Source organism: Lynx canadensis, chromosome B4 (genome assembly GCF_007474595.2).
Source record: "Lynx canadensis isolate LIC74 chromosome B4, mLynCan4.pri.v2, whole genome shotgun sequence".
NCBI classification, from domain to species: Eukaryota; Metazoa; Chordata; class Mammalia; order Carnivora; family Felidae; genus Lynx; species Lynx canadensis.
In genome coordinates, this window is record NC_044309.1 from 58785303 (window position 1) to 59938735 (window position 1153433).

At 39.2% G+C, this 1153433-nt stretch overlaps 8 protein-coding genes, 2 long non-coding RNA genes, 1 other non-coding gene and 3 pseudogenes across 26 annotated transcripts; 8 read left to right on the top strand and 6 right to left on the bottom strand.

Annotated features, from left to right (window-relative positions):
* Positions 1-22208: 22208 nt before the first annotated feature.
* Positions 22209-28289, bottom strand: BHLHE41 (basic helix-loop-helix family member e41). Its single transcript, XM_030321996.1, has 5 exons — positions 26472-28289; positions 26265-26328; positions 25836-25943; positions 25396-25507; positions 22209-24957 (listed from the first exon to the last, which is right to left on the bottom strand). Exons 1-5 carry the CDS (start codon positions 26531-26533, stop codon positions 23849-23851), a joined length of 1455 nt encoding a protein of 484 aa, XP_030177856.1. The 5' UTR covers positions 26534-28289; the 3' UTR covers positions 22209-23848.
* Positions 28290-100700: 72411 nt separating this feature from the next.
* Positions 100701-133981, top strand: SSPN (sarcospan). The gene is given in 6 exon segments (XM_030321997.1): positions 100701-100793; positions 100795-100882; positions 100885-100958; positions 100960-100977; positions 126827-126913; positions 133556-133981. Coding segments are annotated over 6 exon segments (726 nt in total). The 3' UTR covers positions 133922-133981.
* Positions 133982-213168: 79187 nt separating this feature from the next.
* On the bottom strand, positions 213169-718582 carry ITPR2 (inositol 1,4,5-trisphosphate receptor type 2). 6 transcript variants are annotated; one of them, XM_030322007.1, is made up of 57 exons: positions 718468-718582; positions 680131-680201; positions 616066-616181; positions 615188-615274; positions 612527-612685; positions 606046-606144; positions 605680-605763; positions 605234-605380; positions 602124-602219; positions 586796-586840; positions 576530-576681; positions 573391-573490; positions 572261-572421; positions 557647-557788; positions 554972-555133; positions 550112-550284; positions 549009-549128; positions 548468-548653; positions 547093-547344; positions 545693-545837; positions 544084-544234; positions 522627-522820; positions 518692-518821; positions 516388-516445; positions 514724-514889; positions 513550-513723; positions 492583-492672; positions 492340-492465; positions 489205-489327; positions 488374-488574; positions 486237-486488; positions 482489-482614; positions 469358-469486; positions 467790-467910; positions 450689-450879; positions 444972-445114; positions 439338-439446; positions 384916-385024; positions 383978-384165; positions 377945-378128; positions 377003-377259; positions 374107-374307; positions 371065-371175; positions 366331-366426; positions 363919-364041; positions 329384-329491; positions 321785-321977; positions 318022-318147; positions 304393-304568; positions 296246-296410; positions 292633-292828; positions 287882-287974; positions 277215-277342; positions 275726-275891; positions 262982-263142; positions 217889-218050; positions 213169-217152 (listed from the first exon to the last, which is right to left on the bottom strand). In XM_030322007.1, exons 1-57 carry the CDS (start codon positions 718557-718559, stop codon positions 217066-217068), a joined length of 8103 nt encoding a protein of 2700 aa, XP_030177867.1. In that variant the 5' UTR covers positions 718560-718582; the 3' UTR covers positions 213169-217065. The 6 variants fall into 6 exon arrangements, with proteins under 6 accessions (XP_030177867.1, XP_030177865.1, XP_030177870.1 ...); XM_030322005.1 differs by having other exon boundaries at positions 277215-277345; XM_030322010.1 differs by lacking the exon at positions 366331-366426 and having other exon boundaries at positions 277215-277345.
* Positions 673686-674073, top strand: LOC115518499 (annotated as a pseudogene).
* Positions 718583-721634: 3052 nt separating the features above from the next.
* Positions 721635-779572, top strand: LOC116738199. Of its 2 annotated transcripts, none has more exons than XR_004343871.1 (5): positions 721635-721760; positions 762695-762766; positions 769235-769835; positions 777446-777583; positions 779139-779572. It is a non-coding gene; the product is annotated as an uncharacterized LOC116738199 (long non-coding RNA). The 2 variants fall into 2 exon arrangements; XR_004343872.1 differs by having other exon boundaries at positions 769532-769835.
* Positions 746475-746950, bottom strand: LOC115518498 (annotated as a pseudogene).
* A 13961-nt stretch (positions 779573-793533) lies between the features above and the next one.
* On the bottom strand, positions 793534-820106 carry INTS13 (integrator complex subunit 13). Of its 5 annotated transcripts, none has more exons than XM_030322014.1 (18): positions 819864-820106; positions 819474-819648; positions 818280-818515; positions 816281-816355; positions 812462-812664; positions 812015-812095; positions 811190-811280; positions 809600-809728; positions 808122-808206; positions 805569-805658; positions 805050-805157; positions 803794-803972; positions 802520-802690; positions 802114-802268; positions 801544-801774; positions 799372-799511; positions 794588-794723; positions 793534-793819 (listed from the first exon to the last, which is right to left on the bottom strand). In XM_030322014.1, exons 3-18 carry the CDS (start codon positions 818502-818504, stop codon positions 793780-793782), a joined length of 2139 nt encoding a protein of 712 aa, XP_030177874.1. In that variant the 5' UTR covers positions 818505-818515; positions 819474-819648; positions 819864-820106; the 3' UTR covers positions 793534-793779. The 5 variants fall into 5 exon arrangements, with proteins under 5 accessions (XP_030177874.1, XP_032449827.1, XP_030177873.1 ...); XM_032593936.1 differs by having other exon boundaries at positions 805050-805139; positions 819864-820104; XM_030322013.1 differs by having other exon boundaries at positions 819474-820106.
* A 38-nt stretch (positions 820107-820144) lies between these two features.
* On the top strand, positions 820145-854528 carry FGFR1OP2 (FGFR1 oncogene partner 2). 4 transcript variants are annotated; one of them, XM_030322020.1, is made up of 7 exons: positions 820145-820435; positions 842517-842665; positions 845662-845779; positions 847113-847255; positions 849629-849742; positions 852238-852351; positions 853714-854528. In XM_030322020.1, the coding sequence occupies exons 2-7, from the start codon at positions 842531-842533 to the stop codon at positions 853846-853848; spliced, it is 759 nt and encodes a 252-aa protein (XP_030177880.1). In that variant the 5' UTR covers positions 820145-820435; positions 842517-842530; the 3' UTR covers positions 853849-854528. The 4 variants fall into 4 exon arrangements, with proteins under 4 accessions (XP_030177880.1, XP_030177881.1, XP_030177879.1 ...); XM_030322019.1 differs by having other exon boundaries at positions 820156-820361; positions 853710-854528; XM_030322018.1 differs by having other exon boundaries at positions 820157-820435; positions 853710-854528.
* Positions 854529-863514: 8986 nt separating this feature from the next.
* Positions 863515-900135, bottom strand: TM7SF3 (transmembrane 7 superfamily member 3). The gene is made up of 12 exons (XM_030322023.2): positions 899895-900135; positions 890461-890615; positions 886805-886955; positions 884226-884346; positions 883294-883465; positions 878687-878864; positions 872609-872695; positions 870738-870818; positions 869963-870115; positions 866907-867004; positions 866161-866323; positions 863515-864886 (listed from the first exon to the last, which is right to left on the bottom strand). Exons 1-12 carry the CDS (start codon positions 899983-899985, stop codon positions 864624-864626), a joined length of 1713 nt encoding a protein of 570 aa, XP_030177883.1. The 5' UTR covers positions 899986-900135; the 3' UTR covers positions 863515-864623.
* A 7363-nt stretch (positions 900136-907498) lies between these two features.
* Positions 907499-916935, top strand: MED21 (mediator complex subunit 21). The gene is made up of 4 exons (XM_030322024.1): positions 907499-907564; positions 911815-911929; positions 912483-912583; positions 913985-916935. Exons 1-4 carry the CDS (start codon positions 907523-907525, stop codon positions 914159-914161), a joined length of 435 nt encoding a protein of 144 aa, XP_030177884.1. The 5' UTR covers positions 907499-907522; the 3' UTR covers positions 914162-916935.
* A 414-nt stretch (positions 916936-917349) lies between these two features.
* Positions 917350-917461, top strand: LOC115519547. Its single transcript, XR_003970553.1, has one exon. It is a non-coding gene; the product is annotated as a U6 spliceosomal RNA (small nuclear RNA).
* Positions 917462-1013704: 96243 nt separating this feature from the next.
* LOC115519229 lies at positions 1013705-1032208 on the top strand. Its single transcript, XR_004343873.1, has 5 exons — positions 1013705-1014058; positions 1021724-1021790; positions 1026846-1027036; positions 1029104-1029171; positions 1032043-1032208. It is a non-coding gene; the product is annotated as an uncharacterized LOC115519229 (long non-coding RNA).
* A 1565-nt stretch (positions 1032209-1033773) lies between these two features.
* Positions 1033774-1117334, top strand: STK38L (serine/threonine kinase 38 like). 3 transcript variants are annotated; one of them, XM_030322033.1, is made up of 14 exons: positions 1033774-1033849; positions 1086441-1086585; positions 1090098-1090149; positions 1097327-1097449; positions 1097896-1097979; positions 1105273-1105396; positions 1107423-1107577; positions 1107941-1108043; positions 1108222-1108283; positions 1110620-1110737; positions 1111163-1111286; positions 1112465-1112560; positions 1116085-1116176; positions 1116278-1117334. In XM_030322033.1, exons 2-14 carry the CDS (start codon positions 1086452-1086454, stop codon positions 1116403-1116405), a joined length of 1395 nt encoding a protein of 464 aa, XP_030177893.1. In that variant the 5' UTR covers positions 1033774-1033849; positions 1086441-1086451; the 3' UTR covers positions 1116406-1117334. The 3 variants fall into 3 exon arrangements, with proteins under 3 accessions (XP_030177893.1, XP_030177892.1, XP_030177895.1); XM_030322032.1 differs by lacking the exon at positions 1033774-1033849 and adding an exon at positions 1039344-1039455; XM_030322035.1 differs by lacking the exon at positions 1033774-1033849 and adding an exon at positions 1066614-1066632.
* Positions 1099206-1099544, bottom strand: LOC115518515 (annotated as a pseudogene).
* Positions 1117335-1153433: the final 36099 nt, after the last annotated feature.

The following is a 1153433-nucleotide window of genomic DNA, read 5'->3' on the forward strand; positions in this document are numbered from 1 at the left end:
GCCCAGCAATAACACTGCTAGGAATTTACCCAAGGGATACAGGAGTACTGATGCATAGGGGCACTTGTACCCCAATGTTTATAGCAGCACTCTCAACAACAGGCAAATTGTGGAAAAAGCCTAAATGTCCATCAACTGATGAATGGATAAAGAAATTGTGGTTTATATACACAATGGAGTACTACGTGGCAATGATAAAGAATGAAATATGGCCTTTTGTAGCAACGTGGATGGAACTGGAGAGTGTGATGCTAAGTGAAATAAGCCATACAGAGAAAGACAGATACCATATGGTTTCACTCTTATGTGGATCCTGATAAACTTAACAGAAACCCATGGGGGAGGGGAAGGAAAAAAAAAAAAAGAGGTTAGAGTGGGAGAGAGCCAAAGCATAAGAGACTCTTAAAAACTGAGAACAAACTGAGGGTTGATGGGGGTGGGAGGGAGGGGAGAGTAGGTGACGGGCATTGAAGAGGGCATCTTTTGGGATGAGCACTGGGTGTTGTATGGAAACCAATTTGACAATAAATTTCATATATTAAAAAATAAATAAATAAATAAAATCCAAATAGAAATTTAAAAATAAATAAATAAATAAATAAAAATAAAAATGTCATATCTAAAAAGAAGAATCAAGTTGAAGATTTTCCTGCATCACTTAAATTCCAGCGTACTCATAATCAGTGTAGGCATATGACCACCTCATTATGTTTTTCAGTATAGCTGTATCTGTGCATGTCCATATTTAAATATAGATTTCTTTCCTTTCATTTTTCCTTTGTATTGCAGTTAAGGCATTGTGTGTGTGTGTGTGTGTGTGTGTGTGTGTGTGTGTGTATAATTTTAATTATGTGTCTTATAGACTATATTTTCTATGGATTTCATTTCAGAGTAGTAAAGGAACAAAACAAAATATTTGTCATAAAAGGGGCTTTTGGTCTCATACGTTCAAAAGCCAAGGCTCTAGGGGTTTTCCTCCCACATGCAGCTACCTCACCATTCCTTTTCCCCACCCTATTCCTGCCACTTGCACAGAAGGAAATGGGCAATAACAAGAAATGGTTAGTAGCTAGCCTGTGATGAAAATTTTATTCTATTAAAATTAACTAAATAGGCAGTTGAAAGTTGAGCATTGTTATATGATATGGATATAAATATAGCATTGTCAAAAGTACATATTGTTTCATTCAGGAAGTATTACTAAATACTGTACTAGGTGTAAAGCATTTTGCTAATAAACGGACTGTGTCCAAATAGCCCCCAAATCATTGCTACCCTAAGGAAAATCTCTTTCTGGAAACAAATCAATTGGGCTTTAAAAAAAATTTTTTTAATGTGTATTTATTTTTGAGAGAGAGACAGAGTGGGAGCAGGGAGGGGCAGAGAGAGAAGGGGACACAATCCAAAGCAGGTTCCAGGCTGTCTAGCTGTCAGCACAGAGCCCAACAGGGCTCAAACTCACAGACGGTGAGATCATAAAAACCTGAGCCGAAGTCAGATGCTTAACTGACTGAGCCACCTAGATGTCCCCCAACAGGGATTTAAAAAGGATATTACAATAGGTTGCAAAGCAATTGATTGGGTAAAATTTTTAACTGGATATTTTGGAAACATTTTAATATGTATCCATCCATTATAGGCAGGTTAGGTCCCAATAAACCAAATCAGAATAGAATTGCAAGAAAAAAAATCAAGCTAAATCTTAAAAAATACCACATGATAAGAGATAGAGCAAATTTTTTAAGAAGTTAAAATATGATAAAAGGGTGAGACTCTTATTATATTTGACCCAAATATACATTTTTTTTAAGAATTAGAATTGCATGACTGTGAGATTAGTGTATTTTTTAAAGCTCTTTTGTATGGCTGCAACAAAACTCTTTATAGTAAATTTAGTAATAGAAAGAAATAGTCCTTTGTAATTATTAGAAGCAAATGTTATTAAGGAGCTTTCTTCTTTCCTCTGGCCGATTGCTAAAATCAAGTGTGGAATAGACAAAGGCAACAGGCTATCTGACTAGGAGCAAGTCACCTGACTTCTCAGTGCCTAGGGTTCCTTATATTGTAGCACCGTATTAAATGAATTAGTACATATTATGTGCTTAGAACAGTGCCCAACATTTATAGTAAGAGGCACCTAGCAGACAGCATAATCATTATCTCTTTTCCAAAACCAGAAACAAAGGCTGTTAGTGGAAACATCTGCTTAATTTAGGAAGGGCCATCTTGACCTGGCTAGACAGTCACGTGACATGACTTGCTTAGAACTTCAGGGCTCCAGATGTGAGAGATGCCAAAGAATCCAAATGTAATTGAGTGTTTGACAGCCGAGGAATCCTAGGGTGTTCCTGACTAAGCTGTATTCAGTTGTTCTAGTTAGAAAAATAGAAAATCTGTGCAGATTTCAATTTCGAGTTTGTTATCCAGCAACAGATTGAAGTTCCTGAAGAAATTCTGAATTATCTCATAAGCAAAGCAACTTCCTGATAGGTGGCTGTAGACTCTGAGCCCAGTGAACCCGAGAACTCGTGATCCTCTGACCCAGAAAAAAGAAAAAGAAAAAAAAAAAACCTCACGTGAGAACTGATTAGGCGGCAAGACACCAGGAAAACTAGTTTTACAACCTATCAGGTGGCTAAAGGTTGGTGGAATTGTGGGGTGGGGGGAGCAGGAAAGGCAGAGCCACTGCACTTCACAGGGGGCATCTTCTCAGAATACACTGCATGGGGATGGGTTCCGGGTCTCTGGGCAGCTCTGCAGCCCCAGAAAGGGCCAAATGCAGCTGGGGCATGCCTATTACACCAGCTGGAAGCTGCATCCGTCTTCCCACAGCATTGCATAACTACCAAACCACCCAGGAAGAAATGCAAAGATTTTAGATTATGTCATTTAGTCCTCAGAACTATCCTATCTCCCTAAATCTGTCCCCTTTAGGGATAGGGAAGGGAAACATAGATTTAGACAAGTAACACTTAAGGTCACAATGCTGATAACTAACACTCACACCAGGCTGCCTCACTCTAAATCCCACGCTCCCGACCTCTATGCTAGACTACCTCCATGGAACCAATTATGATAAATGTTTAGTGTTTTAACACTCAGGAGGCTCCAAACCCTCGTGGGCCTCTCCATGACAGCACCATACTCTCCATCATGTAGATAAGGAAACAGACAACACGATGTGTAACTGATTTTCCCAAATTTACACAATTAGCTAGTGGAGGCATCCCTGGTCTTTAAATCTAAGTAGAATTTACAGGTAGAGTGTTCAGAAAGAATGGGATAAGCTATGTTGAGCACCCCACGGAAGAGGAAAGATTCTGAGGTCAGGACCTCAGTCTATTCTTGTCTTTGCTATCTCCCCAGACAATACTTTTACATGAATAGAATTAGAATTATCATCTAATTCTGCATCCTGATGACTGTATCTGTACATTTGAGGGCTCTACTCCCTTTCTCTAGATGGTATGTAGGACTTGTAAAATCTGGTAATGTCTTTTCTGTTGAAGATGAGTTTTCAAGAGAGCACTTTTAGATTTAAGCAATATCCTTAAAGTAACATGTCAATACCCTATGTAAATCCCCCCTAGATTAATAAGCAAATACTAATCGTCCCGAATGCCAAGAGCTAGAGGACCACCACAAGATGAGTACCTTCCTTCCCTCTGGAGGACAAACATCTCTGAATTTTGGAGAAAATGGCATTTCCAGGCTTACTCCATTACTTTTATCTAATAACCTGTTACTTATTACAGATTTCAGAAGGCCTGGTGAAGGGAAGGTAGCTGAATCAATAGGACATTGTTCTGTGTGAGAAAGGAAATAACCTGTTATAGATCTCTGTCAAAGATTACTCCCATGAGCTGGTCTTGAGACGCTGTGCTGCTGGGTCTCAAAACGCTGGCAGGCATCCTGAACAAGTTTTGTGAGCTTGGTGATACCTGCAATCATTTGGAGGAGGCCTCAAGACTAAAGGTAGAAGCGAGTTACTGGAATCAGTTACCTCACACCCATTGTACCACATTTTCCCCACTACAGAGGTACTGAATCTGTTCATCTAGAGAACTGGCTTTTGTTTTTGTTTTTTTCAGTTATAAAATAAAATGTTTAATCAATTAATCCCTTTAGGTTCAATTATAAAATTTATTTAACTTTCTCTACTTAATTTGTTGTCAATTTATAATACAAATAGAGTATATTGTTGTCATGAGATAAAACTTCCTCAAGAATATTTTTGGGGCACCTGGGTGGCTCGGTCAGTTGAGTGTCTGACTCTTGATTTGGGCTCAGGTCATGATCTCAAGGTTCAGGGGATAGAGCCCCATGTCAGGCTCCATGCTGACAGTTCAGAGCATGCTTGAGATTCTTTCTCTACCTCTCTCTCTCTGCTCCTCCCCGGCACACACACACACACACACGGGCATTCACTCTTTCTCACTCAAAGTAAATAAATAAACTTAAAAAAATTTTTTTTCACTCCATGAAATAAAAGGTAACACTACTTTTTCCTCAACTACAGAATAAGCTGTCAGTACCACCAAATTTTACCTATTTCTGATAGTAGAAACAAAAAGTTTAGAAGGGCCATTAATTTTATGAGTGAATGAGTGATGGGTGAATGAATGAATTTTTAAAATACTTACTGAATGTGAGGCATGGTACTAGGTACTGGGAATACCCAGATTAATAACTAAATAAAGCCCAATAAGCCACACTGGACATCAATACAATCAATATAATTTCATGAGCAGGATTAAGAAAAGTAAGTATGGGGTGCCTGGCTGGCTCAGTCGATAGAGCATGAGACTCTTGATCTCAGGGTCATGAGTTTGAGCCCCATGGTGGGGGAGGGGTTACTTAAAAAAGAAGAAGGAGGAGGAGGAGGAAGGAGGAGGAGGAGCAAGAGGAGGAGGAGGAGAAATGCACGTATATCAGAAGTATCCTAAATGGAGACTTTGGGGAAAAATTCAAAAATACTAATTAGCAGGCTTTTTTTTCCCCCCTATTCTGGCTTAATCACTTTGTCTTCTGTGTGAGCTAGAGTGCACATATTCTCCCACTGGGAGAGGAGAGGGGTATCATACACTCCAAACCACCCAAACGTGCCTTGGGCAGAAACTGTTATTGTTAAGACAAATCACATACAATTTATTGTAGATCTAGACCAAAATTGAATGAAAAAGATTCCTGAAACATGGCCTTGGATGCCTGATAATAGTGCTTTGGAGCTTGACAGATGTAAAGTTGAGCAATTCACATTTACCTCTGCCAAAATACATATTTCCTAACAGCCAGAAAGATAAAATGACTGAAGCCATGAATGTGAGGAGGGGAATTTTGAGTATTAAAATTTTGAGATGTCTTGCAGACTGATGCCAAATCCTGTGAGGAAAACCAGCACATCAGGGTTCTGACCACAGCCAACTCTCCAGCAAAGGAAACCTAGCCTCCATAGGCAGGTGTCAGAGTTTACTGGTGATAAAGGGATAAAAAGACACTGACTTTCAAAGTGGCCACGACCATGACAAACCAACTCATCAAGCCTGATAACCAGTTCCCTGAAATTGGGCAACCTGGGGATTTCTAGCCAGCTCAACTGTACAAGAATGAGCCCTCACTGACATGAAAATGAGGCGCACCAAACAACGAGGGTGCTCCAAACTACCACTCAGACAAATGGAATTGGGTAGTTTGGAGTGGCCCGGGCCTAATTTCTCAATCAGGAAAAGGTCAAGATGGTTATCTTTCTCTAAATTCAGGTAGGAAGTGCAGTCAGCCTGATTTCACAACAGAGAAGGCAAGCCCTCTGATCTCAGGTTATCTCCTATCATCCTCCTCCTTGCTCACTCTCTATGAGGCACGCTGGCCTCCTTGCTGTCCCTCAGACATGCTGCACGGGTTCCTAACTCAAGTCCCTTGTACTTGCTGCTCCCTGCCCCTGAATGCTCTCCCTCCAAGTTTCTTTGTGGCTCCCTCTCTCGCTTCCTTCAAGCCTTTGCTGGAATTTTACCTTCTCAATGAGGTCTATTGTATTCATTTAATTTGGCTTCTATAACAAATTACCAAAAACATAGTGACTTAAAACAACACAAATTTATTATCTATCATTTTGTTGGTTGGAAGCTCAGTATGAGTAGCACTCAACTCAAATCATGGTGTTGGTGGTCTGTGCTCCTTCTGAAGGTTCTAGGGGAGGATCCATTTCCTGCTCATTTGGGTTGTTGACAGAATTTAGGTCCTTGTGATTGTAGAAGTCCCTGTTTCCTTGCTGGCTTTCAGTTAAGGGCCTTTTCCCCACTTCTAGAGGCTTCTCACATCCTTTAGCATGGCCCCCTGCCTCCATCTTCAAAGCCAGCAATGACAGGTTAAGTCCCTCTCCTACTTCAAGGCTTTCCTTTTTCTTCTTTTTTCTCTTTTCTTTCACTGAACCAGAAAAGACTCTCCACTTTTAATATTTTATGTGATTAGATTGGGCATACCTGGGTAATCCAGGATAATCTCATCATATTACATCTGCAAAGCTTCTTTTGCAATGAAAGGTAACATACTCACAGGATTCAGGGATTAGGGCATGAATATCTTTGGGGGGGGGGGATATTAACCATGTTTAAAATCATGACAATTTAGTAGAGTTATCCAGGAAGAGAACAAATAACTTTGTTTAAAAACCTAATTCAGGATTATCCACCTTTTCCTGTGATCAGTTTACCTAAAACAAAATGCAACATGTACCTCAAGTATTATATGTGTCAGTGACCATCCTTCCTAAGCCCAAGGCCTCTAATGAAAACTCCTCTGATCCCAGCAGTTGATGCTGGGGGGGCAGCTATGCTAGATATGTGTGACCTTTTCTCATAGTCAGAGCCGACTGGAGTAGGGAGGACACTTTACCCAAAGGGCCACCAGTCTAATGATTCTTTGACTTGAGTAAACAAGATCTAAAAATAATGGACAAACATGAGATAACTAATATTTTCCAAAATTCGTTGTTGTGTGCCAGGCTTGTATAGCTCCCTATTGACCTCGACTCTGTGAGCAAAATTTGCCCATATGTAATGCATACATGTGTGTCAATACTCACAATACCCTATGATGAAGGCACTCCTACTAAACCCAACAGATGAACCCAGATAGTCAATCTCCAAAGCCCACACTCCTCTTATTGCCTTCTAACTGGGATGGAATGATCCCAGAGAAGTCAAATATATTTTTTTTAATGAAAACTTCCTTCTTCCTTCCTTTCTTAATGACAGGAAGTGTATATGTGTATATTTTAAAATGTATGTAAATGTAATATTTTAAATATTATTTCAAATAAAGATATCCTAAATGTCATTCAAATGTTATGAATGACATTAATTCAGTAATACTGGCATTTGGATTAAAGCAGAACTACACTTAAAAAGTCACTGTTTTATACAAATGTCATAGATTTCTCTGGACTATAAAATTATAATAAAATTGATAAATGAATACACATGATCATTTCTCTAGAGATGGATTCTACTTAAGCTAGGTAGACACAAAATGAAATGGCCAATATTTACCCAATTTGGAAAGGTATTTAAGAAAGGTGTATTTAAAGATACTCATTAATTCTTAATTTGGGTTATAAATGTTGAGAGAGAAAACCTTATCACAAATCAGCAGGTACATGATATCTACATGACTTACCACTGGTGATATTAGCCTTAATCATTTGGGTAAAGTGGTGTTTGCCAGGTTTCTTCATTGTAAAGTTACGTATTTTTTTCTTTCCAAACTCTAACTTTGGATGTGAATCACTAAGTCCAGTCCACATCCAAGGAATGTTTTGTTTACTATTTATTTTGAAAACATTTCAAACTTCTGAGAAGGATACAAAGCAGTGTGATAAACCCACACATACATTTCATCTAGATTCATCACTGATAGCATTTTCCATACATACCTTATTAATTTCTTTCTCTTGCTCCATCTACAAAATACATATTACTACTATTCAAATTATTATTCTTTTCACTGAACCATTCGCGGGTAAATCGTAGACAACATAATCCTCTATCCCAAGAATTTCAGCATGTAGTCTAAGAACAAGGAGTGCTTCCATAACCCATAGTCAAGGAATTCTTTCATGATCAATGTAATGATCAATTTCAGGAACTTTAACATTAATGAAATACTGTTGTCGAATATGTAGCCCAGCATTTCTGCTTTTGTCTGTGACGGAGTATCTGGTACTAGCTCTCTTGTCTTAGCTATAAGATTAGACACAATGTCTGAGGCAAGTATTTTCAGACATTGGAGAATAAGCAACACAAGGCAGAGCAGGCAATGCAAGACTGCAATCCATCCCTGAAGGCAGGGAAATATAAGAGGTGAACCTCATGAAGAACATGATTCCCTGCCTGGGGAAAATTTCCTGATTGCAGTGTAGTGATCTGGAATCCAAGCAGAGAAGGGCAGTCCCTCTGAGCTGCAGAGGAAAAGATCAGAGTTTGGGACAAATGAAGCACTGGAATCTGAAAGGCAAGGCCCCTGAGACGCAGGAGCTTTGCAATTTATATAAATATAATCATGAGTTTACACTGATACTTCAAATTCCGATCCAGTATCATTAGGCTTTCCCTGGTCTTCTCCTATTTCATATCTCTGGCTCTCTTCTAGAAACTCAGCGTGAGAGCAGACTGGCAAGGTGAGTCACCATTGTCACTGTCAAGCCTCCTAGCTGAGGAAAAGCTTGCCAGCAGTAAAGTGAGCAGAAGGAGGGACGTGGAGGAACAACACTGTGTGAAACTCTGAGAACTAATAACATAAAACTAAAAAAATAATGGATTTGGTGAGAGACTGCGCCCAGCATCAACAGAAATTTAGGGGGTAGACAATAGCATACTTGCCTCCTGAGAGCTCCAACCATTATATTCTGTAACCAAAATGCCAAGTTATTTAACTGTAGTTTTATTTTTAAATCAATTAAATAATGACCTCTCACTGCAGCCTCTTCATTCCTAAGCTCTTTATGTTGATTCATTTCTTGGTTGTCTGGTGTCCATCTTTCAGTAGTTCTTTCGAGGAGGGCTCATGGGTTTGTTTTCCCTTGAGTCAATGATTCTCAACCTTGGCTGCCTATTGCAATGACCTTGAGAGGATGTGAGAAACTACTGACTTGGGCTATTATCCCAGACCAATTCAATCAGGTTCTCTAAGAGTATGATCCATGCAACAGTATTTTTTAAAAATCTCAGATGGTTCTAATGTGCAGAAAAGTGAATATTTCCAATCTCAGAGAAATTACATTAACATGCTCTCCTGGGAGAGGTGGGGGAGAAAAAAGACCAAAGAAAGCTGTAAACAAGGGTCAAGGGAATCACCTGGGTTGAGTGAGAATCACTACTTTATTCTTTCAGATTTGAGAATTTGTTGTCTCTATACTATAGACTCCTTGGGTGGGCCTTTAACAATTGTATCACACTTTTGTTTCCTCAGAATCTAAGATGTATGGGAATCACCTAAAAATCTGGCCACATACAGATTCTGATTCAGTAGATATGAAATGGCACTGAGATTCTGCATTGCTCATAAGCTCCTAAGTGATACCAATGCTGCTGGTTCATGAATCACATTTCTGAATAGCAAAGGTATAAGCCTTACTCCTGTGTCTTCTGTACAGAATATTGCTATGGAAGAATCTAGAGTTATCTCAACTTTTCCCCCCCTTTTGGGTGGCTGGATTCTTCTTCCTGGATGTCCATGTGATTCTCTTTTCAATCTTTGAAATCCAGATTTAGTTCTGTCACACGTATTAACAAAGTAGAGAATAAAGATTCCCACACTGACATTGCATTTGTTTCTGAGCTTTTGTTTGTTTTAGTGCCTGTGAGGCCCAAAACCACATCAGTTCCAACTCTTCCTGAGGACTTCCCATAGGATTGGCACAATACCTGGCCTGCATAGTAACTGAGATTTCTGTTTCCCCTTTCACACATTCATTCCTACAATAAAATAATCATCAGTTGAGGTAACTGGAATTAGTTTGTTCCTTGCAACCAAATGAAATTTCTTAAAACAATTAGACCATAGATTTTAAATTTTTTTTTTCAACGTTTATTTATTTTTGGGACAGAGAGAGACAGAGCATGAACGGGGGAGGGGCAGAGAGAGAGGGAGACACAGAATCGGAAACAGGCTCCAGGCTCTGAGCCATCAGCCCAGAGCCTGACGCGGGGCTCGAACTCATGGACCGCGAGATCGTGACCTGGCTGAAGTCGGACGCTTAACCGACTGCGCCACCCAGGCGTCCCTAGACCATAGATTTTAAAATATACAATGTAAAAATAAAGATTGCATGAAATCCTATGTCAAAAAACAACATAAATGCAAAAAAAAAAAAAAAAAAAAAACCAAAAACAAAACGTACTTACAATAATGGCTGGTAAGAAGGGGGTCAAGGGCAGAGAAGTTTTCCTAATTTCAATGTGTTTCTTAAAGGTCATGATTAATTGACATAATAAGAAAAAAGATAATAAAGTTATAGTGTCAAAAAAGAAAGGGAAGAGAGACTAAAGATTAAAATGTGATGCTAAAGGATTCTGAAAGGCTTATAACCAATTAAAAGCTGAAAACTGAGAAATAAGAAAATCTTAAAGAAACAATAAGGCAAGATTTTAAACTAGGAGGATTATAAAAACTTGTAAGACAAAAGTACAACATCGGCTATAAAATAAGCTGAAGGAAGATTAGAGAAAGAAAATAAAATTCAAAAGGAAATGAGAAGGTTAAAGTAGTTTCTAAAATTAAAATAAAAATGAAGTCAGTTCTAAAATAATTGTAAATGGATAAAACTCAAAATAAGAAAAGACTGAAAGCCAACAGCTTAATAAGGAAGATATAAAATAGGATATGAGATACTTGTTTACAACATGAAAGTGGGATTAAAGAGAAATATAATTAGATGATTTACATAAATATACCACCAGAATATTTAAAAAATTAAAAGGTGGCAAGTTAGAGGAAAAGAGAAGAGAAAAACTGTTTTCAAATGTAACAAGAAGTAAGAAGTCTTGGTGCTTATTGTCTTTCCCCAAGAAACACTCTGCTGGTGAAGCAGTGGTGTCTTCAGGTGGAACGTTAGGGGATAGAGAGCAATGTGAGACCTTGGTCAAGAAGGCTTCCCCTTTGCTCCCCTCAGCAAGTGCCAAAGGCAAGCCTCACCAGCAGTAATCAGAGAAGACAGATAGGAGGTATTAATACAGCAAACTCACAGCTGGATGGCACCAACCTGACCCAGGAGAAACTCCCTCGCCTGCCAGCTACGTTCCCTCCTGGATTATCTCCTCCAAATTTAGCCCACGTTCACAGTCAGGGGAAACTACTTTCTCTAGATGAACCACCTACAAAGCATCAGGTGTCGGCAGCACAATTGTTTAGGAACTGTGGTACAGCCCCCTGATAAAAAAAAGGTGTTTATTTAATATATGTTTAGTGGGCATCTGCCCTGTCCCTAGTAGTTTGCTAGGTTCCAGGAATACAACGATGAGTTAGTAACAGAACTCCCTTAACAGAGATCCAGACTCACTGCACGGAAAGGATGGCAGAGCTTTAAAAAATAGTTTTGATGTGCTACCGCTGATGCAAATAGAAGGGCTGGCTCTGAATAGGAGGGCCACCTTACCCTCTGCAGTGGTAGGAAGGGAAGTGAGGGTGTGGGAGGGTGTGGGTAGGTAGGTAGGAAGAGTAGAGAGTTTGGGGATATTATGCTGGATCGGCTGAATTCTCTTGATGAAGTGGGGGTTTTCCTGAGAGTCTGGAGGCAAGCAGAGGCCTTGAGGTAAATGGGAGACAGAGGTCTGGGAGGGTCATTAAAGAAACTCAAGAAGGAGCTAAGAACAAGTAAACAATCTGACACACAGCAGCCAGGGCCAAGCGCCAAGTGGAGGCTGGAGGTGGTGCCAGCATGAGTGACGGGGGTGTGGGTGACCAGCTGTGGGAGACACACACAATTACTTACAAGAAAATGTGAAGAGTCCCAGTGTGACAGGGTAATTTATTGAGACATTAATCTGTGTCTACTGTCATTGCATTTTCCCCTCTACCTATGTTCAAGAATGACTTCGGGGCTATTTGTGTCAGGGACGTTTGGGGTTAAATGCTTGAAGGAAAGCCTCCTGCCAGGCTTCTTCTAAAACAGAGGTCTTGAAGTGACCTTCTCCAGACTAATACTTTTACAGGTATGCCTCATTTGTAATGAACAGTGTTTCTGAAGTTTTTAAAAAATAGTTGGAAACATTTGAAAGTAGATTTTACCTTAAAATGTAGATTCCAGCCTCTCCTGGAAAAACCGGATGACCTGGCGATGCTAGGCAGCATTTTCATCTGATAACAATTAGTTGGAACTGAGTAATGTCTGCCTCTTTTAAGAAGTTACAACCCCCAGTTCCCTGGGGTCCCTTCGGTTCCCTGTGGTCTTACACTTAGCCAACACGACTAATGTAGGTTAACTGCCTGTCTCTAGAACCTCTCTCAAGTTGGAGGTATGTTAGGAGGAAGAAGTAGAGGAAGAAGCATTAAGGCCTGTGGGGTCGCAGTTCTGCAGTTTCCTTAGTGTGTCAAAGACACAGAGGAGAATGGGGACCCAATGCTCCTAAGGTGTAGCTCACCCATCCTTGGCAAAGATTCCTACCTAGAAAGACCCAGAGAAGCTAGGGATACCAGGCAGCATGCAGGGACATGACAGTTATCTAAGACAGTCTGACAACAAAGGGGTTATTCCTCTGTAATCATGGTATCCCAGGTCCTTGTGAAATCCTGAAGTGGGTAGGAGTAGGAGAGCTCACAGTGACAGGATTGTTTTCCACCAGCCTTTGGGGAGGTAGCTTGAAGTTTCAACTAATGACAGAAAACAAGAACACACATCACTTCTTGCACACACATACACGTTTGTAAAATAAGATTTTAAACACCCAAGTGGAGATTTAAAGAAAGGGCTAAGAGAACAGAAAGCAAAGGAGTGGGTGAGGTTAAGTTTTGACTACCATAGTTTTGGAAGTTTTCACAGAGGAGATTTAATTTGAGCTGTGTGTTGAAGCATGAGTAGGAGGCCTCCAAATAAAGGCTATTCTACTCAAAGACAAACATTTGAGAGTAGAAAGCATATTCGGGGACCCGTGGTAGTTGAGTGCAGCTAGGGCACTACATGCCCATTTCTGGTTGGGGAAAACAGGAGAGGAGCTAGAATAAAGGGGGGTGAAACGAGAAGGGAAGGTTTAAGCCTTCATGCCTGCTTCCTGTAGTGGGGAGTCCCTGGTATAGGATTTCCTGGCAGTGTGGCCTGTGCATGGGGAAAGGAAGACTGGACAAAGGCCACTGAGCAGATTCTTGCAATAATGCAGGTGAGAGATGATAAAGCTTGGAACTAGAACAGTGATTGTGGGAATGGAGAGGAGGATTTGGATTTCAACAGCCATTTATTGAGTGCTTACTGTGTGCCAGGTATTGTGCTTGGTGCTGAGCACACACTGATAAATAGATGATACTAGCTCTTGCCTTGAAGACACTCATTCACCAAGGAACAAAGGTTACCACACCTGGAAGAGCCAGTGAAGAGCTAAAGCATCCGGGATCATCAAGCCCTAGTCATATGTGTTGTGTATTCCATCATGGGTGGAATTCAGAGGCTCTCACTCAGTTCTACACAGGTTCAAGAGCGATCTGAGAGCTGAGATACACCCTGTTTTGAAATTTACTCCTTCTACTACAGGGCTATTGTAGCTTGTTCTCTTTGACTCAGGAGATGGAGAAGTTATCAGAATATATTTTAATTTCAAAGAAGGTATTTCAGTTAAGCAAATAATTTTTTAACACAATAAATTGCAATCATTTAGAATAAGATTAAATTGACATTAATTATCTTTTTAGGGGAACTCAATTAATGCTTTAATGCTGTATCTTAATGCTTTAATAACATATGTTATCATTTTGTTGTGACAACAAAATTCAATCAGCTTCCAGACCACACTCTTTTCCCATTTACAATTATAGGACATTAACTGCCTTTGACTCCTTGCTGACATCTCCATGGCACACAGTACCTGGAACATAGCAGGTGCTTAGTAAGTGTTGAGAAAATGGATTCGTAATATGAAAAGACACTTTGAGAGGGCCTGTGCTATGGTCTTTGGTGAGACAATCAAGCTAAAGCACTTGCCAGAGATGTTCACTCATTCATCCAGCAAATATTTATTGAGAATTGATACATGTTTATTTATAAAAGGCAAATAGTTACCTATTTACTGCCAGGTACCATTCTTGGCAATGGACAAACAGGAATGAACAAAACAAAGTCCCTGTTCATTCTAATGAGACAGACAAGCAATAAACAAATTACGTGTGTGTGTGTGTTGTGTGTAGACATATATACCAGTATGCACACACACTATGTCAGGGGTGATACACACTGTGAAAAAAAAAGTAGAATAAAAGTAAAGAATGATAGGGGGAACTGGTATTTTATATATTGCCTTTGGGCTGCTCAGATAGGGCTTCTCTCAAGAAGTGGCATTTGAACAGAGATCTATAAAAAGGTGGGGGTTGGGGGGCTGGAATTAGCTATCCAGACATCTGGGGCTGAATGTTGCAGGCAGATGGATGAGCAAGTACAAATATTCTGGGTAAGGATCAAACTTACCCTCTTAGAAGACTAGACAAGTATGGATCCAAAGGGGGTGGGAGAAGGGGAAAAGAAATAGGAGAAAGGATACGGGCACTGATGAGACAGGAGATGTAGTCCTTTCACCTGGCAAGTGCCAAGTGAAAAAGAATCCGGTGCAGAGGGGTATTGATCACTGGTTGTAGCAATAATAATCGATTGGCAAGTGCCTGACAACTTGTGATGCTTTATTACAGGTTTTGAGCACCATGATGGGTGATGAATTTGTCAGTATGGATCACTGCTATATCCCCAATGCTTGGCACATAGTGAGAGCTCAATATAAATTTGTTGAGTGCATATTTGAAGTCTATCTTTGCTTTTTAAACTTCCTGGATATTATTAATAACTAAGCTGTCCAGGACATTATTCATACATATTATTAAAAAGCGGACAACAATGAAGTCGTCTTGTGCTTTGTGAATGTCTGTTAGCTTATAGCAGTCTGTCTCCAGGGTGGCACTCACTGTACCCTTTCCACCTGACGGTACACAACCGCTCTATGATGTCTTTGCAAATACTGGCACCTGACCTGTCCAAATATTACTGGCAACGTTGGAGATCGCTTTCCATCACAAGACCAAAAACATAGTTGCAGGAGGTAATGGTGCTTCCCTACTTTTGTTACACTGCTGGGTATTCTCGGTTATCTAAAGGGCATCATGAATTCCAAATTCCTCCACGCTAATTACTGATATTAGATCATTTACAAGCATGCATGTTTCTAGGAGTTTTACAAAAATCAAATATGGTGATCACTTCGAAAAGTGAGTGTGAGATTTGATCATTTTTTCTGAATCGACTTGTAAATATTTTTTAATTAAAAAAAAAAACATCTTTCAGCCACTGACTACATTAATTTCCTTCACTTTACTGCACCATGCAGAATCCGTTATTGCCACAAAATCACTTACTTTAAACCTTTCATAGAAAGTCCCAATAAATTTTATCATAATTAACTAAATCCCCTAGTTAATCAGTGGGAATTCAATTTGTAAAACAGACTACCGAAAGCTACAACGACTCCACCAGCCGGTAACATCGACGCCGGGTTTGCTCAGGTCTCCCACCGACCGCCCGGGGTTTCTCCAGGAGGACGTGGCCCTGGGACCAGGGCAGGACGGGGTCTGGCCCCAGACCCGGCGCCGCCGGGTGTGTCAGCCACCTCCCTCCCCCATCCCCGTCCCCCTCTCCCGACCTGTCACTTCCCCCAGCCAGCCCAGGCTTGAAGTCTCCGCCCCAAGGCCCTCCCTAGGCGGCTGTCGACCTTCCTCTAACCCGCGCCCAGAACGGCTGCACGGAAACTGCTGTGTCAGAACGGTTCGAGGAGCCCGGAGTCAGAGCCAGCTTTAATTCGGGAGGAATGACTACCTAGGGCCGGCCCGCTCAGTCTCAGCAGGGAAGACTGTGTCGCAGCTGTTGGGAGGGTGCGTCCTCAACCCCACCCGGCCGCCCCGCCCGCGGCCCCGCGAGCCCTCCACCCCGCCAGCCAGCTGGCCGCCCGCTCCCGGAGGCCGTGTCTAGGCGGTGGTGGGCGCGGGGTCCAGAGCGCACGCGCGGAAAGTCGCGAGCAGGCGCCTCCCCGCCCCCGCCCCGCCCCCTCTCACGTGCCGCGCAGCGTGCGCCCGGGCATGTGCGGACACACGTGACAGCGCCGCGTCCGGCTCCTGCTCCTTTACCCCGCACGGCTGTACTTTGAACCCCGGCGTGGGAGGGGGAAGGGGGGGTGGGGAAGGAAAGCCGGCCGGGAGGGGACCGGAGGGGGAGGCCGGCCTCCGGGAGAATGATATCATCGTCAGATTTATCGCTAGGCAACCTAAGAATGCTTCTCTCTTTCCAATCCTAGGGCTCCTTGAAGATCTCAAGGCTGATGATATTATTCCCCCCCCTCCCCTCCCCGCTTTAATTCTCCACCAAGAAGCGCTCGTAGGGAGATTTAAGGAGCTAGAGTTGGCTTACCAGTGTTTCAATGAGTGCGTTTCAAACACAGACCTCAGAAATGGCTCCTTCATCGCGCCCACATTGCTCTCCAGGGATGCAGGCGTATAGTCCGGTTTCTTCACCTGTTGGGTCACGTGCGGATCACCCAGCTGCGTTATAGCTCCGCAGATGAGTCTCGTTCAACATGATACATACTCGAAAACCGAGCCCTGCTTAAGGTAGTATGGAAAGAGAAGCCAGTGTCTTTAAAATGTCGTATTATAAAGGAATTTTCTGATTACCCTAAGTAACTGAAAGTCTGCAGGAACAGGATCCAGGGTGGAGTTCCCCTGTGAAAACTACTTTTCTTTTTCTTTTTAATTGTTTTTTTTTCTTTTTAGGGTTTATTCAGTTTTCAGAGACAGAGCGTGAGCGGGGGAGGGGCAGAGAGAGAGGGAGACACAGAATCTGAAACAGGCTTCAGCCTGGGAGCTGTCAGCACAGAGCCGGTCGTGGGCCGAACTCAGGACTGCGAGATCATGACCTGAGCTGAAGTCGCAGGCTTAACCGACTGAGCCACCCAGGCGCCCCATGGAAACTAATTTTCTAAACGCAATACTGAACCTGTAAAGCTGCATATGGAATCAAAGTTTATTACAGGGCTGTGTGGTGGATACTGAATACCTTGTTGTGAAACATTTGATATTCTAGGTATACACATGTGCATAGCAATATGTAAAAGGCTTCAAATTGAAACTGTAGCTAAAGTTTACAACATCCTAAAAATACCCCATGTTAAAACTGTAGCAAATCGCCCTCTTTCCTACTTCCTCAAATCTAAATGTTCCTTTTGTCCAGATTCGTAGTTTGCTTTGATCCCTTCTTCCATGCAGAATCTTTAGAGTTCAACCAGACCACGTAGGTAGGAGGCGTAGAGGCAAAGGCGGAGCGCTCACCAGATCATGTGGGGACTTCCAAACAAAGGAGGGCACATTTCTGGATGTCTCCAAATTTAGTAGACAGCAAAACTGTATGGTTCTTTGTAGAGGACCTTGACTATTGTGTCTCCAGAATTTCTCTATCTTCAATTATTGCATGCTCTATTCCATGTTTTGGGAAGGGATTGTCTGGCCATCTTTCCTTCTCCACCACCAACTATATATTCTTGCCTGTTAGGACCTCACGTGGACTAGCTCCACTCATGTCATGAGCAAAAGTCAGGCTTTCCCCTCCTCATTACTATTGCTATGGGGTAATAGCTTAAAGAGCAGTGGACTCAGAACCAAAAAATCTGGTTCCAGTCCTCATTCTGCTACTTACTGAGCTACATGACCTTGGACTAGTTGTTTGCCTCAGCTTCCTCCTGGATGTTTTGAAAAATAGACCTAAGGAATCCTTGTTTCCCTTTAGGACTGCTCTCTATCTCTCTCATTTCCCCCTCTCCGGTGCTGAGTGGAGAACATGGACCATCACACCCTTACATGAAGGGAAAGAAGTCACCCTTAGTTTCTTCTGTAAGAAAGATCAACGGTTGAGGTGAGACAGAGCTGCTTGTGAGGTACTAGGTTTTTACCCCTCTGCTGCATTAGAGATTATCATGCAATGAATGTTCTCTTTTGCAGTAGGAAATGTTATGACCACTCAGTCCCAGCTCATGGTTCAGGTCCTCAAGAGGAGATGATGGTGAGAGAGTACAGGAGTCAGGTTCTAAAGAGACTAAGAAATTAGGAAATCCTTGCTCAGACCTTAGTCAAATATAGCCAATTAAACTCCTGGTACTCAGCACAGGACCAGAGTATATCAGAACCTTCTTGGAGAGAGCCCCATGGACTCATTCACCTGCTCATTCTGTGAAAACCAGCTACTACTACTCTAGGCTGTCTCAGACTTACTCAGATGAAGGTAGCAACCATCACTCCCTAGTATTCACCTCTTTATAGCACCTACTATGTTGCATTAAGTTCTTTTAGTGTTGGTTTGTCACTCCCACTAGACTTTGAGATCTTCAGAGATTATTAATCTTTGATTCTCCTGCACTGTCACAGCACCTTACATATAGTCGGGTCAAACCAGATGCCTGTATCCCCAGGCCCACCGTTTGTTCAATCTATAGGCTCACTGAGATAAGGAGTGTGTTGCAATCAGTAGGAAGTCTGAAACCTCTTACCAGAAGCTCTCCAATGGGTGTGTCTAAGTTCAGAGGCAGCATCTGGGCCCACACACCTCCCTGCCAGTTCCCCAGAATGTTTTTGCTGGATGTGCCACTCAAGATTCTAAAACCCAGAGGTGGGGGTGATTACACAGCAGAAGCAGGGCCAGGGTCATCCATGAATCAAAATGCTGAATCAGTTTTTACTAATGACCCTTGGTGCTCTACTCCTATCAGTCTGAGAGAAAGAAATGTTCATCAGATAAAATAATTTGTTTCTGGCATGAAAATGTCATTATTTTGTGGTTAGCTGTGGAATAAAGCTATTAGCAAGCTGCTTTTTTACTTAATAAGATGATCAAAAAATATATAAAATATCTGAGGGCTTTTGCATAAGTGTTCTGATAGGAACATTGCCAAGAATGTGAAAAGTAAAAGAAATGAAGAAAAAAGCGTTAGGGGAGAAACATGTTACTGATTCTATAAGCTCACACAGTTTAGAAAAGTGGTCCTAGGTACTTCTGTTAGAGCCTATTTATTCTAATTTTAGGCACATTTCAAATGGGTGTGGTTTTTGTCGAATGGTTTCCCAGGTCTCAGTAAGTCAGAGATAGCAAATTAGATAAGAGTTAGAGGCAAGGACTCTGACACATCAAGAAGTGACAGCTGGCAGCCTGATCGTGAGTAAAGAGATTGACAAACCTATAAAAAGCAGATATAAGAACTCAGAAAGTATTTAGTGCAGATGCTAATACTCCCAGATGACATGCATAGTGCAAAAGTGGTATTTATAAGGGTGACCCTGAATTATGGAGAATGGATAACTATGGATAGGGTATTTATTTCTAAGACGTGTATAAGACAGTATAGAGGACCTGTGTAATATCTTTTAGGAAGCTTTTCACTAAAATGTTAAGGAAAAAAAGAAAAGATAAACGAATAAACTTAAACATAGAACCTTCAGTTTTCTGAATCATTGTTTCATGGGGCACGTGTCATTCCTTGAAGCCAGATAAATTGGGTATCACTAAGTTCATAATTTTAAAATATCAACTTTGAAAAAGGTATAGTTTTACATTTGTTTGGAGTTTTCAATATGGTAATCACTGAAGTAGGGAAAGAAACCCAATTTTAAGACAAATGTCCAACTCCTTTCTAGGAGCCTATTTTTAAGCACATGCTGCACATGCTTTTTAGTATAAATCTCATCCTAATCACAAGAAATATGTGATAATTTTCCTTGTCAATCTCCTATTAAATTATGTGAAAAACTAGAACTTACATTGGACTTTAACATGCACTGTATATCCATTTTGAACTTACATAAAGCAACACAGAACAGTAAGTATTGATCTGAGGGTCCAATAGATTTTGTTTAACGAGAAAAACATCAGATTGAAGTAAAATACTATTATCACAATAGTACAGCCAGGTTTTGGCATTATAACAGCCTTAATTGGTTCACGAGGCCTCTGTTCATTTCTCTTTAAAGGAAAAGGCCTTAGTCTGTTTGCCCAGCCTTGTCTTCCAAGGATCTCAACCGGCAATCACCTTCCATGGAGAGGTTCAAAATTGACCTGTGACATATTCAGAAATTGGCTGAGGCCTTCTTTTACATACTTTTGAACCAATCTCATTTGATGAGCAATAACCAAACTTATGGCCTGCATGGCCAATAACAGTGAACTAAATGAAAAATAATTTTCACAATGATAGGAACTAAAACTCCAGTCATACTTTAAATAGCTATTAAAATGTAGTAACTAGTGCCTTAGCTCTTTGTCGGGGGAAAGGCCACTTATCAATTCAATATGAAGTTTGCTGAGAAATACATATGTACATAAAATTAAGTGGCATAATACTATATGTATAAAAGCATTACTAACTCAAGATTCATGTCTGTCTTAGACTGAAAAATCACATATACTACAAAACATTTTGGGTTAAATTTCACCACTGCAGGTACAGGACCATCCTTGGTAAATTATTACTGGAGTCATTACTCTAGTGTTTTAATTCATAAAATAAATCAATTACGAAAATAATAATTTTCAGATGCCATATAGACAATATTATTGTGCAGCTGTCCTCACTAACTTTATATTACCATATAAGTATATAGACATTTGGACTGACCTATAAAATCTGGCCCAACACTAAGGTTTTTTACTCTATTATACCAAAATTATACAAATGCAAAAACATTTTACTGTTCTCTGATTTACTCTGCATCATTTTTGGTTCTGAAAGTAGTATGATTACAATAGGACATTAAAATATAGCTCAAAATATTTAAAATGCTACTTTATCCCATTATTCTGGTATAGACAATATCTTGCTCAAGTTCGATAAATTATGGTGCTCAAAAATCCTACCTGGTTTCCTAATGGTCATTTTTATTTCCTTTGTTCTTGTGGTTTATTTATGATGGTTCACGAATGCTACCCAGTCAATTTCAGTTTATGTGGTTGAAGATACTTCCAGTGGGAGGTAGTTTAGTGACTGGGGGGATACAATAGTTCAGGCCTCTTGTGATACCTCCAGCTAGCAGTTTGATCTTAGGAGGATATATGATATCTTTGGGCTTATTTCCCTTATATTATAAAATGCAGGGGGCTGGACAAACTGATCTCTGAGATTCCTTTGACTCCACATTCAATGACTTGGAGTTTCTTTGCCGTAAGTCAGCAGAGGGAGCACTTTTTCTACATCTCATAAATTTTGACTATTCTTTCAACACCTTTCAAAAATCAAAGGGTTTGTGAAGAACATTACTGAAACTAAAAATTGACAATCCTTCACACAGTTTATAGTAAATCACAAATTTGATTATGAATTTGAGACAAGTCTAAAAATAATTATTTCTTTTCCTTGAATTCTATGATGAAGTTCCACAGTAAAATTATTTTATAAAGATTAAAGAGCTAAAAATATGTGGAGAAATTAAGCTCTCCTATATGACAGTGTGTTTATACTGGAGAAACACCAGGCCTATCTGGTGTCAAGATGAGAAATGAAAAATTCATCAATCGTAAAAACATTAGCAAATTGGGTCTGACATCAACAGACCACGCAAGTGATTGGTAGGTTTTTCTTTTGCACTTTTCATTGAGATACACTGGAAATAAGTAGGTAGACACAGCGAGAGCCTGGAGGCTTGCAAGAAATTGGAAACGTGTGATATCAAGCCAATGACAAAGTTCTTTATCTTAGAACATTAATAGCTTTCATCCCTAAATTCATAGATATCTTAAAACTAATTGAGCAGTATGTCTTTTTAATTATTAGACAATCTCATGTCGTATATTAAAGTTTTTATTCCTTAGTAAGAATTTTAAAATCACAAAATAGTGTGGCAATATTTAGGTAATAGAATTTATGGAGTGCTGAAAATACTAGAATATAAAGATAATTTCTAGTTTATCTTCACATACTAAAACTGTCTAAACCAGCTGGTTTCTTGCAGACAGTATTTATTTTTTTTAATAATTTAAGACAGCATAAGCTTGTACCAAGCATAAGCATTGTAACAAAAGTGCAACTTTTCAGCAAATCCTCCCCAAAAGATATTTAACTCAAAATATCATTAGCACATAGTTTCTCCCTACAAAAATAGCATGTCAGACATCATTAATTGGATGTATTAACAACTATGTACATAAGAGCCACCTTGTAGGCTAAGAGTTTAACGTTGTTTAAACACAGCGTTTGAGGCAAACAGTAGCAACAGCAGCAGCAAATGCACCAAACTGACTAAAAGACCCAGATATTTTCTTCACTTATAGTCAGACTGTTGTGTCTCACCCCTTACATAACATTCAAGTGAGATTTCTCACAGTGCTACCTTGGCAACAAACTAAAAATATCTAGACAAGGTCTTGGTTTAAGCCTTATTAAAAAAAGCTTTTCTTTGTGATTATCTGGTATCTGGTTTGGTCTCCAGAAAATACATAGACTTGGAGATAGGAAGGCCACACAGGGCTTCATTCCACATCTTTACAGCATTTCCACTCAAAACTGACCAGTTTAATGCTTTTCTCCACTTTTGTTATTTAACAGAAAGAATATAGGATAAATCATCTTGGACTTGTTTTCTTTTTTGTTTTTAAGTTCAGTGCACATTCCTTTTTTTTTTTTACAGCAATATTATAAAAACTTAGGAACCTGGTGGATTAAATAATGACAAGTTGGGAATAGATGCAATATATATATCTATATATATCTATATATATACACATATGTGTTTGTATATATCTATAGATAGATAGATACAGATATATAGATAGATATATATATATGAAATTAAGACAAGTCAATTGATTCACGGTCAATTTCTCAATAAAGTGCTAGTAAATGTACCAAGAATGATTCCGGCCTTCCTCATCCATCTCCTTCCCTGACTTAGTTCTGACAATGGCCCAACTCCGTGTCTCTTTAAACAAGAGCAAGTTACTAAGGGATACCATTCAAACCACTTCAGAATAGGTTGCAACGCAAGTGACTGCATCCTCACTTCTTCCTCTTTGAAAAATATATACCTTTTAAAAAGCTGAACATTATAAAATACTGAAGAGTAAATTCAGTTCTAAAAGGTCCTCACTGTTTGTGGAAAGCCTCCTGAAGCAGGCAGGACACAAATGAGGCAGGCAGATAACAACTGCCTACCTGCCTTTCAGGTCAACTCCTGGGCCACCTTGCTCCTCCCCTGGTTCAATTAGCTCACCCACACAGCAGACCCTTCTCACTTCCTCCAGAATTAGGTTCTGTATTTTAAAAAAACAATGGAACATGGCCTAAAGGAAGGCAAAACTTATTTGGGGGGAAATTCTTTAAAGAATAAAGTATCAATACCGCAGAGGATCTTTTAGAGCCGGTGGGGGAAGAAAAGGATGTTAGTGTGCGGAGGGTGGGGTGGTGAGGGATGAGCAAAACAGGAACTCCAAATGTACACAAAACACCTGTGTTGTTGTTGTTGTTTTAAAAGCCTGTCGTGCATCTATTACACTTCCTCCCTTAAAAACGTTAAGGGTGTTTTAACTTATTAATATTATTATTCCGCGTGAACCCTCGTCCTGTCTAAGAAAGAGGGCGAGGATTCAGGGGGTCTCCTTTCCTGGCTGCGAGGGATCTTCCTGAGCAGAGCTCTCCGGGTTCCCGGGCTCACGGGCGCCAGCGAAGGACAGGTGGGTGCGGCCGTGCGGGTGCGGGGGGTGCAGCGCCCCAGGGGGCGCCACCTCGTGCGGCAGGAGGGTCGCGGCGGCGGCGCCGGCCTTCTCGGGAGGGGGCGACAACACCGAGGACAGGCAGGGGAAGGCGGCGGCGGCGGCGGCTGCAGCGGCGGCGGCGGCGGCGGCTGCCGGCGCGGGGATGCCGGGGTACAGTAGTGGGAACGGGGCGGCGGCCGCCGCCGGATACAGGTACTTCTCCAGGCCGCTCTTGTCCAGGAAGGGCTGCACGTAGGCGGCGGCCGCCGAAGGCGAAAGGAAGTAGAAGGGCAGGCAGAAGGGGGCCGCGGCGGCCGCGGCGGCCGCGGGCTGCGCGAAGGGCGCGCCCCCGCCTCCGCCGAAAGCCACCAGCGAGCTGAGCAGGGCGGCGTCGGGTCTCAGCAGCGCTGCCGCGGCGGCCGGGTCGGGCCCCAGGAGCGCGGCCGCCGCCGCCGCCGCGCCGCCCCCCAGGCCGCCGCCGCCGCGGGAATCCAGCTTCATCCTCTTGGGCGCCGGCGAGTCCTCCCCGGGGGGCTCCTGCTTGATAGTGACGCGGCTCGCCCCGGCGCCTTTGCCCTTCTCGCGGTCCGGCCGAGCCTCGGCCTCGCCGCCGTAGCCGCTGTCGGTGTCCGTGTCGTTCTCGGCGGCGAGCTCGGCGCTGGGCTGAGTCCGCTGGATGACCGGGACGCAGTGGGCGAGGGGCTCAAGCTTCTGCCCGGCGCGCTCCAGGCAGGGGGCGGCCGCAGACCCTGCGGGGGCGGCGGCCGAGGGCGCGCCAGTGCCTTTGCTCAGAGGAACCTGTTGAGTCAACAGCTGAGGGGTGGGCAAGAACTGGGTGGCCACGGCGTGCAAGTGGTTGATCAGCTGGACACACCGCTGCTCCCTGGGCGTCCAGCTCTCAAACCGGGAGAGGTATTGCAAGACTTCTTTGGCGCATGTTTGAAATCCGGAGTGGAACGCATCCAAGTCGGACTGAATGGGCGATTTCAGAGATCGCTCCCCTAGGATGAGGAAGGGGTGGGGGTGGGGGCAGAGGAATGGAGGCAAGAAGAAAAATACCGACGTTAAAACATCTGCTTATCACGTGGGCCCTACATTGACTAAAGTGATCTCGGTTTTTCCTCTGTATTCGGGTGATATAATCCACTGGTTGCCGGGGAGGGGGGGGGGAACAGGGGGGCGCTCTACTCCCAGCTGAAAAACCAAAGTGGAGAGCGCAACCGCCACTTTAAATAAAAATCTGAGTTCTGCTGAAAGCCTCTAGGATGCTTCGGGAAATGGGCACTTTCCAATGAAGGGAAAGTATAAGCAATTTAACAAATGAGACTGCGCCCATGGGCCCAAGGAAGGAGGAGGGGGTGGGGGAAGAGTCCTAACACTGCCCCTCTGTGGGCTACCCGGCTTCATCAGGGTGGGTTGGCCTCCCTGAACTGACTTACCATTCTGTAAAGCAATTATCTTCTGATGCTGCTGCTCGGTTAAGGCTGTTAAAGCTTTTAAGTGTTTCAAAGTTAATTCCAATACTACCGCTTTCTCCAGATGCCCCAGAGTCTGCAGTGGTGCAAAAAAGAAAGGGGGCACTTTGGTTACTTAAAAACACACATTTGGCTCAATCGGCTCTCCACTCAGCACAGCAACTTAAGCAAACACTTTGAAAGAAGTACTATTCCTATACTTCTTGAGCTTTCCAGAAGACGAGTTATAAATGATTTCTTGCCTTCAGTTGTGAGCACCTACTCTTGAGTTTGTGGGAAACTCTACACTACAGCCCAAGTCGTAAGGCATATGATATTTACATTTATTCTTGTATCTCTGGGAGTAGTACCAAGCTATTAACACGCCCTTGGAGAGCAGCAAAGAATGAAAATGTACATCTTACTGTCAACTTCAGATGTTCAGGCAGTAAATCTTTCAGCTGAGCAATGCATTCATTAATTCGATCTCTTCTTTTCTTTTCTATTAATCTGTGCGGTAATTTGTAGGTATCCTTAATATACGACAATCATGGAAAAGAGAAAACAATAAGCTAAACATTTATTGGATAAAACAATACCCCTCCCCAAAACCCCCATATTATGTGATAAACTATGCCAAGAAACCTTTTCCTTTGGACTGTTCTGAAATGCAATTTGAATTCAGGTATGATGTTTAATCTCCCCCTGAGAGTATCCAGCAAACCACTTAAAATTCACAGTTGGGGAAGCTCAAGGGCTGGAATATATTTGCGGGCAGAGCTTCGCTGTGAAATCAATGGCCCTAATTAACTATCCAGGCAGGTTATGGGGAAACATCGGAAACTTACACTTACCTTGCTATCGTCTCGCTTCATGCTCCTTTTGGGCTTACACATATACAAAGAGGAATAGTCCAGTCTGCAAAACAGAAATCAGCATCAGGCACCCATTCGGGGAGGGGCACTGCCCTTGCCCGCTCCATACCACTTTCTGGAGAAGGAAAAAAAAAAAAAATCAAACTGAAGCCTAGACAGATATTCGCAAGGGTGCGTGCACCTTACCCTATAAAATCTCTATGTTCCAGTAACTGTCTCTCTTGCAAATGAGGAATTCCTTCGTCCATGTTCAACCGCTGTCCGTCTCCTCTGTTTCGATTTTTGGGGTTCTGTTTTATAATCTGTGGGACGATAGCTTTGGGAGATCTTGGGGGGATCTGTGCGTCTCCAGTCTCTCTCTCTCTCCCTTCTTCAGTGCAGTGTTGAAAGTGTGAAGCAGTTGGTTCCCCCCCCCTCCCACCGCGCTCGCTCTCTCGCACACACGCACACACACGCACGCACACTCGCGCCGGCCCCACTGCGCTGGTAGTTTGCTCTCACTCCGGGCAGTGTTTGGCCACAGGGCACGCGCGTCGCCGGCCAGACCAGCACCCAGCTCACGTGCGGAACGTACCATCCGCGGTCCAGCCCGGAGGGGGGCGGGGGAGGAGGGGCCGGGCCGGGGGGGGGGGGGGGGTGTCGGGAGCAGGCTGCGAGGGAGGGCGAACGGCAGGAGGGGGCGGGGACACCTGATCAGGGCCACCGGAAAGGAAAAACAACTTCAGCCAAGCTATTCATCTTCCCAAAGGCGTTGCAGTCAGCTGGGGGAGGGGGAGGGGACGCCGGGGGTGCGGGGCAGCCAGGGCTTCCTGGGCTTGGAAATGCTACTCCTTCAATTCGCCCGTCATTACGGTGCAGGAACGTGAACGTGGCTTTTTGCTTCGCCACCGACTGCGCTGTTGGTTTGGACCAGAGAAAGGAAAGAGAAAGAGAATTCGCGGTGGGTAAACTTCAGTCCCGAAGGAAAATTTGGAGACTTGTTTGCTCACCGCTCAGTGGCCGGGGCGCCGGGGGGGGGGGGGGGCTGGCCCAGGTTGGAGGTTGCCCCCTTATGGGGCAACTTGAAATCCGCTCCCTGAAGGATTTAAGATAAATGGAAATGTAGTCACTGGGTCAGAATGTCGCAATCCAAGTGTCTTTCGGCGACACGGTGTCCCTGGGCCACCCAAACTTCCCGCAGCAGCCGGAATTGCGGTGCCACTAATCACAGAAGCAGATGACGACGTTTGGGGCCTCTGGTGCTCCCAGAGGAACGCGGCGGGAGAGAGGGGGGAGGAGAGGACGAGAGGGGCTACCGCGGAAAAGCAATGCAGCTTTATCACTCGCCAGCTAAACTCCGTCGCCCCTCATCGCCTCGGGTGGTGCTGCGTGCTTCTCCTCCCCACGCCCCCCCCCCCGGGATAAGCGACGCTGGGAGTGTGCAGAACCCACGTTTACTACCGCTGGCACCTCCAAAGCCTCCCTCCTTAATCCTGTCTCAAACGGGTACCAGCACAGGGCCAGCAACGTGATCCGACCTGCCGCTGCTGCCACATCACTGCGCGGGGAACCCGTGCGCGCGCGCGCGCTCGCCCTGGAGCGGCGGCGCCCGGTGCTGGGAAGCACAAGCCAGCACGAGCCGGGTTACCTATCCCCAGAGCCATCCCGGGAGCATGACTCACTGCTATCGAGAGTTACCGAGAGGTGCCGGGAGATGCGCACTGCCCACGCCGCCCGACGCAGCGGGCGGCCAGGGGCCTTGGAGGCCAGCGGCAAGCTCGTCCTACGGGACTCCCAGGGCTCCCGCCCCGCTGCTGCCGCTACTCGGCTCTGCTGGGGGTGGATAGAGAGAATATATGTTGATCTCTCTTATATAAGTAGAAAGACATAAAACCAAAGGTCTTTCCTTCCTGCAGCAAGCGTAAGATTCACATTCTGGGTTATCCCCAAAACCTTCATCACTGCCAACGGCACGTGAACCAAGGGGAGAAGTACGGCGAAAGCGCACGCACCCGGGCGCAGCAGGGACCCGGGCCGTCGCTACGTGTCGTTCCCCCCCCCACCCCCGGCCCCGGCCCCGGCCCACCCCGCAGAGCGCGGGTTCCGGGGACGGATCTGGGTCGCGGGAAGCGGCGGCTGGGAGGAGGTCACGTGTCTGCGGGAGTCGCGTCTCCTCCCAGCCTCCAGGAGCCGCCCGGGCCGCGGCCGCCGCGCGCGCTGCTGCAGTCTCCAGAGTCCTGGGCGGAGACGCGCCGCGTCTGGCTTCGTGACTCCCGCGGCGGCGGCGGCGGCGGCCCAGGCTCACCCCGGCAAGAGGAGACGCTCGCGGTCTGTCCACTTCATCTGTGTAGAGAGCCCTTTAAGGTCTCTCGACTTCCTCAAATAGGCGGACGTAGTTTGCATCAAACAGACAATTTTTATAATGATAACACTTAAATAATGTTTAAATACTGCCTTTATCTTAAACCTCCATCCAATCTCTCTCTTGTTTCCAAGTCATTGGGTAGTTAATTCTCTTTAGTGGGGAGGGCAATTTGATGCACTAAGAGCGGCGTATCCTTGCAGTGCTATCCTCTTGTTCTAAAATGGCCAAAAAACGGGGGTTGGGGAGTGGTTGGGGAGGATGCCTTTAAGATGAAACCTCCCCTTATAGGTTTGTAAATGTTTGAAGTAGGAAGAGGGTATAAATATTTGCTCCACAGCTAAATTTTCACTTGAAAAGCATAGCTGGAGTATTTAGTGAAAATAAAATAAAGACTGGATCACTTCATCTTGGCCTTGTTGGTAGAGCAGACAAGACACAAGGCAGACGTCTGACTAGGGCAAACCTTAGGGACTAATTCTGGGGAGGACTCTAAAGCAACTTAGAACAGGAGGAAAAGGGCGGGGGTGGGGGGGGTAGGAGAACAGGAGGGAAAGGGAAAGACTAGTGGATCATGGGTGTGTTAATTTTGGACGTACACTTCTCATAATTTGAAGACATAGAAGCCTGTTGCTGCAAATGAAGCCTTTTGTGTTATTACTTTGATCTCCTCTCCCCATCATCCTGCCCCAAGCTTCCCTACTTCTGTACACATTTTTGTTTTCTCTTCCATTCCTTTCTCTTTCTGATACCCAGCCCAAACTGTGAATGCAGTCATTTCTAATTTTTGGTTTCCTTTGTTATTCTCAGTTTTCCGTTTCTTCTGTCTTTCCTTTCCATGCCCACCATTTTACTCATTTCCCTTTTTCTTTTCTTTTCCCTTATGTCTTCCTCTTCCTACCTTTTCCCCATGAAATATCTGTTTTTTCTCCTTCTTTACAGTTTTTCTTTTATCTCTTATTGGCCTTTTTTTTCTTTAACCATTCACCTTGATAACTCTTCTTGCTTATCCACTTCCTTTAAAACCTGAGTCCTACTCCTCTTCTCAGATTCTCACCTTCTGGAATATGAGACATAGTTTAATATTTGCTGCAAGGAGGGTATAACAATAGCTAACAACTATGTGGCATTTACAATTAGAGAACCAGAAACTACACTAAGGGGCTTTTAATGTATGAACTCATTAATTTTTCCCACAACCTTGTCAGGTAGATACTATTATTGTCTCCGTTCTACAGATGAGAAAATAGATATGTAGAGAGATTTCAAAAATGTGCCTATGCTCCCAGACCCAGGATATAAGCACAAGTGGGCTCCAAAGTCTGTGCTCTTAACTATTATTACCCCTTGTGGGGGTAATAGGACCAATAGGGAATGTTGATTGGCTGTTTAAAGGATGTTTTTAAAAATTTACCAGCGTCAGGGTGCCTGGGTAGCTCAGTGGGTTAAGCTAAGCCTCCGACTCTTGTTTTCGGCTCGGGTCATGATCTCACGGTTTGGGAGTTCGAGACTGGCATCGGGCTCTGCATTCACAGTGCGGAGCCTGCTTGGGATTTGCTGTCTCTCCCTCTCTCTGTGCCCCTCTCCTGCTCTCTCTCAAAAATAAATAAATAAAAACTTTAAGAAAGTTAACAAAAAAATTTACCAGTGTCAGTATGCACATTTGTTGGAGTGGGGGTGGGGACAGTGTTGGAAGAGAGATAGGGAAGGGAGAGATGTTAGCTTTGGGATTGAGAAAGCAAGGTATGAGGAAAAGAAGGATGGCAGTCTGTGTTCAGTGAGTGATTCATTTGGCACGTAACTCCAAATTTATTGATTTAAACCCAAATAGCCTAATTAATTGTTATAATTTCAGACTGATGGACACAAAGAAGTACAGTATCGACAAGGCTAATGGTGACCAGCTGTTCACCATTTCCACTGAGCAAACCAAGCCAAACTCTAATGTGAAGACTTCAGGTTAGTAATAGCAAAAGTTCACCTGTGGTGAGGTTAGAAAGGACAAAAAAAAAAAGTTCCCTAACAAAGGAACAAAAGACTAGAATGCTCTCTTTGGGTATGTTTAAAAATAGGTTGAGTCTTATCTTTTTAGGAAGATTTAATGCTGTCCTGCTGAAAACCAAGGAGATACAAGATGAGCTCGAAACCCCTTTGAGCCTATAATTAAAGAATTTTGTGATGGCTTGCTTTCAGTTAAAGATACCCATCCTTGTCCTTTTAATAGGTGGAGGGGAGGCTGCTTGCATTGCTTTCCTTTGGTTAAGTAGGGAATCACTACCTATGGAGACGCTAATGAAAGGGAACACTTACCCCAGTTCCCACCCTTCCCCCTACCCCCATGTAAGTATTCAAAGGGCTACACTCATTATATTCACCTTGTGACTTTGGAAGGTCTTATCATGCTTACTTGCAAAGTCTTGGATTTCCAACAGAAACTAAACTCTCCTGAGAGAATTAAAGTTTCCATAGAGAAGAGAGGTTTTCTGCCTTTAGGATTCTTTAAGACCTACCACTCTCCTGGAAGAGGACTATGGTGTTATGGGACTCCCAGTTTGATTCAAACTAAGCATCCATCTCCAATAGCTGTAAAGACCCCAGATCTGCCCAAGGGTATGAGCCTTCTTGCCTGATGGGCTGTGAAAATGCCCCATTAGGTGGGCAGATGCCTTTCTTAATCACCTCTGTTTTGGGTGGTGGACAAAAATGTATAGTCACTCTGTATCATTTTACATCAAAAAGGGAAATACGTCCCACCAAGCAGAGTTCATAAACATTGGAAAGTTTAAGGTTGATGCTAAAATGAAGGAGGCGGGGGAGCAGACAGAGTGGGATGATAGATTAGGCATAAGTGAAAGCTTCCCCTGGAGTCCTTTCTCTGGGCTTGCCCATTGCTCTTAGCTACAAAAAGTTAGTGTTGTCAGGCACAGCACGGAAAGAAGGCCACCTCATAGAAGGATCTTAAAAGGGAGGGAAACCCCAGTGCTACTCACCAGAAGCTAAATATAACTTTTAAATATTGATAATGCTCTTTTGTGAAGGTACCGGAGTTCATATCCCAGAATAGAAGGTAGGGTTTTGCAGTTCGGAACTCAGCGAATTAGCAAGAACAGCACAAGAGTCTGTTTAATTTGTAAAAGAACTTACTGTAGACTACCAATTAATGTGTCTGTGGTTGTAAATATACACATGAATCACGTTTTATATGTGTGTTAACACTGCTTGAGGAGTTTGTAAACTATTAGTCTTTGCATAGCACCAAGGAGCAGATAATATGAAGTGGAGGAAATGAATTTTATTGCTGCTGAAATGATTTGTGTTTCTGTATTCATGTGATTATCACAAACACTCGTGTAGGTGTTACTGAATTTAATATATGCTTCAGATTCCTGAAGTTCTTACATACAAAAAACAGCTAGGAGAGAGACAACTAAAGCCTACAAGTACAGGGGGGAGCTCCCCGGCTCTCCTCTCTCTAAGTATCTGGCTCGTCTCTCCAGGTGCCCCTGTGCTTGCAATACCTATTAGGCCTGGAAAACTGGAGTGAGGAGCACATGACAAGTCCTTAAGAATTTCCACAAAGTGATTCCTACCTTCCTCTGGATTCTCCTGGTCTAGCTGGATAGTGGAATGCAGAGAGGCTACATGAACATGGGGTCTGTTGACTCATTTCCCCCCCTTGTTACTGTTGATGAAAACTGTACAAAGTTCTCAAAGAGATTCGTATTTATGCATTGTGGGACACAAATAGGAATAGGATATACTAAACAACCATTTATCTCATCTGTCCATTATAGCTGTGATCCTTGAATACTGATTTCATATGGTGTCTGCCCAGTGCAGAGAGCTATATGCTAAGAGACTCTGGTACTTTATAAAGGCAACAGAAAGACTAGCTAAGGACGATTTAATCTGCACTTAGAACTACTGGTAAATGTTACTCAATAGTTAACTTAAAGCAATAATGTGTATCTAATTACCCAAAAAGTAATAAGGTTCTGATATTAACTTATAATCCTCATTGACAAGGAAACTGATGGAAATCTAGTTTAGATGTGAGTATCAGTTAAGAGCTGCATTTGATTCAAAGAAACAGCTTAAACATATTAGGGGTTTCTTTTTCTGTCACATAAATGAAGCATGGAGGAAAAGAGTCCAGAGGTAACATGAAGTTGTAACAATGCTGTGAGCAGCCCAGACTTCTGCTTTTCTGCTCCACTCTCCACCAGCTTCCATCCATCCTCAGGATTTCCTCATGGTCATAATATGGCTGCTGGTGCTCCTGCAGGGGAGGACAAAATGGTGCCTTGTAACTGAGAAAACCTCCTATAAAGAGCTTTTCTTATAATTTCCACCCAATAACTTCTGCTTATATCTATGTCAAATCCTATTACAGGAGTGCTAGAAATAGAGTTTTCTAGTTGAGGATCCCCCACCAATGTAGGGGTTCTTCTAGTACAGAGGGAGCAGAGAATGGATATTCAGTTGGCATGAGTCATCTCTGAGGTGGTCTGATTAAAATAAATGGCTGGTTCAGGTCCTCTTTTTTTTTTTTTCATCAGTGGATCTTTTTTCTCTTCTATGCCATATGTGTTGGCAATGTCCCTTTATTGTATGAGAGTACTTAATACCAATTTCAGAAAATTTTCAGCCTTTCCATCTGCAATTGTATAAGCTTAACTAACTCCTTAAGCACATGCTTTTTAACATCTGTATTCTTAAGTCCTAATAATTACAGAAATCTGCTTAGGGAGGGAATTTAACGGGGTTTGCTCTTCTTCCCGTAGAATGCAAATTGTGCATGCATGTTTTCTGGGAAATGATTGTCTTCCCTTTTATGTAGTGGCATCTGTCCTCTGGTTGTTCTGTCTCCATAGCTCTGCCTTCTGCCCCTGGCATTTGGGTGGAAGAAGACAACCCCCAGCAGAAATGCACTCTCTGATAGTTTCCACCTGCATGGAGCCAGATTTTTACTCTTCATCTACTTCGAACCATACTGTTGTAGGCCACAATAGCTTCAGCGTAGATGAGGGAGGAGAGAAGAGGGAGGTGAGTGCAATAGAATGGGAACAGAGGGACCAATCTCAAAGGCTGGAATTGAAAAGTGAACCCTGTAAGAGAATGCATCTCTGGAGCACTTTCGTATGCCCAGGTATTCAGACACTTGTCCTACGAACCTTATTTAGTTCTCTGGACTCTTTGATCTAGGCACCATGAACTCCACTTTGCAGATGGACAAACTCAAGTTTAGAGACTTTAGGTAACTTGTCATTGCCACGTAGTAAATAGGGAATCTAAGGCCTGAGGTTCCTGTTGTCACTATCTGGTCTAGGGTTCTAACAACCACCTTCTCCTCTCAGCCCTCAGGGGGATACCCCATCCAAACCTTCTACCTTTCTTGGTAAAGCCCCCCCAGGTCACAGGAGCCATCAGCAGAGGCTGGTTATAATTGCTGAGACAAGGGGAAGAGGGTGGGGTGAGGCATTCTTGATCTTGTGCAGTGGTGTCCTGACATTTGAGTTGGAATTCTGGGTGTATCTCCCCGCAGACAGATATGTGGATGAGAGTTGTGGTTAGTCCACTGGAATATTTACTGTGCTTATAGATGTTGTGCATTGTGATGGGCACTGAGGATTCAATATTGAACCTTGTCTTCAACGATCTTCCAATCCAATAGATCAAAATTTCTCTAAGAGGAGAGATCACTAAGGAAGCTAAGTGGTTATCCTAAAGCCATTTCTTGTTCCCAAGGTAGTACTCAGATGCCTCCTCTTTGGTGCATTTGAGATACATTTACAGTTATGCTTCTCTAGTAACACACTTTAGAAATCACTACAGAAAGTGTAGTCAGTGGCCTCAGTCTATGGGTAAGCCCCTGTTCTCCAGTCTATGGGTAAGCCCCTGTTCTCCTGTAATCAAAACATTCCTGTATGCAAAGAAAATGCTGTCTGCCCTGCTCCTGTAAACTGTCTAGACCATCATTACCCTCCCCTGGTTTGGCCAAACTCCCTGATGTTGGTGGGAATGCTCCTTCAACAGCATCCTCTGCAAGTACATACAACTTCACTTTATGTGCTCTTGATCTGCAGTCTGTGATTCTGTCATCTTCTATCACCTGTATTGTGACCTTCTCTCCTTTTGGCTTAATGTTTGAACTTTCTCTCTTTGAACTTTGCCCTGTGGATCAACATTTGGTTTTCATCCTTGGTGCTCCACACCTCTGAAGTCCCTGATAAGTAGCTCCTGTTCCATCCCAGTCCTCAGCCCTCACCCTGACCCCAGCTGCTGGGTCATTGCCCCCAAAATTCCCTTTTAGGTTGAAATTTGGACACAGCCTGGCTTAATTAATTTCATCTGCTCCAGAGCTGGCTAGAACAGTTTTGAAAAAGATGATAACTCATTACAGTGGCTCATAACCTCCAGGGTACAGATTTTTACATCCCGCAAAAGGGCACATCTTTTTCACCATCATGCTGTCAATTTCTTTTGTTCATTTTTGGTCTCGGCCTTTCAATCTGGAAAGGGGCCAGGCTGGGCTAGCAACTTGGGGAGGTCTGATGTCCACATCCCTTCCCAGCTACACGGACCAGATGGCAAAGTTAGCAAGATTGCCTGACCTTAAAACCAAAATCTCAGTGGTCATTTTTGGCCCCTTCATCTCTCTCACTCCCTCCATTTAGTTAATAACAATGTCCTATAGATTCCGCTTCTTAAATATACATTGAATCCATCCTTTTCCCCATCCTCACTGCCTGCACTGTGGACCAAGCCCCCCTAATCTCTCACCCCAACTACTGCAAGAACTTACCTTCCTAACAGTTGGAGCTTAGTAAGGAAAACAGAAACCACTTCAAATATTTCAGGTAGGAGGGACTTAACAGGTGGGATTAGAAGCGTACATAACCTTTGGATACATAAGCTGGGGTAATCAAGCCTGGGAGAAACTGCTGCTGACCTCCAGCAAATGTTGACAGTCAGAAGTTTAATGAAAACCTGGATGCCACTGAGCTCAGCTGCCTGCCATGCTGAGGAGGCTGACCTGCAGGAGCTTGCCTGGCAGACTCTGTGAGCCTCACGCACACACAGCCGCCACTGAAGGAATCCACTGTGTCTTTTCCACTTTCCACATCTTGCACAAGGGCCTCTTATTGGCACAGTCTAAGCTGGAACCCTGCAGGCAAGGGATAGTGGAAAATGTCATTCCCAAGCTTCTTGCCTGGGATGAGAGCCAGGTGTAGAAGGCAGTGGTACTGGTGCTGAGTTGACAACTGACATCTCATACTCCATACACACTAGGTACGCCCACTTTCCCCCTCCACCACACCTAATTCACTTTTAAGTTATGACCAGAGTGATCTTTCTGTCCATGCCATTCCCTTGATCAAAACCCTTTGGGGGCACCTGAGTGGCTCAGTCAGTTAAGTGTCCCAACTCTTGATTTTGGCTCAGGTCATGATCTCACAGTTCAAGAGATTGAGTCTCTCATTGGGCTCTGTGCTGAGCAGGAGCCTACTTGGGATTCTCTCTCTCTCTCTCTCTCTCTCTCTCTCTCTCTCTTTCTTTCTCTCTGTCACTCTCTCTGTCAAAATAAATAACATTAAAAAATCAAAATTTCAGTTTCTCCAGCAAGCTCTCTCTGAGCTCCTGGATTAGACTTGTCTCCTTCTGTAAGTTCCTTTGTACCTTGTAATTGTCTTTGATAACATTTATACTGTTGGAAAGACTCATAAGACTTTTCAGTGTTTGTATTCCACATTCCACACTAGTTTGTAAGCCCCTCCAGGGACAGACACCTGAATTGTTTACTGCTGTGTCTCCAATGCCCAGGACAGAACTGAACACAGAATAGAAACTCAACTGTTTTTTGAATGACCTCCTGCAAGTGCTCCACCAAATCATCTATGAACTGAAGCCTTGTTCCAGCAGAGGGCTTGAGTGACAAGTCACAACCCAGCCACATAGCATTTGAAGAGTCCTCAGACCTGCTGGAAGTGAGGATATAGTGTTGGCTCCTACCTTCCCTTCCCCCCACTAGGACTTTCATATAGTGATGTGGCTCTCATGGGCAGGAGCACCTTCACTCCACTTGGGGCACTGTGAATTTCTTTCTTGGCCTCAGTAGGATGTGAAGACTAGGAAGCAGACAACATGAAGGACCATAAAGCGCTCCTGATGTAGCAGGAAACCCAGGAGCCTGGCAGGGCTTTGAGTGGCATGGCAGGCAGTTCTGTTGGGGGTAGAACTCTGGAACTGCTGCCGGTCACTGTGCCAGGGTGGACACGTTCTGTGACCAGAAGGCAATCAGCTCTGCCAGTGTGCTCCCTAATGGCTGTGGTGAGTTGGCGTTTCCCAGTCTCAGAATCGTACTTCCTTTCACAGCATGCATGACCAAGGCAGAGAGACTTTAGGGGTTGAAGCTGGTCCAGCTGAATTCCACAGGTGCTCCAGCGACCATGGATCGGCGAGGTGACATTCAGGGGATGGTTCTCAGAGGCCAGAGGTGGGGAGGGGGTGCAGAGTTCGGCGTGACAAGCCATATTTACAGGTCTGCTGGGCTGAGTGGATCCAAGGAGGGGGTCCCGGGGCAGTGCCAAAGAGCTTGGTTACCAGGAGTGCAGAAAGAAACAAGCACTGTGCCAGGATGTAGGAGTCAAGCCTCAGACTGTGGAACAAAGTAGGAGTGTTGAGATCCAGGAAGCCACTCCATCAGAATGCCAAGCTGGTAGGCACAGAGGAGACAAGAAGTGAGAGGTCAGTGCAGACAAAGGAGAGCTGGAACAAGACAGGAGAGGTAGAGACCAACTTGGGATGAGACCCTACTGATGTGGGGGAATTCTCTTTGGGGTGGTCAGTCTTGCCCCTGATAGGCTGGAAATATGGGGAGGACAACTTCGACCCTCATCCACAAATCAACTTTGCATTATTCTTGGCACTTAAGACTTGTGAAAACAGAGGTCCCATTTTTCTAATAATGTATTTGGACAGAAAGCGTTGATTTTCTTAAGCATGCAGTTGCAAGATAAGCCTGCACTTATGGAACATAGCCCTGGTGGTAGCAAGCCATCAGTAGGCCTGGGTCTGAGTTCACACCTGCTCAGCACTCCTGCATTGTCGGTGGTCATCCAACAGATACAATTCTGAGTCTGTTGTGATTCTGGATAGCTATGCTGATGATTTTTCTGGAACCTGTGTTTTTATTATATTTTTGAAATTCTGCTCTCGATGTGCTGAAGGTAATGAAATAGACACATCCCATATTTCTGTCCCGTTTCATATTATTTCATGGTTCCTGCTTACAGTGGCAGAGTGATGTGGGTTCTGGCTCTAAGAAGACCTGGGTTCAAATGCTGTTTCCCTCTGACTAGCTGTGTGACCTTAGGCAAGTTATTAATGAGTCAGTTTCTGCAAGTGCAAAGCAGGGATAGTGTCTACCTCTGACTGGTTGTTGTATGGGCTCGTGACAGTGCAGAACACCTGAGGCACAGCAGGCGAGCGGTAAGTGGTAGCTATTGTTTCTCCGATGATTGATCAGCTGCCTGATCCAAGTGGTGGATATCATGGACTGTGGTTTGAAACTAATTGACAGTTTAAGTAACATATTTTAAGTTCAAGAGGTAAATGTATTGCTTTCAATTATCCTTTACTAATAGGCGAAGAATAATAAAACAGAGGGCAGACCTGTGAATGTGATTTTCCATGAATGAGATATGGTTATATTTCATGTGCCAGCTGGAAATGGGTAATACCAGCCACAACCCTATGATTTTAAAACATATCCTTCAGCCAGCTCTCCTGAGAGGCTAGTCAGTTCCACATTTGTGCACGAATAGGAGGAGATGCTGTCAGCCCTTGCTCTGTGATAAGTTAAAGCCTACTCAGGTTTTAAATGAATGACAGGGATGAATTAAGTTTCAAATGTTGTTATCAGGCCATGGGAGACATGTTGACTTATTTCCTCTCTGTGCCATCTATCCTAACAGAAAGTGCTTTTATTGTAGTTACTTGATGCCATGCTCTGCTCTGTTTTAGTGTTTTACAAATATTTTTTACATATTTATTTTGAGAAAGTGAGAGAGCAAGCATGGGGGAGGGGCAGAGAGGGGGGACAGAGAATCCCAGGCAGGCTCCACCCCATCAGCGCAGAGTTGGTCTCAGGGCTCAGTCTCACAAACCGTGAGATTATGACCTGAGCTGAAATCAAGAGTCGGACACTTAACCAACCAGGCGCCCCATGTTTTGCAAATATTAACTCATTTAATTGCCCCAAACTCTTTATGTTAGGTACTGTGATAATGCCATTCATAAAAGGAGGAAACTGAGGTACAAGAGGAAGTAATTTGTCCTAAGTCAGGCCGAGCCAGGATTCCAAGCAGGCACTGTGACTGCAGGGCCGATGCCCATGATCTCTTACTTTACTGCCTTTACCCGGTGGCTTCCCCAATATCCAAAGAAAAGTTGAACATTCCCATTTACCATCCATGATTCTGTTTAGAGAAGAGAGGGTTCGCCATACAGAAGGAACATCTGAAACTCTGACCAGAAGGTTAAGCTTTGTGACTGCCTGTTTGCCTGAGTGCAAAAGGCAAGGTATTGAACTTCTACGAGCCTCAGTGTCCTCACTTATTCAGTGAGGAAATTATGTATCCGTTGTGAGGGTGATTAATATTATGCCTGCCACCAAGGAGATACCCAAGTAATGTTAGTGCCCACCTTGAATACTAAGTACCTAAATATATCCACGTGTGCAATTATTGGTGGTTTCTTTTCTCCTGAAAAATAAATTCTTGATTCCTTTGACTTTTCATTTTTTAAAAATTAGGATAAATTCTGATCACTCAGTTAATCATTGTGGATCATCTTTTATATGGAAGGCATTTTCTGGATTGATGCTAATAGAACTTTTTGTGATGATGGAAAAGTCCTATAATCTGTGCTGCTTAATATGGTAACCACTAGTTGTGTGTGGTTATTGAACACTTGAAATGTGGTTAGTTTAATTAAGGCCCTAATTTTCTCATTTTATTTACTTTTAACCAATTTAAGTTTAAATTGATACATGTGGTCAGTGGCGGTCATATTGCACAGTGAAAGTCTAGATGTTTTAATCTTGTCCAAATACTAGCTAATCAGCAGATAATTCTTTTAAGAAAGCCAAGACAGGTTTTTAGTTTGTTCTTTTCCTAAGGTGTCTATGATGCTCAGTATCTATGTAGGAAGGAAAAAAAGTATCAATTATCAAGCATAAATTCAGGCAAATAAAGAGAAACTGTAGCCATCAACCTCACTGGGTTTTATGATACTTGACAGATCCATTTTAATTTTACTGGAACCCAAATGACATAACTTATCAACATTTTAAAATACTGATCATGAATTTGCTATGAATATTTAATGACTTCCCATAAATGGATAGTAATATAATACTTTTAATACTGCATATCATATCATATGTATGTTAGGTTTGGATATAAGCAGTGGTGTACTGGCAAATGTTTAACTGGTCCTCTGGGAGAAATGTGTGTGTGTGTGTGTGTGTGTGTGTGTGTGTAGTTTATTATACATTTTATTATTGTAAAGGATGTGTAGCACAGCAAACATTTAAACATAATAATAAAATATACATTGCTCCTAAAAATTCCATATAGCCAATTGATTCTCGCTGAACACTTTTATTGATTTTTGCCGTATCTTTTATCCCTTGCCAGCCTATGGTTGTGATTAATTCATAAGTATAATTCTGACATGAATGTTAGGTATTTTTATTTATGTTGAGGAAAGTGAAATTGAAACAATAAAGACATTTGTTTGAACCTCACTCATTCATCAGTGATGGGAGCAACTTCCTCCCTAAATCAGATAATAATTTTCACATACTAGAAAAAGATTTCCTCATTTTTTTGTGCTATTCACAATATCATGACTATAGACATGACACACTGTTAAGTCCAATCTATATGATTAAAATTTCTCTATTACTTTCTTGAGTCTAACAATTGACAAAATAATAAATCAGGCTCTAATTTGTAGCATTTGCCAATTTCCACAGCATCGGTACTCCCACTGCGATCAACTGTACATTAGTCATAAAGCAGCACTGAAAATGGAGTTGGTAAGCTACAGGAGACATAACTATCTCAAGAGCATAGGTAATAGAAAAATGTATTAAAGTTAACAGGAAGTGACAAGTTTTTGAATATTAACCACCTTTGTTGTTAATATAATCTATTTAGTCATAAGTTTACATAACTTAATTTTTAATAATGGCTAGTCCCAGAATTCATCCTGTCATCAACAATTTATTGAGGGGCCACTCTGTGCCAGGACTAAGTGCTAGGACTATAAATATCAATAAGGCCTGTCAATATTTGTGCCTTCCAGGATGTGCTGTTGCTCTCTTCTGTATCAGCCTTTCCTCCCCGAATGATCTCATCTAGGCTTATGGCTCTAATATCATCGTTATGCTGATGACTCCTGAATTTATTTTCAGCTGCAAGCTCCAGACCTGTAAATCCAACAGCCTACTTGATGGCTCCCCTGGGATATCTAATGGTTATCCTAAAGTTGACATGGCCATTCCAGCTTGACACATCTTAAGGTTCACCTTCTGCCCCAGGGCCATCTACTCTTCCTCTGTTCTTCACCGTATGCTCTGTCAATGGCACCACCATACACCAGTGGTTTGAGCCCCAAATTTAAGACCCAACCTTGGTCCTTCTCTTTCATATTTCCAACACCCAGTCCATCAACAATTTCTGTCTTTTCTATACCAGTATCTTTCCTGAATCTGGACAGTTTGCAGCATCTTCACTGCTATCTTCCTCATCAAACCCACTGTCTCTCATGGGGACTATGGAGAGATGCCTACTGGGTCTTCTTGCCTCTACTTTTTCATACACAGAGTATGAAGAATCAACTCTGAAAAATATAACCCAGCTCATGTCACTTTTTTTGTTTCAAATCTCTCTAGCAGTTATTTATTTTAATTAGAATAAGGTCCAATGTCTTGCCATGTTTGTGGTAGGCAGAATAATGGGCCCCCAAAGATGTTCATGTCCCAATCCCTGGGATCTGTGACTAAATGTTTCCTTACATGGCAAAAGGATGTGAGTCAGTTAAGGACTTTGAGATAGGTAGGTTGTTCACATGGGCCCAGTGTAATCACAAGAGTTCTTGAAAATGGAATAAGGAGGTGGAAGAGAGTCAGAGGGAGATGTAACTACAGAATGATCAGGGAGATGCAACATTGCTGGATTTGAAGACAAAGGGAGGGGGACAAAAGCCAAGGAATAAGAGCAGCCTGTAAAAACCAGACAAGGCAAGGGGAGGGATCCTTCTCTAGGGCCCCCAGAAAGGAATGCAGGTCTGCCAACCCCTAGGCTGTAGCCCAGTGAGACCCATGCCAGACTTCTGACTTAGAGAGCTGTAAGATAATAAAATCATGTCGTCTGAACCACGAAATTTGTGACAATTTGTTACAGCTGCAACAGGAAACCGATGCAATAGCAAGACCCTCCCAGATCTGCTTCTGTCAGTCTCTATGATCTCATCACCTGTCAGTCTCCCCACTGGTCACTGCGCTCTGGTCATCTGCACTTTTGTCTGCACAACAAGGTGGACCCTTCCTTAGGGCTTCTGTACCAGCTCTTCCTTCGCCTATAACTTTCTTCCTGAGATCTTCACAGAGCTGGCTATTCATCATTTGGATTTCTGAAACCTCCTCAAAAAAGCACCATCCCCTAGTCGCTTCCAATCTGTGTTTTATTTTCTGAATAGCTTTTTATCACGATCTGAAATTGTCTTTATCTTTCGTTTATTGTCTCTGTACCTCCCTTCCCACCAGACACATACTGTCAAAATATAAACGTCATAAAATCAGGGACCTAGTCTATCATGTTCACTCAGTAAGCACTCAATGAATACTTCTTGAAAAAAATGAATGAAAACACGGTGCCTTGCCTCAGGGTACACACATTCTGTGAGAGAGAAGATGAAAAAAGCAGTGATGATGGAACAGTGTAGTGGCTGCTTTGAAAGCAGTTCCTGTGAGATGCTATGGGCACCCATGGGAAAAGGACCTTGGTAGGCTTTCCAGAGGAATGACTACTGGGAAGATTCCTGGGGAGAAACTAGGAAAGCAAAAGCCGGGTAAAAAGGAGCAGGTGGATTGTCGGGAAGAGGATGTGGCAGGGGGAGCAAGGGCAGGCACAAAGGTGTAAAAGGAAAGGTAACATGGGAACTGCAGGTGGTTTGGTTACCTTGGGAGCCTAAAGTGAAAGGTAAGAAAACGCCTTACTGCAGAAGACTTGACACGAGCTACCAAGAGATTTTTAATTCATCCAGGTGGCAATTAGGGGGCCTTGAAAGTTTGTAAGCAGTGTCAGTTTTGCATCATAGAAAATTCATTCTGATGATACTATCTATTGAGAATCAATTGAAGCAGAGGACACCGATTGGGAGGATGTGGTCATTGTCAAGAAAAGACCCTAGGGCAATGGCAGTGAAGATGGAGAGTGGTGGGGTGATGTGAGGAATATTTTAGAGGTAGGTTCCATGGGAATCTACTGCTTCTCTAGAGCTCCAGCCTTTCATTTGACAATATATAGAAAATTGTGTCAAGGCAAGTCAGGTGCAGGAAGGGCACCTCAGAGACCTGCAGAGAGGCTTTGGTAATTTAAGTGCCCACAATCTGCTGTGCATTTTGATGGTTAGAAATAAATAGGTGACAGAGTTGCATGTGAAACAAATAGTTGCATTTTTGTTACTTATCTTAACACAAAGACTTGCTGGTTTAAACAAATACTAAAATAAGATCAATTTCATTCAGTAAGATATTTAGAATGCAGAATTTTGCTATGGGATACTATAGCACAAAAAACAAATACTGGCCACCATGATCTAAGGCAGGCACAAATGAATTTAATGGAGTAAAAGACCCCAAAGAGGTTTTAAGTGCCTGAAGTAGGCAAACTTTTAAGAGATATTGTTACTGCAGTTCTAGTAGCAATATCCAGTTCTGCCTGGTTCTTCACTGTGTAATAAGGAGGTGGAGAATGGTCTTGGCTCTCACTAACCTGTTAAAATTGTAACATATAACATATAAATTATGTCTGTGTTGGACTGTGAGCCTATAAAGAACAGAGCTCACTTTTCCCATTTATTCTGTAGCAAATACACAACAAGAGGAGGCAGTGAATAGGATACAACTTGTATCAATTATTGCAATGGGGGCAGATACAAGTTCCAGAAGGTAGAGGCTTTGCTGTTTTTGTTTACTGCTGGCCTTCACCATAGATCCCGAGCTCAGTAAATATTTGTTAAAAGGAATGGCTTTATAGAATGGGGCAAGTGTCTGACAGGTGAAATGGATCTAAATCTCTCCATTTCTACCGTCTGTGATTATATTATTCAGGGTCCAAATTCCTATTAAAAATAATGTTGGTCACTCTTCCTCTGTGCTAATGTAGTATAACAAACTACTCATTTTTAAGTTCACTTTTTCAGGTTATGAAACATAATGATAAACTTGCTGTGTATAATCACTTCTCTAGTGCCATATTTATATGTTTTTAACTAATATTCCAATTAATTGAATAATACAACAAATTTAAATGATTATCTTACTATATTATTAGAGAAAAAAAATAATTCTAATAATGTGAGACTCCAACTACCCAAATCCCCATTTGATGAATTGCATATAGTCTTTTTTTTTTCCTGTTTATTGAGAAAAACTAGAATTTACACATCTGTCAAATTCTTATCGTATCTACCTTTTGGTAATAGGAATATCTCAGACTTCATCAACCAGATAACACCACTGTATTATTCAGGAGTCACCCCACTGCAAGTGACAGAAACCAAATTAGCTGATGCAGCTAAGGAGATTATTGGTTTGCATAAGCAACTGAAGGGAGGGCATGGTGAGTGTGGATGTGAACATCATTGGACCTCATTCCCTCCATCTCTAAAGTCTCTCTGCAAATTAGCTTTATTCTCTCAAGCCAGTTTCTTCCCTGAGGCTAAAACTCAGGTGTGTAGGGGGGCAGGTGGGTGGGGAGGGCTGCTATAGCATAGGCACATCTTTAGATTTGTACCAGAAAGAAGGTTAATCCTTCGGTTTCAGTTCAAGAAAGACTGGGAAAGGACTCTGACTGGCTCCTTTGAGGACATTTGATTAGTTTCTATGTCCTGGAAGGACCGGTGAGGGGCTCTGACCCATTAGCCTCAGTAACAGCTCTGCCCTTATGGTTGGAGAGGAGGTGGGATCTATATCAAAGAACAGGTGAAAAACAGTGGTGCCCACTACACTCATGACATTAGCATTCATACCCTGATGGCTATGAGCTCTCACATAGCAGATAGCAGGAAGTTCCATCTTGTACAGAGCCTCTGTGCACTGAGGATTCTGGGAATGCTCAGGATGCCTCTAAGTACCCAAGACGTGGTCTTGGCTTTCACTCCCTGCTGTGGGATCCCACGGTCCTGGACTTGTTCATGAAACTCCTCATATTAGCGGGAACAGCGCCACCACCATAGTCCTGGATTGGGTACTGGTGGAGATGAGTACTCACTCCCTGAAGATAAAACTGAAACACTGTCTCAGGCCCCTCTGCCCTGAGTTAGCTCCTTCTAACTACTGCTACTCCAGAGTACACAGACTACCTTGGTGGACACACTGGGATGGGATGGATTCGGGTATCACTTTCCATTGCATATGCAGATGTATGATTGTACTAGTTACCTGTGCTCTAACTTAGCTCTAGCTCTAACTAGAGTTCATTAGCTCTAACTTCGCGACTTCCTGGGGCCCCCTCAGTCTCATTCCGACCTCTGTTGGGACCGTTTCCATTTAAGAGGTGTAAGGGAACTTGATGCTGGTAGATTGCACCACCCAGGAGGGATTCTTTGATATCAGTTGACTTAGTTGTCTGCATAATTCCTCAAAGTACAGATTCGCCTTAATTTTGGTACTAATAGGAAACTCACCCTCTCTACACACAACTACTAACTTTTAAAACCATGTGGAGAGTTAGGACAAACGTACTGTTTCTAAGTTTTTAAAATAACAGTTTTATTTAGATATAATTTACACACTGTAAAATCAGTGTATAATTAATTTACGGTGTGTAGTCTTTAGTATATTCACAGAGTTGTGCAACTATCACCACAATCAAATTTAGACCATTTTCATCATCCGAAAAAGAAACCCCTTGGCCCATTATCAGTGCCCCCTACTCCCCACTGCCCCTACTTCCCTCCCCTCTAGCCCCAGGCAACCACCCATCTTCTTCCTGTCCCTATGGATTTGCCTATTCTGGACATCTCATATAAATGGGATCATACAATATGTTGCCCTTTGTGTCTGGCTTCTTTTACCTAGCATAATGTTTTCAAGACTGCTTCTTGTGGTACCATGTGTCAACACTTCACTCCCTTTTATGGCTGCATAATATTCCACTATGTGGTTATTTATCTCTTCATCGGTTGATGGACATTTGAGCTATTATGAATAATGCTGCTGTGAACATTCGTGTAGGTATATTTATGTTAACACATACCTCCAGTTCTTTTGGTTGTATACCCAAGACTTGAATTGCTGGTGCTTATGGTAATTGAACTGCCAGACTGCTTTCCAAAGTGGCTGCACTATTTTGCATTCCCACCAGAAGTATATGAGGGTCACAATTTGTCCACACTATAAGGGATATTTTAGCAGAAGACATAAATGTCAGAGTGAGGCGTGTGAATTCATGATCTCTATTTACTGGCAATAAGCTCAATAAACTTTAAATGTTTAAGATCGATTGATTTGACCTCAAGAGTAGTATTTAAAATACATACGTCTCATAAACTAGAAGTCGAAATAATATTACAAGAGTAAAACTTCAATGTGCAGTGCAAGTTTATCCTACAAGTTCTAAAACGTGACCGATAGTGAGGATTAATGTCCTGCAAGAAGATTTTGGGTGGGTAGGATTCAACACTCTTTCCAAGGATGCTCTTCGACACGTAGACAAATTAGTCAATACAACTGGATAGGTGGAGATAGGGGTTTTGCAGAATTCCATTTTCTGGAAATATATATGTCTGAGCCTTAGTTCAGCCAAGAAATCCTGTAATGTGTGTAATAAAGCAATAAACAATGTAGCTAGATATGAAAAAGATAAAGCAATAATATTTACACATGACAAAAAAAGTGTGGAGGTGCTATTCAAATACTACTTAATGCAACCTCATAAACTCTTCATGACCAAAGACAAGCTATAAGTGATGGAACACTTCTTTTTTCTCCCCATTCTTCCTCAGCAAGCCTGACAGTGGAAGGCTTTTAAGGCAGCAAGTGCTTGCCTCTCAATGATCTGTCCCCTTCCATCGTGAGGTAAAGTTCTGCACAGCCATGGACCCTATGGGTAGATGGTTAGGTTGCTGTAATTTGTGGGCTTACTGGAAGGCTCTCAAAATGTATCTAAGGGTGTGGGGTGCATTCATACCTGTCTTTCACTGATAGAATCTTCTTTTTAGAAACATTGTATCTAAGAGAACTTTCTGGAGCTTTAGAATACATCTTACTGTTTATATAATGAAGCAAATTCTTCATTTCATAATTGGTACATTTATTTTATGGTTTGGAATTCTGTTATGTGAATTTCTGTCAAGGGAGGGACTCGAAAATCTTATCTGAGGGTAATAGCCCATAACTTAACACTGTGCACTTCTTAAGGACCTCTGTGATCTGGCCCTGGTTATTTTTCCATTCTCCGACCACTCTCTTTGTTACTCATGGAGTGTCAGGGTCTGTCGGTGGTTTTATGTATCTCAGCCTTACCTTGAGGCTATTCTGGACTCACCTGACTTCTTCCCCAGATTCTAATTAGGTGCAATGGCCTAGGTTTATGCTGCTGGGAAGTGAATACGGTTGAGATGCTACCTAGCTTGTGTTTTTGTTCTGAGCACTGATGGAGAGGAGACCTTAAGTCGATCTGAATGAAATGTAGGCAGTGAATAATTATGTTGAATGTGTTGGAACTGATATTGTGAGATAAATATGAATATTGTGGGCTTGTGTGTTTATTAAAAATTTCCCAACATGATATGCTGATCTACAGACTGGATGTAAGTGGAAAATGCAGGGGTCTGAGAAAGCTATAGTTTCTCTACTTAAGGTTTTGCACTTTTGACATCTTGCATTCTATAACACTTAACTCAATTCCACCTTGTTTCAAGCATGGTTTGCTAAAACTATGCCTGCATCAAGGGAAAACATGAACTCAAGAGATTGTAACATGAATTTTTCTTTTTGAGAAAAACTTACTTTATCATTATGAGATTCTCTCAGTTGTGCCATGTGATATTTCCATTCAGAAATGTCTTGAAAATAAGTGAGGATTTTACAGAAATCACAGTGGACAAAATGCTATGTCTACCTGATCATTACTGGCTAATCTTAGTGCAATTACAGTTCTTATCTCATTTCATTGTTACACACTCAGACCTGCTGGGTGCCCCATGCAAGTGCCTGCCTGCACATCTTTTTTTTTTTTTTAAATCAGAACTCTCTTTGTTCTTCCTCAAGGTTTGCAATTAGCAAAAACTTCAAGCCATCTTGGACTAAAGAAATTTTTTTTGACATTTATTTATTTTTGAGAGACAGCACACGCGGGGAAGGGACACAGAGAGAGACACACACAGAATCTCAAGCAGGCTCCAGGCTTCTAGCTGTTAGCACAGAGCCTGATGCGGAGCTTGAACTCACAGACCAAGAGATCATGACCTGAGCTGAAGTCAGACACTTAACCAACTGAGCCACCCAGGCACACTAAGCCATCTTGGATTTTAAAGCAATGGGAGATATTTCTTCCCCAACGTTTGTCTTATGTGGAGAAGCACTTACTATAAATTGATGAATACAGGGCTTACTCCCCTGATGTGTAAAAACTATTTTCAAATCAGCTATAGATGTGACACAGTTTATAAATCCCACCTCCAAAGTCCTGTGTCTATTTATTTGTGTATCTGCATTTATGAACCTCCAGTAAAAATTTACTCATTCATAATTCTCATGGTTGGAAATCTTACTGCTTTGAATTTTTTAGCCATCTTCTGTGTGGTAATTAGTGACCAGCCTGGTGATTCAGAGGTACTATGACAATAGAGATTATTTTCTAAATCATCAAAGAAAGATCAAACTTCACCCTTAGTGATTTCAATATTGACCTCATTTTATTTTAGCATGAAAAATAGGCTTCACAGAGACCCAACACCAGACTTGAAGCCCAGCTTCACCTTTTTCTTGCTCTAACCTTGGACAAGTTTCTTAACATTTCTTAGCCTCATTTTCCTCATCTCTCTTTTGTTGATAATCACATACAGCTCGTAAGTTTCACATGAAAATTGAACAAGCCAGTAAATGTACTTGTCTGGCACATAAAATTGTCCCCTCAATACATGTTGCAACAGCAATGGTAACAACGATAATACTTTGGAAATATAGTACTCCATGTGGGACTTATGTTGTAATCTTTTTAACAAATAATGTGATAACTCATTAGTCAATTACCGTACCATTACAAAGGTAATATATATAGCTATGCCTATATGCAATCCATATGTACTGCAACGGAAGTTTTTAAAAAGAGGTTTTTGAATTTAAATCCCTCTGTATTTGGATACATATACTCTCAAGGTCAGTACTTCTCCCATCTTCTCCAGTGTAGGAAGAAACATGGGCACATAACTATGCTATATGGTATACTGTCTCAGACTGGAAGACAATTCCGGCCGACTGAGCACTGTCTTAACCTGGGGCATCCATGGTTTATAGCTGCTTCTTGATTGTGTCAGGAAGGGCTCAAGGACAAACTTGTATTAGCCATAAGAAAAAAAGCACTTTGGAGAGAGTAAAAAGTGGATTTAACTCTGGGGTGCTTTGTTTTGCCTACCCAGCTCACACACATTATACTTGATACAAACTGTTACAGCAACATCACACAGTCACACAGTTAAATACCCTAATGCTGAACAACACATTTCAGTGAATGCTTTTGATAATGTCTATGTGACGCCCTCCCCAAAATGGCAACCTCATACTTGATAAAGTTAGTCTATTTATCAGTTATAGTTTTCCGTACTGATGCTATAAAACTGGTTTATTAGTTTTTTCACTTAAGCTAATTCATTTTCCCAGGAATGACTAAGTTATTTCTTTGCCCTATACATATACTTTAAATATACTTCAAAAAGCCTTGTTTACAAGTGTCCTTTAAAAAATAAAAACCAAATGAAAAGTCCTATTTTTTTCTTTTTGTGCAAATCTCTGTACGATTTTAATTTGGAGAGTCCTCTGCATCATTATAATGCACTTACCTACTAAAAAATGCATTATGGGAGACCTTTGAGACCTCAGAGCTGAGAATACTTTGTAATAAATGAGCATAAAGTCCAATACTATGAGTGCTAGTGGATTTGGGAAGACACATAAGGCTGTTGTTGTTGTTGTTGTTGTTGTTGTTGTTGTTGTTGTTGTTGTTGTTTAGATCCCTCTTAAAACCTAGGAACAGGCAGTCATCATTGGGATTTGTGATGTATTCTGCATGAGGATAATTTTGCCTCTGGGAAAGTCAAAGCCAGGCCAAAATCACTCCTGGGATTTTGAAGCCTGAAGTCACTTGTTTGGCTCTGGTCATTAGAGAACCCAAGAATGCTATTCATTGGCCAGTGTGAACAGTGGTTGAGAAATTATTTGTTGTAACAATCATTTCCAGAAGTTTCTGAGATACAGAAAAACTACATTGCTTTTCAGGCACTGGAAAGGCAAATCTTAGTGGGGTTTTCAGGTGGAACTTAGAAATAAAGGATCTAGTGATTATTTTAAGAATCCCATGACTGTTCTTTCTCTCAGAGAACTCTTAAGTGCCCTGTTAGTCTTTTGAACAGGTTTTTTTTTTGGAAAAATAATCATGTTATAATGCCAGTATGAGATCAGCTTTTGTTAAAATACCCAAGCAAAACCATCAAACATTACTGAATCTTTTGGGAGATGCTAGAAAAGAGCAAGGAGGAAAAATGAAGAGAATAAAGTTCATTCTGGGATATTTAGATCAGTATTGGCATTATTTCCTTCTTAGATCTCTTCTCAGTCATGAAAAAATAGTCACACACACATTGTGTTACTTTTTCTCTTGCTGTTAACCCACATGACTGTTTTTTAAAATCCTCAATTGGGTCTCAAAGCTTCTGTCTGGAGATACTTTTTCACATAAATGTTTCACTATCACAATTAAAAAAAATTTTTTTTTAATATTTATTTTTTTAAGAGACAGAGAGAAACATAGCATGAGGGGAGAGGGGCAGAGAGAGAGGGAGACACAGAATCTGAAGCAGGCTCCAGTCTCTGAGCTGTCAGCATAGAGCCTGATGTGGGTCTCGAACCCACAAACCATGAGATCATGACCTGAGCCGAAGTCGGACACTTAACCAACTAAGCCACGCAGGGGCCCATCAGCACATACTTTTTTAATGCTTGGTGCGTGTCAGGCAGTATTGAAAGTTCTCAGGACCCCTCTGTGAACAAACAGACGAAGCTCCTTTGTCCCCTTACAGCTTGCAGTTTAGCTCACACCAAGCATCGAACTTGTCTGGGCATGACAACATCCAGCCTTCAGCATGCTTACAGTGCCCCTCTGGCCCCAGGGGAACTATTATAAATTCCTTATAGTATGACTGCCAATTCAAATAACATATTGCACTCATAGCTACGAAAATAAACATTTTTTAAAAATTGTGTCTGTACCTGATCTAATCTTCCTTGTATGCGCCTGTCTGGTAGAAAATGAAAAAAAAAAAAAAAGCTAGATTTTGTTTTTGTTTTTGTTTTTTTCCCCACCCAGTGCAGCAATTTAACCATTGTTTCTGGGAGATGTTTGTTTCCAAGACTGAAGGAAAGAGGGAAGAGGAAGAGGTGCTGCATCAGATAATACTTTCTTTTAAATTTTTTGTTTTAACGTTTATTTTTGAGAGAGGAGAGAGAGACAGAGCACAAGCAGGGAAGGAGCAGAGAGAGAGGAAGACACAGAATCTGAAGCAGGTTCAACGCTCCCAGCTGTCAGCAGAGAGCCCAACACAGGCCTTGAATCCATGGACCACGAAATCATGACCTGAGCTGAAGTTGGACGCTTAACCAACTGAGCCACCCAGGTGCCCCATATAATACTTTTGAATCCTGGCAGACTATCTTCTCAATATTTTCTGCTACTCGAAATTTAACGTCTGCAGACACAATATACTTTTAAATCTGATCTGCGTTATTAACATTTCCCCCATTGTTTTTTTAAGTCTAGACAGCCGACCACACAATAAGTCAAGCCCTGATTGAAGCATTTGCAATCTCCATGGTGTAAATGCTGCCACCACAGCTGATCTCAAGCTACCAATGTGATGTCACTGAATGTAGAAAAGATATGCAGTAGCTCCCCATTATGTAATATTTCCAGCAAATGGAGACGTAGCCATAAATAACTTCCAGATTGCAAATAATAAACATGTAGTAAAATAATTGGGAAGTGATGAGTTTTGAGTATTTGTTACCTTTTTTAAAAATATAATTTACTTAATAATAAATTTAAATAATTTAATTATTAATAATGGCTACGTTGGACAACTGGCTTGCAAGCTTCCTAAGAATTTAACAATTGACTCTCACAAGACACTATGGTAGACCCAAACCATAGTAATCATAAATGATCTCTCTCTTTTTTTTTTTTAAATTTTTTTTTCAACGGTTTTTTTTATTTATTTTTGGGACAGAGAGAGACAGAGCATGAACGGGGGAGGGGCAGAGAGAGAGGGAGACACAGAATCAGAAACAGGCTCCAGGCTCCGAGCCATCAGCCCAGAGCCTGACGCGGGGCTGGAACTCACGGACCGCGAGATCGTGACCTGGCTGAAGTCGGACGCTTAACCGACTGCGCCACCCAGGCGCCCCTCTCTCTCTTTTTTTTAATAAATGGTCTCTTTAATTCCTTTATCACTCCCCTTCAGTCCAACAGCAAACTATGTTGACTCTACAATGTATCTTGAATCACTCACCTCCCTACTATCATCAGATTATTCATCACATTGCCTCTCAGTTGTGTTCCTGCAAATAGCCCCCTAAATGCTCCCTCTGCCTCCACTACTAATGTGTCTATAGTCTGTTCCCCACACAGAAGCCAGATCATATTTTTAAAATGTGCATCACATCACATCACTCCCCATCTTAAACTTTTCAACGTTTCCCCGTTGTCCTTCGAAGAAAACTCAGACTTTTACCAGGCCCAATAAAACCCTGTATCATCTACCTGTAGTTTCCCTTATAGCTTCATCTTGCCCATTGTCCTGCTCAAGCACTATGTGCCGCCACACTGGCTTTCTGCTTTTCCTAAAACATATCTACTTCATAGGAATCTCAGGACATTGGCTTTTGTTCCCTTTTCTAGGAATGCTCTTTCCTCACAACATTCCAGGGCTGACTCCTTCTCATTAGGTTTCAGTGAAATATCCTTGTGGTGGTTAATTTTATTTGTCAACTTGACTGGACTATAGGATACCCATACATCTGGTTAAATATTATTTCTGGGTGTGTATGTGGGTGTTTCCAAAGAGATCAGCTTTTGAAATGGTTGACTGGGCAAAGTATATTGCCTTTCCCAAGGTGAGTAAGCATTATCCAATCCATGAAGGGCCTGAATGGAGCAAAAAAGCAAAGTAAGTTGAATTGGCTTTCTAATCTGTTTAGATTTAATGATATTAATGACTTTATTTCTAGTAGTAAAGAGAGCACTGGTAGTTCATGGAGTGAACTTATAATAGAGATCTGCAGAATATCTGCACTGGATACTACTAATCAACCACTTGTAAGAAGCAAGCAGTTGAATGATTGTGTATGTGGTACTTTTTAACATTTTTGGAAAACTATTGAATATAGTGACATTGGTGGTGGGCATCTCCTAATGTCTCTGAACAAAGTAGCAAAAGAAGAGGATGAGCTCAGAGATTTGGAATTCCCAGCTCAAGCACTGTATAAATGACCTGAAGGCTTCTGTTTGAGCCCTGAAAGAGATCCTTATCTCCAGTAGATGCAGGGCTGAGATTGCTGAAAATCCAATGCAGAATCTCATCCTGTGACTGGCGCAATTACAACGTATGTTGAACTGCCACCTTTGGAAGGTGTGTACTGTAAAAGTGAGGGCATTGACTGGGAAATAAGCAGATCATATAAGTTGGGATGGGGACACAGAGGAAGACCCTGATGAAATTGGGGACAGTGAGCCCCTAAATTCTGATGGGTCCTCTTTGCTAGTGTAAGAGATCTCCCTACCCTACATGGAAGTGGTCTCCCTACCCCACTGGAAGTAACTTCCTTGCTCCCAGCAGAAATGGCCTCTTCACCCCAAGAGACAACAGCATCCTCCAGGGGTACTGGCTTTTCCACTTCCAGCTGAGGGGATTAACTGTGTGATGTCTGAGAAACTATAATGGCATTTCCTGAAGCAATTGCTATGCAAGACATTGCTGCTTCTCCTCAGGACCCACCTCAACCACTCCTTTTTGCTTCTAGACCTATAACTAGACTCAAGTCTCAGTAGGGCCCTAAAGGTGAGGTACAAAATGAGACCCATAAGGAAGTACTCTACAATCCCAAAGAACTATTTGAATTTTCTAATTTAGGGGCACCTGGTGGCTCAGTTGGTTAAGTGTCTGACTTCAGCTCATGTCATGATCTCACTGTCCATGAGTTTGAGCCCCGCGCCAGGCTCTGTGCTGACAGCTCAGAGCCTGGAGCCTACTTCAGATTCTGTGCCTCCCTCTCTCTCTTTGCCCCTCCCCATCTAGCTCTCTCTCTCTCTCTCTCAAAAATAAATAAACGTTTAAAAACTTTTGAATTTTCGGGGCGCCTAGGTGGCTCAGTCAGTTAAGCATCCAACTTCGGCTCGGGTCATGATCTCACGGTCTGTGAGTTTGACCCCCGCATCGGGCTCTGTGCTGACAGAGCCTGGAGCCTGTTTCAGATTCTTTGTCTCCCTCTCTCTCTGACCCTCCCCCGTTCATGCTCTGTCTCTCCCTGTATCAAAAATAAATAAACGTTAAAAAAAATTTTTTTTTTAAATTTTGAATTTTCTAATTTATATAGACAGAAATCCAGGGAACATATGTGTGAATGGGTACTAAGAGTGTAGAATAATGGAGAAAGGCAAATAAGGTTGGATCAAGCCAAGTTTATTGAGGTGGGCTCACTAACAGAGACTCTGCATTTAATGTTATAGTCGGGGAGTTAGAAAGGGCTCTAACAATTTGTTTGGTTAGTTGGCTCACACACAGATCAAAAAGTGGCCCACAGTGAACTGAAATTGCCCAACCTGCCTTGGTTTAATGTAGAGGAAAGGACTGAAAGGCTTAGGGAGGTTGGAATGTTAGGGAATTTGGATTTGTCATTTAAGACCTCCTTCCCCACATTGGGAGGGTCCAGAAGACCTACTTTACCCCCAGTACTGTGAGAAATACATTTGTGAGGGGAGTCCTGACGTCCCTCAAGAGCTCTGTAATTACTCCCTGTAGGTGAGACCTCACAGTGGGAACTGCAACCACCAAATTGGGAAACCTGAATAGGATGGGGGTAATTGGATCCCAGGGTGGCTGGGCCAAGTGGCGGCACCCAATAGCAAGGGCAAGGTGAGCATGGCTACTGTAATGGACAGTGAAATCAAACACATTCAGAATAGTGACTCATGCAGACCTATGGAGTCCGCTAGTTGATCACGATATTCCAAGAAATCAAATAAATAGGAAGCCTACTAAATTCTCATTTGGTCAGTATAAACAGAAAAGTCCTAGGTCAAGTGAACCAGAGTCTAACCTGAACCATAAAAACAGAGTCATGGTCCCTTAATCAATTCCCAGACTGGAGACAAAGCCCCTTGCATGAAGGAGAGGCTGGTTTCCCTTGAGGAATGAATGTTAGCAGCTACGACCGTGTGACCATTTGCAGAAATGAGGAACGTTACTACAATAAGCATTTCCTCCTTAATTTTTTATGAATACATTTGTATGTGTGTATGTGTCAAATATTTTTGCTTTCTTTCCTCTTATTCCCTTATTGTGTAATATAAGATGTATTGACTTTATATCATAGTATTTAAGTATTATGAATTTTACATCACAGTATTAAAGGTACAAGATATCAAGGAGAAGAATAACATCATTCAAAAACTGTACCTCCTCTCAGAAGAGGTTAGAGTGTTCTCAGTGGTAGGCAGGATAGTTACATGTTAGGTGGGATTATAATCTTGTTATTTTCTTTATTGGGAAATTAAGTATGGTTTAAGAAGAGGTGAGTGCTGCCAGGTTGACAAGAAATGGACTTGCATTAGTTAAGTTTGTGTCAACTTGACTGGGCCTTGGGATGCCCCGATATCTAGTTAGCCATTGTTTCTGGCTGTGTCTGTGAGGGTGTTTCCAAAAGAGATTTGCATTTGAACTGGTTGACTGAGTGAAACAGATGGCCCTCCCCAATGTGAGTGGGCATCATCCAATCCTTTCAGGACCTGAATGGAATGAAAAGCTAGAGGAATTCCATCTTTGCCTGACTGCTGGAGCCGGGACATCAATTATTCTCCTGCTTTTGGCTCCTGGTTCTCAGGCCTTCAGACTTGGACTGGCTTTCTGGCTCTCAGGCCTTTGAACTATACCATTGGCTTTTCTGGGTCTCTGGCTTGCAGATGGCAGATCATGAGATTTCTCAGCCTTCATAATTGCATGAGCCAATACCTAATCATAAATATCTATCTATCTATCTATCTATCTATCATCTACCATCTCTCATTTCCCCTGCTGGTTCTGTTTCTTTGGAGAACTCTGACTAATACAATGTTGTAGGAGAGTCTTACCTAGCTTTTTTAATCTAAAGTACCCCAACTCCCCACATCACCTCTCTGTCACATTACATTATTCTCACAAATTCAGGCAAATTCCTTAGCTTTTTATGCCTCAGTTTTATTATTTGTTAAATAGAAGTATCTGTAATACTGCCTTCATGGGGTTGTAAAAATAAAATGAATCAATATGTGTAAACTATTTTGAATGTTACCTGGATCATATTAAATAGTATATAAGTTTACTGCTGATACTATTATCATTGTTATTATTATTGTTATTAAGATGTTTGTTGTACTAAGTACTTTGTGCATTTATTTGTCTGTGCATTTTTTTCCTGTTTCCTCCACTGGAGAGCAGTGACCTTGAATGATTTGTGCAGTACTGTGTTCCATCACCTAGAATGGTGCCTGGTATTTTTTGAATGAATGTGTGTATAAATGAGTAAACACAAGAACTGGTAGTGACACCATTCTGAGCTTTGATTTATTTTTAGAAAAAATTATCAAAGAGGCTTGTCATCAGCATGATTGTAAAAACATGGCCTTTCATGTAGATGGGGGGATTCCTTGACTCCTGTAACATACCACAGGACTTCTATGAATTCTGAGTCCTGGTCCTTCCTGAGCGCCAAGTAGCTGATGTCTCTGTGGTCTCAATTGTGAGTAATGCTATGGCTGAGCTCTGCTTCAGTAGTGAAGTCTAAGTTGTGAGAGTTAGTAGTTTCTACCCATAGCGATGAATGAGCCCAGACACAAAATGATGATCTTGGGATTTTGGAAGCAGCCTGATGCTTGGGAGTCCGGCGCCTTGGACACCTTTGTTCTCCTTAATGAGGAAGCTCAGTGATGATTACCTTTAGTGGAAGAACTTAGAATTGTCTCAGGAAGACTTACAACCTTTGCTTTTTTAGTGGTCGTATTTAGAACAGATACGTCATCTATGGCAAAACCTTATCTTGAGCTCACCTATCTTAAACATGAGCAGTTGCTCAAGAAGGTGATTTAGAAAGGCCCATTCCCATATGTTTCATTTTTCATTTAGATCCCTGATACGTCAAAAGATGGAAGGGTTCCTGAAGATTTTCTGCACCTCACCCTCTGTTGATGTGGAAAACCAAGCTTCTTCATTCTGCTATGGGCTTTTGGAGGACAGATTGCTTGTCTTTCTTACCAATGCATATTTTATATCCGAAATCCTAGAAAACAAGGCCTTGGTGAAGTTCTGTGCAGTTCCAGAGGCCAGACATTCTGAATAATCTCCCTTCCTTCCTTCACCAATTCCTCCCAAGGAAGCACTGAGCAAAAAGATGGCAGGCTTTTTCAAAGCCAGGTCTGGCTTCAGGTCCAGACACAAGTTAAATGACTGGTTAAAGGTAGCTACTTACCCTCTCTGCGTTTTCCAATCTGTAAAATAGAAATAAAATGGGTTCCTATGAGGATTAACTGAGATAGGATATGTAATTTTAGCTCAGAACCTGGTACCTACCATGAGTTAAATTACTGGAAGCTGTAGATATGACTCTTGTAGAGTGCTTTTTGTTTGCATATTATCAGCAAGCAGATTAAGGGACAGAAGTATGTCTACAGCAGAGTAGGATTGGATCTAGTAGCAGATTCATTGCTGGTCTTGGGCCAGAAGTAGGGTTGGGCCTAGAGGCTGGGGCACTGTGATGCGAGGTGTGCAGTGAGGAAGTTGGGCATGATGGTATAACAGAGAAAACAATATATGGAACCGAGGTTAGATGGGAAATTTTACTGGGTATTATATCTGGATCTCTATCAAATTACTCTTCACTAAATATCTACTCTTTAGAGGAAAAAAAAGTGCTAAACCATGTTCTAAGAACATGAATTGGAAGAACTTGGCAGTTGACTGATTTTAAACTAATGACCAGTGTATTCATCATATAAAGCAAAGCCACTGGGTAACATCTGTTTCTTATATTGGGTAGATCATATATTAGCGAGTGAACCATGAGTTAGAGTTACTGGTCTGGATTGGGGAAGGTGAAACAGTAGATAAAGGGGTGAAAATTAAAGAAGAAGTAATCATGAATATGAAAGAGAGGACCACAGAAGAAAAGGACGGAAGCAGGTACCTGAAATAGAGGGGATAGTATTGTGTTGTGGCAAGAGAAACAAAATGAGAGATAAGCCTTTGACAATATAAAATGGCCCAGGCTTTATCCTTAAATGGCTGGAGCTTACAATTTTAAGACCTCAAAAGGAATAAAAATCCACTTAAGAAAGTGTGCTCTGGCACAATAATAGACTGATGCCCCTTGAATGGTTTTGTAATATGTGTGTAGGCGAGAGAGTAATTTGGCAGAAGGGGGAAGAGTTCATCTGAAAGAGGAAATTTGAGGTTAGAAGAACATGAAGGCAAATCATTCATGATGAATGCAAAGGAAAGAGCAAGATTTAATAATGAATCAGGGGGACAAAGAATAAAGCTAACATTAGTGACTATGTACCACACATGAAACCCACTATGGCAAGCTTTTTACATCTCCCATCACATGGAATCAGAGCAACCTCTGAGATGATGGTTGGCTCCACTGAACAGGGTAAGTGGGTGACTACGGTCATGGGGCAAGGAGGAAGGGGATCTGAGGTTTGCATCTAGGGGTCTCTGAGACAAAAGCTCATGTGTTTGACCATTGAGCAATTGTGCCCAAAGGGCTGAGGAAGTGAGGAAGATTGGGAAGGAAAGGTACAAAGAACTTTGATGTTAAAGAATCTTCTAATGAAAGTAAGACACAGCAAAGAATAAAAAGAGGAAAGCATTTATAAAGGAATAAGGAGATTAGTATTTATTGAGCATGTTGAAGACCCAGCCACATATATATAATCTCTTATCACCCGAGAACTCTTTGAAATAGGCATGATTTCCATTTACACAGATGAGGAGCTAGAAATGCAGAGAAGCCGTTGTTCATCACTTAGTTGGTAAATACCAGAGCCAGGATTAGAACCTCTGTCAGCAGCACTAGAAAGCCCACAGCATTTCCACTCAAGCAGCTGCCTTGGGAAAGGAAGTGCTCACAGTGGGTGTGAGAGAGCAGAAATGGCATCTCCTTCGAATGGTGGGCTAGAAATGCAAATAAAACATGACTAGAAAGCCAAAAAAAGGAAATGAGAAAGGGAGGACCATAGGGTGATGATTAGGCTCACACCACCTGTTTTTCCTTTGGCCAAAGAGGTCCCTCTGAAAGGCTTTGAGTGAAAAACAAAGCAACCCAGTGGCTCAGAAAGGCCAACAGAAACTCTTCCATCGGTGGTCACATGAAATGTTCAATGGTGCTGAAACATGTGATTTGGAGAAACCCCAAGCTGTGACAAGAAAGAGATTCTGGACAATTGGCATACTGCTGGCTGCAACAGGTGCTTCACAGAAAACAATAATTTAAAAAAGGCATAGATACAGGGTAGCTCAGGAAGACGCCCTAACGGTGGTTGGCAGGAAGTATGGTTATGATATAGGATAGAGAGACACTTAGGTGGGTATGAAAAACAACCCTCTGAAGCTGGTAGAGGTTTTATTATCACCACTTTGCATATAAGGAAACTGCAGCCCGTAGAGTGTGAGGACTGGCCTGTGGTAGCTGACTTTTAGAGTCTTGATGCCTGACTTTGACTCTAGTGTGCTTACTGCTGCGCCATTATCGCTGAATGAAATACATTTCCAATGGCGAACTTGGGGTATCAGATAATGGGGGAAATATTTTTGAGCAGGGCTCTTTGTGCTATTCAGGTAGATCATTTGAGAAATTCTCTAGTTTTTAATAAAACAACCCCTACTTTCCAGATGAGGATGACATTCAGCTCAGTCTTGCTAGTGCAGGTTTTGGTTGTGCTAGTGTTTTCCAGGTGCAGCTTTATATAGAACCTTAACCTTGTATTGGCTAATAATTAACAAAGGTGAATGCTGACTTCACAAAGTGATTGCGGGATTTTACTGCGAGCCCTTTTGTTTGCTGCTGTCCAGGATACAATGATCCTCTGGAAAGCAGTTCTTTGATGACCAGCTCAATGTCATTCATGGAGGTAAGCTGACTGCTGGGAAATACACCCTCACTCCCAGACCCTGGAGTCCTTGTTTCACACCTAAGTGTGTCTGAGCAAAATCGAGTGGATTAACTTTGGCCCACTTAGAATGGAATCAACTTATTTTGGCCCACAAAAATTCATATTGAATATACTCACAATTATCAATGCCATGCTGATACTCTTGAGCTGTTCAGATTACTAATTTTGCTTTTCCTTTAAGGAAATCTGGAGAATGCCACTTCTCACCCCCGATTTCTGGACTAGGGTGAATAGAAGACACTAGAAATCAGGGTCACGGTGACTTTGAAGTTCACTGCTGAATGTCTCTAGACACTTCATGGCTATCTATTCCCCTGCTCCATTCCACTTGGAAAAAATAAATATTCCCCAATTATTGATAAGACTAAGTGGCTCAGTAACAGCATGGCAACCCTACATCACAAGACAAAAATCAATGCCTTTGACTACTATGGAAGGCTCTTCATGAAGAAAACAGCTATTTCCTGAGTGCAGATGGGCAATGAGCTTATTTCGCCTTTTAACACATTTTATTCGGGATCCAAGGCATTTTTACAAGAAAGAGCACACAAATCTCATTATCTACCTTCTGATCTGTGATAAGGTCATCTTAAAGGGGTAGATCATCTTTTTTCTTTGCTCAAAATGTCACATCCAGGACAACTAGAAATAGAGAATAGGTTTTGTTTTAGAAGGTGGAAAACATGTTTGTTTTAATACAACAGAAGAAACAAGAAGGATATTAATTAGTAGCTCGATGTGGGACATCTCTAGAATCTTCCCCACCTTGCTGTCCTTTCTTCCTTTCTTCCCTCCCTTACTTCTTTTTTTTTTTTTCCTTCTTTCTTTTCTTTCCTTCTCTCTCTTTCCTCCCTTTTTCTGACTTCCTTATTTCTTTTTTAATTCTCCCCTATTTGTACATCCTTCTCCCTTCTGCTCTGGGTCTCCTCCTCCCTAGGATGTGGCCATGTGTGAGCCCACCCTGCCCAGGTTCTGGAAACAGACATAACCTTCCTGGCCACATCTGACAGCCTCAGACAAGAGGGTCATGATAAAGAAGGTTTGGCAGCTTGGTCATAGCTCCTTCAGGTTCGGAGCGACAGAGGCATCACAAGGTCTGCAGGAAGCCCTTCTAACTGTGCTCCCTGACTCTGAAAGGCACTTTTTTATGACCAGAACAGATAAGGCCCTGGCTAAAGGAGGCTGAATTGGTGGTTTCCAAAAAAACAGAGCGGAGGAATCCCGGCAGGGAGGACTGCCCTAAAAGCTGACGATTGGAACAAGGTTTTTGTATCTTCAACTCTGATTTGCCCACAGCCACACAGTAGCCTCTTTAAAGCCAAGGGTTGTGAGATATTCTCATGCCGTGGGCATGATATTGACCCCCCCCCCCAGCCTGGCCCCTACTGCTGCCAGTGTGATCCAGTGTGATCAAGCTCAGAGGCATAGAGGAAGGTATCTGGGGCCATTTCAACAGATAGGAGCAAGGATAGATTGTCAGGAACTAGTTTGGGCCACACTCTCCTTTGCCCTATTGCCTTTAAAAAAAAAAGTTTATTTATTTGGAGAGAGAGAGAGAGAGAGAGAGAGAGAGAGAGAGAGAGAGAATCCCAAGCAGGCTCTGCACTGTGAGTGCAGAGCCTGACGGGGCTCCTTCTCACAAACCGTGAGATCATGACCTGAGCCGAAATCAAGAGTCAGACGCTTGATCAACTAAGCCACCCAGGTGCCCTGCTCTACTGCCTTTAATAAAGACTTCTCATGGACACAGCTGCCAGGTGACTATCTAGGGGTCAGGAAAAACGATTCTGCCCCACTGCTCTACCTAATCCCAGGCCAGATCATAATGGATGGGAAAGGGAAGTGGTGCTAGCTGGAGTGCAGAACCAATCCATGGGGTGTGATAGACAGACTGACAGAGGACAATAGGCCTGAAAGGTATGACCCTGCTGGGACATGCCCTGGCTTGGGGCACGGGTCTTGTAGGACAGCAGAGAAGTCCCAAAGCTAACTCTGCGTCCAAAGACCCTACTGCCTTAGAGTCTCTGCTTTCAGGTAGGAGTTTTGCTAATACTGTAAACAATGTGTGTTTAAAATGAGGAAACTGGCCTAGGCAGCACAGAAACCTAGGCAACATGACCAGGCTAGAGATTGGCCACCAGAGGAAGACTGGGGGGATTATGGTGTCCCAGGTGTCAAGATGGTTGTATGCCCTCTGGCAGGGATCCCTTGGGGCAGGTGGAACAGTGCAGGGGCTCATGCCCAGCTGAGCCACCTTTGGCTCTGTCTATCTGGATGGTTTCAGTTGCTGTTCCAGGGTGGTTCATGTTTGAAGAAGCAGGGTCCATTCTGTACCCATTCATGAGGATGGTCATGTCTACAAACACAGAAAGGGCTATTATGTGGAAACAGGAATAGACACAGTCTGTAAGTATTCCCGTCCAGACAACAGAATCCCAGATGGAGGCAGAATTTACAAAGAGACGGATGGTTCAATGAGAAAAACACATTTTCTAAACCTGCCCGCAGCACAGATGCTTCCCTGAGTGGTATTCTCAGTACCCAGCACAGTGCCTGGAACACAGTAACTGTTCACTGAATGGACTGCCCCTGCTCACGATTGCTTGCTAGAAAACAGATCCCTCTGTCAGGGTCTAAGTGTTGAAGGGAGGTGGCTATGAGATATGTCCCCTGATGAATATTTGTAGAGGATTCTCCAGCTCTGAGTGAAGCCCTTCCCTGCAGCACTGCCAGGAAATCTCGCTACAGAGGTTTGAGACGTGTGGAAGGGTTGGGAAGCTGAAACTAGGTCTGACCTGGGATGGAACAGGAGGTGATGGAGGATCCAGGCAGCAGGGGGGAGGGGGAATTCTATTTTGAAAGAGAGAATGCAACAACTTAGCACATGTCTTGGTCTGAGACAGTCCATACTCAATATTTGATCAAGGTAAAGAAAACAGAAAAATTATTTTGTGTACCAACGGACACTTGTTCTATATTCCTCGTTTACCTTTGCCCCTCCAATGATCTTTCACTTTCAGGTGTGCTTTCACTTTATTTTTTAAGTCAGTTTACTTTGTCCGCAGACTCAAGTAATCACTGTAATCTAAACACATAAATAACATCAGTGCATCAGGTTGTAAGAGAAATTACTCTATTTTACAATAGCTGCTGGAGCAAACGCATCTTTACATTAGGTGTTGTCAGTCATTTTTTTTTCAATATACGAAATTTATTGTCAAATTGGTTTCCATACAACACCCAGTGCTCATCCCATGTTGTCAGTCATTTTGAGAAATTACGCAAGCAGCAATATTCAGCGTAAACAATATAAACACACAGTGGTTTATTTTGTTTCCTTGATGAAAAAAGGAATGTGTGAATTCTTCCTTTATAGGTACAACTGCTCTGTGGCAGCTCTTGAACTGTCTTTCTTCCTTATTTATAACCTGCCATCACCCTGCTTCCTGCTCACTTACTACCTCCACTGCTGCCACCCCGGTCAGAGCCATCCTCGACTCTTGTCTTACTGCAAGACCCTCGTGAAGGTGTCTCTGTTCCTGCCCTTCCCTTCTTCAACCTATTCCCAACACGGCAGCCTGAGTGAGCATTCTAAACTTAAAAGTCATCTCCTGTCACTCCTCTGCCTAAAACCTTGCCATGGCTCCCATTTACTCACAGTAAATATTCAAAGTCTTGAACAAGCCCTTCATGATCCATTCACACCCCCTTCCCTCTAATCCCCTCTCCTGTTTCTCTTTCCTCACCCCCTTCCAGCCACATGGCCTCCATGCAGCTCCTTGAACCCATAAAGTTCCTTGTGCCTTAAGGCCTCTGCTTTCACTTGACCTAGAACAGACCCCTCCACCCCCTGCTCAATGACCCTGATCTCTCTTAATCTGCAATCTTTCCTTCTCAGCACTTATCACTTCTTAACATACTTTATGATTTACTTATTTACTGTATTTTTCATTTATTATTAGTGTCCCACTAATAGCATGTAAACTACACAAGGAGCACATTTGTTTTATTCTTTTGTAAGTACTAGAACAGTATTTGGCATGTGGTAGGTACCCAGTACATACTGTTGAATGAATGAGTGAATAAATGCATGTTTTTGGTGCGTATTAGTTTGCCCACACCTTTTTCATCCTTCTGTGTAACAGACACTGGCTCTTTCTTTCTTTCTTTCTTTCTTTCCTTCCTTCCTTCCTTCCTTCCTTCCTTCCTTCCTTCCTTCTTTCTTTTTAAGTTTATTTATTTAGTTTGAGAGAGAGAGAGAGAGAGAGAGGGAGGGAATCCCAAGCAGCCTCCACACTGTCAGCATGGAGCCAGATGCTCACCAGTCCTTTCATTCATTCCTTCATTCGTTCTTTGAGCACCCGTTGGTATCCCATTTGTTTATCTTGGATGCAAACAACATCAAAAGATCCTTTTCCTTTTAACTTGAGAAAAATCACATCCACATTCATCCATATAGCTGTTCTTTCTTTCTATGATTATTCCAGTTCAGTAGGGCTTCATGAGAACCTGTCAGCCAGGTCCTGCTTTTAGGCAAGTAGAAAATCCAAGGTTTCTAGCCCCCTTGCTATTCTCATCCTCAGTCAATGGTCGCAGCTGAATTCCTCCTGCTGTGAAACTTGTGGTTCTCCTGCTTTAGCTTAAGCCCCAAGTTTCTTATTTATTCTCTGTAGACAGGGCTAACTGGTAACCAGGCACCTCTTTCCCAAAAGCCCTTCATGGAGCTGAAAAAAGTAAAGCGAATCCCTCAGCATTCTGGTCTATGGATGAAACAGCTCCAATATCATTAATTTTTCATAGGGAATATGTTTTTTTCTGAAAACATGTTACTTTAATGAATAGGTTTCAAAAGGTGGTACATATTTTGCTCTATGCAACAGTTCACTAAAGCTTAGCTTAAAGTGGTGAACAAGGGTATTACTCAGAAATCAAAATGAATGAAATCTTGCCATTTGCAACTACATGGATGGAACTAGAGGGTATTATGCTGAGTGAAATTAGTCAGAAAAAGACAAATATCATATGACTTCACTCATATGAGGACTTTAAGATACAAAACAGATGAACATAAGGGAAGGGAAGCAAAAATAGTATAAAAACAGGGAGGGGGGGGCAAAACATAAGAGACTCTTAAATACAGAGAACAAACAGAGGGTTGCTGGAGTGGTTATGGGAGAGGAGGACGGGCTAAATGGGTAAGGAGCATTAAGGAATCTACTCCTGAAATCACTGTTGCGCTAATGCTAACTAACTTGGATATAAATTAAAACATAAAAAATAAATAAATTATTAATAAAATCAGGTAAAAATAAATAAATAAATAAAATGATAAAACATTTAAATTAAAAAAAAGTGAACAAGGATTGCCTTATGAGGCAACCACTGTATAACCAGAGTTTTGCTTGGTTTAAATAGTAAAATATTCATGACAGAAGAAGAAATCCTATGAAGATACTACAAAAATGATCTGAGAGCTTGGGAAGATGAGTTAATGTTATTTGAAAAAAATTATACACAGTAACATCCAAATGAAGTTAAGTGAGTAGGAGGATGTTTAACTAGAGTGAACAAAGGAGGTTAGAAGAAGAGGATTAGGCAGAAGCAAATACTGTGTGCTTCAGTGTGTGTGTGTGTGTGAGAGAGAGAGACAGACAGACAGACAGATAGACAGAGGGAGAGAGGGAAAGAGAGAGAGAGAGACTGCTAACCAACAGAACGAGAAATCCTGAGGCCTGGGCCCTTTGGAACTTAGAATGTAAATACGGTCATGGCATCACAGCATGGAGACACTGAGAGCAGTCTTTTCTTAATAGAGGGCAAGTTTAGACCTGAATGGACTAAAGGTTAAGTGTGGGGAGGAGAGTGACACATAGTATTGTTCTTAAGAAGGGGATTAGTACCTTCTCTATGGCAAATTGTAACCAACTGTTAAGGTAATCTGAAATGGCTCTGAAGCCCTTGGCCAGAGCAGGTAGAATTGGGTGAATATTAAGCACAAAAATAAGTGAGAGAAAGTTTTTCCATTCATAGTGACAAAGCTTGACTTTAAGTGGGAATCTCTGTTACTCACAGATTTATATTTCTTTAAATGCAGATATGCTATATATCATCTCTTATAACATTGATAAATCGTAGTGCCTAACATCCAACAAACAAATATAATTGAACTCCCTTGTGCTCAGCACTAAGACCATCAGGGTGAACAAAACCAGTCTCTGCTTTCAAGAAACTCAGAGGACAGAGAAATATTCAAATCATAGTGGATATCATTTTTAAGCAGTTGTTTTAACGAAGAGTTATATTTTTAAAGAAATAAAAAACAGAAGCAGGTGGCCTAAGCATGAATGGGGCTACTCTCATTCCTCCGGTCTGTACAAAGCCCAGTGAGTAGGTCACTCAGTTGAAAGTCATGGCAATGCCACCTACCAAGAATAGGTACTTGAACTGCAGACAGTGACTGAAAAGAATTAATCACTTTCTAGAGTAGTGTTCCTCAAAGTGTGGTCCAGAGACCAACCTGCATGTGAATCATGGCACAAGCTTGCAGACACAGATTCTTGAGATCCTTCTCAAGAAATTACTATCATATTTACAGTAATGGGTTCTAGCGTCTTACTTTTAAAGCATCTCCAAGTGGTTCTTAGGCATTGTTTCAGAATCATGCTTTTTGGGTTTAACACAGAATGATTTTTTTATATACCTAAACCTATGACAGGATGGCAGATGTCAAGATATCCTAAATTTATATTGGCTCATCTTCCAGTGACATTCCATTATTGATTTAATTCAGCTCATTGTCAAATATCAGCCCAAACTGCCTTTCTAGGATATGGAGGCCTAACCAGTCCTTTCCTATATTGCATTTGTGTTCTTTGTTGACTTTTCTTTTCACTTTAGGTATATCCTTTTACATTTGTCACTTTAAATTTCATCTTATTAGGTGTGTTCCTATTAAATCTATAGAGTTTTTAAGAGTCAAAACTATTTTGAATGGATCTCTCTTTTTTTTTTAAAGATTATGTCCACATTTAATTTTTTTTTAATGTTTACTCATTTTTGAAAGACAGAAAGAGACAGAGCACAAGCAGGGGTGGAGCAGAGAGAAAGGGGTTGACAGCATCTGAAGCAGGCTCCAGGCTCAGAGCTGTCAGCACCAGAGCCCGATGCGGGGCTCGAACTCACGAACCACGAGATCATGACCTGAGCTGAAGTCTGACGCTCAACCGACTGAGCCACCCAGGCGCCCCGATCTCTTTTTTTACTAAAGTTTATTTCTTTATTTTGAGGAGGGGAGGAGCAGAGAGAGAGAAGGAGGCAGAATCTCAAGCAAGCTCAGTCCCTGATGCGGGCTCCATCTCACGAACCATGAGATCATGACCTGAGCCAAAATCAAGAGTCAGACGCTTAACTTCCTGAGCCATCCAGGCACCCCAAATTGACCTCTTTTCTCTGCAGTATTTATTAACAGCCCCACGTGATTTAGACCAAGTCACATATTTACTAGACCCACATATGATTTTTCTTTCATTTGTGAGGATAAAGACGAGCAAATCCCCTTGTAACTCTCCTCCCTGGATGGATTTCGGTGGAATACCACTCTATCCATTAGTCACCCTTAGCCATGAGTAACCTTGGCCTTAACTCCTTTGACATTCTCACAAAGAGAAATGACTCTTTTCTTTGTATTTAGTTTATTGCCTGGTTTATACAAAAATCCCCTTAAAAATATTTAGAGCAAGGGAGAGAATGTAAAGAAGAGTTGAGTATTTTTATTTGAAAGATCCTTAACTTCCAGTTGGAATAAAAATGGTAGGTGTACTTTCTTTGTATCTTAAAAGAAAGAAGTGATTTAGAAAAGCTCTGGGAGATGAGATAAGCTCCCAGAAATCTTGGGCCCTGATCTGCATCTACAGAGAGCTGGAGAGTTCACTGCCCTTCTTGGTCTGACCAAGTCCTCTGGCCTTCAAAATGCCTTGTAAACCTGCCCCTTCTAGATTTTGAGAATAAGAGCTGTAAAGCTGACATTTTAATGCACTGTGTTTTAACTGCCTCTTTGTTATATGTATCCTAATTTAATATTTTCAATTTTGTACTTATGGCCTGAAGCAATCTAATCATCCAGGATACAATTTAATAAATTGAAAAAAATTTAAAAATGTACAGTAATGAATGGGACTAATTGCTGTTGTGCCTCACACAGTGGAATGCAACCAGAAGATGTTTAATAAATATTAATTTATGATCATGACAGTTAGCCCTAGAGGCAGGGAACATGGTTTTCCTTTTTTTCTGAGTTACCATCCAATCAAAGAAAAGGAATTTTTATTCTTCAGTTTCACAATCCACAAAAGGAAATAGTTCTTGTTCCTCGTTATCAACCCAGGAGAGAGAAAGAAATGCAGAGGGATTACCTTAATAATTGTCTTTGTGTTTGAAGGTGGCAGCTGGCCAGGTGTTCTCAGGCTCAACTGAAGAATTAGAATGAAATGTGTTTGAATAGGGAAGATAAAGGTTAGATGATGAAATCCTGGAGTGCCCCTTCTGGACACCTTTTAAACTAGAGCTTTGCTTGCTTCAGGTGGTCAAGGCAGATGACCCCTCGTACAGCCTTGTCACTCTAAATTGATTTAAGAAAATGGTTACTGTCCAGAGGTAATAAACTGCAGAAGGTAGGTCTTAATAATTATGTAATCCAGGAGAAAAACACTGCCTATTTAAGTGGCCCAATGAGAAGTTCAACAACCAAGGAATACAGTTGAGGGTAACTGTTAAAATTACCAGCAAAAACCTGGCTGATCGTGCATCCTTTGACCCAGTAATCCCTAGACTCTAGAGCAAACTATAGGCCAGCTGGCCATGTCTAGGCTACTTTTTACATTTGTACCTCTTATGGGCTAAGGATGGTTTTTATATTTTTTACATGATTGGAACAAAGTCAGAAAAGATGACATTTCATGACCCATTAAAAGTGGAAAAAATTTAAGTTTGATTGCACATATATAAAGTTTGATTTGAACATAGACGTGCTCATTCATTTGTGCATTGATTATAACTGCTTCTGCACTACCTCAGCAGAGGTGAGTGGCTGAAACAAAGACCATAGGAGCTGCTCTTTTACTAACAACCAAAAATAAGGTTGAAGGTATAGCAAATATTTGCTATCTGGCCCTTTGCAGGAAACGTTTGCTCACCCCTGATCTAGAGAATCTATCCAAACGAAGTGGCCCACAAAACGTGTAATAAGCTCATCATCGCAGTGTTATCTATAATAGAAAAACTGTAAAAATATAAATGTTCCCCAAATATATAGGTATGAATAGTAAATTGTGGCATATCCACTCAACAGAAATTTTCAAAACCACTAAAAATAAAGGCAATGATTATCTACCAATATCAAAAAAATAAAAGGCTTCCATCAGTTAATGTGGGTAAAAACCAGAACACCAACTTGTGTATACCTGTATGATTCTAGCCTTTAATTTGTCCATTAATTAAGTTATCCAATAAATGTATATTGGGGGCTAGAATATTATTGAGACATATGCCTTATACATGAGAGGGAAAAAACAAGCTAGAAAGTGTTTATAGTGATTGAGTAAAAGTGATCAATTTTGTTATTTTTCTTGTCTCTCTCTTTTTTTTTTCTGTATGATGTTTATGTTACTTACATATTAAAAATCTCAGAAAAGATTGAGGGAAACATCAGAGTGCTCGACAGGGTGAAAACCAGCTCTCTGCAAGACTGAAACTGCCTGGTGGGGCTCGCAGAGGACCCCTGACACTAGGGACTGTGGCTTGTTCTGCTCCAGCAATTTCTGCCTATATCTCCTCTTTTACCACTTTTCTCTTTATAAAAGAAAAGAGCAGGACCCCCTTTAAAAACTTCTCTGTTTTCTACCTCCACCAACTCAGGGAGCCAGGAAGTATGAAAGCCTGTCCTTCCATTCAATAAAGATAAAACAAGCATATTTACGAACCGTTGTGCCATCTGAGCAAACCCAACTCTTTCTCTGAGGAGATTTAATTGGTATTCTGTGTCCTTCACAATGACCTATGCACTCACACCAGAGCAAGGCTGAAGTGAGAGTTTTTGTGAAGTGGAATTGGTTTTGGAGCCTGGATACTGAATACCCGGTTTCTTTCTCCCTCCCCCTAGTCAGGAAAATGACCATTAATTATATTACATTTCAGTGTTTCAAGTAATATATAGCATCACCATTTATTAATATTTCTTTTTCAATATTTCAAGACATATAGGGATGAAATTAATAGCAAAGGCAACATATTAGGATTAAATGTGTGACTAGCACTGAACAATGAAAGGCATTAAGAAATTGTTATGTGCATAAGGCATCCATAAAAAAGATTAAGAAAAAGAGTTTAAAAAATACCAGAATGATCCAAAGAGTGAGCCACTCAGCCCAGTGTCCTGAGGCTGTCAAGGGCAGTGATGACCCAGTGGGAGGAGTAGGCAATCATTGATAGTTGTTTCACATGAATGAAGTGACATTGACATCAGGGAAGGTCCTCTCTCATTGCATTTGGATACAGTTCTTAGGCTGATCAGAGATATCTATGTAGGGAATGGAAGACTGAATTAAATCTAATAAGTATTTATTGGGCACCAACGATATTGGGGTGAAGAAATAACTGAAGATAGTGTTGTGTTCTGGGAAGCAGGGAGTTGGTGGCCTGGAGGGAGAGGGACATCAAATTACCATGGCTGTGATTCAGATACGAGGATACAGTGACAGTAGAAAAAAGGAACAAGAGGCAAGAGGAAAACACAAGATACATTTTCAAAGGACAAATCTATATGACTCAGTGATTGATTAGATAGGGGGCATTATATAGACATTTGCCTGAGAGCAGAATTTGTGCCCTAGACATGTTACAATGGCTAACACAGCCCCTGCCATTCATGTAGCAAATGTGATTTGAATGAAATTTGTTGAAGATGATTGTCATGTTGGGAGAAATATAGTATCATTAACAAGATTAAAAGATAAAGAAAGCAGGCCAGATTTTTTTTAAGAGAAAGATTATGAGCCTTGTTTTGAAAAAAATAATTTAAGGTAATGGTGGTTCATCCAACATCAACTATCTAGTTAGCTGATTGGAATTATGGCATTCCAGGGGAACTCTTGAAAAGCATTGCTATGTTCAGCAAGCATTTCTTTAGTTCTGAAACTCCTGAAGAATTGATGCTACTCTCTACTAACCAATTTTGCTCTTTGTTTCAACCTTTTAAAAGCATTTGGAAGGCTCTCAGCTAATATGCAAATTAAGGCTCTCTATTAAAATTGCCTGAATTTGGAGTAAAAACAATCAGTTGTAATGGGGGTTATTTTTGAAATATATTGAGATTTTTCTCATGGATTTTCCTTTTTCTTCCAGAAGCACCATTTGCCTTGAGAAAGGATTTAGGAAGGTTATGGAAGGAATATGAAAGGCTAGGAAGGGTTAGTATTTAGGGGACATCTGAATGGCTCAGTCCATAGCACGTGCAACTCTTGATCTAGAGTTCAGTCCCCACAGTGGATGGAGAGCTTACTTAAATACACACACACACACAATTTAAAAAATATTAATTAAATAAAAAGAAAAAAACAACAAGGAAAAATAAATACCAAAGGTTAAGAAATATAGGGAGGGTTAGTATGTAGCCTCTGACATCAAAATAGGATTTTCAAAAAGATAACAATTGTTAACTTTGCCTGAAAAGAAAGTTTTCTAAATTTCTTTAACTGATAAGAATAAGCCATGAGAATTCAAATCATAGATTTTCTAACATAGTGAGTAATGTATAACCCTTCCCTTCAAGGCAGCTAAGCTATGAGGTTGGCTGATAAAGGAGACAAGAGGATATGATGTAGACGAAATAGAAAGGATGAATCCTGCCCCTTCTGGCCCAAGAGAAGTATGACAGGAGTTTGAAGAGATCAAATATCCAATTCTCAACTCTATCTCCCATGTGAGGTTGAAAGCTCAGCAAGTAAGGTTTTAGAAATGTTCAGATGGGTATGTGGAAGGTTGAAAAGCATTTGGACTAATGCCTTACTTTTCTGGTGGTGTGCAAGAGGCTATGGTTCCCCCCTGCCCCCAAAAGTTCCAGCCTTTGGCTTGATGCATATCCAAGATGGCAGCAGGGAGATAGCAGCTGCATGAGGGCAGCAGCATAATGTGGGTCAAGAGTGAACAACTGGTTCCTCCTACCCACATATGTGACCTAAAAGGCGACGCGCACTCTGTGAGGAGTGCCAGGGGTGCAGAAAGATTTTGTAGACTTAGAGACAGAAAGGAGAGGCTAAAGGCTGTGAAGAATTAGAGGCAAATGACCTACACCACCAACTTCAGTGCTGGGAACTAAGTTTTCATCTTCAAAGGTCAGATAGAACTTGTCACCAGTCCAAGGAGCAGCCCCCCTGCATCTCCCCTAAGCTTCAATAAGGATGCAGAAGTCTCAGTCCCCTTCCCTATACCCGGAAGCTTTCCTAGAGAGAAACAGAGGAGGGAGCCAACCTTTGAATGCCTGAGCACTTACCTGAAGTCATCCAAGCAGAAACTGGGTTTTCTGAAGAGAGGGTCCAAACAATTGGACAGGATTAACATCTGCAGATGAAACAAAATATGTACCCACCGGCCACCCCCTATATTCTCCAACTCCCCCAAAACATGGGGGCTTATGAGGAAATCTGAGAATCTGAAGAGTAAAATAAAGAAGCTTCTAGTAAAAATAAAGAAGCTACAACTGAGTGTCTACGATGTGAGTGACTATTCAGCACTTCTACACAATGTTAAAATTAGGAGTCAAATGAGGATTGACTGCAATAAATTATTCTTAGTGTAACTCAATAGGTATAGGATAAAGCTGAACTAAGAAACTTGTCTTCAAAATGCATGGCATTATTTCCATTTGCTGAAAGTAAGAACTGTCCTAAGCTATTATTAGACCATCTTCCTCCAATGATATTAAAGCCAACTTCAGAAGATAGTGCTATTTTAAGAGTCTTCGTGTATGTACTAAGATACAAACAATTGGATTGATTACCACTATTGAAATACTTGCAAAGTAACGAAGCACTGTAAAAAAATGTATACAAACATCCCTGAGTTGTATGCTTCACCTCTTATTCTTTAATCATCTATTGTCATTACTCTAATTTTTCTGTGCGGTCTATGATTTGCTAATTCCAAGTCAGCTAGAGGAAATTTGCTTCAATTCAGTATCTGATATTTTATGTTTTGGAATTCATTGAATGGATGCTTATTGAGCGGTTCCTCTTTTGAGGTAGGTGTTTTCTCCCTATTTTAGCCCCACTTCTTAGTCAAATGGCAGAGACTGAGGGAGTGCTAGCTTTGCCCATCCAATGACAGAAGTAATAGTAAACGTTTAAGTGCTCATCATTTGTCAAGCATTGTATGCAATTTAATTACTTTGTATAACTTATCACATTTCATCATCACAATGACTCTACAAGTAGCTATTATTTTTAACCTTTTACACATAAGGAAACTCAGATGTAGATAACGTATCTTGTAAAAGTCCTACAGCTAGTAAGGGACAGAGATGAGATTCAAACCCATTGGCTTAATTTACAAGCTCCTGTTTTAACAATGTCACTGTATTCTAGTTTGGTTTTTCTATTTCTCTATCAGAACACTGTAGATTATACTATTGTTCCTTAGTTGCTGTGGTACATTACTGGACTTCATTTATTGATTTATTCCACATTTATTGAGTATTTCCTAGGTATATACTATTGTAGTAGGTGCTAGGTGGGGACTGGAACACAGGTAAGTTTTGGGGTTAGTAGAGGACATGGATTTGTTAACAACTATTATACAAACAGTAAAATTAAGACTAACCTGAGGTTTCAGGAATGAATCATGGGAACAACAATGAAAGTGATTTGACTTCTTTCTGGGGAGATCAAGGAAAGCTTCCTGAAGGAGTGGAATCCAAAGTGTAGTCTGGAGACCACTGGAAGTCCCTGGAACCCTTTTAGGGAGCTTACAAAGTCAAAACTGTTTTTCTTAATTTTGCTAAGATATTATTTGCCCTTGTTATGTGTGCAATGGAATCTCGCCAGGGGCAACTTGATGTGTGCTTTCCCAACACAGTGAACGCATCAGCAGTCATGAGAATCCCACTGTCTTCTGCCAATCCAGAGCTTTACAAAAATATTTGAGGTAATGCTCCTGCTTTCACTACTTTTTTTTTGTTTTGGGAACCATAGTTATTTTTTTTCAAATATTTATGTTAACATATGGGTTTTTGGTCTTGTTTTTAAATGGATTAATAACTAAATATTTTAAAGATCTCAATTTTAACTTTTAATACAGTAAATATCAGTAGATATGATCTATACAAACACAATATCTTTGGGCTTCTTAATTGGGGGGGTATAAAGAAATGCTAAAATCAAACTTCTGGGGATCGTGGACACAGAGGAAAGAACACTGGAGTTTGACATCAGAAGGTTCTCGCTCTGGCCTCACCTCTGCCTCTCACCCACCTGTTTGCTCGGAGCCATCTAAATACACCTGGTCTGGTTTCTCACTGAAACAAGAAGATAACCACCCCTACCCACCCTCTGGGTGTAGATCAAATGAGATAACATATATAAAATTGTCCAAGTCAGGAGAGTCACTCATTACATTTGGTGGGTGATAGATCCTGCTTGTTTTGGTGTGAAGTATATACATTCACCTTAGAAATTTTTAAATGTGTGTGAAAATAACTCAAGTGTATGGTAAAAAATCTAAACATTCCAGAGGTTTGGTTTTTTTTCGTTTTGTTTTTGTTTTTGTTTTTGTTTTTGGTGGGGAAAAGGTCTCCTGGCCTTTAGCTCATCACTTCCATTCCCTAGAGGTAAATATATGTCCTATTCCCTTGCTGCTTTCACCTTTCTGGGTAGTGACCATCACTACTCTAAGTAGGAGTAGCTTACTCCTCCATTTCTTGATTAGCAATATTAGATGGTGTCTAAAAGGTCCATGTTATAGAGAAAGACAGATACCATATGTTTTCACTCTTATGTGGATCCTGAGAAACTTAACAGAAACCCATGGGGAAGGGGAAGGAAAAAAAAAAGAGGTTAGAGTGGGAGACAGCCAAAGCATAAGAGACTCTTAAAAACTGAGAACAAACTGAGGGTTGTTGGGGGGTGGGAGGGAGGGGAGGGTGGGTGATGGGTATTGAGGAGGGCACCTTTTGGGATGAGCACTGGGTGTTGTATGGAAACCAATTTGACAATAAATTTCATATATTTAAATAAATAAATAAATAAATAAATAAATAAATAAATAAATGGTCCATGTTGTGAAAGATGAAGATACAGTTTATTTGTATTATCCCTGATATATCATCTTACAGATTTAAAATTTTTTTAAATTTATTTTTGAGAGAGAGAGAGTGAAAGGGGGGTGGGGCAGAGAGAGAGAGGGAGACACAGAATCTGAAGCAGCTCCAGGCTTTGAGCTGCCAGCACAGAGCCGTATGTGGGCTGGAACATGAACCGTGAGATCATGTCCTGAGCTGAAGTCAGACACTTCACCGAGCCACCCAGGTGCTCCACTCATATATCATTTTAAATATGAATAAGATAATTAGGCCTCTACTTGCTGCCCCACTACATTTTCTTCCTTTATTACTCTAATATCTCTTTAGACAGTCTCTTGACCCTACCCTATAAAACAACAGGATATAGCTTTATTAACTTGCCCTCCATCTTCACTTCTCTTCTGCTTCCCTATTTCTGACAGTGTACCCTTCTCACTGTTATTACATCTTATGCGGTATCAAATTATTTTCCTGTATCTTGTGTATGTGTTCATTGAACTATCAGTATGTTTGCATCGTTATGACTTTGTAAATACTGTTCACTGCGTGTTCTTCTCTACAGGCTCAAAGCCAGGTGAGATCTTTGTGCCACTTGAAGGAGAAGGCTTCCAGCCTCAAAGGCAAATAAATGCATTTTTCATTTTACTTATACATTCTGTAATCCTTGATTGCTTGTTCATACTTAGACAATGGGACAGGATATAATGACTGCAAGGCTTCTGGGTGATGTTCAGCTTCCGGGATTGGGGAGACTTTAGCCCCTAGTGAGCTGCCATCATAGGAATCTCTATTTGTTTCATCTCTGTAGAGGATGGGGCCAAATGTCAGGTTGGCATGTAAATGTTATTCTACATTGAAAAGCGCAGATGGAGACAGAGAAGATGCGTGCAACTGCTCTATGAAGAGAGGTTTAATTAAGTCCCCAGTTTTCAAGTCACCTCTGAACTTTGCCCTTTGTCCTTCCTAGGGCTATACTTGGAACGCTGACTCTGGAACCCTCTTTTTTGGGAATAATCAAGACTGCTTCTCCTGTCAACATGCTTCCTTCCTCTTCCCCATGTTCAGATATTGTTGATCTCTTTAACATGCTTATAATTCCCTTCCCTTTCTCTTTACTTTTACAAGCTTTTTTTTTTCTACCCTTTTTACTCCTTTATGGCCATTTTGGTAGGGTTTTGGGAAGGAGGATCGATAAATCACATGCTCAATCATTATATCAGAAGCCTGTGGTAATTTCTCTTAAAAAAATGTTTTAAGGATTGATGCACTAGCTATTGTATCCTCAAATTTTTTGTTTCAGGAGATTTGGAAGTGAAATCTCAGTACATTAAAATATATTGTCCTGATTATTTTTCTTATTTCCTTTCATTATTATGTTGACTGTGGTTCATGTAGGGGTATGATTAAACTTAAGTGATGTCTTCAAGGATGAATGAAGAAATGAAGATTTATGTGATACCATAAAACTGGTAGACAAGGAAAAATTCATTTGCAACTATCTCAAAAACTCAAATGAAATACTCAATTCATGTGATTTCCATATTAAGTTTACAAACTTCTTTTAGTGGAACATTCTAGAACATGGACAGGCTCTCATGGTTAAAAGCATCCTAGGGAGGAAATGGCCAGGCTTTCACTGGTCAGCAAGAAAATAAATTCACCTTGTTTACAACCTAGTAAAGATGAAGTAGAAATAAATCAGGGTACTTCCTTGCGGTACCCATGAAAAATGTTAAACGTTATTTGAAGGTCAAATTCATGCTTTTAGGGCATCATCACTACCTTATTATACACATCTGATCTTTAAATACCATCTTGGTTAAATATTGATTGTTCTTCAGGTTCCACTTAACCTACAAATACTGACCACATCTACTTATTTTTTCCCCATTTTTAACAGCTTTATTGAAGTATGATTGACATACAATAACCTGCCCATACTTAAAGTATACAATTTAATAAGCTTGACATATGTATATACCTATGAAATCATCACCACAATCAAGATAACAAATTCATCACCCTCCAAAATTTTCTTCTGTCCCTTTGTAATCCATTCCTTCTATCTCTCTCCATCTCTGCCACCATCTCCAGGAAACCAGTGGTCTGTCTTCTACTGCTCCAGATTAGTTTTCATTTTCTAGGATTTCATGGCACCATCTGTGCTTTTTCTGTCTGGCTTTTTTCTCACGGAGTAACTATTCTGCAGTTCTGTCGTGTGGTGCTTTCCACTTTAAGGCTATTACAAATAAAGTTGCTAAGAACATTTGCATACATGCTTTTGTGTGGATACAGGCTTTCATTTCTTTTGGGCTGGGTCGTATGGCAGGTTTATATTTAACTTTTCAAGAAGCTTGTACTATCTTGTGCTGCTGCTATTTTGGATGCCTACAAGCAGTGGGTGAGAGTTCCAGTTCCTCCACATTCTCACCATTACTTGGAATGCTCAGGTTCTTGAATTTTAGCCATTCTAATTGGCATGTAATGGTAGCTCATTGGCTCAGGTCATGATCTCCTGTTTCATGGGATCCAGCCCCACATCAAGCTCTATGCTCACAGCGTGGAGCCTGCTTGGAATTCTCTCTCTCTTACATTGTGGTTGTAATTTACTAGTTTAAATTGATAAGATTAATTTTAGTTACTTAATCGATTATAATTATTTAATTAATTATTTGATTAATTTGTTTCCCAAATGACAAATGGTATACTTACTTAAAAAAAAATTATTTATTTATTTATTTATTTATTTATTTATTTATTTTGAGAGAGAGAGAGAGAGAGAGAGAGCAAGCAGGGAAGGGGCAGAGAGAGAAGGAAAGAGAGAGAATTCCAAGCAGGCTCCACACTGTAAGCATAGAGCTTGATATGGGGCTGGATCCCATGAAACAGGAGATCATGACCTGAGCCAAAATCAAGAGCTGGATACTTAACCTACTGAGCCACCCAGGTGCCCCTACTTATTTACTTCTTATACTTATGGTACTTATAGGTGCTTATTTGCCATCCATATACCTTCTTTTTTGACATGTCTATCCAAATCTTTTACCTATTTATTTTTATTATTTTTATTATTAAAAAATTTTTTTAATGTTTATCATTTTTGAGAGACAGAGAGAGATAGAGTGTGAGTGGGGGAGGGGCAGAGAGGAAGACAGAATCTGAAGTAGGCTCTGAGCTGTCATCACAGAGTGCTGCACGGGGCTCGAACTTACTAACTGGGAGATCATGACCTGAACTGAAGTCGGACGCTTAACTGACTGAGCCATCCAGGCTCCCCTTACCCATTTTCATTGGGTTATGTTTTTATTCTTATTTTTGAATTTGAGAATTCTTTATATATTCTGGGCACAAGTCTTTTATTAGTATGTGATTTGTAAACATTCTCTCCTAATCTATGGCTTGTCTTTTCATTCTCTTACCATTTTATTTTTTGTGATCTTTATGGGAATGTTTTTAAAAGCAGTAATGACAATCATACTGATAAGTAGCATAGCCTGTCCAGCTGCCTTAGACAACTATACAGAAAGGCTGAGGTAATGCCTCAGACTTTGAAACATAATTTCAAAGATGCAGTTTACTTGAACCGTTAGTTATTATGTGAAATACAATTTGATATAAATCTCAGAGCTTATTTCTCAAAATTAAAAAATTACCAAAGCTGTAATTTCATGGCTGTTTTAAGTGAATCATATTCTGAGCATAAAAATGTATTTTTAATTTCTTAAATTGTAAAATATACTTCAGATGTAGAAATTCTTTTAGTTTTTGGTTTCTTTCTCTTCAGTTAGGTATTTTAACTTGCATTACTCTAATGAAATAATTTATTCAGTCTCTCTGTCTTTCAATTTATAGATAGAAGATTCATAATCATTAGATTGTTCATAGAATATTGGGTTATATGAATCACATTTGGTAATAAATGGAAGGGAGTCTATGAATGATGGGCCTATCCCTTTTATGAGGCTCTCTAAATTCTTATATTTGTATCAAAGTTCTGCTAAATTTAATCCTGAAATGAAGACAAACTCTAGACAAGGATGTTCAAGTAGTATATTTAAAGCCAGCATCCTGGATTTGGTTATGTCCCTTTCCTCATGCAGTTGGAAGGAAGCTGAACATCGCTGGACAACTCAACTCAGTATCTTCATTATCAAAATTCTTCTTTATTGCTTCTATTCTTGTATTCTTGGGTGCTTGTGCAACATAAAAGTAGATATTCGTCCAAAAATACTTGAGGTTGAATGATCTAAATATTCTTTGGAAGTAGCTACTTTATCCTCTATCATGGAAACACTTAACCCCTGAGTTGGTTAAGTCAGATACTTGGGCGTTAATTTTCTTTCCGTCCTCATCCCCCATTCTACTGCTTTGTTCAAATCACCATCGTCTCTCTGATGGATTCGTACAGCAGCCTCCTTCCTGATATCCCTGCCTCCATTCTTTCCCTCTGTCAGTCCATTATCCACACTATAACCGGGTGGTGTCTTCAAAATATGACTCTAAACACGTTTCTTGCCTGCTAAAATCTTGGCCATAGCTTTTCATTACCTTAAGAATAAAGCCAAAATTTCTTAGTGTGACTTTACAAAGCTATTCATGTTGGATTTTATCCTTAAAAGAATGAGAATATAAGAACAGGGGGAGATAGAATTTTTTTTAAGTTCAAAATATAAAATTAGCAAAGCCGAGAGACTGAATGGATATGGGGTTGTGGCAAGGATCCAATGAGATAAGTTAAGTAAAAGGGCTTTGTGAAGCATAAAACATTATGTTAATGGCATCATCATGTTAGTATTGTTCTTGTCTCTCAGCGAATCTCTGAGAATTACGGAACCCAGATTTTATTTTTAAGTGGCTTGCTATTCGAGCCTATGCTCTTGAAACCCTGGCATATTTGATTGATTGCTACATGTCTCTAGAAACTCAGATAAATGCCATACTGTTGGATACCTTTGTCTCAATTCTCAACCCTTACAGGTGCTCAGCCTTGAGCAGTCATGGTACCCAGTAGACAGCTGGGATCGTCCTGGAGGAGGGGCTGTGAAAGTGATAGAAGCTTCCCAGGGATCACACATGACTTAAACCCACACCACACCACCTGTAGTTTCTCTTCTTATCAAGGAGCCCCTTGTTTTCTTCTCTTCTCACCTGGAAGAGCTGACTAGGCTCCTTAGGGACCATAAGTCTTGGGGCAGTGGGTTCTAGTCATAAATCTTTTGGTCATAAGAAACAGAAATCCCCAAAACTGGGAACAAGAAAGATTAAGAACTGGAAGTAGTCTCTCCAAATCTGAAGGGCCACATGGTTTCTCTGGCTATCTGCTGTGCTCTTCTGATTCGGCCAGCTTTCTACTTCCTCATCTTGCACAAGACCCAATGTGGTGCCATCCAGTTCTATATATATCCTGAATATCAGGGCAGGTCATCTGTGACATGCACTGTTGCCGGATCTTTTTGCTCATTTCTCAATTCCAGGCTTTCCAGAGAAGAATCTGATTGGTCTAAATTATAATTATAAAAAGACCCCAAATCTTAGTTCACTGGCTGACTTATGGATCAAATATCTTAGGCCAGCTATTTAGCAGGTGTTTAATTATTTGAGGCCATGCAATGCAAGGTCGCAGGCTTTGATGTTCACTCGGTAGGCTCTATGAGACCTCCTGCAGAAAATGATGTGGTGAGGGCAAGAATAGACATCTCTAATACATGAGAAACACTGAAGTGTGGTAGTTAAGAGCATGGACCGTGGAGTTTAAACCCTGTCTCTAGCTGGTAACTTTGGGCAAGTAGCTTTTCTTTTCTTTGCCTCAGTTTCCTCATCCAAAGAATAGAAATAATAGAAATATTGTTGTGGTAAAGATGAAATACGTGTACATTTGTGCAAGTACATGTGTGCATAGTATATGTTAAGTGTTATCTAAGTGTGAACAATCATGATAAGGACAAAAACCTCAAGTACAGAATGGGGCAAATTAGGAAGGGCTGTCTTTGCTTGGCTGATGGAATAATGACTGCCCAGATATAGGGTGAAATCCAGCTTAAGTGGGAGGAGTGGGGAAGGAAAGCAAATTAATGAGCACGGTAAAAATGGAATCTGAATTCCTCAGATGAGGGGCGCCTGGGTGGCTCAGTTGGTTAAGTGTCTGACTCTTGGTTTCGGCTCAGGTCACGATCTCACAGTTTTATGGGTTAGGGCCTCGCGTCGCTGCCAGCGCAGAGCTTGCTTGGGATTCCCCCTCTCTCCCTCTCTCTCTGCCTCTTCCCCACTCGTGCTGTCTCTGTCTCTCTCAAACAAATACATAAACTTAAAAAAATTATAAATTCCTCAGTTGAAATATTTGGGACAGAAATATGTAGGGGCTAGGGAGAGAGGAGAGGAAAAAGGAACAGAGTCATCTGGCTCAGATGTAGGCAAAAGTCTCAGCTGCTGAAACACAAGAAGCTCAGATGCGCCCTGAGTTCACAGCCTCTGCCGCGGTCTCTTCTCCTGCAAGTGTAGCCTCTGGTCTGTTCCCTCAGTGGGAGCAGCTGGTCTGGGGTAAAAACCTGAAAGCCTTCTTACAAGTTTAAAGATATTAGGTTCTCCAAAGATATGATATTAGTGTAGATATCTGGGCTAGATTAATTCATTGAATCATTCAGTCATCAAATATTTATTTGGCATTTGCTGTGGGCCAGACTCTGTTCTGGGGATGCGGCAATAAACAAGTTTATGTCAAGAGCTCACAGACACAATGGCTTATAGTGGAGGAGGGAACACGACATCACGTGAAGAACTGGTGATGGCATAGGGACTTCTAAAGCAGCAACACAGGTGCTCTAGGAAAGGGCTTGAGGGGCAGAGCTGACTGACTAAGGCCAGAGGATCAAGGCAGGCCTCCTGGGAGATAGCTGGGGGAGTGGGGGAAAGAATGGTCTGGGTACAGAGAATGGAATGTTTGTTCAAAAGCCCTGCAGCAAGAAGGAAACGGTGCTTGGGGTCCCTGAGTGGCTCAGTCGGTTGAGCGTCCAACTTTGACTCAGGTCGTTGAGCTCTGTGCTGACAGCTCAGAGCCTGGAGCCTGCTTCCAATTCTGTGTGTCTCTCTCTCTTTGCCCCTTCCCCACTCATGCTCTGTCTCTCTGTCTTAAAAATAAGTAAACATTAAAAAAAATAAACAAATGTACCAAATTGCTCTTAAAAATTAAACAAGAAGAAGAAGAAGAAGGAAGCAGTGCTTGAGGAAGGACATAACCCTAGTATGGCTGGAGACAGGACAGAGGGGAGAGGGTAAGAGCGAACGGGCCAGCTGGAAGTCATGCTGAGGGTTTTGTACATTTATACTGGGGAACATGGGAAGGGGTGGAAGAGATTAAGCTTGTAACATGTGGACTGGATTTCACTCATGCCGCTGGGTTACCCTTCCTATTTTTCTGGGGGACAGGAGTCAGGCACTGTGGCATGGGGAGTGGCAGCAGGTGACACAGGGCCACCAAGACAGAGGAGTATTCAAAAGCGAGGGGGACCCCACATCAAGAGCAACCTCCTCTACTCCATGATGTTCCTTAAACCGTCACCAGTAAACAAAAAATGCCCTCCGCATGGGCGTTTTTTTGTTTCTCGTGACTGCACCCATATGGCATCAGAAATACTGGCTTTAGCATATGGCCCCAGTTCTCAATGGCTCTAAGACACCCTACAAAATGGTGCCAGAAAACTATATGAAAGTCATCAATAACAAGCAGACTAAGTTTCCTCCTTCTTGGTTTAGGGCTACCTGTTGAAGAAGGCAACAGCTCCAATCTAGGTGTACCCTCCCTCTGTGAGATCTTGACACCCCCCCCCCCAACACACACATGGTGTTGCAGTCTCTGCTTACACCTAGCTCTTGGGTGACTGAAACCTTCAGATAGGTTGGGTCCTGACTTTAGCCAGGCTTTTATTATTTGCGAGTTTGTTTTTTGCAGTGCCACGGTAAAACATTCACTGAGGCCCTTGCCGAGGACACCATCTGTCCTGGGGTGAGGACGTGTTTCTGATGGCACAGCAGAAGCCTTCTGCCCTCCAAGCTCCTGGCTCTCCCACAGCCCTCTTGCAACCAGAGAACTTGGTAAGATTAAGGATGTAGTTGAAAAAAGTTGGTGAATTTCTATTTCATCTTCTTTCTCCACTTCTTCTCCTGGAGGTGTGAACAAATAATGAAACTGCTAAAAAAGAAAGGCAGCAGGCAAGAAGGAGGCCGCACAATTGGCCCTTGAAGATACAGAATGTAGATCATTAGCCGTGAATCTGAGTTGGAGGTGCTGAATATTCATTCACACGATTGTGCACGTAGCGGCGAAATGTCTTTTCTTGACACGATGAACAGAGTGTCCCGACACCTTTAGACACTAGGGTGCTTGCAGAACCTAGTCAGAGGTGACAACGAAGGAAGGGACTTTTTGCTTCACCTCCCACACTAGCCCCAAAAGCCCCACCATTTGTACCTCACGTACATAATCTCATCCTACAGAATGTAAACCCAACCACTAAATGTAAGAAACTTGATTGTTTTCTCACCTAACTGTCCCCTGGGCTTTCTGGGCACACAGCGTATATCCCCCCTACCACCCAATCTAAAATTTAGCTTGACGTTCACAGTTTAATAAGTAAGCATTTTTAGTCCAGAGATACAGTCTGGAGTGAAACAAACATTATTTTAAGATGCGCACAAACTTGAAAGGTGCCTTGAGATCTTTTGAGAGGAATGGAGAGGACACCAGATTTTTGTCTTTTCATCTTCTCAAGAATCACACCACATCCTGCACATAGTTAGTGACTCAACAACAGTTGGGTTCAGCTCCAGGCTAAGACGTGGAGTAAATCTTGTTTGCAGGAATTGAACATACGGAGGGTAAGAGTAAAAGTGAGAGCTATGTGGCAGGGTTTATAGCTCTGGAAGGGAAGAACTAAACATCTCCGAGGGGGAAACAACCCCTACTGGCTACCAGTCCATTGAGATGTACCCACAATCATGCTTGCCAGCGTGGCTGTAATCCAGGGAAGATACTGTATTGTTCGAGGACCAGGAACAAGCTTCACAGAAAGCAGAATGATTTTCTGACACTGCACAGAATCTCACACGAGTGTTACTTTTGTTTAAAAGGGATCTATTTTCTTTATCACTTTGGTCATATCAGTAAGAAAGACTGTGATCTCTGTGGAAATCTTTTTCCTTTCTTAGAGTTTGGTACTCTTTTTTTTGTTGTTGTTGTTGTTCCTTTTCCAAAGAAACTGTTCTCCATATAGTTCAGAAAACTCATTTTATCCACTTCTTTACCTGAATTCTGCACTATCTTCTCTCTGAAGACAAGATAGCAGCAAAACTTATGTTGTAAAACAGAATTATTATTTAGGACCAAAGTCCTACTCCAACATTTCTGACTGTGGAAAGGAGATCAATAACGATGGTAACCCCCTTACTCTGTCTTATTGTTATAATTTTTTCCTTGATGGTGGCTTAAAAAGAAGGTGTGGTAAGAATGTGTTTTAAAACCACAGTTTCTCTTAGTTCTACAGGTTTCCAAAAGGCAATTAGGGAGGTAATCTGGCAGTCTTATCTCAACATGTATGATTGTGACAACAGAGACTTCAATACGGATCAAAGTTTACTTTTTTTTTCTTTTGCTCTGTAGGATGATCAGAGCCAGACTTGTCCAGTGAGATAATGGCCCAAAGGAAAATACAAAGTAAACTAAACCTGTCTCATTAATGCCTCTCATTGGAACACCTATAAGTGGAGGGTAACACTGTGCAATTTTTAGAAATACAAAATCAAAGACTGAGTTTTAAGAAACCAGAACTTACATGTAAAAATAAATATGTCCCTTTTAAAATAGTCACTTTGGAAGGCATTCCACTCACATAGTGTTGCTGTTGCAACAAGTATTTTTATTAATTATTTTTTGAGAATTGTTTTTAAACCCTGTGTGGTACATTAGTTTTAATATTCTATATGGCAGCTGATAGCAGTCTCCAAACAACAGCTGTTTGAGTTGAGTAAAGCACGTGGCAGGATGGGAGGAGTTGAGTACAAAGAGTGAGCTAACCTGATTTTGAATCCCAACACGGCCATCAGGTCATCAGCAAGGAGTGACACCACAGGCAGGTGACACAATCTGAGCCTCATCTGTAAAAATGAGGAAGTGGAATCATTCATTCATTCATTCATTCATTCATTCTTCATCCAAGAGAGGCTTATTGAGCATTCACTGTAGGAAACTCCATACAGGAGTGAAGGGATGAGGTAATTACCTCTGACTCTAAATTTCTGTCCTAAGTTGGTGATACATCTTTGGCAAAATAAAATTAACAGGTTAGGTTTATACAATGATTAAGTAATAAGGATAATTATCTTGATTGGTTTTTAAAACATCTTTGATTGAACGTCCCAAATAAAAGTTCCAAATGTTTGAGCAACTATAGCTTTACTAAGTAAAAGTTTAACTCTTTTAATTCACAAGGGTGAAGGATCAGAGTTATTTCAGATGAATTAGTTGGTGCCTGGACTTTATTCTTCTTTTTTAATTTGAGACAACAGCTTACATTCCTAGTCATGTATCAAGATCATCTATAGAGCCTTTGAAAACTACAAATGCTGTATGCCAAATTCACTTCCTGAATTAGAATCTCTAGAGAAAGGTCTAGGTCATAGGTATTTAAAAAGAACAACAGTGTGGGTTATTCTGATACACAGATGGGATTCAGAACCACTAACTGATTATAACCCCTTTACTTTCAGAAATTGTTACCTTTACCTTAGTATATTATACCTATCTTTTTCCCCCATAAAACTTTCTTTAAAAATATTATCTTAGAAGTATCTTATTTAAAAAAATATTTTATTTGTTTATTTTTAGAGAGAGAGGGAGAGACAGCATGGGAGCAGGGGGAGATGGGAAGAGGGAAAGAGAGAGAATCTCTCGTTATGGGGCTCAATCCCGTGACCCTGGGATCATGACCTGAGCTGAAGTCAAGAGTTGGGTGCTCAACCGACTGAGCCACCCAAATGCCCCATTTAAGCAGCATCTTATAATTGAAACTAAATTCAATTAGTATATGAACATCTGGTCCAGAGAGAATTTCTCCATCTACTAAGTTGTGATTTTTTTAAATTGAGCATCCACTACGTATCTGGTTGTATGTTTGTTGTTTAGGAGACTATAAAATAAATTTAAGACCCAATCTCTATCCTAAATGGCTAAGGTTAGAAATTGGGGAGGATGTTGATGGTATTATGAAAGGGGTGTTCAGAATACTTAGATCTATTCCAAATCAAAGCCACCCTCCCTCATGAGTTTCCTAAGGGGTATGAATGCATAAAGAAGGTGCTAAGTTGCTAGCTGGACTTTGGACCCAGACACCATCATAGGCTGCAATATGATTCTGAGCTGGATCACAAAGCCTAGGCTAGCCACCCATCCAGGGCCTCGTCACAACTCCTGGTCAGCATCCCAAATTATACTGTACTCTAGATGACCATGTGGAAGGAAGAAACTGAAATAAAGGAACCTGTCTTCAAATAGGAGCATCAGGGGACTACGAGCTTCCCAAAGAAATAGCCCCCACCTCAGCCTGCTACCTTCACTTGTGAATGAAAACTTGAGGAAAGGAGCAACAAACAAGCTTGTCCTTCTAATCAGCCCATAACAATTTCCTGGGGGTGTTGGCCGAGGACTAGGGGGGCACAAGGAAGATTGCTGCTCCATAGCCTGCAAAAAGCAATCTGCATGAGCAAAGACGAAGGTATCCCCTTTCTGGATTTGCAAAGCACTGTGCATATTTATAAATTGCTGTTATTTATTACACTCTCTTCTGTAACCCATCTTGTTCGTTATTTAGTGCTAACATAGTTCTTAGCACAAAGTAGGTAACCAATAATGCTTTATGAGTGAAGACTGTCATGTAAAGCAAATGCAGACTGTAGGATCTTGTAAATAACTTACAAATTACATAATACATATAATGTTGTAGGAGTTCAAAAAAAGAAATAGTTGAATGGCATGGAGAGGGAGGAAAATCTTCACAGGGAGCGTGGGCTTAAGACAGACCTTTACATAGAGTAAACCTTGTGTTTACAGAGCAAACATCTGACCTGTGACCAGGGATGTGAACTGTTCCTTTGGATGCTGGAGAATAGTGACAAGTCAGCTGGGACTTTGAGAGGGAATACAAGCTGCACACCTGGCCAAAGACCATCAACGGTCAAAACGTAGAACATTTAGTGGCTTTGTTCGTTTTTCTTCTAGATGGGCATCCACAGAAGAAAGAGCATTATAAACATTAGTAATAAAATGGAAATATTTTATCTCATAAAGAGGAAGAGAGCAAAATGAAATGCAGCCTGTAGAATGATGGAAGTGAGTTTCTCTTAAAACTAAGTGTTTCTTTTTTTAAATTTGTTTTTGTTGTTTGGTTGGTGATATCACATGTAATGTGCCCATTAGAGGACAACACAAAAATAGGAAGACAGGACAATATCATGTATGTCTCACTGCCCCCAAAGGAATTGCTTTGAACATTTCGATGAGTTTTTTCTAGGTGCCAGTTTCATTCTTATTAAACCCCAAGCAACTTGCTTCAATAATGTTTCATATTTTTCCCTTTTGTCTATGTTGTTTCCCCTACTCTCTCTAAACAGGATGTACAAAAGATAAAATTACTTTGATTTGAAATATGGAATGTTAGGCTTTTAGTAACAAGATTTAAATAATGCATGAATTTTGAAATACATGATATTGAGAAAAAATGCTCTTTCTCACCACTTACGTGATGTATGAAATGTATATTGCAGATGGCTTATGGACAAAAAGTATGACTAAGTGAAAAATAGATGTTGCAAATGATTGACAGGCATGGGAGTCATGAATTCCAGCAAGACCTTGGTTCTTGGTATTCAGCAGAGCTGAGGGAGGGCCGTCCTCCAGGACCAGCAATATAGTTGGGTATTTAGTCAGTCACCGCCCCCCCCCACCCCCAATACCTTGTCCTGGTCTGATTATACCCTTATTACCTTGGGGCGGAGGGACAAAAAAAGGGAAACTAGGAGGGTTAGTCTCCAAGACCTAGGTGTAGGGAAGGAGCTGCTGGATGAGTGACAGGATTTCATGAACCAACAGGTCCAACCTGATACATTTCAGAGTTACCTCATGGATAAATAACCACAAGGCATGAATGATCACTCTGCTATGCCACACATTTCCCAACTACACATTCTGTGTGCCCTAGATTGTGACACACTGTAGTAGTCACTTGACCCTTTGTGCCTTGCTACACCTGACACACAATCCCCTTCTCACACATGTACACTTTGTTATACTTTTCTGGTATGTGTCTCTCTCCAGTTGAATGGGTTCCTACCTTTTTACCATCATGCCTACTGGGTTACTTGACAATTTTAGACACTCAATAAATGTTGGTGGAATGAACGCAAGAATGAATGTTGTACAGGCAGCTCACTACTGAGAAAGAGGCACCAAGAAGAAATAAATTGATATAGTTACAGTTAGCCTTTGGGAAGGGAATTGCCTTAAGGTATGACAAGGGTGTTGAGCTTAGTCTGGGTGTGTCCTCGACAGATTTATAGAGTGAGACTTAAGCATGAGGGTACATCCCACACATACTAAATGCCTAGAGTCCAGCCCAAATATAACTAAATCTGGAATTTGGGGAAAAAAACCCCAACATGTCTTAAATACTCTTCAGGTGATTCTGACCTTCATTCTTGACTAAACACCAGCATGCAAGTATCTGTTAACATGTTACTTAATTTTAAGATTTAGGCTAATTAAAGAGCAACAAAAGCTTTAGGTATAATTAACTAATGAGCACGATGCTTATTTGTACAAATAAGCTAAAGGTGGTATAGATTGTAAAATAGCACTTGGCATTTCCCCACATGCCAAATTGTGAAAGTGTCGTAAATGGGGCACTTTATAAAATGTCTATCCTACCCTACAATGGCTTCATACTTTTCTACACATTTTGACAGGGGAAAAATGTGTTATTTTAACATTCCTGTCTTTTTGGAAATGAACACACTTCTCACTTGCCATTTCTATATGTTTTTCTTACACTACTGTAGGTCTGTTATTTCAGAGATGGGGTATTCATGGGCAATGCTGAAGTTCACCTAGGTGGGTGCATAGTTAGGATACCTTCAGTTTCAAGGGAAATAACTCACTTTTAAACAAAAGGGATATCTTTTGACTTGTTTATTTATTTAGCTATTCAACAGATACTGATTGAGCACCTAGTATGTGCTGAGAATTGATGGTGCAGTGGCCAATAAGACAATCTCTGCCTTAGGACACTCAGGGAACTTGCTTCAGGCACAGTTGTTTTCTGAGGCTCAGAGAATGTTGTCAAATTCTCTGTCTCTCTCTTCTCTCATCTCTGTTTCTCCTTGTTCATTGGTCTTGTTCTTACCTGTTACAGAAGATTCCCCTCCGACTTGTGCGAAAGATACCCTACAACTGACAACCTCCATTCCAAAAAAAAAAAAAAAAAAGAGAGCGGGAGGATTGCAACCCCACCCCAGCATTCTTGTCTCATGCTTCATGGAAGGATTCTCACTTACTCTGTTTTGCCTTCGTCTTTCATGTTCCTGACCCTTAATGCCAGCGTAGGAGCAGAGGTACTACAATTGGCTAGACTAGGGCCAGAGGCCAATTCCTGTGGTCAGGGGATGGGCAGAAGTCCCACAAGACCATATGGGGATGGGTGAGAGGCCATTCTCCAACATCAAAAGGGATTTTAGGCCACAAAACCAGTGTCATCCACCATACCATGATCTTACAGGGAGTAGAACATTTGAGAAGTGTAAACTTTTTTCTATCATGATTTATCTCATCTCACTTAATGTTAGATTATCAAAACATTGTTTCTGAGGTGCCAGCAATTCAGTAGCTTCTGTGAAATAATTTGAAGTCAATTGGGGAAGTCAAGTGTGAGTTTCCTTCCTAATCTGATGTTACCTTCACAAGGTGCATAGCACAAGAATATAAATAAAACGGTAGCCCTTTTATGATTGACTGGGGTGAGTGTCAGATATTTGAGTACAGTCACTTCCTTGAGGCAGTGGGTGGGGTCAAAGTTCAGAGGAGAGAGCTTTAAGGCAGTAGAAGAGAAGGGGCTGAATCATCTTTTTCTGGAGATCATTCTGGAAAAGTCCCAATTACTGATTTGGGTGAGAGTACAGTGGGTGGTGGTGAGGAAAAATAAAATTTTATTGTGAAGCCAAGCACTAATTTGGTAGCAAAACTTGAGAGATATCAGGCAGTGAGTGTAAGAGAAGGACAGTGAGGGTTACTCTTCTGTGGAGAACGTGAGAGGGGAAACCATGAGGACATGCCAAAGAGAAATTGCAAAGAAAAGATAGTGCATAGGAAAGGAAAAGTGAATAAGAAAATATGGCAGAGCTAGGATAAGAGCTAACAATTATTGCTTAGTTATCCATGCCAGGGAACGGTTCTCATGTTTTCATCACATAGTTACTAAGACTTAGAGCTGAGATCGAAACTCAGGCAGTCTGAGTCCAGTGTTTGCATTCAGAGCTATATAAAGGTGAGAGAATTCGTAGAAGAACTGTAGGAGAAAGAGAACATGGCTGGCATGGATTTGTCTTATGGCCAAAGATGTCTTTAAAGGTGGTGATGACTGGATATGGAACCAAACGCAGGGAGTCATAAGTCTACAGAAACCTGCATATTCTGAAAAGGATAAAAGATGTTGGTCTGTCATAGAGTCAGACAATGACTCAGTTATTCTAACTAAGGAGGAAGATTTGTGGTCAGAGTGAAAATTATAGTTTGCTTGTAACAACATAGGATATTTAAAATGACTTTGTGGTGGTTTTTTTAAATACTTTTTAATATTTATTTATTTTTGAGAGACAGAACGAGACAGAGCATGAGTAGGGTAGGGACAGAGAGAGAGGGAAATACAGAATCCAAAGCGGGCTCCAGGCTCCAAGCTGTCAGCACAGAGCCCGATTCAGGGCTCTAACCCACAAAACTGTGAGCTCATGACCTGAGCTGAAGTCGGACGGTTAACTGACCAAGCCACCCAGGCACCCCGACTTTGTGGTGTTTTAAATGTTATTATTTAGAAATCCTGATTATAATTCATCCAGTGTCCATTTGAGTTATTCCTAAAGACAACTCTTAAAAATGGACAAACAAAATATGCAATTCAAGAATTTTAAAGAAATACTGTTACACCAGAAACACCTGAATCTAGATGGATTGCATAAAAACAGCATAACCATTTAGGATCTATAAATATTTACTAAAACCATACAAAGTTCTATGTGCTGTGCTGAGTACTATAGGACTGATGGTGATTAGGAACGCATGGAACACCTGGCTGGCTCAGTCGTGGAGTGTGCGACTCTTGATCTCAGGGTTGTGATTCTGAGCCCCATGTTGGGTGTAAACATTACTTAAAAATAAAAAAAAAAATTAAATTAAAAAAAAGGAAAGCATGGTTTCTGCCCTCATAGTGCTTATGGCCTAGACTCTAGACAGCATCTGTCCATGCTACTCTGGGAATTGGCAGGGATTGTTGTGTACGAAGCACTGTATGCCCTGGTGACACTATGATTTAGAAGAAATATATATTTGATTTTTGTCTCATTTCTGGCACAAAGCTCCTAAAATCCTCAGAGTTTCCTAAGGGATGAGAGTGAGAAAGATGTCTTTTTTCATATTAATGAGATGATATTGGGCCTAAACCTAAGGCTGTGGACTAGCTACCAGAAGCAGCAGCCATGTGATTAGAGGTTTGGAAGTTTCAGTCCCACCCCCTGACCTCCAGGGATGAGAGGGACTGGAGGTTGAATCAGTCACCGGTAATCAATGAATTAATCAGCCATGGCTATGTAATGAAGCCTCCACAAAACCCCAAAGGGATAGGATTCGTTGGTGAACTGGAATCTTTCTCATGCCACCGAGCCAGGCCCCAGACTCTGTGAGGACAGAAGTTCCTTTGCTATGGACCTTGCCCTGTGGATCACTTCACCCGGCTGTTGACTAGTATCCTTTCATATCATTTGTAGTAAACCAGTAATCTAGTGAATAAAGTAGTTTCCTGAGTTCTGTAGCCACTCTGGCCAATTAATCAAATCCAAGGAGAGGATCACGGAATCCTCTGTTCATAGCCAATAAGTCAGAAGCACAGGTAACAGCATCTGAAGTTGGGCCAGTCTTAGTCTTAGTGGGGCTGAGCCCTTAACCTGTGGAATCAATCAATGCTGTCTCTGGGTAAATACAGTCAGAATTGGATTGAAATGTAGCATACCCAGCTGGTGTTGGAGAATTGCTCGGTGGTATGGGGAAAAACCTACACATTGGAATTGGGAGCATAGCCCTTAACACATATGTTTAACATGTATGTTAACATCAATGTACTAATTCAATTTCTTTACGCAATAAAACACATCAAGGTATACATTAAATGTGTATCAATAAATCTAACACAATCCAATTTATATAGCTAAAATATAGCGAAAGAACGCCGGTCTTAGAGTAAGAAGGAAAAAAATATAGCCTTGAGCAAATCATTTAACCACTCTGAAGAAATTCTGACTTCACCGGATTTTGATGAGGTTTAGAGATAATATGTGACAGAACTTTGTAACCCATAAAGATACAGATACACATTTCAGACATTATTATTATTTTTTGTAATTTTACAGAAAATTATGTTTTTATTCTTTTAGAGAAAATTTTCAGAAAATGATGTAGTTTTATGAAATGTATTTATAATTAGATATAGTGATAAAATATGCTGTGAGATAGGATATGGAAGTAGAATGGCTATCTAAAATCTGCATCATTTAGAAGAAGAATATTTGATATTACATTCATTGTATATGTATCCTGGAAGAGGCCAGAAGACATGAATTCTCTGAAATGCCTTCTTTCCATCCCTGCAAATTTAACTGCATTCCCTTCAGTTCTACATTCTTTCCTCGTATCTCAGCCTATGAAGGGAATTTCCATCTGACTAATCCTCTTGCCTCAAGGAAGTTATCTGATCAATTAACCAAAAAAAAAAAAAAAAAAAAAAAAAAATGAGGCAAACTTTTCTTCAACTTTATATTTTCCCTTTAGCTACAGCTTTTTCTTTTTCCTTCCCTTCACAGCTAAGCTTTTCTGTAGATTTATTTCTACATGCTTTTCCCCTTTGTCCCTTCCCATTCACTAAAATCTTGAAACTACTATATGGGGCTGCTCTTGGCAAAGGCAATCAATGGCCATCTTGCCACTAGAGTCTATGTACATTTTATGTTTACCTTGCTTGATTCTTTATAGAGTTCAAGGAGCGAATGAGTTTGGGGTACCTTTGGGACACTCAATGGAGATGTGAGTAGTATTTACATTTGCAGACCTAGAACTAAGCACAGAAGTCTGGGCTCCTTACATTTGGGAATCTTCAGTGAACCCATAGAACGTATAGTGTAAGGAGACAGAATACCAACATTTAGGAGTTCAGCAAAAGAAATACAGTCCATGAAGAAACTTGAGAAGGTAAGTGTGGTGGTTTTAAAATATGTCTTTGATACTATTTGATACTTTGATACTCTTCCTTTTTATAGAAGGCTCTTAATTCCTCTCCCCTTGAGTGTGGGCTGGACTTAGTGAATCTCTCCTAAAGAATGTAACTCAAGAGTTACTACGTGACTTTTGTTGCTGGGTCATGAAAAGGGTAGCTTTTACCTTGTTCCTTCAGTTTCTGAATCTCTTGTTCTGGTTGAAGCCAGTCACCATGTTGTCAGGATATTCAAACAGCCCTGTGGAGAGGCCAGTGAGTGGAGAGGCCACAGGGGGAGGAACAAACTTGGCAGCTGGAGGAGTGAGCCACATTGAAACCAGAACCTTCTGCTTCCGTCAAAACTTCAGATGATCCCAGACCCCAGTCTTCAAGGCTTCCAACTGAGACCCCAGATAACATGAGGAAACAAACCATCCCTGCTGTTCCTTATTTTATATTAGACCAACAGAAAACTATGAAATAATAAATAATTATTGTTGTTTCAAACCACTAAGTTTTGGGGTGATTTATTATGCAGCAATAAATAATTAATACAGAGGAGCCAGAAAGGCAGGAGAGAAATTAAGAGAGTTTGATAAGATAATTTGAATTTTAAAAACTCCAACTGTCTAATATCCAAAATATATAGGGAAGTTATACTACTCTAAATACTAAAAAAAATCTGATTTAAAAATGGGCAGAAGATCTGAATAGACATTTTCCCAAAGAAGACACACAGAGATGGCAAATAGAACCATGAAAAGATGCTCAACATCACTAATCATCAGGGGAATGCAAATCAAAACCACTGGGAGATATCACTTTAACACCTGTTAGGATGGCTATTATCAAAAAGACAATAAATAACAAGTGTTGGCAAGGATGTGGAGAAAAAGGCATCCTTGTGCACTGTTGGTGGGAATGTAAATTGGTGCAGCCACTGTGGAAAACAGTATGGTTTCTCAAAAAATTAAAGATAGAAATACCATATAATCCAGTAATTTCACTACTGGGTATTTACCCAAAGAAAACAAAAACACTAATTCAAAAAGATACATGCACTTCTCTTTATTGCAGCATTGTTTACAATAACTAAGATATGAGAGCAACCTAAGTATCCATGGTTAGATGAATGGATAAAGAAGATGTGGTATATATATTACATTATAAGGGTATATTACTCAGCCAAAAAAAGAGAATGAAATCTTGCCATTTGTGACAACATGGATAGGCCTAGAGGATATTCTGTTGCCAACTCCATAAGCATTTTTTAAATTCAATAATCAAAGATTAGTTTTGCCTTTACAATTTTTTTATACAAATAGAATTATGCAGGGCATATTATTTTGTATCTGGTTTCTTTCTTTCAGTACACTCCTAATGAAATTCATTCAGGTCATTGCTTACATAATAGTTCATTCCCTCTTTTTTAAAAAGAGTTTAATTGAAGTATAATTAACATACAGTGAATAGTTCATTCCTTCTTATTGTCAAGTGGTATTCCATTGTATGAATGCACCACAACCATTCTCCCTGTACTCTTATGTAAAATACACTTAGTTATTTCTTCTTGATCATAGGCAGTGACAACATCAGAATTACATGGACAAAATTATATGTAGAAAAATTTGATATCATTATAAACAACATCAAAGAGGTGGAATGCATTAGAAAATGATAGTTATCATCTCTCCAGACTCTCTATAGAATGAGAAAGTTAGAAGTCTTCTGTTGACCATAAAGAGTATACTGTCCATATAACACTTAACCTGAAAATATAAACTGCAATGAAAAAATCACAGATGGGTCAATGTTTTGAAAAAAAAAAAAAATGAACCAAAAGATATACTGAAAATTAATGGCATAGAAAAAAAGAGAATAGGAAAAAATGGGAGTTTTTAAAATTTCTTGTACACACAACAAATACACATGCATACACATATCAGCAATACCTGTAGTCATTTTATGTAGGGGCCAATGGTACTGCATATCATACATGAGTTTTCAGTTGCTCTCTGGGGAGTATTTGATACTTCTTTAAATCAAATCTAATAGAAACTTAAAAAAAAAAAGAAAGAAAGGGGTGCCTGTGTGGCTCAGTCAGTAAAGCGTCTGACTCTTGATCTTGGCTCAGGTCATGATCTCAGGGTTTGTGGGTTCAAGCCTGGAATTGGGCTCTGCAACAATAGTACAGAGCCTGTTTGGGATTCTGTCTCTCCCTCTCTCTGCCCCTCCCCCACTCATATGTGCTGGTGTATGTGCTTTCTCTCTCTCTCTCAAAATAAATAAATAAACTTTAAAAATCTAAGTGAATTCTTTGATATATTTAACTACACATTAAAGACACTCAATGCAGACCTTGTAACTGTAATAATTTTTCTATGAAATCTCTTTTGTTCTTGGTAAATCTCATCTCATGTGTTCAAAAATACTTTGGTTTAAAGATTTTTTCTAGGGGCACCTGGGTGATGCAGTCGGTTAAGTGTCCTCCTCTTGATCTCAGCTCAGGTCATGATCTCACGGTTTGCAACTTTGAACCCCGCATCAGGCTCTGCGGGATGGTGCAGTACCTGCTTGGGATTCTGTCTCTCCTTCTCTCTGCCTCTCCCCTGCTTGTGTGTGCATGTGCTCTCTCTCTCCCTCAAAATAAATAAACTTAAAAAAAAAAAGATATTTCTATTTGGATTTCCTAAGGACATTTGTTAATGATACTAGTTACAAAAAGAGTTATTATCTTCCCAGTTCTGAACTTCTGAGGCATAAATACTTCACAATAATGTGGAATTGGGGACACAGCAAAGATACTAAGCTTAATTTGTTACTTTCCCCAGAGGATCAAAATAAAGTCAAATGGTGTATCAACTTCTGTCCTGCAATTTCTACTTTACACTCTGTTAGTTTTGAGTTCTAAGAGCAGCCAGGAGAGTATCTGAAGACACTTTGTTACTACTTTGCCTTTCTTCCCAGTATATAAATATCTGAAAAGGTTATTGTTTAACCTATAAAACAGAGACATTCAAATTATGAATACTAAAAACACCCTGTTCATTTCTGTTAAACGATGTGATGAGCTGGAAATGGTGATTTTTCTCAGTGGAAAGGACATGTCAAATAAAGGAAGAACTTTCCTTGTCGCATTCTTAACGACCCTCTGATTCCATTGTAGCCTTGATTATTCTTTATCACTAACCTTTTGACCACTTTTCTCACTCTCTTCTTTGTTTCTACTTCCCCATATCAGTAAGTCAAAATGCCATTCTCACCACCATCATCTCATGGTTATAGACCAGGCCTCCTCAAACACAGATTCAACCAAACAGTTGGGGATTTGAGCAGGCGTATGGTTCCCTGTATCGCTGTTTCCTTCACTGGAAGCTGGAAATTGAAGTCAGTGGTTGTAATCAGACTAGAAGGATTACAATTCATCTAGGCTATTATTCACTGCTGCTGGTTTCATTTGTAACTTGTCTCTGCGAAGCGATTAAAAGGAAGCCATTATTATAAGAATTTATGTACAACTGGCTTATGAATGTAAGCCACACTGGTTCTGAAACTTGTAAGACAAACCTGCAGGAATATCCTATTATTTTAACTATTCTAACTTACATCTAATTTAAAGTTTTGAAGAAGATTTTATTTCTAAGACAGCATAGCCGTATGGTCAGCAAATAGAGCCTGTGTCTAGTCACAAGTTAATAATAGAAATAACAGTTTCCATTGACTATTGTATATATCATGGTGGTGAATCAAGATATTTTTGTAAAGTACTCAAATAGCCTTAGGTTCAACGCTAACAGCTAATTCCATGATGGATAAAATACTACCTATGACCATTAAACTGTTTAAAATCACAAATGAGGGACACCTGGGTGGTTGTCAGTTAAGCATCTGACTTTGGTCAGGTCATGATGTCACAGTTTGTGAGTTTGAGCCCCGCATCAGGCTCTGTGCTGACAGCTCAGAGCCTGGAACTTGCTTCGTATTCTGTGTCTCCCTCTCTGTGCCCTTCCCCGACTTGTGCTCTGTCTCTCTCTCTCTCAAAAATAAACATTAAAATTTTTAAAAAAAAATATCACAAATGATTTACACAGTCCACTTATTTGCCTATAGGAAATAATAAAATAAGTAATCCACAAGAGTTACCATTTGGCTTCCCTCACCTCCATCCCTAACTAACTAGGTGAATGGCTTAATAATCTGGTTACTTTATAATTTTGATATTCATTTTTTCATATTTAAAAGTGGAAACTATAATTATAAGGTGGTTGTGAGGAGTAACTGGCAAGTATGTAAAGCACCTGCCATGTACTTGACATAGAGCAGGTACTGAGTAATTGGTATCTATATTATTCATAACAAAAAATAATTAATTCTGTGTAATCAATTAGCTTATTAAAAAACATTTACCATGTTTATGTAGAAAAGCCATGTACAGTTTTGTCATTTGGGTTGTTCTCAGGTACCTTGGTGTAACACCACCTTTTTTTTTAGTCTGTTCTCACTAGAGATGCTAGCCGTGTAGACGTGTAGCCGTGTAGACGTCCCAAAGTTGACAATGACCTTGCCTCAGCCCCTGAGTTCCTCTTGTGAGAGAGCACTGTTTCTACTGCTTCTGGGCTGTGTGGTGTGGATTCTGCTTTTGGGGCTACTGCCTTTATTCCTTGGATCATATTTTCTCACTGATCCAGAAGGAAGGTATAAGAAAGCACTGAAGTTTATAAAATAAGTATGAATATGTTTTATACTTCAAAGGTGCCTTTTTTGGGACTTGACAGTTTACAAGGAGAGTTGATGATGATTAGTTTATAATTCTGAGAAAACAAAGCGGGGAGTTAGACTTTCTTTAGATTAGCTGATAGGGAGCAATCTAGGAGTAGGCTTATGTATCCTAGCAGCATACCAACATCATTTACTTTTTTTTGAATATAGCTTTCCGAATGTTACGATGACCATCCCAAAGTAGATATAAATACTCCAAAGTGGTGGGAGCATTTCTTAGCGGTTTCACTGAAATTTTCTCTAGGTGCTACTGAGTAGAGATATGCAGGAATAAGAATCATCTGTTTATTGATTTGTTCTGTGACTTTGGGCTGGGACTGAATCTATCTTGAACATTCTTATGTTGTAGCACAGGGCAGATGCTTTAAAAAATACCCCAAATGGAGGGCGCCTGGGTGGCTCAGTTGGTTAAGCTACTGACTTCCACTCAGGTCATGATCTCATGGTCGGAGAGTTCAAGCCCCGCATTGGGCTCTGTGCTGACAGCTCGGAGCCTGGAGCCTGCTTCTGATTCTGTGTCTCCCCCTCTCTCTACCCCTCCCCTGCTCACGCTCTGTGTCTCAATAATAAATAAAACATTTTTTAAAAATACCCCAAATGGAGACGGAGTTGAACTGTCCGTGACCAAGCTCCCTAGGCACTGATGTGGAAATTAGTGAAGACTGATTGGGAAGTCCATATAGATGACTGAAAGAAGTTTTAAAACCAAATGCTTTCGGGAGAGTGTATTAGTCCAGCATCTCCATAAACAGTGCTTTAAAAGCACCTACTTCAAAGGGGAAAAGTGCCTTATTTGTCAGCCAGATTGCAGAACTTACAAAGAAAGAGAAGAGCCTGTTTCTTTGTTGGAAAATAAGAACAATTTAACTTCTGGAAATGACTTCACAGCTTGGAGCCTAGCAATGCCTAGTTTGGATTAAACTGCCTATTAATTAAACTCAAATGATTAAACATTCATCACCTTGCATTGCACCTCTCAGAAAATAAAAACAAAACCAAAAAAAAAAAAAAAAATCCTGGGGTTTTGAGTGAGGAAAACAGTCACACCACCACACACACACACACACACACACACACACACACCACACACACGCAGCCTGTCTAAAGTGCACAGGGTTTACAAGGCCAAGGGGACCCGCGCTGACTGCGAGGGCGATTGACAAACCCTGCTCGAGGGCCCAGCAGGCGCTGCGTCCCAGGCGCGTTGGCAGTTGGCGACCCCCCTTGACTCCCCCTCGGCGGCGGGGCTCTCGGTGGCCTTTGGAGGCTCGGCGAGTCGCTCCAAATGTTTTTCCATATTGTTCAGCCTCCGTAATTCGAATACCAGGGCAGGCTCAGCCCGCCCAGCGCCGCGCTCCGGGGCCCAGCGCGCTGCACACGCACCCACCCACCCACGCAGCGGCCATGGGCAAGGACAAGCAGCCCCGCGGCCAGCGCAGGCAGGGGGGGCCGGCCGCGGACGCCGCCGGACCCGACGACATGGGGCCGAAGACTGGCAAAAAGGGCCCCCAAGGAGTGCGGGGAGGAGGAGGCCCGGACGTGCTGCGGCTGCCGGTTCCCGCTGCTGCTCGCGCTGCTGCAGCTGGCCCTGGCATCGCCGTGACCGTGCTGGGCTTTCTCATGGCGAGCATCAGCTCCTCCCTGCTAGTCAGAGACACTCCATTTTTGGGCTGGGATCATTGTAAGCATCAAGTCTGTTTTGCCTAAGCGCGTTTGCCAAACAGGAATGCACAGCAGCATGGTCGAGTCCAGACTAACCCAACTGCATGCGCCCTTCCCCAGCTCCACTCCTCTAACTCGCGCTCTGCTTGGTGACTGGTGCCTGCCACACTCGGTGTGCCTGGGGGCAAGGCTGGGCGCGGTGAGACTCGTGCCCCTCTTCAGCTTCTTGCTCCGTCGGCCTGCCTTTGACGTTCTGGAGCTGGCGAGGCGAGTCAGAGGCTGCTTATTTTGGTTAAGGTGGACATTCTCGATAACACAGCAGATTCACTTCGGCTTTGTCCTCATCCTGGTCCCCCGGACCCCACCCTTGTCTCTAGATAAGTAACAGAAAGCGAAGTAAGTTCATCTCGTAAAAGCAGGTTTGGAGAAAGCCTGCGTTTGGGGTTGCCACGTTGGGTCGTATTGATTTATTACTTTTATATTTTTACATTTGAGATTTCATGAGTAAGTTTATAAAGAAATGTCTTAAGGCAGGATCTGTGAATACAGCAAGCACAGCCTCACTCTACTGGAGTCTAAATAGGATAAACCCAGGGGCTGGCTGCCGCAGAAGTATATTTGGGACTCTAATGGATGTACTGTTCTAAGCAGAACACTGGTCAGCTGTTGTGACTGAGTGTTGGAACGCACAGCATACTTGGCTTAATTAAATGGATTCTTTGATGTGAAATGGGTGCCATTTACTGAGCACCTAGTGTTGCCTGTCCTGCAAGGGGCCTTCCGTACTTTATTTCTAATCCCCACGTCATCCTTCTGAGACACTTACTATCATTTCATTTCTCAGATGAGAAAACCGAGGGCAGACTCACCCAGAGTCATGAGTTGGCAAATCAGCCAAGTTGACTCCTTCTTGCACCAGACCACACCTGCATTTTCCTCAGTGAGCCACGCTGCCACATTTAGTTTGTGATTTTAGTGTGTTAGAGTGCCTTGAGGCTTACTCAGATCTCTTATCACGTGCAGTCTTTTCTTTCATCCGTGAACAACACTTTGAGGTGGGAACTGTTACCCTTCTTTGGACAGGAGGAAGCAGGCTAAGAGAAGCGAAGTGACAATCTCTAGGCCCCAGAGATTAAAAGTGGCACAGCCATGCGACACTAGAATGATACTTCTGGCTCCTAGTTTCATACTGCGTCATGACTGCTATTACTGACCACAGGAACTAGAACTCATAAAACCACCCTCAAATAATTTGTATCAGGGACAGGGACAGATGTTAAAAACACCTAATAAATATGCATCGATGCAGGTATTTCCTAATTAAGATTATTTGAACTCACAAATTCTTGCAGAGTAATTTAAACTTCTAATTTGTGTACTACAAATTCCCATGAAATTATCATGATTGGAGTTTTCTAAATCAAGTAATTTTAAAAATAGCTTTTCCACTAAGATATACTGGGTATTTTAGTCACCTAAGTGACTGTCAACCACTCAGGGGAAAAGTCTGTCCTTTAAGGCTAGGAGAATTAAAAGAAAGAAGGAATGAGGCCTCCTTCATTCAGTGGTTTTGATGTCCTTTGTAAGTGTGTTTCTATCCTTTCTCAATTCAACTTTAAAAAGCTCAGCACTAAAAACCAAATTAGACGCGAAAAAAGCGTCCCGATGTTTAAGGCATGGCCATGCGAATCGTGCAATTCTGAAGTTTCATGGGCTCCTATTAGAAGCATCACATGCTCCTAATTGCCTTGGAAGCTCCCTGGGTGTGATACAAAGAACATTGTATACGGCCAGGTCTCTGTTCTTTCTAGTTTTCCTGTTTATAATCTAGGATCCATTTGAAGTTTGCTCGTAGTGTGTAGGCCTGATGATACCTGTAATCTTAGGCATTCTTTCAACAGAGAATCTATAGAGAAAAAAGCAGTTAGTGGAGATGCCCTGAGACAAGTTGAGGAGGGTGTCCTGGAGTTAGGTGAGGAGAAACTCTCATCCGCGCTGGGCCAGAGTCCCGGGCTCCCACAGACACCGTGCTTATGAGCCTCATCTCCCTGTGTGTGGCTGGTCATGGGCACTCGTCCAGACTTTCAGGGAAGGGAAAAGACAGGGAGGCAAAAGTGTAAACACTGCTCCTGGTACTGAGCCCCAACTTGGCCATTATTTGCTAAATAACTTGGGGCAAGTTATTTGATCTCTCTAGGCTTCCATTTCTTCATTGAAATCAGAATGGTAACATAATTCCTACCTCTTAGGGTTGTCGTGAGAATTAATAAATGAATACAAGTCCTAATACTTAGAGCAGTGCTGGCTAGTGGTAAGCATTCAGGAGTGAATTAGCTCTTTTTATTAGCAATCAGAGAAGCAATCACTGGTAGTGGGAATCACTTTTCAAATTAGAAGCGGCTCTATTTTATCTCCAGTCTTGTGGAACAGTTATTTTAGACTTGCTACATTTCCTAGACCAGTTGAACCCTGAAGGAGATGTCAATTTGATTCTCAAAATTTCTCTGTTCATAGCCAAGTTACTGTGAGCAATCTTATGGTATTAGATTAGTCAGTACTTTCTAGATCTCTCTGGAGGTTTATAACAATTAACTTGGAGGAAAAAGACCTCCTCAGGGTCATTTTCCCTAGGGATATGGAGTGATTGTGGTCTGGGATATCCTCCAGGAAATACTGAAACATTTGCACACTTTAGGATATCTGCTAGACCAAAGCAATACAGGTCAATCCCTGGGGCTGAGGCAAAGTCAAACCCACTTCTATAATTTAGGCTGCATTCAAGCAGGGCACCCAGACTGTACACCCACCCCATCAACAGCTTTAATGCTTCACTCTTCTGTTTCTCTTTATACTGGTTGCGTCTCCTCTTACCATATAGTACTTACTTCATTTTACAAAGGTTACTATCGTATTACTTTAGGATTTGGCGACTGCCATTCTCATCGTAGAATCTGGGTAGGTAAGTGAATCCACTCAGGTGACTTCTCATTGACCAATGTCTGGGTAACTTGATGAATATTCAGTGAACTTCTGGTATAAACTGAAGTCTGTCGATCTATGATCAGAGATTTATGTCCAGTGGAATTTTAGGAAACAAATAGGTCATTTCTTACCTACCCATAAATGTGACTTTCCTCATCCTCCATCAGAGAGATGACTGAAGTCTTTTACTTCAGTTACAAAAGATTCCTGTAAAGGAAAAAAATGGAATGAGCCACTATTGAGACTATGTAACCTGTAAAAGTGCCATTCTTCTGTCAAAATTCTTTATAAATGGTTGGAGGGTTGTAAGTCACACCACAATGACAATACAAAGTGAAACAGGGTCTTTGAGGATGAACTTGGCTAGAGGCAGGGAATCCTAGGAAATAAAAGTTTGCTCTGCATTTTATTCTACTAATGGCTTGAGTAGTTGGGTCAAATAGGCATTCAGGTGTGTTCATCATTCCAGAATCCTTATTTATTAAAAAAAAAAAAAAACACATATGCATTGAAGGGATCTAAGAACTTTGAGGCCTTTACTTAACTTCTTACTCAAATGAACATAATTTGGCTTCAGTGAAGTGTAACATGTTTGAACTTTGGCTTATTTTTCTTCATTCAGTAACATTTGTTGGAGGTGTCTGCTGTGCTAGGCATTGGGCTAAAAATAATAAATCATATACCAGGAGGAGATCTCTAGAGATCCTGATGGACATGTGCCCTTATCACATCTGACAGTAATGAATACTTCCGATTAGAAAATTTAACCTACACAAATATTTTTAAAGCCCATTTACCTTTCAAAGTATTTCACTTATGGTGATTTATTTGCTTTGGCATCTCTACCCCGAAGTCAATTTAAGAGCAAACTCTTGCCTCTCATCCCCAATGGGGATGCATAGTATTTGTTAGTCTCTTGGCCCTGGTAGGGAATATTCCCAAGGAAAGTGGGAATTTGCATTATTGTGGTTTTTAGCTTTCCTCACACTTTCTCCATTGTACCCATACCACACTCAGCTAGCATAAAAACCCTGAGATATATACCACATTAATCACATTGGAAAGTTTAAGGAAAGGGCTTAAAATGGAGGGAAGAATATTTCTTTTCTTTAATGTCATTCATAAAACTCAGCGTATGAATCTGGAATGATTAAAAGTCCTGTCAAGAATTTCAATAGCAGTTTTCATATGTTAACTTACTCTAAGGAATTCAAAATGCAGGTGTATTCGGATTTTTAAAATCTATTTTTAACCCTTGCTTAATGGAATGAAAAATTAGGTGGTTATTTATTTTAAAACAGGATAGATCCTGAAATGTACAAGTAGGTATATGACATACAGCAAGTAAAGAACAGATAATATTATCCGTAATTTATAAGTAGGAAAACTGAGACATGGTGATTTGGCTAAATGATTTCATCATGGTTATAGGAGAAACTGAAGGTGAGGAAGGTTTGGCATTTGGATTTTGGACAGACCCTGAAAAAAATCAAGAAACTAAAAATGGTGTCAGTTTTCCATTTAAGTATATTGACATTTGAGAAATTTAATCTGAAATTATGTTTTAAGAAAACATTACATAATACATTGTTTTTCACATTGGAACTTGATATGCTTCCAAGATCTAATGTTGTACCTCTGGCACCACTGGGAAATAATTTTTATTATAGCAACTGTCATAGGATTGTTAGAAACTGAGGAATGATAATTACATGGCCTAACTCTGTTTCCACTGAGTTGTATATAATAAATAATGGTAGGAAAATTATCTTATAGGTATGTGAAGTTCTCCTAGTAAGTATGAAAAAATGGAATACCACTGAAATTAATTTGGCAAAAGAAATTAATTTAAATAAGTATATGAAAATAATGGATATTTGAGAATTTGGTGACCTGTTTTCCTGAAAGGATCTTAGAATAAAGAATAAGGAAGGTTAAGATTGGACAGAATTATTAGGAGAAATATATTTTCAAGTCTGCAAGTAGCCTCCATACTAAGCCACACATGCGAAGGCCAAGGAGGTGCGTATTTAATGAGGAAGTTATCCCTGGATCTTCTTTCTGTTTTTAAAATAAGGAGGAGAAGTGATCGGTCCTGATATTTTTAAATCCTGTAGTGTGGATATATCCAACTTAGAAATTTAACCTCTGGAAACTTTTGAGGTATCAGTCATCATTTGGTTTTATTTTTTATGGCAGAAATACTAGTGCATAGGATTTGGGGGGTAATCAAATAAAAATAAAGTAGTTTATTCTCTTTAAGTATGGCGCATGTCCATGGGACTCGTACGTAGCATATCCCTAGACACAAGACGGGTACCCAATCAGTGTTGAATTGAACTCTGTCCTATCCCACACTTCCCGTTATCATAGCTTCTGCTTAAACTTGTGAAAACACATTTTTTAAACCATGGTTGAGGCATGACATATAGTGTTTTACAGTACCAATTTAAGTTTATTGATAACACTTTGAAGAACAATGAGGTATAATAAGGAATGTGTTATTCCTGCATTTTGGGCTCCTAGGTTCCAGAAATATCCAGGATACACTAACTTAGCATTACTGAGATGTTTAATTCTGTGTTATAAAATAACTACAGGATTAAAAAAAGAGGAAAAGAGGTCGTTTGACTTATTTCACATTTCTTTAAGTAGAATAAATGAGGACAAATTAGGATTGACGTGGCTGAATGCTGATGTCTTCCTTATACACAGAAAGCAATGGCATAGGTTTCCCCAATTTAGTCCAAGAGTTTGTAGTTTGCCAGTATGATAATCCACTTTGAATTTGTTCTGAGTAAGTGGATGTTTTCTAGTGTTTTCTCTTGCCTTTAGCCTTGTCTTTGCATTTCTACAAAGGGTATTCTATAACTGGGTCCACCTACCAGTGTTTCACCCTAAAGGGTTAGCATCAACATTAAAGGCTCTGTGAAGAGCTCACTATACATATACCTGTGTTGCTGGAGGAAAGGAATGGAATCTAGTCATTAAACTTTAATTATATATCTTTGTTGCAAACTACAGTTCATTTTTAGGGGCCTAGATCCTGGCAAACTAAGAAATGCTGATCAAAAGGGCCCTCAGCATCTAGAGCTGGATGGGACCCTCATGATGTTCAGATTTAACTCTAGTTATTTCTCGCTGTGAATATTTAAGTCCATGGTTTATTACTATGAGTTAATAAAGCTCAAGGTGAAGTTTTTTTTTTGTTAAAGTGGATGTTGGTAACAGGTGTTTATAACACAAACTATATAAAAGCTTATTTCAGAGGCACAGTCCTCTTTCAGATGTTTTGGGATGCCACCTCACATCTCAGTGTATTGAGATAAAAACTTGGCAGAGTAGCAGATGCCTGAGCAATGCAGCTCACTGGATCACCCTGGTTAATTTTAACATTCATATGTGTATACCTACATGTATGGCAATAACCAAAACACATTGTTCTTTCTGTCTTAGTCTGCTCCAGCAGCCTCTGGTCAGGTCTCTCTTCCTGGCTTGCAGACGGCAGCTTTCTCACTGTCTTCTTCCATAAGCTTCCCTCTGTGCCTGTGCCTGTGCCTGTGCCTGGAGAGAGAAAAAGATCTTTCTCTCTCTCTCTCTCTCTTCCTCTTATAAGATCACCAGTCCTATTGGATTAGGACCTCACCCTTATGACTTCACGTAACCTTAATTACTTCCTAAAAGCCCTATCTCCAAATTCAGTCCCCTTGGGGCTTAAACATAGGAATTTGGGGAGGACATAATTCAGCGGATAGCACTTTCAGTGAAGGATCAAAGTTCATACAAGCACCTCCGTGTTTTTTAATCTCATTTGCCAGCTTATTCATAATGGCCCTATGACTGCCACTGGAACAGACAGAAGTCTGAATGTTTCTGATGAGAATTCTGAGCCAGTAAACTGCTATGTGGTGGTGCAACAGGGTGGTGTGGCTCTGTGCGCATGCCAGGAGTGAGACATATGGAGGAGGTTGTTTTTACTGCGTTACAGATTGCTGCTTTTTTGTCAAATCTGTAGAAGTCAAGTGCAGTAGATTCAGCCAGTGCCTACAATTCTCAGGGTAGCTTAAGCATTTCATTTGCCACCAGCTCTTTAACGCTTAGGAATCACTGTTTAGTAAATCTCTGCCTTTCTTTTCTGTCCCGGAGTGACTTGGTAGCAGGATCTAGCGAAATGACACCTTGGCTTCAGAGGCAAGGAAATGAGGGTGGTTGGCTGAGCATTGGTCATTGTCCTCTGATGGGCAGTGAACTCATGCTCGGTGTTTCTAGAACCCAAGGGAAGTCACCTCTCAGGTCTTTATACTATGCAGCTGTTGTTTTCATTTTTTTTTTCTTTTTAAAAAATTTTTTAAAATGTTTATTTATTTTTGAAAGAGACAGAGACAGAGCAGAGTGTGAGCTGGGGAGAGGCAGAGAGAGAGGGAGACACAGGAATCCAAATGCAGGCTCCAGGCTCTGAGCTGTCAGCACAGAGCCTGACATGGGGCTGGAACCCTCAACCCATGAGATCGGCATGACCTGAGACAAGTTGGACGCTCAACCAACTGAGCCACCCCAGGTTGCCCCTGTTGTTTCATTTTGACGATGGTTCTGAAAATTACCAGATTATCAGTGTTTGTTCTATGGAACAGGTCAGAATAAAACCCAGGGAGATGTTTCCACCTTGGGTCTCCTGATGTAACAGTCTAGGAGCCTGTGTCTCCTTAGTAGATCCACCCCACCCAGGGGGGATACCTTGACATACCTTCTCATAGGATCCTATGTGTCTAGCTTAGAAAATCCTAAACTAGGCTCTGCTTTTCTTTATCCAAGTGCTGCCAACCCAAACCATCCCAGAGGGAAAGGGCGAGAGAGAGTAGAGACTACCTCGAACTGTCCGGTATGCCTCCCTTCATAGTTGGTCCAATCCCAGGCCCAGATTAGAAGCACACACAAGGCACGGTCCTTGTTCCAGGCCCCCCTGCAATATCTCAGCTTTGATCTTGGAGCCTATTTGAAGTTGACACCATTCTAACCTTGCTAGAGCACGTCCCCTGCCTCACTGCCATGGGCGTGTTACAGCGCTGTGTTCCCTGGGTGCCGGCAAAAAGCCAGTAAGTGACTGGACACTGGAAAGCAAAGTGTTTGCTCACAAACAGCATTCTCAGATGCTGCTGAAGTTCTGGTGGGGCCTGCTTCTATTGTTGCAGAAATGAGCAGCTCTCCGCCCTGGCTGGGAGAGGCTGAGAGAAACATCAAGGAAGCTGTTTTAGTGGCATCCCACTCAACTGTTGTTTTGAAAGTGTTTGATTCAGCATTCATTGTAACGAGCCAGTAAAAAACCCTTTAAGATAGGTTATTATCAGGCCTCTCTCTTGTGCGGAAGATAATGACAGGTGACAAGAAAAGAGGGGGATTGCTAATGTGCTAACTAGACCCTGACTAGGGAGAGAATTTTGGCTGTATTACTAGGGGCAAAAAAAAAAAAAAAAAAAAAAAAAAAAAAAAAAATAACACCAGCTTCCTTCTAAAGTATCAGGTGTGGCACACCTATCAGGCCATTAGGCTCAGGCTGAATCTTATCTCACATTTAGCTGTGCCAGGAACGCTATGAAGGAAGGAGGCCTTTTCCAAGATAAGGGAAATAGCAGTTCAGATCTTCATCATTTCTGTTGGAGAGCAGAACGTGCTGCTCACTTAGGGAGAATCCGGAGGTTTCCATCCCTCTCTCAGGAAAGGGTGGAGCGTCTAAGGCAATGAAAAAGCAGATCGGGTCTCCATAAGGTGAAGACATTGTAATCGATGGAAAATACTTTCTCCAGGACTGCATATAGATGAATGGCAGGATGCAACCATTTTACTTTACAGGTTACACGTTCACTAAGTTTATGCTGTTTCTCTCCTGCAGTCAGCTAGTCAGATTCTGGAACAGAAGGATCAAACCACGCAGGCTGGCTTTGCTTCATAGTCTTTTCGTGAACAAGTAGTTTGGGACGCCTATTAAAGCGGTTTGATCTGAGTTAGGGCTCTGAGACCAAATAGATTTTTTTTTAGATGAACATAGGGTGACCGTAACTATTGTGTTAGAGAACCCTCATAAATAATTCTCATTCAGTCGCCGAATCTAGTGCGTCACAAATTTTTTCCACCTCGAGACCTCCCTGAGCCTCGCTCCCCTTCTGCGTGTCCTCACACACATCACAAAAAGCTCAGTGTCTAGCTAACCCATGTTGCCATGGAAGGGAACAGGAGAAATGCTAGTGAGGCTGCAGGCTGCTTGGGGACACTGACCTCTTCATTTTGAAAAGGACAAAACACTTTACAAAGGAGAAAATAATTACTATATATCACTTAATGTTGCATTATAGCCTGTTTTTTTTTTTAACGTGCTCTCAATTAGAAAACCCACTTGATAATATTTTTTGGAGGTTGAACAGAATGGTCTCATTTACACTCTTGTTACAATGTTATATAGTTGAATTTATATTGATTTACTGTATAATTTCTATATACTGTATCATTTCATAACTTTTTATTTATTGTACTATTTCAGATATATGAACCCAGAGGTGTCAATATAGAATTATTTCTGCAATCATTTCTAAAGTGGAACCTAATTTGAGAACCTACTTAATTACGGCTGAGTAATAAAATCCAGCCTATAACTATACCACAGGGAGTAGGCAAATCCACATTTATAAGATTCCTTTCCCTTCTGAGGACTTGAAAAATCCCAGAGTGAAACAAATGAAGTATAGGTTGTTAACTTTTCCCACAAATATGTAGCAATTCTGTCCCTCCTGTTGATTAATGGGAGATGCTAGAACACAAACTTTGTTTCTCTTACATTCTTTGAAAATGGTTAGTTTTGCAAACACAGGTGTATATTGAATATATTGGCAATTCGTTTCTGATAAACCACCAAGAGAGTGAGTTAGGTGGTGGGTAAGAACAGAAACAAAAGCCTATATAAGAAAGATACTTCCTAATAAAGGCTTCACCTCTTAGGCTGCCTTGGTCTTTCCATATGCCAGGGACAGTGCCAGCAGGAGCTCAGTGTCCAGGAGAGGACACACGTACAACCAGCTACAATACAATTTAAAAACCCTAGTGCAAGAGTGGTACCCTGATGAAGATAGCACAAGTGGAGCTGTGATGAACCCTGCCCAGAGAGGATCAGAAAAGTCAAGGAGAGGGGGTCTGAAATTGCAGAATGGGCATCAGCTTTGGAATGAAACAAATGTGGGTAGAATCCTAGCTCTATCAATTTGTAACCATTTCCAAAAATTTTTTATTTTGCTCCTTATTTTCATTTTTGTGTGGGTTTAAATAAGTACAAGAGGCTCTATGCAATTCTATGATTATTTTTTAATTACGAAAACTTTCACGCATATAATGGCATATAGAGTATAATAAGACAATCACCTGCTTATACCTAGGTTTATCATTTGAATATTTTCTCATTAATTGTCTTAGTTTTTTTTAAGAAAGAAAACATTACAATACATTGACATCACCTGTTTCTTTCTTTGTCATATTCTCCGACCCCACCCTCCTTCTCCTGAGTTATCTACTCTCCTGAATTTGATATTTATCACGCCTATGTGTGTTTTCATACTTTCATATATGTGTATAACCACAATCAATAATTGTGTTTTATGTTTTAAATTGTATATAAATGGTGACATAACATCATTTTTGCTCAAAATTATTTTTGAGATTAATTTATATAGTACATAGATACCATTCATTCACTTTTGCTATGCTATATTTCATTATATGATATACAACAATTTATTTATTCTCCTGTTGATGAGATATTAGGTTATTTTCAAAACTGATTTTTTTTTTTTTTTTTGCAATTACAAAGTGTTGCAATGGACATTCTTTTCCATGGCTCCCTATGCACGTATTTCAAAGATTCTTTAGGGCACATTCCTAGGAATTGAATTATTGGATTATAAGATATAGACATCTTCAACTTACTAGCATATCGCCAATCAGGGCCACAAAGCCACAGGTGTATGAATTTATACTCCCACCAGCAGTAAATTAGAATTCCCACCAATCTACAACTTGTCAACATTAGTTACTGTCAGACCATTAAAATTTTTACCTATCTTATTTGTGTGCAATATCTTGGGTTTTGTTTTGTTTTGTTTTAAGTGGCTTCACATCAGCATGGAGCTCACTGTGGGGCTTGAACTCATGACCACGAGATCAGGACCTGAGCTGAGATCAAGAGGTGGTTGTTCAACTGACTAAGCCACCTAGGCACCCCCATGCAATATCTTGTTTTAATTTATGTTTTTCTGATTACTACGGTAGTTGAATGTATTTTAGTGTTTACTGGCCATTTATATTTGTTTTCTAGTGTTTATTTACTCAACAGATATTTCTGTGAGTTGTCTCTTACTCATTGATTTATATAATTTCTTTTCTTTGTTATTTAACCTTTGTGTTTTAGCTACTGGAATATCTTCTCTTTTTGGTACCATGTCTTTTATTCTTGTTTATGGTGCCTTTGTTGTGAATAAGGTTTAATTTTAACATACCTATATTTATCAATTTTTTTTTTCAACGTTTATTTATTTTTTTGGGGACAGAGAGAGACAGAGCATGAACGGGGGAGGGGCAGAGAGAGAGGGAGACACAGAATCGGAAACAGGCTCCAGGCTCCAAGCCATCAGCCCAGAGCCTGATGCGGGGCTCGAACTCACGGACCGCGAGATCGTGACCTGGCTGAAGTCGGACGCTTAACCGACTGTGCCACCCAGGCGCCCCTCAATATTTTTTTATGGTATGTGCTTTGATATATGTTAAGTCTCTCTCTACTCCAGGTCACAAAGACATTTTTCCAGACTGTGTTCCAAAAATATTGAAGGTTTGCTTTCGTATTTATATCTTAACCTATGTGTTCTAACTTTTTTGCATGAGATGTGAGGTAGTGTCCAATTTTTCTCATACAAATGATTAATTGTTTCAGTACTATTTAGTGAATAATTGATCCTTTCTGAACTGAAATGCTATGGCCATTTATCATCTATCAAGTTCCCGTATTAGATTGAGAATTGTGTCCGTAAGTCTCTTTAATTTCATCATTTTATTTGTCATTCACTAGGCCGGTACCACAATGTTTCAATTAACAGCACTACAGTGCACCTTGTGATGAAGATGATAGCATAAGCAGCTCACCTCTACCCATCCCCAGTCCCGTCTTATTTTTCAAAATTGTCTTGGTGAGACTTAGCCACATTCTCTTCCATATATATGTTAGAACTGGCTTCTTTTGAAGTTTCAAGAAAAATCCTTTTGGTATTTTCATTTGATTGATTCATGTACTTTCTCTACGTGAGCAAAGAATCACTCTCCATTTATCTGATGGTCTACAGTTTAGCTAGAGTGTGTCCAAATGTGGATTTTCTTTCTGTTTGTCCTGTTGGAGACTTGTTATGTTTCCTGGATCTAAGATTTTTGCGTTTTCATTGATTCTGAAAAACATTTCTGAATATTTTAAATATTTGAAAAATTTTATTTAATTAATTAATTAATTTATTTATTTATTTCAAATAATCTCTCTCTCTCTCTCTCTCTCTCTCTCTTTAGTCTCTCCATTTGAAACTACTATTAGAGATATGTTTGGACCTCCTATTTCGTCTTCATGTTTCTTACCCTCTCTGTTGCATTTCCTGTCTATCTCCTGTTCTGTATTTTGGGTTATTCCTTTCAGATCTATCTTCTAGTTCACTATTCCCCTTTTCAGTTGAGTTTAATCTACTACATAGAGTTTTTAATTCCAATGATTTTTTTTTCATTCTAGAACTTGTCTTTTGTTTTCATTGATGTTTTATTTTTTAATAGATCCCTGGTGTTTTTTAAAGTGCCCTGTTCTTTATTCATGTTTTCAGTTTCTTCTTTCATGGTTTCAGTTATCTTGAGTGTGCTTTTTTGTTTTTTTTTTTTTTAATTTAATTTTGAGAGAGAGAGAGAGAGAGCACGAGTGGGGGAGAGGCAGAGAGAAGGGGGCACAGAGGATACAAAGTGGCTCTGCACTGACAGCGGTGAGCCTGATGTGGGGCTCGAACTCACGAACCTTGAGATCATGACCTCAGCTGAAGTCAGTCAGTCGCTCAACCAATTGCACCACCCAGGTGCCCCAAATGTACTTTTTCTATAGGCTCTGTCTTTAGTTCCATTATTTGAAATTCACAAAGTTTAATTCTTAGAGAGAGAGTGTGTATCTTTGTGTGCACACATAAACTTAATGCATACAGTGCCGGCCTTCACTAATGAATTGATTGTTTATGGGATTGCTATAGTTGGTTTGTGAGTTCATTTTCCAAGAGGCTTTCTTTATATGTAATAATTTGCGGTGGCCTATTTGAGGGTGTAACCCTTCAAGATGGTTTCTCTTGCCAGGTGTCCCAGTGCTATTATGAGCCACTTTTTTTTCTTAACCGATTTATTATGGAAAGTTTCAAGCATACAAAAAAAAGTAGATCAAATATTATAATGGACACCTGTGTTCCCATCACCCAGCTTCAATAATTATTAACTCATGATCAATCTTGCTTCATTTATATGCTCTGAAACTCCACACCCACACACCACATATTGGTTTATTTTGAAGTAAATCCCAGATATTATATCATTTCATCCATAAATACTTCATATGTAAGTCAAAAGATGAAGACTAAAAATAATCAAAATACTAATCATCCCTAACAAGTTAACAATTTCTTAATAGAATCAAATCAGTGCTCAAATATCCACAATTAACTCATGAATATTTCTTCAGTGTCAGAATCAGTATCCCAATAAGATCTATACATTGCAATTAGTTTATATATTTCTTATGTTTCCTTTATTCAAAGACTTACCCTTTCTCTTTTATATCATGTCTCTCTCTCTCACCCCTCCCCTTCCTCTTTCTCTCCTCCTCACAATTTTTTGTTGAAAAAACTTAAGTTTCTTTTTTTTCAGGACTGCTTTCATGTTACTTTCTCAAAACCTCCACCTCCACTTCCACCATCAGCCAAGACAACAGTTTTCTTGATGACTTCCAGTGCTAGTGGGTTCGTTATTTTTGAGTCATGTAAGGGCGTAGCCATTTGAGGGGCCTACCTTTACGCCACGGTCTTAGCTCCATCTCTTAGCCTGTAGAAGCTCAGAGCATTTTAATGTATTTCACAGCTAGAAGAGTTTCATATAAGTTAGGCTTTAATATTATGCAGAAATAAAACCTCCTGATGTTTAAAAAAGTCTTTGGATCAACTTGCAGATTTCTTAACCTCTCTCAGTCACAATTTTCTATAAGACGGAGTAGTATTTTTTACTTATTGCATTGTTTTACGGAATAAATGAGCAAATATATAAAGTAAGTAATGCACGAAACATACTCTGTCTGGGTAGAGGAGATTTTTGAGCAGGGTTTGAAGAATGAATATTACTGGATTCAAAATAATTAAAGGAGAAGTACTATACCAAGGGGGATGGAAAAGTAAAAGGGCATTTTAGGTGAAAGGCACAACTCATGTCCTAAACCTAGTTTTCATCCACAACCAACTTTATTGCTTCACGATTCTGTTGTTTGTGCTTGTTTAGTTTTTTGAGGATGTAATTGCAAAAATTCCCAGTAGTTACTATCAAATATGAATGTTAACATAGATACACGAATCTGTTAGAATACTAAAATAAGACCCAAACCAAAGGGATTCTACTTGAATGTTTCCATGATAAGTCATACATTAGGATAGTTGTTGGATTTGTCTTCTGTTTTCTCTGTGTTGATACAACACTCAGTTGTGAGATTCACTGGTCTAAAATGAGCTATTTGCAATAATCTTTAGGCAAGGTTTTTGGAACTTGTGAATTGTAGCAATTTCATGCTGGCACATCTCTCAAAGATTTCCCTAGCTTTCCAGCCTTAAATTGGCAGGGACATCAAGGAAAGCACACTATACATAGGATTTGGGGGATTCATGCTCCCTTCATCCAGCTGCTGATCACAAATTTCAACTCCTTTTTATCAGTTCCGTCAGGATAGTTTTCTGTTATCTTATAAAGCAACAAATGAGCTACAAGTGAACATCTGCAAAGCACAATGTGTGCTGAGAAATAAGGCAGTCACTTGACAGGCACATTTTCCTTTCTGCTCTTTCTGTGCTGGAACAACAGATGTGGCTAAACTACACAAAAATGCAATTACAAGGCAGCACTGGCTAGGAAAATTAAAGATATATATATGTATGTATATTATATACAAATATATACAATATATGTAAATATACATAATTATATATATGTACATATATATATATTTCTTGCAATCGGATAGTTTGAAATCATTATAAAGGAAGCCACCACTTTGAATTATAAAGGATATATCCTACCATGGGAAAGATTTCAGCTGGTATGTAACTGCTCTTTACTATTCCCTACTTCTTCACCAACCAATGAGAGCTTTTATCGCAACAGAGAAGGTGAATCTGTCTCATCACTGATGATTACATGAGCAATGATTGCCTTTAGAATGGCCTCATTACTTCTTAGAAATCTTGTTTCTACAAGTTATTTTCCAAAGAAATCTAGATTGAGCCAAGTTCTCGGTGATGAAAGGCCTGCTTTGTTTTTCAACTCAATCCATTACCACATAAATTATTTCTTTTGATTCAATTTCAGTATCGTTGCACACCATATATGAAAAGTCTATACATATATTTACAGTAATTCAGACATGGACTTGTCAAGTATCAATTCCTCAGTCAAATATAATAATAAAGGAGAGAAAAAGACTGAGTGCATATTACAGATGGGCTAAACTCAGGTGTGATGGAGCAAGTGTCATTTGTCTTTAGACTCTGAAAAGAAATAATTTTCTGTGATAGAACTGGTTATCTAGAATTGCCTTTTCACAGAGAGATTTTGACCTGGATCATGACCTGAGCCGAAATCGAGTCAGACACTTAACTGACTGAGCCACCCAGGCACCCCATCTACCGAGCTTCTCTTAAAACTAATCTCTTAGGTTGTCTTTGCAAAGCAAATATTGCAAATTGTTCCCCCCAACCCCCACAGGAGGATGGGGAAATGCATACATGACAGTGTGTGTTGTAACCCAAACTCTACCCAGGGTAAGCAGAATTTAGTCCTTGAGTTACGAGAGTATTTCTTGACTAATGCTGTCCATTGACTATTTTTACTCTAAGGAAAAAAACAAAAATGAAAAGAGTAAAACAGTGAAACTCTGGGTTTGGAGATTCCTAAGGCGAATGAAAAGGCATTGAATCCCTTCCTGATGTATGATGAGCCAAAGAAAATTTCCTTAGCAAAAGTTGCTAGACATAAAAAGTTGTTGCTAGCTATAGTTTTGTTTTAAGTGGAAAAGAAGCTACTACTTCACACTTGGTTTAATAAAAACCAAGAAAATTTTTTTTCAAATTTATAATAATGTTCTGGGTTTTAATGCCTGTACATTAATATTTGTAGTGTTTAGAGACAGATGGTTACAGCTTTCTCTCGCATCTTGATGTTTAATACTGCCATAAACTCTTTGGTTGATTTTGAATCTTTATATTTATATCACTTTTGGAATTTCCCATTAGTATCTGTGCACTAAGTTTGGCTAAAACAATTATACTTTATTTTTTATGTTTATTTATTTTTGAGACAGAGACAGAGACAGAGTGCGAGCAGGGGAGGGGCAGAGAGAGAGAGGGAGGCACAGAATCCGAAGCAGGCTCCAGTCTCTGAGCTGTCAGCCCAGAGCCCTATGTGGGGCTTGACCACACAAACCGTGAGATCATGACCTGAGCTGATGTTGGACGCTTGACCGACTGAGCCACCCAGGTGCCCCCAATTATGCTTTTTCTTTCTTTCTTTTTTTTTTTTTAAAGGTGATACTAATCTTGGATCTGCTTTGGACAGAAAATATTTTTAGCTGGACAGTAGTTTTTCAGAAATTAAATGCTTGTCTTTGTAAAACCATAATAGTGTAATCAGAGAAACATATGCAGCTCAGCATGGTTACCAAGATTGGAATTTCCTGGGTAGTAGAGGATAAATAGTTTTGATGCAGAAGGGAAAAGAAGCAGAAAATGAACTTTATAACTCTTAGGTATTTGCAAACTATTTATGTCAGCACTATTGGAAAGATTTTTGAAAAGTGGGCCCTTGCTATGAGAGCTAAAGTAGCCCAAGTCACTAAATGCATAGATTTGTTTATTTATTTGACACGTGTATATTGACTGCTACATACATGCTGGGTATTGTGTTACGTCTTTCACCTCTCCTGTCGCACATAATCCTTACAACAGTTTCTGAAGTGGGCATTGTTGATCATCCCACAAATGATGATGGTACGGAAGCTTGAGGAAGCTAACTTGTCCAGGACAAAAAGCTAGAATGTGGTGGAGGTGGGTTTTGAACCCAGGTCTGTCAGATCCAGAGCTAAGATATATTGCCTCTGTCTCTGTCTTTACGCACGTGGACCATTTTGCTGTAAAACTTTATTTTTTTTTTTTAATTTTTTTTTCAACTTTTTTAAAATTTATTTTTGGGACAGAGAGAGACAGAGCATGAACAGGGGAGGGGCAGAGAGAGAGGGAGACACAGAATCGGAAACAGGCTCCAGGCTCTGAGCCATCAGCCCAGAGCCTGACGCAGGGCTCGAACTCACGGACCACGAGATCATGACCTGGCTGAAGTCAGACGCTTAACCGACTGCGCCACCCAGGCACCCCTGTAAAACTTTATATAGTTACCTCTGTTGCCTCTTTCCTGCAGGCATGTATAGGTTATCTTTTTTGGAGCCTGTTAGGTCTTAGATAACTTAGAGCAGATGCATGTTGTTGGAATAACAGACCCAGCAACGTTCTCATGAGAAAAAGCCGTGAGTCAATCGTCTTTTTTTTAAGGGGTCAGTGGGCATTACCAGTTCAGTTTTTGAGAGGGAACATACTGCTTTGAGGACTTATCTGCATTTTGCTAATTACTAAATGTCCTGTTTATGGGAAAAAGAAGCAATGATGTTAAGTCCTATGTTCTCCATGGCTCCTCTATGACTGACATATGATGTATCTACTAAGGCATTTGTTTATGGTCACTGTGATTTTGGTCTCTTCTATTTACTGAAGTATCTCCAGATCCTCAAAGAGTACCTGGCACGTGGTAGGTACAGAACGAATATTTGTTAAATGAACAGAATGAGATTATTTCTAAGATGTGATAGAGGGCTACATTTATATGTGTTATTCATTTCAGCTCAAGTTTCAGAGTAAGTTATACTGGCACAGTTTGAGGTCCTAGGAGATGGAGAAAAAACAATACCTACTGCAATTGCAGGCACATCATTCATGATCCTTAAAACAAATTATAAAGTGTTCTTTTCTCTATGTTATCCATGAAGAGGCTGAGTCTTAAAGACTGTGTCACCTTCTCCTGGCTTGGACAGTCATTTGCAATCTCAAAGACTTCTCCCCACTATGCCTCCGGAGTGGTACTTCACACCATTCAGCATGGAAGAGGAGCAGATAATGGAATGTTCTCTAAATATCTGCAGCTCTCACTTTGTTTACAGTGCTGTCCAGATTCCTCCATAGAGGTGGCCAGGCTGGGCGATGGTTAAGAGCCAGGCTCTGTACTCTGGTGCAGCCAACAGCTCTATCTTTGCTCTGTGACCTTGAGCATAAAACCTTTTTGAGCGTTAGTTCCCTCATCTAGGAAATGGGGCTGATGATAGTGACTACTTCATAGGATTTTCATGAAGACCAAATGGGATCATTTACGTAGAGTGCTTAATTTAATGCCTGGCACGTAAAAGTGCTCAACATTAGCATTAAAATGTCTAACCATTTAGGCTTGGTAATTAGCTTTTCTTATGTAAATATAAAGATTATGGAATATATTCACCGGTATCCACTAATACAGAGTAGACTGTGTGGCAGTTGTAACCAACACAGTGTATGTGTTATCAGTTTTAAACGTGGTTAATTGGTAATTCATTTGTGAGCCCTTAAATACGCTCTAAATTTGATCTGCTCTAATAAACATATGAGTGACTTGCAATAATAATTATTATAATAATTACTGCCAGTGTTTCTCCCGTTATTTCTTAAGCATTATTGTAGGCGCCTTATTTACATTATCATTAATCTTTGAATTAACCATCAAAAGAAAGCATTGTTGTCTCTATTTCATAGATAAGGAAACTGAGGCTATGAAGAATGAGCTTTGTTCAAGATCATATAGCTACAAAAATAATAGAGTCAAGCATCAACTCTAGCCCACATTTTCCCACTGTGCAGCATTTAATTACACGTACAGTTTCCTAGTTGATTGTAACAGAACTAAAAAGCAGTTACCACTTGTTGAATGAACTGTTAATTAATGTTTCATGCTTTCAAGAGTTTTTTTCACCTTTCTTACCTCATCTGTTTAGGAGGAGTATTTTTGAGTCCGTTTACCCCAAAATGTAATTTAAAATAATAACTAATTATAATAATAAATGTGGGGAGGGAATAACATCACAGTTCCACCATATTTAAGTCCTATTTAGCACCAAAAACTTTATTGTCTTTAAAAACTAATACACAGGAGGAAAAAAACCCACACAGTTGATTCAATGTCCCTTACATTTAGAAAGGATGGGGGGTTTCGATGAGTGAACAGTAAGGAGGGATTTGTATGAGCTACTATTGACTGTTCATTTTCCCGCCTGGCCAAAACTGATCAAATGACATTACCCATGGCAATTAATTTTCCTATGCCTCACTTCTTCAACAAAGTAGGGATTAAACTGTAAATTTCTAAAGGGCAAAGACCGTATCTTATTCTTCTTTATACTCCCAGTATCTACCTCAATAAAGGTTGTTGAGCTAACCTCAGTGGGGATTAATACCTAGATTAGGACAACCATTAATAGAAAGATCTGAAAGATTACATTGTACCAGTTCTTACTCCATTTCCACTCAGGAAATGAGTATTAGGATTGCTCTCTGGATCTCTCCCTCCCTTGCATCTTTTTATGTGATTCTGCAGGCTGGTTTCAGGGATTCCAAATAACTAGGAAAGAATAATGTGCCAAACTTTGCCCTTTAGTTACAGATGAATCCCACTTGGGAAGCAGATGCTTCTGTAAGAGAAAGGGCTGAGAAAAGGCAGAAAATGTGGTAGAGATGCAGGAGTGTGCTACAGCATTCCTGGTGGGCTTGTGACAGCTGACTGCGCACATCTCTTCCCAACTCTGTGTTCAGTGACTTCATGTTGATAGCAATGAAGGGTTTTCCCTTCAATTTTAAGGATTCCTACGATAGAAAAGACTAAACTTCCTTATGAGAAAATTATTGTTATTATATCTCATTATTACTTATAATAAACAGCTCTTCTATAGGAAACCCCACTTGTCAGTGTATCACTCTAGACCTCAAACTTTCAGATAAACCCCAGACCAGGTGTTAGCATTTAGAAGACTGTGTTTTTAGCTTAAACTACCTGTTCTGAAAGTGTGGCTTCAGGACTAGCAGCAAAAGCAACACCAGCATTACCCAGGAATTTGTTAAAAATGCAAATTTTTGGTCTCCACTGCAGACCAATTGGATAAGAAATTCTGGGGACTGGGCCAGTTTTTACCAAGTCCTCTAAGTAATTCTGAACCACCGGCTTCGACTTTGTCTTACCATAAGGCCGTGGCAATGACAATCCAGTAAAAATGCTTAAGTTATGCTAAAATATTCTCTCCCATCCTTCTGAAATCTTGATCCAATAAACATCTCTTAATAGATGCTCATGAAATGTTCTTTTATATATTATTTAAATCTCGGACACACCATGTGTTAATCAACAATTCTCCTGGGTGAGACTGCATTCAGTTGACAGATTGCAATATGTTTATCATTTGTTGAAAGTGATTTCTAATATTTGACCTTAAATCCTATTAAATAGATGAAAATCCACAGAAATTCTCTTAAGAAATATCCAGAGAAATATTTACAGTTCTGCTACATCTCTTGTTGATCAATTGTCTGTGCAAACATGAGAAGAGAGTTCATCTTGTTACTATATTGACAGAATATAAAGGTGAAAGTTGATTAACTTACAGGAATAGAGTCACATTTCAGGTCCACAAATGAGAGGGTGAGGGTGGAAGGAGGAGAGAAACCTTGAAAGGCATTTGACAGGGGAAGGTTATATTCCCCAGATAGCCCTGTCAAGCAGCTCTGTCGACAACAAAAAGAAGAAAACAAATAAATTGGAGGCTGTGTGAATGTCACAAGACCAGAATATAAACACGTATGACATGGGGAGAAGTAAATACCAATAATTCACGTTCTCACAAAATGTTTTCTAGTGGGATCTTCTAGCTATGCCGGAATGAAAAGAAAAAAAAAAATGATGTCTAGGTAAATCTCCAAGACACTGGTCCGGCACTCACCTTTTATTCATAATGCCAACCCTTAAAAAGCACCACTGCAGGTACAATAGGGCCAAATAACAAAAACAGAAACAGTGTGTGACAGGACTCAGGACTCATCCATCTAGAAATGGATCTAACATTCAGAGAACATTTCATCTCTGTTTAACTTTCTAACCCACAAGAGAGAATGCAGCCTTCACTCTAAGCAGACAAAGAATATCTTTAGACAGAAGGTGGAATTTAGCACTTCGGTTTTCTCTTTACACTAAAGAGAAAACAAATTGTAGACACGTGCATCCAAAAATTGATTTAAGATGATAGTAGTTGTCTTTTGTTCCCATTGAAAAAAAACTCATTTCAAGCTTTTCTTATTAGCATAATTCTCCATCTGTACATGAACTGACTGGACAAGTTCTTAAAGCCTCGCTGCCCTCTCTACACTACTTTCCCCGATGCTACCCCACTCTTCTTTGGCTTTGTGCTCAGTGACACCACCTGTCCACCCCAGGCCTGGGTGTCTGGTCCAATGAGTGCCTTATTGAAAACCTTACATAACTGCTTTTTTCCTGTTCCATGAGGCTCACCTCACCAAATCTAATGGAAGCTCTGGCCCAGAATCCAGGAATGTTGTTCCAGATAGACCTGGCGGGTCTCTCATTAACATGAGCTCCTCCTCCCTGCCTGGGAAGTCAGAACACCCTGTCTTCCTGGAGCGTCCATGTCCTGCCAGCTCAGGAAACAAGACCCTTAGTCTGGTGTGAGAAATCTGATTACCTCCCCATGGCCACAAAGCTTTCAGTTTTAAGTTTCGATAAATGCTACTCTTCTAAAAGGTGCTGAACACCAATAAACCCTCTGATACAGAAGTATTGTTCTAACGTGCAGATCTGTAAGAAAAAGAAGTCCCCCCTCCTGGAACCCACGGAGCCCTAGCACAAGGCTAAGAAATTAAAATGTGTTGAGTTTATCCAGGTTCCATAGCAAATGTGCTATACAAAGATCTCAAAGTGAAATCCAAAAATCCAAGAGGGTAATCAGTTTCATAATATTTAGACATGTTATGAAATAAAACCAAGATTATAAGAAGTATATTTAAGATGCTTTCTGTTCAAAAGAGTCAAAAATTCTGCATAATTGGGTAACTTGGCTCTTTTCTGTTTTCACTAGACTCTTTCTGGATGGTCTAGCATTTCTAATGGCTTCAATTACTTCACATATGCTGATGACTAACAAGTGTTTATCTGCAGCTCAGACCTCCTTCCTGAGCTCTAGGCCCCTGCAGTGAGCTTTGAACCCATGTGGGCATCTTCGTTTTCCACTCCCATTCTGCTCTTCCTCTTGTATCTTGTGTCTCCTTAAATATCAACACCATCCACCTGGCAGCTCAAGTCAGGTGGCTGAGCACCTTCCTGACCCCTCCGACCCCAGCAGCCTTCACATCTGGTCTTTATTTAGGGCCCAAGGATTCTGCCTCCCTCGTGTCACTCAAACACACCCACTCTCTCTCCCCACTGCTAGCTGAGCTCAGGCACTCATCATTTCTCCATAGATGCACAATGGCCTCCTAGCTGGTCTTCCCTTCCCATTCTTCACAGCCTGAAGGACCATTCTCAAGGGCAAAGTAGATCATACCATCCCTCCGCTTCAAACGCCCTAGATGGAAACAAAAGTCCTTTGTGACCTACCTCCTGGCCATCTCTGTAAGCACTTCTTGTGCCTTCTCTTATCCTCTGCCCTGGAGCTATGGGAGTCCTCGATGTTTACTCTGCACTTCTGCATGCCTTTGCACCTACTGGTACTTTCTTGACCCTTCCTCACATCCATCTCCTAACTAGTTTCTGCTTATCCTTCCAAATCCATCTCCCTTCAGGAAGTTTCCCCCGGTTGCCTTTGAGTTAATCACCCCTCCTGTGTATTATGGAAGATGAGGTCCTAGTACTTAGATGGTATTCTAACTTCACTGTGCTCTCTTTCCCCACTGGACTGAGAGAGAGAGAGCTCCTTGAAGGCTGAGACTCTATCTTTTCACCTCTCAGTTCCCAGAACTGTGCAAAGGGTCTGGCTAGTGTATGTCCTCAAAAGAGTTCTGTCAGTTGACCATGAGAAATGCCCTAGAATGAGGTCATATGTTCCTGGGCACCTTCTTGCTGGAAACTGGCCTAATGAAAGCTACAAAGGAGTAGATACTACTAACGTGGGAAAATTTGTTCAAGCAAGGCACAGAAGCAGATTTTTAAGATGCGGGTCCAGTTAGGCCTGATTGTTGGAATGTGTCTCTCATAAAGACAAAGAGAGGAGTCTTGGCAAGTGCCAGCTTCACAAGAGCCTCTAGGGACAAAGATAGCCACGTGGGAGAGAGCCCAACCCTGTGCATGCACCTGCAAACAAACACTAACAAGGGCGTATAGGCACGTGCTTCAGGATTTAACAATCCTCACAGAAGCGAGTTGAGGAGCCTCCATCTGGTTTGTTGCCAATGAACAAAAAAGGAGGTCTTTCTTCCATTGTTTCAGTTGTGTAAATTCTTAATGTGACAATACATAGTAAGTCCCTACAGGTCTTATCAAACTCCTACCTAACTTTTAAAAATGAACTTTGAGAAAGAAGTTCATCCCTGACTTGGAAATGTCAGTCATGTTGTAGTCTACACAAATAACTTCAGTATCATTACTCTGCATCTGCCGGTCCTCTGCTGAAAAGTTGCCTCCCTGGGTCCTACCTGCTTTGTTTTCTACCCAGATCTCTCCAGCCTGTGCCATGCTCCTGTATTTTAATGCTATATCCCTGTGCTGGGAATGTTACTATTAATTTATCAGCCAGTCCAAATGATGGAAGAGCCGGCACTAAAGGAAGGTCTGGCTTTTGGCATCACGGTCCAGTAGAAACCTGAACAGCACTCAATTTGAGAACCCACGGGGGCACAAGCAAGTTACTGATTATGTAAACAAGGAGAGACTATGATAGAAGCATTACCCTAAAATGCTATGTTGATGTTGTAAGTAAACAGTCTGCTACCCTGTGGTGTAAAGCTAGCCCTAGGGGTAGAAATTATTACCAAACCAGTCATTTAATGGCTTACTAGGTGACACTCAGCTACCCTTCAAACATCCGTCTCTAGGAAAACCGTGCTTAGCAGAAGATGCGATTCTGTTGCTTAGGGTTTCTATCCTAAAGTACAACTTAGCAACATTTTAATGTTTCCAAAATTAAGTGTGAACAGATACACTTTGATTAGAAACTCTAAATCACATTTGCAAAACTTCAGGGCACTAAAAAAGAAAATCTGGTTTGACAAAGCAGTCGAGTATCTTTTGTCTCAAAGTTGTCATTCCTCTTCCCAGCGTCCTTTCAGCCAGACACGTCCCTTTCTTTCCTTCATGGACACTCAGACACGTGGGGATCACTTACTGTTTCTCCCTTGCCAGTGTCCTCCTATCAGCATGCAATAGCCAAGACATACAGATTCTGCTAGGACCACACCTTTCCTCTCTGCCTTTTTCCCTGACTTTGTGTCATCTCAGCTCCGGCCCACCTGATATATTAATTCTGCTTAGATTAGTAAAATAATAATCCTGATGTGGGTTGGATGCCAACCCACCCAACACCACTGCTCATTTTCCTGAAACGTGATGCCTTGAATCATGTCATTTGTCTGATTAAAAATTTTCACGGGAGTCCCACTGCTTATGAAATCAATCCTGTATCCCTAGATTTTTAACTTACCTTTCTGCTCTATGTCTTGTTATTTCGACTGCGGGTGTATGTTTACTACTCTCCCCCCACAATTGTGCCATCCTACCTCTGTGCTATTGCTTGTGCTATTTCACCCAAACCACCTGGTTTGAGTGCTGGTTTCATTATTTACTAGCTTTGTGCTTCTGTTTCCTCATTTATAACATGAGGATCATAACAGCACCTGCTTCATGGGGTTTTGTGATGATTGCAGAGGAAATCCATACAAAGCCCTTAGAAGATGGCCAGCACAAAGTAAGTAGTCAGTAAATGTTAGCGATCATCATTATTATTATCATCATCCTTTTCAAGGACCATTTCAAATCCACCTCTTTAGTGAAGTCTTTTTAAATTGCCCAACTCAATGTTGTTTTTTTCCCTCTTTTTGTACTTCTCTGAATAGCATTTGACATGTAATGCCCTGCCTGAGAATAGCATGTCCACTTATCTTGGCCTAGACTGGACCGTACACTTATTGAGGCTGAGGAGGTTTTATTCATCATTGTACACGCGAAAGGACCTTGCATAGCACCTTGGCACATCAAAAGGACTTAATAAATACTGGCTAAATTGAAACAAATTGATTTTACTATTTTAAAAAACTCTGTTCCTCGAGCCGAGAGAAAAATAACACATAAAGATAAGTAAATGAAATGAGCACCTGGATAACAAGGATGTTATTGGTGAAAGACACTGAGATTGATGTCATTAGAATGCACGACTTGCCCTGATAACATCCTTCCGTCCATGTTCTCCATTGCAGGTCTGCCTAGTGGCGTATCTTGGTTTGTTTATGCTTTGTGTCTCATATCAAGTTGACGAACGGACATGTATCCAGTTTGTTATGAAAGTAAGTTGTTATTTTTTTCTCTTTTATCGTCACATGGGGAAAAAACACAAGTACAAAATAAAAGAATGATTTTTAAAGGGTTGCATATCAGATTATACTAGAAGTTGCATTTTTAGGCAGGCCAAAAAAATGTTTTAGGAGGGCATTCATCCAGACCCCAAAGATAATGCTGGTCTTTTTTTTAAAGTCTTAATTTCCATGCACTAAGTTGGCATAGATCACATAAAGTCTGTCCTTCAATGCCCTTACAAAAAATTTTGAAAATTCATCAGTTCAGCAAAACACTTGGCCAGGGAAAAGGTGTCTCTATTACTGTCCACTTCCATATCTTGGGGTTTTTTAGAATATTTTAATAGGGAAGCAGTCTAAGTGTATTTCCTCTTGTAGGTGGGATCACTGAGACAAAAAAAGTACATTGGGTGCATCCAAATGATCTGTGCCAAGAGCCTGAGGGTATTGGGTGGGGGGGGAGGTAGGTGGATAGGATATGCATGGTTTAACGTGTGTGTGTGTGTGTGTGTGTCTTTCACCTGCATGTGATTTTTTTCTCCATTAAAGAGTGCATTCGGTCGGAGCCCATTCAAGTACACAGCATTTTCACTGCACAGTAGAATCTAGTCCAAAGGGAAACATAGACACACCCTTTTAGAGTTCAGGGAGATAAAAACCCAACCCAGCAATCAGAGCTAGGAGAAATCAAATTCCTACATTTTCTTTCAACCACTTGTAGCAGACAACAAAATGTTTTCTGTAATATTCGTTTGTTGGGTTTTTTTTTTTTTTTTTGGTCCACTCACACTGTTTACTTTTTCTTCAGAACCAAGCACATAACAATTAGATACTTCTTTGTTCACAAGAAAGCATAATGCATAAGAGTAAGTCAATTCTATTATTTAGAAATTACAAACAGGCAGAAAAGATGTTTTTTATTCTAGTATGGTTGAAGTGGTTGACATAAAAAAGCAAAGTGCTTATATTATATGTATATATATTTAAATCATGTGTAAAAGGGTAATAATGGAATAAAAGTGCTCACATTATATTAACTAGTCAAAAAAAAGCTGGCTACACAAAATCTATGGTGTGATCCTACAGAAATTTAAAAAAAAATAGCTCTCAGTGCATAGGAAAAATGGTTATCTGTGAGTAGTGGGAGGATAGCTGCATTTTGTAGTTTCTTCTTTAATTCTGAAATGTTCTCCAATAGTTAGACATAACTTTTCTAATTAAAAACATAATGGGGGTATCTGGGTGGCTCAGTCAGTTAAGTGCCCAACTTCCGCTCAGGTCATGACCTCACAGTTGGTGAGTTCAAGCCCCACATCAGGCTCTGTGCTGATAGTGCAGAGCCTGCTTGGAATTCTCTCTCTCTCTTTTTCTGCCCCTCCCCTGCTCTCTCTCTCTCTCAAAAAATAAATAAGTAAACTAAAAAAAAATAGTGGATTCTTTAAAAAAAAAACCAGACAGAATTTGGTGGATATACCTACATTTGGAAATTTTAATTTTTCTGTCTGAGGGTGTTCCTTAAAGAAGGCCAGAGAGAGCAGACATCAGTCCATGTTTACTGTTTTTGTAGAGGTCTCACTAAACACAATAAGGCTTAGTGATGAATTAAAAAACAAAAAACAAAAAACCCTGGAAGCCTAATAAGAAATGGCCTGTTAAATTACAGGGACCTCTTTCACTAGGTAAAAAGTGCTCTATACTAGGTTCATCAGCTTATGTGAAATGCCCTCGTTTCCCCTCCAGATGACCCAGCAGAGGCCCCCAAAGCCACCTCAACATCTGCACTTGAAATAAGGAGCAAGGGCAAAAATAAAAAAGTCACTGCCAATGTCAGCCAGGTTGAGAATTCCCCACTAGGAAGATCTCATTAGCCACTTTTTTTTTTTCCACCTGTGACAGACATTGACAAATACGGAGGCACTTTTCTCTTCTCCTGAATGTGACCTTTAGTGATGCTTGCTGCCAGCTCTCTAAGGTGCCCGCTACATTATCTTCAGGTCTAAAATGAGCTTCAGTCAATCTCCAGGTTTTCCAAAGGCACAACAGGTTACAGCAGACTTTCCTTGTGTTTCCACACCATTGGATGGGGGGTGGGGGGGGGAGGAACGAAATGGATCTTCATGATGTGTTTCTCACTTAGCCTTACCGCATTTTAGTGCCTGCGTATGGATACCCTGGCCTAAGCTTTGTTGAAGATTTTTTCTCTCCTGTTGGAAGACCCAGATGGCCAGGGCAACCAGTCAGGGGGTGCTAACTGCGTCTCTCTGCAGCCAGAGCACGCGCGCGCGTAAGCGCGCGCGCGCGCACACACACACACACCCTCCCTTTTTCTTGGAGACAATAGCCACGGGACGTGTCTTTTCATCTGAAGCTAGCGCAGTCCGCTCTCTGGCAGGCCCGCGACACCACCGGCGCATTCTTTCTTTCTCCCGGGGCTCTGCCCGCGGCCTTGGCGGGCCATTCGGCCTCCGATTGGGCCGCCTGCCTTTCCCCGTGGCCCTGTTTTCTCGGGGCTCACCTTGGTTATTTGCAGAAACGTGTCCGGTTCATGTGCTTACAAACACTCCCGGGCACATTCCCCAGGAGGGCATTTAAGGCGCACTCGCCTCGTGCCCACAGCCAGGAGGCCCCTGGGCTACTGCTGCCGCCCCCTCCTGCGCGGCGAGCGGCAGCCGGGCCTCACCACCCCTGCCACCCGGGAAGGTAATTAAATCGAAGCCGAACCGCCCTCCTTCCAAAGTCACCGAGCGTTGAAGCCGCAGCCGGGTACCAATTAGAGGCAGCGAGCGAGCGGAGCCGCGCCTGGGCGCCGCTGTTACATAAGCTCCGGGGGCCTCGGCGCCCCCGCCCGCTGCCGAGCGCCAGACACACGGGCTGACACCGGCAAGACAAATGCGTCCCGAGCCAGGCTTTTATCAAGATATATTTGCTCGCATTCCCAAGGTCATCGTAAACACTTTCATTGATAGTTTATTCGTGCCGCGTAGGTAAAACAAGCCACTTGATTTTAAATTACAGATTCTAACCCAGAAGCTTGTTGCTGTCAGATGGATTAAAAGCCCGTGAAGGGGGGGAGGGGGAGCGGTTGGGGAAATGCTACAGCGTTGCAGATGTAGCCCACAGGCCTGGGGGATCAAGTATACATTTATGTCTTAGCATGGATAAGAAATTTGATTCTGTGGTTCACTCCTGTTTACTTGGCCTGATGCTTTCACAGAATGGGAGATGCAGGATCACAATGTGTGAGCTATGCACCAGTGAAAGTATTCATATTCAGGGAGCTAAGGGGCAAGGCTTTTGTTTGGGCTCCCAGCATATTTAAGTTGCTCACTTAAAATTGAGCAATCCCTGTGTCTGTGTAAATGTTTACATCTTTTCTACAAGCCAAGCCTGCATTGTTACTCCCACATGACAGAGAGTAAGACAAAGCCCGTAAAGTTGATATCCTAAGAGTCTTGAGAACTGGCAGCTCTTTCCATCTCTAGTAATTTGTTTATTGATTTCACAAATACTTAAACAGTGCTGCTATGAACTAGAGTCAGCTCTAAGCCCTTTACAGATATCAACTCTTTTGATCCTTATAATAAGCCTATGACCATAGGGCTATTATGATCATCATTCCAAGTTTAAAGGTGAAGTAACATAGGTGTGCAGGGGAATGATTAATTTGCTCCAGGCCCACAGCTAAGAAGGGGAGAATCAGTCTTGAAAGCGGGCAGTCTGGCTCCCCTATTTATGCTCATAACCATCACTCGGCGTGTACAAATCTTCCAATATCTAAGCCAAATCTTCCAATATCTAAGCCAAAAGGAGACCTTTTAAAAATAGGCAAAATTTTGGGGTACCTGGGTGGCTCAGTTGATTGGCTTTGATTAAGCCCTTTGACTTTGGCTCAGGTCATGGTCTCGTAGTTCGTGGGTTCAAGCCTCACTTCCAGCTCTGTGCTGACAGCTCAGAGCCTGGAGCCTGCTTAGGATTGTGTCTCCCTCTCTCTCTGCGTCTTCTCTGCTTGTGCTCTTTCTTTCTCTCTCAAAAACAGAATAAACATTTAAAAAAAAACAGGCAAAATTCTCATCTCAGCAAATGGGTTTTCATGATTGTGTGAGAGAATAATATTTTTGCAGCCATTCGAATTATTTACAGACTGAAGGAGGGATTATTGTCATTGCCTCAAGATAGTGTCCCAATGAATGTTATAGAAATCTGCTAAGGATGTGTGTGTGTGTTGGAGGTGGGAGGGTTATTACAAGACTTCCTCAGTTCCAGCCATTGATGGCAATAAAATGTGCACAGAAAACTCCAGTTGGGGCCATTCTGCTAAGCAGATGACTCTCAGGTGGGAAATTACCCCTTTAATTTGGGCCTTCCCTCCTGGTAAAGTCACCAATGTACCCATGTTCCCAAAGCAAATAGCTCCCAGGTCCATGCTGCCTGCACTGGAAACACAGTTACAGTGGGTACACATGTACACCACCACCAGCACGATTTAATTTGGCTCTTGGTATCAGGAGTTTGAGGTCAATCATCAGGCCTGAATATTTCATAACAACCCAGAATATTTCAAATACTCGGCTCCGATGTTCCCACAAAAATAAAAACTCCTACATTTTAGCCTAAGCACTATAGTTTTTGCAAGAAATATGGCCACAAAAATTTAGGTGATGTGTTCAATTTCACAAATTAAATATTTCCTTTTTAAATGTTTTAATGGTGCCCCTTGTATTTATCTGCTTCCCTTCCTCCAAGGGAGGACTAAACACATTGAATACAAGTTATCCTTGTTGGAGCGCTTGGGTGGGTGGCTCAGTCGGTTAAACGTCTGACTTTGACTCAGGTCATGATCCCTCAGTTCATGGGTTCGAGCCCCACTACATCAGGCTCTGTGCTGAGAGCTCAGAGCCTGGAGCCTGCTTTGGATTCTGTGTCTCCTTCTCTCTGCCCCTCACCCCCCTCATGCGCTCTCTCTCTCTCTCTTTCTCTCTCAAGAATAAATAAACATTAAAAAAAAAAACCTGAAAATTACAATAAAAAAAAGTTATCCTTGTTATGTCCCTGAGATATAAGATGTTTCAATAAACTGTTTCATGGATGAAAAAACTTGAGTTCCATCTGGCAATTCTTCAAGAGATTTGAAAAAGATTAGTGTGTGTGTTTATGATATCTTTGATGAGGACATGCAAAGAATCCATGCACTCCTTGGCTTTGCAGCCATGTTAAGACAAAGTGGCTTTAACCAGTTCCACTCTCTTCCTGTGCCCTTAGTCAAGCTTTCAAGCAAACTAGACACATGGATAGGGCACCAGCACACACACACACACACACACACACACACACACCACATTCAAGAAGAAAAAAATACATTTTTAAGTATTCTATATTTAAGACTTGAAAACACTTGAAATTGTCACCATGTGGAGAATAACTCATTTGGAGGACTTTTGTACACATATTTTATAATCTTGGCTATATGTTTTTATTTTAAACTACATATCATTGGAAGTAGAGAGAGTGCATAATCTTTTCAGAGCTGCTTTAATCTAGCCCTGGACATGAGTAGAACTAATCTTACTTTGGGGAGTTCACATTCATGAGAACTGCCCTACAAACAACATTGGACTATGGTAATGTACATCTCACATTAGGAACTTAGTTCAGTACACTAGTCCCTACAGTTGGGGACTCTGTTCCTCATCTAGAGCCTCAGTAGGTGGGACCAGAAACATTTCCAGTAGGTGAGTACAATCCCAAGAACATTTCTTGTCATATAACATGGTTTATATTGTGACTGTGTCAACAAGCACTCACAATTTTTGATCAACATATTTCAGGTGTAGGCTAAATGTCTTGTTCGGGGATTCCATGGTTCATTAGCAGCAGAGTTGGAACTTGAACCAGACTTTTCCATCACAAGGCTATCACACAGGCCAACGTGTTCAGAGCCTCGGCAGCTGAGGAGCCATTTAGAGTTAATTTTTGTACTCAGGAACTAGATGGTTAGAGGTGGACTTGGGTTGACACTTGTAGGTGAGGAAGCTGACATCAAGTCGTCTACCTTCTGGAACCATAATTTTTTTTTCTAGCAACCTCTTACTGGGGCTCCTGGCATTTCTGGACACAGGTTGGCAACCACTATATTGACCACGGTCATTTTTATTAACCTGTGTTGCTAGTTGATCGATCACTGCCAATTTTGGCCAATACAGCGTTTTCATTGCCTTCTAGCCTTTCATTTACCTTCTGGCCTTTCTGCAATCTTCATATGAGCAGCTTTTGAGGTCAAAACAATCATGGCATGTCTTTCAGGGATGGCTCTCATGTTTGGGATTCATCTAAAGTTTGCTACATCCATATACAAGTATCCACCATCAAGCTAATATTGTTGGCTTGGTGTATGCAAAGCACTCCGCATCCACATGGCAAATAAAAATACGATCAGGGCTTACGGATTGCTTCACTATCAAATCGACATGGAACCATTCCTATGTCACGAGTACTCCGTTACTGAAAAGACAACAGCCCCATCCTTCAGGGAGCTTCCTGCCAGAGAAGAAAAAGACCAGCTTTTATTAATGAGTTTTGTCAATAGTCACCCACTGTGCTTTGTAACTGGCAAGGTTTTCTTCTGCTTTCTTGCAGCTCTTGTACTTTCTGCTGAGTGCCCTGGGCTTGATGGTCTGCGTGCTGGCCGTGGCCTTCGCTGCCCACCACTATTCGCAGCTCACACAGTTTACCTGTGGAACAGCACTCGACGCCTGTCAGTGCAAACTGCCCTCCTTGGAGCCGCTCAGCAGGACCTTTGTGTACAGGGATGTGACTGACTGTACCAGCATCACCGGCACGTTCAAACTGTTCTTACTCATCCAAATGATTCTTAACTTGGTCTGCGGCCTTGTGTGCTTGGTGGCCTGTTTTGTCATGTGGAAACACAGGTACCAGGTCTTTTACGTGGGTGTCCGAATGTGCTCCCTGACAGCTTCCGAAGGCCAGCAGCAAAAGGTCTAACATACTCGCTCAAAGGTGGGAGAGAAAACAGCACACTGACTAGCTGGGGTCAAAAAAGGAAAAGGAAAAAGAGAAAGAAGAGGAAGAAAGGAAGAAAAAAAAACTTTTGACAATAACTAATATTCACTGTTGTAAATGAATATTTTTCTATTTTTCAGGAAATAAGAGCATTTCTTCAGGTTTCTAGAGTATTTTTAAAAATTCTTACAGGGAAAATAAGATCCAAATTGACTTTAAGACATTAAAAGAACACTGAACGGGGGAGGAATGGCATACATTTATTTTTGCAGGTTGGAGTTTATTTCTTAGTACAGACTACCCCCACCCCCGCTTTCTGAACATAGAGCATTCCCATGAAAACTTCCGTGAACCGAGATGGCGTAAAGCGAAGGCACTGTTTTGTAGAAGCAGAAATCTTCAGATTTCTTTTGGTTGGCGAAAATGGGTGCTAATGTAGATATTTCCTAAAGCAAAACGGCGTAGAGCAAACTTTCGGATAGCGGGGAAAACCTGTACTCATTTTATTCATTATTTATATAATCCTCTTTCCTGTTCAGTTTATAGTGTGCATTGGCATTTCAGGACCACTTGCTAAATTTTGCAGTCGTTTCCAGAACTTCCCACCTCCCCCCATTCCTTTCACTATGCCTTGGAGAAAGGGGGGAGAGCTGAGCAATTAGGTTGACTCTCTGGATTTTCCCTGGTAGAGATGTCTTCAAGACATGAAACAGCTTCAAGGGTCAGAGTAGAAAAGGAAGAGACTTTGCAAAGGCTAAATAATTATCAGCACCTGGGCTGGGGTGGAGGCCTTTTCTCTTCAGCTCCCTTAGTTTGGCTCTGTAAGTAGATCACTTACTAAATACTTTGGATGATTGTCTGCTTCTCAATAATTGAAAGTTGGTGGTAGTTGTATTCTTAATGATGTAGAAGGCTTAAAAATAATTACATTATGCTTCTATTCTACCATCTAAAACAAATCATTAAAACTAATTTCTACCTAATTGTTAATTATAATTATGCTCAGAAGCCTACTTAATGAGCCCTGTCTGTACTTATGTAGCACCATCGGCATTAGGAGAAATTACTCTCACAAGAGAGGAGGCTTAAAGATTCTTTCTTCTGAAAGCCAAGCTTTACAAAGGAGAAGAAAAAAATTTTTATATTAATAGCTCAGGTTAAAAATACTCATTTAAACAAAAACAAGAGCATTTGTAATGGGAAATGTTTATACAAATAGCACATTTGTGATACGTTATAAAGTATCTCTCTTGGCAGCTAAGTACTTTTGAGGAAGACTGGGTAATGCCAAAGTGTTCCATTCACAAAAGTGCATCTGATATGCAATCCTATTATTGATATTTATATCCAGTCAACCTAGAGACTTAAACTAATGTCTTGATGTCCTTATTTGAGCATATGCCCATTGACTTGGAAGGTAATTTTTATTTTGTTTTGTTTTTAAGTTACTGTGACTTAAAAAAGCACAGGCACGCTGGGGTGGGAGTCTTTCCTCTCTTACTTGGTTCTGAACAATACCAATATTTTAAGGAAGGAGCTCAGAATGCAAATGCATGCAGCATTAATGTTATCAAGATCTTTCTCTCTTAGCATGCTCTATTGAAATCAGAAATTCAAGATAATAATTGAGATGAATTTGCCTCTCCACATTGCCTATTGATATACTCTGCTAGTCATGAAATTCTACCCTAAAAGAAAATCATTTTCTTGTTTGCCTTAGAAAATAGTTGAACAATTCCATTGGTTGTGACGACAGTGTCAATTTCTACACAATATAAATATCCAAATAAAAGGGAAAACATTAAGTCAGTTAGTTGGAGAATTGTAAAAAGCTTTTATGTCCTCCAGATAAAACACCTGATTAACAGATGTTAAAACCTTTTTTTTTAATGTATTGACTTGCTTAAAAAATGGCCTTCCTACATACCAGCTCAGGCCAAGAACTCACACTTAGTGGATAAGACTCTGGAGCAGAGGTTGGATTACATGCAAAAACTATATCGAGAGAACACCAAGCATCCGGATGATGACCTAAAAAAAAAACAAACAATAACTGAATCCATTCTGATTTGGACAGTTTTTGACATAAAGAAGAAAATGACAGAGAATCTGAAATATTGTAGGCTGTTCTGTAAAGAGAGAGAAACTGATGATTTAATGCTAATTGCTATGAATCAGGCACCACTAGAAGCACACCCTGAATTCCTTTTTATAGCAAACACTACCGGTTTTATATTAGAAAATTAAAAGTCTACACATCACTAAGGTGCTCAATGTTTTACAAACAATTCACAGGGTATTTCACATGGTAGAATAACTTTAGCTTATGTGTTTCTTTTTCTAAATAATGCAACCAGAAAAGGATGAGACAGTAAGTTTGATAATAATCAGGATATATATATATATATATATATATATATATATATATATAATTATGTATGTAATTAAATCATTCTTAAATCTCCAAAGGAAAAAAATAATCATAAGTGAAGGAAGGAACAAATAAATAAAGAAGGAAAGAAACCAAGAAAAGATTCCTGTGCTGTGAACTCACTGAGTATTGATACATGTAAGAATTGTGTTGCATGAATAACAAACTGCTTTACGCTGGATTTAAAGTATTTTGAGGTTGTGTTTTGCAAATATTGAAGTTACAATAACCGGCAACAGAAAAGGAACAGAGACACAGCTTTACACTTAGCAAAATGTTACATTTAAAATCTGACAAGGAGCCAAGATGGTGACTGTCTCTTCTAAACCATAAAACAGTAAGATTTGCGCAATCCTCCTCCTCTTCCACCTCCTTCAGGAGAATTAAATGAATCAAGACTTTGGAAAGAGTGGAAACTGCCGGGACTTGGCAGTACTTGAAATAGGAGGAATACAGCAGCCTAAATGTACAGACTTTGTAACCAAGCCCACCCGATCGGTCTGTGCCTTCACGTGACCACCATCTGTGCCTCCCTCGCTCTGTCCAAATTTGTGGAGGCAGCTCCTTGGAGCCAAGCCTAAAAATATAGCTACACCAGGCCCTAGAAACTGTAGTCAAGTAACAGGCCTGACTTTTTTCCCCCTCTTTGAATTAAACGTCTGTCTATATGATCTCTTTGGAGGGGTTTCCAGCTGCAATAGCCATGTGTTCTGACAGCGAGAGCCCATTATGTGTGTGTTTTCTGTTCATGGGCAGAACATCAGAATCTCTTAATATTCTTGTACTTCTCCTCTTGCATGCATTGTATCTGGAATATGTTTATAGATTTTTAGTAAAAGGTGGGGTAGAGGTTATCCAAGGAAGATTCTGAAGGACAACAGTGGAGCAGTTATTTAACCAGAAACAAACTGAGAAGTTGCCCTGAAAACCAATCCTATCCTGTCACAAAACATACCTTCACATTTTCTAGTAATTACCTCTCAACTATTGCCATGGAGCCGTTAATTTCTGTAAATCATGCTGGCTATCAGTTTTTACTATACTCAGAGAACTCTGTCATGTTTTTAGATGTACACTGAATATTCAGGACAGTGTTAAAAAGAGCTGATGGCCAAATATACTGACTTGTGGTGGAAACATTTGTTTCGATGAAGGCTCAGTGTTTCAGCCTGGGCAATGAATACCTTAATTCTTTTCTTCTGATTTTCTCGATTATCTTCTTGATTATCTCAAATGATTATCCCCTTAAGAAATATCGGTCTGCATTTTGGTGTTGTGATTTCATTTTCCTGCCATTGATGAAATAGTGAATAGAAAACAAAGTGCTTTCTACAGGTATGAAGTGGTGATTTTTAAAGGAGATGCGTATGTGCAGATTTTCTTTGTTAATAAAATTTTCATAATCTCTGAAAACACCATGTTTGGATGTGCTTTGCAGTATGTTACAAGTGAACTTGTGTACAGAAAAACCTCTCAGGTTAGTGTTTACTTCCAAAATTAGGTTTTGGAATAGATGAGAACTAATACTCATTTTGACTCCTTTATTCAGGGACTGTCTCTATTTTGGTACCTGCACCCACTGTGGAAGTCAAGGTTATAAACGCTCCCCAGGCCTGAGCTGAAAAAAGATCTTGCAAAAAGTACTTGGAATGCTGATTCTTAATTTATATCTGTTAATGTCAAGTAAAGCTTGGCCTAGAGAAAGGAACACACGTTTGAGTGCTGCACATTCAATCATATCCTACATTTAATTATATGGAAAAACACATGGCCTAATTCCATTTCAAATCTGAATGCAGGGACTCCTTATGAACTCTGAGGCAATTTAAATAGTTGATTATACTGTAAAATGTGGTGGTTCCTTCTGTTTAATTTAGTTAGAAAGGCTTGTAGAATGTGAAAAGAAAGGAATAATGACTTAGCATACACTCTCTGAGGTGGATTTCCTATCCTTAGTGTTAGGGCTGCAGGTCTCAGGGGGTGGAAATCTGACTGCCACTTTCCGGCTGTGTGACTTTAGACACACCATTTCATGTTTAGCTTCCTCGTTCGTACAGTAGAGAAAAACATAACTGCCTCACAGTATCATGGGGAAGGTTACACGAAATAGCACTTAGCAAAGTAACTGGCTCCAAGAGGCTCAGTAGACATTTGGATTCTTCCATCCTTAGCTGGGTTCTGCAAGCCTGTGATGCTTCTCATCGATGCAGGCTCCAGTCCCCATATCCAATTGGAAAAATGGCTCTGCTTTGCTAACCCCTTTGGTGACTCCCTCTTTTATAAACCAGGAACATTATCAAAGGAGCCTCCAGCAGAAATTCTGCTTTTTTTTTTTTATTATTAGGCTCCACACTCAGTGTGGACTCATGACCCTGAAATCAAGACCTGAGATGAGATCAAGAGTTGGATGCTGAACTGACTGAGCCACCAAGGCACCTCAGAAATTCCACTTTTAAAATAAGATAGCACCAACTCTTATTGATGATAGTGCACAGAATTATGGGCTGGCGGGATCCCTATTTGTTGGTTTATGCATCTGGATGTTTCCCAGTTGTGGCCATCTTTTCTCGGTTCCTTCCTTCAGGAAGACCTAGAAGCCGAGGCATTTCTTCTGATTTTCATGTCACTTTGAATTATTTTGATAGAAGTGTGTTTAACCCCAACATTTTCAAATGAAGCTTCATTGAGCTCTGGTACATTATCAGTCCCCTGTATTTTAGGTTGTGATGTACAACCCCTCATTTATTTAAAAACCAACCACCAACCACCTTTGATATGCTTCACTCTGTGGGTCGCTGATTCTCATTCAAGAATCATAAAAACGTCTAGTTTTGAGCGTAGTCAGCAAATACCAACCAGAGCTTCATTCTCCATATTGGATATGAAAACACTCATATAAATCTTTAAATTTGTGGCAAGGTATTGAAATTGTACGGCCAGAAATCTACTTTTTCCCTTGATAGAGTCTATTTATCTTTATAGCTCATAAGTTATTAATTTATATTAAATTATTTTTTTGTTTGACAGACTCATCTTTATGAAGTACAGGATTAATATCGGCTATTTTACTTTTAAAATTCAGACTGTAAGCAAATAAAAATGAAACTAATGTATGGGGGTGCCATCTTGAAGACAGCAATTCATTCTTTCATTTCTTTCCAACAAATATTTATCTATGTTTCTTGATCCCTTCCAAAGCATAGGATCTGAGAGGAAATCTCTTTTGTTGTTGTTTGGGAAGGTCACGAGAAAGATCCTTTAATCAGAGGCACACGGGACATATGCTCATCTGTTATTCTTGGGAAAAAGCAGATACGGGACCATGATCCAGATTTCCACAGAGACATGAAGCCTTGTGTTCAACAAGGCTCTCTGACTGGGGCAGGAGGGATGTGGAGGCCTGGAGAGTCTCCTGTGGCACACCCTGCCCCTTCGAACAGGAAGTCGGCTAGAGAAGAAGGTGAGCCTCCCTGCTGCTGGCAGGAATTGTGGAGGAGGCTTGGCTAATGCCTGATGAGGGAGCTGGACGAGAAGATATCTGTGGGCAGTTTGGGGATCTCTGAACCTGGAGATTTAGGACTATGTCTCTCTCTGGATGAGGTGCCCTGCTTCTTCTTTCTACCCAGCCGCCTTTTCTCAGAAGCCCACACTGTGTTGTCTCTGCCCGGCCAGGTACGATTGTAGAGGGCAAGACGGTGACTCGCAAGGACCACAGGGGGCTGTGGCCAGAGAAGATGACTGCCATCTCGTGCAATCCACTCCCAACTGGTCTCCCTACATCTTCCTACGCATGTTTTAATGGACTGTTGGTGACCCAGTCACCAACAGGCTTGAAAGTGGTGTGCTGGCCACAGTGAATTAGCAGAGATACAGGCAATAGAGTCTGAAAATTATGTGACTAAAGTTGTCAATCGCCTCAATGGATCATTTTTAATTCTCTTTCACTCAGGATAGAATTCATGTACTCTTACAAAATAACCAATGATCCATCAGGTATCTTTATGGGCACGAGTAGACTTTTAAGTTTTTATTAATTTTTTTTTTCTCAATTGCAACAAAAGTGACTATACAATTGAAAAGAGAGAGAGATTGTTTCAATATACAGAAGCTTAGGGCCATGGACACTGAACATGGCTATTAAACTAACGGCTGGGAACATGCACTCAGGCAAATGCAGGGAGGAATGATACCATAAGTATGTTTGGGGTCTGGATGAAGTGACCACAAGTGAAACCCTGGATTCCAGTTGGCCTCGCCTGGGTTAGAGTAGGAGCAGCCATCTTGGTGCGACCCTCACACCCACCCACCATCAGATATTAAAATTGCTTTGGACAGGGGTGCCTGGGTTGCTCAGTCAGTTAAGCGTGTGACTTTGGCTCAGGTCATCATCTCGCGGTTTGTGAGTTCGAGCCCTGCGACGGGCTCTGTGCTGACAGCTCAGAGCCTGGAGCCTGCTTCGCATTCTGTGTCTCCCTCTCTCTCTCTCCGCCCTTCTCCTACTGGCACTTTGTCTCTCTCTCTCTCTCTTTCAAAAATAAGTAAACATTTAAAAAAATTTTTTTAAATAAAATTGCTTTGGACAGTTGGGGATAAAATGACCAACAAGGTCATTCTCTACTCTTCCAGAGAAGAGACTGCTGCCCCTCCCCCACCTCATCCTACAGCTTTCCCCCTCCCATCCCCTGTCCCATTTCTATGACACTCAATCGACTCAGGTATCCTAACTCAAATGCCCGGGGGTTAAAACCTTAAAATACAGAGGTCCCTATAAATATTGTTTTCATTTGAATAGGATATTCCTAAAGATCAGGAAGCTTCAGTTCCAGATAAATGAGGCATGATGCCAGGGCAGGGAGACATGCCCAGTAGTCTTTCAAACTCAGCCATGTAGGTAGCCACCTACTCTGTCTGACCAGCAGCATCATAGTTGCAGAGCTGGTGGGACTTGGAGAACATTTCCCATTAGCCTCAGCTCTGGCTGTGGCTGGGGAACCTGTGTGGGTCTGCAGCTGAACAGGCCGCTAGTTACAGCTGAGCAAATCTCTGCTCAAACTAGTTGCAGGGAAGCTTCCAGAAGTCTAAGGGAAGAGGTTTTTCCTCCCACAATTTCAGAGGGCATTTTACTGTGGAAGGCACAATGAGTGGGGAAAAAAAAAAGGGTAAGAATTCATGCAGAACCTCTTTGCCCCCAGTGCCCAGCTCCCTGAGCATTACTTGTGACAACTCACCAGGGTTGACTGACTTTTTGCAGACCCCCAGGCTTCTCTATTCATCCCACACAGAACACCCTCAGAGACTTGGCTTGGCTTCACATTGCTGCCCAGAAGAGGACGTGTCAGGCAATAAGCAATAAAAATGTTCATTTCTCGTTGAAAAAGTCCCAAATTATAACTAAACAGGGTGATTTTTTTTTTTTTTTTAATTTCCAAAATGTGCTTTTCCCCTAGAGTCCTTGAGCACAGACTCGTGGTTTTGTCTCTCCTGGGTTTTACAGTCTATCTGCCTCAAGCCAAGAGACTTGGCTCTGCTCCCCCTGAGTCAGAGTCTCGGCTGGTAGCTGAACCCAGGAAGCTCTGGCCCCACATCTCTCCCTGGAACCACCAGACCACACAGCCTCCTGTGCTCAGTCCTTTGGCTGGGTATCCTGCCTCCTCTTTGTTTGGAAAGAGATGTCTTACGTAACCGTACAACCTACTAAATGCTCCATTGTCTTCCACTTGGGAGAGCTCAAAATAACCCATTAGTGACTTACAACTTATCGCAAAGATAGAATCTATTACCCACATCCTCACAGCCCCCATGGAGCAAGCCTCACCTATCTTACTTAGATCAATCATCAACAACGAGACTTAATGACTCTTGTCTTTGGGGGAATGCTAAGTTCAGCGCAAGGTACAGGAAATACAAAGCCTTGTTTATCTATAGGTCACAGCGCTTTGCTTGAGCACCACGTGAAAGTCATTTGTAATTCAAGATTGAGACAGGCATAAACAATTCTGATCTGATGATCCTTTTACTAATCTGATTTTGATAAACAGCTGATGAAAGTGGAAGGTGTCTGGTCACCAGAGGAGAGATACTCAGGCAGGGAAATCAGTTTCTCTTACCTCACTGGGCAGGGATTTATTTCAAGGCTCCTGTTAACAGACCACAATGCCAAGAACTGTGATCACCACCCTGGACTGCAAGAGCCTTCTAAGCAGAATACAGAAACCCACTGGGTAAGGTCTTCTCCTCTGTCTTTATTTTCTATGAATCTCTGATTAGCCCAGTTGGGAATTCTAGTAATTACTTAAGCTGGCACCTCTAGAAAAAAATATACCTCTTAGGATTCAATTAAAAATGAAAAGAACCTCTGTCTGCATGGTGTTGCCAAGGAGTTTTCACTGTATAAGGCAGGGGTGTAGACAAGGATGAATAAAACACTCTGCATTAGGTGACATTTCCATCTGGTTTTGCTGCCAGAGCAGCTCTGGGGAGAGAAGCTGGAGAGAGTTGGGGGCCAGCCTTCTCCAGCCTACTCTCTTCCCCATGGATCTCTCCGTCTTTGAAGGATCCCTAAAGACTCTTACTTCTTTCTTTCTGCAGCAGACATTTTTTTTTCATCTGGGACCAGCTACGTGATTAGTTTCAGGTGGAGGCACATTTCTTTCCCTGCTCAGTGACATGTGAGTCTTCAGCAAAGCTTTCAGAAAGGGACCCTGAACTTGCTGAAGTGCAGCCATCTCCATCCACCACGTGGAGCGTACCTGAGTAGCATGGAGAGAAAAGGTGAGAGCCCATCTCCCCTTGCTATGGCTGCCCCTGCCACGTCCCTTAAGGCCTCGGTATCGTGTACCAATCTGCCAAGTTCCATGCACGGATCTCAGAACAGCAGCAGCCAAACTGGCACGTAAGAAATTTTGCTGCGCTGAGTTTTGTGGCATATGTGGCTCATGTCTCATCCTGTCCAGCTCACTGATTTAGAAAAAGCTGAAAGTACAAGGGAGCTTCCATTCTGTTCAAGAGTGATTTCTACAAGGAGCTCTAAAGCCCAAGCTGCTTGCAGAAGCTGCTTGCTTACATTACAGGACAAGGTATGGGAGCTTTGAAATAATAAGAATAAGAATAAATCTTTGGTATCCCATTTCCAGGAAACAAGGTGGAGTTCAAGTCCCTCTCAAATGAAAAAATTGGAAAGTTTCCATTTTATCTGAATACAATATGCATTCAAAAATGGGCAGGGACTCTTTATACTGTAAGAACAACATAGCTCATGGAAGTGTTATTACAAATCCATTTTTCTTTTAAATGCTAACTTGCTATGTAGGAAAGATTTAGAATAGACATTAAGGAGAAATTCCTAATGACGAATGTGTAAAGTATGGAGAAATTACCAACTTGTAGAATACCTATCTCAATAGAATATTAAACAATTTTATCTAAAGGTTATTAATAAAATAGTACACAACTCTTTTCCTAGAATGGCTTCATTCAAACCCAACCTAAAAGCTATAAGAAAAAAGAATTCTTCCAACTGGAATTCATGGGGACTTACCAAACCAACAGACTTCTAATTGTGTTGCTGTCTTTTCTAACATGTCCCTTTGCCTCTTCTATGTCTAGAAATACTTCTGGCTTAAGAATTTTGGAGACAGAGTCAAAAATAGGGAAGTTAAGGGAATGTAGAAAATCAAGTTGAAATATCAATTATCACTTCAAGTTAGCAATAAAAATAAAATTGAAATTGAAATTATTTAATAATGGACTACATATCTTAAGCACACACATGAAAATATTATGCAAAAACACAGTCCTCTTTAACTGGACTTGGGAAATCCCTGAATGATATTTTAAGGACCCTTTGAATTCAGTGTCGATATATATATTTGAGAGTCCATATATTATGGCCTATAAGAGTCTGGTTTTGGAACCATACTTGAATCTTGAATTCTAATATGGCCTTGGGCAAACAACCTACTCTTTCTGTGCCTTCCTGTCTTAGTTTCTTTGTCTGAAGGATAATCATAGGGTATTTGTGAACAGTGAATGAATAAATGGATGGTTATCTGTAATGGATTTAGAACAGTTCCTATGATCAATGCTATGTAAGTGGTTGGTTTTGAGTATAAACTGTCAGCAAATTGAAATTCAGTGGCATATCAGGAAACCAGGAAAACTGGTAGCCTCTAAAATTTCTAGAGTGAAGCACTTTAAAGAAACACACAAATTAATAGTCTTTGTATTCTAAAGCCTAAGTACAAAACAGCAATCCCTCTGCCTCATGTAAACATGGGAAGTACGATACAGATAATTTTCTTATATTTTTTCCTCTAGCATGATTTCTTTTTTAAAAAAATTTTTTTTTCAACGTTTATTTTTGGGACAGAGAGAGACAGAGCATGAACGGGGGAGGGGCAGAGAGAGAGGGAGACACAGAATCGGAAACAGGCTCCAGGCTCTGAGCCATCAGCCCAGAGCCTGATGCGGGGCTTGAACTCACGGACCGCGAGATCGTGACCTGGCTGAAGTCGGACGCTTAACCGACTGCGCCACCCAGGCGCCCCAACTCTACCATGATTTCTACTCAGTTGACAAACTGGAGCAGGGCGTCAAAGTCCTGGCATCTGGGAGCCCTGAGGCTCACTGAACTGGGCCAGAGTAAGTCTTTTAAGGGCCCAGAACCATCCTGTGGGCCTCTTCCCTACTCTCATTGATATGGGTGACTCCAGGTTGTAGCAATTACTTCACGTAGCCTTTAAGGGAGTGAGAAAGTAACAAAGAGGTTTGAGTAGTGGACAAGGCACACTGGGAAAGGCAAACCCACCATTTCTGCTTTGGAGACCCTGGCAGTTTATGAATTAAGTGTTTTTGCAGGTACATTATGACTTCAAATCTAGCTGGTAGAGTCATTTTCTTCCTACCATCCACGAGCTGAACCCTTGCCCAGTGCAAGTGACTCAGGCTCCATGTAGGGGTTGGATTTTGGCAAAGTCCTGGTAGGGACCTCTGTGTGAAAATAAAGTGGTTGATAGCAAATTGGGATCCTTGAATTTTATGGATCCATGTCCAAATAGCCAAGGTCAGTACTGGACTCCAAGGGAAAAAGTTTGCAGAAGACTTTTCAAAGCTGCTCTCACCAGGCCCACACTGCCTGGGCCAGAGGCCCCTTGGGCTGGCCCCAGAAGTGGGCTCAAAATGCAAGCCTTCTCTGTCCAAACCTAAATGCAGAGTTCTATAAATTGACATCTTGGGTACTCTGAAGAGCTAAGATAGATGAGATTTAGATTCACAGCATGCCTGTGAATTAAAAATAGAAATTAAATACAGGCATGAGCAAACTATCCTGTTGGAGGAGAGGTGACTTTCTTGCCTTAAGGCGAAATGTAATGGGATCTCATCTGACCAGGAGCAGACACTCCAAGCCACATCCATTGCTTTGACAGTCGTAGAACTCTGACGTCAAAAGAGAGACGTGGCCCACACCACACTTAACTCCAAACCACCTCCCCTTCTGCCCCAAGTTTATTCTCTTCCTCTGCTTTTTTTTTTTTTTTTCATGCTGAGAAAGAACCGCTGCAAGGACATGGGGGGGAGGGGGCACTGGGGGAGGAGGAGGGACCAAGGAGACATTAGCATAAAAGCCTTTGGATATCTGCCTGCAGAGCTTTGTATTCTTTCCTCCTATAACACAAAAGCAGTTCTGGATGAAAAAGAGTCAGAAGGTCAGAGTGACTAAACACATTATGTACTTCAAGGCAAGCATCAGGGTTGCGTGGAAACCTGGGATTTACTGAAGCTTCCTTACTCTTTTGTAAGAGGAATTAAGCGTCAGGTGGGTTTTTGAGTGAAATTATTAGATTTTTAAATGTTTTTTAGAGATCATATTTCTCTTCCACCCTCAGATTATACTCCCATCCACGCTCAATGTCTGTGCATTTGTCTCCAAATGCAGTCATGGGCCTTGACATACAGCAAAAGGGAGAAATGTTTTTCTGCTCTTAAGTTTTAAATTCTGAGTCTTGCTATTTACAGTGAAAAGTTATTTATTACATTTGCTTTAGTTATAAGGAAAATATAAAAAGGGGAAAAATGTTTTACAATCTTTTAGTTTACTCCTAAACTTTTCCCTTAATATTTATTTCTCATCTTAAAGTCATTGTATTAGAGCTGGAAGGAATCCTTATCCAATTCCCTTATTTTATAAAAGAACAAACAGGCCAGATGAGGGTCAACTGAGTCCAGATGAGGGTCAGTGACTTGTTTAAGCTCGACTCTGTTTCTCTCTCTCTCTCTCTCTCTTTTTCCTTTTTAATGTAAATATTTGGCTTTAAACTGGCACAAGCTTTTATTCCTAATTTCTTTCTTTACTCTGCCATATAAATTGAGATATTTTACTGTTTGATTGGGATCTGCAGTTACACACGCTCTTATTTCAACAAGTTGAAAATCCCTGCTCACTCTTCTTATGGAGGCTAGGAAAGGTGTGGGGCAGGGCACAAACCCCACATTCATATTGCTAGTGTGTTCCAGGACATTTCTTCTATGCTTCTTTAGAATAAAATAAAATAAAATAAAATAAAAAGAAATTAAACAAAGTTTACTCATCCTCTCTCAACCTCAGTGACCCTGAAGGAATGGAAATAGTAGAATGAAAAAGGTGATTCACAGTGACCCAAGAGTTTGAAGAAGAGTAAGTATAAGTGTAAGAAACACTGAGGGGATGGCCAAAGTAGCTTCTTTTTTTGAGAGCCTGCCTATGGTGGTGGTTGTATGACATTGGTGACTGGAATCCCCGAGGGAGCTTCCCCTCTAGCTTGGTTAAAAACAGGCTCTGGAAACAATCAGATTACCTGGGGTACAAGTCTAGGTTTTGCTACCACTTACTAGCTATAGACTCTTGGACACATTCCTTAACTTCATTCACAAAATGAGAGTAATATGACTTCATATCTGTAATGTGCTGGAAAAAGGGCCTGGAACATTCTAAGGCCATAATCTATGCTTATTGTTATCATTATGTATTACCAAACCTGCTTCCAAGCCCATCTGAAAATCTGGGCCAAAGATACAAGAGGAGGGGAATTGTTTTATTATGTTTGACCAGGTACTAGGGAGAACAACACAGTTATGGCTTGAGTTGACAGTGGAAAATCCTTTTTCCTATACCTAAACCCAGCTTAGGTGTATGGTTATTAATGCATACATTCAAATGGTTATTAATGCATACTATCAAAATAGCAGTTCCCAGAATGTGCTTTTTAGAGAGCTTTCTGGTAGCCTTCACGAGATTAAAGTCTGGTCTCTGGCTGCTCTAATCAGCCTCTCTCTAAGTGGTAGGAACCAGGTTTTCCTGTTGTAGCACCCGATCTGCAGCAGGAACCACAGTCCCACCCAACCCATGTCTTCAAATGCAGGATGACTTACAGACTCTGTTCCAAATGCTCCTATCGCCAATAAGCATTGGAGGATCCTTTCTGGTCACTTTCCTGTGCCTTGGGTGATGTCCATTTCAAAGCTGGATTTGTCTTTGGGGGAGATACATCCTAGTGCTTTTAAAGAGCAGCAGGACTTGAGAGCCAGCCCTTCTGGATGCATGAAAATTTCAGGGTAGAAGTAATGAGACAGACATTTCTTCATCAGATCATTAATCTTTCCAATGTTGTGTCAATCCTTTTGTCTTTTTTAAAAAAGTTTATTTATTTTGAGAGAGAGTGCACGTGAACACGCACGCATGTGTGCATGGGGAAGGAACAGAGAGAGAGGGAGACAGAGGATCCCAAACGGGCTCTGTGCTGTCAGCGCAGAGCCTGACAGGGGGCTCCATCTCACGAACGGTGAGATCATGACCGGAGCTGAAATCAGGAGTCGTATGCTTAACCTACTGAGCCACACAGGCACCCCAATCCTTTTGCCTTTAGTAGGGTTGCAGTGGACCACTCAGGAGGTATCACATAATTACCAGCACTCAAGGGAAAAGTAGAGAGGGATTTTGAAGAGAAAATTTCTAACGGCAATTAATTAACCTGATACCGATAAATTCTGAAGGCCATAGTAATCTGGAAAGAAAAACAGTGATCTGGGAGTCTCTGACAATGCTAACGGAATCATGCTGCACAAAAACTTTCCCCTGCTTCCGGATTTTTTTTATCTGCGTCTTTTGTACAACCACCAACACTACAGGCAACACAGACACAATGACTGGGGAATCTGGCGAATTTCCTAAGTCCTTCCAAAGCGCTCAGGAATCATTCCTTCTCATTGCATTTCAGGGAGGAATCAAATATGCAAGCTTAAAGCTAAAAACATGGGACTTGGCATCTGTAGGTAAAACAGGAATAAGCACCATGACCTTGGTCATGTCACCAGAACAATTAGAAATAGTCTTCACCTGCCCAATTTGAGAAAAGGACTCGACTCCCACTTATCTTCTGCGCAGTGAGAGGCTAATGGGAAACGAGCTGTGGGGAAGGCTTCCATGGCCTCGGAGTAGGCTCCTCTGCTCGGTGCGGTGCCCTTGGCAACACAACAGAAGGCTGCGGGGGCTGGGGGAGGCCAGACTGAGAAGAAAAGAATGGCATGAAATACGATGCAGCTGCTGAACTTTCTTTTCATTAACTTTAAATTATATCAGTTTTTAGACTTTTGGAAACTTACTGAAAGGGGGAAAAAAAGAAGACAATCTGTCTGCTTTTAACCTAACTTGAATTGAGCAATAATAAAAGTAATTTAACCAAGGGCAGAAAGACAGGACCACTGCTGTCCCTGCTCCCCCTCTTCCAATCCCCTTTAGCTAGAAGTTTCCATTTCAGCTCTCCCCGTCTAAGACAAGGAATACACAGCTCCAGAAAGGAGGCTGTCCCTGCAGCTGTCTCCTCTGCCTGGCCTTACAAGAGTGACTCAGCAAAGCAGCCCCTTCCAGGGCGGGAACAGGCAGGGCATTTGTTAAAAGGCTGTAGAAGTGCGTACCATCTTTCCAGCTTGCTTATTCATGCTGTCCCGAAGCTATTAGAAATGGCCATAGCACCTGGATCATTAAATTATCTATGTACTCCATATTGCAAGAGTCTTTTGGGGAAGAAGTGACCAAGAAGAGAGACCAGCTGAGATTGGTGTGAGTGGGTGGGCATATATTGGGTGGAGGGGCAGGTATTAACATTCACCTCCAAATCCCCCAGTGTTCAAGATCCTAGCACTCTAAGCCCTTCCCTGATGTTCGCCATGAGATACCTTTTGTTATAACTGGAGCCATGAATGTTCTGAGCTTCTCCAGAACACCTGTACCTCTTGGCCACAGGATAAAAAACAAGGAAGTGAAGAAGGGAAGGGAATGGAAAAAATTCAATACTCCAATGCACATTTATCGAATACCTACTTTGTGATAGTCCTCGTTTTAGGAGCTGGATGTATAGGGATAGGTAAATCTTACATTCATGTGGGAAAAACAGACAATGAAAATATAAGTACGTGAACAGAACATTTTAGGTAGTGGTGAGTATTCTGAAGAATAGTCTTATTGGAGAGAGTAAAGGGGCAGGGTGATACTGGGATGATAAGGGAAGTCATCTTTTGGGACATGCCATTTGATCTGGGACCTCAGTAATGGAAGCAGCGAGGCATGCAATGACCTGGGTAAAAAGCCAGTCAGCAGTGACAGCAAGGATTAATGCCCAGGGATAAAGTTAGGTGATCAGGAGAACAGAGAGAAGACAAAGGCAACTTAATAATGGTATTGGAGGGACAGGCTGTGACCAGATAGGGAAGCTGGGATCAGATCACAGAGTGGCTTGTAGGCCACAGGAAGAGTTCGGGAGCCACTGGAGTGTTTGTAAGCAGTGGAGTGACATGATGTTTACCCCGTTTCCCATTTCCATATACATAGGTACTTACATACAAACACAGGGAAGGTATGTGGCTAGGGTGGAAATTGAGTTTGGGTTGTGAAAATATTTTACATTTTTATAATTGCATGCCACTTCAGATTTGATATTTAGAAGGGCAAACAATTTCAGGGGGGTCTGCATGGTTCAGTTGAGTAGGCATCTGACCATTGATCTCAGCTCAGGTCATGATCTCATGGTTTGTGGGATCAAGCCCCACATCAGGCTCTGCACTGACAGCTCAGAGCCTGCTTGGGATTCTCTTTCCCTCTCTTTCTGTGCCCCTCTCCCACTCATGCATGCACCCTCTCTCTTCCTCGAAATAAATAAATTAATTAAAAAAAAAAAAGAAGGATGAACAATGTCAGCAATGCAAAAGGAAGGGCTAGGTTGGAAAATAAGGCAAGTGTTTTCTTAAAGCCCTTTTATGAAATTAATACCCAAAATGAAACAACATCATCCACGCAGGTCATGCTGGACATTGACCTTTCAAAGCCAACTAACTCTTAAGACATTTTGAATTAACTAGAACAGAGACAGAGCAGGGAAGAGAAAGCTGGTTATCTTTCTCACTAAGTCTGCAGGACTTACCCATTAGAGAAGGCATGACTTGGTTTAAGAAACCAATAACCAGGGGCACCTGGGTGGCTCAGTCGGTTAAGCGTCCAACTTCGGCTCAGGTCATGGTCTCACAGTTTGTGGGTTTGAGCCCCATGTCGGGCTCTGTGCTGACAGCTCAGAGCCTGGAGCCTGCTTCAGATTCTATGTGTCTCTCTCTGCCCCTCCCCTGCTCATGCTCTCTGTCTCAAAAATTAAAAAAAAATTTAAAAAAAACATTAAAAATGTTAAAGAAACCAATAACCGGTAGTTTACAAGTGCGTGGTTTATCCATATTTGCACAGAATACCAGGTCTCCCTCTGAGATCCAGACGAGAACCTTCAGTTTTAGCCACTTGTTTAACCACGATGGTCTCTCTTTGTTCCAGGACATTGGAACCGCCCTGGAAGATCCAGTTAATGAAAGAGCTTGGACAAATAAATGTTTTGGGGTGTTGACCTATGAAGCTCCTTCAAATATTCCTTTTCTATTTGGCTTACATTTTCTTCCTTCCTTCCTTTCTTTCTTTCCTTCTTTCCTTTCAAGAATTTTAAGAACAGGAAAGGAAAATATGAGGGAAAGGGGACATAATTTTTATTATTAACTCTGTGATTATGTCTAACATGGCTAAAATTACATAATATTATTTTTGTAAAAGGATGGAGTTTTAAACACCTAGTGATTAGAGGCATTCTTCAGACTACAAGTAAACAGAGACTGCATACCCACAAAATATGTACAAAAGGGAAACAAATACCTTTTTTTTAAACAAAGTTAACGTCTGTAGAAAATTGATGGACTTGAGCAGAGTAGCTACTAACAAAGAATAAATGAAAACATAAGTTACATGTAGATATGTTTTTATTCAGCTCATCATATTTATCCCCTGGTGACTTAAAGACATAATGGAAGACAAAATGTTTTAAAAGAGTAAAAAAACCAGAGGTCAAATACTAAATAAGATGGAGTATATATAAAATAGTAAGAGAAGCTACTATAATTAAGCAAACTACATAACTCTGAAAAATGTGGATACTTTCTGCCATCCTGTTTTACTTTGATAGTGATTCCAGAGCCCTAAATCAATTAGATTTAAACATTTTATTTTTACCTCAGAGACAGTTCCTTCATTTGAATAGACATTGGGAAGTTAGCTCAGTGATTAAGAATCTAAAGAATGAAAGTATGAGAGACCGAATATTGACTCCCAAGGATATCCACATTCTAATTCCTGGATCCTGTGAATGTCACTTTATACAGCAAAAAAGGACTTTGCAGATATGATTAAATTAAGAATTTTGAGATGGGGAGGTTATCCTGGTTATCTGGGCAGACCCTAATTTAATCACATTTTTCTCATAAGAGTGACAGAGGGATATTGACACAGAAGAGGAGAAAGGAGCATGACCACTGAGGCAGAGAACGGTGTGAAGGGGGGCCACAAGCCAAGGAATGCCAACGGCCAGTAGAGCTGGAAGAGGCAAAGAATAGGTTTCTTCCTTGAGCGTCAGGAGGAATGCGGCCTTAGTGACACCTTGGTCTTGATGTGGTGAAACAGATTTCAGACCAAGGCTTCTGACCTTCAAAAATGTAAATGGGTATTGTTAAGACAGCCGTGGAAAACAAATATACTAACCAAGCAAGATAAGGATATAGTCACCCTTACTATTTCCTTAATACCACCTCTGTTTTCCTGAATTGCGGTTTTTATCAACCGTGCATTTACTTTCACATTTTCAAGGTTAATGATGTTTATATTCTGTTCTATCCCAGTACTAGAGGCGTCCTATGAGAATGGGGTCTGTAGCAGGTTGGGCACATTTGAACCTGGTCCTACTTAACATCAGCATATTAAGTTTGGGTAAGTAATCTCTCTATACCTGAATCCTCATCCATACTATAGAGACAGAAAAATAGCGCCCACCTCAGTGTTATTGTGGGGAATAAACAAGTCAGTGCATGTTAAGTGCTTACAAGTGTGATCAGCACATCATCATCCTCTTCATCAGCATTCAAGAAGTATTGCTATTTTTATTACTATGTTTACATTTTTGTGATTTGAATATATTTATTCTAAAAATTGAAAACCAACAAATTGCATTTACATAAGTAGGACTAAGTATTGTTCACAGCAGTGCCAAATTGTGTGTTAGTGTGAAATATCCTTATCTGCAGGCCCCATGTGATAACTTCTGGACTATCTGAAGGAAAATGTTCCTAGCATCAAGGTCAAGTGGATACTATTTTTTTTTCTTATATATACATCATCAGTTTCTCAAAATTTGTCGTATTTTACTTTACTTTGTATTGGACAATGGCTTTCTTATTATTCATTTTCTCATCTTTGATAAAAAATTATTTTTCACAATACCTCAAAATGACCCAGTATTTTAATAAGTCAAAAAAATTGATAAAAATCTACTTTCTCTTCAGGGGTATTTCTCAGCTCTAATCTGGACTACTTCCTAAAGCTGTGAAATAATGGTCCAACTGGGGTTTTATGGTAAATACTTGAACACTTTTTTTTTTCTGTTTGTCAGTAAAAATAAACCAAAAATAGCACATAAAGTACATTTTCCTGGAAAATTCTGTTGGTATGACAATCACATATTGGTAGTGGTTGCCTGAGGCAGAGGGTCATCTTTGAAATCAGACACTCCTGAAGCCTAATCCTACCTATACCACGTCCTTTTTGTGGGAGTTGAGGCAAATGATGAACTTTTCAGAGCCCTGGTGTCCTCATCTTCGGAATGATGACAATAGTACATTGCTGATAATTCTGTACATGACAGATTAAATGATGTAATCAGTGTCGAGCTCCACCTGTTACATGGTAAACTTTTACTAAATGGGAGCTATAAGCACTCTTAACAGTAACCGAATTATGGAAAGAGCCTAAATGTCCATCAACTGATGAATGGATAAAGAAATTGTGGTTTATATACACAATGGAGTACTACGTGGCAATGAGAAAGAATGAAATACGGCCCTTTGTAGCAACGTGGATGGAACTGGAGAGTGTGATGCTAAGTGAAATAAGCCGTACAGAGAAAGACAGATACCATATGGTTTCACTCTTATGTGGATCCTGAGAAACTTAACAGAAACCCATGGGGGAGGGGAAGAAAAAAAAAGGGGGCGTTAGAGTGGAAGACAGCCAAAGCATAAGAGACTGTTAAAAACTGAGAACAAACTGAGGGTTGATGGGGGGTGGGAGTGAGGGAAGGGTGGGTGATGGGTATTGAGGAGGGCACCTTTTGGGATGAGCACTGGGTGTTGTATGGAAACCAATTTGACAATAAACTTCAAATATTGAAAAAAAAATAAAATAAGTGGGAGCTATAATCATTATTAGTCAAGAACTATAGCTAATCACCCTCTTAGCACTTAACTCATTTGAATAAAATTATTTATTTTTAACTTATAAATTCCGGAATATAAAACAGTAATAAAAAGCATGTAAAATGTAAATGTCCAGTTTAATCATTAACCAAAAACTGTTTCACAGATAACAAACACAGATTTTTAAAAAATGCATCTCCAGAATCCAAAAGCCCTCACTCTCCTCTCCCCTTCTACTTCTCCTCCTTCAAAAACGTTCCCTTCCCCTATATGGGTAACTGCTATTTAATTTTAATTTTCAAATCTTAATTTATATGGCAAACACTTCCCCCTTTGTTCTTTTAGATTTACCACCTAAAGAGAGCTACCTCTAGCAAGGCTTAGATACCTTATAAGTTACCCAAGAAAGTTTGCTACATTGATTGCATATTTATTGAGAGATATAGTGTGCAGAAACTATACAGAAACTAATAAAGTATTATACTATTTACTCTCTAGCAGCTTGCAGTGATGAAAAATAAAGCCATGCTCCCAGCTCCCAGCTTTCTTAATGCCCTTTGTTCCACTTTTCTATTGAGTCTAACAATATTTACTAGAAACAAAAGTAATGCTAGCAGTTGCCCTTGTCAGAATAGTTTTCAGGGGCGCCTGGGTGGCTCAGTTGGATGAGCGTCCGACTTCAGCTTAGGTCACAATCTCACAGTTTGTGGGTTCAAGCCCTGTGTCGGGGTCTGTGCTGATGGCTCAGAGCCTGGATCCTGCTTCCGATTCTATGTCTCCCCCCACCCCCCCCACTTGTTTTCTCTCTCTCAAAAATAAACATTAAAAAAAATTTTTTTAAATTGTTTTCAAAGACAGCTCTGTACCCACTCCCATAACATGAAAAAAGGGAAAATGGGAAGGGGCTTAATATTTATTGAGTACCTGCTACATGCCTAGTGATGTGCTAAAGATTTTCCACTGTACTTATTAATTGTTACACAATCTAATATGATAGATATTATTAATTCTATTTGAGTTGTAAGGAAGTTGAGGCAACAGCTAAGAGTCAGGACAATATAATGTTAAAAATGGAAAATGAAGAGACTTCCATGTCACTTCATCAGGAAAATATAATATGTAAATGCACCTAATAATAGAGTCTCAAACTGCATGAAATAAAATCTGATAAAATTGAAAAAAAGATTAGACAACTCAATAACCAAGGTTGGAGATTTCAAAACCTTATTCTCAATAATTGATAGAAGTACTACACAAGAGGCACCTGGGTGGCTCAGTTGGTTAAACATCCAACTCTGGCTCAGGTAAAGATCTCGTTGGGGCGCCTGGGTGGCCCAGTTGGTTAGGCAACCGACCTCAGCTCAGGTCATGATCTCACGGTTCGTGGGTTCGAGCCCCGCGTCGGGCTCTGTGCTGACAGCTCAGAGCCTGGAGCCTGTTTCAGATTCTGTGTCTCACCCTGTCTCTGCCCCTCCCCTGCTCATGCTCTGTGTCTCTCTGTCTCTCAATAATAAATAAACATTTTAAAAAAAATTAAAAAAAAAAGATCTCGTTGTTTTGTGAGTTCGAGCCCTGCATTGGGCTTTCTGCAGTCAGCGCAGAGGCTGCTTTGGGCTGTCCCCCTCTCTGCCCTTCCTCCACTCATGCTCTCTCTCTCTCTATATATATATATGTATGTATATACATACATATATATCAAAAATGAATAAACATTAAAAAAAAGAAATACTAGACAAAAAATTATCAAGAATATGGAAGACTTGACAACACTATCAACCAACTCAACCTAACTTACATACGAAGACATTCTGCCCAACAACTGCACAATGTACATTCTTTCAAGCACACATGGTTAGATCAGGATCATCCATATGCTGGCACCTAAAACAAGTCTCAATACTTTTGAAAGGGTTAAGGTCATACAAAGTATGCTCTCCAACAGAACTAGAAATCAATAACAGAGAAATCTGGAAAATTCCCAAATATTGGGAAATTTAAAAATGCAATTCGAAAATTAGAAAATAGTTTAATTGAATGAAAGTAAAATATAACACATCAAAATTTAAGAAGCTACTAATTTAGCTAATGTAGTGTTTTGAGGGGAATTTAAATACATATATTAGAACAGAAGAAAGGCTTCAAATCAATAACCTAAGCTTTCACTTTAAGAAATTAGGAAAAGAAAAGTGAGCAAAACCCCAAATAAATAGAAAAATGTAAGTAATAAATATTAGAGTAGAAGTCCATGAATAAAAAAAATACAAGGACAATAGAGAGAAGCAATGGAAACAATTTATTTTTATTTTTTTAATGTTTATCTTTATTTTTGAGACAGAGAGAGACAGAGCATGAGCGGGGGAGAGGCAGAGAGAGAGAGACGCACAGAATCCGAAGCAGGCTCCAGGCTCCGGGCTGTCAGCACAGCCTGACGCGGGGCTCGAATTCGTCAACTGGGAGATCATGACCTGAGCTGAAGTCGGACGCTCAACAAACTGAGCCACTTAGATGCCCCTGGAAATAATTTTTTTTAATGATCAGGAAAGTTGACAAACATTTATGGAGACTGATGAGGGCAAAAAGAAGACGCAAATTACCAAAATCGGGATGAAATGGAGGATGTCACTCCTAACCCTCCGGAAACTGAGAAGGGTCATAAGGGAATATTGTGAATAACTGTATGCCAATAACTTAGACAGCTTAGATGAGATAAACAAATTCCTAGAAAGTCACAAATTTCCAAAATTGACTCAGGAAGAAATAGAAAATTGGAACAGATCTATAACAAATAAAAAAATGAAATTAGTAATTAATAATCTTCCCGCACAGGCAAGCCCAGGCCAGAGAGTTTCACTGGTGAATTCTATCTAGTATGTACAGAAATAATAGCAGTTTTTCACAAAATCTTTCAGAAAGTAGAGGAAGGAATACTCCCGGTTCATTTTACGAGTATTACCAGTATTACCCTGATACCAAAGTCAAAGACATCAAAAGAAAACTGCAGACCAATAATAACCTCCATGAGCACAAATGTAATCATCATTATTAACACTATTTTAGCATATTGAATCCAGTAATATATACAATTAAGATAAAGTAGGATTTAGCCTAAGAATGCAAAGTTGGGGTTAAGATCTGAAAATAAACCTAAAATACAAACAGCCCCTGATCATCTCAACGGATACAGAAAAAGCATCTGGCAAAACATGACATCCATTCATGATTAAAAGCTCTTAACAAACTAAGAACCTAATTTTTTCAGTCTGTGGATGTGGTGATGCTTGCTATATCTCTTAATTTACTATAATCATTTAATTGTGTATTTACAGTAGGTAAAATTTTTTTAAGTTTCTTTCTTTATTTAAGTAATCTCTACACCCAATGTGGGGCTCAAACTCACAACCCCGAGATCAATAGTAGCACACTCCTCCGACTGAGCCAGCCAGGCGCCCCAACAGTAGGTAAATTTTATTACATGTAAATCATACCTCAGTATAGCTATTGTAAAAAATGAAAAAGTTCTAACATGTTTAATTCTTATCAGTAGAAACCACTATAGGCAAGAAGAGTATCTTTATTATGTTGTCTTTGGAATATAACTCATCAAGATTCTCAATCAATTTTTAGTAATTTATTCAATGAACTTTAAAAAGTTAACCATGTTCCATGGACTATACAATCTATAGCCTGGCACTCAAGTTGCTACATGTTCTTGCCACAATTTATTCTGTTTTATCCACTCTGTTTCCACCAAAGCAGCTTTTGGTATCCACTTTTTCATGTCTGTGCCTTTGCTCATGCTGTGCCCTTCATCCATGAGGTGGTACTTTTGACACTTATAGCTTTGTTCCTACACCAGGGTAGTTTGAAAGAGGGAAACTCATCATGTAAACAGGCCATTTTTTACTTGAGTAGTCACAAGCCAAAGAGTCCCTTTACTAGATGTAATTGGACAAGGTTAACTCACATTCATAGAATAAATCTTTTCCTTTTCCTCAGCAAAAGTTGAATATGAAGGATCTCATGTTACAGAATTTTTTCCAAAATGTGAGTTCCTTGGGCTAAATTTAGGGCTTCATTCATTAACTCTTCAACCAGCATGTATTGAGAGTCTGCTCTGTGCCAAACACTCTTCTTGGAGTTATTGGAGATACAGCAGTATACAAAACAAAGTTCCCGCCCTCATGGGGTTTACACTGTAGTTGAGGAAGAAAAGAAATGAACAAATAACTGCTGATTTTTAGTAGGTAAGGGCTTTGCAGAACCCTGAAAAGCGGGAAAGGGGGGAATTGGGAACGGTGGAGATGGCAGTTACCATTGTGTGTGGAGTGGATGGCCAAAGCTTTTCTAACAAGATGACATTAAGTACATCAGAAAGAAATGAGGGAGGGAATCATGCAGCTAACTTGAGAAAGCAACCAAGGAAGAGAGAAAGCAGAATATACAGATGATTTTAGGCAGGAGCATTCTTGGTATATTAATATATGAGCAAGAAGGGCAAGCATGTGGGAGTAGCACAGTGTGGAAGGGGTATGTGGCAGAGATAAGTTTGGAGAAGTAGACGTGATCTGGCTTGTAGAGCATGAAGGGACTTGCAGGGCATTTTAAGGTCTTTTGGTTTTACTCTGAGTGAAATGGAAGCTACTGAAGGATCTTGAGCAAAGAAATGACAGCTGACTTCGGTTGTAAAGGGATTACTCTAGTTGCTGTGTTGAGATTGACTATAGTAAGGCAGAGGCAGAAGCTGGGAGACCAGTTAAGACACATACTAATAATCCAGGCAAGAGGTGAGAATGGCTTAAATCAGGGTTAGCAATGGAGGAGATGAGAAGTGACCATATTTTGTATATATTTCTAAGGAAGAGCTAACAAGATTAGCTGATGATTAGATACAAGGTGTGAGAGAATGAGAAGAGCCAAAGATGATTATTAATTTTAATCACTTAACTGAACTTTATGTAGTACTAATTGTATGTCAGGGGCTGTTCCAAGATCTTGACAAATATTGACTCATTTAATCTTTGCAAGAGCCCTAGGAGATAGCTACTATTTTTGTTCTCACTTCCTGCCTTCAAGGTTTGGCTCTGAGAAGCTGGAAGGATGAAGCTGTCGTTTACTGAGAGAGGGAAGACCATGTGAAGAGCAGGTTCAAACTGATATGTTAAGGTTGATGAGACCAAAACAACTGTGTGAAGGCGTCAAGCAGGTGGTTGGTCACACAAGTCTGGAGTTAAGGAGAGTGGTCCTCTGTGTAAAGATACTTTAAATGGTGCAATTAGAGGAAATCTCTAAAGGAGTATAGATTTGGAAGAGAAGAGGACCAAGGATCATGCTAGGGGCCATCCAGTATTTAAGAATGGGAACACAAAGACGAACTACCAAAGAAGACAGAAAAATGGCCAAGGGGCTTGGCATGCTGGAAGCCAAGTGAAGGAAGTGTTGGAAGGAGGAGGGAGCAAGCAACTGTGTTGAATACCAGATTGGTCAAGGAAGAGAGAACTGATAATTTATTTTTTGGTTACTTGGAAAAGAACTGTTTTAAGAAGTGGAAGTTTGAATGCAACGGGTTCAAGATAAAGCTAGAGGAGGAGAATAAGAAATGATAAATAAAGAGAACTTTTCCTAGGTGTTTTCTGTAAAGAGTAATAGAGAAATACAGCAGAAGTCATGGAAGAGTATGGGGTCAAGAGTGGGACTTGTGTTTCATTTGTTTTGCTTTGTTTTAAATATGGGAGAAATAGCAGCATATTTGTATGCTGGGGGGAAATGGACCAGTAGAAAAGGAAAAAAAATATTGCTACAGGAAAGAAGAGATGAAGGGATGTTAATGAGCTGATAAAAGAAGATGGTAACATACAGGGCTTGGACTTAGACGCACAGACAGTTCACCCTCAGCAAATGGAGAACAGACAAGGATATCTCTACCCCCATATATATGTGAGAGATGTGGTTGGCTGTCTGTGGAAGTTCTGATTGCTTCTGTTTTTGCAGTGACTGGAAAAAGGTCATGGGCTGAAAGAGAAGCTCGGAAGAAGTATTGGACTTTTAAGGAGAGCAAAGGTGTGAAATGAACTTCTAAGGAAATGAGGACTATGATCCAAAACAGCCAACAGTCCTTCCATCATTACAATTTCATTATTTGCGTTTAGAAAAGTTTGGTCTTCAAGAGGCCCCTATTAAAATGCAAATACTTAGAAGCCCCGGTGCTTTTCAGTTGGTTTTCTCGGATAATGCATTTGTTTTTATTTTTTAATTTTTTTAATGTTTATTTATTTTTGAGGGAGAGAGAGACAGAGTGCAAGCAGGGGAGGGGCAGAGAGAGAGGGAGACACAGAATCAGAAGCAGGCTCCAGGCTCTGAGCCATCGTCAGCACAGAGCCTGACACGGGGCTTGAACTCACAAATGGTGGGATCATGACCTGAGCTGAAGTCAGAGGCTTAACTGGCTGAGCCTCCCAGGCACCTCTTGGATAATGCATTTGTGTCAGAAGATACCTGAGTTTTCAGATGGCTGAGAGTAAGATTCCTCAGGTCATGATGTGTGTACTCTATTTTTCTGGAAAGTCTAAATTTCACTTCAGTTTCCTTTTTTTTTACCCCCAAAGAAGCAAATTGTGACATGTAGAACTGAGTGTAATTCATTTGAAAAACTTTTCAAGATTAAATATAATTAAATCCACATATTAGAAAAATAATTCATCAAACCACTTGTCCACTTTTTTTTTTCCCTATAGAAGTAAGACATAAGTCCAGGCCCTTGGCAAGAGTTAAGGAGGTGGGGTGAGGAAAGACACTCGTTCTTAGAAAGGGTCTTCCTATAGGAGATAAGGAGTTGTTCTAGACTAATAATTAGTTACAATCATGGGGTTCTTCTTGGTGTCTAGCATCTCTAAGTAATTAATTAATACCCCCTTTCAAATTAATAACTAATGAGCAGGAACATACTTGTTCTCTCCTCTACTATTATGACCAATGAATTTCTATAGAATTTTCTTTTTTAAAAATGCATTGCAGGGGTGCCTGGTTGGCTCAGTTAGTTAAGCGTCTGACTCCAGCTCAGGTTATGATCTCATGTTTGTGAGTTCAAGCCCCACATCAGGCTCTCTGCTGTCAGCACAGAGCCTAGTTGGATCCTCTGTCCCCCTCTCTCTCTGCCCCACCCCCGTTTGTCCTCTCTCTCTCTCTCAAATAAATAAACATTAAAAAAAATCTCAGAAAAAAAAAATAAAAATGCATTGCATCATCCTAAGGGTGGCAAGGGAATGGTACACATAAGGTACATGGGCCTCTAAGCTTGAGTTAGAGTCCCAGTTCTATCACATCCCACTTTGTAATACTGGGCAAGTGTCTGATCCTCACTAAAACAATTCATTCTTTATAAATCACGGGGGACTGACGAAGGTTGTTGTCAAATTAAATAAAGCAATGCCCCATAGTACATGTGCAGCACAGTGTCTTGCTCATTCAAAGACTGATTATTATTTGCATGCTGCTAGACACTTAGGTGGTATCTTCCCTTGTACCCGGAGAAACATCCAGAGCTTTCTTTCTGAGGATTCCTGTTTATGCTCAGCCCAAAGATCCATATACCCCTAATGAGAGGGAACTGAATGGCCAAGAGTTGGAAGAGTGTTGGAGATTGGAGGAGAGTGGAGAATGTACACTCTTTCTATCTTTTCTTCTTAGAAACAGTTTATTTAAAAAAACTCTTTTTAATGTTTATTTTTGACACAGAGAGAGAGACAAAATGCGAGTGGGGGAGGAGAAGAGAGAGAGAGAGAGAGAGAGAGAGAGAGAGAGAGAGAATCTGAAGCAGGCTCCAGGCTCTGAGCTGTTAGCACAGAGCTTGATGCGGGGCTCAAATTCACGAACCGGGAGATCATAACCTGAGCCAAAGTTGGATGCCTAACCGCCTGAGCCACCCAGGTGCCCCTGGAAACATCTTTAAGTTTTTTTTGTTCATTCGTTTTCAGGGATGGATTTGGGACTAGCCCTCACCTTTTATGAAAATTGAGATATAACTGACATATAACATTATGGTAATAAAGATTTGATATATGCATATATTGTAAAATGATCATCACAATAAGTCTCCTTAACATCCATTACCACACATAGTTACAAAAATGTTTTTCTTATGATGAGGACTTGTAGTATCTACTCTTTTAGCAACCTTCAAATATATAGTACAGTAATATTAATGCTGTACATTACATTCCCAGAACTTATTTATTTTAAAATTGGAAATTCATACCTTTTGACCACATTCACTTATTTCACCCACCTCCAACCCCCATCTCAGGCAACCACCAAGCTGTTTTCTGTATGTGTGAGCTCGGAGTTTTTGCTTTCATTTTGTTTTGTTTTGTTTATGGTTCTGCACATAATTAAGATCATATGGTATTTATCTTTCTCTGTCTGATGTATTTCACTTAGCTTGATGCCATAACATCTATCCTGGTCACAAATGGCAGGATTTCTTTCCTTTTTATGACTGAATAGTATTCCACTGTATATATTTATGCCACAGGTTTTAAATCCATTCATCTTTGATGGATACTTGTTTCCATGTCTTGGCTATTGTAAATAATGCTGAAATCAACATGGGGCTGCGGGTATCTTTTCCAGTTAGTATTTTCATTTCCTTTAGATAAATACCCAGAAGTAGAATTACAGGATCATATGGTAGTTCTATTTTTAATTTTTTGTAGAAATATCCTTTCCAGGCTATGTTTTTAATTATCTCCTTGGTAATGTAAAAATGTCAGGGACTGCTATACATTTTGCTCTTTTCTAGCTTCCTAACACTCTGGGAATCCTTAGAAAACAGATGAGGAGAACATCTTCATTTTATCATAATATTTAAGAAGTTCCAGAAGGGTGAGGACCGTATGTCTAACTGAACTCAGTGGGGCTACTTCATAACTCATTAAATGAAGGATAGTAATCTAACCAAAATGTATGAATTTCTTGAGCACTTGGGTTTTAGAGCACTGCAACCGTGAGCTTCATCTCATACTGGCTTGGGCCTGGGAAGTGAGTGGGTGTACTGGCTGCTGGGCTTGAAGCTAGATTTAATGATATCCTCCAACACTGCATCCTTTGCTGATATAGCTGTTTGAATATTACAGCTGTTTTGCTGTTGTGTGTATTTTCTTCTATGTTTAAATGACAAGAGCAAGAAGAATTCTTGGAGCCACCTATGGAGCCCCCGTGGGCAGAGTATCCACAAGGTAGGATGCTTCAGGAGCAAGAGAGACAAAGTTCTGTTGTCCGTTGTCTTCTGAGACTTCTGTGTATCACTCAGCCCAGATTCCAGACACTCTGGCCTAGGGAAAAGGTTAGGGCTCCAGAACAGCCCCACCAGACAAAGGCCCAGCCGATAACAGGAATTGTTATCCATTAACTTGACCAGGTGGAAAGGAGTCAGCCTATGCCTGACCCACTGGTTTACAGGCCACAACTATGGGGCCATATGTCTTTTGCAACCAGCTGCAGGGCGGGCTGACTCCCATGCTTGTCATCTGGCCTTTTTTCTGTCTTGGCAGGTGACTGTTTACTCTTCTTTCCATAACTCCAGAAGCTGGGCTAGGGCTCTTGGTACAACTTGCAGGTTATGGTGTGCAAGGGTTTTTAGTGTCTTTATTTAGCCATGGACACTCTTCTCCCAACAAAATCTCACACCAATGTCCAAGATTTAAATACTTCCAGTTAATTCTGGAAGTATTTGGCACGAAGTGGGAAGTAGATGATCCAAAGCTGGCCATCTCCACCCTTCCCAAATCTATCATACACACACACACACACACACACACATACACACACACAGTCCTTGAGGCACCTTTTAAGAATTCCTAGGAATCTAAGCAAAGACAGTTTGATAGTCTTATCCTTTCTTTTTACAGATGATAAAACAGATCTAAATCTGCCCTGTCCAATATGGTAATCACTAGTCATGTGGCCAGGGAGCATTTGGAATAGCTAGTCTGAACTGAAATGTGCTTCAAGTACAAAATAAACAGCATTCCAAACACATCATACTAAAAAAAAAAAGAATTTAAAATATCTCACTAATACATTTTTATTGATGACAGGTTGAAATGATAATATTTTAGATAGTCTAGTTTCAATAAAATGTATCATTAAAATGAATCCCACCTGTTTCATTTTACCTTTTTAAACACAACATTAAAAAATTCGAAATTACACAGGTGGCTCACATTCCGGGCTCATGTTATAATTCTATTGGACAGCACTGGTCTAGATTATTCTGCTAAATGCATTGTTCAAGGCCACCCGATCAGTGGAGGCAGGTCAGCACTCAGGGCTCAGTGTTGCCTTTGTTCCACCCTCCTCCCATTACTCATGTACATGGACACATAACTGACAGATAACACCTTAAAATGCCATCCCTGGGCAGTTTCATTTAATGTGATGGGAGAAGAAGAAAGAACTTGCAGGTGAAGGTGATGGTAAGTGTGGGGTAGTATTAGGCCCATGGATGGCCTCCCCAATCATATATGTTTGTTTGGCATCTAGGGGGGACATTTACCTAGAGAAGGAGAATTGACTTAGAAGTAGAAAAACCAAAGTCTTAGACCCTTTGCTGATTACTCTCTTTCCTTGAACACATCTCCAAGTTTCCTGGGTCTCCTGTTCCTTATCTGTAAGGTAAACCACTCCTTTGGCAGTTTCTTGACTGAGTAGGGGCTTCTGAAGTCCTGGCCAGGCTCCAGGTGGGTGAGGGTGTAAACTGGGGCTCAGGGAAGGTGCCCCTTGGAGTGCCCAGGGCCCTCTTTCATATGTAAATTATGTGATTTACCACTTGTGCATTCATGATATTCTTCCCTGCTAGTGAATACTTTTTGATGAGGTGTTCCTGCATCCACTTGTTTTCTTTGTTCATATTCCACTCCTAAAAACTTCAACAAAGAGAAGTTGGATTGGATAGGGGAGATTACTTCAAAGACATCTCCAAGTCACTTCCTTCTGTCCTTGACCTTAAGAGCAATAGAAGATAAGCTATGTGTTCTCACCTCTATTCCAGTAAAGGAAGAGGAAGAGGGAAAGGGATAGATGAAGGGGTGGGACAATGAAAGGAGAGAAGAAGGTGAAGAATCAGAAGGACATGAGTTTTAGAAATCAGTATCTAATGGGATGATTGCTCTTCTATCTGGACTCCTTGGCCTGTAAACTCCCGGAAACCAGGGACTATGTCTTATTTTCTTTGGAGTGGGCTTATCCTATGCAGTACCCAAGCACATTGCTCTGCAATGGACAATGAACCTGAAGCGATCTCTTCATTTGTTTCCTTGGGTTATTTATAGCCCCTCCTTTTCTGGCTGGCACATTCCTAACAGACATGATAATGAAGGTGAATGAAACACATAGGCACAGAAAGTAAGAGAAGTCAAATTAAACAACAAATATTAAAATTTTACCCTCCTTCAGAGGTCCTATGAAGCAGAAAACACCCAGACATTGTTTTAAGTCAGGGAGTTTCCAGCTTTGCAACTGAACTCCCTGGCAGAGGGCCAGGCCTGCTGTCAGTGCGTGGGAGAGAGTGGCATTCTCAGGGCTGTGTTGGAAGTTCCAAGTTTATGAGGCATTTATGTCAGGATTTAGTGGTTACCTATGGGTTCAGGGTTTAATTTTTTTCTCTAAAATACACTTCAGCTCTGAATTGCAGCAGGTGCTAAGATGCTCTTTGTGCTCTGTTTTCTTCTAAATGCAGCTCTAATTTTTGTCTTGGATTAAATGATGAGGTTACCAGCTTCCGTCAGATCCCACCCATACCTGAGAGCCCCCGCGGCGGGAAGAGTGGTGTTAGGGGGGAGTGGCTCTGAGAAACTGTCCTGAGACACTGGCTCACAGCGCCCTATTGTCCTCTTCTTGGTGTGGGTGTTGTAGAAGGGACAAGGCACTGATGCAACTTTGGAAGGGCAGCTTGAACTCCAACTTGCCTGCCCACACTGGAACGTTAACAGTTGAGGTTAGCTTTGCCAGGAACCAAAGAACATTTAATTAAAATAGACGAAAGAAGAAAGAAAGAAAGAAAGAAAGAAAGAAAGAAAGAAAGAAAGGGAAGGAAGGGAAAGGAAGGGAAAGGAAAGGAAAGGAAAGGAAAGGAAAGGAAAGGAAGAGAGAGAGGGGGAGGGAGAAGGCAAAGCTAGGATATTTAGTTAAAATATCAGCTTTCTGGAAGGTTAGAAAAGATAAAACTGAAGCAACTGATACAGTGGGGGTGGGGAGAGGGATCCAGTCGTTAATCCTTCAGGCTGTTATCCTGCTGATGCTGGTGTCCAATACGTGCCTCACAGGAAACAGAACACAAAACTGAGCTCTACCAAAGCTAATAGCCGACTATCTAGTATTGTGCATCAGGCAGGATTCGTTCCTCAAGGGTCGACTGAGACCCTCTCAGCCAATGTCTAAAATTAGTCTCCCTTGATAGGCTCGAGGTACATGGATAAAGCACTCCTTTGGCAGTTTCTTGACTCAGTAGGGGCTTCTGAAGTCCTGGCCAGGCTCCAGGTGAATGTGGTTGTAAACTGGGGCTCAGGGAAAATGCCTTGTAGGTTGAGCACACTCTATTCAGATGGTGCTGGTCAAAATGTCATGTCCTAAAAAGCCCACATAATTGTATTTCCTTATCGGGGCCTTTGGAAGACTTTTATGCTTCTCCTCACCAGGCCTATGGGCCTTTGCGTTTTGCTCAAAGAGCCTTGAAACTTGGTCTTCACAGTTCCATTCATGCTCAGGGATTGTAATAGCGAAAGGAAGCCCTCTCTCTCTGCATGCCCTAGCTTGTCTTCTGAGAACAGTACATAAGAGGTCAGTCTTTGAGCTACAAAGAAAAGCCAAGGTCTCCAAGTCTAGGGGAACTGCAGGGTCACCATGTGGCAGTCTGCTAGGGTTACCACAACAAACTACCATAGGCCAGGGAACTTAAACAACAGAAAGTTAGTGTCTCACAGCTCTGAAGGCTGGAAGTCTAAGATCAAGGTGGCAACACAGTTGGTTTCTTCTGAGGCCTTTTTCCTTGGCCTACAGATGCCTGTCTTCTCCCTGTGTCTCACGTGGTCTTCCTTCTGCAGGTGTGTGTGTCCTAATCATCTCTTCTTATAAGAAGACCAGTCATATTGGATTAGGGCCCAACTTCTGACCTCATTTTAACTTAATTTTCTCTTTAAAGGTCCTATCACCAAGTACAGTCACATTCTGTGATCCTAAGGGTTAGGACTTCCACACACAAATGGAGGGGGACACAATTCAGCTTATAATACCATTTCTCTGACGTTTGGGAAGGCTGAGAACCTCAAGACAATTCCCTTTTCATGGCGACATACCACATTTGGATAACTCAACATCATTCCATCTCCATTTCTTACCAAAATGCCCCAAAGTTGCTGGTCTTCCTGAGTGCTTTAGGCCAGCCTTCTCAGGATCTAATTTCTCTGTGATGTTGGGGATGTTTCCTGGATCATTCCCCTTGAGGACAGCAACATTGCCAAGCTCATGCTGATATGCTCCCTCTCCCACAAGTCCTTCCCTAGGAGCCCTTCCCAACTCAGCCCAGGCAGACAGTGAGGCCCAGCTCAGGAGGGTTGTGGTCTTGCGTAAGGAGCCGGGTATACACACACCCCAACCTCCTAGGGGTGGCATTAAAAAAAGATAGCCTCCTTCTCATCAGTTTGTACTTCCTGTGGCATTTATAAGCAGGCCTTCTCTGTGTGAAGCAAATTCCAGAAATGGATTTTCAGAATTTGTTTTGCCATTACTCAAAAGTAATTCCCTGGCATTGCAGTCTAGGAAAGAAGACAGGATTACTGAGCCCAGAGATGATCTCGTCTAACCCCTCTGTTTCTTTCGAAGAGCAATTTAAAATCACTTCTCTCCCTGAACCAGAAACAACTGTCTCCTTTGCAATTCAACTCTATTTTCTCTGATCACAGTGCTGAGCTTATTACACAAAAACAGCCTTTGCGAATCCTCCCTCCCCCAAAGATGATCATTCTTGGGTGGTCCTTCTTGGGTGGGTCCCTGGGCACTGAAACCCCACGCCATGCTTCCTTCTCGGCTGAGCGTGCCCGGGGAGAGTCTGCCTCACGAAGCTCTGCTCCAGCTCATCAAGAGATAAGATCAGAAACACCGTGGAGGGGCCGCGTTTTAACAAGGCAGAAAATACAAGCTATTTCAAACATCAGGCCTACTGTGCAAAAAACAAACCCCTGCAGCACACTCAGGTTCGGGGGCCTTCTCCTGGAGCGGTTTCTCCCCTCATAAAGATTAGTATCATGGGGTGAAGAAAGAGTCATGTCACTCCCAGCAGGGTTTCCAGTCAGAAAGGCTTCACTTTCAATTACCCAAGAGCAGCTGTCGACCGCTGCTTATGTAACGGGCTCTGTGCCTCCTTCTTGGGAGGAGGATGTGGAACCATTTGGTGTTTGCTGAATAATGAGTCATGGTCAGATTTAGGGAGTAGAAACAGTGAATTTCTCCCCTGCATTGCTTCATCCGGAACTTCTAGTAAAGAATGATAAGCACTGAGTCAGTGCCCGGGGGTGCCTGCCCTGGGAAGGGAAAGCACCACAGAAAGTTCTGAAATGCAGGCCCCCAGAGGGCTCACGTGTCGAGCTGCTGAAGGGAACTTTAGGGACATTTGAAGCTTAGCTGGGCAGTCTGTGAGGAGAGTCACTGTTTATTTAGGCCTGTGGCTGGCCTGACAGGGGTTTTCCTATCTTGGGCAGTTGCAGCCTTTTTCCAGGCCCCAGTCGGGATCCAGGAGTGTCGAGGTGAAGACAGGAGCTGCAGAACGAATAGAGCTTTCTCCAAACCTTATTTTAATTCTCAGAAATGAAACGAGTCTGATATGTTGGGGGGGGGGGTGCCTATTTATATCAACTGAGAAGTTAAAAGGTTCGGTTTCAGCCAGACATAAAAAATTAAGCTATTCTACATTTCATCATGTTCTGAGTTAAGCAAACAAACAGAATCTCCAGAAAACGAAATTAAGCCCTGTGCGAAAATGAACCAGAAATTATTTGTCCCTCTTCTAAGAAATGCAGTCAAACTTTACAGACTTTTCACATCAGCAAACAATTTCTTATAACCTTCTTCCCCATCCCCTGTGATGCTTTTCAAAATGCATGGCAAGAAATACAGCCACCTCTGGGTGCCTCAGTGGTTCAGTTGTGTAAGTGTCCGACTTCAGCTCAGGTCGTGATCTTGGGGTTTGTGAGTTTGAGCCCCACGTTGGGCTCTGTGCTGACAGTTCGGAGCCTGGAGTCTGCTTTGGATTCTGTGTGTTCCTCTCTCTGCCCCTACTCCACTTGCATTCTGTCTGTCTCTCTTTCTCTCAAAAATAAACATAAAAAAAAACTTAAAAAAAAAAGAAGTCATAGCCGCCCATTGTCCCTCTTTAGCAAATCACAACCCAAATCTTTGTGCACATGTGGATGTCTCTCACGCAGCTGGTGGTTCTACCTGATGTTGTAAAGGATGCTGCAAGAATTTCAGGGTGTCTTGCTTAAAGAACAATGTAGGGAACATTTTCCTCACTGCACAAAGCTCGGGAGGCTGAGAGCTCTGCTTCGGAGAAGCAGCATCTAAAGGTCAAGGTCAAACTGCCTGGGTTTGAATCCCAGCTCTGCTACCAACTGCCAGCCATGTGACTTTGACATACAATTAGCTTCTCTTCTTGGTTCCTTCATCTGTAAAATGGAGGCACTGAGAGTGTCTACCTCATAGGGTGGTTGTGAGGTCTGAGGTAAAACATATAAAGCATCCTGAACGTTTTTTTTAAACCTTCATTAGTGATAACGATAGTGATTTTAACAGTATCATTACCATGACTCTCATTATTTAATGTTAGCATACTCTTCGTCTCCAGGGATTTCTACCCCAAAATATGTTAGTGAGTTAGACTAGCAGGAGCAGTTCTGATGGTCAAGCAGATAATGGCCTTTTTACAACTAGTGGAGATTTCCTTTAGCATTTTCATCCATAAAATGGGGGGAAATATAGGTTTATAGTGAAGATTCAATAGAATGAAGTATATAAAGTTGTTTGGCTTGGAAAGTACAATAAATGGTAGCTATTTGGGTTGTTAATATATTATCTACCCCATAAACCCGAATCTCTGCTCAAATAAGTTCCAGGTTTCTTTATCCCATATAGCAAAATGAAGTTCCAACCCCCAGATCACAGACACCTCTTTTAGAGTATTCCTACATTTATTTATGACATAAAATTTCCAAAGGGAGGTGAGTTCATAGAATTCTAACTTAACGCAAAGGTCAGAAGGGGCCTACTCTGGAGTTTGGTTGAGAAAAGAAAGGATAAAAGAGAAAGCAGATCTTTAGATTCTTTAAGAAGGGCTCTTTTGGCCTCAGTTATATTGATTGATTTCCTGGCTTGATTTACTCCATAGTATCTTGTTCAGCTCAGCTGACCACAGGAAGCAGATGACGCACCACCTCTGGGACTGGCTCCGAGTGCTGTAGGATGAGGAGGCAGCCACACAGTTGACATCATCCTCCTCCTCATCGCCCCACATAGCAGCCACATTTAGGGAGCACTCACTATGTGTGTCAGGTACAAAGGCCATTCACCTCAATTTTACAATTAAGATGGCCATGTTGGCTAAATATTATTTTCTCCATCCTAAGGACGAGAAAACAGTATGGTTCAGAGGCATGCAACCTGCCCATGATCCCACACCTGGGGTTCAGATCTGGGGTTCTGATCTTGGAAGTATCATGTCTACCAGGCTATTACTACTCAGCCATTACTGCTGAGGGTTAGCCCCTCTCCATGTGGTGTATAAGTCATCTGCCTTCCTATCCCTGCTGAGTAGCCATCAGGTGACCTGCTGTCCAGGAAAGCTCACAGGCAGTCTGTATTTGAAGGGAAACTGCAGCCATTTCCAACGGACTGGAAGAGGCCTTTGTCATCCTTGGGCTCTTGGTGTAACCGAGACAAACTTGAGAGAGACAATTCAGTTCCACGGAAGAATGAAATTCCCCACGGCACTTCCAAGTTATTCTGTGGAGTCAGCAGTAAGGGATGGGGGGTGCTCCCTCCCCACCCATCCTTTGGTGTGGTGGCCTCACACGAGAATGACCCCAGCCCCCGTGTCTTAATGCAGCTATCAGAGCCCTTTGAGAAGGGCAGAGCTGATGGCTTGGACAAGTTTCTTTTCTTGAAACAACTCTAATTTGTCCAGTTTTGTGGCTTTTTTATGTGGAACAACATTAGCTCATCCAAGCTTGTGGTTTATTTGAAAATGAAATTCCGGTAAATCTTTCGCACCATCTGGCAGTGCGGTGATTGGCCGCCAGTTAGGAACAAGCCACTGAGCACACAAGAAAACAAAGCAAAGAAAACCCACCCCAAACAGAGAGGCTCTCTGTAATCTCTGTGCCCAAGCAACCCCACAGGGCTCTCTGAGGACGGGGCTGCCCCCATGAGCGGAGCTGTAACCTGTCACTCTCAGGGTAGGACCTGATTTCTCTCAATAGCTGAGGCCCAGTGGAAGTTCTTAGCTTAAGCTTTAGCCAGGGTCTTAAATGCTTTCTATAGAAACAGATTAGAAGGGGCCCTCTGAGGGCAAATACAGAGGATCTAGAAACCAACATCAGTGATCAGGAGAAAAGGGAACTTGAAACATTGGCGGTTGACTCTTTGGAGTGTGGAAAAATGATGAGGTCTGGGTCCCTGAGGGACCTTAATGTTATTCTTACTTATGTGTCTACCACACCCACCAATCCTGCCCCAGTCTTCATTATACATACATCAGATGCTTCCCCAGTGCTGACTATGTGCCTCGCACTGCCCTAGGCACAGTGGACAGAACGAAGAAACAGGCAGAGATAGCCCTGTCTTTTAAATCTTATATTCTGGTAGGATAGATTAGAAAATATATCATTTAAAATAATCATTTCAAGTACAGTAAGTGCTATGAATGGGGAAACAACGGGCTGAGAAGGAGAATCAATGTGGAGGTTGGGCAGATCAGTTTTTAGTGGGACTGCTCAAGAGAGGCCCTCTGGGCAGGAGACATTTAAGCTGAGACCTCACAATGAGGTGTTGTTGGCCATACAAGATGTAGAAAAGCCTAGGGCTTGAAGGAAGTGAAGGGCCAGCCCGACTAGACTAGACTTCTCAAAAGAGAAGGAGGGAGGCATGAGATAAGGATGGAGAGGCAGGTGAGGGCCACATCCATAAGGCTGAGAGAAGCCATTTCCCCCTTTTACCCAGCAAACAGGCATGATCTAATTTATATGGACAGAAGAGCACTTTTGTCACTCTGGGGAAAATAGACTGTAGGAGGTCAAGAGTGGAAGTAGAAAAACCAGTTAGGAAGTTACTTCGCTTGTCCAACAGGAGATGATGGTGGCCTGAGCCAAAGGGATGGCAGTGGAAAGGGAGAGAAGAAAGAGATTTGAGGTAGAACCAATAGCATTTGCCAATAGATTTGATGTGGGGTAAGAGGGAGAGATCCTCCTAGGATCTTCTAGTTTGTGCTTCTAGGTCCTTCAGATTCACCAGCTGGGTGGATAGTGACACCGTTTACTGAGGTGAGGAAGCTTGGAGATGGGAGCAAAATATCTTGCAGGGGAAAAATCAAGAAATCTGTTTTCACCATGTTAAATTTGAGATATCTGATTTATTTAAGCAGGCATATCAGGTAGATACTCTAGAGCTCAGTGGATACAAATATAAATTAAGATGTCATTAGCATGAAGCTGGTATTTGAACCCATGAGAATTCATGAGCTGACCTAGTAGATGGAAGTAGAAAAGTGTTCCAGAAAGGAAGGTTTGGGGATTTCTCATGCCCTGGGCTGCATGGGCCCTTGGCCTGGAGTATTCAAGGAAGCTCTAAGTCACATCAGGAGGGGCCTCATGCATGTGTGTGTGGAGACCCCAACCCACTTGAGCACAACCCCCAATCTCCACCACCTGCCTCCGCACATAACACTCATTGCCCACTAGTCAGGGATGAGTCTGGAGAAGAGACCCCCATGCAGGTCTTAAAAATGGACCTTGAGGGGCGCCTGGGTGGCGCAGTCGGTTAAGCATCCGACTTCAGCCAGGTCACGATCTCGCGGTCCGTGAGTTCGAGCCCCGCGTCAGGCTCTGGGCTGATGGCTCGGAGCCTGGAGCCTGTTTCCGATTCTGTGTCTCCCTCTCTCTCTGCCCCTCCCCCGTTCATGCTCTGTCTCTCTCTGTCCCCAAAATAAATAAACGTTGAAAAAAAAAATTAAAAAAAAAAAATGGACCTTGAACTGTTTGGACAGGAATTCCAGGGCCCTGGGTAGGCATGTCTTCTCAGACTTGTTGACTCTCACTCACCTGGGTCAGCATAAGAGCAGGGACTTCTAAAGCATGGGATATAGGGCAGGTTCTCCAGCAAAGGGTGGTAATGTGCATGTTATATTTATCAGGGTAATTACGACCATTTCTCCAGGCAGCCGATAGGTAGATCTGGGAACAGAGCCTATGTAACTCACTCTGCCAACCCCCGGACTACTCCTACAGTTTCTCTTACACAGACCTGCACCTTGCCCCTTATTGACCTTATCACACTGGGTATGGGCACCTTTCTAAAGTTGCCAAAACTTACACTGGTGGGGAGAATGAGAAAGCTAAGGTGAAGGTTTAGGTGAAAGAGAAGCAATCTACCTACAGAGGCTAACCCCAGCTAGCTTAGTCATGGGCCAGATGCATAAGGTCCAGTGGGCTTTTAATGGGTTAGAATGTTAAGTGTGGTTCACATAAGTGCCAGTGGGAAGCCATCCCTCATGCTAAGCTAACAAAGGGAGTTTCAGACCCTGAGTGATGTGCAAGGAGGTAAAAAGTACCATGGCTTCTGTTGGACTGTCGATTGTAGGCCCAGATTCAGCCAGGTGCTGACTGGCTGAAAAATAAGTGCCCTTTGACTACATGCAAGTGCCCTTTGACTCCAAGTTCTGGGATTTAGCAAGAGTCAGCTAAGGAATTTGAGGCTTAGAACTATCTTCCCATCTTAGTGCGTTATGAGGGGGCTAGGGAAAACAACTCATTTCCATTCTGTAAAGTGGATCATCATTTTGGAAGAGAAAGGGATACTAGGGGTGAGATAAACTTGGTCATTCACATACTCATACCTTCAACACTGGGACTACTGATGTCATGAGTTAATTTCCTATTCCATGTAGAGGGCTAAGTCTCCTGACATGATTGGCTCAGGCCAAGGCAAGGCTGCAAGCAAGGCCTATCAGCATTCCCTTTCCAAAGACTCAAGGACTGGCAGGCCTCCCATCAATTCCAGGACTGGTGACCAGGCTTTATTCGCTGTCTGAGTAATAAAATCCTTGGCTTTCCTTGTCTACTGAGCAAATTCACAAGAGGCAGATGTCATCTACAATAGGGCTATAAAAATAACAGCAAAATGATACCTTGTTTTTTTTTAATGTTTATTTATTTTGGGGAGAGAGACATAGAACACAAGAGGGGGAGAGGCAGAACATGAGAGGGAGACACAGAATCTGAAGCAGGCTCCAGGCTCTGGGCTGTCAGCACAGAGCCCGACGCGGGGCTCAAACTCACAAACCACAAGATCATGACCTGAGCCGAAGTTGGATGCTTAACTGACTAAGCCACCCAGGTGCCCTTAAATGACACTTTCTAATTCATTTCTTTTTGTCTTCAGACTAACCCCTGTAGCCAAATAGAGGTAGGGCTGTGAAGGCAAGGTCCTGAAAGCCAGGAACTATATGTCTCATTACAAACCCTGGTGGTAGTACATTCTGTGGCCTTGGGCAAGTCACCCAGTCTGTCTGCTCCTTCTTTCCAAAGTGAAAAGGGACTGGGAGAATTCATTAGTCTGGTGGAAAGGCTTGGGCAACTTGGTTCCATCAGTGTAATAATGACCTCTTTCTATTTACAAGACTTTGGCTCCTATCCGCATTTCGCTTTTGATAGTCAAGTGGATTTGCAAGTTAATGGGAGCTCTCAGTGGCAATCTGTAGAGCATTCTAAAAGCCATGGTTTGCAGTATCCCGAGAAAATGTCAGGGACTCTTTAGAGTGTTACTTAAAAGGGCTTTCAACAAAACTTAAGTCAAGACCACTCTGAAAAAGGATTTTTTGTGCGAACAAAATTATGCTACATTCCTTTTGCAAATTAAGGCAACAAAATTTGTGTTTCTGAATTGTGACCCTGAACTTTATATATGTTTGGTTACCTCAAATGTTTGACTCATACCTAGTGTACTATTTTGCATGTGACACATTTAAATGCTTAACAAATGTTTCTGGCGAGATAGATGGGCGAAAAGATGACTAAATCGTACTTAGGAGAGTCACTTGTCAAGTTTGACCCTTGTTCAGGAATTCTCAAGACTTGGGGTTTAGGATTCTTAGGCTTACTTGATGTCATCTCCCATACTCTTACTTCATCAGATTTCAGGTTTTACTTAGATGGAAGTAAAACCAAAAGCAGATTCACTATGCTTCTTGTAGTTATGGAGGGCACTAAAAGTATGGGTTGTGCAGGGCAAAACCCCTCTGGTATGGACATGATTTATAGCAAAAGAAACTAAGGCTTGGAGACATTGTACATTTCAGTGTGGTCTTATCCCTAGGTAGCCACCGGTGATTTCAGAGCCATTGAACCCTCTGGTCCCAAACTTTAGTCTTCCATCTTGCTTACAATTCTCTAGATGCTCACCGATTCTCTGACACAGGAGATTCACTGACACAGGAAATCAATGTCATGTATAATATCTTTGCAAGATCAGTTTATCAGATCAGTTTCTGAAAATGTCAGCACCATCAGGTCCAGAGAAAAGACCAGTTAAACCTTAGTGGCCACCAGCTCATAAAGCAGCCCAGACCAGCCACTAGGTCTAGGTATGGTCCAGAGGGTTCCAAGTAGGCTCATAAGTACCATCTCCCCATTCTACCATGAGGTCACTTAATACATACTTCTTCCCCAAATACCCAGACACTATTCCTGTGGGGGAGGAGACAGAACTCTGAAGGAATTAAGTATTTTATGTAAGAGAGACTACAAAATTACATAAGGAGACTATTTAAATTATAATACTAATACTAAAATATAATACATGACTAAGTTTATTGTCATGTCTAAAAGCCTTACTACTCAAAGTATGGGCCCCAAATCAACAGCTTTAGCTAGGAGTTCCTTAGAAATGCAAAACTCAGGACCCACTTCAGATATGATGGATCAGAATCTTCATTTTAACCAGATCCCTAGGTGATTCATTCATACACACATAAAAGTTTGAGGCAAGCTGGTCTGAAGTGCAGAACTCTTCCTTGTCTCTTCCCCATTGTCTGATAAGGGTGATAAGAGCAGCTATAGCAGAATATAAAACTATATTATATCTATAGATCTGGGTGCAAGAAGATATGTGACCTTGCCATAGTTGAATGAAAACAAGGAGCAAACTGAACAGAACAGTGGGAGCTACCAGCATCCTTCTGAGTCAAGAGAAGCAAGGAAAACCATGTTGGCAACTGGATGTCCATTCACATGTTGGTTCCTTCTGTTGACAACTTATGTCTTAGGTGCTGGGTTAAGAATTCTGAGTCACACGAAAGGTCAGTGGGAAAGAATGCCACGCCAAATTAGCCATGACTGCCATGGGTGGAGGATGGGTGAGTACCAGCTTACCTTCCCCTAATTTGCCAGCTCTGGGGTAGGAGGTGTGCTGAGAAAGAACTGGCAAAGAGCCCTTGACTGCATCTCTCAAAAGTTACAACAGCAGAAATTCTAAATGCTTTCTACTTTTTGAAGGAAGTTTGTCATTGGATCAAGTGGCCATATAGCAAGCAAGCCTACCTCATCATAGGAGAGGCCATGAACCTTATTCTCCAGGATGTGTCCTTACTTGGGATTCCACTCATTTGGTTTCATACTCATTAAGATGGGAGTGGTCAAGAGAAAGGGTTTTGCTAAGCGAAATAAGACCACATTATCAAGACCATGCTCACCTTGTTTGTGAAACATTGCTTTCTTAAGTTTTAGATTATATTATAGATTACATTTAGGTTACATTTTAGGTCTCCTATGAATTTTACCGGCAAAGATACTTTTTGTGAAGTCAGAAATACATTTACTTCAAACTATATTGTTTAAAAGAAATTCCGTAATTAAAATTTTAAAACTCAAACTTCTCATTTCCTTCCTTTCCTTATGGTATTATGGTAAGAGCACTGGACTGGGACCGAGGAGGTGTGGATTCAAACTCTAATCCTCCGACTTACTAGCTATGTCTACAGGGAAGTTAATAAGTCTCCCTAGACCTCAGTTTCATTGGTGACTGGTATATACTAAGCAATAAATAAGGTTTTTTTTTTTTTTTTTTAAGAATTCAATCCTAGCCTCCACTATAAATTGTATTTAGTTTGAGTACATATTTTTAATAGAGCAACTTTCATCTGTGAAATTTTCAGGGCATCTGGCAGATGCTGGAGGTGGCAGGGAGGAAAAACCTTTGCTGCTAAAATTATGTCTTTTATGTCTTGAATGGTTTCATATTACAGAGCTTCCTGGAAGCAAGAGACCAGGCCAGAAGACCCCTTGAGGTCCCTGGTACCTTTCAGGTTATACCATTCTCTAAATAAATGTGGTCAGGTTGAAGAATATGAATAGAAGCAAAAGTACAACAGGAGTTTGCTTCTTAATCTCCCCCTCCCAAGCAGCTAAAAACAAAAGAAAACAAACAAAAAACCAAAACTAGGCTCCTTTAGATGGCCTGGCCTGTGCCATGTTCCCAGCCAATCAGAAGGGCGGAGGAGGCTCCCCGATGCATGAAGTGCTGGTCCAGTGTTCCCAGACAGACTCTACACTTCTTGATTCCAAAGGACACATTCCAACGTCACTCACAAACAGTTGCATTTGCTGGGCATCTTTAGCAGCTACGATGGTCCCACTCTCGACAGTCAGAGAGCACAAAGGTTAGCTGACTGGGCCCTCTCACTTCCAGTGGGCAGGGTGGGAAAGGGGGAGAGGGCTGAGGTCCTCTGGCCGATTCCCAGCTGCCAGCTCTATTTGGAGGCTGAGAACAGGGACAGCAGATGGGAGAGAGATGATCTCCTCCTGCTGCAGGTGATTCATAGGGCATCCGGGCGCATGGCCCACCTCCAACACCAGTGGGAGCAGATTTCACATGGATCCAAGAGCCTCTGCTGGCACATGAGAACCGCATGAGGCTGGGAGGTGGCAGGGAAGTGGGGTCGGGGTGCCAAATCCGCGCACATCTCCTTGCTTCATTTGCCCTCAGAGGCTTTGGTTCGTTTCTCCATGAGCCTGCTGAGGGCAGCTGCATTTGCAGCCATATTTGCCTTCAAACTGCTCCAGCTGCATTTCCACCTCACTTTCATAGACATCCCACATCTCTGCCTCTTGGGGGTGAGTTCTATATCTCTTCTGCTGATATCCTCACTGACAGGAGTCCCATACTTCCTGGCAGGATGCAATCACTTTCTCTGCACAGCAAAACAGCATTCTGGCCAGGTTCTCTGGCACCTTATTGCCTATGCAGTTGTGTGAGGCTTGGGCTCCCTGCCTTGTAGTGTGAGGCTTCTCAGACTACAGGGAAACAGAGTAACTCAGTTCTTTGGCTTTTTCCCAGGAGACAGTCTCCAGTGGGGTTTGACCCATTTATTCATCTCCTTTCTCCTCGCCACAAAATGCCTTGGTCAGGATATTTGGCACTGGAAATCCATCATGTGCCAAACAGGAATTGAGGTGCCCCCTTGATTCCGGGATCAAGGAATCCTGATGCTTCCAGCGTGACGGAGGCTGACAGTGGCTTCCTTCTCTTCATTGTCTAAGGGGTTTTCCCCCTTCTGGACATCTTGAAGGCATTGTAATCATTCTACCCTTCCCTCTCTTGTACCATCCTTCTCCCACGGAGGGAAACTGAGAGTTCTCTCCTCATGTAATTTCTAGTCACAGACATAACCCTGAGGTCAACACTGGTTTGCCAAAGCTTATGTCTGTGCTGCCTACTACCCTTCCCTAGCTGCCTGGTTGGGCGTTACCACAGCGGGAGTCTGGAGTCACTTCCTGGCTCCCAGCATGTGACCCACATATGCCCAGAAGCATGAGGAGCAATGCTACCTTTTAGGAGATTTTCCAGAGCAAATGAGACAGTCCATGGAGTGTTATTTATGTCTCTTCTTCTTCTTTCCTCTTTTTGGAAGCAGCTATCTGGAATGGACAGACAGAATAAAACAGAAGTCAAAGAAATTTCTATGCATCCTTTCCCCAGCTATAATTAAGATGGAAGCTCATTTGCCATCCTGAGGATTGGTGTAACCAAGCATATGACAGAGCAAGATTTTGGACCATTTTTATCAGTTTTGGAACTACAGCTCTCCCATGGCCAAATTTCTCTTCATGTTTCAGATTTCAGAGCAAGGACTAACATTTCCTGCACAGACAGGCCATCCCTTAGCAATCCTGATTCGGCTGACCACTGTTCACTGGAGCCGCATGCAAGGGATAGGGTGGACGCATTCCAGCACACTGGGGTTTGGAACAGCACCTCTCATCCCCAGAGAAGGGATTCTCTGTGGGGGCTGAATTGGCAGTGCTTAAGCTTGCCTTGCGGTCGGCACGTAGGCCATCAGAAATCATCTGGGCGTCAACCTGCCAAGCTGAGGCTGTCCTGGGGTGAGGGGATTTATTGCTAACAGAAGAAAGAAAAGTCATTTTCTTAATTCCGCTTTGCAGGCCACTTTTATGTAAAGAGACTCCACTGTTGCTTCAATCAGTTCAATATCTAATTCATCATGCCTGTGTTCTTCCAGCAGTTCAGGCCTGCCTGCTACCAGGAGCAGGTGCCAAATCAGAGTGTGGAATTTTCCCAGCAGGCCTTAGGGTGTGTTGCTGCCAAGGCAGCTGTGGTAGGGTTGAGGAATAATGAGTGAACCACAAATCCAGAAAAGGAAGAGGAGGCTGCCTTTTTGGCTTGGGCTGACTCAGGTACAGGCTGTCCCTTGAGGAAAGATGTGGGCTGTGAAGACCCCTCCAGTGCCAAGGCTGGACAAGGCCAGGGCAGGCAAGAATGGACCCCACAGAGCAGCTTCCCAGAACTAGGTTAATCAGACCAGGTGAGGACAGCTCAGAGTGGCTGCCTGCTAAGGCCACAGCAGGCTCTGCCCAGTAGGAGTAGCAAAAAGCAGTTGGTTGCTGGGAAAGTCCTAGAGACCTATGTTCAGTGAGCAACAGAGCACCGACTGAGCATCTGAAGTGTGGTCTGGAGCTAAGTGTGTGCCAGGGAGGAAGCAGAGCTGTGTGCCACATAGGGCATTCAAAATAGCAGGAACAAAGCCAGTGATAGCCAAAGAGTTAAGGTCAAAAGTCCAAGCCAAATGAGTAGCAAAAGAGAAGCAAGTTCTTTGGAGTCAATCAATGGCAAATACATATTGACATCACTTGATAGAGTATGTTTTTTCTCATGTCTCATGGCCAACATGGCACATAGTACACCTAGACAGACACAAGACTTGTCATCACAGCTGTTAGTCTGCCTTTACCTGTCCTGGACTCCACTCTCTTGGCTGCAATTCTGAGACCACATTCAAGGTCTTTGGGAATGAGTGCCATGGTGTGATGTCTGCCACGGGAACAGGAAAGGAAACAAGGTACACTGGCCTTGGCCATGGTTTTGTTCTTCCTTCGTTTGAGGGTTTCTTTAACTTCACAAAGACAACAAAATATTTTGTTGAGAATGACTGAGCCCGTAATAGGACATGAGAACCATAGTTTTGCATTTTACTCTACATTAATGTAGACAAATCACCTAAATCAAGCTAAGGGCATGGGGTGAGATTTGATATGAAAGTCCAGGACTTCATCATTAAACAAATGAACACTGTCCCTCAGTGTAGCTGTGTTTTCTACCCTTATCGAATTTTGATTCATCCACTTCTATTGCTTCTGTTCCATGTACATACTCTTTTGATAGGATTAAGATTTTTCTGGTTTGAATTCTGAACTGAAAGCTTCACTGGGCTGAGACATAGATACCATGAGACTCCCTGTATTCCAATATTAAACATCCCCCTGGTAGAAAAATCTTGAGATTTTCCTTTCTAAAAACAACTGAGTAGGTATTGAAGGGTTGTTTTAACCAATGTCCTTTAAGGAGGTGGAAAAAAGCTATTTCCTTCTACTTTTTAAAGGGACATAGCTCTGAATGTCTAATATTTGTATGGGGTTTAAAACCTCAGAGTTTGGAATGGTCATCTGGTAAGAAGATGAGTAAACAAACATTGAGTGGTCAGGTGTCAGGTATTGCACTAGTGCTTTCCTGCGGGTGTGTCATTAAATCCTCAGAACAATCCAGAAAGGAGTCTCCACTTATGTCTTTATGTATGAGTATGAGAAAGTTCAGGGAGTTTGAATGTTACAGACTCAACTGATTGAATGGCATTTGAACCGCGTTCTGATTCTAAACCCCATGATGCTGTTGGATTCTATTCTCCTGGTGGTGGCTGTTTTGAACCACTTGTTTCTTTAAGCACTTTATGCTATAGCCTTGTGGCCTAAAACATTAACTGCATTAATAATTACATAAACAAACTAATACAAAATGAGCTGATTAATCAATTTGGAAAAGACCTTGATGTTCTTATTTCCTAGTAGTTATTGTTTAATATTGTGTCTATAACTTAAATGTGGGTGATATTCCAACACAATTTTTAATTCATAGGCAGGTTATTCTGAAAAGTTTATGGTATGCAATAAAAGGCAAAAAAGTACAACATGAGGTGACCTCATTAGTTCCTCCACTTCCATTTGGAGATTTTTAAAGTTTCCCAGATAGTCCATGGGCATCATAATTCCTGCTTAAGAACTAGATTCATTTTCCTCTATCATCTTTTTTTCCCTCACCTGCTCATTCTCCTTCATGTGGGGTATGCAGATCTCCTGACTCTGGAATTTCAACTCAATAGAGAACTATATTTTAAAGCACGAATAGTGCTGGTATATCTTTTGGAAAGATCTCTGAGGTATATAGGAGTATGGCGGCAAAGAAATTATTGGCCTATGTCAGAACTGATTATAAACAGATGCTCAAAGTCCAGACCTGTTCACAGGAAATCTGGCTATTGCAGAGAAAATAGGCAGCATTTGAGTCTCAAAACAGAGAAAACCAGAGGCTCTTAGGAAAGAGTCTATAGAGAATACAAACCCTTGAACAACAACAAAAAATTAGTTGGGTGCACAGGTGCTGTTTTTATCATTCAATTCTGCTGAGAGTATAGATTTCAGATAGAAGAGAAAGAGCTAAGAGATCAATGACTGCCTATCCAGACCGTGATGATGAACTGGATTTGGATTTGGGGCCCATTCGCTTAAGATGTTAGAATACTAGGTTCTTGGCCATGAGTGGTTCACCTTTCACATGCACAAAAGGAGTGTCTGCCTAGAGGCTAGATTGGCAGAACCAGAGGCTTTTAAGTCAGTATAGTGGAGGAGGAAGAAAAATAGTCCCAAACATGTGAAAACAGTTACCGTGGAAGGTAGCAGGTAGAAACATGTAAAGAAACAATAGAGTGGGAAAGAGCATAGTGAGTCACAAGTGTGATGGGGAGAAGCCTTCAATATCAGTGCACACAGACCATGGGGAATTCACAGTGGAGCTGGAGATGATGATGTAGATATCAGTCCTCTGTCACTAGGGCTTGAGGAAACTTTAGAGCAAATGCACACCATAGCTGTGGAATAAAGCAAGAGGCCAGGAGGAAGAGAGAAAGGAATAGGTTGTGAATTTGATCCCAGAGTGGTTTGTAGTGACGGTTCAAGAAGTAGGCTGTGGTCTTCTCTAGGTTGCTAAGCATTATTGAAACTGGTGAATGTATTTGCTTAGGAGGTGATGAGTGAAGGATAGTTTCTTAGAAGGCCTAAACCTGGGCCATAAATACATCATTGGGCTTAATTTTATACATGTAAATAAAATTGGGTAGAATGGGACTCAAGAATCAGGTAATGTTTCTTACTGAGTCATTGCTTATTCATCAAATATGAATTGAGTGCCTACTTTATTAGGGTGCTGAAGATAGAGCACTGAATGAGAGAGACAAGAGCCTTTAAATGATGCAGCTCACTAACAAATGGGAGGGTGAGAGGCAAAACATAAACAGGATAGCAATTAAATAAATAAGAACATTTCATATAGTGATTTTTACTATGATGAAAAGGTAATAAAGATTGAGAACTGGCAGTGGAGATGTAGTGAGATGAACAGTTAACTCTGGATTGGAGGTAGTGAGAATCGGCACTCTGAGGGTACATCATTTGAATAAAGTGCCGAGAGATGGACCCACAATGTAAAGGAATGGGGACAGAGTGATCCAAGTAGAGGGAACCACATCGGCAATGGCCGCGAGGGGGGAGTCCACCTGAAAAGTTTCAAACCAAAAATAAGCTAGAAAAGCTGGAGGATAATAAAGAGGGTGGGGAGTGGGAAGAAGTGAGGTTGGAAAGGTAGATAGGGCCTGATCATGTAGATATTTGAGAGCAATGATAAGGAATTTTGATTTCTTTTTAAGTGCAAAAGGAAGCCTTCAGACCCCAACAAGACTATCAGTGGATTTCTCAGCAGAAAATTTTCATGCCAGAAGAGAATAGGATGATATATTCACAATACTGAAAAAAATCCTGTCCACCAAAAATACTATATGTAGCAAAGCTGTCCTTAAAAAATGAAGGGAAGATAAAGGCTTTCCGAAACACACAAACGCTGAGGGAGTTCATCACCACTAGACCTTTAGAAAAAAATGTTTAAGGGTGTTTTTCAAGCTGAAAGAATGCTAATTAACAGCACAAAAACATATGAATGTGTAAAGCTCACCAGTAAAAGTAAGTATAAAGTCAAAGCCAGATTCTCTAATGTTGTAATGGTGATGTGTAAATCACTTACAATTCTAGCTTAAAAGTTAAAAACAAACATAGCTTGTTTGTTTTTAAAACAAACAAACAAACAAACAAACAAACAAAAAATAGCCATAGCTATAATAATTTGTTAGTGGATACACAATATAAAAAAGATGTAAACTGTAACATCAGTAACCTAAAATGTGAGGAAGAGGGAGAAGTAAAAGTATAGTTTTTCTGTATGCTGTCAAAGTTAAGTTGTTAGCTTAAAATAAGATGCTATAACTATAAGGTTTTTATCTAAGCCTCATGGTAACCCAAAGGAACAATCTGTAGTAGACACGAAAAAAGATTATATCGAAACATACAACCACAAAAAAATTATCAAATCACAAAAGAAGACAGCAAGAGGGGAAGAAATTAATAATAGAAATACAAAATAGTCATAAAACAATTAATAAAATGGTAATAGTAAGTCTTTACCTATCAATAATTACTTTAAATGTAATTGGAATAAATTCCTTAATCAAAAGACATACAGTGGCTGAAAGGATTAAAAAAAACAAGATCCAATAATATACTGCTTACACTTTAGCTTTAAGGGCACACATAGGCTGAAAGTGAAGAGATGGAAAAAGATATTCCAAGCAAATGGTAACCAGAAGAAAACAGAGGTAGCTATACTTATTCATGTCAAGTTAGATTTTCAAAGACAACTGAGACTTGTTTTGTGACCTAATATAAGATCTATTCTAGAAAATGTTCTGTGTGCTTGGGAAGAACATGTATTCTGTTGTTATTGGATAGAATTTTCTGTATATATGTTTAGTATATTTGGTTTTTAGTGTTGTCCAAACCCAATAATTCCTATTGATTCTCTGTCTGAATAATCTATCCATTATTGACAATGGGGTATTAAAGTCCCCAACTATCACTGTATGCTTATTTATTCTTTCAATTCTATTAATATTTGTTTTACATATTTAGGCTCTTCAATGCTGGATGCATATGTTTTTTAAATTATATCTTCTTGATGAATTGCCTCCTTAATCATGAGATAAACAAAGATCATTATATAACAGAGGATAAAGTCTCAGCATATCCAAGAAGATAACATGGATAGACTTATGGGAGTTGAACATGAAATGTAAAAATCTTTGTTTCACATTTTATCTACATATCAAATAGCATCAACCACAAAATACTAAAATATTAATCAGAATGACTTAGCCAGTTGACATCAGCAAACCTCTGTCATCAACCACTTGAGTGCTGACACAATGAGATTATGAATGCGATACAATGGTAGCATGATTGGAGGATATTCATGGGCTCAACAGCATGGGCTTGTACTCACCAAGCCTGCTGTAGATACTCCCTCTGCCTAATGTCCAATCTGCCATCAATAGAACCAGTGCTGGTAAGATACAATCCCTTGAGATCAACCAGCCACTTGATGGCAAGTTGATTACATTGGACCCTTCCACCTAGAAAGGACAGTGGCACATATTATGGGTATGAAATTTGTCTGTCCTAAGGCTTCAACCTGTACTGCTATCCAAAGGCTCATAGAACATTTGAGCCATTGACTTGGGATCTTGCATAACAATACATTGGACCAAAGAAGTCACTTTACAGCAGTGGTTCTCAAAGTGTGGTCCCTGGATCAGTACCTTCATCATTACTTGGGAACTTATTAGAGATGCAACTGAGCTAAGGCCCAGAAATCTATGTTTTAATATGCCTTCCAATAAATCTAATGTACATGAGTTTGAGAACCACTTCTTTATAACAAAAAAAAAAAGACGTGGCATTGGACATATGGCCATAATATCTACTGGTCTTATCACATACTGTGTTACCAAGAAGATACTACCCTGACAGAGTGACAAAAGGGTCTTTTGAAAGTACAGTGCCTGTTTGGAGATAGTACCTTGTATAGATATCATCCTCTAGGGTATATTATATATCTCAGGCTTTCTTAATCAGAATTCCATGAGAGATTTAGACCATACCAAAAATTGTCTATTTTTTCAATTTTCCCAAAGATAGTCCATAGCTAATACTATTTTAGACTCTTAGGAAGAAAGTTAATTCATTTAATATAATGGATATACTGGGGCATTAGAGCTTAATTATCATGGAAAATGCTTGCTAAGAAGAGCTTCCATAAATCAATGACCATTATAATGTGTTGTGCCTCCTATAGGAAGAATAAATGGGTCTAGGAAACAAGGGGAGAAAGGGAAATAAGAGTGGTAATTCTTATCATCCCTCCCAGTGACCCTTCTAGGAAATTTAGTCTTCTTGTTCTCATAACTCTGGGCTCTGTGAGTCTAGAAATCCTAGTTCCCAGAAGATGTGTCCCAGCGCAAAGAAGTAAACCGAGAAAGAATAAAACATATTATCTAGAAAAGAGTGGATTCAACTTAGGAGAAGAGTAGAGAGAAGACTTAGGATACTCACTACACGACCTAAATTGAGAGCAACATTTACACTTTGGAACAGCAGTATAGGGGGCTTGGGAGACAGGTATCCAAATTCAATAAGGCAGATATTATGGATGGTTATGTGATGGAGCATCCAGAAAAAAATTAAGAATATGCATATGGAAATTATGCAAGTGAAAATTTTTAAGAAAGAAAAAATTATGGTAAGAGTAGTATATATATATGCATATATATATATATATATGCACAGTTGACCCTTGAACAATCCAGGGGGTGGGACCCCTAACACTCCATGCAGTCGAAAATCCACATACAACTTTTGACTACCCCAGAACTTAACTACTAATAACTTACTGTTGACTAGAAGCCTTAATGATAATGTAAACAATTGGTTAACATATATTATCTCTGTTGTATGTATTATAACTGTATTCTTATAATAAAGTAAGCTAGAGAAAAAATGTTACTTAATAAAATCATAAGGAGGAGAAAATATATTTACAGTAGTGTGCTGTATTTATTGAAAAAAGTCCATGTGTGAGTGGACTCATGCAATTCAAAGCCATATTGTTTAAGGGTCAACTGTATGTGTGTGTGTGTGTGTGTGTGTGTGTGTACATATGAATATATAGCTATACATATATGTATGCTTCCTGTCCCTATACCTCTGGTCCCCAAATATTGGTACAGTAAGTTACATTTACCAATGGCATGTATCTACCATATGTGTGGAGATACATATATTTATGAATAATAACTCAGGTAGAAAGAAGTAATATGAAGAGAAAAAGAGAGTTGGTGATGGAGGGTGCCCTCCTAGCTCAGGTGTTTAGGGAAGGCTTGAACAAAAACATAAATAAAATGAAGAAGTAAATCATGAAGTTAAGAAGTTAAGAAGGTGGAGTGCAAGAGAGTCCCCAAGGCAGAGCAACAACAAACACAAAGGAACAGAAGGAGCATTAGTATCTAGAAGGTCACCAGGAAAGGGAAGGAGTTGTTGAGTATTGAAGGAGTGAGGACTTATATGAAAACATCAGCTAGGAGAGTGGCAAATCAACTACTAGAGAAATAAATAGGTAGTACCAAGCAGTGCTATGAGCTCATTTGAGGTCTTTGGTCTTAAATTTAAAGGAAAGTATTTAAATTTAAAGTGAGACTACTCAATATGGTTCTGTGATTTTTTTTCCCAGCAATATTATAAGATGGAAGGAGGTAGGCACAGTATAGGATGTAATCAGGACCAGAGTTTAACCAAGTAAATACAATGGGGAAAAAAAGAGCAAGATATTTAAGATGCTTGTGAGTTTTTCTAATGATGAAATTTAAGCTGACTCTGCAGGGAAGTGGGCACATGAGGGAGGATAATGGAGAATGAAAATTTTCTAGGTTCAAAAGATTTAAAAAGATCTAGCCCTGGGGCACCTGGGTGGCTCAGTCAGTTAAGCATTGGACTTTGGCACAGGTCATGATCTCACAGTCCATGAGTTCAAGCCCTACATCAGGCTCTGTGCTGACAGCTAAGAGCTTGCTTTAGATTCTGTGTGTGTGTGTGTGTGTGTGTGTGTGTGTGTGTATGTGAATATCTAGCCCTGTAGGAGGGGATAGTTTACCTGTATGCCTGTGTAGAAATGTATACATTTGAGGATGAGAACACCAGATAGGCATATGGGTAGTTTTAAAGAGACCACAGTTGGGGCCAGCTGGCAGAGAGGATACTTTCCTGACCCAGATCGCAACACAGCTCAGAAACCTTCTCCAGCCAGGAGGGCATCTGCAAGGGGTCTCATTTGGCTCAAAGCGGAGCATCTGACAAATTCTTGCCTTACTTTGCTGACAGAATTATCAATCACTAAGTGGAGGAAGAGACAGAGGGAGCTTATACTTTAATAAGGAAGAATGTCTTGGTGAAAGTGAAGTTGATAGGAATTTTGAGAGAAAATGGTCTAATTCCCTTAACTACTCTAGATGAGCCTAATTCTCCTGGTTCATGAGATCAGTGAATCCACTAGTGGTAAATTTTGTGGAATTGTAAAAAAATAAAATACTATTGGAAATAGGTAAATGTTCTGACTTCAAGAAAGAAGCTACTGGGGCACCTGGGTGGCTCAGTTGGTTGAGTGTCTGACTTGATTTTGGCTCAGGTCATGATCCCAGGGTTGTAGGATCGAACCCCATGTCAAACCCCATGGCAGGCTCTGCACTGTGCATGGAGCCTGCTTGAGATTCTCTCTTTCTGTCCCTCTGCTCCTCTCCCCTGCTCATGCTCTCTCTCTCAAATTAAAAAAAAAAAAAGAGCATAAAAAAAGAAAGAAGTTACCTTCTTTCTCTTCCAAAATAGCCTAAGGACTACTAAAGAAAAAGATAATCAGATAGAAAAATAAAAAATTGCTTACCTTACTTGAAGGATGAAGATTAGTCAATCAGAAGATGTTATTGGTGGCAGTTGACAGAAAGCAGGGGTGAAGGGTTAACAAAAGAAGCTATCTCAATCCCAAATGGATGCCAAAGGTTAGTATGGTGAGCTAAATCTACCAATGGCAATTACTAGAAAAAAGTAACTTTTTTTTATTGTGTACTTACATGGATTAACATTTATATACCTTATTTCTAATCCTTAAAACAACTCTGTAAGTTGAATTTTTATACTTACCTTACGGTTGAAGAAACTGAGGTTAGACAAAATAATTGACTCTCTTGAAGGATATGATGGAGCCCAGATTCAAACTAGGTCAGTCTCTCTAAATATCACTCTACAATGTCACTTGTATCTGAAAAACAATTGTTGATGTAAAGTGTATGTAACAGAACTTTGTAGTGAAAAAGACAGTGGTTTTAGTTGGCAGTAAACTCATTTAGAACCAAAAGCATGGTTGGGTCATTACTAAAACTAACATTACCTTAGTTTGCATCAACATGGGGTCAGAATCTTGAACGGTCACCATGTGTCCCAGCCACATCCAACTGTGAGCACCATGCTTAAAAAGAGATACAGGGGTGCCTGGGCAGCTCAGTCAAACACCCTACTTCTGCTTAGCTTATGATCTCACTGTTCGGTTCATGAGTTTGAGGCCCACATCCGGTGAGCTTGAGCCCCACTTTCGCTCCACACTGACAGTGCAGAGCCTGTGTGGGATTCTCTTTCTCTCTCTCTCTCTCTGTCTCTCCCTCACTTGGGCTCTCTCTCTTTCTCTCAATAAAAGAAAGAAAGAGAGAGAGAGAGAAAGAATGAATGAAAGAAAGAAAGAAGGAAAGAAAGAAGAGAGATATAAACAAACCAGATGATATTTGTAAGAAATAATGGAAATTCAAAATCATGTTGAAGGAACTAGGCATTTGGAGAAAGGAATGTCTACGTAGAATATATCTTTTCTAAAATATTTGACAGGCTTTTTGTGGAAGAAAAAAATGATTATTCTGTATGAAAACCAAATGATAGACAAAAACTGATGAAAACCAAAGATCCAAAAAAAATAGGGACTACCTGACTAATTAATTAATTAATTAATTAAAAGCATTAAATTTGTCATCCTGGTATATCTTCCAACTACTGGTATATTATGGAGGCATCTCAGGCCTCAGATAGGTGATTGTGTTACATGATTCTTCTATTTTCTCCCAACTCTAACATTCTGATTCTATGCCTTCTCATTTTTAAAAGACCAAGTTTCTTTACATACACAACTGTATAGTTTTGTAATGCATAAATTCTACTGTGTCATACCTGATTTATTTAGTAAGTAAAGTCCGATACTTTTCTTTTTTTTAAATTGGATTTCCTCTCTTAGTCTCCTCAATCCACTGATTTCAGCAGCTCCACACCTCTATGGGTTCAAATCCTAGCTTCGCCACTTACTAATTGCCTTCTTGAACAATTACTTAACTTTTCTATAATAATACCTAGTTCACAGGATTATTATGAGGATCAGTAAGTTAACACATGTGAAGCACTTAGAACTGTACCTTGCGTTTAGTAAGCAGGAGCTAAATCTGAGGCATTGTATTCCCCATGTAAATCCCTCCATGTCCACGGGCAGAGTACTAATCGACTATAATGGCTACATAATATTCTGTAATTTATTCACTCCTTCTTTCTTTGATGAGTATTCTCTTTTTTTTTCCAGCTTCCTCCCTCATACAAGTAGAATTGCAATATATAAGTGTACTTATATCTTTTGTATTGCTGTTTCTATGTCTATCCACAGGAGTGGAGTGAAGTGGATTGTTGGATTGAAGGCTAGATGTATTTTTAATTTTAAGAGATGTTGCCATTTTGCCCTCACCAATAAGGCTATAAATCTTCATATTTCCTCGAGTAAGGTATAAAAGTCCACTTCTCTCTACATTCCCACCAGCAATAAGTAGTACAGCTCTTTCTAACTTTTGCCAGAGTAACAGGTATCAGTAAAGTGATATTTTATTGTTTCTTTAATTTGAGATCCCATAATTTTAAGGAATTTGAACACTTTTTTCATGTTGGTTAGCCATTAACTCATTTTTCAATTGGGTTGTTCATATTGTTCTGGTCAACTTCTAAGCACTCTTTGCATACCATATATATTAACTACTTGTGTGACTTCCCTTAAAACAATCTTGGTTCAGACCATGAGCACAGCCATATTTGGCCTGCTTCTGTCATTTCCTATCCTAACCTTTCCTCCATTCTTGTCTCCCGAGTACCTTGGATGGAGATTAGCCTATGAGGAAGTAAAGTATCCAATAAGAACATAGTGGGGTTCCACTGCAGAAAGGCCTGCTACCCTAGAGTTTATGAGAGAAGAAACAAAGACTAGGCAATGGGGTGAGCAGGATGAGAGACTAATCTGCAGAAGCCAAAGACACAGGATCCAAGTCAGGATCCCAGAGACATGAGTGTGGAGCCAGAGAGATGAGATCAAAGTGGAGGTAGGTCAGGGGGAAAGGGCAGTGGTGTGGGCCATTTGCTTAAAATACCCACTAATGTTTGAAACTTGTTGTTATAGCCCAGCAGGAGTATAATGCGTGCTGGATGGACCTGACTTCAAATGCTCAGGCAGGAACAGATAATTTGCTTGTTCAAAACTCTTTATTGAAGCCTTAGTGCCTAAATAGCAGAGTCCCAGGTACTTGAACTTGCTCTTCAAGGTCTTCTAAAATATGATCTGACCTTTCCTTCCTCACTTTGCACTCTCTATTCCTTTATTGTTCCTCAAATTCCTTTCATCTTCTGGTTTTTGTCTGGAATGCCTTTCTCCTGCCTCTCCTTCTGTACAAATTCTATTCATTTTTAAAGCCTCTGTTTCTCTGAATGCTGTCCTGACCACTCTAGCCTGATGTGAACTCTCCCCATTCTGGACTCTCACAGTCATTATTATCTGCCCACGCATTTGGCAATTGGTCATTGTCTCCTTGAGATTCTTTTGGAAACAAATCCCCCACCAAGCCAACTTAAGCAGTAAGAAATTTATCATCTCATGTAGCAGGAAACTCTGAGTTAGGACAGACTCCAAGGTTGATTTAGGGACTTAAATGCATCATTGGTGACCCAAGTTTTCTCCACTCTGCCATCCCATATCTGGTTTCTTCATGGCCATAAGATGGCTGCCAAAAGTATCTAGGGCCACCTTCTTCTAGCAGCATACAGTGGGAACCCTCTCCCTGAGCAGTGGCTATTGTTTCTCTCAGTTGGCTTGAGCCAGCATTGGTCACGTGCCTACTGCTGAACCAGTAGCAGTTGCACAGGGAATGTCATGCGTTACTAGTCCTTACTCATTAGGACTATCACTTGGTCTGGGGAGAGATCCATCTTCTCTATCCCCTGGGAGGAGTGGATACTTGAGTAAATTTGGACTCCTGGTAGGAATCAAGAAGAGGAAAGATAAATGCTGCATAGTCATTTATGGTGTTTATTATCTTGAACTGCTATTTGTACCTTGTATTGTCACCTTTTCACATTTTTTACACCTTTTGCCCCCGATGTAGATCGCAAACACTTTAGGATAAAACCTGTATCTTAAATTTTGTAACCCCCAAATGTGTCAGTAAATATTTATTGTAGATGTAGATGTGTCTGTAAATATTTATTGATTGGATTTGACTTCTCTGAGATTCACCTACATTCTCTTTCTAGTGCTATAGAGGATGCTACTGAGGTTTCCAAGCTTCTGACCGTAAACACAAAAATATAAGACTTTGGAGACCTTAAGCCCAGAAAGCTAGAGGTCAGTTTGGCATCATGTTGTGCTCCTTCCCTACCTCTGCCCCAGGAACTACCTGGATATTAGCATCAAACCCTGATCAAGAAAGTGAGACAAAAGAGACTGCAAATTATATAGGGCGATAGATCTTTTCAGCCTTGATACTTGCATTTGAATACATCTCACTGCTGACAACTACATTTGCCTTAGCTACAAAGCATGCATTTTATTATATTCTCAGGAAAGACAGTGATCACAAAAATTGATATTTAAGATATTTCATTCATTCATTCATTCATTTAACAAACATGTTTTTGAATACTTATTACTGATCTCTGTATTAGGTACAGAAAATATAAATTTGGATAAGAAATTCTTCCTGCGCTCAAGTTGTTCATTAGCAGATATGCTATCACTTCTTCAAATTTGGTAGAAGTTATTTCTGTATAGTCACTGGATTTAGACCTCAAATCATCACCTGGAGTGGCTGATCTAGGGCTAAGTGTTTTGCTATGGACACTGCTGAGGAAGAACTGTAGTTTCATACCCTATTCAATGTCTAGCCTAAGGTGATTCACTTAGATCGGCTTCTACATCACTAAAATGAAATTATTACTACTAGCCTACTTCTAGTACAACTATAAAACCCATTACCCATGTGTGAGGCATAATTCTGACAGCCTAAGCTGGAGAATATCATTAGCTAAAGTATAGTAAGATTGGGTGAGGTGGTTGTTAGGAGGTTTCTGAATGAGTCAGACCTCTAGTGCTAAATTTATTAATGAGTCATTTTCCTTGCCTAGCAGACACTGTGGCAGAAAGTGAAAGAAGAAGCCATTCAATGTCTGTTTTTAAAAAAATTTATTCTGACCTTCAGTCTACCAAAGTAGACTTCAACATATTTTAGCATTTTAGACAATAACTTGTCACTGAAGCATCCTCCTGGTTCCTCTCAATTTGGAAAAAGCAAGTGAGGTGTATCCTCCAGAAATGGAGAAATTAGTTTTCATTTCTTCCCAGGGGTTTCAGATGATAAATTTCTAGTGGCCAGATATGGCATCTATCACCTTGTTCAGTACAAAACCTAAAATTCAAACTTGATTATTCCAGCCTTTACTAAAAGCTTCTTAATGACAATGATTATGGCAACTTACTGACCTTACATCCTCTTGCCTTTTATGGCTTTACTGGCCTTCATCTCCAGGCCATACCAGGTTCCACCCACATAGCTATATCCTGGTTCTCTTTGTACATTTCCCAACTGAGTTCTCAAATTAGTCCTTTCATTGTTTATATTGCAACCTCGGCATCTATTATTTCTTACATTCACTCATAAGAACTAAAAGTCCTCTTCTACTATTATTTTAGCTTCAATTATTTATCATTCTTTCTACCACAACAGCACATGGGAGACCTTCTAACTTCTCTTGATGCTTCATTCAGTTTGGGCTACATGGTCAGCTATTATAATATTGCCCCCCTCATCTTAGGCTCCTCTATCCATTTGGCATTTTGCTATGTCCATCATGCTAACCCCAAGTCCTTGTTTTCACCCACTATGTTCTTTGGACCTACCCTTAACAATCTGAAACTTTGGAATCAAGACTCAAAATCTTATAGGGTTTGTCTTCTTCAAATTTGCACTTTCAACTGATCTACAAAAATCAATTAAATTGAAAAGAGGAAATCAATAGAGAAAAAACAATGAAACCAAAAGATGGTTCTTAGAAAAGACTGATAAAATCAATACCTCCCTAGACAGGCTAACTGAGAAAAAAGAGAGGACATAAATTAATAATATCAGAAATGAACAAGCATCCATCATAAAGGAATGATATAAACAATTCTATAGACACAAATTTGATAACCTAAATGAAATGGACCAATTCCTTGAAAGGCACAACCTGTCAAAATGCACACAAGCAGAAATAGAAAATCTGAATAGGACTATATCAAATAAATGGAATTAATAGTTAAAAACTTTTCAAAACAGAAAGTGCCAGGTCCAGATGAATTCACTGGTAAATTCTACCAAAAATTTAAAGAGATAAAAACAAAAGGAGGATTTCCTAACTCATTCTATGAGGTCAGCATTACTCTAATACCAAATCAGAGAAACATTATAAGAAAAGAAAACTACAAACCATTATCTCTCAAAAACACAGATGCAAAAATCTTCAAGAAAATATCTGCATATTAAATCCAACAATGTGTAAAAAGAAAATAATTAAACAAACTATGAGAAAATAGGATTTATCCCAGATATACGAAGCTTGTTCAATATTTGAAAATCAATTAATGTTATTCTTCATATCAACAAGCTGAAAAAGACAAGTCACATGATCATATAGACATAGAAAAAGCGTTTGACAAAATCCAACACCTATTCATGATAAAAACTCTCAGTAAACTAGGAATAGAGGGGGAACTTCCTCAACCTGATAAAAATAACTACAAAAAACCTACAGCTAATATCATCTTTAATGGTAAGAAACTTGAAGCTTCTCCTTAAGTTCAGAAATAAGACAAAAATGTCCACTCTCACTACTTGCCAACATTGTCCTGGAAATCCTAGCTAATGCAATAAGAGAAGAAAAGGAAATAAAAGTATGCAGGTTGGGAAAGAAGAAATAAAACTGTCTTTGTTCAGAGATTACATGATTGTCTACATAGAAAATCTAAAAGAATTGACAAAAAAGAAAAGAAAGGAAAGGAAAGGAAAGGAAAGGAAAGGAAAAGAAAAGAAAAGAAAAGAAAAGAAAAGAAAAGAAAAGAAAAAAGAAAGCTCCTAGAACTAAGAAACAATTACAGCAAGGTTGCAGGATACAAGGTTGATATACAAAGAGATTCTTTGCTTTCCTATGTACTTGCAATAAACAAATGGATTTTGAAATTAGAAACACAATATCATTGTATGTATATACCACGTCTTCTTTATTTATACATTAGTCAATGGACATTTGTGCACTTTCCATAATTTGGCTATTGTCGATAATGCTGCTATAAACATTGGGGTGCATATATCACTTTGAATCAGTACTTTTGTATCCTTTTGGTAAATACCTAGTAGTGCAATTTGTGGGCCATAGGGTAGTTCTATTTTTAACTTTGTGAGGAACCTCCATACTGTTTTTCAGAGTGGCTGCACCAGTTTGCATTCCCACCAATAGTATAAGAGGGTTCCCTTTTCTCTGCATCCTCATCAACATCTGTTATTTCCTGTGTTGTTAATTTTAGCCATTCTGAGAGGTGTGAGGTGATATCTCATTGTAAGTTTGATTTGTATTTCCTTGATGGTAACTAATGTTGAGCATCTTTTCATGTGTCTGTTAGCCATCTCAATGTCTTTGGAAAAACGTCTATTCAAATACATAATGGAATACTATCCATAAAAAAGAATGAAATCTTGCTATTTGCAATGATGTGGATGGAGCTAGAGTATTAATGTGAAACAAAATAAGTCAGTCAGAGAAAGACAAATGCCATATGATTTTACTCATATGTGGAATTCAAGAAACAAAACAGGTGAATATGGGGCAGGGGTGGATAAGAGAGAGGTAAACCAGAAAACAGACTCTTAACTACAGAGAAAAAACTGAAGGTCACTAGAGGGGAGGTGGGTGGGAGCATGGGTTAAATGGAGGATGGGTATTGAGGAGGGCACTTGTTGCAATGAGCCCTGGGTGTTGTATGTAAATGATGAATCACTAAATTTACACCTGAAACTAATATTACACTGTAGGTTAACTAACTGGAATTTAAATAAAGACCTGAAGTAAAAAAAAACAAACAATATAATTTATATTAGCACTCCCCCAAATTAAATACTTACGTATCTCTAACAAAATATGTATAAACCTATATGAGGAAAACTATAAAACTCTGATAAAAGATATCAAAGAAGAACTAAAAAATAAAGAGAGATTTCATGTTCATGGATAGGAAAACTTAAAACAGGTAAAATATCAGTTCATCTCAACTGGATTTATGGATTGAATGCACTACCAATTAAAATCCAGCAAATTATTCTGTGCTATTGACAAACTTATTCTACAGTATATATGGAGAGGCAAAAGACCCAGGATAGCCAACACAATATTGAAGTACAAAGTTTGAAGAATGACACTACTTAACTTTAGGACGTGCTGTAAAGCTATAGTAATCAAGACAGTGTGGTGATTGCAAATGAATAGACAAATGGATCAATGGAATAGAATAAATAACCGTTTTGAAAAAGGCATGTGATGATTGATTTTATGTTTCAACTTGACTGGCTACAGTATTCCAAGATTAGACATTTCTGGGTGAGTCTGTGAAGGTGCTTCTTCATGGGCTCAACGTTTGAATTGGTCGACTTGTAAAGTAGGTTGTCTGTGTGTAAGCATTATCCAATCCACTGAAGGCCTGAATAGAATGAAAGTTGCAGGAAGGAGGAATTCTCCCCTTTTTGCTTCTGCTTGTTGAGCTGGGATATCTCATCTCGTATTCTCTGACCCTTTGACTGGGATGTACACTATCAATTCCACTGGTTCTCAGGTCTCTGGACTCAGACTGAATTACATCACCAGCTTTCTTGGATCATCAGCTTGCAGATGGCAAACTGTGGGACTTCTTAGCCTCCATAATCATGTGAGACAATTCCTCATGATCAATCATCTATATCTGTATCTATATCTATCTATATATAATCTATACTCTCCTGGCTCTGTTTCTCTGGAGAAACCTGACTACTACAAGCAAACCTATGGAAATAGTAAAAAGATTAGTGGTTGCCAGGGGTAGGGATAGAGAGGGGATGAATACACAGAACACAGAGATTGTTTTAAGGAAGTGAAACTACTCTGTATGTTGTTATAATGGTTGATTGATGTAATTAAAAATTTGTCCAAACCCATAGAATGTACATCACCAAGAGTGAACCCTAAGGCAAACTATGGAATTTGGGTGATCATGATGTGTCACCGTAGGTTCATTGTAACAAATGTAACACCGTGGTTGGGGATGTTGATAACAGAGGTGGCTACGTATCTGTGGGAATAGGGGGTATCTGGAAATTCTCTGTACCTTCTCTCAATTTTTCCATGAATCTGAAACTGCTCTCATGAATAAAAATTAGACAAATGTTCATATTTAAGGATGTTCATCAGTGTTATTTTTAATAATGAAAAACTGGAAACTATCTTAATACCAAGCAATAAAGATTTGGTGCATTAAAATGGAGGGCTTTGGTATGATGAATACATTAGCATTTATTACTAGGCTTCCTGTTTCTGGCCCTAACCTACCCTCCAGGCCTTTTTAAAATCTCTCTGACCCTAAGATTTCTGTGAGTCCCCAAAGTTCTTTCACAGGAACTGGGGTCAGTCTATTGGATACAACCGCATGTGGGTTTTGCCCAGTTATTTTTCTTGCCCCTCCCCCATTTAGTGTTCTCTATTCTCAACACCCTTTGAAGGAACCTCACTCATACCACTGCGGGCAGGATCTGTCATGAGTGTCACCATGGTCCAAGCTCAGAGTCCCAAATCCACTGACCTCCATAATGTCAGAGCAGTGCTGAGTAGAAGTGACTGGAATCCCTCTTGTCTTCAGGGCTCAAAAGCACTCTCAAAGCTCCTGAAGGAACCAAATACCATGCCATCCCTCCACTGTCCTCATCCCTCCCAGCTTGCTCTCTGTCTCAGGAATTCCTCACCAAATGCCATCATCATCCTTTGGGTAAAAGCCAAAGCCTTCCTGAAACCCAAACTCATGAAAGGAGTTCCTGGTTCCTGGTTCTATAAACAACCCCCTGGATCCCAGTTTGGGGTCAGCAGGGGTACATGTTTGTGTATTTATACATGTAGCTAAATAAATGTGGCAGTTATAGTACAGCTTCAGTGTGTTTATTTTATTTTAATACATTACACACATAATAATACATTAAGCATATCTGTTAATGCAAAGGATGTAAGTGATCTACCCTCCTAGGGAAAGAGCCAGGAGTCATCCCCCCATTGTGTGGATGGCTCAGTGCTCTACCCCTTTCTCTTTCCACTTGTGCAAGTGCAAGTGGTAGTGGTACCTAAGAGGGCATCTGAGCTTTAACTGCTACTATGTGTGGCTAAGTGTCAGAACAAAACACAATGTCCAAGGAGGGCACTGAATTCATAGGCACCATTCCAGGGAGTAATCCAGGGATAGTGAACCACTGGAAGCACAGACCCATCATGGAACAGCTATAGTCATTCACCATATTGGCCCAAACACCTGCAGAGACTCAGTCTTATTAGGTTGGCTGATTCTGGGTCCTTTGACTTTAATTCAGTTTGTTGAATAATGGATGATGTAGACAAGAAGCCTTCATCTGGGTCACCAGCGTTTTGTTCATTTGTTTGTTTTTATAGCTTGGACTTTATGTATAAGTCATAATGAATTAGGATTTTTGTTTTGATCCGGTTCAGCAGTTATCTGAGTCTGAAAATCTCAGATAGACACCTGGATACATCCATTACATAGTTTCATTGCAAATTATGTTGTGAAGGGAAACTCTATAAATCATTATCTGATTCGTTCCAAAAAGGAAAAAGATGGCAGGATTATATAGCATTTAGTGTCACCAATTAGCAAAGTCATGGGGCTGAACCAGTCATTCCAGAACTTAACACCCACAAACTCAAGTGTAAGTGGCCTCTTTTAATGATTTGGGAATAACGGGCCTCAGGGAAGTGAGTGCTTTCAGCCTTGTGATCTGAGCAAGGTTCAGGAGCTGGAGCCGATTTGGCTGAGTCACCACTGGCTGCATGACCCCACACACATCACCTGACCTCCACATGCTTCAGCTGGCCCAGCTGTAGAGATGAGTAAACGTGGCCCGGAAGGCCCTGAGGCGCAGAGACAGCTTTCTGCACACGGCTGCCCTGGGGCAGCTTCCGGGGGTGCAGGTTAGCTGTCTCAGGGGCAGGAGACCCTAAGAGAGACTCCCAGAATAGCCAATCTAAAAGCCACCTCTGGAAAAGAGACCCTTTCACGGTCTGCGAGTAGCAATATAAATTGGCAAAAACTTTTTGAAGGCTTAGAAATATTCATGCTTTTTGGTCGTATGATTTCACTTGAGTGAATTTATTCTTCAAAAATAATCAGAGATACACATCACTATGTATAGTCAACAAAGTTCATCACACAGGTATTTTTAATATTGAAATATGGAAATTATCTAAATTTTAAACTGTAAAGTGTTTTTAAATAAAATACAGCACATTCATATGTTGGAAGGCTAGACAACCATTCAAAAAAAATCACTGTGACAGAATAATGATCTGGAAAATGTCCTCAATAGCCTAGTAAGTAGAAAAGAATTATTAAACAACGTTGTTAGAATAATCTGACTTTTTTAAAACTACATATACTTCCACACGTACAGACAAGTGACTAGAAGGATATACACTAAATTGTTAAGAGTGTTTAGTGTCTGACTCTTAGAATTGTGAGTCCCTCTTTAATTCATGATTCTTCCTGTATGCTCTGAAATTTTTGCAACGACCATGTGTTCATTTTGCAATAAATATCAATTTCCCAGGTCTCTATTAACTTGGACTGTTGTGTATTGAGCCAACCTATGTGCATACCTATGAAGCAAATATAGTGACAAGCCTGAGAACCACGGCTTGAGCAATTCCAGCCCTAGAGGCTCATTGGCCTGGGAACAGAGTGGGATTTTTGTTTAAGGAGACTGAGCCTGGAAGAATGATGGCTCTGTGGGTGGTTTCTTAGATCTCCAATGCACGTGGCTTCCAGCCCTGACTCTGCCCTGAAATTCTGGCTTGCTGATTAAGACTGAAGAGTGAGTTTGCCTAAGCAGCTAATTCCCCTACAGGAGCCCATGGTTTACTCTGTATCTAATATATATTAAGCAACAGGTGACCCTGTTCACCAGGAAGTATGTTCCCAGGGAAACATTTCTTTCAAAATTAAGCAAACAACCTTGGTAAGGGCCCTACACCTGGGAATCATGCAGTTAATGTTTTCAAGCATTCAATCTGCATGAATTTCCTGAGTCACATTACCACGGTTGGCTGGATGGTGATCTCACTGTGGTGCATCCTGCATGGGAAAAAATTTTTTCAAATGGCACATCTTCCTTTGAGAAGAAAGTTGTTTCCTTCATAATTTATATGGGAAAGAAAACAGGCAATTTATGAGACAAAGCTCATCCCCTATACAGCTTTCAAGATGATATTTTCTAAAGCAACTCAGTCATTCTTAATCCCCCTTACCAAAGCCAAGAGGCAGGGGCAGTAGGTAATCTCAACATTCTTGATATCAGACTTTGGGATATAGTGCATCATTTGCCTTGCTTAGGTCAACAGTGAGCATGTGCCTTCTCTGAGCAGACTTGTTGAAGATGGCCCAGAGGCATGGGAGTAAGCAGAAAAGGCAGTCTAAAATAAATTTTAACATTGTTACAGATACATCACAGTGTGAAATAGGGGTAATATTATCTCCATTTCACGTAAAAGAAATAGAAGAATCAATCAGATTACTGATAAACTTTATTTAGCATGTACTTTGTGTCAGGTACTGTTTCAGGCACTGGGGAAATGACAGTGAACATAACAGATAATGTCCTCACCTTGCCCTCAAAAAGTTTACATTCTATTGAGAGGAAACAAGCAGATATAGAATATATTGGATACTAACTCACGATGAAAAATAAGGCAAGATAAGGGGATAGGGAATAAGGGATGTGCAATTTTATAAGGAGTCCCTGGTGGAGCTTTCTCTTGTAAACTGAGGACAGACACAAAGACAGTGGGGAAATGAGCCATGTGAATTCTTGCAGGATAAATGCTTGGAATAGAGAAGAGAGCAAGTGCAAGACTTTGAGCTGAGACACATCGTGATGTGTTAGAGGGTCAGCAAACAAAACAGTGTAGCCGAAGGCCATGGTGAGGATTTTGGCTATTGCTCTGAATAAGGTGAGAAGCCATGGGAGGAGTGTCAGCAGAGTGACATGGTATAACGTATCTGTGGGTTTGGGGGTGGGCGTGGCCGTAGATGGGATCAAGATAGCCAATAAGGTCGCTACTGTTATTGTTAGCGTGACCATGGTTTGCACCTGGCTTCAAGCAGTAAGGGTGTAAGAGGTGGAGCAATTTCAAAGGAAGATACAAAAGGACCGGCTGATGTAATGCACGTGGGAGGTAAGAGGAACCTGTAACGAAGGAAACTGTCCCGAGCAACCGGAAGAATGAAGTTTTCTGACATAAGAATGGGGTTAGGGGTGTCTGGGCCGCTCAGTCGGTTAAACTTACGACTTCTGCTCAGGTCATGATCTCACAGTTGGCGAGTTCGAGCCCCATATCAGGCTCTGCATTGGAAGCTCAGAGCCTAGAGCCTGCTTTGGATTCTGTGTCTCCCTCTCTGTCTGTCCCTCCCCTGCTCACGTGTGCTCTCTCTCTGCCTCTCAAAAATAAATAAACATTAAAAAAGAATTAAAAAAAAAAGGAATGGGATGAGAGGGATTCACTGTTAAGTTTTGGATATATAGTCAACTCTCATTATTCACAAGAGTTATGTCCTATAATGTCACCATGAACACTGCATCAGTGAATACTGAACCATTACTCCTAGGGGAAATACAGGGTGAGCTTCCCATGAGCCCCTGGTGGCAAATTTTTTTTTTTTTGTCAACTGATCAATACATGATCTGCTTTACATATGCTTTAATGACACCTTACTTAATATATATTGTTCACTCATTGCCATTGAACTCATGGCCAACAGCATTAGAATTCATGTCTGAATGAAACTTACCTAACACACATATTTTCTCCATAAGGCACATTGCAGCCTTCTTGCACTGAGGAACACTAGACAGCACTTTGAGGCAATGCTTCAGAACCATTTTAAACAGTGAAGTCACCATCAAAAAGCACAAAAATGCGAAGAAGGTAGCATTAAATATCACAAAAGGATGCTTACTTATAAGAGCTGAAACAAGAAGGCAGTGTGTTGTCACGTTCAACCTCAGCTAGAATGTGTTTTTTGCAGCTCTTCGCACATCTGCAAATGACTGTGAAAGTACCAGGGGGTGTTGATTTGGGTGTCACAAATCAATTTTAGCAAATAGGCAAATTCACAAATATGGAATTCAGCAACAATAAGGGTTGACTATATTAAGAGAGGCCTATTATTCATCCAAGTGGAAACATGAAATATGAGTTGGAGTTCAGGGGATTCCAGGGGAAATGGGACTGGAGGTATCGATTTGGGAGTGTATCTAAATCTACAGCTGTAGGGGCGCCTGGGTGGCGCAGTCGGTTAAGCGTCCGACTTCAGCCAGGTCACGATCTCGCGGTCCGTGAGTTCGAGCCCCGCGTCAGGCTCTGGGCTGATGGCTCAGAGCCTGGAGCCTGTTTCTGATTCTGTGTCTCCCTCTCTCTCTGCCCCTCCCCCGTTCATGCTCTGTCTCTCTCTGTCCCAAAAATAAATAAACGTTGAAAAAAAAAATTAAATCTACAGCTGTAGCTAGCGTGAGACTAGTTGAAATCATCTGAGGAGTGTAGAAAAAGGAGAGAAGAGCTCAGTGGCTGAATCTCAGGGTTCTCCAGTGAAGAAGCGCCTGCAAAAGGAGTCTAAGAAAGTCGGGCGTATGCAGGAGGGACAGAACCAAGAAAGAGCCGTGTTTCAGAATGAAGGAGTGGAGAATGGGTCTAATGTTGCTGAAAAGTTGTGTCCCATGAAAGGGACCTTTAGAATTGACCTTCAGATTAGACAAGATGGAGGTCACTGATGATTTTGATGAACAGTTTCACTGGAATCACAGAGATAAATGTCTGCCTGGGGTGGATCAAAGAGCAAATGCACATTTTCCCCCCCACAGGAGTTTGATGTACGTGGGAGAAAATGAATAAGGTCAAAACCGGAGGAGGATGACGCATCAAGGATTCTTGTTCAAGGAAGCTATGACAGTCTGTGTGTACACTGAGGGGAATGAACCAATTGAAAGGAAATGATCAAGAGAAGAGAAGAAACAATTACGGCTCGCCTTCTCTCAGTTGTGGTAACTCATAACATCACATCAATTTTATGTGATGGGTACTGTTCCTTGTCTGCATCTGTGAATGAGAAACACGAGGAACAGAAAGACCAGAACCCTGTTCCCGGTCTCCCCGAGAGTAAGTGGCAGAACCGGGATGCAAATCTGGACCCTTGTGGTGCTTTTAGAGGCCGCTGTAGTTTTGCAACTTTAGATTCTAATCAATGCACGTAGATGGGTTACCTTGTGTCTAGCAAGGCTGAAGGTGAGAGCAAGAAAGAGTGAAATCCCAGACTTGTGCCTTTTCGCTCGCCATGCGCTTGGTTAGAAACCCCACGCTTTGCCCTCCCAGGCAAGTGAGGGAAAAACACTGCGGCTGCGGTTTGAGGGAAGCCCGTGAAGTCTGGGTCAGTGCTAACACCTGATGCTTCTAGAACGTGTCTCACCTTCAGAAATGCTAAGAGGTCGATCTTGTAGCACATGGGAAATAAAATCCATTCCTTAGGGTCATTCCCAAATCAAGAATTTAATTAATTTTCTCATAAACTTCTCCTGCTTTTATTTTGGTCCCACATGAGAGATTTCTGAGAAAATAGCTCAGCTTTTCCCAAAATGTATGCAGCTTGGCATCCCTCGGACCCTGTCTAGAGTAGTTAAATAAATCACTTGTTGCTAAACAGAGCAATTTATTCCCCTGACATCTACATGGCCCTCTTGGTTTATTTTAAAATATATCAACTCACTTACCACAACTGCCATTGATTTTAATATGTCTGACACATCCAATTTCAATAGCTCAATGAAAATGTCACATAATAAAATAGAGAGAAGCAGGCAGAGGAGGCAAGGAGAGCTGATGTGTAGACACGCACCCTTGGAAAGTAAGCAATGAAGACACTTGTTTAGGTGGGTTTCAGGAAAGGGACTTCATGCCAGCAGTTGGAGAAATTAATTAGTTTGCATGGAAATACTTCTTTTAATATATGCTCTTTAAAGCATTAATTCTCCCATATGCATTATTTTAGCTAATGGAATCTGCCCACTCCCCCAAGCTACTTCACATGAGGTAACGCCTGCTTAACTAATACCTTTAATTTTTCATTTCCATGAAAATATTTACTCCGGAATGTAGTCATGTTATTTATCAAAGTAAAGAATTCTGGCAGGGTAGATGTGTGGCACCCCTCCACAAATGAATAAATCCAGTGATTCAATGCCAGCGTACGCTGGGCATGGTGATAAGCATCAAGATCACAAGAATTAATAAGAGCAGTTTTGACTTTAGTGAGATTTGCAGGCTCATGAAGATGATCTTTTCCATAGGAAAAGGTAGAAGAAGGTGGTTCAGTCTTCGCTCTGCTTCTTGCTGGGTGATCATTAAGGCAACTGACTTCGATTCGTCATCGGTCAAATTGGAAGGATATTCAACATTGCCTTGGACAAACATTAAATACAGACCTTTAGGATTATTGGGGCAGGGGCAGGTTTAAAAATAAGATATGTCAGGGTGCCTGGGTGGCTCAGTCGGTTGAGCGTCCGACTTCGGCTCAGGTCATGATCTCACGAGTTCGTGAGTTGGGGCCCCGGGTCAGGCTCTGTGCTGACAGCTCAGAGCCTGGAGCCTGCTTCCAATTCTGTGTCTCTCTCTCTGCCCTTCCCTCACACGCGCTCTGTCTCTCTCTGCCTCTCAAAAAAAAAATAAATAAAACTAATTTTAAAAATTTTAAAAATAAAAAAAAATAAGATGTCAAAGCACTGTAAAACTTGATACAAGTTTTGAGTGTTTCTAACTGAATTCATAGTACATGGGGATGATTGCCTCTTCATTTATAATGTTCAGGAAACTGATTCGGTTGCTGAATATTTACTATCCATTACTAGTGTCTTTACAGTAAAGCTATCTGGTACTGAAAATAAAGTGTTAGGGAATCACGATGATATCGTTTTGCCTCAGCAATTATAGAGTCTATGGTAATATGCCTCTAGGTGCCGTGCAGATTCCTCAAACTCAACAACAGATCACAAACACATCCACTGTTATGAATTCTCGGCTAATGGACATCTACCCTTTTTCTCAAATTAGAACCTTAAGATAATCCTCAATAATTCTCCCCTTGTTGGTCTAAAATCCCGGACCCTTACCTCACGGGCATCTCTCGGGTCTGGCCACACTTCTTTGTCAGACTGATAACCGCCCTGGTACAAGCCTTCTGTTCTCCTAACTGAACTGACCTTCGTGTCTATAGCTTCTTCTTCTCCAATCCATCCTCACTCTGCCTCTAGTTATATTCCCCAAACTAAACATGATCATGTTCTGCTTCCTAAATAGAAGCTTTTGCTACCTGTCCCTGTCCCCCCCCCCCCATTTTTTCCCTAGTTTAGCAACATGGAACAGTTTCATAACCTGACTCTTACTACTCCCCCATGACATACCAGCCATTGTGACTTTGGCCATTCCATGAACACGGTTCATTTTTTTCTTCTTTTCTCTCTGTTTGCCTGTACACTGCCTGTAACTTTGAATGCCCATTCTCCCTGATTCCTTTCTTGACCATTTCTAACTTCCCATTCAGTTGTTCAAATGTCATTTTTTTCTGTGCCATCTCAACACTTTGGACCTTCTTCTTTTAAGCTCCCATGGCACCCTCTGTACTTTGACCATAGTATGTGCTACATTGGACTCAAATACATTCTGCACTGTCTTACTCCTGAAACGTGAGCTTTGTAAGAACAGCGTCGGTGTTTGATTTATTGTTGTATCTCCAGCGCCTCGCTCAGTGCCTGCAACAGTATCTGACCCTGGCAGATGCCTGATGGATCAATAAATGTATGAAGAAGCACTACCTCCTATCCTTCAAGCATTTTTCCTGGATCTTCATCTTCTGAGAGCTGCCTAGCTTTCTTCCCACGTCTACCTCTCTTGTTTCTATCTTTCTTTAACTATTAAACCACAACGCTACATCCCCATCTCTCCTGGAACATTATTTGTCCTAGATCTTCTATTTGTTTATCAGTGCACATGGTTGCGTGTGGGTTAAGAGTATGAATTTCAGAAGCAGACTGTCTAGGTTGAGATCTTATAGGCTGTGTTACTTTTGGCAAGTTGCTTGACTTCCCTGTGCTTCGTCTTCATCCTCTTTAAAGTAGAGATTATTATAATACTTACTTCATAGGGTTGTACGAGGATTAAATGATTTAATACATGTGCAGCTTTTAGTGACCTTTAGTGCACGCTCGGGAATGTTAGCCACTAGTAGTATTAGTTGAAATGTGAATCTCCCTCTGCAAACTCTCCTTTCTCCTCCATGATCCTTATTCTGGGCTCCACAGTCTACTTCTCTTATCACACTTACCACCTGGCTTTGCAGTTGTCTATGTATCATTATCCCTTAATGACTGTCAAGTTCTTTTAAGACAGATCATGTCTTTTTACTTTTTCTTCATTCCTGCCTGCCACTCTCTACCTAGAGTACGGTATTAGGCACAAAGTTGGCAATCAATGTATTAATTCACTTAGGGATGTGTCACTGACCTTTAGCCAATATGATGACCTAACGGGAAAATGTTAGAATGCCACGGTCCTTTTTCTCTTCCAATCAGTGCTTTTTTACAGGGCGTGTTCTGAAGTCATGCGTCCACTACTTTATCCCTCCATTCTCCACACACAGCAAAAGTATTATTAATTTAAAGAAGTGACTAATGAAAGCAGGCATTTCTAATCAGAAGACAGTGGAGTCCAGCCACTCAGCAATAAGTACAGCCTTCACAGACTCAGCCATCACACCGTTGGATTGGCTGCCCCCATAGCTCATTCACTGAGCCAGCCCAGGGTCTTTAAAGGAGACACGAGAGAAATAAAATTGAGCATGGTGCCAAGTTAGTCTCAACAGTTTGTAGTATAGTACACTTGTTACGTGTGTTTATCTATCTGTGTGTCTACACACAATATTGCTGTATTGCTTTAAGCCAACATAAGGGACATACCACAGTGTATGTGTCAAACCATTAGAACAATATTGAAACTGTTAAGGAAAAAAAAAAAAACCACAGGTAAATTATCATAAATCTTGAAGCCAGAACATTGAAGCCTACAATTAGGAAGCAAATCTGAACTGATGATGGCAAAATGCTTCTCATTTCAAATATCCTGACCTTATACTTATTTGTAGTTCTTCACGTAGCTAAATTTAAAAGTTCAGATGCAGGGGAGGCTCCCTGGCATCTTTCTAGTTCAGCATTCAGCTATATCTCTACAATGTGAAGGTTGACTTGAGAGCGTGACTGAGACATGGTTGCTTGGGGCCTTCCGTGCTACACTGAGCCGATGCTATTTGTTATCTTCCTAGATGCCCTCCAGTCAGTAATGCTGGAAGAATGAGAGGATGAGTTCCTTTTGATAGAAGGTCATTTTCTTTACTCCCACTCTACTTCTCTGGCTTGAGCAGGTTGATGTGCATAGCTGGCAGCCCAAATTGCACTGTCCAGAAAACAATCCTTGAAGAAGCAGAAATGCTTTCCCTCTGCACCAATTCTAGAGTCAGATGCAGTGCATTCTTTCTTATTTAGTATATGTGGAGAATCACAACGTCCAGTAAGCATTACTGCCGGCAACCTTCCTGTCCAGGCTCATACCACTTTTCCTCCACTGACTAGATGTGCCAAGATGAACCTCGCTTCTCAGCCACCTCATTCTATTTCTTGCAGTGTCATAAACAAGAAGTTTACCTCTAGAGGTAGAATAAGAAGATTTGGTGAGTATGGAAGGGAATAGAAGGTTGACATAAGAACTGACTGACTCAGAACACAGTTCTCCTGTAAAAGGGGATGGTCACCTCTTCCTCAGATGAAGATGGAATTAGAGACAAGCTGTGAGAGCATGTCAAATTTTTCTCCTAGTTTCTTACGCTAGGCTGTCAACAGACTGATTCTGAGATTGGAATGCCTAACCCGTGGCCCAGATGCAGGTAGAAAAATTCCTTACTAGACTTTTCTTAGCTTTAGTAATGGTATTAAGTTACCTAGTTTTTGTATGATTATGGTATTTTGTTTTTATATTATATTATTGGGTGTGGTGTTACCCTCTACTTTTTATATGTTTATGAGTAGAAAGTTAGGAAGGGATAGATGAGGCTCTGAGAGGATATGAGCACATTTGTTAGGAAGTTCCTCTCTCAAGGAGTTTTGAAACTCCTCCCTTGACTTCTGAAACCTCATTTCTCTTTGTTCTTACACTTGCTGATTTTTTTCTATTTTTTTTTTTTTTTTTTAGCTTCACTTGCTTGATTTTCTTTGGGAATGTATCTTTGATCTTCTCTTCTTAATGTCTACAGTCTTTTAGCATTCATTTATTCCTTTTCTCTCACCTCCATGTATGGCTGTCTTGATGACTTTTGGATCTTTTCTCTCTAGCCTTGATTTCTTTCATGGACCCTAAACCTCTATATCCAACTATCTAACAAATCTTTTTTCCTGATGTCTCAAAGAACTAAAACTTAGTATGTCCAATAATGAACTCATCTTATACTCTCCTACAGCCTACTCCTCCAGTATTTCCTATCTCAATGGACAACATCACTGTTTTCCCATTCATCAAGCCTAAAGCCAAGGAATCATTCTGGATTCCTCCTTTTTTCCTCATTCTTCACCCAACTAAGTACCAAAATTCTGTAGATTTTCCCTTTTGAATATTATAACCAACCCCTCTTTCGACTTCCAGTGCTTACTCTTTGAGATAAAACCCTCATCATATCTTGTCTGGACTCTGGCAATTGTCCTTAAATATAGTAAGCACTAAATAAACATACATTGAAGTAAATTAATATATGAATGTGAAGCTAGATGTTATTCAGAATTTCATGGATGGTTTTGTTTTTACATGAATGATTGTCTACTCTATCATATATTTATTCACCTGAGCTTTTTGGAGTTAAACTTTACATGTATCCGAGTTAAAGTTCATCAGAATAGCTTTGTTCATTGTAACAGTTTTCTGACATTATTGTTACTGTCATCCATCACGTTCACTCTACTCCCCAACTTTATGTCGTCTCCACATTTTATAATTTTGCCATCTATTTCTTTATTCCAGACATTGAATAAATGTTGGTAAAGAAAAGGCCAAGGGCTGACATCCTAAATAAACCAAGGATATTTTACTCTAACCTCACATTAAGTAAAATCATTCACTTGCATAGGGGATTTGTAGAACCCTACTCTCTTCTAGGACATATTTTTCTACCTCATCTACAGGAATATCATGCAACTTTTCAAATTTTTATTTAAATTCCAGTTAGTTAACATACAGTGTAATATTGGTTTCGGGAGTAGAATTCAGTGAGTCATTACTTACATACAACACCCAGTGCTCATCATAACAAGTTCATGCAACTTTTCTTAAATGTCTTTATGAAATCAATATAAGTGGTGGTGATGGTATTCACTTCATCTACAATTCCAGTTATAAAAATTTTTAAATGAGTTTGGGAAAACTTGCTGGATATCATACAACTTTTATTTCCTTTTAAAAAATTATTAAACTATAAAAGCAGTTTTAAAAATTTAGAAAATAAAGGCAAAAGAAAATAATGTATAATCATATAATTATTTTAAAACAAATATCATTATAGTATATTTTGTTCATGCCTTTTTGAGAAACATGTTTTTATATAGTTGATGGTGTACATATAATTTGTAGCTATTTTTAAAGTTTATCCTGTTTTGGGGTGCCTGGGTGGCTCAGTCGGTTAAGCGTCCGGCTTCGGCTCAGGTCGTGATCTCATGGTTCATGGGTTTGAGCCCCATGTCGGGCTCTGTGCTGACAGCTCAGAGCCTGGAGCCTCCTTTGGATTCTGTCTCCCTCTCTCTGTGCTCCTCTCCCACTCATGCTCTGTCTCTCTCTCAAAAATAAATAAACATTAAAAAATATTTTAAAGTTTATCCTGTTTTACAACATTGCCTCAGTTTACATACTTCTCATAGATTTCATAACATTCCATTCTATGAAGTATAAATTTTTACACACCCAAATTACTGGACTTTGGACTGCATATAATTTTTGAATTATAAATAATGATATGATGACTATTTTGTATATATAGATGTTCCTTTATATTTTTCCTGGGTACATCCCAAAGTGTATTTTCTGGTGCCAAAAATGCATATATAATACATATATCTGTATTAGGTAGTCTGGGTTATGCTGCAGTAACAATCACACATACCCACATTAGTTATTTAACAACCAAAACTCCTTTAATTTCAATGGCTTAACACACGAAAGTTGATTTCTCATTCACACCAGTTCTGCTCTGCCCGTCAAGGCTCTTCAGGGTAGTTCCCTTCAAAGAGGTGACGCAGGGAGTCAGGCTGCTTCCATTTTGGTTTCCATAATTGATGTGGTGAGGAGGGAACTGGAAGTTGTGCTGGGATTTTTTTACTGCCTCAGCTTGTCAATCACTCACAATCCATTGGTCAGGACTACTCATGTATTTCCCGCTCAACTGCAATTGGTGCTGGGAATGTGTCTAATATGTGTTCAGTAGAAAAGGAACATCACTCTTGGTCTATTCCAGTGGGGTGGCTATATACTGTGTCAATCTAGCTTGGCTGGAACTATGTTTCCCAGGATTCCCTTTCTCATAGGATTACAGGTTGATTTTGAACTCAGGAAATTCTTTCACAAGATGTGGTAGATGAAGTGAAGCAACAGCCCTCAAGTTCAGAAGGAAGAGGAACAGCCTGATCTCCTGGCACACCTTGCTGGTGTGTGGCAACAGCCAGTCCACACGTCTCCAGCCCCCATCAGACTCCTTCAGCTTCTCTGAGTCCTGGGTCACATGCACACACAGCTCCAATGTGAAGAATGCCAACTTCTTTTTCGGTCACATGGGCTATGGAGTTTGGTGGCAAGAGCCAGATGCAAATTTTAGTTTGTTCCCATGGCTTCCAGTTTGTCCTTGTTCTTTTTCTGCTTCATACCCAGCTTTTCTTTTTGACTGCCAGCCCTACTGACTTAGTGACTTCAGACTCACGACTGGATGCAAAAGAACCAGCCTTCTGTAGAGTTCTTCACTACAACTGCATGAGGTCAAATCCCTAAAATAAATCTCAGTCATGATGGTTTTGCTTCTCTGATAAAAACTGTAATTGATATGAAGTATATTAATTTTTTTTTACAAAGTAGGGTCTAACTCTAAGCTATTATGTTTACAGAATTTTTATTTCAATATACTGCCAAGAAGAGCAGGATCACGAAGAAACATTTTATCCACGTTGAAAAAGAAGTACCAGGTTATGGCATATAGAAAGGCAGATACAATTGTCCAAAGTGAAGACAATTATAAACTCAAACTAAAAGCAGTTATTAGAACAGGGAGCAGCTCAGGCACTTTTTCCTAAGCAAATAGATGTGATGGGGTGGCGGTAGGGGTGGGACTTTGGACGGATGTGTTGCAGTGGATTGCAAAAGAAATCCACACCTGTATCCACGTTTCCACAGCTGTGAGGAGATAATTCTCTCAGGAGGTGACTTTATCCCCAGGACCAGCATTAAAGGGGAACAGGCTATTCTAGGGGAAATCCACATTGAAGTGTAAGGAAAAAAAGAAAAAGGAGAAATTTCTGTTGAATTGAGTCCAACTGTGCTCAACGACTAATCTCTGTTCCTATAAATTTTCTACCTGCATAAAGTTGGGTTTCTGTGTTTCTTTGTCATGTGGCCAATTCCATATAATGTCCCAGCAGCTCTGCTATTGAGAAAAGACAGAAGGAAGGCTAAAATACACAGACTTCTGGCCTACAGTTGTGTCAAGAAGATGAGGCTTTCCCAGGACTTCCTCAAAGCACCGTGGCTGACCAAAGGCAGGGTGACTTGTAGACGTCCATCACGCTCCCTCCACAGGCAAACTCCTGCCCTTCGTGCCAATTATTCTTACTGGAAGAGGAACTCATTGTCCAAGTCCCTTCCCCCAACCTTTCCTCTGATTCCAAGCAAAACAAAACAATTCTTGCCACACTGCTTCAAGGAACTGTGGCATACTGGAAAATGCCCACATGAGCAAAGAATTCCATTCACGGTTTGCATGTGATTCATGCAACTCATTTTGATTTCAGCTGTTGCATGCTTCGTTCTCTTCTGAGGGGAACTATCATTGCGAAGCACCAGGAAATGCTCGATGACTGAACAGCCTGTGTCCACTTAGCCCATCTCAGAGGCACCAGACTCAGTATACGTATGCTGGTAGGTGTTGGCCAGTTGGGGATTTAGCCAACTCCCAACAAATGTTGGGCAAAATGTTCCATTTGGATTAGTGCAGTGTGGTTCAACTCACCCAATTTTTTGCCCTTCATGTCTCGCTATGTAAAGCAGCAATAATAATGACTTTCATACTGATACATTATTTAGGAAAATGGTAAGAAATGAAAAAAAAAAGCACTTAAAGTGTCACACACAAAAAAGTTGTATAAATCCCATTTATTAATAATAATTTATAAATTATACTTATCTGGTCTTGACATATTCTATTAGAATCATACTATTTGAGGCAGAAATAGTAATACTCTACAGCAGGAAAAAAGTCTATTGGTGATGATATGAGAAGTACTGGTACGATAATTTTATAAACTATTCAAGTCCATGAAAACACTCCAGTTCAGAGATGACAGTTGGTTTTGTTTTCCGGTTTCTCCAGTTTCCCACGCACATTAGCTCCCCTGCTTGGTTTTGGCATTGTGTTTTCTTCTACTAAATGCTATGGTTTTACCAACAATTATTTTAGAGATAGCCAATGAGTGACCAGAGGGCTTCAAATGGCCTCGGGCATTTTCTAAATACTGGAAATGGTTGTCAAATTTTGCAAAGAGAGAGTTCACTGTAGCCTCCCCACTCGCTACAAATGGTGTACACCCCATAATGTCACGCGTTTTAGTGACTTGCCTGGCTCCTATAGGCACGTGTGTTTGCTCCACTCTGTTTCGAAGCGTATCATGTGTCGTATGTATTAGAGCTGGTCTGTGGGTCAGAATATGTCGATTCGCTATTCCGTAACAGTTTAAGAACAGCTGAGGGACTATGCCTCTTAACAGCTGCTTTTCCACCAAGCATTGTTCCATGCATGTTTAAGTGTGATCTCTTGAGCCTGTAATCTGTTATATCATTATGCCTGTACAATATTTACTTACTTTCCCCTCACCCGCCCCCCCGGGCTCCAGGGCCAACCCTTTTCTTCCTATTATCTATCATTTACTCCTTTTCCCTGATTATAGTGAAGATCCATCTCCACCTTCCCTGACCAAATCTTAAGACCACAAACCTCTCCACTCAGCTCAACCCTAGTATGTAATAAACAACTATAAAACAACTATAGGATAATAAAACAACTATAAAAAGAGACATCAAAACAATGCATTGTGAGCTGAGAATATGGAAATACACACGATTAGTTGTGACTTGAACAAAATATCTTCCTGATATAATCAATAAACTACTAGAAACTGTATCTTTGTCATCAACAGAGGAATTTCAATAAAGAAAATAAGCCCTTTTTAAATGAACTTTCTCAAGGGGTAGAAAAAATAATTTTTACATGTATATAATTTATTTACTAATATTACAGTCTTATATGATACAAACATTTTGTTACCTAAAATGATATTATAACTTAGGAAACATACTTTCATTAAACTCTTGGGCCTCACAATGTAGCATGCAAGGGAATAAAATCCTTTTGAAATTAAAAATTATATTCAGAAGAAATTGATCTTTTTAAACTAATATGCATTTTAATAACTAAAGAGTAAAACATTTCCCTTAACATCAAAATCAACGATTATTGTGTTCATTTTAATGTCACTATATAAGTATTAAAATGTTAACTGATACTTGCCTAGGTCAAATATTCCAGTTGCATTAACAAACATATACATAACAAATATAAATTTCTACCAAATGTCAAGTTTCCCGTCATCTTCTCACAACATCATGACTTTAAGAGCCTGGAAAGTGCCTTCTTTGTTTGCTTGTTTTTATTTCTTTTGCTCTACAATCTCCAAGATTTTAGGCAGGAGAGAAAACACAACTGAGAAATATTTCAATTTTGAACAAGAGTCTTGTTAGTTGCAATCTCTTTTAGATACTCCCCATGGGAAAAGATCTGTGAAATGGTGAGCTGCCACTAACACTGTTTGGAGACCTTAGGCCATTTGTTGATGGCAGTTATCTACCCAATGATTTATTCACTATAAAAAAGACCTATCACGGTCCCAGAAAAGAAGAGATAGTTCATCACATGAAAAACAGGTTGCTCTCATCTGTACAAATTAATCTATTCTCCTGATGTTCGGACATCAAAAATATTTTATTTTGTGTTCAAAAAGAGATGGGTTTCCACACCAGAGTATGGTCAATCCTTACCAATTTTCTCCACTTCTCCCCACCTGCACACTCTCTCATTAAAATATTTTAAAGTCTACTTTCATTTAATACTGTTATAACAATGATGGTCTTGGATTAAAACAATGGCTGCTTTGGTCTACTTTGGCTTTGGTGACGCCATTTAAAAAAATCAAGTATGTGATATAGTTTAAAGTTTTAATAAAGAATTAAGGGTAATTGAGCGTCAGTGGAATTTCTCATACACCTGTTGAATGCCTACTAGGCTCAAAGTTCTGTGCTGCATGCAGATAGATATCCCAATTTCTTGGTATTTTTGGATCATGGTCCTTCAGTGACTGGTAAGGGAAAATACTATGGTGTCACAGTAAAGAATTCTTAACATGAGGAAGTACTGGGGTGAGGGATGGGAGGTACCAGTAGATTCAGCTAAAAAATTGCTGCTCTGGGTTTCAACAGCTTCTCTCCAAATCTACATTTTAACATTGTGGAAGAAGGATTGGTTCAGGAATCCTTTATGATTTACCCAGACCATGATTTGAGAATTTTAAGAGCCAATAGTTTAAATGACAACAATTCAAAGGCTTCAAAATGGTCATAGCAAACCCCATCCAGACCTTAAACCTTGGCGGTAAAAACTTGAGAGTTTAAAGACTCTGGAGAGAATTGTTTGTTCCTATGGGGGCAGGGACCAGAGATCAACTTGCAAAGCATCTCCCAGAGTCTGGTGTCCTGTGCTTTCATTACCGTCAGTTTGCTTTAACATTCTAAATATATAGTCTCAAAAAATATTACGAGCATGGCAGGTTATTTTCTCTCTCCACAAATCCTGGTTGCATAATTTAACATAGAAACAATTTGGGGAAGAGATTATTATCTTTCTACATGTTGAAAAGCTCTTACTGATACAGTTTAAAATGTGCAATTGAAATGCTGCATTTTCTTGGGCATTCAATAAATTTCTTAGTTTTTTTTTTCCTAACTGCAGAAATAGGATAAATAAAACCACTCAGTTCCTTAAGCACAGCAAACATGAATCAAAAGCTTTTACTCCTTATTTGTAAAAGGAAATGTGACCATCATAAGTTTCTCAATATTCCCTGTCACCTTTAAGCACTTTCATTTATTATTCTCAATATATTTTAATAGCATACATAGGTTCACAAAAATTCCTCCCTGGGGCTTCCTGTCAGCTTTTACTTCCCCCAGTCTTTAAAAAGCTTACACTATACATGACATAAAACACATTTTGAGCAGGTTATATGAAAATCCCCTTTTGTGCTCCACATCGACAGAGCCCCTCCGAATCTCGGAGAAAGCAACCACATCTCAGTTGTGCTGTCAGCATGAGGGGCGGAAGCTCCAAAGCACGATGTTCGTGGAGCTGTAAATACATTGTGTCGCATGTGATAGATAAGAGAATTGCCCCGTGACAGCTACGGTTTGGAAGCATTAACATTTTTCTTTGCAACCCTCATTTTTAATCTTTTCCATTATTTTCCTTGGTAAAATGCAGCCCCCAGAGTCTGAATACCTGTATCACTAGCTTCTATGCCATGATTAAAAGAAAGAAGTCCCAACCAACCATGATGAAGGTTGCAGTCAGTATTTAAGACAAAACAGCCTCCCTCGTTGATTTAGCAAAAGGTAGTTCTTCTCTCTGCGCCACACCCCCCCCCCCTTTCCACCCTGCCTCCCATCCCCTCTGCTTCCATGTGAGCAAGCTACTTGGAGTTACATTAAGAATGCGTGATGTGTGCTTTCTAGCTTTTAAGTTTGGTCTCCTCAACCATGAAAACAGTTATAAATTGTTCTCAGAGCTAAACCACTCCACATCTTGGCACTTGGTTGTTTTTAACTTTCAACAATAGGCACTGTTCACTCCCCTCCATCTCAGTTCTTTATTCAGTGATCAGGCAGGACACTGATGAAAGGCTAGTCACGGCTTCCCCCCCATGGTATCAGTGTGGTGGCATGTGATGATTCACATGGGGTGTGTTTGATCCGAGAAAGCCCAGTCTCTGCTTATTCTTCCTTTGTTCTGTCATCTGGGGGAAAAGAGAGAGTGTGTTCAGCTCATTTTCTCACTTTTCCCCAGTGCTGGTGGGCTGCACAACTTGGGGGTAAATTTCCCAAGCACCTACAGTCTGTGTCTGGCATCATATAGAATCTATTTACCTTTAAAAAAGGGAAAATGTTTTTTTTTTAAGTGAATTTCCACAAGCAGAAAATAAGCAAACCCCTCTCTGTGGTTAAAAACAGGAACCATGGTTCTTTTAGAGCGGCTCTTTGCTTGTCAGACAATCGTCACCGTCAGCCTAGTCTTTTTAATAGCTACCACAGTAACTTTTGATAGTATTTTTACTACCACTAATAATTTTACATGATGAAAAGGTTGATTATAGCATTGAAATGACAGATTCTGAAGATGATCTGCCGTTCCGATGTATTTAGTAATGGCTAGGATGGCACAAAATACCAGTTTCTATCAAAAAGTGCAAAGAGGCCCTTGTACTTTGGCGTTTACTCCTCTCCCCCACTTCCGTGGGTGCAGAAGGGGCACACAGGTGGTAATGGGACAAATGGAAGCCTCTACTTGTGGGGATGTGGTTCATACAGCACAGTGTGAGGGTTCCTCGTTGGAATTTACAGTTCCCTGTGAATAACAATCTGGCCCCCAGGAGTGTCCAGGTCTCCCCACACTCCCCTCACTGCCCTTCACTCAATGGTGGTGAATGATTCAAGCCCACCCAGCTCTAGCCCCGGCTCCCTGAGCACACTGACCTGCTCCTTGAGCTCTGCTAGCTGACCAGACAGCTGTTTGACCAGACTCATGGTGGATTCCAACTTCTCCTGCAGGTTCCGAATCTCATTTTGCTCGCTGTCACCTTCATTGCTGACGAGGGACATGGCTCGCATCCGAGGAAACCAGTCTAAATTCTTCTCCTAAAAGCAAATACGTGTTCAAGAACAAGGGAGTGATGGAAGGGAGCCTACAGTTCTGTAAAGAAGGTTTATAGGTGTTCATTAGTGTTAACATTTATTTTTTTAAGTTTATTTATTTATTTTGAGAGACATGGAGACAGCACCAGTAGGGGAGGGGCAGAGAGAGAGGGAGACAGAGAATCCTGAGCAGGGTCTGCACTGTCAGTGTGGAGCCGGGCATGGGGCTCAAACTCCTGAAACCATGAGATCATGACAGTAGGTGAAACCAAGAGTCAGATGCTTAACCAACCAAGCCACCCAGGCGCCCCAGTATTAACATTTAGATCAAAGTTTCTTAGTATTCAAAGCAAAAGTTACTTTTTCTGGCCAGGCCTGCTGGTGGGAATGAAGTGAGGGTTAAATGTTGGTTTTCATGAGCTGGGGGAAGATTTTAAATATTGGCTCCAACTTCCTACAGGCTCCCACAAAGGTCCCAGATAAAGCATTTAGAACAGCACCCCGATCCCAGAGGGCATTCAGTGAATCCTGACGAATGATGAGGTAGGGTCAGGAGACTGAGGACAACAGATCCAAGTACGTGTGGGTACTGTAGGCATAAGCTGTTTCTCCTCCCCCGGCACAGGAGAGAGAGGGGCGGCAGGATAGGAGGGTGGTAAAAGAAATGTTTCGGTTCCAGCCACCCATGCTGAACTGGTTTACCCCCCACTTCCCCAAGACGGGCTCTGAGCTCCACTCAGGCAAGAGGGAAGTGGAAGGGCATGGCCCTGGGTTGTTCTGTCTGCTCCCTCTGGAAACATTTTATTACAGTGAGGATGAGGTTTCAGAGGTACACTTCCCCAGAGGGCAATAGCTGGTACCACTTCTGTTTTTCTAGGCAGACCGGGTGTAGGGGTGTGAGTATGTGTGCAGCCCTCTACTGCTGCAGAAACGAGTAGTTAACCAGATGCCCAGCTCTCTTGACAACTCGCTTGCTTAACGTCATAGAATCACTGTGCATTACTTAGATTACACTTTTCAATGCTCAAAAGAGCTTGCAAGGTAAATCATATTTGTCGCCACTTTACAGATGAGCTGCCCCAACAATTTAACACCCATGGGACGAGCTAGGCAATGGCCGAGCTAGGATCTGAAGCCAGGTGAGCCTTTCTTTCCACCACCAACTGGGTATGCCAACCTGCATTGCGATTCACCTACCTGTTTCTCCAGGTAACCTTCTCCCAACATCCCTGGCAGTGATCTTCCTGCTTAAGATCACTTCCACTTTAGAAAAGCCCACCTCAGTGGCTGCCAGGACTTCTGCCTGGCCAATCACTAGAATGAGGGTCAAAAAAGTACTTTCCCCGCCTGAGGAAAGGTTCAACTTATCTCTGCCCTTCTGTTTGAGTCTCGTCTATCACTTTGTATCTATTGTCACTACTGGGAAAACAGCAAGTTCTTTATAGTTCCCTACCCCCAATATAATGAAAGGACAGATAGAAAATTAAAGATAAACATATCAAAAAGTTTTAAACTGAATTTACACAGCTGTAGCTAATTAGCATTTCAAAGGAGAATGGTAACATACTGGAGCACACAGTGACAGCCAAATTCATTCATTCAAGCGATCCTTCCAACATCTATCTATCGCCCAGGATTTAGAGGTGAAAATCAGATAAGACAATATGTCTGCTCCAAGGGGCTTCTGGCTTAGGACAGGCTTCCATGAAAAGGAGACTGTGCATTATGCACATCAAAATCCTCTGGGGTTGCTTGTTAACATCGCAGATTTCAATCCCACTACCTCTTTCCAAATCAGAACCTCTTTGGGGATGTGCAGGATTCCTGTGTGGACCATAGTTTAAGAACCCTGGTCACTGGAGACAAATAAGATGAACGATAACACCTGGAGTAGTGGCGGGGTAGGAAGATGGCCCGAAGGGGAAAGGTTTGGAGTAGCTATTGTGGGAAACAGGAAGAAGAGCCAAATGCAGGCCCATTCCGTGCTTGTAGGGCAGGATGGATGGCCTAGCAGACTGTGACCCCCACAAAAACCATTGTTTACCAACAGCCCGGTGGATGTGCATCTGAGGCAGAGAGCCAGACTGATACAGGATGGTGTGTCCAGTATCAGAAAGACAAAGTTATAGGGAAGCTATAAATGTCAGCGAGGGGCTGGCTGGAGTGAGGGACATCAGTGTGTGGCCTGGTAGGCAGGATGGAGAAGAACGGACCTGGGCCCAACTGCTCTATAAGCACTCAGTCCTTTCAACAATCCCCTTAACTTCAGTTCTCTTATTATTTAATATCTATATTCTCTGCAGTATCATCTACTGTTGGAGCTTTATAGATGAGGAAACTGAGGTTAGCAAATGGCTTAGCTGGGACCCCAACCCAGACCTGTCTGCCACGAGGCAGCTCTCTTGGCAAGACAGAAGGTGGAACGATAACATTTAAGATTCTGAATGTAGGGGCACCTGGGTGGCTCAGTCGGTTAAGCGTCTGACTTCGGCTCAGGTCATGATCTCACGGTCCATGAGTTCGAGCCCCGCATTGGGCTCTGTGCTGACAGCTCAGAGCCTGGAGCCTGCTTTGGATTCCATGTCTCCTTCTCTCTCTGACCCTCCCCCGTTCATGCTCTGTCTCTCTCTGTCTCAAAAATAAATAAACATGAAAAAAAATTTTAAAAAAAGATTCTGAATGTAGAACGACTTCAGGAAATGAAGATTTTAGGATGAGAGTGCTTTAAACCTGCTAGAGTATCAGCAAACTGGGAGAGTTAGGATTTAATGGATATAGAGTTTTAGTTGGGGAAGATGCAAATTCTCTGCAGAGGGACATAGTGACAGTTGCATAGCAATGGGAATGTACTTAACGCTGTGAAACTGTATGCTTAAAAGGGTTAAACTGGTAAATTTTATATTATGTGTATTTTACTACATTTTTTTGAAATTGCTGGATTTGCAGGGGCTGATCCTTAGGATGAATTGTGTGCAAAGTCCCTGAGGTCATCCTGAAGGAGGTCACTAGTTGGGTGGATGAAGAGGCTGTGGGTGGCCAAGGGCCAAACTCTGGTCCCAGATGTGACCAGGAGCTACTAGAAGGCAGTGACGGGAAAGGCTTGAAAAAGGACATTTTCACGTGAAGGTGAAGATGTGATGGCTTCTCAGTGAAGGGAAACCCAGTCTGCTGACCCTCTTGCAGGGCCCTCAGTACGGAGGGGTTGGGGAAAGAGGCAGCTGCCACCAAGTGGGCTAAAAGACAAGGGACGGTCTTGGGAGAGCCAAGAAGGCGGCATTCTGGGATGCGAGAGGTGGTCTGTACCATGACAGGGTTTCAGGGCAGGGGACGGGGCAGCTGATGGGCCAGAGGGCTGGAGAGCCTCAGACAGCTGGGCCTGGAGGGAGAAGGTCCCAGCTGACATGGCGATACCCAGGGTCGGGATGGTGGAAGCATCAACTTCCAGAAAGTTTCCGAAACAGAAGCACACCATGGCTCCGAGGCTTAGCAGACTGCAGAACATCTTTAGAGAACATAGGTGAGACTCTGTGAAGCCACCTTCGAACAAATCCTATCACAGGTGTCCCGGGGCCGGGACTTCCTCTCCCTACACTCTCTTTCTTCACCTGTTGTTTTGTCCATCCATTCATTCACTAATCCTTCCTATGTTGGCCATGTCCGTGTTGGGCACTGGCGAAACCATGGTAAGCGAGAGCCTCATGGTCCCCGTGTTCGTGGAGCTGGTACTCCAGGTGGAGAGTAAGGCTTCAGCCAAATGCTGATGAAAGCCACGGACAGCTCGTGCTTACAGGCCCTGTGCTCCTTTCTCAGAGTCCCATGAAGCTGTTCGTTTCAAATCCCCTTCTGGTCCTCCTCCTCTTTCTTTCTCTTGCTGCTTGTATCTTTCTCCATTTTTGTCTGGGTGCTTGTGTCTCCATCTATTCTCTCCCACTTCTGTGATTGTTGTTTCATTCTAGCCTTCCTCTCTACATCAACTGACCATAAACTGAAACTAAAAGATCATGTGTGATTAAGACTTTTTTCAATATTGAATGCTTTGTGGACCTTTTCTTAATTTTTAAGGAGCCCGACTTAAGTAGTTTACATCTCTCACTAAAACCGAAAAAATAACCAAGTTAAATTGTTTTCTGTCCTCTTTTTACAACTAAAGCCAGTCTTTTAAAAATAATTTTCACAACTGATGTTTCTTCAAATTAATGAGGGAAGTACTTTTTTTTCACCAAAATAACTGAAGTACAATAGTGTTCTCAGAGTAAATCCTGCATAAGCTTTTTCGTCAAAAGTGGACCCTAAGGTCCCTCTCTCTGCTCTAATGGCAGATAGAGTAGCTTCCATGGAAGGCTTGGACCAAGGAGGGTGAGACTCTGGATTTTTACCTGAGCCAGAGCCGCAGGACAGACACACGGAACAGGACACCACTTCCTTACTGCGCTAACTTGTAATGTGTCCGCCATCTAACAAAGCAGCTTGACTTGATTCATTACTTCTCAGTTACTCATATGTGCTATGTACATCTTGTGATCATGCACATGATTAGTACATTCCCATGTTGACTTTTGTTAGTCAATATGAAATCATTTCCTTCTTTCACCAGGAATGAAAATATTTGACCACAAGGTAGCATAAAGTCAGAGAAGTCGCAGATCAACTGTTAGATTCTGTGGTTACAATGTATGAACTTGGTAACTGGGTGAGTGGAAACTCAGAGCTTCTTGAGGGTTCTAAAATGCAAAGCTCAGAAATGAACTAGTCACGTCTCTGAGAAAGGACTCACGGAGCATGCCAGCCCCCACCCTCTAGCTATCCCTACATTCTAAAAATAATGAATCTTTCTAGGTGACTAGAAATGTAAGAATCTTGCAAAATAGTACTTCCAACAGTCAGAGCCATTGGACTTATTTAATTGTGTAGTTATTCAATAACATGATTAGGGTGTCAGTGTCCCTCAAGGCTTGCTGTGCTATTCTTACATTTAGTTCTTCAGAGGGATAGCCCCATTTGTGTGGAAGAGGCAATGTGGTATAATGGAAAGAGCACTGACCTAAGACTCAGAACACCTGGTTTTGGTTTTAGCTCAGCCCCAAGCCAGCTCTGTGATACAAAGGGAGGGGGGCCTTACTCTCTGAGTCCCAGTTTCCTCATCTGTAAGACTAGAATGATACCCCAGGTCATCTCTATGTCCCCTCCGGCTCAGCATTCTGTGAGCTAGGAATTCAAGGAAAGCTTTACAACTCAAAGTGCTGAGACAAGCCCTGAGCTCGCCAAGTGAGCAAACAGAAACATTTCAGCTAGACGCAACCTTGAAACCACATAACCCAAGCTCAGCATATTATAGTTGCCCAGGCTGAAACCTAGAAAGTTTAGGTTTCCTTGAGGTCTTATATACAGTGGCAGATGTCCCTGCACTTGATTGCCCCTTCTGGACAAGCTTCTCCACATTACGTACTGGGATAGATTTTATATAATCTATCCCCGTTGACGCTTAATCGGCCACAGACTCAAGGACATGTAAGATTGTGATGATTTCTCTCCACATCCTAGTGAGATTAAGAAGTAATGTGAGGGGCGCCTGGGTGGCTCAGTCAGTTAAGTGTCCTACTCTTGATTTCGACTTAGGTCATGATCTCACGGTTCATGAGCTGATCTCACGGGCTCTGTGCTGACGGTGTGGAGCCTGCTTGGGATTCTCTCTGCCTCTCTCTCTCTCTCTCTCTGTCAAAAAATAAATAAACTAAAGAAGAAGAAGAAGAAGAAGAAGAAGAAGAAGAAGAAGAAGAAGAAGAAGAAGTAGTAGTAGTAGTAGTAATGTGACTGATTTCAGTGAGCCAAGTTTTGGTGAAGTTGCCTTATGTGTTTTTAGCTCTACTAGGTACACATTAAAAGTTGCTAGCTGGTAAACTGAATAGAAAGCAAGGGTATATTCTATCCACAACATAGTTATAGATCCCACTTGTTGGCTGCCTAGCAAGTGTCAGGCACTTTAGCCATGCTATGGTCAATAACCACAACAATTCCATAAGTTAGAGATTGTTACCATGCCCGTTTTACAGACGACAACACTGAGGCAGGAAAAGGATCAGTTACTTGCTTGAGGTCACACAGATGGAAAGTGGCTGGGCCAGGCCTTGGCCTCCACCCTGTGCTCCTGGAAATCTCATGTTCCTTTCAATACACGGGACTATTTCTCTACATCTAACAGAGCGGTCAGTGCTTAGCTTCTGACATTGCCAAGGAAAACGGACTACAGTGAGAATATAATAACTTGCACCCCTTGGTTGCCTCTGAAGCCTGCTAAAGCCTTACTTATTGAACGTGAGAAACACAAATTCTTTAGGGAGGGCATCAGATCCATATGCAGATACTTGATGACAATGCATCAATGCTTGACATTCACAGCGATTTGCCGAGTGCTCTAAAATACTGCTAACGAGGGGTAACACACTGAACATACCACGTACTGTATTGTATTATGATGGGGTACCAATAAATCATCTCATACAGCCCTGTTTCCACTTTCTCTGCTGAATGTGCTGTCCCAAGACCATGTTTGCTAAGGTCTTGCTTCTTCCCATCTCTCTCTCTTCTAAGCCTCATATTTATACTGCATTTTCCGATCTGCAATCATTTACGATGGCTCCTAAGCTGACAAGTGTAACCATTTCCCCAAAGCCTCAGTATGACCCCCTGCATTCCTCTCTTTGCCTTCTGGTTTGAAGATGTCAGCAGAAATGGCTCTCCAAAGGAACACTAGCAATGCAAATACTACTGACTTACTGGAAGTAAGTCGGAAGGTCCCCGAGGGAACGGCACCATTGCTGCTTTCCTGGAACTGCAGACCTACAAAAACAACCTGGAACAAGGATTCTTTCTGAAGTGGAAGTAATCATTTTGGTTACGGGGGAGTGCTTCAAGTACTCCATGCCAGTCTCCGCATGCCCACGTAGCAGCGTGGGGCGCTTCTCACCCTCTCAGCAACATGGTGACCTTGATGGCAGGGTAGGCATTACCTCAAAAACTTAAGGGACACCCAGGACACTGGCATCTGGGTTTCTAGTCTCATTCCCAGTCTTGAATACCCCACCTGCATATGACAAACATTGCTCAATGTAGGCAACAAAAAGGCTGGTTCTCATGGGGGTTCAGAAGAAGGAAGGGTGAGCTGGAAAATATACACTTGTCTGACAAGGTTTAGGAACTGGAGGTGACAGAAAAGATCTAGCTGTATCCTTTGAAGTTACAACACTATTCCCGGATTGGACAAATTTAGAAAAATAACATGTTACGGGACTGGAAGATTCGTTTGCCTGTCCTTATTAACTGTATCTTCCTTCTGTGGCTCTCTGTTTATTCTGTATCTGTATCTCCCTAAATTCTTCCTCTGCAACTGACGGGTTCTGACAAATGTAATGTAGAGTACCAAATTTGTGTGGTTTGAAAAGTTTTAAATGTGTTAGTTACCCAAAGCAAACCTGTATCAAATGATTTTGCAAAACAACAAAATCTCGAGTGTCATTGTCAGATGTTCAAATATGTTTAAAATCTAAATGCTCAGATATCAGGTTTGCATTATGTACGTGACAGTGGTTGGAACATTACAAAGCCCTATACAAACATAAAGTATCCTTGGACCGCTGGGGCCATACGTGTACAGGTGTGGGGCCCTTACCTTGTGCCTGTGTAAGGCACCTAACAGATGCTCAGTGAGCAACAGCCACTGCTTTTGCTGCTCTGCTCCTGCCTGACCCCCTTCCATGGCATCATCTCCAGGGTGTAGATGCGAAGGGGGCTGCTGGCCTGGGAGCCTGCCAGGAAGTAGTCACTGCTCCGGAAGGCAGGGAGAGTAAAAGGTCCAGTGAAGGAGAGGTGTGTGCTTGTGAAAATGACTTAACAGGGCTGTTTGTCCCAGCAGGGCTGCAGGTTTGGAATCAAAAAGTGACAGCTGGGAGGGACTGGAAGCCGGTCCAATTCTACAGCCCCCCCCCCCCCCGTTTCCTATGCAGCATAGCTGAGGTGGGAGTGGGCATGACCTGTGGCCAGTGCAGGGTGAGCGGGGGGTGGAGGGAGCGGGGGTAGCAGGGATGCTCAGCACTGCATCACGGCCTCAAAGGCTCCAGCCTCTGCAGGGGTGGAAGCATGAAGTCCCCTCTCTCTGTGGCTTCCTCACCTCAGGGAGCCAGGGTGAAGCAGGGGAGCATGGACCTCCTTGATGGAAAAGAGGGTCAAAACAGTTCCACAAACTTTTACAAAAGCATGTTAGGAAGAGTGTTAGGCTCTGGAGTTTCAAAGACTCATGGGTCAAGATTTCTGTCATCAGATATTTCCAGACTGGTGGAGGCACTAGGTAGTGGTAAAGGTAGCCGGTAACCGGGACTGTTCTCCTGCAACGGGCGGGAGGCACTGCAATGCACCAGGCTGACCAGAAAGTCATTCCCTAGGGGGGGGGGGTCTGCATGCCAGATGGTGGGCCTTGGCTATTTAGGAGGTTGAGAGAACTGTGATCTTCAAAGTCCACCTAACCAGGTAACCTGAAAATGCACCAGTGTTTGAAGAGCAGGGCTCTGGGTAGTGACCTGAACAACAGGTGAGGATACAGGTGTGATGAGATCCCATCAGTTTAGCTTTGTGCCCGTGGTGGCTAGTGGCTGGTCTCATCACGGACAACAGGCTGGACTGTGAGCAGAGACCTCGGCCCCTGAGAACGTACCTTGCTTCCCATTCCTGTTCCCTATCCTTCCCTCCTTCCCGGCCTCCCTCACAGATTCCTTTTCTCCCTGAGGTTTCCTGAGTCAGTTGCTATTGTTTGCAATGAGGAACCCTGGCTGGTACAAGCTTCAAGAAATTAACGGCCAAGTGCTATTTAACACTGGCCAATTTTGTCCAGAATAAAGGCTGAGGGCCTTCTCCAAGTCATACAGCAAATTAATTATGACATAATAATTATATTCAGTAGCATATAATTAGATAATAATTATGATATTAACTTTTATGGAATTAAGTACAAATAGTAATCATGGATGGACCCAAAGAATCACGTAGAAGAGTTTTATCAGTGTTAGTGGTAATAGCAACAAATGGGGAATAGTTTAAGTGTCAACAAAGTGGTCAATGATCAAATGTATTACAACACGTCACAGTACAGTGAGCTATAGAGCCATTATATTATTTAATGATCCTGGAAAAGATTCATAATAAATATTCTTATGCCTTTCTTTATCATGGAAAATTCCAAATATTAAGTTTGGTGACTAGACTATACCCATCATCTAGTTTCAATGATGGTTAATTTACAACTAATCTTGTTTTATCTATACCACTTCCAGGTTACTCTCTCTCCAATTTTTTTCTGGGCCACCCCCTAGGCCCTCACTTAGTCCTGGATGAACCTCTTGCAAGTAGCAAGGGGACACAAAACAAATGTCAGGTCTCAGTCCCTCTGAAATTCCTCACATTACCTGTCTTCACCTTCCTCAAAGTTGTGTTTCTTTGACTTTGTCATGGACAATCCTCTGACGCGTGGCTTTCTCATCCCCTTCACCCATGTTTATTTGTTCTCCATACCAGGAGTCACCTTCTAACACACCATATAATATACTGATTTATTGCATGCCATGTCTATTGGCTCTGCTAAAATATGAACTCCATGGAGGCAGGAATTTGTGTCTGCCTTACTCATTCCTCTAGCTCAAGCACTGAGTATGCTAATGGGAATATTTGGTAATTGTCTAGTAAAGTGGTCAATGGTTAGTAAATGAACAAGTCCTGAAAGCCTGGTGGGAGCCACCTTGCTCACGCCAGAGGTTAAACCTCTGTGGCACCTCTATAGTTCTCATCAGTGGAGGGGTCAGGGATAAGCTGCATTTGGCATATGATTTTAGGCTGAAATCTCTACCAAGGAGAAGACAGCTAGCAATTTTCATTACCTAGCTGGTATCTGATCTTCATTTTTCTTTTCTTTCTTTTTTAATCTTTATTTATTTTTGATAAAGAAAGAGACACAGAGTATGATTGGGGGAGGGGCAGAGAGAGAGAGAGGGGGAGACAGAATCTGAAGCAGTCTCTAGGCTCTGTGCTGACAGCACAGATGCGGGGCTCGAACCCACAAGCTGTGAGATCATGACCTGAGCCAAAGTCAGACGCTTAACTGACTTAGCCACCCAGGCGCCCTGATCTTCATTTTTCATTAATTATTTTCACATCCTGCATCCAACCATGCCTGATGCTTCAGTTATTTTATATTTTTATTTATCTCGTCTCCCCTCTCCCTGCCCCTGGCAATCACCAACCTCTTTTCTGTATCTATAAGCTCGTGTTTTTTTTTTTCTTTTGGTTCCACACAAAAGAAGGATCATTCTGTATTTCTCTCTCTCTCTGACTTACTTCATTTAACATAATGCCATTGAGGTCCATCCATGTTGTCACTATGGTTTCACTCTTTTTTATGGCTGAATAAACACATGCATATGTGTATGTGTGGCCTCTCTCTCTCCGCCCCCCCCCACCGTGTGTGTGTGTGTGTGTGTGTGTGTGTGTGTGTGTGGTGTAAAGTAGTGATCCAGTTTCATTCTCTTGCATGTAGCTGTCCAATTTTTCCAAAACCGTTTACTGAAGAGACTGTCCTTTACCCATTATATATTCTTGGCTCCTTTGTTGCAAATTAATTGACCATATACGCATGGGCTTATTTCTGGACTCTTTCTTCCATTCCATTGATTCATGTGTTTGTTTTTATGCCAGTGCTATACTGTTTTAATTACTATAGCTTTGTAATATAGTTTGAAATCAGGGAGTGTGATGCCTCCAGCCTTGTTATTTTTTCTCAAGATTGCTTGGGCTATTTGGGAATTTTTTTTGTGTAATTCCATTCAAATTTTAAGATTATTTGTTCTATATCTGTGAAAACTGCCATTGGAATGTTAATAGGGATTGCACTGAACCTCTAGATTGCTTTGGGCAATATGGATGTTTTAAAAAAAATTTTTTTTAACGTTTATTTATTTTTGAGACAGAGAGAGACAGAGCATGAACAGGGGAGGAGCAGAGAGAGAGGGAGACACAGAATCTGAAACAGGCTCCAGGCTCTGAGCTGTCAGCACAGAGCCCGACGAGGGGCTCGAACTCACGGACCGTGAGATCATGACCTGAGCCGAAGTCGGACGCTTAACCGACCAAGCCACCCAGGCACCCCTGGATGTTTTAATAGTATTCATTCTTCTAATCTGTGAGCACGGAGTATCTTTCCATTTATTTGTGATTGCTTCCATTTCTTTCATTAATGTCTTGTAGTGTTCATTATCTCCTTCGTTAAATTTATTCTTTTTGATGCAATTGCAAATGGGATTTTTAAAAATTTCTCTCTGATAGTTCATTATCAGTTTACAGAAACACAACAGAATTTTATGTACTGATTTTGTATCCTGAAACTTTTCTGAATTTGATTTGTTCTAACAGTTTTTTGATGGTGTCTTTAAGATTTTCTATATATAACATCATCTCATAGGTAAATAGTGATAGTTTTACTTCTTCCTTTCTAATTTGGATACCGTTTATGGTATTATTGCTTATGGGGCCATCAATTACACAGAGGAAAAATTTATGAACTGCTTAGTTTATGAACTTTTGGTTATCCACTTCTGATTTATTCTTATACCTTCCATTTGACAGAACCTGTATGACATGGGCACGTGTCACATAATGTTTGTAAAATGAATAGCTGATTAGGAGTTGTTGCATATGGTACTAATGAATATAGGTAAGCAAGGTAACCTGATTTTTTCAATAAGATATATTATTAGTACAAATTATTTCTCTTTCTTTTTGTTCTTTACTAATCCAAATCAAACTCAATCCTTTTTTTTCTCTTTTTCTTCAACATATATTTAATGAGCACCTACAAGGTAGTAAATACTGTTCCAGGTACTGGCTAAAACAGTAAACAGCTCAGAAAGAGTCCTTGACCTTTTCGAGCTTATATTCTAATAGGAGATGAATGATGGAAGGGTGGGGAGATGACAATGAATAAAGATAAATGAAACAAATTCAGATAGGGATAAATACTATGAAGAAAATGATTGCTTGAAGATTATCTTGGTGAAAGCTTGACTTCTTCTTTGCCAATTTTTATGCCTTTTATTTCCTTTTGTTGTCTAATTGCTAAGGCTAAGACTTCCAGTACTATGTTGAACAACAGTGATGAGAGTGGACATCCCCGTCAATCTTGGGGAAGAGGCCCTTACTGTCAGCTGGGCAGACCATGAAGGCTGCTCTGGGGAGATGATGTTTGATGGACAAGAAGGGAATAGCTTTACACAGAAATGAGGGGACAGAGTTTCAAGCAAAGGAAATCATAATGCAAAGGTCCCAGGGATGAAAATAATGCTGGTGTATTTGAAGAAAAGAAAGATTTGTGTAACAAGAGTGAGGCACCACGTGAGACACAGAGAGTGGTAGGAGGTAAGAAGCCAGATGTGAACAGGCATGAGTTATGGACAGCCCTGTATACAGAGGGAGATACAGGAGGATTTTGGCTCCCAACAGATGAATGGCAATTCCTGGTTTACAGCAAAAATACATACACACATACATTCGTGTACACACACACACAAATACAATAAAACTTTGGCTGCTACATGGAGAATGGACATGGTAGAGACTCTCATTGGGAGACACTGTCTCCAGGTGGGCATTAATGGTGGCTTTGGCAAGAGTGGTAGGAACGGGGCTACCAGAATAATGACAGCCAAGAGGGCTTCGAAGTCAGTAAATGGGTGTTTGAAAATGTATACTTGACAGCACCATTTCTTGCAGCATAAGATTGCATTCACAGAGCTCAAAATCTCTCATTAGCATGACTAACGTGAGCAAACAGACTGGATAGTCCAGACTTTAAATGAATTACTGGGCCAGAACCTCAGGGCTCTTCCCTTGGAGAAGAGAACGGGGTCATGCCATTGTGTTCCAACAACTACATTCAGTGATACCGTGTTGGTAGCTTGAGATCAGCCACAGTGGGAGTATTGACACCATGGAAAGGGGCAAATGCTACCATCAGGGTTTTCCCGTTACAACCAGAAGTGGTTGTTGCACATTAAAAATCACACTACTGGATTATATCCTTTACTAAAAGAGATGAGGGAATCCTTAAGGATAGTTTAACTTAAACCACTGACCCAAAGTGACATACTGGATGATCATGGCAGAACCAGCATGACAGTGGAAGTGTCCTAATATACCAAAGACACTCCTTTTCTTAAAGAGTACACTTAATCATGATGAGCAGTGACTAATGCATAGAATTATTGAATCACTATATCATACACCTGAGACTAATGGAACACTGTATGTTAACTATACTAGAATTAAAAATAAAAAACTTAAAAAAAGACTCTTGGCCTTAAAATATGCCATGATTTGAATTTACTTTTGTTGACTGGATTCAGGGTTTAATAATCTTTCTGTATCTTTGTTATTCTGTATTTACATAAATACTTTGGATATTACTCTCCTCGATTATGATAATGAAAAGCATATTTACATCAAGATCATCCTGTTTTTAAAATTAAAAAATCTCAACAATAAAAACAAAAAGTGCAGTTTATATATCCAATATGGTTGGGAAAATGCTGAGTAGCTTGTGCTGGCAGCAGACTCAGAGTGACCTAGAGAAAGAGAAATCTGAGCATTTGGGGGCTAGACTCTTAGGGAGGGGTCTGCCCAAACTTTATGATTAGAGTCTGTCTGGATATCGTTATGTGTTCATCTTCTAGAAGCAATCTTAAGAGACAGTTTGGGGTTTCAAGCCATGCTGAGGTTCAAATAACAATTGTTTTGTGTTTTAATCATAAAAATGATAATTTGATTTAGTGCCTGTTTCAGTTAATCTACAAGTTGATAAATTTCCTTCTAAAAGGAAGAAACGTTTTCCAAGTCTTGGGGCGCCTGGGTGGCGCAGTCGGTTAAGCGTCCGACTTCAGCCAGGTCACGATCTCGCGGTCCGTGAGTTCGAGCCCCACGTCGGGCTCTGGGCTGATGGCTCAGAGCCTGGAGCCTGCTTCCGATTCTGTGTCTCCCTCTCTCTCTGCGCCTCCCCCGTTCATGCTCTGTCTCTCTCTGTCCCAAAAATAAATAAACGTTGAAAAAAAAATTTAAAAAAAAAATAAAAAAAGAAACGTTTTCCAAGTCTTATCTGATATCTGATATTTTGATAGGACTCCTCCGATATTTCTCTCAAATACAATCATCATATTCATCTCTGTTTTATGTGACTAACTAGTAGAATTAATAATAATAGATTTATATGTAGAGTTCAGAGAATATGTGTCTGTAATTTCTATACAGTGTCTCTAAGAATGTCTATATAGTCAATGCAAAATATCTATACGGAAAATACTGTATCTAGAGAAAAACAATTTCCCCAAATCTTTTAACACCAGAGTCAAATGCAACAACAAATGAAATTAAAATCTGTCATAACTGCACCGACTACTGTGTGAACTGCATTGCCTTTTTTCTCCTATGTGTGTGTATGGAGCACATATGTTTGTGTCACACAAAGAAATGGGTAAATCTTCTAAAATACTACTTAAATTCCTCCTTTGGGACAATAATAGTAATAACAATAACAGCAACAACAACAACAGCAACAGCAACAACAAAGAATATTCTTTTTGTTCCTTGAGAACATGCTAATGAATGGTCACCAAATCGCAAAACCAACCAGCACAGCTCAGTGCAGAGTGCACCCTGTGGTTATCATAACTACAGAGCTTTAACCAGTGTAATTGGATTATACTAAGTTTGTAGCTGGCCTGCTCACCAGCTGATGTTCTTTTACTAGTCCCTCACATTAAGACATTTTCTCAAATTGTTCTTTTAACTTTGGGGCTATATTTAAGTCTTTCCCTTTGTCTTCCAAATGCTCCCCAAGCAGAGGAAAAGAGCTGGTGGTCTAAAAAGTGTTGTCTCCTCTGGGCTAGCAGCATCGGCACTAATTGGGCAATGGTTAGAAATGCAAGTTCCCAGGCCTTACCCCCAGTCCTGCAGAATCAGAAACTCTAAGGTTGGGGTCCCCTGATGTGTGTTTTAACAACCCTCTGGGTGATTCTGAGGTGTACTAAAGTTTGGTAACAACCACTCCAGATAACTCAAGACCTAACCAGTGATACTTTAACATCACTAGTCATTGGATGAAACTTAATGAAAATCCTTAATTGTACTCATGTTACACACTGATGGGATAATCACACAATTTGTTGTCTAAATAGGGATACATCTGAGCATGAAAGGAATGCTATTAAAAATAATGCAGAGACAGGGGCATAACCTGGACCACTACAGTCAAAACTATGGTCCCTCTAGGTTCCATTAAAACCTGAACTATCACTTATGGTATCTGGACCAATTAGTTAGGAGAATGAAAGAATTCTGTAACAGTATCTGAGTGGCCTCTTATAGATTGAAAATTTCTTTTATGTATGTAAATTGCTGAGGACCATTTTGAGGTACAATCAGCTAGGAAGTCGTTAAGTATTCTGGTCACTGTAAGTTGCCTATAGAAATGCGTTTTGACACATTTCTTATGGAAGTGGTCCATATTTGCCACTCTCATTTCATTATGTCCCATCTCTCTTTTTTTCTCCTTATAAAATGGATGTATATTAGGGCTCCTGGGTGGCTCAGTTGGTTGAGCGCCTGACTCTTCATTTTGGCTCAGGTCAAGATCTCATGGTTCATGAGATCAAGCCCTGAGTTGAGTTCCATACTGATAGCACGGAGACTGCTTGGGATTTTTTCTGTCCCTTCCCAACTCATGCTCTCTCTCTCTCAAAATAAATAAGCTTACAAAAATAAAAAAAATAAAATGGATGTATGCTAACACTCCCTGAAATTTCTCCTTGATTTTTCTTTTTAGAAAATCCAATTTTTTCCCTTAGACTTTATCATTGCTGGTCTCTTTACCAGCCTCTGAATTGTTTCAAAAGTCCATCACCAAAGAGCTAGGGCATGGTCAGGATAAAGATCTGGAGTGGTTCTTTTGCGTTAACATAACACAGACCTAACAGTAAATTCAAAGTTGGACCAAGATGGTGTACCAGGTTGCACAAATCTTATTCCGAGGCCAAACTTTTTCATTAGCATCAAAGAGCTAAAATTTCTTCACTAGATTCTTCAAATAGGACATCATGTGGATTGAATGATGCTGAATTTAAAACATATGAATTAGGTCTAAATCAATATGCTCTTCTGGGATAGGAGCAAGCAGGTATGATGTCAAAATGGGAATGAACTCCCAGTTAGAGGATAGCTTTCAAGAGTATAGCTGTGACCACTGTCTAGCTGGCTCTGGGACTTGGACCAACTACAGAATGGCACACAGCTTAAAAAGAATTTCACCATGGCCCTCAATGCATCAACTGCTGACTAGCTGAGTCAATGGACCATGTCATCCTGAACACGGTGAGGAACAGCAGCCATAGGTGATGACACACAACCGTGCCAAGCAGCTGTTACATGGTGAAAAGAAGTGAGGTAATTTCAGGAAGGATGAACAAGAGGGATTACAACAGATGAAGCAGAGCTATGGGCTGCCTGGAACGCAAGCGAGGCTGAAAGAAGAATATAATATACTGTAACTTCAGAGGATGGTGGTTCCTTTTGGATAATGGCTCCTGGATAATTATAATTACACAATGCCAAGTCACAAAAGGCACAGAGTTTTGGTGAACAGGAATTGCAGCCATGAGCCAGAAAGCAGTTTTACACAAATGCAATGCGGAAACAATAGCTGATCCCACAGTAGGTGCTGTATACCTAATGTTTGTGCAGTTTCATAAACAAAGTCCTCAATTTTTAAAAGTAGGTTATTCAGGTTTGATGCATTTTATCCATGTTTCCCTTTTTGAAACATTTCCCTGATTATTTGTTTTTACAGAGTCAATCTGAGAGAAGACTAAAAAATTCAAACAGATACTAAAGCAATTCTTACATGTAAAACTTGTTTCAGACACATGATGGAGCCAGTCAGATGAAATCATATAATGCTTGGTTATGATTGGCTATTGTATACAGGTACTCGGTGCTGTTGAGGACTCAGATGCTGCACTGAGACATTTTACGATCAGTATTGGCTGACTTTGAAATTGCTTCCTGATTTAAGTATATATCTTGACCCCTCAATTAGATGGTGCACATCTTGAGAGTTGAAACCACACGCACACACATACACACACACACACACACACACACACACACACATGTTTATGGCACCCATAGCAGCACAAGCTACTCCTAACCTTACATTTCTCCTCCAGTTTCTTTCTACCTCTGCTGCCCTCCTTCCACTGTTGACTCGCCCATTCCCAGATCCATCAGTCTCCTGGCTGGGACAGTGTTGTATACTAAGGGATCAGACCAGTCTTTGTCCCTGGTCTCTATCGGGATACTCCAAGCCCTTGGAATTTTCCCAAATGATAGAAATGTCTTTGTTCTTCACAAGCCCCTTGGATCACACCCTACCAGCTTTAGGATAGGGGATAGTCACCAAAAGACCAAATGCACATGATTAAAAGGTTGGGACCTGGGGCTCACCTGACCTTGGGGGAGGGGAAGGAGGCTGAAGATTGAATTCAATCATGTTGCCCATGACTCAACAAATCAGGCTTATGTAAAAAACACCTAATAAAAACCCTAAACACTGGAACTTCTTAGTTGGTAAACACACTGATGTGCAGGGAGAATGACACATCTGGATTCTATGAGGAGAGAGCATGGAAGCTCCCCCCAAACTTTGTCCCATCCATCTCTTCATTTGGCTGGTCCTCCTGGTTTATATCCTTTGTAATAGAACTGTAATTGTGAATATAATGTTTTCCTGAGTTCTGGGTCTTGGTCTTGTGAATCATTGAACCTGTAGGGATGGTGAGAATCTCTGAATTCATATCTAGTCCATTAGGAATGCAGATGACCTGGGGACACCCAAAGTGTGGTTGGTGTCTGAAGTAAGGGCATTCTTGTTGGGGATCACATCCTCTAACTTACGAGGTTGACACTGGCTCTCAGTGGTTAGTGCCAGAGTTAAGCTGCAGTATTCCTAGTTGGGGCTAAAATGGAATACGTATGTGTTAGAATGGGCACCAACCCTGTTCACTGTCTCTGGTTGTGGGCCCTGTGGCTATCGGCTGCTGGTGGCAAGGGGCAGGGTGCCATGGTAGTGATGGTGAAGGGGCTGCAGGGCAGCCAGTCTAGATAAGTGGGCTAGGTGGGCGTCTGCTGTTGCTGGCCTGAAATTAAGACATAGTCGACATTCGATTGTAGTGTTGTAAAGAGAAGAGCTACAGAAGACAGAACATACCCAGAGACCTGTAACTATATACACACTCAGATACAACCACATAAGGCAGAAGGAAATACGCAGGGTGTGTTTAGGGCAAAAGAATGAAGTCAAAAGGATGCTGTTGGATTGCAATCTTAAATAAGTTCTCTCTTTACCCCCTACCCATCCTGCCTTTGGGGTCAGGAGCAATTGAAAATCGACCAGTTTGTGAATGTTCTGTGGATTAAACTATTTACTCTAGTATGTTCTACCCATTTCCTTGTCAGGAGTGAATTTTATGTACTACACATAATTAACGTTGAACCCAAAAGTGAAAGCACTGATATACTTTTTAGAATAAATTTTCCTAGTATAAAGTCTAAACTCCTTTCCTAGACTGGGGGGCCTGGCATGATCCTGTCTATCCCTCTCCCTTCTCACATCCTTGGTCGCCCTTTGTTGTCCTGCTGGTCCTCCTCTTGTCCAGCCCATTCCTGTCAGAGACTGGCTCTTTCAGGTTCTAAATCTTTCCATGGCTTGCTCACTTACTCCCTTGACAGAGCACCAGCATGGGGAGAGGCAGAGAGAGAGTGAGGGAGAGAGAATCCCAAGCAGGCTTTGTGCCAACAGCACAGAGCCTGACGAGGGGCTTGATCTCACGAACTGTGAGATCATGACCTTAGCCAAAATCAAGAGCTGGACTTTTAGCCAAGTGAGCCACCCAGGCTCCCCAAGTAAATTGTGATTTAAAAGGGAAAGGTTCGGAGGCAACTTGGTGGCTCAGTTGGTTGAGTGTCTGACTTTGGCTTAGGTCATGATTGCATGGTTCATGAGTTTGAGCCACACATGGGCTCACTGCTGTCAGCGTGAAGCCTGGAGCCTGCTTCAGATCCTATGTCTCCCTCTTTCTCTGTCCCTCCCCTGCACTTGTGCACACTTTCTCTCCCTCTCTGTCTTTCTCTGTCTCTCTCAAAAATAAATAAACATTAAAAAAATAAAAAGGGAAGGATTTTGGAGGCAGCCCAATCTCTGTCTGAATCCCAGGTTTGCCTCTCGTTAGGTGTGTGATCAGAGAAGATTATTATTTAAGTTTCTTTCCCTGAAGATGCAGATAATAATGCTTATCTTTTAGGATTTCTATCAGGATTTGATAAAATGATGGAGAGGAACTAGGGCAATGCCTTTCTCTCATGGGGAAACAGAGAACAACATGCATAACATGCTTTCGGTGGGGGGAGAACAGGATGAGAGTTGGGGCAGGGCAGTGTGGGTGTAGCACGTGGGGACATAAGGTTAGGGGCAAAGAGGACAGAGAGTGGAAGGAGTCATCTGTAACTGGCCTCAGGGGACTACGACTTCCTGAAGTCAACAGGTTTTCAGGGATAAGAGCAAGGAGTCACCCTGATGCGAGGTTTTAAATTTTCCCACGTCAGTTGCTATTCGGGAGTTTCAGAGGGTTTTCCCCCCACTGTGCCCCACCTCAAGGCTTAGTAACCTTGTGCGAATGAGGAGCCCATTCATTTCTTCCATATCCCCAAGTACAAAGCGTCCACTTTCGAAAACGTAAATTCCTCAAGTCAACTTGGCTTTCAAAGTCGACTGCTTGAAAATCACGGGCACACCACCCCGGAATGGGAAAATTCTGTTTTTTTTTTTCTCAGTTTCGTTGCAAGAGCAGCCTGTGGTCAGGTTTCGTAGGGGGTGGTGCCCACACAGTCAGAGCTGACCCATTTGTGTATCTGGACTGTTACTCTGAGAGAAAGCTGTGAAGCTTTTTTTCCAGGGTGTTTTAGCCCTTCTGCATTTTACTAAACACACTATTAATCCTCTTTTACTTCCTCCCTTTTCTTTATCTTACCCAACAGGATGCAGAGAACCTCTTCCACACATCAGGTTTATCTCTACCCTCTCCTGTTCTGGCCTCTCTGTCACCTCTTTCCAAGGCCCGACGTTTTGGAGAAATGATACTGACCTTTAGCTTTGCCTGGTCCCAAAGCCCATGGGCATGCGATGAATTGTGTTAAAGAAACCTTGCCCTTGAAGCCATTTTTGGCTTCGCCATAACTTTGCACTTAAAAATTAGATTATAGGGGATGTCTGCACTTTCGCCCAGTTTGCGGCTTCAGTCTACTGCCAGCGAATGCTTGCCTACTTAACTTTGGAGCTGACAAGACTTTTTAATGCCCTGACAAACAAGATTTATTTGGACTTAAAATTTATCACCAGGAATGGAAAATTGATGATTTTGCCAGTTTTAGTAGCCAAGACTTCCAAGGTCCTGTTGAACTCAAATTTATCCTTAGCTCACCAATAGATGTTCTGCTACACCCTATAAATGTCACTGGGAAGATATGAAATATACTTTTCTTTCTATTCAGATTTTAATGTAATTTGATCACATCTTTGTGTGACAGTCATAAGTATTTTTAAAAGATATTATAGTTGTTCACCCCAAAGCTTAATAATTTTTTGGAATCTGGGTCCTTATTTAGAATTTAAAAGAAGGCTACCAATAGTCTCACAATTGTGTTGGGTTGGAAATGGCACTTTCTATTGGAATTATAGCAACATCTATTCAATATTACTTAAGGTATTTGGCTATGATTTACATCTCTGGTCATGGTTTATGTATCCTGTGAGATTTAACAATTTTCACACATTTTTGTTCTTCAGAGTAATCTTTGTTACCTTCCCCCATCCCACTGCTTCATAACTCTTTTTTAATTTGTTGAAAATGTGGGGAATGATTTGGTAATACCACTATATAATGCTGATTGTATTAGTTTAGATTGTGCACAACTACCAACTACTTCTGGAAAAAAGGTAATCTAATTATTTTAACTTAAAATAACAGGTGTCTTTAAGCTAATGTGACATTTATAAAAGAACCCCAAATACATTATTTGCTATTCATTTCAAAAGGCTTCTTTCCTAAAGGAATAACCACAGGATTTTTTAAAGTAACATTTTCCCTAGATGCATTAAAAGCATGAATCAATTTTCAATACAAAATACATTTATATGCAACATTCCAAAGACATGCCTAGTGTAAAAAGTGAGAGAGAGATTATTTCGATGTGTTCTATCAGGTCAGGCAGCTAACTTAGAAAAATCTTATTTATACTGACAACCATTTTATTGCAAAGTCAAATTTTATAGGACGAAAGCAGCTGATTCAATGTGCAGTGTAAACTTCCTACCAGCTAGATCCCACTTTTAATACAGAGTCTCCTGAGCTCATTCCCTGAGTCACAGTATCACTGCCTCACTGCATAGAATTCCACTGTAATAAGTACACTGTAATAAGTACAATAAGTACACCGCTGGAGCGAGGCAATGAGATGTTTCTGATATGCCCAGCTTCCAAGTGGCTTGGAATCCAGGGGCTGGAGGGCACGGCATTCCCAGGCTTCCAGCTGGGGTCAAAGTGCTAGAGCTCCATTAAAGAGGCTGGAATTACCTGTAGCCACATGTCACCAGAGGGTGTAGAGCAGCCTACCTGGCCTAGCTCATCGACAGCACTGGACGCGTTCTGCCCCAGAGCTGGCCACTGGCAATTTATCTCCAGTCTGGGCTGAAGATCAGCCCTGAGCTCACAAGGATGTGTTATTCATCAAAAAATAAAACGATTTACATAGTGCTTCTGAAACGTAAAGGCCATCATAACATTTTAGAAAACGTCCTTCCAGGTTGCCCTGCTATCACGTACGCGTAAAGACCACTTAGATTTTTTTTCTGCTTATTGGCTGGCATGCGTAGCCCAGCAAGCGCTCAGACATCTGGAGATGGATGTGCACATGCAACAATGTGGATAGACTTTTACCGTCATCACTCCCCACCTGCTGCTTAGTCACTGATGACTTATAATTGGTTTTTATTACATCTCTCATATCACACCCTTTTGCTTTACCATAGTGCTGCCAGGGGCCTTAAAACCATCATCATGGGCTGCTCTTTCGCTCAAACACCATCACTTTCTAACTTATCTAAATCTATCTCATCTAAACTCTTTGGTCTCGTGGTATAACATTAAAGCCCTACCATTATGGAGACACCCAACTTCACTGACAGCTACCTTTGCTTGTATCCTGCTTAGCATCTCACCCTCTGTAATCACTTACACTCTGTGTAATCACTCTCTGCAATGTACTTGAAGAATGCATAATTGGGAGGGCAAAAGCTAGGGAGCCTCCTGGAAGATGATCTGGGGTGAGTCACTTTTGTTCTCTGATCTTCCCTTAGGAGAGGGATTCCTGAGCTGGACTGGGAGATAGGACTAGTTCTTTGCAGCCCTTAGAATCTCTAAAGCTCAGGCTTTGTCATCTCAACTCCTACTTAGGTTTGTGGGCAAAAAATCAGAATAGATATGAAAGGAAATGTAGAGGAGAAACGATTAATAACATGAAAATTGGTACTATTTCAATCACATAATACTTTAGATAGTTCATTGTTCTTCCATATTTATTCTTTCATTCTGTTCTCTCATAAACCCTGTGAAGGGCAGCCCCACGTGTCCCCAAGACACAGGAGAGAAAATTAAGATGCAGCTGTCATTGCCTAACCAGTGTCACAGAGATAATGAGAAAGTCAGAACTGGAATAGAGGCTTCTGATTTCCAGGTCCCAAGACCCTTTCTTGAGATTGTGAAGTATTAGAATCTTTTTCATGATCATACTTTAAAAGACAGTCCTACATACTGCTCTTAAGTATAGACACCTCTAAAATGCTTGAAGTTAGCCCTAAAAACTCAAGATAAATGCAATGTATATAATGACACCTTCCAGATAAAATGTCTTTCAGCAAAGAAAAACCCAACAATGAATTAATCAATGGGATTAACACATCTAAAAGCAACTACATCAGTCAGGAGGAAGGCAGTTCGCTAGGAAAAAATAAGGCAGAAGGCAGCAGAACTGGTTTGTGTGCCCAGCACTCTCCCGGGGATATCGGGCTAGGCTCCACCTGCTCCTCATGGAAGATGAAATGAAAGTAGTAGTAATAACAGTAAGTTAGGATAAAAAATATGATGGCCCGGTGCCATCATATTTACATTAAAATTTTTTCTGTATTTAAAGGAACTCCACTGTCCTGGTTTTTTCCCTTCCCCGCTTTGTTTTTCTCTGTAGCATCCATCATTAGCTAGCAGCCTTTTTGATTACCTGCTATTGGAACATAAACTTCATGAGGGTAGGGATTCTTGTCTGTTCTGCTTACTGCCACTCCTCAGTGCCTAAAATAATACCCAGCACATGGTAAGTGTTTAATAAGAGGGTGAAAATGAATAACAGAAGAATGTACTTTCACAATAACCCTAAGATAGGTGCTAGTCCTGACTCACTTCAAGAGAAGCAAACCGGCACATGGAGTGATTGTTTCACAAGGTCACAGAGCTGGTAAGTGGTATAGGCAGAGCTCATACACAGGATTAAACTCTAGTCTATAGCTGTGTGCAGCAGCTTATCTTAGTCTGATCCACTAAGCATTCAAATCATGCAACCAGCTAACTCCCTTTGCTCCAAACCTCTGCTCATTAAGCAACCTTCTGATTATAATCTGGCTCCTTGGGGGAAAAAAACACTGACCAGCCATCATTCATGTCTGTTCCGCTTGGAAATTATAATTTATCTTGTTAAATCAGTGCACAGGCATTCTGATTTATCCACATTTCTGCCTCTTGACTCTGATTAGTGTGTTCCCACCTCAATTCATTCTGTGTCCTCTGACGGCATCAAGTATCTGAGATTGCAAAATTTAGTTTAGCACAGGATCTAGAACTTTATCACATAAGAAAGTGTGTCTGAAACGCTGTCTCTGGAAAAACCACCTGGTGATCTGTGGTTGGCCAGCCTCCCCAGGTGACAGAATACTGGGATAATACTGCTATCACTGTATTCCCATCTGACCCAAGATAAAGCATTTCTAGCAGAGCACTGTTCTGACCACAGTTAGCTCGTATAATTTGGGAATGACAGCGATGAACATGAATTGTGAAATGAAGCTCATTGGTATCATGCTGGCTCAGCCAGAGTACAAAAGCAAGCCACGGTTTTATTTCAGGGTTTAGTGGCAAGGTTAAACTGGAAACTCTAAGCAAGTCAGACAGTTTTCATGCCTGAACACAGAGGACCTGAAGAAAGGCAAACGAACAATGCAGCTCGAAAGAGTGAAAATTAAATCTAAGGCTTAGTAATTCCCATAGCCTGAGTGCCTAACGATATTCTTAATATAAGAGTAGGGCATTGCACATTCCCCAAACATGCGAGGATTCAAGAAATGACTCCTGCAATCTTAATTATGAGAACCTTTTTTTCCTTTTGGAAGCTGTTATTTTTTTCCTTGACATATTTGTATTCCCAAGACACAGGAGTTCAAAGTCATAGATCAGAATTTTCATTAAGTACACACGACAGACACACTTGAAACTTGAAATTGTTCATGCTTGTGTACCATGATATATATGAGTTTACAGTTTTAAATCTTAAAATAAGTTTGTTCATCTGTGCATTACTCTAGAAGGTAAGGAGCATAAAAGAAAATGTTCTCTGTAGGAAATAAACTGTGGAAAATATTTGCATACTACTTAAAACATACCATGTTTTAATTTAAAAAAATCTATCATTTAAAGGGTTTAAATAGGATGCTTCTTAAAAACAACTTTATCTGCTTAAGACAGTGTTAAATGATGAGAGCAGCTGAGGTGTTCAGGCATTAAGAGTCAGTGAGTGTGCAAGGGGAAACCCTTTCACCAACACTGGTCCCACAGCTGGTGCCCAAGCAGAAACCATTTCTGATGTGAGTATTTTGGGGTGATAGAGTATTATTCTTGCACATTGTCCAATTTACCACGAATACTATAAATTATTTTAAACTAGAAAGTAAAAATATACATAGGATGTCTTTAAAAGGACACAAGAGAAATCTATTTTAAATTAATTACCAGTTAAATATCCTCTTGTGCTTGCTGACAGGTTTTCAGTGATTATGCAACAATCCTACATTAGTTGGTCTCTTTTTCCTAGTTGGTCTTATTTTCCTACATTAGTTGGTCTCTTCATGAAACAGGTTAGCTTGCTTTCCTTGTTCTTTTTGCAAACTCTAAAGACATTTCTGTGTGATGTAGAAAATGTAGTTTCTGTTAGCTTAATGGCTAATTACAGCAACAGGCAGGGGAAATAAGAAAATCTAACTAAAACTGCAAGTAAGGAATGAAGGGCTATGTGAGCTTTAACTATAATTTCACACCCTGTTGCAACTGTTTTTTAATAAAGCCTTTGTCGACAATTCCTTTTGCTAATTTTAGTTTGGTATTTTGATGTTTACTAGAGATATATTTTACAAAAAGTAGCTTTGGGTTATGTTTATGGCTTTCATTAGCAGAGATGTCTTTATCGAGAGTCTCCCAACTACAGTCCAATTTTTGCTCTATCTTCAAAATAAACACATTCTTTAGTTGTTGCGATAACTCAAACACAATCTACCATATTCTTCTTCACCATTGTTTTAGGGTTTCTTTTAGGATAAAAAGATGAAAGAGAATGCAAATTTTTTCAAGAACACCCCTCTTCCTGTTGTATACCCCCATTCATGGTCATCATCAGAGGGTTGCATTCACTTGATCTGGGAGGGTGTACTTTGCTTGAATGTTTGCTTTTGAGAAATAGCAATAAAGACAATCTATTGAGCGGTCACTTCTAGAAAGGATGCCTGTATTGGTAGCTCCAATAGCCATAAGGAAAGAAAAGTGATTTTATCACCTTTGCTAATTCGGGAAGAATAAATTTTCTGGCTCTATAAAACCAACATTATGACTTCTTTTCCATGGTGAACAAAAGAAGAACATAACAAGACAACTTTGTCCTTCAGAAGAACACTTATATGCCATCTGAACTGGGATTGATTAAAAGCAATGACAGTTAACCATGGTCTTTAAGGATTACTCAAAACCTCAACTTCCCCCAAATTTCCAAGCTATAATGCAATAATTGATCTACTGAATTTTGTGGAGTGACTAGAGGCTTCTATTATAAACAGATTGGATGAACCCAATTTACAATGTTATACACATATGTTTATTTCTGAAAGCCCTTTGAAGCAACTGTGTAAAATACTACATCAAGGATTGTTGGAAATATTGAAAGATTTCATAATGTAAAAATAATATCAATGTCATTTAAATTGAACAAAATGACTCCTTACTATTCCATTATATGTTTTAACCATCTTCTCCACAAACTTGGTCAATAAATACTGCATGAAACAAGCATTTTGCACTTTATCCCATAGATGCAATTTGCCAACCTGATTGATTTCTTTCTCTATAAGCTCACCTGATTTCTACATACTCAATATATTTTCTCCTTTATTAAAGGTGATGTAATCTTAGCTCCTATCACATTCACATTCTCCAAACTACTGAGAACAAGAGAGAGATGAAAAGATGCAGATAGGAAAGGATAAGGTTTCACAAAGCAGGCTTGCAAAGGAACATAAAAATCTGACAAAAATTCATAAGGCCAGTTTGGAAGATTAATGAAACAATGAATTGATATGAAGAAAAGAAATCTGGCAATAGAAACAAACTAAGACCCATACTTGGAAAAACCAAGAGAGAGCAATCGAGCAGTAGAAATAAATTATTTATTCTGGGAATACTCACTATGTTACTCTGATTTGAATAGATCAAAAAAGTTGCATGTTGCCAGATGGAGAAATTACATTTACATGTGTTCACTCATGTTTCTACCCAATTTGCCTTAGTGCCCTGTCTTTCACTAATGATAGAAGCTAATTACTATTACTTCTTAGGTAGTGCTTGATTAGACAAAGAGTAAGAAAGAAAAGAGATGGCTGACATGGGTTGTTGATCTAAATCTGACTCCAGCTTCACCTCCATTTTCTTTGCCATTTCCCTGTACAGACCAGAGCTGGCAACCTAATTATAGCCAACCAAATGGTGATTTTCAGTGATGAGTTACGTCCTGTGAATTAAATTTAGTTGACACTGTAGGACTGCTTGGTGCCCACTTGAATGAGCAGATTATAAGGTTGGTATATGATCCTCCTAGAAACCTTTGGCTTCCAAGTCCATCCAGACTCGTGGTTTTGATTTTTAAAGCCAGAGAGTATCAGAGCTCGAAGGGTGTTTTAATAGATTTGGTAGACTGAATTCAACCCCTTTGTTTTTCACAAAAGAAAGCAAGAGGAGGTTAAATAACCTGGATAAGCTCTCTTGTATGGCTTAATTCCTAACTCAGTCTTCTATGTACAAGAGGTCGATTTTAGATCTATCAGGTCCTCTGATCAGAGGTTCCACTTGAATGTGTGTAGACTAAAGGGTTATGATGAATGGGAGGAAGCTCTTCATTACTGGAGGTCTTCAAATAGTTTTAAGAGTCAAGGTAGACAGTACTATCTTTTCTTTTTTAACAGATGAGGACATTGAGGCAGAGAGGTTAAGCAAATTACCCAAAGTCACATAGCTAGGGAGTAGCCACACTGGGATGTAAATTCAGTCAAATACCTGTGCTTTTCTTACTACAAATTTTTGTCTTCTAGTCATCATCTGCATTATCAGGAAGCTAAACTAAGTCACTAAGGGGATGTCATTACTTATTTCTTGTTCATTTCTTTGTTCATTCAGCCATCCATTCAATCAGCAAATATTTGCTAAGCATCTAGTAAGTGCCAACCACTGTTCTAAGTCCTGATGATAGAACAATGAATGAAACAAAGTTGTTGTTATAATGCAGATTACATTCAAATAAGAGAGACACACAATAAAAAATATACAACATAATGTCAGACTGCAGTAAGTGTTTTGGGAAAATAAGAAAGCAGCATAAGAGGATTAAGAATAATAAAGTGGGGAGAAGGGGCCCCTTTAGAAAAGGTGACCAGAGAAAGCCTCTCTGAGGTAGTAGCATTTAAGCAGAGTGATGCAGGATCTGAAAGATAAGTATAATGTTGCAGAGTGAGAGAAGAACAAATATAAAGGTCCTCAGGTGGAAACAAGCCTGACTTATTATAGAAACAGCAAGGCCAATATGGCTGGAGCCAGTGAGTGAGGGAGGGGCAGAGGACAGCAGGTGTCAAAGCATACAAGCCTGGACAAGAAGTCTGCATTTTACTCTATGTACTAAGAAGCCAGTGGAGGGTTCTGAGCAGAGGAGTGCCATATTCTGATTTACATTTTCAAAGTTATCACTTTGTTCTCTGAGAGATATTCAGTAGAGGGACAAGTATAGACGCAGAAAGGCCAGCTTCATGGCACTTGTAGCAGTTCAGGTCAGAGTTGAAGGTTATTTGGACGAGAGTGGTACAAGTCTCAAGAAGCAGTAGATTCACATCTGTTTCACTGGATACTGTAGGTAGAGGAGATATTTTGATGAAGTGTATGTTGCATATAAGAGAGAGAAGAATGAGGAAGTCTAACCTTCAGTTAAGATTTAAAACTTCTTTCAGATTAAGTGCTTAAAAAAAAGCAACATGTGCATGTGCAGAAAATGGGGACTACATCTACTGCCTAATAAAGCATATGACTGGTATTTGCCCCTGATTCTAGGGAGGGAGGTTCTAAAACCCTTGGGAATTTTCTACTGCTAGAAGTGTCTTTGTTATTCATGAGCCCCCTGGATCACACCTGAGCTTCTGTTAAGGGAGGAGACACCTCAGGATGGGGGCTAGTCACTGGTCAGAGCACCCGTGATTAGAGCGTTGGGGCTTTGAGTTAGCCCAGGCTCCAGGAAGGGGAATGGGGCTGGAGACCAAGTTCAGTATTGTGGCAAATGATTAAGTCAATTGTGCCTATGTCATGAAAGTCCAGTGAAAACTCTGGGCATGGGAACTCAGTAGAGCTTCCTGATGGTGAACACATTGCTGTGCCTGGAGGATGATGGGCCCTGTTCCACTTAGAAGGGGCACAGAAGCTCTGTTTGAAACCCGCCTACGTCGCACCCCATATGTCTCTTCATTTGGCTATTCCTGATCTATGTCCTTTCTTATAAAACTGTAATTGGAGTATAGCACTTCTCTGCAGATTGTATGTCATTCTAGTGAATTCTCAAACCTGAAGGAGTCATGGAAACCCTGCATGTGAAGCCAGTTGTTCAGAAGTGCTGGGGGCCTGAGGACACCCAAAGTGCCATTGGCATCTGAAGTAAGGGCAGTCTTGCTAGAGACTATTCCATCTAACTTGTGTGATCTGAGCTAACTCTGGGTGATGAGCATCAGAATGGTATTGCAAATCTTATTCTTGGGTTGAGATTCTGTCCAATGAGAGCAGAGTGAGGGCAGTACTGCTAATGCCAGGATGGCACTGCACAACAATAGTTGGTGTCAGTATAGCATCTCCAATTACCGCCGCTGTGCAGGACAGAATGGACCTGGGGAGAATGATTCATCCAGAGTCCAGTTATAATGGGAAGGGAGCATTTTAGTCCCACTACCCCTCTGTCATGAACAGTGAGCAAATCCATGTAAATATTACATGTTAAAATTGATTTACCGTGCTAAAATCTCTCGCCATTTTCCTTTAGTGTGTTTCCCTGCATGTGGAACTTTCATTCAAATATCAATAGCTCTACTGATAGTTTTACATAAACAGACATTTGTTATTTCAGTTAGCGAACATGTGTCTTATATACCATTTCAAAAACTCTATCTTCAGTTTTGATCAGTCTTTGCTCCTAAATCCAGTTTTGTTATTTCCAAGGACCAATGGAATCATTTCCCAGGGTCCCAATACATGGAATGGACTGGCGACCAAAGTCACTATTTCTCTGAATGTTTTGGGGGGAAGAATAACTACTGATATTTCAGTCAATAAATCGCCCAAACTCAAAGACTTAGCCTTCCTTTCCTTTCTCCTAAAGGCACTGTCAGTAAACATTTTTCTTATTTTATCTTGCGCATGGAATTAGGGAGTTAAAAATTAGTGTGGACAAACATCAGAGATTAGTTATATCATGCATTCAATTCAACAAACATTTGCTGAGAGCCTTTTTATTCCAGAAGCTATTCTAGACTAGCTAATGGGAACAGTGACAAGGACAGTCAAGAGTCCAGAACCCAAGGAAACAAAGACATTTTATAAAAGTAGATACATGAATTCACAGGGAAATAATTTCAGGTAGTGGTGCAGATTTTGGGTAAGATATGACAAGATACTCATAGAGGGCCCGGGGTCTTCTTTAGTTGGGTTGGGCAGGAAAGGAGGATTTTAATTTCTGAAGATAAGCATTCCAGGTGAAGAGAAGAGTGGAAGACAAGTTGGCAGAATTGGAAACCTCAGAACGAAAGCCACGAAGGCTGGGGACAGGGAGGGGGTGGTCCCACCTGGTTCATGGTGGCGGAAAGAGGACAACAGCCCATCCTTGCTCTCGGTCAAATCCAGACATCCCTTGCTTTCTGTTACAGGTTTCTTCCATCACATCTTCCAGTAGTGTGTTGGCCACTGGTTTTCCTTCCTCCAGCCTCTTGTCCTTTTACTACATTTTACTACGAACTATTTGATACTTCATAAAAAAATCCCACTTAAAAAAATCATATGATCCCTCTATTTGAAAGTCATCAATGTCTCTCTTTTGTTGGTGGGCTCAAGCAGAAACTTCTTACCTTGAGCAATTAACTACTGCTACCATTTAGCCCCATCTTAATCCTGGGGGTGGGTCTACCTGTGCTTTGATATCAGTTACTCAAATCTGCTGCTTTCTTTCATACACAGTGTCTTCTCCTCAATCTGCAGGCTAGCCCCTCATCTTTAGTTCATGAAATGTCGCTGCCTGGTGTTATCATCCAACTTTCAGGATGATCTATCATGCTCTACCAGTTAGGCCCTAGATTTGTGAAGCAGAGAATTTATTTGTCTCATTTGTGCTCCCTACCATATCTAACCCATTGCTACAGATATTATAGGCACTAAATAAAATTTGTTGAATAAATAACCATTTTTGAGCTCTGAAATGCTATTCTGATCCTCAAACACTTATACGTGCTTTAAAATTGAATATAACATTTACCACATGTCAGATACTGTATAAATATTAACTTGTTTAATCTTCATAAAAACCCTATATGTAGAGATATTCACCCATTTTATGGATGAAGAAGCTGAGACATAGGAAGGTTAAGTCACCTGCCCAAGGCTCTGGAAGTCCCCAGTCTGTGTCTAAAGCACTCAGCCATGCTGTCTCTCTCATGCACAAAACACCCCTCCACCAATTCCCTTTCAACACACCTGCCTCTGACTTTATTCTTGGTTACTCAGGCACAAGAAAACAAAGTGAGGAAAACATGATACTCTCAAGTAAGAAGCAATTTTACAGTCCCCCATAAAATGAATTTCCTTATTATTTATCTGTCAGCACTAAGCCTTTGTCCTTTAAAATGATATTTTCAAACTGGCTTTAGGAGTCCTGCATAGTATGAGGCCCTCAGCTCAGGAAACAAATTCTCTGAGGCCCTGGAGCACAGGTGTAGCCCGAGACGAAATTTCTCAACGTCTGCCAGAATCACAGTTTAATTTTCTCTCCGAGCATTTAGGCTTCAGGTCTTAGAGGAAAATTCATGATCTGGTGCCTTAATCGGTGTTGTCTTACAGAGATGGCTGTCGCAAGGAGGTGTAATCATGTGAACAGTAGACCCTGGGGATTTAACAAACTCCAGCCAGGGCTAGGGAAGGGGTCAATTCATATATATCCTCCCAGTGAATACAATGGAAATAGTCAAATTCTGACCACTCCAAAACTCCTGCTACAATTACTTCTCATTTGTAATATAAAACAAAGAGTAACATACTCAAAATTTGATATAGAAATTCTTTAAGATATTCGAGTTGTCAGAACTTTCGAACTAAGACAGAAGAGACTTTGGAAACCATTCAGACTCTCATTATCAATGAAAAACTGATGTGCATGGGAGTCAAACCTCTTCTAAGTCACAGGTAGAACCAGGGCCAAGGACCTTTATATCACAACTCGGCACCAGATAGCTAGAAGAAAACCCTGGGCAATTATCTCTTTGTAAAGTTACAGGTACCTCTGCAAATAAACCACCCTTAAATTCAGCTATTTTTGTATTTCAGATTCTGGTGACCTGGTGTTTTTATGTCAGTTGCATTTGAAATGCTAATCAATAATCTCTGAGCAACATAAACACCTTGAAACCTTTCTTAAGAGTTCAAAATGACAGTAGAACACCAATGCAGAAGGAAACTTAGAGAGCTAGAACATTCGTTCTAAAGTAAAATGTGTGTGCTTTATACTGGAACTTTTTCAAATGCTGAAAGAAATGAAAAAGGTGATTACATGGCTGCAAGTTCTTTACCTGAAGAAGCTTAAAAGGTACTCTTTGGAAAATGAAATAGACTTCCTTTGTTGCTCCCATCACAGAGCCAAGAAAAAGGCAAAGCTTGCCCTTCTCATTCCCCGAGGTGAACATGTCAGTAAGTGAGGTAAAATCTGTTCTTATACAATCTTTGTTCTGACTCAATGACAACTCCTACTACTCCCTTTCACAATGTCCTCGTGTGCTCTCGGGCACACTCCTGACAGTATCTCACCATACTCTCTGTCCTAAAATAGCTTGTAAAACTTAAATGGATTCATCAATGGTTCCAGCAATTAAAATAGTTAAGTGAGCTCTTGACGTTTGGGTTAACAAAGAAACAGGTGCCAAATGGACTTCAGTTTGAGTCAGGCCATGAGACAGGAAGGTTCCCCTGCCCACTCTGTCCTGGTGGTAACGCTCATTTAACCATGTAAAAACTGTGGTGACTTTTTAGGATCTGTCTTCTGCTCTGAACAGGAAACTCTGTGACAGGCCACATCTGTTCTGATGTCCTCTGTCCCCCTTTCCAGGAGCTAGCACAGTGCCTGGGACATGGTAGGTAGTAAGTGTTCATCGAACAAATAAAAGTTGACCGTTGTTTAACCTGTAAGAGGACCACTATGCAGAATCAGTAATGCATTTGAACACTAAAAGGCTTAAGAATACTCTGAATCTGCAAATTAGTATTTACATTTAGCCATAGTGAGTAGCTAAATATTTTAAGTAAAGTGGAAGGACCATTTAAATATTATAGAGCAATAACCCTGAACCAGACATCATGTAAGGCACTAGGATATATGGAACTTTGTTTAAACCATCAAGAATCTTACTTACCTTCATTTACAGATGAGGAAATAGACTCAGAGAGCTGGGGTAATCTACCTCAGATGCCATTATTTCAAAACTCTTTGCTCTCTAAATCCCCCAAACGAGCAACAGACTCCACGAACATGACATTAAATAACTAATCTTTGACATACAAGTATTGAATCACTTTTGTAAAGTTCAGCAATTTTTCAGGAATTCCCTTAGCTAAAACTAGTCCAAAATCTGATGGCAATTAACTTGCCTGATAACCTTACCTAACCCAAGAGCAGTCTTTCAGCTTAATTACCATCTCAGCTAATTACTCATGATATGGCATGGGCTATGCAAGTCTATTAAAACCACTAGACAGAATTCATGGTGGCTTTACGGTACACAGCTCTCATTCCCACAACTTACATTTTGCTGGTATCTTTACTCTCTGGAAGAAAGCCAGAATTTCTGAATAAAATGTATCAGTCCTAACAATGTGGACATGATTATTCCAGAAAGCCAATGGAGAATTGAACAAGATCTTACAGTAATGACTAGGACTGGGAAACAAGAATTTTCTTCAGCACCGTGGGAAGAAATCCTTTTATTAAGGTTATGAGAATCAGAGATGTGAACATCCCTTTAAGTTCAAAATAAATGACTTAGGATGGGCCTCTATTTCAAAGAGGCACTGAACAAAATACAAATCGTTTTGCTGTAAACATTTGGGTGTGCAGCATAATTCCATATTAAAACTTATTAATCAATGTTGGGTCACAAAATATCCAAAAAACTGACTTCTATGTTCACTGGCTGATGGATGAGAAGTTAAAATCCTCTTTCAGAGTCCTAGGAAAATCATTTTCTCCTTTCTGGGTCTATTTTTTGTTAAGTAAAATCTATGGGGAAGACTCTTGATATTATTATCAGCATCATCATTAGTTATTAGTGTTGATTAATGGTTATGCTGCTGTATCTTTTAGTCTAAGGGCATGTTTTTTTTTTTTCTAATTTACTCACTATATATAATTTCCCTTGGATAGCTTTGTCCCAGTCCGAAATGTCATGTATCATGTATTCTCTAGTGACTTAATAAATATTTATACTCATTTAATAAATCTTAATTGAGTATCTACTATATACCAGGCACTGTTCTATGCTCCTGGGACACCTTAGTGAATAAAAAAGACTGAAATCTTATCTTTGCGACACTTTATCTTTTCTAGTGGATTGTCCATTTTAGACTTCTCTCCAGAATTCCAGACTCTTTTATTCAGCTTCTTGTTGGTCATAATGCACTTGGAGACCCAAATTGGACCTAGGCACTTGGATACTATCAGGTACACTGAGATTATCACATTTCTTCAACTTACTCCTGTGGACCCCTGATGATTTAGGTTGAGCCCCACTGCTCCACCCACCACCCCTAACTATTCAGGGCCAGAGACCTAAACCACCTTCCCCTCACCTTCAGTAAATGCTCCACCCGCATCCTTTCACATCTATCATTTCTTCTCAATCTCCAGTGGCCTTTTATAGCAGCTTTCATGATTGTTACTGGGGAATGAACTCTTTCTGCTGATTCTTCTTCTTGCTCCAGGATAGCCCCTTGTCTCTATTTCTTGTTGTTCCATGGAACATGCTTTCTAAAATACACATCTGACCATGTCTCTTTGGTTTAATATCCCTGAAAGGCTTCCTTTAGCTTTCAGGATCAAGTAAAGATTTCCAAGCACACCATGCCCTTGTGATCTGGCTCCTGGTGCCCCATGGTTAGCCCCACTCTTTCTCTAGACAGACTCAACTGTTCCATTCTCATTTACCTGACTTATTTGAGCATCTGGCATGACCTTATGAAGCCTCCCTTCCCTCCATACCCATGGCAGGCTCTACCACTGCACAGAGCCATCACCTCTCCTTTAGTAAGTAGATTTCTTTGTCTCCTAGATTTCATCAAAGCCTCCTGAGGGAAGCTAAACCTTGAACCCTAAGCAGCCCAGCACCTGGAGCACAGTAAGCACTCAGCCTGTGCTTGTTAAATGAACAAACCATTCACCAATGGGAAGTACTTTACTGGCCTGCTTTTTTTAAAGGCATTTTATATCTTACTTCAACTATTGCAGCTGAAGGACTAAGAATTCTAATTCCTTAAAATATTGGAGAAGACTTTTCTCCTTCCAAAGGATGTCTTTTGGTTTTGGGCTTTTTCCTACTTTTTCCTCCAATACTTGACTTACATATATTTGGTCTTCGTTAAGTTTTGCCTCATTCTTCAGTAGGTGAAGCACAGAGAAAGGTAAAATCATAGACATTGGCCCGAGAAAAATTTGTATTTGGGTCCTTGTTCAAACATTTATTTGCCAAGCACCTTGGATAAGTAACGAGCTTCGCTGAGCCTTGGTGTACATAAAATGGGTATAATTAAATAACATGCAAGGCTGCCAGGACATATACACTTAGATTCCTTTCTTCTTGACAGTTCACACTTTCCCTTTAAGATACACACCTTGCCTGGAATATATTCCCCTTCTGTCAAAATCCTTTGTAAGGCCCAACTCCCCTCATAATCTTCTCTGTGCAACTGCCCCTAGTTCTTTTGGCCAGAAAGACCTGTCCTGTCCTCAGGGCTCCTGTGGCTCCACGTCTTATTCATTCTGTCCAATTAATCTATGCTGAGTACCTACGGTGTGCTGGGCCTTAATTTAGGTGCTGGGAATTTAGGTGCAGTGATCAAATCAGATGTATAAATGCTGAAGTCGTAGTGGAGAGGAATAAACACATCAATAAGTGTAAAAACAATTCTAGGGTCAGATTAATATAGGTGCTCTAAAGGGTGACAGGACAGAAGTAATTGGAACAGGGGTGTCAGGAAAGGTGCCAGGCATGGAAAGCGTTAGCAACAGCAACTGCAAAGAGAAGGCACCCCCGTGCCAAGGCTCTGACCAAGGAAGAAGTGTGAATTTCCAAGAAAAAGAAAAGGACCAATGTGGTTGAATTATAGTTGGCTAAGGAAAGTGGAATGAAGCAGACTGGGGCCAGATGGTATAAGGGGCCACGGGAAAGAGTTTGGATTTTATACTAAGTACCACTGAAGGGTTTTAAGCAGGGGGGTAACCGTATAATTTAAGATTTCTCCAGATGCTGTGTTTGTATGTCCATTATACCTCTTACTAGAGTTCGGATTTGCACTATAGTTTCTAGTGGACGTAGCTCTCTTTTCCATGACGGTGTGGTTCTGTGAGGGCAGTGACGATGTTTTATTCTTGTTTCGATCAGCACCTGTGTACAGCGCTCCTGGAAAATTCTTGCCAAATTAAATTGAAATATCCTGCAGCCTCTGTCTTTCTTGCCTGCAATTGTAATAATTGTAATTGCAGTACTTCTAATCGCTGTAGGAAGCTTGCAGTTGCCAACCCACTCTGAACGGGTACATTTTTCCCATTTGAATTCCTCTCAGGCCTTCCTGCAATTGTAGGGATGTCAGCTGACTTCCTGTCTCCCTGGCCAGGTCTACTCCCTGCCCTGAACTGAATGTTTATAGTCCCCCCTCTGCAGAGCACGAGGCCCACTCCTTGGGGGTGCTGGGTGCAGCCGGCCTGGCCCGCTCTCAAAGGAACAACGGCTCCTAGCTTTATGCACCACACAGCATCAGATAATAACACAGTATTTATTGACCACTTGTATGTGTCGGGCACATTACAGACGCAGTGTGCTTTTCCACTGGCAGTGCAACTTTGGGCAAGTAATCAGTCCTCTCTAAGCCTGCTTCCTCATGTGCAGAATGGGGACAGTATTAGCAGAGTGCTACCTACGATTGTTACAGGGCCTCAGAAGAGATCCCGTGTCAAACACGTAGCACAGAACCTGGCTCACAGTCAGCCCCTCATCAAATGTCAGTTATATTGTAGGAGTACTGTCAGTACGCATGATTTTATTTGGTTCTTACAGCAACTCTGCAAAGAAAGTCTTATTATGTCCAGGGCCCACATTTATCTAGTACGCATAGATATGGCTGTACTGGTTGCTAAAACCATTGTAATATTTCCTAGTTGCCAAATTAGCCACTGTCCCAGCCTCCAAATCCCCCTCTCCCCCTATGACCCTGCAGCCTTCTCTGCCCAGGTGCTTCCCTTGGGATCCCTGCCTCTCCCTTCTCTCCAGGATCCAGAAACCACAGGGATAGGGACAGGGACAAGGTCCCGCTCAGCAGGAGGCATCCCGGATCCAGCCACATTCAGCAGGTTTTATTCTGAGCGCTGACTGGCTGCCTGCACTTATTTCATTGATGGGTAAAGTGAAGTTTGGGGTGGGGGGGAGGTCAAGTCACCAATCTTGTAAATGGAAATCCTAAGAAGTCAAACTTCAGAATCTATTACCTAGGCTGATTCCCTCACACTGAGCTTCTCCTCCACGCTGATTAGGAAAACTAACAAAACAATTTTTTGGCTTTTTGAACTTGCAGAACTATCTCCTGGACACCAGCAGTTTCAATTTCTGATCCATTCAGGAAGGAGTCAATGTTATCTCGAGTCAGCGTCTTGCTCTCGTCTTGATTCCCCATCCCACTCCCATCCATGAATCTCATTTAAACACGATTTGGCCCAAATTCTTCACCCTCACTTCTAGCACTGAGGAGAATCTTTGAGATGATGACCCTATGGATAGCCACACTGTTAAGTACTTACCATTTCTATCTCTATTTTACAAACTAAAAAGAAGACAAGAAAGATGTTAACATGCACAAAAATGTGGTAACTCATGGATATTACATATGACTACTAAATCAAAAATTAGAATAATGTAGAGGGTAGACCCCACAATGACAAATGAAATCCAGAGTTGGGAACTGAAAAGGACCCCTCTTAAATTGAAGACACGTGTCTGGACTTAAAATATGGAAAGTGAAGGTGGTGTCTCCCTCAATATGCATATTTACTTCTTAATTGTGCATTCTGAGCTGCAGAGACCCCCTTGGTTTGTTCTGAAATGTAAACATTTTTAGCAGTGTCTTATGAAGTTCTAAAGTCTTTAAAATAGGTTTTAAAGATTGAGCAGTTACATAATTGGCTTAATTAGATCCAATTACACAATTAGCATAAATTGGAAACAATAGAATCAGAACATATAATTTCATAGTTATGACACATAATAATAATGCAGAAATTAGGTTGGCAAATGGTGCTAACGCAGGAGGTTTGCATACAAATCCTAGAAGATTCGATGTCTTTCATGAGCCCAAACATCGCCCCCTCCAACAGTTACTGCTCAAAATGTGGCTTAACAATAAACAAGACTGATTTTGAGATCTAGACACAGAAGACAACATCTGGAAAATTGTTACTAATGGGTGACTAGAGAGATTTCTTTCCTATCTCACTGAAAGGACCATCCCTCTTTCCAAAGTCTCAATAGATTATTGTAAGGAAGAACTCATTCTTTTTTTTTTTTTTTTTTTACTGTTTATTTATGTTTGAGAGAGAGTAGGGGAGGGGCAGAGAGAGAGGGAGACACAGAACAAGAAGCAGGCTCCAGCCTCCGAGCCGTCAGCACAGAGCCTTACCCATGAGATTATGACCTGAGCCGAAGTTGGAATCTTAAGGAATATGCCACCCAGGCGCCCCAAGAAGAATTTATTCTTTTTTTTTATGTTTATTTATTTTTGAGAGAGAGAGAGACAGTGTGAGAGGGGCGGGGCAGAGAGAGACAGAGACACAGAATCTGAAGCAGGCTTCAGGCTCCGAGCTGTCAGCACAGAGCCTGACGCTGGTCTAGCTCACAAGCGGTGAGATCATGACCTGAACTGAAGTCAGACGCTTAACTGACTGAGCCACCCAGGTGCCCCTGGAAGAATTTATTCTTAAGTATGAGTTACATTGCAAAACCTTCCACTGTGCATGCCTCCCCCTCTGCCAGGAGAGCAGCCTCAGGCACACTTCTGAGCACATGCCCGTGTGGGAGGAACCGGGTTTGAGAAACACTGCAAGAGGCGACTAAATCGTCTTTTCTCTCTCATCAGCCACGTGATTTCTAATCATACTTGGATCATTCATCATACTTGGTTCCAGTGGCCTAAGCCTTCCTGCTGCATCTTTGTCTTCTGATTTAAAAGAGGGGAAAGATGACATTTGACTAATGAGAAATTCACGTTCCAAACTCCTTGCAGCTCTTTTGGTGTATCTTTCTGTAAATTATGTACCACAACCAGAGGGCTAAGAAGAAACCATTCATTTGTTGATTGACTTGTTACTTTATTATTCACTCGCTAAACATTTTGAGCTTCCTGGGGGAAAGAGACTATTTCTTACTTATCCTTATGTATCAAACCCATACACTGCTGCTAGGATATAGGAAGCACTCACTGTTCATGAAATTGACTTTAAGGCATATTACAGATATTATTACCTGCCCTGCTATTACAAAGAACCAAGGGCTACTCTATTCCCGCTTGTGGCCTTCAAGAAACTTAACTGTTTTTAGTGTCAAAGCAATGATTATGTTAACAAAAGCATGAGTTCAATTGTCCTAGCTGACATCTCCATGCTAGCCGGAAACAGTTTTTAGTTAAGAGTCAAGTCAGTGGAAGAGTGTAAGAGTGCCGTGTACTAAAATGAGAAAGTGATCTCAGAAACCCATGCTCATGGGGGTGGCCAGCCAGGGTCTTGGTTGCAGCCCAGTACAGCAGAGCACACGGGCAAGGCAGTAGTTCTCTGAACATGCACAATACCCCTCTCACAGACACCTGCGGTTTTGATCCCACTATTTGCCAAATTAAGTACTAAACATCCCCAAAGGCCCCTTGTCATATCTCAGCAAATGAACACTGAAAATCTGAAAATGTCCTCAAAATGTTAGAGAAACATCTAAAAGCCTTGGGCATTTTTTCTAATGATCTCTATTTTGTTTGTTCCTCCTCAGTCATCATCCTCTGGGTAATGGGAGAAGCAAAAGGGCTTAGTGATGCTCAAAGGCCATTACTAGTACAGGCTGGAGGATTTATCCTTTTATACCCTTCCCTCCAGTTTATTGGGTTCCCTTTCATTACTTTTACTTTCCGCATGGTCCTTCCTTTTCCCTTCTCATTTTCTGTTCCCCATAAATACTAGCTCAAAATATCAATTCTCTTATCAAAAATGAGGGCTCGCTTGCTGAAAGAAAATATATTCCTCCGATACCTTGATCAACTCACATCTCCCCTAACTATATCCCAGAAGATGCTTTGTGTTCACTCAGATACTCAGACAGTGGTGAGACTCGAACAAATTATTGTCGCATCTGAAGGCAAGGGCAAGGAAGGTTTAAATTTCTTTTCATATTTCAGAGTCTTGAGCCTATCACTGGGTGGATGTAGAGGAACAGGTATATTTAGATTCTAACCTCTAGAAATAAATGTATTTACAATGTATGTTTTAATGCATATTGATATAAATATTCCTTATTGACATAGTAATAAAGTTGAAGCACTAAAGGTGACTTACATACAACACCCAGTGCTCATCCCAACAAGTGCCCTCCTCAATGCCCATCACCCATTTTCCCTCTTCCCCCGCCCCCGTCCACCTTCAGTTTGTTCCCTGTATTTAAGCCTCTTGTGGTTTGCCGCCCTCTGTTATATTCTTGCTTTCCTCATGTCACCAAAAGGAAGGAGGAACTTCCTGAGGGTCCCAGAGTACAAATCAGATGTACTTAAGCAGTGTGGTAGAATTCATATGAGTTGTCTGGTGAATATGAGGAACTTCCTCATTTTCTTTTGCATAAACACTTGAGGGTAAGAGCTACATCAATTATGAAGAATTTAAAGCTTTAAAGTTCTGCTGATAAACAAGCACTTAAATCAGCTCGGTAAATGAAGCTATTTTTAAGGACAAAAATAAAGGTGGTAGGAAAATGTCTGGAAGGTTTCCTACCAAACTATTAAAAGTAGTTACCTCTGGCTTGGAGACAGAAAAGATATAGAGTTTGAATTGAGTTATAGATGTGATTCAACTTGCTGTGTGCTCTAAAATCTCTCTCTCTTCTCTCTCTTTCTCTCTCTCTCGGTAGATCAGGATTTCAAGGCCATAATCTCCACAGAGCTTAGAGTCACAGATTTTCTATATTGGGTTCATTGGCTACAGATTTTTTGAACTTTTCCAGAAAGGCTATTCCAGTAAGTGAACACTCTTTGGTGCAAATGACTTTTTGTTTCCATCAGTACTGAGCTTAATAATTTCACTCTTCCTTCTCCTGGCCATTGAAATTCAGAAACAGTGCCTGTTGTCTTGGATGTGCCCTGCTTGGATGAGAATGAGACAGTTCAGATTGGAATGAGTTTATGAGCTCTCCTCCCTCCCATCACGGTTCTGGAGAGAGCTGATGGAATAGGATGGGCAGAAACATGGATAAGTGTGTGGGCACTTAAAAATTCAGGTACAAGTGCCTGGCAAAATGCTGATTTTAATGTTAAGGCTTAACAGAGGTCAACACTGTTTTATGGTAAAAGCCACCTGTGATTTCCTTATTACAAAACGCCAAAGCTCTGTCTGACCTGTCTCTTCTTTATGGCCTCTCTACAGCAACTGATGCTGTTGAAATTGACATTGCAAGGCTTGTCTCTTGCCTTTTGACATACTCCGCTTCCTGGTTCTCCTTTTGCCCTTTTTATTGTCTTCCTACTTATTTTATGTGTCTTTCTTCTTTCTTCCTGAATGGGGGATCTCGCATGTCCTGTCTCTGGCTTTCTCTGCCTTTCTCTCTACACAGTCTCCCTTCTCTCATTTCTCTCTAATTTGATGGCTTCAACTGTTACTCCATGTGGACGGTCACAGTGAAGACTGTCAATTACCGAGTACCTCCAGTATGCTAGCCATGTTTAACATATCATCTCACTGATGTCACAGCAATTTTCTCCCTTTTGGATGAGAAGACAGAAGCCTTGTATGGTAGATTCAAAGATTTACCCAAGATATCGCAGACCACACAGCAAATAAGTGACAGAACTAAGGCTCAAGCCCAGATCTTTCGGGCTCTAAGGCTCATGTTGTTACTATCCTGTCCCTCCTAATTTATGACTTAGCTTCTAGTATCATTTTAAAATCAAAAGTGTTCTTTTCTGACCAGCATCTGATCTTGCGCAAGACCTTCTGAAACTGATACACCACCTTTCTCCCAGTGACCAGGCTCACAATGTCAGGTGTCTTGGGCTCATATTGGCCCCCACCCTAATCTCATCAATTGCCAGATAGCACCTCTGATTTCATCTTTCCCCTCTCCCAACCAGCTTATGCACCACTGCCTGACGACTGTTCTAGGCCACACCATTCCTGTAGTGAAACCCTCCAGTGCCTTCCCATTCCTAATGAAATGATGGCCCAAACGGACACTTACTACTCAAAAGTCCAATCTACTTTCCCTATGATATCTCTCAGAGCTTCATTACAAGTTGACTCTGTGCCACTGAAACTGGGCCGGTGTCCCCCAAATTCCACCTGTATGCCTTTGTGCCAGATATTCCCTCTTACAGGAACTCAATCCATCAGACACTCCCAATCTGCACAAATCCTACTCTGTCTGATGGACTGCCCCCCAACACACCCACACCCACACCCCCCCCCCCACACACACACAGACTCTCCCTTCTACCACCTCCCAGTTGGATATCACTCTATATCTTTAAGCCTTTACAGATTTTCATTTGTTCCACCCTTGAGGAACTTGGCCTGTTCTACTTGTGGTTTGTTATTCTCTTCCCCCTCTTATTAAGCTCTAAATTCCTTGGCAGAGAAGGAATGTGTCAGACTCTTCAGTGTATTCCCCAAAATCTTTTAGTCCAAGGGACAGAGTGGATGCCCAGTAAATATATACTAATTATATTTACTCAAATTTTGATAACATACAGCAATGTGAGGTTGCATTTTAAACTTAATGCTCTATATGTGGGGCAGCTGGGTGGCTCAGTCAGTTGAGCATCTGACTTCAGCTCAAGTCATGATCTCACAGTTCGTGGGTTCGAGCCCCGCATCGGGCTCTGTGCTGACAGCTCAGAGCCTGGAGCCTTCTTCAGATTCTGTGTCTCCCTCTCTCTCTGCCCCTTCCCTGCTCATGCTCTGTCTCTCTCTGTCTCTCAAAAATGAATGAACATTAAAAAAATATATATAAACTTAATGCTCTACATGTCTTTTCTCCAGTAAACAGACACAAAATATTTCACATTGATGGTCTCGAGCATCTCAAGATCAAGAATGTATAAATAATGATTATGAATGCCTATCTTCAAACTGATTAGCTTTTTCCCCCTAATGAAGGGAGAGAGTGCAGAAAAGGAAACATGGAGAAAAAGAAACAATATTAGGTTCTGCCCACTGTCACATAAAGAATGACATCATAGTAGGATGCAAACTACTATGCACATGAAACAACTTATAGGAGGATGTAAGTCAAAAAGGAGAAAACATGAAAAATGCTGAACAATAAAAATTCAATTTACATGTAGCTCTGCTATGACACATAAATATTGTCAGGTAAGACAAATTACTGCAATATTTACTTGTAGTTATTAGGATGTTACCCTCCAAACATGCTCTTTGGTTGCTCCCTCTACTGCAGTATATGTCTTCCTATGTGCATGACCAGCTCCCAGAAGGATGGACACAGAGTCACTGTCACTTGGTTCTCTGAAGCTTTGGAACTGGTGTTTCCTAAATGCTATCCTTGGGACTGGGCAGCAAGGAGGGTCATGACTCTTCTAAAGCCTCATTCTCAAATAGTGAACACTATCTTGTAAGAAGATTTTTGAGAAAAAAAATCCAACATATGGCCATGTTTATTATAAGAATACATGAATTTATATTGGATGCAATAATACTGAACATGTGTCATGATACCCTTAAGTTGTAACTTGGGCTTCTTTTTAAACCACTTAGTTTTAATCTTCTGTGAAACAGAAGGAACTCCAAACCATGGACAACAACAGCCTCTGCTACTGATCTTAATGAGGAGTTATAAGCAACTTAGTGTGGCAGAATCAGTACCAATCATTACTGACAATCCAAATTGTATAGACAGGAAGACAGTGTTCTCCCATTGAGATCAAATGTCATACTCTTCTCAAACACGGTTAAATTTCTTAAACTCTTGATTTCTGAAATTCAAAGAATTTCTTAAAGCGTGAATCTTCTGTTCATATTTGCCAATGGGAAAGTTCCAGATTTGGGGAATTGAGACATTAGCAAAGACATGAGGTCAGGAGATGACGGACATGACTGAGATGGTACAATTCACTGCAGAGAGAATTCTTCAGTAAATATCATCTGTACCCTGGAGACTTAGATTTGGTTTATATAACCAAGAAGTCCATTGGAAACCAGTGAGTTAGCTAGCCTGAGGATTCTTCAGTGATTGACAGTCCTATTTGGTAGTTAACCAAATGATTGGGAGAACTTTTCCATTTTGGGAGAAGGGTAGGGTAGAGAAGGGGAAAGTATACAAAATGCAACATAGTCATGGGTTAAAATGCTCTAATCACTCACCACAATCATTTGAGCCACATAACTTTCAGGCCCAGTGTATTCAGTGGGGTCTTTAACCTTCACCAGGACTAGGAAGTACAAATAATGCCACATGTTGTGTTCTGACTTGATGTGTTCCTCAAATGAAACAGTTTTGTTATCAAACTTGTCCCTCTCAAGTCCTGCAAGACACAGAAAACACAATGTATGTGATTTGTCATTTAATCAGCATGCGCTTCCCAGCATAAAAACAAAACATAATAATTATGTGGAAAAAATGCTTTCTGTGAGTGTGCCAATTTAGAATGTTATGATTAAAAACAACACAGTACACAAGACCTCCAGAAAAAAAGGCCATAGTTTATAGATTTCTTCTCAACTCACATTCTCCAGCCTCCTCTACCCCCTGCCCAATGGGTCCTTAGAAATGTGTGGTCCTGTTATAGATGTAACATTGGAAGATAATTTAAAATATAGTCATATCAAAACTGTCCAATGAAACTGGACCACAAGTCTAAGCAGAAGAAGTAAAAATGATTGTGCAATAAAAGGCATGCTTGCTAATCAGGACAGGAAAAAAAGGTATTTTATCCAGGAACTTGGGTAAAAAGGGGAAAGTCAGCTGAGAGAGTCATCTTGAAAACCACTTGTAATCAGTGAAGGGCAAGCCAACGTCCACGGCGATCTTTGCTCCGAGTGCAATAAGGACTCTGACTTATCCAGCCTTTAGACTACTGTGTTCCTGGCATTTTGAGGAGGGGATGGTCTGTTCAATATCCAGGGCAGATTTTCAACTGCTGGAAGGACACTGAGGAGGCTTCTGCATAGCAAGAATCTTTTCTTTCAAGGGCTGAAGAGTAGATGAAAGAAAGTGAATGGAGATGAAGAAAAACATCTATGGAAAAATGAGTCAGATCGCCAAATAAAATGGGATGTTGGGATTCAGTCTGGTTTTGCAGTTCAGATACTGGAGAAGAAACTATTGGATTCCAATCCTGGCTCTTCTTTTGTAAGCATTTTTTTTTAAGCCATTCAGGCATGAAGAAGACTCTTTAAATAATAAGATATAACATACAATAAGTAAAAAAAAAAAATCTATCCCTAGTGAAAGGGTGACCTTTTATATTACCTTATTGGACACTTTAATGGAAAATACCATAAAATTAGATGAGGCCAATGGTGACGCCTCATCTTATTTGACCCATCATCAGCTCAGCATGACCCAAATAAAATCCATACTCTTCCCCAAAACTACTCCACCCACAGTCTGCCTCTTCATTCCATGGCAACTCCAGGCTTCCAGTTGTTCAAGCCAACTGAGGAGTCATCCTTGAATCCTCTCTTTCTCTCATCCATATCCAATTCATGTTGAAATTCTTTTGGGTCTACCCTCAACATAGATCTGGAATCTGGCCACTCCTCCCCACCTCCACAGCCTCCTCTTTTATCTGAGCCTTCATCCTCTCTCACTGGGACAGCTGCATTAGCCTCCCAGGCCTCCCCGTTTTCACTTTAACTCTCTGTGTTGGCCTATTCCCAACACAGCAGCCACAGCGATACTTCAAAAACCTAAGTAGAATGTGTCTCTCTTCTGTTCAAAGCCCTGCAGTGGTTCTTTTCCAACTCAAAGTAAAGGTCAAAGGCCTTACAATGGCCTATGAGTAGGGTTGCCAGATAAAATACAGAATGCTGGGTTGATGCCAAGTTTTAATTTCATATAAATAATGAACAATTGTTGAGTATTAGTATATCCCATGTAATATCTACTTGCTAAACTGGAAATGATTATGCCCTATAGCCTCTCTAACCTTGTCTCTTACTCTCCTCTCCCTTGCTAACTCTTATGCAGCCACACTGGCCTCCTTGTTCCTTGCATGCAGACTCCTGCTTCAGGGCTCCTGGACTGGTGGCTTCTTTTACCCACAGAGCTCTTTCCTCTGATGTCTCTTTGATGAACTTGCTCACCTTTTGCTCAAATCTCACCTTCTCCGTGTTGCTTAACTTGATCGCCCTATTTAATCCTACAACCTGTCCCTTCCCTTTTGCCAACACCCTCAATCACTCTTTCTCTTTTATCCTCTTTTTCCTAGAGTGCTTATCACCTCCTAGCAGACTGAACACAGCCATATCAAAGTTGTGAAATTAAACCGGACCACAAGTCTAAGATAAAGAGGTAAAAATGATTGTGCCAGAAAAAGCCTGCTTGTTAATCAGCACAAAAGAAAGGAATGCAAATTTATCCAGGAACTCAGATAAGAACTTATTATGTTTATTATTTATTGTGTGTCTATGAGCAGATATATTTGTCTTTTTTTCTTCACCAACAGTCGTAATAGCTTCGATTGGTGTCTGGTGATATTATCGTCAGCACTGAACACAATATTTATTGAATGAATTAAGAATATTTCACTAATAAAATGTTATTCCACTTGGGTGACTATAATCAAAAACAGATTAATAACAAATCTTGGTGATGATGTGGATGAACTGGAGCCCTCATACCCTGCTGGTGGGAATTTAAAATAATGCAACTTAATTTTAATTTTAATTTTTATTTTTATTTCCTAAAGCACTTTATTTTTTATATATATTTTTAAATATAATTTATTGTCAAGTTAGCTAATATAAGTGCATACAGTGTGCTCTTGGCTTCGGGAGTAGATTCTCATGATTCATCACTTACATACAATACTCAGTGCTCATTCCAGTGCCCATCACCCATTTTCCCCTTCCTGCCCCCCATCAACCCTCAGTTTGTTCTCTGTATTTAAGAGTCTCTTATGGTTTGCCTCCCTCTCTGTTTGAAACTATTTTTTCCCTTTCGCTTCCCCCCGTGGTCTTCTGTTAAGTTTATCAAATTCCACACATGAGTGCAAACATATGATATCTGTCTTTCTCTGACTTATTTCACTTAGCATAATACCCTCCAGTTCCATCCACATTGTTGCAAATGGCAAGATTTCATTCTTTTTCATTGTCAAGTAGTATACAACCTCCTCAAAAGGTTAAACATAGAGTTACCATATGACCCAGAAATTCCACTTGAAGCACCTAACCAGAAGAAATAAAAACATATGTCCACACAATAACTAGTACATGAATGTTCACAGCAGCATTATTCATAATAAATAGCTAAAAAGTAGAAGTAGGGGCGCCTGGGTGGCGCAGTCGGTTAAGCGTCCGACTTCAGCCAGGTCACGATCTCGCGGTCCGTGAGTTCAAGCCCCGCGTCGGGCTCTGGGCTGATGGCTCGGAGCCTGGAGCCTGTTTCCGATTCTGTGTCTCCCTCTCTCTCTGCCCCTCCCCCATTCATGCTCTGTCTGTCTCTGTCCCAAAAATAAATAAACGTTGAAAAAAAAATTAAAAAAAAAAAATAAAAAGTAGAAGTAATCCAAACATTCATCAACTAATGAAAAGATAAATAAAATGTGGCATATCGTACAATCAAATTTTCTGCAATAAAAAGGAATGAAGTAGTGATACATGTTACAACATGAATCTTGCAAACATCATATTAAATAAAAGAAGCAGGTCACAGAAGGCCACATATTATATGATTCCATTTATGTAAAATGTCCAGGATAGGCAAATCTTCAGAGACAGAAAGTAGATCAGTGGTTGCCGAGGACTGAGGAGGAGGAAAGGTTGGGGGTGGGGGATGGTGGTGAGGGCTAAGGGGTGTGAAGTTTCTTTTGAGAGCAATGAAAATGTTCTAAAATTAATTGTGATGATAGATGCCTGACTCTGAATATATATACTAAAACCCACAGACTTGTATACTTTAAATGGGTGAGTTGTAAGGCATATATCTCAAAAGAGGTACAGAGAGAGAGAGAGAGAATGTTAAAGTAGATGTTCCCAGAATTCAGTTCAAACAATTACCTTCCTGTTGCAAGGTACATAAGGCTATAAAAATAATGTGACTACTATCAATTAATCTGTAATATGGTAGAGGAAACAGAAAACTTGTGTTATATCCTGAAGTGGTGATAAATTGCCAAGGAAGCACAGAAGAGGACAAAATGAATTGTGACTAGGTACATTTTAAAAGGTTTAAAAGAGGTGTAAAGCTTTAAATGTCTAGCCTTGAAACAGGATTATGGCAAGTGGAAAAGAGATGAATGGTAATAAAAGCCACCTAATTTTTATTGAGCACCTATTTGTGCTGACAACAACGTAAAGATGTGTAAATATGCTCTGGTAATTACAGTAATCCAATCTGACCTTTTAGCACATGAGGAAACAGATTCAGAGGAATTTGGTGAATTGCTCAAGTTGATGCCTCTCGGTAGTGGAAAAGTCGGTCAGTGTTTAAATAAAAACTTTCTGGCTCTAAAGCCATGTTCTTTTGCCTCCTGGGCGGAGGAAATGGCAGGGCAAAGCTAGAAGTAAAAGTGGATCCCCTGTTTGGGGGAGCATCAACTCCTCTGAAGGGAACATTTGGAAAGGAAGATGAAATGGTGCATTTGGCACAAAGCGTGAAGAGCTTTAAGCACAAAGCAATGGAGACTGCACTTTATTCTGAAGGCCTCTGAGTGGAGACCAGCATGTTCAGAGCTGTGCATCAGGTAACTTTGTGTGGTAGGATTTAGGGGAAGACTGAGAGAAGAGGCTGAGGGTGGGGAGACCAGGGGACTAGGGCAGCGAGGGGTGTAAAAGAGGGGAACTGCTTCTCTTTCATCTTCAGTGGTTCTTGCTCGCTAAACTTTATCGGCCATTCCCATGGTTTCAACCGGCATCATACTGGTGAGGTATCCCCAGCGCTGACCTTTCTTCCCAATTTGAGGTTCTATTTCCAGCTGCCTACTGGGTAAATCGTGCTGGGTAGCTTATGGGCATGTCACACTCTTCTTCTTCACCTCTGTTAATGAAGTCTTTGTCAACCAGGGAACTTGAAGTCATCCTCGGACTCATGCTGTGACAATCCACCCTGTGCACATTTCTTAGAGTGACTCTGACTTTCTCGCCATTCTCCAAACAAACCAGGTCCTTTGAAAATTCTATGCCTCCATCTCCTCCCTTTCCTACCTCCTACCCTTCTTCAAGACCCAGCTTAACTACTGCCACCACTGACTCTCACAAGGCACAACCAGCTAGTGGATCCTCCCTGTGCCCATGACATTGTTATGAAAATTTGTCTATTTCTATCTTAGCCTCTAGCACTGTACCGTCTGACTTATTTTTATCAGCACCAGGCAGGCATAGTATCTGGAAAACAGTAGGCATTCAACTAACATTAACAGAGTAACTGAAAAATGAATAAGACAGAGAGAGTAAAGAGAAGTTTTGGAATGAAAATTTAAGAGGGCTTGATGTCCAATCAGAGGTATAGATTTAGAAGCATCAAGCATGACCCTAAAGTCTGACCTGAATGACTGAATTTATGGTAATATCACCACAGCAAGAGGAAAAAAAAGAGAAAGAAAAGACTGGGGGAAGATATGTTTGCTTTGGGGTGTGTTGAGTTTACGATGCCTGTCGAACAACCGGTGTTGGGCTGCTAGGTCTAAAGCTAGAAACTCTGAACAGAGATGTCAAGGTGTAAATATACTAATTCAAGGATAAATGACATAAAATTAACAATGAAAGCCACGGTATTGGAAGAGATGAGCAAGGCAAAAAGAAAGGAAGGATAAGAGGTACTTTGTGTGCTCAACACAAACGTTTCAGAATACCTATGTCGTATTTCCCACACAATATGACTAAGGTGAGGGCACATACCCACCCACCACCCATGTGTGCCTGTCTATTCCTCTTCTCAGCTTTATTTTTCTGCATAGCCCTTGGCATCATGCATTCTATGTATGCTGGAAAATAAGCTCCATGATGGCAGTACATTTTGTCCAGTTGTGCTCACTGCAATATCGTGGCACATAGTAGACACTCAATAAGTAATCACTGAACAAATAAATGCATAAATGACCTTAGTGTGTAAGTACAAATAAAGAACCAATATACTGAGAGAAGAACACATTGCCCCTCTCTGACAGTGCAGCCTTTATCTCCTATGAAATCACCTAGAAAGATCTTTAATTCTAGGCACCAGATTCCCATCAATCCTTTCTCCATTCTGTTATTTTGTCACATCTGCTCTGTCAACATCTCCCTCTCACTGGATTTTCAGCCACTGGTAATTCAAAATTAATAACTAATATGGATATCAGTGCCAATTTGTTCCTGTGCTTACTGCCCCAGCTCTGGCATCTGCTCATCATCACCCTATCATGACCGCCTTCTGGATCACTAGCAATTGTTTTCTGAGTCATAATGCTCACACATCTGGTCATTGCCTTCAAGGCTAGGAATGTCCCATCTGCTTTCTTCGCCTGTCGCAGAATCTACTTCCTCCTCTGTTGCTACTTGGGTGTCACTTGGTACGTGTTGTCCTGGAGCCGATTCTCTCCTACTGTGGAGATTTTCTCCTCTGTTGTTCGATACTATATCCCTCTTTGGATCACAGTTTAACACCCAACTCTTCTAAGAATCATTTACCAAGTAATAACTATATCATAGCCTACTGGTACAACCCCAAATATCCCAACTGTTTAAATCATTCTTGTAACTAAGTTCTTATAATGTATACGGTACGTGTTAGATCTTACATACGGTAAGCAATTCCAGGAACAGGTGTATATCTAGATATACATTATCATAATGCTTTTCACACATTTCTGCTAAAGTTTCTTTGAGGGCAGAGAGCAGAGAGCCTTTATGCTACTGAGGTCACAGGGATTAATAGCTGAAAGTGCCTGAGATTACTTTGCAAATTTTTCTTTAATTCTACGTGATTTTAAATGTTCACATTAAATTTGTTTTACTTTGTAGCATTCTATTTGTTCTAATATAGAAAATACTCTTGGGGTGCCTGGGTGGCTCAGTTGGTTGAGTGTCCAACTTCAGCTCACGTCATGATGTCACAGCTTGTGAGTTCAAGTCCTGCGTCAGGTTCCGTGCTGCCAACACAGAGCGTGGAGCCGGCTTTGGATTCTGTGTCTCCATCTCTCTCTGTCCCTTCTCTGCTCATGCTGTCCCTTTCTCTCTCTGCCTCTCTCTCTCAAAAATAAATAAACATTAAAAAAATACTCTTTACATTTATTCTTAGGTTAAAGTACTTAAATGGCTTCTCAAATTTTAGAATAAATGTGAAGCTTCTGGAAAATAGACCATGTTGATCTAATATCTCCTTATGCCTCCTGATAGATGACCCAATATCTCCGTGGGAATGCAGATGCCACAGAAACAATACCCTGAATGTGACAAAATTTAATAACTTGGAATTGTTGCACCCAGGTTTTTTGTCTGCAGTATATGTCAGTTTAGTATTTACCCACTTTATCTTCCTTTTGTAGGTTATAAGTCACATAAATATAGAGATAATGTGGGGTGCCTGGCTGGCTCAGTTGGTTAAGCATCCGACTTTGGCTCAGGTCATGGTCTCATAGTTCGTGAGTTTGAGTCCTACATCAGGCTCTGTGCTGACAGCTCAGAGCCTCAAGCCTGCTTCAGATTCTGTCTCTCTCTCTCTCTCTCTCTCTCTCTCTCTCTCTCTCTCTGCCCTTTCCTTGCTTGCTCTCTGTCTCTTCCTCTCTCTCAAAAATAAACATAAAGAAAAATTTTTAAAAAATAGAGATAGTATTAATTTGGGCTGATTTATTGAATAGTCATTCAGCAAATATTTGTGAATGGTCCCCAATACATACTACGGAAGCATAAAAATAAATAAGGCATGAATCTGGATCTCTTAAAGAAGGGAAATTAATGTGCATTGAAGGCTTACTCAGTTAAGCATTGAGCTAGGAATTTTGATATATGTGGTCTCAATTATACTCTCCAAACCCCACAAGATGGCATTATATTCTCCACTTTCCAGATGAGGGAACAATAGTTCAAGGTGAAAGGAAGCTTGGCCAAGATCACATATCCAAGATGTGGAACCAGTGTGCCTACTTAACTATAAAGTCCATGCCCTTTCTATGATATGACAGTGCATAACATCCAAGAGATATGACAAGAGACAAAATACATAGAGTACCATGGATCAAAGTGTGATGCGAGGACTTGCTGCTCGTTAGTGAAACCAGAGAAGGATTCATGGAATAATGGCATTAGAGCTGGTCTTAGACAGAGGGTTGGAGTTCAATAGCTAAGGAGTTTGGGCATTCCAAATGGAAATACTATAACTGAGAGTCTCTACATTAAAGATGAATAATGCAGTTAGGCTGGAAGTTGAGCTACAAACAGGAGAACATTGGGTGAAAAGGTGGGCAAAAAAAGAAGGAGGCTGATTGTGGAGCACCTCACAGGCCAGAAAATTTGGAATATTAGAGTTACAGACTGTGCCATGCTATTGATAGCCTTTTGAGTAAGAAAATGATGAATTCATACTGGAAAAATTAATCTGGCAGCATTGAGCAGGATATTTTGGGATGTGAGCCAAGGTGAGCCTGCAAAATCAAGGTGTGGCTGTGGAATGTGTAGAAGAAAGAGACTGAGACTGGAAGAGCAGATTCTTTAGCACATGGTAACTAGTGCACCTAGAATGGGAAAAAGGAGATGTTAAAAACGATGGAGAAGCTCCCAGCCCAGATAACTGAAGGCACCATGGGATATCATCAGCTGCAATGTGGAGGTCAGGATAAACTGGTAGGTCAGAGGAAGACGATGGGAAGTCGGGATGCACTGGTTTTTAGACATGGTAAATTTGGCTGTCAGGAAGTCATACCTGCATAGATGTCAGTCAATAATTGAAAACAAAGGACAAAAGACTGGAGAGAGGTTGGAGCTGTGGTTGCACATTTGGCAGTAATCTGCATAAAGGTGGTATTAAAGAGGAGGGCAGAGAGAAGAGACAAGAAGTCAATGATAAAGTCCGAACTGCTTATCCAGTGGTTGGAAAAAAAACATTGGGCCTTGTGATGGAACCAAACAATGAACAATCCAAGGCAGAAGAAAAGGTCAGCAGGAAATTAATGGGGAGAGTTGAGAAAAACATTCAATTTTGTGATGAGGGTTATTGTGGTGTTTTAAGGAGTGTATAGGTTATAGGTTTCTTTAATAACTGTGAAAAACCAAAGAGAATTTTGACAGCAAAGGGAAAGTTTAGAGGAGCAGAAATAGCGGTTAAGTGATGGACTTGTTTTGCTATTCATGTTTCTTGTTAGAATACAGGAGATAGGATCACGTCCTCAAAGGAGGCTCGATTCTTACTGATACATTCTTCCAAAGAACCCTTTCTTCCAAAGTTGAATACTGACATAATAGATATTATGATCATGAAGAAAAGGGTTTACATGAATCACTGTTGAAGCAAGAACCTGTGACACAAAGAGAGATTTTCAAGGGCAGCATCTTCTTTTCCCCCATGGGACTCATGCTTCCATACAACATTTCTCTTCCCTAAATCCCCCAAATTATTGTACAATATCTTCCTTGGCTCCATCCCAATCTTGCTTCTCTCCATCTAATTTAAATCTAGAAAGACAAGACTCTTTTTGCTGCCTCATTTCCTTCCAGTAAGTCTCCCTTCAGCATTGTGCAACTTATCCTTGTGGAAAGTTCTCCATCTTTATCTTGAGTCACCAAAGGCTCTACTTCAGTTAATATGTCTCTGGCCTTCTCTGCTTTGAAATAGTTGATAATCAGTCTCTGTCTTCCCAAGGATGCACCCTCCCCTCATGTCCACATGCCACACATTCCTGGTTCTCCTCACACCATTCTGACTGGACAGATTTGTGTGTGTGCATGTGAGCGTGCATGTGTGTGTGTGTGTGTGTGTGTGTGTGTGTGTGTGTGTGTTCCTCTTTCTCTCTTAACTCTTCAGTGCTAATGTTTCCCACGCTAACCCATCTTCTTCTCTTCCCCCCTCAGAAGCCTTTCTCCACACTTCTGCTCCACACACAGACTGAAGATTCCCCAACTGCTGTCTCTACTGCAGACTCATTCTCTGAGGCTCAGACCTATGTTGACCTCTGTGCTGGGTGTGTCGCACTGGGGTGTTCAATGTATGCTGCAATTTCAGTATTTCTAAAGCCAAACTCAGCATATCTCTCTCTAAATTCTTCTTCTTCTTTTCTTATTAAATTCAACTGTTGGTACTACCATCCACCCAGACACCCAACTATCTTTCATATCCATTTCTAACCACTGAGATTTAAAAATTCTGTCCCTAAATATTTCATGACCCAGTCCTCTACCTTTAATACTGCCACCCTAACTCTCCTACATCACGGTTTCATTACTTTTCACGTGGACTACGTCCTAACAAACAACCTGTCATAGCTGCCCTATTGCTCTAAAACAAAAATTAGACCCTGTATTCCTCTACTTAAATTCTTTAATGATTCAGCATCCTCTATAAGTCTACAGGATAAAGTCTAAGTTTTTTTTAACATAAAAGGCCACATGTGATCTGGCGAATCTCTTCCTCGGACATGCCCTGCTCCAAAATTCATGCTCCAGAAACACTGAGCTCCTTAGAGTAACTGAAGACTTTCATTGTGCTGTTCTTATCCTCCATGCCTGTTCTTATGCTGGTCACTCTACTTCTACCCATCTTAATACGACTAATTACCCTCCATTTTTTACCATCAGCTCAGTGACCATTTCTCCTTGAAGCCTTTCCTGACTCTTTCTTGACTGTCCCTTACCACAACCTGAAGGGGTATAACAACTTGTGAGCTTCTCTATTATGTCTCTGAAAGTGTTTTTTTTTATTTTTTTTTATTATGAAATTTATTGTCAAATTGGCTTCCATACAACACCCAGTGCTCATCCCAACAGGTGCCCTCAATACTCATTACCCACCCACCCTTCCCTCCCACCCCCCATCAACCCTCAGTTTGTTCTCAGTTTTTAGGAGTCTCTTATGTTTTGGCTCCCTCCCTCTCTAACCATTTTTTTTTCTTCCCCTCCCCCATGGTCTTCTGTTAAGTTTCTCAGGATCCACATAGGAGTGAAAACATATGGAGTCTGTCCTTCTCTGTATGACTTATTTCACTTAGCACAACACTGTCCAGTTCCATCCATGTTGCTACAAAAGGCTATATTTCATTCTTTCTCATTGCCACGTAGTACTCCATTGTGTATATAAACCACAATTTCTTTATCCGTTCATCAGTTGATGGGCATTTAGGCTCTTTCCATAATTTGGCTATTGTTGAGAGTGCTGCTATAAACATTGGGGTACAAGTGCCCCTATGCATCAATACTCCTGCATCCCTTGGGTAAATTCCTAGCAGTGCTACTGCTGGGTGATAGGGTAGGTCTATTTTTAATTTTTTGAGGAACCTCCACACTGTTTTCCAGAGCAGCTGCACCAGTTTGCATTCCCACCAACAGTGCAGGAGGGTTCCCGCTTCTCCACATCCTCTCCAGCATCTATAGTCTCCTGTTTTGTTCATTTTAGCCACTCTGACTGGCGTGAGGTGATATCTGAGTGTGGTTTTGATTTGTATTCCCCTAATGAGGAGCGACGTTGAGCATCTTTTCATGTGCCTGTTGGCCATCCGGATGTCTTCTTTAGAGAAGTGTCTATTCATGTTTTCTGCCCATTTCTTCACTGGGTTATTTGTTTTTCAGGTGTGGAGTTTGGTGAGCTCTTTATAGATTTTGGATACTAGCCCTTTGTCCGATATGTCATTTGCAAATATCTTTTCCCATTCCGTTAGTTGCCTTTTAGTGTTGTTGATTGTTTCCTTTGCTGTGCAGAAGCTTTTTATCTTCATGAGGTCCCAATAGTTCATTTTTGCTTAAATGTTAAATAGCCATGATACTTATTGTGTTTATACTCCACAATAGACTGTGAATACCCTGAAGACGGGCATGTCCAATTCATGTTTGTTTCCTTGGAAGACAGTTCATTGTTACAGTTCATTATTTGGTACACCTCCAAGTGTTAGAGGAATGTTGGAAAGGTTTGGAAGATACACTGAGGAGAATGAGATAGTTGACAAAAGGTGAACCAAGGAGGAAATGGGATTTATTGAAGGCTCAATTGGAGTTATAGAGGATAATGTTGTAGTGAAGCCTTCACTCTTGTTTTGTGACTTTAAGCAAAAGATTCTTCAGCTCAGCATGGTAAAAAAGATGGTGAAGGTAACCTGGACTTGGTGATTATTCAAGGAGGGGGAAGGATTCCAGGGTGCTAGGCCAGCTACAGAGACAACCAAAGCCAGAAAGTGCTGTGGTATATTGAGAATAGGGTAGAGCCAAAAGGAATGATGAGGCAAGGAGAAAGTTGGATGAGCCTGAGAAAGCTAACAGTGGGAGAAGGAGAGGAGAGTATGAGGTGTGAAGTGGTGTGTGTGTGTGTGTGTGTGTGTGTGAGAGAGAGAGAGAGAGAGAGAGAGAGAGACAGATGAAAAACTGAGAGAAGTTACAGTCAGTGAATAGAAGTTCAAGCTGCTAGAAAAATCATCTGTGGATTCACAATCTAACAAAATAAAATAAAAATCATTCTGTCATTTAATCAATATGTTATTGTGATTAAAAATCTGTTTGCCAGTTGGTGTAACCTTTTGCAACACATTCTACAGTCAGAGGATCATACAAATTGCAGAAATAATGACAAGATAGCTTTGAGATATAATTCATCTATCTATTTCTGGAAGCAGAGAACCCTAGTCCAATCCTCGGTTACATAGTTTTTGTCTAGCTTTCATTTTGAAATTATTTTTCCCAAAGCATGACAAATAAAAATCACTCTAGCCCCTCCTTCCTCCTGGACAGTTTCTTCATCTATTATTTTAGTATTCCGAGAACACTTACCACAGATGAAACATGTTGTCTTTAGAATTTCTTCCTTTTTCTGTTTTTCACTTCTGAGATCAGCAAAAGTATCAATGATAACACCAAAAATCAAGTTAAGAACGATGATGATAACAATGAAATAAAAAAGAAGGTCATATACCACTCGGGCAGCAAACAAGGGCTCCTGAAATAGGATATTTTAAAAGTATATCAATATATATACACATTTTCAAGGCAAGTTGATTTGGCATATTGTCTAACATGGAGAATATATTCAATTAATGTTTCCTGAATAAATACAAATGGTACTCCAAGTTGGAAAAAAAATGACACACACTTTCTATCTTCATATTCTTTTCCTTAAGTGTCGTGAAATAAACGTCACATCTGTTTCCCAGAAGCCCTTGTATTCTCTAGGACTTCTACCCCTCCCAACAATCAGACACGTACCTTTTCTTAAAAACCACTTCCCTGTATGATTCTGCTAACTGCATTTTGGCACATTGGGACCCTATCCCAGAAGCTACACGAAAAGCAGACAAGTAGCCATTCCAAAAGTCAGTGATTAGGGAGCTGAGAAGGACTTATCAGTTTCTAGAGTAGATTTTGTTCTTGGCCTTATAGGGTCAAGGACACACAGCTCCAGGTTACTTCTCTTTGATGGACAGTATGAAAACACACATTAGAGATTCTAATCCAGCTGTTTCATAGATGAGGCACCATTAGATGAACTGACAATATGCTACAGCTGGCCTGTTGGAGAACTGAGATTTTTTTTTTATGTCTCCAGCCTGGCGCTTGAGAGTTTTGTAGCTAATGAGAAAATTTTCAGCCTTGCCATTTTAATATACGAAATCATGTTAGAATTTGTTCAAATTTTATATTCATCATGGATAAATAATGGTGGCCATTACTATTCAGAGACAAAGAGTAAAATCTTCATGCCTGAGAAGACTGATAGACAAGGAGCAGCATAGTTTCTGTTATTTATGTAACAATTAACTCCTGTATGAAGTTTGTAGGCATGATCTCATTGCTGTAATATAATACACAGTTCAAATTTGGAAACTTTTCATGACATACATAGATTTTTTTAGTACATTAGCTATTTCTGTGTAATTCTAGCATACAATGAATTGGTTTTAATGGCCACCATTATACTTTGAAAACAAACAACATGATATGGTATCCTGAAAACAAAAACAATACTGTAAATGCTATTAAGAAGGTTTTAAAAAAATGATTATGTTCAGGGGCGCCTGGGTGGCTCAATTGGTTAAGTGTCCAACTCCCGGTTTCAGCTCAGGTCATGATCTCACAGTTCCTGAGCTGGAGCCCCCCGTGGGGCTCAGCGCTGACAGTGTGGAGTCTGCTTGGGATTCTTTCTCCCTCTCTCTGCTCCTCCCCTGCTCATGCTCGTGTGCTGTCTCTCTCTCTCAAAATAAATAAATAAATTATAAAAAATGATTATATTCTCCTTGAAAAAATGTTTTTTTCTCCAGCTTACATCTTTCGATGGCCTTCTCAGAACATCTCCCACGCCGCCGCCATTCCTGAGGCCCTGGTTCAGGACAGTGACAATGCACATAAGGAGCGTGTCACACGTCCTTTCAATTCCATCTTCATACTCTTCATCTGCTATGAAAACACACAAATTAAACACCGCAGCAAGCTCATGTTTTTAAATATGCTATCGTCTACTTCTGAATCTCAATTTCATTATAATTGTGCCACGACACAATTTTTTGAGATCACACAACATGCATTAAATGTTGCAGCACGTGACTGACACAGACTGAGAAGGTCGCGCAATGGGATTCTGAAATATCTGTCTTCTTCCATCGGTGAAAAATCACAGGATGAAAAGTACAAAATATGAGAAAGCTAGTATGCCTTGTGTACTGTGTCGTGTGGGGAGGCTGTGGTAAGAGCTCAGGAAAACAGCTCACCCAGGAGGCAAAGATATTGCAGGTGAAGGGACATGTGAAGGCAGTTACATGGGCGTGGCTTCAAATTCTACTCTGTCCCAGTACTGAGACTTGAGCAGTCACTTGACCTTAATATCCTCATCTATAAAATGGGGAGGTCTGATTAAGCGTGAAACCCTTCAGAACCTTATATTTAGGATATGTAAAACACTGCACAGAGATTAGCATACACCTAGTAGGTGCTTAAAAATTAGGGCAGATATTATTTCATTACTTTAGCTAAGCATCTAAGCTATTTTATTTATATATGTTTTTATTTTAGAGAGAGAGAGATAGTGTACACACACACGTACACACACACACGAGTGGAGGAGGGGGAGGGAGAGAAGGGGAGACAGAATCTTAAGCAGGCTCCATGCTCAGTGTGGAGGCTGACACAGGGCTCCATCTCACAACCTGAGCCAAAACCAAGAGTTGGATGCTTAACTGACTGAGCTACCCAGGTGCCCCTAAGCTCTTTTAATGTTGAGCATTGAGCTATGGACAAGAATCACAATGTATTTATGCGAACAATTTATTACATGGGAATGTACTTATGTGAAAATATTTAGGAAGAGATGGGGAGACAGAAAAGATACAATGTGACAGAAAAATTCCTGGTCTTATTTTGTTTAAAGGTAAAGTTACCAGACTTGGTAATTATTTCCCAGGCATTTAAAATAGTGAAAAGTTCATACTAAATTGGATATTAGAATCAGGATTTTCTAAAATTGGTAAGTTAGCAGGAACGTATTTTTCTTGTTACAAGGTTAAAGAACCATAAAGGCATTGACTTTTGGAATTGTGTGGCCACAGTGTGTATGTCAAAGCAGGAGTATGGAAACAACCAGAGGAAGAAAAAAGAAAGAAAGTCTAATTTTGTCTACATGATCCAACCAACAGCCTGTTTGGTACTTTGTTACAAAAAGCCTGATCTTCCTCTTGTGAACTGACTTTAACTTCACATGGATAGGGGATCCCAATATTTTCACCTTATTCAGAGCTGTTTCTTTTTAAAACATAAACATATACCTCGAGAGGAAAGCTGAAGTCAGAGATGGGCAAGTATCAAGCTCAGCTTCAAAGCTAGCAGCAGATTCTGAGCCAGACCACTTGCCTTAGAGGTGAGCCTTGAGGTACATTCTGATTGAGAAAGTAGAAGAAATAAAACTGCTTTTGGAGGAAGGAGAAATGGGGAAGAGGTGAGGCTCGCAGGGGCAGCAGCGCAGAGGAAGAGACAAATCAGACAGAGAAATCTCAGTGTGCAACATGCTAGTTAGGTCTCTGACACTTGAAGGTGGGTTCTAATGTGATGGCTAGGAAGACCATAAAGAAAACTGGTTAGAAACGCATGAGAGGGGGCACGTGGGTGGCCCCTTCACCTAAGTGTCCAAATCTGGATTCCAGCTTGGATCAGGATCTCATGGTTTGTGAGAATGAGTATCAGGCTCCGTGCTCACAGCATGGAACCTGCTTGGGATTCTCTCTCTCCCTCTCTCTCTGCCAATCCCCTGCTCTCTCTCTCCACTCTTTCTCAAAATAAATAACTAAACATGAGAAAAAAAAAAGAAATGTATAAGGGAATTAAAGGAATTTTAAAAAGAGAAACACGGTTTTCCAGTAATGAGGTCATATGGAATAGGTCTATATGCTACTTTGCTATGGTTAGACTTTCAATCAAAGCAACCTTATATTTAGTGGAGGGATCTGGGTTCATATATTTAATCAGAAACTACCTGGTCATGTCACATAAGTGCTTACTAATGACTTAATATGTGCCAGATTGGTCAGTACATAGAAGCCACATGAAAGTCCTCCCATCTCTCCCCAAGAATTTAAGAATGAGGTTGTTCATTCTGTCACAGGTGAGCTAGTAAAATACACACACAATTCACATGATTAGCCATTGTGAAATAAAATTCATTGGCTGCAAATATATATAATGAGAGTACTGACCTTCTGTGTGGCATATAAACAGGGGGAGAATGCCCAGGTCAGGTCAATGACAACAATTGATATTCACTCCATAATATCCGGTGCAGAGGCATGCTAGTTTTATATAGCAGCCTCCAAGAGCTTGGTTTTAATAAGGCTCTATCTTTGTGAGATGGATTTATTCACAATATGTTAAGCCAAGTTCCCAGGCCTTCAGGTTGAAAGCCAGGCCCTGAGTCATAGTAAATTCACCTAAGTAAATGCCACCTTGTGGAGACCTACCTACATAACCACCTTGCCTTCTCTATGCCAAACCTGCCTCATCTCACTACCTCAACAGACCCTGTGCTAGGTGCCGGGTATACAGGTGGGGAGAGCAGAGTGTGGGGGTCCCTAGGAGATTTGTGGCTTCCTAGGAAAGGTGGGTCAGCAGGTGAACAAAGACAATGCAATGTGCAGGCAGGGTGGTATGCATCTCACAGGATGGGGGGCATTGGGGACAGCATCTTGCAGGAGGTAGCGCCTGAGTTGAATATTGAAAGAGATATTGCCTGGCTAGTAATATCAGCAAAGTAAGACATTCCAGGCAGAGAAAGTGGGATGAGCAAAGGTCAACAGGCATGAACGCATATGAGGTGCTTTTGGAACCGCAGGTGTATTGTAATGACCGGGCCTTTGGTGCATGTAGACAAGTGTGAGAAGAAAAACAGGAAGGGGCCTGTTTATTATGGAGAGACTCGCACACCCAGATAAAGGGTTTCAACTTTGTCTGAAAGCCAAGAGGAGCCACTGGAGAACTTTAAATCGGGGCAAGGTGGTTTATCAACTAGCTGATGAAACAGTATGAGATAGAATATTTACTTAAATAATAAGGCAAATTCACATGTGTTTAAAGCCACAGAAGTGATACAAAGAAATCAGAATAGAGGAAGAACACTTAATACTAGGGTAATGAGAGGGGAGTCCCTCTAATGACTGTAGCCTCTGAGTTTGCCTTGAATATTCGATGGATTAAAACAGTAGCAGAGAGGCATTCACATGGGATGGCCACAGAGCCCAAGAGGTAGAAAAACATTCACCTATATGACGAAGATAGAAGATCAAATAAACCAGTATGTAGAGCAGTGGAAGATAATTCTGGGGAGAGAAACTGGGGGCTCTCTGTGAGTTTGGGTTTTATTTTGCAGGCAATGGAGTATCAAGAAAATCATGCATTGGGGTAGGGGAAAAAATACCCAAAGCAGTGATTTCTGGTAAGCAGTCTAGTGGTGATACAGTAGGTGAATTGAAGAGAAGAGAATGCCTGGAGGTAGAAAGACCAGATAGGAGGCATAATGTGTGATGAGCCTCAACAGGGTGATGGCCATGAGAATGAAAAGTATGGATGAACAGGAGGCGCCATGACCCTAGGCATGAGGGAGAAGGCAATGTTACACATCCTACTGAAGCTTCCAGCCAGAGCTTACTTGGGAATGGATGGTCCCATTAAACCACAGAAATTGACAACTGAGAAGGGGGAGCTGGATGTAAGGTGTTATGATGAAGACAAAGAAAGAATTTCAGGTGATTTCTGTGTGTGTAGAATGAGAAGATGAGCAAACATTTTTAAATTTGTTAAATGTTTGTTTATTTTTGAGAGAGAGACACAGAGCACAAGCAGGAGAGGGGCACTGAATCCGAAGCAGGCTCCAGGCTCTGAGCTGTCAGCATAGAGCCTGACATGGGGCTCAAACCCAGAAATTGCGAGATCATGACCTAAGTTGAAGTCGGATGCTTAACTGACCAAGCCACTCAGGCACCCCAGAAAACATTTTTAAAAGCTACAGAGCACAAGACAGCTGGGAGAGTAATGTGACCTTAAATTCAGGAAGAAAATAATTTAAAGATGGAGAAGGCACAAAAAAGTGTAAAAATTACAGAAGAGTCAAAGGCAATGAGAAGCAAGAAAAGGTCACTGGATTGAACATTTAGGTCATCAGGAAACAACAGGAAGATGGTAGACAGTGAAACAGAAGACGGTTGATGCAGAAATCAAGGAGAGAGGGTAGGTCAATTGTTTTATAGGAAACTTTGGTCCTGAAAGGAAGGAGATGGATTAGTTTGTGGGGATAACAGAGAGCAGAGGAAGGTTCAAACAGATGGTAGCAAGGAGATTTCAAATGCAAGAACAATAATCTAGCTAATGGTGGCGAGGGGGTAATGATGAAAACAGGCAGTTATAAAAGAAGCGACAGCACAGGGGCACTTGGGTAGCTCAGCCAGTTGAGCATTCAACTCTTGATTTTGGCTCAGGTCATGATCTCACAAGTTTGAGCCCCATGTTGAGCTCTGTGCTGGCAGTGCAGAGCCTGCTTGAGATTCTCTCTCCCTCTCCTTCTGCCCCTCCCCTGTTCTAAATAAATGGATAGATACATAGAGAGATAGATAGATAGATAGATAAATAAATAAATAGGCTTTATGGAAAAAAAAGAAGTGACAACACATGCTTGTGTACAGGCAAAAGTAAAGAATTCATGGAAATAGATGGGTCATGTGGACACACTTAAAAAAGCTAAATATATACCTGTAAGAAACTGAGAACATCACTTGGCACATGGGGGGCAACAAATGTAGGTATCATAATTTCATTATTGGTGATAGAGGGCTACAAAATCTTATACAAAGTTATAGTTTTAATACAACAAACTTTATACTTGAACAATATGGGGTTAAATTATCCTCCTTTTCAGTTGAGTATGAGTAAAATAAAGTGGTTTTTCTTAATTCATAAAAGAAATTCAAGTGTTTTATATGAAGAAATGAATAAAAATATATTCGATTGGCTCCGATCCGAGGTGTTAGTCTATAAATTTTTTCAAATATTGGGCATGCTTGAATTAAGAGCTGTTAATAAGACTATTTTTTTCTGTTTTAATAATTAAATTATCCATTTTTAATGATTTTTTAGAAACAACAGATTATCACTAAGATATATATCTGAAAGCCTGAGTGCAATTGAAAATTTCTTGTTCATTAGTTTTAAACTTTAACTACAATTGCTTCATTATGGAAATTCTTTTTTAAAAATTTTAACTAGAAAGAGAGACTTAAAACGCGGGGCCCCCAGTGGGAAGCCAAGACGTAGACTGGCACTAAGGCTGATTGGTTTCTGCTATTCCTCAGTCTCTTTCATTAAAGTAAAATACCAAAACATATTACATTTGAATTACTCATTAGTGTGAGAAATCTGTGAACTTCCTCCCTTTTCTGTATATTCAAATGATCTTTCCTTGGAAAATACTTGTAACTGTGTTTTGTAAATTGCCTAAAAAAGCCCTAACCTTTCTAGAAAATCAGTTATTAAATTTTTCTGGTGTTTCTTTGGTGATTATATTTGTCTAAGAATTCAGGTAGGTCTGCAGCAAATGAAATAAAACTTCTTTTTATTTTTTTTTCCGACCACAGTTGGTTGCCAGTTACCGTGCGAATGTGCGGCTCCTGGGACAATGACCCTACCGGCATCTGCTGGAGCTTCCTCGGGGACCGGCCGCTGGGCTTCCCAGTCACCACAAGGCTTGTTATTCTGCTACTGTGTATGTGTCTGGGCCTTTTGTAACACGGACCTGCTGTCCACAAGGTAACAAACCAAGGCCGTCACAAATGCACACTAGGGTTTGCAAATTAAAATTTAACTCTGATCGTAGACATAGAAAAGTTATTTTTAAATCTCAGTGGCACATGGTGCACAGCAAACACGAGGTTCTGGCTTTCATTCACTTCTGCAGTAAATACATGTGGCCAAGGGCTAGAGGATCAAATCTGTGGACTTTTCAGCCCAATGAATTTTATCACTTAACCGTGCCAAATGCAAAACGGGCACAGGGGAAAGGGTAGACGCATTAATACAGGCATTCCTTCAGTTTTAAAGACTGATTTAGGAATGATTGCCATCAGCTCTGGCTCCCAACAGTGTTCCTGTCACCCTCTGGGGCTGACATTCCTCTGCTGTCCTCATCTCCATTCTCTGGGAGCTTCCCTGCAAAATCATACCTGCCTTTCCCTGCTCCCAGTGCAGGTGGAGCCTAAATAAATGGAGACTTTGCTTCTGGTGTAATAAGCCAGGAAGAATTGTCCCTATCTGTCTATCCAGAAAAGGGAAGTTCTCTTCTTTGGGTAATATATGAGGTGAGTCACAGGTTGTAGAGGTTTTTATGAGAAGCCTTTTATGAGTTTGTATTCAGAGTTGTAAATCAATATCCAAATGGACTTTGTGATGGAACAGAGTTTCTCAACCTCAACACCATTCATATTTTGGGCTGGATAGTTCTTTGCTGAGGGGGGCTGTCCTATGCATTGTAGGATGTTTAGCAGAATCCCTGGCCTCTATTCATCAGACGCCCCTAGCATTCCTCCCAGTTAATCCTTTAACTAGAAGACAATAAAGCTTAGAAGACTGGAGGACAGGCCCTGGAACTGGAGATCTAGCTTAGTCTACGAGCTATTGTGACCTTACTTAAAGTTTGTGTCCTTCAGTGTTTTTACATATAATGTGAGGATAATTAAGAGCATCTATCTACACCCTTGACATGCCTCAGGGCCCTCACCCATGCTGTTCCCTGTGCCTAGAATGTGCTTGCACTACCTCTTTGTGTGATTGGCTCCTTTTCATGCTCCAAGTCTCAATTTAAATAATCCCTCCTCAGAAAGGCCTTTCTGTTTGCCCTACCTACAGCCAAACTCTCTTGTGATTATCTATCATAGCACCGCTTGTAGGACTCACCATATTTTATGACTGTTTAGGCCTCCCCCCCTCAGTGTTTTATAAGTTCCATAAGGACTAGGATCATGTTTGTCTATTCAATACTATGTCTTGAACACCTAACATGGTGGCTGGCCAGTAGTACAGGCTCAACAAGTATTGCTATATGAAGGAATGAATAAGGTTTTATAATTATAATAATTAATTATTAAGGGTTTATTAATTATTAATAATTACATATAAATATATAATTATTAATTATATAATTAATAATATCATCATCATGTATACTGAATCGGCTTAACGAATTTCTGGTTTTACAAAAATACTCACTTTTTCTAAAACGTTAAGATCAAAATCTCACAATCAGTAACAGCACATAAAACAATTACAATAGAATGCCTGATTGGTTATCCATGACAATTGTATAAAGCCTACAATTTGTAAGATTGTACAGAGCTGGGCAGCCACATCCTGGGACACGCTCACAGCACACAAGAGCGGGAAGATCTGACTCCAGGACAAGAGCCTCTGGCAGCTATTTCCCCGAGTCTTAGGAGCTTCTGGCTCTCATGCTGGGGTTGAGCATCACTAGCCCAGCCACTGGGCTGGGCCCCTGGGTCTGCCATCTTTATAGTCTCTGGCAGGAAGAATGCTGGCTTTGTGTTTGGTTCACTGGCAAAGTAATACTCTTTTCTTAAAATCAAACTATAGTTAACGTACATTTGCTTTAACATAAAGGAAATAATTTTAAGGTAATATTCAGAGACAGAGGAGCAAGGCAGGAATTGAGTCACTATATACTTGGGACACTGTTGTTAGAATATTTGTGCTAAAAAGAAAGTAAATTTTTTAACCTATTACTTTTCACACTGTGAAGGAGAAAGAAGGCTGTATTGAAAAGAAGATAACAAGTTCTAGTGACAATAGATTGAAGTTCAAGATGGGGTAAAGATCCTAAGAGCTATTTAGTTTTACACAGCTACTTAAACTATGCCCAAGTTTTTAAAATAGCTATGATATTTCTTTTTATTTATTTTTTATTTAATTTTTTTTAAATTTTTTTAACGTTTGTTTATTTTTGGGACTGAGAGAGACAGAGCATGAACGGGGGAGGGTCAGAGAGAGGGAGACACAGAATCTGAAACAGGCTCCAGGCTCCGAGCTGTCAGCACAGAGCCCGACGCGGGGCTCGAACCCACGGACCGCGAGATCATGAGCTGAGCCAAAGTCGGACGCTCAACCCACTGAGCCACCCAGGCGCCCCTATGATATTTCTTTTTAAATCATGAATAATAAGAAGAGAGGAGCATTTATAGACCTGAATTTGAGATTGTGATAGATTCAGCAAACTGCTGACAAATAAGCCTGATGCTGATCCCCAAGATAACATACCAAAATGGATCATTGAAAGGATGGTGTGGGAAGAAGGAGGCGTCAAGAGAAACCAGCATGGGTTCACACTAACCTCAAACTGGGGATGTGACAGACATGTGTCTGGGATTTGGCAAGGAGACTCTGAGGAGTCTCATGATTTTTCTTTTAAAGATAGAGAAACATGGGCTCACTGATAGTTTATTTAAGACAGAGTTCTCTGTGGCTGAAGAATTGCACAGAACATGACTATGTCAGTCTGAAAGCATGTTTCTAGTAGCACGCTAAAGATTTTGAGCTTAGCACTGTCCTATGTAACATTTCTAGCACTTTCAATGAAAATCTTCCTTTGCAGAGGTGGGCAATTTTGTTTTTCAAAGAGGCAGATGGGAAATGTTATAGGCTTTGTGGGTGACATAAAGCCTCCATTGCATCTTTTTCTTTAAAGAAAATACTTTTTAAAAATGTTACAACTAGTCCTAGCCCAAGGACTGTACAAAAACAGGTGGCAAATCAGATTTCCCCACGGGCCATAGTTTGCCAATCCCTGTTCTACAGCTTATCAACTTGAGGATGACATAAGAGAGAATGAGCATATTGCTTAACAGAATCAGGATCCATAAAGATATCATGAGCCCTGTGACAGGTTAGAACTAGAAGGTGCTGGAAACCTAGAGTTCAACCAGGCAAAACAACTCCTTGTCTATTTCCAGGAGAAACTGAGATGGCCTTGGATTATGGGTGGCAGAAATAAGTAAAAATAAATGCACCGTTTTATGCTTGAAATTCCAAACTCCCAATTACATGACTACAGGATAGGCATTTATGGCTTAACAGCTGAACCAGTGAAGAATGGCATGTTAGCCAAGAGTCAGCCAAATCTGGGTTAAGGGTACGGTGTGATTCCCAATTCCACTATCCAGAATAAGATAACACCACTCAGCTTCTTGCCTTGGAGTGTTACATCAAAAGTCACTGCTGTAATGTGTAGGGAAGGCTGAAGAAATTGGAAATGTTTAGACTGGAGGATGCATGTACCAGGATTTTAGAAATTGCAGAGCACAGTAAAACTACACAAGCATGGAATGAGCTGGTTTGTTGTTTGGAAGCCTTAGCCCAGTAGCCAGGACTTAGGGGAGGAAAGAAGCCTGGGAGGCAGTTGCTCACAGTTCCTTTGACTACTGAGACATTAGGATGGAATGTACATGTGTTTATTTCTCCCCTTAGGTCATAAAGGTTGAAACGTTTCATTCGCCAAAGGGCATATCCATTTTTCCTCATGCAACAATCCAACATCTCAAGGAAAAAGGCAATTTAGGAAAGAAGCCCCTATCATTATGATCAGAAAAACAGTGTGCTCCCAGATGGAAAAGGGGGACTCTGTCCTCACACTGTGCTTAACTCTTCCATCATCTCCCCTGAGTCCACTGTTGCCCTTCATAGATGTAATACAGACTGGATCCACTCCTTTTTTATATATAAAACTCTTCAAATATTTAAAGATATATACTCCCTAAATCACTGCTGCTTCTGGAAAGAGATCACTAATTCCTTCTACAGTTCATTAAATTTCACATATGCCATAGTTTCCAAACCATTGAGAACAATTTAGAGTTTCAAAAATTCTTTTTATGAGCATGGTTCCCATTTGCTCCTTTGGAAGCAAGGAAAGTATCATATTCTCTCTGTCTGTCTGTCTGGTCCCTCACCCCCTCCCACTCTGGGCAAACCATGTGAACAAAGTCCAGGAAATTTGCATAACATATCTAAGACAGAGAGCTAGAAAGTGGGGAGTCCAGGATTATACCAAGTCTTTTGAGTTCTAAGCCTGTGTGTTTCCAGATTCTCTGTTAAAGGCTATATATTTAAAAGGGTGTCAAGTTTGGTATGGGTTTGCAATTTGGTAATAGTATTTTTAGCAGCAGGTACCACAAGGCAAATCTGATAAATTCTCAAGAATAGGAATAATATAAGGAATGGGGTGGGGATACAAAATGACAGATATGGGAATCCTTTCTCTAGTTTGAAACTTTTTGGTTCTTTTACCCTCCATGATTCTATTTCAACCCACCACGAAATTCTTAGAGCAACTCCCTTAGCAGTAATAAACATAACTACAAAGTATCAGGTTTGTACTGTTCTGGGGTACTTTTTACAGACCTGTATTTGAAGCTGGTATTGTGGGTGAGCAGTTGTCCTTTTCACATGTTCCCATCATTGAAGTTAAAGTCATAGTAGGAACTTCATTACTCCCTGAGAACACACAAATTAGAATATGGTATAGAGACAAATACGCAAATGACAAGAAATGAACATATAGTTACAAAGGCATATAAATAAAAATCACTACTACCTCAACTTAGCTGTGATCCTAAAGTCTTTTAGGAACTTGGTTTGAAACTCTGAACACAGTTTTGTGTATTGAAGGCATTTTATAAATAGGGAGTAAGTTCACAAGCCAACCCACTAACAGCCTTTTATACCTTTTTGAAGTGGCAAAGATAAAGTATTAATAATAATGCAGACCTTAACCACCATGTACAACAATGTTTCCATGGCCAAATGCATTCAGGATTCAGACTTGGAATGACAGAACACATTTCCCCCAAAGCAGTTGGTTTCCCGGATTCTAAGCCACTGGTCAGTCCCTATAGCAGGTAGAGACTTTCAGGTCGTGGCAGTTCTAACAGTACAGTGGGGGGGTGGGGGGAATCTTTCTTTTCTCCCTTAGTTCCCAAGGATCCATCTGCTTGGCCTATCTCCCCAGCCAGAATGGAACAGAAAATGGTAAACTTCCTATCTGTGTGAGAGAAGCTTTATAAGAAAATTTTTTTGTTGTTAGTAACAAATACAAAGTAAAGAGGTTCATACTTCTCAAACCAATTTTTCTTTTTAAAAAAATTTTTTTAATATAATTTATTGTCAAATTGGTTTCCATACAACACCCAGTGCTCATCCCAACAGGTGCCTGCCTCAATGCCCATCACCCACTTTCTCCTCTCCCCCACCCCCCATAACCCTCGGTTTGTTCTCTGTATTTAAGAGTCTCTTGTGGTTTGCCTCCCTCCCTCTCTTCAAACCGATTTTTCAAACAGTCATCAAAGTCCGTGAGAGGGAGGGGCAGGAGTAAGTTCATTTGTATATACAAAGGGTTGAAGAAATACTCAAGTGCATATCAGAGCAACATCACACCAAGTTATCCTGGTTCTCTGATGAGATGAGGGCAGAAGTGACAAACAGGAGCTGAAGTTAGGACACATGATTGGGGGACGGACCAGGCGTGGGATTGCCTGCAACCCAAGCCTTGGAGCTGAGAAAGACAGAGTCCACTCAGGGAAGGGAGGTCACACATTCACCTCCACCTTTCCTTGCCCCTTGACTGGGGCAAGCTCCGGGGAAAGGGCAGGTGCACCATCTGGTGCTGGAGAGGGTTTCTGGTGGTCAGAGAAGGAGAGAGATGGGGTTTCTGAATGTGTCCTGGTGGCCATTCTCTTACTTAATATTTATTGGCTCCATGCCAGGCTCTGAGGGCCCAGAGTCGAGGCCTCAGAGACCTGATAATTTGGGAATACCGAGAGGCAAAGACAGGATTACACTTGAGTGGAGGAAGTAAAGTACAGTTAACGTAATGGAGTGCATTACGAGAGAGACGTGAATTCTAGGAACAAACAAACAAACAGACAAACAGAAAGCATTTTGGAGAAGGATCAATCTAAAGACATGGGATTCACACATAGAAAGATGGGGGGGTGGGCGGGATTCCTGGTGCAGTTTGTATGACAAAAGGCACAGAGGCCAGTGAGGGCACAGACATGGGAGCAGAGTGACCTGAGCATCCAGGCTATTGTTTTAAACCAAGCATCTCACAGCCAGTGCAGATCCCAGTAGTTTTTGAATCAGTGAGACACCAAATCAACCGGAGGTTACAATGAATGAATTGGGCGGGAAGAAGGGGCTGCAGGTGGCAAAGCCACTAAGAGGTTCCTAGTCTCCTGGGTGAGAGGAAATGAGGGTGGGAAGCCAGAGGGCAGCACTGAGAAGGGGGAAGAAAGAACACGTGAGAAACACTGTAATCTCTGCTTGTCAACAGATCCTTCTCTCCAACTCCTTGGGCTTTTCTAAGACATGGGCCCCCCTCAACCCCGTCAAGTAGCAGCTGCTTCCTCTGTGGAGCACGGGGCCCCGCGTCTCAGAGGTAGGATCTGCGTTTTCCTAAATTCCCGATGCCATTTGCAAATTATCCATCCTCCACTCTCCTATGTGTCTGCAATGCTCTGCCGCAAGCTCTAGAACTCCCAACCTTCCCTCCTTGTTCCCACCTCCTGGCTTTCCCATGACTATTTCCTACCCCCTGAACAACTGCACATGTCTGCCCTCCAGATTTCACTTGCTACCTAGGCTGGTTATCCTCAATAAGCTTTCACTCAACTTTGGGAGCAAATAGTGTTTGGTACTTGAAAAAACAAACTTGATGCTATTTATCAATAGACAGATGGTGTTACAAATTAAATAATTAAAAATATTATGAAAATAAAGGCACTTTCCTCAGGGCACAATATCATATTCACTCTCAGCCTTATGCAACAAACATTCTCAATCTATGAAGAGTCAAGAGTTTAACTTCTCGTATACTAGATTTTCATAGTATTTACAAATGCTTTCTCTTATTTAACAGTTTTTCATGTAAATATGCACATTTTTAAAAAAAAAATTTAACTTTTATTCACTTTTTGATAGAGACAGAGCATGAGTGGGGGAGGGGCAGAGAGAGAGGGAGACACAGAATCCGAAGCAGGCTCCAGGCCTCGACAGCACAGAGCTCGACGTGGGGTTCGACCTCACAGATAGTGAGATCATGACCTGAGCCGAAGTCGGACCCCCAACTGACTGAGCCACCCAGGCGCCCCTAAATATGCACATTTTTTAATAAAGATCTTGACATTTTAGGTCTAATGCTGCCTATTTTGTAAGAAAAAAGGAAAGATATTTTTATATTTCTTTAAAAAAATTTTTTATTTTCTGGGGCACCTGGGTGGCTCAGTCAGTTAGGATCCAACTCACGGTTTGTGAGTTCAAGCCCCACGTAGGACTCTGTGCTGACAGCTCAGAGCCTGGAGCGTGATTTGGATTCTGTGTCTCCCTCTCTCTCTGCCCTCCCCCGCCCCCCCCCGTTCATGCTCTGTATCTCTCTCAAAAATAAACATTAAAAATTAGAAAAATAAAAATAAAAAAATAAAAATAAAAAAAATTTTAACTTTTATTCATTTCTGAAAGACAGAGCATGAGTGGGGGAGGGGCAGAGAGAGAGGGAGACACATAGAATGTGAAGCAGGCTCCAGGCTCTGAGCTGTCAGCACAGAGACTAACCTGGGGGTTGAACCCATGAACCGCGAGATCATGACCTGAGCTGAAGTCAGACACTTAACCAACTGAGCCACCGAAGCGCCCCTTTTTATATTTCTAAGGAAGATATGTTCATAATGTCACTAACATCCTTTTTAATAACACAAAAATATTTATGACTAGAGTCAGAAAACAATAACTATTGTATACATTTGGATTCAGGGATTGTGATTGCTTCAGCTTCAGACTCTCCCTGTACTGAGTAACTCATTGTGATCATGCCTGGTACATAAGAAATAATTAAAACCCGAAGATTTTTGTTTATGATTCACAGATAGTTTTGGGGGAGTCTGGGAGGCTACTTACAAATATGAGCTCTTTCTTTAAATATATATGCCTGTAAAATTCTGGAACAAGTAACATTTATGGGAGAACAGGAAAGACAGTAACAAAATATTTCACGTTCCTCTGAATAAAGATGAATACCTAGGTATGAAATTCAGTCTCCAGTTTAATAATTTTCAATCTATGTATATGACATTTCTATTCTGTGCTTTGATCACTCAGACTTAATAACAGATCTAAACATCACCTAATTATCCCATATTCTAAGAAAGAAACTACCATCTGTCATCAATTTAATAATCAAGAAATGTTTGTTAAAGGCAAGAAAGAATATTGTTTATAAGTCACCACTAATTATGTCATACCTTTAAATTTAATGGCTTGAGGGGAGAGTCATTTTGTGGTTTCCATTCTCTACAACTCATAGGCAGCAGAATCACCCAGAGAAACAAACAGCAAAGTGCAGAACTATGATTTGTATCCAGCAAAGCAGGAGAGGAGGAAAAAGAGTAACAAAGAAATTTAACCCAAGCAACAAAAGGTAGGAAAGGGGGGAAAAAAGAAACCATTAGAAAGCATGATAAATAAAAATTCAAAGTAAGATGGAAAGAATAAGCCCTATCACCACAAGAATCACAGTAAGTCTAAGTGGATGATGTCTAACCAGTCAGAAAACAGAAATAAATATTGTACAGAAATTGTGATAGCCACGTACTGATGAATTGAGCTCCTTAACGACAGCATGTTGAGCATTTTTTCAATACCAAATTTCTTACTTCCTGATGGTTTCCAAATCAAAACATTTATCATTTTCAATTATTTAAGTATAATATGATGTACTGTGAGCAAACATATGTGGAATAATGGTTGTGAATGATACTAGATGTTGTTCTTGAGGGGAGACAGGAAAAAAGAGGAAGAAAAGATTCCAAAGCCATCCTCCTACACTGAAGTGGTTGACTGTCTTCTGGAAAATAGTTAGCATTGTTGAAACTTTCTCACTGAAACTGAGCCCAGATGATGTTTCTTATATCAGGATTTCTCCATACACATTGACGGCTAAAAAACTGCTGAGGAGTATTGGACATTCATGAGCTCTCAGTGAACAAGAACATGTTTTCAAGGAAACATTTCCTCCATTAGTGCTTATCTGTAATGCTCTTAAGCTGTGTACAAGTCACGTCTGCCATGAGAGGAAGCTCATTTGGGGGTCATAGCAATACCTGTAACGGGAGTTCTGTTTTTCAGCCTATCCACTTCCATTGTGAAGTCATCCTTCAGAAAAAGGAACCCAATAATGGAAAACAGGTAGACAAGGATGAGAGCCAGGACTGCAGTTAGAATAATGGAACGGCCATTCCGTGTGACACTCTTTATGACATTGAGCAGAGTCTCTTCTCTGTACACCAAATCAAACAGCTACAAACATAAAACAAAACAAGAAAAAAAATGCAATGCAGCAAAAGCTGAATAAACGTAAAGGTAATTATGGATACAAATGCAAGCCATTTTAGTTTGTCTGCGAAAAAATAACAATCTGAGTGATACCTCAAAGGTGCACCAAAATATATGTTTCTTCTACAGTTGGAATGTATTAATAAACTGTTTTTCAATAAAGATAACTCTAACACGGCATATAATGTGCATATAATGTGTGTTGGTTTCATAACCAACATAACTTTAATTTTGTAAGATACAGAAATAGCATAGTGTCACATTTGAATTTAGAAAAATTATAATACTATACTTAACCAACTTAGTTACTTATTCCTTATTTTTAGTCTTACTGATGTTCTGCAGTTGCTTCTGGAATACGTAAAATGGCTAAGGTGAGAATGCTGAATTACATTTGCCTAAGTGATGAATAATTGACAGATTCATTAAATGTATTGTTTAATCGAAGGATTAGAGGAGAAACTACCAGAACAATTTGATGAGGCTGCTGCCATAGAAAAGATAGGAAATTTAAAAATATTTGAGGAAGGGAAATGCGTTTCCTGGCTACAGGGACATAACAAAGACAAAACCTATTATTTTAGTATGTACATTTGGAAACAGAAGTATAAGCAAAACTATAATATACAATTTGTTAAATTTCCACTTCCTCTAATGGGTTATTATCCATTTTGTGTTTAGTAGTAGAGAATCTATGCACTGGTCAAGAACCTAGGTATGTGTTTGCTGTCTGGAGTCCACACCAAGAGCAATTTTATTTATTGCTCTATTATTAAGTTGAAATTATACATTAGCAAGTACATGTTATATTATCAAAAGTGGGTTAAAAGCAATGAATTAACATTCACTTAAAAAGGCATAAATATCTGTTTGGAGATGAATACTATTTTGGAAGTTGGAATAATTAAGGTTTGTCTCCTGCTCTCTGAGGGCACTGATTAGAATTTCTGAACTGGTTGAAATGATCCATTACCAGTGTCACAAATCCCTTCGGAAACACCAGGGCCTTGTTTATACTCTGTTTTTCTGAGTACTGAGGGTTATATACTTACTTTCCAATTTAATTCTAGTCTTGCAAATAATTGCCATAAAGATATTACCTTATTTGTTCACCTTAGGAAGTTGATATTTTATCATGATCATACATAAAAAAAAAGTGTTTAAATATTTTGCTATCTGCTTATCTTCTGGAGGGAGCAGAAACTTCCAGAAATAAAGTCAATGTTCCTCAGTACAGACAAAATTAACTAATGCAAATTCAACTTCCAAATTATCGACACTCTGACTTAACTTACTTAAGCATGTCATTGACATAAAGGAGATTTTCCCTTACTTTAACTCAATAGTGGCTTAAAGAAAAGGTCTGGCAATGGACTCTAGGTCACTTCTGAATGGTTTCTAAAAGTTTATCACTTCCAGAAGCCCATGGGATGCTTACTAAAAATGCTTATTTCTGGGCCCCATTCCATTCCCATGGAATCGGAATCTTGGGAAGGCAAAAAAGGTATTGACATTGGGCAGGTTGATGGTTCTTTCTATTTATATCTGAAAGAAAAATGCCTTTTATTATTTTGGATAAAGTATTGGTATTTGTGGATGTAACTAGGAATACATATTCATGTATTTTTTAAAATACAATATATATTTTAAAAAATACTTAAATGCCATTTTGGCATCACATCCATTATAATTTCCTCCTAGTACTCTAAACATCAAAATGGACAATATCCTTGGGGTGCCTGGGTGGCCTAGTCAGTTAAGTGTCTGACTCTCGATTTTGCCCAGGTCATGATCTCATAGTTTGTGAGATAGAGCCCCACATGGGATTCTCTCTCTCTCCCTCTCTCTCTGCCTCTCTCTTGCTCTCACTCTCGTTCTCTAAATAAATAAATAATAAATAAATAAACAAACTTTTAAAAATGGATAATATCGTTTTCACAAACAACCCAGTGAAAACAAACTAGCATCAGTATTGTAAGATTTAAAAGATAAAAGACAAGAGGAAAATACAATTGGAAAACAAGGTTAAGTAACGTAAATTAAAAGTAACATTACTATCAATAGCTAATATAATAATTCAAATACACCTTCATTTTGTCAAATGCCTTTTCTTGGAAAACATAAAGATTTACTTACATCATTTCACATGTTTTTTTATATTATCTCTTTAATGAATCTTGATAGAACGAGTCTATCATCCTCTCCCTATCGATTTTATAGACGAGAAGGGTTGAAGCACAAAAACATTACAGAATGTTTGTTATATATCACAGTCCGGTAAAAGTGCTGAGTATAATAAGACTTTATATATCACAGGCATGTTTTAAAAAGTGGATTCTTTATGGAAAATTAGAGCAGAAAGGGAATTCATTTGGATCCCTGGAACAGAAAAAAAATCTACTTTTGACTGTTGAATAATCTAACTTAACTACCTAGAAGATAGTTTTGTATCACTGGGGCTCTTTGAGAGTCAATAGAAAATGTGCCTCCTTTCAGTCTTCCTACATGGGTTTGCTAGAAAACAGGAAAGCAGTAGGCAATGGATTGTTCCTCATGACCCAAGCAAACAGGGCCATCCTAATGTTTTTAGATCTTTACCTTAGGTTTCAGGAATTATTTTACTGGCTAGTGCTCTCCACTGCATGCCAGCCATGGGTGGGAGATATAAATAAATTTCTCCCATGACATCGTGATGTTAACCTGGTAGTGTTTTAGGTTTCAAAATATTATCACATATTTATACTGTCTCCTCTCCTAGTTTATGGCTATCAAACAGTCTATATATAGGAAGTAAAATGGATAACGTGAAAAACAAAAAACAGACCTCTAGAAGAAATCTGCAAATCCATTTAATGAGTTAGATACATGGAGATAAGCTTAGCAACAATGACACATTAAATCTGAAATGAAGACTTAAAACAACTCATTATGTTTTTTTTACTAGGTTGGCAGTTTCTCCCTCATTTCATGTATACGCCATTCTAAAGTTACAATAATATTTGTTGTTGTAAACAAAATGCAATGATTCCAGTACTGTGAAAATATATCGCCATACTTTCCCCCTACACTCTGTTCGAGACTCTCTAAATGTAAAGCGAGGTAAGGATTTGGCCGAAACCAAAAGCAGCTGCTATATGAAGCCTGGGTCAAGAGGTGGGGTCGTTAGTGACTTCTCAGAGAGGAAATAAAGAATTCCACCACCTATGTGGTTTCTCAGAGGAAAAGATTAAAAATAATAATAATTCACACTTTTCCTAGGAAATTCTAAAAATAACATAATTTGTCCTAAATGTCAGGCCCTGCTTTAAAAAAAAAAATCAAAGGAAGAGGCAGCATTGTGTATTTTTTCAGCATTGATTGTCCACACGGAGAAGTACTCACCAGGAAGCTATAGAAGAATTCATGGACAAAGAGGCCCAGCATGCAAACCAGGACATACGCCACGTGGTAGAGAAAGGCCATATCCAGGATGACCGCTCGGTAGCCTCGGGTGAAAGTGCCACGATTTCCCACAAAACTCACCAGAAACACTATTTTATTACAAAGCTACAGGGAGGAAAAGATTAGATTTTACTGTCTTATTTATCTGGAAACTCATAAAAATAGCAGTCATTGGCAAAACCTATTATTCACGAGTTCTGTGGTTCTCTTTTCTCATTTTTTTATTTGGTGATTTTTCAGCACTGCTTACAAATCTGCATGTAAACTTAATACACACAAAAGTTGTATTGTCTGCAGTTCCAGGGAAAATGAGAATGATGAAGAGCCCCAGCTGGACAATCGAGGCAGACCTGAATTTAAACCCTGGCTGTCTCACCCCTGTGGCACCCTGGCCATGCAGCTGCAGGCCTGGACTGTTTCTTCGGAAGAATTGGAGTAAAGGAACTCCCACCGCATAGACCTCTTCAGAGTATTAAACAATTCATAATGCATTTGAAACACTTAGTACAATGATGCTTTAAATACTATTCATCATATTTTCCATATTAAAAATAATATATGTAATATTTTTATTATATTGGGTATGTAACAGAAAAGTATCTTCTCTGAAAATATCCAGAAAAGATCTATCCTTGATTTTTTTAGCCTAGACTTTCTCTACTGAATATTATTTTTAAAAAGTAAGCCATTAAAGGTGATTCTTGAATTTAATTTAAATACATGAAAATATAAATACACTTATGCAGTTAGATTAAAATAAATATAATTTATGCATATATTTTCTAAGCTTCATGTGAAGTAATTATTCATTAGATATTTTGGAGTGTTTATTATGCTTGGTGCTATGTATTTGTGTTTAAACTATTTAAAATTGTCTTTTGTGGTGTAACTTTGGAATATAGAAATTTACACTGAGATTCTTTGGCAATAACAGTGATCTGTGCGATGACTTCCAAAGAACACAGTTATCGTAAACTTAGTGTCATATATTTGGTTCTGGAGTCACTGCTTTATTTATAAACTAAAGAGCCAATTCTGCCTCGTAGTCGTCATGGAAAGAATTATAGATTTCAAATTTCAGTTCTTCCAAATTGTTTCCTGAGTTCTTCAAGTTATCTGATGGCACCATATTTGTCTTTCTAGTCCAAACTTAAGTTAGGGAAAACACGTTGCTTTTTTGCAACATTGTTGACTTTAGCTATATTATATATTTAAAAAATTGCCTTATGGAATGATTTTAAATAACATAAGAAGGAGCATAACACTTTGAGGCAGAAGTGAAATTTAAGAGATGGGAAAAACGTTTTCCTTCAACTTTCTGAAGTCCAAATCAATACAGACAAAATGAGAAATGTGTTAACAGTCAAACTGAATCAATAGCATAGAAGTTCAACCTTCCCTAAAATTTCACCATGCTAATTAACTATCTTTTCAATAATCAGTATTATCAGTTCTTCCATCGTCTTTTTGAGAACTTGAATAATGTCAAGCAGAAAGTTGTACTTCATTATTTTAGTATTTCATCATCAGATCTTTATTATTAAGCATTGTTACAGTATAATGTCTTTATGATTATTATCCAAGAGTAAGTTTAATATTATAAAAAGTCATCATTTAAAAAACTCAGGAAATATATACAAATATATACAGGAAATATATACAAGGTGTTCAGATAAGTGTGCTATTTGACAATAAACAACCATGAAGATGGTGAAATACAGAATGTCTAGGTGAAGTAATATTCAACGTTTTACTCTTTAAATTGTTTTGAATGGCTATTTAAGTTCAAATTATTTGCCTCGATTCACCCACTATAGTTTATCAATACAAAAAAGAAATAATCAGTTTTGTAAAAAATAAAGTTAAAACCTGGAATTATGACTTTTCAGAAGGGTGGATATGTTCAAGACAAATTGTTCACGTGTTGTTTCCTGATCTTTACTTCCCTAAACTGGATCATTAAAAAATGATGCAGGAAAACTATTTATAAATCTATACACTGAGGAAAAACAATACATTGAATTCAAGTTCTCAAAGCGATACACTTCAGTTCTCAAATAATGCAAAAGCCTTATTTTTGCCTAAAAAAGCCACTGCTACTTTTGCATGAAAAATAAAGGTTTGCCTTCTTTGTTTACAGGTTGATTTTTATTTTCCTTGAACTTTGATCTAGAGCTTGGTGTTGATGGATATGTCCCTGTTCTCTTGACTACGTCTCAAACTAGAGTGGAGTTGATATTGGCAGTGACATCCATCTATTTCTGTGGATATCAGAAGGAAGGAAATTGTCCTTTGTTCATACCAAGGAAAAATAAGTATGAGAATAAGTGATGTGGGTAGGAAAGAAGTTGAACTCTGTTTTCTCCTGCACCGTGACCCTGAAATGTATACATTGTTTTTATAGAGCATTTCCATGAAAGTTGGGAACATTTATAGTAACGAAGAAATTACAAAACTTATTCTCCCTTTTCATGCCATGACTCGCTTGATGTTGTCTAACTAGTCCTTCATTTGTCAATACCGTTACCTAGGCAATCTTCGTTTCTGAGGCAAGGGTCCGTGTGGGCAATGATAAATAGAGGGAGTGGGAACTTGACAAGGTGGTTAAAAGACCAGCCCCTTCTGAATTGGTGCTGAGAAGACTCTTGAATCAGCATACTAATCTAAATGACCACAACTGTCCCACATATTTTTAACATTTTCCATCTATTCTTCAAAATTGCCTTTCACTGTACATTTTGTTGAGGATGAGGTGACTCGGGTGATGGTGGGGGAAAAGCAGGCAGTCGGGTAGGGAAACAGCATCAATGTAAGCTTTCTGTGTGGCCTTTTGAAAAACGATTTACCAATAGGTTTTCTAAAAGCAAAAACAAAATTAATGTCCATTTGTTAATTAACGTAGAGTGAATCAAGTTCATTAATTTTAATTGGGTAAATTAATTATATAGTACAGTACTGTTTTCATATATGCTTCATAATTCACTGATATGTCTTTGCAGGACTTTTAACAGTGCAGCAGCATAGAAAGACACTGGACTAGAAGTTGGACCATCTGGGCTCCATTCTTGGCTCTGCCACCAGTTGCTTTAGTAAATCTTCCTGGTCTCTGTCGGATTCTGTATACTCATTTCTAAAATGAAATGCCTGGAAGTGAATAATCCTTAAGGTGCCTCGACGGTCTAGAATTCTATGGGACGTCCTTTAAATTTTACTGTTCTATGTGATTACAGAAATTTATAGCTGCCTTTATGTTATCCTTTTTGTCTTATTTGGTTCTATGTCCCTGATCAGGAATTCTATCCCCATCTTACGTTGTACCTAGGGGAAAACAATAACCTATTTTCCAGGAATAAACTATAGCGTCCCCCCACCCCCGCTGAAAAAGGCCATCTACTATTTATTGAAAAGTAAAATTGAATTTATTGAACTACATATTAACTACATTACTATATTGTCATCAACCATCATCCTTACTAAAACTGATGCGATTTGATTCAAAAATCTCCATTTCAGTAGTGTTACATCTTACACAGGATATGGTTGTATGGTCAAAGCATAGGAAAATTTTCAGGTAGTCAATATCACCCTGGAAATCTTTTAAATTGCTGACAAAACAGTATCATAAACAAGGATGGTGTAAACTATACTGTCTTTTAATAAATTCAACACATGCTAGTCCTTCCTCCAGCAACTGAAGCAGTTTTCTACTACTACAAGTGAATATCAGAATTAGTTATGAGCATTTAGTGACCATATTATATGAAACACAGGCTGTGTGTGTGTGTGTGTGTGTGTGTGTGTGTGAGAGAGAGAGAGAGAGAGAGAGAGAGAGAGAGAGAATGCTTTGACTCAGAATATATAATTGAATTTGTATATGTTAAATGAACATATGGTGGGCTCAATATTATAGCAGTAACATGAGCCCTACCAGGAAACTATCTGCAGGTAAGTAACTGAGGGCATGACACTACTAAATGTGAACACTGTGGCTTATTGCTAATAGACAGCTATCTGCTAAACTCCACCTGTCTCTCCTGTCTGCAAAATGGCAAGACCAAGTTTCGGCAGAAGGAAACACTTTCACCTTACAAATAACTGTAGAAAGGCAAATAATTTACAAGTGCCCTAAATAAATTACACATTTCCAGGCACTACTACAGAAGAAAATAACATTGCACATAAGAGTATTTAGAAGATATTAAAAGATCTTACACAGGTATTTACTGCATTATTAGAAAAAATATCTAAAAATATAAATAATAAAAATTAGTGGAATGGTTAAATACACTATATAGCATCCATATGACTGGGAATATTATCATTATTAGTGGTATAGAAATATTAGGTGATCCAAAATTTATAAAATGTGTGTTTATATTTACCAAAACAGTATGTTAATTTCCATTACAAGGTAGACAATGAGAAGTAAGCTGTACTGGGTTATAAGGTATGCGTTTTAAGAGAAAAACACCTGAATTTTTTGAAACATCTTAAACATTGAGAGAACCCTTGTGACAAGACAGAGAAATTAGTTGCAATCTAAGCAAAACTTTGATTTTAGAAATGAGTGAAGATGATAAAAATGGAGCATCATAATAAACAGAAACTGATAATATTAAATGCTCAGAACATACATTGAGGTTTTTCCTTCCACTTGTTTCCTGTTCCAGAAAAGTGACTGTCTACATTTCCTTAACATTATGAAAGACACTGAGTCAGAAACAAATAACTCTCTGTGAACCGAAACACAATTACTTTTATGATTATGGTACCAATGTTTTACAATTAAATAGCACTTCACATATTAGGAGCTTGATAAATGGTAGCCTTTTTTGGTATTATAGCATCACTGTTACTGCCCTGTTCTAAATCTTCACATTCATCCTTTCAACAAGTGGTGGGTGAAGACTAAGCTTTAATATCTTCATTTCACTGATGAGAAAAATTACACTCAGAGGCTTGATCTGCCTATCTCGAATTCTGATTCTCATTAAGGCATAACTGTCAGGTAGATATTTGCTTTTGTTTCTCCCTACTTCCGATACTTATAATTTTAGCACTTCTAGTTTTACCTGTTACACAATGCAAACTTTTAAGTACCAATTAAGTAAATAAATATATTAAATCCTAAGTTACAAAACAGGACTGATTAATGTTTGAATTGTTTTCCTGCCTCCTGGGAAATGGTAAAGCACAGTAAGAAGCTTGTTATGTTAAAAGTTAAGGTGAATGATTATTGGCTAAAACATTTTATTCATCTGTACAATATCAAAACTATAGATAAAACTTCTATCAATATTATCAAAATCACAATTATTCTATCCAGTTTGTTTGTTTCAAATTAAAGTTGATTATTTTCTTTGTCAAAATACCCTGAACTACCAAATTATAATGTACCATTCAGGGGGTGTGCAAATGGATTTTTTATGCCGTGAGAAATAGAAGAGTATTCACAGATTCATATAGTTAATAAGAAAGATACATTTCCATGTATTTTCTCCCCATGAAGAAATTAAAGTACAATACTTGCCTCTTATATGAATTGTCATTTCCTGTAATGAAACTATTCTCACCAAACCTTAGGCAGAAATCATCTTTTTAACCTGTCCCCAAGGGGGAAAGGAAAAATAATTCCAAATGTTTTTGGTTTCCACAATAGACATTAAAATGTTTTTCCTTATCTCTTTATATGTTCTTGAAGCTTCTGTATGGCAAGAACCACATTCTCCACTTCTTGGTGTTTTCAATGTCTATCAGATAACAGAGGCCCAATAAATGCTTGTTTTTTTCTGGCCCAACTCTAGCTAGCTATTATTTCAACTTATCAAACTTAGATTCTCTTTCTTGAATTAATGTCTTATTGAAGACCAGCTGCCATTTTATGAATATTATTTGCTTCTTCAAATAATCTGGCTCAAAATTGAATGTATTTTTTTAAAATAATAAGCCAGACTTCCTTAATTCAAGTTTTCTAATAGATTTAGAAAATTTTATTTTTTAAATTTTTTTTAATGTTTATTTATTTTTGAGAGAGAAAGAGCATGAGTGGGGAAGGGGCAGTGAGAGAGAGAGGGAGACACAGAATCCAAAGCAGGCTCCAGGCTCTGAGCTGTCAGCAGAGAGCCCGACGTGGGGCTCGAACTCGGAAACGGCGAGATCATGACCTGAGCCAAAGTCGGTCGCTTAACTGACTGAGCCACTCAAGCACCCCAATTTAGAAAATTTTAGATAAATCCATGAAGATTCTTCAATTAGCTTGGTTGGCAATATTGCAAAATTAGCTTATTTTCAAAACATTCAAAGTACAAGTTCAGTTCAAGTAAATAATTTTTGAATGTTTAAGTAGTAGGCATGAAGTGGGAGAAAAATGGAGTTGGGAATGAGGGAGTGAGGAGGGCAGGATTATACCATGAACATGACAACCCCTGCCCTCAAAAAGCTTAGGAATCGTATATTTGGTACTTGACAGAATTCTTCACTGATAGATCTCTTTGCATGTACAGTAAACTTCCCTTTATTGACAGTGATTGAGGAATAACTGGTAATTTGGTTGCCTGAATGTTCTAACTGGGACCTGTCATATATACCATGTTGAACCTTCAAAGAAGTGTAATATGCTAATGGTCAGAAACACAGACTTGGTCATTCTATCTCAGCTTTATAATTCTCAAAAGTTTGGTTGACTATTTCATTTATTCATTCTCAGTAAATACTTGCCATGTATTTTATGTACAAGGCACTGTAAATGTAGAAGAATACAAAGATAATTTTTCACTCATTCATTCACTCACTCATTAGTTAATTCATTAAAGAAATATTTGTTAGTACCAATGACAATCCAAGACACTGAATGGTCAATCATTATCCATAAGAAATGTATAATGTAGTAGGGGAGATAAGTCATTTATGCAGATACCAGAATATAGGACATTATGTTAGAAACACAGTACAAGATATAGACAGTGCTTCAGGTATTCAGCAGACATATTAGCAATATACTAATTGAACATTTTTTTTAATATTTTTTATTTAAAAAAAATTTTTTTTAACATTTATTTATTTTTGAGACAGAGAGAGACAGAGCATGAACGGGGGAGGGTCAGAGAGAGGGAGACACAGAATCGGAAACAGGCTCCAGGCTCTGAGCGGTCAGCACAGAGTCCGACGCGGGGCTTGAACTCACGGACCGCGAGATCATGACCTGAGCCGAAGTCGGCCGCTTAACCGACTGAGCCACCCAGGCGCCCCGAACATTTTTTCTTTCATTAACCTGAGGATTTGCCCTTTTCTTAATATTCCTTTATGGATATGCCATGTAGAAAGCTGTCTAATCCCTTTAAAATTTTATCTCTTGAGTACAATTATTGCTATTTGTATATGCTAATATACACATATATATACATATATAATATATATGCTAATGTATACAATAATATGCTAATAATTGTATACATTAATGCTATACATTATTGCTATACAGTAATAATGCTATACATATTGCTATACAATAGTACTCTGGCTTACTTATTCTAAACCTACCTAACAGAGGTTTTGAAATGTGCTCCTTTGTTCTAATATTTTAAAATTTAGTGAAAAAATATTAATTTCATCTGTCTTTCACAGGTTTATAGGTTTTGTTCACATAAAAAGAGACCAATTTCGTATTTTCTCATATAGCAATCCTTTTTTCTTTGATCATTTTATAAAAGGTACTTACTTCTAAAATTCTACCAAATATAATTTAATCTTTCTTGAGTGATTTAGAAGTCACTTTAGGATGTTAACAGTGGCTCAGAAGCATTTTTGTCAATAGCTTTGGGTATAGAAGGCATTAAAACTGGATTGGATTAAATTGATTGCAGAACTGGGTCACGCCTCAAATGCCACCTTCTTAAATATATCAAATTTTTACTTGGCATTTTTTTCTCCTCAAAATTAAGAATGTACAAATTGAACTCTCATTAATTTGGATTCACAACACATAAGAATTTAGTATGCATACATGAGTTAAAATATATAATTACACTTTTATAGTCAGTACATTTTTAATTAATTTATAATAGGACAAAGCTAAGTAAAGTACTTACATTAGCTGCACCAAGAAGTATTAATGTAGGTCCAAGACCTATTGTATATATTGATCTGAGCATTACTGACACAAGAAATGGCCGAATACCCACAGGCTTGGAGAAGAAAAACAGCATCGATGTGCAGATTGCAACTGCTATCCAAAGTAGAACTGAGAACAACGGGGAAAGCGTACCTGTAAAATGTGGAAGAAGTTTATTTTTACTGAGGACAAAAGTAGAAAATGTAAAACTCTTTGCCACTCCACCTTATATAACAATAGCAAGTCAAGCCATAAGACACTGAATTTCATAGCAACCCACTCTACACACTATATATTTAGAGGCAATGTCTCTGAACACATCCCTCATTATTACATTTCCAGAAAGTTTGTGATTATTTTCAGGATGTTTAAATACTCCCTAGTTAATGTTCCTTCCATTAAGTCGGAGAATTGTTCATCTTTCTCTCCTATGAGAGTTATCAGTTAAATACTTCTTCTGCTAGATGTAGCTCACTTGGGAACCTTAATTCAAAATTTAGGATTAATGACTATTAAGTGTGCAGCTACATCATGTGAAACCAAGTATTTTTTTCACTGAACTTATACCTTGCTTTCTTCTATTGTTATGAAGCTTCTATATTATAGATTCTTCTAAAGAATTCAGAATGTAAAATATCCAGTCTTTAGCGGCACCTGGGTGGCTGAGTCGGTTAAGCATCCAACTTCAGCTCAGATCATAATCTCATGGTTCGTGGGTTTGAGCCCCGTGTCGGGGTCTGTGCTGACAGCTCAGAGCCTGGCGCCTGCTTCAGATTCTGTGTCTCCGTCTTTCTCTGCCCCTCCCCTGCTCACACTCTGTCTCTCTCTCTCTCAAAAAATAAACATTAAAAAAAAATAATGTAAAATATCCAGTCTTTAATAAAATAGACATAAGCTTTAACTGTTAACACATACATGTGTATATATGTGTACGAATGTGTATATGTGTGTATGAATGTATGTTCTGAGACGCAGCTCAAGTTCTAAAAAGGTGGTGAGCTATTTAAAGCCTCAGAAAACAAAAGTGGCCAAACACCTAAAAAAATGAACGCCATTACAAACAAAATTTCTTTAGAAATTACCCAAAGCAAGTTTAAAAAATATATAAAAAAGTATAATTCATTGATATTTGTACTCACTATGTGGATTCGAGGAATCCCTGGGTGAAGGTTGGGGGTGCTGGATTTGCAGAAGTAAAGTAAGGGGCTACATTCTTGGGCTGATTAGATCAGCTGTAGGACCTCAAACACGGGTCTATTGGCTAATGAAGTCACAGGGGAAACAACAAAATGGAGATTTTCCACTAGTTATTTCTTTTGGCCAATTTCATTATTTATAAAATTCACTTCTGCATGCAAAACACCACAAGTGCTTTGGTGTGTAGAGTTTCTGTATTATCACTGACACCCTGGGATTATTTGAATTCCTTCAATGAATTCTGTGTAAGCCTTTAGTTCATAGTGAGTGCTAATAGATCAAAAATAGGTAGGAAGAGTCTGTTAGACATTAAAAAACAAAACAAAACAAGTCAGGAAGTAAACAGCATTAGCTGTTTTTTTTTTTTCAGTGTTTATTATATATCATGTTGCCTCAAACAAACAGTGATGAAAGAAATTTGGGAAGAGAGAGCTGATCTAAGCTCCTCACCATATTTATGATCTGATTACATGACTTTGAAGATGGGGAAAGAAGAGGGGATACAATTCTCTGGAAATTAGCCTAATTCTCATCTTCTGGCAATGCTAACAAAATGGGTACCCAATTCATGTTTATTACTATGTTGGCTGGTTCACACTTTATGTCTACCAAAACATAGCCTGACCACCAACAACCCTAGCTTCACAGATCTCAAAGATCCATGGAGACCATAGCGCCTTCAACTTTCTCTCATTCTTATTTGGACTCTGTCAGAATGTTAGCTTTGTAAGAGTGATCTCTGGGCCTATCACAAATGTGGCATGCAGCAATGAGTAAATATTCATTGATTAAATGAATAAACAAAAACATAATCTGTGAGCTCATTTTGAGTCCATAACTAAGTCTCTGGTTAAAAATTTGCTAGTTGTGGAGCTTCACTCTTAAGTTTACTAAAACTGCCAATATCTATGTTCATTTAACAACTTTCAGCCAGTCACTGGACTCTTCAGTATAATTCACAAGCAGTGGCTTGGTGCAACACTCTTATTTTATTATTTTTAAATGTTTATTTATTTATTTTTGAGAGAGAGAGAGAGAGAGAGAGAGAGAGAGAGAGAGAGAGAGAGGCAGAGGCAGAGGCAGAGAGAGGGAGACAGACAATCCCAAGCAGGTTCCACATTGTTAGTGCAGAGCCCAAACCAGGGCTTAAACTCATGAACCATGACATCATGACCTGAGCAGAAATCAATAGTTGGACGCTTAACTGAGCCACGCAGGTACCCCATGACATTCTTATTTTAAAAATCCTAGTGTTGACACTAATAGTTACACTGCTCATTGTTATTAATGCCTGATAGGCTAAACATATCTTGACTATTCTTTCCTAGACAGTATCTGGCCTGCCAAGATTTCCCATAGATCAAATAAGAAATTATTGTGTGTGTGTTTTTTTTGTTTGTTTGTTTGTTTGCTTGTTTGTTTGTTTTGAGAGAGAGACAGTGAGAGCAAGAAGCACATGCCCATGAGTGGGAGAGGGGAAGAGACAGAGGAAGAGAGAGAATCCCAAGCAGGCTCCACGCTGTCAGCATGAACCCAATGCAGGGCCTCGATCCCACAAACCAAACTGTGAGATCATGACCTAAGCTCAAATCAAGAGTCAACATTTAATTGCCTGAGCCACCCAGGAGCCCTGATTAAACAAGAAACTGTAACCATGCACTTAAAACTGGACATTTGACCACCAAAAGACTGCTAGAACTGATACATGAATTCCGCAAAGTTGCAGGGTGCAAAATCAACAAACAGATATGAGTTGCATTTTTATATACCAATAATGAAGCAACAGAATGAGAAAGAAACTGATCCCATTCACAACGGCACCAAGAGCCGTAAAATACCTAGGAATAAACCTAACCAAAGATGCAAAAGATCTGTATGTTGAAAACTATAGAAAGTTTATGAAGGAAATTGAAGAAGATACAAAGAAATGGAAAAACATTCCATGCTCACGGATTGGAAGAATAAATATTGTTAAAATGTCAATACTACCCAAAGCAATCTACACACTCAATGCAATCCCAAACAAAATTGCACCAGCATTCTTCTCGAAGCTAGAACAAGCAATCCTAAAATTTGTATGGAACCACAAAAGACACCGAATAGCCAAAGTAATACTGAAGAAAACCGAAGCGGGGGGCATCACAATCCCAGACTCTACTACTCCCAGGCCTCTACTACAAAGCTGTAATCATCAAGACAGTATGGTATTGGCACAAAAACAGACACATTGACCAATGGAATAGAATAGAAAACCTGGAATCGGATCCCCAAATGTATGGCCAACTAATCTTTGACAAAGCAGGAAAGAGTATCCAATGGAAAAAAGACAGTCTCTTTAGCAAATGATGCTGGGAGAACTGGACAGCAACATGTAGAAGAATGAAACTAGGGGCGCCTGGGTGGCTCAGTCGGTTAAGCGTCCAACTTCGGCTCAGGTCATGATCTCACAGTTCGTGAGCTCGAGCCCCGCGTCGGGCTCTGTGCTGACAGCTCGGAGCCTGGAGCCTGCTTCACATTCTGTGTCTTCCTCTCTCTCTGCCCCTTCCCTGCTCATGCTCTGTCTCTCTCTGTCTCAAAAATAAATAAACATTAAAAAAATTTTTTTTAAAAAAAAGAATGAAACTAGACCACTTTCTTATACCATACACAAAAAGAAACTCAAAATGAATGAAAGACCTCAATGTGAGACAGGAAACCATCAAAGCACTAGAAGAGAAAGCAGGCAACAACCTCTTTGTCCTCAGCCACAGCAATTTCTTACTCCACACATCTCTAAAGGCAAGGGAATTAAAAGCAAAAATGAACTATTGGGACCTCATTAAGATAAAAAGCTTCTGCACTGCAAAGGAAACAATCAACAAAACTAAAAGGCAACCAATGGAATGGGAAAAGATATTTGCAAATGACGTATCAGATAAAGGGCTAGTATCCAAAATCTATAAAGAACTCACTGAACTCTACACCCAAAAAACAAATAATCCAGTGAAGAAATGGGCAGAAGACATGAATAGAAATTTTTCCAAAGAAGACATCCAGATGGCCAACAGACACATGAAACGATACTCAACGTCACTCATCATCAGGGAAAGACAAATCAAAGCCACACTGAGATACCACCTCACACTGGTCAGAGTGGCTAAAATGAACAACTCAGGAAACCATAGATGCTGGCGAGGATATGGAGAAATGGGAACCCTCTTGCACTGTTTGTGGGAATGCAAACTGGTGCAGCTGCTCTGGAAAACAGTGTGGAGGTTCCTCAAAAAAAATTAAAAATAGAACTACCCTATGACCCAGCAATAGCAGTACTAGGAATTTACACAAGGGATACAGGACTGCTGATGCATAGGGGCACTTGCACCCCAATGTTTATAGCAGCACTTTCAACAACAGCCAAATTATGGAAAGAGCCTAAATGTCCATCAACTGATGAATGGATAAAGAAGATGTGATTTATGTATACAATGGAATACTACTTGGCAATGAGAAAGAATGAATCATGTCATTTGCAGCAACATGGATGGAACTGGACGGTATTATGCTGAGTGAAGTAAGTCAGTCAGAGAAAGACAGATATATGTTTTCACTCCTATGTGGATCTTGAGAAACTTAACAGAAGGCCATGGGGCAAGGGAAGGGGAAAAAAATAGTTACAAACAGAGAGGGAGGGAGGCAAACCATGAGACTCTTAAATACAGAGAACAAACCAAGGGTTATGGGGGGTGGGGGAGAGGGGAAAGTGGATGATGGGCATTGAGGAGGTCACTTGTTGGGATGAGCACTGGGTGTCGTATGTAAGCCAATTTGACAATAAATTATATTTAAAAAAACTGGGCATTTGATCCCTTTGTAGAAAGAACTCAAAGAGCATCTAATGTAGTACCTTGCACATAGTTTAATGCTAGATACATATTTGTGAAGTTAATAAACTTAAAAGTTACTTAAAATGGCAATATTGCCAATTGTCAATAGGTGCAATCATATTCTGTAAGAATGGTCACATTGGCCTCAGGCTGAAGATTTAATGCAAAAATAGTAATAAATTTAAACTCTGACAACAGTACAGTACAAATTGTCAAAGACAGTTTTTACCCACTAAACGTGGGGGGGGTGACTCTTCTTAATATTTTATATTTGTATAAATTTTCCATTATAAGCATTGTTACTTTAATAATGGAATTTTTTAAAAAAATTCACTCTACATATTTTTAAGTCTTAAAAAGTACGAAGTTTGTCCTTTATGGGAGAAAATTCAAACAGCAAACTTGGCGACCTCAATTCAATTCACATAATGGGAGTATCTTATCCACTTCATAGTAACTCGTTTATAGCTTACTGTACAGAACACGCTGCTTCTTACCTCAAGTCTCTCTCCATTTCTCTGCCTTCCATGTAACCTCCTAAGACTTTCCTGTTTCTCCCACCTCATTCCAGCTAAAGTAGACATCCATCCATAAATCCATGGGTGGTCTTCACTATTGTGCCTTACTCATTTCTTCGTCCCTTAATTAGACCATAAGCTCCTTGAGGGCAAGGACAGCTTTACCAACCTCCGTGTCTTTAGGGCCTAGTACAGTGCCTGGCATATAGACACATTTCATCAGTGGTTGTTATTAAATTGAATGAATTAAAATCACCTTGAAGAACTTAACTTTCTTTAACACAAAGCACTGGAGGGAAAAACAAATTGCACTCTAAATTTGAAACTGATTTAGGAAAAAAAACATGTTCTCTGGATATAAGAAATTCCCATAGCAGCAATTTTCTCCACTAATTAGTCTGCCTTTTACAAACTGCGCAGGGGCAGTTGGCATGGCAAATGTTCAGCTTCTGGATGGACATCTAGGATATTCTCTAGCACCAACAGCTGCAGCCATAACCTCATTACTCAACTCTGGGCACAAGTTTCCTTTTTAGAGAGGCATATGTTAAATAAATAAACCAATCAACCAAACAAAGAAGCCAAAACCAAAACCAATAGCCATACAAATAAGCCTTGCATTCCTGAATAAATGTAAACTGAGCTCACCCTTCCTAAACCTGGCATCAGTCATCTATGATTCCTGGTGGAAATGACCAATCAAAATCAATCCATACCATTGGGAAAGGTCAAGGGGAAAAAAGGGCTTCCTCTCCAAAAATGATAAAGAGGAAATGAGAGAAAAAACCCAAAATATTTAGAATGGCATAAAAAGCGACCTGTGTTAACTTCTTTTTGTTTTTACATCTAACAAAGTTTCCTACAGCCCAATTACCAAGTTGAATCGTGTGGGACAGAGGAGAGCGGTCAAGTGGAGCTGCCTTCAAGAGCTCACAGCTTCACGCTGAGAGGTCCTCCATTTCCCAAGGGTAAGAAATGTTTATCCCAAGACACAGGACCTTTCAGTTGCCCAAAGAGGCCTTCCTCAGCAACTCCTCACTGTTCGGGAGGAGGAGATAGATCAAAGCTAGTCCATTGTCTCTCCAGTCAGAAGCCACACATTCCTGTCAGGTTCCCTCCACATAACCAGGAAAGGTAGTGACAGGATTGTTACTGCACTGAATTAGCCAGAGAAGGGAAAATATAATTGGTTCAGAGGAAAGAACACTAGGCAACATTTGAGAATCTGCCTCTGTTTTCAGAACATGCCTAAGATTAACACTCAGATCAGGGTTTCAGTCTCCTACTTGGCACCATAGCTTAACTTGCAGTCTCTTGAGAATGCCCAAAGCCTTGTTTCCTATCACCTTAGACTGCAAACCAGTCTAGGGAAGCCTATGGGAAAGTAGCATTTAATTAAAGGGGAGAAAAAAAGTATTTCTTTGTTTCAATGTTTGAAGATTTTTGTTATTGTTTTCACTTGTTCCTGAATCCAATCTGATCCTCAACCAAATGTATAGCAATATAGTGTTACTCTAAAGTGTTACCCATCAAAAACATCGCCATAGTTTTTATAGTTGAATAAATAAAAACTACTGCATAATATTCCCCCAAACAAACAAAAAAAAAAATTCAAACTGAGCTCTTCAAAGCCTGGCAATGAAAGGCAATGATCTACAGCAGGATTTGGGGAGAGAGTGCACTAAGCTGATCTTCTGAGAATCACCTTCCCCTTAAGTACCTCCCTTTAATTACTTCTTTTATATTTATTCTATTTATTTTATTCTCAAAAACTTTTTTGAGAAAGAAAGTACACATGCACATGGGGAAGGGGCAGCAGGCAAGGGGGGAGAGAGAGAATCTTAAGAAGTAGGGCTCTATCTCAGGAACCATGAGATCATGACCAGAGCCGAAATCAAGAGTTGGCTGCTTAACTCACTGGGCCACCCAGGTGACCCTTCTGTTAATTATTATACACCACTACTATGGTTGAAGGGAGACAATGCTCTCTCAGTTAATATTACAATCCAACAGTACACTAGATATATAAACACCAGTAATTCCCAGTTCATGTGTGATCAGGCTGGAAAACATGGTTGGAGAAAGCTTACACAGCCCATTGCCTCTGTCAGCATCCCTGTCCTCACTGCCACAGTGGCCACAATGACTCTGGAACAGCCTGTAGTAGGGTGTGGGGGTGGGACAAGTGGCTCATTATGACCAAAGCCTTTTTTTTTTTTTTTTTGGCCCAGGATTTCCCAGGTGATTTCATGATTAATGTCTATACCCAGAATCCAGGGACTTTAGAGTTGGACAGAATCCTCATATTTATTTTTTCTTTTTTTACTTTTCATTCCAAAACACTTTCAGATTTATATAACAGCTGCAAATATAATGCAAAATTACTGTATCCCCCTCACGTGGATTCCATCTTACATAACCATATTACAGTCATGAATATCAAGAAATTAATGCAATACACCATTTTTTATTTTTATTTATCTTTTCTTTTTTAAATTGAAGTATAATTAACATGCAGTGTTATATTAGTTCCAGGTGAACAATGAAATGATTTAACAATTCTATACATTTTTCAGTGCTTATCAAGATAAATGTACTCTTAATTCTTTTTCTCTATTTCACTCATTCCCCACCCACCTCCTCTCTGGAAGCCACCAGTTTATTCTCAGTATTTAAGAGTCTTTTTGTCTGTTTTTTTCTTTGTTTGTTCACTTATTTTGTTTCTCAAATTCCACAGATGAGTGAAATTATACTGTATTTGTCTTTTTCTGACTGACTTATTTCACTTAACCATTCATTTTTGGATAAACATGGGTTCACTTCCATATCTTGGCTATTGTAAATAATGCTATAATAAACATAGGGATGCCCATATCTTTTTAAATTAGCATGTTCATTTTCTCAGGATAAATACTCAGTAGTTGAATTATTCTATTTTAACCCTATTTTTAACTTTTTGAGGAACCTCCATACTATTTTCCACAGTGACTGCACCAGTTTGCATTCCCACCAACAGTGCACAAGGGTTCCTTTATCTCCACTTCGTCACCAACACTTGCTACTTCTTATTGTTTTGATTTTAGCCATTCTGACCTGTGTAAGGTGATATCTAATTGTGGTTTTAATTTGCATTTCCCTGATGATGAGTGATGTTGAGCATCTTTTCATATGTCTGCTGGCCATCTATATGTCTTCTTTGGAAAATTGTCTACTCAGGTGCTCTGTCCATTTTTTAATTGATTTTTTTGGGGGGAGTGTTGAATTGCTTATATACCTTGATAATATAAATCAATATATTTTGAGTTTTTGAATACATTTATTAAGGGATATTAACCCTTTATCAGATATTTGCAAATATCTTCTCCCATTCAGTAGGTTGCCTTTTGGTTTTGTTGATGGTTTCCTTTTGCTGTGAAAAAGCTTTTTATTTTGGAGTAGTCTCAATAGTTTAATTTTGCTTTTGTTTCCCTTGCCTGAGGAGACAGATCTAGAAAAATATCTCTATGGCTGATGTCAAAAAGATTGCTGTCTATGTTTTCTTCTAGGACTGTTACAGTTTCAGGTCTCACATTTAGATCTTTAATCCATCTTGAGTTTATTTTTGTGACAGCGTAAGGAAGTGGTGTAGTTTCATTCTTCTGCATGTGGCTGTCCAGTTTTCTGAGCACCGTTTGTTGAAGAGACTATCTTTTTCCCATTGCATATTCTTGTCTCCTTTGTCAAAGATTAATTGACCATGAATGCAAGGGTTTATTTCTAGGCTCTCTATTCCGTTCCACTGATATATGTGTCTTTGTGTGTGTGTGTGTGCTAGACCATACTGTTTTGATTATACAGCTTTGTAGTATAATAGAAATCCGGGATTGTGATGCCTCCAGCTTTGTGCGGCTTTGGATATTCCACAACTTTCGTCATCCTATAAAATTTTAGGATTATTTGTTCTAGTTCTGTAAAACATGATGTTGGTCTTTTGATAGGGATTGCATTAAATCTGTAGATTGCTTTGGGTAATATGGACATTTTAACAATATTGGTTCTTTCAGTCTGTGAGCATGGAATATCTTTCCATTTCTTTGTGTCATTTCCAGTTTCTTTCATCAGTGTTTTATATTGTTCAGAGTTCATCAGTGTTTTATATTCATCAGAGTTTTATATTGTTTCCATTTCTTTGTGTCATTTCCAGTTTCTTTCATCAGTGTTTTATATTGTTCAGAGTACAGGTCTTTCACCTCCTTGGTTAAGTTTATTCCTAGGTACTTTATTATGATATATCACTTTTATCCAATCTATAGGCCTTATTCAAAATTTATCAGTTGCCCAATTAGTATTCTTTATCTGGACCAGGATCACATATTATATCAGTTGTCATATCTCTTTAGTCTCTATTAATTTGAAACGTTCCTCTATCTTTATCTTTCATAAGCTTAAAGATTACTAACCAATTATTTTGAAGAATGTCCCTAATTTGGGGTTTGTCTAAAATTTCCTCAGTTTATGTATTTTTGGCTAATACTGCCATGTCCTTGTCAGTGGATCATATCAAGAGGTACTTGTTATTGACATCTCATTACTGGTGACATTAACGCTCATCATTTAAAGTGATTTCTCCAAATTAAAGTTATTCTTTCTCCTCTCGTAATGAATAAGTATGTTGGGGTAAAACACTTTGAGACTATGTCAATATCCTGTGTCTCATTATGCGTTTTCCTCTAATATTCACCTATGAATTTTAGCATCCATTAAATGTAGTACTAATATTTAATTGATGATTCTTACTACGGTATTGTTTGCCAAATGGTGATATTCTAAATGGTGATATTCTATATCCATCATTCCTTCTACATTTATTTTTAATTTTTCTTTTAATGCTTTTTTTAAAGTTTATTTTGAAAGACAGAGAGCAAAGCAAAAATGGGGTGGGGACAGAGAGAGAGGGAGAGAGATTTCCAAGCAGGCTCTGCACTGTCATCACAGAACCCAACACAGAGCTTGAACTCACAAACCACGAGATCATGACCTGAGTCAAAATCAAGAGTCGGAAGCTTAACCGACTGAGCCACCCAGGTGCCCCTCCTTCTACTTTTATTAATTGGAATACTATTGTAAGGAGGAGCTTTCTTTTCTCATGATCCATATAGACTCCTAGATTCTCATTTTATTCCATGGGTTATTATGTATTATTGTCAATATATTTTTTTTCCTCAAAATTTCTGCAGATGTGGTCACTGGGAAGCTTTGCAAGTTGGATCTTGTGTTCTTTGACATGTCTCCATCATTTTCATGTACTTTGTGGAAGGAATGTTAATGCTCAACTAATCCACCTTTAAATCACCTCCAAGTGCTCTTGGCAAGTAGTCACCCAAACTATGTCTGACAAAATCCAGCATTAGAGAACTTGCATGTCCAGCACAGGATTATCCTTCTCCAGACAGTTCTGATGTCCAAGTACGCTTCTCAGTTTTGACTTTGTTTTCTCAGTCTTCCTAGCTACGCATAGTGTACAACTGAAGGTTAAAGACTGAGCTAATCCTGACCAAAATTTTAACTTTATTCATAGAATTATAATTAAGTAACTCATCCAGAACTGTACTTAGGTTAGCCAAACATGACCTTGGGATTCCATATTGCCAAAATGGCAGCTCATGCCTTCTCTTCTCTCTTAGCATCAGTGCCCCTCACTCGACACGGACACCTAAGATTGAGCCTCCACCTTGGTTACTAGTATTAAATATTACCCAGTCCTTTTGGAAGAGTAAAATCTGCATCTTCACGTGATGATGAGGCACCATGTTTTTCAGTCGTGTTTTTGTTAGTCCTATTTCTTTCTGACGCTGAAGCCTTACTCCAAACTGTACTATACGTGTGGTTTCAAGCGCTTGCTCAATGGCCAGCTGCATCAGCAATACCTTGGGAGCTTGTTAAAAAATACATATTTATGGACTCCTCTCCTGAATTATTGGGCAAATCTTCTTAAGCCTCAGATCTTTATCCATAAAGATGAAGTGCTTGCTTTATAGGATTGTCAGGAAGAGTCAATGAAATTATGTATGTGAAGTGTTTCGCATTCTGCTTGACCCAAGCTAAATAGTAAACAACATCAGCTGCTATTATTATTATATAAATATTACTGCTATAACTGTTACTAGGCAAGTGTCAAAAATGTATCAGATATTTTACTTTCTCCTGAATGAGTAAAAAATAGATGTCTAGAGGGGTGGCATTGCCCATTACCATTATATTTCATGTACAATAGGTGGCAGCAGAGGCTATATACATTGGCTCTAGTGGTCAAGTAAGGGATACCATACAATGGAACTCAGAAAAAATAATCTTCTATATGAAGATTTGTCATCTTCCTGTTATCTATATGCTCCCAACCCAATTATCTATGTAGAAAAGTCCTGGATTGGAAACAAAGGAGTTAACTTTCTACTAAGGTCTACCATTTTTTAGCCACTCTGGGATTCCATCTCTTTATCTGTCAAATGAGGATTTGATATCAGAGGATTTCCAGAATTGCTTCCATATCTAAGACCTTATGCTTCTATTAACTGAGACTCTACAACCTACTCTCAACGTTCTGTGTGCAGATGATACCAATTTATCATTTCATGCTGGACTTCTCTTCTTACGAGAGTTACATTCTTCTCTGCCAAGAGGGCTGTCATCACTAAATAAGACTAAACAGTGAAAAGAAAGCTGTTTCCACTTCCTGGTGTATTTGCAACTTCCCACAACGGATGGCCAAATATTTGCTATGTTTTCTATTTCACTCCTCACCCATCTGCTCCACTGTTGAGTATTCTTCTTTCAGTACAAGCATGCCTTCTAAAATATCAAACTTTTTAAAAAGGCATTCAAATTATACCTAAAGGTTTGGATTTTGATGTCTATTAACTGTAAGAGAGCTTTGAAATAGCAAATTAGTCCTGGATTCTCATTTCCCTTCATGCTCACTTTCAGTTCATCTGAAATCGGCTTAAATACCTGTTGCTCTCATTGTACTATTATTTTCACTGGGCTTCCCTTTGTTGTACTAATATTTAACAACAGTGACATCAACAACAACTAAGCTTCATGGAATGCTTGCCAGGTACTGTTCCAAATGCTTTACCTATATAGCATCTCATTCAATTCTTACAATAATTCTATGAACAGGTGAAAGATAAAAGCACTTTGTGGTTCTTGTTTGTTAATGTTTCTCATCTTTTCCTTCAATCCATTCTCTCCACACACATTTCAGAGCTATTTACCGAATGTATCCAAAGCCTGCAACATATTTTCCCATGCGCTTTGCCAGACTTAAACAAAACTTACTTTCCACAGTCCCACCCTTCAGCATATTCTACTTCTATTTCCCATTTCATGTAAAATGAGATATCTCTTATCTTTGCTTTTGTAAAACTTCATTTATTGTTAGTTAAATAATATTAATTTCAGTCAGTCATCATGTAGACAAGTCCTAGATTGGAAACAAGAATTAGCTTCTAATCTGAGAATGTGAGATATTCTCTACGATCATATTCTGCTCTATGCTGTACATTAAAAAAATTTTTTTTCAGAGTCCATGTGTGTTCACTATCGAAAACTAAAACAAAACAAAAAGCAAGGAAGAGGGCAAATTACAAATTCCACTATTTAAGGTAATCGTAATGGATATTTTTGCAGAAACCTCTCATTTTCCCATATATTTATATAATTAAGATGATACCATATTAAAAATGCTTTCAGTAAGACTAATCAGGTAGAAATAATAATTCTTTTTCATTGCTTTGTTTGCCAGTCTAGCATACCTCTAATAGCTCTTCTGTATATGAGGTTTTGGAAAACTAACATTTCTATTGACCATTGTTTTCTGCCTAATCTACTTACCACCATTGTCTACTTCCAATGAATACAGAAAAGTTTATGTAACAAGAATTAACTTATTATTATTTTGAAGCTCTAAATAGTTAAGGGATGTATTTTTAAGAGTATTATTTTTAGAACTTTAAAATATTTATCATTTAAAGAAAGACAAGCACTTGCCTTCATCTCCATCATCCCCAAATGGGTAGAAGAGAGCAACAGCTAAATTGATGAACACAGCCAAGTTGAAGGAAATGCTCCCCCACAGGGATATGTGCCTTGAGAACCAGAACAGGGCAGGGTTACCTAGTGAGCAAAAAGTGTGATGGGACAAAACAGAAGAATTAATTTTGATCTCAACACAAGAACCCTACTGAAACAAGATTTTACTAAATTGTGTTTTTGTAAAGTAGTATAAAAGCACATTTAAAGAAACATCAAAAATGACTTATTTAAGAAAGTTTATAATCAGTACCATAAGGGAGTTTTCTATTTGATTCCTTCTTTATTCTTCAGCCAATTTATACCCAAGCCATTAAAAAGGTGTGGGTAATTTTGCAATTGCTAAACATGGTCAGAAAAGGTGATTCTGTAATAATTCCCTCTGACACATCCCTAAAGCAGATTAGGGGAAAGACAGTTAGTGGATGCCTGGGGCCCCCCTTAACAGAACAGTATGTATCACTTTGTAAGTCAGTAATATTGATTAATTGGTCCCACTCCCATGCCTTACAGTCAGAAGAAGAAGAAGAAGAAGAAGAAGAAGAAGAAGAAGAAGAAGAAAGAAAAGAAAAGAAAAGAAAAGAAAAAGGAAAAGGAAAAAAAAAGCCCAAACCAGACTTATGTCTGATGAATATTCCTATGACCCAAAGTTACCTGAAATTCTGAACCTTAATAGCATGGTATAATACTGCTTACTGGGAACTCGCGATTTATAATATCTAAGTTTTATTTATTTTTGAGAGAGAGAGAGAAAGAGAGAGAGAGAGAGAGAGAGAGAGAGAAAGAGAGAACGATTGGGGGGAAGGGCAAAGAGAGAGGGAAAGAGAGAATCCCATGAATGTGGGATCAATCCCATGAACTGTGACATCATGACCTGAGCTGAAATCAACAGTTGAATGCTTAACCAACTGAACCACTCAGGCACCCCTTACAATATCTAAGTTTTAAACCTTAACACTTCCTAAAAACTTGGGTTTTTAACGGCAGAAAAACATGAAAGATACAATAGGAAGTACTAATAAGTGGGAGAGGCTTTACTGAATATTTTCAGAAATGAGATTCTATATTTATCTTCAGAAATGAATTAGTAGGTGCATCTACTAAATCTACATCTCCTAAATAACTGAACAAATATGAAATGCATACAAATTTGACCACATGACTTTTTCAGAGCTTGTCCATTCTCTAACTCTTACTATCTAAACATCACATCTAAAATATTGGAGTTACATGAGGGAGAAAGGAACATCAAGTTTCAAGGAGAAATTATAAACTTTTCAAATTATGTTCTGTGAATTCCAATCTGGGATCTGCTGCTCACTTATAAACTGCACTAAACTGAAACAGGCTATGATTTGCTATGGCATTTAGTTGACTGATGTATCTTAAATTGTAAATATCTGCATCTCCATCATTTTTATGAGGAGTCTTCATTTTAAAAAGCAGAATATTGGGGCACCCAGATGACTCAGTTGGTTAAGTGCCCAACTCTTGACTTTGGTTCAAGTCATGATCTCGTGGTTCTTGAGATCGAGCCCCACACTGGGCTCTGTGCTGGCAGCATGGAGCCTGTTTGGGATTCTCTCTCTCCCTCTCTCTCTGCCTTTCCTCCCTCACATGCTCTCCCCTCCTCAAAATAAATAAACTTAAAAAAATGAAAAGTTGAACATTAAGACAAAATAGAAGATGTTGATACATACATTTGTAGTATATCCAATGAATCATTTCTATCTATAACCTCATAATAAGTTGCTTCCAAACTTTAAATGTAAGATGTACATTGAAATTCATTTTAAGATTTGTTTTTTTTGTTTGTTTGTTTGTTTTTTATTTATTTTTGGGACAGAGAGAGACAGAGCATGAACAGGGGAGGGGCAGAGAGAGAGGGAGACACAGAATCAGAAACAGGCTCCAGGCTCCGAGCCATCAGCCCAGAGCCTGACGCGGGGCTCGAACTCACGGACCGCGAGATCGTGACCTGGCTGAAGTCGGACGCTTAACCGACTGCGCCACCCAGGCGCCCCTAAGATTTGTTTTTTAATAACTGATAAAATATTTATCCAAAAAAGAACAAACCCCATAAGCACTAGTTCATTATTCAACTTAGTTTAGTCAGGGATAAAATGTGTGCTTTTCCAATGTCCCAAATAAAATTGTTGAATTTTCATGTATGTGTTCTAGACACCCTAAATTTTCTCTGAATTCCATAAGGTTTCATATGGCAAAATGCTAAGGGAGAGTCATTTCTTTATTTTTCAAATATTCTGATAAGAAAGCCTAACAGTGCATACCATAATCTTATAGCCAAAGATGGTATGTCACAAGCTCCACTCAAATCCATAAACCACACTCAGTAAAGTTCCTACGAAACTGGAATGATGAAACACTGTTGAATGGAGGTATTGAGAACATATGCCTGCTGGTCTGGAAAACATCCCCCAAGGATAGGAAAGACGTAATCTAGAGTTTCCCCCTACTAATTTTTGTTTAAAACTCACGATATCCCTTATCTGGGGAAGCAAACTAAAGTGTATTATAAACTTTAAAATTTTTGAATTTTAGGTGTGCCTTGGTGGCTCAGTTGGTTAAGTGTCCAACTTCAGCTCAGGTTCTCATGGTTCTCAAGGTTCATGACTTCAAGTCCCACATCAGGTTCTCTGCTGTCAGCACAGAACCCACTTCAGATCTTCTGCCCCCTCTCACTCTGACCCTACCCCCCAAATAAATAAACTTTAAAAAAAGAATTTAAAAATTTTAAAACTCAATATGTCCATATAGAGTTGACTGCTGTGATGTAAGTAATGGAAACTATATTATGTTAATTTGGGGGGAGGGGAGGGGCAGAGGCGAGGCAGAGAAAGAGAATCTCAAGCAGGCTCCACACTTAGTGTGGAGCCCAACACGAGTTACAGTTTCACAACTATGAGATTATGATGTAGGCTGAAATCAAGAACGATGCTCAAGTGACTGAGCTACCCAGGCGCTCCTGCATTATATTAATTTTTAACTGTAAAATTATAACATTGCTTTATTTTTATACAAGTGTCACAGAATTTTTAGTCTGACTTGGCAAGGTAAAGATATTTTGAAAGAAAGAATGACTTCTCATAGGATCTTAAGATAAGAGAGGACAAGCATGCTGGTGCCGATGTCTCTCCATCCCATTCACTGATCGTTAAGGCCAGTCAGAGCCCATTCAAGGACAGCAGACTTGCATCTGTTCAGCAGTTGAAACATACAGCTGCAAGCTTGCATTTCATAATATTTATACAACTACAGGATCAGCACTAAAAGATGATCTAATGTAGTCTTCTATTTCTGTTAAGCCACAGGTGTCTCAGCTCTCACTCAGGTGTGGACTGAGATTATATTCTTAAGCCTATAAGTCATTTGAGTACCATCAAATGGCAAGAAATTAAAAGCCGATTTAGGGATGCCTGGGTGGCTCAGTGAGTTAAGCGTCCAAGTCTTGGTTTGCACTCAGGTCATGATCTCATGGTTTGCGAGATCAAGCCCTGCGTCAGACTCTGCACTAACAGCATAAAGCCTACTTGGGATTCTCTCTCTACCTCTCTCTCTGTCCCTGCTCTACTCACACTCTCGCTCAGAATAAATAAATAAGCTGTAAAAAAAAATTTAAATGAATCCTGTTATGTATCCTAAAGTACCAATTTATCTACCATTATGCTCAAAACTAACCATTTTAGTTTATTGTACTTACTCCTGATTTTCTTCTGCCACTTCATTTCATTGTAGAGATCTTCAGTTTGCTGGAAAAAGTCATTCACTTTACTTCCTTGTTCATCCCTTTCAGTTGTGTTGAACACACGGCTCTTGGATTCTTGCGTAAGGTATTCACATATATTGGGGACAGGAAAAACTATTTGTTCCATTGTCCTATCATGCCGAACAATCTGAAAATATTAATGTGCATTTGCTTTAGCTTTTGGGCACTTCAGTCTTAGACTATTTTCTGTTTTTAGCATGAGTTTATGAGTGATATTTTATTAGTTAAGTTTGAAAAAACATGCCAGCATGAAATCCCTAGAATAATCCTTTAGTGTACTACTTTTCATTGTTGTCTTTAAGAAAAATTAGGGACACCTGGGTGGCTCAGTCGGTTAAGCATCCGACTTTGGCTCAGGTCATGATCTCACAGTTTGTGAGTTCAAGCCCATGTCGGGCTCTGGGTGGACAGCTCATAGCCTGAGCCTGCTTCAGATTCTGTGTCTCCCTCTCTCTCTGCCCCTGTCCCACTCACACTAGGTCTCTCTCTCTCTCTCAAAAGTAAATGAACGTTAAAAAAATAATAAATGAATAATAAATAATAAATGAATATTAAAAAATAATAAAAAAAATTAACTGATGACTGTATCATAAATACTATGTTATAAATAACAAAACCCCAAATCTTTATTCTTTCTGGACTAACATTAAACTTCTGTCACCCATTTTTTATTTTCATGAGTTACATCAGAGAATTAAGAACTAAGTGATTGGCTGCATAACCTTAAACACAGCACTTGGTATATCTGCATCTTATTCTTAGCTTATTCTTCCTAAAAAGATCTGTTGGAGACCAAATGACATACTCAACGTGATGTGCCCTGAGTTCTATAGAAAAAGGTGCTTTATATCATTAAATGTTTCCTACTCATGGCAAAACAAATTTTTGTAGGTATAATATCCATTTAAATATATAACTAGATGTAAGTACTCCTTATTTTCAATTTGTCTTATTTGGTACTTGTGACAGTTTAATGTTAGACTAAACAAAACAAAAACTAGCTGAATATTTTCATACGAATTCACCATGCAACAAGGGTTTGTTTAGACTAAATCTCAAGGTACATGTTTATATACTCTGCTTATCCCTCAAAAATGAATCAGGATTGGTCTAAGCCAGAAAGGCCACCCTACTACTCCCCTTCACCACAGGCTGGTATAGTGGGGCAAGCATGTGACCTAGTTCCAGGAAACGAGGCATAAGTAGAAATATCCTGGTGGCAGGGGAGAGGGAATCAGGAAAGATTTTGCTTCCTGAAAAAACAGAGAGTCACATGAAAGAAACAAAATAATAAAGCCAAAAAACTAAATACAAAATACAAAAAACTCTTGTTTTGGCCTGTATTCTTTTTCTTCCCGCTTAGAACAAAAGGTAATAGAAGGGCATGATGCCTAAAACTCTGGCAGCCCTTTTGCAACCTTGAGGTGAGATATCACCAGCATAATAAGGAAGACACAAAGTAAGATAGGAAAGGCCTGCATGTCTGAAGACATCACTGAGTTATTGAATCAATTGTAGAACTACTGGTACCTACAGACTTCACTTTATGTGGGATAATCAAATATTTTTATTGTTCGAACAATGGTCAATCTGGTGTTCTGTTACTTGTAATATAAGCTATCCTAAATGATATGTAAATATGCAAACTAAATGCTAGAATACTATCATATAAACACACAAAAAAGGGGCACCTGGGTGGCTCAATCAGTTAAGCATCCGACTTTGGCTCAGGTCATGATCTCACAGTTCGTGGCTTTGAGCCCCATGTCGACTCTGTGCTGACAGTTCACAGCGTAGAGCCTGTTTCAGATTTTGTGTCTCCCGCTCTTGCTGCCCCTCCCCGATTCATGATCTGTCTCTGTCTCTGTCTCTTTCTCAAAAATAAATAAACATTAAAAAATGAAAAAAAATACACACACAGAATGAAATTTAGTAGCAGTAAATAAAATTCCCAAACACAGGTTAAAGAAGTCAATTGTACAAAAGAAAAATTGGACCTATTTATATTGTAGGGGGAAAAAATGTTGTTTTTTTTTTTGCTTGATCCAAAAGTATAAAACCATAAAAAAAAATTCTCAGGATGCATTTAAGAAATAGTGTCTGTATACCATGATCAAGTGGGATATACTCCAGGGACGCAAGGGTGTTCAACATCCACAAATCAGTCAATGTGATGTAGTACAGTAACAAAATAAACCATTAAAATCATATAATCAGTTCAACAGATGCAGAAAAAGCATTTGAGAAAGTTCAACATCCATTTATGGTAAAAACTTTCAACAAAGTGGGTATAGAGGGAACATATCTCAACATAAAAGCCATACCTGACAAAGTCACACAGCTATCATAATATACCAACAGTGCAAAGCTGAAAGTTCCTCCTCTAAGATCAGTACCAAGACAATGATGTGTTGAAATCAACATTAATTCTTCTGTTTTGTCCCATCACACTTTTTGCTCACTAGGTAACCCTGCCCTGTTCTGGTTCTCAAGACACATATCACTTTTATTCAACATAATATTAGAAGTCCTAACAAGAGCAATTAGACAAGAAAACAAAATAAAAGACATCCAAATTGGAAAAAAAGAAGTTAAATGGTCACTATATCTAGAGGACATGACATTAGGTATAGAAAACCCTAAATACTCCAACAAAAAAGTGTTAGGAATACTAAACAAATTCAGTAAAGTGGCAAGACACAAAAATTAATACACAAAACTCTGTTGTATTGCTATACACTAATAATGAACTATCAGAAAGAGAAATAAAGAAAACAACCTCATTCAGAATTTCATCAAAAAGAACACAACAGTGGCTCCTAGGTGGCTCAGTCATTTGAGCATCCAACTCTAGATTTTGGCTGAGGTCATGATCCCAGGGTCATGGGATCAAGCCCCACATGGGGTTCTGCACTGAGCATAAAGCCTGCTTAAGATATTCTCTCTCTGTCTGTCTCCCTCTGCTCCTCTCCCCCACTTGTGTGCTCGCTCTCTCTCTCTCTCCAATACCTAGAAATAAATTTAATCAAGGAGCTAAAAGATCTATATATTAAAAACTGTAAGACACCAGTGAAAGAAATTGAAGAAGCCACAAATAAATGGAAAAATATTTCACACTCATTGTTTGGAAAAACTAATATTTTTAAAACATACATACTACCCTAAGCAATATACAGATTCAATGCAATCCCTGTCAAAATTTCCATGACATTTTTCAAATGGAACAAACACTCCTAACAAAAAAGGAACAGTCTTAAAATTTGTATGGAACCACTGAAGACCCCAGATAGCCAAAGCAAGTTACAGACAGAAATTACACTCCCTGATTTCAAACAGTATTACAAAGCTATAGTAATGAAACAGTGTGGTATTGGCATAAAAACAGAAACACAGATGAATGGAACACAATAGAGAGCCCAGAAATAAATCCATGCATATGTGGTCAATTAGTTAACCATGAAGGAACCAAGAACACAAAATGAGGAAAGGACAGTCTCTTCAATAAATGGTTTGGAAAATTGGACAGCTACATGCAAAAGAATGAAACTGGACCACTACCTTACACAGTACACAAAAATTAACTCAAAATGATCAAAACTTAAACAGAAGGCTTGAAACCACAAAAAGTCTTAGAAGAAAACAGGTAGTAAGTTCCTTGACATAGGTCTTGAAGATGATGATTTAAATCACATGACAAAAGCTAAGGCAACAAAAGCAAAAATAAACAAGTGGGACTACATCAAACTAAAAAGCTTTTGCACATCAAAGGAAACCATCAACAAAGTGAAAAAGCAAGTTACTGAATGGGAGAAAATATATGCAAATCAAATATCCAATAAGGGGCTAATAGCCAAACTATATAAAGAATTCATACAACTCAAAAGCGGAAAAACCCAATCTAATTAAAAAATGGGCAGAAGATCTGAATAGATAATTTTCTGAAGAAGATAGACAAATGGGCAATAAATACATGAAAAGATGCCCTACATCATTCATCATCAAGAAACTTCAAATCAAAACCACAAGGTGATATCATCTCACACATGTTAGAATGACTATTATCAAAAAGACTAGAAATATTAAGTATTGGTGAAGATGTGGAGAAAGGGAACCTTTGTGCACTGTTGGTGGAAATGTAAATTAGTGTGGCCACTGTAGAAAACAATATGGAGGTTCCTCAAAAATTAAAATTGGAACTACTATGTGATCCAGCAATTCCACTTTTGCATATTTATCCAAAATAAACAAAAATACTAATTTGAAAAATATCTGCACCCCCATGTTCACTGCAACACTATTTACAATAGTCGGATTATGGAAACAACCTAAGTGTCTGTCAATGGATGAATGGGTAAAGAAAATGGTGGTATATATACACAGAGGAATATTTGCCATAAAGAATAATAAAATCTCACCATTTATGACAACAAATGAATGGACCTCAAGGGTCCATTTATATTATTCATATAAATGAAAAAAGTCAGATAGAGAAAGACAAATAGCACATGATCTCTCTTATATGTGGACTCTGAATATAAATAGATACATACAATAGATATACATAGATACAGACAATAGATTGGTGGTTGCCAGAGTCAGGGGACAGGATGTGGGAAAAATGGGTGCATTGCTTTTGACTTTTTAAAAATTTAAATTAAAAATTAAAATTAAAATTAATTTTGAAAAATAAATAGAGCCTTATTTATTACAAACCAAACTATTCAGTCCTTTATGAAAAGCTATGTTTGATTCTGGTTGTCACATTTTACAAGGGGGCACCTACAAACTAGAGGGATTGCTGCAGACAAGGGGGATGTATTAACTGTAAAAAGCCAAAATGGATAATGTTTTCAATATATTTATTCAACAAATAACTATTCACTCCTTAGGTAAGGAGCTCTGGGGAATTCAAAGTGAAAAAAACATCATGAATACCAATCTATAGGAGCCTATAGCTTAGTGATCATCATGGGTCTTCAAATGGTACAGCCAAGCTATCATGCTGACGGAGGAGCAAATGTTCTGAACACTGGGTAAACATTAAAGTGGGCTGATGTGCACTCTTTATAAAAAAATAACTTTCTAATTATTCAAATTGTTCAAAATTGGATCTGTTTCCTTCTGAAGTAGTGAGATCTCTATCACAGGAAGAATTGGAAGTGGAAGCAGGATCATTACAGAATAATTTCTCTTTGGATGGGTGACCCACAAGGTCCTTCAAATTTCCCAGTGTCTTTCAGTCTATAACTTTAGAAAACCTATTATTTCCAACAATAATCATTATTATGGTGGTGCTCCAGGCACAGTGTCAGTTTTGGAAATATAGAGATGATCAAGAATGGGCCCTGCCTCAAGGAAGGGACAAGTGATACATAATACACATATTCCAATATGATATATTTTTTTTTTATATGAAGTTTATTGACAAATTGGTTTCCATACAACACCCAGTGCTCATCCCAAAAGGTCCAATATGATATATTTAACAGCATGATCAAACTGCTGTGGGAGGTGCAGTGGGATGAAACTAATGAATGCCTGATAGAAGGGTGAGAGGCCTCTCTGCGTAGGGCATATGAGCTGGTCTTCCAATGAGCATGAGGACTGGTCAACATGTATAAGTTAGATCATCAGTCCAGACTGTTCCTTTGAACCCTGGACTTCTGTACCCAACTTCATGCATGCCTCAAAGTCACCTCAAGTTCTATTTATCCAAGAACCAACAAATGGTCTTCCTTTCTCTGGGGTCTCAGAGCCAGGCCCCCAAGGCACAACACCAGTTCTGCTTATTTATTCAGACCAGAAGCCCAGGGGTGTCCTTTTCTATACCCTTTTCCTTAGGTGATCACATTTTATAAGGAGCATTATAAATATCCTACACACACACAGAGACGTGCACGCACGCATGCGTGCGCGCGCGCACACACACACACACACACACACACACAATGTTTTTCTCCAGTGTAGTCATCTTCAATACCATCATCTTTCACAGTTGTTCTTTTGAAAAGAGACACCCCCACTCATATGTTCTTTCACATCTTTCTTTCATTTACTTCTATCTGAAATTCTGTGCCCAATCTTTAATGAAGAAACTTCTACTCAATCTTTAATATATTTTTTTGGCAACTGTCTGTAAAATCCATCCCGAAACTCCCCAGGCACAGTTAATTGCTGTTTTCTCTACATTTCCTTCGCCCTTTGTTTATGCACTTATTACACAGAATTATCTTCTGTATGTGATGGAGAGTAAGTGATCTGCTAACAAATTACTAAAGTTGTGTATTTGCAGTGAAATACCTCCTCATTGCTGGGAAACCAGTAAAAATCCAACCTCAAATGATAGCTGCCATCTCTCACACAGGTATTAACTGGACCCTTCCTCTGACCCACCCAGCCCACCTACTATTCCTACCTCTTCTAATCCTGTAGCTTTGTACTGTGACTTCTGGGACCTTCCTCAGAACCTAAGTGGTTTGGTGATAAATTTGTATCAACTTCCTCAGCTTCCTGACTTGGCCAGCCTCTCTGTCTCTAAGCACCTGATGCAATAAAGAATGTTTCTGCTTCTGGTCCAGCTCATGGGTTCTACCAGGGTCAGGTCTCCCACCAAGGCTGCAGTATTATTCATGTCTATAAATGTGAGCAAGAGATCCATCCTGTGATATGAGGTAATAATGCTCATTATGCCAAATGTTTGGCAATAGGAAACAACAAGGTGTAGTGATAATATACCCTGAGAGTTAATAGCAGTGTTACCCATCATGCATTCTGCTGAAAACTAAAAAAATACCTGCCAAAGTGAATAAATGTATGAATGTAAATTACAAGTGACAAGCGTCAACTACTCTGCTCACTTCTGCCTGATTAGCTCTGCCAACTAGTGTCAAAATGATACCATAGCTAGTAAATGACAGCCAGATGGGTCTCACAACACATAATGATAAGTCCATGTTGACCTCCACCTTCTAAGTTGCCACCAGCTATTAAGTAATGTTTCATTTAGGGGGTAGGGCATCAATTGCTGCGTACTGAAAATGGAAACTGCTATAAATCATTCCAAGTTTATGCTATCAATATGAAAACTTTATAGCGCCTTCCATACTTTTGAACACTGTCTTACACAGAGATCTCTTTTAATTAGCCTTTTAGAGTTTTTACCGAGCATGCTTTTCTTGAATGATACTTCTATTATAATAATATTTTCATGAAAACACCACTGCTTTGCAATGATTGCTTCTATGACCAAAGTAAAAGAAAAGTCACATTAATTACAAAAGAAAATTTAGATATAGTTCTGGCCAAAAACTAAAGACTGCTTTATCTGCCAAAATCAAAGACTGCTTTGAAAGATATGCACCTCGATTTCTTATAAATGACTCTTCACATCTTATCCTTTGATATATACTTTTCCAGTTTATATTTTTCAATTCTGCTTCATTGTTCTAGGAAACAATTATGAAAATGTCCTGAAATAGAAAGTGAACATATATTTTCACAGTTGATCCCTTTCAAGAAATAATTGATGGTTACCTCAATCTGTGCAGTGTGATTGGCATAATATTTTAACGCTTCATCCCCATCATCTGGATCTGATCCTGGTTTGAGCATCTGTTGTAAGAGTTTGTTGTGACGGGCCAACTAGAGGGAAAGAGAAGGGAAAAGGATTTAGGTCTCTTTTTCCCCCTTTCCTGGGATTAAACTTTGAAATTACTTTGTCCACTTGTACACATAGCTTCACAGTTCTGGGGTTAACGGTGATTAATTACACTTCAGTAAGGCATGTCCATTGGAAAGCTATAAATAATGAAACTATAAGGATCAGCTGTTATTACCATATCAATTTTACATTTTTTTGTTTGGCAATATATATGTTCCTCTCATGAGAAGACCATGTCTCTCCCAGAGTAGGTGTTCACTTACTATCTGTTGATTAAATTTATATATTAGATAAATGTATAATTGAGCCAGGAAGAAGAAACACCCGCAGAGATATATAATTGATACTCCCTATAATAGATTTAAAATACATGCATATCTAAAACAACTTGATCAGCAGTGTGATACTTCAGTAGGTAACAGTACCAATATAAATGGCAGCTTCTATATACACAAATAAATAGGTATTTATATTTCAGAGGAATTTCTCTTATAGAATCTAATCAAAGCTCTCTACATTAGCAGTTTGTACTAAAGTCCTATGCTTCTGAATATTCATATGTCAGAATTCATACTTTTCTCAGTTTTATTAGGAGTGGAAATGGCATTTACAGAATAAAAATTTCACCACAAATTGTCTTAAACTTCTGTTGATAGAAGTAATCTTTCTCTCCCATTTGAATGTCTATGACATTTGTTGCCAGTTCTCTCACGTTGTAAATAACTAATACATGATGCCTTCACATATCACTTTTATGGCTGTCTTGAACAATTCCTGAAACCCTGCAATGTCTTTAACCTTTCAGGTATTCTACTTATGCCTCAAGTTTCCTGAGGGCTTCTAGTAAAAAGAATCCACATATAATTCTTATTCCTGGCACCATTCCTATCTCTTACCCTGTGCCAGCCACTAATCCTAAACACTTAAGTGCATGGTCTCATTTGATCCTTCTAGGAAATCCTAAAGTCGGCACTCGTATTATCCCCATTTTACAGATAAGGAAACTGAGGCACAGAGCATTTAAGGGAGTTGCCCATGATAATGTCTCTAGAAAATGATAGAGCCAGTATTGAACTCAAGCAGTATGGTTTCATAGTATTCTTATCAACTTACAGAGCAATAAATAAGTCTTTGTACTATTCTTAAGATGTTAACTCAAATTGTGATTATTAAGAATGGACATAAATTTTAAACAATAATCCAGGACCTATAAAACCTCATAAACATTATACTTGTAAGTGGTAACGTGGTAAATTAAATATTCATTCCATTGATGCTGCTCTAAAGCAAATCATTTCCAAAGCTATTATTTTAGATAGGCTTTCAGGGATATTTATAATTCACTCAAGAAAACCATTTACATTTCATTCTTGACTAAATGTGAATTATACAGATTTTTATTACAAACTGTAGTCATGAAATTTGTTGTGACTTATAGGTGCTTCTAAAATTCTAAATATGTTTCAAAGGATAGAACTATTATAATCATTTAGGCACATTAGCATATGTTTTAAGAAATTTGTTGAAGGTAAAATTGGCATGACTTGTTTACCGTTTGCATCTAGGGCATGAAGGAGTTAGGATGGACCCCAACGGTATAGACCTGAGCAACTGAAGGCTTAGAAATTCCAGAAACTAAGGAAAAATGCAAAAGGAGCATATTTAGGGAGAGAAAATCAAGACTTTGATTTTGGACACATGAAACTTTATATATCATGCAAAAGGAGACGATGAGCAGGCTGTTGGATGGACATGTTTATCAAGAGTTCTGTGCAGAGTTCGGGAATGGAACTATGTACTGAGGTGTCATCAGTATATGTGTCATACTTAAAATCATGAGCCTAATGAGATGACCTAAAAGTGAGCTCAGACAGAGAAAAGAGATCCAAAGAACACCAATAGAATTTAGGAAGAGGAGGGGAATCAGAAAAGAAGACTGAGAAATTTGCGCCAGGGAGGTCAGAACAAAACCAGTGAAACCAGGGGTCCTGGCAGCCAAATGAAGAAAGAACTTCAGGATGGAGGGAGTGATCATTTGTGTCAAAAGTTGATGACAGGTGAATCAAATGATGACCAGGAAGTGACAGTTAAAAGTCACTGATAACCTCGACAGCAACAGTTTCAGAGAATGGTGGACACCAAAGCCTAATGTAACAAGTTGAAGTAAGAATGCGTGGATAAGAAGTATAAACAATGAGTATAGGCAACTCTTGAAAAGCACCACTATAAGGGGGAGCCAAGAGACAGGGTGGTAGCTAGACAAATGGATAAGGCAAAAGGGAGGTATTTTTATTTTTTATTTTTTTTTAATTTTTTTTCAACGTTTTTTATTTATTTTTGGGACAGAGAGAGACAGAGCATGAACAGGGGAGGGGCAGAGAGAGAGGGAGACACAGAATCGGAAACAGGCTCCAGGCTCCGAGCCATCAGCCCAGAGCCTGATGCGGGGCTCGAACACACGGACCGCGAGATCGCGACCTGGCTGAAGTCGGACGCTTAACCGACTGCGCCACCCAGGCGCCCCAGGGAGGTATTTTTAAAGATGAGAATTGTAACATCATGTTCGTTTAATTTTGAGAGAGCTGGAACGTTTGCTAAAGCAACATCTTGACTAGGTGAGAATGGAATAATCTAAGATGTAAGTGGAAGGTTTTTGCCTTAGATAGAAACAAATTCAACCATACTGACAGCAGAGCTATGGGCGCAGATTCAGGAGGGTGTTAGTTTTGATGATGGGAACACAAAAAAGTTTTGGGTTTTTTCCTGGTTACTTTTATTTTCTCAGTGTACTAGGAAGCTGATAATGAGGATGAGAAAGGAGGTGTTGGAAATTTGAGGAAGAGAAGATATGAGATGGTGAGCTAGGGAAAGTGAACACACTTGGAAAATGTAGTAGGATTGTCAGGAAGTCCTAAGAGCTCCCTTTCTGGGATGGTGAAAGTGAGGTCAGTAAGCATGTTTGTGTGTTTTTCTCCAGTGAGGTTCAGCTGTCTGGGTCCAGGCATAAGTAGACAGAATTGTAATTAATGGGATTGGTGGTGTTTCAGGACAAGGTCAAAAACACACCAAAAAGAGATACGTTGAAATTAAGAGTCCATGCTAGGACTTTCAATGGGCCCATGGAAGCTAAGCTGAATTGCAAAGGTAATGAAGCCAAGAGGGACAATGAAAAGGTGGCAGGATCAAGGAATTGTAGCTTCTAATGTCTTTTAAAAAATGTGTTGCAGTTGAAGTGCTAGAAGAAAGTACTAGTTAGAAAAGGCAAGCCAGACTGAGATACTTAAAGTGGAACTCACTGATGGGGGGCAGGGAGCAGTGACTAGTAATGATCAGGTTTTAGGTGTAACCATATATCTATCATCTGATCTCCATCACCACACTGCCCTGAGCCACCATCTTCTCTCACCTGGAATATTGCAATAGCCTTTAACTGGTCTCCCTGAGTCACCCTGGTCTCCCAGAGTTTAGCCTTAACACAGGAGCCAGAGTCATCCTTTTGGTACAATCATGCCTCTTCGACTCAAAACCCTCCAATGGCTGCCATCTCAGTTAGAGTTAGAGCCAAGTCTTCACCATGGCCAACAAGGCCAATAGAATCTGGCCTTGTTACACCTTTCTCATTACTCTTCTGGTACCTCCCCAACATCCCAGCCCTTCTGGGCTCCTGACTGTTCCTTCAACCTGAGAAGCGTGTATCCATCTCAAGGCTTTGTAGGTGTTCCCTTTCTGGATCCTCTTCCTCTAGACACCTGCATGGTTTGCTTCCTCACCTTCTTCAGGACTCCTTTCAAATACTGGCTTATCAATAAACATGCTTTGAATAATGACCTCGTCCATCTTCCCTAATACATCCAACAACATTTCCTCCTTTATTTTTCCCCATAGCATACTATGATCTGACATACCATATTTTATTATCAATCTCTTCATTAACTATCCCTGCCACAACAGAGTAAGCTTATGTTCTTAGAGAACAGAGATTTCCATCCATTTTGTTCACTGTTATATTTCCAAGGCTTAGAACAGTGTCTGGCACATAGTAGATATTCAATACATATTTGTTTAATAAATTAAATATAAATATCAGAACTCTTAAATCATAAACAAAGGATAGCTTTCCAATGTAAGACATTAATTTGAATAATTTCTTATAAATTTATTTATTAAAAACTTTTACTTCTTTATAGTTACTTTATAGTATTAAAATTAACATAATGATTTTAAGAAATCAACAATGCCATTTTATGTGATATAATTAATAGTACAAATCTATACAGATAATTTTCATTTAGTATGTACTACTTAACAGAAACAGCAGGACTTCTCTCTTTCCTGCAGTGTTAATGAGATGATTCTACATTTTCTTGTTTTATTGAAGATAATGGCACTCTCAAAGACACTTTAAAAAAATAAGATGCGGAGGCCTCTCTCACATGTTCAAACATTTAAAATAAAATTTATTCATAATTATATATGTAATCTACACATATATTGGAAAATTAAAAATATATAATAAGAAAAAACAAAATAGAAATAACTATACCATTTTTTTTCTGCCTGGATATCTTTTACATTATTTTGTGACTGAGAGCCTTTCCTGACTAAGTAGCCTAGTTTGCTCTTGCTTGTTCTGTGTTCAGATGGTGCCCTGTAACATACCTAGATAGCAAAATTTCTCATATTGTATCTTAGTTAATATTATGTCTCTCCAAGGAAAAGGACCTTGTCTTGACCTCTACATTCTCAGAGCCAAAAACAGAACTTGGTACACCAAATAGACACAATAGATATTTGCTAAAGAAACAAGTTAGTGAATAACATTCATTATGTATTTATTGGGCAAAAACTCTTAAATCTCAATGAATTATCTCTCTGTTTCCTCCTTGATAAAATACAAAGGCCAAAGAAATATAGTTAGACATCAGATGATGGTAGAATTCCCAGGGTTTGTAGAAATAAAATACTTTAATATTCTGTTCTTATTTCATAGTTAATTCATGTACTTATATCTCTTCTGCTGCATTGTAAGCCATTTGGAGAAGAAGGACCTGAATACTCAATAAATGTGGGCTTGAACCCTGTGAAGCAAGGATAGCATCCCTATTATATAAACAAAATACAAAAGTAAATAATATCTCAATGATTCTAAAACATGTGAAAATAACTGGTATCTATACAGAGCTCTCTGGTCCAAGTTTACAGTGTACTAGAAGCACAGTATAAATTCTCAGAGACCAATTAACATATGCTCAATAGTTTTGGGTTTTTTTTAAAGATTTAGTCCCCTCTATATGCACTCCTATTAAAAATGTTACCCAGAATGACCATGCTGCCAATCACAAACATCAGTTTTTTCTTAGTGATGGGCTCTTTACTTTAGCCAATTTTCTCTACCATTCCCTGCCACATACTTTTTTATATGACACAAATAAAGAAAAACAACCCCAGAATTCAAAGAAGCAACAGCATCATTTAATATCATGTGCTTTGGAAACCAAATGTGAAAAAAAAAAAAAAAACGGTAAGTTTCTAGACAAGTATAGCACATCTGTGGAGATCCATCACAATGAGAAATGTAATTTAAATCTTAATTAAAAACTTGAAAAGAGTTAATGAAGACATACAAGGACAGTCATCTTATGATATATAACTTTAGCTCACAGAGACCCTCACAACAGTATTTGAAATTACCTGATGTCACTATACAACATGGTCTGGAAAACCAACCATCCATCAATGTTACTAATAATGAGAATCTGAACATGGGCATCATCACTGAATACTAAAAAGGAATAATGTTATAGCTAGAAAATCTCTGGGACCTAGAAATACTTACAATCCACGACAGTCTTTATTAGGTGAAATTGTAGCAATCGTTTTATACATGGCGTGGACATGATGCCTACATTCGCCATACCTGCTTGGTAAATGGTGATGAAAGAATTTTACCAATAAAAAACTCTTATTAGCTCATTACTACAAACAGAAAAACTAGCCTGAGGTAATTTATCCCTTTCATAATATTAAAGTTTTAAAAAATGCAATGTAATACATGGGCAGATATATGCATATATATATATATATATATATATATATATATATATATATCAGGGAGAAAGAAATCAAAACATTGGCAGTTAGCCTTATAAAAGAATAAAGACATAACTCCCACAAGGAAAGACTCCCTTGAATGCATAGAGATCTTTCATTATGTGTTGGGGGGGGAAGGAAAATCATGCACTTCATTACTAGTCATGACATATTTGCAATTTAAGTACATATACAACTTTAAACAGGAATAAAAATTTGTGCATATACATAAAATACATACACACTCATAAGTACCATATACACAACCATATACACAAACATATATAACCTACAGCTAAGTCTTTAAGTAACACTGTGCAGCTTTTTAAATCCAAGATTAGGGAATAAAGATGACAGATTTAGGCTTTTTATTTTTAGCAGCATCCCTTATTAAACCATTCACATTTATCTTCCTATCATTAGAATTCTGATTCATTTCAGTTTGGGTCCAAATAAGGATGGAGTAAAAAAAAAAAAAAATCAAGCAATTGCACTTGAATGATATTCAACAATAATTATTCTTTGGCGCTTCTCATGCGATTTTTTTCATGTGAGTTCCACTTGTATTAATTGGTAAAACTGACAGAGCAACTGCCTTTCCAAAGATCACAAAGTGCGCTGGAGCCTGAAGTCAGAATAATTGGCTTGTACGTTTACGTTAATAATTGTACAATGCTTTTATAGCAAACACTCTTCCTGTTAGAAGCAGAGAGAAATCAGCAGGAGAATATAAACTGAGGTGTTTACCTTTTCTAGCATGCTTAAAATACACAAACCTGTTTTCAAAACATCTATCTTTCTCTGATTTGGTGTTTCTTTTATGTAGAAAGCAAAAAACACTACTGTGGGATTATAGAGATAAGTAAGACTTATTCTCTTTCTTTAAGCAATCTACTTTCTAGTTGGAGGAATGAAAATAATTATAGAAATGTAATTAATATGAAGGAAAATACGGGCAGGAATGCAAGAGATCACATTTGGTGGTAGCACTAGGAAAAGAATCATGTAAAAAATGCATCTGATAAAGGTTTTAAAGAATGGATAAGATGTCCATAGGCAGGAAGGGGGAGGTGAGGATGTCATGAGGAAGCCATTCTTAGGGGAGATGGGGACCTGCATGAAGAAAGTCACAGAAGATGGGTAGAGAGAGACAGGTCTGGAAGGTGCAATCATACTAAATACCCATGTAGGAGTTTGAGCAGAGAATACTATTGAAGGTTGAACTGTGTCCACCAAAAAGACATACTCAAGTCCTAACCCCCAATAGCTGTGAGTGTGATCTTACTTGAATATAGGGTCTTTGCAGATGTATTCAGTTAAGATGAGGTCATACTGGATGAAGGTGGGTCCTAATGCAAAGACTAGTGTCCTTGTAAGAAGAGGGAAATTTGGACACAGACACAGACACATAGGGAGAATGCCATGTAATAACAGGAGACAGGGACTGATACAAGGCCAACAGCACCAAGGGTTGCTGCTACCAGCAGAAGCAAAGAAGAGGCAGGTAAGGACCCTACCTTAGAGCTTCCAGGGAAAGCATGGCTCTGCCAATACCTTCATTTAGGACTTGCAGCCCCCAGAACTGGAAGCGAATAAATGTCTGCCATTTTAGACTATCAGAATTGTGGTAATTGGGGGCACCTGGGTGGCTCCATCGGTTAAGCGTCCGACTCTTGGTTTCAGCTCAGGTCATGATCTCACAGCTTCGTGGGTTCAAGCCCCACATTGGGCTCAGTGCTGGCAGCACGGAGCCTGCTTGGGATTCTCTCTCTCTCTCCCTCTCTAGCTGCCCTTCCTCCACTCGTGCTGTCTGTGTCTCTCTCAAAATAAATAAACAAACTTAAAAAAAATTCAAAATTGTGGTAATTTGGTACAGCAGCCCTAGCATGCGGTATCAGTCTGTTTGGGATGCTAAACAGAAATACCAGAGCCTGGATGGCCTATATATCATACACATTTACTTCTCACACTTCTAGAGGCTGGGAAGTTGAAGGGAAAAAGCACCAGCAGATTTGGTGTCTGGGGAGAGCTCACTTCCTCATAGACAGGCGTCTTTTCACTAAAACCTCATTGGTGGAAAGGGCAAGGGATCTTTCAGGTCTCTGGTATAAGGGCATTAATCCCATTCATGAGGGCTCCACCACCATGACCTAATCACCTCTCAAACGCAAAAATTCCAAACACCATTGCACTGGACGTTGGGATTCAACATATGAATTTGGGGGTGGTGGGTGGCACAAACATTCAATCTACAGCAGAAGCTAATACAAATGCAAGCCATTAAGGAATTTTTCTCTTAATTTTGACATGATAAACTAAGATCTTCTTATTCTTTTCCCCTTCTATTAGGAAAAGAATTGGGGGATAGAGAGAAACCATTTGAGAATGGCGCCAACTGCCCAGAGCTGCTCTCAGTACTACAAAGTCCCTTATAAAGAAAATAACCCAAAGAAGAAATAACTGTCCCTCTAGAACATTGATACCAGGATTATGATTGTGTTCGGAGTAGGGTCAAACTCATGTTAAGAAGAAAAGACTTTCTCACATGAGACTGAACTGTGTGGTCTCAGCAAGAAAATATTCACTGTGGCAGGGGTATGTGCACTTAGACCCTTTGTAAGCATATAAACTTCTGGCATTTCTAAAAGAGAGGATCACTTGCTCTCTACTTCAATCAGTAAATCAAGGTTGCAGGAACCCCCCCAGTAATTTTCAAATTAAATCTGAGGTTAAATAGTGAAAGATGCAGAAATGGTGGCATTTCCAGAAGAGGGTGAGCACATTAGAGAGTTGGGGATGAGGGGTAAAGTGAGGGGAGAAAATGTGGACGAGTATTACAGACATGGGTTTGATATTATGTATACAATATCTATATAGTATTATAGATAAGGCTATGGGAAGCAGAAGAAAGTACTGATTCTCCACCAAATAGTGTAAAAAAATGGATTAGCTGGAAAACCTCAGTCTTTCTTAAAGTTAATGCTAGTTCTTTTTTCTCTTTCCCAGACTTTCTTGTTCCCTAGTCAAGCATGGTTGTCCATAATGTCTCGCAGAATTTGGATTTTAACTAGAGTGGAAAGAGAAAGACCTAATGTTTATTTTTCTGGACTTCCAAAAGAATCTGAAGAGCATGCCTCAGGGGCACCTGGGTGGCTCAGTCAGTTAACCATCTCGATTTCAGCTCAGGTCATGATCTTGTGGTTCGTGAGATGGAGCCCTGCATCGGGCTCTGTTCTGACAGCCTGGAGCCTGCCTGGGATTCTCTCTCTCTCTCTCTCTCTCTCTCTCTCTCTCTCTCCCTCTCTCTCCCTCTCTCTCTCTGTCTCTGCCTCTCCCCTGCTCTTGCACACACACATTCTCTCTCTCTCTCAAAATAAATTAATGAAGTTTAAAAAAAACACACACACAAAAAAACAGAGAATGCCTCAAAGAAAGCATGGCCAAGAGGAAAGCATAGCAATGGAGAGGAAGGTGAACAGAGGGAGTGTCACTCTGGGAAATACAAATTAGTAAGCCTGGGAAAGAGACGACACAAACCCCTGAGCACCTTGAGAGGCAGTTGTGGAGGATGCGTGGACTGTCAGACCAACGACCTCAGACACAAAGGAAAGCATGAGATCTCAGGACTGTTTCCTCATACCTACAACCATAGGGAAGTAATGACCTGGTTCCTTCCCTCCTCCTACAGGACTAAAGGAGTCTAGAATGCCAACATTACTCTATACTTTATCAAAGGAGTTGATAAAGGAGCATGTTTATAAAAGGAGTTGAAAAAATATATAGGTTTGGGGCGCCTGGGTGGCTCAGTTGGTTGGGCAGCCGACTTCGGCTCAGGTCATGATCTCGCGGTCCTTGAGTTCGAGCCCGCGTCGGGCTCTGTGCTGACAGCTCAGAGCCTGGAGCCTGTTTCAGATTCTGTGTCTCCCTCTCTTTGACCCTCCCCCGTTCATGCTCTGTCTCTCTCTGTCTCAAAAATAAATAAACGTTAAAAAAATATATATATATGTATATATATATATATATATAATGTATATATATATGTATATGTGTATATATATGTGTATATATATATACATATATATATATTTACATACATATATATAGGTTTTATTCATCCAATATCCAAAATAAATTATTTACGGTTCTTAGAAAGCAGTTTATTTTTTCCATTGTGGCCAATCTAAGACAAAGATGGACAAAATGACAAGAAATTCACCAAAACCAACCAACCAAACGGACAACCCCCGCACCCCCCCAAAAAAAAACCCGCTCAATTTTCAGATGGTCTGGACTCCTATTCATTAGGGTCTATCTAAAATCACAGTAAAATCAATAAAAGACCTTTCGTTATTATAATGAAGATATGCTTGATAGCTCAAACTTCAAAGCAAGGCAAAGTAGGAAAGAAAAACCCCGACATAAATGGCCCACCAGCAACAATGCATTTTTAAATGATTTAAGGTAGTAGGTTATATTTGCACTATGGTTTTGACATAAAGCATTCAAAGTGTTGCTATGAAAACTCCAGCTTTCCTAGTGATTGCTGAATTTCATCCTAATGGAGTGGTTCTCAAAATGTGGTTCCTGAACCAGCTGCATCAGCATCACCTGGGAACTCCTCAGAAACCCAAATTCCTAGGTACTGCCTCAGGGCCCTTTAGAATCAGAAACTCTGTGGGTGGAGCCCAGCAACCACTTTAGCAAGCCCGCCTGGTGATTTCAATCCTGACTACATTTAAGAACCACTGTCCTCTTGGAGAGGAAATTTTACCACCAGGACCAATTTAAATACTGGACAGGAATCCACTTTCCATTTAAATCTAAAACTAAAGAAGCAACGGTTTTTAAAGGAGTTTTTTTTTCCCCTTCCCTACAAGAAAAATGTAAACAATATTAGATACTCTTAATAACAGTAATTTCCTGAACAATTTTTTTTCAATTGTAACTGAGATCAGACGTATGAAAAGTATTCCATTTAGCTTTTAAAAATTGGTCATTTATCTACTATATGATTTCACTCATATGTAGAATTTAAGCAACAAAACAGATGAACATAAGGAAATGAAAGGAAAAAAAAAGAGAGGGAGGCAAACCATAAACTCTTAAGGATAGAGAATAAATTGAGGGTTGATGGAGGGGTGCTGGGTAGGGGGATGGGCTAAATGGGTGATGGGCATTAAGGAGCGCACTTGTGATGAGCACTGGGTGTCATATGTAAGTGATGAATTGCTAAATTCTACTCCTGAAAACCAATGTTATACTATATGTTAACTAACTGGAATTTAAATAAAAACTTGAAAGAAAAATAAATTATAACTAAGTAAATAAATAAATAAGTAAAAAACAAACAAATAAATAAATATTGGTCATTTATCACTCATAGCTTTAATTTCTGAGCTCATTTTACACTTTTAAAAATATTTCTGCGTCGGGTTCTGGGCTGATGGCTCAGAGCCTGGAGCCTGTTTCTGATTCTGTGTCTCCCTCTCTCTCTGCCCCTCCCCCGTTCATGCTCTGTCTCTCTCTGTCCCAAAAATAAATAAACGTTGAAAAAAAAAAATTTAAAAAAAATGGGGCGCCTGGGTGGCGCAGTCGGTTAAGCGTCCGACTTCAGCCAGGTCACGATCTCGCGGTCTGTGAGTTCGAGCCCCGCGTCGGGTTCTGGGCTGATGGCTCAGAGCCTGGAGCCTGTTTCCAATTCTGTGTCTCCCTCTCTCTCTGCCCCTCCCCCGTTCATGCTCTGTCTCTCTCTGTCCCAAAAATAAATAAACGTTGAAAAAAAAAATATTTCTGTACTAGAACCCCATTCAAGTAAAAAAAAAATTGTTAATAAGGAGGTTTATATAATATTTATCAAAATATATAGTACACGTATTAGTTTATAAAATTAGTTTATATGCTTATTCTCATGAAAAGAGTAGATGAACAAAATTACCTTCCAGAACAAACTTTTTCCCTACAATTATTTAAGTCAAACTTATTCTTGAGTTTGATTTTGCTCAACTAGAACAGGTCATACTTTCTTTTACTTCAATACTTCAAAAGCTATATATATTAGAATTTTATTTAAAAAAATTTCATTTTTAGAAAAAAATACCTGTCATTTTATATTTTTCATGCAAAATTTAAGGAAGTATCATGCTTAATTGCTTCTTATATCATAGTAAGAATATACATCAATATTTTCTGAATGACTAAAACTACATGAAAAAAACTACATGAAAATAGTAAGTAGGCCATCTTATCTGAAATCAGTATTTCACAAAAATATTCTACATTAATCATTGTTGTAGTGTCCTATTCAAAACGGATAAAATATTTGGGGGTGAGAAGCAAAAAACGAAACCAATTCTCCATGTTTCATGTGATTATACAAAACACAAATAAACATTAATAAAAAGAGAAAGTAGTAACTAATCTCTAGAAAACCCCCAAATGATGTACACTTGTAGTTTTTATTTTTGTTCCGTAGAATTGATGAAAGACAGATGTTCATCCAGACTCTATTTCTTTCTGATGATCATAAAGATAAGTCTTTGAAATTTCTGGGTCTTACTATTTCTATAAGGAAGTAATGTATTTATTTCTTCAGATCCAGAGACGAGAGGATAAGACTACTTTAGTAGCTCCATCAGGCATTTACAAATCAGTGTGTTGGATATTTCCCATCCGCGTTCCCTCCCGAGTGATTTTTCAAATGTGATCTGGATAGGAACAGCAGAACACAAGGATCCTTCTCTGTGACAATTCAGGTGATGATATGCGAGTGTGAAATGCTATTTATTTGATTTTAGTGTGTCTCCCTCACCTAAACTATAAGTTTCAGGATGACAGGAATTTTGTGTTCACTGTTGTATCCCATGCCTCCAGAATAGTGTCCAGTACCGAACAGGTCCTTAATAAATATTTATTGAATGGATGGATGGCATAGAATGTTCCTGTCTGACCAATTTTTAATGGTATATGTTTCTAATTTTCCAGAGGAGATTGATTTTTATGAAATGTTGAATTACAATTTGTAAATGTGAAAGATATTTTAGTTCTTATTTATGGAATAAAGTGATTAGTCATTTACTTACAACATAAAGAAAATAAGAATTATACTGTCCCTTATCTCTTCAAAAGCATTCTAATCCTTTCACTGTTTCTAGTGGTTCTTTTTTTCCAAGGCAAGCACAAAGAGGTGAAAAGAAGCATCTTTTTGAGACCTCTGACCATATCAAAATAGGTCTTGCGGTTGACTGAAAAAAACGTTAGGGTCCTTGCTCCCAAAGCAATTGTTGGAGAGAGTGGTCTTATCATTCACACTGAGGGATTACCTCTGGTTCTGCCACTGACCTTTCATGGAAACACGTACAAATCACTTGACCTTTTTATGTCTAATTTACCTAGCTGTGAGAAAACAGTAATACCTACACTATTGTATCAAAGAAAATTACTGGAGGATCTGTGTTCTTAATGTTCCTTATGCTCCTGGACCGATGAGGCTTTAGTGAAGAGCACAATATTACTCATTACTCTCCCCTATGATACACCTATTCTAAGAATGAGTCAATTGCTTTTCTGTTGCTCATAGACATGACAAAGCCACTTTCAAGTGGGTTAATTAAAGGCTTGGAATGATAATGATGAGTTCCACAACAGTTCTCACACTGCCAGTGTGCTCAGGAATCCAATCTGAAGTGCGCAAATTAGCCAGATGTAAAAATCGGAGGTGGGGGGAGGGGTGGGGGGTGGAATGTGGGGAATTGAGAAGAAGCCCTACAAGATAATTTTCAGGAACTTTAAGCTCAATTGCTTGAAAGCATTTCAACCTCAGGTTGTTATAGCTTTCTATTTCCAAGTTACATCAGACTGAGAACTATCATGCGAGTGCTGCCTCGATGTTTAACTGTCTAATCAACAGCTGCTTAAAAAAAAGGTCAGCTTTTGTTAGAGTGGTTCTCAAAAGTGAGAGAATTATTGCTCAAGTGAACTTCTGCATTTCAAAGGCAAACCTAATAAAGGAGGAAATGAGGTGGCAAGGTGAATTTCAACTCTAAGTAAGGATACAGATCACTTGAATCAAAGTGAAAAGAGACAAAGAATTTTGAACAGATGTATTTTGTTACTTGTTCATTCTGTGACATCCAACACCCTTTTAAATGCTATCTAGTCATTCAGAAGTTAAATTGCCCAGGTTGTAAATGAAAATACAAAGGAGGGCATGAAAAGAAGGGAGGAAATACAATTTAGAGACAAACTCATTTAGGAAATCCTGTTCTCCTTTCTCAGAAAATTATACAGCTAGCTGGTAGAAAAGACATTTAAGGGTACAGGTATTGATCACAAACATAGATGCTATAGACAGTTACTGCCTGTGTTATAAGCTTCTTTGGTACTATATGATGAGGTCACGAATTATCTATAAATGGAACATAAAATTGTTAGATCCATAAAGCATGTTATATGCAATTTTTATACAACAAAGGACTCATAATCCCAATCCAAAATAACAAAAAAAGTTTTCCTTATAACTTAAGCAATCATGAGCAAATACAATGATGGGTGTATGTCTTGTATGCTCGTTCTAAAATAGTTCATGAACCCCTGATTTGTGCCCAGTGATTCCCCAGGAAATGGAGTTATAAAAGTGAACAAGACAGTCAAATCTTCAGCCTTTATGGATTGACTTTCTGGTAATGGAGAAGACACAAACAAACGAGCAAATGCTAAAAAGAAAATAAAGCAGAGGACGGGAGTAAGGAGCACCGGGCAATGGAAGTTCCCATTTTATGTATTGTATTGTATTGTATTGTATTGTATTGTATTGTATTGTATTGTATTTATTTTTAAGCAGGCCAATGCCCAGCAAGGAGCCCAAGGCAGGGCTCCAACTCATGACCCCAAGATCAAGATGTGAGCTGAGATCAATAGATGGATGCTTAACCAACTGAGGCACCCCCAGGAAGTTACCATTTTAAATCAAATGATCAGAAGGGTTTAGCAGAAAGTTAAAAGGGAGAAGAAACAGTAAATTCAACAACACAAAGCAATACTTCTTGACTTCAAAGCACAGCCATGAGACCCGTGTGGCTTGAGCAGGTAAGGAGGAAGGTAGCCAGAGAGACGGGTGAAGGGGGGAAAAGGGGCCAGGTCATACTGAGAAGCTTTTGAGGCCAATGCCAAGATTTGAGTTTTACTCAGAAATTGGATATTGGGAAGTTATGAGCAGACAGATGACATACTCTACTTAAGGGCTAGTGCTGTCACTGTGTTAGAGAAGACATAAAGGCAGGCACAGGTGAATGGAAGCAGGGAGAACAGACGCTCATTGCAATAATCCCAGTGAGAGATGGCAGTTTGGGACCAGGTGGTGGTGAGGAATGTGGGCAGATTCTGAAACATATAGTGCAAGAAGAGGGATGATGCCAGAGATGGCTAGGGAGTAGGACTGCATAGTTAGCATCACGGGCTCTGGAGAGACCTGGGTTCAAATCCTTTCTATCCCACTTGTTAATCAAGCATCGTGGACAAAGTAACAGCCTCACTGAGCTTCACTTTCTTCTTCAGCAAAATGAGGTTAATAACAGTGCTTTTTAATATTTACCTATGAGATGATTAGATGAGACATCGCACCTCGTACAAAGTAAGATGTTGCTAAATGTGAACTAACATAATAGAAAGAAGGAAGAGTAATCAGGAACATGACGTTAAAATGTCTCCTAAGTCATGCCAGTGGGTGCATACTCTGTTCTATTGGAAGCTCCTGAAGTGTTTAATGAAGAGACAGACACTTTTGAGAATAATCCCTTTGACTTCCCTGTGGAAAGTGACTGAAAGGACTCTAACCAGAGGCAAAGAAACAAGAGGCTGCTGCAGTTGTCCAGGCAAGAAACGAGGATGGCCAAGAGGAGGAAATGCAGAAAGAGTAAGAAGCGGGGAGGATCCCAGCGACATTCAGGAGGTAGAACCAAGGGGATGTGCTCTCTGGATGGCAGCCATGGAAGGGTCAAGACGAATGCCAGCTTTCTAGCTTGATAACTGGTTAAAGAACCATGCCACTCACTAGAAAGAGAGCTCACAATAACTCTTGGGAGGGACAGATGACGACTTCAAGACTTAGCTTCCCTGTGCCACAGTGGGCTCAGATTGCCACGTAGAAGAAAGGAGAATGTCAGGGCCTTCGGGGGAAGCTAGCAAGGGCCTGGCTGCCTGTCACCACCAACACCAAAGCATTGATCTTTTCCTGATATGTGTGTTCAATTTATTGCTTTGGAAAACTTCTCCTCAGTTTGTGTCAATGTGGAACATGTGGGAGTGATCAATTTTAAAAACAAGTTAAATATGAGGCACTTCTAGAATCTGTGATGCAGTCAATAAAATTAGGGGCGACGGAGGGGAACAATTGCAAGGAAACCTTGCCCTAATAAACTGTTTTCTGTTAAGACTATAAACAGGTATGCTGTTTATTCCTTTTGGAGCTCATTTGTGGGCCCTCTTGCAGCATCCATTTAGAGCCTGATGCTGACGCTGTCTGAATTCGAGCCCTACCTTACCCTAATGAGCTTCAGGAGGGTTGATGCGCCTCTCCTTCCTGCCTCCGTCTCAGCAGTCAGAGCGGGAAGGCCTCACTGCAGCTCCCAAGCCCACTGACATTTCATTAGCACTGTTGCTGCGATCCCAGAGCACATCTTACCAGATGAGAGCCATGAAGCACCACCCAGGGTGGGTACAAGCTAAAACAAATCCCCGTCTGACAGAACAAGATGTGCTTTTGCAAACTGGAACCTGTGAGTATTTCCTATTGGCCCTTTACTGAAACTGTTTTTTGGTAAGGCCGCGGAGCTGAAAGGAAAGCAAGGATAAATACGAGGAGCCTTAGGACATCTTGGAGGACGTTTTAAACCAAACACATACCCGCAAACACACACCACTTCTTCTGAAGAGTAACTGTAGCGTATTGAGGGTTATCAATAAAGTTGCTCAGCGGGACAACAGTGAATTGTAATGGCACCATTGTTTATATCTTGTTTTCCCTCCCCTCCATGTTTTAGAACTAATATTTCACTTCTGTTCTGCATAAGATTGGGGTCAGAATGGGACATTTTGGCTGAGGTGCTTTGAATCATTGTTCCTTTGACTCTAATGTACACTTTGGAGTGTATCTACTTTTTAGGTAGTAATCATTCAACCTCCTCCATTTGCTGCTGCCCATTTGGGGCCCCCAGCACTCAGTGTGGATTGCTCTTGGTAAGACTGTTGGTGACCTGCTGAGTGCCAAATCCTGGAATCAGATTTATGGCTGCACCTGTGTGTTGAATTCATTGGGGCCCCTGGTCCCACTCCCCTTTGTGAGTCTGCGTCCTACCTCACGTTCACATCCCGTTCCTCAGACCACTCATTCTCAACCCATTTCTGCAGGTTTCTCCTCCTCCTTTCTTTTAAAGTGTGATATTACTCAGAGTTCCATTCTCTTCTTTTTTGAACATTTTTTTAAATGTTTATTTATTTTTGAGAGAAATAGTGTGAGCAGGGGAGGGAGAGAGAGGGAGAGAGACACAGAATCCAAAGCAGGCTGCAGGTTCTGAGCTGTCAGCACAGAGCCTGATGAGGGGCTCGAACTCACCAATGGTGAGATCGTGACCTGAGCTGAAGTTGGATGCTTAACTGGTGGAGATACCCAGATGCCCTCAGGGTTCTGTTCTTGACGGTTTACCCCTCTCTTTCCAGTGGCTCTTCCTAGGAAATCTCAACTACACCCACCATTTCCAACAGCATCTATGCTAACGTCTCTGTACATCGATGTTCCAAGCCTGGCTCTCTTTTCTGAGAATCAAGTACAATGTAATCAACTGCAAGTTGTACACCTCCAACCTAATGTCCCCTAGGTTCTCAGATACCAAAGATCTAGAACCAGGCTTCTCCTCTCCACACTGTACCTCCAAGCCTTTTCTATTTCCAATCTTGTGAAATGCACCATCATCTACTCACCCACCAACTCTGTACCTGGGAGTTATCCAAGACTCACACATGATTCCCACTCTCCTCATACCTTTCCCACTCATTAAATTGGCCAGGGATGCAGCCGTGCTTGGGTTAAGGAGGTGGTGATGGCTTCTCCTTGCCAAGATCTACACATCCTCTGGACCTGACCCTGCCTGCCTACCTCCTCAGCCTCATCTGTGTCCCTCTCCCTCTTTTGCCCAACATTCTGGCCTTCTCTTCATATTTGGCCATTAGAGACTTTACATATAAAGCAGTAGGAGGCTCGGGATTCTCACATTGCCTTATAGGGCCAAGGAATAGATGCCTACAAAAGAGTTATGGTTTTCATTTGTTTTGGTGCAAGTTTTTAAAAGGTCTCTTCCTATTACAAAATAGCAAAGATCAATTCCTATAATTTCTGAGAAAGCGTGGTTTAACAGAAACGAAAAGTTAGGTGATAATCAAATTAGCCTGATATCTGGAAGGTGGAAAGCACAAAAGTAGAAGGAAGGGAATGAAATGAAATAGCTGTATCTGGATCAGGTGGTCAGGCTCTCAGACAATTAGGGAAGGAAGCTGAGGAGGGAGAAAGTCTGGAGTAGCTTTTTTGAAACTTTTTGGCCTGCAGACAACTCGAGTAAAAATATCCAGGATGTATTGTAAAAAAGCAATTTGGGGCTCTGACCCAGACCGACTCAAAGTCTCTGGGGATGGGGTCCAGGATTTGAGGCACACTACAATTTGAGAACCACTGCTTTTGACCTTAACTTTAACACACAGTTTGTCCCAAGTTGTATATCAGATGCAAACAGAAAACTACCTTTTCCCCCAGCTAAGTTTCTTCCAGTTTGACCCCTAATTCTCTCTCATTCCAATTGCTTCTGCCTTCCTGTCCCCCTCTTCTGCTTCTGCTACTTGATTCATACTCCTGTTTCATACTTGATTCATTCATTTGCTCAATTTGATGAATGACCATATGTATGCCCCGTCGATTGCTTAGTCAATTCTCATTTATGATCAAACTCTCACTGTTCACAGAACACTGAAATCAGAGTCATAGCAATGGAAGGAAAGAATGGCCAGTGTGCTCTCTTTTATCCAGTCAGAAACTCTATGTCTCTGTGTGTGTGTGTGTGTGTGTGTGTGTGTGTGTGTGTTACACTCACATACAAAATGAATTAAACATTATAAATATAAACATGAAAAATACTTACAAACACATGACCTATTGATTCTTCTGCATAAAGATACTTCAATGTTTGGGGCGCCTGGGTGGCTCAGTCGGTTGAGCGCCCGACTTCAGCTCGGGTCATGATCTCACAGTCTGTGAGTTCGAGCCCCGCGTCAGGCTCTGTGCTGACAGCTCAGAGCCTGGGGCCTGTTTCAGATTCTGTGTCTCCCTCTCTCTGACCCTCCCCCGTTCATGCTCTCTGTCTCAAAAATAAATAAACGTTAAAAAAAAAAGATACTTCAATGTTTTTCACATTTTTATTTATTATTGAGAGACAGAGAGAGACAGAGCATGAGCAGGGGAGGGGCAGAGAGAGAGGGAGACACAGAATTTGAAGCAGGCTCCAGGCTCCCAGCTGTCAGCACAGAACCTGACGTGGGGCTCAAACTCACAAACCACGAGATCACGACCTGAGCCAAAGTCGGACACTTAACTGACTGAGTCACCCAGGCGCCCCGTGCATAAAGACACTTCAAATGTGGGACACACGGGAAACTTTTTGACTGTGAAGATTGTAAAAATCATCTAAAGCAGGGTTTGGAAAACTACAGCTCATGGGTCAAATCGGACTTGCCACCCGTTGTTTTTTTAAGTGAAGTTTCACTTTAACACAGCCATGCTCATTTGTTTATGTATTCTCTATGACTGTTTTTACAGTCGAATGGCAAAGTTGAGTATCTACAGCAGAGACAGCCCAAAATATTTACTATGGGACCCTTTGCAAAATGTCAGCAACCTCTTTATAAATGTAATGCACACTTATGGTTTGCAGGTCTCATACAGCTGACAAGATGTTAAAATGACAGAAACAGAAAAATAGATACACACATACATAGGTTTCTAGAAGATAGGTTTTGAACCAACCAATTTTATATGTCTAAAAATGATTCTATTTTATCAATAACATAAATCTTAACAAGGGACTTTCCAGAAATTTCCCCCGCTGTATAATTTCATATAACTACTTGGTTGTGACGTAGAAGGGGGACTTTTTTGGTCTGGCCGAGGATAACTATTTCCCCTTCTGAAACTTGACTTTTTAGCCCAACAGTTTATCTTCCAGAATGATTTTGTTATAATGGTCTGTCATTTTTCTGTGCCTCTGTAAGTAATTCTGAAATTCAGAATGTACCAATAGCCACAAAACACAAGTGCTGAGCAAGCTCACTGCATTACTAGTAAGACTCACATCCCTATATGAGTCTCTCAGCTCTTAAACCAGAAGAGAATTGTTTTCATACACTAGCTTAATATGTTCTAGAACTGGATCTACTGACTAAAAGGTATTATTTGGATCTCTCTCATGGCATCCTGTCTTATACTTCTACAATGCGTCTTCAGGATAAAGTGTTAGCTGTATAGTTTATCTTTCTTACATTTATGTTTTAGCTAGAAAAACAAGTTAATCAATATGCATAGGCAGATACATGCAAGCACGTGTATAAACATGCAGGCCCAGAATATTACTTAGTGCTTTGATGTCAATGTTTTTATACTGGCTTATGTGTTTACTAATTATATTTTCTCATGGGTTCATTTTTAATTGATTTATCTTTAAACACTTGCTTAATAATGTCAGGGTATGAATTAGTGCATGAATAAAAGTACAATCATTAAAAGATCTTTTTAAGACTTGTAATAATACTTTTGAGTCAGTGGATACCTTCTAAAGCAGATTTCTGTGCCATTTGTTTTTGTGTTATTGTTTCAGCATTCTACAAAATCATTAATATCTCATTAATTTTATGGCACCATAAATAAGAACTAAGTACCCTAAGGAGCAGTTTAGCAGAAATTTATGCTATGTCACATTTCAATATATATTTACACTGAATTATTTTTTGGTACTTAAAGCCCTCTAGAATTTGCTAAGATGTGCCCTCCACTGCTACTTCTCACATCGGCACCACACTGTTTCCTCTGTCCCTTTAATGTAATGTCCCAGAGCATTTAACCTCCGCATACATATTATGGTGAATATTTCCTCTACTCATGCTCATTCTTTCCCTATGATGGAGAAGCCCCCCTCTCACTTTTTTTCTGCCTATCTAAAACTCATCCATATGTAAGATTCATCTAAAATATCAGCCCCTCCACAAAGCCCATTACAGTAACTCCAGCCAAGATTAGCTATTTCCTTTTAAGTCATCTATGGTTCTCACTTGTTGACTGTAATAGTCACTCATCCACTTAATCAATCAAGAGTATTTGTCATATCAAACACAAGTATTATGCGTTTTGCAACACATTCATGAATAATACATAACACCCACTTTTACTGAATTCGGAGTCCAGAAGAGAAGACAAACAACTAAATAGGCCACAATAATTCACTGGTAGATGTAAGCACAGTGTGCAATGGGAACACCCAGGAACAGACGGGGTAAAGTAATGATAAGGAGCTCAGGTTCTGGAGTCACAGTGCCTGGATTTGCATCAGAGTTAGAAAAACTGGGAAATCTAGAGTTCCATTATGGATATGTAAAGTGTGAGATGCCTAAAAAGACATTTAGATGCAGATCTCAAACAAGCAGTTGGATGTACCAGTCCGGTGTTCAGAAGAGAGGCCCACGCCGAAGATATAAATTTGGGACTTATTGTGGTACAGCTGGTGTTTAAAGTCACGTGACTGAATGAGATTATCTCGGGAGTGAGTGTCAATTGAGGAGACAAGAGATCCATGGAATGAGTCCTAGAACACACTGACTAGAACACTTCTGACAGAAGCAGGAGAGAGCAATAGGAACCAGTAAGAGAAATTGAGAAGGGCCAATAAGGAAGCAGAAAGACCAGGAAACTGTGCTGTGTGAAAGCTAAGTGGAGGAATCATTTCAAAAAGAAGAGAGTGACCCACTGTGTCAAATGTTAGTGACAGGCTAGATAAGATGAGGAATGAGAACAAATTAGATGTAACAAGACGGCAGTCACTGGTGACCTCACCATGAGCTGTTTTGGTGCCATGCTGAGGATGAAAGCCTGGCAGGGATGGATTCCAGAGAGAAGAGAAAGAGAAGAATTGGAGATAGCAATTGTGTACAATCTTTTGAGAAGTTTTGGTATAAAAGGGAGCAGAGTAATGGCCCAGTGGACTAGGGGCTTTAGAGAAGCAGATTTTCATGCTTGAATGCTGAGCAAATGATGGAATGATCGAGTATAGAAAGAAATTGTTCTCTCTCTATTCCTCTGGCTCTTCCCCTGTCTCTGCCACCAGCTCACTTTCCGAGGCCCACTCCTAACCTGACACCCCAGGGCACCCCAGATATACATATTCTACAGGAGCTGCCACACTGTGATTGTTTTTATGTCTCTCTGTAACGAATGGTAAATTTCATGAGGGTAGAGACTATATCTCATTTGCACACCTTAATCTTCATGTTCATGGCACAAATGATACCTGTAGATTATCTGCCCCCGAAAGGAGCAAATGATGTAGTCACAAGGAGAGACCTATCCCCATGAGAATGCAAGCTCATTGAGGGGAGGGATTTTCGTCTGTCTGCTCACTACTTAATCCCGAGCACGGAACAGAGCCTGGTTACAGCAGGTAACCAGTAAATATGCACTGAATAAAGAATGAATTAAGAATGAATTTAGCTGGGGAAAGTTATAAAAGGAATTCTGATGAGACTTAATGTCTATGGAGCACTTCCTGCGCACCAGGCTCCATGTAGATGCCGGACGCATGGGCTGTTGATTGAAAAAATTTTCAACCTTTATATTACATTAAAATTTTAATTGAAAATCTGCTTACTTTTTTTACTACAGAGAATATATGGCAACAGGATACAACAAGATTTTTATTTATTTTTTTTAATCTGGTGTCTGAGAGGCATTTTTTATTTCCAAATTATACTAGTGAGAAAGGCCTACTAATCCCAACCTCTGTCACACCACCAAAAATTAATATTACTACATGAGGGTTCCCTCAATAAATTCCTCTTAAAATTAAGTGCAAAGAAATTTTGTGCTACACTAATAATCAACAGGAGTGGCTTTTTGTTGTTGTTTTTTTGCATTATATATGAATCATGTAACAAGTATTTCTCTTTGCCTTGGTTGCCAAGAAACAGAGAATAATTAATGCTCAAAGTAGCATTAGTTAATAATCATGTATTTTATTACCTCAAACTGCTTTGTGAAGGCAACACAGAAAAATATCTTTTGGTAGGGGGAAAATAGTTGATCCTGAATTTTTTTTTTAGAAAAGAATTTCTTTTAGAAAAGAAAACTTACAATTATGTTAAGTTTTCAGGCAAAGTTCCTTCAATTGCTTATATTTCTACATATCTGTTGCCAAGACTTAACAATAGTTTTTCTTCATGTAGCTGGGCAATTAAGGTTAGTCCATTTTCTGCGATTTTAGTAAAATAATCTCTTGACATTAGAAAAGGTTTTTTTCTACTAAGTTTACATATTGGAAAGTTTCTACATTATCGAAGTCTCTCTACGAAGTGACCTTACATATCTACTTTCACAATGACTATTGTACTGTAAATACTTCCAGTTTATTTATACTCACTTTTGATTGTAACTCAGAAGTGCTGAACATTATTCATCCCCGAAGACTGAAAAACAGCTCTGTGCACTTGTATAAAATCTGGTGTGTTCTGTAGAACTGCTTAGAAAACACCGTCTACCATGCTGTCCTATGCCCTTACACAGTTTTCTTTTAGAATTAAATACCAGAAAAAAGTTGGCCATTAACGAACTGTATAGATGTTAATTGTATTGCACATGATTTTTCACTCTTGGTTACCAAGAAGCTCAGAGTCCTACTGATAAGCAGTAAGAATATCAGCCAAGACCCTTAGCATACTTAGATTCCTTTTCCTTTGCAGGGCTTTTGATCTTGAATTCTAACAGTCTAATTATACAAGTGCATTTCTTACTTGACCTCAGATTCCTTTCGTGAGTAGGAAAGGTATAAATAAATACATAAATATCCAGTAGCTGGTTAGTTTCTCTGTTACATTATTTAAAACATAATCTAGGGGCGCCTGGGTGGCGCAGTCGGTTAAGCGTCCGACTTCAGCCAGGTCACGATCTCGCGGTCCGTGAGTTCGAGCCCCGCGTCACGCTCTGGGTGGATGGCTCAGAGCCTGGAGCCTGTTTCCGATTCTGTGTCTCCCTGTCTCTCTGCCCCTCCCCCGTTCATGCTCTGTCTCCCTCTGTCCCAAAAATAAATAAACGTTGAAAAAAAAAATTTAAAAAAAAAAAAAAAACATAATCTAATCCGGTAAAAGAGCCATCATGGTCCAACTATTCTCTAAGTGTCCATAAAAGTCTCTGAAAGTTTACTCTGGAAACACAGTTGATGGATACCCCTCAGATTTTTATAGACAAGAAAGGTAAAGTCAGAGAAGTTGAGTGACGTAATCAGCTAATGGAGAAAATGGAGGGTGAATAACAACTAAGCTATTTGTATAATATTCTAGCCAACATATTACTGAGTTACAAGTGCCTCTGTGAGCTGAAAAGCCCAGCTGTGTTTTCTACTTTCTGCACTACAAGCAATAATAAAGATGAAGTAATTGTAAATCAGTTAAAACCCTTCAAAGATATTAAAGATGGAAGTTATGTATCCAATTACAAACCCATCCTTCTGTTTCTACAAATAAAGTAAACGAAGCAATGCTGATTACTATATATTAACATAACAAAATAGAAATTGCAAAGAGGTGAGTGGGGAAGTCTCTAAGGAAAACATTTTAAGTAGTCTGAGTAATATATACATTTCATTCCACTTCAGTATAAATTAAAATTTAGCTACTTAGAGTATGTATATGCGCATCCCTTAAAATGAATATAGCTCAAGCAATGGCAGCTCTGAGATCAAATACTTAAGGAAAAGAAAATGGATTAATGAGGACTATCAGGACATCCAGCAAATTCCTTCAGCATAACGTAACATTAAGAATCCTAGTCCTTGAGGGGCACCTAGGTGGCTCAGTCAGTTAAATTTGATTTCAGCTCAGGTCATAATCTCATTCAGGTCAAGATCTTATTCAGGTCATAATCTCAAGGTTCACCAGTTCAAGTCCCACAACAGGCTCACTGTTAGTGCAGAGGCCGCTTTGGATCCTCTGTCTCCCTCTTTCTTTGCCTCTCGCTCTCTCTCTCTCTCTCTCTCAAAAATAAATAAACATTAAAAAAAAGATTTGGGGTGCCTGGGTGGCTCAGTTGGTTGTGTGTCCAACTTTGGCTCAGGTCAAGATCTCACGGCTTATGAGTCCAAGCCCCACGTCAGGCTCTGTGCTGCCATTCAGACCTTGGAGGCTGCTTGGGATTCTGTGTCTCCCTCTCTCTTTGCCCCTCCCCCACTCTCGCTCTCTCTCAAGAATAAATAAACATTAAAAAATTTTTAAAAAGGGGCGCCTGGGTGGCTCAGTCGGTTAAGCTTCCGACTTCAGCTCAGGTTATGATCTCACTGTTTGTGAGTTTGAGCCCTGCGTTGGGCTCTGTGCTGATGGCTCAGAGCCTGGAGCCTGCTTCAGATTCTGTGTCTCCCTCTCTCTCTGCCCCTCCCCTGCTCACGCTCTGTCTCTCTCTCTCTCTCTCTCAAAAATAAATAAAACATTAAAAAAATATTTTTTAAATTAAAATAAAAAAGATTTAAGGGGCACCTGGGTGGTTCAGTTGGTTGAGCTTCCAACTTTGGCTCAGGTCATGATCAAGAGGTTCGTGAATTCGAGCCCCAGATTGGGCTTTGCACTGACAGTCCAGAGACTGCTTGGGATTATCTATCTCTCTCAGGCCCTTCCTGACTCACACTTTCGCTCTCTCTCATAGTAAATAAATAAACTTAAAAAAAAAATTTAAGAACCCTAGTCCTTGAAACATGATGACTATTCCTACCATGCGTTCTCTCTCTCCTGAAAGGAAAGAAAGAGATACTGTCTTCTATTGGGGACAGTGTAACAATCCAAGGGTTTAAAATATGTTAGGAAATGCTATGTACTTTTCTGCATGGAAAAAAAAAATACATATAGAAGCACCCCTGCCTGATATCTCCAGCTTTCCTATTAGACTTTGAATTCAGTGGATATGGTTGAAATCAGAGCAGACATAAGAAGGAGCCAAGATATGGCAAAGGCTTTCTAAGTTGCTAGAATTCAGATTGATGCTGTAACATAACAATTATGTCACTCAGAAATAAATATATATCTACCAAACGTGAAATGTTAAGCAGAAAAATAATTGCTTCCACTGAACTTGGCTTCATGATCCTTACACCAAACTAACAATTAGAGAGTCCAATTTCAATCCATTTCCTGGATTGCATTTTTTATTACTCCCATTAACCATGAATTTGAGAGGTCATGTAAGTGGAAGTAATCCAAAGAGTCTTTGTTGCTTGGTGAAAGATATGTAGGTGCCCATTAAAGGATTTAAATCTAATATGTCAAGTATTTTTCCCCCAAGATATTTTTCTTTGTGGAAAGTTTCCTTTCATTTTTTTAAATGAGGCCTCATGGGTGCCCCGATTTGGAGAATCTACTACTAATTAAGTAGCCAAGACCTATACATATGAAACAAAGAACAATTCTAGGATGATATACAGCATAGGCTATTATGAAAGTATGTATGCAGTTTGGGGTGAACATTACAGCTGTAGGAATTCAATACAAAGAGAAGATCATTGTTGGTTGGATTCATCTAAGAAATGGGGTAAGTCCATCTCAATTTGAAACCTTAGAAAAACTAATGTAGTACTAAAATGAGTTTTAAGAGAAGGAGATATTTTATTAGTTCTGAGGTGGCATCATGAACAAAAGTAAGAAAAGTGCCTGGAAAATATTATAGGGCTGTGTCTATCTATGTAGAGTTTGCTGATATGATTGGTAAAGGGTGATCTACAGAATTAAAAACTCCATCAAAGTTGAATAAGATCTTGGCTCCCAGAAAGCTAATACCAGTTTGGTAGGATTATTTCTATTAATCCTACATAGTACCTGTATTACATAATAATAATATCAGCCTGCATGCATTTTTGCAAGAAATTATTCCCCCAAACTCATTTTGAGTATGTGCTATATGCTAAGGTGTAGCTGGCACAGGATGAGAAAAAAAATACTGCCTGTGCACACAGAATTTATATTCCAGTGGAAACATTTATCATTAGTTTTGATCATGATAAGGATGATGATGATAACAAGAAATTACATTTATTCAGCTTTTTAATTATAATACTGAAATTATAAACACTGACGTTTTAGAGTACATCATGTCTTAGTCATTAATTCATTCATTTATTCATTTTTCATTCATTCATTCATACATTTGTTAAACACCTATAATCAAGGTCTTCACAGTTATCAAAGATGTTGATTTAATTCAAATGATTACAATTCATTTCTTATAAAGACATGAGCAGCTATCACACAAGAGCCCTACCAATTTTCCCCAAAGAAGTTCCTTCCTCTAAAATATCTATGGCGCATTTTTGCAGAACTTGTTGCCTCTGATGGAATGTCTTCCCCCTTTATCTATCCTTCAAGATTCAGTTCAAGTGTTGCCTCTTCCATGAACCCTCTCCTGACTCCTAGGGAAAATGTATTTTGTGCATGCTTCCATTTTAACAAAAACATATTAAATTATGATTTATCTATCTCCTGTTAGACAGAGCTGCGAGCTCTTAACTGCGAGCTCCTTGATGGCATCTTTATTCATCTTTCCATTTTAGCAACTGAAACGATGCCTAATGTAAGAGGTGCTCAATGAATATTCTTGAATGACTATCTTATAATAAAGGAGACTTAGGTGCACTGTACGTGATTATTATAATATTTGAGTGCTAACAGCTGGTTGAGGGTCTAGCCTCACAGATCTTCTGTCCCTCTAAACACGCCAAGCTCATTGCCACTTTCAAGCCACTCTCTGCTCTGGGATGTCCCCCACCCTCCCCATTTCATACCGCTGGCATTAGCTTTCTCACTTAGAGCTAGCTTCAATTTCAGCTCCTCAGAGAAAACCCTCCTGATCCCCAATCTACAATGGCATTTCGCCACTGTCTTTCATCACAGCCTGTTCTCATTCACCACAGAGCTTATATCACACTCTCCTGTCTTTCTGGTTTCTCTACTCTTCATTGCTCCCAGTCAGAATGTAAATTCCCTGAGAGCTGATCTCTTAGTTTCCACTGCTGTACTCCTACCATCTAGCACAGTGCCTGCCATCTAGTAAGCATGCAAGAAATCCATGCAATTGAATGAAGAATAAATGAGAAATTTGGATCCTCTTTTCCATAAGTGGCAAACTATGGTTCATGGGCTACGTTCCACTTGCTGGCGAGCTTTGTTTGGACTGCTCATGTTGTTGTTTTTTTTTAAATACTGAATGAGTTGTCAAATTTAAAAATTAAAAGATTTTACATTTTTCAAAAATTTCAAAATTCAGGTTTCTGTTGAAATGTTGAAAGAAGTGGAAATCTAGGGCCTACAATCCCAATTGGAAAGTCAGCAAAGGTGAGTAATGGTTGCCTGCTTTGGGCGAGGATCACCAGACTGTCCCAGCCTCACCTGCTCCCTCAGCACTCAGTCACATGCCCCATCTGACCCTGAAGGTGGTCTGGATTTGGCCCTGACCTCTTCTGCTAAAGCTGTCTCTGTGACCCATGCTCTACAACACACTCACATGATTCCTATAAACCCTGTCCTCATGGACTGCTGTTACTACTAAATCTGAGACTGTATCTTCAGAGATAACTTAGCATCAGAACTTACTTTTTTATTATTTCTGCATTATGACATGGAAAGATTATATAATCAAATACAAAACTGAATTCATTATATACCAGAAGAAAATCTAGGTGAGTGTTTAAGAGATCTCAACATGGCAGAAGAAACCTATCACTAAAACATTAAAAAGCAGCTCAGGTCATGATCTCATGGTCCATGAGTTCGAGCCCCACGTCGGGCTCTGTGCTGACAGCTCAGAGCCTGGAGCCTGTTTCAGATTCTGTGTCTCCCTCTCTCTGACCCTCCCCCGTTCATGCTCTGTCTCTCTCTGTCTCAAAAATAAATAAACGTTAAAAAAAACATTAAAAAGCAAATTAATCAGGAAAAAGTAGATATAACTACTATGACTAAGATTTGTTACTGTTAATTAAAATTCACTAACAAAAAATGGACGCTGTCAGAAGAATGGATAAACACATTTTCAAATAATTCACAGAAAATAGAAATATCAAATAGCATTAAAAGATAGTCCATTGTATTTATAATCCAAAAGATGTGAATTAAAATGAGATTCCCTTTTGGGGCAACTGGGTGGCTCAGTCGGTTAAACGTCCGACTTTGGCTCAGTTCACGGTCTCACGGTTTGTAAGTTCAAGCCCTGCATGGGGCTCTGTGCTGACGGCTCAGAGCCTGGAGCCTGCTTCGGATTCTGTCTCCCTCTCTCCCTCTGACTCTCCCCTGCTCATGCTCTGTCTCTCTCTGTCTCTCAAAAATGAATAAATGTTAACTAAATTTTTTTTAATGAGATCCCCTTTCATCTATAATTGGTTAACTCATTTAACAAATATTTGCGGAGTGGTCACTATGTTCCAAACACTATAAGTTTGGCAAATATTTTTTTAAACAGTAGTAATTTTAGGATTCAGTAAAATTAATACCATCACACACTGTGAAAAACAATTTTATGATATGCATCAAGAACCATAAAATAGTTCCTATCCTGTGACCTAGTAATTAAACTTCTTGGAATTTATCCTAGGGAAGTAATCAGTGTAGCAGACAAAGATTAATGTATGAGGATGTTAATCATAGCATAATTTATAATACCAACACATTAGAAATCTAAATGTCCAACAATAGGAGTGATTAAATAAATTATGGTACATTCAAATGATGAATGATTATGCACACATTAAAATTATGTTTTCAAAGACCATTTAGTGACATAGGAAAATGCTTACTAAAACTTTTAAAACCTATATTTTAAAAATAATTTCATATAGCCAGTTATAATGATCCATTCTTTCTTGCCTCATGAGACAGAGTTTCTCCATATAAATCTTAGTTCTGGTAGGTATTAAAATAGAAGGCCTCGCATGTTCACTGCAGCATTATTTACAATAGCCAAGATATGGAAACAACATAGGTGGTGGTGTATATATTTACACAATGGAATACTATTTAGCTCTAAGAAAGAAGGAAATCCTGCCGTTTGCAACAACCTGGATGGACCCTGAGGGCATTATGCTCAGTTACATAAGTCAGAGAAAGACAAATATCATATGATCTCTTACATGTGGAATCTAAAAATGTGGAACTCATAGAAACAGTGTAAGTATGGTTGCCAGGGGTTGGGGGTGGGAAAAATAAGAAGATGTTGGTCAAAGGATACAAATGTACGGTTATAAGATTAACAAGTCCCAGGGATCTAATGTATAGAGTGGTGAATAATAGCTAATAATACTGTATCATATACTTGAATGTTGCCAAGAGAGTATACCTTAAATGTTCCCAGCAAATAAGAAATAATGATGCAATGAGATGAAGCTAATGGTTGGTGGTAATCATTTTGCAACACACAAATGTGCCAAATCAACACATTATACACCTTAAACTTATACAGTGTTATGTGTCAATTATATCTCAATAAGTTTGGGGGAAAATAAAATTAAAAAAATTTTCAGACACAAAAAACAGAAATTGCTACATGGGATCAGAAAAGCAATATGGTTTAATACAAGTTAAACATATGCAAAGCACTGAAGAATGTCCTAGATTGCAGGTAGTGACTATTCTGTAGAAAGAGAGAAATAAATGGGAGAAGGAACAGGAAGAAAGCAAAATATAAAAGAACAAGACCACAGCAGAAAGAAGAGACAGAAATGCGTAAGGAGAACATGTGGAGGACAGAAAATCAAAAAGGACACATAGCTGAATTTTAAGGAAATTCTCTGCACACACCATAGTATTAGAACTTAAGAAATTCCCTTTTTGATGTATTTATAGTATTATGTAGATCAGACAAGACACTTACAAGAAGCATTATTTGTTTCTTGTAACACCAACCACAGGAAGGGCCAAAAAGGATGTCATGGCAGAAAAGCAGAACTACCTCACTACCATGAAAAGAATAACAACAAAAATTGAAAGTCTCAGTGCACCAAAATAAACTGTCTGTACAAAAGATGATTATAGTAAAACAAGGAGGAAGTTGAACCTTGGTTTTAGAATTACTGAACTGTGCAAAGGCAGAAACCAATCTGCATGGTCATCAGTGCTCAGGAGGCAAATAATTCCATGTCCACAATGAAAGCACTGAAACCTGGGCTCCACCAAACCCTTGGAGCACAACTACATGGCTCCTCCTGAAGCCAAGTATACACCCCCTGCTCTTTGCATTTGTGCTTCGGTGAGGGAGCTGTTTGGGTAACAGATTCATAACGCACTTAACCAAATATAACATCCAAGCCTAGAGAAAGCTGAAGGAGTCACTTGTGGAAAGATCAAAAGAGCACAGAGGATTCTCTTCTATGAGTGAAAACTGAATTTTTCATTAAAAGATGGTGGGAAGAGTCACCCAAGAGAATGCATTTAAAAGTAATAAGGTAACAATGTTCTGCGTCACTGTAACTAAATAAGAGGACAGTTGTGTAACCCGACACTGTCAGTTGTACATACCCCGTTCCATATATTTTGCCATTCCTACCCCGTTTTGAGTTCCTAGAAGAATGTGCATGGACTCTCGTTTCATATTTACTCCTAACAATTTAATCACAAGGCTTAGAGTGTTCAGCAATTCAGAATCTCCTTCCCTTTACCCCTCTGATGTACTCCCTCTTCCTGAAATCTGGCTTCATTTATGTATATCCACACTGTACCATCCTGGTTCTGCAAACTATTGCTTTTTCAACGTTTTGGTTTTGTGAAATTGAGAAACCTCTACATACCCATGCAAGCCATTTTCACATCTGTAATTTTATCTCTTTGTTTCAGTAAGTTGTTTTTATCCCCTTGTTCCTTTTTTTTTTTTTTTTTTTTTTTTTTTTTTTTTTACTACTTCCGAACTCCCACTTTTGGACAACTCCACCATAATTTTTGAATCTAAGCTATTCTCTTCAAGAACTGTCATAAACTTAAATCCATCAAGACCATTGACCCTTGCACCACCTTCGCTTTTAACATTGTTTGTATTTTGTGTCATTACCTTTCAATCTGTGACTAGCTCTTGCATTCTTTATTCTCATTCTTCATTCTTTTCAACATCCCCCATAGCCTGTTTTTAAAATTTGTATTCTCTACTCTTATACTTAGTCTGCTTAAAAATGAACTGACCTAGAAAAGTCTCTTCTTGACCTCGACATTTTTACTACTACACACATTATACTGGTAATCTGAGGTTGCATTTTTAAACCTGCTCTTCATGGATCTGGGTGATTGGTTCAAACATCTGCCATTCTACTGGTTCCAAGGCTGCCTTAGCTGGTCTGGTTGTTCATTTCCCATTGAAAGGCTGCAAGGTCAGGACTTGTTCGTGTAACTGCTCACTCGGGCAGAGGGGACGGCCTCTCCAGACAGAGCAAAATTAGCCTTCAGTCAAGAGCACATGGGTGGCTGGACTCTTCTACTTCCTTCTTCTAAAATTTTCACTGCTCACTCTGGCCCATTCTTCCTTGTTGTTTTCCTTCCACCATGCTACAGCTTGTGAAATAACTCCTTGCCCATGTCCATGTTGGGCCATCAGGTTTCTCTATTCATTCTAGTAGCCAATTTGATTTTCATTCTCAGCCTGTGATTTTTTTTCTTTCCATTCACATTCAATCTTTAGTCACTGCTTTTCTAGACTGACTCAATTCCTATCATCTGAATTTCTCTTTCTCTCAAAAACACCTTTTCCACATCCTAAACCTCTGTGTTCTACTTCCTTCAACTTGCCCTTCATTCTGTCCTTCATCCTTCAATACCTAAAATTCTCTTTTGTCTTTCTAGCTATAATCTATCTGCCCTTACCTGTTTCCATTCTATATATGCATTTTGCTATACTATGAGAGACCCAAAAATCTTGTCAGTGATTGAAATGTATTAAAAAAAAAAAAAAACAGAGCAACCTCTTTTGCTAATATATCCTAGAATGTGACACCTTCCCAGAATCTTTTGTAAAAGTTATACTCAAGTTTACGTATATTAGATAGTTATACAAAGAAGAGAAGGGCAAGAAGTGTCTAAAGAGCAACCTTTCAACACCTTAAACTTACATAGTGCTGTATATGTCAATTATATCTCAATAAAACTGGAAAAATAAAAAAAGTAAAAATAAATAAATGTACTCAGGATCTTACTTTATATCTACCAATGTCTGTTCAATTAACTGTTAAGGTGTATGGGAAGAAGAAAGAGGGAGAGGTTGACAATGTGAGAAAATGACTGGAGAGAAAGACTGGGAAAGTCCAGAAAGTTAGGACTTTAACCTGTAAAAAAAAAAAAAAAAAGAAGAAGCTACTATGGAAAAAATCAAATTGGCATTGTGCATTCAATATTTTTAACTTTTAAACAAATCTGTGTTAGAAGATGCAAATTTCAAGTTGATCTTCATGTTAATAAAATTAAATTCATCAAACAACACTTACTAAGCACCTATTTTCATGAGGTACTATAAAATGAAAATGGTTCCTCTAAAAGAATTTAAAATTTAGCCTAATATCTGTTAGAAGTCCAAGGGAAACTAATTACAGGCTGATACTTACAGCTTCTGTATGAAACATGCCGACCTACAACTCCAAGAGGCCAAAAGCCATCCTCAAGGTTTATCCTGATTAGACCTGAACATACCCCCTTCCTTCACACTATCTTCTCAGCCTCTCCTCCTCTCTCCTTCAAACTTCCATTAGTTGCCATGGTTTTCCTATTTTTCAGGCTCTGACCTGGGACTGTTTCCTCCCTCCTGGCCCAGCAGTTTTTTGTGGCAAGTATCATTTTCTTGTAGAGCCCCTAGCATAACTCCCGGAACACAACTGGGCATTCTGAGAGCATTTCCTTCTCCTTGGCCCAGAACAAGGGGGCAGGTGCTGAAGAAATGAAGGGACCAGAACATGAAAATATAACAAGCCATGGCACAAAACACAACTGTTAAGATTAACAAAATAATATTGGACATAAAATGTGATACCTGATGGGCCAGAATATAGATATTGTGTCCAACATCTTTTGGGGAAACACCGTCATCTCCTCCATCATCATCCCCATGGTCACATTCCAATCCTTGGTTATAGGCGTTCTTCATCACATCCACCTATCAAAAAAACAAATAGGAAGAACAGGCATTTTACGTTGTCTATGAGGTATAATGAAAAACTGGAACACTTCTGGGGCACCTGGGTGGTTCAGTTGGTTAAGCGTCCGACTTTGGCTCAGGTCATGATCTCACAGTTCGTGGGTTTGAGCCCTGCATCGTGGGCTTGAGCCTGTTTCAGATTCTGTGTCTCCCCCTCTCTATGCCCCTCCCCGGCTAGTGTTCTGTCTCCCACTGTCTCAAAAATAAACATTAAAAAAAATTTTTATTTATTTTTTTATTTATTTATTTATTTTTTTTTAACATTTATTTATTTTTGAGACAGAGAGAGACAGAGCATGAATGGGGGAGGGTCAGAGAGAGAGTGAGACACAGAATCTGAAACAGGCTCCAGGCTCTCAGCGGTCAGCACAGAGCCCGATGCGGGGCTTGAACTCACGGACTGTGAGATCGTGACCTGAGCTGAAGTCGGCCGCTTAACTGAGCCACCCAGGCGCCCCCAAAAAAATTTTTTTAAATAAAAAAATTTTAAAAACTGGAACACTTCCAAAGACTTGAAAACTACGAAAGAACTATAAATGAAAATGGCCTTAGAAATCATCTTTATTTAAATAAACATGAACAATATTTTCTGTCTTCCTTGAACATTTTTGCTTTGATGTTTGAATACTGACAATGCCAAAGTTCCAATGAATTAGGCAACTCTAGAACCCTGAGACACATCCGTTATTTATTAAGCTTCCACTAGGTACAGGGACAAATGGTGCTGGACGTCGTCCTCTGTACTGAGGACCCAACAGTGGGTACAACACAATATATGCTCTCAAGGAACTTACTGTCCAGCGGGAGAGTCAGTACATCAAGAGGTGAACACAACAGTTCTACAGCAGCACTAAGTGTGAGGCACCTAGTGAGCACACAGTAGGGACATGAACTCAGGCAAGAGACTGATGGGGGGCCACAAGAAGGAAGTGGATGTTGAGAATAAGGTGTTGTAGGCAGAGGGCTATTGTACATTGCTGCTGTTGAATGAACATGTAACTCTTAGCCCCATTTAACCATAAAAATAGAGAATGTCTTGGTCCTCTTAGTCCACTACCTACAGATATGAGGCTTTCAGTAAATATATGTTAAATAAAATTGTATCTTACATTTTTATCTGCCCTCCTCAACTTCATTCCTCACTATTAAAGAGAGAGCAATGCTTTTGAAACCCCATGCTTTCAAGGACAAAAAGGGAGAGGCAAACCAAGAAACAGACTCTTAACTATAGAGAACAAACTGATGGTTACCAGAAGTGAGATGATGGGGGGGGAGGAGCGGTGAAATAGGTGGTGGGGATTAAGGAGGGCACATGTCGTGAACAGCCCTGGATGATGCATGGAATTGTTCAATCACTATATTGTGCACCTGGAACTAAAATAACGCTGTATGTTAAATATACTGGAATTAAAATTTAAAAAAAAAAAGAAGCCCAGTGCTTTTAAAGCATGCTGATATTACTTCATAATTTTTATGTTACAAGCGAGGAGGAAAATATAACTTCTACAATAAGAAGACACACTAATGATCTCTGTGGAATCCCCAGTCAAGTCTTCAGATAATTTTCTTTAGGCCAAGCATGGTGTAACATTTCAATGATACAAACAAGCACAGAAGGAATTGGTTTTATTCTTACTGTTCAGAAAGAGATATAAATAAAATTTTCGAGGAGTACAAACATTTTTCACATACCTTTCTCAAATATTCCAATACACAAACTAAAGAAAACTTGCTTTTTTTTCTGGCAAAAAGAATTTGCAGATAGTTTAATAGACTGTGACAGTTTGATTAAGAAAAGTACTTAGAGGAGCATCTGGGTGGCTCGGCCAGTTAACTGTCCAACTCTTGGTTGTGGCTCAGGTCATGAACTCACAGTTTGTAAGATTGAGCCCCACATCGGGCTCTGCACTGACAGCATGGAGCCTGCTTGGGATTCTCTCTCTCCCCCTCTCTCTCTCTCTCTGTCCTTCTCCTGTTCATGCACTCTCTATCTGTTTCTCTCAAAATAAATAAACTTAAAATAAAAGAAAAGTGCTTAGAGTGGATAAAACCAATGAAGTAAGGACCCAAATCACAAAGGCCTTTTGCATCATGGGACCTCCTGAGTTACTTTTAAAGGTAGGTTGTGATGTGCCATCATGCCTCGTAGAGCAGTGAAAGCCACTAGACTTGTTTCATGACATGCATACTACAAATTTGTCCCTTTTTGGATGCACACTATTAGCACAGTTTCAAAAGTTTTCTTACCAGTTCCCTGGGTCTCATGTTAAAAAGAATTCTTTCTGCATTCTCACTGTCGTGTCTGCTTTCCATGATGGCCAGCAAAAGCTTGGAGGCATTGTTCTAGAGATACAGATTTAGTTAATGCACATGAAAAGTCTATTTCATGGATTAACAATCCCTGCATTTGTTTTGATTGACATTACCAGGAGAATTTTTTAAAAAACAAACACAATTTTAAACTGCTAATTTCATTTGGCTAACTAACATTTTAAAATAGAATGTTTAGCCACCTGGGTGGCTCGGTCAGTTTTTGGGCTCAGGTCATGATCTCACAGTCATGGAATCCACCGAGCATGAAACATGCTTAAGATTCTCTCTCTCCCTCTCCTTCTGCCTCTCCCCTGCTCACCTGCACATGTGCACACGCATATGCTCTCTCTCAATAAATAAATAAGTAAATAAATAAATAAATAATAACAAAAAAATAAATTAAATAGAATGCTTTACTTCATTGTCAACATGAAATAAAAATAATGAATCATGAGAGCTATGTTACAAAGAATATTTTAAATATTGGTGAAAGGGTGTTTTAAATACAAAATTGACTTCGTACGTAATGCATTAAAATATAGTATTTTCCTTCACTATTTTCTAAATAGGCATTGCCATGATGCCATTTTAATAAGAAAGTAAGGTGAGGGGTGCCTGGGTGGCTCAGTCGGTTAAACATCTGACTTCAGCTCAGGTCATGATCTCATGGTTTGTGGGTTCAAGCCCTGCGTTGGGCTCTGTGCTGACAGTGCAGAGCCTGCAGCCTGCTTTGGATTCTGTGTCTCCCTCTCTCTCTCTGCCCCTCCCCTGCTCTCTCTCTTTTTCTCTCAAAAATAAACATTTAAAACAATTTAAAAAAATGACAGTAAGGTGAACCAGTAGCAACGATGTATTTTATAGAAATGGTATATAATTCAAAGAATTTAGTGTAATAGTTTGTAACATGTTAGCATATTAGCATACCAAAACTTTAAATAAATTTAAGCAATAATTGCTGAGAATTAATCTAAAATTCTAAATTCACAAGTTAGAAGTAAAATATAAATTTATTGATAATAGTTTATTCGTCTCACTATATGGCAGTATATATGCATCATGTTTATCATCTGGGTTGTTGAAGAATAATATTTTCTAATTTTGTTTAATAGAGACTAAAAATAGTTTATGTTGTCTTTAATGTTCCATTTTGGTTTATAAATATGTATTCTCAAACATTTAACCTATGGATTCCAAAAATGTTTCTGATATAGTTGATTTATGATCCAAAGAATTACAGAAAGTCTTATTACACAAAGCACAATATCCTCAACATGTGGGAAGATGTTTCTTTACACTGTTTTCAATAGCACCGCTCCAGAATTGTGGCCACCTGTGAAATGATAAAAACCACCTGGGAGATATTTCTACAGTGTTTTTGCAATATTTATTTAGATAAAAATCTCAACCTCCACACACAATCTTTGATAGGAGCAGAAGAGAAGTAGAGTCAAATGGCTTTAAGATGTTTCTCAGTGAGTCAAAATTAACATCTTACGGGATAAAAACTTGAACTGAATCAGTTGCTTGATGTATGCAGACATTCGCTACATAAATTTTGTTAATTTTGTACAAATTAATTTTATTGAGTAGTTTAATACTAAATTCTCTCCACTTTTTTCTTTCACGAGTACAGCCTAAAGACTGTCTTTAAATGACTTATATTAGTAGCAATGATGTCTGATGATGATGGTAGCAATGTCCTGAAAAAGCTTTAGAATTTTGTAAGGGAAGTGGCATTATTTTTTTTCTGTTCCATTTTCAATTTTTAAGCATTGGTACTAAATCCTAAAAATCCATTTTTATAATCTAGCATCCTATACAAACAACGTACCTAAAAAAAATAAGTTTCCAGGATTAGTGGAGCTGAGATCCTCAGACCAATCTGAACTGACCCCACAGAATTTAAAGCTAGAACCTTGGTAACACTCACAGTATTCTCTAATGAACCTTACTTAGCAGGCCCAGTACATAATAGCTTAAAAATACATCCAATTTCAGAATACCATTGGCAAGATGATATTTTTTCCAACCAATCTTCTTTTTATACTATGTTGGAAGAATAGAAATCTTGTAAATGACCTACAGAAATCTGAATCAAATTGAAAGTACAAGAGCCTACATACACTAAGAAATCAAATGTGTGTGTCAGTGTTAACAGAAGATTTTCTTCCAAAGGGAGCTAGGGACCTTTATAAAAAAAAAAAAAAAAAAAGCTACCTATTTACAAATTCAACACTTCACAGTCACAGATCAGCTATGAAATATAAATTAAAAATGAAAGGATAAGACATATGCATAAAAAATTCATAAACCTATATAGTAAATGAGTCTATAGAATTAAGTACAGTTAAAATTATAAATAATTAAGCAATTAAATTTAAGAATGACTAATATAAAATAAAACTTAATTTAGCATTTTTGCTATGGCATACTCTATAATGTTATGGAGAATTTATAATTAAAAGCATTCTACCCATGGAAGCCCCCTAAAATTTGTCACTTTGTATTGCTCTGCTTTAAAAACATTGTTCTCATATTGGCCATTATACATAAAGCTTCATAGATTGTTTGGAAAGGTATATATGCCTTGTTCTTTAAGTAGAAGACTATATTTTAAATATTTCAAGTTAAATCCATCCTTCTGGTATTTTATACATATCTTGATTTAGCCAACTGTCATATTTTGAAAAGATATACATAATAGTGCCTAGTAACATAAGTGAAATTTTTTTTTAAATGTATTTAAATTTTTTTTTCAACGTTTATTTATTTTTGGGACAGAGAGAGACACAGCATGAACGGGGGAGGGGCAGAGAGAGAGGGAGACACAGAATCGGAAACAGGCTCCAGGCTCTGAGCCATCAGCCCAGAGCCTGACGCGGGGCTCGAACTCCCTGACCGCGAGATAGTGACCTGGCTGAAGTCGGACGCTTAACCGACTGCGCCACCCAGGCGCCCCCATAAGTGAAATTTTAAATAATCCTTTATCAAAAAAGCATTTTCATTTGAATAGATAAAAATATTTATATACGGTTAAGTAATACCCCATCATTTAGTTTTTTAATAGGTCTGGATTTGTAAATAGTCTATACGCCTATACTTTGTTCTAATCGATGAATCACTCAGTATTTCCCTCTATTAAGTTATATCAATTAAAAATGAGTTTTTAGGCCAATAAAGGACTTTAAAAGCCAAAGGTCAAGGCTTCTGTATGTTGTTTTTTTATGAATTATGATTAAAGATGAATATAAGATGAAATAAACATTTTTCTTGTAACTCAACCTAAGCTATCCGTCACATGGTCCTAGCTTGGCTTCATTAACTAAAACATGATGTTAACGAAGAAAAGGATACAAGTTCAATCTATGTAAGGATCATCTTCATTCTATTCTATGAACAGAAAGACTGAAGGCTTTCACTGAAGTGAAAAAAATACAAATTCATCTCGTCTATGAAAAGAAACATTTGCTTATTAGGAGCTCTTAGCACAATCTTCACATAAGCACAACATATGATTCCATTATATATCTAAATCTATATTTAGAAACAAAATTATGGGGGTGCCTGGGTGGCTCAGTCAGTTAAGCATCCAACTTTGGCTCAGGTCATGATCTCATGGTTCATGGGTTCAAGCCCTGCCTCGGGCTCTGTGCTGACAGCCCAGAGCCTGGGGAGCCTGTTAGGGATTCTGTGTCTCCCTCTCTCTCTCTGCCCCTCCCTCTGCTCATGCTCTGTCTCTCTGTGTCTCAAAAATAAATAAAAATGTTTGAAAAATTTTTTAATAAAAAAGAAACAAAATTATAAAAATGTCATTCCTATTCTCCCTAGCCATAAATTTACCTATACAAAGTTTAACTTAATTATATTTGTTGTGATATTGGATAGACCTGTCTTTACAGAAAAATTGTATTCAACCAATTTTTTTTTACCTCTTTAACACTAAACACAATAATGTGGTCTTTAATAATTCATCTGTATTGAATATCATGCCTTTGGATTTGGGATTTATATAGCTTCTTGTGTATATTCATTTGTCTATTTCCATTTGAACAAAAACTTGATGAAATTTTTTTAAATGCCATTTTCTTCCTGATCTCTGATAAATGTAACTGCTGGGAAGTATGTGCACAGCTTAAGTTAAGGCAGCTTCTCAAAGGGAGTGTGAAAATAGCTCACAGTATTTGGGGAAAAAGTAAGATTCTGATTTAAAAGAAAACAACTTTTAGAAAGAAGAGAGCCATAAAACTAGAATGCAGCCCTTTTTTAAATAGTCTAATTCATTGTGACTTGCTAGATAGAATTCTGTAGTCAAGATGAATTAAAAAATATATGGCATGATGAATTTTTAACACCTTATCTTCCTCTATATAATAAAAAATGTAAAATAAAAACAAAGGGAAGTAGTGAAACAAAGTAGCTACTTAAAAGACCTTTCAGTAAAGTACCCTCTAGCCAAACATTATCTCGAAGCTTGTTGGACATTTCATTAGGAATTTAGTGCACATTGTGCTTTTGCTATTCCTTTCTGTCAAGTCATTAGCTGAAAATAGGATAATATCTGGGGTTTTACAAGAGCTATTTGAAGATTCAGAGTCAATTCAGAAAGCAAGTTTTATATAGAACATGTCACTCCCTATCCCCGCCCCCCACATAGTGGATTTACTCTACCTTTAGTTGGAGCACCAGATCCATTCGATATTTACCAAGAGGGTTTATGTCATTTAGTATCAAAGCAATGATGATATCAATCCCATTGGATTCATGAGTAGCAATACACGTCTAGAAAGCAAAATGTTTGTAAACAATATTTTATTTACAACATAAAAGCACTAGAAATTATCTAAAATAAAATAACAGTCACCTTAGTTTTTTTGACCTTTAAAATATAATTAAGATTTAACTTTGAAGTCAAGGATTTAAGTTTCCTTTGTTCTTTTATATAGAATCTTTTAATTGATTAGTTTTGATTAAATGGCTTTGAATGCAGAACACTGAAAGAGACCGTGTGTAACAGGTGTCTTTTATTTTTAACATGTTTATTTATTTATTTTGAGAGACAGAAAGAGAGAGTGAATGGAAGAGGAGCAGAGAGAGGGAGAGAGAGAATCCCAAGCAGACTCTGTGCTGTAAGCATAGATCCCACAACTGTGGGATCATGACCTGAGCCAAAATCAAGAGGAACGCTTAACCAACTGAACTCACCCAATAGGAGCACTCTATGTATTGTTATGAACTCACCCAGGGACCCCAGGTATCTTTTAAAATGAACCACTTTTATAGACTTTCAAAGAATTTCAAAAATTAAGTTAAATACTCTTTCAACCAACAAATTCCAATATTCCCTCCAACAGAGGAGTGTCTTAAATTCAGAATTTTAGGACCTGGTCTCTCCTGGCTAAGAGAATATTCCCATTTATGAAAGCAGTGTTCATGATATGTCTAAGGTCTGCAAGTCAATGTTATTGGCACTGATGTAGCATACCAATTTATCTGGTACTTAGTACTCAGTGAGTCACAAATGATGTTGCTGCACGTGCTGGGTGGCAGCAGACAAGGCATACAGGTGCCTTCCAATGTTCTGGGGACATCCTGTCCATGATGATGGCTAATGAAAAGTTGCAGATTCCTTAAACCTGAGTGATTTAGAGAGGGACCTTACTTGGGGAAAGTTTATAAAACATCCTGAGAGATAAATATCAGTATTTTGAAGTTAAGGTCTACTGTGCCCCGATTCTGAACTTAATTCAATTTATAGAACTTGAAAAACAGAAACCTGTGGGTTGGAGTTTGTGGAATTACATGTTATAATGCAGCACCCAGTCAAGGGGGTTGAAAAATGGAAACTCGGGTGAGTTAAATGAGCAAGAGTAAAATCAAGGTAACTCTGGAATGACTGCTATTTTTCAGAATGGGCTTCATTTCTCCTTTTGCACAAAATTTTTTTTACTCCCATGACACAAAGGAAAGGTGTCCTCTATTCATCTTCTACATTTCCTGAGGTTCTGATCATTAAAACACTTGCTAGACTTAGAGGGAATCGATTTGCAGATCATTTCTGGAATTTTCTGGCAACCTTCTTTTCTCGCACACATTTTCAGAGCACGGGGTTCAAAGTAAGTATATTTTTAGATATGGGATTCATGTTCTTTATTATTACTTATATTGTTTTATTATGTTATTTTATTATTAGTTTTTACTTTTAGAGCTTACCTGACTTAATAAATGATTTTTAAAAATTTTTTTAACGTTTTTATTTATTTTAGAGACAGAGAGAGACAGAGCATGAATGGGGGAGGGGCAGAGAGAGAAGGAGACACAGAATCGGAAGCAGGCTCCAGGCCCCGAGCCACCAGTCCAGAGCCCGACGCGGGGCTCGAACTCACGGACCGTGAGATCGTGACCTGAGCCGAAGTCGGATGCTTAACCGACCGAGCCACCCAGGCGCCCCAATAAATGATTTTTAAAACTCAACTTCATCCATTTATAAGACCAAAAGTGGGGAATATGTGTTTGGCATTACAGGTATACATGTTTTCACCAACAACAAAACCAAATCTCTAAATCTATATATTTTTCCTTAACTTTAAATCAATAGTTAAGTTTTCTTGTGTCATTACCCTAGGAGACTGAAATACAATCCAGGAAAATCCAGGGCAAAATCTGAAAAGTCCCTTCTCAGGGAACATGTGCATTGCAGAGGGAAGAAGAGTATCCTCATAACAAATTCTTTATGTCAGCAATTGTTGAGTTTTTATTCTACATACCTCTGTATGTATGCATATGTGTGTGCACATGTTTATGCATTTTTTGTGCATATGTCATATAGTTTGCAATAGAAAAGCAGCAGTTTTTTTTTCACACTTCTTTCTACGTTATGCACTGATGTTTGGTCCCAATGGCTACTTTAAAATTTATTTCCAAAGACGTTTACAACCCGAAAACTTTTTCTTTCAGGGTGAATCCATGCTTGCGAGGGTAGCCCCATAATTAAGTGGATGTGAATGGTCAATTAATAAACTCTGGGGTGGCTCCCCTCCCTTTACTAGTTCAAGTGTCCTATCTTCTACTCCCACAATGTGTCCTTGATATCCAAGAAAATGGAATCAGGCAAACATTCTGGAAGAGAGAGGTAAAATTTCACCCCGGAAAAGGTAATACAGTCAAAAGCGCACTCTTTTTAGACTCCATCAAAATCCTGAGTTTTAGGAACAGCTCTACAATTTACTGATTCTGTCACTCTGAGACAATAGAACATCACTTAACCTCTGAGTCAGAGCCTATTCATCCACAAATGGGAGCAAGACCTATTTCATAATTTTGTGAATATAAAGGAGATAATATATACTGCCCACTGCAGTGCAGTGGAAGGAGCCAAAGGGAGTGTGTTCTACAAATCCTGGAAAAGAATCATTGAAGATGAAAACTGAGCAACGATGAAGAAATGCATTTTACTCTTTTTGGTAGGTCTGATTTTTATCTGGAACATTTTCATGGGAAATTTCTTTTACAATGAAATTAAATAAAAATATGGCATAGTATTTGTTAGTCTATAATTCAGTCTTTGTATGTTTTGTGAGAAAAGTAAAAATATCTGGCAAAGCAAGAAGAAAGACCTTTTAAATGTAGACAAAGGTTGGCTCCTTCACCAATTTGATCCTTTTGCTAATTAGTCATGAATACTTTTGCGTGAAGAACTGCTTTCACGGTTACCTGATTTTCATGGCATGGGCCCTGGCAATACTCCGTCAAGCTCTCCAGAGTCTGGTTGACCAGCACTACATTCTTCTCATTGATGTAGAGACCCAATAGGCCCAGGCCACCGGTGGTACTTCCACAAATGCAGTCCAAAAACTGAAGGGTCTCACAGACAAGGTTATAATTTGTTTTGTTGTTTTGATTCCTCAAGAAGTTCTGAAGGCAAAAGAAAATATACCTGAGGGGTTAAAAGAAATCACTGTGCTAATTGTTTTCAGCTCTCTCACTATGTGTGTTTTTCTAACTCAAAAATATCCCCATGGCAATGTGGAATGGAATTGCTTTTTATAAGAAAGTGTTCACATTTATTAAATTTCCCCTGGGTTTAAGAAAAAGACTCTTAAGTTTTTCCTCAAGAATTTAAATTTCTCAGTATAGTTCATAACAAACATTTCTCAGTGTCATTATCTTCAAACTATATGGACAAGGCAAAAACAAACAAACAAACAAACAAACAAAGAAGTAGTAGGAAAAGGAGAAGGGAAAAAGAAACTAGAAAGAAGTTCTTTAGGGAAGGAAGCAATCAAATTTTCAAGTAAATGATCCCTTGTAAACAGTGCAGCTTCAAACAGTGGATGATACAACCGTTATGGAGGGCAAGTTAGAAGCACCTATTAAAATTTTCAGTTAACATACAATTCCACTTCCTAAGTTACCATATTTTATATATATATTTGTGTATATATATATACACACATATATATATTAGTGTATATATATATATACACATATATATAATACACCATATATATATGGTAACATATATGTATATATATAATACATGCACATATATATGGTAACATATATGTATATATATAATACATGCACATATATATGGTAACGTATATGTATATATATAATACATGCACATAAGACTACAAAGAGGTTCCCTGCACACTGCTTATTAATAGCAAAAACTGGAAACCATACCATACCTATCATAATGCAACTGGTTTAACAAATAATAGTACATCTAAACATTGGAATACTGCAAAGCTATAAAAATGAGGTACTTCAATATATACTGATATAAACACAGTCTAGTAATAATTTCATAATAAGATGTATTACTAAATGAAAAAAGTAACTCGAAGAACATTATATAATCTAGTTTTTTTCTTAAGTTTACATGTACAGATCAATATGCTTCTATGTATGTAGAAATTTCTCGAAGGAGGTATAACTGTTAACGTAATTTCTTTGGGGGAGTAAACCTGGTGAAAGGGGAGGCAGAGAGGGAAAGTTTTATTTTTATTTTATTTATTATTTATTTTTATTGATTTATTATTTAATTTACTTATTTGAATTTATTCCAACCACTTATCTTTGTTTAGGGTTTTTTTGTGTGTGATTTTTTCCCACTTTTTTATTGTGGCAAAATAGATATAAAATCTACCATCTTCAACATTTTTAAGTGTATAGTTCAGTGGTATTAAATAGATTCATAATGTTGAGCTGCCATCACCATCATCCATTTCCAAACCTCTTTTCATCTTGTAAAACTGAAACTCTATACCTATTAACTTCTCATTCTCCCCTCCCCCTTCCCCTGGCAACCACTACTCTACTTTCTGTCTCTGTCATTTTGACTACTCTAAATATGTCATATAAATAGAATCACACAGTATTTGTCTTTATGTGACTGATTTCATGTCACTTGGCATAATATCTCAAGGGTGATACATGTTGTAGCCTATGTCATAATTTTCTTCCTTGGTAAGGTTGAACAGTATTCCATTGCACCCATATACCACATTTTGTATACCTATCTGTTGATGGACATTGGGGCAATTCTATATATTAGCTATTGTGAGTAAGTCTACCATTTGTCCTATTAAAACAAAGGTTTTTTTTTATAAGTAGCATTTTCCAAACTGTTTGATCCCACACTCCAGTAAGAAAAATATTTGATCAGATACTATGTATCTATCTGCTACATGGACAGACCAAGTGGATCAGCATAAGCATGTAGGCACATATCCAGTATCTTCCCTCTGGAAGTAATACGCTGGTCTCTGCCTGGCCCAGGTCTGCAGCAGCCCTCTCCACGATGTGGTCCACAAGACTCATAGCTTCTACCACTTATTAATTCCTGAGCTTCTCCTCTCCTTGAAGGATATTTAATGCAATTTACATGAATCCACTATCTCTTACCAACTCAGAACACTTGCACTGTAGGCTCTTACTAGAGAACACAACTTCAAACTCTGCTCTCTCTAATCCTGGACATATGCTGTTAGAGACTATTGCACCTTTCATGTAATTATGCCACAGTGACATAAGCAGTGTGCACCAACAACGAAAAATTCCTAAGCACCTACTTGACAAAGAAAAATGTACCAAAGAAGATGTAAGACCAGGATCATATTCATCTACAAAGGTATCAACCTTTACTGTCCTAAAAATTCCTCTTGTATATTAACTGTCTCTAATGAAGACATAAATATACTCTGTATCTTCACTCAAGATATATGAATTGAAAAAAAAAGATATATGAACTGATTTGGAAATGATGAAAGCCCCTGTATCTACAAAACCATGAGAGGTATAGTTGAGGTAAATGTGACCTTACTCAACAAATACCAGAATATTAGGAACAGATAATGCTGAGGCTAAACAGATGTGAATTGAGGATACAAAGGATGATACTGTACAAGCCTGATTTTTTCACACACAAAGGAATTTTCCCTTCATTTTCCTTCACTTAGATGCAAAAGTTTCTTCCCGACTCAGAAGAGCACCATTGGTTTTATTGATTATCTCTCCAGAACTACACATTAGTTTCATTGGAATTTAGTTACCTACAATCACAGGCTGTATTCTCAACAATTACACAAAATAGAACAAATACCTGCAGCTCCCGATTGTGATTCTCACACAGCAACTGCAGAAACCTCAGTATGGGCTGCATGATGGCAATTGCAGGACTCATGGTTACTTCCTCGGCAGACTTTTCCTCGGCATTTCCTGCTTCGGATCCTGCACACATCATGTCGATTTCTGGATCCATTTCTCTTCGGTATGCACAATACGCTTTGGAGGTTGCCGAAGAAGCTTCTGTTAATTGCCCTTTCATTCCCTCTTTTAAAAGTAATGATGAATCTCTTACTGAAATAAAACAGTACTCTTAGATTTCTGAATTAGCTTCTTTTGCCAATTAAAAAACAAGACAACCAGTTACCCAAATACTCTAACAACTGAATCAAAAAACATTTGACAAGAGGTACAACAATTTCTCCCAAAATAATCTAGCAACTACAGAATTAAATTTGCACAGGACATTAAAAAAAAATCTAAATGTTCAGCCAATTTCAGAAGGGCTCGTGTCTTTCTGATAAATATAAAATATGAGAATTCTTGAATACAAGAAGGTGGAGGAAAATATGGCAAACTTCAAAATGTTATGTTTATATGATTTGTATTAACTTCACTGATGACTTTGTTATTCCAAATACCAAGAATCTTTCATTAGAGTAAGGTGCTGTAACTCCTATTCTTAAAATTTGGGTTTCATGAATACTCAAAAGGTTTGGGCAGTTGCTCTTTACCATGCCTTCCACAATGAAGTCAAACTTTTCAATGTCGCTTGTTCCTTTGCGTTAATAATGCCTTGTTTGAATTTGGTCCTACAAAGCTGTTTCAAGGTCAGCCCTGTGGCCATAGGATTTTAAGGATGGAGCTCCATACACAGAACCACAGATGGGAGGGATATTGAGATGAAGGTAAGTGAGATCTAAAGGTGGTGTGACCTTCTTTTTTCTCTATTCCCCCAAGTACTCAACTATCTCTTTACCTCTCATTCGTGGACCAGATGTCATCAATTCATTGTCATCATCCCTTTTTTTGTTACCTAAGTCTATGGTATTAACGGTCACTGTTGATCTTATCTCTTTCTGAGCAGCCTTCATTCGGTCATACAGAACTTTGAAGAATTTTTCTGACTTTTTTTGTTCATGTAATTGCTGGTAGAAGGAGTACTGCAAGAAAGCATATTTTAAGATATCAACATCCAAGGGGAGAAAAATAGTGCTTTCTTGCTTGAAATAAATATAAACATTATGAATAAAAGCACACATTTTGTGTGCCGCCCATTATTTCATAAATTAGCAGCCTTTGCCAGTCTCCTGTACTATTTAACATATACTAATAATAACTTGTGTTTGCTTAGCACTTTCCAGTAAAATCCAATATATTTTCCTGTTATTTAATTCACCTTAGTGATTATTTTTTTTTAAAATTTATAATTGCACTGTAAGAAGTTGTATGCAAAGAGTGCCTTGATTTTTATAATATTGTAAACTCATGTCTTGATTCAACACATATTTATTGAGTGCCTACTACGTGCCAGGCCCTTGCTACTACGAGGCATAGAACAAAAAGGAAAAGCCACCACAGTCCCTCCCTTCATGAGTGTGTCACCTAGAGTGGAAAACAGCCACTAATCCAATGATCATGCTGTCTAAATGCGGGTTTACGCAGAGTTACAAAGAGTTATTTTTCTCTTTATCTAAATTATAGTACATTTAATTTAGAATGTGTTACCGTGGCAGCCTCACTCACAGGAACCCACTGATAGATAGGCCCTAAGTTTTTCTGGTACTTCATTAGCTACACTGCTTTGCACGGGGTCTAGGACAAGCCTGCCATAAGAGGCATAAAATGGATTCTGCTTTAAGAGTGAGTAATGATGTAGAAAGAGCTCAACACCAAAACAATGATAAAATATGTCTTAGTGAGAGGCAGAAATACTAAGCCTTGAGAATATCTATCTAATCACTGTCTGCTTAGTGACTTATGGCAGTATCCAGAAGAGGCAGGAGATGGGAAAGGTGATATGTACCAGAGGAAATAGAATCTGAAATAAAGTAAAAAAAAAAAAAAAAAAAAAAAAAAAAAGAATTCTAGTAACTATACTGATGGAAAGAAAGTTATATAACCTTAATGAGAGATAGTGTGAAGAAAACATGAAAAGTAATGACTACCTAATCAAGTACAATGAACCATAATCCAGCAAGTGGAAACAACTAATTCTGGTGAGTTTGGCTCCTGTACATAGGCTTTCTTAAAAGAATGCTTAGAACCATGACCCATAGGTCCTGGGACTTGCAGGTAAAACTAATGACATCAAGTCTTGAAATGGATGTCTGTCCTGCAATTTTCAATGTGAACAATGTATGAGTAAAGAGCAATTTATGAAGCCTTAGGAGTCGCCTTCATACCTAAAAGGTGGAAGCTCTAAGCAGGAGGCTAGCAAACCCTCAAGAAAGCAGGACAAAAAAGCCACAGTAACCATAGCAACTACAGGGAAGCAGTCACACTGGTTCCATTAATTCAAAGGATAAATGCAGCATTTACAGACCTCTACAGTCCCACAAATTAAGCTGATGCTTAAATCCTAATATTTTCAATATAACCAGGTTAGAAGGTGAAAGGAGTTCCCAATATATTAATGAGGAAGTTATAGGAAATTTGTGGCTCTGTTAAAGCAAAGTTTTATAATTTATTTAGTTCCTTGAAATACATGATCTCATTGATACTTTCAACACAACTGTGTGATAGAGAGTAATCTTATTTCCATTTTATAGATCAATAAGATAAAGTTTAGTAAAGGTAAATGACTTGCCCAACATTACATAACTAGTAAGTGGTAAAGCTAGGATTTCAATCTAGATTCTCTGTCTCTAAATCAGTAAATTTACAAAGTAACCTCTTAAGCTCAAAATAATTGGTCATTTACGTAGACTACACCTTTTTAAAACCAGGGCATTACAAAGCTGAACAGTGTGTCTTTAATAAAAATAAAAAGTATGTTTTATATATACATATATAATCTCAACAGGCAGCATAAGGATTTCACTTGTAAAAGATATGGTTTTTGATTAGGAAACTGTTTCCATAAGTTTGAGAGTATAAGGGGAAACTCTTGAGGCTTTTTTCAGGAACCAAGGATGTTGGACCAACAGATCTATATGGGAGAGGAAAGACTTTCCCCCCAAGAAGGATGGGGAAGAGTAGAAGAGGGAAGGCAGAGAAGGAACATGAAGTGAGCAACTAGAGATGAAGTAAGCTTAGGATAATGGCGCAGGGTGAATCAGCCAGCAAAATTTACCAGGAGTCAGGAAGTAGAAGGTTATTTCAGAAAGGAGATGTTTATAGTGGTTAAGAGCACCAATCCTGGAGCCAGTCCACGTGGGTTCGAGTCCTGACTCTCCCTATAACTAGCCATGTGAGCTTGGTAAGGAGCTTAGACTATCTATCTCAAATTCTTCTTTGGTAAAATGAGATGATATATGTTACCCCACCAGCTGTTGTGAGAATTAACCAAGTTAGTACATATAAAGCAATAAGAACAGTGCCTGGTATTTAGTAGGTATTATCTTCATTATTGTTATTGGTGTTCAGTTTGAAATTAAAATAGAAATACCTCTCCTATCCTCCCCTTCAACCAATCTTCAATAATGTACATGAAACACATAAATTGGCTTATGTAGCTAGGAGGGTATAAAGTAAGGAGGGGAATCAGATTCCTACCCCAGTGCTATAGACGTAGGAGTGTCAAGTCACTAGTGCCTAAGGGCACCATGACAATGTAAAACCCTCTGGGGACTGCCAGGAGTCTTGGGGAGGAGTGGATTTTAGACTGCTAAAGGGCAAGGAACAGGATTCAAGTTGACCTCAGTGAGACCTTTTAGAGACAGAAGCACACAGCTGCTCTCTGGGTTACACCGTGATATAGTTAAGTGACAAACCTAAAGAAGGGATGGCTGGTAAATGACATTGTCATAACCCATCTTTAAAAAAGGCTTTCATATACAAAAATAATTTAATGCTTTTCATCAACAAATATTTGCTGAATGGCGATAAAGCACATAAATGTCAGAGACAGGACATGATCTACTTTAAGAAAGATGAAATTTAATTGGAGAGGCAAAATGTCATACAAATAACAACAAAACAAAGTAGCACAGGAAGAGTGCCAAATAAATATTAAGGAAACAAGTGTTATGGGAGCTTGGATAAAGGAGTGGTTGTCAAGGCCCATGCCAGATAAGGAAGATTTTGTGAAGGGGGTAGAATTTGATTCAAACCATTCATTCATACAGCCATCACTCCTGAACATTTACTGGGCCAGACATGGTGTCAGACACAAGGGATCCAAAGATGAACCACATGGGGTCTCAATTTTTTAAGGACTCATAGTTTGTTAGAGCCTGGTGCACACATGAAAAGGCACAATAAAGTGGCAAAAAAATGCCACTGAAGGCATCTGCAGGATACAGCAGGTGCATATAGTAACCACTGGACAATTCTGCCCAGGGGGACGTGGGATCAGAGAAGGCTTCCAAGAGAAGCTCATGAGTTGGGTCCTCCTGGAGGAGAAAACAATGTAAGAGAAATAACACGACACATATGAGGAACGATGAAGAGCTTAGTATAGCTGGTGTGCAGGAGACAGGACAGAGGAGGGAGGAGGTGGGATAAGAAAGGAAAATGTGAAAATGTAAAGAGATTAAATCATGAAGATCTTATGGACTTTGTTAGGGAGTTTGCCTTTATAGGGCAAGTGACTGGTTTTAAGCAGAAGAAAAACATGTTTTTTGGAAAGATCGCTTTGGAGGCAAAGTGTAGAATGATTTGGAGAAGCACAGAACTGGGATCAGGGATACCTCCTGAAAGACACCATGGCCCAGGAAAAGATAAGAAGGATGGATAATGAGGGCTGGATATGGAGAGATCGAAAGCAGAGTGTGGGTATGAGACATGTTAACAGGGCAGAATCACAGAGATTGGTCTTCAATGAGATGTTCAGGAAGGGAGTGAGGATGAGTAGGCTGAGGTCAAGGTGGGTTTTCAACTTCTGGCCAGATATCCGTGTGGATGGACTGCCAGTCACTGAGGGAGGCAAAGTAAGAGGAGAAGTGGGTGGATGGAGAATCAGAGTGGATTCAGTGTGGGACACGTTGAGTTTAAGGTACCTGTGGGACATCCCACAAGATATTTCTGGAAGATAGCTGGATGTAGAGTCTATTGGTGCACAGAGTGGGGAATCATCAGCATCGAATGGAAGTTAAAGATGCAGAAATGAATGAGGTCAGGCTGAAGGAACAAGCAAAATAAACAGAGGAGAGCCCAAAGAAACTTGGGAGACATCAGGATTCAACAGTTAAGTAAATCAAGAAGAGCTTACACAGAAGGCTAAGAAGAAATGGCAGGAGGTGAGAAGAGAGTGGTGTCCCAAGACCTAAGCTGAAAAGGTTTCAAAAACAAAGAAAAAGTCACCAGTGACAACTGCCACAGAAACATCATGTGAAAGGGACTAAAAGGTATTTGAGGGTTCAGGGAACTTGTCAAGAATCTTAAAGTAGATCAGGAAGCTTCTGACAGAAGCTGGGTTATTCTGTGGCAATATGAGGACATAAACAGACGTACATATGTATGGAGGGTGAAAGATGATCTCATCTGATGACCCTATGTGGTCCAATAACAGGAATCTAGAAGATACTTTATTGGCAAGGATTGCTTCTATCTTGAGATGAAAAAAAAAAAAAAAAAAAAAAAAAAAATCCTTCACTACTGTCTGGATAATCTACATCTCATATTATGTAGTTGCCTAGACAATTTCTTTAGAAAGTCCCAACTGAATATCTGGTTGTGGAAGACAAGACTACTTCCAAGAAAACCCACACAAATCCCTCCACCACCCACTTTCCCCAACGTCCCTCAGAGGAATTTGTGCTGAAGCTTCACCACCACAAGACTTTTCAAAATTTGTTTTTCGACTAAGAGGGATCGGCGTTTGGGAGATGCTTTTTGGTCACCGTGACATCTGTTGCTCATGAGGCCTTTATTCCTAAAGCCACCTGCTATTAGATATAGTGAAACTTCTGTTGTTCATTGCATTTAGTGGATTAATAAAGGAAAATATCCTGGCTTTCAATTAGATAGGGTTTCTATTTGCCATGAATAGGAAAGGTTGATTCTGCAATTTCCAATTAGCTGTAAGCGTAGCTTCCTGCTCCAACCGAGACAAACCTGGAAAGAGCAGGTTTAGTGAGTGGCAGGACAAGGAGGAAGATGTGTGTTCTCTGGGAACACTCGCCAGCACTGTCCTCCGGCTCACCCAGTGTGCTCTGCCTTTGGGAGTGCAGGAGCCCAGGGGCAACTGGTAAGAGTTTCAAAGTGAAGTGTGTGCTTTTTGAGAAAGCGTGGCTGATGATCCCTGCATGCAGGTGGTAACAGCTTTCAACTCTCCTCTCCTAGGATAAATGAATGAATGAAATTGTTCTTCTCTCCCTGGACCAGTGAGAATTCATTTACTCAGAGGGATCAGAGTAATAAGCACTGGGAGATTTGGGGCATCGAGTAAAGGTGCTATTCTAAACTTCTAGAAAAGTAAATGGAAGGGGATGTGCTGATAGGGGTGGTCAATGTTACTAAAACCTGATTGATGCCAAATACTGTGTGAGGTGTTTATATATATTAGCTCATTGAATGAATCTATCTATCTATTTTTACATTTAATTCTTAGATGAGTCAAAATGTTGTTTTTCTCTGCTGAAAGTTCCCCTCAACAAATCAGAATTTCTGGTATGATGTTAGAAAGGATGCTTCTGAGGAATGTTTAGCTTCACTGAATAATTTGTGAAGGTCTGTAGTTTCTACAGTAAATCAAATAAATTTATAAGGAAAATATGAAAGTTGCTAGGTTTTTTTTAAGATAGTCATGAGAAGGTAAGAGAAAAAGACATTACTTTCCTTGGTTTCTATGACAAGTAAATAAGAAATACAAATAACCAACATAACACTCATCATGATAAACAGATACCTGAGTTTGTGTATTTCCTCCTTCGAGCAAGGCAATGCCAAGTAAAATTCCTTCTGAAAAAATTCTGTCATTTTTTGTGTTCACTATAACATCAATGACAAGTTCAGATGCACCTTCTTTATCCAGTAGACACTGAATGTCTGACATTGATATCCCCATCTTATCTGAATCTTGTCCCGAAAAGCTCCCTGTGATTAGCAAAAATAAATAAGTAAAACTTAATTACAGACATTATTAGTATGTAACATTTTTGAATTCTTAGACCTTAAAAATATTTATCATTGAGGGCGCCTAAGTGTCCAACTTCGGTTCAGGTCATGATCTCACAGTTGGCGGGTTCAAGCCCTGTGTCAGGCTCTGTGCTGACATGACAGCTCAGAGCCTGGAGCCTGTTTCAGATTCTGTGTCCTCTTCTCTCTCTGCCCCTTGCCAGCTCACATTCTCTCTCTTTCTCTCTCTCTCAAAACTAAATAAACATTAAAAAAAATTTTTAAAGGAGTGCTATTGCTGGGTCATAGGGATATTTATCATTGGAATTTTTTCCCTTCCCCATTAAATATAATAGGGGCTTGGGTTTAAAAAATGTCAAAAGTTTGTAAAAACATAGCTTTCTATTAAATGTATGACACCTAGAATTAAATGTTTTTTCTTAATAAGAAATGCTTTTAGAAAAAGAAAACTAGCTTTATTTTTGTCCTTAATTTACATATTAAGAAATTATGACATTGTTTACTATTTTCCAGAGTCAAAGAGCAAAACTAGTCCTGATGTTCAAATCATTTGTTTTATGAATGCAAAATTTTGGACAAAGGTCTTTTGAGAGTGCTTTTCAAGTGAATTTTTTATATTTATGCTATTTTAAGTTAAATACCAGCATAGCACCAGCAGAAAGACATGTGACTAGAATCCTAGAACGAGGGACAAATGATCAGTCTTACCTCCCCCTTGTGCAGATTTGCTGTAGGTTCCAGAGAGGTGTCCATTGATACCAACTCCATAGTCTCCTTTAAAGTAGCGATTCAGGAGTATTTTTCTTAATGTGTTCCCCTAATAAAAGGGATAAGAAAAGTGTTTCTTATTGTTTCTCTTTCTAATGAAAAGGGAAAGTAGCAGTACATTAAAATGCCCACTCAAGATGCATTTTATCAATGATGTTGATATGGAAGAATTAATTTTATATAGCATAATATTTTCCGAGATGAAAATTTGCAAATGCTTCCTAAGAAAATAATAATGATTTTGCTTCTCCCAGAAATAAAGAACAAACTAGAGTACTTTCCACGAAATGTACTGAGAAAATCACAACAGATTGTACTAAGAAAATCTATGCACTATAAATTTAAGATTGCCTCAAAGGCTGAGGGTCCTAGTGTTGTTAAGAATATTAGTGATGCCTAAAGAAGACACAGTTTAATAAACACCCTGAGAATTGGAAACCAAAAGCCCTATTTAAGAGGAGATTGGTAAATAGAGCTAGGAAAGTGCTGGGTATACAACAGGTGCTCAAAAAATTAAGCTTGATAAGACAGAGTGAATATATTTAAATTCCAAGGGCTTTATTCAGAAACTGACGGGCAAAAGACAAGTGTATTCCTTTATAAAATATGTGATTCAGAAGTTCCTAAGTCTTCAATGTTATACTGATTACAACACATTTTAAAAATACTATATTTTGGGGCACCTGGGTGGCTCAGTCAGTTGAGCATCCGATTCTCGATGCTCTTCAGCTCAGGTCAGTATCCCAGGGAAGTGGGATTGAGCACCACATTGAGCCCCACTTTGGGCTCTGCACTGAGTGTGGAGCCTCCTTAAGATTTTCTCTCTCTCTCTCTCTCTCTCTCTCTCTCTCTCTCTCTCTCTTTCTCTCTCTCTGCCCCTCTCTCCAAATCATGCTCTCCCTCTCTTTCTCTTTAAAAAAATTAAAATAAAAAAAATAAAATACTATATTTTGCTGGTGTACCTGGGTGACTCAATCGTTTAAATGACCAACTCTTAATTTTGGCTCAAGTCGTGATCTCACGGTTCCTGAGATCGAGTCCCTGCATAGGGCTCCATCTGCTTGGGATTCTCTCTCTCCCTGTCTCTCTGCTCCTCCCTGGCTTATGTGCTCTCTCTCTCTCTCAAAACAAATAAATAAACAAACAAACAAAAAATACAATGTTTTGCAATATAGTTCCTTGATGTACATAAGACATACAGATAACTCCAGATCTTCCATTTTATTGGTCTTATTATTTCAATAGACAAGTGATTTTAAGGTATTATTAAAGAATACTTTTAAAAACTAAATTAACACAGCAACTACTGAGGTGTTAGTCCCATCTTGCGGGTAAGAACACTGGGGCCCAAGAGCTCAGGTAACCGGATGTAGATTGTGCAGCTAACAGGTGGTACAGCAAAGAGCTGAACTCAATGCTTGACGGAGTCGCCCAGGCCATTTCGACACACGGTACCCAGGGCCACTCCCCAGGCACACCTTCCAATGCTGTGACACTTTGACACGTGGCCCTCACCGTTTCCTCTCTCTCTCTTGCTCTGGTTAGACCTCCTTCTCATGCTCTGAGGTTTCATCCTCAGCTCTCTTGCCCTGCTGCTCTCCTCGCCTTCCCTCTCCCTGTCAGCAAATTTATCTGATCCCTGGTTGCATAACCACTTCTGCAGTCTGACTGCCAAATGTCTTTCCTCCAGCTCGACCTGGCTCCCCTAAGCTTTTCATCCTGTTTCCACTTAGATTTCCTTATCTTCATCTGGAGTTTCTACTGGCACCTCAAACTCAATTTGTCACAATGGAATGACCTCCTCTTTTTTATTCTTTTTTTTCTTGAAGTATAATTAACAAAATATATTAGTTTCAAGTGTACAATATAGTGATTTGCTAATTCTATATATTACTCCGTGCTCATCAAGATGAGTACATTCTTAATTCCCTCTATTTCACCCATCCCCCCACCCACTTCCCCTCTGGCGACCACAAGTTTGCTTTAAGAGTCTGTTTCTCTGTTTGTCTCTTTTTTCCTTTGTTTGCTTGTTCATTTGTTTTGTTTCTTAAATTCCAGATATGAGTGAAATCATATGGTATTTGTCTTTCTCCAACTGATTTATTTCACTTATCATTATACCCTCTAGGCCCATCCATGTTGGTCAAATGGCACAATCTCATTCTATTGTATGGTTTAGTAATATTCCATTGTGTGTGTGTGTGTGTGTGTGTGTGTGTGTGTGTGTGTGTATATATATATATATATATATATATATCACCTCTTTATCCATTCATTCATCTATCTATCCATGATGGACACTTGGGTTGCTTCTATGTCTCGGCTATTGTACTCCTTGTTTTCTTTCATAGTCTTTTTTTAAGATTCTTTATTTTTGAAAGAGAGAGAGAGAGCAGGGACAGAGAGGGGAAGACAAAGAATCCCAAGCAGGATCTGCACTGTCAGCACAGAACCCAATGTGGGACTTGAACTCACACACTGTGAGATCACAACCTGAGCCTAAATCAAGAGTCGGATTCTTAACTGACTGACCCACCCAGGCTCCCCTCTTAGCTATTGTAAACAATGCTGCAATAAACATAGGGGTGCATGTATTTTTTCAAACTAGTGTTTTTGTTTTCTTTGGGTAAATACTCACTAGTTCAGTCACTGGATCATATAAAAACTTACTTTTATGTTTTGAGAAACCTCTATACTGTTTTCCACAGTGGCTATACCAGTTTGCATTCCCACTAGCAGTGTACAAGGATTCCTTTTTCTCCACATTCTTGCCAACACTTTTTATTTCTTGTAATTTTGATTTTAGCTATTCTGACAGGTGTAAACTGGTATCTCATGGTTTTAATTTGCATTTCCCTGATGAGTAGTACAATCTAAAGATTTAAGGCAATCCCTATCAAAATACCAATAACATTTTTCACAGAACTAAAACAAATAATCCTAAAATTTGTACGGACCCATAAAAGACCCCAAATATCCAAAGCAATGTTGAGAAAAGAAATCAAAGCTAGAGGTGTCACAATTCCAGATATCAAGTTATACCACAAAGCTTTGGTAATCAAAATAGTGTGGTACTAAAGAACAAAAACAGACACATAGGAGATCCCAGAAATGAACCCATGCCCATATGGTCAATTAATCTATTAAAAAGGAGGCAGTAAGATAAAATGGGAAAAAGACAGTCTCTTCAAAAACGGTGCTGGGAAAACTGGACAGCTACATGCAAATGAATGAAACTGGACCACTTTCTTACACTACATACAAAAATAAACTCAAAATGGATTAAAGATCTAAATGTGAGATCTGAAACTATAACACTCCTAGAAGAAAACATAGGCAATAATACCTTTGACATTAGCTGTAGAAACATTTTTCTAGACATGTCACTTCACGCAAGAGAAATAAAAATGAAATAAATTATTGGGACTACTCCAGAATAAAAGGCTCTTAAGCAGAAAAGTAAACTATCAACAAAACAAAAAGGTAACCTACTGAATGGGAGAAGATATTTGTAAATGATATATCCAATAAAAGGTTAATATCCAAACTATATAAAGAACTTCTACAACTCAACCCCAAGAAAAAACAACCCGATTAAAAAATGGGGCAGAGGACCTAAACAGACATTTTTCCAAAGAAGACATACATATGGCCAACAGACACATGAAAAGATGTTCAACATCACTTACTGTCCTTTCTTAAACCTGTTTTCCTTTCAATTTCAATTTATTTTTACATCAGAACCATGTTGATCATTTAAGGCCCCAAACCTAAGAGATCATCTACTAACCCCTTATCTTGGCAATGATTTGTGAAACCCTACCTATTCTATCTTTTCAGGTGTAGCTTCCAATGGTGTCTTCGCACATAATATTTTAACTGAACTGAACTATATGATGATTTCTCAACCACAGTTTTCTCAGTCTTTCTGCTTTCTCATATGTCATATTCTTTTCTTCCACCTTATGGATACCACCTATCCCCCCTCTTCATTCTACAGATATTTATTAAGTACCTACTCTGTTTTAGACACTATTCTTTTTTTTTTAAGTTTATTTATTTTTGAGAGAGACAGAGAGTGTACGAGCAAGGGAGGGGCAGAGAGAGAGGGAGAGAGAGAGAATCCCAAACTGGCTCTGCATTATCAGCACAGAGCCCAGCACAGGGCTCAACCTCACGATTCACCTGAGCCAAAATCAAGAGTGGGACACTTAACCTACTGAGTCACCCAGGTACTCCTAGACACTATTCTAAGTGAATAATATGTAATCTTCCACTCAAAGTGTTTACAATAAGGTCAGTACCATAATAGGCACATATATTAGGCCCTGTGGAAGCATATAAAACTTTGAAGAGGCTTGACTTTGAAGAGGCTTTATATGCAAATTTCCTCTACTAACCATATAATCATCAGCGCAAAGCTGTCCTGTGCATAGTCGATGCACAACAAATATGTCCTAAATGTCACAGTGCCAAGAATTTTAATAGACACTTAGAGTGTCTGGAGTTCTTTATCCTTAGAGTGACTTTTATTTATCAATAATTAAAATTTTAGCACACAGACATTTGCCATTGTTCCCTATTTCATGTCTTCTTCCTTTAAGACTTTTTCATATAATATTATAGTGAGTAAAGGTGATGCCCAGTCTTGGAAGAAATAGAGAACCTAGAGAATACATAAGAAAAAAAGAGTCTGTCTCTTTTTTCTATTAAGAGAAAGCCTTTTGAGTTGAACTAATTTCATCAGCCCCCCAAAATAATAATAATAATAATAATCTTTCCAAAAGGAAAGGGAAAACAAAATAAAATATTTCTTTGAAGTCAAATGGGCTTTTGCTGTGCATCTTATTATAGCAGAAGGAGATGTTCTAAGAGAGCTTTGAGATCCATTAACTATGGAGCTATAGTTGTATGTTGGGAAGAAAAATATGAGAATATTTTTACTTAAGTACTAAATTTCTATAAAGGGTAGCTCAGTTTGTTATAGTAACCATGCTTCTCACCTCTACAGGCCAATGTACTTCTTCTCACTCAAACTCTGTAAGATACAGTTGGCCCACCTACAATAAATAAAGCTGAAAAACATGAAAATGCAGGCCTGTTTTTCTTAAAATCACTCAAGTCCGTGTCACTGTCTGGAAGAGAACCTGCTGTAAACAGAGCTCCTGGGTCCTTGTGAACTAGCTCTCTTTTTAGTCTATGTAAGAGAGCCTTTTAACCACATTACTCCAAGAACCCAACCAAAAGATAAAACAATGGTGTATCTTTTTTAAAAAGGAGAATAGAAAGCTGCATTTTATCCTTTGTTTTTAAAAATGCCCTTTATATTGCGAGAAGAATAAAGCTGTTCAAAACCAACTACAGAGTAGAAGTGTGTCACATCAAATTAAGACAAGCCTCATATTTGCTATTATTCCTAAATTTTCTTTGGAAAGATAAAATAAAATCACAGATACTTGTCAGATTCATAAACATCAAAATCAAATGAGTAATTTGGTTTTTTTAAATCTTTCTTATCCAATTCCAGCCTTGTCAACAGCATCCATTTTCTAACTATGTAATATTCAGAATGCCATGGAAGGAGGAAAGGACTTCCTCTATCCCTGTTCTTAACTCTGGAGCCACACTGCCTGGGTTCCAATTCTCTTCATGCCACATATCAACTGGGGGACCTTAAGCAAGTTATTCCATCCCCCTGGCCCTCAGTCCCATAACTGTCAAATGGAATAGTCATAATGCTTATCCTCTTTGGGTTTCTGTGATGATTAAATAGGTAAAAACTTATAAGATACTCAGAATAGTTCCCAGCACATAGTAGGTGCGACATAAGTTGTGCAGAGCTAATGCTATTTCTGCCAGTATTGATATTATCCAGATCACACAACAGTGTTCAATTTACAAAGTGCTTTTGTACAGACTTTCTCACTTTATACCAAACCTTCCCATGTAAGTGAAAAAGTTTCTATATCCACTAATGAAAGAGCAAAAATAATAAATGATAAACTACCTGAAAACCTAATTCGTCCACTATTAACCAGTCCTTGGAATTCTGTCTGTGTGAGCTAATATGTGTACACTGCACTATATAAAATGGACCTTTCTAGAAGTCCAACTAAAGTGGAAAAACTCTACTGTGGCTCCAACTCCATGGTTTTCAACAGACACAAACTTCGGCACTAAAAATGAACAAGAATAGGTGCAGATGAATGGGACTCTATTGTTTGTCTTAGTTATCCTCGTTTAAGCTTTGAAAACTCCCGATATTGCTACATGATGAGTCGAGCACAACTGATTTCTTCTGCCAAACACCAAATTCTGACTTGAGGATCAAGGCAAGTCCTGTGTTCACACTTGTCTTAGGGTATCCTTAGTGGCCTGCACTATTGGTGATGGGTTACAGTGGTGATAATTCAGACGACAGTCATTTCCACAAATTCCTTTAACTCCAATAAATTAATTTTAGAATTACTGGCAGAAATTCTGGTGCCAGGGTTGTAAATTCTGGTGCCATGGAGCTATAACTGTCAAGGCAGAAATTCGGGAAAGAACGAAAAGCACATTAAGCCATTTTGAAAAGAATTCTACAACAATTGAGAAGTTTGACTTCTATTATACTCACTCTTCAATTCCAAAATGAATTCCTGACTGGGCTTCCCATGGAAGGTGTCCTTGCTGGATGAGGCCAACTAGCAAGAAATGTCCTTTCCAGTCTTTTCAATATCAGAGTCAATTCCAGGCCACAAGACACAGCTTTTAGCCAATGTCTTCATGTGAACACATCCCAGATGTGCTAAATGTAATGGAGCCAAGATAACTAACAACCACCTTCTGAAATTACAACAAAACATCTCCATAAAAAGACATCTTTTGTGGCCAGAGCAATCATGCTGACAGTTTGTGAATATCTGGGAGGACCGTTTTTTTCCTGGCCACTTCCTGTTGCACCAACTCCAGTGTATCAAAAATTAAGCTTAGAAATTATTGCTTTTCATGGGTAGAAAGAATAACAAAAGTTTACTAGTCTTAGAAAGGACCAAGGATTTTCTTTGATTTTCCAGAAAGCACAACACTGTTTGCCATAATAGGTTAATAGCTTTAAGAGTGAAAAGTTCAAGGACATGATATTTGAGGTACTGAATCCACATGTGTTCCCTTTCCCTTGGAAAAATGACACATTGAAGTAATATTTTTTCCACTGTGGAAAATATAATGAAGACACCATCAAACCATGACAACCACAACCGGAATCCTCGAAAACAAGTCCTCCGTTGGAAATTCGAAAGGTAATGACAACTGCAAACTGGAGATGCTTAATTTAGGGTTTTCCCTGAAAGACTATCGCTTAGCTACTGATGATGAGATCTGTAAGGACGTTATTGTATGTACCTGTAGACTCCACATAGACTCTTTTTAACATTAAACCTGGTTTAGCCTAATTGATATTTCCCTAACCTTTTTGTTTAATGATAGCATGTCTGCTTAGATATTTTTCCTCACTTGAATTCCCAGGGGTAAAAAGGTACATTTTTAATTTCAAATACATTCTTGCAATAGCTGTACCCTGATTGGAATTACATTAGGTCCATCATTATAATCAACTACATCTTCAAGGAACTCCTTTGGGAAAAATGTGGCCAGTCTCCTAGAATCTAGCTGTCTAATAGTTTGAATTTCTTAGTCCCTGACTCCAAGCAGTGAAGGCCATTCCTACCCTGGATGCTTCTTCCCAGCTTTCTCAAGATGAAACACACAAACTTCAACAGGAGTAGTTATTATATACATCTACAAAATGCTCTTCATCAATATAACAACATAATCATTGTAATCTTGAAAAACATATGGATGTCTCAACACTTCTAGGAGAAGGGCTTATAAAAAAAGACTGGAAAATGTTAAAACAAATTATTCATACACCACTGTGACAATATACTTCTATCTTCCTTCCTTTTTTTTTTTTTTTTCTTATTCATTGTAAGAACATCCTGCATTTCTACCACATGTCAGGAACTGTTAGGAAAGGGAAGGGGGCAAAAACTTCAGCAGCATATGCTGAAAGAATTTCCAAATATGTAGAGTTAAGACACATGGCACTGTTTTTCAATATAAATAATCCTCACCAGACCATTTGATTCCATTTGTGAAATTTAAACATTTAAACAGTAAATCATATGTAAACATTTGATGATGACGCTGAAGCTAAAAATGACTTCGGTCATCACTCCAGGATGATCAAAAAATCTAGCCTCTCAGCAAACAGGGTTACTGAAAAGGCTGTGTTAGGGGATGGCCTGTACCCCATAACTAGCGAGGAAAAAAGGAAACTATTTCTTTTCTTGAGGTATAATAAAAGCCTCTCGGTATTTGATTTCCAAGAAGCACGCTGACTGATATCAAACTCAATGGACTCAAACACCTCAGCAATTTAAATATAGGGTCTGCTTAAATTCAGAGTTTGAGAACATATGCAATCCCTCACCCTTGGTACTGGAGAATGGATTTTTTTTTTTCTGCTTGTGATTGGTTAGTGTTCTGCGTAAGCAGTCTTTATCTGATCTGCAGAACATAAAGCTTTGAAAGAAGGGTAAATAAACAAGAAATAAACAGGTAAGTTTTAGCTACCATTTCACTATTGAAGTCCAACTACCAGATTCACACATCATAAGTCACTACCTCATAAAATTACACTCAAATGGCAGTGCGCACAACCACTAACACTAAGCCCATAATCCCTAGGTACATAGTGTGGAAACCTACTGAGCGCTATTTGTTTCTGGAAAAATGGAATCAATATGCTGCCAATGCAAGCATGTGCTCTCACACCAAAGGTTGGGAAAAATGGAATTTCAAGTGGTCATTTCAAAGCTTCTGCAAAGACTATGTCCCTGAGGGATAATATGGTGAGGTATGTAGTTCAATAACAGACTCAGTTTATGGGAGGTCCCAGAGAAAATGAGAGGATAAAGCAGGAGTGGGAAGAGATGAGAATAAATGAGAGCACCAACTCGGATCTGAATAACAATATGAAGTACAATGGGAGAGGTTTCCTCTCGAATAATGGGAAGGCTCCTATTTAGCTTGCTGTTTTAAATCCTCACATGCTGTGGGGCACTTGGGTGGCTCAGTTGGTTTAGCATCCAACTTTGGCTCAGGTCCTGGTTCATGGGTTCAAGCCCTGCATCGGGTTCTGTGCTGACAGCTCAAAGTCTGGAGCCTGCTTCATGGATTCTGTGTCTCCCTCTCTCTCTGCACCTCCCCCACTCATATTCTGTCTCTCTCTCTCTCTCAAAAATAAATAAAACATTAAAAAAACAAAATTTAAATCCTCACCTGCTGTGATTCCTGTTATATTTCCACAACTATTTAGTAAAGATTGATATATGCGTACCACTTTGCAAGCTGGTGTCACAAGAGGTAAGAAACAGTACAGAAAGACACAGAAGACCAGCACTCTTCAGCCTTGCATAGACCTGCCTGTTTCTCTAAAGTCTCATGTTCCCAGTGCCATCTATGAGCTCCAAGCTGTGAACTACTGATCATAACCAAGAGAGTGTTGGCCCACAGGCAGTGAGAGGAAGACATGACCTTGAAGTTGTCAAGGGAACAACATTGTAGAGAATCCTCCCCCACTCCCCTGAACACACACAGAGTAAGGAGGGGGGAGGGCGGGGGACTCATCTCTTTTCCCATATACAATGAAAGAAATTGTCTTTAGAAGGGAGGAAGAAAACTAACGCATTACTCATAATCAGTGCAAATATTTTGACAAAAGAAAGCCAAATTTTAACAAATTCAGAATATATTTAGAAGTTCCTCAGGTAGGAGAGAAATGTTTATGGAGCTGCTGGAATGATGAGGAGCTCTGCATAGCACAATTTCAAAGGAAGATCTTGAGAATTAAATGAGATAATATTTATATACACAGCTTGACACGTAATAAATTTAGTTTATGAAACTCTGGGAATGAAAAGCCTGTATACTTAGTAGAAAAGATGATGTCTTGGAGACCAATGCAAATGGTTTGGATCCAGGTTCTGCCACTGGCTTTGCAATTTCAAGAACTTTATTTAACTGCCCTGAGACTCAATTTCCCTATCTGTGAATAATAATATCCATACCGCAGGGCTATATGTAAAGAATATATGAAAAGCTTTAAGTCCTTAATCTATAATAAGTGCTAAGTAAACAGTTATTATAATATTTTATTTTTTTTTAATTTTTTTTTCAACGTTTATTTATTTTGAGACAGAGAGAGACAGAGCATGAACAGGGGAGGGGCAGAGAGAGAGGGAAACACAGAATCGGAAACAGGCTCCAGGCTCTGAGCCATCAGCCCAGAGCCCGACGCGGGGCTCGAACTCACGGACCGCGAGATCGTGACCTGGCTGAAGTCAGACGCTTAACCGACTGCGCCACCCAGGCGCCCCTATTATAATATTTTTTAATGTTTACAGGAAAATAAGACTTGTCAAACTCACAGCATGTACAGGACATTACAATGCCCAGTGCCATGAAGACAGAAATAGCTTTACCCACTCATATCTATATCCAGATCTGACCTTCCACAAGTTTTTAAGAGAAGGAAAATGAAAACAGCATTAATTCTGAAGAATATTACTTCAGAGCCAAATTGATCAGTAGGTTTTTTTCATAAAAACAACACCTACACGTGCGTAGGTTTCAATCATCCCTACTGCATGCACAAAGTGGAATTCATCAGAAGCCAATTCAGACCAACTTTTCTTAAAGTACCGTCAGTAGGAAAACCAATGTTCCGTGTTCCTGATATTCATTTTTAACATGAGAAATATAAGAAGGTTATTAAATACATTTATAAAATTATCATGCAATAATCGTTCATTAAGAAGGGTATACTTCCTAACTATTCTCCTTATATTCACTTGGTACCCCTCTAATTCATTTTGCACTCAGTATTCAGAGGCTTTTGAAACAACAGAGAACTAAAATTCAGAATGCAGTAAAACCCTGGATTGCGAGTAGCTTGTTCTGTGAGTGTTCCCCAAGAGGAGCAAACATGTCTAATAAATTTTAACCTGATAAATGAGCGATGTCTTGCAATAGGAGTATATGATGCAGAATGTCACATGATCACAACTGAGCCAATGGTTTTTGAAATTCGTTTTGATACATGAGTGCTTTGGATTACAAACATGTTTCCAGAATGAATTTTGCTCGCAAACCGAGGTTTTACTGTATATGAATATATGAATAATGCTTACAAATCAGTGAAAAAAATAATCCAGTAGAAAAGTGAACAAAAGAATTGAGCTGGCATTTTATATAAGTACCACATCACAGGCATTCATACAAGCATTGATAGCAAATACAATGACAACAACAACACAAAAACAAACAAACAAATCAACCCAAATACCTACTGACAGGAAAATGGATCAATAAATTGTGGTGTATTCCCAGAGCAGAATATTATACAATGTAAACATGAATGAACCAGAGTCTCACAGCAATACACAACCACCTTGATGAATCTTAGAAACATAATATTCAGAGAAAGGGGAAAAAGCAAGTCCTAGTGTGGTATTAAAATGTGAGCTACCTGTTGTCTCTGGAAGGGAAGCCAGAGTACATAGGTAGATACAAGGTATTGATAATTTTTTCATTCTTCACTTGGCTGAGGGGTTCATGGCTCTTCATTATATTACTATGCTTTACAATTAAAAATGATGATGTACCTATTATTTCGAATAAATTCAACATCCTATTAAAAGAAAATACTCAAAAAATATTGAACCTCAAAATGGTGATAGCTTCCTACATTTGATGTTCTGTTGCTTTTCACCCCTCTGAATACTGACCATGATCCATCACATGGCTTAGGCGAGGATCCAGGATACAACACCCACAAATCTTGAACCGTTATCCACATTGTTTTCTCAACCAATCCACATCTTTCTCCCACCACACAAGCCATTTAGCGTCTCACCATGTTCCCTTCTGCCTCAAGACATTAGCAGATAATGTTCCCTTTCGCCAGTCATGCTTTCAGTGCCCAACCCCTCAACACCAATACTCCCAACTTGGCTTACTTAACTCCCACTCAACTTTAGGTCTCAGCTCATCCATATCAGGGTCATCCTCTCCAACTGCACCAAGTCAGCTCTCATTCAATCCCCTCAAACACCACATGCTTCACCATGTGTTTGAGTTATATATGTATTTATTTCAATCTTTGAATGATCTCAGTATCCTTCTACTGGACTGTAAACACCACGAGGATAGGGACTGCCTTTTTCTTCTATATTTGCTGATCAGTGACTCTAAGATCTATGCAAAACTTGGCACATTAACTACTCAATAAACAATTTTGAGTAAGTGTATGAAGAAATGATTCTGCATTAGAGATCACCACGTTTACCAACAAAATTTGATGCTGAGTGCCATCTATTTAAAGGCTGTGATATACATTGTATATCATGTCTTATAATGTCAGCAAATATTTGAGATGCATTCAATGTTACTTGCAAACTAAATATTTTTAGTGTATAAGCTCATTAACTATGGTTCTATGGCTGAAAGAAGGAAATTATGTTAGAATCCAATAAGCAAAATGTTAGAAAACACTTAAAAATAAAGATGAACAATTTCTTTGAATTGTCAGAAGGTAAAATATGAACTAATGATCACAGATATGACCTAAGGCAAAAGAACACATTAATATGCCAAGAGACTAGTTCAAGGCCTTCCTTGTTACAATATGTCTATGGGAATAGGATTTTTTATGTTTTATTGGCAAACATAGAAACCACCTTGATCACACACAAGGCTGTGACTTAGCAACATAATTTCTAGTATTATGTGAATATGTCATTTCAAAATATACAAAGCCACTATTGTCTTTTTAAGATATTATGTTTTGGTGTGCCATAATTTTATTTATTTTATTTTTTTAATGTCTATTTATTTTTGAGAGAGAGACAGAGCACGAGTGGTGGAGGGGCAGAGAGAGAGAGGAAGAAACAGAATCCAAAGTAGGCTCCAGGTTCTGCACTGTCAGCACAGAGTCCGACACCCGGCTCGAACCCACAAACCATGAGATCATGACCTGAGCTGAAGTTGGAAGCTTAAACAACTGAGCCACCCAGGTGCTCCTAGTGTGTCATAATTTTAGTGCAGGATAAAATTAAAGATAATTCTTTTATTTCACTTTTCCCTCATAAAATGAAAATCATTTTCTTTCTTTAGTGTTTGTTGTTATGACATTAAAAAAATATGTAGACCTGATTTTGATCATTTCCTGCATCAAATTGTCCATGAGACCATATATTTTGCCTGCTTTAATATCTAGTACCTTCCTCCATGAGCTCCTCATTGTGTGCCATGTTAATCATAATTTTCAAAGAATTTCACAGTGAAAAACTATGAGATAATGATTTAGAGCTAGTGGAAACTAGGAATTTCTTAAATATTCATCAACGTTTCAGAGTACCAATACAATTATTACCCACCCCTTCCAAAAAAAAGAGGTATTAATTCAAACAAACCTAAAGCTATCTGAGCTGATTAAAGGCCATATGCCTAACTCAGGAGCAGACTTTTTCAGAAAGTCCTTGAGTAGGTTTATTATGGTCTTTTAAACACTGTTTTTAAAATCATTTGGATTCCCTCTGGCATATACCCCAGCAGATATTACACTACCTTATATATCTAAGACTGTAACTAGAATCCAGGTACTAAAAAGGTAATACATTATTTTTGATAACATGCAAAGCACACTTGTTGTTATGAAAAGGTACTTTCTTGGTAAAGCTGGGGTGCCAGGCATCTGCATTATAAACTCAATTTTCACAAGCTTATGAATTGCCTGCTGATATTGGCTTCTGAAAGAAACAAAACAAAGCATCCTTGGGCTGAAAAGAAAACTTACACACTTTAATAAATATGATTTGAGGTAAACATCCAGCTATTTTTAATTAGTACATTGAAGAGGAGAGGGGAAAGAATCATTTCAGTGAACCATAGGTTGATGATCTCATACCCCCAAACTAACAACTACCTCTCTCCACTTTTCCTGTGTGTGGTCTGGGTAATATACCATTTTTTTTTAATTCCTAGATATTAATGCATATTTTTAAAAGGTATTTATCAAGTCTTGAATTGTTAAAAGTCTTGTTTTTTCCCCTGGGTATAGGTAAGCATAGATGACTGGGTTGCCTCCAAGGCAGGGGGTAAGGGGGCAAGAAGTGCACATCACACCTCCTTCTCTATTATATTTCAATCTCAATGATTCTTTTTAAAAATTTTTTTTAATGTTTATTCATTTCTGAGAGAGGGAGACAGAGCACAAGCGGGAGAGGACCAGAGAGAGAGGGAGATACAGAATCGGAAGCAGGCTCCAGACTCTGAGCTGTCAGCACAGAGCCCGACACAGGACTCGAACTCATGAACAGTGAGATCATGACCTGAACCAAAGTCAGACACTTAAGTGACTGAGCCACCCAGGCGCCCCTCAATCTCAATGATTGTAACACACATTTTTTCTCCACATTTTGACATTTCTGAAAGACAGGTCACTCCAAAATCAATAGTGTGGTATAGCTCAATTGGCAGTGCTCTTTATCTTTCCAGCAATACAACTGATGGCAGATTAGAATTGGAGGATATATTATATTGAATGGATTTAATCTGACATTGGAAACAACTAAGGTTCAGAGCAGGTGGCATCACTAACATACCCATTTTTCAGTTCACATAAAGCAAGATTAAATTAAGCCAGAAATTTAGGAATTAGTTTTTTAATCAAACTATTTGTTTTCAGTGTTTGCCTTTGTTCATCGCTCCACATTCTATACGATACTTCAATTTACCACCAACTTAAGTTTTGATGTCATATGTTGAGTTGGGCCTGCATTAAGATTAGTAAAGAAAACAACAGTATGGATAGAGATAAGAGGTATATTTACTTACAAATCAAGAGCAGTGGATAAGTAAATAAGTAATATAAATGCATTTAATTAATTTAGAAGCTTGAACAATACTAAATTGCTCTCCTTAAAAAAAACCTGCCCCTTCATACCCCTGCATACCTGCTAGGATGATTAAGATAAAAAAGAGAGACAATAACAAGTCTGTGGATGTAGAAAAATAGGGACCCTTATACATTGTTGATTGAAATATTAAATGGTGCAACCACTTTGGAAAACTATTTTACAATCCCTAAAAATTGAACAGTTATCATGTGACCTAGCAACTCTCGAGAGAGAGGGAGAGAAAGAGAGGGGAGAGGGAGAGGGAGAGTCCTGGGGCTATACAAAAGAGAAATAAAAAGATACGTCCGCACAAAGACTTGTACATGAAAGTTAATGGAGGCAGTATTCATAATAGCTGAAAAGTAGAAACAACCCAAATGTCCATCCAATGCTAAATGGGTACATAAAATGTGGTATGCCATACAATGGAATATTATTCGGCAACAAAAAGGGAATGAAGTACTGATTCATGTTACAACATAGATGAGCCTTGAAAATATTGCTCTCAGTGGAAGAAGGCGGTTATAAAAGATCACATATTTTATTATTGCATTTACATGAGATTTCTGCAAGAGGAGAATCCACTGAGATAGAAAGTAGATTAGTGGTAGCCAGGAGTTAGGGTTGGGAAAGTGGAGAGTGATTCCCAATGGGTATGGGGTTTCTTTCTGGAGTAATGAAAATGTTCTAAAATTAGCCAGTGGGCATTGTCTGCAAATCTGTGAATATACTAAAAACCACTAAAAAACTGGATACTTCAGCAGGGTGAATTTTACAGTGTGTGAATATCTCAAAAAAGCTGTTATAGAAATAGAAAATCCATTAGATTGGTTGAGAAGATTGACTCTTTAAGTATTTTCTAAAAACACATCTTAAAGAAAATAATGTCAGTTCTGTCCAAATTTTTGCTAGGCAGCCGAGGCATTAATACTATTTGCCACAAAGTCCCTTCCGTTAAATGCATCTGTACAACAGATGTATTACAATGGCACATGTTTTGAATGTTACATCTGTTAGTAAAATGTAGAGGCTCAAACTGCTAATTAAAAATGAAAATGTATGTGTCAATTAGAAGCCAATTTCTTGTTAAAACTGCCTAATGGCTAAGGCACCAAAATCGAGCTAGTACCTAGGATTATTTGTGTCTTGACCTGTGTGGGAAGGCAGTCCAGTGCACTGAATATAGGCTAGACAGTTTCCATGGATACCTCACATTGCTGGAGGTGTAGAAACTAAAAATTATAAACAACTTCACAAAAATCATGCTTCAAAAATACATTAACAAAAAAATACTAATCTTCCTGATAAAGATGTTAGAATCTATTTTGTTGACAAGTAGATAGGGGATATTTTTAGGGGAGAGGGAGCCAAAATTTTTAAAAGGCTGGTTTTTAAGTTGCTTTATAATTCATAGGAGAGAGAGAGAGATTCAAAATGCTTCTATCATCATAAGGTTTACAGCAAACCTCAAGAGTTTTAAAGATGTTTAGCTTTTTTTAAAATTTTTCTTTTTTCAACGTTTTTATTTATTTTTGGGACAGAGAGAGACAGAGCATGAACGGGGGAGGGGCAGAGAGAGAGGGAGACACAGAATCGGAAACAAGCTCCAGGCTCTGAGCCATCAGCCCAGAGCCTGATGCGGGGCTCGAACTCACGGACCGCGAGATCGTGACCTGGCTGAAGTCGGACGCTTAACCGACTGCGCCACCCAGGCGCCCCTAAAGATGTTTAGCTTTTATAGGAACCAACTAGATTGAATTATCCCAGCTGAGTTTAATTAATCTGGCCACTGCATACTAATATGCTGATCTTTCCAAATAAATGTACGCTGTAATTACAACCAGGTTACTCCGCCCACCATCCTTTTGCTCCTTCCCATGAAATAAGACTACATATCTTCCAGATGTAGCATAAAAGCCACAGTGTTATTAACGAACCATTTTGGAATCAGACAAAATAAAGCATAAGAAAAATACATGTAGTTTCCATAAGAAAAGGAGATATTTCCCACACCACTTTGTTGAGAAGACCTGACCACACACCTGTTTGTTCATACCGTTAACAGGTTAGAGAAGGAAGAACAAGAAAGTTATAGCATTAGCTTTTTCCATGTCCCCAAATCTCTTCCACTATTAGGCAATCGAGTTGGGATTTATTCCCAGAACTCACGAGATAATCAGCGTGCGTGGAAATGTAGCTGTTTTCTATGGACCACTTAGTCCAGTCATTACATGAGCTTCAGCATAAATGAGGGAAAAGGACACAACTTGTTTTAACAAAGGAGACAAATGAATCAGTAAATTTGAATCAAATTAAACCAATACAGTAAAACCTTGACTTGCGAGCATAATTCGTTTCAGAAACATGCTTGTAATCCAAAGCACTTGTATATCAAAGTGAATTTCGTGAACCATTGGCTCAGATGTGATCATGTGACATTCGGCGTCAGGAACTACTCCTATTGCAAGACATGGCTCATTTATCAAGTTAAAATTTATTAGAAATGCTGGTCTTGTGGAACACTCACTGAACAAGTTACTCACAATCCAGGGTTTTACTGTATTTGGTTATGTATAAGGACAATTTGACAAATATTTCATTCAATGCTCATAGCAAACTAAGACATCACCTAGCTTAGCAGCAAGAGTCAACTGTTATTCTGTTCACAAATATTTTTGAGAAGTATGTATTTGTTTTAATTCAATGTTAAAGACAACCTTGTGAAAAATTAGAAAATGTTCATTGAAAGTATTGGGGAGAGGAATTAGTAGCAGAAAAATGCAAAAAGAACATTCTCTAGAGAAATAACTATATTAAATAGAACTCTGCTCTAATCAAGTTTTCTTTACTGTTGTCAACTCTCTTCCCCTACTTCTTATTCACTATCATTTCGATTCACTCAAATTCTTCCTGTTTTCTCAGTTTCTTTTTACCTGAACTGTAACCAAATTCTTCCGTCAGTCCCTTTTGCTTCCATGTGTCTAATTGTTTTAAAGGTAGAAGAGTATCACCCCATCAGCAGTGCGGTGGCCTTGAAACCTGTTCCTCCCTGCCCCCCCCCCCCCCCCCACTGTGCACCATTGCAAGGCTCTTCCTGCTTTCTCCAAAGACCCACATCTTTCAGGTCTCAGCTTCCATGTCACCTTCTTGGGAAAACCATCTTCTGGATATTTCTGCCCTAGCCTCCAGGGACACACACTTACAGCACTCAGGACTTCTCCTTCAAAGTAATTAAGTAAAGTCACCAGGTGGCTCAGTCAGTTAAGCAACCAACTCTTGAGTTTGGGTCAGGTCATGACATCATGGTCACGAGATCCAGCCCAGTGCTTGGGCTTCTGCCAAGCAGGGAGCCAGCTTAAGATTGTCTCTATCCCTCTCCCCCTGCCCCTCACCTGCTCACGTGCATGCCCTGTCTCATTCTCTCTCTCTCAAACAAAACAAAACAAAAAACAAAACAAAACAAAAAAAAAAAAAAAGAGAGAGAAACTAGTCAATCCTTGTTCATTTCAGTTGGTACCTGACTTTCTCACTAACCCCTCAACTCTATGGGGGTATATTAGATTGTTTAGCAACACATCTCCAGTACTTAGCAGACATTCAATAATTTTTTGTAAGTATGTTCTATCTCATCCTTTTTTCTCTATTTCCAAACACCTCTGTTTTCTATCATTTTTATGACTTCCTAACGAGAAAATTTCCTTAGAATCAGATTCCTATTTTCAAAATCACCTAAAAAGTCATACTATGAAATAAATACTATCCATCCTATTTTGGCCCCTGTTGGACAGAAAATAATCACTTGGAAGCACTTGTGGGACCAACATACCAACATCTGTGTGGCCACGTTTGGGACATGTGTGGGACCAACGTACAAACAACCGGAGGATGGTAGGGCGGAAGGGAATTTCCACATGTCCACTCTAGCTGAAGATGAAGTCTTGAAGCCCAAGCCCTCTCTGTCTTCCACTCTGACCCTTTAGACTTCATCAGTGTCTTTAGCTCTGACCTCTGACTTCCTGGATGCCTTTGCACACAGGCTTGCCATTCTCGGCACCAACCTCCGTGCTTTGCAACTTCTGTCATCTGGAAGAAGCTCCTGGTACCTCTCTGCCTCAGTTACCCTTCACCTCTTTCAAACCTCCACCAAAAACATCCCTCTGCCCTTGTCTTACCTCTCAGTGAACAGAGAAGGGAACCAATTATTAACTCTGAAGCATCTGAGCAGACACTTTGCAGGAAGGCACTCTGCAGTATCATCGTAAAGCACAGTGTGCTGCATTTGTGCCCAGGGGATTTCTCAGGTTTGTGAAATCCATTTCCATCCTACATTTTAAAAGCCTCTGCTTAAGTCAGAATTAAGATTCATTATGACACTGCCATGATGCTAAAATTTTAACTCCCTGCAAAAAGAATCTTAGTATAGCTGTTCCTTCCAGAAAACATAACATTTTTTTTGGCAAAAATCCATGGTTAAAAGATACCATCAGATATCCCTGTCCTGTAAAATTTATCATTACCAACACAAGAGAGTAAAAGACAAACACTCTGGTGTACTGCCAGAGGAGGCAGAGGCTGGCCAGCTGTTCACCAAATCCTCTCTCTCTGCATACAACTAGACTACACGGCCCAGCCTTCTGTGCAGTCAGGTGGGGCCATGTGACTGAGGATGAACAAACTGAAGGTGAGCAGAAGTGACACGAATCTGGCCCACGTGGGAATCTTGCGTTCTTTGCAGCCTGATGCAAAAAGGTAAAGGCAGCCTAGGAAGATGCAGACCCTCAAAACGGAACCTAGGGCTCCAAATTGCTAGGGGAGCTAAGTAGGGGGGAGAGCTGCCCAGCGGGAACGCTCACATTGGGATTCTAACTTTTCTAACACTAATGTAAGTAAGCTTTTATTAGATTAAGCCCCAGAGGTTCCCAGGTTTATGTTTCATTACCTAGTGCTACCATAAACAATATAAGCTAGTGAGGGTCAGTCGGGATGGGCAATCGCCAGTCTTGTCCTGGGCAGCTTTGGTTGTGACTCTTCCTAAGGTATTTTGTCCAGACCCACTGCTGTCTGGAGAACTTCGGACTCTGAGCACAAGCTAGTCACAAAGCTGCCGTGAAAAGCCATCTGGGAATACAATTTCATCAACACGGGAGTCTCTCCAGGTGTCCCTTAACTTGTCACAGCATTCCCTCTTTCCCATATCTTTGCCTGATCTCTGCTAGCCAATTTTTCCATGATCTCTCAATCCCCAGTACAACAATTCACACACACACACACACACACACACACACACACACACATTCCCTTTCTCTCTTTCCCCTGTAGCTGTCCCTGAATAGATCCAGTTTAGATCATAAAAGCTACTCAGAAGGAAAATCACCTGACTGTAGGCCACATGTACATTATCAACTGTTTCAAACTAGCTTTCAGCTATTTTCCACCAACCTTGTCATTTGTCCGTTTTCATTTGTCCTGCCTTTGAACCTCTGAAAATATTTTCCTTCCACGGTGATAGCTTAAGGATTAATACGCTTCTGAAAGTGCTCAGAAATCCCTCAATTAACTTTATATCCCAAGAACAATGTGATACTTATGCAAAATATGAAGCAACATTTTGTTTTTAGTTTTTTTATGATTCTACCCACTATGGAAGAAATACGAGCTAAATTCCTTAGTATAATCAACCCTCATATAAAAAGCTTCTAGTTAACTGTAATTTTTTTTAAATGAGAGAGAGGAAAAAAGAAAGAGTGAAGCAAAGAGAGAAAAGGACAAATGAATGGATGGATCATGGTGGCTGGAGTTCGTATCAGTTTAGTTTGATACAGAAGGAATGAAGTGATTATTGCCATTTCTTCTAATAAAGTCCAGAAAATGATTTACAGGAATATTTACTGCAGTCATGATGTTTTTGGACCTTGAAATAAATCCATACAAAAGATAGTCTTCTGTACTGGATCAATCAAGTTCCAGCCTGGCTAGAGGTGATGATAATTATTGGAAAGTAAATTGTTATGTTTTTGTCTGACTGCCTGTTGCCTTGGCACGTGTTATTTCCAATTCTGTCTGGAAATAATAGTACATTAAGCCATCTTGGGTGACTTATATAACCAGCTACTATCATTTGGAAATTGCCAGCTCCAGTAACTTGCCACTGTATGCATAGTTATACGGTTGGAATACTGACTTCAGTTCATTTATTTTCTGAGTGTTGCTGAGAACTATATTTTAAAGGGAAATCCATTTTAAAGTTTTACTTTTCATCTTAATCCAACCTAGTTTAACCTTGGTTACTAACAATCACCAAAAAGGAATAAGTTTTAATGAACATCTGACCTTAAATTTTTTATTTTAATTTATCAATTAAAACTTGCCTTGAAACTATGATTAATTCTTCAGGCGAAATATAATTATCTACCAGTGTCTGGATTTATAACAACAGACTGAAAAAAAATAGCCTTCAAATGGGACAGGTCTGTGTATTTTCCTATTAACTAAAAGTAAGATGGTAGAAAATTATTCTCCTAAACAAGGAAAAGTTTAACAAATATACAAATTAATTTCTACCCCAGGACTCAGTAACATATTCTGCACTGTCAAAAGTAAGAAGACATTTATAAGAACAGTGAAAAGGGACCATAAAATCTTACTCAGATTGAACCAATTTGCTCCAGTACTAGCAGGAGAATAAGAGAAAGAGAAAAAAAGAACTTATGGGTTAAAAAAAAAATGGAAACTGCAGGGGTAAAAATAACTCAAAAATCCCAAAAGCTTTGTATCATTTATTAATGAAAATAATCTTCCTGCACTACCCAAATACTACCATCAAATTTCAATACTAAAGTTTTTGGATTTGTTTGTTTGTTTGTTTTTAAGGAAAGGAGAGGCAAAGAAAGAGAAAAGTAGCATCTCTCTCATTTTCCACAGTGACTTTTTGGGGGCAGTCTGAACATTATTTTGCTTCGACATTTGTACAGCACCTGCTGTAATTACTGTATTACCAGTGTAAACTATCAAAGCCCTAATACGAAAATGCTATTCTTTAAAAGCACATAGTGACTTCCAGTGTATGCATGGCTAATTAATTTATCATCATTCTACTTCCATGGAAATCAATCAAATCAACAAGGAGAATAAAATGAAACCCTGAAAATTCCATTTTCAGTAGAAGGAAAAGACAGATATAATCTGAAGACTACAGAGGACATGTGAGGCCTGCTGCCCATGTCAGCAGCCATCAGGCAGAAACCATGTAGGACAAAGCCAAGAGAGGAAACAATAACAGCGGTAACATGGCCCAGCAGCAGCACCAGAAAGGAAAGGCAAAGTGAGATGTCCTGAAGTTAAGAAGCCCACCAGAAGTACAAAAGCTCCATTCCATATTGTATCACTAGAAGTCAGAATGGGGGTGAGGAAAGGCAATGTCAGAAATGCAGAGACACTACAGCTGAACAGGAATCAAGAAAGCAGCCATATTTATAGGCTATGTCCTATCTTTGTGATGGCAGAAAAGGAAAGAGCTTTGGGAACTTCAAAGACCTCCTGTAAATTGCTGGTTGTATCAACAGAAAAATATATAAAAAGGATATGAAAGTATTGAGTAATGTGTAGAAATGTTGAATCCCTGTGTTGTACATGTGAATCTAATATAACATTGTAAGTCAACTATAATTCAATAATAAAAAAAATTAAATCCCTTGTGTCTGGAAAATAATAAACTCTCCTTAAACAACTTTTGGGCCAGAGAAAATTCAAACTAAATTTCAGAATTTCTAGGAAACAACAATAAATAAATTCCTATATAGAAAGAAGACTATAGGAGATAGCTAAAGTAGTGCAGGGAGAAAACTCCAGAGCCTTAAACATTTATAGCAATTAAAAGTGAATTAAATGTCATATTCAAAAATTAAAAACAGCAAAAATTTAAGCCAGATAAATTTTTAAATATAGAAGTACAATGTAATGTGTTACAAAAGAAAGTAAATATAATTTTTGTTTCCCTTTCCTTATGTTCATCTGTTTTGTCTCTTAAAGTCCTCATATGAGTGAAGTCATATGATTTTTGTCTTTCTCCGACTGACTCATTTCATTTAGCATAATACCCTCCAGTTCCATCCACATAGTTGCAAATGGCAAGATTTCATTCTTTTGATTGCCAAGTAATACTCCATTGTGTGTGTGTGTGTGTGTGTATATATATATGTATACCATATATACATACATATATATATGTACCACATTTTCTTTAAGGAATCGACTCCTGAAATCATTGTTTCGCTATATGCTAACTAATTTGGATGCAAATTTTTAAAAATAAAAAATAAAATAAAAACAAAAGGTTTTAGAGGAAACACCCTTGAAAGAAATAAATAGTCTCTGTTCAGAACAAAAAAAAAAAAAGTAAATAGCACTAATAAATTTTTGAAAACTTGCCTTTTGGGAAAAAAAAGAAAAATATTAACCATCAGGCAACCCAGTAAAGAAAGAAACTAAAACACTAAACCACTAAGGAGTACACTGCAAAGGGGCAATAACCAAAGAAACAAACAAAAAACATATAAATGATCATAAGATTCTCTATGATCAACATAGTTTTCACATCTCCATATAAAAATTTTCTTGAAAGCTGAAACGAATAATTTTCTAGAAAATATAATTTCTAAAATTGAGCCAAAATGACGCAGAAAATCTCAAAGGACCATTTCCAACAGAGGAAACTATCAAAGAGCTAAACACCCAAGAAGTACAAAGCCCAGATAGTTTCACAGGGAAATTCTACCAAACTAAAGGAGAGTTCATTCCAATGTTCTTTAACTGGTTCAGAGCAGAGGAAAACAAGAAAATCTTCCAAATTCTTCTTATGAAACAAGTAAAACTGATATAAAACCCTGACAAATAGTGATTAACAATCATGAATCCCTACACCCTTCTTATAGTGTGTGTGTGTGTGTGTGTGTGTGTGTGTGTGCAAATCCCATGACCCATTGGACTTTGTTCCAGGAATACAAAGCTCAATATTAGAAACATTAGAAAATCTATTAACAATGTAGGATATGTAAGGAAATATATTGCATAGTATATTAGGTGTGAAAAGAAAAGTCATATGGTCGTGCTTGATAGATGTTGAAAAGCCATTTGTCAAAATTCAACATCATTTCTGATTTTAAAAATAATCTCAACAAATGGATACTTCCTTAACAAAATAAAATATATTTCTCTTATCCCCAAATCCAGCATCATGCTTAATGGGATATATTAGAAGCACTCCCAATAAGGCCGGAAAGAGACAAAGATGTTCACTATTACCATTAATATTTAACATTGCGTTAGATGTACAAGCCAAAACAATTAGCAGAGACAAATGATTTTAGAGATAGAAAATTTGGAAACTATCAGTATTTGCAGATGATGTCATGTTATCCTATGAACACCAAAGAGAATAAAGTGAAAACCTATGAAAACAGTAAAAGGATCTGTTTAGGTAATGAAATTTAAAAACACAAAGACGCTCTCTGCGTACTGATACAGCAAGATCAACAAGATATATGGTTAAGTAAAAAGAGCAAGGTGCAAAATAGGGGTATGATAACTAATATGATTAGGAAGATAAGATTATATATTTATGTTTGCTTGTGTATGTATAAGAAACTCACCGTGGTGATTATCTAGGTGGAGGTGGGTGGCAGGGTGGGAAGTTCCTAAGGGCCATGACGGTGAGAGACAAACTATTCTCTTTATATTTTTGTACCATGTGGTATATTACCTAAAAATTTAAAACACTTGGAGAAAATTTTCTTAAGATTCTCAAAGACACTTGAGCATGCCAGTTATTAAGCTATTGTCTCTCAGCTCCAACAAGGCCCTTGTGATGGTGGGGTTGGAATTCTATAAATCATGTTTCTTCTTTGGTGACTGACTGCAGGCAAGGCATGAAAGGGGAGCTGCAAGGCTGGAGGAAGACACTTGTTATTTCTTGCCTGCTTCTGTTGAGCTTCCTGTTGACTTCCTGGTTTTACTTCCTGTTCCTGTGAGTTGCATTCCAGCCATACATTATTCTGGCAGGGGTGGTTCCTGCCATAGCTAGTTAGTTAACCCAGTATGTAGTTTTTCTGTTGTGTCTTTCCCTAAGAAACATCTGCACTTGGCTTTTGCTGGAGATCTCAGAAGTCTGCATCCAGCCACACAAGTCCCCTCTTCCGCATTGTTAACGTTTTAGTAATTCCAATCTCTTCCCTTGGCTCCAGCCCTAGAGGTCATAGCTGCTTATTAAATTTGCTATCTGTGTGATACTTTAGTGTTCTCTTTCCTTTCTTCAATTCCCAGTTAGCAATTCTTTATATTAAATAATCTGTTAAAATAACTTGTGTTTATTCTGTTCCTCACTCAAACCTGACCAGTATAGCAAGCAAATCTTTCTTTTTATTTTTTAAGCACATACTATTATGAATTTGATTAAGTATTCATGGGAATGGATCTTCTATAGGCTGATAGAACTTTTAAAAATCATAGCAGAACAATTCAGGTACTGGGGAGAATTCATTTACATAAGGAACGAAATTTGTTTCTTTTTGGAGTACCTTGATAAATTATATACTGGACCAAACTTCATCATATTAATGTTGCAATGTTAGCTACTGTGAAAGAAAATACATTGAAGACCCAGAGTCTGCCCTTCAGTAGCTTCCTTTATATGGTATAAATCCTCAGGAAGAAACCCCACCTAACCAACCTGTATAATGCTGATTTCACTTGTTTTATTACCTGAAGACATTTTGGCGAGGCAGTGCATTTTCAGTAGTTATGCAAAGCTGACATTAATATTTGGTTCATTTGCAAAGAAAAATTTATTCACTCATGACTGAGGTTCACAAAACCATAACACTTTATTATTATTTATTTTTATAAGTACAACACATGAAAAATTATTGCTACTTATTATGTAATACTGGTATTATGTAAATAATAAAATTAAAGCAAAAAAAAAAAGCCTTAACTGCTAGTCATACACTTGGTAAATGCACTATGACAGTTGAAGCATTAAGAATGTGTTTCTCGAAAGTGCATGTTCTGCAAAGTTATCTGTACCCTGCTTATTAACTTAGAACTGTCAAAATTTTTCAGATTCATTGTGTGCATTCAGAGCCCCCTCTGGAGTCTATTCAAAGCCTGAGCCATGATACTTTGGTCATGAAACATGTAGGTTCACAGACTTAATTTGGCCTTGGAAGACATTCCCCTTTAAAACACATGTTTGTGGTACAAAACAAGATGATCTTCACGAAAAGACGGCAGGGGCGGGGAAGGGAGGTAAAGAAAAGAAAGATGTTCATGGAGCCCCAGCCTCAGCAGTGATGGATTATATATCATGTTTTAAACAAGCAAACAGGAAAAGGTGGGGGCGGGGGGAGACTCAATTATGGTAGGGTAGGGATGAACTAGTCCCTTTTTATTATTTTCTAAAGAAGCATCAGCAAGTTATATTCACTGACGATAACGAGCCATCCCTCTATCACCAACTCATTAAACCAACTCTGAATTCATTCATTAACAAAGTTACACCAGCTGGCATCAATTTAAGACCTAGAGACTAGCCTTTTTATAGCAGATGTCATTATTGAATTACATTTCCCACTATATTCTTTCAACTATTAAAAACTGCTATGCTAGCCACAGAATATTTCATATCTATTCTATAAAAATATATTTTTACTAAAGTTTTACAAAGAAACAAAAAAGGCTGAACTATATTTTTACAGTTTGGTTTGAGTTTGAGTTTATAGGTATTGTATATATGGAGATTATATATTTATATATAAGGAGGATGAACAGAAAAAATATATGTGAAGTACAGCATAAATAGAGATGTTCTAATGTTATCTCTACAGTTCAGAATATTGGACATGAAGTAGCTACCAATTCTGATCTTACATCAGGATCATCTGGAAAGCTTTTTAAAAATGACAGATTCCCAGGCCTTTATTCCAGGCATAACAAAATAGAATTTCCTTGAAATATGGGCTAGCCTGGTATCAGTCCCTGGAACTGCATTTGGGGGCCATTATTATAATGGGATGAAAAGCTTACAATCTGCTGTGGAACCCTATCGAGTCACCTCCTTGCACTGTGACTCTGGCAGCTCACCGTACCTCTTTATAAATCTGTTTTTCAATAGCATCTACTGCAGACGGTTAGAAAAATTAATGAGTGGTAAATACACGTGCCTGTTAAATCTCACAAAATTTAGATAATCCACTAAAATAAAAACCTGTTAAAATCTGGGATTTAATATGTTTCAGTAGGAAAAAACCCACTCATGAATAGCCACTTAGATTAAAAGTCAGGATATAAGGTTACGTTGAGCAAATTTGTGTCCTGAAAAGGTTTTCAAGAGACAGAAATAAAAGCCTTTTTCCAATAAGGAGAAAACAAAATAGCACTGGTTTTGCTACAGTTCAAGCCCTCTTCACCTAAAATCACAAAGGAACTGTACACCTAATCCCCATCGATATAACAGAAGGGAAGCTCTCTGTATAATATTTCAGGGCCTTAGGCTTCAACTCAGAGTCCCTAATGATTCTAATGAACATCAACTTCTTACCAGGGCTTTTGGTAAAAACCTTAAATCCTATTTGGAGGAAAATGGGGGTAGAAGGAGGAAAGTCAAACTCACATCATTGATTTTGGTGGTTTCCCAGTGTCTCTTTAAAGCCCTTAATATGATAATAACCCTCAAATTCCTCCCAAGATCTCAATATCCCAACACTTACTATTACCTTCTCTCCTCCATCCAGATCTCCTTTTGTGAAAAGATATCAAAAGGTCTCAGTCAAACAATATGAGGTTAATTTCTGATGGTTCCCAATCCCTTAAATTGATCAACTATAAGTTCGCAATGAAAGTAAATCTGCTCAGTATTAAAAGGCTATTTGAACTATTGAAAATCCATTCTAATAGAAGTTCCTTCCCCCCACCAAAATTATCACTCTGTCAATTTCTTTACTCTCATTCACAGATCACGGCATTAAAAAAAACCACCGGCAGCCATTAAGCAGATTCCCCCAAACAATGGCAAAACCTATAAAAACAAATAACAACAACAAAAAACTATTGCTAAGTGTCTGTAAGAAAATATTTTTTTCTCTAGTCGTGACAGTTGGGTTTTTCTGCCCCATTATCTTTCCAGGTTACATAATGCTTAAATTCTGCTCCTCCGTGGCATGACGATGTACATATAATGCAAATATCCTTGCTCGAATTACAATGGCAATTTATCAATTTATGTGCAGCTAATCAACCCATTTGCTTTCTAGTGTGGAGCAGTAAAAGCTTATCTCATGCAGACTCACGGATCGTTCAAAGCAATCTAATTGAATTTCAGGGCCAAGAGCATTGCACAACACGTGATGTGTCTCCAGTGGAACACAGTGCCAGACACTGCAGGCGTTACATAAGCCCATGCTGTCGTTGGCAGAGGACGCCTTCTTAGCCGCCTCGGTGGCTTGGCAGTTTGTGTCTCCTCCAATCATGCCCTGCAGTTTTAATCTGCACAGAGTGTTCACATGGACAGTCACATGTTTTGAGACTTTCATAGCAGCAAATAAAACAGGGACCATTTCCCTACTGGTAGAAACAGTTCATTAGAACCAGTCATTCAGCACACAAGATTTACCAGGATAAAAGACACATAGAACGCTGCAGCTTCTAAGCAAGCCAGAGAGAAAGCACATATCAAATATTCTACTGTACTTTCCAAACAACCATATGGGGAATAATAAGAAATACGTATAAGGGTTTCTGTCTCCCTGCTAATATTTGGTCTTCGACCCTGGTTCCTAACAAGAAGCCCCTAAAACTCTTGTAATTTCCTGAATGATAGGAGCATCTAACACAGAGCTCCTAAATCCTTTGCAATTTCCTGAGTGACAGAAGCATCTTTCATTCTAATGAGGCGACTCTTGGTGGGCTGCTGGATGAGGGTTGGTCACCATAGAGACTAACTCATGATCAGAAGTTTGGAACTCTCAGCCCCCATGCCCCATTCTCCGGAGAGGGGAGAGGGACCGGAAATGGACTTAACAATTGATTGTGCCTACATGATGAAGCTTCCATAAAAATCCCCGAAGTATGCGTCTAGAAAGCTTCCAGGCTGGTGAACATATGGCGGTACTGGGAGGGTGGTGTGTCCAGAGAGGGCATGGAAGCACCACTCCCCTTCCTGTCCACCTTGCCCGATGTGGCCCTTTCATCTGGCTATTCCTGAGTTGTATCTTTTCACAATACACTTGTAATTTAGTAAGTGAACTGTTTTTCCTGAGTTCTGTGAGCCACAATGGCAAATTATCAGACCTGAGGAGAGGGTCCTGAGAACCTCAGGTTTATAGCTGGTTGTTCAGAAGCACAGGTGATGACCTAGACTTATGATTGGCATCTGAAAGAGGGGAGCAGCCTTGTGGGTCCGAGCCTTTAGCCTGTGTGGTTTGACACTCCACATAGTGCAGAACTGAGTTACCCTGAAGGACACCTAGCTTGTGGTGGAGAATTAGTCGATGGGGAAGAAACTCACACATTTGGTGGCCAGAAATAAAGTGTGAAGGTAAAGGAAAACAGTGTGCCTTTCCTAGACACTAAAGATATACATTATCTCTGCCATTTCAAATGAATTTTCAAACGGGGAAGGCAGGCGAATAACATTTTTAGCACACTACATACAGTCTGACCAATTGTCTCACATGAGTCGTCTATTCCTCAACATGAGCCACGGGGGTTCCTAGGCTTGTATTCTCATCATTTTATATCCAAGGATCAATTAGAACATACATTTTTAAAGTATTGAGTAATATTAATATGCATTTTAAAATATTAAGTAATTTTCAAGTAACGCTATTAGATTTATAAATGATAGAGCTATTTTTTCATACTTTTATTTAAATTCCAGTTAGTTAACATAAAGTGTAATATTAGTTTCAGGTGTAGAATTTACTGATTCATCACTTACAGACAACACCCGGTGCTCATCACAAGTGCCCTCCTTAATCCCCATCACCCATTTAACCCATCCCTCTGTCCACATCCCCTCCAGTAATCCTCAGTTTCTTCTCTGTCGTTAAGAGTCTGTTTCCTGGTTTCCCTCTCTTTTTTTTTCCTCCACTATGCTCATCTGTTTTGTATCTTAAATTCCACATATGAGTGAAATCATGGTATTTGTCTTTCTCTAACTCTTATTTCCCTTAGCATTAATACTCTCTAGCTCCATCCATGTCATTACAAATGGCAAGATTTCATTCTTTTTAATGGCTGAGTAATACTCCATTGTATAAATAAGTAAGTAAGTAAATAAATAAATAAATATTGAGCTATTATATACACCTAGACATTTAACCTTTGCCTTCTTTCCATTTTATTACTAACCTGTGCCCTAATATAAAACAAATCTCTAAAACTAAGAATAAAATGTACTAAGAAAATAAATTCCTAGCCATATTTTAATTTTTTAAGCATATCTGTGTGTAAGATCCTGAACCCAGGCACAGAGTAATATCTGCATTTTTTTTTATGAATGAGATAAGTTTAATCTATGCCAGGGCCAATAGAAATTCTATGCCAGTTCTAATAGAACTTTCTGTGATGGTAGAAATGCTACATGGAGAGAATAAAAATGAAAACAAAGTATAGAAACGATACTTTTTCTGGTTCTAGGATGTGTCTATAGCTCTACCAATATTAAAACATTATAAAAATAAATAATGTAACATTACAGTAGCTAAAATTAAGCAGGCTATCAATTGTATAAAAGTATCACCCTGCATAAAATGTGACTGTTATTTTAAGTAGCTAGATTAAGAAAAAAAGTTGATTTCCTGTGACCTGAATAAATAGTTACGACTGTGGAGAACTCAAAATATGTGGGATACAATAAAACATTATTTTATATAATTTAAAGCTGTGGACTTGAGAAATTCTAAGACTGGGAAAAAGCGTTTGTGAGACGGTGACACCTACTGACGTATTATAATATTGCAGCCCAGCTTTACAGGCTTTGTCCACCAATCTCCTCAGAGACAGGAAAAGGAAATTTCAAAAGATTTCAAGGCAAAACACAAGTATCTCTAGGGTGAAGAGAGTGCAAACATGGAAGGCAAGGAATGGCAAAGAAGAGATACTTCTATGTTTGTGCCAATTTTTCTATTCATAAAGCTCCCCAAAGCCCAGGTCCTCATTCCCTTCACTGCATAATAAGTTCCTTTGAGTAGTTTTTAGTTTGGGATCCATGTCCGACATAAAAAGTCCATCCTCTTAAATGAATGGCCTTAGAAATACATCTCCTAAGCTCTCAGCTGGACCGCAACAATCCTCTCCGACCTGACCTCTCAGCTCACAGCATTTCTCACCAATGGTACCCGCAGGATTAACTCTAAAGAGTCACTCCCTGATTAAAACTCTTTCTCAGTGGCCTCAAGTTGACTGAAAGGTAAATTCTACTCCCACAGCTTTGATCTTAAGACCTTCTACAAGTTAGTTTTACTTTCCAAATTTATATCCTAGCATTAACAAAATAAAACTCTGCACCACATAAACAGGATTACTCTCAAACAGCGCTACGGACGATTTGTTCACAAACCACAGCCTGAATTATTTCGCATTTATTCTCTTGTCTTCTATACTATGCCCTACTCCTAATGTTCTCTGGTATCTTCTCTCTACAACCTGAACTCACCCTATCAGACCTGCTGCTTAATATGGTTCTTTTGCTATTAATCTCTTGTTTCCTTCTTTGAACACAATTCACACTCACCATTGACACTCTCACTTTCAGCCATTCTAGCCCAGCCCCAGGCCCCAAACTCCAACCCCAGCCACCACTGCTAATCCCTGCTAGGCTTCCCTGGCCCCAAAGCAGGAGGACCCCACTGCTACTGCTAAGATGCTACACTGTCTCCAGCCCTTTGCTTGCACCCACCCAGCCTGGTGTGGCCTTTCTTTCTCCTCTGCTTACGCAGGCTGCCTTCTTTATTCATTTTACAAACAACTACTGAGTAATCTAAGACTGTGATAATGCACAGCAGATTCAGTAATAAACACAAAGACAAGGTTCTTACCCTCCTGGAGTTGCAGGCCTCCTGAGGAAAACAAACAACAAACAAGTAAACAAGAACAAAAAATGAAACCAGATTCTAAAATGTGCTGTGAAAAATAATGAACAGGGTGTTGTAATAAAGAACAAATGGAAAAAAGTTCTGTTAGATAGAGTTGTCAAGAAAGGCATTTGAGCTGAGCATGTGATACTTGAGCTGATATCTGAAGGATAAAAGGAGTCAGGTGCACAAGTAGGCAGAGGAACAGCATTCCAGACAGAAGGAATGGCAAACAAAAAGCCTCTAAATGGAAAGAGATTATCTTGTTTGAGGAACAGAAAGGATACCATTGTGGCTACACTCTAGGAAAATAAGGGAGAGAAGTTAAAAAGATGGCACAAACTAGGTCACACAGGGCCTTGTTTATTCTGGCAAGAGATGTGAATTTTGGGGGCACCTGGGTGGCTCAGTCCATTAAGCATCCAACTTCGGCTCAGGTCATGATCTCACAGTTTACAAGTTTGAGCCCCGCATCGGGCTCTGTGCTGACAGCTCAGAGCCTGGAGCCTGCTTCAGATTCTGTGTCTCCCTCACTCTCTGCCCCTCCCCCGCGCTCGCTCGCGCTCTCTCTCTCTCAAAAACAAACATTAAAAAAAATTTAAAAAAAAGAAATGTGGATTTTCTTTTAAAGAGCAATAGAAAAACATCAAAGGGTTTTAACAGGGGAATGACATAATGTGATTTGTGACTTATGACTCTAAGTCTATAGAAATAATGGGTTGGAGGTTACAAACACTGGAAGCAGGGAGATGAATTAGGAGATCGTGGGATAGTCCACGCAGGAGATGATGATGTCTTCGTTCAGGATAACAGGCTTAGGCCAGGGGACAGCAGGGCAGACAGGAAGCTGGGTGTGTTCGAGAAACATTTATAGGCAGAATCATTGGGACTTCCTTGGTGCATTTGCCATGTGGGGTGGGAGATAAAGAGGTACCAAGAATGACACTTAAGGTTCTGATTGAGCAGCTTGGAGGAGGGGGATGCTATTTATTAATCAGAGGAATTCAGGGGGATGTGAGGAGGGCACACAAACAGCTCGTCCTTGGGATATTTGAGGACCAGCTAAAATTCTATCCCATCCTAAAATTTCTTTCCTAGGACCAAAAAGCCCATAATGATCAATTTCTAAAAAGGTAACAGTAACACTCATTTCTAGTGTCTCAAGCTTTATGAATAATTCCTAAGAAAGGGCTTATACACATTCCAAATCTGTCAAAAATGTCTTTGGTGCATGACATCACATTCTGCCTCTAACACCTATATAATTCACTTAGCAAATAGCACAGGCCTAACATATTATTTATTTTTTACATGGACTCACATGGCATGCATTCTATACCGCAGCACAAACATCTGTGGACAGTTAATTGCTGCTTCCTGTTGGCTCAGAACTTGATATTGTATTTGGTATGAAGGAGGCTCTGATAAATGTTTGTTGTTAATGATGAAGAGTATAATGTTTTAACAGTGGCATCCAATTTTGAAAATTCTATTAAACACTGCACCACCAGCCAATATGGTTCTGATATAGTTTAACACTCAGCATTTGGGGAATGGAAAGCAAATGCCTTTCAATTCAGGTATACTGGCAAACTTTTGGGAAGATAAATTCCAAATATTCATTTTAAAGAAGTTTTCTTGGGGTGCCTGGGTGGCTCAGTCAGTTAAGCTTCTGACTTCGGCTCAGGTCATGATCTCACAGCTCGTGGGTTTGGGCCCCACATCAGGCTCTGTGCTGACAGCTCGGAGCCTAGAGCCTGCTTCAGATTCTGTGTCTCCCTCTCTCTCTGTCCCTCCCCCGCTCACATTCTCAATCTCTTTCTCTCTCTCTCTCTCTCTCTCAAAATAAATAAACATTTAAAAAAAGTTTGAAAAAAGCAATTTTTCTTGAGCCAGTCTTTACTGAAACATGCCTTATGCTAGTGGTTCTCAAGCTCACAGAGAAAAGAAACGATTGTCAATAAAACTGACAATTACACATGGCTTAGCAGAAGCACATAGTGAGGTGTCACAAATGACTTGTTATTGATCAAGGTTTCTATGGGAAAAAGCTAAGACCTACTGCTCCTATAGTACAAAGTAAATAATATACATACACAGTGTCTCTCATAAAAATGTGAACTTAGCATGGAGAAAGGAAATGGAACTCTATGTAATGAGAAAAGCTCCTGATAGGGAAAGGTAAATGGAGAAGTTCCTCACCTCATATGTCACAGGGGAAAGACTCCAATTAGTGACATTCTAACCTCTCTCTGCCCACCCACTCAGTCACTCACTCCCCTGAAAAAGGGAAGTACTTTATGTGATTAGTGAGTTGGAAAGAAGGAATGAGGGGATGGTTAGGAACACCTCTCCCAAGTTCTTTTCCGACCACAAGAGCATGTGAATTCTGGACCACTCTCTGCCATAGTCTTAGAGTCTTGTCCCTTTGGGGGAACGTGGGGTTGTTCCTAAGTTGGGGCAAAATACCACCAAAAACATCCACAGATCTAAACTATGTTTTCCAGTTGGACACTGAGGGTATTAAGCTACATTCTGACTTTGATCTGAATGGTTCCTGTCTCTCAACTGTACCAAATCCTGGGAGAGGGACGTGACTCAAAGAGCTTCCCAAAGCTCTAATACTAACAGTATTAACAGTAGCTTGAATTAGAGCTATACAGGGTGTTGAACTTTCTTTGGAAGCTACAAAGCTAATCATAGGATCCAACACATTTGCCTGTTCTAGGAACACTGCACATATCGCAGGAAATAGTGTCTATCCTATCATCCTCTTCCAAATTCTTCCTTAGTCACTTATTATAACAATGTCCATCCTTATGAAAGCCCCAAGAAAGAAGCTGTACTGGAATAACATTTCTTCACCAGTCCCCGAAATCCTGCTCAAAATCACTCAACGCATTGTAGAAGAGTGAAACTTTTTGTTACATACCTATCTTAAATTCAGGTTCGCCACTCATGAAAGTCTATCTGCCTCCAAACTAAAACTGTATTTTCCCTTTTGATGTTGCTGCCACTTGCATGCTCAAAATACCTTGTAAAGGGGACGTGGTGTCTTGGCTAGAATTCATTGCCTTAGCTTTCTGTATTCATTTGAGGAAGCCTGGCAGGAGAAGGAATAATTCTGCACTGAACCGGTTCAGTTCCATAATATACCTATTTGCTGTGCTGAGCACCAGGGGCACAAGGTAAGTAAGGCTCTTCCCATGGTCTTCTCCTTCACAATAAATGGCACCTCCATTCTTCCAGTTATTTGGTCCACACTCGTTAGAGTCATTTTTGACTCATCTGTCTATTAATACCTCCCTCAAATATTACGTGTCAAAGAGACATTGCCTTAACAGCTCACATGAAACACAAACCCCTATCACTTTTCTCCTTCCCCTGCTTTTGCTCAAAGACAGGCATCAGAGTAACTTAGTATTAAAGAGCAAAGATCCTATGAACCATGCTGCCTGGGTTCTAATCCCAGCTGGGTCACCTGGGCCTGTCTGTGCAACCTGAGGCAAATGACTTAACATCTCTATACTTCAGTTCTGTCGCTTATAAAATGGAGATTGAAATGACATCTATCTGATACAGCTATCATGAGGATTAAATATCTCAATAAATTTTTATTATAATTTTTATTATAATCTTGGGGAGCAGCTTAATAAAATTTTTATTATGATGGGGGGAGGAAGCTTAAGTCTACCCTCTGCTACTTCTGAATAGAATTTTATTTATTGTTTAGTCACACTCAGAATCTAAATCCAGAAAACAGAAGGAAAGTCAGAGAAACATGAGAGAAGGGACCTCAGAAGATATCTGGTTCAGTTTGGGTTTTTCATTTAACTTGATGGGTAAAGCAGGTGAGAGCCAAGGGGCCTAAGATCCCACAGCTAGTAATGATACAGAGAGAGCCCCTATGTCCCAGACCAGTGCTGTTCACATTGTACAAGGTTACCTTAAATGCCATATTTGGTCTGTGTACAGAGTCAGGTTGATTAAGTTAATGTTTAATAGTATTGTATAGTCGAGAATCCATAGATGATACTTTGTTTTCTCATTCATATGGGGTCAGAATACCAGCTAATTTCCCAATCATTTGTTCTGGAATTTGTAGTTCTGAAGTCCTTACAAAAACAAAGACCTAGAGGCCACAGAACACTTGAAATTATTTGGGTCATTCTTTTGTGTTCATGGTTATGTGATGGAAACTTCATTTTTGTGTTGCCAAATGTTAATAATCTTCTGATGATATTATTTGCTGAGGATCATTTTCACCATTAATCCTGGAGACTTTTTTCTTTCTTGATTGTTCAGGAGTAAATGTAAGAGGACTCTTATTCTTTAGCCCGCCTACAGGGGCCAAGAACAACAGGAATCCACACAGCGAGAACCTCCACACACAATGTCTCCTGCCTTCTACTCCCTAAGTCAGGAACTGTGCTTGGTGTGGGAATCTCTGGGGTCGATCTCAACCTTAAATACCCCCCTACTAGGTTCTTAAATGGTAAGAATATAGTTCTGGATAGAAAGGCTACAGGTATGTAGCCTTGTCAAACACTGTAGTTTATCTACATGGGACTACAACAATACATTCAGAGAAAAAAAAGAATACGTCTTTCCAGGAATATTTTATTTTCTCATTTTGGGTTCTCCAAATGAATGCCATCCAATTTATAAATATGAAATCATAAAAATTACATCCAACAAAGAGCTGATGATAGATAAAAGCCAAAAATGAGCCTTTTAAGAGTAAACATTTTATGATTCAATTTAAACCTACTTCTAGTGTTGAACTATCAACATTTTTAGGTTTGGATATAGCCACTGAAATCTTAGTATATTTGGTAAAATAAATCGACGGCAACAAATTGTTTTTTTGTTAAATACCCTTAAGAATAAAATGAAAGATAGATGTCTGGGAAGCAAGCAACTTCATTTCTGTGTGTGGCTCCCTTCGATCACCATAAATATTCATTGGGCTTTCCTAATTTTCCTTATTGTATTCTGCTCACTGAAATATCTGAGGCGAATGTGAACTACAAACATGTGTAACACTCCAGAGCATGAAGTGTGTAAGACATTTCAATAAATGCACAGAAAATGCCAACACTGAACTATAAAATCCAACAAATGATTTTCACATTAAATTCTGTAACCTGCTTCTAACCATTTACCACATACTGGTCATGTGTATCAACTTGAAGTAAAAACCAAATTTAGAGAAATACTGGTTTTTAAAACTGCTTCTGGATTTTTCCACTCCCCTTGGCTTCGTGATACATCTCTAACAATACTCTGATGATTATTATTCTTATATGGCTTCAATGGACTCTCCACTTCCAGAATAATGAACTTCAGTCTCATTTTTAACAGGTGGTATTTTCTCACTTACACCATTGATTTCCTGCTACCAAGTTCTATGTCTCACATTTACTGCATTTACATAAGCGTATGTCTGAACAACCCATGAAATTCCCTTTCCTCGAGAAACTAGTGAAGTAAACAATGACTTAAAATCTCATGGGAAAGATGATTACTACATCAAAACACAAATGATCAATAATCTTAACTTGGCTATGCAAATAGTCACTTGTTGGAGGACGGAAGGAATTAGTCTGGAATGTATCCTGAACTCTTTTTCTGACGCTGATTGTCCTAGTTTTGTTGGTATGAGAGAACTAGTTTAAAACATATAAGAAGCAGGAAAATTTTGCACCTAAGAAAATAAAGCAATGGTACCTTAAAATAACAGAAAAATATTCTATAAACTAGGGTATTTACAAAAGTAATTAGCCCTGTAACTTGAGTCATTTTCTTTCTTAAAATAATGAGAACTTATTATTTTGTTATCTTCCACATACAGGTGCAAAGAATAAGGCATTGAGACTAGGCTTAAAGTAGTGTCCCTGTTTGTGCCACGTTTCTTTTAAAATTCACTTTAGCCTTATGTGGGTATTAGAAATAACTTTTTTTAATGTTTATTTATTTATTTTTGAGAGAGAGAGAAAGAGAGAGAGAGCAAGAGCATAAGCAGGGGAAGGGCAGAGAGAGAGGAAGAGACAGAATCCAAAGCAGGCTCCAGGCTCTGAGCTGTCAGCACAGAGCCCAATGCAGGGCTCAAACTCACAAACCAGGAGATTATAACCCAAGCTAAAGTTGGATGTATAACCAACTGAGCCACACGGGTGTCCCAGAAACAACCATTTTAAAAACTGGTCACTTAGCAAACTAAATAGTAAAATTGTGCATGTATAGTTTACAAATATTTGTAAATAGACGAAGCCCTCCTCCAGAAAAGGTACATTTTTTAGTGAACGATTTTAAGTGTATATTTTGCTCTGAGAGAAATACAATGATAAATTGCCAAAACAGTAGCCCAGAATAATTTTTTTAACCCAACTTGTAAAAATACAGAAACTCCGAAGCTCGTATCTGAAACTTGCCATTTTTCATGACTGTGCTGACACACTTGTGAAAAGTGCTCAGAAAATAAAGTGGACTATGCTATTGAGGGATGGCCCAAAGCTGAAGAATGTCACAAATACTAAAATTAAACTTTTATCAAATGTTCCCATTTTTTGTTTTCAAAACCAGTCAGATCTACATGTTTCAGTTTTATTCTCAAACATCTACCCATGTACTTCTCGGTGTCACTGGAGCTTTTTTTTTTTAAGTTTTTATTTATTTATTTTGAAAGAGAGAGCCCAAGTGGAGGAGGGGCAGAGAGAGAGGAAGAGAGAGAAAGAGAGAGAGAGAGAGAGAGAGAGAGAGAGAGAGAGAATCCCAAGCAGGCTCCAAACTGTCAGTGCAGAGCCTGATGTGGGGCTTAACCCACGAACCATGAGATCATAACCTGAGTCGAAGTTGGATACTCAACCGACTGAGCCACCCAGGCACCCGGGTGCCCCCGGAGTTTTTATGCCAATCAACTGTTTTCTTATAACATCAGTCTAAGTTATAAATAAGAGAAAAGCAAAATCACTGTTCTATGTTTCTGTGTTGGTTTAGACTGACTTACATAATAAAGTTTAGAAGTAACTGCCTCAATCTCTGTGGATGCCAGCCATCTGCTCAGGGCATTTAACTGCCCTCAACAAAATGAGCACAGGAGAAGCACACAGAAAACATTTGCACATGTCTTATCTATGAGTAGATGAAAGACTGAAGTGGTATTACGGGCTGAATTGCATCACCCAAAACTTCATGTTGAAGTCCTAAATCCTGTTACCAAAGAACAGAATCGTATTTGGAGACAGACTTTGAAGAGGTAATTAAATTGAAATGAGGTCATTAGGGTGGGTCCTAATCCACTATGACTGGTGTCCTTATAGGAAGAGGACATTTGGACACAGAAAAATGTACAGAGGGAAGACCACACGAAGACACAGGGAGAAGACGGCTGACTAGAAACAAGGAGAGAAGCCTGGAACACATTCTTCCCTCATAAGGAGCCAACCCTGCTGGCATCTGGATCTTGGACATCTAGCTTCCAGAGCTCCCAAACAGCTTATTTCTGTTGTTTACCAGTCTGTGGTTCATTGTTATGACAGTCACAGAAAACGAATACAGGCAGTATCATTTCATTCCTTTGTGTCTTACCACAGAGTGCGATATAACACTCAATAGGTATTGGCCATTGACAGAAACCATGCAAGTGAGGCCAGGCTTCTCTCCAAATAATCCTCTCTCTGGTGCTAATCTCTGACATGGCGGAACAGGGCTCAACACCTCCATCCTCCTACCTGCATGGAATCACTAGCTGCCCCAGCAGCAGCCTCCCTGGAATGAGCCCTGCATCTACTCCTCAACTTCTGGCCCAATCCCGGAACAGCTCCCAATTTTTGTGAGATTCTCTTTTCTCCCTAAAATAGAGGCACAGCAGAAATATTCAGTATGCTCTTTCCAGAAAGTATCCCTGGCAAGGATTAGCAAGATGGTATGCAAACATGTGAATCTCATTTTATTCTCAGAAAATGGCAGATGTAGGAGAGAGCTGACTCTTGCCAATAGACCTCAGAGGAAACTGTGCTTGATCTCAACTGTGAGATACATTCCCAATCCCTGACAGAGCCTCTAGAGATAGCACAATATGAAAATCTCTTCTACTCTAAATATAATTTTACAGGATTCTAGATGGAGCCGAGGACAAAACAATTTCATCACACATTGATAAGCGACTATAGTTTCCAGTTTATTAACTCTCCTTTGATAATGGAGTACTCTTAATTTAAAACAAAAATGAATAAAAACAACTAAGCCTCTTATGAAAACCTGACCATGAAGCATTCCTCTCAAGATCTTGTAAAGAGACCTTGTAATGTATTTGTAAAGACAAAGATGAATTCAATGTTGAAAAGGTAGTTCACTGAGGACAGAAGATCCAACGGCATCGTTTTCAAATAAACTTCCCTCTAAACTAAGCACCAGATGTGTTTGCTGTCCATGGCTTCACGCACATGACTATGCTAACAGGCCTTACAATCAAGTATCTATAGGAAAGGATTTTGCTTTTTCAGTTGATTTATTAATTGAGAAATAATTGAAACAATTTAAACTGTGCTGAATTACTGATTCTTAGAGGTAATAGTAAAATAAGTCAGGAAATACCATGCATAATAAAAATGGGCCCCCACAAAGCTGCACATAGCACTTACAGTTCTTTATATGTGCTTCTTGGAGCATGGTAGAGAACAATTAAACTTTGTCAACAGTGGAAAGTGTGCTCAGTGGAAAGTGCTCATTGTATCTTCCATCGCAGACTTTTCAGTTATCTCCTCATGCAAACGTATGAGTAGAAATTAACATGCATTGACTGCCACTAGTAAACATATTTACTACGCGATTCATAGTCCAGTTCAAAATCCTGACCTAGCTCTAGCGCTCCTAATATCAGACTAAGAAGGAATAGTCAACTACCTTGGGACTAAATCAATCACGTGCTTGGGGAAGTTAAGTTTAAATGTCTTCCTGAGGTACTTCTAAGAGCTGAAGTGAAAGACTACAACATTAATGCAGAAGCAGTATTCCAACAGCAATAAATCACTTAAGTAAAGGAAAAGCAAGGGGAATTCAAATGTAAAAAGAGAGAGAAAGAGAGAGAGGAGAAGAAGAAGAAGAAGAGGAGAGAAAACACAAGTTTTTTAATTAGATATTTTAGCTTCCAGTTTTAAAATAGGCATTTTTCATAAGAAAATCCTTGTTTATTATATTGTGACACAATTATTTAAAGATGGTGCATATAAAGAAGAAAAGAAACCAAAAAGGAACAACTTATATGTCAGTCAAGATTTCAAGGATTAATATTTATGAAAACAATTGGCAAACAACAGTCCATGATGCAAGAACAAAAAATGTTGTAGCAGATGTCTTGTCAAAAGGCTGCAGACTATGAGAAGTAGCATACTCTCGTCCATATGTTTTCTCAGCCTTGAGAAAAGATATCCTCAGTCATTTCAATTTTGGAGAACACAGAGTGCCTGTGTATATAGTGGAGTAGAGAAGCTTTTTTTGTATGGGAACTTTGAGCCAAGATTTCTGGTTTCATTTGGAAAGAAGTGGCATACATGGTTGACGTGGAACATGAACAGAAAACGAGCCAAATAACTCAAATAATCTAAATAACTCAATCTGTCAGGAAGAAATTGCAGAAGAAATTGGTGGGGTCATTGGTTGTGTCTTGGCCCCCTGGCATCCTTTCTACTATCTTTTGGCAACCACATTCTGATTCTCTTACGAAAAACAATTCCTCCCCTCACCCATGCTGTTTTGTTGGGACTCTTTGTTACTGCCTGGTCTTAAACAGCTGTTCCAGAGCTGGACTTGTGACTATGAAATCTAGGCTTAATAAGCAGAAGAAGGGAGCAGACTGAGCAACTGGGAACTCAGAGGGGTCAGTGGATCTGACTAGGCAAAAGGATAGTCATAATGGGTGCAAACAAGGACGCTGAATGGGAGAAAGTAAAGGTCAGCCAGTGGGATGCCTGGATTGGCTATGGTGGAAAAGAAGCAGTTCTTGGTGATGAAAACTTCAAGGTGTTACAGAAGATGTGGGTGATGGACATGGAGAAGAGAAGGTCAGAAGCAGCCAGGATGTGGGAAACACAGCCCATGAGAACTAAAGTCCCGTCTGATGATAGCAGGTCTGGAAACCAAAACACAGAATGTGCTCCAGGTTCCAAAGTCCTGGGTGGAGGAGAGGGAATGCCCAGGATGTTGGCAGATGCCGGGGTGATACAGTGAGAGAGGCTTAACCTCAAAGGAGTTTTGGACTTTAAGAGGGCAGAGGAATCAGGCTATGAAGAACAAGGAGAAGCAAGAGGGACACCAAGTCTCTTCACATAAGAAAGAAACACTCTTTGACAGAGCAGCTGAGAAGGCGAGGAGGCCTTCATGGAGAGTGAGTCTTCATTTAAAGCAAGAAGGTGGAAGGACCAGTTGAAGAAGTTCAGGACACAGGAGCATTTCCTGAATAGGACAGAGCAGGAGAAGAAGAGTCTGAGAGACTGAGGAGGACAGAAATGGCAGGGTCGGGGCAGTGTCCAGTATCCACTGGGGCCAGGCCTGGAAGGATTTTGTGCTTACCCTTTGTGCACCGATGGGTAAAAGCATGGTAGAATCGATACCAGCCGCTTCTCTCAAGAGAGTGAGCAACCAGTAGCCAGAGGTCGTATCTAACTCTATCAAGGCGATGAGGGACTCAGCCAGTCTGCACACAGTGCAGCCTATTCATTGAACGTATAGATGAATAAATGACTACACACCATGGTGGTAGGTAGTGAGAAGCCTAAAGCAAGCACCCTTCTCAAAGGTGTGCCCAAGTGTGAGATTATTGCTGGTTCCCACTTACCTTTCGGCAAGTACTTCCCTGATCGCTACACTCTGGTATGTTGAGCGCGAAATCAATGCAATACTTGGGGCAGAATTTAACTGAATGTCTCTGAGTCACTATCTTCACCATTCCGCCATCTATCTGATATTAATTAAAAGTATTTGGGGGCGCCTGGGTGGTGCAGTCGGTTAAGCGTCCGACTTCAGCCAGGTCACGATCTCGCGGTCAGGGAGTTCGAGCCCCGCGTCGGGCTCTGGGCTGATGGCTCAGAGCCTGGAGCCTGTTTCCGATTCTGTGTCTCCCTCTCTCTCTGCCCCTCCCCCGTTCATGCTCTGTCTCTCTCTGTCCCAAAAATAAATAAAAACATTGAAAAAAAAATTAAAAAAAAAAAAGTATTTGATCTGATTATAATTGTCCACATGCTCTCATTTGGATTTCGTGCCACCAACTCATTATACCAAGGTGCTATCTTATGTTCATTAACATATCATGTTGGTTTTCCCTATTCCAGAACAGAAGAACTAGTATAGTCTATAATTTGCATTTTATTTAGAAATTCAGCCAACGGTCAGGAACAACTAAGTAAAGAGAAACCCAACAGTTGCGCTGAGCAATCTGCAAGTATTCAAAATGTTGTGTGTTGTTTCATTTTCAAGCACCAGACAGCATGTGCAGAAACCAAGCCTATTCTGAAAAAATCAGTAAACAGTAGATGTTCAAAATCATTACACACAAGAAGAAATATCGTAAAGTTTTTGGGTGTTATTTTAAACAGGAAAATCATTTTCCTTTGAAAGCCACGGGTGACGGCCCTACAGCTTTGCAAATTGATACCAGGATAGAATGAAGACAGTCTGACATAGTGATGGTAAACACCAGCCCTGGAGCCAGATGCCCAGTTTTCATCCGTTTTTCTTTTTTTCTGTGTGACTTTGATCAAGATCCTTAACTTTTCTGTGCTACAATTTCCTCAATGTGTTGTTAATGAGAGTTAAATGAAGTAACATTGTAAAGTATTTATGCAAGCAACTGGCTTTTATAACTTAGTAAACACCATACAAGGGTTAGCTGTTACTATTACTTAGAGCATGTACCTAAAAGTTGATAAGAATTCATTTCTTTTTTTAATATTTTTATTTTAAGATTTCTTGAGCCCTCAGATTCAAACTCCTATAAAAGAAGTAAAAGCCTCAGATAGTGGTTTCAAAAGGTAAAAGCAAATTTAAGTTATAATTGATTTTCCCCAGCATTACTTAATTCTCTGCCATGTGGAGAAGCATCACATGTAGAGTAGACTCAGAAAACCTTGATTCACATCCCTGTTCTGTCAGTTACTAACAGTATGGTTCTTACTAGATCATTGCAACTTCTGGGCCTTAGTCTTCCTATAAAATGGAGATTAAAAATTACTTTCCTATCTCTGAGAGTTACAGTGGGGATCCAAGAGCACACACATTGTTGCTTTGCAAATAGCTTCCCTAGAGATGCACAGTCAGCAAACTTAAGTAACAACAACATCAATAATAATAATGTAGCTTTAGTACCTCACATACAGATTATACACACACACACACACACACACACACACACACACACACACACCCCGTCTCTGAGGACCTGTTCAAATAGGAGTCCAGAAATAAACGTACTGATAGAAAAGGTAACATGTATCAGGCCCAATCTGCTCCACAACCTTTCTATGTCCCTTTTCTTCCTTATGATAGGAACAACACAGAGCAGCGCAAAACACCAACTTTCCCCGTGGCAGGAGATCCTGATGCTACTCGAGATCACAGCTGGACATTGCAGCTAATTACTCTAGCTAAACTCACTCAATGTCCCGGTTTGGATGACTGGGCCTCAGCCTCTCTCCAGAGCCCCAGTTGCTCCCATATTCCCCTGGTTTTCCAGGGGGCTTTTCCTGCTTCTTCTGCAGCCTGAGTCGTTTGCTAGTTCTTTCTGGGTCCCTTTCAGCCCTTCCTGAAAGAGAAGCACAGTGGCTGGAGCCTTCCTTCCATTTGCTTGCCTCCAGATCTGGTCATCCTTCTTTAGCTCCAGCCTCCCTTGGCTGAGCTTCCATCATTACTGTGCAGGGTCTGGGGACCCTGCATCCACTCCTCCTTTTGCTTTCCAAGTCAGACAGCAACAAGAATGTCACAGCCACTCCAACATAGTGCTGGCTGCAAGATAATCTCCTCATTGGCCCTCTCTGCCATTGCTCTGTCCACTGCTGGCCCAACTCTGCATGCCAACTATTAAGAAATCTATTTCCTGGCCTATAAAGAGATGTAAAGTGAAACTTGAAGTGATAATTCTAGAAGCTACTCCTTGGATACCACTAGTGAAGATCAATGCATTGTTCTTGCAGTAGTCGATAACATTTATTGCTACCATGTGCAAATAAGTCAGTCCATGAACATTTATTGAGCAACGACTCTGTGCAGAGAACAATGCCAGACAATGGGAATACCCCAGTGAATAAGATCACCAGTCTCTGCCCTCAATAAGTACAACACTTTATGGAGAATGGAGTGGGACTGAAGAGAGATACACAACCATACCCTCAAAGAATCTCAGCACTCAAGGCCTTCTGGACATTTCTTCATCTTATACATCTTATACATAGGCTAGATGAATAAGATAGATATGCCTATCAAGGAGTTTCTAGTTTATTTAAAATAACAACATAAAGAAAAAAACCTTCATAAAGCATGATAATAAAGGTTCTATGCTAATAAGACAGATAGGATTTTATAAGAGCTGAAATGTTCATAAACTAGAATAACATGGAGTTATAAGAAACCAATCATGGAATGCTTCCTGAAAATTTGTTTAACTTAGATTTAGGTGGAAAGAACTAGCATCATAGTTTCATAATATATTACTTTTCATGTGTTTTTCTTTTTGTTCTTCTTTCTTTTCTTTAATCACAATACCATTTTTCATCTACAATCATTAACTACCAAATGTCTTACACTTACTAGAAGCAATGAATGGTTGGCTAAATTTTGAGTACTGATAATGTTTTCATCATGATATTTTAGTCATTGATCCCTACAGAATCACAGCATATCTCAAAAACTACTGAGGCAACACTGTCAGATTTTAAAACAGAAAAGTAAAGACAAGGTGTAATTAAGAATTTTATAAATTTTTTAGGGGCACCTGGGTGGCTCAGTCGGTTAAGCATCTGACTTCGGCTCAGGCCATGATCTCATGGTTCGTGGGTTCGAGCTCTGCATCAGGCTCTGTGCTGACAGCTTAGAGCCTGAAGCCTGCTTCAGATTCTGTGTCTCCCTCTCTCTCTGCTCCTCCCCCACTCATGCTCTGTCTCTCAAAAATAAATAAACATTTAAAAATTTAAAAAAAAAGAATTTTATAAATTTTTGCAACAATGAGGTTATAATGACTATAATTGGGTAAACTTAGCAATTTCATAGCTTAACCAGTCACCAGCCAGCTCAGCAATTGAAAGAAGTAAATTTCCATAAACAATTATTGCTTTTATGTCCATCTTAATGATCATTGCCTAGATGAAAATATAATCAAGATTCCAAAGTGAAAGAGTATATTAATTATGTTCTTAAAAAGATCTCTTATTTTAAGGAGACATCAACATATTTTCATATTTCCAACCATCTAGTTATCTATATTTAAATAACACACACACTCCCAACATACGAATGATCAAGATAGAATAGTATGTGTGCAACATCACTTCTTGTATGTACATAGTTTAAAACAGCATTAGAACATTGCAAAAAAAAGTTGCATTCACCTCTAAAATGTATTTAGTAAGAAAGTCTACAAAACACAGCTGATACTAAAAACTGAAATTTATTTTCCCCTAGCAAAACAGTTATTATCAAATTCTTAAGCTATTGTGCACTCTGTATAGCAATTCTACTTAAATTTGTTTATTTGCCTGCTAGAGAGTAAAATTAGTATTTGCGTAGAAGGTGAATGATTCTGCACAGACTCTTATGATAAGAGTAGCTTGATACAATTTATAAATTTGCAACAATGTGATTACTGCCGAGACTGACAGGTCTGCATATTTGAAGTAGGAGGTAAGCTCCTTGGTATAATTCCTTATTCTTTTTTTGCTGCTCCTCAAAATATGAAATAAAAGATTAGTTACAATGATTTTTTTCCTGCTGAGGGAAAGAATAAATTCTTGTTAACTCAGCTGACAGTAAATTTTAGAGTTAAAAAAAAATGATGGAAGATATCTTAAAAATAATTGAAGGCAACATTTCTTAAAGACCTTTATTCCATATCACTCCAGATACCAACTTTTAAATCAAGAAGCCACTATCTGCCATTATTGTTCAATGTGTAAATACCACCTACCCCACCTGGGCATTGGTAAAGATCACAGCTCTCAATTAGATGCTGTGCTGTTTGTTGAATGCCACATTTCCGCAAGGGGCTGCCTATGATGGTCATCTTATAAAGCACTGTTTAGAACTTTTAAATATAATATTCAGGGTACTAACAACTCAGACCATGATCACAGGGTGGGATGTGGGGAGCTCTGATACTGATCTGTAGGCCTGTAACAATAAAACCCGAAAAACCCTACAGCTATTGTGTCATAAACTGTTCCCAATCAACTTGGTCTGAAATCTCAAGCCTCTTCCTTAGCAGCTCACTGAATAAAAGGCTTATGCTTTCCAGTATATATGTATGCAAATTTTATCAAGAATAAAATCAAAGAACTCATTTTATTTAGCTGAATATCTGAGAAAATAAAAGGTTATGATTATAAGTCATATAACCTGTGTGGCTCCAATATGCTGATTAAGAGTGTGAGCTCAGGAGCCAAAATGTCTGGGCTGGTTTACCAGCTCTCTTCCGCCTGTTGGATGTGTGACCTTATCCTCCATACCTGTTTCCTCACTAGTGAAAGGGAGGTAAGAGGACCTCCTATAACATGGGCTTGAAGATGAAAATAAGATAATACATATAAAGGATCAGGAACAGGATCTGATACACAGTAAGCTCCTGATAAATGCTGGGCTGTTACCATTTATAAAAACCAGTGGTTAAAACCACTCCATAGCTATTATAGAGGAAGTTTCTATTAATTCCAAGGATACTGGCATTTTAACCCGAACATTTTAAGAATATTGAATTTGACTAAAATATCTTTGTTGTCCTGTAGATTATATGTATGTCAGTGTAATTTATGAGTAGATAGCAATATATTCTCAGGGGAAATTATGACTGGCATTCCACATAGGTCAACTTCTCTGACTGCCGCCTAAGTAAAGTAACTTTACCAGTTCCACAGGCTATCAGCAAATACTTTCAGGACTCGTTATCTTTTCCAGTTCTAAACTACAGAAGCTACATGTTATATATTTAGGATCAGAGCTTATAGACATCTATATTTATGATTTATATATTTTTTATGAGAGGGATAATTTGTAATGCTCTATAAATCTTAATGGACATATATACTAAAGAGTGTAAGATGAAGAAAAAAAATCTTTAAACCAAACCAATCCTCTGAACAAAGTCCTTCTTGTTTCCTGCTCCCCCTCATCAGCTCACCTCTATCCAACCCACAAAAGCTTGTATCTCCATTACCACCTCAGGTAAATGCTTACTCAGGTATAGACCCTGAAATGTCTTTAAATACATAAAACAGGGGCGCCTGGCTGGCTCTGTCAGTTGAGCATCCGACTCGATTTTGGCTCAGGTCATGATCTCATGGTTCATGAGATTGAGCCTTGCATCAATCTCTGTGCTATCAGCAGATGGAGGCTGCTTGGGATTCTCTCTTCCTCTCTCTGCCCCTCCCCCCAACTTAAATAAATAAACATTTAAAAAATATGCAAAATAATGGTGTGGTGCTATAATTACACTGCTGTTCAACAGCACACATATGCTATGGAGTTATGTCTTTTTTTGTGGTAGAGAGGTCATAGAAATAAGAGTGGGACAAAATGGCTTAAAGGATCGAGAACATTTGAAATCTCACTGCCCTAAAGCCATTTTAAAACATTCCTTCTCTTGCTTCTCTCCCCAGATTGTCAACATACATTTTTATTTTTTTATTTTTTAAATGTTTTTATTTATTTATTTTGAGAGAGAGAGAGAGAGAGAGAGAGAGAGCATGCCCGTGTGAGTGGGGGAGGGGCAGAGAAAGAATCCCAAGTAGGCTCCACACTGTCAGCACTGAGCCTGATGCAGGGCTTGAAGCCACAAACTGTGAGATCATGACCTGAGACAAAAACAAGTTGGATGTTGAACCAACTGAGCCACTCATGCACCCCTACATATTTTTTAATGCAAATAAATATGTCAGCTGTAGTTACCTGTAAAATGCTTCCAAACATGACCAATCCCAAAGGGATTTCAAGGTTGTTAGAATTATATCTTTTGTAATTTGTTTTTTGCTTTCCTACCAGAATCACCTAAACAAACAATACTTACATGGAATTTTTATAAAACTCTAGTAATTTTTCCCTTTAAGGACTTTTTATATATAATTTTCATGTTTTATCCTTCAATAAAAATAAGTACTATAATTTATACTATAACATATGGTACATGTATGATCACTAGATGATTCACACAGAGACACACATAACAGAAAATTAAATTTTCCTCTACTTATAATAGTCTATTGGAAATCTTCAAGCTATTGCCCATCGTATTTCTCAAATTTTTGGCACAAACTAAGAAACATGAAACAAGGAACAATACTAAGTAAAATTCATCTAGGAATTGCAATCACAGTATTATAAATTATAAATGTTTTTAAATAATTGACTACCACATAAAATGTAATTACATGATGATTCTACTTAATACATCATACAGAGAATTGGGGCGCCTAGGTGGCTCAGTCGGTTAAGCATTCACTTTTGGTTCGGGTATGCTCTCATAGTTCATGAGTTCAAGCCCCACATCAGGCTCTCTGCTGTCAGCGCAAAGCCTGGAGCCTGCTTCGGATTCTGTGTCTCACTCTCTCTCTCTGCCCCTTCCCCACTCGTGCTCTGTCTCTCTTCCTCTCTCAAAAGTAAATAAACATTTTAAAAAATTGTTTTAAATATATCATACAGAGAAGGCAAATAAAATCAGAAAACTGAGATCTTAAAGTTGGAAATTGCTTCAAAGGGCATTAAACTCAACCATGAAGTAAATTTGTGCTTCATTGTTCTATTTTATTTTAATTTTATCAGCTACACAAACAGACACAACTTCGGATATCAGAGACCAAAGAAACATAAATGTAAATGGTGATTTTTTTTTAAGGTTTTAAATTTAAACAGGTGGAGTCTCAAATGTATCCCTGCACTTTTTGCAAGTTCATGGCACATCACTTTGCATTTATAAAAGACCTATATTAGTACCTGTTTTTGCTAACTGAAAGAACTCTGAAGATTTTCATTTCTACAACAAAAGGCAAAAGCAAAAAAGGCATTCAACATTTGCTTTGCTGGAGAGCTGGACAGCTCTTATAGAGGCAGCAGGGACCTCAAGCAGTGGGAATGGCCCCACCAAGCTCCTTCCCTGGGAACCACACTCAGCATCGCAACATGAAGTCACCAGAATTTTGAGTTGTGTCTGTGAGCACCTGTGCTTTGTTTTTATTTATTCTGTGCATTCGTTAGCAAGGTGTGCCCTGAGGTATTAGAAAAGCCTTACAGAGACTATATTTTAGGTCTAGGAATGCATAAAAAATTTCCATATAAATTAATGGTGCAGGGGTGCCGGGGTGGCTCGGTCAGTTCAGCATCTGACTCTTGATTTCGGCTCAGGTCATGATCTCAAGATTGTGAGACTGAGCCCCGCGTTGGGCTCTATACTGAGTGTCGAGCCTGTGGGGGAATCTCTCTCTCCCTTTTTTTTTCTGCCCCTCTTCTGCTCTCTCTCTCTCTCTCTCTCTCTCTCTCTCTCTCTCTCTGTCTCAAAATAAATAAACATTTAAAATCGATTAATTAATTAATGGTAATCGCTTATTTGTTTTACACCATTTTGGCCTATGAAAGGTTTTAGAGAACATTTCACTTTGGGATAGCAGAGGAAACCTGTATTAGGATAGCTGGTGTGAAAAACCCTGGTATGAATTTGCTGTTTTGACTTCTGAGAGATCTTTTGGAAATGCTTTGATACACAGATAGTAGAAAAACAGTTGATGGTAGAAATCCAGATATTAGACAAGATATTAGGTACCCTCTGTGACTTCACACCATTCCGAGTGTCTCCACATTACATATGTGGAGAGAACACCACCAGCCCCACGTATTTCTAGAGCTGTCCAAAGGTAGCAAAGTATTTTAAAATACTTTGAAAACAGCAAAGGGCTATAAATTCAAAGCATTTTTTGTTACATTCATTTACATTTATACTGTCCTACCCAGAAATTTTAATCAGCCACAAGTAAACACTCCATCTATGTACTACATGTCATTTCTCACTGTCAGTAAAAGAATCATTGTGATATAGTGAATGGTGGCCCTCACAAATGTGTCTATGTCCTAACCTCCAGAACCAGTGACTATGCTACATGGCAAGAGGATTTTGCAGATGTGATTAAGAATCTTAAGATAGGGGGAGTATACTGGATTATCTAGGTGGGTCCGATACAAGCCTAAGTATAAGAGGGAGGCAGAAGGGTCAGAGTAAGAGAAGGAGATATGACAATGGAGTGTGTGTATCTGAGAGAGAGCATGTGGTGGTCATTGGGAGCCGGGGAGGTTGGAAGATGCTATGTTGCTGGCTTTGAAGATGGAGGACTGAGGCACAAGCCAAGGAATGCAGGAGGCTCTAGAAACTAGAAAAGGCAAAGAAAGAAATTCTCCCTTACAGTCTCCAGATAGAATGTATCCCTGCCAATACCTTGATTTCAGGCTTTTGACCTCCCAAACTATAAGGTAATAAACTTGTGTGATTTTAAACCACTAAATTTTTGGTAAATGGAAAACTAATACAATCATGAAAACAGCCTATGATCCTGCTACTGATAATCAGGCTTTTTTTTTTTTTTTTCTGAGAGCACACAATGAGTGTAAAATAATAGTTTTGATCATTTTCTGAATCTATCGCGAGAGTCATTTCACCCAGAGTGGTGAATCATTTAACTCCCCTCCACTGACACGAATAATTGAGCTAATTTAAGTCCTGGTCTGGAATTTGCTGTGTGACCTCAGGCAAATCACATAACCTCTCTGGGTCTCAATGACATTATTTATAAATACTTGGGCTACATACTCAAAAATAGCCTGAAGTGTCATAAAAGAGAGGCACAATGTATTTTGGTAATTCTATTGAGAAAGTCATCGTCGCTGACTGGAACAACTGATAAGTACCACCCATCAGAGCTCCTCCACAAAAATATCACTAGGAGTTATTGAGGTTTGTCTGGATCTCAGCAATACATGATTCCAAATGTTCAGTGCAGGATAAGCCTGAGGGACATGTCAGGCACACATTAACACAGATTTCTGGAGGTAAATGGATGAGGAAGGGTGGGGGGAGAAAGCACTAGGGACATAAGAGAGAGTCTGGAATATGAAAGCAGTGCAGAGCCCCTGAAAGTTTCTGAAAGGCTTTTATGATCTCTGCAGACTATTCCAGGAGTCGTCTAGCATGTGAGCTGTGGCATGTGCAGTGGCTCTTGGCAAGCTGTGTCACTCATCTCCTTATCCCCAGTGACCAGGCACAATAACCAGTATTTAATATGGCTCACAGTATATGTGTTAAATGACTGAGTGAATAAGCCCAACTAGCCTTTCTCATCTTAACTCTTCCCTAAAGGCTATGTCCTGGTGGTGCCATTCACATAATATGTCAATGGCGCCTCTTGGACTTTTGAAAACAGCATCTCTGCCTCCCTTCCAGCTCTGTCTCAGAGAGGCAGACTCCTGGAGTCTTGTAGGCAAGGGATAGTGAAAGCCTGAACCAGTGAGAGCAGTGGGAATGGAAAGGAGGAGCAGTGGGAATGGAAAGGAGCATGATTTATTCTAGGGTGGTTTGGGAGATACACTCAAATACTCTTGACTAGTCAAAGTAAAATCTTCTTTGATTTCTTTCTTATTTTCCTTGAGAATAGTTCAATAATAATCTGTTACATAAAAGTGCAACTCTTATCATGTATCTCCTGTTAACCACAAGTTACTATTACCGTAAACCTCACTCCTCTGTCAAAAATTTATATTGACCCCATTTTTCTATTTAGGATCTAGTACTTCAGTCAAAATCAAACCATCTAGAGCAATATTTTAAGGAACTGGAAAAAGACAACAAGGAAGTCTGAAATTTACCATTTTTTACAAGTATGCCAAAAACTCAGACCTATGAGCATTTTTCTTGAGTCCTAGGTCATAGAAGCATTTGCCAAAATAGCACTAACAACCTTTATTTCCATAATTTGCTTCCCAAAGATAGATGAAATGATGAAGAGAATTAATGCAAAGTAAGAATCATTTTGGGTATAAAGCAAGCCTCTGATTCAAATGGAGTATTTTGAAGTTATACCCCTTCAATGAATACCCAAGATGCCATTACATTTATTTTCTATGGACTAAGTTAAAAACGACAACAACAACAACAAAAAACTACCGTATGATCTTTTTGGAATTAGATAGCATATATATAAATTAATAAATAAATTCTTCCAATTTTAAATATATCAGATGATGAGTATTTATGGAATCATACCAAAAGCTATTAAGGAACAAGTACACATTTTGTTCGATACCTAAGAGTTATAGGTATAGGTAGCTAGCTTAAAAAAAAAAAAAAAAAAAACCTCCTCTGGATTTATATTTTATACTTAAGTGTATCACCTTGGGTATTAAACATGCTGCTAGCTATCTCCTAATGAGCACCTGAGCTGTCATTTTTAATAACAGAATGACAATTATTATCTCTAAGTTCTACTCCCTGAGAATCATTTGTGCAATACTTAATACAGGTAAGAATAGAAACATACTATTTCGCTTATAAAAAATAATATTATTTTATAATACCTGGCATAACATTATAGAAAATGGAACAGACAATTATTTACAATAAAAGATCAACATGTGCCCAAGTGCATGGGCCATTTCAATACTCAGCAGAACTTTATACGAAATTTTAATCATGAATCTCAGTTGTTCATTGTAAAAAAGGTCATTGGTCTACATGAGAAAAATACACATATTCAAGATAAAATATAATAAAACAAATAACCCAAATACTTAGCCATTCTAATCTTAGTTGTTTTTTTCTCAATTCAAAGCAGACACGAAAGATGAATGCCATAAAAACTGAGATTATCTAATTCATCTGAGTACACATGCCATCAGTACGTAATACAAGCAATTGTATCATAGCCTGTGTAATTCATTGGTTACAGTATTCTAGAAATTTTACTTGATTTTCAAATACTAAACATTAAAACCATATTACCTCTTCCACAAAGCTGTCTTTCTTCTCTAGCATTTCTCGTAAAGTCTGGAGAATTTTAATGCACAACTTTTCTTCCTTCTCCATCAGTTTCTTTGTATGATTAATCAACCTGAAAGCAAAACATGAAACCTTAAATACAACAGTGATTTCTCTTTGAGCTATATACTAACATATACTAGAGGGAAAAAAACATCACACTATTATTTGAAAATATGAAGTAAACAAGATACCTATTTTAAAAACTTTTTAAAATTACACTTAAGCTCATAAACTTTGTATTACAAACCATCCTTTGTTGTTGTTGTTTTTTTTTAATTTTTTTAACATTTATTTATTTTTGAGACAGAGAGAGACAGAGCATGAACGGGGGAGGGTCAGAGAGAGGGAGACACAGAATCTGAAACAGGCTCCAGGCTCTGAGCTGTCAGCACAGAGCCCGATGCGGGGCTCGAACTCACAGACCGAGAGATCATGACCTGAGCTGAAGTCGGCCGCTTAACCGACTGAGCCACCCAGGCGCCCCCATCCTTTGTTTTATAGGTGGTATATCTCAGTGCTTTTAAATTTATTCAAGTAGCGTACTTTTAGTGGGACACAATACTCTAAAAGACAATGAGACACCGATGATGTTTAATCCCATCGTATGAACTAAAGCAATTTGAGTAGTAGAGAAATATGAGTATTTGTAGCATATTACATTTCATTATGTTGTACTATATTATTTTCTCTGTACTGTGTTACCTTAATGATACAGGTGCTGTAGCAGTATACAACACTGCAACCTTAGCATAATGGGCTGCTTTCCAGTTTGCATTAATAATAATAATGTGCTATTTTTCACTGCTAGGACTTGGTAGAAATCGGCGGTTTTGTAATTAGAAGCAGAAAACAACAACAAAGTAACATCAAGACAGTCTATCCATTTATTTATTTTTTATTTTTTTATTTTAGAGAGGGACGGGAGAGGGGCGGGGGGGGGAGGGAGGGAGAGAGAGAGAGAGAGAGAGAGAGAGAGAGAGAGAGAGAGAGAGAGAGAAACTTAATTAGGCTCCATGTTTAACATGGATCCTGATGCAGGGCTCAATCCCATGACCCTGGGATCATGACCTGAGCTAAAATCAAGAGTCAGATGCTCAACTGATTGAGCCACCCAGGTGCCCCTCCATTGACTATTTTACTATAATTTGGGCAAAAACTCTAATTTTGTAGTGGTAACCTTTGCACTGGTGTCCTCTCAGGAGAAGAGTTTGAGGATCACAGCTATATACCATCCTCAAGAACTCAAAACCAAGCAAAATGTTTATAATCACTATTTATAGTTTAACATATATAACTCTTAAAAAGCTGGTTCCTACAATGACCCTGTGAGATATGTCTTCCTAGAAAAACAAAATGATGTCAAACATAATGTAATGGTCCCATTTCAGTGACATAATAGGAGTACCATGGGGAAACCCTGAGGAAAAGTGAGCTTTCACTAGATAATACCTAGTAAGTGGTTATCAGGCGTCAAGGTGAAGTACGAGGACTTCCCATGGATTCTCTCAGTTCACCCTCACAACAATGCTACACGTTCTATTATCGGGCTCAAGAGAAAACAGAGGTCCAGAGAGATAAAGCAACTTGCCTGCAGTTACACAATCATTAAGTGGTGGGATCTGGACATAGACCCACGTCCATCTGACTACAGAGCCAAGATTCTGAAGCACCATTCTGTGGTGACACCATGCATTTACTAATCTCTTGAGTCTCAGAGTTACTGTGAAGAGAGTCCCCACACAGCCACCTCTATATGATATGATAAGTGTTACAACACAGGTAATGACAAATACCATAAACTAGACAAAGAAATGATTACGTTCTGTTGGGGGAGTTTCCTAGGGCTGATCAGAGGTTTCAGTGAAGAGTAACTTCTAACAATGAAGATTTCACCTGGCAGAGAAAGGTGGGGAGGGAAGGCATCCTTCCAAAGGGCACAATATGAACAAAGGGCAGAGGCAGAAAGCTGACCATCATGTCCAGGAAATGATAAGTACTCCAACTTCCAGGTGACACATGAAGACATGAAAGAAGACAGGGTAAGACATGCAATCTGAAAAGAAGGAACTGGGAATATTATGCTAAACAGTGGACTTTACTCTATAGAAAATAGGGAACCACCATTATCAAGGACCTGAATGGCCCTGCCCACATGTGAAAGACAACATGGAAGAGTGAGAACAAGGCCAGGGGTGAACAGGGCATGTGATGGGGTTATGATGCAAGAAGTAATAGAGAAGTAAAATACCCAGGACTTGGTAAGTAATGACAAATGGGAAATAGAAGAAGAGGAGGAAGGGCAGATCATAGACACCTGAAATTTATAGACTGGGTGAACAGATGGACAGCAATACTTTTCAATGATACCTAGGTCATGCTGAAGGAATAGCATGCAGGAAAGGAAAAGTGATTTCCTCTTAGACATGTGAACTCAGACAAGGTTCTAGATCCACGTGGTCAGGCTCAGCAGGCAGAATAATTCTTCTAGAGTTCTCTTGCAAGGAAAGTATCTGCCTTCCTGAAACTTCTGTTGTTTGGTCTTTTCTTTCACGTAGTAGTCTTTGAATCCATTAAAATAGTTTTGGTGGGCATTGTCAATTTCTTTTTATTTTTTTTCTCTCAGACTATTTTAATTTTCTTTAACTCCTCTTAGATAAATACTTAATTTACTAACGATTTACAAATAGCAAGCATAAGGGTGAATACCATCTTCTAGGGGTTTATACAAGGTATTTGCCCATTACATAATGTTTGGTTGAGTAAAATCCATGGCCTTCTAATATTTTTTTCTATGATCTATGCAAAAATAAATTTCATGAAACAACTCACCATATAAATACAGGTGTATTAAACTAACACAAAAGTTACTTTTACTATATGAGATGAACTCTGATTTTTATATCTTCCCCTAAGTCATTTTTTAAATTAGTGGCTGCCTCTCTTTCTAAATTAATTTTTAAACTCATAAGTGAAACACATCCCACAGTGTGATAAACACTGAGATTATCCTTCATAAGGGAGGAGTAAGTGGTGATTTGAATATTGTAACCAGATGCCTTAAAGGTTAACACCCACACTGACCTGTTCTCTCTTTATTCTCTTCTCTCTCCATATGACAAAATAGACATGTGCATTTGGGTTCTTTCCTGAGATCTATCCCTCACATTCTCCAGCAGACCCATCTGAGTCAACATGTTCCAAGAATGAAATTCATTTGAGCAAGTCAGAAGCCCCACTAAGGCCTTGGACCTAAGCTGTATTCTCTAGCTAAGCTTTACCAGAGAGCTCTGCACAGTAATACAAGGGCTCTTGCATAGCTATTAATAAAGTTGGATTCTAATTTCATTAGATATCCTTGCAAATAAAACCCTTGGTTCTTCACAGAGTTAGGGAAAGGGTAGGATAATCACTAGAGCAGAAAACAGATATTCCCAAGTCGCTGGCCATACTAAAATCATAATAACACAAAAATCTCTTCTCTAACCACTAAAGTATGTGACATTTTTTTCCCATCTCGGTGTATTATCTGTAATATGTTCCCACTATTATTTTGCTCTGTTTCTCTCCTTTTAGATACCTGGTGTTGCAACGGATTTGCTTTCAGCACATTTGCAGCACAGGTCAATATTTTTTTGGCATTTTGAGTTAACTTTATATCATCTTTTCATAGATGTATATCTTTGAGATCTAGACTGGTGCCATCCAACATAACATTTTCTGCAATAATTGAAATGTTGCATATCTGTGCTATAAATTTGTTGGCTACTAGCTACATATGGTTATTAAGCACTTAAAATGTGGCAAATGTGACTGAGGAACTGAATATTTTATTGTTATTTTTATTAACTTAAATTTTAACTTGAATAGCTATGTGTAGTTCGTAACTATTGTATTGACAGCCTCATTCTTGACACTGAGCCAGTCAACTTTTTTCCTCAAGAGCCAAAGAGTAAACGATTAGGCTGTGTGGGCCGTATATACAACCTCTGTGGCCACCAGCTGACACTGGTATGATAGCCACACAGACAATATGTAAATGAAAGTGTGTAGCTATGTTTCAAAAAACTTTATTTGTAAAAATGATCAAAAGGACCAGTGTACCCTGAAGCCAGTGGTTGCCCGTCCTGTTCTAGATTATCAACCCTCTGGGATATATCTGTAGTATCATATGAATTTCCTGGAGTTAAAATTCTCATTTATTACCCACTTTTTATTTTTTATATTTTTATTACCCACTTCCTAATTAATATTCTATGCATTGATATACATTCACAGGAGGTAAAGGATATTTCCCAAAGGCCCTATTTTTCATATTGAATTACTACTCAATATCTCTACTGAATTTTTTTTCTAATGGCTTCCACAGTCATCAGTTTTGCAGATACTCTGGACCTCTTCATTTAAAAATTCTTGTTAGGAGACTGGCAAGTGTCCAGACAAACACATTCTTTCCAGTCCCTATAAGACAGAGAGGGTCTAGAGCCAAGAATCCATGATTCAGGCCATAATACAGAAATACCACCCATTCAACATGATTCCTGTAGTCAGTTCTTCTCATCCCGTATCTTGTTTTCTCTCTGCAAATCCCAGCTTTAATTGGAAAAAGCAAGAACACACTTCTTGTGTCCCCCAATCCTTCCATTTCTGCCTCAGTGCATCACAGTCAACAGAGGGGTTTTGAGACCTCTTTGAGCAATGTCCTCAATGAGACAGGAATTAGCTGTGATGGATAATGGTCAAGGGGTTGGCAGCCTCCTCCGACTGTCTACCCAGATACTCTTCCCAAGAAGACCAAGTACACCTGACCGGCCGTCGTGAGTGAATTACTCAATGAGCGCCCTCAGCATTATGATATGTCTCTTTTTTTTCTGGAGCTGGTTACATTTTCTGTCAGAACTTGCAGCTCTTCCTTGAGAATTGCTCATTTACCACAAAAATGGAAATATTCTAGGATAAACACATCAGCTATACTAGATCTGACAATTCCACAAAAAATGCTGAGAGAAATAAGTAAATGAGAGGGCTGCAGATGAGGAAGATCAAGGCAGCATGGCCGAGTGCTGGGCCGAGACGTCACAGCTCTTCATCTGAAGCATGCCTCAGCCTTCTCACCACTAAAATGAGGCTGAGACGTCAATCTCTCAGAGTGTTTGTGCAGATAGATGATACAAGAGGTAAGCACACGGAGGACAACGATGCACACAGTAAGACCTCAATAAATGCTAGTTCCCCTTCCTTCCTCTCTGTTAAAGAAAATAAGTGACGTGAAACAGGAATCTTTTGGAAGGTCACCCCATATGGTTATAGCGAGGAATTAGAACCAAAAAAAAAAAACAATTGCATGTGAAATTTTGTGCCCAATAATGACACATTTCATTTTCAGGAAATTTCAGCAAAATATAACTTGACCTTCATCAAAGAGAAATTTCAATTGAATCAAGTTAATTATTTTGGAAGTATATTTTAACATGCATTTCAGACCTTTCACGTACTCTGTGGACTATCATTATGTACCAGCAGAGTAAAAAGCAGAAATGTGTTAGAGGCCGTCTTAGTTTGGTAACACAAGCAGAATCTCAGATTGTACACACTTACTTGGACATGAAAGCACCACATCTTATTCTTGCATCACTCCCCTCAGGGAACAGTAGTTCTGGACTATACAACACATCAACCAACACCGAGAACTCAGCCTGCATCATTGGGCTGAACTGTTGTTCCAAGGAGGCCACAACATCCTGAGAAATAAAGCACAAGAGAACCCATGTGAAGATCTAAATCAGACTTCATACTTTTAAGATATGACAGGCCTAAGAATACTAACCAGAAATGAGACTTGGAATTTCAGAGATGCACCCTACCTTCCCATGGCATCAAAAGTCTGTGCTTTAAGTACTGTCTGCTTTTCTATATGAGTACTGCTTAGGCCACCTTTTTCATTTACAAGATAAGAGAAGGGTGGGTAGGTAGATGATTTCTAAGGATATATATACAAAGTGAAAAGTCAGTAAAGCCACTGTGATGAGCCCTATAGTATCTAGGATTTTAACAGAGACCCGGTAGGTATTCAGCAAATTAGGCTAAAGTGGGATATTTTTTGAGGAACAGCTGAAAAATAAAAAGATTCTCTATGTGTTTCTGATCATCTGGAACTAACCATATCTTCCAACAGGGAAATTCCTTGATATGATATTTGAAGCAGTATTAGCACTTCACAGGGATTTGATGACATTTAATACTATTTCAAATTACTTTTTTTTTTTTCAATTTTTCTAGAGAGAGAGCACACAGGCAGGGAGAAGAGCAAAGGGAGAAGGAGGGAGAGAATCTCAAGCAGTCTCCATGCCCAGTGCAGAGCCTGACGTGGGGCGTGATCCAACGACCATGAGATCATGACCTGAGCCCAAATCAAAAGTCAGACACTCAACTGACTGAGCCACCCAAGTGCCCCTCAAATTACATTTTTTGATAGACATTACTGGTCACCTAACCAAGAGCTTTTCTTCATCCTTCTTGCTAACAGAATTCCCATGTTGTTTCTCAATTAGGGAGCAACGTCCTCAGGGAGATGAGGCCCCTCAGCCTAGGGTCATGGTTGATTAGTATAAGCCAATAATGGTCATTCCAGTTCCCCTCCCAGTGATTAGTCTAAGCATGATTATGTGACACGGTCCTGGCTAACAGGACATCGGGTGAGGCTTGCTAAGCAGAGACGGTGGTGTGTGTTAGGGGAGGAAGAGGCATACTCTTTGGAAACTATCTAAGGCTCTCAAGACAGCTTGAGAATGTGAACCCAAAATGTGAGGCAGCCCTCATAAGACCTTTGGAAACCAGCCTTAAGCTGAAAGTCAACAGACCAACAGTGTCAGTGCCTTGATCTATCGAGCTACTAAATTAACCAATGCAGGAAGAGTCCCAACTCCAGATTCCTTGCTATGTGGAATGATGTATTTTTTTTTATTGTTTAAGCCACTTTTAGTTAAAATCATGTTAATTATAGCTGAATGCATTCTCACCGACATGTTTCTAAAATGGGCTGTGGGCAATGACAATTTACTGAACATTCTTTAATGACTAACGCATCCCTTTTTTGTTTTTAAAATAACTGTGTTAAAAGACAAAAAAAAAAATCTTCTCACATAAAGCAATATTATTTTTCCTTTTATTTATTTATTTTTTTTTAATTCCAAGTTAGTGAACATATAGTGTAATGATGGTTTCAGGAGTAATTTCACCCATACCTGTGACATATTTTGTTAAGCAGAAAACTGGTGTCAATTGCTTTTTGTTACTTTCAGCTATAGCAGCACAGATGGGGGTACCACCTCTCTTCATTTCTTATGTCTAGGTTTCGGGAGTTAATTCTTGCTGGATTCTTTGTTTCCTTTTTAGCAAAAATGACCATTTCTACTTCAACTATTCTAATAAGCTTTCTGAGAAAATTCTGACGACAGGTAAAAGAAACTACCAGGAAGGAAATAACATAAATCGGAAACTAGATATTATATAAGGTGGGAAGAAAATCTGCTTATCAACTATAACCATATTTAATAAAATGTCACTAAAAGGTGCCTATTTTTCAGATTACCTCTCTTCATTTTATTTACTAAACAAATTGTGCTCAGGTTCCTATGATGTGAATTCTGTCTTCATCGTTTATTATCATAGGCCAATATGTAATCTCTCTAACTTGTTATTCCCCCATATTAAAAGTCGAGATAATTATACTCCCAATCACATGGGTTTGCCGGGAGAATTAATGGTAAGTATGTAGAACCTCCTCTAACACATCCTGGCCTCTTTTTATTCCTTGATACATGTTTGTAATCATTACTGTGGAGTACCAGTTAGCTGCAATCATCACCCTATTAATAAACCCAGTGTTTATTTTGCTGTCCTCATCTTACCCAACCACTGCTAAGCATTTTACACACTTGCTTCTACTCTGTCAAACACTTTCTGCTCTTGGCTTCTGTGACATCATACTTTCTCTATTTTCCACCGCCAACTCCCAGTAGCTCCTGGTCGTTTCTTATGAGGGATCTCATCCAAGTCCATGGTTTTAATATCCTATATGTGCTTGAACATCCCACATTTATATTTCCTGCATGGACATCTTGCCAAGATGTCCACTCTGGACTCCTATTCAACTGCCTGTTTGACAAACCCACGTGGATATGTAAACAGATATCTCGCACTTAAAATCCCCCCAAAAGAATCCCTGATTGTAATTCTCCCATTCCTATCTTAGCAAATGATTCAATCATATCATATCCTCTATTCTTTCCAATACCCACAACTCATCCACCCATCTACCAAGTCCTGCTGGCCTTACAACCAAACATATCCAAAATTCATCTACCTCTCTTCATACTATCACTATCCACTGAAGCCACACTGCCATCATCCTTTGCCTGAATTAATGCAAGAGACTCACTGCTTCCATGTCTGGACCCTATAATCTATTTATCTCTCAAAATCCAGTAAGTAAATCATGTCATGCTTATCCTCTACTGAAAAATCTCCAATGATTTGCCATCTCACTTAGAATAAAATCCAAATGCCTTACCAAGCAAGTCTCTACATGACTGAGTTCCTAATTTCATAATCCTCTCTTCCTTTGCTCACTAAACTTCCACCCCAATGGGCTTCTCTTGGTTCCTCAAAACTGCCAAATTCATTCCGGTCTAAATACGTTTGAATTTACTATTTTCTCCCAATAAAAATCTCTGTCCTCAAATCTTTGAATAGATTATTCCTCTTCATTAATTCGAATCTCAATTCAAATGTCACCTCAACAGAGTAGAGTTCCCTGCTAAAAGATCTTTCTCCCAGTATTTCTTCACCATGTTGTTACCATGCTTTATTTTATTCATAGCATTTTTTAATGTTTATTTATTTATTTTGAGAGAGAGAGAGAGCACACGTGTGCGTACACATGAGTGGTGGAGGGGCAGGAGAGAGGGAGAGGAAGAATTCCAAGCAGGCTCCTTGTTGTCAGTGCAGAGCCCAACGTGGGGCTCTATCTCATGAACCTTGAGATCATGCCCTGAGCCAAGATCAAGAGTCAGATGCTGAGCTGACAGAGGCACCCAGGTGCCCCTCATAGTTTTAATTACCTAACATTAAAGCATCCATGTAATGGGTGAGGACAGACCTTCCATGAGAGCACAGAGCCCACAGCTCTATCTCCAGCACACAGTAGCTGGTATTGTTTTCACCAAAGACATATTTATTTAATGAATGCCAGTGAGTGTTCCAAAAGAAGTCCAAGGCACTCCTTCTCTATGCTGGCTAACACTTCTGTCCATCTCTCTCTGAAACGTTCTACTCATTTGGCTCTCACGAACCTGACTCCTCTCCTTTTTGACCCTGCCATTTGTCTCTCTTACTTGGCCATTCTGCCACCCTGGCCTCTTACAAGATGTTCTTTGTTTTTCCTATCACTATATTCTCTCTTTTAGCAACACCATCTGCTGTCCTTGCTCCAACTAATATCTCCAAATATAGACTTAATTTCCCATACATTTCACAATCTGTTAATGTGATTCAGCATATTATCAATGAACATGGCCAACCTCCTTTTACTGTATTCTTTCCTTCCCTGCTACAATAAAAAGTCTTAATAATATCACCCGGCTTCCAAACAGCAGTGCCTCTTATATGCCTCTCACTGTCTCTCTCTTATCTCCATCTAGGAGCCACCAGGTCTGTTGACCCTGCTTTCATTATTGGATGCAAGGCCTTTTTCTTCATTTCATTCATACCGCCACCTGGCTGAGATATTTAGTGATTCTTAACCAATCTGTCCTCTTCTAGTCTCTTCCTGATAATTCTTTCCTGAAAACTAGTAACTGTTTAATCACTTACAATGACATTTCCACCAAATTTTTTTTTCCACCAAATTTTTAATGACTCATAGCCTTCAAGCTTTTCATACTGAGTCTAACTTGTCTTTTTAATCACATATAACACTCAGCTATTAAAACTCTGGACCTCTACCAATTATTCTACATGTGACCTCTTGCAATATTTATTCCAGTTCATGTCTTGACTATTCTCCAAGCCAAACAATTTCCTTAAACCATACCCTAATTGACTCCATGAAATCGTCTACAATTATGTGGGTGGGAAGATTTCTGTTATGGGTTGAATTGTGTCTCCCTAACAAAACTCATATGTTGAAATACTTCAGAATGTGACTATTATTGTATATAGGGCCTTTAAAGAGGTAATTAAGGTAAAATGAATTCATATGGGCAGGCTTTAATCCAATATGACTGATGTCCTTACAACAAGAAGCGATTAGGATACAGACATGTACGCGCACAGAAGAATGACCACAGGAAGACACAGTGACCAGGTGGCCACCCAGTCAAGGAGAGGGGATTCAGAAGGAAAGAAACCTTGAACTTGGGCCAACACCTTGAACTTGGGCTTCTAGCTCCAGAACTATGATAAAATAAATTTCTGTTGCTTAAACCACCTAGTCTGTGGTATTTTGTGATGGCAGCCTGAGTAAATGAATGTAATGTCTCTCTTTACTTGATGTCCCCAGAATGTCCAGGCCAAACACAGGATTGGGATACTATGTAAAAAATTTGGGACTAAAGGTGGTTACATCATTTTCACCAATAGGACTAGAAGAGAATACTAAGAGATAAACTGAAACAAGGTTATGAATATTTAATTTATTACATGAGAATTTACGGTAACTTATTTCTCCAAATCTTATTATTATGGTATTGTTTTGATATTACAACTCATTACTATACTATCAAACACATTAAGTAATACATACTCACTAAAAATAACTAAACAACTTTTACATAGAAGCTATGTTTTTAAAAAGAATAGTATTGGGCGCCTGAATGGCTCAGTTGGTTAAGTTTCCAACTTCAGCTCAGGTCATGATCTCGCGGTTTGTGAGTTCAAACCCCCGTGTTGGGCTCTGTACTGACAGCTCAAAGCCTGGAGCCTGCTTTGGATTCTGTGTCTCCCCTCCCATGCTCATGCTCTGTCTCTCTTTCTCTCTCAAAAACAAATAAAGATACCCCCAAAACCAAAAGCACACTGTATACACTGTGTGTTAGCCAACTTGACAACAAATTATATTAATAAATAAATAAATAAATAAGTAAATAAATAAATATTAATAAAAATTGAAAAGAGTAGTATTGGTAGAGAATTGTAAAGTAAAGCCTGGTCCCCAATTAGAATTTGACATTTCTAACCATATTTTATTTGTGTTACTACATATATTAAAAATTATAATTTAGAAAATAGTAAGCCATTCCATGCTATTATTGTACCTGTAACTTTTCAATGATGTTTCTATAATCCCAAGCAGGACCTCCAAGAGCTTCCTTAAAACGTGGTCCAGAGCGAGCAGATAGTCTCCAACCCATAGCTGCTCTCTGCACCATATTAGAATGGCTCTTCAGGAAAAGAGTATTCACTTGGCTGTCCAAATCCACTGGAATGGCAATCCCGCGATTCTTTGCTGAAAAAGAAAGATTTAAAATATTTTTCTCTTAATCTGACTAAAGCTTCTTACACATTACTAAAATGGTCTTATAAGCATAGAATAAAAAAGAAAAAAATATAAGTTCTGTGATGTAATGAACAATATGGTGACTATAGTTAACAATACTGGGGGTGCCTGGGTGGCGCAGTCGGTTAAGCGTCCGACTTCAGCCAGGTCACGATCTCGCGGTCCGTGGGTTCGAGCCCCGCGTCAGGCTCTGGGCTGATGGCTCAGAGCCTGGAGCCTGTTTCCGATTCTGTGTCTCCCTCTCTCTCTGCCCCTCCCCCGTTCATGCTCTGTCTCTCTCTGTCCCAAAAATAAATAAACGTTGAAAAAAAAAAAATTAAAAAAAAAAAAACAATACTGTATCATATATTTGAAATTTGTTAAAGAGAATAAATATTAAAAGTTCTCATACAAGAAAAACATTCTAACTACCTAAGGTGATGAATGTTAACTAAATTTATTGTGGTAATCATTTTGCAATATATGCATATATTAAGTCATTATGTTGTATACCCTAAACCAATATAAGATGTCAATTATATTTAAGTAAAACTAGGAAAAAAAAGAAAAAAATCAAATCTTTAAACTCTGCCATTAAATTCTTTTCTGTAAGTACAAAAGCATTTAACCTGAAAGTATTTCAATTCTCATGACCGATTATTAAACTGGGCTCATTAAACATTCAAGAACTTATTTGATTTCTTGATGATTAATGTTTGAAATGAACTTCATAGAGCATCAATATAGAAAAACAGTGTATAACAACCATGAAAATTTGTACTTTACCAACTGCCAAGGAAAATACGAAAGGAGACACAAAACACATGATAAAATCCTGCCAGTCCGCTCATTAGTACAACTGATGTGCATGTGTGTATGCACACACATGAGCACTCATGCAGAATTCCAGCTAGTGAAACATCTGAAGAAAAAAATAAAAACTTGAAGAGTATTTAAAAATTTGCATTTGAAGAGGGCACGTGGTACATGTCCTTCTTCCCAAAATTCACTGAAATGTGTATTTCATCAGACTTACGTCACAGTACTGAAAAATGAGAATACTTGCCATAAGGAAAACAGAAATGTTGAGGCATTTTTACAAGCAGAATGAAGATATGACTGGTCCCTCAGAAAAGGAGAGAATATACACCGCTCTACAAGAGCTAAGAGTTAGAACAGGTCTTCCTCAGAATATAGTGAACGAACACCAAGAGTGGTAATGGGGTACAGAGGAGTCATCAGGGCAACTCATTAAAGCATAGTATGTGAACCACTGGGAAGCCAAGGCCCTCCTCCCTCTCACTAGCATAAGCAGAGAAGTTAGCAGCAGCAATTTTTATCCAGAGGATAAAGTTAGGGAACTGCAGAAATGTTTTCTCATGAAAGTGAAATACCTGTCTGGAAAGAATGCCAAATGAAGGTGTCGGGACTTGACAGAGAAGCAGAACAGGGCTTGAAGTAACTCCAAAGATCTTCATCAAATAAGGAGTCGAACAGGGAAGAGAGAAGAGGCAGCTCCAGCAAAAAGAGAAAATATACAAAAGACTCTAACCCCTGAGCAAAGCTCTCCTATTTTAACACTTGTCAGTATTCTCAGCTGGTCTTCTGCTTCACACACACACACACACACACACACACTCCAAAGGAAAGCTTGTATCATTTATTCAGCCCCTCACCCAGAACTCTGGGTCAGACCTGTCATTTATACAGGAAATGCTAGTAGAGAAACCCCTCAAAACTTAAGTGGAGCCCATGTAGTCATTAAAGACCTTTATAACCATGAACACACCACCAAGAATCACAGGGAAAACTATCATCAAGAATAACTGGCCCCATGGGGTGTCTGGGTGGCTCAGTCGGTTAAATGTCTGACTCTTGGTTTTGGCTTAGGTCATGATCTCATGGTTTGTGAGTTGGAGCCCCATATAGGCTCCATGCTGACAGTGCAGAGCCTGCTTGACATTCTCTCTTACCCTCTCTCTGTCTCTCTCTCAAAAATAAATAAATAAACTGGGGCGCCTGGGTGGCTCAGTCGGTTGAGCGTCCGACTTCGCTTAGGTCACGATCTTGCGGTCCGTGAGTTCGAGCCCCGCATCAGGCTCTGTGCTGACAGCTCAGAGCCTGGAGCCTGCTTCAGATTCTGTGTCTCCCTCTCTCTCTGGCCCTCCCCCCATTCATGCTCTGTCTCTCTCTGTCTCAAAAATAAATAAATGTTAAAAAAAAAAAAAATTAAAAATAAATAAATAAATAAATAAACTTAAAAAAAAAAAAAAAGAATAACTGGCCCCAGTAAAAAACAGAAATGATTCAAGGAAGTACAAAAAATATTTAAATAATCCTAATTATCATCCTCGCAAAATGTGAGCATTAGCAAATTAGCAAAATGTGAGAAATTAACAAATCAGAAAAATAAAGAAATTTTGGAAATGAAAATATAGTTGCACATATAAAGATTTCAAACTGGCTGAAAAAGAAGAGAATAAGAATAAATACCAAGTTCATAATCGGGGAATGTCAAAGAATCTTCTAGAACATAAAGCATAAAAGATGAAAAGGGAGAATAAAACAGAGAGAGTATGAAACAGAAAGAGTCATCCAGGAAGTCAAATATCTAAAATGTATAAGTTTCATCAAAAAACGTAAGAGACAAAGGAAGGGAAAAAATTATTAAGAAAATAATAAGGGGCGCCTGGGTGGCTCAGTCGGTTGAGCGTCCGACTTCAGCTCAGGTCACAATCTCACGGTTCGTGAGTTTGAGCCCCGCATCAGGCTCTGGGCTGATGGCTCAGAGCCTGGAGCCTGCTTCCGATTCTGTGTCTCCCTCTCTCTCTGCCCCTCCGCCATTCATGCTCTGTCTCTCTCTGTCTCAAAAATAAATAAACATTAAAAAAAAAAAAAAAGAAAATAATAAATGACAATTTACCTGATCTGAAGAAAGACCTGTGTCTTCAGACTGAAAGGGCCCACTGTGTGTTAAAAGGATTAAATAAGCAAGCATATTGACCATATTCTGGTAAAAACTGACAATGCTATCGTGGGTTGAATTGTGCCTCCCAAGAATATTTAAGTCTAAATCATAGGTACCTGTAAATGTGATTTTATTTGGAAATAGGGTCTTTGCAAATGTAATCAAGTTAAGATAAAGTAATACTAAATTAGGGTGGGCCCTTATCCAATACAACTGGTGTCCTTGTAAGAAAGGGGTAAGGGAAACACACACACACACACACACACACACACACACACACACACAGAAGAACGCCACGTGAAGATGAAAGCAGAGATTGGACGTACACAGCTTCAACTCAAGGAATGCCAAGGGCTGCCAAGGAACACTGGAAGCTAAGAGAAAGGTATGAAGTCTCAGAGAGTATGGTGCCACTCACATCTTGATTAGACTTTCCGCCTCCAAAACAGTGAAATAGTACATTTCTATTATTGTAAGCCACCTAGTTCTGGAAATTTGTTATGGTGGCCCTATGAAAGTAATATAAATGCCAATAGCCAAGAGAAAATGGCAAGAACTCCTAGGGGGGAAAAATAGGATTCCTACAGAAAAAAATACTGGCACCAAACTTCTCACCATCAATATTGAAGGCTAGAATCAGTAGTATTATACCTTTAAGAGCTAATGGACAACAAACTTTGAAACTAGGAGTTTACACCCATCTAAACTGAAAATCAAAAGTGATACTCAAATAAAAACATTTCAGAACATGTCTCAGAAAATTTTCTCAAAACCAGCTATGAAAATCACTAAAAAAAAAGAGAGAGAGACAGGAATCCAAGAAAATGTCAGTGTGAATATGAGAAATCATGGCAACTGAGTATGAACCTGAAGAAGAGAATAAAGCAAGACACAAATGAAAGAAGATCCATTAGACATTAATGGCTGGAAAATTTCCTTCCAGTTGGAAAAGTTTCAATATCATTACATGACATCCTTGTCTCTAATGGTTACAGAGTGAAAAATATTTACATCTCATAATATTGTAAGGTCTGATCACTGATTTTTAAATTTTATCACCCTATAAAATATTTCATTATATTTCCAAATAGAATACAAATTCCATAAATCATAACGATGTAAAAGCAATAATCTACTTAACAATAGTTAGAACACAGAGTGGGAGAGAAGAAATAAAAACAAAGTCAACATGTTAAGTTCCTCATTTTTCAGCGTGGAGATATGGACATTATTTACAGCTGTTAAATCAAGATACAAAGATGTAAGGATATTATTTAAAGTTATTGTGATTGGGGCACCTGGGTTGCTCAGTCAGTTGAGCATCCAACTTGGGCTCAGGTCATAATCTCACAGTCCATGGGTTCGAGCCCCACATCAGGCTCTGTGCCAATAGCTCGAAGCCTGGAGTCTGCTTTAGTTTCTTTGTCTCCCTCTCTCTGCCCCTCCCCCACTTGTTCTCTCTCTCTCTTTCTCTCTCTCTCTCTCTCTCAAAAAAAAAAAAAAAGAATAAACATTTAGAAAATTAAAAAAAAATATTGTGATAGTCCCTGGAAGACTTTTTTAAATGAATGGAAGTAGGAAAGAAAGAATAAAGAGAGACAGAGAGAATACGGCTTCCTTCATTTAATGGAAGCAGCAATAATACTAGTTATGCTGCTGAAAATTCTCTGAAGTTGAGAGATACTTTGAAACTTCTTTGAAAACAGGTAATTTTAGCTACCAATATAAAAAGTTACCGATTTAAACAAGAGCTCTAGCTGAAGTTTAAGGAAATAATAAAGCTCTAAGGCAACCCTAAACAATTAATTGTACCACTGCCCAGATTTCCCTAGTGAATGTTTTCCCGATATTCATTATAAACGTCCTTTTTCCAAAGCATACAATGTCGCTGTTTATGTCCATCACACACAGCAGAGCAACCTCACTCCTGTTCCATCTGAAGGACAGACGGCCTCGACACCGCCAAGCTGCACATATTTGTGTAAATACTCAGTCCTGCACCACGATCAAGCCCTGGCGAGACTTTCTTCCTTTTCTGGCTCCTTCACAAATAAGCTGGGCTTGCTCTAAACATCCGAAAGTCAAACAGAAGACAATACTGTTCTATGTTCTTTTCTAAACAACAAAAAAATAAAAATTGATAAACTTCAATGTTCCTCAAAATATATCATAGCCAAGTTTACACTAACATTTAAAAAAAAAATAGAGGAAGGGATCGGGATGTATCTCCCCTTTAGGAATCAGGTACATTAGGTGCAACTGACCATCAAGGAAGTGCTGTTGCTGTGAATAGAATGTACGCAAAGAAGTATTCAATGAATATTTTTCTTTTTTAAAAATATTTATTTATTTATTTACTTATTTATTTATTTATTTATTTATTTATTTATTTATTTATTTTTGGGAGAGAGAGAGAGCACACAAGCCAGGGAGGAGCAGAGAGGGAGACACAGAATCCGAAGCAGGCTCCAGGCTCTAAGCTGTCAGCACAGAGCCACATGCGTGGCTTGAACTGGTGAACTGCTAGATGAGGAGGACCTGAGCTAAAGTCGGACGCTCAACCTTACTGAGCCACCCAGGTGCCCCTCAATGAATATTTTTCCAATGACACCAGTGGAGATGCAGTCCAATGACAGCACTTCTATTCGTCTCAGCAGGGCAGGCTTCTAATTAGCCATCTCAGGAGAATCTCACCCACCCCAGATGTTGCGGCCACTATTCCACCATGACCAACAGCATGGACACACCAGCTTCAGGAGAATTCACTGTCCCAGACTTTGCCGAAAGGGGTTTTTGTTTGCTTGCTTTCCTCAAATTGTACTACTTTCATTGGTATTTTTCTAGTCTCCTATCTTAGCACAAATTGTACATTATAGATTAACTGAGTAAAATACACTATTTTGTCATGCCTAAGGTTAACTCTAGCCGAGGGCTAGATCACAATTTTTAAGTAATAAAAGAAAATTAACTATGCAATTGGGGAAAAGAGAATTTGAGTTAAAATAAGTCAGCTGTGGAGATAATGATAAAAATTTTTCAAGCAATTATAAAAAGATGAATCCTTTTAAAGATATGGCCTGAAATAGATTCTCTACACTGTCAAAATATTATAAATAGTAATTCAAAAGCAAAGCTGACAATGCTAATTAGCTTTCCATATATTATTTAAAAATTAAAGCAGAAAAGAAACTTGTGACTAGAAAAAGAAAAGGCTTACAAAAACCTAAAAAAACTAGAATGCAACCAAAAAAATAATCCAAATTTATCTTTTATTAAATTAGGGATATTATGGTATGAATAGTACAGTATATCGACATGTGAACTAGGCTGTATTTTGGATTACTGGCTGTTCACTGCCCCCCTCTCTCTCTCATTAAGGGAGAACTAATGAATTTACTACAGCCAGTCACTCTTCTGGCCTATAGCATTAACTCCAACTGTGTGCTTTAATGGAATGAGTCACGTTAAAGTTTAAAACATTTAAAAAAGAAATCCTCCTATTTCTCTTCTGAATTAGAATGCAATTGGGATCATACCTTGTTAATGATATTTTGTCAGAGAGTAAGTATATGGAGTTCTTAAAAAAACTAATGGTAGAAAGGATGGGTTGTTATTAATACATTTATCTTTTGTAGAGCTCTGCCTAGCAATAGCTAGTTCTCTAAAATGAGCTATCTTGACTCACAGGTATTTTGATGATTCGGCTAACCTACTAATTAGGCTTATAAATTCTGAAAATTCTCTGGATATGACTAGTCTTTGCAGTGATCTTAAGATATAATCGAAATCTACTTCTAATTATTATTCATTAAATATTGCCTATTGTGTGAAAATTTTTAATTAGACAAAATCACTGATGGTGTCTGCCAGAACAAAATCTCTGAGAACACACATATTGCAGTGATGGGTGCCATGGAAAAAAATGCTTAGAGAGATAAACTGACAGGTTGGGGGAAAGAAAGGCAACAGAAAGAATCAGCACTAATTAGAACACTTGGTTGGTTGTCTAGCCTGACTGTGTGGGCCCACAAGAACCACAACAGTTGGCCCACAAAGAAGGTGTGATGGGGTGGGCAGTGTGGTGTCTTTTCTGTATCATGTCATAATATCCAGGGTAAGTCTCTATTGAAGCACTAGTGCTGTTAAATGTGAAGAACATTAAAGATACAAAATGCATCTTTCCTGTTTGGCACTCAACATACACTCAATTAATGCCCAAATTGAATAATTTTATAATTTTATGGGTTATGCAATAACTAGTATTGGCACACCTGACTGATCATCTGGAAAAAATAAAGTTGACTCCATACCTTCTACCTTATAACATAATATATTCCAGACAGCTTGAAATTGTAAACAGCCACACCAAGAACACAAACAGACAGACAGAAAAACCAAAATCATGAAAATTTTCAATGGGAATTAAAAACAAAAAAAAACTCAGTCTGATCAAGGGCATTCTGAAGATGAAAGAAAACCTAAAAAGCCTGAAAGAAACTAAATTTCTGCATGCCAAAAAAAAAAAACAAAATAAAAATTCAAATGACAAATGAAAAACTTTTTTAAAATGTTACTTATAGGCAAAGAACATATTTTATTAATAAATAAAAGGGTTATAATGATTGAGAAAGTATTAAGATTAAAAAAAAAAAAACCTTTAGGGAAAGTGGGCAAAACACAAGTAAGTCCACAGAAAAGGAAATAACAAGGACTCCATCATACGGACACATTTTTTCTTCATTCATAAAAAGAGAAACACATATATAACAATACTGTTATTTAGAATGATATCTTCTATAACAATATTTGTAGTTATCTATAATGACATGTTAAGATTGGCAAAGATCTAAGAATTTGGCAACAACATGTTATCGAGGAGGAAGATGCTCTCCTACATCACTGGTGATATGTAAATTAAACAATCTCTACAGAGGACAGTGTCTGTCAAAATTAAAATACCCAGAAAAAACTGAAGATTCCCTGAAGGGGAGGTGGGTAGGGGGATGGGCTAAATAGGTGATGGGCTAGGAGGGCACATGTGATGAGCACCGGTGTTGTATGGAAGGGATGAGTCAGTAAATTCTACACCTGAAACTAATATTACACTGTATGTTAACTAACTGGATTTAAATAAACACATGAAACTAACTAAATAAATGAATAAAAAATAAATAACCCAGAAATCCTACTCCTAGGTATTTACCTTATTCTTCCTCATATGCAAAATAATTTGAAACAAAATAAATATCCAGCAATGGGTTTAAATAAATTAGAATATAGGCCCATAATAAGATCTTATGCAGCCAATGACAAGAGTAGGATATTCATTCATTTACGTGTATTCATCCATTTATTTTATTCATGTAATAAATATTCACTGAGTACCTACAGAGGCTCCAGGCACTATCTATCTCAGGCTCTAAAATTTTGTAACAGATAGGATACTTAGCACTGCTAGTTAAGATACTTATTCTGCTTTGTGATCTCTGTACATGTTGTTTACTCCCAATGTACTAGAAATTCATTGAAGACAGGAAATACAGTTTGACAGATTGTTTTTCCAAACAACTAAAATAATAACATTGCAGATAATGAACAGTCATTATAAATCCAATGAATCAATGAATATGTGAAAAATTTTATAAGATTTTGTCCCATCTTGTAACTTATTCAGATTTAATTTTTAAAAAGTAATAATGACAGTTTGAAAAATCAGAATTACAGGAGTGCATTATGTCAAACTCATCACACAGTCAACTACAATACCATAGGTAGATTAAAATGGATTTGTTTGTTTAATAGAGACTGAATTTCTCTTCTCAAAGAGTTACTATTTTCTACATGTTCAAATTTTTGGGGCAAAATTGGCTTGAAGATTGATGTTCATTATTCAAACCATTTGTAGAAGATATTTTACAGAATTTCCATTTGGAAAAAAGATTCTGTTGCCAACAAAGTACCCAACATTAATCCCCCCCAAATCATTTGAAGATTATGAAACACATGGAACAAAATTCTTTTTTAAGTGAAATAATATGGAAGTAATTTTTGGATGCTTTTTCTCAAAGTACTTCTAACATGTGCTATTGTGTTTTATGTAAAAGAGTAAACTGAGGAACAGGCACTGACCAAGCGCATTTAAAACTGTACATGGCCTTAGGGTGCCTGGGTGGCTCAGTCGGCTGAGTGTCCAACTTCAGCTCAGGTCGTGATCTCATGGTTTGTGGGTTTGAGTCCCGTTGTCAAGCTCTGTGCTGACAGCTCAGAGCCTGGAGCCTGCTTTGGATTTCATATCCCCCTCTCTCTCTCTCTGCTTCTCCCCCGGTCAAGCTCTGTCTCTCTCAAGACTAAAATAAACATTTAAAAACATAAAAAACAAAAACAAAAAAAAACTTTCCCTGGCCTTAATGGCCCTATCATTTCTCAAATCTCAGTGCATTTACGGTGTGCATTTATTCCAGAGATCCCCATCCATACTTGCTCCTAAACCAGCCTTAACTTACCTCACTGAGGAGAGAATGATAGAGATATTTATATCTTATTCCAGGTAGCCCTCTGCCCCCTGCCTATGACATTACCTGGGAATTTGCATTTATTACCATTTAAGACCCTGTATCTTCCTATCAATTTCAAATTCCACATAACTTGGGAAAAAGTGCAGCAATGGAGGTAACTACCAGTAATTTCTGCAGATACAAATCATTCAAAAGCACCTCAGCTTTTAAAAGATTAGGAAGTTTATTCAGATAAACCTAATATGATATACATGGTACATTCACAACTGACCACAGCTTCAACTTTAAATGCTTATGAAGTTCTATCAGAAAAACCGAACATGACATAAGGAATGCACAACTGATCAAGGCCTCAACACATTTGATAGTAACTGATAAAACTGTAGCATATTTCTGGAGTATTCATGAAGGAAAAAGAGACAAACAAATGATAGGAAGCACTCTTTTTTCTATAAGGACTTCCTCCAAACCCTTACTAACTTAACTCACAATCTCCTTACATTCTTTTTAAGTTATTTGAAAGCTGTATGCATTCGTTTCATGTACAGCTTAAATTACCATTTTGATCTGCATTTTGTGTCTTAAAGGCATAAAACAAATAATGCTTGTTGAAACTGATTTGACAGTGGGGCATCACAAATGCCTGGTAGCACGTGTCAGCATTGAAGATCCTGGCTCTGTCCTCATGTACCTGTGTGACCTTGGGCAAGCTGCCTCACCTTGCTGAACTCACATCCCCATCATGAGATGGGGTAAGAATTATGTTCACATCGTAAGGTTTACCACACCGTCCAACACTCAATAAATACTTACTGCTCTCAGCAGCGTAAGCACTAATGAAGGAAGTGCTCTTGTCTTTTACTACTTTTTGTATCTAATGTACAAATAATGAAGAGAACTAAGAATTTTTGGTAATAAATGAGTTGAGTTTATGTACTTGAGAGCACATTACAAATTGCAAAGTGTTATGTAAATGTTAACTACACAGAAAGTTCTTAAGCTATGGTGGTCTGACTTACCAATTTTTCAACTTTACGATAGTGCAAAAGCGGGACACATTCAGTAGAAAAATCGTACTTCGAATTTTGAATTTGGATCTTTTCCCTTTTCCCAGGCTAGTGATATGCAGTAAAATCCTCTCTCACAATGCTAGGCAGGTGGCAGCAAGCCACAGCTCCCAGCCAGCCACGTGATCATGAGGGTCCTGCACCGGTGCAACCATTCTGTTTTTCAATTTCAGTATAATATTCAATAAATACATGAGATATTCGGCACTTTATTAAAGAATAAGAGCTTTGTGTTGGATAATTTTCCCAACTGTAGGCTAATGTAAGTGTTCTGCACACATTTAAGGCAGCCTAGGCTAAGTTAAGATGTTTGGTAGGTTAGGTTGTATTAAGTGTATTTTTGATTTATAATATTTTCAAGTTAGGAGGTGTTTATAGGATATAACCCCATCATAAGTCAAGGAAGATCTGTAATAAATATTTGCATTACAGGAGTGTGTTTATCAACTTATAAATGCACTGGACATTTGCTTTATAAAAACAGTGTTCTCTTGACTTTTTCTTAAATATGTATCCTCTTTGTTCTCTCCAATATTACAAATTCTTACATATATGAATTGTGTTAAATTGTAGCACCTCTTTGCATTCTTAAAGGGTTGGTGAAGCACAAAAATGATTTTGCACCTGAGTTGTAAAATTTCAGGTAAATCCCTACTCAGCAAGCCAAACTGCCAAGTTCTAGTTTATTTTTTAGGGCTTCCTAAGATAGGACTTCTGGGGGAACACAGTATGGCATACAGTTCATACTCAGAGAAACCTGGATTTTAATCCCAACTCAACTACTTATTAATTGGACAAGTTATTTAACCTTTCTAAACCTAAATTTCACTATCTGCAAAATTCCTAGTCCATAAATTACTGTCAGTCAACAAACACTCATTAACCTGATCATCCAGAAGCTTTCAGGACCTACCAGTCAGTGAATAAGGCAAAGTCCCTGCTTTCATAGTTTACATTCTAATGAGAGAAGCAGACAACAAGAAGGAAAAATAAATAAACAAACAAGATGCTTTCAAACAGTGTTAAGTTCTAAGAGGAAAATAAAATAATAGAATAGGATAAGGAGCAGGAAGAAGGTGGGACACTGTCTATGGAATGTTCTGGAACATTTCACCGAGAACTTACATTCTGAGCATATGACAATTGGGCCGAGGTGGGGGGATGCCAAGGGAGAGGATCCAGACGGAAGAAATGGCGTGTGAAAATGCCCTGAGATGAGAACAAACCTGGTGTAGATTAGAAACAGAAGGAAAGCCAGTGTGGGTGGACCAGCAGAATTGGGCGAGGAGTGAAGGAAAGGTAGAAAAAGAGGACGAGGCTCAGACAATAAAGGGCTTTCTAAGCCACGGTAAGGAATACAAGTTTCAAGTGCAGTAGAGAGTAGGTGAGTGATAACGACTTGACGTACATTTTAAGATTGTTCTAACCGCTGTGTAGGGAATGGATGGTAGAGAGACAGGGGGTGAGGGATTCATGAAGGTGAATTTGGAGAAGAGTGTCACACAAGGAAAAGAAAAAAGATATATTTTGGAAATGGAGCCAATAGAGCCTGGACAACATAGAAAAATCAAACGTGACCCCTAAGGTTTTAAAAGAGTACTAACTGTAAAATAGTTATCCTTTATATTAGGACAAAAATCTGCCTCTTGCAGCTGACACATGTTAGTTATAACCCTGTCCTTGTAAAAGAAGTTCCTTATCACCTTCAAATGTCAAAAGATTCTTATGTTCACCCTCAGATTTCTCTTCTTTGTCTAAATACTTCAAATGTTTGCAATCACCATTCAAGTAAGTTGGGTTTAGATCACTTTACCACTGTGGAGGCTCACTTCTGAACACCTTTCATTTTGAGTATGTTTTTCTATGAACAGCATCCATGCCCAAGCAAAAAGAGATGTGGTCTCACTATCACAAAGCAGACTTTGCTTTCTACCTTCTTAATCCCAGACAATAGTTTTTTATCAATGTTTTTGTGGTCGGCACTTCATAATAATTGTCCCTCAAAGTCTAAGAGGGGAAATAAGGTTATGACTTAGGATGAGCTAAACTATGATCAAATAAGGCCATAAGAAAAGTGTGAGTGGTCAAAGGAGGATAAGCTCAGCTCTAGATATGGGAGTTAAGAATGGCTTTTATGGAGAAATTAGAACAAAACATTTTGAATAATGGGAAAGATGCTGACAAGTGGCAATGGTGGAAACTGGAGAGAAAAAGAAAAAGAACCAGACAGAAATACAGAAAGTAAGTTAGAGCGTGAGCAAGGCTAGGGCCTAATAATTGAGTCTGCTGTCACATGAGTTGTGTGGGAACCAGCAGGTAAGGCAGTCAGAAAGGTAAGGTAGGGCTGTGCTCTAGAGACCATGAATGTTACAGTAAGAAATCTGTGCTCACAGGTACCTGCATGGGAAGTGTCCGACTCTTAGTTTCAGCTCAGGTCATGATCTCATGGTTCATGAGATTGAGCCCCGAGTTGGGCTCAGTGCTGACTGCATGGAATCTGCTTGAGATTCTCTTTCTCCCTCTCACTCTGCCCCTCCTCCCTCAAAATAAACTTTTTTAAAAAAGGAAAGAAATCTGTTCTCAGTTTGTTAGACAAAGGGATGGTGCTGAAGGCTGGGGACTTTGTTGTTACTGTTTATAAATCAACAGAGAGAATTTCACTTCAAGAGGATTACTCTGGTAGCAGATTTATTTAAGTAAAGAAAGACAGGCAAGAACATTGCATTGCTACAGTGGTCCAGAAAGGAAGTCAAGGCTTTAATGGAAGGGAATGAAGGAGAGCTACAGATGCAGAGGGACAATAGAGATAAAGTTTCCAGAGCTTCATAACTGCTCGAGTGGAAAGGACAAATGAAGAAGAGAAAGAAAACATGCCTTCTCACAAAGATAAAACTGAGATTTTACACCAAAGCATCACCCTTCCAAACCTACCTTGATTAAAGACTTAGGTATAATTAATTTTTAGACTCTTTATCACCCATGTCTTTATAGCATACAAAAAGTCACTAAAATATTCTGCTAAATCATAAGGTTCAAGCCAGTAGAGGATTGATAGAAAATGAAATCTTATAACTTAGAAAAAAAAAAGAGATCTTTAGATTAATACGGTGCTGGTGACTATTTTAAATCTCCAACACTGGGCCATCCTGTTATGCAAGAACTGGTTTGACTGCACAAGAAATACCACTGATGTCAGAACTCAGATGGAAAGCATGGCGTGGGGTCTCACTTATGGTTCAAAGTTCTTCATCTCAATTTTCTTTAAGTTTATTTATTTTGAGAGAGAGAAAGAGAGCAAGCGAGCAGGAGAGGGGGAGACAAAGGGAGGGACAGAGAATCCCAAGCAGGCTCCATGCTGTCTGCACAGAGCCCAACTTGGGGCTCAGTCTGAGGAACCGGGAGATCATGACCTGAGCCAAAGCCAAGAGTTGGATGCCCAACCTACTGAGCCACCTAGGCGTCCCTCTTCATCTCAATTTTTTAACTGTATGAACAGCACACTTTCCACATTCTGTGTAGAGCCAACTGGTATTTTTCCTCCATTGCATTTGCTAAATACTGAGGGAGGAAGAGGAGGAGGACAAGATGGATGAGAAGAAAAAGGAGGTGGAAGAGGAGGAGGACAGAGAGAGAAAGAAGGAAGAAGAAGGCAGGCTGCCTTAAAATGTAAAATATAGAAACACACTTGGCAGCTAAGACAATGTATTCCTATGTAAAAAAAAAAAAAATAGCATCATCTTATTGCTTTGCTTTTCCTTTGGATTTTATCTTTTAATGACTAGAATATTTCCCAGACGATTTCATCCAAATAAAAATGCTTTTGGTAATGGTTCATTATAGCTTAAAAGTATATTATTAAAAACTAAGAAGTTATACTAAAGCATGAACAACAGAACCAGATACACCTATAATTTCACCACTCAGAGATCATCAGTGTTAATATTTTACTTATATCCTTCTGGACATTTTGTTATGTGTGTCTTTTTAAAGTAAGAATTCTCTTTTGTGTCCTTCTTTATATTATGGCCTCGTCCCTCATTTCTTCCTTTCTGTTCTTAAAGGATTCATTCCTAGAATCTGTAGGAGGAGCAGAGCAAAGTTAAGTGTCTGCACTAGGCAAGAAGGGCACACAGACCTGACGTGATCCAGAGCTTCTGAGTCAAAAGGAAGCAGAGGTGCCTGTGTGGGAGGCTGCCAGGGGTGGAGAATCAGAACTTGGAGGGGTGAGGAGCGTGTCAATGCTCAGGGACAGCCTGGCACAGGGTATGAAAGGTGATGAGCGTATGCATACGAAGGAGTGACCAGCACAGAGTCAGGGACCACGCTGGTGGAAAGAAGGTCCCTCGGCAGCTCGAGGTAGACCGTGGGCACCCACAGGAAGTAAAGAGGGTCCCTTCATAGAAGGGCATCAGAGGCCAGGCTGCCAGGGGACACACCATTGTGGGGTCTGGCCTCGCATGTGGTACCTAAGCGCAAGTAGGCTGTGAGGAGGAACGATGTGTGTGGAGGAGGGTTCCTGAGTGTTGAAGCATTACGCTTATCAGTTATGTGAGGAGAGCCAGCATCCCTAGAAAAGGAAGTTTTAAATCCAATAATAGTAAAGCTCTCTATTTATCATACATTTTCATAGCCCTCAATATAGCATTATATATTATATATAGTATATAGAATTATATAGTATACTATTCTCTCGTGTTTCTTGTTAATAACTTTTCTCTTAAGTATTTAATATTTTTATTGTTAGTGTGAATAATGCATTTTACACAGTGTAGTCTGTTTCGTTTTGGTATATAGAAAATCTATCAAGTTTACTACTTATTTATAATAAATAACTGAGATGAACTCTATTAGTTCCTTAGTTCTAAAATTTTAAAATTGATCCTCTTAGGTTATCTTAGGTTATTTATTCAAATTAAAATTGAGCAGTCATTAAATCTTGTTAATATACAGTCACTTAGGTCAATTTGCGGATGGAGGAAAGACAAAATTTAGATGGTCATTAATTAGTAAATCATTTATTTGTTTATCAAATACTTACTGAGCATACACTATAACTAACCCTAGTCAAGTTACCTAATCTAGATAGTTGTGTTTTTCCCAAGTGTAAAATGTAAATAAACAAAGAACCTATCTAGGCATTAAATGAGACAATGCAAGTAAATTGCTTAGCAATGCACAAGGTGACTGCTCAAGAAATGTCAGCGGTGATGACATACACTGTAAGTTACCCTTCCCAATGCCTGCAGAACCACCAGTAGTTGAGACAGTGCTCAAGCTCATCTGCTTTTTAAGTCCAGTATTTCTCTTAAAAGAAAGAAAAAAAGAAAGAAAGAAAGAAAGAAAGAAAGAAAGAAAGAAAGAAAGAAAGAAAAAGGAAGGAAGGAAGGAAGGAAGGAAGGAAGGAAGGAAGGAAGGAAGGAGAGAGGGAGGAAGAAAGAGAAAGAAGGAAAGAAAGCAAGAAAGCAAGAAAGACAAAGGAAGGAAGGAAGGAAGGAAGGAAGGAAGGAACAAAGGAATGAAGGAAGGAAGGAAGGAGGAACTTCCTTCCTCCCCTCCCTATCCCCTCCTCCCCCTCCCGACCTCCCACGCCCCCCCTCCCTCTCCCTCTCTCCTTTCTTTCTTTATTCTTTCTTTGTTTCCCTTCCTTCCTTCCTTCCTTCCTTCCTCCTTCCTTCTTCTTCCTTCCTCCCTTCCTTCCTCTCTCTTTCTCCGCTCCCGCCTCGTCTCCCCCTCCCATCCCTGCCCACCGCTAGAAAAAGAGAGAAAATAGGAAATTTTATGAGAAAACTCTCTCTAAAAATCTACTAACCTTCCCTTAGCTGTAATCTCTCACCTTCCATTTCATTGTAATTTATGAAGTCTTCTACTATACAACAGAACCTTAGTAACATACTGATGGATTTCAATCAACGTTGGAAAACCAAACCCTTAAACGGTTCCCACCTTGCTCTATGAAGGTATTCAGATGTCAGGCTACTTAACAGAGGAAACAATTCTATAATGAAATGTGAGGTAACAAACTAAACTCCTTTCTGTAAAATCTTCTGGAGCTATGTTAGTGTCATATACAATATTAAATTTAAGTTTAGAAATACAAGAATTAAAAATAAATAAATACATTTTAAATTTTGGAAAAAAAGAAATAGAATAATTATATTCCCCTCCCCAAAAGTATGCAACATTCAGACCTGTTTGCTGCTCATTGCTCTTTCCCATACCTGCTTTCTTATTAAATTGCAAACTGGAAAGCCTCTTGTATTGCCTACTAGCCGAAAGCCCAATTTCTTTAACAAAATGTAAAAATAAGTAAGACCTGACATTCTGACTTACCCACTTCAGCCAAAGTTCTGATACAAGACTCCACAGATGATTTCTGTGCTGGATTTGGCCAGGTGCAATTGTAAATCCTGAAGGCAGATTGAAGCAGCTGAATAAAAACTGGCTGATGTGTCTGAAAACAGAAAGTATGCAAATAGGCCATTAAACCATTAATGCTCCTGACATAGCATTTATGCATTATCAAAAATGTTCATCAAAATAAACTATGATCAGGTCTTTTTGAGTGTCAGTGCCATTCACAGAATATCTCATTCAACAAATATTTATTATGTACCCAGCTCGTGACAGGCACCATGCCAGAGTCTATAGAAAACCAATTATGTGCATTTTAACTATATTCTTAATCAGAAAGAAATTGGCATTTTTTGAAGCCAATGACATGAATTTAAGTATTTACTTTAATAATCTCTGGTTTATTTCCAAGTATAAATAGAGGAGGTGTTTTGGGTTTGCTTGTTTGACTGATTGTATACTTTGGTTTCATATGACATGAAAGACAGGAGATAATAATTTTGACCTATAAAAACAATTTCATATGGTTCTAATAGTTTCAAAGTTTCCCCTAAAGAAAGTATAATTGAAATGGAATTAAAAAAAATTTTTTTAATGTTGATTTATTTTTGAGAGACAGAGCGTGAGTGGGGGAGGAGCAGAGAGAGAGAAGGAGACACAGAATCTGAAGCAGGCTCCAGGCTCTGATCTGTCAGCACAGAGCCTGACATGGGGCTCAAATTCACAAACCGTGAGATCATGACCTGAGTGGAAGTCGGACGCTTAACCGACTGAGCAACCCACCACTCCTGAAATGGTATTTTTATAAAAGTAATACACAATCAATGTAGCATATTTGGGAACCACAGAAATGAAAATCACCAATAATCCTACCATGTAGAGATAATCAATATCGAGATTTTGAAGATATTTACTCCCTGAGTTTTTCTGTGTATACATGCACCCATATTCTTAACACACTCAGATTTGGATGATCCTATATTGCAATTCTGGGGCCTGTTTCACTTCATATTACTTCATAATCATTTTCCTTAGTCATAAATATTTCTTTTAAAACATGATTTTCAATTGCTATGTAATAAGCCACCCTACAGACACACCATAATTTGTTTAGCTATTCCTCTATTCATGGACATTTAAGGTTGATATCAATTTTTAAGTACTATAAATGCTTGAATGAAAATCTTAGTATATAAATTCCTGCTAATTCTTTCAGGATAAATTACTAAAGTGGAATTATTGAGTCAGAATGCCTATTCATTTAAAGAACTGTTCATTGCACTATTTGGCACACGGCCAATATACTGAAATGAATATTCCTATTATGCTTAGAGGGAGAAGGAATAATTCAATTTAAAGATAGAAGATGGGGCCCTTTTATTTAAAATAAAGTTTGGTAAACTCAGGGGCATAATAATAAAAAATATGAGAGAAAAATAACCTTCAGAAGTGTGAGAAATGACTTCCTGGTTAGATTAAACTTTTTTCCTACTCAAACGAGGGAAGTAAATCATGTGACAGAACGCTTTTGTATTTGTTTACGTTACCTGGAGGCTGGTACTGTTGTCTGAAAATGGGGAATTAAAGAAGCCGCTCACGATGTTCATTATTGACTCGGTAACACACTTCTCCAAGAAGATGTCTGCGTGTTTCCTGTCTGTGGTTGTGTTGCAAACCTGGAGAGAAAAATAGAACAACTCAATACGTCCTATCACATCTTTGAATGCTAACTCAATAATGAGACCTTGTAGAAATTGCTCTGAAATTGTTGTTTATAACATTTCTTGTGCTTTTGAAAGTTGTTTTAAACAGACACATTTCTACCTAAAATCTATTAAAATTTTATCATTCTACTGTAGCTGTTCCTTTAAGTTTGGTTGTCATTTCATCCTTGGACCAGAGTTCTTTCATAGACCCCAGCCCCTTCCTCCTGCTCTGCTCCTACACACTCTTGCACACCAACCTTCTCCCTCTGTCCCCAAGCTTGGCTTTGCTGGAAGACACCCTTGTACACAATGTGAGCGAATCAAAGAGGAAACAGTCATTATAAGAAAGGGGTGAATGTGATTAATGGTGGTTTATATCTCTACATATTTTCACCTATAATACCTGGCCCAAATTGGAGATGCCAAGAGAAAATATTTGGCAAAGAAAATAGAAAGCTAAAAAAAAGATAAAACTCTTTCCAACACTTTTGACCTTTTCATCCATAGATTAACTGGGAAGCATGGAAGTGTGCCTTTGTATGCTTCCTTCTTCATGTAAGCTAAGCAAGAAGAGATAATACACGTGCTAAGGATATATCAAAAAAGAACATAGGCCTGGTTCCTGCCCTGCTCTATGTGATTAAATGAGGCAGAAATTGGTCATTTGTAACACAAACTACAAATTTCCAAGTATGTCAGGGGAGACAAATTGCAAAAGCGAAGATACATGATTAAAAACAAATGAAAAAAAGCTGGGTAACAAAAATAAACTTGAAGATAAAAAGAAGTAGGGGAGGGTGGCTGATGGGTATTGAGGACGGCACCTGTTGGGATGAGCACTGGGTGTTGTATGGAAACCAATGTGACAATAAATTTCATATTAAAAAAAGAAGAAGAAGAAAGTGGGAGGGGGAAAGCATAGGGTGTGAGAACCTGAGGCAGAGTAACAGCATTGAAATACTCACACAGTGATGGTGGGGAAATATGGTGGCCAGATGTTCCAGATGTTCTTACACAATCCAAATTTCTACATCATTTTTTTCTTTTCAGTAAGGTGATTAATCAAAAGAACAAGTAAGTATAATCTAATTTGATATTGCTTTAAAACCTTTCACACAAATAAGTTCACGAAAGAGAAAAATTCCTTTCTGAAACGTGTGTCCCAGTGTTTTGGTTTGAAAAATAACAGTATTTGCCGAGTGGAGGTAAAAGAAAGAGCACAGGGATTGTTTTCCTTCTAGGTCATTTCCCATCAGGACACTTCATTTTTCCCTCATCTATTAAGTGTCAACTACCTGACAGGGTTGCATTAGAATTAATTCACAGTTATTGCAGAGAACAGTGCAATTAAAGGAAATAAATTATGTTAAATTATGTAATCTTTTGGTTAGTGTTCCAGCATATAACATAATGCCTGACATAAACAACATGGTCAGTAAATATTTGGGAAATGAATGAATCAATTAATTTTAAAAATGAAAGAATAAGAAAGAATAAAAAGACTCTTACACTATTTAAGGTTAACGTTGGGTTAGGCTATATTTGTGGAACATCGAGACTAAAATCGAATGTGGTCCCAGAACTAATATAAAATTAGTTTTCCCATGATGGACATGAAGTAGGATTTATTTCATTTAGTTTCTTCCCAGCACTGGCTTTTATACTGAAATTTTCTGATTTGTAAGATAAAAATATATTAAAGTTGAAGAAGTAGCTGACCACTTCTATTATTACCAGCCCAAATAACCTTCTTCCAAATCCAGTGACATTTCACACAATAGTGTGGGGCTCTCCAGAGCTATTATAGTATCACATTGAATTGCCTGCAACTAGACATTTGCTAAAGAGCCTCTCAGAAATTTGCTTTAGTCAGTGGATTAGTAAAAGTAATCTATTTCTATACAAAGACTTTCCTCAAAATCCTGGGTAATGAAAAGTCTGGGTTTACAGAACTATCTGAATCTATTCCTCAATACATTTGAACCAGAAATTCAAATAAATTTTCAAGATATTTCTTCTGCCCCATATGAATGATAAAATTTTTGTACCTCTAGAACCTTGCATCCTACATTATAATATCATGGATAGTGAAGAGATGTAAGAAGCCACTTTTCTTATTAAAATTCTTTAAAACTTTCCAGGAAAAAAAAGAACCCAAAATATAACAGTATTTCTCTGTCCTTTTACCTCTTTCTACTGCCTCATTCCAATTGGAGGAAAGATTGGAAATGATTCAAAAACTGATATCACATTAAATTAACTTTTATGTGTAATTCATGTATTTTCAAAGTTTCAATCTATTTGCACAGATTATTCACATACCATTATTTCCTATAAGGCACATCCCACGTCATTCTTGAAACACTTACTTTAAAAGGTTATATTTATTCCATCATTTTAATGCACCATCATGCCTTAATCCATTTGGGGAATAAATTGAGGTATATATAACCAAAAATACAAATCATTTTCTTATTTTCTTGGTTATTTCCTTCTTGCTAGTCTTTTGTGTGATTTCCCTAAAAATTTTTTGCAACCATAAAGAATTGTGCAAAATTATTATTTTTACTTCCAGATTTTTGGGGTACATTCCACCAAAGGAAGAATCACCAGATGAGGATATATAGATTGTTTTGTACTGTTCATGAGCTGATCCTCTAAATTAATAAATTTACAATGCTATCAACAACCTTTTTGTTCCCCCATTAGTACCAACCAGCTCTTGTGTTCAGGCTCCGGTTGGTTTCAACTGATACGGAGCACCAGCAGGAGAACAGAGTGGAAGAGAAGGAAGTCAGGTGCCTGCCAGGCCTCTGCCTCCAGCCCCAGCTCCTCCTCACAAAGGCTTTAGCAATGTCTGCATCTCTGGGGACAGCTCCTATTGAGCCCTTCTGCAGTGCCTCCAGTAACAATGGCATTGCCCTTGCCCCTCCAGGCCTGGGTGCAAACAGCTTTGCATTGTTCCCAATTCCTGGGTGCTACCCTGGGCCTTCTCAGTCCTTTACACACTGCCCGCATCTCCTGGAGTATGCCATCTGGTTCCTGCTGAAACCGACTGTTCTACCAGTAAATTATCATTATTTTGACCATTTAATGACACCTAAAAGTTATTTTGTGTTTCTGACATTGCTAATGAGGCCTGGCACTTCCCATGTGATCATTTCATGCCTATTTTGTCATGTACAGATGATCCAAATCCTCTAACCACTTTAAATAAGACCTGGATAATGGCTGATACAGTATGTATCATTTTAACATATTTTTCATAGTAAGCCATTTTTGATTGTCATTTCACATATATTCTCACATTCTGACTTTTTATTTAGAATGTTCATTCCATTACATTTCGTTGTGTCAAATAATTCTTAGCACTCAGAATTCTGAGCATTTTTTATTTAGATCATTTCTATTTACTTAATATAAAGAAGGAAAAACTCCCTTCCACAAAAGAAAAGGATATGCTATACATTTTGCTCTAGTTTTTTACTAGTCTTTCTCCATCCCTGTACACATCTTGACTCCCATTAACTCTTCACGCTATCTAGCAGTTCGCTGTTGTAGTGACTTGACTTATGGATTGTGATCAATTTTTCCCATTTTGATATCCAACTGTCCTCCAAAAACTTACTGAATAGCAATTTGTCTCATTCTTAGGTTGCTTGAGGTTTGTCTTATAGCTTGTGTCACTAATCACTATTTAAATATCTCTGGTATATTCCATGTGTCATTATTTTTTAAATATTTGTAAAATAAAATATTAAAACAATCCCAAACTCCATCTATTATTATTTTCAAGTTATTTGTTTAAATTATTAAACTATTATTATTTAAATGGAAGCTAAAGATTGGATTAGGAGTTAGAACAGTGAACCAAACAAAACAAAGTCCCTAATCTAGAAGAGCCTTTCTTCTAACCAGGAAAGACACACAATAGACAAACTAATAAATACATAATATAAGTGGAAAATAGAGCAGATAGAAGACTCTAGAGAAAAATAAAGAAGGTCAGGCTGTACAGGGAAGAGTATAAGCTCCTTTTTCATGCTGCAGAATGAATGGGCACAATTGAGGATTACTATTTTATATAACTTGCTTGGGGAACCTCTCTGGATAAGGTGACATTTTAATAAAAAACTGAAGGGAGGGAGGAAACAGGCATGGAGGTTTCTGGGGGAAAGAGCAAGTGAAAATCTGTCTTCACCAGTAGAATATAAGTCCCTTCACACCAGAAACTAGTCTAACTTGCTCACCACTGCACATGCAGACCCTCAGCACATAGTAGGTATAAAATCATTTGCTGAAAAACAAATATTAAACAATATTTCTAGACATAATTATGTCTAACATTTCTCCCCTTGCATATAGAATGTCCCTTCTCCCTTTGGCTCTGAAAGTGACTGCTACTCTTCCAAAGATGACAGATGGGGTTAAATACATTATTATATGCTAGAGTAGCACTGTCCATTAGGACTTTCTGCAATGATGGATCTGTTTCTGCGATGTCCCATGCACATGCTTATTGGGCACTTGAAAGGTGGCTCTTGCTACTGAGGAACGGGATTTTCTATTTGATTTAATTTTACCCAATTAAAATTTAATTTTAGATGTGGCAAGTTGCTACCCTGTAGGATAGAGCAACTCTAGTGTCAGTAACATAATTGTGATCACAGACACTAAGGAATACAAGTCCTAAGGATTGTTTTTGCATTCCTCATTCACAGTAAACATGTTCCTTTGCATAGCTGAGGTCATGGCACATTTTTATTTGCATTTGCATTCCTTCACTCATGAGGCCAAAACCTCCAAACATTTGCTTTTTACACCTCCTTTTTAGGTGAGGCATCGTTTCGTACACTCAGTTGGCTTTCTCAGAATTCTAAATTCATCTTTTAAAAACATAATATTTTTCTTTTTTTTTTTTTTTTTTTTTTAATTTTTTTTTCAACGTTTATTTATTTTTGGGACAGAGAGAGACAGAGCATGAACGGGGGAGGGGCAGAGAGAGAGGGAGACACAGAATCGGAAACAGGCTCCAGGCTCCGAGCCATCAGCCCAGAGCCCGACGCGGGGCTCGAACTCACGGACCGTGAGATCGTGACCTGGCTGAAGTCGGACGCTTAACCGACTGCGCCACCCAGGCGCCCCATAATATTTTTCTTAATATCAGTATGTATTGATTGTAGGAACCCTGAAAAAAATACAGAAAAGCACAAAATGGAAAGAAAAAATTATCCATAATACAAAAATCTAGATAAAACCACGATTAACCTCTTACAATCCTCTCTTATAATCCTTGTGCTCTACCATGTACATTTTACATAACTGAAATTATTCTAGATAACCAGTTTTGTATTCTTTTTATACTCATCATTGAACCATTAGCACCTTCCCATGTTATTAAAAATCCTCGAAAAATAATCTCAATGACTCCATAACATCAATCTTATAGATATATCATAATTTATTGAACTATTTCTCTATTATTAAAATTTGAAACTATTTCCGACTATCTATTATTATAAAAGCATGTTGAACTTCTTTGACCATAAATCTTTGATATCATTTCTAATTATTTCCCAAGGACAGATTCTTGGAAGGTAAATTATTTGACACATTAAAAGTATGAAGGTTTCTTTTAATGTATTACCAAAATGCTTTTCAGAAAGACGACATAAATTTACATTCTCATCAGCAAAGTATGTGAACCAACATTTAACATTATCTCTTTACTTTTATCTTTTTGCCCTTACAACTTTGATAGTTAGAGACTGGATCTTATTTTTCTTTGTTTTTTTAAAAAATTATTAGCAGTTGACTATTTTTTTCAGGGGTTCACTTGTATTTCCTCCTCTATAAATCATGAATGCCTGGGTCTTGACCATTTCATTATCAGATTTTGAGTGCTTTTCTTACCTATACATAAAAGTTCTTTATGTAAAGATCACTTAGGCCTTTTTAAAAATATTTAGTAACTTTTTCTATTTTTATTTTTTTATTTATGCACGTGATGTATTTATGTCCTTAAATTTGAAACTTTCAAATAGCGAAAAGTCTATTATTTTCCTTAGCTCTTCTCATTCACTGCTTTTATGCTTAAAAAGAACTTTCTCATCTAAAGACAGATAAATATCCACCTATATTTCCATCCATTTTTATTGTTCCACATTATCTCTAAAATCTTAATCTAATTGCAATTTGTGCCATTGTATGATTTAGGTTAGGAGCAGAGTTCATTTCACCCCACATCACCAGTGTCCTCAAATGTCATTCTGATTTAGTTCAAATCAATGATTTTTGTTGAGTGCCTATTCCATGCCAAGAATGTTCTATGTACCTGAGGTCTATCGATGAATTAAATATATAAGAATAACTACCTTAATGTAGCTCCTATTATTAATTTAATAATCCAGCGGTAAGCAAACTATAGCCTAAGGGGCAAATTTAGCCATATCCATTCATTTACGTATTGTCTGTGGCTCCTTTCCCTTTAGTAATTGCTATAGCTGTTGTGATAATGGCCTCAAAAGCTGAAATATTAACTACCTTGCCATTTACAGAAAAAGTTTGCTCATCCCTGAAAGTAACTAATCACTTCCCTACTCTTGGGTAACAATTTCTTTATTACATATCAATATCTTACATATGTAAAATCTGTTTATGCCTATTTATTTCATTCCATTGATACATTGATTTAATTCTATGCTAAGACTACACTTATTTTGTTTTCTAATTCATCTCTTTAATATTTTTCACCTCAGTGGGCATCTATTTATTTATTCCACAAATACATACTATCTACTATGTGTGAGAACCTGTTCTAGGTCAGGCGTGCAGCAATGAACCAAACAAAACCCCTTCCCATTGTTTGTTTCAGTAGAAAAAAATACAAATGCATATAAAAATGTCATATGGAGATAAGTTCTATGAAGAAAACTGGAGCAAGTGAAGGGGGGAGAAGAGGGAAGAAGCTGCTATACAGAAGGTAGTAAGTGAAGGGCTCTTGGAAGACTTTAAGTAGGAACATGAAAGAGGTCTTGAAGATACCTGGAAGACAGAAAGGTGTGTTTGGCATATTTGAGGAGCAGCAAGATGGCCAGTAGATGGAACAGAGAGCTAGCAAGGAGAAATTAAGTGGACACAGGGGAAACAGGGGAATAGCCAAATCATGTAGACATTTTACGTTTGGAGGAATCTAAGCAGAGGAGTGACCTGAGCCAACATTCTTCTTCTTCTCCTTTTCAGTCATTATGGCTGCTGTACAGAGAATAGATGAAGAAAGAGGGCAAGCATGAAAGCATGGAAACAGGTGATGAGGTTACTGCAATAATCCAGACAAGAGTTAATCTTGGAGAAAGGTGGTAGTGAAGAACTGTTCAGAAGTAGTCATGTTTTGAATATTTTAGAGTTTGGAGAATTTGCTTAAGGAATGGATTTAGACTATAAGAAAACAAAACTTACAGATAACACCAAGATTTTTTGCTTGAATGCCTAGAATGAATCATGGAATTGCCATTTAATGAGATGCAAAAGACTTGAGAAGGAATTAATTTTTAGTGGGACATAGGGGTAAATGAGGTTAGATGGCCAAGAGGAGATGTCATACGGGCAGTTGGAGACTAGACATCAGGAGAAGGTATTAAATCAGTCTGGTATTAAAGACAGGAGAATGATGAGATCAGCAAGCAAGTGATTGTAAATAGAAGGGAGTAAGTCCAAAGTTTGAGTCTGGCACATTCCAATATTTAGAAGCTGGAAAGATTCGGAGGAAAGAGAAAAAAAAAACTTAAGAAAGTTGTGCCTGGATGGCTCAGTCAATTAAGCATCCGACTTCAGCTCAGGTCTCAATCCTGTGGTTTGTGAGTTCGAACCCTGCATCAGGCTCTGTGCTGATAGCTCGGAGCCTGGAGCCTGCGTCAGATTCTGTGTCTCCCTCTCTCTGTTCCCCACCCTCCGTTTCACACTCTGTCTCTCTCTCTCTCTCTCTCTCTCTCTCAAAAATAAACACTAAAAAAATTAAAAAGTACTTTGAGCCAAATGCTCTCTCAAAAATAAATAAAAACTTAAAAAAAATTTTTAAACTTGAGAAAGAGTGGGCAATAAGGAGGGAGCCTAAGAGAATGGAAATGATATCCTGAGGGTCAAGTGAAGAAGTATGTCAGGAAGGAATTTATCAACTATGATAAATGCTGTTAATGATCTGAAGAGCAGAAAGTAGAATGCAGCACAGGGACCAAGCAACCATCAATCAACAATAGCCAAACAAGTATTCATTCCATGTGGATACACCACCAATATAACTTGGCCTGAAAGTTGAGGAGAAAAATAGAATCACAACTGAAGGAAAAGTGCCGCACAAAGGATAAGGTTTATAGAGTTTCTACTCTTCACTTCCCTGCAATACTAGTTAATAAGGCCAGACAAAAGGAACCCTTTAAAATAAGACTTGTCAATGGCTCCTTCAACTTAAGAAAGAAAAAAAAAAAAAAAAAAAAAAAACAACACTCTAGAATCATATCATCAAGCAAAGAAAACTTACTCAATTCTGTCAAATTAGAGAATTTGGAAAGTGTGGTTCAAAGCACATATAAATTCTGCCTTTACTCCTACTTCCGACCTATTCAGTAAGCTAAGTAACGGGCAGGAATGGCTCACTATTTGAAAATAAAATACTCCAATTTGTCCTGTTAAGCAGTGACTGATGGGACAATGACATGACACTACATTAGATGCGCCTCTAAGTTATTTCTTGGTCTAATTTCATTCTGCCAATATGTCACTTAGAGTACCATTGGTCATTACAAAAATCTTGAAATTAATAGCAAAATTGGAAACTTCTTCAGAAGAAAAAACTACACTCTGAAGCTAACATTGACCATAGTCCACTTCTCTTAAGGTGCTTTCTAATAATGACTCAAATCCCCTGACTCTGCAAAGGAAAGTACTTCTGCCCTACGAATGCCAATTTTAGCCCATTGGAACATAGACCAAAGTGAGCTGCTACTACATGCTGTGAAAGAGAGTGGAACAGTTTTTCATGAGTCTAATACCTTTGCTGCCTGCCTAAATATGGTGTCTTTACAGAACACGGATGCTGTCAGGAAATCAGAATGGAATTAAGTATGTGAAACATAGCACCAGTTTATTAAAAATGGTCTTTCAAAAAGATTTTCTTATATGGGTCTTAGCAAGATAAAAGACAAGGGGGTGAAAACAGGAATATGAAGGATATTAATAAAGAGTCTTTAGGGGTGCCTGGGTGGCTCAGTTGGTTGAGCATCCAACTCTTGATTTCAGCTCAGGCCATGATCCCAGGGTCAAGGAATTGAGCCCCATGTCAGGCTCCATGCTCTCTCCGCCCCCTTCCCATCACCCCTGCTCACGCTCTTAAATAAATAAATAAATAAATAAATAAATAAATAGATATTTTTTTAAAAAATAAGACTCTTTAGAGAGCTTTACCCAAGAGCAAACAAAAAGAACCTGGTACAAATGACTCCAGAGAAACATGAAAAGAAAGGTGGAAGGTGGTATGAATGCCTCTCCATATTAATATTTCATTTCATTTGCCTTTTAAATAAGATTGTTCTCCAAACTTCTACTAAAATAGTCATCTGCCTTGTGCTGGCCGGACCCTGCCTGAAACACTGGGTTCCAGTCCAAATGTCATACTTTTAAAACACTGACAAATTAGAGAGAACCCAAAAGCGTATCTAAAAGAGTAAGGAGCCCAGAAACCATACCAGGAGAGGTACCACTGAAAGACATGAGCTGTCATAACAAATCTGAGGAGCTGTTAGGGAAAAAGCACTGGATTAGGCCACAGCAGACTTCCCAGCTCTTGCTCCTAGCGAGGCAAGTCACCCCACGCTAGCAAATTAATCTTATTAGCTTTAACAATTAAAGTTATGCAATAATGAAACCAGTTGTCTCAAAAAAAAAGAAAAATAGTGAGATCATTGTTACTGGAAATACACAGGCAGGTGCTGAAGACTGTGAACTATACGACTGCCAGTCTCTTCCAACTTTAAGATCCTATGATTCTTTAGGCCCAAGTTGCCACATACTTTCCCTCCAGATTCCCTCCACCATTTCTCACTGATGCGAATCAGCTGCTCTAGGACTTCATCACTTTATGGGAACATCTGAATTTAGCCCATCTCTATGTCAAGCCAGTATTGTGCATGTCCTGCTTCACGGGCATGGTTTCTGGCTCTCGCCTGCACTGCATGGTCTTCCTTTTGGTCATCCTCAACATTACTATTTGGTATAGGTATTGAGGAAGATTGTTGCAATTGCTTTAAAGGCTACATATAACCTTATAATAATCGCAGTAATGTTGCCGTAATTTGGATGGAATAGATGATGTTACCAGCACTCTTAGTAAGTGCCACACATGTGCTAAGAGCCTTATACACATTATCACATTGAATCCTCCTGGTAACCCTACGAGGAATGTGTTATTGTATTCATTTTACAAATAAGGAAACTCAGAGTCAGAGGAGTAAGTACTTTGCTCAAGGGAACTGAGCTGGGAAGAGGCAGAATCTGGACTTGAACTTTGGTCTGCCTAATGCCTCTAAAGTACCTACTCTTACACTACTATATTCTACTGCAATGGTTCCCAAAGTATGGCCCCTGGACCAGCAGCTTCAGCATCACCTGGGAACTTGTTAAAAATGAAAAGACTCACATCTACTGAATCAGAAACTCTGGGGTAGAGCTCAGTAATCTGTGCTTTAACAAACTCTCCAGGTAATTCTGATGCTCACCGAAGCTTAAGAACTACTGATCTACTCAACTAGAAATTTGCCTAGAAGGCCACATTCTCCTTATTTTAACAAATTTTTGTGTTTGAATTTGAGTATGAGGTGGCTCCTTAATTTTTCTTCAAGAGGAGAAAGAGCCCAGTTATGGAAAAGTCAGGTTTCCTGTCCCTTCCCTGAAATAGGAAGGGTGATTCTTTGTCGTTCTTGGTGAGGGGATAAGACAGGTGCTGTTTTAACATATAAATAAGAGGAAAACAAGAAGGTAAAAAAAAAAAAAACAAACAAACAATGCTTTTTGCAATATAGATAAGCTGTTGTGGTTAGACATAATGAGTGAATAAACTAAAAAGATCTCAAAACTCCCCTCAAGGCTTTATAACAAATAACATTAATTGTCTACTTAATCAAAATAGTTAAAATAAAAATCTTTCCTAGCAGGCACATGCTTTGAAAACACACAAACAAAAAAGAATATATAGGTCTTAGCCTTACGAACACATCAATGAAAAGGGTGTTTCCAAGGTGGCATAACCAGTGGCAGTTACCATCAGCTTTCTATGGTTTAAAAAATAAAAATCCTTTTAGCTTTGCAGTTCATGCCACCTAGAATGTGACCTTGGTCTTTTCAAGCTTATCTTTAGTCCGTGGCACTGTGCAACTCTGCAAATCAGTCTATAATCTCTTTAATATCTTCCTGCACGCGCAGTTTTAAAGCTCAGTCATCGGCATATAAACCATCCTTTACTTCAAGGTCTCTAGAGATACTTGCAGCCGATCAGACACAAGGGCTTTCTCTAGGACACAGGGGTAAATATGAGTGGTACAAAAGTCCTGTGTAAAACAAGATGATTTCTCCACAGGTGCTGGTTTACCTGACAAAGGTAATGAGTGGCTTTTCATTCTATAGAAATGAAGTCAAATCGGAACTGCCTTACTCCACATGTGCTTGAACATAGTAGAGTTGGCTCATCCCACACCACATCCAAGGTAAAACAAGCACACTTCACCTGCAAACTCTGACTAAATAAAAGAGTTCCTGGACTGGAATAATAATGATTTATTTTATTTTCCAAGATTACTCTCAGATGTCTGAGTCTGTCTCGATGTTTTATCATACCCCCTTTGTCTTCTCTCCTTCCAGAAAGGGTTGTATGGAGGCAGTTAGCTAGTGGATAACATTCAGCATCCATTCTTATAAGACAGTGTAAATATGGACCTCACTAATCCCTCTCCTCTAAATATATCTAAATGAGGCATAAAGCACTCAGGAATGCAGAGAGCCAAAGCACTGGGCCAGTCCGCCATAAGTCATCATAGTTCTAGGCATTATCTATATACTATCATCTATTAGTGCAACTCTTTGAACATTATATCCCATAACTTCAAAGGAAAACTAGAGAAGATCAAAAAATACTAACATAATAGAACCTGTATGTTTTGACAATTCAACATGCCAAAATGCGGGGGAGGGCCTAAGATAAACTAAATGAAATTAAGTGCTGTCTATAAAGAAGATTCCTTCCTTCCTTTCTTCAGTTGTGCATTCATTTACTCAGTTTTACTCAAAACCATATGCTGGACAATATCTAGAAAATGTCAACCAGCTCCACATGTCCTCTCCAATCCCCACCAAAAGTCAAACAAGAGGAAATGGACTCAGTAAAAAGCAAGAGATATTTTGACTGACAAGTGAAAATACCAGATGATTCAATTACTGGAGCACTCTCCCAAAGAAAATTCTGAATAGGCAACACTGAGCAATGCTAAGCCCTGGGTAGTCTGGTCAAGTACCTGTCTGTCTGAAAGCATGGGTCAAGGCTTCCCAAGATCTCTTCCGTCTATGGTTCATAATTGCACCCATGTTAAGAGGTTGAATACAAATTGACCTCTGCCAATATCTTCCTAACCACTGTAAAAATGCCACTAAAATTCCATTTCATAACAAAATGATATAGTCAGTTTTAAAAGTAAAAACGAACTCTTTGTTGCTACACACACTATACTGGGTATTTTGTGCATATGAACTCATTAAATGTTACAATCTTGTGAAATGCAATCACAACTTTTTTAATGTAATGGATTACATCCAAAGTTGGCGAGTTTAATTCCAAGTTTTCATCCAGATCTTTGATACCACCTTGTTAAAATATATACCAACAGCCGAACTAAACATGCAGTACTATTTAATGATGGAAGTGTAACTCACCCTTGCCATATCCACCAAGAAGTTCTCAAATAACTTCCAAATGTGGTTACTTGTGTAGATTTCTTTCATTTCCACTTCTGTGTCCACATAACAGTGATTAACGAAATTCACATAAGCAATTTTAACCTGTGCAAGTTTCAAATACAAAAGAAAGTTTGTTTTCTTGATTGTTCATTTTCAAATGCCAATTACGACAAGTTAAGTAAAATCTGAGTGACTATCGTGTATTATAGCATGTTTTGTTTCTACCTAGAAAACATTCTCATTTCCCTTCTTTTACTAAACTACTCCAGCCCCTGACCCAGGGTAAACACATGACCTAGGAGCCTGTTCCCCTGGGCCCAGTGATTGGTGTGCAAAAGTACACTTGACTTAAACCAAGTCTATTGTACCTGAGACACTGAGAGTCAAATGTGATCCCTTTCCCTGTCTTCTTTCCTCTCTCTCCCCATTTCTCTCTCTCTGTCTTTCTCTCCATCTCTGTCATTCCCCCTCCCCTCCACCTCTCTCTCTCTCTCTCTCTCTCTCTCTCTCTCACTCTTATTACTAAAGTAGAACAAGGTAAACCTGAATTCCAAGAAGCCATCTTCTCCAGACGTGTGGAGGACAAACAAGCTCAGGAGAACGATGCAAAACCACAAAGGAAAAGGGACCAAGAGATGGAAGAATTCTGACATTGTTTGAATATCTTGACCCACCAGAAGAACTATCCTTCAAATTTCCAAATACAAGAGCCAATAAAATTCCCTTTTTTTTTATTTAAACCATTTAAGATAGGTCTCTATACTTTGAAACCAAGAGGGTTCTAATATAATGTTTAAATGTATTCATTAAATAATATGTTATTGCCATTCAGAAATATTTAAATTACTATTTCTGAGAAGAAACAGGCTCACAGCTTACAAAAAATTACATTATTTTAAGATGTAGTAAAATTATTTTCCATACTTAACAAAATGCCTCAAAAAGGACTGAATCTCACCAACATATAGTGCTTCTAAAGTGTGTAGGGCAGTAGTTTTTCTTTTCTTTTCTTTCTTTCTTTTTGATGAAAATGTGATGTGTGCTATAAACCTCCCTCAAAAATGCATATAAAATACAAAATCATGTAAACAATTTCAAGGATTCATTGAATCCAACTTAGAACCATAAGGAATACAGAGCCAGCTTTCATGCCTTCAGTGCTTATCTCTACTTGACTCTGGTCAAAAACAAATCTTCAGTGACAGGGTGCCTGTGTCAAGAACTGATTATAGGAAAGGAGACATCAGAACCATTCAGTGCATTATCATAATCATCTTGACAGCAGCTTATATTTATCCATGGTTTGCTGCATGCCAAACACCTTCAGCATTTTGTAAGTAATATCTTACTTAATTTAATCCTCCAACAATCCTCTCAGATATATACTATCCTTGTTTCACTTAAAAATTGCGGAAATTGGGGCACCTAGCTGGCTCAGTCAGAAGAGCATGCGACTCTTGATCTCAGGTCATGAATTCAAGCCCCATGCTGGGTGCAGAGATTACTTACATTAGTAAAATAAACAAAATAAAATAAAATAAAGTTGTGGAAATTGAAGATCAGAAAGGTTAAGTAACCTGTTGGAATCAGTCACACAGCTAGAAGTAACGGATCCAGGATTCTGACTCATTCTTTCATTCATTCATTGACTCAAAACATGTATTTTTTAAATGTTATTTATTTACTTTGAGAGAGAAAATGATCTGGGGAGGGGCAGAGAGAAAGGGAATCTCAAGCAGGCTCTGTACTGTCAGCACTGAGCCCTTCACAAGACTCCATCTCACAAACCGTGAGATCATGACCTGAGCCAAAATCAAGAGTTGGACACTCAACCAACTGAGCCACACAGGTGTCCCTCACAACATATTTATTAAGTATAGACTTAGGTTCAGACAATATAATGGTAAATAGAAACAACCTAGTTGCTATTTTCATCAAGCTTATAATCTTGAGAAAGGATGTGAAGGCTATAGACATGTGTTAACAAAATCCAAAGGCCAAATTTCAAATTGTAGACTCGTATAGACTCTATCTACTATGGGAGGCCAGGGAAGTATTCCTTAAAGAAGTAATGCTTGAATCAAGAAGGATGAAGAGGAGCAAGGTAGGTGAATATAAGAGGTCAGAGTGGTGTGGTCAGAAAGAACTGCATGTGGGAAGAAGCACAGTCAGCATCAGGCCTCAAATAAAGACAGAAGCCATGAATTTAAGCACTACACTATGCTTCCTTTCTTTGCCATCTTCTTTCAAACTAATCAAAGCATGAAGTACCTTTCGTATGAAGTGTCAACAATTCCACAAAATTTCACAAAAATATATTTTTAAGTTCATCACTACATAGCACTAGTTGGAAGTAGGGAAGTTAATCTAACACATTGTTAAGTCACTCTGACTTAAAATGTTTGGATTTACTAAAGGAGACAGGGATGCTATTTCGAAGGGATACATGCACCCCAATGTTTAGAGCAGCACTATCAACAATAGCCAAAGTATGGAAAGAGACCAAGTGCCCATCGATGGATGAATGGATAACGAAGGAGTGGTATGTATATATACAATGGAGTATTACTCGGCAATCAAAAAGAATGAAATCTTGCCATTTGCAACTATGTGGATGGAACTAGAGGGTATTATGCTAAGTGAAATTAGTCAGTCAGAGAAAGACAAATACAGTATGACTTCACTCATATGAGGACTTTAAGATACAGAACAGATGAACACAAGGGAAGAGAAGCGAAAATAATATAAAAACAGGGAGGGGGACAAAACATAAGAGATTCTTAAATATGAAGAACAGAGGGTTACTGGAGGGGTTGTCGGGGGGGGGGGGATGGGCTAAATGGGTAAGGGGCATTAAGGAATCTACTCCTGAAATCATTGATGCATTATATGCTTACTAACTTGGATGTAAATTTAAAAAATAAATTAAAAATAAAAAGTAAAACTGATTGGAAGGACGGGAGGGAAGAATTGAAAAAGGAAGGAAAAAAGGTGGATGGGACGAGCAGGGCACTGTTATTTTTCTTCATAAACTTTTTGCTACAACCTGATTCTTAAAAAAAAAAAATGTTTGGACTTATATCATATTCAATGCATCACACATTAATGAACTTTGCAGCAATACAACAGTAGAAAAAAAAGAAATTATTGCAATATACATTCCTGGAAGCCTCATTAATCCTGTTGGCAGACAACCAGTTTTTAACAAGTTTTTTTTTTCCCTATTATCAGCCAAAGAAGGACAGAGAGCAAAAAACAGATGTCTGAATAAAGCAAAATGCATGTCCATATTTCCATGAATGCATTTATTCCATAAAGCAAGGTAAACCTTCAGAGTCTAATAGATGATACTGCTGCACCATCCTGGCCTCTATTGATGACCGTGAATTATTTATGGAGCATTTATTACATTCTCAAGAACATACCACAGGTTACAAGTAAATCTGTTTTACCATATTGACATACTTAGAATTTAAGAGACTCTTATAGTAGCTCCCAGTAAACCAACAGTGTCTCTACTTTGAAAAATGTATCATCTTTCATAGCTTCTTGTGGAACTAAAAAAGTAATCTCTTTATGCCCTTTTAAATTTTTCTAATTACATAGCTGAGTACAATTTCTTGACTAAATACGTTATCTCGTTATAAATAGTATGGGGACTTCGGCACTTACGGACTTTATGTTAATAACAATTCCATGGCTGCTAAGCTTTTGCCAGGCTTACCTCAGGGATGCAGTCATCATGGGTCACCACCCTTACTATGTCGTCCAAGGGCAGAAGGGAATTGCACTTGATTTCAGTGTAGACATTTTTCCCCTCTGTACATGCTGCCAGCAACTCCACCAGCGTGATGTGGTAAGCTAAGGGGCCACTCTCATCCCCTCGGTCTCTCTCTGAACACATCATATGGAGAAGGATGGGAAATGAGGCTCTATCATTGTAAAATATCAGCACATCTTCACCCCCATTTATCAACTGAAACGATAATAAGAGAATCTACATAGCAGTCCAAATCGAATGTTCATCTGTGCAGTTATTTCTAAAGGCTTGGTCTATCTGGAAATACATGCATCTCTTTGTAAAAACACAAATAATGTTGCAAAAGCATAACTATACCAAGACAGAGTAGTAAAAAGATTCTGGTCATGCGCCAAGTGATTATTTATGAATACTATCAAAACCAGCCAGGGAGATATGGGGAGGATGGATAGGGACAAGAATTAAATGACATGGATGATAGTTAATCATTCACCAGTGAGTTACCCCCTGAAATTAAACCTGCAAAATATTTGAATAAACTTACTTTCCTCTACTTCAAATAGAAGATGCCGTTGCCAAAGACATGAGAAATCTCATAAGTCTAATCTTACTAAAACAGAATAAAATATCTCCACTCCCTTCAATAGTGACAGAATAAAAAGGCAAGTATCTTGGGGCACCTGGGTGGCTCAATTTGTTAAGTGTCTGACTTCGGCTCAGGTCATGATCTCACAGTTCGTGGGTTAGAGCCCCGCATCAGACTCTGCGCTGACAGCTCAGAGCCTGAAGCCTGCTTCTGATTCTGTGTCTCCCTCTCTCTCTGCCCCTCCCCCACTCGCACTCTTTCTCTTGCTCAAAAATAAACAAACAAACAAAAAGCAAGTACTTTGAGCCAAATGCAGCTCAACAAGAATCTGGAAGTTCCATGTGTCATGGGCAGCAATAGGGAATGGAGGTAAAAGTGGAGATGAGAGAAAAAGAACACTTAAAAAAAGAGAGAGAGGGGAACCTGGGTGGCTCACTTGGTTAAGCGTCCAACTTCAGCTCAGGTCATGATGTCATGGTTCACAGGTTTGAGCCCCACATCAGGCTCTGTGCTGACAGCTCAGAGCCTGGAGCCTGCTTTGGATTGGGGTCTCCCTCTCTCTCTCTCTGCCCCTTCCCCCCACCCCCTCTCAAAATAAATAAATAAATATATATATATATATATATATATATATATATATATATATATAAAAATTTAAGGCTTTAGGCTGAATTAATTTTAAGATTTCTATGGGGCAGGAGGGATCACATCGTGTCAATATAGAAGTCTCCCCCCATTCCCAAGTTTAAAGTATATAATTATGAAAATCCCCTCATATCAATATAATCTATTACGTGACTGTTTAGTCGCCATGGTTGAAAGCAGCCTTAATCCATATAGGTCTTTAGAGAACCATTAGGTCACAGAGAAATGATTTACCCAAATGGGCTCAATTTCTCCAAAGTACCACTTCGTTCCTGGTGAGTAACTTATTCATTGCATAAACCTCACTCAATGTCAAACATCACAATGAAGAGGGCAAAATAAATGAGGTACTTCAACAATTTGAGTTTCTTAAATTTTCAACTTACTCTAAATGCCTACGGTTCTACCTATAATAAATCACCAATGTATAATTTCTATTAATTAATTTAATTCCCTTCAAACCTTTCTACAAATGGTAGCAGAGAATATCCATTCTATATTTGAGGAACAAAGTATCAAAAGGCAGTGGGAAAGCAAAGTTTAAACCATTGTTGTTACATATTGAAAAAATTTTAAATATAAAATGTATCACTCCCCTTCTAAATTATTTCATACAATTTTGCCATTTAAAATACATAAATTCATTAAGGATCAAAAAGAAAAATAAACTCTTGGAAAATTATAAAATCAACATACATTATGTTCCTTCACTAGATCTAAACAAAATATATTTGTTGCTGAAGTCGTCAGGATTCAATTGTTTTCCAAACCTTTATTGTGGGGGGTTTTCTACACTATACATTCACAGAAAACACCTACTTGAGCCCATTATTTCTGGGAAACTGCTTAAAATGCAAACTGAGAACATACCTCTGTCATTACCATATCCTGGCATTTCTTCACATATTTGCCATCTGCTTTTACAATCGTTTGCAAAAACCTCAGGTACTCCACGTGGCGGCCATGTGTCTCAATGCAGTGCACAAAGTGTTGTACTACCCTCTCGCTGATCTCATTGCAGAGATGGTAATTGTTCATGAAGATGTGCCGCATGGTTTCTGCTTCAAGGAGCTAACCAGAGAGGAATGTGCCCTTGTAATTCTGACACGATCAATTTTCTATTTTACTCTACTTACGCTAATTTCCCTGCTTGTGATCAGTTTTCTACTTTATGCAAAGCCATAGTGGGTTTCCTGTGCAAGTCTTCTACGAAATGCAGTGAGATCATTCACCATTAAAAGAAAACTGAGCTCACAAAGGAATTTAGTTGGAAGAAGGAGTTGATTGTCATAAAGGTCAGCATGTTGGCAATGGTATTCTTGAGATTAATTATTACTCAAAGTTAGCTCTTCCCCAGGATCCGCCAACACGCATTTTACAGAGTTAACTCTACCTTCGAGTTTTCCATATTTATCTCACTCAGGGCATTGCAGTTAGATCTTTGTTCTACCATATTTTTTCCCTAACATTAAACTATATACATATAAAGGAAGTTGTCACTTTCAGGTAAAATTCATGTAATATTTCAAGTGTCTGTAAATGTTTCCTTAATGGAAATAAAACATACTCACTTTTAGGGAGAGAACCCCTACGAGGAAAAAATAAGGTGGCAAAGGCTAATAGAATTCCATTCATCAGTGCTGCTAAAACAAATTTGATGGGCACTTTTCTATAAATATTAGAAGTCACTAAAATACGTACACCAGGAGTTAAAAACAAATTGAGATGTTTGTGAAGGAGAACTTGGTTCTGTGGATTTCCCCGACAGAAATTCTGCAGGAACGTGTGGGCCAGATGCATCACTTCATTCATCTTTTCGTCATTCTGTAAGCAAGAGAGTAGCAATGATATGAAGAAACAAACATACCATAATACCAAATATTATGAAAAAGGACCTTCTTTCCCACATGTATTCTTTTTCCTCTCTGCCACTGTTCTATGCTCCCCCTCCTCTGTGCTCTTGCTGTTTCTACACCTCTCCAGGTTACCTCACTGTTACCACCCCCCACCTCCACCATCTTCTAGATGTTTCTTACCTTCTCTTTGTTTCTCCTTCTATTACCTGTTCTGCTCCACACTCTCAGCCCCTCTTTGTTTTAGTTGGTCCCCAGCCTTCCTGCTTGTTCACTACCTTCATCCAAGTCTGCCTACAGCTGCATCTTCCTCCCCTGCCTCTGTGCCCACAGCTCACCTGTCCTGCCTTCCTTTCTCTCTGGCCCCTTGACCTCTCTGTTCCCTCCTCTCTGCTTTACCCCAAATCCCTCTTGCCCCTCCCTTCTCTTGGACTTGCTCTCTTTCCCAGTACTTCCATGTATCTGGTTATTCCTTTTTCTTGCTTCCTCCTCTTTCCCACCTTCTAGATTCTTCTCCTTCCCAAACTCTTCCCTTCCTACTGTTTTTCCCAGCATCCGTCATCTCTCATCCTCTTGCCTTGTCCCTACTCTCTTTCTTCTCTCCACTCACTTTTCCTCCATTCCCACCCATAAATTTCTATTTATATATATTTCTGACCTCATCTCAACTCTACTTCCCCCTCCCCTGCTCTCTGCCCTCACCTTTTTGCTATGTACTTTGTCTCTTATTTCCATCTCTTTGTTTTCCTGTTCCTCTTTGCTCTCTGACCCCCTCCCTTCCCCAGTCTTTTTTGGGTCCCCCTCTATCTTAACACATGTACTCATAAGTTCTTTTCCTTATTTACTGTCATTTTCCAAAGTCCCACAACACTATCATTCACTTATAGGAATCTCAATAAGAAATGAAGTCTCGAAATTCACAAAGAATACAAAGTTCTCTTCTCAAAAGTGGTCTTTCAACAATATCACTGGAACCACCTAAGTTTTTTCTGGGTAGTTGATTATCCGATCTGTCATGTACGCAGTGTCAGAGAAACATAATGTACTCATATTTTCAGTAGTAGTTTTAATAAATAATTTAATGTTTTCTGTTTTTCCTAATCTAAGAGTCTACAGTTTATGCTATCTATAACTAACTAAACAGCCTACGATCATTAATAGACCCATTTCCTCATACTTAACTGGAGAATAAATAAAACAAAAAAACTTCATTCCTAACTGAAAAATAGAAAATTTTAATTCAAAATCTACTAACACTTTCCTTCACTTGTGTAATCCAGGGATAGATGAAAGACATCAAAGAGACTTCAGCCACAGGAATACCCAATTCCCACTGAAAAGCTGGCCAGTATAGAACACCAGAGCCAGAACTACCGTATCTGACATTTCTTTGAAAACTCTCATCTTATTCTTTTTATGTTTCTGAACAAGGCAGCTCTTAAAACTGAACAAATCAATCTATAAACATAGCATAGTAGTAAAATACTGAATGCTACAGTTATGTTATTAGAAAAAGGGACTTGATCACATGTCCAATGCCCACGTTACAATATCAAAGATGAAATAATTTGGATAATAAATGCTGAGGATTTAATACCTTTTGTTGCCTTTCAATAAATCTTGTATTGCATTCTATGCATTGAATGAATTATGCCCCCCAAGGAATGATAGAATTTATAAGCTTACCTGTTAAAAAGTAAGCTGAAGAGGGGAGCAAGCCTACGTAAGGAGTGAAAGTCCAAGTCAGGAGAACATATGCACCAGGAAAGGCCTGGCAGGGCATGGTGGTGCTTGAGAGATAAAGGGGCATCCACCCTGGCGTGGGGGGTTGTCAGAGCCTGAGGTGAGGAGGGTGTCCACATGGAGTAGTAGGCAATAGCAGTGATGGAAGATTAGCTATTACAAAGTATTGACATGGGTAACTGTTTCAATACACACGTATGTTCCCTGGATTTGTCTATTTAGAGAGCCTAGAGGGACAAAACCCCAAAAGCAGTAAGTACACTTAATTTTCAGAACTTTGCTTCTAAACACATACTTCCCCAAACAGAAGCAGGGCCACTTAAAGAAATGGCCGACTCCAGAGCTGGAACAAGAAAAATGCAAGGTGACCTTGGAACGTTTTAAGGTGCAAAAAGCAAGAAACTATTCAAAGAATGATGTGGCATGTTAGAGGACAGAGAAGCTAATTCAGAGGAGTCCCAGTGGGCAGACTGGGGACAATTTGAGAATCAAATAGATAATTAGAGAAGCCTAGAATAACCTACTGAATAAAGAGCATCCACAAGTTTATACTGATCAAAATAAATAAGTGAATAAATAAATTGAAAGTTTGATGAAGAATGGTGTATTTGCTTAGTTTCAGAGCACCTCTCCACAAAATACTTATTAATTACCAAGGGAAAATGAGTGCTTCACAGTGGAGAATCCTGGCAGGCACCGCCTTAATCAAGTGATCAAAGTAAACACCATCAGTAATGGGATCAAAATCAGAATCATGCACCTCCTGATAGGAAGTGGTGGGAAGAATGTAGCCTCACTTGTTATGTTCCTGCCAAAGATGCATAACTGAATCTAATCATGAGGAAACATTAGCTGGCCCAAATTAAGGAACAGTTTTCAAAAGAGCTGGTCTGTCTTCAAAAGTGTCAATGTCATAGGAGCTCCAAACAGCACCTGTTTCTCAAGTGGACCTTTTTGTCACACAGGACACATTTCAGATGATGAGAAAAATGTGACCAGTGACTGAGGCTTAAGTGGCAGTAAAGTGTCATGCTCTTTCCTGACCTGGAAGGTTGTTGTGTGGTTATGTAGAAAGAAGAATGTCCTTTCTGTAGGAAGCACACGCTAAAGGGCTCAGGGCTGATCAGATCGGCAACTTACTTTCAAGTAGTTCAGGGAAAAAAATTCTTGTAACTTTGCTATATATGATAACAGATCATATCAAAATTTTTAAAAAATTTTTAAGTAACTAAGAACTAACCTTTTCATAGGGTATCTGCAGAAGATCCAACACCACCGAATGGGCTCCCATATTTTTCAGTAATCGTTGATGTTGATTCCGACACTTTTTATTCTGTACACAGAGTTTACTTAGTCTAATCAAAATCTTGAAAAAGAGGAAAAGCATTAAATATAAAAGATATAATATTAAATATGATACACAAGCAAAAATTATTTGCCATGCAAACATAAGCCCATATAAAAATGGTGGACATCTGCTGACCTCCTTCACGATCCGGTAGTTATTACCCCTGTTGCTGTCAATCTGAGGTTTCCTTGTTCCATCCTGCACTGGACTTAAAATGCTTGATTCCTAAAACAAACACAAGTATGCATTTTTATCCCATATATAACTTTGTAATAAATAATGAGTATATTATAAAATGTTCTTAAATGTTTCCTTTGTACTTTTTTATCCCATAAAAAGTTCCTTGGTTTGAAAGAGTCATGAAAATTACTATTTCCCAATAACCACCAAATTACAAGATAAACAGTATTAGTGATAATTAAAGAGTTAAGTTAAAAAGGAAAAGATAATACACATAACGTTATCAGTGTATTTCCTTATGCTAAACATATCAGATATATCATTGCTTTATATTGCCTATAGGAGAAAGAATAGTAAAAATCCCGGGCATAAAATGTGTAATTTCATCATCAGGGATAAACTACAGGGAAAAAAAGAGTGAAGAATCATATCATAACAGCTGAAAAAACACTGCAGGAATGGAAGGAAAGAACACTTTAACCCAAGAATTCTCTGCCAGGTTACCATGACATCCTTAAGAGTCATGACTTGGGGCCAGCAAAGCATGTAAAAAACCATGAAAATGAAGAAAAGAAAATAAAATTTAAATTAAAAATAATATTCTAATGTAATAAATTAATAAAGCTTCCTAAGAGGTCCCAAAACACCAAAATACTTCATTGTGACAACAATTATTTGTAGCAGTACAATAAAAACACAAAGATAGGGAGTGACATATTTTAAATATCTTGTAATCATTAAATAAAAATAAAATATGTCACAAATAATTTAATAAGTGAACATTTATTAAGACTTCACACATGCCTGGTAACAGACAAAGATGAACGGATCGAAAAGAAATAGAATATGTGGTCCTTCCCACATGAACAGTACAGTCTAACTAGGGAAACTGGGAAAACATGAAAATAAAGATTTGAACTGAGCAGAATTCACTATTCAGAGAGGGAAAGGGAGAAAAACTATAGCTTTAGACAGCTTTATGAAGGAGGTCAAGTTGAAGCCAAGGTCTTGAAAGATGAAACTTATTTAAGTATGAGAGATGTGTGGAGGTAGAGGAGCACTTGTTAAGTGAAGAGGTCACTGCAGCCAAAGGGCTCTGCAGAAAGAACACACAGAATAGTGTATAGACTAAGGCAAGAACTGTCCGTGCATCCTGTAGAGAGACCAATTAGTAGAGTGGCGCCTGATTACCTTCCTGATTTACAACACATACAAAATGGCACTGGGATGAATGTCACATCCAACTTGTGTCAAACAACACATTGAACTCCTGACTATATTGATGGTGTTGGGTTCTCACAGTTAGAGGGGACCCCCAATCTAAACCCAGGGAAAAGAAGTGACAAACATATGCAAAGCCAGCCAATGTAATTTCATTTGTCGCCAGCTGTTGTCCAAAGCCATCTCCATAACAAATCACAAAATTAATGCAAACCAAGAAAGAAAAGAAACAAACAAACAGACAAAACTTTGTGTGCTGGTCAAAGAATTCTGATGATGGGGTGCCTGGGTGGCTCAGTTGGTTAAGCATCCAACTTCAGCTCAGGCCATGATTTCATGGTTCCTGGGTTCGAGCCCCACATCAGGCACTGTGCTGTCAGCTCAGAAACTGGAGCCTGCTTCGGATTCTGTGTCTCCCTCTCTCTCTGCCCCTCCCCCACACTCGCTCGCTCTCTCTCTCTCTCTCTCTCTCAAAAATAAATAAACATTAAAAAAAAAGAATTTTGATGAAAGGCTTCAAGTAGGGGAGTGACTCTACCAGTGCAGACCCATCACCATGCCTTAGTAAACTTTGTATTCACCTTTGCTTTTGTCAGGCAAATATTGCCCAAGATGGAGGTTCCCAATCTGAATGCCAACCTTAGCAAATAACCTCTCTCACCATTTTACAGAGGCTATGAACATCTCCTCTTTTCCATCTGCAAATTCCAGTACCATCTACAAACCTACCTTCCCTGCTGGGTCTCAGAGGAAAAAACAAAACAAAACAAAACTTCTCATGCATGGCTTTTAAAAATTCCATCTCCCCTGCCTCCTCTCCCTGCTTCATCTCTGTTTCCTGTACGTGAGCAGTTTCTACTCTCTACTGATTCATTCTCACCTCTTTAAAAATATGGCTAAGTTGAGGCTAAACTACCATTTTTAAGTGATATGCCCATCCTTGGAAGAAGTCACACATCTCAGATTATGGCCCCTACTACATTTCCAAAATAAGGGACGCCTGGGTAGCTCAGTCCATTAAGCTCCAGACTCTTGGTTTCGGCTCAGGTCACCATCTCACGGTTCGGGGGTTTGAGCCCCACATCAGGCTCCATGCTGATGGTGTGGGGCCTGCTTGGAATTCTCTTTCTCTCCATCTCTCTCTGCCCCTCTCCTGCTTGCTCTCTCTCTAAATAAATAAATAAACTTAAAAAAATTTTTAAAAGAAAAGAATACTCTCTACCACACTGTACTAAAATTGCTGTGTGCCAATGACTCATAATTACCAAAACTTTCTTTAGCATTTGATTCTGTAGTTCACTACCATTTTCTTTAAACCCCACTCTCTTTTCTTTATCATGCCACGATTGTCTTCAAGATTACTTTCTACCTTTCTGACCACCTTATCTCTTTCACTCAATAGTATTATAATTGCGGAAAGTAACGGATACGGAACAGAAGCATTCACAAGGTTGCTGTTGGATTGTAGGATGGTATCACCTATCTATCTATCCTAGAATAGATAGGTGCCAGGAGGGAAAGGAAAGCAGTCCAACCTCCACCACAGGTAAATAATAGAGAAAAAAGAGTGCGAGAGAGACTGTCTACAAGACGTCACTAAGTAAATCCTAAAAAGTTGTAGGAGGAAGTGTCAAGCTATATATGTAAGTGAAGCCAGTGCAGAAGAGGGAAGGAGCCCAACTGCTGATATGAATGGAAACCATTTAGATAGAAAAAGACAGGAGGTCAGAGAATGAGACAGAGTTTCTATTTGATAGCAAAAACTATTGATGAGAAATTGAAACTGCAAAAGCTAGAAATGTAATTAAATTTCTTTTGTCTCTTAAACGTGGAGGTTGAATTTTTAAAAGGCCATGTTCTTTTTTTTTTTTCTGGAAGAGAAGAAAATTAAAGACAACCAAGTTTGTACTACAAACTAGGATTAAGATATTACAAGAGTAAAGAATGACAAATCTCCTAGGGTGGAAAGGAGATCTTTCTGATATATGTCACCTTTATAAAAAAAAAAAAAAATCAGTTGAAAATACTGGCAAAGCTTTGGCAGGTATATTTAAGTCTATTTTTTCAAACAATGACCTGAAGGAAAAGCAGCTGTCTTGTTTTAAGAAAAGTAATCTCAGGCAAAATGTACTACATTACAAATCTATGCTCTTTAGTTCAGCCTGGGAGAAGACACAGACAATGCTAAACTCCCTAAGTATGGGAATTATGAAGAATAATTATTTTAATTTAAAATTGCCAGCAGTCAACAAAAGGAGGCAGCACTAGAGAATTCAAAATCAACCCCTTTTAATTTCAGAAAATAATTCAGTGTAATTAAATGGAACAAAAATATTAGCCCAGAGAACATCTGGATGATTCCAAAGCAGATCAGGGGAATTTAAAAAATATGGAAATTGCATAATTACAGTCACATTTGAGTTTTTTAATTTTGATGCCAAAATGCTCTAAGTCAAGGTATTCCAAAAGTTTTCCTCCAGAAAGGGCAGAAATTGATTATACATTTTAAATCCTATAAAACTTTGATCTTAGGTTAGTGGACAACTCTACAAATCCCTGCCTTCATTCTAGTAAACAAAATATTAGTAAGCTACAAAAGGTAGAAATGTAACTTATGCAGAGCCCCAAAGCTGAGTAGGCTCAGAAAAAAAAAAATACGTAACACTAAGAACAGAGCCATGCGCATAGTAGATACCCCAATTACCCTTTTGGCAACAGTGATGAAAAATAAAAATGGCTCTCCAAAAGTATTTGCACTTTACTATAATTATTTCCTATCATCTAGAAGAATTTGAATTTATTTCCTCTAATGGAATATGGGAAACTGCTTAATTCAGTGATTTTATAGAGGAAGGTAGATTTTTAATTGCATAGCATACACTGTAACATAAAGCAGTAGGTTCAGAAACAATATAGCAAGAATAGTCTAGAAGGATCTAGACATTTCTAGAAGAGTCTAGAAATTGGATGGAGAGCAAGGTTCTAGGCAGAGACTCAAAGAGCGAATACTTAAACAAATACTGGTTCTGAATAGAGCTAATCCCCAAAATTTATCTTGCATCAGTCAAGGAAATGCTTTTATATCAATAGCAAAAATCATAAAGGGAAATAATTTTATATGAACTATATGATGAGTTAAATATTGGCACCAGTTAATGGGAATCTGGCTCCTTAATTTCCACAAGAGCAATCATGCTTGTAAAACAACAACAACAACAACAACAACAACAACAAAAACCTTCCAAATCCTACTATGTAGAACTGCCTGCATCTGCAGCTGCATTATTAAAATAGCTCAGTGCATGTCTTCTCTTTGTTCCCACCCCAGTGAAGTTACAGGACGTCCTTCCTCAGCAATGTTGTCAAGTCAGCAAGACTGCAAAGCATTCTGCTCACCATCTGTATCCCTAGCCTTCTCTTCCTGTAACCATTATTCAACTGAATCAGTGGCATCATTTACCAGTCACCATCCTCCCAACTTCAGAAGTCAAATGCCTTCCTTCTCCCTTCCCAGATTCGTCCAAAGCATGGGGAAAAAAATCTAATAATCAATAGTTTTTATTATAATTTAGTTTAAACCCCTTCATAATATACGTCACCTTCCTCAGACAACTGAATGATAACCTCACTGTGGGATGGCATTTTTTCTCCCTCCCATCTAAGAGTAATGTCATATACCAGTCATTTAGGAAGACTTCTAGAGGGTTGCAGATCCCTAAAAATCACTCTAGATCTACTTATCTGACCTTGGATGTAAAGCTAATTTGGACAATTATGGGGTCATGGTTGACAGTTTCTGCTTCTGGTTGACATGTAAGGCTGCTTGAAGACTTGGCCCAAGATCTACAGTTTGCAGAAGAGATGGTGTCCACCATCACTGGCAGATAACTTCCCTTCAGACTTCCTTCAACTCAAATCCAAATACTTTCCCTTCTAGAGGGTAAAAACATATTCCTAACCTTACCCCAAACCCATTTCCTTTCCCTTTGTCCCAAGACAAATACAATATGGACTCATTTGACAGCATTTTAATTAGTATTTGATGAGGTTTAATCAGATGTCCTAGAAAACATCCCAAATCTCCTTGGTCATCTATATCTCTGATAAATAAGGTACCAAAAGAGGGTGTTCCACTAGAGGGCACTGGAGGGAATTTAGGAAAACAGGGAATAAATGGATGACAGGTCTTTTCAATGTAAACTCATAGTTGTTTTCATAAAAATGCATCAGGAACCCATTACAGTATAGCAATATATAACACTTTTTATAATACTGTATTTATACTATAATACTTTTTAATATAATCCTCACCAGTGATATAAAACATAGAAAGGACAGGCAACCCTTTTGTCAACAGGGTGACACAGAATAACAAAGCACAGTACAGGAAATGAAAACAGCAATATAATAGAGTCCTTAGAGACTGTGTCTGATACCTGAGATGCTGTGTGAAAGAAGCTTCCCTAGAAACAATCATATCACAACACTCCCTGATGTAGCTGCGAGAAGGGGGATGTACACACAGAATGTAAAGGAAAGCCATCAGCACCTTCTTTTAGACTCACTCTTTAGCAAGCAAGCGTTACAGAAATGTTAGTGCCTGGTCCAATGACATCTGCTCTAATGTGAATGAATCAACTTCTATCATATTCTTATAAGCTACTTGCTGAGGAAAAGAAACCATATAAAAACTTAGAATTCTCACTAACAACTTACATGAAATTGCGAACAAATGGCAAAGTGAAAAAAAAAATAGCAAGACAGGAACTGTTCTCTATAACAAGGAGGGAAATACTAAGTTTATCCTAAAACAGCATTAATTTTAAATGTAGGCCAAAAGACAAGAAGGGAAAAGACTCTTATAGAAGTAATTCAAAGAAACAAACTCAGGGGATGTAAGCATTACATTCAAGAATTTGCATTATAACCAAATGGAATGAGGATGTATAAAAGTAGCATTTGGCTCAAAACCAAAAATTCATTTTCGGATGGGTATCTTGTAAAAGGACTTATTTTTGTGGCACTCACCTAAGCAATCACCTTCAGTAGCATTTTCTCAGAGGCAAAGACAGGATATGTAATGTTATATAAACAAATGAAATAAATATACAACAAGGTCTGTGGCAAAATTTAAAAAATGGAGATAAGAAAACAAATTCCAGAAAAGGAAAATTCAGGAAAGCATGCCCCGAAATCAATGGACAAAAGTTCTTAATGCAAATGCCACAGTGTCCTTCATTGGGCAGGACATGTAGGAAGGTTCTGTCTAAAGCACATGGACTCCATCTGTACCAAGCCATGAAGGTTAGAAATTGTACCCGTTGCTTTTGTCAAGAGTTAGTCAATCAGAAGTTTTGCTGAAGAAACAAAGTTTATGTAGGACTATTTTCCTGCTGTGCAGAATCAAAGTACTAGCACTTGGAAAAGCACAATTTTCTTTCAAGATATCCTTCTAGAGGGATCTGCCTCCTTGCCTTCTTGCTTATCAGAGAAAAAAGATCAGAAGCAGTAGGCAAAGAATGGAAACCAGTTTTTGCTTTTAAAGAATAATAGCATATGGAGGTAATAGAAAAACCATGAGACGAGAAAGGTGTGCCCAGAGAGAAATAGAGAAAAAACAATGGAGGGAAGGGAGAAAAAGGAAGGAGAGAAGACAGGAAGGATTTAAATTCATTCTCTCACTAAGATAAATCTGCAAATGAAAATTCAAATACCTATGAGGAAAGTTGATGCTAAGAGAACAAAAATCCTTAATAATGAGAGTGTATCATTCCCAGTGAAGTGCAAAATCTTCAAGGACTTATGTTTAAAATGATCATAGAGATAAAGTGAGGAATAATGTCTCTCACACCACATGCACTCCTCTGCGGTTACCACATGCCCAGGATGACTCCATAGCATCCCTTAGCATAGAGAAAGAATAGTTTCATTGGGCAAGGGGGAAAGCACAAGCCAAGTGTCAGCAAGAAAGGCACGTGTCCCCCATCCTTCCATCACCCCACATAGGGGCTGGGTACTATGCCAAACAGCAGCAAGGGTCTAGATTTCTGAGCAACTGCTCCTACTCCACCTTGTAGTAACTTCTTATGGGGCAAGCGTAAGAGCAAATCTACCAATGAAGGTGCACACTAACATCTTGGGCACTAGGCTGTCTGGATTTAGGCGCCCACTGTTTATAGGAATGTATCAGGAACACCACCTAGGAGTCCATAGAAATTGGACAGTTCTGGCTGAGGACCAGAAGCCATAGTTCTGCCCATCAGAAGCTGAACTGGGTACAGACACTCAAAAGAGAAGACACTGCCTCCCACACTCCCTACTCTGACCTCCAAAACAGTCCAGCCAGCTTGTTGTCTGGAAATCCAGGGATATTTTTCAGTTAATTCTGTTCCTTACATTACACATCCATTAAAAGAATAGAAAATTATGAAATTAAATGGGCAGATATAAATCTATAATGCATGGATGTGAAGGGCAATCCTGACTTAACCCCTTTGAATATGTTTTTCTGAATTAATCCCTCTTTCCTATGTTTAGAATTCGACACATATTTGAATGTGATGAATTAGTAATACTACTGATATTTGGCAACTTGTTCTATTCTAGCCTTTAATCTTTCAACAAGGAGAGTATAGTCTTCTAATGCCCTGGAAAATAAGTTTAATAAAAGAAAATATAACATACAACAGGTAATAAAACTCACAGCTGCTAAGGACCAAATCCACCCCATCCTCTGCCCTATTTATAAGAGAATCAACTACAATAATAGGAGAGTTTGGGATCATATGCTGAGATTTGTTAGTATTAGCAGATGGATTGTCAATTCACATTTCTTGCCCAAGGTAAAGGTGTCTTACCATTAAGAAAAAAAAACCTTTTATGTTATGTTATAAGAAACATTTTTTATTACTAAGATGAAGAACCACGTTTAAAAATAAAGAATCACATTAATGTTATCTGGTCTTCTGATATCTAAGCAGGCACAAAGACCCTTATGAGCCATTTTAAAACAATGCTAATCATTCTGTGTTTAGAGCCTTTGTAAAGATTTACTGAACAACAAAGGATTATTATCTGTTTTGGCCTGCTACAGTGCATGCTGCCTGCTACTGGCTGTTTCCATTGATATTGTGACATATTTCACCCTGTTGACAATAAATTGTCACGAGCTTTGACAGTTGGTTCATTGCAAAGCATAGCTTATTTGGCTGTGTATGTTAGTAACTTTGTAGTTTCTCACTTTTTTCTCCTTGTATTAGGCTATTATAAATGCAAAACTCTCCTGTCTTTGCAATCTACCCACCTATGTATATATATTTCTACCCCTGCTGCCCTAGTTCATACGTGTATAACCTCACACCTCAATTTAAGCAAGAGGCTCCTACTTGGTCCCCACCTTTAGTCCCTTGTTCTGCCAGACTAAACTTTCCAAGATAGTATACTCACCTCCGAACCCAAGAATTTTCAGAGGCTCCCGGTTTCCAGACACTTCAAATACAGACCACTTATTCCTGTTGAACTCTGCTTCTCTTGCTACTATTCTTTAATCTATTAGCTAATTAAGTGTTCCCAACCCTTGAAAATAGTGTAGCCTTCTCCAAGTCCTCAGGCCCACGGTGACTCCTCCCTCATTTTTACAAGCACAGTTCAGTATTTAATCATGCATTTTGTCACAATGTTTTGCACACATTCGTTCTTTGAGGACAAGAGCCATATCTTGAACATTAGTTCTGATTGCAGATATTGAATTTCAAGGAGGGAAATGAGAAGTTTAGGTGTGTACAAAGCCTTACATAGGCACGATGGGGAAGAAATTGAAATTACACTTTAAGCAGAATGTTCAAAAGAAGGATTTTGCTCTAGAGAGGCACAACAGTAATCCAAAAGAGACAGTTCAGATATGGTCCACATTGCCTCAAACCTACATCAGTAAACAGATATTAAAAGGACAAATGTATGGGCTCAAAATAAAGAAGAGTTTGAAGAGTTTAAAGAAAACTTAAGAACTGTCCAATATGACAAAGTAGAAGTGTGGAGAAACCCCTCCAAGTACAACATCTAAAAGTGATAGATAAAACCTTTTAAATATCCCATTTTGGAAAAAAAAAAATCCTTTTTTAGTAAAAATAAAAAAAAGGAAGTAAATAGAGGCCAGAAAACATAAAAATTCATCAAAATTTACAAGCAGTAGTCAACCACTGGATTCAAACAGGACTGGCCCTCAGGGCATCTGTCCATGTCTTATAACCTGGAGACTGAGTTTAAATATGTCTCACTCACACAATGGAAAGCAAACAAAGCCTGAATCCCAAGGAAGACAGGAGTTCTGATTAGAGACCCTGCCTTCAAACCAGGAATCCTTAGAGGAGATATCCAGAATAATAAACCAGGAAAAGATGTGGCCCAAAGAAGAACAAAGGGATACCTGACTTAGCCTTGGCTTGGTCAAAGCCAAAAAAAAAAAAAAAAAAAAAAAAAAGAATTCTCCTGAGCTCCTGCATACAAAGACAAGCCCATTTTCACTTAAGATTTGTGACTAGAGGGGCACCTGAGTGGCTCAGTAGGTTGGGCATCGGACTTCAGCTCAGGTCATGATCTCACAGTTTGTGAGTTTGAGCCCTGCATCTGGCTCTGTGCTGACAGCTCAGAGCCTGGAGCCTATTTCAGATTCTGTGTCTCCCTCTCTCTCTGTCCTTCCCCTGCTCATGCTCTGTCTCTCTCTGTCTCAAAAATAAATAAAACATTTTAAAAAGTTATAAAAAAAAAAAAGATTTGTGACTAGAATTCCCACTATTAAAGGGCCCTCAAAGGTCCAAAGCCAAAAAGATTGTTTAATACAGTTACAAAAATAAAGCAACCTAAAGTGCCTCACAGAAGCAAATGAAATTTTCTCTAGATTAAACATAACCCTCAGAGGAATTACACATATAAAGTTCCATAGGATATAAGTTCATAATAAATTTTTTAAATTACTAAATATCTAAGTAAACACATTCCCATGGACTCCTGCAAGAGTAGCAAACTTAAAACTGCAAACGACCCTCCTATTACAAAACAGCTACATCCTAGATAAAGAACCTATTTGAAGTACATTTCTGGGCTCACAGAAAACAAAGGAGAACTCCAAAACCCCATCTTCCATCTACTGGAAAAAAAAAAAAAAAAAGAAAGGAAGAAAAGAAAAGAAAAAAAGTAACCTAAAACCAAATCAGAACTCTAAGCTTCAAGGCAATATGATAAGGTTTCCTGAAGGTAAATGCCAATGCTAGCAACACAGATGAAGTCAGTTCTAAGCAAGTGTCAAATTTGGGGAACTAAACCTGAGACTCCTGCCTTCAGACAGATGTAGAAGAAAGCATCGTGGTCTCAGGCCAGCAGCGACCCCTGGCATCAGGCCAAGGCAATCACAAATACAAATACTCAGGAGGAAAATATGCCCAATTTCAACCCCCATGCCCGAAGTCGAAAACATAAGAGCTCAAATCCCACACTCGAATGTTGACAAGAGCATGATTCGTAACTGCCCCAAACTGGAAGCAACCAAGATGTCCTTCAATAGGTGAATGGATAAACTGTTGTCAATCCAACAATGGGGTGTTATTCAGTGATAAAAAGAAATGAGCTAGCAAGTTACAAAAGGGCATAAAAGAACCTCAAATGTGTACTGCTAAATGAAAGAAGCCAGTCTCCAAAAACTGTATGTTGTGCGATTCCAACCATACGACATTCTGGAGAAGGCAAAAAAATAAAGACAGTAAAGAGATCGGTGGTTTCCCGGACTTGGGGTTTCACAAGGGAAGAACAAACAGGTGGAGCACAGAGGATTTTTAGGGCAGTGAAGCTATTCTGTGTGATACCATGTGTGACGTTATGCATTTGTCAAAAGCCATAGAATTTTACAACATAAATAGTAAAACCTAAAGTAAACTTATGGGCTTTAATTAATAGTAATATATCCATATTGGCTTATCGAAGAATAAATGTGCCATATTAATGATAATATGACCATGGGGGAAGTATATGGGAATTTGCTGTACTCTGTGCACAGTTTTTCTCTAAATCTAAAACTGCTCTAAAAAAGTCTATTAAAAAAAAAAGGTATGAGCTCATAATCAAAGATGACCAAATATATGAGGAAACAGGCAACATGAGTGAGAATCATAAAAAAATACCCAAGGTATTCTGGTCCTGGAATTATTATACACAGTCTAAAAAATAGCCATATGGAATCACAAAAATTAGCAAGCAACAAAAGATGATCAAAAATGACCAAAAGGATTGTTTTAAAAATCAAATTGCAAGTATGAAAAAATATGACTGAAGTTACAAACTCAGTAGGTGGACTGCAGATAAGACATATTTAAAGAGAGACTTATATGAGTCTAAAAAAATTATTCCAATTCAGCACAAAGTCCCAGGTAGGGAAAACATGAAAAGGAAATTAACAGATATTGAAGCAATCATAAACTTTAACATACACTTAATCAGTTTCAGAATTAAAGCACCACTATTCAACAGACAGCAAACTTTTCAACAGTACCAACGGAAGCCTGAAGACATGAAATATTATCATCAGAAGTGGGAGAAAATATCTTTCAACCAATAAACGGTGTTTTCCCAGAAAAAACTAATTTTAAATTTATAGGCATCAAATAAAATAGCCTTAAAACATGTCAACTAGGGGGCACCTGGGTGGCTCAGTTGGTTAAGTGTCTGACTCTTGATTTCGGCTCAGGTCATGATCTCATGATTTGTGAGTTCAAGCCCCACATCAGGCTCTGCACTGACACTACAGAGTCTGCTTGGGATTCTCTCTCCCCTTCTCTCTCTGTCCTCTCCTGCTTGTGTGCATGGACTCTCTCTCTCTCTCCCTCAAAATAAACACATAAACATTAAAAAAGTTTTTAAAACATGTCAACTATACACAAATTTTTTTAAAAAGTTAAGTGGAAGAAAACCAAGCAAACAAAAATAGCCTTAAAACATACAAAGTAAAAATTAATAAAACTACAGGAAAAAAATTCATAAACCTACTATTGTAGTGGAAATGTCAACAAATCTCTCTCAATTATGGATATGTCAAGAAAACAAAAATATTAGTAAGTAGATAAATGATTCAAACACAAGAAGCTTGGGGCACCTGGGTGGCTGGGTTGGTTAAGCGTCCGACTTCAGCTCAGGTCATGATCTCATGGTGCGTGAGTTCAAGCCCTGCAGTGGCTCTGTGCTGACAGCCCCGAACCTGGAGCTTGCTTTGGATTCTGTGTCTCCCTCTCTCTCTCTGCCCTTCCCCCACTCACACTCTGTCTTTCTCTGTCTCTCAAAAATAAACATTAAGAAAAATTTTAAACACAATAAGCTTGACTTACTACCCATATACAAGGAACCCTATGCCTGTTCACATTCTTCTCAAGCCCACATAAAACATTTACAAAACCTGATGGTATATAATAGGCCAAAAAGCAAGTCTCAACAAATTTTGGATAACTGATGGCATCAGAACCACGTTCTCTTGCCACAAGTTAATTAATTAAGAATTCAATAACAAAAAGGGATAAATTTTGTCTAGACATTTGGAAATTTAAGAACTCATTTCCAAGTAATTCTGGGAGAAAGAAGAAGTCATAATGGAAATTTTAAAATATCTAATATTGAACAATAATATAAATGGCATTTGTCAAAATTTGTGGAATGCAGTTCCTTAGAAGGAAATTATACCGTTAAATTTTTTAAAATCTGAAACATAAAAGGTTATAGCAGAACAAATATAACAAAATAACAAACCAAAAGCTCAACAAAGCCAAAAATGGATTCACTAAAAAGGATGATCAAAATATGTGCAATGCTGGTAAGATGACACATGACATTGTACATTTGTCAGAACCCACAGAAGTATACAACACAAATAGTGAAATTAAAAGGGGCAAAAGAAAAATTTAACACAAGTAAACAATATCAGGAATAAAAAAGGGGTCTGAAGCTAAAGAGATAGAAGAAATGTTAAAAGATAATGAAAGAATATCAATAAATTTAGGCCAATAAATTTGAAAACTAAAGCATATGGCCAGAAAAATAAAACAAACTGACCCAAAATAGAAAATTTGAATTAATTTATCCATTAAAGAAATTGAATCAGTAGTTAAAATCTTCCCACAAACTAAATCCAAGGCCCAGGCAGATTCACAGATAAGCTTTGTCAAACATTTACAGAATAGGGCTCAGTCAGTTAAGTGTCTGACCTCAGCTCAGGTCATGATCTCATGGTTTGTGAGTTCAAGCCCCACATCAGGATCCATGCTGACAGTGTGGAGCCTGCTTGGAATTCTCTCTCTATCCTTCTCTCTCTGCCTCCCTCTCACTCATGCTCGCTCTCTCTCAAAATAAATAAATAAACTATAAAAAATATTTTTAAAAACATTTATGGAATAGATATCTAATCATATGCACAGAAAGGATTAGATCTTGCAGCTCACTTTATTATGAAATCAGTCTAACCTTGCTAGTGACACTTGACAGGAACAGTACAAGGAAGGAAAATTACAGGCCAGTCTCACTGACAACATAGTTGTTAAATCCTAAACAAAATATTAGCAAACTGGATCTAGCAATGTAAAAATTATCACCAAGATATATTTATTTTAGAATGCAAGGTTACTATGGTAGAAGCTCTATTTATGAGTCATGCTATTAAAATTAGCAGTGCCTGGGTGGCTCAGTCAATTAAGCATTCGACTCTTGATTTCGGCTCAGGTCATGATCTCATGGTTCGTGAGATCGAACCCCACAAGCCCCACAGCAGGGTCTGCGCTGACAGCAGGGAGCCTGCTTGGGAGTCTCTCTCTCCTCTCTTTCTGCCCCTCCCCCTTGTGCTCTCTTTCTCTCTCAAAATAAATAAAAATAAACTTTTTTTTAAAAATTAGCAGATTAGGGGAGGATGGGTGAAATAGGTGATGGGGATGAAGGAGTGCACTTGTGATGAGCACTGGCTGATGTATGGAAGTGTCGAATCACTATATCGTGCACCTGAAACTAACATTACACTATATGTTAAGTAACTAGAACTTCAATGAAAACTTTTTAAAAATTAGCAGATTAAGATTACAGAAAAAGAACATAATCTTGATAAATGCTTACACTGTATTTAATTAAAGCCAATAACCATTCATGGTAAAAATTAGCAAACTAGAAATAGAAGGGGATTTCTCTAATTGATAAAGGGTATCTACAAAACAAATGGATAATAAACATTATGTTCAACATTGAAATATTAAAATTATTCCCTTAAAGATCAGAAGCAAGACAAGGATAGCAAGACATTATCTTTTCAACATTATACTGGAAAAATCTTATCAACACAACAAAGTAAGAGAAAAAGAAATAACAGATGAAAAGATTGTACACAAGTTTGAACTTATAGGATAGGATAATCATGACTTGCAGTCAAAAATATTTTTAGCCTTGGGGCACCTGGGCGGCTCAGTCAGTTAAGCGTCCAACTTCGGCTCAGGTCATGATCTCTCAGTCCGTGAGTTCGAGCCCTGCGTTGGGCTCTGTGCTGACAGCTCAGAGCCTGGAGATTCTGTGTCTTCAGATTCTGTGTCTCCCTCTCTCTCTGCCCTCTCCCGCTCGCACTCTGTCTCTCTCTCAAAAATAAATAATTACTAAAAAAATTTTTTTTTATATTTTTAGCCTCAGTAGTAGGTATACATGGATTGGTAGGACCTAACTTGCCCATACAAAATTTAACCTAATCTAAAATGGAAGTGGAAGTGAAATGGCCAATAAGCATGTGAAAATATGCTCAACCTCATGAGTAATGCCAGCAAAATCACAACAGAGAAAATGTGTCAATGCACCCAATTGTCAGAAATGGAAAAGCGAAAAAACCAGCAGTTATGAGGATAAGGAACTCTCATATATTGCTGGAGGGAGTGTCACTCGGTCTTTGGAAAACAACTGGCATTATTTGGTAAAAGTAAACACACTAGATGTTTTACACCTAAATATATATCCTGAAGTCTCTTTTTTAATTTTTTTTAATTTGAGGATAGTTGACACACAATGTTACATCAGTTTACGTGTGCAACATAGCGATTCAACTTCTCTCTATATTATGATACCAAGTGTAGCTACCATCTGTCACCACACCACACTATTACATTATCACTGACTATATCCCCTGTACTGTGCCTTTTATTCCGGTGACTTATTCCTTCCCTAACTGGAAACCTAGATCTCCTATCCTTCATCCATTTTGCCCATCCCCTCTTTCTCCCTCAGTTTATTCTCTGTACTTACAGATCTGATTCTGCTTTTTGTTTGTGTGTTCATTGGTTTTATTTTAGATTCCACATATGAATGAAATCATGTGGATTTTATCTTTCTCAGTCCAACCTATTTCACTTGGCATAATGCTAAGTCCATCCATGCTGTTGCAAATGGCACAATCTCATTCTTTTTTATGGCTGTGTAATATTCGTGTGTGTGTGTGTGTGTGTGTGTGTGTGTGTGTGTGTACACATACATACACCACATCTTTGTATCTATTCATCTATCAATGGACACTTAGGTTGCGTCCACATCATGCCTACTGTAAATAATGCTGCAATAAAAGTAAGGGTGCATATATTGCATATATCTTTTTGAATTAGTGTTTTAATTTTCATTGGGTAAATACCCACTGGTGCAATGATTGGATTATATGGTATTTTTATTTTTAATTTCTTGAGGAACCTCCATACTGTTTTCCACAGTGGCTGTACCAATTAACATTGCTACCAACAGTTCACAAGGGTTCCTTTTTCTCCACATCCTTGTCAACACTTATTTCTTGTCTTTTTGATTTTTGGCTATTTTGACACATGTAAGGCAATATCTCATTGTGGTTTCAAATTGCATTTCCCTGATGATAAGTGATGTTGAGCATCTTATCATGCTGTTCATCTGTATGTCTTCTTTGGAAAAATGTCTACTTATGTTCTCTGCCCATTTTTTAAGTAGATTTCTTTTTTATTTAGAGAGAGAGAAAGAGTACGAGAAGGAGGAAGGGACAAGGGAGAGAGAGAGGGAGGGGGATGGAGAGAGAGAGGAAGAGGGAATCTTAAGCAGGCTCCATGCTCAGCACAAAGTCGGACATGGGGTTCAATCCCATGACCCTGGGATCATGACCTGAGCCAAAATCAAGAGTCAGATGCACAACTGACTTAGCTGCCCAGGCACCCTGGTCCTCTGCCCACCTTTAATTGGATTATTCAGTTTTTTGGTGCTGAGTTGTATAAGTTCTTTATGTATTTTGGATATTAGCCTCTTAACAGATATATCATTTGCAAATATTTTCCATTCAGTAGGTTGCCTTTGTGTTTTGTTGATGGTTTTCTGTGCTGTTTAAAAGCTTTTTATTTGGGGGCACCTGGGTAGCTCAGTTGGTTGAGTGTCCGAGTTCTTGATTTCAGCCCAGGTCATGATCCCAGGGTCATGGGATTGAGCACCATGTTGGGCTCTACACTGAGCCTACTTAATATTCTCTCTCTCTCCTTCTGCCCGTCTCCCCTGCTCTTTCACTCTCTCTCTCTCTCTCTCTCTCTGTCTAAAATAAAAGTAAATATAAAAGCATTTAAAAAATAAATATAAGCCTTTATTTTGATATAATCCCAGTAGTTTATTTTTGCTTTTGTTTCCCTTGTTTTAGGAGACATATGTAGAAAAATATCTACAGCCAATGTCAAAGAAATTACTGCCTGTGTTTTCCTGTAAGATTTTTATAGTTTCAGGTCTCACATCTAAGTCTTTAATTGGAAGAGTCTCTTAAACATGTGCATCGGGTGACATACAAAAGTTTTCAAAGTAGCATTTCTTTTGGTAGCAAATTTTCTTTAAAAACGCTAGAACTTTAAAGAATGAAAATGTCCACCAACAGTTAACTAGATAAACATGTGCATAAAATGTAATGCACATTCTAATATATATTAGAAAAAAATCAATGGGTTACAGCTATATATAAACAAGGATGGAGGACAAAAATATACCCAAAACAGACTAAATGAAATATTTTTCATATTTTTTTGTTTTATTTATTTATTTTTTGAGAGGGAGTTTGTGTGTGTGCATGAAAAGGGGAGGGGCAGAAAGAGAATCTCAATCAGGCTTCATGCCCAGTGTGGAGCCCCATGTAGGGCTCCAACTCATAGATTATGAGATCATGACCTGAGCTGAAATCAAGAGTCAGACACTGAAACAACTGAGCCACCCAAATGCCCCATGTTCCAGAAATACAAATATGTGTGATAAAACCATTAAGAAAAGCAAGGGAATAATCATAAACTCATGAGAATGATTTCTTCTGGGATATGGGGAGGGACTGCAGGGACTCCTTACTGGTAATACTCTATTTCTTAAACTAGGTGTTCATTTCAGTAGAATGTGCTACCTCAAGAGCTACTGAATTTGCCATCACAGAAGGGTGGTTTGGTTTTAAGAAATATCTCATGTGAGGTATTCAGAGAGAAAATAAATATCACACAGGAATTGGACTTGATACCCCTATGAGTATATTTTAACCCTAAGATTTCAGAATTCAATATCCATCATAGTCAACAGCACGATATGCTGTACATAAAAACCAATAATAATTATAAGAAGCATTCACTGACTACTGACTTTGGCAGATGCTGTCGGTTGTTCTTTCTTGATAGTAGATTTCATTTTTGTTCTACTATCTATCCTTTCCCACTGTAATTTAGGGGAGGGTATCCTGGAGATTGAGGATCATCTATTACTTAGTCTGAATTAATCTTGTAATCCATTGGTTTAGAGGTAAACATGTGGCCCTGCTTTGGTCAAGTAGACATGAGATAGAACCTACTAAGGGATGCCTGGAAAAGGTTTTCTTGCTCCTAAACAGGAGACTCAGAAATGCATGAAAATCATAGATACCCCTTCCTGGTGTTGTCACGCAGGGGCATAATGTCTAGGACGCTGCTGCCATGATGCAACCATGAAAAGACCAGTCTCAAAATTAAGTCTATTTGTGAATAATTACCACACTGAGAAATGAATGAATTAAAGCTGGAGCCTTACTTCTTGACGTGGTGGTAGATAACATGTCACCTTATTGTTTATATTTTCCCACCGGAGTCCTATTCACTGACACGCCTTGTGCACAGCTTGCTCACTTAATCTTCACAGTATTTCCATGAGCTAAGTGCCATTATTGTGTCCACTGAATACACTATTAAAAAAACACTTAGGGAATTAAAATAAGTTGCCCAAAGTCACACGTATACTTGGTGGCAAATTCTAGGGTATCTGACCTCAAAACCCATGCTCTCAATACCCTATGCATTCAAGGCCATCTTTCTGTGTCTGTAAGGGCTGAGAAGAAAATCCTGATAGACGGGAGTGTTCCATTATCTGGTCACGTGTTTTTTCAGGTGTGAGTCAGTGGCGCTGGAGCAGCAGTGTCAGCAGCAACCAAAGAAGCTTCTTGACCTCTGAATCGTAGCTACGAATGTTTGACCTTGAAATCAATAGTCCAGGGGCAGCCTCCGAAGCGTACGCCTCCAGACTTTTCAAAAATATAACTGCTTGTATTAAATCACTTCCTCCTTCAAGTGCCTAGAATTACCACCATTTTCTGAACTGATAAATCCTGTACTCAACAAATAAATAAATAAATTCCAGCTTCATTGACTTATATTCATCTGAAATCCCTAGAAAAGTAGATTTATAACCCACACGGAATGCAGTTTTATTTTGAAGGCATCCTCAATCAAACACCTTCTCCTTTCTTACATCAAAACATTGCTTATTAAACTGAGAAGGGGGTACCATGGATATTCACTACGATAGAGGGTCTTCCTCTACTTCTTTCAGTAATTAGGAACTTAAACTTCAGACTAGTGACTCACATCTTTCATGGAACATCTCACCTATACTCTTAACTGATTTTTTGCAAACTTTTACAAACAGCATAATGCTTTTATCTCTGGTTTAGAGCTGTTCTTTATTTTTAAAAATCCAATGTTCTGGAAGGGGAAGCAACGTTATGTTTATTCTCTAGAACATGTACAAATTATGTATTTGCAAAAGGAAGAGGTATTCCAACCTTGTGAAAGCATAATACATCTCTTATTACCTTTAAATATTATATCAGAAAGCGCAGTCTTACATTAAAGAGCCTGGAATGTACCATCAGAAAGACCCAGGTTAAAATCTCAGCTGAGTCATGCAGAGCTGCCTAATAGTGACGAAATCCTTGGGTTTTCTGAGCTCCAGCTGACTCATCCTTAGAAATGTGATCTAACTCTCTCCAAAGTTTGTTGTAACATACAAAATGAGATACCGTGTATGAAAATGTCTGCTTTAAGACTTGATGTATAGCAGGTACTAAATAAATACGAAATGTCCTCTTATTTCTTAAATATGCTATGTAAGAACTCTACTTCAACAACAACAACAAATCTGGTCATGAAAGAAATTTATATGGAGTAGAAATTCTACATTCTAGTAACTTACATTATAAAATCATAGAAAAAGGTGCTAACAGATTCAGTCAAAAGTTTTGTGCAGATTAGTGGTAAGTAGTCCTGAGACAAGGAACCCACCAGAGGAACCCACCAGAGGAACTTCCCTTTCCACATGTTGAGGACTCAAATTATTTCCCACTCCGTCTTCACCTTTCACTACACAATACTTTGGGTATTCCAACAGAGAAGCTGTGGTAGGCAAACCCTACCTAAATAGTCTACATTCCTACAGATTAAAAAACAACTAAATAAAACACTAGATAGGCATTTAAGAAAGAATATCTTATCGATTATGATGTTGGCATTGGTCTGCTAAGTGTTACCATTAAAATATAGTTTTAAAAAATTTAGATGGGGGGCGCTTGGGTGGCAGAGTCGGTTAAGCGTCTGACTTCAGCCAGGTCACGATATCGCAGTCCGTGAGTTCGAGCCCCGCGTCAGGCTCTGGGCTGATGGCTCGGAGCCTGGAGCCTGTTTCCGATTCTGTGTCTCCCTCTCTCTCTGCCCCTCCCCCGTTCATGCTCTGTCTCTCTCTGTCCCAAAAATAAATAAACGTTGGAAAAAAAATTCAATAAAAAAAAATTTAGATGGTTATTTAGTATTTAGTGAAATGTGAAAACAGCAACTAATTAACCCACTGAAAACTAAAACCTATACAACAGAAGACATAGGACCACCATCTTACCACTCTTTAGAGCAAATGCAGAATTTTGCTATTTTCATGCTGTCACTAAAGCAGATTGTTCCAGTTAGCTATTTTTATGTATTATATAAGGATATGCAATAAAGAAAGGAATAAGTTACAGGTTGGCAGTAAACAGCCACAGTGACAAAATGATGGTGGTGACAAAACTTCACCTCTTTATTCAAGTCTATGCTTAGGACCCACTCCTTCTTTGTCCATCTGACTCCATCCTATTGTCCTGATTCCTGGACTGTCGGATGTATCGTGAAAAGGAGAGAGAGTGAAAAAGTAGGCAAATGAGCTAAGAAGTGATAGCAATTGGAGAGAACTAATTCCAAAATACAGGTGTAGGGAGTTAACTGATTTGGCAAATAAAAAGTTGATGCTGTATTACTCAGAATAAAATTTTTCTTTATGAACAACTTTGGCTAGATGGCATATGACTTAAGAAATTGAAAAATCATTATTTCCAAAAATATCTTGAAAACGAACCTCAATTGGCTCTTCACCACCTTTTACTTGACTTTCACCCATTTCTCCATTCTCATAGCTGCTGCTCTTCTCAACCCATAACTCAGATTTTTCTACAGTGAGTCGAAGCTGATCTAGATCCGCCTTTATCTGCTTGTAGTTATCTACATCTTGATTGGACACCAGCAATTGCACCTGGAAACAGAAAACTCTGAACCCTTAATGTACTTAAGGAAATTCCTTCATTCCTATTTCAATTATGTCAAAAATTCCAGGTCTTTTAAGCTGTTCCTCAGTTGAAGTTTCATGTTTCTAGAATATTTGTGGATATTTTAGATGTATATTGAGCATGAAAACTTACCTGGAGGTATCTGTGAACACTAAGCCAATATATAAAGAATTATAAATTTTTAAAAAGTGAGTCCTAGCAGAGTGCTAAGGAGTAATGTAAAACAAAAGATACCTCAACTCTAGTTTCACTGCTAAAGTTTATTTCTCCAAGAGTCTATGTGATTGAAAAGAGGTAGAAATACAAAAATAAATGGAAGAAAATTCTGATACAGTCTAAACCTCATGGTATAAACTTTGATTTTATTATAATTTATGTGTATTATATGACATATCCAAATATATGCATTATTATGTCTATTTGTTTAGTCTTGGAATTATTTCATATTTTAATAGATTCTTATAAAACTTCCTAATGAAGATCAGCCCTTTATTAAATAAAATAAATATTAGTGAAACACATGTAAGCACTTAGGTATTATTCATGAATAGTCTCAAGATTGATGTCATTCAGATGACAAAGAAAAAGATTCGATCCAAAACAGTTCCTTTCTTTCACCTGTATACATTTTGTCCTATCCAAATTTATCAGTAAAGTCTGGGGTCAAAATAATAGCCGTGGCAACAAGATTCCTAATATGGTATTACCCCCCAGCACCTTCCTAAATCTTTGTGCCTGTCATTTACATTAAAGATATTAACTGAAAATCACTCGTGGGGAACTCTTTCTAAAATAGATCATGTCTTGGCTTAAGACAAGGCCACATCTATCTTTAAAAATAGAAAGCATCTCCAGGAAAAGCCTCACAGTCTCATTAACTCTGCAACCATGAAGTCAGGTTGGATGTTATAGACAACATTTTCGGAGCTTCCGCTCTGGCACCATTGAGGGGCTATTCAATCTTACCTGTTTAAATGCCTGTAAAACTTCGGCTCTCTGGCTAAAGTGCTTGAACAGTAGTTGCAGGGCCCCTGATAGCAGAGGCGGGTAGTCGTGCATGATCAGATGAATGAGGACCCGTAAAAATGTCCTGCCTCCTTCATCATCAAGTTGAACTGGATTTTTCTCCTTTCTATAAAACCAACAATAATTCTACAATAGCTTATATTTACATAAAATCTATTCATAAGTGGTATTCAAATTATGTATACATTCTCAGAGCTATATATTCCTTTCCTCCCAAAAAAACTGGAAAATAAAGAGCAAAATAATTTTACACTTTTCTTCACCCCCCTCATGTAACTGATCAAGAAACAAAGCACAAAGAAAAGCCTGTGTATGTGTCCACGAAAAGCAGGGGTGACCAACCCTCCAAATATGTCCGAGATGGAGGGGGGTTCCCAGAACAGAAGACTTTTCAGAGCTTGTACTGGGAAGGTACGAGGCCAACCAGGATGAGTTGCTCACTTCGACATAGACAAAGGCTAGAAATCTAAATCGATCCAAAAAATCTCGACTCTAGTACTGAGAAGAGATACTAGGAGGGATGTACAGCAACAGCTGACTTTCCCCAGAACCCTAGAGACCCCTCCACGACAGGTAGTGACAGCTGGGAGAAGGACAAGGGCGTACACCCACACACACACATGTGGACACAATCACCAGAGCTGCTCTGGGTTTTGCTATACTCAGACACTGGGCAAGACCGCACTGGAGGAAGAGGTCCATTTATTTCAAGGTGAAAAATCATACACCGATTTATTATCTATCTCTTCTCAGGAATAATGAAATACTTGAATAGGAAAACACAACAATAACAACAACAAAATCCACCAAAACAACATGAAAACAAAGCTAAACCAAATGTTCACTAGAGATAAAAATCCTTTTTGGTTCCCTTGATTCTTCATTCTTGTTTGTCTTTCTAACCAAAGAAAATGCAACAAAGGGCTTAGTGTGAAATTTGTTTAGTTTCTCATGGCAAACCTATAACAGAAATGAATGCTAGAAACTCAGTAAGTTGTAGCTTAGACATTTCAGGTTCATTTTTTTTCCTTTACTTTTCTTTTTTACTGCTATTAGTTTTCATTTCTGAAAAGGAAAGAAGCAACTTTAAAACAATAAACATCGGGGCTCCCAGTAACAAAGGAGGGTAGCCATGCCAGAGGCATGTTTTCTTTAATCATGGATATTTCCAACAGGCAGCAAATAGCTTTATTTCTCACAAATAGTTAATGATAACATTGAAAGAAGTTACTTCCTTGCCTCAAATTTTTTTAGATTCAGGCAAGCGATGTTTTGCAAGACACAGCACTACTGATACCAGGGGACTTAAAGGGCATTCGCGTGCTGTCATTATTTGAGGAAAGAAAAGCAAAAAGAATTCAGGGAAAAGTTCAATACACTGATCTCATCTCTCTTGTCTTTTTCCCCCTGGCCTACCTAAAAGAAAAGCTAGGCTTTCCTCTTCTACAGTAAATTAGCAGCTTCATTTCTGGCAGAAATTATGTTGCCAACAATAAAGGATCTAAAATTAAATAAATATCGGGAGGTAAACAATAGCAAAGTATCAATAAAATTCTAAGCAAAAATCGTATTCACAAGATAAAGCCACAAACTTGTTACTATACCTTCCAGCAAACATCGTTTCTGCCTGAGCTGCGATTTCATCTATATCAGGAACAATCGCTACAAAGACAAAGGGTAAAATCCATTCTTTATCTTATCATAATTAGGAGTCACAATATTTATATTGATATTAGCACACCTAAAAATATTTTGCCTTCATTCCTTCCTGCCAGGAAAAGTCAACAGTTTAAAAAGCCGCAATATAATTTCACTTACATATCAACGTTTTAAACAAAGTTTACATTTTGAAACATATATTGCTACAAAGATATATTTAGATCAGAAAGCACCATTTACAAAGTTGCATCACCTGTATAAACATATATATATGCATCAGCTACACACACACACACACACACACACACACACACACTTATATAATTTAACTGGGTGATGACGTGGAAGGACGTTTTTTAAATATGTTTTTTAAAGAATCAAAATATAGCAGTAATGAACCTTGTAACTGTTACGGTATTTCCAAACAACATGGTCCTTTCAGACATGCTCCTCTTCTACAATTCCATCCCTTCTTCTTATGGGACATTAATTTTTTTTATGTGAACCAATCATGATTCCTCACCCGTCCTCACCACCAATATTTTGAAGATATCTTTCTTAAAATAACACATTTAAATAAGTACATTATTTATTTCTCATCTCCAAAGCAGAAAACAAAGCAGAGAAAGAAAGAAAGAAAGAAAGAAAGAAAGAAAGAAAGAAAGAAAGAAAGAAAGAAAAAGAAAGAAAGAAAGAAAGAAAAACGGAAAAAGAATTCTCCCCAGAAATCTCTCTCTTCCAGACTCAACCAATGAAAGAGATCAGGTAAATCAGAAAGAACTGGTTTTCTGGGGGTTCCCTCCCATACTTTACTGACACTTGGAGCTTCTATTTCCAGAAGTCTGGCTTCTGAGAGCCAATAATTTTTATGATACTGTCAATGCAACCGCCAGCTAGGCTCTCTGGTTCAGCCACGTGACTCCTGGAAATGACCCTCTGGGGTTCTATACTTCTGGGAAACATAAAAACAATACTGTTGCAAATGTACCAGAAGTGACTTCTCACGTAGGCAAACTTAACCCATCTACAGAGGCATGCTGCCTTCTGATGGTTCTAAGGAGTCGGAGAGCAGGACATTGGTCTACCACTCATTTTTTTTTTTATTTTTGTTAACGTTTATTTATTTTTGAGACAGAGAGAGACAGAGCATGAATGGGGGAGGGGCAGAGAGAGAGGGAGACACAGAATCGGAAGCAGGCTCCAGGCTCTGAGCCATCAGCCCAGAGCCCGACGCGGGGCTTGAACTCACGGACAGCGAGATCATGACCTGAGCTGAAGTCGGACGCTTAACCGACTGAGCCACCCAGGCACCCCAGTCTACCACTCATTTTAACTACACACTTACAATCACGGAATCATTCCTGCCAAATCGAATGACAGGGAAAAAAGAGGAGGTTCCCTGACACTTTCATACTGGTTGCGATTAGAAGAACATTTCATATTTGTACACAAATCTGATCCTCAGAAAAAGAATTCAGTTACCTGGCTAAATCTTTAATACAGTAGTTTCTAGACTGCTGTTACTGGCCTGACCTATTCAGAAACATGGAAATGTAGTATTTCTTAGGTTTCATAAGGTATTCTCTACAGTCACAAAATTTTTACAGTAATTCTTACGCTCTTTCTTCACTATGCTCCTACACACGGAGATAAGAGTGGTTTTCATTCTTACATTTTTAAATGTGAAAAATTGACATACAGTACCAGTTCATAACCATGCAAAGTAAGTGCACGCACACACACACATCACCACCCTCATTCAGACCTTTGGGAGATACCATGTCTTTGTTCTTGAGCTGGGCAACAGCTTCCTAAAAATCACCTTTCTTCCCGAAAGCTACATTTCACACTGCTCTTTGATCAAGCAAAAAAGTCTCCCTTGGACTTTCACCAATACGGTATGGTGCTTACAAGATTCAGGCCCTGAAACTGGAGAGACCTTTGAGGGAATCCCTCCTACTTTCGTGACCTTTAGCCAGTAATTTAACCCATCTGACCTCGGTTTTCTTATCTGTAAAGTGGCACATAAACAGCACCTCTCCCTCATCGAATTGTGAAGGCTACAAAATTAACTGCATTCTGAGGACTTAGCACCAAGTAACTGCAAACATCCTCCAAGACGTTCTAGGCTCTGTCTCAGTTCCTTCATGTCATTGGTGGATATGGTTTCTGCATTTGTGTCTCCTAGAAATATTACTATGTCTTAAAATATGAATGCTACGGGGTAAATATTGTCACAAAGGAGGTACCTGATGGTAGTAATGTATCTGGAGAGCCACTGGCAGATGCTTCAGCATTTTCATTGTTCTCTCCAAATTCCTTCTTATATATTGACAGCATATATGAGATCCTATAATCCAGTCTGACACTCAGGATAAACTACAAAAGAGCATTAAAAACATAATTTTATTAGCATCATGTTTAAAACGACAGTTCATTACACCAAGAACAATGTAACTATTAACATTTCACACGAACTAAGTACAAATCTCAGCTCTTAACACTCCAGTTGCATACATGCTCATCAGCCATAAAGCTAACAAGAGTGATGCATTTCCATTAGCCAATGTCAGTAAAATCCCAAAGCAGTTTTTTAGGAAAAAGAAAACGATTCCCCCATGATTACTCTGAATATTCCAGACCAAGGTATCCAATGAGTCTGGATGAAGAGGTAATGATGACTATTTCACTGAGCATTTTGCGGAGGTAACGTTGGCTCTGGGAGGAGACTGCTGGTGCTGTGATTTTCATTCACGCACAGAGAGGCTAAACTTCCAGGTACTATAGTGTGGATTCTGGCTCTACCACAATCAGTTTGGGATCTAGGCTACAAAAGGACAGCTGAGGAAGCAGCATCCAAATATACCATGGATTAGCTTCATTGGTGCTTGCTTTCCCTTGGATTGTGTTGTTGACCTTGCCTCCTTAACTAACACGTTGAGAGACACTAAGGGAATAAGACAATAAGGTTCCTGCCTGTGCTGGGTACTATGAAGAATGCAAACACTTGAAACCCCTGCTCTCAAGAAGCCTATGCCTGAATTGGGAAAACAAAATATAGCATGGTTAACATAATTAGAAAATTATCGAGGGGCGCCTGGATGGCTCAGTCAGTTAAGCATCCAACTTCGGCTCAGGTCATGATTTCACAGTTCGTGAATTCAAGCTCTGTGTTGGGCTCTGTGCTGACAGCTCAGAGCCTGGAGCCTGCTTCAGATTCTATGTCTCCTTCTCTGCCCCTCCCCTGCTCATGCTCTGTCTTTCTCTGTCTCTCAAAAATAAATAAAAACGTTAAAAAAGTGTCAAGAACTAAATCAGGCTGCACAGACTTCAGTGGAGATCAGAGAAAGAAAAAGTATGTGCTACAGATTTCTGAGTGGAGAAGGGAAACAATAAAGAAGTGGTTTAATACGAGGCTCCCTTCCATCCCAGCTTGCCTGAAATAAGCCTAGTTTAAGCTTTTGTTGCAGTAAAATTACTATTAGTGCCCCCTACACTCTCAAAAGAGCCTCGTTTGGACAGTAAACAATAATGGACATGTATGGTACCATCTGACCTGATCTCCTACCATTTCTGTGACTCCTGTATCACACCCCTCCCTCCCTGGTCCTTCCCCCCTCCCTTCTTGCATTCTCCCTCTCACACTGCTCTGTTCCAATAGCACTGGATATTTCTTTCTTGCCTTCTCACATTTGTTCAGTGTCCACTTTACCTTGAAAATTCTCTTCCACCCAGAACAACTAGCCTTTGAGATACTCTCCAAGATCCAGTTTAAATCCCTTTTCTAAAGAAGCTTTCCCTGGTTCCCCAATCCAAACCAACTGTTCTCTTTTTTGCTCACCAACCCATTATTTACACCTATCTGTCTCTTGGCTACCTAATACATCTATTATTTATTCTCTGTCTCTCTGTCTCTGTCTCTCTCTCTCCTCTGCTAGCCGTCTATGCTCCTTATGGGCAACAAACATGCTTCATGTCAATAAACATTTGCTAAGCCAGGTACTAAGAAAGGTACCTGGGGGTACAAAAAAGTTGCCAAGGATATAAGACCTGCCTTTGAAGAGCATGTAACATAGAAGGGTAACAAACACCAAAGAGTCTCTTTTACGAGCATGTGGTGAGTGCTACAATACATACAGGTTGAATGGATTCTAGTTAAGGGGATTTCAAAACAGGGGACGGATTGTGGGAAAACAGGCTGAGAGGGGGCCATTGGATTTGGTAGCCTTGAGCAGAAGGGTGGGGACAGAAACTGATTGCAGGTGCTTGAAAGGAAGGGTTTAAAAAAAAAACTACGTAAAGAACAAATTAATAAGGCACTAATTGGTGAAACACATTACATTTTCATTGAAGATTAGTGCTCATAGACTTGTATTTTATTTTATTTTTTTAAATGTTTATTTATTTTGAAAGAGAGAGAAAGGGAGTGAGCAGGAGAGGAGCAGAAAGAGTGTGAGACAGAGAATCCCAAACAGGCTCTGCAGTGTAAACACGGAGCCCGAAGCAGTGCTCGAAATCACGAACCATGAGATAGTGACCTGAGCCAAAACCAAGAGTTGGACGCTTAACCCACTGAGCCATCCCAGCACCCCTAGATTTTTATTTATAAATAGAACCAAAATAAAAACTTTCATCTTCCAATATATTTAATTGTGAAACATAAATGGAAGGTAGGAAAGGGTCAAAGGGAAGAATAAAAACAAATGCAGAGAAAGATAGTTGAGAGAGGGCCAAAGATAGAGAGAGAGAATGAGAGAGAAATAAAAAGAGAGATACATAAAATATGGGGAAAAGAAAGGAAGACCCTGTGAGGAGGAAGAGCTGGCAGGAAGCAGGAGACTTGCGGAAGGAATGTAGCTACAAAGAAATTCTTGAAGAGGTGTTCTAAGAAAGAAACGTATTCAAGAGCAGCACATAGGAACGCAGACAGAGTGAAGCAGACCCAGACACGGAACACAAAAATCAGAGTGAGGAAAGAGTTTCAACAAGAAATACATTAAAAGCCCGAAAGAGGCAACAAAGAAAGGTCAGCCCTAATCTGTCCCACCGCAGTAGTATCTCCATCTCATCATTTTTGAGCTGTTAGAGAATGTTTTTCAAACACTGATCTTCTGTAACTGGGGCTAAAATGAGGTCACATATTTTACAGGTTGTCCAGTGAGTAGGATGATGTTAAGCTATGGGCCCATTAGATCCGCAGGTCAGGTGATCACTACCTTTCTCAGTTTAAGAAGAGGAGAACTAAGTGATTTTTCAGGGTCATGAACACAGGGTTGGGAGGCCTGCCAATATTTCTCAGGATTCAGCCTTTGGAATTCCTGGAGGAAATGTGAAACCCTTTATGATTATAAATCTAATTACTTTAAATAAAAATGTACAGACCCTTCCAGGACTACTAACCCACTTCTGGTAGTTCAGTCTACATTAAATTATGATGAAAGACCTAGTAAATTGTATCCAGAATCTTAATAGACCCTTGAAAACTCCAGGCTCCATTCTCCAAATCTGGAATAAATGCTATAATTAAAGTATCATAAAACTACTTTCCAAACTTAAAAAAGTATATAAGAATTCACAGCCACAGTAATAGGGAATTTATTCACTAAGCCAGGGGGAATAAAATAATAATTTATCTCCTTTAAATTCACAGACCTAGGTATTAGACTATGTTAATTTTAAATATATATATTATTCCTAGCCTCAAAAGCACAAAGATAGTCACTTATATAAAATACAAAAACCAATTATTAACATTTTGCTAATAATAAATAAAATTTTATTTCAGTTTCTTGCTACAGTGATAAACCTGGATACCCAGAATTACATACCCAATTCAATTAAAAATAGAAATAGAGTTAGAATTCAATCTCAAGTTTGCCTGCTCTGAAATCCTTAAATGAAGGTAAAATGAAATCAGGGTCAATACTAAATGAGAAAATGCATATGAAAGAGGTTTTGTCAACCTCAAAGCACTCCACAATTGTTAGATATCACCATTAATACATTTAATGGAAATGAACAAATGTAATTAATATGTTAAATAGTGTCATTAACTTAAAAGAAATAAATTAGATCAATAGCATTTCAGAATATTTCCACAGTGATGTGGAACAAAGTCTGTAAGAAAGTTAAACCAAGAAGCTCAATTAGCTATTTGTCACTTTGCTTCCATTATGCAGCATACCTGTAAAATCTCAATAATCTTCAGTTTGGTGTCCATCACGGTCACGTCCTCAGGCTCTACAGGGCTTCCTTGCTTGCTGGGGTGGATGCTGGGCTGAACATCAGGCACACTCATGGGGAAGATAGAGCCTCTACTGAGTACCATTTGGGTCATCATCTCTCCCACCCCATGGATGGTTCTCATGACATTGTTTCCTAGCAAAAGAAAAGCCCTTAACTCAATACACACAACACCTGGGGAAACAGATGTACTATCCAGTTGGTCAAAACCAGACTAGAAACATGACAGGAAAAGTAATGAGATAAGAAAGAATAGCATCTACACTGTTCTGGCTCTTTCCTTACAGACATAGGGAAGGTCCTGACAGACGCATTTCAAACTGACAGATTTTAAAAATGAAAGTTTACTTTTCTCAGAAAATGCTTTCAAATGAGGTACCAAGGATGAGTTGTGGTAGCTCTGATGACATCCAAGGCAGGTCCTTCTGGCACACAGTAAGTCCTCTCAACTGTCACACCAATAAGCTCTAACTTTTATAATAATGTGAAAGAACCCTACGATAAATGAGTTACATGAAAACATGTAAGTGGTGACTAGCATCCTAATCCTACTCTCAAACCAAGGACTTCATAGCTTTGTTTTCATAATGCTTGTGAGGAGGATTGTTATAACCTCATTTTAAGAAAAAGACAGTTTCGGGGCGCCTGGGTGGCGCAGTCGGTTAAGCGTCCGACTTCAGCCAGGTCACGATCTCGCGGTCCGTGAGTTCGAGCCCCGCGTCGGGCTCTGGGCTGATGGCTCAGAGCCTGGAGCCTGTTTCCGATGCTGTGTCTCCCTCTCTCTCTGCCCCTCCCCCGTTCATGCTCTGTCTCTCTCTGTCCCAAAAATAAATAAACGTTGAAAAAAAAAAAAAAAGAAAAAGACAGTTTCATCTGGGGAAGAAGCATGTATTTGCTGATACACTTCCCATTCCTTCAACCCATTTGAATAAAAAAATCATTATTCAAAATCCACAAAAAGCAATTATGTTTGAGGTAATCACAAAAACAATTTAGTGACAAACATGATCATTTTCGGGACATCTGGGTGGCTCAGTCAGTTAAGTGTCCGACTTTGGCTCAGGTCATGATCTCACAGTCTGTGGGTTCAAGCCCCATGTCGGGCTCTGTGCTGACAGCTCAGAGTCTGGAGCCTGCTTCAGATTCTGTGTCTCCCTCTCTCTGCCCCTCCCACTGCTCACACTCTGTCTCTCTCTCTCTCTCTCTCTCAAAAATAAATAACCATTAAAATTTTCTTTTAAATTATCATTTTCAAAAAGGCATCACCCTCTTTCTACATCTTCTGTGTTTGACTTCTCATTCATTTGTCCTCCAGTAAAATTGCATGTACACTCATTCCTTCACTGAGCATGAGCAGCTGTACCAAAGCAACCTCCTGACACTGCTCCAATTTATTTTCTCCAGCCTGACTGCTGTTTCTCACTTCTCAGTTCCTACAACAGGCAGGAAGGATTCAAAAGAACAATTGTCTACTTTTCTTTCAAAACAGTGGTCTTTACTTCGTGTATGTTCATGGAACTTTGCCTCAGGCAAAGGCCTAAGAATCTAGCAAATAATTTTCCTTTCCCTAAGAGTCTTAGGGTATATACCAGGGAATAAATAAATACACACACACACACACACACACACACACACACACACACACACGTACACCAGGAGAAAGGGAAATGGAAATAAGATGGGATGAGATAAAACTCTCAGCTCTAATTGAAGAGTATAATCTGTTGGAATATCTACATGATTGGAAGGCAAACCAATAACGAAAAGGAAAATATTTAAAGGATGACCCCCAAAAATTCTTGATGGTCTTGTGCAGACCAACCCGCAATTATCATCAAGCCACTAGTAATCACTGTGAAAAGTGAAATCCCTCTTAAAACTTATTATCTTATCCATATATGAAAAAAATACATATAGTAAAGGGTAGTGCTCAAATAGTACACTTGTGAGGTGGCAAATAAGTAACAATTTTTTTTTTCTTGAGTGGCATTTTCCAGGCAGAAGTTAAGTTTGGTTTTCATTCTGAGAGTCTATAACCTTTTCTTTGACTGCTGTTTGCATAAACCAAAAAGCAGGCAGGCAATAAGAAAAAATATATGTGAAAGGTAACTTCCAGGTTTGGACAGGATTGAGACCATGGATTTGAAAGAGGCCTATTTTCTACCAGAACAACTTCGAGGAGAAGATTGCTGCATTGTCTGCGGTTCTCAAGCAATCAGAGCAGTCGACTTCTGCCAACCCCCGCCCCCCATGTTTGCCACGTGGACTGCAGGGTTGCATATCTGATTGTTGGCAATGGTTTCAGGTGACCACCATTTAACCAGTACATTTACCTGAATCTTGATTCGAGTATGTATATGTGTTAGCCTCCAAGAGATGCTTTCTTACCACTAACACAGAACAGCCTCCTTTGTTATTCCTACCCCCTGATTCACACAGAAATCCTTGGCACCCACAGTCTCTGCATCTTATTTAGATTTGCATGGAAAATAATCATTTAATCCAAACGATTATTACACAGAAAGTTAGCCCAGACAATTCTTTTTCCCCAAATATAGATCCTGTCACCAAGAAATTAAAATCCAGAGACCAGAACCATAATAATACATAACACATGTTGTCAGTGACATGGACGGGTTCATTCCGGTTCTACCATATCCTTAGATGCCTGTGGCACGTGGTCACCACAAAACTCTCCTGACATCTCCATGTATGGCCAACTGAGAGGTCTCAAATTAAAAGATGCTATATTTTCTGGAGTTGCTTGGTGGTGATGAGAAGTGCTTAAATTGTGAACTATCACAGCTTGGAAAACTATAGTCAAATGCCACATAAATCACAGATGTGCAAGGCTCCCAAGTATCCATTTTTCCACAGACAAATTTCTGATTCTCGACTATTGAGATAAGTCACAGGCCATCAGTTTTCAATGCTGCCAAAGAAGAAATGTTACCATTTCTCTTCTCGACTATAATTAGTTAATACTACTAAGAAGTTTTCAGTGGAAAAGCTACTTTATTATCATATAAATCCTGTGGACAAACTAACCCCTAAAAGTCCAGCTTTTCTATGTCTTTCATTTTAACCCAGCAGCCAGAATTTAGACTTATGTATAAAGGGTGTTGAGATGGTTTGAAAAAATGGGTTTCATGTTTGTTAAGCAAAAAGAAGAAAGAAGGAGTTGCTTAGAAATAAAAGCAGATGAGGACGCCTGGGTGGTGCAGTGTCAGACTCTTGATTTAGGTTCAGGTCATGATGTCATGGTCATGAGATCGAGCCCTGTGTGGGGCTCTGCACTGACATCATGGAACTTGCTTGGGATTCTGTCTCTCCATCTCTCTCTGCCCCTAAACTGTGTGTGCTCTCTCTTGAAATAAATAAATAAACATTAGAAAGAAAGAAAGAAAGAAAGAAAGAAAGAAAGAAAGAAAGAAAGAAAGAAAGAAAGAAAGAAAAGGAAGGCAGATGGATTTTTCAGGTTCTTTTATTTTATGATTGTACGGATAGTTTTACTAATCCTAATTCCCTCAAGAGAAAAACTTGAAAGTAAGACAGGTATGCTAAATGCATAATGCGAACGGTGACTGGGGGTGGACTGAGAACACACTGTTTGTTTCTTTGTTTTTCTGATTGTTCTAATGAGTCAAGTTTCCATTACCAATTCCAGAGAAATAAAACGCAATATGAAATCTACATAACACTGAAGCTGTGCTGACCATGATTTAATTTTACCTATTCAGAAGTCATGTTACTGCTGGTGAGCACTACTGAGCTCAACAATCATTGAGAGTTATGTGATTTTCTAGAAAGTATAACTTGGTTGAAATTAACTTTATACCTATTGGTATTTTATTTAAAATCATCTTTATTTATTATCTTTTTCTATTAGAAATACTATTCTCTTTTAGATACATAAGACTAGAAACAGTAATTTGAATTTGTTTAGATTTCAAAAAGGCATTTCTGGGATCTTCTCAGCATTTATAAGAGATAAATGAAGTATTTGATTAGAAGAGTCTGGGAATAATTTTCACGGCAATTTAATTGCTCTGTGACTACTAAAGTCAGCTCAGCATTTTATAATAAAAGCCAAAAATATGGATAACCCAAAAAACCATTCTTACTTCCCTGAAACATACTTTCATAGTTGAATTTGAAAAAATGCATCTGCTGTTATCATAATTCATTTGAAACAGAATGATATTAAACCATAAAGACATGACTCAGGAAATCTTCCCTCCCTGCTCAGCAGCCTCTTATAAACCTCTACTTGCTGCTAGACGCCCACACTTTAGAATTGGAGCAGTTTTCTATTTTGAACATTCTCTGGAGCAGTGCTTCCTCCCAGTGGTTGAGGGTTTGGTTATAAAAGGACTTTTACACATGCAAAAAAAAAAAAAAAAAAAAGATTAACATAAGATGAAAGCCTTAATTAAGCTAGGGATACAAGCAGAATAATGGGTACCATGATATCAAAGTTAGATCATGGTATTGTAGAGAGCTAGACATCCAGTCTCTGTCAGGTTTTTAGGCTTTGTGCTGGACCTGTTGGGAATTTACTGTTCCTGCGCTTAGAGTTCCCTTAACCAGATGCTCACTTAACTTGCTTTCTCACACCTTTATGATTTCAGGTACAACGTCACATCCTCAGATAGACTTCTCCTGGCCACTCTCTCTCTGAAAAAGGACTGCCATCATTCTGAACCCACATACCTGCTTTACATTTCAGTCATGGGGCATTATCACCATCTCACATCATATTTTATATTTGTTTATGTGTTTATTGTATACTCCCCTCAGAAAAACATAAGCTCCATGAAAACAAAGATTCTGCCTCATTTACTGCTCTATCTCCAACTCCTGGAATAGTACCTGACACACAGCAGTCATTGAATCACTGTTTGCTAGATTAATGCACTAATAAAAGAAAAAAAGATTTGCTAAATGAGTTATTAAAAATGAGATTGACATTTTTACTTTAAAAATTGGATCTTATTACATTAGAAATAGCCCATCTTTCATTAAGGTAAGTTTTTGCTTGCTTTCCTTTATATTTTCCTAAATTTTCTAAATTTTTTCAAAAAGTATATATAATTTCATGTTACTTAAAAACTTTTCCATTAAAAAGAAAGGAAGTAATAAAATAGATATCAGTGAGATAAGGGAAATAATAAAATCTGCCCTTATCAAGGGCAAATAACATCCCATGTACTTTGTTGGGCCAAATATATCCTAGTAGAGTGGGGGCTTGGGGGACCCATCCCACTTTACTCAAGCAGAAAGTGGTTAAGCTTCTGATAGAGGTCAACCAGTAACAACATGCAGCTTTTTCCCCAATACCATGATGCTTTGCTAATAGCCCATCACCTTACAAGTTTCCAAACATTTTATACTAGAACTCAGAAAACCTACCAAAAGCAGAAAGCAAAGATTCTTCTTTTAATATTGTTGGGTTTTTTTTTTAAGTAGGCTCAATGCCCAACACGGGGCTTGAATGCACCACCCTGAGATTAAGAGTTACATGCTCGGGGCGCCTGGGTGGCGCAGTCGGTTAAGCGTCCGACTTCAGCCAGGTCACGATCTCGCGGTCCGTGAGTTCGAGCCCCGCGTCAGGCTCTGGACTGATGGCTCGGAGCCTGGAGCCTGTTTCCGATTCTGTGTCTCCCTCTCTCTCTGCCCCTCCCCCGTTCATGCTCTGTCTCTCTCTGTCCCAAAAATGAATAAACGCTGAAAAAAAAAAATAAAAAAAAAAAGTTACATGCTCTACTGACTGAGCCAGCCAGGCACCCCCAGAAAGCAAAGATTCTAGTTAAAACTGTGCACTAAGTATGTGGAATTACTATCAATCATATAATAAACTTGGTCACATTATCCTCAAGTGAATTTATCCAACGAGTTTTTATTGTACATAATGGGCCATGCACTACTCGTAGCATTTTATTTTTATTGCACAATTTAATTTTAAAGATAGCTCTTGTTCAGAACGTATTTATTGTTTTTATAAATTTCTTTTAATATTTTTTTGAGAGAGAGAGAAAGAGAGAGAGAGAGAGAGAGCACAAGTGGGGGAAGGGCAGAGAGAGAAGGAGACACAGAATCCCAAGCAGACTCTGGGCCTGTGTGCGGCACCTGGGTGGCTAGGTCTGTTGAGAGTCTGTCAGATCATGATCTCATGGTTTGTGAGTTTGAGCCCCGTGTTGGGCTCTGTGCTACTGACAGCTTACTGTGATCTTTCTCAAATTATTTCACCATCCTATGTACACGATCTTAATCCTAACAAAATATGTTCCAAGTCGTGTGAGAATAAGATTATATAACACGTGCAAAAAAGTCATGAAGAATAAAAAGTATCATATAATTGTAAGATATTAGCTCATAATGAAAAGTGGAGGACATTTGCGCACTTCTGTTATATCTCTGAAAAACAGCCATTCTACTTTGCGTCATGTTCTATTATCGTGGCCACCATTCTATTAATGAACGTGTGGTTCCATCACATAATCATAGCTCATAATTTCTTACACTATGGCATGATTGTCACACAATATCACCTTGGAAAGGAGAAGTCCTTCAGAGAAGTGGTATGTAAAGAATACTCAGTGAACAAAATAGACAATATGACACCTAATTTTCTCCATTCTAAATAAACACTCACTGAATATAGCATGTTGATAACCCATTTACAGATTTCCAAGACCTTAGAATTAGAGCAAAGCAAAACCTACTGAAAATATGTTCCCAAAATATAGTAATGTTATTATCCATCTTTTTTTGAATATCAAGTCGACTGCTCAAAAGAAAATTATTTCCCATCCCACCCACACCCTAAAGAAGTGTTATTCAAAGGATGAATTTAAAAGGCAATTCATACAAAACAGTGGTTGGGTTCTACATCCTACTTTGGATTTCATCACTGTCAAATACTGACAAAGTCATTTTGATATTCCAAACCTCAAGATATTAATTTGCAAAACTGACTTTAATTGTTAATAATTGGTAATCCAAGCAATAAATGAATTTACACACTGTTTTACAAGCGAGATACAATTTAAAGACAACGAAATGCACAGATCTTAAATGAAAGGTTTCCGCAGTTCTGCTGAAGAAGAGCATACACCTATCTAAGCCACATGTCATTCAGATACCAAACATTCCCATTACCCCCAGAAGCTCCTTTGTGCCTTTCTCTGGTTCATCTCCTCTACATTCCCCCACCACCATCAAGAGCAACCACTCTTCTGATTCATCACACCGTAGATGCATACATTTAATAATAGGTATGATTATAGTTAAATGATTGTAACCAAACAGTACGAGTAAATTAATCATTGTTAAAGTACAGAAGGGTCTCTAGTTCCTTGCCGCTCTACTGTTGCCTCGACCAGGTAAGTATTTTTGTTGGTGATTGCTGAAGTCAGAGATAGCACGTTTCTTAAATGTAAAGGTAGCATGAAACAAGAAAGGATAGCTAATATGGTGAATGATTCCATCAAATCCCCAAACTACATCAACAGGTTGAAAACATATGCTAAAATCAAAATATAAAATGCCCTGTACATAGATGTAAATAAAGCCAACTGAAGCATATGATGAAAAAAAAATGTGATGTGTCAGAGCACAAATTCGAACTTGAGTTGTGTTCAAGTTCCATGGGAATCTATTCTGTGTCACTATTACCCAAAATACCCATTTCACCTAGACTGCATTACAAAAGTAAAGTGTTCACAATGAATGAGAAAATAACTGTCCTTGCCTCTACGCTGGTCAGGCCAGTGACCAGTGATAATTGAATCATAAGAGAAATAGTTAAAGAAACTGCAGGTGATGACACAGAGAGGAGGAGATGCTCAGGAAACACCCTGGCCATTTTCAAACGCAGAGAGAACTGACATGTGGAAGCCATGTTCAATTTCAATGTGGCTCCAGGTAACAAAGAAGGACTGCTTATTGGAAGTTAGAGGGAGGTATATTCAGGATAATCTAACATATGAGAACTAATAACTGGAGTTCTTGGAAAGAAGAAAGACTTGCCTTCTGCAGCAACAAAATCTTGGTCACTCAGGTGGTCAAGGAGATCCTAGATGACCACTTGTAATAGGTGTTATATGAAGATTTGAAGTTCATATATTGTTTAGATGATTTCAACAGTCCTTTTATATGCAAACATTCTATAAATTTATGTTTGGGTGCCAATAATGCACTTTATTGTAGATCCCTGGTGGACTCTCTTCAGCAGATATTGAGAGAACTGGGGAAGCCAGTGTATTAACACTGAGGCATCAGACTCTGAGGTTCAAACTATATTTATAATTAGAGGAAATAGTTGGAGTAGAGAAGAGGTGTGGACAACATAGTCCTCTTTAGTCATTCTCGTTATTTGTGAGGGCATCCCTCGGTATTGATTCTGTCCTATTAACTCAATATGGTAATGTTAGTAGTCATCCTGGGTGCCAGGAGTCATTCATATCACTCCTAGGTAACTCCAGAGACCTTCAGAGTTACTTTTTATCTGACACCTTTAGGAAACCAAAACCCTGAAAACCTACAGATCATGCCTTTGTTTCTGACAAATCCCACAGAAACACAGACAAACACAGAATGTGAGTCTTCTGCCTCTACTAAGTCAATTAATTATGAAGTTTAACAAAAATAATTTTATGTATTATAACTTTATGTGACTAACATCTGATTGAGAACCAAAAGGAAGTTACACAGGTCGTGACTTGCTGTACTATGTAAATTATGCATGCATCATACCACCCATTAAGTCCTTCTGAAATTTATTAACTTATACAGTTAGCAAGTGAATATTTCAATCATATTACTCTATTAAGATGGTGCATCAGAGGGCACTGAAAAAGCATAACATTAATCATTAAAACTGCTAAAATAAAATCTCAGGAAGTATTTTAACATGAACTGGCATTTGTCATGTTCTCTCTCATTCACTGGAAGTTTGAAAAGCCAAACTAGAAGTTCATAAGTAATAAAAAAAAACAATCATATATTTGGAATGTCATGGTCTAACAAATATTTTTGACATTCAAAAACTTACATATTTATATAAAACATGTAATTTGCATGCATTCATCAAATGTGTTTCACTCAATAGATATTTTTGAAAGCCTAGTATGTATATAATAGTATATTATACATGGTACGAATAAGCTTAGAGAACCAGAAATAGAATCTGTTTTCACAGTTTTTCTCTCCACCTTGCTTCTCTCAGTCAATAAATCTGAATTATGATAATTATAGAATAATCCAAGTAGTAAATCTAAGAGTCATGAGCCTTTTATAAGTCTACTAGGAAAAGAAGACTTAAAAAAATAATTACAGAAATGAACAAAAGAAAGACACAAATATATATTTGGAATATTTGGATCTCTAAAAACCTTTGTCCTCCAAATGCATGCATATTTTATATAAGGCATGGCACTTGCATACACCCATCCTAATGATAAGTGAGTTATGAAAGTATATATGAGATGTAGAAATGTGTCTAAGAGAATAAAAGTGTTTAGAATTACTGGGGAAACAGCAAGAGACAGAGCTAGAGATGTCTGGGGCAGATTGTGAAGACCTTTGGGCACCAACTTAAGGAACTGAGTTACTCTCCAGAGATGATGAGAGCTAGTAAAAAAGATAGAATATGTGATTTAGAAGGATCCTCATACTGGATTGGGGGAGGGGGGGAAGAAGGCCCAAAAATGGAGTCGGGGAGATCAGTCAGAATTTATTGCAGGAAGTGAAGAGGAACATCGAGCTTCAAGAGAAATTTAAGTGGTAAAACTTCTAAGACTTGTGATTAAAACTTTGTTTCAGAGACAAGCCAACCATTCATGACGGGATGATTATCGATTTTAAAAAGTTTTCTTGATGTGACCTGTAAAATCCCTTCAAGTGAAATCGAAACTCTTTAGTAAACACCTACTGTTTAGTACTAAACTTTCTTGGGAAACTTGGAAAAAGTAGAAAACGAAGTCCCTGCAGATGAAGAAGTCATCTAAATAGAAAGTTGCGTAATAATAACAGAAAGAACATCAACTGTAGGGCTGTAGGGTATTTTTAAGGAAGTGAAGAAAAGAAACCTGAATTCAAAATTTGGCTCAGTAAGCTACAAGCTGTATGATCTTAGGCAAAGTATTTACCCTTCTATAATCTTATTTCCTGGACAAAATAGTGATCATGATACCTAATTGCTGGAGGCCAATATGGATTAAAAGTAAAAGTATGCAAAAGATCTAGAGGTGTGCTAAATGTTGAATATAAATAATAAGTATCCCTTTATAGTAATCTTTTGCCAACGTGTGGCCTGACACATGGTAGAAACTCAGTATACAGTAGACATATCACATAGTTATTCTCTACCTATTTTTAAACATGCATTTGATTTTTAAAAGGAACATGATCTCACATAGATCATCTGTTTGAAACTTTCTCAACATATATAAAGAGGATTAAGCCCAGAAGGGGAAAAAGTCCTTTTAGGCTTTATTGATAGCTAAGAGAAAACTGGTCAGTTACAGGCACTTTTTTCTAAAACTTATAAAAGCTTAAAGCCAAGGGGGGCAGGTACAGGGAGTATAAGACATTGTACATTACGCCAGAAAGAACTCAGAGGTATAGTCAGCATAGTGCAAAACCATGGGAGAACCAGCCTCAGAATCAGAATGTCACAGAAATCCTCCTTCATATCTGAAGAAGATTATTCCAGAAAAGACTTGCTTCCCAGAACAGGTTTCTGATGCTTGTGATTCTGGGGCATTTGGAAGTAGGCAGCTTCTAGAATTTTTTTTTTTTTCATATCGAGACCTTTGTTGTACATTTAAATGCTTTAATGTTTTTACTTTTCTCCCTAATCTCTATTTCCTAGAAGATCATAATCATTTTTATTTTTCTTCCTAATCTGTATTTCCTATGAGATCTTAATCTTGACCTACAAATTTTCCAATCATGGTGCTTTTCTGGGAGATACCTATGGTGGACTCTGTGATGGTCTTGCCCAGATGCCCTTTCAGGGATGAAGGACAGTATACTGCCTCAGCTACTTGGAGGTCAGCCCTCAAATGTCAGCCCTCTATGGGGACTGACTAGTCTGAAGAGAGCCACCTCAAGCAAGGCCACACACCCATTCCAGGGCAGCCCATGCAGGCATAAAGGCTCAGCCCCCACCCTCATTCCAATAGGAGACAATTCTGGAAGGACGTCCCAACAGCAGACCTCTCCCCTCATTCCAGAGCTTCCCACTAGGTCTGCATCACAACCTAATTTCTCCCTTTGCCCAGTCCTACTTCTTCCCCTTCCATTGCACTGGTGTTGATCCTACGATTAAGCTAGTAAACCTTCATGCTAATCTCCAGTTCAGGGCCTGATTCGTGGGGAACATAACCAGCAATGAGTAACTCCAGAGGTTCAGGGACACTGACATCATTGCTGTTGCCATTGTTCTTATTTAAAAATTAGTGGAAGAATCTCAAGGCATTATGATAACATGCTCATCGGACACAGTACGCACACACACAAAGGGACAAGAGAAAACCTAGAACCGTGAATAGGACTGCACTAGAAATACAGAATTTCTAGAAATTTCCTTTACTAGAAATACATGAAATACTAGAAATACTAGAACTTTCCTTTACTAGAAAAACATGGTTCACACAGAAAGAAGTAGGCAGAAGAGAACAGCATACAGGAAGTAGGGAGGTATGAGGAACAAGATACACACTGGAGATAAGACAGACGTATGTGAAGTAAAGGGACATCACTGAAAGCAGAGATGAGGGAAGACAGGTCAAAGAAGAAGGACATCCAAAGGAGAACACGGAGAGGCAGAATGGTATCGGGAAAACATAAGTTCAGAAATCACTGCAAGAGATTTTCAGATGACAAATGGAAACTGTGGTACCTTCCCCCTACAGGTAAACCTTGCTAACACTTCTGAGTACTCTGAACTCCCCTGCAAACAAATCCTTAATAGAGACCTGGAAAGAACTCAGTCAGATGAGAAATTAAAAGAAGATGAAGGAACACGTGAATGAGTCTTTACAATGAAAGCTGCCTTGTACCTTAGGTACTTGCTCTTCAGTTACGGTCTTCGTACTAAACCTCGTTTCTGTTCATCCTCACTCCCAGCTCCCCATATATACATCCTCAGCCTCACCCGCACCCAGGGAAATCCTTTCTTGCTTGCTTACTTGCTTTTTTTGTGATCCACTCAAAATCTGAAGTGAACAAAGGCTTCTGGTTTCAAGGCATTCTAGCTGCTGTCTTCACAAAGAGGAATCACAGCTATTAACCAGGAGATATGCTTCATGGATATTGGCTCACAGGAGCATTTTTGCAACACACTTTAAAAAGACACCATTCAGTGAGTGAATGAGAGTTACACACTAATCTTCAAAGAATCACAGTTTTGAACTGAAAGAGACCGTAAAGATCACAGTTAGGCTAATCTAATTTCATAAAGGAAGAAACTATTTTCTGGCAGATATTCTGCCGGCAAATATTCTCTTCCTTTCCCACCCATATCACAATATTAAAAAATGTTTCTGCTCCACCTCCCATCTCAGTTTCCTTTCTTTTTAACAGCAACTATGCTGCCAGAAAAAGCTTTTCAAGGTGGATCGTGTACAGTCCCTGCCAAGACAAAGCAAAAGTTAAACTGAAGAAAAAGGCTGGTTCTTTGCCGCTAGGCGGAGAGTTCTTACTTTCTTCCCCAAATCTCCTGAGGCAAAGGGGTGCCCCCAGACAGACATATATGCCAAGTGCCTCTTCCAGCCCGTCGTCTTATCTCTTCCCTACCCTGGGTTGGGCCCACAGGGCTGTAACTCACCCAGTGCAGCTCCAACCCTTTTAGGGCAGAAAGGTAATTTCAGGGCATTGTGGTTATCTGTTTCTTATTCTCTAAAACCAAAGGCACTTTAGCTCCGAGCCTGAAGCCTCAAAAGAAAGGAAATCCTAAGAGCAAATGGAATTCTCCATTTGACTTTTTCAGTGATTTCCCATTTTTAACATTATAACACATATGCCAAAAAAAGAGATTAACTGGTTACCGATTAGGGACTGGCCCACATTTTGGGGCTTGACCATGGAAACTCCCAAGAATTTGAAGTTGTAAAAAGGCAAAATGACAGAAGATTAAAAGAAACTGTTCAGCTCTGGTTTGGTCTTTTGATACTTTTCTGATATACTGCCTTTTCAAACTGTGGTGAGTTCAAGGACGGGGAGACAACTGTGAAAAGAAATGATGGTGGCGGCCTAGATGCTCTAACTAGGCCTGCATCGTATTCCATGGATAAGACTTTCTTGCTCCCTGTTGGAGGTTGAAATTTGAACCCCAGTTCCATTCAAACAACAAACAGACGCATGGAAGGATACTGGCCAGATCACTAAATAAGGAGTTAGACCCAAACCATCCCCAGACTGTATCACATTCTGTACCCTCACAGATGAGATGAGACTTACCCTCACCGCTCAGAGCTAACATGTAATGTTCATTAGAAGAATGTAAGTCATATTCACATGTCTTCCCAAATTGAATGACTCTCTAGGAGAACAAAATACAACCACCCTGCCACAAAAAGTGATCTTAATTAACAGTAGTATCAATCCTTGGATTGCACATCCTTCCGTAAGCATAAAGAAAAAAAAAAGTATAATTTTTAAATAGAATGTAGTTTAAATAAATAAATAAGTAAGTCAGTAAGTAAGTAAAATGTACTTTCAAAAGTATATTGAAAATATCTGACTTATCAGCCAGCATATGCATTTGCTTTTAACTTGTATACGTGACAAAAAACAGCACTGCTTGACATAATCCTTCCACCCAAAAGATCAATTACACTGAATGGTGCCTGTGCACTTTAAATCACTGAGAGCAAATGATAGGTATTAGGCAAAGCAAATTGACTCAACAACATACCCTGCTGGGAGCGAATACATTTGTTTGAAAACAGTATTTGTTTTCTTAAGTGAGTGCATAGCCAATGAAGAGAATTGGATTGATGGCTCTGAAGGTTAGGATCTTCTATTTCATGACAGCACAGGCCAGGGCAGTGCTGGCTCCCAGCACCTCCATGTGGGGACACCTGCATAATTTTCTGAGCAGGCCACCTCTAGGGCACACAAATGAAAAGTTGCTTCTGAGCCTAGCCACTTCTGCTGAGCGTGCCAACTGAAAACTACTGTGTTGTTGGGCAACACGGCCTGGGAGCTACATTCAGACCCCCAACCAACTCCAGCGTGACGACAACTCACAGCGGCACAGAGGTGGGCTGTTACCCAGGACCCAAAGAGGACAACTTCTGGGATTGCCACTTTTCTAGCCAGCCATCCCCATCGCCTCAAACACTAATTACCGACATCTAAACCTACAGGATTTAAAAAAAAAAAAAAAAAAAGAATACTGCACACTGTGCATGCACACCCTCCTTAAGTCAGGTGCCACTGAGGCCGGCAAGAAATGGAACTCCAGGAACTGAAAGCCCTTTCCTTCTGGACACACCTCTTCCTCCGCTCCCCTGGGTCTGACCTGCCAAACTGCTACCAAACACATTTCCCTGAATGTCCAACCCCAACTGTGCTGGAGCAGAATTAGTAAGTTGTAAGGAGATCAGAAGGATAAAAAAAAAAAAAAGACCCGGTTCTATTGCACAAAATTTTCCAGACATGGTATGAGAAAAGAAAACTATTATCACATACTTTAAAGGAACTGGTTCATCTAGCAACAATGCTTATAAAATTACTTCCTGTTTTTAAAAAATCTTGCTTTGCAAATGACTTCCAATTGAATAAGGTTTCACTAAAATAGGAAAATATAATCCATATCATTTAAGTATAAAAGCCAAGATGATGATACACTGAGTATTGTAATGTGGCCACAATGCTATGGCTCCCATGAGTTGTCCTTTAAACTAACAGTTATTTTTTTTTCCCCCAGGTACTTTCTGTAGTCTGGGATTTCCTCTCTGGCATCAACCTCTGTCTCATCCTATACCACAGGAATTTTTCCCAGGCCTGAAAATCCTGTCTCCACATTTAGAGATTCCAGAAATGTGTTCTCTCTTGCTTTTTTTATTAAGAATTTATAGAGTCTAACAGAACTTTTGTTAGGAATTTATAGTCTAATAGAACTCAGCTATAATAACACACTTCCTAGTAGAGATGCCAGATAATACTTTAAGTTTGAAGTGTCATCTTAAATACAATAAATCATTTTCCTACTTGGCTAATTATTTCAGTCATTAACTTGTTGTTTCGAAACACTTCCAAAATATGGGAAGAATTGCAAAAATAATACAAAGAACTCCTATAATATCTTCTGACCAGTTTTATGCGAGTCACAAACTCAGCCATATTTGCATCCTTTCCCACCCTCTCTCTCTCTTTACATATATCTTACATATCTTTCCTACACCCTTTAAGAGTTAGTTCCACACACCATGACCTTTTTATTCTCATTTCTTGACCTTTTATTTGGTAAAAACAAGTACATCCTCTTACATAACCACAGTACAATTATAAAATTCGGGAAATCTGATCCACTGCCAGAACCTAACGTACAATTCAGATTCCAATCTCACCAATTGTGACAATAATATCTTCTGTAAATGATAGTCTCCCTGATCCAGAATCACATATTGTATCTAGTTGTCATTTCTCTTTAATCACCTGTTAATCTGGAACAGTTTCTTAGCCTTTCTTTATCTTTCATGACATGGACATTTTGAAAAGTCCAAGCCAATTGTTTCATAAAATATCCCACAATTTGTATTTGTCTCATAATTCTTCGTGATTAGCTGGAGATTCTGAATTTTTGTCAGGGACACTTACTAGGTGATGCTACGTCCTTCTTAGTGCATCACATCTAGAGGCACATGACATTGCTTTGTCTCAATTTCCTTTCATTTTAAACTCTATATTTTGTTTACTTACCTTATAAATATCCATATTTATAAGATCCCACACAAAGTGTTTACTTAAAAAAATTTATGAACCGAAGATTTAACCTCAGTAACAATTGTTTTAAAATATTAGCTCTCTGAACTAATACATAATCAAGTGGTACAAACAACAGGAAAACTACTTTCTTTATGCTTTAACTCTTAGCAATGCTGCTAACTTACTAGCACATCTTGGGCAAGTTAATTAATCTCCCTGAATATGCTTTTCTATATTGGAACTTTAAAATAAAACTTTCTAAAAAGCTAATAATGCAAGTTAACATAAAATAAACGTTGAACATTAGTAAAAGCAAAAATGATTCTTTGGGAAGGACTTCTAGAGGTTAGTGGAAGGAAGAAAGCACAGCATAACAATGTCTCTCAGAGGTATCATCTATAATTCAATCATAATTGTGATCAAATCATGCTTAAAAACAAACTGTTTTCTCGCAGATTACATTAGATACCCAATCATAGGAATGTATAAAAAAATAATTTACCCTCTGATTTGCAGATATCAAGAGAAGGAATCTTGAAACTATGGTCCTTAAATTCAAATTAATTTCAGTACACCAAAAACTAGGATAACAGAACTCTTGGGTATTTACTAGTAAGGGGATAAGCACATTCTTTCAGAGTTCAAAAACCTAGCCAAAATCCACAAACTCCTTTCCACAAATTAGGAAAATGTATTTCCCCAAATGAAGAGACATTATTCTACTTGACATACCAGTCTCAAAAGGAAGAAACCTCTGAGTCTTGGTTGATGCAGTATGTATACAGAGATGTTTCCCATCAATACAAAATGAACTTTCTTAGAGAATTATAATTGGCTCACAAATCTATTGTGAATCTATTTTAATACTGAGTAAAATTGTCGTGTTTCATATTTTAATAATGGAGTAAAATAATGTGTGTCATTAAGCAGAAATCACACTACATGGAAGGTAATCCATGTAAAACCACTTAGCATATAGAGTACTCAATGAATATTAGTTACCTAGAAAATATATGTAGATGAGCCAACAAATAATTAAAATTATCTAGTGCTACTTTTTACTTGGCTTCCAAGATATCACATTCTCCTGGTATTCTTTATTCACTGGCCTCTCTGCCCCAGTCTCTTTTGCTGACACTTCCTCTATTTCATAGCTCAATGTTGGAGGGTCCCAGGAGTCAATCTTTAGATCTCATTTCCTCCCGATCAATAATCACTCTGTAAGTGATCTTATTCAGTCTGATATTTTGAATGATTTCTATGCATTAATTCTCCCATTTATATTTCCTACCCCGACATTACCCTAAAGTTTCATTCATATACCCAGCTGTTGACACAACCTCTCTACTTGGATGTTAATTCAAACCTAGGAATAATCTCTGACTGTCTTTCTCTTTCCACATCCAAGTCCTATCAGTTAAGACTGTAAAATTCCCAATTCATCCACTTCTCCCCTTGTCTACCACTACTCTCCTAGTTCGTCACCATTACCCAATTCCCCGACAGCTTCTTACTATGGTCTTCCTACCATCATGTCCACATCAGTATTCTCTGTTCTCTACTCAGCAGCCAAAATTATCAGATAATATCAATCCCTTCTCAAATCCCTCCAAAAATTGCCCAACAGACTCAACAAAATTCAGATTCACAGGTCTGCAAGGCTCAACAATCCAGGCTTCTCCAACTTTCTGTCCTACTATTCTCCTCCTTCTCATTTTACCTCAGCCAAAATGGCCTTCCTGCTGCTCCTCCCACATGTCAAGCATATTCTGCCTCAGGGCTGACCTCCATGACATACGTGGGCCTCTGCTCAAATGTCAGAGGTTGTTCAGTCAATTCTGCCATCCTCCCTACTTACTCCACTCTCCATATTGGCCTACTTTATTTTTCTTCACAACATTATCTGATGTAACAGTATATATTCATTTGTTTATTATCTGTTTCCCCCAGTACAGAGAAGGGAGGGATTCTGCCTCTGTATTTATTAATTGTCCTCCTTGTGGCTAAGGACTTTATCTTCTTTATTTCCAGTGTGTAAAACAGTGTCTGGCATACAATAGTAACTCAATAAATTCCTGTTGAAAAAATTAACCAATGGCTCTCAGATTGCTGAAAAAATGATGAAGATATCCAGAGATGGGTGGAGTCCATGAGAAAATATGAGAATTAGAAACAATTTTAAAAAGTAAAAAATGCATCTTAGTGGTGCCTGGGTGGCTCAGCCAGTTAGCATCTGACTCTTGATTTCAGCTCAGGTCATGATCTCACAGTTCATGGGTTCTGGCCCTACACTGGGCTGTGTGCTGACAGTGCAGAGCCTGCTTGGGATTTTCTCTCTCTCTCTCTCTCTCTCTCTCTCTCTCTCTCTCAAAATAAATAAATAAACTTAAAAAATGTCTCTTACAGGGTAGACCTGGATATGACAGTGAAAAGTGCAAACAAGATATTATCAAATTTTGAGAAGACAAAAACTACTTTTCTTTATGGTAATACTCTGAAAGCAGACTGTGAGCACTGGGACCAACAGCCAAGATCAATTTCTAACATTTTAAGAATAGTTTAGTTCAGAGTAAACTGAAGATTATAAAAGCATCACACCAAGAAATATCTTTAACACAATATCTCACCTCCTATGTACCCTCTGGGACTGTTAAGAGAAGCCTCTCACTGATGAGATTCAGGAAACAGAAACAGAATAGTCTATCAGCATGTCCCTGCTCTTTGATATACCATTGCTGTTCTTGGCTTTTCCTTTGCTTTCATTCAGATATTGTCCATAGACTTTTATTTTTATAAGATTTCAAGATTATATATAAAAGATGCAAGAACAGAATAGAACACTTATATACATTCTCATTTTTTCTCCATTTGTTTTCATAGTGCCTCCACCGACACACCACGACTCTCTCTGAATATACACTATACATAATAATTTTATCATGCTATGTCTTAGAAATCACGATTCTGGACAATTTCACCATGTAGGACTTAGGTTATCTTTTATTTACAAAATATTCTTTTGGATTGTAATTTTAAATATAAGTTCTGCTCCATGGTTTTCTTTTTCTTCTTCAAAGGAGCTCCAATTATTCATATGATAGCTCTTCTTTGCCTTTCTTCCATTTCATCCACTTTCTCTCTGACTCTTTTTACTTGTTTCTCCATATCACTGACATTCTCATCATTGTTTTCCTGCCTTTCTTCAATGGTTCATATTACACGTTCATTCTAATCTACTCTTTTGATAATATAATTTAGTCTGTATTTCTAAAAAAAATAAAGTCTATATTTTATTCTATTTCTTTCCCAGATCCAATAAACTTTCATTTCATTTCTTCCTAGTTTTTTGGTCTATTTCTAGCATTAGTTTTTGAATCTATGATTCAAGGTATTTTTCACATCCCAATGTTTGTTTTAAGATAGTTATTTCACTTTAGAGTCTCGTGTTATAATTTTTTTATCTTTTATGGTTGTTTTTCAGAGAAGAATTTCCATCAACTGATATGTTTTGATTTTTTATTCTATTTTGCTCTTACAAGAGTTTCATATAGAGGAGGACCAACTTCATATCTGCATTTCTTGGACAAGGTTGACAATGTGAGCTGGTTCATGTAATCTTTAGTTCAAGATCACCCTCTCCTGTCAGAGTGGTGAAGTGCAATTTCTTTAAAGTTTGGCTCTTGGTGGGGGGCAATGGAAAGGAATTATGCACCTTTCCTTCAATTTTGTGGTTTTCTTTTATCTTGTGGTACTCAGGATTTTGCCACCTTGCTTATTTTTCCCTTCACCAACAAGATTCCAAAGGGTGCCTCTCCTTCATCCCTAGGGATAAACATTAACCCGCCTCTTCCTGAGAGGCATTGCATTTCCACAATTTCTACCTATGCACTGTTAAGTCCCTTCATCTTTACTCAGTACTCTTATCCACCTAGATTCTCTGTCAGTATTTTCACACTTAGCATAGACTTTCTCTTTCTGAGGGTGATTTGCACACAATCCCTTCTTGTCTCTTCAGCCCAGGTTTTCCAGAACCTTCTAACTGTCTACAAAGGCTTGCAGTGAGAACCTGGGAGAGAGCTATACTGAAAACTGATGCTACTTTTCTACTTACACCTGAAGTTTGTATTGTCCTCTTTCTTCTTGTTCTGCTGAAGGTGAGGGATTTATGTGGTTTAATTTGCTTCTTATTGATCTCTACAGATTTTTGGAAGATGTAGAGATTCTTGAGATTTAGGTAGCAGCAATTAATTACCTCAGCTACCTGCAAGTTCCTCATTTATAATCTTAACCAGATATTTCTTCCTTATGTCTGAAATTACATTTCTGGTTTCACTTTTTTAATCCTGTAGTGGACACTATAGTGGCCACACTGTGCTCCACCCATGTCCCTTCTTCAGAGCTTAGGCACCTATTCCCCCAGTTGTTGAACATCATGGTGCTGACTTCCCACTATGCCTCTCACTAAGAGTGACCCCTGACCGAAGGGAACTACCTTACCCAAGGGTACACTCCCCACTTCATGATAAAACCGTCAGTCAGTGGCTGGCTAATGCAAAAACACAAAACTCAGCACCTTTGCTTTAATCTGTGACAACTACAAAGGGCCAGCCCTGCTCTAGGGCTCCCTATAGGATGAGCTGATTTGCAAGATGTACCTACAGGGTGGATCAGCTCCTCCATCTGCCCAGTCCTACCTTCCTCACTTCCTTGCAGGTGTATATCCTGAATGCACTCTTCAATATACTGCCTGCAAGCAATTCTCTACCTCTGTGTTTGCAAGGCATCCAACCTAAGCTAATCACCATCAAAAGATTTTTTAATTGAGTTTGAAAACAGGCACTGTTGGAAGTACCTTGAATATATCGTAGACATTCACTAAATCTCACAAGGAAACTGTAAGGAAAATACTGTTGCTATCATCTTCATATCTCAGACAAGAAAAAAAATAAACTCTTAAGAGAAGTACCTTGCCTAAGTTAACAAATGGCAAAGGCAGGATTTGAATACAGCACTCTAACTCAAAAACCCATTCTCTATACTGCCTCCCACACTGGTTTTGCATTCAGTGCTTCTCTGGCACAACCATTACTGTTCCGATTCTTTGTACATTTCTATTCCCTGCTATGAAGCATAGCCAGCATATGACACATACCAAACTGATCACAAATATTAAGATGTTTTTGATTCTTTAATACGTAATATTTTCACTAGTAGATTAGCCATAATATTAGTTGCCAAAGACAGAACTCATTGATCTATAAATTTTTCTTTCAAAGCTTTAATTTAAAAACAGAGAAGAATGTTTAGAAATCCAGCCTATTAGCACTCAGTCCTATCATAGGATCAATTTTCATGTGTACACATACTCTAGCAGGTACATGTTAATAACCACTTCTCTGTAGATATGTTTTCACCTTACCTCCAAAAAGATTATAACTTTTCTTAAACATTCTTACCTCCATCTTGAAATTTGCTCAGTCTTTCAAAATACGATGACATGGGGACCTGTACAATATCTAGGATAGCCAGAAGTGTTCTCGTTAGCCTTAGCAATTCACTGAAGCTATAAAATCCAAAGTATATAAGATTCCGAGCCAAGTGGACCACCTTAATAAAGAAAGGGAGGGGGGTGGAAAAGAAACAAAAAACATTGGAAACTGAAATTAACATTGGGTTTTTTTTATAGCATCTCAATTAGCACAGGTGTTTCTAAACTTTCTAATTCCTTAACACCTAGGAATTGAAATGCCTACAAAAGCAACCACTGAACTCTGATTTATTCGAGCTTATGATTAAATCTAAATAGGGCCAGTTTGTCATCTCTATCAAAACCCAACATGACAAGATGAGGCATGTGGTCAACAGCCAGTAAGGAAGCCAAGAAGAGAAGATTTTAGGTGTATCAAGGTGTTTAAAGAAATTTACACTGGAATGGTTTACTTAACTAAATATTAACCTATTTAAGTCAGTAGGATATCACTTAATAAATGGTTACATTAATGAGTTACTTTAATATATGGATATTATCCATGAATTTGTCCAGAAATATATGTCCCTATGCTGCTTTGTGGCTTTCTGGATACTATAAGGCAATCTAGGTATGACAGTTTCCAGATGGTCCCCAAGCTATGGTCTCCTTTCACATTGCACCAAGGATGGTCTGTGTGACCAACAGAATATGGCAGAAGTGATAGCACACTACTTCCAAGATTAGGTTATAGAAGATTGCAACTTCCATCTTGGGCTCTCTCTCTCTCTCTCTCTAATGGCTTGCTCTGAGTGCCATGCCATAAGGACACAGGCAGCCTATGGAAAGGCCCACATGGCAAGAAGACGAAGTGTCTGGTAAATAGCCAGCAAGGAGGTAGGGCCACCAAGAAACACATAAGTGAGCTTAGAAGCAGATCACCCAGCCCCAGATAACTGCAACCCCCGTCAATAGCTTGATTACACTTCATAAGAGTCCCTGAGCCAGAACTACCCAATCATGCATTTCCAGATTCCTGACCCATAGAAACTGTGAGATAATAAATGCTTATTCCTTTGGGCTAAGTTTGGGGGTAATCTGTTACACACCAGTAGACGCCTAATATACCAGGTTATCAAGTAATAGCATCTATTCTCTCGTTTTGTCACTATATTCCCCAAATGATATTAAAACCAAAGGTATTTCAATTCAGTTTAATGAGGCTAAAAATTTCATTTCCATGAGTCGGGGGCGGGGGGGGGGGGGGGCATGTATCCAAACAAATTACAATGTATGCAAACTGTCTTTGTTCATTAAATGCAACAAAGTTTACACAAATGAACCCCCCCCCCAAATCCAGGAAAATAGTATATAACAGATAATTGTAACTAAAATATTTTGTATTGTACTTCAGGTATAATTAAAGCATCAAATCTATCTTTTAATCAATGGTAGAGGGATCATACCTTCATCAACTAAACTACCCAATTACCAAGACATCCTAAATATTAGAGGAAAAAATCTTTGATGCTCAATGTATCTAACTTTTCACAGAAAAAACTGAATAGCCTCACAAATGAATTGTTTTTATAAAATACCTCAAATGTCAGTTTGTTTTTTTCTTTATCCCCAAAAGGAAAGGGCTGATTTACAACTTCTTTCAAGTATTCTTCAACAAATTCCATTGTCAGTGCAAATTTCCTCTTCATATCATTTCTGGAAGAGTCTGTTATAGAATCATATCTGGGAAGACAAGATGAATATGAAGCAAGTTAAATTGACTGAAATCATTTAAAACAGGAAAATATATGTACTTTAACCTCCTGGCTTCTGAAGTTTAGGTAACTTAGTTACCTTTCTAGATGTTTCTACCATAATACTAAACACTTAAAAAATTATTACTCCTATCATAAATATGATTTGTTTATTGGTTTCTAGAATAATGTTTCTATTATCAAGAGTTGGGGGCACCTGGGTGGCTCAGTGGGTTAAGCATGTGACTCTTGACTCCATCTCAGGTCATGATCTCACGGTTCGTGAGTTCAAGCCCCACATTGGACTCTGAGCTAACAGTGCACAGCCTGCTTGGGTCTCCCTCTCAATCTCTCTCTCTCTCTCTCTCTCTCTCTCTCTCTGCCCCTCCCCTGCTCCCTCTCTCTCTCCAAAAATAAATCAATAAATTAAAAAAAAAAGAGCTGTCATTTTCCTCTCCAAAAAGAGCATTTTTTATTTTATTTTTAAAATTTTATTTATTTGTTTTTGAGAGAGAGAGAGAGCACCCACGTGTGCTTGCACGTGCAATTTAGGAGGAACAGAGAGAGACAGGGAGAGAGATAGAGAAACCCAAGCAGGCTCAGCACCTTCAGCACAAAGCCTGATGTAGGGTTCAAACTCACAGACCAAGATATCATGACCTGAGCCAAAATCAAGAGTCTGGTGGTTTTCTGAGCCACCCAGCCACTCTCCAAAAGAGTATCTTATTTGCATTTGAAAGACTAACAACCTGGGAATGAGCTAAATAGGTGATGGGGATTAAGGAGCACTGGGTATTGTATGGAAGTGTTGAATCACCATATTATACTCCTGAAATTAATATTACATTGTATGGTAACTAACTGGAATTAAAATAAAATTTCAAAAAATAGTAAAATAATAGGAGTGCCTGGGTGGCCCAGCCAATTGAGCTCCAACTCTTGACTTCAGCTCAGGGCATGGGCCCCACACTGAGCATGGAGCCCATGCTTAAGATTCTCTCTCTCTCCCTCTGCCCCTCTCCCCCTCTCACACTCTCTCTCTCTCTCTCTCTCTCTCTCTCTAAAATAAATAAATAGATAGATAGATAGATAGATAGATAATAAAACAGTAAAAACAAAAAAGACCAAAACCTGAGTTTGAGCACAGAAATGCCCTTCCATATACTTCATTTCAAAATTGAAGACATTTGATTTCAAGTTCATCTACTAAATTTAAAGTCCTCAAGAAATTTTTCCAAACATACTCATGAATTGTGATCTTTGTGGGGATTTCTGTCCAGAGCCTGGCATAGCGAACAGGTACCACAGACTCCTGGGGATCCCGGTCAACATGCATGTGGAGCATGAGGCGACAAAAAGACGCTCGGAGGTCAAATGGCAGGCTCTCATCTGACACACACCGCAGGATCAAATCGACAGAGAGCTGCGTAGAAATCTGGTTTATGGCCAGATACTGGCGATCTAAGCACATCCTTGCAAAGAGGTTTAGCTGGTACCTTAAAAATATTAAGCATATTACATTATTTGTCTTATCTTGAAAAAGTTCTTAAACAGCACAGTATCAGTCAGTGTCTACTACCTACTTTCATGACACCGAAACTTCCAAGGGTCTGTCACACTGGAGTCAAATTTTTTTGGTGGTAAGTGATCAAATGACAACAAATACAAGAAATTGTCTCTATGCCTGTTCAAGTTACAATTTCTGTTACTTGTTCCAGCAACATGTGTCTGATGGAAAGTATCATTAGGCTGTCCATTTTTGGTTTCCTAGGATTACAAATACACTAAGCTTGAAGGCTATGGATAACGGCTCACGTGAAACCACCTCTCACCTTCCCAGTCCCACTCGGCTCTGGCTCTATTATCTACATTCTAACCTTAGATCCACTCACTTCCCAAACCAAATGTGACCAATCCAGATGGCATCAGTTAGGCTTGGATTCGTCAGCCTCCGAGATCAAGAATTAGCCTTGGCTTTGTTGCGATCGGTACCTGTAGAAACCAGGGAACACGAAGCATGCTCTGCCTTTCTCAGATTCCTGCCATTTGGGCCTAACTTTTCCCCAGGGCATCTGCCGGGGTTTCTATACCTTCCGCTCAAAGATACCAGCTAAGTTCTTGCTCCCAAAATACTGACCACCGGGAACTACCATCGCAACTTCTGCTGCGACCTGTTTCCAGTGAACTTTCATAACCAAAGATACCAGTTTCTCTCCAGCCCTAGGTCCCCACGTATTCATAAGCACAATCACACTCCCACCGGCTAACTTTCTCCGAGGCCACCCCTGCGGCTGGATCAGCACACCCAGCTAAGTACCATCTCTCAAGTCCAACACTGGGGTCCCAACATGTCTCACATCTGCACCCACTCCAATCAGTAATGGGGGAAATTACACCAACTCGAAATTAGTGAAAAATCAGAAAACTGCAAGTGGTGTAGGCGGAAAACACAGATATTGACTTTTATTTTGAATATTTTAAGTAACATTACGTATTTTCACTACCTTAGCTTTGACAGGATTTTTTAAATTTCCTCTTCCTAGATATATGACTTCCGGAGGTTTCAGAGAATCTTCTCTCAATGAATATGTAAGATTGACATTTATGATGATTCTTTACCTGTAATAGGTAAGAACTTCCAAATCAGCTTTGGTGCCCTCTTTTGCTTCTTGTGCAAGGTGTCTGATAGCTTTGCCGTGAGGTTCCTTGTTGCTGTCAATCCAGTAGAGCCAAACTTCTTCATCATCAATGTCATCTGAAAGGATGGAGCTCTCCAGGGGGTTGTCTACTTGCATTGAGACCAGCCTTGAAATAAATTATACATACAAAATCTATTAAGAAGCTCACTGACAGGGGCGCGCCTGGGTGGCTCAGTCGGTTAAGCATCCGACTTCGGCTCAGATCATGATCTCACGGTTCGTGAGTTCAAGCCCTTCATCGGGCTCTGTGCTGACAGCTCAGAGCCTGGAGCCTGCTTCGGATTCTGTGTCTCCCTCTCTCTCTGCCCCTTCCCCACTCATCCTCTCTCTCTCTCTCTCAAAACTAAATAAACATAAAAAAAGAAATATGACAAATATTTCACAATATTTCACTCACAAATATGACAAGGAGCTATAATGCTTACAAATGATGAACAGAAAAAGATTCCTCCCCTGCTTACTTAGTTTGAATGAGAATGTCTGCATTGCCTGGGCTCAACATAAATTTACAGATGAGTTCTTGAGTTACAGGTATAGCAGTAGTATTAGACACACACAGATCTGATAAATAATCCAAAAACCTGGCAAAAGAAAAAAAAATAAGTTGAACAGTAAGAAAACACATTTCATAAAATATCACAATAAAAATATGGTCGGGGATATAATGAAAATAACTTTTTCTATCTATTTTTAATATTATCTCCATGCAACATTTTTTAATGTGTTGCTTATCTATTGCATCATTAGAAACAAACTAAACATCCAATTATTTGTGTTTAATACAAACCTTGTTTCAAAAAAGGATATAAGTTTGCTTCTATTTATTTGGTGATATTCATCCCAGAGCACTGTGACTTATTACATTTAGAAAATTATTTATCTGCCCTAAAATGGACTATCCAAGAATTGGATAACAAAACAAAAGCAGATGAAAGCTAATTCTGTGAGTCAAAGCCCCATTTCTACCTTTTAACATTTATTTGCTGCACTACTTAGTAAAGAAAGCTGTCAATGTGCTTGATGTTTCTGCATTCACTTCTCCCACATAAAGCAGCATGGATCAATAGAAACTGAATTGGATGTAATACCCCAATAGTGAGAAATATTACTATATTTTAAATATGTAATAGTAATATAGTATTTCTCACTATTGGGGTATTCTTGGGCAAGTTACGATGTAGGCTTCTATTTTCTCATCTCTCAAATGTGGCTGACCATAGATAAACAGCAAACCTCACGGGATTGTGTGAGGACTTACATAAGACAACGTACACGAATACATTTTGAAAAACTATAAGTACTATACAAACATAAGTGATGAGAATGAAAGTCATTTATATTTAACTGTGTCTATAAAAGGTTTCCATCTCCTACGAGGTAATAAGTCTGTGATACATGATTATTATAACAGCAAGCTCAACATAATTTTGTCCATGAAAGCTAATGGTGTGAAACAACTCCAACTTTTACCACATTCTAAAAATAAAGCAAAAACTCTTTTCCAAAAAGCAAAAATAAAGCACTGTCCCCACTAGTAAAGAACACTGCATGAACCACTTCAAACCTTGGCTCGCGATTTCTCCTGAGTAAACTGACAAATGTTTCTATTTCTTTTGCTGTGATATGTTTCTCTAGTAGTTTTCTGTTGTTGTGCAACAAAGCTGTGATGGTATCTTCTGCCAAAATATCATAGCCAATCTGGGACTGCATGACACAGAAATTCTTAGCAATATATTCCTGCAAAGAAGAAAGACTGTCAGAATGTACTGCAGGCAGCTTAGAAATAACAGGTTCTATTAGAGTCGGCAACATGGATTAACGTATTCATAACAGAAAACTCACTCAAATGTATTGTCAAAAGACAAACAATAATCCCTCAGTAAATATGGCTTTTTGAGAAAGGAAATAAAAACATATGAACATATGCCTGACTTAAATTGTAACAGAAAATTATATACCAAAAATGTTTAACACGGGTGCTTACGTTCTGAAAGTATAAGTGGGAAAAATAAACATAAGCCTAGTTAAAATAACAATTTCTTATGACGTGGTAACTAAAGGTTTTACCAGCCTAACAGAGGCCTTTCTTCTACCTCACAAAAAGTCATAACTGACTGTATCAAATAATAGAAAGAAAATGACTCTCTGATACTTTGTTTATGAGGCATGAGATCTATACTGTTACATGAAGACGCCAGGCAGACTTGTGGTGATTTCTTTTTTTGCACATATGCCAATTTGTTAAATCTTCTCTTTAAAACAGTGATGAAATTCCATACCATTTTTTATCTTAAAAAGCTACCAAACAAGATAATATGATTAATCAGTCACTTTATGGACCAGATCATTCATCCAATAAATATTTCTTGGAAGCCTACTATATTCTAGGCTATTTGAGAGATTAGGCATATGGTGGTAAACAAGATAGATGAGTTCTCCTGGAGCTTATATCCCAGTGTGCAAAAAGGCAGTAAATGAGCCAATAAATATGATCCTTTTAAATGTTAATAAGCGAAAGAAAATAGAGGTATGGGGAAAGGTGACAACCTCAGATGGGGTAGGTGCTGAAGAAATGATATTTGAGCTGGGCTGGAAAAGATGGGAATGATAAAAAGGAGACAGTCATGGGGAGAGAAGCCATCTAGGCAGTAGAACCATGCTCTTCATGTTCTATAAACAAAGGTGGCCATAGTAGCTACAGACTAGTAACTATGGAGAAAGCTAGAGCTGAAGTTGGAGAGGTTGGTCCTTGAGAGCCCTGGTAAAGGACAAAAATGTTACTCTAAGAGCAGGAAAAGGCCATTGGGAGTTTCAATCATGCATTATTTAATCTGCTTCTCATTCTTCACACTGACTCTCCTATATTCCAAGCCGCCATTGCTCATGTCCCACATTCTGGGTACAAGTAAGAATCCCACACAACCATAAATAGACCCAGTAAGTTTAACTAACTCCTTCCACAATCCAAAGTTCTCACTTCCAATTTCTTGGGGATTCTCCTTGGGCATGTACCTCTGGTTCTATGATGGGAAAATTTATTGATTAGAAAGTGGGGTGTGGTTTTTTTTTTTGCCTTAGGTAAAATTTACAGGAACCTATCTATTCCTTGAAAATGATACACATTGGACAAATCTAATTATATTCTAGGCAGCAATTTTGTGGTCTTTCAAAATGATAGCTTCATATTGGGTAGCCAGTTAAGTAAAGTAAATGTTCTGTTGGTATATCATTTTAAAGACATGTATTGATTTATACACTTTTATGACTGCTGTAATCATACTCTAGTATAAGGCAAACCTCCAAGATGTTTGATAAATAGATCAAGATGTTGATAAATCAGATCAATTTAGAGGTTGACACCATATTCTATAAATAATAATAAACAGACACTCAACATTAAAGACTTGGGTTAACACTAAGTCACAAAAGAGCTCCCTATTAAGACTCTATACAATATAGATTAGGATAAAGGAAAATAAGATAATTATGCAAAAATTAGAAAGTATTTCTACCTGTATTTTAAAATTATGTTCTAAAAACATCAGAAAGCTGCTCTATGCTTAATAAAAGCATTTTTAATTCAAAAGAAATGAGAAAAAAATCTTATGCATCTATCACTGAGACTGAATTGGAGCATGCATGAGAACATGAGGGAAAATAAAATCTAACCCTCAGTAAATGCTGGACATTTATTCTTTTGTCACCTCAATGAACTACATCTTGGGGAGACATCCCAAAAGAGAAAAAGAGTGTCCCCCCACAGTCACATGCTCTAAAGAAACCCAGAAAGTAGGTCACCAAAAGTGAATAAACATTTACTTGGAGAAGTGATACACCTGGGTAGGGTGAACTAAGAACAAAGAAGAGGAATAATTATAGGCGTAGAATGTGTGTGTGTGTGTGTGTGTGTGTGTGTGTGTGTGTGTGTGTGTGTGTGGTTTCCACTTATCAGGCGGATGAGTGTTTTCAGAGGAGAAATTGCACATACCTCAGCACACTAGGCATGAGTCTTCAGCTAAGACTAACAGGAGTTGAGATAAAATTTGTGTGCCAGACGAAGAAAGGACATCAGTTAAGATATGCCACCCGGGGGGCGCCTGGGTGGCTCAGTCGGTTAAGTGTCCGACTTCAGCTTAGGTCATGATCTCGTGGTTCACGGGTTCGAGCCCCACATCAGGCTCTGTGCTGATGGCTCAGAGCCTGGAGCCTGCTTCCGATTCTGTGTCTCCCTCTCTCTCTGACCCTCCCCCCATTCATGCTCTGTCTCTCTCTGTCTCAAAAATAAACATTAAAAAATTAAAAAAAAAAAAAAGATATGCCACCCAGGGAATCTACTGGGGACTATCTGAACAAACAAAGCCAAGGAGATCTGACAATGAAGCATAGGGCAGTACTATAGAAAGAAGGTCCCTGAGACCTTTCCAAAGGCTAAGCACAGTCAAGATTGGTGGATATTGTGGACCTATGGGACTCAGAGCATCAGATAAACTCTGTAAACCTGGTGATTTTTCAGTAAATGCCGTCTCTCTAACACAACACAGCACCTGTGTGTGGAGTGGCGGCCTACCTAGCAAAGTAGATATTTCCAGATGCAAGAAGAGAAAGGAGGCCAGGTAGAATACACTGAGCAACTTCTAAGCCCCCATCTCCATCCCAGGTCTTCACAGAATAACATGATCCCTAATATTGAGTAGCTTCTGGGACATAGACTCTCTGAGTGCTGAAGGTCCATCATTTAATGTTCTGGAACTTAATTTTTTTCCACCAAAATAGGAAGGACTCTACCTACTTTATCTTGCCATCTTAAAGGAATGAAGCTGGGGAAAATAAATCTGATGGCAGTATTTCCAATTGGAAAGAAGGCTGTTTATAACCAGGATTATATTCAAAAGTATTTAAGGATTTGTTTATATTATCCCCTCTCTCACTCTTTTGCTCTTTGCCATATTACTTATCTTCTAACTAGTTTGTTTTACATATTCTTTTTAGCCTTCTTCTCAAACTTGAAATAGAATTTCAAACCCAATGTATTTTAACATTTTTTATAAAGCAAATTCTTTGTTCTCACCAAGAAAGTTTCAAACTACTAAGAGGCCATAGTGTGATGACTAAGAGCCTAGGTTTGAATACTGGCTCTAGTCATAACACTATATAATCTTTGGTAACTTATTTAACCTCCATGTAGCCTCAGTTCCTCATCTTAACTCAGTATCACCTGAGTTAAGTTGTGAAAAGTGCTTAGAATTGAGCCTGGTAAGTAAACACTCAATAAATACCACTGACTATTCCCAAGTAACCGCTACCTTCTAGGCCTGACATCCTGGGCCTATGTGGCTCAGTCTGACCTGCCTTACCAGCCCTCTCACAAACTAATCAGTTTTCTCTCAAACTGGCTAAGAGAAACATGGGATGCTAATTTATAAAATAATGATTTTAAACAAGTTTATATTACACAAATGTATATTATTATATACATTTATTTATATATTTATATATATTATATATAAATGCAAAATATTTTGTATTTTTAAGATAAAAATGATACTTGGGGCACTTGGGTGGCTCATTCAGTTAAGTGTCAGACTCTTGATTCCGGTTCAGGTCACGATCTCACATTTCATGAGTTTGAGCCCCGTGTAGGGCTCTGTGCTGATGGCACGGGGCCTGGGATGCTCTCTCTTCTTCTTTCTCTGTCCCTTCCCCGCACACGCTCTCTCTCAAAAATAATAAACACTTTTTTAAAGATAAAAATGACACTTTAATTTAATTTGCCATTGGAAACTTGCCATTGGCAATAGTCCAGGTTTCCTGTTCTCCATAGTTAGAACCATCATAGGACGAAAGTGCCCTTGCTAGCATCCATCATTCTCTCTTCATAGACTCTTCTTCACTAAAAGCCTGTTCCGATACAGTTTAGGAAAATGATTGTCATCCTCCTCAAATGCTTCCTTCTCCAAACACCCTTCCTGGGCTCCCCTCTCCTGAATTCCCATGCCATCTTTTCTCTCTCATGTCCGCTCTTTGCCTCTCCCTCATGTTTCAGACATACATACCATATCTTCACCACCAGACACAGAACTCTTTGGCCTACACATGATGATCCAGAACCTCACATGTCAAGAAATGTCAAGAAATGTCTCCCACCTCTTCACATAACACATCCAGCATGTCTCCTGCCTAGCAAAAGCTAATACCATGCCCAAAGACTTCAGGTATCTTCCCCAAAGGTTCTAACTGTACATGGAAGAATAAATACGTCATCACAAAAATACTTACAGGTCATTTTTTTGTGTGGCCAACATAAAACATTTCATTGCAGAGCAGAAATTCCCATTCCTATGTTATGTAGTTTAGAACAGTAACCAAAGACCCTTGCCCATACTTGAAATGTTAAATAGAGGCAAAGACGCAAGCCACCTCTGACCTGATTTTTCCTGTAGTCCTGCTGCGAATGTCTGAGCACGCGGTAACACAGCCTCAGCATGTACTTATAAGGAGCGTATCTTTGGTCCCCCAGATCTTCAAGTCTCAACATTGAGCCTTCTCCTGCTTTCTCCTTAAAGGGTGCTTTAAGAATCCCAAATACCTATCAGGGGGAGAAAAAAAACAAAAAACAACCATCTATTCTGATGAATGGAGGTTCATGTTTTACAAATAAACACAATGACTCAAAACCACTTTTGCAATATTTGAGCAGAATTAATGTAAAGGAAAAAAAAAGACTTAGAATACAGAAACAACACATTAAGAAAAGAAAAAAATACCATGAAAAGGATTCCTTAAATTGACAAAGAACATTTAAATAAAACACTTAATTCTGTTTAGAAATTATATTTTATAAAATAAGAAATAGAAAGATGTTGGGATGTACCAAGTTACACGAACATATTCAAGTAAACTAAAATATAGTTCAATTTCTATGGCTTTACAATTACTTCTATTGTGTTCTATAACTTTCTAAAATCAAAATAATATAAAGAAAACATTTACTTTTCATCTGAAACTGACATCAGAATTTTAGTTCCGAATATTACTTCTAAACCTCTTTCCAAAAGAGTTTATCTATTGTTCCTGGTACATTAAGATGTCACCAAAGCATGGATATATCAGTATTCCAACAAATAAGGCACTTCATGGGCAACTGGTGATGACCAGTGACCAGCATTATAACAAAGGATAGCAGCTGGGAAATATTTAATAAACATTAAGGAATATAACTCTTTTTTTTTTTTTATTTAAAATTTTTTTTTTCAACGTTTATTTATTTTTGGGACAGAGAGAGACAGAGCATGAACGGGGGAGGGGCAGAGAGAGAGGGAGACACAGAATCAGAAACAGGCTCCAGGCTCTGAGCCATCAGCCCAGAGCCCGACGCGGGGCTCGAACTCACGGACCGCGAGATCGTGACCTGGCTGAAGTCGGACGCTTAACCGACTGCGCCACCCAGGCGCCCCAAGGAATATAACTCTTTTAGGCAGCAGGACAGCAGGTAAGGTCACCTAGGGATGAGCTGGTAGTATGAGTAAATTATGAAAGAGCACCTACACAAGGGCATGAGCATTAACACAAGAAAGCAAAATGGAAAGGAATCATCTTTTGTAGTTCATAAAATATAATACAAATTAAAGTTACCTCAATAATTTTATATTCACTAAACCTTGAATTTTCTATTTAAAATACTGAAATAAACAGGGCTCCTGGGTGACTTAGTCAGTTTTTGTCTGACTTCGGCTCAGGTTATGACCTTATGGTTCATGAGTTCGAGCCCCACGTTGGGCTCTGTGCTGACAGCTCAGAGCCCAGAGCCTGTGTCTTCACAGGCTCTTCAAATTCTGTGTCTCCCTCTCTCTTTGCCCCTCCCCTGCTCATGCTCTGTCTCTCTCTCTCTCAAAAATACATAAACATTTAAAAAAAATTTAAAGACTGAAATAAACTATTAGACATGTTGGTTGACGTAATATTAATAAATTATTCAAAGTCCTAAAAGTCCTTGAAATCAAATGTTTTATACAAAAGAATGCTAATGTCAGAAAAGCCTTTGTCTCATTATATTTGCAACCTTTATTTTCTTTGAGAGAAATGTTGATTTTACATTTTTAGACAATCAGCTATAGAATATTAATTGGCAATGTGTCTACTGTTTTTCTTTCCCAACTCCACAAGAACATGTATATTAATAACATGTTTTTTAATTTTTTAAATATCTTCCTTGAGTTCACAATTAATGCAGGAGCCCATTACTTTATACAGCAATTAACTGAATTGAAAGAAACACATAACGGTAGGTATGCCCATATATGCATATTATCAGGAAGTGAATTAATTTACTGGTGTGTTATAAAACAATTTCAGAAGGACACAGTATAGGAGTAGATCTAGACTGCCAGGGGAAAAAAAAAACTAGAATATTATACAGAGCATTTGTGAGCTGATGAGTAGACTACTTTCTTAAGAAGAGAGGGACAGAAGCAGAAAGTAGACGGAGATAGCATTTCCAAAGTTATCCTGTAGATTCTACCTAGAAGATTATCCCAGCACATTTTCTGGAGATAGTCTGACACTGTAGGTTTTCTGAGAGGTCTGCAGAAGGATGTCTCTAAGATGGCCATGGTGATCCCTGCCTCCTGAAATCCACAGTCTTATGCAATCCTGTCTCCTTGACTATGGGCTGGATTTACTGACTCACATCAGATTCAGTTATAAAAAAGGCTGTGGCTTCTATCTGGGTGCACTCTCTTGTTCTCTCTTGGATCCCTCATTTCTAAGGAAAGCAAGATGCTATGGAGAGGTCGGTGTCTACAGAGAGGCCTGTGTGAGTGAGCTGGGAAGTGAAATCCTGTCCCATTCAAGCCAGAGATGACTGCAGCCCAAGCCAGCACCTTGACTGTGGTCTTGTGAAAGACCCTGAGCAAGAACCACCCACCCAAGCCGCTCCCAGATTCCTAATCCACAGAAACTGTGAGACTACTACCTGTTATTTTCAGCCACAAAGTCTTGGGGTAATTTGTTACACAGTAATAGATAACTAACACAAGGACTTTCCTGATGCTATAATTCAAAACAATTCAATGTGCAAATTTAGTACATGAAAACATTCACCTGTGCCAGTATGTTTTGTTCCCTCATTAACTTTTGACGTTCTCGGTTTGGTTTAATGATAACGACATCCAAAACTTCTTGTCCGTTATTAAGTACATCAGCCACAAAGAAGATGAGGTCTTCTAATAATTTGGTTACAAACCTACCATAAAGTGAAAAAGAAACTTTACTCAAATTTTGGAAAATATTTTTTTTTTTAATTTTTTTTTTCAACGTTTATTTTTATTTTTGGGACAGAGAGAGACAGAGCATGAACGGGGGAGGGGCAGAGAGAGAGGGAGACACAGAATCGGAAACATGCTCCAGGCTCTGAGCCATCAGCCCAGAGCCCGACGCGGGGCTCGAACCCACAGACCGCGAGATCGTGACCTGGCTGAAGTCGGACGCTTAACCGACTGCGCCACCCAGGCGCCCCTGGAAAATATTTTTTAATAAGTACTGAGGACTGAAACACTGGAACATTGAGAACATTTTATAATAAAAATTCTTTAATCAACAATATATCTAATTCAGTTAACATTTACCTAAATCTTTATAAAGAGCATGCCTTCTCCAGCTCCTCCAGCCCCCACTCCTGCTTCCAGTTCTAATCAAGTATTTGCAAAGACAATTATGACATAAAGCCACGTGAGCCCAAATAGAAGATAAGTTGATAGGCTAACACCACCAGATCATTTTCTAGAACTGACTAGCAAAGAAGAGCATTTCTGCTTAAGGGAGAAAGGCTCAATTTCTAAATTTCTAAATTCAAATCCTTTTTCTACTATTGACTCAAACTACATTTCCAATCTTCACCATACTTCTGCATTTCCAATGAACAGAATAGGAAACACTTAAATGATGTATGAACAGAGTCAGAGCAAGCAATCAGATGTTTTAAACTGTTCTCAAACTATTACCTGATCTATAAAAATCACGGCACTCTAAAATCATATATTAACGTTCACCTTTAACTCTACATTTTGGTTATTATTTTAACTATTACTTGAACTTCAGTGGCATTCAGAACCTAATATGTCTTAAAAACCCTTCCTCCCTTAGCTTTCTTCTTCCTCCTTCCTCTGCCTGTTCTTCGTCATTTTCTACATGAATTTTTAAATTTGTTTTAATTTTTTTCAACGTTTATTTATTTTTGGGACAGAGAGAGACAGAGCATGAACGGGGGAGGGGCAGAGAGAGAGGGAGACACAGAATCGGAAACAGGCTCCAGGCTCTGAGCCGTCAGCCCAGAGCCTGACGCGGGGCTCGAACTCACGGACCGCAAGATCGTGACCTGGCTGAAGTCGGACGCTTAACCGACTGCGCCACCCAGGCGCCCCAAATTTGTTTTAATTTTTGAAAAATTTTGTCCAGCAAATATATATACATATATATTATCCATACACATGAGCATAATCATTCACTATTATTAGCATGCCCAATCATGATCACATCAATAAGAAAACTATAGTATAAGAGATCAACAATTCCAGAAAAGTATAGAATGTATTTAGTTAAGAAGCATTTTGATCCTATCTCCAGATTTACCTCCTGAAAGAGAATGTACTTTCATAGAGTCAAATGAACATACCCAGAATCCAGAATTTAGCCACCTACAGGCAAATTTCAGCATACTTCCCAAATCATAAATTCCACTCCAAAATTTCAGGGATTCTATGCTTTCTTGGTGTACCTATGTTAAATTTGAACCCAAACTGTTTCTTTTCGAAAATGTGCCTGATAAGATTCACTCACATAAGCTCTGAGGACAATCAGAGAAATGTAAAATATGATTCATGTGCATTGAAATGTGGTGTTAATTTCTTTTGAAAAGCATAAATATATGTATTTTCTTTTTAAAATTATTAATATTCTTTTCCTCCTCTGTTTCAGATTAAGTGTATTCAGATGTTTAGATATCTAAGAAAGCACAAGTTTGGGGCAACTACAAATCATTCTGTTTTAAAGTCTTCCAGGTGGCCTGAATTGGTGACAATTAATGGAATGATGATGAAGACAATTAAGTCTTAATTGAAAATCATTATACATTAACCCTGCTTGCACAGCGTGACTCCTCTGATGATGCAGCAATGGAAGGCAAGAAAACCAGTCTTCTCTTCTGACCTCAAAACTGTTGAAACTCTTTTTCTCCCTTTTCACCTCCAGCACCCCATCTGTGGTAAGCAACTGGGTTTTCTCAGGTTAGATCAAACTCCAATTCTTTTTTTTTTTAATTTTTTGAATGTTTATTTATTTTTGAGAGAGACAGACAGAAATAGAGCATGAGTGGGGGAGGGGCCAAGAGAGATGGAGACACAGAATCCAAAGCAGGCTCCAGGCTCTGAGCTGTCAGCACAGAGCCCGACACGGGGCTCGAACTCACGAGCCGTGAGATAATGACCTGAGCCAAAGTCGGATGCTCAACCGACTAAGCCACCCAGGTGCCCCATCAAACTCCAATTCTTTACTGAGAAGTGGTTTGGTCCTACTAATTCACCTCATTTTATTAATTTGCTTATACTAAAAACTTTCTGTGTGGCTTTGTGATATGCAGCAACGATAAATAAGATATAGTTTTTAAAAGACATACCTAAAATAACAAAACACTTTGTGGATTAGGAACAAACTAAGAGAGACACAGCGATAAGCAAGGATAATGCTCAATCCCCGCAAGATAACTGGGACTGGAAGCACAGAGCAGGAAACTAAGTTCAAGATCTGAAAGCAGATATTAAAGTAGGAATTTTCCACCTCGGAAGAGAACCTTAAAACTTGGGTGGCCCCTTTTCAGCTCTGGCTGTGCGGTAGGAAACTCACATAAAGACTGGACCTAGCCACCTGTGAGGTCAACAGCTGAAGCCTCAAATTACCATAGGATGGGGAACTCTGTTCTCAACCATAAGACTGACAGAGGAGATCAGCAAAAGTAGAGAAAGGAAAAGCAAAAACCAGCCACTTAAGAAGAGCCTGCATATTCAAATTCCAAAGCACGTGAGGAAAACAGACATAAAGAAGGCCAGTCCCATCACACGTAAAAAATCAAGAGGTCGATTCATTACCAACAAAATGCAGGTAACAGAACAATTTCAAAATAACTTTTAAATAAGTCTTTTCAATCACCAAAGATATAAAGAAAGATGGGGCGTCTGGGTGGCTCAATCGGTTGTGCATACGACTTCGGCTCAGGTCATGATCTCGCGGTCTGTGAGTTCGAGCCCTGCGCCAGGCTCTATGCTGATAGCTGGGAGCCTGGAGCCTGCTTCAGATTCTGTGTCTCCCTCTCTCTCTGCCCTTCCCCCCTTGTGCTCTGTCTCTCTCTGTCTCTCAAAAATGAATAAATGTAAAAAAAAATTTTTTAAGAGATAAAGAAAGCAATTATATACAAAAGACAAAAATATCTTAAAAAGGCAGATACAAATGAACACAACAGAACCAACAGAAATCTGAGAAAAAAATTATAATCATTTCAACAAAAATCTAATTCACAAAGGTAAACTATTCTATACACAAAGAAAAAATATTGATTTATAAGACAATATAAAAAATCAATGCAAGGGAGGCGCAGGAAGATGGCGGCGTAGAAGGACGCTGGGCTCACCGCGCGTCCTGCTGATCACTTAGATTCCACCTACACCTGCCTAAATAACCCAGAAAACCGCCAGAGGATTAGCAGAACGGAGTCACCGGACCCAAGTGCCGACGAGAGGCCCACGGAAGAGGGTAGGAAGGGCGGCGAGGCGGTGCGCGCTCCACGGACTGGCGGGAGGGAGCCGGGGCGGAGGGGCGGCTCGCCAGCCAAGCAGAGCCCCCGAGTCCGGCTTGCAAAAGCGGAGGGGCCTGACGGACTGTGTTCCGACAGCAAGCGCGACTTAGCGTCTGGGAGGTCATAAGTTAACAGCTCTGCTCGGAAAGCGGGAAGGCTGGAGGACAAAGGGAGGGTGAGCTGCGGAGCCCCCGGACGACAGAGCTCAGTTTGGCGGGGAACAAAGGCGCTCGCCAGCGCCATCTCCCCCGCCCATCCCCCAGCCAAAATCCCAAAGGGAACCGGTTCCGGCCAGGGAAATTGCTCGCTCCGCGCAAACACCCAACTCTGTGCTTCTGCGGAGCCAAACCTCCGGCAGCGGATCTGACTCCCTCCGGCTGCCACAGGGCCCCTCCTGAAGTGGATCACCTAAGGAGAAGCGAGCTAAGCCTGCCCCCCTCCCGCCGTGCACCTTGCCTTCCCACCCCAGCTAATACGCCAGATCCCCAGCATCACAAGCCTGGCAGTGTGCAAGTAGCCCAGACGGGCCACGCCACCCCACAGTGAATCCCGCCCCTAGGAGAGGGGAAGAGAAGGCACACACCAGTCTGACTGTGGCCCCAGCGGTGGGCTGGGGGCAGACATCAGGTTGGACTGCGGCCCCGCCCACCAACTCCAGTTATACACCACAGCACAGGGGAAGTGCCCTGCAGGTCCTCACCACACCACGGACTATCCAAAATGACCAAGCGGAAGAATTCCCCTCAGAAGAATCTCCAGGAAATAACAACAGCTAATGAGCTGATCAAAAAGGATTTAAATAATATAACAGAAAGTGAATTTAGAATAATAGTCATAAAATTAATCGCTGGGCTTGAAAACAGTATACAGGACAGCAGAGAATCTCTTGCTACAGAGATCAAGGGACTAAGGAACAGTCACGAGGAGCTGAAAAACGCTTTAAATGAAATGCAAAACAAAATGCAAACCACCACGGCTCGGATGGAAGAGGCAGAGGAGAGAATAGGTGAACTAGAAGATAAAGTTATGGAAAAAGAGGAAGCTGAGAAAAAGAGAGATAAAAAAATCCAGGAGTATGAGGGGAAAATTAGAGAACTAAGTGATACACTAAAAAGAAATAATATATGCATAATTGGTATTCCAGAGGAGGAAGAGAGAGGGAAAGGTGCTGAAGGGGTACTTGAAGAAATCATAGCTGAGAACTTCCCTGAACTGGGGAAGGAAAAAGGCATTGAAATCCAAGAGGCACAGAGAACTCCCTTCAGACGTAACTTGAATCGATCTTCTGCATGACATATCATAGTGAAACTGGCAAAATACAAGGATAAAGAGAAAATTCTGAAAGCAGCAAGGGGTAAACGTGCCCTCACATATAAAGGGAGACCTATAAGACTCGTGACTGATCTCTCTTTTGAAACTTGGCAGGCCAGAAAGAATTGGCACGAGATTTTCAGGGTGCTAGACAGAAAAAATATGCAGCCGAGAATCCTTTATCCAGCAAGTCTGTCATTTAGAATAGAAGGAGAGATAAAGGTCTTCCCAAACAAACAAAAACTGAAGGAATTTGTCACCACTAAACCAGCCCTACAAGAGATCCTAAGGGGGACCCTGTGAGACAAAGTACCAGAGACATCACTACAAGCATAAAACATACAGACATCATAATGACTCTAAACCCGTATCTTTCTATAATAACACTGAATGTAAACGGATTAAATGCGCCAACCAAAAGACATAGGGTATCAGAATGGATAAAAAAACAAGACCCATCTATTTGCTGTCTACAAGAGACTCATTTTAGGCCTGAGGACACCTTTAGATTCAGAGTGAGGGGATGGAGAACTATTTATCATGCTACTGGAAGCCAAAAGAAAGCTGGAGTAGCCATACTTATATCAGACAAACTAGACTTTAAATTAAAGGCTGTAACAAGAGATGAAGAAGGACATTATATAATAGTTACAGGGTCTATCCATCAGGAAGAGCTAACAATTATAAATGTCTATGCGCCGAATACCGGAGCCCCCAAATATATAAAACAATTACTCATAAACAGAAGCAACCTTATTGATAAGAATGTGGTAATTGCAGGGGACTTTAACACCCCACTTACAGAAATGGATAGATCATCTAGACACACAGTCAATAAAGAAACAAGGGCCCTGAATGAGACATTGGATCAGATGGACTTGACAGATATATTTAGAACTCTGCATCCCAAAGCAACAGAATATACTTTCTTCTCGAGTGCACATGGAACATTCTCCAAGATAGATCATATACTGGGTCACAAAACAGCCCTTCATAAGTTTACAAGAATTGAAATTATACCATGCATACTTTCAGACCACAATGCTATGAAGCTTGAAATCAACCACAGGAAAAAGTCTGGAAAACCTCCAAAAGCGTGGAGGTTAAAGAACACCCTACTAACGAATGAGTGGGTCAACCAGGCAATTAGAGAAGAAATCAAAAAATATATGGAAACAAACGAAAATGAAAATACAACAATCCAAACGCTTTGGGACGCAGCGAAGGCAGTCCTGAGAGGAAAATACATTGCAATCCAGGCCTATCTCAAGAAACAAGAAAAATCCCAAATACAAAATCTAACAGCACACCTAAAGGAAATAGAAGCAGAACAGCAAAGGCAGCCTAAACCCAGCAGAAGAAGAGAAATAATAAAGATCAGAGCAGAAATAAACAATATAGAATCTAAAAAAACTGTAGAGCAGATCAACGAAACCAAGAGTTGGTTTTTTGAAAAAATAAACAAAATTGACAAACCTCTAGCCAGGCTTCTCAAAAAGAAAAGGGAGATGACCCAAATAGATAAAATCATGAATGAAAATGGAATTATTACAACCAATCCCTCAGAGATACAAACAATTATCAGGGAATACTATGAAAAATTATATGCCAACAAATTGGACAACCTGGAAGAAATGGACACATTCCTGAACACCCACACTCTTCCAAAACTCAATCAGGAGGAAATAGAAAGCTTGAACAGACCCATAACCAGCGAAGAAATTGAATCGGTTATCAAAAATCTCCCAACAAATAAGAGTCCAGGACCAGATGGCTTCCCAGGGGAGTTCTACCAGACATTTAAAGGAGAGATAATACCTATCCTTCTCAAGCTATTCCAAGAAATAGAAAGGGAAGGAAAACTTCCAGACTCATTCTATGAAGCCAGTATTACTTTGATTCCTAAACCAGACAGAGACCCAGTAAAAAAAGAGAACTACAGGCCCATATCCCTGATGAATATGGTTGCAAAAATTCTCAATAAGATACTAGCAAATCGAATTCAACAGCATATAAAAAGAATTATTCACCATGATCAAGTGGGATTCATTCCTGGGATGCAGGGCTGGTTCAACATTCGCAAATCAATCAACATGATACATCACATTAACAAAAAAAAAGAGAAGAACCATATGATCCTGTCAATCGATGCAGAAAAGGCCTTTGACAAAATCCAGCACCCTTTCTTAATAAAAACCCTTGAGAAAGTCGGGATAGAAGGAACATACTTAAAGATCATAAAAGCCATTTATGAAAAGCCCACAGCTAACATCATCCTCAACGGGGAAAAACTGAGAGCTTTTTCCCTGAGATCAGGAACACGACAGGGATGCCCACTCTCACCGCTGTTGTTTAACATAGTGCTGGAAGTTCTAGCATCAGCAATCAGGCAACAAAAGGAAATCAAAGGCATCAAAATTGGCAAAGATGAAGTCAAGCTTTCGCTTTTTGCAGATGACATGATATTATACATGGAAACTACGATAGACTCCACCAAAAGTCTGCTAGAACTGATACATGAATTCAGCAAAGTTGCAGGATACAAAATCAATGTCCAGAAATCAGTTGCATTCTTATACACTAATAAGGAAGCAACAGAAAGACAAATAAAGAAAATGATCCCATTCACAATTGCACCAAGAAGCATAAAATACCTAGGAATAAATCTAACCAAAGATGTAAAGGATCTGTATGCTGAAAACTATAGAAAGCTTATGAAGGTAATTGAAGAAGACTTAAAGAAATGGAAAGACATTCCCTGCTCATGGATTGGAAAAATAAATATTGTCAAAATGTCAATACTACCCAAAGCTATCTACACATTCAATGCAATCCCAATCAAAATTGCACCAGCATTCTTCTCGAAATTAGAACAAGCAATCCTAAAATTCATATGGAACCACAAAAGGCCCCGAATAGCCAAAGGAATTTTGAAGAAGAAGACCAAAGCAGGAGGCATCACAATCCCAGACTTTAGCCTCTACTACAAAGCTGTCATCATCAAGACAGCATGGTATTGGCACAAAAACAGACACACAGACCAATGGAATAGAATAGAAACCCCAGAACTAGACCCACAAACGTATGGCCAACTCATCTTTGACAAAGCAGGAAAGAACATCCAATGGAAAAAAGACAGCCTCTTTAACAAATGGTGCTGGGAGAACTGGACAGCAACATGCAGAAGGTTGAAACTAGACCACTTTCTCACACCATTTACAAAAATAAACTCAAAATGGATAAAGGACCTAAATGTGAGACAGGAAACCATCAAAACCTTAGAGGAGAAAGCAGGAAAAGATCTCTCTGACCTCAGCCGTAGCAATCTCTTACTCGACACATCCCCAAAGGCAAGGGAATTAAAAGCAAAAGTGAATTACTGGGACCTTATGAAGATAAAAAGCTTCTGCACAGCAAAGGAAACAACCAACAAAACTAAAAGGCAACCAACGGAATGGGAAAAGATATTTGCAAATGACATATCGGACAAAGGGCTAGTATCTAAAATCTATAAAGAGCTCACCAAACTCCACACCCGAAAAACAAATAACCCAGTGAAGAAATGGGCAGAAAACACGAATAGACACTTCTCTAAAGAAGACATCCAGATGGCCAACAGGCACATGAAAAGATGTTCAGCGTTGCTCCTTATCAGGGAAATACAAATCAAAACCACACTCAGGTATCACCTCACGCCAGTCAGAGTGGCCAAAATGAACAAATCAGGAGACTATAGATGCTGGAGAGGATGTGGAGAAACGGGAACCCTCTTGCACTGTTGGTGGGAATGCAAATTGGTGCAGCCGCTCTGGAAAGCAGTGTGGAGGTTCCTCAGAAAATTAAAAATAGACCTACCCTATGACCCAGCAATAGCACTGCTAGGAATCTACCCAAGGGATACAGGAGTACTGATGCATAGGGGCACTTGTACCCCAATGTTCATAGCAGCACTCTCAACAATAGCCAAATGATGGAAAGAGCCTAAATGTCCATCAACTGATGAATGGATAAAGAAATTGTGGTTTATATACACAATGGAATACTATGTGGCAATGAGAAAAAATGAAATATGGCCCTTTGTAGCAACGTGGATGGAACTGGAGAGTGTAATGCTAAGTGAAATAAGCCATACAGAGAAAGACAGATACCATATGGTTTCACTCTTATGTGGATCCTGAGAAACTTAACAGGAACCCATGGGGGAGGGGAAGGAAAAAAAAAAAAGAGGTTAGAGTGGGAGAGAGCCAAAGCATAAGAGACTGTTAAAAACTGAGAACAAACTGAGGGTTGATGGGGGGTGGGAGGGAGGGGAGGGTGGGTGATGGGTATTGAGGAGGGCACCTTTTGGGATGAGCACTGGGTGTTGTATGGAAACCAATTTGTCAATAAATTTCATAAAATAAATAAATAAATAAATAAATAAAATGCTAAGACAAGGAAAAAAAAATCAATGCAGAAAGCAGCACAGAGAGATATAAAAAGGCAAATGATAAAAGGAAAGTGAAAAGATAAAGAGGATGAATGAAGAGGATCCAACATGCATTTAATAGGAGTTCCAAAAGAGACAAGAGAGGGAAAAGGTAAAGAAGTAACATCTGAAAGAAAACACCAGAAAACTTTTCAGAATTAAAGGAAGATCTACGTATACAGACTAAAAGCATACCTTAAATATCAGGTGGGAAAAACAAAAATAAAACTTCCTTATGTAAAAAAATAATAATAATAATTAAACATAAATTCACAGACACAGAGAACAGATTGGTCGTGGCCAGAGGTGAAGGGTAGTGGGTGGGTGAGATGGGTGAAGGAAGTCAAAAGGTACAGACTTTCAGTTATAAAACAAATAAGCCCTGGGTGTGTAACGTACAGCATAGTGGTGACAGTTAATAATACTGTATGTGAAAGTTGCTGCGAGAGTAAATCCTTAAAGTTCTCGATACAGAAAAAAAATGTTGTGACTGTATGGTGACAGATGTTAACTAGACTTATCGTGGTGACGATTTCACAATAAACACAAATATCAAATAGTTAGGTTGTAAACCCAAAACTAATATAATGTTGTACACCGACTCCACTGCAAGTTTTAAAAGTGTGTTTAAAAATTTCCTTGTAGGAGCACCTGGGTGGCTCAGTTGGTGAAGGGTCTGACTTTGGCTCAGGTCATGATCTCACGGTTCATGAGTGTGAGTGCCATGTCGGGCTCTCTGCTGACAGCTCAGAGCCTACAGTCTGCTTTGAAGACTGTGTCTCCCTCTCTCTGCCTTTCTTTCTTTCTCTCTCTGTCGCTCTCTCTCTCTGTCTCTCTCTCCCTCTCTCTGTCTCTCTCTCCCTCTCTCTAAAATAAAGAAACATTAAATTTTTTTCAATTTCCTTGTAAACACATCATAGTAAAACTTCAGGACGTCAAAGACAAAGAAAAAGTCTAGAAAATTACCAAAAAGTAAAGGAAAAATGGCCAATAAAGTAACAATTCTATCAGCAAAAAAACTTCTTAATGGCAACAAAATGTCAGAAAATCATTACATTATGACTTTACTAAAGGAAAATAACTGCCAAGCTAAAATTCTAACACATAAAGTAGCACGTAAGAGTGGAAGTAAAACAAAGATTTTTTCATATATTTAAAAACTGAGATTTATAACCCACAGACCCTAACCAAATGTTTTAAAGAATAAATTTCAGCAAAAAGAAAAGTGAGCCCAGAGAGAAGACATGAGAAGCAAGAAATAAAAGCAAGCTGAAGAAGTAAAAGATAACAAGAAATACAATTCATAGTAAAAATAATTTTTAGGAATTAAAACTTTTAATAAAAAAGGGGGTACATCATAATTTATCTGACACATTTACTCCTTTGTAGATATCAACTATTAGAAAAAAAATTTTTTAATGAAAAGGATGAACACAGAACTATGATTCTAGACAAATATTCCAAGAAAGATGAGAAGGAGAATATCAGTGCATAATTAAACCATTCTGAGGTACTTTACTCCCATGAGAAGAAGAAAGATTTAATAACTTCAAATTTTATAAGAAAGAATATGCAGCTAAAATGTATGGCAAGAATAGTAATAATGCAATTGCTAGAGAACAGCAATAGGACCTAAAGCTTCTAAACCAGTAGAGGAAAAGAAAAAATGAGGAGAAAATACCAGCTTTATCAACCTAACAGAAAGAAGCAAGAGAGGGAACAGACAAAAAAAAGCTACATTAAGAAAAAAAAGATAGAATAAACCCAAACATTTATTAAATGCGAAATAATTGAAAGATGATCAGATTCCATTTTTGTAATTATTTTTGCAGTCTTGAGGTCTTTTCTTTTTTTTGACACATATCATGCCATGGATTCACAGGGAATGGGTTCCATCAGCGCAGACTCTTCCCCATTGCTTCTCGCAAAGCGTGTCTTCTCTGGGTGGAAGACAAAGCGTGTCTTCTCTGGACCAGCATGTGCTTCGGTTGAACCCAAGTATCTACCTCTTCCTCCTCCTTCTTAGTCTGATCATTTTCCTTCACACCCTTCAGGAAGCTATCTCTGCTCTTTGAGTGCTTCATATGCTCAATAGGTACATTAATTCTCTTGGCAAGAATCTTGTCCTTAACTTGTTTGTTTACAACAACGTCAACAGCATGCTGGGTAACACTGTAGACTCTTCCAGTTTTGCCATGGTAACATCTGTGGGGTGTTCCTTTTTAAACAGAGCCAATTCCCCTGATGTCTACACTATCATCTTTCTTGCCGATTCTCATATACGTTGCTGAAGGAAGCACTCCAGGTTTCTAAGAGACCTGAGAGCACACAGCCGTGCCTCAACTCTTTCCCTTTGTGTTGGTCTCTTTGGTGAAATACTGGAAGATGAAGGCTCCAGACAAAAGGGATCAGATTAGGTGAGGAGTTAAGACGGTGGAGTAGTAGGGGGACCCTATGCTTGTCTCATGCCTCAAACATAGCTAGATAAATACCAAATCATTCTGAGCAGCCAAGAAAGTGATCCGAGGACTGAGAGAACAAACTGCACAAGTAGAGGGAGAAAAGAAAGAGATCAGATTAGATTTTTAAAATCTAGCTCTCAAAAAAATAAAATAAAATAAAATAAAATAAAATAAAATAAAATAAAATAAAATAAAAATCTAGCTCTCTGCCGCTCACAAGACACATCACTAAAACAAAATGACCAGGAAATCTGAAATAAATTGATACTCAAAAAGAAGCACCAGAGAAACACTAACCAAAAGGCAGCCAGTGTGGCGACTTTACTATCAGGCAAGTAAAAGTTAAGGAAAAATGATGTTGCTAAGGAAGATGTTAACTTTGAATGACAAAGGTATCTGATCTGGAACAAAGAAACAAACAAAAACCCAAAGATATCTGATCCGGTGATCCCATGTGGGATGACCACCATTCTAGATACTGAGCTTCCATCCTGGGGACTCGGAACCAGCCTCAAACCAGTAAACAGAGTGAAGACGCGGCCGTAGTTCTGTGCTGTTGACTATCACATTATCAGGGCATGTGCATGCTGCCGGGCAGGGCCAGGCATATGCCAGGAGCTCAATAAACATGAATTAATTACATCGCCAAACTGTAAATGCTGCTGAGGAACCCCACATCTTTTTCTGTACCCTCAAAACTAACACATGGTGCAGAAATTCTGGTTTGCGATTACATGCATCACTAACTGAAAAGCAGTTAACCCCGCCTCCACTTTCCCTCCTCTCCCACCCCCACCACGTCCCCAAGACTCTCTATTTTGTTGGTGCAACTATGCACAATAAGATCAGAAATTCCACTGAAAACTATCTGAGATTGAGGATCTTGGGGCATAACACAGGAGCTTGTGCCTCCAGAGCCCATTCCTGGAGCAAGTAAAGGGGAAGCCATGAGAGAGAATTCAAACAACACGGGCATTTTGAGCTAGATCTGCAATATTCTAACACCTCCCCTTTGACCTTGTATCATTCTTTCTGGTTTTGAGTAAGAGAAGATCTAATAATAACTTCATTCTCCAGAGAGAAAAAAAGTCAGAGTTGTGAGGGTATTTTCAGATAGAATTTTATATTGAATTCTAAAACAGAGAAAATAATATAAAAACACTCAACTATGCCAAGAAGTTCCATTGTATTGACAGGCAGCTTTGAGTGAATTGTGATAGGAGATGACTTTTCTAAAATTACTAAATCCAGATCAATAATTGCAACTTCATATTTCTCAAGCATATTTCTCTTTGCTCTGATGTTTCTCACTGTAAAACAGTGGGGAAAGAAGCAGGAACAATAAAAATGCACGATCCCTCATCCCTGGTCAGTCCTGGTCATCCCAGTCCTGAGAGCTCCAATATATGAATGCCTGTGAAATTGGTAAAAAGCTTTCTCTTGTTCAAATGTAAAGGTATGTAGCAGATCATCAAGGGGGGGGATATATAAAAAGGCTTGTGTTCTGGAGCACTGAAAACACATAGACTTGAAAAACGCACACGACTGGGGGCATTTGGGTGGTTTGGTCGGTTGAACCTCCAACTTCAGCTCAAGTTATGATCCCAGAGCTCGTGACTTCAAGCCCCACATCAGGCTTGCTGCTCTCAGTACAGAGCCCACTTTGGATCTTCTGCCCACCCCCCATGTCCCTCCCCTACTCTCCCTCTATCTCACAGAAATAAATAAAACATTTTAAAAAATTCAAAAACAAAACCACACATGATCGAATCCCCCACTTACGTAAAATGAGAATAATGTCCATCTCAGGACTGTTTGAAGGAGTACATAAAATACGTTTACAGTACCAACACAAAATAGGAATGATATCATTGAGAGCTATCAGGATCATTCTCTTTCTCAACCATTTCCAGAACCAGAGCTGAAGAATCGAGGATCCAGTTTCTCTGTGGGAGTTATAAGGGCAGAGTGCTGCACCCTGCAGATTATGTCCTGGCATATTTATTTCATGGTACCTGAACAGACGAACGTGTCTTGCATAAATAAGAATAGAAAAACATAAAACTTCTTTTAGGACTTTTAGAACTCTTAAACACAAATATTAAATGAAGCCCAACAAAAGTATTATGAGTTTTTTATGAAACATTTAAAAGGAAAGATCAGCAAGCAAAAAAACAACTCCAAGTAGGGCGCCTGGGTGGCTCAGTCGGTTGAGCGTCCGACTTTAGCTCAGGTCATGATCTCGCAGTCCGTGAGTTCGAGCCCCGCGTTGGGCTATGTGCTGACAGCTCAGAGCCTGGAGCCTGTTTCGGATTCTGTGTCTCCCTCTCTCTCTGGCCCTCCCCCGTTCATGCTCTGTCTCTGTCTCAAAAATAAATAAACATTAAAAAAATTTTTTTCAATAAATAAATAACTCCAAGCCCAGCTAAAATGGAAAAAAGTGAATATTCGACCAGATTTTAAAGTCCCCATTTTCATTCGCTCACCATGATCCACTCATTCAGAAGCAGGTGTGCCGCTAGGGAGACCATTCTAAATATCCCCTTAGAGCCATTCATTCACTTGAGGCTTACCACAAGAGTTGACAACTGACTCTTGATGACTTAAGAGCCATTTAACAAAATTACTAACCTCCTTTCATTCTGAGTTATTGTACCATTTTCCAGCTTTTTAACTGTGGTCGCCAGCACTTTATTTGCATCATTGGCAAAGTCTAAGTCTCGGACCTCAGACAGCGGGACAGACACAATGGCAAATGCTTCTTTATCTTCTTTTGTTTGGCAAGTTCCAATCTGCAATGTGTTTTTTACACTAAGATTAGTTGTTTTTTAAAATCCGCAATATTTTTCTGGTACTAACACATCTTAATATTGTTTAAGAAATATAAGACAGGGGCGTCTGGGTAGCTCAGTCGGTTAAGCGTCTGACTCCTGATTTCCTCTCAGGTCATGACCTCAAGGTCATGAGATAGAGCCCTGCATGGGGCTCCATGCTGAGCGTGGAGCCTGCTGGGATTCTCTCTCCCTCTCCCTCTGCCACTCTCACCCCCCCTCTCTAAAACAAATAAATAAATACTTAAAAAAAAGAAATACAAGACAGGAATAGATCATCCAAATGCAAGTCCAAATTCCCACTTGCATCATCCACTATGAAAGACTGAAGGGACACACAGATTGTCCATGCCCATTCCTGCCTTGCTCCCAAAGCCCACTAGAAACACATCCTTGCACACTTGTCCTTTGCTTCAGTGTCAACAGAATAGAGAGAATGTACTCCTGGAATCTTCTCCCCTTTCTACATGCTGCTCCCATGCTTTTGGTGTCTGTGCTAGCATCCTCCTGAATCACAGCCCCACTGCAGCCAAGCCACTTAGTTCAGCTACCTAAGCAACTGGCAAAATGAACACTTGAGGAAATGACTTGTAATAATCTCTAATATTGGTAAGGACACATTGTAAGGGACATGTCAATCACCCCCTGATCCTAATCATACAACATTTGTCTAAAAATTAAACAGTTCTCATAGGGTGCCTGGGTGGTTCAGTCGGGTAAGCACCCAACTGTTGGCTTCAGCTCAGGTCACGATCTCACGGCTTTGTGGGTTCCAGCCCCGCATTGGGCTCTGGGCTGGCAGCACGGAGCCTCCTTGGGATTCTCTGTCTCTCTCCTCTCTCTCTCTGCCCCTCCCCTGCTCACATTGTCTCTGTCTCTCTCAAAATAAATAAACTTCAAAAGCATCAAACAATTCTCAAAAACATTTACCTTTAACATAACAGGCCTCTCTTCATCTGTGTCTATGGGGATACTAGTACTTGTTACCCACGTGTTGGTACATAAATGCCTTAACCGAACATATGAGTTCCTAAAAGCAAAACAATACAAAAAACAGATGATTAAAAATTAGCACACTTATATATTAACATATTTAACAGTTTCATACATGATATGAATATATTAAAGACTAGTTGACTCAAGTATAGGTCAGTCTGGTTGAAGGAAAAAGTTCTGAACCAAAGACTACTTCAAAACATGTGGTATTATTACCTAGACCAGTGGTTCTCAAAGTGTGGTCCCTGGACCAGTGGTAACAGCATCGCCTGGGCACTTGTTAGAAATACAAATTCTGAGGCTTTCATCCCAGTTCACTGAATCAGAAACTCCAAATGTAGGGCCAACAATGAATATTTTAGCTGCCTCTCCAGGCAATGCTGATTTGAGAACCACTGACTGAGTGGCCATGTCAGTTAACACAGCTATCTGATCGTAGTTTCTGTAGTGTAATCATTTGCGTGCAAAAGTATTCTTTCAGTGAGAGACTCTCATTATGATTTTGGGGGCAACTGTTCATGTAGAACTTGGTCAAAGTTGACAAGTAGATTTCTTCTTTTAACCTTCATCTTTTCTGTTAGGGTGGGTCAGTTGTTAGCTTGCAAAAGGGAAAACACCAGCATGTTAGTACCCTTCTGTATCCCCATGCCTCTTCCATCGCATCTCTAACAACATGTTTACTTTTGAAAATAAATATGAAAAAAGTAAAAAAAAAAAAAGTTGTGGTTTATATATACAATGGAATACTACTTGGTAATGAGAAAGAATGAAATCTGGCCATTTGTAGCAACGTGGATGGAACCGGAGGGTATTATACTAAGTGAAATAAATCATACAGAGAAAGACAGATACCATATGTTTTCACTCATATGTGGATCTTGGGAAACTTAACAGAAGACCATGGGGGAGGGGAAGGAAAGGAAAAAAAAAGTTAGAGAGGGAGGGAGGCAAACCATAAGAGATTCTTAAGGACTGAGAACAAACTGAGGGTTGATGGGGGTTGGGGGAGAGGGAAAAGTGGGTGATGGGCATGGAGGAGGGCACTTGGGATTAGCACTGGGTGTTTGTTGCATGGAAACCAATTTGACTATAAATTACATTTTAAAATAATAATTAAGAAAATACAGTAGTGGCCTTAGGAAGAAAAAAAAAGTATATACAGCCAATCTTCATTATTTATGGATTCTGCACTTGTGAATACACCTATTCCCTAAAATGTATTTGCAACCCCAAAACCAATAGTCAGGGCACTTTTGCAATCATTCTTGGACATGAACAGAATGGCAAAAAATTTGAGTCCCCACTGTGCACATTTCCAGTGAGGCTGAACAAGGCAACACTCTGCCATCTCGTTTCTGCTCCGACTATAAATAAGCATCCTTTTCATGATCTATCCAGTGCCATGTTTTTCCAGATTTCTGTGCTTTTTGTTGATGAGTCTGCTGTTTAAAACAGCCTCAGGCATAGTGCTGCAGTGCTGTCCAGTGTTCCTAAGGACAAGACTGTGATGTGCCTTATGGAGAAAATACTTATGTTAGATAAGCTTCATTCAGGCATGATACGGTGCTGATGACTGTTAGTTTAACGTTAATGATTCAACAATAGATAAAAAAAAATAAGGTGTCTTTAAACAAAAATACACACAGCACAAGATTACATGTTATTGACTAATGAAAATATTGTGCCCAGAGGCTCATAGGAACCTAATCCTTCATGTCTTCTAGGAGCAATGGCTCGGTATTTGCTATTTCAGTGTACCGGGAAAAAAAAACAGAACCAACTGTGTATGAACTGTGAGGGAATACTGAGAAAGGACAGCTAGAACTTGATCCAACTCAAACATTATCATCTTAGTGACCTTTAATTATTATCATTTCTTTAACAAATATGTATAAAATACCTGCTAAAACAAAAGCATTGTGATAAGTTCTCTGCCTCCAAGCTGCTGAGAGTTAAGTAGGAAATATAAGACATAAATAAATCCTACAACAGGAGGCAAAAAGCATTAAGACCAATAAAACCCAAATAAAATGCCAAGGGGCTCCAGGAAAGAGAGAGGCTCAATCAGCATCGTGACTTTGTTCATTCATAAAGGCAGGTGCAATAGAGACTGATTTTCAAAACTGTAAAATAGCACAGGGGCTCCTGGGTAGCTGAATTGGTTAAGTGTCCTACTTCAACTCAGGTCATGATCTCACAGTCTGTGGGTTCAAGCCCCGCGTCTGGCTCTGTGCTGACAGCTCAGAGCCTGGAGCCTGCTTTGATATCTGTGTCTCCCTCCCTCTCTGCTCCTCCCTTGCTTGTGTGTTCTCTCTCTCTCTCTCTCTCTCTCTCTCAAAATATGAATAAACATTTAAAAAAAGAATACTTAAAAACAAGAAGGTAAGACATTCTCTTACCTTATGTTCTGGCTACCTCATTACCAATTCCACTTCCCCATCCCTCTCTCACTTAGGTCCCAAATGTCCTAAATTAGAGAGGCCATTTCTGAACACTAATACCTAATACAACTCTGCAGTTTTTTTTCAAAGCAGTTTTATTACCTGCTCTGGTATTTTATGTTTATTTTTCTATTGTCTCTATTCCTCATTTGAAATTAAGTATAGAACCAGTTTGTTCACTGTTCACTTCCCAGTGTCAAGGGCAATGTCTGTTAAGTTCAGTAAAGGTTTGTTGACTGAATGACTAAAGAAATGAACACATGGATGAATGAATGAATGAATGAAATCTGAAATTTGACATAATAGAAATAAATGATATAAGTATTAATAGAAATTCCCCTAGATTATTTTTCATGTTAGAAAGCAAAGGCCATACCAGTAATAAGAATAAATAATCGTCATGAATTTTTCACAGTTTCTTCGGTCCTGCACATTTTAATTATTTATGAGAATAAAACAAACTATGTTAATCTTCTCACAAGAGAAGCATGATTTTTACACACTAGTTCACTTATGCTTACTCCACTGATATCACAAAAGTTCCATTAACGTTGTATTTTCATTCCTTATCTCCCATTACAATCACTCAAAGAAATGTTTTTATTTAGCCGTATACATATAATTGTTTTTACCTTGGGACCAGGCAGTCAGCTCTCTGAAGAGTTGTGGCATCCAGTTCAAAGAGGGATGCAATATCATTTCCATGGGGTACTGAGACTAAAGTGTACATGATCTTTTCCCCTGCCTGGCGTTTCTTCTTTGAAGTTGGAAGATCTCCATCTCTCTGTTGAAGAGGCACAAAGTTACCTACTTTTGTCAGGTTTCTTCCTAAACTCTTCAATGAATCAGAAGGTGGGATTTAAATGTGAACAGCGTCTCTTCATTGGATTATAGAGATGTCCGTTTTACATCATCCAAAAAGGGCAGGTGAAGCCTCATAATCTTAGAGGTAATTATTACCAAGTGATAAGTCACACATTCATGGAGGGAAGGCCTGATCTGGGCAAATAACCAACGCACTAACAGTCATAAGAGTTGTGCTCCCTTACCTTGTCTTAAACCTAGTTACAGAGTAGTTTTAACCATTCCACATTTAAGACGAACAGACAAGACATAGTATGTTGAATCATCCAGATTTCAAAAACTAAAGAGTCAACCTGGTAGTGTTTCAAAGTTCCTGACTAATTTCCAAAACATAACTGGGACATTATCCTGAAGAGAAAAGGAAGCAACAGCAATATTCCCATTCAGTTCATCAACTTGTTCCATTAAATCTGCAAACATACTATCGTGGCATATCAAGTGAAATAAAGTGGGATCTTCACAAAAGAAGTCTTCACAATGATGTGAAACTCAGTCAACATTTCTAGTACACACTCTCTTAAGCAAGTGGCCACACAAGAATGGTAATTACATCTTTCTACTTAAACCAAGTCTCAATCCCTGTGGAAGACTATGATGAGGCACAAGAAACCAAAATGTGATAGAGCAAATGTAATAGAAGCTTGGTAATTACACGCATCCTATAAGTATACATATTTATCAAAAGAAACAAAATTCAAAAATGAGAGAAGAGAAAGAGTATCACTGTACTGTCACAGGAAGTTGAACAAAAGTGGACAAGAGAAGTGGTGTTCCAAAGGCAAATGAAAGCAGGCCGTGCCCAATGACATGCGGTTATTTAATGGCCACTATGACAATGAGATATTACAGCTGATCATTCCAAAACATTCACTCAAAGTTCCATCCCAAGATTGTGAATATTATTTCCCTTGTGGTTTCATTCTGATGTCTTCTGTAAATGGTGTGCAAATCGGTAGCACCACTGAATGTGAATGGGCAGAGGAATCACCAGGGTTCCTCAGCAGGAGCAGGGCTGTGAGCTGTTAAATCCCACATAGCCCAGAAGCACCTGGTAGCTCCTGTCATCTTTGACTTATATGTCTTCTACAGAGACCACAATTCAGAGTTGAACGAAGGCAGGGGTCTGGCAAACTCTCCCCAGATAGTTTGACCCCCCATAATAGTTGCTTCTACTCAGTAAGCACAAACTATGTTTATTAATCAGGAAAAAGCATACTTAAAACTTACTGTACATTATAAGTAGGCAAATGGATAAACAAACTATGGGACATCCAAACAGTGGGATATTATTCAGTGCTAAAAAGAAATGAGCTATCAAGCCACAAAGACATGACACAGCCTTAAATGTATATTGCCAAGCAGAGAAGCCAAACTGAAAAGGCTACCTACTGTATGATTCCAACTGCATGACATTCCAAAAAAGGCAAAACTATGGAAACAATAAAAAGACCAATAGCTGCCAGACAGTAGGGGGGAGAAAGGAAAGAAAAGGCAGAGCACAGAGGAGTTTTAGGGCAGTGAAACTATCCCGTCTGATAAATGTGGATACATGTATGTGTAGTGAATACATGTCAAATGGTGGCTCCTTTTATCAAAACTCATACAATGTACAAGGCCAAGAGTGAACCCAATGTAAACTATGGACTCAGGGTGATAATAATACATTAAAGTATGTTGAGCAGTGTAACAAAGGTACCACTCAGGTGCCAAGTGTTGATAGTGGGGGAGGCTGTGATTGTGTGGTGGCAGAGAGCATATGGGAACGTGTACTTTCCACTGAATTTTGCCATGAACCTAAAACTGCTCTTAAAAATAGTGTCTGTTTAAAAAAGAAAAAAGCAGGATGAGAGAAAATATTTGTAAGTCATATAGCTGATAAGGGGATTATACCTAGAATATATAAAGAACATAAAGAACAGTTACAACTCAAGACAACCTAATTAGGGGTGCCTGGTTAAGAGTCCAACTCTTGATTTCAGCTCAGGTCATGATCTCACAGTCTGTGGGTTCGAGCTCCATGTAGGGCTCTGTATTGACAGCACAGAGTCTGCTTGGGATTCTCCCTCCCTCTCTCTCTGCCCCTCCCGGCTCTCTCTCTCTCTCTCTCTCTCTCAAAATAAACAAATAAACGTTAAATTAAAAAAAAAGACAACCCAATTAAAAATGGAGCAAAAGTCTACAGGGAAGAAAACAATCAGCAAAACTAAAAGGCAACCAACAGAATTGGAGAAGATATGTGCAAATGACATATCAGATAAAGGGTTAGTATCAAAAATCTATAAAGAACATACCAAACTCAACACCTGAAAAACAAATAATCCAGTGAAGAAATGGGCAAAAGACACGAATAGACACTTCTCCAAAGAAGACATCCAGATGGCCAACTGACACATGAAAAAATGCTCAACATCACTCATCATCAGGGAAATACAATTCAAAACCACAATGAGATACCACCTCACACCTGTCAGAATAGCTAAAATTAACAACTCAGGCAACAACAGATGTTGGCGAGGATGTGGAGAAAGAGGATCTCTTTTACATTGTTGGTGGGAATGCAAACTGGTGCAGCCACTCTGGAAAAGAATGGAGGCTCCTCAAAAAATTAAAAATAGAACTATCCTACAACCCAGCAATTGCACTACTAGGTATTTATCCAAGGGAGACAGGTGTGCTGCTTTGAAGGGACACACTCACCCCAATGTTTATAGCAGCACTATCAACAATAGCCAAAGTATGGAAAGAGTCCAAATGTCCATCGATGGATGAATGAATAAAGAAGATGTGCTATATATTCAATGGAGTATTACTCGGCAATCAAAAAGAATGAAATCTTGCCATTTGCAACTATGTGGATGGAACTAGAGGGTATTATGCTAAGCAAAATTAATCAGTCAGAGAAAGACAAAAATATCATATGACTTCACTCACATGAGGACTTTAAGAGACAAAACAGATGAATATAAGGGAAGGGAAGCAAAAACAATATAAAAGTAGGGAGGGGGACAAAAACATAAGAGACTCTTAAATATGGAGAACAAACAGAGGGTTGCTGGAGGGATTGTGGGAGGGGGGATGGGCTAAATCGGTAAGGGGCATTAAGGAATCTACTCCTGAAATCATTATTGCACTATATGCTAACTAATTTGGATGTAAATTTTAAAAATAAATTAAATAAAAAATTTTTTAAAATTGAGCAAAAGTTTTGAATAGACATTTCTCCATAGAAGATATTGAAATGGCCAATAAGCACACGCAAAGATGCTCAACATCATTACTAATTAGTAAAACGCACTAGGATAGCTATAATCAAAGAGACAGACAATAGCAAGTGTTAGTGAGACTGTGGAGAAATTGTAACAGTACGTATATTGCTGAGGGAACATAAAATGGTGTGGCCATTTAAGAAGAGTGTGGCAGCTCATCAAAATGTTAAATGTATGACCAACAATTCTAACTGTAGGTAGCTATCCAAGAAAAATGAAAATACATTTCCACACCAAAACCTGTCCATGAATGGTCACAGCAGAATTTATAAAAGTCAAGATATGGAAACAATCCAAATGCCCATCAAATAATGAAAGGATGAACAAAAGGTGGCATATGCACACAATGGAATATTATTTGGTCATAAAAAGGAATGAAGTACAGATACATGCTACAACATGCATGAACCTTGAAAATATTATGCTAAGTCTTTGGTAGATAATAAAAATGTTACAGAATTAGATACTGGCTATAGTTTTGGAGCTCTGTGAATGTATTAAAAAAAAACACTGATTTACATTTTTTAAATAGGAGAGCTTTATGGTATGTGAATTACATATCGACAAAGTTGTGAAAGAGAAGGAGGGAGGGAGGGGAAAGGAACAAGGAAGAGAAGGGGAAAAGAGAGGGAGAGGGGGAAGGAAGAGGGTAAGGGAGGGAGGGAGGGAAGGAAGCAGGAAGTCAGAAGTATGCTGTTTCTCTGATGACTGCCATGTAGCTCAACAGGAAAATCCAGGTGTTATACTGAGACATGGGTGGCAAAGATGCAGTTTTCCCTGGAATGGTGACACAAGAAGTGATAACTCTAAAGGAAAGAAAAGGAAGTTTGTTTTAATTATGTCCTCATAAGATGCAAACTTGGGAAGAAACAGACCAGGAGCATTACAATCACAAAGAAATATCACAAAAGAGCTTTTTTCTATAATCTATAATGCTATTACAGCCAAAAGAGAAAACCACCAACATAATGAATGTTAATTAATACATGTGAGAGAAGACTGCCTCATAATGTAGGAACACGGAAACAACGGACAAGATCAGTCATTTGTAGAAATAATCCAAAGGATTCTTTCAATGTGGAAGCAAAGGGATTTGAGAACAAGTGCAACAAGTGGTTTCAGTGTTTTATTAGAAAGACACAATTAAAATATGACTTTAATTAAGGAAAATAAAATTTAATCAATCATATTGAGCCATGTTTGAAGAAAGTCTTTATTACTACAAGATGATCATGTAACCTAAATAAGCAGAGATTCAATGAACAAAATTGAACAGTTTCTCTCATCACTGCTAGCAGAGATGCAAAAAATGAATATTCCTGTCTTTTTGGTGGAATACCATATCCCTAAAAAGAATATTTGTCATCTAATTTTCTGAGCCTCTTGCACACCAATCTTCCAATTATAACTTAGCTTTTGCTATGGATTTTCCCTTCAAAGAAAATACACTAACTAACCAAAGGATTTATATTTATTTACTTAGCAACTGGAAGGTGGCATGGAGGTTTATACATCAGTCACTTGTGAGTTCATTTAATATAAGTCAAATCCTAGTGCATACACTCTCCTTTTGGAATGTTCATAAAACTAATTTTCAAGACTTACAAAAAGAAAGCTGATCCAGGTTCCTAGATTGCCCTCCTACCACACCCCCTTTAGTATACCTCTCTGGGGGCTCCAAACAAGAGTAGTCAGGGACTTCTCTATTTTGACACTCTTATAATGAACAATAAAATTTTTGCCAGACATAGAAAAACCTTCATTAGGGCTAATTAAAAGAGGTCACTCTGTATTATTCATACTATTTAAGACCTGTGGTTTAGTTTTAATTACATAGTATAAGTGGAATGTACAACTATACCCCTAAAAGGTATAGGTTCCTGGGGTGGGGGGGAGATAAACTCCATTTATAAGTAGCATAACATAGATAAACTCCACCCATAACATAGATATTTATAAGTAGCACATTTATAAGTAGCATAACATAGTATTATTTTTTTATATTTATATTTATTTATATTTATATTTATTTATTTATATTTATATATATTACTTATATATATTTATAAGTAGCATAACATAGATAAACATAGCATAACATAGATAAACTCCATTTATAAGTAGCATAACAATTGTTTATGTGTGAAAAGAACTTCTAACATCCATAGCAGTTTTTAAAGCAATGCCATACATTCTGCTTTTTATCTCTTGCACTCTGTTAATTTGCTTAACAAATTCTCCTTCATAAACAGTTCAAGGCAGCCCCTCAAAATCTGTAGAAAATAATACATGAATAATGAGTCATAAGTATGTAATCTTTTAAATGTATGGATCAGGTTTCAATCTATAAGACTGAAAGATGAGATCTATAGATCAATAAGATCTATAAAAATCAATATTATATTTCTACAATATGAAGGCAGTTCTGTTCAAAATTGTGTGCCTGTAGCTTTTGTTTATAAACCCACCTCTTTTTTAAGTAAGAAAAAAGGCACAAAAACACTAGTTCCCTATACAGAATTACAGAAGCGCAATGCCCTCCCTCTTGTGTCACGAAAATACATGTAAGGTACAACAGAGCTTAGACAGGTGTTAGATTTAATATCAGCTAGGTATCCAAAATATTCTCAATTCAGGTAACGCAGAGCCTCGGGATGTTAACCTAGTCTGCTGGGCTCTTATAAAACTAGCAGTTTTACTTGGAAGAAAAGGCACACAGAATCTCGGTTCTACAAGTAGAAAATCCCCTTAGGAGAAGCCAGTCGAGTAAACTAATGGTTCACCCGGCTTCTCCCTCCAGTCCTGGGGCTGCCAGTGGAGACACAGCAGTTAGCCTCCTGGAACACCTTCTCTGTTGACTCATTTGTGAGTCATCGAATTTTTAGCAGAGACATCACGTTGCAATCTGTTGTTAGGAGCCAGAGACATTCTGTAAGAAATAATGTATGCATTTTCAGGGCTGATGCAGACCTGTGTGCGGCCACGGCCAAGGAAGCATAATGATGTGCAGGCATCTGTGTTCTTGGTCAGACTCTCCAGGGCTCTCACTGCTGACTTTATGTAACAGACACAACCCTGCCATTTAAAGCTGCAGACACTTCTCTTGCATGGTTCCTTAAAAATCTGTTACTCTTAAACTATTTCCTATGAGGACTCTTTTTCCTTTCTTTTCTTTATCACGTTACCATTGATGAATATAGAGTAAAAACTCACGGAAAAGTGGGCGGCTTTGTTCATAATCTGGTCCCCCACCACCAAAAAAAGTCTATGAGACAGAATTTTCAAATACATTTCAGCTAAGCATCATGGTTCCTAGAACATTGCTATTTATGTATGTCTGTGCACAAAGACGTGGTTCTCAACAGGCAGAGAGTTTGGACCGCAGCGGGGGTCATTTGGCAATTTCCAGGAGCATCTTTAGTTGCCACAACTGGGGGCAGGGGAGACCACTACTGGTATCTAATACACAGAGTCCACAGATCTGCTAAACATCTTACAATGTAAAGGACAGCCCCCCCACAACAAATAATTTTCTGGGCCAGTATATCAATATTGCTGAAATTGAGAGACCCCAGCATCGACAAAAGACACTCCCTTGAAAAATCAGATCACATTCCACATCAATACGGTAATGTGAAAATGGGTGGTGTTATTCCAAAAAAAAAAAAAAAATCCCCTTCAAAGAGCCATTTGAAAAGATGCAGCCTTTCAAGAAGGAACTAATGACTGTCAGGTTCCCAGCTGGGCTTGACACAGTTCCAATGTTTACAGGGTCCCTGTGGATGCTGTACATTTGTAAGATTGGAAATAATAGGCTCCTTTGTAGAATAAATACAGCAATTTGGGTCTTAATGGGAGCTCTGACACACACCGCCGCATTTCAGTGGCACCATGCATTAACCTTTGAAACTTCAAAAATGGAAGGCAACATTTTGATAAAGGTTTCTAAATTACAGGAAAAAATATTAACTGGATATTAAATAGACAACATAAGGGAAAATTTGGAAAGAAAATAATTAGCATGGTCACAGTGAACTCAGCATTACTGGAACCCAGATCTGGGGTGAGATAGCATTCTGTTTGGGGAAATTGATTTCGTTTTTCACAGGCTAAGCTCTAACTGCTCCTTTGTTTTCTTTTCTAGACAGAAACATAATTATTGCTAGGTGGCAAATGGTCTATAACATGAGAAGCCATATTGTTAGCTTTAGTGTTCCATATCTTCAGTTTTATTTACTTTCACGCTAGGGATTAAGGATAGAAGAAAGATGAAATCAAATGTCTCCAGTTGGACATCTCTCTGAGATGGCAGACGAGATCCAGTCGTAAACTTCCACAGCAAAGCAGACCCACCTGTGTCAGATGCAATTAAAGTGCTGCTGGTAGCAACTGCTTCACAGAAAAGTACTCTTTCTCACCTTCAGAGGTGAATGAAGAACTTGTATTTCAGAATACAGAAGGAAACAAATCTACGAAGTCTAACTAAAAGCTTGATGGACGCAAACAGCAAACTTCACCATGGATTCATTACCTATATTTTCTGTGCTGCTCCATAAACTCTCATACTCTATCACTCATACTCTCTCTCTCCCACTCAGCCCTGCCCAGAAGCATCAGAAGCATCACCAAACAGCATGTAGCTGAAAGGAGATAAGCTGAAAGAGATGTAATTCAACTGCACAATTCGAAGTTTGATGCAATGCCCTTTTAATCGAAACAACGTACATTTTTAGCCTACAAATATCTTTTATTCAAAAAGTTTCCCTTTATCTGATTGAATTTTAACCTCACGGCACAGAGGTGACGTATGTAGGGCAAGCATCCTCATCCCATTAGTCAGGTGGGAAATGGAGTCTCAGGAAGGCTATCTTACATGTCCAAGGCCATACAGGTTAACAGTGGTGCTAGAAGCAGAACTCCCTTGGCTGAAGAAGTCACAAAGAATCTCATAAAAAAAGACCTTGAGAAAGAGAAAGGCAACTCCTGACATCCGACAGCTGGCCTGGTGTGATCGGGCAGGCTCAGTGTTGCCAAGGGCACCCTGACTCTCACAGCCAGGCCACGGTGTCCTCCTGCGAACGTGAACGATTTCACAGAACACCAACATCAGACAAGGCCGCTCCATGCCCGGGATGGATCATGTCAAAAGAACACTGCTCCATAATCATATCTGAATACTGACAACATGTCAATGTTGTCCAAGCCATAAAAATGATTCGATATCCCTTTCCCCTAGCTAAAATGAGTGCTTCCTCTTTAGCACTCACAGTGTTAGCCTGGCTCTCATCTACCCTCCCTATAGATAAAAATGTATTAAGATACTTCCTCCTCCTGCCAGCATTCTTATCCACAGTGAGCCCCACTTCTTTAAATCCTCCCCAAGTCATCTTGTACAAGCCCAATTCCTACCATAGGTTCTTTCTAGCACCCTCTGAGAGGCCCCACAGTTCCCTTGGATGTAAATGCAATGTGCAATCAACCCCATTTAAGAACTGGTGTGTTCCTGGCAGTCATTGGCAAGAGACCATCGACCAGCTTATAGTAAGAACCAAAGACTCAGCTTTTAAACATGGTTATGTATGGCGTTTTCTAAATCATGGGGAAAGAAGAACCCAACAATCCTGGGCTAGCTATTTGAAAACCAAGGAGAAAAGAATCCACACAGGGGGAGAAAATTGAATTATAAATAAATGATCCAACCCATTTAATAAGCCTACTTCTATGTTTAAGGACATTTTGACACAAATTAAAGTTCTCGTTGGGCCAAAGACCTGATACTTCAGTTTCACTTCTGTTGTAAACCTGATAGTCAGATGGAGAAAGAAGTCAAACAGGATTGACTCAGGTCCAGAAATTCTGATTTGATTCACCTCCCTCATATCAATATCCTCATAAAACATAAAGCTGAGGGCCAGTGCAAAGACAGTAGTCATTTCGATCAAACATTTCAACTCATTCTGTCAAAAGGTGGAATTTTGAATGCTGTAGTAATCATTCTTAGCAATTCCAAAAGAGATTGCCAAATTCCTAAGAAAATTAAATTATACACTGTGTCTATTTTACATCCAAATATCTAGCTAAATTGCTGAAAATACATATAGCTATATGGATACACCTTTCTATCCAGCCCACCAACCAGGTTTTGTCTGCATCACACCAAATTGTACTGAATTTCAGAACTTTCTATTGAATTAAGTCCTACTGTCCTTGTAACATCATCTTCTTTACAACGGTGATGAAAAAGCAGGCTGAATAATAATAAATATCTTAATGAAAATTGGCTTTTAAATAAGATTGAGATGTTTTTTGAGTGGCATGCTTCATAATATCAGAAAAATCAGTCATATAGTTGTTTGATGCCTCAATTTCTCCCCGTAAATAGAAACCAAATTATTTTTAATCAGAAAAGATTGTCCCATTGTGCCCTTTTACTATCATCATACCATAATTCAATTTGTCTTTCCTAATTTCTATGCACTTATGAAAAGTAAACCCAGACCCACCATACCTCCCAGATGCCCATGGCCATCAGTGCTCCATCATAAATGGCCTCCAAGTTGCCAGAAATCTCCCTAAATACCTATTAGCAGACATCTATTTATAATGTCAGTGCATCATCTTTTACTTATTATCTGTGATTCATAGCCTCTAGTCAGAGAATCTCTCAGAATCCCTAGTCTTCAAATTTTCTATTAACTTTTCAATTTGTTCATATAAAATATGCACAATATTTTTGGAATTTGTTGGGGAAAAAACAATTCCACTCACCACAGTTTTTCCTTCATTTTGAGCATCTCGATAATCAGGATTAAGCTAAAAAAAAAAAAAAACAGTTTTGAATTGCTATTAACAGCACATTAACAAGACCAATGATCTTCAATTCACTATTGTATCCTTAACTAAACTCAATATTAAAAAAGCCTAAGAAAGAAACCATCACTAAATATTACAATTTAAAACATTACCTTCAAGTTCTAGCTGCAGGAGACAAAAGCTAAAATGCCAAGTTTATGGCTTTTGTTTACATTAGCACAGTTGACATCTTTGCATAAGTGAGAGCTGAGGATCTCACACCCTCTGAGGAAGCCTTCAAAAGAGTTCATCATTTTGCCCACCACAAAATCTCCCACTAACCAACAACTCTGTTTTTCAAATTAGACCAAAGGAAAGTCTTAACAATGATCCAATATCATGCTCCACGTGCTCTATACATAAGAAAAGAAAATCAAGCAAAAGAAGAGCCATATACCAGATATATATGTTGGATATGAGGGCTATTGAATGAGTATTGTGGGGTTTAGGGGTCATTCCAGTGAGGTTGATGAGTTTTAGAAATGCTGAGTGTTAATCCACATATTTCCGGCTAGCTGGAATCCATACCTCCTGACTGGAGGTGTGAACAACTGGCTGGAATCCATACCTCCTGACTCCCACCTGATGACACAGTCCCAAAAGGATGTCTGCATTGTACTGAAATAACCAGCTCATAATTTGTAAAACAACAGACTTGTAAGGTGTTTTTATTTAAATAATGAGTTGTTCATTCGATTTTAACCCTTCAATATGAATATGTTCATGTATGTAACATGTAACCACATAAAGTCTCCATTTAAGGGGCTCAGTCACTTAAGTGGCCGACTCCTAGTCTCAGCTCAGGTCATGATCTCACGGATCATAGGTTCGAGACCTGCGTCGGGCTCTGTGCTGGTGGCAGGGAGCCTGCTTGAGATTCTCTCTCTCTGTGTCTCTCTCTCTGCCTCCCACCCAGTTCTCTCTCCCTCTCTCTCTCTCAAAATAATAAATTTTAAAAACTTAAAAAAAAATAAAGTCACCATTTAAAATGTAAGATCAAGAGTCTTTCTCAGAATGACACTTGGCTAGTGGCTCTGAGGAATGTCCTCTCTACTTAGTACCAAATATCAATGAAGGTGCTGAAAAAGATCAAGAAGAAAGCAAAGCAAAGCAAAAAAATCTCAATCCCATCAAAAACGAAGACTGAAAAACAACCTAAACCCAAATCTACCATGAATTGCCAGCAATTACAAAACAGTCGATGCTGGAGGAGAAGCAGATACCTCTCCAGTTTTTATCTCCTGGCATTCTTCAACCTCGCTTCAAGCTAATAGCCTTGTGAACACAAGTAAGATACATGCTGTGGTTCCCACTGTTTGTCCATCCACTCAGAGACCCCAAGTGTTTGCCCACCAAAAACCTACACAGAAGTGTCTACCGCTGAGGAGCCATTGTTAGACTAAGCGGAGACTGGTCTCCCCAGACTCCCATCCACTGTCCCACTACCTCTGTCTTTCCATGACCATCGAGATACAACAAAGCTCAGAAAACAAATGGGCAGAAAGTCAAGGGAACAGACGATAGCCGAGGGCTTTCTGAGAAGCACTGCCTGAAGAAAGAGAAGAGAAAGAGCTGTGGCTTTGTATGTGGGAATCACACTGCCTAACACTGTAGAAATAGCAGAGAATAGGAGAGAGAAGCAAGTGCAGGAGAAACCAGGGACACAGAGTTGCCATCTGCTGGGCCTGAGACCCGCACTGCAGTGTGTCCTTCAGTCGGTCCTTCAGCTGAAGACTGAAAAAGGATTGAGAATTTTTGAAAATAGAATAGGGGCACCTGGGTGACTCAGTCGGTTGAGCGTCCGACTTCGGCTCAGGTCATGATCTCACAGCTGTGCCGACAGCTCAGAGCCTGGAGCCTGCTTCAGATTCTTCGTCTCCCTCTCTCTCTGCCCCTCCCCAGCTCGTGCTCTCTCTCCCCGCCTCCTTCTCTCTCTGTCTCTCAAAAATGAATAAAAATTTAAAAAGATATTTTTTTAAATAGAATGAAAAGGGGCACCTGAATGGTCCAGTTGGTTAAGCATCTGACTCTTGGTTTCAGCTCAGGTCATAATCTCACAGTTCGTGAGTTCAAGCCCCACATTGAGCTCCGGGCTGACAGCACAGAGCCTGGTTGGGATCCTCTCTCTCTCCTCTCTCTCTCTCTCTCTCTCTCTGCCCCTCCCAACTCATGCATGCTCTCTCTCTCTCTCTCTCAAAAATAAATAAACTTAAAATAAAATAAAATTAAAATTAAAGCAAAAATAAAATAAATAAAAAATAGAATAAAAAGACCATCTACTCAATCCATCTGGCTCTGCACAGAGTCCACTTGCTCAGGATAATAAGGAAGGAAGGAAAAAAAACAACAACATGGGACTGATTAAAAAGCATGTTAGAAGGGGAAATTCTTTTTACAGAGCCTTTCTGAATATTTTCTACGGTATAATGCAAAATAAATTTTCAGGAAATGGTTTGGCATATTCAAGAAAGCATAAGTAAACATTTCCTCTACGTAAAGACAACAAACTACACAACAAGCTAAAATATAACACAGAATTAATTACATAAATAATAATATTAAATATAAAGAATTATAAAAAGAAATTAAGAAAGATTTCACTAAAAATGAAAAGTGAATACAAAATTAAACTCCATGTTGACAGCAATAAAAATGCTATAGTAAATGAGGGATAAAAAAAAATAAACAGGCATCTCTCAATACAGAGGAAAGATATAAAGAATTAAAAATTAGGAAAAAGAAAATAGCCATGGAGGACCAGAGAAGGGCATATCAATTAACAGATGACCAGCGTCCTGAAAAAGGAAAGAGAAAATTAACAGAATACACAAGCAATAATCAAAGATAATACAAAATAAAGTTTTGCTCGGCTGACAAACTGTGTATATAGAGGTTACCACACCCCACGAAAATCAACTAAAACACCTGACACATTCATTTGAGGACAATGAGCAGGGGAGACAAAACATAAAACAACAGTAGGGACATAAAAGATGGCCAGAAATTAGGTTTAGACAAAAATACTTACCATATAATAGGAGAATGGATAAATAAAAGGTGGAATATTCAAACAATGGAGTACTACTCAGCAATAAACGTGATGAGCTACAGATATAACAACAAGGATGGATCTCAAAAATATATATGCAATGGGATACTGTTCAGCTATAAAAAGGAATGAAATCCTGTCATTTGCAACGATAGGGATGGGCCTTGACAACATTGAAATAAGTCACAGAAAGTAAATACCATAAGATCTCACTTACATGTGGAATCTAAAACCAACTGAGCTCATACATAGAGAACAAATTGGTGGGTTGCCAGAGGTGGGACATGGGGACTGGGTGAAATGGGTGAAGGCTGTCAAAAGGTACAAACGCCACTTACAAGAAAGTAAGTCGTGAGGATATAATGCCTAGCATGGCGACTATAGTTAACAAGACTGTATTACATATTTGAAAGTTGCCAAGAGAATAGATCTTAAAAGCTCTCATCCAAGAAAAAAATTTTTTATAATTACGTATGGTGATGGATGTTATCTAGACTTAACTGTGGTAATCATTTCACGATATATACATGTACCAAATCATTGTGTTGTACATGTAAACTAATATAAGTTATGCCAACTATATATTCTTAAAAATGTTGTAAGTAGAAGAAGCCACTCATATGACTCCATTTATATGAAATCTAAGATCAGATAAAACTAAACTGTGGTTAAACAAATCAGGAAGTGTGGGGGAGAGGGTCCAAGGGAGAGGAATGGATAGAAAGCAGAAGCCAGCCAAGAGTCACATGACCGCAGTCTCTCAGGTTTTAGAACTGACTAACAGTGGGAGGCAAGGGAGGGGGTAAGAAAATGGGAATCCAGTTACAAGTTGCCTGTTAGTGCTAGGCCAGCAGTTGGGGAGATTTGAGGCTGAACTTTCTTCTTCTATGGAGACACATTTCTCAGGCTCCTTAAATTCCCTTGAATTACAAATAAAAGAATTAATCCCAAAATGGGATTATTCTTGCTTTTGGAATCCAAGAGTGAAAGGTAGAAAGCCAAAAAGATAGTGAATTAACTGGCCTCCTGTCTACTGATTAATCAAACACAAAAAGACACACTTTTACTTGGTAGTGATGGCAGTTCCAGCATAGTGCCCGGGAGGGGTTTATCCAGCTGTTTTAGCCAAGTATCACTGTTTTGTATTTTTTAATTTGTTGTCAATTTGAAGAATTCAGATTTTTTTTCAAATTAAAAAACTGTGCATACTAAAATGATAGCTAAGTTACTTCCAAAAGATATGCAATATGTTTAAACATGGATATATCTTGTGATCCAAGTTTTTATTCACTAAGCATTGCAGTAGTTCACCACAGACACTGTGACGGAAATTCATACTGGAACCATGATGTAGCCTAACTAAAATGTGTACAGGAACAGGAAGTAACATACCTAAGTCAAACACACAATCACATATGCCCTCTGAAATATAAGTTATATTCTATCACAAAGACTTTCTGAAATTCAGTCTTCACATTTTTCATCCACTTTGGGTCACCCAGTTATAATCCCTAAGGGAAGTCTGGGAACTAAATTTCAGACTCTGCTCTGTGAAGACACACCCATGAGCTTTATAGAAAAGGTCACTCAGCCAACCTTGCCACCTTGGAATTCAGGGTCCTCATAGGTAAAATGAGAAAAGTCTATGACCAAAGCCTAATCATACTAATTATATGTCATTAAATTTTATAACTCGAGTCTTTGGCAACAATACTAAAGACAGTGATAGGTCAGTTAGATTTTGCCTCATCTTTGTGTCTCTCTAATAACTAATATGGAGTTATTGCTTCAGTAAATTCATTAAAGGATAATAATAATGAGGAGAAAGAGGAGGAAGCAGAGGGGAAGAAAGAGAAAAAGGAGGAGAAGCCACCCAAATATATCTATGACTATATAAATTTATCAGTATTAACTGAAGACCAAATAAATATATGCTTTAATGGATGTTTTAGTTATACTGATGCTTTCCTTCTCTAAATGAAATAATAGCAGTAATTATTAAAGTAATTAGACTAAGGATGAACCAAAAAAAGATTATTTCTAATACAAAGAAGAAGAAAAAAGACATGGTCATGTGAAGATTCCTGAATCTTTTAGGACGTTAAAGGAAATATTTCCTTATGTTAAAAAATAAATTATAAATCTGGCATTGGAGAGCGAGAGACCTAATATGCTATTCAATCGTTTATTCAATAAATATTAATAGAATATCTATAATGGGCAAAACATTGTGGCATATGGTATTTTAGCAAAGACAAAAAGAATGTGGTCCCTGACCACAAGACCTTACAATCTAAGAGGGAAAATAAGACATAAATACAGCTAGCTGTAATATAAAATAGAATGTGACAAGAGATATAAGATAAGAATGAATAATTTATAAATAATATAGGTCAGAAGAAGGAGGGATCCGTGGTGGGCAAATTTATTGAAGAATTATTCATGGAGAAGGGAGCATCTGAGATAAGCCTTGAAGGATGGGTAGAAATTTAACTTGCAGAGAAGGAAAGGAGTGAAGAAGACAGGAAATGCAGGGAAGATAACGCCACATGGGTAAAAAATAAGACTTGTTCAGAGAAGACCGATAAATGTCACTTATGGAATACTTTTTATATCCTTTTAAAGGTTAATTCATTTCCCCTTATAATCATCATAGTAGAATGGATTCTTCACCCCCACTTTACAGATGAGCCCCCTGGGGCACATCAAGTGAAGTCCTCTGTGCAAAGTCACACCACTGGTGAGTGGCAGGGTCACTGGGAGCAGAGGTCTGACGATTCCAAAGCTATATCCTTTACTTACTATAGCATGTTACTTCTCTCCTGCCTCCATAACGAGGAGGGATGGGATCCAAGCCAGCCCAGACCAATGGGGCCATTAAACCATAGGCTAATGGGTTCACATATTCAGAAAGATTTTGCATATCACTGGGGAAATGTTTGCTGAAACATTGCATTAAAAATCCTCATTGGCCATGGTTAGTAGGAGATGGAGACAAAGGATGGAAGAGGGAAAGTAACCAAGTGCAGTGGTTCAAGTGAGAGGCAGCAAAGCCCTGACAGAAATAATCATGCTGAATGGAAAGGAAAAAGCAGACGCAGAAGATTTTACAGAGACAGAGTCAGTAGAATCTGAATGTGTAAACTGAGAGAGAAAAATATGTTTGTCATCACTTTCAAGTTTCTAACACTTAACTAAGAAAACTGCACTGTTTTATGGGGAAACAATTCAATCTTGGATATAGTTATTGAGTTTCAATGGCAGTGGGACAACTGAGATCAAATTCATGGCCCAGTAAAGCCAAGGGAGTGAGTGACAGAGGATATGAAGAACAAAAACACCCAGTACTAAACCTTTGAAGGGAGCTCTCATTTAAATGGCCAAAGAGGCTAGAAAGAAGTCAAGCAAAGCATGACACAAGTCAGAATAGAAAAGTGGCAGAGAAAGAGAGAGAGACACAGAACTATCATAAACACGTGGGCAGTGAAAGCCACGATGGTACCACAATCAAGTGAAAGACAACCACAACTTTCCATGGAACACAACACCAACTGGACACAACACTTCTAATACACGTTCATTTTCTTAAAACAAAAAGGTTACTTGTTTTATGATGAAATGTGTTTTGATCAACTTTTATTATATGTAACATTAAAATCATCACTTGTGTATTTTTAAATAATTATCTATCTTCTTCTTTCCAATGACTGGCATTTCAGAGACAATCTATTATTCTGACTGACAAGTCTAGAAAAGAAAAGAAGGGAAAAATAATCTTTATTGGATGCTAACATGTGCCAGGCATGATTTGCATTTTGACATATAACAGTTATGCATGTGTGTATAGGGTCTGGTATATATATTCTTCTACTGTCCTTATTTATATATATGCCTACACACACAAACATACAAACCAGGCCCTTTTCATAAACTGTGGCTGATACAGTTGATGGCAAACTAAACATAGGGATATTTAAAACTATAGCCCTGAGATTCATAAGGTTCTATGATGATGGACAGGTTCTAGAGTACTAAGTTTTTAACTAATTAATTAAATCCAAAGTCAGTTGTATAGTCAGGAAATAAGTGTTTACTGCCATCTGGTGGAAGTCTGGCCTATCTACAAACAAGTAAGCTAGTTGTCTTTGAAAGGGCAATTACAAAATCTTTAACAAATAAAATTATTTGCACTACCCAATCTATCTTGTTTTGGAAAGGATCATTGTTGATTTAATAATATCCAAAGAAAGAAAATGGATAAGCAGCAGATCAGAAGTTGTGATACTTTATTTATAATTGCTCCCTTGACTATGGAGGAACTATTTACTGAGGCTCTCATATCATCCCATTCAAAATATGATAAAATTACCTTCTCCCCCATTGACCATTGATATGGTTGTGAACTCTCCTGTACCAATAAGGAGATATTGATGTTTATTGATACAAGTAAAGGATCTAGGGCAAATGTCAATGAGTGTGCTTATAATTGTGCTGTGCATTAAATGCAAATGCAACCATACATGGCTGTTCACCTTCCTTCCCCTCATGTTACCTTATTTCTTGTTTGGCCCCATGGAAACTGACATCACAGGAAGACCTAACAATATGGTACTGTAAATGTACTGTAACACAGTATCTGACAAAGCCACAATTGGCTTCATTATCTAATTCACAATTAAATACTTTGTTCCACATTTTGTCCATGAGTTTCTAGCATTGGCTATTTCTCAAAAATAAATTTTGAATTATCCAAAACAAAATAGCGCTACATTTGTATTGCTATTCTTTTTTATTTTTTTTTAAGTTTATTTATTTTTTGACAGACACAGAATGCAAGCATGAGCTGGGGAGGGGCAGAGAGAGAGGGAGACACAGAATCCGAAGCAGGCTCCAGGCTCCAAGCTGTCAGCACAAGGCCTGACGCCGGGCTCGAACTCACAAGCTGTGAGATCATGACCTGGGCCAAAGTCAGACGCTTAACCAACTAAGCCACACAGGCACCCCTATTGCTATTCTTAAATAGCTTGCAGTTTATGTGCTTTGTCTCTATAATTAAACTACAGAAGCCTCAGCATATGAAATGGTCTAATTTCCTTTGGATAGTGTCCCCTTCATTTCTATACAAGCAATCGCCTTACTGACATTTTTCTGAAAAACTTGGCCACCCTGGAAGTTAAAACAGAATATCATGTTTAGGAAGTATATGTTTAAGTAAAATTTTGAGGTTTTTCTTTTTTTTTCTTCATTTGTGCTTAGATTTAAGGTTGCAGCCCTTTAAACTCCCTGTGAGATTTAACATGGTCATCTATGGATGTCAATAATTTTAACATTACACAAAATCAGTTGTCTCAGATGCGTATGCAGAGATGTCCCAGTGACTGAATTCATATCATTCTCCTCTATACTGTAAACACCCAATGATAAGGACCAATGGTTAATAACCTTTGTTTTCTTCACAACATCAAAATAGTGCTTCCACCCAGTGGGCAGTCCATAAATGCCTGTGTAATGTTGGTAAGACATAGGTCAAGGCTTCTCACCATTGGCACTATTGGCATTTGGGGCCAGATAATTCTTTGTGGTGGGGGCCGTCCTAGGCATTACAAGATGTTTCCCTGCATCCTCAGCCTCTACCCACTAGATGCCAGTAGCTCCCTCTCACCAGTTCTGACAATAAAAATGTCTCCAGACATTGCCAAATACACCCTGGGGGACAGATCACCACTGGTGAGAACCACTGGTATAGATGAAGCAATGCAAGTCTAGCATTGAGCCCAAAGACCATCATTATCTTGTTTTTTGTTTTGTTTTGTTTTGTTTTGTTTTGTTTTGTTTTTAACTTTGGACAAAGTAAATCGCCTCTCAGAGCCTGGGTCCCTTCTTCTGTAAAGTGAAATGATTGGATACAGACCTTCAATCTCTCTCTCTGATTGATCCTTTAGGTTATCTAGTGTTTACTAAATATAAATTAAATATCAGACTCTGTTCTAGGCGCAAGGCATCCCATGGTGAGCCCCTAAACTCCCCCCTCCTTCAGTCATCTGACTTACAAAGAAATACCAGTTCTGGAAAAAAATTACAATCAATAATAGTAGGTGTAGTGATAGTAATAATAAACAATGCTACTCCACATTTTTTGTCCCCTCCTTCTCAATGGAAGGAAAGGGACTTAATACTTATTGAATACATTTTATGTGCAAAGTGCTAAACATTCCATATCGTCTTTAATCCCAAAAGAATCCCATGTAATATATACAATCATCTTTTTTACACACAAGGCAACCGATGTTCAGAGAGGTCAAATATTTGCTTAAAGTCAGAGAGACTGTGAGCAGTATACATGGGATTTTTTCCCCCACTACACTAGGCTGTCTTTGCCACACTGGCCAATATAAACACCATATAGTCAAAGGCAATTCAAGAATTACATAATCCAATTTGCCAGAAATGCCTCAAGCACATTAAAAAGTAATATTTCAAATTATCAATATGTGTGTTGAGAATGGAAAGGATGAGGGAAAAGAGCCTTTTCACTGCCAAATCCTGCTCCTGTAATAGGAACTTCCCTTTAATGTAAAAACAGTTCCCTTCTCATCTAATTTTTTTTTAAATAGACCTTTAAAAACCTGTCTAGTAGGACTTGCTTTCCCTTTATTACTGCTTCTTCTGCACGGCCATGATACGAAAACTCAGTTCACCTTTCCTTCCGCTTCCTGGCTCCCTTGTCATTCCTCTCCCCAAACCCCCCACCCCGGATTCCAGTCTCCACCGAAAATGCTCTCAACCACAGATGACTGTGTTCTTGCCAAATGCTGTAAATACATTTTGTTCCTGACCTTTTCAGTAGCACTCCCTCCTTCTTGAAAGCCTATCTTCCCTTGCTTGACATTGTGATTCAGCCCATTTGACCTTCCAGTTGCTTCCTTGACTTCTCAGGTTCCCAATCTGCTGCCCATCCTTTAAAAACTGGCATTCCCCACAGTTCCACCTTCAAACATCTCCTCACTCTCCTCATACTCCCTGATGATCACACCCATGCTGACGATGACTACATCTACTTCTCCAGGCGCACCAGTCCCCAAACTTCCAGAAGATGTGAACACTGTCCCTATCAGGCATTTTCACCTGTATACTTTAGAGCACTTCCAATTAGACATAGTCAAAAGTGAATGGATTATTTTCCTCATCAACACTGCACCCCTTCCCATGTTCCCTAAATTGATGAATGACGTCGCCAGTTCTCCAAAGCCAGAATCCTACTCCTTAACCCCTAACATTCCATGGATTACCATTTTTTCCATTGCTTCCAATGTCCTAAAAATGTATTCTCCCCTTCGCCTTCTTGCCATTACCAATGTCACCCCCTTGGTTCAAATCCTCAAAATACCCTGATGGTATCAGATCTTTCTCTCCTATCTGGGCTCCCTGCCTCTCAGGCAATCCCTTCCAGCTGCTTTACAAAGGCTCCAGAGTAGGGCGCCTGGGGGGCTCAGTCAGTTAAGCATCCCACTTGGGCTCAGGTCATGATCTCATGGATCTCAAGTTTGAGCTCCGTGTCTAGCTCTCTGCTGTCAGCCCAGAGCCCGCTTTGTATCCTCTGTCTCCCTCTCTCTCTGCCTTCCCCTCCCCTCGCACTCTGTCTCTCTCTCAAAAATAAATAAACATTAAAATTTTTTAAAAACGCTCCAGAGTAGTTCTATCCACTGGAACTTTCCCTGTGATGATGGAAAATGTTCTGTATTTGTGCTACCCAATATCATGTGCTTATTGAGCCCCTTGAAATGTGGCTAGTGTAACTGACAAACTGGCTTTTTAATTTTAATAGTACTTATTTTAATTTAAATAGCCAACATGTGGCTAGTGACTACCGCATTGGACAATGCAACTCTAGAGTGGTCATCTTTAAACACAAATTTATTTAGAACACTGCTCTTTACTTTTAAAATAAAACCAATTCTCCTTAACTTAATATATACGGCCTGAAAAAAAATCAGCTTCCTACATTCCTGCCCCCCCCAGCCTTCTAGCACCACGTCCAAACTCACACATATCCTGTGTGTGATACACATATGTATTATCCATATAAAACTAGTTTGTAGAATACCGCACATCTCCTTGCCTGTGCAAAAGCTGTCCTCACCGCCTGCACACTCTCCTTGCCCACCTGCCTTACTCATCCATCAGGCAGCTCCTCCTCTAGCCTCTTCACCATTCCTTGTACCTCCTCGGCAACTTAGTGCTTCCCTGTCAGCACATCACTATTCCTATTGTTACAATACACTTATCACACTGTACTCAGAGCTCCCTGAGGGCGGAAATTGAGTTTTCTAGTGACATCACTGGTGTCTACCAAATGTTTGCAAATAGGTGTCCATCCCCAGCCTCTAAGGTAACTACTTGAATCGTTATTCCTATTACTAGTTACATCAAATCCGAACCTTTCAATCAAAATCTTCAAGCAAAGGGATCTGTCACTCAATAATTCCTTTTAGAACCCCTCTCCTTGAGCCAAGCCTCCCTTTTTACATTGTCTGCCGATGATGTGGAACATTCCACAACCCTGTCTGTGCCTCCTTGATTGTCCTTCTGCTTCTCTACCAACCTGTGTCTATTACTTTCTTGGAGAACCAGGGAAAAATTTGCCCCAAACAAGAGCCTCCTTTGGCTTACCTCACAACTCCACCTGACTGACATGATCCTGCCTCTGACCATCCTGTGGCCATTTATTGTACACTGTGTTCCAAACTAGAAGGTCAATTCTTTGAGGGCAGAGATTTTCTCCTCTGCTTCCTTTCCTATCTGCAGCATTCTCTACCATGCTATGCATTTATCAGGCACTTAAAAAGTATATGTTAAAGACGGTATGACATCTTAAAGAGGATGTCTGTTGCTGCTATGAATTCCAAAAATAATTATTCCCAACTCCTGCATTTTCAACATCCTATTATGTGTATCTTATTGTTTAAGTAGTATCTAGATATTAAAGATGAAACTGAAAGAGCAAAATAAATAAAAGCCATAGAGCCCTTTCTCTCCTATAAGTAAGGGTCTAATTAAACAAAATAAATAAGGCTAGGAAGTAACAAATCCACATGCTAGGAACTCCTTACCATACCTCAATGACATGAATAATGATTTGAAATTAAAGACCTGGGCATTTTTAAAAAGCAAAATGATAAAAAGGATAAGCATTGTTTTTTCTTCTTTTTTTAAACATTTATTTACTTATTTATTTATTTACTTATTTTTGACAGTGAGAAAGAGTGCAAGTGATGAGGTGGGGAAGAGACAGAGGGAAAGAGAGAGAGAGAGAGAGAGAGAGAGAGAGAGAGAGAGAGAGAATCTGAGGCAGACTCCAGGCTCTGAGCTGTCAGCACGGAGCCCAACGCGGGGCTCGAACTCACAAACCGTGAGATCATGACCTGAGCCAAAGTCGGATGCTTAACCAACTGAGCCACCCAGCTGCCCCAACACTGTTTTTTAACTGTTGTCAGAGGCTATATCCATCTGTTGTGGAATTAGAACTGGAAATCAATGTTTTTATCAAGTCATAGTGACTATAATAAATGTGCTTTTGCCACACCTGAAGACACTTTCACACCGTATGACAAGCGTGCTGAGATGTGACTGTACCAGGACCTTTTCTGACCTGAGCTGACATATGAAATATAAAACCCCAACCTATGGATGCCAATATTCTAAACCTAAGATTCTTCTTTTGAGTTAGAATACTACACAGAAGCACCCATTCTGTTAAAATCAGTAGACAATAAATTCCTACTTTTCAATTTTCAGATATGTATTTAATGCTTAATTCTCCTTCTCTCACCTTCTCCTAAAAAAAAAAAAAAAAAAGTGCTATCTCAAGTATTAAAGGTCAAAGCAGAGATCCTACAAGTACACCAGAATCTTTAATGGACAGTATAGTATCTGGCATTTAAAGTCATATCCTCTAGAGATAGAATGAAAAGAGGCTTTCAAATTATTTTCAAGGAATGAGCTGCTTTCTATTTTTCAATTTTTAATGGACTACTTTATGTATTGAGGTCTTAGATCTTCATTAAAGTTAATAAACAATTTAATTTTCAATAATCTAGTCATTTGAATTATCAATGATACAAGTTTTAACTGTAGAAATTAACTAAGAAAACTAATAATGTTTAATCATGTCAGCTTTCTAGAGAATGTCCATAGTTATAACAGCCATTGACTGAAAGCTGAATTATGGAGAAGAGTCACTAACACCAGATCCAAGAGAATTTTAAATTTTTTTTTTTTCAACGTTTATTTATTTTCGGGACAGAGAGAGACAGAGCATGAACAGGGGAGGGGCAGAGAGAGAGGGAGACACAGAATCGGAAACAGGCTCCAGGCTCTGAGCCATCAGCCCAGAGCCCGACGCGGGGCTCGAACTCCCGGACCGCGAGATCGTGACCTGGCCGAAGTCGGACGCTTAACCGACTGTGCCACCCAGGCGCCCCCCAAGAGAATTTTAATACGAATTTCTTATCTTTTAAAGGACATCCCATAGACTTTTCTAATTCTTATTTTAGACAAGATTCTCCACCTTACTGTTTAATTTTACATCAAAGCATTACTTTTCAACAAAGTTACTTCAAAACATTCAAGGTGTAAACAGCCCATAAACAGCAAAGCTATATTTCATTTATTTGAACAGATTCATCAATAATAATAAAAGTATTTATATTTATACTATTTACTATAGTAAATAGTAAATATATACTAAATTTTATATAGTAAATTTTCTCATAATGAAATTAATCATGCCGGCACCACTTACCAGATGCCCACCATGAGGCACACATTATGCCAAGCCCTTTACCCTATTTAATTCTCTTAATACTTGTATTCTATGAATGTTGTGATTATCCCCATTTTACAGAGGAAGAAATTAGATCTTAGAGAGATTAATTTGCCCAAATATGACTCCAAATTCCTCTCAAATACAAATCCCCAAATCTTCTTCCTATCCTCTAAGCTTACAGAAGCCTGAATAGCTTCTTTGTATTCATTCATTCATTCATTCATTCAAGAAATAGTCATCAAATGCTCTCTAAGTTCCAGGCATTGCCTTAGATGCTGGGGACACAGTGGTGATGTAGAAAATAAAAATAAAGTAAAAAAAATAAAAAAAAAAAAAAAAACCCTGCCTTCAGAGAGCATACATTCTGACAGAGAATGTCAAAAAAATAAAATGTACCGTAAGTCAGAGAGTGGTAAGTACTATGAAGAAAATTACCACAGATTAATAGGATGTAAAGGGTAATGGTGTCAGGTGCTGGTTTACACAGGGGTCAGCACATTTACGGAAACTTCCTGTTTCCCATACCTTTTTCTCATCACTTCTGCGTCCCCACTTCCTTATCTTCCCTCACATCCGAAACCACAAGTTAGATAAGTCATACTAAAAATTCTAAGGCCAAATTCTGGTTTAGAATCCCAGAAGAAACTCTAAATTGAAAAACAGAAACAGACTCGAGGGGAGTAGAATGGATGGATATTTTCATACATCTAAAAAAACTAGTATCTTCAAAATTATTTTTGCATTTGATAGCCAAACTTTAATTAAATCATTTCTAAAACATCTACGCTGTTGCTTCTTCCCACTCTCCCTATCTACCTGATTGTCAACATGCTTTTAGTGGAGAAAGGAGAAAGGAAAGAAAGGAGAAAGGAAAGACCTTATTTGTTGTTACCATTTTTATTAGCAGTTTTAGGACTGTTCATTGTCTCAGGAAGAAATGCCTTTCCTCTCCAACAGTTTGAACAATAAAAGCCAGTAAAACCAGTTTCTGTGAAAACGGCCTGAAACGATCAAGGCTCTACTACACCAAAAATGAATTGATCACGTCTCCAATGCAGACATTCTGAAAGAATGAAGCTAAATACAAAAGTTTAGACTGAATCGATACTCTCTTGCCCTTGACCTTAAAGGAAACCAACCAGTGTTCTGTTGTTACTGTTGTTTTAATTTTTAAGACAAAGATTATTTAAAGGCTTCAACTAATATTTACATATTAAGAATAATTTATATGCCAGCCCAGATCATAATAGGCAATGGTCAAATTTTGTATCATGACTGTTCCTACAAATATAGCAATGTTTGGAGAGCCTAACTGCTTATGTCACTATCCAGAGTCAGAGATTTAATAGTACTCTATCTATTAGACTTACCTCTGCAGCTAAATAGTTCCCAGTTGCAAGGTGTTTAAATCTGAACAAGCTGTTCCATTGTCCAGCACCGCCACGGCAAGGGTCATGATGAACTACCTACAGACAAAAAGAGCAACAACGATAAAGGCTAAAAGATACTCACGTTGCTGGCAAGCAAATGCCAACATTTTACACAAAGTGCTCGCCTGTTAATACTAACTTGTCAAATCTAATGTTTTCATAAGAGGACAATGTGGCAGAAAAACAAAATTCCCCCACAAATGAGCAAGAGACCTAACAGTTAACTCACTGTATGCATGCGTGATGCTCATGCCTTAACTGTGCAAATACAGCCTTACTCCAAAAGACAGGTTTCCCAGGCCAAAACTGGAAATGCTGTGGGGTTTTTCCCCATTTGTTACTCAAATATTCTTTCAACAAATCCTATTAAAATCTTACTACGCACCAAGTACTCTTCTAGACAATAGGATGCAGCAATGAGTAAGACTAGAGCTTTTAATACATAAGATTTGGCAAGTGCTAGGAGGAAATAAACAGAGAGCATGACAGAGGAGGTAGGGAAGGCTTCTTGAGATGTAGCGATTAGCACAGGCCACTCGGAGATGACATGGTGGCTGAAACCCGCAGGGTAAGAATAAACAGTCACGTAGAGAGATTGGAAGATATCATTCCAGGTAGAGAGAACCACAAATGCCAAGACCTGGAGCTTTCTCAACTAACTTAATTCTTGGCCCTATCCGTGGATGCTTTTTTACTAATACCATGTCCTTTCATATCTGTCCTAGGAACTGGCTGAGCCAGGAACTGGCCCAGATGCTGAGCCACCAGGCTCCCTGAGTACAAAAGAAGGTGCTCTGAAGCAGCTGCTTACGCCAGGTGACCTGATGCACAGCAGCAAATCCTAGGCTTTACAGTCTGAAGATGACTGTGTTTGAGCCCCAGCTCTGCCAATTACTAGGGTATGATCACAGCAAGCAACTGAACATCTTCAAGCCAGTTTCATCATGTCCAAATGATTTTAATTCATAAGACTGTTTTGAAGATTAAGTACCAGGAGAACTTTTCATTATTCTCCCCCAACAGGTTACCTTCTTTTTGTTAATACTGACCACACTTAGACTCCTGCCCCCAGCCTCAAATTCTGTGTGCTGCTATACAGAACTTTCGAATATTTTTTGCTAGACTCCGGCATCTAGGAATCCCCTATTCTGATAGCTCAAGTAAGATAATAATTATGAAAATACTTCAAAGTGGATGAAGTCTTAAAAACACTCTCCCTGTGATCAAAAACCTACCCATCCTAAAAGGCTAAGTTCTCAAACTTCTTCCACAAATCCTTTACAAATCACACTGGCTATACTCTAACTCCTTTGACAAAGACATTGATACCTTTGAGAATGCTCAAGTCTATCGGCTGTCTCACATACATACACAGATTTTGCACACAATTGCTGGAGGTTAACAAATAACTTGAAGCTCACCACAGATCGCAGACTAAGAATTCCTATCCTATACAGTAGTGCATCTAGCAATGCTCGTATAGCTCCCTAAAGGACAATTTGGAGATACAGAGTGTCATCATTTATCACAATGATTTTGCAAGGCTGCTCTTGGCATCATCAGGCATTGGCCAAGATACAAAAATCCTGCAAGTCACAGCCTTCTAAGTGATCCACTGTATCACAGGGGTAGGAAGCCTCATCAACAGGGTTCTGGAGTCATTCCACTGGAACAGAAAGCAGAGAAAAGTAGAATAGAGCTTCTCTCTTTCTCTCTCTCCCAAAATAAATAAACTTTAAAAAAAAATTTTGAAATAATAAAAATAAAGATAGGAAATATGTTTGTTGTACAATTTCATCTCTATTCTAAACCATGGCAGAATTATCCAAACCAAGCCTACAGAATTATTTTGATGTTACCATTATAATTAAGGGTCAGCTCACTGGAATAAACATCATACTTCCTCATTGTCTGTTTCAATAGTCTGTAATGTGTGCCGTTACCCCTCTTTCAGCAGGGTTACTTCCCTCTTTTTTTCATCATGTGAAAAATAAGTGTGTTCTGTTATTACTTCTTCTAACATGAGATATAATTCAAGGGCCCACATTTGCCCCTGCTCGTTCATTTTCCTGTACTTGCATAGAATGTCTTCAGATCCTCATCTCTTACCACTTCTTTCAAGTCCAAATGCGTTTATTCAAGATACGTACAAATATTATACCTTCTAAAGCAATTATTTACATGTTGAAATACATATTATTTTATTACAAATCATTTTCCTTTTCTTCTGTATTTTGAAATTTAGGCATTTTATCAATTTTTAATCATGAAAATCTATAAATAATATTACCTATGAATTCTATTTTAAGCTATTAAAGGAAGTGCCACAAAATATATGCTGTAAAAGGGGAGTGATGGGTTTAAAATGATTGCAAATCACTGCTATAGCCTTAGATGTCCATTACATCAGGATGGAACTCATCAAATGTTGGCTCGTTCATGAGTAATTACATCTATCTTATCTCCTCCATGGTATAGAAAGATCCTTTAAAGAAAAATCCATACCTTACAATTCTTAATTACTCTGTCATACTGGCAATGACTTTTTAAAGGATGGATGAATTCTTAACTATGGGTCTCCTCATTCCCATAAAAATGGCATCCCCTGAAGACATAAATGTTCTTCTCAGTTACTGTGTGGTTCTGATATCTATCTTCACTTAAAGTGAGTTGTCATATTCCAATCTTAACTCCAGTGCCATTTGAGGCACATTGCCTGCAGTCTGATCAATCTTCACAACATTTCCCAATGGATTTTTAAAACGCAACATCTATATATGCTCTTATTAGATGTGAGAGAGAGAGGGAGGGAGAGAGAGAGAGAGAGAGAGAGAGATGCGCCAGAGAGAATAGGTAAAGGAAGTAGTAAGAATTCAAACTGATCATAGTAATGAGGAGGACAAGTTAGTTCACAAATATTACTCTTTTATCAACTTATCACAAATGATGCCTATAATAATAAAATAATCAGCCTAGTAAATCTGATTTACTAGTAAATTTATATGATTTTTTATATAAATACTTACTAAAATCCAAAAATATTTACACACCTCTATTTCCCAGAGTGCTTTAGAACTAGTAGCAGAAGTGGCTGATTGACGCAAGGTTGTACGAAGGAAAATGTGTTGTTTCTTCTCATATTCATCACAAGTCAGAAACTTCTCTTGTTCTGCATGAAACAATCTAACAACATCACCCTAGGAAAACAGGAAAATAAAACTGTATTTCCAAGAAAATTCTGAACAAATAGACATATGAAGCAGATGTCTCTTTCTGGTTTTTATACTCTGTACCCTTCTGCTAGTTACTTGGCTTTTAATGATTATTTATGTGTTCCAAAAAGAGGAAAACTCAATGAAACACTCAGTGTGAGTATTAAGGTCTATAACCATCTTCTGAAGTATGAATACTAGTGAATACACAGGTTTCGCATGTAGAATTTCAGTAAGACTACCTTCAGTTCTTCTGGCAAATGTTCCATGTAGCACATACTTACTCCTTTTAGTACATCCTCTCGATAGGAACTATATTTCATAAATAAAGTGATTTTCCAGCTCGTGTTGCAATTAACAGCATTCACCTATTAATGAAGAAATGTTAAGTTATAAAACTATGCATTCCGTTTTGTACCAGAAATTATTCCTCCAAACGGTAAAAAGAGAGAAAAAAGATAACTTTGGACAATGAGGTATGTACCTCAATACAAATACCATCCAGAACTAGCAATCATTATCTACGTGGATCTTAGGAATATTAATTACTATAACTGGGGTTATGCTCATGAAAACAATAAATGAAGCTACATGACTTTTTTTTCTCTCACGATGAATATAAAATTCATTTTCTTTCCACCTGAACTTACCTCTTTACACCCTGGATTATCCAGAAGCTCTATGTTGCTGGCATGCAGTGGTTGTCCTGCATTCACGGGCATCAAAACAACTTTGTCGCCTACGACAATCTAGGAATCAGAAATAAGTCGCAACCATGACACTGAGTGGATCTGTGGTGCTCCGTTTGAAGCTCAAAACAACTGCACAGAAGTCCTCATTATTGACCTAACACACAAATCTTAGTTCAATTCTTTTTCTCCTTGAGGTAAAATGTCTTCTGATTAATGATCATGTAATCATGTTCATAATGCCTATCAGCCTGGATTCATAAAGCCAGTGTAGATCCTTTTCTTATTAGTCTCCCATTTCAGTAAGAACTTTTTTTAATGTCGATAAATAGGACAATTCGCCTCAACACGAGGTCCTTGCCATGTGCACACCAAAGAGAGTGAATACATCCGCCACAATCTGCCTAAATATTTGAACCACTTCAAGTGCGAGGAGAAAATGTCATACATGTATTAATTATCTAGGGAATTAAAAACAAGTCTGTGAAATTTGATCCTTCCCATAATCTCAGAAATCTATTAAACATTCTAATGCCATCTGGATTCAGGAAATGCACAATTAGGTATGACCTGGTAGAAATATGTTTATTGTTTGGTCCTTAAGCACCTGGTTGACTTTTATCTTAAACATCCCAAACTAATATTGTTCTTTAAACTTGGTATTCATTTTTAAGTCAAAAAAAAAAAAAAAGCTAAAAAACTGACTCTACTGACTGGCTGGCTCAGTCGGTAGAGCACGCAACCCTTGATCTAAGGTCATAAGTTTGAGTCCCATGTTGGGAGCAGAGATCACTTAAAAAACTAATTACAATATACATAATATTTTTTAATTGGTTTTGGTAGAAATGCTCTAGAGAAGTAAGTCTAAGTTGATTTTTGATCTATGTTATCATTAACGATGACCAATTTACCCTCAAGAATTTCTATTCATAGGAGCGCCTGAGTGGCTCAGTCAGTTAAGCGTCCGACTTCGGCTCAGATCATGATCTCATGGTTAGAGGGTTCCAGCCCCGCATTGGGCTCTGTGCTGACAGCTCAGAGCCTGAAGCCTGCTTTGCATTCTGTGTCCCCCCACCGCCCCTCCCCTGATTGTGCTCTGTCTCTCTCTGTCTCTCAAAAATAAATAAATGTAAAAAAAAATTTTTTAAGAATTTATATTCATAATTCAAATTGTGGGAAATAAAGTTATGTTTTCTTAATGATAATGAACAGTTTAATTTTGGAATTATTAAACTCTCTCTTGTGACAATCCATTACAAGACTTATTATTGTAGGACCTATACTCTTAATTCTCATATGAAATTTCTTACCATCTCAGAAATGAAAAACAATACCTCTCTTTGCATATTTTGTACGAACTGAATATGAGAATACATTAATTTGAGAGAAAACTGAAAAGCAAATCAGGACTCAGAAAATAAGAATAAACAAAACTTCTTCCTGTATCTTCACCTAGACCAAGACTTTCAGGAACATAATTTCATATTTCCAATATAAATTAAGATTTTGTGGGTTATATACAGGAGTCTACATTTACACATAGTACTGCTGTCACAAACTATATCTGGAGATTCAAATATGATAGAGAAGCTTCAAGTTCACTATTCGAGCGAAGGGTAGTTGTTCTTAGTTTGCAGAAGTAGCTTCTAGAATTGGTCTCTGTTCATCACCCGCCTTTCAAGTCATCATCAGTCAGGTGCTGGTGCCTAACTCACAAAAGCCACTGTAGAAGCTCTCTATGCACAGATAAGGGAACACCACCAAGAAAAGGTGTTAAGTGAGAGGGTGAGGAAACAGAGTGGGCTCTATTTGTGTTAAAAGGAGAGGGAAGGAAAAAAGAAATTGTGGTTTATATACACAATGGAATACTACGTGGCAATGAGAAAAAATGAAATATGGCCTTTTGTAGCAACGTGGATGGAACTGGAGAGTGTGATGCTAAGTGAAATAAGCCATACAAAGAAAGAAAGATACCATATGGTTTCACTCTTATGTGGATCCTGAGAAACTTAACAGGAACCCATGGGGGAGGGGAAGGAAAAAAAAAAAAAGAGGTTAGAGTAGGAGAGAGCCAAAGCATAAGAGACTGTTAAAAACTGAGAACAAACTGAGGGTTGATGGGGGGTGGGAGGGAGGAGAGGGTGGGTGATGGGTATTGAGGAGGGCACATTTTGGGATGAGCACTGGGTGTTGTATGGAAACCAATTTGACAATAAATTTCATATATAAAAAAAAAATAAAGTTGGGGCTAGATCATTAAAAAATGATCTAGATGCTAACTCAAAAAAAAATTAAAAAAATAAAAAAAATTAAAAAAAAGGAGAGGGAAGGAGTAAAAGTACATGCATAAGAAATCTTTCCAGAGGTTAACTGTGGTGCAGGGGGCAAAAACTGGGGAGATGGAAAAAAGGGTAAGAGACTTTAAGTGAAACATCTTTATATTGCTTTCTATCTATGAACCAAAATTGGTAAGTAGTTTTAAAAACTAAATAAACAAAAACATACAAAAGCCAACATGACATAAACATATTTCCAACATCCCCTTCTACAACTCACACACACACACACACACACACACACACACACACACACACTTCTTACTGCACATGACATCAAAGTGGCTCTAACTCTCAGAGCCGGACAGAAGTCTGCATCATCATCCATACTACGAAGACTGGGATTTAATACACATCTTGCCAGTGCTGTGTCTGATCTTCCAATTTCTTAAGGAACAACTGGATTTGGTTTACAATGTCATTCTCATCTGCATCATATAAATATTAGTCAATAAGCTACTAAATATAATGATATATTTCAGCTGTGTCTTTTCAATTAAAAGAATATTTTTGTTGGCACCTATATCCACTGACCTAAGTCTTACTATTTTAGTGTACTTTTCTGTAAGCTTTGGGTCAATCCATATGTTCTATTTATTTCAAAACACCACCCATAAAGTCTTATACTGTATATTTTTTTTAATTTTTTTTTAACTTTTATTTATTTTTGAGACAGAGAGAGACAGAGCATGAACTGGGGAGGAGCAGAGAGAGAGGGAGACACAGAGCTGTCAGCACAGAGCCCAACGCGGGGCTCGAACTCAAGGACCGTGAGATCATGACCTGAGCCGAAGTCAGACGCCCAACCAACCAAGCCACCCAGGCGCCCCTTATACTGTATATTTTTAAGAGACCAGCCATATAGCCAAAATGTTCCAAGCACCAAGGTTTCATAAGAATGGTATTCACAAAGAGAATCTAACATTAATTCACTGATTTCCAAGTCCTCTGTCTTGTTCTTGACAATGGTGACTTTGAGTAGCCAAGCTGAAACAAAACAAAAACAAAACAAAACAAAACAACAACTTGAAAATGAAATGGACAAGATACTAATCAAAAGAAATAAAAAGAACAGTAAGGGGTGCCAAAAAGAATACAAACATGTGAGAAATAATCCCTGTTCTTGGGGAACTTACACCTAACTGGATAAAGTGGTAAATATGGAACTTGGGGCTGATCCACCAATGTGGTCAGATGCCTTCCCAGATGCTATGTATTTAATACAGAACTTGAGGTTGCCATCATTTTCTGCCGTGACACACTCACCCTAGTACAAAATCATCTTTTAAAAATTCCAATTTCAAAAGCACTTCTGTTGGTTCTAAGCAACAGTCATGTAAGATTCAAGTTGAGATTTTACTGCAAATAAAGAGCAATACAGTGCCACTGGCAGCTACCCTTCTTTTGAAGTGGCACCTGGCCTGGTGAAAAGAACACTGCAATAAAAACCAAAACACCAGGGATCTAGTCCTACCTTTGCTAGAATTCCAAGAGACCTAGTTTTGCAAAATAGCAAAATCTACTTGCTATTTGAAGACGCTCTTACCCTAAGAGTTGAATTTTTCTCTTGACTGGAGGAAGATCTGGGCTTTTCTCCTTTTTAAAAATCTACCATCAAGGTTAAGAAGTAATAACTTCTTAGATCAAAGTTGAAAATTAAAAAAACAAACACTGAACCTTGGGAAAATAAATGAAAATGAAATATTTACATACTCTGCTATCCCCAATGACTTTCTAACTATTCAACAGCAAGGAAGAGCTTCTATACAGCTGAAAGTTGAGGGGTCCTTGAATCTCTTTTTCCCCAAAACCCATCCAACTGACAATTCTGTAAGATATGGCATAAGTGTTCTTAAATGATAGAAACCGCTCATTTTTGAGGATATGAGCATTTTTCTCCCCAGACTATCATCAGCCTCATTTTTTCTTTTTTTAATGTTTGTTTAATTTTTAGAGAGAGAGACAGAGAGAGAGTGCAGCAGTGAACCCAATGTGGGGCTCAAACTTACAAACTGTGAGATCATGACCTGAGCTGAAATCAAAAGCTCAAACAACTGAGCCACCCAGGCGCCCCTCATCAGCCTCGTTCTTAAGTTTCATTTCAGTCACCGAACATCTTATTGGATACTTACAACCTAAATCACAACTTACTAATTGCTAAATGGTAAAGTATAATTTTAAAAGTCCTTTGAGCCTTTCAATTTCTTCCTAGCTTAATATACTTTTAAGAAAAATCAGTAATAATTAAATCACTTACTACGACAAGATAGTATTTCCTACATTTTAGAATTTTAGAACGATACTTATTGCTAGGGAATGCCACCTATTCCTGGGGAAGAAAATGAGCATTGCTATACATTTAAGTGGCAAACAGAGGACTATGGGTGTGCTTATGTTTTCACAGCAACCTTAATCACACACAATAGCTACATAGTGGTGAGCAAAAACAATGAGCTGTTACAGCAAAAAGCAATGTGGAAGGTTGTTTTAGCCATGCTTTATGGAGCACATCTATATAAGGAGGATTTCTATATTGCACTTAACAATTACATTGTCCATTTTACCAAAATGGAGTGTTTGGGTGGTCCCCCACCCCAGGACAACTAATTATTTGAAATAGTTCATTACATTCAACTCTCAGTTGATCCTATAAAGGCATCTGGGAGCAAGGAGAGGAATAGACAGAATGAATAAGTAAACAGAATGAATTAATAAAATCCACAGTGAATCTAAAGGCCCTAATTTATCCAATCATTTCCTCATATTCCCTCAGAACTTGAGCTCAGGTTTTGCTTTTTTCACAGTTTGATTTTTACTGACCATCTACAGCCAGGGACACTACTCAGTGGGAGACCAGAGAGGGAAGCAAGCATTACAAGAAAGGGCACCAAAAGACATAGGTTGTTCATAAACTACATAGTCAGTCCCTAAATAATTGAGAGTTGATTGTAATTAACTACCTACTGAAGTTAAGATATATATCATGCTCACAGCACACATCACTTGATGCCAAAAAATAAACATGTAGGACTTATTTTTTTAAGGACTCCAACACAAGACTTAAAGTGCACTACATTCCTGCATGCCATGCGTCTCCCAAACCTTACCTAAAGAGGGTATCATCAGATAATTTATTAACCAAATTAAACCATGAAGCTTGCATCCTGTGGAATTGAATGTATATTTCAAAATCACCAGACAAAATAGATTCACTATAAAAGAGGACATTTCTAGGACAAGAAATATCCAAAACATATTTAAAATGTAATCAAAGCACTGAGAAAACTATCAGAATAATTATATTTTTATATTGCTTGGATTTTATGTTAATTTTTTTTAAATCGCAACTATTTTCTTGATCACCTGACCCAATATTTGCAAAGTATTCTATTCATAAAAAGTTATTCAGCATTTATGGAGCATTCCCCATGTGCTAGGGACTGTCACTTGCTACTTCATTTATTACAAATGAAAATAAATAACAATGTATTGAACCATTTCACATAATTTTTATTTTCCCTACTCTATAAATTTTCTAGCAGAAAATACTTTAGCAGCTGCTAAAATCTACATGATATGACATACATGTATTCCAAAATGTATTTTCAATACTGTCATCAACAAGCGCCCACCTATAGCTCCTCATACATTATGCATCTTTAAGATGTATAGACTGTAAACAGCTGACCATAGAGCCAATAAATGAAATACTGGCATAATGCATTGTTACTCTATTAATTCAAAGGGATAAACAACATTTCCTAAGCATAGCTTTCTCCTTACAACCATGCTCCCTCCTGATTAAGAAAGGAAGCAAACTCTACCCTTTGAAAGGTTCGGCCAATGTTAACATTACTTAAATTCTTTCACATGAATTCCAACTGGAAGATGATTTTTAATTAATTTGAATTTTGTCTTTGCATGATTCCCAAGCATAATTTGCACTGTAAATAAATACTTTTAACCTATTAAACGTACAACCATAAAAATAACGTGTCGATTGAAAACTACGTATCATTTCTTTGTGCTACCTGGATTCTTTCACTTATTAAGAATTATTGTCTTTATGAACATACTGTTTCTCTCTTAATTTTATTTTTACATACATTGTCACCCTCGCTTCTCAGCTTCCAGAAGGGATGAATATAAAACCAAGACCCTTCATTTCCAGCAGCATCCAAGGACACACGCATGGCGTTCTTCTCCAATAAAGCAGGTAATCTCTTGTTGACAGTCAGATACTTGTTGCTTTTTATATGTAGCAGCTGTAGGGAAAAAGACATTATCACCTTTATTCTTTGATGTCCTCTGTTAATTAAATGTGTATGTTTGTACCTATATCTTGAGCCCACATAACACCACTTGGGGTGCAAGTCAAACAAAAGAGGTCTTTTTAAACTTCACACTCACCATCGAATTTCCAAGCTGACTTTCTTCGGGTTCCTCTTCACCTCCACCCCCCCCCACCCCCTATGAACTGGGCACATGGAGAAATCAAACCAGAGGATACCCCTGAACCATTTTTATCTACTGATAAATAATAGGATAAAACCAAGCGTCCCAAAGGAGACCAGGAAATTCCAAACATTTTTTCAATTCTTGCACAGACACAACAGAATACACGAAAAAAATAACCAAGAAACTAAAATAATGCACCAAACCACTTAGTGTTATTAACCATCCCTGCCAAGGACAGCCCTACTTCTTCCTGTGTGAACAGGCAGGCTTTGCATCCTCAATAATCCCTGCTCACTGATCCTACTCCCTTCTCAGATGAGCATGGATGTGCCATTTCTCAGACTTTTTGGGTGCCATTTGCAAAACCTCTCCAAGACCGAATTCTACTGAGTAGGAAAGCTAAAACAAACAACCTTCCTGTCTATTATTACAATCATTCCAAAACAGAATGGTCATTTTAATATCCACAATATAAGAAAGAAATTATCTCATGAACTGATGAAACCCTCATGGTCCAGCCCCACTCCTTTGGAATCCACCTTTTTAGAGCACATAGCTTGGCCCCTAGCTGGTAATGCTAACATTTGCACTTCAGGTTCTTGACAAGAAACAACTTGCTGGCACTTAATTCTGATCAAAACTTGGTTAAGAAAAAATCTATTTAGGGAGGATTTCTCAAGGGACATGCAACCCACCCATGCCACAGGTATTGTATCATCGTTCATTAGATAAAGTCCTACATTAGGGGAGCTGCAGATTCAGGCACTCTCATCTTGTCCCAGCAGAGGGCCGCTTGGACAGTCCTGAACACTGGTATTTTGCCATTGGCCAAATACAAAACATCAGGCGATATTATTTTTTAAAACAGCTCTATGAAACACCTCATTGTAGTGTTTTCTGTAATAAGTTGTTAAGGCTAGCGCTTACTATATGAAACAGTGTCCTCTTTTTTTTTTTTCTTTTTTTTTTCTTTTTTTTATTTTATTTTTTTTAACATTTATTTATTTTTGAGACAGAGAGAGACAGAGCATGAACAGGGGAGGGTCAGAGAGAGGGAGACACAGAATGTGAAACGGGCTCCAGGCTCTGAGCTGTCAGCATAGAGCCCGACGCGGGGCTCGAACTCACAGCCCTCACGGACCGCGAGATCATGACCTGAGCCGAAGCCGGCCGCTTAACCGACTGAGCCACCCAGGCGCCCCAAAACAGTGTCCTCTTTATGAGGGCTCATTGGAGGAATACTTCTCTGGTCTTCTTCCTGGGAACATGTGTGCTTCTAGAACCTGGACTTAATTCCATGGTAAGGACTTCCTATGTGAGGGCTATAATATATTATGCTTTCCATACAGCAAGGTCAGCAACAAAAAGGCTTCTAGCCAAAGGTGTCCAGCCTTCAAAACATGGTATTTATAAACATGCCTCCCCCTGACGTCACCTTATTCATATAAGCACTATCTTCCCTTTGACCCAGTTGCCTTATTTATTCCATTTTAGTGTACATGGTATGTATTTTAAAAAATGCCTTCCATTCTTTTTGGAACAAGGTGGGGCATATTAACAAATAGCCAAGTAAAGAGCTGAAAGATCTAAGTGAAGCACAGGAGAGAAATGCAGCTGAGATAAATCAGTGGTGCAACTCATTGAAATAAATCTTTTAGGGGCGCCCGGGTGGCTCGGTCAGTTGAGCGTCCGACTTCGGCTCAGGTCATGATCTCACGGTCCGTGGGTTCGAGCCCCGCGTCCGGCTCTGTGCTGACCGCTCAGAGCCTGGAGCCAGTTTCAGATTCTGTGTCTCCCTCTCTCTGTGACCCTCCCCCGTTCATGCTCTGTCACTCTTTGTCTCAAAAATAAATTTAAAAAAAAAGTTAAAAAAATTTAAAAAAAAAGAAATAAATCTTTTAATAACAACTCAAAGACAATTCCCATCTGAAAGTACAACATGAACACTCCTCTCTCTACCAAATGCAAAGATAAAGCTTCATATGTCACATGTTAGTCCCACTAATTCTAAAGGAGGGTTTTACTATAGACCTTTAGAAAGTATGTTTCCCTGTCTTCCTCCTGTTGGTGGAATACCCTGTACCTACACCTAGATAAGTACACTTCCTATGTGTATGCTCACCAGACTTATTTGCGAACGTACAGAATACTATGCTGAACATCAGCTGAAAATATCACACAATATCCATAATTCCCATCAAAGAACAAATTGTTGTATCCCCAAATTTTAATGCAGCTTGGCATTTCTAACAGACACAAATTACCCATAAAATATTCACCTTTTTTTTAAAGAAAGTAAATAGACTTACTTGTATAACATTACTGTATTTCACAATTTCTCCCAACAGTTTCTTATTCTCTGATTCATTTTGTTTTTGTTCCAGTTCTGCAGCATGCTGGAAAATGGTTAGCAAATATTCATCATGGAAACATAGTAAACAGAGTACAATAGTTGACAAAGAAACAAGGGTCATTTTAGGAACAAAGACTATAACCATGAATGAATTAGGCTGATTGCTCTACTCTTAGTGCTGGGGGCAGGGAACCAACAATTAAATGATTATAATATAGTATGATCATTCTCTCATGGTAATGCTGAAATGTGGCCAAAAATATCTTGGGATGCTTCTATGTTGGAAATTTCAGAAAAGTACCAGGCTCTTTGGTCTTCTACAGTTAGCTTCAGAAGGAATATTGTTAGACAAACCAAACAGAATATAGAAACAGTAGGTGAATTTCAAAAGTCTCAAAATAGTTTCAATTTCAAAAGTAACAGGAATTTTAATAACACACAATTTAAGTTCTATCAAATTTACATTCAGCCCAAACCAGAAGCAACAGACTTTCAGTCCTTTTTCTAGTCTTTCAGGAAAAAAAATTAGGTACGATGCCAAGTAAAATATAACTGGATCTGATACTCCTACAGAGATTCTGAATGGTTTCCAGTTTGATGTGAATCTTTGAATTAGTCTGGCACACCCTAAAAAATAGCAGGAATATATTAGCTACATGCCAGGAAATCAGTGGTCACACCCTATAACTTAAGTCTCTTCCACTTTCAGTGTGCTGCTACCTCTATTCTAAAATCTCTGTGCATTAAGTGAAATCACTAAGATACAAAACAGATCACTTGTTATTGCTGTTCTTGGTCTAGCCTCAGCTAGACAAATGGCAACCTGGCCCTTACCTGTAATTTCTTCAGCAAGGCTGCCTCTGTGTGGTTCCCCTGTTTGGCTTGCTTAGCTTTCCAATATTGTTTCTGGGCAGAATATCGGTTCATAGGGCACACCTTAAAGAGGCAGTCTATGACAAAGCAACAAACAAAAACACTGTAACTAAGGCAACCAGCATTTCTTAGATTTTCCTTTGAGCCTAGCATCGGAATCTTGCAATCCCTGAGTAGAAAGATTAAGCCTATCTCCCAATCAACTCAAACTCCCCCTATAACATTCTTTCTAAATAATTATTTAGACTGTTAAAATACCTTCTTCTTCATTAGTTTTGGTTTTTTTAAAGGCACCATAGCTAGCGTGATTTATTTAAAAACCAAGTTAATGTAATCATTACATTATAAGATACTTCTTAATTATAATGGGGTACCTGGTGTTAGAAAGTGAAGAGGATGAGATTAGTGATTTTCCCTGCCTTACCTGACCTTGCACCATTAATTATTCATTCATGGTATGTATCTTTGACAGCCAAAGTGATGCAAGAAGTAGAAACAATCAATAACAACAAAACCCATTTCAGTCATCCATTCCCCAAGTTTCCACATACCTGGGGTGAACATGGCATGGAACTCTGAGACGCAGTGTGTTATAAGGGAAAAACAAAGCAAAAACAAACAAACAAACAAAAAAACTAAACCAGGATTATAGTTCTAACTCGACTACTAAATATCAAGATAGGAAATCATAGTGGAATAATATAGCTGGTGACATCTCGGAGCCAAAAAGCTAAACATATTTTTTTCTTTTTAATGAGGAAATTGGAAATTTGAGTAAACCATTCTTCCATCACTAATGATTTTGTATGTTTGTGAAATGGACTACAATCTACAATAAAGATCAACTCCCAATATTCTATGATAAAGGCGTAGTGATACAGAAAATCCAAACATTACCTTCATTTTTTTCACAAAAAATTGTATTAACTCAATATGATAAATGTACTTTATTTTGGTTGATGTGTTAATATTTAAGGTCACTCTCATTTTTTAAATATGTATCACAAAAATAAAATTCTGTCAACTCAAATACCTACTTTAGCTACATTCTTGACTATATATATACTCATTCTATTATTCTCTATTAAAATAATTATAAAATTGGCCATACAGAGAAAGACAGATACCATATGTGTTCACTCTTATGTGGATCCTGAGAAACTTAACAGGAACCCATGGGGGAGGGGAAGGAAAAAAAAAAAAAGAGGTAAGAGTGGGAGAGAGCCAAAGCATAAGAGACTCTTAAAAACTAAGAACAAACTGAGGGCTGATGGGGGGTGGGAGGGAGGGGAGGGTGGGTGATGGGTATTGAGGAGGGCACCTTTTGGGATGAGCACTGGGTGTTGTATGGAAACCAATTTAACAATAAATTTCATATATTTAAAAAAATAAAATAAAATAAAATAATTATAAAATTAAATAATGGACTTGATCTCTTTTCAAATCTCTCTTATAGTTCTACTGGCATAAATTATCAAGAAATATGACTGTAGGGGCGCCTGGGTGGTTCAGTTGGTTAAGCATCCAACTCCTGATTTCGGCTCAGGTCATGATCTCACAAAGGTTTGTGGGATAGAGTCCCACATCAGGCTCCATACTGAAAGTGGGGCTGCTTGGGATTCTCTCTCTCTCTCTCTCTCTCTGTCTCTCAAAATAAATAAATGAACATTAAAACATAATGACTTTTTCTATAGCTTATAATCATAAACACAAATTCTACTGATTGTCCTCACCTTCCATATACAAACAGGCTACAGAAAACTAATTGTTAATTTTCTGGTGTAAAAGTTACTGATGTGGATGAGTAAATATCTTATACATAACAGGAAACAGACACCTTCTAAAAGGCACCATCACAATTACAGTATGATACAGATATTACCACTTGGTACATGTGTATGAACACCAAATAACTAGACCTGAAAACTGTTTCCCTTGGCAACATATTTTATAAGCCCTAAAAATATATTCTCCACATGTTAGTAACTACAAAGAGAATATACAATTTTTTTCAAGCACCAGTATGGAAGCTGTTCACGGTTACCACCAAAACAGTGTTCCCAATTTAATGCAGCAGACTATTCGGACTATCCTGTAGTAGGCAAGTGACTGAATTCTACATTGTTTTAGTGCAGCAAAAACACAAATCCATATTCAAGTGGAACTGACTCCATAATCTGCAGTCTATACTTCTGATTCCACCCATGCATGAAAGGAGAAAAATTATGTTCCTCTCCATTACTTCAGATTCCTAATGAAGTTCATTAGGAAATGGTCCTCTGAGTGAAAAAATATTTTCACTAAATTCTAGATCACTTCAGTAGCATTCCTAATTAGCGGTATCTTTGGGTAACTAGCAAACAGACCATGTGTGCCGTGGTCCTGATTGTTGTGGCTGAGGTTATTGTGAAACGAAGCCAAACATTCAGCCAAACCATGTTTACTGGTCTGCCTTGTTGCTAGGTGCTAAGAATCAGGTCCTGTCCCCAAACATTCACAGTCTCGTGGATGAGACAGGCGTCTACCATGTGTTGGAAGTTTCACAATGGAGCTCAAGAGAAGGTACCATGAGGCACAAAGTTGCACGTGGCCAACCTCACCAAGGAGGCCAGGATAGTCCACCCAAAGGAGAAGATGCAAGGCACGGTTGGAAGAACCAGCACCAATTCAGCACAGCGGCAAGGGGGCTCAAGTGCACGGGTGTGGGGGGCATGCCAAACAGAGCCAACTGCCAGTACAAAGACAGAGAAGGAGAGCGCCAAAGGACCTGCTAAGTATACAGGAAAACCACAGCCCAGTCTGTGAAATGAGAATGGAACGTTTGGTGAAGTCATGGTCTGTGGAGTCCTACGTGCTGGATTAGGAGAATGGACTTTATCCCCCGGAAAATGTCAAACTCTTACAGGATTTTAAGCTCTTACAGCATGTGAAAGATGATGAGGCGAGGAGACCAGCAGAAAGCTCCCTGCCAGCGCTCTGAATTTGGGCTGCATGGTAGCTGCGGGATAGCCACAGCTTTCAGAGAAAGCAGCAGAAGCAACAGGCTTAATCACCTATGAGATGTGGGGTGGGGAGAGGTGAGAAGGAGAGAAAGTGAAGGTGGCCAGATGAACGAGCTGCCACCCACTGTGTCTGAGATGCAGCTTCAAATGCTCTGATTTCTAAAGCTCTTTCCTCTTTCAGGGCTTTGGTTCCGTGGTCATCCTCAGCAGCCTCCCACGGATCACATCTCATTTCATACTACAGTAAATAAATAACCAATCTGTTTCTGTGTGGGAACCAGTATCTCAGGACTATTTTGGTTGATGGGAAAGAATGTAGGGCATACACAGACTTCTGTACAAATGCTTTTCTTGTTGATGGTGGTGATAGTGATCGTGATGGGTGTGTGTGTGTGTGTGTGTGTGTGTGTGTGTGTTTAATTCTCTCTTCCTCTTTTAGGAAACATAAAAAATCTACTGGTCTTGGGCTAGTCACATATTTTGTCCGATTCTAAATTGATTGCATAATAAAAGTGTTAATGATATGTGCCACACCTAATTCACAAGACTGCTGAGAGTCACAGAAAGAAAATCCGTGTGAAAGCACTCTGTGAATTTTAAAGCCTTCTTATAAATGTAAGATATTATTATTAATATTGCTTCATTGCTTCATTCATTCAGCAACAGCTTCACCGAGATTAAGAGATGACTAAACCCTCACAGAGCTCCCAGCAAAGAGCAACAAGAAGTACAGGTCTCGGACTAAACCTGAACACAAACCAGAAATGCTCAACTCACAAGTGTATGCACCTGTGGTTTAAGAGCTGCCACAGTGTGTAATTGTATAAAATTCTTGAACTCCCTGAAATAGGACAGCAGTGAGCAGAGGAGGCAACCTGTATTACCATGCAATGCCTCTTAGCGTATGCAGGTATAAGCCCTACCACCAGCAAGGGCAGAGCCTTTGAACAGACCTCCCACACTCTTCCTCCTTCAGGATAGGAATCCCGCTATTTCAGAGCCGCCCTCTCTCATCTGCCCCTTCCACACCCTGCCCTCTAGTATTCCTTGGTCTGCTCATTCTCTAAATTCAAACATACATAAGAAAAAGTTTTCTGGGGGTTTTCCAATTAAAAAGTGGCTCAGTGTCGTTTGGGAATTAGTTGACAACATTCACTTCAGCATTTCGAGACTCAAGGAATAATTTTTAAAAGGGAAAGTTTTGCCTCATGGAGCAAACACTAAAAGCACAAATAAAAGGAAGTCATCTGAGTTAAGTTTTTTAAAAAGCTTAACCTGAAGACCTAAGGCCAATAATTTTGCAAAATTATAGAGTTCAGGAAATGTTAGTAATCCAACAAATCATGATATATTCAGTTAAGCAATATTATAAGGACAATGCCTTAGAATTAGAACTTTTTTTTTTTACAACTCTGGAAGAAGGAAATTAAACACCCCGGAAGTGTTCGCTTTAAACTGAAAGATCTGACAGCATTAGGATGCTTATAAATTGTAGCGGTTTCTCCACTACAAAATATGGAAGCCATTCAAAGCATGGAGCACATAACGTGGATACCAAAAAAGTAACTTTCCCACACGATTCCACGTAAATCTTGCAGGAAAACGGTCTAAACCTCCACTTACAACACCTATCTAAATAGCTTTGAAATGTTTTGCTTTGTATCTGTAAAAGCACTTTCTAAAATATTTGTACCTAAGGCAGTTTCTGCACCCGCCAGAAACTATCTATAGTACTCCATTTGGGGCTACTAAAGGCAAAGTTTAAGTTATGTAATGGCCAGCAACTTCCTTTGGTAATAGTGAAAAGAAAACTTTGTTTCATTTCTCTTCCCTCTGAAACATGTTGTAAGATTTAAATGACACAAGACATATTAAACCATCAGCAAATGCCTATCACAAAGCAGGCATTCAACAAATGGCTCTTTCATGGCAGCTTGTAAAATTACCTCATACTGATTACAGGGAACATGGTTGCCAAGGGGTTTATTATTTCCACGTGGAGAAAGGTGGGGAGGGAGGGCTCTAGAGTTTTCCTTTTTCTCTTTATGATATAAACAGGATGCAACAGAGTGCAATGAATATTATGGGACCTTCCCAATGATAAAATGGAAAGTAGTAAGAAAACTCTCCCTAGGGTACAGGAGAGGCACACAAGGGGCCATTGGACGCTAGTAATTAGAATTCAGAGTTGATCGGAAGACAGGTACACATTCATTAGCTGAAAATGTAACTATAGCTTTCTTTTGTCTTTCAGTTTCTCTTAGAAAGTATCCTGAAATACAGTGTTTGTACAAAATTATGCTTAGAGTGTGTTTTTAAAAGGAGTGTTGTTTTGTTTTGCTTAGGAGTGGAAATTTCAAACCAAGCATCTACCTCCCTTGATCATGGCCTAACCCAAGTGTAGAGAAGGTATGTAAGAGAGAAAGTATACTCTAGAACGTTAGGAAGGCCAGAGAAAATTTATTAGAGGTGTTAGCAAACATTAAAGTTTATCACAATACCTGGATGGACAACCATGAAAATGCAGAATAACTTCCTCTAGGCAAAAGTCAGCTTTTTTACTATTGAAGAGGGAGAGAAACAGCCTTTTGAAGTTGAAGGCTTGTACACTGCTGAAATGTCAGTACTCCAAGGGGCTTCAGATAAAATCTGACCTTTTCCTTCTCTCAGATAAAGAAGCAAAAACTCAGAGTGAGTTACCTAGGTCATTCATGATAAAATCTCTAGATCAAAATAAATTATAAATGTGAACAAGTTCACCCACACTTTGTACACTATACAGAGTCCTAAACATCGGTGGTAAAGATTATTTGAGACACTGAGAGTTAACCTGGATTGTTTCTCCCCAATCCCAGAGAGGGAAACTGAGCAAACTGTAATGAGCAAACCAAGTGTGGTCTCACCATCCCTACCACCAAGAGGCCAAACAGTCACCAGGGAAGGCATCCAAGCATCCTATGTGTGGTTGAACGCACATCCTAAGATTTGTCTTAAGACTACAAAGTTGGTAAGGAATCAAGCTGGAATTTGGAGATCATCTGAACCCAATTCAATGTCTGTCTCATCGTGTGATGACACCATTCGGTAGCAGGTTTGTCACACAGAGGCAAAATTTGTCTCACTTGAAAAGCTGTTATAATTGTACACATACACTTCGAGGCCAATTAGAACAAATCTAATCTGGGGCGCCTGGGTGGCTCAGTCTAGCAAGCATCCGACTTCAGCTCAGGTCATGATCTCGCGGTTCGTGAGTTTGAGCCCTGCATCAGGCTCTGTGCTGACAGCTCAGAGCCTGGAGCCTGTTTCGGATTCTGTGTCTCCCTCTCTCTCTCTGCCCCTCCCCCACTCGTGCTCTGTCTCTCTCTGTCTCTCAAAAATGAATAAACGTTAAAAAAATTTAAAAAGAAAAAGAACAAATCTAATATGGCTTCAACACAATAGCCCTAAATATGTGAAGACAGAATCCATCTGACATCTCTAGCTCATCTTTGGTTTAATTATTACATACAATGTCCTCAAAAAATTCCATTCTCATTACCAAATGCTAAGAGTACTTCTTCACAATAGATGTGATTCCAGCCAATTAAACGTTGACTTGTTAAAGCATTTATTAATGTATTTAGCAAGTATGTGCAGTGGTCAGAGATTGAGATGTGTCTCATTCTCCTTCTTACCGCAGTCTTACAACATAATACAATGTCTAGAGAAATGTTATGAAGATATATAAGTATGTTTACAACAGTTGTAACACTTCAAAAGAAACTAATGAACATGGAAATATGCCATCTAGGCATATGTAATTAAATAATTGTTAAAACATCAATAGGAATGTTAGCCTCAAAAACATTAATCACTTGATTCATACATTAATGGGTAAATACACAAAAACAAATGAAACTGCTATGTTGCTTCATTTGGAGTGGGGAAAAAATAAAATTCAAATGCATCAATGCTGATTTTCGTTCTAGTCAAGGCTTAAATTTTAACACTAAGTAAACCATTATACTACAAATAAGTGGAATTTCTATCAGAAAATCATAATGTTTAATTTTAAATCAATTATCCCATTCTCAAAGTGTCATATTTACACTGATAATCAAGACTGTCAAAAACAGACTGACTCAGAAATCTAAATGCAAGTTTATGAACCCAATTACACGAATATTAAGTCTGAAAAAAAACAGAAGTGAATTTATACATACATAAATGTGTGTATATGTATATGCAAACAGAATACAAATAGATATATACAATAGTTTTATATATAAAGTTTTATATGTTTATTTGTATTCTGATTTATGTGTATATTTCTATAGTACCTCTTATATATCAGAGGTTATCTCATACGTTTCCTCATTTAATTCTCCTAATTCTCCTAATTAGCTATTGCTTCCCAATCTGCATCATCTGAAAATCTGATAAACCTTCTTGTATATTCTTCCCAGCCATTGGTAATGACAAAGGTGACTTCCTCACGCCTGTAGGGACGCTTGGGTGGCTCAGTCGGTTAAGCACCTGACTCTTGATTTAGGCTCAGGTCATGATCTCATGGTTCATGGGGTCGAGCCCCACATGGGGCTCTGCGTTGACAGTGAGGAGCCTGCTTGAGAGTCTCTCTCTCCATCTCTCTCTCTCTCTCTCTCTGCCCCTGCTCTCTCTCTCTCTCTCTCAAAATAAATAAACTTAAAAAAAATAATCATAAGGTTTATTTATTTATTGAGAGAGAGAGAGAGAGAGAGAGAGCACCCCTGCGTGCACATGCAAGCATGGGAGGGGCAGAGAGTGAATCCGGAGCAGGTTCCGCACTGTCAGCACAGAGCCCTTCGTGGGGCTCATCTCACCACCATGAGATCAGGCCCTGAGCCAAAATCAAGAGTCAGATGCTTAACTGACTGAACCACCCAGGCGCCCCTAATTCTCCTAAAAACCTTTTGAGGTAAACCTTAGTTTTATGAATGAGGAAAAACTTGGCACATTTTAGGTATCTATCCTCAAGTCTCAAAACTAGTTTTTAGACTTAATCCACACCAATCTGTCTCCAAAGCCCACCACAATGTAACAGAAGGCACTCTGTATTTCTCCAAACACAAAATATGATAGTCTAGCTTTCCCTGGTTCCATATTCCAAGAGATACTGAACTTCTAGAAGTACCAAAAAATTTATTTTAAAAAAAGATGAAAGAATTTGCTTGCTCTTTGTTGTCTAGGTACTGAATTAACTGCTATTCTCATCTGGAAAAACCTAAAACAAAATCAGTTCATTGTATTAGGTCTTTTGTGGGCAGTGATTTGTCCATATGAACAAACAGATGGAGTCCTAGTCATCATTATCATTGCTGATTTATGCCCAAGTGAGACCAACTTTCTATTGATTACTACCATGATAAAAGCATCTACTTCTATAGACAATTTAGGAGAAAAGAATGGACAATAAGTTTACAACAGTGTTTTACAAACTGTAATTGTGCAAACCAGGTTTGAAATCAATTTATATGGCTTCAATCAGCTCTTTTTGAATGAAGTGAGATGGAATGGAACAGGAAGGGAACAGGAAGGGAAGGGAACGGGAAGGGAAGGGAAGGGAACAGGAAGGCAAGGGAACAGGAAGGGAAGGGAACAGGAAGGCAAGGGAACAGGAAGGGAAGGGAAGGGAAGGGAAGGGAAGGGAAGGGAAGGGAAGGGAAGGGAAGGGAAGGGAAGGGAAGGGAAGGGAAGGGAAGGACACTGACACTGTAAATAGCAAGTATTCTTTTGAGGAACTTGTTTCTGTTGTGTGTGTGTGTGTACGTGTGTGTGAGTATGTGTGTGTGTGTGTGTGTGTGTGTGTGCGCATGTATGTGCTGGCTTACAATGTAAAATGTATTTCTCACTGACAGATGCAACAAAAAGTATTTAATGTCAATATTCTAAAGGAGTACATATGTGCACAAGTTAGAGTTAACAACTGAAAATTCAAAAATATATATATTATATATATACAAATGCATTATATTTGTATCTATATGCATTCTATAAGTACAAATTACATGTATACATATTATATAAGTTAATACAAATGTATAATATCTACATTATATAGATATATAATGTACTTATAATGGATATATTGTATATATAATAGGGAGAGAGACAGACAGAAAGAAATCCTGTGGTCAAGAGAAGAGGAGACCACCAAAGGAATGTTTTTTTGCTCTATGAATGGCTTCTGAAATCCACAAAAACTATCCTTTTATTAATTGCCATTTTAAATTTTTATATAAGCAATTACAACAGAACAGGCAGATGTCCCTTTCTACCTCTTTTTTACCTCCACTCTGCGTAACCTCTGCCTTTACTAGAGCACCTATCCTGTATTAGTTACTATGTTTGCATCTAACCACATTCAGTGACTATTATCTGGTATATGGAAAATGCTCAGAATCTGCAGAAGGAAACTCCTGCCAAGATACCAGAGAAACAACCATTAGAATCTATTCTTTCTGTTCTGAAAGGTTTAACAGTCTTTTTTGTCTCGTATTAACATGCAAATACCTGAGAAGAGAACAGCTAAGATCTTGGCTCTCAGTTTAGGGCTGGAGCCTGATAGCTACCTGAGGTTGAGGTGGATTGATGCTACAGGCGTGAGGAAGGCACCTTTGTCATTACCAATGGCTGGGAAGAATATACAGGAAAGTTTATCAGATTTTCAGATGATGCAGATTGGGAAGCAATAGCTAATTTGACAGATAAAAATCTAGATTTTATCATCTCTACAAGGGCAAACATCAACACAATTAAACTGTAAACAAGCCTAAGTATAAAGTTTTGCATTTATGTTCAAAAACCTTCAACTGCTTAAGTGCATGATAGAAGGGAGCCAAAGCATTATTAGCAGGAAAAAAAAAAAAAAAAAAAAAACAAAACAAAAAAAAAACCAAAGCCCTAGACCTTAGGCTTCAGTTCAAGTTAATATAATTACAGTGACCATACATCCCCACCCAAGACAACTCTGGTTTATGCCTGTTGCCTGAGCGTAATTATTAATTGTTTGCCCTTGCACTCTCAAAGTGTCCGGATAGCTTAGTGCCTGGTAGCAAAGTGTCTCAAAGCTTACATGACAAAGTATATGATCAATCCAAATACAGCAAATGAACACGGTGATGTAGCGGCTGAAAGCTGATGCAGCCATTTTAAGCTGACTTACAGACGAACGGGATCGCAACCAGAGGAAGTAGGAACGTTGTTGGGCTCAATTGTACTCAGACAGAATATTAGGCTGAATTATAGATGCCACTTAAAATGTGTAACAAATTACCTGTGTCCAAAGTTAGGCAAATGGGAAGGCAAGCAAAATACAGAAGTCATGTCCTCTGAGGACAATGGTAGGAACTAGGAAATGTTGTCTAAGAGAGAAAACAAAGAGTAGGCATAATCTCACTTTTACAGCTGATGGTCTACATGTAAAAGAAGGAAGATTTTTTTCTCCATATTGATCCAGAACCAAAGCAAAATTTCTAAATGTGTAAGTATATTTATAGGTGTAGGGAGGCACGCCTGGGTGGCTAAGTTGGTTGAGCCTCCAGCTCCTGATTCTGTCTCAGGTCATGATTTCACGGTTCCTGAAATCGAGCTCCACGTGGGGCTCTGTGCTGACAGCAGAGTCCGCTTGGGATTCTCTGTCTCCCTCTCTCTCTGACTCTATCCTGCTCTTGCTCTCTCTAGCTCTCTCTCAAAATAAATAAATAAACATTTTTTTTAAAAAGTAAGTGTAAGGAAAATATTGCTAGCAATCGGAAAAGTCTAAAAAACACAAATTAATCATAGGCACATAAACGTTTATAATAACGTCCAGGCAGAGGCAGATGAGAAATGCTACAGAAGGGATCTTGCATCAGGAAGGATCCCCTTCCAAATACTACCTTCTGTTTAATATGATGGCAATTGTGGCAGGGGTGACTGGCATGAAAGGGTAGGGTTCATGTCCGGTATTTATGGGTAAAAATCTCGGACCTCTCACTTTGCTCAGCTATGTTTATCACGCCATGGTTTTGTTGGGCTTCTCCCTATTACAGAGACCAGGAAATTCTGGCCCTGGATCCTGTAAGTCATGTACTAAATATCTGTCAGTACTAGGGTAAAATGCTCCAAGTTAAAGCACTATATAAATATTCATTATTATTATTTCCAACTTTACATTCCAGATGTGTAAACACAGTTGTGTTTATATCTTGGCGTTCCAGAAGCATGATGTTTGTTGTGGTAGTCTGTCACTTAAATATTTTAATTTGGTAAGGTACTCCCCGATTAAAAGAAGATGAACAAAGAACCAAAGGTAGAAGGAATGATGACCAAGAAATACCTCCTCTCCCAACACACACGTGTGCACGTGCACACACACACACACACACACACACACACACACTCACACGCACCACTAGCAGTTAACATTCAATAACCGAGCACCATGGTAAGAGCTTCCCATGGATTCTTTCATCTTCATAGAAAAACTGGAGACAGGTGGTGCTACCATGCCCACTCTACAGTGGAGCATGAAGTTAGGTGCTGCCCAGGATCACAGAGTTAGCAAATGGCAGAGCTACGATTCAAAGCCAAACACCTAACTTCAGAGTCTGTGTGTGCTTTTATACTCTGGAGATGGAAGGGACACACACAACCCAGCTATTTTGCTTGTCTGGAAGCTGGAATAGCAAAATATTGAAGAATTGGGAGGTGAGAGGAAAAGTGAGACTTCCAGAAAACAGGCTGGACATGAGAAATCGGAAGCAAGAGATGAGCTATCACATTAGCTGATGCAGGAGGCAAGACAAGGGAACTAGAAGAAACACTTGTGGCGTTACCTTCTCCCTGCATTTTTTTGTCTTCTCCTTTCATATCTGTTTCTCCTTTTTCCTCCATAACTTCAAGTGTGTGTGTTGTTCTCTTCCTCCATGTCTTAGGATCTCTCTCGTTCCATCTTTTTTGTTTGTTTGTTTTATCAAGTTCTTCCCTTTTCCTAATCATTTTCTTCCTTTTTACTCTCTTATTTCACTCTTTCTCCAATATTTCCTTTATTTCTTCTCTGAACTTTCTCATTACTCCTCTTTTCTTCCTTTCTCCCTTGCGTGATTATAAAATTGTGCTTAAAATGTACTATGATTTTGTTCAGATAAGATTATATCTTTTGAATTTCAAATAAAAGTGTAGATGAATTGAACATTTCTTATCAAAATTGAATTTAAGGGGCACCTGGGTGGCTCAGTCAGTTAAGTGTCCAACTCTGGGCCAGGTCATGATCTCACAGTTTGTGAGTTCAAGCCCCCCATCAGGCTCTGCACTGACAGCTCCGAGCCTGGATCCTGCTTCAGATTCTGTGTCTGCCTCACTCTCTGCTTCTCCCCTGCTTATTCTGTCTCTCTCTCTCTCTCTCTCTCTCTCAAAAAAATAAATAAAATTTTTAAAAATTTGAACTTAAAACTAAGTTGCAAAAGCATAACATACATCTACCAGAGGACTTGGATTCAGAATATAGAAAGTACTCTTACAACTCAATAAAGAACACATACAACCCAATAAAACATGAACAGACACCACAAAGGAAAGACATATGGAAGGCCAACAAGCACATGAAAAGATGCTCAACATCTCTGGTCATTAGGAAAATGCAAATTAACACCTCAGTTACAGGGGTGCCTGGGTGGCTCAGTCAGTTAAGTGTCCCACTCTTGGTTTTGGCTAAGGTCATGATCTCGAGTTTCATGAGATCAAGCCCCACATTGGGACTGCATGGAGCCTGCTTAGGATTCTCTCTCTCTCCCTCTCTCTCTCTGCCCCTCCGCCACTCGTGCACTTTCCTGTGTTCTTTCAAAATAAATAAATAAACTTAAAAAAAAATAAACAAAACCCCAATGCATATTACTACATGCCTGCTCAGAAGGCTACAATTAAAAAGAACAACAACACCACATGTGGGGGAGGATGTGGGGCAGCTGGACCCCCAATATCTGATGCACATATACATTCTTACCTTCATTTGTGGGATGAATGTAAAATAGTTCAAATACTTTGAAAAACATACTGGTAATTTCTTGAAAAGTTAAACATATACTTAAAATACCCCATTCCCAGGTATCTACTCAAGGGAATTAAAACATATGTCCACACGAAGCCTTGTATGCAATGCTCATCTCAGAATTATTCATAACAGCCCAAAAAGTGGGGGGCAGGGGGACAACCCAACTGTAAATGTAAATGTGATGGTATAACTCAACAATGGAATACTACTCAGCAAAAAACAAAAAACAAAAAAAACAAAAAAACAAAAAAACTTCTGATACATGCAACAGCACAGAGATGTCTCAAAAGCATCCTACTAAGTGAAAGAACGTAGACACAAATTTCCATTTATCAGAAATTCTAGAAAAGGCAAAACTATAGCATCCAAAAGAAGATCAGGGGTCGCCTGCAAATGGGGTGGGGACAAAGAATGACTACAAAGAGAGGACACTTTTTGTGGTAATGGAAGACTGATTGTAGTGTTGGTTGCATGACTGTAGGCATGTACCAAAACTCACTGAACTGAGCACTTAAAATGGGTGGATTTTATTGTATGTAAATTATTGTACAATAAAACTAAAAAAAAAGTAAATAAATTACTGTATTTGTATATGGCTTTCAATCGCATACCTTTCCATGGATCGGTGGTTTCCCAAAAATATTCTTAAGATAAATGTTAAAGCAGGGGCGCCTGGGTGGCTCAGTCGGTTAAGCGTCCGACTTCAGCTCAGGTCATGATCTCACGGTCCCTGGGTTCAAGCCCCACGTCGGGCTCTGTGCTGACAGCTCGGAGCCTGGAGCCTGCTTCGGATTCTGTGTCTCCCTCTCTCTCTGCCCCTCCCTGCTCATACTCTGTCTCTCTCTGTCTCAAAAATAAATAAAAACATTAAAAAATTTTTAAGATAAATGTTAAAGGAATAGTAAGAACTCCTTTTTGTTGTTTGCATTCTGGTTTGCTGGGTACGGCAGCAAGAAGACGGGGGTGTCTTGTTTGCTACCATAACAGGATTTAGCTGGCTTCCCCGCACATGGCCGCTCTCAAAAATATTTGATGATTGACTGATAAGGCACACCCAGTCTTGCAGCAGATAGATCTGGTTAAGCCTAGTGAGACAAATTTTCCTAAACAAAGCACAAAGTAAAATTGAGCCTTGTTTCCAAAATTTAACTTTAACCTGGGGAAACGAATAGGCTAGAATACCTTCTCATATGTGAAAGTGAGGAATTCAGCTCAGACCACTGAGTCACGTCAAAAAAGACTTGGGAAGGCTGACACCGAACAAAGATGAGACTATCGAAGCATCCAGACTAAAGACTGAATTGAACTAAAGCACATCAAATATGTTAAAATCCAAGAGGTCATAGGTATAAAAAAGTACTGTGTGGTCAACTTTGAATGCTAGGGTACCAGCTTGTTACTTTAAAAACAAGGAAAAGAAAACCAGCGCACTAGAAAAGGAAGACAAAGTAAGAGGAAGTTGACCCAGCACCAATACAGCCCATGCACAAAAGCATGCCTGTGCTACCCTACAAGGTGGAAGACAGAAGCCGCACAGCACGGTGTAATGTGATCCCAGTCCAGCAAAAACAAACAGATCCACAACGTGCTTTTCCATGCTTGATAAAAACCCTGGGAAGGTAAATGGGTAACAGTGGCTCTCCTTGCAGAACGGCAATGGGCATTGCAGAAGGGAAATGATCTTCACCTTGTACTTTCCTGTTACTTTTGTAAAACATCTCAAACCAGTAAGTTTTTAAAGAAAAAAATGTTCATTTTTCCAAGAAAAGGATCAAATTTATCATGGACTATTTAATTGTGTGCTTCATTTAGTGCACACATGTTCTCTTCATTCTTTTCCACGAACTCTGATGCAGTAGCACCCAACCACTCACCCACTAAGAAAATACGAGACAGGAAACACACCCAGGCTGAGGAGGGGCAGGTTCCTGGTGAGGGAGGGAACAGGAGGCGTGCACATCCCAACCGCATGCCAGCTGTCCCTGAGGCCAAGGCAAGGCCCTCTCAGCCTGGGAGGGTCCAGCTGAACTGCATTTTATTTCTTTGAATTTCTAGTCACGCAGTTTAACAAGAGTGGTGAAGGACACAGTTAGGAAACTTCTCAAATGGTCACAGAACTGAAAAGAATGAGGACTCCACAATCATTACAATGACTTTTCTAACTGCTAATAATTCTTATGTCTTTTGCCAGATAGGTTAGACTCTCTGTATTAATCAGTTTTATATCTATGCATATATGGTCATTTGTATGTCTACTTCTTTTGACAGGGACAGCTCAGAGCAGAAGATCTTGAAGAGTTAGGGTAAACGGAAGTACTGACACATCTTTAAGGCATTACAAAACAGAGAAGAGTCTTAATCTACGCACCATGGACCCACAGTTTCCTGGAGGACCACAAATCCCCCAAAAGTGTAAGAAAAAATATAAGAAAAAGTGTGTGTGTTCACAGGGGCATTTTCTATCAGAGGGCCTATAGCTTTTATCACATTGTGAGAGGGGGAGATGTAGACCCCTCAAAAACCTGTAGGAACCACTACAGTAAGGAAATGTACCAATGTAAATCATGTTAAGCTCCCCTGCTGGTAACTGTATAGTGAGTTGTAGGCAGGCACGAGCTAAACTCTGCCTTGTTAATCAACAGAAGAAAGAGAAGATTGTTACAAGATGCTGGAGAGGGAACAGAAAAAGGGAGTCAGTCCCAAGTGTGTGCTCAGGTAGAGAAGAATTCCTAGAGCAGGTCCGCAAGAAGCCACAGGAGCTCCCAGCACCAATGTAAGCAAGCGTGCCAGAATGATGTGGAAAGACAGAAAGAACAAAATCGCAACTCCACTTCTACCCAAGGGATATAACTGCTTTTGCCCACCAAAAGACACCTAAAGGATGTTCACAGCAGTATTATTCATCATAGCCCCCAAACTGGAAACTACTCAAATGATCATCAATTAGAGAATGGATAAATTGTGATACGTTCATACAACGGAATCCTAAAACAGTAATGAAAAAGAACAAACTGCTCCTCACGCAACAACATAAATCACACGGGCAGAGTGCTGAACAGGCGCCTTGATTGCAAACTCGAGAGCCAGCCTTGTATGCATCCCCTCTCTTGTACCTCAAGTTCCACATAATAAAATCCCTGTAAGGCCTACCTTTAAAATATATCTAGAATCTGATTTCTCACCGACTCCTCAGCCTAACTCAGACTGCCATAATTTCTCCCCTGGCTATGGCGAAATCCTCCTACCCCGTCTCCGTGTTTCCATGCCTGCCCCTCTGCCTGTTAACGAACTCTCCACACAGCAGCGGGAGTGAGGCTATTAAAACACAAGTCAGGTCCGGTCCGTTTCTGCTCAAACCCAGACACAGGTCCCTGGCCTCTGCCACCCCTGACAACCTTCCTGACTTCATTTGCTACCCTCGGGGCCACTCACTAGCTCACCCCAGCCCCCCCACCTGCGTGCTATTACGGACACTTACGCAGGACCTCTGACCTGGATGCTCCCTGTGCCTCTGCCTTTTCCCCATGATGTCTGCAGAGTCGACTCTCTCTCCTACTCAGGCCTCCGCTGGAACATCAGCAAGGCCCTCCCTGCCACTGCGAAAACAGCAACCCCTTCCAGCCACACTCTGTTATGTTGCTTTACTTTCCTACATTGCACAGCACCATGCGATGGGTGCCTGGCACTTAGCACTCAAAGGATGTTTCCTGCATGAGTGAACACACACATGAATAACTGAGTAAAAGAAATGCATGATGTTAGTTACATTCATTCCTGGATGTTGAATAAAATCCCACAAACTTTGGTACAATCTACATTTTTTTTGTCCTAAATATGAATTATTTTGACCGAATAGGAGGTATAGGACCCAGTCACAGGAGCCTGCAGTTTACTGGGTCCTATTCATGAGATGCCTAAAAAGTATGAGAAAAGCAATAAAGCAAAAGGAAATACGTTCTTTCTTGAGTATCTTACCATCTCCTTGGCTTTATTAAGAAAGTGGTTACTACGATCTTTCAAAAGGAAAATGTGAGTATGGAGAAAAATCATTTTCAGGCAAAATGTTATTCACTTATAAATTATCAGAATAAGTTGTCTGTGAAAATCAAGCAAACGATGGTAGGTGCAACTTTTTTCAGCTACACTGTTTCGCAAGCAGGGAGAGATGTTTCCCAGGTAGCAGCATTATAAACGTTCTCAAGGGTCATAGAGGCCTATCCTGCCTGCAGATTAGCAACGGCTTTGCCAGAACAGGCGGGCTTTGATCTTATCCAGGAATGACGAACAACAGACCTCCCGCGCTCGCTGCCTGCTGGATGAAAACATGAGAGCATAAAGGAGCCTTGGTGCTTCTTTCCTTTTATCCCTGAACAAACACAGACACAAAGCAGATGTGACTTCACTAAATATGAGCTGGTTCCACTGATGCACAGTTTTGATTGCACTTCTAAGGATCACACATCGTGATGTTCCCACTCTGTGTGACTGAATCCAGGCAGAAGGTGAAAGCAATCCTCGGCACCACAGACATAAAAGTGTATTTGAGGCAGAAATCCTGGATAGGCTAATGATCCGGAAAATGGTACAGGATTATTTTTCGAGAGCCCAAAACTGCAAAGTTGAACTATCGGCTCGTTAGAACAATTGCTACCAAGACAGCTGACTCACACTGCTTGAAGAATCACCCGTGAGGGACTTGCCAGGGCTCGAGAAAGAAGAAATGCAGTCACAAAATCTTCACTTAGAGAAGGTGGAGAAGTCTACAGGAAATACACAAGTGAACCAAGCAAAAATTAAGAAATATTTGCTTTAAGAAGGGGGGAAATAACAATAATATGGCCATCATAATGTTGTTTCGTGGAACACAATTAGAAAAAAGCATTTAGATGCTTCTACCTGAACTATACAAAAACAATCACACTCGACTGTTTCTTTCACTCATAATTCACAATTTAGTTCCATTACTGAATATCTGCCACAGTAGATATTCAATAAATGCTAACTTAATTGAAATTTAATTCTAAAACATAAACCTCATTCTTCCAAGAAGGCTTCATGACTAAATCACGTCACAAAAAAAAAAAAAATTCCTCCTCAGACCCCTAGAATACTTACTACCCAATAATGATTACAGCTGGTTTTTGCTGTTCTTTATTTTGTACATAGATGCTTATCTCCCCAACTTATTTCCCAACTCCCTCAAAATCAGAGACTGGGCATTACATTTCTTCTGAAAAACCTAATAATACCTAACCATGGGGAAACACAGAGTGGGATTAAATATGAAACATCACACCCCATTCACCCTAAGTGAGCACAAACCGCTCAAAATAGAATCTCTCTCTCTCTCTCTCTCTCTCTCTCCCCTCTCTCCTCTCTGTCACACACACACACACACACACACACACACACACACACACACACACACTTGCATGGCTCTTCATGAGCTGCTTCTTTGAAGACCCAATAAAATATGCATGCAAATGGAGGGAACCTGGAGAATGAGCTCATTCTACTTAGCCCCATACCCCACATTGGCTGAGCTTAGAGAAGACAGGGCTAGTGTTTCTGTGCTATTTAGGAAGCACTGGACGTGAGTTTGAATAGGAAATGGGAAGAAATAACCTGACAATTTGCCACTCAAAAACATGTAACCTTTCCTTCACTGCTACTTGGTCCTATTTAGCGTGGCATGCCTCCTTGGAGAGCTGGCTGGGCTAGTGACACATCCTTTTCAAAGCAGTCTATAGGAGATTTCCTCCAGACTCACACTACCTTGGTTTGCTGAGAAAGTCACAAACTTAATCTGGCAATGCTGTTACATTCTTTACTACTGGAGTAAACATGGGCCATTTATGAATTTACACTCACCAATAAGATCTACATGGAGAAAAGTAGAGGACGGTCAAGGCAATTCAGCCAAGTTGAGTATTTCAAAACAGTGCATTGTTCACCGAGATATCACCTCACACCTGTTAGAATGGCTACTTCAAAAAGACAAGAAATAAGAGTTGGCAAGGACATGGAGTAAAGGGCACCCTCGTGCACTGCTGGTAGGAATGTATATTGGTGCAGCCACTATGTAAAACAGCATGGAGTTTCCACAAAAAAGTAAACATAGAGCTATTGTATAATCCAGCATTTCCACTTCTGAGTATTTATCCAAAGAACCAAAAACACTAACTCAAAAAGATATACGTACCCCCATGTTCATTGCAACATTATTTACAAGAGCCAAAGTATGGAAACAACTTAAGTGTCCATCAACAGATGAATGGATAAATAAAATGTGGTACACACACACACACACACAGTGGAATATTAGTTAGCCACAAAAAAGAATGAAATCTTGCCTTTTGTAACAACATGGATGGATTTTGAGGGCATTATGAGAAGGGAACTAAATCAGACAGAAAAAAGACAAATACCATATTATCTCTTATATATGTGGAATCTAAAACAAAATAAAAAAAAAAACAAGCTCATAGATACAAAGAACAGATTGGTAGTTGTCAGAGGCAGGGGGCTGGGGCTGGGCAAAACAAGTGAAGGAGTCAAAAGGTACCAACTTCCAATTTTAAAATAAATAAGTCATTGGGATATAATCTACAGCATGGTGACACAATACTGTATTGTATACTTGCGGGTTGCGAAGAGAGTAGACCTTAAAAGCTCTCATCACAACAAAAAAATATGGTGACTTATGTTAACTAGACTTATTGGAGTGATCATTTCACAATATATACAAATTCCAAATCATTACGTTGCACATCTTAAACCAATATAATGTTGTATGCCAATTATATCTCAATAAACAAATAGTGCATTGTTGTATGTACCTGCCTTTTTCTTCAAAGATTTCAAGTGTTTTCTTCTCAGGGTGTGTGTGTGTGTGTGTGTGAGACCAACTGACAGACAGACAGAGACAGAGACAGAATTACTTTTAGTTTCTTAGTTAACTTATGTCTAATTATCTTTGTGGCTACATTGGAAAACTATAAAAGTGAGAAAAACATGTTTCCAGGCTCCCTTTCAAATTCACAAAATTACTTTTTCTTGCTAAATAGCCAAATAATTCAAAACTGAGCAGTTGCCCAGGTTAGGACCAAACTGTCCAAAGAGGTAACCAATCTTCCAAAGTTTCTCTACTAAATTTTCAGTTAGTAAATTTCAGTTAGTAAATTTAAAATTCCAAAGAAAAATTATTCATGAAATTTGCATTTAGTTAGTTCTTTTTTTTTTTTTAATTTTTTTTTCAACGTTTATTTATTCTTGGGACAGAGAGAGACAGAGCATGAACGGGGGAGGGGCAGAGAGAGAGGGAGACACAGAATCGGAAACAGGCTCCAGGCTCTGAGCCATCAGCCCAGAGCCTGATGCAGGGCTCGAACTCACGGACCGCGAGATCGTGACCTGGCTGAAGTCGGACGCTTAACCGACTGCGCCATCCAGGCGCCCCAGTTAGTTAGCTCTTGATTCTACAATTTACCCCACTCCCAGCTCAGAGCTCTAAAAACACCTACAATCACTTGAAATCTTTGTCTTCACATAATTGGTAATATTGCTACCCTTCCAATTCTTGGTTCCTTACTGATGCCATTACCCATTTTTTAGAGTAGTCACCTCCAACTAGTTGTGTATACAAGAAACCATATAAAACTACCACTTTGGTAGATTTAAGAAGTTCAAATTTGGTAAATCCTTACTTGAAATGCCCTAGTCTTCTAGATGTTTGAAAGTGAAGAACGTGTTAGAAGTAGAGAATTAAAATAACAACCCCTTTAACTATTCTGTTAATTTACAGGAATGGTTGTATTTGGGGAATGGATGTGTTGAACCTGATGTGCTAGAGAGTGTGGTGACTGTTCACTTGGGGCGGGGGGAGTGAGGAGAGAAGGGTTCTGTGTCCATGAGTCTTTAGACAAATTTAGATTGTCTAATCATTGTTCTGTAGGTGCATTTTAGTTAATAATACTGTGTGTTAAAGGAGAAACAAGTCCTAATGCCCAAAGTATATTAAAAGTAGAGGTAGTAAAATAATCCCTTTATAAAAGCCCTTTTGTTAGTTTCTAGGAAGGGCTGTTCTGGGAGTGTCTGTTAAACCACTTCTTGGAGCTGGATGTAGTCCTTTACTTACTTAGTCACTGAAATGGTGGAGGGAGCAGAGGAGGGGTGAGGGAAGGGTTTTCTTTCTGTTAGTATCTCCACATCTAGAAGACAGTTTTATGTAATAACTAGAGGTCTGTATGTGCACTTTTATGAAGTACCTGTGTTTGCTGTGGACAAGGTTCATTATTTTGTAAATTTTTTTTAATGTTTATTTATTTTTGAGAGAGACAGACAGAACTTGAGCAGGGGAGGGGCAGAGAATCCAAAGCAGGCTCCAGGCTCTGAGCTGTCAGCACAGAGCCCGATGTGGGGCTCAAACTCACAAGCCAGGAGACTCAAACCCACATATGGCGAGATCTTGACCTGAGCCAAAGTCAGACGCTCAACAAATGAGCCACCCAGGCGCCCAAAGGTCCATTATTTTGTAACACCTAAGCTTTCTGGATGTCCTAAAGTGACAATGTATCATACAATGCATAGCTAGTGAATTAACCAATTTATAAGTTTCTTTTTGTTTTAATTGATAGGAAGGAAGCATCTTGGGCATGGAAGTGTTAAGCTGTCTCTGAGAAACGTATGTCAGGACTTTTCGCGTTAGGCTGCTAGCAGAGGGGCAGGAGGAAGTACGGTGGGAGAGATGCATGCAGGTGTGTTCATATCTACATTCTAATAATAATAACCGCTAATGTATGTATGTGCATCTCTTTGTCAGTGCCATAGGAATACATGAAGTGATTCAGTGGAAACATACCTCCTTGCTTATATTTTATAGTTTGGATAATGAATTCTATTAGAAGCATTGTACTTTGTGTACTCATTTACTTTATGTCTCATTTTTAGTTGAACAGTAGGGAATGCAGTATTATTTTAAAATATTTATTTATTTTGGGGAGACAGACAGAGTGGAAGCAGGGGAGGGGCAGAGAGAGAGGGAGACACAGAATCCGAAGCAGGCTCCAGGCTCTGAGCTGTCAGCACAGAGCCCAATGTGGGGCTTGAGCTCACGAACTGCGAGATCATGACCTGGGCCGAAGTAGGACACCTCACCAACTGAGCCACCCAGGCACCCCGGGAATGCAGTATTTTAACTGTAACTCTGCCAAAATCTTTATCTAGAGGCCTGTTGCCTTCTATGAAATTTTTGTCACCAAGAAAGGCAGGATTACATTTTTTTTCTTTCAGATTGAGTTGGCGCAGTGTATTCTTGGTTATCAAAATACTCATAGTTTTGGGACTTTGAAATGGTAAATATTCATGGTGTGTAAAAAAGCATGATACATAAACATATGAGCTTAATTACATTAAAATGCTTAGATGTGTAGATACACACATGGGACCTAGAAATCAAACTGTAAACTGCTTGTGATTACGGATGACTTTGTTCTTTACTTCTTGTGTTTTTCAGTTTCCTTTTGTGCACATGTTAACTTTTTAAAAACTAAAAATTTTTAAGTCTAAAAAAAGAAGTTCAAATTTGGTAATTTAATACAGCTCAAACCTAATATATGCTTTAAGACATCTTCAACTCCTCTGTTCTTCATGCTATTCATTCAAATAGTATGCAGTTTTGACTAATCAAATTCCATAAAGTTTTTTGGATATGTCTCTCATTTCACTTTCATAGCGACCATTGTCCATTTGCTAAATTGCGCTGAAATGCACAGCTCATCACCTCTCAGGAGGACAACCTACCAACCATGTTTGTGCCAGACTCTCCATCATTCACATCTCTTCTTCCAGTTCAGTCTCAAGACCACTGGGTGAATTTCTTCCAACGCTGCTTTTAACATACTCTCCTGTTCAAGAACTCTGCATCAAATGGAAATGTATTTACCTCTGCTTGAGTGTCTTCCATCAAGTCGCCTGTCTCGTGTCATTACTTCACCAACCTTCCTTATTATCCTCCAGAAGATTGCCTATTCCAGGCCAGAAAACACCTGCCACAAACCCATAGCTTCTTTTGCCTTCATAAGAGACTTATGTGTGTTAGTCTATCATCTGAATAATTCAGCGTATCAGCTTTCCACCAGTTCGAGTCGCTGAAGAAGTCTATCATCTGAATAATTCAGCGTATCAGCTTTCTACCAGTTCGAGTCGCTGAAGAAAATACCTTCTCTGGGAAGCCTCCCCTAATTAAAACACTCAATTAATGCTATAATATTACAAAGAGATCATCATTTCTCATTGTTTTCACATTTGTTCCTACCCGAATTTTAGATGTATTATCTCCAAACCATCTTCTCACTAAAACTTCAGTAGCATGATTTCCAAACTGCCTGCAGAACATATCCACTGGGGTGTCCCATTTTCCACAGGAGAGAAGACCTTCCTTTTAATTTTAGTGGTAATAATGATGGCCATTCCTTGATATTTGGGTAAGTTATTTTTTAAATTGCAAAAGAATGCTTGAGATTCTAAAATATCATTTTCCTCAGGAAATCCATGTGTGATGAGTCACTGCATAGGCCGGGAAAATCATGAGTAGCTCAAAATACAAATTTTAGACGCTATTAGCACAAAGATAATTATTTAAACCACAGGAACAGATGAAATTCAAAAAATGGAAGTAAAGGAATGTGAAGGGAAGGGGCAAAACCTGGGGAAATTCATTCTTTTAAGTACATGTTGAGGTACAAAAAGAAGTGAAATTCATTGCTGGGATCTGACTGTAAGGTATCACACAGCACTCACATAACCCCAGCCCTTCTCCAACAGTATTAGCTTGATTCCCTATAAGGTTTTTATGGGTAATTATGTCTACTCCTCAGTTTAAAGATAGGAAACTTGAGGAAGAAACTGAACTCATGACTAGCTGGCATTGACTTATAAATGTCCTGGTCAGGAAATTAAAAATGGACTGTGATCCAAAGCAGCGATCATTCAGGCATAGTATGCATAAAGATTTCTGAAGGAAAAGTTACGGTTTATTTCATTATTTAAGATGTCAAGCATTGGTGGAAAAATCTGAATTAGAGCCATATTTTAGTCACAACAGATTTTCTAAGTGTAGTAATCACACAGTTACAATCCCTGTTTTTTTTCCTCCTGGAGAAACAATGAGACACTGATTACGTTCCACTACATTCACGGCCTGCTCTTGATTCTATGAGAGAAAATAAAGGCCCTTGCTTTTAAATATTGTACCAGGATTTTAAGGATTCTAAGAATCACAACCAAGTATTATGTTCATTTTTGGAAACCAAGCCTACAGATCTCAGGGAATGCCAAAGTTAATTTGTCCATCAGCTTCATATATTATCAATTCCCATATATGTCATCAAAGAAGGAATAAACACCAAAAATCTCATTTTCTTTGTTATGACATCTGTCCTCTATGACTCCCTAAATCACTAATCATTTTAAGTACTATGACTCAGAAACATAGTTATAGGAATCACTTGAAGATGAAGATGTACATAATTTATTTTTTTAATGTTTATTTTAGAGAGAGAGAGAGAGACAGAGTGTGAGCCAAGAAGGGGCACAGAGAGAGGGAGACACAGTATCTGAAGCAGGCTCCAGACTCTGTGCTGTCAGCACAGAGCCCGATGCAGGGCTCAAAGTCACCAGCCACGAGATCATGACCTGAGCTAACGTCAGATGCTCAACCAACTGAGCCACCCAAGCACCCCAAGATGTACATAATTTATTAATCATGTATCTTCTCCCCCACCCTGCACTGCTAGAATAACCTTCACAATTGCTAATTAATACCTGCTGGATGTCCAACAGGGGTAAAATATGGAGCCAGACAACATGAACCATTAGAAAACAAGAAACGATCCTGCTCCTCCTAGAGAGCCTGGTGAAGAATAAGATAACCTATTTCTAACTCCTATTATGAACTTGAGAGTGACCTTACATAATAGCACGTTTCATTCCAAATCAAAAGAACTTAATCTCAGTTTGGAAAATATTTACCATAATGTTGAGCTTTAGGTTGCACAGTTAGATTTCCAAGCTCAATACCCAATAAATGCTTGATTTTCATTTTGCAATCTGGGTAGACAGTCATCATGGCTATAGACTCCAACATCCCTGCCCTTCCATAAAGTAATATATCTTTAAATATATTTATAGTTAGCTCTGACACTAGACATCTCTCTAAGGGTATGTCACATTCACCACTCCCCTTGTCATCTCCTCATAGACAGTAAATTATGGAACCCTTCTCTTTGGGTAACATCTAGAGTAGACTAGAGATTTACACCTCATCTGAAGAGAACCATCTCTAGGCTGTACAGTGCCAACTAGGTGGCCTTCATTTAAGAGATCTGCCTCACAGAAGTCCACTATACTTGATGGTGACTGATTAATAAATAGGGTGACCATGTGTTTTATTTTATTTCCAAACCAGGACACCTTTAAAGTTAAAAGAACTGCTGTAATTACACTGGGACAATAGGTGAAAACCAGGATTGCCTCTGAAAAAAATGGGACATGTGGTTATAAACAATGAGCCCAAACAGATCCTGTCTCTGCACATGAGAGAAGAAGAAAGCCAGCAGAAACACATAGAGTGAACGCAGTAAGCAAAAATACTGAGGCAAAAGGAAAGTTGGTAGGTAATCATGAATGAACAGAAGAGGTAAGACAGAATTGGAAAAACAACTTGTCAATGACATCAGGAAAAGTAGTTAATATTTCAGACACTGCGCTAACAACTTTAGATACCTTGTTGCCTTTAATCTCCAAAGCAATTCTATGAGACGGCTATAATCACTTCCCACTTTACAAATAAGTTAAGTTTGGATATCTGCTCAAGATCATGCAGCTAGTTAATATCTTCCAGGCAACGAAAATAGCTGAGTCATCTTAATGGCTAAACACCAGAGCAGAAGGTTCCAGAAATGGTATGCACATTCCAGAAGATCACCCAAAGAGAGTAGTAGAGTGTGGAAGAAAATGCTAGAAATAAAATTTACATTTTTTTATCTTCTATTTTAAATTTTATTTTTGTGTAGGTTCAATAGTATATACAAATCTGTATTAGAGTAATAAACACATAATCTATAAGTCAACACAGATCCATTTCACTCACTTTTTTCTGATGCGACATACGATCAAACTGTTGACAGACCACTGCCCTAGAATTCAGAGCAACAGACACCCACTTCTGAGGGGACATTTCCCACAGTCACTGGCATCATGAGGACTAATTTCAAGCTACTATAGCCAAGGCTGCAGCCATGAGGCACAGGTGGTGGTGACCCAGACTGATTCACGTTGTCCCTCACTTCTCTATTACACGCTCTAACAACAAACTCCCATCAGCTCAAATAAGCTGAGTGTGAAATAGCAAAAGCATCATCTTATACTAGAAGCTCTAAAGGTCCTCAACCAACACTACAAAATAACATGATTTTAAAGCCAGACATGAAATTATTTTTACCACATGCATAATCCCACTGAATTACAGAGCTATGTGTCTATAGTCTTGACATAGACAGGGAGGGCATGAGACTGAGTGGGCTCCAGTGTCTTGGTAGCCTACAGAAGCAAACCAAAACCCAAGTCAGAGTCAATGCCTGGGAATCCAAGAAAGTGAAACCAATCACAAACAGCCAACCAGGCTTTCCCAAATTGCACAACACTGTAAAATATTAAACAATCAAATCATTGCTTTGCTTCTGCACCTTCTCTATAAAAACCTCACCCCTAGCTTCTGTCGTTGGAACACTCCTGGTTTACTACTGCCCAATTCCAATTGATATTTGCCCATATAAACTTCAAATTTTTAATGTGCCTCAGTTTACCTTTTAACAGTCTGGAGGCATAAGCAGGATTAATAATTAACTACGATGGGTGAACAGTCTCCTTTTTAAAAATAGTTTAAAAGATTTCAATTTAGACATTTAAAAACTCATTTTAATTTCAACAGCACTCTTTTTAGTAATAAAGTGCTTTTTGCCTACAATGGCTAAGCTACTTTCTCGTATTACAGCCTCCTTTGAGATAGTGACTAGTTATTATATGCATAATAACTTTTCAAATACATGAAAATGTTTCTTTAATTCAACTGTTCTTCTTTCTCTATCTGATCCAAATTCATCTCTGATTTTATGAGACCCTCAGGAAGTACACTATGTTGTGATAATGCTTTAGGCAGAGTCCTTAAAAAAAAATACTTCTTTGAGGGGCGCCTGGGTGGCTCAGTTGGTTAAGCATCCGACTTCAGCTCAGGTTATGATCTCATAGTTCACGGGTTCCAGCCCCATGTTGGGCTCTGTGCTGACAGCTCGGAGCCTGGAGCCTGCTTCAGATTCTGTGTCTCCGTCTCTCTGAACCTTCCCTACTTGCACCCTCTCTCTCTCTCTCTCAAAAATAATAAATAAACATTAAAAAAATTTTTAAATACTTCTTTGGAATGTGGAAGATGGGAAAGTGAGGGTAGGAGCCGGCTGCTTAGACTCTCCTACTTGAGAATTTGTAGAAATTCAAAGACAGTTCTGGAAGTATTAAGAATAATTGCTTGTGTCTTAATCAGAATCCAAAGGACAATGGCAGTTACTAAAATTTGATTCTGAAGAAAACTGCCCAAATTAACAGCCCAGGTGAGAACCTCTCCTATTGTCTCCTTTCCCTTCCATATGGCTTTCTGTTCCATCTCTTTCCTTACGTCATGGAGAGCCAGTCTTTTCTTTATCCTCTTCCTACCTTCCTTACTTTTTATCTCCCACTTCTAACCTTCTTTCTTCATTAACTAGACACAGTATGTAAATCTATATTTTAAATATCCATAAATATACATTGATACCTTCTTTTCTCAATTTCAAAATACCAGCTGACCACTCTCTCTCTCTCAAAAATAAATAAACATTAAATTTTTTTTTAAAAACATGCGGGCACCTGGGTGGCTCAGTCGGTTAAACATCTGACTTCGGCTCAGGTCATGATCTCATGCACAGTTTGTGAGTTCGAGCCCCACATTGGGCTCTGTGCTGACAGCTCAGAGCCTGAAGCCTGATTCGGATTCCGTGTCTCTGTCTCTGTCTCCCCCCCACCCCCCGCACTTGCTCTCTCTCTGTCTCTCAAATAAACATTAAAAAAATTAAAAAATATACATAAATTGACCATGAAAATTTAGAAATAACCAAATACCATCTAGTACATAATAGATGATTACTAACGTTAGTCCACATTATATTCCCCCCTTTGCTTGTTGTTTTTGCCTTGCAATTAGCCCTTACTTGATTAATTTGTCCAGATCGATTACCCTTAATGAAGAAAAAAGGATTCCCCACCTTAACACTAGCCTTTTCCCAGTCTTTCTAGCCATGATGGCTCCTAAAAAATCCAGCTCTGTAACGTTTCTGTTAAAAGACACAAGTCCAGAATATAAAGCCTCTTGTTGGAAAAGAGGATGTCTAAGTCCTCACAGACCAGACTGTGAAGAAGAGCTCCAGGGATAGCAGGATATCTGATCCAGTAGCTGGACTATCCTTTTGAGTTTCGGGTTCCACTGAACCTACATACCCATCTTTTGAACTGGACACATGGATTTTCTATATTCTCCTGAGCTCAAATGAAATCAGCCAACATTTTTTTTTTATGTTTATTTATTTTTGAGAGAGACACACAGCATGAGTGGGAGAGGGGCAGAGAGAGAGGGAGACACAGAATTCGAAGCAGGCTCAGGCTCCGAGCTGTCAGCACAGAGCCTGATGTGGGGCTCAAACTCACAAGCCATGAGATCATGACCTGAGCCGAAGTCAGACGCTTAACTGACTGAGTCACCCAGGCACCCCTCAGGCAACATTCTTTTTAACTTTCTTATTAAATGCCAAGGAAAATATCAAAGGAAATATTTACAAAATCTATAGTTTTTCCAACAACAGGTTATTGATACTCTATGGACCACCTCCAACTCTACACATGGTCTTCTCTGGGATCGAGGCTCAGAGGCCAGACTTAAACTCTGGGCATCGTAGGCCATTTGCACCATGAAGGCAGAAACAGTATCTGTATTATTTTGTAATAACATCTCCAATGTCTATCAAAGTATCTAATACTTAAAAAGGTTCAGTAAAGGGGCGCCTGGGTGGCGCAGTCGGTTAAGCGTCCGACTTCAGCCAGGTCACGATCTCGCGGTCCGGGAGTTCGAGCCCCGCGTCGGGCTCTGGGCTGATGGCTCGGAGCCTGGAGCCTGTTTCCAATTCTGTGTCTCCCTCTCTCTCTGCCCCTCCCCCGTTCATGCTCTGTCTCTCTCTGTCCCAAAAATAAATAAACGTTGAAAAAAAAAATTAAAAAAAAAAAAAAGGTTCAGTAAATACTTTACAAGTCAATGAATGATGCAGGCATATAAATTCTCACCTTTTGAATGAAATACCCATCCTAAGAAGTAGGTAATGGGCCATATCCATTACATGAACTAGCAGAAAGAACTTCCTTCTCTTAGTGACAAGACATATATTCTTTCAAAATCCCCTCACAGAAATCTAACTTGTGTTACATTTGAAAACAAATTCAAATGAGGAGGGTTTTTTACCTTTTGTCCGTGTAAAATCAAGACACAGTAGCAAACCCAGGTATGTTCTAAAATACATTATTCATTTCATCACAGCACAGCTCTTTGTCAAAGGGACAGAAACAGTAGTTTGTAACTGTCTGCCTTCCCTCAACAGCTGCTATTTAAATCGTGAGGTGCCATTCTGTTGCAAATTATATCTTACCTAAGGAAATTACACTAGCTTTGCAAACATCAACCAAATCTAGACAAATGAAGTACAAAATTACTGATACTATGAGTTGGCACACACAAGCAACCTAACGAAAGGTGAGAACAATGCCTTCAAAGACTAGCGCATAATTACGGGTGGTGAAGCAAGACTAAAGGACAGTGCACAAGACACGGGAACAGCAGCTTTTGGCAAGCCCAGAGGCAAAGTATGTGACTTCCACACCATCTTTTCTAGAGCTGCCCGAGATTACTGTTAATCTCTGCTACTGTTAACTTCCACCAAGCCTACGCAAAGTCTGAGCTAAGGAAACCCATAACAAGATGGAAGTCACCAGAATCAAATATGGTTACGTCGAAATATCAAATATGAAATTAATTGTCAGCACCTCAAGGAAGAAAAGAAGGCAATCTTGACTTTATCTTAATATCTGCATCTCTGATTCCTTATAATATAGGGGATGAGGTGAGGAAGAAAACAACCCTCCGTGATCCCACCTTTGCCAGTAACCATGCTAGTTACTTTACACAAACGATTTTATTTAATTTTCAAATAACCCCAGGATGTCTATATCACCATCATTTTACAGGGTGTATAGTGAGACAGAGTGGGATTAAGTAAACCCCAAAGTCACGTTCCCAGTAAGTGGCAGAGCCAGGGTCAAACCCTCAATTAGTCTGACTACATTACACCAACGCAGGAAAAAGAAGATGCCCATCAAAAACGGAATGCCACAACTGCAGTTCCAGGAGAGAAGTGAGCCCTAACACTCTAAGGAATTCATCGTATATAACACTTTAACCTCTCTCCTCTGCATCTAGAATGGACTAATTACATCCCATCTTTTAGAGAACTGAGAAAACAGTCACTCACATTATCTGTGTTCTGTGATAGATGAGGAATCTGGGTGAGAAAGAACAGAATGTGGAGTCTGCCGGTTTCCTAGCAATGGTGTAAAAACATGTTTTCTGAGATCCGGCAATCCTACTCATAGGGAAATACCCGAGCAAGAAGGTGCCATGGGCCTCTGGCAATGTAGTAAAGCCCTTGGACCTTTTCTCAGACTAATGTTTGATTACCTCCACTCATAATTAAAGGCAATGAACCAGCAAAAATAATGCAACTCATGACAAAAAAAAGGCAAGTGAAAATAAACATGTAAATTTTTTACATCCAAGTTCATGGACCCAGAAAACAATGAGACATGTACATTTAACTCAGAAATGCATGCATACATCATAAATAACAGGACAAAAGAGCAGGAATGGTTAACACAGAAGTCAGGATAGCAGTTGCCTTTGAGGGAGAAAGAAAGGGGGCACAGTAAAGTCAGGGGCACAAAGGGAGTTTCTGAGGTACTGGTAGGTTCTAGTTCTTAAACTGGCTGCAAAGCACTGGTATTGCTGTTTTTCTAATAGCACCATTAGCAAAGACTACCCTCCCCACCTGGCCTGCTTCCAAGTTGGACAGTGAAACTGTGGCATTTTTCCACCCTTGTGTTTACATGTGCCTGGGGAAGCAAAGAGGCCTCCTGATTACCTGAATGCTGCCTCTGACTGGGTAGAGAGTTCTGCCTGATTCTAAATTCAGAATTGGCACACCCACTGGGCCAAAATACTTAAAGCCTAACCTCCATACCTAGCCTCTACTATACAAAAGGTGAAATTTTGGTGTCCACCTTCCCTCCTTCAGCTCAATTTGTCCTTAGTGGAAAAAAAAGGGGGGCTAACCAACTTTCAAGACTTATTATAAAACTACATAATCAAGACAGTATATTCGTGAAAAACAGAAAAATCGATCAATGGGGGCACCTGGGTGGCTCAGATGGTTGGGCATCTGACTTCGGCTCAGGTCACGATCTCACGCTTGTGAGTTCGAGCCCCATCGGGCTCTGTGCTGACAGCTCAGAGCCTGCAGCCTGCTTCCAATTCTGTGTCTCCCTCTCTCTCTGCCCCTCCCCTGCTCACACACTGTCTCTCTCTCTCAAAAGAAATAAACATAACAAAACAAATTTAAAAAAGAAAAAGAAAAATTGATCAATGGAACAAACTAGAGAGCCCAGAAATAGACCCACATGATTACAGTCAATTGTATCTTTGACAAGGGAGCAGAAGCAATACAAGGAGAAAAGACAGTCTTTTCAACAAATGGTGCTGTAAGATCCACATGCAGGGGGAAAACATCTAGACACAGACCCTACATCCTTCACAAAAGTTACACCCTTCACAAAAATGGAACACAGACCTAAATGTAAAATGCAAAACTTTAAAACTCCTAGAAGACAGTGTAGGAGAAAACTCAGATGACATTGGGTATAGTGATAAGTGATAACTTTTTAGGTACAATACCAAAGGCACAATCCATGAAACAAAGAATTGATAAGCCAAAATTCATGAAAATAAAAACTTCTGGGGCGCCTGGGTGGCTCAGTCGGTTAAGCGTCCGACTTCAGCTCAGGTCATGATCTCACGGTCCTTGAGTTCGAGCCCCGCGTCGGACTCTGTGCTGACAGCTCAGAGCCTGGAGCCCGTTTCAGATTCTGTGTCTCCCTCTCTCTCTGCCCCTCGCCTGTTCATGCTCTGTCTCTCTCTGTCTCAAAAATAAATAAACGTTAAAAAAAATTTTTTTTAATAAATAAAAACTTCTGCTCTGCAAAAGATACTGTCAGGAGAATGGGAGACAAACTACAGAGTAAGAGAAAGTATTGCAAAAAAAAAAAAAAAAAAAAAAGCATGTATGATAAGGGACTACTATCTAAAGTACACAAAGAACTCATAAAACTCAACAATAAGAAAGCAAACAACCCAATTAAAAACTGGGCAAAAGACCTAAACAGACACCTCACCAAAAAAGATTCACATTATAACCAAATGAAAGGATGGTCAACATTTTATGAAATTAAGGAAGTGCAAATTAAAATGATGAGATACAACTACATGCCTATGAAAACACCCAAAATCCAATGCTGGCAAGACTGTGGAGCAACAGGAACTCTTCATTCATTGCTGGTGAGAATGCAAAACAGTAAAGCCACTTTAAAAGACCATCTGGTGGTTTCTTACAAAACTAAATGTACTCTTAACATCTGATCCAGAAATCATGCTCCTTGGTATTTACCCAAATGAGCCAAAAATCTTTGTCCACATAAAACCTGCACCCTGTCTATGGCAGCTCTGTTCATAATTGCCAGCATTTAGAAGTAACCAATATGTCCTTCAGTAGATGAATGGATAAAGAAACTGGGACATCCAGACAATGGACTATTATTCAGCACTAAAAAGAAATAAGCCCTCAAGCCATGTAAAGACATGGAGGAAACTTAAATGCAGACATACTAAGCAAAAGAAGTCAGTCTGAAAAGGCTATATACTGCATGATTTCAATTACATGGCATTCTGGAAAAGGCAAAACTGGAAAAAGTAAAGGATAAAAGGCTAGAATGAGAGAAAAATTTGCAAATCACATATCTGACAAGAGATTAATATCCAAGCTATATTTAAAAAACTCATATAACTCCATAGCAAAAATAAAGAGAAAAAAATCAACCTGATTAAAAAATGAGCAGAGAATCTGAATAGACATTTTCCCACAGAAGACATGTGAATGGCCAGCAGGTACATGAAAAGGTGCTCCACATCACTAGTCATCAGGGAAATGCAAATCAAAACCACAGCGAGATATCACCTCACACCTGTTAGAATGGCTATCATCAAAAACACAAACAATGACAAGTGCTGGTGAGGATGTTGAGATAAGGGAACCACTGTGCACCATTGCTGGGAATGTAAAGTGGTGCAGCCACTCTGTAAAACAGTGTGTAGGTACCTCAAAAAATTAAAAATAGAACTACCATTTGTGATCCAGCAATCCCACTTCTGGATATATATGTGTAGGAAACAAAATCACTATCTTTAAGAGATATCTGCACTCCCAGGCATTGCATTATTTATAATATTCAAGAAATGGAAACAACCTATGTGTCTGTCAACAGATGAATGGATTAAAAATGTGGTATATATCACATACAATGGAGTATTATTGAAATGGAGCATAATGGAATATTATTCAGCCATTAAAAAGGAAGGAAATCTTGCCATTTGTGATAACAAGGATGGACCTTGAGGACATTACACTAAGTGAAGTAAATCAGACAGAGAAAAACAAATGCTGTATGATCTCACTTACATGTGGAATCTAAAGAACCTGAGCCCACAGAAACAAAAAACAGATTAGTGGTGGCTGGGTTAGGGGCATGGGGGAAAGAAGAATACAGGTACAAACTTCCAGTTATAAGATAAATAAGTTCTGTAAGTGTAATGTACAGCATGATGACCAAAGTTAACAATACTCCATTGTATTTTTGAAAGTTGTTAAAAAAGTAAATCTTAAAAGTTCTCATCATGGGGTGCCTCGTGGCTCAGTCAGTTAAGCATATGACTCTTGATTTCGGCTCAGGTCATGATCTGGTTTCAGATCGTGGCTTCAAGCCCCACATCAGGCTCTGCACTGACCCTGCAGAATCTGCTTGTGATTTTCTCTCTCCCTCACTCTCTCTGACCCACCCCTGCTCACTATCTCTCTGCCTCTCTAAAAATAAATAAACTTAAAAAAAATATTTTAAAAAAAGGTTCTCGTCACAAGAGGGGCACCTGACTGGCTCAGTTGGTGGAGTATGTGACCCTTGATCTCAGGGTTATAAGTTCGAACCCCACTTTGGATGTCGAGATTACCTAAAACAATAAAATCTTCAAAAAAAAAAGGTCTCACCATAAGAAAAAAAATTGTAACTCTGTGAGGTAATGGATGTTAACTAAACTAATTAGTTATACACACACACACACACACACACACACACACACACATATATATATACTAATTAGTTTAGATATATATACATATTTATATCAGTTCATTATATTGTACACCTTAAACTAATACAATGTTGTGTGTCAATTATATCTCAATAAAACTAGGTGGAAAAGTATCAGGGGTTGATGGATTAGAAAGGAGGGAAGGATGAACAGGTGGAGCACAGAAGATTTTTAGGGCACTGAAACTACTCTGTGTGATACTATACTGGTAGATACACATTTATACATTTGTATATAAATGTATAAAGAACACAAACCAGCAACAGTGAACCTTAGTGTAAAGTGTGGACCTTGTGATAATGATGTGTCAATGTAGGTTCATGAATTGTAATAAATGTATCACTCTTGGTAGCGGGTGTTGACAATGGGGGAGGATATGCATATGTGGGACATCTCTGTACTTTGCTTTCAATTTTGCTATGAAGCTAAAACTGCTCTGAAAATGGTATCTATTAAAAAAAAAAAAAGAGCAGGGCTACTTTGGGGACTCTGCCCAGTTAGTTCTATTACTAGATCTATATAATTTATATCCTAATACACACACATGTATCTATATACATACACAAAAAGGTATACACATTACATTTTTGAATGTATGCTTTACTTCACAATAGAAGTTGTTTTTGTTTTTTGTTTTTTTTTTTTTTAAGTAAGGGTATGGTGACTTCAAAGATAAATGATACTTCTAGGAAGTTCCAGCAATATGGGAAAGTACTCATAAAATTAAATGAAAAAAGCAGAACATAAACCTATTAAGCCTTAAGAAAAATGGAATTAGCTTAAACAGTCCTTGGAAAACGTTCCCAGGGTCTGAAGTGAGTCCTTTGTAGGTGGCAAAGCCCAAAGTGTGGCAAAAACAACTGCAGGTAGGAGACAAACAGGAGGAAAAGTGATGGCCGGTCTAAGACTGGCAGCTCCTGTCTTTCTCCTTTCCTTTCTGCTTCTCCAACAAGTGATAATTATCAAGCAGGAGAAGCAGTTACCTTTGTCCTCTTGCTTTCTTCCTCCTCAGGAACATTTGTTTCAACTGTAAAATGATCCTAACACAATCAATCGGCCCTTCCAACAGAAAGCAGAAAAACTAATCATGGGCCCTGGATTGTGGATTCTGGATTGGGATACTCTGACTGAACAGCAAAGATTTGTACCAAACAGTAGCTGCTAATATTCTAGGATGACAGAAAGGATGTGTGGCTCTTATTTTTCCCATAATACTAACACTTTTTTTTTTACTTGAGATCTACTAACAAACATAAAGGAAAATATTTCAAAACATAAGGCAATGTATCCTCTTTGAATCCTTATTCAAAACAAAATGTTACATAGTAACAATAAGGGTAGGCACATTGTTTTTTGCTTTGCTTTTAATTTTTAATGATGAACTACTTCACACATATAGAAAAACTATTAACAAAAAATAAAGTATTCCAGACTTACATATTAGTCAGTTACTGAGTACCCAGTATATGCCAAGCACTAAGATATTTGCTAGGGATGAAAGACGAACAACACAGTTATACTTTCTCCCTTTGTAAAGCTTTTACTTTAGTAGGGGAAATGTATACCCATGAACATGTATTGAAAAGTACACCTATTTCTTTGCAATGACGTTGACATTTCGCCATTTACTAACCCATTCCTAAATTGCTGCATACTGTTTTTCCTTTGTAGCTATCATGAGGAGTATCATTTTAAATTTTTTCTGCAAATTCTTTGGCCACTTCTGGACTACTCTTAAGACCCAAGGGGAACAGAAGTTTTGACTAAGATTATCATGCCTTTCCATCTAGATCTGCTGTCAAATCAGACCATAAGGAAACTGACTGAACTAACCTGCAACAATTTTTATGTAAGTGGAACTTAAGCAATACCCAAGAATGTTGTGTGAAAATGCAACAAAATAGCCAGTATCTTCTATGGGACATACATCAAAATTGGCTTCAAATTTTCCCCATCCTGTACAGACTCAACAAAGTTACATTAATTATACATTTTATGAGTTGGTAATACTTTTTATGAGATAGTTCATCATTGAACTTGTACACATTCATGAGCAGGTAGAGATGGTACTTTATTATTTAACATTTAAGATCAGAACTCTTTGCTTCCTGGTTATTCCCTATTCTCCCTTGGCAAAGCCTTATAAAGTATATCTGGTTCATTTGACAGTGTTTCAGAAAGTCTGCATCACTTTATACATTCTCCTTCAGTGCCTATTTCCACAAAGCTCCTCTCTCTTTTTTTGTACATAGCCTTTCTTAGAGCTTGTAATTTTTACATATTTTGGCTGACTAGACAGACATAATGAAACACCAAGTTGTTTCAACTTGGTAATTATTTGTGAGTTTTAGCACTTTATCACAGGTTGACTCCATACCGTTTGCCTTTATAACAGTTTTATTGATATATAATTTACATACCATTAAGTTCATTCCTTTAAAGTCTGTAATTCAGTGGTTTTGGTATATTCATAAAGTTGGGTTAACATCCCCATAAACTAATTTTAGAACATTTTTATCACCTCAAGAAGTAATCTTGCACTCAACACCATCAACCTTATGTCCTCTTCCCCTATCCCTAGGCAATCAGTGATCTACTTCCTGTCTCTACATATTCGTCCTATTCTAGACATTTCATATAAATAGAATGCTACAGTATGTGTTCTTTGGTGACTGGCTTATTTCATTTAGCATAATGCTTTCAAAACTGACCTGTGTTATAACATGGATAAATACTTCATTACATTTATGGCTAAATAATGTTCCACTGAAGGGATATATCATGTGTGTTTACCCATTCATCACTTGATGGGCATTTGGGTTGTTTCCACTTTGGGCCATTATAAATAATGCCGCTACGAACATTGGTGTGCCAGTTTTTTATGTGGACATGTTGTCATGTCTCTTGGGCATATACCTAGGTGGTAGATGGTAGACGGTAGAGGGTTTGGCTAGGTCACATACTAACTCTATTTTAGATTTCTGGGGAATTTCTGGATTGTTTTCCAAAGTCAGGCACCATTTCATATTCCCACCAGCAGTGGATGAGGGTTCAAATATCTCCACATCCTCACCAGCACATATTATCTGCATTTTTTATTACAGCCATCCTTGCAAGTGTGAACTGATACTTGTGGGTTTTATTTGCATTTCCCTGATAACTAATGATGTTTAGCATCTTTTCCTGTGCTTCTGGCCATTTTTAAACCTTTTTTTTTTTTTGAAGAAATATCTATGCAGATTCTTTGTCTATTTTTTAATTGGGTTATTTATCTTTTTATTATTGAGTTGAAAGAGTTCTTTATATATTCTACATACAAGTCCCTTTTCAGATACATGATGTGCAAATATTTTCTCCCAGGCTGTGAGTTGTCTTTTCACTTCCTTGATTGTCCTTTGAGGCACAAAAGTTTCTAATTTTGATGAAGTCCAGTTTATCTATTTTTTTCTTTTGTTGCTTGTGCTTTTGGTGCAATAACTAAGAAATCAGTAAATAACCCAAGGTCACAAAAGTTTACTCCTATGTTTGCCTCTAAAAGTTTAATTTAACACTATGATGCTCTTTGAGTTAGTTTTTGTGCATGGTCCTTTCACTTTTTTATCATTTTATTTTATTTTATTTGTTTTACCATGATAAGTAAGTGCACTCTTTAATCTCCATCCCCTATCTCGCCTATCTCCCCACCCACCTCCCCTCTGGTAACCATCACTTTGTTCTTTACAGTTAAGAATCATGGGGCACTTGGGTGGTTCAGCTGGTTTAAGCATCTGACTCTTAGTCTTGACTCAGGTCATAATCTCACAGTTTGTGAGATTGAACCCTACGTTAAGCTCTGTGCTGACAGCATGGAGCCTGCTTGGGATTTTTCTCTCTGCCCCTTACCCCTTTCCCACGGGCGCTCTCTCTCTCTCTCCTCCCCTCTCTCTCTCAAAATAAATAAATTCCAAAAAAGAAAAAGAATCTGTTTCTTGGTTTTTCTCTTTCTCTTTTTTCCTTTGTTCCTTTGTTTCTTAAATTTCACACCTGAGTGAAATCATATGGTATTTACTTTTCTCTGACTGACTTATTTTGCTTAGCATTATATTCTTTAGCTCTCTCCATGCAGTAAATGACAAGATTTCATTCTTTTTTTTATGGCTGAATAGTATCTTATTATATGTATGTATATACACACATATACCACATCTTCTTTATCCATCCATCTATCAATGGACACTTAGGTTGCTTCCACATCTTGACTATTTATAAATAATGCTGCAATAAACACAGGGGGTGCCTGTATCCCTTTGAATCAGTGTTTGTGTGTTTTTGAAGTAAATACCTAGTAGGACAATTACTGAGCCATAGGGGGGTTCTATTTTTAATTTTTAAGGAACCTCCGTACTTTTTTCCACAATGGCTCCACCAATTTGCATTCCCACCAACAATGAAAGAGAGTTCCTTTTTCTCCACATCTGCACCAATGCTTGTTATTTCTTGTGTTTTTGATTTTAGCCATTCTGACAGATGTGAGCTGATATCTCATTGTGGTTTTGATTTTCATTTCCCTAATGATGAGTGATGCAGAGCATCTTTTCATGTGTCTGGTGGCCAACTGTATGTTTTCTTTGGAAAAATGTCTGTTTATGTCTCCTGCCCATTTTTTTTTAATTATTATTTGGGTCTTTTTGGTGTTGAGTTGTTTAAGGTATTTACAGAGTTTGGATACTAACCCTTTATTGGATATGTTGTTTGCCAATATCTTCTCCCATTCAGTAGGTTCTCTTTTAGTTTTGTCGACCATTTCCTTTGCTTTGCAGCTTTCTATTTTGATGTCCCAAGAGTTTATTTTTGCTTTTGTTTCCCTTGCCTCAGGAGATATATCTAGAAAAAATGTCACTACAGCTGATGCCAGAAAAATTACTGCTTGTGCTCTCTTCTAAGATTTTTATGATTTCAGGTCTCACATTTAGGTCTTTAATCCATTTTGAGTTTATTTTTGTGTATAGTGTGAGAAAGTGGTCCGGTTTCATTCTTTTGCATGCAGCTTTCCAGTTTTCCCAGCACCACTTGTTGAAGAGACTCTTTCCAATTGCACATTCTTGCCTCCTTTGTTGAAGACTAATTGACAATATAATTGTGGGGTTTTTCTGGGCTCTCTATTCTGTTCCATTAATCTATGTGTCTCTCTTTGTGCCAGTACCATTCTGTTTTGATTACTACAGCTTTATAGTATAACTTGAAATTTGAGATTGTGATACCTCTAGTTTTATTCATCTTTTTCAAGATTGCTTTGGCTATTTGAGGTCTTCTACGGTTCCATACAAATTTTAAGATGATTTGTTCTAGTTCTGTGAAAAAATGCTGTTGGTATTTTGATAGGGATTGCATTAAATCTGTAGATTACTTTGGGTAGTATGATATTTTGATAATATTGGTTCTTCCAACCCATGAACATGGAATATCTTTCTATTTGTTTGTGTCATCTTCCATTTCTTTCATCAGTGTTTTGTAGTTTTCAAAGTACAGATCTTTCACCTTTGGTTAAGTTTATTTCTAGGTATTTTATTATTTTGATGCAATTATAAATGGGATTGTTTTATTAATTTCTTTCTGCTACTTCACTATTAGTATATAGAAATACAATGAATTTCTGTACATTGATTTTGTATTTTTTTACTTTACTGAATTCTTTTTGTCAGTTCTAGTATTTTTTTGGTGGAGTCTTTAGGGTTTTCTATATATAGTATCACATTATCAGCAAATAGTGAAAGTTTACTTCTTCCTTACCAATTTGGATGCCTTTTATTTCTTTTTCCTGTCTGAGTGCTTTGGTTAGACTTCTACTACTATGTGGAATAAAAGTGGTGACAGTGAATATCTTTGTCTCATTCCTGATCTTAAGAGGAAAGTTCTCAGTTTTTCACCACTGAGTATGATGTTGGGTGTGAGTTTTTCACATATGGCCTTTATTATATTGAGGAGTGTTCTCTCTAAACCTACTTTGTTGAGGGTTTTTATCATGAATGGATGTTGGACTTTGTCAAATGCCTTTTCTGCATCTATTGAAATGACCATATGGTTTTTTACCCTTTCTCTTGTTAATGTGATGTATCATACTGATTGATTTGTAAATTCCATGCTTGTATCCCAGGAATAAATCCCACTTGATCGCAGTGAATGACTTTTTTCATTTATTGTTGGATTCAGTTTTGAAGTGATTGCTTGAATTCACATAACCAGTGAAGAAATTTAAAAAGTTCTAAGCCTGGGACAGAAAGCTATCGTGATATGAAACTCTAGTTTTTTCTTTCCTAGTGGCCTAAAAAACTGTGTGTGTATGTTTGTGTATAAAAAGCATGGGTTTTTCTGGAGCACCTGGGTGGCTCAGTTGGTTAAGCGTCTAACTTTGGCTCAGGTCATGATCTCGTGGTTCACGAGTTCGAGCCCCACATCGGGCTCTGTGCTGTCGGCGCGGAGCCTGGAGCCTTCTTCAGATTCTGTATCTCCCTCTCTCTCTGACCCTCCCCTGTTCACACGCTGTCTCTCTCTCCCTCAAAATAAATAAACATTAAAAAAAAATTTTTAAACTTGGGTTTTTCTGAATATAAAACTGATATATGATCACTGAAAAAAAATTGGAAAAATCTAAAGAGCATAAAGGAAAAAAACCCACCTCTTTTCATGCCCCAAGGTTAACCATGTTTATCATTTTGGTGTATATCCTTACAGAGACAGGTACACATATACATTCACCAAAATATACACTTATACAGGCATATCATATTTTAGGTAACTAGAAATGTATTTATATGAACTGTGTATATATACATATACAGTTTCACAATAAGCCTTTTTCCCAGTTCATATCCTCTAATGTCATTAAATATTACTTGAAAACATTAAATTCCCACTTAGGACACATATGATGTGTAAATCTTTTTCCTCCTTTTGTATGTTCTTCCCTCTACTAAAAGTATTACTGTGATAAACACTGCGCCTCATATGTTTCTCAAATTTTTATTTGGTTCTACATCTTTATACTGATAAGTTCACCCTTTCACAGATATTCATCACAGGCCTATCCTCCTGTAAGCACAGTGCTAGGGACACAAAGCTGAACCTGGAAAAGCTCACAGAAAATAGCTATTTCTCCCATCCCCTCATTTTGTTCTGCCTCTTTGGTACACCTGCGGGCATCCTCATTTCTAATTACTTTTCCTGACCACAGTTCTTGCCTATTCCCTGTGGATCCACTGCTTTTAACACATGCCTTTTCCCACAGCTCAGTGATATTTACTCCAACTTATGCTACCTGATTGTTCTTTTAGCAAAGAGTTCTCAAACTTGTTGGTACCGAGACCTCTTTACACTCAAAAATTATGGAGAACCCCAAAGAGATTTCCTTTTTCTGCCTACATTCACCATATGACAAATTAAAACTGAGCAACTCACAACACAATAAAACACAAACACATATGTCATTAGCCAAGCAAGACGTGACACCACCACACTTCATGTAGCTTCCAGAAAACTCCACTACACACTCAAGAAAGAGTAAGAATGAAAAAGGCAAATAGTGTGTAGCCTCATTATGAAAAAAGTTTGATCCTGCAGACCATCCTGAAAGGATCTGGGGGACCCCTAACCTACAGAACCACAAGAAGGCCTTTGTCTTTCAACTTCATGTGTTACCCGATTCACACGGTGCATTGACCATCTCTTATGGCCTGTGGCAACCACAGGGGACTGTCTTCAGCTTGTCTGGTTGCCATACACCATGATGGCATGACTCACAGGGCACATGCAGGAAGTGCTCCTGGTTGCCCTTGCTTTCTCTGTAAAAAGTGATCAGTTTCCAAGTCCCAAAGGTTTTATTCAACTAAGTCAGTGTTTCTAGGCTATTAAATGATGAAATCTTGAATTTCAGGTTGTTAAGAAATTTTACTTAGAAGGGCAAGGAAGGACTGACAATACATCCAAAGAAGCCTCTAGAACAGTGCTGTCCATCTGTTGGGTTAGGAAGAAAGCAGGGAACTATCTTGTTCTCGTGGCTTACGTATGTGTAAGCCAACCAATAGCGATACCAGCCTTTAATTTTACTAACAATGCTGGCCAAATATATAGAAAGAAACTAAGGTGAGAAAGAAATAGGGCTTAAAGGACTTCCATTGTTAATGTCTTAAGTCAAAATATTGCATTTTCCCACTGGACAATCACACTTTTTTTCAACATGACATTTGTGTATGGGATTTTTTCTTTCATATGATAGCATTACAGAATGTAACTCCCAACCTTGCCACACAATTAACTTTGTTTAATTCCCTTCCTTCCAATATTTGCCCACATGCAGGTATTTAATTACGCAGATACAATCAGAAAGAAAGTTGCATAACTATGAAGCTTCTTACAACAATGATAGCTGCACTTGTGCTTTATGCAATACATCTATATAGACTCAAAAGGACAAGTTCCACAGTCCTGTTTCTGAACAGGAGCTGAAACTTCCAGCATTTAGAAAATGCTAGTTTAAAAGCTTTCAAGGTATCTATGCTATCATAGAAAGCTATCTATGCTTTCAAGATAGGACACTCTCTAGATAAGCCTATTATCTTCCAGTTCCGCATGGCCCTTGAAAGCCTGTGTGAATTTAAGTTTAACCACTTCTAAATCCATCCAGTGGAAGATTCACACACACACACACACACACACACACACACACACACACACACACACACGTATGTGCACACACACAGCAGTGAGTCATGTAGCAACACATTAAACAAGTACCAAGCCTCAGTGAGTTCCTGGGGACCCACCACTTTCCTTTTCAGGGCATGTATCTCTCTTTGTAGGGGTCTCCAGTTGTAAAAGGGCAAGCAAGGCTCAGGAAGAACAAGGGTGAGTGAGTGGTGCATTGCCAAGCGAGGCTGGATCTCTACTGTGGAGGGCTGTTTTCTTAGATTTTTACCTACTTTATCCTCTAAAACACCAAGTTTCCAAACTACTTCCAAGTATTTGTAAAACAAACAATGCCACCCGCCAGCACCTCTTTGCTTTATTCTGAAATTACTGTATTTACTTTGAAAACCACAAAATGTAAACAACGGCACCTGATCAGAAAAGATCTTTAAATGGCTCACTCACTAAATCAACACCTGGGAAGGAAAGGCAGTTTACTTGAACTTGAATACACAATGTAAAAATCAATCTTTTATCTGAGTAGTAGCTTGAATAGGTTAATGATTAGTGAGTTTTGTGAAGATACACAGAGAGTTTCATAAACAAAATATAACTTCTATTAATTTATTTAATACTCATCAGAGAGTGAAACAAGGCCTACCTACCATTAACCATAGAAGTACAATCTTAATTCACACATATTTCCACTTGATAAATATGTGTACAACATTCTCCCACATGTAGATACTTTATGCTATAGAGCATGAGAAAATTGAAGTGATTTGACTTTTTAACATGACTTTCTATATGCCTACTACATGACAAGATGAGAAAAAATAAGAGAAATGGTTTAAAAGTCACTACTATTTACTTCACTGAAGAGTTTTCGAGTGGCCATGGTTTCAGTTCTACAAACAGCCCATGCTTCTTACCATAATGTATTCCTGGAAACTACATTATAAAAAGAAAGCATTTCCCGGGGCACCTGGGTGGCCGAGTCAGTTAAGCATCTGACTTCGACCCTGGTCATGATCTCATGGTTCCTGAGCTTGAGCCCCTCATTGAGCTCTATGCTGACAGCTCAGAGCCTGGAGCCTGCTTCAGAGTCTGTGTCTCCCTCTCTCTCTGTCCCTCCCCCACCCACACTCTGTCTCTCTCTCTCTCTCTCAAAAATAAACATAAAAAAAAGAAAGAATGAATAAAAGAAAGAAAGAAAGAAAGCAAGCAAGCATTTCCCATAGGGAACTCCACTGGAATAATAAAATTGGATTATTTTCCTCAGGAATACAAAGTTTATAGTAAGTATAGCACAGGTAGAAAACCTCTAACCCTCCATATCATTTAGAAGAGCAAACATCCTATAAAAGTGATTAAAATAAATTATCGTAAAGATCATTCGTTTCCCCCAAATTAATACTGTATCATATGAATATCTGAAGACCTCACCAAGGACAAAGAGTTCTGAATGAATAAGATCTTTCTCTAACTTCCCACACAGCCAACCTTAGAGGTTAAAAAAAAAAAAAAAAAAAGTCACACAAGTGTTGAATGGGGAGACTTTTTTTTTTTTTCAGTGAAGTCAAGAGAGTACTTCTGGGTCAACAGAACTTTTAACTACCTCAGGTCCATCCTATCTTTAACTGGCTATATCCATCCCTCCTGACTCAGCCTTTTGCAGAATGGCATATTAATGCAGTCATATATTATGTAGCCATTTGAAACTGGCTTCTTTTACTTAGATAACACTTTTGAGATTCATCTGTGTTGTTGGGCATATCAGTCCTTCATTCCGTTTTACTACTGAGTAATGTTCCATTATGTGGATATACCATTGCATGTATTGGTTACCCAAGACCAGTTGTCATTTTTATTGTTTCTGGTTTTTGCTACAAACATTCATGTACAAATCTTCGTGTGAACTTAATTTGTCATTGCTTTTAGTTCATACTCAAGAGTGAAATTTGGGGGAGTACATTGGAAGATGGCGGCGTAGGAGGACGCTGGGCTCACCGCGCGTCCTGCTGATCACTTAGATTCCACCTACACCTGCCTAAATAACCCAGAAAACCGCCAGAGGAGTAGCAGAACGGAGTTGCCGGAGCCAAGCGCAGACGAGAGGCCCACGGAAGAGGGTAGGAAGGGCGGCGAGGCGGTGCGCGCTCCACGGACTGGCGGGAGGGAGCCGGGGCGGAGGGGCGGCTCACCGGCCAAGCAGAGTCCCTGAGTCTGGCTGGCAAAAGCGGAGGGGCCTGACGGACTGTGTTCCGACAGCAAGCGCGACTTAGCGTCTGGGAGGTCATAAGTTAACAGCCCTGCTCAGAAAGCGGGAAAGCTGGAGGACAAAGGGAGGGAGAGCTGCTGAGCCCCCGGAAGACAGAGCTCAGTTTGGTGGGGAACAAAGGCGCTCGACAGCGCCATCTCCCCCGCCCATCCCCCAGCCAAAATCCCAAAGGGAACCGGTACCTGCCAGGGAAATTGCTCGCTCCGCGCAAACACCCAACTCTGTGCTTCTGCGGAGCCAAACCTCCAGCAGCGGATCTGACTCCCTCCCGCTGCCACAGGGCCCCTCCTGAAGTGGATCACCTAAGGAGAAGCGAGCTAAGCCTGCCCCCCCTGCCGCCGTGCACCTTGCCTACCCACCCCAGCTAATATGCCAGATCCCCAGCATCACAAGCCTGGCAGTGTGCAAGTAGCCCAGACGGGCCACGCCACCCCACAGTGAATCCTGCCCCTAGGAGGGGAAGAGAAGGCACACACTAGTCTGACTGTGGCCCCAGCGGTGGGCTGGGGGCAGACATCAGGTCGGACTGCGGCCCCGCCCACCAACTCCAGTTATACACCACAGCACAGGGGAAGTGCCCTGCAGGCCCTCACCACACCAGGGACTATCCAAAATGACCAAGTGGAAGAATTTCCCTCAGAAGAATCTCCAGGAAATAACAACAGCTAATGAGCTGATCAAAAAGGATTTAAATAATATAACAGAAAGTGAATTTAGAATAATAGTCATAAAATTAATCACTGGGCTTGAAAACAGTATACAGGACAGCAGAGAATCTCTTGCTACAGAGATCAAGGGACTAAGGAACATTCACGAGGAGCTGAAAAACGCTTTAAATGAAATGCAAAACAAAATGGAAACCACCACGGCTCGGATGGAAGAGGCAGAGGAGAGAATAGGTGAACTAGAAGATAAAGTTATGGAAAAAGAGGAAGCTGAGAAAAAGAGAGATAAAAAAATCCAGGAGTATGAGGGGAAAATTAGAGAACTAAGTGATACACTAAAAAGAAATAATATACGCATAATTGGTATCCCAGAGGAGGAAGAGAAAGGGAAAGGTGCTGAAGGCGTACTTGAAGAAATAATAGCTGAGAACTTCCCTGAACTGGGGAAGGAAAAAGGCATTGAAATCCAAGAGGCACAGAGAACTCCCTTCAGATGTAACTTGAATCGATCTTCTGCACGACATATCATAGTGAAACTGGCAAAATACAAGGATAAAGAGAAAATTCTGAAAGCAGCAAGGGGTAAACGTGCCCTCACATATAAAGGAAGACCTATAAGACTCGTGACTGATCTCTCTTTTGAAACTTGGCAGGCCAGAAAGAATTGGCACGAGATTTTCAGGGTGCTAGACAGAAAAAATATGCAGCCGAGAATCCTTTATCCAGCAAGTCTGTCATTTAGAATAGAAGGAGAGATAAAGGTCTTCCCAAACAAACAAAAACTGAAGGAATTTGTCACCACTAAACCAGCCCTACAAGAGATCCTAAGGGGGACCCTGTGAGACAAAGTACCAGAGACATCACTACAAGCATAAAACATACAGACATCACAATGACTCTAAACCCGTATCTTTCTATAATAACACTGAATGTAAATGGATTAAATGCGCCAACCAAAAGACATAGGGTATCAGAATGGATAAAAAAACAAGACCCATCTATTTGCTGTCTACAAGAGACTCATTTTAGACCTGAGGACACCTTTAGATTCAGAGTGAGGGGATGGAGAACTATTTATCACGCTACTGGAAGCCAAAAGAAAGCTGGAGTAGCCATACTTATATCAGACAAACTAGACTTTAAATTAAAGGCTGTAACAAGAGATGAAGAAGGACATTATATAATAGTTACAGGGTCTATCCATCAGGAAGAGCTAACAATTATAAATGTCTATGCGCCAAATACCGGAGCCCCCAAATATATAAAACAATTACTCATAAACAGAAGCAACCTTATTGATAAGAATGTGGTAATTGCAGGGGACTTTAACACCCCACTTACAGAAATGGATAGATCATCTAGACACACGGTCAATAAAGAAACAAGGGCCCTGAATGAGACATTGGATCAGATGGACTTGACAGATATATTTAGAACTCTGCATCCCAAAGCAACAGAATATACTTTCTTCTCGAGTGCACATGGAACATTCTCCAAGATAGATCATATACTGGGTCACAAAACAGCCCTTCATAAGTTTACAAGAATTGAAATTATACCATGCATACTTTCAGACCACAATGCTATGAAGCTTGAAATCAACCACAGGAAAAAGTCTGGAAAACCTCCAAAAGCGTGGAGGTTAAAGAACACCCTACTAACGAATGAGTGGGTCAACCAGGCAATTAGAGAAGAAATCAAAAAATATATGGAAACAAACGAAAATGAAAATACAACAATCCAAACGCTTTGGGACGCAGCGAAGGCAGTCCTGAGAGGAACATACATTGCAATCCAGGCCTATCTCAAGAAACAAGAAAAATCCCAAATACAAAATCTAACAGCACACCTAAAGGAACTAGAAGCAGAACAGCAAAGGCAGCCTAAACCCAGCAGAAGAAGAGAAATAATAAAGATCAGAGCAGAAATAAACAATATAGAATCTAAAAAAACTGTAGAGCAGATCAACGAAACCAAGAGTTGGTTTTTTGAAAAAATAAACAAAATTGACAAACCTCTAGCCAGGCTTCTCAAAAAGAAAAGGGAGATGACCCAAATAGATAAAATCATGAATGAAAATGGAATTATTACAACCAATCCCTCAGAGATACAAACAATTATCAGGGAATACTATGAAAAATTATATGCCAACAAATTGGACAACCTGGAAGAAATGGACAAATTCCTGAACACCCACACTCTTCCAAAACTCAATCAGGAGGAAAGAGAAAGCTTGAACAGACCCATAACCAGCGAAGAAATTGAATCGGTTATCAAAAATCTCCCAACAAATAAGAGTCCAGGACCAGATGGCTTCCCAGGGGAGTTCTACCAGACATTTAAAGTAGAGATAATACCTATCCTTCTCAAGCTATTCCAAGAAGTAGAAAGGGAAGGAAAACTTCCAGACTCATTCTATGAAGCCAGTATTACTTTGATTCCTAAACCAGACAGAGACCCAGTAAAAAAAGAGAACTACAGGCCCATATCCCTGATGAATATGGTTGCAAAAATTCTCAATAAGATACTAGCAAATCGAATTCAACAGCATATAAAAAGAATTATTCACCATGATCAAGTGGGATTCATTCCTGGGATGCAGGGCTGGTTCAACATTCGCAAATCAATCAACATGATACATCACATTAACAAAAAAAAAGAGAAGAACCATATGATCCTGTCAATCGATGCAGAAAAGGCCTTTGACAAAATCCAGCACCCTTTCTTAATAAAAACCCTTGAGAAAGTCGGGATAGAAGGAACATACTTAAAGATCATAAAAGCCATTTATGAAAAGCCCACAGCTAACATCATCCTCAACGGGGAAAAACTGAGAGCTTTTTCCCTGAGATCAGGAACACGACAGGGATGCCCACTCTCACCGCTGTTGTTTAACATAGTGCTGGAAGTTCTAGCATCAGCAATCAGGCAACAAAAGGAAATCAAAGGCATCAAAATTGGCAAAGATGAAGTCAAGCTTTCGCTTTTTGCAGATGACATGATATTATACATGGAAACTACGATAGACTCCACCAAAAGTCTGCTAGAACTGATACATGAATTCAGCAAAGTTGCAGGATACAAAATCAATGTACAGAAATCAGTTGCATTCTTATACACTAACAACGAAGCAACAGAAAGACAAATAAAGAAACTGATCCCATTCACAATTGCACCAAGAAGCATAAAATACCTAGGAATAAATCTAACCAAAGATGTAAAGGATCTGTATGCTGAAAACTATAGAAAGCTTATGAAGGTAATTGAAGAAGATTTAAAGAAATGCAAAGACATTCCCTGCTCATGGATTGGAAAAATAAATATTGTCAAAATGTCAATACTACCCAAAGCTATCTACACATTCAATGCAATCCCAATCAAAATTGCACCAGCATTCTTCTCGAAACTAGAACAAGCAATCCTAAAATTCATATGGAATCACAAAAGGCCCCAAATAGCCAAAGGAATTTTGAAGAAGAAGACAAAAGCAGGAGGCATCACAATCCCAGACTTTAGCCTCTACTACAAAGCTGTAATCATCAAGACAGCATGGTATTGGCACAAAAACAGACACACAGACCAATGGAATAGAATAGAAACCCCAGAACCAGACCCACAAACGTATGGCCAACTCATCTTTGACAAAGCAGGAAAGAACATCCAATGGAAAAAAGACAGCCTCTTTAACAAATGGTGCTGGGAGAACCGGACAGCAACATGCAGAAGGTTGAAACTAGACCACTTTCTCACACCATTTACAAAAATAAACTCAAAATGGATAAAGGACCTGTATGTGAGACAGGAAACCATCAAAACCTTAGAGGAGAAAGCAGGAAAAGACCTCTCTGACCTCAGCCGTAGCAATCTCTTACTCGACACATCCCCAAAGGCAAGGGAATTAAAAGCAAACGTGAATTACTGGGACCTTATGAAGATAAAAAGCTTCTGCACAGCAAAGGAAACAACCAACAAAACTAAAAGGCAACCAACGAATGGGAAAAGATATTTGCAAATGACATATCGGACAAAGGGCTAGTATCTAAAATCTATAAAGAGCTCACCAAACTCCACACCCGAAAAACAAATAACCCAGTGAAGAAATGGGCAGAAGACATGAATAGACACTTCTCTGAAGAAGACATCCAGATGGCCAACAGGCACATGAAAAGATGTTCAGCGTCGCTCCTTATCAGGGAAATACAAATCAAAACCACACTCAGGTATCACCTCACGCCAGTCAGAGTGGCCAAAATGAACAAATCAGGAGACTATAGATGCTGGCGAGGATGTGGAGAAACGGGAACCCTCTTGCACTGTTGGTGGGAATGCAAATTGGTGCAGCCGCTCTGGAAAGCAGTGTGGAGGTTCCTCAGAAAATTAAAAATAGACCTACCCTATGACCCAGCAATAGCACTGCTAGGAATTTACCCAAGGGATACAGGAGTACTGATGCATAGGGGCACTTGTACCCCAATGTTCATAGCAGCACTCTCAACAATAACCAAATGATGGAAAGAGCCTAAATGTCCATCAACTGATGAATGGATAAAGAAATTGTGGTTTATATACACAATGGAATACTATGTGGCAATGAGAAAAAATGAAATATGGCCTTTTGTAGCAACGTGGATGGAACTGGAGAGTGTGATGCTAAGTGAAATAAGCCATACAGAGAAAGACAGATACCATATGGTTTCACTCTTATGTGGATCCTGAGAAACTTAACAGGAACCCATGGGGGAGGGGAAGGAAAAAAAAAAAAAAAAAAGGACGTTAGAGTGGGAGAGAGCCAAAGCATAAGAGACTGTTAAAAACTGAGAACAAACTGAGGGTTGATGGGGGGTGGGAGGGAGGGGAGGGTGGGTGATGGGTATTGAGGAGGGCACCTTTTGGGATGAGCACTGGGTGTTGTATGGAAACCAATTTGTCAATAAATTTCATATATATAAAAAAAAAAAAAGAGTGAAAGTTGGAGGTCATATGGTATGTACACGTTTAACCTTATAAGAAACTGCCAAACTCTTTTCCAAAATGGCTAAGCAAGCCTGGTTGGCTCAGTTGGTTAAACGACCGACTTTGGCTCAGATCATGACCTTGCGGTTCGTTGAGTTCAAGCCCCACATCTGACCTTCTGCACTGAGCACAGAACCTGCTTTGGATTCTCTGTCTCCCCTTCTCTCTCTGCCCATGCCCTGCTTATTCATTCATTCTCTCTCTCTCTCTCTCCCAAAAATAAATAAACCTTCAAAATGGCTGTAGCATCTTATACACCACCAGCAATGTACAACAGTCCTAGTTGATCTGCATCCTTGTCAACACTTGGTATTTTCTGTATTTTTTTTTAATTTTAGCCACTTTTATAGTGGTATTTCATGGTGGCTCTCGATACTGTGATGTTTTCTTGTGGCACCTTATATGTTGCTATTGCCAGAGATTCCAGTTAAGGTCCTCTTTGCTTTTCACTCCCACAGCTTTAAAATGCTATCCATATCTTAATAAATTTCAAGTCTCTATTTTTCCATCAAGATTTGTCTCCTGAGACTTCAGATCAATATATCCAGCAATCTTCTAAATCTACCTCTCTGGCAGAAAGGATTCCAGAACCAAGTTCAGTACTGTGGTAAACTGCAAAAAGGCCCTACATTCTTCCCATCCCTATATGCGGGTCCCGTTGCAGGTGACTTTGCACCTCCACCTCTCAAAAGGCACAGCCAATGTCTCCATTCTTTGCATCTGAACTTAGCCATATCACATTAGCAAATGTAACACAAGCAGAGGTTTGAACACTGATGAGCACTGATGTTTGCCCTTTCTTGCTGTTGTCACACTATCCCTAGGTGAAGAATCTGAACTGGTTTTCCAGGTAATAAGATGGGGGTTCAGCCACCCCCATCAACAACCTATCCACTGGCAGATATGTGAAGGAAGCCATTCTGGACCATCCAGATGTCAAATACCTGCAGATACACGAGCCAGTTCAGCAGAAACCAGCCATGCCAGCTCAGAACAAAAGAATCAGCCAACGAACCTGCAGATTCATGCGTTAAACAAATGGATGCTGTGTGAGCCACTCAGTTTGTGGGTGTTTTGAAGTAAGAAGGAAGGAACTTACATAATTACCCTCCTCTATCAGGTAATTTATTTTGTATTCCATATCTCAATACATGCTACTAATATCTACCACACTGCCAAAATCTGAAGCCTCGGAGAATTCTGGGACACATGCTCTCCCTCACCACCTCCTACCCCACTCCCACATATAATAGGTTATCAAGTCCTAATATGGTCAAAAACATCTCTTTATTGCCATCCATAGCTACTAGCTTAGTCCATTATCAAATTTTCTGAACTATTTTAACAGTCTCCCTCCCCATGTCAAAGAAGAGTCTTTCAAAATTTCAATTCTGATCACGTCTCAGTCTGGCTTAAAATTCTTTAATAGTCCTCCACTGTCTTAACATAAATATCAAATGCCTCAGTGCGACATACAAGGCCGTGAGGCATCTGACCTTCCTCCCGGCTCATCTCTGCCACTCTTCCACATTCTCCTAAGCTTTAAACATTCTTAAAAGCCACAAACACAAATGGGTCATGCCACTGCACACCTCTGCACCTCAGCCAGAAGTGCCTCTTTCTCCTGAAACCCCCTCCTTTCCAGCTAGCTAACAACTACCCATTCTTCCACAGCTCTAGCTCACCTCCCTTCTTCCTCTGAATTCCTAAGCCACTTAAAATCCTCTTCTCTGTGCCTCTGAAGCCCCTTGGGCTTCAAAGCAATGTAGTTAATGGTGAAGGGTCAGGATTTCAATCAAAGCTTTGCTTCCTTTCCATTGGAAAACCTTGAACAAGTTACATAACTTCTCCATACCTCAATTTCCTCAGCTATAAAATGAGATGTGCCAGAGAATATTACCCCTCACCCCTAATACCCATTCTCTTCTTCCTTTTTAAAATTTTTTTTCAATGTTTATTTCTGAAAGAGAGAGAGAGAGCGCGCAAGCATGAATGGGGGAGGAGCAGAGAGAGGGAGACACAGAATCCAAAGCAGGCTCCAGGCTCTGAGCTGTCAGCACAGAGCCCGATGCGGGGCTCGAACTCGCAAACTGTGAGATCATGACCTGAGCCAAAGTCGGATGCTTAACCGACTGAGCCACCCAGGCACCCCTCTCTTCTTCCTTTTGGTAATAGAACTCTTGAGTTTAGGTAGGCATGGGGCCAGCCCACTAACCACCACATTCCTCAGTCTCCTTGTGGCAAGATGTGGCCATATGTATAAGCTTCCTGTGGTTGCCATAACAAATGACTACAAACTTGGTGGCTAAAACAGAAATTTATTCTCGTGGAGTTCTGAAGGCCATAAGTCCAAAGTCAAGGTGTCAACAGAGCCACATTCCCTCTGAGGGCTCTAGGAAATAATACTGTCTTGTCTCTTCCAGCTTCTGGTGGCCCAAGGTATTCCTTGGCTTGTAGCAACGTAACTGCATGCTCTGTCTCTGTCTTCACATGGCCTTCTCCAATAACTTCTATCTTAGATAAGCCATTGGTTTTTGGTGTTGTTGCTGCTGCTGCTGCTGCTGCTGTTGTTTTATTTCTGGCCTAGCACCTACCTAACTCATGCAGGTAATAATATTTCAATAATCATACTTATCTCTTAGGGTTGTGTAAAGATTAAATGGATTAGTAGAATGTGTAGCATTTCGAACATTACCTAATATAGAGTAAAAACTAAATAAATGTGATCAGCAGCCGGGGTGGCAGTACAATAGGCTTGGTCACATGTAATTGTCATTAGCTTATCTTCTAGAAAACCACATTTACTGGGATAATGGCTTAGTGCTTTCATCTCGGCATTATATTTGAAAGAATGCCAAGCATTCCATCACTGTTTTAAGAAGACATGCAATTTAGCTTTGCATACCAACTATTATCACCCAGGAACTACTTTCATGAAGAGGTTCATACTCAGCCTGAAAACCTGGATGTGCCTCCCCCATGGGTACCCATTTTTTAACCTACAAGTCAAATGCTATCTTAATTAAGAGGCTTTCCTCACCTCTCAAAACAGGAAATTACAATCTCCATCCTCCTGCAATACCATCACCACACCTTTTTATTTAGCCTTTATCACTTTCTACCTTGTGCTATAATTGTTTACCAATACATCTTATCTCCCTCATTAGATTATAAATTCCTTGAGAGCAGCATTCATTTCTGACTGGCTTGAACTGTAGCAACAAGTTCACACAGTGCACTGAGCACAGTGGATATTGAATAAATCTCTACCAAACATATCCCAAGATCTGACAGTATTGAAGAATACTAGCTTCAAAGAAACTTGCCTCACCACCTAGTAACTGTGTGACCTTGAGCAGGTGACTTTACTTCTCTGAAGAGTGGCTTCCACATTTGTAGAATGGCACTATTAAGAATTAAACAAGGTAACATGGATAAAGGCTACCTTAAGCCCTCAAAGGTAAGAAATCCAACATTTAGGACTTTCTATTCTTAGAAAGAGTATAGTTGTGGCTATTAAAATTCTCACAAAGGGCATTTATCAGTATTTATAAGGAAGTTAGACACACAACCAACTGCATACCCAATATTAGAAGAGAGATTTTTACACAAGAGCTAGCAGCACAGGAAATTGGCCCATCGATACACGATTAGCAAGTGGGCGAGTCTCACTCGAAAGACAGTGGTCCTAATGCCATTAAACACACACATTACAAGTGTTCATTGTCTGTCCCTCACTTCTGAGGGGAGGGAATTAAACTTCACAACATAAAGCCACAAATCAAAGCTCACGGTTTATCTAAGATATATACACCATATATATATATATGTGTGTGTGTATATATATACCGTATATATATATATGTATATATACGTATATACCGTATATACATATATATACGTGTGTGTATATATCTTAGATACACAATAATTGTGGAAGTGCTGCCCTACATACCAATTTGTGAGGCTTCCAAAGCAATCTGGTTTCACCATTCAGAACCACAGCAGATTCCTCCAATAGAGACTGAAGGATTTTAAAGTGCAAACACTTTTACAACCCTGACTAGCTCCAACAGAAGAAGCAAAGAGGCAGTCTCTTTTCATTTCACCCTTTAGGCCTTCTGCGAAACCTCCCTGAGAAGAGTAAACTTAGTATCCAATTTCCACTGCCTCCTGGAGTTTAATATTAGCCGCAGAAGGTTCTTACTATGATGACATACCATAATGACACATGATTGGCACAGCAGTAACATTCGACTAGAGAATTTTAAAGATTTTTTTGTATAAAGCATGTAATGTTGGTTTGGAAATCCATTGGACTTTTCTAAACTTCTTTGTGTAGCAGGAAAGTATAAAATGCTAAAAAAGTCACTCAATACACATAGAAGTTTTCATCTTCTGCTATTCACCCTACAGATTTATATGTTAGAATGCACACTTGATACCAATGAACTTAAATTTAGAGTAGAATTTAAGACTATAACAAAATAGGGGTGCTTGGGTGGCTCAGCTGGTTAAGCATCCAACTTTGGCTCAGGTCATGGTCTTGCGGTCAAGCCCTGCATCAGGCTCTGTGCTGACAGCTCAGAGCCTGGAGCCTGCTTCAGATTCTGTGTGTCCCTCTCTCTCTGACCTTACCCCACTCTCACTCTTTCTTTCTCTAACTCTCAAAAATGAATAAGTTGAAAAAAAAAAAAAAAAAAAAAGACAACAGGTCTACACATTGCTTTACATATTTTATGTAAAGTTTTTATTTATTTATTTTGAGAGAGTGCACAAGTGGGGGAGGGACAGAGAGAGAGGATCCCAAGCAGGTTCCACACTGTCAGTGCAGAGTCAAATGCAGGACTTGAACTCCAGAACCATGAGATCATGACCTGAGCCAAAACCAAGAGTTAGGGGCTTAACCGACTGAGCTATCCAGATGCCACACATGGTTTTATTTTAAAACAACTCATCAGCCAGCAATTTTGCTACACGCTGGGTAGCGTTAAGACCCCAAAACAAGCATCTGAAATTATATTGCTTTTTAAGAATTATAATTTTTTTTAGAACTTCATTCATTAATTCAACGAAAATTCATTCGGCACTGACAATATGCAAAGCACTGTTCTTGATCTTGGCAATTCCCCAGAATGCAAGGCTAACATAGTATTTACCCTCATACAGTTTATAGTCTAACTGCGGGTCTTTCAAGTAAGGAAACAGGTGCAACTTCCGAGCAGGCACAAGTGATGTGACTGTCTTCAGGCCCAAGCTCACTGACAACTGCAGTGGACAGTTCCCAGCATGCCAGCAGCCTCCAACCTCGAACCCCTCCATCTCCTTTATGAGAGCTTTCCCTGATACTTGGAGACCTTGCTCAGCTTCAAAGAGGAGCAGCCCAGAAGTGTGCTGTGGAAGAGGGTCAACCCGTAACCCACAGAGGATAGAAGTTGGCCCCAGACTTTCTGTCCGTGGGTAGGAGATTCTGAGGCATGGTCCCCATGGAGTCTCAGAGGACCCCAGAAGCACTGAGCTCTGGTTGCCACAGTGGTGGACATTCATGAGCAATTTATTGCCTTTTCTTTCTTTAGGCTCACTCTCCCCCACTCCATTATCCGTGCTTCAAGAGATCACCTCCCAAACTGACTACCTCCATCCACGCCTTCCAAGGTCTGATTTGTAGGGACGCTGACCTACACATTCCTAATCTACTTCTCAGAGATATTCAAAAATACTGGAATAACACATGGATCACACATTTACCTTGAACCAACTTAACGAATTTCCAGGTATCATAAGCCTGGGAGTTTGAATAAATAATTTGGATAAGAGTTAAGATCAGAGAGAGAGAGAGAGAGAGAGTCAGAGTGAGTGGCAGGCTAGAATAATGAGCCAATCAATGCTAATAAGATGAAATGTAACAGATTCTCTGCTTGGTACCAAAGTACCAATTATACAGCACAGGAGGAGGAAAATGAGGATTAGAGATGCAAATGAAAACACATCAGGAATCTAGGTTGACTAACAGCTGGAGGTGAGTTAGGGATCCTGCCCAGGACTCTTGGGCCACAAGCACAGTATCCCAAAATAAGAGTCTCATAATACTGCACCCAAATGTACTATGTTCTTTTCTTTCTACAACCACCAAGAATTACACTGACCGGGGGTTGCAGCACCTCTGGCAGTGGCCAGGCAGCTGGGCTTCCTGAAGGCTCTGGGCACGGGCAGCCAGCAGGCACCTGCACACGCCAGTCTCACCACCAGGATGCCCAAGAGGGAGGTCAGCTCCGCCGAGGGGGCGGGAAGGAGGAGCCCAAGAGGAGGTGGGCGAGGTTGTCAGTTCAACCTGCTCCTGCAAAAGTGGAAGCGAAGCCGAAAAAGGCGGCAGCGGGGAAAGGATAAATCTTCAGACGATAAGTGCAAACAAAAGGGAAAGGGGGAACAAAGGGAAAGCAGGCTGAAGGGGCTCACCAAGAAACGAAAGAAGACTTGCCTGCAGAAAACGGAGAAACTGAAAACGAGGAGGGTGCAGCCTCTGAGGAAGCAGGAGAGAAAGAAGCCAAGTCTGATTAATATCATATCCCAGGTCTTATCGGTGTTCGCTGTCTCCCTTCTTGTACAACCCAGAGGAATATTTTTATCAGTTATTTTGTAAATGCAAGTTTTTTAGTAGCTCTAGAAACATTTTTAAGAAGGAGGAGATCCCACCTCATCCCATTTTTTTAAATGTAAATGCTTTTTTTGAAGAGGTGAAATCACTTGCCGGGTGTTTATTTTTTGGTACAACCAGAAAATAGTGGGGTTGTACAACCAGAAAATAGAAAATACGGGAGGCTGTGATGGTCTTAGGTGTCAGCTTAACATTCCACATATGGGGTAGTTTTTATATCCTATAATACCAAACATACTAAAAGGCAATTTAGAGTCGGTCGTGCGTTTAATGTCTTGAACATTTTAAATTACTTGTATTCCCATGTTGTTTTTGGTAGAATTGTTTCCTTGATCTTAGCTCTCCCCTGTCAGAATTTTGTGCATTCTGTAACATCTTGGTGGTGGTAGTCCAATTTCCTAGCAACTTTGTTAATATGTTGTGCAAGACTGAACATTGAGTATGTAGTATATATGATATTAAATTGTGAATCAAGGGGGCTTAACAATGCAACAGCATATCAACATTTGAAGATATTGGTACTTGATGTACTGCTAAGGAAAATCTGCCTCCAAATTTTAAGCTGGAAGGTCACTGGAATAACTTTTGGAAAAGAATCACAACTACATGATTTTTTAGATTTTTGGTACATACATTAAGCATTGTGTACAAATTGAATCATCTGTACTGATCCTCAGAACAACCAATAAAAACTCACTTATAAAAGAAAAAAAAAAAAGAATTACACCGACAAATAGAATCCCAACCAGAAAACAAACAAGACAGTATAATGAAAACTGGAGAAATCACTGAAGACTTTGTGACTGGCCACAGACGAAAGATTTTTTAAAAATTAAGCCTGCAGGAGGAAAAATCTGCAGAAACATGATCATTCTAAACAAATATTTAAAAGGGCTGTTGTGTGGAAGAGGAATTAGATTTAATCTGTGTGGCTTTTTAGAACCAACAACTAAAACTTATAGGAGGGCATAGTTCAGTACACAGTATGGTATAGTGATTCAAAACAAACAGCTCTGGAATCAGTGACATTAAGACAGCGGCATAACTTCTTTGTACTTGACTCTGTCAACTACAAAACTGGGAAGAGCAACAATTTCCACTCTATAGGGTTATTGTAATTACCACATAATCATGCATAGGAAGCCCCAAGCACAGCGTAGCATGGTTTAAATGCTCAACCAATGTTATTTCAAGTCTGAAATTGTCTCAGTCATCATCAAGTAATTACACTAACCCTAATTCTGAAGAAATCCAACACAGCAATCGTTAAACTGGCTCATACTGGTGAATCGCTGTGTTACGCAAGGCTGACATGGTCAACTACACAAAAATCCAAAGGTACTTCCTTGCAAGATGGCTTTCTCACTTAAGCACTTGTGTGTGTAACCTCCATGACTGGAGGCAAAAGGTGACAGTCCCAGCCTTCAAAGAGACTTCCTTGAATTATGTGAAGAAAAGGAATTGAGTTGAAGAAATAATCTTGTCGATCTTCTCCCAAGTCCCTGACTTTTCACTACCTACATTAGTGTTGCACAACAGAGCAGATTTCTCTATTTTAGCTCTAATTCCGGAAGCATTCTGACTGCTTCAGAATGACTTTGTGCTTGCTAGATGTGTCCACTTGATAGGCATGGTAGACTATGAAACAGTCACATGTCAAATGACCACAGATCTCAAGAGCTGAAAATTGCAAGACCAAATGGGCCAAGGCCAACCCTGGGGAGTATCTAATCAACCAGAAGAAGGGGCCATCTTCTCTTCCCTCAGTCCCTCTGGGGAGGGGGGGGTGGCTTCCTGGGTTCTCTATTACTTCTTTTTTTTTCAATTTTTTTAATGTTTATTTATCTTAGAGAGAGAGAGAGAGAGAGAGAGAGAGCGCGAGAGGGGGTGGGGAGCAGTGAGAGGGAGACACAGAATCCAAAGCAGGCTCCAGGCTCTGAGCTGTCAGCACAGAGCCTGATGCAGGGCTCAAAGTCACAGACCACGGAATCATGACCTGAGGTGAAGTCAGACACTTAACCGACTGAGCCACCCAGGCACCCCTCTATTACTTCTATATTTTATCACCCTGATGGTAATAAAAGGACACACAGCCTCTTTTGCCTTGATTTATATTAGCTTCTCCTTCCAAAATAAAATGTACGTGTATCAGTAGAGCAAAGACTTTAAGAAAAATCCACATCAGAGAAGAGCTTTCTACAGAGTAGGGGTTAGGGGTAGGGACAGAAGTATATAAAGGAACTAGGAAAAAAAAAAAAAAAAGGAAAACCAAAAGAATATAAATTCAACAAAAATAACTGCCATAATTTAGTAGAAAGGAGGATTTAATTGTATATCAAAAAAACAGAACCAGTGATCAAACATGTTGATATTTTGTGTCCCTGAAATGTTGCAAGAAGGGCAGTGAAGCTCAGTGGTATTCTCAAACTTGACGCCAGTCTAATCATGACAAAAACATTAGGCAGACCCCAAATGAGGGACATTCTACAAAATACCTGGCCAGCATTCTTCAAAAGTATCAAGGTCATGAAAAATGAGGAAAGACAGAAAATGTCACAGACCAGATTAGACTAAAGAGCATGATAACTAAATACCCTGTGGGATCTTGAATGCAATCACGAATGAGGAAAGGAAAGTAGCCAAAAAACTAGTGAAATCCAAAGGAAGTCTCAAATTTAGTCAATAATAATGTACAAATAGTAATTTCTTAGCATAACCAAATGCACCCTGGTGATGTAAGATGCTAACCTAAGGGGAAACTGGGTGAAAGGGAACTCTCTATGCTGCTTCTATAACTCCTCTGTACTTCTGAATTTATTCCAAAGTTTAAAGTTTATCTTTTAAGAAAATAGACAACATTTGACCATGAAAGGAATTTTGCACTCACAAGAGAAAGCCACTGTGCTTCTGTTACTATTAGTCTGATTCTGTGGTGTCTACTGAAAAATAGCTATCAATCGGGTTTTAAATAGCCCTTGGGAAGTTATTTGTTAAAATTCAGCTTCCTCTGTTCATATGTGAGGCAATGTGACATAGTCAAAAGAATATTTCGTTGTATAATTGTGTGTATTGGAGAGAATCATTTTAACCTTTTTGGAACTTTGCCTCCTCATTCCAAACACTGGGGGAGTTGCAGTAGATTAACTTCTAATTGCCTAGAAGCTCTAAAACCATATGATTCACTTGAACAAATAACAGACTGTGAAAAACAAAAATCTTTCCAAATTAATTTGAGAATATCATTTGTGTGGCTGAGGCGAGAGGAACTGAGGTGTAGCGGAACTGTGATATGCTATTGTTTCTTCACCTTATCTAAAAAGTAACAATAAGGGAGGGTGCTCTGGAAACTTGGCAGAGGAGTCTGGAAATGCAGGGGTGGTGATGCTGGGCGGCAAATCTATGAAAAAGCAATGGTTTTTAAAGCCAGAGGGCACAGGGAAATACACCACAGGCAGAGAACGGTGAAATGCAAGAGCTGTAAGAGGACAAGTTATGCCGAAAAACATGACATCTGGGACAACAAGGCCTGCTTGTGGCTTCTGAGTAGTCTGGAGACCAAGGCAGAGGCAAGCCCAACTCGGAATTCTCCTCCACGGCTCTGCCATGACAGAGTTCCAAGAATCATCGGAAAAGAGTCAAAGCTTTAACATAAAAGGAAACCCTAAATCCCCAATAAAAAAAAGGGGGGGGCCCTCCTTCTCCAATGATGAATGGAATAAGATAGAAAATAAGAGCAAACTAGTAAGGACAATGACCTAAAGTATCAGATTACAGGAAAAGCCAGCCTTCCAGGGGCGGGCTAGAGCACCTGAGTGATTCATACTTTGAGCCAGCGCCCGCTGAATAATGACACCAAGCATCTGTATATAATTACCTACTGGGTACAGAGTGTTACCATGGTGTTCCTTCACATACACTAAAATAATCTTAATGCTTTAAAACAATTCACTTCACTGGGAAAAAGGAAAAGAAAAAAAAGGTGGCCACAAACCCTGACGGTTATCCGTGAAAGAGGAATCCCCCACCCCCTTACCAACAGAGGAGTAAGACTATCCAATCTCGTGGCAGTGAAGTGTGGAGCAGTCCCAGGAACCAAGTTTTGTCACTTGGCCCCAGGGAGAGTTTGGGTGTCTCATCCAAAAGCATCTAATGGCTATTTTTTGGATGTCTAGTATGGGCAAATGTCTGGAAAACACAAAAAGAAAAGAGTAGAATCCTGTCCCTAAAGAGGTTACAATCTAAGAGCAGAGTCAAATACGTTAAAAGGAAATACATGATGCCTTTCTATTATAAGTTAGCTCTCATTTCTGTAATGATTTAAAACACTTTACATTTATTCTCTGGAAAGATTTAGGCCTCAGAAAGCTCTGTGTGGTGGGCATTGTTCTTGTTATTACCCACCCCTGCTCCCATCAGCCAATGACAAATGTCCTTTGAGGCTCAAAGCGGTTAGGTGACCTACTTACAATGACACAGCCAGTGAGCAGTACAGTCAAAACCTGAACCCCATGCTTTTTCCTGTTACAAACACAGATTTGTTGTCCCAGTTTGCCCTGAAAAATTTTCTTTTTATCTTTAATGTGCTACCACTCTACTCACCTGACTCACTGCTGACTCTCCTTCAGCGTAGTTTTATCATGAGTCCATCCTCAGTGAGGACGGTGGAGAGAACACCTCCGCTGCCCAGGGCTAGGGGAGGGTCCCTAGTACGTAGCCTTATGGTGCTTCCAATGGGCAGTGTATCTTCCACAGCCTGTTTTATGTTAATATCTCCACATAGAGAAAAATCTGGATTTCTCATTTAAAGTGACCAATTTAACTCAAAAATTATCTATTGTTTTTGTCACTCTCTCCACAACATTCTGAGTTTAATGTTTATTTGTTTTTGAGAGAGATACAAAGTGCAAACAGGGGAGGGGCAGAGAGAGAGGGAGACACAGAATCTGAAGCAGGCTCCAGGCTCTGAACTGTCAGCCCAGAGCCCAACACGGGGTTCGAACCCATGAACCATGAGATCACGACCTGAGCCGAAGTGGGATGCTCAACCAACTGAGCCACCCAGGTGCTCCCCACAACATTCTGAGTTTGGATAAAATGAAATATATATTCTTATAATGAGACTTGGATGGAAAGTGTCTATCACAAGGAGTGAAACAAGGGAAATACCTGTCAAATGTTGAACACATCCTTCCCCAGCGTAGGAAGCAGCACACCCTGACTTGGGTCTGGGGATCTGGGGAATCCCTTCCACTCTCTCTCTCTCCAGATTTTTATCCCCTATGAAAGCTGCTTTTCACCATTATGAGAAGGAATGCTTACACAGTGTGTTCAAAGTGAGTGCTCCTTCAAAGTTATTTTTATTATTGTAAGTACACACAAACTATGAAATTGATTTGAGAAGCTTGTAATTATTGGTTTTCGTTTGTCTATGATTCTCTGCAGATTCCATTAATCCTTCCTTCATAACAGTCAAGTTATAATTGGTCTCCTATTATGACCAATGTCTCAGTTGATATATTACCAAGCTAACACAAAAATTATACTTAGAAAGGAGTTCTAAGACAATCATGAGTTATTACATGCCATCCAAAGTGACATTTTAAAAGCTGAGCTAACAAATCACTGTCACCCAGCTACAGACTTTACAAAGCTACACTGAAGAGTTGATCATGAAACGCTAACATTTACAGCATAAGTCTCACAAATAAATATTCGGCTGTATTTATTGGTTTGAAAAGTAGCCTTTCAGAGTTAATTACCAAGATTTCCTTTCAACAGATAAACTACTGTCCAGCAAAACAAAAATTGAAACTCTTCTTCCAGTGTAAATCCTTCTACATATAAAAGAAGAGAAACAATGAAGAAACTTTTGAAAAAATTTTCAGTGGACAGATTTATATATGACAGTTTCACATTGAATAAAGTTTTAGCATGATTTATTTTAAGACAAAAAAAATGATCCCATGCCCTTTGGCCACATAATAAAAATATATTTTTATAAATATATATATCTTAAATATGTTAAAAATTTATTTCTTACCTCTGAATTTCTTGGGAGGGTTGGCAAGGTCTCCCGCCTCCGGGTGCACCACACATCTGTCATCCACTAACCTAGAAGAAAAGCGTGTTTACATCGTTAACATCGTCATGTTCATACAGCACAGACTGCATGTGGCCATTGTATAAATATTTACAAAGAGTTTTAATACCATTTTCCACCATGAAAGTTTTTTATAATCATAAATTTATAAAAAGATTTAGGCCTTGCCGACCTTATTCCTTACCATACAGACTGCTTCTAGAAGAGACCTTGATACATACTAGGTACTCGATGAATATTAACCAAATGAATAAATCATCTTTGTAGTTACAAAATCATACTTAATGCCTATTAAAATATTTATGAGAAGCCAACTTCTAGGACAATACCAAGAGAAAGAAGCTCTCAGGCACAGGACTTGAAAGCCAGGAGACATGAAGCTCCTGATCAAAGAGAATTATCTAACTATCAAAGCTTCTTCACGAACGTTCATTTTCTTCATTGACTAAGTGGCAGGAATAACTGGATTTTTTCCAGGATATTGTGAGAATGCATGTAATTTACTAAATTTATGAATTCATTTCAAAGTAGGTGACCAAGTTGCAACAAACAGAAAACCATTATAACCAGAATCACTACTTTGCATCAACTCCAGCACAGAGTAAACCCCAATTTGTGACTCAAGTGTCCCCTTGACTTAGGATGATTAACCAAATCAAAATGAAACTTTTGGTTCCTGATTGATCTGGTTACCAAAAGCAGACACTTCCTAAATCACCAGATTGTTCTATGGCATCCAATTTCCACAAAACAAAATGCCAATTTGGTCGAGCAATATGGTTCTTTGATATTTCTTTCTTTAAATAATATACTTCATTCACACTGGTATACTAACATGTGGTTTTACAAGAGCTGCCAAGCATGCAAGATATTCCTTTTAAAAGTCTTTAAAACTGTTTTTCTTAGAAACAGGAAGTCACATTGGGTCAAGAGAAAGCAAACCCAAACCTTCACAGTATCCAAGTTCAGCCTATAACACTAAATATGAAAGGCTCATAGAGTCCTGAGAATGTCACAACATAATATTTAATTTTTTTTAATGCTGTGAATTAAAGGTCAGCTCTTCTAATTACTTAAGACATGTTGAGAATTCAAAACATAATGATCAAAACAACCATAATCTTATCTAGAACACATAAAAGTTCTATGAAAAACAGCATTGACATTCTACTCATTCTTTGTGCACACCCGATTCCCCAGATATATAGGCTTCCACTATAAGGCCCACTAAGAGTCCCCATCTGCATTCATTAATCATCAAGAGGAATGGGAAAAACTGAAGCTATAAATCAGATCACAGTGCATTTACATAAACACTATGCCTAGCCATTACATGATAGCCCAGATTGAAACATAATAATTACGAATGATTTCAGTTCTAAGAATTGGCCCTGTTCCTTATATACAAACATCTGTGAAAATCACAAAATCATTTCATCATACAGCCTTAAATAACTGCAAATGAGAATGGAAGAAAGGGAAGGACAGGATAGGAATGGGGGAAAAAGCAAGGAAGTGTGAATCTGTTACAAAGCCATATACAATCATTGATGCTAAAAGTTACACAGGATTTTAATGGTAGGTATTGGCAAAACTTCTTCATTACCCCCCAACAGCCTCTTCTTAAGTTATCTCCAAGGTCAGAGTATTCATCATTTACCATCTTTCTGATAGTATTAATATCACAAAGGTGTTTTACATGGAGGGGAAATAGCATCCTGGCTTTCCCATTACCATACTTTTCATCACATTTTCATTAAACTGCTTGCTTAATTGTCTGGATCTTCTAATAAATCGCAACTTCATGAAGTCAGGAACTGAATCCATCTTGTTTACTAGTATATCTTTAGCAACTTTGGGAATGAGTTACGGTAGATACTAAATATTTGTTATATGAATAAATGAGTCGATGAATAAATGAGACTTACTTCCCAAATAACTTTCCCTTTTTAGTCCCAGTTCTTTCTTCTGGAATGATGTAGACTAAGTTTTCTTATTCTGGGATGAATGAAACTATTTCTCTCTAATTCTTTTCCGTAGGGATATTTGTCAAGGAGATCAACATCCTTTCATACACCTCAACTGTCAACATGCCCCTTACACATGAACCTAGAAACTACCCACATGAGTCCATATGTGTTCTCCAATGAATCCTCCCTAGAGGACCCTTCCCCACTTCTCTCTAATACTAAGCTTACAGTTAGTTATGTGTCCTAAAATCATGGCAGCTTCCATGGCAGACAGGCCCACCTTTGACTCTCATTGAGGTTTATAGCTAACCAACAATTCCAGGTCCTTTCCGTGTGTGTACTATCAGTACAGGTAGTCCCTCCCACCCGCCACTGGGGCAGTTAACTTTTACAACCTAAGACAGGAATTTACAACTGAATAGGGATAAATACAAAGATCAACCTTTGGCCTCTGAGCAGAAATTATCTAAAAACCATCCATTCCATCCTTAGCTAGTTCATTTAAGAGACCCTGCCATGATCAGTGCCCATTTTAATCACTCACCCACAGTATTTTCTAAATTTGGCTAATTGGCTGGATTGTGTGTGGAGTTAAAATCATCATCATCTTCATCATCATAATACAACAACATAATACAACAACAACAAGTTTTTTTGGTCCAGATCTACAGAACCAAATTTCTGGGGATCAGGACCAAGAATCTATATTTTTAAAAAAATCTCTCAGGGCATCTGGGTGGCCCAGTCAGTTAAGCGTCTGACTCTTGTTTCTACTCAGGCCACGATCTCACGGTTTGTGAGTTCAAGCCCCACACTGGGCTCTGTGCTGATGCTGACAGCACAGAGCTTGCTTGAGATTCTCTCTCTCCTCCCTCTCTGCTCCTCCCCCCGCCCAACTCTTTAGTTCTCTCTCTCAAAATAAATGAATAAACTTAAAAAAAAAAACTCTCACCTTCCTTAAATGGATCAGGAGTACCTATTCTTCACTCTCATAGTAGTCTAGGCTACCCTCCGTCAATAAAACTTGTCACTCCATCATAATTTTTTACTTATATATATGTCTCTAATGCTATAAATTATAAGTCCCAAGAGAGTCGGTCCATCTGTTTTGCTCACCATAATATGCCCAACTTTAAGCATTAGGCCTCAAATGTGAAAGGTGCTAAATAATTATTAATTGAGTAGATGACTGGATGACTTTTTGAATCACCGAATAAGTCAATGACGTTTTTTTTGGTATGTCAAAATTAACTGGAACCAACAAACAGTTGCCTAAAAGTAGATGTAAGGAAGGGTGGGAAACATTTCCCATCCAGATGTGTTTCTGAAAATTATCAAAAATACCAAATCCTGAAAAGGGCCAAGATAGCCTGTTCTGAATAACTATATCTCATATAGCCCCTTCCAACCCAATATATCAGTGTACTTTTCAGTGGGCTGTATTTATTCTCCTCATGTCCAAATCAGGCAATTACAGAGCTAGTCCAAAATGCTCAACCTGTCACTGAAACTCAACTATCATAAAACCCATTATCCTTCATATCTTCTCTTCAAAAGATCTTAACTGTAAGTTATTTGTTCATTCTAATTCATAAGAAAAAAAATTACTCAACTATTAGACCTTTCAAGATATCTCTGTAAAGAGATTTCAATAGCTACTTTGAATGATTTTACATATAAATGTGAATCAAAAATATATGTGAACTAAATTTTAATTGGATATATATATCCCCCTAGAGAAACCTTGCAAACATGCATCTGAAGATATGTACAAATGTGTTTGAGGCAGCATTGTTTGTGATAGCAAAAAGTGGAGAAAAACATGTCCATCAACAGTAGCATGGATAAATAAATTATGACTAAATGAACAATTTCATACAATAGATAACCTATTTTAAAAGTGAATAAACTGCAGCTGTATGCAACAACATTGAAAATCTCAAAGACATAAAGTTGAGCTTAAGAAAAAGCAAGTCCCAAACTAATAAATGCCATATTATTTCCATTTGTATAGAAGGCATAAATAGGCAATACTAAACAACAGATATTTGAGAAACATGCATGGGGTATAAGTAAATTATTGTATAAAAATACATGCTATCAAATCTTTTTAAAGATTTCCAACAGAAAGCAAATTATTCTTTGATCTCCAGTCCCTTGTTATTCCAACTGCAAAGAAAATGCCACATAATGGGTAAAATATGTTAGTCATGTGAGTAAAGGGAAATCTCACAAAAGTGGAGTAGGGAGGATAGGAAGGAGGATAGGAAGGGGACACTCAAGGTCAATTACACGAAGAATTGTCAATTATAGACCCCAACATAAAACCATCAACAGGAAGAATCATCAGTTACAGGCCCCAGCAAGGAAAGACACTGCATCTCCTGTAAGAAATCAACTACCCTTCAACTCAGCTAATGAGAAACCATCATCACCCTGGATTCATACTTTTCTCCACTGGACTTTCATCAAGACAACCCCTCCCAACTTCCTCCTTCTTCTCCATAAAATAATGGTCCTCCCCTTCGTTTGTCGGACTTGCCTAGGGCTCTGCCACAGCTTGCATAATCCAAATCTCAATTCTGTGATTCTCAAATAAACTCAATTTTGCTGATAATTGTCTTAATTTTTAAAGTTAATAATCACTATCTTTTTCCTTTAGAAACCATGAAAGAAACTATTCCTAGTTTGAAACTTAGTAAAATAAGTATTTTATTTTCCTGATATTTGCCTACCACATATATCTGATCCTTATACCACTAAGTGATACAGTTCATTTCTAATGAAATGACTCTGAAGCACATTTAAACAAAATGAATTTAGGGGGGAAAGGGGAAGTGGGGAATCCACAATGGGTATTATTTTAAATGTTTACTAAGAATGGGGGTTAGGATTGTGGCTAGGTTCATAAGCATGATGGAATTGCCCTTAAAGTACTTCGAGAACTTTACCACAAATAACTTTATCCCCAACTCTGGATTCACTTTGCTGGCCATATCGATTTCTCTCTTAAATTATGTAATCCTCTGGCTTCTTACCTAAACTGTCCCTCCTTCCCACGCCTTCCCATCACCAGCCATCACCACAGCCCCCTAATGCCAGCACATATTCACCTGCCTCTTTCACCTTCATTTAGAAGCAGCACTAGAACAGAAGGGGATTAAAAAAAAAAAAACTAAGTTTTAATACTTGGTCTGCCAGTACAAAAGCAGCTGTGTTTACACTGGTCATTTAACCTCTCTGGGCCTTACTTTTTAAATGGAGCAGTTGTGACCTCACAAGTTCCTTCCATTCCTGTAGCTTTTTCATTCCTCCTATTTTGTAACTAGGTTTGGCTTGTGGTATCATTCTTCAATAGCAAATTCTGCCATGTTTAATGTTTTACAAACTGTAATGTGAACACTTAGCTGTTTAGTATCAATTTTTTTAAGCTTATGCATTATTTTCTCACTCCAAGCAAAGTACCAGTATGCAATCTTGTTCTGTTCACTCATTGTCTTAGAACATGGTATTGTAAACTCTTTTTTTTTTTTTTGGGGGGGGGGGGGGAGAGACAGAGCAGGGGAGGGGGAGAGAGAGAGAATCCCAAGCAGGCTCTGCCCAACATGAGGTTGGATCTCACAAACCATGAGATCATGACCTGAGCAGATATCAAGAGTCCAACACTTAAACAACTGAGCCATATCATACTGAGCTCGGTATCATAAAATCTTAAGACCTTATCATTAGTAATATGGACATTTTTTACTTACAGTACTCAAGTTGCTCAAGTAAGGAACCAACCTATTCCTGTTTGTATGCCTATTAATTTGTCTCATAAATCAGGGAAACTGAAAAGGAAATTCTACAAATGTCCAATACCTTATATCTGATAGGTCCTGCGGACTTATCCCTGCACAAAGCCATAAAGAATTAAAATCATGCAAAGAGGGGAAAAAAACATTGCCAAAACTTTCTGCCAAAAAGTGTTCTACCTGGGGACACCTGAGTCAGTTAAGCATCTGACTTCTGCTCAGGTCATGATCTTGTTACAGAACCTGGCCTGGATCACCCAGCAGAAGAACCAAGGGCACTGGGACATCTTGGAAGTCAGGAGGTTTATTTCACACCGGCAGGCTCCGAGGAGATCGCTCTCCAGAGTTCTGAGCCCCGGAGCGTAAGCATGGGGGACAATTTATTGTCTGTTACTTCTGCATTAGTGGCAATTTGGGGCACACGGCAAGCGGGGCAGGAAGAAGAACCTGGAAGGAGAATCTTCAGGCGGCGACTGGAATTTCCTTATCAGTCCCATCAGCCATCTTATAACATAATTTTTCCCTATCAATTTCAAGGTTCATGAGTACATTGGGCTCTCTGCTGTTGGCGCAGAGCCCACTTAGGATCCTGTCTCCTTCTCTCTGCATCCTCTCTGCACTGTCTGTCTCTCTCAAAAATAAATATTTTTCAAAAAGTGTTCTACCTTGTAAATGCAAAACATATGCAACATACCAAATGCACTCATAGCTATATTCCTATTTTGCCTGTCTATGATGACAAGAACTGATTTTACTTGTGTTTGCCATTTGAAATGTGAGGTTGCTAAAAATTAAACCAAGAAAATTTAACATTGTCTTCCCCTTTTATTTCTTTATTTTCCCCTTTCAGAGGACTTACTACAATAACATTTTCTACTGACACAAATATTTTAAGAATGTTTAATTTTATATAGCAACGTTTCCATCATACATAGGTTTGTTGCTGCCGATATTTCTAAAACTGGTTCCTTCCAAAGTTGAAATTGTGCTTGCTCTTACATCTTTAAAATGTTTAGTTATTTTTCCATGAAATATTAAATCAAACTAAATCACATATAAATTATAGCATAAACACTAAATTTTGAAGTACTACTGCATGGAAACCCTAAAAAGCACATGGAAACCTTGTGCTTAAATTTTTTGATCAGTGCCATCAGAGCCTGAGTGGCTTACAGACCTTTTAAAAAGGTATCATGTGGACTTCAAAGGCAATAATGTCTGCACATATTAGCCTTTTTAGAAATCACTGCAAGAAGCCATCATTTTCAGAGTATAGATGGCTGATGAAATGGGGGTGGGGGAGAGAATGGGGAAATACTAGGTTACACGTTGCCTTTCAAAGAGAAACATGTGTATCTATCTGACCATGATTTCAGAAAGGATTTCTCCATATATTTTGAAAGCTTAAAGCCCTAATCCAGCAAAGAAAGAAATCATGACTTTTTCTTTTCAGATCTTCCTTCTGCATCTAATAAGTTCCTTTTCTTGATCCTCTCTACCCTGCCTCCTTGCCCTGTTCGAATTCAGTAATATCATCAGTCAGTTTATGCAGCATTTTCTCCTAGTCTGCCTATTACTGTTCTCATAGAAATCAAAGCATTTGCAAAATGCCTTTCTCAGGATATGGATGAGCATCTCTACCAATTGAGGTCAATTATTTAGTGATGCTGAGTTGACCTTAATACTGTCAATTCTCAATCATCTGCCAAGAGCTAGAAAATCATTGGCACTGATAAAAGCGGCTCATGAGGCAAAATTCAGGTCCAGATGTTTACTTTTACCAGATTGACATTCCTTTCTGAGTTTTTGCCACCTGGTTTGTCCAGAGTTTATAGTTGTTATACTGCAGATTAAATTCAAAGAAGTATTTTTAAATATTTTAAAATATGATTCAAATCAAATATTTTAAAAATCACTAATAAGACAAGGCAAAACTTGCTATACATGCATCAACAAAAACAATAGGTATTATAATTATCAACTAAAAAATAGAAGATAACTATTATGAATATTTTAAAACAAAAAGATATTTAAAAAGAGGGAGAGAAAAGAGTAAGGGCAATCAAAAATGACTAGACAGATCTGATAAAGAATGTCTAAAAATGAAGCATGGGGCGCCTGGGTGGCTCAGTCGGCTAAGTGTCCGACTTTGGCTCAGGTCATTCTCTCATGGTTCATGAGTTCGAGCCCCACATCAGGCTCTGTGCTGACAGCTCAGAGCCTGGAGCCTGCTTCAGATTCTGTGTCTCCCTCTCTCTCTGCTCCTTCCCTACTCGTGCTCTGTTTCTCTTTCTCTCTCAAAAGTAAATAAACATTAAAAAAAATTTTTTTTAATGAAGCATAATTGTTGAAATAAGTAGGTGAGTTTAAAACAGTAAATTAGACACAGCCAATGAATAACCTGGAAGATTGGAAGATAAATCATAAGAATCGCTCAAAATGAAACTGAGGGCAAGATGGACAGAGAAGGTATGAAAGAGGGGTTAAGAAACATAAAAGGTAGGATGAGAAGCTTACCATGCATATATAATTCACATCCGGGAAGGAGAGGCTATAGAGAATGAAAGGGAAGCAATATTCAAAGAGACAATGGCTGAGAAAACGTCCAGAGCTAGTCAAAGATATGAATCCACAGATACAGAAAACACAACTGTTAGCCTGCAAGCTTCTCAGAATCTACACTACAAGCCAGAAGACTTGAATCATTTCTTCAAATGCTATGAGAAAATTTAGCTCTCAAGTTAAAACTGTGTGTATCCATGGGCATCTGGGTGGTTCAGTCAGTTGAGCATGTGACTTCAGCTCAGGTCATGATCTCATGGTTCATGAGTTTGAGCCCCTCATCGGGCTCCGTGCTGAAATCTCAGAGTCTGGAGCCTACTTCAGGTGCTGTGTCTCCCTCTCTCTCTGCCCCTCCCCTGCTCATGCTCTGTCTCTCTCCCTCTCTTGAAAATAAGTAAAACTTGGGGCGCCTGGGTGGCGCAGTCGGTTGGGCGTCCGACTTCAGCCAGGTCACGATCTCGCGGTCCGCGAGTTCGAGCCCCGCGTCTGGCTCTGGGCTGACGGCTCAGAGCCTGGAGCCTGCTTCCGATTCTGTGTCTCCCTCTCTCTCTGCCCCTCCCCCGTTCATGCTGTGTCTCTCTCTGTCTCAAAAATAAATAAATGTTAAAAAAAAAAAAAAGAAAAGAAGTAAAACTTAAAAAAAAAAAAAAAACTGTGTGTATCCAGCAAAGTTAACTTTTGAGAACAAGGGTAATATCAAAGCATTATTATATAGACAAAAACTAAGAATTTACTACTAACAGACTTTCACTTAAAAAGCTATTGGGTTTATACTTCAGGGAGAAGGAATATTGTCTTATTAAAAAAAAATACAACTCATTAGAAGAAATAAAGAAAAAACTGTTAAACGTGAACTAATCTAAACAAAAATCATTGGTATAAAAGAATAATAATGACCAACAGGTGAGTTTAAAAAAGAACAGCACTGGGGCGCCTGGGTGGCGCAGTCGGTTAAGCGTCTGACTTCAGCCAGGTCACGATCTCGCGGTCTGCGAGTTCGAGCCCCGCGTCGGGCTCTGGGCTGATGGCTCGGAGCCTGAAGCCTGTTTCCGATTCTGTGTCTCCCTCTCTCTCTGCCCCTCCCCCGTTCATGCTCTGTCTCTCTCTGTCCCAAAAATAAATAAACGTTGAAAAAAAAAATTTAAAAAAAAAAAAATAAATAAAAAAATAAAAAAGAACAGCACTAAAATACTGAACAACTGCATATAAGCACAAAGCAAGTGATCAAAATTGAAAAGTCAGTCCCATGGTTCTGAATTGTACACAGTTAAAAGTTAAAATATCAATTAACTTTACACTTCCTTAATTATGTATAATTTTTAAAAATAAAAACTACTGAAACAACAGAAACAGAGCACATAAATAGAAGGAATAGAAAGGGAAGAATGGAATAAAAAGAAAAATAAGCAAAACTTCAATCCATCCCAAAAAATTAAGAAAAGGAAAAACCAGGGAAAAGTTATGATTAATACAAGGCACAAAGTAAGAGGGTAGAAATAAGTCAACAATAATCATAATAAATTTAAAACTTTAACTTATTGTTTAAAAGTCAGATATTCCCCCCCAAAAAACAGATTTTCAGATTGGATGGAAAAAATCCAACCATATCCTACATAATTATAAGAGTCATCCTAAAACATAAGGATAGAAAAAGACATAAGAGAAAAATGCTAATCAAAAGAAAGCTATGGTCGCAGTGATGCCATCGGAAAAATAGAATTTTAAAAAAAGCATTATTCAGGATAAATAGGGACATTAGATAATGGTTTCAGTTCGCTAAGAAGGTATAACAATTCTAAATTTATATGTAATTGCCTCAAATTATATAAAACAAAATTTATAGACTACAGGGAGCAATTAACAAAGATATTATTATAGTGAGAGATTTCAACACACTTCTCAATTACTGATAGGGCAAACAGACAAAATTTGGTAAGAATATATGCCTTGAAACTGATAAATAACAAGCCAATCTAATGGGCATATATAAAACATATAACTACTCGTGGAAATATATAAAACTCAGTAACTGAAGTATTTTCTTTTAAAAATATATGGAACATTATTATACCAGGTCCCTCAACTGTTTTCATATTACTATATATAGTTTTCATATTTCTCCTATATTTCTAAAATACACCCTAAATTTACAGGTTTTTAAAAATATTATTCTCTTGGTTCATACTGCACTTATGTTTAGCTAAAAAGTCCATACTCACCCATCCTCCAGAGGCTTGGGGTCTCCTTCTATTGTCCCACCACATTTGATATGCACCCTTTCAAGCTGATATTTATTGCTATAAACAATGAGCTCTTCGAGGATTACAGGAATATATACTTTTAAGTTTGTTTGTTTGTTTGTTTAAGTAATCTCCACCCAACATGAGGCTCGAACTCATGACCCCGAGATCAAGAGTTGCATGCTCCACTTACTAAGCTAGCCAGGCACCCATGCAGTCGATTTTTAATCTTTATATCTTCAATACTAGCACAGGGACTAGCATGTAGTCAGTACACAAAAACACAATTGAATGAATGAATGGATACTTTAATGAATCAAGCAGGTGAATAAACCAAATTGCAAAAGATGAAATGAGGCTGATGATGATATAGCAGAAAGATCACAGAGAGGAAAGATGAAATAAATATGTGATGATACAACTAACTGTTTATCCTTGGCTTACCCCCTCAGAAAATCATAAAGTAACATTTAATTATACATTCTAAAAGTGGATGGCTAAAAGAGACCTAAAAAGTAAGCCAATCAGTAAGAACTCCTAAGCAAAACATAAGAACATAAGTAAGCCAAAAGTATTTCCTTGGAAATCTTCAGAGCGCAATGCAATTGGTGATTAAGCTTTACTGCTGCAAGGACATGCCTCTTCCCTGTTCCTTTACGTATGCCACCTTCTCCAAAAGGAGAGGACTATGAGATCCAACTACCACTTCCTGGCTAGTCACACATAAAAGAGAAATATACCTAGGAAGAAACAGTTGGCAAGAGAAGTTCCCTGGCCGGAAAAACCTCTGGCAACTGTAAACCAATTCCCACAATGATTCCGGCATGAAAAACTAGATTTTTTTTTCCCCAGAAAGTTGGAGAGTATAACAATTACCTTGTTAAAATTACCAGCACATGACTCTTGTTTTGAGTCAATAAGGAACCAGTACATTTCTAAGAACTACCAGAAAAGGGAAGAGTTCAAAACTCTTAAAAAAAAAAAAAACTCCCAGAGACATAGCTTCCAACATTTCATTAATGGTAGCTAAATGTGAATAAATATGAGTTTTTAAAAAAACACAGATGTCATTTGATTTTTTTTAAGTTTATTTATTTTGAGAGGGAGAAAGAGCACACCAGTGGGGAAGAGGCAAAGAGAGAGAGAGAGGGAGAGAAAGAGAGAGAGACAGAGTCCCAAACAAGCTCCTAGATGTTAGCACAGAGTGTGATGTGGGGCTCAACCCCAAAAACCATGAGATCATGACATGGGCTGAAATCAAGAGTTGGAAACTGAACTGACTGAGCCACCCAGGTGCCCCAAAACACAGATGTCATTTTAAAACACTTAGTATGGATGGAATCAATGGATATAAGACTCTCTTTTAAGCCATTTCTGTGCAGGAAGAAAATAATCCTAGACTTACATGTGTTACTGGCAAGGGTCTAATTGTGGCTGAAATGATAGATAGCCCCTCTTCTGGAGTGTTTTAATTAAAAGGCAGAGACTCAGTGGGAGAGAGTAAATGAATCCTTAACCTGAAAATAATGAAGCAACCCACAGGACCTCTGAAAGCAGAACCAACTGAGGACAAAATCAAAGGTAAACAAAAACTAGCAGAAAAGTCTGATAGCCAGAAAAAAAGTTATACATACATGCATTGTTAAATTATTTACCTTGTTTCCAGGTTAGACCAAAAAAAAAAAAAAAAAATCCAATCCCTGGAGGCAAAAATAGTAGTACTCTTAAGTTAAAATTTGTACAGTAAATTATATTCTTTTTAATATTTTTTAACATTTGTTTATTATTGAGAGACAGAGAGACACAGAGCATGAGCAGTGGAGGGGCCGAGAGATGGAGATAACAAAAAATCCAAAGCAGGCTCCAGGCTCCGAGCTGTCAGCACACAGCCCGACGTGGGGGCTCGAACTCACAAACGGTGAGATCATGACCTGAGCCGAAGTCGGGCTCAACTGACTGAGCCACCCAGGTGCCCCAATAAATTATATTTTTTAAAAAATTGTAATCAATCCTAGGCAATGAACTTATCTCTAAATACAAGTATATTTTTAACTCTAATACTAATTCTTCAGACAGCGATCATCATAACCACAAATAAAAGTTCCCAGAGACATATTGACTTCTGCTGGAACAGGACAAAAATGGGATAATGATAAATTTAACAATATATGTTTTCTTTTGAGATTCTACTATCACAGTTATATCTATTTCATACCATGTGATGTTGGAAAGTTATTCCTCTGGCCTAATTATAAAATTTAGATAATATTAGTATTAATTTCATAGAATTGATTTGAAAATTAACTGAGCTGATAATGCAAAATACCTGGTACAAAGTTAACATTTAATAAAGGTTAGCAATCATCATCATCATCATCATCATCACCATTAACGATATTTATTATAAACATCCAGCACAGAGTATACACTCAATAATTATTTGCTTTCATCATCATTACTATTTATTATTACCACCAACTGTTGAAAGAAGTTCACCAGTAATCACTTCAGAAAAAATTTATTTAAATCCCGTCATCAGGAAATCTCTTCATTCGTTCATTCTACAAATATTTAGTAGCTAGTACATGCCAAGCACTGTTCTGAGAGCAAACAAAACCAGCACTCTCACAGGGGGTAGTGGGGAGTGGACCAATAATAAACAATAAACAGTAACAAATACATAAATTTTATAATGTGCTAATGGATACATGTGATAGAAAAAGAGGAAAGGTAAAACATGCTAAAAGCCTTGAAGGACATGAGAGGGGCACCTGGGTGGCTCAGTCAGTTGATGAGCATCTGACTTCAGCTCAGGTCATGATCTCGTTTTTCACGAGTTCGAGCCCCGCGTTCGGCTCTTGGCTGACAGCTCAGACCCTGGAGCCTGCTTCGGATTCTGTGTCTCCCTCTCTCTCTCTCTCTGCCCCTCCCCTGCACTCACTCTCTCTCTCTCTCTCTCTCTCTCTCTCAAAAATAAATAAACATAAAAAAAAAAAAGACACGAGGAAGGTATCTAGGAGAACAGCATTCCAGGCAGAAGGAGCAGCCAGTTCACACCTTCCAGTGGGAGCATGTTTGGGGTGTTCAAGGGCTGCAAGGAAGACAATGTGGCTGATGGCCGTGAGGAGGAAAGTGAGCTATTGGAAAGGTCAGAAAGGCCAAGGAATGGAAGGCCAGTTCTCATAAGGCCTTCTACATCATGGTAAAGTCTCCAACTTTTTGTCCAAGTGACACAGAAGCCACTCGAAGGTTTGGGGCAGAGAAAGGCCAGTGTAATCTGACTTGATTCTGAAAAGATCTCACTGGTGGCTGAGTTGAGCACAGACTAGTAGGAATAAGGAAGATAGTAGGGAGCCCGCTTTAGAGACTAGCACAGCAATCCTGGTGAGAAAATTAAAGAGCCATAAATGTGTTTCATACAAACTATCAATACTCTGACTAAAAAGAACAGCAGGGAAATTCAAAAGAGATGTAAATAGCTATTCTCTCTTTAAGGCCTACCATATTGGTTTTACAGTGGAATTACACATGGTAATATAGTATTTGCCATAAATAAGGTGCAGTTAAGACCTTCAAAGCTAAAAAACTAGCAGTGTCTGGCACAGAGCAAACACATAATTATTACAAATTTAATTCAGTAAATCTAAAATTTACCCAACTTCTTGTTATTCAAATATGATCTTTAATGGGAAAAATAACATAGACCTGTTGCTCATGAGGCACACTGTTACACATTAATTTATATTCACTCATCCTTTCATTAAACACATAAAACTGACCACTTACTGTGCATCAGGTATCACACAAGATTCTAACCAAATCTAACTGGGACTTCAAGAAAAAAAAAAAGGAAGAAAGTTGTGGAAATATTCCCCAAAAAGTTCACATTTAGTTACTGAACATGAAAAACAGTCCAGGGTGAGAATCTGAGCATATTAGAGATCTAAGTTTCAAAAATTACCACTCTGTCAAGAAACTAATGGTCTCATGCTTAGCATGGGTCCACAATGGACCAAACAAAAAAATTAAGAGCATTATGCCTTTATTTTTTTTATGTTTTTTATTTATTTTGAGAGAGAGAGAGAAAGAGTGTGAGCAGGGAAGAGGCAGAGGCCAGAGGGAGAGACAGAATCTCAAGCAAGCTCCACAGGGGCATTACATAGCCTGATACGGGGCTTGATCCCACCAACTGTGCCAAAATCAAGAGTCAAACCCTTACCTGATGGAGCCACCCAGGTGCCCCAAGGACATTATGCCTTTAAATATTAAGCCATCTTAACTTATCCTAATATGCCTTTAAGTTTTGAATGTATTTAAATCTTAAGTGATATTCTCAAACTTTCATGATAATCATCAAAAAAATATTCCTCTTCTTTTCAAAGAAAAAAATATATGAATTATTAGAAAACCAATATCGAATGAAATACATAGTAAAGAATACTTGAAATTGCAGTCACTTGGAATCTTGGTCATTGATATTGAATGCTTTCTCCTGTAATAAAATACTTAGAAAACTATTTCAACAATACCTGTACATTTCAAAGTATGTCCTTCCTACTCAAAGTCAACCTGCACTGGTGCCATTTATGAGCCCTGCCAAGCACAGTATGCCCAGTCCATACTAATGTCCTGCTGGAGGGACCACAGGGAAAGTGAAAAGTCAAAGCCAGACTTGATATCACATCTGGTAAATCCAAATTCAGCCTCTGCAGTCTGAAGAAAGCAGCCTTATGATAGGTTTCACTAGATTCCTATTATGCTCTCCTAGTTTTTCCTCCTTTTACACAAATGTTGGTATTTATTCTCTTAATTATCAAAAATTCTGCAAGAGAAGTGCTTGCAGAAGCGATTCCTTTGAGGGCATAAGTGTCTTTGATGATAACATCCAGAAAACCATCTGCTCAGTAAAAGACACTCAATGAACCACTGACATCCTAAGACCACAATATCCACCTTAAACTATCATATATGAAGTGTGCCTTAGACATCTGTTATGTTTTATTCTGCCTCTTAACCTTTTAGAAACTTCCCTTTCCCACCTAGTAATTCTTAACATGGTACAGTTAAGTAACAATGGGATCCCTCTACCACCCAAGGGAGGGTATGAGACCTAGGGTATGAGACAGCCCAAGCAGGGCCAAAGTGCCTCTACAGAAGCAGATATGAACAATGAAAGGAAAAGGGAGGGTTCTACCTCCTTCCAAAATCAAGCATTATAAGAGAAAGTGTAGGCCTAGAACTGCCAGAAATCATTTTTCCTCACTATGAATGGAAAAAGTCTGCCAGGGGCACCAGGGTGGCTCAGCCAGTTAAAAATCCAACTCTTGATTGCAGCTCAGGTCGTGCTCTCTCAGTTCCTGGGTTCGAGCCCTCCATTAAGCTCTGCGCTGACAGCATGGGCCTGCTTGGGATTTTCTCTCCCTCTTTGCCCTTCCCCCACATGAGCTTATACACTCTCTCTCTCTCTCTCTCTCAAAATAAATAAACTTGAAAGAAAGAAAAGAAAAATCTGCCAGAGAGTAAGTCCTACAAGAAGGAAAGAAGTTAAGAAAGAAAGATAAAATCCTGGTCTCCTCAATTGACTCCTTGGTCCCTTCAACTGAACGCTTGGTCCCAGCTGAACCTGAAGCCAGACCCTCCTCGTGGACTCCCCAGTAATGCAAACCAAAAAGCTCCTATTGCACTTAAACTAAATGGGTTTATATCCCTTGCAAAAGAAGTAAATGAAGGTCTCAAAGAGTACAGAACTGGTAAAGTATAAGCAACCAGAAAATCCAAATTATGTTAGCCATATACCAAATAAGTCCAAAATTTAAAATGTCCATTTTGTCACTGATTCATTCAACAAATATTCATTGACTTTGAGCCAGGCACTGTTTTGGGCACTGAGGAAATAACAGAGTGTTATACAAACCAAACGCAAAGCTTACAGTTTAATGTAAGAGCCATTATTGCACATTAGGACAAGGGCTGCCAAACTTGGGTCCAACAGTCCAACGGGTGATCTTCAGGGAGTCTTGAATGCCCTCAAACATGGGTAAACTCTTGTGTCTTTGTATACTCATTTAAAGTTGCAACATAGGGGCACCTGAGTGGCTCAGTCAGTACAGCATCTGACTTCAGCTCAGGTCATGATCTCATGGTTCATGAGTTCGAGCCCCGTATCAGGCTCTGTGCTGACAGCTCAGAGCCTGGAGCCTGCTTCAGATTCTGTGTTTTCCTCTCTCTCTGCCCCTGCCCCTCTCGTGCTCTCTCTCTCTCTCTCTCTCTCTCTCTCTCTCTCCTTCTCTCTCAAAAATAAACATTAAAGTTGCAACATAAATTTCCTCAGATTCTCAAAGTGACATATGATTCCCAAAGATTAAGGAAAACTCTTAGAACATAAGCATACCTTAGAGTCAAGATGTCTTGAAGTTTTTATGGAAATTCTCATCCTTTAACCTTACATAGTTTTGTTCAAAGAAGACACACATTATTTAACAGACATTTCCCAGAAATATCACTATCCTTTAAAATATATTATGAAGCTAACTCCTTTAATAATTCCTTTTTTCTATGGAAACAAAACTAATAGCTAATAGCTGACTGCCTTAACCCCTAATATGCTGGAGAGCATCTCAAATATTAGCACTTAAAGGGCTGAATAGAGAAGAGGATTTAGAGACTCTCCTGTATATAACACATATAGTCTTATCTTCTTAGGATGCTGTTTGTGGTCAACATATAGTTCAGTGATTTTTTAAAAAATTAATGGGAAGCAAAGAACTCCTCAAAAGGAGGATTTCCCCCTACCCTGAAGTTTTAAAGGGCCCAGCTTACAAATGTTGCTATCAACAGCCAACTTTATTTTTTTCCCTTAGCAATGTAATTTGAATTTGAAAGTTTCTATATTATAATTTAATAGAACTAAAGAGCAATCAAGTTGCAACATGCAAAATGTCAGTAACTCTGAAAAGTCATAGGGGAAATTAATATGAAAAATCTTCTCTTGAGGTTATAATCTTCATCTTTAGAATTTTAAATCAGAGGAAAATAATTTTACAAAGACAAGCTCAAGAGAAGAACAGATACAATATGTTTTCACTCATATGTGGATCCTGAGAAACTTAACAGAAGCATGGGGGAAGGGAAGGGAAAAAAAACTAGTTACAAACAGAGAGGGAGGGAGGCAAACCATAAGAGACTTTAAATACAGAGAACAAACTGAAGGTTGATGGGGAGGTGGGGGAGAGGGGAGGATGGGTGATGGGCATTGAGGAGGACACTTGTTGGGATGAGCACTGGGTGTTGTATATAAGTGATGAATCACAGGAATCTACCCCAAAAACCAAGAGCACACTTTACACACTGTATGTTAGCCAATTTGACAATAAATTATATTTAAAAAATAAGAATAAATAATAGCATGAATGAAAAAAACAAAGACAAGCTCAAGAAAGCTATCATCTTCTACATTCTGCCCATCATTTGAATGGATGGGAGTATCTCAGTACCTACTTTCTAATTCCTTTTGAAGCATATATATAGGCTGTTTCACACTTGCTCTTCCTGGACCCAAAAGGAAAGGTATATCCTTTTCATCTGTAAAATTGATTTTTACTAAACTGATATTGATCAGATTCTTGTCTGGTTAAGAAAGAAAAGAAAAAAGAAAAGAAAAGAGGAGAAAAGAAAAACAGGAACCAGGGTCACTGCTTTCCCTTACTCAAAAATGGTCTTCTGAAGATGTTTAAACAGCAGTTGGCTCATTGTGACTATTTTCTCACAAAAACTTCCCCTAAGAATGTGATTTGGTAGCTTTTATTCTGGCCTTTCCTACTCCTAGACTACCAAAAGCAGATTCCTTTTCAAGGCAAAACAACTTCTGTCTCAAGCTCCCGCCATTTTGGTGACTGAAACTAAAGACCAAGTAATCAAATGTCCACAATGATTTTTTTTTTATCCTGCCCAGATATTCACTGATTCATATTTACCATGTACCCACTACCTTCACTCTTCAACAAAAGGTATCTCCCTGGGGATACACAATCTCATGTGTATTTTGGTAAGACTTTACATTTTGGTAAAGTCTTCCCAACTCCCTCCCAGATGGCATGACTTCCTTGCCTCCTGGGAGAGATGAGACAAGAGCAATGTCAGCAGCAGCCATTTTGCCCCAGGAATAAAACCAGGTATTTGTCTTTTGGTAGCACGTGCTCTTATTGATCTACATACGTTTATCTCATCCTTTCTCTTCTACAATGTTGAGCTTTAAACTTACCCAAAATATTTTTTAGGTTGTCTTTTTGAGGAACTGTGTTTAGGGTCCAATTATCTTGTCAAACTGATGGCTTCCAACCAAACTCCTAATAAAGAAGAAAAAGACAAACCTCCAGGGTCAACCTATCTTACGGGACATGCTATAAGGAACACATGTAGATTTAGTAATACACTCACTCTCTCCCACAAACCAATACAAGCTTTCAGCTTTTCATTTTTAAAGCTCTTCTAAATTTGCACATTAAGTCATAATGCTGTACATAATAACAAATTACATGAAAAAAATAAATACATCCATTAGGAGACAAACAATTCTTCAACTGTGTGTTGTTGCTGGGTTGTACACAGAGGGCTTTGTCACTGAGAGGCCACATCCATGCAAGATGGTGTCATCTCCTGCTAGGATAAGAAGAAATTATCCTAAATCATAAAGAATAAAAAACTTCCATGGACTCACTTAGCCTGTCAGAAGAAGGTCTGTGAAAGGCACAGGGTTCACTCTGAACCGAGATTTAGCATTACCAAAAGAACCCCTGTTCCTTTTTCAGTTTCCTCTCACGAAGCAATTTTTATGGATAGTCCCTACAGTAAATGGTCTCCAGAAATCCTTAGAGCTTTCTTCCCCCCACGGTGTCCTATATTTCAACTTTAAATTAGTGAAATGACATCTCTTTGGTCACTTGCTTTATTCAATATTCTAAACCACTGAGTTCTCTCTAAACGTAAGAGAGCCAGAACACCATTTTCCCCTTGTCCACCCTCTTTAATTCTCCCCTTCTCCAAGCACAGCATCAAGGGATGTTCAGTCTTCCCTTCCTTTCATACACCAATCAAAAGCCTCTTCCATGACTGGAAAAACATCTAAATTCCAACAACTTGGCAGTGCTGGGGCTGTTACTAGGCCAGACTCATTAGCATTCCAAACATGGCCTGAAGAACCAACTGCTAAGTAGCAAAAGTTTTCTTTAAAGAGCTTGGAATTTAAAAACAGGAAAAGAAAGGATGTGATAGGAAGTGTTTTATTTTCCCTCCTTCAATATTACATTGCTTTTAATTTATGGATACTTTAATTTACACACATAATTGTGTGGAGTATTTCACCCTTTAAACTTCACTGAACGCTGGAGCTAGAAGAAACAGCTTGACCAAGTATTTTTTTTTTTTTAACAATCAACAAACCCTAAATCCGCATCTGCTCTCCCTCTCTCATGTTTTGTTCAAAAAAAAAAAAAAGGTATACCTCAATGACACTCCAAAAACCATGACTGTTGAATCATAGTCAGATGATGTTTGGAGTGTAGTTTTAAAACCACTGCCTAAAACAAGATATGTAATTATATATATGGCATATGTATATGGCATGTATACACACACATATTACATATATGTAATTATATACACACACACACACACATACACATATATAACTAAAATAAATTATTTCTCTTCTCTGAATATGTTCCTTCATCAATAAACACAAAATAAATCAAGAAAATACTAGGTTATGTAACTAACTCAACATTATTTTTTTTTTTTTTGTATCACTCCTACAGGGGAAATGTTTTGTGTCTTCTTAAATTATAGCAAATCTGGAAAAAAGAAGCCATTGATATTTAAATGTGTAATATGATTCAACTAGGTTTAGGTGATGTCCTTATGAGTTTATCATTTTAAAAAAATACAAAATTCTACTCTTGAAACCATTATTACATTATATGTTAACTAACTTGGGTTTAAATAAAATTTTAAGTAGACAGACAAATAAATAAATAAATCCAGCACCAGATGGCTTTTGTTTGGCTCAAAATAATAAATAATAAATTGAAAAAATTTTTAATAGAAATTTTTAAAACATCTGGCATGTATCAGTATAGCTTTTCAAATATTCACACAGGTATAACATCATTTTGTACCCCCCAAAGAACCACTGAGGAACAGAGGACAAGTGTAATTAGTTCTCCTCATTTAAAGAGGGAGAAGTAAATTCAGACATTAAATAATTTGCCCAAGTTCTCAGAACCTCTTCAAGGTAGACTAGAATTCAAACCTAAGCATTTAAACAGCTCTTTCCAAAACACACATTGCCTTTAAAAGTTCATTGTCAAACATCTATTTAATGGTTTGACTCAACTTCGAAATTAAACATGATTTCTAGATAATTATATCATAACCAACCAATTTCTTCAGGAGTTCAAAGTGGACCCCAATTTTAAATATTAAAATAGGAGGGAAAAAATGAGTTGAAGACACTAACTTTTAAGAGTTAGAAAATTTGGGGGGGCACCTGGGTGGTTCCGTCGGTTGAGCATCCGACTTCAGCTCAGGTCATGATCTCACAGTTTGTGAGTTCGAGTCCCGTGTCAGGCTCTGTGCTGACAGATCAGAGCCTGGAGCTTGCTTCAGATTCTGTGTCCCCCTTTCTCTGCCCCTCCCCCACTTGTGCTCTGTCTCTCTCCATCTCTCAAAAATAAATAAATAAATGTAAAAAACATTTTTTTAAAAAGTTAGAAAATTTTACTGTGCTATTTCTGAAAAGATTACCCAAAGATCACATTTCAATATTACATATCAATTAAGAGTCATAATTCATATCTAGCTCTGGCACAAAATATATTGGTTTTACAGGAGAAATTTTTATTTGAAAGTATTTTAACGACAAAATTTTCTAATTTTTGAGATCTAAGCTAATGATTTTTTAATTTCAAACTTTGTATTTTATTTTTAAGTTTATTTTTATTTTTAGAGACAGAGAGAGCACGAGAGAGCAAGCACAAGTTGGGGAGGGGCAGAGAGAGTGGGAGAGAAAAAGGGAGAGAGGGAATCCCAAGCAGGCTCGGACAGGGGGCTCAAACTCACAAACCCATGAGATCATGACCTGAGCCAAAAATCAAGAGTCTGATGCTTAACCAACTAAGGCACCCAGGCACCCTTTAAAATTTGTATTTTAAATCCTGCCTAGGGGCGCCTGGGTGGCGCAGTCGGTTAAGCGTCCGACTTCAGCCAGGTCACGATCTCGCGGTCCGTGAGTTCGAGCCCCGCGTCGGGCTCTGGGCTGAGGCTCAGAGCCTGGAGCCTGTTTCCGATTCTGTGTCTCCCTCTCTCTCTGCCCCTCCCCTGTTCATGCTCTGTCTCTCTCTGTCCCAAAAATAAATAAAACGTTGAAAAAAAAAAATTAAAAAAAAAATAAATAAATAAATCCTGCCTATATTACCCTGCTCTGTATACATCTCCACCATAATAATTAATGTGTATACATGACGTGCTGCAATTATTTCATAAAGCGGATAAGCTACTTGTACCTAAACAAATACTACCTACATTAAAAGCAGATACACTCACAATAAAATTCACTTTAAGAAATAGAGATTCTAATGCATATACTTTCATGATGAGATTCATTTATCAAAGCATGTTGATTCATGTGCTTATGAATAAGGTACTTACTTTGAAAAGTCTGCTTCATAAACTCCCTCTTTATTTTGTAACAACATTGTTAAGGTATCATTTAGGTACATTTAGGTACATTTAGATACAATAAACTGTTGTCTTCCCTCTTTGACCTCTCACCGTGACACTTGATTTCCTCAGAGTCCTTTCCTTCAAGAGCTGATGCCAAGGAAGTTTAGACCAGACCAGACCTGAGGCTTCAGTATGGCATGTAAAAGTACTCACGTAATTCTCCTTTTCATCAGAAAGTAAACTCCATCTGAAACAGTGCTAGCATTAAAAAGCCCCAAAGTTGAGGCACCTGAGTGGTTCAGTCAGTTAAGCCTCCGACTTCAGCTCAGGGCATGATCTCACTGTCCCAGCGTTTGAGCCCTGCATTGAGCTCTGTGCTGACAGCTCAGAGCCTGGAGCCTGTTTCGGATTCTGTGTTTCCCTCTCTCTCTCTGCCCCTTCCCTGCTCATGCTCTGTGTCTCTGTGTCTCTCTGTCTCTCTGTCTCTCCCTCTCTCTCTCTCAAAAATAAACAAACATTTAAAAAAAATTGTTTAAATCCCAAAGTAATAAACTGGAAAAAGAAAGTCTTCTATAAACACCAAACATAATTAAAGTCTTCACATTTGAAAACCTGATTGGAAGGACATAGGAAATGTGGCTTCCTGGAGGGTAAGAGAATCCTATTTGGCTGCAGTGGACACGTGTTGTCTTTGCCTTTCCAGCACCCACTGCCTTTCTCTGGTAACAGAACCCTGACAGAATAACAGAGATGGGCTCTTCTCCCACCCAGGGCATGATGGTATCATCCGTGTAAGCAGAGCATCTCATTCCCTGGCCACAGTGTTTGGCCAAAGATGGGACCATTATCCTAGTCCCTGCAACAGTGACAACTGCACACTTCTGGGGTTCATGGAAATGAGGCACTCTTTTCAGCTCTGGGCTAAGAGGATAGGGTACTGTGAGGCGGAAGCTGCTAGCAGCCTGGCAGTCACCATAGGCAGAGGCTTGCCTGAGGATGGAACTAACACTCCAGACACAATGGAATCAAGGGAAGGAGTCTGTAACAAACCTATGACTAGACCCTTCAGTTACCTTGATTACAAATTCTCTGCTGACAATTGTTCCAACCGGGTCTTCTGTTTCTTTCAATTAAAAAACAGCCTGATTAATAAAGCGTCTTCAAATTCACTAGTTCTATCATAACAAGGAATGTGACATTTTTGAGCTCTTATCCATGACTCTAGTCTAGAAATAGCAAACGAATACAAACTGCAACATAAGGAATTTATGTTAGCTACAAGGAAGCATCAGGGAGAAACTTTCAAACAAGAGTTTATAAAGTGGGAGGGTATGGGGCACCTGCCCAGTTGGTTCACTGTTCGACTTTAGATCAGGTCATAATCTCACAGCTCGTGAGTTCGAGCCCCACATCAGGCTCTGTGCTGACAGCTCACAGCCTGGAGCCTGCTTCGGATTCTGTGTCTCCCCCTCTCTCTGCCCCTCCCCTGCTCATGCTCTGTCTGTCTCTCTCTCTTTCTCTCTCTCTCTCTCTCTCAAAAATAAATAAATATTTTAAAAGTTAAAAAAAAAAATAAAGTGGAGGGTATAAGCGTTTTTTAATGCTTTAACTTATAAGGATTCTTCAATAGTTTGTGTGTGTATATATATATATATATATATCAAGATTCCAGTAAATAGTAAAATCTCCTTTTATGGCATATCTAAAAGAAGGCTACAGCCTGCATCATTTTGTTTGTTTGGTATATATAAGAGACACTCTCTATGCCTTTCAGACCCCCATGATTTTGTCTAAAAATCGTTAGTATTCCCAAGATAAGAGGCCATAATTTGATTAGTCACTGTTCAAAATTTAACAAGATTATCCTAGGCAAATTTGTTTATTTGTAAATTGATTAATTATCCAAATTAGATAGCAGTTTTTGCTAATCCCTCAACCATTCACGGAAGTTCATTAGGAGATCTTAGCCCATAGGAGACTAGAGAAGTATAGTAGCACCAGCTGTCCAGAGAAAAGTTGTGCAAAACCTCTATTCTCATGGCTCCAAAGCAAACATTTGTTTTTGTTTCAATAAATTAAACAAAATTGTTTCCTTTTACCACTATGTTCTACCAGGGAAGAAATATTAGCAACTAAAATAATATGTTGTCTTTAAAATGTAACAAGACTTGGGGTGCCTGGCTGGGCAGTTGGTGGAGCCTAGGACTCTTGATCTCAGGGTGGTGAGTTCAAGCTCCACGTTGGGTGTGGAGCCTACTTAAATTAAGAATTTAAAAATAATAAATAAATAAATAAATAAATAAACAAATAAATAAAATGTAACAAGACTTGAAAATTCTAGTCAAGGAAGACAGGGTGTGTGTGTGTGTGTGTGTGTGTGTGTATATATGGCATATATATATATATATATATATATATATGCCATATATATATACATATATATGGCATATATATATATACATATATATACCGTACATATATATGCCAAGCAATTCTAAGGTTATTACTAATGTTGGTACACTTCAGGTGTTCCCATTACATCAAAAAGATAGCAGGCATCAAATCACTAATAAAAGATAAATGTAGGTGCTTGCAATTTAGTGACGTGCATTATCAAAGTAAGTAAGAAAAAAAAGCCAAAACCAAAATAAATAATAGATAAGGCATTGTGCCTTTGAACAGCCTACTAAACAAACACCAGCTTAAATTGTTTTACTGCAAAATTTTAGAAACATAATACAGCAGAACTTTCAACATCGATGCACTCTGAAGTCAACCAAGCTTCCAAAAGGAGACTCATGTTGATTTTTAGAATATTTATGGTTTCTACCCTATTTAATTTAGGTGCCTGATGCTAAGGGTTTGATTCTTACCAAGTGTTCCACATATGTTAATTGCCATTAATCTTATCACAATAGTATAAACTAGGCAATAATCCCACTCTACAGATAAAGAAATTGAGGTTTCAGGTGTTAAGTCCTTCTTAAGGTAATACCAAGAGGTACAGTGTGATTTGAAACCAGGTTTGTCTGAATCAAACACAAAATTTCCTGAGTACCTACTATCCGACAAATACTGTGTGAAGCATTAGGAACATGATTTGAACAAAACCAGACATGGTCTCTGCCCTTACAGAGTAACCTTAAGTAAAATTAAAACTATAGCTGTGATAAACTCTCTGAAGGAAAAAAGAAAAAAAAAGTATGGTGCTGTATGAGCCTATAGAAAGGGAACTCACACAGTCTGGGAGATCAGGAAAAGTTTACTGCAGAAGGGTCACTGAGCTGAAATCTGAATAATGAATAGGTATAAATTAGGTGAAAGGCATGGGGTTAAGTGAGGAAACCTACCAGACAGAGAAGAAAATGTGTGAAAAGGCCCTGTTGTAAGAGGAAGCTCAGAATGTTTGTGCACCTAAAAAAAGGGGGAGGGGGAGGGAAGCATTGTGCCTGAAGCAGAGAGCCAGCAGAGGAAAGCACGGAACAAGATGAGGCTTGGATCTCAGAGCCCCAAAAAGCATGAGGTTGTGCTGGGCTTCATGGCATTTTATCCAAACATAAGCAAATGAAACAGAAACTTCTTTCTATATGTTTCGTTTTTTTTTTTTTTTAAGAAATTTCTAAATTTTTTCTTCAATGTTTATTTATTTTTGAGAGACAGAGAGACACAGAGCACGAGCAGGGGGAGCAGGGGGAGCAGGGAAGGGCTAAGAGCGAGGGAAACACAATCCGAAGAAGGTTCCAGGCTCTCAGCTGTCAGCACAGAGCCAGACACAGGGCTCAAACTCAACAAGGCTTGAGATCATTACCTGAGCTGAAGTCGGACGCCTAACTGACTGAGCCACTCAGCACCCCATGTGTTTCATTCTTAAAATAAAGCCTCAAAAGTCACAATGAATATTTTAATCTATGAAACATTTTAGGTCTGGTAAGTGAAACACTAACCAGAGATACTGTCCCTTCAGTGATTCTATGATAAGCTACTTTTCATCCCCAGCACAGCTGCCTGGCTCAGGCTGCCTTACACATGACCCTGATTCCTCCCATGTCTACCATTTCCAACCTTATTCTATTCTTGCTCTTTACCACTGTCTGATCCCCCTACAGCAAAACCTGATCATTTCACTATCCTGCTTAAAAATCCTTCAATGGCTTCACATTACCTAATGGGGAATATGATCTGGCCTTTGTGTGCCTATCCAGTTTCATCATCTGTTAGAATATAGTCAAGCCAGGATTTGAGGATATCCAGAGAACAGGTTCATTTATAGATGCTCTATTATCACCATGATTCAAGATGGTTTCTTATCTGCTCATATTGCAATTAACTGAAGGCGGTGGGGTGGGGAGGAAGGCAATAAAAGCCTTCTTTAAAGGACCGACCTCCAAGTATAGTCTATGACCACCCTGGCTGCAAGGGAGGCTGGGAAATGTGGTCTTTACTCCAGGCACCCACAAACAAAAATACTTCTGTTAGTATGGAAGAAAAGAAAGTAGTATGGAAACCAATTTCACAATAAATTCTATTAAATAAATAAATAAAAAGGAAGAAAGGAAAAATGAATTTGAGAGAATAACTAGCAGTCTCTGATACGGAAACTGAAATTAAAATGTATTTTGCTAAGTTAAATTGGTCTCAAACTAAATGATGCAGTTGGCATCAATTCTTTAGAGTTTATCATATTAATTATAATTCCATTTTGAAAAAAAAGTGCAATATGAATGTTGATCTACTCTTTAAAAAAAATTGTTTTAATGTTTATTTATTTTTGAAGGAGAGAGAGGCAGAGCATGAGTGGGGAAGGAGCAGAGAGACTGACACAGAATCCGAAGCAGGCCCCAGGCTCTGAGCTGTCAGCACAGAGCCCGACACGGGGCTCAAACCCACAAACCGTGAGATCATGACCTGAGCTGAAGTCAGATGCTCAACTGACTGAGCCACCCAGGTGCCCCACACTCTTTAGAAAACTGTCATAGTATAACTTTATATGCCAAGGTAATTACTGCCTCTCAAAGGTCCTACATGACAATTTATCTAAACAATTCTTTATTCAGATTCTTCAATAATTAACAAAGTGTTATTATCCTTGCAATTTGATAATATTTTTAAAAGCCTTTCTGAGAGATTCTGAGAGCAGCTAAGACTGGAAATAAGCACTTGGTTTCACCCTAACAGATAACAATGACTTCATTTGTACTGATTGGGAAAGGAGGCTCATTCTTCACATGAATTTAGAATTAGAACTCAACTATTAAATCATGTCCTGCCAGGTAAATAGGGAAGAAAGGTAAATAGAGGCTCTATTTTCATTTGTTCTTAATCCTAGAAATGGATTAATTTGGTAAAGTTTTAAATAACTAACACTTTCATTGACAATGAGGCTTAATTTGATTTAAAAGTGTCATAATATTTACCATTCCTAGCCACAAGCATAGAGTCCTTAAAACAACAAAATTCTTTTCTTTACATTTCCTGCCTATTTTAACAAACCAGGTTTGAAATTACCCTCTTTGAAAACATGGTTGAAGCCAAAAATCTACTTGAAATGCAAATGTTTAAGTAGTTATGTCCCTGATATCAGCAATGACCTTGAACACTTTAGCCAAACACAAGTAGCTAGTCCTTAAATCATTAACTTCTTTTGGATCCCTAATGTAACTGTGTTGATGTTTTGTATAATATATTTTTTAAGTCACTGTCTTTAATTGGTGTGATGTACTTCCACTGAATTAATGTGGATGTTACAGAAATGAAGCAAAACTGATCATGTTTTGTATCTTTCATCTCAAATGTACTTTTCTAAAAATATTACATTTTAAACACCTATCATAGAAGATCATGGCACATTAGAACTAAAGGAAATAGAATGACATTATCTTACTTTTTAAATTTTCCAGACACTTATCCTTAAATTTCAAAAATAAAAATTACAAGTTGTCATTCTATTTTTCTTAAGTTCTATAAATTCTCCAACTATTCTCCGGTTTCATATTAGCAAATTATTCCCAACTAAACTTTTTTTGCCAAAATGTCTCCCTGGATATATCATATACTATCCACAAAGAGAAAGAGATGACAAATTCACCCTTTGCACACATTAAAAACAAAATCGAACTTTCTGAAATATCAACTTTTCTTTCATGTGGCTATTAAACAAGGCTATACACATTACTTTTTCTAGACTATAGGATTTATCACATGTTGGGCTAGGTAGGTGCAGAGATACGACCCAAGAGATTATTGAACTCCCTATTATAGTGAAGTTTAATGGCACCATAAAACTAATGGCAACTTTCATGTGTTTCAAAAGAATTACCTATATAGATTCTCAAAACATTTAATAAGAACAATTATATTGATTTCTTTCCGGAGAAGGACTGATGTTAACAGCTACTTAGAGATTTGACAATACATATATTCTCTTTTTTTATTATTCTAGAGAGAGTGTGCACACAAGCGGCTTGGGACAGGGAAGGAGGGGTGGAGAGAGGAAACAGAGAGAGAAGGAGAGAGAATCTTAAGAAGGGTCCACACTCAGCACGGAGCCTGATGCAGTCTCAATCCCACAACACTGAGATCATGACCTGAGCCCAATTCAAGAGTCAGATGCTTGACCAGCTGAACCACCCAGGTACCCTGAGAATATATATATTCTAATTCAATAAATATTTATTGAGCCAAGCACTTGAGATACTCATTGACAAAACAAAAAGATCCCCACCTTCAAAGAGTTCATAGACATATGATAAACAATGGGTACATTAAATAGTAAATTATATTGTATATAATAAGATAGTAGGGAGGTAAAAGGGTAGAGCAAGATAAGAATAGGAAAGGCTGAGGCAAAATGTGAAAGAGGTTACCATATGACCCCCCAATTCCATTGTTAGATATATACCCAAAAGAATTAAAAATATATATCCACACAATATATATATATATATATATATATCCACACAAAAACCTGTGCATGAATATTCATGGCAGCATCATTCATAACAATTAAAAATGGAATCAACCCCAAATAACCATCAACGGATGAAGAGATAAACACACATGCTAAATCCTTCCAATAGGATATTATTTGGTGATAAAATGGAACGGAGTACTGGTACATGCTACAATATGGATGATGCTTGAAGACATTATAGTTAGTAAAATAAGCCCAGACACAAAAGGACAAATATTGTATGACTCCATTTATGTGAGGCACCTGGAATAGGTAAATTCATAGAGACAGAAAGTAGACTAGGAGTCACAGAGGGGAAGTGGGGAAAGTGATTATCTAAAGAGTACAGACTCTCTGTCTGGGATGATGAAAAATCTGAAAATGGATAGTGGTGATGGCTGCACAACATTGTAAATATGATTAACGCCACTGAATTTTATACTTAAAATGGTTAAGATGGCAAGTTTTATGTTATATGTATTTTACCACAATTTATTTAGAAAGGCAGTTAGGAAGTTACTATTTACCTACAAAGTAGTGATCTAAGCTCACAATCCCCTTAGCTCTCTCCCCATACCACACTGCCCAGAAGCCAGCAGAAATCAGACACCTCTGCTCAGTGATTTCCGTGATAATCAAACCTGGCATTGTTCATGCACCTTAATGAATAATCTGAGTGGAGACAAACTCCATCACTCAACATTCTGAAATTTAAGAAGATGCAAAGTATAGGAATTGCTGGTGGATCCAGGTCATGTAAACGGAGAACCCAGAGAGAAGTTTCTGCTATTAAGATTCCCACAGCAGCCCTGGGTTTTTGCCTGTCTTACTGCTCAGTTGTTGAGCTCATCATTCAATTTCTTGGAGCTCCTCCAGTATCCTTATAATTAACATTTCCTTCTTTGCTTAAGCTAGCCAGAGATGGTTTCTGTTCCTCACAAACAAAAGAACCTTACTTCTAATATAATATAGACTTTTGATTCCTAAGCTTTATCCATGTGGGAAAATGATATGCAAGTATCTTTTGCTTTCCAAATCTTTTGGGCTTTTGAGATCAGATCATAAGAATGAGAATAGCAAAGGATACCGATAGATTCTTTTCAAGAGGATCCAAGACAATTCAATACAAGGTTTGTAAATAATTTAACTAAATGTGAGTTGGAACATGAATTGGAGATCACTTTAGGCTCAGAAATGTGTACAAAAACAGGTCTCCTCCCCACCCCACTGTTGGAAAGTAGAGCATTCCTTTTGCAAGCCAAAATGGCAGAAAACAAAGAAGCAATTACCATGACATAAAAGCAAAAATTCTCTTCGGATTTCTTTCAATTAATGAAAATTAGGTATTAATGTAAGTCGTTTGTAAAGCAAAATGGCATAAAGTAAACTTTCAAATAGCAGGAAAAACCTGCAATACACTTTGATTTGCCAGTAGAAAAGTCAATCAACGACTTTATGGTCCAGTTTTATTTTTTTGTTTCTGTCGGTTCTGTTTGTGCTCTATTTAGCTCTGATGATCCATGTAATTCCCTACATAATTTGATGAATCCTCTTTTCAATAACATGTGGAGAGTAGCAGTGTCTGCCTTTAGTGATTGTTTCAAAATTAGTCACTACCACAAGGTCTTAGAGGGCTAGATATCCAGGAAATTACTTAATTAAAAACTTCAGTTTTCTCTAGGACTCTGTTGAGGAATTGTTTTGGGTAACTAATATATAATAAAAGTCTAGCATTTTGTAATTTTCACAAAGAAATTTTTATGAGGGTATTTTAATAGGAGATCAAACATCTTACTAATAGAATCTCAATAACACATTTGAATTCTAAGAATTTAGACATGTATTCAGAGTATGCTTTGCTCACTTCCTAAGCCTTTCCCCGCATTCATGGTTATCTATAAATGCATCAAAAAAAAAGAGGGCTTCATACCTACCAGAAAGGTATTCTATACCAAGTGTGAATGTGTGTGTGTGTGTGTGTGTGTGTGTATGTATTGAACAGTCATAGGCAGTATGAAGCAAAAAAACAAAAAACAAAACTATTTTTTTTTTTGCATGCCAAGAAATTTAGAACTATGTTAGATAAAAAGTTGTCCTTATTGCCTAAATTTCCAGGGATCTGTAAGACTCTAATTAGGTTCATGATTCCTGAAGAAAAACTATGAAACACTGGGGACAAGGAAAAATAAGGGGAAAGGAGTAAATATATAATATCCTAAGAAGCTGGAAGCATTGTATAAATTCCCCCAAATAATTCCCAAGTTTCTTCTTTATAACATGCCCTTGTTATCTCGGGTCTCAGTAAATTCAGTGTATGTGACAAAGATTGAAGGCAGTCTAAACAACTCAGAGGATCTGAGCCAAACTTAAACTTCTCATATTTGGAAATTAGCATAAAATATCTTCTTAGATCATGTCTTCTATCTTTTCATATCTCAAAAATATCCAATTGTTTGCTTCCTTTTTTGGAGCTATCAAAAATCGACAGTAAAATTTCACCAAGCCTCTTTTTAAATGAAGAAAAAAAAACCATCAAAAATATATATCAAGGGGCACCTGGGTGGCTCAGTCAGTTAAGCATCCAACTCTTGATTTCAGCTCAGGCCATGATCCCAGGGTTGTGGGACTGAGCCCCACGTCTGGCTCCACGCTCAGTGCGGAGCCTGCTTAAGATTCTCTCTCTCTGGCTGCCCCTCTCCCCCACTCGTGCCCTCTCTCTCTCTTTCTCTCTAAAATAAAAAAACAATACGTGCTCAAATTACGGGTACAGATTTGAGACAAATATCCATCCTAATGATCTTTCAAAGTTCAGCTTAAATACGACCTCCTCCTCGAAGCGCCCCCCGCACCGAGATCATACCAGCAAGAAGCAACAGAATCTTCTTCTGACTTCTTTACAATACTGTTTTTAATCATCTTTATGACATTTGAAAAGAATTGCCTTATGTTGTGGTTATTCAATATCAGTCTCACCTCCATCACTAAATAGTTACTACGCTGACTTCACAAACATTTATTAAACAGGAACTGTGTGAGGTGCTAAGCATACAAAGATTAAAATGACAGTTCTTTACCCTGTGGCATTTATAGCACTGAGAGCAAAGAAGGTGTCAAATACATATACTCTCTCATAGGTCTTAGCCAACTTCTCAAAGGAATCCACACTACATAAGATCCAGCATATCTTCACACTGTATCCCAAGCACATAGTCAGGGCTCATTAAATATTTGTTGAGTGAATTAATGATTCCATCTGCAGCATGCTCCAGCATAAACCACCTCACAAGGAAAGTTACATGGACTTGATGCATGATGTAGACACGTTTTCAATTTTATGATTAAACTTTTTTGTAAATAGCCTCATAATTTAATTTATTCCTATTCAGGGTTGGATTTCTGTGGGTGTGTGTTAGTATAAACCATAAAATAGCCATTGTTAACTAATGAGTGATTTGAATTTTAAGAGAGCTAATCATCCATTTCAAAGATACTTAAGAAAAATATTTCAATCATACCTACACAAAAAGAAATCCTTCACAAACTATCGCCTATAGAAACTGACTCAGGAAATAAAAGTTTCATTGTGACTACTAAGATTATGAACATGAACAAGTCGGCCATGCTAAAGTGCTTACTTCTTACATGTATAAACAGACTTCTAAAATAAAACGAACTATTTATTTACTGTATAAGTTAAATCAATCATTCATAACTGCTCAGCATTACTGGTCAAACATTTTCCCTAATACATTTTAAAATACCAATAATAGCTAGGAACAAGTTGGGTTTACAGTAAACATAAGACCATCTATTTCAGTAGCATGCAGTTTCCTCGTCTGTAGTTTTCTTGCAGACCATGACCAGTACAATGCTTTATTTATGCTTTTTAAGATAAATACTGTTGACTAACAGTAATAAGAAACTGAAGACTCTTTCAAAACATCACTTTCACTTTGGCTAGCTTTCCCAACTGTATCAGTAATAGATGTTTAATTACAGAAACATATATAGAACCTGGGAAACATAGGAGATACAAAAATGAAAATGGAAATCACCTATCCATTCACCATGTGGTGCCATAACTGCTAATATGCTGTTCTATTTTCTGTCACTATTTCCCATGTATGTTGTTTTGTATTTTTCAAGTAGAATTATGGTTTTCTGAAGGCATATATTGAAAACTTTCCAGTCTAAATCTGCATGGGAGTGGAAAGATAACCACAAAAAAAAAAAAAAGCATCAATACATTTGAAAAGCAGAGTTTTATCCATTGAATGAATGAATGAATGATCATTAAAGTTACACTTCTCATTATAATCTGATGATCGGTTACCAAGATCCGGTGTTAAAAAAAAAAGGAGTAAAATTCATTCTGTTACTATGCCATAAATTTGTCATAGATGTCCACTGTTACTTCTTCTTCTATATTTGTATATGAAGACACACCCTCTGCCTGGAATTTCAGTTTTAAATTATGAGTCTATAGTATTCTGTCTATATTCTGTAAGTTACCCTTGTACCATCTGTACAAGGACAGTTCCAAGGGGACAAAGTGATTATGAAATGTGTTACCTATGCAAAAAATAAAATAAAATAAAATAAAATAAAATAAAATAAAATAAAATAAAATAAGCTTCTGTTAAACCTAGAAAAAGATCAAGCAGTTGCCTGTGAGTTTCAGTCTATCAGAGCCAAGCCAGGCATTTGAGGAGGGATGGTTGTTTACCTGACCGAGCTATCCACAAGAGAGGGTCTAAAAGCTAAAAGAGAAGTCATTTATGGAATGACTTCTAAGTTTAAGAAACAGTCCACTTTAGCTTAAAATAGACTTTATGTTCACCACTTGAGAAACTGTCTTTGTACCTGAGCAGATTTCAAGTTCCATAACATGACACTACTAACCCTTAGATTTTCCAAAACAGCTAAGTTTTCAAGATTATACTGTCTTCTTCCTCTCCACTGAACATGCATGCAAATATTCAATGGATTTTTAGATGTTTTTTATCAAAATAGCATATGCCTCAACCAAAACAAAGCTAAGTTTATACAGCTAGTTACAGCAGGAAATACTGGCTGTTAACTTGGAAGGGTTCTGTTGGAAAGACTAAAGATAATCTGCAAATTATACTAAAATAGAAGTTGACTATAACCATGCCTTGCTTCATCTACTTGACTCTTTCTTCACTGATCAGTCCTAGTAAGAGAAAGAATCTTAAAACTGTAATAAGAGTAGCATAATTCAATGACAGAAGAAAAGATAGTAATAAACCAAATCTGCAAATATTTAAATACCAAAAACATTAAACAGAGAAAAAGATCAGGAAGGGAAAGTCAAGGGACTATAATTGGGAACAATAAAAGGTATGCATTTATAGTTTTATTCATCCGAGGAATTAAGGTAGAATTATAAACTGTGTGACATGCCATCACCCTACCTAACGTCCATCATTGAACATGGAAACAAAGGTACTGAAAAGTTCACTCAATTGGCCAAAAATCAAGCAGCAAGTAAAGATAAGGGCCCCAGTTTTTTGTCACTCTGGTTAAGAGATTATTATGATGCTGTGTAGTCACGGCATCAATGAGTGTCATCTGATAGTTTGCTGAGACTTTAACTAGTGGGTGTTGACTCTTGGTAGATCCTGTGAAGAAACCTCAAGCCAAAAGCAGCAATCACTTATACATACATAGACACACACACACACACACACACACACACACACTCATATGCACATGTGTCATTTACTAACCTTTCAACCATATGAAGAATAGACAATGAAGGAGTTAAATACCTTTTTACTGATTCTATCCCACCCACCCTGGAAGTCCTGCTATGCTCATTCCCACTGGATGGTACCTAATCACTGGTCAAGGTGATATTGACCTTGATATCATATTCAAGGTGATATCATATTCAGAAATATGAAGTGTCAGATGTGGCAATAACCAGGGAAGTGAGGCTCAGGATACAGAAAATAGAAAAGGGAAGAAGGAACTATTACCACTGCATTTAAAATTGTACAGCAGGTCCCAAAATTCCCTCCCTTCCTTTAAAAAAAAAAAAAAACTATAACCCTAAAATGTACCATTAGCCAGAAATTTGTTTATTTAAAATATATTCACCATCTCCATTCTACAGGATTTAAAGCAGTTTTCCTTAAATCAATATAAGTGTTTCTTAAATAGATGTTTAGATGAAAAATTAAGTTACAAAATACAAACTGGCCCCTTTTGCACCTACACAAGCTGGGAGAAAAATACCTCAGTCAGCAACAATTTGGGATTCAGAAACATCAGGTATGTACTGGTTAAAGGATAACTGGAGAAAAAAGAGGAAATGCAAATCTTTGCAACTGGGGCATTCTAATTTCTCACACTGAAAAATCAAACTTGGAAGCTCAGTCACAGAGCCTAAGAAAATTCCTCCCACATTTCCAGTAGGAAGTATCTCTAAGAGGAGCCTGCTAAACTCTTCGAGAATGAAACTGATCGGTTTTTTAACAGAAAAATTCATTACCTTATTGCAAAACTTCCCCAAAGCAAAATGATAATAATGCATATCCTCCAAAACTTCCTTACACACTAAATGTTCAAATCAGACAAAATTTGTTTGCAGATGACTATCTTTACCAAGAATTACCTTGAAATGCTTATCCACTAAATTCTCATTAACTACTCTCTTAAGCTGAATTTGAAAAGCCATCATGCTATCGAAAGTGTCAAATGGATAAAGAGCTAAAACAGAAATCAGAAACTTTAAGCCAAATTTTTAGCTCCACAGGTTAGAGAAAAAGAATATCCAATCAAAGCACCAAGCTTCACCAAGGGCAGCTTTTCTGAAGATCCTTCCTCACCTCAGAATCGAGCTACACAGAGGTCTTGTCATATTAACCTCAACAAGACTCAATTTGTTAACAGAAAAATAATACTACACATGTTCTGTAGAAACGCAACTTTCAAAACACCAGCAAGAAATTCGGATACAAATAAATATTTTCACAAACATACACTACATTAAAGGTCGAGAGCTTTCTTTTTCTCAAGGCTTAAAGATTATGATATGTCGCCAAAGAAACACACACTCGGCTGGGAATCTGGAGACAGGGTTACAGTTCCAGCTTTTGGCATCAATATCCTCTGTTTCTTAGGTAAGTCACCTCATTTCTCTTCCCCTGAGTTCCCTGATCTCTATAATGAGCAGGACAGAGTCCACAACTGCTGAAGCAGCAGCTTCCTGATTTACCACCTATAACTCTTTATGTGTATAGATACATAAACACATACCTTTGCTGAATGAGACACTACAAACACATGGCCTTTTGTTTGTCTAGGCTTTATACTCTATTCCTAGTCCTTTTTTTTTTTTTTATCATTTTGTCTACCAGTGTTAACTAGTGTTCACAGGAACCAAGGTAGTGCTAATTACAATAGCTGACACATAAGTGCTTACTATGTGCCAGGTACTGTGCTAAGCACTTTACATATATTAACTCACTTCTTCCTCACCAAAGCCCTGTGAGGTAGAAACCATCATTCTTCCCAACTTTAGACATGAGGAAACTGAGATACAGAGCAATTTTGTAACTTGCCCATCCCACAGTCATAAGATTCACACATGGAGAAGGCAGGATTTGACCCTAAGCATTTTGGCCCTGGAGCCGTTCCTGCTTATCCACCACCCAGAGAGTGAGTCTATGGTGGGGAAAGGTGAAGTGCAACAGAGTTCATCTGCAAATTGGTGCTGGGGGCACAAAAATGTCCTTGTACTGTGAATTCTGTCAGGAACAAATGGTAGCTCATGAGTTACAAGCCCAACATACACACTGGCCACTGACATTTTTTCTTACCCATTTCAGTTTCACGATTAACATTGACCTTAAAGGGAATCAATTATATCTACCTCCCTTCCTTCACCTACAGGGGAGATGCACAATTAACACAAACTGTGTAAGTACTGGTGACTTCCACGACCTCGGTCGAGTAGGCACCCACTCCGTTATAATATGGCTCACAGTCACGGTCCAAGGACACTGCATGTTAAGTCATGTGCCCTAAAACCTAACAGTGACCGGCCAGGAGTGGAAACACCAGTTCTGCAGCCTGAAATCCTAAAGAGTGGGCAGTCTGAATACTGAGACCGCAAGGTAATAAAAATTAAAAAAAAAAAAAAAAATGCGTGCGCATGAAAACACATTGCCGCGTGCATATTTAAACTGCTAACTGGTATTCACAATCAGGACAGAGAGAAAATACTAGTCATCAAGGAAGTCCTATTTAACCAACTAGCACATGTTATGTTTATATAGCTATTTCCCCCATTCATAAGTCAGCTCGAATCTCAAGAGCCCTGCACTTGGCTGAGTTCCAGGATAAGTTCAGGATTTCAGTGGGCCAAGGCCCGGGACAGGGGAAAAGCAGGTCTGCGTTCTAGAACCAGGAGGCCCTCAGAGACGTCTAAGGGTCACAGAGCTGCAGTCATCATCCCTGGGCTACCCCTGACGGCAAGTCCCGGTTTGGCAAAGCCGAAAGGAAATTACTTCAGAGAAGACGAGACGGTGAGCAACCCCCGCAGGGGCAAAGCCACACTTTGGCTCACCACGTCGCCTGAGTTTCATGTCCAAGGCCACGGACTTTTATCGACTGCCCTGAGAGACAGGGGTTTGGGGGTGGTCGCTCGCCAAGACCGGGAGAGGTGCAGTATTGTTCTACCTTTTCGGGAAAACAAACACATTTAACGAAAACAACCCTTGGAGAAGCTAGCGAAGACTTCTTCGCAGGGCCTGTCTCGGGGCTTTTGAATCACTTCCTCCTTTTTTGATGCGTCTCTGAGCTTGAGATTACGAAGTTGCTGAGAAAGTCTTGCCTCTCCGGGCAGCTTCCTGCGAACGAGCCGAGCGCCCGGCGCTGTCCGCGGGCGCACAGACCCAGCCGCGCGGCCCGGCCACCCCCCAGGCGGGAGCAGGGGGACGCGGCGGCGCGAGCAGGGGCAGGGATGGTTCAAGAGAGAGAGCGCGGGCGCTGCGCAGCCCGCGTCCCCGGCTTACCCCAGGGTGCTGATGAAGCCGTTGACTGAGCCCTCCGCGTACAGGGACACGATGTCCCCTATGTAGAGGAAGCTGGACATTTTATCAGACATGCTGCTTCATGCTCCAAAGTAGACGTCCCTCCTCTTCCCTGCGCCCTCGCCGCCCTCTCCGGGGAGCCGCCGCGGCAGAGGCGGAACGGAGCGCACAGCTGCAGCGCCGACAGCGGCAGCGAAGGGCACGGCCTGAGTGACCGAGTGTCGTGGCTCAGCCCTGCCCCCGCGCCGGGGAAGCCGGCCCGGAGCGAAGCCGCTGCGGCGGACGCCCGGCGATGTGCGCAGCCCTGGGGGTCGGAGGGGCCCGAGAGCCGCAGCCGCCGCTTCCCCGGCAGGTTTCCTGTTCCTTTCAGAACTTTTCTCTCCAACACCTCTGCTCCTCCTCCCGCCTCCTCCGCTCCCCCGCTCCGGGTCCCCTCCTCGTTCTGCGCCCCACCGCGGCGGTCCCCGCCGCCCTGCAGGAGCCGGTGGTAGCAGAGCCCCTCGGTCCCCTTGGGGGAATTTTTGGACCAGGTGGCGATGCCCATTGGGCTGAGGGGAGGAGAGGAGCCCGGGGAAAGGAGGTGGAAGGCCAATCAGCGAGCTGCGGCCGGAGGCGGAGCTGGAACGGGGCGGGGCGACTCTGGGGAGGCCGGGCCACCCGGGAAGCGGCGCGCTGTGGTGAGCCTCTGGCGCTAGAGGGGCGGCGGGGGCCCTCAGAGCGAGGAAAAGCGACGTTTATAGCCGCCCTGGAGCTTATGGGCCTGGGGTGCGACAGTCCCCTCCCGGGAAAGTGCATGATGGTGGGGCCAAGACGTTTTCCCTGGGCTTTTAAGGGAGCAGGGAGGGTGAGAATTGGCCTGACCCGCGCGGGGGTCGCGCGCGGTGGAGTGAACCTGCTAAACGCCAGGAGATGAAAAGGTGGAGCCGGGGTCGGGTCGGTGGGGTGGGGGAGGGTAATTTGCCGACGTAGGGAGAAGAAGGTGAAGTGGGGGGGTGGAGGGTGTGGAATAGAAATAGAAAATAAATACATAATAAAGAAAATAAAGAGAGGAAAGAGGAGAAGGAAGGAAGCAGGGAAGGAGGAAAGGGAAGGATGGAGGGAGGGAAGGGAGGCTCTGTCTCTATTTGGAGTATGTAGTTGGGGTTTTTGTCTCAGGTATAAGCAGTTAGTGAAACCTGACCTGTCAGCTGATGTCCAGGTGGGTGCGAACTTCAATGGACGTAAACATCACTTGAGGAGCCAGCAGTTTTTGTGGCCAACCTGTGGAGGTGAACCTTCTCTTAAGTCTCCAAGCCACGCCTCCTGCACTTCCTTAACCCCAACCCAAGGTTTAACCTTCCACCTCGGGAGCCCACCGTTACCATCTCCCAGACGACGTCTGCTGACCCTTAAAGCTCCAGCGGTGACAAATGAAAGTGGTGCCAGGACGCCTTTCCACTCCTCTGTTGTGTTTGTACCCCTCATCATATCATTTTAGAAGCCTTTTGCTCTATTTTTCTGGGAGACCTGGAGAAGGCAAACTCGTTTAGGACACTAGCAACCCAATCAAAGAATTGCGACCCGAGGAATCTTCACAGAGCCGGGTTTACAGAAAGGCAGAGGAGCTCAGGACATGCAGAGTGGTGTATTTCAAACTGTGCAACTGACCAAAGCTTAAATTATAGGTCAGAGATGTCTTACAATTCATAGATGGTTTTGGTTGAGACTTACGGTCATACAATGGAATATGAAAGAAAAATAAGCTTAATGTTCAAATATGTGTGTTTAGAAAGCCTGCAGGAAAGAAGACAATAGAGTGTTAGACCCAGAATCCAGGAAATGCTAGCACAAGGCCTGTAAGTGTTGAGATAAACTGGACCCAGTCATTGTCCTACCATGCAGCTGACAGATCTCTTTACGTCTGCGTTCTCCTTTGGAAAAGGGTACTTAGCAACTTAGAAATGCCTCCTATATGATAGAAATCCTCCTCTGTCTACACAAATGATGTTACTGTTTGGGGCCTCCAAGGCATTAAACATGAACTATTAAAAGAAACAGAGGTTTCTGTTTATCCAGGGGATTTGTATATGACAACCTATCTATCACTCTCTATGTTGCACAGCCCTCTGCCATACATTTAATGGATGTTCAATTATTGGTCAAAGTCACAAATGTTTTTCCTTGGATTTTGGAACCTTCAAACACTCCTAGTGCAAATGTAAAATGGCACAACACTTTGAAAAACAGTTTAGGACTTCCTCAAAAAGTTGAACACAGAGTTTCTATTTAACCCAACATTTCCATCTCTAAGTATATATCCAAGAGAAATGAAAACTTATATGTACACAAAACCTTTACCCAAATACTCATAGTGGTTTTATTCATAAAACCCCAAAGAGGAAATTTCCCAAATGACCGTCAACCGATGAGTAGATAAACACAAGGGAACATTATTTGGCCATGAAAAGGAATGAAGTAGTGATTCATGCTACAACATAAATGAACCTTAAGAAGATTTTGCTAAGTGAAAAAAACCAGACATTGGGATCATATATTATTCTTTTTATACAAAATGTCCAGAGTACACAAATCTGTGGAGATAAAAAGGAAGTTAGTGGTTACCTAGGGCTTGGAGTAGGTAAGTAAAGGGCACAGGATTTCTTTTTGGGGAGATGAAAATGTTCTAAAATAGATTGTGGTGATGGTTGCACAACTCTATGACTATTAAAACCTATTGAATTGTGCACTTTAAATGGGTGAGTTGTGGTATATGAATTATATCTCAATAAAGCTGTTACAAAAGTCAGTGGAAAAAAATGTCGCAGGTTGGGGGGAACGGAGAGGAAAACCAGATAAGTTTAAAAGAGACTCACTGAAAAATCATTCTTCACACTTACACTTGTGTTCAGTGTTTCTTTTCTTTAACTTGACCTTGTCCTCTTGGTCCCACCGGACACCTACTTTGGGCAAGGGTATCCTCATATCTAACTGCCCGGACTGGAAAAAAGGTGTCAGCGTATGACTAAAAAGAATTCAGTGAAACCCCAGGTAGGGTAAAACACATTACTTAATTCCTTACTACCATCTGACTAACTATGCAAAGTAAAAAATGTCCAGCTTCAAATAGAAATCACCTTTTTCTTTTCTTTTGTTTTAAAGTAAACTCTACCCCCAATGTGGGACTGGAACTCCCCACCAGAGATCAGGAGTTGCATGCTGTACTGACTGAGCCAGCGAGGCACCCGTAGAAATCACCTTTTTCATCAAATGGCTTCACCAACCTCTTTAGAATCCAGGTACCAAGTCGTATTCCTTTCTCTACCTCTTTCTTCCTCTTCCATTATCTCAAATACATTTTCTTTTTATCTTGCCCCCATGCTTGCTCACCATCCTCATGGCAAGCCAGCACTCTCTCTTTACAAAGTTGATCTGATCAAAACTTTTCACACTTACAATGATACCCCATTGTCTACATAAAGATTTTCAAAGACCCTAACCCTACTGGAGTGAATATTAGATGTCATGAACATCAGTCCATGTAAATGGATCTCCTGTGCTGAGAATACGAGACACTTCACCATGTCCTAGCATTCTGGGTAGTGTATGATCTGGTCTCCTTTGTTTCTACTCTTCCACTCCTGATGTCCTCATGGAAAGCTAGATTCCCCACATACAAGCTGACACTTTCAGTTCCATGTCTTTGAGTGTGATGTTCCCCTCTGTCAGAAATTCCTCTTCCTCCTTCCCTTCTCCCAGCTCTGCCTGTTCAAGCTCTACCTCCCCAGTGAAACTTCCCAGATACTGCCAAGGTCAAGTTCTTGCTCTTCATGAATTCCCATAGCCAGGCCACCCTGCCCATAACATTTGTGGGCCTCCAGGGCAAGAGTAATTGGAGACCCTTGCAACATAGTCTAAACATTAAAAGTTGCAATTTAAGGTAATAAACTGTTACAGGTGGTACAGGGAGAATTGGCCCACATTTCCAAGTCTTCCCACCGATAGTCCCTACAGGTAGTCATTCCTTGGCCACTTCTTGGGCCACCCCGGCACACCCCAGATGTGCAGTCTACACTTGGGAAGATCGATAAGGGCTGGGATGTCAGATACCCAGAACATATTCTAAAAGTGGGAGGAATCTCAGGCTGCTGGTGGGCATGTCTCTTTGGTCCAGAATAGGGCCTTCTAGAACTCAGAGCTCAGGGCAGGAGTCTAAGGTCATATCCTTTTTAAGGTACCATTCAACACTTTCCACCTTGCCTTCTTGTTATTTCCATACACTTGAGCCTTACCAAACTAGAAGCATCTTGAGAATGAGATCAGTGTCTAATTCATGCTTTAGCCTTTATGGGGCTTAGCAGTCCTCATTTAGAGCTTCAATAAATAGTAGATACATAAATGTAGCAATAAATAATTGATGTGGAATTTTTGTAATGCTTAAGTATTTTTATTACCCCTGATAGGATCAATAGTAGATGTCACAAACATCAATTCAGCCAAATGGCATTCAAAGAGTCTCCTGTGCTAAGACTGTGAATCACTTTAGCAAAGGCCCAGTCAACACTGCCCTAAAAAATCTATAGGAGAGGTCATAAAGAGAGCATAGTATACTATTTAAAATGTTTACTCCCAAAAGATTGATTGTATTAAAAAATAAGTGTCCAGTATAATGTTCTTCCATCAGAGATCTTTTCAGGGTGATTTATATTCACTCTTCACTTGGATATCCTCAGTTCAAGACTAGAAGTGAAAGGGGTTATTATCCGTGATCCATCAACTGAGTCTTTCATGAATAGCTTTCTTCATTCCCCTGTCTTGTACTAAATATAATTATTTTTAATTTTTTTAAATGTTTATTTATTTTTGAGAGGGATTGAGAGAGAAAGAGAGAGAGAGGCAGGGGCAGAGAGAGATGGAGACACAGAATCTGAAGCAGGCTCTAGGCTCAGAGCTGTCAGCAAAGAGCTCCATGCAGGGCTCAAACTCACAGATTCCAAGGTCATGACCTGAGCCAAAGTTGGACACTTAACCTACTGAGCCACTCAGGCACCCCTAAATATAATTTTTAATATGTAACCATTTATTGAGCAGTCGCCTCAATGAGGTACAAATAAAATATTGGTTTTTAAATAACTCCCTTGCAACAATCAAATCTATATGTTCTATTCCTTAATGATATTTCAAGGACAGTCCTTGGATTTAGTTATTTTCAGTTATTAAACATTACACACATACCCCACTCCAGATCAGTTTAAAATGTTGGTCTCATCTCTTCCAGACTTCCTTAGATAAATGAGGCAGCCATTAATTCCTTTACTCCTGTCCGTGCATTGGAGCTTCTTCCCTGTTGGGATAGGGAAGCAGGATCAGGATGAAATGGGCAAACATATCATTCTGACCTGGGTGCGTGATCTCAGATCCTCTTGACTATTGTTTGTCTGGTCAACACTGACTGGTTGCACTTAGGTAGATGTCAAATGTTAGCTCTCTGTTGGGCACATGAGTGATGTTTTTAGTAGCTCTGAAGGATTTCTGCAGTGCACACTTCTTTGAAGTGGGAGTGCTGTCCCTGGCCTGACTTCTTGCAAACCCCCTTAGCTCCATCACTGACAGTATACCCAAAGGTATACCCAAAGGTCTCCACAGGGAGACCACACTCTTAGGTGAAATTCTAGCAAGTGTGGCCTCCTTTTGACCAGGGGAGATTCAGGCAGGGTCTGCCTTATGGTTGTACGAGCTGTGCTGTAGCACGTTGTCCACTACTTAGAAGGGTCCCATGCTTGGTTTGATGTTTTGCTGGCACCATCTTGAAATTCTTATTTTTGAACAAGAGGTTCCACATTTTCTTTGGCACTGGGCCCTGCCAGCCCCAGACTCAGGCAGGCATCCTTACTGCACCAGAGTGGCCATATAAGATGCTCCACTGTCCCCCCCCATCCCATCAATTTTTCCATTTCTCTCCAATCCCCTTTCCTTTTTCAGACAGATCAACAAGTCTGACATACCAAGTACCAAGCTGCCTCCAATTAGGAGATTCAAGGTCAGAGCTCCTTGTCTCATGAGTACTACCACTCCTTACAGGTTCCCTTCCAAAATATCCTCCACGGAGACAAGAAAAAAGCTCTATGACCCCTCACTACCTCACTAAGCTGAAAATGGGCAACTCTTCCAGCTCACCATAATTTTCTATGGAGAAAATTATATTTTCTATGGAGAATCTTTTTCTATGGAGAATCTATGGATTTGTTCTCTAATGAATATAAATTAGGCATTTATACTTCCTGCTGGGAAATTTGGGGCTAAAAAATGCTTGTGTACTTGAGATCTCCAGATATAAGCTGGAAAACGATAGTGGATGGTATTGGGGAGAATATAGAAAGAGAATCTCATAACTATCCTCACCCACTGTTGTGAGCTAGATCCTGCGGTCACCATCCAAATATCCATCACCTTTCTCCCATGTCCAACAGCCTGAATTAACACCACACCCCAATTCCAAACATGGTTCCTGAGTAGTCTAAACCAGTGTTTCTCAAACTTTAGTGTGTATAACCATCCGGAGAGTTAAAACACAGATCCCTGGGCCTCATCCCCAGAGATTCTGATTTAGCAGGTCTGGGGTGGAGCTTACTAGCATTTCTGAAAGGGGAACTGTATGTGGCCACAGGTAGGAGGCAAGGTTGAAACAAGCATTCACTAATGGGAGGCCTTGCTGAGAAAATGTCTTATTTTTCTTTCTTTTTTTTTTTTTCAATGTTTATTTATTTTTGAGAGAGAGAGGAAGTGAGCTGGGAGGGGCAGAGAGAGAGGGGAACAGAGGATCTGAAGCAGGCTCCATGCTGACAACAGAGAGCCCAACGTGGGGCTCAAACCCACAAACTGTGAGATCATGACCTGAGCCAAAGTCAGACACTCAACCAACTGAGCCACCCAGGAGCCCCTCATTTTTATTTCAAAAGAATCTCAAACACAGAAAAGTTACACGGAGAGTACACAACTTTGACCCCAAATCAGCATTTTTATAATTTGTCATGTCTGTTTATCATTGTCTTGCTCTACACACACACACACACACACACACAATTTATTTTCAGAATTGTTTGAATGTAGGTTGAATACATCATACCCATGTACGTCTTAATAATTCATGTATTTCTAAGAACAAAGAGATTCTCTTACACACTAGTCCCCCCTTATATATTCCAAGACCCCCAGTGGATGCTTAAAGCCACAGATATTACCATACCCTATATATGCTATGTTTTTTCATATACATACATACATACATACATACCTATGATAAAGTTTAATTTATAAGTTAGGCACAGTGAGACATGAACAATGACTAATAATAAAAGACCAATTATAATAATATATTGTAATAAATTTATGTGAATATGGCATCTTTCTCACAAAATACCTTATCATACCATACTTACACTTTTTCTTCTTGTGATGATGTGACATGACAAATGCCTATGTGATGAGATGAAGTGAGGTGAATGACATAGGCATAGTGACATAGTGTCGGGCTACTGACCTTCTGATGATTTGTCAGGAAGACCATCTGCTTCTAAACTACAGTTGACCATGGGTAACTGAAATCATCATGGAAAATGAAACCAGGGATAAGGGGGGAACTACTGTATATTCAGAGTACAACAATCAAGTTCAGAAAATGTAACATTGATCTAAAACTTTAATCTGTTACCCATATTCCAATGTATCCATTGTCCAAACGGTGTTCTTTAAAGCAGTTTGTTCCTCCGGCACAGAAACCCATTCAGGATCACATGTAGCATTTAGTTGTCAAATCTCCTTAGTCTCTTTTCATCTGTACCAATTCCTCAGCCATCCTTTGTCTTTAGTGACATTGCCATTTTTTAAGAATACAGGCCCTTTATTTGTAGGATATTCCTAAATTTGGATTTGTCTTGCATCTCTTCATAATTAGATGAAGTTAAGCATTTTCAGTCAGAATACTATATAAGTGATGATGTCTTCTTCCCCAGGTACCATCTGCCACCCTTGTGATGATATTAATTTTAACCACTGTCAAAGACAGTATGTAGGATAGGAGTTTAGGAATAATCTCAAACCAGATCTCTTTTTAAGGTATGGTTCATAAGAAACAATCTGTTAGCCTGGGAAAACTCTGGAAATGCAGGCCAATCTCAAAGCAGCAGCAAGTCTGATTTTCCTGCCAAGAATGCCGTCCAGCCCATCTCATGACCCTTAACCTCTCTGTTTCCAAAGCTGGAGTGTGACATCAGTCTACTTTATTTCCCTACCTGCAGAGGCCAAACAGCAAGCTCCCCAAGTGGAGCCTTTGAAGTTCCTCCCACTAGACTAGATGTGAGTGTCAACCACCACCTTCTCCCCTCCACACCCGGGTCCTCTCCCATGCACTGAGGTGGGGCAGGACAGAACACAGACACAACTCACTACAAAGCACTTGCCATCAAAAAATTCTCTCTTATCTCCAACAGCTCAGCTGTTTTATATCTTTGGTCTGGGAGCAGAGCTTTTAAGCATTATAGCCCCAGTTTTCAAATATTTTCTTTTAAAATTTGCATCTTGGTCTCATTGTATTTTGATGCCTCCAATGAGACTCCCAAATTAGCATCCTATTAAACTTCCAACTTATTTGATAGGGTCATAGCTCTTAGAGGTATTTACACTACTTGCCGTTGAATTGCTCATGGCCTCGTTCCAATAACAAAGAAGAATGGAAATTTTAAAGAAAAATATATGGATATTTCAAATCTTGCCTACTTCAATTTACAATGATTCTTCCTAAATATAATTTCATGCTTCCATCTATATAGCAGGATAGCATTTATCAATCACTTCAGAGGATCTCATACCTCTATACCAAAATTTTTAAGAATGCAACATCACGTAGAACTGATTTTAGTTTTAATTTGCCTTTTGCCAGTCTTTACCAAAAGAATAATCACCAAGGTTTCATTTTCCTTAACTATAAAATGAGGGAAATAATGGTGCCCACCTCCTACGCTCCTTGTGAGGTTTAAATTAGAAAATACACTTAAAGGGCTTGGCACGTTACCTGCCACAAAGTAAGCGCTCAATATATGCTAATTATTTTTGTGATTATCATTATCTGAGAGAAAAGCAATACTGAAGGTCATAAGAAAACCAAGTATCAGAGATATTGTGACCCATTCAAGAGGACGCACTAGTGACTGAGCCAGCACTAGCCTGTCTCCAGAGACTCTGAGTCAACAGCTCTTTCATTTACACATCAGTCCCTTCAGTAAACAGTAGTAAATGCTTGATAACTATTGAAATTTTGATCTCTTTCAGGGAGATTTGGATTTTTTTTAAAGTCTATAAGAGAAAGAAATCGAATTTTTAACAGGAAAATTTCAGACATAATAGGGAAAACAAGTTTTGAGACCAAAAGAAAGAGAAGTGGCTAAATTTCCAGCATGGTGTTACAAAACCACCCAAAAATGTCACATGGGACCTCTGCCTTCTACAAGCTGACAGCTTTTATCTCTTCACGGAAGGGAGCAGATAAAACCCATACGGAAAACAGCCATCTGACACCAGAGAACGCTGTCATGCTTGCAGTCCCCTGGGTGATAATGGGGAAGATATACTCCAAACTTTGACCATCCCTCACCTCTTACAAACTTCTGGTGATCATAAGAAGGGCAGCTTGCCCTGTTAAGGTCCTAACATGCAAATTAAGAGAGACTTCTTAAACTGTAGTCCAGGTGCTAAGATCCCCCAGGATTTCTGAGCAGTCGCTCTTAAATGATTACTTCAGTATTTTAAACTGTCTTGATGAAGGGAAACAGACAAATAAGGCTAAACTCACCAGTAGTAAATGTCCATGGGAATAAAAGATTTCAGAACAAGTCTTGGTAGAGGGGAAAGATATAGACTGTGAGGAAGGAAACTAACATATATTAACAACATTCATGTTTGAATCTCTGTGCGGAGCACTCTTCATACAATACATAATAACCTCCAGGAGATAATCGCTATTTTAACCCCATTTTTTAAATGTTTATTTTTGAGAGAGAGGGGGCAGAGAATCAACAGTGGGCTCTGCACGGGTAGCAGAGAGCCTGACATGGGGCTCAAACCCACAAATCTCAAGATCATGACTTGAGCTGAAGTCGGATGCTTAACTGACTGAGCCACCCAGGCTCCCCATCCCCATTTTATAGCTGAAGAAACTGAGATTTAGAGAAACTAAGGAATCTATCCAAGATACCCCAATTAGTAAGATGCATGGAGAGAAAAGAGAAGATAGCACCATAATTCAGATAAGGGCAAAACCAGGGAAGATACTCAGAAGTCTTTTTTCCCACCCCCAGCCTCTTCCCCAAGTTTGCCTTGGTTTCCTCTCTTAAGTGTATATGGTAGGAATTGTAGTTCTGTGGGCTTGCTGTGTGCATTATTTCAGGCATATACCTCCTGGTTACCCAACCAAAACATGGGTTTGCTCAAGGCAAGAGCTCTGTCCTGTACTTCTCTTGCATATCCCCTCACACCCACACACAGTGCTGAAGTCATTAGTGCAGGAAATACTCTTGAATCCCGGTCATGCTGACTCCATTCCATGATCTGCTTAGGGCAAATGCTCTGGAAATGGGATCTTTCCATGGGCTTTTCAGTCTTTTTAAGTCATTTGGTGGTATGTGGGCCAAGTAAATATCTGAAGGACTAAGAGGAGCAAGATGAGTGTTTATTTAAATGATAGGCACATTTACAAAGCACCAAAGGAGTAAACTTCAGAGAGGTCAGAAGCTTGGGCCTCCTGAGGCGTGCTTCTGGAAATGTGACTTGCACTTAACCAGTCTCAGAGCAAACTCCTTAGAGGATGGGGAAAGGGAGGGGGGTAGGCTGGGGTGGCAGTGCTGTACCAGCTACGTGTGCAGGCAGGCACATGGCCACAGTCTTCAGGCCTGATTATTTGTAACAATTAGATATATGATAAAGGAAGCATCAAAAAGCAATGAGAAAGCATAAGATTACTCAAGAAATAATGTTGAGGTGATTATTTACTTATATGGAGAATACCAGTTTCGTATAGTTTTAGGATATCACATAATATGTTAAGATAAAAATAAATTTAGGTGCGGGTGCCTGGGTGACTCAGTGGGTTAAGCGACCAACTCTTGGTTTTGGCTCAGGTCATGATCTCACAGTTCCTGAGATAGAGGCCACATTGGGTTCCAAATTGGGATTCTCTTTCTTCCTCTCTGCCTCTCCCCTGCTCTCTCTCTCTCTCTCTCTCTGTCTCTAAATCAATTAATTAAGTAAATAAGTAATTGTTCAGGTGAATATATTATTACTCAATATTTCTAAAATATCCCCCCAAAATTGAATTTAAATTTAGCACTCTATGAATAAGTGATTTCTTAATTTAGAAATACATATGCCTTAATATAAAAATATAAAGCAATATATCAAGTAAGTGCGTTTCATACAACTTTTAATTTTTATGTCAAAACTCTAATAAAATTAAAAAGTAGACAACAAAATGAGAAAACTTTGCAACAATTGTTATATGCAAAAGATTGATTATAGGAAAGAAATTAAAGTAATGTAATAGTGAGATATCATTTCTCATGTATCAGATTAGCAAAATATTTTTTATTATAGTAACCAATGCTGATATTGAAACAGCCAATCTCATATCTTCTACAACCATTTTAAATGGCAAAATGGAACTACTGAATATATCCTAAGGGTATAATCCTACATTTGAAAAATACTTTATTCACAATTGTGTTTATCATAATATGAATAATAATAAACCTTGGTGGTAAATATTGCACAATAGCAAATGTAAGCTGTAGCAGCTGACATAATATGTAGCCAATAATTCTTATTAAGAATATGTAATAATATATAAAACGACTTATATCATGACTTTAAAAGCAGGATAAGGGCACCTGGGTGGCTCAGTCAGTTGAGTATCTGATTCTTAATTTCTGCTCAGGTTATGATCTCATGATTCATGAGATCAAGCCCTGGGTCAGGCTCTGCACTGATAGCACAGAACCTGTTTGAGATTCTCTCTCCTTTTCTCTCTGCCCCTCCCCTGCTCTCTCTCTCTCTCAATAAATATATAAACATTTAAAAAAAAATAAGGGCACCTGGGTGGCTCAGTCAGTTAAGTGTCCGACTTCAGCTCAGGTCATGATCTCACAGTTTGTGAGTTTGAGTCCTGCGTCAGGCTCTGTGCTGACAACTCAGAGCTGGAGCCTGCTTCAGATTCTGTGTCTCCCTCTCTCTGCCCCTCCCGAGCTTGCACTCTGTCTCTCTCTCTCTCTCAAAAATAAACATTAAAAAAATTAAAAATAAATAAAAATAAATAAAAAATAAAAGCAAGATAAAAGTTCATACTGAGTATGGTCACTAAAATGTAGGAAAAATAAACAACAAAAAAAAAGACTTGCATGATAAAACTATGGGTAATATTTTTTTACTTTTCTAATGTTTTAGAGAGTATATGTTACCTTTTAAATGGAAAATAAAAACACAGAAATAAATGACATCTGCTTTTAAGTTGAAAAATTTGAAAGAAGAAATTATGAGAAAGATTTTTCTTTTTTTTAAATTTTTTAATGTTCATTTATTTTTGAGAGAGAGAGAGAGAGAGAGACAGAGTGTGAGACAGAATCCAAAACAGGCTCCAGGCTCTGAGCTGTCAGCACAGAGCCTGACATGGGGCTCAAACTCACCAACTGTGAGATCATGATCTGAGGCAAAGTCGGATGCTTAACCAACTGAGCCACCCAGGTGCCCCATGAGAAAGGTTTTTCAAACAAAGTCTAAGTTAACACAGCAGAGTGAAGGCAGGACAGTAGAAGATGAAATTATCAGATTCGGTTGTGCAGCATACATGCTTGGAAACTTTTGGTTGTGGTGTTTTAATTAATCTTTTCCTATTAATGCACACTTTCAAGAAAATGTTGATCGTGTTCTATGTAGTGAGGTCATTAGTAGAGCACATACCTTCAAAGCATTTAAGTAACTCAGTTTTTGCTGGGCCAGTCTTCTGTCATCTTTCTGAACATCTCAGTAGAGAAAGGTGCCAAGTGAAAATTCAAGAAGCCTGTAGAATTTGAATCCACCCTTCTTGGCAGAAATGGATTTAAGACCGGAATGCCGTTGTCCATATCAGTGTTTGGAGTCTGCTTATTTCTGGGTACCATGTTCCAGGAAAGTATTGCCACTAAACTTGTTCCCATTTTTTTGCCTTAGCTATGGGCCTTGGGCTAAGCCATAATCTCCACTGCAATCTCTGCTTATCAAACTGGAACAGGCATGATATTGAATACACCTTGCAATAAATGACACAGAAATATTGATAGATAAAATGCTAAACTCTTTTCAATGGGAACCTCGTACAGATATTCAAATATGTGGGCCTAAACTCAGCTCAATCAGATTGTATCGCTCTTAAGAATGCTTTAAGACACTTGAACTAATCTAATCTAGTATCTTTCCTGTAGAGGTGAAGTTTACACTACAGAACACTGTTTGCCTTCAAATACTAACCCATCACAGCTGCTTCACTCTGACTTTCATTTCCCGGAAAGGATGGACACCTGCCTAAGACGTCACTTCTTACCCATGTTTGTATGTAAACTATGCTATCACAACACCAAGTTTTGAACACATGCTCACTTCCTTGTAGACTGTTTAAGAGTCTGTCTTTGCATTATAGAATTTCTGAGAGAATGTATAAATGGCAGTGGGTAGGACCAGAGGCTGACCAAGGAGCAGTGGTAGAAAGTTTAGGAAAACTTGTTAACAGCATCTGTTCTGTTTACTTCTGATGAACATGCTAATTTCCTCACAGGTTACAATTCTTCCATTCCCACAGCATTTGAAATATCCTTCCCATATGTCTAATACTAATACCTTATTATTTTAATATTATGCTGTCTCCTCCAATACACAGGCATACACATGCCCATGAAAATTTGTACCATATTGGTTTTTCAGCAGCTGTATTACAAGTCTACATTAAGTTTACATTCTTAGGGTTTTATCATCTGTCTTGCAGGCATTAGAATTTTCTTCCGACTTAACATTTACATGACCTTTTTTTCCTTCACAGACTTTCGTGTTGTCAGCCCTATACTTAGACCAAAGACAGGGATATGGAGAGAGAGGAGATCTCATTTTCTCTACTCTGACCCCTGCTGCAACATAGCCCACCAATCCAAGTGACATCATCCACCAGCACCATTCATGTTTATTTCCAATAGAGCTTTTGTCCTTTCTCAAGAGCCCTGTGAAGGTTTACGTTGCATTAGATGCTTTCATGTTGCTCCACTTCTGGGTAATTACCCATTTCTTCCACCAAATTGATGGAAATATCAGCCTCTATTTTCCCCCCCAAACTCAGTCTCTCTGTGCTCTTGTCATCCGTGACTAGGTCAACCTGGAACCAATAAGACAGGGTTTGGAAACAAACTAATTGTGTTGTATTCACCTAAAAATGTTCTTAAAAAGCAAGTAGACATGAACACTTTAGATGCTTTATTTTTTTTAATGTTTATTTATTTTTGAGACAGCAAGAGACAGAGCACGAGTGGGGTAGAGAAAGAGAGAGGGAGACACAGAATCTGAAGCAGACTCCAGGCTCTGGGCTGTCAGCACAGAACCGGACATGGGGCTCAAACTCATGAACCACAAAATCATGACCTGAGCTATGGTCAGATGCTTAACCACTTGAGCCACCCAGGTGCCCCTTAAATGCTTTAAATATAACCATTTATTCAAAGTTAAAGGGACATACTAGCATTTTATTTATTCCACAAATCTTTATTGACCACCTACTATGTGCCAGGAACTATGCACGTAGTTATTCCAGAAACTGTTTCTGCCCTCAAAAACTTTGACGTAAACATCCATTAGAAAGTGCCACCTGTTTTTGTAAGCCATGTAAAATTGGATAGGTATTAAGAAAAAGGAAAACACTGATATTAAATATCTTGTGAATTTTATGCTCCAGTTCATCATGCTTGCAGATGGAATTCTAAAATCAGAATCAAGGTAAAATTTGAATGAAGTAGGAAAAAATTACCCTTTAAACATTAGAATCTAATCAAGAACTGTCATACACTCAGCGTCCAAGTTATGAGGTCAGTCAAACAGAGGGAGGAGTATATGAACAATTCCCTTCTCAGGAACTACACCCACTGAGAGGCAGATGAAATCTCCCCCACACAAGTTGCTATTTTCCTCTTTATTTTCTGGACAAAATGTTAAATTTTCAGTTAAACTGGATTATATTTTAACTTCACAATAAAAACTAAGCTCGTGAGCTTCTTCGACTGTCACTTACCTCTGATAGGGATATTTTGTCACGTATGTTATTAAGAAATAATTTAACGGGGTTGCCTGGGTGGCTCAATTGGTTAAACATCCCAACTTCAGCTCAGGTCATGATCTCACAATTTGTGAGTTTGAGCCCTGAGTCAGGCTCTGTGCTGACAGCTCAGAGCCTGGAACCTGCTTTGGATTCTGTATCTCCCTCTCCCTCCGTTCCTCCCCCACTCCCTGTGTGTGTGTGTCTCTCTCTCTTTCTCTCTCTCTGAAAAATGAATAAACATTAAAAAAAGAAAGAAATCATTTGACAGAAGGATGAGAGTTTAGAAAATTGGTGCTCTGAGGGAGAAAAATCAAACCATATATTGTCACCCATGAACAATATGCATAATGGCACGTGCCCGCCAAAGCATACATTTAAAAAATCCTAGAAACATATATTGTTAAGATAATTATTAATTATAGAGACTCTCAAGGATAAAAAGGCAGATGTCATAGTTTAAATGACAATTAAGGGATGTCAAATATTTTTACATTAAAAATATATTAGGGGTGCTTGGCTGGCTCAGTCGGTGGAACATGTGATTCAATCTTGGGGTCATGAGTTCAAGCCCCATGTTCAGCATAGAGCTTACTACAAAATAAAAAAAAATATATATATATATATATATATATACACACACACACATATATATACATTATATATAATATATAAATATTAATTATATATTATATATAAATACATATGTATATATAATGTATATGTTTATATATATTTACATGTAAATATTAGGTCAATAAAGTGGCTAACCAAAAAAGTTGAACATCTGTATAAACAGTATTTTCTATATATAAAAGCCAAACATGTTTTATTATCTGTTTCCATCATTTATCCCAAATTGAAATAGATTCATAATGTTTTCTGTGTGTGAATTTCTCACAGTTAAATACTATTCTGGCAGTATATCTTGATACTTAACAGATGTGTTTTATCAGTTCTAAAGAAGACAAAAGTGGGAATTTTTTAAATTACATACACTTAAAACTTATAGAAAGAGAAAGAAATGCAAAAAGGAATATAAGGGAAAGAAAGAGGAGACTTTAAGAGGGGTAATAATGGAGGGAGGAAGACAATGTATCTCAGGATGCAAGAAATACAGGGATGGAAAAGAAAGGAGACGAGGGAGGTGATATACTCTGAATCTCACTGTTTAGAAACTGGAGGAGGGAAGAAGTCTCACTGGCCAGTTTGAGGGTAGCACTGAGGACAGACAAGGGGTTTTGCCCTGCTTCCAGTTAGCGCTCCAAAAGGAGGCTGTCTCTCCAGCAATTGTCAGCCACACTAATGGGAGAGCAGTATGTCATGGCAGAGAAAAAATAGCAATCCCGTGGAAATGGACAGAGAAGGAAGTTTGAGAGCAGGTCCCAGAGTTTCTAGTCCATGTGGTATAGATGGAAGCCCAAAGTGCTGATTCTAGAGGTAAGAACGTGAAGGCATGTGAGCTGAGACGCAGTGGGGCTGCTACAGGGTCACTGTACAAATCACTTTCCGCTCTGGTGAAGGGTGAGATGATCCATAATCCACTAGGCTAGTGGCCAGATAGAGAACAGGGCAGAAACTCGGAGGGAACCGTAGTGAGCAAGATGATGCCAAGTCAGTCAAGGAGAACCAATGAGATCCAATCAAGCTAAGTGAGTTACGATGAGTTACAGACCTCAGTCAAGAATGCCAACAGAGCCAGCAGCAACCTGGCAGACAAGAGACATTACCACAGAGAACAGAGAAGCCAGAATACAGAACAAGGAAACCCTCCCCCCAAAGCCACAAGGTCACAAAACCACATCCTGCCAGGTGAAATCTAAAAGGCCAAACATTTGACATGTACCTAAAGAGATTATTTAAATGTATGTAACTGGATCAAATTTTCAACAGAAATGGACAGAAGTCAGCTTTGTCCTAGTCATCCAGCAGGTGGAGTGTTGATGAAGATCAGATCAGCTTTAGACAATTAAGTTTTATTTTTCTTTTTAGCTTTTTTTATTTTTATTTTACAAGTAACCTCTATCCCCAGTGTGGAGTTGAACTCGTGACCCTGAGACCAAGAGTCACCTATTCTACCAACTGAGCCAGCCAGGAAGCTGCTCTTTTTAGTTTTTTTTTTTTTTTTTTTTTTTTTTTGAGATATAATTGACATAAAACATTGTATAAGTTTAAGATGTACAATGATATGATACAATGAAGTTTTAGAGAAATAAAGGAACTACATTTCCTCTGCATCTCTGATTTGCAGTGTAAGTAAATATGGGGCCCCCCAAAATATGACTTCTCTGCTTATTAGTCAATGTACAGCATTTGATGATGCCAAACTCTGTTGTTTCTGAGCATTTGCAGAGAAATAAAGAATATGCTTCATGAACCTTCTTTGATCTCTGCAGCCAGAAGCAATCCATCCCTCTTCTGAATTTTCATAGCAGATCAGTTCTTGAAATGTGGCCCCTAGACATCGGAACTTGTTAGAAATGCAAATTGTTGGACCCTATCCCAGATCTATTGCAGCAGGAACTTGGGGAGGGGAGGCGGCAATCTGTATTTTAACAAATCATTTAACAAGTATCAGAATATTTGCTAACATTTGAGAACCACTGTCAGCACTTTGTACCTCTTTTATGAGATCTATTACATTCTAGCATTATGGTTTTAGTTTTACTGTCCTGTGGCTCCCAGGTTAGAATATTCTATCTCATCAGACCATAAATATGCATTAATCATCCTTGTCACAGTCATTACCAAGCCCCTGAGTTATACTTCTCAATTCCTTGCAGATTTACCTCTGGGCTCATTGTTACTTTTGCTAACACTTCTCTGGTCATAACTCATAATACTTTCAATATCTATGTAAATGGTCTTTCTCACATCCTAGCTTCCAACTTAATTCACCCCAAGTCCTCCACTTCAGCTGCTCACTGTATAAGCATGCCATCAGTCCTATCCATTACCAATGATTACAACCTACAATATCATTCCTTTTTTAATGTTTTTATTTCTATTTGAGAGAGAGAGAGAGAGAGATAGTGCATGAGTGGGGGAGGGACAGAGAGAGAAGGAGACACAATCTGAAGCAGGCCCCGGCTCTGAGCTGTCAGCACAGAGCCCGATGTGGGGCTTGAGCTCACAAGCCATGAGATCATGACCTGAGCCAAAGTCAGATGCTTAACCAACTGACCCACCCAGGTGCCCCCCACAATATCACTCTTAAGCAGCTCACTCCCTTACTGCCATCTACTTCCTATCTTTCTAACTAACTACAGCTTTAAATCCCCATAATCACACTGACCCACCACGAATCCATGGTAACCTGCCTCTCACCGGTCCTACTTTCCTGTCTTACTCAGTTGGATCAAAACTGATCGTTATAACCATTTCCATGCACTATTCTCAACTCTCCTCATCATCTCTTTTTGTGTTATTCACCTAGTAAAACTCCAATCCTGGCCAAAGCCAACGCTCAGCTTGCTCTCTACCTGCACTGCTGATGTACAGTACCAGAGAAAAACGTAAGACTACACTGACCGTCTCATTCTAAATACATAACTACTGGACCTCGAGGGAATGTGGCAGTCATAACGTGCTCTCTGAATCCGTTCATTCCTCCAGTCTTCTAGATGACTACTTCAAACCTTCTGCTCTTTCTCCAAATGCCAACAGCTCCTGCCCAAACCTTACTACCATCCTGCTGATAGCCTTGCCACTTATTTCAATGAGAGAATAGAAGCAATTTAAACAAAGCTTCCGAAAGCACCTGCCAACGCATCTATGTCATTTCCTGTGCCTTCTGTCCTCTTGTTATGAACTCACTCCTTACAGAAAATCTTCCGAACAGTTGTGCATATTTTCCGCCTTAAATTTTTCTCCTCCCATTAATTCCTGGAACCCTTTGGCTTTTCCCCATTAATCCACTGAAGCCACTCTTGTCAAAATCACCTGTGACCTCCATGATGCTAAATCAATGGTCTTCTGTCTTCATCTTTCTTGCCCTGTCAGCAGCATTGTACACAGTTAATCACTCCCTTCTGTTTGATATATTTTTTCCATTTGGCTTCCAGGACACCATACTCTCCTGATGTACCTTGTATTTCATCACCTGCTTCTCAAACTTTATTGGCTCCTTCTTGTATCCCAAACAGCTAAACAAAGGAGGACCCCAGGGCACAGACATTGAACCTCTTATCAGTCTACCTTTACTCACAAGTTTTCCACTCCAAGTTGGATTCCAAAGTCTACATCCATCTGCCTAGACATCCAGACTTGTTTGTCTAATAGACAACTCTCAGTCGACTGGCCAGCAGCATTTGACACAAGATTGCTCAGGCTGCTGTATGAAAAAAGGATTCAAGGGGATCAAGAAATGATATAGGAACACTAGTGAGAAGGCTAAGGTAAAAAGTAAGGTCCAGGTAAAAAGTAATATTGGTGTGACCTCTAGTTGTGGTAGACATGAAGAAAAGTGGAATCATTTAAAATTAGATTAAAGGTTGTGTCAAAGGACTTGATGATGGATTGAAGGGAGGTGGGGAGGAAGAGAAAAAATTGCTATAAGAGACATTATCTCCTAATGTTCAAGGTTGTGACAAACTCTCAGAAAAATAAACCAAATTGTCCTGTGGGAAGGTATGTCAGAAAGGTAGTAGAATGATACTAACTCTCTAAGGCCAGTTATTTCCTAATAATCTCTTAAAGAACATAACACAGTTATATTTTTCATGTAATGCCCACTAATTGCTTATCCAGCCAGTAACAAATGCAGAACTTCATCTCAGGAGAAAAGTTTCACATACAAATATGTAAATATCTGATTTAAAAAATGAAAAGAACTCTGAGGAGACTCAGGAAATGGATAAGCTCATGACCGTCATGAAGGCACAATTGAGCGCTTGTGATCACTGTACCCAAGTTCCAAGACATCTGCCTTTAAACATGAAACTGTTTAGGGGTGCCTGGGTGACTCAGTGGGTTCAGCATCCACCTTGGGCTCAGGTCATGATCTTGCCATCTGTGAGTTTGAGCCCGATGTCAGGATCTGAGCTGACAGTGTGGAGCCTGGAGCCTACTTCGATTCTGTGTCTCCCTCTCTCTCTCTCTCTCTCTCTGCCCCTCCCCTGCTCTCCCTCTCTCTCTCATAAATAAATAAACGGTAGAAAAAAATTTTTTCTAATTTTGTTAAAAAAAACCATGAAACTGTTTATTGTACATGAGGTAAAAGGGCAATAAATGCTCGTGCACTGATTGTCTCAAGCTGAATGCAACCAATTTTTAGATGGCACAGTAAGAATTCTGAAATCGTTTTATTTTTCTCTTTTTATGGGAGCGAAAATAAGCCTAGCTCACATTTATTGTTTGTATATGGCCTGTTCCTTTCTACCATGACAGCCCCTAATTCTTCATAAACACAGAATTTAGCTCTCCTTTTACCTTTACTGAAAAGTCCTTTTCAAATAAAATAATCAGGATGTGGAGGAGAAGGAGCAGGGGGAGGAGGAAGGATACTTTCATTGACACGGAAGGAAAGAGGAAGGTGTTGGGCACAGAAATAGGAGTGTCATTGGTTTGCTCACAGGAAGATGAGGGAACACCATCTGATTCCTTTTTTCTTAGCAAACTGGGGTGAGGAAGAGGGAGAAGCAGGAGAAAGGGAGAAGCTAAAAGACAGAGGGAAATGTGTGAAACCAAGAGAGTGAGAGGGCGAGAGAGGAGCTTACTAAGAAAATTCTTATTTGCAGAATGGAAAATGAAAAGATTGACAGGATGTAACGCTTGCTATGAGAGGGTTGCTAGGATGCGGCTGGGTTCATATTTCATATTTCTCTGTTCAGAATGTAAAAATCTATGTAGGAACGAACACCTGAGTGGCTTAGTCACTAAGTGTCCAACTCTTCATTTTGGCTCAGGTCATGACGTTGCAGTTTGTGGGATCCAGCCCCACGACAGACTCTGTGCTGACAGCATGGAGCCTGCTTGGGATTCTCTCTCTCACTCTCTCTCTCTCTGCCCCTCCCACTCCCCCCCCCCAAAAAAAATAAATAAATAAACATTTTTTTAAAAATCTATGTAAGGTTCAGGCATCAAGGAAATCATATGCTGTGTAAATAAACTAAATGTAAACTTTTAAAATTATAAGACTTTAGGTTTATTACTTTGAAACAAATAGCTACCTATTTGCTGCACTGAAAACAATAAGGAAAAAAATTAATCAACAGGAATTCTGTTAACTGTCACTTAAGCAAAACCATTTCCTTTCTTTGAAATCCAGCTGGAAATGTTCACAGGGCAAGGCGTTTGCCGCCAACCCAAGGTACAAACACTCATTACAGGACAAACAGAGGAAATTATTCCATCATAAATCTGTCAGTCATGAAAACAGGCCATTCAGACCCTTACAAAGCCCTTATCTGCTCACTGGTTCTCCTGCTCCTGCTATTTCTCTTTTCTTTCCTCAAGAAGGGACAGACGTTTAGTCATTGGAATCACAGGAACTTGATATGTGGGAGGGGCATTGCAATTCTTCTGGCTCAGGACTCTCCATATGTTTGCATTGCTTTTATATAAATCATCAGGATTTTATGCATGGAAGTCTCCAGTGAAAGAACTCAGTAGCTCTGTAGGGCACCCATTGCATGCTGGACAGCTCTTCCTTCTATTGAACTTAACTCATTTCCCTGATGTGCCTCTGAGTTTGCCCTTTTATTTATTTTTAATTTTTTTGATTTTATTTATTTCTGAGAGAGAGAGAGAGAGAGAGAATGCAAGCAGGGGAGGGGCAGAAAGAGAGGAAGACACAAAACCTGAAGCAGGCTCCAAGCTGTCAGCACAGAGCTGGATGTAGGGCTCAAACTCCAGAACTGCGAGATCATGACATGAGCCAAAGTTGGATGCTTAACCAACTGAGCCACCCAGGTACCCCTGAGTTTGCCCTTTTAAAGGTTTTCACAACTCTGATGTTTATTCTGTATGGTATCTCCTCAAAGAGGGAAGACAGAGATCATACACTGTCCTGACTTCTTTTCTCTAGTAGATAATTCTTGTTCTTATTTCTATTTCCTCCTTCTTATGTTCTTTCAGAATATCTCTTTGATTGTGCCCCTGTTTGATTATATTTTCAAGTGTGCTGTTCAGAGCTGGATACAATTATCCAAGGATCCTGTCTGATAAGGAAGAGTAGAGTGAACCTATAATTTTTCCTTTGAAGTATTATGTTTATTGCTTGCTATATAACTAATATATTTATTACATATTATCAGAATGATATTCTATTCAAAATGTTAATGCATCTAATGATCCAAAACGTTTGGTGATAATGTCACACTATTGACTCATTGCGGCATGCTGAATCTTTAAAGATATCCATGTCCTACCCCTGGAGTCTGTGAATACATTACCTTACATGGCCAAAGAACTTTGCAGGTGCCATTAGTTAAGGATCTTGAAAAGGGGAAATTATTCTGGATTATCTGGGTGGTTCAATGTAATGTCAAGGGTTCTTACAAGAAGGAGGCAGGAGGGCCAGAGTAAGAGAAGGAGATATGACAAGAGAAGCAGTGGTCAGAGTGACGCAGGGCCACAGACCAAGTAGTGTGGGCAGCCTCTAAAGAGCTAAAATAGACAAGGGAACAAATTCTCTCCTAGAGCCCCCAAAAGAAATGTGGCCCTGCTGAATCATTTTAGACTGCGGACCTCCGTAACTATAAGAGAATAAATTTGCATTCTTTTAAGCCACTCAATTTGTGACAATATTATAGAACAGAAATAGGAAACTAATACACTCATATTTAGCTTAAGTTAATATAGGTCTTGTTCATAAATACTATAGCAAAACTCCGTGTTACATTTATATGATTGATTTTATGGATATAAAAACAAAACCTTAGCAATTGTTTACATCAATTTTATTTTGCTTGCTTCATCTCTTCCTTTCAACTATCAAAAATGTATTAAGGAGCACCTGGGTGGCTCAGTCATTTAAGCGTCCGACTTCGGCTCAGGTCACGATCTCACCATTCCCAAGCTCGAGCTCCGTGTCAGGCTCTGTGCTGACAGCTCAGAGCCTGGAGCCTGCTTCGAATTCTGTATCTCCATCTCTCTCTGCCCGTCCCCTGCTCATGCTCTCTCTCTCTCTCTCTCTCTCTCTCTCTCTCTCTCTCTCTCAAAAATAAATAAACATTTAAAAAAATGTATCAAAACCTGACCGTGATACCCAAGTGCCCATAATCCTTCTATCGTCATGGAATGTACTGATGGTTTTATTATCATTTTTTTCTCTATCATTAATCAAATCACCAATCAAAATATCTATTAGGGGAGGACAAAGGAAAAAGGCAAGAGAGATGTACCTCCCTCCAGATTTTAGAAATCATCATTTATCAATGACTTTGTTATATTTCACTCGACCTACATTTTTCAATTTTATCCAATTCATGAGACTTTCACAAACCTTGAACTGATTCATACCCTTCTGACAGTAATTCTATCAAAGATGAAGTCCCATGAACTTGCTCTTTGTGTATCTGCGCTGGCTTCTGGTGACCCCAGCTTTCTTTTCTAGGTGCTCATAAGTCACTAGTTTCCTAATGTAATCAAGAATTTTGCCTGGACAACAATGCATTTATAGGCCTCGGTTTGATGGGTGTAAATACTTAAAAATTCTTTCTTAGTATTAAGAAAGATAACAAAATGTCTGCACATTGCTTATCTTTTAAAAATGATACCCATATACATATTAGATGAAGTAACTGTTCAAGTCTTTTGTCCAATTTTTTTGGAAAGGGACCGTTTATTTCCTTATGATTAATTTTCAAAGTTCTTTCTAATGTTCTAGATACATACGTGATTTACAAAATTTTCCCCTGTCTGTACCTTGTCTTTTCATTCTCTTAAAAATGTCTTTCACAAAGCAAACCTTTTACATTTGATAAAATACAATTGGCAAAGCTTTTCTTTTAAAGATGGTGCTTTTGGTTTTGCAGCTAGAAACTCTTTGCCTATCCTCTCTCTTGCTCCTTGTGCCTGAACTAGAGACTTCTGGAGCTCTCACTCTGTCCACAACGATGTCCACATCCCAGTTTCAAATAGACTTGAATCATGCTGGGCAGTGCAGAGTTGTTGTTTTTGTTTGTTTGTTTTGTTTTTTTGCTTTTTTTTTAAATTTTATTTTAGAGAGAGAGTGAGTGCAAGTGGTGGTGAAGGGGAGAGAAAAAGAGAGGGAGAGAGAGAGAGACTCCCAAGCAGGCTCCACACTGTCAGCACAGAGCCAGATGGGGGGGCTCGAACTCATGAACCATGAGATCACGACCTGAGCCAAAACCAAGCATGACGCTCCACCAACTGAGCCACCCAGGCACCCCTATCATTTATCTTCACATAAACTTGAACACCAAAAAAAAAGCCTGGGGATGGGCAGGGAGAGAAGCAGCAATATACCTCAGCCAGTGGCAGCTGCAGCAGATGTTACCTTTGTCACACCCACTTCTCCAGTCCCCTCTGCAATTAAAACTCCAGTTGCCGAGAATGAAGAAGAAAGAAGAGGCAGAGAGAAACCCCCACGGACCTACCAAGAGTTAGATGTCAAAAAAAATTAGTTCTGGTTCTGGTTCTGGGATAGATGGAGCTAGCATGCAACCCGTGTCTCCCACTGTGTGCAGCTATAAAACCTGAAAAGCAGGCATGGAACAGCTACCCGAGGATTCTGAAAAGTAAGTAGGAACAGGCAGATTGGGGAAGAAAGCCAGAATTTGAAGTAACATGAAAATGGCAGTGAATGTACCAATTTTTAAAAACTCTGGGGTGGCTGGGTAACTCAGTTGGTTGAGCATCCTACTCTTGATTTTGGTTCAGGTCATGATCCCAGGGTCGTGGGATCCAGGTCTGCTTGGGGTTCCGTGCTGGCATGGAGCCCGCTTGGGATTCTTTCTCACCCTCTGCCCCTCCCCCACTCACACTCGCTCTCTCACTCGCTCTCTCTCAAAAATAAATAAATAAATATATTTTTAAAAAAGATAAATGATAGACATCATGACATATATAAATCTGTTACTATAAACATTTAGAAAGGATATTTTTCTACATGAACACAATACCATTAGCACAGCCTAATACAATTAACAATAATTCCCTAAGACCTAGACCACATTAAAATTTTTTCAATTGTTCCCAACATGCAACTGACCAAATATTAGTATTTTAAAGGATGGTAACTGTGTAGAGGTAATCTTAGCTGGCATTCAGGAAAGGCCATTATCTTTTTTGTGTACAAACACCTTCTCAGTGCCCATAGGTCTAACTTCACATGTTTCTCCCATGATGCTCCCCTTCCTGGCATTTTAATCTCCAGCAAGGATAGGAAACAGAGGAGAACACAAATAACTTGCAAAATTTATTGTGGATAATCAGGGAATTAATCATTTTTAGCCTAAATCTATTATTAGTGAATACTCCATGTACGTTGAGTTAAAGATACTTCTTTATTGTGCTATGTTTCAAGCTGCCAGTGATAACTTTTTAATGGGTTATAAATCAGTTTGCTGGATCTGGACCGGCATCGTTTAAAAAAATAAATAGAATAGAAACTTTCAAAGCACATCCCATATAGTAAAGTGTTTTTACGACATTTTGTTTCAGTTTTCTGTATGTAAATTTACATGTTGTGATTTGCAATAGAAATATATCCCTTATGGTAAGCTGTGGTCAAGAATTTTGAAAGCCACACATCATAGACAATCCAAAGGGGCCTTGTAACTTAGAGAGCTAGCCCCTTTTCCAATATCTACAGAGAATACTTGGATCCAGAAGATCCAGTCTTTTCTTTTTCCCTGTACCTCTGGCTGACATGAGATTTCCTACAGATTCAAATATCTGGACAGGTGGGGACGGTGAGTGGTGCACTCACCAGCTAGCTGGGCTTCCTCTCATATAGAGCTCAGAATACCGTGGAATCAGATGGTGTGCCCACAGGGAGAAGACAAGGGCTATAGACAGGAATCGGGACATAAAGCAGGCAAGAGAAGAAGACACAGGTATGAACCCTTAGGCCAACAGCCCTATTTATAAGTCAGCATGCATGGGAGCAAAGATGAGAACAAACCAAACCATTCTTGCAGCACAACCTAGTGCACACTCTACAGAGAGATACTTCAGGCGAATGATTGAGGGCCTGGGCTGTAGAACCTGATCCTCTGAGACCTAAGCCCTCTTCTCTTCTTACCAGTCGTGTGCCCTTAGGAAAGTGGACCTCCCTGACTCATTTTTGTCACCTACAAAATGGGAGGAAAGAGTTATCATCTCCTAGGTTTGTTGTGAGGATTACACGAGTCAGTACATGTACAAAGTGAGTACATAGCTTCTGGCAAATAAAAGACTCAATAAAAGTAACCATTATTTTTGAAGGGTTTGTGGAGATGAGAGGGAAAGCAGAGAGTAATAAGGAGATGACTAGATAAGGGGTGCCTGGGTAGCTCAGTCTGTTAAGCATCCAACTCTTGATTTCAGATCAGGTCATGATCCCAGGGTCATGGAATAAAACGGGGCATGGAGCCTGCTTGAGATCCATTCTCTCTCTCTCTCTCTCTCTCTCTCTCTCTCTCTCTCACTCTCTCTTCCTCTCTCTAAAATAAAAATAAATAAAAATGAGATGACTAGATAGAGCAAAATACAATGACTTTCAAATGTAATTACAATATTTTCATTTGACGGATGGGATTCCATATCAAGACAGTCCTGAAGCTGCTTATAACATTTTATTCTCTGTTAAATATGTCATTTGCTCATCATCCTGACTTGGCTGAAGTTACATTCATTGAAATCATGATATGCAGAGATAAATGAGAAGTTAATACTGAATTAAGAAGTGCAAATGTTGATTTTCTAGTATTAGTGTCTTTAACACTGACATATTTTAAAATTGCCTACATTTGGCAACATTCATCCCTCATGCTGGGTGTCATCTTCTCTGAAGAGTCCGGTTATCTAGGTCAAAGAGGACTCAGGCAAGCGGAGCACAGAGAGCACAGGAAGGAGTGTGGACTGCAGGGTGGGAAGGCAGCTATCTGTTGAGGATGGGTTGGTGCCAGGAGACATGTGGTTCCCAATGATGGGTCCCAGATTCTAGCAGAGGATACTGGGTGAATGAAAAGAGTGGGTGCGCCTTGTGGAAACCCAGTTTTACTAGCAAGCAAAGAAGTCCTACAGGGGAATGCTATTGTAAAATTACAGTCTGTAGGTTAGCAGTTATCCACCCCTCCCCCATGAAGGATAACTGCCTTTCCACCCTAACTCGAGGACAGTTAACAGGTAGATGATGTATTGTGAAAGCTCAGCAAACTATTTTTTCCCTCCCTCCCAAAGTATGAAAGAGGAGAGACAAAGCTTACTTTTAATCTCCTTTTTTTTTCTTCTCTACCCCATTAACCACACCACTATATATAAATCTGATAGGAAAACGATGTTGATCATACTTTATTTCTGAATGGTTACAGACCATACTCATGGCCACTTCCTGTATGTATTAATTGTGAACAAATGCCCTTGGCTTAAATAGTATTTTAAAGGTAAACCAGTTCTAGGATCATTAAGGACATTATTCAATTTAATCTTTTATTTTACAAATTGGATGGTGATATTCTTATCACATTCTTAATTTTTTTTTCATTTTAAGTTTTTATTTAAAGTCATATATCACATTACTTTATTCCCGCATCTTCTCAATTGTTTCTTCCTCATAGTTGCCCTTTCCCTTTCCTACTTGGTGAGATTTGGCTTCACGTTCAAGGATCTTTTTGGCATCTTTGTCCAGTTTTGGTCTAGTGATAACTACCTTGCCAGGGTGAATGTCCACATGGACAGCTGTGACATTCACCTTCTCTCACCAGGGTAGATGACGTATTTCCTCCTGTAAGCCTGGACTACTTTGCCAATTTGCTGACCTTTGTAGTGTCCTCACTCAACCTGTACTTCATCATCCTTTCAGATGGGCATGGATCAAATGTTGTACTTCTGTCTCAGCTCTTTGGAGAGAGGGGAAGGCATAATCTTCCTGTGCATGTGGGAAGGTATGTCGAAATGCCTTTTAGAGTTCTTGCTCTGGTCAGAAGCCACAAAGGGATTGAACTTCATTTGGGCCTCCAGCACTTCCTTAATTTTTACTTTCTTTACTTTTAAATGCAAGTATAAACTCCCAGCCCTTGGGAGGATTAGATACATGTACATTAGACTATATACCTTTTTGACTCTCCTTTCCTGATATCATTGCTCAAATGGAGCCCTTCTGACAAATTTTTATGGTCTCTACCCCCACGTGGTCAGTCCCACAGAATCCCAACAAATCTGGAGTCCAGAGGAAAGGAAGATAGGGAGTGCATTCCTCATGTATGCATGTCTATTTATATATAGTATGCCTCCAGTATTTACGGCTTGTAACAAACCAACTGTAATCTGAAACCCTACTGTATAATAAACATTGTTAATAACCAACTCCTGGAAATTGCTAACTTCTAGAAAGACTGTTAAGCCAATTAAATTATACCCTTTTGACAAATAATGAAAATTTCTTCCCTAAAGCCAATGTCCACATTTGAAATAATTTAATAGATAAGAATTTTAAGAGAACACTCTTTGAACAAAGGGTAGGAGAGAAAAATGTCTAGTAGAAAAGAGCATCCTCTAGGCATATAATATTCAGTTTATCAAAAGCTGAGTGCACGTCATTTACTTTTCACAGGGTTCTATCATAGGACTGCTAGGTTGGTAAGACCACTTTGCTTCTCAAATTACAGCAATAATGCGAAGCCTCAGTATCCTATTACATGCTACACATTTTTGTTGCTAAATTACACAAGAAATATTGGTATGGTATTTTTCTTACTCTCTGGTGCATCATCTTGGGCCTCCACTCTCTTTCCAGCCTCACCATTTTCCTTCACAGAAGCCGTTGTCTGGTTTATATAAAAAGTGTCAGCTCACTGCCTAATTTTACAAAGGAGAAAACAAAAACTTAATTAGAAATAAGATAATAAACTATAAAAGGCTATCATTAGAGCTTTCCTTCTTTAATATGAAAAGATGTGTTCTAATCATTTCATTTCTTTGACTTTTCTTTTTCACAAAAGAGTGCTTTTCCATACCTCGTCCTCTCATTTCACAGGAAATGTCTCCACACAATGATTGTATTTTCTATCATTTGGTCTGCCTTGATTGGGTTCAACCCAGGTGGGTGGCTTTTTCTTTCTTTCTTTTTTTTTTTTTTTTTCAGAAGGTCAAATTGAGTACTGGCTTCTCTCACACAGAAACCACAAGTCTCAGTTTCTCCTATGTTGAGGCAGAATGATTCTCCCCATCTTATCAGCGGTTTTCTGACAAACTTACTATTTCATGATCTTTCTGTTTCATAAACTTGACCATGTTAGTTGTCATTAACCCATTGAACTGGTCAAGGCCTACTAGTGTTACCTGTATCTGTCATGAAGTCATTTCTTCCAGAGGTCTGTTGTGTACAGGGACATTTTGAACAGATGAATGGAACTTTTTCTCTGTAATAGGGGCTCCTCTCTGTGGCCAGTGACATAAGACCCATGTGAGTTTCCATGGTTGGCCCAGATTCATTCCAACAGTGCCATCCATTATTGAGTACCAAATGCCTGATCCTAGAATTGATCCCAATTCAGTAAGAATAATATGATTGGGGTACCTGCTCCAAAATAACTTCTGCATAAGCCTTCTAAAATCTTTTTTTCCCGGAGGCATTTGGGAAAACTGTAAGACACTATGTAAGTGTGGGAGAACCCCTCCACACCAGACCAGATGTGACAACCTCAGTTCAGATCCTGGTTCTGCCACTTCCTAATGTGTGACTTAAGACAGGTTGCTTAATCTCTCTGTGCCACAGCTTCTTCATGGACTGGTTATTCTCTGTCCTTTTGACCCATACTGAGCCCCATGGTGACTGATACTTCAATCCTATATCACTGAGATTCCCTTGATATCAGGCTTCTAGTTGTTTCAGCCACAGGGAAATTCGAAGATGGAAGGGAACATTAGAGTATTTGTTCCCTCAACACCTCATCGACCCCAAACTATTCACTTCACCTGCCATCTCACCCCAAGAGATGGCCACCAAGGCCACACCACCTTGGTCACACCACCAAGGCTCTGGCCACATCTCTCCATGACTGCAGACGGTTTCTCAAAATAGCTCTTCCTAGAATAGCTCCTCATCAGGCCCTAGTTACACCATTTCCTTGCTCCCCTTTTCAGCCTGTGAGTGGGAACAGCTTCTGAAGGCAGCTAGTTTGCTGGGTGCTTCAATATCCCTGACTGATTCCCTTAAATCTGCCTACACATCTGCAAATAGTTTCTGCTTTCAATTCTCTTCAGAATTCCATCTGTGTGTGCCTCCTCTTTCTTGCTGGAGCCTTGACTAAGACCTCATAGGACTCTTGTAAGGGTTAAATAAATTACAACATATTAAGTATTTAGATTCAATGCTATATGATTGGCTGTTGTTACCACTAAAGCTGCCTTGTCTTCCTTTCCAATCAGTCCTGGGAGCCACACCACCGAGGTTGCCAAAATAAATAGGGGACCTAGCTCTAGAAAGCCTCAGGCATCTGGAGGTCCTTCACCAACCCTCCAGGAGGACATTAGCACAGGCTTGGGTGGGAAAGCTTGAATAAAATTTGTTCAGCTACGGACGGGAAAATCAACAGGCTGGGGCAGGGGAGGAGTCAGAGGCGTATCAGAGGGTCTGAACACATTAACAGACAGAGGCTGAAGGACTCAGTAATTCTGGCAAGACTTGGGCTCCAGGAATTGAAAGAAGAGTCTTTGTTTGACAGGATACTCAGAGGGGATGGGCAGAGTGCAGAGGAGGATCAAATGCCTAAGACAAATTTCATCTACCTCACAATTTGGCCAAGGGCCAGCTGTTTTCCAAGTTTCTGAAGACAGGTGGAGCTAAGTGTTTGGGACTAACAGGCTCTTATCTAAAAGCGAGCCAGCTGGCAGAGTTCACACTCACATATTTATACTGGTGAAATCCAGTTCAGGCAGGAACCAAGACCATTCTTTATTAACAAGACTGAGGACATACATAGAGGATTAACAGGCTGTTTTCAGTGGTGGATGAGATACAGGCATTCAGGCCAGCCTGACAAGATTCAGAGTGAGCTCTACCCCTTTCTCGCTGTGCAGGACTGGGCAAAGTCACTCAGGCTCTCTAAGCTGCAAATTTTTAGTTTGTAAAACTGCTAATAACAGATCCTACCCTGAAAGTCATTAGGAGAACTAAATCAAGAAATTTAGAGGCAGTGTTTTACATAGCACCTGCCACATAGTGTTCAAAAATGTTTTCCTTCATAACCGTCATCATCATCATGATCTCTATCATGGTTCTTAACAGTCAACTGGTACAAATCTTGCAGGCACAAGTTAATGAAAGTGTAACAGAGCTTATAAGGATCTCATGAAAGAAATGGAAAGTATTAAATCAACCAACTTACTTTTTCTCCTTTTGTCAAAATAACAGATGCACAGAATCCCGACCCAGGAAAGTTGCAATTGTTAGCTACACCTCAGGACGGATCTGCTCTTTAGCATAGTGATTTACAAGTCAGGTTCTAGAATCAGCCCAATCTGAGTTCAAGTCCCAGCTCTGAGAGTAAGAGATGTGGAGACCTTGAGGAAGTAAGAGCTGTTTGGCCTTTGGGTAAATTATTCTATCTCATTAAGCTTCAGTTTTCTCATGTGTAAAATAGAAGAAGTAATAGTTCCTACCACATAGAATAGTTCTGAATATTGATAGGATGCATGCAAGCCTCTCATTAGTTTACTTCCAATGGAAGAGAGTTGTGAGAGTACAAATGTTAAGTAGAAGACATCCCTAAGAACATTTGGGAGATTTTACAATAAAAAATTCTGCCATAATGAGGATTGACTAGAAAGGAGCATGAGGGTCATTTTGGGGGTGATGAAAATGTTAACTTCTTGTTTTGGGTGGTCGCTGAATGGGTGTATGGAATTGCCAAACTCACTGAATTGAATACTTAAGATCTGTTCATTTTATTGTATGAAAACTATACGTCAATTGGGGCGCCTGGGTGGCGCAGTCGGTTAAGCGTCCGACTTCAGCCAGGTCACGATCTCGCGGTCCGGGAGTTCGAGCCCCGCGTCGGGCTCTGGGCTGATGGCTCAGAGCCTGGAGCCTGTTTCCGATTCTGTGTCTCCCTCTCTCTCTGCCCCTCCCCCGTTCATGCTCTGTCTCTCTCTGTCCCAAAAATAAATAAACGTTGAAAAAAAAATTAAAAAAAAAAAAAAAAGAAAACTATACGTCAATTAAAACAAAAAGAATAGTTATGAATTCTGCTCTGTGCGTAAGATTTTATCCCATTCAACTCTTTACGTGAAGCCAGGAAAATGTCATTGGTAACACTCACTTAGAGAAGAGGTGAGGGGGATGCTATTGTCTACAATAGCACAGTTAAAGGCTCTTGGTCATGAAAGGTACTATTTCTGCACAAAGCTCATTTACTAGAAACCATTAGGGGCAATAGAAGATCCTGGTCATGAGTATTGTGCATCAGATCCGTGGGAATAGTGAATTTATGGCTTGCCTTCACTGATCTTACTTGGGGCATATGTCTATTACGGTCGAGACAAATGGCCAGGTCAGACTCACACCCTTTACCCAACAGGTGTTTGTTCATATTGCAAAAAGTTTTTAACAGTGTCTATAGCCTTACTATTACAGGAGTAAGGCATGTATACCTGATGAAAGAAAGGATGAACACACGAATGGATGGATGAATGAAAGAACAAGCATTTACTGAGTGACTATCATGCATCATCTTGGTTATTTAATGTAATTTAAATCTTACTAAAAACTTGTGAAGTAGAGTTATCATTCCACTTTACAAATGAGAAAAGCCATGCTTAGAAGTTGAAGCAATCGGGGCACCTGGGTGGCTCAGTCGGTTAAGCCTCTGACTTCGGTTCAGGTCATGATTTCACGGTTCATGAGTTTGAGCACCATATCAGGCTCTGTGCTGACAGAGCCTGGAGCCTGCTTCAGATTCCGTGTCTCCCTCTCTCTCTGCCCCTCCCTGACTCATGCCCTCTCTCTCTCTCTCTCTCTCTCTCTCTCTCTCTCTCTCTCTCTGTGTGTTTCTCAAAAATAAATAAACGTTTAAAAAAATTTTTTTAAAAAGGTAAAGCAATTAACCTAAGGTTCCAAGGTCAGATGATAGCAGATGGACCCCATGTAATCTAATTATATCCTCAATAATTTCCATTTGTTACAAATAATATTTTTTCTTACGAGCTCCTATGTATTTTATTAGAGCTTATATGTATCAGTTAGCATACATCCAAACATTTAGTCTTTGTTTCAGAGGCTATTCCAGCTACCTCTGTTTAGGGAATTGATCAGTATGAGGTAGGATACCACTAATACTAAAGTATTAGTCAATGTTTTCCCCTAATATTTTCTCCACTTCTTCATTCTTACCCTCTTTCAAACAGCAGATAGATTATTCTGAGTTCTGTTACCCCCAGGCAGAAGAGGTTAACAGCAGAGGAAAAATGAATTTCTTTTGGCTTTTAAGTCTTCAAACTTCAGGCCCCAAGGAGAATGGGAAAATATGCAGGGCATAAATAAGATATAGAAGTTTACTTGGTAATTTAGAGAATGAGTTCTCACCCAAGATTACACAAAGCTTTCCCAGGTGTGGGGAAAGGAGACATGCTAGAAAGAAGTCAGAGCATAGTGCTAATGTAGCCTCTGAACAGGGGCTGTCCCCTCCCCTTCTCCCCCACCCACTCAAGTGGGGGGAATTACTGAAGCTCCAGATGGGTTTGTGTGTTCTCAGATCAAAGGGAAAGAGCAAGAATGGCCTAAAAGAGAAACGACCATCAGGTGTGGCCAACAGATAGCTAAGAGGGTGTAGTCCCTATGGGAGCCGCAGGGGGTGGAGGTATTATGTTCCCCTTGTTGGCCATCACAGTGGATGCCAGCCAGCATGGACAGATGATGGCCAGAGGCCAGCTTCAAACCCAACCGACATCCCCCATGCCCCACCTCTTGTCACTTGGAACATCCTCCAGAAATTAGAGGCAACTCTAGGAAGGGTGGTAGGAAATCCTCAGTTTAGCCCAATTTAGCAGAGATTAACTTCTGCTGCATTGGAGGAATGAGGGCTGAAAACAGAAATTAGATTATAAAAAAAATAAATGTAGATTTCTGACACAGTGGAGTTTGCAGACTGGCATTCATTTTGCTACAGTTATAGATGTAATGCATACAGTCATACTTGAGATCGGCTGGAGAAGGGAACAGCACTTGAAGCCTGCAAAAAGAAATCTAGAGGAAGAAAAGAAATTCCTTTAAGACAAATGTTCTTTTCAACCTGACCCTGTATTTAATGCTACCATATTTATTGAAGTCATCGTATTAGTTTATATAGCCCCAAGTCTATCTTTGCCTGATAATTCCTGGACCTTCTTCCTCATAAGTTATGTGACCTTCTGCTTATACCCTTGGGAGTCTTTGATCACCTTAAACTTTTGTCCTGGAATTTGTTTATTTTGAAGCATAAGTTTTTAAGGGGAGAGTCCCTTATTGGTGAAATCCTTTGCAAAAATCCTTTGCAAAAAAACATAAACTAGAATATTCTTTTCATAACTCTACACCCCACAGCAGCAACTTGTTCTTACATAATGCAATCTCTAGTTTCCATGCATCACTTGTCAGGGGATGACCCAAGGATGACCATCCAGATAAGGCAAAAAGTAATTGGGGGAAGGGAGGTGACCACCAAGATGAGTGCTTTGAAAAAAAAAAATTATCATTTGAACCTTTGGAGACTCAGTAGCTCAACCTGACAGCTGGGTGGGTGGGAAGCAAAGGACAAGAAACCTGTTTCAAGGTTAGTTCAATGGTCTAGGAAATAGGTATGGCGTTTTGGACTAAGATGGTAATGTTGACATACTTGATTTAGGAATATATTATATTTTGAAAGTAGAACCAGTAGGATTTGGATGTAGGGATACAGAAAAGGGCCAGATTTGATTCCTGTGGAAGAAGCCATGCTTACCTGGAACTTCACATGACTGGACAAATGTGCCTGAAGGTAAGTTTAAAAACTGAAACCAGCCAACTAGAAACCAAACAGGAAAAAAAAAAAAAAAAGGAATTGGGAATGAATACCTTTTTAACTTAGTGAAAATTGAACCTGTCATGGAATCAACAACAACCATAAAAATCTTGAGGTGCCTAGCTGGCTCAGTCAGTAGAGCTTGCAACTCTTGATCTTGGGATCATGGGTTCAAGCCCCATTTTGGGGGTAGAGTTTACTTTAAAAAAAAATAAAAGTCTAACAAGCTATTTAAACTACCAATAAAAATCCGCATGAAGTTTCATCTTGTTCAAAGGTTACGTGCAAAACCAAGGTCCCCAAATTAATGCTGAACAGCCAGTTGGTTTTCCTACTTAACAAGGAGACTTCAAAATGCAATCACCTGGGGTTCCTGAGCGGCTCAGTCAGCTAAGCATCCAACTCTTGATTTTGGCTCAGGTCATGATTTCATGGTTCGTGAGACCGAACCCCATGTCAAGCTCTGCACTGACAGGGTGGAGCCTGCTCGGGATTCTCTCTCCCCTCTCTCTCTGCCCCTAACCTAGCTCACACTGTCTCTTTCAAAACAAATAAATAAATTAAAAAAAAAAAAAAAAAAAAAAAAACTGCAATCACCTGACTACCATACGCTACACCCCCCTGCTGGTAAGTAGGAAAATTACCTCTGGGTAAATGTATTCCAAGTGATGGGTGCTAATTTTGCCCTAAGCAAAATGTATTAGATAGGCTGAGTATGTCCTTTTATGTAATATCCCTCCTTTCCTTGATGCCTAACTCACTTCCACTCACATCGACTATCACCAGCACCCAGAGTTTGCACACAACATCCCATATACAGTCTGTATCCTAAGAAATAACATTTCATTTTCCTAGGACTCATGAAAACCCTCTTTTATGTCCCGTTTGTTAAGACAACTTAACTTTGTGACCTGACAGTGTGAAGCAAAGGGCTGGGTACTTGAAACTTAGGTCTCTCAATAATGTGATGATTTTAACTAAAGACAGACTTTTTTTTCTCAGAGAAATTAAGTGTCAAAATTTTAGATAGGACTAGTGATGAGAAAGGCACACAGAGCAGAAGAATATGGTAGAAGATATGAAAAAGTAAAGATTTCTCATCATACCAGGCTATCCTGGCAAGCATTGTGCTCACAATATTCCTTAACTAAGCTTTCCCACTCCCCCACCTCCCTTCACCTGCTTCCCCTCCGGAGAATGGTGGTTGCCCTGATCTCCTGCTCCAAGAAAACAATGCATGGCGAGTGGGCCAGATGGCCAGGGCCCAAGAGAAAATATGGCAACCTTGCTTTTCCAGGAAAGTGCAGAAGAAAGCTTGTAAGCCTGGAGTCAGGTTTTCACTATAAACAATAGAGGAAAGGTCAAAGATTATTTCCAACCACAGTCACCAGGGAGACAGTCACCAAAATACCTAACTATCAAACTCTGGTTTTATGCCCAGAGCTCAAGCAGAGAGAACACAGGGAAGTCCAGGTACTGGCAAGCAGCAAGAACCCAATTACAAGGTGCGTGTAGGGGGGCCTCTGGTGCCATAAGCCAGCACTCAGGGTTGGCTTCTGAAGGAGATAAAATGGTCTTAATGCTCCAGCAAGACTGCTAAGCTTTACCTAACTATTATCCCTAAGAAAACTCCCAACATTCTTGAGTGCTAAGGAGCCTGTGTATTGATGGGCTTTTTAGTCTGTAGTGTATATTTCCTTACATGGCTGTATTATAAAGGGGGGGTGCTCAGAGCTCACATCCAAGATGGAAAGTATTCTTTTTTTGAATCAAAACTTTATTTTTAAAACAGCTTTAGGTTTGCAGCAAAATTGAGAGGGAGGTACAGATTTCACATATACTTCTAGCACCTACACATGCATAGTGTGCCCCATCACAACAGCCCCCCACCTCAGAGCAATGCATTCGTTATATTGATGAGCCAATATTGACACATCATAGTCACCCAAAGTCCCTCATTTACGTTAGGGTTCACTGTTGGTGTTGCATATTCTCTGGGTTTGGACAAATGTATAATGACATGTGTTCAGCATTACATGTGTTCAGCATTATGATATCATACAGGGTTATTTTCATCGCCTTAAAAATATTCTTTACATAAGGAATTAATTTTAAAAATAAGACTTTTGTGAACATGGAAATATACTAAAATTTGATTCCTTAGTTCCAAACTAAAAGTTTTCTTTACTTCCTTTTCCCACTTTATGTCAGACAAATGTACCAATGTTTCACTTATTGAGCGGCCTCCCTTGATATTAACATATTTAAGACTTCTCTGAAAGGTCAAAAAGGGTCAAGTGATTATAGTATTTTCATCATCACATCATTCCTTGCTCCCTTTCCCACCCCACCCTCCCCCACCATCCATGTCTCTTTTATGTTAGGGAGATAATTTCCAGTGTGCCATTTTATATGCTCTGTTGTGACATGTATTACAATTCGGGCTGAAAAGCTCAATGTGAAACCAACAAAGTGGACATAGAGACACTTTAGATAGCAGTTTCTACCTCTCCTATGCAGGCCCTCATTAAACTCTAATAATGGAATTGTCTTTTTTCATCTGTCCCCCACCAGAGGACGACGGTGAACTGTCCCTACGGATGGCACAGATGGGATTGTTTTGCTCACTCTCGCATCCGTGGCAACAATGCCAGACCACAGTGGGAACTCAGTCAGTGAATAAGCTGCTACTTGAGATTTTGTCTTTGAGCATAGTTGACGCACAATGTGACATTAGTTTCAGGTATACTACATAGTGATTGCACAAGTTTAGACTTCATGCTAAGCTCACCACAAGGGTGGCTACCCTCTAGCCAATACATTGTTATTACAATATCATTGACTATAGTCCTTATACGGTGCCTCTTATTCCTATGACTTATTCATTCCACAACCTGAAGGCTGTATCTCCCATTCCCCTTCACCCATTTGCTGCTTGTGAGATTTTTATACCGGCACTCTGAACAGCGCGAGTTGTCTCTCTGACCAGCATTCTAGATTTCCTGATCAGGACCTGGGGGAGGCAGGGTGCCATCACTGGCCATGAGCTACCCTCCCGATAGTGAGGAGGCCACATTCAGCTACTGCTTTGTCAGAGATAATGGAAATTTCCTTTAGTAGCCTGCAGTAAATCAAAGACATGAAACATTTTTAAGCTAGAAGAAATCATGATCTACATTGGCTACATAAAGCATCAGCTGAGTATAGGGCTTCCTTCTTTTAATTCCTTTGGTCAAGGAACTCTTACTACAGCAGGTTTCATTGTGTTGCATGGAGGGAGAAACAGGATACAGTCCTCTCTCTTTTTCTAGGACACGGTGTTTACCATCTTGCTATTGGCATTAAGAGTAGTTTATTCACAGACTTTCCTAAGTGAACTATTTTCTAGAAATATTCTCAGAAAACAATACCTGTTTCTGACTACAGGGTAACTGATCAAGTCAAAAGGGAAAAAAAGAAGGCAAAGAGAAATGTTTTCTCTGGGGGTCAGCACAGCACAGCTGATTACATCCATCAGTGGGACTTTATGCCTTCCTTTCTATCCAATATCAGGTAGGAACCAGTCCCAGAGTAGATCTTACACTGAAGTCAACACAACTTGTTTATTAACATTAAGTTACTATGAGGAATTTCATCCAAGTCTCTTTTAAAACTCACATTTCACATTTCAAAGTCAATGGTTATGGACCTTAAGGATAGTGAATCCTGAAAGCTGGTGAGTGTCATATTCTATGTGCCATGGAGGTCACAGAGTTAGAGCCACAGTCTCTTTTACCTGGTGATAAATTCTCAGTTATTCATTCTGCAAAACTTGGTCCAAATTGTGTGGCTTTTTTGTCATTTGGCTCCTCGTCTTAAAAAAGAAATGCTACTGACAAAAATAAATTGCATCAACTTGGAATTTTATAAGACTATTCCATATCCAGACTATCCCATATGGCAGATTAGATGCTGTAAATGACTCTCCCAATAAAATAAATAAAATGTTGGATAAAAATATCTTTTAAAACTCCTGAGATGCAGGAAAGTAAGAAATATTCAGACCTTTAAACCAAGTCAAAGCACTCTCTGACAGCAAGTAACAGACTGACTCTCCCTGGGATCTCCAGCCTGAATTCATATTGTCACTGTGATCCAAAAATACAAAAAACAAAACAAAACAAAACAAAAAAACAAAGTTAAGTAAAAAATGTTATTCAAACTGGTGATATTGTTCCTTAGGCGTCTAGCAAAAGAAAATAAAATCCAGGCCTCAAAAATTTGCATAGATAAATACCCAAGGAAAAGGAATAACTCAGTTGAATATTGCAAAATATAAGGAAGGCGCCATGAATAAGAGATGGCAGAAACAACAGGGAAAAAAGATCCCAAAAGTCTTCTGATGTTGGAACTATCAGGCACAGAACATAAAATAACTATATCTAATATGTTTAAAGGAATAGAAGTGAAGACTCAAAATATGAGGAAAGAACATGAGACTCTAGAGATGCACGAAAAGATTTTTAAAGGAAGCAGATAAAATTTCTAGAAGTCAAAAATTGAATTGATAAAAAGATCAAAAGAGAGGCACCTGGATGGCTCAGTTGGCTGAGCGTGTGACTCTTGATTTCAGCTCAGGTCATGATCCCAGGGCCATGGGATTCAGCCCCGCATGGGGCTCTGAGCTGAGCATGGAGCCTGCTTGGGATTCTCTCTCTCTCTCTCTCTCTCTCTCTCTCTTTCTCTCTTTCTCTCTTTCTCTCTCTCTAACTTCACAGAATTGTTAAAAGACACAGGTCTGGTAAAAATAAACCAAACTAAAAAGCAAAATGAGAGGAAAAAAAGTCTGTACCTAGTTACAGCTGCAAACATCAAAAGATAAAAAGACATGCAGAGAGAAGACACATTACCCACAATGGAATAATAATTACTCACAATGAAATACCAATTAGGCCAACACCCGACTTTTCAACAGCAATGATGGAGGCCAGAAAATAGTGGAATAATATCTTTGATAGGCTTTGATAAAACAGCTGTCAATCTATTAGTCTATACCCTTGAAGAACTAGGGAGAATTAAAATACATTTTCAGACAAATAAAAACTGAAACACTTTGCTACCAAAAGAACTCACTGAAGGAGTTTCAGAGGAAGGACTCAGTTGCAAAAGAAATGGTGCTCAAAGACATCAGGACATCAGTGACTGTTTGTAATAACTGATAACATTGGTCGTAATGTAATAAAAGTCAGTGGTAATAATTGGCCTCAAACACTGTGATAGTAACTTATAAATAGTGAGGGGTGGTCAGAATTAAAACATTCTAAGGGCTTTGCATTTTTTTGAAGTAAAAATACTGAATAACTAAACTCTGACAACTATTCCATTAAAATAGTCGGAATAACCACAAAAATGAAAAACAGAGTATATTAAAAAAAAAACAACAGAGTGTATTACTTTTGAGTTAGTACACGTGAAAAAAATCAAATAGGAGGAAAGGAAAACTGCATGAATTTGAAAGGCAACAATATGAGGAGGGGAGGCAGAAAAGGTCACACAAAGAGCTATAATCCGAATATTTCAATAACCATAATAAATGAAAATGTATTGATTTTTTCCATTAAAAGAAGGCAAATGTCAGACTAGATTTTTAAAAATCCAGCTATCTAGGGGCACCTGGCTGACTCAGGAGAGCATGCGACTCTTGATCTCAGGGTGGTGAACTCAAACCTGGTGTGGTGCCTACCTTAAAAAAATAAAAATAAAACTTCAGCTGCTTAAAGCTGGTACTCCAAAAATGTAAGAATACAGAAAGTTTGAAAATCAATGGAAACCAAACTGATAATCAATGAAATAAATCATTCACTGTCTTGTCTCCGAATTTTCTAGTTTTGAAATTAAGCTAAAAAGAAATGACCCCCACAGTCACCATAAATAAACAGTTACTAGGCAATGCTGCATGCAGGTATGTGCTGCTGAGGTACTCAGGGAAGAAAAAGAGCAAACTCTAAACTTTAGAAGTTCAAAACATCATGAATTCTGTAGCCATAGATTTTGTAATGGCATGGTTTTTATATCTTGCATAGAAAGTGTCCTTTTCTTTTGGAAAAAGTACCTTAAGATCAAGATTTTGAAAGTATGGGATCATCTTCTATTGTTTACTTCTGTTTTTTTAATTTTTTTAATATTAAAAAAATTTTTTAGTGTTTATTTATTTTTGAGAGATAGAGCACGAGTGAGGGAGGGGCAGAGAAGAGGGAGACACAGAATCTGAAGCTCCAGGCTCTGAGCTGTCAGCACAGAGCCTGAGGTGGGGCTTGAACTCATGAACTGTGAGATCATGACCTGAGCCGAAGTTGGATGTCTAACCGACTGAGCCACCCAGGTGACCCTATTGTTTACTTCTTTGATCATCTTGTTCACCAAAAAGAATACAGAATCTTAAACTCTGGCAACACCTACCTTTCTTAAATTATAATTGCTATCACTTGTTTCAGAAAATAGAGGTGGGGGGGAGAAAACCCACCAAAGTTCCTACATATTTAAATGGACAGTAGCTTTGTAAGTGACCCAATTGCATATTCACAAGCTATCCACTAATCTGTTTCAAGATTTCTTGATATAATTTTTTTAATTATTTATTTATTTCTGAGACACAGAGAGACAGAGCATGAGTTGGGGAGGGGTAGAGAAAGAGGGAGACAAAGAATCCAAAGCAGGCTCCAGACTCTGAGCTGTCAGCACAGAGCCTGACCCAGGGCTCGAACTCACGGACTGTGAGATCATAACCTGAGCCAAAGTCAGCCGCTCAACCAACTGAGCCACCCAGGCGCCCCGTTTCAGGATTTCTTTAAGAGTGTGTGTGATAAAATGGAATTTGAAGTGTTCCATCTCGTCAACCCTCTCAAGTCACTGAAGTGCTTCCCTCTTGAGACCCAAGTAAGCAAGAGTAGTTACTTCTGTTAATGCTCTTAAGATTGCCACAAAGGAGAACAATTCACTCTAGTAATGTTCATGACACCTCTAACTCACGAAATGCAAGACCTGAAAGGGACCATAGGGAGTTTTGAGTCTGACCCTTCTTCACTTAACAACTGAAAATCTGAAACCCGGAGAAACGAAATGATTTTCCCTAGGTGTCCCAGCTGGTTAATTGCATTAGGGACAAGAACACAGATCTAACTCCCTCCAATTCGAAAACATTCTACCACTTTCCATTTACCATTCTTTGGGTAAAACCTAATTTTTTAAAAATTTTGAATCTGGTATATTTAACACACAGTGTTATGTTTGTTTCAGGTGTACAATATAGTGATTTGACAATTGCATACATCATCCGGTGCTCATCAAGTGCATGCCTTAATCCCCATCACCAATTTCACCCATCCCCCCACCCCCTCCCCTCTGGTAGCCATCAGTTTGTTCTCTGTAGTTAAGAGTCTGTTTCTTGGACGGGGCGCCTGGGTGGCTCAGTTGGTTAAGTGTCCGACTTCGGCTCAGGTCATGATCTCACAGTTCGTGGCTTCAAGCCCTGCGTTAGGCTCTGTGCTGACAGCTCAGAGCCTGGAGCCTGTTTCAGATTCTGTGTCTCCCTCTCTCTCTGCCCCTCCCCCGTTCACACTCTGTCTCTGTCTCAAGAATAAATAAACATTAAAAAAATAAAAGAGTCTATTTCTTGGTTTGTCTCTCTCTCTCCCTTTGCTCATTTGTTTTGTTTCTTAAACTCCACATCTGAATGAAATCATATGATATTTGTCTTTCTCTGACTGACCTATTCTGTATTACAATTTTAAATACCTAACGAGAAGAGTACAAACTGTTGACTGGAGGGAGATTTCTATTTCCCAGACTCATCAGAATGATGGATTCTAACTTTCTTGGGTCATTATCTCCAAGATGCTACAGTGAAGCAAATGGCAATTTGTCCAGATCCACATTCCCTTTCATTCCTTCCTGGCACCATCATTGTATTCACAGGGAGTTCAAAGACGAACCTCAGAGCCCCAGCAGACAGGGGGAAAGGGCAGGGGTGGCTAATTTTCCAAAAGCAGCTTCAAACATGTTGCTAGTACTTTATTACATTCTTTCCCTAGTAATCATCTTACTGAAATGGTCTTTTTATATTTAGACAAGATGAAACCTTTCCTTAGTGTCGACTTTTTCTCTCCTCATCTGAAAGAATGTAGGAGAAATTAAAGAGGATATAAGATAAGTAACTAAAAGGCTTAAAGAATGGGAATGTTGCTTTACAGGAGACAAATGAGGTGAAAAAGAGACAGCTAGGTGGCAATTTAAATGCAGAAAAAATACAGTAAGAGGTACTGTAAGATTGTCTTATTGAAAAGCAACATGTTAATCTTTAAGGTAGCTTCAAACTCAGAGTTCTGTATTATTATATTGCCACTAATAATAATAATAAGCTATATACTTGAAAAATTCTGTAAGTATGTGATTAGCTTTGTAAGAAACTATCAGTGTATTTTTCAAATTGCCTGTGCAATTTTGCAACTCCATGAGCAATGTATGAGAGTTCCAATTTTGCCACATCATTGTCAGCACTTGGTATTGTCAACTTAAATTTTTTTAGCCATTTTAGTAATTATGTGCTTTTTGTATCCTATTTAAAAATTCTTTGCCTAATGCAAGGTCATAAAAGTGTTCCCTAAGTTTTCTCTAGAAGTTTTATAGCTTTAACTCTTATACTCAAGTGTAACCTTGATTTTTTTCCTCTGAAATTTAGTGCACAAGACCAAGGAATGGGCCCAGGAATCCTTTGGAGGAAATATGGAGAGCATTGGCAATAGTTGTTAAGGTGAGTAATATATAAACATATATGTATTTGCAATTTATAAATAAAACCAATAATCATTTCAACATTTCTTGACATTCTGTGTGTAATACAGATTTTCCTCGATTTATAATGGGGTTATGACCTGACAAACCCATTGTAACTTGAAAAGACTGTACATCAAAAGTGCATTTAATACACTTAACCTGCCTTATGTCATAGCTTAGCCTAGCCCACCTTAAACGTGATCGGAACACTTACATTAACCTACAGTTGGGCAAAATCATCTAATACAAAGCCCATTTCATAATAAAGTGTTGACTGTCTCATGTAATGTATTGCGTGTTGCACTGAAATGGTTGTACGGGTATGAGTGGTTGCATAAGTGAAGCAGTTGTTTACCCTCATGACTGGGACCTGCGGCTGCTGCTTTCTGAAATCATGAGACAGGGTCACACTGCATAGCCTGGGAAAAGATCCAGATTCTAAATTCAAACTATGGTTTCTTTTTTTTTTAAGTTTTATTTATTTATTTTGAGAGAGACAGAGATAGCGCACAAGCAGGGGAAGGGCAGAGAGAGAGGGAGAGAGGGGATCCCAAACAGGCTCCACACCAGCAGCACAGACCCCAATGCTGGGCTCAAACTCATAAATCATGTGATCACCACCTGAGCTGAAATCACGAGTCTGACGCTTAACCAACTGAGCCACCCAGGAGCCCCTCAAAGTATGGTTTCTACTGACTGCATATGGCTTTCAAACCATCATAAAGTTGAACCATCGTAAGTCAAACCATCGTAAGTTGGGGACCATCTGTACACACAACCATGAATTGTGGGCAAGGACGACTGTCAAGAAGTAGTAGACCCACTGACTTCTTTCTCATGCATTACCATTTATTTAAAGAGATGAGGCCAAAGAATTTGAATACTGATTCCAGGGGAATTCTACCAAACATTTAAGGAAGAGTTAACACCTGTTCTCTTGAAGCTGTTCCAAAAAATAGAAATGGAAGGAAAACTTCCAAACTCTTTCTATGAAGCCAGCATTACCTCGATTCCAAAACCAGACAGAAACCCCACTAAAAAGGAGAACTATAGACCAATTTCCCTGATGAACACGGATGCAAAAATCCTCAACAAGATATTAGCCAACTGGCTCCAACAATACATTAAAAAAATTATTCACCACGACCAAGTCAGATTTATACCTGGGAGGCAGGGCTGGTTCAATATCCGCAAAACAATTAATGTGATTCATCACATCAATAAAAGAAAGGACAAGAACCATATGATCCTCTCAACAGATACAGAGAAAGCATTTGACAAAATACAGCATCGTTTCTTGATAAAAACCCTCAAGAAAGTAGGGGTAGAACGATCAAACCTCAAGATCATAAAAGCCATATATGAACGACCCAACACTATTATCATTCTCAATGGGGAAAAACTGACAGCTTTCCCCCTAAGGTCAGGAACAAGACAGAGATGTCCACTCTCACCACTGTTATTCAACATAGTCTTGGAAGTCTTAGCCTCTGCAATCAGACAACACAAAGAAATAAAAGGCATCCAAATCAGCCAGGAGGAAGTCAAACTTTCACTCATCGCAGATGACATGATATTCTATATGGAAAGCCCAAAAGATTCCACCAAAAAACTGCTAGAATTGATTCATGACTTCAGCAAAGTGGCAGGATATAAAATCAATGCACAGAAATTGGTTGCATTCCTATACACTGACAATGAAGCAACAGAAAGAGAAATCAAGGAATCAATCCCATTTACAGTTGCACCAAAAACCATAAAATACCTAGGAATAAATCTAACCAAAGAGGTGAAAAATCTATACACTGAAAACTATAGAAGGCTTATGAAAGAAATTGAAGAAGGCATAAAAAAAATGGAAAAAGATTCCATGCTCCTGAATAGGAAGAACAAATATTGTTCAAATGTCAATACTACCCAAAGTGATCTACATATTCAATGCAATCCCTATCAAAATAACACCAGTATTCTTCACAGAGCTAAAACAATTAATCCTAAAATTTGTATGGAACCAGAAAAGACCCCGAATAGCCAAAGCACTCTTGAAAAAGAAAACCAAAGCAGGAGTCATCACAATCCCAGGCTTCAAGCTATACTGCAAAGCTGTAATCATCAAGACAGTATGGTACTGGCACAAGAACAGACACTCAGATCAATGGAAAAAAATAGAGAATGCAGAAATGGACCTACAAAATGTATGGGCAACTAATCTTTGACAAAGCAGGAAAGCATATCCAATGGAATAAAGACAGTCTCTTCAGCAAGTGGTGCTGGGGAAACAGGACAGCGACATGCAGAAGAATGAACCTGGACCACTTTCTTACACCATACACAAAAATAAACTCAAAATGGATGAAAGACCTCAATGTAAGACAGGAAGCCATCAAAATCCTCGAGGAGAAAGCAGGCAAAAACCTCTTTGATATTGGCCACAGGAACTTCTTACTCAACACATCTCCAGAGGCAAGGGAAACAAAGCAAAAATAAACTACTGGGACCTCATCAAAATAAAAAGCTTCTGCACAGCAAAGGAAACAATCAGCAAAACTAAAAGGCAACCAATGGAGTGGGAGAAGATATTTGCAAACAACATATCAGATAAAGGGTTAGTATCCAAAATCTATAAAGAACTTATCAAACTCAACATCCAAAAAACAAATAATCCAGTGAAGAAATGGGCAAAAGACATGAATAGACACTTCTCCAAAGAAGACATCCAGATGGCCAAAGGACACATGAAAAAATGCTCAACTTCACTCATCATCAGGGAAACACAAATCAAAACCACAATGAGATACCACCTCATACCTCTCAGAATGGCTCACATTAACAACTCAGGCAACAACAGATGTTGGGGAGGATGCAGAGAAAGAAGTTCTCTTTTGTATTGTTGGTGGGAATGCAAGCTGGTACAGCCATTCTGGAAAACAGTATAAAGATTCCTCAAAAAACTAAAAATAGAACTACCCTACGACCCAGCAATTGCACTACTAGGTATTTATCCAAGGGATACAGGTGTCCTGTTTTGAAGGGACACATGCACCCTAATGTTTATAGCAGCACTATGGACAATAGCCAAAGTATGGAAAGAGCCCAAATGTCCATTGATGGATGAATGGATAAAGAAGAAGCGGTATATATATATATACAATGGAGTATTACTTGGCAATCAAAAACAATGAAATCTTGCCATTTGAAACTACGCCAATGGAACTGGAGGGTATTATGCTAAGTGAAATGAGTCAGTCAGAGAAAGACAAATATCATATGACTTCATTCATATGAGGACTTTAAGAGACAAAACAGATGAACATAAGGGAAGGGAAGCAAAAATAATATAGAAACAGGGAGGGAGACAAAGCACAAGAGACTCATAAATATGGAGAACAAACTGAGGGTTACTGGAGGGGTTGTGGGAGGAGGGATGGGCTAAATACGTAAGGGGCACTAAGGAATCTACTCCTGAAATCATTGTTGCACTATATGCTAACTAATTTGAATGTAAATTAAAGAAAATAAAATTAAAAGAAAAGAATTTGAATAATGAAAATGGTTTAAAAACAGCACACATTTAATGGAGAAGCATAAGGTTAGACCAGTCATTCTCCTTTGGAAAGGAGTTATATTCCTCTATGGCTAAGGAGATTCTTCAGATTATACAGGTCCCCACATCCATATGCTGAGGTTCTGGTACAAACTCTTTCTTCACCCATTGAGAATAGATGCATACTGAGCCACTGTTACAAAAGAACATATTTGATCTCTCAGATAAGTTGCTATGGGGAAAAGTCGTGAACTATTATAAGAAGTGTCTAGTGACTCATGGATAGGTTTAAACTGGTCTTGAAGAAAGCATAGGGTTTGGATGGACAGAGAAGATGGAAATCATTTCAAGTATGATACTTGATAGAGGGACAGGAAATTAACCATGAGATGTTCACATTCCTGTGGGGCACAAGTTAAGGAAGGGAGATAAGTCTGAAAGGATAGATTATGGTGAAATTGTAGAATATGAACTCCATAAATTAGGCATTTTGTCTACCTTATTTACTTCTGTATGTCCAGCATCTGGAACAGTGCCTTGCATATTATAGGCCTTCGTGTATGTTGAATGAACGAGGCCTTGAATGTCAAATTTAACATTTAGGACATTATCTTCCAGCATCTAGACAGTGGAGAATAACTGGTGGTATTAATGGAGATATGCACCCAGAGTTCCAGCAGATCGAGATGAAGCTATAGGAAGCAAGGGTATAGGGGGAAGGCAAAAGTTAAGAACTCCTAAAAATGTTCAGACAGAGGGTGAGGAGAAAGAAAATCCAGGAAGATAAAGAAGCACTGTTAGATAATAAACAGAACAAACATAAAATATCACTTTATAATTTACAAACTCTCTCTTATGCATGATAACACGTAGGGCAGGCATTGTTTCTCCCATTTTACACAGGTAGAATAATAATATAAACATTAACAAAGTAGAGGTAAAAAAAAAAAAAAAGAGCCAAACCAATCGCAGAAACTAAAAGTAGTACTAAGAATAACTGGCTAGGGGCACCTGGGTGTCTCAGTCGGTTGAGCCTGGGCTCAGGTCATGATCTCACAGTTCGTGAGTTCGAGCTTCACTTCAGGCTCTGCTGACAGCTTGGGGTTGGGGCCTGCTTCAGATTTTGTATCTCCCTCTCTCTCTCTCTGTCCCTCCCCTGCACACACTTGGCCCTTTCTCTCAAAAATAAATAAACATTAAAAAAATTAAAAAAAAAAAAAAAGAGTAACAGGCTAGGGAATGCCTGCCTGGCTCAGTCAGTATAGCATGCAACTCTTGATCTCGGGGTTGTGAGTTCAAGCCCCATGTTGGGTATAAAGTTTACTTTTAAAAAAAATCAACTGGATTTAGTAAAAATTAAAAAACAAAGTACAGGTTAATCAGTCTGGATCTAATCGGGAAATAGAAAACACACTAATTTGAACAGAGGAGGTTATATATAAAGAGTTATTATTAAACTAGAATAGGAGAGTAACTACTTTAAAAGATGTAAAAAGAGGGGAGTCTGGGTGACTCAGTTGGTTGAGTGTCCAATTCTTGATTTGGCTCAGGTCGTGACCTCAGGGGCCTGGAATCAAGCCTTCTGTTGGGCTCCTCGCTGAGCATGGAGCCTGCTTGAGATTCTCCCTCTCTCTCTCTCCCTCCACCCTTCTCTCCCTCTTGTCTTCGCATGCTCTCTCTCTAAGAAAATAAAAAGTAATAAGTTAAAAACTAAGTTTAAAAAAAAAAAAGATGTAAAGAGAACTCAAAAGGATAAGTAGGCTGTTGGAGAGTGTCCAAGGAAGGGAAAACTTGGAGGAAGGCCCACTCCCCAAGCCTGGGTTGTAGACCTCATTAGAGAAGGTATGGTTACCCCCATGGAATAGCAGGGAAGTTTGCTGGGTTGCCTGAGCCAAAGCTGGTCCACAGCTACTAGGCTGTGGGCAACAACCCTCTAGGGCACAGATGAGCCAAGGCTGGTCGGATGGTGCACAGAGAGAGTCCAGCTGCCACTGCTGACAGGAGGTCTGGAACAATCCAGCATTGATGTCAAAGAGTCGTGAAGTGGTCAATTTGGCCTGGACCTCACTGCAAGATCACCAAGGGATGGTGTATGGCTGGTGCAGAGTGTCTCCAGATATTCCCCTCTACACAACATTGATGCACCTTTAAGCAGGAGTTTAACAAAGAAAATCATAGCGCACTGACACCAGAAGCCTCCTTCTTCCTGCAGCGTCTCTCCCTTACCCTCTACTGGCATTGTGCTCACCATAATAAAGAAATGCTATAAACAGCAATCCATTAGCACAGAATAGATATAGGAACTGAAAAGGAATAAATTGGTGGCTTTCACCATGGATTATTTGACATTTTCAAGAGTGCCTGTATACAACTGAGCTGTTCTGAGCTGGGCTGGGGTGCTTAGAGAGGATTGAGAGGGAGGGGGAGTGGAAGGAGTAGGGTAGGTAGCTGAAGGTTGACATAGCAACTCTAGAGCAAAGTGAGAGATTTTATGTCTCAGCATTTCCGTATAAAATCCCAGAAAACAGGAAAAGATTCTGGTAAACCGAGCCCAGGTCTCCTACCCAAACCTGGTCTTTCCCTGTGGCAAGAGGCACTGAGTATCATGATTGACCAAGCCTGAGTCAGTCGCTCACCCCTCTGGCCACAGAGCTGAGTCACTGTGATTGACAGCTGTATCAGATCATCATAAGGTGGGAGAGGGAAATTTTCCCAAAGGGAGAGTGTTATGACCAAAAGAGGGACAGAGATGCTGGTGTCTATTACAGGGATGAAAATGGGATAAAGCTGTCTCTGAAAAGGGCTTTTTGTTGTTGTTGTTGTTTTGTGTTTCTGTTTTGTTTTGTTTTTACTGTATTGTTACATTAATTCATTCTTTTAAGAGTCCCGTATTAATCTTAGGGCAGAGCTGGATGGAGGTCATGACAGGAAGCAGTGCAAAGTGAATGCTACATCAGAATGCGTCAGTAGTCTCCCTCTCTTACTCCTCTGACAGTCACCACAGAGCAGTCAATGTTTTGAGATAGTAGAATTTTTATTTCAATTCTCCACTAATTGATGTGAATGATATATAAAAACAAAGCGATTCTAAACCTTAAATATTTCTCTGAAGATAGATAAAATCTATTTCCCCCTTCCCAAGAAGTACGCATGGGTTGAACTCCAATGTTGCTGCTTTTGTTTTGCAATGGTCTGAAGTTCAGTACAGTGAAATCCAGTTACCCAACTGGAGTTAACTATACCAAGGCAATGGATACCAGCAAGAAAGGTGTGGAAAACAATGCCGGTACCCATTTGTTCCTCGGTTGGATCAGAAGAGTTTCAGTGATACCAAATCTTGTGCCGGTTGTGACATCTGTGTCCATGAATATGCTGACTGTGACTGGGCACCCTTCATATGAAGAGATCTGAGTTCTTCATGGCATGCCAGATGCAGTTGCTATTATTGGATAATCATCCAATTTCTCCATATGCCTTCCAAGGGAAAACGAGTCAATTTCAGGTAAGCATCTAAGTAGCTCTTACTTATCTGCTCAGCATTGTTTCTTTATAGATACTAAAAATAAATAGGGCAAAAATTTTCCAACTTGATCCCTTTAATAATTTATATGTAGGTGTCTGAGAGCACTAAGAAAATTAAACTATTTTTAAAGGCTGATAAATAACAATCTACTATGAGGAAACCAGTCTGAGAAGAAAAATAATTCAACATTCTAATTTAATAGAATACAGCATTTTTGACACATCTTAATTGTTAGTCATATTAACTAGTTGCTAGTTAACTATATATATATATATGTCATATATATTACATATAATATATAGTTATATATATAATTACTATATTGTATTATATATATATATATATATATATATATATATATGGTAATTTTAAAAACTTTTTTTGGTGAAATACTTAGCCAAGATTTTTTTTTTAATTTTTTTAAATATTTATTTATTTTTGAGAGAGACAGTGCAAGCAGGGGAGGCACAGAGAGAGAGGATGACACAGAATCCGAAGCAGGCTCCAGACTCTGAGCTGTCAGCACAGAGCGCAACAGGGGGATTGAACCTACGAACTGTGAGATCATGACCTGAGCCAAAGTCGGACGCTTCACTGATGAGCCACCCAGGCACCCCTTTAGCAAAGTATTTTAATGAGTTTAATGATTATTTTGTGATTTGTACTCAAAGTTTGTGTTTTTTCTTAAGGACTTTATAAGCCTAAGATGAAAGAATGTTTGTTTTTAGGGTTTAAAAAAACTGTGTTTATGATTAAACTTGACAAAGACCTCAATATAGACCTTTAACTCTTGGTACCAAGGCTCTGCCAGAGGGACAGAGCAAGCAAGTTTAAAACCTCTTCCTAGGGGCGCCTGGGTGGCGCAGTCGGTTAAGCGTCCGACTTCAGCCAGGTCACGATCTCGCGGTCCGTGAGTTCGAGCCCCGCGTCAGGCTCTGGGCTGATGGCTCGGAGCCTGGAGCCTGTTTCCGATTCTGTGTCTCCCTCTCTCTCTGCCCCTCCCCCGTTCATGCTCTGTCTCTCTCTGTCCCAAAAATAAAAAAAAAAATAAAAAAAAAAAAAACCTCTTCCTATTGGCAAGTTCAGACACTGTTTCACGTGTAATTGAACAGGTTACACTCATTCACAGCATCAAACTTCCAAGATGGCTGGAATTTGGTTCTCTACGAAAACCTTGCAAGGACTGCCTTTAGAAGATGACGGAAGAGATCATCAAATCGTGGTGCTGGTGTCTGGAGATCTTTGTTTCTAGTGAACACAAATAGCCCCCATCATCTTTACCCTTCATGTGCTGGCTAGGAATGAAGTAAGGGGAGAAAGCTTGTTTTCTTCTCCAAATGGGCAAGCGTCTTCATTCAAAAGTAGCAGGGCAGCTCTGTGTGGTGCTCACCTTATGGACTTAGTCAAAAGAACCAGGCAGGCTTTGGAGAAGTAAAATCTTAGATTAGAGAAAGAGTGAGGAACAGAAGACCATCACAAATGGGAAGAAGAAGGGGCGCCTGGGTGGCGCAGTCGGTTAAGCGTCCGACTTCAGCCAGGTCACGATCTCGCGGTCCGTGAGTTCGAGCCCCGCGTCAGGCTCTGGGCTGATGGCTCAGAGCCTGGAGCCTGTTTCCGATTCTGTGTCTCCCTCTCTCTCTGCCCCTCCCCCATTCATGCTCTGTCTCTCTCTGTCCCAAAAATAAATAAACGTTGAAAAAAAAAAAAAAAAAAAAAAAAAAAATTTAAAAAAAAACAAATGGGAAGAAGAAGAGACATTTCACTGGAATCTTAAAGCAAAGTTTATTGTGGAAATTTATGGAATTGGAAAACAACCTCCTGAAATAAATGAAATCTTGAGAACTTAACTTTTATTTTTCATGTCATTTTACTTTACACTCAGGGACCATGCATTAATTGAAAGCAGTCCTTTCTCTTTTTCTCTTTCAAAAGGCAGTGTCCTGTATACATGCATGCCTTATAAGCACAGAATATGTCTCAATATTATGGTAGCAGTAAGGGAGAGAAACTGGAAGTTGGGCAACCAATGTGAGGGGGTTAAAAAAGTACACTATGAGGAGCGCCTGGGTGGCTCAGTCAGTGAAGTGCCCGACTTCAGCTCGAGTCATGATTTCATGGTTCGTGAGTTCGGGCCCCAAATTGGAGTTGCTGCCGTCAGCAAAGAGCCCACTTCAGATCTTCTGTCTGCCTCTCTTTCTGTCCCTCCCTGACCCTCTCAAAAATAAACATTTTTTTTTAAAGTACACTGTGAATTTTATATTGTGCTCATGCCGTATCTATGAAAAATAGATTAAAAAAACAGTTCTACATTTCGATTATTTTTTATTTTCTTCAAATAATTTTCCAATGTGGAAATAACCATGTCATTTGCTATTCCACTTAATCTAAATTTTTGAAGCTTATCTCTGCAAAGTTGCTTTTAATTTCTAAAAGGATTTTTATGCAAAACTATGAAGATTATAGTTCAGGCCAGTAACACTAACTCCGACATAGCAACTCACAATTTGTAAAGTGCTTCCACGTATATTATTGCATCTTTTTTTCATTGTTTTTTTTCATTTATTTATTCATTCATTAGATAAGGATTTGGTGAGTGCCCACTATTTGCCAGATCCCTGAACTAGGAGTAGGAGATAATATGAATAAACTGCCACTAAGGAACTCAGTCTAATAGTCCAGAAGGGTATGCAAAAATGTAAAAAATGATAACTAAAAAATTAGAATATAGAGTAATGCGTGCAGTTACAGCACCATATATTAGATATAGAGGCTAAGTTAGTAGCTTAGTTCAATTTGAGGAAGGATTCTGGCAAAAACTTTTTGGATGAAGTAATGCCCATGATGGATTTTTAATGTTGAAGCAGCTAGCTAACTGGAAAAGGAGGAAAGACACTCTAGGTTCAAAGAAGGATTTGTTTCATGGTTACAAAAACCACTGGGATGATTTACAGGTATGGACCTGTTGAATCGGTACAAAAACCAACAGTTACAACAAACCTTGTGTGTTTAGGAAACCACATAAAATTTGGTATTGCTGGAACACAGCACAAGTTGGGGAGTGGCAGGAAATGAGGCTGGAGAGGTTAGCAGAACCTGGACCTTACAAGGTTTGTGGGCTCCATAACAGTTACCACGTTTGTAAGTCTTGGAGATGAAGGGAGGAAATGGAAGCCTTAAGAATGCATCACAAATGTAATCCATTCATTCGACTCTAAAAATAAATAACATGTTCCTATTCTTAAAAGATCTAGAATAATTTTTACACTTTTTTATACTTAATCTTTTGGTTTAGCAAGCCTGCTCATTTCAGTATTAAACTGGTGCTATCCCCCCTCAAAGGCTTTTGGGATCTGTGAGAGTCATTGCTTGAATTTCCACTCAGCATAGCCAAGATCTTCTAGACGTCAGCATCATGACTCAACTCTGAACTGAAACCCAACCACGGGCGCTTCTACTTAAAAAACCACACTGAGCGAAGCATCTGGTTGGCTAGAGCGGTTAAGCATCTGACTCTTGATTTCAGCTGAGGTCATGATCTCACAGTCCATGGGATTCTCTCTCTGCCCCTCCTCCCGCTCACATGCATGCACATATTCTCTGTCTCTGTCTCTGTCTCTGTCTCTCTCTCTCTCTCTCTCTCAAAATAAATAAATAAACATTTTAAAAAAGAGAGAGAGACAACACATTTAGTAACTTCAGTGACCACTAACCAGTACTGCCATCTAAAAGGAGATCCCCTGTTGGTCTAGATGCAAAAAATATGAGATAAAGAAATATAACATAGGGGCACCTGGGTGGCTCAGTCAGTTGGGTGTCCAACTTCAGCCCAGGTCATGATCTCACCGTTTAGAGTTTGAGCCTCACATGAGGCTCTGTGCTGACAGCTCAGAGCCTGGAGCCTGTTTCAGATTCTGTGTCTCCCTCTCTCTCTGCGCCCTCTCCCCACCCCCCACCCCCAAAAACAAACTTGAAAAAAAATTTTAATAAAAATTAAAAAGAAGAAATATAGCAACGTGAAGGGAAGGATGGAAAGAAGAGGATACAGAAAGCTAAAAGGAAGGGTGCAAGGGAGAAAAGACACAAGTAAGGTGAAGAGAAGGACACAGGGAAGAAAACAGGGAGGAGAAAGATAAGAAAGGTCCCAGGAAAGGGAAAAGGAAAGAAAGGAACAGGAAAGGCACAGTAAAGTAAAGGTCTTATCTGGGTGCCAGGAAACTGGCAAATTACCTTATATCAATTAATATTCAAAATATGTCTGCAAGGAAAATGTTATTTTACCTATTTTATTTTTAAAAACTGAGGCTCAGGGTGGGTGATGGGTAGTGAGGAGGGCACCTTTTGGGATGAGCACTGGGTGTTGTATGGAAACCAATTTGACAATAAATTTCATATATTGAAAAAAAACTGAGGCTCAGATCAGTTAAATAACTCAAAAGCATATAACTAGTCTAAGTGACAAACTGAACTTATAAACTTTCTAACTCCAAAACCCACAACTTTTCCACTAAAATCCCTACCTTCCAGTTTGAAGTCAGAACACCTGAAATGTGGATCAGGCTCTTACTCTGTGTCTTTGGGCATTTTAATTAGCCACTTTGAATGAGTTCTTCAACCACAAACTAAGGATTATAATAATTGCCATTCCTTCCCTCCTTGTTATCAGAGGTAGCAATGAGAGGATGTATGTGAGAATACTATGGATACTCTGAAGAACTACATAAAATTAAGGGATTGCTAATAAAGCAATAATCCATGCTGTGTTATTCTTTTAAATCTTCAGCGTTAGGACTCAAGGAGACTCAAGGGAGTTTTCCACCATTATAGCTGAAATTACTGTTAAAGCAGCTACTGAAAGTCTTGGTGTGTTCAAGAGCGTCTCTTTTTTGGTATACGCACTGGCAGACTATTTCACTTGGATCCTTCCTTAGTGACTATGAGCCCATTCACAAGCAAGATAAACAAGCACCTGTGGAAACCTCCAGTCTTGGCTGAAGATCCCAGGCATGCCTTTCCTTTATAAGGTCACTCTTTAGAATTCCACTGGTTAGCAGAGACTGTGGAATATGAGGTTTCTACATTACTGCCTGAGCTAATACAAGTTTTTCAATATCATGCTTCCTGTAAGTATCTTCCCCAAATCTTATATTTTAAGATAGAAGTCTGGATATTACTTTACAAATCTCAAAGAAGAAGACCGAGACAGTTAGGGGCTATCTCAATCACATCAGTGAAATGTCAACAAAACTAAGCAAGCCTTTCTGTTTCATTACCCACCTTTCTCTGCTTCACTAGATCCCTGAAGATGAGGCATCATCAATTCCTAGTTTATTTGCTCCCTTAAGACAGTTTGCTCCTAACCCTGATCCTGACCTTATTCTAAATACACTAAGGTACGTGGAGATACACACGTTGGTGTCACAAAATCTCTTAAAGGAAATAACCTTGACAACAAACCTAGAAGGTTATTCCTTCTATTAATAGCTACTTCACTCACAAATGTCGACTTCCTTCAGAGCAGAACTTCCACAGTGTCAATGTTATTAAAAAAAAAAAAAAAACTAGACTTTACAGAATAGGCAATAAAGGAGCACACCCTGATCCACAGAATAAAAGTACAAAAGCCTCCTGTTTTATCTGACCTTGTCTCAGAACCAATTAATCAAGCTTGGCATTCACAAGCCCTACTTGCCTTCTCCAAGTACCCTCATTTTTCTTGGGTCCTCTATCTCTCAGGAAGTAATGCAAAATAGAGCCACACTTTCAGAAGGACTATCTTCAATGACAACATTTCCCAGCAACTGGAGTGGCCCTGTTCCAGCCTACCTGGAAAGATCTGTACAGTCATCTTACAGTTTCTTGACTCTTTTAGCATCAGCAAGGGAGACATTGGCAGCCTCGCATTTTCCCCTTGAGTTCAGCCAGTTGCACCTGTCAAGTCAGCTAAAACAAAAGCATCTTCATGAGCATAAACATATGTCTGAGACTCCTACAGTTTGTCACCAGATTCATTCATTCCCCATTCCTATGGAAACAATTATACCTCTTGGCATGAGCGTAAACACAAACTTTGTAGGGGATGGCACATCTGACTCGACATGTGATGTGATTATGAAAACCCAACCTTATTCTAAGGAGACCTCATCATTTACTCAGTTACATGATTTATCTGTTTCCTTCCTTTCCGAGCTTCCCAAACTTGCAAAGTCCTCTAGGTACCAGAAGGTATGAGCTCAAAGATTATAATGCATGTTCTTACTCACTGGTACTCAGGCAGAGAATATTTAGCTCACAGCAAATTTTTAAGAACTAGCAAACCTTTGCCAGGTAACATGGTGTTTAACCTGGATTCTACTGAAATGGTGTTAAATCACCCACATAACTCCAAAAACTCCATATCTTGCTTAGTCCCATAAGCAAGATATGGGACTACTGGGGCACCTGGGTGGTCAGTCTGTTAAGTGTCCAACTTTGGCTCAGGTCATGATCTTGTAGTTCCTGAGTTTGAGTCCCACATCAGGCTCTTTGCTGTCAGCACGGAGCCTGCTTTGGATCCTCTGTCTCCCTCACTCTGCCCTTCCCCCAGTTGTGCTCTCTCCCAAAAATAAATAAACATTAAAAAAGATATGAGACCTCTTATGACATTAACAGTATACAAGGCAAGTTTGTAGCAGTTGGTTAATTTTCTATTTGCTCTATTTTTCAGTGAATCTTTATAGTAACAAGCAGTAACCAGCAAATGTTGGTTAAAATATTAAGATTAAAATAGAGTACCTAAATGTTAACTGCAGTGAAATTATGAGTTTTTAACGTCCTTTTCCATATATTTTCTGTATTTTCCAATATTTCTACAAGGAACATAGGCATTTTCAGGAGGAAAAAAAAATAAGAATATACTACATAAGAAATCAACAAATACAGTATTATCTTATGCCCTATACAAATTAAATACAATATTCAGATATATCAAAGTTTCACAATCCTGTAAGGAACTTCAAGCTATCACTTACACTATGCTCTGTCTACATATTATCATTCCTAAATTATTTCAGAAAGACACTAATCATAAGACATTGCAACCTTATGGTCCATCACAGATAAATCCTTGCTAACAAACTCAATTTCTATTGGTAAAGTTAAGACCATCATTTTTCATTTAGCTTCTGTCTCATGGAATACTGTTAACACCTGCAGTACTGTGATTAAGAATTCAGTATATATAGTCAGACAGGAGTTCAAAATCTAGCTCTATAATATACTATGTGTATGACCTTGGATAGTTACTTAATTTTATTATTTCATTTTAATCATTTATACAGTGAGGATAACAGTTATACTAGTATATTTATTGTGAAGATAAAATATTCACTTAGCAGAATGCCTAGTATATGGTGAATGTTTATGATATACAAGCTGTTATCCCTGGATTAAGATAATCCACATCAGAATGATTTTCTTAGAACTTGTTTCATATGAAAACCTACTTGTATGGTAACTTTCATGGACAATATTTAATTCTGGGGGATTTACTATGTTTGAAGTAAGCATCTCAATTAAATAGATGCTCACCATTTTATCTGGATTCACTACAGAGTTTCCAGAAACATTATTTAGACAAGGTGCAACCAGTTTGTCTTTCAATAAATATGAATTGCTTCAAGCAAGAAAGATTCTGGCAACATGTGCTCTCCACTCTGAATCTCAAAAACCTGAGGACATGTCACACCCAGGTAAGCATTTCTATCATCAAGGAATGGTAAGGCTAATGAAACCTGAACCTGTTTGAAGTCATCTCCCTAGGAGTCAGAACATATACTGTTAACTAGTCTCATGAAACATGCAGCAATGCTCAGGTCTCACTTTAAAAAAAGTCTTTTTGTTCATCAAGTGAGTGCCCTATTCTCTCTTCTAGATTCAGTATTCTTTTTCCGGTAGCATGACACTCCGCATCTTGCCAACTTGGTGCTACCCACAATATCTAACATTTTTTATTTTATTTCATTATCTGAGAGACAGAGAGAGACAGAGAGCAAGCAGGGGAGGGGCAGAGAGAGAGAAGGAGACACAGAATCCAAAGCAGGATCCAGGCACAGAACCCTGTGCAGGGCTCGAACTCACAAGCTGTGAGATCATGACCTGAGCCAAAGTTGGATGCTCAACCAACTGAGCCACCCAGGCACCTCAGCTACCCACAGTATCTAAAGCAACCTACCCTTGTTGTATTGCAGCATATCCCCATTTTTCTGATAATAAGTCACTCCAACTTCCTTCTCAGACAACCCCACACCATGCCAATGCTGAGCTTCAGTTTCTCTCCAGCTTCTTTGAAATTAAATGTCTTAATTTAGTTAGTTAATTACAGCAAGAACTAGCTCATTTCTACATCTTTGTTCAATTATATGACTTTTATATGCTGAACTTTAAAAAAATTGCCCCATTTAGGGGAGCCTGGATGACTCAGTTGGTTAAGTGTCTGACTTCTGCTCAGGTCATGATCTCATGGTTCATTGGTTCGAGCCTCACATTAGGCTCTGTGCTGACAGCTCAGAGCCTGGAGCCTGCTTAAGGTTTTGTGTCTCCCTTTCTGCGCCTCCCCTGCTTACACTCTGTCTCTCTCTCTCTCCAAAAATAAATAAACATTAAAAAAAAATTTCCCCATTGAGCTCTTAACCACACACACACACACACACACACACACACATACACACACACAATCAGTTTAGGAATTTGGGCCCGCTGCCCCCAGCCCAGATTTGGTTACTTGATGAGCTAATTTCAAGATTTTCTTCATACTTAATTTAAGACTGAAAGAATTAAGAAATTTGGAAACTAACAAGTTCTATGAATATATTAAAGCAGCGTCAAGCCAAAATGCAAAATCTATTAACTGATTATGAGGAAAGATTAAGAAGGAAAGAAGAGGGAAGAGAAGAGGGAGAAAGAAAATGGTAGAAGAAGGTCTGACTGAGCTTGAGACGAATGAAACTGACTCTTGAGTAGATGGAGGCAGTATCCCAAATCAAAGGCTAAAAACAGAGATGAAAGAAGTCAGTCTCTTTCACTCATCTCTGGGGCTACTTATGTGGTACCCAAACACAAGGTGGCCTACTAATGCACACATATATCTACTGAGTATCAATAGATGCATTCCCACTTTCCTATGCAAAGCAGGTCAAAAATGAATATGGTGAAGCAAGTCAATCATCAAGACATCCTTCAACATTTAAATGAAGACTGGTATTTGTTGATATTTGTTGAAATTGGTTTCTTGTGTGCTCCTTCTAGGTCAAACCAACACATTTCCAAAAGTTGTTCATCCGATTCAATTGATAACATCAACTATTGGGCACAGACTTCATTTCCCAATCCTTCATGACACATTTTATGATCTGGAAGATGGCAACTCAGCTCACTTGATACTTGCCATAAAATCAGCAAATGAATATCCTTCAGGCCCAGACAGCAGGCTGCAATTTAATGCTTCTCATCAAATACTACATGGATACCCCCCCTTTGAATGGATTTTAATTGTTTCCCTCAGGAATTGATTCTTTATGCCAGATTCTGGGGCCCTGGCTGCTCAGATGCTTTTCACCATTGAACTGAACCTGCCCAGAAATACTCCCTGCCACAGTTAAACACTCCATGCACAAAAAACAGTTTCTACCCATTTGTAAAGAAAAGAGAGAGGGTTGGTTTTTTGTTTTTTGTTTGTTTGGTTGGGGTGTTTTTGTTTTTTTGTTTTTTGTTTTTTTGTTTTTTTGGGTTTTTGGGGGGGTTTTTTGTTTTGGCTAAACTCACTGACTAAATTCCACTGACCCTGAACAAATTGTATTAATGACCCTGAGACCAGGGTCTACTATTACATCCTGGTATAACAGTGCTTTATGTTTAGCCAATGGCAGTGTTCTGAAATGGTGTCCTAACAGAAAAATCCAGGAAGTGACCTTTAACCTACAGAGGGAGGCCTGATAGAAATGTCCATCCAAACTTTGCATATGCTATGTTACCAGAATACAAAATTAGCACAACAGAGAACATGACATATAGTGGGATCTGCCTGATTCTGGAGGCAGTGGGTCATTAATTGAAAACAGCATTCTTGCTTCAATTAGCATAGAAAATAGCCCCTAGATTAGAAATATCTTTCTGGCTCTGTTGGTAAGTGTATGTACACTGACTGGTAACAGCAGAAAGTGTAGCTTACCATTCCTGTAAGAAATAGAAGACTTTTCTTTTACCTCTGTCCCAGGTGTTTCAAGGGGGAAATTTAGTAAGTGATACTAAGGCCTTAAGATATCTTCAAGGTATTAAGGCCTTGAAAGCTACCTCTAATGGGTATGAAGCTCTGCCTTCCCCTCAGTGAGGGAGAGTGTCTTCCCAGAGTCAGCCTTACAGAGAAAATGTAATCCCGGCCACAGAAACAAGAGCCACCATTCTCCCAGCCTCCAAAATATCAGCTCCTGTTACATTATGAAATGGAATCATTAGCCAGAGGAAAAGTAAGTAATGTTATGAGAAATCCACACGCATCAACAACTGCATAAGAAACAGGGCTAATTGATACAGAAATTAGGTAAAATAAACAATTGATGAATCAAATTGCCAGAGAATGAGCAATAAATAATTTTATCCTCTGTGTTAATTGTATTAACACACTACCAGTTAACTCTAATCACTTATTTTGCCTTGCAAACTTGGATGGCCCATTGCAAATTTATCTCCCCAGGCCACCACTGCCATAAACAAATCATGTAAAGACTCATCCATTAAGAAAAGAAATTGCACCAGTGGCAACAGCATCTCCCAATGTGAAAAATGCCATCGATTGCCAACTCAAGTCAATCATTACAATCTTCAGCACAAAGACACAAATAATTTAACACTAAATAATAAATTCTATAATAGGTTAAAGTTTTACTATATATGAGCAAAGAATTATTAAATATTTATTTCTCCATTTTATTTTTACCTTTAGCATGCTAACAAACTCATCATATTGATTTTAAGGCTACCAAAAAATAACAAACCTTCCCTCAATTCTGTTCTCTCATAACAGGCAAGGATACTTTTGTTACAATGCCTCTGAAACAGCTGACCACACTTACATCCCCTACTTCTAACTTCCTTCAAGTAATAACTCAATAGCTGCAATGTACTTTCTACTTCTACCATTCCATGGAAATGGTTTTTTGGAAGTAATTGTCAGCATCTTGGCTCACGTATCCTTTGGCTGACCTTCTCTTAGACTTCAGCCTTCTGAACATCTCTACAGGTCCTATGACATTTCTTTATTTCTACCACGCTGACCTTTATTTTTCCTTCTCTTCTACCCCTTTAAACATGATCCACAATGACTGTCCTTGAACTTGGTAAGTACATAAATGTAATATGATGCCAGTTTTTAAATAAGGACAATATTTTCCCCCTCCTTTTAATATTCTAATTTAAATAAGTTCACTATTATCCCATTTCTTACAAAGGAAGAAATTATAGGGGCATTTTAACTCAATATCACTTTTTCTCCCTTAGAGCTTTTCATTTTCAATTGACTCAGAGCAACAATGGAATTAATTTAAAATGTTACAAATAAGGGGCGCCTGGGTGGCTCAGACAGTTAAGTGTCAGACTTGGGCTCAAGTCACAACCTCACAGTTTGTGAGTTTGAGTCCCTCATCTGTGCTGCCAGCTCAGAGCCTGGATCCTGCTTTGGATTCTGTCTCCCTCTCTCTGCCCTCCCTCTCTTGCTCATGCTCTGTCTCCCTCTCCCTGTCTCAAAAATAAATAAGCATTAAAAAAAATAAAATGTTACAAATAACACTTCTAAGCAGACACTAAATTAAGTTTTCACCTTTCACTAGAAGGAAATTATTTCAGTATTCACAACTTCCTACATTTATAGTTTCTGTTGAATATTCAGACAGGATATAAAGACAAATATATGTAGTGAAGCATATGAAATTGCCAATATTCGGTTATGTTTTTTAAATAAAAATGGCAATTTCATATGGTTCAGTAGAATATGTTCATTTTAATTATGGAAATAGAGATAAATGGAATAAAACTTGATAAGTATAAATGGAGATCCCAGAGTCTCCTAAATTAAATCTAATCCTTCAAATCTTCACAATATTATGGAAATTTCTAGATTTGCTCACGTTAGCAACATGTCCATAACAAAATTAGCATCTGGACACTTTTGTCCTCTACATAGGTGCAATTGTACTAGTAACTTTAATTGAAATGTGCCAGTAATAACAAGGCAAATAACTCAGTGCTTCATAAAACAATCTTGAACAAAATACCATAGACTGTTTTTTCCTCAACTAAGGGTACCTAAGTGTACCATAAAGTCAGGAATATAGAGCAATATTCAAGAATTCAAACACTTGGTGACCTTCCTCCAAAACTAAGCTGTTGTATCGTTCAGGTTGATTCTTAACACTTACATGAAGCATCAATGTCAAGCAATCCACACATTAAAAAGTCTATGCTATATTAAGTTATAATGATGTTTGTGCATAGCCATATGGTGATTTTGAACAATATTCAAATAAAATGGAACTTTGTGGGGTAAAATCTCACAATATTTATGACTGTAATATTTTTGTCAAACATATGTGATAATAAGAGGATTGTGAATATTGTGTATTACACTATGATTACAAAAATAAGGGAGATTTAAGTTGGTAGCATCTTTTTCCCACCTTTATTGAAATATATTTGACATAGGGACACCTGGGTGACTCAGTGGGTTAAGCATCTGACTTTGGCCCAGGTCATGATCTCGCAGCTCATGAGTTCCAGTTCCATGTCGGGCTCTGTGCTGACAGCTTAGAGCCTGGAGCCTGCTTCTGATTCTGTGTCTCCATCTCTCTCTGCCCCTCCCACACCCGTGCTCTGTCTCTCTCTCTTTCTCTCTCAAAAATAAATAAACATTTTAAAAATATTATTTAAAAAAGGAAATATAATTGACATAAAATATTGGGTAAATTTAAAGTGTACACTTGATTTAATGCATATATATATTGCAAAATGATTACCACCATAGCATTAGCTATCATCTCTATCACATCACATAAATACCATTTCTCTTTTGTGGTGAGAACATTTAATATTTACTCTCTCAGCAACTTTCAAGTATATAATACACAGTATTACTAATTATAATCACAATGCTGTGCATTAGATTCCCAGAACTTATTCCAGTCTTATAACTTGAAAAGTCTGTATCCTTTGACCAGCATTTCCCTATTTCCCACCAAGCCCCAGCCCTTCCATTCTCTATGGAGATGTAAGACATATCATGCAGTATTTACCATTCTCTGTCCTACTTATTTCACTTAGCATAATGCCCACAAGGCCCATCCATGTTATCTCAAATGGCAGAATTTCCTTCATTCTCACGACTAATATTTTATTATATATAAATAACATATCTACTTTATCCATTTATCCATTGATGGACAGTTAGGTTGTTTCCATATCTTTGCTATTGTGAATAATGCTGCACTGAACATGGGAGTGCAGATATCTCTTCAAGATTAGGTTTTTATTTCTTTTGGATACATACCCAGAATTGGATTGCGGGATCATATGGTAGCTCTATTTTTAATGTTTTAGAACCTCCATATTGTTTTCTACCATGGCTGCACCAATTTACACTCCCACCAACAGATTTATAAGGGTTGCATTTTCTCCACATCTTCTTCAATACTTACTAACTTTTGTCTTTTTAATGATAGCCATTCTAACAGTTGTGAGGTGATGTCTGATTGAGATTTTGGCTTGCATTTCCCTGGTGATTAGCGATGTTGAGCATCTTTTCATGTACTGTTGGCCATACGTATGTCTTCTGTGGAAAAATATCTGTTCAGTCTCTCTTTGCTATTTTTATGAGGTCTTTATATTTCTTATTAACTCCTTATCAAATCTATGGTTTGCAAATATTTTTTTCCCATTCTGTAAGGTGCCTTTGCATTTTATTGTTTCTTTTGCTGTGTAGAAGCTTTTTTAGATTGATACAATCCCACTTGTTTGGTTTTTTTTGTTTGTTTTTGTATTTGTATTTTTGTTTTTGTTGCTTGTGCTTTGGTGATCATATCAAAAAAATCATTGCTAAGACTAATGTCAAGGAATTTTTTCCCTTCTTTTGTGTGGTGTTCTATGGCTTCGGGTTTATGTTTAAGTCTGAAATCCATTACAAGTTAGATTTCATGAGGTAGGGGGCCAATGTCATTCTTCTGCACGTGGATATCCACTTTTTCTAAACATCATTTATTAAACAGACTAGGCTTTCCCCATTGAATACTCTTGGCTCCCTTTTACAATATTAGTTGACCATATCTGTGAGGGTTTATTTCTGAGCTCTCAATTCTGTTCTGTTGGTCCATGTGTCTATTTTTATGGCAACAACTATACTGTTTTGACTAAATAGGTTTGTAGTGTAGTTTGAAATCAGGAAATGTGAGGTCTCCAGTTCTGTTCTTTCTCAAGATTGATTTGGCTACTCAATATCTTTTGTGGTTCCATACAAATAATACAAACTGTTTTATTTCGGTGAAAATAAATTTTTCACCATTGGAATTTCATAGGGATTGCATTGAATCCATAGATGGCTTTATGTAGTATGGACATATTAAAATTGTTAATTCTTCCAACCCATGAACACGAGATATGTTTCCATTTTTTGTGTCTTTTTCAATTTCTTTCATCAATGTATTATAGTTTTCAGTGCATAGAACTTTCACCTCCTAGGTTAATTTATTCCTAAGTATTGTATTCTTTTTGATGCTACGGCAAATGGGGATGCTTTATTTACTTTTCAGACATTTTATTGTTAGTGTACAGAAATGTAACTGATTTCTGTATGTTGATTTTTTATCCTGAAACTTTACTGAATTCTTGATTAGTTCCAGCAAGATTTTGGGTGGAATCTTCTGGATTTTCTATATATAAGATAATATCGTCTGCAAACAAAGATAATTTTGCTTCTTTCTTTTCTGATTTGGGTACCTTTTATCTCTTTTTCTTGCTTGATTTATCTGGCTAGGACTTCCAGTACTATGTTGAATGAGTGATGAGAGTGGGTACACTTATCGTGGTCCTAACTTAAAGGAAAAGCTCTGGACCTTTCACCATTAAATATGTTAGTGGTGGGTTTGTCATATATGGCCTTAACTATGTTGAGATACATTCCTTCTATACACAATTTGTTGAGCATTTTTGTCATGAAATGATGTTTTATTTTGTCAAATGCTATTTTACATCTATTGAGGTGATTTTTATCTTTCATACTATTAAGGTCATGTATCACATTTATTGATTTGTGTATATTGAACCATTTTTGCATCCCAGGGATAAACCTGACTTGATCATGGTGTAAAAATAATCCTTTACTGAATATACTGTTGTATTTTATTTGCTAATATTGTGTTAATATTTTGTTGAGAATTTCTATCTATATTCATCAGATGTAGTTTTTTTTATAGTGTTTTTATCTGGCCTTAGCATGAGGATAAGGGGGCCTCATAGAAAGAGTTTGGGAGTGTTCTCTCTTCTTCATTTTTTTGGAAGAGTTTGAGAAGGATTTGCATTACTTCTTTAAACCTTTGGTAGAATTCACCAGTGAAACCATCTGGTTCTGGGCTTTTCTTTGTTGGGAGGTTTTTTATTACTGATTCAATTTCCTTGTTATTGGTCTGCTTGGATTTTCTATTTTTTCATGATTCAGTCTTGGTACATTATATGGTTCTAGGGATCTACCCATCTCTTCTAGGTCATCCAATTTATTGGCATATAATTGTTCATAGTAGTCTCTTATTTATCTTTTGTATTTCTGTAATATCAACTGTAATGTCTCCTTTCATTTATAATTTTATTTGAGTCTTATTTTCTTAATGTAGCCAAAGATTTGTCCATTTTTTGTTTTTAATAAACCAGTTTTGAGTTTTGTTGATTCTATTGTTTTTCTCACCTCTATTTCACTTATTTCTGCTCTGATCTTTCTGCTAACTTTGGACTACAATTGTTCTCCTTTTTCTAGTTCCATGAGGTGTAAAATTAGATTGTTTTTTTGACATCTTTTTTTTCTTAATGCAGATGTTTATCACTGCAAACTTCCCTCTTTTGCATAATAGCATAAGTTTGTGTATGTTGTGTTTACATTTTCATTTGTTTCAAGATATTTTTTTATTTCTCTTTTGATGTCTTTGACCCATTGGTTGTTCAGGGATGTGTTAATTTCCACATATTTGTAAATTTTCCAATATTCCTTTTGATATTGATTTCAGTTTCACAACATGGTGGTCAAAATAATACATGTTGCATGATTTCAACCTTCTCAAATTTGTTAAGATTTGTTTTGTGACCTATCATGTGCTCTATCCCAGAGAATGTTCCATGTGGCTTAAGAAGAATGTATATTCTGCTGCTCTTGGATGTAATGTTCTATATATGTCTGCTGGTGCATTTGGTTTAGAATATAGTTCCAGTCAAATGTTTCCTTTCCATCCAGTCAGTTTTGTCCATTGTTGAAATTGAGAAATTGAAATACCCTACTGTTATTGTATTGTTATTTCTCCCTTCTGGCCACTTAGTACGTGCTTAATATGTTTAGTTTGATTTGGAGTGCATATGTATTTAAGATTGTTATATCTTCTTGATGAATTGACCCCTTTATCATTATGCAATAAACTCCCTTGTCTTTTGGTACTGTTTTTGGCTTAGTCTATTTTGTCTGATATAAGTATCGCTACCTGCTCTCTTTTGGTTTCTATTTGTATCGGATATCTCTTTCCATCCTTTCACTGATGAACCTTTGTGTGTCTTTAAAGCTGAAGTAAGTCTCTGTTAGGCAACATATAATTGGGTCTTGTTTTTTAATCCATCTAGCCACTCTATGTCTTCTGATTGGAGAATTCAATCCATTTACATTTAGAGTGTTGATAGGTAAGGACTTATTAATGTCATACTATTGTTTTCTGGCTGTTTCGTACTTTTTGCATTCTTTTCTTCCTCTCTTGCTGCCTTCCTTTGAGAAATGATGATTTTCTGTAGTGGTTTGCTTTGATTCTCTTCTCTTTTGTGAATGTACCATAGGTTTTCACTTTGTGGGTATTATGAAGCTTACATAAAATATATGTATATCAGTGTATTTTACACTGACAATAACTCCAATCACATACATCTCTATGCTTTGACTCCTCCCCCTTTTGGTTTTGATGACAAAATTTACCTCTTTTTGTATTCATTAACATATTATTGTAGCTATAGTTATTTTTAATATTCTTGACCTTTAAGTTTTATACTAATGTTAACACTCCATCATATTATAGTATTAGAATATTCTGAATTTGATTATATACTTTCCTTTCCCAGTGTTACATATTTTCATGTTACTAATTAGCATCCTTTCATTTCAGCTTGAAGAACTCCTTTCAGCATTTTTCATAAGGCAAGTCTAGTGGTGATGAATTCCCTCAACTTTTGTTTGGGAAAATTCTTTACTTCTCCTTCATTTCTGAAGGACAGCTTTGCCACAGTGTATTCCTGTTTGGCAATTTTTGTTTCTTCTTTCAGCACTCCTGATAGATCTCACTCTCTTCCAGCCTATAAGGTTTCTGCTGAGAAAGACTTATGGGAGTTAACTTGAAAGTTACAAGCCTTTTTTTTTTCTCTTGCTCCTTTTCAGTTTCTGTTTTTGACTTTTTTAGAGTTTTAGTATAATGTATCTTGGAGAAGATCTCTTTAAGTTAATTTTGCTTGGTGACTTATGAGCTTCATGAACTTGCATATCCAAATTTCCTATCAGGTTTGGGAAGTTCTCAGCCATTATATTTTTATTTTTATTTTATTTTTTTAATATATGGAATTTATTGTCAAATTGGTTTCCATACAACACCCAGTGCTCATCCCAAAAGGTGCCCTCCTCAATACCCATCACCCACCCTCCCCTCCCTCCCACCCCCCATCAACCCTCAGTTTGTTCTCAGTTTTTAAGTCTCTTATGCTTTGGCTCTCTCCCACTCTAACCTCTTTTTTTTTTTTCTTCCCCTCCCCCATGGGTTTCTGTTAAGTTTCTCAGGATCCACATAAGAGTGAAACCATATGGTATCTGTCTTTCTCTGTATGTCAGCCATTATATTTTTAAATAAGCTTGCTGTCCCCCTCCCTCTCCTCTTTCTGGAATTCCAATAATTCACAAATTGATTCTTTAGATGGCATCCCACAGACCACCTAGGCTTTCTTCACCCTTTCATTCTTTTTTCTTCATTCTCCTCTGACTGGATAATTTCAAAGTCCCTGTCTTCTCTCTTAGACACTTTCTTCTGATTGATCTCCTGTTGTTGATGCTATCACATTTTCATCTATTGAATTCTGTATCTCCAGAATGTTTCATTCTTAATGATTTTTCTTTGTTATACTTCTCATTTTGTTCATATATGGTTTTTCTGATATTGTTGAATTGTCTGTTTTCTTACAACTCATGGAGTTTTCTTAAAATAGCCATTTTGAATTCTTTGTTGGGTAAATCATATGTCTTTGGGTTCAGTTACTGAAAGATTATGGTCATCTTTGATTGTTCATGTGCCTTAAACTTTTGCATTGCTGACTTTGTTTGCTGTTGAAGTAGCTGTCAACTCCTCCAATCTTTACTAACTGCCTTTAAAAGAGTGATAGATACTGTCAGCCTTCCCAGATTCTGAGGCTATTTCAGACCTTCTATGGTACATCTGTTCCACACTTCTTGCTCCCTCTTCTGGCAAAATTTTTAAGCTTGCATGCCTTCTCTGGATCCTGCAATGCACCAGGCAGAGTGCTGTCAGCCTCTCTCATTTTTCCAGAAGTGGCTTGAAAGCTTGTTTGTGATCTCTCTTTGGCCTCCACATTTGAGCCAACTTTTTGCATGTATTCACTAGCTATCTATAGAAAGCTACTGGCAGAGTAGTTCTAAATGCAGCCATAGAAATATCCCCCCACCCACCATAGTAGAGCATAACAACAGTTCATATGTAGTATCTAAAAATGGAAATGGCAGGGGCGCCTGGGTGGCTCAATCAGTTAAGCGTCTGACTTTTGATTTCAGCTCAGGTCATGATCTTGCAACTCATGAGTCTGAGCCCCACATCAGGCTCCTCGCTGACAGCACGGAGCCTGTTTGGGATTCTCTCTCTCCCCTTCTCAAGGAGTCAAGATGGCAGAACAGCATGGAAGTGTTTTGTGTGTCTTGCGTCCATGAAATACAGTCAGACCATCACTAAACCATCCTATACACCTAGAAAACTGATTGGAGAATTAACACAACAATCTGCACAACCTGAACCACAGAATTCAGCAGTTATGCAGCACAGAGAGGTGAACTTGGGGAGTAAGAAGCTGCAGCAGACAGGGACCCACTTTTGCAAGCAGAGAGAGGATGGAGACTGGGGAGGGGGGTAGAATACGGGAAAAGCACCCTTCCCCAAAAGCAGCTGGAGAGAAAGTGGAATATTGGAAACAGCTGCAGGAACTAAACTAACAAGGGAGAAAGGAGAGGGTTTAAATTCCATTAAGACTGTAAACAAGGGGAGTGCAAAGGCTGCAACTCCACAGCTCGATACCTGGCGGTGCTCTGGTGGGAAGGGCGAATCCCCAGGAATAGAGTGGGGTCCCGGAGGTTCTCGGGCCACACTGGGGAAAACGGTTCCACTGCTGGAAGGCCATTTGGTAGACTGTTGAAGCCACCTGGTCCCAATAGACCCCAGAAAACGGCCACATTCACTGGTGCTGGAACAAGGTCGTTAAGGGTGAAGCCAGGTGCCAGATGTGTGTTGTGATTTTCCATAATCCCTGAAATGCTGCTGCTACACTATCGCGAATTTTTTCTGGGGCAGCCTGGCACATGGCCGCGGTCTCAGGCACCGGCAGCAGCAGGGTCCAGCAAGTGTTCCTGGGTGCAGCCAACATTTGGCCATTGTTCATTCGGCCATTGGTCGGTAAGACCCTCCCACAGAGGGGAAGAACAGGTCAAAGCCGCAGTCCTTCAGAAGTAAGGGGATGGGGAAAACAGCCACATTTGAGACAAAACTCAGGAGAGAGGTAGTGCCCGGGGCCTGGTCACACACAGTGAAAAAGCAGGGAGTGGACGAAAGCTGAAGACAGAGGACAGGTGCGTGATTTTTGATCAGGGAGAACAGAGTTCCGATACTAGAGACTGGGTGGCTGGGTGACGCCATTTTCACTGCTCCCGAGCATGCACATACGCACCTATGAGCGACACAACAATCCACCTCAGTAGGCTAGCAGCGCCATCTAGTGGAGAGCGGAGATGTTACACTGAGCCCCACCCAACTGGGCCAACCTCACTCTTCAAGAACACAAGTCTCACTGCCTACTTAGTTTGTGGACTATAAAGTGCTTCATAGTCTGACTTCTAGGGGAAAACAAAGTAATTTCAGTCCTATTTCAATCTATTAGCAGGTCCATCTATTCAATTTTCTTTTTTTTTTCATTTTCACTTTTCTTTTTCTTGAAAACAGAAAATTCATTTTTATTTTCAATTTTTATTAAAAATATTTTAATTTTTTTTACTATGGTTTTTACTTTTGTGTAAATTTTTTCAAATTCTATTTTACTTCCATCATTTTATTTTAGTCTACTTTAGCGTATTCACTTTTTCAAATTTTCAAACGATTTCCTTTTTTTCTTTTTCATTTCTTTTTCTTGAATGCAGAAAAACTTCATTTTTACTTTAAATTTCTATTACAAACATTTTTAATTTTTTTCTATATTCTTTACTTTTGTGTAAATTTTTCCAAATTCTATTTTACTCCCATCATCTCATTTTAGTCTACTTCAGTGTATTCATTTTTTCAAACTCTCAAATGATTCCCCTCCACCCTTTTTTTCTCTAATCTGTCAAACCACTTCCAACACCCAGAACAAAACACACCTAGGTTCCAGCATCATTTATTAGATTTGTGTGTTTAATTTTTAAATTTTAATACTTTTTTAAATTTAATTTTAATTTTTCTACCTCATTAATTCCTTTTATCCCTTCAAAATGACAAAACAAAGGAATTCACCCCAAAAGAAAGAGCACAAAGAAATGACAGCCAGGGATTTAACCAACACAGATACAAGCAAGATTTCTGAACCAGAATTTAGAATCACGGTAATAAGAATACTAGCTGGGGTCGAAAGTAGATTAGAATCCCTTTCTGCAGAGAAAAAAGAAGTAAAAACTAGTCAGAATGATATAAAAAATGCTATCACTGGGCTGAAATCACAGATGGATGCCGCAGTGGCAAGGATGGATGAAGCAGAGAATCAGTGATATAGAGGACAAACTTATAGAGAATAATGAAACAGAAAAAAAGAGGGAGATTAAGGCAAAAGAGCATGATTTATGAATTAGAGAAATCAGCGACTCATTAAAAAGGAACAACATCAGAATCATAGGGGTCCCAGAAAAGGAAGAGAGAGAAATAGAAGTAGAAGGGTTATGTGAGCAAATCATAGTGGAAAACTTTCCTAACCTGGGGAAAGACACAAACATCAAAATCCAGGAAGCACAGAGAACTCCCATTAGATTCAACAAAACCCAACCATCAACAAGGCATATCATAGTCAAATTCACAAAATACTCAGGCAAGGAGAGAATCATGAAAGCATCAAGGGAAAAAAAGTCCCTAACCTGCAAGGGAAGACAGATCAGGTTAGCAGCAGACCTATCCACAGAAACTTGGCAGGCCAAAAAAGGAGTGGCAGGATATATTCAATGTGCTGAACCAGAAAAATATGCAGCCAAGAAATCTTTATCCAGCAAGTCTGTCATTCAAAATAGGAGAGATAAAAAGTTTCCCAAACAAAAATTAAAGGAGTTTGTGACCACTAAACCAGCCCTGCAAGAAATTTTAAGGGGGACTCTCCGAGGGGAGAAAAGATAGAAAGGACCAGAGAACACCACCAGAAACTCCAACTCTACAAGTATCATAATGGCAATAAATTCATATCTTTCAGTACTCACTCTAAATGTCAATGGACTCAATGCTCCAATCTCTCTCTCCCTTGATTGTAGTCTCTCAAAATAAATAAAAATTAAAAAAAAAAAAAAAGACTGCAATATAGATAAGACTGTCAACAGGTAGCATGGCCTTTGCACATTGGAAAGGGAGAAGCATAAATTGAGAGTAAAAAAGGATCCCAGTCTTTGAGGGTACATTGTGAAGACTTTAGGATCAAGAAATAAACCAGGGGGGCACCTGGGTGGCTCAGTCAGTTAAGCGTCTGACTTCTGCTCAGGTCATGATCTCACGGCTCATGAGTTCAAGCCCCCTGTTGGGCTCTGTGCTGACAGCTCAGAACCTGGAGCCTGCTTTGGATTCTGTGTCTCCATCTCTCTTGGCCCCTCCCCCACTCATGCTCTATCTCTGTCTCTCTCTCTCAAAAATAAACATTAAAAAATTTCTTTGTGGGGCAACTGGGTGGCTCAGTCAGTTAAGCATCTAACTTCAGCTTGGATCATGATCTCACGGTTCACAGGTTTGAGCCCAGTGTCAGGCTCTGTGCTGACAGCTCAGAGCCTGGAGCCTGCTTTAGATTCTGTGTGTCTCTCTCTGCTCCTCCCCCACTCATGCTCTCTCTCAAAAATAAATAATAAACATTTAAAAATTAAAAAAAAAAAGAAAGAAAAAAAGAAACCAGGGTCCCCAAGTGGGCACAAGTTGAAATCTGGGTATCAAGAATAAAACACAAAAGATCAGAACCCAAACAGAATGTATTCAGAATTGGGTTTACAGCTCCTTAAATCTTTGAGGTGCTAACCAGGCCTGGTCATGCTTGTGTAGGATTTGTGTATGTGTGTATTTACACACAATGGTAAGGATAAAAACAGCTCGAGTCTAGAGGAGAGGACCTATGGAAGGGCTGAGACCAAGACAGTAGTTGACAAAAGAGAGCGATATAAATTTCACTGCCTTGACAAGGGAGCCCACCTAACCCTTGTTTAAACACCAGTCATTTTAACAGAAAATACTGACCTGTAGGTTTAAATAAAGCTTTCTCCGTCCTCTACTCAACACTCAGGGAAAAATGACAAGCCTAGAATTAGCATTTAACACTGGAATAACATGTTTCTTGTAGCATGTTATAAGCCTCCAGGTGAAGAAGCACAAGGAGACTCACCAAACATATGCCATATAACCATGACACTTCTGAGATGTAAGGAGACCAAGATGCTATTCAGGGGTAAACACCAATAACCCAGTAACTTTCCTTTCTTCTAAGTCTATGAAGTAATCTTTATGCTTCTCTTTCAATACGAAAAGCCAATGGACAGTACACTTTCTAGCAGAAAAAAAATGCAACATTATTTAAATGGGTAAATATAAATTTATACCAACTACCTAAAAGTTCTGCCTTTAAATGGTCAATGCATACACAAAATAATTTAAAGTAAAATATAAAATAAAAACAACATTGTTTTTTGGGAAAGCACTGTATATGTTGCAAACTAATAGGAAATATTTTATGTTAAACATCGCAAATCTCACCTAAATCCTGATAATTTTAATTTCTAAAAATCGTTAGTCATTAAATCTTTTCTAAAAGAATACTCCAATATTTTACATTTCAGAAATTTTAATAGTTTTTATTTGGCAAAGAGAAGCCTAAGAATTTTTTAAAAAACATTTCCAGAGGGAACATTGTTTACCATAAAATAAATTTGTGTGATTTGGGAGGACAAATTTCAAATGTATATTTTTGATATATGTGCCAATTTTACAATTAATACAAAAAAGATAAAGTCAGTTGAAATATTTTAAAAATGTAAAAACCAGTCCAGGCAACTATAACTATACAATCTTGCTGTAAAAGTACTTATATCAAATTCTGCCCAAAATATGTATGCAATCTAGTAAATTTTAGTTCCTCAAGTCATTCTTCACTGCCGGCTGGCTTTGCCATTTTCTGTTGTCTCCATTCTGAAAAACAGAAGAGAAAAATGAGTTGCTAAAATAAAACATTCAATAATTGCCCATATTTTTTCTCCAACTTTCACACAAAATTAAACTGTTTATATATTCACAGGACAAAAGAACATCCGTCCTTTAGAAAAGGACTACAGTTAGGATTCTTCTGCTACTCTTACGTTCCTGGTTCCACAGACGGATGCACACTGAAGCTTAGAGGAAGTAAGTCCCCTTCCCAAGGTTTCATTTCAAAGGCTACTTTTTTCATGATACCTCTTCAAACTTAAAGCTAAGGAAAAAAACCTCTACCATTTAGTAAAAAATTTACTTCCTTTTCCCCTTTTCTAGTAAAGAAACTCCTTTACCAATACATTTTCAAGAGGTCTTCCAAAAAGGATATTAAAATAATCAGACTTGAGACTTGTTCAATTAAAGTCAATATTCCTAATACTGCATTACTTAACAGGAAAGTTTTTCTCCCCCATTATTTTATACAGGTTCAGTGTTGTATATCAAGTGTTCCCCAATTTTCCCTCTATGATGCTTACTGAGCAATGAAATGCTCTAAGGAATATATATTTTCAAGGTTATGATCAACGTAATCAAGTCTTTTATAAGTACCAAGAACCGAAGGAAGTAGATTTTTTCTCTTTAGAGGTAACACATATCAACTCATTACATTAGTAATAAAAAATTACTGAACACGACAAACAAGCAACGTTTATTACTTTTAACTTAAAGCAATTCACAAAACCAATTTCTACAATAAATAATACAAACCCATTTTCCTCTTTAAGATGTTGATACAATTCAGCTCTGTTATTAACAGAGTTCAAACGTCCAGCAAACTCCTGATGTTTTCTGGAATTGGCAGTATTGATTCTATTACTCCACAGGGATAATAAGGACACTGGCCCTGGTGTTACAGTGTGAAAGAAGAGGAAAAAGGTGTAATAATTCATTACCTCAAAATTTACAAATTAAAAAAAAAAAATGTATTTGAGACAGAGAGAGAGAGAGAGAAAGCGTGAGCAGGGGAGGGGCAGAGAGAGAGGGAAACAGAAGGTCTGTAGTGGGCTCTGAACTGTCAGCACAGAGCCCGATGTGGGGCTTGAACCCATGAACCATGAGATCATGACCTGAGCCGAAGTCAGATGCTTAACTGACTGAGCCACTCAGGCGGCCCCCAAATTTACAAATTAAAAAATTTTACCTTTAATTTACCATCGCTAATTTTATATCATTAAAGCAATATAATCTTTTCCTTATTCTAAATGTTTAGGGGTCCCCAAGACCAGCTACCAGTTTGGTGATTTGCTGGAAGGATTCAATTAACTAAGCCAAGTTATAGTCACAACCAAGAATCACTGCAGCAACACAATAAGGATACACAGCCAGATCAGTAAGAGCAAAAGATACACTAAGCAAAGGGCAAAAGAATCCACTTGCAGGCTTTCCATGCTCTCTCCCTAGAGTGAGGGGTAACCCCAAGTGCATACTCCCTCCAGCAGCAAACATGCAGCCATGGATATACAATATTTCTTCCAGGAAAGCCCATTTGAGACTCAGAGTCCTGGGTTTTTATTAAGAACTGGTCACAAATGCATCCTCTGCCAAACTACAATTACCAAAATTCCATACTCCTAGGTGGGAAGTAAGTTTTCACCTCAGATGTAAGACAAAATAACTTCATCATTTAGGGAATGTTTTAAAAGCCAAGTTGTCAGATGCCAAACAAGGGCCAAACTTGCAAGCAGGCTTTGTTAAAGATAACAGCTTCAAGCTTGCTATGTTATCTCTTCAGCACAGTATGAAAAAAGAAAGCACTGGCACAGCTAAAACAATTTTGAAAAGTAGAAAAAAGAAGACTTACTACCTCATTTTAAGATTCTGCTTATAGTGATCATGACAGTATTGTACTGGCAAAACAACAGATACATAGATCAATGGAACATTAAAAAAACAAAAACGGGTGCCTGGGTGGCTCAGTCAGTTAAGCATCTGACTTCAGCTCAGGTTATGATCTCACAGTTCATGAGTTCAAGCCCTGCGTCGGGCTCTGTGCTGACAGCTCAGAGCCTGGTCCCTGCTTCAGATTCTGTGTCTCCCTCTATCTCTGCCCCTCCTCCTCCTCTCTCTCTCTCTTAAAAATAAATAAAATTAAAACAATTAAAGCAAAAACAGAAATAGACTTCCACATATCAAATTAATTGATTTCTGATAAAGATACAAAGGCAATTCAATGAAGAAAAAACAGTCTTTTCAACAAATGCTGCCAGAACAATTGGGACACTGCATACACAAAAAAAGGGAACACTGACTCATATCTTCTACCATATGGAAAAAATAAAAAAATGAACTCAAAATGGTTCATGGCCTAAATGTAAAATCTAAGTACAGAACTTATAAAAGAATATGTAGGAAAAAACCTCTGTGAGTTTGGGCAATGCAAAGATTTCTTATAGATAACACCAAAAGTACAACCATAAAAAAAGTTTTGATATATTGGACCTCATCAAAATTAGAAACTTCTGTTCTGCAAGTCACTGTTAGAAACACAAACCAGACTGGGAGAAAACATTTGCAAACCACATATCCAACAAAGCATTTATATCCAGAAAAAATAAAGAATTCTCAAAATCTAAGAAAAAAACTCTTAAACAGTCCAATTTAGATATAACTACAATACCTGAATGAACCTTCTAGTAGAAAAATATATACAGATGGAAAATAAGCAAATGAAAAAAAGCTTACCATCATCAGTCATGAGGGAAATAGAAATTAAACCCACACTGAAAAACTACTTTATACCTATCAGAGAAGAAAAAAATCCAGCAACTACTGTTGGGGATACAGAACCACCAGAACTCTCACTAATTTCTGGTGCACAATGATCAGCCAGTTTGGAAAAATGAGATTCTAATAAAGCTAGTCACATACAATGGAATAAAAAAAACTATTGACAAACACACAACACAGATGAATCGCAAATGCATTATGCTTTATCAAATAAGTCCACCTCAAAAGGCAGCATACTTTAAGATTTCACTTTAAATGGTATTCTGAAAAAGGCAAGATCATAGGAAGGAAAACACATCAACCATTATGAGGGACTGGGGACAAGGGAAGTATAGGGTGCTTACAAAGGAGCAGTACTAGAGAATCTCTGGGGGTGACAGAACGGTTTTATACCGTGACTGTGGTGCAACTGACATACTATATACATTGTCTAAATTCACAGAATTGCACACCAAAAAAAGTTAAAATTACTGCATATACATTTTCCAAAACTGAATGAACAAAAATACTTTTTCTCACTATAAAACTAATACATGTTCATTAGTTAAAATTTACACAACATATAAAGGAGAAATAAAATCATCCATAATACCACTGCTCTAACACCTATAAATGTTCTAGTTTTTTTTCAATGGCAATCTATACCAATAAAACTACACTTCGGTTTTTCTGCTATTGCATTGTACAAAAAGCTGAACAGATTTTCATCCAATCCAGAAAGCATGTTTGGAGTAGCCCAACCTTATATGTATCAGGCACAAAATTCACTTTGGACAGTCCTGGGAAGTCATTTTCCAAAACAGATGAAACTGAAGTATATAATAAAAGGCCTGTATAAGCTGCTGCTCAAAAGAGACATGGTTTCTGTTTGAAACCAAGTTGCTTTTCATCTGGGCCACTCTATATAGTGTTTCCAGTGTGTGAAGCATCAGGGATCTATTTAATTTAAAGTGACAAGCAAGTGTATGTGTGGATATGAACTTTTTTTTTTTAAACAAAATGGAGATAATGGTATATATGGTTTTGTAGCCTGTTTTTTTTTTTTCTTTATCTCATTCATTCATTTATTCATTCAACAAATAATAATTGAACTTCTACTATGGGCCAGGACTGCATTGAGTGGTAGTGATATTAAGAGTAAATTTTTAAAAATCCCAGCATTGAGGCACTTGGCTAGCTTTGTTGGTAGAGCATGAGCTTTTTTTTTTTTTTTTTTGAGAGAGAGATCGTGAGCAGGGGAGGGGCAGACTGAGAGGTAGACACAGAATCCGAAGCAGGCTCCAGGCTCTGAGCTGTCAGCACAGATCCTGACGCAGGGCTCAAACCTATGAACCACGAGATTGTGACCTGAGCCAAAGTCAGAAGCTCAACTGACTGAGGCCACCCAGATACCCCAGTAGAGCATGAGACTTTTGAGCTCGGGGTCATGAGTTCAAACTCCAGGCTGGATATGGAGCCTACTTAAAAAATAAAAAGCCCATCCTTTAAAATGTTTCCAATTAGTAGCTGAGGCAAGATGTCAATAAGCAATGTCAATGCAGGACTCTAAGTGCTACTCCAGTGTAATCCTGGGGTGCAATGGAAGCACGTAACTTAATTGTGAACAGAGATCAAGGAAGTCCTTCCTGAAAAAAGACTTGCTTAAGCTGAAATCTGAATGATACACATTAGCAAGAGGGAACAGTGGGCATTTGTAGCAATAATTATTCTTGGGCTATATAAATTCTGCCCTATGGACATACCATCATTTAGTTATTTTCTTCCTAACAGTGTTTTGGTTGCTTGCAACTTTTTGCCACTAATAAATAATTTTTGGAGTTCTATTTTATAAGCAACATTAATGCATTGTTTAGATTAAACCTAAATTTCTCATCCTAATCAACAGTGGCATATTTTGGCCTATGAAAAATAGAACAATTTATCAAGACATTTATTTACTTTCCAGGAACCCTGGCAAATGCTTGAAAGCAAATATGATAAGATCGCTCTTATCTCTGGCTCCAAAGAAATCAGTGAAAGGAGAATATTTTACATGTATCACTATATATATAGCGTGTGTATATATATATACACATACATACATACACACATATACACACACTGTCTCTCTCTCCCCCCCCCCCCCAGAAGGAGTATATAAAAACAAACAAGGCTTCTCTCTAGGATAAAATGCCAATAAGTGCAATATGGCCAGCCCCTGGGTCTTATTGCTTAGGAGAGGCATAGTGGCAAGAAACCAAACAATCCTTTTATCTATTTGCCATTTATCCTAAAAGGCCTAAATCTAGTTTATCTTCAAGAAAACTGAAGCCTACAATGATTTCAGGAGCTCCCAAACCCAATTCACAGCTCTGCTACCCAAAATTCCTTCAAGAAGAAATGAAGCATTTCAGTCTACAAATAAGAGATAAAATGAAATGAAAACATTGAGTTTTTTTTTTTTACAGTGAAAATATTATTTATAATACCTTTACTGAAACTCACTGACACCACTTTATAGATGGGTAATGTAAGAGCTTTCCTTAAGTTCAGTAAGCAGTTTAGGGAAAAGAAATCTGTCTTCATTAAACCCAGCACACTTAGTATAGAGTCAGGAACATAAATGAATTCAAGTTTACAGAATTAAAATTTCTTAAAACACAGACTTTGTAGTGAAAGTGCTTATTTTCCACAGGCTTCATTAATGAAGGTATGACACTACTTTTTCATTAAACTAAACTGGAAAACTGTTTACAAACACAGCTACCCCCATAGCTCTACCCTACCTTTTGATTTTTCTACTGGTGGAGCTTCATCCATCTCCACAAGGGGCTTTTTGTTTGGAGGTTCTGGGGAATCGGGCGAATCTTTAATGATCTCAGCTTCAGCCAACTCTTCTTTTCCACGTTCCAAGATTCCTTTTAATCTGTTAGAGGGACACACAATAAAATCTAAAGTTTAAATTTTACTGGTTTTATTATTTTTTATGTTTTTTTTAATTTTTTAATGTTTATTCATTTTTTTAAGAGACAAGAGAGAGAGAGCACAAGCAGGGGAGGGACAAGAGAGAGAGGGAGACACAGAATCTGAAGCAGGCTCCAGGCTCTGAACTGTCAGCACAGAACCCGATGCAGGGCTCGAACTCACGAACCACGAGATCATGACCTGAGCTGAAGTCGGATGCTTAACCGACTGAGCCACCCAGACAGACGCTCCATAGTTTAAATTTTTAGAACTCTAAACGGCTCAATAATTAGACTTTGTATATTGCTTTTAGTAAAAGATAGCTGCTCTCACAAAGTAAACCCAGAAACTAATGAAAATACAAATCTCAACCTAAAATCAGGTAAGACAACTGACTGAATTAAACACAGATTTCCCTTTTCCTTCATCATCATCATAATTTAATAATTCAGTAATATAGTTGGCTGTAAAATATGAAAAAATGGGAGAAAATTTAGGAAGTTAAAATTAAAGAGGTCAGAAATGTGATCTTTGGAAGAAATGTCAGTTTTAATTTTTACAAATATGGACAAAATACTCTTTCAAATTACAAATAAGATTTAAAAATGTACTATTTGTGCCCTAATTTATGTGCTGTGGAAATGTATTTACATTCCACAAATTAAGAACTTAACTCCAAGCTCATTTTGAGTTTCATCAGAGAACAGAAAGGGGCGCCTGGGTGGCGCAGTCGGTTAAGCGTCCGACTTCAGCCAGGTCATGATCTCGCGGTCCGTGAGTTCGAGCCCTGCATCAGGCTCTGGGCTGATGGCTCAGAGCCTGGAGCCTGTTTCCGATTCTGTGTCTCCCTCTCTCTCTGCCCCTCCCCCATTCATGCTCTGTCTCTCTCTGTCCCAAAAATAAATAAACGTTGAAAAAAAAAAAATTAAAAAAAAAAAAAAAAGAGAACAGAAACACTTTCAACATATATAAAGATTGGTGGTGTCTGAAAGAGAATATTTCCCCCCACTCTTCTTAAAGTGAGCTAATTCTGTTTCAGAAGTTCAGTAGCCCTAAGAAAGAAATGAACTTCTACTGTCAAAGAGAATAAAATGTTCTACTTATTTTTGGATGAAATGATAGGATTTCTAGAATTAGCTTCAAAATATTCCCATGTGGGAGGCATAGTGGTGGTGCTGGTGAGGTGAGTGGTTGTGGACAGATATGAAATGAGATCTGCCATGAACTGTTAAAAATAAATGAGTAGCTATTTGTTCTGTTACTGTATATGTTTGAAATTTTCCACAGTAAACTGTTTTGTTTCTAAGGACCTTACTAACATTGCCATTATAATATTTACCTGGTTTTTTGCTGATTACTGGCAAAGAGGTAGAAGACAAAGCCAGCTGAAATGTTATGATTCTTTCATTTCAAAGACTTTCCTACTATTTATGATATAACCATACAAATCACAAACTAAGGAAAGAGTGTATTACTGAGGAAGGGTTTCAGAAGTAAGACTATGTTCTTCCTCTGTGCTCCCAAGGATATCCTGTGCCTATTTTTATAGCAGCTCTTCCACCCTTTGCTGTAACCCATGACCTACATGCCTGTCTCTATCACAACCACTGTACATTCTTCCAGGGCAAGAATCTAATACCAAATGCCTGACACATCACAGGCACTCAGTATTTATTGAACAAATGAAACCATGTCTTTGATATTCATAACGCATAAAGCAAATACTGATATCAAATATAGTATGTTATGATTTGCAGAAGTTCGTTAAAAAATTCAACACTACCTTTGCCCCTAAGAGCAAAAAAACAAAAAACAAACAAAAAATCCCTGTAATTCTTAAGCCCAGGATATTTCAGATTTTAAGAATGAAAAAATTATAGTTAGATAATGAAATATACATTAAGTGAACTACTATTACATGAATGTTTGAATGTGCTACATGCAGCATGTGATGTGCCAAAAGGCACCACGGTCCTACATTATCAACAAGTCACCTCTCTGAATCTTGCCAAGATTTCTCCTGTTCATAATCTTTCACTGCTTTCTCTGATTTGTCCTCTTTGTCCTCTCTCTTTCTTCCTCGTTTCTTTCGTTCTTCTTCTTCTGGGGGTTTGCTTCTACATGCCATCAGACATTCCAATACTCTTTGATGTTTCTCTGAGTTGTTGATATGAGCTCTGACAAGGGTTTCTAACTCATTCCACATGATACGGTACTGTTCATCTCTGAAGTAAAGATTGGAAATGATGTTTTTAGAAATACTCTTTAAATAATATTGAAGTATCACTTGCTACTGGTAAAATAAAGTAAAAGGAATCATTAAACACAGACTCTTTCTTCTTAGTGGTGTAATTCTAAGTTATAATGTATCCGATTCTGCTATTTTAGATTTTATATCATTTCATCTCAATCATATACATATGAACACTTATGTATATACACACACACACACACATATATATATACCTTCAATTATATAAATTACAATATGAAATAAGTTAGCTTAAAAAACAGTCTGCATCAAGTAAATGTGATATATAGAGAAAGCAAGGGAAAAAAGCTACCTTTTAGGCCCTTTTCCTCTCGTACCAACTGTGGAAATAGGTAGAGGATCATTTTTTCTTTCCATATCAACTAAGTTGTATATTGTTTTTTGACAGTTTAACACATCTTCTTCTGTCAAAGATTCTTTCACAATAACACTGGCTAATGGAACTACCTGTTAGAATTTTTTTAAGAAATAAGAAGAAAATCTGTCTTGAAAAACAAATATCAAAGCATCTAGGGAGAACTTCAACTGACTTTAAACATCACCATAGTGAGATAACCTATATTCATCATTTCAATTTTCTATTACTAATTCTTTAACTGTAGCAAACTCATATATTTCATTCTTTGCTTGAGAAATGATTATCTGTAAAAAACATATAACTAATCAAAAAGAAAGGTTGAAAACTATTTAATACTTACCGCTTGCATGTTAAAAATGGTGGTTTGTGAAATAATCATAGGCCAGTAACGGGTGTGTTTTTCTAATTGATCTTTTGCTCGTTCCAAAGGGATCTCAAGACTTCCATCGATTTTATATCTGGGGTCTAGAAAAGGAGTTAATCTGTTTTCCCTCATAAATTCACCAAAATCCTAATGATAACCAAATAAAATAAAATTAGAAACTATTTTCTTATGTTTCAGTATGGATTACATGTAATAGTCTGTTGCCCTGATGCCTTCTCTCCTGTGATACGCAACAAAGTATTTTCTCTAACAGTTCTCTTACTAATTCTCCCAATCTTTTTGAACATGAAGTCTATCAGCCTTTATTACAATAGAGATGGAAGAAAGGCCCAAACATCAATGCATTCATGGTTCTTTCTACTTTTTAAAAACCAAGAACACTCATTTTTCTTCACTTCTATAATTTAACTCTTTTATATCATCTACAGATAAAGGAAGGAGTTAATCATCTTAGAATACCAATGCTTATTTAAAAATGACCTTGACATAACATCAAAATGTTAACAGTGGTTATCTATGAATGATGGAATTATAGGTAATTTACAGCTATTGTATTTGATTAAAAAAATATATCTATATTCTCTAAATTTTCTGCAAAGAATACTTATTTTCTCCTTATTAAAGAAGATATAAAAATAATAAAGAAAAGCCTAATCAAAAATAATTACCTATAGTCTATAACACTTCTGTGATTTACCAAGTACATTCCTATATATGAATCACATTTAATTTCCACCACCACCTCAAAGTAGACAACCATAAAGTACTAAATATATAAAAGAGGAGGGGAACTGAAAAATTAAAATGAGAATAGGATTTCTACCCAAAATAGACACAATTTCTTTGTATATATCTTTAAATAACAAAAATTTAGTGTTATCTCAAAATAGCAATCCAAACATTGAACTGTTTTTATTTGCCATTAAGTTACTACAAGGTAAACTTCCACCTGAAATATTCAAGTCAATTTCCATTCTTTCCTATAATTCCAGGTGTCAATGCTACCCATATACTTCTCGATATACACTGAATACATAATGAAGACCACATAGTGATAAATAGTTCTTTTGAGCAAGTATTGCAGGAAAGTCACTTAATTAAAATAATAAGTCATGAACTTCTCCAAACCCCATTTTGTCACAGAGCTTAGCATGTAATAAGCATTTAATAAATATTTGCTGAATGGTGGCAGGCTCAAAACATAAAATTTATAAGTATTAGAATCTTACTGTGATCCGGTAGTCTGTAACTCTGCCTCCACATCCCTCACTAATTGAAGGTGGATCTTCTAGAATGGATCGAGAACTGCTAAGGACATGCAAAAAAATCTCTCCTCCATGGCTACTAAGCATATGACTAATGACTTTGGAACCTGACTTTCGTGGTTGCTCCAATAAAACAGAACGACCTGTCAAAAGCAAGATTACTCTATCAGTGATGAAGCTCATATAGGCTGTTATTTTTTTCCTCATTATTTATGTCTAGATTTTTCATTTTATTTATTAAACCTCATATTTTAAGCAGCATAGCTAATTCAGTATATCTGCATTTCAAGTCCTGAAAGTCTGAATTCTAGCCTTAGCTTTCTCTTGGTCACTCAAAGCTTACATAGTTGTACAGTTTTCCAAAGTAAGTATAGTGGTCTCTGGTACAATGTTTGGTTACATTCTTTATACATTACAAGTACATACAATCTTTCTCCTGGACATCAAGAAGAACAGTGAGACAACTGCTGGATAACTCTCTAGCTATCAAAGCTACACAACATTTGGGGGAGAAAGCAAAGTCTCAATGTACTTGCACAATACCTCCTTATCAGCACAGTTACCATAACTACTTTCTATTTCACATGACCAAAGGTTATTTAATCTACACGTTACACAGTCTTAAAATCAAATTTTGCTTAAATTTGACCCATCACATCAGTGGTTTCAAACCTAGTCAATCAGAAGAATCAACTGGAGAAGCTATTAAGAATTTAAATTTAGTAAATGGACTCCAATTTTTTTTTTTTTAATTTTCACACAAGGAAACCACAGACTTAAGAGTCATATAGGTAAGAATCATATGGCATAATACTGAAAATGCAATGTTTATTTATGATTAAGGTACAGTGTGCAAAAAGAGGTCTATATATACTTTGCAATTTAAAATTTAACAGGCCAGGGTAAATAGTCTGTATTATTCTACCAAAAAAATCAACTTAGACTCTAACAGCCAAATTTTAAAATTAAAAATACTTAAAAATATTTAAATAAAACTTTTTATGACAATATGGAAAACATAAAGTTATCTTATTTTTTTAGAACATTAATAAAATTGCTAAAAGGGTATTTACAATTAGGTAACTTTAGAAGAGTTTTCAAAGATAAAACAGTTTTAGGTTATCTTAAAAGAGCTTTCCAGAGTACAGATTTTCACATATCCTTACTAATAACTTCACTTGTAATATTTTCAGTCCAAACAATTAAATGTTGAAAATTACCATTTAGAAGAAAATTAGTAAGGCAGGAGGAAGGTCTGCTATTTACGTCTACAGGTGAAATTCGATAAGCGCCAGTGCAATAGTGTAATTCTGAAATGGGAGAAAACACTGATTTGAAAGAATATAAAGGAATTATTTCCACAATTAAAAGAGGGGGAAAAATGTTCGTTGAGCCCCTAAAACAATGAAAAACATAAATTCAAAAATAAACTAATGATCCCTACATATACCCACTTTTAGAACCTCTTGATTTATCCTTTCCTTTTTTCCTTTCTTTTCTTCTTTTTTTAAGTTTATTTTGAGAGAGAGAGAGAGAGAGAGAGACCATGAGTTAGGGAGGGAAAGAGAGCAAGGGGAGACAGAGAATCCCAAGCAGGCTCCGCACTGCCAGTGCAGAGTCCAATGAGGGGCTCGAACTCACAAACTGTGAAACCACGACCTGAGCCAAAACCAAGAGTTGGACACTTCACCAACTGTGTCACCCAGGCACCCCTATTTCAATTTCCTTAAAATACCTACCAATGTTATTTGTCCTGGGTGTGCACCACTTTAATGTTATCGTTTCTTTAAACGAGCCTTCTCTACTGCTGCCACCTATGTGAGTATCACCTTTAAAAATAAGCCAGAGAGACATTACAAAATAGATCACAAACTTCAAATCGTTTACTTAAGTAAGACTTCCAAAACAGTTTAAACTCTATAGGAGAAAACACCTCTGGGAGAACATCAATTCTATAAAGTATCCTAGAATAATACCAAAAGGAGTTTAGATATTTGCTCTGATTAAAACAAATATTCAATTATCTTCAAATTTCTCATTAATCATTTCAGCACTGCACTGAAAGTCAACAGCAAAAATTTTTGTTTATTTTAATAATATACAACTGTTCTCCTCTGACACCATGAAATCATAATATGGTCAAATACTCAAAGAAAGTGTCAGGAATCTAAAATGAACTGAATCCTAATGAATTTATGAGGAGAACCATAAAATGAGGGATCTAGAAAATAAATATAAAAAGATGTAACAATGAGCATGTTTTGCCTCAATGGAGTCTATAGTAAAACAGAGTGAACAGATGTTAAGAAAATAATAATGAACAAGTGAGGACTATAAAGTTGACAATGCTTTGAAGGAGATGTGTACAGTACCATGAGCATCTATACACAGAGATCTGACCTAATCTACGACACCAGGGAAGGTTTCTTTGAGAAGTGAAAAAACTAGTTTCAGTTGTCAAAGGATAAGAAGAAATTAAAGAAATGAAGGAAAGAACATTTGAGCAAGGAAAAAACAGCAAATGTCAAGATACTGTGACAGGAAGGAGCATGAAGTTTCTGGCCTATGCACTGAAACAGGAGTACGTTGTGAGAGGAAAATGGAAAGGAGGACAGGCCAGGCAATGCAGGGACTGGTAAGACATTTAAACAGTTGGGTCTTTATCCAAAGGGTAACAAAAACAATAAAGGGTTTTAAGCTAAGGGAACATGGTCAGGATTAGCATTCTGAAAGCTATTCTAGCTCACAGGTCAAGAGGAGACACACCATTTTAAGGGGCTACTAAGGGATAGTAGGTAAGAAAATAATAGGCTGGATCAGGGAGATGGTAATGGCAGTAGAGATGCAGTTGTATGAATGTATTTGGGAGACACTTAATAGGTAAAATCAAGAAAATGTGATGATGGCCTAGATTATGAAGAATGATACAGAGATGTCTCAAAGATGACTGAGGTTTCTGCCTTAAACAACTGGGTAGACAATAGGGCCATTCACTAAGAGAGGGGACAGTAGAAGACCAGTTCGGGGGGCAGGCTCCTAAGTTGTTCTGGGAATGCTGAGTTATAGGTGCCGGAGAGACACCTAGCAGATATAATTAGGCAGTAGAGGATATAGGTCTACAGCTTACGGAAGCTATCTGAGCTAAAGCGTAAGCCTACTCATCCAAGTCCAGCTCTAATGTCATCTCTGTAAAGCTTGCCTAAGTCACGGAGGCATAATCACATGCAACCCTCGTGATCCCACAGCACCCTATTCATAGTGCTACTACAGTATTTACAAATGGTTCCCTTGTGTCACACAGACAACATGTCAATTACTATCTTAGAGAAATATTTTGTGTCACAAAGGATATTCTTAACATTTTTTTTGTTTTAAAATATTTTAAAAGTTGGTATTAACTCAGTTAGTGATATAATTTCCACACACCATATTTTCAAAAACAAGTTCTTTACATTCCTTTGTTAAACATTAATACATCTGTTTATCTTAATAGTTTTTTTCACATTACAAATTTGTATTAGATTAATTTCAAGATTTCTTATACACTGAACAAATGTTACGACTGGTTGATGGATACTAACTTCAAAAAAGATGTATAAAACATTATCAAAGTTAACCATTTAATTCTCTGATAGCATCAACTTACAGAGAAAACATTAGAAAGGATTTAATCAAATGTCAAAACTTAAAGGCAATTTCACTGAATTTTTTAGGAATGGATGGATTATTAATTCATCTAATCCAGCATCTTTATTTTATTAAAGTGTGCAAACTCAAGTCTAGAAACATACAGATCTTGCTAGCTGGTGGCAAAGCTTTAGCTAAAACTCTGATCTACTAACTCCAGAGCCTTCTCCCAAGTTATGCTAATAGAGTTGCAGAAATCATGATATTGGTGATGAGACCTATTGACTCGAATAATTTTTAGAAGAAAACAACAAATTTAGATTTCAGAACAACTGATCTTTATGCAGGCAAGTTGGAACTCTATCACTCTTTCAAGTCAGTTCTTGTTCCTCTTGCTTTCCCAAGGTGATTTGCTTGCAAAAGAGAAACTATAACATGACTGTACCGGCTATCTCAGTATTTGTTCCAGGAGGCTAGTGTTTCCCAAAGTAAATTCTACAGAACACTAGTTCCATGGCCATTAGTAGACAGTATTGTGGAATAAGTGTGGAAAGAGGTGGACTACAGCCAACCAGGTCTGTTTACTGACAAACTTCTGAAAGTTGTTAGTATGCTTTCATAGGTTAGATCTTACAGAATAAAACTTTTCAATGTCCTTTTCTTACCACTTTTCAGGAAATCCACATGTGCATCTTTGTGATGAAGTAGTTCCACATCATAATTGGCAGATGTATTAGCGTGTTGTTCTTCCTTAAAGTAAAATTTAAAATAATTTAGTTTTATTTTCAAAATAATGAAGTTATCATTCACTTTGCTTTTTGCTTAAAGTGAGATAAAATATACCCAACAATAATTAGCTATAATATTGGGACAGTTTGCTCAGTAATCTATTTAAAGATGCAATAATTTTCCAATGCAATATGAACTCTATAAAACTACTAGCTATATAGAAGTAATAAAGTATTTAATGATTTTTCTTACATCAGAATTAACATAAATGACTCTTCCAGAATTTTAGTTTTTTTTCTCTAAATGCATTGTCTTGCCAATACATTTTATAAATACAACTGAAGTAGCTTATACAAACTCAAAGTGAAATAGTTGTTTAAAGGAGGAAATAGCATCTTTAAATACCTACAGGAAATTAGCAACACCAGTTATATAAAATAGTAAATACAGACTAATAAACAAGTTTAGTAACTTGTTTTCACTAAATAGTAAATAAGAACTTCAATAACATCAGTTTACAGGGAAAAGACAAAGATTGAAGAAAGGGTCACACCAGTCGCACACAAATATGATCAAATTTAAAAAACAAGGTATCTGTCACCCTCAGAGTATTTTTCTTGTACCTCATGAAATTACACATATTAAAATATATTATGCTATTTTACTTGATAATTTCTGCATCCAAACCATTCTATTAGATAAGGCTACAATTTCTATTAAAGAGCCAGCCATTTTATAAGGAGGAAAATAATGAATAGATTATACTTCTCATGAAATTCAGTGTTCGTCATATGGCGGCAAAACAATGAAATTGGACTTAAAACTGTGCTTGTCCTAGACAACTTAATGATGACATAATGGAAATAAACAGGTACCAACAGATTCCTAAGAAAATCCATTAGTAAAATCATAAAACTTACATCTTTGGTTTTTCAGCTAGAGTATAATAAACTTTTTAAAAACTATGAGCTATTTTTTCTATACTCAGGCCTATTAGTTACAAACACCTTCATTCTAGATGAGCAAGAACAAAAATACAGGAAATAAAAGATCCACTAGAATGCACAAAGTAAAATCTAATAACATAACCATCAGGAAAAGAATCACAGAAAAAATAATCATTTAAGATAGAGATTGTATTTTGATGAAAATAATGAGAACATAATTAAAAACAAAAAGCTGATATATAGTACTCTTACGAGAAAGAAAACTACAGAATTTTGTTCTGTGATCCTTTTTGTTGCTTTTCACTATGTACTGACCTGGTCAAAGACACTGAATGTGGGCTAGCAAAACAGAAAATATGATATGGGGAGAAAAAGTTAAGGTCCAATCAAAATAAATAATACATGTCAAACAAATATTTAAAAAGCAAACCAGAACTTTCAAAATAGCAAGAAAAAGTACTGCCTACCTTCATTGGAATATTTGTAATAGTAGTTGAAGCCAAGTCAAAATGTTGCTGTACCAAAATATTTAACTTGGTAGCAAGATGCCGTCCTGCACGAACACTATGAACTTCACTGGTTAAAACAGGGGATAACTACCAAAAAAAAAAAAAAAAAAAAAAAAAAAAAATATATATATATATATATATATATATATATATGAAAAAAAAAAAAAACAACGTTAATACATTGTGACCTGGTGTCAAATATTTTACTTCAGTCTATAAATATTAAATATTTTTAGTTTTTGGAATTTGGAAAAAGTAAAAAAGCCTATAAATTAACTATGATTATTATTTTAGCAAGAAATGTTCATGTATTTATTCATTCAACAGACAGGTACTAAGCAGACCTTACTACATTGTATGCCAGAAACTACATGAGCTATTAGAGGATACAGCAGTAAATTAGGCAAAGTCCTTTTCCTCTTGACACTCAGAGTGCAAGTCTTCGATTCAAATATTTATTTTAACTTACAATTTTTACTTCTATTTATCTATATGCAAAATGGATTTGAAATGGCCCACAGAAATACTGTAGAAAATAAGTAATTTTATGGAGAGGAAAAACACCTGCAGATAAAACTGCTTATTATAAAGAATACGGGAACTGCCACAAACATATTTCATCATGAATAAATGCGATCAGGCAGCCAAAAGTTACTTTATGGCAAGATAAAGTGTATGTATACATATATCTTATATACAACTTGTATATACTACCTATCATACTTATTATATCTATAACATCTGTCACAAATAAATGTTTAGTTATTACAAAGAAAGCCAACATACTGCCATGTTATCGAGAGAAGCAGAAAAAAGTTAACAGAAAAGGGGTTTACACTGGAAACCACCTAAAAACACAATGAAAGAGCTAAAGACCTAAAAATACCAGTTAACTACAAAACATTCAGACTAAGGTAATACTTCACCTGTTTATATTAACTAAGGCTAAGAGAAAAAACAGAACGTAAGAACATACATGTTTAATTATATAAATACACACATCTATATTTCTAAACACAGACCACTGATGGGAGAATATTACATGATGCAAATCCATTTGAAAATCAACAGACCCATTTTTTCCTTTAAAATCGTTCAAATTTATTTAAAAAGTAAAAGCAAGATTAAAAGTTAGCTTTAGCTTTTTATCCTCTGGATAGGTAAAATTAATTTGTTATTAGAGTCTATTTTTGTTAAGAAGTGTATTACTCCTCTAATGAGGAAAAAAAGATTTTTATACAATAAAAAGTTATTAAAGCAAATGAAATCCATTACAGTAATTGAAATTTTAGCATCAATACACACTATGTACGGTTTTGCAACACATTTAATTAAACTTCAATAGGCAAGAAAACAGAAAACACTTTAAAATCTACAATTATAACATGAAGAACCCACTAGGTGTTTTGCCACAGAGATGGCTTTGCGAACTCTAAATATCTTCTTGGCAGAAAATGTTGGCAATGTGATTATTTTTATGCTAACCCTTCTCAGCATTTATTATTAATAAATGACAATGATCTTTTCTTCCATTACTTCTGCACTTACCTCCTTTTTAGGACGATCAGACACAAGGCTGTCTTCACCAACTGCGTAAGTATGGATCAAGACCAGTTCACACTTCTGAATCTGCATGAGACTTAAAGAGAAACTTTTCACTTAGAATCTAAAAACACATAGTATGTAAACAAACCAGGTAGGTAGACTATTAAGAGTTTAATATACTAAAACAGTGCATCTCTATAATCAGATACTACTGTTAACTAACACAAAAGCTAAATATTTAGAAAAACTGTATAATTGCTGTACTTGTATGGACATTTAGTAAATATATGAATTTAATTCAAATGCACATATGATACTTTCTTGTATGTTTGAAAAACAGAATAAAGGAAAATGTCCTATAATCAGGAAAATTTTCCATAGATAACTACCACAGAGAAAAAATATATTACACATTTGTTTCCCTTTTTTTTTTTACTAATGATTTTTAAGGACAAAATCAGGCAATCCTAACCATTACCTATAAATGGTTATTTCTAAGAACATAGGATTTTCAATGCTAGAAGTCTTTTATTTTGAAAATGTTTTTAATTTTGAAAAATTTTTATTTTGAAACTTCCAAACCTACAGAAAAGCTAAAGGAAAAGTACTATGCAATGAATACCCATACACCCTTAACCTAGATTCATTAACTGTTAGCTATTTTTGTTTTCCCTACATAAATATCAAATACACATTTTTTGACTAACTAGCAGAGCCAGTAGAGAATTAAAGGGAATACTACCAATTACTATTGAAATTATTGGAGTAATTATAATGAAATACATGACTATAAAATGGAATATGTATTTCACTTATGATTATACTCACTGATCTGAATTTGCAGCAAGCTTGTTATGCTCGTGAATTGTTTCCTGGACACAGTCCTCAAGCATTCGCACATGACTATCACTATGGCATAAAAAAGAACAAACTTAAATAAACAGTAAGAGAAAAAATTAAACACACTATTTAGCTGTAGTATCTTGTTATAGGCACTTAAAATTACTTCAGTGAGGACGGTCTTCAGTATGCTCATTCACAATACCAAACAGCCAGCTGAAAAACTAGTGAGAAAAAGTCAGGTTAACCCATATGATGACAATCTAAGCAGCTTTCACTGAAATGACTATTTAAGAACTGGATAAATACAGCTTCAGTATTAGGCCACCTGAGATATGCTTAACCGCTAACATGCTGTCCTGTTTTTTTAAGTAAAAACTGCAACAAGACATTAAAATTCCCTCAGTGAAAGAATTACTGTGATTAATGTCTCACCTTTTTGCATTAGTAATGCAAATTATTCGTCCTCTATTTCCAACACGTTCTGCATTTTCCATTAGTAGAGTACGAGCCTCATGTTGGTATTCTGTAATTTTACACAGGGTTTCCACTGCTGCAACGAGACCATGCAGAATGCTGCAGCATTCTGGATCTGCTCGTGGATTAGGAGGCCCAACAGCAGCTAATGCTGCCATTAGCTAAGTAAAAGGGAAAATAATTATGTTGACAAGAGTATGTACAAGTCAGACAAAGACATCACAGGAAAACTACAGACCAGCGTACCTTAAAAATATGGACACAAATATCCTCAACAAAATACTAGCAAACCAAATCCAGCAACATATGAAAAGAATTATACACCATGACAAAGTGGGACTTATCCCAGGAATGCAAAGTTGACTTAACATCCAAAAATCAATTAATGTCAATACCAACACAATTTTTAAAAATCACACGGTCATCTCCATAAACACAGAAAAAGCATTTCATAAAATCCAAGACCCTTTTATGATAAAAATACTCAACAAACTACAAATAGAAGGAAACTCCTCAAGCAGAAAATAGCATCTAAGAAAACCTACAGATAACACCATGCTTCATAGTAAAGCCTGTACATGTTCTCTCTAAGATTAGGAACAGAAGAAGGATGTCCACTCTCATCACTTCTATTTCACACTGTATTGGTGGGTCTAGCCAGGGCAATTAAGAAAAAGAAATAGAAGGAGCCAGAAGTAAAATTATCTCTGTATCACAGATGACGTGATCTTGTATGTAGAAAGTCAAATGGAATCCACTAAAAAACTGTTAGAAATAATAAGTCCAGCAAGTTGCAGGATACATGATCAATACACAGACACAAATTGTATTGCTACACACTTGCAATGGACAATCCGAAAATAAAGGAAACAATTCTAATATAATAGCATCAAAAAAATAAAATACTTAGGAATAAAATCAACAAAAGAAATGCAAATTTTATACTCTTGAGAACTACAAAACATCACTGAAAGAAATTAAAGATCTAAATGATATAAAACATCCCATGTTCATGAGTTGGAAGACATAATATTGTTAAAATTGCAACATTACTCAAACTGAACTACAGATTAAACATAATCTGTGTCACAATCCCAGCCGACTGCTTTGTAGAAATGGACAAGGTGGTTCTAAAATTCATATGGAATTGCAAGGGACTGAAAATGACCGAAACAATCTTGAAAAGGAACAAAATGGAAGAACTTTGCTTTGTATATGCATAAAGACACTCTGGAATGAGCCATGAAAAACTAATAGTGGTGGAGATAAATACTGATGTGCTAGTAAATCAGTTCCCCAAAGTGTGGGGAAAGCCCTAATCTGTAGTGTTTGCCAGTATCTATGGTTAAATAAAATACCCCCACCATGGGAGATGTCAAGATTCACTGAATGCAAAGTTGGTGTAAGCAGGGTCCAGCACACTCATTGAGACAGGGGATGAGTTGGAAAGTTTTCCCGTTTACTAACACAAACATGTGGAACATGTTCCACATATGTGGAAGTGTACATATGTACATGTGTATGTATGTAAATTTTACTTCTAAACTATATAGGTATTACCTATTCATAATAAGTAACCAGAAAAGAAAGAAAGAAGACTGTGTATAAACGACTATATAAAGTCTCTGGTACATAGGAGAAGCTCAATAAAAAGTAGCTTTATAGGGGAGGGATTCTGTGGTCCTGAAGAAAGTAGCAGAAAGCAAGTTTAACTTTTAAGGTCAGACAGAGATGGGTTAAAACTCTGGCTCTGCCTTTTAATGCTGTGTGACCCTGGTGAATTCCTCCTAACCTAAAAGTGAAAATACTAATATAACCTGTCCCACATTAGTATAATACTTGCAAACTTGATTTAATTTAGCCAACAAAAATCAGACCCAAACTCCTGAAATCTGACAATTTTTGGTGATAAAATTTAAGATGTGTAGGATAGAGTTATGTGCTATAAAAGAAAGAGCCCTGGACCGAGGTATAGAAGTCAAACAACATATAGCCCCTGTGGGCTCCATTCCTTCACCTGCACAATGAAGGAGTTGAAGCAAAAGACATCTAAAATCCTTCTAGCCCCCAAATTTGTCTTTGATCTCTTCCACTTGTTACTCATGATTGTTGACAATAACTAGGGAAAGGTGTGACATGGATAACCAAAGCTAAACATTAAATGTGTTAACACAGGCAAGCTTATATATAATTTATACAACATGTCAATTATTTCATATAATCTTAAACACCAGTGAGCTGCTATACAGTTGCTTTCCGAACTAGACTGGAGTTTCCCCTTCTGTTCACGACTTAAAAACAATCAGTGTGATACAATGTGCCTTCACATTCGAAAGCAGAGAGAAGTAGCAATTCTCTTATCATTGGTATATGTGCCATTATGAGATGCACAACTTTTACTGCACTGCAGAGGTGAAGTAAGGAAAACCTATGCCAATTTGTACTGATTTTTTTTTCATACACAACAGAGAGACTTCAAGCTTCTTTCACAGTACCTCTTGAAAGAAGTAAAGCAAAACACATGCCATTTCAAAAAGAAAATGCAAGGAGAATGTACAGAATCCTTAATATTACTTTTTCAAGTTAAAAAAAAAAAGAATAAAGAACATTCTGGAGTGATATAAATGCAAAGCCAAACCAATAAAAGCCTGCGCTTGAGTGAGTTACCTCAAAGGATAAAGGGTTAGATATGTTTACATACATGATGATACTAATCACAACATTTTAAGACCAAACACTGGGATAAACACATTTTCTTTAAAAATGTTCTGTTTAAAACACATTTACAACATGAGATTATCTCCACTGAAGACCATCCATTAACAAATAATTTTAACATGAAATAATTCAAACACTGTATTCAAAAATTTCACTAATGTCTGTCTCTCAGATACATCTTCATCAGTAAAGAAACCAGTAAACTGAAGTCTTCCATCCAACCAACAATAGCAAAGAACATAAGCTACCACAAACCCAATATCCTTAGACAAATAATGTTTAAGAAGCACCAGGCCTATTAAGTGGCCAGCTAAAACTGGAGCAAAAGACTGCTCCAAGAAGTTTTTCAAGACAAAAAAACGAAGATGTTACATTTCTGATAAAAATATTGGGAAGTTTTGTAGAAACATGAGGAAAGCAGCAACAGATATACATAAAATTGAGCAATTAAGAAGGAAATGATAAATTGTAAGAATAAACAAAGAGTCACACAAGAAAGGAAATAATATGTAAGACAAATCATTATGTTTCAGACCTTAAACTTATACAGTGCTATATGACACCTCAATAAAACCTAAAAAGAGAAAGGAAATAACCACATATACTACTTAGCTTAGCAGTAACACTTTATATAGATATTATAATGCAAATATGCAATTTTGAATTAACAAAAATTCTGACATAACAACACTGAGAAAATGAAGGAACGGCAGAAGGGAGGTAGAGGGGCATGGGTGGCAGAGAATATAAAAGTTAATTTCTCACTAACAATAATGATAAAAAAATAAAGTTTAAATTGAGAATTCCATCAATAGCAGTAAAAATTTGTTATTTTGAAATATGGAAGTAAATACTAGATGAGTTAGAGTTGAAAGTTTGCTTCTAGGAATTGGGGAAAGACTGGAATGAAGATAGCTGGCTTTCCTTTAGTAGTAGTTGTTTTAAAACTATGTGCAAATACTATAGTGATAAAAAAAATCTTTTAAATCATCTTTCAAGAAAGTATTACCACATTCAGATAATTTTCAAAAATGGCCACAGCTCAAAACCTAACCATACCTCCTGCAAATTTTGGTCTTCTTGAGTCCAAGAATTTAAAACATGTGCTCCAGAGTCACTCACAATGAAATTCACCTGATAGATTTCAAAGACAGAATTAGTATTCACATCCAATTCCACTGAAATCACATCATATTTAAAGTAATATGCAGTTCCTAGAACTGGTTTGCTGATTCATTCATTCACTTTATAGTTCTAGAATGCCTAGTATCTGCCAGGTGTTATCCTTCGCACTGGGGATTTGGGAAAACAGTGATGAATGAAAGTTGTATCACTCACAATGTGGGGAAAGTCAGGGGTTTGCGGGTAGTGGTAAGACAGAGGGCAGTATGGGAAGAATACAAACAAATAAATGCACAAGATTATTTCAGTGAGTGACAAATGCTATGAAAAAGAAATTGGTTAGCTACTTCAGGTTGGGTGGTCTATAGTGGCAATTGGGGGGAATCCAAAATGACCAAAAGAAAACAGCCATAAATAGAGCTGGGGATAGAGAATTCCTGGTACAGCAAATGCAAAGGCCTCAAAAGGATGAAAAGGTCAGAACAGGCAAAGGGGTGGGGGGAAAGCTCAGAGAAATAAGCAGTAGCCATATCACAAAAGGCATTGAAAGTCAAAATAGTGCATTTGGACTTCAATGCAAACCAAAAAAATACTATCACAGAAGATGATAATGTTAGTAAGGATATATTAGAAAATACATAAAATGACGAATGTTCTTTTGGAGGAGGGTGAGATTCTTTCTTTCCTCTGGACTATATCATCTAATCCATGATCTTTTTTCCTACCATCCATGAAATACTAGTTTTGCACCCCTAATAAATGTGATAAGTAGCCTTCTCTCCTAAGCCTTACCTGACAGGGACATTTTACTAGCCACTTCAGTTACATTATCTCATTGAAATCTTACATCATAGGAAGTAGGTGTTATGCTTACATGGGAAGAACCAGACTTGGAGAAATTAAGCAATATGATCAAGGTCACACTGTGGTAGCTGATGAAGCCAGAATTTGAACCAAAGCCTGCACCCTGAATGACTAGTTATCCTCCCTTTCGTATTTTTTTACCCTACATAATGCACAATTTACTGAAGGACTAAAAACAACTTACATTTAATTTGGAATATATCTGAATATATAGCTTCTCTATGTTCAGCCTTACTGTTACTGCCCTGCCTGTGCCAGTCTAAGAACTGGCTAGGTCCCAGCCTAGGCTGCTCCAAATGAGACAAAGCAAATCATCCACTTGTGGCTAACCAAATGACTCTCCCAAAATAAAATAGCTGAAATGATGAAACCTGAAGGTAATTTTCATATCTGGAATCTATCAATCTTCAATCTCTCTTCTTGTGGATAAAAACAAATTCCTCTTAGCATTCTTAAGAAAATTTCTTTCTAACAGCCAAATCCTGCAGCAGTTTAGTGTGCATTCACTAACACTATGAGCAGCCAGCCTGTTTAGGTTCAAATTCTGGTTCTGTGTCTAACTAGCTGTGTGACTCAGGACAACTTTCCTGTCTTTACCTCAGTTTCTACATCTCCAACATGGCAATAATAAACACGGCTGATATTCAGATTGTACACACCAACACAATCTGACATTGCCCACAGCCCACATCCTTTCTGCTTAGGCCAGCAATAGCTCTCAATGGTCAGTGCCTGTTCTATTCGGGTTATTATATACTTTGAATATTGTCCCAGTAATTAGAGTAGCTACCTTATAGGACTGTTGTGAGAATTAATGGAGTTAATAAATATGAAATACTTTGGATATGACTGGTATGTGTAAACGCACCTTAACTGTTAGCTGTTATGATGGTTATTGGCCCCAATTAAACATATATAACATATTAACTGCAAAGAAGAGTTCTAAATACCACATTTTTAAAGTAGTAAACAGTTTCAAGTTAAATCTATAGTAAATTCTTATGTTAAAAAATGTAACAGGCAGTTAAGTCCATCCCCCCAAATCATGATTTTTCTTGTACTTCACACTCACCAGCTTTTTGAAAGGAAATATATCATACATTATTCTACAATATTCCATGGAAGATTCTACTGAGCAAGTCCACAAGGATTTAGATATGGGGGCCAAAGGGATGATTCCTTGGGTCCTATTCTTCACCAGCATATCAAACTCGACATGCTGTCTGCATGATTCTGCCATGTAAGGGCAGTGATCTACAACAAATACTGTTTTATGAGATTCAGAAAAAATCTTCATTTTGTTTTAACCTGTAAGGGATAAAATATATTAGCCAAATGTCTTATACATGACATTTAATATCCTTAAATTGTTCCTAATTAGTGTCTTTTCCTCAAAAAGATTTGGTAGGGAACATGAATAATCAGTATTCAAAGAAATTTATCCAACAAGATTTAATGAGGTCATGACTAGAAAGTAGCTATCAATTCGAGGGATAAGCTACACCATATTAAGCTGTCACTCTATCAGTCACAGGCAAAATTACAGTCCATACAAAATTTTGCTTTTTGAATGAACTTAAAATTGTCAGGAAAAAATGCTTACAAATAACTGTGGTCGATTGCCTTCCATAATACCAAACATAACAAATGATAAATTCTCTTCAAATACACTTCTAATGATTCTTCCTAATTGACATCACACACAAACCCCCAAACTAACCCAAGTCAGTAGTTTTGGGCTTCCCTCCAAAAAGTCTTAAGACTTCTGAAAAAGGATGAGGGGAGCCAGAATTAACAGGAAAGGGGAGTGACAGCAAAAGGAAAGCCCCAAATATAAAAAACATCTCCTACGACAACTGCATATCGGGTCTTCGCATTAGGATAAAGACCCCAAATTCAAACTCTTCCCCCTTAGTATTTGAAACACCATGGTAATTTACCATGTAGAACAGAAAACTTAGTTGCTACCATTCACAGAGCTGGAGAGGAGAAACTTTTAAACTTTTTCTTATAAAAACTCCCTTGCTTCGCTAAATAAAACCTTATACTGAATAGACAATCCACATTCAAAAAGCACATGGTAAGCAAAGTGTTCATCAAACCGAACTGACTTTTTACGATCTAGCTATTTTCTTCTGCTTTCAAACACATTTCCCCTTCATGCAAACTCTTCTTTGAGAAACCTAGTCACATTCTGCTGGAGAGTGGGGGGTGGAAAGTACAAGGTGAGTGAATAGGGAAGACCTCAGGATCGAGGTTTGCTTACTTTCGTGCCTGGTCCTGCAGTGAAAACGAACAGAGGCTATGGACCACAGCCTCTCTGGAAAAGGCTGCTGGCTGGGTGGGGAGGGTCAGCGCACAGTCAGGAGTGTCTGGTACCAAAGACAGGGAACTATGCTTTCCCCGCTCATCTCCTAGCACACCGGTCCTTCCCAGGCTTCCTAAATGCAAGAGCGCGCGCGCGTGCGCGTGAACACAAACACTCACACACTCGGACTCGCGCGTGCGCAAAGCCCTCTTCCACAGCCCCGCCAAGCTGCCCTTCCCCCTCGGTGGGCCAGACGCCCAGCTCGCAGAACAGGAAGAGGGCGGAGCCAAGAAAAAAATGCCTCCGACGCTCAAGATTTTCTACCGGCTAATTTTCCCAATAACCCACTGGGAAGATTGATCCGGGCGACCATAGAGACTCCACAACAGCGAAGTACCAACCACAGCACCGACTAAGCCAGCCACGCTCTCTTAACGCAAGGCCCTCCCACCAGGCCTCCACCCGGCCTCCCTTTCTCGGTTTCTCCACCCAGGCCGGCTTCCCTTGTCAAAACTCGCGACACTTTGCGAGAAGCCAAGCGAAAGCCTGAGTAGATTAATAGGGAGGGACGTAGAAAGGAACCGCCTCCACCTCTCGCGCATGTCTGCAAAGACCCGCAAATAAATCTCTGGCTTTGCCCCCACCGTAACGTGAGGAAGGAAATCTCGCGAGGTTTGGGTCCTCTGAGCGTGCAGGTCCGAGGCGGTCCGCGGAGGTTTACCTCCGGCCAGTGATGGGGCTGAGCTCCGCTGACCCTTCCAGCCGCATCTCCACTGATGGTCTCTGCTGGGTCCTGAGCCTGCTCGCTGAAGAAGGTGAACAGACGAGCGGAGTCTCTTCCCTTGGGTGCGTAGGTCCCTGTTAGCAGAGGCTTTGAGTCCTAACGCCACTGTTGACGGCTGCGAGGGATTGAGACCAGAGTAAGTGGAATAAATCCAGGGACATGAGCGGGCAAAGGGAGTCGGAAGTTTCCTTCCCCTGGGCCGCTCTGGTGCTTTCCACCTCTTGAACTGCTTGCCCCCTGTCCCTAGCCGCTTCCCTGCGCTGGTTACCCGCTCCTTCCTTTACCGGCCTCAGTTGTGAGCTCCTCTTTCTGGGTCTGAGGTGCGCAAAGTTTCTTGAAGCTTTGGCCCTAACCCTGTGTGGACGCATCTTCCGTTTCTTTTTTCTTCCTGCCTAAACCCACCTGGGTGCCGACCATTGAGAGGAGGGAAGAGGGACCCTTTCGGTTTTGAGTTTACCGCTTTGCAGGATATATCATGCCTATAACCATTTCTTGTCTCTTGAAAAACTGCCCTCTCAGGAATACTACTCTTTTCCTGGTTTTCTTCCTTTCCAATGTATCCCATCTCTCATAATGGTACCAGTATCCATCCCTCTGTCCAAACTAGAAACCTTTGTCCCTGATTCTGCATTTCCACTTGCACTGAACTGTATTATTTCTTCCACCAGAATTATTGCAGTTACCCACCCTCCCCCAGTAGTTTCTCCACCTTCATCCTTCCATACAGTTATTCTGAAATCCGTTTATGTCAGTCCTTAAACTTTGTCAGTAACCATATTGCTGATGGAATTAAGTCTTAATTGTGAGGCATATCATTTAGGGCCTTTTACTGTCTATCCCAATTCATTTTATCTTTTTCCTCTCCTCTTCTCCAAATACCTCGATATCCACTCATACAAGAAAACTGTTTTTCCCCAAGCATGTCATGCACTTTCACAACTCTGTGCCTTTGTGTGTGCTGTACCATCTGTTTAGAATGCTAACTCTTCTTCTCCACCCCATGCCCCACCTGTCAAGACCGAATTCATAGATCCTTGTTTTCTCATACTCCCCCAGGTGACATTAATAATGCCATTGTGCTCCCAGGGCACTTGAAACAGCTCTGCAGTATTTATTAGGTTGTATTATTTGTTCATGTATCTGTATCAATTTGAGCTTGAGTCTGGAATCCTGTCTTATTCATCTTTGTAACAAAAGCTGGTCCAATGCCTGGGGGTATAGCAGGCATTATTTGGATGTACATAGCAGGCATCATGTGTGTACACATTTGTAAATATGTATACTTGTAAATACAAGTTCTAAAGATTAATGATAGAAGTCCTTAGTGCCCTTAAATAGCCAGAAGGAACCTTGTATGTTAAAGGCCCCTGATCCGTTTTGAACATGAGAAACTGTACTCCTAACACAGAAGTAATTGTACTTTTAGTATTTGTTGGTTGAGATTATGCATAATGGGAAAAAAAAAACTAACCTTTTAAGTGATTTGCTATTTTATTTTACTAGTATCTGTCTACATTTGAAAAATAGAGAAATAAGTGGGTGAGCAAATTATTTTAGACTACAGATTGTACTGGGTGCGTGTACATCCATGTAACTTCCAATGACTCCTTGGCCCATAGGTTATAAACAGTTTAGATTAGGTTAGTTCCTTGACTTGTCATACCTGTTTGAACCTCCACGTATATGCAACTTATATTTAGCTACAATTCTAAGGTAAAAAAAAAATTCTCCTATGTCCTTTTAAATCCTGTTCTTCCAATTTTAAAATTTTATCTTCTTCAGGGGTGCCTGGGTTGCTCAGTTGGTTAAGCGTCAGACTCTTGATTTCGACTCAGGTCATGATCTTGTGATCATGAGATCTCGTGGTCGTGAGTTCCAGCCCTGTGTCAGGTTCTGCACTGCTATCACAGAACCTGCTTGGGATTCTCTGTTTCCCTCTCTCTCTGGCTCCCCCCCTGCTTGCGCTCTCTCTCTCAAATTAAATAAACATTAAAAACAAATTTATCTTCTTCATAAAGCTTCAAACGTGTTCATGCCATCATTTTCAAAGACCGTAAAAAATTTTCTACGCTTTCAAATGCAGAAATATATTGTCAATAAAAGATGCTTATTTTTATATGTAATTTACATGCACTCTTTCTTGATTTCTTTAGATTAAAAGTTTGTAAGGAAGCCATAACTATGCTTTTTTATTTTTCTGGTTCCATATGTATCTGTTAACATTATGTACTAATTAATACAGTTAGTATGCCTGAACAATCCAATAAAATTTAAACTAGGTTGTTAATATTTAAGGACAGAGGCACCTGGGTGGCTTAGTCAGTTGAGTGTCCCACTTCAGCTCAGGTCATGATCTCACGGTTCATGAGTTCGAGCCCCATGTACGTTCACTGTTGTCAGCACAGAGCCCACTTCGGATCCTCTGCCCCCTCTCTCTTTGCCCCTGCCCCACTTGCATGTGCATACGGTCTCTCTCTATCTCTGTCTCTGTCTCTTTGTCTCTCAAAAATAAACAAACATTAAAAAAAGCATATTTAAAGAAATTTATGGTGTGTCAGTAGTCACGATATTTCTGTGTAGGTCCAGCTATGGGATAGTGGATTTGTGGATGAAAGAGAAAGAAGAGTGACTTGAATTTCTTTAAATTTTTCTTAACCAAAATGTAAAACTGAACAGCTGGCAGTTGGTATTTTGAGTGGGTGGTGGTTTCTCTTTTATCAGCAGCAGAATGTTCCGAAACCTCTGCCAGGAGTCTGCCAACATCTTTGGGTGGCAAAGTGGGCGAGAATGTGGCTAATGCAGGCAGGGAAAAACCCACTTTAGAAAAATTCCACCTATAAATTGGGCCTACCTATGGAAAATAATGTAAGTGCACTGTGACCAGTTATGACAAGCACTATAAAGATAGGCAGATAAATTGAAAATACTCTTTTTTTACTGGAGTCTATTTTTAAATATTTAAAACTTGTTAGAGAGTTTGGAAAAACAATCTTCTTCCCACTCCACTTACCAGCCAAAAGAGGGGGAGAAAGCACAATGATTTTCAAAAAAGTTGGCAAAGTAAATGCATGTTATAAACTATTTTAAACTTCTGTTGTTTCACATACAGGAAATGAACATGCAGATTCTTAGAAACTCTGTGTCACTATTTTTCTAAAGTGTTAATAAAATTATGCTTTCAATTATCTGATGTTTATAATTCCTTTCTCTGAATAGGTATATTTTTGTAGTTATAAAACATATTTTAACTATAACTGATTTTGACAGGATTTCATTATGCAACCTAGAGATTTTTTAAAGTGGATGTTAATTTTAATTTTGAAAAACCTGTCAGTAAACATTAATTGATTTTATAATTAACTGTGATGCCCAATTAAAATGGATGCTAGGCTTTTATTAATCATAAGGGAAAATAGTTGAAATTTTGTGGGTTTTTGGTTTTTGGTTTTTGGGTTGGTTTTTTTTTTTTTTTTTGGTCTTTTCTTCACTTACAGCCTCATTTATTTTCTATTGCTGGCTTGATACTCAGTTTTTGTAATATCTTGGAAGTCCCATTGGTGAAGCATGGTCAGGGAATTTACATTGTTTTTCCACCCAGGGAGACAGGTGGTTTTTACATGGCTAAAAGTAAACAGAGTCCTGAGGATCCACGTTGGCTCCTGTGTAGAGCACTAAACTCAGGATCAGAAATTCTATTTCTGGTACTAGCTTGGCTCCTTGCGTTTCCTCATTGATGAAATGGGAATAACATTTGTCCTGTTGACCAAAAGAAGATAAGGTAGGATTCTTTGAGTTCAGACATCTACCAACGGTTTGAATTAGTTAAAATTAATAGCTAGCAGTTTGATCTAGAGTGCTCTGGATGTCCATTTAGTTGGAGAGAAGGTTGAATTAGGTTGAAGAGAAGGCTAAGAATAGGTAAACAGTTTTGAAGAAGAAAAGGGTAACTTGCTATATCAGATAGTAAGGGTGTATTTTACAACTGTTAACAGTATAGGCAGTGTGGTATTGTTGTGGAGATAAAGAAAAAGTCCCAGAGGTAGAATAGAGAGCTCAGAAACATACCCATACATTTATTGAGAAAACATACAATATGTGTGGCATTAAAATGAGTGGGGGTACTTCTTTCCACAAGAAAGAAGTGATTATGTGACATAGAGATGCTAATTATCATTATAATGGCAATCATATTACAGTATATAAATGTATCAAGTCAACATGTTGTACACCTTAAACTTACATAACGTTATATGTCAAATATATTTCAATAGAAAAAAATTCAGTGGCGGAAGAATGTACGATACAATAAATGAGACTGGGACAACTAGTTGTCCCCATAAGAAAAAGGAAATATAAATAGATACCTTCCTTCTGCCACACATGCATATAGCTACCAGAAGAATTCATGACAAAGACAAAACCTTGGGGACAGGGAATGCACGATAGCTTTGTCCTTTAGGCAGTGCCAGATAATTGGAAACATTATATAACCTGTTGAGACTATCTTCTTTCAGTCAGCATAACGCCTTTGAGATTCATCTGTATTGTATCAGTACCTCATTTCATATGACTGCTGTACTACAGTACAGTTTTTCCACTCATTCCTCTACACTAAATACCCAGAAGTAGTACTGTTAGGTCATGTGGCAGCTATATGGTTAACTGGGTAAAAAAACTGCCAAACCATTTTCTGAACTAGCCATATCATTTTGCATTTTCACCAGCATTATAGGATAGTTCCAGTCACACCACATCCTTGTCAGCACTTGGAATGTCAGTACTTATTTTAGCCATTTTATTTGGGGTGTAGTGGATCTCATTGTAGTCTTAATTGCATTTCTCTAACGGCTAATGACTTTGAATATATTTTCATGTGCTTATTTGCCATTTATATATCTTTTGATTAAGTGTTAAAGTCTTTTGCTCATTTTAAAAATTGGATCATTTTCAGGGCGCCTGAGTTGCTCAGTCAGTTAAGCGTCCGACTCTTGATTTCAGCTCAGGTCATGATCTGATGGTTCATGGAATCGAGTCCCATGTCAGGCTCTGCACTTCTCTCTCTGCCCCTCACCTACCTGTTCCCGCAGTCTGTTTCTCTCCCTCTCTCTCAAAATAAATAAACTTTTTAAAAAATGGATCATATTCTTACTGTTAGTTTTGAGACTTTTTAAAGTATTCTGGATAAAGTCCTTTGTCAGGTATGTGATTTGCAAATTTTGCCTCACATTCTGTAGCTTGTCTTTTCAGACTGTCTTAACAGTGCGTTTCCCGGAGCAAACGTTTCTAGTTTTGATGAAGTCTAGTTTATTAAATTTTTCTTTTATGAATCAATCATTTGGTATCATGTGTGAAAAATCTTTGCCTAACCCAGGTCACAGTGATTTTTCTCTGCTTTTCATTTTACATTTACATCTGTGGTCCACTTTGAGTTGATTTTTGGGTAAAGTGTAAGAATTATGTTGGGATTAATTTTTTGGCATATGGCTGTCCAGTCTTCTAACACCATTTGTTGACAAGACTGTCCCTTTGAAGTATCTGTGTACCTTTTTCTAAAATCAGTTGACCATGTTTCTGTGGGCTTATTTCCGACCTCTGTTCTGTCTCTGCCAATACCATGCTGTCTTGATTGCTGTAACTTTATAGTAAGTCCTAAAATTTGGTGGTATGATTTCTCCAACTTTGTTTTCAGAATTCTTTTGGCTATTCTAGTTTCTTTGCATTTTCATAGAAATCTTAGAATTAGCTTGTCAATTTCTACCAAAAGGCCTACTGTGATTTTGATTGGAGATTGCATTAAATCTACAGATCAGTTGGGGAAAATTGACATCCTAGTATGTTGAGTTTCCAGTTTATGAACACAGTGTGTCTCCACTTATTTAGGCCCTTTTTGGTTTCTTTCATTAGCGTTTTGTGGTTATCAGTGTACTTACTCTGTATGTTTTTTTAGATTTATACCCCAAACTTTCATTTTTTGAACTATTATAAATGTATTTTTTAAATTTTGGTTTCTACTTGTTCGGTGCTAACAAATAGACAAACCATGGATTTTCTTTTTTTTTTTTTTTTTTTTTTTTTTTTTTTTTTTTTTTTTGGCACATTGATCTTGTATCTTGTGACATTGCTAAAGTCACATGTTAGATACAGGAGTTCTTTTTTGGATTCTTTGGGTTTTTTTTTACATAGACTACATGTTGGCTGCTAATAACAGTTTTATTTTTTTCCAATCTATATGTCTTTTATTTCTTAATGACACCAGTATGATATTGAATAGGAGTGGTGTTTGGGGACATCCTTGTTCCTGACTTTACAGAAAACATTCAGTCTTTCACTTAAGTATGATATTGGCTATATTGAAAATGCCCCTTAAATAAACAATAAAAAATTCAAATAAAGGGGGCGGGTGCCTTGGTGACTCAGTTGGTTAAGTGTCAGCTTCGGCTCAGGTCATGATCTCACAGTTCCTGAGTTTGAGCCCCATTTCAGGCTCTGTGCTGATAGCTCAGAGCCTGGAGCTTGTTTCAGATTCTGTGTCTCCCTCTCTCTCTGCCCCTTCACTGCTGGTGTTCTGTCTCTCTTTGTCTCTATCTCAAAAATTAAAAAAAAATTAAAAAAAAAAAGAAAGAAAGAAAACGCCTTTGTCAATTTGAAGCAATCCCCTTCTATTTCTATTTGCAGAGAGTTTTTATTGCAGAGAATTTGTTGTTTTGTTTTTTTGTTTTTTTTCAAATGCACCAATTAGTATGAAGAAGTGGTTTTTTTGGTTTTTTTTTTAATTTTTTTTTAACGTTTATTTTTTTGAGACAGAGAGAGACAGAGCATGAACGGGGGAGGGTCAGAGAGAGGGAGACACAGAATCTGAAACAGGCTCCGGGCTCTGAGCTGTCAGCACAGAGCCCGATGCGGGGCTCGAACTCACGTACCGCGAGATCATGACCTGAGCCGAAGTCGGCCGCTTAACCGACTGAGCCACCCAGGCGCCCCTTGTTTTTATTAATGGTGGATTACATTGGTTAATATTGAAATGTAGAAACAAACTTGATTTCAGGGATAAACCTTACTTGCTTATGGTGTATTATTCTTTCTATATGTTGCTGATTTGATCTGCCAGTATTTTCTTGAGAATTTTTACATTTATGTTTATGAGGGACATTGGTTTGTGGTTCTCTGTCTCTCTCTGAAGTGAGTCTGGTGTTGGTTTCAAAGTAATGCTGGCATCATTTTATGAGTTTGGAACTATTTTCTTACATTTTCTCAAAGAGGTCGCATAACATTGGTATTATTTCTTTATATGTTTGGTAGAATTTGCCATTAAAACCATCCAAATAGTGGGGCGCCTGGGTGGCGCAGTCGGTTAAGCATCCGACTTCAGCCAGGTCACGATCTCGCGGTCTGTGAGTTCGAGCCCCGCGTCGGGCTCTGGGCTGATGGCTCGGAGCCTGGAGCCGGTTTCCGATTCTGTGTCTCCCTCTCTCTCTGCCCCTCCCCCGTTCATGCTCTGTCTCTCTCTGTCCCAAAAATAAATAAAAACGTTGAGAAAAAAAAAAAAAATTAAAACCATCCAAATAGTGATTTTTTGTAGAATATTTTTAACTACAAATTTAATTTCTTTAATAGTTATAGGACTATTATGGAATAGTTACAGGACTATTAATAGTTACCTGTTTCCTCTTGTGTGACTATGTAGTTTGTGGTTTTAGGGAATTAATCCATTTTGTCTAAATTATCCAATTCATGTGTGCAGAATTTATTATTGTATTCACCTGTGCTTTTAATGAGTTAGGAATCTGACCTGATACCCTTTTTTTCATTCCTGACATCAGTAATTTATATCTTCTCTTTTATTTTTATTTGTCCCTTCATCAGTTTTGGTGGAGGTTTATCCACTTCATTTGCTTTTTCAAAGAACTAGGTTTTGGTTTCATTGGTTTTTCTCTATTGCTTTCCTGTTTTCAATTTCATTGATTTCTGCTCTTTTATTATTTCCTTCTTTCTATTTACTTTAGAGTTGATTTTGCTCTTTTCCTGGTTTCATAGTTTGAGGCTTAGGTAGTTGATTTGAGATATTTTTAAATTGTTTTTTGTTTTTTTAATGTTGAATTTTGAGAGAGAGCAAGACAGAGCATGAGAGAAGGAGGGGAGAAGAGAGAGGGAGACCCAGAATCCAAAGCAGGTTCCAGGCTCTGAGCTGTCAGCACAGAGCCTGACATGGGGCTCAAACTCACGGACTCTGGGATCATGACCTGAGCCGAAGTCAGACACTAAACTGACTGGGCCACCCAGGCGCCCCTGAGATATTTTCAATTTTCTAATAAAAGAATTTAATGCTACAAATTTCCTTCAAAATACTGTTATACATACATGAAAAATTTTTTGATACCTTGTATTTTCATGTTTATTTAGATGAAAGTTTCTGATTTCCAAAGGTTTTTTTTTTCCCCCTGAGTTACTTGTGTGTTAATTTTGGATTTTCTTATCTCTTTGTTATTTATTTTAGTTTCATTTCATTATGGCCATGGAACATAATTTATATGATTGCAGTTCTTTTTCATTTGTTAAGGTTTGTTTTGTTATCTAGGATAAGATCTATCCTAGTGAAGATCCTGTGCACACTTAAAAATAATATGTATTCTGTTGATACTTATTTTATAAATATTAATTCAGTCCACCCCATTGATGGTGTTTGTTCATGTCTTCTGTATGCTTGCTGATTTTCTGTGTACAAATTCTATCGATTACTGAGAAAGAAATTCTCTATATGCTAGCAAAATCTTATTATTTGTCTTGTTTATTACAACCATCCTAGTGGGTGTGAAACATCTCATTGTAGTTTTGATTTGCATTTGCCTGATAGCTAATCATGTTGAGCATCTTTTCCTGTGCTTATTAACACTCTGACTTTATTTTGATTAGTGTTTGAATAGTATACCTTTTTCTGTACTTTTACTTTTAACTTACCTATATCATATTGGAAGTAAGTTTCTATAGACTATTTACAGTTGGGTTCTGATTTTGTTTTTTTAATTTCTATCTTCTGCTTTTTCTTTTCCCTTTTTCTTTATTTTTTTTTATTGAATTATAATTAATTTGCAACGTTATATTAGTTTCTGGTGTACAGCATACTGATTTGACAATTCCGTACATTACTCAGTGCTTACCATGAAAAGTATAGTCCCCATCTGTCACCATATATTATTACAATATTGAATATATTCCCTATGCTGTACTTTTTGTCTCTGTAACTTATAAGTGGAAGCTTGTCCCTCTTAATCCTCTTTATCTATTTTACCCATCCCCCAACCCATCTTCCCTCTGGCAACCACCAGTTCTCTGTATTTAAGAGTCTGGTTTTTTTTAATTTGTTTTGTTAGTTTTTCTTTTGTTTTTTTAGATTCCACATGTAAGTGAAATCATACAATATTTGTCATTCTCTATGTGACTTACTTCACTCAGCATAATATTCTGTATGTCCATTCATGTTGTCACACATGGCAAGATCTCATTCTTATGGCTGAGTAATACTCCATTTTATGTATATACCACATCTTTATCCATTCTTCTGTTGATGGACACTTAGGTTGCTTCCATCTCCTGGTTATTAGAAACGTGCTGCTAGAAACATAGGGCTGCACATACATTTTCAAATTAATATTTTTGTTTTCTTTGGGTAAATACCCAATAGGAGGATTAATGGATCATATAATAGATCTGTTTTTAATTTTTTGAGGAACTTGTATACTGTTTTCTACAGTGGCTGCACTAATTTACATTCTCACCAACAACGCATGTACTTTTTCTCCACATCCTTCCCAACACTTCTTATTTTGTGTCTTTTTTTTTTTTCCTAGCCATTGTGAAGTGATTACTTACTGTGGTTTTGATTTGCATTGCCTTGATGATAGTGGTGTTGAGCACTTTTTCATGGGTCTGTTGGCCATCTTTATGTCGTCTTTGGCAAAATGTTCATTGAGGTTCTTTGCCATTTTTAAATTGGTGTATTTGTGGGTTTTTTGGTGTTGTGTAAGTTCTTTATATTTTGGATATATTAACCCCCTATCAGATATGTCATTACAAATATCTTCTCTCATTCAGTTAGGTTGCCTTTTTGTTTCGTTGATGGTTTCATCCAGTAAGCAAAAGCTTTTTAGTTTGGTGTTAACCCCAGTAGCTTAATTTTCCTTTTGTTTATCTTGCGTGAGGAGACCCATCTAGAAGAACGTGGCTATGGCTGATGTGAAAGAGATTGCTACCTGTGTTTTCTTGTAGGAGTTTTATGGTTTTGGGTCTCACGTTTAAGTTATTAATCCATTTTGAGTTTATTTTTGTGCACGGTGTTAAGAAAATGGTCCAATTTCATTCTTTTGCATATAGCTGTCCAGTTTTCCCAGTACCGTTTATTGAAGAGACTTTCTTTTCCCCCATTGTATATTTTTACCTCCTTTGCCATAAATTAATTGGTATGTAAATAATGGACTTGTTTCTGGGCTATTTTGTTCTGTTGTTCTGTGTCTTGTTTTGTGCCAGTACCATACTGTTTTGATTACTAGAACTTTGTATTCTATCTTGAAATCTGGGATTGTGATACCTCCTGCTTTGTTCTTTTTCAAGATTGCCTTAGCTATTCAGTGTCTTTTGCACTTCTATATAAATTTTAGGTTTATTTTAGTTCTGTGACAAATGCTGTTAGCATTTTGTTAGGGATTGCTTTGAATCTGTAGATTGCTTTGGGTAGTATGGACATTTTAACAATATTAATTTTTCCAATCCATGAGCATGGAATATCTTTTCATTTGTTTGTGTCATCTTTAATTTCTTTCATCAATATTTTATAATTTTCAGAGTACAGATCTTTCACCTCCTTGGTTAATTTCATTCCTAGGTATTTTACTATTGCTACTGTAATTATAAATGGGATTGTTTTCTTGATTTCTCTTTCTGCTCCTCATCAGTGTATAGTAATGTAACAGATTTCTATGTATTAATTTTGTATCCTGCAACTTTACTGAATTCATTTATTCTAATAGTTTTTTGGTGGAGTCATTAGGGTTTTCTGTATATAGTATCATGTCATCTGTGCATAGTGACAGTTTTACTTTTTCCTTACCAATTCGGATGCCTTTTATTTCTTCTTTTTTTTTTTTTTTAACTTTTTTAAATGTTTATTTATTTTTGAGAGAGAGAGTGTGAGCAGGGGAGGGGCAGGAAGAGGGAGACACAGAATCTGAAGCAGACTCCAGGGTCTGAGATGTCAGCACAGAGCCCGATGTGGGGCTTGAACCCACAAACTGCAAGATCATGACCTGAGCCGAAGCCAGACACTCAATCAACTGAGCCACCCAGGCACCCTATTTCTTTTTCTTATCTGATTGTTTCATCTGGAGCTTTTAGTACCGTGTTGAATAAAAATGGTGACAGTGGATATCCTGGTCTTGTTCCGGATCTTAAAGAAAAGCTCTGTTTTTCATCATTTAATGTTAGCTATGGGTTTCTCATATATGACCTTTATTATGTTGAAGCATGTTTTCTCTAAAATTACTTCGTTGACACTTTTTATCATGAATTGATGTATTTTGTCAAATGCTTTTTCTGCATCCGTTGAGATGATCATATCGTTTTTATCATTTTTCTTATTTAATGTGAAGTATCATATTGATTGACTTGCAAATATTGAACCACCCTTGCATCCTTTGAATAAATTCTACTTGATCCTGTTGAATGATTTTTTTTTTTTAAAGTATTTTTTTTTTCAACGTTTATTTATTTTTGGGACAGAGAGAGACAGAGCATGAATGGGGGAGGGGCAGAGAGAGAGGGAGACACAGAATCGGAAACAGGCTCCAGGCTCTGAGCCATCAGCCCAGAGCCTGACGCGGGGCTCGAACTCACGGACCGCGAGATCGTGACCTGGCTGAAGTCGGACGCTTAACCGACTGCGCCACCCAGGCGCCCCTGAATGATTTTTTTTTTAAGTATATTATTGAATGAGGTCTGCTAATAGTTTATTGAGGGTTTTTGCATCTCTGTTCAACAGAAATATTGACCTGTAGTTTTCTTTTTTTGTGGGGTCTTTGGTTTTGGTATCAGGGTAATGCTGGCATCCTAGAATAAATCTCAAAGTTTTCCTTCATCTTCCATTTTTTTTTTTAATAGTTTAAGAAGAATAGGTATTAACTGTTTAAATGTTTGGTAGAATTCACCTGTGGAGCCTTCTGGTTCTGAACTTTGTTGGGAGTTTTTTGATTACTGATTCAATTTCATTACTAATAATTGGTCTGTTCAGATTTTCTATTTCTTCCTGGTTCACTTTTGGGTGATTTTACGTTTCTAAGAATTTATCCATTTCTTCTAGGTTGTCCAATTTGTTGGCATATGATTTTTCATAATTTTCTCTTAGAATCTTTTGTATTTCTATGGTGTTGGTTGTTTCTCCTCCTTCATTTCTGATTTTTTTTTTTTTGAGTCTTCTTTTTTCTCTTGATGAGTCTGGCCAGAGATTTATCAGTTTTATTGATCTTTTCAAAGAACCAGTTTCTGGTTTCCTTGATCTTCTTTATTTTTTTTTAACTTTTATTTCACTTATTTCTGCTCTAATCTTTATTATTTTCTCCCTTCTGCTAGCTTAAGGTTTCTGCTAGTTTTTTTTTATATGAAATTTATTGTCAAATTGGTTTCCATACAACACCCAGTGCTCATCCCAACAGGTGCCCTCCTCAATGCCCATCACCCACTTTCCCCTCCCTCCCACCCCCCCCCCATCAACCCTCAGTTTATTCTCAGTTTTTAAGAGTCTGTTATGGTTTGCCTCCTTCCCTCTCTGTAACTTTTTTCCCCCTTCCCCTCCCCCATGGTCTTCTATTAAGTTTCTCAGGATCCACATAAGAGTGAAAACATATGGTATCTGTCTTTCTCTGTATGACTTATTTCACTTAGCATAACACCCTCCAGTTCTATCCATGTTGCTACCAAAGGCCATATTTCATTCTTTCTCATTGCCAAGTAGTATTCCATTGTGTATATAAACCACAACTTCTCTATCCATTCATCAGTTGATGGACATTTAGGCTCTTTCCATAATTTGGCTATTGTTGAAAGTGCTGCTATAAACATTGGGGTACAAGTGCCCCTATGCATCGGCACTCCTGTATCCTTTGGGTAAATTCCTAGCAGTGCTATTGCTGGGTCATAGGGTAGATCTATTTTTAATTTTTTGAGGAACCTCCACACTGTTTTCCAGAGTGGCTGCACCAGTTTGCATTCCCACCAACAGTGCAAGAGGGTTCCCGTTTTTCCACATCCTTTCCAGCATCTATAGTCTCCTGATTTGTTCATTTTGGCCACTCTGACAGGCGTGAGGTGATATCTGAGTGTGGTTTTGATATGTATTTCCCTGGTGAGGAGTGACGTTGAGCATCTTTTCATGTGCCTGTTGGCCATCTGGATGTCTTTTTTAGAGACGTGTCTATTCATGTCTTCTGCCCATTTCTTCACTGGATTATTTGTTTTTCAGGTGTGGAGTTTGGTGAGTTCTTTATAGATTTTGGATACTAGCCCTTTGTCTGATATGTCGTTTGCAAATATCTTTTCCCATTCTGTCGGTTGCCTTTTAGTTTTGTGGATTGTTTCCTTTGCAGTGCAGATAGGCTTCTGCTAGTTTGTTCTTTTTCTAGCTCTTTAAGGTGTAAAGTTAAGTTGTTTATTTGAGATTTTTCTTGTTTCTTATGGTAGAGCTGTATCACAATAAATTTCCCTCTTAAAACTGCTTTTGCTGCATCCCAAATATTTTGAACCATTGTGTTTTCATTTTCGTTTGTCTCCATGTATTTTCTTATTTCCTCTCTGATTTCTTGGTTGACCCAGTCATTTGTAGTAGCATGTTGTTTAGCGTCCATATATTTGTGGCATTTCCAAATTTCTTCTAGTTTCATACACAGTTGTGGTTGAAAAAAGATGCTCGATATGATTTCAGTCTTCTTAAATTTATTGAGACTTGTTTTACTGCTTAATATGTGATCTATCCTGGAGTATGTTCTGTGTGCACTTGGAAAGAATGTGTATTCTGCTCTTTGGGATTACAGTGTTCTATATGTATCTGTTAGGTTTGTCTGGTCTAATATGTCATGCAAAGCCATTGTTTCCTTGTTGATTTTCTGTCTAGGTTATTTATCAATTGATATAGGTGGGGTGTTAGAGTCCCCTACTATTATTGTATTGCTGTCCATTTCTCCCTTTATGTGTATTAATAATTGTTTTATGTATTTTGGTACTCCTGTGTTGGATGCAGAGATATTTACTGTTGTTATATTCTCCTGATGGATTGATCTCTTTATTTTTATATAGTGCTTTTCTTTGTTTCTTGCTACAGTCTGTGCTTTAATATCTATCTTGTCTGGGGTGCCTGGCTGTCTCAGTCAGTAGAGCATGAGAATTTTGATCTCAGGATTGAGCCCCATGTTGGGTGTAGAGATTACTTAAAATCTTAAAAAAAATTAAAAATAAAGTATTTTTTCTGATACAAGGATTGCCACCCTGGCTTGCTTTTTTTGTTTTTTGGGTTTTTTTTTAAACGTTTGTTTATTTTTGAGAGAATTTGCAAGTGAGGGAGGGGCAGAGAGAGGGAGACAGAGGATCTGAAGTGGGCTCTGCACCAACAGCAGAGAGCCCCACTTGGGGCTCAGACTCACAAACTGTGAGATAATGACCTGAGCCAAAGTCAAACTCTTAAGTGACTGAGCCACACAGGTGCCCCACCCTGGCTTGTTTTTGGTTTTGTTTTTGGCTTCTATTTGTATGGTATGTGTTTTTCCAGTCCTTTCAGTCTGTATATGTCTTTAGGTCTGAAGTAAGTCTCTTGTAGGCAGCATTTAGATGGGTCTTGTTTCTTTATCCATTAAGTTGCCCCAATTTTTTTTTTATTGGAGTTTATTTATGTTTAAAGTAATTATTGATAGGTATGTATTTAATGCCATTTTGTTAATTGTTTTTTAGTTATTTTTGTAGTTCTTCTTTGTTCCTTTCTTTGTCTCTTGCTCTCATCCCTTATGGCTTGGTGGCTTTCTTTGGTGTTATGCTTGGATTCTTTTCTCTTTATTGTGTGTGTGTATTAATACGTTTTTGATTTGTGGTTACCATTAAGTCCACATATAAAATTTGTGTGTGTAGCAGTCAGTTGTAAGTTAATGGTCACTTAAGTTTAAACACATTAAAAGCACTAAATTGTTACTTCTCCATCACGTTTTATGTATATGATGTCGTATTTTACATCTTTTTATTTTGTGTATCTTTGGATTTTTATAGACATAATTGATTTTTCTATTACTGTATTTTAACCTCCATACTTGTTTTATAAGTGATTTATCTACTACCTTTATTACATATTTGTTTTCACCTGTGAAATAATTTCCTTTCTTAATTTTCTTATTTCTAGTTAGGGCTTTCTCTTCCACTCAGAATTCCCTTTAGCATACTTTGTAAGGCTGGTTTGGTGGCGATGTATTCCTTGAACTTTTGTTGGGAAACTTTACCTCTCTATTCTAAAGATAACTTTACTGAGTGGAGTATACTTGTTTGCAGGGTTTTTTCCTTTCAGCACTTTGAATATATCCTACCACCCCCTTCTGACCTGCAAAGTTTCTGCTGAAAAATCAGCTTATGGTCTTACAAGAGGGCTTCCCTTGTATGTAGCTGCTTTCTTTTCTCTTGCTGTTTTTAAAATTCTTTATCATCACTTTTAGCCATTTTAATCATTACCTGTCTGTGTGGACCTCCTTGAACTAATCTTGTTGGAGGCTCTTGGTGCTTCCTGGATTTGCAAGTCTGTTTACTTCCCAGATTAGGGAAGTTTTCAGCTATTAGTTCTTCAAATAGATTTTCTCTCCTTTTTTCTTTTCCCCTTCTGGGATCTCTGTATTGCAAAGGTTATTATGCTTGATGGTGTCACTGCATTCTCTTAACCTATTCTCATTTTTTATTCCTTTTTCTTTTTGATGTTCAGCTTGGTTGCTTTCCATTACTGTGTCTCCTAGATCACTAATCCATTCTTCTGCCTCCCCTAATCCCTTGATTACCTCAAGTGTGTTTTTTTGTTTCTCTTACTGAATTATTCATCCCTTGCTGGTTCTTCATCTCTTCCTTAAAGTTCTCATGAATTCATTCACTCTTTCTTAAGTTCAGTGAGTATCTTTATGACCATTACTTGGAATTCTTTATCAGGCATATTGCTTATCTCAGTTTCATTTAGCTCTTTTGCTGTGATTTTGTCCCGTTCTTTCATCTGAGACATAGTCCTCTGACTATGTTTTGTCTAACTCTCCGTGATTGTTTCTGTGTCAAGAAGTCAGCTACGACTTCTTGAAAGTAGTGACCTTGTGTCAAAGAGGTCCTGTGGTGCCCTATAGTATAATGCCCCCAGGTCAACAGAATCAGGTATTCCAGCAGTGTCCTATATGGGCTGTATATGTCTTCCTGTTGTGACTGAGCCTTCAGCCCAGTTGACTGCAAAGCCTACTATGGGCACACTGGGCAGGGTTTAGTCCCTGGGTTGTTGAGGAGCCTGTGTGAGGCCCAGTTGGCTCATGGGTGGCAGGGTCAGCAGTCAGGCTACCTGTCTGCAATTAGCCTCTCTACGTTGGTACAGCAAAAGGCAGGGCCTTCTCCCTGCAGAGCCCACAGCAGCTTTTTTTGGGGCCTGGGGCCAGCAGTCAAGACTAGGTGTCTATATTCCACCTCTGGCTGCACTTGCAGGTGCACCATATGGCAGAGTACTCTTCCTGTACAGCCTGCTAAGAAGTTCGGCTCTAGAACTGTGAGCCAGCTGGTATGTGAGATTATCTTTCCCCTCCACAGTGCAGGAGTTTCTTTGGAATGGCACCATTCCCTGCCCGGGCTGCTTGCAGGATATGGAGGAGCGGGAGTCTCTTTAGAGGGATGTGTGCCAAGATGGGTGGGTTGGAACAGGTAGGTGGCAGGGGAATGTGGGGGCAGGGCATGCAGTGCTAGCAAGTGTGGAGAGTGTTGGTGCTGGTTCCCGCAGGTGTCTGGCTATCTAGGCTAGGCAAGGGAAGGGAAGTGGCCCCCACCATCAATTTTTTCTTGGAGTAATCTCTGAAGATTCCTGCTCTTTCAGCACATGTCCTGAGATTAGTAAATAAGTCTCCTTCACATATACCCCAGGCACTTTTCAAACTGTTGCTCCTGTGCCTGAATTATTTGTGATGCTTGCTCTTTAAGGGCAGGGACCAGTTTCCTATTGCCCTCCACCTCTTTTGTTAAGCCAACTGATTTTTAAAGTCCCCAGAGTTAAACTCTACTGATTTTAAAAGCTCCAGAAGTTAAGCCCCATTGGTTCTCATAGCCAGATGTTAATGGGAATTTGTCTTCACAGTGCATGTCCCCAGTGCCTGAGATGCCTGGGGTGGGGTCTGATACTCTTCTGTGCTTGTGGTGTCCCTCCCATTTGTGGTTTGTCTTGTCAGGGGGTTGGTTCCCAACCAGTCTCTACCTCTCCTACCTTTCCTACCTCTCTACCATTAACTATGTAAGGTGTGTTCTGCCAGTCTTCAGGTTGTTTTTAGAGTTAGTTGTACAGATGTGACGGTTGTCTTGGTGTGCTCAGGGGACAGGGTGAGCTGAAGATTCTCGTACTCCACCATCTTGGTTCCCCACCCTGGGTCCTGTTTTTTAATTCATTCTGATAATGTCTTTAATTAGTGTGTTTATAACATTTACATGTAGTGTAATTATAAATATGGTTGGATTTAGATCCAACATCTTATGATTTATTTTGTTTGTTCCTTCAATATTTTGTTCCTTTATTTTAATTCATCTCTTGTGATTTTGACTATTATCTCTGTACAGTTTTTCAAGAGGTTTCGCTAGGAATTTTATATATATATGTGTGTATATATATATGTATGTATATATATGTGTGTGTATGTATGTGTGTATATGTATGTACACATACGTATACATATGTATGTATCTATACATATATACGTGTATGTATATATATGTACATACACATATACATATACACACGTACATACATATATAACTAATAACATATTAGCAGGCCCACATTGTCAAGTGCGGGGCTCAGTCCCATGAATCATGAGATTGTGACCTGAGCCGAAATTAAGAGTTGGATGATTAGCCAACTGAGCCACCCAAGAACCCCAACATTTAATAATTTCAAGTGACATGTTGAAACCTTTTCACTTTATAGGTCCATTTACCCTTCCACTTTTATGTCATAGTTATATATTATGTCTACCTAAATTGAAAATTCTATCAGGTAAAAGTCATAGTTCTTGTTTTCAAACATAAGACATTTTATTTGAAAAAAAATTTTTTATTACGTTTATTTTTTGAGAGGCAGAGAGAGACAGAGCATGAGCGGGAGAGGGGCAGAGAGAGAGGGAGACGCAGAATCTGAAGCAGCCTCCAGGCTCTGAGCTGTCAGCACAGAGCCCGATGTGGGACTCAAACTCAGGAACCAGTAGATCATGACCTGAGCCGAAGTCGGACGCTCAACTGACTGAGCCACCCAGGCGCCCCCTCAAACATAAGACATTTAAAACACTCAGAAATCACTGTATTTGCCTATTTCTGTTCTCCTTTTTTCCTGATGCTCTAAGTTGCCTTCTGATACCATTTTGCTTCTCTCTGAAGAATTTCCTTTAGAACAAATCTATTAGAAATGAATTCGTTTTCTTCTGAAAATGGTTTTTATCTCATTTTCATATGTGAATGGTATTTTTGCTGGGTATAGAATTCTGGGGTGACAATTCTATTCTTTCTGTATTTTAAGTGTTCCACTTTCAGTTTCAATCATTTTGGCTTCTGGCCATCCTGATTCTGATGAAAGATTGATAAGTCCTTCAAATTGTTGGTTCTTTGTAAGTATCATCTGTCTCTTACTGTTTTCAAGAATTTTTCTTTGTTTTTAGTTTTCAGAAATTTGATTATGATGTGTCTCAGCTTAGACCTACTTGGATTTATCCTGTTTGCGTTTTGCTGAGGCCTGAAAATGATGAAGACAGGAAGATTTCTGAGGAAGAGACAAAGTGTTGCATAATTTAAGCTCATAAATAACTGTTCCAGCTAAATACGTTTCCATGTTACTTTTTGCTTTTGTTTCCATATTACTTGATTGACAAGTTAGAATGTAGTTGATAGGAAATACAAACTATAATAGTATTTTAACTTCTGTTACTATTATGTCTTTTCAGCAGAGGGCTTTTTCAATCCATTCATAAAATAAATATTCTAGTATATTAATGAATGTTACATATTCCTAGAGCATAGAGAGACAACCTTATAAAATCCACTGGGAGATGTTAAAAAAAAAATCCTTTAGGAATGGTTTTAGTCCTCATTTCGTCTTTAATATTTTTCCAGGGGCACCTGGGTGGCTCAGTCGGTTAAGCGTCCATCTATTGGTTTCAGCTCAGGTCATGATCTCATGCTTTGTGAGTTCAAACCCCACATCAGACTCTGTGCTGACAGTGCAGAGCCTGCTTGGGATTCTCTCTCTCCCTCTCTCTCTCTGCCCCTCTCCCACTCTTTCTGTCTCTCTCCCAAAAATAAATAAACCTAAAATAATTTTTTAATTAAAAAAAAATAAAAATTTTCCAGATTTATTTACAAATAAAGCATGCACTGGGCCATATCTTATGCTATCCAAAAAAATTTTCTATCCGTGTTTTGAATACTGTGGCCAGTTTTTTCCTATTGGAATGAAATGTTTCATGGAGTTTCTAGAGTCCATTTGAGGTTTCATCTGGTGCTATCAAGTCACCATTCTGATTGTGGCAGCTCTTATCTTTATAGATTTTACAACTTGATCATCCCATGTTTCTTTTTGGAATGTCAGACCAGATTTTGCGTGTCTGTGATGGAATCTTTGAACTTCTCCATAGATTTATGATTTTATTGTTTTATCTGAGGCCCCTGCGTAAGGACTTGTGGTCAAAGAACTTAGCTTATAACACACTTTAAAGTAGTTCTATACTTACATATGTATGTATACTAGTACATACATAGAATGTTAGCTTGTATAGTATTTTTATTGTGTGTTGTCTATTTTAGGTAGTGTCAAGCTATCAAATATAAGTCAGTTTGTCCCCTCTTCTCCCTCCCTGTTTGTTTTTGTGGGTTTATTGGTAAGGGGACTTTAAATAACTTGAAACTTTTACTCTGAAGGATCTAGTGTTTCATGGTAGTGGAGTTAATGGCAGATATGGTGACTTAAATATGAAAGGAAATCTGTATTATTATCCATCTATAGCATTTGGTAATTCTCTTAAAAAGTTTGGAGAAATGACAGGACATTGTTGGATGCTAATGTTTTCCTAGAAGCAGTATCTTGGATAGACACTGGATAGTTGTCCTTCTGTGTTTTAGCTAGTATGGGACATTGATAACTAATGACCCTTTTGCTTCTCATTTTTTCAAGTACCTTTTGCTAAACCTCTCAAATCTTAGAAGACAAATCTTTTGGTTGTTTTATCTGGGGAGCCAGAAGTTGTATTAATTTCCAGCTTGTTTAATTTTGGAAGCTCTCTAGAAATGTCTAGTCACATATTGAAGATTGTGTAAATTGGCAGTTTTACCCTTTAATTTATTCTAATTGAATCCTATTATTCAGGTTTGAACTAGTACAGTAGACTCTAACAGTCACATTCTGTAGCAAATTTCTGTCTTCCTAAAGTTGATGAAATCCTTAATTATAGCCGTTAACTGGGATCCATATGAGAGTTTTAACTTATAGAGCTGGCTTCTGGCCTAGTAATTTTATAGTGTGATTTTACTTTTTGAGAAAACCCTGAAGAGAGTATGGCTCATATAGAAGGTAAGGTAAAACTTAGTATAAAGAGAAAATTTGAAGATAGTAAGTTTCAGGGGCACCTGGGTAGCTTAGTTGGTTGTGTGCCCAACTCTTGATTTCAGCGCAGATCATGATCTCACAGTTCATGAGATCAGCACAGAGCCTGCCTGGGATTCTCTCTCTCCCTCTCTCTGCCCACCCCCAGTTTGTGGCCTGTCTGTCTCTGTCATTCCCAAAACAAATAAACAAACAAACAAAAAGATGGTAAGTTTCAGAATGTTTACATTTTTGAGAGAGGTTATTTTAGAATTAAAATTTGTTTTGAGGTCACTGCATACCAAATGATGAAGCTAACTAACTGTTTCATATTTTGTCTCCTAATATTTTGAGCTCCTCTTAAATGTTTATTGATTTTAACTTATCAAAAATTTCTGATAATGGCTGGTGCTCTAAGTAATATATTTTTTTTAATTACTAAGGAAAGTGCAAGAGTTAGGATTATAATAGTTCCTATAAGAAGTAGTTCCTCCAAAAGAAGGACACTTTGACGTAGCATGACACATAAGAGACCACTTTGGCTGGTCAGTGTGTGTTGTGAATGGGGTCTCAGGTCACCTAACTAAGCAGAGGCTAGGAAGGATCTCGTAGTTAGTGACTGAGAATCATGAACCACAGAATATAGACTGATAAAGTGACCTTTTTCACAAATAACAAGATGAGAGAGCGCCCTCATGAAGAGCACAAATTTTTTTTTATTAAAGATTTTATTTTGGGGCACCTGGGTTGGTTAAGCATCTGACCTCGGCTCAGGTCAGAATCTCGCTGTTTATGAGTTCGAGCCCCCCATCGGGCTCTGTGCTGACAGCTCAGAGCCTGGAGCCTGTGTCTCCTTCTCTCTCTGTTCCTCCCCTGCTCATGCTCTCTCTCTCAAAAATAAATAAAAACATTTAAAAAAATAAAAATAAAAAGATTTTATTTTTCAGTAATCTCTACACCTAAACATGGAACTTGAACTTAAAACCCCAAGATCAAGAGTCGCATGCTCTACCAGCTGAGCCAGCCAGGTGCCCCAAAAGCACAATTTTTATACAATATAAAATGTATTCACTTGATTTGTGCTTCTTTTCCCCACCATAGATTCAGGGTGTTTTAAATACATTCTGATTATTTCTGCAAATCATTTATATATGCTTTAATTTTTTTACTATTATAAATTCACTTTCAAGCTTATGCCATCCTAACAGAAGCAAAACTGCAAGGGTTCTTAGATGTTTTTTTCTCCCCATGAACAGTCCTATAACAATTGTAGCTTAAGAAGCATATCTATGTCAACATGAACCTAAAATAATAAAATGGTATGCTGGCTTTGTTTTGAATCTTGATTTTAATTTTATAGGTATTCCTTTAGAAATGAGTTGCACAATTGAGAAGGCACTTGCTGATGCTAAAGCTCTTGTTGAAAGATTGAGAGATCATGATGATGCAGCAGAATCTCTGATTGAGCAAACCACAGCTCTTAACAAGCGGGTAGAAGCAATGAAGCAGGTTTGATTTTTCTTCTTTCTTGTTGATTCTTTTTTTAAAAAGCAGTCCTAGACATTTATGTATTGCTTGAATCATAAATTTCTGCCTAATTAGTGTTTAGGTATTTTTTTAATGTTCTATAGAATTTAAAAGTAGCTTGACTTCTATGTTTTAATTTTACTTACATTATCATATAATTTTGTCACATCCAGGTGACAGTATATATGCATGTATACTCTAAAAACTGTAGATTTGATCACTTGTTTTTCTGACAGAGTTGCACATTGGAGTTTAGAAAATATATGAATATATTAGGTTCAGATATATATGACAAAAGCAAATAATAACTTTTACTAATAGTGACACATACTTTTCTCTCTCATATTTTTATAATGTAATGTTTATATTTTTCTCTGTAAAAGTACTTAGTGATGTTATTTAACAATGAAGTAGTTTTTCGGGGCGCCTGGGTGGCACAGTCGGTTAAGCGTCCGACTTCAGCCAGGTCACGATCTCGTGGTCCGTGAGTTCGAGCCCCGCGTCGGGCTCTGGGCTGATGGCTCAGAGCCTGGAGCCTGTTTCCGATTCTGTGTCTCCCTCTCTCTCTGCCCCTCCCCCGTTCATGCTCTGTCTCTCTCTGTCCCAAAAATAAATAAACGTTGAAAAAAAAAAAATTAAAAAAAAAACAATGAAGTAGTTTTTGAAAATGATGTAAGGCAGTATCTGGTTTATACATTAGGCAGTTGTTGAATTTGTACTTACTACCTTGTTTTTCATTTAATGCTATCAATAAAAGAAAAAATGAAAAGGGCTTCACTTCTTATTCTTTTATATAAGAACTTGCATATAAGAATTTTCCAGTGGTCCATGGAGTTCAGCTATCATTTTAAGCCTTATGATAAAAATTTTCAACTCTAAGAGAAATATAAAATCTCTGCTATTATGATGGAAATCAGGGGAGATGTATATTCATAGCCTACTCTTGTGAAACTCATCCATTTTGTAAAAGGAAGCAATCCTGGGATGATGCTTTTAACAAAGCTACTAGAAATAATGGAGCAAATTTACTTGTTTTGTTGCCCTAAACAGATTACCTATCTCCCTAACTATCCAGTTTGACTCATGCATTCCAGTAAACATATCTGGTATTGAGTTGTAAAAACAAAAGAGTTTGACAACTAAAGTTAAAAACCAAGAATGTTATAATTAATACATTACTAAGTGGAACATTAAAATGCCTTGAATATAGGGGCGCCTGGGTGGCTCAGTCCGTTAAGTGTCTGACTCTAGGTTTCGGCTCAGGTCGTGATCTCATGGTTTTGAGAGTTTGAGCCCCACATGGGGCTCTGCGCTGACAGTGTGGAGCCTATTTGGGATTCTCTGTCTCCCTCTCCCTCTCTCTGCCCCTCCCCCCACTCACACTGTCTCTGTCACTGTTTCTTTATTAAGAAAATAAACTTAAAAAATTAAAAAGAATAAAATGCCTTGAGGGGCGCCTGGGTGGCGCAGTCGGTTAAGCGTCCGACTTCAGCCAGGTCACAATCTCGCGGTCCGTGAGTTCGAGCCCCGCGTCAGGCTCTGGGCTGATGGCTCAGAGCCTGGAGCCTGTTTCCGATTCTGTGTCTCCCTCTCTCTCTCTGCCCCTCCCCCGTTCATGCTCTGTCTCTCTCTGTCCCAAAAATAAATAAACGTTGAAAAAAAAATTAAAAAAAAAAAAAGAATAAAATGCCTTGAATATAAAGGAGTACAGTTTTAAAGTTAGATTCACCTTAAAAATTTTTTCATTTCTTTTGCCCATGTTCTTTTACTATTATTATTGAGATATAATTCATAATACCCGTAAATAAAAGGTACCCTTTTGAAAGGTATAGTTCATTGGATTTTGGTACATTCACAGGTTGTGCTACCATGATCACTGTCTGATTCCAGAACTTCCCATCACCCCCCAAAGTCCACCTCTGTTAGCAGCCACTCCCTTGGCTTTCCCTTCCCTCTGGCAACTAATCTATCTCTATGGATTTGTCTATTTGGGACATTTCATGTAAATGTTGTTCTATATGTGGCTTTTTTGTGACTTTTTAAAATGTTTTTGTAGTTCATCCATGTTGTAGCATATATCAGTTTTTTTTTCCTTTTAATTGCTGACTTAATATTCCATCATATAAGGATATAGTGTATTGTGTCCATCAGTTGATGGACATTTGGATTGTTTCTATTTGGGGGCTATTATAAATAATACTGCTATGAATATTTGTGTATGTTTCTGTATAAACATATATTTCTAGTTATCTTGGGTATATACCTGGGGGTAGAATGGATGGGTCATATAATAGCTGTGTTTAACTTTTTGAAGATCTGCCAGACTGTATTCCAAAGCAGCTACACCATTTTACATTCCAATCAACAATATAATAGTTTCTCCACATTCTAACACTTGTTATTTGACTTTTTGATTAAGATCATCCTAGTGGTTGTGAAGTTGTATCTCACTGTTATATTGAACTGCATTTCTCTAATGACTAATAATATTAAGCATCTTTTTATGTGCTTATTGGCCATTTGTATACCTTCTTTAGAGAATTGTCTCTTCAGACCCCTTGCCCATTTTTTCCCCAGCTTTACTGAGATAGAATTGACATACAACATTGTGTAAGCTTAGGGTGTACAAGATGATTTGATACACATATGTATTGCAAAGTGATTACCACAGTAAGGTTAATACCTCCATCGCCTCACATAATTACCATGTATGTGTGTGTGATGAGAACATTTAAGATCTACTCTTATTAATTTCTAACCATAGAATACAATATTATTAACTATAGTCACCATGCTATACATTAGATCCCCAGAACTTATCTTATTTGCCCATCTCTTAATTGGGTGGTCTTCTTATTGTTGAGAGTTTTAAGAGTTCTTTATATATTCTGGATATTAAACCCTCATCAGATATATATCTCAGAAATATATTTTCAAATATTTTCTCCCCACATGTTCTTTTTTAATCTTTTCATTAGTATCAGGAAGAAATTCAAGAACTTAATGAAGTTGCAAGGCATCGGCCACGGTCCACATTAGTTATGGGAATCCAGCAAGAAAACAGACAAATCAGAGAATTGCAACAAGAGAACAAAGGTAAGATATATATAATCACTTCATTCCAGTGAACATATGATTGTAAAAACAACGGAGTTTGACCACTAGAGTTAAGAACCCAGGAATGTTATAATGAATTAAGGTACTAAGTGGCTCATCAAATGCCTTGAAAATAAAGGAGTTTAAAAAATGTTTTTCATTTCTTTTGCACATGTTCTTTTGTTACTGTTTACTATTACTTGTTACTCTCATCCACATACCATAAAATCTACACTTTGAAGAGGATAGTGCATTGGATTATAGTTAAAATTAGTTACATTTAGTTAAAAGAGAGCTTTAATTTACAATTGGACTATTAATTTGGAACCAGTGGGGCAATGGCCAACTAAATTTACTCTCTGTTACTAATCTTATTTCTGGTCCATATGTCTAAAATCTATGTATTAGTTTTTATCCCTTTCCTATATATGAGTGTCTACCTTGCTTGGAGTCATCTTAGGTTCTCACCCTCAATATCCAGTTTGTACCATTGTTGTTACCTATGAAATAATTCCCTTTCTTTCTCTGTGGTCCCACTGCTTTGGCTTCTTGCTTAGGCGTTCATAATCACGTCCCTGAACTGTCCTCATTGGTCTCCCTGATTGCAGTCTCTTTTCCCCTTCAGTCTATCTTCAACACAGGCATCAGATTAATTTTTCAAAGATATATCTGATCATGCTATTCTTTTGCTTTAGAACCTTCACTGTATACTTATTTCCTTATCCAAAAGCCTTCAAAATTAACTCTAAGCCTTTTTTTCTTTTTCCCATACCTCTCTTCTCCATGAAACCTTTTTTGTTGCCATCCTGAACTAGTCCCTCAACACAGTATCCACTGTCATGCCTCCCTATTCAGAATGTCTTTTCCTTTATTTTTCAGCTAAGAAATGCAAATTAATCTCAGTAATGTAAAGCTTTCACCACTTTTTCCTCACAGACTTCTCTCATATATATTTGGGTAGAGCTCTATTCTGTACTTTATACATTGTATTATAATTATTTATGTATTGGCTTTCTCGACTAGACTGTGCGCTCCATGGCCTTTTGGGAGTTCCTAATATACAGCATTATCTGGTATTTAATTGTTATTCAGTAAATGTTTGTTGAAATGATTCTATAAAAATTAGTTTTAAATGGTTATTCAAAAAACTAATAAAGGACTCTATTTGGTATCCTTTATTTCTTTATGGCAAGATTTTTTCATATGTTTTCTTGCCAAAATACCCTCTTTATAAAGTTGCTTTTTTGATAAATGTAATTGGGAAGAGACTATTTTGTACATCTTTAACTCAAGTTTCAGTAAAATATACTGTTTTTCTTGTTGTTCTTGATAGAATTGCGTACATCTCTGGAAGAACATCAGTCTGCCTTGGAACTTATAATGAGCAAGTATCGAGAGCAAATGTTTAGACTGCTAATGGCTAGCAAAAAAGATGATCCAGGTATAATAACGAAGTTAAAAGAGCAGCACTCCAAGGTAATCCATTTTATAAACATAATTTGAAATGAAAAGAAGCACAAATCAGTTAACTTGTGTTGAGATTTTTTTTTTTTTTTGCTGTTGTTAAATCACAGGTATCTAACACGATACTGAATACTTCATCTTTCTGAAATTTTCTGCTTTCCTTATTTTTTTCATTACTTTTACATATTTTGATTATCCTCCTAACTCCTTTTGTCCCCTAATAGCTTTAACATACTTTCAAAATAAATTTTATTTGGGAAGTTAAAGGTAAGTGTATTCCATTCAAAATTATTCTGTAAGGTTATCTGCTTTTAAGAAATATTTCTTCTAATATGTGTGTTGACATTTGTTGCAAAAACAAAAATTGAAATGCTGAAAACATTTCAGAAATCTGAAACCAGCTAAAGGTAGATTTCTTAAGACTATTTACTGAATGAGGCTACTTCATCCAGATTATAAATAATACTGAGTATGATGGAAAAAACCATGGGCGGCTGGGGAGGAAAAGAACCAACATCTTAAAATTTTGCCCCTTGCTGTCCCCAGGTGCAGATCAGTTAGCACCATTTTTAGAGACAGAGCCCAGCTGGTTAGAAATTTGTGTCTTTCCCTCTGCTCATTTTACTTATTGACATCCCTGTGTGTTTCCTTTTTGTATGTCCCTGTGTTTGTTAGCAACTGCTATAAAGACAAGTAGAATAATCCTTTCCTATTTACATTTTAAACTGAGTTTTAACTGCTGGTGTGAAATAAAAATATTAGAATACTGTGATTTCTAGCTATTATCTGTATTGGATAATGGTGAGCTAACTATTAGTTATAACTAACATTTAAGAAATACTGTTTTAAGACATGTTTTCATCTTTCTCAATTATTGAAATACATTTTAGAGTCCTTAAGATAATTCTTAATTCTTCCATCTTAGTGCTTGTGGGTATTTTTAAGTTATTATTCTATTAAAATTAAATATCTAGTAAATCTTTGTGTGACAACTTTACATTATTAAGGAAGTTAGTAATAGATACTTCTTGTGTCAATAGTAAAATAGATTAATAAATAAGCGTTTAATGTTATCTAATTACACTATTCATCTTCTAACTGAAGGGGAATAACCTTGGATGTTTAAGTGGCAATCTTTTGAACATAAATTTATCTATCGTTAGATATCATTATAAAAACATTTAAATTTAATTGTATAACTTGACTGTTTCTTTTAAAGGTACAAAGATGAATTGATTTAAATTATTGGTAAAATAAATTTAAATTGATTTAAATTATTGGTATAATCTTGAGAAATTCCAAAAGCCCCTAGTGTTTAAAACCTAAGAAATTTTTTAAGATCTAAAGGGAATACTCTGACCAAAAAGTGTTTAGCATAAGATACTGCAGGTTGCGAAGTTGTCTGGTAGCAACTATGCCAGAAGCAAATGTTTTCTAAAACACATAAGATTTTGCCATTCACTAGAGCAATTTCATTAATCCATAAAGTTAAACATTTCTTAAGATAGCTGTAAACCATCCTTTTTTACTATGGAGATTGAATTCATCTAAGTGCTGATCCTTACCTTCCATAAAATGACTGTTCAGTTACTTGTTGTTAATTCTAATTAATACATATTAATGTTTGTGATTTTGATTTTTCCCAAAAAGGAGACACTTCAACTCAAATAAACATTTATTAACACTTGCACTGGCTTAGTTATTAATCATAAGATGAATAAATACATATGTTCCATTACTTTGCCATAGGAGCTTACAGTGTAAAGGGAGATAGATAGAAACATATCAAATATAAGATAGGATGTGATGAATCCTAAAATAGAGATATCATTTAATATGGGAATATGAGTGGAAGTAAGATTAGTTCTCATGAGGAGAATCTAGAAAGGTGTCAAGAAAGGAAGAAAAATCCCATCTAAATCCAGCCTTGAGTTAATTATTAGAGGCGGGGAAGTGTCAACAAGCAGAAGTGGGTGAGCAGAGACACTTGTGTGATAAAGGTGCAGAAATAAAAGATTCCAGGATGTGTTTAGGTATTGACACTCTGATAAGCCTAAACACAAAAAAATTTTATAACACATTTAGATTAACAGAGTTACACATAACAGCATTTTGGCGTGAGACCATTTTGAAACCACCATGATACAGAATTTCTCCCTCACTTAGAAGTTTTTGAGCACAGATTTAAAAATCAGTAAAAGGTTTGAGAAGAACTCATTTTTATCCAAATACTCATTTTTACGTTATTTTTGAACAGATGCCTTTTTGGAAATCTTAAAAAAACAAACATTTCAAACAGTTGGCTAACACGCATGAACTAACACTCATCAGTTTTTAAATTACGGATAATATCCGTATTAACATTATAATGACTCTATACTACAGATTGACATGGTACATCGTAACAGCTCCGAAGGATTCTTCCTTGATGCATCTCGACACATCTTTGAAGCATCTCAACATGGACTGGAGAGGAGGCACTTGGAAGCAAATCAGAATGTACACTAAATAAAACAGTCAACTTTTGGGGTGTGGATGGAAGGGGGGAGGTCCATTTAAAACGTTCTTTTACGTTGAATTTTCCTGCCAGTTTAAATCAACAAATAAATGAACTTGCTTTTTAAAAATGCTGTGCTTTTGATAGCCATGCAAAAACATTCACTGTAGAAACTTTAAATCTGTCATTTCTCTGTGTATTGTATCATACACAGCCTGTTAGGTAATTGCAGGCTTTAAAGGTTGTTCAAGCCAGCTTTTCATTTTATCGCTGCAAAATTTTAGTAGTCTTTAAACAATTACCCTCTTTGGGAACATCAAAGATGTTTTCTTGGCAGTCATTTTAATCTAATTTCATAAAAATTTTGCTCAAACTATTTTAATTCAGATTTCTGATGGTTAGTAGTCCTTCAGTTTGAGTTCACAGTTACCTAAAAATGCCTTTGTTTAGGTGTTATGATTTAATAGCATACACTATCTTGTCTTAACTTTGTTTTAATTGTGACAAGTCTTGACTGAGCAAAGTTGAATAAACCTAAACAAGAGTTAAAATGAGCATTTCAAGGATTATATCACTGACAATTCAAGGATTATGTTACTGACACTTTGTGCCTTTAAGACTGTTTCGAAAACACAGGTCTTAGCCTCTTGTGTTCATTAAAAGGTCTATGATGCTTCCCTAAAAATTTTATTGTAATAAATGAACTATCCATGAACTGGGTCTAGAAAAATACTACTCTGTTTGAAGTTTTGGGATTTTGTTTTGTTTTGTGATTTTATTAGAACAGGCTCTGTCCTGAAAAAATTAGTGGAATCTTGTTTTCTTCCATTTTAAAGGCAAAGAATTATTTCCTTCCTGTACCGTCTTTTAACCTAAAAGGACAGTAAATGATAAGCTGAAAAAAGTGTTGGTGTTCAGAATTTTTTCATTATCCCTAATCTGCTGCTGCAGTTATCTGTATTTAACTTGCTTTTAAACATTATGCTCCCTTTCCAGAGGGAGGGGATTTAATCATTTTCAAAAAACTGTTTCAGAATATGACAAATGTTCGTCTTGACACTATTCTTGCTACCATAATCTAATCCAGGACTGTCCAATAGCACTTTCTGAAATGATGGAAATGTTATCTGTGCTGTTCAGTATGGAAGCCACCAGCCACATGTGGCTAGTGAGCACTTGAAGTGTCACTAATGCAACTGAAGAGCTGAATTGTTAACTTTTTAAAAGGTGTTTAATTTTAATTGACATTTATGTAGCATCATATTGGATAGGGTAGATTAGTCCTTTTATTTTGCCGCCTTTTGCATACTAGCATTGTATAGGTTTTTCCATTAAAATAATACAAGGACTTGCATTTTTGTTGGCTAGAAGATATTGTGTGGTTTGCTAAAGATACTGTTTGTTCTCCATATTTCTTTCACAGTTTACTAGTTTTATAGGTTTTGGGGGTCGCCTTCAAATCCTTTTTACAAATAGGGTATATACGGCTATTTAGAGACAAGGTTTGGGGGCAGTTTTTGAGCTTTTATACTTGAGTTTTGACCTTAATATAATAAAGTCACCCTCAACTGCGAGTGAACAATGGTCTGTAGAAGCTGTTTGTTGAGAAATGATTATTCTTAAGTTTCTGCTGGTTTTTAAACCTTGTGTCTGTCTCTTTCACCTGACTAGAAGCTCCTTGAAAGCAGGAAACATGTCTTAATAGGCTTCGTATTCCTATTGCCTAGCACAGTGCCTGGCACATCATGGGTGTGCAAAAATGAATACCACAAGATTGGAAAAAACTTAGCTACTTGCTGTACCAAATAATGTGGATATCTATTTTATACCTAAATTATATTTTGAACAGTTTTGCAAAGAAGGCCATTTAATATTTTAATACTTAAAGCAGACTTATGTTCATTTTACTTAGTATTTATTATTATCTGATCTGTTATGTACCAAACACAGGCAAATATAACAAGATACAGTTCTGCTCTCAAGGAGGATTATAACCTGGAAAAGTTTTAGGTTGGATTGAGATCATCGCTTCTTGGCCTTTTGGCTAAGATCAAGTGTAGGTTGGATTGAGATCAATGTTTAGGCATAGATAATAAAGATTTATAAATCATCAAGACTTTAGAGATAAAGAGATTGAATGTGTCAAAAATTTTTGTCTTTCCCATTACTTTAGTAGGTGTAGGTACAAAAAAAGGAAAGGTTGTTGATCATTTGTGGTAAGAGGAATGTGAAATAGTACTCTTCTTGCTAGTGGGTTTAGTTGTAATTATGCTGCTTATCCTTATTTATAGTCCTAACAGAAATCTGATTTCAAAAGCACATTCATGGTCAGTCAACTTTCTTATAAATGTGTTTGATATATTACATTCATGTTAAATGGCAATGTAAGAATATTACATTCATATTAAGTGGCAAAGCAGATTTTTTTTTTTTAAAGAGAGTATCCAAAAGTAAAAACAGTTATTTCACTGATTTGCAACTCCCATCTTTTTTTCAGGAGTTACAAGCACATGTTGATCAGATAACAGAAATGGCAGCAGTAATGAGGAAAGCCATTGAAATTGATGAGCAACAGGGCTGCAAGGAACAGGAACGAATATTTCAACTTGAAGTAAGTTTTAAATTGTAAATTGGGTGAAAACTGTCCATACGAAGATTTATGCCAGAAAATACATCCCATTTAAATAAATATATACATCTCGGGAAAACTAGTAATGTTCTCTTTCTTAACCTGGATATTGGTTATATGGGTATATAATGCAAGACTATTTCAATAGTAATACAAGAGTCTAGGATCAATATAACTTATAGCAGTATTTGAGCAAATTGACATTTTTTGATCCTATGTGTTCCTGCTATTGGGTGAATATGCCTTTTAACTTAGTAATTTAAAAAATTTCTTTATTTCTATTGGAGATCATGGTGATGGAGGGAAAATTATTTTAATCTACAAATATTCTTTGGGCATTCGTATTTCTGTGGAATATAAAGCTTTTCTGTCTTTTATTGTGTGGTAGTGAAAGCATAAGTTATTGTTGAATAGTTCAAATCAGTAGACTTTTATACTTTAAAAGCTTCTTTTTGAAATGATGGTGGAGATACTGGTTATAGAGGGCCAAAAGTGATTTCAGTCTCTAAGCATAGTGTTCTTTCATTCTTTAAAACAGGGCTTAGCAAACTTTTTCAGTAAAGGACCAGACAGAAAATATTTTTTTGCAAACCAGACATTCTGTGTTACTCAACTCTGTGCTACTCAGCTCTGTCATTGTAACACAAAAGCAGCCATACACACAAAAAAATATTCAGTTTGCCTATGTTCAGTGAAGTTTAATTTACAATAACAGGCCTCAAGCCAGGCTGTAGTTTGCTGATCCTTGCTTTATACCATTGAAACGTAGAAAGTAAGACTGAGAACAAAGTAGTTGTTAAATGTCTGCAAATTCTTACAGTAACTAATCTAGAAGAAAAAGAGTTGTTTATCAGTGCTCGATTTGCCCACCTAACTATCCTTCTTGAAAAATCTCAGATCTACTCAACCAGCCCCACTGCTTTCAAATTCCAGTGAGGAAAACCAAACTTTTCCTGTATTCCATGCTAACATGGAAAGTAGTAAAGGTACTAACTAAAGTCCTAAGAGGTTCTCATCATTGGCTTTGTTGTGTTTGTTGTTGTGTTTGTTGTTACTTTTCCTTGTCTATACTGTGATTATAAAATGAGGCCGTTTCTGAGGTTCCATTTACAGTTACAGCTGCATAAATAAGGCGGCTTTGACCTGATGGAAAAGGAGCACAGTTCCTACCTCTTTAAAAAGTGTTCTCTGGATTCAAGTTTTCAACTTGTATATTCATTAGTCTATTTCTGCTCTGCCAATTATAAAACTTTTTGTCATACCTTCTTACGTTTGGCTTAAGATAGGTTTGTATTTTTGTAGCTATCTTGGGACTACATCTTTTTGTTTGCCTTCTTTAGCAAGAACAACCAAGGCTTGAGAGAGATCCTGCAAATAACTCGAGAATCATTTCTGAACCTTAGGAAAGATGATGTGTCTGAAAGTTCATCTTTGTCAGCATTAGTGACCAATAGTGACCTGAGTCTGAGGAAGAGCTGAAGAGCCTGTAAGTCTGTGAGCTTCCTGCAAGGCTCCAAATGGTCACTGGGACTGGCCTACTGACATGAATGAATTAACAGAAAAATCCATCTCAAGCAACCCTTTATTTTTTTTCTATAGTATGTACAGTGCACTGGCAATGACATTCTTACGCTGGCAAAAATGCAGAATTAATGGTTGTAGATTTTATTCCAAAATATAATAAAAAATAGAACTTGTTAATTGGGGAACAAACTAAAGATTTTTTTGAGAGACTGCTGAACCTAATAGCAGGTACTGTTTGCTATTCTGGCTGATACTTGGATAAACATGAATATTCCCAATAAATGTTTGGGAATTCATAAACATTATCCAAATTTTAAAATACACATCTTGGCACAGTTTTGTGAATGGAAGACTGTCATATTAAAGTATTTCTCCTCCCTGTTTGGTGTCAGAGTTAACAAATAGCTTATGTACTGTGAGATTTCAGCTTTAATGGTTGCATGTCTACCTTCCCATTACTGTAATTTTGGTCAAAGAAAATTCAGTTTGCAAGACTGTAGGAATGTTTCAGATGCACCATAAACAAAAGTTAATTTAATTTAGCTGATTTGCCATAATTAAAATACTCCACTAACAATTATCCATAAGTTTAAGTTATGAAAATATCATTTCAGGAATGAAAGAGAAAAGAATATTACTTTCTAAGAAGATCTTATAAGAGACATATTAGTAGGTTAAACTACTCCTTTGAGAGATTTAAGTTTTGGTTCTAAATACGAAGATGAGATTTTTCTCTTCTCTGGTTGATCTTTAAGGATATTAGGTAGTTCTTTTAGCTAACAGAGTTGCGATGTTTGATATAGTAAGCTAGGTATGGTAATGTCAAAGTAAATTGGGGATTCTTCTGCCTCATTGAACCCTTTTTTAAAAGTATTCTTAAGAAATACAGAAAGTAAATTAAATTTCAAAATAAATTTGTTTTCTGGTCCTCATAACCTGTAAGATTTTTCTTATACTGTATCAGTCAAGGGTGGGGGGGGGGGTGAGAGGAAATCTGTAGATTTATAAGTATTTGTTTTTTGTGTTGTTTTTTTTTTTTTTTTTTTTTACAAAATCTATATCCAGTATGTAAATTTTATTTATTTTTTTTTTTCAACGTTTATTTATTTTTTGGGACAGAGAGAGACAGAGCATGAACGGGGGAGGGGCAGAGAGAGAGAGGGAGACACAGAGAATCGGAAGCAGGCTCCAGCTCTGAGCCATCAGCCCAGAGCCTGACACGGGGCTCGAACTCACGGAGCGTGAGATCGTGACCTGGCTGAAGTCGGACGCTTAACCGACTGCACCACCCAGGCGCCCCAGTATGTAAATTTTTAAAAGCCACTAAAGAAATGTACTTTAACATCAATTGAAATCTAAATTTTTCTTATTTTATGATTATAGAAGGATAAAAATATCAAATATGATTAAATATACTAATTTATATTAAAATTAGCACAATAGAAAATTCTACTTTTGGGTATGTAATTTGTTAAAGAAATATCACATGGTAGCTTTTGTGTATAATTTCATATATTGGTAAAATTCAAAGCTACTTTCACTTTGGAATTTTTGTATATTAAGTTTGGAGTAAGTGGGGTGGGGCTGATGTGGCTGATTGAAAAGGGCTAATGGCCCAAACACTGAATAGATTCCTTTTTTCAGAGGCCTTAATTGATATTTATAAATGACAGTTTTATTTTAACCTTTTCTATTGGTTTGGGGTAAAGAATCTGTTAATTTGGTGGCACATTCATTCATACAGTTTTTTATCCCAAGTCAGAATTTAAAAAATACACAGTGAGATGAAGTCTGAGGCAATTCATTGAGGCAGCTCTATTATAAAATGTTTCTTGATAACTATTTTTTTATAAACAAGTTAATTTATTCTTGGTCTTCTTACTTGGATATAATTTTAAGATCTTGGCGTTTAAAGACATTTACTTTGTTACATAGCAACAGTTTTCCATCCATATATTTTTTGTTTTTAAGCAGAACCTTAAATTTATGTCTGAGAGTGTATACTGCATAGGAGCCTATTTTATCAATAAAGATGAGTGGTTGAAATTGATATGGTCTCCAAGTTAATGTGAGAACAATGCTTACATACAGTTTATTTTTCTGACATTTCGTCTCTTACCACAAAACTAGTACTTAGCAACAACTTCTATCTGTATTTCTTAGGAATTGGCCAGCAACTTATTGCTGATCCAGCAAACCTTTTTATAATCATATGTGGTGGATTTAAGAGTGTCCCTGCTGCAGGGGCACCTGGGTGGCTCAGCATCCAACTCTTGATATGGGCTCAGGTCATGGTCTCACAGTCAAGAGAATTGAGCCTCGAGTCAGGCTCCACACTGGGCATCGAGCCTGCTTGGATTCTCTCCCCCCTGTCTATGCCCCTCCTGTCAAACATCAGTATTAAAATTGTTTTTTTACAAAGTGTCCCTGCAAAGGCACGTCCAAGTGCTAACCTCCTGTACCTATGAATGTGGCATATATATATATATATATATATATATATCTTTTCAAAGTTTATTTTTATTTTTGAGAGAGAAGTGGGGGAGGTAGGGGCAGATAGAGAAGGAGAGAGAGAATTCCAAGCAGGCTCTGCACTGTCAGCATAGAGCCCAATGCGGGACTCAAACTCACAAACTGAGCTGAAGTCAGATACTTAACTAAGCCACCCAGGCACCCCAACCATATATTTAAGTTTATTGGGAGAGAAAGAGGGAGAGTGTATGTGCCTGTGAGGCAGGGAGGGGCAGAGAGACAGGGAGAGATAATCTTAAGCAGACTCCAGGCTGCCAGGGCAGAGCCCGACACGGGGCTCAACTCACGAACCATGAAATCATGACCTGAGCCGAAATCAAGAGTCAGAGACTTAACGGACTGAGCCACCCAGGTGTCCCATACTGACCGCATTTTTAATAGTTTTTGCAGATTTAAGGATCTTGGAATTAGATCATCTTGAATTTAGGATGGGCCCTATATCCAGTGACCGGTGTCCTTATAAGAGAGAAGGATATTTGAAACAGGCATAAGGAGAAAGCCATGTGAAGACAGAGGCAGAGAGTTATGCAAGCTGCAGAGCCCTAAGGTGCCAACAGAAGCTAGGAGAGGGGTATGAATTGAATCATCCCTCAGAGCCTCCAGAAGGGGCCAGCCCTGCTTGACATTAGACTTCTGGCCTTCCTGATTTTTCAGAACTGTGAGAGAATAAATTTCTGCTAAGCCACCCTACCTGTAATAATTTGTTACAGCAGCCCTAGAAAACAATGATCTATTTATCATCTATCCACTACATGCTTTTTATTTTATAGTGGAAATACAATTCTAAAAAACCAGTTCTACACAACCTCACAGAGTGTTTTCTGCTCATATTGGTATTCTTTAATATCAAGGTGACTTCCAAAATTTTCTATTTCTAAACTGCCTCAATGACCGGAAGATCACAGATCCATAACTCAATTTTTGGTGTTCACTACCTTTTTTGACAGAGTAAAATAGGAGTTCATTTTTTAGTGAAATATCAATGAAGAGTAATCTCTAACTGAAATTTGAAGGGGCTTTCTTTTTACATCAGTGGCTGCCTCTCAGCCTCCTCTGTCCCTTTCTTCTGACTTTAAGCCCAGGGCTCAGTCCTTATTCCTGCTCACTTCCTTGGTGATCTCACCCAGTCTCATGACTTTAAATACCACCTGTAATGCTGATGACTCCCAAATTTACAGCTCTCATGAACTCTGGACTCTTCCAACTGTAACTATCAAAGATCTCAGACTTAACATGCTCCAAGCAGTCTTCCCCCCAGGCCTCTCCATATGCTTCCCTGAGATGGTGACAACTCCATCTTTTCAGCTGCCAAGGCCAAAAACCTTCCTGGCATCTTTGACTCCACTTTTTCTATCTTGCATCCAATTCATCAGCAAATCCTATTGACCCCCCTCCCTTCTAAATATATCAGAATCCTACCATCTCTCACCATCTCTACTGTTTCCCCTGGTTAAAGCCACATTATGATAGTGTTAGAGTGAGCAAATTAAACCTAAGTATCATACAATAAGGAAATAATTTACTTCCAGATTACTAATTTACTATCAATATCTACCCAAAGCAGTTTATATGTACTGTGGCTTAAAGATTCTAGCAACAGGAACAAAAAAATAACTAAATTTACATAATAAAAACCTGAATGCTATACTGCAGATGTAATTACAACCATGTAAAAACTGCATAGCGGGTGGGGTGCCTGGGTGGCTCAGTCGGTTAAGCATCCAACTTCGGTTCAGGTGATGATCTCGCAGTTCTTGAGTTTGAGCCCCGCATCGGGCTCTGTGCTAAGAGCTCAGAGCCTGGAGCCTACTTCGGATTCTATGTCTCCTTCTCTCTCTGCCCCTCTCTTGCTCGTGCTCTCTCACAAAAAGTAAACATTAAAAAATAAATAAATGCATAGGGGGAAATGTCCAGAAGCAAATAACATCAGTATACTTCCAACTAACTCTGTTTTACATACACTAGCCAGTTAGTTTTCTGTTGCCTGCAAACCAGTTTTTTTGTGACTATCTTTGTATAGATGTATCATAATTTATTCAACTCTTTCTTCTGATGGATATTCAGACTGTTTGAAATTTCTGTTAAAACAATGCACCCAGGGGCGCTTGGGTGGCTCAGTCAGTATAGCATCCAACTTTGGCTAAGGTCATGATCTCATGGTCTGTGGGTTCGAGCCCCAAGACAGGCTCTGTGCTGACAGCTCGGAGCCTGGAGCCTGCTTCGGATTCTGTGTCTCCCTCTCTCTCTGTCCCTCCCCCATTTGTGCTCTCTCTCTCTCAAAAATAAAATAAAAAAAAAATGCTTCATTAACTCATGTGCATAATTTATGTACTGCGATTTCTGGTGTATAAATTCTCAGAAGTTGGTTAGGTTATGTTCCTTTTTGAGATCTTTCACATAAAGGAAAAAATAAATGTAGACGGTTAAAAATCTACCATACAGAAAATATTACAGTTTAAAGTAAGTCAACTTCTTCCTACAACCTGTGTCTTCCCAGGGGTAATTAGAAGTTTCTTCTGAATCAGAAAAACTTCCCTATAAATGTTTTTAAACATATTTACACACAAATACACATAATTGGAATCTTACACCTTGGTTCCTCAATTTTTTTTCATTTAATGCTATCCCTCACAAGTTTTTTTTTCCCATATGAGCAAAAGGAAAAGAGTAAACCCACTGCTTTGGAAAAACTAAAGCCTGCAGAAAATTCACTATACTGAAATCAGTATCAGTAGGTAGAACTGGACCCGGAATAAAAATATCCTGATCTTGAAACACAGGATATATACTTCTTGAGTATCAGATACTGCTAGGAAGAAGGCTACATTTGGGCTTTCTATAAAACTAACAAAGCTGGGGCACCTGGGTGGCTCAGTCCGTTAAGCGGCCGACTTCGGCTCAGGTCGTGATCTCGCGGTCCGTGAGTTCGAGCCCCGCGTCAGGCTCTGTGCTGACAGCTCAGAGCCTGGAGCCTGTTTCAGATTCTGTGTCTCCCTCTCTCTCTGACCCTCCCCTGTTCATGCTCTGTCTCTGTTTCAAAAATAAATAAACGTTAAAAAAAAAAAATTTTTAAAAAGTAACAAAGCTGGTTAGAATCAGTGTTTCTGCAATAACCCCAAGCCTCAGCACACTGCTTTTGTCTGTATATACATTTCAAGATGAATAGGGCTGGCCCTTGGCTACTTTAAAATGCCAAGGATTTATCAGCTGCATCTCCAATTTCAGCACCACTCAGTGGGCAAGTGCACAGTGCTATCAAATCAAAAGCTGATGTGAGATCAAGTGAATGCATTCCTCAAATGTGAACTTCTTCTAGAATATGTTTAAGACCTATCTCTAACTGAAATTTAAATAAAAATTTGAAGGGTAAAAAAAGACCTATCTCAAAGATTATAAGGTTTTTATTCCCAGTCATGTAGACTCTAGACATACAGAATACAAGAGGTTAACAACATTCAGTGGAAAATCACTGGGATATACAATTGAAGTAATTCAGGAGGGAGAGCTGATCTGGAAGAAGAGTAGCTCTACTTGTGAAATGGAAGACTGTCCTATGTTGAAAAACCTTCAGGCATTAATAGGATGAGAGACTTTTTTCAGAAAAAAGCCTTTAATCCTGTCCATGAAAACAGTCCTCTAGAACCCCAGGCCCAGCCCTAGCAATACAATGTATTTCAGTTTTCAGGAATTTTGATATACGGATGGTCTCTCCAAAGGAGACAGCTAGTTTAAAAAACATGTTGAGGTCCAGTTCAATTGCTGAAAACACAGCCCATGGAGAACTGGGGAGCAAAGGCACACTTAATGTGTCTCAATTGCTTCTTCCATCTGCATCATTTTTGGATCTTCTATCTCCTTCCTTAAAGCTCCCAGACACGCATCCATGCTTTTCCCAGTGCGCCCACCACAAGTTCAGGCAGGGCAGAGCACGTACAGGCCACTCTGGACAGTAGAAAATCTATTAGCAGAAGGAGCCGTGAACCTCAGGTGAATAAGCCGTTTAGCCCTTAAAAACTTCAAAGTAAAAAAGTAATTGTGGCCATTCTTCAATCTCCTTCCAAAAGAAGGAATTCACCCTTGGGGAGCAATGGAGTCAGGTATATTATACTTGTATACAGGTACGTTAATAAGACTCTGGAACAGAAGGAAAGATTTTGAGGACTATGGCTTTTGTGGGTCACCCAAGTGTTCTGACCCACCTGCCAGGGAACAATTGCTAAATTCTAGGGTCTTGGAAGGAAATCAGAAAGGTAAATAAAAAGGCAAGGTATGCTCTGGGCAGTTTTGTAGTATAGTCCAAATTTAACGAGGAAGATGGACAATGAAAACAACTACCATATGATCCAATAATCCCACTCCTGGGTATATATCCAAAGGAAATGAAAAGCAGGATCTTGAAAAAATGTAACTCCCATGCTTATTGCAGCATTATTCACAACAGCCAAGACGGAAACATCCTAAGTGGCCATCAACGGATGAATGGATAAAGATGTGGCTTATATATACAATTGAATATTATTCGGTGGTAAAAAAAAGAGAAAGAAATCCTGCCATGTGCAACAACAAGGATAGACTTGGAGGACATTATACCAAGTGAGGGAAGTCAGAGAACGACAAACACTAGATGATAACACTTATATGTGAAATCCAAAAAAGCCAAATTCCTAGTAACAGAGGATGGTGGATACCAGCAGGTGGGCGTGGGAGAATTGGAGAAACGTTATTTAAGGAAATTAGTAGACAAATTCTGGAGCCCAAGTGCACTAGGGATTATAGTCATCAATACTGTATTATGAACTTCAAGGTTGCCAAGAGACTAGATTTTAATTGCTTTCACAAAAAGAATAATTATGTGACACAATAGAGATGCAAACTAACTCTACGATATTAATCATAGGGTAATCATATTGTAGGAATAATCATAGAGTAATATTTAATAAATAATTGTATCAAATCAACATACTGTACCTTAAACTTACACATTATGTCAATTATATCTGAATTAAAAAAAAACAACAACACTGGGGCACCTGGGTGGCTCAGTGGGTTAAGTGTCTGACTTGGGCTCATCTCACAATTCATGAATTTGAGCCCCGCGTTGGGCTCTGTGCTGACAGCTCAGAGCCTGGAACCTGCTTCAGATTCTTTGTCTCCCTCTCTCTCTGCTCCTCCCCTGCTCATGCTCTGTCTCTGTCTCTCAAAAATAAACAAACATTAAAAAAAATTAAAAAAAAAAAAACAAAAAACAACAACACTGACAACCTCCTTCCTGGATCAAAATGCCAAAAGCTGAGAATGGGAGAGCTGACCCCACCAAGCACTCACCTCACCAAGCACCAATGTGAAGGGCTATAAGGACTGGCTGGGCATACAGGTGGGAGAGACTCCACTGGAGGCTCTCCGTAGAGAAGGCCTTGAAGCTTTTCTTTATGCCTTTAACCACAGTACATGGAATGCACTCTGCCTCCTTGTGGTTTTGTTACTCCTACTCATCCTCCAAGTCTCAGCTTAAATGTCATTTCAAGGAATTCTTCCCTGGCATCCCGATTCTACCCCCTACTCCATCAAAAATTTCACTGCCTACCATACCTCCTCTGTATAACTATTGAAGTATATCTGTCTCCTCACACTCTAAGCCCTGAGATAGGCACCATGCCGGAATATTTTGCCATCTTCTTCCTAGTGCCCAAGGCAAGGCCTGACATTTAGGAATTTAACTCATATTTATTTAATGAGTAAAGGGTGAGAGCCAAGTAAAAACGACTATCATTGTACGTATTTTCTTTATTTTGCCTATTAATACTGATGTAGCTTGATCCAGACCTGCCAACCTCCCATGTAATGACTATATGGTAGTCCCTGGGTAAGCCCAAATTTCCACTAACTTGAGCCCCTCTGTATCTCAGTTTCATAGAATGGTCCTCACAAACACGGTGGCCAAACTGCCCAGAGGTCTTCCAATCAACATTCAGGGTGAAATGATTTATAAAGGGTGTTAGTTTGCTAGGGCTGCCATAACATATCACGGACTGGGTGCCATAAACAACAGAAGTTTATTTTCTCACCATTCTGGAGGCTGGAAGTCCAAGTTCAAGGTTGGGTTCCACTGAGGCCTTTTTCCTCTTCTTGCAGAAGGCTGCCTTCTCACTGTGTTGTCACCAATCCACCAGCAGAAGAGAGCTGAAAATAATTAGTGACTTACATTTTCATCATGATAGAGCATAAAGCACATTTGTATAGGGAATCAGGTATCCCAAATTTTGATCTGGGCACAGTTATTGATAAATATCCATATAACTGACTCCTTGGTCAAGAATTTACTCAGTTATAAAATAAGGGACCAAGTAAGATGATCTCTAAGGTCTGTTTCTGGTCTAACAGTATAGCAATTTCCTTGGAAGAATCAATTTTCTATCCCAACCTTCTATAGATCTACTGATCCATGGCACGAGTTAGCTGCTGTGATTTAGCAACCTGGTAGCTAACCTCTAACAGACTGGTCAGAACCAAAACATTTAAGGAATAGTATAACTAATTTTCTGGTAATACTACTACCTTTCTTCAGTTACACAAACCTGAAGTGCTAATAACCAACACAAATCAGCCCACCAAAGACGTCAGCTTTCCTTCTAACAAGGGATATAAATTTAACACACTGCCGCAGATTTCCTTCATTTCCTACTATTTCGCTTAGGCTTAAACCAAATTTTTTAAATAAAGATTTAATTCTCCAGATTAAGTAATTTTATACCTATGACACTTCTGTCATGTCTTCACTGCTACGGTACAAATACAGTTGGTGAGAAAAAAAAAAATCTGTTAAGAATAATGAGACTTTTTAGAATTTTTCTTCAAAATAGGTATTTATTATTTAAAAAAATGATACAAACTGGCATTTTATGACTCACAAATTATGAAAATTTTTTAAGTAATTTGTCTCAATCCTCCAAAAAAGTGTGCTCTGTCTTTACAGTCTTCAGTGGCAGTACATTTTGATGGTACAGAAAATAACTCCCAAACATTCCATATAACTTGTCAGAATGTACAAAGATATGGCAGAAGCCACAATCCCTACAGTAATTAAAAAAAAAAATTCAAGTGTTACTGAAGTTATATAAACAGTGAGGGTTACATAATAGTAAACACCTGTGTGTAATTCTGCAATGCAAAAATGATTAGTTTTGTATGTTTTCGCTTTCTGTATGTTTAGTTTTGTTTCAGCCTTTCCAAAACAAATGCAAAAGCTGAAAATTTTCCAGTTACCTAAAACTCCAAAAATCTATCGTGCTGTGAAAAAACTCTTAAAAGCAGCATCGTTTAAATAGTGGTTAACTCACAAATGCGTATGCAACCACCACAACTACCTTCACCGTTACTCATTGTGTCAGAGTCACCAGCTTCCTATCCAAGGCAGAACCAGATGCCGTGAGGAGTGGGTACGCAGCCCAGGGCATTGAGGTGCTTGCTTGGGGCGGGGCGGGGGGGGGGGGGTCAAAATGGAAGGAACTTTCCTTACAGAGTCCAAGAACCTGATTAAAAGTAGCTCCTTTAAATTCTTTAATCCTTTTTGACCCCCTCCCTCCTCATCACTAAAATATAGATGGTACAGAGTCTTCACACAAAAGAGAAAATTTTTGACACTATTTTTACATCAATGCTAATAACAACCAATTTAACAGAAACAACTAAAAAATGCAAATGTTAAAAGGTTTCCTTACTAAAGGGACTACAGATTAAGGTGGGCGCCAATCGGTTTCTTTAAAAAAAAAAAAAAATTCAAACACATTTTAGAGATCAGAGGTCAACACTATTTTAAAAGGCCTTTAAAGAAAAAACCCGAGGCCGTTATATCCATATCTGACCTATGTAAATCACCCTATTTTCAAATAACGGACATAATTTAGTATTTAAATTAGCATTGTAAGCAATAAAGGACAAAAACAAAGTGCCTACTGAACTTATATACTTTATGACTGAGATGGTAAATGTGTGTTTTACCACAATTAAACAAAAGAAGGGTACCTTCTGATAACACATCAATAAGGACAACGTGAAACTGTGCAAAGCACACATACATACGCCTCTGTTCTTATCAGAGTTGCACCGGAGACTGCTGCAGCAGGCTGGGCATACACACCAAAGCTGAGGCAACGCCTGGGCAGTACTTTGAGACCACACTGACCAACCCCCTTTGGCATCTACAGAAGCAGGGGTGTTCTCTCTCCGGCTGGCTGTTCCTTCTGGAAGAGCTCTTTGATCTGGGCTATTCGGCCATAGAGCCTCTCTCTCAATGGAGGGATGTGGTAGCTAGGGTCCAGGATGTTTGTTACTCTGCGCTCTCTTTCTCGCTTCCATAACTTGTATGGATGGGGAGGAAAAAATGGTCGCCCTCTTTCTCTTCGAATCTGTAACGTGATTCCACTCACAGCAAGCATCCCCCATACTGCCAGGATAATAAAGTCTAAAAAAACAACAGAAAAGCAGTTTGAACTCTTGTCTCTTAAATACCTAACACAGCTCTTAACATTTAACTTCTCATAGTTTAAATCTGTGTCATTCTTTCTCAGTACAATTAAGACTTTTTGGTGAGTTTGACCAAACATGTATATCTCCTCATTTACAAACCAAGGAATAAATAAGGAAGCTACGGTTTTATATTTTAAAATAGGAATTTCCTATGATGGCATTTGAAAGTCCAGACAGGCTGTAAAGGAATCAGTTGTTTGGATCCTTGGAACTCCAACATTTTATGACCAATGCCCACAGGCATAGTTGTTTGTTGTGTTTTTCTGCAGGTGGGGTGGGGAGAAGGCAGTCATCAAGATACACCTCACAAACATACACCATGGAACAGGAGATGCCACCTTGCTCTCTTTTTTCCCATTCCACTCAATATTGGGCCCCACTACACTCATAGGGTGGATTTAGAAATGCATGGAGAGAGTCAACACACTGTAACTGAGCTTCCAGTACAAGGCTTGGCAAAATATCGTCTTGTATGTAAAATTTCCAAGACAACATGGATTTTGAGGTCTCTAAACATCAACCTCCTATCCAATGAGGGCAGGCTCAGCATAATAGAGGTAAAGATATTGCAATCACGATTGTGCTTAAATATTTTCCAACCCTAAGATATGCTTTTCCATCTTCCATATTTTAACATTTCTGAAACCAATATATCTTACACTCACTGTGAATACTTAATTTGGTCATTTTCTCTTCCTCAAAAAGTTAATGGAAAACCTTTAACAGATAGAATCTTACAACTGTGGAAATGGTAACACTTCTAGACTGAAAATCACTTTTTCACTTTCAATTAGCAAATTACATGCTTCTTTAAAGGAGGGAAACAAGGGAATAACTTTAAAAATCAGGCTGTCGTTCTCATCCCTCATCCCACCCCAATCTGTAAGGTGCCAAACAATTTTGTTCTCAGAATTTTTCTCCCAACTGGGAATCTGAACAGGTAACCATCCTGGTTGGGAAATTTCTTAACAAAATTCACTCAGTAGATTTTTAGAAGTGTGAACTTCCACCACTTACAAATTTAAATTATTTGCTCCTGTGGATCATAAGTTATCATTAACGGAAGGCTCTAATAGCATCTGTAGGGCATGGGTTTCCTCCTTTTGTCTAGTTAGCCTTCTTTCAATTGAGTTACCAAGTGCCCTTGTTGGCACAGGCAGGCCAATATTCTTATCTGACTGTCACTCCAGTTCTTGGATTTAGTCTTACCATTAGTTTGAAAAGGCACATTTGTGAAAGCTCTGTGGAAATCCATGTTGAGTGCTCTCTTGAGTACATTCAGAGTGATATGAGAAAGGCTTGTGTACAAGTAACTGTCAAAGGCCAAGACCACCGAGTAGGAGCCAATGAGTCCACAAGTCAGTATGTTCAGCTGTGGAAGAGTGCAAGAGTTTAGGCATGGCCACTGGTAGAACAAGAAATTGTTTCTATGCCTCATTACTGGCCTCAATCACAGGGAATCACTTCTCCCTCAGGGCCCATGAAACGGGATCAAGTCTCAGAGCTGAATAAAGGCTACCTGGCAGGTTAAACTGAAAACCACCTTCGAAACCCATAGTGAGTTCTCAAAACAGAACCTGATAGAAAATGTCTTCCCTGTGAAAGAACCTCAGCAACAAAGTCTAATTACACAAAGAATGCTTCTTTGGAGAGACCGCTGAAACTAAGCACTCACCAGGTTGTGAATTATAGTGAGCCCAACCTCTCTGCTCCCACTGTCCAAAGCATATGGACGGTGGTGACCTGCCTACTCCACTTGATGAAAAACACTCTGTGATCATTATAATCAGAACTTCTCCTACTTTCACAGTAACAAGCCTATTTAAAATTAATCATCTCATGAAGATTGTCCTACAGCTCTCCCCAGTAAATAAAACATGCAAAATGATGCAACACGTGAACAAGTGAAGGCCCGGGACTATATAGTGAATGAATCTCATTGATGAAACACTCACTATTCTTAAGCAGCCCATGAAAACTACTGGAATGAGGACAGCTATGCAGGAGAAGGTCACCCAGAACACACCATCATCATGAAAAATCTTTAGGTTCCCTGAAAAAGCAAGAAGAAATCAAGAGTTAACAACAGGTTTACCAAGTTCAATTTCATCTTCTCAACATCTGAACACAGACACACATGGAAAGTTTATTGTAACAACCAAGGCATAGGCTGGCATTTAGAAATGAATTCTGACTTTTTTGATTTAATGGCCAATACAATCCCCTTTGAAGGATGTGTCTTAGAAGGTCAAGGGGTGGGATCAAGCAGGTAAATGCTCTTCATTTACTCCCAGGGAAATGCAGAAGAGGCTGGACGAGTCTAAACTCTTCCATTCACTAGCTGTGATGCTGGGCCTCACATTCCTAACCCATAAGATAAGAAGATTGAACTATTTTGTAGTTCAAACCATCCTCTCTTGCTCTATGCTTCTATCATTCTGTGATTTTGTACTGCAAAGTAACAAGTGCAAGTAAATGGCATTCAGAGATAACTGTATGAAATCCCACCCAAAATGAACAGCAAAATCCTTTTACTAGATTTTTACCATCAATACATTTCCTGTCCAGCCACTGCAGACTAGAAGATGTGACTCCTCACGTATCAGGAAAGACAGGAGCTAACCACTGACCACACTCCTACTGAACCCTTCTCCAACATGCAGCACACCGGGGGTGACCCAGGAAGAATATATTAGAACTCCTATTTATAAATTAAGTTTAGAGGCGAGGGTATAAGCTAGACAATTATTTGATACTGATACTGACACCATCATTCAGCCCAACTGGAAGTGGCCCCGTATCTTAAGACCCATAAATCCCAGAAGAGGGGGAGTTCCATAGTAAGATCGGATCTTGGGACCACACATTCTGAGAAAGCGAACTGCAACGTGCTGCAGTGAGGTGGATTTATGGGTCATATTCTGTAGTTTAACTCTATTAACCTTCACAAAATACACATGCAGCTTAAAAAAAAAAAAAAAAAAGTCAAGGAATCCAGGGATTGAAAACAGTAGTCGCGATGCCAGCATGTGAAGACTGACCCTTTCAGAGTATAAGCTCTTTGCTGGCTACATAATAAGGTGAAAACAGTAGCAATTTAATTAGATCTGAGAAGTTAGCCACCAACTAAAATTTTAATGCCTAAAAATTTTTTAATTTTAATGCTTAGAAATGTTTAAAATTTTAATGCTTAAAAATAGGACTTTGCATCCACCGGAGACACTGATCCTAACTGTCCTTCAGCAAGGAGTCAGTTCATAAACAAACACATTAACTATTAAAAATTCTAACCAATCATCCCTCCAACCATTAACAAAACAAGGGAAGGGAGCTTATTAAGTAGTTGATTTAGTGCTTTCAGAATAGGGCCCTGAATATGCATTTTCAACAAACCTCCCTGTGAATCTGTCCTTTAGGCAAATCTAAACATTGCTACTGAGCATCGGACTACCTAGTTTTTATATATAAAGGTATCTAGTTTTTTATATATATTGCTACCTGCAAGGGGGCCTGTGGGAATGAACTCATAGGTTTGCTAAAATCAGAACAAAGGGACCTGGAATAGTCAGTAAACACACAGGTTGTCAATTCTTTCTGGTCTTGGGGGAAAAAAGTCTTCAGAGAGCCAACCACACTCTGTCATATCATGCATTCTTAAGAGGTGACAGCCTCTTATATTCTTATATCTAACATTTCCATCAACTTTAATCTGAGGTTGATATATATAAGATATACACAAGAACTAAATTAACTTTAAGCTGAGGTTGATATATATAAGAACATTATCACAAGAAGGAAATAGCCTAAAAGAGTACCTTAAAATATAAATACTCCTTTTTTTTTTTTCTGCATTTTTGACAACAATCAGGAAATGTAAGTTATTATGCAACCACAAAGGGCAGTAGAATGTGCCACTCAGGCATGTGGATTATTTTGAGCTGAAGGCACTCAAGACCCAGCAGAGTCAGGAAAAACTTTTATTGCTTCCTTAACTGCCTAAAAGAATGTAAATAGGGATCCTGGCCCAGGGAGAGGACAATGAACAGAGATAACTATTTTCTCTGAAAGACTTAACTGCCTAGCAGGGCAAACATCTGATTACCAAATGTCTGCTCTTCTTATCTTCTTGTCCTCTTGCTGAATTGCACCTCCAACCCCCACCATCTGAAACCCTGCACGCTTACCCCATTTCTTAGCTCCATATGACACAGAGGTCTGAAACTGCCTGCCTTTGGGTCTCATATTTTTCTGGGTCTCCTGTATATACAAAATTAAATTTGTTTTTCTCTTATTAATCTACTTATGTCAATTTAATTATTTTACCAGCCAAAGAACCTTAGAAGGATAAAAAGGAAATTTTTCCTCCCCTACAAAAGGAAGTTAACTTAGAAAAGTTAACCACATTCTAAAAATTGACAGAAACTGAATTACTTAAAGAAAAAAAAATCTCCGACACCATCCCTGTGCTACTGACCTAGAGGACAAGTAGGTACATTAGAATATCTGGGGTTTGGCAGACGGTGGAAATGAAAACCAGGAACAAAGCACCAGGTTCCCAACTCAGCTCCAACAGAGCCATGCCCAGTTCATCTGTGGGATAAACGGAGCTTCTGCTTAAGATTCACCGTGTACTGGTACTCCCTAGAGTGCCACATCACAGATACAAATTTCCAGAACTCAGGGTGCCTGGGTGGCTGAGTCGCTTAAGCGTCCGACTTCGGCTTAGGTCATGATCTCATGGTTCTTGAGCTCAGGCCCCACATCGGGCTCTGTGCGGACAGCTCAGAGCCTGGAGCCTGCTTCGGATTCTGTGTCTCCCTCTCTCTCTCTGCGCCTCCCCTGCTCATGCTCGGTCTCTTTCTCAAAAATAAAAACATTAAAACAAAACAAATTTCCAGAGCTCTACAGGTAAGGCCCCAAGTCCCTGAGAGGCAGTAGTTGTACCTAGAGAGCCCAAATAAAGGTCTTTCAAACAAAAAACTGAACACACAAAACATTACATATCTCCTACCCAGGAAAGCGAAGAACATCACTGAGGAGACGAGGAAGCCCAACACTAATCCAACACACAGCATGCAGAGCAGGAGGATTCCAAATCGCCACCAAGCAGCTACCAAGAAAATCCCACCAACGCTTCCAGCGACGGCTGTCAGAATCAGACGAACTGCACAGAAGAAGAAGATGAACTGTTTGACCAGAGGTGGCTTTTCCTACCACATGCTTCAAATACACAACACCATCACCAGAGCCAACCTTAGCCTTCCTGTAGGCCAGGTACTGAGGGGGTGACATGACACCAGCATGGCGGCGGGGGGGATGTTGTTGTCCAGGGAGGGGCTGGTCTGAGCCATGGGAACCAGCAGGTGAAGTATACCTCCCAGGACACGTGACAGGTGTGGCTTGGCACAATCTATAAACAGGGGCTAAGGAAGAACGGGGGACAAGCATTCTGTTCAATGAGACATGGCCGGGTTTTGTTTTAAGGTAAAGAAAATCTTAATATTTTTGATGGTTATAAATCTCGTTATCTTCAATACACTACAGAGCTAGAACACAGGTTTATAATCAACATGGCCCTTCATTTCCCTAAGTACCAAGGAATTCACCATGCAGATTAAAAACCCAGAGGAGAAGGTCTAAATAAGTAGTTTAGAAAAGAAGTCTCCATTATGGGTGGTCCATTATTTACACACGTAATAGCACACACAATACTGGTCAAACTACACAAAGAAAGGGGGAGTGTGAACATAACACCTTTCCAATGAAACTGTATTATTTTCACTTACCATCATATTTAACAAGTGTCAGTCTTGTAATCAGTATGTAGAAGAAGAGTCCCATGAAGATAAAGCCTATGAAAAACAATTCTAGTAGCAAACCACCAGAAAAAAAAAAAAAAATACAAGCTATGGTTACGTATTTTTTTTTACAGTGCAATTTAAATTTCTAACCTACAAATATATACTTCAGCTCCCAGAATTTACACATATTAGGACATTTAGAGGAAAGAAATAATTACCTGAAAGGCAAGAAAAATTTAGAAATCATATTAAAATGAATGCGATATTAAAGTACTAACTATTAGATATGCTCTTGCATAGAGGTCAGTTTCAGCTGGTAAGTTGTTAACTGTTAATTTCATAGCTCACTCTAACATCCTCATAGTTCCCACTGAAAACAAGAACAGTATACTTTTGTCATTGTATCTGATCTGAATCTCATCACACTCAATTTGTTACATGAGCAAAAATAAAAAGATAAAGCAAAATAACAAACTCTTCTAAAGCAAAAAGTGACCTTTATACCTTCCTTTAATTCATCCTTTTTTGTCCAGGATGAATAATTAATCACTGTCTTCACCCACTAAAATACCTAGTAATATATTTGGGACCTTGCCTGGGGCTTAAAAATTAAATTCTTTGTTACAGAAGCATTCTATACTTTGAGGAATGAAACATTCTTCACAATATTTTCTTCTCAATCAAGAAAAAAATATAGTAATTGAGAAAGAAATGCATATTTTAATTCGTAATTTATTAAAGCAAGTTTAAAGAGTTTGAGATCAGGATTATTTTCACTCTTCCCTTGATGCTCCAGTATACCCCTTGTTAATGAATTAAATTAGGATTTTTTTTTTTAGTAATTGAAAACATTGTTACATAAAAGGCAGCCCAAAAATTCAAATCAATTCAGCGAGCATAACGTATACAGTCATTCCCCCCTTATCCGTGGATACTCTTTTCACGGCTTCGGTTACCCCATGGTCCGGAAACAGATGATCCTCCTCCTGAGGTTCACCAAAAGGTCAACAGTAGCCTAAAGCTCACTGTGTGCCAATTCTTACCTACATCATACAACTCACATCATCTCATCGTACAGGCATTTTATCATCTCACATCAGCACAAGAAGGTGAGTGCAGAACAAGAAGATATTTTGAGAGAGGGGGACCACACTGACATAACTTTTATTACAGCATATTGCCATAATTATTCTATTGCATTGCTGTTGTTAATTTCTTACTGTGCCCGATTTATAAATTAACCTTTATCATAGGTATGTATTACAGGAAGAAACATAGTATATATAGGGTCCAAGTACTGTCAGTAGTTTCAGGCATCCACTAGGGGTCTTGGAAAGTATGCCCCATGGATGGGGGAAGGGGAGGAACTATGGTATTTCACTCCCTGAATGGTTTTCACCGAGAAGATTGTGGGAGTTCCTGTTTGCAGTCTCAACCTCCTAGGACTAAGCAGACATTTCAATCTACATATAATATACCACAGACCTGCAGCATGATTTATAGGAAACATCATCAACCACCAATACCAAAATCCACATATTCTTACACAGATGTCCTGATTTCCAACCAGTTATTTTTAGTTGGCTATCTGACCTAGCTAGCAATTGAAGAAGTTTGCTGCGCAAATCCAGTCTTGTTTCCCTCCTAAGAAGAGGAAGTTACACTCCATCATTAAGAGAAAAAATTAAAAAGCACAGCAACTAAGTAAAATCTTTACTGAAAGAACCCCAGTCACAAATCTATGAAGACAGTTGGAGATAAGCAGTTACTTAATCTACTTAGAGGTCATAAATCTCCTAGCAGAATTTAAGCAAAAAAGACCACAGCGCCTGAAAATAGCAACTATAGCAAAATACCTGTTTTCCAGAATCTGTGTCCAAAGAAACAAATGAAGAGACCAAGCAGGGCAAAAAGGGTGAAGAACACTTTGGTTGACACTCTTCCTAAAAGAAACAAAAATTTAGTGGATAATAGATCCAGTTTGATCCTGGTATTAGAACAAAGCATCACGAAAAAAGCAAAGTGAACTGACAATAATTTATTTCACACATATATATATATTATAAACTTACTTTAAAAATACCCTTGCCAGCCCTAACCAATTATTTTATGTGGGCAATGAAGACCAATGCTACTGCTATAACCAAAAGAGGAACCAGACAATACATGCTTCCTGACGAGGTATGTAGCTCTATTGTGACATATTCTTGGGCTCTTGTGTGTGAGCGCGCACGCACACACGCAACTAATAGTTCTGTTTCTTCACAAACTACAAGAAAAAAGGAGGGCAACAAAGGGGGAGAACTAGGGATAAAAAGAGATTTAAAAGACATTTCAAGGGGCGCCTGGGTGGCTCAGTCAGGTAAGCGTCCGACTCAGGCTCAGGTCATGATCTCACTGTTCCTGAGTTCGAGCTCTGCGTTGGACTCTGTGCTGACAGCTGAGCCTGGAGCCTGCTTCGGATTCTGTGTCTCCCTCTCTCTCTCTCTCTGCCCCTCCCCGCTATGACTCTCGTGCTCAAAAATAAACATTAAAAAAAAGGTTTTTTTAGGGGCGCCTGCGTGGCTCAGTCAGTTGAACGTCCGACTTCGGCTCAGGTCATGATCTCGCGGTTTGTGGGTTCGAGCCCCACATCAGGCTCTGTGCTGACGGCTCAGAGCCTGGGGAGCCTGCTTAGGATTCTGTGTCTCCTTCTCTCTCAGTCCCTCCCCAACTTGTGCTCTGTCTCTGTCTCTCAAAAATAAATAAATGTAAAATAAAATAAAATTTTTTTAAGACACATCAACTAAATATGATATATAGGCCTCATGTGAAACCTAATTTAAATTTTAAAAAACCTGAAAAACAATTGGGATGATTGGGAAAATGCAAATACTGGCTGTTAATTTGATGCTATTAAAAAATTATCTTCAAAATTTTTCACTGAAACTTATGTTGGTGATACTGTGGCTATTACTTTTTAAAAACGGCACTTATCTTTTTTTTTTTTTTTTTTTTTTTGAGACAAAGAGAGACACAGCATGAACGGGGGAGGGGCAGAGAGAGAGGGAGACACAGAATCGGAAGCAGGCTCAGGCTTTGAGCCATCAGCCCACAGCCCGACGCGGGGCTCGAACTCACGGACCGTGAGATTGTGACCTGAGCTGAAGTCGGACGCCAATCCGACTGAGTCACCCAGGCGCCCCAAAAACGGCACTTATCTTTAAGACACACACATACACACACACACAGAAATTCTGTGAGGAAAAGGACAGCCAGGAATTTGCTATTAAAAGAAAATCCAATAATAAAGGAGGGCCAGGGGTGCCTGGCTGGCTCAGTCAGTAGAGCATGTGACTCTTGATCTCAGAGTTGTGAGTTCAGGCCCTACACTCGGTGTAGAGATTACTTAAAAAAAAAACCTTTGGGGTGCCTTGGTGGCTCAATAGGTTGAGCACCTGACTTCAGCTCAGGTCATGATCAAGTGGTTTGAGACTTCAAGCCCCACATGGAGCACTGTATTGTCAGCCTGTCAGCACACAGCCCACTTCGGATCCTCTGTTCCCCTCTCTCTGCCATTCCCCCACTTCCACTCTCTTAAAACATAAAAACATTAGAAAATAATAATAGCAAATTAAACTAAAAAATAAAATATTTAAAAAAATAATAACGGAGGGCTGGGAGACAGAGACCCAGGTGTGCATATAGCTGAAACAAAATAATAGCCATGAATCAAAACTGTTAAGACTGAAAAAGTGGTATAGGAAGGTTCTTTGAAGCTCATCGTAACAAAAAAATTTAACCAAAACTCACATTAAAATAAAAGAACAGGCATTACACTATATATCGCACATGAACAAATTACTGCCCATCTTCATTACACATACCGCTTTTGAAAAAAATTGAAGCACTCTAACAATAAAGCACAATATGCTTCATGATGCCAAAGAATCCCAAATCTCATGGTCCTTAATAGGCACCAACTTATAAATAACATGAACTGAAAGATACAGCTTACTAAACAGAAAAATGCACTCACTAAATTCACCGTCATGACTCCTTGTGAGATAAACACAAGAAAATAACCCCTGAACTAAAGATGAAAACACCTGTACAATTTCATGTGAAAAATGTTTTAACCTGCCACAGATCAAAACACATAAAACACTTAAGGGTGCTCAGATGCAAATACCATGAAGAGCTACATTTAAGTAAGAAACACAAGCCAGAATTTGCAGGGTATGATACATACCCACACAGCAGTGTTTCTGAGAACAAAGCACCCAAAAGAAAGATGAAACAAAAGATAAAATGCCCTGTTCTGCTTATTTCAGACCTGTGGCTGAATGCTGTTCTATGACTTAATCTTTATACCACAAACATGGAGATTGCTGGGATAATTCTTTTTTAAATAAAATGTAGTGGCAGTTTCCAGTAAGTATAATCATCAAGGTTAGAAATATCTGCTTCCCCAATAAAACCTGACACCCACAGTTAGATATTCCTCCATGATATTAGGCAGCAGAGAGAAACTAAACAGAACCCCCTATCACACAGTACCAGGAAAGGACAGAAAAAAACATCCAGGTAAAACCAGACAGCAGAAGGTTTCATAACAGGTAGACCCTAGAGACAACACGAGAGGCGAAATGGGCACTTTTGGGGGCAGTGCAGACAAAGGAGTGAACGGATGGGGAGAATGGAAGACAGTCCAAGTGTAGAGGGTCTTCAATCATCACAGTATCACTCTAGGTTATGATACACAGGCCAAGGTCTTAATTAAAAGGCAATGTGGGGGCACCTGGGTGTCTCAGGCGGTTGAGTATCTGACTTGGGCTCAAGTCATGATCTGATGGTTTGCAAGTTTGAGTCCCACATCGGACTCTCTGCCATCAGCGCAAAGCCCACTTCAGATTCTATGTCTCACTCTCTCTGCCCCTCCACTTGCACTCTATCTCTCTCAAAAATAAATAAACATTTAAAAAAAAAAAAAAAAGGCAATGTGGATACTTCCTCCCTATTCAAGCTCAGGAAGGACATCCTCACATACATGGAGCTTGAAAATGAAAGCAACAACCGGACCAATGTTACTAGGAGGGGTCAACCCTAGGTTGGAGTAATAGGATCAGAGCTCTCCTTCTTAGGCTAACACATACAGACTGAGACCCAGGAGAGAGAGGCTCTGATTAGGAGGGCCTCTAGTATGGAAGGGCTCAAGGGAAGGGGAGTAGAGGAATGCAGATGAGATTAAGTCTATCAGTGAAAACACAAAATTTACATCTGCCTGGGTCTCCTACACTGTATCTCTCCAGGATCCTGAGCATGGTTGTGGAAGACTGGGTGGGATGTGATACAGCTCCAGCAGAGGAGAGGAAGCCCAGACCAAACACAGTGGAGAGACTTCATTCTTTAGAGCAAAACTCTTTGATAGTGCTATTTGGACTCTTCTCCAATTTCTTTCCTCCTATTTGTTCTTGAGCATACTCTGGTAAGGCTTACCCTAGCACTCCAATGAAACAGCTCCAACCAACAGCCTCCACATTGCTAAATCCAACGGTCATTTTTCAGTTCCTAATTTCCCGACCTCCAAACACTGGAGTGCCTAGTATCCTTAGACTCCGTTCCTTTTCTACATTCTCACTCCACAGGTAATGCCATTTAGTCCATGGCCTTAAATGCCATCTATTAAGCTGATGACTTCCAAGGTAATCTCCAGCCCAAACCTCTCCCCTGAATTCCAGCATACATATAACCAACTGTCAATCCAACATGTCCATTTGAATGCCTCCTAAGGTTCTCAAACTGAACGTGTCCAAAACTGAACTCCTGATACATCCTCCCAAACCTGCTCCTCCAACAGTCTTTCCTGCCTCCGTGAATGGCAGCCCTAGCTCTCTAGTTGCTCGGGGTTAAAACGGCAGTCATCCTTTTCACCTCTCTTCAACCGCCTCATCTAACCCACCAGCAACTACTACTAACTCACTATTTCAAACTACATGCAGCCACTCATGGGTCAACTCTGGGACAATCTGAACATGAAAATAACGATAGTGAGATTATAATCCAGAGAATTAAGAATCCATGGGTTCTTGTATATAAATACATAAATTAAATAGGGGAGAAAAGAAAGCTTTTCCTTACAACAGAATGCCAACTAATAACTATGAAAATTGATGAAATTAGAAAATTGCCATTTGGCAACCACGGAGTAATGAACGTTTCAGGCGAAGATCATGGGATGCTAAACCTAGCAAGGGAGAATTGAAGAAGGGGATATCTAGCTGCATTCAGAGTCCTGCCCAAAAATACTTAAAAGGAAAACAGTTACTTTACAAAGGAGAAACCTGGCAGACACCACTATCCGAATATTCAATGTTACCACCACCGGTAATGGGACAAATAGATATAAAGTGCCCCGAGTGGGACACAACATCACTTCTTTGTATTCCTGCCAAAAATGCAAACTGTGAATTTAATCACGAGGAAACATGAGACAAACCCCAACTGATGATCTTCTAAAAAAAGAAAAAAATAGCACCTACTCCTCAAAAAGGTCAAGGACTTTTTTTTTTTTTGAGGTTACTTATTTTGAAAGAGAGAAAAAGAGAGTGCGCGCAAGCAGGGGAGGAACAGAGAGAGGGAGAGGGAGAACCCAAATAGGCTCCGTACTGTCAGTGCAGAGCCTGACGTGGGGCTTGAACTCACGAACTGCAAGTTCACATAGGTCAAGGTCTTGAAAGACAAAATGAGACTAAGTAATCGTTCCAGATTACAGAAGACTAAAGAGACATATCAGTTAAATGCAACACGTGATCACATTTTTTAAAATAAAGGCAATTAGTGGAATGACTAGTGAAATTTGGTAGCGTCTGTAATATTAAATAACAGTGATGTGAATTACTGTCAATTTTGTGAATTTGATCTTTTTACTATGCTTACATAAGAAAATAAAATTTAAGGGAAAAAGGTCTTCATGTCTGCAACTTCCTCTCAAACAGCTCACAGGGAAAGGTAATGTATGTGCACATGAGCGCATTACAGAGAGTTACAAAGCAAACAGCATGATAACGTTAACATTCTGAGGAATCCGGGTGAAGATTATGCAGTAATTCTTAGTATTTCTTCATCTTTTCTGTGAAACTATTTCAGAATAAAATGTTAAATACACACACGCACGATCTTGCAACCCCTCAATGCCACCATTCTATCTAAACCACCGTCCTCTCTCATCTGTATTACCATGGCCTGCTAATCAATCTCCATTTCTGATCTTGCCCTGACTTTTCTCAAAAAAGCAGCCGAGTGATACCGTCAAAATAGGAGTCAGATCATGGCATTCCCTGCTCAAAACCTCCAAAGCCTTTCCATTTCACTCTGAACAGAAGCTGACTCCCGCACTGTGACCTACGTGGCTGCACCTTTCACCCTCCCCAGTCTCCTCCAGCCACTTCTCACAGAAGTTCTTCAAACACACCGAGAAGGCTCCTATCTGAGGACCTTTGTTCCCTCTGCCTGGCAGTATTGCTCAGACATGTGTGGTTCCCTGCCTCACCTCGGGTCTCTACTCAATGGTTAGCTCCCCACCATGGGCTTCCCTGGCCATCTCTCTCAAAACTCCCCCCTCACTGCCACTTGTTATCTACCTTCCCTATGTAATTTTCACTTCTTAGTGCTCATCAGTTCCTCACATGATGTGTATTTTACAAATTTATCTTGTCTGGCTCATCTCCCCTGCTGGAACATAAGCTCCGAAAGAGCAGGTGTCTTGTCTGTTTTGTTCACTGCTGCATATATACCTGTGCCTAGAAACAGATGGAATAATGGAGGGGCTCAAAAGGCATCTACTGAATGAAGACTAGACAAAAGCACTTTTCAATATTCTTATGTTCTGTATTGGTTGACATAAACCTGCAAAGTCGAAGAAGAAATTTCAAAGTTTAAATCCATATACTCACCAAGGGAAGAACAATTACCCTCCACGGCCGCAAAGCTGCAAGCATATGTATGAGCAGGAACATAAGCAGCAGATGTATTTAGAAATGGATCCCGAACAACAATGTTATAAATGACACCTTGTCCTCGGAGGGAGGAGAAGGAAACAGTTGTCTTATCATTAGCTGTGAGGGTAACCACCTGAAGCCAAAAATAATCTGTGATTAGTGTTCAGATTTTTTTAAAAAGCTGTTCTATTATAATCCCACCTACATGTGATATTAAATTGTAATATTAAGTTATAATTCTTGTTTAAAATACATACCGACCCATTTAGCTCTGTCAAAAGATTGTCCTACACAGTTTATATACATGCTACTATAAGGAAGTTCTTACACAAAATGCTTCTAAAGTTTTTGTATAGCATCAAATGTCAACGATGTAAGTAAAAGTGTAAACACTAGGACAAAATTGAAAATTTTTTTCTCATATGCTAGATTATAAACACAAGGGCAAGAGCCAGATTTATTCTGCTCACTAGTCCTTCTTCTCTTCATACTCAGCACAATGCTTGACACAGAGTTAGTGTTCAACAAATGTTAGCTATTGCTACTAGCTATAGAACTGCCATAGACAAGTGTTTACTAACATCTCACAGGACCCATTTATTTTTGTCTAACAGACTCTGCAGTAAGAAAACATTCCACATAGTTGTATTATGCAGTAGTCTTTCACTTCAAAAACTCCCTTTTAAAGCTTGTTAATTTTTAGATAGGTAACAGAAGATATGTGTTTTTAGATATATGTAACAGAAGAAACAAAGGTCCTACATGGCCAGAATACACAAATATGTTCCTGCTAATAAAAGTTAAAACATTTAATATTAGAGTTTCAGGAATAATTACAAGCCTCTTAGAAAACTTCTGTTTAAAAATATTGCTTAGCCTTCAAAAATATGTTTCTGGCAAAGGACTGGTCAAGTTCAACAAAATGTTAACATTACCTCCTACCCCCAAATTTTTTATTATGAATAATTCAACCTTATAGAAATGTTGAAAGAATAAAATGAATGAACTATATATACCACCACTTATATTTAACAATTGTTAATGTTTTGTATTTTTTTTATTCCTCTCTCCTTCTTCCTCTTTTTCCTGCTGAACCATTTTACAGTAAGTTACAGATACAACATTTCACTCCTAAATGCTTCAATGTGCACACTCTAAAACAGTGTTTCTCAAACCTAATGTGCCTGTAAATCACTGGTAGAACTTGTTATAATTCAGATTCTGATTCTGTTGGTCAGAGGAGGCACCCGAGAGAGGGTCCACTTTTTTAGCACTCTTCAGGTGATGTCAATGCTACCCATTCATCTACACTCTGAGTAGCAAGGCACTAAGTGCGAGGGTATTCTATAAATCCCTAATGCCTTTGCTCACCTAAGAAAATCAATAATCTCTTATAATTTAATACACAGTCCATATTCAGATTTTCCCGTATGTCTTTTAAAGCTGTTCCCCACCGCTTAACCAAAATCCAACCATTTTATGCATGGTGTTTATCTCCAATCTAGGATCATCCTTCCCATCACTCCCTCCCACCCATCCAATGACCTTTAAGGAGATCTAAGAACAGTTGTCTTATAGGGGCATCTGACTGGCTCAGTTGGTAAAGCATGAGACTCCTTTTTTTGTTTTTGTTTTTTTAAGTTTATTTAACCATTTTGAAACAGAGAGAGAGAGTCAGAGAGAGAAGGAGAGAGAGAATCCCAAGCAGGCTCTATGTTGTCAGCGCAGAGCCCAATACAGAGCTCGAACTCACGAACTGTGAGATCATGACCTAAGCAGAAACCAAGAGTTGGATGCTCAATGGACTGAGCTGCCCAGGTGCCCCAGCATGCGACTCTTGACCTCAGTATTGTAAATTCAAGTCCTACATTGGGTGTAGAGATTACTTAAAAATAAAATCTAAAAAAAAACAAAAAACAAAACAAACGAAACAAGAGCAGTTGTCTTACTGAACATTCCACAATCTGGATTTGTCAGATTGTGCTCAAGGTATCCGACTTATTCTTTTATCCCATGTATTTTCTGCAAACAGGTATTACAATGGACTGAATTCAGTTAAACATATTTTGCTAGAATACTTTATAGATGATGGTGATGATGTCAGATTGTGCCGTATGAGCATATAACGCAAGCCAACCTGCCATCAGTGAATCCAACTGACCACATGGATAAGATGGAGACCCTCAGATCATTCCATTTCAAAAGTACTTTTCCCTTTGGCAATTAGAATTAATCTCAGCATGCTATTTAGGCATCCTGAGAATATCCTGTTCCCCAACAATCTTTCATCTGATGATCCTTGCCTGAATTATTTCACTAGGGTTCAAAGAAAGGTGATTTTCTAATCCTAATACTCCTTCTACATATATTGGCCAGCATTATTCAGTAAAGAGCTTTCTCTCATCAACTAGGATGAATTTCAGTTCCTCTTTTACAAAAGGCAGTGTAAATTCCTTCCCTGTATCAATTTCCAGAGTAATTTGGTAGAAGAATCTTCTCCAATGATAGCAACTGACGAGTTTTCTTTTTCTTTCTTTAAAAAAAAAATATTTTTTTTGATGTTTATTTATTTTTGAAGGAGAGACAGAGCATGAGGAGGGAGGGGCAGAGAGAGAGGGAGACACAGAATTCGAAGCAGGCTCCAGGCTCTGAACTGTCAGCACAGAGCCCGAAGCAAGGCTCGAACCTATAAACCACAAGATCATGACCTGAGCCAAAGTCAGAGGCTTAACCGACTGAGCCACCCAGGTGCCCCTCTTTTTTTTTTTTCTTTCTTAGTATCAGTGTGGTCTTGTTTTTATTCAAAACTTATAAGCAATCATTATTCTTTTTGATGACTGAATTGTCCCAAAGTTGGCCAGTATAAACCTCTTCAAAGTCTCCAGTTTTTCACACATGTCCTCATTAGTCACGGAGGGTTTCCTTCAACTCTGGCATACAATATTCTAACTCTTAAAGTTAAAAAGTAACCTAAAAAGCTCCTCTTACATGAATTCTTGTATTCTTCATGAGAATACAAACAATCTTCAAAATTTTCTATGTAAAAAGGCAACTGGTAAACTTATCCAAAAGACCTTCCAAATTTGTGAATAAGCACAGCGAGTTTTCTTGTATAAGGCTCCTTCTTAGCATGCGACCATGACATCCTAGGTGACATGGCAACAAAATGAGATCTTGCTCTTCAACAGACTGAGGCCCCTGGGCTAATCACGTATGCTCTGTTTCAGTCACTTCTTTCTACCTAATCTGTAACCTATCAGCCCTCTGGGAAGAATCAGAGCAGTCTATAAAAACTCTACCCATTAACCATTAGACTGAAGGATGAACCTATAGGTTACACTGCTTTCAGGTACCTTTTAAGACATAAATCCTGCCCTCCACAAAAATGATCTATAGCATGAATCTCAAATTTTAATATGCATAGGAATCACCTTGGGACCTCAAAACTCAAATTTTGATTCAGTCGGTCCTGGGTGGAGCTGAGGAGTCTGTAATTCTAACAAACTCCCAGGTGATGCCAATGCTGCTGGGGGTCGGTAGCCTACACTTGGTATACCAAGAGTTTACAGGGGTTCAAAAGGGTCAGAGAAAACTTTTGCTCCAAGTTAGAGGCTTTGAGTTTGGGTTTAAATATTAATGACAACGTGTGGGCACCCACGTGGCTCAGTCAGTTAAGGGTCCAACTCACTGGTTTCAGCTCATGTCATGATCTCAGTCTGCGAGGGTTCGAGCCCTGAGTCAGGCTCTGTGCTGACAGCGCGGAGCCTGCTTGGAATTCTCTCTGCCCCTCCTCTACTCATGCTTTCACACTCTCTCAAAATAAATAAATAAACCTTAAAAATATATATATATATATTAATAACAATATGTACATCCTTAAACAGTTTCTCATTGTCTTTTGTCAAAACACTGTAACTTTTACACTTGCCAAAAGTTTTTTAACATTCATTTTTGAGAGACAGAATGTGAGTGGGAGAGGGGCAGAGAGAGATGGAGACACATAATCTAAAGCAGGCTCCAGGCTGTGAGCTGTCAGTACAGAGCCCAACGTGGGTCTCTAACTCACGAACCGTGAGATGATGACCTGAGCCGAAGTCAGAGGCTTAACCGGCTGAGCCACCCAGGCGCCCCAAAATGTAATACACTTTATTTTTTTTTTTTTCAACGTTTATTTATTTTTGGGACAGAGAGAGACAGAGCATGAACGGGGGAGGGGCAGAGAGAGAGGGAGACACAGAATCGGAAACAGGCTCCAGGCTCTGAGCCATCAGCCCAGAGCCCGACGCGGGGCTCGAACTCACGGACCGCGAGATCGTGACCTGGCTGAAGTCGGACGCTTAACCGACTGCGCCACCCAGGCGCCCCTGTAATACACTTTAAAGCACTTCCTCAAAAGCCAACATTACTCTGGGATATCACTAACAAGACAATAATGAAATAAAAGATAATAAAGTGAGAATCCCAGAAAGACCAAGGACACAGTAAAGAAGTAAGCTCCAGGAAGCTTCTCCCCTTCCCAGCTCTTACAAATCTGGCCCACACAAATTAAGAACCAGATTTACCTTGATAGCATTGGCCTTCACCTGAGGCACCTCGGCCATCCTCTGCAGATGCTTCAGCAACCCCTCTTCGGTGAGGTCATTCTCAGGCAGAAAATACTGATAGACATCATACAGCAACCTCCACCTAGAGTCCCGTTCCATCCCAATGTCACATGGCGGAGGATTTGTGCCTCTAAAGTCAACCAACAAAATTGAACATCAATCTCTTGTGGTGCATGTCCCATCTATAAAAGGAACCAAAAGCTCAAATTTCAAACTTCTGCATCGATTCCAATTTTGGCATTGTGAAGAAAAGTAACATACTGAGAGGCAGTATGGCTAAATAACCAGATGCTAATAATGTCAGTCAGGCCTGGAGTGAAATGTAGCTTCGCCACTTGTTAGCTATGTGTATGTGGGCATGTCACTAAATCTAAATAACCCTTAGGGAACCACTCTATAAAATAAAAACACCACCTCTTCTTAATAAGACTGTTAGGATCAAATGGACAAGAAGATACAGCATTCAGCACTATGGATGATGCACAAACAGCATTCAAATGTTACTCAATGTTAGCTATCATTACTATTGAAGTACAAACTAAGGCAGAGTTTTAATTAAAATAATAAAATCTTTACAAAAAGATACGGGTGTTTCATGGCTTCAGAATGCTTTCCATATTCAAAACTCTTTACAGAAACTAAATGTACGTCTAAGCTCACAATAGAGACTCAACACCTGGCTCTTCCTAAGAATGGAAGGGGCCAATGTTAATTGTGACAGCTTGAAGTATTACTTACAATGCTTAAATTACCTCCATTCTGAAAAAAGAAAAAGTGAACAATTCAAGTTTACTAAAGAGAACCATGAATTTTGAGAGTTTACCGAATCTACATAGTAGCTGATCATGTATGTCCTAAAAGCAGTTTTAGGAGACAGGAAATAGACATACCTTGCATAGCCAAGGTTTGCTGGAGCAAATTTAATAGTTGTCTCAAAGAAATTATACTCCAAGTAAATGTTGGGGTCAATATCTAAATCAAACTCCAAATTACAGCCTCCAGGGATAGGATCTGGATGAAAAAAAGTAAGTTACTCAACATAGAATTCTTATATATTCAAATCATACTCAGAAAACCAGAACTCTACTCTTATAAGGACTTCCCATATAGAAGCTAAATAAATATAATAGAGCTTCTGGTTTTACACTACCACATGAACTGAGATTAAAGAAGGAAAAGTTAATTGAGGTTAGCAAGCAATTTCTGTAAAGGGTGTGACTGGGAATGTTTCAGGTTTCACACACCTGGCAGGTTCTGTGGCAACTACTGAACCCTGCCCTCATGGCACGAAAGCAGCCATAGGCAGTAATGTAGGCAAACACGGCCATTTCTAGTAAGACTTTATGTACAAAACATGCAGACGCTGGATTTGGCTCGTGGTCTATGTTTGCCAACCCTGCTCTAGAGTTGAAAAGGTCTGGAAACAGATATTCTTGAGCTGGTATCCAAGAATGGGCTCCAGAGGTCCCAAGAACACCCTGAAATTGTATGCCAAGTGTCGAATGTGTGCATGTCCTAAGGAGAGAGGTTTTCGTTAGATTTTGAGAGTCTACGAACCCACAAAAAGAGCTTAAGAACCCAGGGATAAAGGGGAAAAAACACTGCCAAAGAGAAAAGGAACTCCACGGTAATAAAGAAAGGGGTGTCCACTTTTCACATGCTTCTTTCAACAGGAAGAAAGATGATGTCATCCTCAGTGCTGAAACAGTCTGTGTATATAAAGTAGTAAAAATACAAGACTCACAAGATCACATATCAGAATAGCATTTGGATATTTAATTAAATACAAATTTTGGGTATTCCATTTACATCAATAATGTGGCTAAAACAGCTCTTTTTTTCTCATTAGGAATCCTATTCATGCCCTTAAGCATGACAAAACTTAAACAAGTCACTTGACATGAGCTCAACTCTATACGAAGAACTGTATATGGTGGACTCAAATGGAAAGGTTGAGATAAGACAGATCAAGGTAAACCAAGTTCAAGATCTACAAGATCTCAATTTCACACACTCATCCGATCAATCACTCCCATGGTTGGGTCCTGGTTTCCGTAAACTGATGGAATTCTGGTGGTTGACTTCCCCTGGCCAGTTCTGTAATGGAGAAACTGAACGTGTGCCTATGTTTCAACATTGCTCTTCTTTCATACTCTCCTTTTCCTGCATTTACAAATCTTTACCACACCCGAGAAAAGGATACGGATTGGAACTGAAGCCATACTGTTCGTGATTTTTCTTTATATGCTGTCCTCGATAAAAAGTCAAAGGCTCTGGTTTTCCTTTTCTAAATAAATTACCCTTTGCTACATATAACACAAGGAGTGGTCGAAATTTCCTCACCTCACCTTCACTTCTCAAGCACTGTAATCTAGTTTTCATCCCCATTGTGCCACTAAAATGAGTGTCATTAAAGGCCACTGCTGACTCTTCACTGCACTATCATATGGACACTTTCAGTCACTTCCTTGACTCCTCTTTAGTCTTATGCTTATTCCTCAGCAGTTAGCATCCCCCGAAACAGTGCCCGACATGTGGTAGGCACCTTGAAAGTATCTGCTATTATGTTTTCCAGATAAGTCTCTAAGTACATGCCTAGATAATCTTACTCACTTCTCTGGCTTTTACTAAGAACCTTTTAGTTGGACATCTCACCTCAGCGCTCCACTCCATACCCTTAAACTCCCTACTATGCCCTTCCATCCAGATGTCCTGTAAGCATCTCAGATTCACAGTGTCCCTAACTGTAGTCACAACTACCCCATCCTTATCACCTAAACCAATCCAGCATCACAACTCTATCTCAACCCTACCTATTTTGCATCACTATCTCCCAGCTAGCCAAATGGGAAGCCTATGTTCCTCCTTTTCATAATACATAACCACTGGTCATTGTGTCTTATCAGTGCTACTTTCCAAACACCTTCTCACTTTGAGCGCTTAAAGGTATGCTGAGTCTTGACTCTGCTATGCCCTCTCCAAATACTCCCCACACTGCTTCTAGAGTTAATTTTCTGATAGCTGAAATACAGATCATTCCTCTGCTTAAAAGCGCAATGCTCCTTCAGAATAGAATGTAAACCTTAAATTGTACACAAAGCCCTTCACACTCTGGCTCCAGCCACACCCAATATTCTGCCATTCTCTAAATACTCTCCATTCTTCTCCCATGCCTTCCTCTGCCTGGAATAATCAGGTAAAGTGTTAAGGACTGTACCCTGCCTTTTCTGTTAATGCTTTTTCAAGGGCTCCTTAAATTTTTTTTTTTTTTAATTAATGACTGCATTCTCCTATGCCCCTACCTGGGCTTTCAATCATCATGCTCTGATTCCTTTGCTGTTAAAATCTTTGATCCAATATACTGTACTTGCAATAAACACTTTTAAAAGGATTATAGTTTCCCCAGAATTTTCATGAAAAAGTTCCACAATCTGGAGAGTAAATAGAAAGTCGAAAACAGGAAGGTTACCTCTTTCTGAATAGGAGAGTGGAATGGCCATGTTTTGGACAGGCTCAGCATCTAAAGTCTGCAAATACAAAGTGCACATACTCTGCTCTGGTCTAAGAATGAAAACCAGTCCTTTGTCAGTGCCTGTCCCTGAGGTATTGGGAAGGAGAGTCTGCAATAAGGTAAAAAAGAATCATCATGAATAAGGAGTTGAGCGAAATATTTAAAATTTTTTTTTTTCAACGTTTTTTTATTTATTTTTGGGACAGAGAGAGACAGAGCATGAACGGGGGAGGGGCAGAGAGAGACGGAGACACAGAATCGGAAACAGGCTCCAGGCTCTGAGCCATCAGCCCAGAGCCTGACGCGGGGCTCGAACTCACGGACCGCGAGATCGTGACCTGGCTGCAGTCGGACGCTTAACCGACTGCGCCACCCAGGCGCCCCGAGCGAAATATTTAAATTCCAGACTTGATCTAGTATGCATGTCCTATTTCAAACTTTCTCAAAACAAGAACAAACACAGACCTTCCTTATATAATTAAAGAATTCTTTTCATGTCTATATATGGGTGCACACACGTACACATGGAAGAACTATTGAAGTATATGACCTTTGATAGGAATAGCAGATGCACAGTGAAATTCTCAAGTTTTTCAATTCCCCAAATTAAGATTTCCTATGTGAAGTACTAAGACTACTGTCAAAAGAAAAAACAATTCAGTAGAGAGTTTGGTGTCCTTTATTCAAGGAAAAACAACCCACAGACTGGGGGAGAACAGTGCCTTACAAGCAGTGGAGCACTGTTCCTGAGGCACTGGGGGCAAAAGTGAGTTTTATAGCTCACTTTGGCTAGGACGTCAGGGATTTCCTTATAAAGGCTAGCAGGTCCTATTTCCTAAAGCTAGCTAGCTAAAGCAGAGTTGTAGCACTGTGACTAGCATGCTAGGTTTATCTGACAGGAGAGGTGCAAGTTGACTCAGGTTTAGATTTGTGATATGAACCGGGCCAGTGAGCCAGCCTCCATCTCGTAGGCCCAATATACAAATTAACTATCACTACAAAGACAAAAAGATGAGCACTGTCCCTAAACTGGAAAGTTTTTTAAATAAAATGAGCTATAATTGATATATTATAAACTACACATAAAGAATACTATAGGGGCACCTGGGTGGCTCAGTTGGTTAAGCATCCGACTTTGGATCAGGTCATGATCTCAGGTCATGATTTCGGGAGTTCAAGTCCTGCTTCAGTCTCTGTGCTAATAGGGCGGAGCCTGTCTGGGATTCTCCATCTATCTCTCTCTGCCCCTCATCTACTCACGCTGTCTCTCTCTCAAAATAAATAAGCCTAAATAAGTAAATAAAATGCTATGTAAGTACTGATATACATAGACACTTGTGGAACCATCATCACAATCAGGATTATCCTCCTTATCCTTCCACTCAACCATTCCCTAACTCCATCCCTTCACCCCAACAATCTGGAAAGCTTTTTGAACAACAAAATACTAAGTTAAGAGGTAGCAGATTCAGAGCGTTTTCTTAAAGCTAAGAAGAAGCGAGGAAAAAGCGTCAGATGGGTTTCAACTTGACAAGCCTAAGGGAAAATGACTCAAATACTAATTGAGGAACTGCAGAGTCAACAGTTTCAAAGAACCACCTGCTCTGATGACCTAAAACAACCCAAAGTGCCACACTTCCTCCGGAAGGGTATTGGAAAGAGACACTATTCTCTTCACACGGACCACTCATCTTTAGAGCTATGTGCAATTCTGGTCATCAGTTTCTCAGGAGTATAAATAGAGTGACAACTATGGCCCATCCAAGAAAGGAAGATGATTATAATTCAGGATAACTAAAATCTGCTCTACATAAAAACGGAGGCCCAACGTGCTGTTCATTCAGGCCACTTCAGTCACATAGTTATGTGGACATTCCTTTGTCCAAGCTGTTTCCTCAAACGTAAAACCATGCATTAAGACTACTTTGTTGAGCTGTTGTGAGAATTAATTACATGGAAACCAAACACAGGGGTTCCTAACTAGGAGCCGCAGAGACCCAATGAATTTCCAGAGGTGCCCATGAAATTATACAAATGTATCCATGTTTTGCTGGGTAGAGGGTCCAGAGATTTCAGTGGATTCAAAGTCCATGGCCCCAGAAGGGCTTAAGAATCATCGACTTAGCCCGGAGTAAAGCATGCAAAAAAAAGTAAATCCCTTTTTTCTCAATCCTTTCTCTTCTTTCAAATGTTGTCTTTGCTCTGATGTTATTAAAGAAATCATCTGTGTAGCATTTTACTATGTCTCCTATGAAAGGGCCTGAATAGGAAGTTTCCTTTGGATTTTAGTGCCAGAAAAAAAAAACTTGGTTTCCCTGAGGAACTGGCGTGATTTTTCCTTCTAAGAAAGTTAAAACATTTAACAAGCTTTGATCTCTGCTCTGGCAAAATCTGAGTGGGGGTCATAAACACCATTAACTCTTGCAATTTATATAATTTATTCCTTCTTCTCCTTGATCAAACTCTTTCATTTCTAGCCTATTAAACTACCAAATGCACTATCTCAAAACCTTTATGGCAGGGAAAAGAATGCAAGTATACCAAATATTTAGTATGAAAGGTAGTATGACCAATGCCTACAGAATATATATGAATTGGACTAAGACCACTTAGTTTAGCAAATTTCAGAATATTAAAAGATAGGCTTATAACAATAGATAGGCTGAGGACGAATAAAAAGCAGCATGACTTCATACATGCTGAAATGCATTTATTAGTGGAAGGGGATCATATAGGCTGAATAAAAATAGATTTATAAAAGGTTAATGTAAATGGCAGTTCCTTAATGAGTTAAGCTAATCTAGGGCATCTGAAACACTTCCCAAAGGTGAGGCTGAGGTTAAAGGGTTTAGTAATGATCTCTGAAATAGTCTTAAATGCTCCTGGAAGCACAGCACTAGGCTAGATGACCTGGGTGTTGGGCTTCTTTTGTTTCTGTGAGATTCCAAAGAATAAAGTTGAACCTACAAGTGTCTTAGTAATCTTAGTAAACACTAAATGGCTGCACAATGACGGAAACCCATTAAAATGTATTCAGAGGTAAAAATCATCAAGGACCCAAGAGAGTAAGAAAAGGTGAGAAATCACATGCAGATAGGAGACATCTGGCAGAGCCCACCCTTCCCCCCAAATTCAGCACTCTCCCACCCCCTCTTTAAGTCAGAGGTCACCACACTCAAGAAAGGCCCAAGATGGGGCGCCTAGGTGGCTCAGTCGGTTAAGCCTCTGAATTCAGTTCAGGTCATGCTCCCACAGTTCATGAGTTCAAGCCCCGCATCAGGCTCTGTGCTAGACAGCTCAGAGCCTGGAGCCTGCTTTGGATTCTGTGTCCCTCTCTCCCTCTCTGCCTCTCCCCCTCTTGTACTCTGTCTCTATCTCTCAAAGATAAATAAACATTAAAAAAAATAATAAAAAAAAAAAAAAAAAAAGAAAGGCCCAAGACACACAGACACATGCCTCTTAGCCAGTCTAAATCACTAAGTTGACTGGATCCAGTCTTGATTTTTTTCTTTTAAGGGCATAAAGTTAAACATAAAGAGGAATCCAATTCTCATGTTTATACTAAATACAAGACCCTCAAATATGGTGTTTAAGAAATAACTCTCTGTACTTACCTTAGAAAAAGAAATTGTTGTATTCTGATACTGTGAGTGTATTTGGAAAATAAGAAAAGACACATTGCTGGAAATATGACGCAAAATGGCATCCTCTGGAAAGGGCCTGTTGAGCTCGAAGTATCTAAACTTCCCTACAGAAAATTCAAGAAGACCTACAATGGGAGAAACATTTCATTGTAACATCTGAACCTGTAATATCAATTTGTAGAAATCACATACGTAAACATACATGCATTGCTTATTTTAATTCTCAAAACACCTGGGGAGATAAATAATATTACTACTCCTATTTTACTGATGAGGACAAATTGGCTTAAAGAGGGGAAGCAGCTAGTAAATGGTGGAACTGAGAAAATGGAAGAGGTGTTTCAAAAGATGTGAGCAATACTTAGAGTGCTGAGGATGCCTGAGGATGTTCAAGAATGCCCAAGGTGTCCAGCTCCTCGAACCCAGAAAAATCTCCCACTGCAGCAGCGATGATAATTATTCAAAATAGAGCCCTGGGGGGCACCTGGCTGGCTCAGTCAGTAGAGCATGAGACTTCTGATTGTCCTGATCAAGCCTTTTGTGGTACAGAGTTTACTTTTAAAAAAAATTCAAAAAACTAAAAAATTAAAAAACAAGGGCCCCCGGATTTAAGGTTTAACCTTGAGGAGGTACTAACAACTATGAATACACTGAGGTTAAAAACAGAACTTGGAATGCCTGGGTGGCTCAGTCAGTCGGCCAAGCGTCCGACTCCTGATTTCAACTCAGATCATGATCCCAGGGTCCTAGGATTGAGCCCTGTGTTGGGCTCTGTGCTGAGCAGGGACCCTGCTTGTGACTCTCCCTCACTCTCCCTCTGTCCTTCCCCCCCCCCTTGTGCTCTCTCTCTCTCAAAAAAATAAACTATAAAAATAAAGTAGAAAGAAAGATTTAAATTTAATAAAGATGAAACAGAGTTGGTGAGATAGATTATAGGTCACTAGCATTCCATAGTGGAACGGTTTTATTTTAAAAGGAAATTAAAGTCAGTGGGTGGCAAAGGAGAATACCCCAGACATTAAATAACTTCAAACCCATTCTTATGTACCATTTCCCAAACGGGCTAATTTTCAACATTTTTTTTTTTTAATACAAGTACTACTTCTGGATGATTAAAAAAAAAGACTATCAACAATGGCTAACCAAAAAAGCTGAACAGAACATACAAAGAATCCTACGATGAGATCAAAGGTTACTCTCCATAAATTCCCCAAATTCCACTGATCCCATTATATTACCTTCATAACTTTTTATAAGTGATAGAAAAAAAGCTATTTGTAGTTATGATTTAATTTCTAAAACTCCAGAGAAAATTTTAATACTGGTAACAATGACAAATGAAGATGGTATATTTCCTTCTATTTATGTTACTGGAAACACATTTTACATTTTATGTAGAACAAAACTCCAGCCAGAATACAGGTAAAAATATCAGGACGTATTTAACAAAATCTGGGTAGGAAAGTCTAGAAAATGTGAGAGAGTTTTTTGTTTTCCTTTTTATAAAAGGAAACAAGAAAAAATTTTTTACATTTTCCAGGCCTTCCCATCATCATGATTATTTTATCAGGAAACCAAATTATCCATAAAATTAAGCGGATCTCAGTAAGTGGCCCTAAAAACATTGCATGTAATGTATTTTGGTCCCATCTATCCTGTCTTCCAAGTCTTAAAAATGTCCACAAATTCTAGCCTGTCAAACTAAAAACAGTATGTTTGTTTTCCCAGGAATTAATTGGATTTCCATCATTTAACTATCTGTCCAAAGCACTCAATTCATTTTTCACTTTGCATTTCTTTTAACTCCAGTGTGGTTAACAAAACAGTGTCATATTAGCGTCAGGTGTAGCACTCAGTTCATTTACCATCCTGCCTCTTCTAGTAATATTTCCACTCTTTGTATTTGTTTGTTTTGTTTTAGTTTTTCCCTTTTCTTCCCCATTTTCTCTATTTGACAAATATTTATGAAGTACTTATGGACTACTTGCTCACCTACTGGGTACTGTGACCAAAACTGGTACAAGTAAATTTGTAAAGGTTACCCAAGATTTCTGTAATTGTCACTAAATTTGCCCCTAAGTATATCTTAGAAATGGTTTTGATAATCTGTGTCTATCTCCCCTTACACAGGCCTTGAATCAAGACTCTATGCAGAACCTTTAGAAACCCTGGAAGAGATTAAAGATACCACCTAGTGAAGTCCTGTGTCAAGCTTTTCTTAGCCTTCCCTTAACCTATCACACAGGGGTGAAAATAAATCACAACTCAGAAAGACTTGGAAAACCAAAGTTTTCAGTGCTTTAAAAGGCAGTAAGGAAAGACAGGACCACAGAAATTGAAATACATAATTAAACAGCTGGTAACTTAAAGTAAATAGGGGTATTGAAAGTAGGTATCCCTGTGAGTATATGAATACATATTAAGTGATTTTTCGTTTCTTCACACATATCACTGTTTATCAAATTTCTGTAGTGACAGTGAGAGGTTCTTATCAGAAAGAAACTGCACAATTTGAAAAACTTCCATTTTTTTTTTTTAAATTTCCATTCTTGATGGCACTCAAAACACAGGTTCTACCTCAACACTTCATCTCAAATTTATAAAACAGGAACACACCCCAGACAAAATGATGACACTCTCAACACTCTTGTCACTCATTTTGTTTTTCCTGTAAATTGGTAATATTTGTCCAGACAATATATAACCCTTATTATAGAAAGGTAAGAAATGTAGAGAAAATCAATACCTCCATCCAAGTATACTGTGCAGAAATAATCACTATTAACACACTGATATACATCTTTTAGGACTTAGGCAGATATCATGTAATATTTCTATCTACATAGATGGAAGAAGAAATATAAATATGTCTGATACGGCCCATTTAATAGGACATACTTATCTCTGAACATCAATACAAATAATTCTAGCTTTACCATTTTATTTTTATTTTTAATTTACATCCAAATTAGCTAGCATATGGTGCAACAATGATTCCAGGAGATTCCTTAGTGCCCCTTCCCATTTAGCCTATTCCCCCTCCCACAACCCCTCCAGTAACCCTCTGTTGTTCTATTTTTGAGTCTCTTCTGTTTTGTCCCCCTCCCTGTTTTTATATTATTTTTGTTTCCCTTTCCTTATGTTCATCTGTTTTGTTTCTTCAAGTCCTCATATAAGTGAAGTCATATGATACTTTTCTCTGACTAATGTCACTTAGCATAATCCCCTCTAATTCCATCCACGTAGTTGCAAATGACAAGATTTCATTCTTTTTGATTGCCGAATAATACTCCATAGTATATATATACCACACCTTCTTTATCCATTCATCCATTGATGGACATTCGGGCTCTTTCCATACTTGGGCTATTGTGGATAGTTCTGCTATAAACACTGGGGTGCATGTGTTTCTTTGAAACAGCACACCTGTATCCCTTGGATAAATGCCTAGGAGTGCAATTGCTGGGTCATAAGATAGTTCTATTTTTAGTTTTTTGAGAAACCTCCATACTGTTTTCCAGAGTGGCTGTACCAGCAGGCATTCCCACTAGCTTTACCATTTTAAAAGTTATATAATATTCCATTCTGTATGTAATCATTAATTATTCAACAAATCCCCTACTGATGAACATATAGGCTGTTACCATTCCAGCATAAATAGAAAATAATAGTTGTTTTTGTGAAAGAGTCTTCTAGAAAGCATATACACATATCAGGCAGTAAAACCTATTTGAGGTTTTTGCTGTGACAGTGTTAACAGATCACCTTTGATCTTAAATGGTTAAATTACCTAAGAAGTCTTGTTCTCATTAAGAAAATCAGAAATGAAAACAAACAGCCCATGTGAAAATATATAATGATCAGGACCATAACATTAAGTTACAGTCTCTGCTTCTGACTTCAATAAAAACACCTGGTTACAACTTTCATCTATTACATCCTGGATTTCCAAAAGTTGTGAAAAGATGACATCTCACTCACCCTCTTTCCCTAATCAAATACCGGTAGCAAGAACTAGGCAGATGCCAGATAACAAAGGAGACACTGCATTCATAATTTAAATAACTGATCACTTGACAAAATAAGTAGGGGTATTAAAAGGAGGTGCCTCTGGGGGTGTATTGTAAATAATTTTTTCTTTGCACACTTTCAAATTTTCTATAGCACTCCTAAGGTGTCCTTATTAGAAGGAAATTCTCATACAGTGGTTATCCACCCTGGCTGTGTTTTACAATCATCTGGAGGTGCTTTTTAAAAACTATTGCTGGGGCGCCTGGGTGGCTCAGTCGGTTAAGCATCCGACTTCAGCTCAGGTCACGATCTCGCAGTCCGTGGGTTCGAGCCCCGCGTTGGGCTCTGTGCTGACAGCTCAGAGCCTGGAGCCTGCTTCCGATTCTGTGTCTCCCTCTCTCTCTGACCCTCCCCCGTTCATCTTCTGTCTCTCTCTGTCTCAAAAATAAATAAACGTTAAAAAAAAAAAAATTTTTTTTTTAAAACTATTGCTGCCTAAGCCCCTATCCAGACCAGTTAAATAAAAATCCAAGGGGTTAGCGTCCAAGTGTCAGTTAAAAAACATTTATTGAAATAATATACATACAGGGGCACCTGGGCTGCTCAGTTGGTTAAGTGTCTGACTCTTGATACTGGCTCAGGTCATGATCTCAGGGTTCAGTTCATGGGTTCAAGCCCCATGTCAGGCTCTGTACTGACAGTTCAGATCCTGCTCAGGATTCTCTCTCCCTCTCTCTCTGCCCCTCCCCTGCATGCGTGTGTGCGTTCTCTCTCGCTCAAAATAATAAACATTAAAAAAAAAAAAAGAAAGAAAAGAAATAACATACATAAAGAGAAGTGCACATAGTTTACACTGCCAGGTGAAGAAACAGCATTCTACCATCTTAGAGGTCTTGTGGCCCGTTTCTATCACTAAGCCTTCCCTCCGGCCCAGAGGTACTGTGATCCTAACTTCAAACAAATTGATGGGCTTTGTCTGTTTCTGAAATTAAGTGGAATCATACAGGATGAATTCTTTTCTTTCTAGCTTTTTAAAAATCAATACCATCTGTGAAATTCATCTAAGCTACAAGTAACCACGATTTATTCATTCTCATTGTTATATACTTCTTAAAAGGAATACACCACAATTTACTTATCTATTTTTCTGTAATCAACATTTGGATTATTTCTAGTTTGGAGTTATGAATTATAAAATGAACTCCAAACATTTTTTTGTACGTCTTTTGGTACACATATGTACGCATTTCTATTGGGTAGAACATAAGAGTAGAATCATCAGGTAATAGGGTATACTTATTCTCTGCTTTAGTAGATACTACCAAAGAGTTACACCACATGGTTTTGCCAATTCACACTCCATCAACCTGTGGAAGAGTATTCTGGCTGCCCAATAGTCTCACCAACACTTGGTATCATCTGTATCTCTTCCGGGTGCACAGTGGTATATCACTGTGATTTCAATTTGCATTTTCCTACTAAAGAGGTTAAGAACATTTTGGTTTGCTTATTGGCCATTATTAGATATTCTCTTTGTAAAACGGTCTGTGTTCAAGACTTTCGTCTGTTTTATTTATGTAAAACAATTTTTTTAATGTTTTATTTATTTTTGAGAGAGAGAGAGAGTGCATACAGAGGAGGGCAGAGAAAGAGAGACACAGAATCCAAACCAGGGTCCAGGCTCCGAGCTGTCAGCACAGAGCCCAACGTGGGGCTTGAACCCACAAACCGTGAGATCATGACCTGAGCTGAAGTTGGAGGCTCAACCGACTGAGCCACACAGGCACCCCAAGACTTTTGTCCATTTTAAAAATCAGACTGTCCCGACTGAATTTTAGTTCTTTATACATCACGGGTAAATCTCCCATTCTTGTAAGTTGCTACCTTTACATTAACAGGAGATTTAATTTTAATGTAGTCCAATTTCTTGGGGTTTTCTCTTATGCTTAGTCCTTTTTGTGTCATTCTAACCCAATCTTTGCCAACATATTCTAAGACTGTAAAGCTATATTCCCCATGTTAACTTCTACACCTGTTTTACCTTTGATATTTATGTCTAAAATCAATCTAAAATTTAAAAAATAAGTCTAAAATTGATTTTTATATGTGGTATAAGGCAGGGAGTTAACAGGTTCATGTTTTCATATGTATACCCAGTTGACACAGCAACCTTTATTGAAAATACCAGCATTTCCCTACTACTCTGTAATCCGACTTTTCACATAAGTCACCACATTTGTTGATTTATTTCTGGACTCTGACTTGTATTCCAGTGGTCTATTTGTTTCTCCTAACACCAATATTACCTTGTTTTCATTTCTGCCCCCAAATTTGTTCTCTTCAAGATTATCTTGACTATTTTTGGCCATTTTTCATTTCCATATAAATTTCAGAAAGCAGTCTGTCAATTTCCACACACAAAAAAAAAATTGCTGGGAATTTGGGATGGCAATGAAGGTATTAAGGAGAAATGATACCTTTATAACACAAAATTTTCTGATTTATGAATCTGAGATATCCCTCTACTTATTTAGCTTCTCAATTTATCTCAAGAATGTTGTATGTTTTTTTTCTGTAGAGATCTTTTCATATTCCATTATAACTATCCCTAAATATCCCATATTTCCTGATGCTACTGGAAATTCATTTTTTCTTTTAAATTTTAATTTCTAGTTGCCTAATCACCAATCTGCCTTTTTAAAAAGTTTTCCAAGTGATTCTAATGTTCATTCAGGTCTGAGGACTCCTAACACAATGTTTGATGAATTAGGAAAAGATAATTTTTTTTTTCCTATTCTTAGTTATCTTTAACCTAACTTCTGTGTGAAAATCCTTTGTGAGTGTTACCTTGGCAATCTAATTGCCATTTCACAATTTTTATAGAAGACTGCATATTCACCAAACCATTTGTGGTTTGACTCTTGGCTATGCAGGGCTTTGTTTTATTTGACATTCTGGTGCTTAGTACAGTACCAGTCACATATTTGGCACACAATAAATGGTATATGATTTATGTCCTCAGGAAAGTAATTTACTTCCTCTGGGCCTCAGTTTCCCCACGGCAAAATGGAGGTCACATACTGCATACATCATTTGGCTGCTGAAAGTATAAAACACATAGGGAAAACAATTTCAAGCTGTCCAATGCTACACAATAAAATATTGTTATTAACTTCCATAAGCTTTCCAGTATTTCAGAAGCTCATCTTATTTAGAAAAAAAAGAAAAGAAAAAGACATCAGACATTCAATTTGGCCCTACCAATAAACTATACATGTCCAGTGTAAGCATCAAAGTGAGAAAGAGACTTCCACGGAGTGACAAAGAAAAATACTGAAAATCAAGACTTTAACAATACAGTCTGGCAGAAAATGCATTTAATTTCTACTCAAAAACAGACATGTATCCAAAATATATCGTGAATAAGTTAACAGGAACTTAATTTCTCCTCTAAGCCATCTGGAAAAGGATTCGCTAGCAACATTTTATGAGGCATAATTAGATCTTATGACTTTGGGAGTGGGAAGGAAAAAGACAGCACATCAAACGATATTACAGACAAATGGCTAACATGGAGACAGAGCACTCAGGCCAAGGCTCTCCTCTCAAAAACAATGGCTCGGCTTTTTCTGCCAAAGATGTTTTCTGCCATCTAACTAACCCACAGTCAGGCACTCTTTTCTATTGTTCATATGCCCCCTCCATTCTTACCCAGGGTAATTCTTCTTTCTAATAATTTCTTTCTAAAAATAGCTGCCTAATCCTAATCTTCTCCTTTCCTTTCCCAATCAGATCCTAACCTCAAACCTTAAAGTTATCCAACTCTATTTTTTTTTTTTTTTTACTAAAATTTACCTCTCTGTGCTTTGACACAAATTCTAGATCTGTGAAAGGTTAGTTGTCATAATTCTCTTCAGATGAACTATTTAAAAAAAAAAAAAACAGTTCAGATACTTAAGTTGGTTGGCATTCAACTGCCCCTCGCCATTTTTCATTTATGTCTTATGAATTTTCATTAGCCCCAGAAGCTGAAAGGACACACAGAAATGTACATACTACCTTTCACACCTTTTAAAAGAGATCATTTTCAACTAAGTATACAAATGGCCTGCTACCTTAAATTTAGCACTACGGAGAACACAAACATAGGTATTAAATACAAAAGTACAGAACTAGAAAAGATGTGGATCACAGCCCTCCTGACTCAGGAGCCTTGATCAACTACAAATTCAATCTCTCAAATTCTCCACCTGTTAAAATGGAGATACCATCTCCATTACCTGCCTCATAAGACTATTCTGAGGAATGAGAATTCACAGAATTAAGGGTAAAGTACCATACTAAATAGAATATTCTTATTGGAGGGCAGCTCTGTTGAAGTGGAAGGGCCATGCAAATTAAAACTTCAGCAAGACACACTTGGGTTCAAATATCACCTGTGCCCCTAGCAATTGTTCACCTGTGTATTAAGCAAAACCCAGGGCCTCAGCTTCATCCTCTGCCAAGCAAGGAGGAGTAATTTACCTCCTGGGGTTGTGAGGATTAAATTACAATGCCATGGAAAGCACCTGGCACATACAGCACGTGGTGAACGCTAGTGCCGTATTATTAACAAGGCTATTTTTTCTGCAAAAATATAACGGCCCTTTTCAGCTCTGGCCTTAAGTCCTCTGCAGCGATTCTACGATTCAGTTTGCACAAGAGCTTTCCAAACATGAGCAGTGAGGAACACAACCACACTATTCAGAAAATACACTGGTTCAAAACTGCAACTGGTCTCTTAAGCTCAAAATAAAAGAATGTGATTAACCTCACGGAAAAGCACATGATTACCATCAGCCTAGCACAATTAGTGCTTTTTTTATGGTTTATATTAACAAACCACGAGCTATTCACCAAGCACATGCCCTACCATCCAAAGTCCCATTCTGGGTTTACTTTTCCTTTCACACTCCGCAGAGCCTAACCAATGTAAAAGCATCCAGATTTTGGAGTGTAAAAACCCTCTGCAGCCTGGAGGAACATCATTCATAGAGCCCTTAGTTCTGCACCAAACCTCGCTGTCCAAGGGCTCAGATATACCACTGGGGAGCAGAGGTGTTTTAATGTGTTAAATTAAACTTACAAACATGGCTTCTCTCAAAGGAAAATAAAAACGTGTCTGAACAGGAGTTACTTACCTCTCCCCATTTGCCCAGCCTAAATTAGGAGGTTGACGGTGAGGCCTCCTTAGCATCGAGTTTCCTTCTGCAGGAAAGGACCCTGATCCATTCCCACCGGGTCTGAACTCATCAACTGCCCTGCTACACGGACAGACCCCGAAGAGGGCTGCGACCTTGCAAGAAATGCAAAACCAACTTTGGGTTGCAGAAGTGAGGCGCCCCTGACCTTACCCTCGCTGGCGTTCCCGACGGCCTCGGCTCCACCGGTCACACCGGGTTTGGACGCCAGCATCGCCAGAACCAGCAGGCGAAGGAGACCCATGGCTGCCCGGGCCAGGCCCCGCAGCCTCACCGGCGCTACCCGGGGGCGCTCGCGCCGAGTTCCATCACTTTCGAGGTGCACACCCCGCACACCTGCCAGCCCCGCAGCGCCTGCGTGCAACGCCAACCGCACGCCTGCACCCGCGGAGAGGTTTCCTGTTCCGGCAAAAACCCCGCAGCCCCATACTGCGCCTCTCCCCGCCCCCCTTACGTCACCGCCGCGGGTACCCTCCACGGCCGGCGGAGACCGAGGGGCGTTTCCAGCCGGCGCGCGCGCCTCCTCCCGGCGCCCGGCGGCGTCGCTGAGCGCCGCTCACCCCGCGAGTCCCGACGTGCCCGCGCGCGAGTGGGGAGTAGAGGAAACCCGGGGAAGTTCTGTGGTGTAACCTGCACATCGCACTTTTGTATCTTTCCCGGTTACGAAAACCGCCGTTAGAGTAAAAAATAACTTTCTGTTGCGGGCTAACGTCTCCGGGCTCCTGTTCCCGTGTTTAACTGCCGTTTGCAAAAAGGGAAAACAGGAAGGAATCCGGTGCTCAAGACGCACAAACAATGGGGTTTCCCTTAGTTGTTCAGGCTGACGTTAGTATGAAAATGCAGGAAGGAATTGAATTTGTGCACGGATTAGTACATTAGTGATGAGCACCACATTTAAAAATAAAAGTTTCATTTTCTCTAATCGAAATATCCTCGAAATAACCCAACTTCCTCTCCCAAATTTTATATATGAGCAATGTTTAAAGTACAGTAGTCCATGTGACAGATGGCTCGTGAGCTGATTGTGGAATTACGTTTATAGACTCAGTTATTTGGGGGAAGATTGCTCTGTTTTCTCTTGCCTGCTCTTCAGATTTTTCATTTAGATATTTTAATGGGCAACTTTCTTGAAAAATACATATTCGATTATTCCACTACTAAATTAAAAACCTATAGCAATCACCATAATCCAAACAGGCACAACATTTTTCCCGTTTTCCCTCTTCCTGGTCCAAATGTTCATAACTTTGGTGGCACTGTCTATCCCTATGGTGTTTGTTCACTGCCCCAAATGCTCTCATTCCTGTAACCCTCAATAGATGAAATCTCAGGATGATAAGAACAATTATAATAAGGGTAGCATTTGAATCAAAGGATGGATTTAATAAACTAATAACTTATTAACTGCACCCTATTGGGGAGGCAGGATTAGAACCCTATCTCACCCTATCAAAATGAAATCCTGAAGTATTAAATAAAACCATAAGGGAGTTAGAAGAAAGAAATGCTTTAAAAAAAAAACAAAAACAAAAACAAAAAAACTTGATCTCAGAATGGAAGGAACCTTTTTTTTTTCCCAAAGAGTTTATTTAAGCAAGAATCTATTTGAATCTGAACGCACCAAACAGGAAGTGGTTAGAAGTATTCAGGGGAGGAAAATTTTTTAAGTTTATTTATTTATTTTGAGAGAGAGAAAGAGCACTCGTGCGCAAAAGTGAGGAGAGGAGCAGAGAGAGAGGGGAGAGGGAGAATCCCAAGCAGGTTCAGCACTCTGAGTGCAAAGCCTGGCTTAACTCACAAACCGTGAGATCTTGACCTGAGCCAAAATCAAGAGTCAGATGCTCAATGGACTGGGTCACCACCCAGGTGCCTCCTCAGGGGAGGAACTTTCTAAACAAAAAAAAAAAAGCAAAGGAGGAAACAATAAAGGAAAAGACTGGTAGATTTGGCTACTTAAAAATTTAAATTGGAGAGGGGGAGGCGCCTGGGTGGCTCAGTTAGTTAGCCTCCGACCTCTTCGGCTCAGGTCATGATTTTGCGGTTTGTGAGTTCAAGCCCTGCCTCTGGGCTCTGTGCAGATGGCTAGAAGCCTGGAGCCTGCTTTGGAGCCTGTGTCTCCCTCTCTCTCTGCTCCTCCCCTGCTCATGCTCTCCCAAAAATAAATAAACATTTAAAAAAAGTTAAATTTAAAAAAAGTTAAAAGTTAAAAAAAGTTAAATTTAAAAAAAGTTAAATAAACAAAAAAAAAAAGTCCCTGGGATGGCTCAGTCAGTTGAGTGTCTGACTCTTGATTTTGGCCCATGTCATGATCTCACTATTGTGAGATGGACCTGTGTCAGGCTCCCTACTGAGCATGGAACCTGCTTGGGATTCTCTCTCTCCCTCTGCCCCTTTCCCACGCGAAAGCATGTGCTCTCTCTCAAAGAAAAAAAAAATGTTTCTCAAAAATCATGTTTTAGAAGACAACTGATTGTGAAGTATTTATGAAAATGCAAGTTACAAAGCAATAAATATATGTAGTATGAGCTTTGTCTTGTTTTCTTTTTATTCATGTTTATATGCACATATCTAAATGTTTATAAAAACATATCTAAATGTTTACTATTCTTAAATTTATTTATTTATTTTGAGAGAGAGAGAACATGAACGAACAGGGAGAAGAAGAGAGAGAGAGGGAGATTGAAAGAATCCCAAGCAGGCTCCATATTGTCAGTGCAGAGCCCGATTTGGGGTTTGAACCCATGAAATGTGAGGCCATGACCGAAGCCTAACTCACGAGTCAGACACTTAACTGACTGAGCCACCCAGGCACCCCAACATATCTAAATGTTTAAAATAGTTATCTCTGAGTGAATGGATTAAGAATAATTTTTCCACATTTCTGCACTTTGTAAAAAATTCAACACTGAACAGGTATTGCTTTGAATAAAAAATTTTAATTTTTAAAAGATATGTATAATTTTAAAGATTTTCTTATAAAAGCGTTCAGGATAACAGTCCACCTTCCTGAGTAGGACACATTGATTTTCATGATGTAGTTCCTGTCCACCTCTCCAGGTTCGTGCTGCAATTAAATTTAATTCCTCTATGTTAGACACTGAATTAATTTCAGTTTCCTGAACTAACCCCATTCATTGTCTCCCTTTCATACCTTTGCATAGCAGTTCCCTTTGCCTGCAGAGGACAGCTGATGACAGATGTGTCAGCAATCAGAAGAGGGCTTTATTACCTTGGCCCTGAAATGCTGTGACAGCTTGAGAAAAATATTGGCTGAGGTTCCTTGCTCTTGTCAGAGTTCCACTGGAAAGCTATGAATCAAATTGGCTCAGGAGCTTTGCAGGTAAGTTTCTCATGCCACGAATTGAAAGAAAATGCAAAAACTGAGAAGATTCCCAAACCCCAAATACAGATAACTAGAGCCTTAAAGTCTGCTTAAAATTTAGAAAAGGAAGGAAGAAAAGCAACTTATCCTAGATTTTTTTCTTAGAAAACCCAAGATCTTGGATAGAGATGGGAACAGGGCTCCAGGGGAAAGGCAGAAAAGGCATTCTGTGAAACTTGCTCAACTCTTTTAACAACTTTTTTGTTTCTGAGGGTTACATGGTTTTGACAGTGTTTATTAAATATAATCCAATAAATGTTTACTCAGTAACTATTACATGGAAATTATTATGCTAGAAAATTTATTCATTTAGTCTGCAAATATGCATTCATTGGCTTCTATGTGACATGCTAAATGCTGGGTGCTAGGTATTGGAAATACAGAGAAAATTAAAATGCTTCCTGTTCACAAGGAGCTCATGGTAGTGAGTTAGTGATGTATGAATAATCACACCTCGGGGCACCTGAGTGGCTTAGTGGGCTCAGTCTGACTCTTGGTTTTGGCTCAGGTCATCATCTCATGGTTCGTGAGTTCAAGCCCCAAACTGGGCTCTGCTATGATAATATGGAGCCTGCTTAGGATTCTCTCTCCTCTCTTTCTGCCCCTCCCCCACTCAGGCATGCATGCATGCATTCATGCACACACACACACACGTGCACACACGGCTCTCTAAATAAATAAATAAATAAATAAATAAATAAACTTTTAAAAAATGAATAATTACACCTCAATATGCCAAGTGCAATAACAAAAGTATAAGGAACAATTGTGATGAAGATTGGAAGCAATTAACTTAGTGTAGGTTTCCAGAAAGTTTTTCTAAAAAAACAGAAATGTTTAAAACAAGGTGAGTGGATGGTCAACAAGGGGACGAAGGGAGTCTAGTATACTAAATGTTTATTTATAGTATTTCAGCCCAGTGCTTGGAATGTTTTAGATGTTTAATAAATTGTGACTGAGTAGGTAATAAAGGTAGTTAAGAGTCTAGGATGTTAAGTTAAAGAGTTGTTAAAGATTTTTTTTTTCTGAAAAAATAGGGAGTCACTACAGATTTAAAAAAAAAATCAAAGTACTTACCACAAGACTGGCTATGAGTTGATAATTGAAGCTGGGTGATGAGTACATTCGTGTCCACCTTACTATCCTACTTTTGTATAGGTTTGAAACTTTTAATAATATGAAGCTTGGGGTGCCTGGCTAAGTCGGAAGAGCATGGACTCTTGATCCTGGGGTTGTGAGTTTGGGCCCCATATTGGGTGTAGAGATTACTAAAAAAATAAATAAATAAACTTAATATGTAATACTGGGTTTCTACTCTTCAAACCATATAATCAGTTGGGGATGCAAGAAAAGCAAATGAAAAAGCATATGAAAAAATGTAAAAATCATAAAATGGAAAAAGGAGAGATCCATGTGAACTCCAGTAATTCTTAAATTGTACATGAAAAAGGTAAAACTTTATTTTTTTTTTTAATTTTTTTTTCAACGTTTATTTATTTTTGGGACAGAGAGAGACAGAGCATGAACGGGGGAGGGGCAGAGAGAGAGGGAGACACAGAATCAGAAGCAGGCTCCAGGCTCTGAGCCATCAGCCCAGAGCCCGACGCGGGGGCTCGAACTCACGGACCGCGAGATCGTGACCTGGCTGAAGTCAGAACGCTTAACCGACTGCGCCACCCAGGCGCCCCAAAAAAGGTAAAACTTTAAAAGATAGAGTATAAATTAAATGATGGCAAAGAAATTGTTTTGACAAAGGTAAACAACAAGGAAAGAGGTAGACTAGTAGCTCTCAACTGGCGGAAATTTTGCCCCACAGGAGACATTTGGGAATATCTGGAGATATTTTGTATTGTCACAATTGGAAGGGGAGTTTACTGTTGTCACTTTATGGGTAGAGGACAGTGATGATGCTAAACATTCTACAATGGGCAGGATAGCATTCCAGAAAAAATAATCCAGCCTAAAATGTCAATAGTGCTGCTGTTGAGGAATCCTGAACTAGATACAAAGGAGTGCTTTTGGAAGGTGGGTTTTTTTTTTTTTTCCTGAAGTCCACAGCTTCAAGGGATTCATAAACCCCTTTAAAATGTATGAAAAATTTCGAGCCTGGTCTGAGGAAAGGGTCCATAGCTTTCATCTGATTCTTAAAGGTGTCCATGGCCGGAAAAGGCTTACAGAGCCCAGGAAAGCCAAGGGTTCAGGGACTGTGGATGAATAATCTGATTACTTCACACAATATTATTGGGAGAGGAGGCTGGATTTGTTTGCTAAAGACAGATTACAGTGAACCTTGAAAACCAAGCCAAGATGGCTGTACATCAACCTGAGGTCTCTATGGAGCTACTGAAAATCTGTAAGGAAGATAATGACAGGACAATAACTGAGTCACAACATGAGTTGTCTTGAAGTGGTTCCTCTGCCGTGGGTGCCCAGGTTTTCTTCAATCAGGCCACAAAACAGTATTCTCCTTTATGGGCTCTTTCATTCATCCCTCTATTATCTAACCAGGCACCAACCCATGTTAATATTTCCTTCAAAACGAGCCTTTCTTCTTCTCTCATCAGAGTTAATAACCTAGTCTAGGCCCAACCCATTTCATTATTGGAATTTCAAAGCCCTCCTCCTAATGAGCCCCTGGCTTATTCAAACCTAGCACCTAACATACTTCTTGGTACATGGCAAGCATTCAATAAGGTACACTCTCAACTGAGGGTGAGAAGAAAAGGTCAGTCACAAGAATATCCTACATTACAATTAAAACAAATTAGAGTTATCTCTTGTAATCCCATTACGGGGGGAAGTGCCTTACCTGGAGAGGTTCCTAATTAGGTCCCAGCAGGTATGTAGATTGGGGATTGAGGAGAAGTAGTGGTGAAGCAGAAGTAGAGCATCCCAGCTAGGGGTGGGGTAAATCCAACAAGCTGAGTTCTCAACGTATAATTTCCCCCACCCTCTCCCAACTCCAGTAGGGTAATCAGGAACAATCAGCCCAAGAAGGAAGGTGTATGAGGTTGTCTCAAGTCCACATACCAGTCATTGGCTGATTCCAGGCTCACTTGTTGCCAGACTATCCTCAGGCTACAACTTTTCTTAGATACCAAGTTTCTCTCTGTCTTTCTTTAATCTCTACACCCAACATGGGGTTCAAATTCAGAACCCGGATATTAAGAGTCACACATGGGGCCCCCGGGGGGCTCAGTCGGTTAAGCGTTGGACTTTGGCTCAAGTCGTGATCTCAGGGTTGGTGGTGTCAGCTGTGCTGACAGCTCAGAGCCTGGAGCCTTCTTCGGAATCTGTGTCTCCCTCTCTCTTTGCCCCTCCCAGGCTTGCACTGTGTGTGCCTCTCTCTCAAAACTCAATAAACATTAAAAAACAAACAAAAATAGTCACACACACCTCGGACTCAGCCAGCCAGGCTTCCCAGATACCAAGTTTCTACTACCTTCCTTCACACTTAAACCCTCAATAGATGTCGAGGCTAAGTCTAAATTGCATACCGTATCTGTTTAAAAATTGCCCCTGCTCTACCTACACGTAAGGCTTGTTTTCCAGGAACCTCCACTCTCCACTCCACTAACCTTCTGTTCCTCTCTGTCACACGAACGAGGTGCTTATTAGTTATCTACAGTCAAACCTTACCTCTTAACTCCAAATGCTCCTCTTCCGCCTCACCTTTGCCCATGGAAACCTTCCCTTTCCATCCATACTCTTCCAACACAGTCAATACAGCTCGATTTAGTATTTAATTGTTTCGGACGCTTTCCAGCCCATGTGTGTCAGCTCACCCAGCACACCCACACTGAAAATTAAAGCACGCACCCAGTCTCCAACTAAGGTAGCGCTCGCTCCCCCCGCCCCAAAAGCAACAGAGAAGGCACCCTAACGCAGCAGCCAAGATGGCCTGGTGAATTTTAATTTGGATTTTTTTGAAGTTAAAATCGGTATCGCGACCCCCCAAATATTTTTGAGTTGCCTGCTGTGTACATGTATTGTGGTCCACCTGGAAAACCAAAGCAACTTAACGCAAGCATTCAAGGCAATGCCTTAAAATGAATACAAGGGAGGATAAGGAAAATTACTTTTAAAACCGCAGAATCTAACAATCTCTCCAAAGTGTCTAAAACCCCAAAGCCTCGAGAACAGTATGTTGGACCCAAAAACGAACGGACTCGGAACAATGATGAAATTACTCAAACTGCTCGGAGCAGAGCTCCTCCGCGGCTGGAGGTGGCCTAACTAAACTCTCAGGAAAGTCCCGCCTTCCCTCTTCGTGGGGCGCGGAGTTCCTCTCGACTCCACCCCTTCCAAGAATGCTGCCCCGTGATTGGCCCGACGCGTCCTGAAGTTGCCCAATCGCGGACGAGCAGCTGCATTAGCCTCCTTAGCTCACGGGAGGAACATGGCGGATCGCCTCACACAGCTGCAGGACGCGGTGAACTCGGTGAGCAATTTGGGTCTATTAGTCTCTGTCTTCTCCTTTCCTAAGGTGAAGCAAGAGAGCAAAAGGGGCCTGAAAAACAACCCCGCAAGTGGGGAGCGAACTGAGGCAGGGCTTCCGCAAAAAGCGCCTGTGGCGACGGCGTGAGGCGGCGCGGCGTTCTGGGAGGTTTGAGGGCGGCTGCCGGCGTTGCGGAGGGCTGAGGGAGGAAGCAAGCAGCCTCTTTCGCCTGAAAAGTAGAGCATCTCTCTACCAGGACACTTAGGCGTCACGGCCCTGTCCTGTTCTCTGGGAGCAGTTTTCTTTTATTGTCAGCACTGCTTACGAGATCACTTGTCTTTCGGGGGAAAGGGGACAAGCCGCAGAAGCTTCTTTTTCTCTTACCAGTTTTGAGCCGCGGAGGAAAACCAGTGCTCTTGATTTATGGATCTTTTTCGTTAAATGTCAGCCAAGAGTATTCCTTCGCGAGGACTTTTCAGATTGAAGGGGGAGTGATGGTGACGTGAGAAGTTTTGTTTTATCTTAGTTGCTTCCTATGGACAAAGAGTCTGATTCCATCTCTTGGCGACTCCCTAGCGTAAATTAGTTTGAGGAAAACTGACATCTTTATGAAAGTGAATCTTCTAGTCCTTGGATAGGTTCCGATTTATTTAAGTTATCTTTAATGTGTCTCAAAAAGCCTACTTCCTGTTAAGGGCCAAATCATCCCCTTTACTTTGATCCTTCTGATTATTTTTCCTATTGTGCCTAACTGGCAAGTACTGAATATGCAAACTACAGGATTCGTATACTCATTGCCGTTAAGAGTTAAACAATTTCTCATCGGTAGTTCTATTTCTCATTGTCATTCTATTTATAATTTGATGTCCCAGGTAAACTGTGTAGAGATGATATGTTGACTAGAAAATCAAAGTGGTCCTTTGCCAGTTTTGTCCACACTGGAAGCTAAGAACTTGGGATTATTCTTACTCCATCAATCTTTGTACACGTCAGGGGTGTGAATCTGCTTGTGAGAAACTGGTCTTCTAGTGCGTAAAATGAGACCTTTTAGGACTGAGAGGGCCAGCCCCTAAATGTTGATGAATTCACCAGGATAAATTCTACTTTACGGTGACTTGTCTGGGCTGCCGGCCAGCGTCCCTCTGGGAGATATTACTTTGAAGCTTCTGAAAACCCAATTGCAACGATGCTGCTGGGTAGAAATGTTATTTTAGGAGAAATGTTGCATATTCATGCATGTCTTATAACTGGAAAGATGATAGGGCAAAGTGAATATGGCCTTAACTCCAGGGTAGGCATGCTGATAATTGGATTTTGGAGAGAAACCTCTAGGTTAACTAGTGTGAATGCCTACTATGTATCCAAGCACTCTCATGTTTACAAAGAAAGACTCCTTAAGGAGTTTACAGCCTAATTAGAAAGATGTCAGATTCTCAAGAGGCATTTAGATAATGCAAATTAGCATGTGATTAGGTATTTATAATGAATCAACTGTCTTAAGCTGAAAGTTGGAAGAGTGATATGAGCTAAATAGCTAAGAGATTAGCGTTGATCTGAATAATAATTATTATTAAAATAACATGTTTTACACTCTGAGAACTCTATGAGGGCAGAAACTACGTCTCTTGTTTACTGTATCGCTACAATGTTTATATACAGCGGTTGTCATAGAGTGGATTTTCGACAAATATTTGTTGAATCAGTGGATCTTGAGAGCTTTTGACGGACAGCAGAGATAGCCACTGTGTTGAATAATTTTGTGTATGTGCATCTTCTCTATTCTGCAAAACAGTGTTGTAATGTGAGAATGTCCCTAATTTAAAAATGGAAAATAAACCCTATTCAGGTTGCTAGAACCAGAATTAGAATCCACATTTGTACAGTTTCTGAGCCCTTACTATGGCTCCATTACAAGTAGCAAAACGTGAGAAAAACAGTATAGTCCGGAGTGAATTTATCACTAGTTAGGCATATATGAAGGAGTAGTAGAAAATGAATAAGTAGAGATGACTTCGATTATTGAAAGCTTTGAAACAGCCTGAATTGTTGGAGATGAATCTTAAAGGCCATGCTGGGATGAGCTCAAAATTTTTTTTTTTTTTTCAACGTTTATTTATTTTTGGGACAGAGAGAGACACAGAGCATGAACGGGGGAGGGGCAGAGAGAGAGGGAGACACAGAATCGGAAGCAGGCTCCAGGCTCTGAGCCATCAGCCCAGAGCCTGACGCGGGGCTTGAACTCCCGGACCGCGAGATCGTGACCTGGCTGAAGTCGGACGCTTAACCGACTGCGCCACCCAGGTGCCCCGATGAGCTCAAAATTTTTAAGCAGGGTAAAATAACATAGTGAAGCAGAAAACAATGAGACTGTTGTAACAGTACTGATGTGAGATTGACTGAACTAAGGCAGCAGCAATGATAGAAGGAAAAGGGAAATAGTAACAGAAAGACTTGAAGGTGAAGGGAACCTAAGAGTCTGAAATTAGACTGGCTAACTAGGAGATTCTTAATGCAAATGAGATATTAAACAAAGGAAACAGTTGATTTGGGGCTCTGGCCTTTTTTTTTTTTTTTAATGCTTTCTTTCTTCTTCTTTTTTTTTTTTTTTGATTTTTATTTATTTTTGAGAGCGCACAAGCTGGGGAGGGGCAGAGAGAAAGGGGAACCAAAGATTAGAAGCAGGCTCTGTACTGACAGCAGTGAGCCTGATGCGGGGTTCGAACTCATGTACCCGGAGATCATGACCTGAGCTGAAGTCAGACACTCAACTGACTGAGCCACCCAGGCACCCCAAGTTTGGTCATTTAAATAATGGTAGAGAAACTTAGTGGAAATGGCCATTCGCTGATTGGAAGTAAGGAATTGAGGTTCAGGTGGCACCTGTGTGGCTTAGTCTGTTGAGCTCAGGTGATAACCTCACGGTTGGGGAGTTAGAGCCCCACATCAGCTCCCTGCTTGTCAGCACAGAAGCGGCTTTGGATCCTCTGTTCCCCCCTCTGTCTGCCCCTCCCCCGCTTACATGCTTTCTCAAATAAACATTAACAAAAAAAGGAATTGAGGTTCAAAAGGTCAGGACTATTGAGGGAAGTTGGTGGGGGAAGATAGTAGTCTTAAGTTTGGAGATAGTGAGGAATTGGTATTCTCGGTCCTGAAAAGTTGAGGAATACTTTTAGAACACTGGGAGTTTACAACTTGAGTCATGGAGAAAAACATTTCTGAATACTTAAGGGATAGTCTTTTTTTTTTTTTTTTTAAATTGAGGTATAATTGACATACAACATTAGCTTCAGGTGTACAACATAATGGTATTTGTGTGTATTGTGAAATGATCACAACTAGTTTAGTTAACGTGTCACCATATGTAGTTACAAAGTTAAATTTTTTTCTTGTGATGAGAATTTCTAAGATTAGCAACTTTCAAATATACAGTACAGTATTAACTGTAGTCACCATACTATACATCTTAACTTATTTTATAACTGGAAGTTCATACCTTTTGACCCCCTTCCCTTATTTTGCTCACCTTCACCCCCACCTCAGTCTGTCCTCTGTGTATGAGCTCAGTTTTTGCTTTGTTTAGATTCCATATATAACTAAGATCATGTAATATTTCTTTTTCTCTGACTTATTTCACTTAGCGTAGTGCCCTCAAGGTCAATTCATGTTGCAAATGGCACGATTTCCCTTTTTTTTTTTAATGAACAAATAGTGTTCCTGTTTGTGTGTTTACCACAATTTCTTTATCCATTCATCCATCAATGACCTTAAGACTTCTTAAGGTGAAGTATTTTTCCTGCTATTTCTTTATACTTGTACCTACTTTAGTCTCAAAAAAGGGATCATATACTTTACATGAGTCACACATTTTAAAATTTGTCCTACGGCCATACTTAGATATTTGCCAGTCAAATTTGCTGTTTCCCACCAGTGCCCAAAAAAGTCCTTATTTATGCTTGTAACAAATATTGGCGTATATTTCTCTTATCATTCTACTACCTTGGGAAGAAAAGAAAGATTATTTTGTGTTTCTTTTTATCTGTTTCAACTACATTGACACCAAACCTAGTTTCTTTGCGTGATTAAAACATTTAATCATTGTAAATAACTGGCTAATTTTATCCAAAATTGTTCCTGTTTTATTCCCTTGTTTAGAGATCGTTATTATAGAAACTTATTTTTGTTGCTATTACTAGTCACAGTCTTCAAAACTGATAAGTCCTTTCTAACGCTGATACATTTTCTTTGGCTTCAAGCTTGCAGATCAGTTTTGTAATGCCATTGGAGTGTTGCAGCAGTGTGGCCCTCCTGCCTCTTTTAGTAATATTCAGACAGCAATTAACAAAGATCAGCCAGCTAATCCTACAGAAGGTAAATAGATTATAGATTTTCTTGGCTTCTCTTAGTTTGACCCTCATATATTGTGATCCTTTAAAATTAAACTTGAGAAATATAGCTTCATTATGGCTTTCTTAAAATCTGGTTGTTTGAGAATATTACTGCAAATTTTGTTATAAAATCAATAAATTTGTTACAGTCAATTTATATTACATCTCATATTTCTGTTCATGTCAAGTAACGGATGGTTACTCCTTTAGAAATGAATGTGTGTGATTTTACCTGAATTTCACTTGAGGGACCTTCATAAAGAAGGCATCCCATTTACAGATTCCTTCATTCAAGTGACTGGCATATTGTCCTAAAAAATGAAATTGTTATGTTTAATTGCCAATTTGAGTTAATAGTAAAGCTAATTCTCAAATATGTAACAGGATTGGTGTGTTAAAATTTAATCATTTGAAGCCCAGTACAGAAAAAGTTTATGAAATTTCCTGGTTTTATTAGCCTTGAATTTAAAAAATTGTTTCTGTTTCTGAAAACTTGAGATTCCCTAATACTCTAAATTAGTAATATCTTTCTTTAGAATATGCCCAGCTTTTTGCGGCACTGATTGCACGAACAGCAAAAGACATTGATGTTTTGATAGATTCATTACCCAGTGAAGAATCTACAGCTGCATTACAGGTAAAAATCTCTTTTCCTTTCAGAAATTTGCTAGTAGAGAATTTCGATTAAAGGTGATAGTTTTTTTTTAAGATTTATTTATTTATTTTTTTAAAGTTTATTTATTGTTGAGACAGAGGGAAACAGAGCATGAACGGGGGAGGGGCAGAGAGAGAGGGAGACACAGAATCGGAAACAGGCTCCAGGCTCTGAGCCATCAGCCCAGAGCCCGATGCGGGGCTCGAACTCACGGACCGCGAGATCGTGACCTGAGCTGAAGTCGGACGCTTAACCGACTGAGCCACCCAGGCGCCCCTTAAGATTTATTTTTTAAAGTAATCTCTGTACCCAGTGTGGGGCTTGAACTCATGACCCTGAGATCAAGAGTCACATGCTGCTCTGACTGATCCAACCAAGTGCCCTAAAGGAGATTTAACATTTTTTGTTATAATATTCAAAGTTTCCTTAAGATTAATTTTTTTTAATTTTTACTTTTATTTTTTTAATGTTTGTTTTCAAGAGAGGGAGAGAGAGAGAGAGAGAGCATGATCAGGGGAGGGGCAGAGAGAGGGAGGGAGACAAAGTGTCTGAAGCAAGCTGTGCTGTGTGCTGACACAGCAGAGAGCTGATGCAGGGCTCGAACCCACAAACCATGAGATCATGACCTGAGCCGAAGTTTGGATGCTCAACCAGCTGAGCCACCAGGTGCCCCGAGATTAAATTTTATAATGGAAGTTTTGGGGGCGCCTGGGTGGCGCAGTCGGTTAAGCGTCCGACTTCAGCCAGGTCACGATCTCACGGTCTGTGAGTTCGAGCCCCGCGTCAGGCTCTGGGCTGATGGCTCAGAGCCTGGAGCCTGCTTCCGATTCTGTGTCTCCCTCTCTCTCTGCGCCTCCCCCGTTCATGCTCTGTCTCTCTCTCTCCCAAAAATAAATAAACGTTGAAAAAAAAAATTTTAAAAAATAAATAAAATAAAATGGAAGTTCTGTTGATTGTGAAGTATTGCAGTCTGTTAAAGACCTTGCTGAATACATATAGTTGTCTAATTTTGAGTTATAAGGAAACTTCCTGTTTTCCTCTATTTGGCTCTTTTCCTAGCAGAGAATAAGAGGAGGGTGGCATTCTGGGTGTGGAGTAGCATAGTAGTGTCCCAAAGCAGTATGGAAGAGAGTCACATGTAGACATCTGGAGATTTGAAAATTTCATTCTTTTAAATAATTCATACAGGGAAAACTCTTAAAAGTTATCTGATTTTAGAATTTCTGCCACCAAAAAAATCTATCATAATGGTTGCAGAGTCATCCAGATTTAAATGTAAATACTTCTACAGTTTTGTTTTTTTGTTTTTTTGTTTTTTTTTACCTTCTTAGCTTTCACTACAAGTTTTTCACTCAAAAGATTTTAAATTTGTGTCTTACAAAGGCTGCTAGCTTGTATAAGCTGGAAGAAGAAAACCACGAAGCTGCTACATGTCTGGAGGATGTTGTTTATCGAGGGGACATGCTTCTGGAAAAGATACAAAGTGCACTTGCTGATATTGCGCAGTCACAGCTGAAGACAAGGAGTGGTACCCATAGCCAGTCTCTTCCAGACTCATAGTACCAGTATGTACCCTGTGTCTGAGAAAAGAACTATTTCAGTGCCATTAAGAATTCTGCATCAAATTTAGATGTAAGCCTTACCAACAGTTACAGAAACATTAAGCACTAGGACACGTTAATTTTTTAGCTATTTTTTAATAGTCTTCTATTTTCACTCTTGATAAATAAGCCTCTAAAAATTGGAATTGAACCAGCTTTAAACCATCATTATACTATCATTTTTTTTATTATCAGAATTAAATTATTGAGGCAGATATTGCATTAATGGTTATAATTAAACAGATGTACTTTAAAATTCTATTGTGACATTTCTATCTTTATTCTTATCAAATTTCTACAGTCTTTTTACAAATCAAAATATCCCTTAAGCCAGAGGAGAGGTGGTAAGTGCAGAGATATGGGACATTTCAATTTAAACTGATGCCCTTCTGCCTCTTCAGAGATGACATTATATACATTTGGAGCTTGGGCCAGGAAAGTTTCTGAAGCCATGTTTCTTTTAAGAAGCATGTGGCTGGATGAGAGTTTAGATCCCTTTTATGGAAACATTCCTCATTTTCCGGAACCTCGTACCCATTCTAGTTCATCTCCACATGTGTTTCTACTAAGAAATTTTCTTCTCTGTAGAATTCCCATGCTATTATGACAACACTTTTCTTCATCCTGAACTATCCTTTTTCATAGCTTTTGACCTGCTTTTTCCTTCCTAATTTGTGTGGTGAAGTATGTTCCCTGAGTCATCAGTTCCTTCTCTTCCTTTTAATGTATCTGAAGGTCCTGGTTCTGACTTGTTAACCTGTCAACCTTTATTCCTGTGTTCTAATCTGACAAGAACATAATTCTACTACATTGCTTTATCATTTTATGCATTCCACCTTACTTTGTTATTGCTAACATTTGTGTCAGTATTACCAAGTATGATTATGCATCCAACTTTTGGTTCTCCTTGAACCTACTGATTATTTCTACTAGAAAGCTGGAGTTGAAATGTTTCCACATTGTAACTGGTTCTGTCTCCTGAGGCTGCATTTTTCAGAATATCCTGAGCTCCATTTCCTACAATCTGTTACTATCCTGAGTTTAAGAAAGTGCAAGAACAGTAGTCTCAGATTCTGCTTGTCATTCCCGTCATAATCAAGCTCTTCCACAGTTCTTGAAAAATACTGCTTAGAGGCACATTTTAACTCTAAAGTAAAATTTATAGAGTCATTAATTTTTAAAGTTAAATGTTCTCCATACTAATAAATATTTAAAATGTTAGGTTTATTCTCTCTGGCATCACTTAAAATCATTTTACTTTTAGACACTAGCATGAGATAGGAGATAAGGAACTCACAAAGTAATATTCAAAGTACTGAACCCTATTCAATACAATTAACCCAGAGAGAGAAGTATGAAAAGTTCTAGCTGTAAGCTGATAGACTATTATTTATCCTTACCTGAGAGAAATTTTTTTTTGAAATTACCTGTTTTTACCATTTAAGGTGTTATAGAAAAATGACAATGCACATACTGAACTATTTATAAAGAATGTATGGAATAATTCATAAAACCTGTGTATAGCAGCTTCTCTTGGCCATCATTTTGTGGACATGGCTGTTGGATAAGAAGTCCTCAAAGTTGAAATGGGGGTATGGGCAGTGATGATTTTGCTGCCCAGCACATGGCTTTGGGAGGACAAAAAACAATGGGTGTCTGTGTCTTTCATCTCCTGGTTCTTACCTACCTTTCCCTTCTACCCAGATCTAAGTTGTTTTAAGGAGAAAAATTCTTAAAGATGGGGCCATGGTCTCTCTCTTCCAAAAGGACCATAGACCCAATATCCCTGTTGGAATTTTCCGGAGAACTAAAGGAAAGGAGGGACACAAACTTTCATGGCTTTGTTGGATATGGGTGCCCAAGTTACTGTCATACCTGGTCTACTGGGGAGAAGGGACACACAAGTTCAACCTTGGGTCTAGGCAAAGTAACCAGTGAGGAAGTTAAATATAACTTTAGGGCTAAATATAACTTTGAGGCTGTCCTGGTAACACTGTGGTCATGGCTTCTATGAATGTATTATTGGAGTAGACACCCTGTACACTTGTCATTCCCCACACCAATGCCAGAAAAGATACTCCCATTCAGGACATGGCTAAAGGTAGAGAGGTAGTTGTGTGACATGTAAAACAGTGCCCAACCCATCTCCCTGTCTTTTGCCTGTGGGTAACCTGGCTACCAACAATTTAATGAACGCTGTGCTCCTAGAAAACAGTTAGCAGTTTGGTTCCTCCTTCCTATTTTATTCCAGGCAATGGCTTATTGCAAAGAACCATCTTTTCCCATATGACTTTGTTCACCTGTGACGAAGCTAGACCCAGATCTCCAGATTCCCATTCTTTGTCTCATAAATGGTTAGTTGATCTCTTTGTTCCCAAAGACCAATCTGGACAAAATACCCTCTAATGACTTGATCAAACTTTAGGCTTCTCCCTGCATAAGCCCCTGAATTTTAATCCACCCTCAGCTTGAGCCTGCACTGGATGTGGAATAGTCTCTCCTGAGTGACACCTCGCACAAATTAACTGATCACTAAAAGACTTTCCCTGATCAACTGTCCCATTATGTCACCTGCTTATCTCCTTCACACTCAGATTTTTCATTCATTGTTTATATACTCCTTTCTATAAAAAGCTCTGTTCCACCTGATCTTTGAGACAATTGCAGATCTTATGGTCAGAGCATTCTCCTTATTTCCACAATCTTTTCCAATAAAGTCTTTCTGTACCTAAATTTGGATTTGTTTTTACTTAACACCACTCACCTGTGTAGGACAAAACCTCATCTACTCTCATAACAGAGCCCTGGAGACTAAGGCTGGGGCAAAGGGGACTGAGGCACTCATTCACTGTGAAGTAATAAGAAAGCTATCAGAACATCTATGTGTATAGTTAGGATAAAAAATATAAAGAAAATAATAAATATTAAAAACCCAACCCTGTGAGGTGTAAATAACTCAGATGAAAGAGGAAATTATAACGGAGGTTAGGACATAATTCGGAACTTAATGAAAATATTACGTATAGAAACTTGTGGGGAGCGGAGCAGGCACACAGGGGAGGTGACCTCATGGCAGGTAATGAATCATCATTAGTCAAGAATGTTCTTTAGCACCTGAGCCTCCCTGCTTTAAAAAGGAACCACCCAGTGCTCACTTTGGCAGCACATATACTAACATTGGAATGATACAGAGAAGATCAGCACGGCCCCTGTGCAAGGATGATGCGTAAAAAGGAACCACCCAAAGAGAAAGACTTTTGAAACCCAAGGCTCAGGGGTCTGCACAGCAACCTTAATAGGAGCTGTGAATCCAGAGCTCTTCATAAACCTGACAAACCTATAATGGTTTTTGCACTGATAACCCTTTCGCTTTGGACAACTTGGACTGGTTATCTACAGTGTGACTAGAGAATACAAAGAAACTCTAGGAAGCTATTGATAGGCACAGTTACACGAGGAGGAAAACATCTAAATGGGATTAATAGTGATGGATACCGAAGGAGCTTTGTTAAGGACTCTAACATCTTTGAATGAGTGTATGCACAGCATCATGCTTCTCATTCTAGAAAACGTCAATGAGGAAAGAGGTTAGCAGTTGGAACCAGGCCGCTAGAGTACATTTCATCCCTTCAGAGCAGCAGCATCATTCTTTTTTCACAGCAAGAGCTTCTCAATTTTTTTCTTTTATTAAGTTCTTGTATAAAAGTGCCATGAGAATGGAAGTCATTTTTCGTTAATTATTAAGTTTTATATATATAAAAAAATACTTAGTGCTGTTAAAAAGAAAAGGAAGAGAAAGAAAAAAAAATGACAAACTTGTGGCATCTTCTAAGCATTTAGGAGAAAATGCAAGTATTACCTTCCTTGCTTATATTAGGAAAGAAGAGGCTGAAAATTCATGAGCTAAGCTTCCAGCTGAAAGAAGGACATAATAAAGGCAACAGAAGAAATTAAGAACCATACCATGAGAAAATAAGGAAAGCCCAAAGTTGGGCTTCAAAGAGTGATAAAATCAGGGCACCTGGGTGGCTCGGTTAGTTAAGCAACCGACTCTTGAGCTCATGTCATGATCTCACATTTCGTGAGATCAGGCCGCACGTCAGGCTCTAGGCTGACAGCATGGTGCCCGCTTGGGATTCTCTCTCTTCCTCTCTTTCCCTCCCCTGCTAGCCCTATCTCTCTCAAAATAATAAACATTTTTTTAAAAAGAGTAATAAAATTGACAACTTAGGCAAGTTTGATTAGAAAAAAAGATGATGTAAACAATAAGAACTGTTAAAGTCCTATGCCTTGATTTTAAAATATTGAGAAAATTTGAATATTGTTATGTGCTAATGAATTTGAAAAGTTTTGATAAAAGGACTTAGAAAAAAATAGTGTAGCAAATAGGCTCAGCGAGATATATAAATCATGGTCATATAACCTTTAAAAAATTCAGTTAATAGTCAAAACTCTTCCCCACGAATAAAGCACCAAGCCCAGAGAGTTTTATTAGTGAGTTTTGTTAAACATTCAGCGAGAAAAATTCCAGTTTCACATAAAAGAAAGCTCATTACCAAAATCTCATGGAAAGTACAGAAGTAAAAATTAAAACCAATCTCAATCATGAATATGCAAAAATATTAGCAAATTAAAAGCCATTAGATATTAAAAAATTGAACGTATCACACATCTATGTTTAACCCCAGGGATACATGGCAGTTTTATCTTTATAAATTACTTTGTATTTTTATGAATTCTAAAATGCCCACCATTGTTTTTTCTTAATTGTATCTTAAATTGGAATATTCAATGGATAGTTGTTTTTTCCTTCCTTATTGGAACACATAATGGTATGCTTTATAATTGGTAGAATCTTTGATTTGATCAAAAATTGTAATTTGTCACAGTAGATTAAAATCAGAATTGTATGATCATGTAACTTGACACGGGAAAAGCATTTGATAAAATCCAACATCTATTTATGAAAAAACTTTTTGCAAAAGAGAAACAAAAGAATATTTATTTATTTATTTATGTATTTATGTATTTATTTATTTTAAAAATTTGCATCCAAGTTAGTTAGCATATAGTGCAACAATGATTTCAGGAGTGGATTCCAGTGATTCATCCTCTCACCCAGTGCTCATCCCAAGTGTCTTCCTTAATGCTCCTTACCCATTTAGCCCATCCATCCTCCCACAATCCGTCCAGCAACCCTCTGTTCTCTGTATTTAAGAGTCTCTTATGTTTTGTCCACCTCCCTGTTTTTATATTATTTTTGGTTCCCTTCCCTTATGTTCATCTGTTTTGTATCTTAAATTCCTCATATGAGTGAAGTCATATGATACTTGTCTTGCTCTGACTAATTTTGTTTAGCATAATACCCTCTAGTTCCATCTATGTAGTTGCAAATGGCAAGATTTCATTCTTTTTGATTGCCGAGTAATACTCCATTGTATGTGTATATACCACATCTTCTTTACCTATTCATCTGTCAGTGGACCTTTGGGCTCTTTCCATACTTTGGCTATTGTCGATGGCGCTGTTATAAACATTGGGGTGCATGTGCCCTTTCAAAACAGCATACCTGTATCCCTTGCATAAATACCTAGTAATGCAACTGCTGGGTTATAGGGTAGTTCTATTTTTGATTTTTTATTAAAACTTCATACTATTTTCCAGAGTGGTTACACCAGTTTGCATTCCCACCAGAGGTGCAAAAGAGATCCTCACAAAAGAATTTTAAAATATGAAGGGTACAAAATACAGTGAACATCATATTGAAAGGTCAGATGCATTCTCTTTAAGTTTGAGAACAAGACAAGGATGATTGCTATAAATACAACTACTCATCTTTGTGCTCATAGTCCTAATCAATGCATCTAAGCATGAAAAGGAAATAAAAATTATAAGATGGGGAAAAAAGGAAACAAAACTCTTATTTAAAGATAAAATAATACCTGTAGAAAACCCAAGAAGATTCCATAGATGTATTTTGGAAGGGTTGTTAGACATGAAAACGATGTGCAATACAACAGCAACAAATGGTAGAAAAAAATACCTTCTGATACCATCTTCCGGGGTGCCTGGGTGGCTCAGTTGGTTAAGCATCCAACTCTTGATTTCGGCTCAGGTCATGATCTCACAATTCATGAGTTTGAGACCCGAGTCATGCTCTGCATTGACAGCATGGGGCCTGCTTGGGATTCTCTCTCTCTCTCCCTCTCTCTCTGCCCCTCCCCACTTGCTTGCATGCATGCACCCGTGCCCACTCTCTCAGAAATAAATAAACATAACATTTTTTTCCATAGTATAAAAAATGATGTTTCAAGGAATAAGATACAACTAAAATGTAAGACATTTAGGGAGAAATAGAACAAAAATTAAGGAAAAAATTGAAAACAATTTTAAAGTATTTTTTAAAAACCTAAAGAAATAAAGTAATACCATCTTTATGGAACAGAAGAGTCAATATTGTAAATTTGTCAATTTTCCTCAACAGGTTTATAGATTTAATACAATTTTAACTAGGTTTTCAATTGAGATTTTTGCAGAAATTGACAAGTTATTTCTAAAATTTATGTGGAAGTACAAAATGTCAACAGAAATCAAGATACTTATGAGAAAAGATAACATAAGGACAGAGCTTGCTTTAATAATAATTAAGACAGCATATATTAGTACAGGGATGGACAAACAGACCAATGGAAGAGAACAGAGATATCTAACAGAAATCCACACACATAGGAAAATCTGATTTGTGACAAAGGTAATGTTACAAATCACTGGAGGAAAGAATAAACTGGTGTAGAACATTTGTTATATGTATGCCGTATATTAAAGTCATTGCCTATGGGGTTTCTTTTTGGGGTGATGAAAATGGTCTAGAGTTACATAGTCATGACAGCTCTGTGAATATACTAAAGACACTGAATTGTATACTGTAAAAAGATTAATTTTATAGTATGTGAATTATATGTTAATAAAACCATTATTTAAAAAAATCCATGTCAGGTAGATTGAAAACACTTGTGAAGGACAAATTTTTTTGAAGACATTATAAGGAAAATATTTTTATGATGTCAAGATAGGAATTTTTAAAAATAGATATGAAAAGTTCACATCATAAAGGAAAATAACACAAAAATTACAGTAAGCAATATGTGTCAGACACTTTCAAACTTACAAATATTAACTCATTTAGGAAAGGTTAAACTCAACTGCATTAAAATTTAGAACTTCTGTTCATCAGAAGACTCCATAAAGAGAAAATGCAAGCCCAACTTGGAAGCAGTTATTTGCATAATCTGTAACTGCACAAAGGGTTAGTATCTAGACTATGTAAAGCCCTCCTATGAATTAATAAGAATCAATTGGAAAAAGATGAATAATGCATTAGAAAAACTACAAAACAGTCATTTCATAGTAGATAAATGGCCAATAAAGAAGCAAAAAATGCTCCACCTCATTAGTAATCAGAGAAATTTGCATCTGGCTTTCTAGGTCTTTAGGAAGGTTCACTTTTCAAGGCAGAAAGACAAAACATACTTATTTTTTAATTTAATGCTTTGCTAGCTTGATTTATAAATGTTATACATTTGGATATATGGTCCATGGGTTTCCATGTATTCTTGACCAGAGCTACACGTTCAGGGCAAGCCTATAAATGTATGTTTATATAACCTAAAGAAAAGGAGATTCCAAAGGTAAAATTTAGGACAGTGATTACTCTCTGGTGGGAAAGGAATGCGGTTTGGAAGGGCACAGAGGAACTCTTAAGGTAATGTAATAGTATTCTTGAACTGGGAGATATGTATTTAATAAAACAATAATGCAAACTATATTTAAAGGTCATGTTTTCAATAATAGGGTATAAATCAGCCCAGTTTTAAGCAAAATAGTATATTGTTTCATCTGTGTTTGAATTTAGGCAAAACCGGTTTGCTCTTAGCTATTGGTGGAAGAGGCTGTTCAATCTTCCTCCACGTGGAAGGACTAACGTTCTGTCCTCCATATTCCTCAAAAGTTCAACAGTAGGTAGACTTTAGAGAGACGAGCTTCCTGTTACCATGTCCCTGCTTCTCATCCTGTCTCTGCCTATTTGGGATTTTCTTTTCTTTTCCCTTCTGGTTGCTCAAGAAAGGCCTCAGGTGGTAGGAAAACTCCATTAAGGCACTGATTGCAGGTTGGATCTTCTAAGACCAAACAGATAGCAATCTTTCACCACAAGAGGGCAGTTTGACCCTGACTTTTGGTTCTATTCATGAAGTAGTTGGATGGGATGTTTTGTGACCCAGAGGGATATATGGGGATTAACTAGTTGGGTAGCGGTAGCCACAAATTAGGATTCCCCTGGAATCCACTCAAAGCTAGTGTCCTCCTGGTGTTAATAATTTGAATGTGATGAACAAATGTTGTTTATTTTCACCTGAAAACAAAAGGGCAGGGACACAACTTCATGGCTCATCATGGATTAAGTACTGGCTTTAACCACAAAGGAAGGTACTTGAGCACTTATTCTGGATGGTAAATTATCTTTTATGTGCATGTTTGTGTGTGTGTGTGTGTGTGTGTGTGTGTGTGTGTGTTAGGCCACACATCAGAAATCTTTTACATGATACCTGAAGGGCAACGCTGTATGGAAAAGCAATGTAAAAACTGCTTAAACATGGCCACTCATCAGTTGTGTGATCTTAGGCACGTTACCTGTGTCTCAGCACAACTGTAAAACAGGGGTAATATTACTAATTACCTCATGGGATTGTCATCAAGAGTAAATGAGTTTATACATGTTCAGTAGTCAGCATTATCCTCTAGGACATTTATGGTGTTTGTAGGAGCCAGACTAGTGAATTATATAGGGATATAATGGGAATCACAGTCCCTGTATCTTTTATGTCTTTAAGGGTAGCTTCAATTTCTGCCATTGTTCCAGGCAACACTGTATTTTATTTACAATATTTATAGTGACATAATATTTTTTCAAATTTTCACAATATATGCTTTTATTCATAATATTGAATTTTAAAAAATGTATTATCTTGGCCAAGGTGGAGTGAGAGGGACAGTTTCAGAGCTTCCACTTGGCTTTTTCCACTTCCATAGCTCTTATGCTATGGGCTAAAAACTAACGTGGAGGACACCTGGGTGGCTCAGTCAGTGTCAGGTCATGATATTGCACTTCATGAGTTTGAGCCCCGCGTCGGGCTTGCTGCTGTCAGCCTGTCAGTGCAGAGCCCGCTTCAGATCCTCTGTTTCCCTCTCTCTGCCCCTCCCCCACTTGCACTCTCCCAAAAATAAATAATATTTAAAAAAAAAAAAGAAAGAAACTAATGTGGGAATTCTGCTAACTGTAAAGTTTAGTGACCCGGAAAATGATCACTGAATGAGTCATGGAACCAATGGACCTACTATGAGATCTTGGCCAGGACACCATTTATTACTTATTATTAACTTCCCCAAGAGGGGAACCATCATAATGTTTTGGATCCTCTGGTATTAATGTCAAATTAGATCCTAGAGCCAATGTTCCTCAAAATGCCTTGGTATTTCTCTTTCCCTTGTATACAGTGACCTGAGAAAATGCCCACGGGTCCCTTTGGGTAAGTCTGGGAGAATTAGCATAAACATTTGCTGTGGTATTGTGAACCTAAAAGGGGGCTCAGGTTTGGAAATAGGGGAGAGACCAGGACTTTCTATTGAGGCAGATGCTCATCATCCATCCACCCTTGGTTTCTTTTGATTTTATTGATTGAGCATTGCTGACCATTTTTCTTGCCCTTAAAGACCTCCATAGCTCTCTGAGTCAGGGTCCCCATTGTGAGCTACCCTGACTTTGCAGCTCATTATAATTGAGCCCATCTTGCTTCTGAGAGTTAAGCACTGCCACATGGCCCCTACTTTGTAGAGATCATTTCATTCCCATTCTAACAGGTAGCCCAGTTTGGTGCTAGTGTCCCTACCATCATCCTTAGCCACCAGTGTGCTAGCTGTGATGTGCTCACTTTTATCAGCTCTTATAAGAACTGACTGTTATATTTTTAGGAATTTTATGAGACAGTTGTTAAACAGATGTTAAATGTCCTAGGACAGGAGAATGATCCTATATTGATAAATCCTTTCTTGTCCAACTTTATGTTCTATCTTCTTTTTTTAGTTTTATTCACTTATTTTGACAGAGCGAGTGTGAGGGGGAGGGGCAGAGAGAGAGAGGGAGAGAAGGAGAATCCCAGGCAGGCTCCACACTGTCAGTGCAGATCCAGATGCAGAGCTTGAACTCACAAACTGTGAGATCATAACCTGAGATGAAATCAGGAGTTAGACGCTTAACTGACTCAGCCACCCAGGTGCCCCTATGTTTGTTCTTGATCCTGTACCCTCCTGTCATGTCCCAGTTCCATATATTTTCTCGGCTCCCGCCAGTACACCTTAGTTAGGTCCTACAGCACTTTTTCCTCCTCAGCAGGCCTAGCACCCCCTCAGGTGTTATATTGTCATTGACTCTAGTTTATATGGTAGCTGGGACATGAGGTGTGGGTATATACTGGACAGATGTGGATGGGGATGGCATGTGTCTTGCAAAGCAGACATTCTGCATCATTTTCCAGGGGGTAGGTAGAGCTGGCCTTCAATAGGGAGGAGTAGGCCCCTTGTGTGCAGACCCAGAAGAATCTGAGGATTTAAGATTTTCAAGTGCTTTGACCACAAAGTCCCCATTCTAAATCTTAGGGTCATTCCTTCCCCATCAGTGCCCTGACTTGCCTGAGTCAAGAATCAAATAAGAAATCAATTCTTATCTTTTTCTGCCTTTAGAATATAAGAGCTGAGTGTCCACTACCAAGGAAGCCTTCTGGCTTTCACTCTTTGCCTTATATTGGTAATTAATACCTTTAGCCTTTCATTTTTTCTCTCAATGCATTGATTGATAGCACTTAGCAACAACCATCATATTCCAGTTCTTCTTTCTTCTTCTTCTTCTTCTTCTTCTTCTTCTTCTTCTTCTTCTTCTTCTTCTTCTTCTTCTTCTTCTTCTTCTTTTATTATTTTTTTTTACAAAGTTATTCAGGCACAATTGATGATAATAAACTGTACTTGGGGAGGATAATAAGTGTTCACATACACATACACTCATAAAACCATTATCCAAGTCAAGATAAGATTTCCATAAGCCCCAGAAGTTTCCTCCTGCATCTTTTCAATCTATCCCTCCTTCTACCTCTATCCTCAGGTGACTTTTGATCTGTTTTTAGTCACTATAGATTAGTTTGTATTTTCTAGAAGTTTATATAAATGGAATCATACAGTATGTACTCTTTTTTCTCTGGTTTCTTTCATTCGGTATAATGATTTTGAGATTGCACAGGTTGCTGAGTTTATCAGTAATCCATTCTTTTTTACTGTTGGATAGTATTCCATTTAATGGATATACCAAATGTGTTTATTCTCTCACCTGCTGATGAATATTTGGGCTGTTTCTAGGTTTGGGTTTTTATGAACGCAGCTGCTATATACAAATCTTTGTATGAACATGTTTTATTTATTTATTTATTTATTTATTTATTTATTTATTTATTTAAATTTATTTTTAATGTTTATTTTTTTGAGAGAAAGAGAGAGACAGGGGCGCCTGGGTGGCGCAGTCGGTTAAGCGTCCGACTTCAGCCAGGTCACGATCTGCAGTCCGTGAGTTCGAGCCCCGCGTCGGGCTCTGGGCTGATGGCTCAGAGCCTGGAGCCTGTTTCCGATTCTGTGTCTCCCTCTCTCTCTGCCCCTCCCCCATTCATGCTCTGTCTCTCTCTGTCCCAAAAAAATAAATAAACGTTGAAAAAAAAAATTAAAAAAAAAAAAAAAAGAGAGAGACAGACAGACAGGCAGACCATGAGTGGGGGAAGGGCAGAGAGAGAGAGGGAGACACAGAATCCAAAGTGGACTCCAAGCTCTGAGCTGTCAGAGCTGGACATGGGGCTCAACTCATGAACTGCAAGATCATGACCTGAGCCGAGGTGGGATGCTTAACCGACTGAGCCACGCAGGCAACCCTGTATAACATGTTTTTATTTTTCTTGAGTAAATATCTAGGAATGGAATGGCTGGAGTATTTGTTAGGTATGTATCTAACTTCTTAAGAAGCTGCCAAACTATTTTTCAAGGCAATGTATGAGAATTCCAGTTGTTCCACACCTTCACCAACACTTAGCAAAGTCTTTTAACTTTAGCTATTCTAGTAGATGTATGGTAGTAATAACTCCCAAAAGTTTCCTCATGCCCCTTCAAAATTCCTTCCTTCATCGCCTCCCTGTTACTATTTCCTGTGCCCAGGCAACCACTAATCTGTTTTCTGTCACTATAGATTAGTTTTTATTTCCTATAGTTTTATCTAAATGGAATCATACAGTATGTATTTTGGATGGTTTCTTTCACTTAGCATGATTACTTTGAGATACATCCGTGTTGCAGCATGTATCAACAGTTCATTCCTTTTTACTGCTGCATCTTATTCTATTGTATGGATATACCACAGTTTACCAATGCTTCTGTTGATGGACATTTAGATTTTTTCCAATTTTTGTCCAACACAAATAGTGCTATGAACATTTATGTACAAGTGGTTGTATGGACATATGCTTTCATTTCTCTCGGGTAAATACCTAGGATTACAATGGATGGATCATTTAACAAGGGTATATTTAACTTTTTAAAACAATCTGCAAAACTGCTTTCAAAGTGGTTGTGTGGAAATAAGAATGAGAAACAAAATAAACACACAGAAAACCACATTTAATCTGTCATTGGAACATTTAACAATGCGTAAAAATATGTATCTGCATTTTCAAAGAAACTCCTATATATAAGACATTTGTATACATTAAGACATTGTGCAAACGTGTAAGACATTTTGATAATAGATGTTTGAAAATATTTATATCATTATAGGATTCTTTTTTTGCCAAAAAATGATTTTTGTCATCTATAAAATAATGCTACCTAAACACTTAAAATATCTCTAAAACAAAACTATTCAGTCTATTTTTAAATCTTCCAAAAGGTTCCTTTTGGACCCAGTTGTTTCAAATATGACATTAACAAACTTAATGTTTGCAAGAACAACTTATTGATATCTAGGGAGATAAATCTACACAAATGTAAAAATATTTTTATAATAGGTTGATGGACTGATTTAGTAAATGTAGCTAACCCTTCAATTTGACTCATAATTCTTTGAGTCAAAAGTTGTAACCGGAACTTCATATCACTTTATCCCACAGTACCAAACCAAATTTTACAGAAACAAAGCTATTCAGTTACATTTCTCTTACTAAAATCTCTTTGGTGAAGGCAAAGAAGTGTTTTATTTACAATAAAATAAAACATTTAAGAACAGTGTTTAATTTGTATCTCATCCTTTCAAAATATCTATCTTTGGAGGTGTGACCTATAATGTATAAAATGTATTACTATGGTACTATCTATGTACTTTATAAAGAAATAAATATGCTTATACCAGGGATATCAGCTCATTATTGCTTGGATGGGGTGTCCAATTAAAAAGTTTGTGGATCATAAGAGCACCTGGATGGCTCAGTCGGTTAAGCGTCCGACTTCAGCTCAGGTCATGATATCACAGTCATGGGTTCGAGCCTCGCGTCGGGCTCTGTGCTGACAGCTCAGAGCCTGGGGCCTGCTTCGGATTCTGTGTCTCCCTCTCTCTGCCCCTCTCCCCCTCATGCTCTGTCTCTTTGTCTCTCTCTCTTTCTCCCTCAAAAAAATAAACATTAAAAAAAATAAAATAAAAAGTTTGGGGATCACAGACCTATGTGATGATGAAACAACCCATATACTTAAGTAAATATCAGGTCATCTCAATGGCAACGTTTAGTCAAATTATTTTTCTAGGGCAGTCCTCCTCTCAAGACAAAAACCTAGAAAGTGGTATTTTTAATCCAGGAGTTAATCTACTATATTATTATTAGAGAACAGTTTTTAAAGTGTGACCCACGGACCCCTGGGTCTGAAAAGTCGAAACTGTTTTCATAATAATGCTGACATTACTTGCTTTTCCACTCTATTGGCATTTGTACTGACGGGGCAGAAGAAATGGTGGATAAAACTGCCGGAGCCTTAGCATGAATCAAACTGGTCATGATGTTCTTTACTGTCTTACACTCACAGGAACACAAATAAGCCTATTTCATGTAAGAATGCCCTTCATGAAGCAGTAAAAATTAATTTCATTAAATCTTGACCCTCGAGCGTATATCTTTTTATTATTCTGTAGGACAAAAAAATCTCAAAGCACACATACAACACTTCTGCCACATATCCAAGTACTAAGGTTGTATCAAGGAAAAAAGAACTTGTGCAATTTTTTTGACTTGTGAGCTCTACTAGCTGCTTTTTCCAGGGAACATCACTTACTGATGACCGAGAGACAAACGATGGTTTTTCAGACTTAGGTAACTTGAGAGAGTGTCCCAAAAATGAATCAAGGAATCCTGTCACTTCAAGGAACACAACTGACAGCATTTGTTACCAATGATAAAATCTGGATTTTCCAGTGAAAATCCAGAAAGAATTCTGGAAAGCTTGTATCTTCCCCATGCGCTTGACAGCCTCCCAATACTTAAATATTTTTCTGATGTCTTTCTGATGAGATCAGTGGTGATTTAACAATTGTGACTTTTAAAAGACTGTTTAATGAAATGTGTTAATATATGGAAGATCCGAGTAGCTCAGCAAACCAAATTTCCCCCAAATGGCCAAAGTTTGATGTTACAAAATAATCTGTGGGTAAAATATCATTTGAAATGCAATGGATTTTAAAGTAATGCGGTTAACAAAGTTCATTGATAATGATTTTGGATTCCACATGGAAACTGACTTTTAATAAACTGCCACTTATTGATTCTTAGTACAGTCTCAAAGAAGAATATCCATAATTATCTGAAAAGGCAATTAACATACTCTTCCTTGTTCAAATTGCATATCCAGATTTTCTTCACATATTTCAATCAAAATGGCATACCAGAATAGTTTGAATGCAGAAACAGCTATGACAATCCAGATTTCAAAATCTTTCTGTTCTAATTATTTTTTTGTCTTGGAAAATATGGTTAATTTCCATAAAATCTCTATTCATATTTCCATATGAGTTTATTATTTTTATTGCATAATAAATCCATACTTTACCAATTTCTCAGTTTTAATGGATATAATCTACATGACCAAGAGTTCTTTGGAATCCTCAGTAATATATTTTTTTAAACTCTTCTTAATGTTTATTTATATTTTGAGAGAGAGACAGAGCATGAGTGGGGGAGGGACAGAGAGAGAGAAGACACAGAATCCGAAGCAAGCTCCAGGCTCTGAGCTATCCACACTGAGCCCGATGCGGGGCATGTACCCACAAACCGTGAGATCATGACCTGAGCCGAAGTCGGATGCTTAATGGACTGAGCCAGCCAGATGCCCCCTAAATCCCCAATAATTTTTCAGAGCATAAAGGAGACTTGTGACCCAAAAGTGTGAGAACTGCAGTCTCCAAAGAAAGATAAGACAGCATGCTTTCCTTTAGTTTGCTATGATTGGTTAAGGGTAGAGGTAAAAAGAGAAAATGCTCACATCAGATAGTGATGGGATAGATAACAACAATTAGTGGTTACATTTTTCTCTTTACCCTCTTCTCTTGTAGTTGAGGTCTGTTATGGCTTGCTATTTTCTGACAATATGGATAAACATTCTAAGTCACGTAACCCTGCTGTGGGTGAAAGTGAAGCATTTCCTTATCAGTTATACAGACTATTTATATTCATCATGTTTATGGTTTCAGACCCAGAACTGGCTAAAATTGGAAAATTCATCTTACATTACAATTTTCTTTTTCCACAGCTAGAAACTTAAGAAAATACCTAGATACCATGGTCATATCTATGATGTTGAAGTTATGGTTCCCAACCCACAATGAAGAAATTGCTTATTGAAAACAAGTGCTTTCCAAAGAAAAGATCCAGTAAGAGACTGAATATGTACTTTAATTTTAGTAGTGAGTTAAGCTTAACCCTGACATAGTATGCCCTTTCAGATGATGGCTTATTGTCCATGCTTCAGCAAATAATGTAGAACAGTACAGTAAATTTCTATCCTTCCTCAGAGCCCTGCTGGGAGAGATTTCTCCCTAACCCTGGCTGAGGCTCTCTATATTTATAAGAGGGATTAAATTTAATTCCCTTGATTTGTCCTTAGTATTTCTAACAATGGTTGATACATAGGAATTCAGAAAGACTTTTTCAGATTTGAGATGCAAGTTCAATGTCAGCCTTTTTTTCAGTTTGGCTAAATCAAAACAAAGGAATAGTTGCCAGCTAAAGCATACCATGCAGAATGCAGGACTTATATGGTGACTGAGCATTGAATTTTACTCCCACGATTTTGCTGGAAATTAGATGCAGCCACTGAAACTATCAGAAGCATGGGCTTTAGGTTCAATAGGCCTAAGTTGAGTTTAGGAAAGGTAGAATCTTACTAGGTAGTTTCCTGATTATTGCTGCAAGAACTTCCTGGTTGAAAGACCTTTGAAAAACTCTTTACTATTTGGAAGACACAAGACATAATGATTTGGAGCCTAGGCTCCAGTCTAGACATAATCCCTAGCCTAGGGATTTTGAACCCTGGCTATATCGCTTACAAGCCATGTGACCTTGATTAAGTTACATTGCTACTCTGTGTCTCAGATACTATCTCTATAAAATAAGAATAACGACCTACCTTACAGAATGATGTGGTTGATATGAATAATAAATGTAGCATTTATATTAACACTCAAAATTCTTATGAAGTCTTTTTTTGTTCGTTTAAGAAAAATATAGGCTTTGTATCACCAGTTACATTAGTCATTTTTATTTACCTTCTAGAAAAAAGGATAGGAGTGTCTGAGGTACACCTTTCCTTTGAAGTGCTCTGAAGGGATAAACTGGTTTCAGCTTGTTGACTCTTATTACAGTGCTAAAATGTGTATAGTCTTTCATCAGTGCATATTTGAGAACCAAAACTTTTACACTTAGGAGTGTTGGTTCATTGGTGAAATGTTAGTTTCTCTTAATGGGCTTCACCAAGGACATGTAACTCAGTATCCTTACTTATAAATCTGATCTTTAAGATCCATGCTCAAAAAAATAAAGTCTTATGACCCAGAAATTCCACTACTAAGTATTTATCTGAAGGATAAAAAAAAATGCTGATTTGAAGGGGGCACATGCACCCCTATGTTTATAGCAGCACTATCAACAATAGCCAAATAAAGGAAAGAGACCAAATGTCCACTGACTGATGAATGGATCTAGAAGATGTGGTGTATATATACAATAAAATATTACTTGGCCATCAAAAAGAATGAAATCTTGCCATTTGCACGATGTGGATGGAAGTAGAGGGTATTAATGCTAAGTAGTTCAGTCAGAGAAAGACAAATATCATATAATTTCACTCATATATGGAATTTAAAAAACAAAACAGGTGAACAGAGGGAAGGGAAGACAGAATAAAATAAGATAAAACCAGAGAGGGAGGCAAACCATAGGAGATTCTTAAATACAGAGAACAAATGGAGGGTTGCTGGAGGGAGGTGAGTTGGGGAATGGGCGAGATGGGTGATGGACATTAAGGAGGGTACTTGTTGGGATGAGTACCGGATGTTATATGTGAGTGGATGAATCACTGGGTTCTGCTCCTGAAACCAATACTACACTGTATGTTAACTAACTTGAATTTAAATGAATAAATTAAAAAAATATATATCAAATCTTACTCTTTCCTCATTTTTAATTTCTTCCCATTTTCTCCTCACATTATGTGTTTTACAGAACATCTCCCTTTTCCTTCTTAGTCTCTTACACACATATGCAAACACACATATTTACATACATACTTACACTCGGATAATACCACATTGATACCCATTGGGTGCATGTTCCCAAACATTTATATGAACTGTCCAAAATAGGCAAATCTATAGAGACAGAAAGTAGATTAGTGGTCGCCTAGGGCAGGAGGATATGGCGATTGCAAGGTGATGGCTGAGGGGTATAGGATTTATTTTTGAGGTAATGAAAATGTAAGATTGATTGTAGTGATAGATGCACATCTTTTTGAATATACTAACAGCCACTAAATTGTATATTTTCAGTAGGTCAATTGCACAGTGTATAAATTGTTATCTCAATGAAGCTGTTTTAAAAAAAGCTAACAGAAGGGAAAAAATGGAATAATAATAGTATGATACAAGACAAGGCAAGAAAGGAGAAATAAAGCAATAAAAACCGATGGACAAATAAAAAAAACAGTGGAAACAGGGTGCAGTTAAATCTGAGCATTTCAATAATTATGTTAATTTGGTCTGGAGACTCTCTCTGAAAAAACATATATGGAAATGCAGTGGGCCAAGAATGTAGAAGTCAATCATGGAGGTGAAAGACTGGAACTTAAAACGATCATATATCAAGAGTAACTTTATTTATTTTAATTATATATATATAAACATTTATTCACTTTGAGAGACAGAGTGTGAGTGGGGGAGGGGCAGAGAGAGAGGGAGACACAGAATCCAAAGCAAGCTCCAGGCCCTGAGCTGTCAGCACAGAGCCCGACATGGGGCTCGAACCCACGGACCGTGAGACCACGACCCCAACTGAAGCCAGATGCCCAACAGACTGAGCCACCTAGGCATCCCTCAGGAATGACTTTAAAGCTAAAATAAGACAGTGTAATATTGGGGTAAGTAGGCAAATTGCTGAATTTAGAATAGATCTATGTATATATAGTCACATGGTTTACAATCAAGAGCCCATTGCAATTCATTCAGTAGGGGAAAGGATGGTCATTTCAATAAATGGTGCCAGATCCACTGGATATCTATATAGAAAAAAATAGCTCTCATCTCTACCTAAAATATGACTTTGAAATGATCACAGACCTGAATGTGTCCCAAATAAAGCTTTTCAAGAAAATATAAGAAAATATCCTCGGAGTTTCCGGAAGATGGCGGCGTAGGAGGACGCTGGGCTCACCGCGCGTCCTGCTGATCACTTAGATTCCACCCACACCTGCCTAAATAGCCCAGAAAACCTCCAGAGGATTAGCAGAATGGAGTCGCCGGAGCCAAGCGCAGACGAGAGGCCCATGGAAGAGGGTAGGAAGGGCGGCGAGGCGGTGCGCGCTCCACGGACTGGCGGGAGGGAGCCGGGGCGGAGGGGCGGCTCGCCGGCCAAGCAGAGTCCCTGAGTCTGGCTTGCAAAAGCGGAGGGGCCTGACGGACTGTGTTCCGACAGCAAGCGCGACTTAGCGTTTGGGAGGTCATAAGTTAACAGCTCTGCTCGGAAGCGGGAAGGCTGGAGGACAAAGGGAGGGAGAGCTGCGGAGCCCCCGGACGACAGAGCTCAGTTTGGTGGGGAACAAAGGCGCTCGCCAGCGCCATCTTCCCCGCCCATCCCCAGCCAAAATCCCAAAGAGAACCAGTTCCTGCCTGGGAACTTGCTCCCTCCGCGCAAACACCCAACTCTGCGCTTCTGCGGAGCCAAACCTCCGGCAGCGGATCTGACTCCCTCCTGCTGCCACAGGGCCCCTCCTGAAGTGGATCACCTAAGGAGAAGCGAGCTAAGCCTGCCCCTCCTGCCCCTGTGCACCTTGCCGACCCACCCCAGCTAATACACCAGATCCCCAGCATCACAAGCCTGGCAGTGTGCAAGTAGCCCAGACAGGCCACGCCACCCCACAGTGAATCCCGCCCCTAGGAGAGGAGAAGAGGAGGCACACACCAGTCTGACTGCGGCTCCACCCACCAACTCCAGCTATACACCACAGCACAGGGGAAGTGCCCTGCAGGTCCTCACCACGCCAGGGACTATCCAAAATGACCAAGCGGAAGAATTCCCCTCAGAAGAATCTCCAGGAAATAACAACAGCTAATGAGCTGATCAAAAAGGATTTAAATAATATAACAGAAAGTGAATTTAGAATAATAGTCATAAAGTTAATCGCTGGGCTTGAAAACAGTATACAGGACAGCAGAGAATCTCTTGCTACAGAGATCAAGGGACTAAGGAGCAGTCACGAGGAGCTGAAAAACGCTTTAAACGAAATGCATAACAAAATGGAAACCACCACGGCTCAGATTGAAGAGGCAGAGGAGAGAATAGGTGAACTAGAAGATAAAGTTATGGAAAAAGAGGAAGCTGAGAAAAAGAGAGATAAAAAAATCCAGGAGTATGAGGGGAAAATTAGAGAACTAAGTGATACACTAAAAAGAAATAATATACGCATAATTGGTATCCCAGAGGAGGAAGAGAGAGGGAAAGGTGCTGAAGGGGTACTTGAAGAAATTATAGCTGAGAACTTCCCTGAACTGGGGAAGGAAAAAGGCATTGAAATCCAAGAGGCACAGAGAACTCCCTTCAGACGTAACTTGAATCGATCTTCTGCACGACATATCATAGTGAAACTGGCAAAATACAAGGATAAAGAGAAAATTCTGAAAGCAGCAAGGGGTAAACGTGCCCTCACATATAAAGGGAGACCTATAAGACTCGTGACTGATCTCTCTTTTGAAACTTGGCAGGCCAGAAAGAATTGGCACGAGATTTTCAGGGTGCTAGACAGAAAAAATATGCAGCCGAGAATCCTTTATCCAGCAAGTCTGTCATTTAGAATAGAAGGAGAGATAAAGGTCTTCCCAAACAAACAAAAACTGAAGGAATTTGTCACCACTAAACCAGCCCTACAAGAGATCCTAAGGGGGACCCTGTGAGACAAAGTACCAGAGACATCACTACAAGCATAAAACATACAGACATCACAATGACTCTAAACCCGTATCTTTCTATAATAACACTGAATGTAAATGGATTAAATGCGCCAACCAAAAGACATAGGGTATCAGAATGGATAAAAAAACAAGACCCATCTATTTGCTGTCTACAAGAGACTCATTTTAGACCTGAGGACACCTTTAGATTGAGAGTGAGGGGTTGGAGAACTATTTATCATGCTACTGGAAGCCAAAAGAAAGCTGGAGTAGCCATACTTATATCAGACAAACTAGACTTTAAATTAAAGACGGTAACAAGAGATGAAGAAGGACATTATATAATAGTTAAAGGGTCTATCCATCAGGAAGAGCTAACAATTATAAATGTCTATGCACCGAATACCGGAGCCCCCAAATATATAAAACAATTACTCATAAACATAAGCAACCTTATTGATAAGAATGTGGTAATTGCAGGGGACTTTAACACCCCACTTACAGAAATGGATAGATCATCTAGACACACGGTCAATAAAGAAACAAGGGCCCTGAATGAGACATTGGATCAGATGGACTTGACAGATATATTTAGAACTCTGCATCCCAAAGCAACAGAATATACTTTCTTCTCGAGTGCACATGGAACATTCTCCAAGATAGATCATATACTGGGTCACAAAACAGCCCTTCATAAGTTTACAAGAATTGAAATTATACCATGCATACTTTCAGACCACAATGCTATGAAGCTTGAAATCAACCACAGGAAAAAGTCTGGAAAACCTCCAAAAGCATGGAGGTTAAAGAACACCCTACTAACGAATGAGTGGGTCAACCAGGCAATTAGAGAAGAAATCAAAAAATATATGGAAACAAATGAAAATGAAAATACAACAATCCAAATGCTTTGGGACGCAGCGAAGGCAGTCCTGAGAGGAAAATACATTGCAATCCAGGCCTATCTCAAGAAACAAGAAAAAGCCCAAATGCAAAATCTAACAGCACACCTAAAGGAACTAGAAGCAGAACAGCAAAGGCAGCCTAAACCCAGCAGAAGAAGAGAAATAATAAAGATCAGAGCAGAAATAAACAATACAGAATCTAAAAAAACTGTAGAGCAGATCAACGAAACCAAGAGTTGGTTTTTTGAAAAAATAAACAAAATTGACAAACCTCTAGCCAGGCTTCTCAAAAAGAAAAGGGAGATGACCCAAATAGATAAAATCATGAATGAAAATGGAATTATTACAACCAATCCCTCAGAGATACAAACAATTATCAGGGAATACTATGAAAAATTATATGCCAACAAATTGGACAACCTGGAAGAAATGGACAAATTCCTGAACACCCACACTCTTCCAAAACTCAATCAGGAGGAAAGAGAAAGCTTGAACAGACCCATAACCAGCGAAGAAATTGAATCGGTTATCAAAAATCTCCCAACAAATAAGAGTCCAGGACCAGATGGCTTCCCAGGGGAGTTCTACCAGACGTTTAAAGCAGAGATAATACCTATCCTTCTCAAGCTATTCCAAGAAATAGAAAGGGAAGGAAAACTTCCAGACTCATTCTATGAAGCCAGTATTACTTTGATTCCTAAACCAGACAGAGACCCAGTAAAAAAAGAGAACTACAGGCCAATATCCCTGATGAATATGGATGCAAAAATTCTCAATAAGATACTAGCAAATCGAATTCAACAGCATATAAAAAGAATTATTCACCATGATCAAGTGGGATTCATTCCTGGGATGCAGGGCTGGTTCAACATTCGCAAATCAATCAACGTGATACATCACATTAACAAAAAAAAAGAGAAGAACCATATGATCCTGTCAATCGATGCAGAAAAGGCCTTTGACAAAATCCAGCACCCTTTCTTAATAAAAACCCTTGAGAAAGTCGGGATAGAAGGAACATACTTAAACATCATAAAAGCCATTTCTGAAAAGCCCACAGCTAACATCATCCTCAATGGGGAAAAACTGAGAGCTTTCTCCCTGAGATCAGGAACACGACCGGGATGCCCACTCTCACCGCTGTTGTTTAACATAGTGCTGGAAGTTCTAGCATCAGCAATCAGACAACAAAAGGAAATCATAGGCATCAAAATTGGCAAAGATGAAGTCAAGCTTTCACTTTTTGCAGATGACATGATATTATACATGGAAAATCCGATAGACTCCACCAAAAGTCTGCTAGAACTGATACATGAATTCAGCAAAGTTGCAGGATACAAAATCAATGTACAGAAATCAGTTGCATTCTTATACACTAACAATGAAGCAACAGAAAGACAAATAAAGAAACTGATCCCATTCACAATTGCACCAAGAAGCATAAAATACCTAGGAATAAATCTAACCAAAGATGTAAAGGATCTGTATGCTGAAAACTATAGAAAGCTTATGAAGGTAATTGAAGAAGATTTAAAGAAATGGAAAGACATTCCCTGCTCATGGATTGGAAGAATAAATATTGTCAAAATGTCAATACTACCCAAAGCTATCTACACATTCAATGCAATCCCAATCAAAATTGCACCAGCATTCTTCTCGAAACTAGAACAAGCAATCCTAAAATTCATTTGGAACCACAAAAGGCCCCGAATAGCCAAAGTAATTTTGAAGAAGAAGACCAAAGCAGGAGGCATCACAATCCCAGACTTTAGCCTCTACTACAAAGCTGTCATCATCAAGACAGCATGGTATTGGCACAAAAACAGACACACAGACCAATGGAATAGAATAGAAACCCCAGAACTAGACCCACAAACGTATGGCCAACTCATCTTTGACAAAGCAGGAAAGAACATCCAATGGAAAAAAGACAGTCTCTTTAACAAATGGTGCTGGGAGAACTGGACAGCAACATGCAGAAGGTTGAAACTAGACCACTTTCTCACACCATTCACAAAAATAAACTCAAAATGGATAAAGGACCTGTATGTGAGACAGGAAACCATCAAAACCTTAGAGGAGAAAGCAGGAAAAGACCTCTCTGACCTCAGCCGTAGCAATCTCTTACTCGACACATCCCCAAAGGCAAGGGAATTAAAAGCAAAAGTGAACTACTGGGACCTTAGGAAGATAAAAAGCTTCTGCACAGCAAAGGAAACAACCAACAAAACTAAAAGGCAACCAACGGAATGGGAAAGGATATTTGCAAATGACATATCGGACAAAGGGCTAGTATCCAAAATCTATAAAGAGCTCACCAAACTCCACACCCAAAAAACAAATAACCCAGTGAAGAAATGGGCAGAAGACATGAATAGACACTTCTCTAAAGAAGACATCCGGATGGCCAACAGGCACATGAAAAGATGTTCAGCGTCGCTCCTTATCAGGGAAATACAAATCAAAACCACACTCAGGTATCACCTCATGCCAGTCAGAGTGGCCAAAATGAACAAATCAGGAGACTATAGATGCTGGAGAGGATGTGGAGAAACGGGAACCCTCTTGCACTGTTGGTGGGAATGCAAATTGGTGCAGCCGCTCTGGAAAGCAGTGTGGAGGTTCCTCAGAAAATTAAAAATAGACCTACCCTATGACCCAGCAATAGCACTGCTAGGAATTTATCCAAGGGATACAGGAGTACTGATGCATAGGGGCACTTGTACCCCAATGTTCATAGCAGCACTCTCAACAATAGCTAAATTATGGAAAGAGCCTAAATGTCCATCAACTGATGAATGGATAAAGAAATTGTGGTTTATATACACAATGGAATACTACGTGGCAATGAGAAAAAATGAAATATGGCCTTTTGTAGCAACGTGGATGGAACTGGAGAGTGTGATGCTAAGTGAAATAAGCCATACAGAGAAAGACAGATACCATATGGTTTCACTCTTATGTGGATCCTGAGAAACTTAACAGGAACCCATGGGGGAGGGGAAGGAACAAAAAAAAAAAGAGGTTAGAGTGGGAGAGAGCCAAAGCATAAGAGACTGTTAAAAACTGAGAACAAACTGAGGGTTGATGGGGGGTGGGAGGTAGGGGAGGGTGGGTGATGGGTATTGAAGAGGGCACCTTTTGGGATGAGCACTGGGTGTTGTATGGAAACCAATTTGTCAATAAATTTCATATATAAAATAAAAAAATATATACAGGGAAAAAAAAAGAAAAAAAAAAAAGAAAATATCCTCACGACTTTGGTGTAGACAAAAATCCCTTAAACAGGACAGGACAGAAAATATGCTGTCCATAGTAGAGAAGATTAACAAGTTATATTTCATTAAAGTGAAGAATTTCTATTTATCAAAATATGGAATCAAGTGGAAATATAAATGATAGACTGGGAAAAGATATTTCCAGTACATGTATCTGACAAAGGACTCATCCTAGATTATATAAAAACTCCCACAATGATTTAAAAAAAAACCCAAAAAAACCTCCAATATTTGAAAATTAGCAGAAATTTATACCTCACAGAAAGAAGGTAGCCACATAGCCAGTAAGTGTAAAGGCTACTCATCATGCTTAAATATCAAGAAAGCAAATATAAACTATAATGAAATACCAAGGATGAAATACCAGAATGTCAACACCAAGGTTTGGTGAGAATGTGAAACAAATGGAACTCTCATATATTGCTGAATGGAATGCAAATTTGTACAACCACTTTGAAAATTCTTTTGGCAGTATTTTTTAAAGGCAAACATTGTGATCCAGCAGTTTCACTTTTGAGTATGACCCAACAGACAAGAGTGCTTATAACCATCAAAAGATGTGTATAATAAGAATGTTCATAGAAGCATTATTTGTAATAGCTCCAACCTAGTAAGAAGTCAAATGTCCGTTGTGAGTTGAATGGATGAATAAATTGTGAATGAATGGTAAAGTGGTACAATAATAATAATACGCCAATAAAAATGAACAAACTACTATATCCATTAAATGGATGAAACTCACATATAAAATACTGAAAGAAGCCAGAGATAAAGGAATATTTACTATATAATATCTATATGAAATTCAAAACAAGCAGAACTAATCTGCGATAGAGTTCAGAATGCTCATTATTTTTAATGGAGTATTTACCGTGGCATGAGGAAGCCTTCTGGGATGCTGGAAATGTTCTAAATCTTAAGTTGATACGTACAAGAATGGGTTGTACTTTTGGGATGAGCACTGGGTGTTGTATGGAAACCAATTTGACAATAAATTTCATATAAAAAAAAGAATGGGTTGTATGTATATATATGCATGTATATATACATATTTATATAAACATCAAGCTGTACATTTAAGATTACACTTACAAGTATATTAATAATATATTAATCTTATATAAGATTAAACATGCACTTAACTGTATGTGAGTTATCTCAAAAGTAAATGAATAAGTTGGTTGAGAGTTGTATCTGATTCAGTAAACAGAATGGTGGTGAACAAAACAAACTTGACATTTGATCTTATAGGTATCAATAAGAATTCTTTGGTGAAACATGGGAATGCAATATGGGATTTAAGTAATTCTTGGGTCAGAAGTACACATAAAAAAATGTAAGGAATAACAGCATCAACAAAGTATTTACAGAAAAAAGCAACAACTAGAAAATGGAAGAAGAAAGGTAGAGAGGATTTGGGCTGTTTGCATTTTCTAAACTAAATACTATAGTCACAAAAGCTGTTATGCTTTCTGGGAGGAAAATCCCATGTCTGTATCTTTCTGTGTCTACTCATAACAATAGAAACAACTCTAGGCGTTTCCAACCTTTAGCCTTGAACGCAGATAATTGTTTGCACAAGTGTTAGAGGGGCTGCAGGGGCAGAGGGGAAAGGATGCTGCCCGGATAACAAGAACCACAGAACCACGGGAAGCTGCCAACCCCTAAGGTCAGAGGAGCGAAAGGGAAAGAGGTGCTGCCCAGCTCCCCTGAGTGCTGTGCTGCTGAGGCTTCTGGAGCACCGCTGTCCCCACCGCTGTGCTGGAATCACTGCAGCCTCTACCTTGCAGGAAGCCAGGAGTCCCACTGGTGGTTCAGGATCCCGGAAGCCACGGTCCGCCTGTACTGATAGACTTGCTGAGGCTGCCGCTGAGCTGGTAATTGTCCCCTGCCACTGTTGCCACAACTGAGCCACCATTACAGTGATCTGCAGCTGGCTGGAATAGCTTGCCACTGCGGCCGCCCACGCCAGGGCAGAAGAAGGAAAGTAAGGGCTCCTGTCATCCTCCTGCTTTCTAAGCTCTGGCCAGGACCTCCAGGGCCACCCCTAATCAGAAACCAGCTGATGAGAGAGTCTGGGAAATGTGGTGTCCAGGTTCCCAGCCCCTGAGATACAGAAAGGAGGATGGCGTGGAGTTGAGCCAACAAACAGTTATAACAATACTCTGATTAACAGTGGTTGAAGCTGACTTATAATTAAATCCATTTCTTTACAGAATTTCCCCAAACCTTTAATATGTTACTGTGCTTTGACATTTTTCAAAAGGGAATTAAGGTTTGCAGTGCTTCTCAATTTTACATGACTAAAGACCTTAGTCTGTTCCCTCCCGCCCCGAACATATTTTTCACATCTAAAACGAGGACCTCAGACTAGGATGAAAAACAGGGACAAACAAAAATGCTATTGTTGTTGGAGTATAACGAGGACATAGGAAGGTAGACTACATAAAAGATGCTTTCCTAATATAAACACTGCAGAGGGACGAATTAGAGTGGTAAGTAACAGTACAAATATACCAACATTCCAGGTGGGGTGCCTGGGTGGCTCAGTCGGTTAAGCATCTGACTCTCGATATTGGCTCAGGTCATGATCTCACGGATCTTGGGTTTGAGTCCCATGTCCAGCTCTGTGCTGACAGCAGGGATCCTGCTTGGGACTCTCTGTCTCTCTCTCTCTCTCTCTCTCTCTCTCTCTCAAAAATAAATAAACATTTTAAAAAATATACCAACATTCTGAAAATTGTACTCAAGGAATAGCACTGACAAATCCTTACATTTCTTGGATATTGTTCTATAGGTCATTTATTGTTTTGGTCCCCCAGTACATGGACATCTTTTTTGGTGGGGAGAATCACAAGGAAGAAATAAGGAATGGAGGGCTCTGATTCATAACATGGAAGCTGAAAGGGAACGATAGTCTTTCTGGTTAACGGTTAATTCTAATAATGTCAGCGTAGTCACTTTATCTACAGAGGTGCCATGAATTCCAGGGATGAGGGAAAGTGTCCAGAGGTGGCAGGTGCCAGCAGCACAGCTGTGACTCTCCAGCAGGGTCAGTGCCAGAAGAGGATTCTACACAGATGACTCTTTTCGCAGGATCTTGGCTGTGCTTTGTCCACCTCCATTCCTGCCCACGTCTGTCTTTCTAGCCTTCTTGCCTACTGTGTGACCTTTAACCCTTCCAAGAATTCTTTTTCTCCTTAACTGGATTAGATGTATTTTCTCTGTTTGTAGCCAAGAACTCTGAAATATTCTTTAAAAGCAGAGAAAATCAAAGGGAAAACTAATATTCTAACTTGTTTCTAACAAGCAAGAAAGGAAAGATTGGTTATGTGGGAGAAAGTTATATGAAATAATTGCATTCTATAAGAATTGATAGGTTTAGAAAAACAGGTTTACAAAGATTCAAAGAAACACCATATGTAAAGGGGAAAAAAAAGAAAATTCAAAACTAATAATTGCATAAATGTGAGTAATTAAAAAAAAGTAAGAGAGACGTATAAAGGGATGGCTGGGATAAGGTGCTCCCTAAAGTAGAAGAACAAGTAGAAGAATAAAAAGAAGGGACCCTGTCCCAGTAAATGTATCTGTAAGAAGAATGTAGGTATTGGGGCACCTGGGTGGCTCAGTACATCAAGTATCAGACTTTGGCTCAGGTCATGATTTCACGGTTCGTGAGTTCGAGCCCTGCATCGGGCTCTTTGCTGTCAGCACGGAGCCTGTTTGGGATCCTCTGACCCCTTCTCCCATTGCCCCTCTCCCCTCTCTCAAAAATAAACAGACATTAAAAAATTTAAAAAGAAAGAATGTAGGTATTATGTTCCCCACCAGGACCCCATCTTTGGGGCCAATGTACTTCTTTCCAAGCAGCTGGGAATACTGGCTGCTTTGGTTCACAGGTGTATCCCTCATTTGAAATTGCCCTTGGCTGCAGGGGACTGATGGGACCCAAGTTTACAGCCCTCCCAGGTGTGGCTGATGCAGGAATAAAAAACAAAACAAAACAAAACAAAACAAAACAAAACAAAACACCTTGCTCCAGTTTGGAATAATTCTAAGAACCAGTCCAGCTCCAGAGCAGCCTGTAGAATCCTGAGGCTTCAGCTATGACCACTTCTCTCACTGCCTAATCCTTCTTTCTTTACTTCCTTACAGCTGTATCTCCTGAGATCACTGTTCGGCAACAACCTGTATGAAAATCCTCAGAAACTATTTCCAGAAAACCCAATCCAAGGCAGAGATTAAAGTCCAGAATAAGAATTAGTTTGTGAATATTCTTAATAAAAAGAGACTTTTAAGTCATGATCTGAACAAGAACAAGTGAAAGATAGGCCAGATCCTGGGAAGGACAATATAATGTTAGATTAAGGCAGAACTTGTGGATGACATGATCATTATGGTCCCTACCATATGTAGAACTTTATGACTATCAGTTTACGCAATTTCTACTTTCCCTCTGGCTTCTCTAGCAAGAAGGATTGTCTTTGATCTGTAAATTGAAAAACAATCAGCCTACAAAGAAAGCTCAATCCAATTAAGGCAGGTAAGATACGGGGTGCCTGGGTGGCTCAGTAGGTTAAGTGCCAACTTTGGCTCAGGTCATGATCTCACGGTTCGTGGGTTTGAGCCTTGTGCTGGGCTCTGTACTGACAACTCAGAGCCTGGAGGCTGCTTCAGATTCTGTGTCTCCCTCTTTCTCTACCACACCCCCTGCTCACACTCTGTGATAAAATAAAAAACATTTTTAAAAAATGAAAAAAAAAAGACAAGATAACAAGATCACCCCATTGTATTTTTAAATGAAATCATTAACTTAAAAAAAGATACATGCTCACTGTAAGAAAGTGAGCCAGAGTTGTCATCAGCTCTGTCATGTGAAGAAATCCTTTCTGGAGTAGGATAGAATGAAGCCGAGAAGCTGAAAAAATTAGAGATAGGGACTAAGAGAGAGTCCTGGAGACTCAAGTTCATTAGATTACAGCTCCATCCCTGCCCTTTTCAATTACATGAACAAATAAGTCCACTGTTTTTGCTTAATTGAGTTCCAGTTGGTTTTTTTTTTTTTAGTAAAAAGGACTGAAAAATAATAAGTTCATAGATGAGGATTTTGGTGCTCACTCACTTAAGTTATAAGAAGTAAACAGCAGATTCAGGCATCTCAGCCACACACCTATTTCTTTCCTTTTTCCTCTGTTGATGAGTAGTTCTCGATCTCTCTACTGTCTGCAGAAACGTACCAGGGGCCTGTAGGAGAATCCCCTATGTAGATTTTATTATTGCTTCTAGTCATTTGCTTCTCTCCCACTAAGAAGAACATAACATCTTTGTAGTGCTTCACTATGAGAGAATATGCACGTCAGATGTCCCTCTTCTGTGGGACATCAAATCACACAGCTGCCCAGGAACAGCTCAAATGCTGACAATCTCCATCTGGGGCAGGTGCAGGAATCACTCTTAGAGTCTTGTTCCCCACAGGAGTCAATCTCTTGTAATGACTTCAGAAACAGAGCTTCCAAGTCACCACAAAGTCACGCCCAGTGAAACAGTCACCACACTCAGGGAAGCTGGATGCTAGACAGCCGCCAGCAGGTATCTATAGGGCATTTACAGTTCCTCCCGGTACAGATGCAACTTCTCAGAGATCATTTTTATCATGAGTGATGCTGCTGAGCAATACTGTTAATACAGTGGTCTAATCTGGAGCTCCAGGGGAACAGAGCTAGTGAGTTGAATAAAGGTCAAATTCTTAAGCAGCAGGGAAAACATTTTGTTAACTGTTTACCCGAACTGCCACACCTGAGAGCAGGTTTGATCCTATGCCTTGCTCCGACCAGCAGAATGTAAGTGGGGTGACTTTCGCCCTTTCCAAGCAGCAGCCTTACCAGCCATTGCATGGTTCCACTTTTACCCTCTTCACTCTGCCAAGAGACAAGGATAGGGGCAACACCTTTGGCCCACGTCCCCAGATGAAGGAGACATTTGGAGCACAGCCATGGAACAGAGCAGCAGCTGCCAGAAAACCTCCAAGATAGGTAAAGATTTATTGTTGTAAGCCATTGCTAATTGAAGAGCTGTTTGTTACTGCAGAGTGACCTATGTGTGATGAATATATCCCCTTTATTTTTCATTTTTAAAATTGTAATTCAGCATGGTTAATAGTGTTATATTAGTTTCAGGTGTACACTATAGTGCTTCAACAGTTTTATATATTACTCTCTGCTCATCAGATAAGTGTACTCTTAATCCCCTACACCTATTTCACCCATCCCCCCTCCCTCCCTCCCTCCCCCCCTCTGGTGACCATCTGTTCTCTATGTTTTGTTGTCATTGTTCTCCATATTTAAGAGTGTATTTTTGGTTTGTCTCTTTCCCTCCCTTTGTTTTCTTTCTTAGATTCTACATATGAGTGAATCATATGGTAGTTGTCTTTCTGTGTCTTATTGTGCTTAGCATCACACTCTCTAGATCCAACCATGTTGTTGCAAATGGCAGATTTCATTCTTCAAGGCTGAATAATATTCCATGACACACACATACACACCACCTCTTCTTTATCCATCCATTTGTGATGGACACTTGGGCTGCTTCCATAATTTGGCTCTTGTAAATAACATTTCAATAAGCATAGGAGTGCATATATCTTTTCAAATTAGTGTTTTCTTTTTTTTGGGGGGGGGGTAAATACCCCGTGGAATGTATTCCCTTTAAAAAGATGTAGGGTGGGAGGCAAACCATAAGAGACTCTTAAATACTGAGAACAAACTGAGGGTGGATGGGGGGTGGGAGGGAGAGGGGAAAGTGGGAGATGGACATTGAGGAGGGCATCTGTTGGGATGAGCACTGGGTGTTGTATGGAAACCAATTTGACAATAAATTGTATTTAATCTAAAAAAAAAAAAAAAAACAAAAAACATGTAGGGTGGGTTTTATCACTCTCCAACCAGGAGTCCCTGAGAAAGGCCTGCCAACTAAGCCAGCTAGTTCTTTCTTGCGTTATAGCTTTAATTATGATAATAATTCCCAATTTAAGAGGCTGATGGAAAGTTTCCCCCTTTTTTGTGTACTTTGGCTGTTAGGACAGTTCATGTAATGCCTGAAGGACACCATACTGTAGATTGTGAAGGTTTATTACTCTAATTCATCTTCCTCTTTGTACCAGACAGGGTCCAGTCAAGAGACAGAAACTAACCAAAGTTATTTGACAGAAAGAATTTAATAGAAAGTACTGACAACTAGTGTAAAATTGTCAACTTGGTAACTATAAAGGTAAAAAGGAATCTAACGTATCACTGTGGTAGCAACTGCAATAAACTGTTAATTACCTCGGGGTTGAGGGAACAAAGTCAAGAGGTTGCAATTACTAAAACATAGACACTTGGAGGAGAGGCCCTGTGGAGCAGAAACCCAGTGCTGTGAAGACGCAGGTGCTGCTCAGGTGGCGAGTTTGGAAGTGGTGCCTCATGGAGCTGGGACTGACCTCTGAGTTAGGGTCTGGTGCCTGGCGTCCCTGAGAGGGCACGATTCAACCAGCTCTGCTAATGTTGCGAAAACCGCAAACTAGATCTAATTTCCTCTTGGTGAGGAAGCGTTCATACAGCAAGAACCACAGCAGACAGGAAGCACACAACAAGGAACAAGTCTCTTCCTCCTCCAGCCTTTCAGTCTCCCTCCAGCGCCCCCTGTTGTCGGAGCCTAGCAAAAACCCTGCCGGCAGAGCTGAAATGGGGTTTGTAGAGCCCCAGCAAACCACACTGTGAGAGGTGCACAGGGACACACTTGGCTGACAGGATGAGTGTGAGTCCAACCTGTGCTCTCCTCGCCAAGCGTTAAGCCCCTGCGTGGGCCCGTGTCATCTTTTCTAATTTGCACACAGGGGCCATGGAAACTAGTGCACACACAGATTCAAACGTTAGCAACCAGTCTTCTATCATCTAACTGGCCGTGAAAAGAATGTATTTTTATCGTAGGGTTCCAGGCAAACTTGCATGCAACTTTTTACAGTCCTACATAGCCCTCCCTTGAATACTGTCAAAGATTTGTGCAGATTTGTTTGAAGTGGGTTCCCTATTCTTCCACCCTTTCTCACCATGTGTATATACTGCTTTTGATAGGCGATGTGGCTTTGGTTCCCTCCGTTCTCTTATGCTGGACTCTAGCTGTGCATCCAGAAAGAGGCTTTTCTGCATCCATAGTCTTCTTATATTTTTTCTCCTGTTGTCTTTTCACTGGAGTGTGTGTGTGTGTGGGGGGGGGGGGGTTGGTGAGCCATTTTGCTCTTGTCCTTTCTCTTATAGTCAGTCTTCTTATATCCTGTCAATGGTTTGATATTTTTATTAACAATTTAAGGCTTAGATGAAATTACTTTCAAATTCATTGATGACACAAAAGTAGGGGGGGGGTTAGCTAAAATGACAGATTAATCAAACCAGGATTCCTAGTGATTTCTGTAGATTGAAATGCTGTGTTAATAGCAAAAAGATGAAATTTGTGAGTTAGAGGAAAACCCTAATAGAATTTAGTAGAAATAGAGTAAAATAATTGAAATAAAGACAAACCTCTGTATATTTTTTAACCTGGTGCCAATACTACTCCTTTGGCAGCTTTAGAAAGGAATCATACCATTTCTGTAATAGGCACACAGTGGCTACTCCATAAATGTTTATACAATTTATATTTGACAAAAGATGGAAATAGATCATTAATTATAGTTGAGGGGGAAATGCTGTCATTTTCCTTAACCACTTTATGAAAATTTTGAGGAAATATGGTGAATTGTATATAAACAGATGTAGACATGTGGCAAAATATTAATAGAAATTATCTCTGGCTCAGGGCTGGTCAATTTTCATTTTCTTTTACTACTGAAAAACTATCTCTTCTCTACTGTTCATGTGTTAACTTTGTAATAAGAGTAAACTGGAAAAAGCAACAGATAAAAACAACCAAATGGAAAGTGACCAAATATATTTGGAGTTTTAGGAATTTTTTAAAAAAGTTTACTTATTTATTTTGAAAGAGAGAGAGAGAGAGAGAGGGACAGGGAGAGAAGGAGAGAGAGAATCTCAAGCAGGCTCTGCTCTGACAAAACCTGGGGCTTGAACTCATGAACTTGAGCTGAAATCAAGAGTTGGATGTTCAACTGACTGAGCCACCCAGACACCCACGGAAAGGTTTGATATAAGACATATCTTCTTTACAATGATTCAAAATAAATGACAAAGCAACAATTGGAAATAAAAATTATCTAGCAATGCTCCATTAAATGAAACATAGGCGAGGAGTAGTTTGATCTAGAGTTACAGATTTCTGAAGGGGAGCTAAAAAGAATAAATTAGGACTCTATAAAAGCAATATTTATGGAAGAGATTTCAAATAATATTCCATGAAACATCTTTGTTTATATGAAAAATATTTCAAAAGGATAATTCACATGACAGAGAAGCAAAATGGTGGGAAAATGCTGGGTTCTTTTTCCACTCTTTTTTCTCACTTAGATAATTTATGGAAATACCCGGGGGCGGGAACAGACCTCTAAAATATATGTTTAGATGAGCAATGATAAGTATTTCTTATCAGATGTGAAGGAATACTTTTTGGTGGGGAAAGGGTCAAGATGAAATTTTGTTCTGCTCATCTTATAATTAATAGATAGGCTGTTTGTGTGACTTACCACAAGGTTACTATGAAAAGAGATTAAATCTTGGGTTATAGGTCCAGCCAATTTTGGTTCTTGATGTGTTGTTTGTTTCCTCAGAAGCTTTACCTGTTCCTCCAGTCTAGGTGAGGATCCTATTGTCTGCACTCTCTAGGATTGTGTTCTTTTTTTTTCCCCTTAGAACATGAACCTCAGTTCATAATTATACCTCCATTAGTGTGATTATCTGACTAATATCTGAATGTCCCATTTGAGCCTCAGCTCCGTCAGAACAGAGGCTGTGTCTACTTGTGTTCACTGTGGCATCTGAGAACCAAACTAAGTGACTAAAACATAGTAAGCACTCAAATGTTTACTGAATAAATAAATAAATGCATAAATGAACAATCGGTCACATAAGCAGTTAGAATGGATTCCTGGGAGTGGCAGACAGGAGGAGGCAGGAGGAAAGTTGGAGTCAACTTTTTAGGCACTATAAAAAATATTTTAAAGATATTTCTTGTAGATTTAGCAGCAGGAGATAAAGAGCCAATAAATTTGAGGATAACAGCATATTCGAATGAATATGAAAAACTCTTAGCTTTCCAGAAAAATCTGATAAATTTCTTATATAGATTAAAGAAGTTTAAAACTTTCTATTTTGAGCTTTAAGTGTTTTTCTATCTGCTTTATTGAGTAAAATATTTTCCTAACTTACTATCACTGGTTAACACACTGTCTTCACTATACTATAAGCTTTGAAATAGAAAGGCTTATTGAAACTTTCAGTAAATAGAGAAATTAGATAATAAGAGAAAGAGGCTTTGCTTTAATTTTTTTTAATTTATTTTTATTTATGTTTTGAGAGAGCAAGCACATATGCAAGTAGGGAAAGGGCAAAGGGAGGGGGAGGGAGAGAATCCACACTCAGCATGGAGCCCATTGTGGGGCTTGATCTCAGGACCCACCTTGAGATCGTGACCTGAGTTGCAGTCAAAAGTTGGATGCTAAACTGACTGAGCCACCCAGGCACCCCTGCCTTAATTTTTTAAAAAATTCTTTGTAGTTTTCTGTGCTTTCTTTATTGATTCTTTAAAAAAAATTTTTTTAACGTTTATTTATTTATTTTATTTTTAATTTTTTTTTTCAACATTTATTTATTTTTGGGACAGAGAGAGACAGAGCATGAACGGGGGAGGGGCAGAGAGAGAGGGAGACACAGAATCGAAAACAGGCTCCAGGCTCTGAGCCATCAGTCCAGAGCCTGACGCGGGGCTCGAACTCACCGACCGCCAGATCGTGACCTGGCTGAAGTCGGACGCTTAACCGACTGCGCCACCCAGGCGCCCCGCACGTTTATTTATTTTTGAGAGAGAGAGAGAGACAGAGTGTGAGCAGAGGAGAGTCAGAATCTGAAGCAGGCTCCAGGCTCTGAGCTGTCAGCACAGAGCCCGACATCGGCTGGAACCCACAAACTGTGAGATCGCTATCTGAGCGGAAGTCGGATGCTTACCGACCGAAGTACCCAGGCACCCCTCTTTATTGATTCTTGATAGATTTTTTTTTAATTTTATTTTTAAGTAATCTATACCCAATGTGCAGCTCGAAACTATAGCCCCAAGATCAAGTGTTGCATGTTCTACCAACTGAGCCTGCCAGGTGCCCCTTGGTAGATTTTCTAAGTGAGAGTTTTGACATTTTTTATACTTTATTCAATACTTCTAAATTAAAAAAAAAAGTACTCCTAGTCCCACCATCTTATAGCTTTGGGGGAAAATACTATAAGATTTCCACTGCAGATGAAAATTTTTATTCACTCTGGAAAACTGGGTCATCTTCTTTTCAGAAATTGTCTTTTCTTCCTAAATCTGAGAACACATTCGAGGGAAGAGAAGTAAGGTAGAAAGTTTTCAACAGTCCAGTGGGGAATTCCCCAGAGGGACAAAAGAAGTAAGATAGCTAGAGAGGTTAGTTGCTGAGTTAGCAAGGTTGGAATAACTTTCTGGTGTTTTAAAAAGGTGTGCGAATTAGGTAGGGGTGCCTGGGTGGCTCAGTTGGCTTAGTGTCCGACTCTTAATTTCGGCTCAGGTCATGATCTCATGGTTCATGAGTTTGGGCCCCGCATCGGGTTCTGCGCTGACCATGTGGAGCTTGTGTGGGATTCTCTCTCTTTCCCCCATACCTCGTGCTCCCTCCCTCTCTCTCTCGCTCTCTCTCTTTCCCTCTCAATATAAATAAATACACTTTAAAAAAAAGTGTGTGAGGGGCGCCTGGGTGGCGCAGTCGGTTAAGCGTCCGACTTCAGCCAGGTCACGATCTGGCGGTCCGGGAGTTCGAGCCCCGCGTCAGGCTCTGGGCTGATGGCTCAGAGCCTGGAGCCTGTTTCCGATTCTGTGTCTCCCTCTCTCTCTGCCCCTCCCCCGTTCATGCTCTGTCTCTCTCTGTCCCAAAAATAAATAAAAACGTTGAAAAAAAATTAAAAAAAAAAGTGTGTGAATTAGTGGGTTGATTCAGTGAGGCACAAATTGGTTTCACAGTTTTGTCAAAGAACAAAAATCAACTCATATTCCTTAAGTCTGACTTCCCTCAAATTAAAATATATTGACTTATAAGTTCCCCAAGGTACTGATTTATTGTGACTTTTAGGTTTTAGGTTCTTGGTGTGAGAGAGAAAGACAATCCCTATGTGGGTAAAGACAAACAAACAGTTGGCATTTTCACAAGGATTTGACTTAAGAATCTGTTGAACACTTTAGAAAGGAGATTGGAGGAAGAAACACAAGATGAATCTGGAAAAAACAACTGAGATTGAGAAACAAAGTCACACTTGAAGAAGGGCAAATCAAAAGTGATTTAACAAAATCTCCCTAATGATAGTACCGGTAAGGTGGTATATTTAACTTCCTCTCTGGCTCTTGGAAAATGTATCCAATTAAGTAGTCATCGATCTTGCCTCCTTAATAATGCCTAGAAACTTTTCATTTCTGTTTTCTGCTAGATTGTAGAAACTTAATTAAAATTATATTATTCATAGGATTTCTACTTCGGTCCTCAAATTTAGCATAATGAGTTGTTTTAAAGGTTTGGTTATACTAAATAAGCCAATATAAAACTAGTTATCTATAACTAATGAAAATAAAAGTGAGAATAAATGATTAAAATATCCAAGCTGATAAAATGCAAGATTGTTGAAAATACCTTTCATTGCCTTAAGGTATCTAAGGGAATGGGATAAAAAAAAAAAAATCTCCTCACTAAATTTGAGGTTTATGGAAGCTGTGATTATATTGAATTAGAGGAATTTAATATATTTCTTCATTTTTCATAGAGGCTCTCACACAGAAAATATAAATTTCCACAACCATAAAACTGTATTTTTACTAATTTTTAGTTTCCCTTTGTTCATAAGTAATGAATATTCTTGGAGATAACTTAGAAGATACAGATTTGAAAAAGAAAAAAAAAAAACATCATTTTATCACCCAGAAATAACCACTATGAACATTTTGGTGTGTGTCTGTTCAGACTTTTTTTTTGCATTCTTTTTTTTTTTAATTTTTTTTTTTTACATTTATTTATTTTTGAGAAACAGAGTGAGACAAAGCGTGAGCGGGGGAGGGGCAGAGAGATCAGGAGACACAGAATCGGAAGCAGGCTCCAGGCTCCAAGCAAGCGGTCAGCCTGACGCGGGGCTCGAACCCGCGAACTGTGAGATCATGACCTGAGCCGAAGTCGGACGCTCAACCGACTGAGCCACCCAGGCGCCCCTGCGTTCTTATATGATATGTATTGTTTCAGTTAAAAAGTAGAATCATAATGCATATTATTTTTATGTAACCATTCTTTTATACTTAAGCACATATTGAAAATAAATTTGCATTTCATCAAAAATTAAAAATTATTTTGATATTTTAACAACTTGCTTATTGTTAGACATCTAGTTTGTTTATAATCCATGATGCAGATACTTATTAGATATGTTATATGTATGTGTGTTTTATATAAAAGACATTAAAAATTAATGGGGCACCTGGGTGGCGCAGTCGGTTAAGCGTCCGACTTCAGCCAGGTCACGATCTCGCGGTCCGTGAGTTCGAGCCCCGCGTCGGGCTCTGGGCTGATGGCTCAGAGCCTGGAGCCTGTTTCCGATTCTGTGTCTCCCTCTCTCTCTGCCCCTCCCCCGTTCATGCTCTGTCTCTCTCTGTCCCCAAAATAAATAAACGTTGAAAAAAAAAATTAAAAAAAAAATTACTAACAATTTTTTCCACTGGATTTATGGGTAAAAATCCTTCTGATTTTAGAGCTAAAATTAAGTCAGGATTAGACTTTGTTAGATAACATTTTAGTTAGCAACACTCATATGGTACTGCAGGTCCTATTCTAAATGATGACCTCATTTGAATCCCTCTAATAGTTCTATTCGGTACATACAGTTACTGTCTGCATTTTGCAGGTGGGAACATGAGGCCCAGAGAGCTTAAGCAACTTGTCCAGTGTTACACAGGTAGTAAATGGTAGAGCTAATCTGGCCCCAGGGTGTGTGCTGTGAACTGTCCCCTTACAAGGCCTCCCTCTGTTGTCATTTGGGTTATCTGAGAAACGGAGTTTAAAGGGTTAATTAGCACGGGAATCTCCCAGAGAGAGAATCGGTGAGCACTGGGAAGGATCTGAGAGTGGGGTGAATGTTGCTCAATATTTTTGTAATTGAAGGAACGTAGAACTTCTTGGATCAGGACCAGAACGACAGGCCTCACTTATTTTGTTAGGACCAAAAGTGGAAAAGCTTATCTGAAAAAAATTTTTATCACCCTTTCTTCAAATCTTTCATGATTTTGTAATGCAGCTTTCCAAAACAGTTATGCAGAATGTAACTTTTTCCTTCATCCTTTCACCATTTTGCCGCGAAGTAAATCGAGTTAATATAATTTAATGAGAAAAGACTTTTCAACTGCATTTATAGAGATGTGCTCTTTTAAATGCCCCCAAACTTTGCTATTTTAGGCTTTAATATAATCAATTCTAAGAAATCCTGTCCTCATAGAGAAATGACAACATCATACTGCTTGTTTTCCATCAAAGTTAGTGAATATAAAGATTAACTTAAAAGTCGTCTATCCTAGGGCCGCCTGGATGGCTCAGTCACTTAAGCGTCCGACTTCAGCTCAGGTCATGATCTCGGGTCGTGGGTTCGAGCCCCGCATCAGGCTCTGTGCTGACAGCTCAGAGCCTGGAGCCTGCTTTGGATTCTGTGTCTCCCTCTCTCTGCCCCTCCCCCGCTCACACTCTGTCTCTCTCTCTCTCTCTCTCAAAAATAAATAAACATTAAAAAATTAATTAATTGGGGCGCCTGGGTGGCGCAGTCGGTTAAGCGTCCGACTTCAGCCAGGTCACGATCTCGCGGTCCGTGAGTTCGAGCCCCGCGTCGGGCTCTGGGCTGATGGCTCAGAGCCTGGAGCCTGTTTCCGATTCTGTGTCTCCCTCTCTCTCTGCCCCTCCCCCGTTCATGCTCTGTCTCTCTCTGTCCCAAAAATAAATAAAAACGTTGAAAAAAAAATTTTTTTAAAAAAAATTAAAAAAAAATTAATTAATTAAAAATAGTCTATCCTAAAAGCACCTCAAAACAGGCAACTAAAATCAATAACAGCCTTGGCCCACTGTGACAGTGAAACATGTGAGAAGCAACTGAAGAAATGCTCAAAGAACAGAATTTTTCAAGTCTCTCGGATTGCATGCAAGGCAAATTTAGCACGAGGGATTAGTTGTTCTAGGAAGAACAAAGACTCCTTCTGATCTTCACCGAGACTGCCCTTCTATGGGGAAGCTTGTGGCAGCTCCTTTTTGCTATTATAGCTACAGGGCCTGGAGTTCTCAATGATGTTTAAAACTGTCAGCACAATGTGTAAAATTTAATTCTGACAAGTTAATAAGCCTAGCCAGTGGTGAAGTAGGAGGAAGAGAGGAATTCAGCCAGGCTGTGGAACCGTGGAGGGAGCACAAACAGAATAAAGCGCATCATACCATGTATTTTTAAAATTTTTTTAAAGTCAATTTATTTATTTTTGAGAGAGCACAAGCTGGGGAGGGGCAGAGAGAGAGGGAGACACAGAATTGGAAGCAGGCTCCAGGCTCTGAGCTGTCATCACAGGGCCCAGTGCAGGGCTTGAACCCATGAACCGTGAGATCATGACCTGAGCCAATGTTGGTGCTTAACCTACTGAGCCACCCACCCAGGTGTCCCCATATCATATTTTAGAGCTATTTCAGATCACTTACACTAAATCAGAGGCACCTGCAGGAAAAATACTTTTGGTGACCTGAAAATATTTTGCTGGATTCTACTGGAAGTTTTATTTAGGGGAAGACTTGGTTTCCATACTATCTTACTGCATCTCCTCTTTATCACCCAAGAGGACTGTCCTGGAACCTCACTGTGCGGCTAACAGTGCCACACTGTTCTCCTTCGCAGAGCCAAGAAGGGGGAGCAGTCTGGATAGGACCAGAAGAGGGTTCTTCCCCAACAGAAACATTTCTACAGGCAGTTTTACCCATTCTTGCAGTTGCCTTCACCAACCAAATAGTTCAGCAAGCTTCAGAGAAAGTGAAGTGACAGCAAGAGTCAGCTGGAAAACTCTAAACGATCAGATGTAAGCCTGATCAACATAACATAAATGTGTGGTTTAGTTTCACTTCTACCCGGCCAGAAGACAGGTTGATTACATGGTAAACATGACAAAGAGATGAGCTTAGAGAATTCATGGGGCTGTCACTTGCTTGGTTTGTCACTACTTCAGGATTCTCTCTAAATTTGAGACAGTTGAAGCAACATACTCTGAATGTCAACCTAGATTTATTCTGCACATGGCCTCAAAACTGATAGAAAACACAGTCTTCTCTCAGGTGCCAGAAACATCTACAACATCTAGGGGTGAGTAGGATAGGTTCCAGTCCTTGTGGCTTTTAGAGTCTATGGGAGGAAGGGGCTCCTGGGTGGCTCAGTCAGTTGAGCATCCAACTTCAGCTCAGGTCGCGATCTTGTGGTTTGTGAGTTTGAGTCCCGCATCGGCACTGTCAGCGTGGGGTCTGCTTTGGATCCTCTGTCTCCCGCTCTCTCTGCCCCTTCCCAGCTTGTGCTCTCTCTCAAAAACAAATAAAAAATTTTAAAAAGGAAAAAAAATAGAGTCTATGGGAGGAAACAAGTTTTGTCAGAGATGTGGCCTTCCTTTTGTGACCATCTTGATCATGCGTGGATTAGGTTCTGACTTCTATCTTTACTTTAGGCTTTCAGTAACCGATGGACTTGGAGACAACAGAATACAATTGCAGGTATCATTGATTACTACTTACTACCTGTTGTGTATATGTTATCTCATTTAAATCCTGACAACAGGCAGGGATGAGGTAGCCTACAGGGGGCAATGTGAAAATTAGAAATAGGCACCTGAGCATGGTACGACGTTCCTGGTGATCTGAACCCAAGTGGGATGTCAGCCCCTTGTCACCTCTTCCCTAGATACTTTTGTGCAGTTCACAGGCTGCACGACAGTACTTGGCAGAAATATAGTTAAAACCTAGTTAAAGGATCATCAACCTTGTTTCACAAAAAAGGAAACAGAGGTTCAGAGAGATTAAATAACCTATCCAAAATCATTCAGTCATTGGCAGAGCCTTGACTCAAAGCCACGTTTGTCTGGTTTTAAAATCCTGTTATCCTTCTGCTCTTTCAATTTGTCTCCTTGTTCTTTTGCTAACGTTTACCAGATCTCCCACTGCTGATGCAATAAGAATAGAATTTTCAAAAAGCCAATTATTTCCCATGCATCTTCTCCATATGGTCTTGGAAATCTTCCCCTTCTATTCTGTCTTATTAACAATGTTCATATAGGTATCCTTTGCTTTTTGAAAGTTCGCATTACATTCCTTCACTTTTGTGAAAGACCTACATCGGTACCTGTTTTTGCTTACTGAAGAAAAGCCGAAGATGAGTTTTGCTTTTATGAAAAAAGCCAAAAAGCAAATATCGTGTTTGGCATTTGTTTTGCAGCCAGCAGCAGGGAGTCCACCAGGCTCCTTCCCTGGAACGACACTCAGCATCAAGCTGCCAGAGCTTTGAACGGTATCTGGGAGCGTGAGCCTTTATCTCGATTTGTTTTGTGCATCTGTTAGCAGGATGTGTCTTAGGGTATCAGAAACGTGTAAGTGAGGTTATTTTGGGGGTCTGAGAATGCTCAAAAAATTTTCCATAGGAGTTAATGGTAATTGGTTCTTTGCTTTCTGCCTTTTCGGCTTACCTAGCAATCCCAGGTATCCTAGGTATCCTAGGAATGCTCTACTTTTGAATAGTAGGCGCAACCTGTAATATTAGCTAAATACTCAATTTTTATGGTTGGTGATGCAGTTTAAATTCAGCTAATTGAAACAAACAAGTATTATTTTTAAGCCCTCTATGTATCTTTTTTTTAAATTTTTTTTTAATGTTTATTTATTTTTGAGACAGAGAGAGACAGAGCATGAGCAGGGGAGGGGCAGAGAGAGAGGGAGACACAGAATCTGAAACAGGCTCCAGGCTCCTAGCCTCGAGCCTGGGCTTGAACTCACGAACTGTGAGATCATGACCTGAGCCGAAGTCAGACGCTTAACCGACTGAGCCACCCAGGCGCCCCAAGCCCTCTATGTATCTTGTGGGTGGAAGTAATACACATTTATGAGTTAATATGTGAATGTGTACAAAGACAATTTAATTTTTTTTTTCAAGCGGTCTGCCCATTCGGAGGGTTTGCCTTCGCTGCTGTCTTTTAAGGCCACCCCTGAATGAAAATGTGGGCAGTCCATTGTCAACCTGTACCCACCTCACCAAGCAGATCCATCTGTGAACCAAGTTTGGGTTATTCTTCTTTTGTTAGGCGGTCTTGGGAAACCACCATGAGGGAGAGATGTCAGTCAGTACACAGCACGGGGATCCTGAGATCCGGGGGGTCATCTTTCATGCAGCTGATCTGTGTTTTCTGTGTTTCCTCAAGCACAGTCTCCAGCTCCCCTTTGATATATTGTCACCAGGCCCACCTCACCTTATAACTTGGGGATCTGAGAGCATCCAGCTCGTGATGGGGCGCTTGCAGCCCCATGGTCACTTGATGACCTATAGGGAGGTACTTGAACTACATCAAGGCGGGGTAGCCTTCCAGGAGCTGCACTTTCAGTGATCTACGTTTCTTTGCAGCAAATGGCACAGCACTGCTTTGAGAACCCTAGATGTCTGCACCGCAGTCCTCCCGCTGCGACTTGCCAAACAGCTGACATGACCTCCCTTCTTCCACAGGTATCCCCGCCACCATAGGACCCGCTGGTTCTTATGACCCAAGCAGCAAGGCTGCTTCTCCTGAAAACTGGACCAGCTGCAGGGCCCTCTCTTGTCCTGAGCTCTACTCTAAAGCTAGAAACTTTCCAGTTTCCAGCCACCTTATAAGTGGCTTGAAGCAGTGTGCCTCAGCATGGAATATTCTGCAAGCAGAGCCTAAAGAGGCCTAGAAAGGGATGCGATTTATTTACTTGTTTGTTTATTTTTGCCTATATTTATTTTGAGAAAGAGAGAAAGCACGAGCAGGGGAGGGGCAGAGAGAGGCAGAGAGCAAGAATCCCAAGCAGGCTCCGCACTGTCAGCACAGAGCCCCACATAGGACTTGAACTCACAAAACATGAGATCATGCCCTGAGCCAAAGTCGGATGCTTAACTGACTGAGCCACCCAGGTACCCAGGTGCCCCAATGTGCTTCTTCTTTTTTTTTTTTTTAATTTTTTAATGTTTATCTATTTTTGAGAGACGGGGAGAGAGAGAGAGCAAGGGAGGGGCAGAGAGAGAAGGTGACACAGAATCCGAAGCAGGCTCCAGGCTCTGAGCTGTCAGCACAGAACCTGACACGGGGCTCGAACTCACAGACGGTGAGATCATGACCTGAACCGAAGTCAGATGTTTAACTGACTGAGCCACCCAGGTGCCCCAATGTACTTCTTTCTTACAGGTAGGAAGTGAATGAGGCGGTAACCTACCCTTTACTTTAGCGAGAATATCCCTGCATGTCCTGAACTAATCTGTCAGGCCTTTAGATCTTACAGGGTTTGTGTCTGACCCCCTGGATTATATATGTCTTATTAAGGCATCAGTGTGCAGGCCCCGTCTTGCTCATTAATGTGTGTCCTCAAAATAGTGGACCAATGTAATTTTTGTAGAATGTACATAAAGTACAGGTCCCTATGACAGAAAATGGAAGAATCAACATCATCTTGGGGCAAGCCTGTGAATATATACTGTTGTATAGACTGCTTTTCATCCTTCTTTTTGATTGATACGGAAAGGAATATATGCACCAGATCAATAACCGCATACTGCGTGCCTGAGGCTGTGTTAATCTGCTCTAGTAAAGATACAACATCCAGCCTAGTAGCTGTGATTGGGACTTCTCCTTTATCAAATTCAAGTCGTACAAGATTATCCACAATCCGGCTTTTGTAGATGCCACGATGGTGTTTAATAGAAACCACACCCCTGCATCCTTTAAACCTTAGAGGTTGGTTTTAATCTCTGCCATGTCCCTCTGAGGTAGACATGGTTTCTTGTTTACTAAGTTGACTGGATGGGGACATGGATAGATTCAGGGTCTTCCACTTAGCCTTTTCAAACTCCACTTGCTCTTATTCTAAAAGAAAAATAAAATAAAACTTGTATCTCACCAATTCTTTTATTTTTAATGTTTGTTTATTTTTGAGAGAGCGAGTGTGAGAGAGAGAGTGAGGGGGGGAGGGGCAGAGAGCGAGGAGACAGAGTATTTCAACCGGTTTGGGCTCAGGGCTGACAGCAGTGAGCCTGATGCCCGGCCGAAACGTATCAACTGTGAGATCATGAACTGAGCCAGAGTCAGACGCTTAACTGACTGAGCCACCCAGGTGCCCTGGGTCTCACCACATTCTAATTAAGGAGAGTCATGACTTGAAGCTGATATTTCAATCTCTAAACTTTATACAAGGCTATGTAAGGTCCTCCTCTTTTTTACCCCAGTGTTCATCATCTCAATTTACCTTTTTCCACTTGAGTGTCCTTCTAGCACCTCACCCAGCTGTTGGGCTTAGCCCTGGCTTTCTGCCCCACGCTCCTCTGCTGTGGCCGGTGGGATGCCTTCTGGCAAATGTGCAGACTGGGTATAGGAGGGACCCCATGCCCTTGACCAATGGGGGAGGGAACTGTGGATAAATCCTCCTGCCTTGTGTCCTTCTGGCAGACAATGGTGAGGTCTATTGTACTTGGCTCTTTAGAGAGATTTCTAGAGAAAACACTGTAGTTTCCCACAGTGGTGGTCAGCTTTATGACACAAACACATCTTTGATTTGGCTTTCCTTCCATCCAATTTCACTCTTACACATCCCTACTCCTGTTCCCTGGGGTCGCTTACTAACTGAAGTAACTGCATGCAAGCTCTTGTTTCAGGATCTACTGTGTGAGCTCAGTGTGGTACTTTTAATGTTAGGCTTTATCATGGTGTGGAAAATCATAAAATACATGTAGGCACTTAGGAAAACTCATGTTAAGAGCTACTACCCAGATCTACTACTAAGCTTTCTAGATTGTTCTCTATGCATATACTTAAAAAAAATATAGCACAGTGGTGCCTGGGTGCCTCAGTCAGTTAAGTGTCCAACTCTTGATTTCGACTCAGGTCATGTTCTCATGAGCCCCATGTTGGCCTCCACACTCACAGCGTGGAAACTCTTTGGGATTCTCTGTCCCCCTCTCTCTCTGTCCCTCCCCCACTCACACATGTGTGTGTGTGCACACTCTCTCTCTCTCAAAATAAATAAAGATTAAAAAAAGAACACAATTTTGAAATTCATTCTTATTTTATATATTGCAGACGTCTTTTCCTCTTTGTGATTAAAAAAAATGGCTGTAGGAGGATGGCATTCTATCACATAGAGTTACCACAATTGATTCAATACCCTCTCACATTTGGACATTAGATTTGTTTCCCCGTTTTGTTATTCTAAAGCAGTGCTATACTTTACATCCTTAAAGCTATTTACGAAGTAGCAATAGGTATGGTATCACTTACATGCGGACTGTAAAGAGAAAGTTGATTTCACAGAAACAGGTTGCCAGGAGTTGGGGAGAGGGGAAAAATGGGGAGATGTAGGTCAAAGGGCACAAACTTTCAGTTATAAAACGATGAAGTTCTGAAGTTCTGTAGCATGGTGACTACAGTTAATAACGTGGTATTGTGTACAGATCGTCCCCAACTTAGTATGGTTCGACCTATGATTTTTCGACTTTACGGTGGTGTGACAGCCATACATAGTCAGTGGAAACCACACTTCAGAGTTTGCATTTGGATCTTTTCCCTTTTCCTAGGTTAGTGATATGCAGTATGATCCTCTCTCGTGATGCTGGGCAGCAGCAGCCGACACACTGATGATCAGCATCCGTACAACCTTTCTGTTTTTCACTTTCAGTACAGTATCAATATATTTCATGAGATATTCAACGCTTTGTTATCAAATAGGCTTTGTGTTAGATGATTAGCCCAACTTCAGGCTAGTGTAAGTGTTCTGAGCACATTTAAGGTAGGCTAGGCTAAGTTGTGATGTTCGTAAGTTAGGTGTATTAAATGTGGTTTTGAGTTGTGTGGTATTTTCAACTTACAATGGGTTTATCAGGACATAATCCTATTATAAGTTGATGATGATCTGTATTTGAAAGTTGCCGAGAGTAGATCTTAAGCATTGTCACCATTAAAAAAAAAGTGTTAACTGTGTGAGGTGATGGAAGTGTTAATTATCTCAATCTTGGCAATCATTCTATGATATATATATATATATATATATATATATATATATATATATATAAAATCATCACGTTGTCCACTTAAAATATGTACTATATATGTCAGTTATTCCTCAAGAAAGTTGGAAATAAAGATTACTAGAAAAAGACATACGTTTGGAAATTAAGAAATATGTAGGTCAAAGAAGAAATAAAGGGGAAAATTAAAAAAAAAAAGAAGTAATCATCATATGACTTCACTCATATGAGGACTTTAAGATACAAAGCAGATGAACATAAGGGAAGGGAAGCAAAAATAATATGAATACAGGGAGGGGGACAAAACATAAGAGACTAAATATGGAGAACAAACAGAGGGTTACTGGAGGGGTTGTGGGAGGGAGGGTGGCCAAATGGGTAAGGGGCATTAAGGAATCTACTCCTGAAATTGTTGCACTATATGCTAACTTACTTGGATGTAAATTAAAAAAATAAATTAAATTAAAAAAAAGAAGTAGCTGTATGTCATAATGGTTGAAAGCACAGGCATCAGAGTCAGGCTGGTGAATTTAAATCCTAGATACTCTGCTCATTAGTTATATAATTTTTAACAAGTTGTTCAACTTCTCCCAGGCTCAGTCTCTTTGTGTAAAAGTCGAGTAATAATAATAGGTCATGCATCACAGGATTACTATGAGCATTCTCAATCCATTTATGCAGAGTACTTAGAATCGTGCCTGGTGCATAACTGTTCAATAAAATTTAGCCATTGTTATTTTTATTACATTCACATTAATTCATAAAGTTAGAATTATTTGGCCTAACCGTATGTACTTTTGAGGTTTTGATATATAAATTGCCAAATGTAAGCTTAGCATCAATATTCCCAAATTAATATACATATTGTCATTGCAAATAGTGGTATTTTCATGGGTATAAATATGTGTGTTGTTTTTAATACAAGAGGGTAAATGCAACTATTTTTAAAAATCACATATTTTTGATTTGGAAATAATGCCAGGAGCCATCTGGTTCCATCTTGTGTCAGTGAAGATAGACTATGTTTATGCTATGCCAAAAAACAATCCCATAATCTTGGTAATTCAAAGTAACAAAAGTTATTTCTCACTCATGCTACATGTCCAAAGCCAGTGTGGTGGTGGCAGAAGGAAGGGGGTCTACCTCCTACACATTATGGACTCTGGCTAGTGATGGTTCTGTCTTGGTAGCTGCTTCCATGGCTTATGAGGTGGGAGAAAGAGAAGGTGGCAATGCATACTCTGGCTCTTAAAGCTCCTGACTGAGTGTGACACACATTGGTTGTGCTCATATTCCATTCTTCAAACAAGGCATGTAGCCACATCCAACTTCAGCAGGGATAGGGGACTGCCATCCCATCGTGTGCTCAGAAGGATAGAAGAATCAAGTGACTTGTGAACTGCCTGAATGACTAACAGACTTACTTGCTTTTTCGTTTATTGTCATTGTTAACTTACATGTTATTTACTTTTCAAAATAGGTAATATAGTCACATGGCTCAAAATTCAAAAGCTACAAATGTTAGAGTGAAAAGTCTATGTCTTTCTATATTTCTCCTTCACTGAAGCCAACCAATATTAACAAATATACTTTGTTAGTAAATGTGTGTGTGTGTGTGTGTGTGTGTGTCCATTTCTATTTCCGGTTTGCCCTCAGATCCATTGTCTAACCCTTATGGATCTGCTCTGAGCTCTAGGGAATTGACCCCTATGAATAGATCAGCCATATTCCCAGCTCTCTGACTCCCAGTTGAGTTTGGCCAATGTGAGGCACCAGTAGGAGACTGAAGGACAGGCAAGTGGAAAGTTGGGCTATTCTCCATACCCCCAATTTCCTCTGTTTTTGAGCTACAGCCGAGGTGGTGGCTGAGTCCCTCTATAACTATAGCTCTTGCTGGAAGCCCTTCTGCTGGGTCCTTATCTTTCACAGGGCTCTGGTAAAACTATCCCCTTCTCTTGCCCCATAAGACATGGGAATGGTAATGGCTTCCTGCCACCTCTAGTCCCTGGGAGCCTCAGCACCTCTCTCTTTTTTAGAAACAGCTTGATTGAGATATAATTTATATACCATGTACTTCACCCACTTGAAGTGTAAAATTGAACATCTTTTGGTATACTCACAGATTTATCAGCATCTTTTTGTGTTCCTTAACCTTGCTCATACCTTTTAAAAAGTCTCTACATTGCATTTTCTTCAGATTTTCATCCAAATGTGTTTTTTTTTCTTCCTGGTGGGACAGCCTAATTGTGTGCATTTGTACACCTAATTGGTATGGTGCCATCTCATAAGTAAATGAGAGCCAATTGTTACATTTTTCAGGAATTTTGCGAGCTGGTTACTAAACAAGGCCACTACTGAAAAAAAAAGGTAATAAAGGTAATAAAAAAAAAGGTAATCTATGTGGCGGAAATACTATATAATGATGTTAACATAGGCATGTTCATCTCTTCCCACCGTGTATTCAGTGATGTCCCATTTCTGGCTTGGAGCTGGCCATTGGGGGAGCATTTCCCCCCATAGAAATCAGCAACTGATACAAATCAGGACTTAATTTTTTATTTCATTGATTGTCTAGAATTCAGATAGAAAATGATGATAAAATGTTAATGAAACCTAAAAGTTTATCCTTGTGAATACAACAAAAAATTGAGGAAATATTCTTTCAGTATTTGAAATTATCTTCCAATTTGAAAAAAAAAAAAAAGTCACTCACTTCATTGATAAACCAGTGAAGCTTCAGAATTCATCTTCATTGTTTGACTTTCATCTTCCTTGTCAACCGATGTTCATGGAACCACACTTGGAGAACTGGCGGTTGAACAGCAACCAGCCCACTGCAGTGCATACACACACACACACACACACACACACACACACACACACTCACACATGTAGTTTAGATACCATTCCATGTCACTGATAGAGCTTTCTCAATCTTTTAAAAGTTTGCCTTGTGTGTATCTTATTGATGGATAGCTAGACTGCAATCTTTTGCTGTTACAAAACAATGCTGCAGCGAATCACCTGAGTCATCCGCAAATGCATTTTAATTTCTGTAGATATTGCCAGATTGCTGTCTGTGAAAAGTTTCATTGATTGATATTTCTACCAGCAATATATGAAAATGTCTGTTTTCCCACACCCTCAGCATATAGTGTGTGTTTTGTGTTTTGCCACATCATCATTGTTAATGATTGTTAATAATTCATCTAAGATTTAAAAAAAAATCAGGCTTAGCTAATATAATGCATTAATTATTGATTTAATAATTATTAAATTCTATTTTATTTTATTTTTTTAAATTTTTTTTCAACGTTTATTTATTTTTGGGACAGAGAGAGACAGAGCATGAACAGGGGAGGGGCAGAGAGAGAGGGAGACACAGAATCGGAAACAGGCTCCAGGCTCCGAGCCATCAGCCCAGAGCCTGACGCGGGGCTCGAACTCACGGACCGCGAGATCGTGACCTGGCTGAAGTCGGACGCTTAACCGACTGCGCCACCCAGGCGCCCCTAAATTCTATTTTAAATGATAGCCTCAACCTGATTTGTTTGAGAGAAGAACATTTATTCTTGGAGATACAATGTAGGAAGCTATCTCTTTCAGGAACAAACCGATCATGCCAGGAACATAAGAACCTGGCAGTTTAAAGGAAATATTTGCAGGTGGCCTATCTTGGAGGCAGAAAGACACGGCGCTGTTTTTAAGAATTCTGCTAAAAATGGAATAAGTTAGATAAGTATCAATATTTTGGCTCCTCTATTTCATGGCAGTATTGGAGCATTTTTCTAGTAGACACTGGAAAAAGTGAAAGGGAAATGTCAATTTACAAAAGAAATGTCCACACAAATGAAGTGATTGCATGGCAGTGCTTGACAGCCTGCAGTAGAGTCTCCTGGGCTCCACACTACAAAGCCCCTCTGGGAAGTAGAGGAAAGATCCAGGCGAAGACAGAATTGTTTCCACGAAGGTGCAGTTAGACCCACTGTAAAGGGCCTAAGGGATCTGAGCATGGCCTCCACTTATCTGAACATATTTATAAGCTGAGGTTTGACTGGGAAACTGTTCATTCAGATCCTTTAACTCCCCCAGCATCTCTACCTTGCCTACTCTCTTTTTTTTACTTCAAAAAATAAAAAATAAAAATAAAGTCTTCTGTTCATATAAGAGCTAGAGGCTCAGTCCTTGAGATTGAGCTGGAAGAAAGTACATAAAGATTAAGACCTGATTGCCCACATTTCCTTATTTATGTTGCTTATGGGTTGTCATCATTCCCTTCATAAGCAGGTGCTAGTAACTGATGTCAAAAATACCTGTATGTCCTCTAAATTCATGGGAGTCAGACTCAGGCTTTGCCTCCCAGCTCACTGCTCATTAGCTCTGTGACCCATAAGGAAGTTACTTGACTTTTTGACCTTCAGTTTCCTCATCTATAAAACGGAAATAATAATAGTTTCAACCTCACAGGGTTATTTTGAGGAAATGAGATAATCCATATAAGATATAGAGGCTGTACTTGACATGTACATGCTATTGTTCAATATATATTATTGATTTTTATGGAAATATGTATATTGTATGTGCTCTTAAACAGTGGAAATTTAGTCACTCACAAGAGATTTTTCTGTTGCTCTTCTGAAATCCTGACCTAAAGAACTCCACTATATACTTCTACACAGAGACAATTGTTGAACTAGATCTTTTTTTTTTTTTTTTTAAAGTAGGCTCCCTGCCCATCATGGACTCGAACTCATGACCCTGAGGTCAAGAGCTGCATGCTCTACTGACTGAGTCAGCTAGGTGCTCCAAAGAGGGTCTAACTTCTTTCTTTCTTTCTTTTTAAACTTTTAAAAAAATGTTTTATTTATTTTTAAGAGAGAGACAGAGTGTGAGTAGGGGAGGGGCAGAGGGAGAGGGAGGCACAGAATCTGAAGAAGGCTCCAGGCTCTGAGCGGTCAGCACAGAGCTCAACACAGGGCTCGAACCCATAGACAGTGAGATCATGACCTGAGCCGAAGTCAGACACTTAACCGACTGAGCCACCCAGGTGCCCCTGATCTCTTTTTTTAAGTAGACTCCATGCTCAGCAGGGTGTCCCATATGGAGCCCCACGCAGAGCTTGAACTCAAGATGTTGAGCTGAAGACCTGAGCTAAGATCAAGAGTTGGACACCCAACTGACTGAGCCACTCAGGCACCCCTGAAGTAGGTCTTGATTGAACAGAGCAGGTGAAAGTGGGAAAACGGTGTTCTCCACAATCACTATAATGAGCTTGATTTCTGTCTGAATCGGCTATGTGATATATTTGACTTGATCCAGGCTTAGTTTTAAGTAACCATGTATTTTGCTGAACAAAATTAGAGTCTATGTGCATCTATTATAGCACACGTCCATGGCCTATTTAATCTCCTTGGGGAAGTAATGTACTAAATGATACCCTGGTGTCTTAGAAGAGTTTACTCAACTGAGTAGGCTGTTTATTCACAAAGGATAGGTTAGACCTTCTGGTTCTTTCTGCTGATTACGCATTGGAATCTAGCTGACCTGGAAGTTAGTTGTGATTAAGAAACCATGGAACACCTTTCTTTTGCCCACAGTTTAATTATATAGATCGAAAAAGTTTTGCAACGAAAGCCTAAATAAGGCCTAAAATACATTTAATTCATGGTGGAAATATTCTCTCTCTCTCTCTCTCTCTCTCTCTCTCTCTCTCTCTCATTTTAAGTGGCAGAGTAACTGGACCTGATTGGAAGACTGATCTTTGAAAAATAGGTTCAGTTGAAATTGAGAAATATTCATTGAGGATGTAGTTATAGGCAAGGCCCTGTGCTGGTGGTGTGAATAATAATAAAACAGAGAAGGTGATGTCACTGCTCTCAAGAAGTCACCATCGGAGGCCACAGACAAATAAATGCAGAACCGACAATAATAAAATGTGATGACTGCTACACTAGCAGTATGCAAAAAATGTCATGGGAACTGTGAGGAAGTCACTAATTCCACCAGGGTGGCAAAGAGGAAGGGGTTATGGAAGGCTTCAGAGAAGTGGCATTTGAATTGGATCTCAGAGGGTCTGCAAAAGTTTTGAATGTGGAGAATAGAAAGATAGAGAAATAGCCGGAGCAGGGACAGAGAAGCTCAGTGGGAGGAGGCGAAGCTCAGAAAATTTGGTAACAGGTTATGAACGGCGTGACGGTCTTCCTAGAATGTGTGGGCTTTATCCTGAAGGCAGCAGTGCAGATTGAAGATTCTTAGTTGGGGCAGTGACCTGAACAGGTTTGGTTTGGGGAAGGTCATTGCAGAAGCAGTGATCGAGAGTGGAGAAGTGGGGAGATAAGTGTGCCAGGGGGGCCTTGTGGGCAGAGAAGAAGCCAGAATGATCACTCCGGAGAGCATCTAAGGGGAGATATGGATAGAGACAAGTGAAGCAGACTGGTAGGAAGTGATTTTCAGGATGAAGAGAATCCCAAAGGAAGCATAAAGAAGCAAAGAAAGAGAAGGGCAAGGAAGAGGAGTTGATCTGCAGTGTACCCCCTGTACACAGTTCCAGAGGGAAGGAAACAAAAAGAATCTGGTGGATTGGGCATCTTGCCTATTTTTAGTGGCCCTTTTGAGACCAGTTTCAACAGAATGAGCGGAGGGGAAACCAGATACCATGTCAGACATGGAAAAATATTTATAACGTACAGGAAATTTAAAGATAGGCGGGCGCTGATGTTGCCTCCCTTAAGGAGGGTAGTATTTAAGAGCAACTGATGGAAATCATGAGAAATCGGGGCCAAAAAGGTCTAATGCCAAAAACCAGACAGACGAAAAACATTTGCAGAATGATGTCATCCTGCCTCCTTGGATGATATCACTTTGTTCCTCAGATGTTTCACCCAGACTGTATGAGTCAACATCTATATTTGGGCATAAGGAGAACTACCTTTTGTGCTATGTGCCAATTCAGAAGTCTGTTTGTGCTAGTCTGGTTTAGCTCTGCCAAATTATTTTAGGCTCATGACCTCACCAGCAGCCCATGGTACTCTGTTTAATATCCCACAGCTTGAATTCCAGAACACTCGCTTTTGTGCAGTGAAATCTGAATTGGGTATTTTTCCCCTTTGCATTTGAAAGACACGAGGTTTGCATTTATAAATGTATTCATAGCTGATATCAAAAAGGTACAATTGGAAATGTCAGAAGAAACCATACATAGATCCAAGAGATTATGTAGATTACTGGCATGACTAGAATAATAGTAATAATTTCAATGAATTAAGTGCCAGACAATTTTCATAGATTGTCTCTTACTCTCACTGGAGCCCCAAAATGTAGCTGTGGTTTCCAGCTGAAAAAAATTTAAGTAAATTGCTTAGGTTTGCTCAGGCACAAATGGACGAGTAAGGACTCAAAGCCAGACCTGACCCCAAAGGTCATGTATTCTCGACACACTATGCTCTCTTCTCTAAAATATCATGGTGTCCGTAACTGCAAAAGAGAAGTAAACTAAGTCCTATCAGGTATGTTCACGAGTTGTGGCCTAAACATTCATTTCTAGAAGCTCTTATAACATAGATGTAAATTACTTATCTAGCTTTTATTTGAAGGTAAATATTACAAATTATGTGTGTTGACCAAATTTAATAGTGAGTGATTATCTTCAGTGGGAGATCAGAGAAGAAGGCAAGAGAGGAAAGACAGAAATAGGTCTGCAGGGAAATTCAAAATTAAAGAAAACCTGGAGATGGTTTCTTATCAAATCTTGAAGAGGCATAAACTTTTCTGAACTGTAGTGATTCTTAAGATAAATATGAGATCACTTTTCAGAATTTTAGTTCTTTTATATAAAACTGATTCAGATTCCCTGCAAGCAAGTGTACAATACTTATTTCAGAAAGAAAAGGAAACTAACATTTAGTTAGTGTCTATCCCACTGTACATAGTAGTTGCTCAGTAAATGTGAATGAATGAGTGGATGAATGTCTATGTTGTCCAACACACTGTGCTGTGTGTTTCTTTTTTTTAAGTTAAGGTATTTCATTTTGTTTTATTTTTTAAATATAAATAATTGTCAAGTTAGCTAACATACAGTGTATACAGTGTGCTCTTGGCTTTGGGAGTAGATTCCTATGTGTTTCTATGCAATGGTATAGGGTTTTAAATAGGAGTTAAGGAGAGGGACATCGAGGCATTGATCTGGGGTTTTCCAGGTTGGAGTATTGATATGTGATACTATCATGGGGCTATTTCTCAAAGAATCACACCAATCCAAGAAATTATTTTAGGCAGGTTGTAGGGACATCATTTGTTGTCTGTAATGATTCTATGGAACAGTGAATAGGAAACTACAGGAGGGGAGCAAGAAGAATACTGCTTCGAATGCCAATACTTGGCAAAGAGGCTGGCATGTGGGAGGCAGTCAACACATATTTGTTGTCCTATCAATCACTTCATAATCCGTGCAAGTCATATGTCCAACTCAGCTTAATGGGGTCACATTTTCCTTTATAGCCAAACAACACTCTCAAATTCTCATCCTCCTTGATGACAATGAAATTCTCAAGAGCAGAGGCCAATCTCCTTTTCTCAGCATTTTATACCTAATACTAACAAGGTACTTGACATATGGCAGCTGTTTGATGAATCTTGTTGGGCGAGTGAATGAAGGCTACATCATTAAAGATTCTGTCTCCAAGTATTTCTGGGGACACGCAGCTGGTCCTGGTTTTCATTGTCATCCCAGATGGAGACTGCTGATCAATCTTGGCTGCATAGTAATTGCTTCTCGGGGCTGCTGTGATCCCTTCATATGCTTTGCTTAATCAGGGATCCAACTACTCTCTCCATTTCCTGAAGCACTTCTTAGGAGGTTTTAGTGGCTTAGTAAATTTCACTTCACTCTTAAGGCTAACATGAAGGATTGACAACATTGGAAGGAAACCTAAAATTGTGTGGTAAATAATATCGCTCCTAGACTCCACAGGCCATGCCTCTCTCGAGGTCCCCACACTTTCTTCTTTAGTCCCATCAAGTTGTTGGGTGTATTTCTTCCCACTAAGGAGAGTTCTAGTTAATTCTGTCTCTTGTGGGTTGAATAGTGTCCCACTCCCCCACCCCCTCACCAACCAATTCATGTCTACCCAGAACCTATGAATGTGACATTATTTGGAATGGAGTTTTGCAGATATAATCAAGTTATGATGAGGTCATATTGGATTAATGTAGGTCCTAAATCCAATGACTGGTGTCTTTACATAAAGAGGGCAATTTGGATACAGAGACACAGAGGAGATACCGGAAAGAAAGCCATGTAAAGACAGGCAGAGATTAAATTTATGCTGTCACAAACCAAGGAATACCAAAGATTGCTGGCAAACCACCAGAAGCTCTGAAAAGGCAAAGAAAAGACAAAGAAGTAACCTTCTCTAGAGCCTTCAGAGGGAACATGGCCCTGACAACAACTCCATTTTGGACTCTGAGCCTCCAGAACTGTGACAGAATACATGCCTTGTTTCAAGCCATCCAGTTCGTAGTAATTTGCTATGACAGCCCTAGGAAACTCATACACTGTGCCTGCTTCCTGAAACCAGGACTCTGAGATCTCTGCTGCCTCCAACCAGAAGAAATGAGAAGAAAAGAAACAACAACAACAACAACAACAACAACAACGAACTCCCATCAAAAGAATCCCCTTAAGGGGCTCCTGGGTGGCTCAGCCTGTTAAGTGTCCGACTCAGGTCATGATATCATGGTTTGTGAGTTCAAGCCCCACAATGGGCTCCATGCTGACAGTGCAGAGCCTGCTTGGGATTCTCTCTTTCCCTCTCTCTCTGCCCCTCCCCCACTCACTCTCTCTCAAAAATAAATAAATAAACTTAAAAACAATTAAAAAAAAAAAAAGAATCCCCCTAAGATTATTTCCTTTTCCTTCTGCCACTAAAGAAGGCTTTTAGCATATTCCATAGCTTATCAGTGAGAGGGGTGGCTCACCTCTGCAAGCCCCCTGCTGAGAGAGGCTTCCGTCGGCAGCAAATCTGAAGTGACTCCCTAGCCGCTCTCTAGCCCATTACTGGGTTATATATTCTTCATGGCAATACCTGAAATATCTTGTTCATTCATTTTTTATTGACTAAATCACCCCTCACCCCTAAAATTTAAGGTCTGTGAGAGTAGACCTTATCTCTTTGGTTCACAGCTAAATCCAAAGTTCCCAGAGCAATGCCTGGAACATAGCAAATCTTCAACAAAACGTACTCACTGACTGACTGAGTAACATTGCCAAATGCATAACTTAGAGTGGAGATGTTGACTCAAGAGAGAGGCTCTACATCTCTCCTAGAAGGAGAAAATAATAATAGGGGTGGGGTGTTTATGTTAATAGGCTATAAAAGGAGGACTGAGAAAGATTGCTTACTACAGTCGTAAGACTAGAGCTGAGTGTAAAGAATCTCCTTCCTCCTAAAAGTGAAGTGTAGACCTACAGACATCCAAACTTATCTTGGCTTTAAGGCAAAAGGATGCTTAGTTCGAAGCTTTTTGTTCTCTAAAATAGCAGGCATTGGAAAGTTGTCAAATGATGTGCTAAATATATGAACATAATTAAAATGAATTATTGACATTGAGACCTGATGTGATACTGAATTTACTAACTTTTGTCCAGGATTTTTTCTTCTTCCTTCCTTTTTTTTTTTTTTTTTTTTTTTGCGGGTCAGAATTTTTAAAGCCATTCTGGGGGTGCCTAGGTGGCTCAGTGTGTTGAATGTCTTACTCTTGATTTCGGCTCAGGTCATGATCCTAGGGGCATGGGATCAAGCCCTGCATCAGGCTCTGTGCTGAGTGTGGAGCCTGCTTAGGATTCTCTCTCCCTCTCTCTCTCTCTCTCCCCCCACCCCTCGCACCCACTCATGCTCTCTCTCTTTCTCTCTCTTTCTCTCAAATAAAAAGAAAAACTGCAATTCTGAATAGAGGGAAGTTTTTATCCTACTAGGATGTTACAGCATGGAATATAGTATTGGCTCTTAGAGTTCTGTATGCTGGAGTGCTTCGAAAAGACGAAAGTAGGATGGTTAGCACTCTCAGCTGAGGGCTCGGTGCATTAGGCAGATTGCCTTTCATAACGCCCGTTCACTCAGAAAACACAGCCCATCCCCACCTGTCCTGAATAAGATACGTTGGACAGAGGCATATAAGCTCTCACATGCTTTTTATTTCTCTCCAATAAATTCCTGCTTATTGAAACCAAAACGCAACCTAATATGTTCTGGGGCAAGTCTTTGAAACAGTATATTGTCTGATGAAAGATGATTATTGTATTGCTGAAAAGTGGGAAACCATGTATGTCAAATATGTGTATTTTTCCACAGCATTTGATAATGTTGAGAAATCATTCTAACTAATCATCCAGGTGCATTATCAAAAACTGAACAAGGGAAAAATTGAAGTATGAAGAAGTTAAGAGAAAGAAAGCAAGATGATTGACAAAGGAGGAAATGCCACACAGACTCTGGTTTTCGTCAATAGAAACACACCGTTTGTTATCTAATGCTGAATAACAAACTCTCCTTAAACTTTGTGGTTTACGGCAATTACTCTCATGTATTTATGATTTTGCGATTTGGTCAGAACTCGGGAGACACAGCCTATGTCCGTTCCATTTGACGTCATCTGGGTGGTTCAGCTGCTACTGGAAGATGGAGGGCCCACTCTCCAGATAGTTCATTCACATGGCTGGTCAGTTGGAACGGATTGTCGGCCATAGCCAGACGGGGTGTGTGTGTGTGTGTGTGTGTGTGTGTGTGTGTGTGTGTGTGTGGTGGAGAGGTGGGGCACAAAGTTAGACTGTTGGATTAGAGCACTAGGAAGCTAATGGAGCATGGGTTTGGAGGCAACAATACTGGAGGCAAGGAGTAAAGCTGGGGGCTGGTGGAGTGGTCCAGATGCGAGATAGTGACAGACTGAGTCTGGACAAAGGATCACTGTAGAGGAAAGGACAGATTAAAGAGATGTTCAGGACATGTATGGTTATGATATATAGAGTGTTTGATTATGTGAAATGCACAAAAGGAAAGAAGGAAATATACCAGATTACAAATTAATTATCTTCCCCCTCTAGTCTTCTTCCCAGGTCAGACCTAGGATGTTTGTGGGTGTAGAATCTAGGTAAGGGGCAAAGCAGAAATAAGGCCAAGACAGCCAGAGCAGCGAGGCTATTCTGCACAACCCTGAAAAATTAGAAACAGGGAGAAGGGGAGAATGAGTTTCCAAGGAGAAGTGTCAGGGAAGTTTGGGGGACTTTAGAGGGAGTAAAAAGACCGGTTAGAGTGGATGGCAGCTGCCAGGCATCAGGCACTGTCTGTTCTGTGAGTCCGTAAAGACAGACTGGGAAAACAAGAAGTTTGGCTAGGTATTGATTCTCCTGAACTGGTGTTCTTTGAGGGAACCCTAAAGCGAATTGAGCTTTTCCACTGTTTTTCTTGTGAGACTGATATTTCTTGGGCTATGACTGTATGTTTGAATTCACCTATGTGTGGCTTGACATTTTGCAGCTTATCATTCAATGAGGGATGTGCAAGGAAAGTCCAGGAAATATCTGTGGTCTGCAGTTTAGATCCTTAAGTAGTGTCACCAACAGAGAATGGTGGAGGAAAAGCATGTGGTGGGAGAAGTCGGGGTGCATTGACTTGCAGTGTCGATGGTGATGGATTCCAATGGATATGTTGAGCAGATGGATTTGTGAGTCCGGGGCCTTAGAGGAAGGCGGACATTTGGGAGACTTAGCATTCAGGGAGCTGCTACAACTGTGAAGGTATGTAAGACCTGTCCAGGGGAAGGGGGACACATAGAGCAAAAAGAGAAGAGAGCTGGTGGGAAAATGGGAGAACATCAAGACGTGAAGAGTGTGCAGTGTTAAGAGTTGCTTAGGAAGGCAGCCAAGAAGAAAGAGTTAGAAAGGCTTAAGGGGCATCTAGAAAGTATGGTCTCACCAAAGCCAAGGGTTGAGAATTTCAGGAAGAAGTAATTCACAGCATTACATTCAGCAAAAAGATTCACTAAAAATAAGGACAAAAACTAACCACTGGAATTCTTAATAGAAGGCAACTGATCACTCTGGCAAACCATGTTTTAGCGGAATGGTTGGGACAGAGCTATGCTGCATGAACTGAGTGGGAGGTACAGAAGTGAGGGCTTTCCAGAAGGCATGGACTATGTTCAAATGTCTGGATGGGTAGGGGAGGACAGAGATGGCAGCAGAGACAGGGAGGGTGTAGGGTCAAAGGAAGGTTTTGGGGGGGGGTTAACACATTTTTTTAATGTTTATTAATTTTTGAGAGAGGGAGAACAAGAGAGAGAGAGATCATGCGTGAGCAGGGGAGGGGTAGAGAGAGAGGAGAGAGAGAATCTCAAGCAAGCTCCACACCACCAGCTCAGAACCCCATGTGGGGCTCATACCCACGAACCGCAAGATTGCGACCTGAGCCCAAGTCAGACCCTTAACCGACTGAGTCACCCAGGCACCCCAGAAATAAAATACATCTGAAAAGGCAGTAAAATGCTGATAGTTCTATATACAGGTAGTTTTATTATGGGTAATTTATATTTTCTTATCGTTCACTTTGCCACATTACTAAATTTTCTAAGATAACATGCACTATTTTTAATAATCAGAAAAACGATAAAAATGACATTGTATCTGATGTTTGATTTATAAATTCTGATGACTATGGGCCGAAACCCATTAAGTTCTGACCCAATGTCACTCAAACACTCAAAAGGGTATTTGAAGCTCTCTAAAAACCCTCAGAGCTCTGAAGTGATATAATGTCATTCCATGAAGAATGTTTTCCTTGGGAGGAAATCAAGCAATATTCCCAGGGTGTCGTTTTGTTTTGTTTGGTTTGTTGTTTTGGCGAGCAGCCTTTATAACTGATGACTTCAGGGAATTTAGATCGTCCTGTTTAAAAATAGTAGGGTATTGGTATTTCAATTAGTTATGCAGTGGTTGATTAAAATTAAATTAATATGGCATATGTCTGCCTTTGCCACAGAACTGGTGATAAATCACATACAGTGATAACGTGTTATTGCTAATGCTGATGTTTTTTACCTTGGTGGGTGGATTGCTCATGAGTCTGTGTATCTGTGAAAAATGGCATGACTTTCCTTAGAATCAGAGCCACTCCCTATGTCTGATTACTTTCTTCAATCCTTTAAGTTTGGGTAGAATTTTTTTTTTCCAGGCCTTTACTATATTTAGAGATCTAGAATTCTGAGATCTGTATATAGGTGGGTGGACACGTATACGCTTCTTACTTCCAGATCATACCATCCAGGAGGACATAAGAGACCAAGTTTACTGGAGCCCTGTAATGGACAACGCACTGTGCTACGTGCTGAGCCAAGGTCCCATTCCTTGACCCCTAAGGTGCCTGGAACCCAATCTACTCTGGTGGATCTGTGGCAGTCCTCGCCCTTGAAGAAAGCCTGATCAGAGCAGCAGAAATTGCTTCGATTCAACATTTTTAATAGTGGAGGTTCAGGTCTTGACCTTCGGGAAGCACCGCCTTGTGTGAACTGTGTTAGAAATTACAGCCATCCTCAGCTTGTGGCCACTTCTGAGCTTTTTCTCACAGGCAATCCTATCCTTGAGGATGTCCAGGGCTCGCGCCACCTCACCAAGTCTAGCTGTCCCTCAGATCCTTGTCGAGCGGTGACCATGCCTGCCACACCACCCTGACTGCATTCATTTTCTATTGCTGCTGTAACAAATCACCACAAACGTGGCAGCTTAGAAATGAGACAGATTTGTTGTCTTAACATTCTGGAGGTGAGAAATTCCAAAACTGCCTTTATTGAGCAAAGTCAAGGTGTCTGCAGGGGCTGCTTCCTTCTGAAGGCTGTAGGGGAGAATCTCTTTCCTTGCTTTTTCTAGCTTCTGACACTGTATTTCTTGCATTTCTTCACTCGTGGACCTTTCCTTCATTTTCAAAGGCGGCAGCATCCCGCCATCAAATCTTAATCTCACTCTATTTCCACCTTCACATTACTTTGTCTCTTAGAAGATTGTGATTGCCTTGGGTCCACCTGGATAATTCAGGACAGTCTTCCCATCTCAAGACACCCAGCTTCATCACATCTGCAAAATCCCTTTTGCCATACAATGTAACAGTCACAGGTTCCCGGGATTAGGTCACGGACGGACGTACTAACGTCCCTGGGGAGAGGGGAGCTGGAGGGGGAGACGGCATTCAGCCTACCATGCCATTTGCTGTTGGCCAGCTGCTACTATCATCAGGAGCCCTGAATGCAACACGTCAGTGCTTCTCGAGAGTGCTTGGTAGGGGCACCTGGGCGGCTCAGTCGGTTAAGCATTCGACTCTTCGTTTCGGCTCAGGTCGTGAGCTCATGGTTTGTGAGTTTGGGCCCCATATCAGGATCCACGCTGACAGTGCAGAGCCTGCTTGGGATCCTCTCTCTCTCCTTCTCCCTCTGACCCTCCGCGGCTTGCACTCTCCCTTTCGAAATAAATAAACTTTAAAAAGAGTGCCCTGTAATATGTTAACACACATATGAGGTGGCATTTTCCCCCGCAGTTACAGGGCACGAGAGCTGGAAGTAGAACAATTTAGCTGGCTCTAGAGTCACACTGGCTGGATTTTAATCCTGGTCTCTGTCCCTTAACCGCTTACAAGCTGTGTGGCCCCAGGAAGGTTACTTGACCTCTCTAAATCTCAGTTTCCTCATCTGTAAAATGGCATCTGTCTCCCAGAGCTGTTGTGAAGGGTCAATGGGACAGTGCTTGTAAAGTGCTTGGTATGGTGCCAGGCATATAGAAAAACATTCGATAGTTACTAGCTCTTATCAGTATTGTTAGTCTATCCTCCTCACATTACAGATAAAAAGAGGTTTAGAAATATTAAGCGGCTGATCTTTGCCTCACACTCTTGACCTCAGAATCTACAGACAAGGGAAAAACAAGTGACATGCTGGAGGTATTTGGGTCTGGTGGAGAAACCCCCTTCCCGCTACCTCTGCCCCCTTGCTAGTGCCATCCTGCACCCCAATCCAGAACATTCCACACATTCTGAGCCATAGTGCCACCATTTTTCCTTCAGTGCTTCCCTCATGCAGGGTGGCTCCCATTCTTCTGTCCTGCTGCTCTCCCTGCACAGGCCCTCAAACCTGTTTTGGAAACACTTGCTGCTGTTTTGATTAATGTTCTATAAAGTCTCATTGCTACTGCCTACTGGATTTGGGTGTCTGATTTGTATTTTATTTTATTTTATTTTTTTTAACGTTTATTTATTTTTGAGACAGAGAGAGACAGAGCATGAACAGGGGAGGGTCAGAGAGAGGGAGACACAGAATCTGAAACAGGCTCCAGGCTCCGAGCTGTCAGCACAGAGCCTGACGCAGGGCTCGAACCCACGGACCGCGAGATCGTGACCTGAGTTGAAGTCGGACGCTTAACCGACTGAGCCACCCAGGCGCCCCTGATTTGTATTTTAAAATCAACATGTCCAAGACCAAACTTGTGAATGCCCCTCACTCTAATGGCTCATCTCAATGAATGGCGACAATCTTCCTTACAAGTTGCTCTGAACCAACGCTTCAGTGATTACTTCCTGTCTCACACCTTGTGTCCACCCTGACAATAAGACTTTGAACTTACAATCTCTTCCTTCAAATCCGACTTCTCCTTCCTACCTCTACTGACACCGGCAGGTCCAAGGTGCTGTCTTCTCACATCAGAAGCATCTCCGTCGAACAAATCACCCTGCTCCCTTTCTTACACTCACAATCCTACAACATAAGTCAGATAATGTCATTTCATGGTTCAACCTTCCTCAATGGCTTACCACTATTCTTAAACAAAATCCAAAGTCTTTGTCATGCCTTGTGAGGTCCTGTGTGATCTGCCTACTTTTCTGATCTCAGTTCCCATTTCCCCTTATACCTCTTGAGCCACACTGACCTTCTTGGTGTCTTGGGAATACTCCAAGCATGTTCCTGCCTCAGGACCTTTGTATGTGACATTTATTTTTGCCTAGAAAACCCCTTCCTCCTAGATAGCCTCATGAGTAGTATCCTTACTCCATTCAGATTTTTGTCAAGTATCACCCACCTTATATGAAAGAGCACCTTCAGAACTTTATTTTCTTTAGAGTACTTGGTATTACATGGCATTGCTTTTTATACTGTGCTGTTTATTGATTTATTATCTGCCACACCCAAGTGTGGCAAGCTCCAAGTTCACCATTGTGTTTTTAGCACCTAAACCAGCATTTGATTTATAGCTGGCACTTGATGCATGCTTTTTAATGAAATTTATTTTATTTTTATAAGTTTTTAAAAAAGTTTTTATTTACTTTTGAGAGACAAAGTGTGAGTGAGGGAGAGGCAGAGAGGAAGGGAGACACAGAATCCGAAGCAGGCTCCAGGCTCTGAGCTGTCAGTGCAGAGCCCAATGCAGGGCTTGAACCCATGAACCGTGAGGTCATGACCTGAGCTGAAGTCGGATGATTAACCACCTGAGCCACCCAAGCTCCCCTAATAAAATTTTTTAAATGCTTCCTTTGTGTTAGACAGCCTTCTGCATGCTTTATATGTATTGATTATCTTAATCTTCCTAATAGCTTTCCTTTAGAGGGGCAGCTCCCTCAACTGGGCCCCAGTGAATACTAACGTAACCAGAAAAAGTCGTTATGAGGAGAAGTCAAAATCCCTTTATTTCTCTGTCTGAATGAGATACTGATTTATGATTTTTTTTTTTTTTTTAGTGATCCCTGCATTCAACGCGGGGCTCAACCCCAAGATCAAGAGCTGCGTGCTCTACCAACTGAGCCAGCCAGGCGCCCCTGAATGAAATCCTGATATTTCTGACCTTTGCCGTGTAGTCTAGACCCTCTCTTTCTGGAAATTACTTCTTCTAGTTCCAAACAATTTGGTTTTTGTTTTCAAAAGTTTGTTCCCCCACTGCCCCCGCCACTACCTTAGAATTATGCTCGGAACCCTTCTTTCTTATTTGCTGTACAAATATGGGGCAAAGAATCACCCATTCCAGATACATTTCCATCATCTGTTTGCCTCATAGGCCAGCTCAGTTTTCTTCAGACACCAAGTCCTTTTAGAGGCAATAATATCATCTATTGGCTTCCCTGCAAACACTTCACATTCTTTGGTATTCTTTAGAACCATTTACAGCTTCCTATTGGATAGGAGTTTTTCCACTTGGAATTATGTCTACAGTATTTTTCTTTTTTCTTTAAAAAAAATTTTTTTGGGGGCACCTGGGTGGCTCGGTCGGTTAAGCGTCTGACTTCGGCTCAGGTCACGATCTCACGGTCCGTGAGTTCGAGCCCCGTGTCGGGCTCTGTGCTGACTGCTCAGAGCCTGGAGCCCATTTCGGATTCTGTGTCTCCCCCTCTCTCTGCCCCTCCGCAGGCTCTGAACGGTCAGCACAGAGCCGGACACAGGGCTTAAACTCACAAGCCATGAGATCCCCACCTGAGCTGAACTCAGTCGCTTAAGCTGAGTATTCTTCTCATTCATTTAGAAATGAACACATACACACAGGCAGTCTGTGTTTCTTGCCCACCATCTGTCCTTTCAGCTATTGGCTCTGGCCTCAGGGGTGCTGTGAAGTATAAGGGCTTCCAGCTCTGTGCCACTGGTTCGGACGGTCATGTTGCAAGGAAAACTGCCCGGAGAGGTCAGCAACCGTGACAGAGCTGGACTCCAATGTGCGTGGTACGGACGTGGAGGTCAGAACAAAGTGGCTGCTGTGCTGGCGTGTGGTGGGCAGGGCTCCCTCCGTCCCGGGGATGGCTCTCAGGAGGCTGTGGTTTGCTGAAGCGCAATGGGAGAGTGAAGGTCAGGAGTGGGCAGGATGGGGGCAGCGACTACATGGTGGGGCAAGTAGCACCCCAGATCCAGGCCTGGTGCAAGTGGTAACGGGACGTTCTACTTTTCTTCCTTTCCGTTCTTTCTTTCTCCTCCACTCCTCATCTTTCCTCTCCTTGTCTCACTAGCTCTCTTCTTTAATGTAGAAGAAAACACTGGCATGAAAACACACTATTCAAATGGTAGTATGTGTAAGTGCAACAGGGAATCCGGGGCTTCTCGGGGAAATGTGGCAGCGTGGCAGGGCCACCTTGCAGAGCACAGCTCAGGGCTTCAACTCAGGTCTTCCTTTCCTCAGTGCCAGCCCCGACTAATGGGAGGAAATAAGAGGCAGATGGGGGTGGGATACTTCTGGGGTGTAAGTCTGGTCAGTTGCAGCACCCATCTCAGCTTTCCTAAGCCTCTTCCATAGGGAGGCCCAGGTTCTTTCTTTTAGTCATAGTATGTGCCTACTATGTGCCAAGTATTGGTGCTGGGGATTAAGTGATAACTAACATGAAAACAGTCCCGAGTACCAGCAATGAACAAAAGTCTTGAAGCAATTGCAAGTGTGATGAGTGTTATCCAAAAGCATACGAAGGATGCCGTGGAGCATGCGGTGAGGGAGCTGCTCGGATTCCCTTTACCTGTCGGTTCAGCCTTACCTGTGATATGAGCCTTTGCCCATCAGTTGGCAAACTCTTAGCATTAGACTTGCCAGAGATGACCTAGAAAGCTGGATGCTTTGGGCGTCAATGCAGACCCACCAGATTATAGCCTTCCCCAGCCATCTGCCACGTCAGCCCCATAGGCCTGGGCTTTGATCTCAAGTCCACTGTCCTGTGCTTTAGTTCTTTGCTTGAATTCAGACCCTATCACCCTGCTTAGTTCTTGCCAGGTCCCTCCCCTGTAAGACCAAATCTTGTGAATATTCAGCTGCTTACTGGGCTCTGCTTGGACCAGACTGCTCTCTATCCACCTGACTTTGAGTCTAATCTGTCACTTGGACCCTTACTGCCATGTCCCTCCCTCCAGACTGGAAGAACCCACCCATACCCAACCCAAGCTGGCCCTGGACCACGGATAGTTTCCACAGCTGGTTTGGTTGTCCCCTCTGTCCTAAGTCTTCTGACTCCTGTGTGTCTCATTTTGCTGCGGTCCAACCGGCTTTGTGGCTCAGTTGTAACATTGTTACCCAAAGCACCCTAGGGTTGTTGGCAGTTTAATAACTATTGATTTGTTGATTCATTCTTTCACCCTTGCACAAGCACACAGTATAAAGATTGACTATTCATTCATCAAAAATTTTCTTTTCTTTTTTTTCTTTTGACTTAAAAACCACAGAATTTTATTTTTGCCCAATCTTTGACTCTGGATGTCCAAGATCAAGATGTTTTATCTTTTATTTTTTTCCCCTCAAATTAGTGTACAGTGTAGTTCTTGGGTTCAGGAGTAGAACCCAGTGATTCATCACTTACATATGACACCCAGTGCTCATCCCAACAAGTACGCTCCTTAATGCCCATCACCCATTTTCCCCACCCCATCAACCCTCAGTTTGTTCTCTGTATTTAAGAGTCTCTGATGGTTTGCCTCCCTCTCCGTTTTTATCTTATTTTTCCTTTTCTTTCCCTATGTTCATCTGTTAAGTTTCTCAGATTCCACGTATGAGTGAAATCATGATATCTGTCTTTCCCTGACTGACTTATCTCACTTAGCATAATACCCGTTAGTTCTATCCATATTGTTGCAAATGGCAAGATTTCATTCATTTTCATCTCTGGGTAGTATTCCATTGTATATATATATTATACCACATCTTCTTAATCCATCCATGGATTAAGATTGATGTACATTTGGGCTCTTTCGATACTTTGGCTATTGTGGATAGCACTGCTATAAACATAGGGGTGCTTGTGCCCCTTAAAATCAGCATTTTTGTATCCTTTGGATAAATTCCTAGTAGTGCAATTGCTGGGTTGTAGAGTAATTCTATTTTTAATTTTTTGAGGAACCTCTACACTTTCAGAGTGGCTGCACCAGTTTGCATTCCCACCAATAGTGCAGTAGGGTTCCCCTTTCTCCACATCCTTGCCAACATCTGTTGTTTCCTGAGTTGTTAATTTTAGCCACTTGGACCGGTGTGAGGTGGTATCTCATTGCGGTTTTGATTCATCAAACATTTTCTGAGAGCCACCATGCGCCAGACATTATTCTAAGCACTGTGGAAATACCAGTAAACCAAAGATACCTGTCTTTTGAATCATGTCCATTCTGTGTGTGCTGTCTGTAATGTAGATCTTTAATATCAAACACACTCTGATGTGAGATCAACACATGTGTGATCAACACCTGACGTGTCCTCCACACGATGTACAAGATACGCAGTACTTCCAATCTCCCAAAGTTCCCCAGATGAAGAGCCCAGGTATTGCCTTAATTCCATGCCTCTCCTCTCCCTTCTGCCACTGAGCATGAATCCCCATCTGGGCCGTTTCCAAACCACCCTGCTGGAAGCATGACGTCAGCTCACAAATTGCGGCACCGAGTTTATAAACTTCAACTGATAAATGAGTTTAAAGCTTGGAAACCAAATAATTGCCCCTCGAGACTTGCAGACTAGACAACACAAATTGCTCACTGCTGACACAAAGATTCCAAGCTAGGGTTTTCCTTTCAGAGGCTTTAACCATGCTGTTTAAGGGAACACAGATTTTACTTTTGCTCTGATTAAAACCTATTATAATAACATGGGTCATTGTTGGATAAGAACTCCTTTATTTCTCCTAATAGGAATAGTAACTTGGTGGTACACACACACACACACACACACACACACACACACACTATGTGGGTTGTGTGTATCCATGAGTGCACGTGTAATTGTGCAGTTTCTTTACCTGTTTTTTTCCATGCCTCACCTCTCTTCCCAGCTTCAGAGTTCTCCTCCTGGCTATCATAATTACTGAGCAAACAGAAACCTTACCTATCTATCGGGAGCAATCTCAATTAAGCAGATTGTGAACTCATGTCCTGGGATTTACCACTTTCCTTGAGCCTTGAGGCAAATTTTGCCCCACCCATTAGCCGAGTAGCAGACAAGCTGAGGTCAGGACTGTCTCCCTGGTTTTTCCAGCAAGCACCAGGGGCGTGCCAGTGATGTGAGGCAGAGCACGGCAGGGATCAGATAGGTGGAATGGGTAACTGGCCATGTGGTGTGATGTGAGAGATTCCTAAAAAAGGTACTGGGTTGGGAAAGGCCTTCCTCTCTGCTACAGACAGGGGCTGTGGTGACTGGCATTGCTGTGAGGCAAGCCTCACCTCTCTGATTCTTCTTGCATTTGCCAACATCTCATTCCACAGGAGGTAAATCCAGGAAGGAGGCCTCTGTCCTTTGGTCCCTGGCCACTGGCATGACCTGTCCCGGATCCTAGGCTGACGACCCTGGTCTCCATGGATAGAATCCCCTTCCTTTCATCCTTGCTTTCATAAACATTTAACAGTGACTTCTAAGACCAAGGCACCATGTGAGATTCTGAAGACACAAAACCAAATAACACATATGCCCCTTCTCTCAAGGATCCAATGAGAGTAAAAGCTGAACAAAGAAGTATGTAAAAAGAGACACAGATGAGGGAGCTCTTCGTGGCGATGGAGTAGGTCTGTATCTTGATCGCAACGGTGGTTCCACAAATCTACGCAGGTGTTAAAGAGGCACAGAACTACACATATTGTTACAGTGTCAGTTTCTGGTTTTAATATTGCACTACACTTATGTAAAACGCAACCACTGGGGGACAGTGGGTGAAGGGTGCCAGGAACCTCTCTGTCCATCTTTGCAACTTACTATGAAATTTAAAAAATTTCAAAAGATGTAAGAGGTAGTCATCTCATTTCCATTTTATACCCAGGAACAAAGGTTAAGGGAAGTTTAAAGATTTGGCCAAAGTGACAGAATCGAGTGTGTGCATTAAGCAAATATGTATTTAGGTTTGGAGCCCAGCAGAGAAATCTGAGCTATTCTGTGAATGTAGGAGATCTTCACCTTAGCATGGTAATTACAGGAGTTGATGTGGATGAGAGTACAGGTGGAGAATGCTGGAGAGCTGAGAATGGCACCACGTAAGAGACTGGGGCGCCTGTGTGGCTCAGTCTGTTAAGCATCTGACTCTTGATTTTGGCTCAGGTCATGATCCCAGGGTTGTGGGATCGAGCCCTACACTGGGCTCCATGTTAGATGTGGAGCCTGCTTGGGATTCTCTCTCCCCCTCTGCCCCTCTCTTGCTCACGTGCACTCTCTCTCTCTCTCTCTTAAAAAAAAAAAAAAAGAGATAAAGACACCTTGAAGGCATGTGGCCAGAGAGAAAGGAGGAAGCCAATGGTTCAATGTCATGAAAGTCCAGGGGAGAGACTACCCTGCAGAATCAAAAACTGCTGAGCAGGGCAAGAGAGAGAAGGACTGGTGTCCTTTGACTTTTGCCATAAGGAGGTTATTTGTGACTCTGGGGAGAGCAGTTATTGTTGAGCAATAAGAAGTGAATGGGAAGAGAGGGACTGGAGGCCATGTCCGTAAGATGCTCCTTCAATAAATCTGGTGTGAAGAGGAAGAGAAGGGGAGGTGAGTTCCACGAAGGCTTGCTTGTCTGTTTTAAGATAGGAGAGAGAAGGCAAGGGAGACAGGGAAGTTGAAGATGCAGGAGACAGAGGAAGCAATCAAAGAGGATGGTCACCAAGAAGGCAGAAGGGACAAGGTCAAGAGCAGGCAGAGATGCTGGCCTTAGAGGAGGAGGGAAGCCCTTCTACCAAAGAGGGGAGAAGGGAGGATGATGCGTGTAGATGGAGATGGAATGCTAGAATTGTTGGTGGAGGCTGGACAAGTTCCTTTCAGGGAACTTCCCTGTTTCTCTGTGAACTAGGAGGCGAAGTCATCCACTGAGAGTGAGGGCACAGCAAAGGGCATCAGGGGTCTGAAGTGACTGGAGGATTTTGAAATGGTTGTTGAGGGGGGAGAGAGAGAGAGGTGACTTGATAAGGATGCTGAGCCACACAAAGGCTGCGTGCGTGCGTGCTGGTGGCTGACCAGCATCTCTAGAGCACTCGCGGTTCTCATGCAAACATGCCTGTGGCCTTCTGGCAGAAGCCTGAGGCTATTACCTGGGTAGGAGCTTGGATGACCTGTGCATGCGACAGCTTGGAATGAGGGGGAATTAATGCCCTGAGAACAGTCCGCAGTCAACCACAGAGAGGAATGGGGTGGGACGATTCAAAGGTGAGCTCTGCACAGTCTCTCCGGGGTTCCAGTGGAAATGAGCTCCAGTTACCCACAGTGACAACCTGCTCATCAACATACCTGCGTTGGCTCCTCTTCCCCTACCCTGTTTCTCTCTCCCTTTCCTTCCTCTTCTCTCCACCCCCTTCATTCCTCTACCTGGAATTATCCCCAGACAAACCATTTGTATTCAGATCTCTGTCTCGGGCTCTGCCTTTGTGGGAACGGAACCCAAGATAAGGGTCCAGGTGAAATTAGTCATTATTAATTTATGGTGGTACCTATCTGCCAGGATATGACACTCTAACATTGTTTGGTAGCCAAGGTATGAAAAAAGAATGCAGAGAATCCAAATAAACCATGGAGGGTGGGAGATTTTGCAACAGGTGCAATGAAGATAATGAGGCAAAGGAGTTTAAAATATTGGCAAGAGAATGTGTGAAATGGTCAATCGTTAAGTCTAGGATGAATAGAGGGACAGATTAGAGGACCTGAAGCAAAAGGAGAAACTATGAGAGTTGAACAAGCTGGCTGAGAGGATAAGAGAATGTGGCCAGAGAGAGAGCAGCACCTGATTTAGTATATTTAGAGATGGGGCCATTTGCGCCTGCTGCGACCGGGAAGGTGGGTGACTTTAGAGTATCAATCCACTGTATTTTATTGTAGATGAGGAATTTGAGAATTCCTAAGTCTGGAAATGGGATGCTTTGTCCACACAGACACTTAAGGACAGGTAGTGGTTGATCCAAAGGAATAGTGAGGCCTCAAAGAATCAATAGCTGAAGCCATCTTTCTGCACCGATATAGATTTATATCCTTCTTTTTAAGGGCTGTATAGTATTCCACGGATGTTGTACCATAATTATTTAACCAGCCTTTCCTGAGTGACACCAAGGTTGTTTCCTATTTTTGAAAACTATAAACAAAGCGTGAATACATCTTTTCAAATTTGTGTCATTCTCTCCTTGAGGTAAAGTTCTGCAAGAAGGATCATTACCGAAGAGTATATACATCTTATGTGTTATTATTTGTTGTCAGATTGCCCTCTGGAAAACAGGTACATTTTACATGCCCACAGAAAAAGAACAAAGTCCACCTTCCTCCCAACCTTGTCAATGTGTGAGTTTGAGAAATTAAAAAAAATCTTTGCCAAGCTGATAGGTGAAAATCATCTCAAAATTGTTGTAGTTTGCCTCTTTGAATATTAGTAAAGCTGAACATTTTTTTCATAAGTTTATCGACCATTTGCATTTTAATAACCTATTTATCACTTTGCCCATTTAAAAAAATTTTTAATGTTTTATTTTCGAGAGAGACAGACAGAGCATGGGGGAGGGGCAGAGAGAGAGGGAGAATCGAAAGCAGACTCCAGGCTCCAAGCTGTCAGCACAGAGCCCGATGTGGGCTTGAACCCACAGATATGAGATCATGACCTGAGCCAAAGTCAGATGCTTAACCAACTGAGTCACCCGGGCACCCCTGCCCATTTTTTTTCTATTGGAGTTTTAATTTTTCTCAATTTGTACAAGTTCTATTAATATCATGGATATTAAACCCTTGCCTCAAATTATTGTTATTTTCCTCAGTCTGTCATTTGTCTTTCAATCTTACATATGATTTTTTTTTTGGCCACATAAAATGTTTTCAGTTGTTTGTATTCCACATTATTTATTTATTTATTTTCCTATTTTATTACTTTTATGTTTAAAAATGTTTCCATTTAAATCTTTGGCCTGCCTTTAATTTATTAAGATGCAGTGAGGTAATAATCTAATATTTCCCCCCTAATTACTGGTCAATTTTCCCAACATTTTTGAATGATCCCTTATTTTTTTTCAGTCATATGAATGTCAATTCTTGTCACATACTTAACTAGCACCCAGTTCTTTCCCATTTCCCCGCCCCCTGCAACCTGGGGCTCCATCGTATTGTCAGAGAATGAGACCCAGCCCAGTCCCCAGTTCACATACAGCCAGGGGCATTGGTGAGCACTGCCTCAGACCGAGTCCAGGAAGGAGGTGGGGAGGGGAGAATGGAGGCAGTGTTGCAGCAGTTCTTGGGGAACAGGACTCTGACTCATGCGGTGACTGGAACATTCATGGGCGGCTCCTTCGAAGCACAAAAATAAACGGGGATCTAACGGCACAGTGGCAGACTGCCTGGACCTTATTCCCTGGACTGCGGCATTGGGATGATGGCCTGTCTGTTCTGGCCGTTGCTTTAGGTGCTGGCATGATGCCCACTTGACGTAGAACTGTGCCCTGATCACCCAGGGTTCAGGGTGACTAAGGATAGCTTCCTTAAATCCTTATCCAACCATCCCCTTCAAAAGCGAGTTATTTTTAGTGTTTCAGAAGTAAAAAGAAAGGGGACAAAAAAGTTTCATCTCTATCAAGGCATTCTGCTTAACATATATTCTCTATTTAAAAAAAAAACCCAATAACCCTTTTTTAACTGGGAGAGACAAGCATGCACGGACCTTCATCACTGTCATGTCTTGAATCCTTCCAGGAACCTCAGAGGCTAGTGATGCTTCTGCTGTTGCTCAATCAGGGCTGGTCTCTCCACTCCCGGGGATGCTGCTGGTCTCTCTACTCCCAGAGATGAGAGTACTCTCATGATGAGTACTCTCTACCGGTACTCTCTACTGCTCCAGTGCCCAGAAGTGGGTTGTCCATCCCTGGAGTCCTTTGAATCCAATCGTTGTTGCCATTCCTGCCCCTATCTTCTACCACCAAGCCCAAGCGACCACCTGAGGCTCACTTTTGCTGATGTTGGAAGTCCTTGCTTTGAGAAGGGGTAGCCTGCCCAGCGTAGCTCCCTCTGGGCAGGCAAGGGCTGTCGTAGACACTTTATTTGGACCCTGTGCAAAGATGCCTAGCTGAGGGGTAAGTGTAGGCTGAAACTCAGCACTCAACACAGCAGTCCTGGCATGGTGCTATGGAGGTGGGCAGGTGCTAGGTCTGCCTCAAGAAAGGTGTGCCTTTCACATTTGTACAAAGGCACTGTCTGTGCTGGTGGCAGTCCTGGGGTGGGGCTTGGAGACACTATAAGGTAGCCTGGAGCTATAGCCTTTTGCATTAAGAAAATATACCAGACCCCTTCCAGTATTTAAAGGGAAGGTCCTTGTCAGGTGCCACACGTTTTATGTGCTTCTTGTCAGTTTCTCTCCTTGCCCTCTGGTGGGAAGTCCATCATCATTGACTATACTTCTGTATTTTGAGTGACTGTGTGAACACATCACCTCTTCTTGCCTTTAGCTGAGGGATACCTGTGCTGCCATGATGAAAGTGTTCTCTGAGATGAAGTATCCAGTGTGTGGTTCTTTATTAGCCCTCTTTTGTGACTTTCCAGAGGCTTAGAGATTTATAAATAGGACAGCCCATGCCACGAATAGGGGGAAAGAACATCCATGGACTTGTCAACCCCATACCCTTCTTTTAGAAACAGTCTCTCCTCCAACTACCCCTCGCCTTCCCTCTTATCCCCATGGCTAAGTCAGGAGAGTCATTTCCATCTGTTAGATTTTCCCTGGGGGTTTTCCAATTAAAATTGAGAGGGACTGTTCATCTCTAGGAATAAAACTATAAGTTTTTAAAAAGAAAAAGAAAAGAGTTGTGTGTGGTTAGCTTTCTTCCTTGTAGAGATAGTTGATCTGCATGGAGAATGACGGTAGCCTGTAGGGAGAAGCAGAGATTCCAAATACAGGAGAGAGTTCCGGCAGCTTTCCAGTCTCTGTTTCCCATTGTTCCAGGGGGTCAGCTGCCTCCCAATTTTCCCCATAATTTGGTTACTCACCTCCTTCTAGGATTTGGTGAACCAGTAAACCCTGCTTTCCATTCCCTTTGCTTAGGCTAATTCAAGTTGTGTTTCTATCACTTTATGACCAAGAGCTTTACTTATACAAAGGCAAATAAAGTACCCCAGGGATTCTTTGTTTTTCTAGACTCCACTGGGCCTGGACTATAGATATAACTTCACACAGATGAAAACACAGAAGGTCTATTGGATCATCTGTCATTTGAATTGCTAAATGGGACTCATTACCGGGCTGAAGTTTAACAGTGAAGTGAATAGTGAAGGAAATAAAGTCCAGAGGGTTTTCCGGTTCACAATAATGCTGATTTCCTGAGAAAACTGCTTGACCTCAGACAAGGCATTTACTTTTTCAAGAGAATTGTTTTGTCTTTTTTTTTTTTTTTAAACAACAGAGTGCTATTGTATAGTAGGCATTCTTGAGATGATTTTCTTTCTATACACATATATGAGAAAAACAAACAGGGATATGAGCAGAAGAAACAGGATTGTACATGCATATGTGTGAAGGACAGTATGAAGTGTCCCTGCTGAAATTTTGCTCATGGTTTCATAAGGCCAATGTTATTGTAAAGCTATTTTTCATGTTTGCATTAAAGACACACACGCAGTCACCGTTTATCTTGGGAAAACTCTATGGGGGCTACAGGGTTGGACAAACAGTTCCTTCGCATGCAGTGTTTATAACCTTAGTCTGTAGGTATATTCCTGGGAAGAAATTAATGCAAGGACAATTGAAATAGGTACTGTAACAAGGAAAATGAGGTCTTCTGGAAGCGCAGAGGGAAGAGAGAATAATTCCAGCTGGGTGAAACACAAATGGCAGATTTGTATTCCTTCCCCAAACTCAGAGAAAATGATCTACGAATCTAAAATGTCAGTTTATTATTTTTCGACGCCGGACAAGTTTCTAGACGCTTCTTTGGTTGTACATGAGCTTACTACAGGGCCCTTAACTAACTCCTGACACTTCTTTAACTGAGAGTCTATTATACGATGAATATTTCTCAAAATACTTCACAGTTGTAATGCTTGCAGATTTTATAAGGTGAGGGGAAGGCAGTGAATGGTTTGATGGATGAAGTCCAAAGGGCAAATCTCTTTTCTTACTAAAGAGCAAGGTTGGCATGTTTTGTTTTGTTCTGTTTTGTTTTTTAAGGGTCAGATAATAAATATTTTGGCTTTGCAGGCTGTGAGAATCCTGTCACACTACTCAACACCACTGTGTTAGAAGTAGCTCCAGGCAATACATAAATTATGAACATGGCTGTGTCCCAGTAAAACTTCATTTACAAAAAAACAGTAGAGGGCTGGATTTAGCCTGCAGGCTGTAGTTTGCTGACACCTGAAGGAAGACAAAAGGGAAAGGAGAAAGGTTATGAGCATTTAACAAAAAGAACCTACCGGTCCTGTGTTGCACATTATGGTGAATTATCAGATTGTAGACCACACGGTCCAAAGTCCGGTACAGTGGAGGAAATCTGTAAACAAATTACCAACACATGACATGAAATGGGGTGACCGTCAAATAAGTGAGGACCAAATATTTCTGGTTTAGGAAAGGCAGAAGACAAAGGATCTGCTCACCTGGAGAACGGGCAAGGGGCTGGGGGCAGGAGAGAACAAGGGACATTTAGAAGGAAATAAAGGCACATAGTTATGTGCCCACAACTTGCTTTCTGTCTTTGCCTTTCCCAGAGCCTCGTGGCTGGATGCCCACTCCATGATCAGTCTGGCCCTTAAGGCCGATCTCAGAAGCTGTAGATTCACCAACGTGGCTTGAAATAATGTCATGCTTCTGGGGCCCAGACTCTGGTGGCATGAGTGCTGGCCACCCCCAGGTGTGCCCCTGAGATTCCTTCACATTTTCCAAACCTAGTGTTGGCTCTTTTTTTTTTTTTTTTTGACAGACTTTCAGCTTTGCCTTAGTTTCTACTCCTGAGTTCACCTGACCCAAATGCCCCTTTAGGACCAGGACTTTGGCAGCCAGACGGCACCTCCCAACCCATCCTTCCTGGAGCTGGATCTCACTCCCAAAAGTCTCTGCTCACAGGTGCAGGTCTGCTGTACCAGGGGAAATATCCACATAATTGATCCATGTCCCAACTGACTTCCAAATTATACTGGCCCAGTTTCTTCCTTCCCCGACTAAAGAAGCCAGATGGCTTACTCTTTTTACCTGCTGGCTCTCTGTTGCAGGAACTGCACATGCCTTGTGCCCGAGCCCACCTAAGTTGGTGTCACAAGCCTCATGCCCACCCAGCCTAAAATGGCCCAGACTGAAATAAGTTTCCAGGCCATCCTCTGACTCCCTTGTTGCCAGTTTGCGGTCAAGATTCCCACTTGTCAAGTTAAAAAAAAAAAAATAAATAAATAAAAAGCCAACATTGATGGGATGCAAGTAGCTTTTACCTATAATTATTGGTAGAGGCCACATGGAGCTGTTTTTTTTTTTAATTAATTAATTTATTTTTGAGAGAGAGAGAGAGAGAGAGAGAAACACAAGTGGGGGAGGGGCAGAGAGAGAGAGAGAGAGAGAGAGAGAGAGAGGGAGGGAGACACAGAATCCGAAGCAGGCTCCAGGTTCTGAGCTGTCAGCATAGAGCCAGACATGGGGCCGAACCTACAAACTGTGAGATCATGACCTGAGCTGAGGTTGGATGCTTAACTGACTGAACCACCCAGGTGCCCCTGCAGCTGGTTTGAGGTGAGTGGGGCCACATCTGGGCTTGATGAGAAGTAACATGAGTAATTAGCAATGAGCCCCGTTTACCTCTCTGACATATAGCCCCCATCTAAGAACAACCTTGCTAGAAACCTCAGAGTTATCAGCCTACCTGCTTTGAGACTTTTGTCACCAGATCTCATGGAAGGATGGAAACAGGTGTGGATACTTGAGTAGATGATCCTGTTTGAAGAGGAAAATACCCATCACCTCTCACTTGGATCCTATCCATGGTCATGCCCTTGCTAATTCCAAATATCCACCATCTATCTACTCTGCAAGATATTTGATAGATGGTGTATGTTTTGGAGCATTTGGAGGCCACATCTGGGCTTTTCAGGAAAGGCGACCGTGACGGATTAGCAATGTCCACCATGGGTTGGGAGGAAGGATGGGGAGAATGCTGGTGTGCAAACCACATATTTTCCATCCCTGCCCCAGACCAAGAGGGCAGTATCCTGAGTTATGTGTTTGGGAAAGAGGCAAGATGCTGCATCAGGGCCTCAGGGAGCAATAGCAATATGTCTTGTGTGGTCTCATGACCCTTGTGTGAATCATGAGCACCTCAGCCTGTACCATACGAGGACTTCCTTCCTAACAGCCCACAGAAGGTCACTGGAATTATCAGCCGAGATCATCTTGAAATAGAGTATAGCAAGATCAGTTCAAATAACAAGATTGATCTTACCCTCTCAGCACTTTTATTCCAACTGGGCCTAAATTCCTTTTATAGCCTAGCATAACCAGAGAAAAGACTCTCCACTGATATTCTCCCAATATCACCTACATCTCATAGGTATCCTTGTCTCAGATAAGTACCCTGAAAGGTCAAAAAATATTAAAGCAAAAGAGTGCAATGTGAAAAACCTTGTCACCTGTAGGTAAGGCCTTAGTCCTTAGGACAGGCCCGGGGGCAGTAAACCTCTGAATTCCCTAGGCAGGATTCCCTGTAGTGCTGAAAGTTTTTACTTCAATGATCTCAGAGGGCAGTATGAACCAAAACTGAGGTCAGCTCGATCTTATAATACACAATAATCAAGGAAATGTTAGTTAAAACAAAAGTGAAATTATTTTAACCACTGAGATTAGCAGGGTTTAAAATTTTTTTAAATGATCAGAGTTAGTAAAGTTATAGGAAAGTATACATTCTCATTTCCTGTTGTTGGGAGCATTAATTAAAACAACCTTTCTCTGCATTTTGCAGTTTGTATAAAATTTGAAATGTTCATACCTTTTGGCTCAGCATTTTTATTTTTAGAAATTTATTCTAAAGAAATAATTGGACAAGTGTATCTAAGTGAATGTATGATGATGTTAACTGCAGTGTTTTAAATCAGGAATAACATAAATGTCCAGTAATAGACTTATTTAAGTAAACTGAGGTACATTCAGATGAGATAATTAATATTTTAAAGAATATCATGAGAAGTATATATAAATATAAAAATACGTAAATAGTTTATAAAATAGTGTGATAGTATGATCATAATTTTATCATTAAAATGTGTATTGTATGTAAATATTTATTCTAAAAAGACTGAAAAATATATATAGCACTGAGGGATGAGAAAATAAGCTGTGGGCCATCCATACAGTGAAGTATTATGTGGATATTAAAAAGATGAGGTTGTCTCTGCCCCTCCCCCGTTCATGCTCTGTCTCTCTCTGTCCCAAAAATAAATAAACGTTGAAAAAAAAAAAAATTAAAAAAAAAAAAAAAAGATGAGGTTGATCTATATGCTGATGGGGAAAGATGTCTATGATATATATATATATTTTTTTTTAAGTTTATTTATCTTAGAGAGAGAGAGACGTGTGTGCACGTGTGTGTGCATGCATGCAAGAGTAGGGGAGAGACAGAGAGAAAGGGAGACAGAGAATCCCAAACAGACTCCATGTTATCAGTGTAGAGCCCTACATGGGGCTTGATCCCACAAACTGTGAGATCATGACCTGAGCTGAAATCAAGAGTCTGGCACTTAACTGACTGAGCCACCCAGGCCCCCTCAAGTTTTTATTTAAGTTTCAGTTAGTTAGCATACAGTGTAGTATTAGTTTCTAGTGTACAACACTTTCACGCAACGACCAGTGCTCATAACAACAAGTGCGCTCCTTGATCCCCATAATATATTGAGTATGAACTCATTTGTATTTTTTAAAAAAGTTTGTTAAAAGTTTCACAAAAACATCTCTGAGGATATACGTTTAACCAGTAACTGCAGTTCTATCTTGAGTGAGAAATGAAGGGGCTGTTCTGTTTATCTAGTTCTCCATGACAACTCACCTTAAAACATTGTGGCTTGAAGCACCATATTCATGTATTAATTCTCCCTGTTTATGTGGATCAGGAATTTGAAAGCTGCAGCTGGTGGTTTTATCATATTCAGAATATCATCAGACTGTGGCTGGGGTTGGGCCATCTTTGAACACTTGTTCATTTACACTTAGGCTGCTTGCACTGGAAAGGTCTGAATAGCTGGGTCTCCTAGAAATCTCAGGGTGTTTCATGGTCTCTCCAGTGTGGCAGCTTCAAGGTAGCTGGGCTTTTTGTATGGTCTCTGGCTCCAAAGATAAATGTTCAGAAAGAGTGAGAAACAAGCAGAAGCCTGCTGCCATTTATGACCTAGTCTTGAAAGTCACTTTTGACACTTTCTTCTAGTCAAAGAGTTACAGAGGCCTGTCCAGGTCTCAGGGGAGGAGTCTAGACTCCCACCTCTTTTCACTTTCTTTTCCTCCAGTTTTAGTGAGATACCACTGACATATAACATTCTATTCGTTCAAGGTATACGATGTACTGGTGTTATATGTGTATGTATTGCAAAATGATTACCGCAGTTAAGGTTAGTTAACACATCCGTCACCTAACATAGTTACAATGTGTGTGTATGTGGTGAGAACTTTTAAAATCTATTCTTCTAGCAACTTTCAAATGTACAATACAGTGTTGTGAACTATAGTCACCATATTGCATATTACATCCGAATGACTTATTCATTTTATAACTAGAAGGGTTTTATGTTTTGTTTTTTTACGTAAGCTTTATATCCAACATAGGGCTTGAAGTCACAACCCACAACCCTGTGATCAAGAGTCACACGCTCTATCTACTGAGCCATCCAGGAGCCACGGAAAATTTATTCCTTTTAACCACCTTTACCCATTCCTCCCATCCCCACCTCCTGTCCCATCCTATCACAAGGGATGATGAAATAGCTCACTTCTTCACTTCAATTTCCTTTGTGCACTCCATCACCATTTTTGGTACTATACTGGTTACCTTAAAATCAACTATTAAAACACAGCATTAAGAACTATAAAAGCAGTAAGATAGGAAACATTTTACGTAGGGAGGTGGACCCAATTATTTAAGCTATGAAGTTACCGTGACAAATTATATTAGAATTTAGTTGTCTTTAACATCCAATTTAAACTAAATGCCTCTCTCTCTCAATTCACTTCTCAAGGGAAACTTCAAACACACAGTGGAGTTTATTGTGCTGCTAAAAATAAAATCATTATGATACCATATTAGAAATTGTAGTAGGGGCACCTGGATGGCTCAGTTGGTTAAGCATCCAATTCTTTAAAAAAATGTTTTAACATTTTATTTTTTAAGAGACAGAGAGAGATAGCACAAGCAGGGGAGGGGCAGAGACAGAGGAAGACACAGAATCCAAAGCAGGCCCTACCCAGGCTCTGAGCTGTCAGCACAGAGCCTGATGCGGGGCTCGAACCCACGAATGCAAGATCATGACCTGAGTCAAAGTCAGATAATCAACCACGTGAGCCACCCAGGTACCTCAAGTATCCAATTCTTGATCTCACCTTAGGTCTTGATCTCCGGGTCCTGAGTTTAAGCCCCACATTGGGCTCCATGCTGGGTATGGAGCCTGCTTTAAAGAAAGAAAAGAAAAAGAAAGAAATTGTAGTAGATGAGAAACCCTGGTAAAAATGAAAACTGGCTCATTATTCTAGGAATAGGGAAGGGAAATGGGCTAAAAATGGGAAGACCAAGCAACAGAAGAAAACAGAAGACTCAGCATGGCAGAGACTGCCAGTGGACAGCCCAGCTTCCAATTGGACCCCCCTTACTATTGGGTACGACAATGTATCCAGTCCAATAAAAGTATTAAGGTTGCCAGCTTAACAAATAAAAACACAGGGCCCTCAGCTGAGTTTGTCTTAGTATAAGCGTGTCTCATACAATATTTTATCTGGCAATCCTGAAAAGCTTATTTACCAACCTTCCTCATAGATGTGGGTGATCAATGAGATGCCGGAAGAATCCGCTGCAATGGTCAGGATTACAGACTGAGAAAGGAGGCTGCTGAGCACTGATGACATCACAGAGCGACTGACCGTACAGGCTGGATTTTTCCTACAAGCTTCTTACTTGTGTAGGTTAGTTATTTCAGTTTTCTGTTTTATGTAATTAAACTCAATCAGTCCTAACTCAAACACTTTGTGTGCTATTGTTAAAGCAGTATTCTCTATCCAAGCAGAGTAGAAGAAGGTATCAGCAGAGGATGGGGTTGCAGATAATTAGCCAAGACCCTTATGCACAGGTGACTGGCCTCAGAGAGGTCTAGAAACAGGCATCCAAGACTGGGTCAAGAAGGCTGGAATTCTAAAGCAAGGAAATTTAACCCTTGTAGAAAATGGGGTGGCAGGTAAAGGCTTCCTTCTAGAGGGATCCGATCGTGATGTCAGATCAGTTTTGGTGAAAGACTACCTTGAGTGACATGCTGACTTCTATTGTCCCTACCTGAGACTGGCCTGGCTTCAGGGGGAGAAAACCATGTTAACTGCTCTTAGCTGCACAGGTCAGAGTGCTAAGTTACAGCCAATGTTTACATTAGCTAATGAGGGCTTATTATTTGCCAGCCAGGGTTCACCATGCCTTTTGTGTATTAGCTTATGCAGTTGTCCTAACAGTGCTAGGAGGAAAGCACGATAATTATCCCCATTTCACAAGTGGGTACAGTAAGGCACAGAGACAGTAGAGCTGAGATTTCAACTCAGACTACTTGCTTCTAGGGCTCTTGTTTTTAACCATTGCGGTCTGCTGCTGCTTAGCCCCTAAGTGCCAGCTCACAAACTTGTGTTGAATTATGATGACATTTTCACTGTGACAACATTTTCACTAATATACAGTGATGTGAAACAAAGAATGATAATATAGTGAACTTAAAAAATTTTTTTAACGTTTATTTTATTTTTGAGACAGAGAGAGACAGAGCATGAACGGGGGAGGGTCAGAGAGAGGGAGACACAGAATCCGAAACAGGTTCCAGGCTCTGAGCTGTCAGCACAGAGCCCGACGCAGGGCTCGAACTCATGGACCGCGAGATCATGACCTGAGCTGAACTCGGCCGCTTAACTGACTGAGCCACCCAGGCGCCCCTATAGTGAACTTTTAAAAATAAAGTTAGATTCACTTAATGTAAAAGGCCATAATTTATTTTGAGTATATCCATCCTCCTGAAATGAGGACAATAGTAAGAAATTATTGTTAATCTTTAAAGTTTTAAAAACTCTTGGCAAATAAAAAGGAGCTAGCCCTACACAACAGTTGGAAAATTGATACCATGCGTGTGCTCCAAGTGTGGAGGATTTTAGTACCGGGAGCTAGAGACCTACAGACTTTGGAAGGGCCAGCACAGTAAAGGATGCTCTCGCCAATGACTGCAGCCTGCAGCCCAAAGTGGGTAGTCCTCCAAGGCTCACCTGAAATCTACTTTTGTTTTTTTTATTTTTTTAAATTTTATTTTTGAGGGCGAGAGACAGACTGTGAGCAGGGGAGGGGCAGAGAGAGAGAGGGAGACACAGAATCCGAAGCAGGCTCCAGGCACAGAACCTGATGTGGGGCTCAAACTCATGAACTGTGAGATCATGACCTGAGCCAAAGTTGGACGCTTAACTGACTGAGCCACCCAGGCGCCCCTCACCTAAAACCTGCTTTTAAAGTCAAGACCATAAGGGAAGCTCGCACAAACCGTCACAGCTGCGGCACCATCAAGGTGGTCTTGGCAGCCAACATTTCTGAAGCAGGTAGTTCCTTGGGGTGCATCTGGAGACTGCTGAGAACTGTGGATCCACCATCAGCTCACATACCTGCCTGTGGTGGCCTCCAAAGAGTGACAACTTTACCTTCTCTTCCACTGTCTACATCTCACTGCAGTGCTTCTCACTGACAGACCTGGAACTACATGGGGAAGGGGATCCTGGAAAATGTGAATCTCGGCTTCTCTTTATTATGAAAGAGCAAGGAAATGATATCGAGAACAGACTATCCTAGGTTTGTCTCTAAGCTTTTTTCTTTTATTTTTTAAAATACATTTTAAAATTATAGTTTTAAAATTCTGTTTTATTTTTTAAAATCTGTGTTCCAAAACTGAATCTAGTGGGAATGTAGAATGGTGGAGCCACTCTGGAAAACCGTTTGCCAGTTCCTTGAAAATTGAGATCTATTACTACCACGTGATCCAACAATTGCACCCCTGAGCATTTACCCCAAAGAAACAAAACTTTATATTCACAAAAAGCCTGTACACAAATATTCAAATAGTAGTTCATTTGTAATAAACTGTGGTATATTCATACCATGGGAGGCTACTAAGCCATAAAAAAAATGAAATCTTAAATGGAAAGATATTCCAGGCTCATGGGTTGGAAGAACAAATATTGTTAAAATGTCCATACTACCTAAAGCAATCTACAGATTCAATGCATTACCTATCAAAATACCAACAGTATTTTTCACAAAGCTAGAGCAAATAATACTAAAATTTCTTTGGAACCACAAAAGACCCTGAATAGCCAAAGGAATCTTGATAAAGAAAAACAAAGCTGGAGGTATCACAATTCCAGATTTCAAGATGTACTACAAAGCCATGGTAATCAAAACATTATGGTACTGGCACAAAAACAGACACATAGATAAATGTAACAGAACAGAGAGCCCAGAAATAAAGCCATGCGTATAAGGTCAATTAATCTATGATAAATGAGGCAAGGATGTATAATGGGGAAAAGACAGTCTCTTCAACAAATGGTGCTGGGAAAACTGGACCACTTTCTACACTTGATCTTAGCCAAAAGGCCGAGAAGCGATTACTGGACCACTTTCTAACACCATGCACAAAAATAAACTCAAGATGGTTTAAAGACCTAAATGTCAGACCTGAAACCATAAAAATCCTAGAAGGAAACATAAGCAGTAATTTCTCTGATGTTGGCTGTAGCAGCATTTTTCTAGATGTGTCTCCTAAGGTAAGGGGAAAAAAGCAAAAATAAATGTTTGAGAATACATCAAAATAAAAAGCCATTGCACAGCAAAGGAAAACATCAACAAAACAAAAAGGCAACTTACAAAAGATATTTGCAAGTGACGTATCCAATTCGAGGTTAATATCCAAAATATGTAAAGAACTTACACAGTTCAACCCCCACCCCCCCCCCCCCCCCACACACACAAATAGGTTAAGAAATGGGTAAAGGACCTGAATAGACACTTTTCCAAAAAAGACATACAGATGGCCAACAGACAGATGAAAAGATGCTCAACACCTCTAATTACCAGGGAAATGCAAATCAAAACCACAATAAGATATCACCTTACCTCTGTCAGAATAGCTAGAAACAAAAAGATAAGAAATAACAAGTGTTGGTGAGAATACGTAGAAAAAGGGACTCTCGTGTACTGTTAGTGGGAATGTAAATTGGTACAGCTACTGTGGAAGACAGTATGGAGTTTCCTTAAAAAATAAAGAAATAGAAATACCATACAATCCAATAATTTCACTATCAGGTTATCTACCCAAAGAAAACAAAAATACTAATTAGAAAAGATACATGCTTATGCATGTTTATTGCAACATTATTTATAATAGCCAAGACATGGAAGCAACTTAAGTGTCCATTGAGAGATGAATGGGAAAGGAAGATGTGTATGTATATATATATATATATATATATATATATATATATGGAATATTACATAGCCATATAGAGAAGGCGATTGTGCCACTTGCGACAACATGGATGGACCTAGAGGGTATTATTCTAAGTGAAGTAAGTCAGGCAGAGAAAGACGAACACCATGTGATTTCACTCATATGTAGAATCTAAAAAAACAAATGAATAAACAAAAAGCAGAATCAGATCTATAAATACAGAGAACAAACCGATGGTTGCCAGAGGGGAGGTGGGTGGAGGGATGGGCAATATGGGTGAAGGGGAGAGTGGGAGGTACAGGCTTCCAGTTACGGAATGAGTAAGTCACAGGAATAAAAAGCACAGCATAGGGAATATAGTCAATCATACTGTAACAGCGTTGTATGGTGACAGATGGTAGCCACACTTGTGGTGGGCTTAGCATAACATATAAGCTTGTCAAATCACTATGTTGTACACTGGAAACTAATGTAACACTGAGTGTCAACTATACTTAAAATTTTTTTTAAGTAAAAAGAATAAAATATTGATACATGCAACAACTTGAATGGATCATCAAAGAATTATGTTGAGTGAAAAAGGCCAGTTTCAAAATGTTACATACTGTATGTTTCCATATATATAACATTATTTAAAAAATAGAACAGATTAGTGGTTGCTAAGGGTTAGGGCAGGATTAAGGAAGAAGATATCTGTGGCTGTAATAGGGAGGCATCAGGGATCCTAGTGATAAGCTACCTTGTATCTTGACAGTGGTAGTGAAGATATAAGTTTATACATGTGATAAAATTACAAAGAACTAAACACACATAAACACATAAATGAGTACGTGTAAAACTGGTAAAACTGAATTAGGTGGATGGATTGTATAAAAACAATTTTCTGGCTGTGACCTTGTGCTGTAATCATACAAATTGGGGGCAACTACATGAAGAATATACATAATCTCTCTATATTATTTCTTACAACTGCAGGTGAATCTACAAAGACCTCAAAATAAAAATTCTAGATAACTCTGAGATATGGAACCTTCAGCACAGGATTTGAAGAAAGGATTCCAGCACTGAGCAGAAGGTGGGACTAAAGAAATGTCGAGGCTTCTTCAGACTCTTAGGATTCTCTTATTTTTTTCTTTCATTCATTCCTCTTCTGTTTTTTTTTCTTCCTTCCTTTTTCACATTTCCTTCTATTTTCTATCTACCAAGATAAGTGTAAGACTTCCCACTGGAATCCATTGCTGTTGCTTTATTGATGAAATCCTAAAACTCCTCAGTTTGGCTCCAGAACCCTCCATAATTTAGTCTCTGCCAACTCCTCTAGCCTGAAAGTCCAACAGTTGTCCTTCACAGTCCAGAAAAACCAAACACTGGATACTATGCTGCCTTCTACCTGCCAGTCCCTCCCTCCACCCCCTGTGGTGTTTTCTTTGACTTGCCTTTCTTCGGAAGACTCCATGGTGGTCCTTGATTTCACTTATTCCACTTTTTTTTTTTTTTTTTTTTTTTGAGACAGAGAGAGGGAGTGCAAGCTTGGGAGGAGGAGGGGGAAGAGAGAGAGAGAGTGAGAGAGAGAGAATCTCAAGCAGACTCCACACTCAGCACACAGCCTAACACAGAGCTCGACCCACACCCTGGGATCATGACCTGAGCCAAAATCAGGAGTTGGACGCTCAACCAACTGAGCCACCCAGGCGCCCCACTTGTTCTGCTTTCAACTAACCCTCTCACAGGGTTAGTCAGTCAGCTTACCCAGGCATAAATCTGTAAGTGGCATAAAACGTGCCCCCCCTACCCCAATCTGGAAATGTGGTGCTGGTAAACCTAGGTTTTGATGTGCATCTCCTTATATAAGTGGAGAAATTGAAATCAGTCCAAATTCTAATTTTAGTGCATATAAGAAATCTGCTAGTTTGAATTTGAACATGTAAGAGGAAAACTTAATTTATTATTAATAATCCTTCACTGACTTCTAAGGAAAGTGGATCTCAATGAACTAGAGGATCAATCTTGGAGCCTTTGGCACGCAGCAAGACAGAAATAAGTAGAAACAAACGGTTGTTGTGCAAGTTTGCTACAAGAGCTGGGCAGAGTGCAAGTGCTTGGCCTAAGAGAGTTTAGGAGAGAAGAGGGAAGCTCCGAGAAGGTAGGGATCATCCTCAGGAAGGCTTCCTGCTGCAGGGAGGAAGAGGGGTTTTCAAGCCAAATACAGAGATTTGAAAGAAGAGCACAGCTAAAGGACTCTCTCTCTTCCTTCTTTTCCCTTTTTGTGAAAAGCTATGCACTATTCCCCAGTGGAATTTTCAGAAAAATGTCTACTTGAATCACTTACTTTATTTTCATTTTTATTTGTTTTTTTCAGTGTTTATTTATTTATTTTTGACACAGAGCACAAGCGGGGGAGGTGCAGAGAGGGAGACACAGAATTCAAAGCAGGCTCCAGGCTCTGAGCTGTCAGCACAGAGCCCAACGCGGGACTCAAACTCGTGGACTGTGAGATCATGACCTGAGCCAAAATCAAGAGTCCAACACTTAACTGACTGAGCCCAGTCAGGTATCCCTACCTTATTTTTAAATGGAGTTTTGTTTTGAGAAAACTTAAAGAAGATGAATATTCTGCTGGCATAAGGGTTACAGACATGAAGAAAAAATATAAATGTCAATTTGCAGAAAATTAGTTTATCCTTCATGCGTGCACGCGCGCGCGCGCGCACACACACACACACACACACACACACACACACACAGTTAAGGAAATATCTTTAAGATATTGGTTTGAAGAGATACCAAGTGACTAGCTTATCCAGAGTTCACAGATTCCTTAATACAACCATACTTTTTATGGATTGCCCCGTAACACTTGACTTTCCATACACCAACTACTCCCAAGGAGTGAAGGATTTTCATGCTGGTACTACCTGCTGGATTATTGGATGGCTCTATTATTTCTGTTAAACAGTAGTTTGTATTCTTTTTAGAACGCTTTAATTGCATCTGGTCCTATTGTTTCATAAAAATGAGTCAAAAAAAATACTAGTGCTAATACTTGTAAAAAGTATAAACCCATTCACTTGATACAACTGAGAAATGCATCCTCTAGGAAAAAAGAGGATCCATGATAAGAAAATGACAAAATTAGTCAATCTGTGCCTAAAGAGCAGTTGAGATTGGAGCAGGGGAGGGGCACCTGGGTGGCTCAGTCAGTGAAGCCGAAATCGGACTCTTGATTTCTGCTCAGGTCATGATCTCACAGTTCATGAGATTCAGTGTGGTGCTCTGTGCTGACAATGCGGAGCTTGTTTGGGATTCTCTCTCTCACTCTCTCTCTCTGCCCTTCCCCCACTCCCTCTCTGTCTTTCCAAATACATAAATATTTAAGAAAAAGATTGGCGCCTGGGAATGGGAGAGCAGAGTGGAGCGCTTCAGGGAAAAAAGGGATTTGATTGAATAAGTGATATGTCTGGCATTTGGAAAAGCTATTGCTGCAAGTACAGCAGATTGATAGAAAAAATTAAGGATTATGAACATTGGAAATTAAGAAAAAAAAGCAGTGGTTAACTCTAAAAAAAAAAAGATGTAAAATAAAAAAAAAAAAAACACACGACTTATCTCAACAGTAAACAATTACATAGTTATAATAATAATGTTGATTTACCCCCGGATGTGACCTAGCTCTGTTGAATGAATGAGAATAGTGAAAGTAGGGTTAGAGCTTTATTCTCCATAAGAAGAAGTGGATAGATTTCTAAAATTCGTAATCAAGAAATAGCAGTGTAGGAATATTATTTCGAAATATGCCCAAAGGGGGAAAAAAAAGAAATATGCCCAAAGAAACAGCTAAAAGTTGCCTATCATGACAGATATCAGAATTGGTGAATGGTGAAACAGGAACTGCTGTTTTTTATTACAAGCCTTTTTTCACTATTTGATTGTTTTTTTATTTATAAATTTTTTTAATGTTTATTTTTGAGAGAGAGAGAGAGAGACACAGAATCTGAAGCAGAGTCCAGGCTCTGAGCTGTCAGCACAGAGCCTGATGTGGGGCTCGAACTCATGATCTCTGAGATCATGACCTGAGCTGAAGTTGGACACTTAACCTACTGAGCCACCCAGGCGGCCCATTGCTATTTGATTGTTTTAACTGCAATGCATTATTTTGATGAGCAATTAATTCATTAAACAATACTTTTAATTAATTATTTTAACAATAATTAATAATTAATAATTATTTTATTTATTTATTAATAATTATTGGCAAGTAATTAATTAAACAATATTTTAAAGTGGGGGACTGCCCATATCATCTCCTTTATGACTTTCATCTATTGTTCAAGAGGAAGTTAACTGTCATATGCTAGTTGTTTCCCTTTAACATGTAAAATACATGATATTGATAGATATCTTGCTTGAAGTTCCCAAGATGTGTTAACTGCTGGGAGCCAGATGTGTCATAGAGCACATAGAGGTACCTGTCAATACCTAACTGTTACCTCTGTTCCTGCCTGAGTACTTCTGCCCTTGTGTTCTGACTCTGGCCCTACTGTTAGCTCCAAAGTGGTATGTTTTAGTTCTGAGTACTTTGGCTTGGTTCTATGAAAGTCTATATCCTTCCTTGTTTGGTCTAAGCTAAGTTTACCTTCTCATCTTTCTGGAAACCTCTTCTCCTTTCCAAATTTTCTTTCAAACTCCACTTTTTCTTTCTTTTTCTTTTCTTTTCTTTTTCTTTTTTTTTTTAGCGTACTTTATTCATTCACCCAACAGGCATTTTTTTAAGCCATTATTCTGGGTCAAACCCTATGCCACAACCCGGAGATAGGAAGAATATATGGTCAGAGGAGATAAATTTCTTAAGTTACAATTTGGATTTCTTTCAGAAGATTAGGGTGCCACTAACCCTCTTGTCTTCTAGGAACATACATGAAAAGATCACTAGGCAAATAAACAGGATGTGCACCACTCTCTCAATCTAGGCAGTAGCCACAAACCCTGCCTTAATGCAAGCCTGAGATAAATGGCGGTGTTAGAGACTGCATTTGGAGTCTGGCTGCACTGGGGATTCCTACTTTGCACACTGATTAATAGACCTCTGTGCCTGCATATTCAGGCATGCAATTGTGAGGACATAGGCAGGACCTTCAGAACAGACCTTGAGTCCACTTATCCAAATAGTAAACAAAAGGCAAGGACCACAAGCCTCTTTTTTAAAATATTGGCTCTGGGCCCTGCCCAAATGTGCTTGCTGCCCCTACAGGAAGTAGAATCTGTTGGACTTGGGCTCAGAGTAGGAGGACAAGGAGTCTTCAACACCAGTCTAGCTTGCCAGTGAAAGTGCATCAATGGCCGTCCCCAACTCTGACCAGTCATTTCAGTTACTCCTATGAAGAAGAACCAAGAAAGGGCAAATAGAGAGAGGATGGAAATGTAGTAGAGTTTCTCTCTTCCTGAGATTAAGGCAAACACACAAGGAAAGGGGGAATGAAAACCTTTGCCTGTTCAACAGTTTTCCTTACTCCTGTGTCTTCTTTCTTCTTTTCTTAAAAATAATTAGAAGCACAAAGATATAGAAGAAACTCAACGTTCAACTAGATCATGATTAAACACACTTCCTGTATTCGTTAACATGAAAAAATACTAATAAAGCATATTTGTTAAATATATGTATGGCCACCCCTAAAATGCATACATCAGGGAGAATTCACCTCAGGATATTTGGGGGCCCAGTGTTGTGGGCCACATAATCACATCACATGGTATCCTTGAATGGTTGCAAGGATTGAATGAGTTAAAATGTACAAGTGCCTGGCATGCAGAGAGCCTTAGTTGCTGTTCTTGTTGTTACTATTATTATTAATTTTTATTTGTGTAGCATATTATAGTAATTATCTCATTTGATTCTCACAACTTCCGGTGAAGGAAGTAGAACAAGTCACATTGCTGCCCTTACAGATAAAAGTTTTTCAGTATTCTATGTGCGCAATTCAGATTTTCTGATTTCTGGTTCAAAACCCCAAACATGGGTAGATACCTGGTTTTCCTTATTCAGAAATGTAAAGATTGGATTTCTTGCCTTCTCTTTGGGAACTCCCAGATGATGACAAGGTGGAAATTTGAAATTCTTGTACTCTACTGGGAAAAGAAATGATCAGCTTGAATTATTTGCAGTATTTGGCTCTGCAGTTTCCTGGGAAAATCAATATGTGTTTTAGACAACTGACAAACATTTGCTTTTTGTCTTGCACAAGAAAATATTTCACATGCTGATTGTTTTATTCCTCTTAAGTCAGATGGTTATGAAGAAAGAGAGGGGTGTGAACAAGATGTCACTCCCAATCCCTTTCCTGAAGGAGGTTGACTTCGTCCATTTGGCAGGGCAGGTGGGTATCATCATCCTCCTTTTTTTCTTAAACACATCTTTTAGCTTTATATAGATAAATTATGTATAATACATATATATAAATGCATATATAAAAGATACACATATGTATGTACATATGCACATACGTATACACATGAATAAATAATTGAAAACATGCTCTGCACATTGCTCTTTAACCTGCTGGGTTTATTTAACAACATGATTAACCCCAAGAACGTTTTCCTATGTCCTATGAATTAGTTAGATTTGCATTCCACTGTAAAACCCAACATATCAAGGGTCAAACAGGTAGAAGTGATATTTGTTGTGCAAAATAAGAAACCTAGAGGTAGGCAGTCTAAAGCAGGTGTGATTTCTTCACGAGATGGACTCCGGCACCCTTAGCGTGCCATTTTAGACCTTGTGTTTGTTACTGCATTCTCACAAGATGACTGCTCCACCCTTCACGGTGCATCTGTATCCCAAGGAAAAGGAAGAGAAAATGCAGAGAGCAAAAGGTCCATATCAGCTGAGACTGCTTCTGATTAAAGAGCTTCTCTAGAGTCCAACCTAACAACTTCACTTACATTTCACTGGCCATATGGCCACCCAATGCCACCAGGAAACTGGTATCACCTGTTGTGTTCTTTAGGAGGCAGATGCTGGGTGGAGTTAGGAACGTAAAAGGTTTAATAGGGAGTAACACTTGTGAAAGAAGCAGGACACCAAACTGGTCAGGAGGGCCATCATTCCCTAATGCAGACCTGACAAATCTCTGCCAGCCCAATGTGCAGCCCCAGGACAAAGACTGCCATTAGGGAAGTCCTGTGTTGGGTAGAAATGGTTAGGCCTTTATATTACCATCTTATTTAGTCATTGGCTAGGAGCTGCCTCCAGGAGAGCATGATCTCAGCTTGAAATTTGCCAGGAGCTAAAAAAATGAGTCAGCTAATTTTGAGACTCTCATACTCCTTGAAGTGGGTAGCAACTCCTTTCTTAAAGCAAGGGGATCTGGGCGGCACATCTCTACATTTGCCACGCTGGAAAATGAAAGTTTTAATCTGGGCACACTGCCTTCCCAAAGATACTTGCAGTTCTGTTACTAGGGAAGAATAGAGGATATCATGTAGGTCATTGTTGTTTCTGATATGCTTCAAGTTTTCTACTCAGGAGACGTGAACAGTCTTGTCAGATAAAAGCAGATTATTGAACAAACTTCCATGAGTAGTTGTGTGCCATGGTGGAAGGGTGTCCAGAAACAGAAATGTCATCTTCATTGGAGAGCATCTGTAGCTCATCTTCCCATGGCATCAAACTGCCTCTCATGTTGGGTAATTCCAAAAGAAATGGGGCTAGCTTAGAGGTGAAATGGTGAGCACAGGTAATGATACAAATAAATGTGCATAAGTGTTGCTGTTTGTCTCCTCTCCTAATTTTGTTCTTTTGTAAAGTCACTGGCATAATTTTTTTTGTTTTGTTTTTCCTTTAGGCTTTTAAAGATTTGGCTCATTGATATTTTTAATTGGTAAACTGGGGAGAGACCAATTATTCAATTCTCTCTTTTGAGGCCGAATAATGCAGAGGCTCTTTGGATGATGCAAAGTCTCATTCAAAAAAGGAATTCTCCAGGGAAAACTGAAACAAGTGGGGTAAGCAACTTAGGAGTTATAGATTTTTTCCTTTAGGATGTTTTATCTCTCTCTGCTTTGCTGAAGTTGCTTCCTCTAATCTGAATATTTCTAATGCTATCAAGAAAAATTCCTTGTCCCTTGCAGCAGGAAATATGTTTCACATTCTCCAGATACAATGAAGAGTACTTATGAAGCTCAGAAAGGATATCCTGAGTCTCTCCCTGTTCAGATATCTGGGCCTGTGCTTGGGCATGGATCTAGCTGTTTGATTAATTCTAAAAGATAGCCATGTGCATACAAGTAAAGCCTCAAAATGTGGAAATGTGACATAATAGAGAATACATCTGGGTCGTAGCTTATCTTGGAAAACTGGCGAATAATTTATTCTCCTAATTAGTTTCCTTGAAGTCTAACCAAAGTTCGCTGTTTACCAGTAATTAGGATCTCCATTTCAGCTCCTTCTTTCACAGAGAAAAACAGCATGATCAGGTTTAAATTGATAGTAATTAAAAGTTTTTTGATAATGTTTTTAATTAAAAATATATATTTACTATAGAAAATAGAGAAAAGCACCAGAATGATTAAAATTGCTCCTAATTACACCAGCTAGAAGAAATCAACATTATATATTCTTTCAATCTTTCATAATATTTATACATTATATTTTATACAGACAAAATGTGTATATGTATAAAAATGCATGTGAATTGGGACCACGCTCTGCACTCCGTTATGCTTAGCAACATACCATGAACATTTTTTCGTGTCATTAAGTCTCTTCTACAGCACACTTTTCAAAGGCTGCAAGGTGCTCCATTGAACACATGTAACATAATTTATTCAGCTAATCTGTTATTATTGAGTGTTTCATTTCTTTCTGATTTTACATTATTATAAATAATTTTGTGCTGAATAACCTTGTCACTCTCTCACACCCCTGGTTATTTCCTAAGGATAAATATATGGAAGAGGATGAACATTGAATATAGATACCCCTTGTTTCTGCCTGCTCAGAATTCCTTCTTCTTCTTTTTTTTTTAAGTTGACAGAACTGACCTCCTATTCCACTACTTATCCATTTCCTTTCAGGAATTGCTTTTGCTCTCACCTGGTAGAACTTTTTTCACATGGTTGGGATTGATCACAGTGTCCTGTTTCCTATCACCTCAAACACAGTGACTGGTCCAGGAGTGGGCATACGACCCAAGCAGGACCAGTAGGAGGGAATTTTTCTAAGTCTGATAATGATGTTTGGATAAAAACATCTCTTTTCTTCCAAAATTATGGACACCAAGGACTGTTTAAGGTTGGAACTGACAAGGGCCATCTATGCCACAATGATACCAACATAGGAAAAAGAGGAGCTGAGAGATGGAGACAGAAGGGAGATTTCTGATGACATCATTTCAGTTTCTGATTGCCCTAGACTTTTCCAATTACTTGGCCTAATATAGTCCTCTTTTTGCTTAAAATAATTTGAACTGGCTTTCTGACTTTAGGCAACCAAGACTTGACTAATGTAGATATCCTTAAGGTTTTGATACGTATTTCCAAATTATTTCCCAGAGCAATATTGCCAAATAGACTTGTGGAATATGGAATTTTGAATTGAAGTGTAGTTGATATTGCTGCAACTTGCCAGCGTAGAATTACTGATAAGAATCAATCTTATCTCTTCTTTCCATACCCTCATCCCCTCCTGATTAAAAAAGCATTGCAGGGGCGCCTGGGTGGCGCAGTCGGTTGAGCGTCGGACTTCAGCCAGGTCACGATCTCACGGTCCGTGAGTTCGAGCCCCGCGTCGGGCTCTGGGCTGATGGCTCAGGGCCTGGAGCCTGTTGATTCTGTGTCTCCCTCTCTCTCTGCCCCTCCCCCGTTCATGCTCTGTCTCTCTCTGTCCCAAAAAAAATAAATAAACGTTGAAAAAAAAAATTAAAAAAAAAAAAAAGCATTGCAGACAAATCATGCTCGGGTGTGAGTAAAGGCAGGAATGTGATGAATATAGATCAAACAAGGGTTATATTATGCCCTTATGTCAGGCTGAGTAAAAGCCCTTGCTGTCAGGGAGGGGGTAAAAAGCTTTATGTACTCCTTAGCCAATTATATAGTGAGTCTCTAACACCTTTACTTTCCTCCCATCTTTAGAAGTGAAAGTTAAGAGAGGTCTTAAGAGGAGGCAGTTCAAGAAAGGAGCTAAATTATTCAGGAGTAAGTTGTCAACTTCAAGTTAGTGAGCCAAGGAAGAGTATTTTAGAAAGAAACTCAGTGACTGAACTAGGTGGGACCGATGTTTGGGAGCCAATTAAAGAGGCAGGCTGGTGAGCAGCTGTGGGAGGAGGTGGATTGGGGAAATATGATTTTAAAAGGCTGCTAAAATAACACTGGCAAAGACAAATCGACTCCAACGTTTCACTGGAATGACTTGGAAAGCTGTGCCTAATTCTGGTTCTCGTATCAATTGCTTATATAGTTAAGGAAATGCAAATTGGTTCCAGTCTCACTGGAGTAGGCACTGCCCTCAAAAGGAAATGAAAACAATACTCTATTAACAGCAGTCCACTTAATTTGCATACTTTTGAGATATACATGTTCACTAGTGGTCAGCTGAAATTCCTGAATCAATTAATGTGTGGCCTAGTGCTGTTTCTTCAGAAACAGCAAGTGGTTTGTTTTACTCACCCTTTCATATACCTCCGAAAACGGTTTCTGGTTCATAGAATTACAAATGAACAAAACTGGAGAAAGAAGAGAACTTCAGAAAAACAGGAACTAATTGTTGAATGCTTTTAGAACATTTCCTGCTGGTCAGTAGAAGTGAATTAGCAAGCAAATGTTTTTAACCCTACTTTTCATTGATTAAAAAAATAAGTTTATCCATGTCCTGACCAAATCAATGTTGAACACACATTTATAGAATATTTGCTTGTAGGGGCCACTTGACTTTACCCAGGTCTTCTGGGAGGTTGAGAGTGAAGGATAGGATATAGCAGCAAAGGTATCCTTATTTTATTTTATTTTATTTTATTTTATTTTATTTTATTTTATTTTATTTTACTTTATTTTATTTTATTTTATTTTGTAAGTTCCTAGATTGCTCCATTGAAAAGACATCTTTCTATATTTCTGGAGAGCAGTTGGGTAGCCAGTGTTGCAAAAGGACAAACTCAAGGACAAGCCAGTTACACATTTTAAATTTTGGAAGCATTGTACCAGCTCTGAGAATGAGAAGGCATCTCCAGCCATCCATGGCTGTTAGGGTAAAGGAAGCACTGCTGTGGTGGTGGGGGCAGGGGAGGGAGCCAAAAATCAGGCAAAAGATCTGAAAAATTGGTGAAGTAATTACCTTATTCACCCTCTATCTCATCCTTTCACCATCCTTCCAAGTGCTTTGACCTAAACGCGAACTTGAGCTGAGTTCCAGCTCTGCTCACTTCAGTATGGGGAATCAGAGGGGAAATTGTATCTGCCCAGAAATTCCTTCCCTCAATTCTGCTGTTCCAGTGGAAGTAACTAAAATAAAACACAGGTATAACAAAACTTAAAAAGAACAAAAGTTGTCTATGTAGAAAACCTGAAAGAATAGATGAAAGATACCTGTGGAACTCATAAGCTACTAAAGCAAGGTTGCAGGATACATGGTTAATATACCAAAGTCACTAGTGGTCAGCTGAAATTCCTGAGTCAATTAATGTGTGGCCTAGGGCTGTACTGAATACTTAGGTATAAACCTAATAAAATATATACAAGACCTATATGAAGAAAACCTCAAAACTCTGATGAAATCAATCAAAGAAGAACTAAATAAATGGAAAAACATTCCATATTCATGGATAGGAAGGCCCAATCTTATCAAGATTCAGTTCATCCCAACTTGATCTATAGATTTAATTCAATTTCGATCAAAACCCAACAAGTTACACAGACAAAGAAGCATTCACAAATTCACACATATTTGCATTCACAAATAACCAGTCATCTAAACCTGGCCACATCTAAACCTGAGTGGGAGTGGGGCTGCAAGGGAGAGATCTACTACTTCTTTATTTCCATTACTTAGATTCCACTTTGGAGGGCTTTACTAGGTCCTAAAGAGAGTTGATTTGCAGCGTCTCTCAGTGGGCCTGCCACGGTTACAGGGGTCTGTGAGATATAGGTAACTGTACATTTTTGCTGTCCTTAAAACGTTTTAAACCATTTAAGAACTATTAAAAATTTTATAGCATTTGAAATTGTTTTTGCATGTTTGTAGGTAATAATTATACTATACAAAGAAAATAAAATGTTTCCAGCAAGCCTCAGGTAGTCTCTCCCCAGTCCTCTCCAGGTGACGAATGGTGTCTGATGAATTGAATTTCCATCCTGGAAGTCAATACCCCTGAGCTTAATCTCAGTTGCACTTAGTTACTTCATCTCTCAGCTTCCTTGTGTATAAAGAGAATTAGGGGTCTAGGTGATATGTCTCTTCCAGCTTTAAGATTTTATGATTTCTATACTTTGGATGCCAATACAAATGGTGACTGTTGAAGCCAACAGTTTCCTCCTGTATCATGCCTCTCTCAAAGTGAAACCTAAAAGCCAGAAAGGGTTTACTGGAAATGCCAGTTTTGGATTTCATCAACTCCCAAAGCAGACTGCCTACGGATCAGAAATTTTATATTGAGGGGCGCCTGGGTGGTCAGTGGGTTGAGCATCAGACTTCAGCTCAGATCATGATCTCAGGGCTTGTGAGTTCGCATGGGGCTCTGAATTCTTTGTTTCCCTCTCTCTCTGCCCGTCCCACGCTCAAACTCTATCTCTCTCCCCTCCAACAATAAATAAACATTTAAGAAAAAGAGTGTTTGAAAAAAAAAAAAAGGAATTCTCATCTTGAAAAGGGGCAGGTTCTAACTTGCACAGATGTTCTTTCCACTCAAACGCAGGCACTGTTTTTTGTGGAAATAATAGAAGAGTTTAGCCAGCCAGAGGCCCCAGTTGGAGGGGATTGAAAGGTTTCCCAAGGCAACCACTCCCAAAGGCGGGTAGGGTTTCTGTGAGCTGTTTCCTGCCTGAACAAACAGCCCCTCCCAAGCCCTCAAGGCTGACCTGGTTCAGGGACCACCCTTTGGGATCAAGTCCACTGTAGGGGCCAGTGAGCCTTGGACAAAAATAAATGTGAAGAAAGAGGTCCCTGGGGGGTTGACTCCATGACAGCCCCATGGCTTTTTATTCTGGCAGTAAATAACCTGAGCCTGTGCCAGACCTGGAACTCTCTCCTCTGTCCTGGTTTAAATATGTCAATGTGACACTGACAGGATTGGCCATGGGGAAATAGAAGCCAAGACTCTGTTGGTTGAAGTCCTGTTCTTGGCCAAATTGGGAGGCTGTTTGTCTTGGGGTTCTAGTTAGTTCCCTTTTGAACTATCTTCTCATATCCCTTTTTGAAGCTGTGGGCTGCCCTGGCAAACAGGCCCCTCTCCCTATCTCAGGCTGCCCACCATGCTGCCCGTGTGCTCAGACAAGGATCAAGGTTGGAAAGGATTTGATTAATTCAAACAACTTGGGAGCAGATGAGAATTTAGGACATCATCCCTCGCAAAAGAACTTTTACTTCATAGGGGCTCTAAAAGATTGTGAAGCCTTCAACAAAATCTCCAATAATGGAATTTCACACCTGTAGGACAGAGGAACTTGAATGGAGCACCTTTCTAATGCCCTCTAATCATACCATGCTTTATAAGTCAAAGAAATAGTAATTTAATCTCAACCATGTACTAACACTGTTCCATCTACATTACAAACATCAACTCACTGATGCCTCACAGCCATATGAGGTAGGTACTTTTTAGTATCCCCACTTTATAGGTAAAGAAACTGAAAAGCAGAGAGGTTAAATAACTTCCCAAGGTCACACAGTTAACAAATGCTAAGGACAGGATTCAAATTCAGGCAGTCTACTCCTAGAAGCCATGCTCATAACCATGGTGCTATTCTGCTTGCTCTGTTTAATGCTTACTCCAATCCCATCCTAAAAGTTGAAAGTCTTTAAAAATTACTTGTATTATTGTGTGGAGTTAAATATTTTTCAATGGGAGCTCCATAATATGCTACAATTACATTAGTTATTATACCACCTATTTTCCCTAGCATTGCAGATTACCTTCCATTTTTCTCTTCTATGCTTTGCCTTGATACTTAATAGTTTTCATCATTTTAATCACACCTTCTAGCCCATGAAATCTTTTTTTCTGTATTCCTTCATTGTGCTGCACACTTCATTATCTTGCTCAAAATCCTCCAATGACTTTTTTAAAAAAATGTTTAATGTTTATTTATTTTTGAGAGATAGAGACAGAGCATGGTGGGGGGGGGAGGGGCAGAGAGAGAGAAAGCCACAGAATCTGAAACAGGTTCCAGGCTCAGAGCTGTCAGCACAGAGCCTGACATGGGGCTTGAACTCACAGACCACAAGATCATGACCTGAGCCGAAGTCCGGTGCTTAACTGACTGAGCCACCCAGGTGCCCCAAAACCCTCCAATGACTTTATAGTCACAGCTCACACTGCAGGATGGCTCTCATGATGTGGGCCTGCTAATGTCTCTAACATCACCTCCCACTACTCCCAGTATCCTAACCTCAGTGGTGTCCTTCCCACTCTTCAAACACGCAAAGCTAATTTCTATCTCTAGGCCCTTGCACTTGCTGTGTCTTCTTCCTGAAATACTCTTCCCCCAGAGTTGCATATGGCCAGTTCCTCATTTCATTCAAGTCTTACCTCAATTGTCACTCCTCAGAGAGGATTTCCTTGTCCGCCTACCTGAGCTAACACGCCTGTCCTTCCCCTGCTTTGTTTGCCTTCTTAGCATTTGCCACTTCCTACAATTAGATGACATACATATTTGTTTGCTACTTTTCTGTCTCCCTCATTAGAATGGAAGTATTCTGGTGACTTCCTTGTTCACTGCTGAATCCCCATCCCCTAGGAGAAGGTCTAGCATGAAGTAGGGGCACAATAAATATTTGCTGGATAAATGAAAGAGTTTCTCTCTTAACCCTGCTTAATAGACGCCATGCTCGTACTTCTCTTCATTGCTGTCCTCAATTAGACTCTTGAAGTTCTATTTCCATTTTGCTGGAGACCATACTCAAGTGACTTGCTAAGAAAGGACGCATTAGGAGTAAAATTTCCAAGTTCTTACATATTTGTAAATGTCTATATTCTGCCTTCAACCTAGTCAATAGGCTCGACATAGAATTCTAGGCTGAAACTGATTTTCTTTCAGAATTTTGACAACACTACCACTGATGAGAAGTCTGAGGCATGCCTGCCTTTTACTCCTTAGATGATAATGATGTGCACGCGCGCTTGCGTGTGTGTGAATGTGTAAACTTTCTCAAGAAGCTGTTAGGATTTTATCTTTAATACATTTCCAGTGATATATCTGGGTTTTTTCTTTCGGTTTTCTTTCCCCTCCCCACTCATCCTGTTCTGCAATCAATGGGCTTGTGCAATATGAAGACAGCTTGTTTCTTCATTTAGCTTTTCTATTCTGTTGTTATTCTTTTTTGTCTGAAATGCTTTCTAGCCAGTTTGGACTTTCTGGAATGATCCCTCATTTCTTAACGTTCCCTCTTCTCTTTTACCTTAGGGTCTTTTTATTCTATGTTTGGCCAAATGTCCTTGTGCCATCTTCCAAACTTTTTAATGTTTTGTTTCGGCACTTGTATTTTCAAATTCCAAGAATGAGGTTTGTTATCTGACTTCTCTTTTCCCATGGCATCGTATTCATGTTTTAGGAATACGATATCACCTCATTTTCTCTGAGGATTTTAACTCTGTTTTTTAAAAGTCCTATCCTGTTCCCTGCATTAACTGTTTTGTCCAGGGCCACTTTTTCTGTTTATTTATCTTGATCTTTCTCTTTAATGTTGTAGGCTTTCATCAAATACCTGGCTATCTATTTATATTTAAGAATGAAATGATAGAAGTTTAACTGTGTATCTGGGTGGGATTTGCTGACTGGCTGACTTCACTTCAGGGGCCAGCCATTACTCTGGTGGGCCTCCAGACTCCTGAATGCAATGGGAAACACTGGAATCCAGTACCCACACTAGCTGCCCTTGTTCTTCTTTTAGGAAAGAACTCTCCGTTCTGTGGCTGATGATAAGATTGCCAGATTTAGCAAAAACAAAAACTAGGGCTCCCAGTTAAATTTGAATTTCAGGCAAATGATGAATTGTGTTCTAGGATAAGTATCTCCCATGCAATCCTTGGGACACAATTATACCAAAAAAATAATTCATTGTGTGTCTGAAATTCAAATTTAACTGGACATCCTGTACATTACCTGGAAACCCTACCACAGGGGAGATGAGGATGAGAGGCTAATGTCTGGCTACCTGACACTCTGCCTAACACTTGGGAGAGGAGAGTAAGGGGAGAGTGATGGTTCAAGTTACAGGCCTTCAAGATAACTGCGGATTTCCATCTTCCTAGGATCATACCATGAGAACGATGAAGAGTTCTGGCCAGCTGGTCTACTCTCTCTCAGGCCATAGCCCCTCTGCATGTGTCCCAGCCTTCAAACTTAGCTTTATTTTCTGCTGCTGCACTTTTTCACTTGAATATATACTGTAATGACATCAGAAGCTACCATTTTAAATAGCCATTGCTGCCTAACACACCATCCCAAAAATTAGTGGCTTAAAATGCCAACCATTTTTACTTTCACTCATGATTCCATGGGTTGACTTGGATGGCTCACCTGGGTAGTTGTACATGTCCCGCTTGGAGTCTCTCATGCAGTTGTATTCAGATAGCAGTTGGGGCTGGACGGCTGGTGCCTTGATTTTCTCACCCCATGGCCTCTCTTCAGGGGGGTATCCTAGACTTTTTCCCTGATGACTTCAAGCTCCAAGATGGAGGAAGTGGAGGCTGCCAGGCCTTCTCTTCTGAGTTCAGAAGTCCCAGAAAATTACTTCCTTTGTATTTTATTGGTGAAAGCAGTCTCGGCCTAGCCTAGCCAGATTTGGGGAGAAAGATCATAAGCTCTAGCTCTTTTTTTTTTTTTAAGTTTATTTATTTATTTTGAGAGAGAGAGAGAGAGAGAGAGAGAGAGAGAGAACATGGGCAGAGGAAAGGCAGAGAGAGAGGGAGAGAGAGAGAATCCCGAGCTGGCTCTGTGTGTCAGTGCAGAGCCTGATGTGGGGTTAGAACTCATGAACTGCAAGATCATGACCTGAGGCACAACCAAAAGTCAGAGACTTAACAAACCGAGCCACCCAGGTGCCCAAGCCCTATCTCTTCATGCAAGAAATAGCTTGAATGTACAGGGAATGGTGGAATTGTTTGGAACCATCTTCAAGCGTAGTTACCATAGCAACATTCCAAAACCAAACTCATCCCCTACTTTTTTTTTGTTTGGTATGTAGCTACAATTGTCATTCACTAATTTATCCAGGCCCCAAAACATAATTCTTCACTTCTTTCCTTGCTCTTGCCCATAGCCAATCTACTAAAGAGATTGTTTCTTCAAAATTTCTCCTTCTGTTTCATGATAGGATCACAAACAAAATACCTCTCTCATTTGTCTTTGCTTTTCTCTTTTCAAGTTGACCCCCAAAGTTCTTATCTTTTTGACTTGGGCCTCTGCCCTGGCCTTTTAACTGAGCTCTGTGTCTCCTTTTCCCTCATTCAATAGTCTATCCATTCCCTTCCACCAGGTTAGTCTCCCTAAAGGATTTCTTTGGTTTTGTCATCTTCCAATTCAAACTTTTATTACCTTACTTTCTCCTAGAACATCAGGTTAAAAATTCTTACTCCTAGGTATGTACTCAAAGAATGCAAAAATACTAATTTGACAGGATACATGTACCCAGAATTTTATAGCAACATTATTTACAATAGCCAAATTATGGAAAGAGCCCGAATGTCCATTGACTGGTAAATGGATAAAGATGTGGTACACACACACACACACACACACACACACACACACAATAGGATATTATCCAGCCATAAAAAAGAATGAAATCTTGCCATTTGCAACAACATGGATGGAGCTAGAGAGTATTATGCTAAGCAAAATAAGTCAGTGAGAGAAAGACAAATAACATATGATTTCATTCATATGTGGAATTTAAGAAACAAAACACGTGACTATAGGGGAGAAAAGAGAGGCAAACCAAGAAACAGACTCTTAACTATAGAGAATAAACTGATGGTTACCAGAGGGGTAGTAGATGGGGGGATGGGTTAAATAGGTGATGAGGATTAAGGGGTACACTTGTTGTGATGAGCACAGAGTGATTATGGAAGTGTTGAATCACTAAATTGTAGACTTGAAACTAGTATTACACTATATGTTAACTAACTGGTAGTTAAAAACTTAAAAAAAAAAGATATCAGAATTCCTAGAACATGCCAAAAAAAAAAAAAAATTCTGACTCCAGTGTTCAAACCCACACTACTTGTCTAGCTTTACATTCTAGATTTACTTTCCTGGAACTTCTAGTCTAGTCAGTGTTCAGTGAACACATTGTTCCTGCTTCTACATCTTTGCCCACGTTGTTCTCCCCGTTCCTGAATGTCCAATCCTTTAATTTCTCAGATCCCTTTTTGTTAACATTTATTTATTTGTTTTGAGATTCGAGACAGAGAGAGCACGATGCGTGGGGGAGGGACAGAGAGAGAGGGAGAGAGAGAATCCCAAGCAGGCTCCCCGCTGTCAGCACAGAGCCAGCTGTGGGGCTCGATCACATGAATCCTGAGATCATGACCTGAGCCAAAACCAAGAGTCAGAGACGCTTCACCAACTGAGCCACCCAGGTGCCCCTAATTTCTCAGATCCTTAAAGATTCACCCAAAATATTTTTTTATTCACTTGTTTATTCAATCTTTCCAAATCCATTTCTTTTTGGTCTTCTCTTTGCCAGGCATGATGGCAGCTGTTGGAGAAGCAGTGGTGAATGATATACAGTTCCTTCTCTCAAGGAGATTTTTGCCTAGTGGCAGAAACAGAGAAGAAAATAGGAATTTCAGTGCCTCCATACTATGAGAGGGAATCCATAAGAGGATTTAATCCAGTCTTAGGTCATCGGGAAGATGAATCTAAGCTAGGACCTCACTTTTTCTAGCACAGGTCATACTGATGTCGCCGTCTTCTGTGAGATTATTGTCCTTATCATTCATTTGACTTTTACTTATGTGGAGCTTTGTACTGTTGTACTGAACACAAGGCATTTTTAAACTTTCAACCATAGCTCCCTGACATAATTTTAATGCTCTTAGTGACAGAGGCATAATCTTACATTTCTTTGTCCTTCTGCTCCACCTCCCGATTTAGAAGAATGTCTTGTATATTTTCTTCTTCTTTTTTTAAATGTTTATTTATTTTTGAGAGAGAGAAAGAGAGACAGAGCGTGAGTGGGGGAGGGGCAGAGAGAGAGGGAGACACAGAATTCGAAGCAGGCTCCAGGCTCTGAGCTGTCAGTGCAGAGCCTGACGTGGGGCTTGAACTCTTGAACTGTGAGATCATGACCTGAGCCAAAGTCGTTGGACGCTTAACCAACTGAGCCACCCAGGCACCCCTTGTATATTTTCTAGTTAGCACCTGTGTGCCTACCAGAGCTTATTTTCAGTAGACTATTCAGTATATTATTCAGTACACTTGCCTGAATCCTTTTTATTCTCTCACTTTTTCCTTCAAAAAGTATTTATACCTACCATATATCAATAATCACTCTAGGTGCATGGGACATTGCAAGTGCTATGATAAAATGTGTACAGGATACAAACAGAGTATCATCGTTTCAGTTTCATCTTGAAGGAATTGTTATATAAATTAAGTAAAGGTAGTTTAATCACTCTACACAATAGCCATAAACTTGGCTATATACAAAAGCTGTTTCTTTCATTTTAGTTACCTCTTACCTTCATCTTTCTTTATATATAAAATATGAATAATTTGAAAACCTGTTCAGTACTACTAGTGGTATGACTGTTGACGATGGGGATGGTTGCTGAGCATTATGGGGCTGTGGTTCTGTTGTTGCTGGGGTCAAGATCCAGTGTTCCTGGGGGAAGCCATTCATTAACAGTTTTACCAACGTCTGTTATTCCTCACAACATCTCTGAGAGTTCTGTTGATGTGTTTTTTGACATTTTACATTTTTCCTAGTGACCCTTCCTATTAGGAACCTCCCAGCCCATTCGACCTTTAACAACTTCTCTTTCTCAGCACTGTGAATTCTAAGATTGGGCTTGCAAGAGGCTAGGAACAACATACAATTCTGTTTACATAGTCACTTCTTCAAACAAAAATGACACGTCAAAATGTTTGATGGAGAAGGCAAAAACCCACATAAGTGGACCCAAGGCTCACTTTTATTGTGGGACAAAGTGAGCACTTAAGTTCACAAGTCCCCAAGGCCAGTCTATAACTTATTAATCAGTCGGGTCTCTGACTTTTATAGTCAATGTTCATTCATTTACCTTGAAAGAGAAACAGAAGGTATAGTTAGAGTGACCTATTGTTCTGCTTTGCCTGATATCGAGAGAGCTCCTGAGACACAGGGTTTTCAGTGCTAAAACCGAGAAAGTCCTGGGCAAGCTGGGATGGGTTGATCACCCCATAGATTTACACTAGAGGCATAAAAATAAGTAAATAAAGGGGATTAGGCCTATCTTGTAAGCATTGTTTTCTATTAATTTTATATTCCACATAATAAATATATACATTATGTATATGTGTTTATATATATCTATATAGATATAGATATAGATATAGATATAGATATAGATATATAACATAAGATATAACATAGATATATATAGATATAGATATAGATATATAACATAACGATTTCTGTTTAATTTTTCTTTAGCTGACTCATCTTTATTTTTTTATTATTTTTTTCATACATTTTTTTAATGCTCATTTATTTTTGAGAGAGAAGAGAAAGAGAGAGAGAGAGAGAGAGAGCTCACGCCAGGGAGGAGCAGAGAAAGGGAGACACAGAATCCCAAGCAAGCTTCAGGGTCTAAGCTGTCAGATGCGGGGCTTGAACGCACAAACTGTGAGATCATGACCTGAGCCGAAGTCGGACACTTAACCAACTGAGCCACCCAGGTGCACCAAGTTGAATTATCTTACAATGAGAATAATGGGGCCCCTGGATGACTCAATTGGTTAAGCATCCAACTTTGGCTCAGGTCATGATCTCACGGTTTGTGAGTTTGAGTCCCACGTCTGGCTCTGTGCTGACAGCTCAGAGCCTGGAACCTGCCTCGGATTCTGAGTCTCTCCCTCTCTCTGTCCCTCCCCACTCTCTCCCTCAAAAATAAATAAACATTAAAAAAAATAAAAGAATAACATATAGTGTGTTCACAGGAGTGTTCATTGCTTAATTAAATACCTGTAAGTTACTTTGAGATCCTTTAAGGAAAGCATTAAGTAACTGTAAAGGTTTATAAAAACGTTATTCTTTTTTTATTCAGTGCGACTCAGCAGGATTCAAAGCACCTTACTGATTGAACAAAGAGGATTACTTTACTTTTTTTTAAGGTACTGTAATTCCCATGGAAGTTCACTAACAATATTTATGTAAAATGGAACTAGTTCACAACAAATTGTTTTTATGTATGTATGTATGTATGTATGTATGTATGTATGTATTTATACAGATTGTTTAAAAAATATATCAAATAAGGAAGGTAAATGATACAGGGCCTTTGGACCTAAAAAACAAAATACATAGGCAGGAAGGAGGTAGTTGCACAAGTCAGAAATAAATGAAGGCACCTGGCTTTTGTTAAGAACAATAAGAAAGGGCCCTTTTAGAAAATAGGATCTATTCTCCTTGTACATGCATTCTAGGTAAGCACATTTCTATGAAATGTAATTAGTCCTAGTTACTAAAAACATCATGTTCTCCATTGACAGATACTGTGGTTTCTCTATGGTACTGTTCAAATGGAACATTTTACCCTCTTATGCTTAAATATTGCTGTGTGTATTTCTTCGTGACCACAGAAAAATTCAGAATAAAAAAATTTACATTAACATCTAATTTATTTTTGCCTAGCACCCCAGTAATGTCTTTAATAGCAAATTATAATAAAATTCTGATCAAGGAACACATTGGGGATTAAGTATTGCATTTAGCTGTGTTATTTCTCTAATCTTTTAAAGTCTGGAAACATTTCTGAGTCTGACCGTTTTTACGACATTTCCAGGTGCCCCGTACATTTTGAAGAGTATAGGCCAGTTGTTGCATAATATCTCTCGCTTTTTGTTTGATGTTCTTCATGATTAGATTGAGGGTAAGAGGGTGATACAGAAGGGATGTGACCTCAGTGTATCATATCAGGAGGCAAAGTGGGATGTTTTGAAGGCAGTATTTTATTGGTGCGTGCAATATAAGAGCGCAGGCCCAAGGACGAAGTCTTCAGTGGGCGGGTTTCGGACGCTGCGGAACGTCACTCAGGTCCGTGGTTGCTGGGAGCACTGGCTTCAGAGAGCCTCCACAGAACCCCCCTCCAGCTATGCCCGCAGCCAAATCAACTGCCTCTCCATCCAACAGCTGGTTGAGGTTGGGGTACAAAGCCCCGACCCCTTGCCTCAATTGTGACTCTGAAGGGTCATCCCAACTCCAGAGCTCCCTGTGGGGTAGGCTGACGCCTCTACTGCACCTGCCTCTGAGTTCAAGTTCTCCTTCTGCCTAATCCTGTGGTGCTCTCTCTCCACCTGAGTGGTTCCAGAGATCACTCCCCAATAAATCTCCTGCACACAAATCCAAGAGTTACAGAGTCTTTTTCCCAGGAAACCTAACCTACAACCAGGCCATTATGTATGTGAGTGATAATAATAACATAATATATAATTTGATTTTCAAGTATTACAATTGGTCTATTTTAAACATTAGAATGTTTAAGGTTCTATGTGTATCACTCCTCCTAAAAGAATTTTATTCCAGCATGATTCTACCATAGGAACTATTGTAATCAGAGACCAACAACGCAAAGATGTTAACAAGAGACTTTGTATGGATTGCTTAGGACAGATCTTACTCCTTAGCTATGCATTTCTAGAAATTTAACTTTTTCAGAGATAAACTCAGAGAAATTAATATAAACTAAGAGTAAATGGAACTCAGAAAAGAACCTGTGGCAATTTATAATGAAAAATATAATTGTCTAGCAAACCAAAACATTTCTGTTGGCTAAGTAGCATACCCTTAATCCATAAGAAAATGTCAATTGAAGTGAAATCAGACATTTTCTTGATGAGTAAAATGATTTGCCTGATTTCAATTTATCTGATTTATCAAATCTGGTCATCTTTGCACCCTTCAGCCCTGGTGGGACATACCTACAAGTAGACCAGATATTCATTTCCGCTTACCATGGTATTCTGGCCCCAGACCATTTAAAATATACAACTTAGTGCTTATAAATATAAAACTCAACCTTTTAATGGTCCACTACTATCCACTCTGATTCTCCATACTATCGTCAGGGTATTTTTAAAGTGCGAATTGACCTGTCACTCTTCTGCCTGAAACCCTTCAACAGTTTCCTATTGCTATTAAATGAAGATAATCTCCTTAACCTTGTCCACAAAATGCTGTGTGGCCTAATCAGAAAAAAAAAAAAAATCAATTTTTTCAAGGCCTATTTGGGTTACTTCCTCCAGGAAGCCAAATCAGCATAAAATGTATGCGGTAAGCCTCTGAAAACAACAACCTGATTCACAGGGTGGTTGGAAAATGGAATGGAATGAGAAGCAGATCCAGTAACTTCTCCTCAACAATCCCTATCTTTAGATTTATAGAACTACTCAGCAACAAGACAACCATCAACAGAGCAACAACCGACACTAGTAATGATCTTGTCTGCCCCAGACCCTACTTGAATTTTCTATGTTCAAATAAGCCACAGGATTTGTGACTTACTTCCCTACAGTGAGGCTGAGTCTTGACCTCAGCCATAGCCCCAGGGCCGAAAGGGAGAAGAGGAACTTGGATGGCGTGCCTGTGAAGTAGCTGTCATTTTATATACCTTTTCTAATTTAGCTTTCACGACTGTACCAGATGGAGGAGAGGGTCTTTCTTACCCAGATATTCATTCCCCGAATCCCCGGTGGTATGAGACTATTTGAAGAAGCAAAAGTCACTAAAACATTAAAATAATTACTAGCCAATTGACCTATTACAAAATGAGTCTCCACACAAACTTCCCTTCTGTTTAACAGTAGGGTCTATCTCAAATATTATGCTAAGGTCTTAGTCTTTCTTGGGCATGATTAAAAATATGGATAAGGCCTAGCATGACCAAGCACGTGGGGAAGTGGGAATTTGCCTGTGCTGCTTGCTGGTTATAGTGGAAATTAGTACAATCTCTGGGTAGCCATTTGGCAATAAGTGTGCAAGTGTAAAATGTGCATTCTATTTCACCAAATTCTAGGAATTTGCCCTAACGTTGACATTCTCTGGTGGGAAGAAAGAGCTGAGAAGGAAGTCCAGTTGTTTTAACTGCTTTAACATAGTGGAAACTGTTGAAAGCAATGGTTTAAAATAGAAAAATGTGAACGTCAAAGGAGGTCAGAAAACATATTTTTTTCCAGAGTGACCCTCTCTATATGATTATGATGTAATGTCCAATGTAGACTGAGGGATGTCAATCCATAATATCATACAAGTGTGTCAGAAAAACTACACTAACCAAATCCCTAATGTGATTCAGCCTTTGCTCAGTCTAAGTACTGTGTAGCTGCAATTGTAACCTAATTAAAAATTTTTCTGCTGTGGTAAAGTACACACAACCAATTTTTTTTTATATATTTACTATAAAATACTGGCTCTCCTTCCAATGTCTTAAATTTTTTTGGAAACAATTATCCCCTGATAATGAGGACCTCCAAAATCTAAATTATTCCTGTTATGGATGAATTAATTGAGGTTTAGAGAGTTTAAGAAATGTGCCCAAGACCACTAGGCTAAGGAATCAGCCTTTAGTCCAGATATGGACCCTAAATGTGGTCCTCCTTCCAACACACAGTGTGACTCAGGAGAGACCCTCTGCCCTGCTTGCCCATTTGGTCTGTCCTATTCTCTGCCTCCGAGCATGGACAGTTTACTTCAGAACACGGAAAATAGGTCTGCAAGTTGTATCATGTCTGAATTTCCCTCCAGGTTCAGCCCACAGTAGGAACATCTACTAGCATCCAGGCCATGTGGGGGTTTGTGTTAGAGACGTTCTCTATCTGGACTGTTTCTCCAGTCCTAGATATTTCAACATTAAAAAATAAAAATAAAAAATAAAGTAGATAATTGAAGGAGTAGGACTTGCACTTAGTGTCACTGAATAGGCTGTAAAAAAGGGAAAGAAATCCTCACCCTAAAAGATAGAAGGTATAAAAAAGAAAGCCCCACCAAAACCTTTTGGTTTATAGATTTTCTGAGACCTCACACCATCTCGAAAGAGCTAATGCTAAAATTCAAACAGACTTTGAAGCAGTCATAATTACTTCTAAAGAAATCAATTTTGTTTCATATATTCCATATTAAATGGCTAATACAGAGGAAAAACCAAATAAAGTATAGGAACTCTATTCCTATACTATACATACATGACTTACAGTTAAAAATATGAGTGGTATCATTAAAATTCCTTTTAAAACTGGAAAGTAATCGCTTTTTAAAGTACAATAATTTTAAGTACTGGAATCACAGGATATGAATAGATACTCTACAACAAAGGGACTATAATAATTTTCTAGAATGTATTCACAGTATTTCAGTTTTTCTTGGGCTGCCTATATTAAACATCAATGGGTTTTCATAAGTTGAATTCGACTATTATGATGAAAAACAGTCTTTGGTGGGGCTTCTTTTTCTTACTTGAAAAAATGAAGTTTTTGTACTCAACCCTAAAATTAGGAATGGGGAAGACAGCAAGATTTAAGGAAAAAAAAACCCCACAGCTTTTCAGTTTTAAAAAGAAAACGACTTTTTAAAATTGAATTATAGGGGCGCCTGGGTGGCGCAGTCGGTTAAGCGTCCGACTTCGGCCAGGTCACGATCTCGCGGTCCGTGAGTTCGAGCCCCGCGTCGGGCTCTGGGCTGATGGCTCAGAGCCTGGAGCCTGTTTCTGATACTGTGTCTCCCTCTCTCTCTGCCCCTCGCCCGTTCATGCTCTGTCTCTCTCTGTCCCAAAAATATATACACGTTGAAAAAAAAATTTTAAAATTGAATTATAATGTTAGTGAATTTCTAATATCAGTGAAGATCATTTTTAGGAAACTGAAGGCACCAAACAAATTTCTTTTTTTCTTTTTAACTTGAGCTTTAAAATCTTTAAACCATATCTAGTATAGTATATATCATCACAAAATATCACAGTGCCTTGCACTTTTCTTTTGTAAGGAGTGTTACTGTCAGTTTTTCTTTAAGAGGTGAAGAAAGGGCACCCTATAATAGCATTTGGAGAGTGGTTTCCACATATACAATGCAATTTCACATGTATACTGTACAATTAGTACAATCGCCAAATATTTCTGGTTTTCTCTCGTTCTTGGATTATCAAGAGATTCTATCCTGGCTCCGTCTTATTTGTATAGGGTCATGCAACTACTTCTGGCCAATGGGTTGTAAGCAGAAATCTCTGCTTGAGACCCTCCAAACTGCTTTTCCTTCTGGCATGAAGACTAGCAATATTCAAGATGACAGCTTGTCCACTGGCCTGGAACCCCGAGTGACTCTAAGGAGCAAAGCCTTACTGAGGACCTATAAAGGACATAAAACATAAGCGGTAAATAAATCCTCACCATTTGAAGCCACTAAAATTCTGTGATGATCTGTTACTGCATTGCTTAGCCTCATCTTACTCATGCGCTATATTTCCTATATCACAGATGGAAAATCCACTGTATCTTTATCTTTGTTAGGATCAGGAATTTGTAAAAATCAATAGAAAGCAGACAAGAGTCAAAGCAGGAAAGGTCCCATAGGGACTTTCTCTCTCTTCATGGATGTAAACATCACCAAAAACGTTCCTTAATTTCAGAGAATCCATTTGGCTTGTAGTGACAAGAGAAAAATGGGTTCGATTCTAAAACATGTTTTTGTTATATCACTAAATATCATTATTTAAAAAAATTTTTTTAAATGTTTATTTACTTTTGAGAGTAAGAGAGACAGTGTGAGTGGGGGAGGGGCAGAGAGAGAGGGAGACACAGAATCCAAAGCAGGCTCCAGGCTCTGAGCTGTCAGCACAGAGCCCGACGCGGGGCTTGAACTCACAAACTGTGAGATTGTGGCCTGAGCCAAAGTTGGACGTTCAACTGACTGAACCACCCAGGCGCCCCTCACTAAATATTATTAATGGAAATGATAATAGTTTGCTTGAACTGAATGTGATTATGTTCTGGGCCCTACACTTGGTGTTTAATTTATCTCATTTAATTTCACTTCATCCTCACAGTGATCCTAAGAAGTAGCTATTGATATTGAGATCTTCCTAGCTTCAAACTAGTATTCTTTCCTTTATGGCCATGGGGTCTTATAATTTTCAAAGTGCCTTTACCATACGTAATTCTACTTCATCTCTTCAGCAACTATTGTGTTGATATTCTTCATTTTGCAGATGCAGGAATAGGACTTCGGGTAACTTTTTTGATCTGTGCTGGGTCATACAGTGAGTAATAGAACCAGGTCCTTGGAATCCAGTCCTTTTGGTTCTTTATTACACTTTGCAGAACAATAAAAATAATGCAAAGAGATGGTTAAACACAATGTATTTTTCACTTTTCCTTAATGCTTTTCTTCAGGCATCTGATTTACATAGGTGCTTTTCACTTTGGGGTAGACATAGCCAAAATCTTGGAATGGTTTAGACCCTCTGTGATAAATAGTTTGCCATTTAGTCAAGCAGGTTAAAAATTAAAGCAGGCATCAACTAGAAGTCATTGTTTCCAGGTTTATAAAGTGCTTTGCAGAAGGCAATCTGGTGAGAGTTTTAAATGGATTGTCATGTGTTTGATTAAACGGTCCGGGCAAATACCCCTGAAGCTTACAGAACAGAGCCTTTATTTTCAAAGAAACTCAGTTGCATTTAGCCTGGCTGAACTAGAGCCCCTTTGAAAGTCAGGACAATGACAAGAGGAGCCAGTAGTCAAACACTCTTAGGGTCAAACTGGAAAGGCATTATTCCATAAACTTTCTATTTTTTCCATAGTAAAAAAATTAATAGATTTCTATCAGGACACCCTTCCAGGAGGACTGGAAGTACCTATTCTCTCTCTATCCTTAAAAAATTTTTTTTTAATTTACTGGCATAACATTATACATCATAATTTTTTTTTCATAATCACATTAAGAGAAAACTTTTATTTTGTGTCTTTCATTTAAATCTTGAAATATACATATTATGATTATATATACATATATTATTTTTCAAATAATTTTCATACAAAAGATATTACAGTCTTGGCAACGTGCTTTAAAAGAATTTCCAAACCTGACAAAATATTCTGAACATCTCCTCATGTCAATCATTTATCTATATATGATTTCTAACACATACATGCTATTATACTGTATGGGTCCGTAGTAATTTATTGCACCCATCCCTACTTTTAGACATCTAGGTTAATTCCAGCTTTTCACAGGTGCAAATAAATAATGCTGGATAAACAGCCTTGAAAGTGAATTTCTGCCCTTAACTCTGGTGTGTTTTAGGTGGTAGTCTTAAACCCATTTAAAGTATGGGGATTATTATCACAGTAATAGCTAACATTCACTGAGCATTTTGTAAGTAGGCCAGTGACCTAAAACAAGTTTCTCTGTCTCTAGATTTCTTGTTTTTGCTTTTGCTCAGGAGTATTTTGTCTACCACTGGGAATCTGAGAGGCTGGCTTTGTCATTCGCTATCTAGTGTGACCCGAGGTAAGTCACTATAGCTCTTGAGCCTCAGTTTTATCATCTGTAAACTGGGGATAATTATACCTAACTCACAGGCTTATTGTAAGGATTAAATGAGATATTACAAGCAAAGAGCACAATGCTTAGCGCGCAGAAAGAGCTCAGTAAATGTTAGTTACTCTTTAATCTTAACATGGAGCGAATCAGAAATTAATATTACTCTTATTCACACAGAGAGGAGTGCTCAACCAGCTTGTCTTAATAATAATCTCTCTCTCTTAAAAAAATCTTTTTAATATGTATTTATTTTTGAGAGAGGGAGAGACAGAGTGCAAGAGGGGAAGGTGCAGAGAGAGGGGAAGACACACAATCTGAAACAGGCTTCAGGCTCCGACGTGGGCCTTAAACTCACAAACTGCTACATCATGACCTGAGCCAGAGTTGGATGCTCACCTGACTGAGCCACCCAGCTGCCCCTCCTCTCTTTTTTAATCACATTTTTTATGCTTTAAAAAATCTCCATACCTGTAGCTACATCTCCATTCTCATCCTTACTATTCGTGTCTTTTATTTTTGTTCCTGAATTAGTCTTGCCAAAGTTTTTCCTACTTCCTTGACTTTTCAAAGAATCACCTTTTGGTTTTTATAAGTCAAGTTCAGTCTTTAAAAAAAATTCCCTATTGCATTAATATTTTACATTTACATTTACGTTCTAGAACTGTATTTGTTTTTTTAATGTTTTACTTTATTAAAAAAAATTTTATGTTTATTTTTGAGAGCGAGAGACAGAGTGTGAGTGGGGGAGGAATAGAGAGAGAGGGAGACACAGAATCCAAAGCAGGCTCCAGGCTCTGAGTCGTCAGCACAGAGTCTGATGTAGGACCCGAACCCACAAACCGCCAGATGATGACCTGAACTGAAGTTGGACACTTAACTGAGCTACCCAGGAGCCCCCCTATTTTATTTATTCTAAAAGAGAGTGTGAGCAGGAGAGGGGCAGAGAGACAAAGAAAGAGCAAATCCCAAGCAGGCTCTGCAGGTCTTGATCTCATGAATCCTGAGCTCATGACCTAAACTGAAATCAAGAGTCGGATGCTTAATCGACTGAGCCACCCAGGTGCTCCAGAAATGTATTTGACTTTGTTAATCATAATAGAATTTACATCCATTTGAAAAATAGAATTATGTGTAGGATTAGTTATGTTTTGACCTATAATACTTGGTGCACATAAGGGCCATGGACGCCTGGAAGGGATTCTACACTAATCTTTACATCCTTCTACTTTCTTTAGGTTTCTTTTCTTTTTCAAGTTTCCTGAGTTAAGAGCTTGGTTTTTTGTTTTTACATTTTTGTATATTCTGTTAAATGCATTTAAAGCAGTAAACTATCCTCCAAATACTGCTTTGACCATATCCCACAATTACAAAGCTGCATATATAGAAAAGCAGCTCTATTCAGCCAGTGGGAAGGTTTTATTAATAGTTTCCTTCTAGAGGCACCTGACTCAATCGGTTAAGCATCTGATTCTTGATTTCGGTTCAGATCATGATCTCACGGTCATGAGATCAAACCCCGCATGGGGCCCTACATGGAGCTCCACATCAAGCTCCACAGAGCCTGCTTAGAGTCTCTCTTTCCTTCTCCTTTTGTCCGCCCCCCTTCTCTCTCTCTCTCTCTCTCAAAAAAAAAAAAAAAATACAGTTCCCTTCTATTATCATTTACTGCAGTCATTTGACATTCATTGGTTACTTACTATGAGGTAGTCCTAGGAGAGTAAAAGTAATACTGAAGAGTCACTTTGGTCAAAGAACTTACATTTTCAGCTTACATGCTGAAAACAAAAATCAGATGAATTCTGAGAGCTGTAGAGGTTTTCAACCACAATTTTTCTCACGTTCTGGCCTACGATGTTAGCCTGTCTATTGATATTTAGCCTACATTTGGAGAAGAGGGAATAAGTGAAAGAGGATAAAAATCCATGTACAACGGTAGGTTAATAAAGTTAGCAATGGCTATGGTCTGTATCTGTTAACTGGGTTTATTCCCTGAACTTTAATTCTAATGTCTGAGAATGTTGATGATTGCAGTTTTGGAAGGCCCTACAAATAATCTCTTATTTAGGCCATGAGTTCTTCATCTGGGTGAATGAAACTTAATGAAAAAGTAAATATATCCATTATATATATATACATACACCTACTTATATTTAGCATATATGTACATTCGCATATTTTTTTTCACTAAAGTCTGTAAATTAGCATTTCTCCCATTATGAAAGTAGTCAGCAAACCACAGTAACATTAGCAACCTGTGACTTCACCCCAAGAGAAATCACACATATTTTCTACCACGTTGAAGTTGTTGCAGATATCTAAAATGTTGTTTAAATAATGTGCATCATTACTGCAAAATTACTGTAGGTCTTGATCTTGTTATTTAATGCATTAATAAAGACACAAATATGTAACTGTTATCAATGGCTGTGGAATAAGTTACCCCCTAAATTAGTGGCTTACATAACAAATATTTATAATTTCACTGCCTCTGTGAGCCAGGAATCTGGCCTGATTTAGCTTGGTCTGTGGCTCAGGGTCCTTTCCCAGGCTGCAGTCAAGGTGTCAGCTAGGGCTGCGGTCATCTCAGGTTGTTGGCAGTTCTTTGCAGGCTGTTGGACTGGGTGCCTCAATCCTTTGGTGGCTGCTGACTGGAGACCTCTCTCAGTTCCCTGCCAAGTGAGCCTCTCCATAAGGTAGGTCTCTGTGTGGCAACCTGGTTTCCACCAGAGTGAGCAAGGGAGAGAGCAAGAGGTGATAGCAAGATGAAAGCCAGATTCTTTTTGTAACTTTATCATGAGAAGTGACATTATGTCAGTTTTGATGTATTTTCTTTTTCAGAACCGAGTCACCAGGTCCACACTCAAGAGGAGGGGTTGCACAAGACAAGAATACTGGAAATGAAGATTATTGGGAGTCATCTTAGAAGCTGCCTACCACATAACTGTATCACAAATTCACTTTTTAGTGTTTCAATAACTGCATGTTAATAAAATCAATTTCCTTTGTAGCCCTAGATGGTTTATTTTATGCATTTAAGGACAATATTCTGAAAAAGATCCATAGATTTCACCAAGCTTCCAGAAGGGCACATGGCTTTAATTTATTTCAGTTCAGGCACCTTCAACAACTTCTTGCAGGAGTTTGTTTAGAATAGCATCAGTTTAAAAACTGGAGGTTAAAGCTTTAGTCTCCATATTATCCTCTTCTGATACCCTAGACTAGTCCATATTACTCTAGTGGTATGAAAAAAATGGCATACTGGAAAGTATAAAATTGCTCTAGAACATTCCACAAACTGTTCTCCATTCTGCTCATTTGAATTAATGTATGTATGAGTGTGGTGGAGGGAAAGAGGTGTATAGGCCTCTGTCAAGCATGTTTGATCACAATGAAACTTCCTTATACTTGTACATGGCAATTGTCATTTGAGCCTCAAAAGGACCATATGATAAAGGTGGAAATGATTTCCTCAAGAATACACTAATTACCACAATAGTGCTTTTTCTGTTACCAAGCAATGTATGAGAAAAGCACCGAGTGCAAAAAAGGAGAGAAGTGATGTGGTGAGGCTTCCCTAAGTCTTTTGCATCTATCACTTGCTCTTGGTGAAGTTAAAGATAATTATGTTTTCTGCAAGCACAGTACCAGCTTCATATATTGCCTTAGTAGTCTCTAAAAGCCAGGGATATTTGATAACACCTCCAATATGCAGATCAAAGATAAATTTGTTAACAACAATTGGGAAAGATTCTCTTATTTGGTTTACCCAGCAACTTTTCTCCCCAAAGACAAATGCATCATCTTCACAAAGTCATCTCTTTTGAGTCATGATGCAGGGGTTTTCCTCCTGGTTCACCGATCCTACATAAAGGAGCCCAGTACTGTCAGATATTTTAGATTTTCCAAGATAACCTAAGCAAGTTTTTCGTGTATGCCTCCCAGTTTTTTGTGGCGTTTCCAAATTTAAATCCCTTTCAAGTCTTTGCAGTGGAGTCACAGTGAGATGGAAAAGGGTCAAGGAACCCGGGTTACTTCTAGATCCCACAGCTAGTGGCTAAGCAACTTGGTCAGCCAATCCATCTTTGTTAATTATCACCTTTTCGTAATCTGCAAATTGCGTGGATTCGTGGGAATTATCTCTAAACCCCTTTCCATTTCCAACATTCTTTGCATTACACTGGGAAATAGTGAGAAAAACTCTGTCATTTAGGACACGTGACTAATGTGGCAACACATTGGGCACTCTCATAAGAGGCCTGAACCAGTTTTGAGTAGATTAGAGAGAAGTGAGGTGAGGGTGATTAGTAAGGTTAGTAGTGACAGTCCAGCCAACTCCTCCAGGACCATCAGGAATTCACCAGGCGTAAGTGGGTGGGGCAGAGGAGCGGGCGTTGACGACAGAAGGCTACTTCCGGCTATGGCGCGTATGACGTCAGGGCCGAGTCGGACCGGCCTAGCCACGGAGAAGCCGAAGAGGGAGGGCTCGCGAGAGTTCAGGAAGGCCGCCCCGAGATTCCGGCGCGGCCGCGGGTTCCACCTACCGGGGGCGGGGCGAGGGCGGAGCGGGCAAAAGGGAGCGGACGGGGCCCGGGCCGGCTGCGGTCCGTGTGGAGGCTGAGCCGGCCGCGGGCGCGACCGGAGGCAGGTGAGTACGCGGATGCGGCGCGCGGCGGCCGCGCTTGGGGGCCGCCCTCGCAGCGCCGGCCCCAACTCTGCGAGTAGGGGCAGGAGGAGATCTTATGTGTCTTTGGGTGTCCAGGGACGACTCGGCTAATGTCGGGGCTGGCAGTGTCTCCAGTGAAGCCCCAGCGACGGCCTTGGCCCGCCCTCTTGCTCCCCGAGGTGATACTAGCCCCGTGTGTCCGGAGGGTAGCCCTGAGCCCGAGGAGGAATCTTTGTGCTTCTCTGCTCTTCCACTCCTCGGCCCCCGAGCTCCCCGATCCCGGTCCCTGCCTGGGCTTCATAAACAATAACAAATGTCGCGGAACCTTTCCTGGTACCCCGGGCTCGCCCGTCCCATGCCCTCCAGCCCGTGTCACCGAGAAGAGGTATTCTAGGCATGGCTCAAATTGTGGGGGCTGCTTGTGTACCATTCCTAAAAACTGATGCGTCAGATTGCTAAACATTTCTCGGATCGACACAGTAAAGCCGCCCAGCTCCCAGAAGCACGGAGTGTTCAACACCGGTCCCAAAATCTGTCCCTACCCCTGGCACCGTAGACCCTTCTTTTAAACATCATTTGCTCCCACTCCCTTTTTTCCTCTTTACTGTCGGGGACAAATGAGTGGTTGCTTGGTATGGGAATAGGATAGGTTGTACCCGATTGAGTAGGAGACGTTTCGTCTTTAAAAAGTTATCAGGTTGACAGCAAAAGAACAAACTTTATTTTCAAAACCGGTGGCCTCCCGTTTACTGATGCGGCTTTTGCTTTGTGGCATCACTTTTCGGGTTGCAAGTTTGGAGGAAAGATATAAAAAGAAATGGGGGGAGGAGGGGCGGGAAGAGCTGGGTGCTGGAAGTGGTGGCTTGTCCAAAAACTGCGATGCCGTTCTCACTTGGTAAAATGCAGAACCAATGCTCTTGTCTGTTTCACATAACTTGTGATAAGTTCTGATAGAAGTCAACTGCTCGGAAAAGGCCTGAGTATTAGCTTTCTTACTGCTAAAGTCTGAGGAAACAACTCTTAAGTGTTTTAATTTATGCCTCCTGGTTGTAAGGTGGGAGGGAGACCTTGTCTTTTAGGGGGTGGGGATGGGATGGGGGCTTCAACTAAATTAAATTAAAGTCAGGTCTCCCTACTTTAAGGCAGGATCTATTATTAAGTCCAGTTTTTTCTTAGGGTAGATTTTTTTTGTCTCAGTCACGTGTATATAACATACTGGGAACCTCTTTGTATTTGATTGACCTTTCTTTGTATGCCTCAGGATATATAAAACAATTAAGTTTACTATACCCGGTAGCTGAGAGGTATTATATGTGAATTAGCCACTATTATGACTATTTGAGGAAGAGAAAATAGTCCAAAATATGATGTTAAATTGTGATTACATTTGTTCATTGCATAGGTTCATCAAAGCACTTTTATGTGAAAAATCTTGATCTCAAAAGTAAAAAAAAGAAAATTTGGTTTGATCTGGCTTAGCTTTGTGTTTTTCTCCTGGTTAAGATGACTGGTAACGTTTCCCATTTGGCTGGGATGTGTTTAGGATGAGAAATAAATTGGATGTAGTTTTTGTACTCCTTTGAAAGGACCTGCTATTGAGGAATGAAAAAAAAAAATTAAACTTAGAAAAGCCACCTTAAATGGGTGCAATTCTTTTTTAGCCTTCTGTTTTTTTTAGTTTATTTTAAAATGAGTCAAAGAATAGAGACTAGGAATATTTGTGCAAATGAATAGGTATCCTCAGAAGTTTTTATGCTGAAAAATTTATTTCAAAAGGTAGGATACTATAAAAACAAAGGAGAATTTGTAGAAAATGGCAACAAAGCAATGCACTCAAATCAGCCATTTGTTTTCAGAAAAGTTCTCTCAAAGTAAGGGCAACGTCATTGTGTAAGCGAAGTTGGATAATACTATAGAAAATGCTTTCCAGTGATCCGGGATAAGTTGGAGGCTTGTTTTGTGTGTGTGTGTGTGTGTGTGTGTGTGTGTGTGTGGCATTTTTTTTTTAGGAGGAAAAAGAGAGCACATATCAAAGCCAGAGAGATTTGCATCTCAATGTAATGTTAAAATTATTTTATTTTACATAAATAGTGTAGGGTGAATCAAGCAAGCATATTGTCTTCTAGCATCCCCAGGATTACATTAAAATCAGCAGATGGGCAAGTTATGATTAGGTTAGACTTGACATATGCAGAAATTATGCTACTGTATTTTTATATTAAAAGTACCGTGGGCTTTTTTGAATGAAATAATGCAAGTAAGCTTTTAAGGCATAAGAAATTTTTAAAAAAATACATTAGTTTACAAAGATATTCTTAGTCAGCAATTTAAGTGTATTAAATGAGTCCTTCTTTCTTCCCTCTCCCTGCAAAATTTTATTTAAGTCTCAACAGAATATTTAGCAAGGTAAGACCAGTACATAAGTGCATTGGGTTACATAAAGCTCCTGTCTCCAGGTAAAAGTTTGGTAATTGACAGGGTTTGATTGTTAAGAACGTTTAGAGAGAGGGAGAAGAAAGACAGCAATGAACAATATTTGCTGTCTGGTGCACTCAGATGAGCTGTAGTCTCTATCTTCAAAGAGATGTAAGGAATCTACATTGGGAGGGAAATTTACCCAAATAACTGATACATAATGCATTTTGTGGAGAAGCCTAGGAGGGAGGGATTAAATTCTACTAGATCAGATAAGGAAGGTTTTGAGGAGGGAACAGCATTTGTGTAAATGATTTGGATGATTTAGTCATGATAATCATAATAAGTAAACACATTATATAATGCTGATTGCTGCTAAACCCTTATATGTACTAATTTACCTGGGTTTAATCCCTGTAACAACCATATGGAGTAGGTATTTTTTATTATTTCCATTTTGCAGACAGAGTAACTGAGTTAACTAGCTAGTTAACCAGCTAACTAGAAAATCATAGAACAAGGGTTCCAAGTCAAGAATTCTGGTTTATACCTGTCCCTGTGCTTACTCACTATCCTTATTTTCTCTTCCATTCTTGATGGTCTTTCTCAGGTCTGTTTCAAAAAATTGATTTTGGCAAATGCATTTCACTGACACATAAATTTAGGACTCAATTTTCTAGAAAGACCTAGAAAGCTTCAAAATAAAGAAAACCCAGGTAAATAAGTTATTTTTGGAAAGTTAGGTAATCCATTTCAAGAAGTTACTCAAGTGTATGCAAATTAAATATAACCACTGAGTGGGACTTTTGATAAATTTGACTTATTACCTAGTAGCATACCCATAAGGATTTAGGAATGGGAAATTGTAACTATATTAACTCCTTTCCCTAATGGAATGTTTGAATCATTGTATATTGTGGCTTGTAATTTTAAAAAATCACTTGGCACTGGGTCATTTTGGATTGAATTGGGAAGTTGGAATTTAGTTAATGATTGATTGTCTCAGCCCCTTGAGTTTTTATTTCCACCAACAGCTCAATGTATTATTCCTGAATCAGGTTTTTTGTTTGTTTGTTTTGTTTTGTTTTGTTTTTAAGATTTTACTTTTAGGTGATCTTTATACAAAATGCAGGGCTCCAACTCAACCCCAAGATAAGAATTACACGCTTTACCGACTGAGCAAGCCAGGTGCCCCATGAAGCACGGTTTTGAATAGAGTGTTGTACATGTATAAAATGAGAGATGTTCGGGGCACCTGGGTGGCTCAGTTGGTTGAGCGTCCGACTTTGGCTCAGGCCATGATCCCATAGCTTGTGGGTTCGAGCCCCACGTCAGGCTCTGTGCTGACAGCTCAGAGCCTGGAACCTGCTTCAGACTCTGTGTCTCCCTCTCTCTCTGCCCCTAACCCACTCGCATTCTGTCTCTGTCTCTCTCAAAAATAAATAAACATTAAAAGAAATTGAAAAAATAAAATAAAATGAGAGATGTTCAATCACTGATACTTTATGTTAGGGCAACTTTGAAAGCTCTTTGGGATTGTAAAATAAAAGGTGCCATACAAATGCATTGTGCCTAGTATAGGCCTACTCAAGAAATGCTTCTTTGTTGAATGAATAGTCCAAATGATTTTATTAATGAAGTTGCAAGAATAGTTCACATTTGTTATTGGTTATCTAAGTATTGGGATCACAGTAAACTCAACTGGGTTTAAAGGTTAGGATAAAAAGTATATCTTGGCAGTGGTAGGGGTACTGTCTACCGAAATGCAGACACTTCAGCTCCTTTGTCTGTGTCCTGATTGACCAAATTCCTAATAGAGTTCCAGAGGCACATTTTCTGTGATTGAGTATAGTAAGTGTTCTCTCCTTGTTTGATTTGGGTAGATTGTAGAAAACCTCCACAGTAGGATAATTCATGGTTTGGTGAGCTTAAAACCTAACAGAAGTAGCAGAACTAAAGCCAAGATTTAAAGCTCATATACTTTTATTATTACAATTAGACAAAACATATATATACACACACATATATACGTACATATATACATATATATACATAGCTTAAATTAATAGTGATGAAATATTATTTCCATTTATCACTGCCTGATTGACAACATTTTTAGGATCTTCAGCCCATAATTTCATGCAGATACTTATAAGACAACTATGCTTTGTTGCCCCCCCCCCAAAAAAAAAAAACAAAGTTAAAAGTTTCGCTAAGTACAGATTTGGTTTTGAAAGGTTATTTTTAGTAAAAAGGACTGTGAGTTGGTCCCTCAAAGGGAAACCAGATATACTCTCACCTCCTTGCTGGTAGAATTTTTTGGCCGTCTTTTCCCTAATAGACTAGTTTTGTCTACATTGAAAATTTACTGAGACAGGCAGCCTCCCTCTTAGATGATCTGCACAGGCCTTAGGGAAGAGGTTAGCAGTGACAGGTCATATAGTGAGCTGACCATTCACACTGACAGGCCTCGAACTTTAGCAGTTTTATGATAGTACTTGTACTATGCTTAGCTTTTAAATTGTTAAACTCCTTGCCTTCTCCTGAATTAACACTAGACCAGTTGACAACCCAAAGTGATGTTAATTCTCTGGCCACCCCATGCAGGGTTTCTTGTTTTCCTTGTCTTCTGCTGATTCTTATTGATTCCATGGGTATAGACTTTTCACATATTACAGCCAATAAGTCTGATCCCATTACACAGGCAGCATCCACTGTTTTCTTACTTTTTACAATGATTTGCTGTCTCTAAATTTGATTCCTAATTTTGAAACATTTTCACTGTTTTTGCAATTACTGAGTATGATGGAGTTAAAAATACTTAACACCTAAAATCCATCACAAATACAACTTCCCCAGACTAAAGAGCAAATAATGGAAGCCTAAATGACTGTGCACGGTTGTTAATACCATCTAATTTTGGCCAGTAGAGTTGGTGTACGTTTGCTATGGAACCTAAGTTTCATTCTGTCTAGGAAAAGTTAAAAAAATTGAAAGTTTGGAAGCAGGCTTCTGTACACATCAGTAAGCACTTTTTTATTTTTATTTATTTTTTTTAGCGGCGGGGTGGGGTCTGTCCTGCTCTCCCTCCATACAGTCACTGCTATTCTACTTTTATGACTTCGAGATTTTGGCTACAGTTCTCTAGACTCTTCAGCAATCCTGGAGACACAGTATGTAATTTGTAATTTAATATGAAAAATGCTTTGTGTAATGTATGTTTCTCAAACTTTGTCTCCCAGCAAGAATTTATAGACTGAGCTCTCTGTATATCATCTTCCCTTCTGACGTATTCTTGGCTCTTTTCTCTTCCTGAATGTCACCAATCAGTATACGGGTCTAATAATAATTTTATCAACAATTAGTCACTTATCACTTACTATGTACAAGACATAATGCTAAGTATTTTATGTAAATATTATCTCATTTAATCCCTGCAGCAACCCTATGAGTTATTATTTCTGCTTACACGTGAGGAAACTGGAGTCTATGGAGGTGAAGTGACCAGATTCATGTGGGTAGATAGTAAGTGATGGAGTTAGAAATTGATCCCTAAGTTCCAGTTTACTTTTCTCCTGTTTGCTTTATTTTATCTAATAAACTTCTCCCCTGCCGTTTAATTTACTTCCTTCTTCTAGTCCCACCTGAGTTTTCTTTCTTCCCTTCACTTCCTCCCTTTTTAAGTAGTTATTTACAGTTTTGCATGTCACACAAATTCTTTTGGGAAGAGTATACAGAAATACATCAGCTGTATTCAGATTTCCTGTAGAAGGGGACTTGCTCTTGGAGGGAGCTTATTGTAAGAATAATGCTTGTTGCACATTATATTTGTATTGTGCTTTAGAGTTTCTTAAAGCATCCCCCCCCCCCCACTTTTTCTTAATCCTCCTGGCAAACTTTAACTCAGGTCTTTAGATTAAAAGGTGCTGAAAAAAAAAAAAAAAAAGGTGCTGCAGGCAGTTTCCTAAGGACCGTGCACAATTGGTTGAGATGCAGTTCTTGTCCTCAGCAATTTTTTTTTATTAAAAAAAATTTTTTTTAATGTTTATTTATTTTTGAGACAGAGAGAGACAGAGCATGAACGGGGGAGGGCCAGAGAGAGGGAGACACAGAATCTGAAACAGGCTGCAGGCTCTGAGCTGTCAGCACAGAGCCTGATGCGGGGCTTGAACTCACGGACTGCGAGATCATGACCCGAGCCGAAGTTGGCTGCTCAACCGACTGAGCCACCCAGGCGCCCCTGTCCTCAGCAATTTTAATGCTGAAATAGATGACATAATCAAATGTTCTGACTTCATTCAAGCAAATTAAGAGCAAATAACTATCATTACAGCACGGCATTTTCTTAAAGGGTATTAAGGTTTTGAGATTTGAGCTTCCTTTTTGGTCAAAACTGAGAAGTTGGAATTTTAGTTCTGCATTTTAAATCATGAAATGTTAAACGTCCTCCATTCTTGTGATTCAGGTGAAGGATGGTCAAATTTCTGCCTACCTCATGCTGCATACAGTGGTTGCATAATCTTCGTGAAGGAATGGGGTAGAGGGAGTACAGACAAAATTTCAATGGAGATCCTAACCAGGGCTTGAGGAGGTGTCTTATAGTGTCACTATTGTAGGAAATTGTATGTAAACTTTAAAGAATGGATAAGCTACATATACTCAACTTCTTTGGAAGATCAGAGAACTTATTCAATGATCCATCTTTGAAATTTTATCTTGTGCCAGTATCTCATTTTATTAAATTTGATTTGGACTAAAGTGTGGATTTTTTTCCTTAGTGAAGCATCTGCCCATTGAGTTGGCCCCAGTGTGGACACACCGCATCATGTTTGCCCTTCATAGTTTTTTTTTTTTTTTTTTTTTGTATTTGTCAGCAGAGGCTGGTGGCCTGGTTTATAGTACTAGGGAATTGCCTTTTGTTGTGTTTTTACAAGAGATACATTTCATTTGGACACATCTTTCAAATCTGGTTGAGGATATTTTCCATATGTCCACTATTATCTAGCCAAACAGAATAGACTTTTTCTATTTTTGTGGCTAGAGTGGAAAAATGTCAGTCCTGCATTGCATATATTTGACCCACTGATGTTCTTAATATTGGCAAATCCTAAAGGAATCGCAGACTCATAATGTTTTAGTGAGGTTAATCATCATAATTCAACATTTATCAGCTATTTGCAGGGCCCTGTGTTAGGTACCATGGCGAAATAGAGACGAGTAAAATGTGTTGCACTTCCACTTAGAAAGGTTCAATCCAGTAAGAGACATAATGTGTGGGTACAAATAACTGTAATTCAAACAGAAAGTGATAAGTGAGTGACAGGGCACTGTGGGAGCAGAGGAAGGAGGGATGGCTTCTGGCTGCAGAGATTAGGAAGTCTTCCTGTGTAAAGTGAAATACGAATTGGCTATTTAAGAGTGAAGGACAGGCCAGGTAGAGGGATTAGCATGAGTTGGATATATCTCTATAACAGCTGATAAATTGTATGTTAATTATTTACTTCTCTCTCTGCCTTGTTGGATTTGAGCCCATGGAGCTTAGAGAACAGGTGTTTTTCAGCTTTTTATTCTCTGCATCATCAACTGCTCAACCTGGTACATTTAATTAAAGCCACACTTTAGTAACATTATAGTGGCAATAGTGTATTTGGAATGGATTCAAGGGAAGAGGGACCAGAAATGAGGGACCAATGATGAGATTAACCTATTTTTATTAATTTAATGTTTTTTGATTTGAGTGTAGTTGACGCACAGTGAGTGTCACATTAGTTTCAGGTGTACGACAGTGATTCAAGTTCCCTATGTGTTATGCTTGCCGCAAGTGTAGCTACCATCTGTCACCATACGACGCTATTACGGTGTCTCTATTCCCCATGCTGTGTGTTTCATCCTCATGACTTATTCATTCCATAACTGGAAGCCTGTACCTTCTACTCCTCTTTACCCGTTTTGCCCAACTCCCTCCCCCTCTCTGGCAACCATCAGTTTCTTCTCTGTATTTATTTTTTTTTTTTTAATTTTTTTTTCAACGTTTATTTATTTTTGGGACAGAGAGAGACAGAGCATGAACGGGGGAGGGGCAGAGAGAGAGGGAGACACAGAATCGGAAGCAGGCTCCAGGCTCTGAGCCATCAGCCCAGAGCCCGACGCGGGGCTCGAACTCACGGACCGCGAGATCGTGACCTGGCTGAAGTCGGACGCTTAACCGACTGCGCCACCCAGGCGCCCCTCTTCTCTGTATTTATAAGCCCGATTCTGCTTTTTGTTTATTCATTTGTTTTGTTTTTTAGATTCCACATGTGAATGAAATTTTATAGTATTTCTCTTCCTAAATCTGACCTATTTCACTTAGCATAATGCCCTCTAGGTACATCCATGTCACAAATGGCCTGATCTCATCCTTTTTTATGGCTGAGTAATATTCCATTGTATAAATATATGACATCTTCATTATCCATTCATCTGTTGATGGATACTTAGGTTGCTTCCATTTCTTCGCTATCATAAATAGTACTGAAATGAATGTAGGCATGCATATGTATTTTTTTAATTTGTGTTTTTGTTTTGAAGAGACTAATCTAGGAGATAGATGGTAAAGTCCTTTTTTTTAAAGTTTATTTATTTATTTTGAGAGAGACAGCATGAGCAGGGGAGGGGCAGAGAGAGAGGGAGAGAGAGAATTCCAAGCAGACTCTGAGCTGTCAGCACAGAGCCTGACACAGGGCTCAATCCCATGAACTGTGAGATCCTGACCTGAGCTTAAATCAAGAGTTGGACACTTAACCGACTGAGCCACCCAGGTGCCCCAGAGATAGATAATGAAGTTCTAAACGAGGTGGGTTTGGAAAAGGGAGAATTGGATGGATGGGTGTTGCCCCTCCAACTTGAGACCTAGGGAGTTCTTTTGCTGTGAATTACCTGTGGGGGTACATGTCATGTCATGTACCAGGAGATACAGTAATAGAAAGACATGGTGCTCCCTCAGACAGCAGGCAGGGAGCTAGAGAGCCACACTCCCAGGTATAGAAATAATTGCAATAGCACATAGCTGCTGTGATGAGGGAGCAGTAGGAGGAGCATCTAAGGGAAAGGAGCACCTATTTGGGAGAATCAAAGCAACCTTCCAGGGAGGTGGTAATGTGTGAGCTTAAACTCGAAGGCTGAGTAGGAGTTTTTCAGGCCAGCAAGCAGCAGGAGGACATGATAGCATAGAGATCTAAGAGACTGTTTAGAGAGCCACAAAAACCTGGGTTATTTTAGTGTTGGGACGTGAAGATGGATAGGATAAATGGACTTGTCTTAATAAAATAGCTTTTTATTTGCCATGTTTTTTTTTTTTTTAATATTTATTTTGCCCAGCCCCTGCACACTGAGCTTTTGTAAGGAAGTATTTCTGTTGCCTCTTAAGCCTAGTGGAAGGCATCTGTCTGCTCTGCTTCCCATTCCTAGCCTGCAGGTATACTGGCGGTGCTAAATTGGTGATAAATTGTCTCTCTCCTTCCATTTTGTGAAATTAAACAGAAACAATTGCTAACAATAGCCAGAGAGATAAAGGGAGGAAGCCGTGCACTGAAGACCTTTTCTCTGATGAATGCCTAGAGCCACTGGGGGTGTCATATAAAGAAAACTGCAGCATCAAAGGGTAGCTTCAAGAGTACTGGACTCAAGGGAGCAGATTGTGGTAGGAACCTAATTATTTACCTTTCCCATAAAGTTTTATGGAACCCGTGAAATTTTCCCAGAACTGTGATACCTAGTGCTAAAGTCCTTTTGTTCTGGTTTTAGACTTGATTTTTTTTTTTTTTTCCATCTTGTCTACTCTGACCCTTACTATATTTTAGTAACTTAGCATGACTCTAAACTTCAACTGGTATGAAACATGGAGTCTAGTGTGCCCCTCTCCCACCTTTTCTGGTCATTCAGAAACCTGCCCCTGCAAATCACGATTCCGAACTATGCAAACATAGTCTGTATCAGACAGCGGGAGTTAGGAAGCACTCCAGGTTTCTTTTTTACATGTTTATTTCCTACAGCCATTTGTTCTTTCTGTCCTGTGGATTGGTCACTAAAACAGAATATAGAAGTTGTTTTAGAAGGACAACCAAAAAGTTCATTAGAATTATGTCCATTGTGGGCCACTTGGGTGGCTCAGTTGGTTAAGCGTCTAACTTTGGCTCAGGTCATGATCTCACGGTTCATGAGTTCGAGCCCCGCATTGGCCTCTCTGCTGTCAGCACTGAGCCCACTTTGGATTCTCTGTCCCTCCCTCTCTCTGCCCCTCCCCTGCTTGTGTGCGCGCTCTCTCTCTCTCTCTCTCTCTCTCTCTCTCTCACACACACACACACACACACACACACACACTAAATAAATAAACTTAAAAAAAAAAAAGAATTATATCCATTGTATTTCTAGGTCGGGGCTTAGCAGCTGTGTTAGCGTTAGTGCCATTGGTGGTAATAAAAGTTTATGGGCACTACCAAGAGGAAATTAAGGACAAGAACAGGAAAAGAAAAAGAAGGGTTACAGAGTGTTGAGGGAGGCATAGGATAGGGGGTGGAGAAAAGGTGCCTATGGTTAAAGGGTCAAATACCTGTAACAGCAGTTACTAAGGTGCCACTTAGTGGGACAGGTGCCATATTGTAAGATTAAGTTGAACTGCAAGTAGTCATGTTTGCAAATACACCGGGTGTATTGTTATGACAAAAATGACAGTTTGTTTTCATCAAATATTTCTGGATTTTCAAAATGTGTGTATATACCTGTGCCTCTGTTTTTAGAATTGAATGGAAAGGGTAACAGAAACCAGCAGATTTAAAAAATTTTTTTTTTCAACGTTTTTATTTATTTTTGGGACAGAGAGAGACAGAGCATGAACGGGGGAGGGGCAGAGAGAGGGAGACACAGAATCGGAAACAGGCTCCAGGTTCCGAGCCATCAGCCCAGAGCCTGACGCGGGGCTCGAACTCACGGACCGCGAGATCGTGACCTGGCTGAAGTCGGACGCTTAACCGACTGCGCCACCCAGGCGCCCCATAGCAGATTTTAAATATTAGTGAATGTTACAGGTACTTTTCTGAAATGTAGTATAGCTTTTAAGATTTAAATCCACAGATTACGGCTAGCCCTAGTCAGGCAGAGGTGGCAGGAAGGGAAGAGTAAGCAAGAATGTGGTTGGGTAAAACTGCATTTTCATACTACTCATATAACAGGTCCCACAGAAGGAAAAATAGGGTAAGAACCTATTTTCTAGAGCCTGTAGTCTCCTCTACAGGTAAACCAAGTATGCTTTGCTGTCAGAAAACAAGAGGCTTTAATTCTTCAAAACATTTCCCTACCATTGGCTAACAAAGTCAAAGAATAAAATTGGGTATAATTTTAGTTTTTCTGTAATGTGACAAAGAGTTATTTCTCGGACTGTGAGGAATACTGGATGGAGTTGAAAGTCTTTGACTCATTTTTCAGAGCTGAAAGATGCTGTATAGGTCATCTAGTTGGGTTCTTAACTGTATGTGTTCCCTCTAGTCTCTGGGAAGTGGATGGTTAGTCTTTGTCCACATAGTTTAGTTCCTTGCTAAAGGCAGAACACCTAAATTTCATTCCCTTCAGTGACTGGTGTTCTCCAGCCTTCTGTCCCCTGTTCTTTTCTTCTCCTTCCACATGCTGTGGGATCTGGATGATCTCACATACTCTGGTATCTTCAGTGACCACTCTGTGATGATAGCTTCCAAATCTGTACATCTTGTTCAGACTTCTTCTGAGCTCGGGACTCCACTGTCCATCTCTTTCTAGAATATTTAATATTTAAGGTGTAGACTTTTCTAGCTCTATAAATCCCAATTGTTTTGTGTGTGTCCAGAAATAATGAGGATTAGGGAAATTTACTTACATTTAGCAAGTGACCAGGAGACTGATATAAACACAAGAATGGCAACTAAATTAACCTATTAAGATAACTGAGTAGAATGGAAGCTTGCATCATTTGGTCATCATTCTGTCACCCACAAGGACAGTCTTCATGGGAAGCATCACTAAGCCATGAGAGCCTAATGGAGCCTCTTTTTTTTTTTATAAGGATGCCCCTGCCCAGCGCTGATCTGATTGTGGGCGGTGCATTTCAGCCTCCAACAGTGCGATGGAAAGGCAGGCAAAATATTGCAGGTCAAACTCCTGCTTTTTCTCCCCCAGATTAATGTAACAGTGTTCTGCTAACACAGTTTCTTTCGCCAGAAGTAAACAAAATTGACAAGGTTTCAGCTTTCCTAATTCACATTCTAATCCTGCCTCCTAGAAACTATACCCTGTTTGCTTTTGATTGGACTTGTGTTTCTAAATATTTTCAGTCACACATTTTCTTGGAATTACTTATGTAGATAGCTAAATTCTACCACTCTATTTGATTCATGCTGATATTACTCCCAGAGGGATGATTTAATTTTCAAATTCTGTGGGCATTTGCTTTGTCCCTGTGTGCTGACTATAAGGCATTGATTGCCAAGTCTTGAAAACTTCTCCAGGTATGAGCTGACCAATACAGGGTACAGTATGATTTTCACCTTCCTTGTTCCTGACCCTTTATGTCCATTAGCTCAGCCTGAGATTGAGACTGCATACATTTTGGGGTGGCCATTTCACATTTTTTTTTTTTTTTTATTTTTTTTTATTTTTGAGACAGAGAGAGACAGAGCATGAACGGGGGAGGGGCAGAGAGAGAGGGAGACACAGAATCGGAAACAGGCTCCAGGCTCTGAGCCATCAGCCCAGAGCCCGACGCGGGGCTCGAACTCACGGACCGCGAGATCGTGACCTGGCTGAAGTCGGACGCTTAACCGACTGCGCCACCCAGGCGCCCCTAGCCATTTCACATTTTTTAATTGATGTCAAGCTTTGTTCAACAAATATTTTTAGTTCTTTATGCCTATGAGAGTTTGTCACAATTTATGCATAGCATTAGATTTTTTTTTTAATCCAAATATAATTCTTTACCTTTTCTCCATTAAATTTCCTTTGTAAAGTTAACCTTCTACTAAAAATGTTTTGGGTTCTGAATCTGCTGTCCCCTTTTTGACTATTGTCTCCAGATTCCAGTTTGGGATAAGGATTTTGAGAAGGATACATTTGATAAGGATAGGACTTTATCGAGTTAATATATCCAGATAATATAATTGGCTAAGCTCAGCGAGTCTTGCAGAACTTATCTATGAGCACTCTGAATTTTGTTGCTTAATTGGTTGTAGACATTCAGCCCATTTGTCTTCATCTTTCTCCCTTCCTCCCTCCCCCTAAAAAGAACTGGAGAGTGGGGCTTGTTCAGTCCTTTCTGAAGTCACAGAGATGATTTGTCCTGTGGATTTGCCAGCAAAAGAAATAAAGTTGATTGGCAAGACTTGTTCCTCCTGATTCCATGCTGAGTTTAGTGATCACCCATCTTTGTTCAAAAGCCATCTGCCTTATTATCTGTTCTAGAATTTTCCTCAGGATGGATGATAAGCACAACAGTTAGTGTTTTGTAATGTTTTGTAACATCTATGTTCTTTTGTAATGTTCATGTTCTTTCCTCATTTTGAAAGATTGGGTAGCTTCAGCACAGCTCTCTGGTCTTCATTTGTTCGTCAGAGTACTTAGAGCACTTGGCCGCGTTCATCCATGGGTCCATGATTCGCAAACTGATCAGCTGGCCAAGTCAGAAGATTTGCAGGGCATGCGGGTGGCTCTCTGATGGCCTTCTGTGTCCTGGGCTTTAGCTCCCTCCTTGGGCATCTACTTTTGGCCTTTGTTCCCCACCCCACTGTGAAGAGAGGCAGAGCCTGAGTGGTGGCTGATGGGTGTGCATCTATCTGACTGGGAGTTCTCTATAACACAGGGGTTGTGCTTCCCCAGCAAGGATGTCATAAAATAGAAATATGTAAACTGTAAAGTGCTGTGCAAGTGTAATATTTTAAAAGAGCAAAACAGAAGTGGTTTTTCTTTTCTTTTTTTTTCCTGTTATATATAATTAACTACACCATTTACCTTAACAAACTTACCCAGCCCTATTGCACATTTTCCCTTCTAGACAGAAATTCAGAAGCCCCTTTTGTAGCCCTTTAATGGTTTTCTTAAGTTCACTCATTGTGGACATTTGACTTCCTGATACCATCTTGCGTTTCTTTCATAGGCATCCATGTTGTGTATGTCTCTTCTTCGTGTCTTCGAAAACTAAGTTCATTGGAGAGCTCTTTGTGCAACCAGTCTTTCCAGAATCTGCCCTCTTTCTCTGTCGTTCATACCCTTTCCACTCTACAAACCAGAGCTCTATTTTCTTCTACGAAATCATTTCAAGTTTTACTTTTTTCCTACACAACTAGGATGAATAGGGGCAATACTGTTTGGTTACACCTTTCTCCCCCATGTTTTCCTGACTCATTCTCTTTCTTTAATTCATTCTCTCTCTCTCACCCTTCTTTCTTGGCTACTTTTAGTGATGTAACTTTAGGAATTTTTACTCTAAAACCTAGGAGTTTCAACCTGGTACTTTATCACGTCCTGAATAGATCTAGAACATTTTCCTTATTCTTTTAAATTCATTTTGAATTTATAATTTAAATAGAGCTTAAAATGGATACTGTCTCTGGGGGAATAATCATGATTTCTGCTTCCTTTGTGTTTTCCTCACAACACCTAATAAAACACAGATATTTCACATAGGCATTCAGTGTAACAGGACCCAATGAGTGTGGGTTCTTATACGTGTAATTCAGGAGTAATCCAAAGTCCTTATGGCGTCTGCAAGTCCTGTGTGTTGCACCACCTCTTACCTCTCTGAACATTTTTTCTTAACCACTGCTGCTCACTCGCTCTGTTCTTGCCATGCTAATCTCCTTGCTGTTTCTTATAGACACACTCCTGCCTCAGGGCCTTTGCATTGACTGTTCCCTGTGTGGTACCCTCTTCCCCCACGTTTTGAAATCACTTTTTTCCCACCTCATTCAAACTTCTTTCTCTACGGAACCTTTCCTGATGACCTTATTTAAAATTTTAATGCCTCTCTCAACTCCTGCACTTTCTATCCCCTCCCCAACTAGAATGTAAGCTCCATAAAGGCAGGGATTTTATGTTACCTGTGTCCCTCCTGCCAAGAACAGCACCTGGCCCATGGTGGATACTCAGTAAATATTACTCAAAGCTGGTTTAACTAGAGTTGTGTTCTTGAGAGCTTCCTGAAACATATTATGCATCTTCCCTTTAGAGTCTCAGACAAGAGTTACTTTTCTGGGAACTGTCTGTAACTTGCGTCCTCTAATGTCCCACATTCCCATTCCCAGTCATCATCACAAACTTCAAAATTGCTGTCAGATTTCCCAGTACTTCCATTTAATCAGCTAATTACTTGCCATGGTCACATTCATATCCAGAAGGTTTCTTTCCTTACTTGAGAGATGGGAGGCTTAGCCAGGCATTTATCAGATGCAGTGATTTTTAGCTGTCGAAGAATTCTAGCAGATGTCTCAAAAGTTGCAGTCCCCATTAAAACTCAGTTTACTTCTGTGTCAGCTTTAGTCTCTAGAATATTCCAAATCAGCAATTCTTTATGTTCTACCTTTCCACCATTGCTCTAGTTCAGTTCAGAGTCCTATCACATCAGACTCAGTGATCCTTAACCGTATCATATATACTTATTTGTGAAATTTCAGTTCTCTTGGGGCGCCTAGGTAGCTCAGTTGGTTAAGCATTCGACTTTGGTTTAGGTCATGATCTCGCAGTTCATGAGTTTGAGCCCCGTGTTGGGCTCTGTGCTGACAGCTTAGAGCCTGGAGCCTGTTTTGGGTTCTGTGTCTCCCTCTCTGTCTCCCTGTCCTTCCCCGGCTGGTGCTCTGTCTCTCTCTATCTCAAAAATAAATAAACATTAAAGGACTTTTTTTTTTTTAAAAAATTTTTTTTTTTTCAACGTTTATTTATTTTTGGGACAGAGAGAGACAGAGCATGAACGGGGGAGGGGCAGAGAGAGAGGGAGACACAGAATCGGAAACAGGCTCCAGGCTCTGAGCCATCAGCCCAGAGCCCGACGCGGGGCTCGAACTCACGGACCTCGAGATCGTGACCTGGCTGAAGTCGGACGCTTAACCGACTGCGCCACCCAGGCGCCCCATTAAAGGACTTTTTAAAACGTCAGTTCTCTTTCTTTAATACCCATATTTGGGGTATGTGTTTGCAGGGACCTGACACCACATTGTTGTTAACACCCTTCCTGTTTGTTTTTTTGCAACAAATAATTTGCTAGACTTTTCTCATTATTGTCATTTTTTTTTTTTTCAGAGTATAACCAGCTTCTTTCTTAGTTACAAGAATATCTGAAGTTTTTCTACCTTTTCTTCAATGTTAAGCTTAAGTCACTTGATCAGTGAATCAAAATTACATAGTGACTTCTGGGAATATATCCAAAGGAGAAAGAACACGAACTCAAAGTTGTCTGCACCCCCATGTTCATAGCAGCATTATTTACAGTAGTCAAGACAGGGAAACAACCAAAGCACCCACTGTTGGATGAATGGATAGAGAAATTGTGTATGTGTATATGTATATACACACACACGCTGGAATATTCAGCCATTTTTAAAAATGAGGAAATCCTACCATTTACAACAATATAGATGGACCTGAATATTGTTATGCTAAATGAAATAAGCTAGATAGAGAAAGACAAATATATGTGATCTCACTTACATATGGAATCTACAACAAAACAAAACAGACTAATAGAAAAAGCGTTCAGACTTGTGCTTACCGGAGTCGAGGGGAGCAGGGAGGACAGGGGAAAGCTGGTCAAAGGTACAAACTTCCGGTCACAAGCTAAGCAGGTACTAGGGATGGAATGAATGTCCACCATGACAACCACAGCTAACACTGCCGTATGCTATGTAGGAACCTTGCTGAAGAGTGAGTCCTAAGAGTTCTCATCACAAGGAGAAAAACGTTTTCTTCTTTTGCTTTTTCTATTTATCGTATCTGTAGGAGATGATGAATGCTAACAAAACCAGTAACAGTGATCATTTCACTACATATGTAAGTCACTCCATCACGCTGTATACCTCAAACTTACAGTCATGTATGTCAATGATATCTCAATAAAATAGGGGGAAAAATCACCTAGTGATTAGAAAAAGCTTTGCATCTATCTAACACTTAGCTCTGTGGCCTGGAACGAATGAAATTACTTCAGTCTTCTAGACTTAATTTCGTATCTGTAAAATGGGGAGGATGGGAGCTACGGTAAAGTAATGCCTGCTTCATAATGTATTTATCCTCTTCTCAGAATAAAGTGACATGAAGATGATGATAAGCTTTTATGTCGGGTTTGCTATTTGACAGACATGGTTTTAAGAGCCTGCATGTATTTTTTATTAATTTTTTTAATGTTCATTTTTTCAGAGAGAGAGAGTGAGTGTGAGTGGGGGAAGGGCAGAGAGAGAGCGAGAGAGGGAGAGACACAGAATCTGAAGCAGGCCCCAGGCTCCGAGCTTGTCAGCACAGAGACCGATGTGGGGCTCCAACTGGGAGATGATGTCAGATGGTTAACTGAGCCGATGTCAGACAGTTAACTGACTGAGCCACCAAGGCGCCCCAAGAGCCTGCATATATTAACATATGGTGTATATGACCTTCAGTGTGTTTAGCGTTGTGCTCAGAAGCAGTCAGTAAAGCTAGCTTTTCTTAGCGACAGCAGCAGCAATTTCTCTGTGTAAAACATTCATTTTTCAGTTTTTGCAAGGTCTGCCTCCTCATCAGCCAAGAGTCTGTACAGATGCCTGTATGCTAGGGTATGAAGCAGACATCCAAGTACCATTGTACCATTTCTTTAACACTGTACAGTTGCTAAAGAAACCACAAGAAGCCTCAAAGTAATCCCTTCAAAAAACTTACATTTTGGGGTAAGATCCAGACAAAAATAATGCCTTAGTTGAGAACCCAGTCATTACACTTTGAAATAGATACAAGTTATTCTTAAACTTAAAGTAAAATGTCAATTTTGTGAATAGAAATTTTGTTGAAAACTGGTTTTTAACACTTATATTTGGTGGATTCCATATACATTTTAATTGAGTTAGCACAAAATGAGTAAGTTAAAATACCTCTCTACAAAGAAGAAAGCATTAGAGATTATACTAGATGTTGACAGGTTAAGTGAAACTTACCTTTTCTGCAGAAGAAACCTCATGTATGAAGTCATTGAATAGTTAGGTTCTGAAGTAGCTCTTAAATTTTACGGTGATACAGGTATGTGTATTTAAAGTAGACTCAATAAGGGGCGCCTGGGTGGCTCAGTCGGTTAAACGTCTGACTTCGGCTCAGGTCATGATCTCGCTGTTCCTGAGTTCGAGCCCCATATCAGGCTCTGTGCTGACTGCTCAGAGCCTGGCGCCTGCTTCAGATTCTATGTCTTCCTCTCTCTCTGCCCTTCCCCCACTCATGCTCTGTCTCTCAACAATAAATAACATTAAAAAAACAATTTAAAGTAGACTCAATAAGACAAAATATTTGTTGTATCTGGAGTCTATCTGAAATTCCATTTCACCCTGCATTTAGGAAAGTTCAGATAATAAAAGATGATGTAGAAAGCCCTTTCAAGACTCTAAAGAACTTCATAGATATGGGCACTACAACTATGCACATGAAAATATTTGTCAGCTGGCAGTTACCATCTCTTAACCAATAGCAGCATAACACCTGAGATTTGGTGACTTATGTAATATCATTTTATGAATAAGCAGGACCCTGATTAGGTTTTTGTTTTATTATGCATTTTCTCTTTGATAGTCCCTCACAGCAAGGCACTATTTTCAAAGACTTGTACCTGTTCTCGTGGAGATTGGAATGCTGTTTGAGATCATCATTACTGTCCCCCTTGAAAGAGACTTCAAGAACCCCAATGGATCATTCCCTAGAACTCTCTTTGTCCAGTTATGGCACAGTGTTATACCTAATGGGCCTCCATATGTGGGCCTCCCCATTGAGGCTAAAATAGTCTCCTGTTGTATCCTATAGAATGGCTCCATGACCTGCCCAGAGTGCTACAATGTATATAGCAATGTATGCAGTGTAGGTAGCAATGTATGTAACCTGTAGTTAAAGAGAAACTGGGGCTCGAGGTGGTTACTTCACTCAACAATATTAGCACTTTTGTGCTGTGTATCGTGCTAAATACTGTGGGGGACAGAATAAGGTATGGTCCTTGTCCTCAAGGAATATGGAATTTAATAGATGACTAACATACATGACAGTAAATCTGCTTATACAGGTGTGGAATTAAGTGCCTAATTGTGAGATTTGTAATAAATGCTAGACAAGTTCTGAAAAATGAAATGTAAATGAAGTTGGAGGAATCAAGAACAGCTTCGTAGAAGAGGAAAAATTCATGAGGCTCTTTAAATACAAATAGAGGGAAAAGGTAGGACTATTTTTAAGTCCAGATTTCCAAGTTTGGTGGTAAGGTTGATTATGGTATGTCTGTTGGTTGAAGGAGGAGACTGGCGAATAATGGAAAAAAAGCTTACGTAGTCGGGGTCGAGCCAAATTATGGGGTTTAATAAAAGCCAGGCAAAGGGTTTAGATTGGAGTGGTAGAAAGGAAAGGCTTCAAAAGTTTTTGAGCCAAGGAATGACATCATCCAGGAATGATGTGATTTAGAGATGTCAGAGAATGGCAGCAGGAAGACCCCGCCCAAAGCTGATGCAGTTCTGTCACTGACAGTATGATGGGGCCCTGGACTGATAAGGTGATGGAAATGAGAATGAAGAGTAAGGTGGAGTGGAGAGAGGTTTGGTACAGAGTTGTTTATGAACCTGAAATGGAAAGGGAGTGTTGAATATGCTGCTTTCCAAGCTTTCCGATTGGGAGAGAAGGGTTGGTGCCATGGACAGAATAGGGCTGCTAGAAACTTAGCTATGGGGAAAAGTATGCATTTACTTTGGGATGTAATTATATATGAGTTATGGTAAGGTGTTTAGGTTGAAATGTTCAGCGACGCCAGAAATACGAGACAGCGGTTGGATGAAAAGATAGGGTGTGTTAATCATCCATGTAGAGTATTGCTTAAAGGAAGGGGAAAGGATGATCTCTCTCTGAAAATTCAAAGACATTTGAGGTTCACGGACTGGCTTTCATAGATAGTCTTCTGATAGATAATCTGAGAGACCCTGTGTTCGTGTTGATTGAAATTACTTACTTTAAAAAGTAATTTTTCTTTTGTGATAAAAGGCATGTCGAGTTATTTTAGGAAATTAGAAATTCAAAAGGTCTAGAGGAAAAAAATGACCAGTTAACATTACTTCGGTTGTTTGGTCTTTTCTGGTCTTTTTCTTTTCTATAGAAAGGATAGGAAATATATACAACTTATTAGTATCTGTGCTCACTATATATACACGGATTGTGTACTATTTATTCTTTTGTAGCTTGCTTTTTTCATTTAACATTGCATTATGTGATAATTTCCCCGTTCATGAATGGCTGCTTAAAAATCCTATTCTAGGGGCCCCCTGGGTGGCTATTGGTTAGTGTCTGACTCTTGATTCAGCTCGGGTCATGATCTTGCAGTTCGTGAGCTTGAGCCCCAAGGGGGGCTCCTGTGCTGTCAGTGTGAGCCTGCTTAGAAATCTCTTTCCCTCCTCTCTGCCACTCCTCTCCTCTCTCTCTCTCTCTCTCCTTCTCAATAATAATATAATACACTTAAAAAATACTCTTCTTAAAGAACTACATTTTTTCATCATGTGGATTTACCATTATTTAATCACAATTCTATTGTTGAACATTTAGATTGTTTCCAAAATTTTTTGGTTTATTAATATAACACAGTAAACTTCTGTGAAATACGTACTCGAGCTGTCACTTAGACATGAGCTCTCTGAAAGTTGAGACCTCTGTATCCCTGGCACGTAGGAGACTGCCTGGACACAGTAGTTGCTTTTTTTTTTAACGTTTTATTTATTTTTGAGACAGGGAGAGACAGAGCATGAACAGGGGAGGGTCAGAGAGAGGGAGACACAGAATCCAAAACAGGCTCCAGGCTCTGAGCTGTCAGTACAGAGCCTGACGCGGGGCTCGAACTCACGGACCGCGAGATTGTGACCTGAGCCGAAGTCGGCCGCTTAACCGACTGAGCCACCCAGGTGCCCCAGTAGTTGCTTAATTTTAAAAATTGTTATTGACAGAATGAAGAAGACTATTAAATACATTTCCTCTTAATTCTAATTCCACGTATACTCAGGAACTGTCCATATAAGTCTGGATGTAATGAGAGTATTGGCCATGTATGGCCATAAACAGGAATTTTTACTTCTGTCACAGTTATATTTGTCATTCTACATTAATAATTTGTATTCTGGGTCACCTGGGTGGCTCATTTGGTTAAGCATCTGACTTCAGCTCAGGTCATTGATCTCACACTTCGTGAGTTTGAGACCCATTGCAGGCTCTGTGCTGACAGCTCAGAGCCTGGAGCCTGCTTCAGATTCTATGTCTCCCTCTCTCTGCCCTTCCCCTGCTCATGCTCGCTCTCTCCTCTCTCTCTCTCTCTCTCTCTCAAAATAAACATTAAAATTTTTTTTTTAATTTGTATCTGATTTTGTTGGGTCTTATGTTAATTTTTGTTGCTTCTAAAAGATGGAGCTACCTTATTGACGCTGATAAAAGTCAGAGTTCTGAGCCTATAAGGGCTTGTGGATTGGGCTGGGTTGTGGTAAATTACCAAGGTAATGAATGCTACCCTGTCAAGAGCCCTCTGAAGGAGACTGTCTGATAGCCTTCACCTTGTAGAGACCGATGACAGTACCACATTTCCCCCATTTTGAATCCCTGTGATACCCTGAAAAACTAGACATTTGACTCTTTTCAAATTAATATTTTAATATTTGAGATACAAAGACATATGTGTTCAACGACTTTTTCTTAAAAATATATTTTCACTGTCCCCCAGAAGTTAGTTTCCAAGAATAGTGTATGCAACGTTTATGATAGTCATCTAATTCATAAAGAGTTTAAAAAATAAATGTGCAGTGTTTATATTTCTTTCAAAGAACATTATAGTTCCCCCGCCTATGGTGAGAAAAGCATATTATGAAGATTTTCCAGATTCAGTTCATAGATTCATTGTACCTGGGGAAAACTTGAGTAGAAAATTAGAGAATTTCTTATTTTATCACAAGACTAATAGAAAACCTTTTAAAGAGATCTGATTTGAAACCTAGATTTTTGTGTTGGAGGCTTCTGTTGATCTCTACCTATATCAAATAAGACCCTCTGCCTGTTAGTCTACCATGACCCTAAAAGCTGGAGAAATATTTCTTTAGATCCTATCTAGATCTTTTCTGTTGCGCTTTATGCCTACTTCATGTTTTGCCCTTACCACAGTAAAGTGGTATCCGTGTTCCTACAACACAGAATGAGCATTCACTTAGTCCCTAAGCGTTCTATTTGGTTATGGGTTTTGATTGAGACTGTCCAGGGTCTTGTCTTGGACAGGTCAGTTACCAGAGACTTAGACATCTAAAATCTTTTACTAGACTGTTTTTCTCCTGCTCTGACCTGAGTCTTGGGGGTAATACTGTATCCAGTGTGACCTCCGTGTTATAAAATGTTTCCCTATTTGTGTTATAAACAAGTCCTTAAAGAATCAGTTACTGTGTGATTCACCGTGTTAAAGATTCCAGATCAAAGAGTTTGGGAAATTCTGATGGTTCTTTAGGAGATTTACTTGTTTAATCCATTATTCCCCCAATTTATTTCACTCTTAGAAGCCATTTTCCTTCAGACATTTAAGAAGAAGTGTTTTGTAGAACACACGTGGACAAAAGATGCTTTATATCATTACTTTGTTGTTTTTCTGCTTGTGAATGAGTTTGACTCCATTGTAAATTTTCAGGATTTTTTCTGTTGCAGATTTTAAGTTATTTCTTACGTTCTTTATTCTGGTTACTTTCTTAGTCTGAAATGTCTACATTGTTTCAATGATGGATGCATTATGTAGACTTACCCACAACTCTTCTAAAAGGAATATATTAAATTGTTTTTGTTTAAATTTAAAGTGTGTCAGTAGGAGAACATAAGAGAACATACAATGTGGGGTGCCTGGGTGGCTCAGTTGGTTAAGCATCCGACTTCGTCTCAGGTCATGATCTCGTGGTTCATGAGTTGGAGCCCCACGTCTGGCTCTATGCTGACAGCTCGGAGCCTGGAGCCTGCTTTGGAATCTGTGACTCCCCCCTTCTCTCCGTCCCCTCCCCAGCTCATGCTCTGTCTCTGTCTCTCAAAAAATAAATAGACGTTTAAAAAAATTAAAAAGAAAAAGAGAACATACAATGTATCTGTGCAGTGTAAGGAAAAATAATGAAATAACCCCCTAAGTAATTTCTAGGGAGGTTAAGAAATACAACTTTGCTGGTATCCCAGAAGCTTCCCTTATGCCTTTCCTTCTCTCAGTGGTAAACCACAGTTGTCTTTAATTTTTGGTAAGCGTCCCCTTGCTTTACTTATAGTTTCACCACCTAGAAATCTATCCCACTGAGTGAATATTATTTTTTAGGTTTGCTTGTTTCTGAACTTTATATAAATGGAAACACATGGTGCATATTTTACGACTTGCTGCTTTTCCCCCCAACTTTATGTTTCTGAGGTTCATCCATGTAGTGGTACTTTGCCCATTTTCTTTGTTGTATAGTTTTCAATTATATAAATATACTACAATATTTGTTGTTGTTGTTGTTGTTCCACTTTTGTTGATGGTCATTGTGTTGTTTGTTTTGTTTTGTTTTTTTCTTATCTGTAAGAACAGTGCTCCAGTGGCCATTGTTAAGTAATGCCCCCTGTACCACATGTGTATCTTTTTGGCATATGTCTGGGAGTGCAATTGCTTGGTCATTGGGTGTGTTCCACTTTACTGAGTAGTATCAAACTGTTCTCTAAATCAGTTGTTCCTTCTCCAGCAGAGGATGAGAGTTCCTATTCTACTTCCTCAGCAACAATAGATATTGACAGCCTTTTAAGTTTTTGCTGATCTAGGGGCATGAAATGATACCTCATTGGGGTTTTAATTTTCATTTCCTTGATTAGAATTGTAGATGAGCATCTTTCTTTATGTTTTATGGACCATTTTGTTTTGCGTTCTGTGAAATTCCTATTGAGGTTTTTGCTCACTTTTCATTTCTTGTTTGTGTTTTTTTAATTGATTCATAGAAATTCTTCATGTATTTAATATACACTCATATTGGTTCGAATAGTGCCTAATACATAGTAAGAACTATTTAAGAATAGCTATTAATACTATATTACCCTTGCTATATTTGACTCTTTGTTTTTAAGTGTTGCAAATACCTTCTACTAGTTGGTGGCGTATTTTTCATTCTGTGATGCTAGTGTGGTTTTTTCTACCTTAGTATTTTAATGTTTATAAATTTTAATATGAGTTAAGTTTTTTACAAAATCTTGAATACGTATTCATTAACCATGGCACATTCATGGCGCATGTTATATTTCATAAACTAATTTTTCAATCTTCAGTACTATTTTTTTTGTTGTTGCTGTTGTTTTTTTTTTATTAACCCCAGGGAAAATTAAGCTATTTAATCCTCTGCTTGAATTACTGTAGTTTTATTTTCTTTATTGTGGCCTAGTTGTAGATGCATCTGTCTCTCCAAGTGTACGTGTTTTTTTGAATACAAAATATTTTTGGCTTCATAATTTCAAAAGTTTAATACTAGTAACTTAGAGATGGCTTGAAATCTGTAACAGTTGCCCATAAGATAATTCAGATGAATCCTAAACTATTATTAGAGTTGAGTCCCTATGATGTTAAATCACAGACTTAAGTTCTTTGAAATATGTAGCTTGCTGACCAAACTGTCAGTGTATTATTTTCTTTAGGTTAGTGGCAGTTCAGAGATCTAATGATCTTTCGGTAGATTTTCTGCATGCTGGAGGATGGCAAATGGACATGTTAAGAGTATAATTTGTCAAGTTAACAACAGTGATGATAGAAATGGTAATAATAGTTTCTTCAAACTGACCACTTAACTATGTTAAGTCACAAGGACCCCTTTGATTGATGAAAAAACAAAGACTCAATGAATTTACTTCTCCAAGATCACACAGCTAACAAGAGTAGCATCACGGATTCACTCAGGCAGTCTTGTTGCAGAATCTTAGAAGTAGATTCATAAGATATAGCAATTGGTATCTGAAGAAGTATTAATTAATTTTTAGTTTAAGAGAAGAATTCACCTAAACCTTTTTTTTTTAAGTTTATTTATTTTGAGAAAGAGAGTGTGTGAGTGTGAGGGTTGGGGGGTGGTGCAGAGAGAGAATTCTAAGCAGACTCCACACTGTCAGTACAGAGCCCCACTCAGTCCCATGACCTGTGAGATCATGACCTGAGCCGAAATCGAGAGTTGGACGCTTAACCGACTGAGCCACCCAGGTGCCCCCCTAAAACTTTTGGTTTTTAATGTGATAGTGAAAGAATGGGACACATTTTCCATGTGGTAGATGGGTTCAAGTACTTTTAGGTTAAGAGAATTTTCCTCCTCATAATCTTTATTTTGGATTTAAAACATTCTCATTGGTTCATGAAACAATTTTCTTTAGGTTGCTGTTATTGCTTTGGCTATTTCAGATACGATTTTCATTCAGCTGTGGTTTCTTTATTCATTTAACTCTAGATCAAGTACTTAGGTAAGTTAAGGTCAGTACATTTCCTCTAAAAATCATAGGGTTAAAACAAGGTATAGCTCCTTGCCCATTCTGTTTTGAGTAGAATTAGCACAGAGTTGGGACAACCATGTATAGGAGGCAGAGTTAGTACTGAGGTGATCGGCTGTAGGGTATTATGCTGATGACTCAGCTAGGGTGTGTATCTTAATGGAAAAGTTTTAAAACTTTGCTATGGGATTTAAATGTTAAGCTTTTTCCTCTACTGCTTCCCTGTCAAGGACAGACTAAGAAGGTAGCTCTTTTCCCGCCCTTGTATGGTCATAATAAAGGATTGCAAATTAATTAGCCACATTCAAGGCATCACACAGATTGAATTCCATATTTGTCTTGGAGGGAAGTCCAGACTTCTGTTTAGGGTGATTGAATCTGTGCTTTGTGAGACTGGGTGCAACTTCCTTGTATTCAAGGGCAGGATCATCTTGTCAACAGCCAGATGCCTTACAAGATGTAAGTCACTTGGAAGAAAGGAATCCCCCAGTTTTTAGTTTAGTTTAGTTTTTTTAGTTTTTATGTTTCTCTCTACCCTCTCCCCCCCCCCCCCCCCCGTTTTTTTTACTACCTCTGCTCCAGATACACATAGTGAACCAGAATTATTGCATCTGCTTGCTACTTGGGAGTAGATTCTGTGAGGATTAATTGTAGACATTGTTTTCTCTGTGGGCTGAGGACAGAAACTTGCTCTTTAACCTTTTCCCAAGTCTCTGATAAGTACTGAAAACTTTGGAAGTTGAATGTGGACTGTAGAAGAAGCAAATAAATATTGGGAAAACAAAATAAATGCACACATTAGAAATTTTAAAAATGCTATCTTCTAAATTAGCTCCTTTTATGATTTGAGGTGAGGTAGCCTTGATGTGTCAAAAAGAAACTTTACTGGCTTTTTTTTTTTTTTTTTAAATAGAACCTCATGACCTTTAGGCTATATTGACAAAACCATTTTGTGTTGATTTGATTTGATTTGATTTTTTTAAAAACAATGGTGGGGCGATTTGATACTTTGCTGATTCCCATGGAGTGGTTATGATTTTTTCATGGAACAGGTCCAGCATAAGAGGTAGAGCGATAGAGACTGAACTAGGAGCCTGACCTGATGGTTCCATTTCTAAATGTGTTACCTTAGGCAAGTCTTGTCAACTTTCTGAACCTCAGGTTTTTCACCTTTGAAACAGGGATAATAATACCTGTCTACCCACCTCACGGTTTGTGAGAGGCAGTCAGTCCTGCATGGTGGCAAAAAGTTCTGGGCTACTGAGTTTAACAGGCTTGTTTTGGTTATATAACATTGGATAATGTTATACACATCTTTTCTGAGCCCTATTTTTTTCCACCGCAAAATGGCAGTAACTTTATGTACCCCTTCTTAGGGTTACTGTGAGGGTCAAGATCAAATGGTATAGATTGAGTGTGTATATATGTATAAAGTATATATAAAATGTTAAGCATATTATCTGGCACATAATTAATGTTCAGTTACTTATGAATTACATATTCTTATTTTTGTCAATGACATTTGGGATGATATTAACATTTTTAAAAGTTACAGGTTTGGAGTAGAATAAAATTTATAAGTTTTAATGTTTAATACCACAGACTGCTGAGAAAATCTGAAATTATAAGAAGGTAGTAATTAAAGGGCACAATTTTCTAATTTGAGTAACAGTCAGTAACAGCAGGACATTGTCTAGATGATCTACTTTTCTGTGCTTTACTTTTTATTTTTATTCAACTAAAGATAATGGTTTCAGGAAAAATATTACTTTTGTTTTGTAAAACTTGGAACAAAAGTCTATATGGTTTGTAGTACCTAGTACTGATGAGTACTTCTAATACTTTTCTTAGAAGTACCCTTTTTGGTTCTTAAAAGATACTATATATATATATGGGAAAAAAGTCTTCTATTATAGTCTACACATAGGAGTAGTCTAACTTTTCAATAACAACAAATTAACTATCCACTCCATGATTTTAAGAAATGACAGAGAGGATCATTGCTGATATTGTCTACAAATCTGGGGGGATGATGGGAGGGTTAGAGAGGGGCATAAAAATCACCTGAAAAAGAATTTCCATCTTCCCTTACTTAGGCTTTCTATCAAATCATTGCCAATATCCAGTGAGCAGAGACTTAACCACTGGTACCATGTTACCCTGTGTGTTTCATTAGTTCATTAAAACTTGTCACATTCAACACATAACCCACATTTATTAAGCGCCTCCTATGTGCTACGCACTGTGCTTGAAGCTAGTACCCCACCAGTGATAAATAGATATTTCATGCTGTAGCTTGTATATTATCTTGAAAGCTGGTGCGGGGGCGGAGAGGGGTTGGGGAATATAGTAGAATATCTAAAACCTGCATTTCTAAAGCTGTAACAATATCTCATTGATGTCCACTAATACTGCCTTGGATCAAGCGTCATCATGTCTTGCTGGACCATTGTAGTTACCTCCTAGCAGCTAGGTGAGCGTCCCTCCCTTCTTTGACTCCCTCCTTTGTTCCCCAAACACCACGAACCACCACCGAATCTATACTCCTGCTCCAGCAGTTTGTCTGAAGTGTAGATTGGATTGCATCATTTCCAGGCTTACAATCTTTAAAATGGCTTCCTTATCACTTTTCAAGATACCATCCAAATTCCTTGGTATAACATTGATGCTTCTTTTCGGTCTGGTCCCTACTTTCTTAGCCAGTGTCCTCTCCTGCCACATAACTTTCTCTCTCCTTCTACATATAAGATTATTTACAATTCCCTGCTCTCTCACCCTGTGAAGGCCTTTGGCATTTTCAGCTCCATCATCGCTATCTTCTTACCCATTGTATTGTCATTTGTTTATACATCTGTCTCATGATTCAAATGGATCTGGAAAACAGGGATTCTGTGTCATTTAACTTTGTATTCTGCCCACATGTAGCACTGCCTGGCACATCATACACAGTCCCTAAATGTTTGTCAATAAGTAAATAAATGAGGGATCAAAGATACTCCCAGTTGGCCATAGTGTATCATTAATAACGTTTGCAGTTATTTTTTTTTCATTTAGTTTATTTTTTTTAACTTAGCAAGTTAGCATATAGTGCACCAATGATTTCAGCAGATTCCTTAATGCCCCTACCCGTTTAGGCCACCCCCCCCCCCCGCAACCCCTCCAGTAACCCTCTGTTTATAACATTTGCAGTTCTTAATTGTATTATACAGGAACGGCAAGTCAGTTTTATAAACCCAATAATCATGCTATAGTTAAAAGGGAACTTAATATTATCTCATCCAGCCCTTTCATTTTTTTCAGATGGGTAAACTCAACACTGAAGACACTTGAGTGACTAAGGTCAGGGCACACAGCTGACTAGTGGTAGCGTCAGGACCAACCCTGGCCTGTCTGATCCCCCTGCCATGCACGGGTCTAACACATTGCAATGGGGCAGGACTTTTAACACGGTAAAAATTAAATAATTTATTTTAGGTTTTTTTTCCTAAAAAATTTATTATGGAAGAGTTTAAATGTATACCCAAGGAGAGTATAATGTCTCCCCATGTAGCATCACCAGCTTAAACAGTTATCAAATCGTAACCAGTTCTGTTTCATCTGTACCCCCACCTACTCCCTTCATATTTATTTTGCAGCAAATCCTTGATGTGATGTTATTTCATCTGGAAATATTTTAGTATGTATGGGATATGTTTTTTAGGCCTTTAAATATATATCTATATAGATGTCTCTGGTATTCTGGGAAGTCATGATACTTCAAACAAAATAATGACGCCTCACTGCGGACCTTGGTGCCCCCCCCCCCCGCCCCCGGTGAGTGGTGGTCTTCTGCCCTGCTTCTCTCTCCGTGCTCTACCCAGCTATTCCCAGGGCCGCTCATTCACTGCCCCCTTCTCTCTGACATCCTTTGTCCCTGGAGAGTTGTGCTTTTTTATTGAAACTGTTAGATGGAGGTGTAAGGAAGACAGGAGACGGTGACAATATTAATAAGGAAAATAGCAGAAAATAAGATACCCTATGGTGTTATGAATTGTAAACATATGCAGTTATACAGAGAAGTATAAGGAACGTCCACGTGTCTGCAGCACAGAAATTATTATTTTGCCAAATTTGCCTTGGATTTTATTTAAGTAACAAAATACTATAGAGTTTGAGATGCCTTTTATCCTCCTTCCCAGAAATAACCACTATCCTGGATACAGAATTTTTATCATGTTCTAGTGTACGTACAACGGGTTCCAGTGTGGTACATCGAGTAGTGTCCTGCCTTTTGACCTCTTCCATTTGTACCTTCCATTTGACCTTCACCTCTTCCATTTGACCTTCACCACTCCTTTTTAAAATTTATTTTTATTTTTTATTTTAGAGAGAGTGTGTGAGCAGAGGAAAGGGCAGAGGGAGTGAGAAAGAGAAGGGGAAGGTGAGAGAGAGAGAGAGAGAGAGAGAGAGAGAGAGAGAGAGAATATGAGTGAATATATCCCAAGCAGGCTCCAGGTTCAGTGCATAGCCCAAAGCAGGACTCTATCCCATGACCCTGGGATCATGACCTGAGCCGAAATCAAGAGTCAGGCACTCCTGACCTTCACAACTCTTAAAGTATTTGGGGAACTATATAGAGTATTTATTTCACTTCTAAAAATTCACAACCCACCAACCTTCCCAGTTTCACTTAATAAAAGCTGTAGGGTATCAAGTGAAGTAATGTTTTATGATTTGCAATGTATCTGATTAGAAATGGAGTTCTGAGGCTTGTGTGTGAAAACGTTCACACCCTGCTGTGTTCTCTGCTTAATTTAAAGTACTAATAATTAAGGAGTATAAACAGCATGAAGGACTGGAAGGAAAGAATTTCAGAGGGTTAAATAGTCTTAACTACCTAATTTTAGTGAAACTGCCTTAATACCAAATGACAGGTAAGTTTTCTACTCGTTTTCAAAGAAAATGCCCTTCCTAAATACCCAAATAGTGCTTGCTGGCATGTCAGTGTGGTAAAGAAACTACTCAGGTGCCTTGCTTTGCATTATCTAATAATGATTTTAAAATTAATTAACTTTGGAGTTTGCATATGATTTAAATAAAAAAAAAAAAAAAAGGTTCCTTCCACCCTAATTCCTCCCAACCAATATTCCCAGCTTATGTTTAGCAGTGTTTTTTTTTTTTTTCCTCTCCTTGGAAGGAGATACAGTGTTCATCCTGTTTATTCAACTAAAAAAAAAAAATTATTATTATTATTATTTTTTTTAAACAAGTCTAGTGCCAGTAAAATTTTCTGACTCAATAATTTTGGAAAGAGCTACCTCTTTCCACAAATAGATGAGCCCACATACTAGGTCTTCTGTGTGAACTAGTAAATTTCCATGATGTTAGGAGACTGGGTGGAGGTTTTCGTGGAGCAAGTCTTATGGAGTGGGGACTTTTCAGGTCGCATATGGGAGAATAGGATAGGGTTCCGGTACCAAGTAGCCCCTGGAGCCACCAAGTATCTGGAGGGGTTTTCCATTGGGTTTATCTGGTGCTGGCCACGGTTCGAGCATATCATGTGGAGTAGCTACAGCAAGAGCATTGGGAGATGCTTGCCTGGAGGGTATCTGCCCTTTTATTAGGGTGCTGCAAGTTTGGAACCAAATTGAGATCATCACTATTTTTACTTACATGGGCTTTTAAAAAAATCGACGTCATTACATTTTGATTACTGTGCAGCATTCAGGTAGGCTCGAGCTGAGCTACCCAACTTAACTAGTTTCCGTTGGGCACGGCAGCCTACAGCGATCTTTCCCTGTTCTGAAGCACTGTTTATGTCAGAAAGGCCCACTCAAGCTTGTTTGTCACATGCACTAATTGTTTCTGTGAGTTAGTCTTGCTTTTTTCAAAAATAATATGGGATCTGGGGTGCCTGGGTGGCTCAGTTGGTTAAGTATCTGTCTCCTGATACCGGCTCAGGTCATGATCTCATGGTTGTGCGATCGAGCGCTGCGTTGGGCTCTGTGCTGACAGCGTGGAGTCTGCTTGGGATTCTCTCTCTTCCGCTCTCTGCTCCTCCCCTGCTTGCTCATGCACTTGTGTGCTCTCTCTCTCTGTCTCTCAAAATAACTAAAAACTTAATAAAATATATTATGGGATCTTAAAGTGCTCATGTCATCTCTCTCACTATTTGGGTCTCTTCCTACCTGCAGAGGGTCTCATGTATAGCAGGTGATAATGATGCCAAGTATTTGCCAGTGGAACTATTAGCTTAGCTTGTTTCTTCTATTTTTTTATCTTTGGTCATCCTGAAGCCCTGTCTTGCAAACACCACTTCCTAGGTTCGTTGAATATCTTATTTTGTTTTCTGTAATCAATAACAGACACTGTAAGTTTGGATGCCGCTTTTTATTTTTAAAAATTTTTTTTTTAACGTTTTTTTGTTTTTGTTTTTATTTATTTTTGGGACAGAGAGAGACAGCATGAACGGGGGAGGGGCAGAGAGAGAGGGAGACACAGAATCGGAAACAGGCTCCAGGCTCTGAGCCATCAGCCCAGAGCCTGACGCGGGGCTCGAACTCACGGACCGCGAGATCGTGACCTGGCTGAAGTCGGACGCTTAACCGACTGCGCCACCCAGGCGCCCCTGGATGCCGCTTTTTAAAAGGGTCAGTAAAAAACCTTAACCTTCAATCTGGATACTTGTCCCCCAGGTGGCAGAAATACCTTGGCAGAAAACCAAAATCAAAATGGTAATTTGAAGCCATAGGCTGATGCTGGGTCAGTTTAAACCATATTTTTTCCTCTTTCCAAAAAGAAGATACCTGGTTAAAATCCCAACAATATATTTTTTTTTTTTTTTTAAACGTTTATTTATTTTGGAAACAGAGAGAGATAGAGCATGAACGGGGGAGGGGCAGAGAGAGAGGGAGACACAGAATCGGAAGCAGGCTCCAGGCTCTGAGCCATCAGCCCAGAGTCCGACGTGGGGCTTGAACTCACGGACTGTGAGATCGTGGCCTGAGTTGAAGTCGGACGCTTAACCGACTGAGCCACCCAGGCGCCCCCCCCCCCAACAATATTTTTAGTTGAACTTTAGAGCAGATTCTAAAATTCATATGAAAGAATGTAAAAATTTGGGGGAGGAGAAACAAAGGAAAAAGGAGAGGCTTGCCTAAGCAGGTGTCAAAACCTGTTTTTTTTTTGTTTGTTTTATTTTACAGCTCTAAAAATAGTTTGGTTTAGGTGTAAGAATGAATGAATGAATAGATTGATTAATGGAATAGAGAAGAGTCTCAAAATGGACTGTTATCAGATGGTTATCTAGTGCAAAAGTTCTGTGGATGGTCATACTTATACCTAAGCCTTTGTGCACATATTTTTTTCTTAGCTTTTGAAAAATGCCCACCAAGGGCACCTGGCTGGATCAGTTGGTAGAGCATGAGATGCTGATCTCAGGATTGTGAGTTCGAGCCCCACTTTGGATGTAGAGATTACTTAAAATCTTAAAAAAAATAAAGATGTACAACATGATATTTAAAAATAAATAAATAAATGGCACTGTACACTTAAGTACAACTGTCTTTAGTTTTGTGAAAGTGTGGGATGTTATTTTTCCACATTTTATAATGGAAAGAGGCAAGGAAAGTCAAATTTGTAATAATGAGCCTGGTGCGTTCAGTAACAAAGTACTCTATAAAGCAGGGCTTACCCGTTTGAAAGTAAAAGTCAGATGAGAGACAGTCTAGTTAAATGGGTTGTGAGCTTGGGCCCTGATATGAGGCAAACTGGGTTCCACTTACTAGTTGTATGTCTTTGGAGTGGCAACTTAACTAAGTCTCAGTTTCCTCATTTGTGAGTCTGGAAACTTCTACCTCATGGAATTGCTGTGGAGATGAAAGACTGTCATGCGTGGGAAACATGTAGCACTGTACCCGACATAGAAGTAGTGGATTAAATTTACCCACGGTTTTATTTTTACTAATTAAACATCTTTAAAAGCACTGTGAAGGGATTCCATTTTTTTTTTTTAAATTCTTAAATAAATACCAGTCATGAAGATTTCAGAAGGGCAACTTTATTCTCCAGTTTCGCAGTTGTTTTGAGGGAGACAAGCAGTTTTTCCCTTAGCAAAATGGACTGAAAATTTAAGAAGTTTGGATTAATGCAATGACAAGAATCAAAAGAAATCAGTGCTGATTCTAGCTACATTTTTCTTATTTGCTGTGAGAATTGGGGCAAGTTAATTGCTGCAGTTGAAGTTCTTAATTTTAATGGAGAACTTGAGAAAAATAGTTGGGTTTGAATTTCAGCAGGAGAGATTTAGGTTAAATGTAAGAAGAACTTTCTAATTGTAAGGCTGCCAAACAGATAAGAGGGTCTCCTTTGTCACCACTCTGGAGACTTTTCTGGCTTTCTGAGGTTATTTCAGGGATCCTGGGAACCCATCTAGACGCAGCTTAAACCTGGACTTCACCCCTAATATGGCAACTTTGCTGGGTTTCTGACTGCCACTCAGTGTTGGTTAGTCTTCCTGCTCACGCAGTAAACCATTCTGGTACTTTTCCCCCTATTTAGACAAAGAGATGAGGACAGCATAGGATAGACAATACATATTTTAAATAATTGGTGAAATGATTGCAAAGGTTCCCAAAAGAGATGATAAAACTCTTTAAACGCTTTGTACAGCTTTTTGGGCAAGAAGGCATGTCGAGTGGGAGGAAGGTTAACATAGCCTTGTTTCTGGTAGGATGTGCTAGTTGAGTCTTTTAAGTTTCTATAAAACCAGGAACTATACTGTGACTTCAGGTTTATCAAGAATAAGTAAGCTGATCATGTGAGAAGTGACCAGTAGTTCTCTTGAGTTGTCTTTAGGAGGTTAAAAGATTTATTTTTGGCTTTAGCTTTGTTGAACTAGTTGAGTCTGATCGTAAAGGGTAGGAGTGATGTTAGAACAAGAGAACCATAGTCCGGGAGTCAGACAGGATTCAGATCCCAGCTCTGCCACTTTTTAATCGAGGGGCCCCTGGCAACTAACTTAACTTGTTGGAGCCTCAGTTACTCAATTGTTAAATGGGGAAATAGTACCTACCTCATACAGTTGTTGTGAAGACTAAGTGAGGTAATGCACACAGTATTGTCTGGCACAGAGAAGGTAAGGTGCTTAGTGAATAGTAGCCATGATGATGACAGGATTGATAGTGACAATAAGGACATTGGTTAATTGCTTCCCAGAGAATCGTTATCTATGAGGGGAAGTTTTCTGCTGAAGAGTAAATTGGCATGATTTTAAAACAGAATTATAGGGGTGCCTGGGTGGCTCGGTTACGTGTCCAACTTCGGCTCAGGTCGTGATCTCACGGTCTGTGAGTTCGAGCCCCGCATCAGGCTCTATGCTGACAGCTCAGAGCCTGGAGCCTGCTTCGGATTCTGTGTCTCCCTGTCTCTCCACCCGTATCCCACTTGTATTTTTTTTTCTCTCTCTCTCAAAAATAAACATTAAAAAAAAAAAAAGAAATTATATGTGCTGGTCTAAATAAATAGGGCCTAAACAATAGGGTCTTAATGTAACATCCCAATAACAGAAATCTTACTTAGTTTGGAAAACTGTTTCTACTTTACATTGTCAACCTTTGAGTCGTCTGACAGCTTTGATTTGATCTTATTGATTTATAGGAAGGTATCCTGCTTCTAATATAATAACTATAGTTCTTGCATGAATTAAAGCCTGCTTTGACTTATTTCTTAAGTTATATAAACTGAAATTATTTAAATATTGGCTTTAAGGTATAATTTAAGCTATTTAAAATAGCTCAAAATGAGCTTTGATAATTATATTGTTAAAATATAGTTTGACACTGTTAAAGAGTGAATTTTTCAATACAAGAGTGGGCAAGGAACTTAAATCAGACAGCTTATAAAAGAAGTAATAATTATTTAAAAATATGAAAATATGCTTAAGTCATTTTAGTCAAAGAAATATATAAGCAAAAGTAAAATTTTCTTTAAACCTATCAGGCTGGCAAAGATTAAAAAGATGGACAGTGCCCAGTGTTGGCTTTCTCATATATTAGACATCTGTTTGTCTAAATGTAGATGGTCAATTGGCCCTGTCTCTGGAAAGGACTCTTGCAGTATGTATCAAAATTTAAAATGTGAATATTCTTTGACTCAGCAATTGCATGTCTAGAAGAATATAATAAAGAAATTAGAGAAAAAATGCACAATCTGTGATCGACTACGTTCACTGCGGCATTGCTAACAATACCTCCCCAAAATGGGAGCCATCTAAACGTCTGTTAGTGGACATTGGCTCAAAACTATGGCACTACAGAAAATGGAGTGTGCTATGCTAAGTTCAAATCCTAGTTCCACCACAGTTAGCTGTATGATCTTGGGCAAGCTATTTAATACAGTTCAGTCTTTTCTTTCCTCCTAATATGTAGGAGTATTAATGGCACATCCTTTTTAGGGTTCATATGAGGGTTAAATGAGATGATACACAAAAAGCACAGTGTCTAGTGCAAAACAACTCATTGTATGTTGGAAAATGTTATTACCGTGTGCTTCTTAAAAAAGGTAAAGTGTATCTTTATATTAAGACATTAAGGGAAAAAGCAAGTTACAAAACAGTTTACATGAGCCATTTTGTAGTAAAACCATATATATGTGTGTGTTTGTGTGCATTAAAATTTGGGAACATCATAACAACAGTTGACATTTAATGAGCACCTGACTGAGGCTCAGGCACTGTTCAGTGCTTTAACATATATCATATATCCGTCAACCACTTTATTAAAATTCGTTAGTATGTTTTAAGTGCTTGGAACAATACCTACACTTTGTAAAGTACTTAATAAACACTAGTTTTCAATTCTCACATGCTGTTATTATCTCTGTTTTGTAGATAAGGACACTGACACCCTGAGAGCTCTCAGAGTTCATAAGTGACAGAGCCAGAATTTAAATCCAGGCAGTGTAATGCCAATCTGTTACCCAGCAGTTAAAACTGGATATTATGGGAGGTAGGAATGTGAGGTCACTTTCACGTTGCAATTTATATACTTCTGGATATTTTCACATTTTTACAGGAAATGTTTTACTTTCATAAATAGAAAAAAGATATTTCCAGTTTGAGAAGGAAAGAAGTATATTTTTGTATTTTAGAAACCTTATTTCATGTTATAGAATACCTACGGCAGATTCCAGACTTCTGAATATATGTCCACTTATATGGACATATATTCTTATATTATGCCTTCAGGCTCAGGTGTCAGGGACAAGGAGTGCCCGTGATTCCGTAGGGTATAATAGATTTTGAAAACCTCACTTTGGGGAATAGTTTTATAAGGAAATAATTATAGATAGAGGTAGGGTTCAGGCTAAATTTAGATCACTTAATAGTGGTTAACTTCTGTCATCGAAATCCTAATCACTTTCAAGAAAGCTTTAGTCATAATATTTTGGTTTTTTAGAAAGTTTGCAGTAAAAAATGTCATTCTTCAGTCATCCAAAAAGCAGGCAGAAACCAGTGATTTGATCCACAGATCTGTAATCATAAGATAGTGAGCAGTGATTTAGTGTTCGACATGGACATCAGCGATAGAGCTAATAGATACCGTGTAGTCTGGGACTTGGCCCCGGCTGTCAGTGTTCAGACAGCCAGCTTCTCTGCAGGGTAATTCAGAGTCCTAGACCCACCACCACACTCTGTGGACTCTCGGCTAGATGGGGAGCTCCACCTGAAGGTCGTGTAGCTGGTTCTAGTCCAGGCTTTTCCACCAGATAGCCACGTGACCGTGGGCTGTGCTTGTGTAAAACGAGGGAGACGGGCTGGATCACATAGCTTCTGTTTTCAAGTTCTGGGATTCTAACAGTCTTGCGCGTTGGTGAACTAAATTTGCCACCTTAGACCTTATGTGATGAAGTCTAGAAAATGCTGAACAGAATTGAACTCCTAAACTGATTTATGGGAGGATTTGCCTGTACACTCATTTGAATTACAGGAAATCCTTGATGACAGCTAACTATACAATTTGCTTTTTATTCCATTTTAGGCATTTTCCTCCCTCTCCTATATTTGTTTTCCAAATAAAATCAGGATTGTGTTTTAAAGATCTCAAGTTGGAGGCACTTGGGTGGCTCATTCAGTTAAGTGTCTGACTTCGGCTCAGGTCGTGATCTTGTGTTTGTGGGTTCGAGCCCCGCGTCGGGCTCTGTGCTGACAGCTCAGAGCCTGGAGCCTGCTTCAGATTTTGTGTGTCCCTCTCTCTCTGCCCCTCCCCCACTCACTTTCTGTCTCTCTGTCTCTCAAAAATAAACATTAAAAAATTAAAAAAAAAAAAAAAAAGATCCCAAGTCAATAAAATGGTCTGACCCTGTTTGATAGTTAGATAATCAACTGTTCAGGTATTAATTACTAAATTAGTTAATGAAATACAGGTCAATAGCACTAAAAATGTTTTTTTCTGCTTTAAAGATTTTTGTACTCTGGTGTCTTAAATGGGGTGGATGCCTTCTGGGTTTTCTCACGGTTGCAGGAGGCAAGTCATACTTAACACAATATCTGAATCTTATGAGTCACATGGTAAGTCTGCTTTTAGCTGGGGGCAGTTTTCGTTGGTCACTTGTGATGGTCAAAAAGCCTCTTGGGAGAGTTTAAATGACTCAAAATAACTAAAAGTAACTCAGAGCTACTTACATCTTAAAACTGTAAGCTCAGTGATACCATGTTTTATTTTTAGTCTAATCCAGTTTTTGCCCTCAAAAAGCACTGCTGCTTCTTGCTCTTATGTTAAATTAGTCTGATCTCTTTCAGTGAATGGTTGTCGTTTGACAAGGAGCAGCAAACAAAATAATACAGTAATTTTAAAACTAAAAGTAAGGCATCTAAAAGAAACTAGCACAGTGGAGGAATCCACATCCCTCCTGAGCCTATTGAGTGATGCGGCTGCTTTGCATATTTTTGAGTGTATGGGAAAATTACACTAGGAGTTTATATTTTTAGTTAAAGTCACGTTTGGGAAGTTTGTATCTTACATCCTCACCTACACTTAAGCCTGTTTTCAAGTTTCATTTGGGTAAATGTCAGTCTGTTCCTGTCTCTGTCTCTCATTCCCGTTCTGATTCCTGTTAGAAGCTTCCTTTTAAGAAAGTGAAAGATGGGAGTTCAGAGATCAGCTCTTACAGTCGGGCCACTGAGTGACGCAAGTGTTTGGGCTGCTCCCCAAATTTCCTTCACAGTGTATCACACCGCCTGTCAGCACTCGTCGTTTTCCTGCGTCATCCCTTTAGTTTTCTCTGGTCCTACCAGACCTTCACCTTTTAGCACAAACTAGGCATTTTTGGTTGTTCTGGTGTGTTGAATCAGGCTGTGCGTCCTTTAAAAAGGAGTAAAGGGGGGCGGGCCCCTTTAAAGCCAGAGCATTCATTTTGTCTCTTCTTAGAATCTTGGAGTAGCTCCCTTACCTGAAATAAGACTTGAGGTTAATTTAGGGGAGATTTGTGCTGCTCTGCTTTGATTCTGTGATGGGCCTTTGGAGTCCCCAGTACAAAAGCTGTGTTAGAAGAGAGTGACAAACACTTTGAGCCCTTGTGAACATGCACAAGTAGGAGCCACTAAAAATCTGTTTTCCTAAAAAGTTAAGACGCGACTAGAAAACTTTTCAGAATTCTCATTAGCCTTGTGGTGTATGTTTAATTTTATTCCACGACTCAGACTCGTAGTCCTCCGCTAAACCAGAAGTGAGAATTTGGTTCATAGGAAGAAACTGCCAAGTACAGTGGTACCTGGAAAACCACCTTCGTGGGCTGAAAAATTTGGGTTGATGCCCTTTCGCTGCTTCTGCGTCTACCCTCACACAATTACTCTTACATACTTTTTTTCTTATTATAAAAATCATTGGTTTTCCTTTATGGAAAAATTGGAATATTTAAAAAATGATAAAGCACAAAATTTAAATTATCCATAATTTCATGCCATAATTGACTCCCTTTTTCCTTTTTCTTGAGTTCATATATAACCTCTAGATAGAGTTTTGTATCCTGTTTACTTAATATTATTTCTCATGTTAAATATTTGGGGGAAATTTTCTTCAGTGTTTCTGTGGTATTTCTTGCTATCATCATTCCATCAATTCTTTCACCTAATTTAAAAATTTTTTTAAGTTTATTTATTTTTGAGAGAGAGAGAGCATAAGTGGGGGAGAGGCAGAGAGAGAGGGAGACGCAGAATCTGAAGCAGGCTTCAGGCTCTGAGCTGTCAGCACAGAACCCGATGCAGGGCTCGAATCCACGAACCATGAGATCATGACCTGAGCAGAAGTCAGACGCTTAACCGACCAGGGGCCACCCAGGCGCCCCTCATTTCACCTAATTTTAAACATTTGATTTATTTGCTATTTTAAATAATGCTTTGATTTAAAGACAACTCTATAAATTTTTGCTGCAGTTGTTATTACTTTGTTATGATAGATTCCTAAAGGTGAAATTATTATGTCAAAAAACTACAAAACTTAGTTTCTTAATACAAATTGCTATAGTCCCTACCAGAAAGTGTTATATTCCTACCAATTAACATAAGCACAGGGAGTGATATCATCAAGTTAGTGACATAGATTGTCCCCAACTTCAGCCCCCCTCCAAGAAGACCAACTAGCAACTTCCTGTAGACAGCACCATTATAAAAATCCCAGAACCCAGGGGTGAGGCTGTCTCACAGAGACTGAGAAGAGCCACATGCTGTGACCTTATTGCCCCTCCCCCCAGACCGCACAGTGCGGCACAGTGCTGTACCGAGAAGGTCCCCCTGGGCCTATGGTTTTTCCAGTGGGTAAAAGGAGAGCCCACGGTTGACATCCAGCTCCTCCGGCATTGTGGGATACATTTGGGGATGTCCACTCGGGGCACACCTCACAGGGATCCTTGGGAAAGTCTGCAGGACTCTACTGCTAGGGATCAGATAGATAGAGAAGGGGGATGGCATTTACACCACCCAGTGCTCAGATCTTGGTGGCCCACATTCCTGCTTACAGTGGTTCTCTGCCTGAGCAGAGACCCCAGCCAGCTGCTCTGCCCATCTGTAGTGCCAGGACAGTGGCCTTGTTTATTAGGGATCTTAATGGACAGTTCTGCCTTATTTGGGTTCCTAGCCAACCATCCATACCAAGTGTGGGGCCTGTACTATGGCCCCAGCCATGCAGGAAGCACATTCACAACCCTGCCCAACTGTTCAGTATAGCCTCCAGTCCCACCTAACCAAGAAACTAGGCCAAAGAATCTGTGCAGCCACAGGGCCTATCCTACAGCCCTGCTTGGGCAGGGAGCCAAACCAGAAGCCCTGTTAAGTATACTGTTAAGTGTAGCCTCTGTCACTGCATAATCAGGGAACAGTGAGCCTGGATAGCCTTGTAGCCCAGTCTATGGTACTACCCAGCTGCTGAGCCCACCCCACAGCCCTACCCTGCAAGAGAGCACAGCCTATGGCTCTGCCTGATTGTTGAACACAGCCTCCCCAGGCAGGGAGCCACCTAACTGGGAAGCATAGCCCGCAGCCCCACCTGATGCGGAAGCCTGGACAACAATCCTGTCCTTCTGCGGAGCACAGTCTCTAGCCCATCTAACTGCGGGACACAGATGGAGATCCCTCCCAACCAGAGAAGTCAGCCAGCAACCTTCTCAAACGGTGGAGCATGGCCAACAGCTTACCTGATGTGAAGTACAACCTGAGACCTTGCCCAACCTCAGGGCACAGCCTGCTGTCTCTTTGATTACAGAGCATAGCCAAAGGCCTTGTCCAACCACAAAGGCCTGTCTGCAGCCAACCTCAACATGGAGTTCAGCCAGCAGCCCATCCAGTCAGGAAACACAGCCTAAGACCCCACCCAAACAGGAGTGATTGCAGCGCCCAGACTATAGTCCTTCTTAATCTGGGAGTCCAACCGTGGCACCACTATGCCAGGAAACACAACCTGTGACCACACTTGGCCAAAGGTAATTGTAGAATTCAGCCAGTGGCCCCACCTGGTCAGGGAGCCCTCTCATTGGCCACGCTTGAATATGGAACCCAGCCAACAGACTCAGGCAACCACAGAGCCCAGCTAGTAGCACCCACCCTAATGTCAGAGCGTGGGCAGCAGCCTCACCCAACTAGAGATCCTGATAGCAAGTCCTACCTGCCCATGGATACTACCAGCTGATCTGTCCAGTATCCCAAGCTGGGCTGACTGGTGAAGGTCTTTTCCTGCTGAACCTATAAAATCTGGGGAAAGAGACCAATTACCTAAATGGCAGATACCAACACAAGGAATCAAGGAACAACATGAAGAGAGATGCTTGGGTGGCTCAGTTGGTTGAACATCCAACTTTGGCTCAGGTCATGATCTCATGGTTTGTGAGTTTGAGTTCCATATTGAGACAGCTCCATTGTCAGTGCAGAGCCTGCTTGGGATTCTCTCTCTCACCCTGTCTCTCTACCCCTCCCCCCATGTACATTCTTTTTCTCTCTCTCTCTTTCAAAATAGATAAACTTAAAAAAAAAAAAAAAAAAGGAATGTGAAGAATCAGGTAAACATGACACCACCAAATGACACTAATAAAACTCCAAAAACTGACCCTGAAGAAATGGAGATCTGTGAACTATCTGACAAAGAATTCAGAATAATTCTCTTAAGTTCAGTGAGCTACAAGAATACACAGACAGACACTTAGATGAAATTCAGAAAATAATGCACATACAAAATGAAAAGGTCAATGAAGTTTTTTGATAGAAACTATTTTTTAAAAAACCCAGAAATCTTAGAGCTGAAGAGTATAATGAACTGAAGAATTCAATTGAGAGCTTCAACAGCAGACTTGACAAAGCAGGAAAAAAAAAAAAAAAGAATTAATGAATTGAAAGATAGGTTATTTAAAATTATTTATTCACAGAAGAAAACAAATGAAGAGTGAAGAAAGTCTTACAGGCTTATATAACACAATAAAGAGATGCAAATATGTATTTTGAATCTGTATATTATTATGAATGCCCAGAAGAAGAGAAAGGGAAAGAAGTCCATTTAAAGCAAGAGTGGCAAAAAAACTCCCCAAACTTGGGGAGAGAAATGGATTCAGATTCAGGAGGTGCAACGAATCTCAAATAGGTTGAACCCTGAAAGGGCTACCAAGACACAGTAATTATTTGATCAAAAGTCAAAGAAAAAGAGAATTTTGAAAGCACGAAGAGAAAAACAACTTGTCAGTACAGGGATGTTCTCATAAGACTATATGTGGCTTTCTCAAAAGAAACTTTGCAGTCCAGAAGTCAATGGGATGATATATTCAAAATATTGTAAGAAAAAAACCTGTCAACCAAGAATCCTATATGCCCTAAAACTGTCCTTTACAAATGAAGGAGAGATAAAGATTTCCCCAAATCAACAAAAGCAATGCCCCTAGATCTAATTTACAAGAAATGTTAAAGTTACATTCTTCAAGCAGAAGTGAAAGGATGTTAATTAACATCATAAAAACATACAAATGTGTAAAACTCACTGGCCACATTCTTAAATGTTAGAAAATAAACACTGTAAAAATAAGCATAACTACAATAATTGTTAGTGTTATTGTTAAATTTGTTACTAGCTTCAAATCGGGTGTTATAAGCCTCCAGATAACCACAACCACAAAGAAAAACCTATAGTAGAAACACAAAAGGTTATGATAAAGGAGTCACAGTATATTACCACAAAAAAAAGGTCATCATTCATAAAACAAGATAGCCAGAGAGGGGGCAAAGAACAAGGGATCTACAAAATAAAACAATTAACATATGGCAATATGAAGTCCTTACCTATCATTAATTAACTTAAACATAAATGGAATAAATTCTCCAATAAAAAGACACAGACAGAATGACTGAATGGATTAGAAAGACAAGATCCAATGATGCACTGCCTACAAGAGACTCGTTTAAACTTTAAGGACACACACAGACTGTAAATGAAGGGTTGGAAAAAGATATTTCAAGCAAATGGTAATCAAAAGAAAACAGGGGCAGCTATGCTTAAATCAGACAAAATAGGCTTTAAACTAAAAATGGTCAGAAGAGACAAAGTCATTATGTAATGATAAAAGGATTAATTAATTGATAATATATAACAATAGTAAATAATTATGCACCCAACATCAGAGCACCTGATCTATAAAGCAAATATTAACAGAACTAAAGGGAAATAAATAGCTATGCAATAATAGTTGGGAACTTTAATACCTCCTCTTAGTAATGGATAGATCATCCAGACAGAGAATCAATAAGCAAATAGTAGATATGAATAACATTAGAGCAAATGGACCTAACGGACAAAAACAAAAAACACTCACAACATATGTCTTAACAAATTGAAGAAGATTAGAATTATATCAAGTATCTTTCTGACCACAGTAATATGAAACTAGAAATCAGTGAACAGGAGGAAAGCTGGAAAATTCACAAATATATGAAAATTAAACAACACACTCATAGACAACAAATGTGTCAAAGTAGAAATCAAAAGAAAACAATTTTTAAATATGAAACAACTGAAAATGGAAACCCAACATACTAAAACTTATGGGATGCAGCAAAGGAATTTCTAAGAGAGAAGTTTATAGTGATAAATGCATCCACTAAGAAAAAAGAAAGATCTCAAATATCATAGCTTTACAACTCAAGGAACTACAAAAAGAAGAACAAACTAAGCCCAAAGTTAGCAGAAGGAAGGAAATAATAAACACCAGAGCAGAAATAAATGAAGTAGAGAATAGGAAAACAATAGAAAAGTTTAACAAAACTGTTGGTTGGTTCTTTGGAAAGGTACACAAAAGTGTGAAACCTTTAGCTAGACTAACCAAGAAAAAAGAGTGGATATTCAAATAATATTAGAAAAGAGAGAGAAGATATTACAGCTGATATTATAGAAGTACAAAGGATCGGGGGCGCCTGGGTGGCTCAGTCGGTTAAGCGTCCGACTTTGGCTCAGGTCACGATCTCGTGGTCCGTGAGTTTGAGCCCTGTGTCGGTCTCTGTGCTGACTGCTCAGAGCCTGGAGCCTGTTTCAGATTCTGTGTCTCCCTCTCTCTCTGACCCTCCCCCATTCATGTTCTGTCTCTCTCTGTCTCAAAAATAAATAAACGTTAAAAAAAAAAAATTAAAAAAAAAGAAGTACAAAGGATCATAAGAGACTATAGTGAATAATTAAACACCAAAAAAATGGACAACCTTAGAAGAAATGGATGAATTCCTGTAAACATACAATCTACCAAGTCCAAATCCTGAAGAAATAGAAAATCTGGCCAGACTGATAACAAGGAAAGAGAATGAATCAGTAATCAAAAATCTCCCAACAAAGAAAAGCCTAGGACAGAGGTTAATATCCAGAATATACAAGGAACTCATGTAATTCAGTATCAAGAAAAGGAAATAATATGATTAAAAATGGACAAAAGGCTTGAAGATATTCTTTGGAAGTGAGGTATTCACACCTGTTAGAATGGGTATTATCGAGAGGTGGCAAGTATTGGTGAGGATGTGGAAAACTAGAAACTCTTATACATTGTTGATTGGAAATATAAATTCGTATGAGGTCCCCCCAAAGTTAAAAATAGAACTATTATATGATCCAGTAATTTCATTTTTAGGTATCTGCAAATGAAGTGAAATCATTGTCTCAAAGAGATAGCCACACCCCTCTCTGTTCATTGCAGCATTAGTCACAATAACCAAGACATGGAAGCAACCTAAGTGTCTACTGATAGATGAATGAATAAAGAAAATGTGGTATTTCGATATAATGGAATATCAATCAGCCATAAAAAAAAGGACATCCTGACATTTGTGACAACATGGATGGACCTGGAGGACATTATGCTAAGTGAAATAAATCAGAAAGAAAAAGACAGATACTGTATGATATCACTTCTATGTGGAACCTAAAAAATATTGAACTAGAAATAGATTGGCGGTTGCTGTGGGTTCAGGGGTGGGGCAGTTGGAGGAGGAATGAGGAAAGGTGGTCAAAGTGTACAAAATGTAAATTATAAATTCTGGTGATGTTCTGTACAGCAAGGTAACTATAGTTAACAATACTGTTTTGTGTATATGAAGGTTGCTAAGAGAGTAAATCTTAAAAATTCTCACCACACACAGAAAAATTACAACTATATGATTTGATGGATACCTAACCTTATTGTAATTATTTTATGATGTGTGTATATGTCAAATCATTACTTGGTACATCTTAACATTATGCAGTGTCAATTACATCTCTGTAAAGCTGGAAGAATCCACACAAACAAGCATAGATGGTATATGAGAAAGTCATCTCATGGTACCCTGGACCAGGAGGGTTTGCCCCCTCTAAATTATGGCTTTTTTCATAGAGGGAATATATACATTATTTTAAAGTTTCCATGTCTGATTTACTTGGGAAAATTGAACATTTTCCGGAAGTTAGCTATTTTTATTTATATATTGTCAATCAGTATTATTCATTCATTATTAGGGTTCTTATTTTCTTTTTACAACTTTAATATTTAAAAAGATATGTTATATGCTTTTCATACATTTTAAGAAATGAATTTATTTTTAGCATATACCTTTATACTTCAGTATACTTTTAATACACATTGTTATTTTGCAGTTTTTCCCCCCAATACTGTCCTTTAAATCTTGTTTGATATCCATATATGTATATTCTAAATTTTTGTATAACGATGCCTGGCACGATTTTTATTGTGATTTCTTTTGAATACATTTCTTATCAGTTCAAAGATCAGACAGCTACTCATCTGTATTTTCTGGTAATTTTTTTGAAGTTTATTCTTTTTACTTTATTTCCTGTTGTTGTTTTTTTTTTCCTTTTTAGTTTTTATGTTCTCCCTTTTGAACCATTTGAAATGTATTTTGCCCTTTGGAATGAAATGAACATCTGACTTGCTTAAATAGATAACCAGTTATTTCAACACCATTAATTGAATAATTCTTCCCTTCCTTCCACAGTGTATGATTAGATTTCCTCATGGAAAGGCCAATCTTTTTTTTTTTTTTTTTTTTTAATCATGGGATTCTTAGGTATTTTATGGATGTTGTTCTTTATCCCCTTCTCCTTGCTACTTTTGTGAACAGGATTATTTTTCATTTCTAAATGTAAATCTTTAGAATTATCATTTTAGGGGTGCCTGGCTCAGTCAGTTGAGTGTCTAACTTGGGCTTGGGTCATGATCTCACAGTTCGTGGGTTCGAGCCCTGTGTTGGGCTCTATGCTGAGGGCTTGGAGCCTGGAACGTGCTTCGGATTCTGTGTCTCCCTCTCTCTCTTCCCTTCCCCTGCTGCACTCTGTCTCTCTCTCAAAAATAAACATTAACAAAATTTTTAATTATCATTTTAAAGCATAAATTTTGGGGTGCCTGGCTGGCTCAGTTGGTTAAGTATCCAACTCTTCATCTCAGCTCAGGTCTTGATCTCAGGGTCATGAGTTCAAGTGCCATGTTGGGCTCTGTGCTAGGCATGGAGCCTACTTAAAAAAGAAAAAAAAACACAAATTTTAAACTGAGTCTGGTAACGACTCAGAATCAGACGAACTTATTTTCTTTCCCTACCAAGTTAGCTCTTCTTATAATTCCTATTCTTATTGATGATATCACCATTTACCCACTTATCCAAATCTGAAACCCAGAAGTAATTATAGATTTCAGTCTTTCCAGCTAAATATCTGAGCCTCTACTATCTTAAATTAGGCCCTCATTGTTTTATACTAAGCCAAAGATTGTAATTTCAAACACTTACCAGAAGCAAGTAGGTAATAAGATGCGTGAAGGATGCTGGGCATAAGGGAGTAGACAGTTGGTGGGCTTTGGCACTATGCCCTGTCTTGCAAGGGGGCTGCTGCTCCTCTGTTCCAGGCAGTAATGTGGGCTCATATTTGACCCATCTGATTTTTCAAGAAGAACCAGAAATCTGAGTTCTTACGTGAAATCTTCTAATTTCTAAGGCACAGTGCAAACCAAACAAAATATGACCAGAGCCACAGTTTGTAACCCATGACTGTTACTGAGTCCCCCTAACCTGATTTATATTCCTTCCATGTAATCTCCTCCCAGACTTTTTGCCAACCTCCCTGTACCAGCACAATCATGTGAAGTACCAGTCAGATCGGACTTCAGAGGTGGTTATGTAACCCAACTGACATGAGTTTGCTCCTTGGTGACTTACAGATAGAAACTACAGTGGGTGGACTTGTCATACAAAGTAACTATATTTGCAGCAAATAAAGAGATCGTGGGGGAATAACGTCCAAAGCTGTGATTCCCCAGGCAAGAGTGAATGAGTTCCTTTTATTTAGGGTTAGGATGAATATTTAGAAAGGGAACCCTTGTCATCGCATGTGAAGCAGGCATAAGGTCACACATGTGCCTCAAGGAAACATGCCTAGACATGCATTATAGGTTATGTTAGTGAGGCTTGTGCTCCTCCTCAGGTGGAGAATTTAGCATTAGAGTGAGGTAGAGGTCACTGTCGGTCACCGCATGGTCCAACTGCACAGGTATAAGCCAGTGGTTAAGCTCAAACTGGTCTGGGCCTCCGAAGTTCTTCCCCCTGGCAGTCGTTATAGCTTGAGGGGTAGTTTTGGTTTCCATCAATGGATGCTGTGCCCTTTGGCTCCTTTGCCTGAGTGAGGAGATAGCTGGAAAGAACTTAAGGAAAATGTGGGACAAAGGTGGGTGGGCACATGCAGGTGGGCAGTAAAGGTCAGGTCTTAGGGTCTTGTTGCTGACAGGAGGATTAACTGCATCAAAACAAGGAACATTCTTAGAAGAGTTCTCGCTACTTGGGTAAGCACTGAGTAATGTTGTTTGTTGGCTGTCACTTTTCACTTAGTTAAAAGCCCTGAATGACTCCCATTTGTGCTTAGGATAATTTTTAACATGGCAAAAAGGTATTTTATCATGACTTCTAGCTGTCCTTCCCCCTTCATCTCCTGCTATTTCACTGAATATACTCAAGCCATCTGTGTACTCACGTGTGTCGGTCTTTTTGGTGCCCTTCCACCTCTCCCTCCGCTGCCCTGTCCATCTGACTTGTGAACCCTTACTCCTCCCCACTCACCCCAAGTTGCAGTTCAAGTATCTCCTCCTCTGTTAAACCTCTGACTACTCTTAAACCCTTGCAGAGCCAACTTCTCCCTTCTTTGTGTCCCTGTAAGATCACGAATAGGGCAGGGACTCTATTTTATCCTTCTTCGTATTCTCAGTAATCCGTGCAGTGCTGGCATATAGTGTAAATTTGCAGTAAATGTTAGCTGGAAAGACTACAACTAGTAAAATTTAGTGCTGGGCCTGGAACCCTCACCTGAGTGAATTTCTTGCTCTTCAGGTTATACTGCCCAGAGAAAAGAAGCTGTGGCTGCTGTGTCTTTAGGGACCTGGTATATGCGGTATCCAATCTGTTGTAGCCTGGGGCTTTTTGGTCGCAACTAAATGAGTGTAGAAACAATTGTACACTATAAGGCAATACAGTAGCATTAAGGATACTCTTTCCTCTGATATGTAGTGTGTGGCAACTAGGGTGAAACCCCCAGTTAAATAGTATGTTTTGCCAGTCAGGTAAAGCAGTTCTGTTTTCCTACTTTAGAAGTTTGATGGTAAATGGTTGGAGACACCACATCTATTTATAGGTAGCCTGAGTGCCAGATTTGTTATCTCCTTTCCCCAGGCTTGATAAACGAAAGAATGTTGGACTTAGCTATTGGTAGTGTCTCCATTAATGAATAGGGGAGTCTGGAGAAAACACGTGAACAGGAAATTCAAGGGCACCTAGTGTTGTTTTTATCAGTCCAGGAATTGTAGACTTGCAAATTGTATCCTGTTCTTTTTCTGAGGAAAGAAAGAGCTTTAGTAATAGACAAAGAACAGTGTTAAATCCATTAGAGGAATAAATTTGCAATATAATAAGTGCCACTCATCTAGATCATTCTTTGTAATAATTTGGTCACTTCTGTTCTTGGTTTTGTTTAATTTGGAATTTTTAAAGCCTATTTTGTCTGGCTGGAAGGAAAGAATTTTTTCTTCTTTTTAAGGCTACTTTCTAAAAGATATTATTTAATTGAGATCAGGGGTGGGATATTTGCTTTTTCTGTAATTGTATCCTTCAAGTAGGATTTGTTTCTGAACGTTCACATAACACTAATGATTCTGTAGTTTTTAATCCAAAGGAAACTATTATATGTGAAAATATAATTTAAAATCCATTAGAGTTGAGTTGTTATCATCATTTACTGAATGCCTACTGTGTGCTCAATACTTTGCGAGTTGTTGAGTAGACACAGGTTTTGCTCTGCTTTGGTTTTTAAACAAAGTATACATATTTGCAGGTATGTATGTATAACTAGAATGGAAAGTATTAATCATGATCAAATTATATAGTTGTGTGTGTGTGTGTGTGTGTGTGTGTGTGTGTATACACATACACATACATTCCATACATATGGAACTTGTTTTTCATTACTTGGTATCCACCTTTGGGTTTTGGAGTTAAATTCATTACATCTTTTTTTTTTTTTTTTTAATTTTTTTAATGTTTATTTTTGAGTGAGAAAGACAAAGTGCGAATGGGGGAGGGGCGGAGAGAGAGAGGGAGACACAGAATCTGAAGCAGGCTCCAGACAGCAGAGCTGTCAGCACAGAACCCGATGCGGGCTCAAACCCACGAACTGCAAGATCATGACCTGAGCCAAAGTCAGACGCTTAACCAACTGAGCCACCCAGGTGCCGTGCCATGTGACCTTTCTAAGCTTCAGTTCTTTACCTTGCAGGGCTGTTGTAAGGAGGAAATGCAGTCATGCATAGAAAGTGCCACTCTCTTGAATCCTCTGGAGGAAAAGGGGAGAAATCAGTGAATAAAATATCACAAAATTCCTGATAGGCACGACCATTCAGTGTATGTGAGTTGCCTTTGTTTATCGTGCAAAGCTAATTTGATTTGCTGTAGGCTGTGAAGAGACATGAATGATTTTAAACAAGTGACACAATCAACTTCTTGTTCTAAAAATCTTTAGAGTAGTCCACAGAGGAACAAGTTTGTGAGGCTAAAATAATAATGTTGTATTTGGAGATAATGACTTTAAGACTCTTGTAGTACCTTGAGATGTAAAACCAATAAGAGGGCAGTAGAACTAGGAATTTGTCATAGGTAAACTTACTATTAACCTGCACTTGACTTGATTGATGTTGAAGAACAAGAAAGGTCTTTTGGTCCATTCCATTATCCCTGGAGTCTACTGCCGTTCAAATCCATACACAGAGGTCTGTATCTTCATGTAATTAGGGAGAGTTGGGTGTTGGGGTGTAGGTTGGGGGAATACTTTCCAGCTAACAGTGCAACGTTGGATGCTCACTGTTGGCAGTCTGTATCTTCTCTAGGTCTGTTATGATCTCCATCCAGATCAGCAAAAACCTCCTTAATGCATGGAACCATCCTAGTCTTTTTTGGTCCAGATGTAGACTGTAGTAGGCAAGTTTCTTATGGTCGGTGCCACCCACTGGTAGCAGCCATCACAGTTCAGTCTGTGCCCCCTGTGAAGCAGTCATTTTGCTACATTCCTTGTCTTGTCTAATTGGCCAATTATCTTCTTCAAACCAGTACTATGTTTGGCTTGCCAGGTGGTTTTTCAAAGATGGCACTTGAGTGACTAAGTAGACCGCAAGGCCCAGTTAAGGCCACAGAACATCCCTATTGTCACATGGCTTGATTCATACATTTCTGTTTTCTGCCTGGTTCAAATGAGTATCATTTGAAAATGAAATGGACCTTATAGTCTGGAGTCGTATACTGGACCTTGTTACAGAGCTATTTGGAATGACATAGAATTCAGAATGAAATAGGGCACCCTGGACTCCATCCAAAGGGGGCTTGTTTTGAAAAGTTGTTTTCCCATAAAACATATACATAAGAATTACTTCAGACTGATTTTGTGTGCATATTTGATCCACTGCTTCATGTTTCATAGAATTTATATTCTAGAAGTTGCTTCTTACTATTTAGCTGAACTACATTAACTCTTAGGAGACTTAACATTGAGTGCAGGCATATGTATTAGCCAAATCTTGTGGATTTTTTTGCAGTGATCAATAAAACAACAACAAAATACATCGAACCTTTCTGTTCTGAATGCTTGTTGACTACAGCCTTTTGTATAAAATGTGTCCATGTTGTGTGTGGATTGGTGCTTCCTTACTCTTATTCATCCCTGGTTTTGCCAACACAAAATTAATTTCTATTGCTTTGGGAATAGTGTATCTTCCTCTTTCTTTACTAGCACTGTCTTCTTTATAATGTGGAAAACTTGGATGTTTTAACTGTTACGGTAAAGTTTTGCTTCGTAGGAATTAAACCGTCTCCAGAGTTTACTATGAGGGACAGAAAGTGTTTTTCTACTGAACAATTTGTGTTTATATGTTGTTTCAGTGTCTGTTACTATGGCAATGACGGCAGGGACTACAGCCTCCTTTCCTATGAGCAACCATACCCGGGAAAGAGTGACTGTGGCCAAGCTCACGTTGGAGAATTTTTACAGCAATCTAATTTTACAGCATGAAGAGAGAGAGACCAGGTATAGTAAAGGCTAATCAGAATTTTCTGTTTGGTTTAAGAAGCTCTTATGCTGCAAGTGGAGTGTAAACACATTGTCCATTAATAATATGAATATTGTGGGTCCCTGTATGCTGTTTTTAGGTTTCCTCTATGACAGTGCCTCTAATTATCTTAACAGAATGGTTTCTTGTCCTCTGCACCCATATCCTTCTATCACATGTCATGATATTTTAAATAAAAACATTCCCAGCTGTGAAATTATAATATATCCTTATACTATAGGAATAGTTAATTCTAATCCAAAAGCATGTATAGTGGGAATGAGGGTGGAAGAATAAAAACATTAATGATGTGTTATTCTGCCTTCAGAAAACTATTAAGGCAGGTAATGCACATAAATATTACATGACAGTGAGAAGCATCACTAAGAGAAGGTCAAAGAAGGCAGAGATTGCTTTGAGTAAAGCAACTGGGAGGGCTTCATAAACGGTGGGTGGCATTTATCAGAGCTCTTAAGGAACAGTATTAATCATACATGCAGAAAATGGAGAAGGAAGAGATAAAAGAGCAGGGAGGAAGGATATTACAGACAGAAGAATCACCTTCAGTGCTGGGTCAAGCAAGAGCCAGTTTAGCTCATGCTGGATTTCATTCAGCATTTCCTGGGACCCTTGACTGCTTTGTTAATGTAGATATCCTCATGGGAGTAGAGAGCCTTGAAGATTTTTGAACAGAATCAGTGATCATGGGTGTTTCTCTAGAGGAGTACTTTAGTTGTGATGTACAGAATGGATTGTGGGTAGAGAGAGAAGGAACAGGAAAGGCTAATGATGTAGTCCCAGCGTGTGGAAGGAGGCTTGAATTAGGATCATGACAACAACAGTAGAATAGAATTAGAAGTGAGAAAGATTGACAGAAGTGGCGACTAGCCAGAGACGAAATGTCAGATAGGTCTAACTACATATCAGACAAGCTGAACAGAGAATTGAAGTAGAAAATAAAACTTCAATAATTATTCAGAAGTCAACTGGAGACACAGAGTAGGAACATATGAAGGAGAGTTAAATATGGAGCAGAGTGAGGAAAGCTAACGTATCTTTAACCCAAGTTCCTAAAGGAGGAGAAGAAAGGGGTTGGAGCAGAGGCAGGTCAAACTAAGAGTTCACCATTGGCAGAACTTCCAGAAGATTCAATTTAGGCTGAAGGAAAGTGATCACAAACAGAGCTAAATATAAATGTGTGGATAAATCTCAACACAAATTGTATGAAAAAAAAAAAAAACGATGATAAACTCTTATACATTTTTAAAGTAGATTAAAATATTCCCAATGATAGGCTCTCAGTCAGGAGGGAAGTCAGTGGAATTAAAGTGTTGCTAGAGATCTGTGTATCTCCATGATAGAGATACGACGTACAGAGGGGTAAAGATTGATTCATTTCAGACTAACAGAGTTTGTAACTTCCAAACTAATGAAAGGAAAACAATGAAATGAGGAAAACAAAACCCCAGTTGAAAATAAGGTGAGGGAAAAAGCAAAGCTGAAACGCCAAAAAGTCGACACAAATAGAGACCACGCAATCAGTTAGAAATGAATGCAAACATATGAGTAATTACATTAACTGTAAATACAATGAAAGTCTCTGGAAATGATCCAGTCGCCAAGGAGAGTAAACGAAGTAGAAGAGAACCAGGGAAAGAAAGACTACTTTTTTAGGAAGCAGACACTTAAGTTATGCATCAGAATTTTGAAGGCTTGTTGTCTTTTCTTGATGAAATCTTTGAGTAATTCAGTTTTGCCCTCTATTTCCAAACAAAGGAAAGTAAAAATAAAAGTATCTGCTGTAACTTTAAAAAAAAAAAAAAGGCAGTTGCAGCTTGGTGCCATGGAAATCATATTAAACAGTCAGCTCGTAGTTATTAGAAGCTTGGACTTTAGGATTACATGTGATAAATTTTTAAGGCTTAACTAACTGAATAAATACATAAGCCAAATAGAGTACCAATCAGAACAAAACATCAGAGCATTTAGGAAGAAAACTATTTTCTTTGAAAGGTGCACAGGAAGTCACAGGTCTTCTCGTTTAGATATGGTGGAAACGTACAAAGGCTACTGCCTCTCTCTCCAGAGTCAGGGATAATTTCATGAAGAGTTGGTTTTGGCAAGGATTGAGGAAAGGGGACAGTAGAGATGTGACAGAAGAGTGAAGTTGCTTGTATATTGATAGGCCGTCCCAGATGAATGGTCCCTTACACTGTGGATTCTCTCTACAGAGGAGAAAGCTCAAAATCATTCAGCAAGCAGCCTTGCAGCTCCCAGAGGGGCATGGTAGCAGGCACAGAGCTTATTCCATTCTAAGGGTTGGGCTTAGAAGAACAGTGTGTAAATAAAAGATTAAAATCAGTATGATAAGCACCAAGATGTCTATTACAAATGTTGACGAAGTAGGCAGAGAACATGTCATTACGTGTTGTTGCCATTGGGGTGCTGATCTATGAACAGGCTTTAGATATTTTTGTTATGAATTTTCCATAAGAATGTGGGTTAGGAAAGTGCCTACCTTCAGACATATTATCGTAAAGGACAAATACTAAAAAATGTATTTGATGATTTCAATCCTCAACCCTTAGATACTCTCCCATGTAGTTAAATCCTGGAAAGTCAGTCCTATTCTAACATAGTCCAACACCAATTAGGAAGAGTACTCTCAGGTTCATATTCAGGAAAAACCAATATGATAGAAATAAAATGCTTAATATTCTGTTGGAAATGAGCTGCAAAATTTGTATCAGAGCCATCTCCCTAGTTCCTAGTGACTTAATTCATCCCGTCATCCCGCCTTCCTCCCCATCCCCACAGTGCTTAGTTTTCACTTACTTCAGTGGTGTCATTTAAAAACAATGAGTACCTGAACTTGACTATACCTAGAAAAGCAAATGTTCTGGTGGTTAGTGGGTTTTTTTTATGTACATATATGACTCCAGTTTTCAAAGAATTAGAATAAAATACACTCAATTGCATTGAACATTTTTCTTGATTAGGAAATCAAGCTTAGACTTGAAATGAAGGACTTACACAAGCTCAGTTAGCTAATAAGCTATTAGAATTGGGATTCAAACAGGGATATCCACCTTAAATATTTATACTTTTAGTCACTATAGTTACCTTTATATACTTCCAGTATAAATATTGATAAATGTTAATGATTTTGGTGGTTTGAATATTAGATAACAGATTTTCCTTATTAGAACATTAGTCATCTTTGCTAATCATTGATTTAAGCAGCATTAAGAAGGAAATTTTTCATTTGGCCAGTATGAGAAAGTGATTTGAAATCTGGGTTGGGTTTAATTTTGAGAAAGAAAACTATTCTTAGTGATTATTTTGATTCATCTTTAAAGACTTTTTTTTTTTTTTTTTTTTTTTTTTTTAGCATAGCAAACTGAAGGGGTAAACTCAAATAAGTGAACATTTCTTAAATGGGAATAGTTAGGAATGTATTTAAAATTTAAATTATTTTTTCTTTGAAAAGGCAGAAGAAATTAGAAGTGGCCATGGAAGAAGAAGGATTAGCAGATGAAGAGGTAATGTTAGCTGTAATTACTGTGACTGTAGGTAACAGTACTCTATACTTGAAAGTTGCTAAGAGCGGATCTTAAATGTTCACACTAAAAAAAAAATTACTTATGTGAGGCAATGGATATGTTAACAAGCCTTTTTGTGGTAACCATTTTACAATATATATGTGCATCAAACCATCGCACTCTAAGCTTGCGTTATGTCAATTATATCTCAAGAAAGTTGGGGAGGGAAAGACTAATTACTGTATAATGGCAACCCCAGTGTCTTTGTCCTCTATTGATATCAGATGATTTTATAACTTAGGTAACATGGATTTCATCATTTGAATATGGGCTTCTTTGTTGCTATGATGGAGATCTTTAAAGAGGCAGCTTTTTTTTAATTCCAAGAATATAGATTTAGTGAACAGTATCTATAGTATCCGGAGAGCATGGAACAAGAAGAGAGGGCTCTAAGAAGAATCCGTGAATTGCCAAATCTTCTCACATTTTTTCCTGAATATATCTTAAAACCCTCTAGTTCTCTAGTCCAGTGCCTCTACCCTACTTTATTTTTTTTTTTTTGTTTATTTATTTATTTTGAGAGAGACAGAGACAGAGAGAGCACGTGAATGGGGGAAGGGCAGAGAGAGAGATGGGGACAGGGGATCCAAAGCAGGCTCTGCGCTGACAGCAGAGAGCCTGATACCGAGTTTGAGCTTGAACTCATGAGTCATGAGATCATGACCGGGGCAAAGTTGGACACTAAGCCGACTGAGCCATCCAGGCGCCTGCCTCTACCCTACTTCAGACTACTGTGTAGTTCACTTAAAGAACAACTGCCCCCAGCTGGTGTCTTCCCACTTCCAGGTTTTCTGCATACACTATCCAGAGTTTCCTGTCTGAAAACAGGTTTGAGAGGCACCTGGGTAGCCCAGTCGTTAAGGGGCTGACTCTTGATTTTGGCTCAGGTCATTATCTCCTGGTTACTGGGATCCAGCCCTGCGTCAGGCTTCAGGCTGACAGTGCAGAGCCTGCTTGGGATCCTCTCCCTCCCTCTCTGTTCCTCCCCTTCTCATGCACACATGCACTCTCTCTCTTTAAATAAATAAACTTAAAAGAAAAATAAAAACAAGTTTGATCACATCACTTTTGCTTAACACCCTTCATGGGCTCCCAAGTACTCTCAGACAAGGGTAGACCCTTGAACATTAATGTGCAAGACCCCTCACAGTTTGGCCTCTGCTTTGTCTCTTTCACCTCGTCTCTTGTCACCCACCTCCATGCTGACCACCAATATTGAGTTACTTTAACTTCCACACTCTTGCCTGTGGACCTTTCATCTGTTATTTCTGCCACTTAGAAGTTCCTTACTCCTGCCCAACTCCTCTTATTCTTTTTTTTTTTTTAATTTTTGTTTTCAACGTTTATTTATTTTGGGGACAGAGAGAGACAGAGCATGAACGGGGGAGGGGCAGAGAGAGGGAGACACAGAATCGGAAACAGGCTCCAGGCTCCGAGCCATCAGCCCAGAGCCTGACGCGGGGCTCGAACTCACGGACCGCGAGATTGTGACCTGGCTGAAGTCGGATGCTCAACCGACTGCACCACCCAGGCGCCCCTCAACTCCTCTTATTCTTTAAGAAGCTCTGGGTCTCGCTTTGGGCCTCAGTTCCACTGGGAAATCTTCCCTAATATCTTGGGGTACTCTTCCCACATTCTGCATTAACAGAATGTTAATGTGTCCATGTGTCTGTGTCCATGGGGCAGCCTAAAATATCCCCCTATAGTAGAAACTCCATAATGTCTTACTCAGCTATATACCTCCAGAGCTGGCAGGGGCTATAAGAAATAGTTCGTGAATAAATGAACAATGACCTTTCCCTCAAGGAGTTTACTGACTGGAAGGAGAGATCATGTATGTGTGTATATAAATATATGTATACATGATAGATTCTGGCAAACTTTAAAAATACAGGGATTTCCCCCCACCTAATTCAGGGGATCAGAAAAGGTTTGGGAAGAGGTAACAGTTAATTTGAATGTTGAAAAAAATAGGTAGATTTACACAAGAATTAATAAATACATATAAAATAATGCAGAACAATGAACTATGAAGGATGCAGTAGAGGAAAGAGCATGGTAAACTGACACCATGTAGTGGAAAGGCTAGCCTTGGGATAGCTTACTGAGCGATGTACGCTTTATTTTCTAGGCAGTAGGGGGGTACAACCTAGATTAATTTGCTTAACAGTTTCAATGATCAGAAAGGAATTTCTGTGTTCAAAGAGCAGTCTAACAAATGATGACTTGAAAGCAGTTATTTAATCTTCCCTGTACCTTTCCTAGGACTTTACCTGTATTTTTCTGTTGGAAATGCTTAAGTGAAATAAAATATATTTAATGATTTGTACTACAGGTGGTTACTTTGTTAATCAGTTGACTCAACCTAGAAAATCTAAATTATTTACATAAAATTATAATATTTTAAAAACTCATTTAATTTATATCCTTTACACTTTAGAAATTTTTTTTTTTTTTAATTTTTTTTTTTCAACGTTTATTTATTTTTGGGACAGAGAGAGACAGAGCATGAACGGGGGAGGGGCAGAGAGAGAGGGAGACACAGAATCGGAAACAGGCTCCAGGCTCCGAGCCATCAGCCCAGAGCCTGACGCGGGGCTCGAACTCACGGACCGCGAGATCGTGACCTGGCTGAAGTCGGACGCCCAACCGACTGCGCCACCCAGGCGCCCCTATATCCTTTACACTTTAAGTGAGAAAGGTAATGGTTTCGATCTGTATTATAACCTATAGAGAAAAAATAAGGCCAAGCACATCTGTCCGCACATTTATTTATTAGTATTAATAACTTTCTTATCCTTAATAATCATATAATTATAATTGTATTAATGTACATTGTACATCATTATATCGATACAGAAATCTCAAGCATAAGGTCCTAATTCAGAATTTAGAGGGAGAAATTATAAAAACAGATGCCCAGGGGCCAAGCAGATAACACAAATGAAGGAAGCTGGCCGGCTTGGTTTCGCGACATCTTAGGTTATATGTTCTTTTGACCCAACACACTTTATCTGCATATTCAACTCCTAAGAATATTCTTTCACTTCCACAAAGAAATAGATTCTTTGTTTTTCTCTTTCTAAAATATTTGGTCCTCCGCGTTTATATTTTGATAGAGACATACCACCTTTCACTTTACTAAAAGAGAACAGGAGCACCAGTCCAATTCTGCATGTCCCCTGATGACTGGCATCAGTGGTGGATGCTGACAAGTTAGAGACCTGATGTCTATCAAAGGGGGAGTGACTGCCACTTTGGCCGAGTGTGGCCAAGTTCCTGTTTTTCAGGAGAAACTGGAAATCTGGACTTTTATGTGAAATCACCTGCTTTTTAAAATATCGGCAAATAATTCAAGTGTCCTAAAAACAACTTGCAGGCCAAATCAAATATTTTCGAGGTTGAATACAGTTTGTAACTCAGTTTGCAACTACTGGTCTGCACCAGGAAGTGCTGAATACATTTAGAAATATTTTGGGGGCGCCTGGGTGGCTCAGTTAGTTAAGTGTCTAAGTGTCTGACTTCAGCTCAGGTCATGATCTCATGGTTTGTGGGTTCAAGCCTCATGTTGGGCTCTGTGCTGACAGCTCAGAACCTGGAGCCTGTTTGGATTCTGTGTCTCCTCCTCTTTCTCTATCCCTCCCCCACTCCCACTCTGTATCTCTCTCTCTCTCTCAAAAATAAATAAACATTAAAAAAAATAAAAACTATTTTCCTAAATTCTTCTAAAGAACTTGTAGAAAGTGTGATATGATTTATACCTACAAATAGTGCCCTTTAATAACTATAAAATTTCTAACATTTTTCTGTGAAGATATTTTAATTCCACAAATGCTTATTATTAGGCCCATGCTAGGTCCTAGATTATGTCAAATTGTATAAAATAGACATCCTCTCTTATCCTTAATATAAAATATGTTGGAGCTATCATTATGTGGGGTGGATTTTTTAAAAATAAAGTTGTTTTCTAAAAATCTAGTTTTAGGGGCACCTGGGTGGCTCAATCGGTTGAGTGTCTGACTTCAGCTCAGGTCATGATCTCGCAGTTTGTGGGTTTAAGACCAACATCGGGCTCTGTGCTGACAGCTTAGAGCCTAGAGCCTGCTTCAAGTTCTGTGTCTCCCTCTCTCACTGCCCCTCCCCTGCTCAGTCTCTGTCTCTCTCTTTCTCAAAAATAAAACATTAAAAAAAACTAGTTTTAAAATGAAAAGTAATATTTATCCCTAATTCATTTGTAATAGAAAATCTTGGTGAAGTAATTTGTGAAAGTTATTTGTAAAAAATAAACCATATAATGTGATCATGTAGAATGTCTCTGCAGAATTGAAGTTGCCAACTGAACTCTTTCCTATCTCGGAACTTCTGTGTACCCTGTCTTATATAAAAACTGAACATCCCACAGATCAAGAGTTTGAGGAATTGAGGAACACCCCTCCTTTTTAAAAAGTTTATTTATTTATTTTGAGAAAAAGTGTGCAAGCTTGGGGAGGGGCAGAAAGAAAGGGAGAGAGAACCCCAAGCAGGCTCTGTGTTAGCACAGAGCCGGATGTGGGGCTTGATTTCAGGAACCTGAGATCATGACATGAGCCAAGATAAGGGTCAGATGCTTAACCAGCTAAGCTACCCAGGCACCCCAGGGAACACTCATTTAAAAAGGAATGGAGAAAGGAAGAAAATGATGTATGTCTAATTTCATCTTACTTAAGAATTACCATCAGACATGCAATATTATTCACTCTCATGGAAAACCAAAACAGACAAATTTAAGCTGCTTTTAAAGGGAGCCATGAAATGTTAAATGTGTTTCCAGATTTTGTTGTCCTGTTTGGTGAGAAAGGATATGATTACCACAAAAATGTTACTTGTTTTCCAAGGCTGTTTAATCTACACAAGTCATGAACAGATATATCAATGTGCTTTTTCATCAATATATATATTTTTTAGCTTATTAAGTTTTTTATTTTAATTCCCAGTATAGTTAGCATACAGTGTTGTATTAGTTTCAGGTGTACAATATAGCGATTGAACGATTCTATACATTACTCTGCTCATCATATCACCAATATATTTTTTTAACACTAGCTTGCTTCAGCTCCCTCCAGACTGCAACACTGATTTTAAGACTGATAGATCATGAAATAGGTTTTTCATTTTTCTGTTTTTAAAAGTAACCTCACAATGTTATAGTCATGTCCCATTTTTGTAAAATTGTATGCTCTATATACTTGTAATTTTCCCTTTTTGCCATTAAACCGCTGTGCCCCAAACTATATAAACATTGTTTGCTTGCTGCATTACACGACCTATCAAATATTAGTGAAAATTATTTTCTTTAGTGGCCTCTCTTCTGTTGATTTTGAGCACAGTTTATTAAAGTATGTAATGAGGTCATCTTTTTCATTTAGATTAGACAAGTTTCTGAAACTACACCCAACTCTACTACATTTTATAGTCCATAAAGTCAACAGTCCAGAATGTCTTCTGAAATTCTTACATTTATTCATTTATATACTTAAAACAACCCCCCCAACCCTCCTTGCTGCTTTGAAAGACATGATACTATAGTGCCACCATGTGGCCTTTTTAAATTATAGTCTTTTTATTTTTTTATTTTTTTCCTGGAGGGACACAGGAGGAGGCGGGGGGGGGGGGGTGTAAATTATAGTCTTACAACAAGCTACATTTGGGGGTTCCTAGGTGGTTCAGTTGGTTAAGCATCTGACTCCAGCTCAGGTCATGATCTCACAGTTCGTGACTTTGAGCCCCGCATCAGGCTCTGTGCTGATAGCTCAGAACCTGGAGCCTGCTTCAGATTCTGTGTCTCCCTCTCTCTTTGCCCCTCCCCACTCACACTCTCTGTCTCTCTGAAAAACAAACATTTAAAAAAAAAAAAAAACAAGCTACATTTTTGGGCTTTTTTGTCTTATTAGTATTTCGGTTATTTTTTAAAAATCACTGAAGGAGCATTTTTGAACAAAAGAAATCTTCACTGTTTCCACCATTGATATGAAGACATCATTTCCAGATTTCATCTTCTTAGATTAACTTTGTTCAAAGTATCAGAATTCCATTGCACTGGGGATACACATTTACAGATTCCCAGTTAATTGATAGCTTGCCATACCTTTTTGAAAGCAGATATACACAGGAGTAGTAAGAGACTAATCAATGGTTATACCTTGTACTGTGTTTAAAAGCAGTGTTTCTGAGCTGTTATGGTCATTTGACTTGCCTTTTCTTCAGAATGGAATTCCTGAAAGCCTGGTAGAGTTCATTTGAAGATGAACAGGTGCTTAATTTTTTTGATTTTGTTTCTTTCCCACTGTATGTTGCCTCAACTAGGAACTAACAGAATGTCAACAGAGTTTTGTTTGGTAAGGGGAAAAATGAGGTTTAGAACAATGAGATAAATGCCTATTCCAAATGTAACCTTCAGGTATTTCATAGTGTTTCTTATTAATGGCAGTTATTTTTTGGTGACTTTTAGAGAGTGAATTATGAAATTACTGACTTGAATATTTTAACGAATTCTTCATGTAATCATTATGTTTTTTGGCAGTTTCATATTTTTAGGAAGTTGTGTGCCAAATCTCAAGGAGTTTGTTAAAATTTATCTAAGAAAAAATTCTGTCAAAAGCAAATCTCTATGGAAACATGCTGTTTGTTATTTTGGTGTCCTAAGTCTCAGTAGTTGTCACAGAACAGCCTTGGAAATTAGGGAAGTGAAGCAAAGTAGATTGCCTGACTGTAAAATTCATTATCAAAATACTATTAGCATTTCCTAAAGTTTAATTTTTATTTATAAATTAAGTTAGCATGTAGATGAAATATGTGATGAGCTCATTAAGGTGAAATAGTTAATGGAATCCACCTGAAGAATAAGATTTATCAATTGTTAAGAATGAAAAAGTTTCTTAAGATTGCTTTATTCTTTCCATGCTTAACAAATACTCGACTTTGGTAAATTTAAGATAATATTTAAGATACTTTACTCCCATTTTTATATATCTCATCTTTTAATAATATTTAAGATACTTCCATTTTGATGTATCTCATTTTTTAACACTATAGCCTTCATTGAAAACAAAATCATCTTTTTAAATTCTTTTTTTAATAGAAAAAGTTACGCCGATCACAGCATGCCCGAAAGGAAACAGAGTTCTTACGGCTCAAGAGGACCAGACTTGGCTTGGATGACTTTGAGTCTCTGAAAGTTATAGGAAGAGGAGCATTTGGAGAGGTTACTTCTTTTTTTTTTTTTTTTTTTTTTTTTTGATGTTTGTTTATTTTTGAGAGAGAGACAGAGTGCATGCAGGGGAGGGGCAGAGAGAAAGGGAGACACAGAATCCCAAGCAGGCTCCAGGCTCTGAGCTGTCAGCACAGAGCCCAACACAAGATCATGACCTGAGCTGAAGTCGGATACTTAACTGACTAAGCCACCGAGGTGCCCCGAGATTACTTCTTTTCTAAATGCATTGCTATTGAAAGTATCTATCTTCATTCAGATAGTTTAAAATATATATTAAAATAGTTTAATGTAGCAAAATAGTTTAATTTTAATGAAATTCCTAAAATATAAGCAGTGGCAAATTGCCACTGATCTCTTTAAAGAAACTTACCTTTTGCTCCTAAATCAATAGTAATGACCGTTTAACATTGATAGTATGATCAATTTTTACATTCTAGGTGCGGCTGGTTCAGAAGAAAGATACAGGCCATATCTATGCAATGAAGATATTGAGAAAAGCTGATATGCTTGAAAAAGAGCAGGTATGAGTTCTTTAACACATGTAACCAAAGGAGCACCACTGACTAGGTGTTAGAGTAAATGTAAATATTGGAATTTATAAAAAGGAATCTACACGTCTTACTATATATAGTCCTATTAATTTTTTTGATAGCTTGTTTCATTGTTTCTCAATTCTCAAGAAAGTTAAAATTTCTTCCAAATTATAATCTGAAAACGTCTTAGGGGCGCCTGGGTAGCTCAGTCGGTTGAGCATCCGACTTCAGCTCAGGTCATGATCTCACGGTTCGTGAGTTCGAGCCCCGCATCGGGCTTTGTGCTGACCGCTCGGAGCCTGCTTCAGATTCTGTGTCCCCCTCTCTCTCCGCCCCACCCCTGCTTGTGCTCTGTCTCTCTCTGTCTTTCAAAAATGAATAAACATAAAAAAAATTTTTTTTTTTAAATGCCTTAGTCTGTTTAGGCTATCATAAGTGCCTAAAGTGCCACAGACTGGGTGGCTTAAACAACAGAAATTTATTTTCTCACAGTTCTGGAGGCCAAATGTCCAAGATCAATGTCATGGCAGGGTTTGCTTTCTGGTGAGGCGCACTTACTGACTTGCAGATAGCTTCCCACTAAGTGCCCTTGGTGTGTGCACAGAGAGAAAATGTGAGCTCTCTGGGGTCTTTTCGTATAAGGACACTATCCCCCCTCTCCCTCCATGACCTCACTTGACCTTAATTACTTCCTTAGAGGCCCCATCTCCAAATTCAGTCACCCTGGGGGTTAGGGCCTCACCATAGGAATTTGGGGGGTTTGGGAGGGACACAAACAGTCCATAACAAAATACCTTCTTTTCTGATTTCAGTGAAAATAAACGACAGTTCTCAGCTTCCTTTATCCCTGTCACATTAGAAGCAAGACCGGTCTCCTGAGAGTTTGCTGATTTTACATATTTCCAAAATCTGTAACCCCTCTAATTTCATACTCCTGGAATCTCCATGTTTCCTGTGACTTTAACGCGGTTTGAGGGTTGGTCATAAATCTGAAAACATCAATAATATTACTTTATGTACTCACCTCTGTCTAGTCTAGGTGGACACTCTGTAGAACCCTAAATTGATTCTATATACTAGGGAAGGACTCAACAATGGAGATATAGAGGGAAGATAACACCTCTCTCTACTTAATTCTTTACTTCAGCCTTTTAGTGTCTGCATAAAGCTTACTTACCAGTTCAGCTTTTTATTGAACAGGTTGAGGAAGAGGTTTAGTCAAAAAGACCAAAGTACATGTCATCACAGACTCTTTTGATTCTTCTTTGTTTGCTTCCACTTTCTTCTCAGCCAGGCAGCCATGGTGGAGGGAGCAGGACCTCCCAGTGGTGCACCACCAGCTGCTGGGGCGGGCCCACCAGCTCCTACCTTGCAGATGAGGCTCCTGATGTTGACGTTGGCCAGAGCCTTTGCCGACAAGCCTGGCCAGAAAGGTTCAACATCTATACCTGCTGCTTTAATGAGGGCATTGATCCTGTCCTCCGTGACTGTCACTCATGGTCGTGCAGGATGAGGGCTGAGTAGGAGCAGGGGAGCCCCGAGACGGAGGCCATGGTGCAGATGAGTGCTATGTCTGGCCCGGTGCTAGTTTCTGGATGAACTGAGGGCCTCACCCCAATGTGGCCTTAGCTTCCTCTGAAGGACTGAGCACCTTAATGGCAGCTGAGGAAAGCCCCACCTGAAGCTTACTTGGCTATTACAGCAGTATACTATTGATTTTCATTTAAACATGGCCCTCTTGAATTTTCACTGCGTTCTTTCACTATTTCTAGTCCATGCACTCAACAAGTATTTATTGGGTGCCTGTGATGTGCCAGATGTGCCCATAATGTGCTCTAGGATCTGGGAATACAGTGGTTAACAGGACAAACCTGATCCTTGGTTTTTCTTTTCTTTTTTGATCCTTGTTTTTTTTCTAGTAGTGGGGAGATAGGCAGACAGCTATTTCAAATAGGATTGAGAAAGACTATGACAAAAGTTTTAACAAAAGGGTAAATCAATGCAGATGACCTGGGTTTAGGAGGAAAAATTAGATCGGGGTTGTTTCTCTAAAGAGGGAATATTTGATGAAAGACTGAGGAATGAGAAAGAAGGACAGATAAAGATCTGGTAGAACAAATATCTGCAAATGCAGAGGCCCTGAAGCAAGAATAGTCTTGTCCTGCTCAAAGAAGAGAAAGAAGCCACTGTGGCTACAATTCAGTGCAGGAAGAGTGGTGGGAGAGGTAGGCAGGGACAAGATTACGCAGGGATTTGAAGGCCAAGGCAGAGCGTTTGGGTTTTATTCTAAATGCGAGGGGAGGACACTTTTGTTTGAACAGAGGAGTGGCATTGATGTTTTACAAAGATGAATCAATCCCTTTGCTTGCTGACAGAAGAAACAAGAGTTGAAGCGGAGAAACCAGTAAGAGACTGTGTGGCACCTCCAGCCAGAATGTGATTGTGGCTTATCCTGGGGCTGCAGCAGTGAAGCTGAAGAAAAGTCTGACAGATTAAGTGTATGTTTTAGTGGAAGAGTCCGCAGGATTTTCTGTGATGTCCTCTATATTAGGGGATGAGAGGAGGGGTAAGGGTAGTGAGGAAAAAATAGAAGAAGCAGGATCATACCTAGTGTTTCACTTAGAAACGGGGTACATGATGGTGTCATTTCTGATTTAGAAAAGAATGAAAAAAGAACAGATTTGGAGATCAGGGGAATGAAGAGTTCTCTTTTGTGGCATATTAAGTTTGAGCTGCCTGTTAGATCTCCAAGAAGAGGTATTGAGTTGACAGTTGGCTAGAATACAGAGAGAAGTTTGACTAGAAATATCCTTTGGAACCCATCAATATATTGATCATATTTAAAGTAATTGGACAAGATGAAATTTCCTAGAAAACAAATCTGGATAGAGAAAGAAAGGGGGACTGGATCCAAGCCCTAGAGAACAATAGGCAGAAGAGAGACCAGCAAAGGGGACCAACAGGGAACATCTTATCAGGCAGGGGAGACTGGGAGAACATGGTGTCATGGAAGCCAAGAGAAGAAAGTGTTTAAAGGAGGAGGTGAGTGGTCAACTATGTTGAATGCTGCAGAGAGAGTACAAGGAGGAAGACAAGCCAGTGGATGTCCCAATATGGAGATTAATAGCTCAGCAAAGACATTCCCAGTGGATTGGGGGGCAGAAGCCTGACTGAAATAGTGTAACAGAAAGCAAAAAGAAAGCAAGACGTGGAGAATGTGAGCACATAAATCTTTCATGTGAAGCAGAACAAAGAACAGATTTGTAAAGTGGGATTTAGGGTAAAGAGGATTTTTTTTTTCTTTTTAAGACAGAAGTTTTTTGTTTTTTTTTTTTTTTTTTTTTTTTAAGACAAGTTTTTGATGCTGATTGGAAGAATCCATTAGAAAGAAAATTGAAGATGCAGGAGAGAGCAGATAATTATAGGAATACACTGGCAGACAGAAGAGTTGATCTTTGGTAGGAGTAGACATGTACCTATCCACTAACACAGGAAGGAGAGGCAGAGAAAGTGGGAACGAATGCAGGTGGTTGATTTAGTAGTGCCAAGTGCCAAGTTCCTGCCTGAATATAAATAAGTGAGGCCATCATGTCTTAGTAGATAGCTAGCTGGAGGTGTAAGGAGAGAGAATTTGTGAAATAGTCACAACTATTGATTTGAATGGTGTGAAAGCTAGGGAAATACAGTTGAATACCCATTGAGATCGGCAGTCAGGAATGTAAAGTGAAACCAGTTAGCATAGTTGGGTAACTTTTCTGTAGTAATACTTAGTTGCTCTGGGGTAGGTACAGAATAGACAGAAATTTGAGTTTAATTAGGGTTGATGTTTTCCCAGGCAAATACAATGGAGGAAGAGGATGAGGGAGTTTAAAGCATTTGTAAGAGTGATCCTAATGATGGAATCTAGGCTGGATAGAAAAAGAAATGAGATTGCGAGGAGACTAATAGAGAAAAAGTGGTAGAGTCCGTGGAAGGGAGATTGAAGTACAAGAATAAGAGATCTGGAAGGATAAAAGGTGGAGATCAGAGAGTTCCTTGGGGCACTGGGTGGCTCAGCTGGTTAAGTGTCCAACTCTTGACTTCGGCTCAGGTGATGATCTCACAGTTCCTGCAATTGAGCCCCATGTTGGGCTCTGCACTGACAGTGCAGAGCCTGCTTGGGATTCTCTCCCTCCCTCTCTCTCTGCCTCCCCCTCACTTTCACATGCACTCTCTTGCTCTCACTGTCTCTCACACTCTCTCAAAATAAATAAAGATCGAAAAAAGGGAGGGGGCTCCTGGGTGGCTCATTTGGTTAAGCCTCCAACTCCGGCTCAGGTCATGGTCTCATGGTTTGGTTCCTGAGGTCAAGCCCCACATCGGGCTCTTTGCTGCCAGCACAGAGTCTTCTTCAGATCCTCTGTCCCCCTCCCTTCCTTGCCCCTCCCCCCTGTGCCCTCTCTCTCTCAAAAAGAAATAGAAAAGAAACATTAAAAAAAAAGGTCCTCGAAATTGAGATTTTAGAGGGGATACAGTTATTGTAATGAGGTTACCATGGGTGGCTGACCAACATGCAGTGGTGGAAGAGATCAGTGAGGATGAGGAAGAAGTCAATAGATAGGGTAGCTGACGGTTCATCCTTATGGATGTTGAAATCTATCCATGAGTGGAAAAGATGGAAAGGAAGTTGGTGAGCCATGAGCTGAAGTCATGAATGAGAGGGATTGACTGGGAGTTCTATAAATGATAGCTGTGAGGATAGATGATGGCTGATGGAATTTCACAACATGCACTTCAAAAGAGTTGCAGACAAGGAAAGTGTCACAGTGGTTCAGATGCAGCATGAAAATGAGCAGGAAACCTACCGCCTCACCAAGTAAGATGTGAAAGAAAAGCAGGCCATTCCTGAGAACTCCTTGTGCAGGAAGACAGAACTCTCAGCAGACAGCCTAGTTTCAGTCAGGATAACAACGTGATAGGAACCATCCAGAGGTGAGATGATAGGGGACTTTTTTGAAGACAGACTGATTCTAGAGGGAAGAGGTATGGAACTCAAGGTTGAAATACTGAATTGTATTAGAGAATTACAGATAATGATAAGAATAAAGGTCTGGGTCAAGATGTAGAGCGTCAGAGACAAAGAGATTAACAGGATCTAACTAAGCCATATGGGATTAGTCCTGGGTAAGGTTTTGGAGGAAGGACAAAAGGAGCAGTTCAGTCTTTAGGTACTAACCACATGTGGCTACCAAGCACTTAAGTATAGGTAGTCTGAATTGAGATGTGCTATAAATGGAAAATACATACCAAAATTTGAAGATTCTGCACAAAAAAAACTCAATAATTTTTTATATTGATTATGTACTGAAATGATAACATTTTGGATACATGGAGTTACATAAACTATATTATTAAAACTAATTTCCCTTGGGGTGCTTGGGTGGCTCAGTCGGTTAAGATTCCAACTTCAGCTCAGGTCATGATCTCACTGTCTGTGAGTTCAAGCCGCATGTCAGGCTCTGTGCTGACAGCTCAGAGCCTGGAGCCTGCTTCAGATTCTGTGTCTCCCTCTCTCTTCCCCTTCCCCACTTGTGCTCTGTTTCTCTCTCTCTCTCTTAAAAAAGTAAAGATATTAAAAAAAAATTTTTTTTTTAATAAAAAAATTTCCCGTTTCTTTTTTACTTTTTATGTGGCCACTAGAAATCTTTAAATTATATATGTGGCTTGCAGTGTATTTCTATTGGATAGCACCAATCTTGAATATTTTGCCAGAGATTGAAGAGCTTCTGACCATTTTTCATTCCTATGCAGGGAAAATCCCACCGGAGCCCAAACATCGAGTCTATTTTGCATTGTGTTATTGTTTTCCCCCCCTATAAATTAATCTGCCTTTGCCACCGCTGAATTTCATTTTAGAAAACCTTTTCCCACTCAATTCTAAAAGGTCATTACTTTAAGTTTTTATTACATTTACTTTAATACTAACCAGTCCACAAAATTTAGTAGCACATTGTCTCCCTGATATTGTGGTACCAGATTACTATGTGTGATAACTTCCTATTATTTGAAAACAGGACCATTTTGAAAACATCCTGTAATCTGACTTTAAAGCATTTAAAAATAATCAAGCCAAGTTTATGATGTAGTTTTTCCTGACAGCACCATAGATGCAGCATCAAAGGTTTGAGGTTTTTCCTTTACTAACCCAGAAATGCTTTGTAAAAGGCAATGGGTAAGAATTTTGGTACCATTTTTCACTTTATGAAACATAATCCAGAGAGGTTGTAAGCGTTTTTGATGCCAGAAAACAGGTTCTTAGTTTTCAACTGTTGTTCATATGCTTTGCCCTCAGAGCATTTATTGCACCAGGTAATAAACACAGTAATCCCAAATATGACATTTTAAGGAGATCATATTTCATCATCATGAAAAGATTTATGAAATCTGGGTTCTCATGTGCTTTGGGCCAGAATTCATAATAATGCACAATGGGAATAGCAAAAGGATAAAATCAAATATTATTGTTGATCTTTGAAAAGAATGTATAAATATATTAATGCAAAAGCATCTGAAAATTGATTATACCAACCCAACAAATTACCGTTTATAAAATTTTTCAGACTATAAAATGTTCACATAGAAGTGTCCCTAGTAATTGTGTGTCTGACAAGTCAGTAGCAAAACCCCCAAAGGTTACACTAATTTGCTGTATATCATGTTTATAGATATTCTAGAGGTTTTCTAATTAACAAAATAACATAAAGTTATTATAGTTAGCAAAATCATACAAAATTATTGTAAATGTGTCTACTTGTTACAAAAAAAATGGCCAAATGTTTAACCACCACAAAAGACCCTTTCTTTGACCAATAACAGTTAAAACTAGTTTGCTGAGGACCATGACTTTGTCATACCAATCTGTAAAGCATTGCTTACTACTTTCAACTTGTAAAAGTCAGGCCAGGGCCTGAAATGTGTATGACAAAGCCAAGATCCTTGGCAAATGGGGATTCTGGTTGGAAAGTTTTTGGACTAATCATTTTTCTACCTCAGAGGCCTCAGCTTCCTATAATGAACTTGTGGATTCCACTTTTCCAGGCCTAAAGATAAAAGCTAAAATAAACTGTTTCTGGAGGTTCTCCATATGTAATGAGATTATGAACATGCGTATATATTTCAAATCTTTTCTACAACTCCCCCTTCCCTTCACAACCATTAAGGAACTGGATGGATAATTGTAAGAGGTGAACTGGAAAAATGTATGATGTGTTGCAATTATTTTTTCAAAATACATTCATCTAGGTGGCCCATATCCGAGCAGAGAGAGATATTTTGGTAGAAGCAGATGGTGCCTGGGTGGTGAAGATGTTTTACAGTTTTCAAGATAAGAGGAACCTTTATCTGATCATGGAATTTCTCCCTGGAGGTAAAAGCAAACATGATACCAATGACAGACTGACGCAAGCACATCTTTATATGTAATTATTATCCTGTTGATTAGGTTTGCTGTTACATTCCTAGCTGTGAGGTTTTACAAAGGCAGTCATGGTTTTCCTCTAGTTCCTCCCATAATCTAATTTTTACCACAAATCAGATTATTTTGAAGGAATGATAAATCCTTTTTAAATTTTACATACTACCATTTTATATACTACCATTCTGGGTTTACAGTATATAATTAGTTAGATTGTTACAAGTCTAGAGTTAAGAACAATAAAGTCACTAAGGAAAAAGACCAGGGTGCCTGGGTGGCTGAGTCGGTTGGGCGTCTGACTCTTGATTTCCGCTCAGGTCGTGATCTCATGGTTTGAAGCTTGAGCCCAGCGTCAGGCTCTACACTGTCAGCCTGCTTGGGATTCTCTCTCTCCTCTCTCTGACCCTCCTTTGCTCATGCTCTCTCTCTTAAAGAAAATAAACTAAAACAAAAAAGAAAGAAAGAAAGAAAAAGACAAACAACCCCAAACCCAATGGGCAAATGATAGACGATATACAGAAGGGAAACTCAGGCTAGTCTATAAATATATAGGAAAGTATTCAACTCTGCTCATATTAGGGAAATGCAAATTAAAACAAGAATGAGATACCATTTCACACTCATCTGTAAAAACATTAAAAGTCTGATGAGACTGTGGGAGAAACTGGCCTCTCTTCCATGTAAATTAATCTCTAACTCTTCTGGAGAGCAGTTTGTAGATACCAGTGAAGTGAAAAGTGCATGTGTCCTACAATCCGGCCATTCTACAACCAGTGTATTCCCTGGAGATTCTCCCTGACATGTGCACAACAGATTTACGAAAGATGTTCGTTGCAGCATTGTTGTGACAGTGAAAAGCTGCACACAAAATAAATGACCATTAGTAGACTGAATAAATAAAATATGGCATGATTAGGTGATGAATTATTTTACAGTTGTTAAAAGTCAGGAGCTCTATTCGTTTCAATAAGAAAATGTCGGAAACAATGGAGTAATAAAGCCAGCTGTGGAATTCATGTACCATTTATGTAATTAAAAAAATATGTAAAAGGCTGTAAATTCATACATCAATATATATATTTCATATATATATACATATGAAAACATATTTTAAAAATAAGCTAGAAGGTTACCCACCAAACCAAATCCATGATCATGGTTACTCAACAAAAGGGGAAAGGGGAATAAAATGGGATATGGAGGATGAAGAACACTTCCACATGTTTGTTGTTTTTTAGTTTTTAATTTTTTTTTCAACGTTTATTTATTTTTGGGACAGAGAGAGACAGAGCATGAACGGGGGAGGGGCAGAGAGAGAGGGAGACACAGAATCGGAAACAGGCTCCAGGCTCTGAGCCATCAGCCCAGAGCCTGACGCGGGGCTCGAACTCACGGACCGCGAGATCGTGACCTGGCTGAAGTCGGACGCTTAACCGACTGCGCCACCCAGGCGCCCCCTGTTTGTTGTTTTTTAAAAGACTTGAACTATCATGAAAAATATTAACAGTTGTCATTTCTGAATTGTAAATTCACTATTGTTTGTTCTTTGTCCCCTTTTAAAGAAAAAATTCCTGGAAAATAAAAGAGTGTCTTTTAGTGGGATGATGTTCTATTTTTGCTGGACTGAAGAGCACTGAATATATTTGGAACTTCAATTTGAAAGAATACATCCCATTTCTGGCGTGCTTACTCTGATTCATTTTCATAGTTCAGCATATTATCCTATTCTGGATGTTGAGTGGAGGATATCACTTCATGATCATCTCTGCTCTGATTTGACTTCACATACTTTCTACCTTAAAATCATTAGATGTCGTGAAACTTTTGCTAATGCAATGTAACTTTTTTTACTTGGCCCTAGAAACAGTTGGAGATATACTGGGTGGGTCATAAAATGTGAAAATCAGGCATAGGTTGTAGAGATGCGGAGAAAGCTTGAGGTGTTTCTAATACATGATACTTATTTTTCTTTATTTAGGTGACATGATGACATTGCTAATGAAAAAAGATACCTTGACAGAAGAGGAAACACAGTTCTACATTTCAGAGACTGTTCTGGCAATAGATGCAATCCACCAGTTGGGTTTCATCCATCGGGATATTAAACCAGACAACCTTTTATTGGATGCCAAGGCATGTGAATAAACTGGTGAAATATTGGGTTGCTGATTATTTTGTGGAGTAATAGAGCTGATTTTGTGATTGGAAATGGGCAACTACAATTTATGTCATCACTCAACTGTGTGATGTCATAGAATGATGTAATAGGACAGGACTCCGGAGTGAAATGACATCAAGGGAGTATGCCTATCTTTATCTTCTAACATTTTCTACTTTTAAAAATCATCATCGTCAAATATTTTTAATTTTACATATCACCTATATGAATTTTAAGCTAAGAATGTTTATAATGATTGCATTTAAAAGAAAAATTTATAATAAGGCTTTGTTTCAAAGTTAATATAATCTTGATTTTACTAGTTATTTTTTTTTTAGGGTCATGTAAAATTATCTGATTTTGGTTTATGCACGGGATTGAAGAAAGCTCATAGGACTGAATTCTACAGAAACCTTACACACAACCCGCCAAGTGACTTCTGTAAGTTTGATTTTTTTTTTTTTTTCAGGTTAACATAGTGTAGCTGGTTGTTAAGAACTAAAACTTCTCTCTCTCCCCTCACTCCTTAAACCAATGTATTTTACTTGTATATGTTTGAATTTTTTTTTTTTGGTAGAGTTTTTCCCTCATGATTACAATTCTCTCTTGTTGACATTAGCATTTCAGAACATGAACTCAAAGAGGAAAGCAGAAACATGGAAGAAGAACAGGAGACAACTGGTAAGTCAGACATGTCTTTAAGAAAGGTTGCCCTAGTCCTCAAATTTCACTGGGGTTTCGCTGGATCATTTTATATCTGCACAATGATTAGTACTTACTTTGTAGCAGTGAGAGAGCTTCTTCTGGAATCACGTAGTTCTCTTAGTTTCTCTGTAGCATTGCCTTGCCCGTAAAGTGACTGCTAATTTTAACTCTGTGATTTAACTTTATTTTATGGCTCATATCTCTTGTTAAGTCATCTGTTTACTAGTAATTAGCACTTTATATAAAACTCACTGACATGAGTATAATTGTAGTGAATGCCTTGTGTTTTCCATTTTTCATACTTGTTCTGAAATAACATATCAATTAGCATAAGTAAGGTGATTGTGTGTCTCTAAGAACTTCTTTATAGATAAAGTAAATAGGAAGTTTGGCATGTTAACAGTATTGCAGTAAAGCAGATAAAATAAAATTAGAGAGCAGACTTTACTACAGATAAACTCCATTACTTTTTTTAATGGAAGTGGGATAAAACTGTGTTTACCCAAACTATTTCTCCTTTATTACTTAGCAAATATAAGAATTGTTTGTGCCCTTTCCTCTTTCCCTTTATGCTATTAACTAGGTCCATAAACATTCTCAGGGTTAGGAATGTGCCTTTTGACTTTGTTTTCCTGATTTCTTATACAATGCCTGCCCATATAGACACTCTGTAAATATTTGTTAAATTCAACCAAATGATGACAGGGAAACTAATTCAGTATTTTCTCTGAGTATTGGGTAAGGCAAATAGACTGAAAGGTCTGATACCCTCTCAAACCAATAAGATGACCTATGTATGATTGAGCTCATTCTATCATTGGCCCACGTAGTTAATTGCAAATTTTCTGTGTTTGTAAAAGCATTTCAGTGTTTTCAAAAGCTTTAAAAAAAATTTTTTTTTAATATTTGGAGCCGTGAATTAATCACAAAAACTTCCTTCTACTTTTAAATGTGCCGCTTTCAGATCAGATTTTACAACTGAGAGAAGAATTGCAGTATTTCCTACTTTTAAGGGGGAAAATGAATAGTGCTTAAAAATATGGTGGGAATTCTACTTACAGAGCATTCACAGGTGATTACTCCTGTACATGTTTTATAATTCTCGTGGCCATCATCATGACTTCTATCAATGTTTATTTACCAAGGGAGAAGTAGAGGGGACTCCTAGTATTTGGGGCAGGAAATTCTTTAAATCCTGTATCCTACCCTCCCATCCCCTCCCCAACGCCTCTCCGCTGCCCCCTTCCAACTAAATGCCAGTCAGCACCCCCATCAGGTCATTGGAATGACGAAATCTGCTGTCACACGTTTTCAAATAGTCCCTAGCATACTGCCCTTAGTTGAGAACTACTGCCTTAAAGAAATTGTCTTTGTAACATTTTATATGAATTAAGAATGAAATGCCCTGGAATTAGGTTTATAATGAAAAGACTGGATGTTTTATATATGTAGCTGGTTGCACTTTACAAAGCACACTCCTTTTCTTGTTTCGTCCTCCTATCAATGGAGTTAGGACAGGTATTATTACTCCCATTTTCTGTAAGCAGAAGCTGAGGCTCAGACAGGTTGAATAACTTGCTTGAGAACACATCAGCAGTGAGTGGGGAACCCAGGCCCACTGGGCTCAACCTCCTTATTCTTTTTGAAATGGATTTTAACCTTAAAAATAAAACAGTTACTTTACCAGCAAAAATGGATTATTTGAGAATAACAGAGAATTGCAATTTGAGACATACAAGCTATGGCGAAACCATTGGCCAGTCCAGCAAAGAAAAGGAATGGTATTTTAAGAGAAGGACGAGGATTTGGAAGGGGTCGTTTTGAGCAAAAGTCCATTGGAAAAGAGCAAGAGTTCAAGGTGGTGAAGGTTTCTCCTTGGCGGAGTTGCAGGGCAAGTTTTCTCATAGGAGGTGTAGTATGCACTCTTCACTGTTAGGGCTGTGATTTGAGGATTCTTTCCCTGTTGATGATTCTTCTGATGGGATCTGTAATTGACAGCGGGTAGTATAGCTCCCCCTTCTAGTATCCCAAGTCCGCTTTAGTGAGCTCTCCCTTTACTAATTTCCACAGGATTTATGGCTAAATATATAAATAACTTCATTGAGCTTCTTGGGAGGGCAGAAATCATATCTTAAATAACATATTATCTGGCTTGGTTTCCTATCCCTAAGCTTTCTACATGATAAACATGCAAAACAAGTATTAAATGAAAAATTAACTTCTGTATATATTGCTTTTTCCAGTATTGAGCCATTCTCAGATCTTTCAAAAAATATTTAAGTATGCTGGTTTGACAAGCTCTTCCTTTGCAGGCATATTCCACAGTTGGGACACCAGATTACATTGCTCCAGAAGTATTTATGCAGACTGGTTACAACAAATTGTGTGACTGGTGGTCTTTGGGAGTGATTATGTATGAAATGCTAATAGGTATGTTTTATCATCTGCTTATGTACATACTGTATAAATTTCTGTGAGTGCCCCTGATTAAACATACTGCTGATATCATGGGCTAAAATATCTGAACTCTTTTAAACCAATTTTTGACATCCCCCAATGTTAAATACACGATAAATACCAGTGAGCTCTGTAGGGATTCAGGAAGAGGGTATGTAACCAGAATTCCCCTGTATCAAAATTATATCTGCATGGCCTTTCAGGTAAAGGGGGCAGTGCTTTAAATCCTTTATTTTATTGCCTTTATTAGCAATTTGATTACAAATTGATGAATGGGGACATTTTTTACTATTGAATAGAGCACTTAGGACTGTTGTGTTTCTTGTGGCACATATGTAGTAGGTATAGAATATTTGATAATGAAAGCTGATAAAACTTTTGTTTTCTCTGATATGTAGGATATCCACCTTTCTGCTCTGAAACTCCTCAAGAAACATATAGAAAAGTGATGAACTGGAAAGAAACTTTGGTATTTCCTCCAGAGGTTCCTATATCTGAGAAAGCCAAGGACTTAATTCTTAGGTTAGTGGTTAATTCCCTAGAGGAGTTTGTCATATTTTAAATCATCACAGGTACCTAAAAGATTAAATCCCATTTTACTTTTGTGGGAAGAAAAGGATCACTGTTGATCTATACAGTCAAAGAGATCAATAAAGAAACGGTGGTTTTTTTTAAACTGCAAACAAAAGGAAGCATGCAGCAAAAACAGTAAGAGTTAAGAAGACGGAAGGGGGTGGGGCACCTGGGTGGCTCAGTAGGTTAACTTGGTTTTGGCTCAGGTCATGGTTGAGCCCTGAGTTGAGCTCTACGCTGAGAGCATGGATCCTGCTGGGGATTCTCTCTCCCTCTCTCCCTCTGCCCCTCCCAGTACGTGCTCATTCCCTCTCTCAAAATAAATAAATAAACTTTAAAAAAAAAAAAAAAGGAGGGAAGAAGGCTTGTATTGTTTCAAAGGTCACTCCTGTTGGAATGCAAGGACGCTATCTCATTAAAGAGAAAAGGGGAAGAAAATTGCTACTTTATATTATGAGTCTATGTAGGAAATTGTTTCTAAGCAAAGGATTTCATTCTGTTTCTCAACTAAGATGAAGTATTTGGTACTGTTGTGAATGGCTGCAAGGAATATAAATTGGGACAACCTATGACAACAGCTAATTGACAGCATATTATAAAAAAAAATCTTTAAACTGTATATGAGCTTTGACCCAGTAAGTCTAAGAATTTTGCTTGTACAGATGATGTGTGTAAAGATTTAGGTAGAATATGTTTATCATGATAGGTTTTTGGTAATGAAAACTTGAAAACCATCGAAGTATTCAATAATAGTGGACCGGCTACATAGAGTGTAATATTTCTATATGCGAATTTTAGAAAACGAAGTTAAAAAAGAATATTTAATAGTTTGGGGAAGTTTTCTCAGTATATTAAATGAAAATATATAGCCCTAAAACAGCGACTACTATACTAACATATTGTAAAAATCGTAATAAAAGACTAAAAGGAAATGGTTTCACACTGTTTACAGTAAGTAAGTTATCTCTGTTCAGTGCAATTACAGAGGATTTCTATTCTCCCACATTTCCCACAATAAACAGCTAACTTCAGTAAGCCGAGAAGAAAAATAAGTGTTTGAAAAAAATGCAAATAGAGTACTTTAGATGTAATTTGCATATCATCATTTCTCTGTTTCCATTTTCTAGATTTTGTATTGATTCTGAAAACAGAATTGGAAATAGTGGAGTTGAAGAAATAAAAGGTCATCCTTTTTTTGAAGGTGTAGACTGGGGGCACATCAGGTATGTTCATAGGCTGTGAGTGAGAGAGGTCTAAGTAAAAACGGGTTTTGGTTTGGTGTTTTTTTTTTTGTTGTTGTTGTTTTTTTTTTACTGGATTTAGCAATCAATTTGTCTTTGGTTCTACTAGATTAAATACAAGAGGTAACATGGTTATAATGTTGTTAAATCAGTGTTTTCTGGATTATATGGGGTGAGAGTATACTGATGATAGCTAAATGACTCATTTTAGCTAATGTCCACTTTAAGGGGAAAACCACATATTGTGCATCTGTTTCAACTTTTATATTCAGAGTTACGTGATACAGGCTGATGTTAGCACAACAGAGACGTATTTATATTTCACACTACAACCCCTCATTTTTGTCCTATTACATCACACTGTATACTGTACCTCTCTCTAATATACCATTTTCTTTATGAAGTTATAAGAAGATACAGTGCCTTTTTTAAACATTGTGGGCAAAAGTGAAATGAAACAAGTAACTTGTAAGAATTTGCTTGTAGTAGGGGCATCTGGATGGCTCAGTCGGTTAAGCGTCTGACTTCGGCTCAGGTCATGATCTCACCATTGGTGGGTTCGAGACCCGTGTCGGGCTCTGTGCTGACAGCTCAGAGCCTGGAGCCTGCTTCGGATTCTGTGTCTCCCTCTCTTTGCCCCTCCCCAACTTGTGCGCGTGCGCGCTCTCTCTCTCTCTCTCTCTCTCTCAAAAATAAACAAATGTGGGGCGCCTGGGTGGCGCAGTCGGTTAAGCGTCCGACTTCAGCCAGGTCACGATCTCGCGGTCCGTGAGTTCGAGCCCCGCGTCAGGCTCTGGGCTGATGGCTCAGAGCCTGGAGCCTGTTTCCGATTCTGTGTCTCCCTCTCTCTCTGCCCCTCCCCCGTTCATGCTCTGTCTCTCTCTGTCCCAAAAATAAATAAACGTTGGAAAAAAAAATTAAAAAAATAAATAAATAAACAAATGTTAAAAAAAAAAAAAGAATTTGCTTGAAGTTGTTCATTGTGAGCATTGGTCTTTATTCAATTAATGTCCAAACCACCTTCAGTAGTTCTGGACTGTTCTCCACACAGTGACAATTTAAGAACATAAATCTGATCGTGCTGTTCTCTTCCTTTCCCTTTGCACTTAGAATAAAATTCAGGATCCTTAACTGCTTTCAGGACCGCGGGGTGTGGCTCTTTCCTCATCTGTAGCAGTGGCATCTAGTGTGGTGTTTCCCACTCCTCCCACCTCAGGGCTTTGTCAATTGCACTTCATTCTACTGAAATGCTCTTCTCTCTGCCCTGTTCCTGTCCCTACTCCTGCCCTGCCTGGCCAGCTCCTTTTCATCTCTCAAGACAGCTTCTGTGTCACTTCAGGCAGATCTTCGCTGGAACTCCTACAATGTGCTAGGCATAATAACTGTAATAATAACTAGTGTTTTTTGATCACATATTGTATGTCCAGCACTATTCTAAGTACTTTTGTGCTTTTTTAATCTTTTTTTTTTTAATACAATTTATTGTCAAGTTGGATAACATACAGTGTGTAAAGTGTGTTCTTGGTTTTGGGGTAGATTCCCATGATTCATCACTTACATACAACACCCAGTGCTCATCCCAACAAGTGCCCTCCTCAATGCCCATCACCCATTTTCCCCGCCTCCCCCACCCCCCATAACCCTTGGTTTGTTCTCTGTATTTAAGAGTCTCTTATGGTTTGCCTCCCTCCCTCTCTGTTTGTAACTATTTTGTCTCCCTTCCCTTCCCCCATGGTCGTCTGTTAAGTTTCTCAAGTTCCACATATGAGTGAAAACATATGATATCTGTCTTTCTCTAACTGACTTATTTTACTTAGCATAATACCCACCGGTTCCATCCACATTGCTACAAATGGCAGGACTTCATTCTTTCTCATTGGCAAGTAGTATTCCATTGTATATATAAACCACATCTCCTTTATTCATTCATCAGTTGATGGACATTTAGGTTCTTCCCATACTTTGGCTATTGTTGAAAGTGCTGCTATAAACATTGGGGTACAAGTGCCCCTATGCATCAGCACTCCTGTATCCCTTGGGTAAATTCCTAGTAGTGCTGTTGCTTGGTCGTAGGGTAGTTCTATTTTTAATTTTTTGAGGAGCCTCCACTCTGTTTTCCAGAGCAGCTGCACCAGTTTGCATTCCCACCAACAGTGCAGGAGGGTTCCTGTTTCTCCACATCCTCGCCAGCATCTGTTGTTTTCTGAGTTGTTAATTTTTGTGCACTTTTAATCTTATCCTCATAGTAAATCTTATAAAATAGGTACTATTATTATCGTGTCTATTTTACAAATGAGGAAACTAAGGCATGGAGAGGTAATTTGCCTTCAGTGCCACAGGTAATAAATAATCTACCAATAATTTCCTAACCAGAGTTGGACCAAGGTAGTTTGATTTAGGAGTCCTGGTTCTTCTTCTTCACTGCTGTGCCGCATCATTCTGTACCTACCTCATCTCACTGAACAGAAGTAGGATTCCCCCCTTTTTACAGTTGGAAGGACACTTAGAGACCACTAGTCCAATCTCTTACCTTGACAGTAAGGAAATAGTTGTAGAGCAGGGACTTGTCTGTCTAAGGTCATGCAGCTGGTTAATGACAAGAGATTAGGACACCAAAGTCTATGGTTCTTTTCACTAAACTAATATAAATTTATTAATTTACCACATTAAGTATAAATAACTTGGAATGATTCTGGGAAAAATACATTTTTACATAACAGGCTTTGTTAACTTAGCACCTAATACATCAAGTGTTTGTTGAAAAAAATAGAAGCAATAGAAATGGATAGCTTCATTTAACTATTTCTGTACTTAAACATTTTTATCATGATAAGGCATTTTCATGACTAATTTTTTTTAACCTGATGTCCTTGATTCCCTTAAAATTTATATGGTTTTGGATTTAGATTTCATCACAAATGTCTAGTCCTTTGACCTTATGAGCCTCTTAATTTCCCAAAGTGCTTTTTTTTTCCCCAAATATCTTTTTTTTTTTTAAATAATCTTTACACCCAGTGTGGGGCTCGAACTCATGACCCCAAGATCAAGAGTCACATGCTCCACTGACTGAGCCAGCCAGGTGCCCCCCTCTACACATGACTTGTAATGTATGGATCCTCTACTAGAAGAATTCTATTTCTGAATTACTTAGATAGAATCCAGTACCCACAATGTCCAGCATACTTTATACAATTATAAAATCATTTGGACAAAATCTCTTCTGTTCCAACTTTCCCTTTCTTTACCTCTTATTTTTCCACTTAAATTAAAAAAAACAGCATGAGAAAGTCTGGGTACAAAGAAATGAAACTCCAAGTAAATGGTAATGTTTTAATAAAATACCATACTCAACTATGAAATCCACTTAACAGTGTTCAAGGCCACGATAAATTTCCTTGGCTCTTCTGATAGCTACAGAATAGCATGCAGAATTTGCAAGTAGAGTTATTTTTTGGGAAATCAAGAGTTCAGGAAAATTTACCATGCTACTTGATACTTTTTTATAGGGAAAGGCCAGCAGCAATCCCTATAGAAATCAAAAGCATTGATGATACTTCAAATTTTGATGACTTTCCTGAATCTGATATTTTACAGCCAGGTAAGATACTGTAACATAACTAACACTGATAACAGTTGAAGATGCTGCCATTTTCACTAATGAAATTCCTTTGCTCTTGGTTAATTTTCCTATCTTTCTAGTGCCAAACACCACAGAACCGGACTACAAATCCAAAGACTGGGTTTTTCTCAATTATACCTATAAAAGGTTTGAAGGGTTGACTCAGCGTGGCTCTATCCCCACCTACATGAAAGCGGGGAAATTATGAACGCAGATCACATTCGCCCACAACCAAGAGAACTCAGGTAGCTGCATCACCAGGCTTGCTTGGCGTAGACAACAAGACACTGAAATACTCCCGGACAGTGGTGCTTCTGAGCACAAGAGGAAATTCTACAGGATTAGGATTTCTGAGACTACTACAGGAATTGGTTGGCAGTGCCAGCTGGCTTTTTTTTTTTTTTTAATATTTTATTATTTTTGTTAACTTTATTATATGAAGGTACTGGAATAAAAGAAACGTACATCCCTCTGCAACTGCACTGCCTACATGCGTATTAAGGTCCATTCTGCCTGTGTGTGCTGTGGCTTTTGTACTGTAACACCTCTAATCGATTCAGGAGAAACATATCATTTAAAGCAGCATAGGCTAACCTGTAGGTAGCACCGCAGTATCGCTGTTCTACTGCAAATCTTATGGGTCTAGATAATCACAAAAAAAAGCCATCTTCCATAGTTGGTGTTCGAATACTTGCCCTATTGGTTTGGACATATGTAGAATGAATATATCTGAAGACAATTTCTGTAATGGTCTTAAGAAATTTTAGAAAGGAAATACACTGGTTCTTTAAAAAATAGACTTTATCATCATGTTATTTCACAAACTCCACAGTTGGGAGTGACAGGTTTATAAGGAGGAGGAAGTTTAACACCTTCACTCAAGCACTCCACTAATATATTTACTTTGCATTCAGAAATACTGATGACCTTTGTATACGTAGTCTGTATATTCATAGGGAGATGTACTGTATTATATGAAATGTAAAGTTGCTTTTCTTGTGACAAAAGGACTTCTTTTTTAACAAGAGGACATGGCATTATTTTGATTTGATTATGGTGAGTTGAATTTAAGAAACGACCATGAAGGCTGCTTGTAGAACTGGTGTATTTTTATTAAACTATTTTTTTAAATGTCAATCTTCTGATCATGTAAATGGACTTACGAAGAACAAAGACCTATTTACTTTGGTTTTCTAGAAAGTTGTTACATATCATGGCTGGTTAACTTTTATTTCTTTTGGTGAAAATTTTTTCCTTTGATAGTACTTGTATTATTGTGCCATTATTTTCTTACACTCCAAATGTACCAAAGATCCTGAACAGAGTGGATGTTCACCACCGAGTAGATTTTCCTTTCCTATGGGAATGCCATATTCGGACACGACAGATCTTTGATAGAGGTCAAGCTTATTCAAGGGCAATATTGTTCATGTTCAGCTACATCACTGTGGTTAACGTAAGTGAAATTAAGGAAGTAAACACAGGTGGGGCGAAGGGCGGGTTGTGAGGAGAGGATGGGGGGATGCCTTCAGCATCAAATTCTTTAGCTATTTCCCTAAGAATGAAATAATCTTTTCTAGCTCAACGCTTTAATTCTAAAATGACTCTCTGAGGTTTTGGTTTCAAAAGTACTAGTTGAGGAGCAACATTTTATCAAAGAATGGCCTAACATTTGTCTTAACTGTTAATTGATAAGTTGTTTTTTTTTTTTTTAAAGATATAGCAATTACAACCATTACAAATTACCTGTGATCAAAATCTAAAATGATGACTTATTTGTAGGTGTGTTCTTCTTGATGGGGAAGCACTGTATAGCATCATTACGTACATCTACAGAAGCTTTTATAAACGTTGCTGCGAGGTAGCTCCACAGTGTTTCAGCAGGGCCATCCTGGGGTTTGGGTTTTGTTTTTTTTTTTCCCTCCACCTAGTCTCTCTCTTTCCTTCTTCCTTCTTTCCTTCCTTCCTCCCTCCCTCCCTCCCTCCCTCCCTCCCTCCCTCCCTCCCTCCCTTCCTTCCTTCCTTCCTTCCTTCCTTCCTTCCTTCCTTCCTTCCTTCCTAGTATTTGTTTGGTACTTACTATGTGTTCATCTAATAGTTCATCTCCATTTTTCTTGTTTGGATCATGTGGCTGAGTAGGAGAAAACTATTACAATTCTGGGGTTATCTCAATTTGACCAACTCTGGTCAAATTATATTATAACCACATCTGATTTTTAAAACTCTGTAACTTCTCACTTTTATAAGATTTTCTCACCCCACCTCACCCCCCCCTTTTTTGTTTTTTACAGACTGTTTTGCTAGTGTGATAGTGAATGAGTAAGATAGGAGGAAATTACATCACTCTCTAGTTGTAATATAGTAACTATTTCAGTATAGAAAAGTGTCATTAATTCAAGTTGACAGAGAGAGAGAGCTGAAGTTTACTATTTAATCGAGTAAGAGTAGAGCATTTTGGTTTCTATCTCCCTCATTTTTCTTAGCAGTGAGAACTTGGAAATAGTTATGATTTCTTGGCAGTGGAAGGGCAGTTCTGGAAAGTTTACTTTGTTTAGAGTCTCATTATTCCCTGGAGTTGACAGAGTGATTCACAATCTTTGGGGTTTCCTCCTTGTCAAAAGCATTTCTTAAGTGCCTATCTAAAAGCAATTAAAGACTGTGTCTGCCCTTTGGAAGCTAAGAATTTGATTCATGATGCAAATTAGCTAGATAATTTGCAAAGTACCCCTCAGATTGAAGTTTCTCTATTATACACTTAACCATATTTCAGGTGAACCATTTAATTTAAATGACAAACCCAATCTAATCAACTGGGCATAATGACATTTTCTTTAAATTAGACTCTATTTTGAATTAAAGAGTTTTATTATAAACTGTGTTTTTGGTTTTTCTAAGTATATAGAAAGCTTGTATAATTCAGATTTATTGATTTCCTGATTTAATGTAGACTTTGACTTTTTTATTAAAAAAAAACCTTTGTATTAAAGCAAGTTATGTTATTTTTCTTCTATGCTTTTCTTATGAACATAGCTTTAAGTCTTTAAATTCATTGGAGCATAGTGCTATCTGAAAACAAGGAATTTCTTATCAATCAACCTTTTCTGAATGGAATATATAGCTGATTTAATAAGCTATTAGTTGAATGGAAAATAACATGTGGAATACTCAAAACTTTTTTGGTTGCTAAGGCTTAAGATAGGGTATCATTTATTTCCATAATAGAATACTCTTTCTGTTTTTAAAACATCTATATATCTTCGTGTAAATCTGTGAATTTAAATTAAGTTCATTTATTTTTGGTGTTTTATTGTAGACAACCATGAAACAATCAAGCAGTATCTACCGGTTAGAAGAACTGGTGATTTTTCTTTGGATGATCTATAAATTAATGAATTGAGATTTGAATCGGCAGAGAGACCCCCTAGCATCTAAACACATTCTCTCTGAGTTGTTAAGGTCCAGAACATTCAGAACAACTGTTTTTCTATAACCATGACTATTTCCTCTTATCTTTATTTCACATTTATTTTCTCTTTAGAAGTGCACTTATTTCTGAAAAGTTTTAATGAAACAAACACTTAGAACAAACGTAAACACAAAACACTTGGGACTACTAGATATATTTTAGATTTGTATGAAAAAAATGTGAGGGCATATTGCTACTTTAAGAAGAAATTGAAGTAATAAAAATAGATCTTAGTTATTTTTTAAAAGCAATATAAATTATTCAGCATTTGTCTTGAAAAATAATCATTGGGCTCTCAAGTTCTGTGTTTAGATACTGAGTTTCAAAAAAATGTTTTGGTGGCATCAGGCCTTTTTCATTGAAGGTAAGAAAAGAATAAAAACTATGTTTGTAATATTTCTATTGATGAGGTGTTTTGGTTTTATTTTCAAGTTTTGAGACAGGTGTTATTCAAAATTCAAGAAACTATTTTGTAAATATGTGTAACTTTTCCACTTAAATATCACATTGAGAACAAAATGAATATTTGAAGTTTCAACTGTGTTGTGTTTGAACAATCAAAGTAGTTGTACAGGTTTGTATACAACTACCCCACCTAGCCAAAATCAGTTTGCAAGCAGACTTGAAATTGAAAATGCCTCAAAATTAAATTTAAAATGTCTCAAAATAGCATGGAAACTAGTGATGTAAGTAGCCCAAGTACCCAGGTACCATGACATCCTGTCCTGTGGGTGGTGATGATACTCCTTCCACTGAGCTCAGAGGGAGCCTGTCAGAATCCTGCTGATCCTAACTGTGCTCCTTCCTGACTTACATCATTCAATAATGCCGTTGTGAAGACAAAACAGTGAAATAACTGAATGTGAAAATTTGGACATTGGAGCAAACTTGGAGACTAAGTGCATCTTCTTTCAAGAGCATCCTCTGATAAAGGGAACGCACATTTGTATACAAAGTACCGTCACTAACATTATTTTGGTTTTTACGGCCACCCTGAAATACACATCATTATGATTTTATAGATGACGAACATGAGGCTGAGCATGACTTAACCCAAACCCAGGTAACAAATTGCTCGTGAACCCAAGTCCAGAGCTCCTTCACTCCCCCAAATCATACAGCATGCCTCATTGACAAATTACCTCATGTGCTTCTAGACCTAAGAAAAATACATGGGAAGCTAGTGACAGACTTGTCACTTTGGGTACTTTAGACTGCAAGTGCCAGAAGATGCAAGTCAAGACGGCTTCAAAAATAAGGAAAATTATTATCTCATATAACATGAAGACACAAGATAGGGAGCTTCCAGGGTAGTCAATCTGGCATCTGAAAATATCAAGAGCACAGGTTCTTTCCATTTTTCTACTTTGTTAGTAGTGTTAGCTTTGTCCTTGGTCTTGTTTTTCAGAAAGGCTAAATGGCTATACAAGGACCCTAAGCATCAAATCATTCTACAACACGTAAGTCCCTAGAAACTACTTGGGGCACCTGGGTGGCTCAGTTGGTTGAGCACCTGACTCTTGATTTCAGCTCACATCATGATCTCCTGGTTCGTGGGATTGAGCCCCACATCGGGCTTCGCGCTGGCAGTGCAGAACCTGCTTGGAATTCTCTCTCTGCCTCTCCCCAGCTCATGCATGCACACTCTCTCAAGATAAATAAACTTAAAAAAAAACTACTTCTTGCACCCTCTTTTTAAAATCAAGGACAATCTTTTCTAGAAGCATTCTAAGCAATGTAACCCCCACATTTTATCGGTCATGATTATGTCATCCATCCGTTCCTGGTGACTGACTTAAAACTGATCAGGATTCACATCCCTGGTACTAGGGTGAGGCTTACCTAAAGCCCATGGCCACCTGATACCAGAACCAACTGGACTTCTTTTACCAAGCTCCAAGATAATCAAAAGGGTACCATACATGTTTATAGCAATGGTTCTCGCCTTAAGCCACTGTACCTGGATGTTCTTGCTGGTTCTCCCATTGCTACATATGAACTGAAAGCTGATCCATTAACATGTTTCCTGGCCCATCAGAAACAGCAGTGCTAAGTACCACTGTGTAGATCACAACTCAGCTACTATAATCTCAGGTTTCCTGTCCATTGGAGAACCAGGTATAGGGGTGGGTCTCTGGACCTCATACAAACAGAATAGATGTATGCATGGCCCAGTGACCAGGGGTTGGTCTGTTCAGTGCTTTTGCCGTCCCTCCCAGCTCCTAATCATCTCTTCATTGGTCCATCTCCCCCTCTGCTGTTATATCAGTAATAGAGATGCTCATCAGTGTACTTCCCCAAGATCCATCCAGGAGTGGGGTGGCCTAATTAATTTTGGCTCAACTGCCTTGTCTAACCTGGGTAGAGGGGCTTTGACTAATAGAAATCAAAACATTCCTCAGGTGAGCTTGTGCTAACTACCACAATGTTTCTCTCAATTACCTTACTGTTCATATTAAAATGTTCCTTATGAACCCCTTGAACATAGGGTGACTTCTCCTCCAAACAGAGGAACCCATAGCAGGAAAGGAAAACTGTCCTTTTCCTTTCTTGTCCTCTTGGGTAAGATAATCATGAATAGAACTTGAAGATCACTCCTATCCAATTCCATACAATATGAGAAGGACTGAGGAGGACCAGGGATACCATACTTGTCTTCAGAGTGTTCAAAACCTGCAAATGTAAAACTTAGTTCAGCTTTTGACACTTATCACACACATACAAACATAATCTCTAAGGGAAAAATAACATTAAGCAGTAACTCCATGTATAAAGAGCTGTCCACACAACCATGCTGGTCCCTTTTTGTATTTTTCTTAGAATTTTAGTTTATTGCTACTTCTGGTCTCTGGCTAGTAGGAATACATATACAACTTACCCCCACCACAACCTAGGCTTAGGAAAATGGATTTTTGACAAGTTGAAGCCATATTTCCTGAAGTAGAGTAGTCAAAACATCTCAACTAGGGAGCTTATCCGAAACAAGGATTTAGAACTACTAACTCAGCATCTCTAGGGGCAGGTCTGAAATTCTGCACATTATCATGAACATCCAACTTTGGGAACCACTGAGCTAAGGATGCTTGTTGGGCTTTTCCAAAATGAAATAATACCCACCTGACCAATTGCTGTGAGAACATCTAAATGACATGATGGATGCACAGTGGGTGAAGTACAAGTCGGTGCTTTACAGCAGGACCTGATCCACGGCAGCGCTCTATAAATTGTTTGTGAACAAGTGCATTAAATAACTGCATGTTGTGGGCAGCCCTACTTTCCATCTAAGGCTGATCTCTACACGTTCCCATTTTTAATAACAGAAATCAACTCCAAAAGCACTGAAAAGGAGTGTAGCCTTCACTAAAGTTGCTACTTTCCAGGGCAATAATGTAAGAGGTTTTGCATTACACAGTGAAGTTCCCTTAATACCCTTTTAAAAGATTTTTCTCAAATTTCTCCGTGGCAGCTGCCGCTGCCTCCTTTCCCCTTTCTCATGAGTACACCCTCCTGCACTTACCTTCTTGGCTTCCTTTCCCCTTCATAAGCCAAGCTCAAGCTATCTTCTCCACACCAGATGCCCACAGTGGGCCCATCTACTCCTCTAAACACATTTGGCCTCCCTGTTTCTCCCAGCTGCGCTCCCACTCATCAATCTGCTTAGCAAAAACAAGAATCTTCCCCAGTATTGACCCTCCATAGAATGCTGGGGGGGGGGCGGGGGAGGGAGGGTGACAGGGAAGAAAAGGTAGTGGGCTTTTTTGTTTTTTAATTTTGAAAGAGAGATAGAAAGCAGGGGAGGGGCAGAGAAGGGAGAGAGAGAAAATCTTAAAGCAGGCTCCACGCTGTCAGCGCAGAGCCTGATGCAGAGCTCAAACTCACAAATCTGGAGATCACAACCTGAGCTAACGCTTAACCAACTGAGCCACCCAGGCGCCCTCCAAGAGTAGTTTCAAATGATAATAATGTAATTATTTTCTCCAGTCACTTAGAAGTTCATTAATGGGTAGTTACTTTAATATTTATGCATCATTGGAAATAGTAGCTTTAGTGTAACTACACTCAAGCAGGTGGATTTTTCTTTCTTTTTTTTCTTTCTTTCTTCCTTTTTCCTTCTTTGTCCCTCCTGAATCAACTAAAATATCTACATGGTCTTAAGGAACCCTCAAACTAAATCACGTTGTTACAAAAAATATAAATTACATTGTTACAATCCCATCAGGAGGTTGCCAAGTATAGGAATTTATAGAGGCAGTGGTTACCAATCCCAGAATGGTTCTTGCCTGAGTACTTGGCAGTGAAGCAAAATTAACCAGCCAACTAAGGTCACCCTAGGATTAGCAATGATTCCTGAAGAGCAATGCTGTCCCTTGGCTTTGGGTGAGAAAACGTCATTGACCATAAGGAACTATATATATATATATATATATATATATATATATATACATACATACTACGTGTTCTGCAAGTTATGTTTCAAATCATTTTTCCTACATTTTGCCCAAGGATTAGAAAACCACTGTTTGGAAATGAGAGATTACCTTCCCATTCATTTCTCAAGATACAGGTTTTCTACCTCTGTCTTATCCTATGAGGTGTAATATAACTACTCTTTAAAAAAAAAGTCCTAGAACGGAAAGCTCTGGAGCATAAAGAAAAAGTAGCCAGTAGGACTTAAACTTGAACATTAAGGGGAATGCACGTTAAGCTTGAAGAGTGATTTGCTGCCACAGAATCCTGTGGTTCTCCTTGAGCATTACTTCCTGCTATCATATTTAGGTTCTGGCTTCCTTTTCTTTGGCTTTCAGGCTTTGGGTAGAAGTGAATCATCATTTCTAAGAAATGAGGACTGCAGTGATTCACCAGCAAGTGTATTGGGTACCATAGTATGAACTCCTAGGAAGATCTGACTTTTACAGTCTGGCTTCTCCCATCTACTGAGTGATCCTGGCCCAAATGCTCATCTGTGAGCCTGTGCTTGCCTACTGATAAGGCAACATTGACAGCTGTCCAGCCACCTCACAAAGGTTGTTGTGAGGCTCACATGAGATGACAAAGGGAAAAACACTTTGTCCTCAAGACAATATATAGTCTGTACTGTACATTTTCACCAGGGCCCTAAAATTCTGCTTCACCCTTAAGGTGACATTTAACCCATGCCTGGGTGTTAGAATGCCTCCCCACTTGGTAGACCATCTCCAGACTGTATATGTATCTGGAAACCCAGGGTTTGAACATATTCACGGACACCTGGGCCAGATTTAAGACTATCTGCCACGCTCCTCTGTGGAATTTTTCTTTTTGAGCGGCCAGCGGAAGCTGGTGGATTCAGGTAGAGTTCCAAGTCAAAGCTGGGACTGAGATGTTTCAAGAGTGGTTTTGATTAGGGAAGTGCCTTGCAGTGTGTTACTCAGGGCAGCGGACTTCCCAGCATCGACTTGCACCTCCAGCAGCGTAAAATCCCAGTCCGCCCTTAAGAGGGCAGTAGTTTCCTCTGGTCCTGCCTGCTGTCCGGGATCGCTGTTCCAACCCCCTTGCCCTGGTTTGGTCCCAAGTAGCCCTCAGGACGCATATGCAGCTAGTTAAGACGCTATAATGAAGACTGCTGGTGGGAAAAGTAGTAGATTTAGGCTGGTTGACACAAAGCGTTTGTGTTTTCTCTGCTGTTCCTTTCCTCCACCCCCCACCTCTACTAGCCAAACTGTAACCCAGGCACGGGTCTAGGAATCAGCGGGCGCGGAGAGAAGCAGCGTCGTCCGCACAGGATGGAAGGTTGTCAAATGATCCCCAGAGGATCCTGCTTCTGGAGTTACCCAACCGTTGCAGGAGCCAAAACAGTTTCCTCGGCGACCCCTCTCTGTCATCGCACCCTTGTCTCTGCAGCGAAGCTCTTGCCTAGCCCTACTGTGTACCAGGGAAGTTTCTCTTCCAGCTCCCCCACGGGCCCCCAGGACCCCCACCTTGCAGCGATCTCCTTTTATCCTTTATCTTTGCCCCCAAGGGAAACAACTCCGACTCTCCCAACACTCAGACTGTTTTAACCTGTTTTTAAAAGCCGGTTTCCAGAAAGGCTCCAGGTGCAGCCTCGCCGGCCTTTGTGCGCCTGGCCTGCCGCCGCAGGGGTCGGGGGCGGTGCCGCCGTGACTCCGCCCCGCGCCCGGCCCGGTTCTCCGGCTTTGGAGCCCCGCGCAGCCCAGACCCGCGGGCAGGCCAGTCCCAGGCCGCGTGCTCTGCAGTCTGCGGCCGCCGCGCTCTGAGCCCGCGCTGCTGCGCGCCCAGGCTGCAGAGCTCCCCTGGGGCCCTCGTCCCCGTTCCGGGGCCGGCGCAGGGCGGGCCCCGAGCTCTCTATGCCTCCAGCCCCGGGGCTGCGGAGCCGGCCGGTTGGCTCCTGCGATGGCGGCGGAAGGGGAGGCTACGGCGAGAGGTGAGGCTTCGGGCGGGCGGCCCCAGGTGGGTGAACGGCGCCGGTCGCGCGGGAGCATCCCTCGCCGCGCTGGGGGCGAGCGGTGGACGCCGCGACGCCAGGTGCTGGGCACAGTTTGCGGAGGGCTCTTCTCGCCCCGGCATCACCTCCGATTGGCTCCAGGACCAAGGTCGTCCCTTGGGGACACAGGTGCTGCGCGGCGTCCCGCGCGTTCTCCCGGGGAGAGGGAGGTGGGGAGTCCCCGGGGTCGCCGCCGGCCTTGGGGTTACCCGCAGCCTCCCATCTTGGCCCCGGCTGTACCTTTTGGCGAAGGTGACCTGGAGAGGGACCCTCTGCCGACCACCGGGATCCCACTTCGTCGTCTGCAGGGACTGCTGCGGGGACTTCTTAGATTTCGTTTTTTGTAGGAAGCAGTTGTCATAAGCCATTGAAGGAACTCGGGTCCTGCGAGCCTGTATCCTCTGTGCTGGAAACACTCAATCTCCCGGAACCCGTTTCAAAAACTGCCCCGCGGTGGGGCGGGCAGGGGGGGCAGGGGAGCGCGTGGAGGCGGGTCCACCGCACCTCTCACTCGAAAATGACAGATTGCCCCGCAATAACCCTCAGTCAGCGAGAGGTGGCCCTTTCACCGTTGCTGCTTTAGGAAAGCCAACGTTTGAATTCGTTTGTTTTGTTTCATATCTAAGTGGAGTTTTCGTGAATTGAGTTGGAAGCGTTGCTGTTTTTTTCCTCCCTCCAGTATGCATACACTGGCAACATTGTGTGGTCTTGTCCATTGCGAGACCACTCGCAATTCTGGGATGATTATAGAGTATCTGTTTGGTCAAAAGGGAGGCAGGGAAAAACACAGAAATAACTAAAGGAAAACTGAGCGGCAGAGAGAATTTCAGGGACGCCATTGATTAAGTCCGCACTGTCCTTTTGGAATATGGTGATGAGTTGTGATTTTTCTCTGAGATACAGCACTGAGAAGAGGTGCTCTTGAAAACTTTATACAGCTAATGGGGATTTGGATCATGGGGAGATTTCCAACATTCTGTCATGTGAATATGTGAAGTCTTTCTGGATGACATAAAGATGTGGGTAAGCGCTGTTTTGCAAAGAGAAGACAGTATATGTGGTGTTACGTTCAGACACGTCACTGGGGTTAAGTTATTTATCCTTAGCTTTAGTTTCTTCATCTGTAAAATGGGGGTAATTATAGTATCTGTTTTATAGGGTTGTTAGGATTAAATGAGCTATAAATGCATTTAAGTACATATAAAGTGCTTAACCCAGTACTTGAGAAATAATAAGTGCACCACAAACCTTAGCTTAATACAATTATTAATTTATAGCTCCCATTTGCTTTGTGAAATTGGCGAATCTTGTCTGGTTAATTAACATTTTTTTTTAACGTTTATTTATTTTTGAGACAGAGACAGAGCATAAACGGGGGAGGGTCAGAGAGAGAGGGAGACACAGAATCGGAAGCAGGCTCCAGGCTCTGAGCCATCAGCCCAGAGCCCGACGCGGGGCTCGACCTCACGGACCGTGAGATCGTGACCTGAGCCGAAGTCGGACGCTCAACCGACTAAGCCACCCAGGCGCCCCTTGTCTGGTTAATTAAAATGTTATCCCACCAAGTTAAAATTGGCCAAATTGAAGAACATTTGGACTTTACTGAAAAAAGAGAAACCTAAAAATGCACCCACCCATTCAAAGAGTGGCCTTCATCGCAAAAGCCTTCTGGACTTACAAGATTTCAGGCAAATAGCTTATTGCTCCTTAGCTGAACACCAAACATGCCGCTGGGAATGATTAAAATTAATCCTTCTTAGGTAAGAGTAGCAAAGTTTCACTGGGGGCTGGGAGGGCCTGTTACATACCAAGCGTTGCATAAGAGATGCCGTCCTTAGTTCATAGCAGCCCTGTGACGAAGGTGGCATTATCTCCATTTTGCAGATGACATGAGAAAACAGGCTGGCCCACAGTTGCACAGCCAGAGAAATGACAAAACTGGACTCAGGATCTGTGGCTACTGGCCATGCTGCTTTCCTTTCTTTCCTGTCTCACTGGGTGGCGCTAATGAGCGACGCGCGCCCTTTCAGACCCCACCCCCCACCCCCCACCGCCACCTTTAGATAAAAAGGGTGAAACACATGTCGTTACACATTCCCCTATCCCTGGTGGGAAAACACAACAAAACAGGTCTCTGTATCAGAATCCAGGACCATGTTTTCCTTACACAAAATCCCTAAAGATTTCTTTTCCCTAGGCAGTTTGACGTTAAGGTCCTGGTAGTAAAATGCCAATCTAAAAGTAGTGGGGAAAAAACCCTCCATGGTGGTTACCCTGCTGAGAATAACTTCAGGGCTGCTTTTGCAGATGGCTGCCAAAAATCAGCTGGTGCCTAACATAATTGCCTGCTCAATTTTTTGACAGGCTTATGGTAAACACCAAGGTTAAGCAAGCTGCCAAGTGACTGGGTGTCCTCCTGGCCAATGATTCCAGAATTCTTGGAGTCAGGGCCAAGGCAATCATGCAGGAGAGGCACATTTTCAAGATTGACCACCTGAGATGGTTTGGGGTCTTGTTGTCTGTGGGACAGCTCTCTCGCCTTCCCTTTCTTACTTGGGCATGTTTTCACCTGTGATGTTATCAGACAACTCTTTCTAAGGCATAGTTCTGCAATTATAGTGGCTTAAATTCATTTTTGTGACTCAGAAATTAAAAAAAAAAAAAAACATGTCCCAATCAACTTTGCATAAGCTGCCACTCCTGGCCTGGACCCTTAGGCAAAGCTTGAGCCTGAGATGCGTTACTCAAGATAAACCAGGATGGACTAAAACTGCTTTTCACATGTTTGGGGCAAGGTTGTGGAGCAGGTGGGAAGTGAGAGGAAAAGAGAGAATGGGGGGAGGTAGGGGTGGAATAAAGAGAGAAGAGGGGAGAGAGTAAAGGCGCAAGAGGGAAGGAAGGTGGAAAGTGAGGGAAAGATGGGGAGAGGAGAGGAGAGGCTGGAGGGGAGGGGAAGGAAAATGAGAAGGGGCAAGGCAAGGAGCTGGGAGAGGGGAGAAGAGGGGAATGAGGCAGGGTAGAGGTGAGAGCATGGAGGGGGGTAGGGACTGCCAGCTCATCAAAGTTTGACTCCAGGAAAAAATAAAAAGACATTTAATGTTTAAAATATGTAGGGAAATCCAAAATATTAGTAAACAGTGATTTCACTTTACTTTTTTCCTTGTGGCAAGACCCTTGGTTCTAAAAAGCATGGTCTCTTTCTGTGCTGTGAACATTGATTACAGCAACCTTTCAAAATCTCTCCCTTTACATAAAGTTCAGGAAATCATAAATTAGGTAATAACATCTCATTCTAGTAGCCCTGACTTCAGTTGTCCCATTTAGTTGAAGACCTCCAGCTTTCCACTGTGACAGCTGAGTTACACAGCTGGCTGGGGTCTGGGTCACGAGTCAGCATCAGTACGGTCATCAGCAGTATCAGGGACTCTGTGAGCAGGTGCCCTGCAAGAGACGAGTGTACCTGAGACATCTGCCTGCTCATCTTTCCTCTCCTGGTTTCTGCAGGCCTGCTCCCTGCAGTCTGTTCCCCCCACCAAATCCCAGCCTGTCTGTACCCTCCCCCTGCCTCACCCAGTGCCTCCCTCCTTCCTGGCAGGAGCTGTGAAAACTTAAAAGAACCTACAATTTAAACTCTTATTGGAGCTGGGACTACAGCTGGAAGATCTTCTCTGCAGCTGCTTGTAGTATTTCTGGTTCTGGATATTTACTGATCATTTATGAAGCGGTTAGCTGTGCTTATGCCCATTTCTTCTTATGCCCCCATTTTCTTCTCTTGTGTGAAGTCATATTTAGCAGTACTTCACAAATACCCTTTAAATTATATCACCTTAGGCTATAATATCTCACCTCCCAATTAAAAAAAAATTTCAGTGTCTATTTATTTTTGAGAGAGAGACAGAATGTGAGAGGGGGAGGGGCAGAGAGAGAGGGAGACACAGAATCCAAAGCAAGCTTCAGGCTCTGAGCTGTCAGCATTGAGACCGACACGGGGCTCGAACGCACAAACCATGAAATCATGACTTGAGCCGAAGTCAGTTGCTTAACCCACTGAGCCACCGAGGCGCCTCTCCAATTTTTAAACTTAAAATATTTTAAAATTTCTTAAAATATTTTAAATCAGTCCAGTTATATAATATTAAAATTCTCATTTGAAAATACTTAAATATTGTTTGGTACGATAGGAAATTTGTCATTTATCCAAATAAGTTATTGGTATCTCATTTCCCTAGTCTTTAATCTTACCATTTAAATCTCTAAATAGTATCTTTATAGAGAGATAAAAACAGAAGCTGGAGGAAAAGGAAATATGGAGAGAATCATTTTTTCACTCAACATGGTTTGCATTACAGGATATTTATTATTGAAGGTGAAGATTATTGCCGGAAAACAGTAATTGCCAATATATTCAAAATGTTTTAGTTCTAATATTTTATGTATTTTTTTAAGTAGATAAGAAATACACTTTACCATATGTTCCAAACATGTTGCAGGCAAAGTGGAGAGTCATCCACTGGCTTTTTCTTCCAAAATATCTCCATTTTGTCTCCCTATTATGTCCTGTAGTCTGTTATATGAGGGCGTCTGCCTTTCCCCATATGTTTTAAACTTTGCTCCCTGCAGGTGTTGCTCAGGCTGTTGTCTGCTACTGGAATGCTCCTGCCCTCCAGATGGGCATATGGAAGTCTTACCTTGTCTTGAAGGCTGAGCTCAGGTGTCACTGTGTTTTTACTTGCCTGTGGAGGAGGACAGCTGGTATATAGGGAAATGAGCATGAGCTTGGGAACCAGGCCATTGGGAATGTGATCACCAGTTTCATTATTTACTAGCTATGTGACCTTGGCCAAATTATTAAACTGCTCTGAGCCCCAATTTCTTTGTCTATAAAATGGGGGGTAAAAATGCTTAACTTGGAAGCTTATGTGGGAATTAAATGAGATGATTCCCAGAGCCTCTCCTCTCCCCGTTATGGAAATGCTACTCCCCTTCTATTTTCACACTGTAGTCTTTTTGTGGGTCTGTTGTAACATTTGGGCCTGCTTGCCCCAAGTTATTTAGGTAGGTTTCTTAGCTCCAGCCCTGGTTGCCCATTCCTAGGAGAACAGGGTTGATTCTTACTCATCTTTAAAATCTCCAACTCCTTGTACCTGTTAAATGCCTAATAAAGGTTTGTTGATTTTAAATAAATAACGATTGGTCTAATGTGTGGACAGCGCTGGTTCATTCATAAACTACCCATTAAATACAAACTACTGTACTAAGCACACAGAGATGAAGAAATGGATAAAGAAAGAAAAGTGATTCAAGAGCTTATAAATAGGTAAAAAGCAGTCAAGGTATATGTAACAAGATAGAACCTAGTAAAATCTCTAGTTTAACTGCTGAGAGTGAGCCTCACTACCTCACATCTAGTTCAGCGGGGAGGGACTCACAGACTTTAAGAGAAGGTGCTAACTTTAGTATCAGTGGGTAGATAATTCTTGGGGAGGTAGCCAAGAAGAGGGTCTTTCAGGACAGAGAATAGGAGATATGCAAAAGTCATCAGTAACTAGTTCTATGAAAAATGCTGTTGATGTTTTGATAGTGATTGCATTGAATCTGTAGATTGCCTTGGGTCGTATAAACATTTTAACAACCTTGATTCATCCAGTCCGTGAGCATGGTATAGCTTTCCATTTATTTGTCTTATTTATTTATTTATTTATTTATTTATTTATTTATGTGTCATCTTTAGTTTCTTTCATGAATGTCTTATAAGTTTTCAAAGTATAGGTCTTACACATCCTTGGTTAAATTTATTTCTAGGTATTTTATTCTTTTTGATGCAATGATAAATGTGATTATTCTCCTAATTTCTCTTTCTGCCAGTTTGTTATTAGTGTATAAAAATACACCGGATTTCTGTGTATTAGTTTTGTATCCTGAAATTTATTCTAGTAAGTTTTTGGTTTTTAGGGTTTTCTATATGTAGAATTATGTCATCTGCAAATAATGATAGTTTATTTCTTCCTTACCAATTTAGATGCTTTTTATTCCTTTTCTTTGACTGCTGTGGCTAGGACTTCCAATGCTGTATTGAATAAAAATGATGAGAATGGATGGCCTTGTGTTGTTCCTGATCTTAGAGGAAAAGCTTTTAGTTTTCCACCATTGACAATGATGTTAACTGTGGGCTTGCCATATGAGGCCTTTATTATGTTGAGGTATGTTCCCTCCATTATCCCTTTTTTTAAAAAAAAATGTTTATTTTGAGAGAGAGCGAATAAGCTAGAGAGCTGTAGGGGAGGGGCAGAGAGAGAGGGAGAGAGAGAAGCCCAAGCAGACTCTGCACTGTCAGCACAGAGCTGGACATGAGTCTGATCTCATGAACCTCGACACCATGACCTGAACCGAAATCAAGAATTGGACATGTAACCAACTGAGCCGTATAACCACTTTTTTGAGAGTATTTTCTCATGAATTATGATGGATTTTGTTAATTGTTTTTTTCGGCATGTATTGAGATGATCATATGGTTTTTGTTCTTAATTTTGTTATTGTGGTGTGTCACATTGTTTGGTTTGTAGACATTGAACCATCCTTGCATCCCTGGAATAAATCCCACTTGATAGTGGAGAATGATCTTTTTTTTTTTTTTTTTTTTTTGAGAATGATCTTTTTAACGTATACTTAAACTTGGTTTGCTAGTATTTTGTTGAGAATTTTTACATCTATGTTCATTAGAGATATTGGTCTGCAATTCCTTTTTTTTATATAGTGTTTTTTTCTAGTTTTGGTATCACAGTACTGCTGGCCTTATAGAATAAATTTAGAAGCATTTTTTCCTCTTTAATTTTATACAATAGGTTGAGACAGATAGATATTAACTGTTTTTTAAATGTTTGGTAGAATTCATCTGTGAAGCAGTTGGGTACTGGATTTTTGTTTCTTGGGGTTGTTCTCTGTATTTTGTTTTTTGTTTTGTTTTTGTTTGTTTGTTTTTGACTACTGATTCCATTTCATTACTAGTAATTGATCTGTTCAGATTTTCTCTTTCTTCCTGATTCAGTTTTACAGGATTGTATGTTTCCAGGAATTTATTCATTTCTTTTAGGTTGTCCAATTTGTTGGCATATAATTTTTGATAGTAGTCTTATAATCCTTTGTATTTCTGTGATTTCCATTAACTCTCCTTTTTCTTTTCTGATTTTTATTTATTTGAGTCCTCTTTTTTTTTTTTTTTTTTTTTTTTTCCTTGATGAGTCTGGCTAAAGGGTTATCAATTTTCAAAGAACTAGCTCTTGGTTTCATTGATCATTTTTATTGTTTTGTTTTGTTTTTAGTCCCTATTTCATATTTTCTGCTCTGCTCTTTATTGTTTCCTTCCTTCTACTACTTTGGTTCTTTTTTCTAGTTCCTTTAAGTGTAAGGTTAGATTGTTTGATGTTTTTTGTTTCTTGAGTTGGGCTATATTGCTCTGAACTCCCCTCTTAGATCTGCTTTTGCTGTGTCCCAGAGAGTTTGAATCTTTGTTTCCATTTTCATTTGTCTCCATGTATTTTTTTTATTTCCTCTTTAATTTCTTCATTGACCCATTGGTGGTTCAGTAACATGTGTAGCCCACATGTTTGCATTTTTTATAGTTTTTTTTTTCTTGAAATTGATTTCTAGTTTCATACCATTGTAGTCAGAAAAGGTGCCTGATATGATTTCAGTTTTCTTTAATTTGTTGAGATCTGTTTTGTGGTCTAACATGTGATCTGTCCTGGAGAATATTCCTTGTGCACTTGGGGGGAAAAAATATATTCTGCTGTTTTTGAATAGGATGTTCTGTATATATATGTTAAGGCCATCTGATCTAATGTGCTGTTCCAAGCCACTATTTCCTTATTGATTTTCTATCTGGATGATTTATCCATTGATGTAAGTGGACTTGTAATGTCCCCTATTGTGTATTATTGTCAGCTTTTCCTTTTATGTCTGTTAATATTTGCTTTATATATTTAGGTGCTCCTATGCTAGGTACATAGATATTTACAATTGTTCTATCCTCTTGTTGGATTGATTCCTTTGTCATTACACTTCATTTTCAGTTTTTATGTAACTTAAATCTGAAGTGGGTCTCTTACAGGCTTACAGGCAGCATACAGATGAGTCTTTTTTTTTTTTTTTTTTTTTTTTTTTTTGCTATTCATTCACGATGTGTCTTTTGATTGGAGCATTTATTCCATTTACAGTGAAAGTAATTATTGATAGGTTTGTACTTGTTTAATTGTTTCCTGGTTGTTTTTGTGGTTCTTCTCTATTCCTTTCTTCTTTTCTTGCTCTCTTCACTTGTGATTTGATGATTTCAGTTTATGCTTGAAGTTTTATTCCATTAATTTTTTGTGTGCTTGTTATAGGATTATGGTTTGTGGTTACTATGAGGTTTCTATGTGACATCCTGTGTATATAGCAGTCTATAATAAATTGGTCACTTATGTTTGAACACGTTCTAAAAACACTACATTTTTTTAATTAAAAAAAACTGTTTAATGTTTGTTTATTTTTGAAACACAGAGAGTGAGTGTGAGCAGGGGAGGGGAAGGGAGGATCCAAAGTGGGTTCTGTGCTGTCAGCAGAGAGCCTGATGCAGGTTTGAACTCATGAACCGTGAGACCATGACCTGAGCTGAAGTCAGATACTTAACCAACTGATCCACCCAGGAGCCCCTATTTAATTTTTTTTTTTAATGTAAACTCTACACCACATGTGGGGCTTGAACTCATGACCCCAAGATCAGGAATTGCATGCTCTCCTGACTGAGCAAGCCAGGCACTCCAAAACACTGAATTTTAACCCCATCTCCATGTCCTATATATATGATGTCATATTTTACATCTTCTTATTTTGTTTACCCCCTAATTTTCATAGATATGAGTAATTTTACTACTTTTAAAAAAATTTGAGTATAGTTGACATGCAATGTTATATTAGTGTCAGACGTACAATTAGTGATTTGACAAGTTTATACATTATCTTGTATTTACTATAAGTATAGTTACCATCCATTCCATTACATTGCTGTTACAAAATCACTGACTTATGCTCTGCTTTATTCCTGGGACTTACTCATTCCATATCTGGAAGCCTGTATCTCCCTCTCTCCTTCACCCATTTTGCCAAAACCCCCACTTCCCTCTGGCAACCATGTTCTCTGTATTTATAGTTCATATTCTGACTTTTGTTTGTTTATTCATTTTTTATTAGATTTATGAGTGGAATCATATGGTATTTGTCTTTTTCAGTATGACTTATTTCACTTAGCATTATATGCTCTAAGCCATCCATGTTGTCTCCAATGGCATGATCTCATCCTTGTTTTTTTTTTAATTTTTTTTAATGTTTATTTTTGAGAGAGAGAGTGAGCATGTGTACGCAGGTGAGGGGAAGAGAGAGAGGGAGACACAGAATCCAAAGCAGGCTCCAGGCTCTGAGCTGTCAGCACAGAGCCCAACGCAGGACTGAGATCACAGGAACTGAGATCATGACCTGACACGAAGTTGGATGCTTAACCAACTGAGTTACCCAGGTGCCCAGATCTCATCCTTGTTTATGGAGGTGTAGTATCCCATTGTAATATATACCACATTTTCCTTATCCATTTGGCTTTTGATGCACACTTAGGTTGCTTGCATGCCTTGGCTATTGTATAATGCTGCAATAAACATAGAGGTGCCTATATCTTTTCGAGTTAGTGTTTTCCTTTCCCTGGATAAATACCCAGTACTGGAATTATTGGATGATATGGTATTTCTATTTTTAATTTTTGGAGAAACCTCTATACTTTTTTCCACAATGGCTATACCAGTTTGCTTTCCCACTAACAGTGCATGAGGGCTCTTTTCTGTCCACCTCCTTGCCAGCACTTGTTATTTCTTGTGTTTTTGATTTTAGCCATTCTGACAGGTATGAGGTGATATCTCTTTGTGGTTTTGACTTGCATTCCCTTGTTAATTAGTGATGTTGAGCATCTTGTCATATGTCTGTTGACCGTTCATATGTCTTCTTTAGAAAAATGTCTATTCAGGTCCTTTGCCCATTTTTAAATTGGATTATTATTATTATTTTTTTTTTTTTGGTGTTCAGTTATATAATTTCCTTATATATTTTAGATATTAACTCATCATTGGATATATCATTTGCAAAGATCTCCCATTCAGTAGATTTTCTTTTAGTTTTGTTGTTTTCTTTTCTATGCAAAAGCTTCTTATTTTGATGTACTCCCAATAGCTTATTTTTGCTTGTTTCCTTTGCCTTATGAGACATGTGTAGAAAAATATTGCTATGGCTAATGTCAGAGAAATTACCGCCTATGTTCTCTTCTAGGATTTTTATGCTTTCAGGTCTTATATTTAGGCCTTTAATCCATTTTGAGTTTATTTTTGTGTATAGTGTTAGTAAGTGGACCACTTTCATTCTTTTACATGTAGCTGTCTAGTTTTCCCGGCACTATTTATTGAAAAGATTCTCTTTTTTCCCCATTGTGTATTCTTGCCTCCTTTTTAATAGATTAATTGACCAGATAAATGTCTGCTTATTTCTGTGGTTTCTGTTCTATTGATCTATGTATCTGTTTTTGTGCCAATACCATACTGTTTTGATTAATACAGTTTTGTAGTGTATCTTGAAATTGTGATACCTCTAGCTTCATTATTTTTGATCAAAATTGCTTTGGCTATTTCAGGTCTTCTGTGGTTCCATATACGTTTTAGTTTTATTTGTTCTAGTTTTGTGGAAAATGCTGTTGGTATTTTGAGATTTATTGAATCTATAGATTTCTTTGAGTAATGTGAACATTTTGACAGTATTAATTCTTCCAATCCATAAGCATGAACTATCTTTCCATTTGTTTGTGTCATTTTCAGTTTCTTTCATCAGTATTTTATAGTTTTCAGAGTACAGGTCTTTCACCTCTTTGGTCAAGTTAATTCCTATGTATTTTATTCTTTTTTGGTGCAATTGTAAATGGTGTTGTTTTTTAAGTTTCTCTTTGTACAATTGTTGTTACTGTATAGAAATGCTACCAATTTCTGGGTATTTTGTATCTTGCAACCTTACTGAACTTGTTGATTACTCCCTATAGTTTTTTAGGGGAGTCTTTAGGATTTTCTATGTATAGTATCATGTCATCTGCAAATAGTGACAGTTTGCCTTCTTCCTTGCCAGTACAGATGCCTCTTATTTCTTTTTCTTGTCCGATTGTTGTGTCTAGGACCTTCAGTACTATGTTGAATAAAAATGGTGAGAGTGGACATCCTTGTCTTGTTCCTGATCTTAGAGGAAAATCTCTCAGTGTTTCACTGTTGAGTATGATCTTAGCTGAGGGTCTTCCAAATATGACCTTTTTTATGTTCAGGTGTGTTCCCTCTAAACCCATTTTGTTGAGAGTGTTTATCATGAAGTGACATTGAATATCGTCAAATACTTTTTCTGCATCTATTTAGATGACAATATGATTTTTATCCTTTGTTTTGTTGATGTGGTGTATGATGTTGATTGATTTGTGAATATTAAACCATTCTTGCATCCTGAGAATAAATCCTACCTGATCATGGTAAATGATTTTTTTTTGAAATTTTTTTGTTGAATGCAATTTGCTAATATTTTGTAGAGAATTTTTGCATGTATGCTTAACAGAGATATTGGTCTGTAGTTTTGTTTTTTGTGATGACTTTGATTTTGGTATCAGGGTAATGCTGGCCTTGTAAAATGTATTTGGAAGCTTTCCTTCTTCTATTTTTTGGAATGGCTTAAGGAGAATAGGTATTAACTGTTCTTTAAATATTTGGTAAAATTGACCTGTGAAGTCCTCTGGTCCTGCACTTTTATTTTTTGGTAGTTTTTGGTTACCGATTCAATTTAATTACTTGTAATAGGTATGTTTAAGTTATCTATTTCTTCCTGGTTCAGTTTTGGAAGATTTATGTTTCTAGGAATTGATTTCTTATAGATTGTCCAGTTCAATGACATATATTTTTACATTTTCTTCTCTTATAATCCTTTTATTTCTATGGTGTCAATTGTTACTTCTCCTCTCTTATTTCTGATTTTATTTATTTGAGTCCTTTCTCTTTTTTTCTTCATGAGTCCAGCTAAGGTTTTTTCTCTTTTCTCTTTTCAAAGAACCAGATCTTGGTTTCAATGATTTCTTTCTGTCTGTCTGTCTGTCTGTCTGTCTGTCTCTACCTAATTTATTTCTGCTCTGATTTTTATTTCCTTTCTTTTACTCACCTTGAGCTTTATTTGTTCTTCTTTTCTAGTCCCCTTAGGTGTAAGGGGACTTAGATTGAGGTTTTTCTTGTCTCTTGTTTCATTCTTTTGCAGGTAGCTGTCCAGCTTTCCCAACACCATTTGTTGAAGAGACTTTTTCCCCGTGCATATTCTTTCCTCCTTTGTGAAAGATTAACAGACCATATAATCATGGGTGTATTTCTGGGTCTCTGTTCTGTTCTACTGATCTATGTGTCTATTTTTGTGCCAGCACCATACAGTTTTGATTACTACAGCTTTACAGTATAACCTGAAGTCTGGAGCTACTTAATCTCTTAAACTTTTATCACTTTTTACAGAAAGAATAAAGAAAGATTAATAGTAAAAGAGAAATATAAAACAAAAAATGAAACAGAGAAAAAAGAAAAAGTGAAAGAAAATAAAAGAGGAGAAGAGGGGTGCCTGGCTCAGTCGGTTGAGTGTCCAACTTCGGCTCAGGTCATGATCTCCCAGTTTGGGAGTTTGAGCCCCGCGTCAGGCTCTGTGCTGACAGCTCAGAGCCTGGAGCTTGCTTCGGATTCTGTGTCTCCCTCTCTCTCTGCCCCTCGCCTGCTTGCTCGCTCGCTCTTTCTCTCTCTCTATCTCAAAAATAAATAAAGCATTAAAAAAAAAGAAAAGAGGAAGAAAGGGAAAAAAACAAGAAAAACAAAACTGACCAAAAGTAAAACAAAAGAAGAGAAATTTTAAAAAGAAAAAAAATAATAAAATAAAAATTCAAGAATACAAAATAAAAACAAACCAGAGAAACACAAAACCATGGCCTGTTTTTGGTGTCCCAACAGCACAGGGCAGCTGGTGTGGGCTTGCGGATCCTGGGTTTCCTGATGTTTCAAGCTCCCTGAGCTAGACACTGCTCAGTGTGTGCTTTTAAGGTGGAGAGTGCCGCGGTCCCTTCGCACCTTTGAACTGTCGCTTTTTTTTTTACTTGTGCCGAAGTGTGACTGGTGCTGGTGTGTGCTTGAGGACCCTGGGCTTGCCTGAGGTCACAAGCTCCCTGTGATGACTGGATCCACCAGTTGTGGCATCTGGACCTGCCCCTTTTGGCGTCCAGAACCTGCCCTGGTCTGCGCTTTTAGGGTGGAGGAGAGAAAATGTTCCCATAGTTCTTCTGCCCTTTTAAACCATGGCTTTTTTTCTGTGTCCCAGCACCAGCGGGCTGGTGTGGGCTTGTGGATCTGGGCTTCCTGAGGTCGCAAGCTTTCCGTGATGATCTGACCCACCAGTTATGGCATCACGACCTGCTAATCATGGCATATGAACCCACCTGTTATGATGTCCAGACCCTGCTCCGGTTTTGGCTTTTAAGGTGGAGGGGGGAGAGAGTATTCCCACAGCTCCTTTTAAACCTGGCTTCTTTCTCTGTGCCCCAGTGCGATTAGGGCTGGTGTGGGCTTGTGGACTCTGGGCTCGCTCAAGTTGTAAGCTCACTCAGATAATGGGTAAGCTCACCCATTATGGTATCCAGATCCTGCTCCAGTCTAGGCTGTTAAGGGGAGAACACAACTGTGTCCTTCAGTCTCTCTGACCTGGAGAGTGTTCCAGAGCTCCTCCGCCTCCTGGCAGATTTCTAGAGCGGTCTCTCCTATATGCTGGTTCCTCTTTTTTTTTTTTTTTTTAATTTTTTTTTTTTCAACGTTTATTTATTTTTGGGACAGAGAGAGACAGAGCATGAACGGGGGAGGGGCAGAGAGAGAGGGAGACACAGAATCCGAAACAGGGTCCAGGCTCTGAGCCATCAGCCCAGAGCCCGACGCGGGGCTCGAACTCCCGGACCGCGAGATCGTGACCTGGCTGAAGTCGGACGCTTAACCGACTGCGCCACCCAGGCGCCCCTGGTTCCTCTTTTAAACTGTGGCCCTGGTTCCTCTTTTAAACTGTGGCCCTGGTTCCTCTTTTAAACTGTGGCCCTGGTTCCTCTTTTAAACTGTGGCTTTTGGGGCGCCTGGGTGGCGCGGTCGGTTAAGCGTCCGACTTCAGCCAGGTCACGATCTCGCGGTCCGGGAGTTCGAGCCCCGCGTCGGGCTCTGGGCTGATGGCTCAGAGCCTGGACCCTGTTTCGGATTCTGTGTCTCCCTCTCTCTCTGCCCCTCCCCCGTTCATGCTCTGTCTCTCTCTGTCCCAAAAATAAATAAACGTTGAAAAAAAAAAAATTTAAACTGTGGCTTTTCTGTGTCCCCAGGGACAGAGGGGTCTGTTCCCAGTTCCTCAGTGCTCTCTCCCCACTTCTGTTCACGGTGTTGGGGTGGGGGTTCTCTTTGTTACTGTGTCTCTCTCTTCCTGTTCTCTTGCCATTCTCTCTTTGTTCAGTAGCTGTTCAGTCAGCCCTCAGTTCTTCTTCAGGAAGAATTGTTCTATTAATAGGTGTAATTTGGTGTGTTCCCTGGAGGAGGTGAGTTCAGAGTCTTCCTACGTTGTCACCTTGAACCAGAACTCTAATTTTACTACTTTTGTCTTAACTTTTATACTAGCTTTATAAGTGATTGATCTACTACCTTTGCTATATGTTTGCTGTGACCAGTGAATTTTTTTCCTTTTGTAATTTTCTTACCTCTAGTTATGTTCTTTTTTTCCCTGCCTTTGAGAAGTCCCTTAAACATTTCTTGGAAGTCTAGTTTAGTGATGATAAACTCCTTTAACTTTTATTTGTCTGAGAAACTCTTTATCTCTCCTTCAATTCTGAATAATCTTGGCAGGTGCAGTATCCTTGGTTGAAAGGTTTTTGGTTTTTTTGTTTGTTTTTTTTCCCTTTCAGTACTTTGAATATATCATGCCACTGTCTTCTGGCCTGTGAAGTTTCTGCTAAAAAACAAGCTGATAGCCTTATGGAGTTTCCCTTGTTCTTAACCATTTGCCTTTTCTCTTCTTTGAAGATTCTCACTTTAATTTTTGACATTTTAATAATTATGTGTCTTGGCTTCTCCAAAGAAGACGTCCAGATGGCCAACCAACACATGAAAAAATGCTCAACATCACTCATCATCAGGGAAATACAAATCAAAACCACAATGAGATACCACCTCATACCTGTCAAAATGGCTCACATTAACAACTCAGGGAACAACAGATGTCGGTGAGGATGTGGAGAAAGAGGATCTCTTTTGCATTGTTGGTGGGAATGCAAACTGGTGCAGCCACTCTGGAAAAGAACGGAGACTCCTCAAAAAATAAAAAATAGAACCACCCTATGACCCAGCAATTGCACTACTAGGCGTTTATCCACGGGATACAGGTGTGCTGTTTCAAAGGGACACATGCACCCCCATGTTTATAGCAGCACTATCAACAATAGCCAAAGTATGGAAAGAGCCCAAATGTCCATCGATGGATGAATGGATAAAGAAGATGTGGTATATACAATGGAGTATTACTTGGCAATCAAAAAGAGTGAAATCTTGCCATTTGCAACTACGTGGATGGAACTGGAGGGTATTATGCTAAGTGCAATAAGTCAGTCAGAGAAAGACAAAAATCATATGACTTCACTCATATGAGGACTTTAAGAGACAAAATAGATGAACATAAGGGAAGGGAAACAAAAATAATATAAAAACAGGGAGGGGGACAAAACAGAAGAGACTCATAAATATGGAGAACAAACTGAGGGTTACTGGAGGGGTTGTGGGAGCGGGGATGGGCTAAATGGGTAAAGGGCACTAAGGACTCTACTCCTGAAATCATTGTTGCACTATATGCTAACTAATTTGGATGTAGATTAAAAAAAAAAAGTTAGTAAAAAAAATTATTATGTGTCTTGGTATTGAGGGCTTTCTGTGCTTCCTGAACTTGGATATGTTTTCGCTTCTCCAAAGTTTAGGAGAGTTTTCAACAGTTATTTCTTTAAGTATATTTTCTGCCCCTTTCTCGATCTGTTCTCCTTCTAGCCTCCTGTAATGCAGATGTTGGTGTACTTAATGTTGCCCTGGGGGTCCTTTAACCTATCTTCTATTTTAAATTCATATGTATTATCTATCTATCTATGTATCTATCTATTTTGTTGTTCAGCTTGGATGCTTTCCCTTAGCCTGTCTTCCGGATAGCCGGTCTGTTCTTCTACATCCTGTAGTCTGATGCAGATTTCCTCTAGTGTGTTTTTCATTTCAATTATTGTATTTATCAGCTCTGACTGGTTATTTTTGATATTTTCTATCAGTTTCTTAAAGTTCTCACTGAATTCACACACTCCTCTCATCTGGTGAACATCTTTTTTACTGTTTCTTTGAACTCTTTATTAGGTAGATTGCTTGTCTCCATTTTGTTTAGTTTTTTTTTTTTTTTTTTTTTTTTTTTTTTGAAGATTTGTCTTATTCTCTCATCAGGACCATATTCCTCTGTCTCCTTATTTTTTCTGGCTCTCTGTGTTTATTACTCTGTATTAGGTAGGTCAGCTACATCTGGTCTTGAAAGTAGTGACCTTCTGTAAAAGGCATCTGTGGGGCCCAGTAGAGGGCTGTGACCTCTACAGGCATGCTGGTGGGCAGGGCTGGCTTCCTTCTCCCTGGCAAGTGTCTCCTCCTGGAGAGGTGCTGGACCTGACAGAGGCTGTCTACCCGGTGTTGCAAGGCAGGAGCCCCTTTGCAGGAGTGCCGGCTGGGGTGGGTGGGTGGGTTGGTAGAGCAGGGCAAGTGGTGCCAGTATGGTAACGGAAAGTATAAGAACTGGCTCCCACAAGCTTCTGGCCAGCTAGGCTGAAGTAGGGCAAGAAAAATGGTGCCTACCAGTACTTCCATTCCCAGAGAGAGCTCCCACAGATCCCCGCCCCTCTGGCACGCATGCCTGAAGTTAGTCAGTGAGTCTCCTTCGTGTATAACCCAGGTACTTTTCAAACAGGGGGTCTTGGACTGAGTGATACTAACGAGTGGAGTCTCAGTTTCCTATAGCTGTCCATCTCTCCTGAGTTAAGCCCTGCTGGTTTTCAAAGCCAGATGTTATGCGGGCTTGTCCTGGTGCAGGTCTCAGGGCTGGAAGTGCCCAATGTGGGGCTTGATCCCCTTGCTACCTTGGCAGCACCTCTGTGCCTGTGATGTCCCTCCTGCTTGTGGGTCTCTGCCACACCAGTGGTTTCATTCTCTGCTGCATCCTTTCCCCTCCTGTCCTTATTGACGTGGCCTTTTCTTTACTTGTTTGGCTGCGGGAGATCTGCTCTGCTAGGCTTCGGGTTGTTTTCAAAGTGAGCTGCATTATACGTAGTTGTTGCCTTGTTATGTCTGCGGCACGAGGTGAGCTCGGGATCCTCCTATTCCACCATCTTCCTTAAACTGCAACCAGTGTATCTTTTATAGGTTTTCTGTGTGGCATTTGGCGTATCCAATCATGCCAGATTAACATTAATGATGATAATAGCATGCATCATGGTCCTGTTTACTCATCAGCTGCAAGAATTATATTTTCCCAAGTGTAACGATGATGTGGGTATAGACCATCCAAATCTAAATATGTTTTTCTGCTTTTTGGAAAAACATGTTGACATTCAAAATGCTGAACCCTGTATTCTTTTTATGCATGAGGATCAATCCAGTCTGGAACAAGTTAGAGGACTTTCCTGTTTCTGATGAACTATACTCCCTTGCTTTTGCCTATACCTGGATTAGGTTATAATGCCTATGAAATGTTGACCTTTTCCAGAATAGTCATAGGGAATAAGTCTTCAATGTTTATATCACTCTGATTATATTCTGTATCACAACTGAGTGGTTTTCTATGACTGATTTCCTTATAGTCATAATGGGTGTTTTGACTACCCCTTGGCCCCATTTCAAAAGCTTAGTATAGACTGGCCTCTAGAGCTTTAACCTTTTAACCTTTCCTTCAATGCTTGCTAGATTTTTGGATGTGCTGCCATATCTGTTAAGTGTTGATATCCAAAGCTGAACTTCTGTTGGGAGGGAATGTGGAATAGTGGCCTGCTTTTGGCTTTGAGAGATCTGAACTCTTTCACCTAATTATTGTGTGATCTTTGGCATGTGTATCAATTTGGGTTCAACCAGAGGAACAGAACCAGTAGGAGATGTGTATATTAAGAGATTTGTTGCAAGGAATTGGCTTATGCAACTGTGGGGGCTGACTGGGATCCACAGGGCAGGCTGTTAGGAAAGGCAGGCTGGACCTCTCGGGCACAGGCTGAAGCAGCCTTCTCTTCAGGGAAGCCTCCATTCTGTTAAGGCCTTTCAACTGATTAAATCATACCCACCCGGATTATCTAGAATAATCTCCCTTATTAAGGTCACCTGACTATGGACTTTAATCACATCTACAAAATACCTCCCTGGCAACACTTAGATCAGTGTTTGGGTAACTGAGGATCCTAGCCTGGCCAAGCTGACCCGGCACAAAGACCATCACAGCAAGTTACTTCACTTCTCCGAGCCTGTTTCCTCATTTGCTAAACCACCACTGTAGGGTTGTTGTGAGGACTGCATCAAAGAATGTAGGTAGGCAAAGGGCATGCATAGTGCCTTGCATGTAAAGATTCAATAAAAGATTATTCTGTTTGTCGTGGTGGTGGTAGTGGGGGGTGGGTGACATTGGTGGCTGTGGTCTCACCTACAAAAGTGACTCAATCCCACTTTTTGTCACTTTCCCGATCATTCTGCTTCACTGCAGTGGTTGGCTTCCTAACTGGTGCTCTTGCCTCAAACTTCTCATCCATCTTTTTTTTTTTTTAAACCTCAAGGTTGTAATGGAGTCTTCAAGTAGCTCACTACTCTCCATCTCTGAAAAAGTGTCTTACTGAAATCTGGACACACTATGTTTACAGCCTTCTTCAATGTATCAGTCACTATTCCAACTATTTTCTCCAAAAAGGCCCCACCTTGCTTGCTAAAAGCTAGTCAGAGAGAGGACTGCCATCTGTGGCATGAAAATTCATTCTAAGTGTATTTTGTTCTTTTTGAATTTCTGTAGTGATTGAAAGTGGACATGCTTGAGAACCGTTTCTCCTGAAGAGGCTATTGTATTTAAGTTTTGCTTCTTTTTCTTTTATTTATGTATTTATTTATTTGACAAAATGACTTCTTTTGTTCCTTTTTCCCCCTCTTTAGGTACCATTGTAAATTAAGAAAACAGGTATCTTTTTAGGATTTTCTTCAAAAATTTTATAGTGATCTTTATCTTAAGATCAAAAGTAGTTTTTTTTCCTAGATCAAAACAGATACATAACAGGCAATACTTAAATATAGTAGAATCAAATAATAAATAAAAATTTAGCTAGGAAAATGTTTCAGTTCCCCAACCCATCAATAAGAAACAACATGTGAACAAATAAATGAACTTAGGAACCATTTATAGTCTATAGGAATGACAGCTTTGGCATTGAATGTCACACAGGCAAGTGAGTGGGCCATGTCCTTTAAGGCTTAAAATGAACCAGGGAGGATCTGGTTATCTATGTGACACATCCCTTCTACTAGTAAGGAGGGGCCAGTGATTCCCAGGCTTGACCAGTGCAAAGGCTTATATATTCCAGAGCATGTATGAGTTAGGATATGGATTTGCTTATATTCCTCCTACTGGAGTGTGTACTAAAAATAGCCTTAAAATGCACAGGTGCCCTGGACCTCTTGCACAGTATATACTAAGGCTCTCCATATCTGGTTATGAGGGCACAGTGTTCAGAGTGGAACACAGACCAGTTGAATGTGAGAGAGATAGGAAGTTTATGACTTTCAAACCCCAGAAAGAACCAAAAAGCCTGTTCTCCAGTTTGTAGCACAACCAGGTAGAAAAGATGTGGTAGGAAAGAGATGGTGTATTCCCCTGTTGGGATAGTCACCTGGTGAGCAGAACTTGTCAGCTGTGATCCTATTGTGTCCTGCGTATTGTTCCAACAGTACATATTCATCAAGCTGCTATGAAGCAGGCACCGCACTGTGGGGCTGGGAAGACGGCATTGACCCAAAAGACGTCTGTTTCATGGAACTGAAAATCTAACAGAGCCTCTGTGTATCCTGGGAGTTCTATCAGGTATTAACCCAAGGCTGGAGTGCTGTTGGCATTGTGGTGAAATGGCAGGGAGGGACAAAATTGGGAAAGGGCAATGTTCAGGCGTACCAGGGAATAAAAGCTAGTGCACAATCTTGAGGCATTGAGGAACATGGCCCACCCACTTCCCTGTGTGGCATTCAATGCCAGCGACATCATTCCTATAGACTGTAGCAGTTCCCAAGTTCACTTTAAGACATGAGGCCCAACAATCCAAGCAGCTAGCACAGCTTAACCCCCGAGGCTCTCTGACAACTATGCATGGTTCACAGTCTTACTCCCAGACCACTGTCCCCAACCCAAATAGTTCAGTTTTCCCATCTGTTGAGTGATTCTCTGAGTCCATTCCAGCCATTCAGAGCTCTTGCCTAGTGTCAACATTTTGCTATCCACTGTAACTCTTACTTGGGCTCTCACTTTGCCTACGCTGTATTTCATCAGAGTGAGTAAATTTCCCACTGTTCTCTCTTTGGCTTTTTTGTTCAACACACCAGCCAGACATTTGGTTTGACAATGTAAATGTCATGCTGGTCACTTTTGCAAATGGCATATTTTGAGGAGGCTTAGTCAATTTGTTAGATATAATCTGAATCCAAAAAGATGCTGTTAGGGTGGTGCCAAAGAAGATTAAACTTAACAGCCAAAAAAAGGGCCAGTATCTTAAGTATAAAAAAGGAAAACTGCAGATGTATGAAAAGTAAAGATGTGGCTTAACAACAACCTGAAGAAAAGACAGGTTTGGATTTACTCAAAGAAAGCCCTGTTGGGGAGTCAGAAGACTCAAACTTCTGTCCCTTCTCCATCAATTTCTGGCTGTATGATAAAGGGCAAAGAACTTAACTGTGGAAATCTTTTTCTTTCTTGAAAAAAGAGGGAGTTATATTAGACCATCTGTAATACCAGTTACAGTTCTAAAATTACACTGTTTATTCATTTATATAAAGTAAAGGTCCAATATATGAAATAAGAACTAATGTAGTCCTATAAATATTGAAAGTATAGGCAAAACATTATCAATAAGAGTTCTGTCTTCTCTGTGGGCTAGACAACTCCTGGGTGTTCTGTTCTGATCACACCACACATCAAAGGATTTTTTTAGTTTCAAGTATGTCCAGAACAACCAAGCTCATGACAAGGCATCCTATGGGTGATGTTTGAGGGAGTCACATGGTCCGGTTTAGGGAAGAGAAGGATTTAGGACAAAAGTGTGCGATATTGTGGTTTTCAACCAAAGTTTGAGGAGTTCTACAATACACAGATTATCTCAGATGACACCTCCTTCATGAAGTCTTTATAGGATGTTGTGACCCAAGCTTTTCCAAAGACAATTCTGTTCTAGCTTGTAGTTGGGTTATTGCTTTACTTGTGAGACTGAGATATTTGAGAGCAAACACCATGAATACATCTTTGCATCCTCTCTGGCTTCTAACACAATTCCCTGTACAATTCCCCAGCTGAATTGAAAAGTTGTTAGACTTTTTAGACATAGGATTGATGGTTAAAAATTACAGAGAGATATTTTGGTCATCCAAGGAGTAAAATTTTCAAATAATTGAAATGTCGTGAAATCATATGAATTACAGTGAGATAGCACAATGCTTTCATTTGAATGGATCAAATTAAGAAGGCTGATAATGTCCCTTGTTGCTGAGAATATGAAGCAAACTGAAACCCTCCTACACAGCTGGTGGAAATGACACAAAACCCTTAGGGACACAGTTTGGCAGTTTTTCAAAAAGTAAAACACAGACCTGTCTTAAAATCTAGTCATTCTACATCTCAGTACTTACTAAACACAAATGAGAACATTTGTCTACCCAAACACTTCTTGTACCTGAATGTTCGTTTACAATAACCAAGAATTGGAAACAAGCCAAATGGCCATGAGCAGATGAATTAAATTGATAAAATGTCAAATGTCCCAAAGGAGTAAGGAATAAAAAGGAGTAAACTACGAATATGTTCAACAACATGGATGAATCTCAAACTCATTATGGGGAAAAGAAGCCAACTCAGGAGGGCATATATCATGTTCTATTTATATAAAGTCTAGAAAATGCCAACAAATGGTTAGGTAACAATCAAGTCACTCTGCCTGGGGTTGGTAGTAGAGGGAAGGGTGGACTGCAAAGAGCAGCTTTGGAGAAGCCTTTCTCCAGTTTCTTTTATATGTATTAATCTTGTGGTTTTTGAATACAGAAATTTTAACTTTTTAGTGTAGTAATTTCTTTCATGGCTTTTACCTTTGGGATCACCCTTCAGAAGGCCTCACTTTAAGATTATGTAAATATTCACATATTTTTTCTTATACTTTTATGATTTCTCTACATTGAACTCATTCATTAGAAATTTATTTTGATAAGTAGGTAGAAATACAGATTTAATATATTATGAACAGTTAGGAATTGACCTAATACTAGTTCTGGAACAATCCATCGTTGCCCCAATTATTGAGTGTGGGTGATGTGTCAGGGATTGGGTTAAACTGGAAATACAAATATGGCCCCTGCCCTCAAGAAGTTGTGTCTAATGAGGGAGACTGGCTAGTAAAAAGATAATTACAGTGAAGTGGGATAAGCTCAATGCATCAATTGCAAAGTGTCACCATATTACCTAAAAGGGGCCTCGGTCAGGTGGCGGGTTTGGGGGCAGTGGTTGGAGAAGGCTTCTTGTAGGAGTTAACGTCTGACCTATGTCTTGACAGGAGAGCTTATGTTACTCTGATTTGGGAATAGGGCATTCCAGGCAAGGGAGGAATAGGCCCAGGGAGGCAGAGCCATGAGGGAATGCGGTATGACTGGGGAGTGTCACCTAGTGCCCTGTGGCTGTTGCCTGGCTCATGAATAAGAGAGCAGCATGGGATGAGGCCGGTTAGCCAGGCTGTGCTATGCTATGCAAGACTTTATATTACAGGTCATTTTAAATTCAGTGGAGAGCCACAATAGAAGGAAATAATTAAATCTGTTTGGCAATAATCACACTGCTAGTTGTTTGCATATTGAATAGTCTCATTGCACACGGCTTTTAACCCAAGCAGTGATCACAGTTTTGAATTAAGTATATGATTAGTCATTAATGTCTCGCATTCCCTTCTTCCGAAGGTGTAGGAGAAATTTATTTTTTTACTATTAGATAGGATTTTCATGTGGAAATCTGAATTATCTGGCACTATATTTCTTATTTACTGTAGCTCCGCAGACAGCCTGACTCTTAATTTGACTGGGACCTTAGTTATTTATCTTTAACAGTTACACCATCGTTTCATCTGATCATTTGCATGAGGATGGAGATAGATGCACATCCGTGTCCGTTTGGGTTTCCTCCTTGCCAGGAGCCCATTATTCTCAACTCGGGTAAATAAGTAATGTAGTACCCGATAACACACTTCATCCAACAAACTTCACAGATTCTAAAAGGATTCAACATTGACCTCATTCTTTTTCTTTACAGAAGCTCTGTAAGGTAACTCTAGTCTGTATCAGCCTTTATTTCACAGCTGAGGAAAGCACAGAGAGGTGAAGCACCTTACCTAGAGCCACCTGGTGAGTCGAGGGGGCTCGGACAAACGTGTGCTTGCTGTGCCCAGTGCCGTGTCACTGTTCCCTGTCCCACGGTCGGCGGAGGTGGTGGGCTACTCATGTTGTATGTGGAACAATGTTACTGGAACAGGGACTTCAACTTGAGTTAGGATCCTTGGTGGATATTTTATGAAGTCCATACAGTCTGGAAGTTCTGCCTTTAGGAGAAGAGTGCTCAGCAATCAGTAAAGGTTGTCAGGATCCACTTCCTCCCTGCGAAAAAGCAAGTGCCTTTGGCAGAGTAGGGGCTGTTCCTCACCACAAAAAACAGCCCTTTGTGGACTGTAATGTCACAGTTGTTAGAAAGCATTAAACATGGCACCTCGCTAATGCTTTCAATCAGTTATCCAGTGTGGCATGTAGAGGTGATTGAAGTCATGTGGCTGTCACTTTCTGAAATCCATACACTTACCCCTCCCCCTCATCCATAAACAGATTCTCTATAGGCAGGTGACTCCTGTGGAAACTTTTCTCTTAACTCTCTTGAATACTTTGCCAACAGATCTCTCTTTCACATACAGTTTAGGACAAGAGTCAGTCTGGAATCCTGTGCAGTTGATTAGAAACTCTCTGTCCCTTCTCTTTAGGAAGACATTAAATGTTCTGTGAAAGTGGCTCAGTATGTTCTCGTATCTTAAGCAACATTAAGTTCACAGTATCAGCAGTTCGTATTTGTTCTTTGGGTTTAAAAAACAATATAAGGGTTGCACACATGACTCTTTACTTTTGTATAAATTTATCCTTTCAAGGAAATGCCCAAGGCTCGTGAATAACACAGAACTTTTGTGGTATGGTTTTTTTTTTTTTTTCCTGAATTAAAAAGTAACGTGTTAGTCACAGAAAATTAAAAAAACTTTTACTTTCAAATTCTAAATTAAGGAAAATATAAATGTTTACCATATTTTTAATTTTCTGTATTCAGATGCTTTGAGTATGGAGCCTGCTTCTCCCAGGATTAATCCATTTCTGGAGATAGTAAACAATTTGCCTATGTGTGCACTTTTCCAATTCAGACCAACCTATCCAGAGGCTCCATCCCAATGACCTCCTTTCTTTAGGATCTCACACTCTGGACTACTATCCAGGTGTCCTGACTGCTCCTGGGCCAGCTAACAGACAGCTAGAGACACTCCCTTTGTCCATGGCCTGCTGAAATTTCTCCAACTAGCCAATCCTAAGGCTGTTTAGCCTGTCCACCTGTTCTCCCCCACAAAATAACACAATAAAGACTCTTGCCCACACCCTCTCTCTCCCTCTGCCACCTGACTGACCCTGGTGCTTCCCCATGTGCCACTGCCCCCAGTGGTGTGCCTGCCCCTCCTCTTGGGAACTGTGAGAGTTCTGCCATTTTGTTCGCATCACTTCCCGATCTGTTGGCTTTACTGGACCCCAAATCTCCTATTCATATACTATATTTTAAAGCAATAAAGAACACAAAACATGTGAAATTTAATATTGTATATAGTATTTACCATTTCATAAATCATTTGAAAACACTATTTAAAGGCTGCAAAGAAGTCCATCCCATGATTACATTTAGTTTTTTAGTTGATGCTTTGTTGATACCTTTAGGTTGTTTTCAGGTTTACACTGTTGTAATATTTTAACAAATATCTATGCACAAAAGCCCTTATGTGCATCTTTAATAATTTTAGGATAAACTCAAAGACATAGGATTTCTGGATCAAAGGATGGAAATGGCCTTTTAGAAAGGTTATATCCATTGTCATTCCCACCAGAAGTCTATGAAACTACGAGAGTGTCTCTATTCTTACCTCTTCTTCTCCAAGGCTCCTTTGCCAGTATAACAATTTATCAGGATTAATCAGTTTTGATAGGGGAAAAGTATCTCTTTTTTCACTTCAGTAATTCCCTGGTTATTTGTAATGTGATCAGCCCAAATTTGAAGGTACTGATCATAAGGGAATTGTGGAAGCTACCCATTCTCTTGTGTATTTCGGAACCAGGAAGTGCGGTTGGAATTATCTGAGCCTCGTTACCATCTTAAGAAATTTTTCCCCACTGTCAATTATTTTCATGTAGGTTTTCGGCTTATTTCACCCTTTTCTGTCCTCATTTTAATTTTTTAAATGTTTTTATTTTTGAGACAGAGAGAGACAGAGCATGAGCAGGGGAGGGGCAGAGAGAGAGGGAGACACAGAATCCAAAGCAGGCTCCAAGCTCTGAGCTGTCAGCACAGAGCCCGACGTGGGGCTTGGACCCACGAGCAGTGAGATCATGACCTGAGCCGAAGTCGGATGCCCAACCGACTGAGCCACCCAGGCGCCCCTTCTGTCCTCATTTTAATCATCTGTTTCTCTTCAGGATGTTACCTCTGTATATTCTTAGACATTTTCCTCTCCTGTCCATTCCCTAATGTCATCCTGGGTAACTTTGGTCTTTCTTCTCTCTTCCCACATACTCTGTCTTCACTACGGCACCCCTGTGGGCACCTTTTATGTAGAGCCTTGAATCCCGAAGTCTGAACTTCTCCCTGCTGATTATAGTCTCCTATTTTGACCCTCTCCCACTTATGCAAACGTTCCAACCACCTGCCTATTCTTTTCAGCTTCTTCTGGGTTGTCTTTTGCTTTCCTACCCAGGCTGTACTCCGTGATGGACCATTTTACTGTGATGTGGACATCACTTACTCATTTGTCCTCTGACTTTCTGCATACTTCCCTGGCAAGGGACTGGCCTTGCCAGGCAAGTAAAATTGTCTATTTCCTCTGCTTTGGTTCTGCAGCTATTGTGTAATCATGGACAAAATCACATGCCAGCAAAAGCTCTGCATCCGTGGAATCTAGGAGTATGTGGTTTCCCCTGTACTAGTTGGAACTCAAAGAAATTAACAGAGTCTTAAAGTAAAACTTAACAGAGAAAATAAGGCTAACTACATTTTCATTTATGAAGTCTGAGGTAGTTAGACTTTGCCCCAGGGTCTTCTACCTGGGTTTCTTTCTCACCGTATCTGAGCCATCCTCCCCTAACACAATGTCATCTTAAGAACCATCCTTAGGACTTACCTTTTAGATATTCTTGCTACTTTTGAAGTCATGGCCAAAAGAATAAAATTTCCTCATTACATAGGAGAGATTGATCCTTCTGTGATTTTACAACAGCATGTCTGAGATACGTGGTGGTTGATCCACGGGTGGAATCCTGCTATGCTCCATATGAAAGGGTTTTGGCTTTCTCTGTCTGTGCTTGGCATCAAAGCCTCATTTTCCCAGCCCAGCTGGAAAGGGTTCAGAGTACGGCTCCGAGCACAAGCCTCATTACAGAAATAAATAGGAACCCAGGTAAGAAGCCAGCCATTCAGGTTGGGCAAAGGTAGAATGCATTAGAGTGAAAGTTGTAGCTTTTTAACAGGAAGACTAATTCCTAGTAAGGTGAACGGTACAGATGTACCCGCTGCCTTGTGAGGACTGGCCCAAGAAATGGGC

Coding starts and splice junctions, on each gene's coding strand:
- BHLHE41 (XM_030321996.1), bottom strand. CDS start 26,533: ATGGACGAAGGAATTCCTCATTTGCAAGAGAGACAGTTACTGGAACAT. Junction 26,329..26,471: donor GAACATAGAGATTTTATAGG/GTAAGGTGCACG, acceptor TCTGTTTTGCAG/ACTGGACTATTCCTCTTTGT. Junction 25,508..25,835: donor CTGAACATCTGAAGTTGACA/GTAAGATGTACA, acceptor GCACCACTGCAG/ACTCTGGGGCATCTGGAGAA.
- ITPR2 (XM_030322005.1), bottom strand. CDS start 718,559: ATGTCTGATAAAATGTCCAGCTTCCTCTACATAGGGGACATCGTGTCC. Junction 616,182..680,130: donor CCCTCCCAAGAAATTCAGAG/GTAAGAAATAAA, acceptor GCTTTGTCATAG/ACTGCCTCTTTAAGGTGTGC. Junction 486,489..488,373: donor AGGATATGGTAATGACAGAG/GTATGTTCTCAG, acceptor TTATCGTTTCAG/TTGATAAATGGGGGTGAAGA.
- INTS13 (XM_030322014.1), bottom strand. CDS start 818,504: ATGAAGATTTTTTCTGAATCTCATAAAACAGTATTTGTTGTAGATCAC. Junction 803,973..805,049: donor TACTAATTTTCTTCTAAATG/GTAATTTTCAAC, acceptor TGCTTTTGACAG/GTCGTTCTGTTTTATTGGAG. Junction 801,775..802,113: donor AGAGGAAAAGGGCCTAAAAG/GTAGCTTTTTTC, acceptor TCTTTACTTCAG/AGATGAACAGTACCGTATCA.
- FGFR1OP2 (XM_030322020.1), top strand. CDS start 842,531: ATGAGTTGCACAATTGAGAAGGCACTTGCTGATGCTAAAGCTCTTGTT. Junction 842,666..845,661: donor GGGTAGAAGCAATGAAGCAG/GTTTGATTTTTC, acceptor TCTTTTCATTAG/TATCAGGAAGAAATTCAAGA. Junction 845,780..847,112: donor ATTGCAACAAGAGAACAAAG/GTAAGATATATA, acceptor TGTTCTTGATAG/AATTGCGTACATCTCTGGAA.
- TM7SF3 (XM_030322023.2), bottom strand. CDS start 899,985: ATGGGTCTCCTTCGCCTGCTGGTTCTGGCGATGCTGGCGTCCAAACCC. Junction 872,696..878,686: donor GGGTAATTGTTCTTCCCTTG/GTGAGTATATGG, acceptor TGTTTCTTTTAG/GAAGAGTGTCAACCAAAGTG. Junction 867,005..869,962: donor GATGTTCTTCGCTTTCCTGG/GTAGGAGATATG, acceptor TTGCTTTTTCAG/GGAACCTAAAGATTTTTCAT.
- MED21 (XM_030322024.1), top strand. CDS start 907,523: ATGGCGGATCGCCTCACACAGCTGCAGGACGCGGTGAACTCG. Junction 907,565..911,814: donor TGCAGGACGCGGTGAACTCG/GTGAGCAATTTG, acceptor TTTGGCTTCAAG/CTTGCAGATCAGTTTTGTAA. Junction 911,930..912,482: donor GCCAGCTAATCCTACAGAAG/GTAAATAGATTA, acceptor ATCTTTCTTTAG/AATATGCCCAGCTTTTTGCG.
- STK38L (XM_030322032.1), top strand. Junction 1,105,397..1,107,422: donor CATGGAATTTCTCCCTGGAG/GTAAAAGCAAAC, acceptor TTCTTTATTTAG/GTGACATGATGACATTGCTA. Junction 1,112,561..1,116,084: donor GTAGACTGGGGGCACATCAG/GTATGTTCATAG, acceptor ACTTTTTTATAG/GGAAAGGCCAGCAGCAATCC.